Raw genomic sequence first — 1093137 nt, 5'->3', positions numbered from 1 at the left:
CGGAAAGCTCATGTCTGTCACCCTGCTTCTCAGATCCCCTAGGAATCAAATGGTCTTGTAAGTACACAAACATAAATGTGTTTTGACCATTTTAAAATCGATTGGGATACAAAACCAGAGGTTCAGGAACTTGGTAAGGACCGCTTTTTTTTTTTTTATCATCTTTATTGGAGTATAATTGCTTTATAATGGTGTGTTAGTTTCTGCTTTGTAACAAAGTGAAGCAGCCGCGTAGCACAGGGAGATCAGCTCGGTGCTTTGTGACCACCTAGAGGACCGTGTTTTAAAAGACTCAAATATAAGTGAATAAATCAGCTTATTGAACGTCTACCTCTTCCCTTTGTTTCATGTGAATAAACCCAGAACAGTGCTTTAAATAATACTCAAACAACGGTATCTTGAGTTGCAATCATTTGGGGCATTTTGGGATAAAGTTTCCTAATGTTTTATATTACTCCATAGTAAAGTACTTATGGAACATATGGCTAAATCTCCTTCAAAATGCAGCAATTTATTTGAGAAGAATCAAGGAATTCTATTTTTTCTCATCTGTTACTCATCTCAAAACTGATTTCTAAAAATATGTCATATGGATGAAACACTGTATGATGAGGGAAGTCTGAAAACAAGACAGTGGCTGATGTCTTAATCCCACTGGGATGCAGTTTCTTCATTAAATGGGTCCATTCTAGTCACATCATAAAACTGGAAGGGACATTGGAGACTGTTGAGTCCAGACACCCTGTTTTATAGACCTGGCAGCTGAAGCACAAAAAAGTTAAGAGATTTACCCAAGATGACACAGCTGGCTAGTGGCAGACCTGGACTCAAGAGGAAATTTTCCTTCTTATCTTTTGTTATATCCATCTATTTGGTATGTAATTATAATCATCACATCCCTAGAATTTCATAGCTGGCAATTCCCCACACATACACACTTAATATCGTGTCCTATGCATTTTGCCTACAGCTGTAGTGAAAATGACTATCTTTGTAAATGATATATAGCACTCTGTTGAGTAGGTGGCCTGTCATCTTCAACTGTTACCTTCCTTTTCATTGTTTAAATTGCTTACAGTTTCTTTCTATTTTAAATAATACCACAATGAAGATCTTCAGGCAAGTGGCTATTTGCGTATTTTCAACTTGTCTTTTGGTTAGATAGCCTGTTGGACTATTGGAACAAAAGTATTATCAATGTTACAGTGCTTTATATACAGGCTTTCCAAAAGGCATCAGTGCCGACAGCAATGAATGAAAACCCCAATTTCATTGCACCCTTACCAACATTGGAATTTATTTTTCTCTTTAATTTTTGCTACCAGACAAAAGTAGTATTTTATTGCTGTTTTTTTTTTAAAAATTGAGGTTTAATTGACAATTTATTACTGTTTGAGTTTTCATTTAATTACTAGCGAAGTTACATGATTTCCCATCATTTCCTGGCCATTTATTTTCTTCTTTCTGAATCATCTGTAACTGACTCTACAAGAGTTGAGGAGAAAGAAAGGAGATTCATAGTCTCTTTTCTAGCAGTGTTCCTGATTAGCCATTAAATGGTGCCATGATGACCAAACACATCAGCTGTCCCCAGATGGTCCTCTTTTCTTCAGACACTCTAATTGTCCTTATAGTGAGACAAATTCCACCCCCTAAAACGTTTGGCTGAAGTTCCTTGGACTAGCCTGGAAAGCCACAAAGATGCAAACCTAACTCATCTTCTACATGGCAACCATTTATATGTTTGAATAATTTCTTCCCAAAGTCTTTTCCAGGATAAATATTCCAAGTTCTGTCTATTCTTTCTCTCTTCTGGACATGTTCCAGTTTGTAGTCAGAACTGAGTACAGTTTGATGATGAGAAACTATCACTTTCTTCATTCTAGATCCTCTATTAATGTAACCAAAGGCTAAACTCTTTTTTTTTTTCAGAAGTCAGTATCACACCGTGGATTCCCGTTGAACTTGCTATTAACTAAAACAACTAAAAGTCCCAGCTGTTGGTGTGCTTCTCCAGATGCTCATTTTGGATCAAAGTGCTGGACTTTATATTTATCTCTATTAAATGTCACATCCTGAGATTTGGTCCATTGTTCAAGGCCAGTTGAGATTAGCAGTGGGGTGGGGGTATGAGGGTCCATCGGAAAAACTTGCTTTCCCTCCAGGCGTCATTGGGTCACAAATTTGAAAATGTCTTTTGTTTGCTGATTAGGACAAAGCTGGAGCCATGTAGCAGGGTTCTGGAGACCCCCTTGTAAGTCAACTTTCATTTCAGTCATCCCCCTTAGAGGGCAATCATTCAACTAGTTATATGTACACCTGGCTTTATGAAGATATATGAAGCCTACATTTCTCCATCCAGTCAAAAGTTTGTCAAGTACACCCTTGATCTCCAAGTATAAGTCCATAGTCTTCCTTTATAAAAAAGGAAATGAAGTCCTACTCTACGCTAATGTGAATTACGCAAATTTGAAATAAGGCAACGGAGAAGAATAAAGTTTCACTTAATGTACAAACCTTGAAATAATGTAAATCCTACTTTATTCCTATGGGGGAAATTGGTCTTGATTTATGCATGGATTAAATAATATGAGATTTTAAGGAACATACACCTCATATGAAAAGCAGCCACAATTTATTCATCCACATCTTCATCCATCCGTTCACTTACTATATCTTATTGAGCTCAAGTTGGCTTCCTTGCCAAGAGCTTACAAACCATTCTTGTAATAATCCGTCCGAGAATTTTGCCCAAGGACAGCATTGAGACTATAGATCTGAAGTTTGCAGACAGTCTTCTCCTGTTTACAATCAAGAAGTTTCAGCATAATGCTGGGTGGTATTTCTTCACTCCATGTGCAAGCCCATTTAGAGCACTGCCATATCTAGCCGGTAGTGAGTCTCTAAATATAGTCAAATGCATCTAAAATAATGGTCTTCCTTTTTAAAACAAAACTTAGAATTTGAGTTTGGTTACTTCTGGCACCTATTTCTTTTTAAATACTTGACACTATCCGGCATGGCATATATAGTTAAGCATCCAGAACTGCAGTAGTCTGAGAAGGCTACCCAAAACATGGAAGAATAGAGAAGAAATTAAAGAAGAAATAGATTAAGGAAATTTTAAAATAGATTCTCTCCTTCACAGTCATAGTCAACCCACCCTTGTTTTTCAGCAACTTTTTGCCAATCCTGATGGCTCTGGGGATGAAGACGAAAAATCTGGCTCCTATCTTCAAATATGATCACTTCCAAAAATGCAGCTGTGTCAAGTAATGGGTATCTCACTGGCGGCTGGTATATTGGTTCCCAAACTTCTCAGTAGTGGGTGGCCTTTTCAAGACATAATAATACTTGTTGCGAAGATCAATACAGCTTTTGTCTTCCTCTTTCTCTCATCTCTCCTCTTCTCACCTCTGTTGGCTGGTGAGGAATTAGATAGGAGCCTGTTTGCCATTTGCAGACATGGCCATCCCTCCCATGGGAGAATGATTTCTTACTGAATTGATCCTAGCTACTGGTTACCAGCTCTATGATAAAATAATTGGGTGCGTCTTTCTCTTCCACACAATGCTTCAAGTTCTCGATTTATAAGCAAGCATTCAACCTCACCCTGCCCCCCTCCCTGCTTTCTCTCCCACCACCTAGCCTTCATCACTCCCTTCTCAAAATTGCTGTTAAGAGCGAAGATTGGAGAATCCAAGCGGCACAGCATCCTCTGGCTTTATTTTAGTAATTCTGCCACCATTATGGGAGAACAAGGATGTGCAGAAAGATGCATGAAGCATTCAGTTGATTATCAGTCTAGTCCTTTCCCTGAAACTCTTACTCACGGAACATGGACCCATAGACCTGAGAAGGTTCATCGTGTTCAGCCTTCTGCCCACAGGTGGACCATGGCAGCAAACTCCACTCAGAGCTCAGAGGGGGCATGCCATGCACACTGATTATCAGGGGCTCTAGTCACACAATACAAAAGCCATGACTTTTTGATGCTTAATCCTTTCTACTAGACCATTTCTTTCAGACTGAAAATGTCATCTAACCCATCCTGACCCATTGGCAGGGAAACTACTCAAAATTTTCTCATCTTTAATGGCAATAACTAGCCCCTTTGGAGTGAAAAGTTCAAGCGCCAATTAAGAAAATTCAGAAGGAGGTTATACTCACGCTTAAGTTAACATTCTTACACTTTGAGGGTGGAAGTCATTTCATACATCTAAGAACTCATAACTTAATAATAACATAAACACGCTGCACATGAAATTGGTCCTTAGTGTCTACAAGGTGCTATCAAGAACGCAACCCACCCATCCCAAACCAACCTCTCTAAGAGCCCCCAAGTCATCCTGAATCCCTTCTGCTCTGTCAGCTCCTCCAGGGAATCCAGCACCATATTTGGTCAGTTGTACCTCAAACTCACCTTTGCTTGTTCCTTGTCCTCCACCTTCATGACCACCCTCCTCTGTTGCTTCTCGTCTGGACGTCAGCCATAACCATGAGCCTCCCCTGACCACACGTTCCCCACAGAGCCACAAGTGGCTTTCCCAGCCACTTTTTTTATTGTTGTTGTGCCTCACGACATGAGGGATCTTAGTTACCCCATCAGGGATTGAACCCGTGCCCCTTGCCGTGGAAGGGCCGAGTGCTAACCACTGGACCGCCAGGGAAGTCCCTCCCAGTCACTTCTGATCGTATCATCTGCTTCAGATCTTCACACCTGGCTTCATTGCCTGCAGGAGAACGGCCAAATTCCACAAGGTGGCCCTTCAAAAGGAGCCCCAGCCCAAATTTCCAACTTAATCTTGAGCCCCTCCACCCACGTGGACTGTGGCCACCCTCGATGACCCCAGCCTCCAAATTCCTCAGGTTTTTCCTGGCTTGGGCTCCCTCATATTCTTTCTCTCTCCCTGGAATGTATGCTCTCCCCCCTCCCTACCTCTTTCCTCCAGAAAAATCCTGTCAATCCTTTAACACCTAAATCAAATTATTCTCTCCCGATGTCCCCATAGCACCAAAGTCCTGCCTGTATGGTGGCTTCCATCACACGAAAGTAAGATTCTTCATCTACCTGTCAGCTCCCTCCCTAGAGGGGAGCTCCTTGGATGCAGGCAGGCATCAGATCTTGTTCTACGCTGAACCCCCAAGACAGTCGCTGCCACTTGGATACTTTAAACTTTTATTTAATTCAGCCTCATCCCATTTTATCTACTTGATGTTTCCAATGTCCCACTGTTCTCAAAAGAACTTACAGGTTGGTAAATTCACTTGGCACATTCCATTCAAGGGAAATTTGGACCCGGAATGAGAGTAACTTCTCCCCACTTGAGACCACCAGAATAGCTGGAAGCTCTTATTTGCTGGTCTACAATGATCTGTACAGTATTTAAAATCAAAAGCTAAACTCTGTCATGATATTTTGCCATATAATGATTGATAAAACTGAGAACTCACTGACGCTCAGCCAGTTTATTTTGTGAGAGTGTCTTACTCAGTGAGGCAGGAAACAAAGTTTTGATTCCATCTCTACCAGCTTTGGGAAAGTCACTTAACTTGTCTAGGGTGGCCTTGGTCATCAGTTCTGATTGCTGGTTGGTGAATCAGCATCAGCTCCTGACAAAGTTCTTGGCGGTTGGCAAGACGAGAATAGTTGAATGATGGAGGGAATTTTTCAAAAAGTTCAAATTATTCCATTCAAAAGACTATCCTTTAGTCTAAGATTACATCTCTTCTGCTCTATTGGTGTTAGAATTTCCTGTCTTCTATAAAGTTATGGTGATCATAGATGGAGATGTTAGTTTTTAATGTCCTCATTTGACTAATCCGATAGTTGGCAATGATATGTCAGTCCACCCAAATTTTCCTTTGACCCTGAGCCAGGGCTGCATCTCTGTCTCTTTTCCACAAGAAACTTGTCTAATATTCATCCCCAGCCAAGCTGTGAAACAAAGGTAGAATGAGTCTGTGGGAAAGTGTTCTGTAGTCAATGTAGTCAGGGATCCAAAGCAGGTGTTGTATTATTTCCAGACCAGAAATTGGGATAAGGTATGTTCTTGGTCCTAGATCTGCAAATTAGATTACCATCTACATCTGAAAATTCTCTCCCCTGGGTCCCCTAAGACCTCCCATCCCCAAAGGTCTGCATGAGCTTAAAAAGACTCATTTATTCATTCAGCGAACACATACTAAGCATGGACTCTAGTGTCAGATGCATGCTAGGCCCTGGGCATACAGAATGACTAAGACAAGATGCACGCCCATAGGAAGCTTGCAAGGCATTGCAATGTCACAGTATAGTAAGATAGAATTCCCAAATGGGAAGCCACCTGTGTATCATTGCACCGAATCTCCCCAGGTGGGACACTGGGGTCCAGAGAGGGAAGAGTAAGCCCTTTCCCAGGGAGCTTCCATCTTCACATTTGGCTCCACCCATTTGAGTGATTCCACATCACCTCTTAGACCCAACCCCCTTGCCCAAGATCCAGACCTGTATGGCCAGACCACAAGGACCTCCAACTCAATACAGCCAAACCAGCACTGTTGACAGAGACCTCTAGTTACCCATCCAACGTCCATTCACCCTTCACCACTCACCAGCAGAACCGTGATTTCAATGGGAGTGGCTGTGTGCCCATCTGAAAAGCTGTTATACGTACCCCAGCTTCCCTTGCAGATTGATGCCAGTGGGATGTAAGGGGAAGTATTGGGTGGGGCTTCTGGAAAGCTCTTTAAAAGAGGACTAACACATCTCTTACCATTACTGATCCTCCTCCCCACCCTCCTTCCTACAACATGAAACTCCATTGTGAAAGCTGGAATTCTAATGTGGTAGCTGGGAACTTCCCTGGTGGTCCAGTGGTAAAGAATCCACCTTACAATGCAAGGGATGTGGGTTCAGTTTCTGGTCAGGGAACTAAGATCCCACATACCGCGGGGCAAATAAGCCCGCGAGCCACAACTACTGAGCTTGCACACCTCAGCTAGAGCTCGTGTGCCACAAACTACGGAGCCCATGCGCCTGGTGCCTGCGCGCCACAACTAAAGAAGAAAAAACCCACACTACAACTAGAGAGAAGCCCACGTACCACAATGAATATCCCGCGTACCACAACTAAGACCTGATGCAGCCATAAATAAATAAATAATAAATCTTTAAAAAAATAATAATGTGATAGCCGGAGAGCGGAGGCCATTTGGTGACCATGAGGCAACTCTGAGATGACCTTGAAAATGAAAACCAGGTGCTAAGGATGGTGGAGAAGAAAGTTATAAGGAGCCTGGGACAACACTGACACCATGGAATTGCCATAGCAGCCCTGTACTCCCAACCTCCAGACTTCTTTCCCAGGAGACAAAATACAACCCAGTCTTCTTTAAAACATGATTATTTCAGATCTGTTACTTGCAGTGAAACACAATTTCTAATGGATGCAGGACACACCATTATACATCTCCCAACTCTCCTCCTGACTCCTGTCCCACATCAGCCCTTCTTCCTGGATGCCCTATTGTGTTCCCAACACTACAGTCCTTCCGTCAGCCACCTAAGGCCCGAGCTTAGGAGTCGGCAAACTACATCCCACGGGCCAATTGCAGCCTCCCTGTTTCTATAAATGAAGTTTTTGGGAGACACAGCCTTTCCCATTCTTGTATACATTGTCTATGGCTGCTTTTGCACAATAACAGCAAAAATTGAGTGTTTGAGACAGAGACCAATGACTTATAATGTCTAAAATATTTACTATATGGCCTTTTACAGAAAAAGTTTGCTGACCCCTGGTATTACCCTGAAGCGGTCCACAATTTCTTTTAGGCCTCGCTTCCCGCATTGTGTCAAGAAGCCCTATCAATTCTACCTCTCAGGTGTCTCTAAGTTCCATTCCAACTACGGTCGTAACCTCTGTTCAGACCTTTGTCATCGCTCCTTCGGACTTTTGCGGTGAGAGAATCTGTGTAATTGGCGCCCACCAGCCCCCTTCCTCACTGTGTCAATCAAGCCCAGCCAGGGAGAGACCACGGGGGGAGCTGGCTGTGCTGGTGATGGAGGGGCTGAGGAGCCAAGCGCAGGAGACAGTGGGGCGGCCCAGCAAGAGCAGAGAGCCATCACCACCCCTGAATCGAGAGGGGCCGGGGGGAGGCAGGGGTACTAGAAAGCACAGCCGCACAGGCCTGTCTAGATGGAAGGGGCCATGGAGTCAAAGCCGTGGACAGACCACCTGGGCAGAGAAGTTTGGAAAGAAAAGCCCTTTCCTCCACCCACCTGTCACTGCTTCCCACTGGACAAACCCTGAGGGAAGCCAACTGGCGTGAGAGCAGGAAACACCGCCTCCAGGGTCAGCCCTGCTGCAATGCCTAGCCGAGCTGAGCAGAGCCGAGCAGAAGAAGGTCAAGCAATGAAACGGGGGGCAACAGGCCCCGGGCCGCACTCTGGTCCTGCCCCTTTTGTCTGTCCCCTGCACTGCAGCAGGCAGGCTGGCCGACCTGAGCACCCATCTGACACCTCACCTGCCTAAAATCCCCCCATGTACCCTGAGCTCTGACTAAGGTCCGGATTCCGAGTATGGCATGTGAGCCCTGCACGCCTGGCCCCTACCGGCCCCCAGCCTGATCTCCCGACCCCTCCCATGCCCACTCTGAGCTCCAGCTGCTGCTCGGTAAGTTGCAATTTCTGGAATGTCTCCTGGTGTCCCCTGTCCCTTTGCACAGACTGTCCTCTCTGCCTTTCTGGGATGGCCTCTCATCCTGCAAAACTCCCTTCCCCTGTCTTCTCTAGGCATTCAACTTCCATAGTCTCTGCAACCAAGGTATTTGGGGTTAAAATTCCTGTATTCTGGCGCTTGCCATGTTTCCTTGCAGCTATTGATTTCCCGGTCTGTGTGTGCCAGGTTCTCCTAAAGGACAAGCCTTTCACCCTGCACATCTCTTTATCCCCAAGGTCTACCAAATCATCTGGCATGCAGTGGTCACTTGGTCCTTTTGAGTCTTGCTTTTAAGCTTTGTTAGATGAGACCAGAACATGCTTTAGACTAGGGAAATTTTTCCCCACTACTGAAACAGGCCCTCTGAGCACCTCTATCTTCACCCTGTGTGTTGTGACATTTTTTTTCCATTCTGGCTCGTGGGAACATGCACTACTTAGCCCTGAGTGAGCCCCATGGAGTGTTTGGTCTGCTCTGTTTGTTGGTTCTTTTTCCAGCCTCGGGTAGCCTCCTCACATCATACAATGATCAGCAGCCATTCAAGGAGAACCACTGCAGGTCCTCAACACTCCTTTCTCTTTGTAGCTCTCTCCTCTCCATGCAGCTCTCTTCTCTCAGGTATTCGGCCCTGTGAATTCTAGAGGCTATAATAGCCTTGAATTCTCAACTCTGTCTCCCAACTCAGAAAGACCATCAGGCTCTGTTTGGGCTTCCCTCCCCGGCTGTACCTTAAAATTCATTCCCCTTACTTATTTCTCTTCTCTCCGGGATCACTTTCTGTACTGCCTATTGTCTAACATCTGAAAAGTGTTTTTTCATATGTTTTATCCACATTTTTAGTTAAGGAAGGAGAGCAAATCCAATCCTTGTTACACTATCATAGCTGAAAGCATCAGTTCCCATAAAATTTTAATTAAAAACAATTTTTATTGTGGTAACATGTACGTAACATTTATCACTTTACTTATTTTTTAAGTGTACAGTTCAGTGGCATTAAGTGCACTTCCTCTGCCTTAGTTTTAAGTGAAAAAAAGCTTTACTTTTCTTCTAATAATTATTAAGCACTTACTACATGTCAGGTGTTGAAGTAGATATTATGATTACACCCATTTTGCAGGCAAGGAATGTGAAATTTAGAATGTAACTTGCCCATGGTCTCAGGGTAGTATGGTGGTGAGCTCAGGGTTTAGTCCCATGGGGCCAGGCTCTGAGCTTCATTGATGAAGCATCCCCAATTCACACAGACTTCACCTGTCTGTAAGGGCTTCCACTAGAAGGGTATTTCTTGGCCTGGAGCAGACATCCCTGAAATCAACTCCCACTCCATGGCTGCAGGGGCCCATTCACGCATATACCAGAGGCACACTGGGCTCGGGGACAGACCAATGTCTGCGTGGCAGAGTCTCTGTCACCTGTGAGCTGGATCCAGGGAGGGGCTCCATTCTCAAGGATATGCAGGGCAGGGGTGGAACCCCGAGACCACAATACACAATCGGCTCTTGGAGTTAAATGGAAGCTTCATTTGCGTCACTGGCTTATCTTAAATTACAATGACAAATCTTCTGGAATCCCTGTTTAACTTTCTTACCAACTCCAAATGGGCATATCAGCAGCACTTGATCCAGCACATCAGGGATTCTTGACTTCAACGAGGTGATTCCTTTACGTACATGAAAACAAGACTCTTGTCTCAGAAATACTCATGTGGCCTCTTTGCAAAGGCTACGGTTCACTTACTCCCAGCCTTTCACAAGAAAACCCAAGAAGCACATTCCTTTGTATAGTTTCAGTTTGTGTCAAATGCACTTTAAGAATCACAAGTGGGTTTTTATTAGTTATTTCTCGTTAGCGACCTATGAAGTTTGGAGCATTTTATAGATGCTTCTTTTACAGACAGGAATATCAAGGCCAAGAGACATTTACTGTCTCACAGCCTCTTCCGTCAAATCGGGGCAGCAGAGAAGCTACCACCTCCCCCTTGCCCCTTCTCCCGTGAGTCTCTGCTTGCTTCTGAGGAGGGCTATCCCTCCACTGTGTAAGGAGCCCTCTCCGCCTTGGAGGGCTGGACTGTGCTAATTTGTCTTTGTTTCCCTCCTAGGTCTGGGACTTGGACCTCAATATGCACTTAAATAAAAATTTCTTACCTTCATCACCATTGCTTTATCTTCAAACAGTCGCAGTTTTGTGGCATCCAAACCGTCGTTAGTGTTTTCTTACAATGGTGTGCCAGGAAATGAGGAGGTCAAATTTTACCTCTCTCTATCCAGCACAGATTTGGCATAAAACTCATCCCCAAAGAGATCACAGACAAGGAACCAACTACCCAACAGTTTTTCCAGAGATGCAATAGAGTAAGAACTATTCATTTGGTAAAATAATAATTTTTTTTTCAAAAAGATCTGGGAGTGGGCAGTTCTGGGAAATCAACTTTTCAAAAGTTTCACGGTTGTCTCTGCACTTTGGTTGCAGCTGGGGTTGAGAAGGATGAGCTGATTTCATCAGTGGGGGATTGATGCCGAAAACTCGGCCTCTGTGCACTGGTGCCGAATCAAATCTCAGAGTTTTGGGTGAAGTAGAAAAGAATAGCTTTATTTTTTGCTAGGCAAAGGGAGACACAGTGGGCTCCTGCCCTCGAAAACTGTGTGTCCCAACCCGGGAGGATTTGTTGAGGAGTTTTATAGCCATAGTTCGAGGGCAGAGTTGCTGATAAGATTAAGGTATGTGCAGGGCCGGCACTCCTTAATCTGGTCTCAGGTACTCTCTCTCTCTCTTTTTTTTGGCCACGCTGCACAGCATGCAAGATCTTAGTTCCCTAACAAGGGATCGAACCTGTGCCCCCTGCAGTGGAAGCATGGAGTCTTAACCACTAGACCGCCTGGGAAGTCCCTCAGGGAATCTCTTGTTGAGCTTCTTTGATTCCTTGAATCTGGCCTCAGGTGGTCTTCTCTGGAATGAAGAATGCTGACATCTTCCATTTGTTGGGGGTTTTAGTTCTGCAGAAGAGATCAAAGATATTGTTATGTGTATCCCTTGAGGTAGAACCAGGATCCTGTCCCAAGGCTGCACTATTGTTTCTTTTCTGTTCTTTTTTTTTTTTTAATAGATCTTTCCTGGAGTATAATTGCTTCACAATACTGTGTTAGTTTCTATTGTACAACAAAGTGAATCACCCATATGCATACATATATCCCCATATCCCCTCCCTCTTGAGCCTCCCTCCCACCCTCCCTATCCCACCCCTCTAGGTGGTCGCAAAGCATTGAGCTGATCTCCCTGTGCTATGCGGCTGCTTCCCACTACCTGACTATTTTACATTTGGTAGTGTATATGTGTTGATGCTACTCTCACTTCACCCCAGCTTCCCCCTACCCCCCGTGTCCTCAAGACCATTCTCTATGTCTACATCTTTATTCTTGCCCTGCCACTAGGTTCATCAGTGCCACTTATTTTTTTTAGATTCCATATATATGCATTAGCATATTTGTTTTTCCTCTTTCTGACTTCACTCTGTATGACAGACTCTAGGTCCATCCACCTCACTACAAATAACTCAATTTCATTTCTTTTTATGGCTGAGTAATAGTCCATTGTATACATGTGCCACATCTTCTTTATCCATTCATCTGTCGATGGACACTTAGGTTGCTTCCATGTCCTGGCTATTGTAAATAGAGCTGCAATGAACATTGTGGTACATGACTCTTTTTGAATTATGGTTTTCTCAGGGTATATGCCCAGCAATGGGACTGCTGGGTCGTATGGTAGTTCTATTTTTAGTTTTTTAAGGAACCTCCAAACTGTTCTCCATAGTGGTTGTATCAATTTACATTCCCACCAACAGTGCAGGAGGGCTCCCTTTTCACCACACCCTCTCCAGCACTTATTATTTGTAGATTTTTTGTTAAAGGCCATTCTGACCGGTGTGAGTTGATACCTCATTGTAGTTTTGATTTGCATTTCTCTAATAATTAGTGACGTTGAGCATCCTTTCATGTGTTTGTTGGCCATCTCTATGTCTTCTTTAGTGAAATGTCTATTTAGGTCTTCTGCCCATTTTTTAATTGGATTGTTTGTTTTTTTGATATTGAGCTCCATGAGCTGTTTGTATATTTTGGAGATTAATCCTTTGTCCATTGTTTCATTTGCAAATATTTTCTTCCATTCTGAGGGTTGTCTTTTTGTCTTGTTTATGGTTTCCTTTGCTGTGCAAAAGTTTTTAAGCTTAATTAGGTCCCATTTGTTTATTTCTGGTTTTATTTTCATTACTCTAGGAGGTTGGTCAAAAAGGATCTTGCTGTGATTTATGTCATAGAGTGTTCTGCCTATGTTTTCCTCTAAGAGTTTTATAGTGTCTGGCCTTACATTTGGGTCTTTAATCCATTTTGACTTTATTTTTGTGTCTGGTGTTAGGGAGTGTTCTAATTTCATTCTTTTACATGTAGCTGTCCAGTTTTCCCAGCACCACTTATTGAAGAGGCTGTCTATTCTCCATTGTATGTTCTTGCCTCCTTTGTCATAGATTAGGTGACCATTCGGTGCACTATTGTTTCTTGACTGTTCCTCCCTTGTCTGGGCATCCCCTCCCTTCCCTGATTAGCAACTGTTTGAACTTACCCTTTGGAATTCAGGGAAGGTCATGGAGGCTGGAGTCTATTCCCTACAAACAAGAAACAGGGGACACAGAAGCGAGTCCATGCCTAGGAGCCCCCCAGAGTCCTGTTCAAGTTCAGGATGATGGAGAATGTGAAGGATGCTGGAGCCACCCTCCTGAGCTGCAGCTCTGCTCTGATGGCTGGGAGGAGGGGCAGCAAACATGGGGGCCTCACCTGTAGTCAAGGATGGGAACCAACCTGGGGGCAATGGCATTCCAGGCATACTGGACACTCAGAGTCAGGGCCAGCTTTGTGGGTGTGTGGTCTTTGAGTCACACAGTGCCCATGTTCAGAAGGGCTGCAAACTTGGTTTAATGCTGTACTACTGTTTCCATCTTGAAATTCTTAATCATTTTTTGAGCCAAGGATCTTGCACTAGGCCATTGAAGTGGTATAGCCAGTCCTGCTTGAAGCAGGCCACCGTTTAAACCCCCTTTACAGGGCAAAGTTCTTTTCGGTAACAGTCATGAAATAAAATGAATAACAATGTCCAGAAGAGAAATGTAGACATTGACATTTTTCTTTTATTGAACTTTGTACGTAGAATATATAAATAAAAAATTTTAAAGTAAGTATTACAGCACAAAGACGGAAAAAAGCTCAACTGTTTATTCAACAGTTTTTACATTTGCCTAACAGTTTGAACTAATAATGTTTTATGAAAATAAGTGTCCAGTAACTAATTGTTCAGGAATGTTTTATTTTCTTGACCTGTTTTTTCATTTCTAAACAATGAACAAGGTACAAAGGAGAACAGATTTCAAAGATTTTAAAGATCGTATTTAAATTCAGTGAAATAGTTCAGGCACGAACTAAAATTTGCACTTGCAAAATTAAACTACTACACTGTACTTTGTTTCCTTTTAAATTTAGACACAAATGCAAATTCCAAGTGGTCACAGCAGAATGAAGTCATTCAAGTTCTGTGCTATCATTATTTATTTCAAATCATTATTTCAAACTTCTGTTCAAACCCAGCCATCTGGCTGGGGATAGGAACTGGGCCCCAAGTACACTCGAAGGACTGCAAGCCATCGTGAATTTAATCTTGAAAGGAACCTGAGTAGCTGCCCGACATGTGTCCCAAACTGGGAACAGTCACATAACCAGGAGTTCTCCAAATTAACTCCCATATAGAATGCAATTTTTTTTTTTTTTCTCACTGGTATCCAGGCTTCAAGCTGATTGTTATTCTTCTTTTTTTTTTTTTTTTAACATCTTTATTGGAGTACAATTGCTTTACAATGGTGTGTAGAATGCAATTTATATTAAAGGATAAGTAATAAAAATGCACTAATTTTAAGGTAACATATAAGGTATTGAAACAACAATAACCATAGCAATTGTTTAGAAATTAGAACCCAAAAAACTGTCTTTGAGGAGTATTTATCAATGATAATGTTTAGTATTGCTGACGTATGGTGCTAATAAAAAGCATATTTCATTACTGTTTTTAAATTCTCCACAGAGGATGCACCCCCAATTGCCTGCATCTGGGAAGACATACACCACTGCCAGGAGATGCCCTTTTTATTTTGCCATCAAAAGTCACAAAATTTTTTAATGAAACAATAGCCAGAATTGCTAAGGGTTCAGGGCTGCCAGTGGAAATACAGTCTTTGGGCAGGACAACATGGCCAAATGTTGAAAGTGCATATCCTTTGACCTAGAAATCCTGCTTCAAAGGTTTTAATCTAACTAGCTAGTCATGGGTGTATTTAAAGATTTAGCAGTAAAGATATTTATCGCAGTATCACTTATAATAATGACACTGGAAATAAATTGTTTGAATAAATCATGGTACATCCATGCATTCAAATACGTGGCAGCCATTTTATAAAATGTCATGTAAAAATATTTAATGTTCTGGGAAATTTTTTATAACATAGTCTTAAGCAAAACAATCAGGTTATAAAATACAATGTAATGTATTTCCCTCTTTTTTTTTTTTATAAGAATATGCACATTATTAGTACATGCCACCCACTTCCCAGCTGGAGCACAAAAGTCGTTTACATTTCCTTTTATATCCAAATTATAATGATCCCAGACTCCCCACCCCAAAGATCACAGGAAATCCATTCTTTTTCCTGTTCCCTTCCAAGGTCACTCTCAAGAGCTAGGGAATGATTGGCAGTTTCACAAATCCGACCTGCCTGCTCCTCCTCCAGCAGCCTTGCTTTGCTGCAGTAAGTACAGCTTCGAAGCCCGGTAGGTCACCTCTGGCAGCTGTTTGGGGAAGTAGCTCTCTTTTCTAAGCCACTAGCTCCAAGCAGGGCCCCTCCTTTAGCTGCTCCATCTGCCTAAACCCAAGCTCAGGTGTTCAGCAAGTCTTTGCTGAATGCTTGGGGGAATAACCCAGAGTCAAGCGCAGCAAAAGCCTTGGCAGCTAAGGGCGCTACAGCCCACTGGGATTCACTGGCCCAAAGCCCCCCCTCGGGGTCTGTGCTTAGAGCCTGGGAGGCCCCACAGGCACCAGCCCAGGGCAGACACCAGCCCAGCCCTCCTCCAGCCCTAACGAGGTAAGGTGGCCCCTCCCTGGTGCTAGAGCTGACTCTCACGCCCACCCCAGATGACTGAAAGAGAAGGGATCTCTTTCCTTCTGGGGTTCCACCCCCCGCCCCCACACACACACCCACAGACTCACACCCCACATGTCTATGGGCACACAGGGTTTGTTCTGACCTCTCTGACCCAGAAAAAGCAAAAACAGCGGTTGTCAGCACAACTCCTAAAGCCAGCTATATAACTATAAATAACACAATGAAAGCAACACCAACAGTGCAACCCAAACTGTCATTTAAATAAAAATCGTTTCTCCGATGCATTAAGGGCTAAAGAATGGCCTTGTTTCCATCAGTAGCCATGTCGCACTACACAGCTGCGGTCACATATGGTGACCTTGCCATTTTCTCTCAGTATCCTAGGTGAGTTCTTTACATCTGTGTAACTGAAGAGCCCAGACTGGGACATTTTCTGAAAATATTAGAAGTCTGCTCCAAAGGAGAAACGATGTGTCCACCTCCAGAAACTAAAAATTATCAACACATTTCAAATATAATACTCCAGTTATAACCTTCCACCAGGAAGGGAGCGCCCCCGGCCATCACCCTACTGCCAGATGTGTGAGTGTGTGTGTGTGTGTGTGTTGCCAACTAAAAATTAGCACTTGCCATCTGCCTCTGCAAGGATTAAGTCACTAGACACTGCAGCAGCTGACCTTCAACACACCCTGAAAGAAGTTCAGGGCGGAGATCAGGAATGAGGTGCTTTGTGCTCAGGGAAAAACTGGCAGGACAGGCCTTCCAGACAGTCAGATATTTTCAGGAGAAGATTTTATGAGCACAAATTCTTGCATCTCCTCGTATCTAGAAGAGCACTAAAATCATTAACGGTGTCACCTGCTTCTCGTGACTAGCACCAAGCCTCTGCCCACATGTGTGCTTGACTGAACATACCCCCTTCACTAAAATCACAGATAATACTGACCTTCCCCCCACCTCTTTGGAGCGGTGCCTCAGAGCTATCTGAGTCTCTGTCTCCCGGGCTGTAGTCCTCATTTTGCCCCAAATAAAACTTAACTCACAACTCTCATGTTGTGCATTTCTTTTCAGTCGACAGTTTGCGTGTGCACGCATGTGTTCTGCGTATGCACTGAAGACTGGTAACATGGGTAACGTGCAGAATCACAAATGGTGGCTGAATCAGAGTGAAGAGATCGTAGGCTATGTTAATTTTCTTTTATTTGCTTTTGGGGTTTCTTTTTGCTTGGATTTTTAAGATTCGTCTGAAAGTGGAGAAGGTAAAAAGCACATGTGCGAAGCTGAGCTTTAGGGGCTTTTTGTTGGCTTTAAGGCCCTAATAATTTATTTTCTCTTCCCTTGATCTTTCTCCTAAAAACAAAGCCCCACATGTCTGATTAATTAAGGTTTTCAGTTAATCAGATTTTATTAGGTATTTTACAAGTTTTATAGACAATTGTCCTAAGCTGGCCTGATGCAAAATGGCAGATGGGGCCCATCTGATCACAGAGAAAAGCCTGGTAAAGAGAGCAGACTGAAAAGCAAAGATGTTCATTTAAATCAATGTGATTTGGAATCGGAAGAGTTTGTTTCAAAAAACATTCATTTTAGCAAATAGTGAGCTGAAATGAGTCTGATGTTTATTTAAAACTACACGAGTTTGGAAACCACAGGGGCACCTCGATTATCTTGTCTGTAGCTCACTCTTTGGACTCAAATCTGATTTTTAAAAAAATATTAATTTTCATTTTAAAACTTTAAAGCAATTGTTTTTCTCTGTGCTTGAACAGTTTCCCATCTGTCAGGTGGCAAATGGGCTGGTGCTTTTTTAAACACTTTTTTATTTCAAATTACCAAAGTAATACATATTCATTGATGAAAATATGATAAATACAGAAGAGCCCAAAGAAAAACAATCATCCATCATTTTGCCATGCTGTTCATGAAAAAGCTGCTCATTTGAGGTATTTACTTCCAGCCTAACACACACACACACACACACACACACACACACCCCCATACACACATACAGACATAATTACATGTGACCACACCTACCCAGACACTTTCACATGTATACAATAACAGGATCAGCCTGGGCACACTGCTTTATAATCTGCTTGCCATAACTCAGCAATATGTTATAAACACTTTAGATATTCTTAGCTAATGTCTTTTAATTGTTTTTTTTCATTTAGGTATAGTTGTTGTACAATATTTTATGTTTCAGGTGTATGACATAGTGATTCACAATTTTTAGAGGTTTCAATGGAAAAACTACCCATTTATAGTTATTATCAAATACTGGCTGTATTCCCTGTGTTGTACAATATATCCTTGTAGCTTATTTTATATATAATAGTTTGTACCTCTTAATTCCCTACCCCTATCTTGCCCCTCCCCTCTTTCCTCTCCCCACTGGTAACCACTAGTTTGTTCTCTATATCTGTGAGTCTGTTTCTTTTCTGTTATATTTACTAGTTTGTTTTATTTTTTAGATTCCACATATAAGTGATATCATACAGTATTTGTCTTTCTCTGACTTACATCACGTAGCATACTACCCTCCAAGTCCACCCACGTTGCAAATGGCAAAATTTCATCCTTTTTTATGGCTGAGTAGTAGTCCATTGTATATATATGCCACATTTTCTTTATTCATTGATCTGTTGATGGACATTTAGGTTGCTTCCATATCTTGGCAATTGTAAACAATGCTGCTATGAACATTGGGTGCATGTATCTTTTTTGAATTAGTGTTTTGGGGGTTTTTTTGGGTAAATACCTAGGAGTGGAATTGCTGGGTTCTATGGTAGTTCTGTTCTTAGTTTCTTGAGAAACTGCCATACTGTTTTCCACAGTGGCTACACCAATTTTCATTCCTACCAACTGTGCACGAGGGCCCCCTTTTCTTCATATCCTCTCCAACATTTGTTAGAATTTATTTTATTTTTTTAAAATTTTATTTATTTTTTATTGAAGTATAGTTGATTTACAATGTTGTGCAAATTTCTGCTGCATTTGTTGGTAGTTAACATCTTCCTAATGGCTTCATTGTACTCTAGCATATTGTTGGATATTTAAATTATTTCTAACTCTTTGTTATCAGAATGACTGCTTCAGTGTACATTTATATATTTTATGTTCATATATATTTATGTATTTAATATTCAGTTGTATATTCCCTGTTTCCTCTAAATGATTTTTCTTAGAGTGGAATTTCTAAAGCTAAGGAAATGTGCATTTTCAAGTTTTTTGATACATATTGACAAATATCCACCTGGACAAGTTGTACTAATGTACACTTCTTCAAGCCAAATGTGAGAGCACTGGCTTCCCCCCACCCCACACACCCCTATATTGGGATGCCAATATTTTAAAATGTCTTTGGCTAATGCGCTAAAACATTGATATGTTAATATGTGGTTCTGACTCAACAGTCCTAGAATGGGGAATTAGAACACTATCAAAGTACAAGGCAGTAGCATGCATCTATCTTGTTCCCTGACGCTTGAAGCTGGATCCCTAACCTGCATCTCATTCTACCACTGTTTGAACAGCAGGGTTGCTGGGATAACAGCAAAAAAAGCCAGATAACAAAGATATATACCTGTATATATACACACACATATACATATACATGTATAACTATAGCCCAAATTTGTTAAAATATTTAATGTTTATATACTCATACATACATGCTCCCGTAAGACATAACAATTATAAACCAAAATGTTAATAGCAGTTACCTTTGAGAGGTGGGATTATAGATGACTTTTATTATTTTTCCTTTTACTTATGATGTTTTCAAATTTTCTGCAAGAATTATCCATTACTTTTAAACACACACACACCCAAACAATAAATGTGATTTTTTTTCTAAGCAAACAAAATTCATCCTGGTGTTCTGGCCAATATGTATTGTCCTGCTATTGTTCAACCATTCCTTTCACCTCACATGGTCGTTACGTTTGAAAACCAGTGTGGGGAGTCGGGAGCTCAATCATTGGATGAGGCAAGTCCTGGGATCAGTCTGCAACTAACCATCTGAAGCAAATCTCTGGGTCCCCGTTTGTTCATTTTTGTAATGAAAAATCAGAGATGGCATTAGATTTCAACTCAAGTATTAACTTTGCTGGACTGGGGAACTGTGTTGAGAAAATGTTGGAATCTTAATTCAAAATTGAATCTGAAAAGTTGGGAAGACTTCTGTGATTGACTAGTAACGTCTACCATGGGAAGAAATGCAGTGATTGACTACTGATGTCTGTCGTAGGAATAAGAGCCCAAATCCTCCAGTCTCTTGCAACTTAGTTGCCTGTACCCGGATCAAGCATCTCTAAGACCCCTTCCGCGTATTAAATTCTACTTTCTTGTGCTTCTTCATTCATCTTGCCTTTCCAAATTAACTTTTCCCTTTTTAAATGCCTCACTTTTTAAAGAAAATCAGATATTTAATTTGCTGTAGGAAATGTAAATGTAAATCGGTTTTGGTCCATGCTCTTGAGGAACCCCCAATTTTAGGGATGCTGGAGAACGGAGTCCAAGGACTACATTTCACGGAAATTTTTTCTTGGATTGTAAAGGTGACTCAGCCTAGTGATGGCTAAGGAGTTCATCCAAAGGAAAAAGACAGGGATGCAGGGCCCCAGGAGCTCTGGAAAGAAAGATCACCATGCAGAGGAGGCAGGCGCACCAGCTGACCGTGTAACTGGCTCCCAGCCCGTCCTGCATGCAGTGCAGTTGTGCCTCACCTGTCCCACCTGCCTGCATCTGAGCTTTCCAGACTGGCAGAGGAGCGCTCGTTGTGCATCGGGATGGACATCGGCTGCCTTGCTGGGTCCTCTCTAGACTTAGACTGGTGTGAAAGGCAAACATTTAGGGATGGGGGACTGGGTAAGCTGTTGGTGGTAATAGAATCCCTTCAGTATGTGGTAACTGGTGTTGGATTAGACTCCCCCATGCCAGGGAGTATGGAACCTTGACCCAGAGACACCTGTCCTCCCCGCAGGGGTGAGAAAAGAGGAATAGAAAAATACAAAGCTTTCATTGGGAGGTTGGCCTTGGGCCTGCTACCCTAGGTGCTTTCCTGCTTTGGCAGAGTTTTGGGTCCCAAGGATATATCCCTCTGTGGGAGACGCTCTTTGCACTCAATAGAAAGCAGAACTTCCTGACTTGTAAAGGCATCTGAGCGGGAATTTTGAGCCCCAGTGGGAAATTGGATCAGATGTTCTCAAAGGTCCCTTCCAAACTCGAGGCTCTGTGTCCCCCTCCCCTCAAAATGCCACCTTGGAAGCCCTTGGACCACTCACCCTGTTAGCTCAAAACACCGTTTCTGTGAGGTATCACCAAGGCTGCCTGACCTCCAAGTTTCTCCCAGCTTCTCCACTTACCATCTTTGTAACCTTGGGCAAATTATTAAATCCCTCTGCCTCAGTTTCCTTCTCTATTAAATAGGGATAATACTACTACTTACTGTTGTGTGAATAAAGTGAGCTAATATGTGCTCAATAATTATGTGTTGAATGTTGAATGAACGTGTCTGTTTTTCCCTCTAGACTGAATGTGTGGACCATGATTCATCTCTGTGTCTTTGGTGCAAAGACAGATTGCACCTGAACTTTCAGCTACAAACATTTCCCTCAGTCTTCCTCTTTCAAGCGAAAGACATACGTAACAAACTATGCAGATGTACGGGATGTGGGAAAAAAAGGAAACTTCCAGTGGAACACCAAAGTCAGTAGAGCTCCAGCTAACATCCTGTGTCTTCTCAGACAACAGTTCTGTGCAGATTATCACGATTTGTAGGACACACAGGAGTCTCACGCAGCAACTCAAATGTCAGGACAGGGCCTTGTGCCAATATTTTAAATAGCAGGGCCTGTAGGGGGGCAGCTTACAAACACGAACTTATTTATAGATGTGGGTGTAATAAAGGAAAGAAAATAACAAAAACATAAAAATTTAAAATACAATAAATGTATTTATATTACAATTTATTTGTTATACTTTAAAATATAAATTTATTGTAGTCTGTAACAGTAGAACATAGGCACTTCCCTGGTGGCACAGTGGTTAAGAATCTGCCTGCCAATGCAGGGGACATGGGTTCGAGCCCTGGTCCGGGAAGATCACACATGCCGCGGAGCAACTAAGCCCGTACACCACAACTACTGAGCCTGCGTGCCACAACTACAGAAGCCCACATGCCTAGAGCCCGTGCTCCGCAACAAGAGAAGCCCCCGCAATGAGAAGCCCGCGCACCGCAATGAAGAGTAGCCCCCGCTTGCCACAACTAGAGAAAGCCTGTGCGCAGCAAGGAAGACCTGACACAGCCAAAAATAAATAAAATAAAATAAATTAATTTAAAAAATAGAATATAATTTAAAAACTAATGAAAACACATTGTAATCTTCCCACATAACAAGTTGTATTCATAAATATCCTTCCCGCTGCAGGCAGAGTCTTTGCAAGGGTTGAGTAGCAAACAAAGGGGGTGGTGTCTGACAAGCGAGGGGTGGCCCTCAAGTTCCCCCATCACCTGCGGATCGGGAACTGGTGGAACCATTTCTAACGCCTGGAGCACTCAACCTCAGCTGCACATGGGATCACCTGGGGAGCTTTAAAAAATACTAATGTCCAGCTGATTCACAGGTGCCGTCAAGGTGGAGAACTGCTGGTCCAGGGCACGCTCAGCCTCAAGTTCTGACAAGTGTTTATCATCACAAATTATAAGTAAGGGAGGGGCCCCTCCTTAGCAAGGGGCCGTGGAGGCCCATCTCTCTGTGCTGTATGGGTTCTTAGGATCCTTCAGAGGAGAGGGCTTGTCACAAGACTGAGATTTATTACGCTCTCAGTTGTCGCATCATCTGCTTACAGAGCCTTCTATGGATAATGCAGAAGAGATGAAATTGATGTAAATAGTTGTTCTGTTAAACAGCAGAGAATATAGGGAGAGTTTTTAAATGTTGAAATGCTTTAAAGTTGATTCTAGTAAATCAACATTTAAAAATTCACAGTTGCATTTCTTTTTAGAGAGTTCTTTTAGAGACTCTGAAAATGTGATTCTGTGCTGTGGTCCAGCTGACTCCCTTCAGGGGGCTTCTTTTCTAAAATCACTGCCATGGAGAAACCTGGGAAGGAAGCAGGAGTCAAGTCTCTCAGGGCCGGTGCAGGGCACAGGGACACGTGTGGGAGGACGAGGTCGTTGGACCATCGTTCTCGGGTTTGCTCATTGAGGAGACCTGCTGGGGGAAGAAGAAGGAAAAAGATAACTCTGCAGACAGGAACCTGTGGGGGTGTGAAAAATGGGAGGCATGTAGGTTACAGGTCCTGATCACAGCGTGACAGAAGCCAGGAAGTGTGCTCTGGTCATGGCTCTCCAGCGACAAGGCGGAGTAGGACATGATGTGCTGACTTTCATCTCCTCCCATGAAAAATGGGGAAGGGTTCTGAAATAGATGACGCCTGAGGTTCCATCCAGCTCAGATATTCTGGGAAATGATACCTTTGAAAAGTAGCTTGCTAATTGGCTGCTGGGAGGGAGAAGTAAGGAGAGCCCTATTGAGGGAATAATCCTTGGGAGGATTTGGAGAGGGAACAGGGGAGGTCAGATGACACTTAGGGAAATCAGGAACCTCGAGACAGAAGTGAGCCTGGGTTCTTGGTAGCTCTGTCCCCAGTTTTCCCTATGACCTAGAGGCTACCACTCAGACCATGAGGCAGAAAATGGCCACAGTACCCACTTCCTCTTCCCAGCTTGGAGGGGACTTGCTGTTACCATGGCGATAGCTAGGCAGTGCGATGTGTAGCTTTGTGCTGTGACTACTTCCTTCTTTGTTCTCATCCGGACTGTAGGTGCCACGTCTGGGGCTCTAAGAAAGGGCCCAAGTAGGGAATTTCTGTGCTTGTTTGCCTCACCTCAGGAGCAAATCTATTTCTCTCCTGCCATTGCTTCTCTCCTCCAAGGAATTCCATTTCCTGATTAGAAGTTCTGAGGCACTTGGATCCTATTTCTTGAGGGAAGCAGAGGACAAAATCTGAAATATAAAACCCACTAAGCGAGAACAGAATAAAGTTTGCTCTGTCCCTTTGTTCTGTCTCTGGCAGTAGTAGCAAGAGATGCTTTATGGGAAAGACACAGTAGTTGCCTTCAGTGAAGTCAATTTCCAAAGGTTAGGGATGTGAGCCTCTTTGACTCGCCCTTAATAACTCATTCTGGCTCTATCATTCATGTGAGCTCCTCTAAGCCCTTCTGAAACTTATTTATTCTTTCAGCTTTTATTGGATTCCAAATGATAGAGGCAACCCCTGAGACTTGTGGTTGAGTTGTGCCCTCATCCATCAGCTGTGGACTCCAATTGTGAAGTAATGTTCTCTGTAGAAAATTCTCTGCTGGGGTTCTTTCCTTGGCTCTGCCCCAAAAAACTATGACTGTGAGCGAAGTCCTTCCATCTCTCTGAGACTAGGTTTCTTGTTCTAGAAAACAAAAGTAGGAGCATCTGACAAGCCCTAGCTCATAGGGTGGTTGTATTTTGAGGGCAGGAACTGTACCCTATTCATCGTTGCATCCCCAGAGCCCAACATGGTCCCTGACACATCACAAAAATTCAGTGAATAGCTGTCAAATGGAAGAGATAAAAGGAAACAACATTAGTGGTGATACTTCTGTACCAGTGGGAACTCTTGGTGGCAAACAACAGAAACCAAGTCAAACTAGTTTAAACAGACACAGGGAGTTTCTAGCTCATATAACCCGGAAGTCCAGTGGTGGAGTTGGTTTTAGCCATGACTAGATTCCAGGGTCTCTAGGAAACCATGAGCGCATAAACCATCGTAGCAAAAAATTATTTTTCTTGTTTGGGGTCCACACCTCTGCAGGCACAGAAAGGAAGTAAGTTTCTGTGTCAAAAGACACCTGGGGGCTTCCCCGGTGGTGCAGTGGTTGAGAATCTGCCTGCCAATGCAGGGGACACAGGTTCGAGCCCTGGTCTGGGAAGATCCCACATGCCACGGAGCGACTAGGCCCGTGAGCCACAACTACTGAGCCTGCGCGTCTGGAGCCTGTGCTCCACAACAAGAGAGGCCGTCATAGTGAGAGGCCCGCGCACCGTGATGAAGAGTGGCCCCCGCTTGCCACAACTAGAGGAAGCCCTCGCATAGAAACGAAGACCCAACACAGCCAAAAAAATAAAGTAAATAAATAAATAAGTCAGGAGCTCTTTAAAAAAAAAAAAAAGACACCTGGATTTCTCATCCTGCCCTCCCCTTCCAAGGTAATTGACCTTGGGTGAATCACTTTTTTCTAAGTCCTGGCTTTCAACTCTCTAAGATGGAGATGAGAACATTTGCTCTGCATAGGGTGATTGAAAAGCTCAAAAGAGGTAAGAATGTGGAAGTTTCTACTAGCCTTAAAAAGTAAGTTAAATGCAAGTTGAGTGGCATGTATATTATCTTTGGTTTAAGTAAACATAAAAGCCTAATTTATTTTGCAAGAATTCGTTTTTCAAAGCATGTTCCAGACACCTCTTTAAGTAAGTCTATTCCTGTGCTGACTTATATCTAGTATTTATTGAATACTTTACATGGATTACCTTATTTAATTATTACCTAACTCTAGGTGGTAGGCACTACTATTAGTTCCATTTTAAAGATGAGGAAACTGAGGCTTCAGGCATGCAAGTTACTCTGCCAAAGAACACAGATAGTAGGTAATGGAGGCAGGAGATTAATACTCAGGTTTGTCTGAGCATCCTGCATGTGTCACACCTGGGGATGCTGCTTTTGTTCTCCATGTTCTCCTTGCCTGTCATGGCATGGTAGAGCTGGATGGGACTCAGCAAGTGTAGGGTTCCACTGCCCCATCTTACTGAGGCCCAGTGGAGCCAAGACTAAGCCCCAGCTTTCTGATTTCCATTCTGCATCTGCCAGAGCTTCTAAGAGGAAGCCACAGAAATGCAAACCAAAGGAATGAATGAAAGGAGAGCTTACAGAATTTCTGGAGAGGCTGGAGAACCAGGCGGGGGTTATGTGGCAGGAGCAATGCATGAATTGCTGCAGAACTGGCTGGCAGGACACCCCCTCCACCACTGCCCAGCACCAGACACAGCAGTTGGCACCACCAAAACTACCAGCACCGGATGCCACCCCTAGCCACTGGCCGATGTCATACGCACACACGTGTGCATGCACACGCTGTAACTCCATTTTCCTACACGTGCTATAGTTCCTGCCTCCTTATCTTGCTAACCCCGCATTCAAAGTCTGGTTGGGTACATGTGATTGGTGGAGCCTATGTCATGCACCCATGTCCTAGCTGCAAGGGAGGCTGAAAGTAAGGATCTGGCAATTTTAGCTTTTAGAGTGAGATGCACCCGTGCCACCCACCAATACTCGAAAAGGTGGTGAGTTTCCCAGACCTCGAAAGGGGATTCAGGTATTTGATGGCCAGAACTAATGTTTTTGAAATTCTGAATGGGAGTAAATGCTGTCTCAGGAACTGTTGACTTGTTCCCCAGCCCTCACCCTAGGACTCAAAAGCAAATCCCATCTGTTCCCCTTTCCTGCTTCTGAGAGCTTGTGCCCTCTACTGAGCTTTCCGAAGCCTGCCATTCTCAGCTCTCAGCAGCCTCTATACTGGGTCTGCTTCATGGGCATATGGCACTGTATCATGTTGTTGTAACATAAATAAAAAGGTTTTACATAAAAACTTAAGGGATGGAGGCCTCTTGGAGCCCCACGCTCTATTAGTGACCTCAAGCTCTAAAGGGAAGAGTGGGCTTGGTGCCCACACTGCCTCTGTGGGAAGATGCTGGGGGCAGGCTGCCTCTCTCCTGCTGCCTGTTTTGAATCTCTCTCCTCGTGTCCTCCTTCTCCTCCCCTGCCCTGACCCCCAAGGCAACTAACTGCGCATGGCTTGGAAAGGCAGAGGCTGCCTGTGTAACTGAGCAGGACCCTATGGGGCTCTCCCAAGACAGGAACCCCCCCACTCCCACCCCATATTCTCCACCTGCCTCTTGTCTGTAGAAAAACTTTAGCCTCCTATGCCTTCCCTGAGTTTCAAAAAATCCAGAAAAAAATTTCAAAACAAATTGAATCAGAGAAGTGAGAAAATGCAGGAAGGAAAACAGTCAGGCAAGACAAAATAATAATGGTTTAGCCATTAAACAAAGTCAAGGACTTTTAGTTCCTCCTCAAGGGCTATAGATAACATCCTGAGCCATGTCCTTTGGGTTGTTTTGCAGATGCTGAAACCCACACCAGGTGGAAGAAGTTAACTACATGCCAACCACGAGCACTTAGACCCCAGACTGGATGGAACCAGAAGGTTGATGATGTTGACTCCCAATCACCTCACCACCAACCAATCAGAAGAATGTCCATGAGCCAATCGTGCATCCCACAAACCCCCTCCCTCACCGCTTGTCTTTAAAAGCCTTTCCCTGGAAGTCATCGGGGAGTTCAGGTCTTCTGAGCACTCGCTGCCTGGCCCCCTTGCTTGGTGCCTGAAATAAATGCTGCACTTTCCTTCACCACAGACTGGTGTCAGTAAACTGGCTTTACTGTGCGAGGCCAAGGAGACCCAAATTTGGTTCGGTAACACCTGGTTTGAGGTGTGAATTTTCCAGGAATCTAGTAGGAGAGAGAACACTTAGGATAGAGAAAACCACACCTGTTAGTTAGTTAGTTGGTTGGTCGATGGCTCTATTGACTCTGCCGTGGCTCACGTCCTGGGTTGACAGTCTGTGATAGCACAGGGAGTTTCCTGCTCCATTAAAGAGATGGGCTTTTGGGTATCTGATTTCAATATTTTAAACAGGTTCACTTGTGGAGTATTTATGATGTGTCAGAGGCCTCCTTCATCTGACATCTCATTGTCACCAAGTTATTACCCTGAATTGTAAATGGGTAAACTCAGCAAAGTGGGGAAATGACCACCGGCCCATCACGTGGCTAGTTCTTGATGATCAAAGACTGGTGCCCAAGTTTCCTGACTCCCAAGCCAGAGTTATTCTAGACCAAAGACTTTGAGTCAGAAGGAATCTTAGGATCCCTCTCATTTTATAGGTGAGAACACCATGGGCAAGGTTGGTTAAATGACTTGGTAAACATTGGCACAGCTGGTTAGTGGCCCAATGGAGACCAGAACTGGCACAGACTATGGCTTTGAGAATCAAACAAACCAGGTTCAAATTCTGCCTTTGCTTCATGGCCAACCAGCTGTCGACTTAAAAAAAAAAGCACAATGTGAGAGTTGCGAGTTAAGTTTTATTTGGGGCAAAATGAGGACTGCAGCCCGGGAGACGGCATCCCAGATAGCTCTGAGAAACTGCTCCAAAGAGGCAGGGGGGAAGGTCAGTATACATGTGATTTTGGTGAAGGGGGAATACATGCGATCAAGCACATATTTTTTACAGAAGGTTTCTGCTAGTCTCGTGCAGATTACTGCAGTCACGAGGAGCAGACGTCACCATGAAGGATTTTAGTGCATTTCTAGATATGAGGAGATATAAGAATTGGGCTCATAAAATTGGCTCCTGAAAGTATCTAACTGTCTGAAGACCTGTTCTGCCAGTTTTTCCCAGAGCACAGAGTGCTTCATTTCTGCTCTCCACCTGAACTCCTTTCAGGGGGTGTTGAAAGTCAGCAGCTGCAGTAGCTCATGATTTAATCTTTCTGGAGGTAGGTGGCAAGTGACAATTCGTAGTTGACACGGCCCACCTCTGGGCACAGTCCCCTCCATTTCGTAGCACTGCTTTAGCAGCTGAATGAAATAAAAACGTTAAACCCTTAGAGCAGTAGCTAGCACATAGCACGCGTGTAGAGCAGTAGCTAGCGCGTAGCGGGCGTGTAGAGCAGTGGCTAGCGCGCAGCGGGCACGTAGAACAGCGGTTAGCACATAGCAGGTATGTAGTACGTGCTAGTTCCTCTCTTCCCATCCCGTCTGGACTCCTAGTCCAGTGTTCCTGCTGCTGATTTGACGTGACTGTCCCTGATATTCAAGACACCTTCCGTCTCCTGCCTTGCGGGGGTGGGGTAGGCCAACCCCCTCATCGACCACAATGACTTTAAGTGTCAGTTTGTAATCCTAAAAATGTCCCATTATTGAGACCTAATAGAATCCCCAATCACAATCCAGAAAACTATCCTCAAAAGAGGATAACCAAGCTTTTCCTCTTGTGTCTCGTGCACCAAGATTTTATGAGCAGAGATTATCATCGTTATTTTTTCCAGCTTCTCATTTTCAGGGATTATTTATGCTCATGTCATGCAAATATGTGTCCCCGTGCATTCTCAGGGTGGTGACTTGAATGAGTGTCCCTCCCTGCTCCCTCTCAGCCCTGATTTTTTGCTCGGTGATATCTCGTTATACTCTAAACCGCTGTGCACGAAGCAGGGCACCACGGATGCAATTAAATCTGCTCCTGTAGCAACACTGCTCTTAAGCAAAATATATTGATCGCCAAAGCTTTGGACCCACTTTAATCAAGTAATCTAAACAGGGCTTAAGCTTCAAAAGCCGAATGATGTGCCCGGCTTCAAAGTGCTTACTTACACTGAATTAATTTATCCTCGATGTACTAATGCACCCCGCAACCCTGTGGATTATAATGTTAGAGGTTGCAATCAGGGCTCTGATAATATCCCCAAAGCCCAGCATCTATTGATTGTCATGTAAAAAGACACAAAGGGGAGTGGGGTGCAGGGGAAGAGGGAACAAAGGGATTGAGTTTGATTGAGTAGGACTGAAACATCCCTGTCCCTGCCATCTGAGGGCCCTCACGGCTCTGCCCCTGGCTCCCAGGGCTAGTTTCTGGGATGGGATTGAGAGGAGCCAGGGTCTGTGTGCAGAGGTGCTACATTAACAGGTGGAATTGCTGCAGGATGCTACAGCTGTGACTCTGAGCGGAAGCCAGAGGTATGGCGTGCGCGTGTGCGTGTGCGCGCGCGCACGTGTGTGTTGCGGAGAGGGAGGGAAACTGGACATCTGCTGTTCTGGAGGCCAAGCTGCCGGTCACCCTCCTGCTAGTAGATACCCCTCCCACCAATTTAATCAGGGAACTACTTCTCCTGACCTCAATCCTGCCTTCAGATCTGGAGTTTCTGACCTTGTTATTCATTCAACAAGTTATTGAGAACTTGCTATGTGCCCGACATTATTCTAGGTCCTGGGGACACAGCCATGAATGGGATGCACAAAAATCCATGGCTTCATGGAATTCACTTTCCACTGGGGTGGGTGGGAGAAAACTGACATGCTGTCTTTTTACTTACTGATTTGGTGATAGGCTGATGTGAAAACGTACCCAAGGGAAAGTAAGACAGGAAACAGGGGAGGGAGTATGTATGCGTAGGTGGTGTAACAGTGTGAATTTTAAATCCAGTGGTCCTAATTGGGAAGGTGACATCTGAGTAAAGACCTGAAGGAGATGTAGGAGGGAGCCACCATAGACTTCTGGGGGAAGGGTGCTGCAGGCAGAAGAAAGAGCATGTAAAAAGGCCCTGAGGTAGAGCATATCTGAAGCATCTGAGTGGCAACAAGGAGGCCAATGTGGCTGAAACAGAGTAGGCAAGGGGAAAGGTAGGATGCCATGACGTCAAGGGCCAGATGCAAGGCAAAGTCAACCGGTATATTTAGTTGCCTTGGCACAGTTATTGGTTCAGGGATGGGCTATAAAGATATGGGCTGAGTAGTCAGCAACCATCCTTTCCCCTCATGGAACCAGAGCATAAAGCCAAAATGGACCACAGTGGAGTCCAGAGATGGGTGACATTGTTTGAGTCTCTTAATCCTACTGAGCCTGAAAACTTTACAACACCTAGATTTTTCAGTTTATGGGAGCCAATAAATCCTCCTTTTTGCTTAAACTATTTTGAATGGTTTTTTCTAAATAAATCTTGCAGCCATAAGGGTCCTACTTCTTGATACTAACTTCAAAGGTAGAACATATAACCCAAGCATCATTTTCTCTCTGTATCATGCTGGAGGCCTGGTCTGACTCTCATCTCTTCTTAGAAGGTCCTTTGTGACTCCTTGCCATGGGACTAAAAGAGGACATCGCCTATCCCTAAGGCCTTGTCCTGCTCCCTTCTTTTTCCCCTCTCTGCCTCTAGAACTCACCTGGGCTAACAGGGATTAGGAATGGCAGAACTCTGAACCCCTTTCCAAATTCCATTCTACTCCCTCCCACTCCATCTCCCCCAAATTGTTTGACCCTGTTGACCCTTTCCTTCCTCAAGTAGGAGAGGACATTAGCATTAATTAAGGACCTAGTATGTGCCAGATTTTACATATGTTGCGTTTTTACATACGTTATTGCACCTCTGTGAATTCTGATATTCACCCAATATTACCATGATGGTGCACAGACCAGCATCCAATTCTGATGGCCGGTGCCCATGCCATATAGGCTGCTATAGTTTTTAGATATGACTCCTGGATATTATCATCTCCTTGAATCCCAGGTGTCAGCAGAGTCTCCCTGCCCTTTAAGATCCAAATTAAATTGATTCAATGCTACTCTGTGTGTGGTCACAGCCAGCCAGTGTTAATCTCTCTGGGATTTTGTGGAGAGTGGAAATGGCGACTTACACAGTTTTCTTATTCTCCCCTGGCTTCAAGCTCCTTTGAGTTACTGATCACCTTGCCCAGGTGTGGACCCCCCCCCCCCATATTATTAACAATTCATATTAACACAAGACTTTACTGAAGATTTAGAGAGATGGAGGGGGATTACATTATCGACTGGGTAAGAAAAGAAATCAAATATGCATCCTTCTGCACTTATTTATTTGGCCATTTCCAACAAGAAGACTCTCTCCTTTGTGCCATTTCTCATCCCAGCCATGTTGCTAAGCCTTCTCTCTTCTTCCAAATCCCTCATTACTCACTTCTCCAGGTTCATCCCCCTTTCTACCTTTCCCTCTCATTCTCTTTCTCCCCTTTCCAACTCGATTCCCAGTCACTTCTGCAAAAAAAGGAGTTAGTTTTTCGCCCCTACTCAAGTTCTGGGCTTATCCAAAGGCTGGTGAACATGTTTGTCATCAGTGGGACAGTCACTCTGGGTCCCTCTTTTGAGCGGCACAGAGGAACCAGCTTGGCTTTGCACTTTGTCTTGCCCGTCTCCCAGCCACCCCCATCTCTGCTGGGGGAAGCATGGATTAATGATCTATTCCCCAGTGTTATTATGAATGATTCTACCACCCACAGGAGGCAGAAGCTACCATAGCCAGCCTCGGTTTCAAGAACTAAACTTCTCTTCATTACACCCATTTTAATGGTGAGAAAATGGATGTTATGTGAGGTTAGGTGGATAAAGAACTATCCCAATCTAGCACAGCTAGTACCCAGGAGAGAGGGGATTTGAATCCAGGTGTGATGATGGCAAATTTATACCATTTCCACTAGGGGATCATGAATTCAATAAAAATTGCATTGTTATATTTACCTAGATTATGCACACACATTCACAGAGTGTTTCCTCTGTGAAAGCACCAGGCTGGGAAAGTTGATGAGGGGCATGAGGATGAAGAATAAATGGTCCCTTCATAAAAGTAATTCTTCATCTCACAGGGAGATAAGCCAGATGGCCCATGAATTAAAGTGAAAATTCAGGAGGTTCAAGGAAAACAGGATAAAATACTCCAAAAATCCTTTACCTGTCTATTAAAGAAGCAGGATAGCAGTCGTTATGAACTTGATTATGAAACCCTGTCAAGTTACTTACCTGCTCTGTGCCTCATTTTTTTTTCAGTTGCAAAATGAAGATAATAATAGCATCTTCTGTATAGGCTTACTGAAAGTTAAATGAACTAATACACGTAACATACTTAGAACAGTGCCTGGCACACAGCAAACACTCAATAAACGTTAGCTATTGTTGTTAAATAATGCATGGTGTGCTTGGCCAGCAATGTTTTTCTGTGATAAATATCACTATCCCTTGTTGACAGGGGAGGAAGTTGAAGCAGCCTCTTTCACATCATGAGCTATTTTTGGCAGAGGCAGGGATAGAATGCAGGTCTTTGGATGCTGGTCTGGTATTGTTCCCATATGTTCCAACTGAGACTTGAGAGGGCAGGAAAGACTACTAAGCAAGCTTATAGAAAAGGTGGGACTGATTTGAGATGGAGTAGATTGTATTTAGGAAAGCTGATGTGATAACAAAAAACAAAAACAAGAAAACTAATAGTCCACCCAAATCCACTCTCCTCATCTTGCTTGGTGATACTGTTGCAGCTGGACACATGCTACCCAGTTAGAGACTACATTTCCCAACTTGCCTTGTTGCCAGGGGTGGCAGCCATATTGGAAAGTCCTCATCAATGGAATGTGAGTAGAAAAAAGTGTTCCCTTCCCTGGCTGACATCTTAAAACTTGGGATGTGCCTCTTCCGTGCTCTTTTCCCATTTCTTGCTTGAAGAATTGATCAGACAGGGTGGCAGAGCCCTAGTGCAGTGCTTCTCAAACTACCTGTGTAGATGTGTCAACTCCACTTGCTGGGACAGTGCCACACCTCCACATGACATTCCTGAGCACCCACTGTGTCCCAGATACTGAAAGATGATACAAGGGCATCCCTTGCTGGATGCCTTATAACTTGTAGGTTCTTCATATGCCTTGGAATGATTTGGATCCAAGAAAGTCCATGTTCTGAGACTCAAACGAAAGTATAGGTGTTGAAGTGCTTTGAAAAAAAGATGGTAAGCAAATTTTAGTTCATAAAGCAGCTGGAGATGAGAGGAGACTGAGGGAAGGATTTAGGGAGCCACAGGCAGAGCCCCACGAAGTCTGAGGGACCCTATGGGGCAGTGAGCAAGACCTAAACCTGGAAGTGAGACCAAAATGCGTTTGATGCCTAGAGTCACAAATTCCAGCTGAGTGGCCTTGGGGGAGTCACGAAGCATCCTCTCTGTGAGGAAAGATTGTTATGATGACATTGTGGGATTGGTATGAAGGTCTGTGAGAAGGTACATAAAGACTTGAGTGCACCAAGTGCCAACCAGGGCCCGGCAGGAGACAGATGGCATATCAACCTGGGTGATTTGGAAGAGTGTAATAAAGGGCAATTTACAAAGGTGTGGCTGGGACGGGGAGACTAACAAGGGGCAGTGAGTCCCGGGGCAGCAATGGTGTGTACGGGGTTGGGGAGTAGCTGTTATTGCCCCCGGGCCTGAAGGGGAGAGAAGGGAGCCGTTATCAGAATCCAGAAGCCATGCTACATCCAGGTGGCATGACGGAGAGGGCCATCCAACAGGAATGGCGGCCGGTTCTCAGACAGATGACGCGGACCAGTGGAGTCTCTGCAGGGAGTCAGTTGGGTAATATAGATTCCGACCCTACTCTCTTCCCACCCTCCTAACTCCTGCCGTTGCCTCCCACTTCCAGACTCCAGAGGAAGGCAGAGGAAAAGAGGGCCCTTGATGCAGAGGATGGAGAAGCAGGAGAGGGGAGCCCATGGGTCCAGTGACTATATGCCCTCAATCCAGTGGATGAAGCTGCCCAACTTACAGCAGCCCCCCCCCAAAAAAAAAAAAAACAAAGAAAAGAAAGAAAGAAAATAAGAATTTATAGTCTGTAGATGTAACTGCAAATGAGAAGTCCTCATGTTTCTTCCGAGGCACCACTTAACTGAAAATTGGACCTCCCAGACACCAGGCATGCAGGTCTGCTCTCACCTCTAGCAGAAAGGATGAGCAAATGATTCTTTCTGTGCTGGCCTCTTGCCAGGTCCTTTTCCACCTCTTTATTCCTTGTTCTCTGCTGTCCTTGCCTTAGAAACCACCATCTGGCTGCCCCTGCTGCCTTAAGAGATGATTAGTGGCTGCTTGTCGGCAGATGCAGCTCAGTGGCATTTTCATATACAAATGTCCCCCCCGCCCTCAGGAGGGAGGCTGCGGACTATTGAAGGCGTTTCACACAGAGACCGGTGATTGCGGCAGCAATAATTTCCTTCAACAGCCATTAAAACACTTCTAAATGTGTTTTTAAAAAAGAAAAAGAAGAGAGAAAGGAGGGGGAAGGACAGGAGTCCTCCCTATTTCCTGGCAAAAATCAATATTCACAGAGTGAACTTTAATCAGATGGGATTTTAATATCAAAGTGTTTGTGGTTATTCACGCATTGTCAGTGCCCACCATTTATCCTGAGCTCAGCCTGGAGTTGTGGGTAAGGGCAACTTGGAGGTGCATCTGGGCTGCCCCCTGGACCCTGAGATATAGCACAGGCAGAGTGCTGTATCTCTTTGGGGTGGGTCATGCCTGGTCTGCCCATTGGTCCCAAACGATGTCTTCACGAGTAAATGACCCTTCTCAGTTCAGCTCCTTCACTCCGCAGAAGAGCCAGTTGTCCAGCCAAGGCCCATGCTCATACCTGTGGTCCATTTACTAAAAGGCAAGCAGAATACAGTTGTACCTTCATTTATTCACTCAACAAATACTTATGCAGGGTCTACCAGGTGCCAAGCATGGCTCCAGATGCTGGAGTTGCTGCAGGGAAGGTCTGCAGCATAGTAACAGCTGGCAAAGCCCCAGTGATGACCAACAAGAACGGGGTCTGGAACAGGGTCCTGGAGGCCTGGTGGGCCAGGCGCTCACCCTTAGGTGTTGAATCATAGGCAGTAGGGGGCACTTGAGTCTCAGAACAGGGACTGTCAATTGGTCTGGAAGTATTTCAACATCTTCCAATTGCCTTAGTCCCACCGGTACGTGGCAGCTGAAAAAAAAAACACAACAATCTCTCCCATATGGAGTTTACTTTCTTACAAGCATCAAGAAGCAGTTAGCTTGTCTTTACCATGCTTACTGCCGGGGTGTTGTTTTAAAATCTTGCCAAAAGTAGGGGCAGCTCTGTTTTCTGTGCCAGGCATATGGAGACTCTTTTTAAAATGATGAGATAAAAGTTTCAGGCCACAAAGACACAGGGGTTGCTCAGGAGAGCCATTCAGTCCTTAAGGCAAGACTGAGTGACACTGGAATATGTCCTCACTGTTTCTGCTAGAGGTGCATCTAGACCGCTGTCATAGGCACCACACCCAAAGAGGTGAGCGAAGCCTGCGCACGTATCCAGGTACACAGGCAACTGCTTAAAAGGAGACGGGTACTGTCCCCTCTTGCTGCCTCTCTTAGGGCCAAAATGATGGGCTATGGTGGCCCTAACTACAACTGCCTGACATAATTTGCACACTGAGGGGCTGGTTTTTTCTACCAGATCTCTTTCTGGTCTGGTTCCTGCTTTGGAATTATGGTCACAGATTATGTGTCCAGTTTTGTCTCTGGAAAGGAAGAACCATAACATAGTTACTGTTGGTATCCCTTGTCCATAAAAAGGGGTTTTGCTAGCATCATCCATTCATCGCCCTTGGTCTGGGCACCCTCTCTTCCGAGGATTGCAAATGCTACCGAGAAGACAGAAATGCAGAGAAAAGCCAAGAGAGAGTGAGAGTGCAGTTTACCATTTACAAAGATAGAAGCATTATTATTACCATTATTATTATTATTATTATTATTTTAATTACCAAAGGAGAGGATAGATGCCATCTATGCTCTTCTGGGTTACTCTTAGATCAAGTTTGCCAAACGTTTCCTGAACATCCGAATGTTCCGACAGGCTTGTAAACAGGAGAGCAGGTTGCAGGAGAGCATATGACTCATTTGCATAAAAAGGAAGGTATGTACAAATGCATATAAACCGCACAAGGAATATGTGCACACACACACACACACACACGCAACTGTGCAGCAAATGTTGGAAGAACTCTCATTTCAGCGATTTCCTTCAGACTTCAGAGGCAGAAAAAGCTCTCTTATCTTTGAGATAATGTGTATTATGAAACTTATCAGATTTCCCTTTTGGCTTCACCTCCTGGGGAGCTCAAATTTAAGCTTGTATTATCATTTTAATCACGGTAGGCTCCACTTGAGAAGAGTGATTCGCAACCTTGGCTGCAGTTAGACTCACTTGGGCAGCTTTTAAAAATTCCAGTGCCCAGGACTTCCCTAGTGGTCCCGTGGTTAAGACTCCATGCTCCCATTGCAGGGGGCGTGGGTTCGATCACTGGTCAGGGAACTAAGATCCTGCATGCTGCATGGCACGGCCAAAAAATAAAGTAAAGGTGTATTTTTTAAAATTTGACTTTCAAAAAAAAGATTTAAAAAAATTCCAATGCCCAGGTCACTTCCCAGAGCAATTAAGTCAGAACCTCTGGGGGTGGGGCCCAGACATCCTATTTTTAAAGGATGTGCAGCTGTGCTTAAGAGCACTGCCCCAGCTTGTATGTCTGAATTCTGATTTTCCCTTGTTAAAAAAATTGCTTACATTTATCGACACTGTCCTTGGATTTGATTTTTATTTATGTGTAATTTTTCAATTTGATTCCGTGTGTTTGTAAATTGCTACAAGTCCTCTCTGGAACAAGATAGAATGTAGACGAAAGTGATAAACTTGTGTTCAAACCATATAACAATCAGCCCAGAGCTGTGTGATTTCAGCGGGGAGAATACTCTCCGCATGAGGGTACCACCGGAGGGTTGGAGGTGTGCTGAGGGTTGGAGCTCATGCTCCTGGGTTTGGGGTGAGCCTGCCCCAAAGAAACGCCCTCATCTTGAAGATGTCAAAGAAAGGCATCCTTTGGACTAGTAGCTGCCCTTATAGACACTGTATTTGTGGGTGGGAGCAAGGAGGTGTAGAGAATTCAAATTCTGTAAGAAATAAGTTCCAGCATCTGTCTCAGTGTGTGACCAAGAGAAGGTGGATCTGACTCCTTCCCAAGGGGAATTTCTCCATCACCATTTGCTAAGACGGGGTTGATTGGGATAACTACCTACCACTGGAATTGTGGTCAGTGTTCCTAGGGTGGAAGCCAGGTGGGGCTGGTCCCAGGGTGGGGGAAGCAGGTGAAGCATTCTCTCCTCCCACCCAGATTGCCCCCTTTAAAATTTTCACCCTGTAAGTCTGCCCCTGGAATCTTGTAACCAGCCAATGACCTGTGTATAAGTAGGATTGGAGAAGGATGGCAGAAGGCTGGCCTTGAACTCCAGTTGCACATTCAAATGCCCACGGAGGGCAGAGAAGCAGGGATAGGGTACAAGGACAGGGAGGGGGGTGTGCTGTGACAAAATGATCAGACAGCATTTGAGGGCTGTGCAACCTCATAGTAAAGTGGGGGTGGGGGAGGTTTGGCGGTAATGAGTAGGGTTCTGGGGAGAGAAGGTCCGGAGGAGAAAAGACGTCCAAAAGGGGGGCGATGCCACCAACGACTATGCTGATCTACTCTGAAAAGTTGCCCAAGGGCATTGGCTGCCACCTGGCTCAGACGGAAGCTTTAAACTCAGATGCTTCACACACGTGTACCTTTGGTCACAAGCAGGACCAGGCAAGGGAAGGGAATGTCGGTAAATAGCCCAACAGCTACTGGGGAAAAGAAACAGCATCTTTTATGAGCACTATTGCATTACTGCAGATTCTTGAGAGTCCTACCTGGATTAGCAATGCCCCTTGCCCCCCAGGCATCCAGTTCTTGGATAAGTCCTGGGCAGAAATGACCAGAGGTACCTGAAGGAATTCAAAGCTCACAATGGTGAGAGCAGAAGCTTCCAGAACACTTGGGGCTGATGTTAGCTGGCTTATTGCCCAGGAGACTCTACAAGAGAACTTAAAAATAGCATCTTCTCTAATTGCTTGAGTCTCTGGGTGTTTAGTAACCGTGTCTGGCAGAGTCTATACCCAGACAGGCTGGCTGTGGGGAAAGCCATTGTTAAAATAAAATCATTAGCTTAATAGGCTTGATGAAAAGAGTGGCAAGATGGGAATTTCCTCTTGCAATATGTTCTCCACTCAAAACAGTTCCTGAAAACAGTGGGCCATTTTAGTTACTGACTAAAATGCCCCAGTATATCTCTCAAGTTGTTTTTTTTTTTCTTATGGACCTAACAAACATTATCTCTGAAAACAGCTTGAAATCCCAGAGTTTGCAGCATCGAATAGGACCACGTGTCACCTAACTGCTTTGCTCTCCTGATACATTTATGATGTTTGTTCCCTAGTGACTGTACACACACACATGAGCACACATGCACATGCATGCACCAGCATGTGTACACACTCAACATGTACACATGGTCTTGCTGTCTTTCAAGGAAAAGGAACATCAGCTGATGAACTGAAAGCATGGAGTAGTGAAGACGGTTAACAAGGCCAAGCGCTCAGTGATGTCGACATACTGAAGAATATCAAGCCAAGAATCAGAGTACACTCAAGAAAATGGTGCCCAAGCACAAAGGACCAGGACTAAGTGAAATTCACTGAGGAAATGCATTAAAAATGAGTCCTTCCAAATCTTACCTCTGGTGGGATTAAAGACGGCCCAAAGAGTGTCTGAGAAGACAGGTGATTGTTATTGTCTTTACACCATCATTTTGGTCAGTGTCTCCACACAGAATTATGTGACCCTAACCCCAGTCCCTCTCTGGCAGGAAAGGGGAATGGTTTGGACTAACATTTATGGAGCAGGGACTTAAATGCTAAGCACTGGGCCAGGCACTCTCCCACACACCACCTCCCACATTTCTACGGAGACTAGGTCACCCAGGCTGGCCTTTGGTTGCTTGAAATCCATAATTTATATATATAGTTATCAACTTGAGCCTTGAGTCTTTTGTTATATTTATTTTAACTTAGCCCCTTTTTAATTAAAGATAGAAAGAATATGGTCCAAAATAATACAAAGGCAACTTAGGGTCGAAGAACCCAATTGCAGTATCTATTACCTTTGATAGAAGTGGAAATGTAGCAACATAAATGTTTGAACAAGTACATCTTCCCCCTTCAAATATAAACACGCCAAGAGGTATTTTAAAAGTCCTTCCTCCTTGATTTTGTAATTCACATTTCACCCCGACATCCGAGCAGCTTCAACATAAGATCACAGTAAACCATTTCCTTCTTATTTAATAAGAAGTCAGGAATTAAGGCATCAATTGTATTTGAATACACCAAGAGCTTGCAGAGAGAGAGAGTGACTTTTAAGTACTTGGTTATTGTTGATCTGTGGAAGAACTCAGCTACTGTCACGCACGAGGCACATAAAGGTGATTTGAAAAAAGGGTTCATGGTAGGGATGACCTGTTGTTTTCCATGTCTACTGAAAAAGACTAACTGCTGAGAGATGAAAGGACTTCTCATCACTGAGAATTGTTAAACACCAGAACCGGCTTGAGTGGTGATGAAATGCTTTTGTGTATGCGAGTTTTCTAGAATGGTTTGGAATGGCAATATTTGAAGGTGGGAAGTCAGTCACAGCTTTCTTATTCCTGCTACACTTATTAACAAGTCACATTTCATTTATTTTTAAAAGGAGTTATAAATAAAGCCAGGGCATGGTTCCAGTACTGTTTAGATTGAAAGGTTTGGGGTTTTTTTCTGTCTTTTTTTTTTTTTTGCAATTTTGGGGGAAAAATCACTAGAGCAATTAATAAAATACTTTTTATTTACTGCAGTTTGTATGTTGATAATGCCCCTCCCCTCAGGATTTCTCTAAGTTTAAATATTCTGTCTTTAGAAGAAAGTATGTTGGTCTGAAATATATATACACATAATATTTAAATATATATGGAGAAAAAAGTCAAGAGGTGGATGTGGTAGATTACCCTATTTTTTCATAATTCTTCCATTTCTCTCCATTCTCACCAAAGTTCCCTGAAGCAGTCTTTCCTTTTCACACATGGCCATATTGCTTTGGCTAATAAAATGTGAAGTCAAAACATAGACCACACCAAACAAAAAGTTTTAAATGTTGCTTATGTGGATTGGCTTGACCACTTGCACTCCTATCTGGCACCATGAGAAGTGGCCAGGTAGTGGCTAATCTTAGGCTTGGATTTGACATGAAGCCTGAGCCAAGCCACAACAGCCAACCCACAAACCTCTGAGTAGGAAATAAACATTTGTTTTTGCAAGTCACTGAGATTTTTGGAGTTGTTTCTTACACACATTACCTCAGCAATAGCTAACTAATATAGGAGGTTTCAGATGATTTTTAAAGTTTGTTTTCTTGTTATATATCTGTAATTCCAGGTTTTCTACAATGAAAAAAAGTTATTTAATTCATTCAGTCAATAGTTATATTTTGATCACCTACTGCATGCTGCCCTGGTGCTAGATACTGGGAAAAAAAGCAGGTGATGAAAAAACAGTGGATATACCTGTCCTCAAGGAACTTATAGTCTAATGGGGGAGACAGGTATTCATCTAATCAACACACACATAAATGTAAAACGGCAATGTGATAAGTGCTACAAATGGGAAGTGTGAGGGGTTAGAAACACATAGAAAATAGAAATGTGACAGGCAGAAATGCCAGGAACAGGCAGCAGAAGCAAGAAGAACTACAGTCCTGCAGCCTGCAGGACGAAAACCACAATCACAGAAAGACAGACAAAATGAAAAGGCAGAGAACTATGTCCCAGATGAAGGAACAAGATAAAACCCTGGAAAAACAACTAAATGAAGTGGAGATAGGCAACCTTCCAGAAAAAGAATTCAGAATAATGATAGTGAAGATGATCCAGGACCTCAGAAAAAGAATGGAGGCAAAGATTGAGAAGATGCAAGAAATGTTTAACAAAGACCTAGAAGAATTAAAGAACAAACAAATGGAAATGAACAATACAATAACTGGAATGAAAAATACACTAGAAGGAATCAATAGCAGAATAACTGAGGCAGAAGAACGGATATGTGACCTGGAAGACAGAATGGTGGAATTCACTGCTGCAGAACAGGATAAAGAAAAAAGAATGAAAAGAAATGAAGACAGCCTAGGAGACCTCTGGGACAACATTAAAGGCACCAACATTTGCATTATAGGGGTCCCAGAAGGAGAAGAGAGAGAGAAAGGACCTGAGAAAATTTTTGAAGAGATTATAGTCAAAAACTTCCCTAACATGGGAAAGGAAATAGTTGCTGAAGTCCAGGAATTGCAGAGTCCCAGGCAGGATAAACCCAGGAGAAACATGCTGAGACACATGGTAATCAAAGTGACAAAATTAAACACAAGAAAAATTATTAAAAGCAACAAGGAAAAAACAACAAATAACATACAAGGGAACTCCCATAATGTTAACAGCTGATTTCTCAGCAGAAACCCTGCAAGCCACAAGGGAATGGCACAATATATTTAAAGTGATGAAAGGGAAGGAACCTACAGCCAAGAGTACTCTACCCAGCAAGGATTTCATTCAGATTCAATGGAGATATCAAAAGCTTTACAGACAAACAAAAGCTAAGAGAAATCAGCATCACTAAATCAGCTCTACAACAAATACTAAAGGAACTTCTCTAAGTGGGAAAACAAGAGAAGAAAAAGACCTACAAAAACAAACCCAAAACAATTAAGAAGGGCTTCCCTGGTGGCACAGTGGTTGAGAATCTGCCTGCTAATGCAGGGGACACGGGTTCGAGCCCTGGTCTGGGAAGATCCCACATGCCGCGGAGCAACTAGGCCCATGAGCCACAACTACTGAGCCTGCGCGTATGGAACCTGTGCTCCACAACAAGAGAGGCCGCGATAGTGAGAGGCCCACGCACCGCGATGAAGAGTGGCCCCTGCTTGCCGCAACTAGAGAAAGCCCTCACACAGAAACGAAGACCCAACACAGCCAAAAATAAATAAATTAATTTTAAAAATAATAATAAAATAACAAATGTTCAAGTACAATTGGTGTCTAAAAAAAAAAAAAACAAACAATTAAGAAACTGGTAATAGGAACATACATATCGATAATTACCTTAAATGTGAATGGATTAAATACTCCAACCAAAAGACACAAACTGGCTGAATGGATACAAAAACAAGACCCATATATATGCTGTCTTCAAGACACCCACTTCAGACCTAGGGACACACAGAGACTGAAAGTGAGGGGATCGAAAAAGATATTCCATGCAAATGGAAATCACAAGAAAGCTGGAGTAGCTATACTCACATCAGATAAAATAGACTTTAAAATAAAGAATGTTACAAGAGACAAGGAAGGACACCACATAATGATCAAGGGATCAATCCAAGAAGAAGATATAACAATTATAAATATATATGCACCCAACATAGGAGCACCTCAATACATAAGGCAGCTGCTAACAGCTATAAAAGAGGAAATCGACAGTAACACAATAATAGTGGGGGGCTTTAACACCTCACTTATGCCAATGGACAGATCATCCAAAATGAAAATAAATAAGGAAACAGAAGCTTTAAATGACACAATAGACCAGATAGATTTAATTGATATTTATAGGACATTCCATCCAAAAACAGCAGATTACACTTTCTTCTCAAGTGCACATGGAACATTCTCCAGGATAGATCACATCTTGGGTCACAAATCAAGCCTCAGTAAATTTAAGAAAACTGAAATTATATCAAGCATCTTTTCTGACCATAACACTATGAGATTAGAAATAAAGGAAAAAAACCGTAAAAACACAAACACATGGAGGCTAAACAATATGCTACTAAATAACCAAGAGATCACTGAAGAAATCAAAAAATACCTAGAGATAAATGACAATGAAAATACGATGATCCAAAACCTATGGGATGCAGCAAAAGCAGTTCTAAGAGGGAAGTTTATAGCAATACAAGCCTACCTCAAGAAACAAGAAAAATCTCAAATAAACAGTTTAACCTTACACCTAAAGGAACTAGAGAAAGAAGAACAAACAAAACTCACAGTTAGTAGAAGAAAAGAAATCATAAAGATCAGAGCAGAAACAAATGAAATAGAAACAAAGAAAACAATAGCAAAGATCAATAAAACTAAAAGCTGGTTCTTTGAGAAGATAAATAAAATTGATAAACCTTTAGTCAGACTCATCAAGAAAAAGAGACTCATATCAGTAAAATTAGAAATGAAAAAGGATAAGTTACAATGCATACCTCAGAAATACAAAGCATCCTAAGAGACTACTACAAGCAACTATATGTCAATAAAATGGACAACCTAGAAGAAATGGACAAATTCTTAGAAAGGTATGACCTTCCAAGACTGAACCAGGAAGAAATAGAAAATATGAAAAGGCCAATCACAAGGAATGAAATTGAAACTGTGATTAAAAATCTTCCAACAAAAAAAAGTCCAGGACCAGATGGCTTCACAGGTGAATTCTATCAAACATTTAGAGAAGAGCTAACATGCATCCTTTTCAAACTCTTCCAAAAAATTGCAGAGGAAGGAACACTCCCAAACTCATTCCGTGATGCCACCATCACCCTTATACCAAAACCAGAAAAAGATATCACAAAAAAAGAAAATTACAGACCAATATCACTGATGAATATGGATGCAAAAATCCTGAACAAAATACTAGCAAACAGAATCCAACAACACATTAAAAGTATCATACAGCATGATCAAGTGGGATCTATCCCAGGGATGCAAGGATTCTTCAATATACACAAATCAATCAATGTGATACACCATATTAACAAATTGAAGAATAAAAACCATATGATCATCTCAATAGATGCAGGAAATGCTTTTGACATAATTCAACACCCATTTATGATAAAAACTCTCCAGAAAATGGGCATAGAGGGAACATACCTCAACATAATAAAGGCCATATATGACAAACCCACAGCAAACATCATTCTCAATGGTGAAAAACTGAAAACATTTCCTCTAAGATCAGGAACAAGACAAGGATGTCCACTCTCACCACTATTATTCAACATAGTTTTGGAAGTCTTAGCCACGGCAATCAGAGAAGAAAAAGAAATAAAAGGAATACAAATTGGAAAAGAAGAAGTAAAACTGTCACTGTTTTACTTGATGACATGATACTACACATAGAAAATCCTAAAGATGCCACCAGAAAACTACCAGAGCTAATCAATGAATTTGGTAAAATTGCAGGATACAAAATTAATGCACAGAAATCTCTTACTTTCCTATACACTAACAATGAAAGATCAGAAAGAGAAATTAAGGAAACAATCCCATCCACCACGGCCACAAAAAGAATAAAATACCTAGGAATAAACCTACCTGAGGAGATAAAAGACCTGTACTCAGAAAACTCTAAGACACTGATGAAAGAAATCAAAGATGACACAAACAGATGGAGAGATATACCATGTTCTTGGCTTGGAAGAATCAATATTGTGAAACTCATTATACTACCCAAAGCAATCTACAGATTTAATGCAATCCCTATCAAACTACCAATGGCATTTTTTACAAAACTAGAACAAAAAATCTTAAAATTTGTTTGGAGACACAAAAGACCCCAAGTAGCTAAAGAAATCTTGAGGAAAAAAAAAAAAAGGAGGTGGAGTAATCAGACTCCCTGACTTCAGGCTATACTACAAAGCGACAGTAAGCAAGACAATATGGTGCTGGTGCAAAAACAGAAATGTAGACCAATGGAACAGGATAGAAAGCCTCAAGATAAACCCATACACCTATGGTCAACTAATCTATGACAAAGGAGACAAGGACATACAGTGGAGAAAAGACAGTCTCTTCAATAAATGGTGCTGGGAAAACTAGACAGCTACATGTAAAAGAATGAAATTAGAACACTCCCTAACACCATACACAAAAATAAACTCAAAATGGATTAAAGACCTAAATGTAAGGCCAGACACTATCAAACTCTTAGAGGAAAACATAGGAAGAACACTCTTTGACATAAATCACAGCAAGATCTTTTTTTGACACACCTCCTGGAGTAATGGAAATAAAAACAAAAATAAACAAATGGGACCTAGTGAAACTTAAAAGCTTTTGCACAGCAAAGGAAACCATAAACAAGACAAAAAGACAACCCTCAGAATGGGAGAAAATATTTGTAAACAAATCAACTGACAAAGGATTAATCTCCAAAACATACAAGCAACTCATGTAGCTCAATATCAAAAAAATAAACAACCCAATCCAAAAAATGGGTGGAAGACCTAAATAGACATTTCTCCAAAGAAGACATACAGATGGCCAGGAGGCACATGAAAAGCTGCTCAACATCACTAATTATTAGAGAAATGCAAATCAAAACTACAATGAGGTATCACCTCACACCTGTTAGAATGGGCATCAACAGAAAATCTACAAACAACAAATGCTGGAGAAGGTGTGGAGAAAAGGGAACCCTCTTGCACTGTTGGTGGGAATGTAAATTGGTACAGCCACAATGGAGAACAGTATGGAGTTCCCTTAAAAAACGAAAAATAGAATTACCATATGACCCAGCAATCCCACTACTGGGCATATACCCAGAGAAAACCGTAATTCAAAAAGACACATGCACCCCAATGTTCATGGCAGCACTATTTACAATAGCCAGGTCATGGAAGCCACCTAAATGTCCATCGACAGAGGAATGGATAAAGAAGACATGGTACATATATACAATGGGATATTACTCAGCCATAAAAAGGAACAAAATTGGGTCATTTGTAGAGATGTGGATGGACCTAGAGACTGTCATACAGAATGAAGTAAGTCAGAAAGAGAAAAATATCGTATATTAACTAATATATGTGGCGTCCAGAAAAATGGTACAGATGAACCGGTTTGCAAGGCAGAAATAGAGACACAGATGTAGAGAACAAATGTATGGACACCACAGGAGGAAAGCAGGGGCAGGGGAATGAACTGGGAGACTGGGATTGACATGTATACACTAATATGTATAAAATAGATAACTAATAAGAACCTGCTTTATAGCACAGGGAACTCCACTTCGTTGTACAGTAGAAACTAACACAACATTGTAAAACAACTATACCCCAATAAAAAAAAGCTTTAAAAAACATTTTCTAGCTTCGTTTGATTTCTAATTAAAAATTTTGAAAGGTACTATATTGACATAGTTTAAAAGTTAAAAAAGAGTATATAACAACAAAAAAAAAGATATACCAAAAAAAAAAAAAGAAATGCCAGGAAAGGCTTCACAGAGGATGTGACAATTGAGTTGAGATCTGGAGAATAAGTAGGAGTTAACCAGATGAAGGGGTGTGATAAGAAAAAAAAGACCTGTTAGTAATAATAACTTTTAAAAAATTTCTCTGGTTCTGCCTGACTGCCATTACAATGAGAGGTAATATTTAGCCTGAGGACCAAATTACCATTGACCTTAATATTAACAGCCTAGAGCTATATGCAGGAGCACCTAGCTATCCATCAAAAAATCCCAATCCCCTCTCATAGTTTGGGCTGTTGTTAGGACCACCTTGCCAGGGAATCATTTCCCAGCCCCCCAGCTGCGTTCAGCTGCCATAGTTCTTGCCAGTGGGATTGAGCCCAAATGATGGGTATCACTTCTGGGCCAGGACTGTTAAGAAGCAGATGTGCCTTCCCCCCGCTGGCTCTTTCCTCTCCCCCAGCAGATGAACCTGACAACAATGGGACCCTGAATGACCCCGTGGAAGAAAGCTGTCCACCAACCAAAATCACCTGCCTTGGGACAACCGCTCACTGTTATGTGAACATAAAATAAACTATTAGGTCAAGCTGCTGAAATCTGGAGATATATTTGTTATAACAACTGTGTTACGCTGATTAATAGAACATATATTTTTAAAGTGAATTCAGTATTTTCCTGATTCACACATGCACACAGTTAACCTTTCAACTGGGCGGAGTATTTGCTTTGTGTGAATTGAACTTTAGGTTCAAGTTTCACCCCTCCACCCCCACCCCCATCCACCTGGAAGGACCTTTGTTGTGTGGGTCCCGCGTGTCTCAACTGATTGGTGAGTTTGGTGGAACAGCTTGATTTTTTATACTATTAATTTTGTTTGCTTCTCCACTTTCATGGATTCTTATGGGTGCTGCTGTCATTTTCAGGATGGGGACTGTTCTACACAAATCAGAGGTGTTCTGCTGGAACCTGAGACACATTGCCTTGAAAGAAATATCATATTTACTCACATAAATCTAAAAGGCCGTATTTGCGATGGTGGGTGCCAGACAGAGAAGCCTGATTTGGGAGCCAGTGGAGAACCATTTTAGGTTGGCTAGTAGGGGAATGATATACCTGAAGAGATGTTGTAGAAAGATGAATCTGATTGTAGCACAGAGAAGAAATGAGAAAGAAAATAGCTCAGAGACATAGGGGCCAACGCTTGCAATAATCCAGTTGTGAAGTAAAGAGGCCTGGTTTGGGATGGTGCCAGTAGGAATGGAGAGAAACAGGCGACTAGGTGAGGCTGAAGAAATAAAAGAGCAGTCCTCAACCACTGTTCCCAGGTCATCAGTTGCTTTTCCCAAATCTCAGAGGTCCCATATACCAGTTCACCGCTATGGTTCCCTCAGCACCGTCTTCCCTGCAAAAATAACAATACAGACATTGAACTTATGGTACTGTGTTTTAAAGAGTGGTCATAAGGAAAAAGGAGTAATTGCTTCACTAACAGAAATGAGACAAATTAACCATTTTCCAAACTCATATTTCGTAGCTGACTACTCTCTAGAGAGGAAAGGATTGCACATCTTAGTTGGAAGGGAAAATTATGTAAATGCATTTTTAAGGAAAAGAAAATAAGCTAAAGGCTAGGAGATTAGCATGAGAGGAGAGAGAATACCTGAAAATGTTTTTGGGGAGCTTTGGAAAGTAGCATCTGTATGCGTTTTGCGGGAGTAACAATCAGACTGAATCCTGGCCCCATCCTCCTCCCTGACCTCTGCTACCACCACTCTGCCCTGCCCACTGCAGAAACAGGTCTGCTTTCTGTTCCTCAAATGCACATGCGCATCCCTCCCTTAGCTTCCTTAGCCATCCCTCCCTCGGTCTGGAACACTCTTCCCACTGGCTTTTTCTTGCCATTTATATTTCACCTTAAATTGCCCCTTGGAGAGGATTTCCCAACAACCCAATCCAAAGCAGACACCTCCCCCACCCATTGTCCCGTATTTCATTGTAATCCTGTCAGATCATTTATTTCTATCTGCTGTCCTCTCCTTTATCTACTTGTTTGCTTATTGTCCGTCTCTCCTGCTAGAATGTAAGCCCCCTGAGAGAGTACCCAGCCAGTCTGATTCCCCACAGTGTCTGCAGCATCTAGAACAGTCTTCCATTTAGTAGGAGCTCGATAAATATTTATACTTCATTGGATGACCAAATCAGGGACCAATGATGAAAACATTGAATGAATTACCCCCCAAATACATTCTCTGTCCTCAGAGGAGATTATTCAAAGAAATATTTTTCCCCCTGTGGTTACATTTGATTAAGAAATATATTTTCACAGTTATGACTGAATTTTTCCAATCTGTATTTCATATCAGACAGCTAGACTCTAGGAAAATGTAAGGTTCCTAATCAAGGGGGAAAAAAACCCAAACATGTTTAGAATCACCTCTGGGGGAATTATAACCTGAAATACAAGTCATGAATTTTATGCATGGTCTTCTCTGCTACTAATTAGCTTTTTCCCTCTTCTTAAAGTTACAGTATCTTCTTGATAGGGTCTGTCACAAGGTTATGCACACATTCAAAATTCAGAAAATACAGATCAAGGATGAGGAGAAGGTGTTTGCAGTCTGTGGGTTTGGGTGTGGCTGAGAAGTCCAAAATATAATGTTTGTCACCACCTCTGGGAAGCCTTTCTAATTCTTCCAGGCAGAACTGAATTTTATCTTTCTCTGCTCTCATATCACTATTCATTTGACTCTCTAATCACCCTGGTGTCCAACACCTATGAGACACAATAGGCACTCAATTAAATCGATGCATAAATGATTACAATCCAAATTATACAAGAAAAAAAAAACTGTCAGAATTGGGACAGGCTTTAGAAATCACCTAGGCAATGTTCAAAAAACATTGACGAATGTTCAAAATTCAATCATTTGTATCTCCCATCACAAGGTTTAGCATTCTATTAATTCTTACAGGTTTCTTTAAATCAGCCTTTCTACTATGTTTATATTTTAAGAAAAATGTGTATATAATCATAAATGGAAAACTGGCATGGCTTGCTCTAAGTAAAAAAGCAATCCCCACCCTTCCAAAAACCAGTTAATACTAAATATTATCCTTAAAATCTAGCTGGGTAGTATTTGCTGAATTGTGTCTCCCCTCCCATTTTCCTATGTTGAAGCCTTAACCCCCCAGTACTTCAGAATGTGACTGTATTTTGAGATAGGACCTTAGAGGTAATTAAATTAAATTCAGCCCTAATCCAATCTGACTGTCATCCTTATAAGAAGAAGAGGTTAGGACAGAGAGAGAGAAACAGCAGACACACAAAGAGATGACCAACTGAACACACAGCGAGAAGACAAGTCATCTACAAGCCACGAGAGAGGCCTCAGAAGAAACCAACACTGCCGACTCCTTGATCTTGGACTTCCAGCCTCCAGAACTATGAGAAAATATATTTCAGTTGTTTAAGCCCCCCAGCCTATGGTGTTTTGTTATGGCAGCCCGAGCAGACTAATATACTGGGTATTATTGCCGGCTAAAGATGCTGAGCCCAAAGTCTACTCTCGTTTAGTTGAAAACTGAGATTATAAGAGTAAGAGGAGTATTAAAGACCTACGATCCCCAGCAGAGACTTTCTCCTTGACAACAAATCAGAAGAATTAAGTAGACTTTAAAATGAAATGACTTTTTCACTATAAGATTTATATCAGTCAGGCTGGAATATGCTGTGTGGTTTTTTTTTTTTTTTAAATCTCAGTGTCTTAATATAATGAAAGTTAACTTCTCACTCACGCTCCACCTCCCACACAGGTCCCCAGGGGCTCTCCTCCACCCAGTCACTCAGGGCCTTAGGCTGATGCAGGGTCCGCCATCCTGGAGCTGCATCACCTGGGTACACAGTGGCCTCCCACCACGCGTGGAGAAGAGAGTTTGGAGACTTGGGCATGGGCTTCTCGCACTTCACATGTGTGAAGTGACACACATCGTCATTCCTGCTCACATCTCATTGGCCAGGACTAGTCACATGACTCCACCTAAGAGCAAGAGGGCCAGGAAACATAAGCAAGCAAATGGATTCTTTAGAGTGCCTTTTTGTCTCTTCCACAAGATCTGTTGCTACTTAATGTCATCTTCCTGTGCTTAAAAAATCATCCTGAGTGTATCTCAAGGGTATCTCATTCCATGCTTTGGAAAAAAGTAAAATATCTGGGCCAATCTCTTCATTGCATAACTAAAGTCCACAATGTAAGGGCTAACTTGCTATTCCATACCTTCCTCGTGGTGGATCTGCGGCCAGATCTCTGGTCTCTTGAGGCCTATACTTAAGCTCTTTCCACTCCACCCTGTGAGCACAAAAATGGTAGCAACTGGAGCAATTTGGATGTCTATTTTTGGTGCAAGAACCTTTCATTGCTCAAGAAATATCACGACAGGAAACATTCTAAAGGCTGATACTGATATCGAAGAACAGAGGAGCAACTTGTCCCATTTAATATTCCCATCGGAACACACAGAGACCTTTCCCACTCATGTCTGAGGCAAATACATCTGCGGAATCAATGGAAACGTATGATTGCTGTGTTGTCTGGTTCGCATCCAATTATGTACAGTGTATTTATTTTAAATTTAGGAGACACACACAAGAGATTTCCAAAATGAGAAGAAACTGGCAGCGTGCTGAATGTAAAACATTAATGACTTGAATTATACAGCCTGTGAATCGAAGCCGACAAGAGGGGGAGGGCAGGGGAGAAAGGTGGGTGTCGTTATTCACACTGTACACTGCCGATGGTCCTGATCGGCGCTTGAAGAGCGGTCACACTCCGCGCAGCTGTCACATCCTTTATCTTTATGGCGAGGCAGGGCTTTGCGGGTCACACGTGTGTCACGGTTTCAGGAGTACAAAAGCAATGCCCCAAACAGACTTCAGCAGCCAACTTCCTTTTAGAGAAGAGATTCAGCTCTTACGTTTAAGCTTAATCACTTTGTCAGCTCCACCGGGCAAGGGGAAGGTGGGGAGGGAGGAAAGGAACCAGGATTGGCCTTTGGCCACCTCTGCTGATGGCTGAGCTCCTACTCTGTGCATGCACCTCTTATGTGGTAGGGACTTTCGCACGCCTTGTCCCATTTATCCCTCAAGATTATCAATAGTTTTAGAGGCAGAGAAACTGAGGTCAGAGGGGTTGATTACCTTGTCCCAGGTTGAATCGTGTCCCCTCCAAATTCATACGTTGAATCCCTGGTCATCTCAGATTGTGACCTTACTTAGGAAGAGGGTCCTTGAAGATGTAATTAGTTAAGATGGGGCCATACTAGACTAAGGTGGGCCCCAGATGCAATATGACTGGTGTCTTAATAAAAAGGGGAAATTTGGACACAGACACACACTCAGGGAGAATGTCACGTGCACAGGAAGGCAGGGATCGGGGTGATGCTTCTACAAACCAAGGAATGCCTAAGGTGGCCAGCGACCCACTCCCAGAGGCTCGGGGAGAGGCCTGGGATAGATTCTTCCTCGCAGTCCTCAGAAGGATCTAACCCAGCTGACACTTTGATCTTGGACTTCTAACCTCCACAACTGTGAGACAATAAATGCTGTGGTTTCAGCCCCCCAGACTGTGGTACCTTGTCTGGCAGCCCCAGCAAATTAACACAACAAGGTTATGAAGCAGAGAGCTGCCAGGTGCCTCTGAGTCTAAGTCTTGTCTGTGAGGGCAGGGCCCGTACCTGCCATGACACCTGCTGTCTGCTTAGCATACGGCCTGCCTGACATCCCAGTGTTCCTCCTGGCTTCATAACAGGAGGAAGCTGAGGCCCAGAGGTTAGACTGTCCTGTCCAAGGCTGCACAGCCAGGTAGTTTGGGGCAGAGGCAGGTCCTTCTGTGCTCTTTCCTGCGCTATATCATGACTCTTCTCTTCATCACTCAAATTTCAGAGTGTTCTGAGCCAGTTTCTCGGATTCCTGGTAAATCGGGAGCAATAAGTAGAAAATGAATGCTCCTGGCCTGGAAATGGCTGAAATCTTTTCAGGAGAGGAAGGATTGGAGTCCTGGCTGGCTGTAATGTCAGCCTTGAGATGTAATCTCAGAGCCTCGTTGTGCTGTACGAAGGGAGATTTTCGTGGTTGAGGCCTAAACCACAGGCCCTGGGAGCCTCAGTTTGCACAGAGGGCTGGTTTCTGGGTTTGCATCACATTATCTTTATAAGGGGTTTATATTTCTAATTTTCAAACCAACCTTGGGATACCCAACTCAGAAGGGAAGCTAAAAAAAATTAAGGGTTTGAAATACTGGAACATTTCTCCCTGGACACCTACAGTGGGAACTACCATTTATGGGGCACCTACTATGTGCCAGGCCCCGTGCAAAGGGCTAAACGTGCCTTTTGTCATTGGTCCTGCCCTATGAGTTAAGTCTTACTATTCCCATATCACAGGTGAGAAAACTGAGACTCAAGAGATCGTGCAAGTTGATGGGGGTGGGGATTTGAACCAGCCCTGCAGACTCCAAAGGCTGGTATGTTCCCAGCACACCACGCAGTCCCGCCCAGAGCGCTTGGATGCCCTGCCTGCCGGGCCTCCCCGAGCTCAGGCTCATCCCTTGGCCTCCTGGCCCCATCAGCTCTTATCCATCCTTTCTGTGGTTCCCCCTGGACAGTCTCACATGGAAATCGTACCACAGGCAACAGATACCACATTCCAGGGCCACTACAGAGGATTCATAAAGGCTGATGAGAAACCAGTTTGCGACACTTTGATGACCATCACCGGCAAAAGAGGGGCTGGCTGGCTTTGGGGATAGGATTTCTTCAGAGAGCACCGTCCCCATGGAGATGAGGAGGAGGAGATTTCTACCCTTGTCTCCCATATGGTGAAAGAGGCTCCAATATGTACTGGGAGGGCTTGGGATGTGCCTCTTGGAACTGGGGGGACACAGTGGATGAAGTGAGCCAAGGAGTAAGAGAGCTATACAAGGGAAGTAGCTGTGTTCTCATCTGACCAAGGTGCAGGTGGCCCATGGACCACACAGGTGGGCCACCTGAGGTGGGCCATGCTCTCCACTCTCCCGTCTCCTCACTCTGAGTCAGATTGAACTAGCTGTAATTCACTAGGTGCCCTGGGTTCTCTCTGCCCCCCACTCTGCTGTTCATAGGGGAGCAGCACCCAGCCTGGAACGCCCTACCTCACCCCTTCTCCCAGCCAACCCAAACCAGCCCTGCAACGTGGGTTGAGGTGGCACTTCCCCTGGGATCCCAAAAGCCGAGTCAGTTTTCCCTCCTGGGCTCACTAGCACTCGAGCCTTCCCAGTTCAGCCCAAGAACTCCCGATGTGACAGTCTAGTTCACCTCTTCCCCTCAGAACCCTCCACAGGGTTTCTCTGATTCTACAGCATTTACTCAATGAATGGATGAATGGGGGCCCACAGGGTGCTCCCCATCAGGGTCATTGTGGGGACAGTCCCACCCTAAGAGAGCTGTGGGCTGGTTGTCCCTTCTCGGCCCTGCTGACCCCCAGCCAGGTGATGGGGGGAAGAGGGCAGAGGCATGCCTCCCCCTGTCGGCTGCCCTTGTCACTGAGTTAAGCCTTGCCACGGATGGGGGTGGGTGCACTCATCTCAAGGGTGTTTCAGTGACTGGGAAGTAATTTAGAAACGTGATACTGCCAACAGAAGGAATAATTCCTGGGAGAAGGAGCCCAGCCCTGCAGTCCTGAATGACATGAAAAGGATGGTCTCAGATGGTCTGAATTCGAATCCCATTTGCCCCCATTTACTAACAGGGTGCCTGGAAGAAGTTCCATCCCCTCCCTGAAATTTGATTCCTCAATGATAAAAAGGGCATCACCACATACCCCCCTCCCTGGCTTGTTGTGAAAACTGGGTGGAATCACAGGTATGAAAATACTGGGGCTCTCAAGTCACAGGAAGGAGCTGTGGCTGCTATTTCTTTGGGGGCAACCCTGTGACAAGGCAGCACCAGCTTGCAGGTGTGTTCTAAGGATACAGTGTAAACTATTGTGAGTGCGTAGTCAACCCATCCCTCTTAGGGACATCAAGAGATGTATCCATTCCAGACCTGGCCCTCGGGTTCTTGGGAGACACAAAGATAAATGCAGTTTCTGCCTTCAAGGGATTTGCAATTATGTAAGGGAGCTAAGACTTCTCATAGCTACTTAAATATATTAATATCTGACCCCGATGTCAGCTGTGATCTCGTAGCTTTTAAAAATCTAAATAAGATTTGCCTAAAGCTCTCAGTCTGTATTCCATGCGACTCCAAAGTCATCCCCAGGGTTTGTGAGAACCCGGAGGAGGATCACAGCCTCTCAGTCGCCCAGCCGGCTTTGTGTCCCCGCTGCCTCCAACTGCGGATCAATGTAAGGACCACCTACCTGTCCCTCTTCACTATCTCGGTGAACCAGACCTGGAGCCCAGTCTCTTCCTGGATTCCCCCAAATCCCACTCAGACAAGTCTCGTGTGTGTGTGTGTGTGTGTGTGTGTGTGTGTAGTAGTAGTAGTAGCAGTAGTAGTAGTAGACTTTATCGGAGGCTTGGGAGGGAAGGGGCAGGAAGGGCTTCCATTGCAAAACGTCAACAATGTCAAATTGAATGTTTGCATCAAAGTCTCCCGGCCACTCTGACTCTGCGGGTGTCACCACATGGTTCCCTGGCCGCATCCCATCTCACTCAATCTTGATTCCTTTTCTGCATCACCTGGGATCCAGCGTCACTTGGGATCCAGATGCCTCACCCTCCTTCTACAGAGCCATCCCTTTCTCCCACATCTCTTCCTGCACTTGGTTCCAGAGTCCCCTCTGCAGCTCAGACTTATCCGGGGGCAGGTGGGACCAAAGGGCCTTCAGGAGGTCGACTGTGTTACTCGGGGCTGGGGCCTTCAGGGGCAGGACGGAAGCAGCTTCTAGTAGGAGGGGTCCTGGGAGGAGGAGACGGGGGCTGAGAGAGCAGGGACCATACCCTCTGACCACCAATGAAGTAGCCAGTAAGAGAAGGGACAGACCCAAGCTGGCCCCCAGGAAGGACAGAGGGAAGCAGAACCCAGTCCCTCCGCTCCAGCACCAGAGGGGCCTCTAGTTGTTTGCTTAATTTTTATTCAAATGTTGTATGTATATGTAAATATAGGTGTATATGTATCATATAATACTTATCCATATATACAAGTATTATATATAATATATTCACTGAACAATATGCAATATATAATATATGTTATATGTATTCCTATATGTATGAGAGAGAAGTGTACACCTCATAGTGCACAGCTCAGTGAATTCTCACAGCTGAATGTGCCTGAGTACCCAGCACCAGGACCCAGAATCAGACCATGCCAGCACTCAGAAGCCCCCTTTCCTGTCACTCCCCTCCCGGGTGAAGCACTCTCCTGACTGCTAACGGCAGACATTTATTTTACCTGTTTTTGTACTTTATGTAAATAGAATCCTGTAGGCTATCCTCCTTAGTGTTTGGTATCTTTTGTTCAACATTTTACTTGTGAAATGCATCCACATTTGGGGATGCAGTCATGCGTATCTCATCCCCTTTCTAGTTGTGAGTTTGCCACAATTTATTTATCAATTCTATTGTTGATGGACATTTGGGTTGTTTCCGGCATGGAGCAACAATGTGGCCTCTGCTTTTGTACCAGATCTTTGCAAAAGGCCAGTTACTCTGAAGGAGATGCTGAACACAAAAGAGAGTCATTCATTCATTCAGCCGACATCTTGGAGGACTTCGCCCAGCGTGCCAGCATGTGGACAAGCCTGGGACCCGAGAGAGAGCAAGGTCCTCGTGGAGCTGACCGTCTGTAAGGCAGATGCGTGTGTGGACAGACAGAACACAGAGAGGTTAGAGCTTGGTCAAGGGTGGAGAGGAGCCCAGCAAAGGAAGGGCTTGAGGGGAAGCAAGCCAAGGGGGCTGGAGAGAGTCTGTTCAAGGGAGAAGGAGGGGCTTGTGCAAACCGTGCATTTGCAAAGCTTGAATGTTCCTGTTCCTGGAGCCTAGAGAATGGGGTGAGATCTAGGGCAGAGGTAGACAGGGGCTGGAGTTTGAAGGGCCAAGGAGCCATTTAAGGACTTTTCTTGAGGACAAAGAGGCTCCATCTAAATACACAAGTGGCATGAACTACTTAGCCTTTCAGAAGGCCCTCCTGGCTGCTGTGCGGGGGATGGGATGAAGCATTCCTGGAGGCAGATGGAAGAGGTGGTGGATCCGTGGACCAGAACCCCACCCCCAAACCTGCCAGCTGACATGGACCTCACAGCGCAGCCTCCAAAGCGATTTGCCAGAAACCAAGATCAAGAGGTCCTTCCTGGCACACACTTGTCTAGGGAACCCCACATACTTCTGCTACTCTCCTATGCTGCTTAGTCTGGACTCCTCCGCCGTAAACTCCCATCTGACCTTTCCGTGTTTCTGGAGCCCTCTCCTCCTCTTCAGAATTCTGACCCTTGGTGGCTGTTTGCTCCAGAGTCGCCTGGCTTGGCTCCTTTGAGGCAGGGAGTCTGGGAAAGGGAAGGATCAGCCTGGCCTCAAGGGAAAGAGGCAGCTGCTGGCCACGTCTCCTCCGCCTTGCTCATTCTGCATTTTTGGGTGGGCTGTTTTTGTTTGATGTAAGCAGAGCAAATCCATCCATAGCAAAATCAGGGAAAATAGCTTGTTGATGTGTAAACCAGGATGTCACAAATAACCCTGTTTGTTTAATTATAGCAGGCTGAGTGCTGTGAGCAGGGAAGGGGGCGGTGGCGGCGGGAGTGCTGATGGGAGGGGAATTCAGGATACCGTTGCCGGTGTCCTAGAGGCCTGCGATGAGATCCTGGGGAAAATGTGAGTGCCTGGAGCCACGTGGATAAACATATGGTGCATGAATCAAGCTCAACTGAGTGGCTAGGTGGCTTTCAGAGCTAATGGGAGCTTGCTGTAGAGTCGCTAGACAGAAAAATTAAATCACAGGTGAAAGAACAAAAAATATGGCTGGAAATCATATGGCTGTGAACGTAGGAAATTTCGACTTTATGAGTAATTGCTTTATGAAAACGTTTGTTCTTCCCCATGAAATGCATTGCTCTGGTAGAGGGCAGAGGACAGTGGGCATGGGAAGTGTGGTCTTCCATCCCACCCCACTGCACCCCACCTACCATTGCCTCTCCTTCCACTCTAGGAAGAACATGGAAGCCAGGACTTCAGAAAAGTCAGAAGCAATGTGGTGCAGCATTTAAAATCCTGGCTTTGGATTTGGATAGTCCTGGGTTCAAGTTTGGGTTCAAGCTTCCCTTCTCTCTTATGTGACCATGGGAGTTAGCTCACTGCCCAGTGCCTCAGCTGGTCGTTGGGTGTTGGGGAGATCCAACTCAAGACTCATGGACAAGCTCTTAGCTTGCCTGTACCAGGCACAGAGGGCAATATCAGTGAATGAGATATAGGCATTAGGATGAGAAAAGAATGCGATGAACAGGGTTGTGGATCTGGGGGAAGGAATTCCTCCCAGCACACACTAAGCATGTCTTGCACCTGCCTCACCTCCCGGTAGCTGCCCCAGTGTCCCTGTTAAGCCTTTTTGTTTGTTTGTTTGTTTGTTCGTCTGTCGTTTGTTTGTTTGGCTGCACTGTGCCGGCATGTGGGCACACACCAATCTCTGGTCTTAGTTTCCCGACCAGAGATTGAACCTGTGCCCCCTGTGGTGGAAGCACGGAGTCAACCACTGGACTGCCAGGGAAGTCCCCCCCATTAAGCCTTTTAAAGAATCAGTTGTTCCTCAGGGAGGGTTACACAGTGGGTGCTAACGCAGGTGCAGAACTGACTTTTTCTGGAGATGGCAGAACATGAAACTCACCTTCAGAAATTTAAGAAACGAGTTTGAGGGAAAGAGGTGCAGGTAAGACCACATTATAACTTCCCTGGACTCAAGGCACATTTGCCTTCATGGGCCTTTTCTTCCAAAAAGAAAATTAAATTTTATTGTATGACTGCATTGCTATAATGATGACTGTAATATAGCTTGGATTCATTATTCTATATTAATAGTAATTATCATTATTTTAATTCTGATTTTAAAAGAAATTAAAACATTTTTGTGACCTCTAGACACACTGCCTGTTGGTGGGTGGGAGTTGGGGGCATGGAAAGTAAATGCATTTTCTACCTAAGTGACATTTTTATAAAAACGGGAAAACGTATTGTGTTTTGAATAAAGCTACCTTTATTTAAATAAAAGAGAACTCTTTGCTTGGATATTTTCTTTTCTGTTTTTGTTTTTGTTTCATGGTTAAAATGGGCTTTCCTTCAGGAAATGATCATGAAATTACATAGTAATTTTATTTATCTTATTTTATTTAACATATTGTTAATCTGACAAGATAAAAACAGCTCTGGGTTCACAAATTACTTTTGTCTGCTCAGGATCCTCCCTTGTTTTTTGTATCAACATTCCTTTGTTTGAGCCACCCCTCCCACACTCTCAGTAATTCTGATTTGGGTGGGGCTGGCCACACCTCTTTGAGCTGGTCTAGCCAATCAGAGCACTCTTTCTTCTGGGCACTGATTGGTTCAATGATGATGAGCACTTGATTGCAGACAGGCCAATGGGAGTCAAACCTGGGATTCTGGCTGGTGATGTGGAAAGGAGGAGCTCTCTTCCTACTAGGATTCTTGGCTATAAAGGCAATTATAAGTTTCCAGCTCCCAGGGGCTACTGAAAGGTAAATGCCCACCAAGAGTGAAACATCATACAGGAAAACAGAGGAGAGAGGGAGAGAGAGAGAGAGAGAGAGAGAGAGAGAGAGAGAGAGATGGTGCTCTGATAGCATCATTTGAACACCTGTATCCAATTAGGCCTAAAGCCAACTTAACCCTTTGGATTTAAGTTACCGGAATCAATAACTCCTTTTTTTTTTTTTTTTTTTTTTGCTTGAGTCTATTAATTTAGGATTTTAGAAAACTGAAACAAAGAATTTTGTCTAATACACTTGGCAATCCCAGAATTTTTAAAGTGGTTTACAAATATACATATGAATCTCAGAGAATGTTTGTTTTATGCCCAAGTGGAGTAAGAGAAGGTTGTTCCCAGGCATGGTCAACCAGTATTTCTACTTGAATGACCTGGCTTCTGCAACTGCTCTCCTCTTCCTTTTATTTAATTTAAAACAATTACTTTAGGGGGTTCCTTCATCATCAGCAGGCTTTCTTGAAAGATATTCTTCTGAATCAAAAATTACCTCTTCTTGGTAATCAGGAATTGGTAGGACCAGCCTTCCTTTCACTGGGTCCCAGAACTGTGCTCTTCGATAAGCATGAAAGGAAAGAGGAAAATCAGCAATCACTGACAACTGATATGTGTGATGGGGGCAGATTGGTTCACTGTGGGCAGTGGTTCTCAAAATGTGGTCTCTGGACCACAGCACCAGCATCACCTGGGAACTTGTTAGAAATGCAAATTCTTGGCCCCCAACCCAGACTCACTGAATCAGAAACTCTGAGGGTGGGACCCAGCAATCTCTATTTCTATAAACTCTGGGAACCACTGGCGTAGGGGTTTCCTCTTACTCAGTTACTACAGACACAGCTGCTGGGTGATTAAAATCAAACCTGAGTTACCTTTGCAGAATCACTCTGGTTTTGAGCATTTGTTTTTGCTTTCTCACTTTGAGGACAGAGGGTAGAAGGAGTCAAACTGTAATAGATTGACTGGTTTCTTTTTTTTCCTTTTTATCCATTAATAGTTTGCTAAATATACATTCTGTTTTTATTTTTTTCTTCAAGCATTTATTTTTTACATTTTACTCAGCATATTTGAATGTATATATTTCCACTGATGTTGAAAAATAATCAATATTTATTATCTACCTCCATTAAGAAGGCTAGACCTCAACATTTTATCATGTCTTCTTCCCTGTCCATGAACTCTCCATTCACCCATTCCCAAGTTTTGCTGAAATCTTTTGGAATTTAACAGTTGGGCTTTTTCCTCAACTATTCATTAAGCTTCATGGCCATATTTTTGGTGATCATCTGGGCTTTACTAGTTTTACTAGTTTCTTTGTACACCGCTGTTGCTTGTATCCGATCTCTCTCTTTCTTGGATTCATTTTTCCTATTGTTGGAGTATATCCTGTAAAGAATCTTTCAGAAAGCATTCATGGAGAGAAATCTTCTGAGTCCTTGTCCACCCAAAACTAATTTATTAAATAATTTTTTGCCTGCCGAACTCTATGGCACTATATCTTACAGAATTTTATACTCATTGCACTTGAGAAGTCTGATTTCCATCTGTTTCTTCTTCCTTTGAGTTAAACTATTGGGATTTTTTTTCCTATCTGCAATTTTTTTTCTTTATTCTTGGAAATATTACCAATATGTCTAGTGCTGAATCCTCCACACCCCTCTCTCATGTTTCTTTTCAATAGTTTTTGGCTTCATACTAAAGTAGGAAGACTTGAGACTCTCTTTAGCTTTGAAATTTGGGGGTATAATTTATTTTATTATTTTCTCTATCCATTCTCCTTCTGGATATTCTCTGAGACAGAGATTGGAACTCATGGTTCTGTTTTTTTTTTTTTTTTAATTCACTTTTTTATCTCCCACTTTTCAACACCTGGAATTTTGCTTAATGTCTGGGTAGATTGCTCTTCTCTGTATTCCAGTTTGGTAATGCACTCTTCCATTGTATGCATTTTATTCATCAATCCATCTACTGTGGGATTTTTTTCCTTTGGCAAATTTATAACCCATAGAAGATTGCAGAGGATAACATGACAACATCCATGTATCCATCACTCAGAAATAACAAACATTAACATTTTGTCATACTTGCTTTGGTTTCTTTCTGATAAAATAAATATTACTGATAAAATTGCAGTTTATTCCTCTCCTTACTAAATTTATTCTCCTCTTTACTGTTTTTCTCCATCTTCCCCACAGTAATTCCACCATCCCTCAGTCTGTTTTTTTAGCTTTTTTTTTTTTTTTTTTTTTTTTTAATTTTATTTATTTATTTATTTATGGCTGTGTTGGGTCTTCGTTTCTGTGCGAGGGCTTTCTCCAGTTGCGGAGAGTGGGGGCCACTCTTCATCGCGGTGCGCGGGCCTCTCACTATCGTGGCCTCTCTTGCTGCGGAGCACAGGCTCCAGACGCGCAGGCTCAGTAAATGTGGCTCACGGGCCTAGTTGCTCCGCGGCATGTGGGATCTTCCTGGACCAGGGCTCGAACCCGTGTCCCCTGCATTGGCAGGCAGATTCTCAACCACTGCGCCACCAGGGAAGCCCCTTTTTTAGCTTTTTAAGATAGATAGTATCACTGGATTTACCTTTCTGTAATTAGCCGTTTTTCACTCAACAATAAGTTTTGGGAAATATATTTAGGTTGTTGCATATCTAGTTCATTCATTTTTTTTTTAAATAATTGATTTTTAAAAATTATTTTATTTATTTATGGCTGTGTTGGGTCTTCGTTTCTGTGCGAGGGCTTTCTCCAGTTGCAGCAAGTGGGGGCCACTCTTCATCGCGGTGTGCGGGCCTCTCACTATCGCGGCCTCTCTTGTTGCGGAGCACAGGCTCCAGACGCACAGGCTCAGTAGTTGTGGCTCACGGGCCTAGTTGCTCCACGGCATGTGTGATCTTCCCAGACCAGGGCTCTAACCCGTGTCCCCTGCACTGGCAGGCAGATTCTCAACCACTGCGCCACCAGGGAAGCCTAGTTCATTCATTTTAACCACAGTGTGACAGACCTTTGTATACATGCAATGCATTTATTCATTCCACTCATGGTGGATATTTAAGTTGTATCTAAGTTTTTTGCTGTGAGAAACAACACTGCAGAGAACACAATGTGCTTGTCTGCTTGTGCATGTGTGAGAGTTTCTCTAAAGTTTATACCTGGAGAAGGAACTGCTGAGTCAAATGATACACACAAATACAACAGACTGTGTGGCTTACACAATAGAAATTTATTTTCTCATAGTTCTGGAGGCTAGAAGTCCAAGATCAAAGTGCCAGGGGTTGGTTTCTTCTATAACCTCTCTCCTTGATTTATAGATGGCCACCTTCTCCCTGTGTCTTCACGTGGTCTTCCCTTTATGCACGTTTGTGTCCTAGTCTCCTCTTAAAAGGACACCAGTCATATTGGATGAAGGTCCACCCTAACAGCCTCATTTTAACTTAATCACCTCTTGAAAGACCTTATCTCCAAACATTCTGAGGTACTGGGGTTAGGACTCCAACATATGAATTTGGGGCGGGTGTGGACAAAATTCACCCATAACAGAGCTATTCTAGGGTTCTGCTAGGAAAAATAATCTGTTTCTTGTAGAAGACCTCTCTTTATCCTATCTAATTTATGCCATAACATACAAACTGGACAGTCTCATGTGGATGTTAAGGTTTTTAATTGAATCCTGTGATTAGATATTTAGTTGTACTTTTCCCCCCAGTCCTTTCTATTATAAACAGTCTGGGTGATAAACTTCTTGTGGCTAAATATATGTTCATAAATATTTCCTCTTACACAAGTTTTCTTAATTCAAATGAGATAGAATGTGATAGATGAATTAAGGGAAATTATTTGCATTGTAGAGAACTCTATTGATTACAACTCAAATACCTAGTGAGAATTAGCACCAAACATGGAAGGGAAAAAACTATGGGACAATCTGGAATGAACAAGGGTCCTTCTGGAGTGCTGGTAATGTTCTGTTTCTTGGTATTGGTGCTGGTAACACGGTTGTGTCCAGTTGGTGAAAATGCGTTGAGCTTATGATACATACACATTTCTGTATGGATAGTGCATTTCAATAAAAAGTAAAAGAGAGAGAACTTGGTAAGCCAGCAGGAGAAGAACACAGTAAATCTGAGTACTGGTTGCTTGGTGGGCACTGCATTATTTAAAGACAGTTATGAATTATGTGCTGTGTGGCAATTTATTTCAATGGTCTGGTGGTTCTCAACTCTGGTTGCACATTAGAATCATCTGAGGACATGTCTTTAAAGTACTGCTGTAGGCCCCTCTCCAGATCAGCTAAATCAGAACCTCTGCAGGCGGAGCTCAACCATCAGTATTTTTACAAACCTCCCCAGCGATTCTAGTGTGCAGTCAGGTTGAAGCAAAAGTAGTCTAGGAAAGGAATTATTCTGATCACCTGTGTTCTGTTTAGATTTACTCAGTGATTTCAGATTTTTTTTGGTCAGTTTAGATCAACTGCTTCATTTCGCAATAATAAAAATGCACATATAGTTAAATATATTTTATTACCCAAATTCCTGCAGGGAAAAATAATAACTTTTTACCTGTGAACATGAATTTAGTACCGACCCACCTCCTTTTAAATCATTGCAACAACTTCAATAAAGCAAATTTTTTACATTGAAGTATAGTTGATTTACAATGTTGTGAATAAAGCAATTTTTGTAAACTCAGGAATGTGATTACTGTTTTGTAGTAAGATGGAGAGCATTTCCTTAGGATGCATCCTTGGAAGTAAAATTGTTGGTTCACTCGAAAGCATTACGCTAAGAGGAAGAAGCTAGATACATCCACAAGGGCACATATTGTAGTCCATTTCTATGAAATGTCCAGAATAGGCAAATCCGTAGAGACGTAAAGTAGATTAGTTGTTGCCAGGGATTTGGAGGGGGTGAGGCACTGGGAGTGACTAAAAAAAATTGCGGTTCAAATGGATGTTTTATCTTTCGGCTCTGGTTCTGCTAAATTGCTCACTAGGATTCCCAGTGACAGCAGAGTAATCCTATTGCTCCTGAGCCTTGTTACCTACCCTACCTTTTTTTTTTTTTTTTTTAAGAAAAATGTGTTCATTAGAAAACTCCTAATTTCATATGAAATATTAAGGAGAAAGTTAAAACCACCTGAAGTTCTACCACCTAGAGAACGTGTTCTCATCTCACCATCCAGGTTACGTACAGGTATATACAACATGCAGGTGGTAAGATGGACAACAGCATCTTCCTTCCTGTCTACCTCCGCCTCCTGATCCACTGTGGTCAGGAGAATTCGCCTGAGCCTGGTGCCATGATCACTATTATTATTAAAGAACTAAGAATAGAATCACTTCAGAATAAACATATACCCATATACATTAAATAGACACACACGCACAATGTGTTCTTATAGATTCAACTGAGTGCTCTTTGAAGATAAAATTTGGTTTTATTTTAGATGTTTTGGAGGAAAACAGCCCCAGCCTGTTTCTCCTTCCTCCCCCTTACCATCTCTAACCCACAGTCACACTTCACCAGGACTAAGTAGAAAAGAAAACGGTGAACCTTCCACCAGCTCCCAAGGCTGTGGAATTTCAAGACACAAGAAGGGACTAGGGCACTGAGGACCTCCTGGGTAGCTGTTCTCTTCAGGAAACTCACACTGATTATAAACATCTAAAGCATCTACAGTCGAATTCTGTACCTATCCCATCTTGATTCTTAGTCCAGGTCTTGGTCAGTGGTGTTTTTCAGGCCCCTAAATGAGAGCTCATGGTCATACTTGACCCTTCTTGGTCCCTAAGCACAGCCTTGACTGATTCCATTTCAGAAATCTTACCCGGCTGCTCCTCTTCCAGCCGTCAACATTCTGTGGGGTCAGGCCTCCTCTCTCCACCCGCATCCTCCCACTCTTGAGATCCTTTCTAAAACCGGTCTGATCCTGCTCCTTCCCTGTTTCAAGCCTCACTTGGCTTCCTCTGGTTCCAGGGTCAAGTCAAAGCTTGATGGTGAAGGCCTTTTACAGTCAAGGGTCATTTCGTACTTCATTGCTTCACTCTCACTTCTGGCTGCTCTCCACGACACTGCCAACATGCCAGCTGCTCTTCAAACATGCCAGGCTCTTGCAGGCTTCGGTATTTGCAGGGCTGATCCTTTGTCTCAGAATGCCCTTTTCTACCTGGAGAAGTCATCCTGCTCTCTCAAGACCTAGTTTAGATATCACAGTTTAGATATCACCTGTTTGGGGACCTTTTCCCTCCCAGGACCAATCACAGAGGAGGAGGTGGAGGGGGGGGGCCACAGGAGGGTCATCTGACCTGGGCCACACATTCAGGAATGGTCTCAAACTTGGACTTTTGATGTTATCTTCAAAAAGATGCATGCGTCTGCACATACATACACAGGATGATACACTGACCACATTGAAGAACAAGAAGATTCACCATTTGCCTTCAAACGTGTCTCATTACCCAACCGCACTGGCCATTGGGCAATATAAACTCATGGTAATTTTCAAATATCCAACTGTGATTATGTAATGACTGATACAATTATATTACATTGTATTTTTTGTTAAATGCAAATATTTGAAACATCTCACAAATTGTATAACTCTTTTTTGGCATTTTTGTCTTTTTTTTTTTTAATATAGCAAGAGCAAAGAAGTCTATGTAAGTCTCTGCTTGGTCTCCTGCAGAAGTTGAGATACATTTGTTGTGATTCACTGTGTTAGGTTGCAGCAAACCCAGGTTATCCCACAGGCTGAGCCCAATGGGTACCAGAGCAAACAGCTTTACTTTCTCTGCCCACTGCCTCCTGACATGCTCTGTGGTCTCTCCCTATCCTGCCCCATAGCTTTTCAGTCACCTGCAGCTATGAGAACAGTTTTATTTGGGGGGTAGTGGAAAAGCCAGCCCAGTATAGATCAAAACTTCCATCTCACAACCACTTCCACGGCGCATCCCTCCCAGCTCAGGCCAGTGGCTGGAGGATGAAGGGAATGGATGGGAACAGGGCTGGGATCACTTCCTCCAGGTTGCTCTTCTTCTCCTTCCCTCCCTCCTGCTGGTTCCTCCAGAGTTGGGAAGGGGAGAGGGGACTCCAGGGACAGGGGTGCTCTTGAGATCTGCATGGCAGGCCCTCCATCAAAGCGTTCATTGGTGAATGTCTTGAGGCCTCCCCAGCTATAGTGATACACCCTCTCTCTGACCCCCAGCAACCCCCTGCAGTTCTTATGCTCATCTCTCCTGCTGCGCCCACAGGATATTTAGGGTGAGGGTCCTGGACCTGGCAGCAGCCCTTGAGAAGGTTCTTCCATGGGGTCCTCTGGGCCCTGCTTCCACTGCCGCCTTCCCTCTTCCAGATAGCTTCCTGCCTTCACTGTCCTGCAGCCGACAGAGAGACAGCCGACTCCGCGTTCACGCCTCCCAGATGCCTGGGGACATGTCGCCTTCTCCAAAGAACTATCTTCCTGAACACTGTGGCCTCTCTGAGACAGGCCTTCATGTCTGTGGCTCGGTGAGCTGCCTCTGGCCGAGGAGTGAGGGCTCAGTTCTTTCTCGAAGCCTTTCCTAGTCTCCAGGAGCAGCTCTCCCGGGGTCCCCACTTGGCTGAGGATAGGGGTTCCCCCAGAAGTCTAAAGTGCTCTTTTCTCCCCCCAGTTCCCTGTGTTGGTTTTCTATGGCTGCTGTAACAAATTACAATTGCACTTAGTAGCTTAGAACAACACGCAGTTATTCTCTTAGAGTTCTGGAAGGGAGATGCCTGACACAGGTCTCATGGGGCTGACATCAAGGTGTGAGCAGAGCTGCTTTCCTTTAGGCTTGAGGGGAAAATCCATTTCCTTGCTTTTTCCAGCTTCTAGAGGCCTCCACGTTCCTTGGTGATGGACACGTCCCCTCATCTATCTTTGAGGCCAGCAACATTGCCTCTTTGACCTTGTTCCAAAGTCACGTCTCCCTCTCTGAACACAGCGGGGGAAGGTTCTCTGATTTTAAGGACTTTTGTGTTAGATTGGGCCCGCCTGAATGATCCAGGATAACATCACGCCAAGGTCTTTAACCTTAATCACCTCTGCCAAGTGCTTTTTGCCATGTAAGGTAACATAGGCATAGGTTCTGGGGATTAGGACATGGACATCTTTGGGGGAGCATTGTTCTACCATATCTCATGGTTTCCATGAACCCTCCTTCAAATTTGCAGTCTTGTCTTACATAGGCTGGAGAAGGGCAGTGGGGATTTACAGTGATAGGATGGGTTTTGCCACATTTCAGTACCTTGTATAGAGACAGCTCTCCTTAGGATATGGGTACAGGTTGCCTGTTGCCCTCAACTTCAAGGCTTTAACCGGAATTCCAATCATCTGGAAAGGTCGCATTCCAGACACAGGGAAAGCTGCCATAGCCTCCTGCTCCAGGCTATGAGATCCTTGAGGACAGGGTCTGTTTCTCATTTGTCAAATATTGGTGCCAGACACAGCGCCTAGACCCAGCGAGCCGTCTGGAAAAGTCTTTTGCGTGTATGACAGAAGAGAAAAAAAAGGTTTGCTTGATTGCTTAGAGGAATTAGGGATATATGACAGTTGTCAGAACTCTGCAGAATAAAATGGCATAATACACTTATTTAAGAAACCAGGTAGACATTAGACAAACATTAGGCCCCATTAACTTGCCAAGAAGGAAAAGGGACTTGTGACCCTCCAGCCTGATGATTCTCTCTTGGTTATTTTAATTAACACACCAGTGCAGGAGGGCAGCTGAGGGAACTCCAGCTGCCCTTCACAGAAAAGTTTTGCCACTCAGTCCGGATGAGTCAGCTTGGGCTCCCGGTACTGCCTCAGAGCTGTGGCTTTAAATCCTATTTTTCCTCCTAAACAGTCACAAGGTTTACTGCAGGTAGATTATTTTCGGTGCTGCCTTTGGGGCACTTGGAAGGTGGGGAACCCGCTACATACTGTTAACTCACAGTGGAATTGGGCACCGGTGCATTAAGACAAACTGGCTTTCACCTTCCTATCGACAGTAGTGGACACACTCTGTTATAGATCGGTTTAAACAACTCTGACTGCACTCTCTTATTTGTGTTTGGTCCCCAGGTAAGTGAAGTTCCTCCTGTGACTTTTAAAGAAAGCCCTGTGGGGTGGAGTGGAGAAGGAAGCAGGGGCCAGCAGTGGATGGGGACGGAGTCTGTCTTTCACCCTCTGGCTTCCTTCTTTCAAGTACCGTGAACACTGGAAATTGAGTCACACTCAGATTCAGAACACAGTGAAAATCCCCAAATAACTCTGTGTGTTTTCATTTATGCTATGATTCTCTTTATTTGGTGTAGTAGGCTGAAGAATGATCCCCTTAGTGAATAATAATAATGGATATCAGGTAATAACCCCTGGAACCTGCACACGTTACCTTATATAGTTTTTTTGTTTTTTGTTTTAAAGTGATCAAGCTAATGATCTTGAGATGGCAAGATTATCACCCCACATTTTCAGGGTGAACCCTAAGTGCAGTAACATGTATTTTTATAAGAGGGAGGCAGAGAGAGGTTTGACTCCCATGGAAGAGAAGGTCACCTGACCATGGACGAAAGATCTGGGTGATGCAACCACAAACCGAGGAATGCCGGGAGGCCCCAGAAGCTGGAGAAGCAAGGAACAGGTTTTCCCCCAGGGCCTTCAGAGGGAGCGCGTCCTGCCAACACCCAGGTTCCAGTCCAACAATACTGACTTTGGACTCCCACCCTGTAGAACTGCAAGAGAATAAATTTCTGTGTTTTAAGCCATCAGATTTGTGGTAATTTGTTACAACCTTAGGAAATGAATACATTTGGTATATAGCTGAGAACTGATAATATACATTATTCATGTATTCAACAAATATTAGCTATGGTGCAGGCACATTTGAACAAGAGAGGCAGGCGGGAGAGGGCTAGGGGATGCTCATGATTCCATCCCACGCCCCTCGATCATGGGCAAAATGCTCCAAATGTGCACATTTTTCCAAAGAGAAGTTTTATCCTTTGTGTCAGGCTCTGAAAGGGGTTCATGCCACCCCCAAATTAAGAAAGCTTTACTGTAAATGTTGACGGTCAAAATTCCTTCCTCGGCTAAATGACTTCCCCCACCCCGAGACCTTGAGGACAAAAAAAGCGAAGTGCATCCTTTGCATCCCTTCGGAGAATAGATAAAAAGATAGAAATTTGAATGTTGACTCTTATCGTTTATATTAAAATTTGAGATCAAATTTATGCAAATATGTACTGAGCACTTTGCTTAAAGTGAGCCCTTAAAACAGCTTAGAGCCTGTCGCTACTCTCAGCCCTGGGGCACCGTGGGAGCACAAAACAAATCAGAGCAGTCCTGCTCTCATGAAGCTGATATTCTAGTTGGGAGGAGCAGACACAAAAACAAATCAACATGTGATGACTCAGGAGACGTTAAGTGGGAGGCTAAGGGGCTAGAAGCTGGTGGTGGGCACTGGGGCATGCTTCATTTAGAGAGAGTAGGGGCGGGACTCTGTGAAGGTGACATGGGCACAGAGACCTGAAGGAGGTGAGGGAATGAGCCATAAAAATCCACAAGGATATTTATCTTTCTCCTTCTGACTTATTTCCCTTGGCATAATATCCTCAAGCTTTATCCATGTGTTGCAAGTGGCAAGCTTTCATCGTTTTATGGCTGAGCAGTATTCCACTATATATGTATCTCACATCTTCTTTATCCATTCATCTATTGATGGGCACTTAGGTTGTTTCCAGTTCTTGGCTATTGTAACTAATGAACATAAGAGTGAGTATGTCGGGCTTCCCTGGTGGCGCAGTGGTTGAGAATCTGCCTGCCAGTGTAGGGGACACGGGTTTGAGCCCTCGTCTGGGAAGATCACACATGCCGCGGAACAACTGGGCCCGTGAACCACAATTACTGAGCCTGCGCGTCTGGAGCCTGTGCCCCGCAATAAGAGAGGCCGTGACAGTGAGAGGCCCGCGCACCGCGATGAAGAGTGGCCCCCGCCTGCCACAACTAGAGAAAGCCCTCGCACAGAAACGAAGACCCAACACAGCCATAAATAAATAAATTAATTAATTAAAAAAAAAAAAAAGAGTGCGTATGTCTTTTCAAGTTAGTGTTTTCATATTCTTCGGATAAATACCCAGAATTGCTGGATCGTATGGTAGTTCTCTTCTTAACTTTTTTCAGGAACCTCCACAGTAGCTGCACCAATTTACATTTCCACCAACGGTGCAGGAGGGTTCCCCTTTCCCCATATCCTCACCAACCATATGACTTCACTCATATGTGGAATACGAAAAACAAATAAACAAACAAAAGACAAAATAAATGAACAAACCAAACAAAAACAAACACTTAGATACATAGAATAATGGTTCCCAGAGGGGAAGGAGTGTGGTGAGAAGTGGGTAAAGGGGATCAACTGCATGGTGATGGGTGGAAATTAACTTTTTGGTGGTGACCACGCCATAGGGTATATGGAGGTAGAAATATAATGTTGTACACATGTAACTTACATAATGTTAATAAACCAATGTTACCTCAATTAAAAAAAAAAAAATCCACTAGGGAAAGGAGTTCCCAGCAGAAGAAAAAGCTAGTGCAAAGGTCTGGAGAGAAGCGAGTTTGGCTTGCTTGGGGAACAGCAAGTAGGCAAACTGATTAAAAATAGTTTCTGGCTTAGTTTAGCTGGTGAACAGACTAGCAATAAAGAGAAAGAAACCATGCAAATAAAAGAGAATAATTTTCCGAGTGATTTTAGATCTCAATGACACTCATTAGATGGTGAACTGTCATCCGAAGGAAGAGAGGGAAGCTCTGTTGGGTTGCTTAGGATTCTTCCTGGGAAGGAAGAAATACACACACGGTGATAGGCAGAGCTGACTAACACAATCCAGAAAACAAAATGGGGAGGGTTTTTAAGCAAATGTGAAGGGATAATGAATTGGCCCGATAAAAGAAGTGGGATGTGGTTGGTTGGACATTTTGTCGGATTTCTGTGTGTGTTTGTTTTCAGTATTTTGTAATTGAGCCTCGGGACTCTGTTCCCAACTTCCCTATTAGACACCAATGATAAGCAATTGTTCATATGTGGGGGTTTAAGATAGACACCAGGCTCTAGAAGTTTAATTAGGGAAAGTGACTGAGAGTATGACCTGGAAAGACCTGCCAGCCAGTGAGTCACCTCTGGAAGCGCATTTCCAAGAATCTGAAGAGTGTGAAAAAACAGTGCTCCCTGGAGGGCCCGGACTAGCAGAAATGAGATTTCCGGGGCCCTGGTCCCTGAAATGCTGTTAGGATGCTTGCGCCCAACAATCTGAAGGTAATAAAACTCTGATTCAATTCCACAAATGGAGACAACTGAGAGGCAGTAAAGGGTGGTAATAGAGAGCTTCGGCTTGGAGGCAGAGCGGACCTGGGCTTGAATTCCAGTCCCTCTTCTTACTCCATGACCTTGAGAGGTTACTTCTCCCACCTTAGTATCTGGAGTGGAGTGAATAATGTCCTCCCCAAATTCACGTCCACTCGAACCTCAGCACATGACCTTATTTGGAAATGAGGTCTTTGCAGATCCTGGATTGGGGTGGGCCCTAAATCCATGGTTTGTGTCTTTACAAGAGAAAGGAGAGGGAAATTCAGACACAGCGACGTACAGGGGAGAAGGCCTTTGACCATGGAGGCAGCAGAGCTTGGAGTGATGCAACTACAAGCCAAGGAACATGACAGATTTCAGGCTCCCACCGGAACCTGGAAGAGGCAAGCAGGGATTCTCCCCTGGAGAGGGATCCTGCCTTCAGAGGGAGCATGGCCCTGCCAACACTTTGATTTCAGACTCTAGCTTCCAATACTGTGAAAGAATAAATTTCTGTTGTCTTAAGTCACCATGTTGGTGATGATTTGTTACAGCAGCCCTGGGAAACTAATACACCATCTTCATGTATAAATTGAAGAAGAGAAACTGGCACGTGTGCTGCCTTTACACACAGTGGGCACGCACACAGCAGCTGAAAGGCCTGGAACAGCACTGTGGCATGTAGAGCTGGCTCACGTGGGGTCCAGCCTCATGGGTCAGCAGGCCTATATTCTGGTGGGAGACTCTGACAGTAACCAAATAATATATGTAAATATAATGTGGGATCAGGTAGTGATTAGTGCTACGAAGAAAAATAAGATGGAATAAGGGGATAGAGAGGGCTGGAGAGCAGGGGCTACGTGTTATTTTAAAATTGGCTGGTCAGGGGAAGGCATCTCTGAAAAGGTGACATTTGAATAAGGACCTGAATGTTAAGTGGGCGGCATGTGGTCAGCCCTCCATAAAACTTAGTGAGTGTTATGAATATTATTACTTTGATTGCTATCATTAAATGGGCAGATGTGATATTAAAAATGTGGTTCAAATCCAGCCTCTGTGAATAAGCAATGTTGTGGCCTTCTCTGAGTCTCCTGGAAAATGAAGATGGCGACATCATTATAAAGTAAAAAAAACCATAAGCCAGTAATTCAAGGACCATCTGTAGTATATTCGATGGGAAAAGTTTACAATTCTAATCTAGCCAAATTTATCATTCTTTTTCTTTATGGCTTGCACTTTTGTCTTGTTTAAGAAATCCTTCTTCACACTGAAGTCATACAGATATAGTTCTAGAGTATGAGTTTCTAACCATTGTTATGCTATCGTCCCTTTGGCGTGTTTTTAAATAGATACGATAAAAATTATAGAATTACAAAGAAAATCAATTATACTAAAATTCAGTTATCAATTAAAATTTATGATATATTATGATATGTAATAAATGTGCATCTTTTTAATGAAAAAAATAACAAGAGTTAGCACAAAACCTAATAGCTGCTATAAATTTCCAAGTAGTGATGAGCATAAGTAATATTCTGAGATACTTGCAACAACTGTAGTATAATATGAAAATATCTGTATTCTTATTAGTGACACAGTTACAGGTACAAAAAGACTACTGTGGTCTGTTGTTTACATTCACAGTTGAATCTCTAAATTTTAGTTAGATTTAGTGAAAATAAATATCAATTATTTTCCCATCTATGTTCATGAACCTACTGAATTCTACAGATGCACTGGGGGGTCTGTAGAACCTAGCTTAAAAAACTAGGTTTTTCTAGATTTTCTAAAATTTTCCCCAATTTTAAAAGTTTTATCTTTCACATTTTTGTCTTTTATCAATCAATGTATGTTTATTTATATGGTATATAATATTTCCTTATTGATTCATTTATTCCTTCCCATTTGATCAGCAATGTCAGCACTGGGTTTAAATCCCTCTTCTTTAGAATGGGTCCATCTGTTTCTAGACTCTTTATTCCCTTCTACTGATCTAGTTGTTGATCTATGAGAACACCACATTGTCTTAATTGCTATAGCTTTGAAGTAAGTCTGGCATCTAGTAAGGCAAGTCTCCCCTTCTGTGTGATGACTTCTCTTGGTCCCTTGTTTTTCTATGTAAGTTTTAGAAGCATCTTGACAAATTCCATGAAAAAGCCTGTTGGGATGTTGATAGGAACTGCACTGAGTCTGTAGACTATTTATTTATACCTTTCAATAAAATTTTATAATTTTTCCACAAAAGACTGACACATCTTTTGTTAGATCTGCTCCTGGCTGGTGCTCTCTTTATATATACATATATGTGTGTGGGTGTATATATATATATACACACACATACATACATACATGTGTGTGTGTATATATATATACACACACACATACATACATATATATGTGTATGTGTGTATGTGTGTATATATATATATATATATATATATTTTTTTTTTTTTTTTTTTTTTTTTTTTGGCTGCACCACACAGCATGCAGGATCGCTGACCAGGGGATCAAACCCACGCCCCCTGCCTTGGAAGTGCTGAGTCTTAACCACTGTACCACCAGGGAAGTCGCAGGGTGGCGCTCTCTTGAGCATGTTCTCATCTGCAAAGACCCTTTTGCCATATAAAGTAACTTTCATGGGTTCCAAAGATTAGGACTAGGACATCTTTGGGGTCCATTCTTCAGTTTACCATTCTTGGAATGTATTTGATTAAACCATATGTGTTATTTATTTATTTATTATTTTATTTATTTTATTTTTGGCTGCATTGGGTCTTCATTGCTGTACGTGGGCTTTCTCTAGTTGCGGCGAGCAGGGGCTACTCTTCATTGTGGTGCTGTCTTCTGATTGCAGTGGCTTCTCTTGTTTTGGAGCACGAGCTCTAGGCGCACGGACTTCAGTAGTTGTGGCACGTGGGCTCAGTAGTTGTGGCTCACGGGCTCTAGAGTACAGGCTCAGTAGTTGTGGCACACGGGCTTAGTTGCTCCGCAGCTAAGCTAGAATCTTAGCTTAGCTAAGCTAAGCTTAGCTTAGCTGGAATCTTCCCGGACCAGGGCTGGAACCCGTGTCCCCTGCCTTGGCCGGCGGATTCTTAACCACTGTGCCTCCAGGGAAGCCCAAACCATATGTGTTTGAGGTGGAAAAAAAGAAAGTTGAATATTGGCAATTCCATGTGATTCAACCTAAAGTCTCCCAATATAAAGGAGCTACTGTTAATACTAAAAACAAAAGGGGAGATGATTTTACCATAAACCGTCAGCTCCAGGCCTGTCCCTGTTGTCTTAGGAACAGTTGGACAACTTGCAGCAGAGCCCTGGATCTTTAGTCACTGTGTCACTGCCCTGGAAGCACAGGTAGGCCTCCCCTCCCCAAGGCCACTTGCTTCCCCACTGTCTTGGAAGAGGACTTGCTAAAGGACTGCAGAGAGGTCCTCTTTCCACAGAGCAAGGGAAGCCCTCTCCCCGGCTACACAATCCTCTACCGCACAGCACAATCATTCTTTTGAGGAAAAAGCAGCTCCCAAAGGCTTCCATGTTGTAAATATGTGTGAGGCAGGGCCAAAGTCTGTGGCAGTGCCAAGTCATGCCATAGTGGAACTTGAACTTGAGGCCAAAGGGAAAAATCAGGGATGCTGATTCTGTCTTTATTTAGAATTTTGATATTTTATTCACCACGGAATTTTATTCATTAATTTGGCTTTTTAAAAAACACTGCATTAAAGGAATTCCCTGGTGGTTCAGTGTTTAGGATTTGGCGCTTTCACTGCAGGGGCCCGGGGTTCAATCCCTGGTCAGGGAATATCCTGCAAGTCGCACTGCGTGGCCAAAAAAAAAAAAAAAAAAAAAAATTCTAAGCAAAAATATCGCATTAAAATATGATTCATCTTGATTACTGATTGGGGGCGCACCCCCTTAAATTTTGCACCCTCGACTTCACTGTCCTCACCCTAATACCAACTCTAGTCTGTGGGTTTCTATGTGAAGCTATTTTCTTTAATGAAAGTTTTGGACGGACACTCCCGGCAAAAGTTCAAACTTTATCTCTAGGGAAAAACACAACGGTTAGGATTTACTGAGATAACAGGAAAGGAAGGCCACATCCTAACCTCGAAACTGCCCCTTGTCCAAGTGACTCTCTTTGCTGCCAATTGCCTCCTCCAAGTGAGAAAGAATAAACTGATTTCATACCTATTCAGTCCAATAAAGAGCTTTCTCCTACCTCTACCTCCAGTGATAAGAGACAGGAACAGTTCATTTCCCATTGCTAAGCAACGGCAAAAACAGCATGCGGCATCTGTGCCGGTCTGACCAGCTGATAGGAATCAGTGTCTAAAGTTCTTGTTTGCATTTTGAAGTCAACAATAATTGCAGTTCTCTATTAGTGTTCATTAAGTTGGTTTACGGCTGGACCAACTCCAGTCTCCACTTGGCGAGTTGAATGCATTGTCCTCCTAGGGAAAGAAATATTTGGCAATAAAAACCCTGTGCTGATTTCCTCAACTCATTTCCCCTTGATAGGCTGGGAAACTATGGTCACCAGAAGTAGTTCCCCAGCCCTGGAGAACAAGGCCTCTGTTGAAGGTTCTGGAAGAGTGGGGTGGAGAACCGCGCGGAGAGGAAGGCTCCTCGCTCCTTGAGCAGGCTTCCGTCCCCTCCACGTTACAAGTAGGCCAGTGGAGCAAAAGTCTATTATGTGAAATGAGCCGGGGCTGTGCCACTGCCCCAGAGCCAGCACTAAAGTTTAGAAAGAAACTTCTGAGCCTCCTTCATGAACTAGCGCCAGAAAGAGGCACTACCCAGGGACCTGATCAGCCCCTGCCTCCCTGCCCTGGGAATGGGTCAAACAGTGGTCTCAGTGTAATGGTAGAAAGTTCCAGCCAGCTTGAAAGAGCCACACTTGGATGCCATTTCCCAGGTGTTGACTCACCCCGGGCAGCTGAAAGGCTGCCAGCCCCCGCCGAGGAGCCCGCCTGCCACCTTACGTAACCTTCCCTTCGTCCCCAGTTCTCAGGAGTCAGGTCTGCTCTGAAAATAAAACCAGAAAACAACTTACAGCAATTAACGAGGATGTTGTGCCTCTCCTCAACCCTATCCCAAAACCCCCTTCCACTCTCAGCACTTTCCAGAGCGGAAGAGTTGTTCCTGGCCGTCATCATCTTTTCTCCTCTCCGCTGGTGAGAATTTCTGAGGGCCGAGCTGGATAACAAGCCTGCTTGCACCCCCTAGTGTACACAGGAGCCCAACACCATCCAAAGTTGCGTCTGGGTGAGGCCAGGCCTGGCAAATGGGATTGTAGAGATTTATGAGTGATTGGGACGGGAGAGTCTAATTCCATGAGATCTGGGTCTGGTAAGAGGGAACCACGTTTACACTCTTGATTCAGTTCATGACCCAGCAAATTGTCCTTCTTGAGTTCTCGCCCATGTTTTCTTCTTATTCTCATCTCTCTTCTGCTTGCTATGAAGCCAGAAGCTCTTTGTGCCTCCATTACTGAGGGGAAGTGAGGACCAAGCAGTCAAAGTACTTTCATCTCCTTGAGAAGCTATAGAGTGGCCTTGGCTTGTGGTTAATATGTGCAGAAGCCTAATCGTTGTAAGATTAGAAAGTAATGTAATAGTTTCTCTAAGAAACTCTGAAAGTCTGAAGTCATATGTTTTGCTACAGTTGTTAAAATGTGTACTCGTTTCTGTTGGGTACAGGGACACCCTAGGGCCATGATTCCCAAACAACAGACCAGCTGTTGAAGGTTGAGGAGATCTGAACAGCAAATTCCTTTTACCTCATAATTCCGTAGATCTTTCTCTGAAAGTTGCAGCAGAGAGTTTGGTAAATGTGAAAAAGAATCTGTTCTCAGCCAACGCAGGTGGGCCCTGGAGTATGATGTGGGTATCAAGAACCATTCATTAAAAGAAGAATTGACAATCACCTACCGCAGGGTAACTAAGAGGCTTACCTACCTAGAAGCTTTAAGCAAATGGTTGCTTAAAGAATCTTTCCAGGTTGACTAGTTTGATTAAAAAGTCAAGAACGGGAATGGGAAATAGGTTTAACATTATGTACTAACTTTTGTCAACTGAAGAGCCTGACACACTACATTGAGAGTGATCCTGAAGGTTCAATTGGAGGAAAAGTATCATGATTGATTAGTGATGTCTGCCATGAGCACCGGATGGAGTGGTGGTATGCATGGCAGCTAGGCAAGAAGAAAAGAGAATGCACTATACAAACTATAATTATATTAATTATTAAGAAATCTAAGCCATCTCACTTTTTTGTGCTGTTTTTGGTCATTCTTGTATTCAGGGATTGTCACGATGGTGTGGTTTTTCTAACTTCCTCTACTAGGATGCAGGGTACTTACTGCTCCCAACTTATCCCTGCTTAGTTTGCCTAATTTCTCAGCTGACTTGAAGGTTGATGTGGAATAATAACAGGATGGAGGTGAGAATGCATTTGATTCTCACCTTTCCTGAGATTATAGAGTGTAGGCTCAGTTCCCAAGTGCTAACTGAATGTTGACTAGCTACCCTCTAGGCTGGTAAGTGCTAGGGGTGTGCAAAGAAAGAGAGATGGGTACAAAAAAATTCCAAGTTTACACCCTCCTTATTTACTTGACCCACAAGAGGAATTAGAGAACAGTGCTGTTGGTTGCACACCACAATCTCAGAAGAAGGGGAGGTGGGCAGAAGGTGGAACAGCCAGGGTCATCTCCCTCCAGCCCTGTAGACCCTCATGCAGCCATGGATCAGAAGGAGAGTTGCTGAGAGTCTGGCTCAGCCTTGAAGCCACGCACCCTGTCCTGAGGGCCCCCACAGATGGCCACGGAGCACCACGGAGTCCTAGTGGGCTCCTCCCAAAATGTACCTTGAACTTCCCACTACTCTTCATCGCCACTGCCCCTGTTCCAGTCCTGACCATGGTCACCTTTCCCTGGACAGTGCACTGGCCTCCTAACAGCTCTCCTTGCATCTATCCCCCTACCCTTCCACCCCTACCCCTCGGTCCCCCTCTCCACTGGAGTCCCCTCTCCAAACAATAGTTAGTGGAGTGATCTTTTAATATACAATTCTGACTCCATCATCACGTGCTTAATTCTTCCCTTGGGGCTTCCCATTTTTCTCCTGAATCCCACACTTGGAGCCACACTTCCCTCTCCGTCCCATATTCTCTATGCTCCTCTCCCCTTTACTCTTACCCTGCAGCCACACTGGCCTTTATGTGGCCCCTTGAAGTACTACTTCTGCCCTGGAGCCCTCATGCAGACCCTTTCCCCCTAAAACACCTGCCTTTCCTCTCCTTTCCTTCTTTACTTTGCTAACACCTACCTCCTACCCCTTCTCAGCTTGAATGTCACCTCCCGGGGAACCCAGGCAAGATTAGGTCCTACTTGTTATAGTTTCACAAATCACCTTATACTCTCCTTAGGGACATAGATCATAATTGTAACTAGTTATTTGTAAAGTTATTTGCATAATGTCTACTCCTTGCTAGACTGTAAGCCCTGGGAGAAGAGGTCTGACACGTATATGTTGCAGTGTCTCAAGGTCTTAGCACAGTCCCTAACACAGCTCTTGGCCTGTAGTAGGTGCTTAATACATATTGAATAAATTAACAAATGGAAGGGGAGAGTGATGAATGGATGTATGTATGGATAGATGGCTGGCTGGGACTTTCTGAGATTAGAGTTGATTTTAACCCCTCACTAATCGTAATGGAAGAGATAAAGCCTGTGGATTTCATATCATCAGGAAAAGGTGGGTGTGGGAAGAAGAGGATGGATGGATGGATGAATGGTTGGGTAGTTCTAGGTTGTAGCTTCATTTCCCAGCAATCTGAGCTTCGCCTCTCCAAGACTCCAGAAATGAATGTCTAAAATTCCATTCCTTAAAATGTTATTTAAAAAAGGAAATATCCAAGTGAGAACCTAATAGATCAGAGGGAAGGCAATCATACTTTGAGCATTCATTTATGTTGCAGGGAAAGCCGGATGAAAACAAAGCTCTTGTGTGGCTGCTTTTGCACCATTCCAGCGCACCACGGCAACCTAACTGCCAAACGATATGTTGCTTTGCCCTGGAACTTTCTGAAGTCCAAGCAGGCAGGCGAGCCTAGCAGTTTCACAACCTAGTTTTAGATACATATGGCAGACTCCAAAGACTTCTACCCACTAATTGGCCATGTAAATTGCTACTTCGTGTATCAATTGCAACACAAGGGAAAATGGAATATAATATTGTTTTTGGCTCTCTAGGATGTAATCAGGCATCTTAGGCCTGCGCTGCCAACTTTTTGGTGGCAGGAGAGCTCGGGAATGGGGCGTGAATGATTCAACAACAGGAAAAACCCAACAGGTCTTCCAAAGGCTACACCTGGGAACAAGTTCAAGGATTCAGCCATGATTACCACAGTCCCTGCCAGTGGCGGGGTCCCTTCTCCCCTTGTGGGAGGGCGTGTTGCATTGAGGTTTTCTTTGATTGTATCAGGGGTGTGGGCTCCATTCTGCCATCAAGGCCCGTCCAAAGGTGGGCTGATGGGCACAAACAGCGGGGACAAGTCTCAGGGCATGTGACATCTGCAGCCAGGCCCTGCAGGACTGTTGTGCGGACGAGGGAGCATTCTTTCCTAGGATGCGGCAGAGGGCAGCTTGGCTTGCTGAGGTGCTCACTCCGTGCTCCCACAGGACGTCCCCTTTCATGGTGCTCATCATTCATGGGCCGAAATCTCTGGGGCCAAAGGGACCACAGGGGGCTCGCTGGAGCCGTGCCCCAGTGCCTAGCACCATGCCCGGCCCTGGACATGGATGAGGACATGTTTGCTGTGGAAGAATAAATACATGAATGAAGTTTCACGGATGTAGACATGGGCTGAATATCAATCAGAACTTTCTAGTCATTAGAACTGCCCATGATGGAATGGACTGCCTTGGAAAGCACCAGTCGGGATCAGCAACTCATTGGTACAAATTCTAGTTAGGCTGTAGCAGCACAAAAGCGTTTGGTGATGGGAGACTGATGTTGAGTCATGGGCTCTGGGGTCAGACACATCTGGTGTGAGTCCTGGCTCTGCTATGTGTGGCTGTGTGAGACTTGAAGGCAGTTTGCCTTCAATGTCCTCATCTGTAAAATGGGGGTAATAACCCACTTTGTGTTCCCTTAAAGAAGAACCTGAGACAAGGGTGTGAGTGCAGGGCATTTATTTGGGAGGTGATCTAGGAAACCCAAGAGAAGCAGCAGTGAGAGGCAGACAGAGAAGCAGGTAAAGCCTACCAAGAGGGCCATATTAAGCCCTGCCTGGCAGGCGGGGCTCACTCCTATTGGGGAGTCTTGGAGGAATTATGCGGAATGCATTTCTCTGACGGGTGAAAATGATCTTGGGTGGGCTCAGCCTGCAGCAGCTTGAAGCAGGATTTCAGTTCCTGGCCAGAGATTGAGGTCGGGCCACAGCAGTGAGAGCACTGAATCTTAGCCACTAGACCAGTGGCCGGTGACAAGGCCCTGGCCCCTACGGCTTTGCAGAAAATGAATTTCCACAAAGAAACAGGAAGTAGTGAAACAAGTAAAGTGTTTCTTAGGAGGAAAAAGAGTACAGAGAGAGAGTCACACCCTCGTGGTAGTTTGAATCATTTACATGGGGCATTTCTTCCAGGTTTCCTTTAGCCAATCATCTTGCTTTGCCTGGTTCTGAGTCCGTATTTGGTTTATCTCAGGGTTCTCCCATGTGTGCACGTGCATCTCTTAGCCAAGATGGATTCTAGCGAAGAGGGCTATGGGTAGGTTGACATCACTTACTATGAGGTGTGTCCCTTCCTTTTTGACCTCCGAGGAGCCTTTCTGTGCATGTGTAGTTGGGAAGGTCTCCTTGACCTTGAGAATGAGAAATATGTGGTCTCTTATCTGGGCAGGGCTCAGCTTCTCCTCCTCTTTATCTTGGAGTGTCTGTCCACAGGGGACAAACTCCAGCTGTTCAGCCTGGGACCCATCTATCTCCTGCCTCAGCAGGCCTGCCATCTCTCCACCACCTCCCATCCCCAGCCTTCCAGTAAAACTCCCCTGCTCTTCAAGACTGGCCTACCTTCCTCCTTCCCCAAATCGGACGCCACTGGAGGTGGGTAACCATCTATCCAGCCGCAGCTGCAATCAGAGGTGGACAAATATTTCCATGGTTATAGGATGGAATGAGAGTTCCATGAGAGAGGGACTTGTCAAGACTACAGTCATTCAATCCATGTATTTTGAATTAATATATAAGAATTAAATAAAATAGTATTCTAAAATATTCAACACAGTACCCAAAAATCAAGTGCTGCATCCAGTTGCTATTATTGTTATTATTCATTTCTTTTTCTTAATAGACAGTGATACTTTCCAAGAGGAATGGGAATCTTTTGGGGTCACGCTGTAACATTTGGGCTTGAGTGTTTACTTGGGGGACTCACTGTTTTGGAGAAGATGGAAACGGTTCTGGCCTTGACCTACGGAATGAAAGCTCTAGAGGAGTGAGGCCAGCCCTTCAGGGATCGGGGCACACTGGAGTTTCTCATCTGGCTTTTAGTGAAGCCACCACCTTTAATACTCTCTGATGTGTGGCCTAATAGTTTTCTGAGTTAAACTGACAGTTTTAAAGCAGGAATAATAGGATCGTGTCAGGGAGAATTACCTGGTGACCCCGGATATACTAAATAGTGGTTTAACTGGATGGATGCCTTGTGGAAAAAAAATACAAAAACTTGGGCAGACACCCTCGTGCCATTGAACTCAAACCCTACCCCAAGGTGCAAACAAACAAGCGGCTGAAGTGTTTTTATCCCGTAAATCCATGCTCTGAACCTTCTGGACCAGCTTCAGCTGCGTCAACCATCACACACGTCCTGAATGAAGGCAGAGCCCCACGGCAGAAGGAAATGGAGAGACAGGTGGAATTTCTTATTTTACTGCCAGAGATGCCACATTCTGCAGAGCTGCTTTTGCAAGCTTCCATCCTGACCTGGATCTGTTCCCTAAAGGAAATCTCTACCCTGAACAAAGTTGGCCTCAGGGAAGAAGGCAGATGATGACCCCTGGACGGCTGGTGTGCCCAGGATACCATGGAGAGAGAGAACAAAAGGGATTGTTTAGAAGGAATTCAGGGGGACTGTCCACAGGCACCTTGGCATGGCTTCCTGCAGCTTTTTTTTTTTTTTTTTTGGCTGCACTGCGCGGCTTGTGGGATCTTAGTTCCCTGACCAGGGATTGAACCCTGGCCCTTGGCAGTGAAAGCATGGAGTCCTAACCACTGGACCACCAGGGAATTCCTCCCTGCATCTTTAGAATTCTCAGGCGATAGACCCTTCCTCCAGGTATGGTGGCTTGGATATGAGCCGTCCTGGCAGCTACACTGCAGTTTCTCCCGTTGCCCTGCTAGTGTTTTCACACTGCACGTGTCCACACCCTACTGAATGGCCACCCTGAAGACTGAAGTTCTCATTTTCAGGCATTTGATATTCTCCTGGCCTGGAAAGATGGGTGCCAGAAGCCAGCTGTCTTTCTTTTTTTGTGTGGTCTAATGTGTCCAGCCTCCTATTCCCCCAAACAAATGCTCCTGGATCACACTGCAAAGAACAGCAGAAGAAAGAATTCTTAAAATACATTGGCTTGAGCTGCCCTGTTGATACTAATGCATTCAGGAAGCTGAAGGTGGCTCCCGGGACGGCAATGTCAGGTCTGGCATTCAAATGTTTAGTGGCCGAGTAATTACTGTAATAATTAATTTCCGTTGCTTAATCCAGCCATCAGGCATGTCACTTTACACGTGGGAACATGTCGGTCCCTGGAGGCAGGGGTGTGTGTGTGTGTGTGTGTGCACGCGTGTGTGTGTGTAAAATACAGATCAGTAATTGCTAGTTTGCTAAGATCTGGAGATCTCTTTGTGGAATAAATAAGATGATTTTAGTTTGGCTTTGCAGTCATAGGTTTGAAAGAAAAGGAGGAAGGTAAATAAAGAGGAAAAAAAAAAAATGTCCCAAACTTCAAATGCCATCCTTGTGAGAACTTTTGCAAAGTAGGGTTTGATCAAATGTTACAATTTGCAGATTTGGAAATGGCAACGTGAAAGTGGTTAATCTTTCACAAATCCTGCCCTGGGCTACCCTGAGCCATGATGCTCAGTAGAAATATCCTGCAGGACACAGATGTAATTTTAACTTTTCGAGGAGCCACATTTCTTTAAAGTGCAAAAAGATAATGATATTATTTTTTTAAATAAATTTTACTTAATGCACTAGATGTGAAATACTATCATTTAAAAATATAATCAATAGAACAACATATTAATGGGATATATTACATTCTTTTTTTCATACGAAGTCTTTGAAATCTGATGTGCTTTTTACACTTGTAGCATATCTCAGTTTAGTTCAAAATTCTGTTTCTCAGTCTCATTAGCCACGTTTCAAATACCCAATAGCTACATGTGACCAGTGGCTGCTCTATTGGCCAACACGGAGACACAGGATGCTGGACAGAGTCACCTCTATGAAGCCATCACTGATACAGAAATGTATAATGGAAAATGTTGTTTTGTGTGTCAAGGATGATCTGATTCAATTTAAACTGTTCTTGGGCACCTTGATAGACTGAGGTAGGGTTCATATCTTTCTTATCTTTAAACCTCCCCTTTACATTCATTTTGTGTCCATTTTCATCTACCCAGGGTGGAGTACCTTGTGAGGACCCAGTAACGTTGAGTGAATGCCTTGCGCCATGCAACGGGGGTAGGTAGACAAAAAGAATTGAAATTGACTCTGAACTCAAGGGATTTGCCATTGGGAAGAAGAGGCTGTATCAAAACAAAATGATGGGAGGAGCTTCAAGACGGCGGAAGAGTAAGACGCAGAGATCACCTTCCTCCCCACAAATGCATCAGAAATACATCTACATGTGGAACAACTCCTACAGAACACCTACTGAACGCTGGCAGAAGACCTCAGACCTCCCAAAAGGCAAGAAACTCCCCACGTACCTGGGTAGGGCAAAAAAAAAAAAAGAAAAAGAAAAAACAGAGAAAAAGAATAGGGATGGGACCTGCACCAGTGGGAGGGAGCTGTGAAGGAGGAAAGGTTTCCATACACTAGGAAGCCCCTTCGCGGGCGGAGACTGCGGGTGGCGGAGGGGAGAAGCTTCGGAGCCACGGAGGAGAGCGCAGCCACAGGGGTGCGGAGGGCAAAGCGGAGAGATTCCCGCACAGAGGCTCGGCACCGAGCAGCACTCACCAGCCCGAGAGGCTTGTCTGCTCACCTGCCGGGGCGGGCAGGGGCTGGGAGCTGAGGCTCGGGCTTCGGTCGGATCGCAGGGAGAGGACTGGGGTTGGCGGCGTGAACACAGCCTGAAGGGGCTAGTGCGCCACATCTAGCCGGTAGGGAGTCCGGGGAAAAAGTCTGCAGCTGCCGAAGAGGCAAGAGACTTTTTCTTGCCTCTTTGTTTCGCGGCGCACGAGGAGAGGGGATTCAGAGCGCCGCCTAAATGAGCTCCAGAGACGGGCGCGAGCCGCGGCGATCAGCGCGGGCCCCAGAGACGGGCATGGGATGCTAAGGCTGCTGCTGCCGCCACCAAGAAGCCTGTGTGCGAGCACAGGTCACTCTCCACACCGCCCCTCCCGGGAGCCTGTGCAACCCGCCACCGCCAGGGTCCCGTGATCCGGGGACAACTTTCCCGGGAGAACGCACGGCGCGCCTCGGGCTGGTGCAACGTCACACCGGCCGCTGTCGCTGCAGGCTCGCCCTGCCTCTTCCGTACCCCTCCCTCCCCCCGGCCTGAGTGAGCCAGAGCCCCCGAAGCAGCTGCTCCTTTAACCCCGTCCTGTCTGAGCAAAGAACAGACGCCCTCAGGCGACCTACACGCAGAGGTGGGTCCAAATCCAAAGCTGAACCCCGGGAGCTGTGCAGACAAAGAAGAGAAAGGGAAATCTCTCCCAGCAGCCTCAGAAGCAGCGGATTAAACCTCCACAATCAACTTGATGTACCTGCATCTGTGGAATACCTGAATAGACAACAAATCATCCCAAATTGAGGAGGTGGACTTTGGGATCAACGATATATATATATATTTTTTTCCTTTTTCTCTTTTTGTGAGTGTGTATGTGTATACTTCTGTGTGAGATTTTGTCTGTATAGCTTTGCTTTCACCATTTGTCCTAGGGTTCTGTCTGTCCTTTTTTTTTTTTTTTTTTTTTACTTAAACATTTTTTTCTTAATAATTATTTTTTATTTTATTTTATTTTATTTTATCTTCTTTCTTTCTTTCTTTTTTTTCTCCCTTTTATTCTGAGCCGTGTGGATGACAGGCTCTTGGTGCTCCAGCCAGGCGTCAGGGCTGTGCCACTGAGGTGGGAGAGCCAAGTTCAGGACACTGGTCCACAAGAGACCTCCCAGCTCCACATAATATCAAACGGCGAAAATCTCCCAGAGATCTCCATCTCAACGTCAAGACCCAGCTCCACTCAATGACTCAGCTTGTCCAGCAAGCTCCAGTGCTGGACACCCTATGCCAAACAACTAGCAAGACAGGAACACAACCCCATCCATTAGCACAGAGGCTGCCTAAAATCATAATAAGGCCACAGACACCCCAAAACACACCACGAGACATGGACCTGCCCACCAGAAAGACAAGATACAGCCTCCTCCACCAGAACACAGGCACTAGTCCCCTCCACCAGGAAGCCTACACAACCCACTGAACCAACCTTAACCACTGGGGACAGACACCAAAAACAACGGGAACTACGAACCTGCAGCCTGTGAAAAGGAGACCCCAAACACAGTAAGATAAGCAAAATAAGAAGACAGAGAAACACACAGCAGATGAAGGAGCAAGGCAAAAACCCACCAGACCTAAAAAATGAAGAGGAAATAGGCAGTCTACCTGAAAAAGATTTCAGAATAATGATAGTAAAGATGATCCAAAATCCTGGAAATAGAATGGAGAAAATACAAGAAACATTTAACAAAGACCTGGAAGAACTAAAGAGCAAACAAACAGTGATGAACAACACAATAAAAGAAATTTAAAATTCTCTAGAAGGGATCAATAGCAGAATAACTGAGGCAGAAGAAAGGATAAGTGACCTGGAAGATAAAATAGTGGAAATAACTACTGCAGAGCAGAATAAAGAAAAAAGAATGAAAAGAATTGAGGACAGTCTCAGAGACCTCTGGGACAACATTAAACGCACCAACATTCGAATTATAGGGGTCCCAGAAGATGAAGAGAAAAAGAAAGGGACTGAGAATATATTTGAAGAGATTATAGTTGAAAACTTCCCTAATATGGGAAAGGAAATAGTTAATCAAGTCCAGGAAGCACAGAGAGTCCCATACAGGATAAATCCAAGGAGAAACATGCCAAGACACATATTAATCAAACTATCAAAAATTAAATACAAAAAGAAATATTAAAAGCAGCAAGGGAAAAACAACAAATAACACATAAGGGAATCCCGATAAGGTTAACAGCTGATCTTTCAGCAGAAACTCTGCAAGCCAGAAGGGAGTGGCAGGACATATTTAAAGTGATGAAGGAGAAAAACCTACAACCAAGATTACTCTACCCAACAAGGATCTCATTCAGATTTGACAGAGAAATTAAAAGCTTTACAGACAAGCAAAAGCTAAGAGAATTCAGCACCACCAAACCAGCTGTAAAACAAATGCTAAAGGAAATTCTCTAGGCAGGAAACATGAGAGAAGGAAAAGACCTACAATAATAAACCCAAAACAATTAAGAAAATGGTAATAGGAACATACATATCGATAATTAGCTTAAATGTAAATGGATTAAATGCTCCAACCAAAAGACATAGACTGGCTGAATGGATACAAAAACAAGACCCATATATATGCTGTCTACAAGAGACCCACTTCAGACCTAGGGACACATACAGACTGAAAGTGAGGGGATGGAAAAAGATATTCCATGCAAATGGAAATCAAGAGAAAGCTGGAGTAGCAATTCTCATATCAGACAAAATAGACTTTAAAACAAGACTATTACAAGAGACAAAGAAGGACACTACATAATGAGCAAGGGATCAATCCACGAAGAAGATATAAGAATTGTAAATATTTATGCACCCAACACAGGAGCACCTCAATACATAAGGCAAATGCTAACAGCCATAAAAGGGGAAATCGACAGTAACACAATCATAGTAGGGGACTTTAACACCTCAATTTCACCAATGGACGGATCATCCAAAATGAAAATAAACAATGAAACACAAGCTTTAAATGATACATTAAACAAGAAGAACTTAATTGATATTTACAGGACATTCCATCCAAAAACAACAGAATACACATTCTTCTCAAGTGCTCATGGAACATTCTCCAGGATAGATCATATCTTGGGTCACAAATCAAGCCTTGGTAAATTTAAGAAAATTGAAATCGTATCAGGTACCTTTTCCAACCACAACGCTATGAGACTAAATATCAATTACTGGAAAAAGTCTGTAAGAAATACAAACACATGGAGGCTAAACAACACACTACTTAATAACCAAGAGATCACTGAAGAAATCAAAAAGGAAATCAAAAAATACCTAGAAACAAATGACAATGAAAACACAAGAATCCAAAACCTATGGGATGCAGCAAAAGCAGTTCTAAGAGGGAAGTTTATAGCAATATAATCCTACCTTAAGAAACAAGAAACCTCTCAAATAAACAACCTAACCTTACACCTAAAGCAATTAGAGAAAGAAGAACAAAAAAACCCCAAAGTTAGCAGAAGGAAAGAAATCATAAAGATCAGAGCAGAAATAAATGAAAAAGAAATGAAGGAAATGATAGCAAAGGTCAATAAAACTAAAAGCTGGTTCTTTGAGAAGATAAACAAAATTGATAAACCATTAGCCAGACTTATCAGGAAAAACAGGGAGAAGACGCAAATCAATAGAATTAGAAATGAAAAAGGAGAAGTAACAACTGACACTGCAGAAATACAAAGGATCATGAGAGATTACTACAAGCAACTATATGCCAATAAAATGGACAACCTGGAAGAAATGGGCAAATTCTTAGAAATGCACAACCTTCCGAAACTGAACCAGGAAGAAACAGAAAATATGAACAGACCAATCCAAGCACTGAAATTGAAACTGTGATTAAAAATCTTCCAACAAACAAAAGCCCAGGACCAGAAGGCTTCACTGGCGAATTCTATCAAACATTTAGAGAAGAGCTAACACCTATCCTTCTCAAACTCTTCCAAAATATAGCAGAGGGAGGAACACTCCCAAACTCATTCTACGAGGCCACCATCACCCTGATACCAAAACTGGACAAAGATGTCGTAAAGAAAGAAAACTACAGGCCAATATCACTGATGAACATAGATGCAAAAATCCTCAACAAAATACTAGCAAACAGAATCCAACAGCACATTAAAAGGATCATACACTATGATCAAGTGGGGTTTATCCCAGGAATGCAAAGATTCATCAGTATACGCAAATCCATCAACGTGATACACCGTATTAACAAACTGAAGGAGAAAAACCATATGATCATCTCAATAGATGCAGAAAAACCTTTTGACAAAATTCAACACCCATTTATGATAAAAACCCTCCAGAAAGTAGGCATAGAGGGAACTTTCCTCAACATAATAAAGGCCATATGTGACAAACCCACAGCCAACATCGTCCTCAATGGTGAAAAACTGAAACCATTTCCACTAAGATCAGGAACAAGACAAGGTTGCCCACTCTCACCACTATTATTCAACATAGTTTTGGAAGTTTTAGCCACAGCAATCAGAGAAGAAAAAGAACTAAAAGGAATCCAAATTGGAAAAGAAGAAGTAAAGCTGTCACTCTTTGCAGATGACATGATACTATGCATAGAGAATCCTAAAGATGTTACCAGAAAACTACTAGAGCTCATCAATGAATTTGGTAAATAGCAGGATACAAAATTAATGCACAGAAATCTCTTGCATTCCTATACACTAATGATGAAAAATCTGAAAGTGGAATTAAGAAAACACTCCCATTTACCATTGCTACAAAGAATAAAATATCTAGGAATAAACCTAGCTAAGGAGACAAAAGACCTGTATGCAGAAAATTATAAGACACTGATGAAAGAAATTAAAGATGATACAAATAGATGGAGAGATATACCATGTTCTTGGATTGGAAGAATCAACATTGTGAAAATGACTCTACTACCGAAAGCAATCTACAGATTCAATGCAATCCCTATCAAATTACCAATGGCATTTTTCACAGAAGTAGAACAAAAAACTTCACAATTTGTATGGAAACACAAAAGACCCCGAATAGCCAAAGCAATCTTGAGAAAGAAAAACGGAGCTGCAGGAATCAGGCTCCCTGACTTCAGACTATACTACAAAGCTACAGTAAACAAGACAGTATGGTACTGGCCCAAAAACAGAAATATAGATCAATGGAACAGGATAGAAAGCCCAGAGATAAACCCACGCACATATGGTCACCTTATCTTTGATAAAGGAGGCAAGAATATACAGTGGAGAAAGACAGCCTTTTCAATAAGTGGTTCTGGGAAAACTGGACAGCTACATGTAAAAGAATGAAATTAGAACACTCCCTAACACCATACACAAAAATAAACTCAAAATGGATTAAAGACCTAAACGTAAGGCCAGACACCATCAAACTCTTAGAGGAAAACATAGAAAGAACACTTTATGACGTAAATCACAGCAAGATCCTTTTTGACCCACCTCCTAGAGAAATGGAAATAAAACAAAAAATAAACAAATGGGATCTAATGAAAGTTAAAAGCTTTTGCACAGCAGATGAAACCATAAACAAGACAAAAAGACAACCCTCAGAATGGGAGTAAATATTTGCAAATGAAGCAACTGACAAAGGATTAATCTCCAGAACATACAAGCAACTCACGCAGCTCAATATCAAAAAAACAAACAACCCAATCCAAAAATGGGCAGAAGACCTAAATAGACATTTCTCCAAAGAAGACACACACATTGCCAACAAACACATGAAAGAATGCTCAACATCATTAATAATTAGAGAAATGCAAATCAAAACTACAATGAGATATCATCTCACAGGGGTCAGAATGGCCATTATCAAAAACTCTACAAACAATAAATGCTGGAGAGGGTGTGGAGAAAAGGGAACCCTCTTGCACTGTTTGTGGGAATGTAAATTGATACAGCCACTATGGAGAACACTTTGGAGGTTCCTTTAAAAGCTAAAAATAGAACTACCATATGACCCAGCAATCCCACTATTGGGAATATACCCTGAGAAAACCATAATTCAAAAAGAGTCACGTACCAAAATGTTCATTGCAGCTCTGTTTACAATAGCCAGGACATGGAAGCAACCTAAGTGTCCATCAACAGATGAACGGATAAAGAAGATGTGGCACATATATACAATGGAATATTACTCAGTCATAAAAAGGAACGAAACTGAGTTATTTGTAGTGAGGTGGATGGACCTAGAGACTGTCATACAGAGTGAAGTAAGTCAGAAAGAGAAAAACAAATACCGTATGATAACACATATATATGGAATCTAAAAAAAAAAAAAAGAAAAAAAAGAGAAAAAAATGGTCAGAAGAACCTAGGGGCAAGACGGGAATAAAGATGCAGACCTACTAGAGAATGGACTTGAGGACACAGGGAGGGAGAAGGGTAAGCTGGGACAAAGAGAGTGGCATGGACATATATACACTACCAAACGTAAAATAGATAGCTAGTGGGAAGCAGCCGCATAGCACAGGGAGATCAGCTCGGTGCTTTGTGACCACCTAGAGGGGTGGGATATGGAGGGTGGAAGGGAGGGAGATGCAAGAGGAAAGAGATATGGGGACATATGTATATGTATAACTGATTCACTTTTTTATAAAGCAGAAACTAACACACCATTGTAAAGCAATTATACTCCAATAAAGATGTTAAAAAAAAAATGATGGGAGAATTCCATCAGACAGTATAGAGTTTGATGTCAGGTTAAATACGATGAAATGCCAAAGTGAAAGGTGGCTGGGAGCTGAGAGGGTGACTGCATTCACTAGGTACAATTTCTAGGGAACGGCAGGGTCCTTCAAGGCTGACTAGGGTTCCCGCAGGCCCAGAAGAAAGGCATTTGGGGAAGGGGAAATATACTATGGAGGCCCAATGAGCACCCTGCTCCTCCATGTTCATCAAGCCTGGACTCATGCCTGCAGCTGCCTTGCTCTATTCAAGGTCAGCCCAAAACTGGAGTTGTTGTGCTTCTAGGGCAATCAGATATGCCTACTTCTCTGAAAGCCTCCCTTTCCCTTTTTGTCCTCTGTTTTAGACTCCTTTCCTCACCTGCTATGTAGACATTAGTGCAGTGGACTAGGGATTTCTAGTTCCCCATCTTCCGGGAGGACTGTACTTCTGGGCTCCCATGTGGTTGGGTGCGGCCATGTGACCAACTCTGGCCAATGAGCTGTGAGTAGAAGTGAAGGGAGTCACTCCCAGGCCACAGCAGTTCACTGCCAGTGTGGGGCTCTCCAGAACATTCTTTGAAGGACTGGCTTGAGCTGGTGGCTGCGCCGTCAGAAACTACAGTGATTCAAGCCTTTCTGCTGACTCCTAATGGGCACGCCATGGGAGACAGCGCTACACTGAGCGGGCTTTCAATTCCATTCCGTAGATGTTGTTGCCACAATTCGACCTAGCCTGTCCTGAGCGATACAGCCCCCCATTGAGAGAGGACACAGTCTTCTTGGGGTGCATGGATTTGGAAGAGGGGCCAGGAGAGCGATGTCTCTAAATATACATTCAAAAACCTTGGAATGCCCTGCCCTCTCTGCTGAGGGGGACCCCCTCCATGACCACCTAAGACCTTAGGGGGCTCCTTCCAGGAAACTGAGGCTCAGGATCAAGACAAACCCACTTCCAGTGCCCATCCCATTGTCTGGGCCCTCCCACGGAAGACAGGCATAGTCAGCACTCAATGATGGGTATATGGGGTGGGGGGCGGGGGAGGAGACACCCAGATCTGCCCCAGAGAAAGAGAAAGAAGAAGAGGACAGGGGTCTGGCCCACTGGGGTGGAAGAAAACAAAGGGATTAAAGCCAGAGAGGGTCGTGGTGGACCTGCTGCCCAGAAGGTCCCCCTTTTTCTGCAGCACTGCACCCCCATGCTGCTTCTCAAGCCCTCCCTCCCTTGCTCACCCCTTCCAGACTGTCCTTTAGTGACGGGTCTCACGTGTTCAGTCAGTCATTTAACAAACAGGCATTGAAGACCTCAGTGGGCTTGTCTTCAGGATGCACAATTGTGCCCATGTACTCCTGCCCTTAAGGAGTTCCATCTGGTGGGAGAGAGACAAGTAAGGCTAACCTTCCCGAGACGAGTTTTAAGTGCTAGCATAGACCATCCAAAGGGGGTTTCAGGGACCACAGAGGAGCAGCTCTGTCCCCAGCCCGAGAAGTCAGGGAGGGCTTCTCAGTGGAGGTGAGACAGCAGCTGTTGGGCAGAGTTAAGGGAGATGCCATCCAGGCACAGGCAGCAAGGAGCGCACAGGAGCAAAGGAGTGAAGGCGAGAGAGTGCTGAGCTGGGCCATTCAGAGAACGCTAAGTGGCTGGGCAGGAATGGCACAGGGGGCCTTGTGGGCAAGCAGTAAAATAGGAGGCTGAAATGGAGGGGGCAGGACCTGGTCACCAAGGGCCTGGTAACCATGGCAATAGTGATGCGCACAGGTTAGCGAAGAGCTACTGCAGAGATTTAAGCAAAGGAACACTTGATCAGATTTGTGTGTAGTTGGGAGGAAAAAAGAGTTATTTTGTGAGCTGGCCAGATAGGAAGAGACCTTTTTTTGTGGGTTTATTTGTGTGCTTGTGTGTTTAATTGTGTTAAGCAAAACTCCCCCCGGCACAGGTGATATGAAAAGATAGGCCCTGGGGCAGAGTACAGAATGAGGGAGGAGGGCAGTGGGGTGATAAAAGATCTTTTAAAAAATTGGAGGTGCTTGGTTTTATTCTGGATAAGGGGCCGGGGAACAGTGGGAGGGGTGGAATGGTGGAGAGAGAGAGACCCCATGAGATGTAAGGAGCCAGAGGCAGAGAGAAGGCAGCTAGGAAGTGACAGAAGCCATCTAGGAGGAGAGAGAGGGCAGCTAGGGAGAGGCACGGAGGTGAGGAGTAGCCTGGAGTGAGGATAGCTGAAGCACTTCTGCAAGTAGGGATGTCCAATATTAAATGTTTAAGCAATTAGCAGCGCCAAACTTCATTGTAACCCCAGCCCAACCCTATCACCCACCAGTCCTCACCAAAATGACTTCTGTGTGGACGTGGGTCGGAGACACAGCACAACCACAAGGCATGAGATCCAGAAAGGATCCAAAGAAGTCAGGAGAAGCAAGAAATGGGTGTATGAGGTGACGAGGATAAAGATAGGTCCTCTACAGAGGATTACTGGAGATCCTGGGCAGGGGGAGCTGGATTTCATCAAGTGTGAAATGGGGCTTGAGACAAATTTCGTTAATGTAATAAAGAAAATGATGACCAGGAAGGTGATAGCCACTTAGGCCGTAACAACACTTTGAATAAGAAAATACAGGTAAAATATTGTCTATATTTTCTTTAAAACACCTCAGTATGGATATAGGAAGTATATGTGTATGCAAGTTAACTTCTCCACCAAGTTAACCAAGGTGGAGGGAGGTAATTAGTAAACATGTGAAGGACCCCAAGTTTCAAATATTGCTTTCTAAATCTTCCTCAGAGTTTAATTAAGAAATATTAAAAAAAAGTTTTTTGGCTAAATAAGCAGTGTTAATGGTATGTGGATGGCTAGAAAGATATATACAGGCATGTCTCCACGCTTGTAGGAAGGTAGCATTAGAATCTATTGCTTTAGGTCTAGAACTTTGGTCTATCCTTGCCCCCTTCCCACCATCCCCAAACACACATAGAGGATTCTGAAAACCTAATCAGATGGAAAAGTTGGTTCTGCCATGTGAATACTCTTGCATTTGCCTCAGATGAACCTGAGTTAATTAGGGTATGCTGTTGTAACCAAGAGATCCCTCCCTCCACCCCCAAATGCAGTGGCTTAAAGAATTTGATTGCTCTCTCAAATAACCACCTCTATCAAGGTGAGAGATCCAGGTTGACAGGGCAGCTCTGCTACATGCAATGATTCAGGGATCCAGGTTCCTTCCATCTTGGTGCTCTGTCATGCCCTAGGGTATTGGCTTGCGGGGTTAGACCTGAGTTGTGGGATCTCCATTTTCTTACTTGTAGAAAGGGAAAAGAAGGAAACTTGGGGCACGTTGGTTGACTTTTAAGTTGGAGTAGAAGTTTTAGGTTATCTTTTAAGTTGGATGAGTTGGGCTGTCTCGCAGGAGATAGCCTGGGAGTAGAACACATCCCTTGTGCTCACATCCCGTTGGCTCAGAATTCATCACAGATCCACCCTGGGTGGAGGAGGACCAGAGAGAAGAAGGGAGGTCCTTGGCTCAACAGCATCTGCATACTTTCAGTTCTATTACCATGAAAGGAGGGAGAGCGGATTTTGGCCTCTCTGCCACAGAACCCTTCCTCAAGGTTCTCATTGAAGGGCTTAAAAGGGCAGAGGTTTGGGACCTCACAAGAACAGGCTGACTAGTTTTGGTGCCTACTTATTAATACATGTTTGTACGTGTGGCAGGATTTGGTCTCAGAATTCCTTTCATTGTAACATACTTGATGGTGAAGTTGTGCAGCCAACCCGGCTGCTCTGTGCGTGGGGTGACCAGCAGCACCTGGGAGCTTGTTAGAAATGCAGGACTCAGGTCCCATCCCAGACCCGCTAAGTCAGAAGCTGCCCTTTAACAACATCCCCAGGTGGTTCCTGGAGAAGCACAGTCTCCCTGCACCTTTACTTGGTCTTGAGTTTGGCCTCTTACATAGATAGTTTTCCATTGATTTTTACAGCTGGAAGAGCCCAGGCAGCACCCATGACAGTGTTTTTCAAACTGTAACTAAGGACCCACTAGTGACTAGTGATATCATTTTAGCAGATCATACCCAGCATTGAAAGAAAGGCAGAAAAGACATAGAATAAAAAAAGAAAATAAAGTGCATCACGCTAATCGAGGGTGAGTGTTGTTTTCAGTTATAGATACCTATAGATGCGTAGCTGTAGGTCGTTGTCAAGAAATACAAAGGTATTTGAAAGTCACAGATGTAGGAGCAAGGGTCTGTGGCAGGAAGTTCACAGACTTTGTGGTAAATAGTCCTGAGGTTGCATACCACCTCTGAAGAGCAGGTCTTTGGCCAATATTGAACCTCATTTCCTCATGTAAAACGGGTTAACTTCAACCTCCTGGGCTGTGGCAGTTACCAGGGCAGGGCCGGGAATAAAACCCTCGCGGACCCTTCTTTCCTCTTAGTCGTATCCTCTTTCTTTTTAGGACGCGAGAGTGGCTAGCCTGGGGCTTCTATGCTGAGACTAAGTTAGCCAGGATTCCTAATTCCCTATTTGTGAAGGAAGGCACCTTAGCCTGGAAGACTTCTAAGGGACTCAGCCCCGTGGTCCACGTAAGCGAGTATGTCCAGAAGGCACGTGCATGTGGCGTGGGAGGGGAGGTGGTGGAATGACTCTCCCTTTGCCTCCGGACCCTGCAGGTGCCGGAGTTCCCACACTAGACCCTAGGGAGGGGCAGAAAGGAGCATCCCCTCGCCGGGGAGCCCCTGGTCCCGCTCCTCCGCCAGCGGGCGGTGCGGCAGCGCCACCGTGTGGTCGTGCGGCATCAAAGCGCCGCCGCTCTGCCAGCTGGAGCCCCGCCGGGGAGACTTGCTGCGAGGGAGGGCGAAGGGGAGAGCATCTGGTCTTGCACACCCCACCCCAGTTTTCTTGCACATCCCACCACCCCCCTTGCGGAAATGTTGGCTCCACCACATGCGGAGTGGCCGGAGCTGGGGCTGTGACCCCTCCCTGCGCTTGTACGGCGGGGCGGGCGCCGGTGCAAAGGGCACCTCGGGAAGACACGGTCCCGCTGAAGAAGGATGTGGATCCTGGCGGCACAGGCCAGCATCTAGCTGCCAGCTCAGTATATCTCATGGTTCGAGCGCACTGGTCTTGTAAAGCGGGGGTCAAGGGTTCGTGGCCCAGCCACGCGTCTGCCTTTCCCCCTCCCTGGCATCAGATCACCCCTTCCCCGGGGTTCAGGTTCTGCTTTTCCTCTTGGATCCCACAGGGGAAAGAAGAATAACGGGGAGCTCCCGAGGAGGTTGTCCAGATGGATGTGGTTAGAGAAGGGCAACCCCGAGCGTCCTGAGCTGCGGGAACCCGGGCCTCGCCCTGGGCAACAGCGGCCTCCCAGGTCCCAAGTGCCACCTTGTCCCAGGACCCGCGATTCCAGGAATGATCCAGGGGCCTCCGCCCCAGCGCTCACACTCTCCAGACAGCGGAGTTTTCAAGCGCTTTGCCCTTTGAGCTCAGAGATGATGCAAGAGGAAGATAATTCAGCGACGAGCTCCCCTCACCACTGTGGGAACGCTCTCTCTCTCCCACGTCCACTTTAAGCTCTTATTTATCGAGGTTCACCCTGGGCGTAGCCCTTGTGCTAAATTCCCCTCCGAAAGTAATCCTGTGGGCGTTTGACAAAGCATAGCTGAGGAATATGAGGCCAAAAGAGACTAAGTCATTTGCCCAAGGTCACCCTGTTCTTAAGTAACAGACGAGAAACGCCAGGTCGGTCCACCTTTCTCCCAAGCCCACCACCATTCGAAGGAGACACCTTTCGATTCTGCACCCTCAGCCTGGGTGCGGGCGAGGGGCTTTTTATTGAGCCGAATCAGGGAAACCTGGGGAGTTGGGAAGAGAACTCACATCTAATGAAAGGAATGGTCTTCCTGTCACTCCCTCAGTCCCCATGCCCCCTGCAGAAGCTCCTGGAGCAGCTGCTTCTTCTGCAAAATGCAAATGCAGGAGGGGTCTTGCCACCTGTCTGTCTTCTGTCCTACAGATGTCCATCTTGAACATTTCAACTCTCACACGTGAAGGAATAGAGCAGAGACGTTTCCATTGAAAGCCTGAGGTTAATTATTTGGCCTGCTGGAAGGATTCTGGACGTTACTCCTGGGCATAGTGATCATGATTAACTCTGCACTTGGTGCAAGTTATGTACTTAACTTTCTGAATCTGCTCTCCCTTGTGACTACTAGTAACAGCTAATGCTTTTAAAGCACCTGTCAAATCTAAGCAGAATCCGTGAATTATCGCAGTGTTGACAACATTATAAGTGGTATTATTAGCCTCTTTGTCCATAGGAGAAAATTGAGGCCCAGAGAAGTTAACTCTCTTGCCTAGGGTCATACCGAGAGCAAGTAGCAGAGTCAGAATTCAAACCCAGCCTTCCTGGTTCCCAGCGCCTTCAACCACCGTGCTGCTGTGGAAGACATCCGGAGCCTCTCGTAGGGATTTTCTGGAGCCAGAAAAAACAGCTGTGCCTTCAAGGTAATACAGTGTTTGCAAATGTTCTGTCAAAGTCCTCTGTTTGTAGAGCCAAGAGACTTTGTTCATACCATTCAAGAGAAAAAAAACGAGAACCTTAAAAATGAATTCTCCCTTGTGCCTGTTCCTGAGATTTCCCTATGGAAGGAAGATATTCTCTGTGCCTGGAAGTAGTATCTTTTCATCCTACATAATGTAAGAGACCCATGCAAAGTCTCCTACTATAACCTCCTAGACGCTTCAGTCTTTTTATTCTGCATGGAGTTATGTTGCTGTCCTGATTAAAAAAAAAAAATACCCACACTTTCATAGCTTTTTCAACAACATCAAATAAACCAAAATTTCCGTGTATTTCTGTGTACCACACCAGGAACAGTTAGGGTAGGTGGCAGACTGTACTTTCCAAAAGTGGTCACCCCAATACTTCCCATCACACATGGTCTTAAAATGTAACTGGGCACTCCTCTTGAACCTGGGTAGACCTGGGCCAACTTCTCTATCTCCCCTCCTCTTGAACCTGAGTGGATTTTAGTGATTACCTTGACCAGTTAATTGTGGCAGAAGTGACGGTATACGTTTTTCGAGGCTGGATCAGAAAAACGCCACGCGTGTCTGCCTTGCTGCCTCTAGTCCCAGCTTTCCAGCTTCCCCCAGCTGATGGAACAAAGATAAGCTGACCCTACCAAATTCTGCCCAAATTGAAGATTCATGAGTAGAATAAGTGATTATTGTTGTTCTAAGCCATTAAGCTGGAGAGGTTTGTTACATAGCAGTAAATGCCTGGACCAGGTCCTCTACACGTTTTGCCCTGTTACGAACTGTTCCGCAGTGGACTTCTTTAGACCTATCACTTTCTGCACATACCTGAAGTTTTTCCCTAGGAAAACATCTAGAAGCAGCATTGCTGGGCCAAAGAATATTTTGTTCATGGAACCGCACATGTAGTGAAAGCGTGAAAGCATACAGGGGAGTGATCCACTGTAGTGTAAGCCCTGACACTTGGGTTTTCTTTTTGTGTAACACAAGTGCCTGACTTAAGCTTTGATTGCTGAGGCGTCCACTTCAAAGACGGCGACCTCGAATCAACACATTGCCAGCCACACGACTAGATAACGAGCCAGGCCACCTCCCCCTACTGAAGCTCTTTTGTTTTAGTTGATTTAGTTTTCTTTTGGTTGATTTTGATAACTAACCATTTGGGAAACTTGTTTTCTCTCTTCCTGTGCTTTAAAGTCCTGCTCTTATGTTCTAAATTCACCCAGAAAGAGTGAACCCTTGAAACCCCAGGCCCGAGCCCACCCCCACCTGTGACTTCTCTGTGTGGCTCCAGGTGTGTTGTGTAATTTCCAGGTCCTGCAAGTAGTAAACCTTTATTTTTTTCAAAGTTTCCTGATGGTTATGGCTGAAGGGCATCTTGCAATCATAATAAGAGCCAGGAGGGCCAGTCCAACCATGACATTGGTTATTGATGGGCTGAAATCAGCATGAAACATACACATAAAGGATGAGTGTGAATCTTTAAAAGTGTCAGGGAGGGGGCTTCCCTGGTGGCGCAGTGGTTGAGAATCTGCCTGCCAATGCAGGGGACATGGGTTCGAGCCCTGGTCTGGGAAGATCCCACATGCCATGGAGCAACTGGGCCCGTGAGCCACAACTACTGAGCCTGCGCGTCTGGAGCCTGTGCTCCGCAACAAGAGAGGCCGAGATGGTGAGAGGCCCGCGCACTGCGATGAAGAGTGGTCCCCGCTTGCCACAATTAGGGAAAGCCCTCGCAGAGAAGCGAAGACCCAACACAGTCATAGATGAATAAATAAATAAATAAAAGAACGTGAATTTCTTTAAAAAAAAAAAAAAAAGTGTCAGGGAGGAAGAGATTTTCCTCTACAATGCTAGGTTCTTCTGGCTGGTCTAAGAGTTACGTTGACTTGAGACAGATTAACAGGAGGAAAATCAAAGTTTAATAACATGTATATATGGGAGAGATCCCGGAAGACTTAGTAAATCACCAAAATGGCTGAAGCCCTCACCTTCAGCTAAAGACAAAAGAGGATGTTGGTAGTGGTTTGGGACTTCAAAGGGGAGGAAGGCAATTCACATGAAGGTGGAAGAGCAAATGCTGGGTACATAAATGTTTGCTGGGCCCTGCAGAGACAGTGGGCTACAGGGTGGACTCTGGTCTCGAAGAGTTTCCCACAATACACATTACCCATACTTTTTGCAGATTTCTCTGGTGATAGCTCTATTCTGGAAGCAGGCCCTCTGTCTACATTTTTTTTAGGCAGTAAGGGGGAAGGTCAAACAAAGTTTCTTCCTAAGTCTTTTGGGCCTTAAAAATAATCAAATTAATCCTCATGCCAAAGAGACATATTTTGAGGTGGCAGAATCCGTACGATTCTATTTCTTTAAAAAAGAGACCTGAAGGTCTGAAGCAAATACTACAATGCTAACATCGTTAAATCTGGGTGTGGGGGTACGTGGGTATCGTAATTTAAATTTTTTCTTTACATTTCTTAAATGTGTTATGTATTGATATTAAGTTATTTATAATTGTGCGAATATTTTATTATTTAAAAATCTCAACTCAAATAAAATTATGTCACAGTAATTTTGTCCCCTGTGATTTTCTGTTTCATTTGTTTGATCACACCCCTGATTGATTAAAGCAAGACCTTTGGCCTTTGATGGGCTGACAGTTCAATGCAAATACCACATCCTCCCTACCACACACCCTTCATCCTGGCCACACTCACAGATCTGCTGTTTAAGAAACAATCAGTGCTCCTTTAGTTTCCCTGCCTTTGCGTGAGATCGTCCCTCTGCCTGGAATAATAATCCCAGAGATTTCGCTTCACAAATTATTCTCCCGTGTCTCATCTCATTTACAGGGATCCTCACCTGCTCCCTGCAACGGTAATAGTAGAACCATTTACTGGGTGAGCTATATGTGCTACGTATGGTGTCAAATGCTTTACGTGTGTCTTTTTAAAAGTAGGTTCTGTCGTTGTCCCTTTTTTGCAGACAAAGAAACCCACTTTGGCTTAAATGTTACTTGTTATTATCATTGTTGTTGTTATTATCTCCCAAAATCTTGGTGGCAGAGCAAGAGTCAACCTCAGGCCCGTTCAGAGTCCACAACTTTGGCCATTAGACCGTACTGCCTCCTGCGAGAAAGCTGTTCTTTTTATTCTCAAATTACAGTTAAAGGAACAGATTCTGAGAGTTTCTCTCCCTGCCTGTCTAATGAGTTATTCATCCTCCTAGAGCCACAGCGATGGCCCTCTGTCTGGGAAGCCCTCCTCCTGTCCACACAGCCCACACCACACCACCGTGGAAGGGTGTTTATATCCTGCCTTCTCCTTTGCTAGTTGCTGAGCTCCTCAAAGGCAGAGACTGGCTTGTGCACATTTGTATTCCCAGCACCTAGAATGGCACCTGATGCATTATGGGCGCCTAATCTTTTCAGAAATGAATATTGATTAGCACCTGCCTTGCTCAGTCCCTGAGCAACATACATGCCCATGAACTCAGGTGAGCAGTTCATTTCTGCTGTGTGCACAGGGCGTAGTTTGTGCAAATGGCTCCCAGCCTTCGAAAACAAACAACAAAAATACCCACTCATCTTTACCAAAGAAATCCAGCCCAAAGGATGGCCCACCTTGAGAATTTAGATGATGGCTACCCTGAAAACTCCATAAAAATAATAGTAATAGAACAAGAGTGAATGCGTATTGGGCATTTAGCATGTGCCAGGGACTGTGCTAAGTGATATACATGGATTTAATTTTCGCAGACAGAGTGAACGATTGCTTTTCTTTGTTCGGTAGCTGGGTGCTCTGTTTTTTACATTAGTGAATGTCCAAATCAGAATTTTCCGGGGAGGTTTGGAGGAGAGAATAGGATGTCTTAACTCAAAAGCTCTGTCATGTTATCGTCACTGCTAAGAGGACTCCTGGCGGTGCAGCTTCTCTGAGCCGAGGGTGGCATTTGTCACTTCTTCGGGAGTATGTATGGCACTGACATTTAATGATGCCGTCATGCCATGCTTTGTCAATATCTCTTTTCAAACAGCATGAGGGAGTGACAGGCGGTACTCTGTGGAATGATCTGCATTGTGACATCAGATGCTGACAAAGTCTCTTTTATCAGCCTTACTTTTCTCATGGAGTTTTGAAGGAACGTTGGCATGGCGCTGTTTCTTCTCTTTTGACACCACAGTCAGTTCACTCATTCAAACCCCCCTATCATGGTGCACAGGAAGCTATGGGGCACACAGGGATAGCAGGACCCAGTGACTCAGGTCGCCCCAGTGCTCTGCGTCTCAGTGTCTTGTGTGATCTAAGTGCTGGTGTCCTCTCCTCTGCCGCCCAGCATCCTTCATACACTAGGGAAGGTGGTGGTGGACAAGCCAAGTCTCACATCTGACAATTTTGCTAAAAGGCAGAGATTACTAGTAAACTGTGTTTATCAAGTCTGTGCTATGTGACAAAGATTTTACCTGGTTCTATGAAAGCTTCAAGAGAAATTTAAGGCTTGGTCTCTGCCCTCAAAGAGCTGAGCTGACTGCGTGAGTAAAATAAAAACCTATGAAAAACTTACAAAACAGCTGAGTTGAGAGTATGTCTTATACCCAGGTTCAAAGGCCTATGAGTAGAAATTAAGGCTTGGTCAAGATGAAAAAAAAAAAAAAAAAGCAATTTCCCATTCTAACCCCATTGTCCTCTCCAGAGGACAAAGAAAGAACCTGATCTGATTGTCATGAAATCCAACTCTTGATCTTCCAGGCCCTGATCATCCACAGTAAAAGGAGGCAGCCCTCAAACCTCTTTTAAGCCACTAGAAGACAATTCAAGTAGGGTCTAAGTGGAAGACCAGCTGGAGCTAAAGTATAATGAGAAAGGATTCCTCATCTCCTCTCAGATGTCTCAAAGCCATCACATAGGCAGAACTTAGGCATTCCTTGCTTGGGCCTGGTACTAAAAGTCAGTGAAATAATCCAAAGACCTATCTATTCCCAGGCAAAATATTAGAGAGAGCTCTAAGAAACTGTCATTGTATCTAGAGAAATAGCATTTGATAAAATCCAAACATGCTTTCATGATAAAAATGCTGACAAAAATAAACAAACAAAAACCCCCAGACAAACAAACTAGGAATAGAAGGGAACTTCCTCAACCTGATAAAGGACATCTATTAAAGAAAAATAAATCATATGTAATGGTACAAGAGTGGTAGCTTTCCCCTTAAGATCAGAAACAAGAGAAGTATGTTCACTCTTGCCACTTCTATTCAACACTGTGATACAGATTCTAGTGAGGACAATTAGGTAAGAAAAAGAAATGAGAGGCATCCAAATTGGAAAGGAAGAAGATGCATATGACATGATCTCCTGTACAGAAAATCCTAAGGAATCCACTGAAAACCTATTAGCACTAACAAATAAGTTCAGCAAAGTTGCAGAGTACAAGATCAATATGCAAAAACCAACGGTATTTCTATTCACTAGCAATGAACAATCTAAAAATGAAATTAAGAAAACAATTCCATTTACAATAGCATCAAAAAGAATAAAACACTTAGGAATAATGTAGTAAAAGCAGTGCAAAATTTATACTCTCCAAACAAACAAACAAACAAACAAATCACTGTTGGAAGAAGACCTAAATAAATGGAAAGACATCCCAAGTTTTGGATGGGAAGGCGTAATATTGTTAAGATGGCAATAGTCCCTAAAGTAATCTACAGATTCAACACAATCACTATCATAATCCCAGCTGCCCTTTTTGTAGATTTTGACAAGCTGATCCTAAAACGTATATGGAAAGGCAAGGGACCTAAGGTAGCCAAAACAATCTTGAAAAAGAAGAACAAAGCTGGAAGACTCACATTTCCTGATGTCAAAACTTATTACAAAGCTCCAGTAATCAAGACAGTGCAGTACTGGCATGAGGACTGACATACAGACCAATGGAATAGAACTGAGGGTCTAAAAATAAACCCTCATATGTATGATCAATTGATTTTCAAGAAGAGTGTAAAGACAATTCAATGGGGAAAGAGTAATCTTTTCAACAAATGGTGCTAGGACAACTAGATATCCACATGCAACAAACAGAAAAAAAGATAAACTGGACTTCATCAAAATTTAAAACTTTTTTACCTCAAAGGATATCAACAAGAAAAATTTTAAAAACCCCACAGAATGGGAGAAAATTTTGCAATCACATATCTGGAAAGGAACTTCTATTTTAAATATATAAATAACTCTCACAACTTAATAATAAAAAGAAACCCAATTTAAAAGTGGGCAAAGGATCTGAATAGACATTTCTCCAAGGAAGTTGTACAAATGGCCAATAAGCAAAGATGCTTACCATCATTAGTCATCAGGGAAATGCAAATCAAAACCACAATCAGATACCACTTCCCACACACTGAGCTGGCTATAATAAAAAAGACAGATAATAACAAATGTGGAGAAATTGGAGACTTTGTGCACTGCTGGTGGGAATATAAAATGGTGCAGCCCCTTTGGAAGATAGTCTGGCAGTCCCTTAAAAAGCTAAGCATAGAGTCATTGTATGATTGACCCAGCAACACTACTCCTACCTACATACCCAAGAGAAATGAAAACATGTGTTTGCACAAAAAGTTATACATGAATGTTCATAGCAGTATTATTCACATAAAAGCCAAAAAGTAGAAATCAACTGCTGAATGGATAAATAAAATGTAGTATATTCATACAATGGAATATTATTGGGCAATGAAAAGGAATGAAGGACTGATATATGCTACAACATGTATGAACCTTGAAAACATCATGCTAAGTGAAAAAAGCCAATTATAAAAGACCAATTCTATGACTCCCAAACAGGAAAATCTATAGAGACAGAGAGAAAAGGGACATGATAGCTAAAGAGCACAGGTGTTCTTTGAGGGTGATAAAATTGATTTTGGTGATGGTTGCATGCATCTGTGAATATACTAAAAACCATTGAACTGTTTGATTTAAATTGGTGATCTATTTGGTATGTGAATAAAGCTGCTAATGTTAATGAAGCTGTTGAAAAAAATCAGTGATATTACAGGTGTCTGGGAATAAAAGAAACAGTAGCAAATTAAACATCACATTAATCAGAAGACACAGCATGATTTCAGAAATGTTGCAGAGTGCCAACCTGAAATTGAGAAAAGTTGGTATTATACCCATTTTGTAGATGAGGAAATTGTCTTAGAGAGTTTAAGAACTTGCTCAAGGTTATCTAGTTAGTAAATGTCAAACCCGAGACTTGGGTGCAGGACAACCACTGCCATGTCAACTCCAGGGGGACTGAATTCTTCATCTCAGATTTAGTTTAAAGAAACAATGCATTTAGCTTTTTAAAAATTCGGTGGAGTGTCATATTGGATATGGACAATGAAGCAGGGAGGTTGTAAGAGAGGCTGTCCTCCTCTGGAACCTGGCCACATCTCCGCGTGCCTTGGCACTGTGTCCAGGATGAGTACAGAATATTGTGTGTGATGAAAGGTCGTGCATTCGAGTGAGGCCCACACTCAGAGGACTCAAGCCCAGCCACAGTGGGCCTGGGAAGCTCTAAGCCTGTCCACAGGCCTGGGGCAGATCTTGTTTGCCTCACGTGGCTGTGGCTTTACCTCCGGTTCACTTCCCCAGCCCCTCGGCCCATCAGCCAGGCTGGTTTCTGCACCTCACGATTGTCTTTTGTATTTATTTTCCCTCCGCCTCTGGGAACACTGTGTTCCAGTGGTTTCGGTGTGTCAGCAGAGAAGGGCCGATTTTGTTTGAGTTGTAGCAGGACTGTTGGTTCAGTACCAGCAGTCAAGAGGCCATGGGTTTCTAAGAGATTTTTTTTTTTTTTAATTTAAAGAGGTTCTCAATGTACCACAGGATTAAACCGTGTACTGCTTTGTCTATTAACTTTATGTTTTATGAATTCTCTGTTTTGTGGACTAGAAACCCAGGTACACAGACCATGTGCTTTATTCTGGGTAATACAGCTGCCACATGCTCTCAAGATCCAGTACTGTTAACCCGGTAGGGCTACACTCCTCAGATCTATGTCTTCCACCTCCCTCTGCTGTCTGAGTGTGGGATCAGGACCCTCCCCAAGAAGGGTGTCCACTTGAGAAGCACCATCCACAATATCCTCATTTCTTATTTTGATTCTCACTACAATCCTGCACTCATAATGTTATTCCTATGTTTCAGATGAGGAAACTGAGGCTCAGAGTGGTTCCGTGACTTGTTCAAGGTCACATAACCAGGATTTCAACCCTGGAGTGGGTAGACTCTAGGCTGAGATTCTTTTCCTGTACCCCTCCCCAGCCTTGGTTTGTGGCCAGGGAAGATTACTGATGTTCTCCCGCCCCCGTCCTCAACTGCCCCCCACATCCCTATCTGTAAACTGGTGAAAGTAATTTGGCTTCAGAGGACAACCATGCGGTCCTATAGGGAGAAAGGAGACAAGAATGGACAATGAGAGCATGTAGGGTGTGTGGGGAAGAGGGAGGCAGGACCTTGGTCTTGGTAATGGGAGTGCGGGAGTTGGGGGGACAGGACTAAAATGTGTGAGTGCCTTGGACAGGCTAATAAAATCTGTCAACTCTTCCAAACCAATGTCCTTGCTCTCTTTTTTGTTAACTGTTTTTTTAATTGAAAAAGTAATAAATGTTCATGGTAAAAAAATCAAAACTACTTCTCCTCCATACCTCCCAGTCACCCTCCGAAGAAGCACAATCTGTCTTCTGTCTCCTTCAGGAATATTCCAGATATATATTCTACATATAGACACACACATTTCTCCCTTTCATTTTCACAAATAGGAACATAATCTGTACACTGTCTTGTACCTTATTTTATCCTCTTACCTTAAAAACTCTTCCACACCAGCTCACATAGATCTCTCTCATCTTCTTCATTCTGCTGTTTTTGTTTTTTTTTGGCTGCGTTGGGTCTTCATTGCTGCATGTGGGCTTTCTCTAGTTACGGAGAGCAGGGCCTACTCTTCGTTGCAGTGTGTGGGCTTCTCATTGCAGTGGCTTCTCTTGTTGAGGAGCATGGGCTCTAGGCGCGTGGGCTTCAGTAGTTGTGGCACGTGGGCTCAGTAGTTGTGGCACACGGGTTTAGTTCCTCCACGGCATGTGGGATCTTCTTGGACCAGGGCTCGAACCTGTGTCCCCTGCATTGGCAGGCGGATTCTTAACCACTGCACCACCAGGGAAGCCCCCTTCATTCTGTTTTACAATTGCACAGCATCTCATCCTATGGACGTTTCTTCATTTATCCAACCAGCCCCTATTGCTGGGGTCACTCAGGTTGTTTACAAATTTAGGCTGTTATAAACAATGCTGGGAAAAACATCCATGTCTATTCATTTTCAAGTATATCTCTATGATGAATTCCTAGAGGCTGAACTGACAAAGGAACTGCTGAATCCATGAGAAAGAATATTCTACTCTTTAATCGAGATGCCAAGTTGTGCTGCATCAATATGAACTCCTATCACCAAGGAAGAGTACCTGCTTCTCCTCAGTGTGATGTAATTTTTCAATCTGTATTACCAAGTGTCACAGACTGAATAGTGACTCCTAAATATATCACGTCCTAATCCCTGGATCCTTCACAGGTTACATAATATGGAATACAGTCTTTGCAGATGTGACTAAATTAGAAACTCTGTGAGGGGGAAATTATCCTGGAAATTACCCAGCTTGGCCCAGTGTCCTTATAAGAGGGAGATGGACATTTGACTACAGACAAAACAGAAGAAGATCATGTGATGGAAGCAGAAAGAAGCGGTAGAGAGAGATGTTACACTGCTGGCTTTGAAGATGGAGGAAGGGGTTGGAAAGCAAGGAAGGCAGCTGGAGAACTGGAAAAGACACAGAAATAGTCTCCCCCAGCACCTCTAGACGGAAGCACTCTGCCAACACCTTGATTTTAGCTCACTAAAACCATTTTGGACTTCTGGCCGATCTAACTGTAAGAGAGTAAATTTCTGTTGTTTGAAGCCATTAAGTTTGTGGTTATTTGTCATGGTGGCAATAGGTCATTAATACTGGAGGGAAGGCTTAGTGCTCTGGTGGGGGGGGGGGAGGGGAGGAAGGGTTGCTGTCCACCCCCCACCTCTGCTCCCTGCTCAACTGTTCAAAGCAATTCCCCTCTGACCCCAGGCCTGTACCCCTCACCCAGCAGAAGAGAAGTCTTCCTTATTAACCCCACTCTCGGGAAGGTGGCTCAAGCTAACAGCAGTTGCAAGCAGCATATTAAAATATTTCCTTCAACCACCCACAGATCTCACTGAGAAGATATGGACAAGTAACATTTTCTTCTCCTCTGTCCGTTTCCGGCGCTGTTTAGTCACCCCTGTAGTTTACCCTTAGGGACCTCATTTGTACATCAACATGGAAGTTTTACAGCACTAGCTTTGCGACTCCCTGCCGCAAAGCAATTAGGATGGTGGGCGGGGCCTAACCCGGTGTAATCTCAGGGCCCCCACCGTTCATTGATTTCTGGAAGCCGAGAGGTCACTTTCAGTTGGGGCGCTCTTCGTCTCTGGAGTGAGAAAAGCAGTCAGTGTTCATAGGGATTTGCGACCTGGCTGGGGAGAGGTGTGAGTTGGGAGGAATAATCTGAAATTTGATCCATGCATTCAAAGGTTCAAAGGTTCAAAGGTTCGAATCTGGCTGTGGGCTCCCTGAGGAAAAGGAAGAAAATTGCTGAGCAAATAAACTCCATCTCAAACAAAACCTTTTGGGGCAAATGAGTTACGGAAGGTGCCTGTGGTTTGCAAATAGATGCTTGATTAAAGCCAATGGCTTGCTAAAGCCATTTTTGGACGGTAGGAAAATCTCTCCGCCTTCCTCCTCCACCTACCCAGTCTCCTGGTTCTGGGCATACCGATTTCTGCTCAGGACCAAGCAGGTGAGAGTTACAGGGGGGTTAGCTCCCTAAACCACCTGTTAGAGTAATACTCCTGGGCTCCTCAACATCCCCCTCCGAGGCAAGTGGATCAGGCCGTGCAGCAGGATGACAGACTAATTATCCCAACCATCAGGAACGTCTTCCGTGTCTCTAATCTACCTTGACAATCCGGTGGTTTGTCACTTCGAGGCCTCTTTAATTGGCTGCGTGATTGACACAAGTGTCAATCCTGCCCCACTCATATCATCTCCCACTTCATTCCCATAGGAACTTTTTATTTCAGGGAATCTTGTCTTCTGAACTATTCACATAGTTGTGCACCCATCACCACAATCAATTTTAGAACATTTTCCATTACCCCCAGAAGAAACCCTACAGACCTCTTATCCACTCCCCCACCCCCCTGCCATCACAAATCCCTCCATTCCCTCCGGTCCTCAGCAACCACTAATCTACTTTGTGTCTCTATAGATTTGCCTATTCTGGACATTCACATAGATGGAATCATATGATATGAGGTCCTTTGTGACTGGTTTCTTCCACTTAGCATGAGCTTTTCAAAGTTCATCCATGTTGTGGCGTATATCAGCACTTCATTCATTTTCATCATCCAATAATATTCTACTGTATGGAGGCCACATTGGTTTATTCATTTATCACTTGATGGGCATTTGGGCTGTTTCCACTTTGTGGGTATTATGAATAATGTGGCTATGAACATTCATGCACAATTTTTTGTGTGGGCATGTTTTCATTTCTCTTGGGTATAAACCTAGGAGTGGAATGGCTGCGTCGTGTGGTAACTCTGTGCTTAATCTTTAGAGGAACTGCCAGACTGTTTTCTAAAGGAGCTGCATGGTTTTACATTCCCGTCAGCAGTGTACAAGGGTTCTAATTTCCTCCACATCCTTGCCAACACTAGTTATTATCTGTCCTTTTTATTATAGCCATCCTGGTAGATGTGAAGTAGTATTTCATTGTGGTTTTGATTTGCAATTCCCTGATAACTAATGAACATCTTACTTTATTGGTCATTTGTTTATCTTCTCTGGAGAAATGTCTGTTTGGATCCTTTGCCCATTTTTCAACTGGGTTATTTGTCTTTTTATTGTTGAGTTGCAAATGTTCTTTACATATTCCAGATAGAAGTCTATTATCACATATATGATTTTCAAATATTTTCTCCCATTTTGTGGGTTTTCACCTTGATAGTTGTCCTTTGAAACACAAAAGCTTTTAATTTTGATGAAGTCCCAATTAATCTGTTTTTTCCTTTTGTTTCTTGTGCTTTTGATGTTATACCTAAGAAGCCATTGTCTAATCCAAGGTCACAAATATTTATGCTTTGTTTTCATTTAACAGTTTTTCAGTTTTAGCTCTTACATTTAGGTCTATTATCCTTCTTTTTAAAATTTATTTATTTATTTATTTATTTATTTTTGGCTGCGTTGGGTCTTCGTTGCTGCACGTGGGCTTCCTCTAGTTGCGGCAAGCGGGGGCTACTCTTCATTGCGGTGTGCAGGCTTCTCGTTGCGGTGGCTTCTCTTGTTGCGGAGCATGGGCTCTAGGTGAATGGGCTTCTGTAGTTGTGGTGTGTGGCCTCAGTAGTTGTGGCTCACGAACTCTAGAGCGCAGGGCTCAGTAGTTGTGGCGCACAGGCTTAGTTGCTCTGCGGCATGTGGGATCTTCCCGGACCAGGGCTCAAACCCGTGTCCCCTGCATTGGCAGGCAGATTCTTAACCACTGTGCCACCAGGGAAGTCCCTATTATCCTTTTTGAGTTCCTTTTTTTTAGTAAGGTGTGAGGTATGGGTCCAACTTTATCCTTTTGCATGTAGATACCCAGTTGTCCCATCACCACATTTTTTAAAAAGATTATTCTTTTAAAAGGTTACTCTTCATTATCTTGGCACCCTTGTCAAGCAGGTAGCCATTTCTGCCGTAGTGTACCTCTTAGCTATTCTTTCCTCCGTATAGTAGTACCACCCAGACCTGGGCTGATTGAACCATGAGAGGGTGCTGATTCACATGCTTTTTGGACATTTGTATGTCTGTCTTCTTTGGAGAAATGTTTATTCAAGTCTTTTGTCCATTTAAAAAATTGGGTTGTTTGTTTTTGTTGTTGTTGAGTTGTAAGAGTTCTTTATATATTCTGGATATTATCCCCTACCAGATATATGATTTGCAAATATTTTCTCCCATTCTGTGAGTTGCCTTTTCATTCTGCTGAATATGTCTTTCAATGCACAGATGTTTTAAATATTTTCTTTTTTTCGAAACAAAGTCTGCTTTATTCAGATAGCAAAAGGTTGAGAATCAAACGTGGTTTTTTAAACCTTATTTACACACTTTTGAAACCAGAGGAGGAGAGGACATCCCTGGGCTAATCACCTGGGGTGACCTCTGATGACAGATACGTGGGTGAGGGAACTGGCCCATCTTCACACTGTCCTGGTAAATACTAGCTCCCTAGGAACTCAACCTGGACTTCCAGGGAAGAAGAAGTTCTGGAGGAGATTACACTCCAAAGTGTCTGGCTAAGACAGGGGGCTGGGGTCCCTCCCTCCTGCCTGGTCTCTATGGCTATTACAGAAGATTTAAATTTTGATGTAGTCCAGTTTATATATATTTTTTCTTTTGTTGCCTCTTTCTTTGGTGTCATATCCAAGAAATCCTTCCCAAAAAGCTGTATTGGCTTTTGAATGACCTCCTAGTTCCCAGAGTTTGTTCCCATCTTTATGCAGCTTGACCTTCTGCTTGAGATTTTCAACTTCCTTATTTCCATGTTTATCCTGTTAATAAATCATCATCTCCTAAGGCGACTTGGATGTATGTCTCTACTGTCTGAAAATAAAAATGGACCAAAACATCTTCCATCTACCAAATTGAGATGCTATTCTGTGCTATGGGGCAGCGTTTTTCAATCCCTTCATTGAAGCATCTAATTGCACACTGTAAGAACATATATGATCAAATGAGCATGGGAAATGCTATGGTCTACCTCTTATAGGTCCAAAATGCACATTAGCACATTAAAAGTTCTGAGAAATCCTGTGATAAAGAAGCCAGTTTAATTTTGTTGAACAAGCTCATTTATTCAGGGGAAGACCTTTTTTCCTCAGCACACCATTAACATGCCCAGGAATGGTTTCCCTAAACACCCCTGGGAAGCTCAGTCTCAATGAAAAGTGAGGATTGAATGAGCTAACGCACATGCAGCTGGAATGTTCAATAAGCATTACTCCCGATCTAACAAAGCACACCTTTATTTTTTTGTCTCCCACATTCCTTATGCTTTATTCAGTGAAGGTAACTTCTCCTACCTACTCTAGCAGGTCATTTGACTTTTCTGCTCACTTTGGAATAATAAAGTACTACAATGGTGTTAGGTCTCAAACAGAGTCCAAGTTCAGGAATTAGAATTCTCTGTCTAAGCTACTCAACTCGACTCTGATCTTGACTTAGCTCAGGCGTGCAGTGGGGAAGCGGGGGCACTGCTGACATCTCCCCCAGCTCCCAGCTCCCCTCCGCATCCACTCTTTACTGCAGTTTGAACCTTTCCTTGGGGGAAGGAGGGGCCGTATGGGAGAGAACAGCCTGCACTTTCTCTGTGAGTCTGCTCTCTCTGGGCCTGGTGATTGATGGTCAGGGCTGGCTCTTGTTGGCAGGCACCTTTCTGGTCTCTTCTGTGAGGCCCTGCTGAGCCCCGTCTCCTGCATCCTCTTGGCTCGGGCTGGTGCGTCTCTGTTCTGAGGGGACCCTCCTCAGCCCATAGATGTGCAGCAGGCAGCTCCATCTGTTGGGCCTTCTCTTCAGAAGACAGTACAGCTTTGGAGACCAACTTACCCACTGTCCCTTTCAGATGAAGCCTCTGATGGCCTTGAGCCCATGCTCTGCCATTACGGTGACTCTCTCGCTCGGCTGCCTCTGGTAGGGGGGAAGCACTCTCTCACCCCTGCTCTAACCACCCCTGTGGGAGCAGCAAATCCCAACACGCAGCCTTGTGCTGGAGCCCCACCAGAGCATTTAATCAGCATCCACTTCTGTTCGGGACTCCCTGGGCAGGGCGAACACCTTATCCTCCATCCAAGTCCATGTAAGATTTCTCAGGCATGAGTCAGGCCCCAGTCCTCGGAGGCTCCAACATTTCAAAGCCCTGGACTTGGGATCAGAAGGTGATACCTGTATCCCTACCTCTGGAGGCTCAGTGAGGCAACAAAGAAGTCCTCTCGTTTCATTTTAAATCCTTGGTCTCCTGAGGGGTCCAGGAACAGAATATCATGACAGGTTATCAAGTGGGCACATGGAAAGTATCATTCTCATGATTCCTTTGGGATCTTGACATCATCATATGGGACATCGTCAGTTGAAACTCATGCTGGAATAGTGTCGTTCTAATATCTGGTCACAGATAGCAAACCTCTCGCATTGCCTAACATATGATAGGGGCTCAGACATGACCTTTGTTTCATCTTCTCTCTCCCTCTATATCAAAACCTCCTTGTTTTTCTGGAGCCAGCTCCAATAATTTCTCCTCCGGCATGTCCTCCAGACCAATCATCCAAGAGTGACTGCCACTGAGTGACACTTGCAGAGATTCCCTTGTTTCTGGGGACTACCTGAGCGTCGGGGACCCTAGATTGGGAACAACTACTATATAAACCTATGAAGGCCCAGAAAGGAGACATGACTTCAGTGAGATCAGCTAGCTAGTGTGAAAGCCCGAGACAGACCAGGTCTCCTCACTCCCAAATGAGGCTTCAAACTAAAAGCAAACCAAGAAAGCAAACACGGAGAAAGGGGATCACACCAGTTCCCCTCCTGATGTTTACTGAGCATCCCTTCCCATCTCCATTTCCAAGTAGAGCTGCCTAGGGGAGCTTGTGATTCACCCTATGGTTCACTCACTTACTTTGCTGTAACAACGCATTTATCTCCAGACCCTTAGAGATGCAGAGCAGATCCTACAACACATATAACTAATAGAGTCTCACATCCCTGCCACCAACAGGCAGCTGTGATGTATGGCTTAGTTTTTGGGTAGCCTCTTGAGTACCACAATTTGTAAAATGCCCCATTGGGAATAAAGGATTTTTTTTTTTGGCCACACTTCGAAGCTTGGGGGATCTCAGTTCCCCAACCAGGGATCGAACCCGTGCCTCCTGCAGTGGAAGCACAGAGTCCTAACCACTGGACTGCCAGGAAGTTCCATAAAATGCCTCATTGGGGCTGGTCCTTTTTTTCCCCCAGCCCTGTTGAGATATAATTGATATCTAACATTGTGGAAATTTAAGGTGTACAATGTGTTGAGTTGATACACTCATATATTGCAAAATGATTACCACCATAATGTTCTTATCTAACACCTCCATCCCCTCACATAATTATCATTTCTTTTCCGTGGTGAGAATGTTCAAGGTCTACTCTCTTAGCAGCTTTTACATACATAATACAGTATTATTAGCTATAATCGCCATGATGCACATTAGATCCCCAGAACTTATTGATTTTTTTACTGGAATTGTACCCTTTGACCCACCCCCCCAGCCTCTGGTAACCATGACTTTACTCTCTGTTTCTCTGAGTTCAGCATTTTTGGCTTCCATATATAAGTGAGATCATACAGTATTTGTCTTTCTCTGACTTATTTCGCTCAGCATAATGTGGGAGTGGTCTTTATGATCCATTCTGGAAGGTTATTTTGTGTGCCCCTCTGAGGTCCCCTCAGCATCTAGTTAGAAGGGTCACTTCCCATCTCCTGATGGCCTTGCTTACCTATATAGGGCCTTGAAAGGGGCTGCTGAGCTTTGGGCTCCAGGTGGAAGTGCGATTCTGATGATGTGGCAAGGAGCCCTCCTCTCCAACCCCCCAGCCCCTGAGCCAAGGAGAGCAATGTCACCACACAACATCATACAACTCAGAGATGGGGACCAGCCCATGAGGTGAAGGCTTCTGTACTTTTGGAGAGTGGAGAATATCTCCATGGAGAAGCATGTGATTGGGGAGATCTCTGGCTAAAGATTAAACTTCCAAATCTGAGCAGGGTCGAAATTGTATATATACTGTATAGACTGGATTACTGGTGAGCAAAGATCTCTTTTCTGTCCCACTCACTGTGCGTGAGTTATGTATCTCCACCCAATTGACATTGGACTTGGGTCTGTGACTTGTTTGATGCATGGATTGTTAGATATAACGTGACCAGAGTCCTTAAATATGTTTGTGTTATTGTGTGTCTGCTGTCTGCCCTGAGAAAATGTGCCCTGGTCAGCCACTCATCCAAAGACATTGGGAAATTAATGTGATCCCCTTTCCCAGTGTTTGTATTTTCAATTTGCTCTTAGTGTGAAGGCTCATTTGGAAGTGAGAAGAACTGGTTCTATCTCGTGTTCTCACACCAACCAGCTGCGTGATCTCACCATCACATGTCTCTGGGTCTTAGTGGGTTTGACTAAATTACAGCAGATTTGAAACCAGACCAGAGCAAAGCTCGACAATCCCTGGCAAGTCCAGCAGAGCTGCAAAGCAGTAAATTAAGAAAATAAACACGAGGTATAGTAAGCCACTGAGTTTGGGGATGGTTTGTTACACAGCACATTTGCAGAAATAAATGACTGATATTCATGCAGAGGTGGAATGCAGAGGCCTCTGAATGGGATACCGCAGGTTCCCATGCCTTGATACATGTTGGAGGATTTCCAACTGATAAAAGCATTTTTATCTTGGCAATGGGCCATTGTAGCCATTGTAGGAAAAACAAAGGATCACCCAGTGGACAGCACAGACCAGAGCCCTGAAAAATCTGGGCAAATCCAGACCCCACTGTGCTCTAAAGCACTGGACAGCTAGATGGAGGGCTAGGTGTCAAGCATTAGAGCTTAGTTCCAACTCATCAAACACTTGCTGAGCACGTGCTACCTGCAAGACACTGTGTGGGCATTTAAAGGTCTTTGTCTTGTCACTGCTCCTCCAAAACACCATGTGTATTCCTGCCTTAGGACCTTTGCTGTTACTACTCCCTCTGCCTGGAATGATCTTTGCTGGGATCGTCACATGGTTGCCTTCTTATCATTCAAGTCTCAGCTTGAATTTGACCTTCACAGAGAGTCTATTCTGATCACCAGCTAAAGTAGCCACTGCTTGCCCTGATTGATTTACTAGCACATCGTCCCGGTTTATCTTCATGGCACTTACCACCACCTGGCATGTTGTATGTTTATTTGTTTGTTTGTAGTCTTTCTTCTCCCACTAAAATGTAAGCTCCACAAGAACGGGATATTATCTGTCTTATTCACTATTGTATCCCCAGCTCCTAAAACAGTGCTTTTGTACATTGTAGGCACTCAGTAAATATTCTTTGAATAAATGAGCAAGGTGCTTACACAGGGCAGGAAGGGAAAGGTGAAGAGAAAAAAAAGGTGTGTATCCAGGCCCAAAATTACTGTAGTGAAGGTATGTAATGTCACTTCCTGGAAAGAGTTCAGTTTCTTGAGTCATACTCACTCTACCATTAACTACCCTATAAACTTGGGCAAGTTTTTGTATTAGCTAACATACCATTTTAGCTGATATAATAAAGGGCCACAATAGCAACAACTTAAACAATACAGTCATTTGTTTCTCTCACTTAAAAGTCCAAAGAGGTAATCTGGGGCTGGTGTGGTGACTCCGCAATCATCAGGGACCCAGGCTCCTTCTATCTTGTTGCTCTGCCATCCTTAAATGGGGCTTCCAACTTGGGGCCCCAAAAAAGTACTTGGCTCCTCTCATGTCTACATTCAGGCCAACAGAGAGGAGGGATGAGGGGAGAGGAAGACCAGCCCCTCCCTATAAGGGCTGGGCTTAGAAGTTGCACTCATCACCCCCATTCACATCCTGTTGGGTAGAACTTAGTCATATAGCCACATTTGACTGCAAAGGAGTCTGGGAAATTAGTTTTTAGCTGGAGAGTAATGTTCCCAGCTAAGAAATTCTATCATTGTAGAAGGAAAAATGCATAAATAGCAGGCTCTGCCCCATTCTTTACCACCACTCCACTCCCAGCCCTCCGCCCTATCCCATTCCCTCATTTGTAAAACATGTGCCTCGCTGTGTTACAATGAAATGAGATGAGTTATTTGGAAGTATCTTGTAAGCTCTGAAGTTCCATCCAAACATATAAGTTACTGATTGCAAAAGAGTAAAAACCACAAAGGGCGTTGCAATCACAGAACAAGGGGAGATTCATTCTAGCTGAAATGATAGAGGAGTTTATGGAACAGGTGGCTTTTAAGTTGGGCATTGAAATATTGATCAGTATTTTTAAGGAAGGAAACAAAGGAGGTGGGGGAGGGTATGGAAAACATCCTAGGTGATAGGAAAAGTAAGATCAAAGGTAGTAAGGTGAGAATTTACATGCGTGTTTGAGATGCTACATGGGGTATGGTTTGGGGAGTACAGGGGCAAAGGAAGGAAGTTGGACCAGAGCAGGCAGAACCCTGATGCCATGATCAGGAGTTGGGGAGCTTTGGATGGGAAGTGGGAAGCCCATGCCAGCCTCTGAGTAGGGGTAGGATGTGATTTTTCTCCACAGCAGCGCCTGTCCCTGGAGGAAGATGGCCTTGGAGATGGGGAGGCCACTTAGGAGGCAGTTATGAGAGTCCCGATGAGATGGGCAAGGGCCTGAACTAGAGCTGTGAGAATGGAAAGATAGGGATGGATTTGGGAACCATCTCACAGGTAGAATCACCAAACTCGGCAGCAGATCAGATGGAGTGAAGAGTAAGTACTGACCAGGGTTTTACCACGTATCATTGACCGGGAGGGACACCCCAGAAACAGGGGCAAATTCAGGAGGAAGAAAGTAAATTCAGAGTGTCCAATGTGACTCAGAGCACCTCCCAGCAATGGGAAATTTAAGGTGTGCTCATAAAATTGAAGGCAAAGAACTAAAGAATTTACCAAAATGATAAAGACGCTTAATCAAAAGTACTGTTGCCTCTTACAGTATGATCTAATGTCTAACAGTTCAGACAGCGCAATTAAAATTCAGTCTTGGGGAATAACTTCTTTCCCTTTCTGGAGCCCGAGCTTTTGTAATTCACTCTTTACACACAAGCAAGGCTGGGCTGTGTCCTTACTTGATACGTGAAGGGCATTTCCAGAAACCCTGCAGGGTTAGATGTGCATCTCACCAGAGTCTGGGGAAATATTTGGCCATTTCTTTTCTTTTCCTCCCAAACATCCTCCTTTGGTCTGAAGATATCCAGATCTTAGTCTTCAGTCCAGCTGTGAAAAAACCTTTCCAATTTGTGTTCATATTGTCAGGGAGAGGTTAAAAATATCATCTTGAGCTGCATCGGAGATCAAAAACGAAAACTGGACAGGAGATGGTGAGTGAGTTTTTTCCCTTTCAAAATTTTCCATCATTGCATAAAATTGATTATGCAAAAAGCGTAAACTGTTTTTATTCAAACAACACCTTGAGAGTTCTCAAGGACAGTGGAAGGTCCCAGATGGAGGTGGAGCCTGGAGATATTTTTCTCAGCCATGCATGGTCATTGGCTGCACCATTTCACCCTGTAGAACTTGCAGTGACTGTCACTTGGTTCTGAGGAATTCATCTCATCATGTTGTAGATTTGACCTTGAGCATCCTGAGCTGGGAAGCAGAATTTATCAACCACTCTTGCTATTATTATGATTATTTTCCCATACATTTGGAGACCCATGTGGTCCAGGCTAAGAACAGCATTACATTCATAATCCAACAAACAGGAGTAAGAACATCAATGGTACAGCTCAATCACAATCTATAATAATACTTGGTAAACTTCTCTCTTCATACCCCCAATACTCCCATGTGGTTTTTCCATCTCTCTCTCCCAGCATCTCTTCCCACCTCCTTAATATGAAATTAGCATGGCCTCTCTGAACATGTAACAATACTTCCTTTTTATGAAGGTAATGAGCAAATTCATGGTTATTAGGCAAATAAAGGAGAAGAAACTTGGGAACAATCACACTTTAATAACTTTTCCCACAGCTCAATTATATATTGTAATTCATTATTTATATTATTAATTAAATTGTATAATAATAGCCAACATTTCTGTAGTGCTTTGCCATTTCCAAAGTGCTTTTATATCCATAACTCCTTTAGTGCTCACAACAAGGAAAGCATGATAGGTATCACTGTCGTTTCACAGATGAGGAAACGGGAGAGGCTGAACAAATTTCCCCAAGTCACAGAGCCAGGAAAGAGAATCTGGATTCCAGTCCAGTTTCTGTGGCTCCGAGGGCCTCAGTAACACAGCTGAGGACCTCATTGTCCCCACACTGGACCTGGCTTCAGATCCTCTTCTTCCTGGGGACCTGGGAGTTCTGTCAGTGGGTCTGCAGCAAGCTTGTCACTGGGCTGCAAGGCTGGGACCAGGGTGAGGCAAGCTGGGACTGCGCTTGCTCGAGTTCAGGGCCCTTAAACCTTACACTGTTGGCCCCTCACTTGTCTCACCCTAGTGCTACCCCCGCTGGGCTTATCCAGGAAGAAGGAAAATAAACCCAGCCCCTCCACCTTCCTTCCACAACAAGCGCAATTTGCCTCTTACAACAGAGGGAGAGGAGAGCAGTGCCTCGTCAACCTTCACAGACAGGAGGCATCCGTTGGCCGTCATGGGCTTTTGGCAGCTGCAGGAAGCTGGGGAGGGGAAAGCAGGGATGGCTGACTTCACTGAACATGCAATAGGTGTTTGTGGTGCCATTTAAAATATTTAACAAGGTGTGGGAGCCCATTGGTGGCTGTGCTGCTTTGGTCTCTGTACTTTGCCAAAGGTGAATGTTTCCTGTTCCTAATCTCTCTGGTGCAAGGAAGAGATTTCAGGCTTAGTGTTCAAAAAGTGAGACAGACAGACTGGCTACCGCTAATGTTTTTAAAAGAAAATCACATTTCCCCCTCTTTTTCTTTCATTTCTCTCTTTTGGCAAATGAGTGAAGGGTGACAAGATGACCCAGGCCACGGGGCCTCCGCCACTGATCCTCTCTCTGTTTGATGGTAGAGAAGGTACAGAAATACCACCTTGGCCAGAGCAGGGTCCCCAGCACAGGGATGTCTTTGACCTTTAGGGTGGGAGGTGAGTTTCAAGCTTTTAATCCCAAGGGGTGAGGGCTGTGCCCCAGACCAGGTTACAGACCTATTGTCTACAGATATACCTCCCATGAAGGTATGTTCGTACGAATGTGTTCAAAATAAGGTACCATATTGTACCAAATAAACCTCAGCCTGGGTTCTAGGCTGCTTCTGCCACTATTGAGTAATCTTCAGCGAGTCTCTGGGCCTCTGTTACCTCAGTTAATAAAATGAGAGCCTTGGTTTGGAGTAGAGATGGTCAATAGGCATTGTCGGTAGCCTTGGAATTCTTTCAGATGCACTGCTCCAGACGGCCATTATTAATCAGTTAGAGCTACGTGTGAATTGACAGCAGTGGTGTGCTGGTAAATGTCTAACAACTGGCTCTCCGCGGAAAAAAAGCCCTGGTTTGGCATGTTTGCCAATTTCTATGGTGTAAACACTCCACTGTGGCTGATTTCAAGTTTCCATCACAAAGTCGCTGAACACACTGTTGGGAAGAGATGTACATCATGATGTACATCACCAGCACCCGCAGTTGATCTCCAAAGAGCTGTTTGTTTCCAATAGTCTATGATTCTGAATCAGACCTCTTGGAAAGTTGCATTTCCTAAAGTCACTGCTTTTTGAGTTCCCCCCAAAGCAGATAAGCGTCAGGACTTTGTTGGGAAAGTGAGAGTTCAGGGAGCAGAAGTGAAGACTAGGGGAATGAAGAGCAGGGAGGGGGAAGAGGCAAAGCAAGGATGCATTCAGAGGGCCGGGCTGCCCCACCCCATCGGACTGCCTGAAAAGGCATGTGAAATACATCTAGCTGGAGGAAGAAAAGAGGACGCCTGTATCCATTTCGCCTGCCCCCATAGGTCAAGGTTTGTGCCACGGGCATTAACTCTCTGCCTCCAGGCTGTGCTTTCAAGGGCTCCAAGCGCCAATGGAGAAACCAGAGGGCAGGAGGTGGGAGGCACAGGCTTAATGAGAGGTTGTTAGGTGTCCCCTGTGTGAAGCTGGCCGGAGAAGAACCAGTCATCCCAGTGGTGGTTGGTATAAAAGATCAGTGAACATGAAGGATCTGAGGTAGTGTCTAAAGTGTCTGAGACACCCCCATGGGAGGATATGCAGTGACTCAGTTACTTCGTCGTGTCCCTGGTACTCTGACCCTCATGAAGATGCTTCCTCTTTATAGTGTGGATTCAAATGCTGGCTCTGCTACTAACCAGCTCTGTGACCTTGGGTGAATCACTTAATCTCGCTGTGCTTCAATTTTCTCATCTGTAAATTTGACATAAAAATAGCACCTAACTTAACAGACTGTTGGGAGGATTAAATGAGTTACCACCAGCAGAGTGCTTAACAGAGTTCCTGACATATAGTACGTACTCAATTAAAGTTAGCTCTTATTAGAGTGTTTCACAATTTTTTAGGAAATTTGCTGTAAGTACCTGTGGCAGATTGTATTTCCCAAAAATGGCCACAGTAGTATGTCTGCTCCCCACCCCCATGCTTTTCACACCATGCCAGCCTGCCCACTGAGAGGCAGAGTCTATGTCCCTCCCCTTGAACTTGGGTGGGGACCTGTGACTATTCCGACCAATGGACTGTGGCAGGAATGACGCTGTATGATTTCTGGGCTAGGTCAGAAAAATGTTACCAAACTCAGGTTCAGCTGCTTGCCCCTTGAAAGTCAGTACTCTAGAAGACAAGGGTTGGTTGGAAAGGAAAGTTTGCTTTATTCAGGAGACTGGCAACCTGGGGAGAAGACAGACTTGTGCCCAAGAACCAACTCAGAAGATTCTGCTCCACCATGAAAGTTTTTAAAGGGAAAGAAGGGAAGTTAATCACAGTTAATCATTTGGGGAAGGGGGTCAGAGTCTTCCTTATCTTCCACTGGGTGCAGACTTTCTTCTGAGTGGTTGGAGGTGAGATAAAACAGGGTGGTGTTCCAGGATTCTTATGCTCAGCCTGAAGTTACCATCTTCCACCTGGGTGGGGGCCTTAGTTCCTGCAGAAGAACTCAAAGATGAATTGTTATATATATATTCCTTGAGGAGGAACCAGGACCCTGCTTTATCACCACACAATTGTTTCTTGACGACTCCTCCTTTGTTTCTGCATTCCCTCCCTTTTCTGATTAGCAACTGTTTGAATCTGTTCTTTGAAACTCAGGGAAGGTCAGGGAGGCTGAATGAAGCCTATTTCATACAAACAAGAAACAGGGGACACTAAAAGATTTATACCCAGGAGGGATCCAAGGGTTTGCTCTATTTCAAAAAGAATACAACTTTGACCTTGCATTACTCTCTTTCTTGTTCTCTGCCTCTGTCTCTGTGTCTTTCTCCTCAGGATACTTGTCCTGGCAACCCAGCCACCATGTTGTGAGGAAGTCCAAGCCACTTGGATAAGCCATAGGTAAGTGTTCTAGCCAATTGCCGCCGCTAAGGTCTCCACCAACAACCAGCATCAACCTCCAGCCACGTGAGTAAACAACCCTTCAGACGATTCCTGCCACCATCTTTGGAGTTTTCCAGCTGAGGTGCCAGATGTCACAAATTAGGAACAAGCTATCCCATTGTGCCCCGTCCAACTTTCAGACACCAACCCCCTCCGCAAGAGATAATAAATATTATTGTTTTAAACCATTCATTTTTGGAGTAGTTTCTCAGCAACAGATAGCTACTAACCCATCATACTTGCATATTCAAGTCCCTTTTAGCCTTTGATTTCCAAATTGAAGAGTCCTCGCTTGTGAAATCTGCCTTCAAACAGGTTAGTACCCCCTTGGAATTCTTGTATCATGTGTTTTGACTTGTGGGGCAAGACTAGTTCTAGCATAGCCCTTGAGGACCACTGCAAGGGTACACAATGCCTATGGGAACACCCCCCATGTTTGTGGTAAGGCATGGAGTGGGGAGATCTTAGAAAGGAGAAAAAAAAGAAATGAAGGAGGAGGAGAAGAAAGGCATTAGAAAGAGATAAGGAGGGGGCAGATAATGGAGGAGAGGGATATATGGCTGAAGAGGCTGATGGTCCACACCAGGTGACCTCAACAAGACGGCCCAATCTTGTTGACTCACTTCCAGGGAGGCCCTGGATGACCCTCTGTCTGCAGGAATCTGATGAGTCACGCACGCAGCCAGATAGGGCGTGGGAGAGTGTCTGCCTTCCTACTTCATGGCAGGAGACACCAACTGGATATTGTCAAGTCTAACTTGGATTGAACCACCACTTCCTGTCAGGTTCTGTGCTAGACTCTGAGAACATGAGATGCTCCAAGTCCCTGCCCTCAAGGAGTCAGAGACCATTTGAGAAACAGAGTTGAAAACAGTTCAGTCACCCAGGATGTTTTGCAAGGGAGGCCTCAGCTAAAATTTAGGAAGAAGTTCTGAAATAGTTAAGTGTGTGAGTCGGGCAGCGGTTGGGTGTGGAAGCAGAGGAGGAACCTGACTGCATGGATTTAATTAAAACAAAAACACCGCCATTGGTTTTGAAAGCACTTGGCTGATGTTATTAACCATCTGGGACTGATTTGATGGTTGACTCTAGAGACTTTGGTAAATAAAATGAAAATAAATATTTCCAAACTGAGTGTATTTTGAGTCTGATGATTGAACTTCAGTTAGAATACTTTTGAAGAGGCTGAAACCAACTCAAACTGGCTTAAGTAAAAAGGGAATTTATTGGCAGATGTAACTGAGGAGTCCAGGTTTGGGTTCAGACACAGATAGATTTCAGGCTGAGACACATTCATTGCGACTCAGTTTTCTCCATCTCTAGACTCTGCCTTCCACCATACTGGTTTCACCTTCATGTTTCCCAAGAGGGTGCTAACTTCTCCAAGCTCTCCCCTCATGGTGGCAAGGTGGCTGCATGGCTCCAGCCCCTCATCCTCTCAGAGCCTCTCTCCTCTAACCCAGCATGCCTTGCAGATGTGTCTGGTTAGGCCATGTGCCCAACTCTGAAACTTTCACTGCAGCTGTGGTAGGACAGATTGACTGGCTCAGGCCTATATCATGTGCCTACCCATGGAGCTGGGGAAGCCTGACCCAACCACATGTACTAAGAGGGGAGATTTGGATTGTCACATAAAAACTGGGGACTTTCATTAGAAAAAAAGGGGAATGAGTGCTGGGGAATAAAATTAAATGGCCCCACAATGGCCCAGAGACCATGAGACAATGGGACGTCTCAGGGACAGTGGAAGGCAGCTCAGCACATGAGGGGAGTTAGGCCAACGTGGTTCTGAAGTCAAGGTCAAACTGGCCTCATTACTACAGCAGAGAGTCTTACTGGCCACCATATATATACGTGTGTGTATGTGTGTGTGTGTGTGTGTGTGTTTCCCCTCCCACTGCAGAGTGTGACAGCCATGGAGGTGTGCCATTCTTATCTTCTTTCAAGAAATAACTGCTCCAAACAGCGCCATTAGCTTTGGAGCTAAAATCATGCTCTCTCAGGGGACCCCCTCAGCTGATGAATGAGCATGGTGGTGGTCCTAGAGCTGGCTGTTTCTGCTCAGCGCAAGACTTCTCTAGCAGGCAGTCTTTGCTCTGGATCTCCCTGTCAAGTTGGCTGAGACTGATCTGCTTTGCAGTCTGAGGCTTGATCCCTGAATCACTGTGTGGAAGGCCTCCCACTGACCAGGAATACCACATTGGACTGTTCAGTCAGCAAAAAAATATATATTTGGTGGTATCTTTCTGCACTGCAGGCATACTTTCTTATAATTCCTACTCTGGTAAATGCAGATCTTAGAAATGAAAATATTAGAAGTGTTTTTTTTTGTTTGATTGTTTTTTAAGAGCTTGGCTGTTGCCTTAGTTTGGACCACTATAATAGAATACCATAGACTGGGTGAACAAAAATTTATTTCTCACAGTTCTGGAGGCTGGAAGTCCAAGATCAAGGTGCCAGCAGGTTCTGTGTCTGGCTTGTTTCCTAGTTCATAGGTGGCTGTCTTCTCGCTGGGTCCTCACATGGGAAAGGGGGCAAAGGAGGTCTCTGGGGTCTTTTTTATAAGGGCCCAAATCCCATTCATGAGGGGTCGACCGTCGTGACCTAAACCCCTCCCACAAGCCTCACCTCTGAATGCCATCACACTGGGGATTGGGTTTCAACATACAAATTTGCGAGGGACACAAATATTCAGTCTATGACAGCTGTCTTTAAATGGTTGCCCTTAACAAAAGCACAAAACACCTCTTAAAACCCAGCTGTGGTTCAGTGTTTCAAATAACATTTTTATAGAAATGTGACACGTTAGGGAAAGGTGCACAAGATGTAAATTCCTCAAGATCCATGAATTATTACAAAGCAAAACACCCTGTACTCACCATCCAGTTCAAGGGAAACATCATTTTCTCACCCTAGATGTCTCCGGCCTGCCCCACCGCACATCCCCTCTCAAGAGTCTTACAAGTTTCACATTCGAAGTTTAACAGAGGAAGCAGATTCAACCAACCCCTTTAGTCAATAGAGTGGCAGACTGGAAAAAGTAGAGCGAAACTTTCTTTGGTTTCGTTGGTTGGCTTTAACCTTAAAAAGCAAGTTTTATCTTTAAGATGTTTTCAAGACCTAGAACACTTTCCAGGCACTTGGGTAAGGAAACAAGGAGGTGGAGAGGCAGAGGTTAAATTTTGTTCTGTCCTTGTTCAGGAGTCTGATCTTGATAAGCAAAGAATATAATTAAAATGGATTACAGACTATTAAACACAAACAAGAACAAAATGATTGCAGTGTGTGTGAGCCAGTAATTAAAGCTTTAGAAGAGGAAAAAGTCACCATCACTTAAAATGTTTATTTGTCAAGGCTAGTAACAAATATTGACATGAGAGCTTTCTTCTTTTATTTTCTTCTTAGCATCAGGCTCTCAGCAATTAGTGGTGCATATTCCAGAATCAATACGGCCTCAGGTCTGAAGCAGTAAGATCCATACATTTTAAAATTAGTTGGTATAGTAGCAGACTGGATCCGTAAAACAGACTTGCTGGCAGCGTATTTCAATTAGTGCTTATTAGAAGACAAACAGAAACAAGTCACGAGCAGCATCTCCTTAAATTGGTTTTATCGCAAAGATACTTTTATGATGACCTTCAGGGAGAGACTTTTTTTTGGTCCCCTTTTAATTTTTTTAATTTATTTTTTAACCATTTTTAAATTGAAGTATAGTTGATGGACAATATTATATAAGTTACAGGTGTACAATACAGTGAGTCACAATTTTTAAAGGTTAGACTCCATTTATAGTTATTATAAAATATTGGCTATATTCCCTGTGTTGTACAGTATATCCCTGTATCTTATTTTATACCTAATAGTTTGTACCTCTTAATCCCCTACCCCTATTTTGCCCTTTCCCCCACTTCCCTCTCCCCACTGGTAACCACTAGTTTGTTCTTTATATCTGTGAGTCTCCTTCTTTTTTGTTCTATTCATTAGTTGGCTGTATTTTTTAGATTCCATAATAAGTGATATCATACAGTATTTGTCTTTCTCTGTCTGACTTATTTCACTTAGCATAATGCCTTCCAAGTCCATCCATGATGGCAAAATTTTGTTCTTTTTTATGGTGGAGTAATAGTATTCCACTGTATATATACACCACAGCTTCTCAGTTTCCTCATCTGTAAAAAGAATAATAATGATATTTACCTTATAAGGTACTGTAAAGAGTAAATGAGATAATGTATGCAAGGTTCTGGCATGCAGGTCAAGCTCATGATGCATGAGCTACTGAATTAGTCAGGATGGGCTACAAATGGGTCCCCAACTCCCAGTGGTTTTACTCAATGAACTTCATTTCTCACTCAAGCTATGTCCCTGCATGGGTCATTGAGGGGAGGGGAGGGGAGGGGAGGGGAGGGGAGGGTGAGGGCTGCGCTGCACATTAGCCACTCAGGGACCCACACTCCGCAGATATACTGAGTGGAACATCCAACAGTAGCAGAAGAGAAACAGTAGAAACCGACCCCAAAGTGACACCTGTGATTTCTAACATGTCTCATGGTTCAGAATTCGTCAGTTGAGCCCCAAGGAGCCTGGGAAGTATTAGGGACAGGTAGAATGTTTAGTGAGTCTATGCCATTATGTTATATTACTATCATCATTATTAATGTTGTAGGTTCCATAAGAGTTTTACCGTATGAAATTGGAAGAACACATTTTGATCTGTGATATGGCTGAATCCCTGGAGAATTCAACCATTCAACAGCTATTCGTTGAATACCTGTGATGAGGAGATACTGTTTTAGGTGTGGGATAAACTTGACCAGATAAGGACCCTCGTCCCATGGACGTTAAAGTACAAAAACGATGCAACCATACACTAAACCAGCTAATATCTGAGAGCATCCGGTCTTGGCAATGGGGGCCCGTGGTTGGGTGGGCGGTGGGGAGTAGTGTTTGTGCTGAGACCTGAATGACACGAAGGAGGCAGCCAGAGGGGGATCCAGAGGACAAACTTCCTGGGCAGAAGGAAACCTGTAAGTTTCAAGAGTTGTAAACAAGGGCGGTGTGGCTGGAGGATAGACAGGGAGAGGCGACAGGAGGGGAGGTGACAGAAGGCAGCAGGAGCCAGCTTATGTTCAGCGTCACAGACCATGGGAAGTGGTTTGGAATTCAGTTGAGGGGATGTGGGAAGCTGTGGGAGGCCAGAATGGAAGCAGGTGGACCAGTGAGGAGGCTCATGAAGCCACGCAGGTGAGAGGTGGGGGGGGGGGGCAATAGGGAGAAGTGGTCAGATTTAGGGCACATTTTGGAGGCAGAGCCAGCTTCATAAGCACCCTCCCCCATCACCCACTGCCTGATCAGCCATGCTAAGGATCCAGTGAAACATTCCAGCCTTGGATGGATCATGGAAACAGACGATACCTCTAAACCCTTTACCTCCCAGAGACCTCCCACAGGTCCCTAGATAAAAATTATAACAAGGTCTTTGCAAATCTCACCACACAGTGAAAAACAAGTCAGACCAATGCTTGTTGAATGAATAAAGACGCCTCTCATTCTCTCAGGTTTATAGCCTAAAATCCTCCAATTCACTTGATTGCACTGCCAGGAGATTTAGCAGTTAGAGCTGCATGTGGATTGGAGTCTTCTTGGGACTTGAATGCTTCTTGAAGGTTTCCATCCTGTCCAACCGAGTGCAGGTTTTATCAGAGGTGGAGCTCAGCATCCCAGGCAGGGCCCTGACCCTGGAGGCCAGGAGACCGTGGTCTCCCCTCCTACCTGCCATGGGGCTTGGACAGTGTACCTGTCTTCCGTGGGACAGCTCAAGCCACAGATACTTACAAGTGCCAGGCACAGGGCCTGTGGAGATGCATAAAACAAAAGTTCTTCACCTCGAGTAGTCTCTGAGGAGTTAGTATGAGTGACCCTTAACATTCCTTGTAATTCTAACCCCTCTGTTTTCCCAAATATAGTGAAATCCCCTTTATCTGGCTTCATAAGAGGTGATGGGTGGAGCCTGGAATGCCTTGCCTACCTGTTTACAGATTTGGATGCTGGCTCTCACACCAGCAATTTGCCCATCCAAGCAGTAAAATACTTGTGGGACCCATGGGTCTGTGAGTTTGAACCCAGGCAGGGTTATAAATAAGTTCCTCTCTCCGGGGCTGTAATGAGAATTAATGAGGTTTAATTCTACGAGGTCTTGCCAAGCAGGGGTCAGGCCATCAGGAGTTTCTATGAATCACGGAACAGATTGTGTTTATCAGGAGTGATCTCCTTGCACCATCAGGACAGAGGGAAGCAGCCTGGTTCTGCCACGAACCAAGAATGCTGAGCTGGTGGTGGCCGAAGCCCAGAGTCATGGGATGTGCAGAGGGCGTGTGCGGACCAGGGCTACCTAGGGCTGCTGGTCAGGCCAAGGCCAGGCCCAGAAGGTGGGCTCCGATCCTGGGAGAAGTGAACTGCATTCCAGACATCTGGAGGGGCTTCTGGTGCAGACCAGCAAGGAATGTACACTCGGGGGGTGGGGGGCAGATCGGGCTCAAAGCAGGGTTTGAAGTGCATCGGAATGAGAGATCTGTACCATGTGTAAAATGGGGACTATACAACAGTCATCCTAGGGTTCTCATGAGGATTAAACGAATGTTAGCTGCCTCTGGCTACAAACAGCAGAATTTGAATTTATTCATTCAACCAGCGTTGACCTGATTTGCTTTTCACCGTGGGGCGAGATTTGCAAAGACCTTATCACAACTTTTGTCTGAGGACCTACCGGAGGTCTCTGAGAGTAGGAAGGTAAACCCCGTAAAGAGGGATCGTCTGTTTCTATGGCCCACACAAAGATGCAGAGTATCAGTGCATCCGTAGCTTGGAAGATCCAAGCGCTGGGTGTTGAGGGGGACCTTAGTGAAGCCAGCTCCATGATCACCCTGCTCTGCCGCTAAAATGTACCCCAAACCTGACCACTTCCCAAGACAAGTTCCTGCCTCTGCTTTGGCTGGAGGGAATCTCTGGGAACTGCCAGAGCCACAGGGGTTGGCAGCAGTTTCTGGAGAGGAAATCCTCACAGCAAAATCCCTCAGCCTGAACTGTAAACCAAGCAGTTGGGAGAGGGATGTGACAGGAAAAAGATCCAGGTATGGAATTTTTAAAAAATTTTTTATTGGGGGAGAGTTGCTTTACAATATTGTGTCAGTTTCAGGTGTACATATACATATATGGAATTTTAATTTCATTCCTCCATTGATCAGTCACCTAAACTGAGGGGGATTAAGGGGGCTGAATTCAGTCTGTAAGCAGTGCTCTGTTTCAGGCACTGGTTCCCCAGATGCTTGAATTTGAATGCCATTACCAGGGCATTTGCCACAGTCCACACCAGTCCCTTACCTCATTGGTCTACCGCAGCTTAAGCTACTTGCCTGTATCCTGAAGTCACTTGGTATGTGACCCTTACCTCATTGGTGGGAGATTGGAGCCAGCTCATACTGACAGATGAGAGCTGACTGCTGTATTTTCAGAAATTTTCCAGACAGTAGACATCCTATTGGTAACTTGAAAAGAGCCATGGAGGGAATAGTTATACCACAGAACTTGGCAAATGCTACAAATCAGGGCTTTTTCCCCCCTGGGGCAGAAGGAACCCTACCACCTTAAATACTACCAAAAAAAAAAAAAAAACACAACAACAAAAAAAAAACCGAGCACAGGGTTAGGGAGGAAGAAGAAAAAGGAGAGATGCAAAGGTAGACCTGTTTCTTGCCTTCAAAGAGATTACAATCTTTTTAAATATTGAATTTAAGTAATTGCAAACTACCTTTGCTTAAAACTGTCCTATAATGCTCTGTACTGAACAACGGAACTCAGCTATGGTGGCAGCACATTGTAATCACATGGGAGCTTTGAAAAAGCCCTCATGTCTGGGATCTCCTCTCTATAGCTTCTGCTTTAATGGTACTGGCCGGTGGCCTGGCCACCAGAACTTTTGAACTCCCTAGATGATTCTGCAGTGCACCTGGAGTTATGAACACATGCCTGACATCTTTATAGCGTCAGTTCACAAAGTGTTCTCACAGATCTTCTGCCTTTGTATAATCAGGAAAGACACACTGCTCTAATAAACAGCCCCAGTTCTCAGTGATGAACACAATAAGTGTGGCATGTGGTGAGAAAGAACACAGATTTGGTGCCAGATAACCTTCTGAGCTTATGGTTTCCTCATCTGTAAAATGGACATATTATGACAGTCACCATAGGGTTTTCATGAAGATTAAAGGAAGGTAGGATGCTATAAACCATAGAATACCCAAGTAAAAAGGGCTTATTATTTAACATGGCTAGACATTCAGGGGTAGGGCAGTTCCAGCGTTGGTTCATCAGTTCCACAATATCATCAAAAGCTCAGGCTCTTTCCACATTTCTGCTCTGACATGTGGGGTCTTTTGACTTTGTGTTCAGTCTTGCTTCCTCATGCTCACAAGATGGCTGCCACAGTTCCAGGTATCACATGTAGACATGACACTGTCTGGAGAAAGAACCACTTCCTTCCATTGTCACATTTTACTGGGGAGGGAAAACTCTTCTTAGAAGCCCCCAATAGTCTTCTCCTTGGGTATCGTTGGCCAAGGTGGGAGTCACATGTTTTAGCTGCAGGAGAGCCTGAGGAAGCAGGTTTCTGGCACTGTCAGCCTTTGCAATGGCAGGTGGCTGTGCAGCCAAGAAGAAGAAGATGAGTAAGTGCTGTTGATGAGGCCACAGAGAAGTCTATTAAGGGACCCTGCACTGTGCTTGCCACACACAGAGCTCAGTGCATGTTTGTTGCTTTCGCCTTTTATCCTCTTATCCCACCATTACCAACCACCACTTCATCCCTTTACCTTCAATAATTCTAATTTCCTTCCTAGAACTAGCCTCTCTCCCAAGACCAAAGATATAGCATGTCTGATCACCCACAAGTGCATGGCTCTCTTTAGACCCAGGGAGGCCATTACACTGGGCTATAAATATCACCAGGTGTTTGGCTTCCTCTCTCCCCTTGGGTGAAGCTAAGAACTAGGGAACAATGTCAGGTAGCTTCACCTCAATAAAAAATAGTCGCACCTCACTGGTCTTCCAGCATTCAAGCTATAGGACATCTTAGTAATGCAGATCCCCAGGGCAAGCTTTCCATCTGGAGAATTCCCACCTGCCAAGGTGACTATGTGCTCATTATTAAAACCCCACAGAGTAGTAATGAACCATTCTCCAGGGAGGTCACACCCTCTAATTAATAACATATATGTCAAATCCCATTAGGGGCAACTCCAAGACACCTTTCAGAATCTTGTTTCAAGGAAATTAGTTCCCTTGGAACATAGGCAGAAACAAGCCAGCTTCAGGCTGAGAATTAAAATGTTATGCTGCATGTACTATTAAACAAAACTTTAAAAAGTTGTAAACGAATATAGTCACATTATAGAAAATGTGGGAAATAAGAGAAAAGACAAGTAAAAGCACCAATAATTTTACCACACAAGTAAAATCAGTGTTGTCATTTTGGTATAATTCCTTCTCAACATTTTTCCTTTGCTCAAATGTTTTTACATAGTTATAATCACAGTATGCATGCTATTTTTATTGTACTTTTTCAACTTATAGTTAAGAAGTATTTACTGTGTGTGTACTATGGCACCAGGCTCAGGGTTAGATGGTGGGAGTTCAGTGGAGTAGAAGACAGGCAATAAAAAAACAGACAATGCAATATGATAAGTGAATGGAAGTGGATGGCAGGGGTTATGGAAACGTGTTAGAGGAACTTCCAATCTGGACTTATTCAACAAAGGCTTCCTGGAGAAGGTAATCTATAATCTGAGACCCAAAGATGCATAAGAATGAGCTTAATGAAGAGGAAATGGGAGGAGTGGTCTCTGCAAAAGAAAGTGTTTTTCATGGCATGGGAAAGACCCAAGTTGAGCAAATACATGGTGTTTGGAGGACATGATATGAGAGTAATTCAGGATGGTGGGAGCTTGGACTCTGTTATGGACTGAGTTGTGTTCCCCCCAAATTCATATGTTGAAGCCCTAACCCCCAATGTGAGTATATTTCGAGATAGGGCCTTTAAAACATAATGAAGATTAAATGTGGTTGGGGGATGAATTGGGAGGTTGGGATTGACATATATACAGTACTATGTATAAAATAGATAACTAATGAGAACCTACTGTAGAGCACAGGGAACTCAGTGCTCTATGGTGACCTAAATGGGAAGGAAATCTAAAAAAGAGGGGATATGTGTATACGTAAAGCTGATTCACTTTGCTGTATAGCGGAAACGAACACAACGTTGTAAAGCAACTATACTCCAATAAAAATTTTTTTAAAAAAAGATTAAATGTGGTCGTAAGAGTGGTACCCTAATCCAATAAATCTGAAAGAGAGAAAAAGAGGAAGAGATTTATTACAAGGAATTAACTCACATGAATGTGGGGGCTGATAACTCCAAAATCTGCAGAGCTGATGTCCCAGTTAAAGTTCAAAGGCTGGAAGCTACTGTAGAACCAGGAGGAGCCAATGCCTCATTTGGAAGGCTGTCGGGAAGGAGAAGTCTCTCTTACTTTGGAGGAGGTCAGTCTTTTGTTCTATTCAAGCCTTCAACTGGTTGGATGAAACCCACCCACATTATGGAAGGTAGTCTTCTCTACTGAGTCCACTGATTTAAATGTTAATGTCATCCAAAAAAGTTCTCACCCAGAATAATGTTTGACTAACTACACGGGCAGCTCCTGGCCCAGTCAAGTTGACACACACAAGTAGCCATTATAGACTCCAAGTTGAGGAAAGACACGGGGAGAGGCTAGGGAGTTTGTCAGGGGCCAGAGATCATAGGCCTGTTAGCCAAAATAAGGAGTTGGTACTTGATTCTGAGGTCAAGGGAAAGTTACTGAATGGTTTTAATCAGCAAATGTCATGTTCAGCATGTTCATTTTAAGAAAAAGCATTGAGGCTGCAGTGTGGGAAACACATTCAGGACTGCCCTCCCTGTACAGTTGGGCAGGTTGGGTAGTACACAACTCTAGTGTAGGCACTGTTTCCATCCCGGTCTATGGGAATAGCACCTCTTGGAGTTGTGCAGCGTACAATCTGAGACATTGTATACAGTGGTTCTGAACACATTAGAAAGGGCAGGACTGGAAACAAGGAAACCAGTTAGGAGGGCATGGCAGTACCATGGGTCCAAAGAGCTTTCAAATCCTGTACATAGTCATGATTTGGTGTCTTTCTCCTTAGTGATAAGCCATGATTTGCTTAACCATTTTCCTGATGTTGTTTATGAGCGGAGTTTTGCCATAGTGATGTTAGATCTAAGCAAATTTCCTCTGTATCCTCCCATGTGGCCATATAACGTACTATCTCACTGCGACACTTTTGAGAGCAAAGGGGTTATAAGTGATTACACTGGGAGAACAGGCATAACCTGTGGCTGTCCTACGCGCACCAGAATGAATGGCCACTTCCCTCTCCCTTCCCTCTCTGGATGTCAAGCCTTTTCTCCAGGGAGTTTCATTTCTGGGAGGATCAGGAGCTAAATGCACAAAATGTGCTTACCTAGTGTCAAAAACCTTCAGTCTTTTTCTGTAGATTGAAACCCTATAATTTTTGTGTTTCAGCAAAGTAAATTGTACTGTCTACGTTTAATTATATTCCCTTCACACCTTCAGTAGCAAGAGATAGCTGAGAACATTTCATCCTCCTCCCACTAAGTTGCTATGATTTCACAAGGGTTTTTTATTTTTGTTTTTGTTTTTATCTTGGGGAGAACAGTCTCTCCTGAAGCTTTGAAGCAAGACTTCCAGGCCTAAGAGAGCAGAGGGGAAAGAATAATGACAATTTCTCTCTTGTGTTTGGAGGAAAATAGGAGGAAGGAGGAAGAAGTCGAATTATCAAAATTATGTGACTTCCACAGTTAATTTTTTTTTAACTGGGGTGACACAATGGTCCTCGTTCTAACATTAGGAGACTTGCTGTCTGCCTACACCGTTGCCTATGACGCCAATGGAGTTATCCAGAAAAAGATTCAGTTGTGTGGCCATTCTCATATCAATGAAAGATGCCAGGGTTTCTTTTTAGACTTGAATGGACCACTCAAAGAAGCTCCAACTTGGAATAGAGAGAAGCTACCCCTAAAAGAATGTGGCAGAGGCTGCTAGAGCTCACCAACTTTCATGTTCTAAACTTCCTTCTGGATAGCTGTGCTGTGTTTCCCATTCTCACTTGGACTTAGGTCTGGCCCTGTAACTGAATTCTGGCCAGTGGTATGTGAGCTGAAAAGATGACTGCCACTTTCATTCATGATCCATATAAACACCGTACATGCAATCCTTGCCCTCTTTCTCCATCTTCATGATAGAGAGGACTCTGAGACCCTAGAGTTGGATGGAGCCACAAGACAGAAGGAACCTGGTTCCCTGAATGACTGCCTGGAGCAGGGCACCCCTACCTGACCCACACTGGAGCTATATGTTAGCGAGACGTAAACTTACTATGTTGAGTAACTGAGCTATGGGGAGTTGTTTGTTACAGAGGGGGCTGCCTAGAGGGACAGATACACAGGTCCCTCCATTCTGTGAACTCTGTCAGAGAGATCTGAGAAGAACAATGAGAACGAAGAATTTTACATGAATGAATATTTATTGAAGATGTCTCCATGCACCCAATTTGCTACCTATCAGGAAAGAGTGGGTTAGCAGAGAAGACTCCAACCACAATTGCCTTCAGCCCCATCTGCTTCCTTAAGGGAGTGGTGTGATCTTCCCCCAGACTAGAAGGTTTTTATTCAGCAAAATTCTTGGTGAACCATTTCGTGATGAAAAGACAGCCCTCAGCATCAACCCCAAATACATGGAAGAAAGAGAACTAACAAGACTCTTCATAATAAAAAACAAACTGGGGGTTTGGGGAGAGAGCTCAGGAAGAGTGGGTTGGGAGAGAAACAGCACTGAACAAGACGGCAGGGACCGGACAAGAAAGGACCTGGTAGTGGGGATGAAGGCCTGTTAGGACAGGGTTGTAATGGACCACTTTTAAGGCATCTGCCGTGTCTGCTACAGTAGAAACCCCTGTGCTGTTCCCCAAATGATCAGTAAAGCAGGTGTTCACTCAGCCCAGAGTTCATGTGTCCTTGGAAGGGATAGAGGTGGGCCTTCAGCCAGGTGAGCAGATGCCCACAGTGAGATGCCAGTGTCAGAGAGAGGTGGTGGAGACACTGCCCCAGCTCAGGAGTGGACACGAGGCAAACCCCTTCCTCTGAATATACCAGAGAAAGAGTGACTCTTGAGATGGGTGGTGACCTTGAGGTTCCATAAAGAAGGTAAAATAGGTTATAAAGAAGGATCAAGTTACTTACCACCTAGGTAGGAAGCCCCTTCTCCCTGCAGAACCATTCTAACTAGAAGCGAATGCCAGCCTACCAGCTTGGGTGGTATGGAGGGAGGACACATTGGTTAGTAGAATGGACTGCCCAAGGCAGAGGTCACTGCTGGCCAGGGGTCAGGAAGCTCCATGAGGCTGGGAACCCAGTGTGTGTGCACTGTATGCCTGAGTGTTCCTGGGCCGGTGCAGGTCATCCTTGAGAGCAGTTAATGGCCTTCTGGGTGGGAGGGAGGAAATCCTGAGATCAGGGTGTCTGCTGGTCGTGTCATGAGAAGGTGGAGGGCACCATCTTGATTGAAATTAAATCAGGCCTTTCAGCGCCTGTCCCTCCACACAGGCTGGTTGTGACCTGGGCCAAGGTGTTACTGCAGTTCGGGCAGCGAGCCGGTGCCCAGTCACCCAGCCCCTCTCTGACTCACCGGCTGCAGTGCCCTCCAGGTGACCCCTTAGCGCTCTCCCCAAATGTCCGCAGCTCTCTCCCTTGGCACTTCACCAGCTCGATAGGAAAATTCCTATGATCATCAGTTGAAGGAGGTCACAACTAATAAAGAAAAAGAATGACTGAATTCAGTACTTTTCCTGCCCCATTTGGGACACTCTAGGTGCCCACAACTTCCTGGTTGAGGTGCCAGCTCAGCAAACGTCCGCAGAGGCCCTGCACAGAACCTGGCACTTAGTGTGTGTCCCACAGATTGTATTTCCTCACCTCCTCTCTTTTCTTCTTCTTCCCGCCATTGCTGTTACAATCCCTGTTACCATTATTAATCAATATCAGATACCCAACTCTTCCTAGGAAGAGGCCAACCTCCTCACTGCTATGAATGTCTTGGTTAGTTCTACTGCCCTCCTGCCCTCCTGTCGGTAGATCTTAGCCCTGAGGAAAGCCAGATGCCCTTAGAATGGCTGTAATGCCCAAGTGAAGCCTAATGCAGTAACAAGTCTCAGACAGGCTGGGAACAGAGCTCTGAAGAAAACGACCTTTGCAGTTCACAGTGAAATAAAGACAGCTAAAGGTCTCTGCTTAAACACAGAGCAACCCTTGTAATCAAGAATCCGTTTTGTTTGCTGGCATCTCATCACTCGTTCCATAACTTCTCCCTCATTCATCTCGTGTCAGTGTTCCCCCCTGAGGGAGGCCACGGGGCCATCTGCCCAGGCCCAGAGAAATAGCAGCTGCTGCTTTAAAAAGTGGTTTGAAGGAGCAGGGGCTTTAACTTTGCTGGCTGTTCAGCAAAGCCTGAGCTTAGCCTTAGTGGAGTCTCATGGCCCAGGGTCTTCTCTTCAGGATCTCATTTCCAGAAAATTCAAGTTACTTAAACTCTCGCTTTCCTAATCGCTTTCCTAATCTGGAAATGGGGTTAGCAGTTCCGATCTGGTAAGGTTGTCATAAGGGTAAATTGAGATTAGATATGGGCCAAGTGTGTGGTCCAGTGCCTGGTACCACCTGGAATAGGCGAATGTCTAGCTGAAGTAGAAGTCATAACGATGGTTGTGATAGTCAATCCAGAGTTTATTAAACTCAAGCAGAACTGACTCCACATCGCCCACAAGATGCTGGACCAACTGACAAACTGGAGTGCTGAAGATAAGGAATATGTCGACCAGATAGTCTAGAATGTTCAAATCCTGCAGCATCTTTTCCACTGCAGGGAACCCTGCGAGTCTGCACAGGAGCACGGTAGATGTGCAAATCCATGCAAAGAGTATCAGTTGACCTTTAAGGGGAATGATGATAAGCCACTTTATACCCCAAAGTCACTATCTCCCTTGCAGGGATAAAGATGTGGGTGCTCACCAGCCAGTGCTGGACAACTGACAAAGCTCCTTTCCTCAGTGTGCTCTGTTCTGGACCTCGTGGGGACCCTGCCCTTCCATGAGAGCACCCTTCAGCCTGCCCAGCTACCATCTAGCTGTTGAGTGACAGCCTGCTCCAATGACATATAGGTCTTGAGCATGTTCCCAGGCCCCCCAACTTGGACTGGTTGTTTCCAGACCTCCTGGACAGCACATTCACAGATTGTGCCTTGAGTTGGGGAATCTTTTGCAGGTGGCTGTCATTCTGTCTTTGATGTTGGCTTTTAGAACTTTCATTCTCATAGAGTAGCCATTTTTTTCCCCCTATGAGCCCAAGTTCTATGGGCTTCAGACTCTAGGACTCTGTATACTGAATATAAGACCCCATGCAATTATTCTCATTCTTTTGATATAGAGGTTGTTTTTTTTTGCCCCAGGAGGAAGGTGAAGAGAGGTGCTAGATGCTAAGGAGTTGCACCTTTGACCCTCTTCTCCTTTTATGCCATATACTGTCCATGTTAAGCACTTTCAGGTTTTTGTCTGCCATCTTTGACTCCAAAATCTCTATCTCTACTCTCAAACTCTGGTGGTATGCTGTAGCTGGCTTGAATGTACTCACAAGGATTGATCATTAAATATTTAAGAAATTTACAAGCTTTTAAGCCATTGATAACTTGAAATCAGCCATGGTAGACATATTTACACCATGGAAATTGGCAAATTCCAAAAATCAGGCTGTTTGTTTGTTTGTTTGTTTGTTTCAGAGAGCAGGTTTACTGGAAGACCACTAGATGATCTTCCTCCTAAATTCCAGGATAGCCAGTTGCTTAGTGGACGTCTGCACGTAGATGACCCATGGACACTTCAAACTCAACAGGCTCCAAATTGAACTCAATTTTTTCCCCACCAACCTTGTCCTCCTCTTATATTTTCTGTTTTCATCAATGGCACCAACAGAGACCAATTCAGGGAATTCAGAATACAAAGGGGATGAGTCATGAGTTTAGGCAGAGGGATGACTTCAGAGACGGGGATGAATACCTCCCTTCTCTGTAACCTGAGGCAGGAATGGCAGCAGGGATGGGTGGTGAGTCCCTAAGTAAATGCTCTGATGTTTGAAGGCAGAAGTTCCCTTTCTCAGCCGTAAAGGTAGAGGTTTCATCTCTAAGGGGAAGGGGTGAATAATGCTTTGGCAATCATTCAAATAGGGGCACAGAGTATCTGAAAAGGATTCATTCATTCTTGTAGTAGACGTCTAGCTGAATCTATAATGTGATTATTTTCACTTTTTTCCTTTGTTTTAAGACTCACATTGCTGAATATTTTAGCCCAACCTAATCATGCCAGGAGAAGACAGGCAGAGGTTTAAGAAACAGTTTAATGTGGTTTACAAACATCCCTGAGATACAGACATTCTGAGAAGCAGAGAACATGGTGGGGGCAGCACTTAGGAGGTGCCGCTGGACCAGGTGGCGTGGCCAGTCTTCCAATACTCTGCTTGCTTGCTTGCTTTCAAGAGCTTGCTCATCTTTCTGTCTTCCATCGTTCCACTCTCCACGCTTATATGCAAAACAGACTTTGTTAATCAACTTCCGTACTTTTCTCACTGAGCCTGCAAGCGCCCTAGAGTCCTTTTCAGCAGCCACTGAAATGATCCAAGTGGGCACACAAGACAAAAACCATTCGCCATTCCTGCCATCATTCAAAAGGAACGCGTAACGAAAGGGGGAGGCTCCAGGGCTCACACATAGTATGTTTGCCACTCGTTTTGAAACATCAAAATGATTCGTCTGTACTTTAAAAAACTGCCCTGTGTTTACTGTACACAAAAAAGCATAGTTTCCTGGAAAAATTGATATCCCGCTCCTGCGGGCTTCCTGGCTGCTCCCCCAATTCTTCAACCTCTTGGTACCTGTATCTCCCTCTTTCTTTCCATGCCATCATCCTGAATGAAACTAACCACCCAATACCCTGGCGTCCCAGTTGGCCTCAACCTTAATAACCTCCACTTCCCTCCACTTAAGCCACTCTCCCCCTCCCCCAGCCCTTGGTATTCCTTGAACTGCTTTCAAAGTCTAAAACTTTAGAACCCCACATTCTGAACACAGTCTCTTGTCTTTCCCCTTCTCGGAACCCTCTCTCTAAAATGTGCACTACTCGACCTCCGAGAGACCCCTAGTTGCTCGATGACTCCATTTCCTCACACTCATCCCTATCCCCGCCTGCTTCTCCCTCTAGCCTAGAATTTTATCCTGTACACTATGAATCCCTACTAGACATACACTAGCATACCCCTAGGCATGGTACATGCCCACTATACAGTCTGTTATGGGGTCTCAGTGCTGCACTGACCTAGAATTCTATTTCCACCTGGGATTCTATGGAATTCTATTCTAGTCCTTGCTGTCAACCCCCCACATCTGGATTATGAGCTGCCCTCTGTCAAAGCTGCAGTGACAGAGATGGGCACCTCCACCTGGCACCATGCCAGCCAAGTGGGATGTTAGGGTGACTCCTATGTTAGTCGTCCTTCCACCTCCCTCACTGGCTATGGCCACGCTTTCACCACTCTCCTCACATCTCCTATCCATCCCCATTCTCTCCTCCTAGCCAACTCAGGGAGAAAATCTGAGGCTATTAATCATGAAATATCTAAATTTCCTCCTCTCCGACTGTTGTCCCCTCAAATCCATTTTCCAGGGCATATAGCTGCTCAACTAGAGACTACCTTTCCCAGCCTCTCTGCAGGTAGGTGTGGCCCTGTGTCTAAGTTCTTTTTAACAGGAGATGAGCAAACGTGGTGTGGGCAAGTCATTTTCTTAAAGATCTCACCGTACACTGGCTTGTGCTTTTTCTTCCCCTGGGCTGGGAAAGACCTTGGAAGCTAATGTTGAGGATGGCCGCACTGCCTTGCTGGCCTGGGTCTCTGGGTGATTTCGTGATGCAGAGTCTGCCTACTCTTCCTGGACTGTCACACGAGAGAAAAATAAAGTTTTCTCTTGTTTGAGCCACTAAATTCTAGAGTCCCTTTGTTATAGCAGCTTAGCCTTTGCCTGGAGAGCCTACTCACCTACACATTTATCTTTATCGGTACCCTTTATTGCCTCGTCCTCACCGGTCTCAGAGGCTGAGATGTACCTCTGTTTGCCAAGGTGAACTCCCCTGCCCCCCAGTGCTCCCCTTCCTTTATTCATGACTTCGCTCCAGCAAGTGTGCTCTCTCTCTTCTAAATCTCTACATGACCTCTTTCTACTGGCTGGGCTCCGTGCACCTGTAAATGCTGTCCCCTTACATCCTTCACACCCTTAAAGAGAACCTCTGTGACCCCTCTGTCCCTCCTAGCCACAGCCCTTTCTCTCTCCACTGCTTCTCTGCCAAGATTCTTATAGAAGCAGCTAATGCTCATTGTCTCCATTTCTTCACTTCCCATTCCCTCCACAGCCCCCTGGAATCTGGCTCTCACTGTCACCGTTCTGCGGGAACTGCTTTTGCTAGAGTTGTTCACTGCCTCCGTAGTTCTAATCCCCAAAGGGGCATTTCCCATCAGTTCCTGCTCGTCCTCTCAGCTCTAAGGAAGACCACGAACAACACAGCATTGGAATGGTCCGCCTCTCTAGCTTATGTTCTGGCTCCTTCCTCAGCTCTTTTCCAGTATCCACTCCTTAAACACGGGTGTCTGCTCTCAAGGATTCCGTTCTGGTCCTTCCCCTCCACGTGCTTGACTTGGACAAGCCAGTGGCCCCCTTGTAGTCTTGACCCCCAGGGTGACAGGTCAAATCATACCTTCACTCTGATCTTTCTCCTGAATCTGACTCATGTGTCCAACTGCTGGCTTCACATCTTAGATACCCTACAGGCCCCTCCCACTCAGCCTGTCCACACCCAAGCCTATTCTGTCCCGTTTCCCAAACTGCCTCATCTTCCTCTGCTTCTTCTCTCTGTTGGCCAATGGCAACACCACTTCCCCAAACACCCAGACTGGAACTGGACTTAGGAACTGTCATGGACCCCCCTCATCTTCCACAGCTCCTCAAGAATCGTTATTCCTGGGGGCTTCCTTGGTGGTGCAGTGGTTGAGAATCTGCCTGCCAATGCAGGGGACACGGGTTCGAGCCCTGGTCTGGGAAGATCCCACATGCCGCGGAGCAACTAGGGCTGTGAGCCACAACTACTGAGCCTGCGCGTCTGGAGCCTGTGCTCCGCAACAAGAGAGGCCGCGATAGTGAGAGGCCCGCGCACCGTGATGAAGAGTGGCACCCACTTGCCGCAACTAGAGAAAGCCTTCGCACAGAAACGAAGACCCAACACAGCCAAAAATAAATAATTAATTAATTAAAATTTTTAAAAACTTTAAAAAAATTTAAAAAAATAAAGAATCATTATTTTAAAAAATAAAAATAAAAAAATAAATAAAGAATCGTTATTCCTCTTTGGCTTCACAGATACTTCCCAAATCCACCCGGTCCTTTCCACTCTAGCTCAGGCCTTTACTCGCTCACATTTAGCAATGGCAGCAGCTTCCTGCTGCCCTCGCTGCCTCAGCCCTCCCCCACCCAATACTGCTGCCAAAATTGTCCTTCTGAAGCGCAAATTTTCATCATACCTTTGAGTCCCCACCAGGGCATACAATGTCCCCCCTCTGCTCCTTTGTAAGACACTCGCTCATCCATCTCCGCCGCAGCCTCTCTACCCTGGAAACTGGACCACTTGTGCTCTTCCCTGTCTACAGACCCCTCCCTCCTGTGTTCTTGGGATCACGCTTACTCCTCGCTCAGACTCTGCATTGCTCCCTTCAGGAAGGCTTCTTTCAGCATCAGCTGGCCTAAGTTCCCCTTCTCCCTGCTTAGTGCTCATAAAATTCTCTGTTCATGGCTGTATTGAGCACTTGCCATAATATTCTGAAATACGTATTATACTGGCCTGCAGTGGACACTTGTCTTTCTTTTTGACCACCTAGCATCCAAACCTCCTTCCTACACTTGGGCCCTCTCCCACTTCTTATAAGCCTACTTCCCACTATCAAAACAGAAAACACCAGATACCCACTCTCCCAGCTTCCTTTCACTAAAACAAGGGCTCCTGACTTGTCTTCTCCAATCAGATACCCTTCCCCAGGCTTGACTCATAATTTGTGGCACAGAGAGACAGAGCCCCTGGGGACCCCATGCTGATGAGGGTGGCTGCAGCAGTGGCAGCTGTTCCAGAGGCCACAACTGGGGTCTCCTGTCAGTGGTACCAGTGGTACAAGCTGGGGCATGCTTTCAAGCTTTGGTCCTATTCTGTGCCCCATTCTGCAAGCCCTCCAATATCCTTTTTTTTTTTCTTTTTTTAAACTTTTGGGTTTATTTATTTATTTATTTTTATGGCTGTGTTGGGTCTTCGTTTCTGGGCGAGGGCTTTCTCTAGTTGCGGCAAGTGGGGGCCATTCTTCATCGCGGTGCGTGGGCCTGTCATTATCGCGGCCTCTCTTGTTGCGGAGCACAGGCTCCAGACGTGCAGGCTCAGTAATTGTGGCTCAGGGGCCCAGTTGCTCCGCGGCATGTGGGATCTTCCCAGACCAGGGCTCGAACCCGTGTCCCCTGCATTGGCAGGCGGATTCTCAACCACTGCGCCACCAGGGAAGCCCCCCAATATCCTTTTAATAAATCCTTTTTCTGTTTGGCTTATCCAGAACTGGGTTCTGTTGCCACCAAGGGTCCTAACTGTGCTCCTCTCCACTGAGACTGTGAGCCAGCCCCTCCAGGGCAGGAGTATCTTCATTGCCTTTGTATCTGCAGCCCTGACACACAGTGGGCATTTTCAGTAATTGCTGCATTTGTGCACAGACTGCCAATAATATCTAGGTACAACTCAAGGAGACATTATGCATTCTAGCATTTTCATCCTTCTGCTTCCAAGGAGGCAACAATCAGGCCAGATAACAATTATCTGTCTCTTGTGTGCACAGATGGTCCCCCGCTCGACGAAATGTCTACCTCCATTACCTCCATTCCCTCCATTCCCCCACCCCTGCTTCTTCTGCTGGGCTGCAGGCTTTCTCTCTGCATGACCTAGATTCATTGGAAGCCAATAGGTGACCTTTTGCCTTGGCTATACCATTGTCCCCTTCCTCCTTTCACCTGGCATAGGAAGGTTGAAATGCCCTTCCTTGTGGGCCCTGGCTAATGTATCCCATCCAATATTTATGCTCTGCACGTACCTGAACTTCCCAAGCTGTGCCCTATTTATGCATTCATGAGCAAGTGCTCAAGATAATGTCATTTCATCAAATGAAGCTGAACCATGGCTCCACTTTATGAAATATTACAGGCTGTTTTTTCTTTATTTGTAAATGTGCCAGCCTAAAAAATATCATGTTTTGTCAGAGACAGCTGATTAAACACCTCTGAGTATCTGTCAGTGCCAACCGTGAGATCATTAATTTATGCTGTAAAAAGAATAGCTTGTGGGGGGGGACCTTCAAGATAGCAGAGGAGTAAGATGTGGAGATCACCTTCCTCCCCAAAAATACATCTACATGCGGAACAACTCCTACAGAACACCTACTGAACGATGGCAGAACGGGACCTGCACCTCTGGGAGGGAGCCGTGAAGGAGGAAAAGTTTCCACACACTAGGAAGCCTATTCACTGGTGGAGGGGGGGCATATGCAAGGGGGAAGCTTTGGAGGCACAGAGGAGAGCACAGCAACAGGGGTGCAGAGGGCAAAGTGGAGAGATTCCCGCACAGAGGATCGGTGCCGACCAGCACTCACCAGCCCGAGAGGCTTGTCTGCTCCCCTGCCGGGGCGGACGGGGCCTGGGAGCTGAGGCTTGGGCTTCAGAGGTCGGATCCCAGGGAGAGGACTGGGGTTGGTGGCGTGAACACAGTCTGAAGGGGGCTAGTGTGCCACAGCTAGCCAGGAGGGAGTCCGGGAGAAAGTCTGGAGCTGCCGAAGAGGCAAGAGGCCATTGTTTCGGGGTGCGCGAGGAGAGGGGATTCAGAGCGCCACCTAAATTGAGCTTCAAAGACGGGCACGAGCCATGGCTATCAGCGTGGACCCCAGAGACAGGCATGAGACGCTAAGGCTGCTGCTGCCGCCACCAAGAAGCCTGTGTGCAAGAACAGGTCACTCTCCACACCGCCCCTCCTGGGAGCCTGTGCAGCCCGCCACTGCCAGGGTCCCATGATCCAGGGACAACTTCCCCGGGAGAACACATGGCACACCTCAGGCTGGTGCAATATCACGCCGGCCTCTGCCGCCCCATGCTTGCCCCACATCCGTACCCCTTCCTCCCCCTGGCCTGAGCGAGCCAGAGCCCCCGAATCAACAGCTACTTTAACCCCATCCTGTCTGAGTAAAGAACAGACACCCTCAGGCAACCTACTCGCAGAGGCGGGGCCAAATTCAAAGCTGAACCCCGAGAGCTGTGCGAACAAAGAAGAGAAAGGGAAATTTCTCCCAGCAGCCTCAGGAGCAGCAGATTAAATCTCCACAGTCAACTTGATGTACCTGCATCTGTGGAATACCTGAATAGACAATGAATCATCCCAAATTGAGGAGGTGGACTTTGGGAGCAACTACAGACTTAGGGTTTGCTTTCTGCATCTAATTTGTTTCTGGTTTTATGTTTATCTTAGTTTACTATTTAGAGCTTATTAACATTGGTAGATTTGTTTATTGATTTCGTTGCTCTCTTCCTTTTATATATATATATTTTTCCCCCTTTTTCTGAGTGTGTATGTGTATGTTTCTTTGTGTGATTTTGTCTGTATATTTTTGCTTTTACATTTGTCCTAGAGTTCTGTCTGTCCATTTTTGTTTGTTTGTTTGTTTTAAGTATAGTTTTTAGTGCTTATTATCATTGCTGGATTGGTTTTTTGGTTTGGTTGCTCTCTTCTTTCTTTTTTTTTTAGATTTTTTTATTTATTACTTTTTTATTTTTTTATTTTTAATAATAATTTTTTATTATTTATTTTAATGATTTTATTTTATTTTTTTATTTTTTTATTTTCTCCCTTTTCTTCTGAGCCGTGTGGCTGACAGGTTCTTCCTGCTCTGGCCAGGTGTCAGGCCTGAGCCTCTGAGGTGGGAGAGCCGATATCAGGATATTGGTCCACCAGAGAGCTCCCAGCCCCATGTAATATCAAACAGCAAAAGCTCACCCAGAGATTTCCATCTCAACACTAAGACCCAGCTCCACTCAATGACCAGCAAGCTACAGTGCTGGACACCCTATGCCAAACAACCAGCAGGACAGGAACACAATGCCACCCATTAGCAGAGAGGCTGCCTAAAATCATAAGTTCACAGATACCTCAAAACACACCTCTGGACTTGGTCCTGCCCACCAGAAAGACAAGATCCAGCCTCATCCACCAGAACACAGGCACTAGTCCCCTCCACCAGGAAGCCTACACAACCCACTGAACCAACTTTACCCACTGGGAGCAGACACCAAAAACAACGGGAACTATGAACCTGCACCTTGTGAAAAGGAGACCCCAAACACAGTAAGTTAAGCAAAATGAGAAGACAGAGAAATACACAGCGGATGAAGGAGCAAGCTAAAACCTACCAGACCAAACAAATGAAGAGGAAATAGGCAGTCTACCTGAAAAAGAATTCAGAGTAATGATAGTAAAGATGATCCAAAATCTTGGAAATAGAATGGAGAAAATACAAGAAACGTTTAACAATGAACTAGAAGAACTAAAGAGCAAACAAATGATGATGAACAACACAATAAATGAAATTAAAAATTCTCTAGAAGGAATCAATAGCAGAATAACTGAGGCAGAAGAATGGATAAGATGGATAAGTGACCTGGAAGATAAAATAGTGGAAATAACTACTGCAGAGCAGAATAAAGAAAAAAGAATGAAGAGAATTGAGGACAGCCTCAGAGACCACTGAGACAACATTAAACCCCCCAACATTCAAATTATAGGGGTCCCAGAAGAAGAAGAGAAAAAGAAAGGGACTGAGAAAATATTCAAAGAGATTATAGTTGAAAACTTCCCTAATATGAGAAAGGAAATAGTCAATCAAGTCCAGGAAGCACAGAGAGTCCCATACAGGATAAATCCAAGGAGAAACATGCCAAGACACATATTAATCAAACTATCAAAAACTAAATACAAAGACAAAATATTAAAAGCAGCAAGGGAAAAGCAAAAATTAACATACAAGGGAATCCCCATAAGGTTAACAGCAGATCTTTCAGCAGAAACTCTGCAAGCCAGAAGAGAGTGGCAGGACATATTTAAAGTGATGAAAGGGAAAAACCTGCAACCAAGATTACTCTACCCAGCAAGGATCTCATTCAGATTTGACAGAGAAATTAAAACCTTTACAGAGAAACAAAAACTAAGAGAATTCAGCACCATCAAACCATCTGTACAACAAATGTTAAAGGCACTTCTCTAGGCAAGAAACACAAGAGAAGGAAAAGACCTACAATAACAAACTCAAAACAATTAAGACAATGGTAATAGGAATATACATATCGATAACTACCTCAAATGTAAATGGATTACATGCTCCAACCAAGAGACATAGACTGGCTGAATGGATACAAAAACAAGACCCATATATATGCTGTCTACAAGAGACCACTTCAGACCTAGGGACACATACATAGTGAAAGTGAGGGGATGGAAAAAGATATTCCATGCAAATGGAAATGAAAAGAAAGCTAGAGTAGCAATTCTATCAGACAAAGTAGACTTTAAAATAAAGACTATTACAAGAGACAAAGAAGGACACTACATAATGATCAAGGATCAATCCAAGAAGAAGATATAACAATTGTAAATATTTATGCACCCAACACAGGAGCACCTCAATACATAAGGCAAATGTTAACAGCCATAAAAGGGGAAGTTGAGAGTAACACAATAATAATAGGGGACTTTAACACCCCAATTTCACCAATGGACAGATCATCCAAAATGAAAATAAATAAGGAAACACATGCTTTAAATGATACATTAAACCAGATGGACTTAATTGATATTTATAGGATATTCCATCCCAAAACAACAGAATACACTTTCTTCTCAAGTGCTCATGGAACATTCTCCAGGATACATCATATCTTGGGTCACAAAAGAAGCCTTGGTAAATTTAAGAAAATTGAAATCGTATCAAGTATCTTTTCCGACCACAATGCTATGAGAGTAGATATTAATTACAGGAAAAAATATCTGTAAAAAATGCAAACACATGGAGGCTAAACAATACACTACTAAGTAACCAACAGAACACTGAGGAAATCAAAGAGGAAATCAAAAAATACCTAGAAACAAATGACAATGAAAACACGATGACCCAAAACCTATGGGATGCAACAAAAGCAGTTTTAAGTGGGAAGTTTATAGCAATACAATCCTACCTCAAAAAATAAGAAAAATCTCAAATAAACAACCTAACCTTACACCTAAAGCAATCAGAGAAAGAAGAACAAAAAAAACCCATAGTTAGCAGAAGGAAAGAAATCATAAAGATCAGATCAGAAATAAATGAAGAAGAAATGAAGAAAGTGATAGCAAAGATCAATAAAACTAAAAGTTGGTTCTTTAAGAAGATAAACAAAATTGGTAAACCATTAGCCAGACTAATCAAGAAGAAAAGGGAGAAGACTCAAATCAATAGAATTAGAAAGGAAAAAGGAGAAGTAACAACTGACAGTGCAGAAATACAAAGGATCATGAGAGATTACTGCAAGCAACTATATATATATGCCAATAAAATGGATAACCTGGAAGAAATGGACAAATTCTTAGAAAAGCGCAACCTTCCAAGACTGAACCAGGAAGAAATAGAAACTATAAACAGACCAATCATAAGCACTGAAATTGAAACTGTGATTAAAAATCTTCCAACAAGCAAAAGCCCAGGACAAGATGACTTCACAAGCAAATTCTATCAAACATTTAGAGAAGAGCTAACAGCTATCCTTCTCAAACTCTTCCAAAATATAGCAGAGGGAGGAACACTCCCAAACTTATTCTATGAGGCCACCATCACCCTGATACCAAAACCAGACAAAGATGTCACAAAAAAGAAAACTACAGGCCAATATCACTTATGAACATAGATGCAAAAATCCTCAACAAAACACTAGCAAACAGAATCCAACAGCACATTAAATGGCTCATACACCATGATCAAGGGGGGTTTATCCCAGGAATGCAAGGATTCTTCAATATATGCAAATCAATCAATGTGATACACCATATTAACAAATTGAAGGAGAAAAACCATATGATCATCTCAATAGATGCAGAAAAAGTTTTCGACAAACTTCAACACCCATTTATGATAAAAACCCTCCAGAAAGTAGGCGTAGAGGGAACTTACCTCAACATAATAAAGGCCATATATGACAAACCCACAGTCAACATCATTCTCAATGGTGAAAAACTGAAACCATTTCCACTAAGATCAGGAAAAAGACAAGGTTGTCCAGTCTCGCCATTATTATTCAACATAGTTTGGGAAGTTTTAGCCACAGCAATCAGAGAAGAAAGAGAAATAAAGGGAATCAAAATTGGGAAAGAAGAAGTAAAGCTGTCACTGTTTGCAGATGACATGATACTATACATAGAGAATCCTAAAGATGCTACCAGAAAACTATTAGAGCTAATCAATGAATTTGGTAGGGTAGCAGGATACAAAATTAATGCACAGGAATCTCTTGCATTCCTATACACTAATGATGAAAAATCGAAAGAGAAATTAAGGAAACACTCCCATTTACCATTGCAACAAAAAGAATAAAATACCTAGGAATAAACCTACCTAAGGAGACAAAAGACCTGTATGCAGAAAACTATAAGACACTGATAAAAGAAATTAAAGATGATACAAACAGATGGAGAGATATACCATGTTCTTCGATTGGAAGAATCAACATTATGAAAATGGCTATTCTACCCCAAGCAATCTACAGATTCAATGCAGTCCCTATCAAAGTACCAATGGCATTTTTCACAGAAGTAGAACAAAAAATTTCACAATTTGTATGGAAACTCAAAAGACCTGGAATAGCCAAAGCAATCTTGAGAAAGAAAAACGGAGCTGGACAAGTGGACAGGTGATGGAAAACTAAGCATTAAAAGGTAGTGGAAGAGCCAGGAGGAGAACCTTTGAGTGTCAGCTAGGAAAGTGCCCTCCTTATTTATTTTGCCCTCTCAGAGAGACCACTTGGAAAGTGAGAGGCTTCCAAGGATACCACGAGTTCTAAAGAACTGGGCAGTGGTGCCAGCTCAATCCTTTCTTGGTTTGAACTTGAAGAAGCGTGAGCTCTCATCCAGTCAAGAGAGGAGAATAATTCCCAAATAAGAAACTTAAAATACCCCTACGCACTTCACTCTCCCAACAACCCCTCGAAAAAAAAATTTTTTTTAAATAAATAAATAAATAAATAATCAGGAGTGTGGACATGGAGGTAAAACCAGGGAAGCTCCACTTATATTTCAAACAAAAACTTGTGGAGATTCCTAAGTCTCTGCAAACTCCCAGTGTTTGTTTAGTTACTTCCTGTATGTTTCTGTAGCGAATGAAATGAAAATTGTAGACATAAAGAAAGGACTAGGCGCTGTGGGAGAAAAAAAAATTGACAAAGGAAAATGGGAAGAAAAAGTCAAAGGTTATAGTCATGGTTTGGAAAAGATAGAAGGGTATGCAGGTAGGTGGCCTGTGATGGAACAGGTCTCCAGATTTAACTTACAGAAAGCTCCCAATGTTCTTTCACGAGGATACTCCAGGTTAGAGCAAAAAAGAAGTTAGTCTGGTTATGTGGTTACGTGTTGATGAAAATGCATATAGAGGGCTTCCCTGGTGGCACAGTGGTTGAGAATCTGCCTGCTAATGCAGGGGACACGGGTTCGAGCCCTGGTCTGGGAAGATCCCACATGCCGCGGAGCAACTGGGCCCGTGAGCCACAATTACTGAGCCTGCGCGTCTGGAGCCTGTGCTCCACAACAAGAGAGGCCGCGATAGTGAGAGGCCTGTGCACCATGATGAAGAGTGGCCCCCCACTTGCCACAACTAGAGAAAGCCCCCGCACAAAACGAAGACCCAACACAGCCATAAATAAATAAATAAATAAAAATTTAAAAAAATGCATATAGAAATTATGCTCATAATTTCTAATACACATTAAATTAAGATATACTATTGTAAGCAATACAGAAGTAATTTTGTGATAGCTAAAAACATTCCATTTCCTTTCTGTATTTGGGCTTTTGTCCATACCATAATAAAAAATTATAACTTCAAAAAAAAAAAAAACCGGAGCTGGAGGAATCAGGCTCCCTGACTTCAGACTATACTACAAAGCTACAGTAATCAAGACAGTATGGTACTGGCACAAAAACAGAAATATAGATCAATGGAACAGGAGAGAAAGCCCAGAGATAAACCCATGCACATATGGTCACCTTATCTTTGATAAAGGAGGCAAGAATATACAATGGAGAAAAGACAGCCTCTTCAATAAGTGGTGCTGGGAAAACTGGACAGCTACATGTAAAAGAATGAAATGAGAACACTCCATAATACCATACACAAAAATAAACTCAAAATGGATTAAAGACCTAAGCATAAGGCCAGACACTCTAAAACTCTTAGAGGAAAACCTAGGCAGAACAGTCTATGACATAAATCACAGCAAGATCCTTTTTGACCCACCTCCTAGAGAAATGGAAATAAAAACAAAAATAAACAAATGGGACCTAATGAAACTTACAAGCTTTTGCATAGCAAAGGAAACCATAAACAAGACAAAAAGACAACCCTCAGAATGGGAGAAAATATTTGCAAATGAAGCAACTGACAAAAGATTAATCTCCAAAATATACAGGCAGCTCATGCAGCTCAATATCAAAAAAACAAACAACCCAATCCAAAAATGGGCAGAAGACCTAAATAGACATTTCTCCCAAGAAGATATACAGATTGCCAACAAACACATGAAAGGATGCCAACAAACACATGAAAGGATGCTCAACATCGTTAATCATTAGAGAAATGCAAATCAAAACTACAATGAGGTATCATCTCACACTGGTCAGAATGGCCATCATCAAAAAATCTAGAAACAATAAATGCTGGAGAGGCTGTGGAGAAAAGGGAACCCTCCTACACTGTTGGTGGGAATGTAAATTGATACAGCCACTATGGAGAACAGTATGGAGGTTCCTTAAAAAACTAAAAATAGAAGTACCATACGACCCAGCAATCCCACTACTGGGCATATACCCTGAGAAAACCATAATTCAAAAAGAGTCATGTACCACAATGTTCATTGCAGCTCTATTTACAATAGCCAGGACATGGAAGCAACCTAAATGTTCATCAACAGATGACTGGATAAAGAAGATGTGGCACATATATACAATGGAATATTCCTCAGCCATAAAAAGAAACGAAACTGAGTTATTTGTAGTGAGTTGGATGGACCTAGAGACTGTCATACAGAGTGAAGTGAGTCAGAAAGAGAAAAACAAATACCGTATGCTAACACATATATATGGATTCTAAAAAAAAAAAGGTTCTGAAGAACCTAGGGACAGGACAGGAATAAAGATGCAGACATAGAGAATGGACATGAGGACACGGGGAGGGGGAAGGGTAAGCTGGGGCAAAGTGAGAGAGTAGCATAGACATATATACACTACCAAATGTAAAATAGATAGCTAGTGGGAAGCAGCCGCATAGCACAGGAAGATCAGCTCGGTGCTTTGTGTCCACCTAGAGGGGTGGGATAGGGACCTTGGGAGGGAGATGCAAGAGGGAGGAGATATGGCGATATATGTATATGTAAAGCTGATTCACTTTTTTATGAGCAGAAACTAACACACCATTGTAAAGCAATTATACTCCAATAAAGATGTTAGAAAAAAAAGAATAGCTGGGGAAGTGTGATTGAGACCGGTGTTGTTCCTTTCCTCATTTGAAATAAATAACATTTACATCTTTGGAAAGAACGTTGTGAAAAAATCACCCTAATGGATCAATGTTTTCCAGAGTGACATCAGTTGCATCCCTTTGGCGCTCATCTATTTAAAGCCTCAAAGTGGATATTTTAGTCTTAAACAGCAGGTGTACTGATATGGAAGAGCTTCTAAATTTGCTTGGGCTTGGGATGCTTTTGATCTTTTTCTTGACTCTCTCCATTTCCCTCTCTCCCTTTTTATTTCCTTATCATCTGCCTTAGTCTCACCATTAATACATAGTTTTGAAATAATTTCTGCATCTTGTTAATATCTTGGCTTGAATTTGGAGATCAAGGGGTTTGCAGCACCTGGTGGAGTTTGCCTGGTGGGTTTCTTTTGAATGCTAGATTTAAAGAAGTGTCAACTAGTGATTTTTAAACAAATAAAACATTTAGGAGGAGACATCTTTCCTTCTGGAGATGTAAAGGTTGCATTTACTAAGTTGAACAAAGTGTTTCTAAAGTGGAATGTTTATACCATTTTAATTATAAAAATACCTCATGAATCCTCTTTTCTTATAGAATTCTGATTTTTCATGCAGCATTTGTATGAAATCTGTTTTTTAAATCTGTTACCATTTCCCAAAACACTTTCCTCTGGATTCTATAGTATATTCTACTCTGCATAGATTAAAACAGAGACCAGTCAATTTGCATCATTAAAACTATACAACAAACAACTTGATTATTTCATTTGATCCTCACAATAACTCTTTCAAGAAAACAGGACCCTATTTTGCATGTGAGGAAACAGTCTCAGACATTTCTGGAGGGACTGGCCCAAGATTGAATAGAATCTGTACATAGTTCAGCTCAAAACACAATCTCCTTGCATATGGTGCTCAGGGCTAAGGACACAAAGATGAATTAAATGCAACTTCTGTCTTCAAGTTCAAAGTCTAGCAATTGTGGAACCAGGAATTTAACTCATGTCTTCTGACTGCAAATCCTTGTCTCCCTTTGCTGTCTCAACTTTAAGGTTAGGGCCAGCCTTAGGGAAAATCATCAGATCTGAGAAATTTGCTTCCACTAAGCAGCCTCTTCTCTTCTTTATCCTTTCTCCTCAAGCACTGAACACCCTCATGCTTTCCAAGACTTTCTCTGAAATTTGCCTTCCATATTCCCCATATTATCACTCCCTCCTTTCCTCACCCAAATTCATCTTGCTTGGGTCTTACTCCGGCTCACAGCTGCTGAACCTTAGAATTGTTTCCAAACTTTTGACCATGACCTGCAGTAACAGGGCCACTAATAACCCATAGGGCTTCTATGAAAGAACGTTTAAAAGGTGCTCCTTCTTCACGGAAGTCACATCCCTGCACTGGGTTCCACAGCTTGGCAATCAGAACCCACCCTCACCCCCTTAGGCAGACACCCCTATGCAGAGCACAACCTGCAGAGTGATACAAGACAGTCTGTGTAGTAAGAAATAATACCATATTTTGCATTGTCTTGGGGGCCTAAGTCTAAGGAGCACCGCAGCCACTGTCCGTGGTCCTGAACAATCCCTCCATGCAAGGACATGTGTCTTCTATCCCTGGGTCCCTAATGATTTTTGTTGAAAGCTCTTGCCATGTTTAGGTTTTTCTTTATTTTTCATCTTAGTGAAAAGTCTGCCCTTTTTACACTGTCAGAACACAAATAGGACCCATGACTCATGCCTAACAATTTACGAAGGAGAGTGAATGCAAACAGCCTGGGTTTGAATGCCCGACCCACATTTGCTAGTAGGATCTTGGGGGAGCTACTTAGCCTCTCTGGACTTCAGTTTCTCCATCTTTAAAGTGAAGATCAGAGTATGAAAATAGCTCGTAAGATTGTTCTGAGGATTAAATGAGATAATGTATGCAAAGTACTTTGAGAGTGTGTTGTTTGTGGGAAAAATTCAGCAAATGCTTTGTAGTACTAGTAACAGTTTTGAACTTAATAATTAATGTAATTTTAGGAATTATATTATGTTTTTATTCAGACACTTCCTGATCACCAGGAAGTTGAGGAAATATGTACCCCTTCTCCACCCATAACAGTCAGGGTCAAGTCAAAAACAAACAAAAAATATTCATTATTTCAATAGAGAATATAATATAGTGAATTAAACAAATGTTGAAGGAAGGATAAAGCTAAAAGAGAACACTGAGGTAACTCAGAGACAATAATAGCAGGAAGTAGCTCCCAACCCTTAGGGTTGGAGAAACAAAGAGGGGAGGTTGGGGTCTTCAGAGCCTTGAAGGTTGGAGGAAGGAGACCTCTCTGCCCAATGTTGATACATGAAAACAAATTAATGACTGACAATAGCTTGGTAAACTATCAGTTTAGTTGACTAAGAAAGAAGGGCCTTTCTTTAATCTGTGGCTTGATATATTATCTCCTCTATACTCTGCAATTTGTCTTGCAGTACCCTATTTTATGTGAGAAAACTGTTAAGAAAAATTATTCAAAATTTGGAAAAAGGCAAAGAATGTTGCATATCCTTTAATATCATATTGGGGCATTGTCTAACAGATACTCCCAAGGATTACTAATTCTCCAGAAAAATATCTTTGTTTCATGTGCTATTAATCAAGGCCTAGCCTGTGCAAAGTTCTATCTTAGCTTGAGAAAAGATTGATAAGCTGAAAATAATTTGTTCAGTAGAGATGTAAGTTATTTCTGTCCTAAGAAAAAAATAACCCCAAAGATTGCAGATTTGTTGGCCGGTAGAACATTCAATAGTTTTATATCTAATATAGCAGTTTTATTTCAGCATTCTTTCCCTGACAGACTAAATATCTGTTCCTAAATATCTTGAATAAGTAACTGTTTTTGAATGCTCTTTGAACCATCTTTACCATCCTGTAGGTTCCCTTCTTAATGAATGTATTAATCAGGGTTCTCCAGAAAAACAGAACCCATGGAATATATATACATAGAGAGAGAGAATGAGATTTATTATAAAAAATTGGCTCACATGACTTTAGAGGCTGAGAAGTCCAACACCATGTCATCTTCAGGCTTGAGACTCAAGAAAGCTGATGATGTAGTTTGAAGGCCTAAGAGGTTGGAGAGTCAGTGGTGCAGATTCCAGTCCTAGTCTGAAGCCCTGAGAACCAAAGTGCCAAGGGCAAGAAAAGATCACTGTCCCAACTCAACTAGTCAGGTAGAGAGAGAGACTGAATCCTCTCTTCCTCCAACTTTTGTTCTATTCAAGCCCTCAGTGGATTGCAAGAAGCCCAGCCTCTTTGCGAAAGGCCATCTTCTTTATTCAATCTACCGCAGGGGTCCACAACCCCTGGGCCGCTGACTGGTACTGGTCCGCGGCCTGTTAGGAACCCAGCCGCACAGCAGGAGGTGAGTGGCGGGCGGGTGAGCGAACCAAGCTTCATCTGCCGCTCCCCATTGCTCCCCATCGCTCGCATTACCACCTGAACCTTCCCCCCCAACCCCATCTGGTCCATGGAAAAATTGTCTTCTACGAACCGGTCCCTCGTGCCAAAAAGGTTGGGGACCGCTGATCAACCGATTCAAATGCTAGTCTAGGGACTTTCCTGGTGGTCCAGTGGGTAAGACTCTGTGCTCCCAATGCAGGGGGCCTGGGTTCGATCCCTGGTTGGGGAACTAGATCCCACATGCATGCTGCAACTAAGAGCTCACAGCTGCAACTAAGGAGCCAGCATGCACAACTAAGAAGCCCACATGCTGCAACTAAGTCTGCATGCTGTAACTAAAAGATCCCTCGTGCCGCAACGAAGGCCCCACATGCCACAACTAAGACCCGGAGCAGCCAAAATAAATAAATAAATGAACAAATTAGTCTGCTAGTCTGTTTTGGAAACACCCTCACAGACACACCCAGAAATAATATTTAACCAAATATCCGGGTATCCCATGATCCAGTCAAATTAACTGTCACAATGAGTTAAAGAAATCTTTTACATGAGTTCACTATGTACTTGCATAAGAATCATGTTTTTACATGTTACATTTTGACAAGAACCGGAATGAGAAGAGTACTGCATTTGGCCAAATCACACAGTTAGAAAGTCAGGGAGCTAGGATCCCCACTCAAGTCTGGCTGCCTCCAAAGTCCACATTGTGATCTCTTGGAGCCATGACTTCAGAAAAGATCTGTTTAACAGGGAAATCGTACTAGGGGTTGCTGCCAAGTTCTTGTTAAAGTTTGACAAACCTGGGCATCAGCTGGAGTGATAAGCCCGTCTAAGACACTCAGGGTGGCTTTATAGATCGAGATAGGTCAGAAAAGGTCAAGTGTTTATGTAAAGCAGGGAAGATAATGAAAATGGTAATGAGAGTCTGAGAAGCATGGCAGCAGTGTTGACACAGGCATGAATTTTAAGATAAACACTAAGCTGCAGCTGTTGGAGACCTGGATGGATAACCAGCCACCCGCGCTAAGCCCAGGCAGACAACCTGCCTTCCCATCCCCTCCTATCCTCAGCGCCCACCCATGGGCTCCCAGGCCCAGTTACACAGGCAGGAAATGCAAGGCAGCTCAACCAGGCTCTCTGATAAATTCTTAAGGTATCTCCTGCAGAGCCAAGAGGAAATGTGCTGTTTGAGAATAAAAAGAAACAGCAACAGCCTTGCAGGGAGCTAAAGCAAACTCATAAATTTCATTTAAATTTTTTAATACCCAGAATTTAGCCTTCATTCAACTTTACAAATATATGAAGACCTCCTGGGTGCAAAGCATTGTGGGCAGCGTGAAAAAAATAAAAAGACTCTTGGAAGGAATCTTAGAGACCGCCATCTCTCAGAGGTCAATCTCCCTCTCACTTGTCAGTCAACGATTTTATTGTGTTCCTTCTGTGCATCAGGTTCTGTTCCAGCCCCGGAAATACAGCAGGGAACAAGAGCTGCGAGATCCTTGCTCTCATGAGTCTCATAAACTAGTGAGAGAGACATAAGATATTAGTATTATATCAACAGAAGATACAATTATTAACATATATAATATATTAACATAGTCTATATAATATATTGATTGTATTAATATATAGCATACAATATAATACACAACATTCTATAATATTAATATGCTATTTTATATTATATATTATTATATTAATATAAGATATAATATTAATTTTATAATATTTATACAATATAAAATAAGAGGATAGAGCTCTGGAGGATTTAAGGAGCTGTATGGTCAGGCCACTTGAGACGGCTGTTCTCTTGCTCTCTGTACCTCCCCTCCCGGACCAGTGCCATACATCTGGGGGCCTCTTCCCCTCCATCATCAATGCTTTGGTCAAACATTGCTACCATTTCAGGCCTAGACCTGTACAATGGCCCCCCAACTGCTCTCCCTGACTCCAGGCTCACCCCACCTCCAATCCAGTTTCCACACTGGGGCCTGATTAATCTTTCTAAAATGCAAGTCTAATCATGTCTCCCCTACTTGGGAAAAAAGCTTTTAGTGACTTCACATCACCCAAGGTTTGCTAAAGCCCAAGTTTCTGTAGGTCCTTCACCCCTTGGCCTCAAACCCTCTTTCTGAGTTCATGTTCGGTCTCATCTCCTCAGACTCTTATTCTGCAGCCACACTGAGCTCTTGCCATTTTCCAACACATTGTGCTCTTGTACATGCTGCTCCCCTTCCAGATCTCATCCATTTGGATCTTGCAGTGAAGCCCTTTCCTTATAGTTTTGATCTTAAACTGTAAGCTACTGCTCCTGCTCTGGGAAGAGATCCTATCCAAGGCAGAAGAGGATGAGGCCAATGCAAAGAGAAGGAAAGAGAGCAGAATCAATGTACATAGTGATAGAGATTTGGAACATCACTTGAATTCCTGGATCCGACCACATTTGAAGCCTATTTCACCTAGGAATTCACTTTTGTAAACCAACAAGGAAGCCTAAAGAGTGGCAGTGGGGAATAATCCTGCCTTGGGAAATAGGACATCTAGCATGTCTATCAACTGGCTGGATCTTATAAGGACCCTTGTGATTACATTGGGCCCACTCAGATAATCTAGGGTAATCTCCCCATCTCAAGATCCTTAACCCCACCACATCTGCAAAGTTGCTTTTTTCATGCAAGGTAATATAGTCACAGGTTCAGGAGGTTAGGACATGGATATCTTTGGTGGGCAGGTCTGGAGGGAGGCATTATTTTGCCTACCACATGGAGAAAGTGACCTCTGAAACGATAAATGGAAGAAGAGGGAGTTAATTGAGTGGAGTGAGTGAAGGAAGGCAGGCGAGCATTCCTAAAGAGGAAACAGTATGAACAAGGGTCCTTAGGCAGGAGGGAGAGTGATGAGCTGAGGACCTTGGCTTTTCCTAAAAGAAGAGCGGGGATACAATCAGATGTGTCTTCTGAAAATTCTACTGGGGCTTCCCATAGAAAATAGGTTGGAGGGGCCAAGGTGGGGGACACAGGGAGCTCTTTAGATGGATGAGGGGATAGAAGCCACTTTGGTCATCACTTAAGTCCCCTGGCCCTTCCAGGTAACACATATGAATCATGCACACCTTGCTCAGAAGCTTTGATGTTAATTTTAATATGGAAAATTGCAAACACATACAAAAGTAGAGTTTACTGAAGGCCCACTTATCCAACTCCTAGCTATAATAATTAGTCAATTCACTGAAAATCTTATAGCATCTATATTCCCCTACCCCAGGATTATTTGAAGCAAATCCCAGGTATCCTATCATTTCATCTAAATTTATTTCAGCTTGTACCTGTAGCTGTATAAGGAATCCTTTAAAAAAACAAAACAAAAATCATAATTGCCTGGGAGCTAATAAATCCCTGTACTGACTCAGTACGTATCTATGGAAGGAATGAATGAATAATTATACATTTTTGACCATCTTGTAAGAAGAATATTTGTTTCTCATCTTTTCCCAGGATTCCAAAGCACTTTATATGTCAAAATCCACATCCTCTCAGAGCAGAGGATTTGTCTTCTTGTGAATGCCAAGCTTAGTCTGGCCCCATCCACCGCCTTCTCTTGCCATCCCCTAAGCATCCCTGCTGCAGGTTGTAGGGGCCTGAAGGAAATGCATCTTATTTTTCAGATGGGACAATAAAGGTACTGCCCCAGCTCAGCTCACAAGATGACAGAAGCCTCAGGTTGGTGTTCCATCCAGCCTCTCTTTCAGCATCAGGGGGAAGGCCTTTTCAAAATGACAAAAGAAATTCATGCAACCCACAACCCATGTGCTGACACTGCTCATTTCCAGGACACCTGCTGTTAGGCCTCCTCCTCTCCAAATTACTCTGCATTGCTGGCTGTGAGGGTGGGAGGTGGAGAGGTCTCTAATTACACCTTTCTTGCAGTCTTTGGTTCTGTGACTATTTCAAGGAGGAATGGAATGACGTTGACATCCTCCTCTCAAATGAAGACACTCCTCAAAGGTCCCCTCTCCGTTCCTCTCTCCACAAAATCCTTTGTTGTCTGGTGATGCTCTGTTCTGGTTGTCAATTGCTATGTAACAAAATCCCCAAACACAGCGACTTAAAATAACAATCACTTTATTGTGTTCATGATCTATAAGGGTACTTGGGTGGGCAATTCTGCTCCACGTGGTATTGAGCAGGGGCATGGTTTGGCCTGGAGGATCCAGGAAGTCTGGAGCCTGGGCAGGTACAGGTGGATTCCTCTCTCTGACCTTGTGGTCTCAGGGCCTCTCACATGGTCTCTCCAGCAGAAGAGTCAGACTCAGGACTCCAAAAGCACATGTTCCCAGAGACAAAAAGTGGAAGATGCCATCCCTTCAGGCCTGGAAACTGGCACAGCATCCCGTATTCTGCTGCTATTGGTCAAGGCAGTCAAGAGCCTTGATCAGGTTCATGGGGAAAGGACACAGCCCCACATTTCAATGGAAGAAATGTCAAGAATATATGTCCAGCTTTAATACCTGTCTTGGTCCATTCGAGCTTCCATAAGGGAAGACCATAGCCTGGGTGGCTCATAAACAAAAGAAACTTATTTCTCATAGATCTGGAGCCTGGGAAGTCCAAGATCAAGGTGCTGGCAGATTTGGTGTCTGGTGAGAACCTGCTTCCTGGCTCATACACAGCTGTCTTATCCATGTGTCCTCTTACGGTAGAAAGGGCAAGAGAGATCTCTGGGATCTCTTTTATAAGTACACTAATCCCATTATGAGCGCTCCACCCTCCTGACCTGCCCATCTCCCAGAGGCCCCACCTCCGAATGTCATCACATTGAGGATTAGGTTTCAAAAAATGAATGTTGTGGGAGATAGAAACATTTAGTCTATAGCAATCCTCCACAAGTAAGGAGAGAAGAGCACAGATCCTTTGTAACCCCAAGAAAATGCAATGGCCCAACTAATAGGAGTTGTCCCAGGAGAACTGTGAATGGAAAAAACAGTTTTTGACATTCTGAGACAAAACTGCAGTCCTGTTATAGGAAAGCCCTTTAGGTGCTTATCGGCCTACATATCTTCTGCTTGGAAGGTAAAAGCATCCCATAGGCAAAGAGAGAGTTTCTACTGCGTTACAACAGTAAATTTTGGATGATCCTGAAACTAAAAACAATGGCTTTGTTGGTTTCTAAAGAGGGCAAATCTGGTGAATTAAGTTGATTTGAATCACCAGCCCCAGGCTAACTCTGTTGAAAGTGTTTCCATGCTTGCAGAATTGACCAAAAGTCACTTCACTCTCTATGAGCTCTGTGGCTAATGGCCGCAGTGATAGGAGAAGGGCTTTGTAAGCAGGAGAACCTGGCTTGGAACGCTGGCCTTCCCACCTAGGCTTCTATGGTGTGATCTTTGGCAAGTCATGTAACATCTCCTCCTTAGTAGAATGGGAATAGACTACTCCATTTAGTTTTGTGAGAATTAAATACTGAATGTGAAATACTTATTTTAGTGACTGGAACACATACTAGGTGCTTAAACATAATTTAATTCTTTTATTTCTCTCCTGGATCTTTAACTATTTCTTTTTTCCTTCCTCATGCTTTCTTTCCTCTTTTTGTTCTCTCTTCATATTTTTCACTTGAAATGAATAAACTACTCCCCTACACAAACTCTGCTCTAAGAAAACCAGAATTTGCTTCTCCCTAAATGTACTTTTGACTTTTTCATCTCCATACATTTCCCCTTTCTCTAGAATGTCCTACACCTTCTTCCCACTAATCTAAAACTTGCTCTGTGAGATATTTCCTGCTCATCTCAATTGGAAACCATCTCTTCCTCCTGTGAACTCCTATAGTCTGGTCCATTTGCTAATTGGTAGAAAGAAAAGAGCTTCATGGTCCCGGAGTCAGGAGACATGAATTATCTTCCTACCTCTGCCCTTAAATAGCTATGCGATCTTGGGCAAGTCATTTACCTTCCATAAGTTTTATATTCTCCATCTATAAAATAAAACCTTGAAGCTAGATAATTCTCTAATTAGGGTTCTTTCTGCTACAAATGACAAAAATGTTATTCAAATTATCTTAAACAACAAAAAAAGGGAATTTATTGCATCCTATTACTGAAAAGTTCATGGTTAGAGTCAAGGACAATTGGATCCAGGAGGGATGATCATCAACAATAAATCTATCTCTTGTTCTTTTTTTTTTTCTTCTTTGTTGGCTTTATTTATGCCAGCCCCACCAAAATGTATTGGCTGGGTGGAGGGGTGATTCTCTAAAGAAAAGTCTGGGTACTAATATCAGAGGAAGGCAAGGTATTCTGAAAATGCAAAAATAATAGATACCAACTACCGTCCACCCCTTGGCTGCTCATCTCTCATACACCAATTCATCTATAAACCGAGCTTCAAATGTGCCCTGCCCAGCACGGTGCAACTGCTCCATGTGCAGCACTAAACTCAGTCATCTCATTCTCCAAAGAGAGACAACGCAAAGTCTTGTCTAGTCACTGAATCCACGGCAATTCCAGGCTTTCTTGGTGATGTATGGCTCTTCATAGTCTGCAGCCTTTGAGTAAATGACATATTTAGCCATCCACCAACATGCCCAATGGACACTAGTGGATAAAAAATAGGATTAACTGCTATTAAAACATTCATTTGAAAAAGGGAAGCAAAAAACAATGGTTATTAGTCCACGGCATTTACCATATCCTGTTGGAGGGGGATAGCAAATCTCCCTGCTCTGGCAGTGGGATGAGTTCTTTGACTAGTGGCTGCCCTGGGTTTTGTTCTCTTTGATGCCCTCCAGAAATATAGGAGAGATGGACCTTGGGGTGAATTGCCCTTCTGGGAATGCAGTTCTTTCGCAGCTGGTTTCCTGTTAGTATAATTTCAAGTGTATCAGTAAGAAATGAACTCATGTATAAGGAACAGAATGCCTGGCTAACGGTGAGTTAAACAAGCATGAGCTTATTTTTCTCATACAACAATATATCTACAGGTAAGCAGTCACCAGCATTAAATTAAATCAAGGGTCAATGAACCTTTCTGTTAGAATTCTATTGGCCTTTCTCGATAGATGGAATGCTGCAGCTCACGCTTGCATTCAAGGGAAGAAGAAGGTGGAAGGGCTGTTCCAGTGTATCTGTCCCATTTTATCATGAAACGCAAAAGCCTTCCCAGAAGCCCTCCTCAAACTTCCGTTTAGATTTCACTGGCCAGAACTGTGTCTCATGATCACCTGTAGCTGGAAGGGAAGATTGTAAAAGCCAATATTTTGTCCATTGTTCCCAAAACAGAACTGAGATTTATGAGCAAGGAAGGCCTGAAAACTGCCTCAGGGATTGAGAGTCAGGGTACGAGGGAGGTAAGGTTTTCCAGAAGAAAGTTAGGGATCCATTACAACAAAAGGGAGGAAGGGGTGCCAGGTGCAGAAAAACAACAGACTGCTTTACAATCCCAAATCCACTATTTCTGGCTCTAAAAATCTTTGGTCCTGAGGGCATAAATTTTTTAAAATTGTCTCTGAGAGTAAATAAAATGATAATAATAATATCTCAAAGGAGTTTCGGAAAGTGAACTCAGTGGCAACTTATTTTTAAAATAACACCTTCCTGAGATAACAGACAATGATAACTTCTGGTTTTATTGGCAATTTCAGAAAGGATGAAAAAGAAGACTTTAAGCATGCGGACGTGTGTTTTGCCATCTCTAGCATAAGGTAACATGCCTCATAGGGACGTCAAGGAGCCAGGGCTGCCATCCATCAGCACTGTCCCTATACCCCTCCCCACAGCACTGGAGTCTGCGGTGGTTGGCTCTCTAATTTGCATAACCACCAAGGCTAAATAGCCCAGAGCCTCTGATGCCCCTCTCCCCCACCCCCATCCTGCAGTTAATATCCCTAGGTCCAGGGCTAAGAAAGCTTAGGAGAGATTTTTAGGTGAGTTTCATTATTTCCAGGCCGGATTAGTTGGCTAACCCAATGTGAGCGTAAAGGTGCACTTAGAGCCCCCAGCCAAGGGCTCCTGAGCGGTGCTCCTGGGGGCGCCTCTGGCAGAGTGGCGCCCAGTGGAGTGGACAGCAGCACAAAGTGGGTTATAATTCTAGGGCAGAGGAGCATTTGAAGGAGTGGAAAGGAGATGCTGCTCTTCCGGGCGTGCCCCAAGGGAGTGAAGCTAATAGAATAGACATCTTCTTGGAAACCAAGTTAATTTGTGAAGCAGAGCCTGAAATAGACGTGGCTCTTCTCTTCTCTTTTCTCACGACCTCACCCCTACCTAACCTGAAATAATAACAGAAGCGATTAGGAACAGGTCTGCTATGCACAACAGAATAAACCTGCTTCACGACAACGGCCAATTCTGTAAAAGAGCACATTGCTTCGTCTTCATTGGTTCAGCTAAAAAAAGAATGCATCCAGCTGAAGAGCACCTCTAGGCAGTTTCTAGATCCCATGGCCCTTTAAATGTATCACCCCATGGCGAAGGATTAGAAACTCTTTTTAGGATTCATATTCAGGATTTTAATCTGTTTTCTGTTTTTAACCTTTAGAAGGAAAGACAAGAAAGACCTTGCAAACAAAAAGAAGCCATTATCTTGCTAAAGGAATTTCAGCTCTGAGAGAGAGAGAGAGAGAAAGAGAGTCAGTACAATTTAGCTTTCTAGGTGGTTGTGGGGTTTTTGTTTTTTGTTTTTAATTCCTTGCAAATTAGAGCAGGTGATAACAAGAAGAGTTGGGAAGCTGGGAAAATGGATCCAGGAAAGAGGGTCAGATGTTTCAGCGGGGTTCCTTCAAATCACACATCCCTCCGTGCCCCCAATTCCTCCAGCCCAGACGATACATACCCTTGGTGACTCCTCTCTTTAATCCATCCTCGACAACTCTGCTTGTGTTCTTTCTCTACATTTGGTTCTCATCACACCGCTCCTCTGCTTAAAAACCACACTGAACTCCACACTGTCTTCAGAAATAAATGCAAACTCTAAAGCAACACTGCACGGGACCCTCCAACTTTCTCCTGGTCCAGCCTACCTTTCCAAGTCATCTCTGTTCTTTGCAGACAGTTGCCATAGCTTAGCACAGCAGCTGCTACACATTCAGTTGTATTTGTCCACCAAATGCTAACTAACCATACAAGTCACCATCTCCTGCCCTTGACATGCATTTACCCCTCTCCATGCTTTATACATCCAAGCCATTCCTTTTGCCAGGAACAGCCTTTCCCATTCTATTCATTTGGGGAATGGACACTTATTCCTAAGACTCCAATTCAAATGTCACCTCTTTACATTGCTTCCCTTGACACTCCTTCTACCCACCCACACACCCCTAGGCAGAATTATTTTTGGGTTACTATCCTCTTTTATGCATTCCTCTGCTGTAGCAGTTCCTGCATTGTATATTTAAACAGTCTGATATGTCATAAAGAAGATAATTGGGTTCCTAAGAAAATTTACTTTATCAAAATTGAATTATAAAACCAATTGATGGGGTGAGAGATAAAAGGTGTTGAGGTTAGGATATTCGAGGCTCACAATAACAAAGTTAGTTCTTCTGTAGGATTTTCAATAATAAGGGTGCTTTATAGCTATCAGACTATTTAATTGCAAGCTGAAATATCGAATTGCTTGATTAAGAAAAACAAGAATGAACCCAAACATTTGCCTCATGAGCCAAACACCCATGAGCCTTCCAAACTTCAATCATCTTGGCCTTGAACTTGCAACTTTGCTGGCATCACAATTCATAACACACAGTAAACAAAAGAACACAAGCATGAACAGGTGTACAAAGGAAGAGGCACTCACACTGCTGTGTGTCCTGGCACTTTGTTTCCAGTATCCGCCATCCTGCTCATCAAGAACTAATCCCCAGTGATGGGCCTGTGGTTACCAATGGCAATCAGGGTAATGCAAATTGTGCTGCTTAATTCATTGACCTATGGTCAATATCCAATTCAATTATGAAAACTCTCTCTGTAGGGAAAGACCTTTATTTTCTAATCTATTACCTTCCTTCTACGTGGGAGGACGCAAAAAGCAGGGATGGTGTCCTACTCAACTTTGTCACCCCAATGTTGATGAATTGATGACAAACGTCCTGCAATATCCAGATAATTAGTTTTAGTCTTGACTTTGACTAGAGCTTGCATAGTACCTAGATTTTTTTAACATGAATTAGATACATTTCCATCCGTCACCCCAAATTCTTACATACTGTTTACCGGATTTTAGTGTTGTGAGTAAAGAGTGATTTTAATAGACAGCTAGCTTCTATAATACAATATTAATATTTATTGAGAATATATTAAACCCTTTACATGGATTAGCTCATCTGTTCTTTCCAACAGCCCTGTAACATAGGTATTAATATTACTGACCCACTGTACAGAAGAGTAAACTGAGGCTTAGAGAGGTCAATTATATGTCCTACAGACAAATAAGTGGAAAATAATGAAATAAAATAACCACTCTAAAATAATGATTCTCATTTGGAGTAGATATCCCCCAACCTTTAGTTGTTTCATGGCTTTCCACTCCAAATAGAGAGTCAATTCATTTACTTGCACATTAATAAATTTTGCAATTCGTTTTTATAAATTTTGCAATTCATTTATCTTGTAGGATTTAACTACTTAATATTAGATATTTAATGCGTACTTTGTTTTTATGACTGAGATGGTACTAATTTGAACATTCTTAAGCTAAAATGACCATAGCTGTTTTCTGTAGCAAACAGAAACCGAGGCAGGCCCTCAATTATTCATTTGTCCAGTGTAGTGTGGGACCAAAGATGTTTTCTAAAGAAAGTCTTGGCCATATCCAGGGCGCCCACTTATAATGAGGTGTGAAGAGGCAGAAGGGCCCATGTTTACAAAAGGATATCAGTCCTCCCCAAGAGTTTGCGTATGTCTCAGCACTTAATCCATACCATAATATTAATACAAGTTCTCCAGTGCTCATCAGGCATACCCTTGAACTCCCTGCTGCCTGATTCATATCAAAAGCCTGGTTTGTATAAATAATATTTACGAAAGATGTCTTGAAGAAGTATTATGCAGTTAGTCTTTCAGATTGCAAATAAGGTATCTTAAATCAATTTTGGAATGAGGCATTATATGGAATTAATTATGATGATTTCAGACAAGCCATTTAACCTCTTTGCACTTGGGTTTCCCCACTGGTACCATGAAGTAGTTGGTTTGGGTGACCTCAAAATGTTTTCCAATGCGAATATTTCATCAAGTATTCTCCACTCTAACCATACCCGGGCTAATGAAGATCTCATCACAAATTATCTAAAGCAGTGGAAGATCCAAGCAAGCTGACCTGAGCAAGCTGGTGGGTGGTGGAACAATTTACTGAGAAGGAAACCTGAGAAGGAACAGGTTGGTGGTGGACACAATCATTGTTCGAGATGGTTCATATGCATCTGTGTCCATTCCCAGCCGCCAGCTAATTAATAGCCCTTAAAAGGAGTGAGCTTAACCTGCTCTGCTCGTCTTTGAACCTACCACAGCACCCAGCACACTGCTATGTCAGCACTTGCTGACTGAATTGCCATTCTTAGGATCTCCGTGGTGTCAGAGTAGGTAAGGAATGTACGAGTGGAGACTTTAAACTGGCTTTGGCCCCAAGGGGAAGGTGTTGGCTCATGATATAAAAACCCAGGAAAAGCAGGGGTGGATCTGGGCTTATAGGACAGCTAGAGCCAGTAACTCAAGTGCCCCTAGGGTCTCCTTCCCCCCAATTTCCACTCCTCACAGGGTGTTAGCTTTGTTCACTATCATTCAGTGTTTACACCCTTCCTAACACTTAACACACTCACAAATCATCTTGTTCATTTACTTGTTTACTGCCCACCTCCCTACCCTGCCCTGAAATCATGTAAACTCCATACATGGAGTTTACATCTGTCTTGTTCATCGCTCTTCCCTAGCACCCAACATAGTGCCCTTGAGTGGAGACTTCGTAAAAATTTTACGAATGGAAGAATGAATGAGTGAAGGACTATGTCTCAATTTAGCCACCTCTGAGTCCAATCACTGTGTCCAGGGCTTTGAGGTACTATGACTGGCTCATCTTGAGTCATGCCCCAACATGACTCCTCTCAACAGAGTCTGGTTGTTGAGAGGAGTAACAGGACCAGAAGTAGGACAGAAAGAAAGCTACAGGAAAAGAGGAGAGTTTGGGCCAACATTAAGGGCAAACGGGATGTCACAAGTAGTCTCTTAGACCCTGCTGAAGGTAAGGTGCTCTCTATCCTGAGCTCTCCTTGGAAATGTGTGGGCATTGTCACCTTCCACTTCTTGGCTTCTGAGTTATAGTGACTTGGACATATTTATAAGACACATGCTCTGAGTAATCTATTTAAACCTTGAATACAGTGACAATATTCTCCAAATAAAAATTCAAATACATAATATGATAAATATGGGGACAACAGGACGCAACATTTAAATTCGGCCTGTTACAAAAATGTCATATTGATTGCTGGTTGCCCTTGTAAGTTTCCACCCCAGGTTAGCTAGGAAGCCATTAGCCATTTGAGCCTTGACCGCACAAATGGCATTTACACAAGGAAGGGCTGGCAGTAACTTATCCACATCATTCCCAGTCTTGCCTGCCTCTGGTATCCAGCAGTGAGTCCAATTTCCCTTAACCATTTGGAAAAATGGCAAATTAGAGGGAGCAAATGTCCCTTCCAGCAGCAGGAGAGACACCTGCCTAATGAATCAGCAGTTATGCAGATGGTGAGATGAAGAAACCAAGCAGGAAAGATCTGGAGTCGGCTTGTCCTGATAAGCAATCAGTGCCAGAGCCTCTTCCCCCCACCTCTAATCCTGCTGGGCTGGGCCACACGGCTTTCCACACAAATGTAGGTCATTAAAAACGTTGTCAGCAAGCTGCTGGTTCTTACTGCCAACACACTGGAAAACCCACAGTGACTAGGAGAACTTATTTCCAAGCTGGTGCTTTTCACTTAAAACAGAGAATCCAGAATTTCTAAGCTGCATTCTATACTCAGTGCTGTGATTATCCTTCAGTGTTGCCCAAACGGCCACCAAATGTGTATATATGTGCATTGGGGGTGGGAGTGGAGGGAGAGGGAAAAGGAGGGGAAGGAAAGCCCTATTTTTAAAGGTATTAATTATAATTTTGCAAAATTATTTTGAAAGTACTTAAAAACATACTCGGTTATAGAAAAATCAAAATGTCATTATTTATGCCAAGATCTAGAGACACATTTGGCCTTTAATTTGGCTGAGAAAGAAAAATATCTGTTCTACTGATTGAATTAAACATTTTGCAAAAGTACCTCTGTTTAATTCATGAAATTTAATCACTATCATGCTGGGATTTATTGCTGCTCATTAATGCTTCCTTTGAAGATGAGTGGAAAGACCTAGGGTTGAGAGGAAAGAAAAATTCTTTCCAAAATACTGTAAGACTTAATTTGGGTTTTATTAAATCTCATTAGTTCACTAATACAAAATTTATGACACTTTGGACAGAGAGTCAGCTGGTATTTTTCTAAGTTTAATCTATGAAAAAGTGATTTTTCTCTGCAGGTGAATGATATCAATAAATCCTATGGGGATATTCTATATTCTTGATAGAATATTCATTAGACACTTTCTTTTACATACCAGTACTATGCTAATTTCAATTTTTTTTTCATATTTTCATCAAAGAAGATGGGTAGAGGCTACCACTTGGCAGTACTTTTCCATTTTGCTTACTACTACTATTGCTTATTTATTTATACTCTACCCCCTTCCAAGAAGGATTTGAACCAGCCCACAACAAAGAACACATCTATATAGGTAAAATTAAATTTTTGTCTGATCACTACATCACACAAAACTGTTAAGACAATTTTCACTAAATTAGGGGGTGATCTGTCTTTTAAAATGGGATGAATCTGAAATTCATTTTTAAAGAGTTCTGGGAAGCACTGCAAAAAGGTTGTGTAGCAATTTTATTTAAAAACCCAAAGTAAGAGTGGCTTCAACAAAGTAAGTTTATTTCTGACTCACCTAAGAGAAACCTCTAGCTAGATTGGCCAGAGCTGATCGGGTGACTTTCCAGGCATCAGGGACCCAGTGCCCATCTTATTGTTCCATCATCCCTGTGCTGGCTTTCATCCTTTGGAACCACTTCCTGGTCCGAGATGGATACTGGTGTGCCAGGAAAACTATTCAGTCAATGGATAGGATGAAGAGAGGAAACACAAAATAAGCCCCTTCCAATGGGTCAGCACATTTAAGCAGCCTTCCTGGAATTCCCGCGCAAAACTTACCCTTACAACTCACTGGCCAAAACTTAGTCACATGGCCACACCTCACGAAAAGGGAACTTTTGTTAATAAAGGAAAAATAAGAGAATGGATATGGGGGGGCTGGGATCAACCAGTCCTCGCCATGAATAGATAGCCAGCCATCCTTCTGAGCAGCTAAAACTGTGGTAGAATCAGAGGCAGAGAACTAGAAAATTAGGAACAAGAAAAGTAAAAGAATTTATGCAGTTTCTATAATTAAATAACAGCTTTAACACTGAGCTTCTTGATAGCCAGAAAAAAAAAGGGAAAGAATTATTTTTACTAAAGAAGCAAATTAAGTTCCTCAATAGAAGCACAATGTAGCCCAGAATTGAATTCTATAATGTTTCTCTCACTGGTACCACATATAAGCAAAATAGACACATGTTCTGCATTTTAAAAATTATTTTCATTATTAAATATTCTATCCCATTGTTTTCCATGCATATATTCACCCATGCAAGTCCAATGTCTGTTTTAGAAAACATGGTCACCATGGGTATTGAAAATAGTGAAAGGCATAACTGAATGTTCTTGGTAAGTTTTGCAGAGAGTGTGAAAAGAGGTTCTGTGGGAATCGGTAGAAGGAATGAACCAGAAATGTCAGAGTGGTGTCATTTATGTCATTATCAAGTCCTAGAAGACTGACTCAGCCTAACTGAAATGTGTGTGAGATGGAGACAGGGACCAACAGCAAGTAAAAGAATTGGTACAAAGACTGAGAGTGCCTTTGCTGGCACTGTCTGTGCATTCTTTCTATAGCTAAGACACTTGGGAAGCCAAATCTTCATCCAAAGCCACACTTTGGATCTGTCTTGAAAAATCTTTATCACAGGGATCAGAAATCCTCAAAATCCCTACAATTAGTTCATTTTCCTCTATAGGCAGATCTACATGGAAATCCAAAGGTTGCTTGGAAAACAAGGAATTCGGGGAAGTTAAGTGAGAGACTAAACATTTAATGGCATCAAGGCCACCTATGACCATATAGATGTGATTGTTTTCCCTAGAGACTGGCAATCACAGAAATCTTTTGGCTGAGATTCCTCTCCCCTAGACAGACTGTAAATGTGCACCACCAACATTTGTCCCTTTGCTCTTCTTTTTTAAGGCCCTTGTGGCTCCTCAAACCCCCTTTAGGTCATAGCATTCTTTAATGATGTTACTACAGTTAATCAGTAGCTCATGTCTTTCTTACCTGAGAAGATTTTTGTCTTTTGGGGGTGACCTTTCACTTCTTTTCTGTTCATCAAATGTTTCTTTCTCAAGTTAACTCTGAGAAGGCAATCCAGGTTCCTGTAAGGCATTGCATTAACATCCCCAAATACAGGTCTTCGAAGGACCTTCCACAAGTTTCAGGAGCATAGCGTAAAAGTTTAGTGGCTACCGTATATTGAGGGCCTACTGTGTCGGCCTCTGATATAGGCAGTTTTACTTGCAGTTTCTATTTAAATCCATGCAATAAATCTGGTGGGAAATATTATTATATTTCTTACAATTAAGGAAACTGAAACTTGCATAGTACATTCATTTCCTAAGGCTACAATAACAAATTACCACAAACTTGGTGGCTTAAAACAACAGAAATGTATTCTCTCATGGTTCTGGAGGCCAAAATCAAGGTGTTGATTAGGCTTTAATCCCTCCAAAGGTTCTAGGGAAGAATCTATTCCTTGCCTCTTCCAGCTTCTGGGGTGGCTACATCATTCCAATCTCTGCCTCCATCTTGACGTCATCTTCTCCTCTGTGTGTCTTCTTTCTTCTAAGGAAATTTGTCATTGGATTTAGAGTCTATCCAGGTAATCTAGAATGAGCTCATCTCCTGATCCTTAACTTAATTACATCTACAAAGACTCAGTTTCCAAATAACATCAGACTCATAGATTTAGGAGGTTAGGATGTGGACATATCTTTTGAGGAGATCACCATTCAATCCACTACAGAGATGTTGCATTTTGATCCAGAGTACTTAAAGAATAATTTGGGGGCTAGACAGACTGCATGTGGATGTGGATGTGAAGGGTAGCCCCTACTTTTTAGAGAATGAGGCAGGATCCTATGAATCTTAAAAATAGAACATACTCAACCTTACACGAACCCAACTGCCCAGAGACCCTGTCTCCAAAGTTTTAGCATTCTCCCACTGATAAGATATAGGAGAGGGCAATAAAAAGCGAATTTGTTGTTTATCACAGCACTCTGGTGCCCAGGTAGACTCCTTACCAGCACTGCCTCCTCCTTGGAGGGACTGAGTGGGGACCAGTATTGACAATCACATCACACAGGTAAGGTAAAGAAGATATGTAGAAAGCAACTCTTGGAATAATGGGGTTGAGGCTAGAATTTGGTTCTGCTTCATTAGCTCCCGTTACTTTGATCTCTGCAGTATTGGATGATACTATCAGAGGCCATGTCATAGAGTTAGGTGGGTCGCTAACAGTGCTGCCCAACAAGAATGGCAGCTTCTGTAGAGCATTAGCTACAGGTGTGCCTCCTAACACCTCCACCGTGTGCCAGGCTCTGTGCTGTGTCTTAGGGATGCAGGTACAATTCAGCTATACCTCCTGCTGCTAAGGTGCTAGGAGAGGACAAGCTGGTCATCACACAATCCTGCGTGGTAAGATACAAAAATTGCACTAATAGAAGTTTGTATTATGGAGTATCACAGAGGAGGGAATGGTTCATTTCCAGCAGAGGCAGGACTCATGGGTTTTTTCACAGGGAGGTACTTGGTTCTTTACCCAAAATTATACAGTCAGTAGGCAAAGCAGCTGGAATGGGACCCCCAGCTTGTCTGACTGCAAAACATTCCTAATACCCACTCCATGAAGACATTTGTGCAAGGGCAAAATTAATGAGATAGAAGTATGCACCCCAGACGGTCTGGCCTGGTCCAAATTAGAACTTAGAATGCCTTGAGGGATGGATGTAGCATTTGTCTGGGTCTCCTTTTCTGAAATATCACCTGTCTCAGCTGGCTGCTGAAGATGGAAGAAGAAATAGCAAAATATTCTAGTTTTCTTTTTCAGAAGTCATCCTTGAGTGCTGGTTTGCTGCCTCCCTGATTGGGGGAAACAGACAAAATATGGTCATATTCTGTTAATTTCCTTTAAAAAGTATTTTAATTGCATACTTTCTCTAAAAACTTAATCTTTTAACATTTAGTAGTTTAAATGTCTCTAAATTAATTAATTAATATAACTAGTAAGATAGATTTGCATACTCTTTAGGGTAAAGGCAGTGTCTTCTCCATCTCTCTGGCCCCCATCAGGTCTAGCCCAGATCCCTTCATATAGTATGTGGGCAGTACAATTCTGCTGAATCAAATTGAGTTCTCCTTGTGCAGTGTTGGTGGGAATGTAAAATGGTGCAACTGCTGTGGAAAACAGTATGGAGGTTCCTCAAAAAATTAAAAATAGAACTACCACATGATCCAGCAATTCCACTTCTGGGTATATACCCAAAATAATTGAAAACAGGGTCTCAAAAAGATATTCGTACACCCGTGTTCATAGCAGCAGTATTCACAATAACCATAACCTGGAAGGAAACCAGGTGTCCATCAACATATGAATGGATAAGCAAAATGTGGTATACACATACAGTGGAATATTATGCAGCCTTAAAAAGGAAGGAAATTCTATGACATGCTATAACATGGATGAACCTTAAGGACATTATGCTATGTGAAATAAGTAGGTCACAAAAAAATACTGTATTTTTCCACTATTTGAGGTACCTAGAGTAGTCAAAATCATAAAGACAGAAAGTAGAATGGGGGCTGCCAGGAGCTGTGGGAGCAGGGAGTTGGGGAGTTACTGTTTCATAGGTATAGAGTTTCAGTTTTACAATATCACGAACTATGGAGCTGGATGGTGTTGATGACTACACAACAGTGTGGCTGTATTTAATACCACTGAGCTGTACACTTTAAAATGGTTAAGATGGTAAATTTTATGTTATTTGTATTTTAACACAATAAAAAAAAGAAAAATAAGAAAGTGGTAGAGAATTCACACAAGCTTATTTCCCTATAAGGTTTTTGGTGTTTTGGTACACATTTCAATTTTCATGATAAATAAATTGATGTTCATATTTCTGTTGCTTTGTAGTATAGTTTGATATCATGGAACATGATACCTCCAGCTTTGTTCTTCTTTCTCAAGATTGTTTTGACTATTCCAGGGCCTTTGTGTTTCCATACAAACTTTAGAATTTTTTGTTCTAGTTCTGTGAAAAATGCCATTGTATTTTGATAGGGATTGCATTGAATCTGTAGATTGCCTTTGGTAGTATGGCCATTTTAACAAGATTAATTCTTCCAATCTGTGAGCATGGTATATCTTTCTATTTATTTGTGTCATCTTCAATTTCTTTCATCAGTGTCTACAGTTTTCCAAGTACAGGTCTTTTACCTCTTTTTAAAAAACTTTTTATTGGAGTGTAGTTGATTTACAATGTTGTGTTAGTTTCAGGTATACAGCAAAGTGAATCAGTTATACATATACATATACACACTCTTCTTTTAGATTCTTTTCCCATAGAGAACATTACAGAGTATTGAATAGAGTTCCCTGTGCTATACAGTAAGTTCTTATTAGTTATCTATTTTATATATAGTAGTGTGTATATGTCAATCCCTATCTCCCAATTTATCCCTTCCCCTCCCCCTATTTTACATCTTTTGTTAGATTTGTTCCTAGGTATTTTATTCTTTTTGATGTGATTGCAAATGGGATTGTTTTCTTAATTTCATTTTCTGATGGTTTGTTGTTACTGTACAGAAATGCAAGAGATTTCTGTATATCAGTTTTGTACCCTGCAACATTACTGAATTCATTTATTAGTTCTTATAGTTTCTTGGTGATGTCTTTAGCATTTTCTATGTATATTATCATGTTATCTGCAAACAGTTACAGTTTTGCTTCTTCCTTTCCAATTTGGACTCCTGTTATTTCTTTTTCTCGTCTGATTGTTGTGGATATACTATGCTGAATACAAGTGGCAAGAGTGGCATCCTTGTCTTCTTCCTATCTTACAGGAAATGACTTCAGCTTTTCACCATTAAATATGATGTGGCTGTTGGTTTATCCTATATGGCCTTCATTGTGTTGAGGTATGTTCCCTCTACACCACTTTATGGAGAGTTTTTTTTTTTTAATCATAAATGGATGTTGAATTTCGTCAAAAGCTTTTTCTGCATCTATTGAGATGTTTATATGATTTTTATCCTTCAATCTAGTAATGTGGTTCATCCCACTGACTGATTTGTGGATATTGAACTATCTATCTTTGTATCCCTGGAATAAATTCCACTTGATCATGGTGTATGATCATTTTAATGTATTGTTGAATGTGGTTTGCTAGTATTTTGTTGAGGATTTTGCTCCAGTGATCAAAAAAGTATGGTACTGGCACAAAAACAGACACATAGATCAATGGAACAGAATAGAGAGCCCAGAAATGAACCCACACTTACACGATCAATTAATCTATGATAGAGGATGCAAGAATATACAATGGGGGAAAAGACAGCCTCTTCAATAAATGATGTTGGGAAAACTGGACAACTACATGCAAAGAATCAAACTGGACTACTTTCTCACATCATATACACAAATAAACTCAAAATAGATAAAAGGCTTAAATGTAAGACCTGAAACAATAAAACTCCTAGAAGAAAACATAGGCAATATGCTTTTTGACATTGGTCTTAGTAATATTTTTTTAATATGTCTCCTCAGGCAAGGAAAACAAAGCAAAAAATAAACAAATGCAAATGTTATATCTGATAAGGGGTTAATATCCAACATATACAAAGAACTCCACAACTCAAAAACAAAAACCCCAACAACCCAATTAAAAAATGGGCAGAGAACCTGAATACACATTTTTTCAAAGACATACAGGTAGCCAACAGACACATGAAAAGATGTTCAACATCACTAATCATCAGGGCAATGCAAAACAAAACCACAATGAGATATCACCTCACATTTGTTAAAATGTCCTTTATCAAAAAGACAACAAATAACAAATGTTGGTGAGGATGTGGAGAAAAGGGAACCCTTGGGCACTATTGGTGGGAATGTAAATTGGTGCAGCCACTATGGAAAACTCCCACCAAAATTAAAAATAGAGCTACCATACCATCCGGCAATGCCACTTCTGTGTATTTTTCTAAAGAAAGCAAAAACATTAATTGAAAAGGATATGTGTACCCCTATGTTCATTGCAGCATTATTCACAATAGCCAAGATAAGGAAGCAGCCTATGTGTCCATTGATAGATGGATGGATAAAGAAGATGTTTATATATAGAGAATATTTATATATACATAATAGAACATTACCCAGCCACACACACAAAAAAGAATGAAATCTTGCCTTTTGTGACAGCATGGATGAGCCTAGGGGGTACTATGGCGAGTGAAATAAGTCAGATAGAGAAAGACAAATACCATATGATTTCACTTATCTGTATAAACTAAAAAACAAAATGAATGAACAAGCGTAACAAAACAGAAAAACAGAAACAGAATCTGAGATACAGAGAAAAAACAAGTGATTGCCAGAGGGGAAGAGAGAAGAGGGGGATGAGTAAAAATAGATGAGGGAGATTAAGAGGTACAAACTTCCAGTTACAAAATAAGTGAGTCACAGGAATGAAATGTATAGCATGGGGAAAATAGTCAATAATAATGTAATATCTTTATATGGTGACAGATATTAACTAGACCTCATGGTGATCATTGTGTAATGTAGAGAAATATTGAATCACTATGTTGTGCACCAGGAACTAACATAGTGTTGTAGGTCAATTATGCTTCAAAAATGAACAAACAAACTCATAGAAAAAGAGATCAAAACCAGAGGTGGAGAGTGGGGGGAGGGGAAATTCAATGAAGGTAGTCAAAATGAACAAACTTCCAGTTATAAGATAAATAAGTACTAAGGATGTAATGTACAACATGATTAATATGATTAACACTGCTCTATTTTGTATATGAAAGTCTTTGAGAGTAAATCTCAAGAGTTCTCATCACAAAGAAAAAAAATTTTTTTCTTTTACTTTGTATATATCTGAGATGATGGGTGTTCACTAAACTTACTATGGTCATCATTTCATGATATATGTAAGTCAAATAATTATGCTGTACACCTTAAGCTTATACAGTTCTCTATGTCAATTATAACTCAATAAAACTGGAAGAAAAAAAACAAAGTACACATACACACGATTAACTCTAGCCCATGACACACTTTCTCTAACACTGAGTCTTCATGCTTAAACATTTTAAATCAAATTTGATTTAAATAAAATTGGATATTTTAAAGTTTAAATAAATAAATAAGTTGATTGATGTTCCAAAAAAATTTGAATTCTATTCACTATCCCTGTTCAATGTTGAAAACCAGTAAGAATTCCAGTCATGCTAATTTTATCACAAGCTCAAAGCAGTAAAGCCTGTAGATGATATAATTTGGTGAGTAGTTATTATCTGAATGAAAAACTGCTTTGCCTAATATTCTAAATTTATTTTAGGTCACTGAAATAATAGCTTCCAAGTGATAATAGAGTTAACACTATGACCTCCCATGATAATGCTGAGTGTCCTAAAAGAGCATGGTGCATTTACAGCTTGCTGTGAGTCGAGAGATGGGGGGGAGGGTAATTTTGTTTTAATAACAACTTTCTTTATCCTGATATTTTCTTTCACTGCCCTTCCCATTCAAGTAGACAGACTATCCCAGGAGGGCTGTAGCAACCACCTAGGAGCCTCCTCCTGGCTTTGGTTTCCAAAAGCTTGAGGCTCTAGCTAGGAGGTGGTTGAAGAGAACTGTTATGAACTGAATGTTTGTGTCCCCCCAGCACACACACACCCAAATTCATATGTACTGAAACCCTATGCCCCAGTGATAGTATTCAGGGGTAGAGCCTTTGGGAGGTAAATAGGATTAGATGAGGTCATGAGGGTGGAGCCCTCATGATGGGATTAGTGCCCTTATAAGCATCATGAGAGAGCTTGCTTTCCCTCTCTGCTCTTTGCCATATGAAGAGACAAGGAGAAGTCTGCAGTCTGCAACTCAGAAGAGGATCCTCACCAGAACCCAGCTATGCTGGCACCCGACCTTGGACTTCCAGCCTCCAGAACTGTGAGAAATAAATTTCTGTTGTTTGTAAGCCACCCAGTCACCCAGTTTATGGTATTTTTTGTTGTAGCAGCCAGAGATTTAATAATCTCTTGTCTTAATGACAAGGACTCAGCCAAATTTTGGAAGAAGGAAGGCTTTCCGTGAAGACCAAACAAGTGTTCTTTAGACTGTGGGAAGGGGAAATGAAGGGGAAGTGATGAGGGTACAGGGCTCAGCAGATTCCTAAACAGGGGCCCCTGCAGCCTGCTTCCTGCCAGAGCCAGCAAGACCCCAGAGAGGAGATGACTGGCACCTGACTGTGACCCCACAGTAGTGGGAGAGCCCCCAGACCTGAAGGACCCCTGTGGACAGGGAGAGGGGCACCTCTGTGACATCCTGCACAGATTGATCACTGTAGCTCCTCCCAATAAATCTCCATAGACTGCTTTTCCAACAAGGTGGGAGCGGCAGCTGAAGTATTGGCTGGCACTAAATATGGTTGTTTGTTTGCTTGTTTTTTTGGGGGTGGGGGAGGGTTTGCTGAGCACATAGAAGTGAATTCCCCAAAGTTAAATATGTATATGATCTAACTCCCCCATGCTACCCAGAAAGGGGTGGAAAAAAATGCTCATACCTACAGCTGATGGGCACTATAGGCAGGACAATTTGGCAAATCCCATCACCAGCTTTAAAGCATGCAAACTGTTAGACCCTGTACCTCTACTTCTACAAATCTATCTTAAATAATCCATCTGTACCAAATACTAAATCAAAGATTGAGGAACAAGAATGTTCAGTGGAGCATTGTTTATAATAGAAAAATATAGTAGGAAGCTCCCGAACTGTCCAATCACTGGGTTGGATCAATCATGCGAAGTTGAAAGCTCTCTCAACTGACTTAACTGGACTGACCGTCTTTTCCTCCATAAAATCCACTGACTGAGGCTGTGGTCCCTCCGGAGGGCCAGTGGGCTCTGCAGATGAGTGCACTTAATACTCCTGCTCCCACAGCTGAGGTGTGTGTTTACTAACGGCCTGTGGGATTGTCCAAAGTGGTTTATGGCAGTTGTACTTGTTATTTGCATTCCAGAATATACTTAAATATTATGCAGACTGATGCAATATGGGTGCAGAGAGAAAGACTTCATTTCTATTAAAACTACTGAAACAGAGCAGGACACTATAGGGGCCTTCCCAGGACAGAACCCCTCCATGTCCTCTGCCTGCCTTTCGCCTGTAGAAAAACTTTAGTCAAAGAATAAATTTAATCAGAGAAGTGAGAAAATGCAAAAGCCAAGGAAAACAGTCAAACAAGACCAAATAATAATAGTCATTAAATAAAGTCAAGAACTTTTAGTTCCTCCTCAAGGGCTATAGATAATATTCTGAGCCGTATCCTTTGAGCTGTCTTATAGATACTGAAGCCCCCACCAGGTGGAAGAAGTTACCTACATGATGAGCAGACTGTAGCCATGACATCAGCTGCCACAATTCCAAGAACTGGCCTCAAAGAAATGGGAACAAACTAACCCTGGAACTATAGACTAACTGTACTTAAACCAATCAAGATGACGCTGATTAGACCACCGCAGGACCAATTTCAAGATGACTGTCAGAGCTGACTCTGCTGTTCTGCATGTGGCCTCCTCCCTCACCCTATACACCCCTGAATCTCCCTTAAAAAGCTCTTGCTCACTGATCAGCAGTGGGGCGGTGTCCTCTGAACATGAGTCCACCCTCTCCCCTGGCTGCCAGCCACCAGAATAAAGCGCACTTTCCTTTCCACCAACTTTGCCCCTCAAGTATTGGCTTTCAAGCCATGAGCAGCTGGACCTGAGTTGCGGTAACACTACCTTGAAAGCCTTGGAAAGGCTTCGTAAATCATACTTCCACAGCTGTGGAATGAGATGTGGGTGAGACTACTATACGTGAGTGAGAAAAATTATGAGAATTTTGTACCAGGATTGCTTGGCTGTGTCTTTTAAGTTCTCACCTCACTTTAAAGACACAGAAATTAGAGGTATAGATGACACATTATGGGTACGGTCTAGGTTGAACTAGCCAGCATAGTCTTAAAGAAAAGCCCTGGGCTCAGTACAAAAGACTGGTGAATGAATACACATCCTTATGTTTTTGTTTGAACTAAAATGTGTAAGGTTATGCATGTAAAATTTTCTAGGATTCCACAATCTCATCAGCTTTTTCTATGAATTAAGCCACTGCTGAGGCCTTGGATGAGAGGGACACAGCCACACATTCATAGAACAGAATGTTCTTTGGTTGTTAAAAAGGAAATTGCAGAAGAATGTTTTTCATATGAAGGTGCCCTTCACAGTAAATTGTTAAATGAAAGATTCAGGTTAAAAATATCCATATATACTGCCATTTGTATAAAAAATACATGTGTATTAAAATTTTAAAATACCTTTTAAAAAATGAGTGGTGGAAATATAAGTGACTTTTCTTCTTTGTATTTTTCATATGTGCTTGTATGTCTACAATAAATACTTTGTGGGAAAAAATTACAATAAAAGCACATTTCGGTTTAGAGAAAATGCACATCTACACCCAGATCCCAAGAGAGAGAAAGGAGAGGGAGGGAGGGATGTTGGTCGAGGGGATGGTACTGCATGAGGAGCCCGGGAGGTGGGGTGGGTGCCCTGCGCCAGTGGCCTTCTCCCCACCCCCTGGCACCGCAGGTGTTCAATAAGGGCTTGTTGATTGATTCATTTTCCACTGAATTTGCTCACGGACTAGGGGTTGGCTAGGCGCAGCTAGGCAGTGATCACTTGGGTATCTCATGCAGTGACAGTCAGATGACCATGGGGCTGGGGTCATCTCAAGGGCCACTTCACTCAGAGCCTGGCACCTGGGCTGGGAGCTGGAAGCTGGGGCTCCTTGGGCAGCTCCTCCTCCTTCTCATCTTGCTCCTTCTCCCCCTCCTCCTCTCCTCTTCCTCCTCCTTCTCCCCCCTGGCTCCCTCCATGTAGGGGTACCTGGACTCAACTGGCACCTGAAGCCTCCCCGAGGGAGTGCCCCATGACAGCTTCGTAGAAGCTGTTTGGCCTTTTATAACCACGCTCTGAAGTGATCGTTTCATCCTATTCATAGATGCAGTCACAAAGGCCCACCCTGGTTCAGAACAAGGGGACATAGACCCCATCCCTTGATGGGAAGGATGTCGAAGAATTTTCGGCCATGTTTCAAACCCAGCGACTCCCGGTGTCTGCCACACCCCTGGTCTGTACAATGGGGGGAACCGGCCCAGACGTTGATCCTCTGCACTCAATTCATCTTACTTCTCTCTCCTCCTCTCAGCCCCCCTCCCCAACTTGCAATTCTGTTTCCATCCTGACTAAACTCAGCTCCTCTTCTAGATTTAACTCCTGCTGCAGGTTCCCTGGGAACCTCTGCTTCCTTTCCTTCCCCCAAATTCCCCCAACTCAGAGCCAGGTTAGATGCACCGCTCTGTGGTTCTGGACCCCTTGTACATATCTCCGGTGCAATGGCAGCCAGCAAACACCATCACCACATTTGCCCTCTTACAATTTCCCCTCACGGAGCAGCACTACGGTACAGCCAGCCCTCGGATCCCACAGGCCCAGCTCTGTCAGCCTGGGTCCCTCCAAGCTGTGGGATCTTGAACAAGTCATTTATCCTTTGTTATCTCATTGGAAAAAATAGGAATAATAATCTCACCTAGGACTTCCCTGGTGGCACAGTGGTTGAGAATCTGCCTGCCAATGCAGGGGACATGGGTTCGAGCCCTGGTCTGGGAAGATCCCACATGCCGCGGAGCAACTAAGCCCGTGAGCCACAACTACTGAGCCTGCGCGTCTGGAGCCTGTGCTCCGCGACAGAGAGGCCGCGATAGTGAGAGGCCCGCGCACCGCGATGAAGAGTGGCCCCCGCTTGCCGCAACTGGAGAAAGCCCTCGCACAGAAACGAAGACCCAACACAGCCATAAATAAGTAAATAAATAAATAAAAATTAAAAAAAAAAACCTCCCTCTTAAAAAAAAATAAAATAAATAATAATCTCACCTATCTCATAGGACTCTGGTGAAGCTTCGCAGAAATGATGGATGTCAAGTCTTCTTATATGTGCTCAATAAATGTCTGCTATTTCCAACTGTCATTATTATTATGAATAATTGCCCCTGAAGGTAGGGACCATGTCTGGTGTAAGTCAGTCTTCCCTGGAGCCCTGCCCATCCCCTGGCACACAGAAAAGACTCTGTACATCCTTGTTCTTCCTTTTCTAGTTTTTGTTGTTGTTGTTCGTTCTCTTTGGAGATTTTTGGCAGACTCTTGACCTTTGCCCATACCTGGCCCGACCCATGGTTCAGAACAGTCACGTTAGCCCTTTACAGAATTGCCTTCACAGTCCAAGTTACAGCTTTGCAAATTACAAGGATATCCTACTGGTTCCTAATATAGATTTAAAATTTTTTAAATCCTGCATTTCTATTTAAGCATAGACCTTTCTGGCCCCTGTCTGAGGTGTCTTCTCCAAATATACAATTCTAGTGGGAAAGGTACTATTTTCCCAAAGGTTCCAACCTACCATCCACATAAGGACTGAACTGTAGGCTGGGGTCCTTCAATAGAAGGACCCTGGAAGGAAGGGGGCTGGTTGCTCAGAGTTTGTCAATATACTCACGAGGACCAGCTACATAATTTGTGGGACCCAGTGCAAAATGAAAATACATGCCCCTTGTTCAAAAACAGTTAGTAATTTCAAGACGGCATCAGCAAAGCTTTAAGCCAAGCCTGGGGACCTTCTGAAAACCTATGCAGCTATACAGGTCATATGCTCATGAAGTTGGCCTTGATATTCACCTGAAATCAGCAGAAGAGAAAAAAAAATGCAGTCATTGAAGATAAAATGCAATTTAATCGAAGATGAGGCTCAGCAATTAAATTTGCTTTCACTCCAGGAGTGCCGCCTTCCCTGGCTCCCATCCCATGCCTCCCACCTCTCCCTCCCTGCCCAGGTTCCAACTGCAGTGGCCTCCTTGGAGCACCTGGAACATGCTTGTTCTTTCTTGGTTCTTCCTGTCCCTTCTTTCAGGACCGCCTTCCCAGATTCTTCACAGAGCTGGCTCCTTCTCCTCTTCAACTATCAACTTCTATCACCCCCACAGCCTGATCCAGGCACCCTGTGATTATTCTCTACCCTAGAACCTCCTTTATTTCCCTCAAAACCCTTATGGCCATCTGTATTTTTCAGTTTATGATCCATCGCTCCCACTGGAGTGTGGTCCTCTAAATGCAGGAAATCTTGTTGACCTTGCTCACTGCTGATTCTCAAGTAATCAGAACAAAGCCTGGCATGGGGAGGGGGAAGGGATAAATTAGAAATACAGAATTAACAGATACACACTACCATATATAAAATAGACAAACAACAACAATTAACTGTATAGCACATTCAATATCTTGTAATAACCTGTAATGAAAAGAATCGAGAAAAAAGTGTATATATATATATATATATAACTGAATCACTTTGTTGTACACCTGAAACTAACACAATATCATAAATCAACTATACTTCAATTAAAAAGAACCCTCACATAGGAATAAAGACACAGACGTAGAGAATGGTCTTGAGGACACGGGGAAGGAGAAGGGTAAGCTGGGACGAAGTGAGAGAGTGGCATGGACATATACACTACCAAATGTAAAATAGATAGCTAGTGGGAAGCAGCCACATAGCACAGGGTGATAGGGAGGGTGGGAGGGAGACGCAAGAGGGAGGAGGTATGGGGATATATGTATACGTATAGCTGATTCACCTTGTTATACAGCAGAAACTAACACACCATTGTAAAGCAATTATACTCCAATAAAGATGTTAAAAAACAAACAAACAAAAAAACCCTCGCATACATATCACAGGAGTTTGTAGTGGGCTGAATAATGACCTGCAAATACATCCAGCTCCCAATCCCTGGAAACTGTGAATGTCTTTATATGACTAAATGAAGCTTTACAGATGTGACTGAATTAAGACCTCAAGATGGGGGGATTATCCTGGATTAAACACGTGGACCCTCAATGCCGTCACAAGTGTCCTTTTAAGAGGAAGGCAGAGGGAGATTTGACACAGAAGAGAAGACCATGTGACAGAAACAGAGGGAAACAGAGTCTGAAAGATAGAGGAAGAGGCCCAAGGCTGAGGAACACAAGTGGTCACCCCTGAGCCTCCAGAGGGCTGCCAACACCTTGATTTTGACCCAGTAAGACCCCTTTCAGACCTCTGGCTTCCAGAATTACAAGAGAATAAATTGGTGATGTTTAAGGCACCAAGTCTGCGGTAATTTGTTGCAGCATCCATAGGAAACTAATACAGTGTCCAATAAAAATGTGCTGAATAATTGATGGTTAAGCGAATCTGTGGTAATTCATTCAGTGAATATTGTCCAGAGCTTCCAAAGTGTCTAGCAACATACAAAAGGGGCTAAGGATAGCTCTTGCCCTCAATATGCTCAGAGTCTCATAGAGAGGCCATCAGAAAACTTGGAAATAATCAGGTGAAAGTAGAGAGCCATACAAGGCCAGTACACATCAAAGCACTGAAGTGGCAATGCTTGTCAAAAGATATTTTATCTCCCTTATTTTTCTTTATGACTACACCCTGTCCTTCCTTTCCAGTCGCCACAATCTTTGATGCCTTTCGTTTGTTAGTTGACTACTCTCTCCCCTTCTAATGTCTAAGCTCCATTCAAAGTATGAAAGTGTCTATGTGTCAAAAACCAGATATGAGACAGAATTCTATACCAGAAAAATAATCTCTAAGTTGATTGCTAAATTAAACATGCAGGTCAGAGCATATAGTTACTCGGGGAGGAGAGCTCTGTGTTGGCTCCAGCTTTTGCGGTGGGAATCGAGGGGCAGGTGGCACTTGCAGTGAGTGTTTGAAGACCTTTGGGCATGGACTGAACCGCTGGGTGGGTCCTGGCCAGGGTCATCATATTTGTCCCCTAGGGCTGCCAAAACAAAGAACCACAAACAGGAAGCCTTAAACAACAGAAATGTATTGTCTCCCAGTTCTGGAGGTGAGAGGTCTGAGATCAAGGTGTGAGAAAGGTTAGTTCCTTCTGGAGGCCCTGAGGAACATCTGTTTCAGGCCTCTCCCCTGGCTTCTGGTCCTTTACTGGCAATCTTTTATGTTCCTTGGCTTGTGGCAGCATAACTCCGATCTTCACGTGGTGTTCTGTCTGTTTCTTATCTCCATGTCCAAATTTTCCCCTTTTTATCAGGACACTAATCATATTGGATTAGGGACCCACCCTACTCCTGTATGACCTTGTTTTAACTAATTCCATCTGCAATGACCCTCCTTCCAGATAAGGTCACATGCTGAGGTACTGGAGGTTGGGAGTTCAACGTATGAACTTTAGGGGGACACGACTCAGCCCACAGCAGCAAGGGACTCCTCTCCTGCCAAGCACATGGGGGACCCACTGGATTGGCCCATTTTGCCCTTGCTGTGGGCACCTCCTTGCATCTGTCTAGAGGACCATTCCACTGGCTTGGCTTTATTCAGAAAGCTTTCTTCAGTATCTCCCCCCATCTTTGTTGCCCAGAGCAGAACAGAGCTGGGCTGCCCAGAAGCCACCCACACCAGCACCGCAGCCCTTTCATCGTGGGACTTGGCCTCAGCAGACTCCCCAGGGAGGAGAGCTATTGCAGTGGCTCTGAGAGCTTTCAAGTGGAAATTTCTCACCCCGCAGGGGACAGCTCACCTTCAAGCTCCAATTCGAGAAGGCAGCTCCTGGGGCTTCTTCTGACTCCACTGGCTTGGGTCTCACCTCCTTCTTCTGAGAAGCCCTCCCCAGCTGCCCCCGACCTCCCAGGACCCCTCCACAGGTGACTGGCTTGTGTGTCTCCTCACACCCCTTCTCATCCCACACACTCATCACAGCCTGTTGGCTTGTCTGCTTCCCCACAGGACAGTGAGCTTGTGGCAACAGAGACCAGGTGTCAGTCACTGCTGTGTGCTTGCACCCTGCCCAGAGCCTGGCCCCCAACTGGGCCAGGGGACGGTGAACTACAGCCCGTGGGCCCAATGCATTCCACTGAGTGCTTTTGATTGGCCTGCCAGTTAAGGATGATTTTTACATGTTTAAATGGGTGGAGAAAATTCAAAAGAAGAATATTTCATGACACAGGAAAATGACATGAAACTCAAATATCAGGGTCCATAAATAAAGGTTTATTGGAATACAGCAATGTTCACTCATATATTGTCTGTGGCTTCTGTAAAAATTTTTTAGCTTTATTGAGGTATAACTAACAAATAAAATTGTAAGATAGTTAAACCGTACATTGTGATGATTTGGAATATGTATACATTGTGAAAGGATTCCTCTCATCTGGTTAACACATCCATCACGATATTTATATATACGTACTTGGTGAGAACATTTAAAGTCTACTCTGTTAGCAAATTTCAATTATACATACAGTATTATCAACTATAGTCATCATTAAGCATTAGATTACATTATACAATAGATCCTCAGAATTTTTTCATCTTACAGCTGAAAGTTTGCACCTTTGTACCAGCCTCACCCTATTTCCCCCACCTTATTTGCCCTCACCTCCACCCCTGTCTGGTTTCTTTAGTGCTACAAGGACAGAGTCGAGCAGTTGGGATGGAGACCATCTGTTTCACAAAGCAGAAAACATTTACAATCTGGCCTTTTACTGAAAAAGTGTGCCAACTCACCTGCTGGACACTCAGGAGACTGATGTTGACCGCCGACTAAACGATTGGACACGTGGTCTCTGGCGCTCACGCAGCTCAGGCCACCTTGTGCTGTTAGCTATTTTTAGATGTGAGGTCCTGGGGGCAGGGATTGGGTCTTCTTTTCCTTTTTTGGCTCCTGCACAGGGTCAGCAGGCCTTGGAAAATGTTGATGCTGATTTGTTGCCTCAGACGCCAGGGAGCAGGGATGCTGAGAATAATGTACTGCACGGACACCTGCTCATCTTAGAGGAAGGTGTAGACTGTCTACACAGTGAAACCGCTTCCGTCAACATCAGTGACCACTTCCTTCCAGTCTTCTTAGAGTCTGAGGTTGGAGAAGCCAGAGGAGAAGGGCTCTGAGACGCTGAGGCTCCCTCACCTCGAGGTCGGGCATCCAATGCCTCCGCTCAGGGAGAAGCGATCCCTCCACGCACTTCGAGAAGGGGCGTGAGGTCCACAGACCTGCGAGAAGCACGTGGCTTGGGGGTGGGGAAAACGAACACAGCACCAGGAAGAAAGTGTGGACTAGATACTGGCAGGGCTGCGCTGAAACCTCATCTGTGATTCTTCCTAACTCTGTGACTTGACGCAAGCTGCTGTTTTCTCATCTGCGAAGTGGAGACAATAAATATCTCCCCTTTACAGGGCTGTCCTAAGAGCTAAGAGACACAGTTGTGTGTAAAAGGATGTGGAGAGTTTTCCCATATCCCAGGAATTGGAACCAATACTCAGTCACTCATTCAATAAGTGCTTATTGAATACCTACAATGTATCAGGCACTGTTCTAGCCTTGGGAGATAGTTCAGTGAACAAAACAAAGAACATAACTTCGCTTCCATTTCATTCTCTGCGAGGCTGTAACCTATAGAATTCCCAGGAGTACGGGCACAATGACACACAATCTGGTAGCTCGGGAGCCATCCCAGCACCTGCTTGCTCCTCTCTCAGGGACACCATGTCCTGCAAGCTGCTGTTGGGAGCAGGTGACTTTTAGCCCTGCTACCATCCTGTGGCAAAGCTCTGTGTCTCTGTGTCAGGTTGGTGGGAAGCGAAGGGATGATAAAGGTCTCTTCTGGAAGTTGCACCTCCCCAGAAATGAAGGGGAGAAGTAGCTCAGGGGGGCCTCTTTTGTGCAACTACACAGTTATGGCATTTCCAGCTCCACCAAAAGAGCTAATGTTCGGCAAAATTTCTATCTCAAGAGCCGATTCAGGGAGGCAGAATTGCCATTTGAATGTTGTCCTCAGAAGTCTTTTCCATGCACTGGTGGCCCTCATCCTTTGCGCAGCCCCCCTCTGTGACAGCAGAATGATGAAAAGGGAGGAGGCTGCACTGCCAAGGGGTCTGGCACCAAAGGCCACATACAAAATGCGCCCCATAGACGCCCAAGAGATCAACTCACTCCCCAAGCAGCTGTGCGGCGGCTGCCGTCTGACACGGCCTTCTCCTTAAAGGTTCCAAGTTGAATTCCCAGTGCACTGAAGGTTCCAGGTCTCTGGAATCCTTTTCCCTTCCTAGCTTGCTCAAGTGGAGTGCATTGAACTTGGAGGACATAGTTTTTCGAAGAAAGAAAGAGAGAGAGAGAAGGAGGGAGGGATGGATTGAGAGAGAGAAAGAGAAAGTGTGAGGAAGGAAGGGAGGGAGGGAGGGGAAAGAAAGAACAAACCAGTGGGGGGGAGGGGCATTTTAGCTTAGGTCTCCTCAGCCTGCAACTGCCTCACATTAAAGATGGGACCTTGTTAGCAGAAGTGAACTCCATCTCTTGGATTCTTGTCCTCACCTAGAACTCAGGTCCCAGCACCTGAATATTTCCGGGAGTTTCTGGGACGTCTTCGTGAAGGAAGAGTTGGTCCTCTTTGCAACCCGATAGTGGCTGCCCTTGTCCTCATCTTTAGCAAGCCCCGTTAGGAGGGGGGCTGCACCACCGGCTAGGGGCCACCGCAGGGGACCTGCCCACGCATAGCTGTGCCCTGGAGGCTGGCCTCAGAGCCACCACGGCTGCATCCCAGGCTGCAGCCTCAAGTCCGCGGGTACCTCCAGGGCCCAGGGCACCTGCTGTCAATGCAGGGCTGCGGCAGAAGTCAGGAGGCTGCGCTCTGTGCTCTTTCTTTACCGCTGAGCGGGACGCTGAGGATGATGGACGGCACACTGGCACCTGCCCATGGTAGAAGGTGTAGACGGTCTACACAGTGAAACCGCTTCCGTGAACATCAGTGACCCCTCCTTCCAGCCTTCTTAGGGTCTGAGGCTGGAGAAGCCAGGGGAGAACATTTTAATTCTTTTGCTGAGGTGTGACATAAATACAGTAAAGAGCACAGATCTTCAGTGGATGAAGTCCCTGCCGTTCTGACTTCTGTCACCGTGGAATCCATCGCCTGTTCTTAAAACTTTGTATCAAGGGGACCACGTGATGTGGGGTCTTTCATGGCTGGCTTCCTCTCCTCAGCCCGTGAGATCCATCGTGTTGTTCATCAGTTCATTGCTTTTCCTTCGCTCTGTAGAGTTTCCTAGCAAGAGCGATCAGAGCGCTAGGTCCCAGAAGCAACCCGCCCCCGACCCACCGTGACGGTGGAGAAAAAAGTGATTTTCCTTTGCCTCCATCCTGTGGCGGCGGCTTCATAGGGCCACTCAGAGAGCTTGACTTGAGTTTTGGAGCTGGAGGGGAACCCAGCGAAGCTTCTGAAGGTGAGGGACTATCCAGTGGAGAGAGGCGGCTGCCTTCACAGCAGAGGAAGATGCTTGAAGGTCAGAATCCTGTCTGTAGAAAAGGGCAGGGGTGGAGGAGGACAGAAAGGGAGCACCAGCACATCAGGGCAGTTTCCCCAGGACCTGCACTTTGCAGAGTCTCCCCCCCGAAGGAAGACCCAGGGGAAGCCACCCTTCTGAGCACCAGGAGGGTCCTAAGGCGTGGCTTAGTAAACTGGCATTAAACTCTAAAAAGTGCATGAGGCTCATGTCTCACTGTCACCAGCCCTTATCAACCTCACCTATGATGGAGACAAGAGTGGACTCCGTTTCAGCTGTTCCACAGTGCTCCGCAGGTTTCTTTTTGCCTCTCTTCTGACTTCTCTTCTCCTTGAGGACCATTCTTTCTATACATTTAAACCTCATTTGACTTCTCTGTAAATGGTCAGGGTGCCCAGAATTTCATGAAATGTGATTCTTTTCCTCTTACACCTTGCATCCCCCAAACAGCCCTGCCTGTGATTAACATCCCATGTTTATAATCCCCCTTTCTCTGCCCAGGAGTCAGGGATGCAAGTAGACCCAGCTAGCAACAGTCTATCCCTCCCAGGGCAGCATCATGGCCAGGTAATCATCAGGCAATGACCAGGTGATCAATTGATAAATAACCTGGTTCATATTCTTATACTGGGATTTCAAAGAAAAAGAGATTCTTTGAAAGTCATTCATAAACTCTTGACTGAAGCATAGGTCTCTTCTATCTGGGTAGATCATCTTCCTTCATCTTAAGACTTTGAAAGAGAAGTGGAGGAAATGAGAGGGAGAAAGGGGACAGCCTCCTATGGCCCATATCAGATGAATCAACCCCAGTAATCATGGAGTGTCATATGTCACAGCCAAATTGCTCTCACATTCATGGGCTTCATTAATTCGTTTTGCAAATATTTATTGAGCATGTACTACAGGCCAGGCACTGGAGATAGAGTAAGGTGTTAGTTTGGGTGTTTTGGGTAGATGCCAAAACAGGATTAGCTGTGCAAGAGATTCATTAGAACACGTATGAGGGAAAACGAGAAGGGATCCAATGGGAGGCTGGGAGAGAAGTCAGACCTCAATGCAGGTCTGATTCCAGGTGAAGAAAAGACAGGGAAGTGTGAAGGTTAATTTTATGCGTCAACTTCGCTGGGCCACAGGACCCAGACACTTGGTCAAGCATTAGAAGTTTCTGTGAAGATATTTTTTTAGATAAGATTAACATTTAAATCAGTGGACTTTGAATAAAGCAGATTACCCTCTATAATGTGGGGGGCTGCATCCAATCGGTTGAAGGTCTTGATACAAACAAACTGACCTGCACCAAGGAAGAGGGAATTCTGCCAGCAGGTGGCCTTTGGACTCAGACCACAGCTCCTCTCTGGGTCTCCAGCCTGTTGGCCTACCCTGAAGATTCTGGACTCACCAAACTTCCATAATTGAGTGAGCCAATTCCTTACAATAAACTAATCTCTCTCGTGCACGCATCTGCGCTGTCTCTCTCTCTCTGTCCCTCTCTCTCTCACACACACACACACACGCACGCACACGTCCTGTTCGTTCTATTTCTCAGGAGAATGCTGACTCATCCAGGAAGGAAGGAAGGTGAGAAGGAAACGTCTTAGACTGAGTACAATTCTGAGAGGGGTTGGCAAGGAACTGTTTACAAAGGTGTTGAAAGCCTGAAGGAACAAAAAGAGGATACTGAGGTAACCCAGAGGTGAGTAGCTAAAGGGAGCAGCCTCTGGAGGAATAAAAGGGGGGAAATGGTGCTGTGAGAACTTGGGAGCTCAGAGCAAGGCCCCACAGACTGGGGGGATGCCAAGGTGTCCCCCCCATGGCTGATATTTGGGTTCCTGAGGAGAGGGACATCCTGGCACTCAGGTCTCTGAGGAGGGGTCTGAACCTACTGGAGGTCTGGAAGGCCGAGAGAACATGGCCCAGTGGATAAGGGAGCGTGGCTGGTTCTGGTACTTCTAATGCAATGTGACGAAGCTGCCGCTGGGGATACTGAAAGAAATTGGAAGCTGGACCCATAACTTCTGCTGCTACTAGAGAGACACTAACAGGAACCGGAAACAGGGAAGGTCTCTTCTCCTCCCCTCCTGGCTCCCAGTCTCCCTTCAGTGCCTCCCATTGGTGGAACCTAACAAGATTGGCAAGGGAGTCTGGGAAATCGAGTTTTCAGAATCTCAGCTCCAATATCCCAGAGCACAGTACAGAAGGGTGGGCTTAGAACTGAGAGCCATTAGGTCAATAATGCAAGGAAGGGGCTTCCCTGGTGGTGCAGTGGTTGAGAATCTGCCTGCCAATGCAGGGGACACGGGTTCGAGCCCTGGTCTGGGAAGTTCCCACATGCTATGGAGCAACTGGGCCCACGAGCCACAACTACTGAGCCTCTGTGTCTGGAGCCTGTGCTCCGCAACAAGAGAGGCCACGATAGTGAGAGGCCCGCGCACCGCGATGAAGAGTGGCCCCTGCTTGCCACAACTAGAGAAAGCCCTCGCACAGAAATGAAGACCCAACACAGCCAAAAATAAAATAAATAAATAAATAATTTTTTTTAAAAAAAGAGTTTTCTGTGCATTAATTTTGTATCCTGCAACTTTACCAAATTCATTGATTAGCTCTAGTAGTTTTCTGGTGGCATCTTTAGGATTCTCTATGTATAGTATCATGTCATCTGCAGTGACAGTTTTACTTCTTCTTTTCCAATTTGTATTCCTTTTATTTCTTTTTCTTCTCTGACTGCTGTGGCTAGGACTTCCAAAACTATGTTGAATAATAGTGGTGAGAGTGGACATCCTTGTCTCATTCCTGATCTTAGAGGAAATGCTTTCAGTTTTTCACCATTGAGAATGATGTTTGCTGTGGGTTTGTCGTAGATGGCCTTTATTATGTTGAAGTAGATTCCCTCTATGCCCACTTTCTGGAGAGTTTTTCTCACAAATGGGTGTTGAATTTTGTCAAAAGCTTTTTCTGCATCTATTGAGATGATCATATGGTTTTTATTCTTCAATTTGTTAATATGGTGTATCACATTGATTGATTTGTGTATATTGAAGAATCCTTGCATCTCTGGGATAAATCCCACTTGATCATGGTGTACGATCCTTTTAATGTGTTGTTGGATTCTGTTTGCTAGTATTTTGTTGAGGATTTTTGCATCTATATTCATCAGTGATATTGGTCTGTAATTTTCTCTTTTTGTAATATCTTTGTCTGGTTTTGGTATCAGGGTGATCGTGGCCTCATAGAATGAGTTTGGGAGTGTTCCTTCCTCTGCAATTTTTTGGAAGAGTTTGAGAAAGATGGGTGGTAGCTCTTCTCTAAATGTGTGATAGAATTCACCTGTGAAGCCATCTGGTCCTGGGCTTTTGTTTGTTGGAAGATTTTTAATCACTGTTTCAATTTCATTCCTTGTGATTAGCCTGTTCATATTTTCTATTTCTTCCTGGTTCAGTCTTGGAAGGTTATACCTTTCTAAGAATTTGTCCATTTCTTCCAGGTTGTCCATTTGATTGGCATAGAATTGCTTGTAGTAGTCTCTTAGGATGCTTTGTATTTCTGCGGTGTCTGTTGTAACTTCTCCTTTTTCATTTCTAATTTTATTGATTTGAGTCTTCTCCCTCTTTTTCTTGATGAGTCTGGTTAATGGTTTATCAATTTTGTTTATCTTCTCAAAGAAGCAGTTTTAATTTTTATTGATCTTTGCTATTGTTTTCTTTGTTTCTATTTCATTTATTTCTGCTCTGGTCTTTATGATTTCTTTCCTTCTGCTAACTTTGGGTTTTGTTTGTTCTTCTTTCTCTCATTCCTTTAGGTGTAATGTTAGATTGTTTATTTGAGATTTTTCTTGTTTCTTGAGGTAGGCTTGTATAGCTATAAAGTTCCCTCTTAGAACTGCTTTTGCTGCATCCCATAGGTTTTAGTTCACCATGTTTTCATTGTCATTTGTCTCTAAGTATTTTTTGATTTCCTCTTTGATTTCTTCAGTGATCTCTTGGTTATTTAGTAACGTATTGTTTAGCCTCCGTGTGTTTGTGTTTTTTACGTTTTTTTCCTGTAATTGATTTCTAATCTCATAGCGTTGTGGCCAGAAAAGATGCTTGATATGATTTCAATTTTCTTAAATTTACTGAGGTTTGATTTGTGACCCAAGATGTGATCTATCCTGGAGAATGTTCCATGTGCACTTGAGAAGAAACTGTAATCTGCTGTTTTTGGATGGAATGTCCTCTAAATATCAATTAAATCTATCTGGTCTATTGTGTCATTTAAAGTTTGTGTTTCCTTATTAATTTTCTGTTTGGATGATCTGTCCATTGGTGTAAGCGAGGTGTTAAAGTCCCCCACTATTACTGTGTTACTGTCGATTTCCTCTTTTAGAGCTGTTAGCAGTTGCCTTATGTATTGAGGTGCTCCTATGTTGGGTGCATGTATATTTATAATTGTTATATCTTCTACTTGGATTGATCCCTTGATCATTATGTAGTGTCCTTCCTTGTCTCTTGTAACATTCTTTATTTTAAAGTCTATTTTATCTGATATGAGTATTGCTACTCCAACTTTCTTTCGATTTCCATTTGCATGGAATGTCTTTTTCCATCCCCTCACTTTCAGTCTATATGTGTCCCTAGGTCTGAAGTGGGTCTCTCGTAGACAGCATATATATGGGTTGTGTTTTTGTATCCATTCAGCAAGCCTGTGTCTTTTGATTGGAGCATTTAATCCATTCACGTTTCAGGCAATTATCGATATGTATGTTCCTATTACCATTTTCTTAATTTTGGGGGGTTTGTTTTTGTAGGTCCTTTTCTTCTTTTGTGTTTCCCACTTAAAGAAGTTCCTTTAGCATTTGTTTTAGAGCTGGTTTGGTGGTGCTGAATTCTCTTAGCTTTTGCTTGTCTGTAAAGATTTTGATTTCTCCATCGAATCTGAATGAGATCCTTGCTGGGTAGAGTAATCTTGGTTGTAGGTTCTTCATTTCATTGTTTTAAGTCTATCATGCCACTCTCTTCTGGCTTGTAGAGTTTCTACTGAGAAATCAGCTGTTAACCTTATGGGAGTTCCCTTGTATGTTGTTTGTAATTTTTCCCTTGCTGCTTTCAATAATTTTTCTTTGTCTTTAATGTTTGCCAATTTGATTAATATTGGTCTCGGTGTGTTTCTCCTTGGGTTTCTCCTGTATGGGACTCTCTGCACTTCCTGGACTTGGGTGGCTGTTTCCTTTCCCATGTTAGGGAAGTTTTCGACTATAATCTCTTCAAATATTTTCTTGGGTCCTTTCTCTCTCTCTTCTCCTTCTGGGACCCCTATAATGCAAATGTGTTGTTGTTGTTGCATTTAATGTTGTCCCAGAATGTTGTTGCATTTAATGTTGTCCCAGAGGTCTCTTAGGCTGTCTTCATTTCTTTTCATTCTTTATTCTGTTCCGCAGCAGTGAATTCCCCCATTCTGTCTTCCAGGTCACTTATCCGTTCTTCTGCCTCAGTTATTGTGCTATTGATTCCTTCCAGTGTATTTTTCATTTCAGTTATTGTATTGTTCATCTCTGTTTGTTTGTTCTTTAATTCTTCTAGATCTTTGTTAAACATTTCTTGCATCTTCTTGATCTTTGCCTCTATTCTTTTTCCAAGGTCCTGGATCATCTTCACTATCATTATTCTGAATTCTTTTTCTGGAAGACTGCCTATCTCCATTTCATTTAGTTGTTTTTCTGGGGTTTTATCTTGTTTCTTCATCTGGTACATAGCCCTCTGCCTTTTCATCTCGTCTGTCTTTCTGTGAATGTGGTTTTTGTTCCACAGGCTGCAGGATTGTAGTTCTTCTTGCTTCTGCTGTCTGCCCTCTGCCCCCATATAACTTCTGAAACTTTCGCACTGTGCTAGTCTCGAAGGTCACGTCCTTGCTCCTCAGGCCGGGTCCCCATGGGAGGCGGGGCTGCGTCTAACTCAAAATATTTTAAACCAGTGGTACTCAACACTGGCTGTCCATTCAAATCAACCAAAGAACTTTTAAAAAGACACCTTGCCTGGCATAAAAACAAGATTGAGAACCAATGACTACAATAATAAAGGGATTTATTAGCTCATATAATATGAGGTCTGGAGGAAAGGCTAGGGATGGTTTGTTTAGTGATTTCAACAAGGCTCATCAGAGAGCTGGGAAGATTCTGTCTTTCTGTTCTGCTGAGGAGGGCATCCTCAGCATAATGATTTGTATCTTCATCTTTGACTTCTCATGGTCACAAATTATATGCAGCAGCTCCAAGCTGCTCCTCACACAACAATATCCAAAGATGAGAGAGAATGACTCTTCGAGACTTTTTTAGTGTCAAGTTTATCTCATATTTTAGTGGCTGCAACTGGGTCACATACTTGTCCTTAAACTAAGTACTGGTAAAGGAGATGGAATTATGTGACTGGCCTAATCTAACCAGGACCCATCCTCTGTATCTGCAAAGGGGCCTAAAATACAAAGCACGGAAGGAAGAGGGCCATGTCTCTTGGGTAGGCAGCCAACAGTGTCTGACACCATTTACCCAGCATCTTCATGAGCTCCTTCTAGGGCCTGTTGAGTCTACATAAAGCCTTTAAGTAATTCTAGGCCCTGAGTTACACACAGAATATAATTCTCATGGAATTTTTCATGGAATTATGGAATTTATAGGGTACGGCCTCAATGCAAAGTCTAAATGCTAATGAAATCTAGGTTTTTGCAAACTTCACATACTTCCAAAGCTACTGGAGAATATTGCTGAAGCAGGAAGCTTTGAGGAGTTTCAGATGACCAAAAGAATTCTCCTTGAGCAGTAATACAGAAAATGGGCTTTAAACAGTGGCCAAGTGTAAGCACCAACCTAATTCTTGGGCTCAAAGTTTTATGTGTGACTCAGGTGCTGTTGGTTTCTGGAATCGTCTCCTGGCAATATATTGTGGCATTATTTCCTGGCACATCATAGAGAAAGCCTTTTTTCTATGAAAATTGTTTTCATAAATATGACCCATCTCTGCAGAGCCAGGCCACTTGGAAGGTAATTGATTTATACGTGCTCTTCAGAGATGTGATGAGGTTATTCAAGAAGATGATAGGAAAGACAGAGCCCCATACTTCTAAAACTGTTACATGTAAGCAAGTGCTGAGTGAAATTGTATTAAAGCTCCCAATATTTGCAGCTTCTTCCTTCACATTGCCCTCGGGCAGAGATAAGGACTTCCACAACAATTGCTATCACTACCTTGTTGGCCTACACTTGAAAAGAAAACAATTTTCTTCCAAAATAAAACACCATCTGATTTAGTAGAAACAATGACCAGTTTACCACTAGGGAAATATTTTTATTTCAGAGGTTGGCCACTGTATAATTTCACTAAAATCCTTAGAGATGTGTTATAATGATATTAAGTCCAGGAAAAAAAGGTGATTAAAGGGTAGAATGGCAAGATACTTAGCGACCAGTCAACTTGGATGCAGAATGACACCAAAGGAATAAATTACCAAATTCCATCCAGTGACTCAGAGCTCTTAAGGATAGCCAGAGTGAGTATCAATTCCATCCTCTGACTTTTATTTGCCATCTCACATGCTAATAGATAAAACTAGCAGCCATTTAAAATTAAGAGTTAGGAAAGTAACGAATCTCTTCCACAGACAACGTGATAGATCAAGGGTCTTGCTCGACGGTTGGTTCTTGATCACTTAACCACTTAACCACTCAGTTTTCTAGAGAGTAAAAAAGAACAATGACAAAGAGAATAACTTATTACCATGGGGGTGAGAGATACATCGATTTTTTTAAAATTAATGATCTTTATTAAGCGCCTATTACATGCTGTATACTGTGCTAGCTCTTCTGGATACTATGGTAAACCGGTTAAGACATGGTCCCTCCTCTCATAAGGGTTATGATATAGTGAGGAAGATAAGCATTAATCAAACACACAATTAAATGTAAAGTTCTAAACATAATAAGGCCTCTTCTTAGGAAGAGGAAGACAGTGCAAGGGGAAAAAAATCATACGAGAATTAAACTTACCTGAGGAGATCAGGCAGGTTCCCTGAGGAAGAGACATTGAGCTGAGATCTGAAGGAAGAGAAAGACTTAATTAGGTAGAAGGGTAGAGGGAGAATGCTCTGGCAGAGGTTGAAGAGGACACACACACAAAGGCCAAAAAGATATATGATGCTTGCAGTAGTTAAAGTTGATGCTAAATAGCTATGACAAAAGACCCCCAAAACACAACTCACATGAGAGCAATTTATTTATTTCTCTCTGTAATAACCACCTAGGATGAATGGAGCTCTGCTCCATTAGGTCATTCAGAGACTCGGGTTCCTTCCATCTTGTTGCTCAGCCATCCCCCTAGAAACACAGGGTGTTCTCCTTATCTACATAATCAAAGATGGTTCACCACAAAAACCATATCAGCATTTCAGCCCAAATCAAGAGAAGAAAAAGAAGTCACTAGCCATCACCACTGGAGAGGACTTAATCTCAGAGCCGGCTCCAGCTGCAAGGGAGGCTGGGAAATGTGGCAACCAGCAAGATGGCCATGCACTCTAACAAAACTTATCTGGGAGTAAGAACAAGCTCTACGCTAAAGGGGAGAGGGAAAGAATGGGTATCAGGATACAATAGCCTCTTCCACAAAGCAAAAGCACTCCCAGAATGTAATGCTATTTTCATTGAATTGGCGAATATAGATGCATATCAGCTGATGCCTTGGTTCAGTTGAAATGACTACAGCATGAAGATCATTTCTTAATTTTATAAGCTCCTAGAAGTGTCTTTGTTGCAGCTCCCCATCTTTGAAGATCATGAATGAAGCACCGAGGAAGGAGCTCCCAACACTTTTTACCATCTATGAAGTGCATACTACGTCAAACACTGTTATGTGCTTTGCATACATTATCTCATTTAAACCTTATAGCAATCCATTTTATAGATGAGGAAACTGAGGTAGAGAGAAATTAAGATCACATTATGTCACATAATAGGCATATGATGGATTAGAACTCAGATCTGATTCTAAATTCCACACTTTTAACAGGTACACTGTACGACTGCTCCTAGAAAATATGACTCTGATGAAGGAATTTAAGAACTAATGCATAGTCTATATCCAAAAGGAACTAAACCACTATACTGAAGAGATATCTACACCCCCATGTTCATTGCAGCATTATTTACAATAGCCAAAACATGGAAACAACCTAAGTGTCCATCAATGGATGAATGAATAAAGAAAATGTGGCATATATATAATGAAATATTACTCGGCCATAAAAAGAAAGAAAGAAATCCTGCTATTTGCAACAACATAGATGGGCCTTGAGGGCATTATGATAAGTGAATTAGTCAGACATAGAAATACAAATACTGTATGATATCACTTATATGTGGAATCTAAAAATAATTGAACTCATAGAAATAGAGAACAGATTGGTGGTTGCCAAGGGCAAGGCAGTGGGGGTGGGGTGGAAGAGTTGGGTAAAGGTGGTCAAAAGGTAAAACTTTCAGTTATAAGATTAATTCAGTTCTGAAGATGTAATGTACAGCATTATGGCTATAGTTAACAATACTGTATTGTATATTTGAAAGTTGCTAAGAGAGTAGATCTGAAGTTCTCATCGCAAGGAAAAAAATTGTAACTATGTGTGGGATGGATGTTAACTAAACTTATTGTGGTAATCATTTTGCAGTATATACATATATCAAATCATTATGTTATACGCCTTAAACTATTACCATGTTATATGTCAATTACATCTCGATAAAACTGATGGGGGAGGGGAAAAAAAATTGAGGTATGACTTGGCAAAGAACAAGGAAAATAAAAAGAACTAATACAGATATAACTGGTTAAATTCTTTCTATTTTATGTCCTTAGGAATATTCTGGTTTAAACATCTGACTTTTTGTTTCTTTACCCTTAAATGCTGGCTTATACCATGTACTGGACATTGAATACTGATTTTTCAAGGAGTGAAACTCTCAGAACTGATTGCTTCTAATTCACTGAAAGAAAGAAATTTAACCTTTTTTTTTTTTTTTTTTTTAGCCATTCAAAAGTTCTCAACTTCACTTCTTCAACAAACATTTACTGATGATCTATTTTAGGCACAGTGTTAAGCACAGGCTACGAAGATTAACATGGCCCAGACCCTGCCCTCAATATGCTCTCAGCCTTATGGAGGCAAACCCACCAGCAGGTGTTGCCATTAGCAGTACTGCCATGATACAGTAGTCAAGGACACTAAAGACTGTGTGGGAAGCAGGATAGGTGCTAAGGACAGGAAAGGCTTCACAGGCAAGATGTTACTGGAGGAGTCTTGAAAGGTGAGAAAGACTTAAATAATAGAAAAAGACAAGGAAGGCCTATCAAGCAGATGGAAGAGCATTTAGCAAAGGCACAGAGATGTGACATATATGGACACCTGCTTTACAACAAAAGCCCTATGGAAATTCAGTAGAGAACTGATGGTCTTTTTGATCATTGATGCTGAGTCATGGGATATTCATATGGGAAAAAAAGAATTTCAATCTCTACCTCCGACTGTACACAAAAATTAATTTATGATCAATCATAGAACTAAATGGGAAAGTTAAAACAATAAAGTATGTAAGAAAAAAAGGAGGAAAATATCTTCATAACCTTGGGGTAAGCAAAGATTCCTTAAACAAAACACAAAAAACCCCACTAACTTTAAAAAATTTGATAAATTGAATTAAATTAAAATGTAACACTTTGGCAAAAACAAACAAAACATTGAAAGAGTGAAAAGGCAAGCCACAGACTGGAAGATACATACTGTATCCTGCAAAGAGCTTGCATCCAGACTGTAATATGAACTCCTAAAAATCAATAGGAAATAGGCATAATGGGCAAAAGAACTGAACAGGCGCTTTACAAAGAAGAATATAAAAATGGCCAATAAAAAGCGAAAAGGTGTTTAACATCATTACTCATCATAGAGGTACAAGTTAAAATCACAGAGAGATACCACTACCACAAGGAGACACCATTATACTTTCAAGTGGTTAATATTTACGATTAGTAACATCAAATGTGGGCTGCAAAGTAGAATAGCTGGAACTTTCTTTTGTTCTTGGTGGGAGTGTAAATTGGAGCAACCAGTTTGAAAAAGTTTGGACAGTAACAACTATACCTAAACATACGTACATTCTATGACCCAGCAGTTACACTCCTGGATCCATACCCAACAGAAACAAGTGCTCATGTCCACCAATAGGTTTGTACAATAATGTTCATAGCAGCTTTGTTCATGGTAACCAACAACTGGAAACAACCCAAATGTCAATCAACAGAAGAACAAATAAATAAGTTGTGGTGCATATAATGGAATACTACTCGGCAATGAAAAAGAATAAACTACTGACACCAGCATACCATATTGAAAGAAAGACACAATTAAGACACAAAACAACACATGCTGTATGGTTGTATTTATATCAAGGTCTAAAGCAAGCAAAACCAATCTATGGTGATAGAGGTCAGAATAGCAGTTATCTTTAAGGGGTACTAACTGCCAAGGGACTAAAGGGAGCCTTCAGAAATGATAGAAAAGGCCTATATCTCAATCTGGATGGATACACATGTATGCATATATGTTTGTAAACATGTATCAAGCTGTACAATTAATATTTGTGCACTTTACTTGAAGGGACACCTCAATTTAAAAAGCATTTTTTAAGTCCAGAGGTGTGAAACCACCTGACAAGTTTGGGGATTATAAGTGCTCTGGACTTATTAGAATGTGTGGTGTTGAGGACAGTATGGGAGGAGATTCATTCATTTAATGAGTGCCAGGTGTGGCGCCTACTATGGGACACTAGCAGTCTGGACTCAAGTGGCTACTGCCCTCATAGACACTACATTTTCGTGCAGGAGACAGCAATAAGAAAAATAACCAACAAATATGTGATTTCAGGTGTAATGAAAAAAAAACACGAAATCAAGGTAAAAAGATAAGAGTGACAAGAGTTGCTATTTTCATGAAGAGAGGTCCAGGAAGGCCTCTCTGACATTTGGCCCATAACTTGAAGGAGCTGAAGGAGGGAGCCATGTGGCTATCCCGGGAAGAGGACTCCAGGTCGAGGGAATAAGAAGTGCAAAGGCCCTGAGGTGGGTTGAGGTGGGCTATGGAACAGTGCAGAAGCCAGAATGGCTGGTAGAATGAGAGAGAGAAAAACGGTAAGGGAGGACATTAGAGAAACATCAAGGGGCTAATCACAAAGACTCTCCAGGACCAACCAAGGTAAGGGCCTGGGATTTCAGCCTGCATACACTGGGACTCCGTGGGGGGACGAGGGGGTGCAGAGACTGAGCAGGGGAGTGACAGGACCCAATTTAGGCTCTCTGACGCACGTGGAAGCAGGAAGACATGTTGGTACATGACGGGAAAAGTCAGCAGGGGTATGGTCATTAAACACCTTATAGCCAGGACGTGACTTGCTCAGATTCATATTTTAGAAAGATCCCTCTGGTGGCCGTGGAGAATGACCTTGAAGTGGAGAGTGGGTAGGGAGGAGACTTGGCAAGGAACCAGGTGAGTGGCCGTTAGAAGACTTCCAAATCTTCCCCAATATCAACATTCTAAGCATCTATAAACAGCTTGTTCTAGACAGATGGGAGTGCTGATGAGTTGGGAGTTCTGGTTAACAGGATGCCCGATGCCAGAGAGCTTTCTCGACAGAGTCCCCACAGCAAAATGACAGCATGCCCCTCAGCTCTTCCTCACAGTGTTTTACAGGGAGGCAAAATGAACAGCTGCCCGTGACATGGACTTTTTTTTCCCTTTTCTTCAAAGAAAATAGCAACCGGAGCAGAGCACAGCAGAACCGGGAGGGTTTGGCTGCTATTTTGGGTTTAGCTCAGTTTCCTAGTTCCTAGTCACTCCCATGTGCCCGTGAAGAGCTGGTTTATGGGCACATAAATGAAGACCAGCTGTGAGCGAGGCAAGGGAAAGAAGGGTCATTATCATCTCATCTGAATTTCATTCTAGCGTGTCCAAACAACGGAGGAAAATGGAGAGATTAAATTCACTGAGAGTCAAATGGAGCTTTCTTACTTTCAAAGCGATGTTGCAACTCATCGCTGAAAAAATCACAGAGGCCTGGGGGCAAACAGCCGTTTGCAAATACCACCATGTCAGAGAAGACCTCTTTTTGGGTTCAAGCTCAGGAATTTAGTGTAACATTCAAAGGAGTGTAGTACAAATTCTCTTTTGTGCTTTTTGAGGGGGGCTGGGGAATAGGTTTTAAACATTGTACAAGTATAAGCAAACCAGAATATTGCTTATTACACTCAAATGCTGTAGAAATAATACGAAAGGCACTCCCTTTCATCTGAAAAGCAGGGAGCAGTGGGGTGGTTATAAGAAAACAACAGGGAATTCGGAGTTGGACAGACCTAGGTTCAAATCCCAGCTCTACCATTTATCAGCTGAATGATCTTTGGAAATTTATTAAACCTCTCTGAGCCAAGTTTCTTTCTGTAAAATAGGGATAAAATGCTTATCTTTCAGGGTTGTTGAGAATACTAAACTAAAAAGTGCCCATAAAGCATTGGACACATAGTAGGTACTCAATAAAACAAGATATTTAAACAACACTTTACCATCTACATAATGCTTTCATATGTGTAATTGTATACACTCGATAATAACAAAACGTATTGGAAACATCAAGTAAAATGGTCATTTTGAATATTCCTCCACCAGGCCTCCTACATGATGCTCCGAGGGCCCATTGTCACAGGACTTTCTTCCATGTGAGACCCCATGCCAGCCCAGGAGGCATTCGCAGGAGTCTCCAGGTCCCCAAAGGCCTTCAAAGGAAATAATGAGGTCTCAGGAGCTATCGTTGGTATTTCAAGAAAAGGCCAACAAAGACTTTGCCTTGTATAAATCTGCACAGACTATCTAAAAGGTCAAGTGTTATTGCTCTTGTCTGGAATTAAGACAGTATAGGTGTTAAGTCATGCTGAGCAGGACCTCAGATTCTTTGCCAGACACGTTCGTGTCTTTGATGATTAAAAACAGGCAAAATGAATTATACATTTTTGCTCAGATTGTCTTAGTACATTCAGGTGACATAACAAAATACCATAGACTGGGTGGCTTATAAATAACAGACATGTATTTCTCACAGTTCTGGAGGCTGGGAAGTCCAAGGTCATGGTGCTGGCAGACCTCTGAGGCTGGTGAGAGCCCGCTCCTTAGGCAGCTATCTTTTCTCTGTAATCTCACATGAGAAGGGGCAAGCAATCCCACTGGGGCTCTTTTATAAGGGCGCTAATCCCATTCATGAAGGCTCTGCCTTCATGACCTCATAACCTCCCAAAGGCCCCACCTTCTCATACCATCACCTTAGGGGACAGGATTTCAGCATAGGAATTTTGGGGGATACAAACAGTATGGCCACAGCACAGATGCAACTTTTCTTATGGAAGCCAGAGGTCAGCTGGGGCCTCCCTGCTCCTCTGAGATCTGGGGAAACCTGGCTCTAGTCTCTCAGTTCCATAGTGTGAGAAAGTCCAAGGCCATTGCTGAGGTGTCTGCAGATCTCTGGGGCTTTGGTTCCCATGGTGACCTCACTCTCTGTCTCCCGTGCTGCCTCCTCTTTGACTCCATTTCAATCTGGGGCTATATCGCCATTTACACACACGTACACTGTCCACTCACAACATGCGTGGATTTCGTGAGTTTAGCTGACTTCACTAAGGTTTGGGGGTCACAATGATGGGGGTCGCAGGCAAGGACCCCTCCTCCTGCTGACTTCACACTAAAACCCCCTTTCTTTTCTGTCTCCCTCTTCCCTCCATTCCTTTCTCATTTCTCACCTGGTCTCAGCCAAGAAGTCTAGCCACATCCTTTGTAGCTAGAGCATAGCTTCTTTCTCCCTCCAAATATGGCTCTCTTCTTCCCATGAATGGCAAGAAATAAAAAGTTTTCCCACTTAATTAAGCTTAATATAAATTTCTTTGAGGAAAATCATCAAGAAAAGGGGTCTTTGCAATCAAAAAATGGGCAGAAGACCTAAATAGACATTTCTCCAGAGAAGACATAGAGATGGCCAACACACACACGAAAAGCTGCTCAACATCACTAATTGTTAGAAAATCAAAACTACAATGAGGTACCACTGCACACCAGTCAGAATGGCCATCATCAAAAATCTACAAATGATAAACGCTGGAGAGGGTGTGGAGAAAAGGGAACCCTCCTACACTGTTGGTGGGAATGTAATTGGTGCAGCCACTATGGAGGTTCCTTAAAAAACTAAAAATAGAGTTACCATATGATCCAGCAATCCCACTCCCAGGCATATATCCAGGAACACTCTAATTCGAAAAGATACTTGCACCCCAATGTTCATAGAAGCACTATTCACAATAGCCAAGACATGGAAACAACCTAAATGTCCATCGACAGATGAATGGATAAAGAAGGTGTGATACCTATATACAATGGCATATTACTCAGCCATAAAAAAAGAATGAAATAATGCCATTTGCAGCAACATGAATGGACCTAGAGATTATCATACTAAGTGAAGTAAGTCAGACAAAGACAAATATCATATGATATCACTTATTTGTGGAATCTAAAAAAATAACACAAATGAACTTATTTACAAAACAGAAATAGGCTCACAGACATAGAAAACAATCTTATGATTACCAAAGGGGAATGGGAGGAGAAGGATAAATTAGGAGTTCAGGATTAACAGATTCACACTACTCTATGTAAAATAAATAACCAACAGTGACCTACTGTATAGCACAGAGAACTATATTCAATATCATGTAATAACCTAAATGGAAAAGAATCTGAAAAAGAATATATATTATATATATATATATATATTATATATATATATATTATATATATATATATATAAAAAAACTGAACCACTTTGCTATACACCTGAAACTAACACAACATTGTAAATCTATTATACTTCAATAAAAAAAAAAAAAAAGAAAGAAAAGAAAAGGGGTCTTTGCAAACAAAAATATAAGAATTGTTAATCTAGGGCAGTGGTTCTCAAAGTGTGGTCCCTAGACTAGGAGCAAAGTCATCACCTGGGAACTTGTTAGAAATGCAAATTCTTGGCCCCGCCCCAAATCCTTGGAAGCAGAAACTCTGGGGATAGGATCCGGCACCTTTCATTTTAACAAGGCCTCCAGGTAATTCTGATGTGTACTGAAGTTTGAGAAGCATTGATCTAGAAGGAGGACTTTGGCTGTAACAAGGTGGGGATTCCAAACCCAATGCCCAAAGAGATAGGTGGTAATAGAAAGGGTAGTAGGCAGAAGGGGATGTGGTGGAGATGGGAGTGAACTGTGGCTGATTTTTACCACGTGAAAAGGGAGATCCAGGATGGTCAGTTTTTCTAAATTTGTAAGAGAAGACAGAAATTTGAATTTTTATGTGTAATCTCCAGATGTTTAAATGTTAGCAACAAATTCGTTTTGTCCTTCAAGGTTGATTCAAAGGCTTGCAGGCACTGCCAACATCATCTCCCTGTTTAAATTAAGAATCACAGGTTTCCAAGCCATGCTTCTGGGTCTGCTACTTTCAGTTCAACTTTTAAAGCACAATTAGAAATGGAAAAGTAAAAAGAAACAGAGACTCTCATTTAACATGGATTCTGTGCCAAACATTAAAAATGGGTTTTTACGTTAATACAGGGCTATGGAGCAAAGAGCATATAAAATGGCAGTGAAATGGCAGTTGAACTAACGTAAGATATTGTTTCTGGGCAGCCTTTTTATTTCTGTCCTTATTTTCTCAGAAAGTCACCAGGGAATCCTTTTTGTTCCCCATATCATGTTTAAAGCCAGGCTTATAGAATATATGCAGTGCTCAGCCATTGCCATGGCAACCTATCTTCTCCTAATTCCTTTTCTTTTCTAAAAATAAAGTGCCCTTTCTCAAAGTATCTATTTCCAATTTTTATTTAAATTTCACTTTTTGCAGAGGTTCTGTCTCCCTTTGACCTGAAAGCTATTTTTGTTTTCCTCAAGAAAAGATGGTGATAACACACATTCTGGACATGACTAGCAGCTATCTCTAAGTATTGCATTAGAAGACTAATGAGAGCTACAGACACTGGCCGGGTTGGAGGGTGCTTTTAAAACAACCCCACTGATTTCATAGAGGGGGTCACGGTCACATTCTTATAGTGCAGATACCACTTGGAACAGTGTTTCTCCAGTCCGTTATTATGTCTGCTGCTTCCAAAAAACAGTATTTCTACTACATAAAAGAATATTCAGACAAAGAGATGGGCTGAGGACCCAAAGCCCAAACATCTGATGAGGGATGGAGACTTGGATACTCACTCCTTTGAGCCGTAACCAGAGAGTTCTCTCTCCTTGGTTCCTTGTCCTCGTTGCAGGCTTTCCTTTGCCTGCAGAGGGGTCCTGATGGTCCACTTCTGAGGCATTAGAAGAGCTGCAGGGGAAGGAAATGTTGAACATCAGCCTAAATTCTGCAGCATTTGTACATCAAAGACCAGGCCTTGATCAAAACGCCCATGAAAAGTGATTGCTTGGAACTTCTGAACCGAAAGGGAAACACTCTATAGACTGTCCTTTTGGGGGCCATTTGCCATGCTGATATGCTACAGAGATGCTACAAAGCTTGGCTATTGTTATGAGATAAGCTGAAAAACTCTGCCCAAGACAAAAAAGACAAATGGCTGGGATTCCTGCCTTCTATGAGCCCACACCCAAACAAGGCCACATTCACGTGTCCAAGCAAATGAGCAGAAGATTTCATAAAGTCACGGAGGCATCCCTGGCTCTCGGGAGGATGTGTGCTTGGAGTTTTCTCCACATGTTGGCCAGCCATCCACGCTCCTCCCTCTCCATCTCTACCATGGCCAGCCTGCTCCTTGACTCCAAGCCTCTCTGTCAAGTCTGTGATGGTGAAAAAGGTGTGTTTCACCCTGCCAAGCTAAGTAACCAAGGCAGAAATGGGAAGTGTGACTCTGGCTCATTTACACCATAAACAGTTTGTGTTCGGGACAAAATGGGTCTAATGAGAGTCTTAAAGCTTGCCCATTACAGATAATACAGGGTTAGGTGAAAACATTACTTTCTTTCTCTTCCTCTTGCAATTTCAAGGGCTAGTCCTGTCCAACATTCTGTCCTACTATAATGTTGTTCACTTGGATGATGGTCCTTTGGCACAGCTAATCTGGAGCCTGAGCTCAGTGGTGTCTCTACTGAGAGAATGTCACCTCAGTAAATGTCACATCCGACTGAGTACCATGGCTTGGGGCCAGGCTGGACGTGATGGGTCAGCCACTTGGGACTCAAAACAGATGATTGAGGATAGCTTCTCTGGACTAGACAGCAGCCGAGGAGTCCAGGGCAGCAACTGGGGTCCTGACCGTATCTTCAGATGCACAAGTTGCTCACCGCAGAGGGCACTGAACTGTGGTGGAGGCACTGGGCAATCCAGCCATGAGGAGGAGAAAGTCCAGGGCTGGGGCCTTGCGCCGTGGGAGGGTGGGGTCCCCAGCACAGAAAGGAGGAATGCACCGCGCTCTGACCGCTTCCCCTGCGTCTCACAGCCTGAGCCCTAAAGGTGCAATCACACGCTCACCAGCCGCAGTTTGGCATTCACAACACTTTCTCTAAGGTCTCATCGTAGGCTTAATAATTTTCATGTTAATACTTGATCTTAAAAACACTTGTTGACCCAAAAGAATGCAAAGCGAGGCTCAGATATTTGTACACCTGTGTTCATAACACCCTTATTCAAAATTGTCAACAGGTAAAGCAACCCAAGTATTCACCAACAGATAAAAGGAGAAACAAAATATGATACGTACATACAACAGAAGATCATTCAGGCTTAAGAAGAAAGGAAATCCTGTCACATGCTACAAAATGGATGAGCCTTAAGGACATTGTGCTAAGTGAAATGAACCAGTCATGAAAAGACAAATACAGTATGATTCCACTTATATGAAGTACTAGGGTAGTCAAATTCACAGAGACAGAAAACACAATGGGGCTTTCCAGGCGCTGGGGGAGGAAGAGAATACGGAGCTATTGTTTAATGGGTACAGAGTTTCCATTTTTCAAGATAAAAGGAGTTCCGGAGATTGGTTACACAACAGTGTCAATACACCTAACACTGCTGAACTGGGCACTTAAAAACGGTTAAGATGGTAAATTTTATGTTATGTTTATTTTACCACAATAAAAACAAACAAAAAGGAAAAAAGCACTTGTTGAGTAATTCCCCTTTTTTTCCTTAGCTACTCTACTGAGATGCACTGAAGCTCTGGTCCTGATCCCAGAACTGCTATTCATAAACCCAAAGACACTGTGAAGGTCACAAAAACTTCCTGAGCCTAACTTTCTTCATGGATACTTGGGAATAATAATAGTGACCCTGGAGGATCATGTGAGAAGAGTTTTGTGAAATAAAATGTGAAAAGCACTTAAGAGATAATGAGGATTATGAAGCCATTATACCCCACACACCACGTAGTACAAGATCTTGCATCTATTAAGGATCAAACGTAGGCTTTGAACGGATGGATGAAGAGTTGTGCCCTGGAGAGCCATTGACCCACTGTGTTGAGACAGAACAGTGAGGTTAGTGAAATTGGTCTTCAGGCTCCACCTGGGTACCTGGTTTGGGTATCTTCCTACCCCCCTAGACCCTCAGTGCTCTCATTCACCCCTTCCCAGAAAATTAGGTAAAGTTTTACACTCAGATCTCAGTTCACAGATATCTTGCACGGGTATCTGTAGTTTCATAAGGAGCACTGGGGAAAACAGAGCACTTACCCAAAAGAATAAATGCCAGTGATGGAAGTTCAGGCACTAATGATAGTATAATGTGGAAGACGTGCTGGGGTAGGGGGCAGAAGAAAGGATTGTGACTTCTCAGCAATCTTTGAATCACAGCACACAGGCAGATGCTAGGTCCACCACCATTCTGCCAATGGGGAAGTCAGCAAGGAAAAACAAGGTACTTATCCTTAAGTCATGCCACCATTTTGGTGATAAGCAGCATAGCGTAGGGTTAAGAGCAAGGACACGGGAACCCAACTAACTGGATTTGGATTCTGGCTCTGCCACTTAGCAGCTGTGTGGTCTTCCACTTATCATTTAACCTCTCTGTGCTTCGGCTTCCTCAACTTTAAAATGAGGAAGATGAAAACAGCACCCACCTCATAGGCTTGTCCTAAGGATTAAACGAGTCTTTACTCAGAGTGAGTACTTAGAGAGCTCTTGGCACATAGAAAGTGCTCTATAAATATGTTAAATAAAGCCCAGAAAGATGTGTAACCCCCAGATCCATTCCCTGTCTTCTCCATTTGCTCTCCCTTCCCATTCCTCCTATCATCCGGATTCCCTGAGTGGAAAATGTACTCCCCACTCATGCCCTGACCACAAACAGATAAATCTTTCAGACTAGATTCCTGGCTGCTAATAAAGCTGGCTTTCAGACCTCATTTTCTAGTTAGTTGCCTAATTTAGAGACCTTGTCAATTTGCATTACATAGAAATAACGCAATAGGACTTCAGAGCTAGTTGGAACCATGCCCTGCAGCCCATAGCTCTGAATCTTCCAAAGTGGATTGGAATAATCGTAAATTATTTGAGAGCATGAAACTTCTCCTTTGCCGATTCTCTTATGATCACTGGGCTAGGACACTTTTGGGGGTAACTGTATAGAAATAAATGCCAAAAGTGTGCTATTTTCTAACTACAGATGGAAGGTGAGTTGAAATTAAATGTTTTCATCATAATGATTTGGGTTATCCTGTTGTCATTGCTGCTCTTGTTCATTTCTTTCTCCTACTTCTTTTCTTATTTTTTTTTTATCTAATAAACTTCTGTTTGAGTTTTAGATAAAATAGTGAGAATGCACAAATGCAACCTGCACCCAAATGTAAAAATATATATATTACAAGCCCCTCGAAGCCTCATCATGACCCCGTCTAGTCACTACTCCCCCACCTTATTCCTAAGGGCACAGAAGAGTTTGGACTGTTTTGATACTTTACATGATTGGAATCTTACAGAATGTATGGTCCTGTGTCTTTTTTCACTCCATATTGGGTTTGCAAGATTCGGTCACTTGAGCGTTATGTGTAGTTGTGGTTTGTTCACTCTCACTGCTGCATAGTGTTCCGCAGCGTGATTATACCACAATTTATTCATGCATCCTAGTGCGTGGACATTTGTGGAGTTTCCAGTTCGGGGCTGTTTTGAATAGGGCTGCTAGGAACATTCTGATACATGTCTTTTGGTGAATGCGTATAATCTCTCTTGTGGGTACGGTTGTTTTAGCTCCCCCTTTTTCTAACAAGCCTCCCTCCCTTTGTCACAGTGAGGCAGGGTAGCCCAGAGTGGGTGGAGGGTAGGAGGAAGAAGGAAAGGGGGGACCCTGACTGCCTGACTTCTAGCCTCCACCTCCCTTCCTCCCCACCCCATCCCTCATGCTTGGGGTTCTGTCCTACCTCAGCCGGTGCCTGTCTTCCTGCTGAAGTGCTTTCCTGCAGCTCCTCCCTGGAGCTCCAGCTCCTGTGCAGAGGTGCTGCCACAACCTCTTTCACTCCCCTGAAGGTCAGAGTTCCTGGGACCTCCAGGTGAGCCCTCTGAAGGCAGACTCCCAGCCCCGACTGACACTCTGGCCTGTCGCTGTCTTCACTGGATGCCGTGATTCTCCTGCCCTGCCAGACTTCCTTCCATCCCTCATAGCTGTGGCTCCCGGGCTTTCACCACCCCAGCAAACTTGCCTTAACCACTTTTAGTAGTTACGAGTGTAGGATTTGGGGGCAGGATATCTAGATTTGAACTTTGGTTCAAGGTTCTAGTTGTGTGATCCTTGCAAGTGATTTCATCTCTCTGCATCGCAATTTTCTCATCTGTGTTAACAGTAATAACACACACTGAGCTCACAATATGACTGTTGAGTTAAATAAGATAACACATTTATTATTCTGGTAGTCGCTATTATCTATGCTCTGTATTATGTATGCTGCTTTTTGCCTTCTGAAGAGGAATCGTTTTGCTTTAATTCTTCAAAGTCAGCCAGTTTTTATCATAAAAATTACTTTGAGAATGCTATTGAGAAGTAATCACAATCAGTCTGATTCTTTTGCCCTTTTTTGAATACAGTGTAAAGGCAGAGGGGTTGGAAAGTATTCACGATATACTGTTACATTTTTTAAAGAGGCAGGATAATAATTTATATATATATATACACACGTAGTTTTCATTTTAGAAAAATCAAAGAAATATATAGAGAAAGACGCTGCAAAGAAAGATATAAAAAGATAGCAATATTTCTCTCTGGATGGTGGTATTCTGGGTGATTTTTATGGTATCCCTTCTATTTTTCTATAGACGCTGATATATATAGATACACACATACATGTAAACACATACACTTTTATACACATATACATACAATTATAATCAGAATTTTAAAATAAGCCTAGTTTGATCAATGGAAAGGAAATCAAATTAATGGGCTGGTTATCTGAGAGTGGAGTCAGGAAATGGTTTAGTATTAGCCTCCTGGGTTTCACTTGCTGTTTCTGTGCAGAACCAACTTGGGTTGCTGCCATACAACGGGGGTGAGGAGGAATGGGTTTGGCACCCAGGTGACTCAATGGAACACCTCTTGGTACCTGCACCACTTTGACAGTAAGTATATGAGTGCAGCAAGCCCAACCTGAGAAGGGCAACAGGGGCACAGACCCCTCAGGGATGCAAATCTGAGTCAGACCACCAGGCAAGCCATCCAAGAAGCCGAGGTGCTGGCTGAGGGTGAGAGGAAGCTGGAACGGATGGTAGAGAGATGGTGATGAATAGCAGTCATGACTCTAAGACCAGAGGCAACAGCAGGGACTCCAGCTTGTCTTCCTAACCTTCCTCCTCTAAGCTTCCCCCTGGAAAGAGGCCCCCTGAGCTGTGGAAGGAGCTGCTTCCAGAAAGTACATGAAGCGTGGATCTCACTACACAGGGTAGTTGCTGTGATGCATCACCTATGTCCCCTTTCGGGAACGGCTTGTTGTCCAACTTCTGGGAGTGCTGTTGGTGACTGCCTTACCTGTCAGCCCTTCAGGACAAAGAAGTGACAGCACGAAATCTGTGATTTAGAAACATTTCTCTGACAGCTGTTAAAAAGAATAATCTAGATCTGTACACATCCACACAGAGAACTATCCAAAACAAATCTTGAGGGTAAAACTCAGAATGTAGAAAAATATATGTAGAATGTAACCATTTGTGTAAACCCTGGAACACATACGAAACAGAGCCATATATTGCTTGGATATCCACATATGTGGATATATGTGTGTATGTGTGTGTGTGTGTGTGTGTATCAAGATATACAAAATGAACACAATAGACACATTTGTGTTCATTTTGTAAATTTTCACATGCATAAATATTTTGAATTAGGTTTTTTTTGTTTGTTTTGTTTTTTGTTTTTCTGCTGTATAACAAGTAACCCCAGTATCTTAGGGGCTTACAATAACAAATGTTTATTTTTACTCACATTACTTGGAGGCTGCAGGTCGGCCATGGCTCTGCTCAACTCTGCCAGGCTCTGTTGTACTGTGATGAGCTATGTCCTGCCTCTAGGAAGAACAAGAGGATGAGGAGGTAACAAATTATTGTGGGAAAATAACACGGACTACCAAACACATCAAACTTCCGAGGGCAATTGCCTCTGGAAGAGCAGGAAGAAGAATGAGAAAAGGAGTTAGCGAATAGAAGGGTTGTTATCTAGAACTGTGGCATAATTTTAGAAAAGGCTGGATGCAAATATGACAGTTCTGGATGATGGAAATACAGATGATTGCTTAATTATCCTTGGGACTTCGCTTTCTACATTTGCAGAAATGATAGATTGATATGGGAAGACATTAAAGATGGAGTTGGGAGGGGGCGATTAGGAGGTAGAATTCCAGGTAAAATGATAAAGACCTGAACCATGACTAAGCATAGAAATGATATCATGGGGACTTCCCTGGTGGCGCAGTGGTTAAGAATCCGCCTGCCAATGCAGGGAACACGGGTTCAAGCCCTGGTCCGGGAAGATCTCACATGCCTTGGAGCAACTAAGCCCGTGTGCCACAACTACTGAGCCTGCACTCTAGAGCCCGCGAGCCACAATTACTGAGACCGTGTGCCACAACTACTGAAGCCTGGGTGCCTAGAGCCCGTGCTCTGCAACAAGAGAAGCCACTGCAATGAGAAGCCCGTGCACCACAACGAAGAGTAGCCCCCGCTCGCCACAACTATAGAAAGCCCGCGCGCAGCAAGGAAGACCCAAGGCAGCCAAAAATTAATTAATTAATTTTTAAAAAAAGAAATGATATCATGGAGTTACTTAAAAGCTAGAGTTCACGAGACTTGATGATCAATTACCTGTGAAGAGTGAGAGAGAGGTGAGTCAAGAATGCCTCCAGAGATGAATCCATGGTGATGGCAGGGCTCCCGGCTCGGGTGTCTGGGTGAAGGAGTAACCATTCTCCACCCCAAGAAACAGAGGAGAATCAGGTCATCGGGTGGGTGGGCCAGGAGGAGGGGACGCCTGTCATCTCAAGGCTTGGTTGATAACTCTGAATCATTATGATTTTACTTTTTTCCCTGTTCATTTGTTTACTTATTTGTTCCTTTGCTTATTCTTTCCTACTACTGGTTTACAAACCAGGGGTACATACATCTAACCTTAACTGTCATTTTTTATAACAAGTCCCTTCACTTGAGGCTGTGAGTTCTGCAAAGATAAGGCCAGTGAAATAGTGTAGGCTGGTCAGGAATGAGTTGCTCTGAAGAAGAAAATGACCATAGTGACAATTCAATGACTGACCAGCACATACATACTGCAGACTTCTTAACTTTGCTTAGGACATTCCTTTACCATAACTAAATACATGTATTTGTTTATTTGATATGAACCTGGAGCTTTTTACAGAGAGATGCTTCCATGAGAGCCTGCTAGACAGCAAAACAAGTCTTATAGTTTAGAGTCTCAGTCCTTGTGACCTTCTTTTGATTTGGGTTTCATATCTGAAACCACTGTTCATCTCTCTCTGTCGTTTTATCTCACCTTCAGCCAGTCTTGAGGGAGTTCCTCTGCCCTTACTCCTAGGACTTCCCAAAGGAAATTTGTAAACAAGCCAATCAATATTTAATCTCCAAATTGTTAAAAAAAAAATCTCTCCAACCTTTTCACATGATGAAATAACAAACAAAAGAAAAATAAATAGCTGCATTTGGCATTATGTATAGAAATAAATCCTAAACAACAAAAGGACTCGTTTTTTTGATTAAAAACCAGCCTGACATTGCATCTGGCCATGACTTAGTTCTTCCTCAATCAGCTGTGCTTGAGGAAGAGACTGGAAGCTAATAGCTAATTCCCTACCCACCCCTACATTTCCATCTTACTCCATAGCCCTTCTCCACGATTGCCTGCAACTCTAGCTCATTATTTGTAGAAATGATAGATTTCAGCAGTAAAGTGCTACAATCTTACTCCACTTAAAAACAGTACTGGAAGAAACAGTGGTCCTAAAACTGCCTAGAACTCACCTGCTGCTTCCATCCCAAAAGTACAGAGAACATAATAGAAGAAATGCTGGGCTTGGAGACCCAGTCTCTCCTTTCCATTTTGTGGTTTTGAGCAAATCACATAACCTTTCAGTGGCTTGATTACCTCATCTGTAAAATAGGGAGAGTCATATCCACAATGCAGATTTTTTTATGAGGATCGAGTGAAATAAAGTATGTGAAAGTGCTCATGTTTGTTAGAGCAGAGCTTCTCAGACATGGATTTGTGTAGCAATACATGGGAATGGAAAACAGACTCTGATCCTCTAGGTCAGGGTTGGAGCCTGAGGTTCTGAATTTCTCACAAGCTCTCCAGTCACACCAAAGCTGCTGGTCCGTAGACCATAACTTGAGTCATAGGCAGTTTTCTGTGCTGTCCATTATGGTAGCCACTGGCCATGTGTGGCCACTTAGACATAAATTAATTTAAATTTAAATTAATTTAAAATCCAGTTTGTTAATTGCAGTAGCGACATTTCAAATGTTCAATAACCGTTGGTGGCTAGTGGCTCCCATATTGAACAGCACAGATCTAGAACATTTCCATCATTACAGGAAGTCCTACTGACCTTTACTGTGTTAGAGCATCACAGAGATGTTAGAGAGCCATTCGACAGCACTCAGTGTATGTACTGAGCACGTTCCATGAGCCAGAAAATTTTCTAGGCCCCTGTGACACAGCAATGGGCAAAATAGATAAAATTCTTGCTCTCATGGAGCTTACCTTTTAGTGATTATTGATTTGAAAACATAAGAGATCATTATTAGATGGACGTAGACATGGCTGCTGTCCCATAAATAGACTCCTAACTTTATTTTATGACAGCCTCACAGTGGAACTCAACATTCCATTATATCTCCCCAGAGCACAGCCACTCAGATAACCATAAGTGAAGAATTAATCTGAAGATTTTACCGAAGATTTCTTAAAAGATGGTAAGGGGAAGTTTACATTACATAACAAAGAGCACTTTTACTATTAATTTTCTTTTTCATTTTTCAATTACACAGGTAGTAAATGGCAAATAGGATTTTACCTGCTTCCCACTCCTAAACCCCCCAAAATACCCCATATATTTCTTCCTAAGTCTTTCTCTTCCTGGCCACCCACTACAGAGATCTCCCCCAATATTTCTCTTTTTTTAATGCAGAGAAATTGATCTCTGCCCAACTCCTCAAGGTGTGCATCCCTATACCTCTTACTTCTCTGGGTCCCACCACGGCTTTAATTAGAGCGAGAGACAAAGTCTTCCTGCCCTCACATTGTTGACAATAGAACAGTGATGGTGTGCTGGGGCCAGCTCAAAACAACTCACAGGAGCCAGTAGTGAATATCTCTTCCCAACTCTGCATTCAGTGACCTCACATTGGAAAGCTTGCAGTTGGCCATGGTGGAGGTATTTATACCACAGCAATGGGCACATGCAATAAATCAGGGCTCCCTGATTTTCCCCACCCCCAGAGAGCCAGTTGTTAAACATTTACTAGCACACCACTGGGTGCAGAAATTGTGGGGAGATGACATGGTACCCAATTTAATTTAGAATTACTTGGAGGACTCTTATTCTGCAGTCCCAGATGCTTCTTTCTCTTTGTTTTCTGCTATGGGGTCTGACCTGGGAAACCTGCCTCACTTCTCTGAGGGGGACCCTTCCTGACAAGATACAGGAGAAGCAGCCAAATATTGCTTGGTTCAAATGACACCAAATGGTTCAAAGTCACCATTCCATGGCTTAAGACAGTGTGATCTCCAGTGCCAGAAAAGATACCAGGGAGATAATGAGACATGAACCAACACCCCACACACCCCACTCCTGATAGGCTGTACCTCTTACCTGTCTGCAGGTGTGCTTCCTTGGGTTTGGTGGTCAAGCCAGTTGAACTCATTTCTCCTGTGAATATTAAACTGAAAATCAAAAATGTGCAGAGGTGATAAGGGAAAACTGGGCTTACTTTTCGTATCTCACAACCGTCCTCAGCGGGCCATAACCATCATAAGAACGCTCTGGAAGTAGGGAACACCAAGAACTAGGTGATAGTCACCTCTGCTCAGAACTGGGGTTGGGGGTGAGGAATTGAACACAATGATGTGAAAGGCATTTGGGAGACTGACAGAAGCTCTGGGTGTGGCAGCCCCTGGGCAGCTTCTCTTCAGCTCTGTTTTCTTTCCTTTAGAGAAAGTACGTCAGGGACTGAGGCTAGAGCCAGCTCTACAGGATTGCAGTGGAAAGTGCCTCATGAGAGATTCCTACGTCCATGCCTGTTCTTCTGCACTTCCCTGTTCAGTTTCATCTGAAGGCTGACTTTGACGTTCAGTGAAGCCTCTTTTGCTTCGGTTCAAAGTCCTGGAAGTGGAGAGGGAGAGAGTACAGAGGTTTCCACTATGATTTACCCTATAGTTTCAGCAGGGCCCCAGGTTCACCCACTCACAACAGCGCTGGATGTTAGGTTCTTCCCTAACCCCCGGCACCCTGAGGCTTCAGTGGAGGGGTCACAAGGATGGTGGCAGCTCCTGAGGAGTGGGGTCTGCCTCTGGCTGAGATGACAGGGAGAGAAGGAAAAGAAGCACCTCTGAGAAGGGTAGGATCCATGGACGACACTTCCCTGTCGCCTTGGCCCTCAATTCACTCTCCTGCTCCTTTATTCCATTTGGATAAATTGTGGGCTCTTTCTCTCCTGATTACAGTCTATAAATGCCAAGTTTTCAATGAGTTGGCACCTACATTGAGGCTGCACTTTTTCACAGAGCAGTTTGGTTTTTAATAGCCTAATTAACAGACAACTCAGGTGAATCAGCATGCTTGTAAGAATGTATTAGTGCTACAGGGGGGAAAATGTCTTTATAAGGTGGCCCTCTTAAAGGTAGATCCAGACATAGCATGTCAACTAGGAACTCCATCTCTCTATGTGTCCATTCTCCTATCATGAAATAGAAATAACAGTACTTTCCACATAGAACTAAGATAAGGATTAAATGAGATCACATATGCAGAGCACTTAGAACAGTGTCTGGCACATAGGAGATGCTCAAAATATGTTAACTGTTGGAGTTGTGATTGTGGTTTTTGTGCTTGTCTAATATTCTATTTGACCAGTAGGGTACGGTGCCAGCAGCATCCTTGAGGACTGGCTGCTGGAAAGTCGCTGAGATGACTGGATGTGGACAGAAACAAAATCGATGGCCACAGTCAGTAGATAGACAGCTATCTTAGGCAGCTCAGGAGGCTATGATAAAACTACCATTGCCTGGGTGGCTTAAACGACAAACATTTGTTTCTCACAGTTCCAGAGGCTGGGAAGTCCAAGATCAAGATGCAGATTCAGTGTCTGATGTAATCTCTTCCTGGTTTGCAGACAGCTGCCTTTTTTGCTGTGTCCTCATATGGCTGAGAGAGAGAGACTATCTCTCTGGTATCTCTTTTACAAGGGCACTAATCCCACTCGTGAGGGTTCCATGTTCATGACCTAATCACTTCCCAAGGATCCCACCTCCAAATACCATCACATTGGAGATTAGGGCTTCAACATGTGAACTGGATGGGGTTCTGGGGCACAGACATTCAGTCCATAGCAAAGGCAGAGCTCAGAAGTCACCTTATCGTGGAGGCCTTCCCTAACCACTGCTAAAATATCACACGCACACACAAACACAGATCACTGTCTTCCCTACTCTGCTATGATATTCATCACCTCCTGATACATTATAAAGTTGTTTGTTTGTGGTCTTCCTTTACTGTCAACCTCCAACCTGACTATGAGCTCCACAAGGGCCAAAATTTTGCTTGTTTGCTGCTTTATCTCCAGAGCCTCTAATGGGGCTGGCAATACCAGGTCTCACTAAATAGTTGTTGCCCAAAGGAATGAGTGAATGAATGGGCATAGTGTTCTGTGCCATGGTCCAGCCCTTAGGGAAAGATGAGTAGTGAACTTAAAAAAACCAAAGAATGCCAAAAGGGGCACTTTTTTCAATCAAAAATTCTGTGTCACAGGGGAGCAGGGTCATATGTGGCAATAAGTCTGGGGCAACGAACACAGCCATCTCCAGAATAAAGTCGCGGAGTGTGGTATGGGTACAAGGCTGCTTCTGTGACATCCGCAGAGCCTGGGGATGGAAGCAACAGCAGCGGCAGGGCTGGGTGGTGACCTAGCACCAGGGAGCATTCCGACTCATTAGCTGGCAGTGGCAGGCCTTTTTGCAAGGGCAGAGCTGGGGCTCAGACAGCTTTAACAGCTAAGGCCGTCGCCTTCAGCTGGCACATCATGGTGGAGCCGATAGCTCCTGTGGATGATGGCAGCAGCACCCTGGATGGCAGGTGCAACCATGCACGGCAGCACCTGAGCTTTAGTGGGTGCCAGACCCTTTAGTCGCAGAGCTAATGGGAAAGCCACAGGAGTACCAGCCTCAAAACTCCCCGGGGCAGATACCACCAAACAGAGCCCCAAAGAAGATCCCATCAGCTGACAAATGATACCCAAGAGTAGTGCCTTTATGGATAGCAGCACTTGGAAATACTCCAGAAGGCCCACAGGAATATCAGGAGGGTATCTTAGAGAGAGCTGAAGACCCCGTAACTGTGCAGGGGGCAAGAGCCAGAGAAACGCTGGTTTTGTTAATAGGGCCCTGGTACAGAGGAGAACACTGGGATTAAACGTTGTGCTTGGCTGAAACATTGTCTGTGGCCCATAACCACCTTCGTATGCTCTCGGCAAAGCAGAAAAATTCCGTTAGGTTCTGCTGACAAGAAGCACTCACCAAGGCCAGGAGCGGGGAGGAGAGTGGATGCCATTTCTTTGCTGGTCCTGTTAGTGGTTAACCAGCGGGAAGGCAAGGACCACGGGCCCCTTCTGGGGCAGCAGCAGATTTCTGCAGTGTCTGGACTCTAGGGACCATCATCCCTCGCTGCTTTCTGCTCCCACAGCCCTCCCAATCATTTTGTGACCTAATTCCTGTGCTAAATTTCTCTCCACCTAAAGACCTAGAGGGGTTTCTGTCTTCTGACTCATAACCCTGACTGATAAAAATATGTACCATCCATTTGTTTAATGGTTTATGGTTTTTTTAATCTTTTAATTATCTTATTTAAATTCTATAACAATTCTGTAAGGTTGCAAAGACAGGGATCATAGTGACCATTTTTACGTGGCGGATAGAAAACCAGAGAGACTAGCAGGAACCTCGTTGCAGGTCCTGTCTTTTCTTCTGAACAGCTGAGTGATTACGGCCCTCTTACTTAATCTTTCTATGCCTCAGTTTCCTTTCCACGTGAAGCAATTGGGCTAAAATGATTAGCTTTCACACAGTTTTTGTTGCAACTCACAAAAAGAAAAATATTTTATATCACTACCCAATACTTACATCTGCATGTATATAAAAAACCAAAATTATAGTTTCATGAAATAAGATGCTTAAGAATCACAATGTACTCTGATTTTTTTCTGTTTATTCTATTTATTTTTAAAATGCTCCTGGTAATTATTATGGACTGAACGTGTGTGTTCCCCGCCAAATTCATATGTTGAAATCTTAACCCCCAATGCGATGGTATTTGGAGGTGGGACCTTTGGAGGTAACTAGGTCATGTAGATGGAGCCCTCATGAATGGGGTTAGTGCCCCAGAGAGACCCCAGAGAGACCCCAGAGAGCTCTCTCAATCACTCTCTCTCTACCATATGAGGACACAGAGAGAAGTCGGTGGTCTGCAACCCAGAAGAAGGTTCTCACCAGAATCCAAACATGCTGGCACCCTGAGCTCGGATTTCCAGCCTCCAGAACTGTGAGAAATTAATTTCTGTTGTTTAAGCCACCCAGTCTATCTTAATTTGTTTTAGCAGCCTGAACGGACTAAGACAGCGATCTACTACATAGATGTCAAAACCCAAGTACCTGGGAAAAGTAACATCCATTTCCTGAGTCTCAGTTTCATCATCTGTAAAATGGGAGAAATAGTACCTCCTTTATAGGGTTATTGATAGAATTAAGTAACGACTAATTCTGGCTCAGGGTTTAGCCCAGGGTTGATGCTAGATTTATCCCTGAAACCCAACTGACAGGATTAGATCATACCTAGTAGTATGATTACATTAAAATGAAGAAGAGGGTATGAAAACAGCCCAGGGGAAAAAAAAGAAACCTGAATTGTTTACAATACAAGAACACCAGCTCTGCCAAGTAGTTCAAAACCTCCCCTTCAGTTGCCAGGAATTCAATGTAGAAACACTCCCGAGGCATTATACATGCTTGGGGGTGTGAAGCTGAAAGGAAAACAGCTCATATTGGGAATGGATATCATACCATCAAGCAGTGTGCCAGTATACGTGTAAGTGAGAAGTAGCCTTATTTGACATGCTTATGCAGCGTCCCACTGGGGTATTTTACAGTCCAAATGTCTTTACAGGTTTCTAGTTGCCAAATACCTGCCTTCTGCTTAACGGTAATGTTATTTCAATGGTTTTGCTCTCCAAGAGGTTGTGAGAAAATTGGATTTTTATAAATCAGCTATCATCCCCCCACTGGCTTAAATTATAACTTGCAGAGGTTTTGCTTCTAATTCCTCATTCGTTTTCAACCCTAACACTTCATTGAAAGTGTCTCTGCCTCCTCTAACCTACCTGCATCAGTCAGAGTTCTCAGCTGAGAAAAATAGAAGACATTCTAGCAGTTTACACAGAGAAAGGAATGTATTGAATGATACAAGGTCACTTAAGGAAATTCCTGGAGGGCTAGCCTCACATCTTGTTTTATTTCTTTAAGAGTACATACCATTATAGGCAGTTACTTAATTTATTTGTTTCCAATTAATTGTTGGTCTTCTCCTTTTGGAACATAAGAGCCATGAGCAGGAGTCTTGTCTGACCATCTCCCTGCGCCCAGGACAACTGATGGCATACATTAGGTGCTTAATAGGTATGGACTGAATGAATGATTTAAACCTTAAAGGATAAGTAAAAGTTTGTAAAGAAGGAAAATAGGGACAGGTATTCTAATCTGAGAGAACAGAAGAGTGTATGTAATTAGCACTAATGAATAAAACAGCTTGACACTTCAAGGAAGCAGCCAAATGTAGGTAGGCAGAGGTCAGGAGAGTCCTGTGTGCCATGCTGAAGAGTGGGAACTCATTCCTACGGGGAGTGAGGAGCGATTGGTAGGTTCTAACCAAAGGTGAAAGGAAATACACTGAAATGGGACCAACCTGCAGAGATAAAGACAATGGAAGGAGAAGGTACTTAACATCAGGCTGAAGACCTTGGATTGGATCTGTTACAGGCACTCTTAAAAAGCCAGGTCATTATATGGGTTTGGCAAACACTGTGTAAGATGCATTGGGGTAGAGAGAAGCTAGAATCAAGGAGACTAATTAGGAGTTGTACATATCCCAAACAATATGTCACTAGGGTCTAAACAAAGACGGTGTAACTTACAATGAGAAATAAGGAGCCACGAGACACTTTAAAGAACCAGGAGGATCTGGTAACAAATTGGCTATTGCAGTCAAAGAAAATGACTGGGCTATGGTGAGACCCCTTTTCCAGGCTGCAGACTGCTGACTTCTGTTTGTAACATTCCCTGGCAGAAAGGGGGCTGGAGCGCTCTCTGGGGTCTCTTTTACAAGGGAGCTCATCCAATTCACGAGGGCTCCATCCTCATGAACTAATTACCCCCCCAAAGACCCCACTTTCCAATACCATCACATGGGATTAGGGTTTCAACATATGAATTTGGGAGGGACACAAAGTTTCAGTCCATGGCATTGGCCCTGACCCTCCCTTTTCTCCCCTGGCTCCTGCCTGTGCTTGGAGGCTGGTTCTCCAGCCATCTCTCCATTTCTGTGGTCTATCTCACACCCTTCAGATACATTCACTTTCCACTCAAGTTAACCAGACTTATTTCTATTATTTGCAGCCAGGAACCCTGACTATCCCAGCACCTAATAAAGAGACTTATAAAATAAGACAAAAAACAAAAACAAACAAAACAAAACCCAAGATATTTGATTGTTACCTGAAGAACTTGAAGTAGTGAAAATAAAGAGAGAAACTTTCTTCCAAGCATGTAGTAGTTGCACCTATACTTTAAAAGGCTCCCTAGCAGAAATCCCTGTATTCAGAAGGACTGTTCACAAAAAGTAGCAGCTGGAATAATAGTAAGATGCCAGCCCATCCTGCTCCAATACTCCTTATATTCCTGTGGTTTAAACCAGAGCAATAATATCCAAGTCATCGTATGGGATGGATACTGACGCATGCCTAGGAAATAGCTGAGATGTAATTCAAAAGTCAGAGAAGGCTGCCAGAGATAAAAGCTGGGCTGTTATATAGCAGTCAGGAGAGATAAATTGCTACAGAACATAGAAGTTAAATTCTTAAAAAAAAAAAGGTGGGGGAGGCAAGGTACTTAATTGGTGCAGTATATGATGGGACATGTCTTCCAGGATTTAATAAAGTTTAGATTATGCGAATCAAATTGTGAGGCCATTTGCAACATCAAGTTACTAGACAGCATTTTTCAAAATGACTAATGTTACCAGGAAGGGCTGTAGCACAAATGATTCCCTGCATTATCCCTGAAGGGGGTTCTGCTGGTCAGGAAGCAAAGCTCCTGGAAAACCTATCACATGTTATATATAAAATATGGGTTTGATGGTCACCTCTAGCAGTGGGGAAAAGAAGAAACTAAGTGAGCATAACCAAAAAGCAGGTGAAGGTGACCACTTCTCATCACCTCCTGGTCCATCTCACACCTGGGTTTCTGCAATGGTTTTCTAATGTCTCCTTTTTTGCGCTCTTATCCTTTATGTCTATTCTCATCACAGCAGCCAGAGTGATCCTTTTAAAACCTTTATGATTCTAATCAAACTCTCCAATGATTTCCCACCTCACTCAGAAAAAAAGCAAAGTCCTTACAATGGCTTACAAGACCCTAATGATCTGTCAATATCTCCCTACACATACACACACACACACATACACACACACACACACACACACACACACGCACCTCTGACCTCACCTTGTGTTGCTCTCCCCCTTACTCACCTCCAGCTGTACTGATCTGCTTATCGCTTCTTGAATAACACCAAGCTTGAGCTGTTCCCTCTGCCTGGAACCCTCTTCCCCAAGATACCCACTTAACTTCTTCCCTCAACCTTCCTTAAGTCTGTGCTCAAATGTCATCTTCCCCACCAGCCCTACCCCATCCTCTCTATTTGAAATTGCAACTTGTGGACTTCCCTCGCAGTTCAGTGGTTAAGACTCTACGCTTCCAATACAGGGGGTATAGGTTCGATCCCTGGTCGGGGAACTGAGATCCCACATGCTGCGTGGCATGGCCAAAAAATAAAATAAATAAAATCGCAACTTTCTGCTCCCCTGCACACTCCTGACCCCTTTCTCATGTTCTATTTTTCCCTCATATGTGTCCTCTCCTAATACACTATATACTTTACTTATTGTTACATTGATTTATTATTGTCTGTCTTCTCTTCTTGAACCCAGTAAGTGCCACGTTCACAAGGATTTTGTGTATTTTTTCCTCTACTATATCGCCATAGCTTAGAACAGTATTTAGCATTTAGAGGATGCTCAATAAATGAATGAATGTCTCAGGGGAGGTATACAGCCAGGCAGAGAATAGAGAAAGTCTTCCTCAGTTTTTAAAACTCTAAGCCACTGAGCAATAGGAAGGGTAGGGTGTAAACAAAACATTTGGAAGAAACTTGAAAGGGAGAAGGATTCCCCCCTGCCCACGTATTAGAAAAATATTTGAGGGGATTGAAAAAAAGTGATGAAAGCAGAGAGTCTGGTGAGTTCTGGAGAGTGAAATCTATGTCTTGCCTTATGGACTCAGGCCTCAAGACCCCTGAGGGGGATGTCTGGATGCTGCATCCACGTAGAAAGGACCAAAACAGCGTCTCAGAGAAGCGCACAGCCACGAGCGAGCAGAGCAGCAGAGAGAGGTACAGGACCAAAGATCGCCCCGTGGACAGAAAGGAGGGAGGTCTCAGTGACAACCTGTGTCCCCAGATGTCCCCTCCCCAAACCTGACAGTATGGAACCAATCCCTCCGCAGAGCCTTCATACAACCCTAAGAAAGTGAAGCGATCCCAAAAGACATTAAATTTTCCCACCATCCCATTGGGATAAAAGTAGAAACCATAACTAAGTTGAGTTGTGTAAAAATAAAACTCTATTTCTGCATGCCAAAGCTCTAACCTGCCTCATTTTATTTTATGTCAAAACAAGCACTAATATTTTAAGGCACGGAATGAATTTTAAAGACATTTTGATCATGTGCCAGGCAGAGACCAATTTTGTCCCCAGGAGTCTGGGGCAGGCACTCTGCTTCATCCTCTGCTGACCTTGTGCGCACTTCTGTAGGGAAATCGGAGAAGCATTAAGCCCTGCACACAGCTGAGTAATTGCCATGGCAACCAGAGGCCCATCACCTGAGCTTTATTCCAAACTGCTTTATCAGGAGTGAACTGCAGACAATCTCAGAAAATGAAAGATGGATATTCATATTCTCACTCTCTCTTTTTTTCCTCCTTTTCTAGCGTTTTGATACTGGAGTTCTAAAAGTGGCCCATCCCTTCTCCTCCTAAATTATTCTCAGTGCCTTTTATTTCTGTCTTTGATGTGCCGTCTGATTCATGAATGCTTGTGCTTGATGAGGTGAGGGATTGGGATAGAATTAGCACACAGCAGTTCCTTGGGTGTGACCCCCCGTGTCACATGTCGGCAAGGCTGGCAGAATGACGGTGTGTCTCTGAAGAGGCCACACTGGGGCGAGCACATCTCGGTCTGTTGAAGGGGATCCATGACCCTGTCACTCTGTTGTCTGGAGGGGACCATACAAGATAGAAAAGTTGTCATGTCAGGCAGTTTCTGGACTTGGAGTGGTGTTAACGGATAAATGATGACTTGTCGACGAGATCTCTGTGGGTTTTTTTCTCTCTGATCTATCATTTAAAGTAGAAGGCAGTAAACACGAAATCATGTGAAATATGGTTCAGGTGATGGGTTCTTTCGTTGCTATGGTGATAACTCAGCTATGAGTCAATGTCCTTTCTAAAAACAGTTCTACCACCTTCATAAGCCTAAGAATCGACTACAGAGCAGGTCTAAAATGTTTATTCCTAGGACCCTTTATTCCCCAGGATCTGATTCAGAAGAGATGGATATAGGGCCCAGGAATTTGTGTTTTTAAAAAACACCCTCTCCCCAAGTGGATTTTCTTTTGTATGGTCTTCAGCACACGCTGTGAGAAACAATACTTCCAAAAGCTGCCCCTGTGAATAAGGTTAGGTTCCACCAGTACAGGTGTGGTGACATGCCAGCGGGTACCAGCTGATTTGGAGGCAGAAAAGCATGGCTGCAGTAGGGTCTGCTACTTAAGTATGTGCCCTTTGCGCTAGTTATGACCTCAGTTTTCTCATCTATATTTCCTTTATGCAGGGGTACTTGGATTACTTATGAGTGAATAACTAATACAAAATCACTAACCCCTGAATATCAAACGTATGCACGGGCAGGCAAAAAAAAGTTAATTCTAGTCTGGTTTGTATGAAAATAGACATTATTTTTTCAGAAATGTTGCAATAATGATTTTTCTCATGTGAAAGGAAAGTTCAGTCTCCTAACTTGATGTTGAGATTGCGTAAGAAATGTGTTTTTATATCTCTGAGTCTCCAGGGCAGGTGTAATAAGAAGTAATATAGATTTTATGAAGACTTTTATTACTTTGCCTTAAGGGGATATACATATACATTTTGGTGTGGAAGATGTAAAATCATTACATATATGGTTATACTGGGCTGCAGAGAAATGGATGGAATTGAATTAATTGTCGGAACTGAGCTAAATCTGTTGCTAATTATCCCTTGAAAAAGAACAACCTTATAGGTCAGTTATAACTTATAGACAAAATTATGGGTTTCAAACAGAAAAAAAAAAAAGAATCATGGAATTTTAGGTTGAAAAAGACCTAAGAGATCCTCTATTCCATTATTTACATTCACGGATACTCAGAACTACCCAAATTATATTGTACTAGAGTTTTATCTTGCTGATTATAATGAAATAGGTTTCCCTAGTATTCAAATATCTTTGCCATTCAGGTTTTATTTATTTGTTTGTAATTTCTTTGCTTTTTAGTATTTGGATTTGACTTCTATTTTTCAAACTCCATTTTGGGTTTTTTGTTTTGTTTTGCTTTAGAGAATGGAGTCAGATGAAGAAAGTTGTTTGAAATAATAGAAAAACAAGCTGATACCAGGACTTTGGAAAAAAGAAAATAAAACATTTTTTAAGGGATAATAAGGCTGTCTTAGTCACCTTGGGCTGCTATAATGCAACACCATAGACGGAGTGGCTTAAAGAACAGACATTTATTTCTCATATTGCTTGAGGTTGAGAAGACCGAGACCAACGTGCCAGAAGATTCCATTACTGGTGAGGGCCGTCTTCCTGGCTTGCATAGGCTGCCTTCTCACTGTGTCCTCACATGGCAGAGAGAGGGCGAGATCTCTGGTCTCTCTTTCTCTTCTTACTAGTCCCATAATGGGGGTTCCATCCTCATGACCTCATCTAAATTTAATTACCTCCCAAAGGCCCTACGTACAAATACCATCATATTGGAAGTTAGGGCATCAATGTATGAATTTAGGGGGAGCATAAACATTCCGTCCATAACAATGGCCTCGTAGAAAGAGCATTTGATGTGGCTCAGAAGACCTGAGCTTACTGTTTCTTTTCTCTTGACCTTCCCACAACATCTAATGTGACCTGGCTTAGGAATCATCTTCAGCTGGCAGATCTGGGTATCATCTTCCCTGGCCGTTGATGATCTCAAGCCAGGCCTTTCAACATTCTGGACAATTACCTTATCTGAGAGACATAAAAGGGAAGGATTGAACACTCTGTATAAGTTCTCTGGCTTCAAAATGCTATGACTCCATGATCAGTTAGTGTCTAGCTCCTGGTAAGCCCTCCAAAATGTGACCAAATGAATGAATACATGGATTGGGTGCCTATGGAGAAAAAGAAACCCTCTGGCCTCTAGGAGCTTCCCAGATCCTTTATCAAAAGTCACAGTTTTGAGATAAAAGAAATCATCCAGTTGAGAAGCACAACTGTTGAGGTAGATGTACAAAATTGTTTTAGTAGAAGATGTTTCCACTTCTTTCCTTTTAGTAATTGCTTTTTTACATAAATCCAAAAAGCAACACATTTTCCTGAATATTTGATAAAGCTTACTGTTTCTTTTCTCTTGACCTTCCCACACATCTAACGTGACCTCGTTTAGGAATCATCTTCGTCTGGCAGATCTGAGCACCATCTTCCCTGTATTTCATGTTGGTCTTGTCTGAATCTCTGAGCCTCTTACAAACCCTGACATTTACCTAGATACTTACCATCAACACTCCATGCTTTAGTTAACTCAGTGCTTGAAACAACACTATATCATCTTCAGATGAGCTTTCCCACTTTTTTGGGGTAAATAACTGTAAGAAAATATGCCTATAATTTGTATTTGAGTTATGCTGAAGAAGAGATACACAATCTAATACAGTGCCTGGCATAGAGTGAGCCTTCAAGAAAGGTTTGTTGAACGAATAAATAACTGGCATCTAAATATTCTTACCAAGATATCTCTTTCCCCACTGCCTGCAAGCATCCCTTCACTGGCTGGCCATTCCTACCCCAGAACTTTGAGCCCATGTGTTCACCACAGACAAAGATGTGGGCCCCAATTTTACACTGATTCTGCCATACCTCTAATAGCCCTTATTCCTCCCAGCAGGCTTGTATTTCTCCCATGTGGACTTCACCATGAACATGGCCCTTGGATGGCAGTGTATTCTTCCTTTGAGTCAGAGCTTTTCATCAAGAATATAAAACATAGAGTAAGGAAGAGGTTCATTTTTCCAGACCCTGTAGGGTGTGCAGCCAGTGCTTTTCCAATTTGCAGAAGGGAATATCAATCTCTCTTTTATTAGAATACCTTTCCTGTCATGGCCCAATGTGCCCAAAGCACCATTCTGTCCTATACAATCTACCAAGACTTTTGCTCTTAAAAGTACCTTAAAATTCTCTTTCAGAGAAGACTGGCCCCAGTAAGGTGATGGGAAGTAACAGACTTCATTCAGAGACTTAGACCATTCATTATACCCATACACATCATCCCCTGTGGTGGGTTAAATGGTGTCCTCCAAAAATTCATGTCTACCTGGAACCTCAGAAATTTGGAAACAGGATCTTTGCAGAGGTAGTTAGTTAAGATGAGGTCATACTGTAGTAGAGTGGCCCCTCAATCCAATAATTGGTGTCCTTATAAGAAGAGGAGAGGACACATACAGACACATAGGGAAGGAGGCCATGTGACGATAAAGGCAGTGGCTAGAGTGATGCAGGTACAAGCCAAGGAATGCTGAGGATTGATGGCCACCTAGGAAGAGGCCTTCAGAGGGGGCCTAGCCCTGCTGAGAACTTGATTTTGGACTTCTAGCTTCCAGCACTATAGGATTCCCCAAATAAAATTATATTAAGATAAGACAATATTGTTCTGCATTTTGTACCATGACACCACTGGCCATCAAAAGCTGGGACCATTGTGAAAGGAGGAGAAAGAGAAGGAAAGAGATCGAGCACACACTGGCTCAATAGAAAAGCACTGAGCTAGATATTTAGGACGTAAACATACATAATCTTTTTTTTTTTTTTTTTTTTTTTAAATTTTTATTTATTTATTTATTTATTTATTTTTAATTTATGGCTATGTTGGGTCTTCGTTTCTGTGCGAGGGCTTTCTCTAGTTGTGGCAAGTGGGAGCCACTCTTCATCGCTGTGCGCGGGCCTCTCACTATCGCGGCCTCTCTTGTTGCGGAGCACAGGCTCCAGACACGCAGGCTCAGTAATTGTGGCTCACGGGCCCAGCTGTTCCGCAGCATGTGGGATCTTCCCAGACCAGGGCTCGAACTCGTGTCCCCTGCATTAGCAGGCAGATTCTCAACCACTGCGCCACCAGGGAAGCCCGAACATACATAATCTTATTTACTACCCGAATCCAAACCCTGTGAGGTAGTTTATCAATTACTATGCTTTCAGGGATCAGACAAATTTAATAGATAAAAAAGGCAGAAAGGACATATGTATATTGAATAATAAGATAAATTAAATAGAAAAATTTATTTGTACATTAGAGAAAGAGAAAAAATCTGATATCTCTTATGTAGAGAATAGATATTTTTATGTCCATGGAACACATATCAAAGGTAAGTCTCCCTGAGAATTTATAACCAGATGCCACAAGTCACAAGAAGAACTGTGAACAAAGAAACTGGTCATCACATAGGTGTATCTAAACAAGCATTAGCAACAATAGTAACAAATGACTTTTTCGAGAGATATAGATACAAGGTGAGATTAAAGTACTCATAACATGTTACCACGTAAAACTGGAGGATTTTGAAGTATGCAGGGAAAGGGTGGAAATATTAAATTTAAAATAGGCTTAAATTGAGTATGTCTCTTAATATTAAGAATAACTGCTAAAGACACAGAAGTGATTCTGAAACGTCCAGATCAGTAGAGAGAAGCTAAACGGAATATTCTCTGACTCTCCTCAAGGGCAACCTTAACTCATCTCTGCCTTTCAGTTCACACCACAGTGAGAGAGAGCCAGCCAATGGATTTGCTACTCCCCGTCCCCGCAGCTGAGGCAGGAGGGGTGGGGGTGGTGTCATGCCGTTTAAACAGTGTCTGTGGTTACGGAAAAGATTCTTCCCAGAGAGACCATGGACCTTAACAATATGCCTATTCCATGTGGTTGAGTGATGCGGCTAATGTGAGCCCCCAGGACTATAAAGATTGTCTCTGTATTAAAAGCAAATAGGGCTTCCCTGGTGGCACAGTGGTTAAGAATCTGCCTGCCAATGCAGGGGACACGGGTTCGAGCCCTGGTCTGGGAAGATCCCACATGCTGCGGAGCAACTGGGCCCGTGAGCCACAATTACTGAGCCTGCGCGTCTGGAGCCTGTGCTCCGCAACGGGAGAGGCCGTGATAGTGAGAGGCCTGCGCACCGCGATGAAGAGTGGCCCCCGCTTGCCGCAACTAGAGAAAGCCCGCGCGCAGCAACGAAGATCCAACACAGCCAAAAATAAATAAATAAATTTAAAAGCAAATGGAAGATTTTGATTTCCCGAAAGGCACCTACAGCACAACTCTCAGGATGAGATTAACTTGCAATAAAAAAAAAAGAATATGATGTCCTCCACTATACATACACCTACACACACACATACACACACACGCGAATGCACAAAGAAACCACCCCACAGTACCCCGAAGGTGTAATCTGTGTGGCACCATGTGGGCAGGAATGGATGTGTGAGCGAAGCCAGCACAGAAAGTGTCTCCAAACACTTATTCATCCTCCCACTGCCTTCCAAAAACATTGTGTTGCATTCACGGCTTTGAAACTGTAATTAACACTTTTACTCATGGGAGAGTAGGTCCTGAGAATTTTAGCAGGACATACTAGAAACAGGTTCAAACCTCAATGAGCAATGGCTTACCCGAAGGATAAACCAAGTGCAGCCACCATTTCCTGGTCTCCTGGGAATCCGGAGACCAGCATGCGCGTGGGCCAACCTTTCTTTAAATCCCGCTGTCATTGTTGTCATATCCCTCCATCAGATTGGAAAATTAAACCCCGCCGAGTACAGCTCTAAGCAATACCATGGTGAAAACCGCAAAAGTCTATTTAAATGACTAGGACCTAAAACTTTCTGGCTTTCTGCTATAACTTCACCAGCCACTCTCACGGCTTTGGGATTTGCAAGAGCGGTGTCCCTGCCGAGATGGTTGTGCTTGGTCGTCCAGGCTCGTGCTGCTCACCGCATGACAGGCCAGTAAGTAGACAAGTTGCTGGGACAGGGAATAGCAAGCAGACAGAGAAGATGGTAGACGAGTGTCCCAAAGAACCATCTTGCCCAGATTTGGATGCTAGTTTCTTTTTAGGGCAAAGAGGGGGAAGTAAGGCTGTAAAGTGAAAAGGCAATAAGCTGTGCAAATATTTCCTCGTTCCAGCCAGAGTCCAGAGGGGATGTGTTCGTTTCTTCTTTCCTGCAGCCATTCACAGCCATTCAAACACGCTAGTCGGGAGGTTTTCTGAGAGCTAAACAAAGGTATTTTAGCTTAAGGCTCAGGCATGGGAGGCAGAGTTCCCAGAGTTGGACCATTTTGTGTACTTTAAGCTATAGGCAACGTTCCTTTAGTGATAACTTGTAACAAAAGCAACAGAATACAAAGGTAAAAGTAAAAGAAACAGACCCATTATGGAGTCAGGTTTGTTCTTCAACTGTTACAGCAGCTTTCAGGGTGTGAGCTCAGGGATGCCGTCGAGCAGGGGTCCCCAAACCCCCAACTTTGCTTTGCACAGCAAGCAAAGCTTCATGTCCTGCTCCCCATCGCTCGCATTGCCACCTGAGCCATCCCCCACCCCCGCCGCCCCCGTTCGTGGAAAAATTGTCTTCCATGAAACCGGTCCCTGATGCCAAAAGGGTTGGGGCCCGCTGCCGTGGAGCTCTCCTGGGCCCCAAGTAAGTCTCATGTAAGTCTGCCATGGTGTCTGAAATCCCATGTGAAACTACAGGTATTTTACTTAGGAGGGAGAAACACACGAAGTTGTACACATTAGACAGCATATGGCATCATCTTGGAAGAAGATGCAGAACTGGCAGATTTGTGTAAAAGGACATAAAGGTCCAGAACAGGAGACGCTGCGGAACAGGACAGGATAGAATCCTGAGCCCTGAGCATGGGGGAAAGGAGGCTGTGTGAGCCAGAGAGGGAGGTGGGGACCGGAAGGTGCTAAAAAAGGCAAACCTCACCCACTTAATTCTTCTACATAGAACTAGAAATAGAAGGATAGAGTGTGGGTACTGCTGGGGAAACCACAGGCTAAATTATAGACCTTTGCCCTGGAACAGCTGCTTTATGTGAAGATGTGAGAAATATATTATTTTTATATTAAAACAAATATAGATTTGCTTTGGGGATAATTGCGAAATCCAGGTGACTATTTTTTTATTGAAGTATAGTTGATTTACAATGTTTCAGGTATACAGCAAAGTGATTCAGTTATCTATCTATCTACATACACAAGTGTGTGTGTGTGTATATATACATATTTATTTTTTCAGGTTCTTTTCCATTATAGGTTATGACAAGATATTGAATATTTTCCCCTGTGCTATACAGGAGGTCCCTGTTGTTTATTTATCTTACAGCAAAATTGAGAGAAAGGTGGTACAGAGATTTCCCGTATCCCTCCTGCCCCCAGATGTACACAGCCTCCCTCATTTTCAGCATCCTTTTCCTTTCATATATAGCACAACAATCCAAACTATTACCCGAAGGTGGAAAGAGTTGAGGATGTGACGCTCTTTGATGGTAGGTTGGGGAACGTCTTTCAACGCACATCATTCAAACTCCAGTCCCCACACTTGAAAACCGGTTCCTATTGCACAGACTTGATAATTTGCACTATGTAATACATGCTGAGCCACGTTCCTTGGAATCCCCTTCTGAATTCCACAGACAACCTTGCTGCTGGCCGCTCAGCCTGTTTATCTATTTTGCATGTGGTAGTGTGTATTTGTTAATCCCAAACTCCTAATTTACCCCTTCCCCTCCGCTTTCCCTTTTGGTAACCATGAGTTTGTTTTCTATGTCTGTGAGTCTATTTCTGTAAATAAGTTCATTTGCATCTTTTTTTAGATTCCACATGTACGTAATATCATATGATATTTCTCTTTCTCTGTCTGATTTACTCCACTTAGTATGATAATCTCTATGTCCACGATTTTAAAGAGAAAAACCCAGGAGGCTCCAACTTCAAATGTCCTGCTTACGGTGGACCTCTTGGGTGGTGAACTGGACTCAGATTTTCTCAGCTCAGTCACCTCCCCTCCTCCTGCTACTGTGTGTCACTGTAACACCTGGAAAAGCTACTTGCTGATGAGCTTCATGAACGTGAAACTAAGAAGCCTTGTGCTGGGAAGACGTATCAGAGCATAGCTCAGTACTAAGAACACACGTTCTTTTCAATCCAAGTTCTTGAGACATTTTTTTCTAACTGAAATCCTATCAGGGACTATAAAACCAAAGTAAGCCCGCTGTAAGCTTGCACAGGTAGGAATGCAGGGTTTGAAACACAGCCCATTTCTGTCAGAGCCATTTGGGGTCTTCTGCTTCTTCCTTTGGAATCAATGAACATCCTCCACGCTTACTCAGCGTGATGTATCTAAAGATGTACTCAGAGCTATTTGAGGTAACCGTGCTTCTAAACACAGCTCTCCTTTGCCTGGAAAGTTTAATGCATGCAGCTTTGCCTTTCAGTTCATCTCTGTGTTATTAACAGTCTGCGTGGTTGGGAAAGTGGAAATGAATGGTGTAGAAGGGAAGAGAAGACCTGTTGTTAAGTCCCTAATCGGTCTCTTACCAGCTATGTGACTTTAGGTGGATCATTGTATCTCTCTGAATTTTGTTTTCTCATCTGGAGGATGGGGATATGAACTGCTGGGTTGCTAGCCCCGCAGGGTTGCTGAGAGGATCAGAGAAGATCATGAAAGCACTTTGTGACCCGTAGAACTTGTGGAACCCATTCTGATGGGAGACATCTCATTGTTTGTGGACCATCTGTTCCCTGTCACACCTCATTTCTCAAATTTGTGGGGAGCTACCAATTCGTCTTCTACTTTTGCTAGTTTATCGGTTCTTAACTGGTTGAAAGAAGATAGCATGCCAGGATGCTGAGATTTCCAGCTATGCCTTTTACTATCCAGGTATCCTTGGGCAAGTTATGTAACTTCTCTGAGGTTTTCACCAGGAAAATGGGAATCATAATAGTTAATGTGTAGAACTGTAAAGATTACAAGCAGCAGGCACTTGATACATAATAATTACTTATTATTTTGATGTCCTTTCTCCCCACCTCTGTTCACAAGTATTTCATGAGGGCCTCAAAAGATGGCCTAGATCCTTCAGTTTAAAACCCTCTCTCAAGGAGTCTGGGACACCTCTCATTGACACTGTACTGGATATCTCCCATTTGAGTTGTATTAATAGGTAGACTCTTTAATAGATATAGGGCTATTTAGGTTATCTATTTCTTCTTGAGGGATCTTCTGTAGTTTGTGTCTTTTGAGGAATTTAGAGGTGAAAGTGCTCTTAGAAACCATGTAGCAAAGTGGTTCTCAAAATTTAGGGTACATCAGAATCCCCACAGCCTACCCCCAGACACTAGTTGTAACAAATATTATAATGGAGAAAACTGTAGTAAGTATTAATGTTTTTCTTTCCCCCAAATTCCTGTTTCATGAAATATTAAAATATCACACAACTCGTAGACCCACTTTTGTGAAAAGACAGAAATCTTAAGAAAACTATTTGTTGCAAACCGTAATTAATGAAGCACCATCTGTGATATTCAGTGTTCTTTGCATGAGCTGTGACTAGGTTATTTTTTATGCTTTTTCGTACTCATGGGAAAGAGAAAGGGTGTAACCAAGCAGAAGTGTGGCATGAACTATCTGATTGGCTGCATATGCAATGCAGTTGAGAGATTTTTGTCTATTATCTAGTGTAAATATATTCATTTTCACACTCTTCCTAGAAAACTTGATTTGAAACCTATATCGAACTCTATAATCTCCAACTAATCCTAAACATTGTCCCCAGGTCAATTCTTACAAAATAGCTGCTTCCTTTTCAACCCTCAGGTAAAAACTCCTTAACTTGGGATTCAAAACCTTCTATGTGCCAGTCCTGCCTGAGCCTCCAAATCTAGCTCTCGTGACCTGCCTACTCCTGCTGCTACTGCCCAACTCCCATCCAGCCAAATGCATGTTCTAATGGCCCCCAAGCCCTGCCTGAAATGCCTCTCTCTCTCCTCTCTGGTTGTCAGAATCCTACCGATGCTTCATCCAGTGATTTCTCCCATACGCTCTCGATCCTTGTTATTTAAAAAACATTTACAGAGCTCCTAAACTTTTATAGCCTTAAAGTATTTGGGGAAAAAAAAAGTATGGCACTTCAGTTAACTGTGATATATTTATTTTTTAAATCAGGTCTATTAAAGTGTAATCTACATATGGTAAAACTGATTTTTTTGTAACGGTGTAGAATTCTATGAGGATTTTGGGGTTTTTTTTAAAAAAAAACTTTTTATTGAGGTATAACTGACATACAACAAACTGTAAATGTTAAAAGTGTAAAATGTGATAAGGCTGACATACATATACATTGATGAAACTATTACTACAATTAAGATAATGAAGGACTTCCCTGATGGCGCAGGGAAGAGTTAAGACTCTGCACTCCCAATGCAGGGGGGCCTGGGTTCGACCCCCGGTCAGGGAACTAGATCCCACACGCATGCCACAACTAAGGAGCCGGTAAGCCGCAACTAAGGAGCCTGCCGGCCGCAACTAAGGAGCACATGTACCGCAACTAAGGAGTCTATGAGCTGTAACTAAGAGCTGGTGCAACTGAATAAATAAATAAATAAAATATTTTTTTAAAAAAACACATCATTAAAAAAAAAGATAATGAACATATCTATCACCCCCCCCAAGTTTCCTCATGCTCCTTCATAATCCTCATAATCCCTCCTACTCCTCCCTGTATCACCCCACTCCTCTCCCCAGGCAACCACTGATCTGCTTTCTGTCAATATAAATTAGTTTGCATTTTCTAGAGTTTTATATAAATGGAATGATACAGCATGTGTTTCTTTTTTTTTTGGCTCTTTTATTCAGCATAGTTATTTTGATATTCATCCATGTTGCACATATATCAATAGTTCATTCCTTTTCATTGCTGTATAGTATTCCATGTGTGGATATGCCACAGTTTATCCATTCACCTGTTGATGGACATTTGGATTGTTTCCAGTTTGGGACTATTACAAATAAAGTTGTTATAAACAGTCATGTCCAACTCTTTTTTTGAATGTATGCTTTCGTTTCTCTTTGGTAAATACCAAGGAATAGGGATGCCTAGATCATATGGGAGGTGTAAGTTTAACTTTGTAAGAAACTGTCAAACTGTTTTCCAATGTGGCTGTACCAATTTACACTCCCACTGCCAGAATATGATAGTTCCAGTTGCTCTACATGCTAACCAACGCTTGGTATGGTCTCTCTTTTTAATTTTAGCCATTCTAATTTAATTTTAATTTGCATTTCTTTAATGAGTAAACATATTGAACATCTTTTCATGTGCCTATTTGCCATCCATATAGCTTCTTTGGTGAAGTGTCCATTCAAATTATTTGCCCATTTTTAAATTGTGTTGTTTTCTTATTGTTGAGTTTTGAGAGCTCTTTTTCTGTGTGCGAATTCTTTATCAGATACAAGGTTTGCCAATATTTTCTTCTAGCCTGTGGCTTGTCTTTCCATTCTCTTAACAATGTCTTTCAAAACGCAAAAGTTTATAATTTTCATGATGTCCAATTTATCAATTTTTCCTTTTTTGGAGTGTGCTTTTGGTGCTATAGCTAAGAAACCTTTGTGTAACCCATACTCACAAAAATTTTCTCTTACGTTTTCTTCTAAAAGTTTTATACTTACAGGTTACGCATTTAGGTCTATCATCCATTTATGTTAAACTTTGCATACAGTGTGAGGTATGAATCAAAGTTGGGGTTTTTTCTGTTGTTTTATTTTGTTTTGTTGCATCTGATACTTAAGTGTTTCAGCATGCTGAAAAGATTATCCTTTCTTCATGGAATTGCCTTTGCACCTTTGTTGAAAATCATTTTCCATATGCCTGTGGTTCTATTTCTAACTTGCTTTTCTGTTCCATTGATCTATTTGTCTGTAATGATACTGATACCACCTTGTACCAATTATGGTAGCTTTAAAGTAAGCCTTGAAATCAGGTAGTGTTAGTCTCAAATTTGTTCTTTGTCAACATGTTTTGACTATTCTTAGTTCTTTGTATTTCTATATTAATATTAGAACCAGCCTGTCAATTCTCACCCCAAAAAGCTGGGATTTGGCCTGGGATTGTATTGAATCTATAGATGAATTGGGAAGGAAATAACATCTTAAGAATATTGAGTCTTCCAGCTAATGAACATAGTATATCTCTCCATTTATTTAGGTCTTCTTTAATTTCTCTTGGCAATATTTTTAGAAGTCTTGTATATATTTTGTTAAATTTATCCCTAAACATATATTTTTGATGCTGTTATAAATGGTATTGACTTGTAATTTCAATTTCCAACTGTTAATTGCAAAGATATGGAAATACAAATGATTTCTGTATATTGAGATTCTACCCTGCAACCTTGCTAAATTCACTTTTTAGTCCTGGTAGCTTTTTGTAGATTCCATAGAGTTTTCAACATAGACAGTTATGTCATCTGTAACTAAACATTGTTTTATTTCTTTTTCTTGCCTTATTGCACTAGTTAGAACATCTAATACAATGTGACTAGAGCTAGTGAGAGCCAGCAACCTTGCCTTATTCATGATCATAGGGGAAAGCACAACTGTATCAGTTTCTCACCATTGACTATATTAGCTACAGGCTTTTTGTAGGTGCTTTTATCAAATTGAGGAAGTTCCTTTCTATTTGTAGTTTGATGAGTGGTTTTTTAAATAAAAAATGGATGTCAAATGCTTTTTCTCAGTTTATTAAGATGATTTTTCTTTTTTGTTTGTTTGTTAATATGGTGACTTATATTGATTGACTTTTGAATGTTTTAACAACCTTGCATTCCTAATACAGGAGCTTAATGCTATAAATTTTCTTCCAAGTACTATTTTAACAAATTACCACAATTATTTTTATGCTTTGTTTTCATTTTCATGCAGTGCAAAATAATTTCTAATTTGCATTTCAATTTCTTCTTTGACCCTATATTGTTTAAAAGTGTGTTATTTAGTTTCCAAATATTTAAGGGGAGGAGTGTTGAGATATCTTCCTGTTATTGATTTCTAATTCAATTCTATTACAGTCATAGAGCACACTTTGTATGACTTAAATCTTTCTAAATTTGTTGAGATTGACTTGATGACCCAGAATACAGTCTACTTGGCCTTTCAAATTCTTGATGCTGTTATACTGGTATTGATTTATAATTTCAATAGAAATATGTTTAATATGCATTTGAAAATTGTTGTTGGATGGAGTGTTCTATAAATGTCAGGTTGATACTGGTTGTTCAAGCTTATTATACTCTTACTGATATTATGCCTTCTTGATATACCAATTACTGAGAGAAATCTATTCAAATTTCTCCTTGCATTTGTTTTTGCTTATGTCCTTTTGATGAACTGACCCCCTTATCACTATCAAATAGCTTTTCCTCTCCCTGGTAATATTCTTGGCTCTAAAATCTACTTTATCTGATATTAATGCAGAATTTCAGCTTTCCTTTCATTTGCATTAGCATGGTATATCTTTTCGTGTACTTTTACTTTTAACCTATTCATGTTTTTATATTTAATGTGTGTTTTTTGTAGGTAGTATGTATCCGGGTCTTTTTTATACAGTCTTAAAATCTCTGCCTTGTATTGGGGATAATTACATTTAATTTAGACCACGCTATGGACTGAATTGTGTGCCCCCAACCCCCAACCCCAGCCAAATTCCTATGTGAAACTCTAACTCCCAGTGTGGCTATCTTTGGAGACAGACCTATAAGGAAGTAATTAAGGTTAAATGGGGTCATAAGAGTGGGACCTTAATTCAATACAGCTGGTGTCCTTAGGTGAGGAAGACAGGCCAGAACCTTCAGCCATGTGAGAACATGGCAAGAAGGCGGCCACCTACAAGCCAGGAAGAGAGCTCTCATTAGGAACCTTGATCTTGGTCTTTCCAGGCTCCAAAACTGTGAGAAAATAAGCTTCTGTTGTTTAAGTCCATATAATACAATTATTGATGTGGCTAGGTTTAAATGTACTGTACTACTTGTTTTCAACTTGTGCCATCTCTTCTTTGTCTACTTTTCCCTCTTTTCTGCCTTCCTTTTCTTATTTTGATTTTTTGTTTGTCGTTGGTTTTCATTTTGAGGATACAGGGAGGTGCAGGTACATTGTTGTGGGACTTCAGAGATAGGTGACACCTAATTAGGAAGCACTTCCTGAGGGAGCTGGATCCGAAGGGGTCCTAAGCTTTGGACATACAGAGGTTGAGGTTAGGAGCATCCAAGGCTGACAGAAAATCACACCCCAAACCTCGAAGGTGCACTGAATATTCTGAGAACTAACACTTATATTTGGCTGGCACACAGGTGACATAAAGGAAATAAGCATAAAGGGTAGAACTAAAAGTAGGTTTGAACCGAATGCTGGCAGGATGAAAATACCTGAGACATCAGTTCAATTTATAACAAACTCCATTTGCTTTAAGTACTATATATGTTTTTTGAAATTTTCCAAAATTAATAACTTACCTAGAGTCTCCTCAGCCAACATGTAATTTTGAAAGTCTTTTCATGGGAAGAAAATGCACTTCTCTAACTTTTCCTTTGTTTACTCTGCCACTATCACCCTAAATTATTACTTGCACCTGAGTTTTACCTACATATGTTTTCCCCTAGATAAGAAAAAAAATAATGTCAGTCAAAATATAACATAGTAGGTAGCTCTGAAATATAAAATTAGTGAGAATGACCAAGCAATTCCTACAAGAAAAGTAGGAGTCTGCAAGTCTCTGCTCTGGTAGGATAGCCTTTTAAAAAGCAAACAATCTTCATTACATAATATGAAACACTAAAACATCCGTTAAATTTTTAAAAATTTTTTAAATTGAGATATAACTGACATATAACATTATGTTAGTTTTAGGTGTACAATGTAACAATTCAATATATGTATATATTTCAAAATAAGCAACATAATAAAGCTAGTTAACATCCATCATCACACATAGTTATATTTTTTCTTGTGTTGAGAACTTTTAAGATCTATTCTCTTAGCAACTTTCAAATATACAATACAGTATAATTAACGATAGTCACCATGCTGTACATTACATTCCCATGATTTATTTATTTTATAACTGGAAGTTTGTGCCTTTTGACACACTCCACTTATTTCACCCCACCCCTCACCTTCCTTTGGTAACCATCAATCTGTTCTCTGTATCTGTGTATCTCTGTATCTATTGTTGTTTGTTTGTTTTTAAGATTCTACACATAAATGGAATAATATGGTATTTGTCTTTCCCTGTCCACTTACTTCACTTAGCATAATGCCCTCAAGGTCCATCCATGTTGTTGCAAATGGTGGGATTTCCTTCTTTATGACTGACAAATATCTGTATCTGTATATATCACACTTTCTTTACCCATTTATTCATTGATGGACACTTAATGTTTCCAAATCTTGGATATTGTGCATAATGCTTTGGTGAACGTGGTGGTGCAGGTATATTTTTGAGTTAATGTTTTCATTCCCTTTGGATAAATATTCAGAGGTGGAATTACTGGATGTATAATAGTTCTATATTTAAGTTTTGAGGAACCTCCATAATATTTTCCATAGGGGATGCCCCAGTTTGCATTCCCACCAATAGTGCACAAGGGTTTGCTTTTCTCCATAACCTCATCGACACTTGTTATTTCTTGTCTTTTTGATAATAGCCATTATAACAGGTGTTAGGTGATATATCATTGTGGTTTTTTGGTTTGCATTTCCCTGATGACTAGTGATGTTGAGCACCTTTTCATGTACCATTGGCTATCTGTATGTCTTTTTAAGAAAAATGTCTATTCAGATCGTCTGCTCATTTTTTTATCAGATTGTTGTTGTTTGGTTGGGGTTTTTTATATGAATTATTTATATATTTTGGATATACAGTTTGCAATTACTTTCTCTCATTCAGTCGGTTGTCTTTTCATTTTATCAATGGTTTCCTTTGCTGAGCAGAAGTGTTTTAGTTTGATGTAGTCCCACTTGTTTATTTTTACTTTTATTGCTTTTGCTTTTGGTGTCAGATTCAAAAAATCATTGCCAAGGCCTATGTGAAGGAGCTTACTGCCTGTTTCCTTCCAGGTGTTTTATGGTTTCAGGTCTTATATTCAAATCTTTAACCCATTTTGAGTTAATTTTTGGGTATGGTTTAAGATAGTGGTCCAGGTTCATTCTTTTGCATGTGGCTGTTCAGTTTTCCCAGCACAATTTACTGAAGAAACTGTCCATTCCCATTGTATATACTTGCCTCCTTTGTCATAAATTAATTGACCATCTTTGTGTGGGCTTATTTCTGGGCTCTCTATTCTGCTTCATTGATCTATGTGTATGTTTTCATGCCAATACTATTTTGACCACTATAACTTTGTAATATAGTTTGAAATCAGGAAGTGTGATGCCTGCAGCTTTGTTCTTCTTCCTCAAGATTGCTTTGGCTTTTCAGGGTCTTCTGCAGTTCCACACAAATTTTAGGATTGTCCTATTTCTGTGAAAAATGTCATTGGAATTCTGATAGGAATTGCATTGACTCTGTAGACTGCTTTAGATAGTATGGACATTTTAACAATATTAATTCTTCCAATTCATGAGTGTGAAATATCTTTCCATTTATTTGTGTCTTCAATTTCTTATATCAGTGTCTTATAGTTTTCAGTATACAGGTCTTTCACCTCCTTGGTTAAATTTATTCCTGGGTATTTTATGAAATTGTCAATGGGATTGTTTTCTTAATTTCTCTGATACCTTGTTGTTAGTGTATAGAAACACAACCAGTTTTTGTATATTGACTTTGTATCTTGTAACTTTACTGAATTCACTTTTTAGTTCAAACAGTTTTTTTTGGTGGAGTCTTTAGAGTTTTCTTTATATAATATTATGTTATCTGCAAATAAAAACAATTTTATTTGTTCCTTTCCGATTTGGATGCCTTTTATTACTTTTTCATACCTAACTGCTCTGGCTAGGACTTCCAATACTATATTGAATAAAAGTGGCAAGAGTGGGCATCTTTGTCTTGTTCATCATCTTTTTTTTTTTTTAATTTATTTTTATATTTATTTTTGGGTGTGTTGGGTCTTCGTTTCTGTGCGAGGGCTTTCTCTAGTTGCAGCAAGCAGGGGCCACTCTTCATCGTGGTGCGCGGGCCTCTCACTATCGTGGCCTCTCTTGTTGCGGAGCACAGGCTCCAGATGCGCAGGCTCAGTAGTTGTGGCTCACGGGCCTAGTTGCTCCACGGCATGTGGGATCTTCCCAGACCAGGGCTGAAACCCGTGTCCCCTGCATTGGCAGGCAGATTCTCAACCACAACGCCACCAGGGAAGCCCCTTGTTCATCATCTTAGAGTATAATTTTTCACCTTTTCACTGTTGAGTATGATGTGAACTGTGAGCTTGTCATATATGGTCTTCATTATTTTGCCGTACATTCCCTCTATACTTACTTTGTTGAGAGGTTTTTTTTTATCATGAACAGATGTTGAATTTTGCCAAATGCTTTTTCTGCATCTATTGAGATGATCATATGATTTTTATTCCTCATTTTGTTAACACGGTGTATCACATTGATTCATTTGCCGATGTTAAACCATTCTTTCCTCCCTGGAATAAATCCACTTGATCATGGTGTATTATCCTTTTAACATACTGTTGACTTTGGCTTGCTAATATTTTGTTGAGGATTTTTGCATCAGGGTGATGGTGGCCTAATATTGTTAAGATGGCAATAGTCCCCAAATCAATCTACAAGCTCAACAAATTCTGCTGAGGGAGGAGCTTCGAGATGGCAGAAGAGTAAGACGTGGAGATCACCTTCCTCCCCACAAATACATCAGAAATACATCTACATGTGCAACAACTCCTACAGAACACCTACTGAACGCTGGCAGAAGACCTCAGACCTCCCAAAAGGCAAGAAACTCCCCACGTACCTGGCCGCATGGATGACAGGATCATGATGCTCCAGCCAGGCATCAGGGCTGTGCCTCTGAGGTTGGAGAGCCAACTTCTGGACTTTGGTCCACAAGAGACCTCCCAGCTCCACGTAATATCAAACAGCAAAAATCTCCCAGAGATCTCCATCTCAACGCCAAGACCCAGCTCCATTCAACGACCAGCAAGCTACAGTGCTGGACACCCTGTGCCAAAAAACTAGCAAGACAGGAACACAACCCCACCCATTAGCAGAGAGGCTGCCAAAAATCATAATAAGGCCACAGACACCCAAAAACACACCACCAGACGTGGACCTGCCCACCAGAAAGACAAGATCCAGCCTTGGATCTGTGTTCTGGTGGATCATCCACCAGAACACAGGCACTAGTCCCCTCCACCAGGAAGCCTACACCACCCACTGAACCAACCTTAGACACTGGGGACAGACACCAAAAACAATGGAAATACGAACCTGCAGCCTGCGAAAAGGAGACCCCAAACACAGTAACTTAAGCAAAATGAGAAGACAGAGAAACACACAGCAAATGAAGGAGCAAGGCAAAAACCCAGCAGACCTAACAAATGAAGAGGAAATAGGCAGTCTACCAGAAAACGATTTCAGAATAATGATAGTAAAGATGATCCAAAATCTTGGAAATAGAATGGAGAAAATATAAGAAACGTTTAACAAGGACGTAGAAGAACCAAAGAGCAAACAAACAGGGATGAACAACACAATAAATGAAGTGAAAAATTCTCTAGAAGGGATCATAGCAGAATAACTGAGGCAGAAGAACGGATAAGTGACCTGGAAGATAAAATAGTGTAAATAACTACTGCAGAGCAGAATAAAGAGAAAAGAATGAAAAGAAATGAGGACAGTCTCAGAGACCTCTGGGACAACATTAAATGCACCAACATTCGAATTATAGGGGTCGCAGAAGAAGAAGAGAAAAAGAAAGGGACTGAGAAAATATTTGAAGAGATTATAGTTGAAAACTTCCCTAATATGGGAAAGGAAATAGTTAATCAGGTCCAGGAAGCACAGAGAGTCCCATACAGTATAAATCCAAGGAGAAACATGCCAAGACACATATTAACCAAACTATCAAAAATAAATACAAAGAAAAAGTATTAAAAGCAGCAAGGGAAAAACAACAAATAACACACAAGGGAATCCCTATAAGGTTAACAGCTGATCTTTCAGCAGAAACTCTGCAAGCCAGAAAGGAGGGGCAGGACATATTTAAAGTGATGAAGGGGAAAAACCTACAATGAAGATTACTCTACCCAGCACAGATCTCATTCAGATTTGACGGAGAAATTAAAAACTTTACAGACAAGCAAAAGCTAAGAGAATTCAGCACCACAAAACCAGCTTTACAACAAATGCTAAAGGAATTTCTCTAGGCAGGAAACACAAGAGAAGGAAAAGACCTACAATAACAAACCCAAAACAATTAAGAAAATGGTAATAGCAACATACATATTGATAATTACCTTAAATGTAAATGGATTAAAGGCTTCAACCAAAAGACATAGACTGGCTGAATGGATAAAAAAACAAGACCTGTATATATGCTGTCTGCAAGAGACCCACTTCAGACCTAGGGACACATACAGACTGAAAGTGAGGGGATGGAAAAAGATATTCCATGCAAACGGAAATCAAAAGAAAGCTGGAGTAGCAATTCTCATATCAGACAAAATAGACTTTAAAACAAAGACTATTACAAGAGACAAAGAAGGACACTACATAATGATCAAGGGATCAATCCAAGAAGAAGATATAACAATTGTAAATATTTATGCACCCAACATAGGAGCACCTCAATACATAAGGCAAATACTAACAGCCATAAAAGGGGAAATTGAAAGTAACACAATCATAGTAGGGGACTTTAACACTCCACTTTCACCAATGGACAGATCATCCAAAATGAAAATAAATAAGGAAACGCAAGCTTTAAATGATACATTAAACAAGATGGACTTAATTTATATTTATAGGACATTCCACCCAAAAACAACAGAATACACATTCTTCTCAAGTACTCATGGAACATTCTCCAGGATAGATCATATCTTGGGTCACAAATCAAGCCTTGGTAAATTTAAGAAAATTGAAATCGTATCAAGTACCTTTTCCAACCACAACGCTATGAGACTAGATATCAATTACAGGAAAAAATCTGTAAAAAATACAAACACATGGAGGCTAAACAATACAGTACTTAATAACCAAGAGATCACTGAAGAAATCAAACAGTAAATCAAAAAATACCTAGAAACAAATGACAATGAAAACACGATGACCCAAAACCTATGGGATGCAACAAAAGCAGTTCAAACAGGGAAGTTAATAGCAATACAATCCTACCTTAAGAAACAAGAACATCTCAAATAAACAACCTAACCTTACACCTAAAGCAATTAGAGAAAGAAGAACAAAAAAACCCCAACGTTAGCAGAAGGAAAGAAATCATAAAGATCAGATCAGAAATAAATGAAAAAGAAACGAAGGAAACTATTGCAAAGGTCAATAAAACTAAAAGTTGGTTCTTTGAGAAGATAAACAAAATTGATAAACCATTAGCCAGACCCATCAAGAAAAAAAGGGAGAAGACTCAAATCAATAGAATTAGAAATGAAAAAGAAGTAACAACTGACACTGCAGAAATACAAAGGATCATGAGAGATTACTACAAGCAACTATATGCCAATAAAATGAACAACCTGGAAGAAATAGACAAATTCTTAGAAATGCACAACATTTCAAGTCTGAACCAGGAAGAAATAGAAAATATGAACAGACCAATCACAAGCACTGAAATTGAAACTGTGATTAAAAACCTTCCAACAAACAAAAGCCCAGGACCAGATGGCTTCACAGGTGAATTCTATCAAACATTTAGAGAAGAGCTAACACCTATCCTTCTCAAACTTTTCCAAAATATAGCAGAGGGAGGAACACTCCCAAACTCATTCTACGAGGCCACCATCACCCTGATACCAAAACCAGACAAAGATATCACAAAGAAAGAAAACTACAGGCCAAAATCACTGATGAACATAGATGCAAAAATCCTCAACAAAATCCTAGCAAACAGAATCCAACAGCACATTAAAAGGATCATACACCATGATCAAGTGAGGTTTAACCCAGGAATGCAAGGATTCTTCAATATACGCAAATCAATCAATGTGATACACCATATTAACAAACTGAAGGAGAAAAACCATATGATCATCTCAATAGGTGCAGAGAAAGCTTTTGACAAAATTCAACACCCATTTATGATAAAAACCTTCCAGAAAGTAGGCGTAGAGGGAACTTACCTCAACATAATAAAGGTCATACATGACAAACCCACAGCCAACATCATCCTCAATGGTGAAAAACTGAAACCATTTCCACTAAGATCAGGAATAAGACAAGGTTGTCCACTCTCACCACTATTATTCAACATAGTTTTGGAAGTTTTAGCCACAGCAATCAAAGAAGAAAAAGAAATAAAAGGAATTCAAATCAGAAAAGAAGAAGTAAAGCTGTCACTGTTTGCAGATGACATGATACTATATATAGAGAATCCTAAAGAGGCTACCAGAAAACTACTAGAGCTAATCAATGAATTTGGTAAAGTAGCAGGATACAAAATTAATGCACAGAAATCTCTTGTATTCCTGTACACTAATGATGAAAAATCTGAAAGTGAAATTAAGAAAACACTCCCATTTACCATTGCAACAAAAAGAATAAAATATCTAGGAATAAACCTAGCTAAGGAGACAAAAGACCTGTATGCAGAAAATTATAAGACACTGATGAAAGAAATTAAAGATGATACAAACAGATGGAGAGATATACCATGTTCTTGGATTAGAAGAATCAACATTGTGAAAATGACTATACTACCCAAAGCAATCTACAGATTCAATGCAATCCCTATCAAACTACCACTGACATTTTTCACAGAACTAGAACAAAAAATTTCACAATTTGTATGGTAACACATAAGACCCCGAATAGCCAAAGCAATCTTGAGAAAGAAAAACGGAGCTGGAGGAATCAGGCTCCCTGACTTCAGACTATACTACAAAGCTACAGTAATCAAGACAGTACGGTACTGGCACAAAAACAGAAATATAGATCAATGGAACAGGATAGAAAGCCCAGAGATAAACCCACGCTCATATGGTCACCTTATCTTTGATAAAGGATGCAAGAATATATAGTGGAGAAAAGACAGCCTCTTCATTAAGTGGTGCTGGGCAAACTGGACAGCTACATGTAAAAGAATGAAATTAGAACACTCCCTAACAGACTACACAAAAATAAACTCAAAATGGATTAAAGGCCTGAATGTAAGGCCAGACACTATCAAATTCTTAGAGGAAAACATAGGCAGAACACTCTATGTCATAAATCACAGCATGATCCTTTTTGACCCAACTCCTAGAGAAATGGAAATAAAAACAAAAATAAACGAATGGGACCTAATGAAACTTACAAGCTTTTGCATAGCAAAGGAAACCATAAACAAGACCAAAAGACAACCCTCAGAATGGGAGAAAATATTTGCAAATGAAGCAACTGACAAAGGATTAATCTCCAAAATTTACAAGCAGCTCATGCAAAAATAGCAAAAAAAAAAAAAACAATCCAATCCAAAAATGGGCAGAAGACCTAAATAGACATTTCTCCAAAGAAGATATACAGATTGCCAAAAAACACATGAAAGAATGCTCAACATCATTAATCATTAGAGAAATGCAAATCAAAACTACAATGAGGTATCATCTCACACCGGTCAGAATGGCCATCATCAAAAAATCTACAAACAATAAATGCTGGAGAGGGTGTGGAGAAAATGGAACCCTCTTGCACTGTTGGTGGGAATGTAAATTGATACAGCCACTATGGAGAACAGTATGGAGGGTCCTTAAAAAACTAAAAATAGAACTACCATACGACCCAGCAATCCCACTACTGGGCATATACCCTGAGAAAACCATCATTCAAAAAGAGTCATGTCAGAGAGATGTGATTATGGAAGAATCATCAGAGAGGCAAGGCTGTTGGTGTTGAAAACAGAGCAAGGGACCAAGAGCCAAGGCAGCCTCTAGAGGCTGGAAAAGGCATGGAAACAGATTCTTCCCTGGAGCTTCCCGAAAGGAACACAGCCCTGCCGACACCTTGATTTTAGTCCAGTGAGACCTGTGTCAGACTTCTGACTTGCAGAACTGTAAGATAATAAATTTATACTGTTTAAGCTACTAAAAAAAAAAAAATAATAAAAATAATAATAATAATAATACAATTGATTTTTGTGTATTGGTCTTGAATCTTTTAACTTTTTAAAATGTACTTATTAGTTCTAGTACCTTCTTCTCCCTGAACTCCCCACCTAAAATCTATAGGACATTCTCCATAAAAATCAAGTTATCTGGAAATAAAGACAGTTTTATTTCTTTTCTAATCTTTATGCTACTTTTTTTCCTTCCTTACTATACTGACTACAACCTCAGGGACAATACTGAGTAGAAGTGGTGATAATGAACACCCTTGGCTTGTTCCTGATCTTAGTGGGAAAGAATTAAGTCTTTCAACACTAAGTATGATGTTAGATGTATGTTATTGGTAGATGTCCTTTATCAGACTGAGGAAATTCCTTTAAAGACATGTGAATGGTCTGAGATTTTATTGTATTTTCAAGCCAATGAATTAGCCTCCCACAATTTAATGGGTACTGGCAGAAAGCATAAGACAAAAGCTTTCTGATTCAAAGACAAAAGATTTTAACTCATATTGATAACTGCTGCTAAAGTATCATTTTCTTGCACTACTTCCTTGAGCCCTAATTCCCACAATGTGATGTAAAAAGGACAAAGTTCTGCCTGCACATTCTGTGGATTGTGTTACTGAGGAGGAACTCTGATCTTAGGGCATCCAAATATTCTATAATAGGCAGTATGTATGCCTGCCTGGTGCTCCAGAGGTAGACATTATCTTTACTAGACATGTAAGAATGTGCATTGTTTATTCTGGAGGGAGACATTTTCTCTATTTTCCACACCTGTTGCTCTACAAACACCCTTGAAAAGACAGTCCTGCACAACAGGACTATCAATACCTTGCTTGTAAGAAATGCAGAAACAGAAGACACTTACAGACAATTTTCTCTCAACCACTTCCTTTTATTCATATTTTGTTGAGTTTTTACCATGAATGAATGTTGGATTTTGTCAAATGCTTTTGTAATATTTTTTAATCATATAGATTTTAATCTTCATTCTACTATTTTAGCGTATCTTGTTAATTTATTTTCAGATGTTAAAAAAATAAAAATTTGCTTTCCTGGGGAAAAAAAAAAAAAAAAAGAGTCATGTACCGAAATGTTCATTGCAGCTCTATTTACAATAGCCAGGATATGGAAGCAACCTAAGTGTCCATCAACAGATGAATGGATAAAGAAGATGTGGCCCATATATACAATGGAATATTACTCAGCCATAAAAAGAAACGAAATTGAGTTATTTGTAGTGAGGTGGATGGACCTGGAGACTGTCATACAGAGTGAAGTAAGTCAGAAAGAGAAAAACAAATACCGTATGCTAACACATATATATGGAATCTAAAAAAAAAAAAATGGTCATGAAGAACCTAGGGGCAAGACGGGAATAAAGACACAAACCTACTAGAGAATGGGCTTGACGACATGGGGAGGGGGAAGGGTAAGCTAGGACGAAGTGAGAGAGTGGCATGGTCATATATACACTACCAAATGTAAAATAGATAGCTAGTGGGAAGCAGCCTCATAGCACAGGGAGATCAGCTCTGTGGTTTGTGACCACCTAGAGGGGTGGGATAGGGAGGGTGGGAGGGAGGGAGACAGAAGAGGGAGGAGATATGGGGATATATGTATATGTATAAGTGATTCACTTTGTTTTAAAGCAGAAACGAACACACCATTGTAAAGCAATTATACTCCAATAAAGATGTTAAAAAAAAATAATAATGAACAAATTCTGCTAATGGGTATGAAGTTTCTATTGGGCATAGCAAAAGTGTTTTTAAATTGATTATAGTGGTGGTTGCCTAACTAACCGTGAATATGTTAAAAGCCATAAATGGTACACTTTAAAAGCAAGAATTGTGTGGTACATGAATATTACCTTTAAAAAGCTGTTATGTTAAAAAACAAAAACAAAAAACACTCTGGATTTGCTAATGACGGTCATTAATGCCCTCAGCGAGAGCAGCTGAGTAGTGGTAGGGGTTGAAGCCAAACTGAAGAGGGTCAAGAAACAAATGGAAGATGAGGAAGTAGGCAATAAACATCACCTGCCCTTTCAAGATGTTCTGACAAAGGAGATAAGGTAGTACTAGAAAGGGGAAGGTTTACAGGGACTGTGATATTTTAAAAAGGAGAAAGAGAGAAAATCCAGTAGAGAGAAAATATTGGAGCCCATAGAAACTTGAGTTTCAAACACTGGAAGAAGATCTATCTTCTCTGATTTAAAACAGAAAAAATATTTCTTCCTAATATCTGTCTAAATATGACCTTTTCTTCCCTAAGATAATGTGGTTGCTTTCTCCAAGAGTTCCCATAATTTACATTTTACCAATTACTCCTTATCAGTCAGGATTCAGGTAAGGGAAAGTATCACATTGCAAGAAATATAGCCCCCAAGGATTATAATTTAATCTTTATTTAATCCTTATTCTTTAATCTCCAGAATTGGGCTTTCATACTGAGGACGTAAAATGACAGCATCTCTCAAAAATGTTAAATTTTTAGTCAGCCAAAAATAGGACTAAGGCCATCAATACGGAAGGATGTAAAACCGTGGTTATTTTCAAATTGATACATAAACGTTTTCCCCTAATATCTGAGCCTAGATAACCATTTTAGAACTCTGGAACATATCCATGGATCATTCCAATTTACCTATTCCCTAGAATTTAAAACTATCCAGTAAAGGCCTTTTACCAAAACTTAATTTCTGGGTTCATTATTTTCCAAGGCTGAGTCCTCCTGAGGTAGTTCTAAAATCTTTGTTGTTTTTCTGAATGCTTAAATTCAATTCCAGCTGAAAGATCTTGATAAAAATCCCTCATATTGGTCTTCCCTGGTGGTGCAGTGGTTAAGAATCCGCCTGCCAATGCAGAGGACACGGGTTCGAGCCCTGGTCCGGGAAGACCCCACATGCCACGGAGCAAATAAGCCCGTGCACCACAACTACTGAGTCTGCGCTCTAGAGCCTGCGAGCCATAACTACTGAAGCCCGTGCACCTAGAGCCCGTGCTCCACAACAAGAGAAGCCACCGCAATGAGAAGCCTGCACACCGCAACAGAGAGTAGCCCCCGCTCGCCACAACAAGAGAAAGCCTGTGCACAGCAACGAAGACCCAATGCAGCCAAAAATAAATAAATAAAAATTAAAAAAAAAATCCCTCATATTAATAGTTGGTGGTGGAAACTGTAGTAATGTGTTATCTTTATTAATTTTCCTATTTCTAGGCCATAACTTATATCCTGATGGGTGCTCTGATGCAGGGAAATACCATTCAGAAATGTAACAGAACAGTAGTACCATAGGGAACTGGTTCAGATGTGACCCTTTTGGAAAGGAAGAACTCCTAACCTCAGCAATTATTCATTGTAGGCGGCCTTCTTGCCATATCTCGTTTTTATCAGCTGGAAGCTCAATAATGTTAGTGTCAGCTGAACAATTTATATATGGATAGAACACTTTTTTAGTCATGGTAGAAGACAATTGTTAACCTTCCTTATATAGAAATGTTGGCACAGAAGCCAGAAGTTATGCAGTCCAGAAATAATTTTGCTACAAAATATATGTAGCTTCTGATGCAGTGTTATGTCATCATTCTGCCCTTAGCCACCCTGACTCATTCTTTGCATTGGTGTTCACATTGAATTAAATAAACTCAAGACAAAAATCTCTCCATTATCACCTTAGGAATGCTGGCTCATTAATTTTTTTGCTGTGTTAATAGTCCCCTATTATTCAACTTTACTAATGCATGTACCATTCATTTTAAACAATAGTAGCTTTATTTACAGGAGAAACACTAAGAGGAGATTTGACGTAGCAGTTAAGAACACATACTCCAGGGCCACACAGAAATCTGCTGTTACCCTTAACCCATTCCTTTATAAATAATGTGCATTTGGCTCCCGAGTATGTGCTCTTAACCACTATATTAAATGTGCGTTTGAATCCCAGCTCTGCCATTTAATAGCTTTAGAATTGGGGCAAGTAATTTGACTGCTCTGTGCCTCATTTTTTTCATGAGCAAAATGGGAGTAACAGCATTTCATAGGACTGCAACGGGAATTAAATGAATTACTCCATACCAAGTGCTCCAGAACAGTGCTGGGTACATACAACATCCTCAGTAAACACTAGCCACTGTTATTAGTTCTTATTTTAAATTAACTAAGAAAATAATTCACAATATAAAATTTGAACCTAAATATTGCATACAGTGTTAGGAAATTTGATAGTGCTTGAGGAAATTCTCGCAAGCTGAACAAGCACTAGCGTATCATGGAGAACCAGGGAAGGTTCAAGCCTGAAGTGCAGGAACAGGTCTTGTTTCCAGCCATACCAACCAGCAGTGTGACTCTGGGCCTGGCCTCCTCCTTCTGTCCCATGGAGAGATTCATCTACATAAGTCTCTGAAATTATTTCCAGCCTCTAACAATCTATTCCTTGAATTCACATTTTTTGTGTTCTGTCAGCTAAGTAGTACTATTTGTATAATCTGAACAGAAACAAATAAATACCTGTAAAATAGTTTTCATAAAGTTAAAAAATGTAAAGTAACATAGATAGAGCCCAAAGCCCAATATATGAATGTGAGTGGCCCTGGCCCTTTAACACATTTCGTTGTATGAACACTTCAGTGAGAATTCCACTAAATACTGGAGAGGAGAGCCTGTCTAGGATTTTACAACGCACGGTATTGGGGTCCAGCCTAACCTTCTCAGGGCTGACCACAGTGGGACTTCTGGCCTATGACTCCATTTCTAATCCTGATATTCTTATACTGACAACATGATAGCCCATAAATAGCTTCTCAGGAAGAAGCAAAATTGATCGTACATCATTTCAAATAAAATTAGAATAACGACTTGATTTCTAAGACTCCCAGACTTCTGGAAAACTTTTTTCATCTGAGATGACTGAAATAAAAACTCCTGAAAAATAACAGAATGATGGTGTTTTATACACATTTATTTTAAAGCATAATACATAAGAAAAAGTAGAGTGTCTCACAAAGCATTTGATAAAAAATAGCTTTAAGTACAATTTTTAATCTCTAAAGTCTCTACCAAGGATACGTACTTTTTTTAGTCATAAAAGTGCAATTTTAAAGGCAGATTTCAGACCTCTTAAGCTACATGATAGCTAATGGCCAGGACATTAAAAATGTGCATTTATAAAAATTTGAGGAAATTCATGAAAATGTTTTGTAAACATTATAAACAAACATCTACTATATAATGTGGGAGGTTTCATAATCTTCTTACAAATGCTTAAATCCTGTCTTTTATAACATTATCTTACAAAGTTATTATTATAAAGTTTTAAACATTCTGGTTTAAATTCCCTTGTGTCACCTTCACTAATATCAAGCACAGGTTTGTACTACACATATATATACACTACTTTTTCCCTTGCATAATGTTCCTCCCTAAGAATATCTTTAGTCTGAGGAAAAATCAGAGCATAGCAAAATGCTGCTTTAACTGCTTAATTAAGTGTTGAGTGTCCACGTGATCGGGAAATGCTGCTTCAGACTTTTGAGCAGCAATGTAGCTCCTCTGTAGATCTCCCATCTGTAAGAAAGACCAGACCAGAATAAGACCACAGAATGAGAACCAGAAAAAAAAAAAAAAAAAGACATAGTATCTGCACAATGTAGATTGTGCTTGATTGTGAATTGCTTGATTGTGCTACTTTGATTTAAAATTTTTTTCACCTAGATTACAATTCAATCTTGAAAAAATATGAGAAAAGTAAAATAACCAATTCCATAAATAATTTCTGCTCTGTTACAGTTGTCTAGTTATGAATTCATAAACCTGTGTTTTCTTTTCCTGTCACTGATAGTTATCATAAAAATAAATTGATGTCTGCATGCTAAAACAGCCGGCTCTGTAAGAAAACTATTTGTAATGTACCACAGACAATGACATATTTTGATTAGGGTATTATCTTTTAGACAGAAAATTCAAGTAAAAACTATTGTATTTAAGATACAATAACATGCTCTGGGAGCTTTTAAATGGTTGCTAACACAGTAATGTTGGGCAGATAACCTGGTTTTGAAAGTTTATAAAGGACATATCTGATTTTCAATAAACTTTGTGTTAAAGTCCAGTCCCCAAGAAAAACACGCACAGTAACTGAATCCATCTGAATGTATCTTGATTCATGTATACATTTCTAAAAAGAGAAAGCTTTTTAATGTGTACACACCAAAAAAACCAAAAAAAAATCTAGATCATTCACTTCTGGCAGTTTTCTGGTAACATGCATATGAATTAAAAACATAAGTTTCCTTTTTAAAATCATAGCATTTCTTTTCAACATGCAATTTTCTCTTATGGAAGTGTAGCCTTTGGCTTAAAGAAACATTTCATTTGCATTATATATTATTAAAATGTAACAATAGTCCTGAAAGAGAGTAATCCAGGCTTCTCTGTGGTTTAACTAAGTGGCAGCACAGTGCAGTGGAAAACATGTAGGAATCCTTGGGAGCTGGGCATGAATTCTGCATGGGACTCCAGGGAAGTCTTTTAAGTTCCAGAAGCCTTGGGTTCCGTTAGAATATAAGCTGCATGAGGTAGAGGTTTCTGTTTTACTCATTGCTAACATCCTCTATGCCGACAACAGTGCCTGGTAAGTAGCAGAGGCTCAACAAATGAAACATCAGTTGTATGAAAAAATGAGTAGGGGAGGTAAGTGTTACCTACATCTCAGGGTTGTTGAGAGAATTAGCGGTTCAGAGAGCACCTGGAACAGTGGCCAGCACTTAACAAGCACTCAAAAATGACAACTTATGAATAACAGCTTATTTTATTTTCAAAACAGAAATGAAAGTGCAAATGACCTCACATTCATGCTATGAAAAATGATTTTTATAATGTCTTTTGGTCTATAAAGAAAGAGTCTTTACATCAGCAAACATTTTTAGCCATTTCCTTATCCTCAAAACTCACCTTCCATGTTAAAGTAAGGTTTCCAAGTAAAAGTTATTAGATGACTTTTGTTTGTTTCCTCTTATTGTTAAAATGGCACACGATTAGCTTTTAGCTCTTGGACGTTAATTGACTTGTAACACAGTATCAACGGTTGCATTTTTCCCATATTGTTCATAGCTAAAACAGCTTTCACTAATATCCCTAATTTTACAGCATCATGCCAGACTTGATGGCAATATGACCTACAAATAATATATAGGATTTCCTTGCTGCAAACGCTAATTACTAAATCCTTCCCAAACCAGGAGTTAATGAATAGTTTTTCAATGATTAAATGTCATATTTGAAAACATAAAATAATTCTTCTGCAATCTATAATGGTGTTAAGTTTAGCTAATATTCAGTGATAAATATACTTAAAGTGTATTAAACTGTCCCTCGAAGTGAAGACATATGTGTACATAATAATTAAGTGTTGAAAAAAATAATTTCTCTCAGGAAGTTATGGGTAGAATGTCCTTATTTAACTGTACATTTTTTAAAAGCAAGAAAGAAAAACAAACAGGTCATGATAAATTGACAAAGAAAGAGAATACCTTATCAGAAACTGTTGCAAAATTAAAATGCGGCTCATACATGTGGGGTGCTAAAGATGAAGCAGTTTGTAACAGTGCTCTTGCCTGTGTTAAAAAAAAAAAAGAAAGAAAAAGAAAAGAGAAACCAAAGCTATATGAGCATATATTAGCACTGTATTTGTGATTTTTTTTTTTTTTTTTTGGTAAAAGAATACTTTACCCAGGATAGGACTTTAATAAACATAACCCTGTAATAAATAAGATGAATTCCTCATGAAATACAACTTACTGATAACCATGAACTCCCTTTATCTTGACAAAATTATATTAATAATAAAATGCTTCAAAATACGGAGAAAATGATGGAATCAAAAAGTTATGTGAGAAACACTGTTCTTACAAAGTTTATATTTCAGTATGATGTACAACTGAAAAATAATCCTCTCAATGCTAAAAAGTCTTATTAATCTAGTTTTTGTTGATGCTGATTGATTTAGTAGGCTTCTAATTACCTGTTCTCTAATGCAACAACAAAAACCACCAAAAAACCATTGTAAATTCAAATCCCCAATTTCTGTGCTGGATGACATTGAGCAAGCATTTATTATACTGCTGACCTGAAAATGACAACTGAAGGCGACTGAAAATGACAAGCTTTCTGTTCTCTAAAGTACTCAAAAGACAAAATTCACATCATTTTTTTGTCCCCTCTAGACTCAAAGGATCACACATTGCAGAGACCACTGAGAGACATGAGATGCCCATACACTCACTGTTAAGATTCCAAGCTGCCAAACAGCCTTTCAACTTGTAGCCAAACTTCTATGTATGACCCTGAGGACAAATTCTTATATATTTTTTTAATGGGAAATAAATAATAGTTTAAATAGGATGGTGGATATTAATTTTTTTGTTTTATGATTTGCTATTTTTTTTAAATTGAGCTATAATTTTTAATAATAATGAAACCTTTCACCAAAACATTTCAAATCAATTGTATGCTGGAGAAACTACAGTAAGTAGGAGGGAAAGAAAATCACCAACATGGAAACAGAGAAAATCATAAAAAACACTTGCTTCAAATGGACACAGGCAAAGTTCTATGACAGAACAAGTTCGCATTTTAGAGTAGTTAGTTTTTGTTTAAAAAGTACAAATCCATCTTATTTACTTTGGGAAAATTTTGTGAAACAAAGGCAGCATCCAGTGACGTTTCTTTGCTTGTTTTATTAAGTTTATCAACGTGCTTAGGAGACCAGGCTAGAGGTTAACATCCTGGCGTGCTGCTCACTGCGTCTGTGACCTTGGGTAGTTACTTACCCTCCTCTAGTCTGTTTCTTCATCTGTAAAACAGAGAATGTAATATCTATTGATGTTGATTGCCATTAATATTGTATGAGTGTACTCAGCATTTTAAACTTCTTGTTATGTAAATAATAACAGTAATAATAATACAATTTATTAAACATCTATCATGTGCTTTTACTATGCCAAGTGCTTTGCATGCACAATCTGCTCATCTTCACAAGGACACCTTCGGGTCAGTACTGTTATTACCCTATTTTATTTATCATCCACTCATTCCACCAGTACTAAGCATCTACCGAGTGTCAGGCAATGTTTTTGATACTGAAAATATAGCAGTTAGAAGACAGAGAAGGTCCCTGCTTTCATGCAGCTAGCATTCTACATTCTACACATAAAGATGAAAATATCTGATAAAATGATAAGTATTGTGAAGAAAAAAATAGTAGGAGATGTGATAGCACCTGAGGGCTCCTTTAGACTGATGTTCAAGCAGGTCTTTCTAAAAAGGTGGTAATTAAGCTAAGACCAGAATGATAAAAAGAAAAGAGTCATTTCAGGATCTGAAAGTATTTTCCAAAGGCACTACAGTAAGAACAGGCACTGCCCAGCAGCAAGCAGCTAATGTGTCTGGAAGTCAGTAGTGAAGGAGCAGTGGCAAAAGATACAGTCTGGCGGGACCCAGAGGCTAGATTAGGTGGGGCCCCGTAGGCTAAGGTCTGAAGTTCAAATTTTATTCCAAGTGCAAGGAGAAACCTTTGGAGGATGCTAAGCAACGTAGTAATAAAATAATCTTGTTTTTTAAAAATATCCTCTAGGCCAGCGGTCCCCAACCTCTTTGGCACCAGGGACCGGTTTTGTGGAAGACAGGTTTTCCACGGGTGGGGGTGGGGGAGGGGGGGTGGTTCAGGCGGCAATGCGAGCGATGGGGGGCGGCAGATGAAGCTTCGCTCACTCTCCAGCCGCTCACCTCCTGCTGTGCCGCCAGGTTCCTAACAGGCTTCAGCCCAGGGGTTGGGGACCCCTGCCCTGGGCTGTTTTGAGGGAGATGTATTATAGGGTGCGCCTACTTGCTGATGGAAGTGGAAACAAAAGCAATAGCTAGGAGACCCTTGTAGTCACCCAGGCAGGAGATGAGAGCAGCTTGGAGAAGGGGGATGGGAGGGGAGAACTGAAGAGGTGGGGGTAGAACTGACAGGGCTCACTGGACACGACGGAGGCAAAGGGTGGCAGGGAAGGCACTCAGAAAAGACAGGTTTCGAGGGTGGGTCCTAGGATTTTGGCTTGAGCAGCTGGATGGCGGATGGCGGGGGTGTGAGTGGTGGAACAGTTCACGAAGATAGGGAAGCCTGGGGAGGTGCAGATTTGTCCTAATAAAATCAAGTGTTCTATTTTGGATACTGAAAGGTTAAGTAACTTGTCCAAGGTCACAATGCTAATACGTGACAGAGCTGGGATCAAACCCAGGCCAGTCAGACTCCAGAGCTCATTTTAAAATTATAACGTAAAGAGAGCTGCACGGGACAGCTTTTCCTTGAAGAAAGAAGACTGTCCGCAGTAACCCAGTAGTTCGCTGACCTGTTCGACATGGCCCTTCCGCATCTCCAGCACGGCCAGGTTGTTGTAGGCCTCTGCGTGGTTATTGTTGTTGACCAGAGCCAGCCTGAAGCACTGATGGGCCAGATTCGTATCTCCTATTCCCTACAAAGGAAAAGCACAAACTCGTACACACAAATCCATTCACTTCCTCCTGCCATCTACGTCCTCCTTTCCTCATACAAATCTTTTCGGCCACCACAGAAAAAACAACAAGTACCAACACAGGAGTCAAGTGTGAATTGTACATAAGAGTATTTAACCTAAGAAGATAAAATGAGCTGTGGTGACTCCTAGCAATCTCCAAATTGCTACAAAGACTGTACCCAAACCTGGATTTCCAATATCTGAAAACTTCTTCAAACTAACATGTGGCTACCTTCTCTATTACAGAAATTATATTACAGAAACAACATACCACAGCTACATGTCCCAAGTTGTACCAGACGTCAGCTACCTCTTCTTCATTTTCAGCCAGAGAAAGGGCACGTTCAAATGAGGTCAGAGTCATATCATACTGCTGGGCATAGAAGCAACAGAGCCCCAGGTTGTTAAAAAGCTGGCAGTTATAAACACCCATCTGCAGGAGTCGCCTTTTGGAAAAAGAGCACACATATTTTGGTGTCAGACCAACTTTATAAATATTAAGACATATTTTTTACAAAGTTAGAAATGAATTGACTTTATAATTTTTAATACCCTCCAAAGAACATAAAGTATTATAGTAAATGAAAAATATTTTAGAGCAAATACAAAAGCACATCTTTTGTAATGGTACTAGTCATAGGAAATGCATCCAGAGGCAAGGTCAGAAATAACTTACATAACTTTTTTTTTCCCCAAAAGCTTTGTTAGAGAATCAAAATAATCAATAAATAGTCACATAAAGTAAAACCCACACATTTTTGCCTCACACAGCTTTGGTGCTTGTAGGTAAATTTCTAAGAGCTTCTATTCAAATTTGAGGCCTGTGTTTAGCATTTACCGCCAAGTTTTCAGCTGAGTTGGATGCTGTTTCTGGTTATTTGTATTGTGTGGTTTGGCTGCATCTAACGACCTCCGATGAGCTTCTACTCAGGAAGACAAGACTGTCAGGGGATCCCCATGTTATCCACTTAGCTTTCACGCTGCAGCTCAAGAACCCAATTTTGCTCCTATGTGTCATTAATCCCAAAGGATGAGAGTTCAAATAAGCATATGAAAATCACCCCAGCTGCCCCAAGGAACCCATGAGCCACTGTGGGGGTAGGCGAGTGGAGTCAGCTGTATGTGCACAGGCTACATTCATATTATTGTTTTATGCTTCAGCATATATTTGGAAAGAACTCTTGTCAGCTGCCAGTTATCTCCTTGTATACTACCCAGGGGCTAAAGAGGAAATCATAATTTAAAAATTAATTTCAGGAACCATCTATAGGATAAAATAAGTACGTGTTCAAAGAACCAGTGAGAATAATTTGTTTAGATTTTGAAAAACTATTTGGACAAGAGTTGACAATACTTCACAAAACCGGAATCCTGTTTAAGGTCCTCATCAGGATTAGAGCCTGGGGCCCACTGCTCTTTGCAAATCACATTACTATTTTACCTTCAGGGTCTTGATATTATGTACAGTGGTATTAACGGAGGCAGTGATGTGGAAGTGCTTCTAGGAACTGTTAACCTGTTATTGGCGGATAACAAAACGGCCAATTTATACAATGACAAGGTGTTAAAAACTCAGGCAATTATCCAGGTGTGTTTCTGCAAGATGCCAAATACTTGTGCATTTCCAAATTATTAGATATAGCTTTAATATTCATAAAACATCTGGGTGCTTGAATTTTTAGTCTCATATAGACATGACCTACTCATTATTTCTCTACATTTTCATCCCATCTTTATTACTGTTGCATCACTATTTCATAGGAAAGCAGTTCTACAAATTGAATGCAAAGTGCACCTGTAAAACCGGAGAGCTACTTCTGGTTGATCAGAGTAAAAATGGTTGCTTCCAATGCATGCAATGGCTTCCACATGAGTATTGTCCTGTTTCAAAACCTCTTTGTAGTATTCAGTGGCTGATGAAATATTGTTCATTTCCTATTCTCCACCAAGACAGAAGAGCAATACTGTATTAATATTGGACAAGAAATTATTTTTATTCTGACTGCTTTACATGATTTTATTCAATTAAATATTTATTAAGAGCCTACCATATGCCAGACTCTGTTCTAGGCCCTGGGGACACAATGTGAACAGTAAGATAAAATTACAGTCAGCCCTCTGTATCTGCAGGTTCCGTAACCATGATTTCAACAAGCCGCAGATCAAAAATATTCAGAAAAAAATTCCAGAAAGTTCCAAAAAGCAAAACTTGAATTTGCTGCACTAGCAAGTATTTATATAGCATTTACATTGTATTTATAGCTATTTATATAGCATTTACATTGTATTAGGTATTATAAGCAATCTAGAGATGATTTAAAGTATACAAATGGATGTGGGTAGGTTATATGCAAATCCTACGCCATTTTATATAAGGGCCTTGAGCGTCCATGGATTTTGGCAACCAAGGGGTCCTGGAACCAATCCCCCCTGGATACGGAAAGACGGCTGTACTGTCCTCAAGGAGGTTACATCTGGTAGGAAGACAAACAAATGAACAACTATCTAAGAGGAAGTTCTTTCAGTTTTTCACCACTGAGTATGATGTTAGCTGTGGGTCTGTCATATATGGACTTTATTATGTTGAAGTATGTTCCTCTATACCCATTTTCTTGAGAGTTTTTATCATAAATGGATGCTGAATTTTCTCAAAAGTTTTTTCTGTATCTATTGAGATGATCATATGGTTTTTAGTATTCAATCTGTTAATGTGGTGTATCACATTGATTGATTTGCAAATATTGAAAAATCCTTGCATCCCTGGGATAAATCCCACTTGATGATGGTGTTATCCTTTTAATGTATTGTTGGATTTGGTTTGTTAATATTTTGTTGAAGATTTCTGCATTTCCTCTAAGATCAGGAACAAGACAAGGATGCCCACTCTCACCACTTTTATTCAACATAGAGTTGGAAGTCCTAGCCACAGCAACCAGACAAGAAAAAGAAATAAAAGGAATCCAAATTGGAAAGGAAGAAGTAAAACTGTCACTGTTTGCAGATGACATGAGACTATACATAGAAATTCCTAAAGACACCACCAGAAAACTACTAGAGCTCATCAATGAATTCAGTAACATTACAGAATACAAAATTAATACATAGAAATCTGTTGTATTTCTATTCACTAACAACAAACTATCAGAAAGAGAAATTAAAGAAACATCCCATTTATCATTGCAACAAAAAGAATAAAATACTAGGAATAAACCTACCAAAGGAGGTAAAAGATCTATACTTGGAAAACTATAAGACACTAATGAAAGAAATTGAAGACAACAAAAACAGATGGAAAGATATACTATGTTCTTGGATTAGGAAAAATCAATATTGTTAAAATGACTATACTACCCAAGGCAATCTACAGTTTTGATGCAATCCCTATCAAAATAGCAATGGCATTTTTCACAGAACTAGAACAAATAATTTTAAAATTCGTACGGAGACACAGAAGACCCTGAATAGCCAAAACAATCTTAAGAAAGAAGAACAGAGCTGGAGGAATCATACTTCAGACTATACTACAAAGCTACAGTAATCAAAACAGTATGGTGGACTTCCCTGGTGGCCTACTGATTGGGATTCTGGGCTTTCACTGTGGTGGCCCGGGTTCAGTTCCTGGATCCCTGGTCAGGGAAATCCCACAAGCTGCACGGTGTGGCCGAAAACAACAACAACAAACAAACAAAACCAGTATGGTGCTGGCACAAAACCAGACAGACATATAGATCAATGGAACAGAATAGAGAGCCCAGAAATAAAACCAGGTACTTATGGTCAATTAATCTACCACAAAGGAGGCAAGAATATACAATGAAGAAAAGACAGTCTCTTCAATAAATGGTGCTGAGAAAACTGGACAGTTACATGTAAAAGAATGAAATTAGAACATTTTCTCACACCATATTCAAAAATAAACTCAAAATGGATTAAAGACCTAAATGTAACACCAGAAACCATAAAACTCTTAGGAGAAAACATAGGCAGAACACTCTTTGACATATATCGTAGCAATATTTTTTTGGATCTGTCTCCTAAAGCAGGGGTCCCCAATCCCCAGGCCATGGACCAGTATCGGTCCGTGGCCTGTTAGGAAATGGTCCACATAGCAGGAGGTGAGCAGTGGGCGAGTGAGCAAAGCTTCATCTGCAGCTCCCCATTGCTCCCCATCACTCACATTACCACCTGAACCACCCCCCCGCCCCCATCTGTGGAAAAATTATCTTCCACAAAACTGGTCCCTGGTGCCAAAAATGTTGGGGGCCACTGTCTTAAAGCAAAGGAAATAAAAGGAAAAATAAGCAAATGGGACCTAAATAGACTTAAAAGCTTTTGCACAGCAAAGGAAACCACTGACAGAATGAAAAGACAACCTGATGAATGGGAGAAAATATATGCAAATCATATGACTGATAAGTGGTTAGTATCCAAAATAAATAAACAGCTAATACAATTCAACATCAAAAAATAAACAACCCAATTAAAAAATGGGCAGAAGACCTGAATTGATATTTTTCCAAAGAGGACATTCAGATGGCCAACAGACACATGAAAAGATGCTCAATATCATTAATCATCAAAGAAATGCAAATTAAAACCACAATGAGATATCACCTTACACCTGTCAGAATGGCTGTCATCAAAAAGACCATAACTAACAAATGCTGGCAAAGATGTGGAGAAAAGGGAACACTCGTACACTGTTGGTCAGAATGCAAATTGGTGCAGCCACAGTGGAAGACAGTATGGTGGTTTCTCAAAAAACTAAAAATACAACTACCATATGACCCAGCAATTCCACTCCTGAGTATATATCTGAAAAAAACAAAAACAAAAACACTAATTTGAAAAGATTCATGCATCCCAAAGTTCATACAATTGCTAAAATATGGAAATAACCTAAATGTCCATCAACAGATGTATGGATAAAGAAGATGTGATTATATATATATATATATATATATACACACACACACACACACACAGACACATAATGGAATACTACTCAGCCATAAAAAAGAGTGAAAATTTTGCCATTTGCAACAACATGAATGGACTTGGACTGTATTATGCATAATGAAGTAAGTCAGAGAAAGACAAATACTATATGATGTCACTTATATATGTAATCTAAAAAATACAACAAACTAGTGAATATAACAAAAAAGAAACAGACACAGATATAGAGAACAAACTAGTGGTTACCAGTGGGGAGAGGGAAGGAAGGATGGGCAAGACAGGGACAGGGTATTAAGAGACACAAACTATTATGTATAGAATAAGCTACAAGAATATATTGTACAACACAGGAAATATAGCCAATATTTTATAACCATAAATGGAGTATAACATTTAAAAATTGTGAATCATTATGTTGTACACCTTTAACTTATACAGTATTGTATATCAACTATATCTCAATTAAAAAATTACATCTATTAAATTTATCACCAATTTCATCAATACTATTAGTATTATGAAAATGGTTTTGACCCTATAGACGCCTAGAAAGGATTTCCCCAGGAATCTCTGAACCACACTTTGAGAAATGTTGATAATTAGAATGACTTGGGGGCCTTTCTTCCCACTCCTATTCCCTCATTCCCATGAGGCAAATGAGTATGGCTGTCTCAGCCCCTTCTGGGTCTCTTTAGAAGTCAACTGTCCTATAAGATGCCCACATTCTCTGCCCTGCTGGGTGGAGCAGGCTCTCCTGGGTAGGGTACGCTCATGTCTGTGACAGGATGGATTAGTCTGTGTAACTCAGAGGTAGAACAATATTAAGTCCTTTTGGTCATAATCTAGAGCCACATGCTCCAATTCTGCTTTTATCAAAAATAAAATTAATGGTTTATCCTCCATTTGTGTGAATCTTGTATCTATTTTTCAGTTGGTTCTCAAATTGGAGAAACAGGAGTGTTATTTATTAGTCCCATAAAACCCTGATAAAACATCCACAGGTTGATCCAAACTCATGCTTTATATATATTTTTTCACACGCTTTATATTTGAAATTCTTATTCAAAGTGCTTCCAGGATTTGGTTCCTAAAGAGAAGAGGCTTTTTCATTCATTGCTTATAGCTGAAAAATAACTAAACTTTTTTCAAAACACAGGGATGTTGATACATTTGTTAGTTAACTCTGAGTTAATTTTCTCCTGAATTCTACACTGCTTTTATACACAACTATTCCACATTCTTAATATTTTAAGAACATAAGAACCCATTGAAAAGTATAAAAAATAATTTCAATAGAAGTGTATTTTCTATTTTTTGGTAAAACAAAAGCCTCATAAAACTAAAAGGAAACAACAAACAAGCATCTTAACTCACCACCCTGTAATCCCCACCCCTATACATACAATAAGTCCTTCCCTGACATGGGCTGTTTGTGTCCTCCCAAAATTCATATTGAAGCCCTAATCCCCAATGTATTTAGAAGTGGAACCTTTGGGAAGTAATTAAGACATGAGTGTGGAGCCCTCATAATTGGGATTAGTGCCCTTAAAGAAGAGACACCTGAGAGATGATTTCTCTCTCCACCATGTAAGGATAGAGCAAGAAGGTATCCAGACCAGGAGGATCCCTCACTAGGAACTGAAATGGCCAGCACCTTGATCTTGGACTTCCTAGCCTCCAGAGCTGTGAGAAATAAATTTCCGTTGTTTAAGTCACCCAGGTTATAGTATTTTGTTATAGTAGCCCGAGCAGACTAAGACTTTCTCCTTCCAAAGAATAATCTTCACATTCAGGATGTGACCTGACCAGTGAGCCTTAATGGCCCCATGAACCATGGGGCCCCCTAAACATGACTTATCTGGTTTCCAGGGCAACAGCACCCCCCAGTACAAGGCTTCATTCAGTGTAACAGCTGCCAAACTTGGTGTATTAGCCTGCTCGGGCTGCCATAACAAAATACCATAGACTGAGCGGCTTAAACAATAGAAATTTATTTTCTCACAGTTCTAGAGGCTAGAAGTCCAAGATCATGGCGTCAGCATGGTCGAGTTCTAGTGAGGACTCTCTTCCTGGCTTGCACCTTCTCATGGTGTCCTCGCATGAGAGAGAGAGAAACAGAGACAGAGAGAGGGTTCAAGTGCTTTCTGGTGTCTCATCTTATAAGGGCACTAATCCCACCACAAGGGCCCTATCCTCATGAGCTCATCTAATCCTAATTATCTCCCAAAGGCCCTATCTCTAAATACCCTCACATTGGGGGTTAGGGCTTCAACATATGAATTGGGAGGTGGGGGGAGGGGACACAACTCAGTCTGCAACAGGTGATAATGTCCAATTCAAAGAAGACTCCAGCCTCAATGGTCAATTGTTTCAAGGCTTTCAGTTCTATAAAATTACTTTAGTAGTCTGTATCTGTTAATCCCATACTCCTAATTTGTCCCTCCCCAACTCCCTCTCCCCTTTGGTAACCCTAAGTCTGTCTTCTATGTCTGTGAGTCTGTTTCTGTTTTGTACACCTGAAATTAAGACAATATTGTAAATCAACTATACTTCAATAAAAAAGAAAAAAAGAACATCTTAGAATGTTTGTATACTTGATTGATGGGCATGGATTTAATTTATGTAATCTCTAGAAATTTTAGACTGAAACTAACGTGTTTTGACAACCTTACATGCAGTTTTTCAAACTTATAAAATACGTGCTGATGTTAAATAAATTTAAATGCAAGTTTAAAAATCTCATAAGTAATTACAAATAGCCTCCAAATGGCTTGTACCAATGTACACTCCCAGCAACAACGTTCATACGTGACATCTGTTCCTCCACACCCTTGACAAGCTTAAATGCCACAGAACTTATTCATCTTTGTTAACCTGATTAAGTAAAAAATGACATTATTGTTTGAATTTTTATTTCTTTAATCATTACTGAGGTTAGACATTCAACACACCAGGTATTTACATTTCTTTTTCTGTGAATTGTGGATTCGTGTCTTTTGCCAGTTTTCTTATCCTGTCTCTTGTCCTTTTATTATTGGTTTATGTGTATGAGGGGCTTGGGTGGGAAACCACCCTCTTGGGCTCAGGAGAGCTGGAGACACAGCTGTGGCTCAGGGATCCCTGGACACCGACTGTTTTCTCCTTCCGGATGCAATGAGCCCATGCTGATGCTGAATTCAGTTCAAAACCCAGGGAGGCCCTGTGTTTATAAACATTCCCTTCAGAGGAGAAGCACAGATGGTTTGTTTGAGTTCTTCCAGATGTGTGTTAACCGGCGCCAGTATGAAAGGGCAGCGGGGTAGCTGAAATGCAGCTGGGGTTTGGCTGTTGTCTCGTCTCTGGGGGGACTTTACTGGCGTGGAGACGGTCAGCAGCCACTGTGTGGGCTGGAAGGACAACAACGGTCACACCGTGATCTCACCTCCACAACTGCTCTGAGGAAATACCAAGTTTCCGTGTTTACATGCTTGACCAAAATGAGAATTTATAAGTGTGTGTATGCACAGGTACGTGTCTATGTGTAATTCTCCATCAATTGGAAACCACCTGGAACCCAGCAATTGTTAAGCAATGTATAAACTGAGGAAATGAAAAGTAGCCTTTTTTTCTGTCCCAGGTATGGCAAATATGTGCCCTGTTTGATATTTTTACCTTTTTTTGCTTGGGTTTGCTTTTATTGGTATTTTTGTTTCTACAATATAGAAAAGTTAAATTTTACGTTCTCAAATTTATCAATTTTTTTCTGTTATGGCTTTCTGACTTAGTATCATGCTCAGGAGGGTCTTCCCCATTCCAAGTTTATACAGATAATTCATCTGTATTTTCTTCTGGAACATTCATGGTTTTAAATCTTTGAGGCACCTGGTAGCAATGGGTTCTTTTAGTATAAGAAATCATTACTCATCCAGCTCTATTTCTAAACTATTAAATAATCCAATAATCCAATTGGTTTAATAGACAATCTTTAGCACATAAATTTTCATATGTATGAATAAACACAGATTCTATTTTTGTCCTTTAAATAATATCTTCAAGCATATAAATGTCACTTCAAGTGTATAAACAACCGTAGTATCATTTAAGTGATTTTATAGTAGCTATTAGTGGTTATTTTTGAACCAATTCACAGAATATTAACTCTAATTAGATTTTTAGTTATTTAAAACAAAACTGCAAATAAGGAAGTGAATTTTGCAATGATTCTCAAACTCTGTTATACTTCAGAATCACCTAGTGAGCTTGCTAAGCAGACAAAAACCTACATCCCACCTTCCAGGACATCTGATTCAGAAGGCAGAAAATGGGCCTCACTCTCAAAACACTCCCAAAGTCACTTCTATTCACAGTAAAGTTCAAGGACCACAAGAATAATATTTCCTAGGGTAATGTTTCTCATTTCAAATACCTTTTAACATAGAACAATTCAAATAAAGTTTACCATACAAAGATTTCCAGTGTATTCCTTTTCTCCTTATGTGACAATGGATTGAGGGTTAATTACTAAAGTTTGTTCCTTAGCGTTGCAGCCTACACAACATATGCCTTAAGGGGTTTCTGCATGTATATCATACTTTTCTCTGGAGCGATTCTTTTCCTTTATGTTCTTTTTTTTTTATTTATCACTTTCATTTTGGTCTTGTTTCTTCTAAATGAACATATTGTGCTGCCTATTGTTCATTGCTTGTTCTGTACAGAAACTTGTTTAAAATGATTTATCCTTGCTAATTTTATTTGGTTGTGGTTTTAATTTTTCTTGGGGCCTTTTGTTTATTCATTTGAAAGGCAGGCCTTTATTTGAACTGTTCTATGTTAAAAGGTATTTGAAATTAAAAACATTTAAATCCCTATCTCATACCATTCTCTATACTCTTCTATATGTTTGAAATACTTCATAATAAAAACTTAGTTTGACTAATGCATACACTAAAATCTCTTATTCTGTTGGTAAATCACAGGCCAACAATCATAATTTTATAAACTGTTATCCTTTGTAAGACCCCAAGGGGCTATGACCTTACTTAAGTAGCATATAACCTCAATTTTACATCAACTTTTTGAATGATATGAACCTTACCTCATAGATCCTGGCAATTCCACAAAGTAGGGCTACTTCTCCTGGAAACTTATCTAAGCCTTGTTTGAAAAGATTTAAAGCAGTCACAGGTTGATCCAATGAGATGTAAACCTAAAACCAAGATACATTTCAATAAAAGTACTGGTTCTTAAAATAATAGCATTTGTTATGACAAGTTTATAATTATTGCTTAGTAACAAATTATCTCCTAGATATTACAGTAAAAAAATTTCAGAAATCTGTTGGATTAATTTCCAATAATGATACTATACTTTTATCTCCACATGTTGTATATGAAGCATTCATTCATTTATTCATTCAGCAAACACTTACTGTGGACTTACTATTGTCACAGAGACTGGCCAGGACTAGAAAAGAAAGGATCAAGGGAAAATCTTTTTAGGATGGAACAGACATAAGTATATCTATAGGCTGGCACTAAGGACCAATTATGAGGCTGATTTTGAAGATGCTAGAGAAAGAGGGGATGACCCATGGAAGAAGGTCTGAGAAGGAGCCGCCGGGGAGAGCGTCTGGAGATGGTGGTTTGGGAGAAGGACCCTCGGAAATAGAGGAGAAACAGATTTGTCGGGTACGGGGTCAGGGAGTTGAGAGGGTTGGCACTTGATAGTTTCTGCTTAATTAGCAACTGGAACATTAGCGTGGATAAACCATATGCTTATCAGGAATTTCTAAAATAAGAGAATTATAGTTTTATGTATAGAAACATAAGATTATGACATTTTTTTCTTCATGATCTTGGATCCTCTGTTTCTTCCTAAACATTCAGATTGTGCTTTGAAGAGGCCCAAATGGATACACAGAAAACTGCTTGCAGTGTTTACTGCTAAAGTATGAGATTAGAGGGAAGGGTATGGATGAAAACTTTTCAATTTTTACCTTACATGCTTCTGAACTGCTTTTTAAAATATAGTAAGTATATAATTCCATATACTAAGTAATATAAAATATTTAATAATTTTTAAATTAACAATCTAAAATTTTAAGAAATAATGTGGTTCTTACAATCTGCTTGGTCTCTATTACTGAACAATAATTCCTTCACATATTAAAGAAAATAAGTGAACTATACCTCTATACCTCTATATGTAGGCAACAGTGGATTTAAACAAATCAATTTGTGAAAAAATAGTCAAATTAGAACTATTAAATATGACTCTTGTCATATTTAACAATAGTTAAAAAGTACATTTTTTTAACCACGTGGCAAGTGATTATCAATTAAGATGACAGTCAAATACTGTGACCTGAGTTATAATTTCAAGCTGTCAGAAAAGTTTACTGTGATGTTTAGAAAACTCTTTAAGAATTTTAACATATAATGTAGAGAAGATACTTAGAACCAGATAGTTTCAAATATTTCTGAAAAACCACCATAAACATACTAAGATTATCACAGTAAGTTTATATGGCAGAACTTCCATTTTGTTTCTTTTTAGTATGCAAACGTTAATACCATATTTTTTTGAATTTTATTTTATTTATTTTTTTATACAGCAGGTTCTTATTAGTTATCCATTTTATACATATTAGTGCAATACCATATTTAGAAAGTAGTAGCACTTCCTTTTATAGCTCATCTTCTTTTCAACCTCCTTTACCGCACTTTTTTTTTTTTACCACACTTCTTAAATTTAAAAAATTCTTAAAGATATAGCAAGATGATGTTCTAACCACCACTTCAACAAATGTTTCTTTAAAGTAGCCTTGGTGAGGGTAAAGAAGTAACTTTATTCCAATACTGAAAATTCTAGGTGGCCCTTCACTTTTGTTGTGGTTTGTGGATGGCACTACAGGGCAGTGAGTCAGCTCTGGAATCAGAAATTCCTGGGTTTGGATGCTGGCAAATAGCCAAGTGAGCTTGAAAATCTTAGTTACCCTCTTTAAGTCTCGCTTTCCTTAAGAGTACAAAGGAAATGTTAAAATCTGCCTTGTGGTGTTGCTATGAGGGTTAAATTGCATATGGAACAGACCTGATAGAATACCTTACCACTGAGTAGGTGCTCAGTAAAGGGGAAATATTGTTTTTGTAATAATGGCAGAGCCAAAAAGTGAAGGACCTACATAAAAACAATCCCTGCTCTCTATAGTCTGCTTAGGTGGGAGACAAGTGTGTTGCAGAAAAGTGCCTCTCTGGGGCTTGTTACCCATGGGGGTAGTAAGCCTGTGGCATTTTCTTCTGTTCTAATGGGCAATATTTCAAAGGTGTGGTCTTATTTTTCACGGCAATCAATTTTTCCTGAGATGGGTATTCTACGTATGTTCTCACCTTTTCCCTTATTAAAAAAGAAAAAAAAAAAACCAACAAACTTAAGTCTGAACACATTAACGTGTCCAATATTCCTAAAGAAACTGGTAACTCTCCCCATGTACTCGTCAGAATTTAAACATTTACCCTGAGAAGACAAATTCCACTCAAATTAAGAATACTTACTTTTGCCAAGTAGAGAAATGTATCTACCATTTCCTGCTGCTTCAGGGCTGATTTAAATTGTTTTTCTGCTTCACGATACATTCCTAACCTAAGAACAGCCATTTAAAAAATTAGACATTCAATTTAAAATAAATACTACAGCATTTATTCATACCTTGAGGATATGAATTAGAGACAAATTACATCTGTAAGAGTAAGCATGTAGCAAAGAAGGTGACATTATACACACATACATATTAACATGTATGTTTATATAGTTTAGGAAAAAGATGCCTGTTTTCCCATATTCACTGCCTAATGCTTAAATGGTATGTAAAGAGTCTGTCTGAAGCCTAGTCACAGCAGGACTAATAGCTGCCAGGGAGCAAGGTCACACCAGTTCACCACCCAAAGAGCTTATGATCAGCTGACATATGTCACATGACCTCAATAAATGCTTACAGCCTCCATTTTATTGGAAGAACTGAAGATGACATTTCTTTGAAAACATCTGCTTTGAGATAAAAGCCCATTTTTTTAAAGTGAGGTATAACTGACATACAACGTTATATTAATTTCAGGTGTACAACATAATAATTTGATATTCGCATATATTGCAAAATGATCATCACAGTAAGTCTAATTAACATCCATCACCATACATAGTTACAGAATTTTTTCTTGTGATGGGAACTTTTAAGGTTTACTTTTTTAGCAACTTTCAAACATGCAACACAGGATTAACTATTGCTGCAATGCTGTATGTGACATTCCCATGACTTGTTTATTTTATAACTGGATGTTTGTACCTTTTGACTCCCTATACTCACTTGCCCACCCCCTATCCTCCAGCTCTGTCAACCACCAATCTGTTCTCTGTATCTATGAGCTTTGTTCTTTATTTTTTTAGATTCCTCACATAAGTGAGATCATACAGTATTTGTCTTTCTCTATGAGACTTATTTCACTTAGCATAATGCCCTCAAGGTCCATCCATGCCATCGCAAATGGCAAGATTTCATTCTTTTTCATGGCTGAATAATATTCCATTGCATATATACATATATATACACACACACATATATATATTATATATATATTTCTTTATCCATTCATCTGTTGATGGGCACTTAGATTGTTTCCATATCTTGGTTATTGTAAATAATGCTGCAATGAACATGGTGATGTAGATATCTTTTCTTTGAGTCAGTGTTTTCACTTTCTTCAGATAAATACCCAGAACTAGAATTGCTGAAGCATATGGTAGTTCCATTTTTAATTTTTTGAGGAACCTCCATACTGTTTCCCATATGGCTGCACCAACTTACATTCCCACCAACAGTGGGATTAGTGATGTTGAGCACCCTTTCATGTACCTGTTGGCCATCTGTAATGTCTTCTTCAGAAAAATATCTATTCAGAGTCTCTGCCCATTTTTTAATCGGATTTTTTTTTTTTACTATTGACTTTCATGAGTTTTTTAATATATGTTAGATGTTAACCCCTTTTGGATATATGATTTGCAAATATTTTTTCCCATTTGTTAGGTTGCCTTTTCATTTTGTTCATGGTTTCCTTTGCTGTGCAGTAGCTTTTTAGTTTGAAAAAGTCTCACTTGTTTATTTTTGCTTTTGTTGCCTTTGCTTTTGGTGTCAAATCCAAGAACTCATCACCAAGACCACTGTTAAGGAGCTTACTGCATATGTTTTCTTCTAGGAGTTTTATGATTTCAGGTCTTATATTCAATCTTTAATCCATTTTGACTTAGTTTTGTATATGGTGTAAGATGGTGGTCCATCATTCTTTTGCACGTGGCTGTCCTATTTCCCAACACAATTTATTGAAGAGACTGTCCTTTCCCCATTGTACATTCTTGACTTTTTATAAATTTTTTTAAATTAATTAATTAATTTATTTGTTTTTGGCTGCATTGGGTCTTCGTTGCTGTGCACGGGCTTTCTCTAGTTGCAGTGAGGGGGGCTACTCTTCGTTGCGGTGCCTGGGCTTCTCATTGCAGTGGCTTCTCTTGTTGCAGACCACAGGCTCTAGGCACGTGGGCTTCAGTAGTTGTGGCATTCACGCTCAGTAGTTGCAGCTCACGGGCTCTACAGCGCAGTCTCAGTAGTCGTGGCACAAGGGCTGTTGCTCCTCGGCATGTGGGATCTTCCCAGACCAGGGCTCGAACCCGTGTCCCCTGCATTGGCAGGCGGATTCCTAACCACTGCGCCACCAGGGAAGTCTCTCTTTTGTAAATTAATTGACCACATGTGCATGGGTTTGTTTCTGGGCTCTGTATTCTGTTCCATTGATCTATGTGTCTGTTTTTATGCCAACAGCATACTGTTTTGATCCCTATAGCTTTTTTTTTAATTTAATTTTATTTATTTATTTTTATACAGCAGGTTCTTATTAGTTATCTACTTTATACAATCCCTATAGCTTTGTAATTTGGTTTGAAGTCAGGGAATGTGATGCCTCCAGCTTTGTTTTTCTTTCTCAAGGTTGTTTTAGTTCTTCAGGGTCTGTTGTGGTTCCATACAAATTTTAGGATTGTTTGTTCTATTTCTTTGAAAAATGCCATTGTAATTTTGATAGAGATTGCACTGAATCTGTAGATTGCTTCAGGTAGTATGGACATTTCAACAATAATAATTCTTCTAATCCATGAATGTGAAATATCTTTCAATTTACTTATGCCTTCATCAATTTTTTTCATCAATATCTTATAGTTTTTGGTGTACAGGTGTTTCAACTCCTTGGTTAAATTTATTCCAAGTTACTTTATTTTATTTTTTGATGCTATTGTAATTGGGATTGTTTTCTTAATTTCTCTGATAGTTTGTTATTAGTGTACAGAAAGCAACAAATTTCTGTATATTCATTTTGTATCCTACAAATTTACTGAATTCACTTATTAGTTCCAAGAGTTTTTTGGTGGAGTCTTTAGGATACTCTATATATAGTATCATGTCATCTGTAAACAGACAGTTTTACTTCTTCCTTTCTGATTTGGATGCCTTTTATTTCTTTTTCTTGCCTAAACTTCTCTGGATAGGACTTCTAATACTATGTTGAATAAAAATGGTGAGAGTGGGCATCCTTATCTTATTCCTCATCTTAGAGCAAAATCTTTCAGATTTCCACCAATGAGTATGACGTTAGCTGCAGGCTTGTCATGTACGGCCTTTACTATATTGAGGTACATTCGCTCTACACCCGCCTTGTTAGGAGTTTTTATCATAAGTGGATGTTGAATTTTGTCAAATGCTTCTTCTGCATCTACTGAGATGATCATGTGATCTTTATCCTTCATTTTGTTAATGTGGTGTATCACATTGGTTGATTTGCATATATTGAACCATCTCTGCATCCCTGGAATAAATCCCACTTAATCATGGTTATGATACTTTTAGTGTAATGTTGAATTTGATGTGCTAATATTTTGTTGAGGATTTTTGCATCTATGTTCATCAGTGATATTGGCCTGTAATTTTCTTTTCCTGTGGTGTCCTTGTTTGGTTTAGGTATCAGGGTAATGCTGGCCCCATAAAATAAGTTCAAAAGTGTTCCCTCCTCTTCTATTTTGTGAAACAGTTTTGAGAAAGATTGGTATTATTCTTCTTTGAATGGCAGAATTTACCTGTGAAGCTCTCTTGTCCTGAACTTTTGTTTGTAGGGAGTTTTTAAATTACTGATTCAATCTCCTTACTAGTACTTGGTCTGTTCAGATTTTCTATTTCTATGACTCAGTCCTGGAAGGTTTTATGTTTCCAGTAATGTATCCATTTCTTCTAGGCTGTCCACTTTGGTGGCCTATAATTGTTCATAGTAGTCTCTTATGATCCTCTGTATTTCTGTGGTATCAGTTGTAACATCTCCTCTTTCATTTCTGATTGTATTTATTTGAGTACTCTCTCTTTTTTTCTTGAGTCTAGCTAAAGGTCTGTTAATTTTGCTTATCTTTTCAAAGAACTAGTTCCTGGTTTCATCGATCTTTTCTACTGTCTTTTTAATCTCTATTTCATTTATTTCTGCTCTGATCTTGGTTATTTCCTTCTTTCTACTAACTCTGGGTTTCATTTGTCCTTCTTTTTCTAGTTCCTTGAGGAGTAAAGTTAGGTTGTTTATCTGAGAATTTTCTTGTTTCTTGAGTAGGCATTTATTGCTAGGAACTTCCCTCTTAGGACCGCTTTTGCTGCATCCCATAAGTTTTGGTGTGTTGTATTTCCATTTTCACTTATTTCAAGGTATTTTTTGACTTTGCATAAACCCATTTTTAAACTCTAAACAATTTTGAGGTAAATAGTAATTGCCACTTGAGTAAAATAGCTGTACCATTTTATTATTCTACAAACATTTTCTTTTCCTTTTTTTGTATCTAGTCTATGAACTTCAGACTTGTTCCTTGCCTAAATATAACTGTCCTGATGTCAACACCCACTTCTTCTGCCCAGGGAAATTAAATCAATCGTTAAAGCACACTTCAGCCTGTCCTTAATAGATCTGTTGGGCTTTCTCATAACTACTCATCCCCAGACATCTAAGAGCTACTTAGGCACTTTATGATAATGCTTTTATTTTGTAAAATAAAGTCAAAACAACATACAATATGGTCCATTATGTTACTTTCATTCTTGAAAGAATAGCTTTGTTCTTTTTACCTAGCCTAAGCCTCAAGTACTGGCATGGCTATACCCAGCTATTTGGGTATAGACACACCAATGGACAATGTGGGACAATGAGGTTAAAAGTGACCCCAAAATCTGGCCTAAAGTTAGAGGATGTGTGATGTGGTAGAAGCCCCTACCGCTTCAAAGGTCCCACAACTTTTACAAGGAGTATTCATAAAATGTTATCAGAGAACTCTGAAGTTCTGAAGAATGGCTTTATATTTATACACAAAGCTTCAACTGAACATTCAAGTCTTAAACACGTGGCTGAAGTTCAGTCACTGAATTCCATGAACACCTAATTATCCATGAGAGTCTGTATATTTGTACCTTTGTACCTAAGTTGTACCTAAGTTGTCTCTTTCGAAAAACGATTTAAAAGGGATTACAATAAAAAGATACATGTAAAATAAGAATATGAAAACAGAAATAGTTTTTTTAAAAAAACAATGGAGAATAAACAAATTAAAAAGCAAACAAGCAATCAGAGCTACTGAACCACCTGGAAACCAAAGAAAGGAAAGAAGAATGAGTCATATGTGTTTTATTACTGTACCCTTAAGAGATCATTTCTTCTAGTCCTATCAAAAAGGAATTTATCACATGGGTTCCTGTGCAAAGGAAATGGAGTGGGCACCATGTGTAAAGAAAGTCTAGGAATAATGAAAACATCAGTCAAGTTCACAAACACAGGACAATATCAAAGAATCAGAGTCCAGAGATGATCTCCACCAACCGCCAACTTTTTCTCTCCAATTTAATTCAATAAACATTGTCAAGGATCAACTGCATGCACATTTAATGATGGTAAGGAGTTGCAAAAATGAAGATAACAACCATGTTCTGAAGGCACCAGTAAAGATTGAAACAAAACATATTTTAAAATAAATTTAATTGCATTATGGCCAATGAGAAAAAAAGTGTTTTGAGAGCACAGAGGAGGAGCAAACTAAGACAGTTTCAGCGAGGAAGTAACAGGCAAGATTTTGACAGCTAGATAGGATGGGGTGGGGGTGAGGGAATATCTCTGATGGAAGCAAACTATCAGCATAAGCACACAAGCAGGAAAGTACACAGCATGTTAGGGGAGTGCTGAGTTGTTGGGTTTAAGTGAAAAGGAAAACACAAGGAGGAATGAGAGAAGTAACAGAAAAGTGCAAAGCTGTAGACTGGGACAAAATCATGGGTGCCACACTTAAAATCCAGACTTCATTTCAGAGATAATGGAGATTAACCAAAGAATCCAACAAGAGTTGTTTTTTTTTTTTTGCAACAGTTACTCTGACAGTGGGGTATACGGGAAGGATTGATGGGACAAGAAAATGGAGGCAGAAAACCCAGATAAGAACCTAATGTAGCAATTCAAACAAATGACACTAAAAGCCAGGATTAAAGCACTGGAGTGGGAATGGGTAGTAGTGGAGCAACTGTAAGAGCTACTGCAGAGGAAGAACCAGTAGAACTTAATGATCAGGAGCAAAGAGACAGAAGTCAATATGGGGCTACATCCTCTGGCAATCCATCCTTGACCTCTTTCTCTGGGCTCCCACTGCACCCTGAACTTGCTTCTATCATAATGGGAACCACATTTATAATTGTTTCCTGTTCTCTCTCCTCCATTCAACTGTAAGCCATTTGAGCGAATGAATAAATGAATGAATGCTGAATACATAATAAGACAAGAAGCTATTAAGGAACAGAGGAGAACAATAATTAATATGACAAAATATACTCATTTAAATGCCATCTTATATGGATGGCAGAAGGAATCCAAGTTGTGCTTTTCTTTCATTATTATAGATTTCTGAGAGTTTTGCTTAGAAGCTCAAGATTTCAAGCTTGTCTTCAGAAATTATATTCATAAGAGTTTAATGTTATAATGGTCCAAAATTACCTTTTAGCAGAAAATACTTCCTCAATCTAACAGTAGGAAAAAATACTTCAGAGTTCTACGTGAAATATCTAAATGGAAAATAGTCTTAATTTCAATAGTAGAAGAATAAGCATCCTTTTTATTCTATTTATATATTTCCTTTTCCTCACAGTGTTTAACTAATAACTAAAGTTAATAACCATCGAAGGATGCTCACAGTACCTAGTCTACCTTGTTTTTGAATAATAAAAGACATATTTATCTTTATAAAATATAATTGTTCATTTGTCTCTATTTTTCAAATGCTCCAAGTGCATTTCAATATCAAGCAATCATTTCAGATCCTATTTACCAGTTGCTATATAATATTCATGAATTATTACAACTTTTTTCAATCTCTCAATTAATTTGCTTAAAAATGTGTTTAAACATAAAGTGAATTAGTGTAAGACTATTTAGATCCTAGAGAAACACCATGGGATTGTGCGAATAGTAAAAGAACTGGCATCAGAAAGCTGAGCTCAAATTCTCGTTCTGCCACATATTAGCTACATGAATTTGGGAAAGTCACTTTATCTTTCTGAGGCTCAATTTCTCTCATCTGGACAAAGGGTTAATAATAGCAACTATATCCAAAGTGCCGTAAGATTTAAGTGAGATAATGTAATGTGTGGACAAGCCATCTCAACTATAAAGCACTTTACAGATGTGAGGCATCAGTAGAAATAAAAACTTGATGGGGAAAGAATCTAAAAAAAAAAAAAAGTGGATATATGTGTATGTATAACTGATTCACTTTGCTGCACACTTCAAACTAACACAACATTGTAAATCAACTATACTCCAATAAAAATTAAGAAGGAAGGAAGGAGGGAGGGAGGGAGGAAAGACTTGAGAGCCAAGAGGAGTGGAGTGAGAACCAACAGACTCGATTCTAGTCCCAGGTCTGTTACTGACTAGTTCCTGATGCAAATCACAACCTCTCTCTGGCCTCAGCTTCCTCATCTGAAAAGGAGTGTTGGACGTGATGGTCTCAAAGTTTCCCCTTTCCAGCTCTAAAATTTTACTATTCTAAAGGTGTCAGTTCTTAGTGCCATCATGTGATTGCTAAGTAAATGCTTCCTCACGTAAGCCAAAGACACAGTTCTCATTTCTTCATGAGGAAATCTATCCCCCAGAAAAGGTTACCAGATTTGAGACTCTAAAATATGTTGCTGCTTCTAAGCCTTTTCCAAATAATCAAAATTTTACCTGTAGTAACATTTTCCAATCTGCACTTTCCACCACCAGTCCTTGTACTGAGAATGCTCTGTGGAAAGGGCAGCCAAATCCAAAGCCTTTGAAAAACAATTCATTTTAGATTAGGATTTTCTTTTCTAACAATAAACAGAAACAATAAATAATGGAATAAACCATATAATTAGCATCAATCAAAACATGTATTAGAAATCAGACAGAAACTCAAGTTGCTCATGTCTCCAGATGGCCCCACCAATCTTCCCTAAATAAGCAGTTCCAGACCAGAGGACTGACAGCAGATGAGAAATAAACAGTGATCAAAGGGAAGCAGATGTACAGTCTATTTGAAAACAATTTTAATATACAAGGTACAAAACTGGTATTTAAAAATCCGTAAGTTTTTACCCTCTCCCAACCAAAATGCCTCCAAACCCAGTGGGAGTCAAGCCTTTACCACGTAAGGCAGGCCCAACTGCAGGCCCCACTTTAAAGACAGGTGTAGAGAAATAGAGAAAGATCAAGTATGCAGATAGAAGAAGGTTTGAAAACAGGGTCATGAAGAAGAGTGAAAGGAGCTGGGGTACTTGGGTAACTGCCGTCTTTTAACAACCATCATTCCATTATTCTGACATTACCTTACATGCCAGTAATTCTAAAGGTCAGACTTTCCTTCGCTGCAGACTGAAAAAGATCTTCTTACTGCTTTTGTATTTTACATGCGTTATCCCTTTCTCTCTAACGTCTTCTAGTTTGTTCCTTCTAGTGATTATTTAAGATCAGACAAGAGACATCTCATTAGGAATTAGGATTCTATACCAAAAAAGTGGAAACCATTTGGACAGAGAGGAAAGCAAATCAATCTTTACACAAATTTAAAGCTCACAGAAATCTGAAGCTCTTATAAAGATTTGGTGAATAAAAACTCAGGTTATTAGTTTAAAAAGAATTCTGATTTTTTAATAATACTTGTTATTCTTTCTCTTAAGGTTGAAAACCTTTTATTCTTTAGTCAGTGTTAACATCATGACGATATCCAACAGCTCAGTTAAAGTAACTCTTAGATTTTCAGTTCCATAATCTCAGAATGCACCCCATATTATTGCCCATTTCTTAATATTAACTCTTTTCTGAAATGAATGCCAGAAGAGCTCCTTGAATCTCCTATGCAAAATAAATAACTTTCCTTGTGTTCCTCATCTTCCCTCGCTCCAGGGGAGACTTCTAAATATGCAAACTATTTATAAAGGAATGGTGTCACCATGCTGAGGTTCTAATGGACTTGAAAAATCAACACCTCTACTTGAAAGCTATGGAAATTAAAAACACGCTACACACTATGTTCATATGCTTATTTTTCTTTTTTTCCCCAAGCAAGGGGTAAAAATGGAAGTGAAAAATGAAGAAAAAAAGTATAATTTCAATTATCATTATCTCTGGAAATATGAGAAAACCATATTTCAATCAGCTCAGTTCAGGAGTAAACTGTAAATATCTGAATATATTCATTTTAACTTAATCCTTTAAAAGACCTGTTCCAGCGAATAGATCAGATTCACTTTCATGTTTAATATAACAGACCTTCTATTTTCAGAAAATATGTCATTCTAAATTTTTTTTTACACATTCTAATTTTTCCAAGATTAGACTTAGTGCTGATTACAGGCTGCTGATTTTGCTTTCAGATATGGTTCCTATGGAGGACCCACATGTTGTCTAACCAATTAAGGAAATTAATATGAATTACTGATGTAGAATAAAATGGTTAAAAAAATTACATATTAATGACCACTCTTCATTTGAAGACTGGGCTGCACTAGACAAAAACCGCTTGTGACTATTTCAAATGGACTCAATTCCCTGAGGACAGGCACCCACTTCCTAACACATCTCTGTTGTTCTGCAATGTCACTGTGCGGTTAAGAGGCCCTCAAGAATTATTTGTTGACTGAATTAATTCTATTCTTTACTTCTGACTTACGTTGAAAATACTTAAGAACCAAACAAAACTGTCATAGTAATAAGATTCATAATGAAAAGCTATTAACATTTTAAAATTTTAAAGAGGTTACAGAGAGCTATATTTTCTTTAAAAGTCTTCCCCGTTTTTTAAAATAAATTACTATATACTTATATTTAAGGATCTTGAATAAGTCCAATCAATCCGATATCTAGATGTTAATAAAGACCTAGAAGGTCCATAAATAAAAGGCGTAAGGTTATAAAAGTCCATAAGAACAGGGAACCTTGGCAGATCTCGACAACATGTTGTGAATACATCCAACTGGGCGTCCCAGTGACCTTCCTAAGTAATAGTGCTCCAACCTCTAAAGTTTAAAAAGTCATCCGTTCACTACTGTCAGAGTTGCGACAACATTCAGCATGATGAAATTAAAGAGCATATGGAAATAAAGATTCCGAATCACCAACCACATGCCCCTTCAGTTTGTCAATATTGCCAATACTGCCCCAAGAAGGGAGAGGAAGGGAGGAAGTTATTAAGAACTCAAAGGCAGAAATACAGTTTTCCATAGAACAAATTCTATTTTTTTCAATGGAGCTGAAAAAACAACATTCCTCAACAAAATTATGTAAATGCCAAGATGCAGAACAACATCTTCAAGATGAATAAAGACATCATCACCATGACCTATAAACAGCATATGATCTGTCAACTCTCTGAACCCATTGCCTGCAACTCTTCCCCTTCAAAGACCTCACTCCAGCCACAGTGGCCTCCTCACTGTTCCTTAAACAATCCAAGAATGCTAATATTCAGGGCCTTTGCAGTTAAAGTTCTCTCTGATCTACGTCCTCTTCCTCCACCTAACCATATGGTTTGTCTCCCTTCATACAGGTCTCTGTTTAAATGTCTTTTCAGAGTGGACTTCACTGACCACCTCCCAGCCCACATAAAATGACATCTTCCCCCATGTCATCTATTCTCTTACCTGGTTTCCCTGCTTTATTTTTATACGGCTTATCGCATGACATTTTATATATTTTTAAGTTTGCTAACTGTCTCTATTCCTTGCCCAACCGGAACGTAAGCTCCAAAAGAGCAGAGATTTTTGTCTGCTTGCTTCACTCTGTAATCTCAGGGCCTAGAACAGTGCCTGGCACATTGTAGTGGCTCAAAATATGTTGGATGAAAGAATAAATGTCTCTGCAATAAATGAATTAATCTTCAAAAAGTCAGGATATAGCATTATGATACTCTAGTAATTACAAATATTTACTCATTTATAAAATGGGATGGTATTTGAATGTTTCTTTTTAATGACAGTGTAACTACATGATTTTATATATCACCCTGAAACCCTCTGACCAGCTTTATATTAAGTGAAAATGGCATGTACTGACTTTTATTTACAGAAATGTGCATGGTTTCTCAGTTGTCCTGACCTTAGTTTTCTCTTTTCTCAGTGTGACCACATCCACTATCACTTCATTACCGATAACTCCCATACTCTGTATCTGGCCCAGGCCCCCCTACATTTTAGTGCCAGAGCTTCCAATACATGCAGTGACATCTCCACTTGGATAGCCTTCACAATTTTCAAACTAAAATGCCTTCAAGTGAATTATTCAGCTTCTTTACAAACTGACTTCCTTCCCTAATAATCCCATTTCTGTTAGTAAAATAGTCATTCTTATAGCATCTTTAAGAGGCAAGTTTGAGCTGTGTCTTTCCTTTGTCTCCCATACCAAATCTAGCATCACGTTCTGTCACTTTCTCTAAAATGTCTCTTGACACCCCCATTTTGAGAATATGGTTTATTTATTTCTCTTTCCATACCCTGCTCATGTTTTTACCCTTCTTTTACATTTTTTCCCTCTCTTTCCAAATCCTACTGATTTTATGGATTTTTACTAATATTATCCCCTGATTTTTCCCCTTGATCTTCGGTAACAATTTCACATTCCAGCAATTACCTTTCTAACTGTTTCATTATGTCAATTTTATTTCCTCAGCTAGATTACATGGCTTGTAGCGGCAGGAACAAATATATTTTTATTAGTTTTCCTAGCACATAGCATAATGGTTGACATACAGAAAACACAATTGAGAAAAATGCTTTTGTCTTCCTGAATACTTAATATATAAGGTTTTTTCCTTGAATAAGAAAATGACAGAAAATACTATCATTAGACACTGTAGAATTAACTACATTTGATTGGACAAGATTTGTGAAGTTACTGCTCATTTGCATATTAGCATGTTGAAAAATGACACAAATGGAGAAGTCCTGAGCATGTAACCTTAAAATTCTCTGTTGAAAGGCTACCAAGATGACTGATTATTGATTATTGTTGAAGCTGGGTGATGGTTGATACAGGTTCATTATACTCTCCACTTGCACATGTTTGAAAATTTCTATCATAAAATGTTAAAGGGGAGGAGATGGGGAACACTACAAAGACACCAGAAATACATGTATTAGTAAACCTATAATCACTATATGGACCAAAGAAGAAAATGGATCAACAATGCTAACTATTAGTATAAAAAATAAACTTTTACACAAGCATACTACGCAGCATTCTCAATTATCTATATCTTGCCCTTTAATGGAGATCTACTACTCTATGAATCAGGCACAAGCCTTCCGACCTCTATAGTTATACAAAGTTTCCTATTGGAACTGACAGTGGATTTGAAAGTAACAGTAATTCTCCAGTCTTCATAATTCCATCTGTTTATAAGGTAAGAAATAGAATATTTCAGAATCTAAATCCCCAAAGTCATAAAAATCACATTAAAAAACAGTGCAAATTCAAAACTTACAGTCTTAACATCATTTTCATGATGAAAGATATACTCAAACAAAGCCTGTGAAGAAAACATGCAAACAATACATTAGATTTTATTTTAACAAAGGTACTTTACTGTTATATCAAAACTCAAAGGCCATTTTGACAGCAGCTAGATTGAACCAAAATAACAAAGTACTCTAAAGTGCCTGGGATTTATAAGTAAAGGGTCTATCCATCATTTGTTACAACCATTCATTTTAAAATAAGGCTACTTATAACTGATTCCTGTTTTCACAGAATACGAACTGGAAAGCTCAAATAATTCAACAATGTTTTTCATATTACACATACTGTTTTATCAGAAAGAGACAAATGAAAGGACCAACTTTAGGACTGTCATAAAACTGCATGTATTATACAGTGATTATGATATTAATAATGACACTTTAGACATGGGAAAATCTGGAAGTTCTTTCTGAAACAAAGTACAGTTTAACTGTAAAGTAGGGCGTGTTTCCTTAATGTGCAGATGCCTCTATGTGCAGCCAGGGCTGAGAATCATTATTCTAATACTGCCCCCAACCTATCTGGATAAATAAGCATTTACCGGACTACCTCTTGGTGGTACTACATTTGTCCATAATACCATTATTTTATACTTGCAAAGAGGCTAGCACCCCTGAAAAGATATCAAGGTTATTAACAGAGATGACTTGAAGGCAACCAAAAATAGGAAAAAGAAATCAGGATAAGGCCCTCTTTAGAAAACTATTCCTAATCCTCCATTTGTTCTCTTATTAAAAAAAAAAAAAAAAAGTTATGAGAGCAGTTGGTGTTACCACTGCCATGAAAAGGATGTTATAACACCCAAGACAGTGTCAAGGAGTCACCAGCCACCCCAAGCAATATGCCAATATTAGAAATGAGTCCTGATAAGTCAAGGCAAGTTGGGGACCAAAGACAGAGAAACCTGGCATTATTTCTACAACACACTAAATAAGTGCAAAATCTAGTTCAGTCTAAATCTAGTAACATAGACCAGGTCTGTCCTGGAAGCATCCTAATTTGAGGGAAATGCCTCTACTGACTACACTCCCTGGTTAGAAAACAACAATGGTATTAAGTAGCCATTCAGCCACCTCAAATAAATGGCCAAAAAGATAAGGAATCAGATATTCCTCATAAAGGAAAGGCAAATAAGTAAAACTTTATGATTTTGCTAAATGAAGTTGACTGGGTTGCTATCAAATAAGAAATTAAGAAAAACATCATTGGCATTATTATAGTCTGATTCCTTGTTTGCCAACTGGCATTCCTTTTCCTGATTTAAATTTCAAGTCTGTATGGCTCGTGTCCTTTTTCATTTTCCCTAGAGTGTTTAATATTTACTAAATATGTTAAACGCCAGTAGAACTGATAATAGGAATGAGCTCAGCACTCATGCACACAATTCATAGAGATTACAGCTAAAAACCTGAGCTAGGCTTACACCAGTTTCCAGAAGCTAACTGCTCCTGGCTCTGAATTATTCCATGCTCACCTCTAAACTTTTCTGTACTGGAAAGGTCACGAACGTCCTCCTTTCTCTCCCTCTCCCTTCTCACTCTCTTATCACTTTTTCTCTCGCTCTCACTTTCTCTTTAATTTAGAGGAGCATTTAATAGTTAGAATTACTAATGTAGTTGGCTTGCCGCTGTCTGGCTCAAGTAATCCTTATTGAGATGCCTGGTTAATTACTAATTAGAAAGAGAACACTTTTTTTATCTTCTTTTTGACAGTTCTAAAATCCTACAAGGATAGAAAATTATTTTTCTGAGAACAGTTCAAGCTGAAAAAGAAAAATACACACACATACAGATGATCTCCTAAACATCATCACCCAAAGATGGTGCTGCACATCTGCTTTCTTTGTTATAAATTGCTGTTCTTTATTAGGAGAAAAAGAATTTCCTATTATAATGGTATATATGCTTTATTTCTGATTGACTTTCCTTAACTCAATACTAAGAGAAATTTTAGATATTAGAATAATTAAACATTTCCATTTCAATCAAGACAAGGTCTTTTCTTCACAAATTTTTATCCATTTCCTGCAATGTTATGATAACAGTTTGAACAGTACTTCATAACATAAGATAATTTTAAGTACATACCTTTGCCAGTTTAGGTTTCTGGGCATATTTTGTTAAATTCAGTCTAGATAAATTTATAAAAGGTCCATCAGGACTTGTAAGCATGGAAGCCTATGGGGAAAAATGATAGAACAAGAAATCTGAAACTTTCTCTTGAAACACAAATTGAGTTTAATGTGCATAAAATTATAAAGCCAACACAAGTAAAAAGAATCACCTGCAAAAATCTTCCATATAATTCTCTACTATAAAAATAGTGAAAAATGATTAACATAACATAAATTACTTTGGTCATACAAGGCTATGGTAAAGCTGACAGAATTTACCGTTCCCAGCCTGACAAATCTTCCAGATGAGCTGGTGATAGGGCGAGCTGTGTAGGCAGTTCTGGGTGTTCTGATGGCCTGTTCCATAGTGCCTGGCCTTCCACTTTGTGTGCTGGGTCTAAGGAAACCTGTAATGGGTCTTCCAGCTTGAGTGATCGGCCTGTGAAGATTGTAAATTGTTAAAATACACAGAAGATCAATAAAGGAAGATTCTCATGCAGCCTGGTCAATATTTAGTGGCAAAGGGAATGAAATAGGAGTATACTGAACATACCTGACAGCTGGACTAGGCCCTCCTGTCTGATTAGTTCCAGGGAGTTTCAGAGATGTTCCAGGACCTATGAGATGAGACGGCGAATTCAATTTGTATATTATTTATTAATCTGTAAGAACTGTCCACTAACGCAATTTTCACAAATGTGCTAGCCTGGTGAAAAAGACATTAGTAACAGGAAATGTATCTAGAAAAATGTGTTTGAGATTAATATTTATGGAGTACCTATCATGTTACTTTTGTTATTACATTTAATCTCCACACTAATTCTGTAAGGTAGGTAGTACTAACCATTTACCAAAGGCTTAGAGATTTAAGTAAACAGGTCAACCTGTTAGTAGAGCCAGCATTCAAACTCAAGACAGGCAGGCTCCAAAGCTCCAACACATCAAAATGACAGTTCTATACTCACAGTTTATTTTTCATACAAACTTCTTCTCCCAATAAAAGATCATTTACCCCCAATATCTAGAATTTAGATATTTTAACTCCAAAAGAGCAAAATGATAGGGGAAAAAGACATCTTAACATGAAACATATGTACGTTTTTTCTCAATTTCCACTGAAGCATTAAACAGCTATTACCTTCCAAACATATATAAATGACTGATAACTGTCACAACTAACAAATTACCAGCAAGATACCATATGTCATGGTAATCATCCAATACCATTCACAGCAGCACACCTGCAAGCTGGGACTAGGCCATTGTGACAATCCTGATGGACATTCACTGCCTAGCAAATCACTCCATCACCTCACATCATGCATTAGAGCAAATCATCTTCAATTATTACAGTGAAGTGATGCTTTCAAATTATCATTTTTTTAGAACACTTCTGTTGTTTGGATGCTTCCTGTGTTTAGACTCTCAGATAAACAATCTTTGATATATTAGATAAGCAGTTCAGATAGAATGCCTTTTTATAAAATATTTTAAAATGCATAATATGGCTTCTACTGAAAAATAGTTATATATCAATCTCACACCTTAAGTTTAAGATAATAGAATTAAATTGTGCCTTTGTACTATAAGGCAGAATAGAGGTAATATTTTTTCATGCATACACGTGTTTCATGTATATGTCTTATTTTTATTATAAAAAAGTACACAGAGAGTATTCCTCCTCCTAATGGCTTTTCATTTACTTAACTGAAAAACCAGTACTTACGTGGAACCTGAGCAATAGCATTTTCATCCAGTATCATTTCTGCAATTCCTTCCTGATCTATGTCAATTTCATCTACATACACCATTTCAGTTAGTGCTCGTGCTTTTAAAATCCAGGCTGCCTAAAAAGCATAGATAAGATAAAGCATATCTTAAATTGCATTAGAAGTAGTATATAGCCTATAGAAGCCAGCCATCCTTTATTATTATCTAATTTTTTATCAAACATGTTTACCACACTTAATGCATGATACTAATTTAAAGGGCTATGTCCAGGAGCTAATACAAGAAGGCAAGGTCATTATTAATCAAGAAACAACCAATAATGTATCAATTACCTAGTAAACAAAAGTGTGGTAATTACCTAGTAGTCTTCTAACATGCCTTTCTATAAGTGAAAGAAGATCTTTATAGAAAATTTTATTAGAATAATAATTTGAAAACAGATGAATAAAGCTACAACCATGTGTTCTTTCTGCCTTCCTCCTTCAGGGCCAAGTCCTTCGTGAAGACTTCCCTGATAGTTTAACTCTGAACCTACTTCCCTCTTGTCTTTCTTATAAAACACTTTCTTTTATACTTCTATTATTATGTACTTACCATATTCAATTATGGTTATTTGGGCATATATATATATTATATATATAATATATTTATATATAATATATTTATTATTTATTATATTTATAATATTATATATATATAATATATATATATATTTGGGCATATATATATATATGTCCATATATAATTATTTGGGCATATGTTTGCCCTCCCTTCCGCCAGAACACAAGCCTTTTTACCTTGTTCACTTTTGAATTTTCCATAACACCTACGGTTTGTGTACACAATAGATATTCCAAAAATGTTGACTTGAACTAAGATCAATTTTTCCCACTTCCCAATAACTAATCAACACAATCTTGGTTGCTTTGTGATCTAGCCAGTAGAAAACCTGCTAGAAAGTGGGGAAAAAAATGGAAAGGTAATTAAGGAGCCTAGAAAATATCTTATCAGCTTTGCTTTACCCTGCGAAATTAGACGTAAAGGTGTGCACAGTTAAATACCTTGTTAAATATTTAAAACTGCTTTATCAGAAAAGTTTACCTTTCTGCTTCAATAGAAGCAGAGAGCAATAAAGCTTGGTGTCCTGTGGCAGACTTGGGGAGAAGGCAACCCTTGAGGCAGCAGTGTAGGACCGACTCTGTACTACAGGGGGAGCAGTAGCAAGGGAAATCTGGAAAGGGGTTAGGCCTCATCATACTAGGAATCTGACTGTGAAGCATGCTGCACGAAGGCAAGGGACCGAGGGAGGAACAGATGGAGGCTGCAAGAGGACCAGAGAGTCCTCACATAAGGATATCGAAATGCACTGAATCATCAGCGTGTATTTATTGAGCACCTCCGACTTATGTAGCACTGGGCTAGGTTCTGAGAAGGAAATGCGAGAAGATGAAAACATGAATCCTAATTTTCCTGAACATATCACCTACAGGATTAAATAACAAGGCAAAGCAATGCATGATATGTGACAAATGTGCTACATGGAAAATGGTTTTACAAGAATTAGAAGGCAGAGATCCTTTTGTGGGCTAAAGTAATTGGAATGTATATTTTTAAAAATTTTTAAAGAAAAAGAATTTTTAAAAGTCTTCATGCTTTCCTTTTAATGGGAACAAAAGGAAATTACATTGTTGCCTTTGGTCCTCACCATGAGGTATTGTCTCCCCTGTGTGAGTCCAGGTCCTCCCAGAAGCAGATGCCAAGAGGGGATTGAATGTGCAGGGCAGAAATAGAGACACAGATGTAGAGAACAAACGTATGAGGGGAAAGTGGCGGGGGGAGCGGGGGTGGGGGTGAGGGGGGGTGGTGGTGGGACGAACTGGGAGATTGGGATTGACATACATACAACTAATGTGTATAAAATGGATAACTAATAAGAACCTGCTGTATAAAAAAATAAATTTAAAAAAAATGTTGAAATGAAAAAAATATATATATATAACATCAGCTGTCCACAGAGCTTGTCATCACAAGAGACAGCCTACCACAGGAAAAAAAAAAAAAAGAAGGCTGTCTTCACAATATATTTAGGTTCCTCAAGTGAAATTACATTTGATTAGATTATTGGGGGTTCGTCTTGTACTTTTCTGGTTGAGGTTTACTGGATTCTTATCAGATAACTTAGAATAAAATATTTCAAACGTTATGTGTAAATTTAACACAATTGAATGAGCAGAATATGGACCCAAAGAACTAATTTGTTTGTTAAAAAAGTCAGTTCCAATTGGAACTGCATCTAACTGTGGGAGCCACCAAAGATTAGGAAAGTTAACAGATCGATACAGCCATTCTCAGGGGTCAAGGAAGTCGTCACTCGTCACTGGCTTGGACTAATGGTTTAATTTAACTTTAAAGATGGCAATAAGTAATCCTGATTTATCTTAAGTCCTCACAGTTCCTATTGCCCTGCAAGTATCTGATGGCTTTAATTTTTCAAAAGGGCATATTCTTTGCTCAGCACCCCTGGTGGACAGGAGGAAGGATTGCAGCATCTTCTGTTCACACAGTAAAGCAGGATGTGGGCTTCACTAGTTCATTCCCATATTCCCAGGGAGCACCTACTGCATGCCGGGTCCTGGGAACAGAGGTGAGTAAGTCACAGCCCAAGTTCTAGCTCATAAGAATTTCAGTGTTACGGGGAAAGTGTAAAAACGAAAACCTGGAACATGCTATAGAAGGACAAAGAAAGGCACGCAGCTGCCTTGGGGTGGAAGAAAAGGTAAAGGAGGAGAGTTTGCCCCACGGCCAAGACAGGAGAGCGCGCGCCAGGTAGAGTGCATAGGGCAAAGGAAGGCCAGCTTGAGGGCTCATTTGGAGAAACAAGAGTGTGGTAGAAGAATCAGATTCAGCTGAGGAGAAGCTGCTTGAGAAGAAGCTGGAGAAAAAGGCAGAGGCCAATGAGGGATCCTGTAGGCCACCTGTATGCCATGATGAGGAGCTAATAAAGCTTCAGGAGTATGATTTGGAGTCCTAGTTAAATTGACTCTCTAAAAGTCAAGTTTTTATTATTACAGTATCATTTACACAGTTGGATATTAATTATCCATGCACGTATTTTTTAAACTATTTTCATACTCATTCTGTTATCTCATAGTCCAATCCATCATGCTTCTTGACTTCTATCCTTCTACTAACCCCTCAAATATTAAGAAGGTGCAAATTATTTTACATCAGGCTAAGCAGAACATAGGAAAGTAAATCCACTATTCCCTCCCAACCAAATGAATATATGCTTCAGAAGCCAAATAGGAAGATCTTTTTTTAAAAAATTTTATTCCATAAGAATTCACTTTTTCGAAAAGGTAAATCTATATTTGTTTCAGTTTCTAAAACCTCATTATTAAGAAGTAGAAATAATGATGTGAATTTCTGATATTTAAAGATCTGCAATAAGATCTACTTGCACCATTACTTAATTTTAAATTTCATCAGTATTTGAGAATATTAATTTTCCTGACTTTCCTCCTTCTATCTTAACAAAAAATGACCTTGAAAATCATGTATCACTGCTTGATTAAATATCAGATTGTATTCAAAGAACTGCTCTGGGCAACAGGAACAATTCTTGGAATTTTAATGAAAACATTTTATTTTGGAGGCAAGCCAAGTATGTTTTACAGCCCTAAATTCCTCTGCCTGTTTAAATTTTTTTTAAGTTCAAAACTAATCAGTGATTAAAATAAAATGCATACAATATTGTAAATCAACTATACTCCAATAAAAATTTTAAAAAATAAAATAAAATGCATAACAAAGCAAATTGGTAACCCTACACTGCCACTTGAATCTGAATAAAACTATAAATTGGTTTTTATCAGAAATACTTAAGTTGTTAATAAATGACAGGGTCATGCAGTTTATGTAGATAAATTTGAATACCTACGTATTGGAAGTCCTGTAAAATCGATAAAAATAATAGATGCTTAGGAATTTTTTTTAAGGGAAAAGCATAGATTCTCCCAATCTAAATGAGTAATCATCACATCAATTATTTCCTTTTTTATCTGCGAAACATAATCCCATCTCATTTACCTGCTGAGTTAGTCTATAGGACATTACTCTTGAGGCAACTATCTACCAGGTAACATCAGGAAAATACTGACTTACCTGTACTACCTTCTGAGGTTAATCCAATTTTAGTGATAAAAATAGACAAATGAAACGGTTAAAACTCTACTGACTGAGTAAAACACGTTTACACTGTTTTGTTCCTCTTAATACAGACTGCAAGGCGATGTAAGGCCTTTTAAGGCATGTAAGAAACAATTTTACTAAGTTATTCTTAGAATAAAGCTACCAAAAGAACAGTCTGTCTAACCTGATTTAGACATCATGAGAATCAGTAACATTTGACACTCTGCCTACTCTATGAAAATGAAAATTTAGGCACAAAATGTTGAATTGTTATTGTAAAGCCTCATTTATTTTGAAGTGATAAAAACCTGCAAAAGAGGAAAGGCAAGAAGTGTGAATAGTGAGCTCAAAAGAATCCAGTCAGCCTTGTTCCCTTCTGATTCTTTTAGATCACTATCCAATTAAGTCTAGAGTAACAGAGCAGGAAATATCAAATACAGGTCCTTCATGAAGTCCCTATGCTGGTTTGAAACTTTCAAATACCATTGAAAGTTTTCAAACCATACCAACAATGCAAATTATTGATGTTTTAATTTAATTTTAACTTTAATCAAAATCTTCCAAAATTACTGAAAACAAAAGGCACATTACTTACTCTATTTATAGCTTAGGTGATTCTTATGACTTGTACATGTATTATACAAAAAATAGTTTTGCACCCTCTATCAATTTGGAAATCATGATTATGAACATTCCAATGACAAATGTCATCCTTTTAAAGAACACAGTACTACATTTTAACCTATTTACCATGTTTGCTTGAAACTACACAGGCCTCCATCAGAGTATTTTGTATACTACTTTCTTCTAAAAGGTTTGATAATTACGCATGTAAACCCCATGAGGTTCAAATTGTTTATTTACCTAAAAAACACTTAAAATTCACTCTTGCTTGGCAGGGCAAACCCCTGGCAATATTTAAGTTCTCTGATTTACAGCTCTCTCACCCCTTCTCCTTATTCCCAGACTTACTGGAAACCCTCTTGGGCTAAAAGCTTCACTGGCCAGGAGGCCCCCTAACCAGACCTCCTCTTCCTGGGTTCCCTTCCCACTCATCTACTGTCTCATTCAGTTAGCAGGTCTCTCTGGCCACCTCCCATTTCTAACAAAGTTCATTTGGTAGATGTGGCTGTCTGGCCAAGTCTCTTCTTCCTCACAGTGGCAGGCACCTCTCTCTAAAAACAAGACCTTCCCAAGCAGAGTCGGCCTACTCTTTACTCAAGACGTATGATCCAATCCATCACAATCTTTTCAGACACTCCTGACATCTTGGCTCCCTTGCTAAGCCTCTGACTCCCCTTGCCTCCGCCTTTATTTTTCTCATCTTCTAGGTCAATATTGGTCATTTCTATTTAAGCTACAAGTCTTAATGAGTAGAGTGCCCTAGTTTTACATCCATAGACACAAAGTATTGGAAATATAATAGTTTATAGTTCTATAAGAAGGTACAGAATGCCTGGTAGATATAGCTAATTTTATAACAGCACAAGTAGATAGGCAGCTAATTTTCTAATCTATAGCAACAACTAAGCAATAGTAATTAAACTATTCTCTAAACTAAAGGTTGCAGCTAAACCTTTACCTGAGACACTGGCAATTCTGGATCTGGTTCCTGGAAAGCATTAAGAAGGTAGTAAACATTTTTAGGATAATACAGTTCTTAAAATTAAAAGTCTTAATGACCAACCAAGTATTTGTAGGTGGACTCAAACTCATTCAATAAAAACCCAAACATGAACTTTAATCTTTCCCCAAAAGTGCCCTCACAAGTTCTGTAAAGGTAACACCCTATCCACTGAAGAGTGCTATATTTTCTATGATCAGAAAATTCTAATTACTCTAACCTCATTTAGAGCACAGAGAAGAGATCTTTACATATTTAATGAATTCACAGTATTTCAGGAATTAAAAATAATTTTATAACTATACCAAGGAAGCTATTTTTATATTCAAAAACAAGTTCATGGTGGTTAAAGCATTCAGACTTTAATCACTTGAGGAGGAGGAGGAAAATCCACATACTATAAACCCTTCTATTCCCCATAAACATAATGGGATCAGTGGCTAAAGATAAGAAATTAATTCTGACTGCAATGTCTTCCGAGAAATTTTTGTAAATAGACTATGTAATATATATCAGGGCCAGGTGCTGATAAACTCAGGGTTTTTTTCTGTCCAAAATTAAATAGAAATGCATTGGTTAAAAAAAGAGATTTATAACAAATTTATTTATAAAAGATCTACACTTTCACGTCTACAGTCAGCAGCCTCTGAACAGTCAATCTGCAGCATGTTTTACTGGGAAAGCTACTAAGAAACAGAAAAAGGAAAGAAAAAAAATCCTTGCTTTCCTTGCTTTCTACAGCTCTAAAATCCAAAAAAAAAAATACCCGAAATATTTTTTTAAGAATATATTATGTGTGCAAGCAATGTGTAAACCATCTGGTCACCAAGCAAGGATAAGCAATTTCTTTCACATAACACACAGTAGCAACAAGAGAGGAAAAGGCTAAACTAAGCTAGAAAGTGAGAGCCCTAGGGGGTGGGAGTTAGAGAATACTTGGCAATCAACTGAACAGAACACAAAACAGCAACTAAGAAGACACAGTAATTGGAGGTTTTCAATGCCAGTGTGCAGAAGAAAGAGCTGGAAAAAGAACAGATTTCCTAGATCCCACCATCCATATTTAGAGAAATACACTGATACAGGCAATGAGATGACAGAAGAAATAACCCCTTCTATTCTTTCTTCTATTTATTTGTATACGTGTCTAAATGACCCCCCATTATCTCATTTGAGTCCCACAACAACCATTTCAGGGAGGCAGGTAAGTGGTATTATCCATTTTACAGATCAGGAAACAAATTCAGAGATGTCATGTAATTTGCTCAAGGTCACACAAAGAAGCTCTTTCTTGCCAGTCCACCTTGGAGATTAAAAAAAATGAGTTGGATGCATAGTAGGGCAGGATTGAAGGGTAAAGTGTAAGAGAGATACAAGATAAGTTCCATATAGAAACAGGTAAAAAAGTTTACCAGAGGTGATTGTAGACAGCGTTTGAAAAGGAACACAGTTAAAGGAGACAGAGCCACAGAGAGTAAGTAAACGCTGGATGCTTGTTAGTCAGCCAAGGGCAGGGAGATTCCTCCAGTGGCCCAAACTGACCCCGGCAGCTCAGCCTCAGAGCGCTCTGTTCACCAGCAAACGCCTTCATGCTCTCTGTGTCTCGTCCTGCCCCGCAGGATCGCACTTACGACTTACCAGGCAGGTAAGATGAAAGGTAGAGAAGCAGGGGTCCCCAGTGAGCTGTATGTTAGTAGTTGGTTGAGACAATGATCTGGTGATCCAAGCCAAATAAACATCTTTCTGTATGATTATCTTATTTATTTCCTCATTGGGGCCATGGAGACTTATTACCAGGCATTCTTTTGATTCTGTACTCTGCAGAGCAGTTCACGTTGCTGAATTTCAGCCTTTTCTGCACCTTCAAACCATTGACAGTAATAACCCCCTCCTCTCTGCAACATCTCTCATTATAAGCAGAGATTGGGGGTGGGAAGAAAAATGTGAATTACCCCCATTCTGATAAACAGCTAACCCTCCCACTCCCAGAATCACAGATTTTAACAATTTAAAAATCTATCAGAAATCTACCCCATTAAGAAAAGTATATTAACTTAAAAAAAAAAAAAACTGCCTCTATGTTTTATGAACTGTTGAATTATACTGGAGCTAAAATCGGGGCTGCTTTTAAAGCCATGAATCTGACATATGGAACACAAAGAACAGTAATCAGATTAAGCAACTAATCAGGATGACCGGCATGAGCTGTAAAAGCAAGCATTCCCTCTAGGTCACGTTGCTGCATGGAAGGCCATTTTGCATTTCTCTCTTCTATGTCTTATAACTTTTAACCACTTCTCACAATTTAGAGAAAACTTTGAAAAAAGACAACACTTCTCTATGAATTGATTGTTCCTACTGTCTTTTGTCAAATGGGGAAACTACGATGAATTAACCAGTTATCCTTCTTTATTCTTAACTGATCAGAACTTTAATGTCCTTCATGCTTACAGACCCTGCCCTCTGTTTCACACCATTCTGATTCTGGGAAAAGCAGTTCAGAATCCATCTTTTTCAGGAACCCATCCCAAACATCATGTTATTATCTTCAACCTACCCTTCAGTCCTTCCATATCCAAATAAAATTGTTTTACTCTAAGGAAACAAGCTGGTCCATAGTATATCATACCTCTCCGGCCAACCTGACTACTCTGACTTCGGCAAGAATCAAAACTAAATAAAATCCACATGCCCTAATAGAAAATAAAAGGCACTAATTAAATATTTTTGATGATACTATACCAAAATGGTATCTCTTAAAGGAGAACTAAATGTAGAAGAAATAGTCTTAGAGGTGGGCTTCATTCCAAAAGGTTAATGTATCACCACCGAAACGTCTTTTTGAAGCTCCCTGGACCAGCTTATAAAAAGATTAGCAAATAGCAAATCACTTTAGAGAGGTTCTCCTCATCTGGGAGAAAAATAAGCAAAACCCAAAGTGAATATTAACATAAAAAACAAAAGCTATTTTTGTTCTAGAAAAAAAAAAAAGCAAGAGCAAAAATGAATCCATTTGGCACTCAGGAGAAATATTTTAATTTCCTTTCTCTTCCATGTGTCCAGGCACTGCTTCAAAGTCACTCATTTGTAATAAAATCAGTTGCGTGGCACAGGAATGGTAATTCAAGAAGCTGCAGAGGAAAAATATTCTGCTTTAAAATGTAGAAGCCTCAAAAAAAAGCCCATGAGGCTAAAGGGGTACATGAAGATAAGCCAGGGAAACCGCAGGGGCTGAGGACCACCTGCCTCTGCTCTGATCATATTACCGTTAGCTTTTCATAGATTGCTAGTCTCTCCATTTAACTTCCTCCACTGAAACAAGAGCGTTGTGAAGAAATACCAATGATGATAATGACTATCAGAAATACTCTCCTGGAGGGATCCAGGAAGAATTTGCTCAACTGATTAAAAAAAAAAACTGACCCTCGAAATAAGAAATGAATTAAGAATGTGCATAATGCAATTACATTTGTATGAAAAGGTGAATACATATAAGAACCTATGGTGCTGAGAATTAGGATGGGGGGCAGGGAGAAGCAAAGACCACCAGGCAATTAGGGTGATCTCCATAAACAGAGGGGAAGCTGGCACACATAAATAACACCATGCAGATGCATATATGAATATGATCAAGGCACTCATTCAGCAAAATACATAATGACGGCACCTGTGTGCCAGATTCTGTGCCATTCCATACAGATCTGCCATCCTGGACTCATATTCTAAGAGAAAGAATGAGAATTTTCAAGCTTTTAATCAAAGGAACCTCCTAAAGCTTCCTAAAGCTCCTCATTAAATGCATCAGCACTCTAACATAAATATTTAAATTCTTTTTAATTAATTCAGAAAAAAGCAGGATTTCTCTAAGCTTGGGGAAATCATACTGGAAAATATTTCCAAAATGAAATAACAATTGGATACAAAATGCACAAATTGGTGCTAAGAGAAGCATACAGAGAAAAAGCGCAGTGTTTAAAGGTTGGATCAAAGAATAACTAATAGGAGTGAACCATGTAAACTTTTCAGAGGCCCTATCCAGGCATCCAAAGGCCAGTTTGGTAAGATAACATGAAGTTAAAACTTCTGTTCCTGGTGAAGTGCTACTCATCATTCTGACAATATATATAGTTCCTCCTTAAAGAAACTATCTCAGCATAACAAATAAAAAGGATTAGAAAGGGAAAAAATGTCATAAATTTCTTCTAGATCTGGTACAGATTCTCCTCGGCAGCCTTTGATACTTGTAGGAGCTAAACATATCAACCCCTGCTTATAACAATAGAACAGTAACAAAGAATTACATTTTAAAAAACATTTCTAGGATATTAAAATTAATTATGTATCACATTATGAAGTATTATTTCAAATCCACAATAAATAGGACAGTGGAATAAGCCAGGATTTAACAAGATCTGCTGCCATAATGATCTTAACCATGTCAGATGGTTAACCAATGACAACAGCAATAGTTTCCAGTATGATCCTTTATCTTTTATTCTTCACTACCATTATCAAAGTCAGATCCACTAAACATTCCTTTTAACAAGTCTTAATTTTCCAAGAGGGCCAGCAAGGCCTAAAGGGAACTATATAAGAGGCCAAACAAAAAGATCCAAGTTACTAACTTGTTTAGCTGTAAATTTTGGAGACTTTAAACGAAGTTCTTAATTTGTTCACCCTGTTCTCCCTAGGTACAAGGAAAGGGGTCAAGATCTCCGCTACAGCTCCTTCTTAACCATTAATAGAAACGCTGATGCTTTGCCTATGCAGTTCCCAAAGTGACGACATCTCCCCAGGATAAATTTGTACCTCTTCCCCAAAAAAGGAATCAGTCAGCGGTCAAGTAAGTTTCAGAATACTGCCTTAATCAAAATTAGGCAGGTTACCTTCTTTCAAGACTTCTCAGCCTTTAATCCAAGTACACAGATATGTCAAATTCCCATTTAGCTAAAAATCTTGAAAAAGGAACAGCAAACAGGAAAATGTACTGGAAAAAGTTCAGAAACACAGAGTTTTGAAAAATTAGGCTACATAAGCACCAAAGAAGCAGCACAGGATAGACAAAGGGAATGGGCTTACCAGCTTTGTACCTTTGGACAAATTACTTCACCATGTGCCTCAGTGTGCTCTATCTGTAAAATGGGGGAAATAGTACCAACTTCCTAAAATAGCTGAGGATTAAATGAGATAACATATAAAACCCTCTGAATCAAGCCTGATACAGAGTAAATACTCAATAAATGTTACCTGTTATCTTTGTTACATACTTTGCAAGGTTATTCTAAGCAAAGAAATACACATAGTTTATAGAATTTATCCCTGGCAAGTAGTAAGCACTCAATAAAAGGTCACTGAACACTGTAAAGTCCTGATCACAGTGTCTAGCACAAACTAAACCTGAATTGCAGTACTGAATGTCACTATGATTACGTCATTAAGATTAGAGACACGGAAAACAAACTATGGTTACCAAAGGGGATAGCAGGGTGCGGTGGGGGGTGGTGGATAGATCAGCAGTTTGGGATTAACATATACACACTACTATATATAAAATAGATAACCAACAAGGACCTACTGTATAGCACAGGGAACTATATTCAATATCTTGTAATAACCTATAATAGAAAACCTGAAAAAGAATATATGTATGTATAACTGAATTGCTTCTCTGTATACACCTGAAACTAACACAACATTGCAAATTAACTATACTTCAATGGTTAAAAATGGTTTAAATAAGGTTTTAATCATTAATAAAAACACTGCTGCTTTGCCTAGAACACGTTCCCTAATGTGACAACATCTCCCTAGGATGATGACATCAGATATCTGAGCCTCGCCCACTGCCAAAAAAGGAATCGGTGATCAAATAAGTTTCAGAACTATTGTATTCATCAAAATTAGGCAAAGTTTCTTTCTGCAGAACTCCTCAGAACCTTTAGTACGAATCTCTAAGTAGGGAATATACATTTCCCAAATGCATTTAATGAGGAAACTTTCTTTCACTGAGCACTCTTGGGACTGTTGTTCTTTGGAACACAGAATGGAAACTATCCTAACTCAATGGAAAAATAGAACCATGTCTGGTACATCACTGGTTTGTAACAAACTTTGGTTGTACAAATGTAAAGGGGTCCATATTTTGTCGTGGTTCCCAAACATATTTGAGGGTGGAATCCTTTTTTTTTTTTTTTTTTTTTAAGCAGCATTTGTGGGACTACAATGCCAGGAAACATACTTGGAAGCGTGCTTGTGTATGGAAATGCAGTCCTATTAACCAATGTGACCTAACACAAGCACAACCTAGTTTAGCATTCCTACTAACACAGATTGCTCTGTGGGAGATGTGCTATCTATCTGAAGGCCAAAAGATTCACTTTAATAGGTTATCCTCAATCCATTTGCTGGGCGCTAAGGCAGAGCCTAGTGACAGTTATCACGCCTCAGCTTACGGAACTCCCCCTCAATTCTCCTTTTTTTTCTAACATCTCCAAGGCAACACCACTAGAGGAAAAGCTGGGGAACTATAACGACATGGGTACGTTCTGCATTTAATAGACGTACTGACAAACTACCAGAGCTCTGCTCTCCCTTTTTCTCCTTTTTTGTCTCTTCCAGGATCTACCTGACCACCAGAGTTGTACCTCTCTTAATACCTAGCATACAAGGCTTTTCACTCACTGTATTTAAGAAACGCTAAATAAACTACTATAATCAATGCCATCTTTCCTTCTTTTACAGGAACTTTTTTCCCACCCCTCCCTCCTAATAATGAATGTATCTTTTCCTCTCCTAGATTCTCATTCCTCTAATTTGCATTATTTGCCTCAAGTTGCACTCAAGCCCCAGCATCAAAGGCTCCCCACGCTTGGACAACAGTCTTAAGATGAACCAGAAGGATTACACGTTTGATCCAAAAGAAAAAAAGGCAGCTATTTCAACAGGGAGTGGGAAGTTACAGATCTTTATGTTTATACATAATGGTTTTAGAAATCAATACCGTACGTGCAGCGAGCGTAAGAGTCCATCCACATGCAAGTATAAAGGAACTAACAAAGTTCGTCACCAAATTGTTCCTTTAAGCGACGTTTGAAGGAAAGGGGCTGCTGAAGTTTGAGGAGGGGGCGGTCGTGGCACAGCACTCGTGGGTCCCGCGGGCAAGGACCCACCGGCCAAGGCTCCAGGGAGTCTCGCTCCAGGTGCCTGTGCTGACCACAAGGTCCATCTCGCCCTGCGCCTTCTTCCCTAGAGACCCCTCCCAGGGACCTGGGAATCCCCCAGAGCCCTCAGCCTTATTGCCGGGATCCACAGGTCTGACGGGGTCCGGCCTGTACCTGGTCATAAGGGGACTTCTCCAGCATCTGCGTGCACAGATCGGCGCAGAGCTGGAACTTCCTGCGCCTAAAATAGCTCCAGGCCAGGAGCAGCGGCTCCATCTCCGAGCCCATGGCGGCAGAGAGCCGGCAGCGAAACACCAGGGCGCGGCTCAGGGAAGGCGGGGGGCGAGGAGCAGGCGGCCTCCAGCCCTGCCCAGCAACGCGCGGGGGCAGGGGCCTTGCCAGAGAGGCGCCCTGCATCGCGCCTGAGAATAGGAAAAAGAAAACCCACCTCGAGTAGAACTCAGCTATAGGACTGCCAAACCTTGGCTTTAAAAATTGTATACTTTTAAAGGCTACATATTTCATTAATTTTCTAGAAGACGGAACCGTGGCTAAAGTAAGAGGCAGTGACTTAGACACCTCCAACTGGGGTCCTCCACCCACCCAGAGGAGGACCGGTTGCCTGGCAACCGAACTCTCCGCATACTCTGCCAGTCCCAGAAAAATCCCGAGAGTTGACCGATCGGCCGGTCGCTGTCATACTTTTACCCTTCAGGCATTCTTACCCCTATCACTTATCCTTCCGACTTTAGAAACACAAACATGAGAACAGTTTCTCCAATACCATCTCGCCCACCAGAACCCAAAGACCTAAATCCTAAAACTCCCAGTCTGTTTCTCTAAATCCCTCTCACCCAATCTTGGTGTCCGAATGAAAAGGTACATTGAGGATTGCTTAGTCCAAACTGTTCGTTTTACAGATAAGAAACTGAGATGAGCTCAGAGAAATTATTAACCTAGTGTGGCGTGGAGTTAGGGAGCTGGATTGTAATCCAGATGACTACAAACTGTTAATACAATTTGTTAATTCCACGATGCCTAGGGGTTCTGGATTATAAATCGGTGACATTTTTGCCGAACAAGATAATGTACGAAAAAAAAGTTTTTTTGAGGTTTTGAAACACCATCTCCACGCACTTGTTGTTTGTCAAATGTTTACTTGTGCAGAGTGATTTCTTCAGGTACAATTCTGACTTTCCTCTAGAGATTTACACAGATGACAAATATCTTTTTTTTTTTTTTTTTTTTTATGGCTGTGTTGGGTCTTCGTTTCTGTGCGAGGGCTTTCTCTAGTTGCGGCAAGTGGAGGCCACTCTTCATCGCGGTGCGCGGGCCTCTCATTATCGTGGCCTCTCTTGTTGCAGAGCACAGGCTCCAGACGCGCAGGCTCAGTAATTGTGGCTCACGGGCCTAGTTGCTCCGTGGCATGTGGGATCCTCCCAGACCAGGGCTCGAACCCGTGTCCCCCGCATTGGCAGGCAGGCTCTCAACCACTGCGCCACCAGGGAAGCCCGACAAATATCTTTAATGGTTAGGAAAAGAGAAGTGTGACCAAGCTGCTAAGTCCAGGTTGACTTCATTATGGAGGACTAGCGGATATTTTTTCCTTGCCTTCTTCCTACCGCAGTGAGAGAGGCAGGAGAGGAAAAGTTAACTCAATATTGAAGAACTTTCTGATCAGGTCTAACTCTCCTTTACAGATAAGAAGCGAACTAACAGCTCTTAGTAAAGATAAATCACTCGTAATTTTCTCAAACCACTAGGGTACCATAATGAAGACATTATATTGAATCCAGATATATATACATCTCATATATATCAAAATGAAAGCTTTCTAAAATAAAAAATGGGTTGTGAGTAGTTTTTTCTCCTTTACTAAGCAGTCATTCTTGAATTTTTGTATCTTGGAAGCAATTAATTATCAGGATTGTGATTATTCCAGTTACGTTTATTGCAATTAGTCCATTTGTGTTTCCCTGGAGGTGCCTCTAGAAATGTAACCGGTTCTAATGCAGCAGCCCACTGTTTCCAGGGGTCAGGACTTTAGGACTGTACATGCTGGAATTGGAACTTGGGCTCAACATTTCACAAGGTCCTTTTGTTTTCTGGTAAAACGTAAGTGGAATCTATGTAAGTGATTCTGAACCCTGGCTCCATATTAGATAGATTTTTTTAAGTAAACTATTTTAGAATATATTTAGATTTATGGAAAAGTTACAAAGATACTACAGAGAGTTCCCATATACTCCTCACCCAGTTTCCCATTGTTAACAACATTACTACAGTATATATGTCACAACGAAGGAACCTACATTGGTATATTACTATTAGCTCCACAATTTATTCAGATTTCCGTAGGTTTCCGCTAATACCCTTTTTCTATTCCAGGATCCCACTTTGGATACCATATTACATTTAGTCATCATGTCTCCTTTGCCTCCTCTGGTCTGTGACAGTTTCTCAGACTTTTCTTGTTTATGATGACTTGACAGTTTTGAAGAGGGCTGGTCAAGTATTTAGTAGAATGTCTGCGGAGCTTTTAAAAATACAGCTGCTCACATTCCATTCCTAGAGATTCTGACTTAAATGGTTTGATATAGGGCTGGAGCATCGGTTTTTTTGTTTTGTTTTTGTTTCCCATGTAATTCTAATGGGCAGCCAGGTTTAAACAACCACTGTGTTGAGTTCTAAATGGTTTTGTATACATTGTGATTATTGCCAACTTCCTAGAGAAAACATTGTGTGTGTGTATATATATATATATAATTTTAAGAACATGTAATTCATCTTAGCTTCTTCCAGAAGGCTGTTAATTTTTTTTCTTTCAGAAAAGTCAAGTGGACGAGAAAAACTGTAGAATACTCAGCAAATTGCAGACTGTTAAGCATGTCCAAATGTGGCATAAAATGTTACTTTAAAAGGTTATAAACATTTGTTTTTTTAAATCTTGTTAATATGTGTATAGCTAATTTTATGAATATATAGATAGATTTTGTTACATATTTTATAATTACTAATCCAAATGCAGAAACCTTTTTGGGTTTTTTGGCCATGCCACGCGGCTTGTGGTATCTTAGTTCCCTGACCAGGGACTGAACCTGAGACCTCAGCAGTGAGAGCGTGGGGTCCTAACCACTGGACCTCCAGGGAATTCCCAACCATTATTTTTTTTAATGACATGCTAGTGATAGGAAAAATAGTAGATGTAACTGCTCCTGGTGAACGGGATAGATAAGAATTACTAGGGCTATTTTCCTACTGGAGAAAATGAAGCATAGAGAAACAACTTGATCTCTTTGAACGGGTCAATTTCACAATCAGAGCTAGATCTCAGTTCATGGATCCTTATCTTTTGCTCTCTAGCAACTGGATCTCTTTAGGTTAAGTCAGTTTAAAATCAGATACGGAAGACAGTGTAACTTTAAATGCAAAAGGTTAAATTTTCTTAAATGTTAAATTGGAATCACTCAGGCCATTTAAACTTAACCCAAAACAAAAATAGAAATATAACATGAGGTATTCTCTTGATCAACAGGTCCTATGCTTGGTGATAAGAATGCAGAGAAGAAAAAGACAGATCTGCCCCAAGGGTACTTATACATGAAGAGTAGTTACAGGAAAGAGCATTGGGCTTGCGGTTAGACTTGCTAGCTGTGTTTTCTCAGGCAAATTAGGAATCAAGATAGGATGGTGATTAAAAAGTGGGCTCTAGAGCTAGATTTCCTATATTTGAAACCCTGTCTCTGCCATGCACTAAATGTGAGGATCTTAGGCAAGTGGTTTAATGGCCCTGTACCTCAGAAATGTGCTTCATCCATAACATAATATGTGTTTTCTGTATGCTTTAAGAATTTTAGATTCTGCTTTAAGAATTTTAGACTCTGCTTTAAAGAACAAGAAAAACAATGGGATGGATGAAATTCATAAGAAATGTTAAGAATAGATAGTAAGTACATCTTTAACCTATAGGACACATTAAACATAGATAGAATAAATAGACACTTATGTGTTAAATGTAGATTAAACTGATGAAACAAATGAGAGTGTTAATTTGTAGATAGAAAGCGATGGAAAGCAAAACCTTAAATGTTCATAAAGCATGGTTCAGCTTTATCTACCTCAAATTGGCCATCCACTGGTATCAACCCATTCTAGCCCACTTATCCTGTGGTTAAAGCATGCACTGCTGCTCACCAGGTCATCACCGAGCTACAGCTGTGGCCATGCATACTTGCCTTTTCATCTCTTCAGTAGAACAAGCATTTTGGGACCATGAACCTTCCATCTCCGAACTTTCTTGTTTGCCCTCAACTCTGGTTCTTATAACCACACAATCTGTGGTATAGGCAGTTGAGGCAAAGAGTCAGGATATAGGAGACTTGAGTGACCCACAAATAGTGTGGTCATTCTACCTGCTTTCACTAAATGTCTTAACCTACCTCATCTCTTTCCTCTTGCTTCTCACTGTATGTTTTAAGTAGATTTAACAAACTAAATGATTTGAGCATCTTAATTTGGTTTATGAGCATTTCAGTTCCAGGACCTCTGGGATAGCCCGCTAGGTTGTATCCTTAGAGGCCACCATTGCATTTCCCCACTACATATAATATGGGGGGGATGATGTTGAGGAGGAGGAGGATTACGATGACAATGATGATGATAATAGTAACTATTTTATGGGATGGTTGTAGAGATCAAGTCAATTTAATTCAAGTAAGGCATAATGACATTGTCTTTTCAAAGAACATACAGACTCATTGGAGTGGAAACCAGCAATATGTGCAACCAGGGATCACATCAATTTTCAGTCAGAAAAGATTTATTACATGCTAGAGACAGAGCACTTGGAGACAATGTCAAAGACATTGAAGGTAGTCTCATTTTCCCATTTGAGGAAGTGGTTGATGAATATCTGTTGATATTGATGTTGATGCAAAAAAAATGGTTTTAAATACAAACTATGAGATGCCGGAGATACAGAATGAATAATGCATGTAAACAAATAAGTTCAATAAAACCTATCAGGGTAATGGATACAAGTGAAGACACAGGACTGGACAATTCTACTTCTACACACATGGTTGGTGAAGGGCTCTGCAGTCAGCAGCTCAGGAAAAGGTTCACAACAGCATGGAGCCATGTGACCAGGAAAGAAAGTGTGGAAGGAAAGAAGAGGCAAAGGTGGGCTGAATGTGACACATGATGCAGTGGAGTTTGCATGAAAATCCCCCAGAGAAGTTTTATAAGGGAATAAAAGCAACTTGACTGATTAAGAGTGAAGGCCAGGAGATTGCTTAGGATACTATGGCAGGAGTCAAGGTGTGAGAAGCTGGGAGTAAGGAGAATGGACAGCAGAGGCCAAAAAAATGTTCAAGTAGAATCCATAGGACTTGGACACTTGATTGGATATGTGGACGGCATTTGGCTAAGGAAAAAGAAAAATCTAAGCTAGCTTCCAGGTTTCCAGGTTGTGAGGGGGCGCCAGTCACCAAGATCAGAATGAAGGAGAAAGAATAAGCAGAGAAGAAAAGGGATTAAATTCAAATGGGACCTAATGATTTTTAAGTGTCTCTGGGACAGCCAGATGGAGATGTTCTGTTGATAACTGGAGACAGATACATGTCAGAAGCCATAGAAAGAGGTCAGGGAGAGAGAGAAAATTTGAGACTCATCTAATCATACGTCTGCTCATTGAAGGCAATGGAGAGGATGAGATACACCATGGAGAGTTTGTGGAATGAGAAGAGAGCCAAAGAAAGTACCCTGCAGACCCCCAGCATTCAGGGACAGCTAATGAAAAGAGGAAAGATGAAACATACCGAGAAGAAACAGTCAGAGATGTAAGAAAGCAGATGTAAGAAAACCAGGTGAGTGTGGCTTCATGAAGCCAAAGCACAGAGAGAATTTCAAAAAAGCAGAGGCATTTCAACCATGTTAAATTCTGAAAAGAGATGATGGAAACTAAAAGCTAAAAAAAAAAAAAAAAATCACTGGATTTGGTCATTAGTCATCTATTTACAATATTTGTCAGAGAAATCAAAAGAGAACAGGCACAGAAATCTGAGTGCAATAAGCTGAGGCAAGAAATAGACCTAAAGAAATAGACATATAAATACAGCTTACTCTTCCAAGGGACAGACACTAGTGCAAATGATTTTAAAATACTTGCAAAGCCACATGCATATGTGTGAATTAATAGAAGTGTTATGCTTTCTGGCTACTTACCATGTAGTAGATGTTCTTTCAGAATTTTAAAGCTATAGAGTTCTATTACTGGCAGTTGCATAAACCATTGATTCTGGGGTGGAACTTTTTCTCTAAAGTGGATATGATCCAAGGTAACATGTTTACAGTCTTTTTGCTCAGGAAGAAGTGATATTTCCTCTTGGGTTCTTTATGGAAAAGTGAGCTCATTATTAGCACTAACATAGGAATTATTCTGCTTTTTAAATTAAAAAAAACGCCATGAGGTAAATAATTCTCAGCACTATATAAGCAAATCACTACTTGATACTACTTAAAGGAGTCACTAACAGATTTATCTATATACCAATATAAAGATGACTAACATTTATTGAGTCTTGCTCTAGGTGAGTTAGGTTCTATACACGGTCTTAAATCTTCCTACTAACGCTGCAAGCTTGGTACTATTATTATCTCCATCTTACGGAGGAAAGAACTGAGACTTAGTTATCTGCTCAAAGTCATCCAGCTAGTGAGTGGCAGAATCAGAATTTGAACTCATATTGACTCAAGATCCTACACCCTCAACCAAATATGTAACTTGAACTTTTGAAAGTACAAATACTCTAGTCACACAGCATTTCTCCCTATTCGCTGTACACTTCATGTACTTTCAGGATTTTGTGCCTTTGCACATGCTGTCCCATACCTGCAGTGTCCTTATGTCCTTCCCCCATGCCTTGTGTCTGGTTGGTATAGATCCAAGCCAAATTTCAACTCTACTTTGAACTCCAATTCTCCAAAGACCTGTCTGCAAGATACTCTCAATACTACAAACAATAAATGCTGGAGAGGGTGTGGAGAAAAGGGAACCCTCTTACACTATTGGTGGGAATGTAAATTGATACAGTCACTATGGAGAACAGTATGGAGGTTCCTTAAAAAACTAAAAATAGAACTTCCATGTGACCCAGCTATCCCACTACTGGACATATACCCAGAGAAAACCATAATTCAAAAGGGCACGTGCACCCCAATATTCACTGCAGCACTATTTACAATAGCCAGGACATGGAAACAACCTAAATGTCCATCAACAGAGGAATGGATAAAGATGTGGTACATATATACAATGGAATATTACTCAGCCATAAAAAGGAATGAAACTGGGTCATTTGTAGAGACATGGATGGACCTAGAGACTGTCATACAGACTGAAGTAAGTCAGAAAGAGAAAAACAAATATTGTATATTAATGTATATATGTGGAATCTGAAAAGATTGGTATAGACGATCTTATTTACAAAGCAGAAATAGAATCACAGACACAGAGAACAAACATATGTATACCAATGGGGAAAGGGGGGTTGGGATGAATTGAGAGATTGGGATTGACATATATACACTATTGATACTACGTATAAAATAGATAACTAAATGAGAACCCATTGTGTAGCTCAGGAAACTCTACTCAGTGCTCTGTGGTGACCTAAATGGGAAGGAAATCCAAAAAAGAAGGGATATATGTATATGTATAGCTGATTTGCTTTGCTGTACTAACAACTAACACAACACTGTAAAGCAACTATACTCCAATAAAAATTAAAAAAAAAAAACCGATACTCTCAGTACTCCTCTTATAAAACTTATTGTGCTACATTGTAATGTCTGTCTCCCTAGCAAACTTTAATGTTATTTAGCCCTTTTCCAAAAGCCCAGCACATGGTACATAGTAGTAGGCATTTCATAGATGTTTGTTGAATGACTAGCTGAATAAAGTTCAATAAATACTATACTTTTCTACTAAATGCAAAACTAACAGTTATATTTTGAAATAAATAATTTAATGTTTGAATATACACTTTGGCATCTATTTAAATGTTTAGGGAACTAATTTTAACCATTTCAAAACTTAGTGCTATATAACTTTTTTCTTTAAAATGCCAAAGCCTCTGAAGATTAGTCCATGTAAGTAGTGTTTACCTAAAGCAATTTGAAAATTATTTTTCACTTGAAGGAGGTAAAGCTCAGTCAAACTGGTTTTTGTTCTTTATTTTTTTTAATGACCAGTTTAAAGATCTTTATGCATTTTAAGGTACTTTAATTATTGTACAAACTATCAAAAATTTCACTTATTTTAAGATAACGCATATATTTTTCTAATACAACTTTTCTCTTTTTTTTTAGTTCTTAAAATTTTTATTGGAGTATAGTTGATTTACAATGTTGTGTTAGTTTCTTCTGTACAGCAAAGTGAATCAGTTATACATATACATATATCTACTCTTTTTTAGATTCTTTTCCCATATAGGTCATTACAGAGTACTGAGAAGAGTTCCCTGTGCTATACAGTAGGTTCTTATTAGTTATCTATTTTTTATAGTAGTGTGTATATGTCAATCCCAGCAATACAACTTTTCTATATGTATAATTCCAATATTGTTAGATAAATTATTAAGATCTCAAATTTTTTCAGATAATTTTATTGACACTTCATATGTTTTCTTGATACAATCCTCTTAATTTCTTATTCATTCGTCAAGCATTTATTGAGTGCTCACCTGTGCCAGGCACTTTCTAAACTATGGGGATACAGTACAGACTAGAGCAAAATCTCTCTCCTCTTATGGATGAGAGAGAAAATTATAGCTATTGGTAAACTAGGAATATAAGGACATTTCCTTAGCATGTAAAAGTATAGCTATCTTAAACCACATTCAACAGTACAACTTTAGAAGCATCCCCAGTAAAATCTAGGATAAGACATGCTAGCACTACTATTATTTAATATTGTTCAGAAAATTATAGTCAATGCAATGAACAGAATAAGACATTTGGCTATTGGAAGTCAAAGCCAAAGTAATTATTATTTGCCAGTTGCAGATAATTGTCTTTCTAGGAAATTTTGTTATGCAGGAAAGCTCTTGGGCTTTCAAAAATATTTATTTAGTATTCCATAATTTATTAGACACTTTGATTCAGTAATTTTGAATGCTACCTTAATTATGTGCTAAATTATAGTATAGAATGAATGCTGTTTCTGGATTGTCTATTCAAGGTCATTGATATGAAGGTCAATATTTATGAAAGTATAACACAACTTTAATTACTACAGCTCTATTTACAAATCTTCACATTTTCTTAAGTCTTCAAACTTACGTAAAACTTTATTCATAGAAAAACTACTTTATGCAATGAAGTTAGTCACAATCTAATATTCCTGGCATTTCAAATACTTGAACAATAATTTTTCCTAGCCTGGTGGGAAATATTCTCTGAACACTCTGCTACTACCATTGTAATTTCCAAATTGAAAAGCACTGTAAAACTAGTGGCTTCCCTAAAAATAAATAGAATGCTTCTCAATTTCTGTACATGAGCTGCATTTCATTATCCTCAAATTGCTGACCATCTGCCAAGATCCATTTTCTTCTTGTGGCTCTCCAATGAAATCATCACCTGTTATTTTGGCAAAAGTCTTAGAAAAGTGAAAGTACAACTATTAAACATTCCGTTTTATTCTAAATTTGCTTGTTTCGGTCTGAATTTCACAGGCAATTACACATCCACTAAGGTGAGCATCTAGGTGTTCTAACGAATATTTATCAAGTCTCTCTGATTCATATCACATACGACAGCCTAAACAGTTTTAAACCACACACATAAGGAGAGGCTGATTGCATTCAGTTGCTTTTTCCATCAAGCTTCTTGTACTCTGAAATCAGATTCTGAAGTCTGAAAATGAATTGATTTTCAACAATTGAAGTAAGCTTAGATCTCTGCTGGTATAAATTCTATTTATGTGACAATCACTTCTGGCTCCATATCATACTCTTTCGATTGAACATGATATGAAAGAGTGCCTTATTTCTATTCATTGGTAAGGGGTCGTGCAGATGCTTTTCAAATTATTTTTAAAAAGGAAAATAGACCTAGTTTTTTTTAGCTAAAATAATGACATCTTGATCAAACCAAAGTCTACCTATCATATGGCATTTATATACGGGGAATCCTGGTATAAATATTTAAAATGCAAACTAAAAGTACTGGTTTTTAAAATGCAATATACAGTGTATTCTTACATCCCTGCCTGCTATAATACTTTGATCTACCACAAGGACACTTATATACACCTATGACAGGAGGGCAATGAGTAATTTTTTTTTTTTTTTGTATTTTAGAACTCATTTTAATTTCATTAACGCGATCTCATTGTTTTTCACTTAACATGTTACAAATGTAAAACTTTTAACATTTTATTTGAAAAATTATTTGAAATCATGAACGTCCCCAAAAAATTTTAATTCATTTTAATCGTTAAATAAATTTTAATATATTTGCACTAACAGATGACAAAATTTTTCAAAATTTATAAATAAAAAATACCCAAAACAATTTTTATCTAGTATTCTCTATGAATTAAAGTATTATTTAAGGGTATCAGAAGAGGGGAGTTTGACATATAATACATGGCAATGAGTAATTAAATGTCTTTGATTTGGCGAGAGTACTGCTCTTTAAAAAAAATTCAGTTCTGTAATGCTCTAACACCACCATCCAAACTCCCTACCAAGGTCTAAAGGTCCTACAGGTCCTAGATCCTGCCTACTTCTCTGGCCATATCTCACCCCCTCTGATTTGCTCACTCCACTGAAGTGACAATGGCCTCCTTATTGGTCCTCGACTGGGCTTCGCAGAATAGTGTTTGCTGACAGCCACACTCTTCCCCCAGGTAACCACCTGCTTCACTCTGTCACTTCATAAAGCTCCCCACTGAAATGTCACCTTATTAAAGAGGTTCTCCCTGCAAATCATTCCCAACTCATGTCCCTGCCACATTTTTCTCCACAGCACCTATGACCACCTGATATATTTCATTTGTATGCATATATATATTTACCGTCTCTCTCTACCCTTACCCACTCTTCCCCAGGACGCAAGCACCGAGAGTAGAAAGTCTGCTGCATCCTCAGTGCGTAGAATAGTGTTTCGCACACAATATGTACTCAAAAAATACTTGCTGAAAATGGCTTTCTTTCCAATAATATTACACTTAATAATACAAGTTCTGGATCACTATTTGAGTTTGAAAATCCAACTATTAATTAGTATCTTGATGAATATTAAGACTTGGTAGTGTAGATTATTTAATTGAACATAAAACCTACACCTCTTCATCAAACCAAACAGAAAACTGTCATCTCAAGAACCTCTGCACCTTTATTCCATTCTCTTCACAATGCCTGGCCTTGGCCCTCCCTCCATCGTTAGAGGCAATAACAGAGTGCTACCCTACAGTATTCTTACTAGGTGGGTTTAGGAGAGAAACACAATGAAGAGAGAATCCAGAAGAGTCATCTGCCCAGCAGACCTACCTCATTCACATCCTGACCACCCATCCCTGAACCCCCGCTGGCACCTGAGAAGAGGAGGAATGGCTAGGTTAACATCTCACTGCAATGTGGAACATATTTTTGTCTTCTTGTGAAAGTCTCATATTTATACTTACTGGCATTCCCCTTTCCTTCCCTCATATTCTGAGAAATTTTCCATTTTACTCTGGAAGTTCCAAAGTTTTAAGCATTTATAGGGCTTTGAATTCCATGACAAAATTCCTTTTCCTTAGGATACTGTGGCAAACTGTATTATTGTCCCTAGTTATTCATTCATCCCTTCTCTACAGGAAGATTAAACATCCACCACCTACTGCCATGTGACTTCCCTGCCCCCACTGACACTGGAGTCGGCCATGTGACTTGCTGTGGTCAATGGGTTATGAGCAGAAAAAATACACTCCATGTTTTACCAGAATCTTTAAGAGCCTTTGTGTGGTTGGCTTTTGCTCTTTTCCCTCTGCTTCTTCAGCCTGAGTTCTAGAATGAGATGACGGGGGGAGCAAAGGACAGCCAAGCGACAGCACTGCAGCTGACCCTCAACTCCCAACATACAATGTGAACAGGAAAGAAATGTGATTGTTGTAAGTTCCTGAGATGTTTGGGTCATTTGTTATTGCAGCAAAACTGACAAATGCTAATACGTTCACACTCATTTTTTTTCTCCCACGATTAGATTTCGGACATCCACTGATAGAAAGTTAGCAAGACATGGCTAACTTCCACAGGGAGAACACTGCTACATTTTCCTGAAGGGCACATGAAAAGAAATATAAATATATACCATGTTGCTAGATAGGAAGATCAGAGAGTGATAAGTTTCAGTTCTCTTCAAATTACCCTATAAATTCTGTGTATTTTTAATAACTAGAATTATTGAGTCTGACAATCATCAGGAAGAACAGCCCCCTCCAAAACTGAGAAAGAATAATAATAAGGGGGGATTTGCCTTACAAGATATCAAAAACTTACATTAAAGCTATAGTAATCAAAACAAGGTGGTACTAGAACAGGTTCCCAAAGAGACCAATGGAATAGAATAGAGAAGCCAGAAATGGCTGCAGATATATGACAACTTAACATACGACAGACATGGTATTTCAAAATGGTAAGGAAAAGATAGCCTTTCCAACAGATTGTGTAGGGGATAGTTAGCTTTCTGTCTGGGGGAAAAAATGAGTCAACTCACCAGTGTACAAAAATAAAAATCTCCTGGTTAAAACAAATTCCAAAAGTAAAAGAAGAAAAGTTAGAAAGCTTTTGTTTTTTTAATCTTCAGCAGGAGAAATTTTTACCAAACAGGCACAAAAACCCAAAAGTTGTCATTGAAAGATTGGCTTATTTGACTACGTAACACATTTTAAACTCCTATGAAGCAAAAGAAACCAAGAATAAAGTTTAAAAAAATTGTAAAACACATGACAGATAAAGTATAAACATATGAGGAGTTGATCCACCTCCCTGTTAATCAGAGAAATAAAGATTAGAGTAGCATTTATTTTTCACTCAGCAGGTTAGGAAAAGTTAGAAAGATAAAAATTGTGTTGGCAAGAATACGAAGAAAGAAACCCTTTCATCCATTGTAGGATTACTGGGAATTTTGGCAACCTTTTTAGAAAATAACCTAAAGTTTAAAATACAAAAAACCTTTGATCTCACTTTTGGAAATTTAGCTTTCAGGGAAAAAAAGCATGCTTTTAATATATCTTCGATTTTTATAATGAAAATCAATGTATTAGTTTTATAATATAAATTTTAAAATTTAATATCACACTTCCAACCTCCACCCCATGTGCACCCCTATTCTTTTCAATAGCTTTACACATTCCAAGAATGTCCTCCTTCTCCTTTACAAGTTATCTACCTACCAAATTTTAGGCCCAGCTTAAATTGCTTCTACTCTCTAAATTTTTACTTATTCCTGCAGAGTATACTTGTGATCCTACCTTACACAGCAGTTTTTATACCCCCAATTGAACATTGTTTTATAATTAAACTTTTTAAAAATATATAGTAGCGTTGTCCCCCTAACTATTAGTAGTCACTGCTGAATACACCTAGACCTGAGATTCTCAACCCTGGCTACCCACTAGAATCATCTGGGTAGCTTTCACAAAATAGAGATGCTCAAATCTCACTCAAATCCAATTAAGTCTGAGTCTCTAAAACTGAGTCCTTGGTATTAGTAACTTTTGAATGTTCCCTAAGTGATTCTAAGGTGTAGCCAGGGTTGACCACCATGACACTAGATGCTCCATAAAAAATTACTTGTTAGTTGACTGCACTCTTCCACTTTGCCAAATACAGTGGCCAATCATAACTGATCTTTCAGCAGAATTTGACCCTGTTGACCATGCCCTCAGTCCTTAAACTCTCTCCTTATGGGACTCTACTTCCTCACTGGCTCTTTCTGTGTCCTTCGTCAGTTTGCCTTCATCACTCAGGCCTAAAAGTTAAGAGTACCCCAGCATTCAGTTCTTGGATCTTATCTCTCTATCAATATTTATCCACCAGGTGGTATGATCCAGTCTCATGGCTCTAAATATCATCTACCTGTTGCTTATATTTTCCCCCCAGACATTTCCCCTGTACTCCAGACTCATAAGGATCAATGGACATCTACACTTGAGACAAACAGGCATCTCAAGCTTGATACAGCCAAAATGAACCCTTGATTTCCTCTCTGTACTGCTTAACCTGTTCCTTCTGAAGTCCTTCCAATCTCAGAAAATGGCCTATCCATCTTTCTAGTTGTCCAGGCCAAAAGCCTTACATATATATTTGTCTCCTCTTTCTCTAACACACCCATCCAAATTCATCAGCAAATCCTGTTGGTTCTACTTCCAAAATAGATCTAGAATCCACCTCTACCTAAACCATGTTGCCCCAGGCAGTGTTGGCTATCTCACTCAGATCAGAAGCCAGAGTTCTTACACTAGCTCATAAGACCCTACATGATCTGCCCACTCACTGTACCCAGCTCTCTGACCTTATCTAATGCCATTTTACACTGGCTTATTGTACCCAAGTCACACAGGATTCTATGCTATTCCTTGAACTGATCAAACATGGTCCCATCTCAAGTCATGTGCACTTACTCTTTCTTCTACCAGGAATGTTCTTTCCCCAGAGGTCCATGTGAATATCTTCCTCCAATCCCTCATGTCCCATATCAAATGTTACCTTATTAGAGTGGTCATCCCTGACCACCACGACTAGCTACCTAACTTACAGGGCTCAGTGCAAAATGAAAATTCAGGACCCCTTGTTTTCAAGAGTTTCAAGACAGCAACCTGACACCAAACCAAGCACGGGACTCTGCTAAGCACGGGACCCTGCTAAGCACGGGGCCCTGTGCCACCACACAAGTCACACACCTATGAAGCCAGCCTCACTGACAATGTCACATAAAAAAGCAACTTCACTCCCACATTCCTTATCTCCTTATTCTCCTTTATTTTTCTTCATAGAGACATGTATTTATGTGCTTATTATCTGTTTCTCCCCACTAGGATATAAGCTCTGTGAAGTCAGGGACTTTGTTTTATACACCGTCGTGTCCGCAGGATTTAGAACAGAGCCTGATACATGATAAACACTCAATACGTATTTGTTGAATGAATGAATATCCAAACACAATACATGTTTATAGGTTTTGAAAGAAAAGCATATGACTATGTTTAGAAAGAAAATAAAATTAGAGGTGTGAGTTCCTGTCTTTAAGAATGCAAGTAAGTGACTAGTCAGTAAATTGCTTGCTTTCTAGGAAAAAGTTCAAAGCTAATACATATTTTTCTGTCACTTTATTAATTGCACATTAAGCCACTGACACGAAAGGAAGACAACAAATTTTACTAGCGTTTATATCATTTTATATTTCTGTTACATACATTAAGACAATCTCAATGATAATGTTGTTTCAACCTCTTTTATGATGTAGCTAAACAATATTTCACAAGAAGCAGTAACTCTTAGAAAAATTAATCACTGCTCAAAAATTGCATCAGGGCTTCCCTGGTGGCGCAGTGGTTAAGAATCTGCCTGCCAACGCAGGGGACACGGGTTCGAGCCTTGGTCCGGGAAGATCCCACATGCTGCGGAGCAACTAAGCCCGTGCGCCACAACTACTGACCCTGCGCTCTAGAGCCCGCGAGCCACAGCTACTGAAGCCCACGCGCCTAGAGACTGTGCTCTGCAACAAGAGAAGCCACCGCAATGAGAAGCCCAAGCACAGCAACGAAGAGTAGCCCCCGCTCACCGCAACTAAAAGAAAGCCCACACACAGCAACAAGGACCCAACGCAGCCAAAAATCAAATAAATAAATAAATAAATTTCTTTTTTTTTAATTGCATCAGATAAGGTCAATGATTCAACAGTATACTTCTTAAGCTTTTCTTAAAGCTGCCTTGTGTTCAAAGGCTACAAACCCCTCAATATATGATTATGTAATGGAAAGCTATCCCATGTTCTCTTCCTACTAAGGTAGACTATTGTTTTTAAAGTGATTTCTGACACTTTTTCTGAAATCCAAACTTAATACATCACATTTTTATGTTTGTTATTTCTATTCCAGCAGGTGCATCCCGTGCTTATACGTAACCAATCCAGACTTTCATTCTATGGCACAGATTTTCATCTAGGTGTATTCCCAGTCCCTGTGTATAATATTGCTTGAAAAAAAATCTTTACTCTTCGTCTCTGATAACAACAACAACATAATTACAATAAGTATTATATAATTCCTTACGTGATTCTGGTCTCCTCTGTGACCTGCCAGTTCACTGGAACCTGAGTCAAGTTCACTTAATGTCTAACAAAGTAGGAGCAATCAATGCTATTGAATTACTTTACTTCAATACTTCATTGTGTTTAATTCCTGTTTTGATAAGGATTATCTTTAAATTTTTTTATTGAGGTATAATTGACATATAACATTATATTGGTTTCAGACATACAACATAATGATCTGATATTTGTATATGTTGTGAAATGATCACCACCACAATAAGTCTAGTTATCATCTGTCACCATACAAAGTCAACCTTTAGGATTTACTCTCTTGGCGACTTTCAAGTATGCTCTAGAATATTATTGTCTGCAGTCACCATGCTGTACATTACATCACCATGATTTACTTATTTTATAACAGGAAATTTGTGCCTCTTGATCCCCTTCACCTGTTTCGCCTGCTCCCCACTCCCCCATCATCTGGCAATCACCATTCTCTTCTCTGTATCAATTATTTTTGTTTTGTTTTGTTTTATTTGTTTGTTTGTTTTGTTTTTGAGATTCTACATATAAGTGAAATCATACAGTATTTATCTTTCTCTGACTTATTTCACTTAGCATAATTCCCTCAAAATTCATCCATGTTGCTGCAAATGGCAAGATTTCATTCTTTTTTTGCCTGAGAATCAGTCCATGTTATTTATATATCACATCTTCTTTATCCATTCATCCATCAGTGGACATTTAGGTTGTTTCCATATCTTGGCTATTGTGAACAATGCTGCAGTGATCATGTGGGTGCATATATCTTTTCAAATTAATTTTTTGCTTTGTTTTTTTTTCTTCAGATAAATACCCAAAAGTGGAATTGCTGGATCATATGGTAGTTTTATTTTTAAATTTTTTGAGGAAACTCCTTAATGTTTTCCAGTTTTCATTCCCACCAGCAGTGCTTGAGGGTCCCCTTTTCTCCCCATGCTCACCAACACTTGTTATTTCATGTCTTTTTGATAACAGCCATTCTAACAGATGTAAGGTGTGGTATTGATTTGCATTTCTCTGATGGTTAGAGATGTTGAGCATCTTTCCATTTGCCTGCTAGCTATCTGTATATCTTCTTGGGGAAAATACCTATTCAAATCCTCTGCCCATTTTTTAATCTGACTGTTTGATTTTTGCAATTGAGTTTTATGAGTTCTTGATAAATTTGAATATTAACCCCCCATCAGATACACAATTTGCAAACATTTTCTCCCATTCAGTAGATTGTCTTTTCACTTTGTTGATGGTTTCCCCTGCTGTGAAGAAGCTTTTTAGTTTAATGTAGTCCCACTTGTTTATTTTTGCTTTTGTTGCCTTTGCTTTTCAAGTCAGATCCAAAAATTCATCAAGTCTGATGTCATACATTTTCTTCTAGAAGTTTTATGAGTTCAGGTCTTACATTCAAGTCATTTATCCATTTTGAGTTAATTTTTGTGTATGGTGTGAGGCAGTGGTCTAGTTTCATTCTTTTGCATGTGGCTGTCCAGTTTTTTCCAACACCACTTATTGAAGAGACTGTCCTTTCACCACTGTATAGTCTTCCCCCTTTGTCATAAATTAATGGACCATATATACATGGGTTTATTTCTGCATTCTTTATTTTGTTCCCTTTATCTATGTGTCTGTTTCTATGCCAATAGTGTATAGTATTGATCACTATAGCTTTGTATTATAGTTTGAAATCAGGGAGGATAGGATTATTAGTTAGGTAAATCATTGCTTCCTTTTGGAATATTGCACAGTTCCTTTTTGAAATGATTATATTGCATAAGTGCCTTCTTTAATTTACTACCTAATTTCTGTTGCAATGTTATAATTTTAAAACTGCTTTTCTTGTATATACATTTTATAATCTAATTTCAACATTGAGTTTTCACCCTTCCCTCTAGTCATCGACTCCAACCTCTGCCCATTTCTCTGCTTTTGGCTAATGCTCTGAATAACTGTTCAAAATTGTTCAAGTTAAAATTTAAAATTTTTTCACAGTCTTACTCAGGAAAGAAGCAGAGAAAAAGTCAAATAACTCATTGAATAATGAGTTAAATGGACCTATTTATCCTGTAGTCTTCCAAGAATCCTGTGGCTCTAGCACTGTTACTGTGTGAACCCTGTTGGAATATTGGTCAACAGAAATGATCAGATATTCATAGTGGTTACTTTCTATAAGCAAATTTTTATTTACAGTCCTGTGTATTATCTGATCTTTAAAAATTAATAGAAAAGGATTTTTAAAACCTCAGCAACAAAAATTAATTTTCAGGAAAGAATGTGTTTTAAGATGTGCCAATATTCAAAATGCTTCACTGTGACCTTTTTAAAAAAATTTCAACCTGTAATAGACTAGCTGATTGTCCTTTGAACAAATTTAATTACTATAAGAGTGAGATTTTTATTCTGAGCATTCACAGAAAATGCTCTACAGAATTTAACAAACATTACTTAACAAACAGACTTAAGATGTTGTCACATGCAATTGTCAGTCAGAGATTAAAATAATGATATTCTAAATCAGTAGTTTATAATCTTTTTATTACCCCTCAAACACCCTTCATGAATAGCATGGCTTGAAAGATTATGTGTACCAAACTGTAGTTATTGTCAATTTATTTGCCAGTGCTTATGAATCAAAATTTCATATTAAAAAATTTTAATTAATTCCCCACAAGATACTAATCAATTAACTGTAACTTTATAGAGGAGAAACCCGTCAGGCACCACCTTAACCAAGTGGTCAAAGTTAGTATAACCAGTAATAGAACAAATAGATATCATTTGCCTCTGGATATGATGTACTGAGATGGATAGAATATTGTTTTTTGTATTACTGCCAAAAATGTATAACCTGAATCTAGTAAGAAGGAAACATCAGATAAAACCAATTGAGAAACATCCTACAGAATAACTTACCTGTGTTCCTCAAAATGTCAAGATGATGGAAAAGTAAAGACTTAGAAACTTTTTTCAGATTAAAAGAGACATGAAAATTAAATGCAACACATGAATAGAATCCTGGATCAGATTTTTTAAATTCTCCTGTAAAGGCCATTAATTGGACAATAGGCAAAATTTAAATGACTTGTAGATTAAACAATAGTAGTGTATCAATGTTTATTTGATCATTTTGATGACTATCCTATAATCAAGAGAATGTCATTTTTGAAACAAAATACACACTAAAAAAGGGGAATTCTGTCAACAAATTACTCTGACAGGATTTATACACACATATACATATATATGTGCATATATATACACATATGTATGTACATACTTATATGTGTATATACATATTTCCATACACACATATGGAGAGAGAGAGAGAATGGTAATGAGAATATGATAAGGGCTAATTAATATTCAGGGTATCAGGAATATGGATAAATATTAAAATATAGAGTAATTCTTTTATAATTTCTATCTGTCTGAAATTATTTCAAAGTTAAAATTAAAAAATTAGAACACAAAAACTTCTTATTGAAATTAAGTAACCATTGTATCCAAGGTGAGATCCAGTCCAAATCAAGTTGATATTTTAGCTTGTGCTGTAAAGTATACAATTACCTTTCTATAGTTGAAAGATTATTACTTTCACAGACTTCTCATGATCTGAAGGCCCCAGAATGAGAAATACTGCTTTAAATCATTTGTTATTGTTATCCAAATTACAGTACCTAAAATTTTTATAGAGACTTAGATTATGCCTCTGCAAAGCTATTTGCTTGCACACTGCTTTTTATTTTTTTTTATTTTTTTATTTTTTTTGGCTGTGTTGAGTCTTCGTTTCTGTGCGAGGGCTTTCTCTAGTTGCGGCGAGCAGGGGCCACTCTTCATCGCGGTGCGCGGGCCTCTCACTGTCGCGGCCTCTCGTTGCAGAGCACAGGCTCCAGATGCGCAGGCTCAGTAGTTGTGGCTCACGGGCCTAGTTGCTCCACGGCATGTGGGATCGTCCCAGACCAGGGCTCGAACCCGTGTCCCCTGCATTGGCAGGCAGATTCTCAACCACTGTGCCACCAGGGGAGCCGTTGCACCCTGCTTTTAATGAATGTTTCATCAAAGACCTTCATCAAAAAAGTTTAACAAACTGTTTTTGAATTACAGTAACCATTAGTAAAAAAAAATTTTTTTTTAATATACTGACCTTGTTTATGTGACCCTTCTAAACTCACTTATTAGCTCTGGTAGCTTTTTTGGGTAGACTCTTTAGGATCTTTGTTCTTCTGAATGTAATCTTTTTTCTTCAGAAATTTTCTCTTTAACTTTGATTTTCAGTGGTTTGACTGTGATATGTCCAGGAGTACGTGTGTGTACGTTTTAATATCCTTCTTGAGATGCTCTGAGCTTCTTGGATCTGTGGTTTGTAATTTTTCATTAATTTGAAAATTATTTCTTCAAGTGTGTCTTCATCTCTGTTTTATCTCCTTGTGAGACTCCAATTACATGTGTTCGATGATTTGGTATTGTCTCACAACTCTTACATGCTCCATTTTCCTTTTTCCACTCTTTTTTTCGCTTTATGCTTCATTTTAGACACTTTCTAATGCTTTAACTTCAAGGTCACTAATCCTTGGAATGGAGGTGGAGAGATAGGACCCTGCTGGGGTCCTTGGCCTTGCTAAGGATTTTGGTATTTATTTTAAGCAGTGGGAAACCTTTAGAGAATTTCAAGTTAGGGTTGGTGATGGTAGGGGGAGTAATTGTAGTCAATGCAACATACAGTTCAGATCCTACAATGTTTGTATTTTACATATTAAAACCTTCAAGTTCTTGAAGATAAACCAGGATGTGCTAGAAGGGATCACAAATAAGAGAGTAAACATTTGAACTACTCAGTGATACGCCAGTATTTTGTATTTGGTTATAGAATGGGCATAGGCAGCTGACCTCTCCACAGCATATTGCATGGATATAAGTTGTTTAAAAGAGTTACAAAATATGTAAATCAAATATTTATTGAATACTCATAGGGTGCAGGGATTAAAATAAAAACAAATATTACAAAATGTAAAGATATTACTTAGAGACGGTATTTCATTTGTTGACCAAAATATTTTCCCAGTGTAGTAAAGGCTGTAACTTTGAAATATATATGGCATTTTATTACTGTCCTGTCCTTTATACATCCCAGCTTTATCTACTTTTAGCTCCAATTATCATATCTCCTTTTTCTAGAACTGTCCTATCTACAACTAAACTGTATTTGCCTCTCTAGGAAAGGTCCTCCTACATCAAAATTAGCTTAAGACTTAATCTTTCATAAAAACTTTGCACCTAAGTTTACTTTTTTGCACGAACTATGATACATTTACTTTTCTTTCTTATCGTCCCTACATCCATCTTTTAAATGTAGTAGGTGTTAATGATGAGTAGAATTCAATAAAGTCTCTTTTGATAAGAGCATGTTTATTCTATAATCCTTTTGTAAGTTTTTATATATGGCATTTAATTGTATTAAAAATTTGTATATATAATTCACTTGTTTATATATTTTTCACTTGTCTTTAAAGGTCTTTATGGCTTCATCTTGTTTTCTTCTCTCAAACGTAAATTCTTCAAAGCACAGACTGTGAGTTCATTCTCCTTGATTACTCCTTCATAGTACCAAGCCCAGTGATTCACACGTCGGCGCTCAATTTATGTTTAGGGAAGATTATGGTGGTTCTTAACTTTTTTCTTTCTGTGGCATGCTTTCAAATAGTAGAATTTTTGGTGATGTATTTGAGAGCATTAGAAACATGAAGCAACTTGAAACAAGTCAACAATTATTACAGAATAATTGCTACTACAGTATATAAAAATGTCTTCAGTATCTGTGCGAGCATTTACAGTTACTTCACTGTTTGAATAGAGTTATTTATGGTCCTGAAAGTGTTCTGTTAAAAGTTCGTTGAACAAAAAATTCTCATGTTTCCTGTTATTACATTGATGTCAAGATATGCTTCTTCTTACTGGTAGCTAGTTATACAACTGCTATACTGAAAACCGCAGAACTCTTGGCATATAGCAATTCCATCCAAACCTATGCATTAAGAGACTTGACAGTCTCTAGGAGGATTTCCCTGGTGGTCCTGTGGTTAAGACTCTGCACTTCCACTGCAGGGGGCACGCTGGGGAACTAAGATCCTGCATGCCACGCAGTGCGGCCAAAAAAAAGAGGGAGACTTAACAAACTCTAGCTTGGCTCTAGCAGCTTGAGGCCATGTCCCTAGAAGGACCCCAGACCCCTGAGAAAGCTCAATGCTCCCAGGAGAATTTACTGTTTGTTCGAGCCAAAACCTGGTGATAGAGCCCTGAACTCCCTCTTACAGCAGTTACTTGAGAATGCTTGCAATTATAAATCCTTTCTTTGCCCCCTAAGATGTAAATCTACCACCCAAAACTGTTTCTTCAAAGACTTGAGAGTTGTCTCTTTGAAATGCAAACATCCAGGGAGATAACTCTCTCTCTCACCCTCATTCCCTGCATCTGCATAAATAAACAATTTCCTAAAATTCAATATGATAAGTGCTATCATATTGGGGATAACCGCCTAACTTCAGTGGCTGCCTGGCTTCAACTTGCACCAACGCCTCCTGCCATAAAGGTAGATGTTTATTTCTCCTCTGGATAAACTCCAGTGAACAACTCCAGGTGTCCTAGTCACATAAACTAACGCCCCTTAATACCCCTGCTGTGCCTTTCCATGAACACACCCAGCCTTTTAAAAGTCTCCAGCCCTTTGTTTCAGGGAAGATGAGTTCAATTCACATTGGACCCTCTTTCCTATTGCAATAGTATTACTGAATAAAATCTGTCCTCACAGCTTTGACTACCGTTCAGTTTTGTTTTTGACAATATTATATTGCATTACCTGCAGTTGCTGCAGAAATGTATTTTATACGTTGATCACAATTTGGTAGCATTTCCACTCAGGAAATAAGCACTGGGCAGCCGCATATTGGATCTGTGTTAGGGGACGATGCTCTATGGGTCTCCTGTGTTTCTGCACATCTTGTTTACAGAGGCACTGACTGCCTTTGTTCCAGACACTCTTCTCAAGGGTGTTTGTGTAGTGAACAACCTTGGAAGATAACGTTAGTATCTCCCTTTGGAGCAAAAGCTAAGTCTGTTTATTGTCCAGTGTAATAAAGATGATACCTCCCTTCACAGCAAAAGTCAAACAGGCTTACTGCCCATTATGAAAGATTTAGGTTCCTTGACCTTTGCTGAGATTCCTCTCCTGTGATGCAACTCACCGTGTGTGTAGTTACTGAGCAGCCCTGTTTCTATTACCCTGTGGGAAATGGGGCTCAGGGAGCCAGTGGCCCAGAGATCACAGAATAAACTGGATGATGCCACCTGGAAGTGTGGGCATTAACTCCAACTCCCCATGGGGTGAATTTGAACCAGTGGGAAAGACGAGACAAGAGGGAGCTGGACAAATAAATTCCCCCTCCTTCCCCTTCCTCCTTCCCATAGACTACGCCAGGCCCCACTTTGCCCTTGCAGCCCATTAAGGGAAATCCTGTGTGCCTGGCGGATGCACCTGCATAATGGTCTGCTCTGTCTCTTGAAGGCGTCTTCTAAGGTGGTAGCCAGGCAGTAATGTACTACACATTGTTTCAAGCTTTTCTCACCTCACTTTCTTTTCCTCAACCTCACTGCCCTGGGTTTGCCCTTCACAATGGAAAGAGCCATGCCTTAATCATTGTCTCAGTTTTCTTGAGAATCCAGGCTGAGGTAGTGGCTAAGTAAAGAAGGAGGACTATAGATTGTAAAAGGATAAACAGGTAAAAATATGGTCTCAGGAACACACATTTTAGAAGCATAAATAAACAATTTCCGAAAGTTCAGTATGATAAGTGCTACTATAGAAATATGTACTATTGGCTTCAAGGAGGCAGCCCTGAGAGAGCACTATGGTGTTGAAAACATCTGGACAAAGTACACGTGACTCAAGGCAGAAATGACTTAAAGCAGAATGGACTGATTAAGAAGCATTTAGGAGACCTTCAAGATGGCGGAGGAGTAAGACGTGGAGATCACCTTCCTCCCCACAAACACATAAGAAATACATCTACATGTGGAGCAACTCCTACAGAACACCTACTGAACGCTGGCAGAAAACCTCAGACTTCCCAAAAGGCAAGAAAATCCCCACGTACCTGGGTAGGGCAAAAGAAAAAAGAAAAAACAGAGACAAAAGAATAGGGATGGGACCTGCACCTCTGGGAGGGAGCTGTGAAGGAGGAAAAGTTTCCACACACTAGGAAGCCCCTTCACTGGTAGACATGAGGGGTGGACGGCAGGGAAGCTTCGGAGCCACAGAGGAGAGCACAGCAACAGGAGTGCAGAGGGCAAAGTGGAGAGATTCCCACACAGATAATGGGTGCCGACCAGCACTCACCAGCCCGAAAGGCTTGTCTGCTCACCCGCCGGGGCAGGCGGGGGCTGGGAGCTGAGGCTCGGGCTTTGGAGGTCAGACCCCAGGGAGAGGACTGGGGTTGGCTGCATGAACACAGCCTGAAGGGGGCTAGTGCACCACAGCTAGCTGGGAGGGAGTCCGGGAAAAAGTCTGGACCTGCCTAAGAGGCAAGAGACCATTGTTTCGGGGTGCACGAGGAGAGGGGATTCAGAGCACTGCCTAAACGAGCTCCAGAGATGGGCGCGAGCCGGGGCTATCAGCGCGGACCCCAGAGACGGGCATGAGACGCTAAGACTGCTGCTGCAGCCACCAAGAAGCCTGTGTGCAAGCACAGGTCACTATCCACATGCCCCCCCAACCCCCCCACTGGGAGCTTTGCAGCCCGCCACCACCAGGGTCCCATGATCCAGGGACAACTTCCCCGGGGGGAACACACGGTGCGCCTCACGCAGTTGCAAAGTCACACCAGCCTCTGCTGCCGCAGGCTCACCCTGCATTCCAGTTATAACTACCTTACCCCTCCCTCCCCCCGGCCTGAGTGAACCAGAGCCCCCTAATCAGCCGCTGCTTTAACCCCGTCCTGTCTGGGCAAGAACAGACGCCTGAGGGCAACCTACACGCAGAGGCGGGGCCAAATCCAAAGCTGAACCGCAGGAGCTGTGCAAACAAAGAAGAGAAAGGGAAATTTCTCCGTGCAGCCTCAGGAGCAGCAGATTAAAATCCCCACAAGCAACTTGATGTACCCTGCATCTGTGGAATACCTGAATAGACAACGAATCAACCCAAAATTGAGGCAGTGGACTTTGAGAGCAACTGTAGACTTGGGGTTTGCTGTCTGCGACTGACTTGTTTCTGATTTTTATATTTATCTTAGTATAGTTTTTAGCATTTGTTATCACTGGTGGATTTGTTTATTGATTTGGTTGCTCTCTTCTTTTCTTTTTTATTACTTTTTTATTTTAATAATTGTTTAAATTTTAAACTTTTAATTATTTTATTTTATTTCATTTTATTTATTTATTTTTCTTCCTTTTCTTCTAAGCCATGTGGCTGACAGAATCTTGGTGCTCCGGCCTGATGTTAGGCCTGAGCCTCTGAGGTGGGAGAGCCAAGTTCAGGACATTGGACCACCAGAGACCTGCCGGCCCCATGTAATATCAATCAGCAAGAGTTCTCCCAGAGATCCCCATCTCAATGCTAAGACTCAGCTCAACCCATCGACCAGCAAGCTCCAGTGCTGGACGCCCCAGGCCAAACAACTAGCAAGACAGGAATGCAACCCTACCCATTAGAACAGAGGCTGCCTAAAGTCATACTAAGTTCACAAACACCCCAAAACACACCACCAGACACAGCCCTGCCCACCAGAAAGAGAAGATCCAGCTCCACCCACCAGAATACAGGTACCAGTCCCCTCCACCAGGAAGCCTACACAAGCCACTGAACCAACCATACCCACTGGGAGCAGACACCAAAAACAATGGGAACTACGAACCTGAGGCCTGCAAAAAGGAGATGCCAAACACAGTAGGTTAAGCAAAATGGGAAGACAGAGAAATATGCAACAGATGAGGGAGCAAGGTAAAAACCCACCAGACCAAACAAATGAGGAGGAAATAGGCAGTCTACCTGAAAAAGAATTCAGAGTAATGATAGTAAACATGAGCCAAAATCTAGGAAATAGTATGGAAAAAATACAAGAAGCGTTTAGCAAGGACTTAGAGGAACTAAAGAGCAAACAAACAATGACGAACAATACAATAAATGAAATTTTAAATTCTCTAGAAGGAATCAATAGCAGAATAACTGATGCAGAAGAATAGATAAGTGACCTGGAAGATAAAATATTGGAAATATCTACCAAGGAGCAGAATAAAGAAAAAAGAATGAAAAGAATTGAAGACAGTCTCAGAGACATCTGGGACAACATTAAACACACCAACATTCGAATTATAGGGGTCCCAGAGGAGGAAGAGAGAACAAAGGGATGGAGAAAATATTTGAAGAGATTATAGTTGAAAACTTCCCTAACATGGGAAAGGAAATAGTCAGTCAAGTCCAGGAAGCACAGAGTCCCATACAGGAGAAACACACGAAGACACATATTAATCAAACTATCAAAAATTAATTACAAAGAAGAAATATTAAAAGCAGCAAGGGAAAAGCAACAAATACCACACAAGGGAATCCCCATAAGGTTAACAGCTAATCTTTCAGCAGAAACTCTGCAAGCCAGAAGGGAGTGGCAGGACATATTTAAAGTGATGAAAGGGAAAAACCTACAACCAAGATTACTCTACCCAGCAAGGATCTCATTCAGGTTCAACAGAGAAATTAAAACCTTTACAAATGAGCAAAAGTTAAGAGAATTCAGCACCACCAAACCAGCTCTACAACAAATGCTAAAGGAACTTCTCTAGGCAGGAAACACAAGAGAAGGAAAAGACTTACAATAACAAACCCAAAACAATTAAGAAAATGGTAATAGGAATATACATATTGATAATTACCTTAAACGTGAATGGATTCAATGCTCCAATCAAAAGACATGGACTGGCTGAATGGATACAAAAACAAGACCCGTATATATGCTGTCTACAAGACACCCACTTCAGACCTAGGGACACATACAGAGTGAAAGTGAGGGGACGGAAAAAGATATTCCATGCAAATGGAAATCAAAAGAAAGCTGGAGTAGCAATTCTCATATCAGACAAAATAGACTTTAAAATAAAGACTATTACAAGAGACAAAGAAGGACACTACATAATGATCAAAGGATCAATCAAGAAGAAGATATAACAATTGTAAATATTTATGCACCCAACATAGGAGCACCTCAATATATAAGGCAAATGCTAACAGTCATAAAAGGGGAAATCAACAGTAACACAATCATAGTAGGGGACATTAGCACCCCACTTTCACCAATGGACAGATCACCCAAAATGAAAATAAACAAGGAAACACAAGCTTTAAATGATACATTAAACAAGATGGACTTAATTTATATTTATAGGACATTCCATTCAAACACAACAGAATACACTTTCTTCTCAAGTGCTCATGGAACATTCTCCAGGATAGATCATATCTTGGGTCACAAATCAAGCCTTGGTAAATTTAAGAAAATTGAAATCATATCAAGTATGTTCCCCAATCACAATGCTATGAGACTAGATATCAATTACAGGAAAAAATCTGTAAAAAATACAAACACATGGACGCTAAACAATACACTACTAAATAACCAAGAGATCACTGAAGAAATCAAAGAGGAAATCAAAAAATACCTAGAAACAAATGACAATGAAAACACGAAGACCCAAAACCTATGGGATGCAGCAACAGCAGTTCTAAGAGGGAAGTTTATAGCAATACAATCTTACCTCAAGAAACAAGAAACAACTCAAATAAACAACCTAAACTTACATCTAAAGCAATTAGAGAAAGAAGAACAAAAAAACCCCCAAAGTTAGCAGAAGGAAAGAAATCATAAAGATCAGATCAGATATCAAGGAAAAAGAAATGAAGGAAAAAATAACAAAGATCAATAAAACTAAAAGCTGGTTCTTTGGGAAGATAAACAAAATTGGTAAACCATTAGCCAGACTCATCAAGAAAAAAAGGGAGAAGACTCAAATCAACAGAATTAGAAATGAAAAAGGAGGAGTAACAACTGACACTGCAGAAATACAAAGGATCAGGAGAGATTGCTGTAAGCAACTATAGGCCAATAAAATGGACAACCTGGAAGAAATGGACAAATTCTTAGCAATGCACAACTTTCCAAGGCTGAACCAGAAAGAAATAGAAACTATAAACAGACTGATCACAAGCACTGAAATGGAGACTGTGATTAAAAATCTTCCAACAAACAAAAGCCCAGGACCAGATGGCTTCACAGGCAAATTCTATCAAACTTTTAGAGGAGAGCTAACACTATCCTTCTCAAACTCTTTCAAAATATAGCAGAGGGAGGAACCCTCCCAAACTCATTCTACAAGGCCACCATCACCCTGATACCAAAACCAGACAATGATCTCACAAGAAAAGAAAACTACAGGTCAATATCACTGATGAACATAGATGCAAAAATCCTCAACAAAATACTAGCAAACAGAATCCAGCAGCACATTAAAAGGATCATACACCATGATCAAGTGAGGTTTATCGCAGGAATGCAAGGATTCTTCAATATACGCAAATCAATCAATGTGATACACCATATTAACAAACTGAAGGAGAAAAACCATATGATCATCTCAACAGGTGCAGAAAAAGCTTTCGACAAAATTCAACACCCATTTATGATAAAAACCCTCTAGAAAGTACGCATAGAGGGAAGTTACCTCAAAATAATAAAGGCCATGTATGACAAACCCAAAGCCAACATCATTCTTAATGGTGAAAAACTGAAACCATTTCCACTAAGATCAGGAACAATACAAGGTTGTCCACTCTCATCACTATTATTCAGCATAGTTTTGGAAGTTTTAGCCACAGCAATCAGAGAAGAAAAAGAAATCCAAAGAATCCAAATCGGAAAAGAAGAAGTAAAGCTGTCACTGTTTGCAGATAACATGGTACTATACATAGAGAATCCTAAAGATGCTACCAGAAAACTACTAGAGCTAATCAATGAATCTGTTAAAGTAGCAGGATACAAAATTAATGCACAGAAATCTCTTGCATTCCTATACACTAATGATGAAAAATCTGAAAGAGAAATTAAGGAAACACTCCCGTTTACCATTGCAACAAAAAGAATAAAATACTTAGGAATAAACCTACCTAAGGAGACAAAGACCTGTATGCAGAAAACTATCAGACACTGATGAAAGAAATTAAAGATAATACAAACAGATGGAGAGATGTACCATGTTCTCGGATTGCAAGAATCAACATTGTGAAAATGACTATACTACCCAAAGCAATCTACAGATTCAGTGCAATCTCTGTCAAACTACCAATGACATTTTTCAGAGAACTAGAACAAAAAATTTCACAATTTGTATGGAAACACAGAAGACCCCAAATAGCCAAAGCGATCTTGAGATAGAAAAACAGAGCAGGAGGAATCAGGCTCCCTGACTTCAGACTAACTACAAAGCTACAGTAATCAAGATGGTATGGTACTGGCACAAAAACATAAATATAGATCAATGGAACAGGAGAGAAAGCCCAGAGATAAACCCATGCACATATGTTCACCTTATTTTTGATAAAGGAGGCAAGCATTTACAATGGGGAAAAGACAGCCTCTTCAATAAGTGGTGCTGGGAAAACTGGACAGCTACATGTAAAAGAATGAATGAAATTAGAACACTCCCTAACACCATACACAAAAATAAACTCAAAATGGATCAAAGACCTAAATGTAAGGCCAGACACTATCAATCTCTTAGAGGAAAACATAGGCAGAACACTCTATGACATAAATCACAACAAGATCCTTTTTGACCCACCTCCTAGAGAAATGGAAATGAAAACAAAAATAAACAAATGGGACCTAATGAAACTTAAAAGCTTTTGCACAGCTAAGGAAACCATAAACAAGACAAAAAGACAACACTCAGGTTGGGGGCAAATATTTGAAAATGAAGCAACTGACAAAGGATTAATCTCCAAATTTTACAAGCAGCTCATGCAGCTCAATATCCAAAAAACAAACAACCCCATTGAAAAATGGGCAGAAGACCTAAATAGACATTTCTCCAAAGAAGGTATAGAGATTGCCAACAAACACATAAAAGGATGCTCAACATTACTAATCATTAGAGCAATGTAAATCAAAACTACAATGAGATATCATCTCACACCGGTCAGAATGGCCATCAACAAAAAATCTACAAACAATAAATGCTGGAGAGGGTGTGGAGAAAAGGGAACCCTCCTGCACTGTTGGTAGGAATGTAAATTGATACAGCCACTATGGAGAACAGTATGGAGGTTCCTCAAAAAACTAAAAATAGAACTACCATATGACCCAGCAATCCCACTACTGAACATATACCCTGAGAAAACCATAATTCAAAAAGAGACATGTACCACAATGTTCACTGAGGCACTACTTACAGTAGCCAGGACATGGAAGCAACTCAAGTGTTCATCAACAGATGAATGGATAAAGAAGATGTAGCACATATATACAATGAGATATTACTCAGCCAGTAAAAGAAACAAAATTGAGTTATTTGTAGTGAGGTGGATGGACCTAGAGTCTGTCGTACAGAGTGTAGTAAGTCAGAAAGAGAAAAACAAATACTGTATACTAACACACATATATTGAATGTAAAAAAAAAAAAAAGGTTCTGAAGAACCTAGGGGCAGGACAGGAATAAAGACACAGTCGTAGAGAATGGACTTGAGGACATGGGGAGGGGAAAGGGTAAGCTGGGACGAAGTGAGAGAGTAGCATTGACATATATACACTACTAACTGTAAAATAGATAGCTTGGGAAGCAGGTGCATCGCATGGGGAGATCAGCTCAGTGCTTTGTGACTACCTAGAGGGGTGGGATAGGGAGGGTGGTAGGGAGATGCAAGAGGGAGGGGATATGGGCATATATATATATACATATAGTTGATTCACTTTGTTATACAGTTGAAACTAACACAATATTGTAAAGCAATTATACTCCAATAAAGATGTTAAAAAATATGTATGATTTTATATAATGCACTAGGGACTTCAATGAAAGCTGATTAATTCTGGAGAGTGGATGGGGATGTCACAGCAAACTACAGAGAAGAGGTGTGTATTAGTTTGTTTGGTTTGCTGTAACAAACTACCACAAACTGAGTGGCACAAACAATAGAATCTTACTGTCTCACAGTTCTGGAGGTAAGAAGTTTGAGATCAAAGTGTTGGTCGTATTGGTTCCTTCTGAGGGCTCTGAGGGATATATCTGTTCTATACCTTTCTCCTAGCTTCCGGTGGTTGTGGCATTTCTTGGCATGTAGATCTCTGCCTTCATCTTTACATGACATTTTCCATGTGTGGGTGCCTATTTCCAAATTCCTCCACTAACCCTTTTTAAAAAATTTTTATTGGAGTAGAGTTGACTTACAATGTTCTGTTAGTTTCAGGTACACAGCAAAGTGAATCCCCTTTGGTAACCATAAGTTTGATTTTGAGATCTGGGAGTTGGTTTCTGTTTTGTAAATAAGTTCATTTGTATCATTTTTTATTAGATTCTGCATATAAGTGATATCATATAATATTTGTCTTTCTCTAAATTTCCCCTTTTTATAAAGACACCAGTCATTTTGGATTAGGGGCCCACCCTATTTCAGCATGACCTCATCTTACTAATTACATCTGCAATGACTCTATTTCCAAATAGGGTCACATTCTAAGGTACTGGGAATTAGGACTTCAACATATAATTTTGGGAGGACACAGTTCAACCCATAAGAAGATGGTACATTTGAGCTGGACCTCAAATCTTCAGTAGGAATTTGCCAGGCTGACAGTGGAGAGCTGAGATTATACACATCATGAATGACACATGGGTGTATGGAGCTTTGGAAATGTCTGGTTAATTTTAGGGAAGACCAGAATCTAGCATGGCTGGATCGTAGGGCTTGTTCAAGGCAGGGAGGAACTGACTGGAGATGATTGTGGCAAAGAGGTTGGAGGCTTCATGTGTCCCAATGAGGAGATGGTCCTTTATTCTGTAGTCTGTTGGAAGCTACCCAGTGTTTGTTAAAGATTACTTCTGTTACTTCTTCTTAATTATAGAAGCAACTGGTGTGTGTAACTGACATGTCAGCTGGGACTTCCCTGCCACTTGGAGGGTTTAACATGGCTTGACCCCCAAGTTTACCACCTGTTAGAATCCTGGGCTTCCCCTACTGCCTCCCCAGCAACTTTATAATTCTCTTCATGGGGTGTTGCTTCCTACTACATCAATCTAGATGAGAAGCCCTGTTTCTCTAGTTTCCAATAAAAAAGACAACGACTAACATTTCAGTGTTTAGAAACTTTGAGAGGCTTTGGAGAGGGTTGCACGGCAAAACTTGCAGCTTTGCCATTTCTCCGACTTCATTCCTTCCTTATCTTCCTGGAGCAACAAATCATTTCTCATTCCTCACGAGGAACAGTTCTGCCTACATTCAAATCCTTTGGGATCTCATTTTCTGTGCCAAGCACGCATTCGAGTATTTTTTCCCAAACAAATATAATTCTCTTCCCATCTCAGAAATAAAATTCTCTCATCTCATTACATGTATGTTTTAAAGAGCTTAGAAAACACACCAATAAAAGTGTAAAAATTACCCATCATATTATAAAACTGTTAATATTTGGTATCTTTTGTTTTAGCTATTAATATATTCTATAACTGGGCTCATTCTGTATATATTAATACATTTTTGTAACTGGATTTTAAAAAATTTTTATATTACATTACGGGAAATTTCCAATGTTGCCAAAATGTATTTGAAAACCTAATTTTCAATGGTTTTATAATATTTTTCATATGGGCTGAATCAATTTACTTAGAGTTTTCCCTATGGTTGGACAGTTAGGTTTCCTGATTTTTTTTTTAATTAATTAATTTATTTTTGTCTGCTTTGGGTCTTTGTTGCTGTGCTCGGGCTTTCTCTAGTTGTGGCGAGTGGGGGCTACTCTTCATTGCGGTACGCGAGCTTCTCACTGCGGTGGCTTCTCTTGTTGTGGAGCACGGGCTCTAGGCACGCGGGCTTCAGTAGTTGTGGCTCGTGGGCTCAGTAGTTGTGGCTTGCGGGCTCTAGAGCGCAGGCTGGGTAGTTGTGGCGCATGTGGGATCTTCCCGTACCAGGGCTCAAACATGTGTCCCCTGCATTGGCAGGCGGATTCTTAACCACTGTGCCACCAGGGAAGTCCCAGGTTTCCTGATTTTTATTGTTGTAAATTATGCCATGGTACATGTTTTGATACATGAATCTTGATCTGCATTTTTAATTATTACATTATGACAGATAACTAGATGAGAAATTATTGAGTCAAAGGATAAGAATATTTCAAGGCTCAAGATGCCTTCATTGCTTCTAGAAAAGTTTCTTGAAACGGGAGGGGCATGATCAGATACATGATCTTTATAGATAACTCGGGTTGCAGAATCTTGGGAAAAGATAATTAGAAGTTGAATGGCAAATGGAGATTGGGAGGGTGTAGATATAGAGATGGGGATGCATTTTAGGGATATTTGTAAAATAGAGTCAAAAGGGCTTGCTGATTATGGAGGTGAGAAACCAAAGAAAACTGCCTTGCTTTCCAACCTGCCTAACTGGGGGAATACTGAAGTTGCTAATACAGAAAGAGAAGATGGCAAGGTATGTAGATGTGTAGAAGAGGATAATTTGGTTTGAGACTTTTTTTTTTACATGAATTATACACCTATTTTTAATGGCTTTAAGTGGAATCAATTAGGCATCTGGAAATATGTTTACTGGTGGGGAACATCTGTAATTTTTGCCTCCCCTAAATATGGAACTAACTTTAGAATTTTTTTAAGAGGAGGGCATTGGGGTGACAAGCTGGTGAGAAGAAGTTTTGTCTTAAAGCTGCATTTTTTTTTTAGCAAACTCCTGTTTTTGTTTTAATTTAGATAGCATGTGTATTTAGTTATGTAAATGGAGACTGGAGAACACTAAAGATTGTTAAGTCAGCCCTGGATAGCCACCGCTGGCATCCATTCCTTCTCATTCTGGTAATACCACTTCAGTTTTCCTTGGGAGAATCACCCCTCTCCCACCCCCGCTTCCTGTGGTTTTAGCGCACCTGGCGCTACTCTAAGGATCCAAGGATGGGCATGTATCTCAAGTCAGCCAATCAGAGTCCATGGGGTTGAAGTCAAGGAGTTTCCAGGGGAACTGCTGAAATACTCTTTCTACAGGGATTGCTGAGAGAATAAGATGGTAGAACTGGAGCTGTTAGCAGCTATTTTGCTGGTCTGGCAATGGAGTCAACCCAAAGGAAAACAGAACTGAGTTAATTCTGATGACCTGGTTCTGATGTTATCTCTTGAGCCCTAGGATCCAAATGCATAGTTACCAGTTCTAGTAGCAGTCCTTTTTGGCATTAAAATTCCATTTTTATCTTAAGCCATTTTGAGTGGGTTTCTGTAACATACAACTAAAAAAGTCCTGACTAATACAGTATTGAAGATCAGAAAAATGTTCAAGTTTTCAAAAGTTTCAACTATTCAAAATAAAACTAAGAGGAAACCTATTTTGACTACACATGCATTCTCTTTTATATTTAATGGTTGACAAATACGTATGGAACATTTACTGTATGGCCAGGCACTATGTTATGCTCTGTTCATAAAACAGGTTAATTAAAGGTATGGTTACAGAAACATTTTTATGGACAGCATATTAAAAAATCATTATAATTCATAAGTTGGCTGAATTAGCTAGCTAGAATTAATAGCATGAATTTTGGCTTTTATGCTTTATATACTTTGCTTTTCATTTCTTTTGTAAAGACCTGAGGGTAGCTAAAACTAGTAGCCAGCAAAAAATTTATTTGCTTGAATTTTAATATTTCAAATGTTCGGAATATAAAACTCCATACTAGGAACTCAAGTTTCAAGATATAGATTACCGATGGGTATTGTAGCTTATATTTAAAATGCCTAAGGGAATTCCCTAGCAGTCCAGTGGTTAGGACTCCATGCTTCCACTTCTGGGGCCAGGGGTTCCATCCCTGGTGGGGGAACTAAGATCCCACAAGCCACATCGTGTGGCAATAAAATAAAATAAAATAAAATGACTAAAAAATGCCCACCTGTTGATATGTAGAATTTGGGGGTCTTTCTCCTACATCCTTATTTGCATTACTTTCAAAAGGTACAGATGGTGAAATCACATCTAGCAATAAAAGCTTGATTAAGCTTTCTGATGTGACATTAGTAATAACAGATTATATATAAAGTTGTAGGGGTAAGAACTAATCAGGGTTTTTATTTTCCTCTCTAATATTCATGAATGTTTTACTTTTTAGCCACCCTTGTGCCTCAGCTGTCTCTTTTGGTCTCGAGTTGTCAGTTGAGGATGGTTTAATTAAAAATGTTTTTCCTTCACACTCCACCCTTGGGTCATTAAAAATTGCAATGGAAAATATGATAATGGAAAAATAAATTATTTCAATCTGTTATTAATGAGTACTACTTAAATATATATCATGGGATCCATAAGATAGTGTACTGAAAAAGCCTGAAACATAGAGAAAAGTATTTCTTATTCCTCACTATCCTACATCTCATAAAATTTACATGTAACCAGCAATTAATGTACCACAGTTGTACAGCAACAAAATATTTCATCTTTTCTAAGTTCACTGCTTAAATTTGAATAAGCAACAACATTTTCTTTTTCTCACTAGGGGTTTTCAAGGAACTCAGTAGTGAGTTAGAAAACATATTCTTATTAAAAAATAAATACATGTGACAAAGAGAAATTGTATGTGCCTTTGTCCAGGGAACCCCACACAGGCCTTTCTATGGCTTCAGAGACACTTCTCAAGCCTGAGTTCTTTCTTTCTTCCCAGCAGGTGCCAGAAGCCTAATCTGCATTCCTCTTCTCTTTCTGCTAAGATTCTTGTTACCCGAAGCCAAAGACAAGCGGTTGAGTGTGGCATATTTCCCCAGTCTTGCTCTCCACCCCCTTCTAATTTTTGGCTGCCCTCATTACAAGAGTTTTGATGGAAGAAATTTTCACATACTGAGGTATGTGGAAGTCATTCTGGCTCATACATGATTTAACTTAAACCTTATGCTAACTAGAACAGTCTGTTTTGTGGCCTATTAAGCATGCATTGTACATCTGCTTCAACCATTAAAGAAAAGAATGCATTTAAAAATCAAAATGGAAAAACTGTGGTTCAGGCATCCAAAATGGAGCTGGGTGGCCATTGTGGATGTGGTTTCAGATATGTTGTGCATCACTTAGAACTTCTTAGAACTTGAATTTTCTGAACAGTATCAGCCTCAAGGACACCACCAGCCGTTCTCAAAACAATTATCTGCTAGCAGCTGCCAGCCACAGTCTTAGGGTCCCAAGGTCTCCCCTTGTAACTCTGCAATCATTTCGGACCCCAAAAAATTCTTGCTTAACAAGCACCCTTACTTCTTGCCAGATCCAATCCTAATTCTTGACAAACAACTTATGTAATTTTATGGTTTTTGCCTTTATAAGCCACCCCCTTTTTGTAGTCCAGCGGAACACAATTCAGATGCTTCTTGAATCTGTGTATCCCAGGCTATAGCCCTCAGTTCAGCTCAAATAAAACTGTTTTCTATTTCTATCATAGATTGGTTTATTGATTATTTCTATTGACAGTTTTATAGCTAATCACTCTGGGAATAGCAAAAATAATAAACTTTTTAAAATGTCTGAAAGCTTGGAAATTGTATAAAGCTCTTACAGTCAGTATTTCCTGCATCATAGTTCCTCACTACCCTGTTAGATGATTATTCTGAACTACACCGGATTGGATTTCTACTTTCAGCCTTCCTGGTGGAGCTCACCAAATCTACTCACTCTTTCAGAATTTACTTTTCATGACATTTATGCAAATTCCTTCCTCTGAAATGGCCCTTCTTTCCTGCATGTAGACTAGAAGTCATAACTAAAACTGAAAAGGTATCCTCTTGTCTCAGATTGGTAATTTGCATCTTTGAGGAAGCAGAGATTGGGCAACATCCATTGCAAGGTATGGGTACCATCTGGGAATCATCACCTCTGTGCAGTCACATTTCTTAAAAGGATGCTGGTTTATTCTAGCTTTTCTCAGATTTCTAAGTTTTGGTATTTCCCAGGGAAATCAAAACGGATTTTTTTTAGACACGAAAGATTCATATTTGTATTTTATAAGTTATTATTTCTCGTTGTAAACCTTATGGCTATCATTCTGCATTTAAAACCTTTTAAAATATGGATTTCAAATTATTTTACAGGTATTGGTAAATCCTGTGAGAGAGGGGGCACTTAGAAAACTGAGTAGGAGGGGAAGTGACAGAGGAAGTCGTCGCTCCCAGTACTTATGTTTACAGGCTCGTTCTCCAGAATTATGACTCAAGACATTTTCAACAACACTACAATGCAAGAAGTATCGAGTTCATTGGTGTTCAAAACAGTAATTTAAAAAATTCAGGTACCACTGCTATTTCTTAAGAAATTGGATCTGGCGTGTCATTTTACGATTTAAATTCTATGTTAAGCTTTGAGGTCACGTATACAAATAAGAAAATGTGCCCTTAGGAAGTCAGGTTTTATTCCCACTCAATGTCTGGTATAGTGAGCACTATGAAGCAGCTAGAAAACACACGCACACAAGGTATCAGGAAAAAAAAAAAATGAGGTTAACATCCTAGTGTTGATTCTTCCATGCATAAGCGTAGCCCTGGCCGGGTACAGGGGCCTTGTGAGACAGGCGCTTCCCGGGCGAGACCTCCCAGCAGCAGGGGACGAGGGTGGCCCAGAGTCCCCCCGGGGCCTGAGCGGGACGCGGTCAGGGTGTCTGGGGTCGCTCGTCCTGGCCGAGGATAGCGGGACTAGACGTTAGGTGAGAGCGAGAGCACGGGAACCGCTACCCGGAGACAGTACCCAAGGAGCTCCCGACGCCTCCGTGCTCCCCCGCTGGGCGGGGCGGGGCTGGGCGGGGCGAGCGCGGGCGTTGGCTGCGACGGCGGCGAGGGGGCGGAGCCGCGCGAGGCCGCGCGCTCGCCGCTTTCCTGCGCTCGGGGGCGCGCGGCGCGGGTCCGCCGGGCTGTGGGACGAGGCCGCGGCGGGACGTGAACGCCGCAGGTGACCCGGGCGAGGAGCTGGGTGCCCGGGCGGTAGCGGAGGCGTGGAGGCGGGAGGCGGGCCCTCGCTCGGCTCGGCTCGGCTCAAGGCTTGGGCGCTGCGGGCTGAGGAGACAAGGCGACCGAGGTGGGCGAAGAGAGGGCGCGCGGCACCCTCTTGACGGCCGGCGGCGCCCGCGGCCCTCAGCATGTTCCGCGAGGCGAGGGTTTTCCTCCCGCCCGTGGGCTGAGGCGGGGCCGGCGGCGGCCAGGAGAAGCGACATGCACCTGCCAGGCGCGGCTTAGAGGACGCGGCAGGCGGCGAGTCCCGGCCGCCCGCGGGAGGGCTTGTTTCGCCCGGACGCCGCCGCCTCCCGTCTCGCGCCGCCGCCGCCGCGGGCCCGAGCGGAACGGCGGGGTGGGCGCCCCGACATGGCGGCCCGGAGCGCCCCGAGCTGCCACCTGCGGCTCGAGTGGGTGTACGGCTACCGGGGCCACCAGTGCCGCAACAACCTCTACTACACGGCGGCCAAGGAGATCGTGTACTTCGTGGCGGGCGTCGGCGTGGTGTACAGCCCGCGGGAACACCGGCAGAAGTTCTACCGGGGCCACAGCGACGACATCATCAGGTACGGAGGGGCGGGGGCGGCCGCCGTCCCCATGAGACCCGCGCGCCGAGTTTGCACTTGCCGGTCCTTCTGGGTGCCCGTGACCCGCTCCTTCAGGGCGCATCGCCCGGGAGAGAAACCCGCAGCCATCTGGTCCCGAATCCGCCCTGTTAACACCGGAGAAAAGCTTTTCCCCATCTTCGCGCTCTAGAGTCTCTCCCTCTCGGTCGGTGCGGTGACACGAAGTCCGCGGATCAACTGGGCGCTCGGTTTTCTGGCTGTGTACCCTTCTTCTTCCATCAAATTTGTGAAATGTACAAAAGGTTATTTTGGTAGCATTTTACTCCTTTAAATCCCTTCGTTGATTTCTTATTCAACGAATTCTTAAAGCGCCCGAGGGAAGTCCTTTACCTAGTAGAGGACTGATAAAAGTCCCCTAAGCTCTAGGCTGGTCCTGGGGAGCGCGCCCAGGATGGCATCCTGGAGGGCTCTCATCTCTTGGCCATAATGATTAGTTGAGGTTTCACTGCCTGCTGTTATCAGCAGATGGAAAAGAAACCCTGGCAACCTTCAGGCAATTCATTGGACTTTAAAATGTGCACACCTATAGGCAGTTTGGGGATAGGTTTGATTCGAAGAAGGTGCTAAAAATAATTCTGATTTCCAGTTCTGTTTCCTTTTCAATAAAGCAATGCTAAATAAATTTACTTTTGTATTTTTAACTTAAATCACAGTTTTGTCTTCATTTTAATTTTTTTGTGGGCGGCATCTTAAAGTTGGTCTCAGTGCTTGTTTACATTTCTTTAGTGAGGGGTGTATTTGAGATGTAATTTTCAATCAGTGTCTCAGCAGAACTTTTGTGGCAAATAAAGTTAAAAGCTGCAGAAATTATTCTAGGCCATTGATTATTGTCTCAAGCACAGCATATTTGTCGTTGATGATGGAGAATGTGTTTTAAAACATTTTGAGACTGTGTGTGTGTGTGTGGGCACGCACTCGCGCTTGCTTCTTCTGGGTTTTTTAAAAGAGATTCTATGATTGGACTTGGTTACTCAGTTTTATCCCCATGTCTATTTTCCACAGGATTTAAATTGTGCATTTCAAATCCAGTATCATGGTTTGATGTCTTGTAGGCAAAAAACTCTGGCACTTAAATTCTGTAAATAAAGAAGATCTTTTATTTTGCATGTCTGTACATTTATGCTCTGTAAGAGGGAAAAGGAGGCCTAGGACAAACAATAGGTAGGGCAAGATGGAGTAAAGATAAGGAGACCAGAAACTGAGATTGTGGAGTAGGAAATGAGACAGTGTTTTGGGTTCATTTGTTTGTTGTTATTCACCCCAAGAGTAGAATTTACCCCAGTTCTTTGTCTTTTTCCCTGATCCTTTCCAGTTTCTCTCTTCTTTTCCGTGTGTTAGTTCTCCGACAGTTCAGGGGATAGTAGCCTTATATAGTTGAAGCAGCCGTGACTGAAGCCCTCCTCCAGATATTTAGTCTCTTAGGTTCGATTCAGTAGGTGGGGTAGGTAGGTGTGAAGGATTTTGAGGTACACTTCTATTGTTTTTACTACTGGATAGTTGAGAGCAGTATGGTATGAAGATCTTCTGAAACTAGATATGATTTATTTGATGGGGTAAATGATGTTTTGTTTATTCTTCCAGCAGTAATTCGAAGCTATATTATGTCACACTGCTTGAATTTTTATAATTGTGTTTCAGTAAACTGTAAGGAGGTGATGCTTTTGCCTTCCTTTGGTATATACACATAGTTGCACAACCATATATGTAGTATCTCAAAGTGTTTCAAAAGTGAGATTACTCTAATTTTTGCCATAATTGGATACTTGCTTATGATTTTATGCAAAGGATTCACCCTTAAAATAATTTATAACAATAAAAAGTTTTCTTGAAAATTTCAATGGGGTAGTAAAATCTGAATATATAGCATCCTGAAATTGTGGGACAAATTTAGTACAGTATTAAGACTATAACTTAGAAATCGCTCAAAGTGTTTTGAAAATTTTGTTTCAAATATGGTAGAGATCATTCTTGTTTGTGAGATAGATCAGGAAAATGTTCAAAGCTTTCAAATTTGTTTCAATTCAATGTTTGAAATACAAATATAGTTACTACTCCAGTAATTTTTCAATTCTGTCACAGCAGAAAATGTAATATTCATAAATGTGATGGCATGGTGGAAAACTGTTGCTGTAATGTTAGCCTTATTAGTAAAAAGTATAGTTTTTATCATCTGTTTTGTTTTCATATTTGCTTGAAACTTAGGTAAAACATATTAATTGAATATAACTTAGTCCGAAGCTAAGACTATACCAGAATGAGCAAGTCGTTGTCTTTAGGTTTTGAAAGTGTAGGTGCCATATTGGTTGTAGACTAAATAATGATCAGTTGCTTACCAGTTCTGTCATCTTACTACATCTAGCATTGCCAATGGTGGTGCCACATGACTTTATCATTTTGTCTGTGTTGCGTGTAGTTGTCTTACTTCTTTTTATTAGGTATGTATATATATAGTAATTTGTCCTTTAGTTATATTTATTTCAGTATTACTGACCTATGTAGAAATTAGTTTCACTGTCATAAATAACACAGGAATTTTAGAGTCACTTTTTCTTTCTTAATGGTTTTTTTTTCCTGTGTCCCAAGTTATATTGACAGAATTCTCTAGTTATTAAGTGTTTATTACAGGCTTAAGACTAAGTTATAAAATAGACTACTAGTAGTTTTAATACACGATGAACATCTGTAGCTTGGTCTATATTTTGAAACTTTTGCCAGCTGTCTTCCCGAAGGATACAATAGCTTTTAAAATTAATATTTCTAGATACTACCCATCAACACATTTTTGACAAGTTTGTGCTTGAAGTAGTGAATGTTATTGATAGTTTTCAAGTCATATATCACCAGTGAAGACCATTGATGGAATGTAGTTAGCTTGGTGCATTTTGTTACTACTTTTTTTTCCTTTAGACAAAATGAAAGGTGTAGTAGCTCTTCAATTGTGGTAGGTGGTGTTTTTAAGAAAGAAAACTGATTGAGCTTCATCATAATCTAGTAAAAGTGGTTTTTAACAGCTCTGTATTTATAGTATGGAAATTTCATTTATTCAACACAAGTCAAAATTGCCTTGAAAAAGCGTTTCAGAATGTAAGATGTCTCCATGGTGGATCAGTATTTTTTGTGTTTATGGGTTGAGGGTAGCAACTTTTTAAGGTCTGGCAGGAATTGCTGCAAACCTACTTGTTGTCTACTTAATGTTTCCAGATATATGGTCAATATTTCCCAAACTTGACTGATCAACAGAATCATTTAAGGAGCTTTTTGCCAGTTTCTAGCCTTTTCATCAAATGCGCTAAGCTAGAATCCTCTAGAGCTGGATCCCAGAAATTTGTTTTTCAAACAGTGCCCCAGATGATTCTGTTTAGAAAACACGTTGCCAATCTGTATCCCAAAACATGCATGCATAGAATTCTTAAATAAGCAGTTTGAGAAATGGGTAGAAACCCTCCCCTCAAACCTGATACCAGATTTTTCTTAAGCATTGTGTAATATCTAGAAGCAATACTTCAGAAAGTATTAGATAACATACAGATTTAGTAAAATGTCCCTGTGTTTAAGTAACTAGAATTGGTGACCTGAACTTTCACAGACTATTTAATAATTCTGTTCTGTAAGATTTCACTTTATGTACTTGGATATCAAAATATTTATGGTTGTTTTTCAAATACTGCATAGTTTAAGAGATAAAATTAACATGTTTTCAGGCAAAGGTTGGAATTATCCAGAATAATAGTTCAAATTGTCATAAATGTACATTAAATGTATCTTTATTATTTATTTGGGGAAAATACAAATTTTAGGTTTGTGTTGTAATAACTATTTTCCTTTATTATTTTATACTGTCTAATATATAGATAACTAATAAAATATATTTGGATATAAATTAAGGAAAACATGGTAAATAAATAAATTCTTTGAAGCTATTAAGAAATAAGAATAGTTTCTTAGAAACTATTAAGAAATAAGAATAGTTTCTTAGAAACTATTAACTTACTGTTCTTTCAAGGTCTTTTCACTCATCAAAGAAATATTTATTGAACATCTTTGTGCAAGGATCTCAGCTTTAAGGTATTAGGAGTTTAAGAGACTATCAGTCAAGTAAAGAATCACTTAGAATACTATGTGTACTAGGGATAGCGGTATGTACATGCGCACATAACAGTTGCAGTGATGTTACCTAGTGAATAGAATACCTAAGCTGTCTGGATCTGTAAGGAAAACAGAGAAGTAGTCATCAGAAGAAATGAGTGAAGACATAGCATTTTGAGAAGAGGTAACATCATATGCAATCGTCTTATGTTAAGAAAAGATATCTGAAAAAGTTGTTTGTACTCATTATCTTCAGTTCTTTTTCTCCCATTCAGTCTTAGCTCTATTCTATTTCACCCTAGCAACTCTTGTCCAGGTCACCAGTGACCTCCACAGTGCTATATCCAGTGGTCAATTCTCTGTTCTAATCTTATTTGATTTATCATCATCAATTGCCACAATTGGTTACACCCACCTTCTTATGAAACTTTTCTTTCTAAGATTTTTTTTTAATGCGGGCCATTTTTAAAATCTTTGTTGAATTTGTTGCAATATCGCTTCTGTTTTCTGTTTTGGTTTTTTGGCCCCGAGGCATGTGGGATCTTAGCTCCCTGACCAGGCGTTGAACCTGCACCCCCTGCATTGGAAAGCGAAGACGTAACCACTGGACTGCCAGGGAAGTCCCTTAAGACACTTTCTTAATTGGTGTCTGGGACACATCTTAGTGTAAAAATAGGTATTTCTTGCTTTACTTATTCTTTCAACAAATATTTATTGAGCACCTATTAGTATTTACCAGGGACTATTTTTAGCACTAGAGTTACAGTGGTGAACCAAGCAGGTGAAATTCCCAACCCTCATGGAACCTATATCTACTGGGGGGAAATAATAAACAAGGTAAATTTCATATTTATATACATATATAAATATGTATATAGTGTGTACATATACATGTTATCTATTATTTTTGTATATATAGTGTGTATATCTATCTATTTCTATATAGTATGTAAGGGCTAAGAAAAAAACAGGAATGTGAGATAGAGACTACTGGGAAGAGTTTAGATAGGTGTTTGGATAGGGTAGCCAGGAACGCCTCACTGTAAAGTATAAATTTAACATTTGAGTAGAGACTTGGAGGTGAGGGAATGTGCAATGTGGCTCTCTGAGGGAAGGACATTTCAGTCAAAGGGACTGTCAAGTTCAAAAGCCCTGAAATGGAATGCCTCATGTGCTTGAGGAACAATATGAAAGAGTGGCTGGAGTGCAGTGAATTCACATGAAAGTAGTAAAGAAATGAGGTCTGATGAAGTACTGGTGGTGGGGGCAGATTGTGTACGACCTTACAGGCTTTTGAGAGGATTTTAGCCTTCCCATCTGAGGGAGATTAGAAGCCATTGGAGCAATTTAATCAAATTAGTGACATAATTTGAGTTAATGGTTTAACAAGGTCACTCTGGCTCCTATTTTGATGACAGACTGAGGGAGAGGGATAGGATGGAAGCAGAGAGACCACTTAGGGGACTGTTCTAAGACATATTGGTGGCTTGAACCAGAGTGGTTACAATGGAAGCAGTGAGAAAGGATTAGCTATATTTTGAAGATAGAGGCAACATGATTTACTGATGGACCAGGTATAAATTGTGACAGAAAAGAAAGGTCAATGGTGATCACAGTTTTTGGCCAGAACACCTGAAAGAATAGAGTTGCCAATTACTGAATTAGCAAAGACTGTGGCAGAAGCAAATTTTCTGTTTTGGGAGAAAGGGAAGATCATGAGCTGTTTTAGAAGTGTTTTGTTTTAGATGCCAATAGACAACCAAGTGGGGTTGTACATTAGGCAGTTGAACATACATAATCCAGGGAAGCATTCTGGGCTTTGAGTGTTATCAGCATCTAGATAGTATTTAAAGCCATGAGCCTGGAAGAGACTACTGAAGGAGTGAGTATAGATAAAGAATCTGAAAAATGGATTCCCACAGCCCTCTAACATTTAAATATAGGGGAGATGAAAAAGAACTGACAAAAAAGTGGCTAGAGGGTTTCCCTGGTGGCGCGGTGGTTGAGAGTCTGCCTGCCAATGCAGGGGACACGGGTTCGAGCCCTGGTCTGGGAAGATCCCACATGCCGCAGAGCAACTGGGCCCGTGAGCCACAATTACTGAGCCTGCGCGTCTGGAGCCTGTGCTCCGCAACAAGAGAGGCCGCGATAGTGAGAGGCCCGCGCACCGCGATGAAGAGTGGCCCCCACTTGCCGCAACTAGAGAAAGCCCACGCACAGAAACGAAGACCCAACACAGCCATAAATAAACAAATAAATAAACAAAAATTTAAAAAAAGAAAGGAAAAAAAAAAAGCCAGTCACAAAAGACCACATATCATGATTCCATTAAAAAAAAAAAAAAGTGGTTAGAGAGGCAGGAGGAAGACCAAGAGAGTGTGGGGTCATGGAAGTCAAGTAAAAAGAGTTTTTCAGGGAGAAGGAAGTGATCAGCTGTATCAAGTAAGGTGAGTAGAGCTTCACATTAGTGGAGATGTTGGCTGTTTTGCAATAATTACATTGTAATCACAAGACTGTCCAGGAGACTGTGTATGTTCAGGTGATCAGGGAACAAAGAAAGAAGTCATCAAAATGAGTCATGTCATTATTAGTATGCAAAACTGGCCTCCTTGAAGATTTGCTCCAGCAGCTTCTAGTTTGCTTGGTTATTTAAAAAATGGCACATGGCTGGCAGCTCTAGATCCCTGCTGTTCAAAGATGTGGTCCTTATACCAGCAACTTCAGCATCACTTGGTAGCTTGTTAGAAATGCAGGTCTCAAACCCTACCCCAGGCCTACTGGATTAGACTCTGAATTTTAACAACGTTCTCAGGTAATGTTTTGGGTTTAAAATATTAAAGTTGTGGGTTTTAATATCAAAGTTTGAAAAGCACACTCTCGATCAGTGGTTTTCAAAGTGTGGTCCTTTAACCAGCAGCATTAGCATCACCTGCTAATGCTAGCATTAGCACCTAACTAGGTGTTAGAAATGCAAATTCTTGAGCTTCACCCCAGACCAAATCAGAAAATCTAGATGGGGGCCCAGCAATCTACTTTAATCACCTACATGTGATATTGATGTATTCTAAAGTTTGAAAACCATTGCTCTAGATTCTTGATTTTCAACCCTGGCTGCATATTAGAATCACTTGGAGAGTTAAAGCAAACATAATAAAACCACCAAGGGCTGAGTCTCATCCCTAGAAATTACAATTTAATTTATTTAGGGTGGGTCTCAGGTATAGTTTCTTTGTTGCTGTTTACTTCTGTTTTTAAGCTTCCTAGCTGATTCCAATAAGCAGCCAGTGTGGAAAACCACTGCTCTAGATATAGAAGTAATCCATGGTAGTGGGCTGGGAAGTCAAACTCAAAAAACTCAGGGCCTGCCCAAATTTATTCATTTACTATTATGCATTATATCACAATATTGATCATTTGCCAAGTATTGAGACCCCTTTAAAAATTTGGGCCTATTACCTAAGGTCCATTTGGAGATTTTTTATCAAAAAAAGCAACCCTTTGTATTGTTTTCCATTAGTGGATCTGCCCAGTGTCATCAGTGGCTGAAAACATGAAAAGACAGATACCTTGCATCATCAGTCCAGAAAAATGCTTACTCATTGGGGACTTGGAAGGTTCACTTAATGGGCAAAATTATGTGCATCCTGGATGGTACCAACTGAGGTGTAACCCCATGCCCCAGGTGTTGATTTCAGCAGACTCATGGATCAGTTGTAGTGGGTTTGGGTCAATGATCTGGACCATGGAAAGCCCAAGATTGTCCATTAATAAATTTCCATTTTGGAGCCAGGATCTGCAGTCAGAAATAGACCAAATATCCAATATGTTAATATTTGAAGAAGCATCTAAATGCCCCTCAGAAGGACAGATCATCCCCCCTCTATGAAATTCTAAAGTGGACATATTCACAAGGACAGTCAAAATAGCACCCTAGATTCATGTCCAATGAGGGCAAGGTAGCTGAGACTGCATGTTGCCACTGACAGCTGACTGGCTTCTCTTTAGGCCAGCAAGTGTCCTCCATTGTGTCTTCAGTATGAATCAGTATTCTGAAACAGTATAAGGACTGGCAAGGGGTTACACCTAGCCAGTGTGAACAAGCTGCCTTGGCTGCAGTGGTATCTATTCTAATTATAAGGTGGCACATGGTATCACCATATTGGCCAAAGACAGCAAGAACTTGTATGAAAGCGTTAATAGCTCCTGGATTTCCTGTCTACAATATCACCCACTGTTGATTAATGTAATTTTAAAATGTATTGGATTATTAAAAGATCAAGGGAAATATATTGCCCACCTTACAACGCTGGCATGCATATCCATCTGAATTAGTAAGCATGGCAGAAAAATACTAAAAAATTCTTGGAATGAGGGGATAGGCAATGGGACTGAAGATGGACATTGGACCCTGGATCTAGCTGTTTTTGAGACCACAGGCAGGCTCAATTAATCATAACACCACTAAATTCTAAAAAATGTTTTGTTTTGGGATGGGTGGCTCATAATGCTGGATTGGCTAATAAGAGGTTGTGATGGTAGGAGGTGTGAACTCATTTCACTCTAAAAGTTACCTTGTTCTTCACAATCAGGGAGAGATACCTGATTTTACTTTAATACAGAGGCTGGGGATATAGAGACAAAGCAAAGAGGTTGGATGTGAGGTGAGAATTCTGGATTGTATCATTGCCAAGGTATAGATGGGTGTTCAGCCTCTTAATGGAGCCCAAGAAAGGGAGAGGTCATAGTCATGGGTGCTGGAAACATGGAATGTGTGGCAGAACAGGAGGACCAAATTGAACTTAAAGGCCCAGAAATAAATTTTTGTTAAGAGAAGTGTATATAACCTGTTCCTCAAATCAGTTAGAAGAACTGAGACGCACGGTTGCCATAGGTCTCTTTGTTGAAGAAATCCTGCTGCTCTTTCTGTTCCTGGGAATCACGTACCTATTTCACCTCCCAACCAAAGAGGACATTCATTCTTTATCTTTTTTTCATTACTGTGAGAGGACTTTCTTTCCTGGTCAGGAATACAGTACTAGACACTACTGCCTCTGGTGTGGAAGCTCACATTACATATTCATTTCAATCTATGGAGAGTAATGACAATTGCCACAGGCAGTTACTCCTAAGAATTTTGCAATTTTTACTCAGTATGATGTTGCTTGTGATAATATTAAATTAGCCACAAGATGATGATGTAACCAGGTCTAACCACCTCAGTGTCCATATTTTTACAGATATTAAGGTTGATCAGGAAGCAGGGCATAATTCCCAATTAGGAGTGGAAAGTAGAAGGCTATTTTAAGTCTTAGAACAGAGGTGATAACTAATTACAGAGTCCACAGACTGGTCATCATTACCTGGTTGCAGTGTGACTTTTCTAATTATTAGTTAACCCGTGGACAATGTGTATAACACACAAAGCACCATAGAGGGTGGCACTACTAACATGGTAAGAAGTTTTACCTGGAGTCTGGGTATTAGATTTAGATTGCAAGTTGACATGCACCTGCAAAAGACAATTTTTGCAGCATACAAAGAGACTATGTAGGAGTCTGAAATTGACATAATAGGGAATATGAGAGGTTTGGTAGGCCCCCTCTTAGAGGGTGGTTATTATATTTTAAAAATTATTGATACATATTTAGATTAGAAAATAGAAAAAGTAGAAAAATATTTACCCACAGTCTTGTAATCTAGAGATATTACTATTGTGTTTTAGATTATTTCTTTTGAACTCTTTATGATACATGTATCATAAGACTTTAAGACTTTATTTTTTTAGAGCAGTTTTAGGTTTACAGCAAAATTGAGAGGAAGGTACAGATTTCCTATATTCTGCTGCCCCCACACATGCATTGCCTCCCCCATTATCAACATCATTCACCAGAATGGTACATTTTATCCAAAGATGAACCTATATTGACACATCATAATCACTCAAAGTTTATAGTTTACCTTAGGGTTCACTCTTGGTGTTGTACATTCTGTGGGATTGAACAAATGTTTAATGACATATATCCATCATTATCGTATCATACAGAGTATTTTCACTGCCCTAAAAATCCTCTGCTCTGCCTGTTCACATACTGCCCCTCCCTGCAACAACTGATGTTTTTTTTCCTTTTTTTAATTGGAGTGTAATTGCTTTACAATGTTGTATTAGTTTCTGCTCTACACTGAAGTGAATCAGCTATATGTATACATATATCCCCTGCCTCTTGGACCTCCCTCCCACCCCCGCATTCCACCTATCTAGGTCATCACAGAGCACTGAGCAGAGCTTCCTGTGCTTTATAGCAAGTTCCCACTAGCTATCTATTTTACGCACAGTAGTGTATATAATTACTGACTCTGTAGTTTTGCCTCTTCCAGAATGTCATATGGTTGGAGTCATATAGTATGTAGCCTTTTCAGATGGCCTTCTCTCACTTAGTAATATGTATTTATGGTTCCTCCATGCCTTTTCGTGGCTTGATAGCTCATTTCTTTAGTGCTGAATAATATTGTATTGTCTGGATTGACAATTGTCTTTGACATTGTCTTTCACAGAGCAGAAGTTTTTTATTTTAACGAAGTCCGCTTATCAGTTGTTTCTTTCATGGATCCTGTGTTTGATGTTATAACTAAAAAGGCATCACCAAAAGCAAGGTCATCTAGGTTTTCTCCTATGTTTTCCAGGAATTTTATAGTTTTACATTTAGGTCTCTGATTCATTTTGAGTTAATTTTTGTGAAAGGTATAAGGTCTCTGTCTAGATTCACTTTTTACATGTAGATGTCCAGTTGTTCCAGCACTATTTGTTGAAGGAGACTATCTTTGCTCCATTGTATTGCCTTTGCTCCTTTGTCAAAGATCAGTTGATTATATTTATAGGGGTTTATTTCTGGGCTCTGTATTCTGTTCCATTGATATATTTTGTCTACTCTTTTGCAAATACCATATTGTCTTTTTTTTCCTTCTAATTTTATTAAGTTTTATTTATCTTATAAGTGGAAGTTTGTGTCTTTTGATCACCTTCATCCAATTCCCCCCCCCCCACCCCACCCCCCGCCTCTGGTAACCAGAAATTTGATCTCTTTTTCTGTGAGTTTGTTTGTTTTTGAAGTATAATTGACCTGCAATACTATGTTAGTTCCTATTACACAACATAGTGATTTGATATTTCTATACATTTCAGAATGATCACCATGATAAGTCTAGTTAATATGTGTCACCATACAAAGATACTACATAGTTATTGACTATATTCCCCACACTGTACATAGCATTCTATGCATGTGTGTGTGCACGTGTGTGTGTATGTATGATTACTTGAAGTTACTGATCTCTTAAGTTCAAACTCATTTTAACAAACCTGCATTTTTACCCTCCCCCCACATGTTTACTGTTTTTGACATCATATTTTACATCTTTTGTTTTATATCTTTTGTGTATCCCTTAACTACTTATTGCAGATATAGATGATTTTGACTTTTGACTTTTAATCTTCTTACTATGGCTGATTTACTACCTTTACTGTATATTTGTCTTTACCAGTGAGATTTTTTCCTTTCACAATTTTCATGTTTCTAGCTGTAGCCTTTTCTTTCTCACTTAGAGTTGTCCCTTTAACATTTCTTGTAAAGCTGGTTTAGTGGTGTGGAACTCTTTTAGCTTTTGCTTGTCCATAAAACTTTTGGTCTCTCCATAAAATCTGAATGCAAGCTTTACCAGGTCGAGTATTCTTGGTTGTAGATTCATCCCTTTCATCACTTTAAATATATCATGCCACTCTCTCCTGGCCTACAGAGTTTCTGCTGAAAGGTCGGCTGATAGCCTTATGGGAGTTCCCTTGTACATAATTTGCTACTTTTCCCATGCTTCTTTTAACATTCTCTATCTTTAATTTTTATGTCTTGGTGTGGTCCTCTTTGGGTTGATTCTCTGTGGGACTCTCTGTGCTTCCTGGACCTGGATGTCTGTTTCCTTCTCAAGGTTAGGGAAGTTTTCAGCTATTATATCTTCAAATATGTTCCCTGCCACTTTCTCTCTTCTCCTTCTGGGACCCCTATAATTCAAGTGTTGGTATGCTTGATGTCTCAGAGGTCTCTTAAGCTGTCCTCATTTCTTTTTATTCTTTCTTCTGTTCAGCTTAAGTGATTTCCACTACTTTGTCTGCCAGCTCACAGATCCATTCCACTGTATCATTTAATCTACTGTTGATTCCTTTGAGTGTATTTTTCCATTTCAGTTACTGTATTCTTCAGCTCTGCTTGGTTTTTCTTTATATTTTTAAACTCTTTGTTAGAAACTTATAACTTCTCACTCTGTTCACCCAGTCTTCTCCCAAGTTCTTTGAACATTTTTTTACAGTCACTACTTTGAACTCTGTATAAAGTAAATTGCCTATGTCCCGTCACTTAGTTCTTCTGCACTCCAACAGCACAATCCCCCCTGGTCACCAGAGCTGTATGCTGTAGGGGTGCCTGCTGTGTGGGCTGTGTGGGTCCTTGTCTTGTGGCACGCTGACTACTATGGGAGTCTGGTAGGTGTGGCTGGCCCACACTCCAGTTAGTTGCCAGGCACTGCCTTGTGTAGAGGATGCTGGCCAGTGGTGGGCAGGGCTGGGTCATGAGGCTGCTGACTGTGGCCCGGTGGTCCTGGGGCTAGTGCTAGCTCACTGGTGGTTGGAGCTGGGTTCTGGAGTGGGTATGGTGCTGGGGTCTTCCAGATATAGTGTTGGCCTGCAGGTGGGTGGGGCCAGTTCCAGACATAGCTGGCTGCAGGGTCTGGGGTGTCCCAGAGCTTGTGTTGGCCCACTGGTGAGAGGAGCTAGATCCTGGGGCAGCTGGCTGAGGGGTCCAGAGTGTCTTGGAGCTGGTATCAGTCAGCTGGTGGCAAGGCTAGGTCCTGGGGTCTCTGGCTGCAAGGCCTAGGGGTTGCAGAGCTGGTGTCGGCCTGCTGGTGGGTGGGGCAGAGGCCCAGGGGATTCCATGGCTAGTGCCTGTTTCCTGGTGGGCAGAGCTGGGGGTCCCAGAGTTTGTGTTTCTGCCCACTGGTGGCTGGGGCCGGGGCCCAGGGTATCCTGGGACTGTTGCCTATCCTCCAGTGGGTGAGGCTGGTTCTGGGGCTAGTGCTGCCCACTGGTGTGCATGGCCGGGTCCCGGGCCCTCTGGTGAACAGGGTTGGGTCCCAGGGTGACTGTGGCTTAGGGGACCTTAAGGCAGCAAGCCTGCTGGTGGATGGGACTGTGTCTCCTCTCAGCTAGTTACTTGGCCTGAGGCATTCCAGTACTGGTGCTGAAAGGCTAGTGGGTAGAGTTGGGTCCTGGCACTAATAAGCTAGAAGTAGGGTTCAGAAATGGCGTTTGCCAGCACCAGTGTCCATGTAGTAGAACAAGCTCCCCCAAATGACTGCTACCTGTGTCTTGTCCCCAGGATAAGCTCCAGTTGCCTTCTGCCTCTCTGGGAGGCTCTCCAAGATCAGTAGGTCAATCTGACCCAGGCTTCTTTCAAATTATTGTTTGTGCCCTGGGTCCTCCTGAAGTGTGTGCGATTTTGTATGTGCCCTTTAAGAGTGGAGTCTCTTCCCACAGCCCTCTGGCTCTCCCAAAAGTAAGCCTCACTAGCCTTCAAAGCCAACGTTCTGGGGGCTCATCTTCCCAGTGCAGAAGCCCTTAGGCTGGGGAGTCTGATATGGCGCTCAGACCACTGGCTCCTTGGGCTGAACCTCTACAGTTGTAATTATCCTCCTGTTTGTGGGTCATCCACCTGGGAGTGTGGATCTTGACTATGCCACATCTCCACCCTTCCTACTCATCTCGTTGTGGTTCCTTCATTATATATTTAGTTGTAGAAGATCTTTTCTGCTAGTATTCCAGTTTTTCTTATCAGTAGTTTCTGCGTAAATAGTTGTAATTTTGGTGTGCCATGGGAGGAGGTGAGCTCAGGGTCTCCTGACTCTGCCATCTTGGCCACTCCCCCAGTACCATACTGTCTTGATTACTATAGCTTCATAGTAAGTCTTGAAGTTGGGTAGTGTCAAGTCTTCCAACTTTGTTCTTCCTCTTCAATATTGTGTTGGCTTTTCTGGGTCTTTTGCCTCTCCATGTCAACTTCAGAATCAGTTTGTTGATATCCATAAAATAACTTGCTGGGATTTTGATTGAGATTGCATTGTTGGTTCACAACCTCAGGAGTTCCCTGAGTGAAATACTAAATGAGCCCCCATACATAGAGGGCAAGGAGGGACTGAAGAAAGGCAGACCACTCCAGATTGGAAGGTGGCAGTTTTAATAAACAAGGGAACTTACATACAAGGCATGTCTTGGGCAGCTGCATGACAAGTAGATCTCTGTACCCACCCACCAGAATCTTAAGCATTTATCTAGAGACCTTAATGGGGTTCAGTCATGTTTATAGTCCAGATGGTCTCAATAGCACATTACTTTCTCAAGGCTGTGTCCTTGAAGTGGCTCCTTGTATGAGAACAGTGGGCAGAATGAACATCCCACGGAGAGGGTAAGGAGCTTCTGATTGCCTGGGTCCATTTCTCAGGTCAACCAGTGGTCATGTCCTCTCAATGACCTCCTCCAACATGCAGGTAAGTTGGGAAGAACTGAGATCTTGGTAGTACTGAGTCTTCCTATCCATGAACATAGAATATCTCTTCATTTATTTGGTTCTTCTTTGACTTCATTCATCAGAGTTTTGTGGTTTTCCTCATATAGGTTTTGTATCCATTTTGTTAGATTTATACCTAAGTATTTCAATTTTTGGTGCTAATGTAATGGTGTTGCATTTTTAAACATTTGTTTATTTTTTATATAGCAGGATCTTATTAGTTATCTACTTCATACATATTAGTGTATATATATCAATCCCAGTCTCACAATTCATCCCACCACCATGACCACCACCACCTCCACTTCCCCCCCTTGGTGTCCATATGTTTGTTCTCTACATCTGTGTCTCTATTTCTGCCTTGCAAACTGGTTCATCTGTACCATTTTTCTAGATTCCACACATATGCGTTAATATACGATATTTGTTTTTCTCTTTCTGACTTACTTCACTCTGTATGACAGTCTCTAGGTCCATCCACGTATCTACAAATGACTCAATTTTGTTCCTTTTTATGGCTGAGTAATACTCCACTGTATATATGTACCACATCTTCTTTATCCATTCATCTGTTGATGAGCATTTAGGTTGCTTCTATGACCTGACTATTGTAAACAGTGCTGCAATGAACATTGGGGTGCATGTGTCTTTTTGAATTATGGTTTTCTCTGGGTATATGCCCAGTAGTGGGATTGCTGGGTCATATGGTAATTCTATTTTTAGTTTTTTAAGGAACCTCCATACTGTTCTCCATAGTGGCTGTATCAATTTACATTCCCACAAACACTGCAAGAGGGTTCCCTTTCCTTCACACCCTCTCCAGCAGTTGTTTGTAGATTTTCTGATGATGCCCATTCTAACCAGTGTGAGTTGATACCTCATTGTAGTTTTGATTTGCATTTCTCTAATAATTAGTGATGTTGAGCAGCTTTTCATGTGCCTCTTGGCCATCTGTATGTCTTCTTTGGAAAGATGTCTATTTAGGTCTTCCGCCCATTTTTGGATTGGGTTGTTTGTTTTCTAATATTGAGCTGCATGAGCTGTTTACATATTTTGGAGATTAATCCTTTGTCCGTTGATTCATTTGCAAATATTTTCTCCCATTCTGAGGGTTGTCTTTTCGTCTTGTTTACGGTTTCCTTTGCTGTGCAAAAGCTTTTAAGTTTCATTAAGTCCCATTTGTTTGTTTGTTTTTATTTCCATTACTCTAGGAGGTGGGTCAAAAAAGATCTTGCTGTGATTTATGTCAAAGAGTGTTCTTCCTATGTTTTCCTCAAAGAATTTTATAGTGTCTCATCTTACATTTAGGTCTTTAATCCATTTTGAGTTTATTTTTGTGTATGGTGTTAAGGAGTGTTCTAATTTCATTCTTTTACATGTAGCTGTCCAGTTTTCCCAGCACCGCTTATTGAAGAGACTGTCTTTTCTCCATTGTAACTCCTTGCCTCCTTTGTCATAGATTAGTTGATTAGTGCGTGGGTTTACCTCTGGGCTTTCTATCCTGTTTCATTGATCTATGTTTCTATTTTTGTGCCAGTACCATACTGTCTTGATTACTGTAGCTTCGTAGTATAGCCTGAAATCAGGGAGTCTGATTCCTCAAGCTCTTTTTTTTCCCTCAAGATTGCTTTTGCTATTCGGGGTCTTTTGTGTCTCCATACAAATTTTAAGATTTTTTGCTCTAGTTCTGTAAAAAATGCCATTGGTTATTTGATAGGGATTGCATTGAATCTGTAGATTGCTTTGGGTAGTATAGTCATTTTCACAATATTGATTCTTCCAATCCAAGAACATGGTGTATCTCTTCATCCGTTTGTGTCATCTTTGATTTCTTTCATCAGTGTCTTATAGTTTTCTTAGTACAGGCCTTTTACCTCCTTAGGTAGGTTTATTCCTAGGTTATTTTATTCTTTTTGTTACAGTGGTGAATGGGATTGTTTCTTTAATTTCTCTTTCTAATCTTTCATTGTTAGTGTATAGGAATGCAAGAGATTTCTGTGCATTAATTTTGTATCCTGCAAGTTTACCAAATTCATTGATTAGCTCTAGTTGTTTTCTGGTGGCATCTTTAGGATTCTCTATGTATAGCATCATGTCATCTGCAAACAGTGGCAGTTTTACTTCTTCTTTTCCAATTTATATTCCTTTTATTTCTTTTTCTTCGCTGATTGCTGTGGCTAGGACTTCCAAAACTGTGTTGAATAATAGTGGTGAGAGTGGACATCCTTGTCTCATTCCTGATCTTAGAGGAAATGCTTTCAGTTTTTCACCATTGAGAATGATGTTTGCTGTGGGTTTGTTATATATGGCCTTTATTATGTTGAGGTATGTTCCCTCTATGCCCACTGTCTGGAGAGTTTTTATCATAAATTGGTGCTGAATTTTGTCAAAAGCTTTTTCTGCATCTATTGAGATGATCATATGGTTTTTATTCTTCAATTTGTTAATATGGTGTATCACATTGATTGATTTGCATATATTGAAGAATCCTTGCATCCCTGGGATAAATCCCACTTGATCATGGTGTATGATCCTTTTAATGTATTGTTGGATTCTGTTTGCTAGTATTTTGTTGAGGATTTTCGCGTCCATATTCATCAGTGATATTGGTCTGTAATTTTCTTTTTTTGTAGCATCTCTGTCTGGTTTTGGTATCAGGGTGATGGTGGCTTTGTAGAATAAGTTTGGGGGTGTTCCTGCCTCTGCAATTTTTTGGAAGAGTTTGAGAAAGATGGGTGTTAGCTCTTCTCTAAATGTTTGATAGAATTCACCTGTGAAGCCATCTGGTCCTGGACTTTTGTTTGTTGGAAGATTTTTAATCACAGTTTCAATTCCATTACTTGTGATTGGTCTTTTCATATTTTCTGTTTCTTCCTGGTTCAGCCTTGGTAGGTTCTACCTTTCTAAGAATTTGTCCATTTCTTCCAGGTTGTCCATTTGATTGGCATAGAGTTGCTTGTAGTAGTCTCTTAGGATGCTTTGTATTTCTGTGGTGTCCGTTGTAACTTCTCCTTTTTCATTTCTACTTTTATTGATTTGAGTCCTCTCCCTCTTTTTCTTGATGAGTCTGGTTAAAGTTTTATCAATTTTGTTTATGTTCTCAAAGAACCAGCTTTTAGTTTTATTGACCTTTGCTATTGTTTCCTTCACTTCTTTTTCATTTATTTCTGACCTAATCTTTATGATTTCTTTCCTTCTGTTGGCTTTGGGGTTTTTTTGTTCTTCTTTCTCTAATTGCTTTAGGTGCAAGGTTAGGTTGTTTATTCGAGATGTTTCCTGTTTCTTGAGGTAGGCTTGTATTGCTATAAACTTCCTTCTTAGCACTGCTTTTGCTGCGTCCCATAGGTTTTGGGTCGTCGTATCTCCATTGTCATTTGTCTCTAGGTATTTTTTGATTTCCTCTTTGATTTCTTCAGTGATCTCTTGGTTATTTAGTAATGTAGTGTTTAGCCTTCATGTGTTTGTGTTTTTTACGTTTTTTTCCGAGTAATTAATTTCTAATCTCATAGCATTGTGGTCAAAAAAGATGCTTGATATGATTTCTGTTTTCTTAAATTTACTGAGGCTTGATTTGTGACCCAAGATGTGATCTATCCTGGAATGTGCCGTGTGCACTTGAGAGGAAAGTGTAATCGGTTTTTGGATGGACTGGCCTATAATTATCAGTTAAATCTATTTAGTCTATTGTGTCATTTAAAGCTTGTGTTTCCTTATTAATTTTCTGTCTGGATGATCTGTCCATTGGTGTAAGTGAGGTGTTAAAGTCCCCTACTATTATTGTGTTACTGTCGATTTCCTCTTTTATAACTGTTAGCAGTTGCCTTATGTATTGAGGTGCTCCTATGTTGGGTGCATATATATTTATAATTGTTATATCTTCTCCTTGGATTGATCCCTTGATCATTATGTAGTGTCCTTCCTTGTCTCTAGTAACATTCTTTATTTTAAAGTCTATTTTATCTGATATGAGTATTGCTACTCCAGCTTTCTTTTGATTTCCATTTGCATGGAATATCTTTTTCCATCCCCTCACTTTCAGTCTGTATGTGTCCCTAGGTCTGAAGTGGGTCTCTTTTAGACAGCACATATACGGGTCTCGTTTTTGTATCCATTCAGCAAGCCTGTGTCTTTTGGTTGGAGCATTTAATCCATTTACGTTTAAGGTAATTATCAACATGTATGTTCCTATTACCATTTTCTTAATTGTTTCGGGTTTGTTTTTGTAGGTCCTTTTCTTCTCTTGTGTTTCCCCCTTAGAGGAGAGGTTCCTTTAGCATTTGTTGTAGAACTGGTTTGGTGGTGCTGAATTCTCCTAGCTTTTGCTTGTCTGTAAAGCCTTTGATTTCTCTGTTGAATCTGAATGAGATCCTTGCCAGGTACAGTAATCTTGCTTGTAGGTTCTTCCCTTTCATCATTTTAGATAAATCATGCCACTCCCTTCTGGCTTGTAGAGTTTCTGCTGAGAAATAAACTGTTGTATGTTATTTGTCATTTTTATATGACAAATGTTTGTTTGTATGTTATTTGTCATATGTTGTACGTTATTGTATGTTATTTGTCATTTTTCCCTTGTTGCTTTTAATAATTTTTCTTTGTCTTTAATTTTTGTCAGTTTGATTAACGTGTGTCTCGGCTTGTTTCTCCTTGGGTTTATCCTGCCTGGGACTCTCTGTGCTTCCTGGACTTGGGTGGCTATTTCCTTTCCCATGTTAGGGAAGTTTTCAACTGTAATCTCTTCAGATATTTTCTCTGGTTCTTTCTCTCTCTCTTCTCCTTCTGGGGCCCCTATAATGCGAATGTTGGTGCATTTAATGTTGTCCCAGAGGTCTCTTAGGCTGTCTTCATTTCTTTTTATTCTTTTTTCTTTATCCTCTTCCAGGGCAGTGAATTCCACCATTCTGTCTTCCAGGTCACTTTTCCGTTCTGCCTCAGTTATTCTGCTATTGATTCCTTCTAGTGTATTTTTCATTTCAGTTATTGTTCATCTCTGATTGTTTGTTCTTTAATTCTTCTAAGTCTTTGTTAAACATTTCTTGCATCTTCTCGGCCTTTGCCTCCATTCTTTTTCCGAGGTCCTGGATCATCTTCACTGTCATTATTCTGAATTCTTTTTCCGGAAGGTTGCCTATCTCCACTTCATTTAGTTGTTTTTCTGGGGTTTTATCTTGTTCCTTCATCTGGGACATAGTCCTCTGCCTTTTCATTTTGTCTGTCTTTCTGTGATTGTGGTTTTCGTTCCACAGGCTGCAGAATTGTAGTTCTTCTTGCCTCTGCTGTCTGCCTTCTGGTGGATCAGGCTATCTAAGAGGCTTGTTCAAGCTTCCTGATGGGAGGGGTGTTGATGGGTAGAGCTGGCTGTTGATCTGGTGGGCAGAGCTCAGTAAAACTTTAATCCGCTTGTCTGCTGATGGGTGTGGCTGGGTTCCCTCCCTGTTGGTTGTTTGGCCTGAGGCGACCCAGCCCTGGAGCCTACCCACTCTTTGGTGGGGCTAATGGCGGACTCTGGGTGGGCTTACGCCCAGGAGTACTTCCCAGAACTTATGCTGCCAGTGTCCTTGTCCCTGCAGTGAGCCACAGCCGCCCCCCACCTCTGCAGGAGACCCTCCAACGCTAGAAAGTAGGTCCGGTTCAGTCTCTCATGGGGTCACCGGTCCCTTCTCTGGGTCCTGATGCACACACTACTTTGTGCGTGTCCTCCAAGAGTGGAGTCCCTGCTTCCCCCAGTCCTGTCGAAGTCCTGCAATCAAATCCCACCAGCCTTCAAAGTCTGATTCTCTAGGAATTCCCCCTCCTGTTGCCAGACCCCCAGGTTGGGAAGCCTGACATGGGGCTCAGAACCTTCACTACAGTGGGTGGACCTCTGTGGTATAAGTGTTCTCCATTTTGTGAGTCATCCACCTAGCAGCCATGGGATTTGATTTTATTGTGGTTGCGCCCCTCCTACCATCTCATTGTGGCTTCTCCCCTGTCCTTGGATGTGGGGCATGTTTTTCATGAATTCCAGTGTCCTCCTGTTGATGATTGTTCAGCAGTTAGTTGTGATTCCAGTGCTCTCGCAAGAGGGAGTCTGGTATTGCATTTTAAATTTCAAATTCCATTTGTTCACTCTCAGTATATAGGATAGCAGTTAACTTTGTATATTAACTTTGTATCCTGCAACCGTGCTATAGTTGCTTTTTAGTTCCAGAAATTCTTTTGGCCGATCCTTTTGGATTTTTTTTACATAGATGATCATGTCATCTGCAAACAAAGACTGTTTTATTTTTCCTTCCCAGTCTGTATACGTTTTATTTCCTTTTCTTGCATTGTTGCATTAACAAGGCCTTCTAGCACAGTATTGAAAAGGAGTGGTAAAAGGGGGCATTCATGACTTGCACCTGATCTTTGTGGGAAAGAGTTTCTCACCATGAAATATGATGTTAGCTGTAGGGTTTTTGTAAATACTCTTTATAAGGTTGATGCGAAGTTCTCCTGTATTCCTGGTTTCCCTTGAGTTTTTATCATGAATGGGTATTGGCATTTGTCAGATGCCTTTTCTGCATCTGTTGATATGATTGTGTGATTTTTATTTTAGTCCATCGATATGATGGACCACATCAATTGATTTTTTAATCATACCTGGGATAAATTCCACATAGTTGTGGTGTATAATTCTTTTTATACTTTATAAAATTCGATTTGCTAATATTTTGTTGAAGATTTTTGCATCTATGTTTATGAGAGATATTAATGTGTAGTTTTCTTTTCTTGTGATGTCTTTATCTGGTTTTAGTATTAGGGTAATGCTGGCCACATAAAATGAGTTAGGAAGCATTCCCTCTACTTCTGTCCTCTGAAAGAGATTGTAGAGAATTGGTATAAATGTTTGGTAGGATTTACCAGTGAACCCATCTGAGGCTGATGCTTTCTGTTTTAAAGGTTATTAATTATTGATTCAACTTATTTATTAGATACAGGCCTATTCAGATCATCGATTTCTTCTTGTGTGAGTTTGGCAGATTGTGTCTGATACATGTATTCTAAAGTAATTAAGGTTACGTTATATTTAACTCTTGGATTCTGTGCTTTTTATTTAACATTATAGCATAACTTTTCTCCAGTACTGTGAAAAATCACATTTTTAATGACTGCATGAGAGTCCATCCTGTGATTGTACCATAATTTTTTAACCATTTCTAAATGTTGGACATTTAGGTGGTTTTCAGGTTTTTACTGTTATAAATAAGGATTCAGGAACAAAAAAGCTATACGTAAAGATTTTTCTGTATTGAGGATTATTTCATTTTTTTAAATTTCTTTTAACACTAGCAGCTTCTTTGGAAATTCAGTTAACAAATACTGATTGAATACCTGCTGTGTGCTCATTATTGTTCTAGGCGCTTAGGGTATAATATGAAGAAAAAGGGGAAGCCTCTGTCCTAATGAAATACACATTCTAGTGGAGAAGAGTAAGATAATAAGTGCACAATAGTAATTTTAGACAGTGATAACTACTACATAATAAAATAGGGTAATGGAATAGAATATGTTAGGATGACTAGGAAGGCTTCTCTAAGCAAGTTACATTGACCTGAAGCATGAATGATATAAATGAAGCAAGATTTGGGAGATCATTCTAGACAAAGACCTAGCGAGTATAATGAGTTTGGCCTTTTCAAGGGACAGAAAGGCCAGTGTGGCTGGAGTGTGGTGAACAAAAGGGAGAATAGTAGAAGTTGAGGTTCGAGAAGTAGGTGAGGGTATACCTTGTAGAGCCTTGTAAGTGCCAAGTTAGATAGTTTGGATTTTAGTCTAATTGTAATAGGAAGCTGTTGGGGATTTTAACTAGGTGAAATTTATATTGTTTTAAAAGATCACTCTGGCTATGTTAAGAAGGCCCTAAAGGGGAGCAATAGAGGAAGAAGGGCAGGTGGCTCAGATTAGGGTTGTAGCAGAGAAGATGAGGGTGATGATAGAGTCAGTAGGACAGGCTAATAGATGTGTGTGATCAATAAGAAAGAGAGAAGTGGTGAGGATTAAATTTAGATTCTTAGTCTGAGCAACTGAGCAGATAGTGATGCCATTTACTAAGATGAGAAGTGGATTGGGGGGTAATTAAGGAGGAAAAGAAAGCTGGATGTGTTAAATGTGAGTTGCCCGTGACACATCTATTGCTCTTGGCTGGAGATATAGATTTGGGTGTTATCACTATATGTGTGCTTTTAAAGACATGGGATTGGATGAAATCATCTGGGAAAGGAAGGGAAGACAGCCAAGACAAGGCCCTCAGATGCTTTAGCATTGAGAGGTTGGGTGTGGAAGATAGGGCCTAGCAAATGAGACAGAGAAGGATGGGTTAATAGATTATGGAATCAGGAAAGCCTAGAGAGGAAAGTGTTTCTAAAAAAGAAAGAGTGGTCATTTGTGTTAAATACCATTGAAAAGTGTTGGAAAATAAGGACATACAATTGACTATTAGATTTGACAGGGTCACACATGACCTTGAAAACAACTATTTTAGTGAAGGAGAAGCGGTGGAAGCTTAGTTGGAATATGTGGAGAAAGTAAAGGGAGTGGAAAAATTGAGACAACTCTTTTGAGGAGTTTTACTCTGAAGGGTCAAGGGAGTGTTTTTCACTAAGTATATTTGAGTGTTAATAGGAATGACTCAGTAGTGAGGAAGCAATAATTCCAGAAAACATAGTTCTAGGAATAAAGTAAATAAGTTTCCTTTACTTGAAAGTAAAGGGAACGGGATCCAGAGCACAAGTGCAGAGTGTGTGGGTTAGAGACGTTTCTTCCATTTTACAAGAGGGAGGGCAGAGTCAGCTGTAACAGTTGCACTGAGGTTAGTGAATTTGTTGAGGGCAAAGTAATCTTCTCTAATTCCATCTATATTTATTCATTGAGTACAAGGCAGCCTCATCAGCTGCAAAGGAGGAAGTTGATGGTGGAGGACTGTGCTCATGAGGAGCTTGGAGGTTGAGAGGAAGAACGCAAAATTTATCAGCTAAGGGTTTAAAAGGATTATGTTATAGTGTAAAAATGCACATTTAAGATTTGTGAGCATAAATTTAAAGAAACACTGATGCACAATTGTATATAAGAAGGGAAATATATGAAGATAACTGCCTTGAAGGAGACAGCCCCCTTTATGTTTGTTTATTGTGTTACTACTTTATAGTTATGATAAATTTAGAGATTAAATGCTTAAAATAACTTATGTGATTGTCGGATCTGATGACAGTGCTCTTACCTAATTTCTAATATCCAGGAATAGTAATAGAAAAGGAACTTAAAAGAGAATCTGTTTTTTCCACGTATTTCAAATGATGATGTCACAATATGGATGGGTAGTCACCTAGTTAAATGTTTTAGGATAGGAATACACCTTGAAATGGTTACTTCTATCATCTTTCTCCCAAATCAATCTGTAACATTGTTGAGTACCCCTATATGTTCTGCAATTTAGTAGGCAGTATGTGGGATAAAACTTAACTATAAGATACTAAGTTAACTTCAAGAATATTGGAAAAACACTCATGCTTTCTTTCTCATTAAGAAACTTGGAGCTATCAGAAGAGAACTTTCAGATTCCACCCACCCATCAGCAATACATCCAGCTCCTTTCTCACATTAATCCCTCCACTTGTGCACAAATCCCACCCTTTTTTCCCTGTTCCAGAAATTCTCCCTGTCTCCTGTATCAATATTTTTGATGATCTTTCTACTGGATGATTTCTGTGAGCATATAAAATATGCTCAAAAAATAGTCTTTTCAACAAGTAATGTTGAAAACAACTAAATATCCATATGTGGAACAAAATGAACCTTAGCTATATTTCAGCATATACAGAATTTAACTCAAATTGAGTCATATATCTTAAATGTAAAAGCTAACACTATAATATTTCTGGGAAGAAGTATAGGAAATAGGGCATAAAAAGCGTGACTTCCCAAAAGGAAAATTATGAATTGAGCCTCATTAAATTTAAAACTTTTCAAACTTCCAGGTAACTGAGGACAGAGGCAGGTATGTAGTAACCTCGCAGAATCTCTTCCCTAAACAATGCAGAATTCACTTCACAGCTATGTTGTTTCAATGCAAAACCCTAGTCTCACCATTATTTAAACAGAGAATACCAAAACTGAAAAAATAACTATAAGTAAAAATAGAAAAACAAATTCCAACCACAGTTTCACAAGCTTTCTCCTCTCCAGTGCTGGGCTTTACAGGGAGAAGCTTAACCTAAAAATCTGAAACAATATCTTGACTGGATACTGTAAGAATAAAGACAAAGATAACTGTAGATAATGTTATAATCTGGTTAGTAAAATTGTTTCTCACAGGGCTAGCAATTCTGAAACAGCTTTATATATACTAAAATTAAATAAATAGACTTTAGATTATGAGAGCCTAATAAGCCTTCCACTCTTGGAGGAAGAAATTATACAGGCATACCTCAGAGATATTGCAAGTTCAGTTCCAGACCACTGCTAAAGCAAAAACAGCAACAGAGTTGAGTCATACGAATTTTTTAGTCCCCAGTGCATATAAAAGTCATGTTTATACTATACTGTAGTCTAAGTCTGTGATAACATATGTCTAAAGAGACAATGTACATACCTTAATTTAAAAATAATTTATTGCTAAAAAACGCTAACCATTGTCTGAGTCTTCAGTGAGTCATAGTAGTAATATCAAAGATTGCTGATCACAGCCCACCATAACAAATATAATAATAATGAAAAAGTTTGAAATATTATGAGAATTGATAAAATGTGATACAGAGACACAAAGAGAGCAAATGCTGTTGGAAAAATGGCACTGATAGACTTAACATGATGCAGGGTTGCCACAAACCTTCAATGTGTAAAAAATGCACTATTGATGAAGCACAGTACAACAAGGTATGCCTGTAAATAAGGAAAGGAGAAGTCTTAAATGAACCCTGTGGTTTTGGATTAAAATCGGAGGTATTGAGATATCATCTCACACCGGTCAGAATGGCCATCATCAAAAAATCTACAAACAATAAATGCTGGAGAGGGTGTGGAGAAAAGGGAACCCTCTTGCACTGTTGGTGGGAATGTAAATTGATACAGCCACTATGGAGAACAGTATGGAGGTTCCTTAGAAAACTAAAAATAGAACTACCATACGACCCAGCAATCCCACTACTGGGCATATACCCTGAGAAAACCATAATTCAAAAAGAGTCATGTACCACAATGTTCATTGCAGCTCTATTTACAATAGCCAGGACATGGAAGCAACCTAAGTGTCCATCAACAGATGAACGGATAAAGAAGATGTGGCACATATATACAATGGAATATTACTCAGCCATAAAAAGGAACGAAACTGAGTTATATGTAGTGAGGTGGATGGACCTAGAGACTGTCATACAGAATAAAGTAAGTCAGAAAGAGAAATACGAATACCGTATGCTAACACATATATATGGAATCTAAAAAAAGAAAAAAAAATGGTCAGAAGAACCGAGGCGCAAGACGGGAATAAAGACGCAGACCTACTAGAGAATGGACTTGAGGATACGAGGAGGGGGAAGGGTAAGCTGGGACAAAGTGAGAGAGTGGCATGCACATATATACACTACCAAACGTAAAATAGATAGCTAGTGGGAAGCAGCCGCATAGCACAGGGAGATTAGCTCCATGCTTTGTGACCACCTAGAGGGGTGGGATAGGGAGGGTGGGAGGGAGGGAGATGCAAGAGGGAAGAGACATGGGGACATATGTATATGTATAACTGATTCACTTTGTTATAAAGTAGAAACTAACACATTATTGTAAAGCAATTATACTCTAATAAAGATGTTAAAAAAAATAAAATAAAATCGGAGGTATCAATATGAACTCACGGGTTTTTGTTTTTAAAGGTTATATTCTATAGTTATTATAAAACATTGACTATATTCCCCATGTCTTGTAGCTTATTTTATACCCAATAGTTTGTACCTTTTAATCCCCAACCCCTATATTCCCCCTCCCCACCTCCCTCTCTCTGGTAACCACTAGTTTGTTCTCTATATCTGTGAGTCTGTTTCTTTTTTGTTATACTCACTAGTTTGTTGTATTTTTTAGATTCCACATGTAAATGATATTATACAGTATTTGTCTTTCTTTGTCTGACTTATTTCTCTTAGCAAAATGCCCTCCAAGTCCATCCATGTTGCTGCAAGTGGCAAAATTTCACTCTGTTCTATGGCTGAGTAGTATTCCATTGTGTGTGTGTGTGTGTGTGTAAAACACCTCTTCTGTTGATGGACACTTAGGTTGCTTCCATATATTGGCATTTGTAAATAACGCTGCTATGTGAACATTGGGGTACATGTATCTTTTTGAATTAATGTTTTTGGTTTTTTTGGATATATACCCAGGAGAAGAATTGCTGAGTCATACAGTAGTTTATTTGTAGTTTTTTGAGAAACCACCAAACTGTTTTCCACAGTGGCTGCACCGATTTACATTCTGACCCACAGTGTACGAGGGTTCCCTTTTCTCCACATCCTTGCCAATATTTGTTGTGTTGTTTTTGATGATAGCCATTCTGACCAGTATGAGGTGATACCTCACTGTGGTTTTAATTTGCATTTCTCTGATGATTAACAGTGTTGAGCATCTTTTCATGTGTCTGTTGGCCATCTGAATGTCTTCTTTGGAAAAATGTCTATTCATGTCTTCTGCCCATTTTTTGATGGGGTTGTTTGTATTTTTTAATGTTAAGTTTATATATTTTGGATATTATCCCCTTATCAGTCATATAATTTGCAAATAATTTCACCCATTCAGTAGGTTGTCTTTTTGTTTTGTCAGTGGTTTCCTGTGCTGTGCAAAAGCTTTTTAGTTTAATTAGGTTCCTTTTTCTCTTTAATTTAAAAAATAAATTTTTATTGAGTACAGTTGATTTACAATGTTGTGTTAGTTTCAGGTGTACAGTCCATTTATTTATTTTTGGTTTTATTTCCTTTGTTTTAGGAGACGGATCCAAAAATATACTGCTGTGATTTATGTCAGAGTGTTCTGCCTATGTTTTCCTCTAGGAGTTTTATGGTATCTGGTCTTACATTTAGGTCTTTAATCCATTTTCAGTTTATTTTTGTATATGGTGTTAGAGAATGTTCTAATTTCATTCTTTTACGTGCAGCTGTCCAGTTTTTCCTAGCACCACTTATTGAAGAGACTGTCTTTTCTCCATTGTATATTCTTTCCTCCTTTGTCATAGATTAACTGACTATAAGTGCATGTGTTTTTTTCTGGGTTCTCTATTCTGTTCCATTGATCTGTATGTCTGTTTTTGTGCCAGTACCATAATGATTTGATTACTTTAGCTCTGTACTATAGTTTTGAGTCAGGGAGCCTGACTCCTCCAGCTCTATTCTTCTTTCTCAAGATTGTTTTGGTTATTTGGGGTCTTTTGTGTCTCCATACAAATTTTAAAATTATTTGTTCTAGTTCTGTGAAAAATGCCATTGGTATTTTGATAGGGATTGCATTAAATCTGTGGAATGCCTTGGATAGTATAATCATTTTAACAATATTGATTTTTCCAGTCCATGAACATGGTATCTCTTTCCATCTGTTTGTGTCATCTTCAATTTCTTTCATCACTGCTTTATAGTTCTCAGTACAGGTTTTTTACCTACTTAGGTTTATTCCTAGGTATTTTATTCTTTTTGATGCGATGATGAATGGGATTGTTTCCTTAATTTCTCTTTCTGATACTTCGTTGTTAGTGTATAGAAATGCAACAGGTTTCTGTATGTTAATTTGTATCCTGCAACTTTACCAAATTCATTGATGAGCTCTAGTAGTTTTCTGGTAGCATCTTTAGTATTTTCCATGTATAGTATCATGTCATCTGCAAACAGTGAAGTTTTACCTCTTCTTTTCCAATTTGGATTCCTTTTATTTCTTTTTCTTGTCTGAGTGCTGTGGCTAGGATTTCCATCACTATGTTGAATAAAAGTGGTGAGAGTGGGCATCCTTGTCTTGTTCCTGATCTTAGGGGAAATGCTTTCTTTCAGCTTTTACTATTGAGTATAATATTATCTGTCAGTTTGTCATATCTGGCCTTTATTACGTTGAGGTATGTTCTCTCTATGCCCACTTTCTGGAGTTTTTGTCATAAATGAATGTTCAATTTTGTCAAAAGCTTTTTCTGCATCTATTGAGATGATCATATGGGTTTTGTCCTTCATTTTGTTAATGTGGTGTATCACACTGATTGATTTGCAGATATTTAAAAATCCTTGCATCACTGGGATAAATCCCACTTGATCATGGTTTGCTAATATTTTGTTAAGGATTTTTTGCATCTATGCTTATCAGTGATATTGAGCTGTAATTTTCTTGTTTAGTCATATCTTTGTCTGGTTTTGCTATCAGGGTGATGCTGGCCTCATAGAATGGGTTCAGGAAGTATTCCTTCCTCTTCAATTCTTTGGAATAGCTTGATAAGGATAGGTGTTAACTCTTGTCTAAATGTTTGGTAGAAGTCACCTGTGAAGCTATCTGGTGATGGACTTTTGCTTGTTGGGAGTTTCATTATTGGTAATTTCCTTGGGGGAAATGTTTATTCAGATCCTTTGTCCACTTAAAAAATTGGGTTGTTTGTGGTTTTTGTTGTTGAGTGGTTTTCTTTTTTTTTTGTATTCTGGATGCAAGTCCCTTATCAGATATATGCTTTGCAAATATTTTCTCCCATTCTGTGGGTTGTGTTTTTATGTTCTTGATGGTAGTCCTTTGAAGCACAAAAGTTTTTAGTTTTAATGAAGTCCATGTTATCTGTTTTTTCTTTTATCACTTCTGCTTTTGATGTCAGATCTAAGGACACCTTTGTTTCATCCAAGTTAAGTAAGATTTATGCCTATGTTTTCGCTCTTATATTTTGAGTAGATTTTTGTATATGGTTTGAGGTATGGGTCCAGATACATTCTTTTGCATGTAGATATTCAGATTTCCAGCACCATCTATTGAAAAGACCTTTCTTATTAATGGAAAGGCAATTGACCATAAATATATCAGTTTACTTTTGGACTCTCAATTCTGTTCCATTGATCAACATGTCTGTTTTTATGCCAGTGCCATACTGTCTTGATTACTGTGGTTTTGTAGTAAGTTTTGAAATTGGTATGTGTGACTCTTCCAATTTTGTTCTTTCGCAAGATTGTTTTTACTGTTCTGAGTTTTAGAATCAGCTTGTCAGTTTCTTCAAGAAAGGCAACTAGTATTTTGGCAGGGATTGTGTTGACTCTGTAGATCAGTTTAGGAAGTAATATCATCTTAACAATATTGCCCTCCAAGAACACGAGATGTCTTTCCATTTATTTAGATCTCTTAACATTTCTTTAATGGTATTGTGTAGTTTTTAGTGTATAAGTCTTGTACTTTTTTGTTTAATTTATTCCTAAGTGTTTTGTTCTTTTTGATGCTGTTATAACTGGAATTGTTTTCTTGATTTAATTTTTAGATTGTTGCTAGTGTATAGAAATACCATTTGTATTTTTATATTGATCTTATATCCTTCAGCCTTGCTGAACTCATTTATTAGCCATACTTGGGATTTATTCTGTTGTTGCTTGTGGATTCCTTAGGGTTTCCTATGTATGAGGTTATGTCATTTGCAAGTAGAGATAGTTTTACTTCTCTCTTTTATTTCTTTTCCTTGCCTAATTGTCCTGGCTAAAATATCCAGTATCATGTTGAAGGGAAGTGGCAAGAGCTGACATCCTTGTCTTGTTCCTGTACTTATAGGGGGAACTTTCAGGCTTTCACCATTAAATGTGATATTAGCTGTGCATTTTCATAGATGCCCTTTATCAGGTTGAGGAAATTCTCTTCAATTCCTAGTTTGTTGTGTTTTTTATTATGAAAGAGGTTGGATTTTTGTCAAATGCTTTTTCTGCATCTATTGAGATGAACACGTGTGGGGGTTTGGGTGTTATTATTAATATGATATACTTATTACATTGGTTGATTTTAATATGTTGAGCCAACCTTCCATTCCCGCTTACCTTTTCTCTCCGTAATTTCTCACTGAGTATTCCCTGACTTGATGATACCACTCTAGGCCATCCAGATGCCCAAGCCAAAAAACCCAAGAGTCATCTTAGACTGTTACCTTTCTGTTACTCTGTACATCAAATCTGTTAATTCTGTTTTAATGCCCTCCTAACTTTTCCCTCTTTCAGTTCATCTTCCACCCTGATGCTGGGAGTGATTTTTTTTTCTCCCAAAGGAGAAGTGATCATCTAAATATACTTGTGGAAAAATTTATATTCATTCCTTGCCTTCTACTGATGTACATAAACCATTACCAACTGTTTGGTATTTGTCTTGTTTTTAAAGACTTAGAGACTACTTTCTGTGAATTATGGGTGACCTTTCTGTTTTTTTAAATGGGATTTGTAATTTAATATTAATGTTATAATAGGAGGGCTACTCAATGCTATTTTTGGACACTAACATTTGGTCTAACTTTATACAATAAAAGAGTAAATGGGAGAGAGGGCTTAAAACAGATGAGATGAATACCAAATGAGAAGATGGCACGTGGTAGGGTTGCTACTAATTCATTGCTGTGGTTCAGTTGACCACTTGTGAGAATTCTTTTTTTGAGAAGTTTACACACACTACATCATATTACAAGATTATGAAGTCTATCATAACTGTTTATTACATATACCATTGAAGTAGTAACTCTTAGCATGGATTTTTATAGAAGTTATTTTAAGGCCAAATTATTTTAAGTAAATAAGTAACTGAGGTCTAATTTTCACATTGATATAACAGCTCTGTAAGCAGTTTTAAATCTGTTTATTTATTTATTTATTTTGCAGCCTTGCATTGCATCCTGAACGAGTATTGGTGGCAACAGGACAAGTTGGGAAAGAGCCTTATATCTGTGTTTGGGATTCATACACTGTGCAGACCATATCAGTTCTAAAGGATGTTCATACACATGGTATAGCTTGCTTAGCATTTGACTTAGATGGACAGGTATGTGATAATTTTTTTTCTTTTTCTAAACTGTGTTTTTAAAGTGTGTACTATAAGAAATTATTATACATCTGTAAATATTAAATTGGAAAGCATTTGACAAAAAGCATTTATTCAAGGTGAAGGTGGGTAGAGGGGGTGGGTGGTAGATATATATAAGAAAAATAAGAATAATGAGTTTTTATTTCATTGTGTCAAGAACTTTTCAGTTGAATTAATTACTACTATTAGAGCCAAAGTGATTCTGACTCGGTGGAACATTACCTGGTTGTTCTCGAAGATTTTACATATAACTCTTTTCCAGGTATCCTATGTTAATAGGAAAGATGGAAGATATCTTAGGAAAATTCACTTTCTCTAAGTAGCGCTGTAAACATTTTAATTTTTAGTTATTTTAAAGGTTTCTTTTAAAATTATATTTTTAATTGAAAATAATGAGGCAGTTTTTATAATATGAGCTATTTTATATAAAATCAAAGTTCATAACAAAAGATGTAATCTTTGTTCCACTTACTAATCAATTCCCAAATTATTATTTACTTCTAGTCATCAATTTTTAAAAAATTAAGCCAACAGCTCTTTTGTGGTGCTTTCATGGAACTTGTTGTACCGAAAACATATTTAAGAAGTGATAAGAAGTTGGGTTTTGCAGATTTAGTTAATTTATAGTCTTTAAAAGTTTTATAGTGAAATTAGACTTTAAAAATTATTTTAACTTTTAGAAGAATTTTAGTTGTCTGCTTTTTAATTCTTAAAATTAATTTTGTAGATCTATATTTTACAGAAACAGATTACATTTTGTTCTAGTCACTTGAAAATGATAGCCAGTAGATGTTTTATTTACAACTCTGAGAAATAGCTTCTTTGAGTAGCATAGATTAATATACTTTCTGATTAGTGTCTGGTAAGAGATCTATAAAGATGTAACTCGAACTTCTCATTTGGGGAAAAAATGTGTTTCTAGGTTTAGAACCACTGTGTAGCAGTGATTGGCAATTCCAAAACCTTAATTCATTTCCCATTTTTGCTGTTATTTTTCAAGTCCCTTAATGTCCTCATATCAAAATTTCATTTTCCTTTTTAAAAGGAAGAGAATAATACTCTTTACTTACTTCACGGGAAATTATATTTTATGAAACAAACTAACAAAGTTGTTTTTTAAAATTATTTACCAAAGGTATTATGATATCAATGTCTGTATACTTTAAATATAGATGTTTTCTTCTTAATTTTAAAATTGCCCTTTCTAAATGCAGTGTATTGCATGGCTGAGGAAATTCTCTTATATACAAGGAGAAATCATGCCCATAGCTTTTACTAGTTGAAGCTTTTAATTTTGCTTACTTTAAGCAACATATAAGAAAAGTCTTGGGTACATGCATTTTATTGTCACATATCTTCATAAGAATGTGCTACTTTAAAATGTAAGCTTATAAAAACATAATAGCTAAAAGTTATTGAGCACATACTAAGTGCCAGGCATTGTGCTAAGCCTACATTATCTCATTTAATCCTCACAACAACCCTATGAAATAGATACTATTATTATCTCTATTTTACAGATAAAGAAACTGAGACTTAGAGAGGTTAAATAACTTGCCCCAGGTTATACAGCTAGTAAATGGAGCCAGAGCGGGAACCCAGGTCAGTCACACTCCAAAGCTCATGTTTTTAACCACAATGCTCTACTGCTTCCCAAACATGGAACTTAGGAGGTGGTTATTTATATTTCAGAAGGAATTCATCCATCTTAAGTACAGTTAAAACTTGTAAGGAACTGCTGCCAATTGAAGATTAAGTTAAGAGTATTTCTGAAATTATGTTAATGAGAAGATGCTTTAGTTAAGAAATATATTTGGGAACATTTATATTTATTCACTAATATCTATAAACTGTTTATGAAATACCAATTAGGAAATACTGTATAATTTTTGCATTTTCTACTAAATTTGAAACTGTAAATGATCAATTAAGCTTTATGCAATGAATGAGTCTCCCTGTTGGTAGTATGCTGAATTTTCTTTCCTCAGAGGGTTTCTTCTAAATGGATTGACTATCCATGCTAATACTGGAAGTCTACCTCTTTGAGAATAATTAGGGCATGAAAAGGCTATATAAATCCACATCAAACAGAGATTAAAATTTCATAGTAAATGGTAGAGAGAGGGTAGGAGGAGGAGAATTTGATACTTTATCTTGAAAACACAACCATAATTTATAAAAACACATTCCCATATTTAACAAAATCTAAGTTATAGTTAAAACTCTGCTAATTTATAGAATGAACTAAGAATAAAATGTTAATTTTTTAGCCTAATTTTGTCAATTATATGCTGGTACATAATTATGAAGAGTCGTATTTGCAAAAATATTAAAGGAGTTCACTGATTTTTCCAAGGACCTTTTAGTAATCTCTTGATATCTAGACATATTTCAAGTGCCTGTTGTATTATTTTTGAGTTTTCATCTCTTCCATTGCTCTGCCAGATCCTAATTTCTGATGGCTTTCTGTACGAATTGACCACTATTTACTACATTAAGTCCTGGATATTTTGCAAAATTTGTGATTTTTACTTTGTAACATTTGGAACAACTAGTCCTCACTTAATAAATACTGAGATCACAAGGACCCCTCACCCCCATATTGGAATCTTTTACGTTTGTCTATTATTTGAATATGTTTCACACTTGCAGGAACTCATGGAATGCATCTAGTTGTGCCTATTAAGATACTTTTCTCATTTATGTATTTAGTGTGCTAGAACTTTTTAATAAATGCAGTTGACCTTTGAACAACACAGGGGTTAATCTGCATATAACTTATAGTCGGCCCTCCATATTCACGGTTCCTCTACATCTGTGGATTCAACCAACCGTGAACCTGTAGTACTGTAGTATTTACTGTTGGAAAATATCTGTGGGTAAGGGGACCCAGGAAGTTCAAATCTACGTTGTTCAGGGTCAGCTGTACTTCGGTTTAATTAATGGACACAACCCAGATTTTGTTTGGGAATAGGATCAGGGAGGAATTTGGGAAGCTGGATAGAGGCTTCTTTATCTGGTTTTCTTTCTCCCTATCTGACTGTTAGTTCTTAGTTATCTTGAAAGGAGCTGTTCCTTCTGTCTGCTTCTTAAATGTCAGTGTTCCTAGGAGTCTGTAGCCTTCCTTCCCCCAGCCCTCCTCACTTCACTTATTCTCTTTAGGTGATTACTAGATCCATGACTTTAACTCCTGTATCAGTTAACAGTGGCCTCGGCTTCTCTCCTCAACTCCATATATTCTCCTTGAATGTCGTATAGACATACCATTTATTCCATGTTTAAAACTGAATTCTCTCTTTATTCTAACTCATTAAAAAACAAAGCTTATTCTTTCTCCTGTTTCTGGCCTACCTCTCCAGTCTTGTCTCCTGCCACTTCCCCATTGGCAACTCCTCGCCTCAGCCACACCAAAGTACTAGCTCTTTCCTGAAAGCACCATGAGCTGTCTGATCTTGGTATCCTTTGGTCTTAAATGCATTTTCTCTTATTTTTCTACCCGACTGTCTCTATCTTCTAAGATATGGTTCCAGCATTACTTTCACTGGAAAACTTTCTTTATGCTCTTCCTCACCTGTGAGAAAGGATGATGAAGTAAAAAATGATAGAAAGCTAAGAGAGGGGGTAGTATTTGCTTGGTTATTTTTATCTTTTCCTCTCTGCTATTACTTAACCTGTGGTTAGGGAGGTTGATTTTGGCCATGATATGTTTATCAGGGGTACAGAGGAAGTGCTCCCAGGTCTATTTTGTTACTGCCTGTACAGAGCCAGATGCTCTGGGGCTCTACTGGGGTATATGGAGTTTTAAAGCTTTTGGCCAGTTGTGGTTCACTTTGTGTGTGATGAACTTAGCCAGAGAGAAGAGGCATTGATAGAAAGGGCAGTGCCTCTCTGACTATTCCTCACTTTATACTTGTCTTGTGAAATTTTAATCTCTACATAGTATACTATAGCAAGAAGTAGATATCTTTGTTTTAGCTAGATATTTGCTGATTACTCTCTAGTTCCCAAATATTAAAGACTCTTAGGAGGAGCAAATCATCTCCTCTAGTTCATTTGGGCTTTCTGCAAGTGTGACTTGATGGAGAGCCAGATACAAAATATATTCTGTATCTTTTTATGTAAGCCATTCATTCTACCCATTTGGGGACTTAAATAGTAATTTTACTTTGTAGAAACTTTCTAGCTAGGTACTAAATGACATTTCTCATTCAGATGGGTGGAGGGCATGGGTTCTTAAAGTTAATTATGGTTATGGGAACATAATAATAATGATGATGATAACAAACATTTATATAACATTAAGGATATGCCAAGCACTCTTCTAATTCCTTTATATATGTTAACCCTATGAGGTTTTTTTTTATTATTCCTACTTAGGAGGTGAGGAACCTAAGGTACAGAGAGGCTAAATAATTGCCCAAAGTCATCCAGTTAGTGAGAGATGGAGCTGGTGTTTAAACCTAGGCAGTCTGGTACCAGAATCTGTGCTGTAAACCAGAGATTGGCAGAACTTTCTACAACATGTCAGATAGTAAATATTTTAGGCTTGTGAGCCATGCAGTCTCTGTCACAGCTACTCCAGCTCTGCATTGTAGTGTGAAAGCAGTCATAGGCAGCTTATAAAGGAATAGGTGTGGCTGTGTTCCAGTAGAACTTTATTTACAAAAAACAGGGTACAGGCCTGAGGGTTGTAATTTGCCTGCCCCTGCTTCTAAACCAGTGCTTTTCAAAGTATGTGTTGTGGGTGGGTCCTTGTGATTTCTTCTTTAACTCTGTCGTTACTTAGAATTGTACTGATAGTTGCCAGATATTTGGAGGATTTTCTGCATAACTTTCTGTTATTCTGATTTAATTCTGTCTTTGTCAGAGAACATACTCTGTATTTTAATTTTTAAAAATTTGTTTAGGTTTATTTTGTAATTCACAATTTTGTGATCTTCATGAGGTTTCCTGTGCACTTTGAAAAAATACGGGAAAATATGTATTCTGCTATTTCTTTTTTCTCCTCCTGTTTGTTGTGCTATTGTTGTCATTCATTTTACTTCTTTCATTTTCATTCATTTTACATGCTTTGTAAACTCCATTATAACTTGTGATTTTTCCTTAAACAGTTAGTTTTCAAAGAAAATTAAAAGTAAGAAAAGTCTTATTTACATATTTACCATTTGGGTACTCTTCATTGATATGTGTAAATTAAGTCTCTCTTTGGTATCATTTTCCTTCTGCCTGAAGAAACTTCTGGTATCGTATCTTATAGTGATGATTTGTTGTTGATGAATTTTCTCATCTTTTGTTTATTTGAAAAAGACTTAATTTGGCCCAGTTTTCAAAAGATATTTTTTGGTAAGTATATAATTCTGTGTTGACTTTTTTCCCCCTCAGCACTTTAGAGAGGTTATTCATTGTTATCTGATATGCATAGCTTCAGATGAGAAGCCCAGGATTATTTTTTTTTTTTTTTTTTTTTTTTTTTTTTTTTTTAAATTTTTATTTATTTTTATTTATTTTTGGCTGTGTTGGGTCTTCGTTTCTGTGCGAGGGCTTTCTCTAGTTGCGGCAAGTGGGGACCACTCTTCATCGTGGTGCGCGGGCCTCTCACTATCGTGGCCTCTCTTGTTGCGGAGCACAGGCTCCAGACGCGCAGGCTCAGTAATTGTGGCTCACGGGCCCAGTTGCTCCGCGGCATGTGGGATCTTCCCAGACCAGGGCTTGAACCCGTGTCCCCTGCATTGGCAGGCAGATTCTCAACCACTGTGCCACCAGGGAAGCCCCCAGGATTATTTTTAAATCTTTGTCCTTACACACCAAAATTCTCTCTCTTTTTTGGCCACTTTTAAGGTTTTCATCTTTAGCACTGGTTTCAGCAGTTTGATGCCTATGTGTGTGGATGTGTTTTTTCTTTGTGTGTGATTTATCCTGCTTGAAGTTTATTGAGCATCTTAGATTTGTGGGTTTATGTTTTTTATCAAACTGAGAAATTTTTGGCCATTATTTCTTCAGTTTTGTTTTTCTTTTCTTCCATCTTTCTTCTCCTTTTGGAATCACAATTACCTGTACATTAGACCACTTGAAATTTTTCTAAAGGTAACTGAGGCTCTGTTAATTTTGTTCCCTTTTTCCTTCTATGCTTTATTTTTGATAGCTTCTGTTGCTATGCCTTCAAGTTCATTTATTTTTTCTTCATTGTCTAAGCTGCTGGTAATCCTTTGGAGTGAATTTTCATTTCAGATAATTTAACATTTATATTTAAAGTTCAACATGTTTTTCTTTTATATCTTCCATTTCTCTTTTTATTCTTTATGTGTTTGTTTTAAAATAATTCTGGAGCATCGTGAACATTTCCATCTTAACAGCCAGTGTCTTCTAATTTTAATCATTTCTGTGATTCCTGGGTCTATTTCTATTAACTGATTTTTCTCCTGGGTATTGGTCACATTTTCTTCTTTTTTAACATGTTCAGTAATTTTTTTTATTGGATGCTGGACATTGTGTATATTACATTCTGAATGCTGGATTTTGTTGTATCCCTTTAAAGCATGTTGGACATTGTTTTTATAGGTAGTTGAGTTCCTTGTGGATCAGTTTGGTCCTTTTGAAAAGCTTGCTTTCAAGCTTTTTTTGGTCAAGGCTAGAGTAGCTTTTCCTCTAGGACTACTGGTTTAACTTCACTACTATGGTGTGACCCTCCTGGAATCTCTACTGAATACACAGTGAATTCGAGGATATACCTCCATTCTTGCTATTGGGAATTTGAGTGATCCTGACCCTTTATGATCTCTGGGAATTGTTTGGCTTTAGCTCCCCAGTAATTGTTCTTTTTTCAGAATTTGTTCTTTGCATGGCCTCATGGATTTCACCCTATACTTGCAAACATAGGTGTTCTCAAGGGGACCCGTAAACAGATTTTCTAGAGTTCTTTCTCTGCTCTGCAAATTCTAGCCATCTTGGCCTCTCTGAACTCCAGGCTCTATCTTCTCAAATCAGCAAGTCTTCTGGGCTCTGTTTGGATTCCACCTTTCTGTGCTATAGTCTGGAAAATGCCACCTAAATGAAGGCTGGGGCAATTGCAGAACTTACCTTGTTTGCTTCCCCCTCATTCAGGGTTTACAGTGCTTCACTTCCTGTTAAAAATGTCCAAAAATATTTGTTTTATATATTTTGTACAGTTTTCTAGTTGTTTATGGCAGGGGGGCAAGTTCAGACCCTGATACTCCTTCATGACCAAAGGCCATCTTTCATGTTTCCTAACCTCTCTCATACTTCCCATCTCACTGTCCCCTCTTTTCAGCTCAGTCTCTTCATCTCCCTCTAATCTCCTATATAACTCTTCCAATGAGGATTTTTTTTTCTTTTTTCCACTGAGTTTTTAATTTCATTTATTTTTCATTTCTAGAAATTGTTTGCTTCCTTAAATTTGCTGGGATACTTTTTATAGTCTCCCATTCTTGTCTCATATGAAGATATTTTGAAGCCTTAATTTTATTTCTCTACTCACATTAAGCTTATTTTATATTATCTGATAATTCCAATGTCTGATGCTTTTCAAGACTGATTTTGTTGTTTGTGGTGACTTGCTGATTCTCACTCATGGTCCCTTATTTCCTCTGGTTATTAGGTGTGGGGGTTGTTTGTTTTAAGTTTATTTTTATTGACTTGCTACTTGTGGGAATTCTTCGAGGGATGGATTGATGTATCAGTCCTCCATATAGGATTTATATTTGCCTGTGCCACATAGTTGAAAATGCTTGAAAACTCTGCAACCCTTAGGACCACTCTGAATGAAATTTTTCATTTGAAGGATTCATGATTCATGTGGATATAGGCCCTACAACCATGTGAAGGTTGTTTGTGGCTACATATTTTCAGGAGGGTTTTTTCCCCCTTCATGCATCACTGCCCCTTTCTTTGAAAAGGCATGGTTTCTTGTTCTCCCTTACTCTGAGGAGTTACTGCTTTAGTCAAATGTCTGCAATTCAAATCCCTACCTTGGGCAGGCCCTAAACTTTATCTCCTATTCCTCTTCAGCCTGAAGAACAAAAATCAGGCTTACCAGGAGTTAGCTGATACCTTTAGAGTAAAGTGGGTATAGGAGCTCTCTTACTTCCAGGATTCCCATAGGAAATCACTTTGTTTTTGTTCTCATATTTCTTAATTCCTTGACAGCTCAACAGTGCATTTAAAAAGATGTTTTTTCATTTTATCTAGCATTTTTAGTTTTTGGCAGGAGAGATGTTTAGGGTGTTCTGTCAATCCTACTGTTAGAAATGGAAGTCTTCTTTTTCTCATATGAAGAACTACACATATATGCAAATATTAACAAGATGAAATACATCCAGCCTTTCTCTATGAGGCCTATAAAATATAAGTGTGTAAGTTTTGATGTTTATAATACCCATGAGTAGAATTTGTTTGCCATTTATAATTTGGTTCCTTTTTTATTTGTTTACTTTTTTATTCCCCCTGCTCCCTGGTCTTCTTGGACATAATTCAGCGCTTGGTTTCAGTTGGACTTGATTCAAAGAATGCAGTTTGCGTTTGGGATTGGAAAAGGGGAAAAATGTTATCTATGGCTCCAGGTCACACAGATAGAGTAAGTATTCTCCTTTGGAGTTTCTAATGGGTACTGTGTGGGAAAAAGGCAGAGAAGAGTCAGGGGATTTTATGTTTCTGTGTTTTGTTATTGCCAATTGCTCATGTGTAATTAAAATTTTTAAAAGCAGTTATAAATACTCATAAAATTTTAGAATGCATATATGTATTGTAGTACTCAAAAACATGACTTGATATGTATAGTTTTAGCATAAAACCTTTAACCCAGTGTTTGCTTTGGCAAAAATGATGAGTTTTAAGTTATTCAAATCTAAATTTAAAAATTGAATGGTTCATGCCTAGGCTCTATTTATTATTCAGTTTGATTTATCACATATGCATCATAGTTAAGGTGAATACTGTTGCACGTATGAATTTGAAATTATGTTAGAGACCTAACATTTTTCACTTTGGAAACTTGTTAAAAATACATTCCTTATTCCAAGTTGTATGAAATTAATATAACGAATACTTTGTCTTAAACTCTTTAAAATGTCTGATTTTTTGGTGTATCTGCTGTATTCTGCTATCTGGTAGTCTTTACCATGTTTCTTTGACACCTGTCTGCATAATCACCTAACCTGAACCAGCGCAGGAGCTATAGTCGTTGATTCTATTTGGGGAAAATCTATGAATCTGTAAGAGTTGTATAAAAATTTTTAATGTATTTGCATTTTGGAAAATAAACTTGGTTTTCAGCAGATTCTCAGAGGGGCCTGTTATAAGCAAACACAATTTAGATAATTATTAAAGTGTTAGGTACACTTTATTAGACAGTTGTGTATTCTTACTTACTTAGATCAAAGCATTTCACACATTAGTACTTTGGACTTAGTAAGTAGACTGATTACTGTGAAAAATGGTACTGTCATTGGAATTTTTGAAAAGTATTTTTGTGGTTAGTATTTTAAAGGTGCATCAGTATGTTTTTCATTTAATCTGTATTATGGTGAGTTGTGAAACATTAATTTATAAGATGTATTCTTTCTTCATTATCACTAAAGACTATCACTTGGTAAATTTTTAGAGGTAGTAGGCATATTAGGTGATAATGCAGGCAGATGTCAAAGAAACATGGTAAAGACTACCAGATAGCAGAATTGTTTTTTATCTGTTATGAGATTATTTTTCAAATATTAATTTTTCTTTCATTTATTATTAAAGTATATATTTCTGATGCATATTTTATTTCAGCTGGGTTTTTTCTTGTTTGATTTTGTAACAAAAATTGTTCGTGTATTTATAATTTATGGAATCTTAGAAAAAAATGAAGCCTGGGGATCTCCAAAATGTAAGTTAGTTTTGTTTGACCCATAAACAATTAAAAAAACCTGAAGACTAGAAACAGAGTTTTTACTGTGAAATAAATGTTTGGATCTTTTATGTAAGTAATTCTGTGTGATAGAAAGCTACAAAAATGTTCTCTATTTCTAGCTGTATAAGTGTTGTGTATGTTCTATTCATTATCTTTCCTCTTTAGAAATTATGCACTTACCTGCCTCATTCCCTGCTTCTGTTGAATCATTCTTGTTATTTATAGACCAAATTTTTTTTTTTAATTAGAAAGAGGTGTTAATTTTCACTCCACTAGTTGCTTCATATGGTTCATAGAAACTAAGAAATAGTTTTTATTCCTTATCATTTACATACTTTATTTCTCATAGGATCTTGAAGTGTAGGATTCTGATTATTATTTATTGAGGAATATTGTTTTATGATATGTAGGGTTTGGGGCTATTTGGGCTTTTGGACAGGATTCTTAAATGATTCTGAAAATAAGTATTTTAATCATGAATCTGATTTGTTTACAGATATTTGATATTTCTTGGGATTTGTACCAGCCAAATAAACTGGTCAGCTGTGGTGTAAAACATATCAAGGTACTAGAAGGGTCTTGCTTTATAATAGTCATGATTACTTATTCTCTGCCACTAAGCACATATCATACTACAATTTAGGATATATATATATATATGTATATACACATACACACACACACATACACACACACATATTTGTGTGTGTGTATATATACGTGCATGGGTATATATATATGTATAGAGAGAGAGAGACAGAGTGAGAGAGAGACAGAGAGAGAGGGAGAGAGAGACAGAGAAAGAGGTAGATGAAAAAAAGATTAGTATGTTGCTCTCTAATATTTTTGAAGCTGAGCAATTCCTTTACTCGTAAAGCTTAAAAATAAGAGAGATACACATTTGGAATGATTTGTTCATTTTTGGAAGAAGATAGGGAAGTCAAACATAAATCTTCATGATGAGGGTTTTTGTTCTTTTATGTGGATTCAGGTAAATTTAATGTTTGCAGAAAGAAAGAAATGAATATGGGACAGGGCAGGAGTATACACATTAAATAGTTCTGCATAAAGAAATTAGGCCCAGAGAATAAGTTCAACTTTATAATAAGTAAATTACCACTTAAAATAATATAATTTATTAATATTATGTACTTAAAAGATCTTACCTGATCTTCAAGATCTTATTCTAAGACCTAAAGATCTAAGTTTAAAATCTGAAGCCTCAAAGAACTAAAAATGATCACTTACCCATTCAAATAGCTCATGAATGCTTTAATCAATGTATGATTTTTAAATTTAAAAATCTCTGTGATTTCTGTGCATAGGTATAGCTGGTTCTCTTCCTTTCAGTAAGTCCCAATTTCAGTCTATTTTTTTCTTCTAAATCAGTGATTCTCAACTTTGGCTGCATATTAAAATCATCTGGGGGAAGTTAATGACACAGTATACCTGAACCCCCACTGAAATAAATTGAGACAGAATCTCTGGAGAGTGAAGCCCAGGTATCCAAATGATTTTTATGCTCAGCAGGAGTTAAGAACCATTGTTCTAGAATCCAGATCAGTGCTGTCCCATAGAGTAACCACTAGGTAGATGTGGCTCTTGAGCATTTGAAATGTGACTGCCAGTGTGACTGAAGAAATGAATATTAGTTTCATTTTCATTGCTAACCCTTCCCAACTTTTTAATCTGTCTAAAAGATTATGTAGTTTTTTTTTCAGAAACCTAAGGGAAACAGCATATTTTTAAAATAGTTTAGTTCAACCCCCCCTTATTCTTACAGTAAGGATTGAAACAGTGATTTATCTGCTGTAACATAGCTAATGACAACACTAGGATGAGGATGCGACCATTGAACGCTATTGTATCATAAGGGAGTTTCTTAGGTAATTTCTAGTCTGCTGCTCTAATATAGCATCAAAGTATTGGAAATGTTTTTGGTTATATTATGAGCATTCTTTGGTAATTCGATTATACTATGTACTTTTTAGTTCTGGAGTTTATGTGGAAATGCTCTGACCCCAAAACGAGGGGTCTTTGGTAAGACTGGTGACCTTCAGACGATATTGTGCCTGGCCTGTGCAAGGGATGAATTAACATATTCTGGTGCACTCAATGGGGATATATATGTTTGGAAAGGAATTAATCTTATACGAACAATACAAGGAGCTCATACTGTAAGTATATTTAAATATTTTAAACACTTTTAGGTATTAATTACTTACCTTCTTGTCTTAGAACAAAAGGTTCCATAATATAGCAGACTTTCTGTTCAATTCAGTAACTTGAAAACTACTATTACAATTGAATTAATTTGTCTGTTTGTTTTCAAGATTTCAATGAAGAAACATTATGCAATTAAATTAGTATAATTATTATTTTGTTCAAACCATTGCTTTAGTATGGTGTCTTTTTCATTGTTGAAAAAAAGCTTGTTAAGTTTAACCTGAAAGTATCCTAGATTAACCACATTAGAATAAAACTAGTGCTTTTTTAGCCAATTTACCAGTGGGAAATTTGGGGATAGCTCTAGGATAAAATTAACTTTTTAATTTTAATATCATTGATTCATTAAGTGAGTGGCAAAGGAATTTAATTTTTGTACTTCATGAGATTTTCATATAAATAAGTTATCAGGAAAAAAAAAAAAGCTGTTGTTGAAGGCTTTTAGTGTTTTTAGGGACTTCCCTGGCTGTCCCAGGTTCGATCCCTGGTCGGGGAACTAAGATCCCACATGCCATGTGGTATGGCCAAAAATAGTTTAAAAAACAAACAAACAAACAAAAATCTTTTAGTGTTTTTTGATTTGGGCTTTTTTAGCAGTTGAGTCCCTCACATAGTGAGGGGAGCTAGAAAGCACAGAGCTGCCATATTGGTAGCAGGACAATCTCAAGTAGAAAAGCGATTACATATATTAATATGAATCACTATTAAATATATATTACATATTAAGTATATTAAAGAACCACTTAGAGCAGGACTTGCTTTAAGCAAAATGCCTAAAGACCAGAAATAGCAGACTCTAACAAAGGTTGTGGCAATTCACATTTTCACCATCAATATATAAAAATACCAGTTTCTTCCTCATACTCATCAGCACAGGTTGTGTCCACTATTGTAAATTTTTGCTTGTCTTCTGGGTGAAAAATAATAACTATTTGTTTTAGTTTTCTTTCCTGTCTATTTGTGAAATTTCATGTATTTATTGACTAGAGTTGACCCTTGAACAACATGGGTTTGAACTACAAGGGTCCGCTTGTATGCAAATTATTTTCAATAGCAAATACTGTAGTACTACACAATTTGTGGTTGGTTGAATCCATGGATACCGCAGAACTTGCAGATATGGAGAACTTTGGATGTGGAGGTCCAATTCTAAGTTTTACTAGAATTTTCGACTACACAAAGGTCAGCACCCCTAACACCTGCATTGTTCAAGGGTCAACTGTACTTGAATTTCCTTTTCTATTAATTGGCTTTTCTTATCCTGTACTCTTTTTTTGTTACTGTTGTTGTTGGATTTTCTTTCCTTTATTCGTTTGTATATTAGGGATATTAACCTTTAAACAGTCATACACATTGCAAATATTTCCCCAGTCTGTTTTTTTTAACTTACGATATCTTTTCTCATATGAAAAATTGTAAATTTTTCCTTTATGCCTTGGTGGGTAACCTGCCATGCTTAAAAAGTTCTCTCACAGCCCAAAGTTAAGTAAGTGTTCTGACTCTTCTAATATATTTGTTTCATTTTTTACATTTAGAATTTGGTCTTTATGTTTTTGTTTTTGTGTAATTCATTTCTATATATGGTATAAGGTTTGACTGAATTTTCTTTTATGTTATGCCCATATCATTAAATACCACCTTGGTCATATACTGAGTTCCTATATATGCATAGATTTGTTTCTAGATTATCATTTGTGTTTTCTGATGTATTTGATTATTCCTATGCCATATCAAAAAAATTTTAAGTGGATTTCTACCATCATATATAGTGTATTTTCTTAAAAAGTATATATTGTTAAATTATTTTATTCCCTCTTCTAGGCAGGAATTTTTAGCATGAATGCTTGTGAAGAAGGCTTTGCTACTGGTGGCAGAGATGGCTGTATTCGTCTTTGGGATTTAACTTTTAAACCAATAACTGTGATTGATCTCAGGGAGACAGACCAGGGGTACAAAGGTAATAACAGAACAAATATCTCATTACTAGCCAAATTCTAAATGTACCAAGGGTTGTCGGTTTCTTTCACTAAACTTAAAAGTATGTTTTGTAAAATAAATGAGACTTATATTTGCTCCTTCATACTGTATACATTTTAATTAAAATCCTTCTGCTGAAGAGGGGAAATTTTGCCTGAAGACCATCTAGGTTTACTGTTGCGACAGAGATTCTTTTCATGTCTAATGCCTGTTTTAATGGGACCCACAGAGAGATTTGATAGGTACTTACTTTGGTAACCTTAAATTTTGAAAATATATTACTATTAGAACGCTAAATGTAACTGTTTAGCAAATAAACTGTTGAAAATAGTGTGTTGAGAGCTAGGGGAACTTTTGTTTAGGATTATTTAAATTCATGTATATGTGTTTTTCCTTCATCCAGATTTGTCAGCAATCAGGATGTAATTTTTCCTTTGGGGGGGTTTTAAAAATTGATGTAATAAAACAGAATCTTTTACTATAAAATTAAACGTATTATCCACTAGTGTGGTATTATAAGAGTAGGATTGGAAGTTACACAAGTCTATGTTTAAGCCATATTTCAGTCACTTATTAGATGTGTGACCTTGAGCTGCATACCTCATCTGTAAAATGAGAATAAGAGTAACTATTTCATAGAATTAAATGAGCTAATATATGTAAAATATTTAGAAGAGTGTCTGGCACATAACTATCATCCAGTAAGTGTTAACTGTTATACTGTTTTCATTAGTTTTGCTGAGCATTATTGTACTTTAAAGTTTACAAAATAATTTGACACTTTTTCTTATTTGATTCTTACATTGTAAGTTACACAGCAGCTTAATGTTGACCATACTATATAGATGAGAAAACTGAGAAAAACACTAGCTTTCCTGAGGTTACAAAAGGGATTGTATATAAAAAAAAGTAGAAGTCTCTCTTCTTAATGATTTTATGAGCACATTGAATAAATGAAATATAAACACGAGAAAAGTCAGATTATTATAAGAGAAAAATAATACAGTTCTTGAATTGTGAATAATTTCTCGGTGGATGATGCACACTATTGTTATAAGCCTTTGGCTGAGGAAGTGATCAGACTATGACTGATGTTGTCCAATAAGGAAGAAGAGTGTATGCCCTGAAGAATGGGTAGAAATTAGGTATATAAAAATAGAAATAGTCCACATAGAAAACAGTACAGATAAATGAAGAAAATGTGTGGATCCAAGACTTTCAGATTCCTTTTATCTTATATCTAAGGTATAAAAAATAACAGTGGTTTAGGCAGATTGGCATTCTGTTATTACAGTACTGATCTTAAATACAATTCAATTTGACTAGGTTTGTCTGTAAGGAGTGTTTGTTGGCGAGGTGACCACATTCTAGTTGGAACACAGGACAGCGAAATTTTTGAAATTGTGGTGCATGAAAGAAACAAACCTTTCCTAATTATGCAAGGGCATTGTGAAGGTGAACTTTGGGCACTTGCCGTCCATCCTACTAAACCTTTGGCCGTGACTGGAAGTGATGATCGTTCAGTCAGGTAAGCAATTCATAAAGTAATTGCATAGGCTGGAATTTGAATTTGTCCTTAGAGAAGCATAAGAAAAACTTAAAAAGAAACCCTTAGTTTTAAATTTTATCTGCTTATGGTATAACAAATGAACATAATAGGTGCTTAAAATTAATAGAATTAACAACTATTTATAAGATTTGGGTTTTTCTCTTAAAAACCTAAGTTGGAGTTTGTTCCATATCAAAATGTACAGAATTACCTTTTTAACAGCTATATAATACTCCACTGTGTATTGTAACTTATTCAATTAATCTATCATTGATGGGAGTTTAGGTTCTTCCAGTTTTGTGCTTCTAAATACACTGCTTGCAGCGAATGTCTTTATACCTTTGCCATTTCGTACATGTGTAAATATGAATATTTCTATGGTAAATTCTTAGCAGTGTTCAAAAGACATATGCATTTAAAATTTTGATAGATAATGCCTTACACAGAGGCAATAACAATTTACATACCTTACAGCAATGTGTGACAGTGCCTGTTTTCCCACACCCTTGCCAGCACTAATTATTATCCCAAAAGGTGAAAAATGATATCTTGTTATGTTTTGAAAACATGCTTTTCTCTCATACTGAGGGGTCTTGAGTATGTTTTCATACGTTTGGAGGACATTTGTATTTTCTTTTCTTTGACCTGTCTGTTCAAGCTCTTTGCATATTTTCCATTAGTACACTGGTCTTTTTCTAATTATTTTAATATAGGATCTAATACCTGTCTACATATGAAAGCAGCAATTAGCCTTTTGTCTATGACAGTGGTTTTTAAAGTGTGATTCCTGGACCAGCAGCATCAGCATTACAGGGGAACTTGTAAGAAATGCAGATTATCTTGCATTATACAGGACCTTGTATCAGAAATCCACCAGTTTGGGGTTTTCCAGGTAGCTGTGATGTACACTAAAGTTTGGGAACTACTGGTCAGTGATGTGAGTTGAGATATTTTTTCCACTTCGATGTCTTTGTTACTTGCTTTTTTACTATGTTTAGGTTTTTTGCTATGAAGAAGTTTTTGTTGTTATTTTGTTTTATGCAGCTGAATTTATCAGCATTTTCTTTTATGACTTCTGAGTTTTCTAGCATAGAGAAATCCTCCCTAAAGTTAAAAAGTTTTCCAGTATATTCTTCTAGTACATTAGTGGGTTTATTTTTTATGTTTAACTCCTAATCTGTGTAAAGTTTACTTTAGTATAAGAAGTGAGGTGGGGATGCAACCTAATTCTTTCCAGATAACTACTGATATTTTAAATGGTATGTTAGTCAATCATGCCATTTACTATCTCTGTGTTACTTAGTTTTATGTAGGTGGGAGATGCTATAGCTCTGGGTTCACGTAGGAACTCGCTGTGGGGCTACACTTCACCCACATGGTTTGCTAGGAACTATTGTTCAGTTTCTTGCATTTTAGGAGGCCTGTTGTCATTAGCTGCTGCATAACTATGAAAAAAGGACAACTGGTCCTTTAAAAAGTAATTGTGTTACCTGTAAACTGGGTTCACCTCTTGGTGGGTGTCGAACCAAAAGACACAATCAAGCCAAAGATTGGGAGAAGGATTTATATTACTTGAAGCAAGTAAGGAGAACACCAGGGATCTTTCCCAAACCAGTGTCTCCCCAATAGCAAAATTGGGGAGGTTTTAAGCTAAGGGCATATATTCATGAAGGGGCTTGGGCAGAAGAGAATTCAGCATAGAATTAGGGCAAAAGTCAACAGTCCAAGCTTTAGTTGATTGAAATCACAAGGGTCAGAAAAGGTCAAAATCATCATCCATTAGGTTCCAGTTGATCTGGTAGTTGAGTACTTCTGGCTAATCTTTACCACTGAAACAGAACTGGGAGATTTTACAATTGATTTATTATCTTTGCTATTGATAACAATCATTTGATTCTGCATCCTCTTCTTTCCTTAAGGTCATTAATTACTGAGACCTGTACAAGGACAAGCGGTGTGGCCAGGCTTAGATCACAAAATGACCTAGGCCAAAAAATGACTTCTGTCAAGAAAGCCATGCCTGGTTCTCTTTCTCTGGAGGCTCCCTACTCTATCTGCTTACAATTGCTCAGACTTCTGTTTCTATTACTGGTGGGCAAGTTATTCAGAAAGAACTCTTCCATTGAAAACAACTAAAAATGCTGGTTAAAATGTAAATCACCTTTAAACTGTTCTTTGAACAGTTTAAAGGAACTATCAGACACATTGCGAAAAAAAATGGGAATTTAGGAGCAGTTGTGGGCCAAAGCCACTTTTGCACTGAGGGCATTTTTCTTCCATTGATTAAACTTGGGCTCTTTATGGCTTTCTACTGGGGCATAGGGGCAGAAGTCAAGACCAGGGCTTGCCCAAGGGGAGTAGTCCAAAACACCATGCTAGAACTATAGATTAAGCTATGAAAAAATATCCCCTGCAAATTTATGTGGGGATGGAGATCTTGCTTCTTGTTTCAAGTTTTGATAGCACAGGAAGTATATAAAGCAGCTTGATGTTATTATTCAAACAACATTAATAGTTCCAATAACTTTACCACAGTGTTGTTTACAAAACAAAATTCAGCTGAGTTAATTTGAAGACCTAAATGGCTTTATTAAATGATTCATGAATTGGGCAGCATCCCATCTAGAAAGTAGAAAAGTGCTCTGAGGAGCTGTACAAAATGAGAGGTTTTTAAAGGCAGAAAAGGAGTGGAACAAGAAAGTGAAAAACAAAAGAAAGGATTATTTCAGGCAAGGTCACCTTCCTTTGAGGGAAGGGTAGGGGAGGTGGTCCATCAATCTGTCATGCAGATTACCTCATTACTGTGGATCGGAAATTTCAGAATGATTGGTTTAAAATTCCACTCCTGGGAGAAGCTGAAACTGCAGTTAGGTTAGTTATTAAGTTTTGGTTTGTTGATGTGAGGCTTAGCACAAGTGACTCCATTTTGGGCCTGTTGTTTCTTTTCTTTTCTCCCTTCCTCCCTTTCTCCCTTCGTTCCTTCCAACAGTTTCAAATTAGTTCTGCTTTTGCCTTATAATTTTAGGTTCAATTTATTAAGAAACAGTATCAAATCTGCAGCAAAAGCTAATTTCTAAAGCTCTTCAGTGTTTAATAATGGTAGTTGAGGGAGTTCCCTGGCAATCCAGTGGTTAAGACTCTGTGCTCCTGATGCAGGGGGCACAGGTTTGATCCCTGGTCAGGGAACTAAGATCCCGCATGCCACGCAGCACAGCCAAAATAATAATAATAATAATAATGGTAGTTGAGGGCAATTTTGATTTGGAAAGATTTCAGTCTTGGCTCAGAGCAAAATATCATAATAAAACTTTACCATTGCTAAGCCATTAACCTGCTGTGTAGTAGGGCAAGTCAGGATTTTTAGCTACTGTTCCTGATAAAAACTCAGAACCAGTAATGGGTAAATCCACTGGAGAAAATGAAGTTCACCTTTAACACTATTGGTTCTAAAACACATGATTCAAGTGTGTGTGGGTGTGTGTGCGCAAAATACTTGCAAAAGAATAATACGGTGAATACTCATAGGCTTTAAACAACTTACATTTTCAAGTAAATTTGTAAATTTGTCTAAGCCATTTTTCCCCATACATATTTTTATACCCCAATGTGATTCTACTTTACATTGTATTGGATTACTGTTTTCTCACTAATGTCTTTGAAAATACTCTAGCCTGTAGTTGTTTCATGCAAACTATTTGTAGAAGCTAATTCTTTATCACTTCAAACTTGCCATTGACTCCTCAAATAAACAACTGAGTAGTATTAGTAACATCTGTTGACTTATCAAGACTCAAGGAAAACCACTCAAAAGTATTTGCCTTGTTTTTAATTAACTGTTGAGGTTGTTCCCAACACACTCAACTCTTTAAGCAACTGTTCTTGCCAAAAGGCTAATTGTCTTAAATTTATTTTTTCTGGACACATTTCTTCAGCTACTGCAATGTAAAATTATTTAGTTAATCCATTACGAATAGATAGCTTTCTTTGCTTGTCTAACAAATGAGCCACTCGAAAACTTACTTTTGTAAGTAAAACCTCATTCTGCTGTAATTTTAAATTTCTGATTTTTCTGACCATTGCTTTCCCGTGAGTTGAAAATATTGTGATGAGTGCTTAGTCTGGTAATGTTAATGTATCTTTGTATTCTGTCATTGCATAATAAACATAATGCATTACCATCTAATTCAATAGCGGTGTAATCCACACTCTACTGTGCCTTAAAAACGCAACATTCGAAGTTCACTTTTCTCTTGTTTTGACATGATGGGTATCTGCTGGAAATAAAAAATAATAAAATGCCATGATGTGACAATACACATAGGACTCGAGATTCTATCAGGTTATAATTGTGTCACTGCAATTTGTAGTGCACCAAAATAGTGCAAGGTGATCTGTGTCACATACCATCTACTATCTGTTTTGCAGGCACTCAAGTCCACCTCTGTAGTATGAAAGCAGCCATAGACAATATGAAAACAAACCGGTGTGGCTGTGTTCCCATAAAAATTGATCTGTGGACACTGAAATTTGAATTTCATATAATTTTCTCATGTCTCAAAATGTTATTCTTTGAAAAATTTTTTCAACCGTTTAAAAATGTAAAAGCAAGGAGGGGGATCAAGATGGCAGAGTAGGAAGACATGGAGCTCACCTCCCCCCACAAACACGTCAAAAATACATCTACATGTGGAGTAATTCTCATGGAAAACTAACTGGAAACTGACAGAAGAACTCCTATACAACCAAAGCTGCAAGAAATATTTTCATATAACTGGGTAGGATGGAAAAAAAAGATATCAGGTCAGGACCTGCACCCCTGGGAAGGATCTGAAAGGAGAAGGTCTGCATGGAAGGACCCTTGCCCTGGAGAGCAAGCAGCTTGAGCTACAATCTGGGCATCCCAGTCCTAGGATCCTACGCAGAGGAGACAAGCTCCCTTACTTTCTGGGAGAACCACTGGGACAGACAGAAGGGCTAGAGCAGCCTAGACTCTACTTGCAAGGAGCGTGCACATGCTGACTTGCCAATAGTCAGGGTGGAGAGAGCCCTGCACTGGTGGCTGCCACCTCACCATACTCCCCAGTCTGAATGGGGGAAACACCCTGGCCCCGCTCACTCCATACCACAGCCTGACATGAGATCTGGGCCAACCAGGCCCTGGGAAAAGACGCAGAGACAGACCGTGGGCCTGGGGTGGCGGTGACCCTTGTCAGCACACACAGGAGCATGCAGCAGTTGGTCTCCCAGTGAGAGTGCCCTGTTCCTACTCACTGCACACTGCAGATTAGCATTAGATCTGGGGCAGACAAGTCCTGGGAGAAGACTGCCAGAGAGACAGCCCAGGTCTCTGGCAGCAGTACAGCCTCAATTCCTGCAGCCACAGTACCCTGACCCCCAGCCCCAGCCTACTCCACACTACAGCCTTGTGCTAGATCTGGGACAAACACAACAGAGGAAGGGATGCAACCTCGGCCTGCTTCTAAGTGGAGCCGCAGATGCCTACACAGGTGGCATGTAGGTCCTCTGTGAGTGCACAGGCCTCATTTGCTTCAGCACTCACTTCCTTTGGGGCAGGGCACACACTCAAGGGCAACAGAGCCTGGTCAAGCCCGACCCTCAGGGCTTCTACTCCAACAACTGAGGAGCAGACCCTGTCCCTGACAGGGTGGCAATAGCCATGGAGCAGAGAGGGAGTCCTGCCTTACGCCCTGAACAGGCTTTAGATCCTCCAACACCAACTGCCACCCCCCTCCCCACCACCACCAACCCCTCCCGATCAAGAGGATAATGGCCAGCATACCCTGAGGAAAGATGTGGCTGGCATTCACACCAAAACCAGCCCTTGCACCAAAGGCATTGGACACACATAGTCTGCACAGGGACACTCCCACATAAAAACATCCCTATAAGACTGTAGTCAATAACAGTCTCTCCTAAATTCATAGAGACAGAGAAAGTTAAGTAAAATGAAAAGGCAGAGGAACTACTCCCAATTGAAAGAACAAGAGCAATTCCCTGAAAGAACAAATAATGAAAGAGAGCTCACCAGTCTACCAGACCCCAAGTTCAAAAAGGTGATAATAAAAATGCTAACTGAATTAAGAAGGATTATTGATAGGAAAGCAGATTGCTGTAACAAGGACCTAGAAACCGTAAAGATGAACCAGTCAAAAATAGACAATTCAAAAAAAACAATAGATAATTGCTGAGGTAAAAACCAATTTAGAAGCAACGAATAGCCAACTAAATGATACAGAAGAATGAATAAGTGATCTGAAAGATAGAATAATGGACATCACCCAATCAGAACAGCAGACAGAAAGACAAATGAAAAAAAAAGAGCAATATATGAGACCTATGGGATAATATAAAATGTGCCAACCTATGCATAATAGGAATTCCAGAAGGAGAAACGGGAGAGAAGGGGATCGAAAATGTATTTGAAGAAATTATAGCTGAAAACTTCCCAAACCTAAAGAAGGAAACAGATATACAGGTACAGGAAGCACAGAGGGTCCCAAACAAGATGAACCCAAACAGACCCACATCTAGACATATCATAATTGAAATGGTAAAAGTTAAAGAGAGGGTTCTAAATACAGCAAGAGAAAAACAAAGAGTCCGTTACAAGGGAACTTCCATAAAGATAACAGCTGATTTCTCTGCAGAAACTTTGCAGGCCAGAATGGAATGACATGATATATTGAAAGTCCTGAAAGAGAAAAACCTGCAACCTAGGATACTCTACCCAGCAAGGTTGTCATTTAGTATAGAAGGAGGGATAAAGAATTTCTCAGACAAGCAAAAATTAGAAGATTTCAGCAATACTACACCTACCCTGAAAGAAATATTGAAGGATCTTCTCTAAATAGAAGAGAAGCAAGAATCTATAGGAAAGGGAAAAATCACAATAGGAAAGGCAATATATAGTAAGGATTAAAGGTCACTTAAATGAGCCAGATGTAGATGAAAAAACAGTAAAAAAAAAATTGTATAAGTGATTATGATTACAATAAACGGTAAAAGAATAAGCATGAAGATGTAAAATAGAACATCAAAATTACAAAATGTGGGGGAGGGGAACATAAAATGTAGATCTTGTAGAATGTGTTTGAACTTGAATGACTGTCAGTTTAAAGCAAGTTGATATAGTTATGAGTCAACATACTAGAACTCTGTGGTAACCACAAATCAAAAACACATAATAGGGGGACTTCCCTGGCAGTCGAGTGGTTAAGACTTCACCTTCCAATGCAGGGGGCCCGGGTTCGATCCCTGGTCAGGGAACTAGATCCCACATGCATGCCACAACTAAGAGTTCACATGCCACAACTAAGGAGGCTGCATGCCACAACTAAGGAGCTGTCGAGCTACAACTAAGGAGCTGTCGAGCTGCAACTAAGGAGCCGGCAAGCCGCAACTAAGGAGCCCACCTGCTGCAACTAAGTAGCCCACGTGCTGCAACTAAGGACCAGGCAAGCTGCAACTAAGGAGCCTGCCTGCTGCAACTAAGACCCTGTGCAACCAAATAAATAAATAAATAAAAAGAAAGAAAGATAAAGAAGGGCATTGTACAGGGATAAAGGAATCAATACAAGAGGAGAATATTATACTCGTTAACATACATGCTCCCAATATAGGAGCACCTACATATATAAAACAAATACAGACATAAAGGGAGAAATTGACAACACAATAATAGTAGGAGACTTTAACACTCCACTGACATGAATGGACAGATCTTCCAGACAGAAAATTAATAAGGCAACAGAGGTTCTAAATGACATAGTAGATTAGTTGGACTTAATTAATATCTACAGGACACTACATCCAAAAAAACAGAGTACGCTTTCTAGTTGTGCATGGAATGTTCTCTAGGATGGACCACATATTAGGTCAGAAAACAAGCCTCAGTAAATTTAAGAGAATAGAAATTATTTCAAGCATCTTTTCTGACCACAACAGTATGAAACTAGAAATCAACCACAGAATGAAAAACAGGAAAAGAACAACCACTTGGAGACTAAACAACATGCTACTAAATAACCAATGCATCAATGATGAAATCAAAGAAGAAATCATAAAATACCTAGAGACAAACAAAAATGAAAACACAACTTTACAAAATCTATGGATGCAGCAAAAACAGTTCTAGGAGGGAAGTTCATGGTGATACAGGCCTTATTCAAGAAACAAGAAAAATCTCAAACAACCTAACCTACCAACTAAAAGAATTGGAAAAAGAACAAACAAAACCCAAAGTCAGCAGAAGGAAGGAAATAATAAAGATCCGAGAGGAAATAAATAGAGATCAAAAAAACAATAGATCCATAAACCCAAGAGCTGATATTTTGAAAAGTTGAACAAAATTGACAAACCTCTAGGCAGACTCACCAAGAAGAAAAGAGGATCCAAGTAAACAAAATAAGAAATGAAAGAGGAGAAATAACAACTGATACCACAGAAATACTAAAAAATCATAAGAGCATACTATGAACAGTTACATGCCAACAAATTGGACAACCTAGAATAAATGGACAAGTTTCTAGAAGCATAACTGCTATAACTGAATCAAGAAGAAACACATAATTTGAACATACCAATCACTAGAAGTGAGATAGAATCTGTAGTAAAAACAAAAACAAAAACAAAAAAACAACCTCCCTGCAAACCAAAGTCTAGGACCAGACGGCTTCACTGGGGAATTCTACCAAACATACAAAGAATTTATACCTGTCCTCAAACTATTCCAAAAAATTGAAGAGGAGGGAACATTCCCAAATTAATTCTGTGGGGCAACCATCACCCAGATACCAAAACCAGACAGAGACACTACAGAAAAAAAATTACCAGTCAATAATCTTTGATGAATACAGATGCAAAAATCCTCAACAAAATATTAGCAAACCGAATCCAGCAATACATTAAGAGGATCATACACCATGATCAAATTGGATTCATTCCAGGGTCACAAGGATAGTTCAGCATACTCAAATTAATCATTGTGATGCACTATGTTAACAAAAGAAAGGACAAAAACCACGTGATCAACTCAATAGATGCAGAAAAAGCATTTAAAAAAATTCAGTATCCATTCATGATAAAAACTCTCACCAAAGTGGGTATAGAGGGAACACATCTCAACATAATAAAAGCTGCTTATGACAAGCCTACAGCCAACATAATACTCAACAGTGAAAAGGTAAATGCTTTCCCACTAAATTCAAAAACAAGACAAGGATGCCCAATCTCACCACTTCTATTCAACATAGTATTGGAAGTCCTAGCCACAGAAATCAGACAAGAAAAAGAAATAAGAGGTATCCAGATTATAAAGGAAGAGATAAAACTGTAACTATTTGCAAATGACATGATACTCTACATAGAGAACCCTGAAGTCTTCACACAAAAACTATTAGAACTAATAAATGACTTTATCATGGTAGCAGGATACAACATTAATATACAGAAATCTGTTCCATTTCTTTATACTAATAATGAAATATCAGAAAGAGAAAATTTTTTTTAAAATTCCATTTAAAATCACATCAAAGAAAAAATAACTAGGAATAAACTTAACAGAGGAGGTGAAAGACCTATGCACTGAAAACTACAAAATACTGAAAAAGGAAATTGAAGATGATTCAAAGAAATGGAAAAATATACCATGCTCCTGGACTGGAAAAATTAATATTGTTAAAAATGTCCATACTACCCAAAGCAGTCTACAGATTAAATGCAATCCCTATCAAAATACCTATGACATTTTTCACAGAACTAGAACAAACAATCCTAAAATGTATATGGAACCACAAAAGACCCAGAATTACCAAAGAAATTCTGAGAAAAAAAGAACAAAGCTGGAGGTATAATCTTTTCAGACTTCAGACTATACTACAAAGCTGCAGTACAGTACTATACTACAAAACAGCATGCGACTGACACAAAAACAGACATATAGATCAATGGAATCGAATAGAGAACCCAGGAATAAACTCATGCACCTGCGGTCAATTAATCTACGACAAAGAAGGCAAGAATATACAATGGAGGAAAGATAATCTCTTCAACAGGTTATGTTAGGAAAGCTGGACAGCCACATGTAAATTAATAAAATTAGAACATTCCCTGACAACATATACAAAAATAAATTCAAAATGGTTTAACGACCTAAGTGTAAGACACGATACCATAAAACTTCTAGAAGAGAACATAGGCATAACATTCTCTGACATAAATCAGAGAATTTTATCTGTTTTCTACTGAGCCCGTGTGCCACAACTAGTGAAGCCTGAGCACCTAGAGCCTGTGCTCCGCAGCAAGAGAAGCCACCATGATGAGAAGGCCTTGCACCACAACGAAGAGCAGCCCCCACTCGCTGCAACTAGAGAAAGCCCGCACACAGCAACAAAGACCCAATGCAGCCATAAATAAATAAATAAATTTATTTATTTATTTATTTATTTAAAAAAAAAGAAGAAAAGAAGCTTACAGTCACCAAAGCAGGTGGGGGAAAAATTAGGAGTATAGTATTAACACAAACCACTCTACATAAAATAAACAATAAGAATTTACTGTATAGCACAGGGAATTATATTCAATATCTTATAATAACCTATAATGGATTATAATCTGCAAAAAAATAATAACTGAATCACTACGCTGTATACCTGAAACTAACACAATATTGTAAATCAACTATACTTCAATTAAAAAAATGCAAAACCCATTCTTAGCTTGTAGACTATACAAAGACAGGCAATGGACCCAGTGTGGCCCACAATCTGTGGGCATAGAAAGTCATCAGGAAGTATCATGTTTAATGTTGAAACACTGAAAGTTTTTCTTTAGAATGAGGAAGAAGAAAATGGTGCCCACTTTCACCATTATATTTTTCATTATTATATTCTTCACCATTATATTCAGCTACAGACTAGAAGTGTTTGTCAGCGCAGTGAGCCCAAATATATATATATATATATATATATATATATATATATGTATGTATATATGTATATATGTGTGTGTATATATATATGTATATATGTGTGTGTATATATGTATATATTTTCAATAGATGTATATATAGAGAGAGATTTTTGAATAGAAAGAAAGAACTCATTTGCAGGTGTTATAATTGTATATGTAGAGAAGTAAAAGGAAAATACAGAGAAATTATTGGAATTAAAAAGAGAATTTAGCAAATTTCCTGGATATAGAAACAATATACAAAATCATAGAAAACAGCAAAAACAAACAATTTTTTAAAATAAGATACTGCTATAAAACATTTAAAAATATACTTAGTTTTGCTGATCTTTTCCTAACCTTTTAGAGTAGATGCTGGTTCATTAAGTTGTAGCCTTTATTTTGATAACATCTGGATTTAAATTTCTCCCTAAGTGCTGTCTCAGCTATATCCCACAAGTTTTGATATGAAATACTTCTGTTATAATTTACTTCGAAAATGTTACTAGTTTTCATTAGAATTTTGGTCTTTGTCCTTTAGGTTATTTGGAAGTGTAATACTTAACTTTCAAACAATGGGCATTTTTTACTTCTTGTTACAGTTTTCCAACATTAGGGTCTGGAAAAGACTGAATTTGCATAATCTGAAGTGTTATTCTTAAATTAAAAGACTAAATATGGTGTATACCATACACCTCTGTACTGTATATGTATCTCCCCTTTAATCAGGGTAGAAATCATCCACCTAAAATAAATGATTGGAAAAAATTAATGTTATTACATCATCTTAAAAATAAAAGATTCTGATATTCTGCCCACCGCTCCCACAGTAGGAGCTGGTTCCAAGGACTCGCCTTTAGAGAGTAATGTGTTGTTGAGACCACCTGGACCGGAGACTCTGCTTCATTATCTTCAAGGCAAGAAGAGGCAGCATGACAGTGGCCCTGTTGGTAGAGGACTTGATTTGGCACCTGAGTCTGCTTCTTACTACCTGTGTACCTGGGGCAAGTTTTCTGGTCGCTGTCAACTTCAGTTTCCTCATCTGGCTAATTGGGAGTACAGGGCCCTGGCTCATCCTCCCACAGCCCCCAGTGAGGAAGGCAGAAGACCATTCCTAGAGCTGGGGAGAGAGCAACGTTCTCCAGAGCCAGGCAGCTCAGAAACAGTCAAACTTTTCTCTAGGCCAAAAGGTCAGAATCAGAAAAGTCTGAATGAAAAATTCTGGAGCAGAAATTCTGAGGTGGAGCCCAGCAACCTTTGTTTTCACAAGCCCTCCAAGTGGTTCTGATGCCCTAAAAATTGAGAGTCACTGATCCACTCCATTCTGTTGCTTTGCTCTATATTCGGCTGAGTCCAAAATAGCCATATGACTGACAAGGTCTTGGTGCTCTGACTGGCTGTCAGACCTGAGCCTCGGAGGTGGGAGAGCTGAGTTCAGGACATTGGACCACCAGAGACCTCCCGGCCCTGTGTAATATCATTTGGCAAGAGCTCTCCCAGAGATCTCTGTCTCAACAATAAGACCCAGCTCCACCCAACGACCAGCAAGCTACAGTGCTGGACACCCCATGCCAAACAACTAGCAAAACAGGAACACAACCCCACCCATTAGCAGAGAGGCTGCCTAAAGCTGTAAGTTCACAGACACCCCAGAAGACACCACCAGACACAGCCCTGCCCACCAGAAAGACAAGATCCAGCCTCATCCACCAGAACACAGGCACCAGTCCACTTCACCAGGAAGCCTACACAAGCCACTGAACCATCCTTACCCATTGGGGGCAGACACCAAAAACAACGGGAACTACGAACCTACAGCCTGTGAAAAGGAGACCCCAAACACAGTAAGTTAAGCAAAATGAGAAGACAGAGAAATATACAGCAGATGAAGGAGCAAGGTAAAAACCCACCAGACCAAACAACTGAAGAGGAAATAGGCAGTCTACCTGAAAAAGAAATCAGAGTAATGATAGTAAAAATGATCCAAAATCTTGGAAATAGAATGGAGAAAATACAAGAAACATTTAACAAGGACCTAGAAGAACTAAAGAGCAAACAAACAATGATGAACATCACAATAAATGAAATTAAAAATTCTCTAGAAGGAATCAATAGCAGAATAACTGAGGCAGAAGAATGGGTAAGTGACCTGGAAGATAAAATAGTGGAAATAACTACTGCAGAGCAGAATAAAGAAAAAAGAATGAAAAGAAATGAGGACAGTCTCAGAGACCTCTGGGACAACATTAAATGCACCAACATTCGAATTATAGGGGTCCCAGAAGAAGAAGAGAAAAAGAAAGGGACTGAGAAAATATTTAAAGAGATTATAGTTGAAAACTTCCCTAATATGGGAAAGGAAATAGTCAATCAAGTCCAAGAGGTGCAGTGAGTCCCATACAGGATAAATCCAAGGAGAAACATGCCAAGAAACAAATTAATCAAATTATCAAAAATTAAATACAAAGAAAAATTAAAAGCAGCAAGGGAAAAGCAATAATTAACATACAAGGGAATCCTCATAAGGTTAACAGCTGATCTTTCAGCAGAAACTCTGCAAGCCAGAACAGACTGGCAGTGACAAAAGTGACAAAAGGGAAAAACCTACAACCAAGATTACTCTACGCAGCAAGGATCTCATTCAGGTTTGACGGAGAAGTTAAAACCTTTACAGACAAGCAAAAGCTAAGAGAATTCAGCACCACAAAACCAGCTCTACAACAAATGCTAAAGGAACTTCTCTAGGCAGGAAACACAAGAGAAGTAAAAGACTTACAATAACAAACCCAAAACAATTAAGAAAATGGTAATAGGAACATACATATCAATAATTACCTTAAATGTAAATGGATTAAATGCTCCAACCAAAAGACATAGACTGGCTGAATGGATACAAAAACAAGACCCATATATATGCTGTCTACAAGAGACCCACTTCAGACCTAGGGACACATACAGACTGAAAGGGGATGGAAAAAGATGTTCCATGCAAATGGAAATCAAAAGAAAGCTGTAGTAGCAATTCTCATATCAGACAAAATAGACTTTAAAATAAAGACGATCACAAGAGACAAAGAAGGACACTACATAATGACAAAGGGATCAATCCAAGAAGAAGATATAACAATTGTAAATATTTACACACCCAACATAGGAGCACCTCAATACATAAGGCAAATGCTAACAGCCATAAAAGGGGAAATCGACAATAACACAATAATAGTAGGGGACTTTAACACCCCACTTTCACCAATGGACAGATCATCCAAAATGAAAATAAATAAGGAAACACAAGCTTTAAATGATACATTAACCAAGATGGATTTAATTGATATTTATAGGACATTCCATCCAAAAACAGCAGATTACACTTTCCTCTCAAGTGATCATGGAACATTCTCCAGGATAGATCATATCTTGGGTCACAAGTCCAGCCTTGGTAAATTTAAGAAAATTGAAATTGTATCAAGTATCTTTTCCGACCGCAACGCTATGAGACTGCATATCAATTACAGGAAAATATCTGTAAAAAATACAAACACATGGAGGCTAAACAATACACTACTGAATAACCAAGAGATCACTGAAGAAATCAGAGGAAATCAAAAAATACCTAGAAACAAATGACAATGAAAACACGACAACCCAAAACCTATGGGATGCACCAAAAGCAGTTCTAAGAGGGAAGTTTATAGCAATATAATCCTACCTCAAGGAACAAGAAAAATCTCAAACAACCTAACCTTACACCTAAAGCAATTAGAGAAAGAAGACAAAAAAACCCCAAAGTTAGCAGAAGGAAAGAAATCATAAAGATCAGATCAGAAATAAATGAGAAAGAAATGAAGGAAATGACAGCAAAGATCAATAAAACTAAAAGCTGGTTCTTTGAGAAGATAAACAAAATTGGTAAACCATTAGCCAGACTCATCAAGAAAAAAAGGGAGAAGACTCAGATCAATAGAATTAGAAATGAAAAAGGAGAAGTAACAACTGACACTGCAGAAATACAAAGGATCATGAGAGATTACTACAAGCAACTACAGGCCAATAAAATGGGCAACCTGGAGGAAATGGACAAATTCTTAGAAAAGCACACTCTTCTGAAGCTGAACCAGGAAGAAATAGAAAATATAAACAGACCAATCACAAGCACTGAAATTGAAACGGTGATTAAAAATCTTACAACAAACCAAAGCCCAGGACAAGATGGCTTCACAGGAGAATTCTATCAAACATTTAGAGAAGAGCTAACACCTATCCTTCTCAGACTCTTCCAAAATATAGCAGAGGGAGGAACACTCCCAAACTCATTCTATGAGGCCACCATCACCCTGATACCAAAACCACACAAAGATGGCACAAAAAAAGAAAACTACAGGCCCGTATCACTGATGAACATAGATGCAAAAATCCTTAACAAAATACTAGCAAACAGAATCCAGCAGCACATTAAAAGGATCATACACCATGATCAAGTGGGGTTTATCCCAGGAATGCGAGGATTCTTTAGTATAAGCAAATCAATCAATGTGATACACCATATTCACAAATTGAAGGAGGAAAACCATATGATCATCTCAGTAGGTGCAGAAAAAGCTTTCGACATAATTCAACACCCATTTATGATAAAAACTCTCCAGAAAGTACGCATAGAGGGAACTTACCTGAACATAATAAAGGCCATATATGACAGACCCACAGCCAACATCGTTCTCAACAGTGAAAAACTGAAACCGTTTCCACTAAGATCTGGAATAAGACAAGGTTGCCCACTCTCACCACTAATATTCAACATAGTTTTGGAAGTTTTAGCCTAGCAATCAGAGACAAAAAATAAATAAAAGGAATCCAACTCGGAAAAGAAGAAGTAAAGCTGTCACTGTTTGCAGATGACATGATACTGTACATAGAGAATCCTAAAGATACTACCAGAAAACTACTAGAGCTAATCAATGAATTTGGTAAAGTAGCAGGATACAAAAGTAATGCACAGAAATTCCTTGCATTCCTATACACTAATGATGAAAAATCTGGAAGAGAAATTAAGGAAACACTCCCATTTACCCTTGCAACAAAAAGAATAAAATACCTAGGAATAAACCTACCTAAGGAGACAAAAGACCTGTATGCCAAAAACTATAAGGTACTGATGAAAGAAATTAAAGGCGATACAAACAGATGGAGATATACCATGTTCTTGGATTGGAAGAATCAGTATTGTGAACATGACTGTACTACCGAAATCAATCTACAGGTTCAATGCAATCCCTATCAAACTACCAATGGCATTTTTCACAGAATAAGAACAAAAATTTCACAGTTTCTGTGGAAACACAGAAGACCCCGAATAGCCAAAGCAATCTTGAGGTAGAAAAACAGAGCAGGAGGAATCAGGCTCCCTGACTTCAGACTGACTACAAAGCTACAGTAATCAAGACAGTATGGTACTGGCACAAAAATAGAAACATAGATCAATGGAACAGGATAGAAAGCCCAGAGATAAAGCCATGCACATATGGTCACCTTATCTTTGATTAAGGAGGCAAGAATACACAATGGCAAATGACAGCCTCTTCAATAAGTGGTGCTGGCACAACTGGACAGCTACATGTAAAAGAATGAAATTAGAACACTCCCTAGCACCATACACAACAATAAACTCAAAATGGATTAAAGACCTAAATGTAAGGCCAGGCACTATAAAACTCTTAGAGGAAAACATAGGCAGAACACTCTATGACATAAATCACAGCAAGATCCTTTTTGACTGACTTCCTGGAGAAATGGAAGTAAAAACGAACATAAACAAATGGGACCTAATGAAACTTAAAAGCTTTTGCACAGCAAAAGTAACCATAAACAAGATGAAAACACCACCCTCAAAATGGGATAAAATATTTGCAAACGAAGCAACTTACAAAGCCTTAATCTCCAAAATATACAAGCAGCTCATGTAGCTCATTCTCAAAAAAACAAACAACCCAATTGGAAAATGGGCAGAAGACCTAAATAGACATTTCTCCAAAGAAGATAAACAGATTGCCAACAAACACATGAAAGGATGCTCCACATCAGTAATCATTAGAGAAATGCAAATCGAAACTACAATGAGGTATCACCTCACCCCGGTCAGAATGGCCATCATCAAAAAATCTACAAACCATAAATGCTGGAGAGGGTGTGGAGAAAAGGGAACCCTCTTGCACTGTTGGTAGGAATGTAAATTGATACATACACTATGGAGAACAGTATGGAGGTTCCTCAAAAAACTAAAAATAGAACTAGCATATGACCCAGCAATCCCACTACTGGGCATATACCCTGAGAAAACCATAATTCGAAGAGAGTCATGTACCACAATGTTCATTGAAGCTGTATTTACAATAGCCAGGACATGGACGCAACCTAAGTGTCCATCGACAGATGAATGGATAAAGAAGATGTGGCACATATATACAATGGAATATTACTCAGCCATAAAAAGAAACGAAATTGAGTTATTTGTAGTGAGGTGGATGGACCTAGAGTCTGTCATACAGAGTGAAGTAGGTCAGAAAGAGAAAAACAAATACCGTATGCTAACACATATATATGGAATCTAAAAAAAGAAAATGGTTCTGAAGAACCTAGGGGCAGGACAGGAATAAAGCTGCAGACGTAGAAAATGGACTTGAGGACACGGGGAGAGGGAAGGGTAAACTGGGATGAAGTGAGAGAGTGGCATTGACATATATACACTACCAAATGTAAAATAGATAGCTAGTGGGAAGCAGCCGCATAGCACAGGGAGATCAGCTCAGTGCTTTGTGACCACCTAGAGGGGTGGGATAGGGAGGGTGGGCGGGAGATGCAAGAGGGAGGGGATATGGGGATATATGTATATGTGTAGCTGATTCACTTTGTTATTCAGCAGAAACTAACACAACAATGTAAACAATTATGCTCCAATAAAGATGTTTAAATAAATAAATAAAAAATAAAAGATTCTATTAACGCTTGTCATTTTAAGCATTAAGAATACTTCTGTTTCGTAGATAAGAATTCCCGGCCACAAGCATACAGTTAAAAATCTAGGTTTATCTTGCCTCCTTAAAATGAAATTATTATTTTAACCAACAGTTTTTTCATAGAGTCTATCATTTTTTAAGTGTATGTTTGTTAACTATTCGTTTATTTTAATTAAATGTTACAGGATATGGAGCCTAGTTGATCATGCACTAATAGCAAGGTGTAATATGGAAGAACCAATTCGTTGTGCAGCTGTAAATGTAGATGGGATCCATCTTGCCCTTGGAATGAAGGATGGCTCATTCACTGTACTTAGAGTAAGGTATGTATTAGGGTAGAAGTAGAAAGAGAGTAAATTTCTGTTAAGTGAGATAGAGTGCATAGTACTTATTTTTATCTATTTCCTTTCCCCCCTCCCTTCTTATTAATATATTTTTTTTCAGATATTAGTTTCATTAAGTATAAAAAATATGTTTATAAAAATGGCTTTGTCAGAAAATTAACTCAAAAACCTTGGTTTGGGGAATCAAGAATGCTTAGTAGAATAATGACTAAAATTTTGAGTTAAATTTGGGTCTTGATTTCCATTTCTTGGTAGTATTGATTTTCAGTAATGATCTTCTGACATGGAAGAGAGAGAAGGAGACCTTGAAACTGTTAAAAATGAGTGAATGGTTTTGTTGTTATTTGCAGATTTATGCTTTGAAGAAAATGCCTGCGTCTCTTCCTTTGTTTGGGTAATTAGAAAAGTTTAAAGAATTTGTTAAAGCAGTTAACATCTTTTGTTGGATTATGGATATGTTGGATTATTGTGTTCAGCTGAATTCTATACAGCCATTTAAAAATTTGCTGTAGATCCACACGTGTTCACGAGGACAAGTGTCTATGAAACTTTTCACATCCAGTTTAATGAATCGTAGGACCATCCACCCAGTTGCCCAATCCAGAAACCATTGATTCATTTCTCTCCTTTGCCTCTCATGTCTAGTTAATCACTAAATTCTGGAGAACCTAATTCCTAAATAGCTCTCAAATTAATCTACTTCCTTCCACTCTCACCATTGTACTCTTGTATAAACTTTTGCCATGTCTTACCTGGATTGGTGGAATAGCATCTCAGCTGGTCTCCTTACCTCCTATTTTGCTTCCTCAAGTCCTTTTTACACTCTACAGTTATAGTGATGCCTTTTAAAACACATTTGTTTGCATCCCTCCTCTTTCTAAAGTATGATAAAAGCATCGCACTGTCCTTAGGATGAAGTTCATAATTCTTAACATAGCGTATCCTGCCCATATCTCTAGCCTATTTCTTTCTACCGCAATCTCTTTCTTTTAGCATGTATAAAACATCTTTCACTTTTTCAGATACATCATGTTCTCTTGTACTTCTGAGCTGCTATAGATATGACTCTTCTTTCTGGGACAGGTTTCTATAATGAGATACACTGAGATTTTTCTCTTAATCTAATTTTTTTATTGTGATAAAACATACATAATATAAAATTTACCATTTTAAACATTTTTAAGTGTAAAATTCAGTGTCATTAAGTACATTTGGGTTGGTTTACAACCAAGAATTTAAGATGCATGTAAAACACCTGAGAATTTCTATCAGATAGTTGGTATGCATTAAAAATAGTGATTGTTATTTTTTCATTTGTACATTTACTTGTCCTTTCAATTATTGTATGCAAGAAACTGGGTGAATAAGTTATCTCTAATAAGTCAGTATTTTAGCAACTCAAAAATATTCTTTTTTTGGGGTAAGGGAGGCATGCGTCGCACAGCTTGTGCGATCTCAGTTCCCTGACCAGGGATTGAACTCTGGGCCGTGGCAGTGAAAGCCTGGAATCCTAACCAATAGGCCACCAAGGAACTCCCTCAAAAATATTCCTAATCATTCTTAATTTACCTGGTCACTGTTTCTTCTTGGTTCACTGTGTATATTCTCCGTATCATAGAGCAGAATTCATAAGTATAGCAGTAGCAAAGTACCCTCACAGGAGTGGTTATGTTATGATTAGAGGAACATAGCATAGATTAGAAACTAACACACTGATTCTTAAATTGGGGTACAAGGTGATGTGCCAGGGCAAAATCATATAACTTCTTAGAACATCTCTTTTCCTTGTTACAAAAATGTTAATTTTATACTAAAAGAAACACTAATATCATGGAATCAAATGAAAAATTGCAAATATTTTTCAAATTAGAAGATATATATGAATATATATAAAACTTTGACTCATGGTGGGCTGCATGGTATTATCAACATCAAACTCTTCCAAGGCGCTAATTCATTCTCATAAGTAATTAGGGAGACTTCAGTGGAAGAGCTTGGTGAGCATGGTTAATAAATTATGCTGAAGATGGAGTAAGGTTTCCTGCAGTGTATGGGGTAGACTTTAGTTGTGAAAACATTAACGTTGCCATTTTAGATTCTACCAGTTGCTAGCCAGTTGTCTTTTCTGACAGTGTCACTGCTGAGTTATATCAACTTTAAAAGGATTAGGACAGTTTTCCACCTAACTAATCACACATTCATTTAAAATTTTTTTCAACATATTTATATTTTGTCTGCCTCATTTCATGGGAGTAATAAGTTCTGAAAGTTGTTTCCTGGCTTTCAAAAAGTAACTCTTTGTATATGTCCATTACTTTTTCACATCAAAGTTTTTTTTATCTCTCTGCCCCCACCAAGAGCACTATTAAAACATGCTCAAATATGTCTTATCTTAAAATTCCTACCTCGAGCCTGAGGCCCTCTTTGGTTATATCACATCTCTACTCTCTCTCTTTCACAGTAAAAATCTCAAAAAACTGCCTATTTTACTATCTCTCTTTCCTTCCAATTAACTTATCAACTTTCTACCCCTATTCCAATATAGCTTTTGCCTTCATCTTTAAATTGGAAAACCTTCACTAATAGTGCCCTGTAACTAAAACCAGGAGATATTTTTCAGTTCTCATCTAAATTGATTCTCAGCAGTAAATTTGACCCCTTTAACAACTTGCTCCTTCTCAAAACATTCTCTTCCCTGGCTTTAGATGTTAATTCTTTCTCTTTTCAGCCTCTGGCTCCATTTTCTTTGTAGGCTAATTATCTTCTGCCTACCCAGTAAAATTGAAGTGCCTCAAAGCTCAGATTCTAGGCTTTCTGCTCTTTTTGACTCTATTATCTTGCTAGGTAATCTCATCCTGCCTCTAGCTTCAGTTACTACCCATAGCCTGATGATCCCGGATGCATAGTTCTAGCCCTGTTATCACCTCTAAACTCCAGTCATGCATATCCAGTTGCTTATTTAACATCACTTGGGTATCTCAAAGATGTCTGCAATTCAGCATGTCCAAAGCTGAACCCAGCATCCCCCGTCCCAAAGTGATCTTCTGTCTCTGGGCCCTATTCTGTCCATGTTCTTGTATAAGCCAAAAACCTAGGCATTATCACTGATACCTCTCTCTCTCTCTAACCACCATTTCTTTTTTTTTTTTTTTTTACCTCTTTATTGGAGTATAATTGCTTTACAACGTTGTGTTAGTTTCTGCTGTATAACAAAGTGAATCAGCTATATGTATACGTATATCACCATATCCCCTCCTTCTTGAGCCTCCCTCCCACCCTCCCTATCCCACCCCTCTAGGTGGTCACAAAGCACTGAGCTGATCTCCCTGTGCTATGCATCTGCTTCCCACTAGCTACCTATTTTACATTTGGTAGTGTATATATGTCAATGCTACTGTCTCACTTCATCCCAGCTTCCCCTTCCCCCCTCCCCTGTGTCCTCAAGTCCATTCTCTACATCTGTGTCTTTATTCTTGTCCTGCCCCTAGGTTCATCAGAACCTTTTTTTTTTTTTTTTACATTCCATATACATGTGTTAGCATATTTTTTCTCTTTTTGACTTACTTCACTCTGTATGACAGACTCTAGGTCCATCCACCTCACTACAAGTAACTCAATTTCGTTTCTTTTTGTGGCTGAGTAATATTCCATTGTATATATGTGCCACATCTTCTTTATCCATTCATCTGTCGATAGACACTTAGGTTGCTTCCATGTCCTTGCTACTGTAAATAGTGCTGTAGTGAACACTGTGGTACATGTCTCTTTTTGAATTATGGTTTTCTCAGGGTATATGCCCAGTAGTGGGATTGCTGGGTCATATAGTAGTTCTATTTTTAGTTTTTTGAGGAACCTCCATACTGTTCTCCATAGTGGCTGTATCAGTTTACATTCCTACCAACAGTGCAGGAGGGTTCCCTTTTCTCCACACCCTCTCCAGCATTTATTGTTTGTAGATTTTTTGGTGATGGCCATTCTGACCGATGTGACGTGATACCTCATTGTAGTTTTGATTTGCATTTCTCTGATGATTAGTGATGTTGAGCATTCTTTCATGTGTTTGTTGGCAATCTGTATATCTTCTTTGGAGAAATGTCTATTTAGGTCTTCTGCCCATTTTTGGATTGGGTTGTTTGTTTTTTGATATTGAGCTGCATGAGCTGCTTGTATATTTTGAAGATTAATCCTTTGTCCGTTGCTTCGTTTGCGAATATTTTCTCCCATTCTGAGGGTTGTCTTTTTGTCTTGTTTATGGTTTCCTTAGCTGTGCAAAAGCTTTTAAGTTCCTTTAGGTCCCATTTGTTTATTTTTGTTTTTATTTCCATTACTCTAGGAGGTAACCACCATTTCTAATCCATCACTACATCCTGTTGATTTTACTTGCTTGATAAATTGTCTAGGAGCATTTTAGTTAAGGTTTGTGAATAAGATTAGAATGATAATATCTTTAACATATACTAAATATTCTATAATAGTATGGATTGTATAATACTGCATATTTCAGATCATTTCACTTCTTTCTGAAGTCTGAGCAACCACCATCTGTAGTAGTCTTCTAATTGGTCTTAATCCTGCTGTTATAGTCCTTCAATTTGTTTTTTACTCTCGAACCAGATTAGTGATCTGATTGATTCATCCCACCCTAGCTTATATTTACAAGTGAAGGCCCAAAATCTTTAGATCTCTGAGGACTTTTATAATTTTCCCTTAGTCTTCCTTACCAGGCTCTGCTCACATCAAAGCCCCCTTTGCTTGTTTCAGTACCACTACACTGGGCTTCTCAAGCTGAGCTTGAATGCTTTCTCTTGCCATCAGCAATTTCACATACTTTTAGCTCTGCTGGAATGTAGGCTTTTTCCTCCCAGTTCCTGTCTTCTGCTGAGCTAAGTCCCATTAATTCCTCAGAATGAAGTTTAAACTCCACTTCTTTTGGTCTGTTTCCTCTAACTCCTTCACCTAGGAACGGTTCTTCTGTTATATGCTCTATCAATATATATGCTGTATCAATATTGTGTACTTTTACTTTTGTGATGTGTTACAGACTGCTAATGTATGAGTATTCCGAGGCTTTGGCCTCCCTCTGCTTCTTAAAGAAATCACAGAATTTGCATACCAGTTTCCCAGAAGACTTAATTCAGAATTTTTAGAAATCAATACATTTTCATCTAATAATAGTCTTCTTACCTGTAAATTTGTCAAAGAAACATCTTTGTCAGAGAAGATAGTTATAATTCATAGTGTTGATGTAATAACATAATACATACTATAAAACCAATCAGTCAATCAGAATCTCTTTCCATCACTGTTGGTTTCTTCTCTGTGTGCATGTGTTGGTTGGTGGACAGGGTCACAGTGGTAGAAAGCAAGAGACAACCTGAGATATCCACACTTATTTCTCTCGTTAACTGGGAGCAGTTAAGTCTCTAGAACAAAAAAGCTGTAAAAAAAATACCAAAACAAGTCTGAAGAATTTTCCAGGAGCATTTTTAACTAATGTTCGTGATTGATACTGGAATGATTATATCTTTAATAAAGAAGGCATAAAAAGGAAAATCTATAAAATAGTGTCTTAGATGTTTTCTTAAAAATCTTGCTCCATATAGATATAGATGAATGGCTGGATGTACTAATGGATGGATGAGTGGATGGATGGATGAATGGGTATGAAGAAAGGGAGGTAAGATGCATGGATTTAATTAAAACTGAAAGGAAGAAGTCACTGGGAAAGGTAGAAGTAGCTACATTATTCTGTGCTTAGGAAGAGGACCTTGCAAGTTGCAGGGTCTAAGGCAAAAGTAACGTTGACCAGGAAAGCTCTTCTAAAGAGTACTTTTTTTCCTTCATTTATTTTGTTTTGTTTTGTTCTGATTCCCTTTTGTAGTTAAGGGGATGATTTTCGTCTCTTTCTTTATATGATTAACACCAGGGTAAAGCCCAAGTTCCTTGGCAATGTATCAGATCTGTTACACACTGTCCTCAATTTCTCTCTTTAACCCCATCAAGTCACTGCTTTTCCTACTTATCTTGTATCCACGTTGTATTATCTACTGTTCTTCAAATGTACCATGTACTTGCATTGCTCATGCTGTGTCTTCTTTCTGGAAAACCTTCACTCTTTTATGCTTAGCCAGCCCCTCAGGTTTTATGCACAAATAGGTATCATTCTTCCTTGGTCCCTTCCTGCCTTTAGTCTTTTAGTTATTGATTGATTGATTGCTGTGCTGGGTCTTCGTAGCTGTGTGTGGGCTTTCACTAGTTGCGGCGAGCAGGGCTACTCTTCACTGTGGTGCGCGGGCTTCTCATTGCGGTGGCTAGTTGCAGCACGTGGGCTCAGTAGTTGTGACATGTGGGCCCTAGAGCACGCAGGCTTCAGTAGTTGTGACGCATGGGCTCGGTAGTTGTGATGCATGGGCTCTAAAGCACGTGGGCTTCAGTAGTTGTGGCGCACGGGCTCAGTAGTTGTGGCTCGCGGGCTCTAGATCGTGGGCTCAGTAGTTGTGGTGCGCGGGCTTAGTTGCTCCTTGGCATGTGAGATCTTCCCAGACCAGGGATCGAACCCGTGTCCCCTGCATTGGCAGGCAGATTCTTAACCACTGCACCACCAGGGAAGTCCCCTGCCTTTAGTCTTAACCCTTTTTCAGTATTTCTTATAGAACTTCACACATAACCTTTTGAGCACTCACTACATTTTCTCAATTATGAAGTATAATTACTTTGTCTCTCACAGAAGATGAGTTCATCTTTGTATCCCATGTGCCTAAAACAGTTAAATACTTAGTGTTACTGAAAGAAATATGAGTTTGATTGCTTTAAATTGTCCATTTAGAAATTGTAAAAATTGGGAAATAACCATTTAAGCTTTTATTCTTGAAATTATCTGTTGAGAACCTTTCAGATGGGTAATGCAAAATTTATTTGGAAAAAGTGCCTGGCACTAGTTGGAAATAGAATTCTCACTTCCTCCTGCCCCTTCTCCCTTGCTGCCTCCCTCTTCTCCGCCTCTCCACCAACTCCACATGTTTGGAAACTCAGTAGTGTTTAACTAAGTGTTTACCCATTTTTATGGCTATTACCAGTACCTGTTATTATTCTGGAAAATCAGTTATAAGGCATCATTAAAAAAAAATATTTAACTTTGCTGGCTGACATGGTCACTAATTGGGAAGAATTTATATTCTATTAAAAAAGGTCAAAGAGATTGAAATAAAAGTAACTAGTGGTATCTATAAAGATATACATTCAAATGTATTACTGAAATAATACAAATCAATTTCTCCTTTCTTTATTTCCTGGATGCAATTTTGTACATTTGCTTCATTACAAAAATTTAATTTGAAAATCATGGCTTTTATAATTAAGCATTTTTCATAAACTCAGTACTTATAAGGAACTTCATCATAAAAATCCATGACTTTATTTCCTTTATTGTATGACTCCAGAAATTTAGTATGAATCTCTGAACTACTTAAAATTGAGTAATTTAGGAACTGAAATTTAGCATTTTTCTCTACTTCCAGCATATATTGTCCTCATATATTTCTGTTCAGCAAAATTATTCCTGAGTTAATACTACTTGTCTCATTTACATTTGTTTTATGGTTTATAAATACTTGATACAGCCTCATAGTCATTTTAGACACATTTGAAAACTGAACTAATTCTGTAGTGACTTCTTTGCGTATGGTCTCATTTTTTTTCTCTTTACAGAGATATGACGGAAGTTGTACATATTAAAGATCGGAAGGAGGCAATTCATGAGTTAAAATATTCACCAGATGGAACTTACCTTGCTGTTGGATGCAATGACAACTCAGTTGATATTTATGGAGTTTCTCAGCGTTATAAAAAATTTGGAGAATGTGTTGGATCACTTAGTTTCATCACTCACTTGGACTGGTCCTCAGACAGTAGATATTTACAAACAAATGATGGGAATGGTAAAAGACTTTTTTATAGGATGCCAGGTAAAAATTTCCTATAAATTATTTATAATTTGTGGATTTTTAGTTCCTTTAAAATATCTTAGAATTTCACTAGAGGCAGAGTGTAAGTTACATTTGATTATAGGAAATCAAAGAAGATACAAGCTAATATTTCAGCCATTGTGATCTTTTCTCTATGGCTGCCTTATCATTTGAAATCCTTTTGGTTCTTAATTAAAACTTAATTGCTTGGAGGATCTAAGGCAGCCCTATTTTATGTTGAAGTCCATGCCATATGAGTAGTATATGGTAAAGTCCTAGTGCATATTAGAAAGTCAAAATGCCATTTTTAATGGGTGCAACTAATTAACTAAATACAACTGATACAAATGTCTGACTATAAATTGTTTGGGTTTTTGTTGTTATCTCAGACTTTGCATAATATTAATAATATAGCTAACAAACTAATTTTGAAAAACAGAATTTTTATCAAAGATTTAAAAAGAGAAGAATAAAAACAGAACCATCAAAATATTATCTCTCAGCCCTTTATTTGGTATGATGCTTAGTGAATTAGTCACTATATTAAAATAACTTATTTAAGAAGAGTAGCTGCATATTTAAATTAATGCATCTCTCCAAAAGTTTTCATTAACGATCTGTATGTAATGAAGATTGACTGAATCCTGAAGTCCTATTACCTAACATAAATGTATTCCTTGTCACTCATCCTTCCTTTGTGATCCTTTCAGTTATCTTTCTCAACCGTGTATCTTCTTCGGTTTCTTTTTCAATACCTGATTTGCCACTTTCTTATAGCTTTTACTTTTCCTTCTAACTTACCCCATTGTGACTGATCTGTAGCATGATTTTAATAGGGTTCAGTTTTACTGTCCATATGGATGAACCTGCTAAGCTACATCATCATCAAATCTATATGTCTCTGAGTCAGCATAATTTTGGTAGTGGCTTTTTAACAACTCCTTACACTTAATTTTCTCCTTTCCTTACTATATTCACCTACCTATTCATGTCTTCTCCTTTAACAGGATGGAGAAGATATTTAAGTTTTGGAGTTTACCATGTTATCAGTACAGTTTATGCTTGAGTAAAAATCAAAGGAAATAACTTCTTAAATTAATACTATGATTTATTTTTAGGAGGAAAAGAAGTGACAAATAAAGAAGAAATAAAAGGTGTTCATTGGGCTTCATGGACATGTGTTTCAGGCCTTGAAGTAAATGGAATTTGGCCCAAGTATTCAGATATCAATGATATAAACTCAGTAGATGGAAACTATATTGGCCAAGTTTTAGTTACAGCTGATGACTATGGAATTATAAAATTATTTCGATATCCTTGTTTAAGAAAAGGTATCTTTTCTTTCAAAATATTATTAATTAACCTCTGTCTTTTAAAAGACTTCTAAGTTCTTACAGAAAATTAGTCTTAAGATAAATAAGAGGGTTTATACTTTTTAAAATATGTGTGCTGTTGGTTTGGTGAAGGATTTCATGAAAATGAATAGAATTAGTTATAGTATTTTGATAATTCAGAAATTATTGTCATATGTTACATTTATTTTTGGATATGAAGTTTGTATTAGAAAATTATTTTTGAATTCATATATTATGAATGGGCTAGTACTTTACCTCTTTCTTTTTAAAGAATCATTTTTCTCCCCACTTCCAGAATTGCTTCATATAGTTGGGATATACAATGATAGTTATACTTTTCTTATGGCTTATTATCTTTAATCATTTAACTTGTTGAACATATATCTTTTAGGAGACATTTTTCTTATGTCATTTTCTCAAGAATTCTGATGAAGTAGTCAGCTGTGCAAGTGCAGGTCACAGTTGGGAATCTATTGGTTTGTTTGTTGGTTTTTATCTGAGAGTGTGTTTTTGCTTAAAATCCTTAGCATGTATTGTTTTGACATTTATTTTTCATAACTGGGGGTGGGAGAAAAATAAGGGGTCTTATCACTGGTTATTTTCTATATATAATATGTATCACCTCTTTTTCTTGGATCTTTTTTTTTTAATTAATTAATTTATTTATTTATATCTGGCTGTGTTGGGTCTTCGTTTCTGTGCGAGGGCTTTCTCTAGTTGCAGCAAGCGGGGGCCACTCTTCATCGCGGTGCGCAGGCCTCTCACTATCCCGGCCTCTCTTGTTGCAGAGAACAGGTTCCAGACGCGCAGGCTCAGTAATTGTGGCTCACGGGCGCAGTTGCTCCGCGGCATGTGGGATCTTCCCAGACCAGGGCTCGAACCCGTGTCCCCTGCATTGGCAGGCAGATTCTCAACCACTGCGCCACCAGGGAAGCCCCCGGATCTCTTTTAAAGTGATGATATTAATCATTCTGTTAATAGACCTGAGAATAATTAAATGAAATGCTCTATTAGTCATTTATTTGTTCCATGCCTTGTTCCAGAAAGTATTTGAGTCAGCTTATAACAAGTCCATAAGTACTAAAATAATTATATGAGTAAAGAATTCATACCAGGGGAAGTATAAATAGAAATACTATATTAAAATCAGGTAAAGAAAATGTTTGACATTTTCTTCTTCAGTAGTCAAACATCAAAATTGAATCTGAGCTTCCTGGAAACCAAAAATAAAATAAAGCAGGGCACAAAATAATTTTCACTTTAGCTATTAAAAAAAAAAAAAAAAAGCATACTTACTACTCAGAGAAAGCCAAGTTTCTTCTGAGATTTAATTTTCAAAGAACTCTCCCTTATAATATAGGGCCTTATATTAGGTGCAGTGAGTGTATTCATAGAGTATCAACATCTATAGCAGATGCAGTCATGATTTTCACCCGCTTGTTAATAAAAGCTGTTGGACAAATGTTAAAATGCAATTTAGTAAAAAGGTAATTTTGGAAACAGTAGAAATAGTTTTATTCAAATAGTTTAGGTAGTCCCCTTGATGTTAAACTTAAGGGCCCAAGTTTCCCAGAAGTCTAGACTGGTAATTGCTATACCTCTACAGTAAAGTAGTGAGTTCCAGATCCTGCCAGCTATGCCATGTTGTCAGTTCCTGCCTGCAACATGTCAGCTTCCTAGGTGCATGTGGAAGTGCCTCCATACGTAATGCTAAGGGTGTTAATAAAGGCTAACTAAATCTCTAGCAATTGAAGTACGGTATTTCTGGATCCCACCACATAGCCAGGACATGAGAGTCACCAGGCACAACAAATTTTATTGTGACACAAAATGATACTTGCCTAGTTAGAAGGTGTGAGATTTAGTAAGATTAATCATGGTGTTATTAATCTTAGACATTGCTTCTACTCACTGTTTCATACACTGACCTCTCTGCAGAAAAAAAGTAATTTTCTGAGTTTTCTTAATCAAATGAATGGGAGTTACTCACAAGCTTTATCTTCTGCAACAGGGAAGACAATATTTTTGTTGCTCAATAATTTTGTTTCATTTATAAAATGTGCAGTAGTCTTCTGAATTGCTGTAGGAATATTTTACCAAAGTCTTTAAGAAAAGTTAGTCTTGTTCAGTTACTGCTTCAAGAATATAAATTGTTTTTCTTATTTTCTGTTTTTTTTAGATTTTTGTTAGACATCTATTTTATGATAAGGGTTTTTATTTCTTGTGAGTCAGCTTGAGACTATGGGTAGGTAATCGGGAGAGAAGAAGACAAAGGTTAGGAGAAGTATTTTAAGATTCTGTATTTATTGAATTTACATACTTGCATAAAGCTAGTAGTATTACTAGAAAAACTCTCTTTTAGATTAGTTATGAAGTTGTACATTTTTTCATTACAGTAAGTTGTACTATTGATCCAACTTAAGTTTGGGAAAAGATTGTGTCTGATGTATTAATGTATTTTAGATATCCACTTAAGTAATATCCATAAGTGAAGCTTTTACAAAATGTGGAAAGAAGTTAAATAATAGAAGTAGCTTACGTTATAGAATCATTGTAATTGCAGCACAAAATGTGTGAGGTTAGCCCAGAATGTTCCTCTTCCACATTTAGCCCCCTCAAATCCCAGGCCAAAGGAGCATTACTCTTCTTTTTTTTTTTTTCTTTGTTCATTGTTATCCTCTTTCTCTCTAGATTCTCCTGCTCTTGACCATAATCTCTCTCAAATAATCAGACTGTTCCCAGGCAGCAGCACAGAGGCTATGGTGGTGGGTGAGAAGGCGGGGTGGGGGAGGATGGAGAGGTGAAGGCATGGTTGCTTTAATCTGACACCTTCATCACTGTTAATAATTGCCAAGACTCTTTCAGTACTTATTGACAAATGAACATTTCTATTTGGTAAAAATAGTTTTTAGATTCCATAAGAAAATTCATTGGAAAAACAAATATCAAACAATAAAACAGATTTGTGATGGGGACTTATTCAACACCTCTTTTCTAAGATTCTGAGATTTCTAAGATATTGTTGCATGTAGCTCTAGTGTATTTGTTTTTCATTGCTGTAAAATACTTGTGAAAATGTGATACAGTTCATGTGTTTATTCTTCTGTCAGTGGACATTTGGGTTCTTTTCATTCTTTTGCTATGATATACAAGTTTCCAAAGATGTATACTTAGGAGTGAAATTGCTGGGTCATAGAGAATTTATAAGAAAATGCCAAATTGTTTTCCACAATGGTTATACCATTTTACAAACCCCGTTGATCTACATCCTCTTCAGCACTTGGCATTGCCACACTTTTTGTTTTTGTAAATCTAGTTGGTGTAAATGGTGTCACCTTGTCTTAATTTACATTTGTCTAACTACTAATAAGATTGACCATCTTTTCCAATATTTTTTGATTTTCTGCATTTCCTCTTCTATCAAACACAAGTTCATATCTTTTGCCTATTTTTTAGAGTTGTTTCTTTTATTGTTTTATGAAAATAATTTCATATACTCTAGATACAAATGATTTGTAATTTTTATGGATTACAGATGCCTTTTTTTGAGTTTGTGAGTTATTTTCCTAATGATGTCTTTTGTTGACTAGTTTTTATTTCAGTGTAGTCAAATCAGTTTCTCTTTTTTTTTTTTCTGAACAATGCTGTTTTATGTATTAAGGAATTCTACTTTTTACTAGGGTCAAAAAAGATATTCTCATATATTTTATATCTAGAAGTTTTAAGGTCATCAAAACATTGTTAAATGGGAAAAAAATCTTTTGTCATATTGCTACAATTTATTGAAGAGATTTAGCTCATATTAACTTTCTGTTAAAGTATACCCTAGAATAAATTAGAAAAGACATGGGATCATTGAAACATAAATATTTCAGTCTATTGCTTTATCCTCACCAAGAATTATCATTCTGTTCTCATTTAAATTAGGAAAGCTTCTATGACCATTCTAGCTTGCTTTGATAAATCTTTTCTCTGAGATGTTAGTCCTAATTGATGACAGACTGTTTAGGCCTTAACTGTTCTTTTATCATTTCCTATCATATGTCAGTTTTTAATAATGAAGGGACTTTGAGAGCTTATAATCCAATTTATACTAAAATGGAAATGGAGTCTAAGAGAGGTTAACTGATGTGCTCAAGCTCCTGTGCTATTAAGTAGTCAAGATGACACTCAAACTCTAGTCTTTTGATTTCAACTCTAATATTCTTTACATCAGACTTTTTGTCCCCTTTAATGAATTGTAAGCGTTGGAGTTCATGCCCTCTCAGTCTCCTTCACTACTCTTCTTCCCTCCTCTACAATCTAGCATTTCAACTCAAGTGTATAGGCAGAGTGAGGGAAAATATGATCTTTCTTTTTTTTTTTTTTCCTTTCTTTCTCTTTCTTCAAATACCTAATGAATGTTTGCTATGTATCAGGCATTAGGGATGTATGGTAAACAAGATACAATCCTGTCCTCAAGGAGCTTATAGTTTATTAGAGGAGTTAACAAGTAAATAGACTATTACATTTGAGTGTTATAATCACATGGGGTAATAACAGGGAATTCTGGAAGCATGATAAGAGGATATGGTTGGTCTTGGTGAGTCATGGTCACTTCTTAAAAGATGTGATATCTAGGTTTACTTTTAAGATAAACTGTTTATCATAGTTAGATAAACAGTGCTGGTTATTGAATAATTATTAATAAAGTCACTTTGATTAGAAATAACTGGCTTCCCTTAGACTTATTCCATAGCTTTCTTGTTGAATTGCCTTGGTTCTTCCAGAGGAATTGATCTTTGAAAAGTCACAGAAAAAAATCATTTGGAAGGCCTTACAGGATTATCTACACCTCTCTTGGAGCTATCACCCAATATAGTCAATTAGAATAGGTACTCAGATAACTCTTCTTCATTTGCTCTAAACATAACAAAATTAGTACACCTTAAAAACTTGGAATTTTATTTGCTGAAATTTCTGGTTTTACCTTGTAAGTCTCTCTGTTGCCTAAGAGTATGTACAGGGTCCCATCAAAGGAAGTAATAGCCAGAGTCCTCTTGACAGGCAAATAATGCATTCTCTTATAAGAGGGATGGGACTAAATCTTACCTTATTGGACTTGTGGAGTGAATTGTGGCAAGTTACCCATCTAGAAAGTTACGGACTTCTGTTAAGCTACATAAAAAATTGATTCTTAAAAAAATAACATTACTGTCAGGTAGCAGTAAATTGTAATTTATATAGTTTGGGTCAAATCTTTTATGCTTTGATTAGATGGCTATCCCTAAATTCATGGCCAAGGTGAAGGTTTTTCTCCAGTTTGTAACTGATGGATCTTTGCCATCCTGAAATACAAGCCTTCTGTAACTTCAAATAAAACTTCTAAAACATCAAAATGAAGCCAAACATTATTGTGTTTAGTGTACTCTAACAGGAACATATACATGTTGCCAAATATCAAGTTTATCTAAGCAGGATATAGAAAATGTATTCTGAACTTAGAACCACAAAAATGGTTCCTATCATTGCACAGATTTTTTAAAAATTAGGCAGAAAGTTAAACAAATCCTTTACAGTTGGGGAAGTCTGGTATATAACACCTTAACCAAATGCTGCTACTTAACATCGCTAGTGATAGAACTGTGGTGCCCCTTAAAATGATGTATCCAAAAGGACACAACATTGCCTGTGCAAAAAACACATCTGAATCTAATCATGAAGAAACATCAGACAAACCCACATTGAAGGACATTATACCAAATATATAGGTTTAAAAAAATGACTATAAAAGATAGTTGTTGGGACAACTGGATGTATTTTATTTTGGTTAGTATGATTGATTTTTGTATATTGAACCAACCTTGCATTCCTGGCATAAATCCCATTTGGTTATGGTGTGTAGTCCTTTTTATATGTTGCTAATATTTTGTTGATGGCTTGAGCTTTCAAAGGATCTTCGGAGCTAGGGCTGAGAATAGTGGGGGGAGGAGATTGGTCAATGTCACTTAAGATCAAAGGCGTCAGGCCAAAACATTCAAATATCTGAATATAAAAACAATTGATCCCCTTGTAGCTGCAGGCTTTTCTCAAAGCAATAAGATAATGCTTCACAGCTCGAGGTTCTTACCAAATTATATTGTGAATCAGTAGAGCAAAGATTTACATCCCTTGATGTACACTCATTCATTTGCTCACTCAGTGAATTTTTGAATTAACATTTTTCCCCTTTGATCATAATTAAGGTAATAGAAGTAGGATGCATTGGTTCAGGTATAGATATTGTTGTTTATAGTGTTTTTTTTGTGTGTGTATTGGCATTTGTTTATCAACATAAAGGTATATTTTTGTTATAGGGGCCAAGTTTAAAAAATACATTGGCCATTCAGCTCATGTAACTAATGTCAGATGGTCACATGATTATCAGTGGGTTATTTCTATTGGTGGAGCAGATCACTCTGTCTTTCAGTGGAAATTTATTCCTGAAAGAAAACTAAAAGATGCTCTTCACATAGCACCCCAAGGTGAGTAGTACACACTGTCTCAACAATTTCTCTGTCAAATAACTCTTCAGTAACCCCCAAATAACAATTTTACTATTGAAACATACACAAACCTCGTATGTTAACAGTATAAATGATTATTATTAGTGGAAATTTTAAATAAAATATTAGGTCTATACGTTTAAACTCAGATGTCACAGAGCATGGACTACAAAGTACTTTTGGTTACACTTTATCAAATGATGAGTAAAAAACATGCATTAGTAAAACAAACATTTAATGTATTCTCTGGGAGATGGGTATCTAGGTTTCAGTATGGTTTTTTTGACAAAGAAAAATTATCTAATGTCAGTTCATCTGTTGCATATAGTATTTTCTAGCTATTTTTCATGTTAATTATAGGTTATATTCACTTATATTTGCACAGACATTTAAATTTGATGTAGCGGTCATTGGGGAGCCAGTGAAGGGATTTAAAGGAACTGTTGAGTTTGCAGTGAGTGGAGAGGAAGATAATCTGTAGTACAGTTTACTGACATCTGTGTCACTTGAATAGGTAATTTCATTTGCTTGTTTTATGGCTTGTCTCCATGTCAGTTGGCACAGTCAGCTCTTAATCATTAATTTTATTGTGCTGTTTTGAAAATGAATCTTCTTTAAACAGGTAATGTTTCATTTTTTTAAATTACAGAAAATCTGGCTGACTCTAATAGTGATGAATCAGATTCAGATCTGTCTGATGTTCCAGAACTGGACTCTGAAATTGAACAAGAGACACAGCTCACCTACCGTCGGCAGGTAATTTTTATTACCACATGATTTTTTCCTGAAAAATTCTAGTTTCTTCTTTATCTTGCTCCCTGTTGTTTACTCATCTATTGTTACCTTTTGCAGTTTTTAATTTTCCAAGAAATGTATGGCTGCTTCCCCCTTTAAGATTTAAAGTATCTTGTGTAAAATGTTATTTATATTAAGTGCTTGATATACTAACTGTGCCTGTATTGTATTTTATTATATATTATATGTGCTTTTTGTCGCAGTACACTTCCATTTATTTCCTTTAAAATACTCTCTTACGAAGTATACAAATTTCATGGAAACTAAATATGTATTTGTCAGTGTGATACTTAGAAAACGTAAATACGTTTGTCTTTCCAAGGAAGTAAATTTCATAAAGAATCTTCCTATTGAAGACAGTTGTTAAAACTTTAGCGATCTTAGTAACCACAGTGTCTGAAGTTACATTAGGAATCTATAACACCTTTATTAATTTATGTTCTAAGAATATTTCTACTTATGTACATTATTTAAAGGTTTACACGGAAGATCTACCTCAGCTTAAAGAACAATACAAAGAGAAACAGAAAAGTGGTACTTCTAAAAGAAGAGAGCGGGCTCCAGGAAATAGTATTCGATTACACTTTGTTCACGGGTACAAAATGACTACTTTTCATTTATGTGTTTGAATTTTGGTTCCCATTTACTAGCTATGTGACTTTGAGCAAGTCACTTAACCTCTCTGTGTTTCTGTTTTACCATCTGTAAAATGGAGATAACAGTACTTTACTTCATAGGGTTCTGGTGAGGAGTAAATAAGTCAATACTTGTGGTGACTTAGAATGTTGTCTGGCGCTATAAGAGTTTATTAAATAAAAAATTAATTTGTCTTATGAAAATTGTGTTATATTTATAGAAATGGATCTCTTTAAACAAAAAAACTAAGTGAAATGTAAGAGATTATTATCTCCCCTAAATATGTCTAATTTGTAATGATATTGTGGCTTGTTTTGGCCTAAGCATTTTGGCCTATATATTATAATTTCAATAAAATACAGTTTCTGGATTCTCTTAGAATATCTGGCAATACAGGGCTCACATTTTATCCCGGGACAACAGAGTCTCCAGTCCAGCTCTTTCCTTCCCCTAACCTAGTAATCATTGTCTTACCTGGCTTATAATGTTTTCAAGAATTTGAAAAAAACCAGATTTATTTAGTAAAAATATTTTTCCTCCAGTGTTAAAATAGACAGTATTTCTTTTTGTTTGTTTGTTTGGAAGCATTTTTTGTGTGTGTGTGTGTTTTTAATTGGAGTATAGTTGATTTACAATGTTGTGTTAGTTTCAGGTGGATAGCAAAGTGAATCAGTTGTACATATACATATATCCACTCTTTTTTAGATTCTTTTCCCATATAGGCCATTACAGAGTACTGAGTAGTGTTCCCTGTGCTGCTATTCAGTAGGTCCTTATTAGTTATCTATTTTATTTATATTGATCATTTTTGAGAGGATTTGACTACTTGTTTTCTGGATGTGTATAATATTTTTAAATTGTTTAAACTTATTTTTGTAATATATATTGATATATTTTATTCTCATGGTTGAACAATGTGTATAAAAGGATACACTCTGAAAATCTTCTTCCCACCTCTGCCCTCCCAGCCATCATTTCCCCCCTACCCAAAGGGAATCACTGTTAACCTAGTTTCAGAAATATTTATGTATAATATAGTACAAACAAATACAAATATATATTCTTTTCTATACCCTTTCACTAGTAAAAAAGCAACTTTTTGCTTTATAGTATACGAATTTAGTATTATGCAAATATTAGTGTACAATATACACTTTTCTGCACCTTTTTTCATTGAGTGTTGTAGCTTGGATTTAGCTATTTGTAATCAGAGCAGTTCACAAAAGTTTATGGGATCTGAGATATTTGTATTTTTTAAAATTGTTCAGTATCTTGTAAAACTGGAAATTGAATGTCCTCTGTATAGTCCATATTTATCAGTAAAAGGCCAAAGTTAATGTTATATGATTTTTCTATATTTAGTTACAGAGGTTATGACTGTCGAAGTAATCTGTTTTATACTCAAATTGGTGAAATTGTGTACCATGTGGCAGCAGTGGGTGTCATTTATAATCGACAGCAGAACACACAGCGCTTTTACCTGGGTCATGATGATGATATTCTCTGCCTGGCTATTCATCCTGTGAAAGACTATGTGGCAACAGGCCAGGTAGGTCCTTTGAAAGACTATGCGACAACAGGCCAGATAGGTTAGACCTTCGTTTGGGTTTAAAGTTAAGTTAGTCCATTTTTTTCCTTATCTTTTGTATTCTAGGAAATGAAGAATTCTTTAGAATGGGATTTTATTTTCATATTACAAATGAAACATTTTTCTTATAGTTTTCCTTAGAGTTTTATTGTTTTACTTATTGTAATTTGAATTTGGAACTATGAGCTCTGGCTTGACACCTTTCTGTCACGATAATATTAATTTTTTAAATTTATGAGTAAAAATTACAAAAACCGTAAAGACTAGAAATCTGGTTTTTAAATTATTTAAGATAATATAAGTTATCTAAGAAATGTTCTGTGACAAACAGGATGACTATGTTTTTATTTTACAATCATGATAGTAACATATTCGGGTTTACCAAAGTGGAAAACACAGAGAAAAGTCATAACTGATACCTCTCTATATGGATGTTCTTAGAGAAGGAAGGGAAAGGGTGATATTTATAAATTCTCACTGTGTGTAAGCACTTTACTAGGTTCTTAATGTATATTATTTTATTCTCACCTCACCTCTATGAGAGTGAAACCATTTCCCCCAGTTTATAAATGAGGAAGTTTAGGTTTAAAGAAATTAGATAATTTTCTCAAAGATCTCTCAGCTAATAAGTGGTAAAGCCTAAAGCCCTTAGTCTGTTTGGCTTTAAATACTGGGTAAGTATACCTTCTGGGATATACTGAGGGTGGGAGTAGGAAACTAGCATCATCCTATGTAGCTTCCCTGAAAGGAGAGAAAGCTCTTCCCTTTTTCTTTCTCCCATCTTCCCTCCCTCTGTTTGTACCTCCTCTGACTCTTTCCTTTTCTCCTTCCTTTCCTTCCCTCCTTTTCTCCCTCCTTTCTTCTATTCATTCAAAAACATTCATAGAGCATGTGCTGTGTACCAGGAAAGACTCTGGGAATATAAATAAAACATCTTGCCATGGTAAAACATTCATACTCTGTGGGGGAAGACAAACACGCAAGAAAATTGTGATACAGTGTCATAAGTATAGATCAGGGCTTCTTACCTTGGCACTGTTGACATTTTGGGCCAGATAATTCTTTGTTGTAAAGATAGTTGCATTTTTGTGTATAATGCCATCCTGTGCATTGTAGGATGTTTAGCAGCATCTCTGGCCTCTACGGACTAGAGGCCAGTAACACCACCCATCCCAGCTGTGACAACCAAAAATGTCTCCAGACAGCATTTGGGAGGCAAGTCACCCGCTGCTGAGAACCACTAGGCTAGAGATATGTATAAAGCGCTCTTGAAATATTATAAAGGACTGATATATCGTGCCTAATGGAATCAGGGAAACCCTCATAGAGATGATGACATTTGAGCTGAGTAGTTTACCTGACAGAGGGGAGGTTGGGGAATGTATTTCAAGTGTGTCATATCACGTGTAACAGTAGGGGAAAAAATTAAAAAATAAAAATACAACTTCTTTAAATAACTGTGAGCAGCGCAAAGTATTCAAATCTTAGAGTGCATGATGGACATTAGCGGAAGAACTAATTAAATGGGTTGGCAGGGGCCTCAGGGGCACCATTTACTTTCACCTTTAGTTTATATAAATGGTTCCTCTTAAAACAGAATTATGTACCCATTGTGCTGTGGCAAGGAGTTTGGACATTATTCTGCTACTACTGGAATGAAAACTGTAAAAACTGGTCATTTACTACCATAATTCTGGAATTTTAGGGAGTTTGGGCCAAATTAAACTAAAAGTCAGTATGCCCACAGGACATCCCTGGATACCCAATGACCTCTTCCTCTGCTAGGCTTTTAGCCTGAACTCTAACAGAGAGACAGATTAGGGGAATTCGCTGGTGGTCCAGTGGTTGGGACTCTGCGCTTCCACTGCAGGGGACCCGGGTTCGATCCCTGGTCGGGGAACTAAGATCCTGCAATCCATGAGGCACAGCCAAAGAAAAAAAAAAAAAACAGATTAACAAGAGAAAAACAAAAAGTTTATTAACGGGTGCAATTCATATCACCTGGGAGAAACCTACACCAAAAGTAACTCAGAATGGTGGTTTAGAACTCCAGCTTATATAGAAAACAGTAGATCTGTAGAGAAATGACAGGACAGAGGAAAGCAGTTAATAACTTAGTGAAATATTGACTGATTGCAGTATTGTTTTTTGTTATGTCTTTATATAAAACCAATCTCAAAATTAACAGTAATTGGCAGCTATAATTAGTTATTTCAGGAGTTGCCTTCATAGGCAAAGTTATTATATCTCTTAATCTGTATAAAGAAAGTGATTACTTGGGGGCTTCCCTGGTGGCGCAGTGATTGAGAATCTGCCTGCCAATGCAGGGGACACGGGTTCGAGCCCTGGTCTGGGAAGATCCCACATGCCGCGGAGCAACTACGCCCGTGAGCCACAATTACTGAGCCTGCACGTCTGGAGCCTGTGCTCCGCAACAAGAGAGGCCGCGATAGTGAGAGGCCCGCGCACCGCAATGAAGAGTGGCCCCCACTTGCCGCAACTAGAGAAAGCCCTCGCACAGAAACGAAGACCCAACACAGCCATAAATAAATAAAATAAATAAATAATTTTTTTAAAAAAAAGGAAGTGATTACTTGAGTCTAGAGGAATAATTAAGAATTAAGTCTTGTTAACCTGCTTGGTGCTTTAACCCCTCTGTATCTTGTTTACACCATTATCCTAGCCTAGAATATACTTGCTTGCTTCTGTTTTTATCTAAGACCTACACTTTTTTTTTTTTTTTTTTTTAATTATTTATTTATTTGTTTATGGCTGTGTTGGGTCTTTGTTGCTGTGCGTGGGCTTTTCTCTAGTTGCGGTGAGTGGGGGCTACTCTTCCTTGCAGTGCACGGACTTCTCATTGTGGTGGCTTCTCTTGTTGCGGAGCATGGGCTCTAGGCACACGGGCTCAGTAGTTGTGGCTCCCGGGCTCTAGAGTGCAGGCTCAGTAGTTGTGGCTCACGGGCTTAGTTGCTCCGCGGCATGTGGGATCTTCCCGGACCAGGGCTCGAACCCGTGTCCCCTGCATTGGCAGGCAGATTCTCAACCACTGCACCACCAGGGAAGCCCGAGACCTACACTTTTTGAAGGCCCGCGTCAAGTAGCATCTCTTCCATGAAGATTTTCTCTACAGCCTTTTCATCCCCATTAAGCATGTATTACCAGATGTCCTTATTTTAATGGAAAATATCTCGTTTTCCCAATGAGTTTGCAAAATTTGTCTAATTGTCTTAGTGCTCATTGTACCTAGCATGGTAACGCTGCCAATAATAGATGCTTGGTAAGCATTATCTTTATTGATGAAGTATAGGATGAGGTTTAGGAGCTACGTAGTTGTAGAACATTCCTAGAAACACTGAGACTAGTCTCATTAGCTTTTCAACAAATGTAAGGGAAAAATGTTGATCACATATACAGTCTGCTTTATACTTTTTATTTGATAAATATTTATAGCAAATATGACAAAGGCTGTTAAGTCTCCTGTTTTATTTCCTTTTATAGATATGAAAATAAACAATTTAATTGCATAAAATGACTTTTATAATTCTTTCTATTTTAGGTAGGTAGGGATCCCTCAGTTCACATATGGGACACAGAGACCATTAAACCATTGTCAATATTAAAGGGCTATCACCAATATGGTGTCTGTGCTGTTGATTTCTCAGGTAAGGCAGTTTTCTATCTCAGTAAGAATGATCAAAATGCAGAGGCAATACATAGCATTTTAGTCTAAATTAGTTTTGCCTAAACTTGTCATTTAATAGTGACCTTCACGATTTTTTATCAAATGTGCATACTGTTGTCCTAACCAATCAAGGCTCTGAAAGTGTGGGTTTGCTAGCTGGTTTATAATAATAACTTAATGAGTGTAATTTTAATACCCATTATTATAAAGATGTTTCTATTAAAATAAAAAATGTTTGTCTACATAACCTCTGAAACTGTCTCAGTTACCACTAGTGGTATGTATTTCCCACCTTGGGCAAACCCTGGTCTCATTTAATGTTTTGCAGCCACAGAGTAAACTTTGAAAATGTTTAGGGTGAAAGCTAAGAAAGAGGTGAGAACTGAAATATTTGTTGTATAACATTTCTATGAAGTGACAATTCCAATCTGTCTTATCAAAATAATTTCAGATCACGTTAACTCTTTGCTACATATATAAAAGTTTAACAACTACATACAGATAGATCTACAGTGAAAGCTGGGGTATGGATTGGGAAGAGTGGGGAAATACCATTAATAGAGAATTTTATATTAAGAAACAGTAAATTTGTGCTTTCTGCTGCTCTGACTGAAGTGATAGTGAATTGCTATAGTTTGTGGGGGGAAATGTATATACACATATTAATATCTGCCAAAGGTGAAGAAACCTTTGGTAAAGGTTTCTTAAGGTAAAGGAGTCAACAAGAAAAATAAAAGGTTTCTAAAGGTAAAGGAGTCAACAAGAAAAATACCACTGGTAGCGATAACAAACTAATTGAGGTTTGCAAAAAGTGTGGCAGAGTGGCAAATGTTTTATTATAGATTGCCTTTACAACCTATAAACATATGCACACCTGCCAGCATGACTGACTTAGCGCAATCTCTTGTCTAATAGTCATTACTTGTTGCTTGATGGTAGTAACAACTAGAATAATTGACCTTCACTACAGTCATATTAAACAGCAATATGTATTTGTAACCTATGTCTTTTGCATTTGATTCACTTTTTGTAATCCCTATGACTTCTTATATCACAGTAGAGTTCCTATGGTGAAATTCATTGGTGTATATCACTTCTTCCTTCCTTCCTTCTTAGTTTTCCCTTTCCTTCTCATCTTTTAAATATCTTTTTTCTACTTTTCTTATCTTCCTCCTTTCCCCTATCTTAAGCTGGTAGAAGATGAGGTAAGTGAAGTCAGAGGAAGAAGTCAGCAGATAGGTTTAGATGCATTGAGAAACTATTCTTCCCCCTCCTCATAAATTCTGCTTTTTGTTTCATAGCTGTATGTGTGCCTAACATTTAACAATATTTTATAAAATTTTAAATATAGTGTTGTGGTATCAGAATATGTACTGAGTGTTTTTTATCTTCTGAATGTTAATGATCAGTCTGTCTCTGTGATTAATTTTCATAGCGGATGGGAAACGTTTGGCTTCAGTTGGAATAGATGATAGCCACACTGTTGTGCTGTGGGACTGGAAAAAAGGAGAGAAACTTTCGATAGCAAGGTAGGGAAAAAACTTGATATCACATTGGCAAAATACTGAAATTACCTTGGACTTAAAATTTTTTTTTTACTTATAACAGTTTTGAAATCAAGCAAATATAACTTTTTAAATTGTTGCCGTCTTTATTACCATTGAATAAATAGTATAATCGTGGTAAAAAGACAAATGATTTCATGATTCATTTGTAGGTTTATCCCTTGTGAACACACTTTTTAATGTAACTGTAATATGATATTCAAAGTAGTGATTATCAAAAATCTCCATTTATAGGTAGAGTGAATTCCACTGTAAGATAAGCTATTCTGTAGTCATTGAAAACATTATAAAATACTCATTTTATATATTTGAGTGAAAGGAGATACATACACACATGTATCACAAAGAAGTTATAGATTATTTTTATTTTCTCTGTTATAGTTTTCATTTTCTAAATTTTCTACAGTGAGCATTATTATTTCATAATAATAAAAAATATTAGCAATTGCTTTAAAGGAGGAAATAGTTAACAGTTTCAGAGACTTATTTTTTTAACTTCCTATTCCCTAAAGTGATACATAAAAGCACTTTTAAAATATAGATAAATGCTTTTTTCAGAGTATATAGACAGGACCCAAATAAAAGATAGTTTAAGAGGATTTTGTATTTGGAAAGACTATATTAAGCTGTAACAGAGTACTATAAAATTTTATTTTTCTTTAACTCATTCATGCCACAAATGGCATTCTCTATGTACAGTACTATAGTAGGTGCTATCCGAAAGAAGTTCAGTTCTCACTATTCCTATCTTTTAAGATTCTGTTCAGAGAAGTTAATAAATTAAAATAATAACAAAATAACAAATGTACAAACGCATGATTATGTAGCCTAAACCTAAGAGACAAGTGGGCCAAGCATTTAGTAATGGAGTAATCAAGATAGGGTATGGATTAGGCAAAAGGTTATTACAGGAGAGATTTATCTTCAGAGTTAAAACATTTTGGTATTTATTTCAGAGGAAGTAAAGATAAGATTTTTGTTGTAAAGATGAACCCGTACGTGCCTGATAAATTAATTACAGCTGGAATTAAACACATGAAATTTTGGCGTAGAGCAGGTAAGGAAGTGCTTCTTTTTTGCTACTTTGAAATTTAAGAAACTATTACTTTTTTTTTTTTAACATCTTTATTGGAGTATAATTGCTTTACAATGGTGTGTTAATTTCTGCTTTATAACAAAGTGAATCAGCTATACATATACATATATCCCCATATCTCCTCCCTCTTGCGTCTCCCTCCCACCCTCCCTTTCCCACCCCTCTAGGTGGTCACAAAGCACCGAGCTGATCTCCCTGTGCTATGCGGCTGCTTCTCACTAGCTATCTATTTTACATTTGGTAGAAACTATTACTTTTAAAAGCGATTTGGTTAAGTACAGTGTGGTATCCTAAATTGGATCCTGGAACAGAAGTTTCATTAGTTGAAAAATAGGTGAAATCTGAATGAATTCTAGAGTTCAGTTAATAGTAATATATCAAATATATCGGTTTTTTAGTTTTGACAAGTAGTCTGTAGTATTGTAACATGTTAATGTTATGGGAAACTGGGCGGGCGAGCAGTATATGAGAACACTCTGTGTTACTTTGCATCTTTTATGAAAATCTAAAATTCTCAAAAGTGAAAAGTTTATTTTTTTAAAAGAATGATTCACAGTTGTCTTGATACATTTTAAACAAAGTTAAGATTTATTTTATCATTATTTATTGGCTGCATTGATATAGTATTCATATTTGCAAAAGAATTTAACTTATGAGATTAATCAAGTGATGTCCAGACTTCGTTCTTCTGTTGAAGACATGTTTTTTAGTCTAAACTAAAAATGAGAAATTGTGTCAAAATTCTTTATGTGCTATAAAATGATACAGAAATGGAATGTTATATTACTTTAGTCATTTAGTAAATTAGTGACTGTAGAAGTTCATATTTTAAAATTAAAAAGTCTCTTTTCCAAATCAAATAGCATACTTATAAATTCCAGCAATTTGACAAAGTCTTAGTACACTTAAACCTTTCAGATAAAATACATAGCTATAGAGAGAAGTGAGACATAGGTTAGAAAAGAATAGGCTTAGTGAAGATATTTCCCAAATTGAATTAGCTTTCAAATTGTAAACTACATAGGACATGAGTCGATTTTCAGACCTGTTTTAATACTTTATCACAGACTCATCAGATCATAGTGTATATACATTTACAAAGTAAAAAGAAGTATCTTCACATTTGTAATTTTCATTCGCATTCATTTAAACGAAACTTTTGAGTATCTTAGTCACTTGGAATTGCAAATACCCAGCAAGTAATGCTATTATTGCGGTTTTGAAAAAAAAAAAAAAACTATAAGTTTGTCTGAAATAAGAGACTTAAAGAAAGTAAATAGCCTTAAAATGAAAAGATTTACAATTGAATAACTTTTTTCCTTAATTTTGATTTGTCATAAAGTAGACCTGAAACTGAACCATAAAAGAATAAATGTTAAGACTTTAGTGCATTTCAGCATTCCTCACTTTGAGGTTCTGATCCAGAGTTCAGTAGTCAACTGGGAAATAAGTACCCACTTTATTAATCTGAATAAATGCCATCTGTCTACCCGCTAAATGCATAGCTTTATGTAAACTAAGTTAAAGATGACGTAGGACTAAGGCTGAAAGGGAGCTTCGTACCTCCTATCCCAGATATAGGCTTTGAGAATTGCAAGTTATGAATTATTAATCTCTAAGGAATTTGAACTCTATTCCATGGCTGGTATGACCTTGTACAATACAAACATGTTATGCTGTGTGTATCAGAAAACTCAAAAATGATTATCTAAACCAGAGGGGAAAAACTCTGTAAATGGCCAAATAGTAAATATTTTAGACTTTCCAGACACAGAGACAAAATCAAGAATATTATATAGGTACTCAGAGAACAAGAGAGAAAACTCCTGCCTTGCCGTACCCAGTTTGCACCCAGTTGCCGTTAACTGGAGACATTCCCTCCAAGATCAGCCTGCTGCAGTGAACAGGACTTGTAGGTTGGGCTCGGGGGAGACCATAGTCAGCCTCACTCTGCCCTAGCAACACACTGATTCTAGTGTGTCTTCTCCTCCTGGAGAGCCCTACCTTCTCAACTTGGGCAGATGGCCAGAGGCCAGGCAACTCCTGGACTGTGATTTCACTGCTGGGTGCCCAACAGTTGCCATAGCAAAGTCCTCAACTTGTGGATGGTGACCAGCTCGGGCCCTAGGCGGCTGCTACTTGGCAGCCAAAAGTCAGGGAGGCAGGCTCTGGGAGCAGAGAAGAGAACCGACATAGCCACTGCAGCTGTGCTCCAGTGGGCATTGAACAAAAACAGGTGATGGCAGGATTTGGCCTACAGCCCATAGTTTGCTGACCCTGCTCTGGATGGATAATCTGTGCTCTAGTGAAACCCAGTCCCCTCCACTTGTGCACTAGATCCCATCTCTCACCTATTCAAGGACATCATTCCAACTCTTCTTCCCTTTCTCTCTTGCATTATCAGTTTTCCTTCTCTACCAACTCTTTTCCTTCAGTATATAAATGTGGTGTTATTTCTCCATCTTAAGTAAGTAAAACCAAACAAAAACACTCTTTGAGCTCTACCCTCCAGTTGCTAATCAATTTCTCTTCTTACCTATGCACTAAAACACATCCACACAGTTGTTTACACTTTAAATTTGTGAGTTATCTTCTCCTTCTTTTGAGAGAAGTCTAACCTGTTTTTTCCCCTTCACCACTTGACTTAACTGCCCTTCCAAGTGCACTAACAACTCTGGCTGATATGTTAAAAGACAGTCTTCTGAATACATTTGGAATATGACTCCTTTTCATCATCTTCTATGTTATCACCAGACCCATGTCACCCTTATCATTTGCCCAGATGATTGAAATAGCCTTCTAACTCTTTTCATCCTTGCCGCTATTCAAATTACCCTCAACCCAGAAATCACAATGAACCTGGTAATAAGTGAGATGCCAAGTCTTGTCATTCCACCACCCAAATGTTTTTCATCTCATAAAGAGTAAAAGTTAAATCCTTACCATGGCCTGTAGTGCTGCCTTTGACCTCTCTGACCCCATCTCCCATTACTGCCTCCCTTACTTTCTTTGCTACTCCATACTGGCCTCCCTAGTTGTTCCCTGAAGATTCTTGTCACATTCCTGCCTTGGGGCCTTTGCGTTTGCTGATTCCTCTGTCTTGAAGGCTCTTTTTGCATGGCTTGCTCTTGCTACCTCCTTCAGGTCTTCATGCAGATACCACCTGCTCAATGAGGCCTTTCTTAACCACTCTTCTTAAAATGGACCCCTCTCATTTCTTATCTCCCTTTTATGCTTACATTTTCTCCATAGCACCCGTCATCATCTAACATCCTGCACATTTTACTTATTTGTCATATTTATTGACTGTCTCTCACCAGGAAGCTCCATGAAAGCAGGGAATTTTGTTGTCTTGTCTGTGTTGTTCATAGCTCTGCCCCCATTGCCTTAAATAGTGTCTGGTATCTATATATATTTCTTGAATAAATGAATGAATGAATGAGTTCATTTGGAAAAATGGGCAAAAGATATCAATAGATAATGAATGACCAATAAAAATAGGAAAAGATGATAAAGCTCATGAATAATTGGAGAAATGCAAGTTAAAACCACAATAAAATTCGGTTGATATTTCACATCCCCCAGTCTGATAATACCAAGTGTTCTGAAAGGTGGGAAACAACAGGAACTCCTTTCACTATTAATGGGAATATATGTTGGTGTATCGACTTTAGAGGACAGTTTGGTCACAGAGCTGATACCTCTCATCTACATGCTGTTCTTTTGCAAATACCCTATGACCATTCCTAGGCATTCCTAGAGAATCTCTTGCACTTTTATAGAAGAGGCCCTTGCAGGAGTGTTTAAAGCAGCATTGTTTTCAATAGCAAAATCTTGGAAGCAACTTTATTAAGTCCCCGTTAATAGGAAAATGTTGTATTTATATAATGGAATGCTATATAGTCGGGAAAATGAGTTTTCTAGGGGTACAAATCAACATGTATAAAACTCCACAACAAATTGTTGGTGAAAAAAGCAGGTTGCAAAAGAATACATATAGGATATGTATTTATAGAAAATTTTAAACATGAAAAATAATGACATGTTACCTAAGAATTCAAAAATAAGTAGTAAAATATGTATAAGGGAATGTGTGAGAATAATCAAGATCACATTCAGAATAGTAGCAGGTGAAGAAGGGAGATGGGATTGGCATATGTTTTGATTGTTTAGTAATTTTATGTAAGTTGATAATGGATATAGAAGAGCTTATTGTATTTTTTTTACTTTTTGTATTAAATATGTCATAATATAATTTTTAAAATATTGATCAAAAGACTGATTTAAACTAACTTAGTACATATTTTTGTTTATCCAAAAAGCTATGACCTGAAAGCAGCCATGGGTATGCCTGCCGTAGCCAAGCAAGGTGTTGCCCAAGTCACTGACTGAGAGACCTTTAGTTTTCTTTTTAACTCTCCTTACTGTTACATGTCTTTCTCTTTAAACAAGAACAACAGCAGAAGAGAAATTTTATTGCTTTGAATTTTATACGTTTTGAGAGTGGTACTTTCATAATGTTTTTTATGAACCAGGGGGAGGATTGATTGGAAGAAAAGGCTACGTAGGCACACTGGGGAAAAATGACACAATGATGTGTGCAGTATATGGATGGACTGAAGAGATGGCTTTTTCTGGAACATCCACAGGAGATGTGTGTATCTGGAGAGACATCTTTCTTGTAAAGACAGTTAAAGCACATGATGGACCAGTGTTCAGTATGCATGCATTGGAAAAAGTAAGTAACCTAATAAATTTTAAGTTAAACATAGTTTGATCATGGAGTGCAGAACATTTTCACAAGTACAGGGACACTACCTTTCTACTTAGCTGAGCTACCCAATAATAATATGTGAGCTAGAGTCTTCCTGACCGTATTTTATTCCTCTTTTCAAACTCCTGAACCCAGAGTGAAATAGGTCTGCTGTTATTAAAAAAAAAAGTTTAACTTAGTATTTATTAATCGCTTACTATGAGTCAGAGATTGTTTAAGTACTTTATATGTTATCACCATATCCTGTGAGGTAGCTATCATTTTTTTTTTAATAAACTTATTTGTTTTATTTGTTTATTTTTGGCTGTGTTGGGTCTTCGTTGCTGCGCGCGGACTTTCTCTAGTTGTGGCGAGCGGGGGGCTACTCTTCGTTGCAGTGCGCAGGCTTCTTATTGTGGTGGCTTCTCTTGTTGCAGAGCACGGGCTCTAGGCACGTGGGCTTCAGTAGTTGCAGCACGCAGGCTCAGTAGTTGTTGCTCACGGGCTCTGGAGCACAGGCTCAGTAGTTGTGGCACATGGGCTTAGTTGCTCCGCGGCATGTGGGATCTTCCCAGACCAGGGCTCGAACCCGTGTCGCCTGCATTGGCAGGCGGATTCTTAACCACTGAGCCACCAGGGAAGTCCCGTAGCTATTATTATCATCCCTTCTTTTTAAAGGATGAGATTATGAAGTCTCCAGGAGAAGGTGCTGAAAGTGGTAGAGCTACTTTATGGTTCCAAATTGCAAACTGTGTTTTTAAAGTCCTATTCTAAAAGTAGAATGTTTTGTGTCACTGTAAATATTTTTGCAAATTCCACGTTGATGTTTAAAAAAACATAATGGATTCTATGCTAATTTCTGTTTTTTACAAGCTGTAACTTTTGGCTATAAATATTCTTTCCTCTAGAGTTTTTCAATATAAAAGAAGGTTATTATTTTTTAAATATTTAACTTCATTTAACTTCATACTCTTCATTAACTTAAAACTTTTACTTTTGTAGGGATTCGTAACTGGAGGGAAAGATGGGGTAGTAGCTCTTTGGGATGACTCCTTTGAAAGATGTCTCAAGACCTATGCTATAAAAAGAGCTGCTTTGGCCCCAGGATCTAAAGGTGATTTGAGATTTTGAGATTTGTGGAAAAAAGATTAATTGCTTATTAACATGGTGGGCACTGAGGTGGAGCACCTGGGGTATATTTTTCCTTCTTTACTAGACTGGCATCAGAATTCACTAAGAGAAGCCGCTTAACTGGATGCCAGAATCATTGCTGTCCTTTCAAAATCTATTTTCAGTGATACACATAGTAAAATATAAACAAATACAAGATTATTAGTGTTAATTTTTAACATTTTTAATTTTTCAAAGAAAATCGCCATGTGAGTGTCACATTTACCACCAGTCAGGGAATTGTTTTCAAACTTGGCCTTTTGTTTCATCTTAGTGTTTTGTTGACCCTCCCTCTCTAGCCTTGCAGGCCCTTCTTCCTTTACCCTTTCTCATAGTGCGTTAAGGCACTACAGCGCTCTGTGTCTGACCTCCAGGCCTTCCTGTATGCTGTCACTTTTGCCTAGAATTTCCCCTTTCTCCTCCCTCCTGCTTCCTCCAGTTACCTGACCATATGCTCATTTTTCAGATCTCAAACACTGTTTCTTCTAGAATGATTCCTTACACTCACATCCCCTCTCCCCCTCACAAAAGGTTAAATTCCCTTTTGTTCCATTTTCAGTATGCTCCTCACACAAGGTCTGTTTTCCTCTTTGTATGCTCTTTGAGGGCAGAAGCTTGGCTCTATCACGTTTACCAGTATATCTCTGAAGCCTGCCTAGGGTACAGTAAACATAAATGAATTAATCTTAAATCGAATTGAATTAAAATTACTAACCAGAATATTGTACATGCTCTAAGAGGGTCAGGAGGTGGATGAGGGGCAAATGTAAAAGGAAAAGAAACAGTTGTCAGACTGGTAGTAGGGGATCTGGAATAATATTGAATTATGGAATTGTAGTATATAAATGGTACTTACTTTTGAGATTAGTAAATTGAATGATTGGGGAAAATGTGGTACATTTATTAGAATACTTAAAATACAGGAGAAAACAACCGTGTAACGTGATTTGCATCGTCAAAATAGCATCATTGGCAGTATATACACCCTTGTATTATAGTAACTTCATACCTAGAAGAACATCTCCGTTTAACATTTTAGGTCTTCTCTTGGAAGATAACCCATCTATACGTGCCATATCATTAGGACATGGTCATCTTTTAGTTGGCACAAAGAATGGTGAAATACTAGAAGTGGATAAAAGTGGCCCAGTAACACTTCTGGTCCAGGTAATTTTAAATGTTAATATGCTTTCTTTTCCCTTGGTATACAGTTGATTCAATACATAAGAGCCAGAAGTTGGCAGTGGTGAAAAATAATGTTAAATTATTTAGGGAAATATTTGTTAATGTTAATATTTACAAAAACATAAATTTAATCATAGTTAAATGAGTAGTATCTGTAAATAATATGCACATTATCATGTAGAATAATTGCCAGTATTTTCAGTAATTTCTTATTGCAAAGCAAGAAACCAGTAGAAAGAAAAGCCAGTTGTAATTAATTTAACACAGTCCATTTATTTCATATTTAATTTTATTTCTTTGAAGTACATTTGTTGAACCTAAGGCAGTTGTTTTTCTATGAAACTCTTCAGTTTAGTTCATTCTTTCTAAGTTTCTAACTTAGAAAAGTAAAAAATGAATGTATGCTAAAATTTTACTGCTGAAAACATTTATCCATGAAAATATGTTAGTGATTTTGAAAATCCAGAAGTACAGACTTTGTGTGGTAGAAATATAACATGAAACAGCAGGATTAGCTAATCCTTAACATTTCCGTCAAGAATGCTGTATTAATTTTTCAGGTTTACATTTCCTATGTATATTATGGTTTTTGATACTATAAAACACAGCAGGTGAGGTAGTGTTTACTCTAATGAAAAATTGTCCTCATGCAACTCTGTATAGTAACACATTTTGGGTTTGCCTTTTACCCTGAAAAAGAATTATGTTCTTTCTTAATACAGACTGATTTCTTCACCAGCCCCCACTTCACTCCTGTTAAGACACCAAAGAGTACATGTAGATGAGAACACTGCACATGCTTTAAGGTTAACATAATATCCTGATGTAACAAGGAGAATTTGTAAGCAAATAACAAAACATTTTATATTAAATTAACTGTCAAACTTTCATGTCTTACTCTTTAATTTCAGTCACATGATATTCCTTTAAAGTAAAAAGATGTTAGAGTCATGGTGTTTAACGTATTTATGATCTCTTGGAAAATATAAACACAAATACACTTTTACAGATGAATCCATAGATGGACCTATTCAAAAATATAATTTCATAATTGTAGGAAAAGATTTTTAGAAGTCATAAATAACATTATTTTTTTAATATTTATGATAAAGTTTAAGATTTCAAATATCTACTGTCTCCTAAATGTCAGGAACATGACAGGATACCAGGTCTCACCATTACTGTCCAATATTGTATGTGAGGTCTTAGCCAGTCCAGTAAAACAAAACAAAACAATTAAAGGTGTACATGTTGGAAGCAAATGGATGACACTGGATGGATATCAGTATTTGCGGATATTATAAACCTATGCCTTGAATATTCAAGAGAATAAACTGAAAAATTATTAGAACTAATTAAGAAGTCCTACAAATTGCATATATGCAAAGTCAACATGTAAAAGTCAGTAGTATTTCTACATATCAGCAATGACCAGCTAACACATATGACATAAAATGGTACTCACAAAGAAAACTATATAGTAACCAGAAATAAAGATGGCTAAAAATATGCAAGACGTGTATTAAGAAAACTGTAAAATTTTACTAAAGGCATAAAAGATGTAAATAAATTCTGTATGATCATAATCCATATCCTAATGAGATTTTTCACAAATTCTGGAAAGATTTTGTTTAATCATCTAGAAGAGAAACTATTCAAAAATAGTCAAGAAATTTTTGAGAAGCTCTCTGTGCTAGAAATAAAGATAATATAAAACTATAGTAATTAAAAGTGCGGGAATGTATGTACACAGTAGAAGTGCATTCATGTATATACCAAAAAAAACCACGTACAGCAATGTTTGTAGCAGCAGTATTCTGTGAATCAGTTTGGGGACTGGCGCCTCTTAACAATATTAAATCTTCTGATCCATGAACGTGGGTCTCTCCATTTATTTAGATCTTCTTTAACTTTTTTCAACAATGTTTTATAGTTTTCAGTGTACATGTCTTGTAGTTATTTTGTTAAAATAACTTACCTCATATATTACTTCTAATAGTTTTTTGGTGATTTTTTTAGGATTTTCTGTATACTGTAAGAGATTATGTCATCTGCAAATAAAGATAGTTTTACTTCTCCCTTTACAATCTGGATGCCTTTTATTTCCTTTTGTTACCTAATTATGCTGCCTGGAACTGCCAGTACTATGTTGAACACAAGTAATGAGAGTAAACATCCTTGTCTTGTTTCTAATTCTAGGGAGAAGGCATCCAGTCTTTTACCATTAAGTATAATGTTAACTGTGGATTTTTCATCTTTGCCCTTTATCAGGTTGAGGAATTACTCTTTTATCCCTAGTTTGTTGCTTATTTTTATCGTAAAAGATTGTGTCACATATATATGGAATCTAAAAAAAAAAATGGTTCTGAAGAACCTAGGGACAGGACAGGAGTAAAGAGGCAGACATGGAGAATGGACTTGAGGACACGGGGACAGGGAAGAGTAAGCTGGGACGAAGTGAGAGAGTGGCATGGACATATATACACTACCAAATGTAAAATAGATAGCTAGTGGGAAGCAGCCGCATAGCACAGGGAGATCAGCTCGGTGCTTTGTGTCCACCTAGAGGGGTGGGATAAGGAGGGTGGGAGGGAGACGCAAGAGGGAGGATATATGGGGATATATGTATATGTATAGCTGATTCACTTTGTTATACAGCAGCAACTAACACAATGTAAAGCAATTATATACTCCAGTAAAGACGTTAAAAAAAAAAAAGATTGTGTCATTTGTCAAAAGCAATTAGTATATTGCATTGATTGATTTTTGGATTTTAAAGCAACCTTTCATTCCTGGGATTAATCCCACTAGGTCATGGTATATAATTCTTTTTATATGTTGTTGGAATCAGTTTGCTAGTATTTTGTTGAGGATTTTAGCATCCATATTTATAAGGGATATTGGTCTGTAGTTTTTTGTGGTGTCTGTCTGGTTTTGGTATCAGGATAATATTGGCTCCATAAAATGATTTAGGAAGTATTCTGTCCTCTTTGATGGCCTCTTTCCCTAACCACATCCAGCTGTTAAACTCTATTAATTGCTCACTGATTACTCTATTGTTTTCAACATTTTCCTGGAGAATAAAGTCCTTCACAGGCTAAACCAATCAAATTCAGGCTTCTTAAAAGGGACAGTTCCCTAGGTTACTGTTTGAGATTTGTCCTGAAGTTAAGCAGTCTCTTCCCATTGTCTATGAGATTTTCCTGTTTTTCCTAGACAGACTAGCTGGCCTTCATTTTAGCCATGTCCAGTGAGTCTGTCAGTTGCCTCCCAATTAACTTTCATCACAACCTCCATTGTTTTCAAGAGCACCTTTAGGCTTCAACTTTTCCACATTGTAGTAAATGAAGTCAGTTGCTTTGAGAAGAGGCTAGGAGCTGTTTTATGGCTTGCTTCTCTCTCTCTCTGGGAAAAATTTCTGATCCAGGGCTCTGTAGTTGAGGGTGAAAACAGTGGAATGCTTCCTTTTTCTGAGTGTCCCTTGCTTTACATCTCAGTGCTCAGTTGGTGGGGAGGGAGCAAGTAGCCTCAGGTCTTCTTGAGTTGACATTGAGGCCCCAGTATTCTTACTGGCCACTGCACCTAAGATAGAGCCTCCATCTCAGAGTAGGGGGTGGATAGAAGGAGGGAGCTCCCACCTCTCAGCAGCAATCACCAAGAATTTAGCCTCAATAGCAGGTAGCTGGGGGCAGGATGAGGCATGCTGACCCCTGCCCCTTCTGGGAAGAAAGCTCCCCTAGTGGCTGGGGAGAGAGACAGCCCTTGTTCTTGGTTACATCAATCTGGTATGGAGTTTTCATGTCAGTGAGTGGGGAAGAGGGAGAAAAGGGGTGTCTCGGTTCAAATACAGCAAACTCACTGTTCTTACTGAATTTTAGCAGATTTTCTTGAGTAAATGTTTCTTAATTTGTTCTATTTCCTCGAAACCATTTCCAGAGACTTAATTTTTTTAAAATAATTTCTACCAGTTTCACTGGTGCACAGGTCTGCAGTACTCCCTTGCTCTGTCATGCAGGAAGTCCCTCCTGTATGGCAATTATTAGCATTCCAGGGCAGCCAATTCCTATTTTCTCCACATGAAATGTTGTAGGATTTTGAAGCTAATTTCAGTAGTAACTTGATTATATTGTAACTGTGGAGATAAAATTGTTACGAAGGTATTTTAAGGTATATTCCAAAGATAAAGAGAAAAGTTTTATTAGATTTATCTATTATTCATTATCCTATCATTATTATATATTATTGAATGTTGTCTTTAGTTTTCTTCTAAATACAAGTATCTTTAGGTTAAATTGATCTTAACTATGTTTTATTTACAGGGACACATGGAAGGAGAGGTGTGGGGTTTGGCTACACATCCTTATCTGCCCATCTGTGCTACTGTAAGTGATGATAAGACCTTAAGAATATGGGATCTCTCTCCTAGTCATTGTATGCTGGCTGTCCGGAAACTTAAAAAGGGTACGTGCCTCTCAGACTTGAGCATAGATCAAATTGTCACAATTATTTAACCCTCACAAATGTAAGAAAGCAATAGTAACTATATAAAAAAGACTTAAAATATTTATTCTATGTCTACTTGCTCATGATAGTATATGAAGAAAATTAATTATACCCGGTCTTTGCTTTATGGGACCTACTATGATCATGCCTACCCTGAGTCAGTTTTTAATATCATTTTGGAAAAAAGAATATAGGATGAAAACAGAAGCTAAGTTTTCTACCCTTTATGACTATGGATTATGTATAATTCAGAATCAGAAACCAGTAAGGCCTTAACTTAAAAAGGGGTAGCAGAGTTGAGAGAAGGATATTTTAGGATGAAACAGAACTGAGCACATTTCTAGGAGGTAAATGAGGCTACCCTATCAATATAGAGCGACAAGAGCTTCAGTTGTTGGAACAAGACTGTTACTATTAACTTAGGCCAGATGAGGATATACAAATAGCTTCAAATTTCTTAGTAAGTGGTAGGGAATATTATTTTATAGCATGAGAATATTGTAGGAGGAGCTCTGGCTGAAAAAGTTGGGAATTGTGACTGAAAGAAATGTGATAGCTTAAGCAGATGAAAGTAAGAATTGCTAGCAATGTAAAGACCAAGTTGAAGTTAGGTAACATGTTATAATTCAATCAGTTGATTTATTTTTGCTTCCTTTTATTGACTTAAAAGTCAATAGAAGTCTGTTCTCTTTTTCTAGGGCTGTTGTTAAATATTTACCGTGTATGCTTAACTAAAACCCTGGAGTTAATCACAAGCTCCAGAACTCTAGAGCCCTAGTCACTGTCCTTCCCTTTTTTTTCTTTTTCTTTTTTCTTTTTTTTTTTTTTTTGAGTTATTGATGTTCAGCATTTTCATTCTCTGGGGGGGTGTGTGTGTGTGTGTGTTGTACTCCTTTGTTTTTTTCTGAAAAACTGGAGAGAATTACCAGTGGTTTTGTACATGAGCTTTCGGTGTGAAGGGTTATAGTAAGATTTCAAAACCACAGTCACACCTCTTTGTGCACAGAAAACCACTGTGTCAAAAAATTCTTTCCTACCCAAGTCCATTGGAAGTCCTGACCAGTCAGATTTGGAACACACTTGTTTTTATTACCTATCAGATTTTCTTTCTTTTTTTAAATTGAAATATAATTGACATAGAACTTTACATTAGTTTCAGGTGCACAACATATTGATCCAATATTTGTAAATACTGTGAAATGATCACCATAATAACATCACTACACATACTTACAAATTTTTTTTTATCGTGAGAAGAACTTTTAAGATCTACTCTCTCAGCAGCTTCCAGGTATGCAATACTGTATTACTAACTGTAGTCACCATGCTGTACATTATATGTCTATGACTTCTTTACTTTATAGCTGGAAGTTTGTACCTCTTGACCCCCTTCACCCATTTGCCCACTCCCACCACTGGCAACCACCAGTCTGTTCTCTGTATCTTTGAGCTGTTTTTTTTTAGATTCCATATATAAGTGGGATATAGTATTTCTCTGTCTCTGTTTGATTTATTTCACTTAACATAATGCCCTCAATGCCCATCCATGTTGTTGCAAATGGCAAGAGTTTATTCTTTTTTATGGCTGAGTAATCTTACAGTGTGTATGTATGCATATATATGTATATACATACAGACATATCTATACCACATTTTCTTTATCCATTCATCCATTCGTGGACACGTGGGTTGTTTCCATATCTTGGCTATTGTAAATAATGCTGCAGTGAACATGCGGGTTGATATACCTTTTGACTTAGTGTTTTTGTTTTCTTCGGATAAATACCCAGGAGTGTAATTTTTTGAGGATCTCTGTTTTTTTAAACCTCCCTTCAATTGGACATTATTATTGTTTCATGCAGTCAGTGTTTACTTAGATTTATCTATGCTTATGCATTTCTTTGTTCACCTTTTCTTCTTGTATCTCAAACTTTTTCTTTTGTCATTTTCTTCTAAAATACAGTTTTAGAATATCCATAGTAAGGACTTGTTGGAAATTCTCTCATCTTCCTCTGGATGAACCAGTGGCATATAAGAATAGGACAGTGGGAGTGGTCTGTTTTGGCAGCAGAAATATTTTATCACTGACATTGCAATTCTTTAAAAGCAAAAAAATTTTTATTCAGTTTTATTATTGTTGTTTTAAAATTTTTGATTGGCAATATATTGCCCCTCAGGGGGAACTGTTTCCACTGCCCTGCCCTTGGTGTACTACTAGTCTGAACATGTTTTCATTTTTTACTCTCATTCTTGAATGCTAATTTAACTGCTTCTAGAGTTCTTGATTCAGAATTATTATTCCTATTGTTTCCATTGTTCTCTTTTACATCGTTCTACAGTTCTGAGGTTTAATAACATTGTGCATGTATGTGGTTTATTATTTATTTATTCATTTAGGATTTGTTGTGTTTCCTGAATCTTTGGACTTATGTCTTATATCAGACCAGAAAAATTGTCTACCAGTATTACTGGCTCCTTCTAGGAGTAGATCTTTATATTAGGTTGTAGAGAAAAGTCATGATTCTGTATTTTTGTTTTTAAACATTCTTCTATACTCACTTCATTTTTACTTCATCATCATTAATTCAAGAGGAAGACAAGTGGATTTTCATAACCTTAAAGGGACACATGTATGGTTCATAACCTTAAAGGGACATACTGGTTGACGTAATTATAACAAAATACTGAAGTCATAGTGGTTTAAATATTATAAAACACAGTTATCTCTTTCAAACATTCAGTAAGTAAATACTTTTCTTCAGAAAATGAACATGCAAGTATTATGGTCCTGAGGCTTAACATTTTATAACTAAGTCATTATAGTTTTTTTTTAAATTAATTTATTTTATTTATTTATCTTTGGCTGCATTGGATCTTTGTTGCTACACGTGGGCTTTCTCTAGTTGTGGCGAGCGGGGGCTACTCTTCATTGTGGTGCTCAGGCTTCTCATCGTGGTAGCTTCTCTTGTTGCGGAGCACGGGCTCAAGGTGCACGGGCTTCAGTAGTTGCGGCACGCGGGCTCTAGAGCGCAGGCTCAGTAGTTGTGGCACACGGGCTTAGTTGCTCCGCGGCATGTGGGATCTTCCCGGACAAGGGCTCGAACCCGTGTCCCCTGTATTGGCAGGCGGATTCTTAACCATTACGCCACCAGGGAAGCCCTAAGTCATTATAGTTAATATAAACTATCCTATGAAAATGTTGCCAAATAATCCAATTTTATGGTAACTAGTTATAGAATAACCAAAGTATAAATATACAACATGAATTAATGTCTGTATTCTTAATGTGTGTAAAGTCAGTATTTTCCAAATATTTGCCAGCCTTAGCACTTTTCTGTATAATGACATATTGGAAAATTCCTGTTAAAAACTCATATTTGGACTGAGCTCTGACCGCCACAGCAACAGTCAGCTCTACCCACCACCAGAGCATCCCATCAAGCCTCTTAGATAGCCTCAACCACCAGAGGGCAGACAACAGAAGCAAGAAAAACTACAATCCTGCAGCCTGTGGAACAAAAACCACAGTTACAGAAAGATAGAGAAGATGAAAAGGCAGAGGGCTATGTACCAGATGAAGGAACAAGAAAAAACCCCAGAAAAACAACTAAATGAAGTGGAGATAGGCAACCTTCCAGAAAAAGAATTCAGAATAATGATAGTGAAGATGATCCAGGACCTTGGAATAAGAATGGAGGCAAAGATTGAGAAGATGCAAGAAATGATTAACAAAGACCTAGAAGAATTAAAGAACAAACAAACAGAGATGACCAATACAATAACTGAAATGAAAACTACACTAGAAGGAATTAATAGCAGAATAACTGAGGCAGAAGAACGGGTAAGTGACCTGGAAGACAGAATGGTGGAATTCACTGCTGCGGAACAGACTAAAGAAAAAAGAATGAAAAGAAATGAAGACAGCCTAAGAGACCTCTGGGACAACATTAAACGCAACAACATTCGCATTATAGGGGTCCCAGAAGGAGAAGAGAGAGAGAAAGGACCAGAGAAAATATTTGAAGAGATTATAGTCGAAAACTTCCCTAACATGGGAAAGGAAATAGCCACCCAAGTCCAGGAAGCGCAGAGAGTCCCATACAGAATAAACCCAAGGAGAAACACGCTGAGACACATAGTAATCAAAGTGGCAAAAATTAAGGACAAAGAAAAATTATTGAAAGCAGCAAGGGAAAAACGACAAATAACATACAAGGGAACTCCCATAAGGTTAACAGCTGATTTCTCAGCAGAAACTCTGCAAGCCAGAAGGGAGTGGCATGATATACTTAAAGTGATGAAAGGGAAGAACCTACAACCAAGATTACTCTACCCAGCAAGGATCTCATTTAGATTTGATGGAGAAATCAAAAGCTTTACAGACAAGCAAAAGCTAAGAGAATTCAGCACCACCAAACCAGCTCTACAACAAATGCTAAAGGAACTTCTCTAAGTGGGAAACACAAGAGAAGAAAAGGACCTACAAAAACAAACCCAAAACAATTAAGAAAATGGTCATAGGAACATACATATCGATAATTACCTTAAACGTGAATGGATTAAGTGCCCCAACCAAAAGACATAGACTGGCTGAATGGATACAAAAACAAGACCCATATATATGCTGTCTACAAGAGACCCACTTTAGACCTAGGGACACATACAGACTGAAAGTGAGGGGATGGAAGAAGATATTCCATGCGAATGGAAATCAAAAGAAAGCTGGAGTAGCTATACTCATATCAGATAAAATAGACTTTAAAATAAAGAATGTTACAAGAGACAAGGAAGGACACTACATAATGATCAAGGGATCAATCCAAGAAGAAGATATAACAATTATAAATATATATGCACCCAACATAGGAGCACCTCAATACATAAGGCAACTGCTAACAGCTATAAAAAAGGAAATCGACAGTAACACAATAATAGTGGGGGACTTTAACACCTCACTTACACCAATGGACAGATCATCCAAAATGAAAATAAATAAGGAAACAGAAGCTTTAAATGACACAATAGACCAGATAGATTTAATTGATATATATAGGACATTCCATCCAAAAACAGCAGATTACACGTTCTTCTCAAGTGCGCATGGAACATTCTCCAGGATAGATCACATCTTGGGTCACAAATCAAGCCTCAGTAAATTTAAGAAAATTGAAATCATATCAAGCATCTTTTCTGACCACAACGCTATGAGATTAGAAATGAATTACAGGGAAAAAAACGTAAAAAAGACAAACACTTGGAGGCTAAACACTACGTTACTAAATAACCAAGAGATCACTGAAGAAATCAAAGAGGAAATAAAAAAATACCTAGAGACAAATGACAATGAAAACACGACGACCCAAAACCTATGGGATGCAGCAAAAGCAGTTCTAAGAGGGAAGTTTATAGCTATACAAGCCTACCTAAAGAAACAAGAAAAATCTCAAGTAAACAATCTAACCTTACATCTAAAGAAACTAGAGAAAGAAGAACAAACAAAACCCAATGTTAGCAGAAGGAAAGAAATCATAAAGATCAGAGCAGAAATACATGAAATAGAAACAAAGAAAACAATAGCAAAGATCAATAAAACTAAAAGTTGGTTCTTTGAGAAGATAAACAAAATTGATAAGCCATTAGCCAGACTCATTAAGAAAAAGAGGGAGAGGACTCAAATCAATAAAATCAGAAATGAAAAAGGAGAAGTTACAACAGACGCTGCAGAAATACAAAGCATCCTAAGAGACTACTACAAGCAACTTTATGCCAATAAAATGGACAACCTGGAAGAAATAGACAAATTCTTAGAAAGGTATAACCTTCCAAGACTGAACCAGGAAGAAACAGAAAATATGAACAGACCAATCACAAGTGATGAAATTGAAACTGTGATTAAAAATCTTCCAACAAACAAAAGTCCAGGACCAGATGGCTTCACAGGTGAATTCTATCAAACATTTAGAGAAGAGCTAACACCCATCCTTCTCAAACTCTTCCAAAAAATTGCAGAGGTAGGAACACTCCCAAACTCATTCTATGAGGCCACCATCACCCTGATACCAAAACCAGACAAAGACACTACAAAAAAAGAAAATTACAGACCAATATCACTGATGAATATAGATGCAAAAATCCTCAACAAAATACTAGCAAACAGAATCCAACAACACATTAAAAGGATTATACACCACGATCAAGTGGGATTTATCCCAGGGATGCAAGGATTCTTCAATGTACGCAAATCAATCAATGTGATACACCATATTAACAAATTGAAGAATAAAAACCATATGATCATCTGAATAGATGCAGAAAAAGCTTTTGACAAAATTCAACACCCATTTCTGATAAAAACTCTCCAGAAAGTGGGCATAGAGGGAACCTACCTCAACATAATAAAGGCCATATATGACAAACCCACAGCAAACATCATTCTCAATGGTGAAAAACTGAAAGCATTTCCTCTAAGATCAGGAACGAGACAAGGATGTCCACTCTCACCACTATTATTCAACATAGTTCTGGAAGTCATAGCCACGGCAATCAGAGAAGAAAAAGAAATAAAAGGAATACAAATTGGAAAAGAAGAAGTAAAACTGTCACTGTTTGCGGATGACATGATACTATACATAGAGAATCCTAAAACTGCCACCAGAAAACTGCTAGAGCTAATTAATGAATATGGTAAAGTTGCAGGATACAAAATTAATGCACAGAAATCTCTTGCATTCCTATACACTAATGATGAAAAATCTGAAAGAGAAATTATGGAAACACTCCCATTTACCATTGCAACAAAAAGAATAAAATACCTAGGAATAAACCTACCTAGGGAGACAAAAGACCTGTATGCAGAAAACTATAAGACACTGATGAAAGAAATTAAAGATGATACCAACAGAATGAGAGATATACCATGTTCTTGGATTGGAAGAATCAACATTGTGAAAATGAGTATACTACCCAAAGCAATCTACAGATTCAATGCAATCCCTATCAAATTACCAATGGCATTTTTTACGGACCTAGAACAAATCATCTTAAAATTTGTATGGAGACACAAAAGACCCCGAATAGCCAAAGCAGTCTTGAGGCAAAAAAATGGAGCTGGAGGAATCAGACTCCCTGACTTCAAACTATACTACAAAGCTACAGTAATCAAGACAATATGGTACTGGCACAAAAACAGAAACATAGATCAATGGAACAAGATAGAAAGCCCAGAGATTAACCCACGCACCTATGGTCAACTAATCTATGACAAAGGAGGCAAAGATATACAATGGAGAAAAGACAGTCTCTTCAATAAGTAGTGCTGGGAAAACTGGACAGCTACATGTAAAAGAATGAAATTAGAATACTCCCTAACACCATACACAAAAATAAACTCAAAATGGATTAGAGACCTAAATATAAGACTGGACACTATAAAACTCTTAGAGGAAAACATAGGAAGAACACTCTTTGACATAAATCACAGCAAGATCTTTTTTGATCCACCTCCTAGAGTAATGGAAATAAAAACAAAAATAAACAAGTGGGACCTAATGAAACTTCAAAGCTTTTGCACAGCAAAGGAAACCATAAACAAGACCAAAAGACAACCCTCAGAATGGGAGAAAATATTTGCAAATGAATCAACGGACAAAGGATTAATCTCCAAAATATATAAACAGCTCATTCAGCTCAATATCAAAGAAACAAACACCCCAATCCAAAAATGGGCAGAAGACCTAAATAGACATTTCTCCAAAGAAGACATACAGACGGCCACGAAGCACATGAAAAGATGCTCAACATCACTAATTATTAGAGAAATGCAAATCAAAACTACAATGAGGTATCACCTCACTCCTGTTAGAATGGGCATCATCAGAAAATCTACAAACAACAAATGCTGGAGAGGGTGTGGAGAAAAGGGAACCCTCTTGCACTGTTGGTGGGAATGTAAATTGATACAGCCACTATGGAGAACAATATGGAGGTTCCTTAAAAAACTAAAAATAGAATTACCATATGACCCAGCAATCCCACTACTGGGCATATACCCAGAGAAAACCGTAATTCAAAAAGACACATGCACCCGAATGTTCATTGCAGCACTATTTACAATAGCCAGGTCATGGAAGCAACCTAAATGCCCATCGACAGACGAATGGATAAAGAAGATGTGGTACATATATACAATGGAATATTACTCAGCCATAAAAAGGAACAAAATTGAGTCATTTGTTGAGACGTGGATGGATCTAGAGACTGTCATACAGAGTGAAGTAAGTCAGAAAGAGAAAAACAAATATCGTATATTAACGCATGTGTGTGGAACCTAGAAAAATGGTACAGATGAGCCAGTTTGCAGGGCAGAAGTTGAGACATGTATACACTGATGTGTATAAAATTGATGCCTAATAAGAACCTGCAGTATAAAAAAACAAACAAAACAACTAATACTAAACTTTCATTGGGTTATTTGTATGGAAATATGTTAATATAAATGTTTCAGACATTACATGAAATTTCTAAAAATCCTATATTTGTATTTGTATGGAAATATGTATGGAAATATGTTAATATAAATGTTTCAGACATTAAAAAAAAAAACCTCATATTTGTGGCTTTAGCTTTTAACTATAATCAAACCTGAATTTTTTCCTCCACCCCCACCCCCCACTACCCTCTTGCAACCACTAATCTGTTCTCTGTATCAGTTCATGTACCTTTTGGCCATTTGTATGTCTTCTTTGAAAAAATGTCAATTCAGATCTTTTGCTCATTTTTAAATCAATGTGGTTTTTTTGCTGTTGAGTGCTATGAGTTCTTTATTTATTTTGGATATTAGTCCCTTACCTGATATATGATTTGCAATTATTTTTCCAATTCAGTAGGTTGCCTTTTCATTTTGTTGATGGTTTTCTTTCCTGTGCAGAAGCTTTGTAGTTTGATGTAGTCCCACTTGTTTATTTTTGTTTTTGTTGTTCTTGCTTTTGCTGTCAGTCAAAAAATCATTGCCAAGATCTGTGTCAAGGAGCTTAACACCTAAGTTTTCCTCTAGGAGTTCTGTGGTTTCATATCTTATATTCAAGTCTTCAGTCCATATTGAGTTAATTTTTGTGTGTGGTGTAAGATAGTGGTCCAGTTTCATTCTTTTGCATGTGGCTGTTCTTGTTTCCCAACACAATTTATTGAAGAAGCTCTCCTTTCCCCATTGTACATTCTTGATTTCTTTTGTAAGTTAATTGACCATATGCACGTGGGTTTATTTCTGGGCTCTCTATTCTGTTCCATTGATCTGTGCGTCTGTTTTTATGCCAATATCATGCTGTTTTGATTATTATGACTTTGTAATATAGTTTGAAATCAGGGAGTGCGACGCCTCCAATTTTGTTGTTCTTTCTCAAGATTGCTTTGGCTACTTGGGGTATTTTGTAGTGCCATACAAACTGTAAGATTATTAGTTCTGTATCTGAAAAATGCCAGTGGAATTTTGATAGGGATTACATCGAATCTCTAGATTGCTTAGGGTAGTGTAGATATTTTACTAACCCATGAGCATGGATTGTCACACACCTGTTGATAGACATTATAAATTTCCATAGGAATTGTGGGTTCAACTCTGTGCCTTCCAGGCCCTCAGCCTCTTTCTCCTCCAATGTAGTGTGTTTCAAAATAAGAAATCATCATCATACATATTTTTTTGTATTGTATATGTCAAACCAAACTGTCAACCAGTTATTTTATCTTTTACAGCAAAATTGCCTCACAGTCAATTAGTTATGTACCAAAAATGTTTGCGGCAAAATGTCTATGGCAAAGAAGCTTACAGCAAAAATACTTGATATGATTAGATATAATAGTGAGAAGAACCACTCCCACCTCCATCTCTTGATTTCCAGACCCATGTATTCTGCCTGTGAGGTAGACAGCACCATATAATGGTCTATGCTGTGAAGCATATACCACATCCTGTAAGACAAAACTCTGGTCTTTCAGGATACTGTTTCCCAAAAGGTGCTATAAATTAGTTTTCAGTAAGCCATTCCATCATTCTGTTAGTAGCCCTCTGTGGGCGATGAGGGTATGTGATAAAACTTGTTAATTCCATGGGTATGAGCTGAATGCTGCATATCCTTTGCTCTGAAATGAGTTCCTTTATCAGAAACACAGAATTCGGTGATGGTGGATAAGGTATCCTGTGTGTCCACAGGTGGTGGTGCTAGCAGAAGCACTGTGAATAGGGAAGGTGAATCCAAAATTCATGTGTATTCCAGTGAGGATGACTCTTTGTCCCCTCCATAATGGAAGAGGTCCAGTGTAATCAGCATGCCACCAGGTGTCTGGCTAGTTTCCCTGGGGAGTGGTGCCATATCAGAGGTTCAGTTGGTCTCTACTGTTAGCAGGTTGGACACTCAGCAGTAGTGGTAGCAAGATCAGCCTCTGTAAAGAAAAGTCCATGTTTTTTTAACCCAAGCATAGACTCTGTCCTTGCCACCTTTGGCTCACTAAGCAAGTGCTAGCTGGCTAGGAAAAGAGGCTGCCTGATGTCCATAGAGCATATTATTTTGTCCGTCTGATTATTGAGAGCCTCCTCTGCAGTGGATGCCCTTATTGGGCTTTCCCTAGGCCACAGAAATCTTCACAGCCTATGCCCTTTCTGAGAGTTTTATGCACAAATCTATTTTCTAGATTTCCTTGTCTCTGATCTTCCAATCCTGTTTCTTCCATCCCTAACTGTTCATTCAAATAGTTAACAGTGGCTAATGAATCAGTGTAAATCTGTCTATCTAGTTGTCTCTCACTACAAAAGTGGTAAACCAGATGTACTGCTTGAAGGGCTGCCCACTGGGAAGTTTTACTTTTACTGCTGCCCTTCAGGGTCACCCCTGAGTGGGGCTATGATGCTTTCAGGCAGGTACCAACATATTGTGTAGGAAGATCTGTAAGTCTGGCTCAAATTTTTTCTTCCTCAGTCAGCTGATCATAATGAACACCTATGAGGCCATAGGTGTAGATTGAGAGAGAGAAGAGGCCTTGCACTATAAGATTTATTGCTGAAGGATTCTGAGCCACCTGTTCATATAAATTACTTGTAACTTCCAGATCTCTCTAAGCCTGGTATTTTCTATTCTGTGTCCAGTTGATGATAGATTGCTGTTGTGCACACCCAGTCAGTGGCTAGGTTGGTCATGTAACTTTCAGTTCATGAAAGGAAGCTCAGGACATACAGTCACCTGATATCCCATAGTTAGGCATTTACTTACTGTCTAATAAGACCTGGTAGCAATCCAGAAACTACTTCTCAAAAGGAAAATAGTTATCTGTAAAGGAGGGCATGGAATTTCTCCCAGTCCGAAGTATGCTTCTTTGGTAGCTTTCCATAGGCTCCATACAGCATCCCTATTTACCATAGACACTTGGAGTATCATTGAATCTGCTTGGTCATAAGACCAAAGTGGAAGATCAGCTTGCCTTCTTTTGTTCTGGTCCCCACTGGAAGTTTATAAGTGGCTTGATAGATGGAGAGAGCAGCTCACTCAAATGTGGTATGTGTTGCTTCCCAAAAGGCCTACCAAGCATTCTGCTCCTTTTGTTCGTGGTAGGTGATGGGAGGTGTAGCAACTTGTCTTTCAGTTGGAGGGAATGTCTTGGCATATTCCAGATCATTGGATCCCCAGAAATTTCACTGAGGTGGCAGGGTTCCTGCATTTTTGTGGGAATTATCTGCCACTGTCTTGATTCACTTCTGTCTTACTAAGGCATCTAAAGTATTATGCTTGTTGCTTCCTGCTTCCCAGATCCATTCAGCATAATGTCATCAATGTAGTGGACCATTGAGATGTTTTATGGAATGTCAAGATGATCAGGATCTCTGTGGACTGTATTATGGCAAAGAACAGGAGAGTTGAAATAGCCCTGAGGCAAGGATTTGAAGGTGTCCACAGATACAAGCCAGGTAAAAGCAAACTGCTTCTGGTGGTCTTTACAAATTGGTATGGAGATAGAAGCATTAACCAGGGCGATAGCTGCAGCGAAATGCTAGGAACTGTGTTAATCTGTTCTAGTAAAGATCTGGAAGAGTAGCTTCAATTGGAATCATAACCTGATTAAATTTATTATCCAGAGTTATTAGCTAAAATCCATCTTATTTCAGCACAGACCAAACAAGCAAAGATGATGTGATAGGTATTCTTACCCCTGCATATTTCACGTCCTTGGTAATGTCACTGATTTTTGCAATTCTCAGGCTTATGGTTTTGTTTCTGGTTGTCTTAGTAGAGAGAGGAATTTCCAGGGGTTTTTACTTAGTTCTTCCCGTTGTAATAACCCTTACCCCATGGATCACAGAGCCAGCCGTAGAGCATTCTACAACTTGCCAAGTATATCTATTCAAATTCAGGGATTGGGTGGGGTCCACAGACCACCTGGGTCCACTATGATTCAAAATTGGACTTAGATTCCATCTATCACATGATCACCATAAGGCCCCACTTCTACTGCTTGTACAACAGCAGCTTTTAGTGTTCTTAAGAACTAGTGTCAGTTCAGAGCCCATGTCTAGTAATTCCTGAAAGTTTGGATCTTTCCTTTCCTTCAGTTCACAGTAATTCTACTAAGTGGCCACAGATCCTTGGAGAAAGATTTATGTTATACACTTGTGACAGTGCTACAGGGTTCTTCCTCATTGGAACTTGGCCTGCCTTCAATCAGTGGGCTCTGAGTATATGAATTGGCTTAGGTCTGAAAACTGGTTGAGAAACTGTGACTCTCCATTGTGGTGATTTAAGTCAGGTGTTTTAGCCACCAGGTCTGGAGTTTTTCCTACTTATAGATCAAACACTAATCTAGTAAGTTACTTATTTCGTTCCGGGAGACACCATGATTAATTAGCCACTAACAGAAATCTCCACAGGCCAACATATTCTGATTATTAGTACATCCCTGCTGCCCTTTTTGGTAAAAGAATCTACCTTGTTTTTGTTGGTTAAGTGCTGCTGCTTGACCTCTGCTTCTCCAGGATTATCTTTTGAATCAGGGAGCCCATATTAATGGTGACATTTCCCGTTCCTGACCTATATGGGAGGACAGTCACAGAGCTTTTCAGTGATGCAGGTGCTGCCCTTATTTAATGTATTTCTCAATGCTTTCATGAAGGGACTATTTTCTAGACTTTTTCAGGGGATGTAATTGATGGGAGGGTATGCAGTTTGCATGTGAAAAATTTACTCCAACATTCTTACCTCCCTAGGGTTTTGGATTTCTTCCTGTATATCAGAGGTCAGCCCATACATCAACTCCAGCCCCCCTCCTGATTTTATAAATCAGGTTTTATCAGAACACAGCCATGCTCATTCTTTCATGTGTTGTCTAGGTCTGCTATTGCACTACAGTAGCAGAGTTGAGTAGTCTGCAAAGCTGAAAATATTTACCCTCTGGTCCTTTAAGAAGTTTGCCAACCTCTGCCTTAGGGCATGCTGAGACTTGATCCGAGTTAGGGGTCTAGTGACAGCAAAGGAATGATTGTGATGGTTCTTCAGAAGGTTAAGCATCCTCTGCAAGACATCTGTTTCAGAAGGTGAGTCTTCTCAGACACTGGAGAGGAAGCTATTTGCATTGGCCAGTGAAACTCCAAATAACTCAGAGGTTCAAGATTCTCAGTTTTGTCTGAGTCCAGCCAGATGCTCCCACTCCACGGTTAAGGGTTCTCTTCCCAATCAGCGGCCTAACTTTCACACAAGAAAACTTGGTGAGTCTGTGAATTCACTTGACATTGTAAATTTTCAGCAGTATCAGCCCTGTCAGAAATTCTTTTAGGTTTGTCATGGAAGTTCTCTACTCAGACCATGACTCGTGCTGAGAGTTTAAAGAACCTGGGCTTGTTACTTCTTTCTGTAAATGCTCTGTGTATTCAGTGTAATCTTTTGTACAAACACAGAACTTGTGGTCACCATTATTGTTGTAATGGTCAAGGGCAGCAGCCTCTTGGACTCCCAAGGCACTCAACTTCAGTGGATACTTCACAATCAACCACAGGAGATAGCTTAGTTCATTGTTATGCCAGTGCATACCTTGGATTGCTAGCATCCCATTTCCCATTGGCAAGGGCTCAGCACTGTGCTCAAGCCCAAAGAAAGGCATGACTAAACCAGTTCTGCAAATCCCATCTTTAATGGTCTGTCTCCTGTGACCACTTCAGTACCAGTTCTGTATCAATCAGAGACAGAAACCACCCCAGTAATTTGAACAGGGAAAATTTAATATGGAGTGTTAGCTAATGAAAGGTGATTTAACTACTAAAAGGTGTGAAAGAGGATTCTAAGGGGTGTAGAGGTAGCAGATGCAGAAAGCAGCTTCCACCCATAGGGCTAGTGGACAGAGATGAAGGAATGAACTTACAGGGCGGACCCTCCCTTATTCCCCCAGGCTGAGATTCAGATCTCTTTGGAGGGGGCGTAGGTGCCTCAGGAACATACAACCTGCCAGTGGAAAAGAAACTTGCCGGAGGGCTGATCTAGGAGATCTGCTGTGATGGCAGAGAAACCCCCCTGTTCCTGTCCCCTAATTGATCCACTGGTTACAGCACAACAGAAGGAAGGAAAGTCCCTCCCTTCTTCTTTGGCCTTGCAGGAACCCTCCAGCACCCTCTACTGGCCAAAACCAAGTCAACTGGCAATGGAAAAATGTCTATAGGGTCCTGCTCCAGTAATCATATAGCAGGAAAAAGAAGGGTGGATTTGGAGCTGAGAGGCAATAAATTAATATCAGGCCTTCTCCAGTTTCATGGCTATAACTACTATCTGTGTGCTACTACCTCCCTTATGTATATCTCTAGCCTGTACATATCTTTTCCCTTGAACTCCAGAGAAGTATTAATGTATCAAACTGGCTCTTTGATGTCTTCATTTGAATTTCTCACAGGCGTTCATAACAGGTACAAACACTTGTACCTCCCCTAGTTTTTCCCTTCTCAGCAAATGACATCATCAATCAAACGAAAAAATAGCCTCTACTTTTCTCTTTTTTCCTACTTTACTCCCAGTTGGTCAAGGTCCTGCCATCTCTTTCTTCAAAATATATACAAATCCTACCATTTCTCACTACCTCCACTACTGCTACCCTGCTTCAGGTCACCATCATCTCTTGACTCTTAAATATCAGAAATCACATCCTAGATTTCTAATGTATGCTTGATAATTACATGACTGCTTATTCTCAATTCATTCTATAACTTTTCATTCTATAACAGGTGTACCCTATCCCTCCCACTCCAAACTTTATGCAAGACTCCAAAAGCCTTAGGGCTTTGAATATGCCTGCTACATCCCTTGCCATCAAGTTAAGCCCATTTTTTGTGTTTGCCAATACAGCGTTCACCCTTATTTTTTTTAAATTAGTAATACTAACATCACTGTTTCTTCATGTATAGTTTTGAAACATGTATAGATCTTCCAAGCTTAAATTGATAATTGCCTATTGTCAGATTTTTTTTTAATTTGAAAGCGTTTTTATAAAGATGGCCTTATTTCTTAAATTTCTGATTTGTTGGATAGAAACTACTAAGGTAGCAAACTCCCCAAACAACAACAACATTTCCACATATATCATTGACTTTTTATGTTAGTCAAAATCTCTCATTCTTTTCATCAGCTTAATTCCTTTTAAGGTAAATATCAGTACTCACTTTTGTTACATTCAGAAAAGGAAATGGTTTGTATTAACTAATGCTTGGAATGCCATACCACTGATCTCAATAGAAAATTTTATTATCTGCATGTTTCTTTCTTTCTAATATTGATTAGAAGCCATAATAAATATAGAAATCCTCTTTGAAATTAAAGTTTCCTTAAGCATATACTTTTTTCTTTAATAAAAGAAAATTACCTGATACATGCTCTCTTTCTCTTTTAGGTGGGAGATGTTGCTGTTTTTCTCCTGATGGTAAAACTTTAGCTGTAGGTCTCAATGATGGAAGTTTCTTAATGGCAAATGCAGATACTCTGGAGGATCTTGTATCTTTCCACCACAGAAAAGACATTATTTCAGATATTCGATTTTCACCAGGTAAGATTTCATTGAAATCATATTTGATTATTAACTTGAGTATGGCAATGAATGTATCAATGTGTGATTTTTATTAACTGTTATTTTATCTCAGAATTTTAGTTTTTTACTAGAAGAGGCAGTATAGTGAGAGGTAAAAGCCCTATATTAGATCAGTGGCAAAATATCTGGCTTAGTGCCAATTCTGTCCCTAAATTTTCTGTGTGACTTGGACCAAGGCATTTCTTTGAGCTTCATTTTCCTCATTTGTAATACAAGACGGATTGAATAACTGTTTTCATTATATTCTTAATGCTTTTGAAATTACATTAATTTTGCTTCTTCAATTTCCATATATTCATTACCAATGACAAAACCTATAATACAGGATTACTACTGTTAAGGCAAAATTTACTTATGTTGGCTTACTTATATTTTTTCTAAATTTAGAGATTTTCTTTATTTTTCAGTTAAATGCAAAGAATATGAAAATTACTTTGTATATAATTTTTGATATTTTCTTTCCACTGAACTACCTCACTACATTAAAATTTTATTTCATTGTGTTAATTATAATATACATGAATATGTTACCATTTGTCGTTTGACTCATATGTCTTGTTATAACTTAGGAAACACCTAAGAGTTCCTCCAAAAAAAAATTAAGAAAATTGACTCTAGTTGTAGAGTGTAAAAAATATTTCTATGGGTAGAAAATTTCAAGCAAATATGTTTCTATTACAGGTTCTGGGAAATATCTTGCTGTAGCATCACATGATAGCTTTATAGATATATACAACGTAATGAGTAGTAAACGAGTAGGAACATGCAAAGGGGCTACCAGTTACATAACCCATATTGATTGGGATGTTAGAGGTAAGACTCTAAATAACTTACTATTTGATAAAAGTTTCATTTGATTTAATATAGCTATTTTAGAGAAACAAGTAATTCAACAGATGAGTTCAAAAGCATTGTGAAAAACAAACGTTATTCTCAAAATGATTTCCACTGCTTTATTTCACACCTAAAGATGAATGCTGTGAGTTTAGACTTTTCAATACTTCTTCTAATGTAATTCAAATGATAGTACAGTAAGTGATAAATTCTTTAATTTGTAAAGTAGTTTAAATATTGTACAAATTCTTTTTAGTCATTTGTCCTAGTTTTGTCAGATAAGCTTGATATAAATAGTAACTGAAATTTTGGAAAATAGTTATGTTAATGAGGATTTTTTTTTAATAACAGTATTTGCCCCCGCTTTTTTTTTTGGCCTCGCCCCACAGCTTGCGGGATCTCAATTCCCCAACCAGGGATTGAACCCAGGCCACAGCAGTGAAAGCCTGGAATCCTAACCACTAGACCACCAGGGAACTCCCAGTTTTAATGTAATTTCCCCAGCATTCAATAAAATACATTCCCTAAAATTGTCATAGTTGTATAACATACAGAATTTAATGAGTATCTGTTTTTTAGCAGAATGCGTGGCATATGGCAGTGATTAATACTTTAGATAAATGCTAAATATTTTAAATGCTCCATGTTAGGAATTTTTGTTTCAGATAGTCACCTATATAAATCTAGTATTGTAAATTACAATTTTTCCAAAAATAGTTTAACAAAATACTCTTTAAAAAAAGGTTTCAAATTTTATTTCTAGGATTTTTACAAGTAGGAATATGCAAAGGCACTACCAATTACATAACCCATATTGATTGGGATGTATAACAACAGAAATAGTTCACATATACACACACATACACAAATTAAGCCATTTATGAATTTAATTACGTTATTGTATATATGGTTGACTGCAGAGGAAAATGGTTTTTATGTTTAAGCTTAATTTTTCCCATGAAAGTAAAACATCATACTAACTGTATATGTATTTATATTTTATATATGTGTATATTTTAAAATTTTTTTTTAAGGAAAGCTTTTACAGGTCAACACTGGTGCTAAAGAACAGTTATTCTTTGAAGCTCCCAGAGGGAAAAAACAAACCATCCCCAGTGGAGAGGTAGGAAGATAGTAGTGTTTGTAATGTTGATATGACTAAAAGTGGTTAGAAAGCTGATGCCTATCTGGGTAAAGGAAGAGATTCTATATTAAGAAAAGGAATAAATTGCTTGCTTGTATGTCTAGCTCTTCTCTAATTACTTTCCTCAAAGGATAAGAAGCATGCAATAGCATGTAAAAGACATGCCATCTAAGATTGGAGTACTGCATGTCTGTCAAATCTTTTGGAACCTGTGTGCCCAAGATGCTTATTGGCAAATTCCTGTTTAAGGGGGGAAAAAAAAAGAAAAAAATGTGTTTGGTTTTGTGGCTGACAATATTAGCAAAATTTTTTGACATGGTCAAGGAAGAGAAGCTAAACAAATATAACATGAAAGTAGCTTAATAAGGAGAGGGACTGTAAGTAAAATTCTTAATTTCCAGTAATGATTTATTGGAAAATATGCTTATAAACTATTAGTAGAAGTTTAGACATGAAGTGTAGGAATAAATTTCTTGATTATTCTAAAAGCTGAAAAAGTCTTATAGATTATCACTGTACGTTCCGCATCTAGAACACACAGTGGATATATGATAAATACATCTTGAATAATGTTATGTTAAAATTTTTCTGTAGGAACTAGTGGACTTGGGAAGGTACAAAACCAAGACAGCTAATAATTTGTTTAACTGTTTTTATTAAAATTTTAATTTTACTTGTGACATATATAATTACAAAGAAAAATATTCAGATTTTTTGTTGTTAATTTTTTAGGGTTAGATGTAATAACCTTAGAGCATTTTTTTTTTCTTTTTTAGGTAGAAAAAATTGGTTGGGCATCATGGACAAGTGTGCTTGGTTTATGTTGTGAGGGAATTTGGCCAGTAATTGGAGAAGTCACAGATGTAACTGCCTCTTGCCTCACCAGTGACAAAACAGTCCTAGCTACTGGGGATGATTTGGGATTTGTGAAGTTATTTAGATATCCTGCTAAAGTATGTGTTTTTCTTTAATTCTCCTAATGATCATAATTATAAAAATGGTTAAGGTTAATGCCCTTTCACAGCATTTCTTTTTGTAATATGAATATTACACATGGAATACGTAATATAATATGAAAGGTTCAGAATTACGTTTCCTATTCTTAACATCATATTTATAGCTTTTATGTAGAAGTAGTATTATAATTTATGATCCTATGCCTTAAGTTATATATTATATTGTACAGTTTCTCAGTATTGAGTAGTATCCATAGCCCTTTTAGAAGAAACATTCTTTTAGCCCTAATATTAAATAATTTTAGTATTCTTTTGATTAAATATATACCATTAACAGTAAATATAAACTTTTGATATTTACAGCTTTAACATTTAAAATGTTCTAACAAATTAAATACAAAATACTATAAATTACACTACCTATAAAATCAAAATAACTTTGGTTTAATGTGATGAGTGATGTTATTTTCCTAAAACTAAACTGTAGAGATTCTTTGGAATGTGCATGCCCATGCTACTGTGCGCTGTGTGATGACTAAATTCTTTTATTGCTTTCCTTTATTCAAACTATTGGGAAACATTAGGCTTTCACTTAGCACAAAAATAAAATTCATATATCAAGTATAGATGCATTTATTTCTTAATTGTCACAAATTCAGATATATGTTGTAATCTAGCATCAACATGAATATAAATATAAATTTGAAATATGGCACTGAAATCATGATATTCAGTGCATGGTGGTCTTAATTAACTGCTCATATGAATATTTTTAGATCAACATCTAAATGAAAACACAAGTTTAAAAATCACCGTAGAGAACTCAGGCACCCAAGAAAATATTTCACAAATCCTTGTTTTAGATACACTTAAGTAGTAGTACCTTCTTGATAAGAATGTGTTCCAATAAAACATTTATTAGTCAGAAACTTCATTCTCAATATTCTAGATGGTATAGGAACCTTAAAAATATGTTCTAGGATATTGGTCTGCAGATTCCTTCTTCACCTTACTGTAGCAAGAACCACAAAATCTTAGGGAAGCTACCTTCTTACAGTGTTTTGATGACAGATTCCCCTTCTATTTCAGCTAATTTTTATTAAGAGTCTTCATTTCCAAAGAATTCACTGATTTAGCTAGTACTGTGTTTTGTATATTTAAGACATTTCTTATTTTAACACACTTGAAAAGATGTCCATCTAAAACCTGCTTATGATATGTTGATCTGAAATTTACTTATGAAATTTGGTAATGCTAGTGTTTAGATTTAAAAGTTGCCAGTATCTGTAACTTGGATTTTTCTTTATATTTACAAGAAAAATACATTCCTATGTGTAACACCTGCTTATAAACAAAAACACTAATGAACTACGATGAAAGATATTTACATGGGTATACACCGAAATGTTTGCTAGTTACTTTTTGTTAATATGGCCGTGCTGTATGTACATAGGCATTTATATCCTGATTTTCCCAGTTATTGTGTCTATTTCCAACAATATGTCTGCATAGCCATTGTTTTAACAGATATGTACTATTCCAAAGATATCCACCGTAATTAACTGTTGCTCTATTGAATATTTAAGGTATTTAAAATGTTTCACTGCTATAAGTAAATACTATGGCAACTACTTTTTGCACAGAAAATGTCTTAGCATAGATCTCTTAAAGTGGGATTGGTGAGACAAAGGTCAGCATTTTCATGCTTTCAATGTAGAATGCCAAGTTGATTTCCAAAAAAGTTATGCCCATAGTACTAGCAATGTGCAAAACTACTAGTTTTATCCTGTCCTTGTCAGGTTTGGGAATTGTTATTTTTTATTTCAGTGAGTTTCAGTATTTTCTCTTTTTTTTTTTTACAAGGTGCCTTTGTAATGATTAATTTCCAATCATAGATTAAGAAAGAAATTCAAAATTATAACAATGTTTTCAAGTAATAAAATTTCTCAGAAAGATTTTTTGAATTTTTTTTTTACCTTTAGGGAAAATTTGGAAAGTTTAAGAGATATGTGGCCCATAGTACACATGTCACAAATGTGCGCTGGACTTTTGATGACAGCATGTTGGTTACCTTAGGAGGTACAGATATGTCTTTAATGGTTTGGACAAATGAAATGGAGGGCTATCGAGAAAAAAGGCCTTGTGATAGTGAAGAATCTGATATAGATTCTGAAGAAGATGGGGGTATGTCGTTTTAAAATATTTTAGTTTAACAAAAACATAGAAAAAATTTAGCACAACTGATTTAAACTGTGGAAGTTAAATAAGTAATAATAATGCTTGAATAATTGTGGTTTTAGTCCTTTCGGTCTATTTAACAACAGAATTGGTTTTGTGAATCAAAAACAACAGGCTGTCATACACTAATAACTTAGATATTCTTCATTTACCAATGAATGATAATCATACTTTAAATTAGTACTGTTAAAATAAATTTATAGCATTGAGCCTCATACTTTAAAATAATTTTGTTTTTTTCCTAATATACCAGTAATACCAGCTCATTACAGAAAAATTAGAAAGTATGTTTTGCAATAAAAAATAAACACAGCATCCATAATTTGACCACTTGGAGGTAACCTCTGTTTAACATTTGGGGTATACCCGTAGGGGTATGTGTATTTATATACATTATATTTTTTTAACAAAAATGACATCATATTGAGTTTATTTTTTGTAGCTTGCTATTATCAGTTAGCAATACTTTGAGAACTTTATCATTAAATATTCTTCTACATCATTTATACTGGCTGTATGTTATTGCATAATTTGATTATAACACAATGTATTAAACTTATTTCATATTGTTGAACATCCTTGTATCCAATTTTTAAGATCATAAGTGAGGTCCTCAGTTATAACATAGAGAATAATTCTTATATTTTGATGTTAGGCTATGACAGTGATGTCACAAGGGAGAATGAAATCAGTTACACCATCAGAGCCTTATCAACAAATATTCGCCCAGTGTTTGGAATCAAGCCTCATTTGCAACAAAAGGAACCCTCAATTGATGAGAGGTAACAATCAAGTTTAAAACTAGATGAAGAAAAAGATATTGGTATTAAAACTTGAATTGATTGTTTAACTGAATGAATTTTTGCAAAAACTCAGTAACAGTGGTACTCTTGCATTTTACAGTTCCCAGCACCTCTTAGAAGGCGTGTTTGTCCTTAAATACTTTTTGGTGATGACACTGTCTTTTGCAAGTAGCTTAGGGAATGATGCTACATATAAAGTCTATATGATTAAAGGAATCTTATTTGCTCACTTTTATAAATACATGTGATAGGGTTTCAAGAAGTAATACAAATTGAATCCAATACCTATTATATTTTAGGAAGCACATGAGCAGAGAGATGATTAAATTTTTAAAAGGCCTTTTTATCCATGTGCCTTTGATCAAGGATAGAAAGTCATTATTTTAAAATTTTTCCAAAAAGGCAAGTTGAAGTATAGCTTGTCTCTAATGGGAATTATTGGTCTTTGTATAGAATCAGCAAATCAAAAATAAGGCTATGTGCACTGCAGTTTTATGAGGAAAGAGAGAAACTGTGAGCCTGATGCTTTTGAAATCATTAGAGAAGATAGAAAGCAATAAAGAGGCATATGGATCAGTGAATGGCATGGATTTCAGAAATGAAGAGGTTTTAAGAAATGATAAAGAAAAAATTATTCAGAAACTACATTGAAGAACGAAGAAGCAGTGGGAGGTAGGAACAGCAGTGACCTCTTCTGTAGAAAGCTGTGATGAGGAAAACGTTATTTTAAAAAGTTAGTATTTGAGAGAGAAGCTAAAAATGAAAGGGAATTCATTCACAGTGAACAGAATTTGTGGAAAATTCAAGTGAATGTATAGTTAGTGAGGATAGTGCTAAAGACCATTGGAGCTCAGCTAGATAGAAATGATATTAAAAGAAAACATTGGCACAGGAATTTGAGTTTGCACCTATGGATTTAATATTCAGGGAAAAGAATGAAGTTGGAAGGGTGAGATACATGTTATTGATGGAGAAGGGGAGAACTGGAGATGCTGTTGAACTGAAATTCTAGGTAGAATGTTGAGGTCATGATGCCTCCACAGCTCCTCTTCCAGGTGCCCCATTTGCTGATGGTGGTATACCTCAGATAATAGCAGTGGTGGGTCACCTTACAGAAAGAGGGTAGACAGTGATTATCCGTTTAGTCATCACTTATAAAGAGGCAAGTTATTAAACTAGAGATGTGTTTTTTAAAAGCTGAGCAAGGTTGAAATGACTTGGTAGAAGGCTACATCATATAGTGCAACCGGCATGGTTTTTGGAATCAGATAAATGGGTTAAAATATTCATTTTTATCATTTGCCAGTTGTGTGACCTTGAAAAACCATTCTCTCTAAGCCTCAGTTTCCACAAAGGTAAAATAAGCATTATAATCCCCAATTTATGGAGTATTTCATGAAATGAAATAATGTATATAAGAATTTAAGTAGTAAGTCTTCACCCGCCCCTTCCTTGGAATAAAATACAAGGTAACCTAAGGAGATACCTGGTTAATACTGACACACTTCCTTTTTTTTGAATTTCATTTCATTTCATTTCAGGCCACGCCGCATGGCTTGGGATTGAACCCAGGGCCACGGCAGTGAAAGCGGCAAGTCCTAACCACTGGACCACCAGGGAACTCTCTAACAATTTTTCTTTTTGGTACTGAAATTAAATATCCACAAAGTAATGAACACTACCTATATATTTATTAATCAGAAGAGTACATATCATTATGCAAATATAGATGTTCATAATTAGAATATTTGCAGTAGAGTACTTAATATTACCTAAAAGAAATTATACCTCACAGGTAATGAAAAATGTAATATAAGGAAGAAGGAACTCTAGACATTCCCATTAATCTTTTTCATTTATTATATTGATTTTTTAAAGAAAATATTATCACTTATCAGATAAATTTGGTATGTCAGAAGATGTGACCTAATTTTAATCTGTAGGCCATCTCTCATGGTAAAACACTTAAATTTCCTCCTTCATTGCTGAAGAGACTCGAGTTCTGATAGATGGAAACATTTTACTGCTCACAAAGAATGGTTGACACTGTCATAATTGTAATCTTTGCTGTCAGCTTGCATTTTTTATAGCTAACGTTCTCAAAATTATTTTTTATTTATTTTGCATTTTGTTCTCAAATTATTTTACAATTCAGCTCTACTAAATTCTTCTGAAAATGCCAATGCAGAAGAAGTCATTATTGTGATTCATAGTTAGGAGCCTTCATTTTCATAAAATGCAGGAATCAAAGGAGATAAAAATGAAGAGATATTTCTTTCATCAGCTTTGAATTTTTGTGAGGAGATAAAATGGTCTGTATACATAATTGTTTTCATGTTTTAAATAAAGTATATTGTCATATACAAAACAAAGCACTTTTTAAACATTTAAAACAAGTGCTTGTCAAATATCTTATCCACTTAAAAGGAAAATATTTCTTCTTTTTTTTTTTTAATTTATTTTTGGCTGTGTTGGGTCTTCGTTGATGCGCGCAGGCTTTCTCTAGTTGCAGCGAGCGGGGACTACTCTTCGTTGCGGTGCGTGGGCTTCTCATTGCAGTGGCTTCTCTTTTTGTGGAGCACAGGCTCTAGGCACTTGGGCTTCAGTAGTTGTGGCGCAAGGGCTTCAGTAGTTGTGGCACATGAGCTCTAGAGCGCAGGCTCAGTAGTTGTGGCACACGGGCTTAGTTGCTCCGTGGCATGTGGGATCTTCCCGGACCAGGGCTCGAACCTGTGTCCCCTGCATCGGCAGGCAGATTCTTATCCACTGCGCCACCAGGGAAGCCCAAGGAAAATATTTCTGATGACAATTTGACAACTTTATTTAGTTGACACTTTCGTGGAGTCTTTTTCCTAAATGACATTAATAATTTTATGTTTTTCTTTTTCTATAAATATTTTTATAACTAATCTTATGTATTTTAAGTAGTTACTTGTCAATCAAATTTCCAGTATTTTTGAATAAAAATATTCAAAACAATGTGACATAAAATTTAGGCCTTTTTGTATTTCATTAGAATTCTGTTGATATATTATCTTTATTCTGTTTAGTAAACTGCTACATTTTATTCATCATCAGTTTTCATGTATATCTCCTTACTTTTTTCCTCTTGCTCCTTTTGAAGGCAGGGAGTAGTAAGGTAAGTATTTTAGTAAAGAAAATACTTTACTCAAAAATTTATTCTTCTATTTTGGTCTTTGTGGTATTTTAAGGTTTCCTCCCGCCCCATAAAACATTGAACTACATTTGTTGAGAAAGAACCAGAAAGTGAAATAGGACAAATCCTACAGAAGAGTTGCATTTATAGGTACAATATGTGGGTGTTGTTATGAGGGTCTTCATTATAATCAGTGTTTTTACAAATGACTTTTCACAAACTCCTATACTCTAATAGTTTTAGTTTTTCCTTAAATTTCAAAGACTCATAAAAACAGTCACACATATTTATCAGTGAAAACTTTTCCAGTTGATAACAAACCTGTTAGCCTCATTTAATGCTTGTTTAATGTATTCATTAATTTCAAAACATTCACATAAGGCAGTAATGATATTTGTATGTTTAATAAAATGATATGTGCAAGAAGGGACTCTTTGGAGTGCTTTTGTAGCTGCCTTTAGTGAGATAAAAATGTCTTCAGACAGTTTCTGAAACAGGACAGTATGAAAAAGCCTAGTCTGTTTTAGAAGTAAAAAAGGTACCAGTAGGAAAATGCTGGCAGATAGGATGAAAAAGTAGATTTGAGATCAGATTGTGCAGAACATCAAATATTAGGCACTCCTTAATTAATTTGGCAGATAGCAGGAATTCATTATCTGTTTTAAGCAGGAGGTGATGTGTGCAAAGATATGAGTCCATACTGTGATGTGACTTCTAAAAAAGCCCTCATAATCTTATACTATTTTAAAAGAAATAAAACATTCAGACCTAACATCAGATCTGGAGTAGCTTATTCAGGACTGATCTCTGCATTTTAAAGGGACATTGACAGTTTACAGTGATCTAGAAGGAAACAGAGGGTAAAGGAATGTTGGGAGGCCACTTTACACAAAGAATAATTCATTGCTTTGGGAATCACTAGTTTCAAAAAAAGAAAACAAAGTGGAGATATAATTGCTGTCTTAGGTATGAATGACTTTTCTGTAGGAGTGACCTCCTTGTGACGAGCAGTGTTCATGCAGAGTTTAGTAAATGACCACTTGTCATCAGTGCTATGAAGGGATGTTCTAGACATGTAAAGACAATTCCTGGTTTCACTGGGAGGATGGGTAAGATTAACTTCTGTGATCCCTTCCAGTTCTGTTCAGTCATTATGTTGTTAAGGGGAATTTTTTTTCTTTTAAGTTACTTCCTTTGCTAGAAAGTCCCAAATCCAGCATGGTCCCGAGACTCACTCTGCCTGCTTGGTTAGACTGGCTGACTGGGAATCCCTCTTGGGTCAGAGGAGGGGGAGCTTAGTTAGGTTCCTTAGGCAGTCCTTAATAGCAGCGCCAGTGCTACCAGCCGTTTAAGTTAATAAACATTAAGTAAGCTTAAATATTTTGTTTGAAATTCAGATTGCACTGTGGAAAAATAAGAATGGCAAGCTTTAATGTTTACAACATAGAACATGTTGAATTCTTTTCTTTTTCATCTTCTTTCGTCTGATTTCCCTGCCATGAATGGAGTAGCCCTAAACCTAAGCCTTTACTTATGTATAGCAATAAATAAAAACAATAGCCCTTTACTATATACAATATAGTTTATCTGCATTAAACTTGTAAAAATATTTTATTACAGGAAATATTGTACTACTATTTTAAATGCAAATCTGTGTTGTAATCTTTTCCCTTTTTTATCTGCTGCTGGAAAGAGGTTCCAGGTAATCCTCTCTCTTTGCTATGCTCTATGTGGCCCAATTTTGTATCTTTGTTATCTTTCATATTTACCATTAATAATCTATGTTACTTGGTGTTCTTTACCTCTATTCAAAGTTTTCCATGTTTTTCTCCTTTGAAATCAGTATCCCTGAAATGACTACATCTTAATTATTGGATTCATACTATATAAGTAACTGCTTTACTAAAACTTTATTCATTCAACTTGTATAATTTTCCAAGTTGTAGAATTTCAAGCAATAATATATCTTACATAAATTATCTTTACAAAAATTAAAATATGCTTAACCGTTATACAGGATTTATAGATAAAAATTATACATTTATTAAAGCTGTCAGACAATAACATTGAATAAAGTTCAACAAAACTGACTTGGAAGAAAAGCCAAAGCTGCTGTCATTCTTTAAAATGATTTTAGCAGAAATATTTTTAAATGTTAAATATTATAAAGTCAGTTATATTTATTACTTACAGATATTCCAAAAAGTATATGAAAAAGGTTTGAAACCAAAAATTTTTGTGATGATTTGAGAAGTTCTTTATAGAGTGTTGCAAGTGCATTTAATGTTTATGTCACCAGTCATGCTTCTATACTTCTACATACTGCTTCACATTATATATGAAAATACACATTTCTTTTATATTACATGTTCAAGATATAACACTTCATTTACTTTTTATAGATATATAACTTGAAAATCATTTTGAAAATGCAAATATATTGTAATGCCTTTAATTTTATGGATTTATTCAGAAATGTTGGAATTTTTTCCACTAGAAAGTTAATTTACATCATTTTCTGATTTAGTTGTTAACAAAATTAATATTAAAATTTGAAAAAGGGAGTTGATATATGATTGATTTAGATTCAGGATTTAGGTTACTAAACATTTGAATAACGGCTCTCTGAGTTAAAACTAAACTAAATGATGTGTGGATTTTTAAAAAATTAAACAAAGGGGTTTTTTTTAGGGAAGAGTCTCCACGTTTAAATAATTCACAATGGGAACTCTATACACCTAATGACACATTCATTATAAATAGATCCTGAACTAGTGATGGAAACAGAGAAGGAGAGGGATAGATTTGAGAGCTACTATGTAGGTAAAGTTGAAAAATATGTAGTTAATAGTGAGAATAATGGAAGAGAAGGAATTGGAGACAATAGTAATAACCTTTTACAGAGTGTTGTATGGTTTACAGTGCTTTGTAACTGTGAAATGTCTTGCTTGACTAACTGAAGGTGATGCCATAACCATACTAGGGACTTAAGAAGAAGAGAAGATAAAGGGCACAGAGGAGCAGGTAAAGAGTACAGGTTTGAACTCACACATGACTTAACGTTGCCAACAGTATGGAAAGTTTATAGAAATATTTTCAAAATTCAAGAAGAATATACTGAGTACCTGCCATGTGCAAGATACTGAGGTAGCTACTTTAGAGCAGTAATCTAGGCTTTGTTGATAATGTACCCCATCTAGAAGTTTTTGAGTGTGTAAAACTAACATTTGTATATTTTTATCATCAATCTGTTCTTGTGCTATTATATTAGTTACATTTATGAAACATACACCAAAGAAATTAAAAGAAAAATGAATAGAAGTTCTAGTATTTTCTTTCCACCTTTCTGCTTTAGAAGATATCAAGATACAGAGGGTGGAGTCTAGTGAGAAACACAGATTGGGTTCATTTTTGTGAAGGTGTGTCAGAGACATCTGTCTCTGGAGGGCAGGTGAGAGAAGCTCAGTGAAGGCACCCAGTGATGGGTTCCTTTCCTCTTTCCCACTTCCCTGTTTCAGGCCTCCTGTGAGCAGGGCCCCGCCACAGCCAGCAAAACTCCAGACCAACAATGTCGGCAAGAAAAAGAGACCCATAGAGGTGAGGAAAATCCCACTCCCCGGTGTTAATTGGTACCTTAAAATGTATCCAGGGTTTAATTTGTTTCCTTTTTGGAAAACATCTAAATCTTGTCATTATTCTTTATGAAAATAAATGTACTGATGAATATTCTTTTTTGTTTGGTTGTAAAAATTGATTGCTTAACTGTCAAATCTGAGTCTTGGATTGATATCCTCTGTTCCTTTTTTTTATTAACCTTTCTTTTAGTTTTCTATGAATAATACCCTGAATTGAACTGTATCTCAGAGAACTCCTAAATGTAAATGTATGGAATGATCTGTGGTTTACGGAAGCATAGGCACTTTGGCACTGTCTTATACTTAGCAGTTTGAATTTATAAGTTAAAAGTTTAATACTTACACCAAATCAAGAACTTTTACTCCATGTGATGTATTCACTGTAGGGTTTAATGAAGGTTCTGCTTCCAAGCAAAGAAAACTTTGCACAATAATTGAGCAAAAAAGGAAGGCATTTCATAATCTCAGTATCAGCAGCAACAAGCAAACTGTGCTAAGTGAGGTCAACAACAAGGCATAAAGCTGTGGGAGGGTGATTGTTGTACTTCCTACCCCACTCAGCCTCACAGGGTCAGTGAAAATGCACACTTTGAGTAGCAGAATTATCTGCTAGAACTTTAGCATGAGTTATCAGAGACGGCCTGCTTAGTGCACAAAGTTGATATACTGTCTGGATCCTTGAAAGTACATCACTTGGACATAAGTTATCCAGAGTTACGTATGCAGATCAAATATTTTGACTAACAGTTTAACACAAATCGAAATATTCTTCTTTTGGACACAAGAAATATCTCAATGTTTAACACATGAAATCTTAAGAACTAAAATTCTTGGAATCAGATGACCTTGTGGTTCTCCTTTCATTTTCATGACTTCATGTAGAAAAGTATGGAATGTGTGTTTCAGCTGCCCAAAATGGGTTACATAGAGAGGTATATCTAGGTTAATTTTGTGTTTGAAATTTATAAAACATCAAAAATGCATCCTCCATTTTGACTGAAGACACTAGTATTTAGACGTGAGGAATTGTATAATGGTTTTATCATTGTTATAGGACCTTGTGTTGGAGCTTGTTTTTGGCTATCGAGGCAGAGACTGTAGGAATAATGTTCATTATTTAAATGATGGTGATGATATAATTTATCACACTGCATCCGTGGGAATTCTGCACAACATTGCTACAGGTAGGAAACCCTGATTCTCCATTCCCCACTTTTTAAAATTTAGAATTTTTAATTTAGCATCTTAAAACTCTTTGTTAAAAATATAAATAACCAAAATATGTGAATCTAGAATGTAAATATGTCATACTGTAGAACTTTCTAGTAATATTTTAAGTAACAAATTTACAGTCTTGAAGACATTTAACACAGCAGAAAAGGATTTCATAACGCAAAGCGCTCAAAGATCTCGATGAGAAGTAAAGGATTACTGTATGTTGAAAGCACGTTTTATAGCGAAACCATTGGTAACTTTATTCTATTTCCCCATAACCTAAACGCGAAAGTGGATGGTTTGGATGGTTGTCTTTGATGGTTAGTGACTGAAAGCAGCACGTTGGATGAGTGATTGCTAGGGAGCAGGGTGGAGCGGCAGTGTTCATACTGAGCCCTCGGAAAGCCAAGGAGGTTAACTAAGAAAGCGGCTTGCCTGTGCCTTGACTGATGATACCTTGCTAGATTCAAGAAAATGAGAAAATATTTCCTGATTTCTATTGAACTGATTGGATTGTTGAAAAGCAGAGAAAGTTCTCTGAGCATCATTTGATGACCAATGATGTGATAATTCTACTAGTAATACTCAGGATTAATTTTTAATTCTATTTTATTACATATAATTGTAAACTTCATGAAAGTCTAAAAGTTAGAAGTAAAGATATAGATTATCTAGTCCAAACATTTCTGGCTTTTTCCTCTGGTAGCTTCATTCTAATTAGGTAGAGTGGGTTATGTGAGTCATAATCCCCCAACCCCTGGTCAGTATTAATAATTAATATGATATTTCTGTTTTAGTTGCCCTAAGAAAAAGATTTATCAGTATTACACAAATCAATGGCAATTTTCCATTTAATAATTTGGGTCATTTAAAAAAAATACCTCTTAGAAAGAAAATCCTCTTTGAGGCTTCACTTATCCTTCAAAGAGAATAGAGAAGATAACAAAAGACAAATTACATAGGGATGAAAGTATAAATACACTTTCATATTTATACTTTAATTTTCTTTATTTTTAATTTCCTGATTTTTAATTAATCACCTTTCTAATGATGGGATGTAGAGAGAGATGGCAGAGGGAAGACTAAGCACCTGCTCCAGTTCTGGTTATTTGGCCTCTCACCATTATGGGGATACACTGCTATGTTTACAGTCTAAGAAGTCTTGACCTATTAGCTGATCTACTAATTTAGCCAACAGCACATATAATTACTTGTTTGTTCCTTTAACTGAACCTTCAGCCCTGGGAAATATGAAGCCCATTTCACTTCGAGAAGTTGTTTTTTGTTGTTGTTGTTGTTGTTTTTTTAAAGTTGTTTTTTTTTTTTAATTAATTAATTAATTTATTTATTTTTGGCTGTGTTGGGTCTTCATTTCTGTGCGAGGGCTTTCTCTAGTTGCGGTGAGCGGGGACCACTCTTTATCACAGTGCGCGGGCCTCTCACTATCGTGTCCTCTCTTGTTGCGGAGCACGGGCTCCAGACGCGCAGGCTCAGTAGTTGTGGCTCACGGGCCTAGTTGCTCCACGGCATGTGGGATCTTCCCAGACCAGGGCTCGAACCCGTGTCCCCTGCATTAGCAGGCAGATTCTCAACCACTGCGCCACCAGGGAAGCCCTGAGAAGTTGTTTTAAAGTAATGTTGGATATGTTAAATGACATTTCTAAAATGTTTTCTTTGGTTTTGTTTCGCTTTTCGGAGGACCTAGTATTGATGGTACTCTATCATCTGGACCCAGTCTACCATCCTGACCTCATTTCCCACCTCTCCGTTTTACTTGCACAAGCCTACCTTTACTGCCTCCTGCACAGTCATAGTCTGCTAAGGTCTCTTCACTGTCACTACTGCTAGAGGAATCACATTACTTCTTTGATCAGGATTCTTCAGTACCTCCCCACTGACTACAGAATAAATATGAAATTTAATAATAGGCTTGTTTTCAAAATCCTCTGTAATTCTAGTTTCAATTTGCCTGCCCAACCTGTTTCTTACTTTTCTTTTTTGTTACCCTACACTTCAGCCAAATAAGCCATCTGTATGCATACCCAGTACTTTCCTGCCTTTGTACCTTTGCTTCAAGTATCCCTCTCCCTGGAAGACCCTTCCCCATTCACGTTCACATTTACAGAATCTGTCATGTCAGTCCAGAAGTGCCATCTGCTCGTAAGAAGAATCTGCTACAAATTCCCATAGCATTTTGATCTTTAACTCTCTTGTGGCACTTGATGTCTTCAATCTCGTATTACATGGTTTATGCCTTTCAGAGTTCTGTTACTTTAAGGATTTCTTGGTCATGTTTCCATCCTTAGGATGAAGTGTATATGTTGTGCTCAAAAAATATGTGTTGGGACTTTCCTGGCAGTCCAGTGGTTAAGACTTGGCGCTTCCACTGCAGGGGGCACAGGTTCAATCCCTGGTGGGGGAGCTAAGATCCTGCAAGCTGCACGGCACGGCCACAAAAAATATATACATGTATGTGTGTTAAATAAGCAAGTAAGTTAAACACAGCAGTTTATTACTCTGTGTAAGTGCATTTGACTATTTCACCTTAAAGTTTTCAGATTTAATTCTCAAATTCTTTTTTTTCTAGGGACTCAGAGTTTTTATCAGGAACATAATGATGATATTCTGTGCCTCACTGTAAATCAGCACCCCAAATTTATCAACATAGTGGCAACTGGCCAAGTAGGTATGTTTCTATATTTTAAAAAGAAACAATTTTAAGTAATTGTCTTGTTCAAATTAATTTAATATCTTAGGAAAAAAACTAAAATATATTTGTGTATTGTTCAAAATGCATTTATACATAGAGCAGATACTCAGTTTTACCATACTATTTGCTTCCAGGTACCTTTCTCTCACTTGGGTTATCTGAGTTGGTTCAGATGGTTCAGAATTAAGAATAAGCTATTTTATGGCAGTTGAAATAGTTGGATTTAGTCCTTTAGCAGAAACTTCTGATGAGCAAAAAGTTTTAGTTCAGTAGCATCTAAAGCAGAAAGGAAGAATTTGAGGAGGGAATGGTAAATAAGAGGAGCCGAAAAGTATCTAGACTGAGAGGGAGAGCACATCTGCCTCAGCAGGGCATAATCTAGAAAGAAGAGAGAAGCCGAGTCTGTTCCATGTTAGTAGAGCCCTTCTGCCCTTTTCTTTGGCAGTGATCTAATTTGCCAACTGTTTTTGAAATCCCCTATCTTGCTGTCTTCTTTCAACTCTATAGAAAACTTAAACGAAGGCTGTAACTCCACAAGCAAAATGTTGAGAGGATAGTAGGTCTCTTTAGGACATATCTACCAGTCATTGATCACTATGACTACTACATAATAGACACGGTCAGTCACATTCTCACAACCCTGGTATAATTTGTAAAAATGATCAAAATCATTGGGTTTATTGGATCTCAGTGGGCCTCAGTTGCTAAGCCAGCTTTCCAGATGTCTTTTTCTTCTTGAATAAGATAATTTATGCTTTTAATATCTCCATTTTTCATAAATTACTAAACTGATCAGTTAGAAACTTGTTCTCTGGATCAATTAGTTCTACAGTTATGCCACAAAGACCCTTGCAATCTTCCTTTCTGTAAAGTTTTCTACTTTTAAAAAGAAAGTAGACCAATACTTCACCTGTTATATACAAAATATTCTAATCTTTGAATATATATATATATATATTTTTTTTTTTTATCGACATATAGTTGATTTACAATGTTGTGTTAGATTCTGGTGTACAGCAAAGTGATTCAGTTATATATAAATGTATGTATTCTTTTTCACATTCTTTTCCATTATGGTTTATCACAGGATATTGAATATAGTTCCCTGTGGTATACAGTAGGACCTTGTTGTTTATCTGTTTTATATATAGTAGTTTGTATCTGCTAATCCCAAACTCCTAATTTATCCCTCCCCCACCCCCTTTCTCCTTTGGTAACCGTAAGTTTGTTCTCTATGTCTGTGAGTCTGTTTCTGTTTCATAAATAAATTCATTCGTGTCATATTTTAGATTCCACATGTGATATCATATGGTATTTGTCTTTCTCTTTCTGACTTACTTCACTTAGTGTGATAATCTCTAGATCCATCCATATTGCTGCAAATGACATTATTTCATTCTTTTTTATGGCTGAGTAGTATTCCATTGTGTATATATACGACATCTTCTTTATTCATTCATCTGTTGATGGACATTTAAGTTGCTTCCATGTCTTGGCTATTGTAAATAGTGCTACTGTGAACATTGGGGTGCATGTATCTTTCCGAATTAGAGTTTTCTCTGGATATATGCCCAGGAGTGGGATTGCTGGGTCATATGGCAACTCTATTTTTAGTTTCTTGAGGAACCTCCATACTGTTTTCCATAGTGGCTGCACCAATTTACATTCCCACCAGTAGTGCAGAAGGGTTCCCTTTTCTCCACATCCTCTCCAGCATTAATTATTGGTAGACTTTTTGATGATAGCCATTCTGACCAGAATCAGGTGATACCTCATTGTAGTCTTGATTTGCATTTCTCTGATAATTAGTGATGTTGAGCATCTTTTCATGTGCCTGTTGGCCATCTGTGTGTCTTCTTTGGAGAAATGTCTGTTTAGGTCTTCTGCCCAAGTTTTGATTGGGTTGTTCATTTTTTTGTTATTCAGTTATGTGAGCTGTTTATATATTTTGGAAGTTAAGCCCTGTTGGTCAAATCATTTGCAAATATTTTCTCACAGTCCATAGATTGTCTTTTCATTTTATTTATGGTTTCCTTTGCTATGCAAAAGCTTATAAGTTTGCATAGGTCCCATTTGTTTATTTTTGCTTTTATTTCTATTGCCTTGGGAAACTGACCTAAGAAAACATTGGTACAATTTATGTCAGAGAATGTTTTGCCTGTGTTCTCTTCTAAGAGTTTTACAGTGTCATGTCTTATATTTAAGTTTTCAAGCTATTTTGAGTTTATTTTTGTGTATGGTGTGAGGATGTGCTCTAACTTCATTGATTTACATGCAGCTGCCAAGCTTTCCCAACACCACTTGCTGAAGAAACTGTCTTTTCTCCATTGTATATTCTTGTCTCCTTTTCTAAGATTAATTGACTGTAGGTGTGTGGGTTTATTTCTACACTCTCTGTTCTGTTCCATTGATCCATATGTCTCTTTTTTGTGCCAGTACCATGCTGTTTTGATTACTGTAGCTTTGTAGCATTGTCTGAAGTCTGGGAGGGTTATGCCTCCTGCTTTGTTCTTTTTCCTCAGGATTGCTTTGGCAATTCTGGGTCTTTTATGGTCACACATAAATGTTAGGATTATTTGTTCTAGTTCTGTGAAAAATGTTATGGGTAATTTGATAGCGATCACGTTAAATCTGTAGATTGCTTTGGGTCGTATGGCCATTTTAATGATATTAATTCTTCCAATCCAAGGGCATGGTATATCTTTCAATTCTTTAAATCATCTTCAATTTCCTTTATCAGTGTGTTATAGTTCTCAGCATATAAGTCTTTCACCTCCTTGGTCAGGTTTATTCCTAAGTATTTTATTTTTTTTTGATGCGATTTTAAAAGAGAATGTGTGGGCTTCCCTGGTGTCGCAGTGGTTAAGAATCCACCTGCCAATGCAGGGGACATGGGTTCAAGCCCTGGTCCAGGAAGACCCCACATGCCGCAGAGCTACTAAGCCCATGCGTACAACTACTGAGCCTGTGCTCTAGAGCCCGCGAGCCACAACTACTGAGCCCGCACGCCTAGAGCCCATGCTCCACAACAAGAGAAGCCACCACAGTGAGAAGCCCACGCACCACAACGAAGAGTAGCCTCCGCTTGCTGCAACTAGAGAAAGCCCATGTGCAGTGACGAAGACCCAACGCAGCTATAAATAAATAAATAAATAAATAAATAAATAATTTTTTTTAAAGTGTGTTTTTACTTTTCCTTTCTGATATTTCATTGTTAATGTAAGAAATGCAACAGATTTCTGTATGTTAATCTTGTATCCTGCTACCTTGCTGAATTCATTTATCAGTTCTAGTAGTTTTGTTTAGAGTCTTTAGGGTTTTCTATATATATCATGTCATCTGCATATGACAGTTTTACCTCTTCTCTTCCAATTTGGATACCTTTTATTTCTTTTTCTTGTCTGATTGCTGTGGCTAGGACTTCCAATACTCTGTTGAATAGAAGTGATGAGAGTGGGCATCCTTGTCTTCTTCCAGATTTTAGCAGGAAGGCTTTCAGCTTTTCACCATTGAGTATTATGTTGGCTGTGGGCTTGTCATAAATAGCTTTTATTATGTTGAGATATGTTCCCTCTATACCCACTTTGGTGAGAGTTTTTATCATGAATGGATGTTGAAGCATCCAAAAGCATTTTATCAAATGCTTTTTCTGCATCTATTGAGGTGATCATGTAGTTCTTTTCTTCTCTTTTCTTTTCTTTTCTTTTCCTTTCCTTCCCTTCCCTTCCCTTCCCTTCTCTTTTTTCTTTTCTTTTCTTTTCTTGTTATGGTGTATCATGTTGATTGATTTGTGTATGTTGAACCATCCTTGTGACCCTGGGATGAATCCACTTGATCAAGGCCTATGATCTTTTTTATGTGTCGTTGGATTCAGTTTACTAATATTTTGTTGAGAATTTTTGTATCTATATTCATCAAGGATATTGGCCTGTCGTTTTCTTTTTTTGGTATTGTCTTTTTTTTTTTTTTTTTTTTTTTTGGCTGCATTGGGTCTTGGTTGCTGCACACGGGCTTTCGGTAGTTGCAATGAGCGGGGCCTACTCTTTGTTGCAGTGTGCGGGCTTCTCATTGCAGTGGCTTGTCTTGTTGCAGAGCACGGGCTCTAGGCGTGCAGGCTTCAGTAGTTGCAAAACGCGGGCTCAGTAGTTGCAGTACACGGGCCTACACGCTGGCTTCAGTAGTTGTGGCACGTGGGCTCAGTAGTTGTGTCACATGTGTTCTAGGGTATGTGGGCTTCAGTAGTTGCAGCTTGCGGGCTCTAGAGCACAGGCTCAGTAGTTGTGGCACACGGCCTTAGTTGCTCCATGGCATGTGGGATCTTCCTGGACCAGTGATCGATCCTGTGTCCCCTGCATTGGCAGGCAGATTCTTAACCACTGCGCCACCAGGGAAGTCCCTTTGGTATTGTCTTTGTCTTGTTTTGTTATTAGGACAATGACAGCTTCATAGAATGGCTTTGGGAGTGTTCTCTCCTCTTCAGTCTTTTGGAAGGGATTGAGAAGAATAAGTATAAATTCTTTGCATGTTTGGTAAAAGTCCCCAGTAAAGGCATCTGGTCCTGGACTTCAGTTTGCAGAAACTTGTTCTTCTAGGTTTTCCAATTTGTTGGCATATAATTGTTCATAGTATTCTCTTATGGTTCTTTGTATTTCTGCAGTATTGGTTGTTGTTTTTCCTCTTTCATTTCTTATTTTGTTTATTTGGGTCCTCTCTCTTTTCTTCTTGGTGAGCCTGGCCAGAGGCTTGTCGATTTTGCTTACCCTTTCAAAGAACCAGCTCTTGGTTTTATTGATTTTTTTTCAATTGTTTTTTAAAATCTCTATTGTATTTATTTCCTCCATGACCTTTATTATTTCCTTCCTTACGCTGGCTTTAGGTTTTGTTTGTTCTTCTTCTAATTCTTTTAGGTGGTAGGTCAGGTTGTTTATTTGAGTTTTTTCTTGTTTTTTGAGGAAGGCCTGTATCGCTATGAACTTCCCTCTAAGAACTGCTTTTGCTGCATCCCATAGATTGTGTATGATTGTGTTTTCATTGTCATTTGTCTCAAGGTATTTTTTAATTTCCTCTTTCATTTCATCATTGATCCATTGTTTGTTTGTTTTTTTAATAACAAGGTCTCCTGTATCCATTCGTTTTTTTTTTGTTTTTTTTTTTATGTTTGGCTGTGTTGGGTCTTCATTTCTGTGCGAGGGCTTTCTCCAGTTGCAGCGAGCGGGGGCCACTCTTCATCGCGGTGCGCGGGCCTCTCACTATCGTGTCCTCTCTTGTTGCAGAGCACAGGCTCCAGACGCGCAGGCTCAGTAGTTGTGGCTCATGGGCTCAGTTGCTCCGCGGCATGTGGGATCCTCCCAGACCAGGGCTCGAACCCGTGTCCCCTGCATCGGCAGGCAGACTCTCAACCACTGCGCCACCAGGGAAGCCCCGATCCATTGGTTTTTTAGTAGCATGTTATTTAGTCTCCATGTAATCATTTTTTCTCATTTCTCTTTCTGTGGTTGATTTCTAGTTTCATGCTGTTGTGGTCAGAAAAGATGCTTGAAGTAATTTCTATCCTCTTAGATTTGTTGAGGCTTGTTTTGTGTCCTAGTATGTGGTCAATCCTAGAGAATGTTCCATGTGCACTTGAAAAGAATGTGTATTCTGTTTGTTTGGATGTAATGTCCTAAAAATATCAATTAAATCCAATTGGTCTATTGTGTCATTTAGGATCTCCATTGCCTTATTGATTTTCTGTCTGGAAGATCTGTCCATTGATGTGAGTGGGATCTCCTACTATTATTGTACTCCTGTCAATTTCTCCCTTTATGTCTGTTAGTATTTGTTTTACGTATTTATGTGCTCCTATATTGGGTGCATATATGTTAACGAGTGTAATATCCTCCTCTTGTATTGATCTTTTTATCATTATATAGTGACCTTTTTTATCTTTTTTTATGGCCTTTGTTTTAAAGTCTATTTTGTCTGACGTGAATATTGCTATCCTCGCTTTCTTGTCATTTCTGTTTGCATGAAGTTTCTTTTTCCATCCCCTCACTTTCACTCTATGTGTACAGTAAGTCCCCTACATACGAACCTTCAAGTTGTGAACTTTCAAAGATGCAAACATGCATTCCATCAGCGTCAGGTGTGAGTGAAATTGCAGCTTGCCCTCCATCTCCTGTTGCTGACAATCCTTCAGCTCTACTGTCTCCCACCTCCTCTCTCTCCTCCAGTCAGTAACTCTTCTTGCCTGTTTACTCGATGCCAGCCCCTGTATGCCAGCTGTTGTACTGTACTACTGTACTTTTCAAGGTACTGTACTGTAAGATTAAAAATGTCTTCTCTATTTTTTGTGTTTGTTTGTTTTTTATGTATTATTTGTGTGAAAAGTATTATAAACCTATTACAGTACAGTACTATATAGCCAGTTGTGTTAGTTGGATACCTAGGCTAACTTTGTTGGACTTACGAACATGCTCTCAGAACAGAACTTGTTCGTATATAGGGGACTTATTGTATTCTTCACCCTAAAGTGGGTCTCTTGTAGGCAGCATACTGTAGGCTCTTGTTTTTTGTATGCAATCTACCATTCTGTGTCCTTTTTTTTTTTTTTTTTTTTTTTTTAGTATCATGGAGACTTTTCTTATGTTTTTCACACTGTTTTAAGGCTTTGGGTGAGATTTTTCAGGCTTAGGAGCATAATTACTATTTACAGCTGTACTTGAGAGTACATATGATTTTCTTTTTTTTATTGAACTATTGATATAATTGATTTACAATGTTTTGTTAGTTTCAGGTACACAGCAGAGTGATTCAGTTATACATACACACATATCTATTTTTTTTCAAATTCTTTTCCCATATAGGTTATTATAAAATACTGAGTATAGTTCCCTGTGCTATACAGTAGGTCCTTGTTGGCTATTTCATATATAGTAGTGTATATATGTTAATCCCAAACTCCTAATTTATCCCCTCCCCACTCTGTGTCTTTTGTTTGGAGCATTTAGTTCATTACATTTAAGGTAATTATTGATAGATATGTATTTATTACCATTTTAAACCTTGTTTTGCAGTTGTTTTTGTATTTCTTCTTTGTTCTTTTTTCTTTTTGTTTTCTTTTTGTGGTTTGATGATTTTCTTTTGTATTATGCTTATGTTCTCTTCTTTTTGGTTTTTGTGACTCTGTTTTATGTTTTTGATTTGTGGTTACTCTGTTTTTCACTCTGTTTTTCAAGTATGTTAACTCATTACTATATCTTTTTGCTTTAGACTGGTAGTCCTATAGACTCAAACACATTCTAAAAAAAAAAAATCGGGAGTTCCCTTGTGGCCCAGTGGTTAGGACTCAGTGCTTTCACTGCCAGGGGCCTGGGTTCGATCTGTGGTCAGAGAACTAAGGTCCTGAAAGCTGTGCAGTGTGGCCACAAAAAAAAAAAAAAAAAAACCCACTTGACATGTCTCTAGCATTTCATAATAAAGAACGAGCAAAGGAATAAAGAGACTTTGAGACAAACAAACAAAAAATCTATAAAAAATCTACATTTCTTACTCTCCTCCCCCACATTATATGATTTTGATGTCATCTTTTACATCTTTGTGTTTATCCTTTTGATGTTCATTGTAGTTATTGCTTTCACAAATTTTTTTTTGATTTTTAAAAAATCTGTCTATTGGCTTATTTGATTTACTTTCCAATTGTGATTTTCTCTTTCCTGTAGATTCTTGCTTCTTTTCTATTTAGAGAAGACCTTTCAATATTTCTTTTAGGATAGGTTTAGTATTGCTGTATTCTTTTAGTTTTTGCTTGTCTGAGAAATTCTTTATCTCTCTTTCTATTCTAAGTGATAATATTGCTGGGTAGAGTATCCTGTTTTGCAGGTTTTTCCCTTTCAGGACTTTGAATATATCTTGCCACTCCCTTCTGGCCTGCAATGTTTCTGTGGAGAAATCAGCTGAGAGCCTTATGGGTGTCCCCTTGTCATTAACTCTTTATTTTCTCTTGCTGCCTTTAGAATCCTCCCTATGTCTTAAACTTTTGCCATTTTAGTCATAATATGTCTTGGTATAGGTCTGTTTGGGTTCATCTTGTTTGGGACCCTCTGTGCTTTCTGTACCTGGATATCTGTTTCCTTCTTTAGGTTTGGAAATTTTTCAGCCATAATTTCTTCAAATATATTTTCGATCCCCTTTTATTTTTCTTCTCCTTCTTGGGATCCCTCTTATGCATAGATTGGGATGCTTTATATTATCCCATAGGTCTTGTATATTGCTTTCATTTTTTTTTTCATTTGTCTTTCTGTCTGCTGATCTGATTGGATGATTTCCGTTATTCTGTCTTCCAGATCACTTATTCATTCTTCTGCATTATCCAGTTTGCTATTTATTGCCTTCAGCTCAGCTTTTATCTTGGCAAATGAGTTTTCTAATTTTAATCGGCTCCTCTTTATAGTTTCTAATTGCTTTTTTTTTTTTTTTTTTTGGGATAAGGAAGCATTTTTCCCATGTATTAGCAGCCATCTTTTTTTTTTTTTTTGGCTGTGTTGGGTCTTCGTTTCTGTGCGAGGGCTTTCTCCAGTTGGCGGCGAGCAGGGGCTACTCTTCATCGCGGTGAGCAGGCCTCTCACTGTCGCGGCCTCTCCCGTTGCGGAGCACAGGCTCCAGACGCGCAGGCTCAGTAGTTGTGGCTCATGGGCTTAGCTGCTCCGCGGCATGTGGGATCTTCCCAGACCAGGGCTCAAACCCATGTCCCCTGCATTGGCAGGCAGATTCTCAACCACTGCGCCACCAGGGAAGCCCCTCTAATTGCTTTTTATAGTAATCTGCATTTCTATCAATAGCCCTTCTTCATTCCTTCAGTATTTTCATTACTTCCTTCTTGAACTTGGGGTCTAGTAAACTGGAGAGGTCTGCTTCATTGTTTGTTCTTTCAGGGGAACTCTCGATCTTTAAATCGGGAGTGATTCCTCTGCTTCTTCATTTTACTCATACTTCTCTGACTTTATGAATTTAAGAGAAACAGTTATCTACTGTGGTCCTGAAGGGCTTTTTATGTGGAAGTGTCCCTGTGTATGCTCCATGAGTCTAATATTTTTAGTGCGAGGGCTGTTTTTACTATGGATACCTGCCACATCTTTCCTCAGTGTGTGTTGGCCATTATCCCCTTGATAGGGGGTGTAATTATTGTTGTGGTGACCAGAGCCTGCACTGGATGTTGAATGGGCCCTCCTCTTTGGTCTGTGCTTGTCACAGCCCTGTTGGGGGCAAGGTCTGCTCCCCACTTGTTGGAGTAGACACCCCCAGATCCGTTTCTGAACTGCGGTGTGAGGTAGGCGGGGCTGGAGCAGGGACAGGAGCCACTGAGTATTCCTTTGTAGGAGCTGTCCATCAGGAAGGGCGCTCTGTGATGTTGCCTGTCACCCGTTGTGTGGATTCACAAAGGACACTGTTTTGGCACTGCCCTCGGCCCCACCTCAACCATGGGAATTCAGGCAGTTGTCCTGGGTGTCCCTCAGGTGCTGTGCTCACAAAGCCACTAGCACAGATCCCTTGGTACAGAACTGCTGAGATCAGGTACCGGGACTGCCAAAGTCTTGCACCTGGACCCATCGTAGAGCTACTGAGTCAGCCCAGACTGTGGCAAAGCCCACAGCCACTATCGCTGGACCCGCCCCATCCACGAGATCACCAGTAATCTGCTTGGATGTCCCACGGGCACTGAGTTTACAAAGTGCCTAAATTCACAGATCCCACAACCGCTGGGACACTCAGATTTCAGCCCTGCTTCCAAAGTCACACGGCCCCTGAGGATCGGTTTGGATTTCAGCCCTGCCTCCAAGTATGGACAATCCTCTGGTGCTTACACTCTCCCAGAGCTCACAGAGGCAGAGCTGCGCCCGCCATGAGCACTCCAAGAATAGGAGGCTGCTATGGCAGGGGCCCTGCCCCTCCCTTCAAGCATTAACAGTGGGACTTCAGTGGCAGACCCAAGCTCCTTCCTGCGCACACCCCTGATTGTGGCTTGGACCACACTTCAGCCCCTTCAAGTTGTCTCCACACAACCAACCCCAGTCCTCTCCCCAGATCTGTCCTCTGAAACCCAAGTTTCAGCGCCCAGCCCCCCCGCACACACCAGCAAATGCACATCTCAGGCTGGGGAGGGCAGGGAGGTGGCCAGGACCCTCTGTGTTGGTCTCTATCTGTTCCGCCTGCTGTAAACCGGCTGCTGTACTCTTCTCTGAGCCTCTGAAGCTCCCTTTCTGTCCCAGCTGATCTCACCACCAGTGAAGAGACTTCCCAGGGTGAGGGAATCTTTTCTCTTTCATAGCTCTCTGCCAGGGGCACAGGTCCCGTCCTGATTCTTCTTCTTTTTTTTTTTTTTTCTTTCATCCTACCTGGTTACGTGGTGATCTTTCTTGCAACTTTGGTTTTATGAGATCTGCCGGCGTTCAGCAGGTATTCTGTGAGAAGGGTTCCACATGTAGATGTAGTTCTGATGTATTTGTAGAAGGTGAGCTCCCCATCCTTCTATTCTGCCTCTTGATCCAGCCTTTCTAATTTTTGAATATAAATACGTAGATCTAGCCCGTTTTCACACTAAGTGTTTGAAATTGAAGTCTTCTTTTCACTTTGCATGAGGAATAAGAGACCAAGTTACCATTTTGGTCATGAAAGCATCATGTTTAGTGCCTCTTGGCATATAGTTATTGATCAGTTAATTTTTATTAAGTTCATTTATTCAACAAATTTACTGAGTATCTGCCACGTGCAAGGTATTGTTCTTGGTGCTTGGGATATAAGCAGCTTACAAAAAAAAGACAAAATCTCTGTTAGTGGAATTTACATTCTATGAATAGAATCCTAGAAGGCATGGTTCCTCCATTTCCCAGCTTTGCTCCTTCTCCTTTTCTCCCTTTAAAAAAGCAACTTTGTTTAACATATTAGGGCTATAGTTTTCTCTTTTGATTAAGAAATATTGTGGTCACAAATTAATCTTTCATGAAATTTGACCGTCTCTACTTCTTTCCTTTTTTAAAATTGAGATATAATTGACATAAAATATTATGTTAGTTTCAAATGCATGATTTGATATTTTTTGTATTCTTTCCCTTTTGTTGAAAGGCAACACTATAGAGAATGTGGAATGGCTAATTATCTCCCCCTCTCTGTCCTTCCAAGTCAAAGTTCAGGCAGTACAGAGGTGGATTTTAGATCATGTATGTAGTTCTGTGCCTTGCCCTACTTGTACCATTCCACAAGACATAAAATTCTTTACTGATGACTAATTAAGTGTAAGAAAGACTCAAGAGAAGATCAAAGAGTAAGAGACTTTTTCTCTTCTGAACCTAAAGAAAATTGAATCAGTAGTTACTTTGCCTGCCAGGCTTGTTTAAAACCCACAAAGTATGAAAACACTTTATAAAATGTATATGGTTCTCTTTGTTAAAAAGTCATATAAATCATAGAGGTACTGAAATATTTGCTTTTGTGGTATTTTAGCCAGTTACATTCAAACTTTTCTTTTTTCTTGGAATCTCAGAGACAAATATATCATTTTATCCATCCCTAGCTGTCTGTCATTAGATGTTTGAATTTCCTTTGTTACATATTTGATTAAGGATCCTCCTACATGTGCTTGAACCCCATTATCACTTGATGCCTAACAGAGTAACCTAACCTCTCCTTAGGAAGCTCTGGTTTGTTTTTTTTAATAAACTTATTTATTTTATTTATTTATTTTTGGCTGCATTGGGTCTTTGTTGCTGCGCGCAGGCTTTCTCAAGTTGTGCCACTTTCTCGAGTGGCGAGCAGGGGCTGCTCTTCGTTGCGGTGCGTGGGTTCTAAGCACGCGGACTTCAGGAGTTGTGGCACGCGGACTCAGTAGTTGTGGCTTGTGGGCTCTAGAGTGCAGGCTCAGTAGTTGCGGCACATGGGCTTAGTTTTTCCATGGCATGTGAGATATTCCCAGACCAGGGTTCGAACCCGTGTCCCCTGCATTGGCAGGCAGATTCTTAACCACTGCGCCATGAGGGAAGCCCAGGAAGCTCTGTTATAAAGTGCTTCTTCATATAGAACCGAAATTTGTTTCTCTTTCATTGCAATTCACTGGTCCTCATTTTGGGGCACCCAGAATATTTAGACCTGTGATGTTTAGGTCTTTATCTGTACTCTTAATTGTCCCAGGCCCTGCAGATATTCTGGGATAAGCCTGATCGCCAAAACCAAACACCCTCAGTCTTTAAACCATTCTTCATGTGACATAGTGTCAAGTCCTCTCATCATTTGGTTGTTATCAGAGCATGTTCAAAACTAAAAGTGGTATATCCTGACTGGTCTGTTCAGCAGAGTCAAGTACTTCATTACCTTTTCTCTCGTATTCCAGGTCAGGATACGATAGGTCTACATATGTCATTGAAATAATTATTTCATAGGGATATAAAGCTCTACCAAAGCACAGAACAATCATCTATCTTGAAAAGATTCCTAAATTTTTCTGCTTTCTTTCTTGCAATAGACTATTGCTTCTAAAATTGTGGTTAATAAGTATTTCCACTGCAAATATAATGAGTTTTGTGTTTTCTTTTTTGGCAATCTTTTACTCATACAGAAAATGTTTAATTAAAAAAAAATAAGAAAGGGGTTAATTTGTGGCCTGAAGTAAGAGTTTTTTTTTTTTCTTGAGTTACATGCTAACTTTTGCCATCATTTCTCTCAGAAGGTTTAGATCTAATTCTTCCCTGCATGTAGAGATCCATTAAAGCCCAAAGGATCTATTAACAGGGCATTTTTTAAACCAAAATAAAGTCAGATCAATTTTAAACCATATCAATATTATTTTAAGTTGTTATATTTAAAATTTCATGTAACTCACTATATATAAAGAAAATATTGATCCAAAGATTGAAAGGTCATATGCATAGAATGTTAATATGCATATATAATTGAAATTAGTGGCTTTACTTACAGTGTACTCAATTTTGCATAATAAAATTAATTTTGTATATAACAATTATTTAAATTACTTAAAATTATCATTTTATGATAATTGAGTTTTTACAAATTTTGCCTATAGTATTTATGGATAATTATTATTCTGCTATTTTTCCATTATAGGTGATTCAGCAGACATGTCAGGTAAGGAAATTAATCATTTTCTATTTCAGTCATATTGTTAAGTAATGATAGCCCAAATTTTTATAGAGTAATAAGATACTTGAACCTATTTTGGATTTTTTTAAAATTAAGAATACAGCATTTTAATGTCATGATGCTGAGCCCTGTCTGCAATAATAAGTTTTTTTTAAAAAAAGCTAATATATTTTGACCTTCTTAGTGTGCCCAACATTGTTGTAAGTCATCACAAGAATTCTTCATAGTAGATATTAACTCGCCAATATCACATAGCTGGTAAGAATAAAGGTGGGGCTAAAACTCGATCTTAAATATGAATCAATAAATTTTATTGCCTAGAAATAAAATTTTTTTTAAATTTATTATTTTTATGTAACCATCTTAATTATTGCACATACTAGATCAACAGAGCATTTAAAGATTTGAAAATAACTTTTTATTATTGATTTTGACCGTGGCTTTGTGAAGTTAAAAAGCTGTTAGATGAACAATGCATGTCTGTTGTTTTTAGATATTATAATAACTAGGCTTTTCAACTGTATTTCAGTTTACATAATATAGTAAGAATTAGCAGTTTGATAAGAAAACATTTATTTGATTTCTACCAATTTATGTGATTTGTATCCATTTCCCTCCCCTCCTCCAGGGTAAAGCATGATTTTGTGATTTGACTATTTAACTACAAATTTATTCAACACAACAGGCAAGGTCCTTGCTCTCTTGGTCTATACTCAAGAGCAGGGGTTAGCAAACTACAGCCCTTGGGCCAAATCTAGTCCAGCACCTGTTTTTGTACAGCCCATGATTGAGTATAGTTTTTATTAATTTAAGTCGTTGGAAAATAACACGGGAAGAATAAAATTTCACAAAACATGAAATCAAGTATATGAAATTCAGATTTCAGTATCCATAGATAAAGTTTTATTGGACACAGCCATGCTCATTCAGTTACATATTGTCTATGGCAGCTTTTGTGCTTTAATGGCAGAGTTGAATAGTTGCAACAGAGACTGTTTATAACACTCTCATTGCTTTCCACTGCTGCTTAGCACACTACAAATTGCAGTGATTCTGTTTTAAAACTTGACAGGTTTTGAGTGCTGCGTGTATTGCTATTCCACAACATTTTTTTGTTGTTGAAGTATAGTTGATGTACAACATTATATTAGTTTCAGGTGTACAGCATTGTGATTCATTTTTTTACAGCTTATACTCCACTAAAAGTTATTACAAGATAATGGCTATAATTACCCTGTGCTATACAATATATCCTTACCTATTTTATACAAAGCAGTTTGTATCTCTTAATATCGTACCCCTAATTTGCCCCTCCCCTCTTTCCTCTCTCCTTAGGTAACCACTGGTTTGTTTTCTATGTCTGTGAGTCTGTTTCTGTTTTACATATACATTCGTTTGTATTGTTTTTTAGATTCTACATATAGGTCATGTCATACCGTATTTGTCTTTCTCTATCTGACTTACTTCACTAAATATGCTATTCTCTAGGTCTATCCACATTGCTGCCATTTTTTTGTTTTTTAACCAGTGTATATCTATCATGTCAAAACAAGGGAGGGGAAAGGAAAATAGACTTTGAATGTCAAACTCAAAAGGCACAGTGAAGTGTGGATTATGTTGTTATGAAATTAGTTGGTAAAACATTGTGTTTATTATGCAATGTTACTATAGCTGTGCTGAAAGAATACAATATATGTCAACATTTTCACACAAAACTTTATCACAGTATTCCCAGTTCACAGGAAAGCAAAAATCAGAAAAATTAGAAACTTTAAAACAATATCTCATCACAACAGAATTTCTTCAAAAAAAAATAAAATAAAATGTGGCTACAACCTAAGTAAGGTTCTGAATGACTCATTTGTTAGCTAATCAAGAAAAGCTGTTTATTACTGTGAGTTAATTAAATCACGTTTGATTGCAACGAACAAGTGTCCAGAGAAAATAAACTTAAGACTATTAGCTTTTTGGCAAAAAACCATTGCTAAAAGAACTGAGGACATTGGGAACAACATCAGTAGTCACTAAAAACAAGACGAAAAAAAGGCAGATGATTTTTAATGGTTTCCCTTGGCTCTTGATGGGTTGACAAATGTTGCCAGTTGTTTATCTGAGGAATCAGTGCAGACTTTTAAGTGACTGAAGTTTGCCTCTATGAACGGTGCCCATGGAACAACTACAAAAGATAATATTTTCAAATAAGTTAAGAAAACATGAATTCAGTACAACCTGAAGTGGAATCTGCTAAGATGTATTACAGCTGATGGTGGTAAAAATATCTGTGGAGCTAGAGCAGAAAAGGGGATAGGTGATTAAATTTAAAAGGCTTATAATCATTTAAGGCATTTATGGCTATTCATTGTATTATTTGTCAGCAGGTGGTTTGTGGAAAATATTTCAATCTATCATGTGTAATTGAAGTTCAATATTTTGTTATTGAGAGTCAACAGTTAATTTTGTTAGCTCTCATAGACTTAACCATCATCAGTTCCGTTAATTTATGTTAGAAATAGAAGGTGAAAGTCCTGACTTGCCCTATCCCCACAGCAGTTCAGTGGTTTAGCAGTGGTAACATTTTGGATTTTTTTTTTTTTTTTTTTTGGCAATTTCTGTAGCTCAGAGCCAGGACTGAAATTTTTCTGAGTGAGAACTGCCCTCAGTCTCTGTTATGGAAAACTCAGTGGCTTTGGAAATTAGTTTTTGCTGCATACTTGATAATGTTTCTTAACGATTCAACCTGAAATTACAGGGAAATTACGATTACAACCTGAAATTTCAATTACAGTGCTTATATGTGAAACTTATACTGCAGGAAAGTCATTTGATGACAACTAATCTTTGAATCACAAGTAACGCCAAACTTCTCTATATACTTCTCATACTGTCAAAAATTAAGACAAGAAGTGAGATCCCCATTCCCACACAAATTTGCAGCAAATGTATTTTCTGGGCTCAAGTTACAGTTGCAGCAGCATTTTTTAGATCTTGATACAAGCGTAGAGAAAATTTCCATATTTAAAAAATCTGTTTAACTGTACAATTGAGGAACTTCCACCTAACCTTCAATTTAAAGTTATTATTCTGCAATGTAATAAATGCTAAAAGGCAAATATCAAGATAAGACTCTAATAGAATTTTCTGAATGCCTTCCAAGTGATTAATATGCTCAATTAAAATCCTATGCTTTTGGATGATATTCATATTTGACAGTACCTATCTGTGTGAGACATTTTCACAGTTGAAAATTATTATAGATCATTATCAGATGAACATTTGTAATTTTTTTAAAAAAATAAACTCTGGTTTTCAACCCCACTTAAGTAAATTATCCCCCCCCAAAAAAATTTCATTCTCATTAATAGATCTATATTATAAAAATTTTCACTCAATGAATTTCATCAATAAAAATTTTGTGAAAATTTGTTTTCTTTTATTACACAAGTACCTGCATAATACCTTGCATTTTGTCTCTTATCTGACCCTTTACAGTGAAAGTTGCTGACTTCTGCTTTAGAGGGAGACAGGCAATAAATAAGTACTTTGTTTTTAAATAACATGATCTAAGATGGTGATAAATGTGATAAAAACAACAAATAGGGCGATGGCAACAAAACAGAGTGTTTTTTCAGAGGTGGTAACATTTAGCTAGGCCAAGAATGATACAAAACAACGATACCTGAAGGGTGATCTGGGGGCTCTAGGCTGAGGCCTGGTTGGGAATCCTACAACCACCCACACATTCAGTGATTCACTAGAAGGAATCACAGGACCCAGAGATAGTTACGGTGCTGTAGCTTATTACAATGGTCAGCAAGGGAAAAAGACACATCAGGTGGAGCCTAGAGGATCGAGGCACAGGCTTTCTATGTCTCTTCCAAAACACTCCTCCAGGGGTCACACAGAACCTGCTTCTTCTACCAGCAGCCAGATATATCAATGCAGGTGCAGTGTTTCTGCCCAGGGAAACCCACTGAAGACTCAGAGACCAAGGTTTTTACTGGGGGCTGGTCACATAGACACAAAGCCACAACTACTAAAATACCATAGTCCCAGAAGAAAGCAGGTATTCAGTGCCCCCCGTGGGCAAAATAACCTTATCAACATAGGGAACATTTCAAAAGTCAAGTTCTTACACACTAGCAAGCAGGCCATTCTAGTGATAGTAACCTCAGTCCTGCTTCTGTTAACTCCCTCCTGGGGAGGCCCTAAAGCTGAATCGAGAAACAGAAAGGTCCGTGTGACTGCAGTAAGGCCTCTAAGATGAACCTAGAGAGGGGCAGGAGTCGGTCACGTAGGGCTTTGCCAATCACGGAGAGGAGTTTGGATTCGTGCTAAGCACAGAGTCCATCATTGGAGAGTTTTAAGCAAGGGAGTTATGGGATCTAATTTTTATTTATTTTATTTATTTATTTTTGGCTGCGTTGGGTCTTCATTGCTGCGCGCGGGCTTTTCTCTACTTGTGGCGAGCGGGGGCTAGTCTTCGTTGCGGTACGCGGGCTTCTCATTGCGGTGGCTTCTCGTTGCAGAGCACGGGCTCTAGGCACGCGGGCTTCAGTAGTTGTGGCGTGTGGGCTCAGTAGTTGTGGCTCGCGGGCTCTAGAGCGCAGGCTGGGTAGTTGTGGCGCACGGGCTTAGTTGCTCCATGGCACGTGGGATCTTCCGGGACCAGGGCTCGAACCCGTGTCCCCTGCACTGGCCGGCGGATTCTCAACCACTGCGCCACCAGGGAAGCCCTGTGATCTAGTTTATCCTTTGAGGAAATCACTCTCTGCACTATTAGGAATATAAAGGGGAAAGAGCCTCCAGAAAACTAGGAGGCTATCATAGTAGTCCGAGCAAAAGACATTTTAAACTAGGGTGTTAGGAGTGAAAATGAAGAGAACTAGATAAATATGGACTGTATTTTAGAGGTAAATCCAGCAGGTTTTTTTTGATAAATTGGATGAGGGGGCATGAGAGAAAGTAAGGAGTCAGGACTAAATTAATTTTTTGCTTGAGCAGCTGGCTAAATGAGATGGGGGAATACTTTGGAAGAAATAGATGGGCAGGGAGAAATTGCCTACAGTCATAAGGAATGAAGGGAGTGTAGGTTCAAATGCAAGAAAACTGGTAGGTTTGGAGGTGGGAAAATAAGGAACCTCCTCTCTGATGGCTTTTATTTCATCAGCTGAGAGTGAGGAGATGGTGAAGTAGGTGGGGGAAGAGTTTTGGAATCATCACTTTGGAATGTGGGAGAGAAAATATATATATTAGAAAAGATATGGTATAATTACCATTTGAATACAATAGATGTGTTTTGAGTAGACACTAAGGGAATATCTTTTGTCTCTGACAAAGTTTTTTCAGCCCACCCAAGACTGTGTCAGGAGGTAAGAATTTGACATTTTTGATCCTTAAAGCAACTCAAGGAGAGAGACCTCTCTCTGGTCTAGGTTACTATTTGTCCTGATAGGCAGTTGTCCATTAAGTGACTTTAGTGATCTTCCATGAGCCATCTAATGACAGAAAATAAGGAAATTTACTTTCACACAAGAGTGGAGTGGGAGGGTGGTCTCCTGCATTTGCTGATTCAGGAGCTCCACGGTGTGCTGCTTCCTATCTCTTCTGCTCTGCCATCCTCTCAGCATTGGCTTCACCCATAATGCTGTGGTATTTGTGTTATAAAAGGGCTGCCAGTAGCAGTTGGAGTTACATGCTTCCTTGCTTTTTCATCAAGTGGGAAAGAGGATAAAAACTTCTTTCGAAACTATGACCTAAAATTAGTGCTTCCTTTTAGCCTGATTGAGCCATTTTAAGATGTGAGCAAAGCCCTGTACTAAGAAGACCCTGATCTGGGGATACTGTGTGCTATTGGCTTGAATCTGGATTACTGAACTGAATCACTAATGTCAGTGGTGGGGGAATGGGAGGGTAAGGGTTGTGGGGTATGAGGGGGGTGTTATCACAATGGGCTCAGACAGTTAGCTGAGCATGCAGTGTCTTTCCCCTGAATCACTTGCATTGCATGAGGAAGGCATGGATTCCTGAATAAAATTGGAGCTTTATTAAGAAGGAAGGAGGAAATGGATGCTGGGTGTACAGAAAAGAGTTGTCCACTATAGGAACCAAAGGGCAAAATACAGTTGGCACACTTAATGGTCCATATTAAAACTTTGTTTTTAAAATATAGTGTTTTCTATGCCGCATCAAAGGCAAACTAAGGGATGAAAAAAGAATATCCTTTAAAACTTTGATTATTATGAGATCCATTTGTAATTTTAAGGGACCCTTATGGTATCTCTATACTGGAGACTAAGAGTCAAGAATGGTTATGAAAAGTTCGTGGGATTGATTTTCTGGAGACAGGTTGGTGTGGAAAGAGTGAGAATAGAACCTGGGTGCTGACAATAGCACACCTCTGCTGGCTCTGCCAGCTCTGAGTTGTGTGACCTAGGCCAAGTCACTTAACTTCTCTGAGCCTGAGTTCATAGGGAAACATAACTGCCTAGAAACAGGGATCAGAAAGAATGAGATGTCCCTGGTAACATGCCTTGCCCATGATGGGCAGTCCTGTCTGGTAGCCTACAGGAAGGCGAGAAATAAGAGTAGTATCTGTGTTACTCTAGCAATGACCACTTTCAAATTACAGGAGAAAATAAAATATACTTAATGAACATAATTCAGTCTTTCTTTAGTAAGTTAGGCCTTGAGAAGGTCCAGTAATTTAAATCTTAAATATTGTTACTGATGTAAGTTTTGGACACTCTAAATGTGTAACAATCCCATAACATTGTCATACCTATATGTTTTAAGATGTAAATTCTTGGTATAAGCTTCTTACCATCTCATTTGATTTTTTATAGAAGTTTGAAAAGCTCACTAATTCAGTTTACTTAAAATTACTTGCTATTTAAATTTTAGATAAATGTAATTCTTTGTAATTTGTGGAATATTAAATTTGGAGAATATTAAATAAGTGATATTTCTTGAAAATTCATTATCTACATCATCACATTTAGACAAATATAGTATATGGGTTGCCCAGAGGTTCTTTTTGTAAATATATAAAAATGTTTCTGTATTACAGAAGACCTATATAATATTTAGCACTGACAAAATATTATAGAGTGATCTCCAGCACATATGTATATATATACATATTTTACATTTAAACCATCTGGCGTTCCTTACTGAATTAAGTTTACCCGTCCCTCATATCCTTTGACATTTATTGAATGAGGAACATTCTAATTTTAGTCCAGTGCTTTAATTATTGTGGTCAATTTTTCACACATAAATACTCTATTATATGGTAAATTTTTATGTCTATTTCCATGTAGTTTTGATTTTTTTTACAGTTGCATAAATCTTTGAATGATTTTTACTTAATGATACTTAAATTTAATTCCCTGAGTTAATATATTGTAACAACTTTGTTTGAAGAACTGTCAGATTTAATTTATCATGGTATACTATAAATTGTAGATGGTACATAATATAGTCTAAAGTCATCAGAATATTTTCTTTAGAGACCACAATTTCTTTCTGCATCGAATGATTTTAAGGCAGCTGGCTCATCTTTTCGTAATATTTCTCTATTTTTGCAATATTTGTACCAGATTTATAATTTGAAGCAAATGCACTTCCATATTTTGATTATTTTACTAAAAGTACTTATGTTCTGAGACTGAATTAGCTGCTGAATTGACTTACCTATTCCTTTTTATAGGGTGCAATTCATGAAAAAAGGACAGTCCAAAGCTATGGTTTTTTAACGTAGGAAATACAGAGAACTGGGAAAACTTTGTAAGCAGTAGAAACGGGCTGGACAAGATAAATTTAAAAATCTAAAAAAGAAAAAAAACAACAAGTATAATTTTTTTAAAAGATTAGCAGTTTAATTTCTTCCATGAAATCCTGTTTAAAAAAAAAAAAAAACTACTGTCTTATAAAGTGATATGAACTTATTAGTTTTTTACCAGATATATGCCTATCCAGTTGAAGATTTCCTTTGTGATCTATTCAGGTGGTTTCCTACCTATTGCCTTTCTCAATTTGTATTTACTTTCTATCTCTCCTTCATATAACATAGGTAGTAAATATATCCTGGTATTTCATAAGTGTATAATGTTTGTATATTTCTGCACATAATTATATAAAGATTTAACGTGTATCTAAAACATGCATTATTTTTTGAAAAGTTCTTTAAAGTTGTGATTGCCTAATTTGCTTGTCTAAATGCTATTTTCTCAAAAGTGCAATTTGGACTATAGCCTGAGGAAGTAGTCTGTATTTTTCTCCCTTCCTTTCCTTTCTCTTCCCTTTTCTTTCTTTCTTTTTATTTCAGTCTTAGTTTTGAGCTACTTTTTATTAAGTACACTGTCTTTCTTTGGTACATATTTTTCCGTGTTTCAGAGATGAGTATGCATCAGCCTTAGAAATGGAAACATTTGTAATAGGTGTGTTACAACTTTTGGATTTTATCTTTGTTTAGCTACAGCTCCTTCTATCCACATCTGGGATGCAGTGAACAAACAGACTTTATCGATACTAAGATGCTACCATTCAAAGGGAGTGTGTTCAGTCAGTTTCAGTGCTACTGGTAAACTCTTGCTATCTGTGGGGCTAGACCCAGAACATACAGTTACCATTTGGAGATGGCAGGAAGGTAGGATTTTTTTTTCTTTGTAATTTTAAAAAATAAAAATGGGGTGATAGGAATTTTCTGTTTCATATTTGTGTTAACTTGGTGATTGAAACCATTATTCACTATTGAGCCCTACTCAATACCCATACACAGTTGTAGGTATGTTCCACTTTCAAAACCCAGTGAAATTGTAAACAAAGTATAAACTAATGAAAGTTATTAATATTATAAATGATTCACTGTTCTTTCCTTTCAGTAAGAAACTATGCATGTAAGTGTCTTGCTAATTATTATTTGGATCTTACTCAAGAATGAGATGAATTATATTGTTAAGTGATAATGGAACAGCAATAGGGTAATATTACTTTAACACATTTCGGACAAAACTTTTCGGTTACATAGCCATTATAAAAAGTGAAATTCATAGAACTACACAGAAAAAAATAAGATATGGTTTCTAAAATGCCCCTTAAATTATAATGAAGCTTTCCATAAATCACACATCACTTGCAAAAATATGTAAAAAGGACCCTCTACACTAGTAATTGTATGTCATGTGATTGCTAGGTAGCAGTGCAAGGGACATGCCCTCTCTCTTTTTTGGGGGCCGTGCCGGCGCAGCTTGTGGAATCTTAGTTCCCCGATCAGAGGGCCCTCAGCAGCTGAGTCTTACCACTGGACCACCAGGGAATTCCCTGCTCTCTCTTTTTATAAGCATTTAGTTTTTGAACTATATATTTTCAATAACTGTTTGATCCTGTAAAAATTAGCTTAGTTCTTATACTAACCTAGAAAATTTTGTTGTATCTTTTTTATCAGGTGCCAAAATTGCCAGCAGAGCTGGTCACAACCAACGTATTTTTGTGGCAGAATTCCGACCAGATTCAGATTCCCAGTTTGTCTCTGTGGGAGTAAAACATGTTAAGTTCTGGACATTGGCAGGAAGAGCTCTTCTTAGCAAAAAAGGGCTACTGAGCACACTGCAAGATGCCCGGATGCAGACCATGCTTGCTGTTGCATTTGGTGCAGTATGTCTCTTAAAATGCGTGTGGTAGTATAACTGTGAATTACCCAAATTGGACTAGTTTGAATTTTCTTGCCTTAGATAGATGAACCACATGAATGTTGTTTATATGGCACTCTAGTCCACTAATCCTTACATATGTCCTGGTCATGCATATATTTCATCTTTCAAATTCTGATACTTTCAGAAATCAGGGACTGGGAAAGAAAGTTAACGAGGGAGAAGGATTATAAAACATCTGAGTCCTTGGGCCACGGCCATTCTCAAAAGCCTTCATTAATTTTATAACTGTCACCCTAAATCTCCTAGGTCCTAATAATTTGTCAGAATAGGAGAAAGATAAGTCATGAAATGTGATTTTTCTAGTATTTAAGGTGGTACTTGGTTTAGGATTTCCTTTGCTTCCTATCATCTTAACTCACTGCTTATTATGTAGTTGGAAGTGCTCTTGGCCAGTGTCTCTCATTAAAGGGAAGAAGGCGAGCACAGTTCCTGGTCTAGTTTACTAGGAAGAGTGTTCAAGAGCCATTTCCTCCCCTCCCCTCCCCCATTCCACCTGGGCTTGTGATTTATAAGACACATCTCTTTCCTTTAATACCTTGCCCTGGCCAGGCTTTTTAAATCCTTTGGTGCATCAAAAAACTAAGTCGGTTTTCTTACTAAAGTGTTTATGTGGGTATGTAATACTTGAAGGAAGAAAATTATAATTCTAGATTCTTAAAGAACACTTATATTTTTGAGACCATTGAAAGTGCTGGTTGTGCTATGTCGAACTTCAGTTAAATATTGTGGAGATTCTTAATACAAGACCAGTAATTCCTTTCCAGAAGAAAAACTTATGCATTCAAGTGTCTGACATTTAATATGCCCATGTACATTAACTTTCTTTGTGTATAAAATTCCTTATTTAGTCAATTGCCCATTCCCAATAGAAAATAAACTTGAAGATTAGACTGTTAGTCATATGTGAGGAGCCTTTAGAAATTATAAGTAAAAGAGTGATACTATTGCACGTTCATTGGTTCTTTTGCCTAAATAAAAGCCTTCTCAATATTTTCATTAAAAAAAAGAATATTAGTCATAATTGACTTATGTTTGAAGCAACAGTGCAATCAGTGCGAATGTTTTGTCATATAACAAAATGGGTTGATGTTCAGTTTAAGCCTTTTTGAGCATCCTCTATGCTAGGGGCTATGAAAGGAGCAGGCGAAGTAAAATGTTAGTTTTTACATTCCAATCGCAGATAAGGCATGAATTAAAGATGCTCCTATATGACAAGTATTGAGTTGGCCAAAAGGTTCGTTCAGTTTTTTCTGTAAGATGGCTCTAGTAGCACTTAGCTGTCTTTAACTTCATTAGAAACAATTTTGTTAGATTGTATGTGACAGCTGTCATATCAGCGGGCATTTAAAAAAAGACTTATCAAAATTGGTGAATTTTTGTGTAGCCATTTTAATATTGAAGATGGAAGAAAAAAAGCAACATTTTCGGCCTATCATGCTTTATTATATTTCAAGAAAGATAAAAACGCAACTGAAATGCAAAAAACAGATTTGTGCAGTGTATGGAGAAGGTGCTGTGACTGATCGAACATGTCAAAAGTGGTTTGTGAAGTTTTGTGCTGGAGATTTCTCACTGGACAGTGCTCCATGGTCGGGTAGACCAGTTGAAGTTGATAGCGATCAAATCAAGACATTAATTGAGAACAATCAACGTTATACCACGAGGAAGATAGCCGACATACTCAAAATATCCAAATCAAGTGTTGAAAATCATTTGCACCAGCTTGAATCGCTTTGATGTTTGGGTTCCACATAAGTTAAGCGAAAAAAAACCTTGACCGTACTTCTGCATGCGATTCTCTACTTAAACATAATGACAATGTTCCATTTTTTAAAATAAATTGTGATGGGCTATGAAAAGTGGATATTGTACAATAATGTGGAACGGAAGAGATCGTGGGACAGATGAAATGAACCACCACCAACTACACCAAAGGCCGGTCTTCATCCAAAGAAGGCAAGGTAATGTTGTATATATGGTGGGATTGGAAGGGAGTCCTCTATTATGAGCTCCTTCAGGAAAACCAAACGATTAATTCCAACAAGTACTGCTCCCAGTTAGACCAACTGAAAGCAGCACTCGACGAAATGCATCCAGACTTAGTCAATAGAAAACACGTAGTCTTCCATCAGGATAACACAAGACTGCATGTTTCTTTGATGACGAGGCAAAAACTGTTACAGCTTGGTTGGGAAGTTATGATTCATCTGCCGTATTCACCAGACATTGCACCTTCAGATTTCCATTTATTTAGGTATTTGCAAAATTCTCTTAATGGAAAAATTTCAATTCCCTGGAAGACTGTAAAAGGCACCTGGAACAGTTCTTTGCTCAAAAAGATAAAAAGTTTTGGGAAGATGGAATTATGAAGTTGCCTGAAAAATGGCAGAAGGTGGTGGAACAAAAAGGTGAATATGTTGTTCAGTAAAGTTCTTGGTGAAAATGAAAAATGTGTCTTTTATTTTTACTTAAAAACTGAAGGCACTTTTTGGCCAATCCAATATAATCACTGTTTTCCAAATATGAGATATAGAGATTAAGCATAAATGCTGAGGAATTTGAAGTAATATTAAATTGTAGGGAAATTAAGCGTACAAACTAGTATTCTCAGAAAGATTCAAGAAAATCTGTTTGTTTTTGATACAATCCAAAATCTTATTTTCTTATTGGTTCTTTCCAAATTGTTTTTGGTGAAGGATCTTATACAAGTTGCTCTAAAAGTGAAGCTAAAATGAGACAAAAATAGCACATAATGCAGGATTTGATTTCTCCAGTTTTTGCATAAATGAACTATATATGAGGATTGCAATTCTCAAAGTCACCTAAATCATTCTTAAATTTTTGGTACCTTAACAGATTTATCTTATTTTGGATTCATTGCAGAAATGCATTAACTTTTGCTATTTTGATTTTAAGAAATCATGGCAAATATTAATTTTCATACACAATTTCTGAAAAACTACAACTTTGCTACAGATAATAGTTTTACTTTCCATGACAAAATACTTTATCAAACCTAATAAAAGTTATTTTCACTTCCTATTCCTATTCTTATTTTTAATCTCAGTTACTAATGACCTTTAAGTTATTTCTTGGGCAGCTAGAGGGAAGCAATCCAAAGAGATGATATAAACTAGAATTACAGCATTTTTGAATTGGAAGGGACCTTAGAGACCTTAGGGACTTAGAAATCCCTCATTTTACACTGAAAAAGTTGATACTCATAGAGGTTAAAAGTCTTGACCAAAGTTATTCCAGCTAATAAGCAAAAGATCTGGAAAAGGAAACGGCCCTAACAAAGCTAAGCCTTAAGTTCAGGTTTTCAGACTCTTGACTCTACTGTTTTCCCGCCATCCATGCTCTCTGTATCAAAAAGGTGACATAGCGCGACTCTCTCTGAGTCCACCCATGTGTCTCTCCACACGTACCCTTTTTCCTCCTAATAAACACTTTACTTGTTTCACTACCAAAAAAAAAAAAAAAAGGCGACATAGGCTCACACTTACATAGAGAATTGCTGTTTGAACTCTATTTGAACTTTTCATGAGTTTATCTCCCCCTTCCCCACTCCTTTTCAGAATAACTTGACGTTTACAGGTACCATCAGTGGAGATGTCTGTGTGTGGAAAGACCACATATTGTGTAGAATCGTGGCCAGAGCTCACAACGGGCCTGTGTTTGCCATGTACACCACCCTTCGAGACGGACTTATTGTCACTGGTGGCAAGGAGAGGCCGTGAGTCCTCTTTCTTTTCACAGCCTTACTGAATATTCATGCGTTGTGATGCCTCTGGTTTGCAGTTAGTTATGTCTAGGCCACATGGATTATCCTCTGACCTTCCTCCTCATATGCGTCTCCTTTACTGCCTTTTATGCACCTTCTTGTTGATTTTTATTTCTGGTCTTAAATCCCTCCCAGTGTTTTTCACATTGTAGATAAGTCTAAACTCCAACGGGGTGATCATTTTTCTGAGGTATGGATAGGTAGCTATCCTGCAGGTGAGGAATTGATTTTCTTAATGTCTCTCTGCCTGTATAAATATTGGCTGAGTAGTAGGTGGTGATCTATGGGGGAATCTTTGCCATTGGACTCAGGATGCATCTCGACTGCCTGCTTTCTTTTTGGTTCAAACTGGATACTAAGGGATAAAATTCATACTGCTGCATTAGAAAAGGATGAGAGGATACTAGAAATAAACTTTGCCTTGTTTGCTTTTGCTTGAGGCAAACTTGTTAGATAAAATTAAGACCTCAAAATGTGTGCAGAGAGGCCTTTTTCTGAGTGGTTTTCAAATCTCCCAGTGGAAACCAGATACTTATCATTGATTTCCTACTAACATATTCATATGCATGTTAAAATGGAATGTATATGTGACCAGGAAGTAAGTACATTCCTATACAGCATTGAAAGAACCCACAAATATGCAGCAGCTTTTGCCTTTCACATAAAGGAAGACTGTATAAGAGAAAAAACCATAAATGGGCTATATTTATCTTTTGCATATTACTCTGACACTCGTGTTTCCACACCTCATCTAGTCTTGCACACTCCTACTCACTAGTAACCTACTAAACTGTTCAGTAGCATATTTAATAATAATGGTTGGAAAGAAATGTGCTGCTCTTTTGGCCCTGAAAATATATTCTGTAGCACAGCATCTGTAATCCTATTATCTAGCCTTGCATTTCCATTATCCTCTTAACATTAAGAATCATTTTGGGGACTTCCCTGGCAGTCCAGTGGTTAGGACTTGGCACTTTCACTTCTGTGGCCCAGGTTCAACCCGTGGTCGGAGAACTAAGATCCCACAAGCCACATGGCACAGCCAAAAAAAAAAAAAAAATTCACTTTGCACGTTTCCTCAGTCAAGAAGTATTATGAGAGAGGATATATGATGTATGGGCAGGGGGCGGTGCTAAATAAACTTATGCTAATGTCAGAAAAATAAGTGTTCATAAAATAAAATTTGCTTAAACTGAATGTTTGAGACACTGTATCTTAAAATTACCATAGAAAGTTTATAAGAATATAAAGATTGGAGCTTCTTTTTCTGTTCTGCTTATAATTTAGTATTTGTTTATAATAAACATTATTTGTAATAGCCAATAATAAATGCTTCTTTTGGTTTGGGTTGTTATTTTCTTAGGTCAAAAGAAGGAGGAGCAGTCAAACTGTGGGATCAGGAACTGAGGCGATGCCGCGCCTTCAGGCTTGAGACAGGACAAGTCACAGATTGTGTCCGTTCTGTGTGCAGAGGCAGAGTAAGATGTTTCTTGAGGCATTACAGTGCAGCAGACAGTAGAAAACAGTTATTCCTGTGATTCTCTCACCTTTCGCAACTTGATGAATAATAACTTAAAGATGGACTTGCTTGCCAGTTTTCCTCTGCCTCTTCTCTGCTGCTTTCTTTGCAGAAAGACAGGAAGCTGTTCTCCTAAGCACTGTATCTAAACCTCCTTATTTTCTTGCATCTGCTAATTCAACTCTGGTAGACAGTTGAATTTATTTGCCAGTTGACTCGTTTTGATTAAAGCAGCTGTCTCCATTTGTTTAAAAAATACACATTGCTCTAAAAACTTTGACCGTGCATGCACTCACAATAAGTGTATTTATAAATTACATACATGTATTATCCTGTCTGTGTATTAAATATTAGTTAAGCTTACTTTTATTTATAGTTATTTTTAACTAAAATCCGATACTTTCTTCCTGTATCCCAATGCACTTACACCTCTTTGGAGATCTTCAGACTAATATATCATAGTCAAAGTCAAAACTTTGATGACTGGAGAAGCGAGGTGTATTATCCTTAGCGTGGGCTCGCACATGCAGCCTGGCTCAGTGCTCTTGCAGATGCGCCTCTGGTCATAGAAAGCTTTGCATGAGCTAATGGCTGGCTTGCTACTAAATTAGTCAGAGCAAAAAATTCTCTGAAAGTATGTTATTTTGGTTTTGGACCCAAATCCAATGTGTGTATGTTGAGTTTGAGGGTGCTTCCCACACACCACCAAACAATTCTCCAACACCAGCAGCGTGTCCAAAAATTCAACTAAGTTCTGACAGTATCTACCAGAGAAGGCATTGGATTCCACAGGTTGAAGGTTCAATCCTACAAGACTGCTCCCCTCACCACCACGTCGGATGCCATGTTCTTACCTAGGCTTCTGACCAGCTGTAGTTTGGAGTTCCCAGCAACTCCTCGTTGGACTTCAGACACCAGTCAGTTACCTGTCCTCTGACCCACTGCCTATAAGTTAGAGAGGGTTGTACGACCCCTCCTCAGGTTCAGTTATTTTGCTAGAGTGGCTTACAGAGCTCAGAGAAACACGTTACTTACTGGATCACCAGTTTATTGTAAAAGGATATAACTCAGGAACTGCCAGATGTAGAACTGCACAGGGCAAGGTATATGGGAAGGGGAGAGGAGCTTCCATGACCACTCAGCCTGCATCTCCACGTGTGCACCAACCTGAAAGCTCTCCAAACCCTGACCTTTTGGGTTTTTATGGAGGCTTCTTATATAGTCATAATTGATTAAATCTTTCACTATTGGTAATTGATTCAACTTCTAGCCCCTCTCCCATCCCCGAGGTGGGGCGAGGAGAGAGTGAAACTGCCAGCCCCTAACCCCTAATCACATAGTTGGGTCTCCTGGCAACCAGCCCCCATCCTTTGGTGAGGTCCATAACAAAAGATACCCCTCTTTTGTTCATCACTTAGGAAATTCCAAGGGTTTTAGGAGCTTCATGCCAGTAAGTGGGGACAGACCAAATATATAGGCCATCCCCAAGTTAAAGTTTTTCGATTTTAAGATGGTGCAAAAATGATACAAATTCAGTAGAAACCATATTTCGAATTTTGAATTTTGATCTTGCCCTGGCTAGTGATATGCTAGTGCTAGTGATGTGCGGTACAATCGTCTCTCGGAGCCACAGCTCCCGGTCAGCCGCAAGGGCCGACAATCAGTTCTCTTACAGCCATGCTGTCTGTACCAAGACGACCGCTGTGTTTTTCACCTTCAGGATAGTATTCAATAAACGACATGAGGTATCCAACACTTTATTATAAACTAGGCTTTGTGTTAGATGATTTTGCCCAACTGGAGGCTCAAGTAGGTGTCCTGAGCATGTTTAAGGTAGGCCAGGCTGTCATGTTTGATAGGTTAGGTGTGTCAAATGCACTTTTAACTTATGACATTTTCAACTTATGATGGACTTATCAGATGCAACCCCATCATAAGTTGAGGAAGATCTGTATATTTCTTACTCTAAGTCACAGTATCACATAGGCCACTAGGTCGTTCTCATATTATTAAGAAGAGCAACTGTGGTATCCCATTAAATATATTGGCCCCACTTGTGTTTCAGGGCAAGATACTAGTAGGGACAAGGAATGCTGAAATAATTGAAGTTGGAGAGAAAAATGCAGCATGTAATATTTTAGTTAACGGTCATGTGGATGGACCTATATGGGGACTGGCGACACATCCTTCCAGGGATTTTTTCCTTTCTGCTGCAGAAGATGGGACAGTGAGACTCTGGGACATTGCTGATAAAGTAGGTATAATTTTTTTAAAAGATGTTACAATTTCTAAAAAGCAAAGTCCTAAATTGCTAGCACTTAAAGAACTATCTCAGCATTGTGTTGAGAATTTGGGGGAGAAACTGGTTTACTTTGTAAGTACTCTGCTTAATGTAGTTTTCTATGACTCTTTTGGTTCTTATGCAGAAGATGTTGAACAAAGTGAATTTGGGACATGCTGCTCGTACTGTGTGTTATAGCCCTGAAGGGGACATGGTGGCTATTGGAATGAAAAACGGAGAATTTATTATTTTACTTGTGAGCTCTCTAAAGATATGGGGAAAGAAGAGAGATAGACGATGTGCAATCCATGATATCAGGTTAGTCAACAAATGGAATGGTATGTCAAGGGTACTCTTTAAATGACCCAGCTTGCATTTGGAAAAAAGGTCCTTAGTGCCTGTAGCATTTCAACACATCATAAATTGTATGCTGAAATATGGCTGTTTGTATACTTATCTACTTCTCCTTACTAAATTATGAGTCCACTGGGCACCAGCCACAGTGCCTTATAATAGCAAGTATTCAGGGAATGTTTGATGAATAAGTATCACATTGGACATGTCCAGTAAGTTCATCCTGCCAAGAATTATCTTCCATCTTCCCTTAAAAGTCTGGAAAATTAGGGAGTTCCCTGGCAGTCCAGTGGTTAGGACTTGGCGCTTTCACTGCTGTGGCCCGGGTTCAATCCCTGGTCAGGGAATTAGGATACTGCAAGCCGCACGGCATGGCAAAAAAAAAAAAAAGCCTGGAAGGGCTTCCGTGGTGGTGCAGTGGTTAAGAATCCACCTGCCAATGCAGGGGACACAGGTTCGAGCCCTGATCGGGGAAGATCCCACATGCTGCAGAGCAGCTAAGCCCATGCGCCACAACTACTGAGCCTGCGCTCTAGAGCCCGTGAGCCACAACTACCGAGCCCGTGTGCCTAGAGCGTGTGCTCCGCAACAAGAGAAGCCACCACAATGAGAAGCCCGCGCACCACAACGAAGAGTAGCCCCCACTCACCGCAACTAGAGAAAGCCCGCGTGCAGCAACGAAGACCCAACGCAGCCAAAAAAAAAAAAAAAAAAAAACCTGGAAAATTAAAGTTATAACCCCAAACATCTCTTAGAAAGCCTGAAAAATTAAACTTATAACCCCAAACGTCTTTTACTTCTCTTCATCTCCACTGAACATATAGTTCATTCATTTAATCCATAGTCATTGAACATCTATGCCCCAGATTATGAATTAATTAAAACTTTTCTTGAGCCTTTTTCAGTGCTTAAGCTTATATTAACAGTGGTTACCATTTACTGAGCACTTCTATGTGATCAAGATAGATTATTAAATCCAGGTCTGTCAAAAGCTTGCACTGTTTTCACCAGTAAAACCGTTTTTACAAATGAAACCTTCCTCAGATCTTCAGTATATAAAACAGTAATTATGGCTTCCCTCAGCTCTCCAGTTTCCCAAAGGTACATCAGCAAGACTTATGGAGCATTTTCAAAAAACTGAACTGTCCCATCCTGCTTTGCATCATCGATAGGCAAATAGTACTTTATTATTTTAAAATAACTTCTTCCAAGCTTCAAGTAGTATCACTTCATCTAATAACGTGGCATGCGTTAAGCTGGTCTGTGTCCCTTGCTATTAAGACATGATCTTTCCAGATGAAAGGCTCCTATCGTACTGAATTATGTAATTTAGGAATATATGTAAATTGATAGTGGCTTTTTAAAAACTGAGCTATTTTTAAAGAAATTAGGAGATGAAAATTCAGGAACCACTTAATGTTGAAGTAAAATATGAACCTTTTGTTTTATGTAACACAGGCAAATATCAGTATACACAATCTGTTGTGCCTATCAGGTAAATCTGTTTGAGGCCATATCACACATTATTTATCTCAAATACTTATTTTTGAGAGCTGAAAAGTCAGTGGTCTTAAATGTTTATACTATTTCATGTGGTCTAATGCATCTTTTACATGTAATCTTTTGTTACATGTTCAGATTTAGTCCAGATTCCCGGTTTCTGGCAGTGGGTTCCAGTGAGAATTCAGTGGATTTTTATGACCTAACATTGGGTCCCACCCTTAACAGAATCAGCTACTGCAAAGACATCCCAAGCTTTGTCATTCAAATGGACTTCTCTGCAGATAGCAGACATCTCCAGGTACAGTACCAAGACTACGCGAATAGTTTTTTCATTTTGTTAGTGAATGCTTTTAAAACTCCTCCATTCCAGAGCTTCTCAACTCTTGCCTTTTATTCACTACTATTCACTGTTTCTGCATAAATTCTTTACTATTCTTACCAGTCCTTTTCTTCATTTTTTTTGCTCACAGATTTTTGTGGTCATGTTTTAGTCTTAATAATGTTAGAAATGTAAATCAAGTAACACTTTGCCAGTTTATTATAAACTACTTCTGGATTTTGCCTCTCACATGATGGAATTGTTCCATTTTAATATTATGAAAGGTCTCCACTGGTTGCTATAAACGGCATGTCTATGAAGTGCCTTCAGGAAAACATCTCATGGATCAGGCTGCCATTGACAGAATTACTTGGGCTACATGGACTAGGTAAATATTTCATGTGTCAGAAGGGAAGAGCTGACTGAAGGTCAGCTAGGAGAACTGGAAAATCCTATTTCTGAACAGTTAGAGCCATTCCCACTAAGGAGCAGTAATTGAGTTTTAAGTTTTTGTTACCATCTTGAATTCTTCCTAAGAAGAGAATGATATACTTACTCATGCTGGGACCCCTTTTGATCAAATATATTTCTATGCTTTATCAGTTCTTTTAATTAAAGGAAATCAAAGTTGTGACTTTAAAGATGCCCTGATACAAGGACCTTAACATAAGTAGGTTTAATAACAGACAATGAAAACATGTATTGGGTACTGTTAGGCAACTGTATTATTTCCCTATCTAAAGGAATGCTATTGATAGCAGCTGTTACAAATGAAACCTTATAAAATGGGTTCAGATTTGCTGGCTGTAGAACAGATAACCGTGCATAACCATCAATGAAAATGAACACTTTTAAAATAGTTCTATCAGTTATCATAAAGTATTAACTGACTTTTTAAAGGATTAATCTATAAACCCTTAAAATTATAGAAGTTCATTGAGAAAAGGTGTACTGGGAGTGAGGGAGTGCCATCCCGGCAGGCTCAGGCTTCCAGGTAACACCTTGTCATAACTTATTCCTGTGTTTAAATAACATAACTAGGTACTCAGAGGTTAATCACCAAGAAACTTTTTCAGTATGGTAAACCTATCTGGGCTATGGTGGATTTTTTTATTCCTTCTCTCTAGCATTCTAGGAGATGAAGTTATGGGAATCTGGTCCAGACATGCTGAGAAAGCCGATGTCACCTGTGCCTGCGTCTCTCATTCAGGAATCAGCCTTGTAACAGGAGATGACTTTGGCATGGTTAAGTTATTTGACTTCCCGTGTCCTGAAAAATTTGTAAGTTGACGTTGGGTTTAGTATTTTATGTAACTTTACTCCTGATTTAGACTTCTGATCATTAGTACTCTTTCCCACATAATAGCTAAAATGTTATATTGTCTCATGATTTGAAAATACTTTTAAATTTGTGATTCTAAAATTTTCTCCGAACTTCCTAAATCCATTACTCTGAAATAAAAGCTATTAGAAATTGTCTCCCCTTGCCCCCAAGCCACGCCATCTTCGCAAACTGTCCTGTGATTAGTCTTTCATCAAACCTTTAATCAATCTGTTACCAAATTTCAAATGCTTTTCAATGAAGATCCATTACTAATTCTGAAAAAGCATTTCATCATTAGCTGTGCTCCAAACTGCTTTCTCTCTCCACAGCCCTCGTGATGGAGATAATGGTTCCCGATTAGGAACCTTTGACTTCTGTTTTCATCACGCACCCTAAGCTCTGTTCTTGTTTTTTAGGCGAAGCACAAAAGGTTCTTGGGTCATTCACCCCATGTGACAAATATTCGATTTACCAGTGGTGATCGACATGTTATTAGTGCTGGAGGTGATGACTGCAGGTTGGTAACTTTCTCAGCCCAAGAAGAGCAGGACTATCTTTTACTAGTTGAGAGGTTATTACTATTTCTTCGACAGGTTCAGTTTATGGACTCAGCTAGTCATCATAATAAGGTAGCATAACCAGATGGCTCCTTGGAGTCGCATACTGTGTAAATACAGAATAAAAGGAGTTGAAAGAGTAAAGTTTTTACACATGTATGATTTGAAAGCTTAATTAAAAACATTATAAACTGTTCTGAAAATCTAGAAATATAATGCACTCACTGCAGTTCTTTCTCTGATTGCAGTTTATTTGTCTGGAAATGTGTACACATGCCTCACTGAAAGATATGAATGCTGAGAAGACTCCATAAAGTAACAGCCTTGAGAAACCAGAGCTGCACAAGAGGAAAAAACCAGAACCAAACCCTGCGTGGTCGTGTGGTGCTAACTTAAGACTGTAACCGTGATTTATCCACATTTGTCAAAATAGCAGAAAGATTGATAAGTTCAAAATATTTGTTATATGCACTAGATAACTGTCCATAATCCATACACTGCCAGGTAATCACATTTCAAGGAGAGACTGAATAAATATTTGCTGGTAAGAGCCACCCCCCATTTTAGGGAGGATGCAGATTTGGCAGACTTCCTGGGGAGGTTTGGGAGACAGTGCTCCTCAAAAAAACGAACCAAAACCTTAAAAACCCAACTTGGATAATTTTCTTCCTCTTTTTAGCAAACCTTTTTCTTTTTAGAATTTATATTTTATTTTCAAGGTTCAGTTGTTTAATAAAATATTTTATCCTTGTGTTCACATAAGGAAATACACCATCACCCTAAAGGATCACAGGTTTTAAAAGGCAAACATTATTTTCCCTAAGAAAACACACACAGGCTTTACTGGAGAATATGATGCTTCTTAAGCATTAATAAAGTCCTGTTTATAAAGGACATTTTTCTCCTGGAAATTTTAAATTCAGGAACAAATCCAAAGTTAGTAGTGTATGATCGCTACATTTTCATTTTTGAGCTGTCAATCTTATGTTCAGAATTCATCTCTATAATTGAAAGAGTAAAATATGATCATGGCCTCATTAATGAAAAAGTAGTATGATGAACAATCATTTCCAATGGTGTACAGTTTAAGGTTTTATATAGCAATAGTATTTAACTGGCAGAGAATACTGAATATTTAAAGATGTAGTCTAATAGAAACATTGTTTAACATGTAAACTAAAGCGTTAAGTTCACATTTACGAAGTTATACAATTTAGTAACTCTTGAAATAAAATTTTTATAGCCTTTTTTTTCTATTGGAAAAACTTGTTTAGTTAGATGTATGTCACCCCATCGGCTGACTTCCAAAAGGAATGAAGGTAGGTCCACTTGTAAACTTGTCTATAAAAATTCCTTTTTGGTGGATTGGGGCTGAACTTAGATCTTTACTCCTATTCACTTTAAATGCTGCCAAAGATCAGTACTTGCCATTCAGGAACTTGCTGTTTAGCTTATCTGTAGTTTCCTGAAGACTGGAAGTTATGCAGACTGCTATTTAAAAATATATTTTTCTAAGTATGAAGAAGTTTAAGATGCTCTTTTGGTCCTATAATTTTTACTTTAATGTGTTAATTATCTTCGTAGCATAATAGACCCCTTCTTCAGGTTTCTGGAAATCTGTTTTCTATGTGCAACACCTTGTAAATATTAAAAACAGAAATGGCTGAATTTTATCATGGAAAGCCTAAGCAGTGATTGATTGAACCCAGTCAGTTTTAAAGCTCTGAATAGCTGTGTCTGAAGGACTGATTGGGGTGTTTGTTAAGAAGCTTGAAACATTAAGATCATTTTCTTTCATTTTTCTTATCAATGGATTCTCCTAAACTAAGCCCAATTTGAGAAAACACTAATATTAAGTTTCTATTCATGTGTATTATAAAGGAGCAGCCAATAAATTAGAGCAAAAAAATCCCATGAACCACACTCTCCTCTCCCCATATTTTTGAGGCTGTTGCAGTTTCAAATTTTCCTTCTGAGTCAAGTTCACCTGCTTTTGGCTAAAGAGAAATTCCAGTTCCTTTACAGTGTGGGGAGAAACTCTTAACTATAACCTTAAGCAAATAAACTATATAGGATAAAATTGCTTCCACTGCATTTTTGTTCTTCCCAGTGGCCAACCTGGTAAGCCAGCCTGAATCACTGTTGTCAGTTTCCCGATTAAAGGTCACGTTGATTTTAAGTAGTCATCCCACAGCCACCTTGCTTATAGGAGCCGTCAACTAAGGGAAGGTGAATAACCACAATAGGCCATGTAGATTATGCCCTATGTTTTTTTAACCCAGAGAATTATTTTTGTGTGCAGTATTTGACTGAACTCCCGAATTTGTACCCGGAGCCTTCTCCTAGCACCTTTCGTCCTGCTTCTGGCAGGTGCATGCCAAAGCACCCTCTGCACCCTGGTTCCATCATGGAGTGCTAGCCACGTCTGTTCCCTTATTTTTGGTGATCTTTTTCGATGATGGTTCGTTTTGGACCAAGTTAGTTACCCAACAGATATTTTAGAGTCAACCTTAGCTTGCCCATAAACCATAGCAACTCAAGGAAAAAACTCTTAAATGTGTCTCCAGGCTGTGTCTATTAAATAGCAAAAAACAATCTGATTTCAGCATGTTATTATTTCCCTGTAAAATGGCTGAACTGAAACCACTTGAAGCTCTTGTTTGTTTCCCAGTTACGTTTTTACAGTGAAATGATGAGAATGCAACTATACTCCACTTACAAGTAATGATACTAAAAAGTCTGTTTAAATTTCTGGAAATACAATTTAAAACAAATTTCTTCTGCACAGATGTAAAGCATCTCAAGTAAGTTAACACTGGAATGAAAAAATACCTTCAGTTCAATGAAGAAAACTGTTTAGAATGAAGTGGAATTGTCATTCATTTCACCCAAGCCTCACTAACTACATGATAGCTTTATGCATGCTCTTGTGGGCACTGTCTTTTTCTAATGTTTCAAGTCTTGTAAGCACAGCAAAGTGCAACTTAAAAGATGGTTTAATAACTGGATAATTCTTTCTTCTCTCAATGGAAAAGAGATGGCCACAAGGCTGCTGGTTTTAGGCTCTGAAACGTGGACTTTTACACACGTAGTTTTATTATCCCTTGGGTATATGACTAAGCAAGTCAATGAACTTTTTTTTTTAATAGTTTAATTTGGTCCTGAGAATATTTTGAGTCTTTAACTATCCCTTTTGCATTAACTCTTTTCTAACCAACTTTTAGCTTTACTTTTTAAAAAACTACATCGTCTTTAAAATCAGTGATCCGTTATTTAATTCTAAAGCATTGGACACTTCTTGCCTTAACAATTTTAAAACCACATACACAAAACCCTATTTTCATGCAGTATTCCAAAAGTTTAGTCCTATTTTGCAGTTTACCCATCATCTGATCTCTGTAATTATAGTCTGTCATTTTAAAAAATCTAACTTCTTTTACATTAAAAAAATTATCTCAATAATAACTATATTTTCTGTGGAGTTAGTTACTTCTGAGAATGTGATTTTTCAGAATGTGAAAATATATATGTATAGCTATAATCTTGTGAGTTTAAAGTTTGTTCTGATACCTTATGTATATACTTGTAAAAAAATTTTGTATAATTTTGTGATAATGTAGATCCCAAAATATTTATTTAAAAAACATATGTTAACAGTAAATGAAGGCATTTTAAGGAACTGTTCCTATTTTTTGCCCTTGCCATTCCAACTGTTTCACCCTACACGCCCCACCTCACTCATCCTTTCTCAGAAAGCAAGGGACTGAGATTTGGGAACGATTTACCAAAGCAGCACTCAACCCAAGAAGCTTGTATTATCATGTTTTTCAAACTAACTTCACTTTAAAAGTAGGACTGAATAACTGTTTTAAGCCACCTCAACACTTTGGGCCACTCCTGTTTTCAGAGTTGAAGAAAACAGCAATCCAACTTTTGGAATAAGGACACTCCCCTCATACATCTCTCCACACACACAGCAACGCTGTAGCCTGAAACTGGATTATCAGTACTAACAATGATATCACCAACATTGTAAATGCTGATACTTGAACACAGCAGTTTCACACACAAACATGCCTCAAATGTTTTAATAGAATTCGGCTTCTCCTGAAACTATCTTTCCATAGTCAAAACAAAACAACAAAAAAACACCCAATGTTAAAATCACTTAATAAACGTACAAACTTGAAAAATTAGACACTTCAGATAGGCAATAAACTTCATTATTATGAAAGCAATATATTCCAAGTTTCAAAGATTTGACAAATTCTGTAGAATGTCTTTCTTTCATCAGTAATGGAAACTTTCAAACTTCATAGTCTTCTGCCAGGTAGCACTGGGTGTCATTCACTGAATAAACAAAACCAAAAATTTTTTCAATTAACTGCTTTAATTAACATCAGTTAAGAGAAGTTGAGTATTTTCAGACAATGAATATTTGGTTCTAATACTAACAAACATATGCATTTAAATTTACAGGCCACAGTAAAAATATTTTGAAATTTACTTTCAATGTTTTACAGTTACTAATGTCTAAGAAAACTGATGTGAGATTTGTAAACAGTATAACTTTTGAAGGCCTTAAGTTTATGTTCACATAGTATGTTCAGAAGTTAAAGAAAAATCTGATGTGGAGATGATCTAGGTAAACAAGCAATTGCTGAATGAAACAAAATTTGGTTTATGTAGTCGATTATTTTTCCAAAGGACCCTTAATTGAACAGCAGAGAAAAACCAAAGTGATTAAGTTTCCCCCGAATTTGTATGCTTATAAATTTAAGAAACTAGATACTAGAAAAGCATTTGAAATGACATTAGAAAAACTGATTTTAACCTTTACCTGGTTTGAGGTCGAATCCATTTCAAGGCATGTCGTGGTGGTACAGTAATGGTGGGATGATAAAATGTACAGTCAGGTCTTGTACACTGAGTGTTAAATCTACAGTGCTAAAGAGAGAGAACAGTTTCAACATCTGCAAAGCTAATACAAAAAACCACAGCAATCTGAGATGACAGTAACCAGCCCACCATGAGGTTAATGGGGCAGCAGAGATGATCTGCAACTTCCGCTTTAATACACCACTGAAGCCCTGAAAAACGGACCCCCACCAAGACACAAAATCCTAATGAAAGAATAACAGCAAGTTAAGTTTCAAAAGGGACTTCAGTATGTAATACAAACTGCCTCTAATCAATGTACTAACCACCTTGCACATACTGCCCAACATCCCTTATTTTTTACCCTCATCTATGGCCAACTGCAGTTGGGGAAGTAAAGGCCTTTCGTACGGTTTCCAGGCTGCTATTTCAAAGAGAAGATGATTCATGCTGAGCAACTAAACAGCTGGAGACACATCAACCAATCTTTAGTACCGAGACAATTAAAACCATGGTACAAGTATGGATGGTACCATTAGGTACTACTGGATTTCATCATCTCAGTTCTGGCATGAGGGCTGTGGGGGCGGGGAACACACGCAGGGGCAAAGAAGAATGGAAAGTGACCGGCGAAAGTGAGCTTCATTCTCCTAAGCGATTAGGCTACTGACATTAAATCAGTTCAGACAGCTTGGCCTAATGGGCCAGACGTGGGCTCAGGGACAACTAAGGAATAACTTAAAGTATCTTAAAAACCATAACATGAACTCTAACAAAAAAGTTAAACTTGGGGGGTGGGGGAAGGAAGACAGTATAGTTTGCTAGTGACCTTACAACCTCAGAAGTGAGAAGTTACCACTAAATTCATTTTTGGGAAAATGAAAGTTCTTACTTTTGGATGATAGAAGGGACATTCCATTTTCTTACAAGCAGGGAAGTAACGGCAGAGCTGACTACTAGAAGGTGATGCTGGTGTTGTAACTGCTGACAAAAATAAGGACAAAGGTGAAATTTATTTGGCAAAATAATTTTTAATGCAGTCTGCTGATATTTTTATGGGACCCACTTTTAAGTTAAAACACAAGGAGATTTATATATTAGTCAAAATAAAATACTTTAGAATACTATAGGATGGGTACACTTGTTCTTTAAAGATTAGTTAGAATAACTGATGATGGCACAATGATTTCTGAAACTATTCCTTGTTTTTCTTTTTAATTCAGTTTATAATCACAGAATGTCATTTTTTCATTTTTCACCCAAATGTAGTAGGGCACAAAGTCACCAACCTGGTTTTGGAGGCAGTACTGGAATTCTTCTACTCATATGAGTGAAGGGACACTCTGGTTTAGTACATTTTGCATCGTATTTACAATTTGGATGAACAAACAAACATTTTTCAGCGAATTTACAATTGGGGAAGGCTCTATAAGACAAAAGGACATATTACTCACATTTAGTCTCCTCAATGCATTACTAGTTTTTTGTAGAGAGGGTCCATTATACTCCTAATTTCATCACTACTTGTTTTGAGATACACAGAAGTAACAGAAAAAAAAGGAAACTCCATTTCTAAGTGATGCCAGATATCAAAACAGGACACAACTGTCCATTCCAAAGCCGGGGTAATAGCAGATTTTCAACTCAAGCCAAGCCACCATGAAAGGTAGAAGGGTTTTCTGTGATAATAAGAAACACCACTTACTCCCTAATTAAGGTCTACGTCTGTAACACTGTATGGCGTAAACTCTATGTGAGCACAACATGTATGCAAGGCACCGTACTATGAGGAAAAAAAAAAAATGAGACTGATCCTATGGTCTCCCTCTACATGCACATCCATAAAATTCTCACATCAAAATTTCCTTAAAGTTAAAACATGAAGAGATTCCACCTACAGGACCAAAAAAAAAAAAATTCGTCTCTCAAAGCTCACTCCACAGAACCAGCCAGCTAGCAAGGAAAAATTATACTGAAGTCCAGAATATTTTCTCATTACCTATAAACTAATTTTTTCCCCAAAGTCTTAAAGTTTGTGTGTGAACACAATGCATACAAACTGGGGCGGTTACCATATACCCATCTCCTTAAATGTACAGAATCCTCAAAGAAACCCAGAAATTTCAGTATCTCAAGGCATGAGGCACAAAGCAGCCTCCTCCTACCTCCCCCCCGCCCCCAAACACACACAGACACAAGTGAATGCTGTCCTGGGAGCACCAGAGTTAAGTATCACTGCTGCATTTAGTTGTAAAACTCAAACGTGTCCACAGAAAAGAACAAACTTAAGCTGTATCTAGAATTAACCTGAAAACCAGAATCAGAGCGCTGCTACTCATCTAGAATCGACCTGAAAACCAGAATCAGATGCTGCTACTCACCTGCAAGGTGACACAGGATGATGGTAAGCACACTCATCCCCATGTTTACAGGCAGGCCAGTATTTGCAGCGCTCCAGAAGTTTTTCTGGTTTCTGTGCCACACTCAGTTCACTCATCTCAGCTACAAAGGGAAACGAATTAAAAGTATTTCATTAATTATGATCAATTCAGGACATGGCACCTTTAATAAATTTCCCTCAAAACCCAGTCTTACAATCCTATGTTCTTCTACGTCTATACGTTACACAAAATCAATGAGTCCGATCACTCTGCTGAACACGGACACTAGACTCCTGTAAGAGATGACCAGGAAGCAGGCTACGGCGTTCACTGTGGGGAGTAAAGCGGACAGTGACGCTGCAACCAGAGCCAAGTCCTCACCGAAAACCTCCAACTCTCAAAATTAGTTCAGCTGAATTAAGTAGAAAACAGAGGAAAGAATGTCAAGTAGGGAGCCAATAAAATGAAATGAGAACTGAACCCACCAGGTGATAAAAAATGTGAACTAATTCTCATATTCAGGTTAAGATGATGAGTGTCTCAATCCAAGCATTCCCACTCGCTGAGGTATGTGCAGTTTTCTAAGTCCAGGTGATAACCTCACATCAATGTACAAAGAGAAGAAAAGATTTGTGCTTAAAATGAGTCACAAATGTCATAACCTACAGGGACCTGGCAGATCCCCTAACAGAGTGAGGCTGGCTGGGTGTAAGGTGATCAAATGGCAGAAAGCCTCTTGGAGGAAACAAAGGTTCAGAAGAGCAGCCCAAAGAGTAAGCGTGTGGCCACCCACGGCGCTCCCTGCCGCTCCACTCAGGAGGCCACATCCCAATTACCACGTCAACTACTGTGACGTGGGAAATGGAACTAGTGTTGCCAGACTGCCTCCCAATTCAGGAAGCCAAAGACCTTTTTATATGATATCTAAATTTTATTTTATTTTATTTTATAACACAGGCTGTGCTGTGCGGCATTCAGGATCTTAGTTCCCCAACCAGGGATCGAACCCATGCCCCCTGCAGTGGAAGTGCAGACTCCTAACCACCAGACTGCCAGGAAATTCCCCTATGAGATCTAAATTTTAAATGCTAGCAACTAATTGAAACTTAAAACACAGAATAAACCAAATAAAATTACACCTGAAGGCCATAATGAGCTGCCAGGTTCTGGCCCAAGACACCCTAGCCAAAAAAAAAAAAAAAAAAAAAAAAGCATCAAGGGTGTTACATATTATGGTTCACATTCATGTTTATCAGAGCAAACAGCACTTCAACCACATCACCTAGTCCTCTTGCAGTTGCAATCTGGCTCTGTCACTTACTGGCTGAGCTAGACACTTTGGGCATGTGTTATCCAACATCTCTGAACTTCTGTTTCCTCATCTATACCAAGAGAAAATAATGTCTTGCTTAAGAGTTTCATGATTTAATGGAAAGAAGAGTGTAAAACAGGCAACCAATCAAAACCAAACAATGCAACAGCCAGTATCAGGAGTACTTATTGTTCTAGTGACCCAGCCTCAGTCGTCATGAAGGAGAACAAGGCACACAAATCCAGTCCTGAAGCCCAGCTAGGCGCATAACGAGACCGCTATTAGGACTGCGCCTGACCCATTTTCTGTGCTGCTTTAAAAAGAGTAAAATTTATTATTTAGCTCCAGGATATAAAAGTATCCAATATGATAGTCTGGAAGGAGTTTTCTCCACTTTTAAATTTTTTTCTGTGTAACTCCTGCAGAGAAAATGTTTTACCCTCCCCTCCTAAAGAACATACTTTAAACCCAGGTATATACACGAGAACGCAGACCATGTGAAAGAAGTTAAGAGAATACCCAAGAGCAGGTTGGCTGGAAAATGGAGTAAAGTAGCTAGATCTCATGAGCAATATTAAAGAAGTTAAACACTTTACAAGGAAACTTTATCTTTCTGATGAAAAAATTACATCATATATACACAAAGGCCACAATGCTGGTTTTCCCTAACATTTACTTCATAAGCTATTAAAACTCTTCCTATTTAAGTTTTAAGAGGCAAATTCACTTTTTATTGCGAGCTATAAAATCTGTGCTGCCATACAAGGCCAGTGGGAGTGGCTTAAAACATATGCTGCTGTTGGTGGCATCCTTGAAACACTCAACAGGAAGCCACCAAAAGCAGTTACCAAGTTTCAAACTCCCTACTTGGAGGGGGAGAGCAAGAGAGACCAGAGCCTCTTTGTGGAGTCTTTCCAGCCTCACTTATGTCCTAACTACCATTACAAAGCTTCTTCATCTTTGAGCAGCCGTGAAAAATTGAGAGTCCCAGATCAAAGCAATGGTAAAGGAGGCTCGCCACTCACCACAGTTGTCTCCATAATGGCCACAGCACTTGTGTAACCCAGGCAAGAATTTCTACTAACATGTTATTTAGAGTGTCACTGCTATGACACGTATACCAATAAAGCCTAACATGGACATCTACATTTAAACAAAATTAGACCCTAACACACCAAAAATTAAACTACCAAACTGAAAACCAAAGTACTAAAAACACCAGAATCTTCTCTTATTTTAGACAAAAATATACAAGATCAAGAAATCTGGACTGCCTGATTACTGTAGTTCTTACCACCTTTGTTAACATTTACAATTTTTCTTCCTTTCAAAGAAAGGTCAAATTTTTCAACTCCCTCCACCAATCAAAACCATGACACTACATTACTGACTCACAGCAGAAAAAGCCCTCAGTTCAAGATTACAGCACTAAAAAAAAAAAAAAAAAAAAAAAAAAGATTACAGCACTATCTCCTTCGCTCAGTCATGATCTCCCCCTAAAGGCTATTTTTAGTGACTGAAAAAGGTATTTGGTACATTTTCATATCCTACCAAGAAGAGGATTACTTTGGAAAAATTTCAAAACCCATTGTTGTTTTTTCTTTGATACTCTTCATATTTAAGATTCAGTAACTGTCTCCCCTGCCAATAAAGGTGTCCCTAAAATTTTTACAAGCTATGAGGAGCATGATTATCATTCTCTAACATGAATGAAAATGCTCAGTGGCACTGCACCTGCCACTGGTATCCAGTGAGAGAAGCACTGATAAGAAATGCCTAAAAGCATGCTGCTATCTGAACTGAGTTCACCTGATTTCCAGTAACTACCACGCCTCTATATTAATTAATTTAAACATAAGGTCTTTTCTAAACTTCCAAGAAGTATTTTGACAGATTAGGTGAGGAACTCCTTTCAAAGGAATTTCACTGAGGTAGAAATAGCATCGAAACCCAAATTGACTTTTCTGTCAAGTTAATTACGAGAGAGACTACTGCTGGTTCAAGTGGAAAGTAACAAGTATAGTTTCTAAATGGGAAAAAAAAGGTAAAGCAAGGCACCAAGAACGACGGTTCATCCTTTAACAAGTATAATGAAGAGGTATTTTTTGGCTTCCATGGCTGAACTCCATTTTAGCACTGGAATAACACCCCACTTATGGAACACATAAGGGACAAACAGTCTCAAATTTAACTGGTCGTTTTGTCTGAGAGAAGGAAAAAGGCCACTGCTGAATTCTAAATAAAAGCAAGGTCTACAACCAATATTCATTCAAGGTTGAGAAACATGTCAAAGACATCCTTCACAATGACAGCACCCTGAGAAGGGAAAGTCTGAGCTCCCAACACACCGTTTGAAAAGCTACCATCTGGGTCCTCAAGCTGCCTGCTCAGCAACTGCAACTGCTGTGGGTGGAGGAGACCCGCGAGTCCCTCGTGTGAGGCTGCAGTGTGGTGTGCGGGTCTCATTCCTTCAAAGCACATGTCCTCCTCTTGATCTGACATGTATCCTGGGGGGCTGGGGACACCATCCAGCGTCACTATAAACTTGGGACTTGCAGGTTTATCTGGTTGTACAAGATCTCTGCCAGACAGATAGAAAATACCATAGAATTAGGGAAACACGCACAAAAAGCCAAGCCTCCTAAAGTGCTCTTCAACAGAACTATCAGTCCCTTCCTTGGTTTGCGGTTTCTTCGTTAACAAAAAAGACTTGGTAGGACTTACAGGTACAGCATCAGTGGATTCCTGCTAACACACAATGACTATAGCCAATCACTGCAGCATCAACACCAGCGACCCTTCAGGCTGCTCTCAGGACAATCTCCCCTCAACCCTGACCCCTGGCATCCGTTTGACCCACATAGGGTCAAATGGAAATAAACGGAGAAATCAGCATCTATGCTCAGAACACAGAGCCAGCAGTTCTATATTTACACTGATTTTATTAACTCTCTGTTTGTTTCTTTACAGAACATTCAGTCCATTATCTAAGGCAATAATTAACCCAACCCAATCTGCTAACTCTCTGGTTAGACTTCCTGATTTTGATCACCTGGCTTTTTAAATTTCATTTCCTGGATGTGCATAAAGAAAAGAATCTCTTAAGATTCTTAAGAATCTCTTAAGAGCTAAATCATATACTGACTTATTTGCAGGATAATGGATTTCTGAATAAGAAAGATGAACTGGAGTTTTTGAAAACTGGATGTGCCTTATGATACGTGGCCTAACTACAGAATCAATAAAGCACCCTACACTGGGGGCTAGGATGGGGAGGAGGGAAGCTGGGAACTAATGGTTAACCTCCACTTCTAATCAACACAAATTAGCTACACAAGAAAAAGAAACCATCTACCGTGTCTGCATAAGGTGTCCTGAAAGTACCCGAAGGGTATCTGCAGTCTTCATCCCCGACTCTTGGTTTGGTGCCACTACTATTTCCTCAGACAGCTTTGGCTTCTTCAGAATAAATGATCTTGTGTCTGCATGGACCATGGATTCCATGTCATAGTAATCTGAGCCAAAAAAATTGGCCACAAATGTTTACTTCTGAATATACCTTGCATCCCCAACATCACACACGTGAGAAGAATGTCAATCTTTTATATATTTGTAATTATTTTCAAAGGAAAATTACAATGGTTCTACTCAGGAATAAGGCTGCAATTCTATGCCAAACGTCTTTTCAAAGAAGTCAAGTTTTCCTTTCCTCATACAGCATATTACCAAGGCATTCTAATGAACACTTCCTGCCTACAGTATAGAAAGTTTCTTCCATGAGGCATCTAATGGGATATTATTAACAATAAAACTTACTTTAAGTACAACAATATTTTCTAAAAACATAAAGAATAAAGAGTCTTAATGCGCCCTAGAATGATACCAAGGCTGTTTTAAAAAAACAATCTTTCTAACATCTGTTTTGTTCATTTTGCACACTTACAAAGCAGAACATACCCTGATGAAAAGAATACAACTGGCATAATTTCTGCCTGGTTGTAGATAGACTACTATGAAAGGAAATTCTAAGATAAACGGACATTGATAAAAATAGAGCAAGGAAAACTGACCTTTAATGTAAGTACTCACAGATCACATCATCTACGATATGATTTTTAAGCTAAACTACTTTATAAAATATACCAAGACCTGGAGCCCAGGATGGAGTTGGTTCACCTATCAATAGGCAATCAACTGAATGAAGTTAGTAAGTCGCAATTCTCTTAAAATTACCAGACAAATAACAGAAACCAAAATTCACAGGATATTTATTCACGTTCATTCACTGAACAAACTGAACATGTGAGAGTACTGTGCTAGGTACACAAAGAAAAAATAGAAAAATAGATGTATACATAGTTTCAGAACAGCATGCCCCAAAAGGTGATCCAAAAGAGGTATGAACAAAGTGTTGGGAGAATACAAAGTAACCTACTCTGGCTGGGAAATCAAGGAAAAGCTTACAGAGAAAAAAAAAAAAAGCTTACAGAGGATGAACATTTGAAGCAGGTATCAAAGGAATGAGCAGGAATAAACTAAGAGGGAGAGAGAACTGGAGAAGAGAGCATTTCAGGTAGAGTCACTGGAGAAAGGCAGGGGCTCTCCTAGGGCACAAGGAACTGAAGACACGGTGAGAAACGCGGTGTGACTGGAGGGGTGTGTGGAGGGCTGAGTAGGTAAGTGGCAAGAAGGCTGAGGCGTAAAGGATCTTGTATGTGCCAATGAGTTTGGATTCTGGTCCAGAAGAAGTAAGTAATCCAGAGAGTTTTCTAAGTAGGGAAGTGACATGAGCAAGTTGGTTTTTGGAAAAACACACAGTGGTAGGAATGGACTGGAGTCCCAGATCTCAGCTATGAGGCTGCTTCCCAAGAGAGATGGAGAGACTCCGAAATGCCAGATTCTCACCCCTTGTCCTCTCCTCACACACATCGGAGGAAGAGGAGACACATTCCACACTCGAACCAGCACTAGACGTCACAGCAGATGCATTTTCAACTACTGTCCCAGGAAGGAGGCACACCTGCCTTCCCCTGCAAGGGCAGTAGACACAGTAAGACAAGTGTAGGAGGAGAGGCTTGTCCTTGAGTCAGGACAGGAGAAAGAGCAGATTTAAAAGAGGGCAAAGATAAATTTCAATTTTAGATTTCTTTAGTTTGAGGTTTTTTTGGGACACTCAGGTGTTTAGAAAGAAGTTGAAAATTCAGATTTGACTATCAGGAGGAGGAGAGAAATAAGAGAAGCAGAGTCGAAGCTGAAGGTGAAATGAGAACATTTAATAAATTGTACATAGTCAGTGCTGCTGTCTTCTCACTGAATCCTCACAGGGAGCCTAGGAAGCAGATTTTCCTCCCATGTTACAGATGACCAATTTGCAATTCAAGTTCCTAAATGATTCACTGAGCCCCCAGAGCTACAGCAACAGGAGGGCCCGCAGTTTAGTCCAGGGCTGTCGCTCCTTCTCACCGCCCTGCTCTTTCTGAGGCACAGCAGTTCTACTCGTCTGCATCTTGGGAGAATACAGTAGAGATGAAAATAATGCTGAGGGCAGGACAAAGGATAAAGTTAACATTTTAAGGGGCAGTAGCGGAGAAGGGGAGTTGAAGGAGAATGAAAAGGAATTAGTAGAAAAACAGAGAGAGAGTGAAGTCCTGGAAGCCAAAGGATCAAGGATGGAAGAAAACATTGGAACGCAAGTGCCACACACCACAGAGTTTAGAGAATTGTGCACAGAAAACAGAGCTATACACTCCACACGAGCCACTGGTCACCTCTGCAAGACTCACGAGAGCAGCCTGGGTCAAGTAGGGCAGACAGATGGGAGAGTTAGTGACATCTTCTGGGTAAAGACCACAGGCTGAACCCACGCATTGTTTCCTCCTGAAACTCTAATAAAATGTCAATTAAAGGGTTAATTTTTTAAAAAACTCACAAAGAAAATAATTGTAAAAGAAGAGATAACCACATTTTGAAAGTAGAAAACTAACTTAGTAGATCTCGAAAAGCAGAATCTTAAGCCAATAATGAAGCAATCTAATGTGGATCCCAAGATTCTTCAAAGGCTAAGAAAGTGGCAGCACAGGGGACCCTGGGAAGGGGTTGGGAGAAAACAGGGCACAACAGAAGTGGGTTCAAGTGTCCATTTCTCTTTTATTTATCTGTTTTCTTCTTTTCTGATCCTTACCACACCTATTGCCCTAACCTTTATATTAAAGATACTTGGAATAATTGGAGACGTGCTTTCCCATCGATCATTGCTAGATAAGCTTATGGATGAAGCATCATGGTCTCTGACAGAAAGGTGCCACAATAAAATTAACTAAACGTATAGACTATTAGTTTTAAAAAGCAGTTAGATTTCCTGGTAACCTTTGACCACTTCTCTCTTGGAGAAAAGTGGAGCTTTAGACTCCTGAAACGGTAAAAACAGAGAGGGTTTCTGGACCAATGAATGCCAGCCATGTTGAAAGAAGTACGATTCTGAAAATGTGTGTGTTAAGTAAACATTACATAGTAGTTAATGTTGAGGTGCGTCCCTCAGCCCCGTCCCCACTTAGCTCCCAGAACCCTGGCAGCCATTCCATTTCTTGAAAGATCTTTCTTTGGAGAAGCTTACCAACCTGATAGAAAAGACCCAAAGACACAGACATCACAGTGCCCCCAAAGTAAACAGGCAAGACAAATCACTCTCCACTGCAGGGTCTACATTCAAAAGTCAAAACCCCCTACCTCATCCCCCAATTAATGAACCCAAAACACCAACCAGCTTTTTAAGTGCCCCACTCTTAAATGTAAGTCAACCAAGGATCCTCATACATCTGAGAACCTGTCATGAAAGACAGTGATCAAAACCAACAACCTGGAGAAAACAAGACCAAGGAGGGAGGGGAGGAAAATGTCCAGAACTGCCTTTAATATCTTCAGAGAAATAAGAGAAAGTATTGCATACATGAAATAAAATCAGTATGTTAAAAAATAAATTAAAGGAATATGCAGAAACAAAAGGGCTCTCAGAAATAAAAAACGTGATAGGAGGTAAGCAAAGGATATACTCATTCATAAGCCTTGTAGAACTGCATGATGCTTCAAACTGTATATGCATCATGGATAAAAATAAAGGAAACAAAAAAATGTTTAAGAGCTGATGATGCAAATACAACATACACAGACCTTAGCTGCCAAACATTTTGAAAATACTCTTATGTAGAAAGCAGGATGGAATGTGGGGAGATGAGGGGGCAACATCAAGGATGGAGAATATCTCAACACTTTTATAGACAGAAGGGAGAAGCCAGAAGAGAGGTAGAGCCTAAAGCTACAGAAGTGTGGCGACACCAGAATGTTCGTCAGCTGAGTAGGATCTGGCATCTGGGTGAAAGGTAACCCTTAGAGACAATAAGCACACCTTTCTAAGACAGAGGCCAGGAAGGGTCAGGGAATACAGTTGCTGACTGTGGAATCCTGAACACAGGTGAAGAAAATTCAGTTAGAAGCCGACAGGGAGGGGTCAAGGGACCACAGCTTCCAACACTGGGCAGGTTTAGAGGAAACGGATGCAGGAGAAAACAGGATCTGAATTAACGACTCCAGGGATTGAATGGCTCCTTTCATTTATTCAGCAGACAGTTATTAGGCACTTACACGCATCTGGCAGGGGCCAGGCACTGAGGACACAAAGATAAATAAGGCACTCACCCCAGTCCTGAGGTAGCGCATGGTATTTCTGTCTGTGTGCTGGGGGTCAGGGAGACAGGTAAACAAGTTACAGTGGCTCTAAGAATGATAAGCTCTAGGTATAGCCCTGGCCATGAGATTCTAAAGTGAAGCACAAGTAAGGAGATAAGGTTGAACATGCCAGAGGACACTAAAGCAGCTCAGGGCAATGGCAAAATTTGGACGGAGAGTAGGGTGAGGGACTCAAGTGGTCCCTAAAGCAGGGGCATGAGCAGCCAACAGTTTCCAGGGACCTGGGTGATAATGGCATCAAAGGAAGAAAGTTTCTGCCTGAGGTGAAAAATACAAACACCACAAAGCATGAAGAAAATGCAGATCTTATCTCCTGGCCCTAAAATATTTTCACAGATCTTAATATAGCACCTTAGGCCAGGATCTAAGACATACAAGATACATTAAATGAGGTGTAAGGAATGGAAATAGCAACTGAAAAATGCTAGATTACAATGAAAATTTAAGATTATTACCAACCTTGACTGATCTGCAGAGTTTCTGCCATTACTGGGTCAATTTGCAGTCGGGATAACAATTGCCTCTGCTGAGTTCCTAGAATATAAATTTTATAAAACTTCACTAAGCTTAAAAAACAAACAATACCAGCACGTGTGCTTCCCAGAAATTAAGACCAAAATAATCTTTCCGGGTTCTTAATTGAAAGTCTTTAAAATAGTTTAAAGCTTCAACAATACAATTTAATAATATTTATAGACCAAAGGTCTGTAAGACAAAAACCTGTACTCAGGTTAAGTCAAAAATGGCAATGGTTCTCCCTGTCCGGAAGCTGGTTTCCTTGGATTGGAGATAAAGCCTGGTGATAAAGATGAAGGGGGTGGGTGCAAAAGCCAGGGGGAGGTGTGCACGGACCCTCAGCTTGCACCCTGGGAGACAGGCAACAGCCAACTGCAAGATCAACATGAGAAGTGTTTCCCTCCATCACCTGGGCTCTCACCATTATAAGTCAATCCCCCACCCACAGAAGGGCAAAACAACACCCCAGAGTTATCTGATCAGAGTTCCCAAAGGACAAACTACAGACCTGGACGGATACAAAAAGAATAATGAACAAGTAAGTAGACACTCAGAGCTCTACAGTCCGGGTCCTACACCAGCAAAGCATGTAAACAATCACTTGAATCTCCTGTAAGAAAAGATGCTCAGCTAGAGTATGTATTATTTCTTAAACACATTCATAATTTCCTCATAGTTACACTGCAAAATGAAATAAAACAGAGACACAGAATTGATTTTTCTATCTTCAGTTTGAGTGATGGGAGAATATCATACTTCTCCAAACCTCCCCAGTCCAGTGCTCAGCAGATACTAGGTACTCACTTGCTGATTTAAAACAGAAATGTTACAGTACGGTGTACGAGGGAATATAATTGACAGGGTTCCAAATACTGAAATCTCAGTAAGATGCACGCAGGCTAATTCTTAGTGAATCTATTACTGTCAGTTTCACAAGGACAGTCTGCTCGCTCAGGGCCAACATGTAAGTTGGCAACTGTTTGCCAACTATCATGTTTCATTAAAATTCAACTTCAGTAAAAATTTTAAAACCTACCAAAGTTTCATCAGCTATTTTCTTTTAAAACATGTTATATTACATTACTTTTTAGTGGTTGCAAAAAAAAAAAAAAAAAGTTAATTCCTTTCAAAATTATCATGGTTAAAAACACAGTAAATCTTGAGGAGCTGACCTGAAACACAGATATTATTTGGTCAAATTGTATTCCTGTAGGACAGCTTGGGAAACTGATGTGTAATTAGGTTACAGGAATTCAAATACTAACAACAGGTCTTTTTAACATAAACAGTGAACAATGGAAGAATTATACATTTTCAAGTAATTTCATAAGACAGATACATGAAACAGGACCATTCTCTGACATTTCAAGTTTTGCTTCATCTCTCTATACTCATCTACCTTTTCAAACCATCATTTTAGAGAGACCCACTAAAAAGGATGGAATTCTAAAGTCTAGGCTTCTAAGTTAAATCATGTAGAAGAGTCTGATTTTGTCATTAAAGGTCCATGAAAAATTCAAGTTCTCCGTGCCTTGCTGCCTCCATATGAAAACTACTACATGATGATATCACATACTAGGAATTTACCTTTCTCAGTGTTTCTAAGGAAGCCAATTACTTTTACATCAGTAGTTCCTGACTGTGACTCAAAATCTACTACCTCTTGAAGATCTTCAAACTGTCTGTTGCATTCAGATGTTAACGTTGAATATTCATTCATTTTAACCTCCAAAGATGAAATTTTTGCTTCATTCTGTGACACTCTAACATTTAAATCAAAAAGATTTGCTTCCACTGTCAAAATTGCTGCTTTCATCCCTTTAATTTCACTGATATCAGTTGATATTTTCCTTAAAAGTTGGGAAATATTGTCTAGCTCACTCAGTGAACAAGAGGAACTTGTTACAGAACCTAAGTCAACTGGTCCAGGTGAAAAGAAAACCGGTAAAGATAGTGATGGAAACCTTGAAGACATTTTCATAAAATTCTCTTTCCTTCTCAGTATTTGGTAATTTTTCTTTCACAGCCCATTAAACTTTCATCAAAAATGAAAGCAATCACTAAGGCTGTTACTTTAAGAAGTATTAAAAGTAACATTTTAAAACCTATAAATTAAAAGATAGGACTGTACATTTCTGGAGTCAGAGCTCCAAAGTAAATCTGAAAATGCTAAACAAACCAATGTTCCCTTTGCCACAACTAAGAAGCCCTAATATGCAGGCCCCTGTATGCTGTTAAGTCTTACTTACAGCTCCTCTCTAAACAATAAACCCTATTATTACACACAAAATAATTCTGGCTTCTGATTGGCTGGAAGCAGACATGTGACACACAAAGAATTTTCTATTATTTACCTCATATGAGAAGGAGCACTGAAGATCTGAAGCATAAATTAAGCAATAAAACAGTATGACATACTTTATACCTGAATATGATGTGAACTTAATGTACTTTTGCCCCTTCATCAATTACCCATAATTTTCAAGCTTCAGATTATTTTTAAATTGTTTTATCTAGTATCGAGTTTCACTTCCCCTTGAAAATAGTAATAGGACAGTACTTGACACTTCCTTTCTAGGGAGAGGGCAGGGAGGGTAATTGGACCCATGATCACAGACAAATCTCTTTAAAAATATATGTGGTGATGGGACTTCCCTGGCTGTCCAGTGGGTTAAGATTTCACCTTCCAATGCAGGGGGTGTGGGTTCGATCCCTGGTCAGGGAGCTAAGATCCCACATGCCTCGTGGCCAAAAAACCAAAATATAAAAGACGCAGTATTGTAACAAATTCAATAAAGACTTTAAAAATGGTCCACATCAAAAAAATCTTTTAAAAAAAATGTATATATATATATATGTGTGGTAATAATGGAATTCAACTGTACTGATATAAGATATGGTGGAAATTTAAAGATAGGGAAAATGAGGACTCGGCCTTGGTTTGATACTAGATCATTATTAGATATGTGATTTTCTCCCATTCTGTGGGTTGTCTTCTCTTTTTCTTGATAGTATCTTTTGAAATACAAAAGTTTTTAACTTTGATGAAGTGCAATTTAACTATTTTTTCTTTGGTTTCTTGTGATTCTGGTGCCATAAGAAACCACTGCCTAATCCAAGCTCATTTAGAGTTATACCTATTTTTTTCGCCTAAGAGTTTTATAATTTTAGTTCTTACATTTTGAGTTAATTTTTATATATGGTGTAAGGTAAGGGTCCAACTTCATTCTTTTGCAGGTGGATATCCAGTTGTCCAGCAACATTTTTTGAAAAAACTGCTCTTTCCCCAATGAATTGTCTGCATCCTTACTGAAATTCAAATTGATCATAAGTATACTGGTTCACTTCTGGATTCTCAATTTGATTCCATTGGTCTATATGTATACCCTTATGCCAGTGCCAGTCCTGATTACTGTAGATCTGTAGGAAGTTTTGAACTTGGGAAATATAAGTCTGCCAATTTTATTATTTTTCAATAGTTATGGCTATTCCAAGTCCTTTTCATTTCTATGTGAATTTTAGAATCAGCTTGCCAACTTCTACAAAAAAGCCAGCAAAGATTTTAACAAAGATCAAGTTGAATTCAAGATCTATTTGGGGAGTATCACCATCTTAACAATATTAAAGTCTTCCAATCCAAGATCACAGATGTCTCTCGACGGCTTTAGCTTGAGAAAGGTTGTTTTTACTTTAGTTTACTCACCAAGCCAACAAATAAGCTGTGCAAAATATAAGGCTGCAAGATGGTAAACACAACTCCCCACAGCCTCTCTAAAAGAACTGTAGCCTTTGACTTTCCAGTTAAATAGATGTCATTCACAGTTACAGAACAGAGAAAAAGTGCTGAAATTTATACAAGAATCTTTATTCATTTCTCCATTACATCTGTAAATTAACCTAACTCTTCAAAATCTTTATACAGAAAATAATTTTCAAAATTTACAAGGCTTCAGAGTCACATGGAATTTTTTAAGAGCACCAGCTAAGAGAGGACATGTATAGTCAACATTAGGAAGAGGGGCACCTCCCCAGCCAAGCACCACCTGCAAATCAGCTGGGCAGCAAACACAACTTCAGTGAGCAAAGTAGAAAAGTGCTCTAACAGGGGATGGGTCACAAAGAAACAAAATGCCTAAAAAGAGGCCATTTGAGGCTTCAAAGCCTGGGCCCTTCAAAGTTGGGCCCAGCCCAACTTTAGAATGCAAAATAAGCAAAGATCCTTCCATAGATTCCAACGTCAATATCCATCAACAGAGGAAGTTCACATATTCTTGCGAAACCAGAGCACAGAAAGGTGAAGGTCAGCTAGTGAGTGGCCGAGCCGGGTTTAACATGCGAACGGTCTGTCTCCCTGAGCCCGTATTCATAATCACTAGATTATTATACTTCTATGATACATTAAATGAAACAAAACCTGTTACAAAGAAAATCATGTGGTGTGATTCCTTTATATATACATACATATATGCATATAAAAATACAGATAATTCTACTCTATACAGAAAGGATGGACATGTACATACATATAAAAAACATGCCAAGACTACAGACGTACACCGGTCTGTAAACGCAGTGCTCACCTCTGAGGAAGGCAGTGGGCTGAACGAAGGGGGACTTTCCTTGTTTTCTCTGAATATAAAAACTCCTCTTTACTAAGAGTCTTTCACAGTGATTCCAGTCCAACATGACATATTAAGTATATGCATTTACAGACTCTCCTTCTGGAGAGTCCGTAAAAATGAAGTAAAGAACTTAAAAATGGCACAAATCCTTAACAACATATAGCAGTGGATTCCAAATTGGGTCTCTAAGAGGATCATCCACTTCCTCCACTGAGGTGGAGGAAGGAAATATCAGAAATTCTATTATATTAGAAATATTTTTATCTCTATACTCCTTAGAATTCTATTTTTACATGTTCTAACATACATATAAATAAGAGCATTTGAGTGTGCATATGTAAACTAAATACATACATTTAGCGTACACAATGAAAAATAATTTTAGAATACAAAAAACTGTATGGTCAGAAATCTGGAGATCCCTGATTTAGAAATGGGGGTTAGGAAGGGGATCATAGCAGATGAGATTTCAACCACCTCTGGAAAATAGAAAATACATGCACAAATACTGACCAAGCAAAAAAGCCACAAACGAGACGCTGGGAGAACCACAAGTAAGATGCAAGGCAGGAGTGACACATTCATTAAGGCAACAAATATTTACTAAGCTCCTACCACATGCCAGGCACTGTTCTGGGTGCTCGATAATAGCAATGAACAACACACACAAATGCACACGCACACACACACAAACAACCCTGGTCAAAGAACTTATATTGTGGTGGTGAGGGGAAGGAGATGAGTCTCAAAAACAAACAAATAAAATACATTTTATGTTGATGATATTTAAAGCTCCAAGTCTGGATAAAAATATCCGAACTATGAAAATATAAAATATATATTAGATGGCAATAAGTGCTATGGAGAAAAATTAAGTTTTAGAAAAGGGGGCTGGGGGACTTCCCTGGCGCTCCAGTGGTTAGGGCTCCACGCTTCCACAGCAGGGGGCACAGGTTCCATCCCTGGTCCGGGAACTAAAATCTCACATGCCACATACCGCGGCCAAAAAAAAAGAAAAAGGAAAAGAAAAAAGGAAAAGTGTGGTAGGGAGTGTGGGGCTCGGGAAGGCCTCACAGAGCTGAGCAAGTTATGTGGACATCTGGAAGAAAACATCCCCAGGAGGGGGCAAAAGGGCCTCACACATGCTCTTGTCTGAATGCTCTGAAAGAGAAATACACCAAGTACGTCTGGGGAAGAGCAAGGAGAACAAAGCGGGGGATAGGTAATGAGATCAAGGAGGGCTTTTTTTACTTGGAGTGTAACAGAGGGTCAACAGAGGGTTCTGAGCAGGGGAGTGCTGTGATCTAATTTACAGCTTGAAAAGATCACTCTGCTGCTGTGTGGAACAGACAGCAGAAGGGGAAGTTTGAAAGCAGACAGACCAGTAAGACACTATTGCAATAATCAAGGCAGGTCATGGATGATGGCTTAGACTAGGATAATAGAGGCAGAGGTATAAGGGGTGAGTGAATTTTAATATATTCTGAAGGTAGATGATGATAGGATTTGCTAAAGGTGGAAGGAGGGAAGGGGGAAAAAAGAGGGGAGGAAGGAAAAAGGAGGGAATGAAGAAGGAAAGGAGACAGAGAGAGAGAGAGGAAAGGAAAAATGGCAGTAAGTTTGAAAGAAAGAATAGCACAGGTTTCTGGCCTGAGCAACTGGAAAGGCAGAGCTGCCATTAACTAAAATGAGGAGGACTGCAGGAAAAACAAACTGGAAGGGAAGATGTTAGCAGTTCGCTTTTAGACAAGTTTAAAAGGATTTATTATACATCCAAGAAGAAATGTGAAGTAGTTGGATAGGAATTAGGAATTCAGGTACAAGGTCCAGGCTGGAGATAACTAATTTGGGAGTTGACAGTGCTGAGATAGAGGTATTTAATCTAGATGAAATGAACAAAGGGGCACCCAATGGTGAGAGGTTGGAGCCATGAGCAAAGATTTCAAAGGACGTGAAACAGAAAACAAGCTTTTCCAAATGGTATAGGCACAAACATTTAAAAGATAAAAATTTTTAATTTTTAAAAAAATACTCTTTTCGAAAGAAACTCAGCAAATGATATGGGGAGAATCTAGGCAGCTAGTGGGAATGTTTAAGTGCCCCCCAGGGAAATTCCTCTGCAATTTCAAGACCAATAAAGCAGCTCCTTATCTGCTTTATTTAAAACAAAACCTGCCCACGGTAAAGCTTACAGCCCATGCCACAACACTAGGTAAGTCTTCATACTGCCTTTTCTTACACTAGTAACCACGTGTCCAGACTTCTTAAAAAGAGCCTGCAAATGAAAGTGCAAAAACACCAAACAAACACTGATAGAAAACTATCCATTAGGGGACAAAAGAGAATTCTCTAAAAAAAAAAACCCCCAAAAAACTCTTATTATGTTCTTCAGACAAATTTGAAATGATCCTGTATTCACAAGATACTATGAAAAACAGAACAAGAGAGAGCTTGTGGAAATTTAAAAATATGCCTGTCTTAAAAAAGAAAAAATAGGGGGACTGAAGAGAAAGTCAAGAAAATATTCCAGAGTAGAACAAGATCAAGTTAAAATTGAGGAGAGAAAAGGGAGAAAAATCAAGGCAGGAAATTTATCATCCAACTAACAGAATTTCCAGAAGAAGAGAACAATGAAAAGAAAGAACAATTTTTTAATAGAAATAATGTAAGAGAATTTCCCAGACTGAAAGCATGGATTTTCAAATTAAAAGGGTGCACAGGGTATCCAGCCCATAAGTAACTAACTAGTACCTAGACTTATCACAGTAGATTTCAGACATCAAGAACACGTAAGAGTAATAACCTATAATGGAAAAGAATCTGAAGAATGTGTGTGTTTGTGTGTGTGTGTGTATGTATATAAATCAATCACTTTGCTGTATACCTGAAACACTGTAAATCAACTATACTTCCATTAAAAAAAAAACAAAGACAAAAAAACAAAACACCACAGAGAAAATCCTAAATATCCCCAGAGGAAAAGCCCTAGTATTAATAATGGAATAAGAATCAGATGGGCTACCAACTTCTCAGCATAAACATTAGGAGCCTCAAGATAATGAAGTCATGCGTTCAAAGTTTTTTGAGGATCAGAAATCTGTACCTAGTTGAAGTATCAATCAAATACTTTCAATTTCTAAGGGCTCAAAAAATTTACCTCCCATAGTTTTTCTTAAGTTTCTTCATGATGTGGTGACAAAACAAAAGACTATACTGAGATCCAGGAAATGCAGAGCAAACTCGGGGGAGGAGTAAATCCTGGGATGACAGCCTTGAACCAGACCTAGAGAGCAACCAGTGGGAGAAGCAGAAGAGGACAGAGGCTCTAGGAGGAAGGTACCTAAGAAAAAATGGAAACCCAAAGATTTAATAGTATAAAATGATAGACCTTCAGACTATAATACAGGTAGGCAATGCAAGAAGGGGAAAAAAAAGAAGAATCAAAGAAAAACAAAACACTGTACGTAAGGAGAAAAATGTAAACAACTCTAGGGAACCCCTAAATGAAGAACTCTAGAAGATGATGTAAACTTGGCCCTGAGAAGTATTTTGAGTCTTAATGATTTAAACACTGCTTACTGGTTCTCTACTTTTACAGCGAACCTACAAAGCATGGTAACTGTAACTAGAAAAACAGAACAAAACGTAAATTAGATCTTCAGCAATATAAAAGTAAGGGTGACAGAATTTAGAAAGTGGGGGGATGAGAAAAGATGTATAAGAATTAAAGGACATAAATATCTTTATCTTTCAGGAGTCAAAATATACTGATACAGTTAATCAGACAAGAAATAGGTGTATTACTTAAAATTATAAAAGTAATCAGTAGACGAACTAAAAATAGTGAATTTACTACATGGGCTTGGAGGCAAGGAAAAGTGAGAGTTTGATACTGACATACTGTAGCAAGAAATCAAAACATAACATCTATAGTTGGTGAATTAAGAAACAGTGGTATAAGCATATTATTACAGACATGAAGAAAATGAAAGAAAGTCATAAACAGAAGCATTTAAAAGTGGTGGCCTCCAGGAGAACCAGTGTGGAAAATAATGAAGCAAAGAATGTTACTTGTTATTTTAAATTGTCCTATACTACTTGATTATTTTCTAATCTATCAGCAGGTATTACAATGATTTGTTTTGTTTTTCCAAATTTTCTATGGTGAGCATATATTTCATAATGTACCATATTTTACTTTAAGTATAAAATTTTATTCAACATATACCAAATAGAAAAAATAAAAGGAAATCCATGCCTAGACACATTGTAGTGAAACTGCAGAACATCAAAGACAAACAGAAGATCCTGAAAGCAGCCAGAAAAAGGACAGATCACCTACAAAGGAACAACAGACAATTAGAATAACAGAAGTCCACTCAACAACCATGGAAGCCAGAAGACAATGGAATAATATAAACAAGGTGCTGAGAGCAAATAACTCTTGTTAACCTAGATTTGTGTATGCAGTAAAGCTAGCTACTGCACACGAACAAGGAGAAATGAACACTCTTGTAGGTGAACAGACTCTTGGGGAAATTTACCACCAACAGACCTGTTCTTAAGAAACTCCCAAAGAATACACTTCAAAATATTTTAAAATATTGGAAAATGACAATCTCCAAATAACGTTCAAGAGATATGAGGAAAAAAAAAAACCCAATAAATATGTAGGTAAATGTGAACAAACACTGCCTGGGTAAAATAATAATGGTGCCCAATTTATCCATTAAAAAAAGGACCAAAATGAAAACACTGGAAACATAATGTAAAGTCTGAGGGGGTAAAGACTGGCGCTAAGGTATTCTAAAATCCATTTACTGTTTGGGGATGGGGGCAGAATATTAACTTCTGGAATATTAAATCTGTATGGTAAAATTTCAGTGGTAACCAATAAAAGAACTGAAATAGAGTTTAAAACAGTACAAAATAAAGGAGAGCTGGGCAATCAACAACAATTACAATAGTGATAAATGAATCTTTAAAAAAGACAAAAAAGGTCAAAAAATGAAAGCAGGCAAATACAAACCAAAAAAGGTGACAGAAACTAGTCCAACTCCATCAGTAATTCTCATATATGTGAATGGTTTAAACTCATATAAAAAGCAAGCTCAGACTGAATTTTAAAACAGTAATCTAGCTTTATGATAGTTAAGAGGTATGTATGCCTAACAAGGTCAGAGAAGACTGAAAAATGCATGAAGCACAGATATATGAGGCAAATACTAACTAAATAGCTATATTAATATCAGACAAAACTGAGTTGAAGATAAAAGCATCATTTAGTACATAAAGGATTATAGATACAGATAAAAGGTTCAATTCATCAGGAAGATGTACCTTCCTGATTCAATTCATCAGGAAGATGTACCTTCCTGATTCAATTCATCAGGATAATTTTAAGTATATATGCACCTAGTTTAATAGCCACAAAGTAAATGAAACAAAATCTACCAGAAGTACAGAGAAATTAAGACAAATTTGTCATCCTGACAGGCAATTTCAAAACCCTCTCAATCACTGATAAGTAGACCGAAAACTCAGCAAGGTCAAGATCTAAACAATATTAACTGTAGAGCTTTGTCTACTAAATGCAAAATTCTCAATTCAACAATTAGAGTCCACTTTCTTCCAAAATGCACATGAAAGATGTACAAAACTGACTACCTTAAGTCTTAACTATTCTCATAAGAATATGTATTATACAGATCACATTATTGGACCACAATGCAACTAAGTCCATAGTATATAATTAAAAAGATTAACAGACAAAACCCAAAACTTCCATATACTATGAATTAAAAACACTTTTAAATAACTTATAGGTCAAAGAAGAAGATCATAATGGGAATCAAAGATAATTAGAATGATAATGAAAAATGTATATATCAAAATTTGTGACATGCAGCAAAAATGGCATGTCAAGAGAAATTCATAGCTTAAATGCTTACATTTGCAAAATAAAAAGGACAGGCTAAGATAAATTAGTAAGAAAAAATATAGATGGGTATATTAAAAATAAGAGCAGAAATCAGTGAAATAGAAAACACACCAAAAGAGAATCAATAAAGCCAGAATTGTTGTCATGATAAATCTTTTGAGAAGACTGACAAAACACACTTCTAATGACAGATTAACCCAAGACAAAAAGAGAAAAAGCAAAATATTGTGAGGTGGCTAGCCCAGTAAAAATACAGAGGTCAGAAAGATGAGAGAACACTATCAACAACTCATGCCATCACATGTGCATAGATTTTTAAAAACCTGTCACAGGGCTTCCCTGGTGGCACAGTGGTTAAGAATCCGCCTGCCAATGCAGGGGACACAGGTTCGAGCCCTGGGCAGGGAAGATCCCACACGCCACGGAGCAACTAAGCCTGTGTGCCATAACTGCTAAGCCTGTGCTCTAGAGCCCACGAGCCACAACTACTGAGCCCGCGCGCCACAACTACTGAAGCCCGCGCGCCTAGAGCCTGTGCTCTGCACCAGGAGAAGCCACTGCAATGAGCCGGCGCACTGCAACGAAGAGTAGTCCCCGCTCGCCACAACTAGAGAAAGCCCGTGCGTAGCAACGAAGACCCAATGCAGCCATAAATAAATAAATAAATAAATAAATAAATGTATTAAAAAAAAAAAAAACCTGTCACAGACAAAGCTACAAAACAGCGAGCAAGCACACTAATTAATGACTTCGCAGTGTGTCACTTCACACTTGCAAACAAATGGTACCGGGAAGAGTATTAACAGTCCTCATCAGTAGACATACTTGATACCTTTTCAGTTTTTTAACCTTTTACTTTAAAACAAAACGATGATACAGAAAGCCACACAAAAGTAAGGGTTTAACGAGTTCTTATAAGGCGAAACACCCTTATAACCACCATTCAGATCAAGAAAACAGACTATGTAAGCCACCCCACAAGCCTCCCTTCATGTACTCCAATATAATCAGTCCTATTCAAAAGTAACCACCATACGCCTTTTATAGTAACATCTACAGTTTGTGGTTTTATCACACAAGTGTACGTACCTAGACACTATAGATTAATCTTGCCCCTTTTGTCTTTTAAGTCTTTTAATCTAGAATTCTCAGGCTGTTTGACCTATACAGTGCCCCAGAGAGGGTACTTTCCCTGTTGCACACTCATGGTGCAGCAATTAACATATTCCTCTGGCCTCTGTACTTCTTGCAAGCTGACTGCTGCATCAGAGGCTTGATCACTCAGGTTCAAATCCTCTGGCAAGACTAAGGGAGTGTTTTATTCTTTCATTGGAAGGCACAAAATGGCTGATTTTCACTGTAAAAACCATTTTAGTAGCCATTAATTGTCAGTGCCTAGATTCATTAATTCACTGTTAGTTGGGAAAAACCACTATAATTCTATCATTATAATTCAGAATAATTTTAAAAGATGCTTCCTTCATCTACTATATCACAAGGGGTAGCAAACATTTTCTAGTTTAAATTCTGTGGGCTTTATGGTCTGTTGCAACTATTCAACCCTGTGGTTGTAGTATAAAAGCAGCCATAGACAATACATAAATAAATGGGCATAGTTTGCTTCCAATAAAACTTCACTTACAAAAACAAGTACTGGGCTTCCCTGGTGGCACAGTGGTTGAGAATCTGCCTGCCAATGCAGGGGACACGGGTTCGAGCCCTGGTCTGGGAGGATCTCACATGCCGCGGAGCAACTGGGCCCGTGAGCCACAACTACTGAGCCTGCGCGTCTGGAGCTTGTGCTCCACAACAAGAGAGGCCGCGATAGTGAGAGGCCCGCGCACCGCGATGAAGAGTGGGTCTCACTTGCCACGACTAGAGAAAGCCCTCGCACAGAAACGAAGACCCAACACAGCCAAAAATAAATATAAATAAATAAATAAAAATTAAAAAAAAAAAAAAAACAAGTACTAACTCCTATACTACTTTGATACCCAGTGTTACCATCCTTAAAGGAAAGACAGCATAAATGCTCAATTATCTTATTTCTCTGGTCTTCAAGACAATGAATTAGTATCTATTATCCTCCAAAAGGACCAATTAAGGGTTTACTAAAAAATGCCATCATGAAATCACAGATTCAAAACTGTCTGACAGACTTCAATTCACTGCAAATCCTTACTAAAGCTCCAATCCCAGTTTCCAACTACTCTTCACAAATTGGCCCAATTAGTGCCTACTGGCTACTTTAATGGTTTTCCCATTTTCAGGTCCATGATTTATTGGAACTGCACATAATGCTGACAGACCAAATTGCACACCATAGTCAAAGACTTCTTTTAAAAAAGAGAGAAGAGACAAATATAGGATGGAATCGTTAAGGCTTCACAAAACAAGTAAATCTGAGATGAACCTGGAACAATTTAAAGGACACAGCTGAGGAGGAATGAAAAAATGTATTCCAGCATTGTAAAAGTATTAAGTCATGATGAGCATAGTTTTGGTGGGGTTTTTTAATCAGATCTCAGTAGAAGAGGAAAAGAACTAGACTCTTTCCTGATGGGAACAGAAGAAACAGGTTGGAGAGCAGTAGAGAAGGGCTGGGCAGGCCCAGGGACCAGAAGCTGCCTAAAGGCCAAGCTGATGACATCAGCCCTGGATAATACATAGTAGGGAGAGAAGCTATAAATGCTCTCACAGAGGAGTCACATGATCAGAGTCACACTTTAGACAGGAGAGTCTGTGCAAGAGTTGGGGGTGGGAGGTTGAGAGAAAGGAAGCAGAAAGGTCAGCTGGAAGTATGTCAGGCACAAGGGGATAACGCAGTATCACTGGGACAATAAGGCAGTTCTGGCAGGTCAGAGACAGGATGCTCAGAGAGGGGAGATTTAAATATTTCAAGTTCAACAGAAGAGGGGTAGGATTAACAAAAAGAAGAAAAGGAAGAATGTAGGTATCTATGTATCTTTAAGTAGAAGCTTTCTAAAGACTGGCAATTATTAATGCTAGGTGACCGGGTTCATGGGAATTCATTGCACTATTCTCTCCACTTCTGAGAACACTAAAAATTTCCCTAATGATAAGATTTTTTAAATTCTAAAAAGTGTAGGTATAGACTTTCCTCATGGTCCCTTATTCTATCTGGGAGCCTATTAAGCCCTTTTCTCATAGTATAACCAACATTTCATAAATACCCACTGGAAAATATTTAATGCCTCGTGAAAAAAGTGTAATAGGCAATGAAATATCATTTAAATTATTACCTTGACTTTTGTCTATATTATCTCCTTTTGTTTCCTCTTCTTTAATGGGGGAACTTATTCTGGGGGCCCTGCTTTGCCCCTGGACCATTTCTGCTAGCAATTCTTCTTGAGAAGTTCGAGTTCTGGGGGCAACTGGAAGTGTCTGTTTCTGTGAGACTTTTATATAAAAAGCAAAAAAGATGGAAATCCAAATGAAGTAATATTTCAAAACTCAACAGTGAATATCATATTAAATATAAATGCCTCCTTGAGTTTAGAATACATGAGGAGTTAGAAACAGTTCATAGACACCTCATTTTTCCTTATAATATTCTATGACTTAGTTACCCATACTTATGTAAACAACATTTATACATTTTAAACTACATGCCATAAATACACTGCAGCACACATGTATTCATTTTTAACCAAATGCAGTCTGGGTTCTGCTTCATGGTTCTATAACAATTTCAAACTGTCATCTAGATAACCTAGGTGAAGAAAGAATTTCAATGCTCTCTCTCAAAAAACTTGGAATTATGAAAACTCTCCAATTACAAAAGCAGGAAATTAAGGTCACAGTGATAAGTCTAAATTACTCATCATTGTAAACACTCAATATTGCTGACAGACCAAAAAAGAGAATGTAAACAGATGAGTTGTTATGTCAAGTGTTGGCCTTTGCCTGATAATCCTTACCCTATAAGCCAAAAGCTGTTTATGTTCAGGGTTAAATTAGGGATGAGGAGAAGCAAGGGGACAGATGACTATCAGGCTCAAAGTTGCTAGCTTACAGTTTATTTCACTTTAGAAAGGGGTCACATAAAGAGATGCAAAGGAGAATAGAAAAGCAGAACAATGCGAAAAGAACAGTCATCAAATCCATAGCAAAAATAAAATTTAAAAATTTAGAGTGGGTAATCATCACAGCTTATTAACAGAAAATTTTACGTATTGGCTATAGCACGTGGGGCACAGAGTAATGGGTTCTACCGAGAGGAAAGAAACCAAGCTTTTCATATACTAGACAAATTTTTCTAATTTCAGCCTCTTAATATTTTCCAATTTTGCTCCCTTTTAAATAACATAAATTCATATCTAATGTTGACTCTAATGCTATAAATATGAAAGTCTCACATTTATCAAAACTCCCTTTAAGATTTCCGTTATATATTTCACATACATTAGAAAGAGGGAGTAAAAGGCATTACAGTTGCTCAAAGAACTAAGTTCCACTGACAGTCGGGAAAGCTTCTCCAACTGGTCAAATCTCCTTTTAATCATTCTCTGAACCTCACCTTGGTCCTGACATCTGGCAGGCATCTTTATTTTATCACAACTTGAGGAGCAATCATCTATAGCTTACTCAAGACTTACAGAAATCTCTTACTTAATGTCAACATAATACATTTAAATTACCTGCAGAGTAGTTAGTTGTTTTTGTTACGGATTCTTGAGCTTCAGATATAGCCTTCAAAATTAGATTCTTGTTAGCTTGTTTGGAAGGTGGAAGTGAAGGTCTAAAAAAGTTAAGAAAGGTATTCTGATTAAATTTTAGATTTGAGTTCTTTACATGCTAGCCATCCATTATACCTTTACTACAGCCTTCTCTTAGGTTTGGAACAGACTAGCTGTAGTTTTTAGGAAATGCCAACTGGGTGAGAACCTTATAACTTTTTAAAATAATGAATTTGGATCAACCTTCCTCCCACCCATATTACAGTTTTTAATATTCTTTGCAATCTTCTCCAATTTTAGGCAACTTTTCTTTCATTAATGTGTTTCTCAAAAACCAATGGAAAAGTCTTACATGGTATTAAATTTATATTTTCATGATACCCTCTTCAAGGAACCCAGAAGACAACACCAGGCGATGAAAGATTAATGTACAGACATGTTCAGGTACCTCCGTTCAGGTTTCGCTGGCACTGACACACTGCTGGAGATGCTTCCTGTACGGGACCCACAATCATCATCTTCCTCCTCCTCTTCTCCATCATGACTGAATTTTTTTACTTTAACAACTGAACTTACCACAGGCAACTTTCTCTTCCGAAAGTTTTCTTCCTGCAATCAGATAAATTTCCACTTACCTAGTCTCAGAAAATAAAATTCTACTACAGAATACTTTCTTCTTTTCAAGAAAAAGCCAAGCACATTAAGAATTCATGGGCTATTTCCCTGGTTTCTTATAAAAATACAAGTAATATCTCCAATAGCCAACCTTTAGCTAAAACAAAAACCAGTGCTTTACATTCATTTATAAACAGCAGCATGTAGCACTGTTGAGGAAACCAATAAAATGGAGTTACTCAATTGTTTACTAGCAGTTGCTGTGAAGGATCTAATATTGACCTAAAATCCTCGCAAAAGTATAAGGTAAGGTTAAAGCTATCTCAAATGTTAGCATCCAGGAAAGTAAACAAGATGTAAAGTATCTGTAGAGGATATTGTGGAGAGGAAAATCTGACTGATGTATTATGTTGAGCAGCACAGAAATCAGTTTAAAACAAACCTGCAGTATGTGTTTAGTTATTCCATGTACAATTTAGTATTAAGAACTGACAATTTTCAGCCTCATGAGTCAGAATTTAAAAGTATATACAAACCTCAATGCTCATCTTCTCTGAGCTGTTTCTGAAGAAGGGACTATAAGTCTCTTCTAAGCTGTTAAGCACTTCTGGTTCACACAAACGTCCTGTTTCATATATCCGGCTAGTCTGAACATCAAGTTGCTTGGCAGCATGAATACTGTTTTGCTGCTGTTGAAACTGCAACCTGTTTAAATGAGCACCACTGTCTGCATTTCGACTTGCAGGTGGTCGATAAATTTCAATAGAAGGGTGAGAAGAACCATACGTAAGTGTCACTGTAGGTTTTTTCTGAGATAAGGGATTCTCCTGCACAAAATTGAGGTCTTCATCGATGAGATCATCTGGTTCTGGCTTAATATCAATCACATCTTCAGAGGGTGCTGGCTCCCTCAAAGGTTTCACTGTTGACATTAGTCGGGTTGCAGCTCCATCATCGTAAGTCTGTCTGTTAAAAAATGAAAACAAAACCAAAAAGGGTGTGTTACCAATTTAGAGCAGTATCTTCAACTCTTCAAAGGATATTTAGATACATCTTAATGAAAAAGTATGGATAATCCCTTTGTGTAGTCCATTAAAAACTACTTTGAAATTGCATTTTTTTTAAACTTTGATTTACATTTTATATAAAAGGTAATCATACTTTGGTCTTATCCTTCATTATTTTATTCCAAAAAACTGCTCATGACCACCTCATTTCCAAAAATTTCTGAAAACAGCAATTTAAAGACATATTAACTAATGTAAATGTCAAATACACACACCCACCTGCCCACAGGTCTACACAAGACTCTTACCTGACATTAGTGGCTTTCTGCTCCTGTGAACTTGTAGAAGCCCTAGATTCTCTTTTTTCAGGTCTAGTGCTAGAAACTGCAAGAGGTGGCACTGCAGCTTCATGCCTTCGCTCATCTCCTCGACTGAAACTGCTCTTGTTTGAAGGTACATTACTATCAAAGATGTTGGTATCGGAAGACTTTAGACTAGAGGGGTCTAGAAAGAAAAACACATGGTCTCTTGAAGCTATTTTTATTACTTTGAACCTTCCCCTTCTTCACCACCAATTTTAAAGCAATAAATACGTGTTCTCCCACAACATTTTTAATGGATGAATATTATTCCATACATAGTGATATAATAATATACCTAATTTACTATTACTGGACTTTTAATTTTAAATTATAAAACACTGAAATATCCTTGAAGCTAAATCATTGCACACATCCACAATTATTTCCTTAGAATAAATTGCATACTTTCCCTTCCCTTGTTCAAATCATCTTCGAATTATATTAAGTTTATTGCTTTTAAATTCATAAATATGTGGGCGTCCTTAAAAACTTCAAATGAACTACCATTTTCAAATTTATGGGTTTTTTCCCCAAAGCAGTATAAATGACTTCAGAAAAATGATCACATGCTATAGCAAATTCCAAAAAAACCCAGACATCATCTTTATGAACCTTACCAGTTGTTACAGAACGAAGTTTATCTAATACACCATGAAGCCTAAAAGAAAAAACAAACCAAAAAAGTTAAAGCTTCTGTTAATCAAGAAACATTGGATTTCAACTGTCACTCTAAATTTGATGACATTTTAGATCTAGTCTTCAGATAAACACTGATAGATGGTACTGAATGGAATTTAATGGATAAATAGTATTAAGTTTTACATTTTTTAAAAAAGGCTGTACATGAATATTGTAGAATAATCAAAAATCTTATTTTTTCATCACTATTTTCAACATCTAGCATCTGTAAAAATAAGGGCAAGGATTATCATCTGACCACACAGCGCTGATCCACAAAGAATATCATTCTGTTTCAAAAGAACTAAAGATTCAAGGTAGATAAAAGGAGATAAAATACCATGAACGTAATGTAACATTATTAAAATTGTTTTAAGCACAGTTTAAATTTATTTTTTATCTACATAGATGGTTTCTGGAAGAACTTAATCCTGAGAGGTGAAAAAACTTTAAAAATAATCTCAAAATATACTATATCACTTCACTATAACTACTGTTTTCAAAACTAATGCTGTAAACAAGCCACAACCTTAATTATAATATAACCTATTTTAGTAGTTATGTACAAGGCAAAATTGTCTTACAATCCTTCCAGGAGGCCAGGCATCCTAAAAACACCAGAAATATCTCATTATAATAATGTTTCACCCAGAACCCAGGCACATGCCACTACCCCCTAGGACACAGTTATTGCAGGGCTCCAAAGAATCAGAAGAGTCTGTTTGTGGCGGGTGTAAATGAACACTTAAGAAAGCAAAGTGTCAAAACAGAGACACCATCACTTTCATCAGTACATGGTAAAGAATTAAATTTATGGCAAGATGAAAGAGTTGAATTAATGTGATTTTAAATTCAAATTCAGTTGGCAGTCTGCTTATGTAAGAAATTTGTCTAAAGCACTCCCTCAAGTTATCTGAGAAAGGATCTACTAGGTCAATGTCCCATATTACGTTACTGGGACTCAAAGTGATCCAAATGTTGAACCAAAAGTCTAGTCATAAAAAATGTACGTGAAACAAAACAAGTACCTGGACCGCTGAAGGATTAAAAAAAAAAAAAAAAGGCAGTACTCTTGATAATGGTAATTTCCCCAGTCAAAAGCACCATGATCTCTCTTCTTTTGGTAAACTCTGGGGACAAACCATAATAAGTGGGTTAGGTCACCCACACTGTAGGAGTGTATGTACCAAAACATTTAAGGGACAACCACTGCACTCAATGTTCTTCAAAAATGTGTAATATAAACCCAGAGAATTCTGTGTGGAATTTCAAGAAAGCTTCACCAGAGTTATAAAGGATACAGTTGCCCACTGGGGCCAAAATGCCTTTAAGACAAACTTTGGTTTAAAGGCAAGTTAACCAGTTTCATATCCCTCCTTATTGCCTATCTGGTCTCCCAGTCTCTCGCCATTCAAATTAAGCAGGCCACTCTGCTCATGTAACTTTTGCTCCATCTGTCAACTTGTGCTGCAACTGGTGGCTCCCAGTGAGGACCTTTACATGATCCTTCCGGCTCTATTCTCAGCCACATCATTACCCTCCCCCAGCTCTCACTCTACCTCAAACCTGGTACCAGAACCTGGCCTGCCTTCATAAATTAAATCTCATGCTTTTAGTCAGTATTCTCAACCAAAGGAATATGTGGTTTGAAAAAGGACACTGAAAATTAAAATACTGATTTATATTTGAACACAAAGTTGCCTATTTCAAAATTCCAAACTTCAAAAAGCTCCGAACTAAAAAAATGATTTGAAATTTTGTCAAAAAACCTTGCCTCTTAAGTTAGCTGACTGAAGAGAGAAATTCAGGAAGTCAACCCAGTCCAAAAAACATCTATAACTGGTTTTGGTGGAGGGAAAGGAATGATAACATGCTGAAGTTTACAAAAGAAACGTATTAACTACAGTCAACACATACTAAGGACTTGTTATGGGCCAGGCACAGCTGTGAGCACATTACATGTATTAGCTTATTTAATTTTCACAACCACCCTATAAAGGTGACTTACGATACCCATTTTGCAGATGGAGAAACCAAGGAAAGAGGTAGATCCAGGATTCAACCTTGGCAGTCTGGCTCCACAGGCTGTGCGCTCTCAACGCTCACAACCTGCCTCACAACACTGAATCTGACTCCCCTGTCAAGAACCTCTTTTCAGACAGAACACCTACTCTTGACTTGAGCCAAACTTTGGTCTGAGGGGTAAATATTCAGAAACATACCATACGGTGAATCGAATTGTGTTGTTCCCTAGAAACAGGGACAGGTCCTCTGTCATTTGGTCCTGACTTTTCTTGTTGGCCACCATCACCATAATGTAATCAGGAAGTTCTTCATCTATTTAAAAGGAAAAGTATATAAAAACTTTTTATGCTTTCCTTAATAGTTTCTTCTACTTGAAGCTGATGTGCTTGAAAATATAGATGTAGCTCTAAGAATGTCAGCTCTAGTGGAATTATGCTGGACAAAAAGTACAGCTTTCTTTCTCTTTATTCCATAAGTATTTCAATTACTAGAAGAACAGGAACTAGGAATAACTAATAAATATTTACACAACTAGATATTCTGAATTACAGTATCAAACTTGAGAGTGCATTCATTTCCTTTAAGCTTTTTTAATAATGCTCATTAACTTCAGAAAAGCTTCCAGAAAGTATACTGGACATTTCTCAAGAATAATACTGAGTTTTGTTCAGTTTTGTGCATGTTTGTTTTAAAATGACACTCATTTCTCAAGGAACACCTTTATCCTTGGTAAAGGCAGATTTTAATTAGGGTAACAAACTTGCAGCAACATCAAATAAACTAAAACCACCCCAAAATTATACATCATTTAAAAAATTTAATCTTAAGATTAGTTAAATGATTTCTACTCAACTCATTGTTTCATTCTTATACCCTCCTAACAGTGAATTATGAGGGTGAGGTCTAGGACCAAAAACAAACCAAAAAACCCCAAAACCACCACAATAAAAAGATAAGAAAGCAAAAGCCATTTATCAGGAACTTTGATCCCTACCAAAGAAAATTCCTTTAGATTCTTTAATACCTTAAATATTCACAACATTTCTATGTAGGCAGAAAGGTTCATTTCAGAACTACTATCAGACATTTGTTTCAAGAAGAAATATCAAAAATCCAGTTCCAGAAAAGCACAAATACACTAAAGCCCTATCTACAAATGGAAACAGAGAAATCAGAATACTTGCTAGAAGCATGCAATTCAATGTGAGGAGATAAAACAACAAGTAACTGGTCATTTGTTATTTTCTTTGTAAAGTATCAAAAGGCTCCCACTGCTTTCTGGCAACTTTAGTAAATAAGCCTCATAGCTTATTTACACAAAGTGTCCCTACCATAGGCTGCCGTTGGTAACCCAGGAAAGGAAAACAAAGTTGGGGTGCTTTGGCATTCTTGACAGTTTTTCTCCCTCATAATGTCAGTAATGAAAACAAATAGGCTGTGCTTTCTGACACTATATATTAGTTTGCATTTTATAAAATTTTATGTAAATGAGATCAGCAGTTGCTCTGGTACAGGGTGGGGACAAGGACAGACGGTAGGGAAGGATACAAAAGAGCCCCAGGAAAACCCAAAAGGAAACTTTTGGAAGTGATGGATATGTTCATTAGCTTGATTATGGTGTAGATATATCAAGACACAGCAAACTATAAACAGGTGGAGTTTAATGTATAACAATTATATTTCAACAAGGCTGTTAGAAATTCATAACATCGTTCTCTCAGTAGACACAAAATGAGAAATAAGAATCTAATGAAAACTTAACGTGTTCCTGGGACTTCCTTGGCAGTCCAGTGGTTAGGACTCGGCGCTTCAATCCCTGGTTGGGAACTAAGATCCCGCAAGCCTTGCGGCATGGCCAAAAAATAAATAAAATAAAGTGTTCATGATACATTCCTACAGAATTCTAATAGCATTCTCAAGTTCATCTGAAATCTATGTACTGAAAAGCAGTAAAATGTTGACGGTTCCTGCAAGTTCATACTTCCTAAAATGTGAATTTAAGACTGCTCTGAATTATAACTGCCATCTCACTAAAGTACTCCATTTTAAACAAACACACAAATGAAACCGTATCAACTCTTAACAAACAGTTGCTCATCTCTGTATCCCACTCAATGCCTGGAAAATAGATATTCAAATATGTACTAAAGGATTGTTTCCATAAAAAGGTTTCCAGTACTCCAGCACAAAGAAAGGGATTAGAAAGTCACCCTTTCCAGAAGGACCATGATACATATACATTCAAATAATTAGGGAGCTAACTATAAACAAATAATGTATATTTCAAATAGTCTAATGGTGATCCCTGTTTACCCACTTAAATCAACATTTATGAAAAAATCTGGTGCTCTGCTAGGCCACTGGGACACAACCAATATGAAGTCTCTGCCCTCAAGAAACTTCCAGTCAAGAAGCAGAGGCTTCTTGAGAAGCTGTGCTAATATGTTAACAGCTGGGACAGGTGAGTTCAAGAGGAGCATACAGGAGTGACTATCCTTCTGTTGGCTCACCAAGTTTCTATTATGAAGCAACCATAATAGAAACATCAAGTACCCAGAAGACCTGAGTTCTTGGGTCTTAAATCCGCTGCTGACCAGCTGGATTTAGCCCTCCCAAGACTCCATTTCTTTATTTGTAAAAAAGTAAATTACCTACCATCCCCACTCCAGCATTGTGTTCAGGTACAAATAGAACTCTATGAAAATATTTTGAAAACTATAAAATACATGATATCTTTACTACAATTACACTTCACACTGGACTACGTCAAGCTTGTAACCAGGTTTTTAATATTAATAGGCTCAAAATTCTTCATTTGAGGTTTCTGATAAATGATAGGAATCATCAGATTGAATTTAGACCCAATTAATATGTGTTTATGTTTTCATGTGCTAGAATTAAGAAAGTTCTCACTGTAGGTTCTCTGTGGATTTCTTTTTGACCCAAAACAAGTTCTTGGCACAAAGCTGGCATCCATTAAATGTTGAATGAATAAAAGAATAAACAATCCTGGTTCAGCTTCATCTTTAACCTGTGAGCCTCAATTTTCTTATCTGTTAAAGTCTTACAACAATCCTGACAACAAATAATTAGTATGTGGTAAACTATCATCTGGTCTCAGGCCCCCTTTACACTATTGAAAATTACTGATGATCCCAAACAGCTTTTATTCATGTGCATATATCTACTGATATTTACCATACTAGAAACTGCAACTCAGAATTTTTAGATTTCTTAATTCATTTAAAATAATACACCTATCCCATAAACAATAAACATGTTTTATGTTGTTCTAAAAAAAGAATGTGAAGAAAATCTGGTCTCACACAGGTATGCAACTGGAAAAGGGGTATTTTAATATCCTTTTCAGATAATGTGGATATTCTTCTGTGATACTGCACCAAAACTCAACGAGTGGTAGTTTCTTGAAGGTAAGCAGCAATACTGAAACTAAAAACTGTATCAATGACCTTTTTGTACTCTGTTACATGAAAATCCATTGATCCATCCTGCACTCTTAATGGATCTTTCTTATCCCTGTACAATTTAAAAACATTCATGCATTGGTCATTTGAAAAAATACTGGTTCACTGAGCTATACAAACCACTGGCATACGGATACATTTCATTATACAATATAGAAGAACCATTTGCTAATATCACCACGCTGTCAAATTTATGGAGGAAGACACAAATTTTCCAAAATTCTGATTTTCATTTGAAAGCTCAACTTTGTCATTGGCAACGAACTCTACCAGTTCTTTACCTTTGCTCACTTTCAAGAAAATGTCTGCCAAAAACCCAAATTATGTAACTAGCCCATTAGTCTTTCTTAGAAGTTAAAAATGATGTTCCAAAGGGTAAAAGGGGGGAGGGGGATGGACAAATTAGGAGTATGTGATTAACAGATACAAATTACCATAATAAAATAGATATGCAACAAGGACTTACTGTATAGCAAAAAGAACCGTATTCAATACTTTGTAATAACTTATAAAGGAAAATAATCTGAAAAGAGTATATATATACATATATAACTGAATCACTTTGCTGTACACTTAAAACTAACACAATAGGGCTTCCCTGGTGGCGCAGTGGTTGGGAATCTGCCTGCTAATGCAGGGGACACGGGTTCGAGCCCTGGTCTGGGACGATCCCACATGCCGCGGAGCGACTGGGCCCGTGGGCCACAACTGCTGGGCCTGCGCGTCTGGAGCCTGTGCTCCGCAACAAGAGAGGCCGCGATAATGAGAGGCCCGCGCACCGCGATGAAGAGTGGCCCCCGCTCGCCGCAACTGGGGAGAGCCCTGGTACAGAAGCGAAGACCCAACACAGCCAAAAATAAAAATAAATAAAAATAAATTTAAAGAAAAAGGAAAAAAAAAAAAAAACTAACACAATATTGTAAATCAACTAAACTTTCAAAAATAGTTCCAAAAAAAAACAAAAGAAAAAAAAAATTCCATGAAAAAGATGGCTAGGTCAGTTCTCAACTCAATCACACAAATTCTTTGCCTTAAGACAACCCATCACGCTTCAGTATGGCAGAAGTACTATATGAGTACTTCCTATTTCCTAACACCACATATTAAAAAGATGTAGTCAGGGCCAGGGTTTAAAAAAATATTTTACTTCATCACTTACATTCATAAATGAAACCGGCCTCTTTTTTTTTTTTTCTTTGTAATTGCAAGTGGAAGTGTGGTGAAGAATACGATAATTTCTTGTAAAGTCTGGTGTGAGATACTGACTCAGGCTAAGGTACCAGCAGTTTTACTCACCACTTTTGCACAGTCCCAATGTCAGCACGGTGAAAATGGCAAACACCCTGTCCGTATTAATATGAAAATAGTTTTGACTTCAGAGACCCTTGGGGTCTCCCACACCTGGAGAACCACTATCATAAGTGGTAGCTATTATTTTTATAGGAGGCACCAGCTTTGGAGCCAAACAGACGCAGGTCTCAATCCATAAAACCTTGCTCAAGCCAAGCACCCAAAGCCTGTTTCCCTGCTTGTACAACTGGGGATATTACCACTTACCTTCCAGTGCTCTCCTGGGGATTATCGTGACCTAATGCATATACGACAATAATTAAGCACAGTGCCTGGCCCAGAGTAAACACTCAAATTATAATTTATAAAAGAATAAAAAAAAAAAAGACACATTACCGTCGGGAGGTAAGAAAAAAGGGGCAGGAAAAATAAAGAGATCTGAAAATAAAACTCACTGAACCACGAGAGAGGCAAATGCCAGACAGCATCATTCATATGCAAAATAATTCTGAAAAATGAAGATCAAGAGGAAAGGAAAGAAAATAGGAAAAACAATAAAAATCAGACAAATATTAAGGAAAATATGACAGAGCCTCAACAGAGGAAGCTAAACAATTTCAAAACACCCTATTAGAAGGGGATTTGGAAAAAATAACAAAGGTTGCATATAAAGCTTTCAATGGAAAGATAGTACGGAAAAGAAGTAACCAGGGAGTATCAGATTTGAAGGTAAAAGGACGTCTCTCCAAAGTCAAAGGCATCACAGGAAAAAATGCATTCCTAAAATTAAATTCGCTGCAAACTCTTAAAGTCTACTAGGCTAACAACAGAAGACTTACCAACGTAAGCTCCTAGTTCTTGCAATTTCCCCTTAATGGCACTCTGAGGGAAGAAAAAGACCATCGTGCGCGTGAGAAAGGCGGCCCTGGGAAAACAGACCGACCGCAGCGCAGAGGCAACTTCGCGAGCGCGCACACCTCCTGCCGCCCCGGCGCCAGAGTGGGGGTGGGGAGACGTCTCGGGCCCCCCAGCCCCACCCCGGAACCCCTCCTCCGCGGCGCCCCCTGCGGCGCCCCCTGCAGCTCCCCGCGCGGCTCTCGCCGGGACCCCAACGCCTCCCTCCGATTCCCAGGGGTTCCTTCTTCAGCCGCGAGCCCGCCCTCGGAGGCCACGGCTGCGCCCAGGACCGAGGCGGCCTGGCTGAGAAGGCGCTGCTCGCCGACCCCGCGGCCAGTCAAGAGCGCCGGCGACGAGCAGGCCGCGGCGTCCAGGCAGGGCCCCACACCCCCCGTTACTCCTGACAACCGCGCGCCCGCCCGCCCGCCGAGGCCCGGCTTCCCGCCCCCGCTCGACGCGGGCCTCACCCGGATCTTGCGGCTGATCTCGGTGCCGATCTCCATGGCTCCGGGGCCGGCGGTGGGCTCAGCACCGCGAGGGGTTCCGCTCACTGGGAGCCGGAGTCCAGCTCCCAGCCCGCAGCCTCACCGCCTCCGCCACCGCCGCTCCCGGCCGCGCGCTCTGCGTGACCCGCCCCCACCGGCTCGAGCCAAGTCGAGCGCGCCTGCGCCTAAGCCTGCGCCTGCGCGCACTCGGGCCCGGGGAGCCTGCACTCTGGCGACCTCTGGTGGCCGCGAGGAGAACCGCGGTAAAACCTTAGAATCAAAGTAAGCGTAGAGAGAGGACTCCTCTCTCCCCATATCTGCTAGTTCCTGAAGTGGTCTCATTAGTTATTAATTGCTGCATGACAAATGACCGCACACATTTACCATCTTGTGGTTTCCATGGGTCTGGAATCTGAACACAACTTAGCTGGATTCTCCGCTCAGGGTCTCAAAAGGCTGCAGTTGAGGTGTCAGGAAGGCTGTGTTCTCGTCTGGAGGCTTCACTGGGGAAGAAGCCACCTTGAAGCTCATTTAGGTTGTAAGCGGAATTAATCTCCGTGCAGCTTTATGAGTGAGGGCCTCAGCTTTCTCCTGGCTGTTGTCTGGAGGCCACCCTCAGGTCACAGATGTTGCCCACACTTCCTTGCCACGGGCTCCACCAACATGGCTGCTCACTAAATCAAGCCCGGGAAGAGAGGATCTCAGCTCACGGAAGGCCCAGGCCTTCTTTTAAAGGCTTTCATTTGATTAAGCCAGGGCCTCCCAGGGCCTGACCCCCAAATCAACTGAGTTAGGGTCTTAATTACAAAATTAGATTTCAAAAACCTTCATCCGTGCATATTCATTAGCTACAAGCAAGTCACAGGTGCTGCCTGCACTCAAGGGGAGGGGATTACAAAGGGTGTAAACAGCAGCGGCAGAAATCTTGAGGCCACCTAGGGTCTGTCGGCCACACGGTCCTTCATCTCATAGAATCCTTTTTTTCTTCTGAATTACTGTAACATCTATGTGGGAGCTACTAGTATGACACAATATCCTTTCTGTAATGTTCATCTCATTTGCGTGTATGTGTGTGTGCACGTGTGCGTTTGTTCTCTCTAACAAAATTATGAACTCCTTGTAGGTCTGTATTTCTCCAGAATTTCTTTCGGGACTCTAGACACATAGTAAGCACTTATTAAATATTTGAAGGATAAAATAAATTAATGACCTAAATTACAAAAGCATTCCTCATGGATAAATCCAATGATCATGCACTCATTCAACATTGATGAGAGGCAGCAGAGCAGAGTGACTGAGAACAGGGATCCTGGAGCCAGACTGTCTGGGTTTGAATCCCAGCTCTGCTACCCCCTCTGAGACCTTAGGCAAGTTGCTTATCCCCTCTGCCTTAGTTTCCTCATCTGTGACATAAGTATGATACCAGTTTGTCTTTCATGGAGTTATTATGAGGATGAGGTAAGTTCATAGTTGGGAAGTATTTTGAACTGTGCTTGGCTCATTGCAGTACTATGGTTGTTGATTAAAAATTAAATGCCTACCCTGAGTCAGATGCTGTGCTAGGAGCCAGAACACAAAGATGAGTGAGACTGAGTCCCTGCATTCACAACACTCACAATCCAAAAGACAGGCACCTTATTTCTGTCTCTTTACCCACTCAGAACTAAGAATGCAAACACATGTTTTGCCTTTACTGCATACAAAATCCTTAGTCAATATTTAGATAATAGTGAAAGAACATTTTATGAAAAATAGAGACTGTTTTCATTAAAATGTATTCAGAATAGGGAAAACTTTTTTTTTAAATGTATTCAAGAAAGAGTCAACTTTCAAGACAATCCATTTAAAACTGCAGAAGGAGACTCGCAGGCTGCTTAAGAACTGGCATATTTAGATCTCAGGAGTGTGTCTGGATCACAGAGGGGATAACTCCACTAAACCGATGGTGTTCAGTGGTCTGACACTGTTACAGGTGCTTCCCTGTAAGATGCATCTTCATAAACCACATTGCATCCAGAGGAAGATGATCATAATGATACCTGAAAGAAACCATTAAAGGGACTAGTGGTATTCAACTTGAAAAAGACTAAGCAGGACAACGAGAATTATTTTCCAGCATGGAAGGGCTCTCCAGTTCAGGAGGAATGACATATTTTGCTCTAGCAGACAGAATGAGGACTAGATTTCAATGAATCCCAGTTGAGGGCTCTGGGCTGTTTTTCAAAGAGAGAAGATTACTAAAAAGAGCATTGGTTTTGAAGTCAAAGAGGTCTAAGTACTAACCCCAATTGCATGGAGCCCCTTGTCTTCTAACACCGGCCCCCTGGCATCTCCAGCCTCCTCTCAGGGCAGCCTTCCGACTGGGTGCTGCACATCATTTGCAAGTGTCGGGGGAGAGGAAGGCAGAAGAGAGGTGTTTGGGGGTGTCCTTCAGCCTGGAATGCTTTTCTCTTTTTTTCTTTGAATGCCTAATGAACTTTTTATTTGTCCTTCCAGACCCAGCCAGAAGCTGATCATAGTGATAAACTGGATATCACCACTCCACTTAGAATATCTACCCGTTAAGTATATTTGCCTACTAGAATTATATATTCACCTGTTCCTCACATGGTGAGTCTTTGAGAACAGGGCCATACATCTTATTTATCTTTCTCTTTGCAGCATTTGGCTTCCAAGAAATGCGGTTTGAATAGACAAGTTTTTTCATTAGTGAATATCTCATGGCATGTCTACCCTTGGATCAAAAGCCCTTAAGTGTTGGGAATTCCAGTCACAGCAATTGCTTTTGCTACTGAAGCTGACATACTTTTCTTCGTTTTCTTGTCCATTGAACAAATATATTGCCAGCATCATCATGTTAGTTTATATAGTGAGAGATAGTGGGTACTCACCAAGCTATCAAAGCAGATTAATTTCTTAACCGCTAAGAAAGTATCAGTCAGTGTACCACCAAAACCACAATTTCTTTCCCTTTTATTGAACATCTTTTTACTGTAGAAATTTTAAAATTTTTACTTTGTTTTAAAAAGAATTACCTTCACAGGAAGAAGAATGTATATCACTTCTGGGTAGCAAGAGGAGGTAAAGATACAGATATGTAATCGCTTATTCATCTACAGACTATCTCTAGACGGGTACATAGGATTATGGTAACGCCAGTTACCCCCCAGGAGGAGAGCAGGCAAGGTAAGAAGGAGACTTTTCACTTGCACCGTTTTGTATCTTTTGGGGTTGAACCATATAAATTATTTCACTTCCTTCCATACAAACAGAAGCCAATAATAATTTCATGCCGAACACTTTGAAGGCTTTGTTCAAGTGGCTTGTCATGGGGCTGTCACTATCAAATTAACATGGTTGCAGGAAAATAGAGCTTAAGGACTTGGTCAGCAAGTGGCACTTGTGGACTGTGAGGGAGGAAGTGCAGCTCAGTGTATAACATCGCTTGGGTTTTACAATCATTTTCTATTTTTAAAAATCTTTTATTTTCTTCCCGATTCAATTAACAAGTTTTTATTTAGTGCCTACCCTCTGCCCAGTAGTGTCCTAGGAATTCTAGGAGATATAAAAGAAGCCTACATGAAACAGTTTTTAACCTTCTTGCCAAGTGTGGGGATCACTGTGGAATGGGGTGGCTAGCAAGTTGTCTTGGAAGCAGAGCCTTGAATTGAGGCTTGGAGAGCAACGGAAGGCTTAGACAAAGGGAAGGGGGGCAGGAGGTGCTCTGGGCCAGGAGAAACGGTTTGATGGGGGCAGGAGGGGAGAAGAGAGGAGTAAGGATGGTCATAAGAGGCTGAGGCCGATTTAGAAAGGCCCTAAAGGTCAGGCAGAACAGCTTAGCCTTAGGGGTCCATTGGGAGTGATAAACCCCAAGGAGAGGTAAGCCTGGTATTCACATGGAAAGAAGAGAGAGCAGAAACCAGAGGCATGGAGACCGCCCTTGTTGCAATAAGCCAGATGTAAAATGATGAGGGATGAAGGTTTGGATTAGAATGGTGGGGGAGGGGGGCATTCAGGAACAAAGAGGAAAGAAAGCATTCATGAGACATTTCAAAGGAGGAAGTGGCAGGTCTTGATGATAGGCTGGAGATGGAGAAAACTCACACATAATTTCAGTTTTTCTATTTTGGGAGACCAGAGAGCCACTCATTTTCTCTTTTCTTTCTTCGCACACGAATTGACCCCCTCATGGTGTCCAGTTGAAATTCAATTATAAGCAGAATTGATTGATTTTCTTCTATACAGAAACACCTGTAATCCTATTTGCCTTGAGCTCCATTACCCAAGCTGAGTCCTGCCTGGGGTTTGTTCTCCCATAGCACTCCTACTTCCAGGATGGCGCTTTCCACTTAGGCCTTGTTTGTCATGTGTATGTGCGGTGTGTAGGTTTATTACCCACTAGACTAGAAGTCCTTTGTGAGCAGGGACCATGAGTAAGTACTCAATAAGTGTCTGTTAACTGTTGAAGAAAATGAGATCTAAATGAAATGTAACATAAGAAAGCTTTCCAGAAACAAACATATTAAAAAAAAATCATTTAAATAAAATTTACATAATAAAAATTTCTCTGCTCCAATCACTCAAACCATATGCCAAGTAAAGGCGAAACACCCTATTGTGATGGTGTTAGGGCCACACAGTTTTATTCCTTGGCTTAAGTGTTGCCATGCAGTAATAAAAATAATAATGCAGTGTAATAATACCATGTAATAATAAAAATTGCTAATAGGGCTTAGAATGAAACATTTCACACAAGTGACTGGATAGTGATTATTATTATTATTATTATTTTACAGGAGATGAGCAGGCACAGAAAGGTAAAGAAATTCGCACAAGGTGACCCAGCTAAGCAAGCGTTGGCGCTGAGATTTGAACCCAGACAATTTGACCCTGGAGTTCCCCATCTTTAAGAGCTCTACTTTGTACTGCATTAAGCATACAGCTCTTTTGAAGACCTACAGGTTATTTGAGGCATAACAACCTTTTTCAGGGGAAGGAGACTTTGCCACCCTGTACCAATCAGTGTTTTTCCTTTTTTTATGGGCTATATCCTTAGACGTAAGCATGGGAGGAAGAAATAGAATGTTTGAACTGTTTTCAGAAATGTATAAGAGTAAACGAACAACTCCAGCAATGATAGAATTTTACAGAACACCTAAGAACAACACGGGAATAAAACCCTTTACATGGCACCGAAATAATATCCCCCTCCTCTCATTTTTATTAAAAGCCTTGCTTTATTTGGAAACTCTTAAAATAAGTGGTCATAGGATTAAAAAAAGCCGCGGCGCGCCCCCTCCCCGGCGGCCGGGCGCAGCTGTCCGCGCCTCCCCCGCCCGCATTCCAACTCTCTGAGGTCACGGGCAGCCACCGCCTCCCCGGATCCGCCCGCCCGGCCCAGGGGGAGGGACGCCCGGCCCCGGCCGCTCCGCTGCTCTGGCCGCGCGTCTTGTGCCCGTCCGCCCGCCTTCCTGCTGCCCCGGCCCCCGCCCGGTTTCTTTGTGCGGCGCTGCCGGCCGGCCTGTCCCACCTCCGGGCCTCTCCCCTCGCCGCGGCCGCCGCGGGACCCTACGCGGGGGAATGCTCTGCGGGCCGAGTTCGGGGAGACAGGAAGTGAGGCGTGCGAGCCCCATGAGCGCGCCGCGGCGCGGGCTGGCGTGCGGGCGCGGCTGCGGCGGCCGCGCGGCGGGGCCCCGGGAGGCGGGCCGCTGAACGGGGCGCGCGGCCCCGAGGATGCGGGAGCGGGAGCAGGTGAGGGCGCGGGGCTCGGGCCAGCGGGCGGCGGGCGGCGGGCGGCGGGCGGGCGGTCGCGGGGCCGAGCGCTGGCGTGTGTCCGCGAGCCGGGACCCCGGAGCGCGTCGGCCGGCCCCGGAGTCCTGGAGGATGGGTCCCTGCTCCCAGACCTAAGGGAGGAGCGTAACAAAGAAAAAAGTGTTTCTTTTCCAGGTTCTCTCTGACCTACTTGAGTAATTTCCAAAGGGGTCTTGAACTTGTATTCTGAACTCCTCGGCTGATTGTAGCGGCTTAATTCTGGATCCGGGTTTTAGACGTTTTAGGCATATTTGTGCCTCTCAGACTATTAAGTGCGAGATTTGCTAGGTAACTTTGGCGAGAAGGCGAGTAGGGAAGGACTGTTTCGTGGTGATGACTTGTTTTGGTTTTGGAGTAAAGATTGTTTACTCTGGAAAAAAGAATTCTTGGGTCTGCAAATTCCGACTTGTGATTTCTGCAAATCCTGATTAGATTGGCCGCTCTTGGCATGCCCGTCTTAATTTTCTTTTTTGCTGAGAAAGCCTTATAATAATAGCGTATGCTCGCAAACACGTTCAAAACACTCCGTGTGCTCCAGGTGACAACCGCTGTATGCCTAATGGTTGCTGACAGATTTTTTTTTAAGTTTGGGATATGATAGAAATTTTACTCTGAAAGTAGTTGTCTGCTGTTCCTAGCACATTTTATTCTCGAGTTCTACGCATAAATGTTTTGTTCAGGAGAAACATGCGTTTGATTTAATGCTATAGATCTGTATATTATTCTAAAAATGTCATATACTCATTTAGTGATTGTTTTATTTGAAAGCATCATTAGCAAAATTACGTGTAGTGAGGACTTTTGCAACAAGGCGGGAAACTACAGGATTCAGAATTAAACTGTATTTGAGAAACTTCTGAAAGGTGATGTAAAAACATTAAAATGAATTCATAAATATCTCGGACTGCCTTTTGGAAACTTGAACAGAATTTAATACATACTTGTTTTTTATTTCATAACAAAGTGATTTCGTAGAGAAACAAAATATCTCCTAGTATTTTCCTTCAAAAGCTAATTATGAATTTTGTTTACTTAAGTAGTTAGATAAATTAGAATTCCAGCTCTAACTACCTTTCAAGTTGTTTCATATTATTTTACACCCGAAACAGACACCCCCCAAAGCATCTTAAATTTCTACTCCTCTATTCAAACATTCCTAACTTTATGACATCATTTGGTAGCAAATACTGCACATAACTGAAAATTAAATGTGTCAATTGTTAATTTTGAAAATTATTAAGCAGAACATTATTTTAACACGTCTTAATAAACAAAAAGCAAGCTATTCTTACGGATAGATCTTGGGGAAAAAATGCATCTGATACACACACACACCCCTCAGCTTTTTCAGTTACATTATAACATCTACCAAAATAAAAAAGAGAAAACATTGGCATTTCTTTATCCCTGATGCAGTAAAACATTTCAAACTCAGGGACAACTGAAAGTTTTACTGTTTGCTTCATCAGAGCTTAAGTTAATGATTAAGTTATATAGTGTAGTATCTACTGCCTTCAAGGCATAGTTTTATATAGTGTAGTATCTACTGCCTTCAAGGCATAGTGAAGAGAATACCATATTTGAACACCCCCCAATGCAAATTTTCATCTTTCCCTCTCTACGACTTAATCTGTCCTCTTTCCAGTTACCATAATTTCCATGTAAAATTTAAATTCACCATCTCATCACTTGAAAGGGTATTTAGTATATATGATATATATATATATAATCTTTTAAAATTTATACAAACACTCATAACTTATCAGGCAATTTTCTAGTTGAAAGCTTATTATTTAAAGTTCTCGTTTCTTGATTTTTTTTTCTTTCATTTTGCCTCAGCTACCTATTTGGTTTATACCCTGACATAGAAAAGAGCATTGAAAACTGCAGGTGGAGCCCATGTCTTTTCGTAATATCTATTTTCTATTCCCCCCTTTAGTATGGTGCTTTTACCTTCCAAAGGTACACAACAAATGTTAATTAACACAGTTCTTTATGTAGTTCTAGTTTTCTTTTTTTCCTCTGGCCTTCTTCCTCTATTCCTGGTTTTTAACTTTTATTTTTCTTACTATCTGGAGATAACCAGAGCTCAAATACAAAACAAAATCCAAACAACAAAAACAAACAGAAAATCGTGGTTGGGTCCTTATTAGAGATACAGCCATGTATGTAATTATAGCATGCTTGTAATCTCCTTAAGAGCAAGGACGGCTTATTAGGACTCGTCTTAGATTTCTCTAAAGGGCCACTACACTGCCTTGTACTCAGAGACGCAACACACTTTTGTGGAATGGAATTATAAAATGTTAAGTTTGGCAAAGCCTAGTGTAATAGCTAAACTATATACTCTAGCTCTGCCACCCCCCAGCCCTGAGTGCCCATCACCTCTGGGGCTGAGACGCAGTAGAAAAAGCGGAAAAGAGCAGAGGGCTGGGAATGAGGAATCTGGGATCGGTTCCCAACTCAGCCCGTCCTAGTGTGAGGCTGAGAAAGCCGCTTCTCCCGAGGCCTGGGTTCTGTGTCCGCCAGATGAGAGGGTTGGGGGCTGCCCTTGCCCCTCCGCGCGGTTCCCGGCCCAAGCTCAGGGTAACCAGCTGCGGCCGAGCCTTGCCAAACGATTCATCCTCGGGGGAAGCCTCTGTTCAGAAGATAACGGAGGGTGGGAACCGTCCCGGGATTCTGGAACTATCCGGGATTTTGTCGACTCGTTTAGGGGGAAAAAAATCCAGCCAATGTAAAAGTTCCAAGCTGCCGCTCAAGGCCAGTTTGCTTCCGCCCAGGAAGTACCACCAACGGGTGTTGTTTAGAAAAGTTTTAAGTCGCGTATTTTTGGCGGGGGTCCTGAAGCTCCAAATCGGCGTTCAAATGGACCCCGCCCAGACCTCCCCCTCGCCTCTGGGGCTCTAGCCGGGTCCTTTAAGTGTTCCCTCCGGCATCAGCGGGAGCCTGTACTCTCCTAGAGCATCCGTCCGGAAACGCGGCCGCAGGCGGAGGGTTCCGGAGCCTCTGAGGCTGTGGGTTGCTCCGACAACGCCGCCTGCTTTTCCGTGGGGGGAGGACGAGGGAGGAGGCGGAGCTATCCCTTGTCCTCTTGGCCTCACAGGCTTGAGCAGCGTCCTCCCCGCATTAACTCGGGAGGGCGTTTAAGGGCCTCGCCCCCCTCCTCTTCTGGGCTGCGGCCCCGCTTAGGTGAAGGCTTACCGCCTCTTTAGGCGTCCACATCCGGAGAGGGGCCGGGGCCAGGGCTACGCTTTTCACAACTTCCACGCGTCCGGTGGTAATCCGATAACAAGCATTTGTAGGGTCTTTTATAATTTGTTTATAAATAAATCGATTTGGTGACGTAAATATTTATAAACCAGAGAGTTCTACAAATGCTTGTTAAGTGTTCACCTCGTTTGAACCTCACAGCTGCCATGTGTTACAGGGGATTATTCCATTCGTGTTCAGGGTTAATTTGCCTAATTGGGACTGAGACTTGAACGTAGCTCTTTTGGAGGTTTTTTGCAATTATCTCACTTAAGGACTAAAAAGTCCTAACATTTGGAGTATCGGGGAGCCAAAAAGAGTTAACTATGAAAAAACAAAACTTTATCTAAAATAGAAAGAGGACCACCAATGCCAGCTACTAAATTTGGGGTTATAGTAGTGTCAGCCATTATCTCATTTAATCCTGAAGTTAGCCACACGTTGTCACCACTATTTGTGGGATTGAGTGAGGGGTGGAATCTGACCCAGGGCGTAACACAGCTCTGATGATAAACTTCCCCACTGCCTCCCAGATCCTGCTAATGCCTTATTTTTCCAGAAGAAAGGGAAAGCTTAGATACAGCTTTATTGATTTTTATTTTTGAAAACGAAGCCCAGAGTTGCTATTGCCTGTGTAACCGGTGTTCCTCTTTCCCCAGCACTGGCGTGGGTGCTCCCATCACCTGGTCTTTGGAGACTCAGTTGCTTTTTAATGGCGGCAGCAGCTGCTGGGTGAGCAGCCGGAGACTGTACAGTACTCCTCCCTTCAGGACAGGATCGCTTTCTCTCGCCATTACCACCACTGGATTGGTGGCGGTGCTTTTCCCTTTTCACCCCTCCAACTCTTGAAGGGAGAAGAAGATGCCACTGCCATTTGGATTGAAACTAAAACGCACCCGGCGCTACACAGTATCCAGCAAGAGCTGCCTGGTTGCCCGGATCCAGCTGCTCAACAATGAGTTTGTAGAGTTCACGCTGTCCGTGGAGAGCACTGGCCAGGAGAGCCTGGAGGCTGTGGCCCAGAGACTGGAGCTGCGGGAGGTAAGCCCCAGGAAAGGCTGCAGGCTTCTCTGGGCGGGCTTTGTTCCTTACTTCCCAGCTACTGTCGTGCACGCTGGCTGTGTCTTCTCAAAGTATGAGCCTGTAAGCCCTTCTCCCCACCAGGAAGGAATAATACAGAGCAAAGAGGTCTTTCCTTGGGTGTGCCCCGTAAGAGAATTTACCAATGCCTGAGTTTTGAAAATGTTTATATGTTCCCCCAAAATGTTATCCAGAATGAGATAGGAATGCATTTTGGAATCTGAGTGAAGAAGCCGTCTTGGAAATGGATCCTTTCAGCCCCCAGCCATCCAGCTGACACTCAGCCAAGTCATTCCCAAATTCCTGACCCACAGAATTGTGAGCAAAATAAAATGGTTGTTTTAAGCCACGTTAAAAAAAAAAAAAAAAAAAGGAATGCATTTTGGATTATCCAAGTAGTTCTGGTCTTCTGGTGTAATCCCACGTGGGTCGTCCTGATCTAGTACAGTTTACTGACTTCATTCATTCATTCAACATTCATTGATTGTTTTGCACAGGCCAAGCCAAAATTCGAGAGACGTATTGCCTCGGTTTGAATTCTGGTTTCTTCATCAATTAGTTGTTTAACATTACGTGAGTTATGTGACCTGTCTGAGCTCTGGTTCCTTCATCTGAACCATGGGATAGCAGTGGTGCCTGTGGTTGTGATTTAAGGTGCATGTAAAGCCATAGCTCTAATAACTATAGTCTGTTACAGTAATCATAGGGAAGTTTGCCCTGGAAAACCCCTAATCCAGTCTGTAGGAAGTTGTGAAGTCCTCAAGTGTCCATATAGTGTCTTAAATTTAAAATGCTGTGTAAGGCCTGTGAAGAAAAGGGCTCTAATTAAACCCAGGTCCCTTCCAGTCTTTGGCTGCCTGGTTCTGGGGTAAGAGAAAGATGGAAAAACGGGTTATTTCACTTAAATGCCTGTGTTGTAGTCTTGACTGGAGATCCTGCTAATGTTGTAGTTCATAAAAAGTCAGGAATAGATAAACTGTGCCCCTGGTGAACATCCAATCATTTGATCAGTCTTTATTAAAGACTTATTAAGTGCCAAGCTCATGTGTACTAGGAGCTCACCCTACTGTTGATACCAGAAAGAAAGCAGGCGTGATGCATGCGATGATGGGGGAAGTAGAGGGTGCTATAGACAGCAGGGAGAGGCAGCAAAGGGAAGGCTTCCCAGGGTGAGTGATGTCTGAGCTGGGACCTGAAGATGGGGCAGGGTGGTCCTCTCAAGGGCTGGAAAAGACTATGCCAGTAGCACAAGGCCCAAGACACAGGCAGAGGAAAGGTTGTAGAGCAGGGGCCACCTAATGCGGGGTTCTTGTTAAAGGGTTTGGGCTTGTCCTGAAAGTAGTGGGGAAGTTAGTGAAGAGTTTTTAAATAGGCGTGTGGTGTGATTGTTTTTATGAAGCGTGAACCCTCTGGAGAATGACCAGAAAGGAGTAGAGTTGTGGTGCAGATGGTAGTCACTTGGGTTTGGATGGGGCTGGAGAGAAGTGAGTGGCATCTGGAGATATTCAGGACCTACCTATCAGGTAATGGGGAGGGACTAGCCGGGGTCCAGGTGGATCCTAAGGTTTCCAGTAAATGGTGGGGACTGTATAACTGAGGGAAGACACACAAAAGGAAGAGCAGGTTTGAGGGGAGCTGGGAGAGGTGTGTGGTGAGTTCAATTTCAGACGTACTGAGTTTGAGGTGCCACCTGGGGACATTGAGCAGGCAGAGTATGTGCAGGTCTGGAGTGCTGCAGGTGAGAGATCCAGGCTGGAGGAAAGAGATTTGGGAATCCTCAGCCTAGGCCGGTTAACCTGGGAGAGGGTATGAGAGAAGAAGAAGATGTAGCATACCCCTTGGGGTTGAACAGAGGGAGAACCTTAGAAGGAAACTGAAATGGAGAGGCCCAAGGAGAAAGTAAACCAGGAGCGCCGACCTCAGTGACTGGTCCTGCTGACTTGCATTCATTCCATCTTTTTTGCTTCCTTCACCCATTTTTCCTTTTTTCCTATTTTGGTTTCTTTTTCCTATAATTTCTTCCTCATGCACCAGGTCTGCCTACAACCACTAGAGTCAACTGCTTGAGGAACTGTGGTTAATTTATTTTTGTACCCAAAGTACTAGACGTGGAATGGGCTTAATAAATACAGGTTGAACTGAACCCACAGGCATTGCTTTGCTTCTCTGTTAGTCAAGAAGCCCAGAGAAGTTGCCATCCCTTGTTTGAGGTTATCAGACTCAGGAACAAGCAACTTCATACAGCTATGGCTATATAATGAGACTGATTTTTAACAGAAGGGAAGAGTGCTCTAAATGGGAACAGGTGTGGTCCCTAGAAAATATCTTGCCCCTGGACAGGCCTTCCCACTGTTGCCAACATTTAAGGACAGTCATGGTTAGAAGCTCTGCTCTGTAGCATGTAAACAGATGGCTTAGGCCCAGGCCTAACCTGGCCCAATGACTGTTTAGAAATCATCTGAGTCAGGGCAACACCTGTTCTTAGTTTGTGTCCATACATCACTTAGGAGATTCATACCAAGAGAGAGTGGTATGTTATCTTGCAATGTTCTCCCGTCAAGAAAACTCAGAATTATCATAGCATGTAGATTTGGCTGATAAGCTTTGCTACTGCCCAAATTTAAGCTGGGGGGAAAAATCTTTACTTTCCTTGCTTCGTTGAATAACATTTCACTTCTATTATGACAATTATAAGGGCTATACAATAATACCATTGTAATGCTGTACCCGGCAGCTTCAACTATATGGGTAATATTTTATTGCTTAAGCTGAACGTGTGGTTAAATGATGCTTGTCAGTCTTCATTGTTTTTTGACTGTGTGAGGTATTTGATAATACATTAAGGAACTAAAAACAAAAAGGTTAATATATTTGTATCCAACATAGTTAACTTAGATTGTCAACTTTTTTCTAAACCCACCATATTTGAACTGTGGAAAGTGGCTTTTAAAAATGGGGGGAAAAAAATGATTGCTGCAGGGAAATATTGCTGGTCATTACAGCACCGTCCTCTCAGAGCTGTTGAAATTCCTTGCATATCATTCATTGAGTTTCATAACACTTTTTCAAGAGAAGCTATGGGAGTCTTTACAGAATTTAAGGGGAATTAGAAAACTTTCTAATTTTGAAAGTATATGTTAGAGAGGTTTGATGGAGGTGGTGAGAGAGGAGTGTATCAGCGGGGCACAACTACTCCCATGGGGCAGTGTGTCCTTGAAAGAATATCACAATCTAGAATGAGGTGGTCAGCCTTAAGAACCTGTTTCAGAGAGTAAGACCTGTGTTACCCCAGCTCATTGGGAATTTGTAAAACCAGGTTGCAAGTTCAGTAATTTACGATGAGATTTGGAACTACCAGGGGCCCCAAGAATGTGTGCCCTCTGGCCAGGCCATGATCTCCCTTTAGGCAGGCCATGTGGGAGCTGGAGCAAACCAGAAATTGCTTGGTGAGCATGGAATCAGAGAAGGGAAATTGCCCAGAAAACCTTCCATATCTTCCTAAGGGGAGTAGTACTGCCTCACGGACCAGACAAGTTCCTCTGTGTATCCTTTCTGGGCTGTGCTAGGGTGGGCACTGCCTCTACTGGCCTCTTGAGAAGGCTGTTTAATAGAGTGGTGAAGACATTTGCCAGTTGGATTAGAAACACCTGGGTTTGGATCCCAGCTGCCGCTTACCAGTTGTGTGACGTTGGGCACCTTACTTAATTCCCCAAGTCCAATGGTTTTTCATCTGTAAGTTGGGGATGATAATAATGTCTATTTGACAGTGGTTGTGAGGATACAATCTTAAATGTAAAACATTTAAGAGAGGACCTAGTATTTAGGAAACTCAGTAAGTGTTATTCTTCCGCACTGTTATTGTTATTTGTGACTCCCATTTCCACATTGTGGTGACTGACCTCTTCAAATTGACTCTTTTCTTGCTTTTGTAAATATCTTTGTTTCTTCCTTTTACTAAGAGAATACATGCTTGTTTTATAAAACTTATAAAACTTATTTCTTATAGTACAAATAAGTATAGCAGCCACTGGTAATTGCACTTCTTACATTGCTAAACTTAAAATTTTAGTATACCATTGTAATTTAGCAGTCATATTTGAACCTCTATTTTCATGCCAGCTGAAATTAATTTGTACAATGTCACTGCCTCATTGCCTTCAAATAGAGCTTCAGTAGGTTTTTACTTCTCTGATAGGTTTTACTTCTCTGTTTCTTCCCTCTTGCCCTCAACCTAACCCCTAGGATTTAAACAAAAAAAATTTTTTTAATGAGATTTTGGATTAAGGTTTATATTTTTTCTTTAGGGTATGTCTTTTTCAAGAATTCTTTTTAAATCTTATATTACATTTGATAATCACATTTTAATCATGCTGTCATGGGTTTTAATTAGATTCATTGTAAAATATTATTTCTTATATATCTTAATCTTTATCTTAATGTCCTTATTCAGCTTAAATTTACATTTGGTTGGAGTTTTTATTTTAAGTTTTAAAACCTCCAGTTAGGAAACAGGGACGTTTTAAAAATCCTGGAAACCTTTTGGGGAATTCCCTGACCGTCCAGTGGTTAGGACTCGGCACTTTCACTGCGGTGGCCTGGGTTCGACCCCTGGTTGGGGAACTAAGATCCTGTAAGCCATATGGCGTGGCCAAAGGAAAAAAAGAAAATCCTGGAAACCTTTTGAAGGTAACTTTTTCGTGCTTCTGCTATGATATGATAACACACACATTATGTGTTAGTTTTATAACTTAAATTTTAGAGGGCAGTTTTCTTTCAGCTATTTCTGAGTGTTTTGTGTAGAGGGGAAGGAGGGTCCTCATTGTTGTCTGCATGTATGGCATACGTACGTAACTTTTTCAAATAACAGGTTTGAAATTGAGATTGATCCTAAGCCACCCCTAAGATTACCTCCAAAGCATTTTGATGAATAAGTTGAAAAGTCTAACAAAACTTAGAAGTTCTTACTTTGGCCTCTCATTTTAAAATTATAATTATAGGCTTTGATATTTGGTTACTCTGTTGTGGTTTATCACAGATATTCAGAAAATGTTTTTAAAATTGTATTTGAAGTGCATCACACATATGTCAAGTTTTTATCCTTTGGAATGTAAACTCCATCAGAGCAGGACTGTGGTATCACCAGCGTCTGGAATAGTGCCTTGTACCTCATAGTACATGGTTGCTGAATCAGTGCCTACTTGGTTTAAAAATTAAGGTTCTTGTTTTGAATTTAGACTGATAAGCACAGACTGCAGTTCAGTTAAGTCAGCCTTTATTTGCTGTATGATTTTATTTCCTGGAGAGAGTTGAACATTTACCAACTTTGAACAGAGGCAGAAAAGAACCTTTCTTTGTTAGATTTTATTTCTTTTTCATTTTGGGCCTTCTTCTGAAATACTTAGAAAAAGGGTTTTAGAGACTCTCTGAGGTAAGATTGCTCTATCAGGGGAGTGTCAACTTCTCTGCTGAACTTTGAACAGGTTCTTATAATGTTTTCTGACGAATGGAGAAATTTTTTGGCTAAGGGATTTGTTGGAATAGAGAGGAATCAAGCACTTAATACAAACCATTACTCTCAAGCACAACTTTAGAAAGTGTTCTTGGCCCTCAGAGTGTTTTATTTTAAATCAGTGTCTTAGGTATTCCAAATATCCACTGACCTATCTTGACTGTTATCTGAGCATACCTCAAGAATTTCATGCGCATTTCCTTCTGTACTAGCTGTTTTCATTTGGACTCTAAAAATAGCTGAAATATGTGTAAGGGAAGAGTATAATACCTGCAAACTTTTTAACCTTTGGGCTGAGTAGTTATTCATTCAGGTATGTATGTTATAAAACAGGTAAGATTGACGTATAGACAAGGATCAGTAAATAGTTTGGTTAGATCTATTGGACCATCTGAAGCAAATGTAAATCTTAGATTGGCCTCTCTACCTAGATAAAGAAAGCTTTCCAAAGTCCAAACCTGATTATAAATGAGCAAGAATTTTTCTTGATTTTAGATTTTCTGTTACTTGTCTTACTTGGTCTAGATAATTAATAACTAGTCATATAAATAAGTAGAGGGGTTATACATATAAACATGGAGATATTATGCATTTTAGAATAATGTATTATCACACCAGTTATTACAGAATTTGGACACCTGTTTACTTAAAGAAATGGAATATTCAACCTTCACTTAATTTCTAATAAATTTAAGGGATAATAGTCTGAGATGTTTTTCTTCCAGTGCTGGATTTTTCACCTAAAGAGACATTGGAGATGTCCTTGAATGTCTGTCACCAATGGTCTGTCATAATAGTGTGGTCTCATGACCATATGGAATTGAGAGAAATTTGCTCACATGGGGAGGTTTGTGAGTTGTTACAAAATGGCAGACATGGGGAACTGATGGTGTTTTAGGGTCTCTGTCTAAGTTCTGTCATTGTTCTTGGTGTATATGGTTTCAGATCTAATTCCTTATAATGCTAGACGCTCTAACAGCTTTCTGCTGTCCTCCTTGTGGGTGGATGAACATTGTCATGCTGGAAGCTTGACATGCCTTATCTCATTTAATCCTCACAATGAGTTGGGCATTATCTTTTCCATTTTAAAAGGAGGAAACTGAAGTTCTGAAAAATTGGGAGATTTGCTGTGCAAATCTGGGCAATCATACAGCTAATATGCAGAAGAGCCAGAATTTGAGTATTTATCTGTCACACTTCTGCTTGAACTTTCACTTTTAAAATTATAAATGACATGGACCCCTTTGAGACTCTGATCAAAATGCAGAATTTTGCATACAACCTCCGGTGGGTCTTGGATACACCCCTCTTTCAGTCTGTGAGCTCAGGCTGTGGGCCTAGAAGCCTCTTGCATGAGGCAATCTTACCCCTTCTCTCGGCTTAACAGGATCTTTCTTCCCTAATCTTTCTTTTCTCCAGAGTGAAGGTGGTGGTAGGATGGAAAATTTGTGAAAAATTCAAGACCTTCATATTTTTAAGAAAATAATTTGCCTCTGAAGTATCACTCCTCCCCCACTTCCCCTGCAAATGCCTGTTTTGAATGGCCTTTATCTTTAGATCTCAAGAAAGGCCATATGGGGTATTCATTTCCTCACTTGGACAATTAATGTTAAGGAAAAAAAATCTCCCTTCAAGGAGGAAAGGGAGGAGGTTGTGAATGGTCGTTCCTTTATTGTACCTCTGAGGGTAGATCCAAGTCTGTCTTCCCTACCAAACAGCACCTTTGTGCGCACCTAGGCAGTAGGTATGTGACAGTTCTCCAGAGAATGAATGGATGACTCATATTTCCTTCATGCATTAACCAAATCCCCCGGCCAGTTGTTGAGCGCTGTACTTCATTGGTCTTGTCAGATACACACCCTACCTGAACATGGCATTTTCTTTTCTGTTAACAAAGCCTTTGCTCATATCACTGTCTTAACAATATGTTGGTTTAGCAAATATTTTCCTATTTGGTTCTCCAAGCAGTTTGTTCATAAATAAATGTCACTTGGATTTATCTTTTAATGAACTGACAGGATACCCAGAGGCAATTTAAATTCTTAAGAATCAGTTTAAGATGTTAATTTCAAAAAAAGAAAGAAAAAGAAAAGATGTTAATTTCACTAGACAAAACATGCATGTCACAAATCCTATATGAGAAGTAGCAACATGTTATAGAAATAACTTCTATCAAGGGTCTGTGCCACCTTATATAGATCATCCAAATGAAATCACTAACAGGTGTGCAGAGTTTTTATTTATAAATAGGACAGAGTAATTGTGTTATTTTGAACAAGCTTTAACTGAGCAGGCTAAGAAGATACACAAGTAATTTCATGCTGGGTGGAAACAGCTCATTTCCTTGTGAATATAAAAACAACTTGTCTGCTCAGTGATGTTACAATTGTTTAGACGGCTCAGACTTTGACTTAACAAACTAATTTCGATATCAAGTGGATTTTTAGCAGATTGAACTTTGTACCAACCATCAAATTCAACTGCAGTTGGCAAAGCACGGGGTTTTGTAGGCAACAAGGTGGAGTTTTGGTGCTAGTTGAATATGGGTTCAAATCCCTGTATACTACCTGTGTGGCCCAAGGAAACCAACTTAACTTCTCTGGATTTTGTTTCTTTCATATATGATACGGGATAGTAACAATAGCTTTCTGTTGGGTACTGACAAGGTGCCTAGCACTGTAGTAGATGCTTTACGTATATTTAATTTAATCCTGAGTTAATTGACTTCCTTCCTCCTCCCACCATCTCAGAGATGGAGTGGACCAAAGATGGGCAGTGTCCAGACCAAGGGGAGGTCCTGATGCAGGACACTTGTTGTAGTATAGAGTTATTTTTCTTTAGTCATTTCCATTTTCTTTTTCATCATGTAAATTTGTTCATTGGTTGGAATAATTTACTGAGAAAGATGGATTGGAGAAAAATGACTCAAGGTGTTGTTATTAAGTCAGCCAATTAAGTTCACAGCTATACCACTGAGAATAAAGATATTCCCTATAATACCCTTTCTCTTCCTCCCAGAGTTTGGAGTGAATCATCTAGAAAATAACCTTAATTCTCACCCATATTTTGCAAATGCATATTTGTTTGTACTTTTATTTCTGGCACGTATTTTGAAGTCAGATTTATGTTTGAATGGTGACTTAAGGAAAAGAACACTTCTAAATTCTATATTGCAGTAGGATAACAGAAAGAAAAATGAAGCATGTTTAATAATGAAGACTATATCTAAAACTCCATATTATCATTTGTACAATATGTGTGACCCATTGCTAGAGTGCAGACTTCACTGTCCATTACAGTACCCCCTGGGCCTGGCTGGGGCAACTAGCAAGTGACAGCCCCCAGCTAGAGTTCAGGTCTTTCAGCTGCAGGTTTAACACTTTTCCCTCAACGACACTCTACTTTTCCTTTGAGCCATTGCCATTTTCCTAAAGAAAAGCAATCCAATTGTTGTATTTTTTAAAATAATTTATTTTAAAAGGAAAGAAAGAGAAAGAAAAATTGCCAAAGAGAAAGCCCCATTAGTGAAGGAAGCATTTAAGTGTAGAATTTTCTATACTACAGAAGATGTAATATGAAATTTTATACTGTTTAAGGGGACTTAAACTCTGATAATAAGAGTTAATATTACTTGAGCGCTTATTGTGTATGAAACATTGTTTTAAGTGCTTTTCATGTTTTTGCTTATTTTGATCCCCAACAATCCTATGAGTGAGGTACTCGTATCCATCTTAATTTTACAGATGGTGAACAGAGACAAAGAGTTGTTAAGTAACTTGCTCATGGTTATGTGGCAGAGACCACAACGGGACTAGTTATTCTGCCTTCTTGATCAGCATCTTTCCTCCCAGTATGTGACCTTGGGCCAGTGACAGGTGGCCTGCCACGGAGCGCATGCCCTTAAGGACAGCCTGGCACAGTGCAGCCTCCCAAATCTGATGGAGATTGTTTAAAGTACTCTTGAGATTTGTTATCTTTTGCTTTAATTACTACTACAATTTATTTTGTTTAAAATATGTTTTTGAAGTCACATCAGGCAAAGAAAGATAAGTCTGAGAAGGAACATGAATCATGATTAGGCCACAAGACACGGCTGGGAATGTCTGAAGTGCTGAGGGCAGAGCTGTTTGATAGGAAGCCTTTTGCAAGCTTGTTCCCTGGCAGAGTTGGAAGTAGCAGTCTGATGAAATACACCCCAGGAGAGCTCCCTGCTGAGAGATTTTCCAAAGCAAGATCTGGTTGCACTGCTGTTGGATGAACTTGGGGGCTTCTGGAGTCAGAATCTGCATCCAGACAAGAAAAAGTGGTAGAACCAGTGAGCCTGTTGAAGCTCTTGCTGCCTTTATTGATAGAGCTGGATCACTGCGATTTAGCTGCTGTGCACACAGGTATTATTTCCACCTGTTAGAGCAGTTCACACCACCCAAGTGTTTCCGTTCTACCATCTGTGAATTATGAGCATGGGGACAGGGCCACTGTAAATTGTTATTCCACTTTTAATTCCTCTTCTGCAAGTCATGATTCTATCATTTAACCTTTGCATCTGTTTTTTTTAATTGAGACTTTTATCATTATATCCCTTGAATATAGGGTAATTGGATATAGGATAATAGAGAATAATTTCTATTACCCTTGATAGCACATACATATTAATGGTAGTTCATCCTCTTCTACTTTTAAGTGTAATGAAAATATCTTATGTATTTTTAAGTAGAACTTCTAATAAAATATAACTGGTGTTATGGTACTTAAACAATTAAAAAATATCAAGTGTATGTTTCTGAGTTATGTACCTCCAACCCCCCACCCCATTCCTTGATCCTCAATGAGGAACATATAAAAGGGAATCCATTAGAGCCTTAAGTGTGGCCTTTATTAAATGGAACTTTATATTATTGACAAAAAAGAGAAGTAGCTTTTTTATATTAAAAAGGGAAACAGTTTTACTCTTTTCTTGGAGTATTTGTGTATATGGAAGAAGTATTTGCTATAAGTAGAAAACCACCTCGTAAATATGTGGGGTAAAAAGTTATTTCTTGTATGATGAAACCATGATTTGCAAATTTTGGTTAATGAAGAAAAAACAAATACAGCTTTTAGTAACAGAAGTCTATGAGTTTCTTCATGTGTATCTGTGTAGGATTTTAACCACGAAAGTAATTTCCCTGATTTTATCATCCTCAGCTTTTTCATGGTAATACCATTGAGAACAGTGGAGCTGCTATACATATATTTTTTTAAGGCAATGGAAAATATGTTGGGTAATATTCTTTTAGACAATAGATATTAAATGTGACTAGATTCTTTCTTAAAATGTATAAGGCCCATATTCATTTATAGTTTTGGGGGGGGTTATAATTTTTTTTTTTTTTTTTGGCCACACTGTGCAGCATGTGCGGTCTGGGATCTTAGTTCCCCGACCAGGGATCGAACCTGTGCCCCCTGCAGTGGAAGTGCGGCTTAACCACTGGACTGCCGGAGAAGTCCTCACTTAGAGTTTTAAAATCCTTTCTAATTCCCTTTATCTCTCTGTGGCCCTCCTCCCCCAACATCATAACCATTTCTTTTTCCTTTTTTTTTCACCGAGGCATGTGGGATCTTATTGTAGTTCCCTGACCAGGGATCGAACCTGTGCCCCCTGCAGTGAAAGTACAGAGTCCTAACCACTGAGGCACCAGGGAATTCCCCATAACCATTTCTATATAACATAAAACAGCTATAATTTTAACCTGAGAAAAGTGAATGTCAGAAAAATAAGCAGCTATTCCTAAATATACCCATTTCAGCTCTTCTTTTCATTTTTACATTGTGTGGTTACAACTTCTAAAAATATTGCTCACACTACTAACTGTCTATGGTGAGACAAGATAGAAGGAATAACTAAGACTTGAGTTCAAGAAAACATGAAAAGTATTTTTTTCCTGTGACTTAATTGAAATATAAAAACTGGAATATGGGCCAAATTAGACTGAGGTTATCTGTTGTTTTCACTGTCCTCTCAATAAAAAGAGAACAGCTACTATTTATTCATTGCCCTAAAACACAGGCATTTGTGAATTAAGCTAATAAGCAAGCCCCAAAAGGCCCAAATTTAGGAGATTTGAACAAAAAGAAATCTATCCAATTCATTTCTTGGAATGGCGTATAAGAAATGATCCTGCAATATAACAAACTAGTTAACTAAAATGATTGAAGAATGGGAGGCTCTGTTTTACCCTCAGTTTCATGGGTCCTAAACCAAGTGACCTTGTACGTGGTAGTACAAATAGAGAACATCAGCCTTTGATGTTGAAAGTGTGTGCGGTAACATCTGTTATTTCTGTCATTTTTGTGTAGTAAAATGTTGTATGTACTAAATTTTCCTGTTTAATTCTGGCTTACTCTTTAAAAACGTGTTTGACATTTTAATTTTATAATTGAATATCTTTCTTCATAGCACTTATCAATATCTAACTTCTCAGCTAATTTTGCTTGTCTTTCTCCTCCTACTGGAATGTAAGTTACTTGAGGGCAGGAATTGTGTTCTTTTGTTCAGTGCTGTATCCCTACCACCCAGAACAGTGTTTGACTCACAGTAGGTATTCAATCAATATTCATTGAATGAAAAGATGAATCTTTCTAAGACTTTAGTCCATTTTTCTTAGAAAGTATATTTTTTGAAGAATGATCTTATTGTGTTTCAGGATCATTGTTTCTTCATAGCATCTTATTGTCCAGGATGGTAAGTAGAAAAGCTGTGAGCAGTCCTCTATGTAACTAGTGATCCCAATTCATGTCCTGGGCTTTCTTTCAAGAAATTCGCTTACCGTTTTACTTTTTTCCTGAAAGTTAAATGCTCCAATAACAACAACAAAATCTGGTCATTTGAGGACTTCAGTTACTTGGGCTTCAGTTTAATAAGTTTCAGTATAATTTCAAGACTAAGATGTACTGTTGATTGTCATCTTCTTGAATCCTCATATGTGTAGAGTACAGTGATATTGTATATTGTAACCTTGACTGTCAAATAGGTAATGTATTGTTTAACCAATGATAGAAGAAAATGGATTGAAATTAAACAGAAAAGAAAAAAAAATATTGTCTGCTTTGAGGCATTGTGACCATCACACTATCTGTCAAAAGGAAGAAGTGCAGTGCTTCATTATTTATGGCACACACCGTGTAGAGGTAAGCTCTAGACTTGAATTAGGTTAATACTTGTTAACTGCCCTTGTTAGATGATCTCTGCCAGGGATAGACTTTATCTAGTGCTGTCTCCTCTCATCTCCCTCCTGATGAAAAGTCTTCTGACTTCTGCCTAGTCTAAGAAAAGCATCAGGATAAAATTATAGTTGCAATTTTATATGGGATTAACTTTTATCAAACTCAATGCATCAGTGGCTTAAAAAACCCTTTGGCTAATTTGTATGTCCCTGTACTTTAAAAATAGTACAACTAAAAAGACTCTTAAAATAATTAGACAAGAAATGACTTGTTTTTGGAAAGGGTTTACATTCTGACAGGATTTGGACCTGCTTATAATAGCTGGTGTCTCTTTAAATGACTGTGATTTGGGGCACTGCACCTTTTATCCAAGCTCTAAAATTTGTAAACTGTCTTTTCATCTGAACAGAAAGCTGAATTATCAAAATCACCTTGTTCTCAGAGTAAATGTTTGTTCTTTTAAAGTAAGTCAACTATGTTGTGTCTGGAAAGAAGCCAAGTTTTGTAGCTGTGCAACTTTTGTTTTTATTGTAGTTTGCATAGCAGTCACAGTTATCTGTACAATTTTAGGGAAGTGGCTATGAAACATTTAAACAGCTATGGAAAAATCATTGAATAACGTTATGAAAACTGATACGTTTGTTCAGAACAAAATAGGAAAGGGTGAATATAAACATGACAGTGAGGAAGTTTCACAAAAATTATTCGGTGATAATTGAGGATTGATCTAGAGGATGCTAGAAGACTCAGATATTTAGAGGCTTCAATTGGAATGAGTTTCCCACAGGTCAAGTCAGCTTGCTTTGATCACAGTGGGAGTAGAGAGAGCTATGAGAAAGAGAAGCCAAATGGAGGTAAAGTTTCTTATTGGGAAAGGTACTGGGTAGTTAGGAGTGGTGGGAGGCATGAACCAAAAACCATTAAAAAAATTATTTAAATATTCATTTATTTTAAATATTTAATATTTATATTAAATATAAATATGTATTAATGTTTATCTTAATTTTTAAAATTTATTTATTTATTTATTTTTGCTAGGTCTTAGTTGTGGCACGCGGGATCTTCGTTGTGGCACGTGAACTCTTAGTTGCGGCATGCATGTGGGATCTAGTTTCCCGACTAGGGATCGAACCCGGGCCCCCTGCATTGGGAGTGCGGAGTCTTACCTACTGGACCACCAGGGAAATCCCCCAAAAGCCAATTATTAAACGCTGGTTTATGGGGAAATTTTTATTACAATTAAACCAAGCCCATAAACAATACAGGATGTGCGTAACCCCAAAAATTTGGACTCAAGGAAGCGAAAACATGATTCTGAGGAAATATCTAGATCAAGTAATGACTGGTAATAGTTGAAATTTAAGGCACACAGGGAGCCTGTCTGTACCAAAGTTTTTGTATTTAAAAAATAAATACGTAAATGGTTCCCGTAACTTTAAATAAAAGGAAGACATTAGTTTGACTATTATTTGGACATTTTTATTTTCATGGAAGAAGCATAATTGACTCAAGTTTTGTTCTGCTTTCTCAGACACACCTAAAGAGATCCTATCTGCTAAATTTAGTGTACTCATAGCAAATGTTCTGAGTGCTTTTAAGTTTTATCAGCACAATTAAAACTTGCAAAGTACTTTACCACAACTTTTTGAGGAAGGCAGGGTCCGTGTTATTTTCCCTATGGATAAGCTGAGACTCAGTGAGGAAGTGACTTGCTCAAGTGCTGGTGAGTGGTGGAGCCAGGATTCAGAAGCCAAGCCTTTGGACCATCAGTCTGTGTCTTGGCACTACACCGTGCTAGTGGCAGCTATGGGAATTGCAATAGTCCCCTGGAGGAAATATCAATAGAAATAACAGCAGTTCCCCAAACAGCAAAAAATTGAAATATCTTTTATGGCTTTGGAAAATATGGTTGAACTTACAAGTGAAGTAATGAAACCACAGTTGGCTCAAGTACTGTAAAGCTGTATATAAAATAAGTTATTTTTCTAACTATATTTGGGAAATGAAGTAACTAACTTTGCCTTATAACTAAGGAGAACTCTTTGGTCCAGACTTTTTTTTTTTCTTAATTTATTTATTTTATTTTTCGCTGGGATGGGTCTTCATTGCCGTGCGCGGGCTTTCTCCAGTTGCGGTGAGCAGGGGCTACTCTTTGTTGCGGTGCGCGGGCTTCTCATTGCGGTGGCTTCTCGTTGCGGAGCACGGGCTCCAGGTGCACAGGCTTCAGTAGTTGTGGCTAGCAGGTTCTAGAGTGCAGGCCCAGTAGTTGTGGAGCACGGGCTTAGTTGCTCCATACCATGTGGGAACCTTCCGGACCAGGGCTCGAACCTGTGTCCCCTGCATTGGCGGGTGGATTCTTAACTACTGCGCCAGCAGGGAAGCCCCCATTTTTAATAAATTTATTTTATTTTTCAAACTTTTTTTTAAAAATTAATTAATTATTTATTTATTTTTATTTATGGCTGTGTTGGGTCTTCGTTTCTGTGCGAGGGCTTTCTCTAGTTGCGGCGAGCGGGGGCCACTCTTCATCGTGGTGCGCGGGCCTCTCACTATCGCGGCCTCTCTCGTTGCGGAGCACAGGCTCCAGACGCGCAGGCTCAGTAGTTGTGGCTCACGGGCCTAGTTGCTCCGCGGCATGTGGGATCTTCCCAGACCAGGGCTCGAACCCCTGTTCCCTGAATTGGCAGGCAGATTCTCAACCACTGTGCCACCAGGGAAGCTCCTTTCAAACTTTTCAATGCCAATTTTTAGAAAGCTTTATAAACTTCTCTACCCCTCAGTGTCTACAAAAGGACACTGACTAATTTTTAGCAACAATGGTTGTTATTAAATACATGACTAATTAATGTTTAGAGTTACTTGTTCCTTTGAAAAATAACTCCAGGCTACTTTGCCTTTGTAATTCTTTATAACTTCCTTTGAAAGGGTTTTTGTTTGTATGTGTTCTCTCTTGGTGAAACAGTGTTACCCATCACTTCCTGCTGCTGCCAACATGCTATTTAACAAGTCTTTCCCCTTTATCTTTTTTTTTTTGGCTGCACTGCGGGCTTGTGGGATCTTAGTTCCTCAACTAGGGATCGAACCCAGGCCCAGGGCAGTGAAGTACATAGAATCCTAAACACTGGACTGCCAGGGAATTTCCATAATTTGTCACCTTTTAATCTGCTTTTTTTTTTTAAATTTTTTATAATCTGCTTTTAATTGGATAACCAGATTAGTAAACTCATTACAAGTATGTGTAAAAAAAAGAAAAAAAAAGTTCCATAAAAGAGGAAGGAGAAATTTCTTCTTTGTGAAGGGCATATACTTTATTGCTTTGATTTTGACAAATTTTTCATTACTCAAACACATTTTTGCTTATTTAGTGTTTTTCATTTATGTTCAGATAGTTGAGTTTGCCAGGTATTTGTCAAACTGTACAAAATCTTGACCTAAGTATAGATATTAGAAAATAGAAAATATAATTAACCCACAGCTAGGTTCATCTATTTCTGGTTCATTTTTTTCCCCTTAGACTTTTTCAAATACACTGAATACGATATATTTAAACATTTAAAAATAAAGTTTTAAAATTCTGTATTTGATTTTGAGTGGTTCTGATCTTCAAAAATATCTTTTTTGAGATGAAATTCACGCAACAGAAAGTTAACCATTTCAAAGTAAACAATTCAATGGCAGTTAGTACATTCACAATACTACCTCTATCTAGTTCTAAAACAGTTTTATTACCCTAAATGGAAATCCTCTACCTATTAAGCAGTTACTCTCCATTCCTCCCTACTTCCACACCTCACAACCACCAGTCTACTGTCTGTCTCTGTGGATGTATCTATTCTGGACATTTCCTTTAAATGGAGTTATACGACATGTGACCTTTTGTGACTGTCTTCTTTCACTTAGCATAATGTTTCTGAAGTCCATCCATGTTGTAACATGTGTCTACTTTTTAAAAAAATGATTGAATAATGTTCCATTGTATGCATATTCCATAATTATCTTTTCGTCTACTGATGGACATTTGGCTTGTTTCCACCTTTTGGCTACTGCAAATAGTCCTGCTATAAACGTGTTTACATGTATTTGTTTGAGTACCTGTTTTTAGTTCTTTCAGGAAAATATATAGGAGTGGAATTGCTGTGTGACGTGGTAATTATATGTTTAATTTTTTGAGGAACTGCTAAATTGTTTTCCATAGCAGGTGAACCACTTTACATTCTTACCAGCAATATACAAGGGTTCCAATTTCTCCACTTCCTCAGCAAGACTTATTTTCTATTTTAAGTTATAGCCATCCTAATGGGTGTGGAGTGGTATCTCATTGTGGTTCTGGGTTGGTTTTCACTAATGGTGATTGAGCATTTTTTCATGTGTTTCTTGGCCATTTGTGTATGTTCTTTGGAGAAATATCTATTGAAGTCCTTTGCCTGTTTTTAAAAATGAGTTGTAGGGCTTCCCTGGTGGCGCAGTGGTTGAGAGTCTGCCTGCCAATGCAGGGGACGCAGGTTCGAGCCCTGGTCTGGGAGGATCCCACATGCTGCGGAGCAACTGGGCCCGTGAGCCACAACTACTGAGCCTAAGCGTCTGGAGCCTCTGCTCCGCAACAAGAGAGGCCGCGATAGTGAGAGGCCCGCACACCGCGATGAAGAGTGGCCCCCACTCGCCGCAACTGGAGAAAGCCCTCACACAGAAACAAAGACCCAACACAGCCAAAAAATAATAATAAATAATAATAACTAAATAATAAATAAAAAAAATTTTAAAAAAAAAATGAGTTGTTTGTCTTTTTGTTGTTGTGTGAGTTCTTTATATATTCTAGATTCTAGACCTTCATCAAATATATGATTTGGAAATATTTTCTCCCATTCTGTAGGTTGTCTTTTTGCTTTCTTGATTTGGTTCTTTGATGCACACAGTTTTAAATTTTGATGAAGTCAAATATATCTGTTTTTCCCTTTGTTGCTCATACTTTTGGCATCATATCTAAGAATCTATTTCCAAATTCAGGGTCATGAAGGTTTACTCCTATGTTTTCTTCTCAAGAGTTTTATGGTTTAGTTCTTACATTTAGGTCATTGATCCAGATTGAGTTAATTTTTGTATATGGTGTGAGGTCAGGGTCTAGCTTCATTCTCTTGATTGCAGATCTTTAATTGTCCCAGAACCATTTGTTGAAGAGACTGTTTTTTTCTCCGCTGAATAGTCTTGGTACTCTTGTTGAAAATCAGTTGACCATAGATACATGGATTTATTTCTGGACTCAGTTCCATATCACTGATCTAAACGTCTCTCCTTATACTGGTATCTCACTGTTTTGATTATGGTAGCTTAGTAGTAAGTTTTAAGATTAGCAAGTGTGAGTGTCCCAACTTTGTTCTTTTTTGATATTGTTTTGCCTATTTGGGTCCCCTTGCAGTTCACATGAATCTGAGGATTGGCTTTTCCATTTCTGTGAAAAGGCTCTTGGAAGTTTGATAGGGATTGCATTTGAATTTGTAGGTCACTTTAGGTAGTGTTGCCATCTTAACAATATTAAGTGTTCCAATCAGTGAACACAGAATATCTTTCCTACTATCCTATCTATCTTAATTTCTTTCAGCAATGTTTTGTATTGTTCAGTATACACATCTTTTCACCTCCTTGGTTAAATTTATTTCTAGGTATTTTATTCTTTTGGATGCTATTATAAATGGAATTGTTTTCTTAATTTTCTTTTTGAATTTTCTGTTGCTGGTATATGGAATCCATACTGATTTCTGCATGTTGATCTTGAACCTTGCAACTTTGCTGAGTTTATTGGCTATAGTAGTTTTGTTGTTGTTGTTTGTTTTTTTGGTAGGGGCTTTTTTGGGATTTTTTAAACTATAGGATCATGTCATCTGTGCATGGAGATGGTTTTACTTCTTCCTTTCCAGTTTGGATGCTTTTATTTCATTTTCTTACCTAATTGCTTTGGCTAGAATTTCCAGTACAGTGTTGACTAGTGGTGTTGAACATGGGCATACTTGTCTTGTTCCTGATCTTAGGGGAAAAGCTTTCAATCTTTTACCATTCAGTGTGATGTTAGCTGGGGATTTTCATAAATGCTTTCAAGAAATTCTCTTGTATTCCTAGTTTGAGTATTTTGATCATGAAAGAGTGTTGGGTTTTGTCAAATGCTTTTTCTGTGTCAATTGAGGTGGTTGTTTTTTTCCCTTCGTATCAATAATATGTCACATTGATTGTTTTTTTTATGTTGCACTCCTGGGTTGAGTCCCACTTGGTCATGATGTATAATCTTTTCAGTATGCTGTTGGATTCAGTTTGCTAGTATTTTGTTGAGGATTTTTGCACCTATAGTTATAAGGGATATTGGTCTATAGATTTCTTTTCTGGTGGTGTCTTTTGTCTGGCTTTGGTATCAGGATAATGCTGGCCTATAGAATGAGAAAGGAAATGTTCTCTACTTGTCTTTGATTCCCCCTCCCCCTTTGTTTTCTTTATGGATAGGTTTAAATTTTTTTGTGGGGGGAGGGAATTAATTATCCAGCTTCTCAAGGTTGTCATCCAAGACAAATACCCCAAAGTGGACTTACACAGAAAATTCTATGCCTGACAAAATTTAATCACAACATTTTATTGCTCAAACTCTACATACTCATCTTAGAAACAAACCGTATTATATTATAAAATCTCTGGAATCAGACGTTGTTATTTCAGTATGTATGTGTAGAAATTCTAAGACAGCATTGAATCCAAGGGTTCTAATATTATGAGATTTTAGTTACTCATGTATATAAACATTTTTTGGAGCAATTTTAGAAATATTGATACCTCCTTGGAAGTATTTACAAGATATAAACTTTATTTTGGCTAGCCTGAACTACTACTTAAGAGAGAACTTGAACACAGGGACAGGTACCAAAGCAAATACTTTACTACAACATAAAGTGGGTTAATGTTCAAATGTCTAAAATCGTAGACTTTCCTACGACTAAAATAGCTAATCAATAAATAATTTGCTAAATCTATATTCAGCTGTTTGCACAAAGTTCTTGCTACTCCTTTATAAGGTATATAATTTGTAAATAAAAAAGCTAATTATGATGCAGTTTTACAAATGTACTTCTTGATTTTCTATCCATATGTGGCATAATAAATGCATTGCTAAAATAAATTAACTTAGCAGATTTTTAAGAGTTTATTTCTTCTAGAATGTGCTTATTTTTAGAATGCCAGCAGATTATTCAGATATTTTTGTATATCATGATCAGTTCACAAAAGGTGCAGCCACAAATTATATAATAAACCTATAGTTTTATAATTCTATTTAAATTTTTCTGTTTGGAGGATTCAGATCCAACTAGATTTAAAGGGAAAAGTAATGTTTACAAAGAGTATTTTTAAGACCTTTTAATTTTGATTAAAAGTGATATGCCGTTATGACCGAAAGTTTTAGATTCTAAAGAATGCCCAGTCTTCTGTGTTTATGGCAAAAAATAAATATTTATAGAATTAAGTGCATAGCAGTGGTATGTTTTATAGACCAATCATGGTACATGCAGTCTAGTTCTAAAATAGAACACAAACCATAAATACAATGAACAGAAATGTATTGTGTTGTAATCAATCCAAATAAATGTAATTAGAAAGCTTTTTTTGGCAGGGTCTTTAATCGATTTTGTTGGTGTTTAGCAGAGTGGGTGAAACTAAATAATCTTTTATAAATATAGTGGTTTTCTAGTGGCAAAATGCATTCATATGTGTTTCACATTTAGGTCTCATGATGGAGTTATGAGGGAGGTATACCTTATTTTACACTTGAGAAAACCAAATTGTACTGATTGACTTTTCCACTTCACAGTGAGCAAGTATTGGAAATTAAACCCAGGACTTTGGACTTTTAGCAACATCTTTCTGTTACCAGATTTTTATTTTTTGTAAGTTGCAGTTCTGAAGAAAGAAGGAATAGGAATAGCACCTGTTTTCCAAAAACGTGATACTGTTCTTTTCCTACAGCTAACATATAATTTATTTTATAAACATAATCATAACTTCAGAAAATAACAACAGTAGGACTCAGACTTTGTGCTGTATTAAAGTGTGTTTGGATCTTCAAAAATAATGATTTCCACGCAGCTTTTCGAGGATAGGTTGTTCATATGACTATCTCCTACATAACATTGGAGGGGGGCGGTGTGCTGTAGTGCAATGATTTTCAAACTTTAACGGGTACGAGAATTACTTGAGAGTTTAATAGCTCTGTAGGGCTCACTGCTCTCCAGGTAATTCTGGTAGAGGTGGTCCAAGGACAGCACTTGGAGAAACACTGGTTTTAGAGTCTAACACACACAACAAGTATCTATTTGATAAGGTAACGGGGGTGATTTAATCTATGATATTGTTCTAGTTCTTGGAACAGAACCTGGTCCAACATAGTAGATGTTCAAAATATTCCATTCGTATGTGATGACTTGGGTGGCAACTGAGAAGCAGGAGAATATTCGTTCTTTCATTCAAAATTTACTGAATTCCTGCACTATTCTAGCCGTTTGGGTATAAAGGGAAAATGGATACATTCCTCACTCTTGTTGAGTTTCTTTGATTAATAGACTCATTTTAAAGGTATGTTTCTTCCTTTGTAAAAAATTGTAAGATGAAATTATTAATATTGAGGACATGTTTTAATATTGAGGTCACTTTTTCTCTGTAAATTAAAAACTCATTTTTTGAGGATTACAGGTTAAAGAAATGGCCTGAGTGTTAGTTCTTGTTTTATTGTTGCTCTAAAGCTATATTATCCAGTATAATGGCCACTAGATGTTTGCGGTTATTTAAGTCAGTTAAAATTAAGTAACGTTGGGAATTTGGTGCCTCAGCTGCACTAGCCACATTTCAAGTCCCCAGTAGCCACATGTGTGTTATATTGGAGAGTGCAGATACAGAGGAGTCCCATCATCGTAGGAAGTTCTATTTGACAGTGTTACTCTAAGAATCTAGAACAAAGCAGTGATTTTTCCATTGCCTTGATCTGTAAATGGATTTTTGAGATAAATATTAACAGTGGCCTGAGGCTGTCATTTCAACCCTTAAGTGCATTAGCACTTTTTCAGGTTGACGAGGCCCAGGGTTAGGATTGAGTTACTAGAACAGTTTATTACACAGCAACTAAGATTTGAATGCTCATATCTGGGCATTTTTCTTAAACCTCCGAGTAAGACACTTAAGTTATTTTACTGCTTTAGGTATATAGCTTTTCTCGTGGTGTATGTGTATGTGTGTGTGTGTGTGTGTGTGTGTGTGTGTGTGTGTGTGTATGTGTGTATTTACCTCCTTGGCATTACAGTTGCTTAAATTTGTATCTAGTGAACTTTGCAGGGGGCAAAGAAAAGTTGCAATTACATCTTTATTACTAGAATTTTTGGTATTTACATGAAATAATTTATTCATAGATGCCAAATTTGAGCGTAGTGACAAGTTGGATTAACGCTAGTCCGAATTCAACTAGGTCAAACCCCAGTTATGCTTATTATAAAATATTAATTACGGTAATGTAGTGTTTTGATAATTTAAAAACTAAACATTTTACGTTTTTTTGTTGAACTTACGTAAAATCCTGTAGCACCTGCTGCATTCTGATGTCTAGACATTTTTCTATGCAGGGTTCAAGAAATAGTCTGCAAGCGTAACTGACTTTTCGCCTCTATTTCCTGAATGAGTATCTAGATAGAGATAGGTCTTGCCTCCTTTTCTTTTTTTTCCCTTCACGTTTTGCTGTGGTCGCTTTCTGAGAAGAGAAGCAATAGGAGACTGTCACTTGGTCCCAGGTCATGGATTAGAGCAATTAAATCCTTTTGTACATTTCTGCTTCCTTCAGTGATTCTCCCTCTTTCCAGATCACTTACTTCAGCCTCTGGTACTACAACAAGCAAAACCAGCGCCGGTGGGTAGATTTGGAAAAACCTCTAAAGAAGCAGCTGGATAAATATGCATTGGAACCTACCGTCTATTTTGGAGTGGTGTTTTATGTGCCTTCAGTTTCACAGCTGCAGCAGGAGATTACCAGGTAAGAAATAATGTGCTGTTTGTTTCTAGGAAATCCAGTGAAATTAAAAAGGTGAAATTAAGGTTGGAGTCAGGAGATAAGGCTAAACTTTGCCCTCTTGCCCCTGCATTTTTAGCCTCAGTATTACGTGGAGGTGCTGGTATGTGGTGTGTCACAGTGCTTTACTGCATGTTGCATGAGCTATGGGTTCACTGGGCACGAAGGAATGATTAAAAGGAAAAATGATGTTTTTACCCTGGCTGTGAACTCTTCTTGTAGTGATGTCACCTTTCATGTTTTTGTTGAGTTGTTTCTGACCTTTGTAACAATGAAATGAGAGAGGAGATTTTAAAAAATTGTCACAAAATCTGTGTTTACTCCTCAAGGAAATGTGTAGAAGGGTCCTTCTAATTCTGACACCAGTAGCCATAGTATTCTGTACATAGGTGTGGGGCGAAGGGGAGGTGGAGGAAGTGTTTGAGATCAGAAAAGTTTGGCCAATAAGTGCACTTAAAAGGGACAAAGGCAGCAAGGGTAGAATGTATTAAGGAGTGGGATAGAGGAACTAAATGTTCTTTTTTTTCTTGACAATAACAAAAGAAAAAAACAAGGGATCAAATCTGGATTCTTTTTTTTTTAATTGAAGTATAGTTGATTTACAATGTTGTGTTAGTTACTGCTGTACAGCAAAGTGATTCAGTTATACATATATATATATACATTGTTTTTTTTAATATTCTTTTCCATTATGGTTTATCATAGGATATTGAATATAGTTTTCTGTGCTATACAGTAGGACCTTTTTGTTTATACCGAATTTGGATTCTTGAGCCTGCCTTTCACATTCTTCAAAATCCACCACTACCTTATCTTTTTAACCCTGTGTAACATTACATTCAAGCCAAGCTGGACTACTTCTAGTGTGCTGAACATGCTGCATGCCTTTTCACCTTTTGTGTCCTAGACCTTTCTTTCATAAATATGTACTGGAATCCTGTTCATCTGATTTTAGTTCAAAAGGCACCTCCTCCGTAAAGCTTCTGTGGTCCCTCAGGCTGGAATGAGTTTTGCCTTCTCCAGACTATTCTAGAATTTGCTTGTACTTACGATGGCAGTTGTCACAGCCTTTCACTACAGTTATTTGTGTACGTATCTTTTCCTTAGATTTTAAACCCATGTTTTCTTTAACTTTGCCTTTCGCATAATATCTAACACAATGCCTTGCAGATAGTAAGAACCTGGTACTGCTCTGTGTTTGTGGAATATTCTTTTTAAGTACTGAGTTCAGAGTTAATTTTTGGAAGAACGTGGATAACCAGAGAAGCTAGAATCAGGTTGTAGGGATAAGCATGAACTGGCTATAAAACAGATCTGAGACATATATATTGAAGAGAGAAGTAGAAGCCAGGAGGAATAAACAGCGACTGACCACTTTGACTCATTTATTTAAACATTTATTGAAGATATAATATGGTATGTGAGAATTATATTGGTTACTGTGGGAGATGAATATACAAATGGATATGCTTTACTCTTACTCTGGAGGAGTTGCTCACAATCTGGTAGAACTGACAGTCTATGTAAATGAACAATTACAGTATATTATGATAATACATGCTTTAATTAAAACACTGGATTCCTAGGGGTGGGATGTGGGGAACATGAACAGGGTGTAAAGAAGTTGACTTTTCACTTGACTTTACAAGTAATTTTCTAGTTAGAGGGAGTAGCTTGTGCAAAGTAGGGGGATAGTAAAAGCAACTGATGTTTTCAGGGAATTTCAGACATTACTTCGAGGGGAGAACAGAGACTTGAAAAAAGGAATGTCCTAGTCGTAAAGTCATAGATCAATAGGGGCAGACATTTTTGAATTTTAATGGATGGGAATGATGAAATGTGCATTTTACAAAGATCACCCATCATGGAAGGTAGATTATAGGTGACAAGACTATAGGCAGGAGACCAGTTAGGAATGTATATGCCATAATCTAGGCATTAGTCTAGAGTGTGGACCTGCTTTCCAGTGATTTGATTTAAGGAAAGAACCAAGAATATTTAGAGTGGAATATGTGGACAGCATATTCAATAGATAGACTTCTTTAGGTGTTTGAAAGGAGCTGCCTGGGAGAATGTTTCAAGATTTCTTCTTTGACAAGATCTCAGAGCTACCAGCATTCTATTTGCTGATTGAGGGAAGTCTGTGGGTTCTGCTAGCAGGTGGAAGGGGATAAGTGGGATCTAAATCCTTGTTCAAAAGGATGGGGTTCTGGTCAAGTTTTTTGGTAACAAAGAATGGAAACCTCAAAGGTAGCTAAAATAGGATGATGTAAGGACCTATGAAATGATTAAAAGGGTGGGCTCTCAGGGGAATTCAAACGTGAACTGTAAGTGGGTTGAACTTCACAGACGTCAAACCTGGAAGAGATTCTGGATTCAAGATGGTTCTATAGACCGTATTGGCAGAGACCTGCTGGATCTTCGTTCAACACCATATCCCCAGCATCTAGAACAATGCTTGATGCATAGTAGGCCCTAGTAATTACCTAAGTGAAAAAATAAGAGGAAGGCAGAATAAATCTTCACTATAGAGCTTATCAAAATGGAGAAGTGATACAGATGAAATACTGCTGACTGGCTGAAAGTAGATGGTTGCTGATAATAATAACAGTTGTTTATTAAGTACCAACTATGTTCTAGTATTATACTGAGAGCTTTACATATATTCCTTGGTATGTTCAGCCTTGTGAAGGGGTGATAGTGCCCTCATTTTACTAGAGATAACTTAAACCCACAGATTATGACTTGCCCAAGTTCATGCAAAATGCGAAATCAGAGATCTGGAATTTAACCTAGGTCTGCTTGACTAAAGCTTGTGCTGGTAACTAATACCCTATATATTGAAAGCATAAACAGAAATAAACCCACATCACAAGAATATTAAGAAAGGATTTTAACAACTAATCTTTTTGGTATTTCATCAAAGAATATTTTAATATAAGGCTGGTCTGAAATGTCAGGAACCATTTTCTTCTGGCTTTACTGTCCAGGGCTAGGAAAGTCTTACATCACCAAGTTACTAGTCAGAGTTTCTAAAGTAAAGATTGGCCATTGATCCTCTATGTCTCCAACGAAAAAGGACAAAACTTAGAGACTTTTACAGGGTATAAGACAGATGACCAGCTGTCTTCTAGATGGTTGTAGCTTGTAGCTTTCAAATAACTACAGTTAAGGATAAGTGACTCAATAAATTGATTATATTGTGTGTGTGTGTGTGTGTGTGTGTGTGTTTGTTTGTCGGTATAGATATGGTCAAGGATGTTCCTGTCGTTCTTCAAAATTGTCTGAGCTTAAGGTTTTGGCTAGTTTATGCTCCTCTACCAAATTATGATAAAATGCATTGTGTCTCAAGTAGAGGTAATACTGATACTGACTTTTAAAAATTGACCTTTTTTTATAGGTATCAGTATTATCTGCAGCTGAAGAAAGATATCTTGGAAGGAAACATTCCTTGTACATTAGAACAAGCAATTCAGCTAGCAGGCTTAGCTGTTCAAGGTAAATAATGGCAATTGATAATATAATAGATCTATCAGATTAAAATGTATGTTAAACAGAAACAGCAAGGGATTCTTAAAGTAACTGACTTTATAGAAAATAACTACTATAAAGTAGTTTTTTATATTAGTGAAATATTCTGTTATCTAAGGGGCTTCCTTATGGGGATAAAAATGAGTTTGGATTACTTCAGTGAAATACGAGACTTCTGGAAGGTTAAGCATGTTATGTCAACAGAGCACACAGACCAAAAATAGAGAGGAAATACACACATATGCACACACATGTATAGCATTTAATATGCTCTGTATTCCTCTAGTTCAGGAACTTGATCTGCTGCTAGCTAGTGTTTTCAGAGGAAAGATCAGCCAAACAATGTGGTTGATGAGGTTACGTTCGCTTGTACTTTAAGCATACGTCATTTGTTTGGTTTCTCAGTTGTCCTAGGTTATAGGACATCGTCAGTCATAATAGATAGTTTTGCATTTCACAAGTATTTTTGAATTAACTGTCATTTTTCACATGTCTAATCTATATGTATTTACATGTATGTAATGTACTTTGGAAAGACTTCTGATGGGGCATTATTTCAAATGATAACTGGCATTTAATCTTGGGAATTGAAATTTAATCAGAAGAATCATTAATAAAGTTCCATCAGATATTAGCAGGCATGGAGACATATATCATTTCTAGACAAATAAATGCCTGATACACATGGAGCCACATTCCTTTTCAAGGTACTTTGAAGCTTCCTAAGTGTCATCTTTGGCTTTAAGAGTTAGTTTTTCCTAAACTTTTTGCTGAACTATCAATTTTTTGAACAATTAAAAATTTCTAAACAGATACATCTTGCTGTAACATATTCAGATGATCTAATTCCTCTTCCTAGAGATAATCACTACCATGAATGGTTTGGTTTCTTCCTGACATTTTTCTGTGCATAAGTAAGCATACATGATTACAAAGTAGGTTTTGTTTGTTTTTCAATGACAAAAAAAGAGATGGTTTATATATAGTTTGTAACTTGGTTTTTTTCACTTTATTAAAAGGCATTTTTTCCAAGTCAAGACACATGAATCTACCTAATTAATGTTTTTAAAAGGGTATTTTAAAAGTATACACTTTATAAGCTATAAGGCAAATTTGACATCTAAATCATAAGCACACCATCTGTATACTGCATGTTGAATTTAGTTCTGCATGTTTTGCTTCCAGTTAAGCATAATTGACATGTGAATATTTGTCATTTTATATAGCTGATTTTGGTGACTTTGATCAGTATGAATCCCAGGACTTTCTTCAGAAATTTGCCTTGCTTCCTGTGGTAAGAATGCTTTTGACATTGGGCCTTTTTAAAAACAATTTATTTCCATACCCTTAATATTCCCTGAAATGAAGTCCATATAGTAGACTTACTAGGCAGGAATAGAGTTTAAAAAATCAATTTCCTCTTATAAACAGCTCAAGTGTAAATGCTTTCCCTGTTATAGTCTTCTGGTCCTTGTAAACCCACAGAAACAGAAGGGTCTGTGGTCATTGGACTGCAGCCAGAGAAATTCATTTTGTGTTTGGATGTGAGTCTAAAGAGAGGGACAGATTTCCAGCTTCTGAGGAACCACATAGAGGTTTTGCTTTTAACTGAAGGCTCAAAACCTGACAGAGTTATGTTGAAATGGATTTGGTTTCTCATCCGCAAATTAAGGAGTAGATGACAAAAAGACACTGCCTTCTACATTTTAAAGTCACCACTGATGGAATTGACAGGGAAACTGTGTGTTGGAACAACTACGGGAGGTGGTACGCTCTTCGGAGTGTCTACACAACCAGCCAGGGAATGCACAAGGTGTTACGTGCTGGGCTTGGAACTGGCTGATGATGTTACCAAACTGAAATAACTCATCTGAAACTTTCTCTGGGATGAATTGAGAAGGCAGGGCAAGTGTTTTGGCTCTTGAGCAGAAGCCACGTAATTCCTTAGAAAGATCATGATTATGTCCTTAAGCAAAGCTCGCACACATTAACACTAGCCCTAGTTTTGCCTGCTGGTGACAAGAGTCAGTAACAGTCAGTAGCACGGATTCCTTCTAAGAAATTTGGGTGATTTGTTTACATACTTACTGCAGTATGTTTTTTCCAGGAGTGGTTACAAGATGAAAAAGTATTGGAGGAAGCAACCCAAAAAGTGGCCTTACTGCATCAGAAATACAGGTAACGCTGAGAAGTGGACATAGTTTAGGACTAATACCTGTTTGAATTTGAACCATGCATTGACACCATTAAATTTGGAACTTTACTACTGCTGGCTGCTACTACTGCTAGTTACCAGGAGCCAACCTCTGCAGAGCTCTCACCGCGTACCAAGTGCTCTTATGAGCACTTACCCGTATTAACTCATGTATTATTCATTTTTTATCGTTGATGAAACTGAGAAAGTTGAAAGCTGCAGTCACTGAAGGATGACAGTTCTTCATCCCATGTCTTAAAGGTTTTGGTGGTGAATCGGTCCTGTGTAGGTTAATGCAAGATTAGGGAGACATGTTTTCTTTTGTGATGTGGCAGATGTGATGTTTTCTTTTGTGTCCGCCCCCCTAGTCCCCCCCTTACACCTTTGGAAGCTGTGTCTCTGTCCTCTGGGGGAGCTGTGCTGAGAGCTGTGGTGCTTATTGCCCTGACCCCTGCTTCTGGGCAGATAGTGACTTTCTTTGAGAGTGAATCTGTATGTGTTGTCCAAAAACCCTGTCCTAGAGAATGCTAGCTTTTATTCTAAACCAAATACCACACAGTTCCAAGTACTTTATATATCATTAAATTCTTATAACCATTCTTTAAGGTAAATGTTACTATCTCCTTACAGATTGGGAAAATCAACCTCACAAAGACTAAATAACTTGCCCAAAGTTACATGTGGTAGAGGTGGGATTTGAACCCAGGTCTGTCTAATTATAACCTATTATTCACCCCCTCCCATTAAAAATAACCTTTTGCCTTTAATCTGTCCCCACTCAAATCCATACAGTCACTCACAAAAGATTAATCTTCCTAAAATATCACTTTTGACTTGTCTCCCCTCTTCTCCTCAGATGTTCATGAATCTCTTCTTGCTTTCCACCAGCCTAAGTTCATTACCCCTGGGATTAAAGGCTTCCCACAAGTTGGTTAAATCCTGCCATTCCAGCTTTACCTTCTGCTGTCCAAATGAACCTTTTTTTTTTTTCAGCATAATTAATCCCTCAGGCACACATCACTCTATCTTTTGTTATTTTCACTCATTCCTTTGTGCATCTCCTTAAAAGAGAGTTTAGTGCTGTTATTCTGTATGAGGCAGAGTGCTCAATGCTGTGGCACAAAGATAAATAGAACAATGATCTCCCATCAGAGGTTGTACTCCCTGCTTTGGCATCTTAAGGGATAGGCAGGACAGCCCATTGTAATAGTAATAGTAATACTGATAATGGGTACGGGGGAGAGGTGTGCACAGAATGTGGTGGTTCTACACAGAGCAAGGGCATCTGACTTAGACTCAGGGCAGTCACAGAAGGTGACAAAGAAGGAGTGACACGTAGGCTGAGTCTTGAAGGGTATTAGGGATTGACCAGGTACGCAAGTGGGTGATAGGTATACCAGGAAGCGGGATTAGCATGTACAAAGGCCCGGAGGCACGAGGGAATGTGGTATATTCAAAGAAATGCTGCGTTTGGGATGGTCGCAGTGTGGGGTGCCTTGTGGGTGTGGGAGAGCAGCAGAAGATGAGGCTGGAGAGGCACGTGTCCGTGCAGTTGAGTGCCTTCCTACCTGCACACCCATTCTTGTAATTCTGTCACCTGAGCTAAAAAGGATTTCCATCTTCTAACCCTTACCTGCAGCACTTACCGTTTGCAATTTAGCACACAGTGCTTAGTATTGCCTGATACTTTGGTGGTTTAGAAAGAATTCTAGCTTTCACTGAAGTTTTTTTAGGGGGTGGTTTTATTTCCTGCCTTTCCCCTTACCTGCCTAAAGTACAAGGGGTAGAATCTTACATAACTAACCCTCAGCGTTCAGCACAGTGCTTTTGCATGCAGTTGGTTTTCAGTAAATACTGATGCATTGATATAACTAATCACAGATGGTTAGAAACTTGAAATGTTTCTAATGTTTTTTGACAAATTGATATGTAGTGTTTTTAGAAAAGCTTTTCATAAAAAATTTTTTTAGTTTTGTGAACAATCTAACTTCTTTTGGGTTGCAGAGGGCTGACAGCTCCTGATGCTGAAATGCTGTACATGCAGGAGATAGAGAGAATGGACGGCTATGGAGAAGAGAGCTACCCTGCCAAGGTAAGCGTGGCACGAAGACTGGGCTCGCCAAAGGCATCTTAGTAATTCTGCCAGGAGAGCGGGGAAGCCCAGGGATGCCCTGCTGTGCAAAGGCCAAAGAAACGTAAAAGCTGAGGTCCTTGTGCCCAAAATTTTGTAGTAAAACACATTCCTGTTTTGTGCTTTGTTCTTGGAAGTGCTCTTGAAATAGAGTTCCTTAAGGAGCCCAACTCTGTTTTCATATGTATTTATAAGATGATACATTTATATCTTGCAGACTTTTTGCCTTCAGCATAGGTCTTCTGAACATTTCCTATCTGGGACACAAGAGTAGGGAAGTAGGTGTGGTCATTGTGGTTCTTATGCATCTGCTGCCCGAGTGTTTCCTTTTTCGCTTTCTCCTCTTAGGATAGCCAAGGCAGCGACATATCCATCGGAGCGTGTCTCGAAGGTATCTTTGTGAAACATAAGAATGGAAGGCCTCCTGTGATATTTAGGTATTTTTCTTACATCTTTCTGTGCACTTTCTGTGGCTCCTGTTGGTGATATTTTTTAGTACCTGTGCTAGTTATATCGCTCACAAGTAAATCTCTCCCAAGGCCTCACTAGAAAATGGCAATATGCCCTTCCTAGAATAAAATACCACCTGACTGCAATGCTTCTTTTTATAAGATACTTTCTTCAAACCAAATTGTAGAAAATAGTGCTTGTAACGATGGCCTGCTTATGAAATGCTTAAAAATGTGTGACCCTTTTCTTACCATATGAAGGTCATTCTTTGTCTTGGTGTGAATTTTTCATTTGAGCTCTGGTTTCCAGGGCTATTTCTTGTGGAAACTCTAGGCCTTTCTCTGATTCTAGTTTGTACCAAAATTCCTAAAATACCAACATCTAAAAAAATTTCAATTACTTCTTATAATGTTGATTTTTCTTTTCTTGATTATAAAAAAGTGATACTATCCATTTGTGGAAATCTTGGAATGTATCTAGTAAGAAGGACAGAAAGGATATATAGCAATGTGCTAACAGTGGCTGGCTCTGAACAATGAGATTTCAGGTGATTTAAATTTCCTTTTCAGTATTCTTTGTCCCTTCATTTCCTTTGCTTTACTATCTTTTGGGCCCTGAATTCTCCATGGTGATTAGGACCACAGAGCGTGTACCCGGCTTGGGGAGTAGATCCCCACTCCTAGGCTGTACTGCACTGGGTCAGGTGGCTCCCATTTGGCAATTGCTCTCATGTCCCCAGGCTGCTCATTGTCTTCCGGACATGCTGAGCTGCGGGGTAGGGGGTGGAAATGGATCTGGCCTGCACCGGAACGGCAGGACTCTGACATTGGGAGACATCCCACCGGCTTCCTTTATCTCACTGGATAGGAGATTCTAAAATTGCCTTCTTTAATATGATGCTAATAATCTTTAGGTTTAACAATTAAGCACCAAGTTACTACAAATGAATTTTATTTAATTAAATAAATTTAAATAAATCTAATATAATGGAGAAGGATAAAGAGGCATAGATTTTGTTTTTCCAGACCTATTTTTCCCTTTTATAAAATTATACAGTTACGTAATAAAATAAAATATTAATATATAAAATCTGAATGTGGTAAAATAGAGTTAGAAAGTTCCAAATCGGAGTTTGAATCCTGGTGAACACTCCCAGAATAGTTCACTGTTTGGATTGGAACTTTATCTTCACCCTGCTCCACCAGCTTTTCAGAGCAGCTCTCCTCTAGTTTTGTGCCTTATTTTGCCCTGTATACCTGCAGAACTTAACAGTATTTGTCTGCTTCTGTATTCTCTATCAGCCCCACCCTCCATCTGTGCCCCTTTGAGGGAAGCACTGTCCCTTACTGATCTTAGTATCCTAGGACCTAACACAATTTCTGGTATTATCATAGTGGGTATCCTTTAAAATGTTTGTTGAATGAATGAAGGAGGCATTGGCAACCAGCTGAGAGCGGGATATTTGATCAAATTAGTCCAGCAAATGAGGATAAATAGATTTTACATTTTTAAATACTCTGCCTTCATTTTAGTATACATGCTTTTACTTCTTGCCACCAGCTGTTGTCACTTCAATTAGAAAATGCACGCGAGCTGATTAAAACCACTGTTTTCTTTCTAAAATGATAAATAGTAGCTTATATATTAAGCTCAAAAAGGAAAAACTCATATATTCTATCTCTTAGTAAAAAACCTGAGCACTCATATTGCTGTTTGCTGTTTGTTGTTCTTTAGGTGGCATGATATTGCTAACATGTCCCACAATAAGTCCTTTTTTGCATTAGAGCTGTCAAATAAAGAGGAGACCATCCAGTTTCAGACTGTGAGTAAACATTAGGAATCTGTATGTAATGTTTTTCCTGAAAATTAACACTTCCGTGTGTATGTGTGTTTGGGGAGGGGGGTAGCATTAAAATTATAGTATTTCATAGTTTTATAAAACATAAAATTTTATAATACTTTATAACATTTTGTATAGTAGTACTTAGCAAAAATTAGTTGCTCAGTAAATACTGTTGAATGAATGAATGAGTCTTTGGATAAATACTATCTGATTATGATCTCTAAATTAAATTTAAGGGACTATTAAGTATGGGAGAGGGTAAACACTGGTATCTTAACTTCCACTGATAAGTGAACAGCTCTTTAGAAATGCCATTTCACAGTTACTTTTACTCTCTTGACAAAAGCAATGAGTCACTGAGTCATTTTGTTTAAAAATGTCTTTAAGTATCTAGTCGTCAGTAATAAAAACGTTTTATTTAAAAATGTCTGAGTATCTAGCTGTCAGTAGTAAAAGTGGACATTTTCATAATTTTAGAATTTCTAAGTCATTTTGAAACTGTTTAATATAAGAATCAGACTGTGTAGCAGCTTTTTGTTTGTCTTCATAATCTGAGTCCTAATTACAACATTCATACGAGGGGTGCAATTTTAGAAAATGAGAGAATCCCAATGTGTGGAAAGTGACTTTGAAATAATATGTCACCCAATTCTGTCTTGTTCTCAGGTAAGCTCTGTATCAAGTTGTAGATGTGCTTTTGTTTACTTTGTGCATATTTTGTTTGCTAGGAAGACATGGAAACAGCAAAATACGTGTGGAGACTCTGTGTTGCGCGACACAAGTTTTACAGACTGAATCAGTGCAGCCTGTAAGTATACCCTGCTCACAGAAACTGTGGGAGGTGATGAGCTTAGAAGTTTTCATCTCGAACTATAGTATATCATCTAGAAAGGCAAATTTTTAAAAAAAAGATAACATTTTAATAACATTTTTATAATAATCTCTACTTTTGGATGTCAAAATTTTATTTCTCAGTTTTAGCTTTGGACCAACCTCTAATAACTACAGATATGCCTCTAAGATTTCTTTCAGCTAGTAACTATAATTATTCTAATTCACGAAAGCTAAAATGGAATTTTTTTTTTTTAATCAACATTTTGAGTAAAAAAAGGTTATTCAGCTTTTCAAGCCTTTTGAAGAATTTATGCCCCTTCTTCCTAAATGTACGTTTTCCTCAGCCCACATGGGTTTCCCCCTTTCTGCTGGATCATTCCCATCAGGTTACAAACATGCTGTAATATTTTACCTCTTAAAACTTTTCCTTCGTTCCACATGCCCTCTAGCCACGGTGCCGTATCTCTCTTCTCTTTTACAGCTGATTTCTTCAAAAGAGTTGTATAATCTTGCTGTCTCGCCTTCCTTCCACCCCGTTTCCCCTAAGCTGCCACGCCACTGATGCTGCTTGTCAGAGCGACAGTGACCTTCACCCAGTGGTCATTTCAGGAGTTCTTGCACTTGACTCCCGGGTAGCACCGCACCTCTGCTCATCCCTTCCCCCCTGCACCCTGCTCTTCCTTGGCTGCCAGGACCCCACCCTCTCCTGCTTCTTCTCTTTCTAAGCCTATTTCTTCTCAGTCGGCTTTGCCGGTGTAATCTTAGGACCTCTTCTCATCTACACTCATTCTCTAGGGGATTTGGCTTGACCCCAGGCTTCAAAGCAGCATCTATATACTAAAGTGCACCTGACTTCATTTCTAGTCCTGTCTTCCCCCTGAGCACTTGACTTGCACACCCTACTGACATCTCTACTTGGGTGCCTAACAGGCTTCTCAAATTTGATACGCCTAAAACCAAACGCTCGATTTGCTCCTCTTCCTGCCCCAGAGTCTGCTTTTTCCTACTGTCCCCCATTTCGACAGATGGTGGCACACCATAGTCACTCAGGCCCCAAACCTAGAAGTCCTACTTAATTCCTGTTTCTCTTTCATCCCACATCCAATTTGTCAGTATGCTCTGCAAATTCTGCCTTCAAAACATATCTAAATCTGACCATTTATACAACTCTTTCAGCTGATGACTTAGTGCTGGCTGCCATAGTTCTCATCTGGAATACTGCTGAAGCCGCCTTTTTTTTTTTTTTTTCTTTTTTTTGGCTGCGTTGGGTCTTCGTTGCTGCGCACAGACTTTCTCTAATTGCGGAGAGCGGGGGCTACTCTTTGTTGCGGTGCGTGGCTTTTTATTGTGGTGGCTTCTCTTGTTGCAGAGCACGGGCTCTAGGCACGCGGGCTTCAGTAGTTATGGCACGCAGGCTCAGTAGTTGTGGCACACGGGCTTAGTTGCTCCGCAGCATGTGGAATCTTCCTGGACCAGGGCTCGAACCCGTGTCCGCTGCATTGGCAGGCGGATTCTTAACCACTGCACTACCAGGGAAGTCCAATAACTTTAAATTTTATGGTCATTTCTTTTAAGGCTCTCAATCCAGACTGTGCTTAGTCACATTTAAAGTGATAATGATTCTGAAGTATTGATAGACTCGTTCTCATGGTCCAGATGGGCATTTAACGAAACCGCAGCAGGCCTGGAACTGGGCATTGAATTCTGGACATCAGGTTCAGGCTGGGGCGACCAGTGGCTCAGGAGATGGACTCTGCTTGCGTAGAAAGGAGGACTTTGCTCCTGAGTGTCCCCTTCCCCGCTCCTCAGTCCTGATACATTGTCTAATGGTGCTTGGGATGGCCTTAATGTGAGTCCTCTAACCTTGACCTAGGTGACTCTATTTTAGAATTTATAGAATGGCGTGATCCATCTTCAGTCTTGCTCCCTCCACTTTCAAAGTACTTTAGGTAACAGAATCACCTTTTTTATGTCACCCAAGCCTTAAAAATGCTAGATAACAACAATCTCTTTGCTTTTTAATTTATAAAATGGGGATAATGGGGCTTTTACTTAACATTTCTTTAGGGTTGGAATAGGAATTAAATGAGGTAATGTCAGTCTCTTAGGTGAAATGACTTCTCTCCCCCTCTTCCCCACCCCAAGCCCCAGAACTGGACCTCCTGAATTTATATGAGAAGAGCCTGGAAGGGAAAAGGACTCTTGAGAGGGGTCTTGATATGGGAGGCTTTTCTCTCTCCTCTCGGGGGGGAGCGGGGGAAGGGGAGGTTGGTATCCCCCAACCTGCAAAGCCAAGTGCTAGAAGTTTCCACAGACTTTCTCTAGAGGGGGGAGTTGGATTTCTGTCACCAGTGGGCTGCTTGCTGAGCCTTGTCAGAGGGTTGGTCTGTGTTCCCTGCAGTTTAGGTGTAAACTAAATGTGGGTGAATACAGCAGCTGGTCTCTGTCCTGGAGACTTTTGTGATCCAGAGATTGACTGGAAGGGGATGGGGTTGCCCCACTTCTTTGAGGCCTACTGCAGGGTTTGAAGAGAGTGCGAGAGGCTTGGCAGAAGAGAGTAACCCCTATCGCATTAAAGGAAAGTCACTGAGATCAACATTTTCTAGGTATTTCCACCATCCAACATATTTTTTGTTCATCCAAAGCTCACTCCTCTAGCACTAGCTAGAAATGTATAAGAAAGGAAGCTCACAAAGCGAAAGTCGGACGACTCTTAGCAATTCACAGCCTTTACAGCTCAACTGTAAATGCTTAGCCATGAGCATCAACTTCAGTCCTCACTCACTATTTCATTCATTTATTCAACAAACATTTGGCACCTTCCGTGTGTGCCAGGCACCAGTGGTACCATGGTGTGTCGTTTGCCTCCATGGAGCCTACGAATCTGTTGAGGTTGGGAGCGGGTGAGACAGATAGTCAGCTGTTAGGGGCATGTGCTCAGGAGTCTGACAGACCTGCCTGGTTCAAGTGCCAGTTCTGCTTATTTGCCACAAGGCCAGGAGCAATTTACTTAATCTCAGGATCAGTTTCCGCATCTGTAAAATCAGGATAATAACTGGCCTCGTTTATGGGGTTGGTGTTAGTATCCCATGAGGTAATCAGATATAGCCTTTAGCACTGTTTTCAGTAAGTAATATCATTTGTTTTACTTGGGCTAGCAGCCTTTTCTTATTTTGTCATCTCCAGTACACGCATTCCAGTGGGTTTTTTTTTTTCTAAGTTCTTCAGCTGCCTCATCTTTAGCAGCACCCATCAGCATAGTAACTGCCCCAAAACACAACCAACAGTTACACCATTTTCTCTCGTGTACTAAGTTTAGGATAGCTGATCTCAGAGCAAACTGCCTTTATAAGAATACTGGCAGGAAGAAAGAGGAGGTTAGAATATTAGACCTGATGGCGCGGCTGCCTGCGTCAAACGGTTTGGCAGGCGGAACACGTACTAGTTTGTGTTCAGCAGAAGTGGCCTCTCCAGGGGGCAGTGTCGCCTCCATCCCGGGTGCCGCCAGCAAGGTGCCCAAATAGATCCCGAGTGTGGGAGTTGCCGCCTGTGCTGCTAAGCTCTGCACCCTTGGATTTTGGGTTTAACACGCTTAAGTTTATTCTTGTTCCCACTGGGCAATCCTGGACATGGCGTTGGAGGTTTCTATCAGCAACCTTTCTCCCCATCTCTGAATTTTGAATTTATAGTACTTTAAAAGTTTGGTCAGTTTACTGAGTCTCTGGACTAAATATAAACTTCAAAGGACCCAGTTGGCCTAAACCTAGTCCTAACAATGGAGAATAAAGGGAAAGAAAATTTCAAGGCTACAAAATGCAGTATCTTCAAATTCTGGACACGAATTTTAAGAATATATTAATGTGCAGTTAAGGAGTGCTTAAAAAAAAAAAAAAAAAAAAGCCCAGACACACCCTCCTGACTTGTTCCACTAATGAGGCCTCCTCTTCTACTAATATATAATGCTTTACCAATTGATGCAGGTATTTTTGCAGTCTAATGGAATTAACATCCAGTTTATTATTGTTAAGTAATAATTACTGGCAGAATGGGCAACATCCTTTGGGAAAGAGACATCTATTCTTTTTTTTTTTTTCCTGAGACATCTATTCTTCATCAACAATCTTAATACTTTCCAGCGATAATAGAAGGATATTATTAAAGAAAGCATTTAATCAAAAAAAGTCAACTCTTAAAAGCAACTGTAGCTACTTGATAAGCTCCTAATAATCAGTAACTTTTTTTAAATCTCAAAAATCTTGTAAAAGTTAGCTAATATTTAGGGTTTGAATATAGGAAATTAGTTGTTAGAGTGCTAAGAATAATGTTAATTTATGAGACATGAGGCTTGATATTATGGTAAATTTACTGATTAAATGGAGCTAGTGTTTACTTTGTGGATTTTCTAGTGATTAGTCCTTAGAACACTATAACCAAGGGTCACAAAATATTTTTTTTTAAATCTGTTATATTTTCAATTTTTAAACTGACAGGTAATTTAATTTTATTTATTTATTATTTATTTATTTATTTATTTTTGGCTGTGTTGGGTCTTCGTTTCTGTGCGAGGGCTTTCTCTAGTTGCGGCGAGCGGGGGCCACTCTTCGTCGCGGTGCGCAGGCCTTTCACTGTCGCGGCCTCTCTTGTTGCGGGGCACAGGCTCCAGACGCGCAGGTTCAGTAATTGTGGCTCACGGGCCCAGTTGCTCCGCGGCATGTGGGATCTTCCCAGACCAGGGCTCGAACCCGTGTGCCCTGCATTGGCAGGCAGATTCTCAACCACTGCGCCACCAGGGAAGCCCCACAAAATATTTTTGTAATCAGTAATTATGTGTCACGTAAGCTCATGAGCTAGGAACAAATGGTCAAAGGTTTTTCAAAAAGTGCTTTGACAAAATTACATCATCAACAAAGCCAAGAATCCTATGTGTTTAGGTTCCTAGATCTTATTTGCAATATAACTGACCACACATAAGAACAAAACAAAAAAATGTCTACCTCTGTTTTAAAAAGATTGAATTACCAAAGGACTTTTCTGTCTCTTGTTTGTGAGCTACGTTTATTCAAAGATGGAGCTTGCTGTGAATATCTTAAAATCTCAGATTATCTGATAAATATTAGTCGGCACTCCTGAATATTCTCATTCCTTTTTAAAAAGTACACTTAAAACCAGAGAGAAGTTTCTTGCTAAGAAAGGTGAATGGATTTATCACAGGCCCACCAAACCAATTTTCCTACTGTTTTGCTTTCCCTACCTTAGTTCCTTAGAGGAAATATAGATTCTTAAGTTTCCAAAGTTATAACCATATCTCTTCATGGAGGTGGTCAGTGCTGAGCCAGGCCTACAGGAGAGATGCATTGGCACTGAATCTTGCTTCCCTTGGGATGAGTTTGCGGCCCTCTGGCGTGGCCTGTTTTCCCCTCTGCTTCTGATCACTCCAGAGGTTCCACCCAAATGGACCAGGGAAAGTTACTCCTGTCCATCCCTCTGGTAGTCCAGGTGACTGACGCCCCATGAGGCTCAAACCCTGGAGTGTGGTCAGAGGGATCTGGGCATCAGGAGTGGGCCGAGGCCCCAGGTAAGGACAGAAAATCTCCTTTCTTTTCTCTAGTCTATGATTGGATTAGTTTGTCTTTTGCTTTAGAAGATTTATCGTTTTACCTTTTTATTAACTTATTTTGGTAGAATTAGGAAGGTTATGTGTATATGAGTATATATATATATATATGCTCTTCTCAAAGACATGTCTTATTTTACAGGCAAACTCAGACCGTCATAGTGAACCCAATTAGGAGGAGGTCTTCTTCGAGGATGTCTCTGGTAAGAAAGAAGGAAAAATACAATTGCTCTTTTTCTTTTAGTGATGTCATCTTCCTTAATAAAGTATGCTTTTAGCAGTGTTAATTTTTAGTTTGAACCACGAAAGTGTGCTGATATTTGACCAAAGAAATGGTGATTTTCCATAGCATAAGCCTAATATTTATATAATATATATAATATTTATTATATTATACATATTTAAATATTAGGTCCAACCTCATATTAAAAATTTTGACTATTAGCCAAGAGTAATCAGTAGATATTTAAAATACTAGATGATTTTGCCTAATAAGATTAAATATACTACATATAAGCTTCTTATGTTCAATTGTTTATATAAGAATTCAGGAAATTTTTGTCTATTCCTTCTTGCTCTTAACTTTTTGGATACAGCTTGTTTTCTTGTGCTGTCTGATGTCTGATATCAGCACATAGGGCTTATTTAGCATTGCCATTCTGGCACTGAAAATGAAATACTGAAATGATACACTGAAAATGAAACACTGAAATGAAACACTGAAAATGATAGATATGGTAAGAGCTATAGGGTCTTCATATTTATTTTTCATATATAATATGTTTGGCTGCTTTAGAAGTTTTTAATGGAGAGAAAGAAGCCAGCAGAAAATTACTTTACACATATTACATAGGCAATGTGTTTTAATGCTGTTTCCAATTTTCCATTTCTTAGCCTAAACCCCAGCCCTATGTGATGCCTCCCCCACCCCAGCTGCACTATAATGGACATTATACAGAACCATACACTTCTTCCCAAGGTAAAGTACACTATTTCTGAAATGCCTTACAAAATTATTATGAATAAATTAATGAGGGCTTGGAGATCTTGAAGCCAAGATAGTTTTTGGCTGAAGTTACATCCAAAATTGTTGTCATGATTATAGCCAACCTGGATTCATAGAAGAAGCTGCCATTATAGTCAGTTTTTTGGAAATGGGTGGAAAATATTCAGTATCAAATTTTGATGCTCAAATTTGGTCCCAAATTTGGCCCACGGGCACTCCTTCGAGGTGGCTCCCATGTCCTGTTAACACACCCCCAGTAGCCTTTGAGTGCTTCCTTGCTTTCCAGCCTGGGATGTCCCAAGCTCATTTTGTTTTTTCCTGCCTGAGACCTTCCCATTGTAAAGTATTAAACATTTTATTTTTATCTGTTTATGTTTATCTTTCACATGATGAGTATAGGGAGCTGTATTTAAACTTTATTTATTTATTTATTTTTGGCTGTGTTGGGTCTTCGTTTCTGTGCGAGGGCTTTCTCCAGTTGCGGAGAGCGGGGGCCACTCTTCATCGCAGTGCGCGGGCCTCTCACCGTTGCGGCCTCTCCCGTTGCGGAGCACAGGCTCCAGACACGCAGGCTCAGTGGTTGTGGCTCACGGGCTTAGTTGCTCCGTGGCATGTGGGCTCTTCCCACACCAGGGCTTGAACCCGGTTCCCCTGCATTGGCAGGCAGATTCTCAACCACTGCGCCACCAGGGAAGCCCCGTGGGAGCTGTATTTAAGCAGCGCCTCCGAAGCTAAATCTCCAGCATTCATTTTACAGACTCTGTCTACAGGGTTCTACTATAAAGGCCAAGGAGATTTATGCAGAGAAGTAATTCCATATCTTAAGAAGCTTGGAATCTAATAGTGGAGGATAAGACAAGTACACAAATAACTTAAATACAAAGAGAACATGATTGTTGTGATGAGAGAGAGCGAGCAATTGCTCATCATGTTGGAGAGACTGAGAAAGGCTCTTTGGACCTCGAAAGATGGGTAGATTTCCACATGTAGAGAGAGGCGGGTTCCTGGTTGGGATTGCTGCTCCTGGTTTTGTGAGGGGGTGGTGGTGGATAGTGAATGCATTGGCACAAACAAGGAAGAGGGTGTCTGGACTCAGTCCCACAGGGAACTGGTAGAACATGGTGTGTGAAGGGACCAGAAGGTGGGTGGTGACGCATTGTTGGTGCCGGGCCTTGTGTGTAAGATGAGACTTTCTGTGCAGTGCGACGGGTGGGTGGCAGGGGATGGGTTGGGCTCTGGGTTCCCAGAGTGTCCCCCTCAGGATGTTTTCACCTTCTTCACGGTCTTCTCCTCCTTGCACGCTGCCCTCCTTTGGTTTTGTGACCCCAGCTCCCACCCACTTCCGGGAGAAGGCTCTTCTCTCTGCACTGTTAGTGTTTCCTTGCTGTTCATCCCTTTTCCTCCATCTGCAAGCATCCTACTATTTTTCCTCTCTTCTCTCTCCAAACTGCAGTTTGAATTATTTTTTTCTCTCATTTTTCACCCCACTTCTGAGAGTGACACCTGTGTGCTCCTTCTGCCTACTGGTCACCCCTTTACTCCTCCTACCTTTGCTACCCTGTTCAAGCTGCCCTCTCACAGGTCCCCAGAGCCCCGCACCTTCTCCTTCCCATCCGATTCCAGCAGTCTAGCCTCTTGACAAACCTCTCTTCCCTGCGCTGGGTCCTCCCTCCTCCTGTACCATCGGCGTTCACTGCTCCGAAAGTCTGCCCAGGGCCTCCTCTCCCTCCGCAGGCTTCCGCAGCGGCCTCATTTCATCCGTGGTTCGGGTTTCGGCGAGGATGACTGTCTGTGCTTCCCACCCCGTCACCACTGCTATGCTTCAGCCCCACATTTCATCTGTCTGACAGCTGTTGGGGCAGTGAAGGGAGCTACTGCATGTGAGCCCTCAGCGGGCTACCCGGCTGAGTGGGAAGCACTCGGTGAATATTATCCACCATTACAGCTTGCTGAAGACTGACATCCTGCATTTGAGCCCATCACTCTATTCCACAAGTCCCTTTGCCCAAGTTCCTTACTTCTTTACGACGAAGTCACCCTCCTGGTTACTTGGATTCCAAACTGCATGTAATTTTTCTTTTCTCTTTTTGCCTTCAGTACCCAAACAGTTGCATTGCAGATCCTGTTGCCTCTGATTAACTTCACGTAACATCTCTTCCGTATCCCCTTCGCCCCCTTCGCCCTGTCCCTCTGCTCCTGCCAATCCAGTTCTTTTTTTTAAACGTCTCGTTAGTTATTGCATCATAGGAGCTGATATCTTCAGTCTTCAGTCCCCACCCTCCCCGGTTCATCTGACACTCAGCAGCCAGGCTCACCTTATCCCATCTCCCTGACGACCGTTCCTTTGTCTAGCGTTCAGCGTTCTCTGTGATGTTTCTTCATGCTGCTCTTCCAGTCTTACTCCCCACTGTTCTGTACCCTCTCCGGCTACCTGGTACTCCAGCCAGCCCGAGCACGCCCTCCAGGCCTCGTCTCCCGGCTTTGCCCGCCCTGCTCTGTCACCCGCAAGGGTCCTTATCCCACGCACCCTCCTGCCCACGTCCCTCCGCCCAGTCAGGACGGGCTAGGCTGCGGTGTGGGAACAAATTCTAAGCTCTTAGTGGCTTACACGGGAAAGCTTACTTCTTTCTCAGGTGACCCATCCATCGTGCCCTGGCAGGCGGGCTCTGCTCCACGTCAGCCTGCCCCAGGGGCTCGGGCCGGGGTCCCTTTCCATCTGCAATGTTGGGCACGGTGGCAAGGAGAGGGGAGCGTGGAGATTGCTTCTGTAGCCTCTGCTCACTTTCCCTTGACTGTCACTCGTCGAGTGGCTGTGCCTGCCCTCCAGAGGTGAGGAGCAGGGATCCGAGCGATCCGCGTGCACTCAGAGGTAGAGAGCCCGGCCACTGATGAAACCCCACCCCCATACCCCAAGGCCCCTTGAGGGCTGTATCCCCTGGGAGGTTGTTCTTGGTCTTCTCCTCCCTGTCCCATCAGCCTGGCCCAAGCTGGAAGCGATCCTTCCCTCCTCCGGACTCCTGTAACGCTTGTCTCCTTTAATTGTCACGCTTCTTCCTTGGATTCTGGTGATTTTTGTACACACCTTTCCCTTTGTGTTTATCTGGATTCCAGTCATTTCCCCCCCCCCCCCCGTTAGTTCCTAGCATAGTCTTTTACACATACAGACGCAAAAATGAATGGTTCGTGGGGTACCCAGAGGAGCCTGGAGGTGGGGAGGCCGGGTCGGCGGGTACTGTGCTAGTCTAGACGGGCTTGAATGAGGCTGAGCTGTGACAGCAGTGAGTAGAGGGGACTCCGTAGACGCAGATCGCAGAGTGTTCCAGATACGGGAAATGGACGGGAACAAGGAAGCATTGTGTGTCCACAGGAAGAAACAGGTGCGTTTGAGGCCCATTCCTTTGTGGCTGTATGTGCCACACACGAGACTGTGGCACGTTCACTTGGATAATCATTCGGCACTTAAACCGCCAAGAGGCTTTTGAATCGAAAGATGGCAGCTGTTCTCTGATGGTCTTTCTGTTGAAGTGTTAGAAATCACCCTCATTAGTTTTCCAGGTGAACTACAGATTGGACTGAAGAAACATGCCTCCTACCAGCCCCGAACAGGTGCACACTCAGCCTCTGTGGATTAGATGAGGCTCCTGATTCTGCTAGCTTGGACCCCAGTCTTACTGAAGCATGGGGGCTGGAGCAGGGGGCAGGTGTGGCTGTCTTAGCAAGGGTCTTCTTGGCTTCTGGCCCCTAGTGAGGTATACAGCTACTGGTGACACTGTTGGACCTGCAGAGGCTCAGATCCTGCTGAACTATTGCCCTTTTGTCTTCACTGTGGAAGAATCTATACGGCCCACCTAGAGTTTCATTTAAGGAACTGTTTACAGACTGCTGGTGCTTGAACTAGCTCAGCATCATCAAGGCCACATCTCCAGTGAGGGGAGAAAGCAGAGTCAGAGACCCAAAGCCTTGAACAGTATCTCTGCCTGCAGTTCCCCAGAGTTCCAGAAAGTCTGCTTTGTGTCTCCAGTAAAACACGTTTTTGACTTTCAGAGAAAGACAATGTTTTGTGGCACAGCTGTACTCTTTTTTTTTTTTTTTTTTTTTTTTTACAGCTGTACTCTTAATATTGGACTTGGATTTGGCTGCTCCTTATTGGGTGTCAAATCCTGAGTACCACCCTCAGAGTAGGCAGGGCCATCCCCATTCTCTAGGTGAGGAGGCGAGGCTCCCAGAAACCCCCTGTCCAGGGCCACTCAGACTTGTGGCTAGAGCCAGGTCACTTCAGGGTGGTGTTTCATAAGGTACACTGAGAATGTCCTCGGCGTTCGGGGCCTGTCTCAGTATTTGTCTAGAGTCATTGATCTACTTTTGTACATTTAGAAAATCTCATTTTAAAATACACATTTTAAATGTTTTGTTTTTCCCCCCAGATAACCTGTTTGTGACCAACCAGAATGGATACTACTGTCACTCTCAGACAAGTTTGGATCGAGCCCAGATTGACCTGAGTGGTCGCCTCCGCAACGGCAGTGTCTACAGTGCACACAGCACCAGCTCCTTAAATAACCCCCAGCCCTACTTGCAGCCCTCACCCATGTCCTCGAACCCGAGCATCACTGGGAGTGACATCATGAGGCCTGACTACGTCCCGTCGCACCGGCACAGCGCCCTGATCCCCCCGTCTTACCGCCCGACCCCCGACTATGAGACGGTGATGAAGCAGCTCCACAGAGGCCTGGCGCCCGCCGAGAGGCAGAGCCGCTCGCTGAGAAACCTCAACATCGGCAGCTCGTACGCGTACAGCAGGCCCGATGCGCTGGTCTACAGCCAGCCCGAGATCCGGGAGCACGCGCACTTCAGCTCCCCCCCATCGGCCCACTACCCGTTCAACCTGAATTACAGCTTCCACAGCCAGGCCCCTTACCCGTACCCCGCAGAGAGGCGGCCGGTGGTGGGTGCCGTCAGCGTGCCCGAGCTGACCAACGTGCAGCTCCAGGCCCGGGACTACCCAGCCCCCAACATCATGAGGACGCAGGTGTACCGCCCGCCACCCCCCTACCCGTACCCCAGGCCCGCCAACAGCACCCCTGACCTGTCCCGCCACCTCTACATCAGCAGCAGCAACCCCGATCTCATCACCCGGCGGGTCCATCACTCGGTCCAGACGTTCCAGGAGGACAGCTTGCCGGTGGCGCATTCCCTGCAGGAGGTCAGCGAGCCCCTGACCTCGGCCCGGCACGCCCAGCTCCAGAAGAGGAACAGCATTGAGATCGCCGGGCTGACCCACGGCTTTGAGGGCCTGCGGCTCAAGGAGAGGACCATGTCGGCGTCGGCGGCGGATGTGGCTCCGCGGGCCGTCTCCGCGGGCTCCCAGCCAAACGTCGTCACGGAAAGGACAAAGCGAGAAGAGGAGGACGAGCAGGAGAGCCTGAGATACGGTCACAAAAAGTCTCTTTCAGACGCCACCATGCTGATACACAGCAGCGAGGAGGAGGAGGAGGACTTGGAGGAGGAACGCGGGGCGCGGGCGCAGCCCTCTCCCCGGGCGCCGGAGCCCCGGGGCAGCTACTCCCAGGAAGCCCCGCTGAGCGGCCCCCACACGCCCGGCCCCCCGGCCGCCGGCCCCTTGCACATCCTTGAGCCCAAGGTCCACGTCACTGAGGCCGAGAGGAAGGGGAGGGACGGCAGCCCCGTGCCCACGCCTGGGGAAGGCCCGCGGCCCAGGAGGGACGGGCTGCTGACGCCCTCCATGTCCGAGTCCGACCTCACCACGTCGGGGAGGTACCGCGCCAGGAGGGACTCTCTGAAGAAGAGGCCGGTGTCAGATCTCCTCTCCGGAAAGAAGAACGTCGTGGAAGGGCTTCCGCCGTTAGGGGTGAGCCGTTCAGTGTGCACGGGGTGGGAGGGCCTCACCCAACCCAGCACGGTGCCCTGTACACCTGACTTTTCTCAACACCTGCCCTCTATCCATCTTTCCTTTCACTCATTACTTCTGATGTTTTTCAGCTTTTTTCCTTTTAAGTTGTTTCAAACCACCCCACCCCACCCCCCAGCCAACACATATTTTACCCAGTTTTTGTCTTATTTTGTAATACTTTGAGTTTGATTATCTATGGAAATAATGGGGAGGGATTGGAATTTTCGTGGTTTTGCTGGAGGTAATAGGTGGAGGGAAAGGTAAATGTAGGAGACTCTGTGGAATGGAAGAGAAAGAATGAATGGGAAGTTTTAGTAATGCAGTGTGACGGAAAAGGAAGTAAAGGTTTCATGACTTTAGCCAAGATTGCTTTGTTAGCCACCCGTAAAAATACCCCGCTGTGGTGCAGGGTCCAGGGCTGCTCTTGTTCAGTTTGCTTGTTTGGGGTCTGAGGGAAGCGTCCCCCAAAGTGTCCCTAATGTATTCCTTATGTTGCAGTCCGTGTGGGTACAGCTTGAACTGCTGGGCTGTGATCTCTGAGGGCTAGAGGGTGATTCTGAAGCTGGGAAGGTGGCACTTTGTCAAGACAAAAAACCCAAGAGCTCCAGGTCTCTTTATTTATTCTTCATATCTTTATTGGAGTAGAATTGCTTAACAATGTTGTGCTAGTTTCTGTTGTACAACAAAGTGAATCAGCTGTAAGTATACATATTCCCCATACCTCCTCCCTCTTGAACCTCCCTCCCACCCTCCCTACCCCACCCCTCTAGGTGGTCACAAAGCACCGAGCTGATCTCCCTGTGCTATGCAGCAGCTTCCCACTAGCCATCCATGTGACATTTGGTAGTGTATATATGTCAGTGCTACTCTCTCACTTCGTCCCAGCTTACCCTTCCCGCCCCCCGCCCCGCCTCATGTCCTCAAGTCTGTTCTCTACGTCTGCGTCTTTATCCCTGCCCTGCCACTAAGTTCATCAGTACCATTTTTTTAGTTTCCATATATGTGCGTTAGCATACGGCATTTGTTTTTCTCTTTCTGACTTACTTCACTCTGTATGACAGACTCTAGGTCCATCCATCTCATTACAAATAATTCAATTTTGTTCCTTTTTATGGCTGAGTAATATTCCATTGTATATATGTGCCACATCTTCTTTATCCGTTCATCTGTCGATGGACATTTAGGTCGCTTCCATGTCCTGGCAGTTGTAAATAGTGCTCCAGTGAACATTGTGGTACATGACTCTTTTTGAATTATGGTTTTCTCAGGGTATATGCCCAGTAGTGGGATTGCTGGGTCATATGGTAGTTCTATTTTTAGTTTTTTAAGGACCCTCCATACTGTTCTCCATAGTGGCTGCACCAATTTACATTCCCACCTCCAGGTCTCTTTAAAAGAGAGATTGAGTGAACTGAGAACCCAAGGAAGGTCCCTTGTAGAAAATGCAGCTCCTTCGTATTCAGCATGATAAATAACCTTGGTTTAAGCACTTTTTATCCACTTGAGGCAAAATATAAAAGAGCATAACATCATCTCTAGCTGCCATTCCCAGAGCATTTACCGTGGGCTGAGCAGGCCATCTGCTTTACCATGTCCAGTTTACAACAGGCCTATTGTTTCTACAGATGAGAACATAGACTCTGAGATATTAAGTAACTTTCCCAAGGTCACACAGCTAGTGAGTGACCAAACTGACATTTTAAACCCATATTTATCTCTGCAACCGATTCTCCTATCTTCTACGTTGTTCTGCATCGAAGTATATTGTATATTTTATTAAGTAATAATTGCTTGTCTAAGCTTTGCTGTTCTCTGTCTTTCCACTGAAACCTTTTAAGTCTGAGTTCCTCAGCTTTGCCCAGGCATCTGTGGCGTTGTCATGTCAGCGTGTCCACTCTGAGTCATCTGGCGTCCTTGCCCAGGCCTCCATTCCCTGTGCCCTGCGCTCCTGCCAAGTGAAAGTGCTTAATTAGCCTATGCATTCTGTCTCCCAGTTGCTCCCAGTGTCCTGGCAGCTAGGGACTCCTCCCCCCATTTTTGCTGGTGTGCATATTCAGACCTGAGGGCACGTCACAAATGTGGTTCTGCCCTAGTGTATTATTAGATCTTCTAAGATGCTACAGACATCTTCATAAGCAGGAGGAAAGTTCACACAATATTATAGTGGTTATGAAATAGATCAGTATACATAGACTCAAACTACTTACAGTAGTGCCGTGAATTTAAACGTGTTTTCTTTTAATGGGTTTGAATTGTAAGTTTATTTTTAATTTTTCTTGGGAGTACATTCTTACTCATCTGTCTGACAGTAAAGGCCAATGTCTCAGGTCGGCTGAAGCAGAGGGCATGGGCTCATAATCAGTGATTCAGGGCAGGACAGAGTGTGGACGTGTCTCCCGAAGTAACTCTGCCTGAGTCCTGAGCCAGCTGGACGGGGCCCTCTCATAGTTGACACTCTTCACTGATTACATCACGAACATAGTTTTTATGTGTGACCTGAGTCTTTCCCCAAATGATACTTGTTTTGAGTAGAGTCCAGTATTCAAGCCTATTGTCCCTGTAGTTTTGAATGGCCCAGCAAATTCTGCTAAATCTGAGGACTTTTATCGGTTTGGTTCTCTAAAAATACAAAATTTCCCCCTCATTGACTTTTAGACCTATAGTATTAGTGAGGTTATGTGACTGGATTATCCTTTTTCACCCTTTCTTTTCGCATAAGGGATCTCCTTACTTAAGGAATGTGAATGGCAGCTGTGGCCCGGGAAAAGGTACAGGACCTAAGAGTGGAAAACTTGGGTCTGAGTCTAGATCCTGCCATTCGTTAGTTCTCTGCCCAGTGGGCCGGGCCCTTCACACACCAGAGCCTCAGCTTCTCCATCTGTAACACAGGACGGTCACCCCTCCTCTGTCTGCTGTGGCGTTGTGTTAGGTCCTACATAGGGTTAGGCATGAAAAGTGCTTTCTAAATTCTATGATTCAGCATAACTGATTTTAATGCATGGTTTTTACTGTGTTGACCCTATTTGCCGTGTATAAAGAGGCAGCTGTGTGACATTGGGCAAACAACTTAATCTCTCTGACTCCCATTTTCTCATTTGTAACTGAGATGACCCCAGAGAGTTGTTGGGGGAAAATGCTCAGTCAAGTTTAACTTATTACTCTGAGGTGGCATCATACATTTAACTTACTGGCTTCCCAAGAGCTGAAGAGTCCAACCCCCTGCTAATCCTCTGACCCCCTTCATAGTAACTCAGGGTGGCCATTATTTTAATTGTTACAACAAGCGAATATACTAGTGTGAATTATGGTTCTAGAGGTTTAGTATTAAAAACAGTGAAATAAATTGCAGATAAGCAGGAACATTTTAGAATTCTCCACCCATCTCTACCTATGGCGACTTGATTGCTATCTGGAAAAGGTAAACTGGTTTGAGTGCTTGTGCATCTACATAAAGAGTTTTTGTTTCACCCTTAGTCTTACGTGGTGGTTCTGACATGAGAAATCACTGTACGGGTTGTACATTTAAAACCATGCTCTTGTACTCTGAGGCCTAAGTAAGGGGTATTTGAAGTGAGTTTTGACTATAAGCCCCTTTCTTCAAATACTGGCTTTAGGGCTTCCCTGGAGGTGCGGTGGTTAGGAATCCGCCTGCCAATGCAGGGGACACGGGTTCAAGCCCTGGTCCGGGAAGATCCCACATGCTGCGGAGCAACTAAGCCCGTGCACCACAGCTACTGAGCCTGCGCACCTAGAGCCCGTGCTCCGCAACAAGAGAAGCCACCGCAATGAGAAGCCGGCGTGCTGCAACTAGAGAAAGCCCGCGCGCAGCAACGAAGACCCAGCACAGCCAAAAATAAATAAAATAAAATTAATTTTAAAAAAATTTTAAAATCCTGGCTTTAGAACTGACCTTACCCATCATCCAGCACATGTGTGCTGGGGCCTTTTGAGTCATTTTCAGGCCAAGCAGTGCTGGAGCCACCTCTGCTGGCTGGTGGGAGCCGAGTGTTAAGTTTTCAGGCTCTTGTGAGGCCGTTGATATTACACTGGCAGATTAAAGTTAGCTGTGATGCAAGTATTTGTACCGTGGAACCTGGCAAGCTTCACACATCCAAACTGTTCCCACTCCCCCGCCACAAAGTCCATTGTTAAACATTTACCTGCTTTCTGCACACCACTGTTTTCTGCACGCATGAGAATCATGACATTTTAGCCTAAGCAGGAACTTTTTAATCTGTGTAGCCTCCCTCTCTCTCTCTCTCCAAGGCTGACAGAGCTGCAGTAAAGTTGATTTCATTTAGGAGACAGAAGAGAGCTGTTGATTTCATTTATGAGAGAACTGAGAAAACCATTTCTGTCAAATTAGGGCTACAGTCGTGATAATTACTGTGGCTTCCAAGGAGGTGTAGACTATTGAAGAAGACTTGGCATTCTTGGGCTCGTTTGCCTCAGAGAGCAAAATCATTGGCTTTAATAATAACTTTAGGAAACACCAGTTTTCAGGAGACAGAATTCAGTCTATGCCCTCTCTTGGTATAATGATGGAGATTTCAGCCCTGACGTTCTCCTCATTTAAAAATGTGGTGGTTCTAACTGCATTTACCAGAGGTGTGGTGAGCTAACCCAGGTCACACAAGTCTGCAACAGAATGTAGAATACAATAGAGCCACCAGAGAAGACACTGAAAAAGAATGAATTTGTATTTTTTTTAAATGTATAAAAGCTTATTGCAATGAGGTGACTACATTTAAAACCCTCTTTGTGGATTGCAGCTGATTTTTGTGTGTGTCACGGTTTGATATTCAGGAGTCCTGTGAAGGAATGCTGTCTGCTTGGAGCCTCACCTTTCATTACAACAGAACCCTGAAACCAGTTGCATTTCAAAACCTTATATCTGGAAGACTTGTCAGGGCTTTGGCCTTAAAAGGAATGTCTTCCTCCTAATCTTTGTGAAACAAACGTGTGTGTGTGTGTGTGTGTGTGTGTGTGGAGTGTAAGCTCTCCTGTGGTTGTTGGTTTAGGAGAACCCTCCCTCTGTTAACTGTCTTCAGTCCATTGAAATCTCTTTTCAAAGGGATTGTATTTGTGTATATTTGATATATACATATAAATATTTTTGTAGGGAATGAAAAAGAGCCGAGTAGATGCAAAAAAAATTGGTCCTCTCAAACTGGCTGCCCTAAATGGACTCTCCCTGTCTCGACTGCCTCTGCCTGATGAAGGAAGGGAGGTGCCTGCCAGAGCCACGAATGATGAGAGGGTACGTACCAGACCACGGGTCTGCAGGCCTGCCCTGGAACAGCTGATACAGTGCTGCAGAACTGCCTTCTTGAGATTTTACTGAATTTTCTAACACATTTGATAATTATAAATGAGTGTTAGGAATTTTGTCATCTGGCCTTCAAAACGGGGGCAAATTTATAGCTAATGTCTTAATAGGTAATTTCAGCCTAAATGTTGATTTTTGTCTGTTGGTTTCTGAATACTGTTCTTTACCTTCTCCTGGCCATGAAGTTAGAGGAAATGTGCAAATGCATATGAGTACACATAGGAAGGAAAAAAGGTATCGACTGCTTTCATTACATCGAAAACTTAACAGTGAACGGTTACTGAATTTTTCAAAACTTTGTGACTGAGATGCATTTGCTATGAGGTTCTATTATATCAAAATTAGACAGGCATGAATTATGCTAAGCAAAAATTAATTTGCTTACAACTGGATCCTGGAGATAGTTTCCAATAATGTTTTCCGTTTTTTATATATATTATAAAATTGAAGCATTTGTTCATAGAGGTTGGAATTGATTATCCTACTTTAGGATTTACTGTTCTCCAGGAGAATTTTCCATTCTTAGGGGGGTCACATAATTGACTATAGATTTAGAGAAGATGAATTCAATGAATTGCTTTAGGCCAAGTTTACACAGAACTTTGCATCATGTTTCTCACCAATAAGATTATTTCATTTGTTCTTTTGTTGTTTTGACTTGTTAAATTTAACTTTGGTTTCATCTAGAATTTTCAATATTAGATAACATTGGACTTGAAGCAGAAAACAAGATTTCAAGTGTACGGTCAAAATGCAGCTGTGGCATGGGACTGTATTCATATTATTCCTCACTTTCTATTTTTCAGTGTAAAATTCTGGAACAGCGGTTAGAACAAGGAATGGTATTCACAGAATATGAAAGAATTCTTAAAAAACGGCTAGTTGATGGGGAGTGCTCAACAGCACGACTCCCTGAAAATGCAGAAAGAAATCGGTTCCAAGATGTTCTTCCCTATGACGATGCCAGAGTGGAACTGGTCCCAACCAAAGAAAACAATACCGGTTACATCAACGCGTCACATATCAAGGTGAGGGGAATGTTTAGAGTGATACACAGGATGTGAAGTTTCCAGTTAAATTACGAGAATGGTAAGAATTGTATTCATGTCTATTTTCTAAAAACATCCTAGTTTTGAACCGTTGGGACAAACTGTACTATAAGTTGGGAAATCCATACACCAAGGCTGGACACACAGTGTTTGCTCCCTCCATGTGTTGAATCCCTCTGCGCCCAGCATTGTTACCAGGACCCCGGGACCACTCATTTGTCTGACTTGAGAACTTTGTGCTTCTAAATCTGAAGACCTCTTTATAGCTCATAAATTCTCTCAAGAGCAGCTGAATTGCTAGTTTTTCCTAATCACATACCTACATGCATTTTTATGTAAAAGAAGTGTCTGGTGTTTACCAAAGCTTTCCTTATGGTGGTGCCATCTGTACTCTTTGCATACCCTCTTAGTCATTTTTTTTTTTAAGATTGTTACAAGTTTAAGTACTTCCGTGCCTCCAGCCTTTCTAACATTCTCCCAGTTTTAAATTTATTAATTTATTTATTTTTATTTTTTAGGCCACGTCGGGTCTTAGTTGCGGCACGAGGGATCTTCATTGAGGCATGTGGGATCTTTTGTTGTGGTGCACCGGCTCTTCATTGCGGCGCGTGGGCTTCTCTCTAGTTGTGGCGTGCGGGTTTTCTCTTCTCTAGTTGTGGCGCGCAAGCTCCAGGGCGTGTGGGCTCTGTAGTTGTGGCGCGTGGGCTTAGTTGCCCTGCAGCATGTGGGATCTTAGTTCCCCCACCAGGGATCAAGCCCGCGTCCCCTGCATTGGAAGGCGGATTCTTTACCACTGGACAACCAGGGAAGTCCCTCTTAATCATTTATTTTCTTTTGTAGCCATTAAATATTTTATAAGAACAATTTTTTTAAATTAATTAATTTATTTTTGGCTGTGTTGGGTCCTCGTTGCTGCGCGCAGGCTTTTCTCTAGTTGTGGCGAGCGGGGGCTACTCTTCGTTGCGGTGCGCGGGCTTCTCACTGCGGTGGCTTCTCTTGTTGCGGAGCAAAGGCTCTAGGCGTGCGGGCTACAGTAGTTGTGGCACGTGGGCTCTAGAGCACAGGCTCAGTAGTTGTGGTGCATGGGCTTAGTTGCTCCGCAGCATATGGGATCTTCCTGGACCAGGGATCAAACCCATGTCCCCTGCATTGGCAGGCAGATTCTTAACCACTGCACCACCAGGGAGGTCCCCCTTTTAATCATTTTTAAACATCATTTTGTTCTTAAGCAGTGCTGCTTTTTCCCTGGAAACAGTATAATGCCATTTAACTGGGGTAACGTTACACCCATTAAAATGGAAAAAGTGATGATTCACAACAGGAAGGTGAAAAAAGCCAGATGCTCTGTCTTCTCCATGCTGGCTGGAGAGTCAGTTCGTTGTTTTGGGAAGAAGAAATTTCCTTATAGTGAGTGAATGAGTAAGTGTCTATGGGCAGGTGTTATTTTCCTTCTTTCCCACATTTTATTTAGTTTGCAAGTGATGTTTGATGAGAGCCCTTTCACACTTAAGACTTTCTAGAGGCCCAGCAGTCTGCCTGTGAAAGCCAGTACCCTTGATGGTCTTTGGGAATTTGTGCACAAGCTTTTTAAACGTGGACGTAAGTTATTTAAAAACTGAGCATCTCTTTGGAATAGCTTAGCCAGTCTCCCGTGACTGGGTGGATGAGGGTTGAATAACATTGTGGTTCTGTGGTGGTATTTCAGAATCTTCAGAGACAGCCCGAAGAACAGTGGAAAGAGTCTGACTTCAGAATTCGTGGATCGACCACTTAGCAGTGTGGGACCTCGTTGTACTTATCTCTGAATAAGGAAGTGCTGACCTCTCCCCATTATGCTCCCCATCAGATCCTTCCTCCCTGGTTCTTGTTCGCTGTGGTGCCCGGTGCCCCCCACCACGGGCCCAGTGGGAGGATGGGGGTGTGACTCAGGCTGCAGCCTTAAATGGGGGCATGAGTGGAAGGGTGCGTGGCCCAGGGTTTACACTCGGGGCACTCAGAAAGCGGTTATGGCTGTCACTCAGCAGTGGGGGAGCCGAGATTTAACCCAGATTTCCTGACTACAAATCCTGTAATTATTATATTAGACTGTTTTCAAAGAGGTTAAATCCTAAGTGGAAATTTAGTATAGAGGGTAATCCTGACTCAGAAGTTCAGAGGTGAACTCCTTATGTAGGAAGACTTTTTTCCCCTAGAAATTTGATGTTTAACTTAGGTTTTGACTTAATTGCTAGTACTTGATCCAGTGTGTGTAGTACTTCACGAGGGAAAATTGTGTTTGAAATTTGGGATATGATGACGTTGATATTATTTTTATGAGAAGAACCTAACAGCAGCAATAACAGTCATTTATTAAGAACCTATCATGTGCAGGGCACCATACATATTGGCTTGCTTAATCCTGACAACATGAGGGTAGGGAATATTTTTATTGTATAGATGAAAATTGAGATTTGGAGAGCTTAAGGAAATTGCCCTAGGTCACATAGGTATTATGTGAATTCAGAGCACATATGTTTATAAAGATATCAGTAATGGAAATGGCACTAATAAGGAAAAAGAATAAGATACAAGTCTTTCATTATTCTGCTGAATATTTCAGTTTGCTTTTTTCATATTACCATGAACAAATGTATATACATGTATTATATACACATACATATTAATTTTTTTTAAAACCTTTTCTAATTTCAGGTCTCTGTCAGTGGAATTGAATGGGATTATATTGCCACTCAGGGACCATTACAAAATACCTGTCAGGACTTTTGGCAGATGGTGTGGGAACAGGGAATTGCAATTATAGCAATGGTGACAGCAGAAGAGGTAAGTACTCATTTCTCTTAATTGATTTTCTCAGCCTCAGAAAAACAGTTAATGTTGATCATGTGTAATCTTGACTTTTAGAGAAAAGGGCAGGGTAAGGTTGCAGTTCTGAGTTTCAGACATACTGTCTGTGAGGGGCATCCTTTGCTGGCTCTTGTGTTTTAACTGCACTTGTCTCTAACAGGAGGGTGGAAGGGAGAAGAGCTTTAGGTATTGGCCACGCCTTGGTTCCAGGCACAACACTGTCACCTATGGAAGGTTTAAGATCACCACCCGGTTCCGCACAGACTCTGGCTGCTATGCCACCACGGGCTTGAAGATGAAGCACCTTCTCACGGGACAGGAGAGGACGGTGTGGCATCTCCAGTACACAGACTGGCCTGAGCATGGCTGTCCAGAGGACCTCAAGGGGTTTTTATGTAAGTATCTTCATTCCCAACACGGCCTTTGCCAGAGCTGTTAAATCCACCACAGAGAGGAAGACTTAAGCTCCTGAAACATTTCCTTTATTTCCTTTATGTTGTCCCATGTAAGCTGTGGGCTCGTTTTAAAATGAAAATTTCAAGTGTTTAGGGGAGGCTTAACAGAAGAGGTTTTAAAGCATAATTTGGTAATGAGTAGAATGCCATTACTGACTCCTAGAGAGTTTCTCCTTTTCATTTTGTAGATGAGAAAACGGAAGCCCAGGAGGAGTCAGGGGACTTGCCCAAGATCACACTGTCAGTTAATAGTTGGGGTTGGTTAATTGGCACCTGGTGCTCTGTATCTGGAGTTTTCTCAATCAGTGGAGATGATCTGAAAATTGTCAATTTGATAGGCCTTAATCCCTTTGTATTTTTCTGTTTCATTGATATTTCACAGCATACCTTGAAGAGATCCAGTCTGTCCGACGCCATACAAATAGTACAAGTGAACCAAAAAGCCCCAACCCTCCGTTACTGGTCCACTGCAGTGCCGGCGTGGGACGGACTGGTGTCGTTATTTTGTCAGAGATCATGATTGCCTGTCTGGAACACAACGAGGTGCTTATTTCCTCTGCTGATGAGGGAAGAGGTGGGCTGGGCACAAGGCCAGGGAAGAGAGGGACCTAGTGACCTGACAGCTCTTTCTGAACAAATGTCCTCGGGGATTCCCTATTGAAGATGCTAAGGTAGAAAAGAGCCTGTCTGCTTGAAGCCAGATTTCTGCCAGGACGCTCGCTCCCCGCCCAGGGTGTGCGTTACTTCATCACTGCTTCTCTCAATCTAGGTGCTGGACATCCCACGGGTGCTGGACATGCTGAGGCAACAGAGAATGATGATGGTGCAGACGCTCTGCCAGTACACGTTCGTGTACCGAGTTCTCATTCAGTTCCTGAAAAGCTCAAGGCTCATATAAGCTCCCACAACTTCCTACGGGGACCCGATCATGTGAAGCGTTTACAGCGGAAAAAAAATAGTGCTTGCGGAACTCATGCTCTCTCCTCCACTCGATGCACGCGGAGCGCTACATCAGGACGTAAGTGACGGGCTGAATGATGGCACATGGAAGGAAGTATGCAGAGCACAAGGCTGAAGAGGGGGTTTAACCTGGGAAAGATGCCGAAGAGGAAGGACTTGGTTCTGAGGGCGTTGCCCTGCTCCGATCTGTCCGATTTGCAGTACTTGCACACATTTGGAGATTGTATTTTCTAGATATTCTCTATTTCGCTGAAGCTACGCTGGGCAATTCTGGCAATCACTAAGGCGTATAGGTTTCTATCTTAAACTAGTTTTTGATAATGGAATTTTATTTTATGACTAAAATATTTGGGGTTTTCTTATTAAGAAACTGAACTTTCCATGGGGATGATCCACAGATGTGAGTAGTTCCTGTATAACTTTGTATTTAAAACTATGTTATTATCTTTTGTTATTTTTAAAAAATCTTGGTTACTTAACAATGTAGTTACCAAACCCCAAACTACAAGAAGAATCTAAAAGTGTTATTTTGAAACATAGAAAACATTTTAATATTCAGAAAGTTTTTTATCCTAAAAATTCTATATATTTGTACCTTCTGTATTTTCCAAACAAGAGTTCAGCTCATTAAGGTACTGAGATGAGTCAGTTAATGTAAGTTAAAGTTGGGAATGAAGGCACATTATTTAAAACGTATGAAAATAATCAGATTCACTATTTTTTTTTTCAGTATTATTCACAAACCCAAATGAGTTTGATTTTATTGGTTGAAAATGAAGTGAAAAACAGTTGCATAAGATGGTTTTAAGCACTTTTTTTTGTTGAAAACAATAAATCTGAGTTTTTAATATATGTGTTGCTTTATAGGTGAAGCAGTAACAACGGACATATTGAAAGTGTTTTGGAAGAGATCAGGAATAAGAGTATGTAGGATGACTAGGACAAGAGTAAGTGCAGTGTAAATGCAAGATGGTAAATTCAAGCTGCCTTTGTCTTTACAAAAAATGCAGTGTTATCTATACTCAGACTGAGATGCTGGGATGGAGAGTGGGGGGCTTGGGAAGAGTCTGGGGGCTGACCCCCCGAGGAAGGTGTCCCCAGGAAGTTCAGGGCCCATCACTGGCAGTGACTCGCTCTGTTTCCTTGAAGTTCTTCCACCTGTACCTCTCTTCTTTTTTTAACAAATCAGGTTTATATTATGATTAAAAGAAGCCTTGAAGAGGCTTTATTTTCTTTTGGTTGAAAGAAGGGAAGTGTTAGTAATAGTCTTACCTCATCTCCCAAAACCGCAGCCCGGACTTGCGGGGCCCCCAGAGATGACTGTGGTGTTCAAGATGTACCGGAACTTTGGCTCCTTAATCCTCTCACTTCACACCTGAGGTCAACTTTAGCTCCGCTCCCCCCAATCCCATTTAGGCCCATCCCAGGGGCCTGGTCGCAGTGGGAGCTGAGGAGGTAAGGAAGGACGAACTGGTCCGTTTAGCTGAGGAGCCGTCTCTTTCTTCCTTCTTGAGGATGCGTCTCCAAAACGTAGAGCTTCTGAAATGTCAAATCCAGGATTATTTCCCCAAATTACAATATCCTAGGGTTAGTTCTGATTCCCGTGTTAACTCCTAAAGCAGTTTAACTCATTATTGTCACCGCTAAGTGTGTGTCGTTAGCTGTAAGGCAGGATTTCCTTTATACAGTGTGTGTATCTGCCGAACTCTGACCCAGAAACCAACCACTTGAGAGGAAAATTCAGACGATATTAATGAAAATGAATATTGAAAGTGGGCATGTTTCTCACTTGGGAACAAAGAATTGATTTTAAATCTAAAATTGTTTAAAGAACAATAGACCCAAGTGCAAATATTCAGGAAGAGCTCCCCAGGAGAATGGAATAAAGAGTTTTTTATTGTAATATTTCCCATCTCCACACCATGTAGAGGACAGGAGTGTTTCTGATGCTTTTTTTCTTCCATGGTACGTTTTTTAAAAAATGCTTTTCTGTCAGGTTTAAACATTTTGAAGTGTCCCATTGACAAGAACATACTGTAAAACAAAATCTAAAGAGTAATATATGGTATGTTTGTGTTCCTGTTGTAATAATTTGATTATAAGAAAATTACTTATGAGGGCTAAATTACACTGTATAAACGTCACTCTTAAAACTCGCATGTTTGACGTAGCTTCTAAGACCCATGTAATTTTTTGTGTCCCTTTTGAATTTTTAAACTTTTAATTAACAGTCAGTGAATATGAAAGTATTTCTGAATAAAAATAAATCTACATTACTAGACTTTGAAGTAATGTGATTTTCAAGAGCAAACTGTAGAACACTGAGGTTTCCGTAGGCTCACCACGTCTGAGCTGAGGATATTCTGTCTGCCAAATTTACACAGTGCTTCCGTATTTTAGTGTCTTTTAGTTCGTTGATATTCTTAATTTCATATCAAAATTACCAAAATATACATTTTCACAAAAAGTAGGTTATAAACCAGTGTTTTCCACTGATCATTGTTGGCATCTCTGGCATCAGTTTTCCTGATTAGTGGACTCTTTTGATAAAATACTCTAGTTGGTAATTTTGAACACAGGAAGTATTCATTTTACAGTATCATTTGAAATGTTAATTGCAATCATTATTACATATATGCTTCTGGAACATCTACTGTGAAACATTCAGAAAACCCTAGAATTTAGCCTTTAAAAAACATTTTGGCAGCATTAAAACAGAAGCTGTGCTTCCTTAGAAATGCCCAGAAAGACCAAGGTCTAGGCAGAAACCCAGAGGAGGAGTGTAGGACGGAGTGATGACAGCATGGCATGGCCAACTTTTTTGTGAAGCTTTCATCATGAGAAGAGACATCATTTCAAATGGGTTGATAAGTTAATGTTCACAATATTAAGAAAATATAAATGTCCATATTATACATAATATGAAACTTTACATGTATTAAAATATAAAGAATTACTGTTTATTATAAATCATTTAAAAAATCAGATATTTTAAAGGAATTCTTTTAGATGTAAATTTAGGGAATTTGCTTTCCATCAAGATTTCATGTGGAATAAGCTAAACCATCTCTTTCCAGTTTAAAGTTTGTTGAAATAATCTAAATTGGAGGGGGCTCTATTTTTGAACTGAGGGATAGACATTTCAAAAATAGAGGACTAGATACTTTAGGAATTTGCCTGGGAAAACAATTCTCGAAAGAACATGAGTTTTTCAAATTCCTGAGATAAGGGCTCCATTTACCCTAAGTAGCTATAATTACTTATAAAAAATGAGGAAAAATCAGAAAGTCTGGTTGTTTAAGGTTTGCATGTGTTAGGGGTGGGTGCATAGAGGATTTCAGAACACATTTGAAGGGGTCCTTGGGTTGTTAAAGTGGCATAGTTTTCTATATAGTTCAGGTAGTTCCCAAATAAGAATTAATGCTCTAAAAGGTCAGTATTATGTTAAATTATTGAGAGTATTGTTTACAAGGGGAAATATTGCTATAAGTGGGTATCAACTTTCTTGGTTTGCCCCCCCAAAGCTTATTTCACCCACAGGGGCTCTGAAAGGTCGACAGTGGTGGTCACCTCCCCGTCATCCGTACTCTAAGAAAAATACACAGCAGCTTTCCTCCCTGCCGCACCCTGCTGGTGAGAGCACAAAGCATTCTCTCTGGGTCTGCCGGGCAGTGGGGACAGGGCCTCAGCAAGCAACTGGAGTCAGATTGATCAGTGTTCCATGAAAGAATTCCACATAATGTTCATGTCCCATCATTTGCCCCAGAAACCTGAGTGGCACAGGAAGAGTAAGGAACAGCATGGGATACATGATGAAGATGAGCAGAGCTGCTGCCTCTGAGCCCGCCTGTGAGGCGGGGCGGGGTGAAGGAGGATGAGTTGGCAATACCTCCCCGTACCTTTCCTATTTCCGCTTACGTATCTACCTTTGGATTGTCACTGGCCTGAAATGGGAAGTAGAAGATGGGCCTGGATCAAGAAGGAAGTATAAGGTCTGCAGCACCCAGCTGAGGAAGCAGCAGTTCCAAGGCAAATATTCCCATGTAAAGAGTGTCTCTAGATCACATGTATATGATTAGGGCCTGGCTGCACATCATATTTCCAAAAATGTTTAAATTAAAATACTTAGTTTTAAAAAACTAGAGTAAACCTGAACTTTGTCCAATATGTTGCTGGGTTAAGAAAGAGGTAGTAACCATATACTTATTTTAAATTATCCTTTAATATTATAAATAAGTATAAATGAGTGATAAGAAAGGAGTAATTGTTTGAACTACCTGTAGAACTAACAGTTTGGCTAACATACTGTTCCAAATTTTTGAAAATTACTTATTAGGTAGATATTTTGATCATTATTCCTTCCATTAAATATGACTGTGGTGTGTCATATAAAAGGACCATTTAAAATCTCGAAGATGCTTTGGCTTTGAATCTATAATGTAGTGTACCCATACTGCCTATAGCAGTACATGATTCCAGTGTAATAAATCTGCAATTTTAAACTGAACTGGTAGGGGGTTTTTAAACTGTGCATAAATGCCAGTACTTTATTTTGGTTGTCACTACTGACATTTTAAGTGCGCCTGTGTAGTTTAAATTCACGCTCTAAAAGCTTGGTGAAGAAAAGATGTACAGTATTCACTCTTAGGAGCAGGTCTGTGCTACCAAAGAAATTCAGAAGGTTGGATTATCTGGGTTATCTGGAACATGAATCTGTCGATCCTCATTTTTGGGGGTAGGTTGATGAGACTAGTACAGATTTAATGGTAACTGGCTTTGCACTTCCACCTGCTCATTTATCAGCTGAGGGAAACTGAACAAGTAAATGGGAAATATAAGTTCAGTTACTCATTTTTCATAAGAGTGCAAGTATCGCAGGTCAGACTGCTATCATAAATGCTGAGACTGTCCAAACATTTTTTTCCAGAAATTTATTAGAAATCACATGAAATGAATGGACCATTGAAAGAGACAAATCTTTTGTTACTTACTTTATAGTAATATTTATTGAAATGCAATTTAATCTTAGAGTTAAGTGTCCTAAAAGGATCTAATGTTTTTGTAGTTTTCCTGGAATAATACCATACTGGTTCAGTCTAACAAATAACCTGATAAAAAGTAAATAATTCTCCAGAGGTGACAAACTTATTTCCAGACAGATTTCATAAAAACAAAATTAAAAGTAATACAAAATCTTAAGCCCACAAAACAAAAAGGTGAAATAAAAAAACAGAAGGAAAAAATGCTATAATTTGTGACAACTTTTAGATTAGTAGTGCTCTAGCGGGTTTTATTTGCATAGTTTGGTTTTGTGACCCAATAGAGGAGTTGAAGTAGTTATTGTACAGGGATGATTTTTAATGTTTTTGAAGATTTTCTGTTAGTATCAGTTTAGACTCTCCATATTAGATTCTTTTTCATTTCTATATTAAAAGTAAGCAGCTTAATTTCTTGTTGTAGAATTGAGCTATTACACAATTATCAGTGTATTCAATTTCTAAACAACACATTGAAAATAAGAAAAATAAAAACATTTTTAGAAATATTAAGCCTTAAAAAAACTTGGTTGCACAGTAAAGCTTACTCAAAAGATTGGCATTGGGCCATTAGAATATATTTTTGCTTTTTACTGTATTCTCGAGTAATTTTCTACATTAAAATATAAAACACTTAGTTTTTATCATGCAAATGTTAAATATTTTCCTATAAAAACACCTTAATGTTTCACTCTATTGTGCTTAAAAGAGGGAGATATTTTGAGTTCTAATGATGCTATTTAGTTCAGATGAAGAATTACACTGCAACAGAACATAAATTTGTTGTATATTTCTTTGTTAAAAACTGAAGCAATCTAAGCCCTACCCATAGTAAATCTAGCAAAGCATAGTTTAAAAATGAATATCTAGATAACAAGTCTATTTAAATAAAAATTCCAACAGTAGTTAATGTGACTTAATAGTCCTAAGAAACTTAAAAATTTGGAGAAAATTTTTATGAAATACATTTCCTCAGAAAGTTGCCCTATAATTCAAACAATGCACTGGGAATTCTACCTTTTTGAAATCAGGTTGTATACATAGTTGTCTAGTATTTTCTAGTTTAAAAAGCAATTTTATGTGCTACTGTCTGATGATCAATAATGTAAAAATGTATAATCAGAAGAGCTTAAATCTTCTAAACTGTCATTGGTTTGTAAAAGTGTGTACATTTAATGGGCAAAAAAGTTTGAATGAATGTAATATATGTGAAATGAATATATTATAGTCTATTTTTGCCATAAAAATAAATATTGAAGCAAGATATGATTTGTGTGTGAATAGTTCACTTAAAGCTTTTTTTGTTTGTTTGTTTCGTTTTATAATTTTAGATCTGATCACAAAGAGGCATATAATTAGTCCCATTTCCCCAGTGGGTTATTTTAAATTATGTTTCAGACAATAGATGTTTCTTTTAGTAGTTGTCAGTCTGTCATCACACATCTCCACCATCATCAATCACTTACGAGTTAGAATGCATCTTATCAAAACAGCCAACTTCATTAATCAGGACATTTGTGGAACAATTAATATATTTGAAGAATAAATATTTATGTACTTCCCAGCAGGTTGACAGAGCTCCTCACACCATCATCCCTGTAGTGGAACTTACTGTTATTAGTTGAATGTCCACTTCATTTATTAGTGGGGTTGTTTCTGGACCAGCAGCATTGGAAACTTGTTAAAATGCAGATTCTTGAAGTACATCCCAGGTCTGAAAATTCTGAATCAGAAGCTATGGGCATGGGACCCAGACATCTGCCTTAACAAGGTCTCCAGATGATTCTGATGTACATTACAGTGGGAAAACTACTGCTTTAGTTATTAAAAAGCCGTAGATGTTCAATATAGACCACAACTTGGGATTCCTTACATAGCCAGGCTACAATTAATAGGCACTAAGGTTTATTTAGGCAATTTTTATTACGTTAATGATATTTACAATTGTGGTAGACTGATGGGCCCCCAAAGGTGTCCATGTTCTATTCCCATGAAGTTGTGAATGTTATCTTACATGGCAAAAGGGACTCTGCAGATGTGGTTAAATCAAGGTTCTTGAGATGAGATTGTCCTGGATTATCCATGTGGGCCCAGAGTAACCACAGGGTCTTTCTACAAGGGAGGCAGGAGGGTCACATGGAGCAGAGATGTGATGACAGAAGCAGAGGTGAGAGAGATTTAAGGATGCCAAACGGCTGGGCTTGATGGAGGAGGAAGGGGCCACAAGTGAAGAAATGCAGGCAGCCTCTAAAAACTGGAAAAGGTAAGAAACATTCTCCCCTAGAGCCTCCAAGAAGAATGCAGCCCTGGCAACATCTTGATTTTATGACTTCTGGCTTCCAGAACTGTAAGTTGGTAAATACAGGGTTTTTATTTCAAGCCACTAAGTTTGTGAAACTTGTTAGAGCAGCAATAGAAAACTAATAAAAGAGTATAAACTTCCTTGCAGGAAAAATGAAGGTCAACTCACCTTTTTAAAATATTTTTTTAATTTTTATTTTTTAAATTGAGGTATACTTGACTTAAAATATTGTATGTTTCAGATGTACAACACAGTGATTCACAATTTTTAAAGGTTATACCCCATTTGTAGTTATTAGAAAATACTGGCTATATTCTCTGTGCTGTACAATATATCCTTACTGCTTATCTATTTAAATTTTTTACTTATTTTTTAAATAAATTTATTTATTTATTTATTTGGCTGCATTGGGTCTTCGTTGCTGCACGTGGGCTTTCTCTAGTTGTGGCGAGCAGGAGCTATTCTTCATTGTGGTGCGTGGGCTTCTCACTGCGGTGGCTTCTCTTGTTGTGGAGCATGGGCTCTAGGTGCGCAGGCTTCAGTAGTTGTGGCTCGCGGGCTCTAGAGTGCAGGCTCAGTAGTTGTGGCGCACAAGCTTAGTTGCTCCATGACATGTGGGATCTTCCCGGACCAGGGCTCGAACCCGTGTCCCCTGCATTGGCAGGCAGATTCTTAACCACTGCACCACCAGGGAAGTCCCCGCTTATCTATTTTATACCTAGTAGTTTGTGCCTCTTAATCCCCTGTACCTCTTTTGCCCCTCTCCTTTCCCTCTCCCCACTGGTAACCACTTGTTTGTTCTCTATGTCTGTTTCTGTTTCTTTTTTGTTATATTCACTAGTTTGTTGTATTTTTTGATTCCACATATAAGTGATATTATACAGTATTGGTCTTTCTCTGATTTATTTCACTAAGCACCTAAAACCCTCCAAATCCATCCATGTTGTAGCAGATGGGAAATTTTCATTATTTTTATGGCTGAGTAGTATTCCGTCGTGTATATATACCACATCTTCTTTATCCATTCATCTGTCGATGGACACTTAGCTTTCTTCCATAACTTGGCTATTGTAAGTAATGCTGCTATGAACATTGGAGTGCCTGTATCTTTGCAAATTAGTATTTCATTTTCTTCCAGCATATAGCCAGCATTGGAATCGCTGGGTCATATGGTAGTTCTGTTTTTAATTTTTGAGGATCCTCCATACTGTTTTCCACAGTGGCTGCACCAATTTACATTCCCACCAACAGTGTAGGAGGGTTCCCTTTTCTCCACATTCTCACCAGCATTTCTTATTTGTGGTCTTTTTGATGATAGCCATTCTGACAGATGTGAGGTGGTATCTCATTGTGGTTTTGATTTGCATATCTCAGATGATAAACGATGTTGAGCATCTTTTCATGTGCCTGTTGGCCATCTGAATGTCTTCTTTGGAGAAATGTCTATTCAGGTCTTCTGCCCATTTTTTAGTCAGGTTGTTTGGTTTTTTGATGTTGAGTTATATGAGCTATTTATATATTTTGGATATTAACCCCTTATCAGTCATGTCATTGGCAAATATTTTCTCCTATTCAATAGGTTGCCTTTTTGTTTTCTTGGTGGTTTCCTTTGCTGTGCAAAAGCTTTTAAGTTTAATTAGGTGCCACTTGTTTATTTTTGCTTTTGTTTCCTTTGCCTTAGGAGATAGATCCAAAAAAATATTGCTACGATTTATGCCAAAGAATATTGTGCCTATGTTCTCTTCTAGGGGTTTTATCGTTCAGGGTCTTAAATTTATGTCTTTAATCCATTTTGAGTTTATTTTTGTATATGGTATTAGAAAATGTTCTAATTTCATTCTTTCACATGTAGCTGTCCAGTTTTTCCAGCACCATTTATTGAAGAGACTGTCTTTTTTCCAATATATATTGTTACCATCTTTGTCGTAGATTAATTGACTATAAGTGTGTGGGTTTATTTCTGGGCACTCCATTCTGTTCCATTGATCTATGTATCTGTTTTGTGCCAGTACCATACAGTTTATGTTAAAAAAATTTTTTTGAAGTATAGTTGCTCTACAATATTACATGAGTTATGGTTGTACTATATAGTGATTCACAATTTTTAAAGGTTATGCTCTGTTTCTAGTTATTATAACATATTGGCTGTATTTCCTGTGTTGTACAATATATCCTTGTAGCTTGTTTTATACCTAAGTACCATGCTGTTTTGATTACTTTAGCTTTGTAGTGTAGTCTGAAGTCAGGGAGCATGATTCCTCCAGCTCTGTTCTTCTTTCTAAGGATTTTTTGGGGCTGTTTATGGTCTTTTGTGTTTCCATACAGATTTTAAAATTATTTGTTCTAGTTCTGTGGAAAATACCATTGGTATTTTGATAGGGATTGCATTGAATCTGTAGCTTGCCTTGGGTAGCATGGTCGTTTTAACAATATTAATTCTTCCAATCCATGAACACGGTATATCTTTCCATCTGTTTGTGTTGTCTTCAATTTCTTTCATCAGTGTCTTATAGTTTTTGGAGTATGGGTCTTTTGCTTCTTTATGTAGGTTTATTCCTAGCTAGGCATTTTATTCTTTTTGATGTGGTTGTAATTGTGATTGTTTCCATAATTTCTCTAGTAGTTCATTGTTAGTGTATAGAAATGCAGCAGATTTCTGTATATTAGTTTTGTATCCTACAACTTTAGTGAGTTCATTGATGAGCACTAGTAGGTTTTTGGTTGTGTCTTTAGGGTTTTCTATGCATAGTATCATGTCCTTTGCAAACAGTGACAATTTTACTTCTTCCTTTCCAATTTGGATTCCTTTCTTTTTTTTTTTTTTATCTGTTTGCTGTAGCTAGAACTTCCAATACTATGTTGAATAAAAGTGGCCAAAGTGGGCATCCTTGTCTTATTCCTGGTCTTAGAGGAAATGCTTTCAGCTTTTCACCATTCAGCATGATGCTAGGTGTGTGCTTATCATATGTGGCCTTTATTATGTTGCAGTATGTTCCTTCTATACCTGTTGGGTATGATGTTAGCTGTGGCCTTGTCATATATGGTCTTTGTTAGGTTGAGGTATGTTGTTCCCTTTATACTCTGTTGAGTTTTTTTTTTTAAATCATAAATAGATGTTGAATTTGACAAAAGCTTTTTCTGCATCTATCAAGATGATCATATAATTTTTTAAAAATAAATTTATTTATTTATTTATTTTTGGCTGCTTTGGGTCTTCGTTGCTGCGTGCAGGTTTTCTCTAGTTGTGGTGAGTGGGCTTCTCATTGTGGTGCTTGTTGCAGAGCACGGGCTCTAGGCGCACGGGCTTCAGTAGTTGTGGCACGCAAGCTCCGTAGTTGGGTGGGGCTCACGGGCTCTAGAGTGCAGGTTCAGTAGTTGTGGCGCCCAGGCTTAGTTGCTCTATGGCATGTGGGATCTTCCCGGACCAGGGCTTGAACCCGTATCTCCTGCATTGGCAGGTGGATTCTTAACCACTATGCCACCAGGGAAGCCCAATGATCATATGATTTTTATTCTTCAGTATGTTAATGTGGTGTATCACATTGATAGATTTGTGGATATTGAACCAGCATACATCCCTGAGATAAATCCCACTTGATCATGGTGTATTATCATTTTAACGTGATGTTGGGTTCGGTTTGCCAGTATTTTGTTGAGGATTTTTGCGTCTATGTTCATCAGTGATATTGGCCTGTAATTTTTTTGTGTGTGTCTGATATCTTTGTCCTTTTTGGTATCAGGGTAATGCTGGCCTCATAGAATGAATTCAGAAGCATTCCTTCTGCAATTTTTTGGGAATAGTTTGAGAAAGATAGGTGTTAGCTTTTCTCTAAGTGTTTGGTAGAATTCACTTGTGAAGCCATCTGGTCCTGGACTTTTGTTTGTTGAGAGTTATTTTCATTACTGATTCAATTTCATTACTGGTAATTGGTCTGTTCAAATTTTCTATTTGTTCCTGGTTCAGTCTTGGGAGATTGTATATTTCTAGGAATTTGTTCATTTCTTCTAGTTTGTCCATTTTATTGGCATATAGTTTTTTGTAGTAACCTCTTATGATCTTTGTATTTCTCTGGTGTCAGTTTTAACTTCTTTTTCATTTCTAATTTTATTGATTGGGCTTTTTTTTTTCTTGAGCTTTGTTAAAGGTTTATCAATTTTGTTTTTCTTTTCAAAGAACCAGCTCTTCATTTCATTGATGTTCTCTATTTTTTTTTAGTCTCTCTTTCATTTACTTCTGCTCTGATCTTTATGATTTCTTTCCTTCTACTAACTTTGGATTTTGTTTGCTTTTCTTTTTCTTTTACACTGAAGGACTTACTCCTTCAGTGTAAGGTTAGGTTGTTTATTTGATATTTTTGTTTCCTGAAGTAAGATTGTGTTGCTATAAACTTTCTTCTTCGAACTGCTTTTGCTGTGTCACATAGATTTTGGATCATTGTGTTTCCGTTTTCATTTGTCTTCAGGTATTTTTTGATTTCCTCAGTGATCTATTGGTTGTGTAGTAGCATATTGTTTAGCCACCATGTGTTTGTATTTTTGCAGTTTTTTTCTTGTAGTTGATTTCCTGTCTCATAGCATTGTGGTTGGAAAAGATGCTTGATATGATTTCTATTTTCTTAAATTTACTGAAGCTTGCTTTGTGGCCTAGCATATGATCTAGCCTGGAAAATGTTTCATGTGCATTTGAAAAGAATGTGTATTCTGCTTTTTTAAAAAAATATTTATTTATTTATTTATTTAGGCTGTGTTGGGTCTTAGTTGCGGCACATGGGACCCTTCATTGTGGCACGTGGTCTCTTCATTGCAGTGTGCAGGCTTCTCTCTAGTTTTGGTGTGCTGGCTCTAGAGTGCATGGGCTCAGTAGCTGTGGCGCGTGGGCTTAGTTGTCCTGCGGCATGTGGGATCTTAGTTCCTCAACCAGGGATCGAACTTATGTCCCTTGCATTGGAAGGTGGATTCTTAACCATTGGACCACCAGGGAAGTCCCCTGTATTCTGCTGCTTTTGGATGGGATGTTCTATATATATTATGTCCGTCTGGTTTATTGTGTTAAGGCCAGTGTTTTCCTATTGATTTTCAATGTAAGTAAAAATTGATGTAAGTGGATTGTTAAAGTTCCCTACTAGTATTGTGTTACTGTCCATTTCTTCCTTTATGTTTGTTAATACTTGCTTTATGTTAGTAGGTGCTCCTATGTTGGGTGCATATATATTTACAATTGTTATATCTTCTTCTTGTATTGATCCTTTGATTGTTATGTAATGTCTTTGTCTCTTCTAACAGTCTTTGTTTTAAAGTCTATTTTGTCTGATATAAGTATTGCTACCCTGGTTTTATTTTGATTTCCATTTGCATGGAATACCTTTTTCCATCCCCTTACTTTCAGTCTGTGTGTGTCTTTAGATTTGAAGTAAGTCTCTGTAGGCAGCATATGTATGGGTCTTGTTTTTGTATCCATCCAGGCACTCTATGTCTTTTGATTGGAGCATTTAGTCCATTGACATTTAAAGGAATTATTGATACATATGTTTTTATTGCCATCTTGTTCATTGTTTTGGGGTTGTTTTTGTGTTTGTATGTTGTTCCTTTCTTCTTTTGTTCTCTTCTCTTGTGATTTGAATATTTCTAGTGTTGTGTTTGGATTCTTTTCTCTTTTTTGGGTGTACATCTATTATAAATTTTTGGTTTGTGGTTACCATGAGGTTTATATATATCAATCTATGTATACATATGGTTGTTTTAAGTTGCTGATCTCAATTTCTTTTTTTTTTTTTAACATCTTTATTGGAGTATAATTACTTTACAATGGTGTGTTAGTTTCTGCTTTATAACAAAGTGAATCAGCTATACATATACATATATCCCCATATCTCTTCCCTCTTGCATCTCCCTCCCTCCCACCCTCTCTATCCCACCCCTCTAGGTGGTCACAAAGCACAGAGCTGATCTCCCTGTGCTATGCTGCTGCTTCCAACTAGCTATCGGTTTTACATTTGGTAGTGTATATATGTACATGCCACTCTCTCACTTTGTCCCAGCTTACCCTTCCCCCTCCCTGTGCTCAATTTCAAATGCATTTTAACAACACTGCATTTGTATGCTCCTTCCCACATGATTACCGTTTTTGATATCATATTTTACATTTAATTGTTTTGTGTATCCCCAATGGCTTATTGTGACTATAGATGATTTTACTACTTTTGTTGTTTAACCTTCCTACTAGCTTTGTGTGTAGATGATTTACTACCTTTACTGTATGTTTGCCTTTACCAATGAGTTTTTTGCTTCCATAATTTTCATGTTTCTTGTTGTGGCCTTTTCATTTTTGCTAAGAGAAATCCCTTTAATATTTCTTGTAAAGCTGGTTTGATCATGCTGATTTCATTTAGCTTTTGCTTGTCTGTAAAACTTTTGATCGCTCCATCAAATCTGAACGAGAGCCTTGCCAGGTAGAATATTCTTGGTTGTAAGTTTTTCCCTTTCATCACTTTAAATATACACTGCCACTCCCTTTTGGCCTGCAGAGTTTCTGCTGAAAAGTCAACTGATAGCCTTATGGGAGTTCCCTTGTATGTACTGAATAACCTGCTGCTTTTCCCTTGATGCTTTTACTATTCTCTTTACCTTTAATTTTTGCTATTGTAATTACAATTTGCCCTGGTGTGTTCCATTTTGGTTAATACTGTTTGGGACTCTGTGGTTCCTGGAGTTGAATGTATGTTTCCTTTCCCAGGTTAGGGAAGTTTTCAGCTATTATGTCTTCAAATATGTTCTACGCCCCTTTCTCTCTCTCTTCTCCTTCTGGGACCTCTATAATGAGAATTTTAGTGCATTTGATGTTGTCCCAGAGGTCTCTTAAACTGTTCTCATTTCATCTCATTCTTTCTTCTGTCAGCATCAGTTATTTCCACTACTCTGTCTTCCAATTCACTGATCCAGTCCTCCATACCATATTTGGTCTCCTGTTGATTCCTTCAAGTGTATTTTTCATTTATGTTTGGTTGTTCTTTATATTTTCTAATTCTTTTTTAAAAACTTCTAACTTCTCTGTGCATCCATTCTTCTTCCAAGTTCTTTGATCATCTTTAAGATCATTACCCTGAATTCTTTCTCAGGTAGATTGCCTATCTCTACTTCACTTAATTCTTCTGGGGTTTTATCTTTTCCTTCATTTGTTACCTGTTCCTCTGTTGTGTCATTTTGCCTAACTTGCTCTTTTTATATTTGTGTATCTGGTAGGTTGGTTACGTTTCCCGACTTTGGAGAAGTGGCCTTTTGTTGGAGATGTCCTATGCCTCCTAGTAGTGCACTCCCCTCTCATCACCAGATCTATATGCTCTACAGGTGCCCCCATGCGGGTCATTCTGTTGTGGCAGACTGACTACTGTGGGCAGTCTGATAGGCTTGGTTGGACCCTTGTCTGGTTGGTTGCCAGGCCCTACTCTGAGTAGAGGCTTCCAGCTACTGGTTGGCAGGCTGAGTCACGAGGTAGCTGGCTGCAGAAACTCAGGGGACCCCAGGGCTAGTGTTGGCTCACTGGTGGGGAGAAGAGGGGTCCAGGAAACCAGGGCAGTTGCTCACCCACTGGTAGGTGAAGCCTGGTCCTGGGGCTAGTACCAGTCTACTGGCAAGCAGGGTCATGTTCTGAGGTTTGGCTGCAGGCCCAGGGGTCCCAGGGCTGGTGGCTGACCACTGGTGGGTGGGGCCGTTTCTTGACACAGCCGGCTACGGTGTCTCGAGTGTCCCAAAGCTTGTTTTGGGCTACTAGTGGGCAGGGCCAGGTCTCCGCGGGCCACAGGGCAGATGCTGGCCTGCTGGTAGGTGGGCTGGGTCCAGAGGCTGTGGGGCTATAACTGTCCTGTGACTGGTGTTTGCCCTCTGGTGGGTGAGGCTGGTCCTGAGGCTACAGCAGGCTCACTGGTGGGTGGGGTCAGGGATTCTGGTGCTGTTTCCTGCCCACTGGTGGATGGGGCTTGGTCCTGTGGTCTCTAGCTGTGGGTCCCTGGGGGTTCCAGGTCTACTGCCTTTACACTGGTGTGTGTGGCCAGGTCCTGGGCCCACTGGTGGGCAGGACTGGGTCCAGGGGCAGCTGTGGGCTCAGGGGATCTTAAGGCGGCCTATCTGCTGGTAGGTGGGGCTGTGTCCCTGCCCAGCTAGTTGTTTGGCCTGAAGTGCCTACAGGCTGGTGGGCACGGGCAGGGTTGGGTCCTGAGGCTAATAAGCTAGAGGGAGGATGGCAAAATGGTGCTGGCTGGCACCAGTGTGCACGTGGTAGAACAAGCCCCCCACAATGGCTGCTTTCAGTGTCTGTGTCCCCGGGGTGAGCTGCAGTTGTCTCCTGCCTCTCCAGGAGACTCTCCCGAGCAGCAGGTGTGTCTGAGCCAGAGTCCGTTCAAATGACTGCTTCTTCCCTGGGCCCTGGAGCATGCGAGATTTTGTGTGTGTCTCTATTTAGGACTCTAGGACTAAATTAGAGACTTTAGGACTCCGGAAAGTAAGCCCTGCTGGCCTTCAAAGCCGAACGTTCTGGGGGTTCATCTTCCTGGTGCAGGACCCCTGGGCTGTGGAGCCCGATGTGGGGTCCAGACCCCTTGCTCCTTGGGGCGAACCTCTGCAATTATAATTATTCTCCCATTTGTGGGTTGCCCACCTGGGGATATGGGACTTGACTATATTGCAACTCCACCCCTCCTACCCATCTCGTGATTCTTTCTGTTCTTTAGTTGTAGTGGATCTTTTCTTGTAGGTTCTGGTATTTTTCATGGTTGTTCTGTAAATAGCTGTAATTTTGGTGTGCCCATGACAGAAGGTGAGCTCAGGATCTTTCTACTCTGCCATCTTGGCCCATCTCAACCCACCGGTTTTAAAATCTTGGAAGGTATGGAACACTCGCATCCAGCACTGCTAGGCATTTTTGCCTCAAAACTTGAATGTTGGTACAGGACAATTCTCAAGGCAAATCCCAATTCAGAAGCATCTTCTTCCTGGCCTTGGAATTAAACATACAGATTTGATTTTGGGGGCTATGCCATTACTGGCTGCATCTGCTGCTTTTAAAAGTTCTGGGAAAAGTATCATGCTAGGTGGCATATTCTATCACCAAAATGTGAATCAAGTTAGCAGACTGCTTTCCAGAACTATACTAGCACATGAAGGGTGAAGAGGAATTTCCACTTCTAGGTGTAATTTATTTCACTTATAATTTCTAAAGACCCTAAGAATTAAGCTAAGACTAACTTTGGTATATTAAAACTAAGAGAAATCTTTGGATCATCTAATCCAAACTTTTTCAAACAAAGGCCCAGGATAAAGTAATTCATTGGCAACCACACAGCTAATTAATCCACTTGGCAAATTGTCATCTTGCCCCATAAAATCTATTCTGATCTTTTCTAATTGGCTTCACTGGGGAAAAATGTAACTTTTTAAGGCTTCTCAGGAAGAGGCTAATTTATATTTTAAACCATTTGAAAAGTGAGTAAATGAGGAAATTTTCATGTAATTTAGCAATTTGCTACATTGCCCCTTCTTTACGGGAAATTGGCACTCTGAGTGTAAAGAGAGGAGAAAATCCCTGTCCTGTTTTCCCTATAACCTTGTCTGAAGCTAAACATCCCCTCAAAGTCAAACTATCTCCCTCCATGAACAAATGCATTCATGCTTTGGGGATCCGAAGAGAAACAGGTCCTTTCTTTTGAGAAGCCCATAGTCTGGACAGGAGACCAGTTGCGTTCGTAAACAATATTATAGTTCGTATGATAGGTACGAAAGATCTCGCCCAGAGCAGGGGGAACATTTGTTGGAACAATCACTAAAGGTTTCAGTGTTACATTCAATCTGGGCTGTCAAAGGTTCCAAGGGCAGCAGAGGGGAGATGATATTTGGAGCAGATAGCAAGTGCAAAGGCATAGAGAGAGAGGACAAACCTCTGTATGTTTATGGAACAAATAATTAGATGTGACAGACACTTACGATGCTTGGGAGAACATGGCAAGAGATGAATTGGGAGGAAAACATGACTTTATGAAAAATTCAAAGGGGCCTGTACCTTTTCTTGTTAGCAAGAGGAAACTCTCAAAGATTTGTTTTGTTTTTTAAAGAAGGGAGTGACATGGTCTGTTTTAAAATAATAACAGCCTGTGAGTCTTTAATTCTTATACAACCTATTTAACTCCTTACAGCCCTGCGATGCTCTATAATTACGTACTCCCATCCAACAAATGAAAAGCAGAAGGAAGCTCAGTAACCAGCTTAAAGTCGCAGCTCATAAGGATCAAACCTGAGCAATTTGGCTCAAAAGGCTCACTCATCATGACTCTACTAGTCAGAGCAGAGAATGGGCTGTGGGAGAAGTAGAGGGAAAGATAAAAATTAACATGCTGCTTCGAGTCTAAGCCAGTGTTTCCCAAACTTACCATTCACTTCCTACCTTTACACAACTTTTGCCATCTGAGAACCACTTTTAATGTTTTTTTAAACCAACTCATCTCTTTAAATTTTGCAGGGAAACCTGACGATAACAACAGAATACCCCAACAGGTATAAAAGTTAGGATGGTTCATGGCCCCAGAAACAAAAAGCTGTACCCAGAGTTGGATGGTAGAGAAGACGGGACATGTCAAAGCAGGGCCCAAAGGGTGGACAAGCACCAAGAAGGCAGTTACTGCGAAGGCCTTAAACAAGACGGCAGCTTCAGCAAAGGGAGGAAAATCTGAACCAGGGCAGTGAGTCTGAGGTACTTACATGGATAGTGGCATGAGTGGTTTGTGGCAGAGTGAGGCTGAGACTAAAGAAAGGAGCCCTGGGGCCTGAAAGAAGGAGGAGTCCAAGAAGCAAGCAGAGGGGTGAAGTATGACTGATGGGTGACCCAGGCTGGGAGCCAAGAACAGTGTTGGGATATTTTAGCCGGTGAAAGAGGACTGCAGGGTGGGGAAAGGCGGGGCTGTTTAGGGGGTAAGGTAAAAATTCCAGAGGTGAGAGCAGAGGGTAGGTAGAGCCGAGGAAAGACTGCAGCAGCCTGACTTGGGGCACAAGATATTGGGGCAGAATTGGGTTGGGCACCCAGCCCCACCATATTATATTAGCTTCGGCTGTTCATGGAACAGAGAATCATGATTTTCAGTGTTTGAGAGAAAATTGATGGAAAAAGTTTGCAGTACTTGACATGTACTTGCATATTATATTTTGCAGGTAGTCCCTGAGCCTGGATCCTGACCACAGCTTCCCACACATGAGACAAACCTGTCACCCATCTACCACCAGAAATCAGCTCTAAATCTCCAGTGGTAGGCACCATCTTCTGGGAAACACTTGTGTGGGCAAAGCATGATAAAAGCCTGAGGAACGCGATACTTGGAGGAAATTGCCAAGTTTCTAGAAGAACACTTGGGTTATCGTCATTATTCTGTTTCATCTTTTTACCCTCCATGGTGCCTAGGCATGAAACTTCGTATATAACAGGCACTCAAATATTTAGTTACAATATTGTGAGTGGTTGAAAAGACATAAGTAGAGATGAGTCTTCTGAGGCACACTGGAATAGTTAGGATCCCATTCATGAACTACAAGGGCAACGGGAGGGTATCAGACTAGGTCTGGTAGAATGTTTCCCCTCACAAGAAGGGATGATTTTTCAGATAGCTGATAGGCCATCCTAGCTCACTGATAACTACAAAGGCCTTGACGCTTTAGATAATGCAGGAGAATGAGAAGAAAGAACATTAAAGATACTGTAGACAAGGCTTAATGTTTCAAGAGCCACTCCAGATCATAGGCCCTTTCCCACTGCCTACAAAATCACTTATGTCTGAGCAAAATATGTTCCCCTATATAAAGGAACTTTAGAAATTGTGGCCAACAGATCCTAAGGAGACCCCAGTGATTCTCACTTTCTGGCATTCACACCCTTATATCCTACCTCTTACGTGTGGGTAGGACCTGTGACTTGCTTTTAACCAAAAGAATATGGCAAAGGTGATAGAAGTCATTCCTGTGATCATGTTATGATTATGTTTTATGAGACTCCATCTTGCTAGCAGAGTCTCTCCTCTTTCTCCTGTTAGCCTTAGAGAAGCAAGCAGCCAGGCTGTGAGCTGTCTATGGAGAGGGCCAAGTAACAGGCAATGGCGGGCAGCCTCTAGTCACTGAGGGCAGCCAATGGCCATAGCTGGCAAGAATCTAAAGCCTTCAAACCTAAAGCTACAAGGAAAGAAATTATGCCAACAACCTGAAAAGAGTTTGGAAGCAGAATCTACCCCCAGTCCAGCCTCCAGATGAGACCACAGCCCCAGCCAACATCTGGATTATAGATTTGTGAGACCAAGGGCAGAGGACCCATCTACGCTGTGCTCAGACTCTCGATCCACAGAAACTGTGGGATAAATAATACATGTGTGTTGTTTCAAGCTGCTAAATTTACAGTAATTTATTATACAACATAGAAAACAAATACAGAAATCTTAATATAAAAAAGTAAAAAAAAAGTGAAAGGAATATTGAAGTATTGGCCATTTGGGATATTTATTAATGAAGATCAAGCATCCAAAGATCAGTCCTCAATGCTCATTTCCATGATTTTAAGAGTTGGTCTTTCCATGTCCTGATTACCATCTTTGACACTGCATAACTGAACAGATGGGGAGAGTGCTGTGCTAAAACAACACAATTCATTTGAAGTCTCAACTTTTTCATTGTCACTGTCTCCTTCAATGACATTCACAGAAGTTTCTTGGTCTAGTAAACTGTCTGACATACTTACATTTTTTTCATCCTTAACTGAAGTTCCAAGATTTGTTTCATCATTTACCTGCTGAATTATAACCCCTTCTGAATACTTTGATTTATAGACAGGGAGGAAAAAGTCATTTGGTGAAGAGACTATCTTGTTCTCATCCTTTGGAACAGACAATAACATAGTCAAAGCTTTTTGGTATTCTTGATGTTCCTGTTGAATGGCTAAATCTTGTTCATTTTTATATTCATTTTGTTCTGAATTCTCAGCCTTTTCAAAATCAAGTAAATGCAACATACCAACATCATCTAGCATTACTGAGTTTTCCTTGGACATGCAGCCTAAGTCCACCTTTAGGATATGTAGCAGGTGGCGCATTTTTTCCTGGAATTAAAAAAAAAACAAGAATAATAATATTAATTAAGCTAGTCAAACTGAATTACTTTTGTCTGCAGTGCTGCTAACCTCAGCAGGATTCATACTTCTTCCTCCACGTTCTGCCCGCACCCCTCACCCCCAGAGTACACAAAAAAGCACAAGGGAAAAAAAGTGCTTGCTTTTAATGCATTGTTTGAGAGTATGGTAAAACTTTAAAATTCTTTCTATATTAGAAATTTTCTAATGAAGTTCTAAAGACAACAAACCTCCTCCAAATGATGTTTATTTTGTTTTATATGTCTCTCAAACAGTCGTTCTAGAAACCTACAAATGATAAATAAAAATGTTAATGTCTCAAAATCAGAAAATCAACTAAATATAAAATAGCCATGCAATAAATAAACTACTAAAGGTTGGAAAATATGTTTTAGATTACCCTTTTTCTTTCCAAAGATAAACACTAATCCTTCCCTGTTCTGTCAAGTTCTCCAATTTGGAAGCTAGTATGGCTTCCACTATGTTTTAGTTATGTAACAGATGCCAATGTTTCTTCTATAAAGACTGCATGCTACTTACATTTCTGTTAATAAAATATCTTCAGTGAGGTTCCCCCCCCCCACACACAAAAAGCTCTTTATCTTTTTTCTCTCACACACATACACAAACATCAAAAGCCTTCCCCCCTCTTTCTCTCTTTCACGTACACACCCCCACCAAAAGCAAACCCCTAAAGAAAATTCTCTTACAAAGAGTTACCTTACAATGCTTCCAAATTGTACTTGAAAAAAATTCCACTCATAGTAAGTTCACATAAAAACCTAAAGTTATCACTTATTAAGCACCACTAAGTGTTAGACATTTGTGCTGGACACATAATAATCATTATACCTCTCTAATCATGACCAATACTGGGAGACAAAGGTATTATAAAACCCATTTTAAAAGATGAGAAAACGACATCTCTAAGATGATGGTTTCCTCTCCCCTAAGGTCACAAGCAATTAAGAGAATTAAACCCAGATATGTCTGGCTCCAGACACATTCTTTCAACTACACCATGCTTGTCTAGCTATCACAGGAGTGTGATTATCAACCGGTTTCATTTTACCATTTGTTACTCTCAGTTAGGTTATGAGCCAATCTTAGATTTAGTTTTTCTGAATTATTTGAAATGTTTAAAAAGTCCAAGAAATCTGTATTCTGTGTTTTACAACCATCATTAATGTTTGGACCATTCACTTCTGGGCACTGTTCTATGCATATATATTTCTTTACCAAAATTGGGATTAAACAATACATACTGTTTTGATACCTATATTGTTTTTTCTAATCAACTATATATTTTGAACATCTTTATGCATCAATAAATTCACTTCTACAACATCATTTAAAATCTCTGAAAAGAACTTACTATTATATTCTACAATTTATTCAGCTGAACCTTTACTATTCAACATGTAGTCTGATTCCGTTTGTCGGTGCTACTATAAAAATTGCCATAATAAACAGACTTATAATCTAAAAGAAAAATGTGAGGTTTTTAAGCATAAATACACATTTTTCATGTCAACCTTTTTTGTTTTTGTTTATATCCCCATGACTTGTTTATTTTATAAATGGAAGTTTGTACCTTTGGACTCCCTTCAACCATTTTGCCCCTCCTGCCCCACCTCTGGCAATTTGTTCTCTGTATTTAAGGGATATAACAGTATTTAATAAATAAACTCTCTATTCTTTTCTCTAACTCCCCAAACTGTGAACTCGCCTTAGAGTATGAATTAAACATCATTTATAATTTACTATCAATTACAAGAACAATTACATCAATTATAAGAACATGATCCCCTAAGAAAGCAATATAATTTTCATTTCCTAATATGTGGAAATAACTTTAAAAAATTAACACCAAATGAAGAGTATTTAATGTATCATTCAACCACCATAACACAATTAAAAAAATCTAACCTGTTTGAAAATAAACCAAGTTTCAAAATTTCATCTGTTACATCTTCAATGAAACTCAGATACAACAGTTCTTCTTCACTGTGAAGGCAAAGTGATATACAGCATAAAAAATCACTGCTTACTTACTCTGAAAATGATAGGAAACATGAGTACCTAATTAGAAATATCTGTACTATTACAAATGTACTTCCATCTCACATTATTAAGAGGAATATTATAAAACAAATGTTACATCTACCTTCTCAAATTATGCAAGGATATTTATTGATATTAAAGATGAGACAATATTCCCTAATAGAGTAAAATTTCATAGATGTCTGAAACATTCATCAGGAAGTAAAAAATAAGCAAGGATTAAACAAAACAAAACAGAACAGAAAGCAACCAGGGGCAGCGCCAAAGGGCAACTAGGTGTGACCCACTGGGGGCACGTGTTCTTGACAAGCATTTTAAATTTCCTCTGGCTCCTGACCAGGTCCAGCAGCAGACGTGTGAGTCCCTCTGCATGGCAGAAGGGAAGGAAGAAAGTCATCCAGAGAAGAAGGAACTTCAATGATGAAATCTTCTCCTGCTCCTAGGAGAGCATATTGTTTTAAGGTTGAGAAATTTATTGAGCAGAAAAAATTATTTTTTTTCCTCAAAAGGTTTGGAGATGAGGAAAAATATTCTAAAAGAAAAATCTGTGTATATAAATACAGTGATAATTTTTAATTACTTGGACACATTTCTCTGTTATATTGTCTTCTGAGTTAACTATATTTTACTAGTTATTACAAGAAAATTAGGCTACTATTATAAGTTTGATTTTAATTAGCTAAAAATCAGTGATGATAGAAAATGTAAATAGCAAGTAACTACTCAATTACTGAATAAGTAAATACAAGGGAAAGAGTTAATTAGCAAATCAAATAGAAGATTAAAATACTGCATAAAAATTATGCTTTCAAACCAATTCACAGGCAGCAAGTTTGAGAATAAATGAAACTCTATAAAAGTAGATTGTTTTCCCTGAAAAAATGCAGCTTAACTAAAACAACATTCAAACCCAGAAGTGGGTTTTTTATCTGCAAAAAACTGGTGAGGTTAGAAACCTCCAAGAATGGTATCCTGAGCTACCAAGCCTGCATTTCTCTAAAACTCATCTTTATTATTCTTTATTATTTTTATTTATAAAAATAAAAATTATGGGTACTAATTATAAAAAAATAGCAAGCATTATTAACTTAGGGACAAATTTCTACTGGACATAAAGATGAAGTGATTAATAATTATTTCAGAAAATTCTGGTTATTCTCTCAGATTTGGTGTGCATTATATGACTGAACCCCAAAGCTGGTTGTAAAGAAAGATTAGTGTTCAATCCTGACTAATTTAATAATAATTTGTGTGAGTCTTAATTCTTCATTTCCACTAAGCAAAATGAAGAAGTCAAAAATATCTTACTCAGAATAGATTTTTCTCCCTGAAGGAGGCTGCAGGGAACATTGACATACTGCCCTGGAAAGAGAAAATTAGAGTATTTGAACAAAACAATGATTTGGCATACAGTAATATGTTAGTAATAATATGTTTCAGAATTTTAAAGCACTTTCCACATTCATTATCTAATCTTCAGAAAAACCCTGTCAGGTATATTGGGTAGGTGTTATTTTTTCCACTTATTGAACAATTCACCAAGGGGCAGAAAGGTTAAGTAACTTGCCAAGGTCATGTGTTAGTAAGTAGCAAAGATAGATTTTTAAACTAGTCTTGTAATTACAAATTCGTGATCCTTTTAAAAATTGTACTATGAAACTTACCTTGTATAAACAATTATCAGTTTGACTAAGATTAAAACATAAATGATGTTGGAAACATATTTGGAAACATATCTCCCTATAGAAAAAAATTTTAAGCTGTTAACTATGATAAATTTTGTCATTATTCAGTTATGTCATCATTAGTTAATTCCAAGCTTCCTATTCAGGTATATTCAATTATAATATTTTACTTTACTTCTTTTAGATAGAAGCTACTAGGAAAGATAACTATCCCTTTCTTTAGGTCATTCTTTATATTCACTGCAGACTGGCTCAACTGGCTCAAGAGAGTATCTTAAGTTATGAATACTAAAGCATCATGAATTTCCCGACAGAGAAGTTAGCAATAACCCCCCTTGCCACTCCCTCCCCCCACAAAGCCTTGCCAGGTGAGATCTCCCTAAAGAAAGGCCTGAGGGAAGACCTGGGCCCTGAAGCACTGTGTGTGCTTGCTTCCAGTCTGCTACAGGATGTCTCATTCTTGCTCTTTAGTCTTTTTTTCCTTCCACCTCCTTCATCTCATATCCAAACTCTGACACTGGAAACACATTTGACAGCTGAAGCTATCAAAGGCAATTTTTAGATTCTATACTACCTGCTAACCTATCATTTTTATTTAGGCACAGTGTTCCATAATTCCTAAACATGAGGAGTCGTTTTAAAAAATAGTGCCTCCTCTACAAAGCACGGACAGATAAAGCATTAGCACATGAGGAATATTCAAAACCACAAATGCTGAATCCTCAAATGGTAGGGTTCTTCAGTGCTATCTGTGCCATGTAAACTGGTTAGCGTCACTGCCAGAGGATCTGTCTTGGGGAAAATCCTTTCTCATATGAAGAGGGATAGTAAATAATACAAGCCTGTGTCCCTTTTCCCTTTATTAATGAATTAGCAAAATGAATTCATTTACACTTTTAGTGACTACCTACTTTGTAATACTTCCTTAGTAAAACTAACAGGGCCACTGAATTGTGTAATACCAAAACAGATGGGAGAGCATTCAGTTAAAACAGTACTCATGTTTCCAAGTCTGAACTGTCTGTCCCCCGCCACCGCCCCCCTACAGCACGTGCGGCACGTGGGATCTTAGTTCCCCTGACCAGGGTCAAACCTTCTCCCCCTGGAGTGGAAGCACGGAGTCTTAACCACTGGACCGCCAGGGAAGTCCCCTCATGTTGCAAAGTCTGTACGTCTGTTACACAGGAAAGCAGTTAGATATAAACAGGTGAAATACCTTGATGAGGAACACTGAAGAGCACCGTCTTTAACCTCATCCCATGGTAATTCATGCCCTTGTAAAGGTAAAGGGGTTATTTTTCCTTTGGTACCATACGACATACAGCTAGATGCCTGGGGATTCAATGAGAAGAATATATCTTTATTTTGCTTCAAAAATACATTATGAAAGCAGAACTAAAGCAAAACAGCAAATTTCCAAAATAGTTGATGAAAGAGCGTAGAGATACCCAGTAGATAAAAGCGACTGATATATTAGGACAAAGGATGTTTCAGAATTCACTTTTCATACAATCAAGACCTTTTTCTTAAATTTATTTAAAGGTAAAACAATTTCTTATATTTTAATGACGAATATCTTAAATGACATTAAAGAATACCACAAATAAACATATAAAGAGAAACGAAGCAAATAAGTAAACTTGAGAGAAAATAGCCTATTATTCAGAAACTCAAATAGCCCATCTGTTTCAAATGCCAACCTATCAAATATGTATTGTAGAAGCAGTGGTAGCTCCGGCAGTATGAACAACAATATAAAGAAAAAAACAAAAAAAACAAAACAAAAAAAAAACAAAAAAAAAAAGAAAAAAACAAAAATAATGGCAGCCTACTTTTATAGAACGCTTACGAGGGGCCAGATACTGTGTCAAGCATTTACTTGCATTATCAGAGTTAATCTTTAGAATGCTAATTTATGTGTAGTGCTTTACAGTTTTAAAAGTGCTGTTAGGATGGTCTATCCTACTGTAGCTAGTACTCTTACTAGCTTCCTCAAGTAGATTATGGAGTAAGTGGACACGCCGTTTTCTTACAGGGTTATAGATAAACATTTGGAGCGCCATGTCATAAAAATGGACTTCTGCTTTAGTTTATTTAGTTATCTGTGGAGCTAAAAACCCTCTTCCTAAATCTCAAGCTAGTCATAGCCATCATTTACTGAGCCCGGGTCAGACTAGGTACTTTACCTATAACGTTTAATCCTTCCAATGATCCTGCACATTAAGTACAGTTTTTCTAGAGGTGGACACTCAGCTGTCAGAGGAACTGATTTGTCCTTGGGCCTTAAATGGCAGAACCCTATGTCAAACAGCTATTAATGGCTGGGATGGAAAACTACGATCCTCTACCCATTTTCAGAAGGGAAGAGGGAAGCTGAGTATGCTTACATTATCCCTGAATCTGTTTGACATTTTAACAGACGAACCTTTTTCTCAAACAATAAATTTAGATAAATTTAAATTAGTGTATGATTAATACCCCTAAAATAAAAATAATCAGTTTATATCTTAAAGTCAGACTTAAAGCTGTAATATTTTAAAATAAGTGATTGCTAAACATTCAAAATACAAACACTAAAAAAGATCTTTACAGTCTAGAAAAAAGTAAAGGCAAGCACAGGAGAATGATATCCATCTGTTTTTATAAAATGTATAATTTCCAATAATATAATCAGTGGCAATTCTTTAAAAAAAAATACAGGCATAGAAACTAAAATAACTTCTGCACAACTTTTCTGGCTCCTTTAGCGATCCAAGTCTGCATCTTTGAAAAGAACATATAAGGTATTTTACTCATCCACCCCTCTATCCAGCCAGCCAACCAACCACCGAGAAAAGATGCCAACAAAAAATGACTTCCCGGATTGGGCAGGATCCACCTGGCCACTCACAGAGAGCTATAACCATCTGTAAACAAGCAATACTTCTGTATACTGGTTGTATCACATGCAGGAAGTGTCACCAAGAGATTATTCTTCACAGTCCAAATAGCTACACATGTTCTGTTAAAGCAGCTATAATTCTAATGTGGGACACAAAGAAATCTCATTTTTATTACCTGCTTTATGTTCATTTCTGAATCTGTGGAGTTCTTAATCTCAACTGTCTCAAAATCAGATTGAAAGCTGTAATATTTTAAAAGAAATTATTGTTAAATCTTCAAAATATAAACACTGTGATAATAAGCTTTACTGGCTAGAAAAAAATAAACTTCACACATGAGCGATAAAATGCATCTATTCTTGTAGAATGTGTAATTTCTAATTATATAATCGGGAAATAGATATGGTTTGGATTACATATGCCTCTTTTTCCTTTTTTTGAATAGCAGCTAGATTTCAGTTGGACAGAATGGGACTAGGGAAATGGAAACCATTATCTTCAAAAGCTGTCAAAAATATAATCAGAAAAGTATTCGTTGTATTTGCTTCCCTCATTTCTTCTTCACTTAAAAATTCTACCATTAGATTTAATTCCTTAATTCTTTAAATGTATACAGACTGATCTTACTATACCTCTTATCTTTACCCAGAGAAAAGAATACTAGTCATAAATAGTTTTTTACTTTTAAAAATAATTAAAACCTAGCACTAGATAAGTACTCATTTATATAACACTAGGAAAAACAATCACAAATCCGCTAACACTCAATACTTTACAAGATTTGTTTCTTTCTTCAATCATCTGGCAACCTTTAATGAATATTCATTATGTGCCAGGCACTACTGTATATGAAAATATTGTTGAGGCAAATTATACTTAATTTCCAGAAATTATCCCAATTGTCTACATTATACCTGAGGAGTTGTTGCTGAGTATTTGCAGGGAGGGAAGCATAGGGGTAGTTAGACAAACAGTTGCTTCTTCTCCCCCAATATAGCCCATTGTTTTGCCATTTCTAACATAAATCAATAAACATATTTACACAAATGCTGTCTGATGACATATTTTATGGATTCTCTGAAAGTATAATATTTAAAAACATACAAAAGTTCTAGTACCGTGTTTGAAACAATAAACTAAAATATGTAACATTCATGTTTATAAGGAGCTTGACAAGTTTAATAGCTATTTACTTTTTCAACAATTACTCTGATAGTTCTAGTGATTCATGCAGAAGGAAAAGTCACATTAATCTCATTCTAATCAAAAGGGCACTTACCAGACCTTAAGTGCGGCACATAAGGTACATGATATAAAGTAAGGAATATTATTTAATTTCTACCACATCTTGAAGGATCTACTATTGGCTGTTGTGCCATACCTGCTTAATTCAGTCTGCGTTTCAGCTTCTATCTGCTGATCTGTAAAATCCTTTTTTCTTTTGGCAGGTGTATAATATCGATACTGTGACAGGAAAGATTTTGCTTCTGTTTTTAAAGTGCGTGGGGTGAATGGCAAATGTCTGTTGGAAAAGAGTTCAGAATGTTTATCCAAAAGGTCCCCACTGGGTGCTTTCGAAATAACTAACTGAAACCGCTGGGAATTTAGGGATGTGCCCCGGGGCCTTCTGCCGTAGGAGGTTCCAGAGGTTGATTTCCTGGGCCCAGAGGCAGTGTAATCCATGCTGGACGGGAAGGAACTGGAGTTCTTCTCAGTACCATTTGTGAGGACTTTACCGGATTTAGGTGGACTTAAGTGTAGTCGCTCTGAAGAAGTTACTGGTGACCTTTTAAAGGATGGAAATCCGTTCACTTCTTCGATTAACACAGCATCTTCATCTTGTGGTTCTCCTGGAGGCTAAGAACATTTGGTTTAACAGTGATCAGTTACATTTACAAATTCAGATAATTGGGGACCTCCAGATTACACATTAAAAAATGTAGAGCCTCAGGGCTCTAAAAATATAATGTGTATGTTCCTGAAAATTTGTATATGAAGTTATATTCAAGTTTTTGAGTTATTAATATATAAAAATATAATTCTAAATATAAGCAATAGCAATCATTTTTCTTTCTGAAACTAAAAAAATGATTAATAACATATATCCATATTTGTGGTCTTGAACCTGTGTACTGAGGTAGATCTCAGTTTTATTTCAGTTTCCAAACCAATCGTGAGTACTAATCCCCTTCTCAACCACTGCTGGTGGCAGAATCCACCCCTTCCTGCCTTGTCATGACCATCTTCAGTGCCAGCAGTTCCTCTGTGACTTAAAGGCTTTGAAGGAATGAAAAGGAACTTCTCTTCACAATGTATGGATGTATGGAGCCCTGATTTAAGTAACTGATATTTTAAACATAATTAAGAAAGATTTATGCCATAGGGAAGTTCATATATGTTTCTTTTGCAACTTCTCATGAGTGGGGAAAGCTTTGAAAGGAAGGCATTTTGGCCTGCTCTATTTCTTTTTGGTTTAACCATTAAAAAAAAAAATTTTTTTTAATTGAAGTATAGTTGATTTACAATGTTGTGTTAATTTCTGTTGTACAGCAAAGTGACTCAGTTATACACATATATACATTCTTTTTAATATTCTTTTCCATTATGGTTTATCCCAGGATATTGAATATAGTTCCCTGTGCTATACAGTAGGACCTTTTTGTTTATCCATTCTATATGTAATAGTTTGCACCTACTAACCCCAAACTCCCAATCCATCCCTCCCCCACCCGCCCTCCTCCTTGGTAACCACAAATCTGTTCTCTATGTCTATGAGTCTGTTTCTGTTTCGTAGATAGGTTCATTTGTGCCATATTTTAGATTCCACATATAAGTGATATCATATGGTATTTGCCTTTCTCTTTCTGACTTACTTCACTTAGTATGATAATCTCTTGTTGCATCCCTGTTGCTGCAAATGGCTTTATTTCATTCTTTTTTATGGCTGAGTGGTATTCCATTGTATATATGTTTGGTTTAACTTTGGAAGAACTATTTCTACAGGGTATTCATAAGGTTTAAGAGTATAGGTAATATTTTACTCTTTTACAGACTAGATGCCCATAGACTAGATGCCTTGTCCATGATTCCAGACTTTATGGACACCTGTGTGTACCCTTTACAGAACTCTGAGGCACTTTATTAAATGGTAGAGAAGAAGTTACATGGAAGTTAATCTGGGGTGAAAAAGGCTGGGATTTAGCCAGTTATATCTGTCCTACAAGCTCACAGGGAGGAAAACAAGAGGAAGATAAACAAGCTGAATAAGAAATGAGCTGAGTGCTTTCTGTGCACAAGGTACTGTTACTGCCTTTGAGTAGAAATCAAAGAGGAATAGTAAGAACTGTTACTATTATCACTGCTACTATTACATATGGAGTGCATACTATGTGCAAGGTACTGTTCTAATTAATTTACATGTATGACTCATTTAATCATCACATCAACTTCTGGGTGGTGGTACAATTATTACCTCTACTATGCAGATGAAGAATCTGAGGGGCGGGGTCTCATAGATTTGAACCCAGGTGAACCTATGCTCTTCCCATTATGTCATACTATCTATTTTACAGACTCATCTGAAAATTATACATTTTTAGATTTTTTTTACACCACCAGGAATCTTAGGCTGATTAACTCCTTTCATGGTAATGAACAAGTCAGCTAACTTACATATTGATTTACCTCAGGAAGGAAATTGTAGATAACTAGATATTGTGACTACAGCCTAAAATAGGTCAAGTCACCTATTTCCTTTCCAAGTGCTTTCTAACTTTATCCCAAATATAAGGCAGAATTACTCAAAGCACTAAGTATTTTGGCATTAAACTGTGAGTCACGAGGGTAGTGTTTAGTTAATGACTTTAACACGTTAGTTGTAAAAAGTGTTCCCAAACTAGGTTCACACTGCAGCTTATGTACCAGAGGAGTCTGGCTCCCCGGAAAGCAATTTCTAAGTATGATCTGAAAAATCTTTTAGGGCTATTAAATAATAATCACAGGAATTATTTACACTTGGGGAACAGAACAAATTGGGATCATAGCAGGCAGAAATGCTTAAGGCATTAGAGATTGCCTGTGAGAAAATTCTTACCAGTAATGGTTATTTAATAAACAAAATGAAATACCAAAGAAAGTCTTTAAAGGCAGGAATATATTCTCATCTGTCTGAAATGCGCTGGGAAAATTGCTCTTGAATCAATTGAAGGCATGAAACTTTTCTGTATCTTTATATCTTATAATCCCTACCCTGTATCCTACTTCTTCTTTCCTTGGAAACCAGTAGAACACAGTACAAAACCAACTGTACCTATCTGCTTTTTTGAGATTATGTAATTTTTAACTATGAATATCAGAAAGCTTGGATATGATTTTCACAGAAAATGTGTAACACACTAGTAAATTCACCAAAATTAAAATAGCAGATCACTGTAAAGTTCTAAAATCAGAAAAGTGTTCATCAATTATTGTCAATGGAACAAAAATTCTGGTGGTAATCTGACCACTTTCACTTTCAGTTTAATGCAATTTGTTGTAAACTGTTTCTGTGATTTAAGAATTTATGTAAAGTGATAATCATTGACAGTTTACACATACATGTTTTTATGTCAAGAATACCTATCCAATTTTACAATCACAGAACAACTGAGTATTAAATCAATCTTTTTCAGGGATAATGTCAGAAGAAATGGTATACAAAGACTTTCCAATTGTCAGGTTTTAAAACAGTTGAGGAATCAATTCAAGTGCAGAACAGGATGGATACAATTTATTTAAAAATTTGAAAAAAAAAAAAAATTTGATTAACACTTGTTTTGCAAAAAGCTTCAAATTGTATTTTACAAAAGAAACTGATAGCTTCTGATTTTCATTGTTTTATAGTGCTTTTAAAATAGATTTATTTAAGAACACGAATCACATTCATATATCCAATTAATCTTAATATCACATGGTATGTGCTGCACCAGTGATGTGAGTGAGTGATGAATAACTGTGTGTGGGGTACAAGGTGCAGACTTAAAAGTGTCTGAGGTGATAGCACGTAAGTCAAAATGTAAGAGAAAATAAGTAGCCCATATTACAGTGTGGGCAATTAAAGAAAAAGTCTTTGATTACACGATCTCATGTATATAAACAGCTAATATGTCCAGAGGCTAAAGTTACCACTTTCTTTTGAATTGTAGCAAACTTTTCAGTAAATGCAGATTATAACTACAGGTATATGTTAACCATAAAACCCACCCAATTATCAAAATATTATGCCCCAAATAATAATTTTAATTTGAATGTATCTAAATATTTATCATCAAGTGTTATAAAAAATGTAAGCAAATTGCAAATTACTATTAAGTCTAAATGGAGTAAAAAATATACTTATATAAAAGCATAAATGAACTATATTTTTAGAGGCAAAAAGTTACAGGGTTACAGTGACTAAAGGAAAAATGAATGGAAAACATCGTCCATTTACAGACTTAATTATATATTTTATTTTCAACAAATCCCATCCTTACCTCAAAACAGAATTATTAATTTATATTCAAAATGCTAGATAATAGAAACATATTTTAAAAAATATGTTTAAAAAGTACTGTCACTAAAAATGAAAATACATACATGAGTCAAATACTGATGAACAGATTCCCAGATGGTACAGTGTAGAGCAGGTTTATTCTAAAGGAAGCAGCTCTATTCCTAGTCCTTTTATCTATATAACAGCCTTGGGGACTCTTAAACATATTTACAGCTTTCCTGATGACTCCCAAATCTATTTTCAGCCCAGACCTCTCTCCTGACACAGATACTTACATCCAGCTCTCTACTGAATATATTAGATGTTCCAAAGGCATCTCAAATTAAGCAGGTCCGAACAAGTAAACTCATACTTTACGTTATCTCCCTCCTGAAGAAAAAACTGCACTTCGTCCTGCTGTCATTACTTCAGTGAATGATCACCATTCTCCCAGTTGCCCAAACCAGAAACCTGGAAACCTCTTTAAATCCTGCCTCTTGCCCTTCATATCATCTGATCAGTCACCAAGTCCTGGGGATTCTACTTTTTAAATGTCTCCTATATTCCTTGTGCTCCTTCTGCTGTCTTATAGATCATATCTTAATCATTTCTTCCCCATACTGCAACTGTCACACAATTAGTCTGTCCTTCCCTGCTGCCAGTGTAGTCTTTGTAAAGTGTTAATATGATGACATAACTTCCCAACTAAAAACTGGTCTATGGCTCCGCCACACTTCTCAGAGAAAAAGGACCCAGGTTCACTCTTAATTCACAAATGCCCTTAGTCTTTACCCCTGCCTACTGATATGTCACATCTTCATGTACAATGGAAAGAGCTGGAGTCAAAAATGAAACGGCTTTTACCAACAGGCAATAGTTTTTCCATATCACAGTTGCTAGGGGACAGAAAACAAAGCTCAGGGCCTTATCTAGACAGTCTAGGAGACCATGCTCATGAATCTGGGATCCTCTCAACGGCTATCCTCCAATTAGATGACTTACAAAGAAACTTGCCCATCTTGAACACTGGCACTGAGAGAACAGTGGCCTTTGAGAATGCGAAATCATATGCTGCTTCCACACAAGCTTGCAGCCTAAATTTGCATTACCCAGATGGTCCACAAAAACCTTAAGCCAAGACAAATGACTCAAGTTTTTTCCAACACATAAATTGTAGGGGGATAAAAAGGTGGGGGAAAGAGAAATTATAGATTAAAAGAAATGTATCAATTAGTTGAAATTATTTAGATTCCAATTCTAACAAACTTAAAAAAAAAAAGAGAGAGATAATGGGGAAATGTGAACAGCAGATATTTGATATTAAGGAATTATTAATTTTTAAGGCATAATAATGGTATGGTGGTCTATCTTTTAGATATATACAGAAATATTTATAGATAAAATTATATATCTGGTATTTGCATCAAAATAATCTGGGATGGGGGTAGTGAGTGAGGATATACATGAAATAAGTCTGGCCCTGAATTGATCATCGTTGCACGTGGGGGACAAGAACACGTGGGTTCATTATACCACTCTATTTTTATAGATGCTAAAATTTTCAAAATTAAAAAGTTTAAAAAGAGACCATCACACACACAAAAAGACTTCCAGTTTCAGCTGATGGATAGAGAGAAATGGAAAGAGCATAGCTCTCACCATGATAGTAAGAAAAAAGCCGGACAAACGGCAAATTAATGATTTTTCTTGAACTATTGAGAGAACTAAGGTCACAACTAACCTAAAATCCACAGTGATATAGGTACCTGCAGGGAGAAACAGGACCTAAGCATTTGCTTATTTGGGACAGATGCTGCTGAATGACATATAAACTGGTAAGAAGATTACCCTAGAAGTTTTTAGCTAATTGCTAAGGACTGAGTGTGGACTAGTGTAAGAGTGTGAAGCCTCTGAGACTTGGGGAGCTTGTACCCTCTTGCAGGCTTTTCCTCTAGGAAAGAGCTTTTCCACCAAGAGCTCTCAGGGAAGAGCAGGAAGAATCCTGAGAAAATTTCCCCCTTCCCTTGTTTCTTTGGCATGGCTAGGGGAGGGGAACAGCACCCACTGCAGAAATTACTCCCAGACCAACTTTTCCTTTCTCTCAATCTACAGGGGGAAATTCCCTTCACTTTGCCACATAACAATTACAGAAGTGATATTCCATCACCTTTGCCACATCCCATGGGTTAGAAGCAAGTTACAGGTACTGCCTACACTCAAGATGAGGGGATTGTTTAAGGGTGGGGATCACTGTGGGGCTTAGAATCCTGCCTACTACTGTGGGTCAAATAGAAAGTACACAAGAAGAAAGAAGAAATAAAAACATATTAAATGCTCCACTTTAAAAGGCAAAGATTATCAGAGTGAATAATCTGACCCACCTAAAACCCATCTAAAATGTTAGGATTAAAAAATGGAAAAAGATATACCAAAGGAATACTAATGAAATGAAAGCTGGTTTAACTATATCACTATCAGAAAACACTTTAATATAAAAAGCATCAAGGCAAAGAAGTTCAAACCACGGTGACAATAGGTTAGATTCACCAAGAAAATATATCATCTCTAAGTCTGTATGTATATAATAATATAGACTCAAAACATATAGAACAAAAATTGCTAGTACTAATTCTTGGAGAAATAGCTAAATACGTAATCATGTGAAAGATTTCTCTTAATAAAAGATAGACTAATTAGACAAAAAGATCAATAAGATTTGAACATCTAAAAGATATAAAACTTAATCTAATGCATACACTATATATTAAATACTGCATACAGCTATAGAATATATTTTCTTTTCAAACACATATGACATAGTGCATTAAAAAAAATTGTCCAAACAAAAGAAAAAAAAACTGTCCACCTACTGGGTCATAAAACAAATCTCAACAAATTTCAAGAAATGGGTATCATACAGATGTTCCCTGATCAAAATACAATTAGGCTAGAAATCTGTAACAAAGAGAAAACCAGGGAAAAACAGAGAGATTAAGAAACACTTCTAAAAGACGCTTGAGTTAAAGAATAAATTGTAATGGAAACTGTAAAATATTTTGAACTGAACCATAATAAAAATACCACGTTATCAAAACTTGTGGAATGCAGCTAAAGCAGCACTTGAAGGAAAATATATAGCCTTAAAAATGCTCATACTATGAAAGAAGTGAGGCTGAAAATAAACTAAACAAAAGTAGAAGAAAGTACTGTAACATAAACTCAAAGAAAGCCAAAAGAGGAAAATAAAGCATGAACATTACCCAACTAGAAAACAAAGTACAACAGAGAGGATCAATGGAGTAAAAGATGTGCCCTTAAAAAGATTAATAAAACTGACAAATCTCTGGTGAGAATAATAAAGAAAAGAAGAATGAAGGCACAAATAAACCACATTAGGATAAAAAGAGGAACTAATACATATTCAAGAGAGATTATGAAATGACTTAAGAGACATTATGAACAAGTCTATGCCAAGAATTTGAAAATTTAGATGAAATGGACAACTTTCTGCATATGTACAACTTATGAAAATAGTTCTATCATGATTTCAAAAATTGCAGTCAAAAATCTTCTCACAAATAAAACTCTAGGCCCAAATAATTTTAATGCTGAGTTCCATCAGCTTCAAGGAACAAATAATTCCAAACTTATATAAACTACTCTAGAGCATGGAAAAAGAGGAAAGAGCACCCAGTTTATTTTATGAGTCTAGCAAAACCTGATATAGCAGAAAAAAGGGAAAATGACAGGTCAATATCAACAATGGACATAGATGCTAAAACCCTAAAGAAAATATTAGCAACTGTATCTGGTAATGTATTAAAAAAGGAATTACATCATGACAAACCTGTGTTTATACTAGGGATGCAAAGTTGATTTAGCATTAGAAACTCGATTATAATTCACTACATTTGAATAGATTAGAAAGAAAAATTGTACCATCATTTCAAAAAATGCAGAAAAAGAATTTGATAAAATTAACACACATTCATGAGAAAAGAAAAAAATCCTCTTAGCAAACTAGGAATCGAAAAGAATTCCCTTAATCAGATGATAAAGGGTATCACAAAAAACCTAAAGCAGGGGTGAGCAAACTATAGCCTACAGGTCAAATCTGGCCCACCACCTTATTTGTTAATAAAGTTTTACTGGAACAAAGCTACATCCATTCATTTACGTACTGTCTATGGCTGCTTTCCAATGGCACAACAGTTGTGACAGAGACTGTGTGGCCTGGAAAGCCTAAAATATTTACTATTTGGCTATTTACAGGAAAGTTTACCAATTCTGACCTATAGTAAACATTATCAAAAAGTCAGGTTGCACCACCAATGAAGTATCTTAGAAACATTTACTTTTAAAAGGTAAAAATACTATCTTACCTTTTGTAGAGTGTTAAGTAATGACTTGGAATTACTTTTAGAATTGGATTGCACTGCAGTTTTAGTTAATTTCAATTCCCTTTCACACCGTGCTAATTCCTTTTTGAGTTTCTCTCTTCGTTGTTGGTCTGCATCTGAGGGGAAAAAAATCTTTTGAAATACAGAATAAAACAGAAAAATTAATTTTTTGGTGTTAGACGACTAGTAAAGGGCACTTTTTTCTTTTTTTGAAAGAGAGAGAAAGTCTTTTTAAAAATTATTTATTTATTTATTTATGGCTGTGTTGGGTCTTCGTTTCTGTGCGAGGGCTTTCTTTAGTTGTGGCAAATGGGGGCCACTCTTCATCGCGGTGCACGGGCCTCTAACTATCGCGGCCTCTCTTGTTGTGGAGCACAGGCTCCAGACGCGCAGGCTCAGTAATTGTGGCTCACGGGCCTAGTTGCTCTGCGGCATGTGGGATCTTCCCAGACCAGGGCTCGAACCCATGTCCCCTGCATCGGCAGGCAGATTCTCAACCGCTGCGCCACCAGGGAAGCCCCAAGGGCACTTTTTTCTTGCTAAAAATGTTTATACTACTGATATGTAAATAAAAATCCATATACTTTTCTGTATAAAGATAACAAATATTTAATTTATAGAAACTTCAAATGGATTGACTATTTAAAGAGCACAAACAAGATATGACAGATTGATTAAGCCTAAGGGCTCAAGGGAGCAATTCCTAGCAGATATAGACATATAAAGGTTAGAAATGCTTGACCGTGTTGTCTGCAACTGTAATCACCAAATGCAGAGTTTGAATTAATCCATATACTCCCCCGCAAATGAAATATTATTGTCAATATCGTCATATGCTATAAAAATTTAAGCTTTATATGAGTCAAAAAAATGACAGTAAATTTTAAAACATTATTTTTAATTAGGATAACTGATTTCCATTTTTCTTAACTGCTAGTCATTTGAAAATACAAACGAAAAAGGGGGTTTCACATTTAGTGTGCGTTAAGTCAGGTATTGAGTCATTATCAAAGACTGAAAATGGCAAAATGAAAGCTAGTCAAGTTTCACAGTTAAAAAGGCTAACCATAAGTAAAATGACTTGTATTTTCATGTAAAATTTAAAATTTAACATATACTTTTTAATTGGAATCTATATCAACTTAATGGACAAGATAATTTCAAGTTTCAAATCACCCTGATTTAGGGGGGGAAAAAAGGGGCAAAAGGTTTGAAAAGACACTTACTAAAGATATATAAATGGCCAATAAGCTTATGAAAAAATGCTTTACATCCTTAATCATGAGGAAAATATAAATTAAAATCATAATGAGACACCACTTCACACCCACTAGAATGGCTATAATCAAAAAAGGAGTCAATAACATGTTACCAAGGATATGGAGTAACTGAAATCCTAATTATGTTGGAGGCGAGAATATAAAATGGTATGGCCACTTTAGAAAACAGTTTGGCAGTTTCTTAAAAAGTTAAATATAATTTTACCATATGACCTAGCAATTCCATTCTCAGGTATAGGTATATACCCAAGAGAAATGAAAATTCATATTCACACGAAAGACTTGTACATGAATGTTCATAGCGCACTATTCATAATGGTCAAAAAACAGAAACAGTGCAAGTGTCAGTCAATTGATAAATAGACAAAATGTGGCATTATCCATACAACAGAATACTATTTAACAATTAAAAAGGAACAAAGTACTAATTTAGGTTACCACGTAGGTTAATCTCAAAAACAGTATTCTAAGTAAAAGTCTAATGCAAAAAAACACATATATGACTCCATTTATATAAAATGTCCAGAAAAGGCAAATGTATAGAGAAAGAAAGCAGATTAGTGGCTTCCAAGGCTAGGAGTGGGATGAGGAAGCAGCTGCAAAGCTATCATTTTGGGGATCTTAAGGTGAGGAAAATATTCTGAAACTGGTTTGTAGTGATGACTGCACAATTCTGTACGCTTAGTAAAAATCCATGAATTTTATGGTATGAAAATTATTTGTCAATAAAACTGCTATAAAAAATAAAGCCTTTCTAATGCCTTAGAATATGGCATTATTTAGACAATTCAACAAAGTATATAGAGATATTCTAGTTTTGATAAAGACTGAAATTATCAAGTCAGTTGTCTGCTATGACAGAAGAGTATATCTTATAAAAACAGAGATGACTCAAAACCACAGATTTATTTCTTTTTTAAAATATGTCTTTAAAGCCTGTTTCTAAGTTAGTTCATACTGATTATAATGAGCATCAGCTTTGTAACACACAAAGTAATGATTATTAATTACACTTTGGTTTGGTGATTACAATCTTTGCAGTTCTTCTAGCCATCACAATTTTCTTCATTTACATGGCCAAAAAGAAAAACTCCTGTCTCAACTGACTGAAAGCAGAAAATATCATGGGATAAATAAGCACTAGCTAAGTCTAAATTCTAAAAACAAAAAATAGGAGTAATTCTTTAAATACTACTTATATGCCGTCAATTTCTGAATTTTTATCTCCATCCTGGAACTCTCTCCTGAACTCCAGACTTTGTATTCCAACTGCCTCCTCAGCATCTCCACTTGGATTTCTAATAGGTATTTATTTTGAACTTACAATGACCAAGACTTAACTCTTGATTCACTTCCTCCCCTAAATATCTTCCTATCACATTCCTCATTTCAGTAAATTATAACTGTCATTTTAGTTAACGGACTCTAAGTTTTGGGAGTCATCTTTGACTCACTCTTCTTTTTCTCTCATATTCTATCTACATCCAGTCCATCAGTAAATACAGATGTGTTGACACACATCTGAAATATTTCCAGAATCCAGCCATTTCACATTCCCTCTACTTACAGGCACTTTGGTCCAAGTCACCATTATTTCTCATCTGAATTACTGTCTCCTAACTAGTCATTCTGCTTCTACCACTGCCCCTTATAGACTATTCTTAACTCACCAGCCAGAAAGATGCTTTTAAAGTTAAACTGGCTCTGTCCCTTCTCCTCTACTCAAGACCCTCCAATGGCTTCCAATTTCATTTAGAGTGAAAGCCAAAGTGCTTGCAAATAGTCACAGCCCTATGTGGTCTGCATCTCTTTGTCCCATCTCATTGACCTCATTGCTTGTCACTCTTCAGCTGGCTTATTTCACACCAGCTATACAGCTCTTCTTGCTGTTCCCCTGGATCCACTGATCACAATGCCATGTCAAGGCTTTTGAACGTGCTGTTTTCTCCATCTTGATTGCTCTTCCCTCCTTTACCCACCTGCTTCTCCCTTATTTCTTTCAGGTCTCTGCTCACCTTATCAGTGAGGCCTTCTTCTCCAAAGTCCCAATCTCCCTTATCCTGCTTCATTCTTTTTCATTGCACTTATCACCATCTGATATAGTCTATATTTACTTATTTCTTTGCATTTGCTTATTGTTTGTCTCCTTCAACTGGAATGTAAGCTCTATAAAAGCAAACAGTAGGTGCCCAATAAATATTTGCTGAATTAATCACTGAATAAACTCTAGTGTACTAAACAAAATATGCAAAATGCCTGATTATTTTAAATTGGTGAATTTGGATTTTAAATTGGTGAATTTGGTTCAGTAAGAGGATTAATACATACATTCAGGCTTTTTAATTACACAACCTGAATAAAAAAAGAGATAATCTTATTTTATACATCTACTGTTCAGGAACTTGTTCAGTATGAAAATTTAGCAAAACTTTCCCATTTAGAGCCTAGTTAAAGAGGATTATTTGATCTAATGTCAACTGGGTAAAACTACCTTAATTCAAATGATTCAGATTTTGAAAGCCTATAAATATTGAACCAGTTTTCTGTGCTATAAAAAGTTACTAATATGATACAGAAGAAGAAATATAAAGCATAGAAATTAAAAAACTGGAAGGATCCTTAGAGATTATCTATCTTTCACTTTACAAAAGAGGAGGGAAAGACATAAAATGACTAGCCCATATAGCTTGTGTGCTATGGTGAAATTTGTCTTTAAAAATATATACTCAACACTGTACTTTTGCCTAAAATGCCTTTACCCTTCCTGTAAAATTATTCGAACCCTAAGACTCATTCAAAGATATGAGAACCTACACGAAGGCTTGTTGCAAACATAAAGGTCACAGAAGAGGGAGAATACGAAGCGCCAAGCACAGGGCCTGATAAAGACACTGTGCTCACTGGTGGCAACTGGCTCAGCTTAAGTCCCATCTGTTCCTACCTGTTGCACTAAGAAAATGTACAAGCAGAGAACAACCGTTGCCTGTGATCTTTCCCAGATTGCGCATAAGGGGCATTTTCCTATCTATGCTCTCATTCATTTATCACTTAGCATGCACTACTTGAAGCTGTTATTTTTTTTAATGCATAAATTCTCTCTCAAACTATAAATAACAATTAAGTTCAAACAGCAGCTTAAGAAAATACTAAACTTAGTTTATAATATTTGATATTTATATAATTACAATAAGACAAGCACAGGCTGTGATATTCATGCACTTTGGCTATTTTAAAGTATGCATTTCTTGATTGGACTCAAAGGCCTCAAAAGGTCTTAAATGGTATCTTTCAGAACGTTTTAAAATAGGAATTTCAAATTTTGTGGTCTGATTATTTCCTTAGTAAAGATTTCTAAAAATAGAAATATTTTTCTATGTCCATACCATATGTATGTACATACAAAGGGGAGATATATCATGATTCTATAATAATATGTCAATAGCTTTTCAGATACAAATAACTACCATGTTTATCAGTTAGCTATTAGGATACAAATAGTAGATAATATTTATCTGAAGAAAAGTGCCAGTTATGGTATTTTCAATGAATGATTCAGTAATTTTTAAAAAAATTTATTTTATTTATTTATTTATTTTTGGCTATGTTGGGTCTTCGTTGCTGCATGTAGGCTTTCTCTAGTTGTGGCGAGCGGGGGCTACTCTTCATGGCGGTGTGCAGGTTTCTCATTGCGATGGCTTCTCTTGTTGCGGAGCACGGGCTCTAGGCGCGCGGGCTTCAGTAGTTGTGGCTTGTGGGCTCTAGAGCGCAGGCTCAGTAGCTGTGGCGCACGGGCTTAGTTGCTCGGTGGCATGTGGGATCTTCCCGGACCAGGGATCGAACGTGTGTCCCCTGCACTGGCAGGCGGATTCTTAACTGCTGCGCCACCAGGGAAGTCCCTAACTCAGTAATCTTAAGAAGCTGAGGGCAGTGAGAATCATAGAATTCTAGAACTTAAACCTTGGCAAGCTTTTCAGTACTATCCAAATTTTTATATACAGGAAAAATGAAACCCAGAGTAGTTAAATAACTTATCCAAAGTTACAAAGTGATTTACTGGCAGAGCCTGGGCTCAACTGTAAGTTCGTATACTGAGAAATACAATACAAGCTTCTCTTATGGATGATTTTTAAAAGTTAGAAAATGCTTCCTCAAAACGCAGCATGTCAATACCCATTAGGAGGGTTACTATCAAAAAAATAGAGAACAAGTGTTGGGGAGGACGTGGAGAAATTGGAACCCTCAAATTGGACACTGGGAATATAAGATTAAAAGCAGAATTACCATATGGTCCAGAAATTCCATTTCTGGGTATATACACAGAAAAACTGAAAGCAGGGTCTCAAACGAATATTCGAACATCGATGTCTATAGAAGGATTATTCACAATTGCCAAAAGGTGGAAACAACCCAACTGTTCATTGACTTATGAACATATAAACAAAATATGGTAGTACATACATTGGAATATTAGTCAGCCTTAAAAAGCAAGAAGATTTCTGACACATTACAACACGGATGAGCCTTAAGGACACTGTGCAAGTGAAATAAGTCAATCACAAAAAGAAAAACACTGGATAATTCCACTTAAATGAGTTACCTAGGGAAGTCAAATACATTGAGACAGAATATAGAACGACGGTTGCAGGGTGAATGGGGAGTTACTGTTTAATGGGTGTGAAGTTTCAGTTTTGCAAGATGAAAAGAATTCTGGAAATGGATAGTGGTTATAGTTGTACCACAATATGAATGTACTTAATGACACTGAATTGTAGACTTAAAAATGGTTAAGATGGGGTCTTCCCTGGTGGCACAGTGGTTGAGAATCAGCCTGTCAATGCAGGGGACATGGGTTCGAGCCCTGGTCTGGCAAGATCCCACATGCCGTGGAGCTACTAAGCCCGTGTGCCACAACTACTGAGCCTGCGTTCTAGAGCCTGTGAGCCACAACTACTGAGCCCATGTGCCACAACTACTGAAGCCTGCGCACCTAGAGCCCATGCTCCACAACAAGAGAAGCCACCTTAATGAGAGGCCTGCACATCGCAACGAAGAGTAGCCCCCGCTCGCTGCAACTAAAAAGAAAGCCCACGTGCAGCAACAAAGACCCAACGCAGCCAAAAATGAATAAATAAATAAATAAATTTATAAAAAAAATAAAGTTAAAAAAATGGTTAAGATGGTAAATTTTAGGTTATGTGTAGTTTACCATAATTTTTTGTTTAAAAAGGCAATATGTTAAAAATTACCTACATTTGATGCTGGCACTCATGCTCAGTGGAACTGAGCAGTCTACTGCAGCTGAAAGAGAAAAATCAGTTGTTTAATAATATTCTTAATTTTTATAAATGACAATAAATATCAAATGCGAAAATCACAAAAAGTTCCAGAACTTGCACTTCCTTGTTTTGATTTTTATGCTACTTCTAGAGATGAAAAGTATCTTTGATAAAAAATATACTGGTTGGGATTAACGGCTCATTAGATACTGCAGAAGGAAATATTAGTGAACTTGAAAACACAGCAATATAAATATTCCAAATGAAACAGAGTAAAGACTGGAAAACAAATGTGCAGAGCATCACTGACTTAACCTACCTGTATCACTCACTTAACATACTTGTAACTGGAGTCCCAAAACAAGCTTGAGAAAATAAAAGAGCAAAATTGGCACACCTACATTATCTGATTTCAAGACTTACTGTAATGTTATAGTGATGACGGCAGTGTGGTATTCTAATAGACAAACAGATCAACAGAACTGAAGAGTAAGTCCAGAAACAGACCCTTGCATATGGTCAATTGTCTTTTAAAAAGTGCCAAGGCAGTTCCATAAGGAAAGGACAATCTCTTCAACAGATAGTACTTCAATATTTAGAAATCCATAGGCAAAAAAGTGATCCTTATATCATACCATATAAAAAAACTAACCCAAAATGGATTATAAACTTAAACGTAGGAGCTAAAACTTATACTTCTAGAAGAAAACACACAAGAAAATCTTAATGACCTAAGATTAGGCAAAGATTTCTTAAACAGGATATGAAAAGCATAAACTATTAAAAATTTGAAAAGCTGGACTTGATTTCACATATAACAAAATATTTTTCTTTAGATTTTTTAATCATTTAAAATATAAACTTCAGAAAACATGAACCAAAATTTAAAAACTTTAGCTCTTCTAATGATAAAATTAAAAAAAATTTAAAAGACACTGGTGAAAAACTGGTGGAATTCAAATAAGGTCTGTATTTAATAGTAATGTGTCAATATTAATGTCCTGGTTTTAATAATTGTATTATAGCTTTGTAAGATTTTGACATCAGGGAAAGCCGGGTGAAGGGTTTCTGTGACATTCTGTACTATTTTTGCAACTTTTCTAAACGCCTGAAGTTATTTCATAATAAAAACTTAAGAAAATGAAAAGACAAGTCACAGACTGGGAGAAAATATTTGCAAAATATGTATCTGACATAGGACCCATATTCATATAAAGAGAACTCTCAAAACTTAATACTAAGAAGACAAACAATCCATTTTTAAAAAATGGGCAAAAGATTTAAATAGGTATTTCACCAAAGAAGATACACAGATGGCAAATAAGCACAAGAAAAGTTGCTCAATGAAAAGGGAACCCCTGTGCACTGTTGGTGGGATTGTAAATTGGTACAATCACTATGGAAAACAGTATGAAGGTTCCTCAAAAAATTAAAAATAGATCTACTATATGATTCAGTAATTCCACTTCCAGGAATTTACCTGAAGGAAATAAAAACAGTAATTAAAAAGCTATATGCACTCCAATGTTCACCGCAGCATTATTCACAATAGCCAAGATATGGGAGCAAGCTAAGTGTCTACTGATAGACGAATGAATAAAGAAGATGTGGTGTACATATACGATGGAATATTACTCAGCCATAAAAAATGAAATCTTGTCTTTTGCTATAACATGAATGGATCTAGAGGGTATTATGAGAAGTGAAGTAAGTCAGACAAAAAAGACAAATACTGTATGATCTCACTTATATGTGGAATCCGAAAAACAAAATGAACAAACAAAATGAAAAGACTCAGATACAAAGAGTAAATGAGTGGTTGCCAGAAAGGAGGGAGCTGGGAATGGGGGGCAAAATAGGTAAAGGGGATTAAGAGGTACAAGCCTCCCTTTATAAAATAAATAAGCCACGGATAAGTACTACATAGCATAAGGAATAGGGTCAATAATATTGCAATTAACTTTTTATGGGGACAGGTGGTTAGTAGACTTGGTGATCATTTCATCATGTATGCAAATGTCAAATCACTATGTAGTACACCTGAAACGTAATATTGTATGTCAACTATATTTCAATTAAAAAAAAAGGAAAAAAAAGTTGCTCAACATCATTAGACATTAGGGAAATAGAAACTAAAACCCTATGAGATACCATTACATATCCACTAGGACTGCCAATAGGAAGTGTTGGTGAGGATGTGGAAGTGATGGAAATGAAAAATGTCACTCTGGAAAACAGCCTGGCAGTTTCTTATAAAGTTAAACATACACTTACTATATTACGCCACCATTCCACTCCTAGTAAATAAATTTATCCAAGTGAAATGGAAACATACATTCAAAGATTCTATGTGACTGTTTACAGCAGCTTTATTCCTAATTGCCAAAAGTGAGTCAATACAATCCAGATGTCCACCAACTGGTGAAGTGATAAACTAATTGTGGTATATTCATTAAATGGAATACTACTTAGCAATAACAAGGAAGAAATACTGAACATGGATTAGTTTCAAAAGTGTTAACTAATTGAAATAAGCCAGATCCAAAATGATACATATCGTATAATTCCATTTATATGAAATTCTAGAAGAGGCAAAACTATAGTGAGAGAAAGGAGAGCAGTGGTTGCCAGGAACTGGAGGGAAGAGAGTGATTACAAAGGACTAGGGAGAACCTTTTGCGACGATGAAAATGTTCTATACCAGGAGTCAGTGAACATTCTCTGTAAAGGAACAGAGAGCTAATTCTACAGGCTTTGCAGGGTGATATAGCCTCTGTCACACCTAGTCAACTCTGCCTTTTAGTGTAAAAGCCACCATAGACAATGTGTGAAAGAATGAATGTGACTGTGTTTATTTATGGATGATGGAATTTCAATTTTATGTAACGTTCACATGTTACAAAATATTATTCTTCTGATTTTTTTCAACCATTTAAAAATATAAATAGCACTCTTAGTTCAGGAGCTGTACAAAAACAGGTGGCAGGATGACTTGGTCTGCAAGCTGTAGTTAGCCCATCCTTCTTTTATAGCATGACTGTAGTGGTGATCATAAAAATGTATATATTTTTCAAAAATTTCAACTGTACACTTAAAATTAGTGCATTTTATTATATTTAAGTTACACCTCAATAAAGCTGACAAAAAGGAAAAAAACTGTAGTTACCATCTTCTCTGTGTAGCTTCTTTCAAACAAATTTGAAAACAAAAGAGAAGATCATAAACTTTTGTTATATTAAAATCAGCATCTAATTGCAAAAATATATTAGGAATAACAGGTAAAATGAAACAACACAGATATCACATTCAAATACAGTTAATAAAAATGGCATTCCGAATTTGCTAGGTATATAGAGTCTGTGGTTGGTATCTTACTACACCAAACACAAACCCATGGGTATATAATGTATTCATTTTTGCTACAGATTTACACTAATTAGAAGTGAAGCTGAGAAGGGTTTAAATTGGGTACAGAAAGTTAACATTTGCACGTTTTTACCTTTGGCTGAAAGGATTTTATTATAGTGAACAGCCATGTGATTCTTGACCAGTTGGAGGGTACTTAGTCTGAGAGAGGAGGAGTCAGTGCAAAAAGCTAAAAATTAAAACATATTTAATCATTATATTTAAAATTAATATAAAAGTCATCATGAGATAAACAAGTTACTGATTATTAAGCTCCTTTTTATAAAATGTTCTGAAGTTTAACCATGGAGATACTGACATTATATCTGTGATGCTGAATATGTGCTAGCTGTCACCTTGCACTGATAACTGATGAGCTATTCACTACTTTGGGTTCAAACCTCTCTAGGAATAAGTTTTACAAGCCTGAGAGTTTTGGGAAGAGATTGAGAAATATAATCTACCATTACATCTACAAAACTATTTCTTATCGACAGCTCTCAATCTCATAACTAAAAATGTTTAGCTGCTTGCCTGATGATAAAATAATGTTACCATTGTTAACACTTGAATACATGGAGTCTGGGAAATCAAACAAATCCCAAACTCCGAAACTCTAGGCAAAGATTCTATTCTGAGATGCAAACTTCTAATTTTATATCTGAAAACGAGACCTACAAATCGGTTTACTGCATTCTTTTTGAAGTATTAGGACTATCTTAAGACAAGTATAATTACAAAGAAATTGGATGACATTAAACTTCTTGACCTCATCTAAACTGTTAAAAGAAATCTTAGAATTAAGCATGTATATATGAGTATAAATGTATAAAATGCGAATGTAGGCATAACTTTTTTAAATATTAAAAAGTTTTTGAGAAGTAATACATGCATGTGGTTAAAAATTATAGCTAAAATGGCATGGACACATTGAAAAATAAGTGAATTTCCTGCCCTGACCCCTAGTCTCCTCTCCCAGAAGTATACTCTGCTACTTTTTTAATGTATCCTTCCAAGGAAATTCTATGCATAACAAAAGTATATACAATAATGATAATCTTGACACTAATACTACAACTACTACTAAAAACATTTATTGAATAGGTACCATGCATATATTGCTGTAAGCTCTTTACCTGTAAAAACTCATTTAGTCATTATTATCACCATTTAATAGACGTGGAAACTGAGGCAGAGATGTGAGTAAGGTCTTCAAGGTCACACAGCTGATAAAGAATGCAGTTTAGATGTGAACCAAGACAACCTCATACTTACAATCACTATTCCTATACCAGCTCTGCACATATATTCTTTAAAAAAAAGTTAGTATACGACATATTGTTCTTCATCCTGCATGTATCTTTTAAAACTAGTTCAAAATTTTTATTTAAAAATGGATTTTCAAAGTTTATGATTCTGCCTCTATGTGTATATATGCTTTATTACAAAGAAATAAATGAGGTAACGGAAAATGATTCTTCTTTCACATTTGGAGGATCAGCATAGAGGATTTTTCATGTAAATAAGGAAAGAAAGACTTTCAATTAGTATTTTGCCTAAAAACCCAGGCTTAAACATTTTAAGCTATAATTATAAAAATACTTTAAATGTACATTAAAATTTAGTTTAAAGGCTTTAAAACGTGAAAACATCTAAAGAATACAGATTCCGTTTTCATAGGATCTAGAAGGCCAATTGGATAAAGAGGCCCAGTTGGGTAAGTGTTTGCTCCTGATACAAAATGCATTTTTCAAGGGCTCTTTTCCTCTGCACAGCTTTTCCTTTTCAGTGATGTGTCTTTAACAATCTGCTAATCACCATTTTAACAAGGAAGGCATGCCTCCAGCCAGGGTGGTCGGCCAGCAAAGAGAAGAGCTGGGCTGGACCTGCAGCAGGGAGCACAAGGTAGTGAGGTCCACATGCAGGGCACGATGGGCTCCTAAATTCTCTAATCTCAAGAATTCCTATCATATGTAATTGTAATTGATAATATGAAGTTCAAATATTGATTAAATGAAGTATTTTTTCATGTTATATATAATTTACAAATAAAGGAAACACACTTGGTCAGTCTTTTAACAATCTTTTACCATTATAAGTACCTCACTTACCATTACTTTTGGTGCTCAAGTGTCCTTTAAATAGGCAGGGTGGACCATATCTGGGGAGGACAGAGGTTGCTCTGACTTTTAACAAAAAAACATGAATTAGGATAAATGAAACACAACTTTCACAAAGACACTACTGAACACATAAAAAATAATAAATTTATCTTTACCAAAATTGTTTAAAATTTTATTCAATCATATTACTAACCAGCAATGATATATCACACAAAAATTCGGCGGCCATAGATAAAAGGCTTTCTCTTTTAAGAAAATAAGTAATATTCAAAACAGGTGTGCCTTGAGGCTTAAGTTTCACTGGATAAAATGATAAACACATTAATTATGTTATTTGATATATACTGACTTTATTCAGTAAATCACTGACCTACTGGTTTTTAAATGATTTTGAGATAGAACACAACTAGATTTTCAGTTGATACATATGATTAACTATTTCAGTTAATCATAGGCTGGTCTGTCCTTAAAAATAATTTTAAGTAATCTTCTCACAAAGTAATTTGGTAAATTATAAATTATACAGTATAATATTATTATATATAAGTATATAAAAATGTCAGAATCAGAACTTAATGATTAAAGATGTCTTAAGGTTCATCTAGTTCAACCCACTTATCCTCTTGCTTGGATTCTATCTAAACATCTTATATTCATAAATTTATTTATTTATTCATTTATTCATTCATTCATTCATTATTTATTTATTCATGGCTGTGTTGAGTCTTCGTTGCTGCCCGTGGGCTTTCTCTAGTTGTGGCGAGCAGGGGCTACTCTTTGTTGCGGTGCGTGGGCTTCTCACTGCAGTGGCTTCTCTTGTTGCAGAGCATGGACTCTAGGCACCCGGGCTTCACTAGTTGTGGCACGTGGGCTCAGCAGTTGTGGCTCGTGGGCTCTAGAGCGCAGGTTCAGTAGTTGTAGCCCACGGGGTTAGCTGCTCCGCAGCATGTGGGATCTTCCCCAACCATGGCTCGAACCCGTGTCCCCTGCACTGGCAGGTGGATTCTTAACCACTGAGCCACCAGGGAAGTCCCTAAACATCTTATATTTAAAAGCACCTCTAGTGATGGAAAACTCACTATGTCCCCTAAAGTCAGTGTCTCATGTTTCAGACCAGATAGGCTGTCAGAAAACTAGATATATACTTTATCACAAAATAACTTCTCTCCCGAAAAAGTGATTGTGTTTTGAGGTGTAACCTCCAAGATAGGAAGGCTGAGTTACAGAGTTTAATGGAATTTATCATGCAAAATATAGTGTATCCCAAGACATGTTTTTTTTTTTTTTAACAGCTTTATTGGAGTATAATTGCTTTACAATGGTGTGTTAGTTTCTGCTTTATAACAAAGTGAATCAGTTATACATATACATATGTTCCCGTATCTCTTCCCTCTTGCATCTCCCTCCCCAAGACATTTTTTAAGTGGGTAAAATGGCCAGTCTGCTATCAGGTGGGCTTTTATAAGCTATAAAGGTGTGGAGAAGACACAAAGTCTGGAAGAAATATGATGTTTGAAAATAGAAAAAGAGGTATCGAGATAGTAGAACTAAAATCCAGGATCAGAGAACAAAGCCTGCCAGAACAGACTAAAACAAAAAATCTGAGATCAGAATACCCAAGAAGCTCCTTCTACATCATAGGCCAGAGAGCAAGAAGGAAAAAAATTAACTTATTTAGGACAAGAGAAGTCAAGGTGATACCACTTGACCTGGTAATGAAGACAGTCATGAAATTAGCATCGTTTTTGCCTGGAGAGAGAGACTAAACGTAAAAAGAGCAAACTAATCAACAAACTCTCAAGCAAACTTGATTTCTCCAGAGGGAAAAAAGTGTTGACTTTTTGCCTGCCCAGAATCCAATGCCCCTTTATCTGGAAATAGGACAGCAACCTGCTTGGGGAACCACTCCCCCCCTCTCTTAGCCCAGCTGGTTCAAGTGGATCCCACTGCTCAGAGGTGGGCATATCACCCCAAACTGGCCAGTAATGTCGACTGAATCACGAATGACTATGTGACCCAAGTCCAGCCAATGAAACATAATCATGGGGCTTTTACTGGAACTATTAGGAAATTCCTAGAACATAAATAAGCCTGGCACTACTGGTGGCCATCTTGCACAACACAATGGGAACCTGTCTGAGAACGAAGCCTACACAGAGGAAAGTGTAACCAAGACCAAATGAGATCCCTGGTAACATCGTCTGAGTATCGGGATCTAACCATGTTTGAAGCTCTACCCTCCCTAGCCTATTCTGTACATGAACTCAAAAAATCCTATTTTAGCTTAAGCCAGCTTGAGTTGGGCTTCTTCACTTGTAGTCAAATGCTAACTTACTGAATACTGCTAACTGTGCCTGGCACTGTTCTAAGCATTTTTTTTTTTTAAAGCTTTTTTTTTTTTTTTAATCTTATTTATTTTTGGCTCTGTTGGGTCTTCGTTTCTGTGCGAGGGCTTTCTCCAGTTTCGGCGAGCGGGGGCCACTCTTCATCGCGGTGCGCGGGCCTCTCACTATCGCGGCCTCTCTTGTTGCGGAGCACAGGCTCCAGACGCGCAGGCTCAGTAATTGTGGCTCACGGGCCCAGCTGCTCCGCAGCATGTGGGATCTTCCCGGACCAGGGCTCGAACCCGTGTCCCCTGCATTGGCAGGCAGACTCTCAACCACTGCGCCACCAGGGAAGCCCCCTAAGCATTTTGTAGAAACAAATTCACTTAATCCTTACAACAATCCTATGAGAGGTACTATCATTATCCCTACTTTATAGATGAAGCACAAGGAGGTAAAGCATGTAATTTCCCCAAGATTACACAACTACTGTGTGACAGATTTTGGGTCTGAACCTAGGCAGTCTGGCTTCTGAGTCAACCATTACACTATCTTGATAAATATAAATTGCTTAGGACTCAAACCATGCTCCAAGCTACTATATCATATGAAACAGGCTAAGAAGTATGTAGTTTACTTCCTGTATGCAGTTTATTCCCTCCAAATTCCTTTCTAATGTATGTGTGTTTCCCTTCAGTTCACAGAAAAAGAAAAAGCAGGTATATCTAGAGAAGTTAGAGAGCACAATGTCAGAAAGAATAAATGACAAAAGATAAATAAATTATAATGTTAGATGTCTTACTATCTTGTGCTCTTGAAAGAATCAAAGGTAACCTGTTAATGAAATCAAAGAAATTTAGAAAGTGCAATACTTTCAGTTAAAATTAAGTATTTTAGCTCTGGCTAAAATTACTTATGGTTTCCTATTAATAATTATGGTATAGGAGAACTGACTACCCTAGATCTCTGTTGAATATTACCTTTTGCTTAAAAACTCAAAATAAAAAACGATGTTTGATACTATATATTATATAATGTCCTAAAAATGAAGCTAATTAAATTGGGTAAGTTATAAAAATAGAAACCTTTTTACATTTTGACATGAGCCTGACTTTAAAAATAATTTAATTAATAAATACTGACACTTACTAAGTCTTACTAAGTCTATTATATTCTAAATTTTACATATATCCTTTCCCATGCTCCCACTTCTACCATGGGATAGTTAAGTAAAACAATGGCTCTAGGGTTTCACATTCATCACACCTGGATTCAAAGCCTGTTGTGCCACTTACTGTGACCTTGGCAAGTTACTTATGATCTTTTAGTTTCTTCACTGTGAAATGAGAATACCTATGTACAAGATGTTCTGTGGATTAAAAACCGTTAACTTGGGAATAGTTTCTGGTACACAGCATGAGTAATGATAGCCTATGTGGTAAAACTTCTGAAAACCATTAACAGCACTTTCGTTTGCTTTTTCTGGAACTCAGGTGGCAAGGTGTCAGAGTATACAGTTTGGTGATCAATAAATAGTTATCTCCTACATTTAGAACAGCACTTATTTTGATCAATGATTACATAATAGAGGCGCACTTGTATTCAAAGCAAGACTTGTTGCAAGGAACCATCTAGCAGCTTGGTTTAAAGGTACAGTTTAAATAGATAAGAACACTGAATTGGGAGAAGAGGTCTGAAGATTGCCTTATCTGCTTCGCTCAGAAAGTGTGAAGATGCAGATTATTTGGACTGGGCAGACTCCTAGAGATTTACAATTATATGGCTCCAATTGTTCCACAGTGATGTCCATTTTAACCCAGAGTATTCAGTCAAGGGCAGGTATATATAGTGACTATGGATTAGTCCTTTGCTCCTAAAACTGTAGCCAGCAACCCTGCATCATTTGGAAGCTTATTAGAAATGCAAAATCTCACCCCCCCATCAGACTTACTGAATCATAACCAGCATTTTAACAAGATTCCTAGGTGATTCCTATTTGCACAAAAGTGAGAGAATCCCTGGGTTACTCAATGGTGTATTTTTTGCGGGGGGGCGGGGACGGGGTTACCGTATGAAGGATTTTGTATTTACTGAGCACTTACAATGTGCCAGGAACTTTGTATGTATTATCTGCATTTAATCCTCAAGATTAAATGGGTGTTTTTACCCATTTAATGTAAAAAAAAAAACCATGGGTGTTTTTACCACCACCCAATGTTTATGGTTCGAGATGAGGAAACTGAGGCTCACCCCTCGGGAGTGCAGCGGGGCTTAATTTTGGGCCCAGGGAGGTCTGACTCCAAAGACCACATTTGGTTCCTCTGCCTCCGACCCCGAATTCAGGGGACAGGGCCTCCTGGAGTCAGGGCAACAAATTCTGAGCAAGAAGTGGACCTGTGAACCCCGCAAGCAGGGCTTCATCCCGGGCGAGAGGCCTGGGCAGCTCGGGGCAACACTCGGGTCAACACCGGCGACTAAGCAGGGGTCGGGGAGCGCCCAGCGCGCGGCCTCGACCCGCGCGGCCCCTTACCCGGACCCCAGACCCGAGGGTCGGAGAGCGGGCCGACGCGAGATGGCGGTCGCCCGCGACAGCTGCCCTTTACCTCTCCGGCTGCCATCCATGCTTAGATCCTCTTGCAGCCGCCGTGGGGACACTCTGGGTCCCCTTTGGTCCTTCCCGGGGCCGGGCCAGCCCCCGCAGCAGACGTTTGGCGAGAAAGAGCCCGAGGGCAGCGGCAGGGGCTGGAGACTGACGCAAAGCGGGCTGCTAAGTGCGGGTTCCAAGGCGCCGGGATTGTGACGTCACGGCGCAGGGACGTGCGCTCCCGCGGCCCCGCAGCCCCGCCCCCGGGGGTACCCGGAGAGGGCGGGCGCGCCGCAGAGGATGCGAGGGTGGACGGACTGGGCGGGGAAAGAGCCCCAAGCGTCAGTCTGTTGCTCTGGATCTCTGCCAGTAGTCCACAGAGCGGCCGCCTGTCAGGAGTCGAGCCACCAGCACCTGGCAGGCCTCATCCCTGCAGGAAGAGCGGGAAGAGATGGTAGTCTCATCTGGCATCCATGTCCCTTGGGTCCCGGAAGGAAATCAAAGTCAATTGTTGGTTGAGGTCAGGGTAACATTTAACCAGTTCCAAATAATTAAATTTCCAAGCAGTACGTGAACATTTGGATTAGTGAAAATCCTGGGGATGAAAAACATCTACATATTTATATCTTAATTCTTAACCCCAATAATCAGTTTGCATTTCCTTTCTGCTTACTGAGCTTCCTCCCTCCTCTTCCACCACCCCCCTCCGCCTCTTTTTTATCTTAACGCACCAATGTGTTTTCCTTTATGATGGAAGAGAGTTGCAACATGAACAAGGCGTTGATTTATCCGTGACTTTGAAGAATTTGTTTAATTTTGAAGCAGTTACTTTTGAATCCTTGGAAAGAAGAACAGAATGGGGCGGGGAGCATGGTAATGTGTCGCTTCTCAGCAGCAGCTCTATTGACATTTTGGGCTGGATTCATAATTCTCTGTCGGGGGGGCGCTGTCCTGTGCGCTGTAGGATGTTTAGCAGCACCCCTGGCCTCTATGCACTGCATGCCAGTAGCAACCCACCCACTCCACCCCTGGTTGTGACAAAAAATGTCTCCAGCTGTTGCCAAAGTTCCCCTGAGAGGCAAAATCGCGCGCGCGCACACACACACACACACACACACACACACACACACACACACAAACAGCTGCCCCCAACCTCCGCTGTAATGGAAAAAGTACTGGCTTTGGAGTCAGATATGTGGAACTTAATTGTGAGTTTTTTGCCACAGTTAGTTCCTAAATTTCTTGAATTAGTTTCCAAAACTCTCCAAGCCTCAAGCCCCTCTTTTCTAAGATGTAAGAGATGCTACTAACTTTGTAGTTGTAAGGATTAACACATACAGTGCCTGGCAAAATGAGATGTTCAGAAAATAAAAGTTTTCTCTCTTCTAAGACTTTTGTCTCGGAAGAACTTGGGTATCAGGAAATTCAGGCATAAGGGAGTAAGTCAGGAACACTATGAAAAGGAAAGGGGAATAAGCCAGAAATTCATCTGAACTCCTGATTCTCCAAGACTCTAGGGAAAGGAGAAAATGAGATTCAAAATCTGAGAAATGTGGAAGTGTGTGTGATGGTTCTGTGGCCCCCAACAGCAGAGGTCATTTAGAAGGGTGCAGGGGTAGAGAGTCAGGTGTTACCCAGAGAACAAAAACACTCTTGCCTACCTACTCATTAATGCTTGAAATCCCTGTCTAAAAACATGAAACCTTTTGTTCCACTACTAGCCTCTGGAAAATATCTTGCATATAATAGGCCTCCAGTAAGCATTTGTTAGATTGAATTAGAACCAAAACATAAAGGGCACACGCCCCTGGGAGAAGCAACACAGTGACTTGACTCACACAGAGGTGATGCCAGCTTCTCTTGTGAAAGTAGATTTTGGGTATCAAAGGTAAATTTTAGTTTCAGATAGGAAAGGGGCTCCACGATTAAGCGAGGACAGCAAAGTGGGAGAGGGTTCTGAAGACTATATTGCTTGCTATCCAACTTCAGCTGAAGCCATCCTCATTTCATTATTTTTCTTTTAAGTATTTTATTCCAATTCTTTCAAGAAGTGGACAATAGGGTCTTTTTCTCTCCAATTTTAGCAGAGAACATATTATCATAAGCGCAATTTAATTTGTCCTTGGCCTTCACTCTATGTGTATAAAGAAGAGAGGGAAGATCCTTTCTGGTTGCTGTACCCAGGAGATAACCCATGATCGTAGGCAGATGCATGCAGCTAATATGGATTTATTGTAGATTTAGCTTCCAGGAACACGCTTCCACTGGGGAATCACCACCAGCTGCAATTGTCTTGGAGAATAGACATTCCTGAAGACCTTTTGTTGAGTATTTAAACATGAATTTCTCATTGTTAAGAAATTATTCCAATGGTACATTTTTGTTATTGATATCTGGAAGCTTGTATATCTGTATTTTAGAAGGAAAACAATTTTCTCCCTTAATGCGTTGCTATGTTTACTTTTATTATTGAGTTTCTTCTTTTTGTCTTAGCTTGTCAGCTCAAAACTAAGACTTGTGTTCAGTTGCAATAAATATTCATAGCCTATTTTTCTATTTATCTCTTTAATTCCCTTTATTAGGCAGGTGGCTTTTATTCTTCTACTCTTATTTAATGGTTTAATCAAGCCTATTTTTTTAAGCATGTTAAACATGAGGTTTATTTTAAGTACGAGTCCACTATGTGTTATACTGACAGCAGATACAGGGCCAGAATAAGTTTGTAAATATTCATACACGTGTAAAAAAGACTGCAACTTACACATACTTTCTTTACTTGATTGAAAGACTTCTTATGGTACATAAAATGCTTTCTGTAGTTGATCTCAGCTTTGTTCACACTGAAGTAAGTTGTATCCAGGTTTTCTAAGCTCAAGACTGCTCAATTGCTGCTGCCGCCGCCACCGTTGATTTGTTTTCTTTCAGGATCAAGGTGGATACTTTCATATAAAATCTTGTTTTTAATTCCTTCTCTGGCAAGTCTTTCCTGGATTCTTAGCTTTGCATAATTATACCTACAATGGAACCAGCATCCTAAAGTCACCAAGATAAATCCTCCCACTCCAACATGATCTTCTAATTCTACTGGTTAACAAAAAATGTCCAAAGCCAGCCTCAACAGATCCTAATGAACCGTATAATATCGAATCCCGTGCATAGGGAATGTTTTCAACATCTAAAATTCCTAGGAGCTTAAACGGCTTCCCCTTCCTGGGCTCCCCGGGCTCCAGCACAGCCGCCATGGGGACGGTCGGTGCCTTTGCCCCTAATCAAGCCTATTTTTAATTAGATGAGTTTGAAGCCCTTTGGAAATGGGGATATAAATAAAATAAACTATGTATTATTACATACCATAAAATATAGCCTAATACATATACTATATAGTTTGTTTATTCTATTTTATTATATATTATTTTAAAACATATTATTACATTTACATTTAATCTATATCTTTATAGATTACCATTACTTGTATAATTCAGAGGATTCCTGGAATTTATATTTGTCTGCTTGGCCATGCTCAGTATCATCAATAAAAATTATCCAGTAAATGCAGTGAAAGCACCAAGAGATAAAGGCCAAGATAATCTTTTCCCATTCAATGGCTAATTATGAACATATTTTCATCTTTAAAGTCCCTGAAGGACAAAAATGAAGGACTTTTTTAGGGAATTTTTTTTAAGGCATACCTATCAGGGCAGAGAAAAGAAATGAAATTAAATGATGAATGTGCCCTATATGTTGGCCACAGTCTCAAAACAAAATCCCTTAGGTTTTGGTGGAAACCTTGGAAATTTGAGCTATTGACTATTTCTCAGTCATTCTCCAATCAAAATACTGTAGCTATTCATTCATCTAATAAGTAAATGAGAAAATGGAACTTCAGAGCTTGGCGGTATTAGCATGTTATGAAGTAATGGATTAATTTGCTGTTTGTCACTAGAGGGGGCTTTAGGAAAGTTTTAAGCTGCATCTCTATGAGGAAGACAATCAAGCCATAGGAGGAAATATTAACTTACAAATCTTACTCAAGGAGTGTAAGGAGTGAAAAGCATTTTGAAACATGACTTCAAGGTAGAGCTTCTCCAAAAATAGTGACACATATACCGAGTTCTTTCTTGAGCACAGGAAATTACTGTATTATCTGAAGGCCCTTCATGAATAAAAAAATCTTCATCATTGTCAACCTATAACTTGATTTTTCTTAATTTTATTGTTAAAGCTGGAGAGAACAGGAATGACCATAATTCTCTATAAAGCAACATGTGCTTAACAGATAGAAAAAAGGACAGATAGACAAAAAAAGAGTGATAATAGGATAAACTGATCCCAAATGACCATTTTGAGTTCTCATAAGAAAAAGAACTCTGATATCTGTACACAAATATCATCTTGTCCATAGAAATTTATCAGAGCTGTAACACCACAGAGTTCACTGCACTTTTTACACTCCATTCCACACTTTATTTTCATTTTTCCTATATTTTAAAAGAGCACAAAATTATGACTCTGGAGGTAGCTTAGCTGGCTTCTTGTTACTAAGAAAAGAATCACTCATATCGTGACCCTTTGGAAAGGCTGCCAGAATTGCAGATATTAAGCCAGCTAGTAACTGTAATAGTCCTCCAGAGCTCCAATTTCTCCCCAGCTGTGTTCCTTAAATCTTTTTGTCCAATTAAGAGAAGAAGTCTCTGTGAACAGAACTTAAACATTCTATGGTTACTAAGTAACCTGTCCCTATAGCTTAAGAAGAACATTGTATCTATTTTTCCACTGCCAATCAGTTGCACACAATATATCTGGGTGGAGGCTCAGACTGAAGTTTTGATCATCTCCACCTAATGCATTCTCTGTTTACAAGTGGCTTCACCATTAAAAAGAAAGCAAAGCAAAAAACATAACCGAGCTGTTAGTTTATCCTGATATTATTTCTTTCAGTTAAAAAAATACAGTTTGGAGTTCTAACGATTAGTGGATTTCTGGGAAGTTGCAATAAAGCTCCTATAGGTGCATCTATGAATCACAAATAGCCACATAAAATCAGTTAAAAAAAAACTGAGTTTGTAAGCCACCAATGAAAAGCATCCTTTTTTAATGCCCTACCTAGTTTTCCTAAGGGATTCAATCTCCACTCCAGACAAAATGAAAGACAGAAATGAAGGACATTCGGGAATATTTAAATTTAGATTGCATTAATTATTTCTTTATAATTTTGAGCAAATAAGCTTAGACAATGGAGATGGGGATGGGTTACTGACCCCGTCAGACACGCTCAATCTCTGACTTGATTGGCTGAAATGTAAGGTTTCTCTTACGTTCTTTGAGTCCTTCCATTTCCTGCTCTGCAAACAACTGTTCAGTGTTCATTGTGTTTCGTGTTTTAAAACAAAAATCGAAATTCTCCAACATTATGAAAATATGTAATGAAAACAGCTTCTTGTTATGTAACATTGTGTCCACTGAAGTTTATACCCATAGGCAACTTTAAAGAAAAACATTATGAGTCAAGAAATGAATACAGGAGACCTTTCCCATAGTGAAGCCACAGTCTAGAAACTTTGGTCATGGGCTGGGCACAGAAAGATTTCCTCTGTTGTAAAGATTTCCTTTACAACATGCAGAGTGGAGCCTTACGTAAGATAACTGGACATATAAGGTAGAATAAGTGATGCACTGAGTCTTATTAATTTACTTTCTAAACAAGGCTGGCAGTAGACAAATATTTTTCCTTGTATGTCAGAGAATGGGGGGGGCTGGAAGGATGCCAGTAATCACCAAGCCAAGAGCTTCATCTTGCAGAAAAGACTGCTAGAGCCCAGAGCACATAATTAGCCCATGCAACTCAGCTTTCTGACTCCAGATTTAGTGCTCATTCCACTAAATCAAGAAACAGGCAGATAACCAGACAATTATCTCAGTGACATTTCATTATGTATGTTTGCTCTTTTATGCATGTACTACCTAAAACAATAGAAAATTTCTTTTATTGTGCAATCATGAACACATAAATGGAAAAGGTAAATGAGAATTTGCTTAAGTCCTTTGTCTTAGGCAAACCTGTACTTAAGCTGTCTGAGAGAAATGCAAATATGTATATTATAAAGTCATACATTTTTCTAAAATACCAGCATATATGATTCTTCCAAAATGAAAGTGAGCCCAGTTGAGCCCAGTTTTCTCCTACCCTGGAGAAGTTTACTTTACCATAATCCGGAGATAATCTGTCATTCACATGGAGTTTAGGATCATTTTTCATTGGAGAATTAACCCCTCAGAAAGGGTAGCTTTCCTTTTGCAAGGATGGCGGAAGAGACTAACATTCATGACTCTCCCTATAAACTAAAAACTGCCATACATTATTTCAACTAATATTAATGAGCACCTACTATGTGCAAGGCCCGTGCTCTTCAGCTCACATTTCCCCCCTTAGAACCTACAGGACACAACCCTACCTTCTCCAGGTCATTTGCAACCCCTTCAGTGATCCTCTGGGTTTTACCTGCTTTGAACAGAATCACTGAAAGCTGGACATCTACAGGACTATTATAAAGTGTCAGGTAACATAGAATAGCTATTAAATGTGTGTTGGAATCTACTTACTTTTGAGTCCTGGGTCTGCTGTTTCTTGGCTCTGCAACCTTGACCAAGGGCTGCATGTCTTCATCTGCAAAATAACAATAATAGTGTCTACTTCATGTGATTGTTGTGAGAATGACACAAGATAATATAATAGCCTTCCACAGTGCCTGGGTGCCATAATTTAGGTTCCCCCAGAAGCAGACCCTGAGGCATGTATTCAAGTACAGGTAGTTTATTTAGGAGGTCGTCCAGTAAACACCAGTAGGGGGTACATAAGTGACACAGAGAAGGGAAGGAAGCCATAAAGAGATGCTATCAAGCAAGTGGACGAGGAACTCTGTGAAACAGTACAGGACACGTCGGGGTTATTCTCCCCGAAGGTCGGGGAGCTGGGGTATTTATCCATCACCTACTGTCAGTCTTTGTCTAAGGGCTACTGGGGGTGGGTGGTTAATTCCCCATGGGCGGGTAAGGTGGGTTTCAGTATTCAGAGAAAGCTCTGGGCAATAAGGGGCAGGTGCTGACTGTTGAAGTTGGGATTGGCGTGCAAGGAAGTGGCAAGAGCTGAGGACTGACAGTAGCCATTCAACACACATTTACTCTTTTTGTGTTTAAATGTTCTTATTATTAAGTGACTTATTACATTCTTTTCAAATTGAATATGCATGGCACAAAGAAGGCATTTGTTATGGACACCTGTTATTTGTGTCTGCCCAGCATCCTTTCCCTTTTCTTCCGATGGGAAATGCATCCCTTGTCCTTTGGGTAATACTGTCTTGATCCTCTCTCCTTTCCAGGCCCCTCTCTTCTCCTGCCCCTCTGTTATCACAGGAAGGGGGAACGTGACCCTGGCCTGGCTGGAATATATCCAGCCAGCTGCTTCAGGGATTGGTTCAAAGGTGGGTGCGGAACCCTCATCAGCATCCCATCTGATCAGTGTCCTCGCTAGGACTTAGCTGCTAGAGCTGTTGGTACTGATTCTTTCTGCTGGGTCTGCTCAGCTGGGTAGAGTTCTGGGCTGCTGACAGCTATGTTGCTTCATTTGGAAAGCATATGTGTAACAGATAAAGAGATAGAGAAGGGTGGTATGGGGGGGAGAGAGAGAGAGAGAGAGAGAGACTGTGAAGACATCATTTGAGCCCCCAAATACAGCTCTGGTTGAAGTATTGAATATTTGAACTGGCCTTCAAGTTATATGAGCCAATAAATTCTTTGCCGTCACTTGCAATGAGTGAGTCCTAACAGAGCATTTAATACGTATTTGTAGCATTTCGTGCTCTAAAATGCTAAGACTTATCTTTTAATACGTCACGTTAAGTGTAAATTCCCAAGTAATTGTGAAAGCTGCTTAGCAAGATGTTGGAGACAGGTGTGTACTGACAGTATCTTTATATTCCAGAAAATTCTTCCCCTCATTTGAGGTTTTAGCATTTCATGTCTCAGTCACATCATTAACTAACTTTTAAAAAAAATAAATTTATTTATTTATTATTATTTTTTTATTTTTGGCTGTGTTGGTTCTTCTTTACTGCGCGTGGGCTTTCTCTAGTTGCTGTGAGCAGGGGCTACTCTTCGTTGCATGCTTCAGGCTTCGTTGTGTGCGCAGGCTTCTCATTGTCGTGGCTTCTCTTGTTGCAGAGCACAGGCTCTAGGCGTGCAGGCTTCAGTAGTTGTAGCACGTGGGCTCAGTAGTTGTGGCTTGTGGGCTCTAGAGCACAGGCCCAGTAGTAGTGGCACAGGGGCTTAGTTGCTCCGTGGCATGTGGGATCTTCCCGGGCCAGGGCTCGAACCTGTGTCCCTTGCATTGGCAGGCAGATTCTTAACCACTGTACCACCAGGGAAGCCCCATTAACCAACTTTGAATTGCCCCAGGAGAAAGTTATTTCACTCCTGAGCACATCAAGAAGAAAGTCTCAGTTTGAGACTAGTGTGGTTTTAGCTCCTCTCACCTTTGCTAATATCTCTTTCTAACAAGTACTGAAGCTCTAGCTCAGGCCATAGCATTTGAGGGAATCGTTTTTTTGCCTTTGTTGTGCTTATTTACGGCAATTACTACCATCCTTCCAATTATAATTGAGGTATTAGTTTTCTTTAAAAATGTTTAACTTAAAAAGTGAGTAAATTCCAAGGAAAACTATAAAGTAAATAATAGTCTGATGGTGTAACAATATGGCAAAAGTCGTGGGTGGCATTTAAAAGACTGAAGTTTGGGAATTTGAGGGAAGCATTGGCTTATTATAATGTATCCCTGCTTCCACAGGGAAAAGAGAAAGGCTAGATAGACAAGGATCCATTCAGATTTGCGTAGGCTAATTCTCTGATGTGATTTTGATTAAAGGACACAATTGGCTTATTGGGGAGTTTCAACTCATTTGGGGGTAAAAACATAGAAGAATTTTTTTTTTTCCCAGTCACTGTTTTCACCTGTGCTCTAATGAAGTCCCTTCCCCACTGGGTCACAGGGGCTCTTAAAGACACTTTGGCCTGGTTCTTTAGCTTTTTGTCATTTTTGGTAATAAAAAGCACGTTCAGTTTTTAAGACTCAGTTCTGCTTTTGAAATAAATTGTAACCTTTTGTCAGATCTAAGGCTCTTCTCTTCCCCTTTCCCAGAACTGGCTAGACTGGGGGCTCCAGGGGCTGGTACTGGAGGTGCACTTGCAATGAGTGAGTCCTAACAGAGCATCTAATACGTATTTGTAGCATTTTGTGCTCAAAATGCTATCAGCTTTTATATACCCCTTCTCCCTACCTCCTTGTCCTGGTTCCTTTGATACTGAGGTGGAGAGGCAGAAGGAATGTCTTTATTTCTCTCTTCTTGCATGGCTGTCTCTGTTCTTCTAGCTCTTCGTCTAAGAGCTCAATGTGAAGGAGTAGTGGCTCCAACATGCCTTTTAATATTTTTGGCCACACCGTGCGGCTTATGGGATTTTAGTTCCCCAACCAGGGACTGGACCCGGGCCCTCGGTAGTAAAAGTACACGTCCTAACCACTGGACCTCCAGGGAATTACCTCCAATATGCCCTTCTGACGGCATTTTAGTCCCAAGCAGCTTCCTCAGATGCTGGTAATATGCTGCAATACTTGACTCCAAATGAATCCCATCTGACTGCGTCCTTCCCCACTGATTCACTGCACCTGCCTGTTTGGCCCCTGCTGTAGCAATCCCCAGCCAGACTACAGACTCCGGTTGCATGGACTTGCAGGTGCGTGTGGGATCCTTTTCTGTATTTGGGGGGAACTAGAACTATGGGAGAAGTGCATGCCCCTGTCTGTCTGACTACCCTCCATCCTGCCTTGTCTCCTTAATTCATTCCCTTCTGCCTGGATCACAGGGACAGGTGAGCAGATTCACTGGCTAACAGACATTTAACCAGAGAGTGGAATCAGAATACCCCTTTCTTTTCTTTTCTTTTCTTTTTTGTTAAACATCTTTATTGGAGTATAATTGCTTTACAGTGGTGTGTTAGTTTCTGCTTTATAACAAAGTGAATCAGCTATACATATACATATATCCCCGTATCTCCTCCCTCTTGCGTCTCCCTCCCACCCTCCCTATCCCACCCCTCTAGGTGGTCACAAAGCACCGAGCTGATCTCCCTGTGCTATGCGGCTGCTTCCCACTAGCTATCTATTTTTACATTTGGTAGTGTATATATGTCCATGCCACTCTCACTTCGTCCCAGCTCACCCTTCCCCCTCCCCGTGTCCTCAAGTCCATTCTGTATGTCTGCATCTTTACAGAATACCCTTTTTGTAGGCACCTATGAATTCACCAATGAATGATTCTCTTGGGATCTGCCTCCCTTGGTTTCCAGGAGTGGGAGCGGGGGGGGGGGGGGGGGGGGGGGAGCAGCAGCTTTTCCTTTCCTGACGACAAAGAAGAGAGACAGGGAATGGCTTCTCCTTATAAGAAATGCCCTCCACCAAAAGGTGACTTCTTTTTTCTCCAATCAGCCTCACATTTTCTTGTTGGTGGATGTAGTATGCTGAATGATGACCACTCAAAGATATCAGGTCCTAATCCCTGGATCCTATAAATGTTATTTTATAAGGAAAAAGGGTCTTTGCAGAAATGGTTAAATTAAGGATCTTGAGATGAGGAGATTCACTTGGATTATCTGGGTCAGGGGTCCCCAATCCCTGGGCCTCGGACAGTTAATGTTAACGGGCCGCACGGCAGGAGGTGAGCAGGGGGCAAGTGAGCTAAGCTTCACCTGCCGCCCCCCATCGCTCACATTACGGCCTAAACCATCGCCCACCCCCCCGCACCCCATTCGTGGAAAAATTGTCTTCCACAAAACCGGTCCCTGGTGCCAAAAACATTGGGGATCGCTGATCCAGGTGGTCCCTAAATACAATCACAAGTATCCTTATAGGAGGAAGGCAGAGGGAGATCACTCAGACAGTAAAAGAGAAGATGATGTAAAGATAGAAGCAGAGATTGGAGGGATGCAGTCACAAGCCAAGGAATGCCAGCAGCCACCAGAGGCCAGAAGAGGCAAGGAATGGATTCTCCCCTAGAACCTCCAGAGGTAGTGAGACTCTGCTTTCGGCCCAGTAATACTGATTTCTGACTTCTAGCCTCCAGAGCTGTGAGAGAATAAACTTTTGTTGTTTTAAACTACCCAGATTGTGGAAATTTGTTATAGCAGCCCTAGGAAATTAATATAGTGGGATAGGAGGCTCTTTGCTGAAATGATGCCTCTCACTGACTGTCATCAAGACAGGCATTTCTCAGAAGTAACAATGTGGGGACCTGTAACTTTTTGTTCTGATTTTGGGTCTTTAGTTCTGGGTATAGGGAGCCCAGGAAAGAAATTCCACTAAGCACTTAACACCATCCTGTTCCAAAAAAGAACATCACCATTAACTCCCAGCATGGTCATTTAAATTTTTTTTTTTTTTTTGCTTTTCCAGGTGATTGAGAATGTTGGTTTTCATTTATATATGACAAACAGAAGATTCTCTCACAAATTATAACAGAAACAACTATTTGATCCCAAATAGTCGATCTATTTTCCCTTATATAATAATAGGACTCCCAAGTTTTAGCTGGGCCACGTGGAATCAAACTACAATTCTCATCCTCCTTTGTAAGTAGGAGGATGACAAAAATTTGGTTAGTGTGTAAAGTAGAAGAGATGCATGCAACACTAGGGCTGTGTCCTTAAAGCAGAGAATGTGCCTTTCTTTTTCCCTTTGCTCCTTTCCAGTGGCTGGAATGTGGATGTGATGGCAGGACCTGGAGCAGCCATCTCAGACCATGAAGTGGCCCTGGGAATGAAGGCAATGCTCAGCATAGAAACAAGCTAGAAGGAGCATGAGTCCCTGACACAGTGGCATTTCATACCAATCCTGGAGTCAGACTTTCATAACAGAAAAAACTAAACTTTGGCGTTTTCTGTTACTCACTGTTATACGTACTCGTAGCCAAACATAATTAGAATTTTTGTAGACTTCAAACTATACTATGGAAATGGATTCTTCTAGAAAATAACTTTTTTGAGCCCTTGGAATAGTCAATCAATTCGAAATGTCTACCTGGATTAGACTGAAATTATAACAGTATTTTTACTGTTATATATATGGGTATTTTCATTATTTCTAATATGAGCAATTTGAGAACTGACTTGAAATAAACAAAACCCACATTCAAATTTTATATAAAGGTTGCCTTTTCCACACTGTATTCTCTGTTCTTGGTGTCATCCAGAATAATTGTTTTAACATCTCCAAAGATTTGGCTTATGATAGCATGGAAACATTATAGAATGAAGACATGAGATGGGAATCCTTGAGTTACATGGTGTTAACTAGTTGTGTAAACTTGAACAAGACACCTCTCTGAGCCTCAGTTTCCTGACCTTTAAAATAAAAGAGTTAAAATACAATAAGTTTTGCTTCCAGTTCTTATTCCATGAAAAAAACGGGTATTTTTTAAGAGTATCATTTTCCTAGTGTTCTGACAAAGGCCAAATCTCTAAAACTTTGGAGTTATTTTAGGACCCATGCTATCAAGCTGCTTATGGAAGACGGGAGATTTATTGTTAGTGATTTCACTGATATTTTGTTCTTAGAAAATTATTCATGGTCTTAAATCATGTTTAAACATCCAGATTGTTGACAATACCATTTTATAAAAATGGAAGAGTGTCAGAGTGAGGAAGTAAATTATTCTGCTGGGTATCTTCTTGACTGATTGGAGTGAGGCATCTTATGTTAAACCTATAAGAAACTGATTTCTTTTACCCTCTTTTGTTAGATATGTTTTTACGTATTCCTTATACCATAGTTCAGTGTCCTCTAGTGGTTACAGTCTAAATCAGAAATCACAAAGCCTGCAGTGAGTGGGCAGTTGACATAAACGTGTGAGGAAAATAGGTGCTTGGACACTGGTACTGCTGCCAGGTGTAACCACTGCCTGGGTACTTTGCATTTTCAACAACAGACATAATCAGACACATCCGCTGGCTGCACATCACACATAAGCACCAACTGGTGACCCATGATCTTCAGGCATTGGTGGCCAAACCTGGCTGCTTATTAACAATCTCCTGGAGAGCTTTTGAAAAATACTAATGCCTGGGCCTCCCCCATAGCAATTCTGATTTAATTCAATTTGGGTTGGGCTTGGACACTGATATATATATATATATATATATATATATATATATATATATATATAGAGCATCTCCTCTGCCGATACTCATGTGCTTAGGTTTGAAAAGCACTGGGGATATACCGCTATAAGTTGCTTACACTACAAATAAATACAAATAAAGTGGTATAATACATTTGCAGGGAGACTCTCATTAACTAAAGATGCATACTGTAAACCTAGGGTAACCACTAAACATTTTTGGGGGGCTGCATATGGCTTTTTTCCCTGCCAGTTTTATTGAGGTATAATTGACATACAGCGCTGTATAAGTTTGTGTACAGCATAATGATTTGACTTACATCATGAAATAATTATCACCATAAGTTTAGTGAATATCTATCATCTCATATAGACATAAAATTTAAGAAATAGAGAAAAAATACTTTTCTTGTAATGAGAACTCAGGATTTACTTGTTTAACAACTTTCATATGCAACATACAGCAGTGTTAATTATATTAATCATGTTGTACATCACATCCCTAGTACTTATTTATATTATTACTGGAAGTTTGTACCTTCATCCAATTTTCTCTCCCCCCCACCCCCTGCTTCTGGTAACCACAAATCTGATCTCTTTCTCTATGAACTTTTTTGTACATTTAGGAAACGGTTATAAATAATGTCTATAGAGGTGAACAAATGGAATCCTAAAAAATACTCAATGAACCTGAGAGTGGGCAGAAAAAAAAGGGAAAAAAACCTAAGAAATCATGGACAAATAGAAAACAGCTAGTAAGAAGGTAAATTTTAATGTATTTTTCATGTGAATGGTCTAAACATTAATTAAAGGACAGAGATTGTCAGATTAGATAAAAAATAAGACCCAGCTTATTCTTCTTTGCTGCTCTCAACAAGCTGATTCTGAAACGTATATGGAAAAGTAAAGGAGTTGAAATAGCCAAAATAATTCTGTCACATAAAAGCAATGTTGGAAAACACATATTACCTAATTTGACCACTTACTATAAAGCTACAGTAATCAAGACAGGATGATATTGGTGAAAGGATAGAACACAGATCAATGCAACAGAATAGAGTCTAGAAATAGACTCACACAAATACAATCAATGCATTTTTGATAAAATTGCAAAGGCAATTCAATGTAGAATGGATTGTCTTTTCAGCAAATGGTGCTGGAATAATTGGATGTCCATATTCAAAAAATTAACCTAGACACATATCTCATACCTTATACAAAAATTAATTCAAAAATGAATTACGAACCTAAATGTAAAACCTGAAATTATAAAACTTCTAGAAGAAAACATAGGAGAAAATTTGCCTCATTTTGGGTTTGACAGAGCATGACACCAAACTATAGCCAATGAAAGAAAAAATAATTGATAAATTGGAATTTATCAAAATTAAAAACATTTGGTCTGCAAAAGACATTCTTAAGGGAATGAAAAGATAAGCCACAGACTTGGAAACATATTTCAGATCACATGTATGATGCAGGTCTTATATATAAAATATATAAAAAACTCTTAAAACTAAGTAGTAATTAAAAATGGGCAAAAGATCTGAATATACACCTTACCAAAGAATATATAAGGATGACTCACTTCTATTGAATGGGAAAAATAGTAACTTTACTGTGGGGAAACATTGCAGACACCACCTTAACCAAATGATCAAAGTTAACATCACCAGTAACAGGTCTTGTTGATGTTATGTACCTCCTCACATGATGTGATGTGAAAGACAGTTTACCCCTATGGTATTCTTTCCCCAAATCTATAAACTTAATCTAATCAGGAGAAAACACTAAAATTGAGAGACGTTCTACAAAATACATGACTGGTACTCTTTGAAAGTGGTGAGGTCACAAGATACGAGGAAAATAAAAAAACTGTCATAGAGTAAAGGAGACTGAGGGACATGATGACCAGATGGAAGGTGGTATCTGGGGATTGGACACTGGAACAGAAAAAGAACATTTCTCCAGAAAAACTGGAGAAATCCCAATGAGGTGTGTTGTTTGGTTATTTGTACTGTACCAATGTTAATTTCCTAGTTTTGATAATTATGTGATGGCTATGTAAATTGTTGACATTAGAGGAAGCTGGGTGAAGAGTAAGTGGGAACTCTTTTGCAACTCTTCCATAAGTTCAAAATTATTTTGAAATAAAAACTTAACCATGTTTATCAGGTATCATCCTAGTTTAAAGATGAGTATACTGAGGCACAGACTGATTCATTTTCCATAAACCAAATAAATGGCATATCTGGTATGTCAAATCAGTTCTGTTCAACTCTAAAGCATGTCTTCTTTCATTAGCCAACTATCTTTGAAGTCATATTTTCCCCCAAAATTTGTAAGCTTGTAGAAAGATATGACTGTATCTTTTGTTTTTGTTTTAATTCCAAGGTGGAGATGAGGTTTGATGCCTTTGTATTCCTAGCACCTAGCAGAATGAATCCTTTAGAGAATGTGTCCAACACACATTTGTTGGTTAGGATAGCATTACTCTCCTCAAGAATACGTGTTCTTCTCTTATCTTCATAGTGTCTTTTCCAAAGTCAGATTAACATGCTAGTATGGAACAACCCAACATGTTTCTCCCCATCATTCTCTAGCTCAGGGTCAGTTATTAGAGAGCAAGCAGAAGGGGAGGTCAAAGAAAAGGTGACCAGAAAGGAGGTCAGAACAGGCACATTCAGACTGAGCATCATTTACTTTCCCTGGGCTCTTGCATGCTGCATTAGTCAGAGTAAGATAACTACTGTAAAAAACCTCCCTCACCTTCCCACCCACATTTCAGGGTCCTGATATTATAGACATTTGTATTTTCTTTTTGTAAATTCCAGTTGACAAGGGTATTGATGTTAGCCAGCTGATCTTCAAACAGTCATTCAAGGATCTGGCTTCCGGAGGCTTCACCATTCTTCCAAGATGACTTCATGGTTACTTGGGCATGGATCTCCAGCTGGCAGATGAGAGAAGAGAGGGGAGGATTACCCACGGAAATTTTTATGGGCCCGGCCTGGAAGTGGCCCTCATTACTTCTGTTCACATTCCATTAGCTCTGTTCTCAAGGGAGGCTGGGAAGCAGAGTCTAGCTATGTGCACAGGAAAAAGAGGTTATGGGTTTGGTTGTACACTTGTATGTTGATGCCCAAACAGGAAGTCATTTGTAGGGACAGGTTGGAATTCCGGAAGTTATCACAGCAGCAACTACTAAAAATAGAACTAGTGGCAGCCAACCCTCCTCCTCAGCATTAGTCAGAGAAAATCTCTCACCTCTTAGCTGTTGCTCTGTTGTGTCATCTTCTGCTTTGCCCTCTCCATGAGCAGTGACTGACAACAAATGCATGGGCATAAACAGACATAAAAGAGAACAAAGCCACCCATGTTCCAACAAACTCCAGCTGTCAGGACACATCTCTAATACCGCAAGTACTGATCCCAGGTGTTTCTTAGAAGTGATCTCTTGAAAACAAATCAAGCCAGAATGCACTTAACATTTATCATCTCCTGCTTTTATGTAGCTCTGTAGTATGAGCTCTGCGGCATTTTGTCAGACCCTTTGTTGTTGAATAATAACACGTTTGTTTGGGGAAAAAAGATGGCAACTTGGAAAGGAGAGCATGAGTCTATTGTAGCAAATATAATAGGCCCACTTTTATCCCTGGGAATGGGCTGTCATTGCAGCCCGTGTCCTTACCCATGATGCTCTCTTATACAGAGGTTAATCTTACAGTGGGGTAGACCACCATCGAAGGCTTGTCATATTGAAGAGCCTGCAAAAAACATAGGCATTGATCAAAATCAACATTTCCTCAGCTTAACCAAGACACATGGAACACTTAGTCATTGTTTGGAAATATGACCCAGCTTTATACACTAAGTGAGGTTTATGTGATCTTTACAATGGAAATGTGTATGTCTTTCCAGCTGTTTTTTGAGGATATTTAATCTGCAGAAACCATTGAATTGCAGCTTGTCATATATTTACACAAAACAAATTAAAAAGCTATTTTGCACTATGTGAAATATGAAACATGCATTATATGATTTCTTTGCAAGAATGGTTATGAAGAGTCTAGATCCTAGACCATTGTGAATGCACATCAGCCCCTGACTTTTGGACCTGTTGACCCCAAGTGAATGTAACCAATAAGAATTCAGTAATATTTTGGTTCTGACCTGTCTCTCATACTGTATGTTAGCTCTCAGAACTAGTAACTAAGTTAGAATAGTGGTAATTGAGATGTGCCATTTTAAACCAACACCGAACCATAGAAAATGTGAGTTACCCATGGCTAGTGATTGATAGCAATAATGATAATTATGATAATAATCTTGATAAAGTCTAAAGACACTCTAAAAATGTCAAAGGGCCAGGGAGAAAATGTCAAAAGTATAGGCATAATAATATTTTAATCAGATTATATAGAAAGATAAAGGCAGAACTTTGAGTACAATGTGCCTCCCTTGTGCCCTGGAGCTGCGCGTTCTATTGCTGGATCTCACTCTGTTTCTATGGGCTCATGGCTCCAAGCCTGGTCAGGCTGGGTAGGGGAAGGGGGCTACCAGTTAGGTGTTACAACCAATCCGAGACTAAGAGCTTTCTAGCTGTCAGTCAACTATCATATGGTAGGACCACCCTGTCTACAATGAGAACATTTTAACCCTCCTGGACTAGTCAGACAGAGGGGGAGGAGCATGGACAATATTTATTGAGCATCTATGATACGTAAGGCACCGCTTTGAATGCTAAGGGAATGACACAACCTGGTGATAGGGGTGGGTGGAGGAAGACAAGGGCTTGACCTTAGTTATCAGAAGATGTGACTTAAAATTATTTTTATGTGAGTCTGGTCTCTCCTACAATTCCCACCCCTGCCTCAGAGTAGGCTGTATATTCCTGAAGGACAGGAACCCCAGTGAGAGATACAGCATGAAATGGGAAAACACCCTCAGCTTTCTTGTCAGATAACTTGCTCTGATTCTACTTTTATTTAACCCATTCTGAACTCCCATATTTTTGCTCTATAAAATGAGCATTAAAACAAATCTCAAAGTGTTGTTTTCATACACATTAGATGCTCGAGGTTAGCTTCTCTTCCCCTGGGATCTTGCTTATAGTGGATGCTTGATAGAGAAATGAACTGAGGATATTTTGTAGAATTATACAGTGTTAAATTTGGAAGACCCTTTCAAAATCATCTATTATAGTTAAATTATCTCATTGAATTGAATTATATTTCTCCTTTTCTTAGATTTATGAATTGATGGGAGAAGAGCTGCTACCATCAAAATATAATGACCTCTTGCCTATTAGATAGGAAAAGATAAAGAAGAGATATCCAGTATTGGTGTGGGTGTAGAGAAACTTTACACTCATGCCTTGTTTATGTATACAATGGCTCAACTTTTCCAGGGTGCAGTCCTGATGATATGGACCAAACATTTAAATATATATATACCCTTTGACTTAGCAATCTCACATCTAGAAATTTATCCTGTGGAGATAATTGATCAATTGCACAAAGATGTATGTAAAAAATCTTCATTGTAGTGTTGTTCATAATACAAAAATGCTGGACACACTCTTAATATTCCTAAGAAGGATATTAATTAAATTAATTTTGGTACATCTATGTGGTAGAATATATAACAAATCTATATTAACTGGTATGGAAAGATCTTTGCAATGAATTGAGTGGGAAAGCAGGTCACAAAACATCATGCAGAATACCACTTTATTTATATAGATTTATTAAGGCATGCATGTGTCTATGCACAGAGGGATGTTGGAGGAGGGTCACCACAATTTTAAACAGTTACCTCCAGATGATTTGGGCTGATTTTTACTTTCTTCCTTATACCTTTCTGAAATGAATGGATTGTCTACTTAAGCATGTATTGACTTTACAATCAGAAAAAAATCATAAAGTTATTTTCAATTTGAAGCAAAAGTCAGAAAAGTAAATATTCGTTCATATTTCACAATTTAATTGGGCTACTTGGCAGTGTCACTGTGCAGAATCCAATTTTATTTTTATTATTTAGCTGACTGACAAACCAGTTGTTTACATGGTCATAACTGTAGAAAGCCCACACTCCAATCATTCTTCTCATTTTCTCCATCTCCCATTTTGGAAGTTCTGGGACTTACCATAGATCTTTTTTTGAAATAAGGCAGTGAATAAATAAATAAATAAAATGACTCTGTCTCTCCGTAATTTTAAAGCTTACCCTATCATAAATCCCTTTTTTCCTAAATAAAAGCAGATGGTTGACTATCCTATAGTGTAAATCTGTCCTTAAATGACAACCAAACAAAACAGATTTCCTGTCTTGTGATAAAAGAATTTTAAGGACTACTGGGCAAGATGCAGGATGTGTACTGTGTACTGGTCGCCATAGTTTCAGCTGAGGACAGGATATTTAAGCTTATCCTTAATTTGGACAGACATGAGTCTCAGCTTTGTAGGGTTAAAAATGGTGCAAGGGTATGGGTATATTTAGATTGAATGGGAGCTGACTATAGTAACAGCTCAAAGAAGAGGTCCCTATTTTTAATTAACCCTTTGGCTACAAACTGGAAAAAAGAAATGAATTGAGTAGATTCTCTTTAGAAAATAAAGCTGGCATTACAGAGAGAAAGCTGGTGTCTAATTATGTAGCATTTTTGAACAAAAACCCTGATATTGAAAAACCCTGAAATAGGGCTTCCCTGGTGGCGCAGTGGTTGAGAATCTGCCTGCCAATGCAGGGGACACGGGTTCGAGCCCTGGTCTGGGAAGATCCCACATGCCACGGAGCAACTAGGCCCGTGAGCCACAATTACTGAGCCTGCGCGTCTGGAGCCTGTGCTCCGCAACAAGAGAGGCCGCGATGGTGAGAGGCCCGCGCACCGCGATGAAGAGTGGTCCCCACTTGCCACAACTAGAGAAAGCCCTCGCACAGAAACGAAGACCCAACACAGTCATAAATAAATAAATAAATAAATAAATAAAATAAAAGAACGTGAATTTCTAAAAAAAAAAAAAAAAAAAAAACCAAACCCTGAAATATATATATATACTTTAAAAGTCTGTTTTAAGCTTAAAAATTAGCTAGTCAGTTCCCATGGCAGTTGTACTCTTGAAGGATTCTAGATTGTAACCAATTAAACATTTTTAGCAGCTAATTTCTTTTTCTGTTTGCAAATAGCACTTTGGAGCAAGCAGGCAATGGACTCTTAATAGTTTACCCTTGGTTCTGTTATCCACATTATTTCATGTAGCATGCTACGCATAATTTTAAAAAATGCAGATGGTCTCTGTATCAAGGGCTTTAACACTGACATTAAAGGAATCCATAAAGGCTGGAAAAATAAGCATGAACTAATTTCAACTCAAGATTTCCAACCCCTCTTTTTGGAAACTGCAGAGGCTCTTTATGGGCACTGGTAGTTTGGAAAGTCCATCCAAATCAGAATCAGAAAGCAAAAGTTCCAGCTACAGTCCTGCCCCTGGTTGGCTCTGAGATTTGGGACAAATCACTGAATCTGCTTGAGCCCCAGTTTCCTTAACTGTAAACTCATCAACTTTGAGAATACTTGGACCAGATGAGTTGTCTACTTAAAATTTTTTTATTATTTCTTATTTTAAAATCGTTGAATGCTTTCTTTAAATAAAACCTGGGTGGAAGCCCATTGTGAAAACCAGAAAAGTGGAGTTGCACTTGTTAATGTTGGCCAAAGGTTGGGAGTGTCCTGAGTGTTTCTCTTTTGGTTCTTCTCCAACTAATCCCTGGCCACCATTGACATATTAAGTAGGAGCCCCTAGGGCTCCTTAGAGCACCATTTGAGGACAACTGGTCCTCATAACAAAGATATATAAACGATAAATTTTAATATCTTATTCAATTTTAAAAGTCTAGGGTTCTGAGAACTCTCAAAAAATAATGTCATAAATTTTTAGAAGTTTGGACTCTCCATATTTCACCAATAAAAACAAAGCATAGCAACTTCCAAAAGACAGGAATTATTATTTTTAACATTATGGGTTAGAAGCCCTGTTGCCTTGATTCTCCTGATATTTGACCTTCAGGGACACTGATGTGAGTCCTCTTCCCAGTGTTTATTTTGTTATAACTTACAATAAAACGATTAACTGCTTGATGCGTTCCCTTTGCTGCTTTGTCTGTTTATTTTGCTGGGTAAATATCTACCCATTAACTCATCATTTCATAATTTAAAAGTTTTTATATTCTTTTGGATTTTTTATGGCTTCGCATAGCCCACGAACTCCATTATTCTGAACAATAGAATGCCGCTTATAGGGATAACTTTTTTATTCTCAATGTTAATCCAGCCTCTCTCTGTATTTATGCAGAACTCTTTTGCTTTTACTTACAGAGGAAGTAGCAACACTGAGAAGAGCTCTGGTTGGATCAAAGACTTGTGGGTTCCTGTGGAGGAAGCTGGAGTTTGGGCTCCAAAATGATTTTTATTAAAACCTGACCATTGGTTATTCTTTATCTACTAGATGTAAACCACTACTGAGAAATAGTATGAAAAAAGACAGCACATCTTCTCAGAATTTCTTCATTATTTCAAACAGGATTTCAGGATCAGCAATGAAGACTTTATCTGATTCTTGCCTTAATGTCTCTAGTAGCTGAGATCTGCATAGGAATCAATTGTGGTATAACCTGCAGCTGGCAATCATGGGTGCTTCCAGGTGCTGTGCTACACAGATAAAATAAAGCTGAGTAAAAGTGATTTAATAATGTCATCTCTATGAGGAAAAAGTATTGTGCACACCCCCAAACGCTTAAAACTAACATTTATACTGTACCTTCCAAAACCGCTCTACCAACTATTTATAGAGAAAGCACATCGGCCAACCACCACTTGTTAAAACAGACCAAGTATTTTCAGGTTGACTGAAAGTCAACTTATCAAACATCAAGGGGATTGGTAATGGAAGGAAATGATAGGCTGGAAATGACAGGCTGGAGACAATTGACTTTTCCCTTTTTTATTTTAACCTTTAAAGTATCATATGTATTCAGAGAAATGCACATAAATGTCAGCTAGCTGAATTCTCACAACTGTAACACACTTGTGTAACTAGTGCTCATAAAGAAGCAGAATATTACCCAAAACCCCCAAGTCTTCCATTCACTGTCCTCTTTCCAGTCACTGGGATCTTGTCTTCGAATTGCATAGGTTAGTTTAGTGTGGTCTTAACTTGTCTGTAAATGAAATGGTACAATATGTACTCTTTTGTGGCTGGTTTCTTTCATGTAATTTTTTTTTATTATTTTTTATTTTTTTTATTTTTTAAATTTTAAAAATTTTTTATTTTTTCGTTTAACTTTATGTTTGTGGGACTCATCCATGTTATTTATTCATCATGCTGCAGAGTATTAAATTGCGCAGCTATACAATTTACTGATCCATTCCACTGTTGGTGGTGGTGGGCATTTTGGTAGTTTTTGGGTTTTGACTACTACAAATTGTGCTTCTAATGAACATTCTTGATCATGTCTTTTGAGTACATGTTTAGGAGTGAAATTGCTATGTCATAGGACAAGCACATAATAGGTACTGCTAACTAGCTTTCCAAACGGTTGTACCAATTTACACTCTCAACAGCAGTTGATGAGAATCCTGGTTGCTGTATATACTTGCCAACATTTGTTATTTTCTGGCAGGTGGGTAGTCGTATCATATTATGCTTTTAATTTGCATTTTCTTGATAACTAAAAAGCTGAGCACCCTTTCACACATGTATTGGTCATTTGGATAGCTTCTTTTGTGAAATGTCTGTTCAGGGTTTTTGCCCAGTTTTCAGTTGGTTGTCTATCTTTTTCTTATTGGTTTGTAGGAGTTCTTTATGGGTACTGGATAATTTCTTGATTTTCTTAGGTACAATGTGAATTTTAGTGTTCATATTTGTGCTAGGATTTTAAAAAATGTTTTCAGGTATTCTGTTTACTGTGAATCTTAGATCACTGCATATTCAGGTCTGGAAAGTTTCTAATGACACTCAGGTAGAAAAAGTAACCTTATTCCAGAACTGAAAGTTCTATATGCAATCAGCTATCCAAAAATGCATCATCATTATTTAATGACATTTTACATTCACGATCTATATTATTTTTAGTTTTTCATATCGTTTGAATCATTGCTTAAAATTGAATATGAAGATAAGAAGGACCAAAAAACACCCAAAACATGAGGCGATAATAATCTTGCTTTGAACTTATTAAAATAGACCATGAGGTCTCATTTTGGGAAACATCTATGGTGAAGTTCAGAAAAAGATTAAAAAATCCTGATTTGGGTTTCAGTCTTGCAACTTACTAGTGTTTCTTTCATTAGTCAAAATAGTTTTGAGATCATTAAATATTGGGGAGGACATTTGCCAGTTTTGGCCATCCAGTACCCTCCTTTTGGTAACAGCACCCAGTATTTTTTGCAGAGCCACTCTGATCACAGTAGGTCCAAATGTGTTGACTTTACCATCAGCTCCAGCAGAGAGCAGATGCCACTGTCTCAGTCTTGGCCAAATAAGCACCACATTTCTCAGGGCAGTCATTGGTTCAAGGACAACCATGTGACCCAACAGAACCAACGACATGTAACGAGACTGGTGCTGGGACTGCAGAGGGAAGGGAATCCTCTTCCATGCTGGAAGTGACTTTATGAGGATGTGAAGTAGAACCTCCGTGACCACCTTGCAACCTTGAAAGGAGATCCTGATGAAAACAGAGCCAGCCCAGAAAAAGTGAAGCTGAGAGATACAGAGAAATGGAATTGGAATGACATGGGAGCCCATTATATCAAGCCAATAACATCTGGACTTTTCAGTAGTGTGAGCCAGTAAATCCCCTGTCTGCTTAAGATGGGTTGGATTGTTTTTCTGACACTTGAGACCTAAAGAGCCCTAGCTGGTGTGAATACGTGGCCCTGTTGGGATTTTCAACATTACATGTGATATAAAAAGTAAGGTAATAATATGGTTTTAAGCAAAGCCTTCTCTCTGCAAGTACTGTTTTAAATAATCATTTTAAAATTTAGGTACCAGGATTTAAAATTTCTTATAGAGCTTGTGCATGGAGTTAAAAGTTTATTATAGTGATAATATTTGGTTAGGATTTATTTGATGGGGGGAGATGGGAAAAGAGAAATGTGTGCCCCTGTCTATGGTCATGAAGAATCACTGTGCCTCATGAGAGTGCTTCCCAGACAACTGTCCTTAGACCTGTTCTATCAGAATTCTTTGGGGAGTTTGTTACAAACACACATTTTGGGACTCCACCCCTGGAGATCCGGGTCCTAAATATGGGATGGTGCCTAAAAATCTGTATTTTTAAACAAACTCCAAAACTGGGGAACCATTGCTTTATTACAGTACTTCCCTGCAAATCCTGGGGCACTGATGCCTCCTGTGTGTATTCTTCCAGGAATTCTGAAGCAGCAAGGGAAGAAACTAAGTGGAAGAGAAAACTTAGAGAAAGGACAGAGAGATGCAGACCAGCTGTTAGAGAAACATAATTGCTAAAAGATTGAAGATTGCTAGGGCGGAGTCATGGGAGAGAAGAGAAACTTTATATTAATATTATTTTTAAAGAATCGGAGTTTTCTAGAAATAAAAATAAATTGATTTGGGAATGTGAAGGTGCATGTGTATTCCTTTTCCCTCCCTGGATGCTTCAATTACGAGGGAGAGAATGAAGAGAAGGTGGTTCCAGCTCTCTTCCCTGTGACATTGTTGAGTCAAAGTATGTCAATGTGTTCCACATACATTGGTCTTTGTATGGAGCCACAAAGAAGGCATCAACTCCATTTTCTATTTAGAAGTTGATACAATAGATAAAAAACAGCGATTATTAGTCTTCTCCAGGTTAAAATTTTCTAAATCCTTCAACTCTATTATCATATCCACCATATATACTAAAATATAAAGGGTTAATTCAAGGACACGTGTTGATTTCAAATGCAGTTTTGTATGTGAAAAGACTCCAGGCTCAATTCTTATATGATAGAACAAATGCCCAATTAATGATTACTGAAATCACTTAGTTTGTAAGTCTGGCACTAGGAAGAAGAGCTAACCCATCTCTTACAACCCCAGGAGTATTACATTACAATTGACTGTCATCAGTTATATTTTTATTTTAGTTATACTTTAATGAGGGAAACATAATTTGAACTACATTCTATCTGAATCCATGTAATAATGAGCTGCGAATTTGGGACTTCAGATTTGCATATTATACTGTATTTAATATTGCAGAATTATTTTTAAAAATTAAGGTAAAATTAAAATAAAGCTGGATTGAACAAACTGTGGGAGCTGTCTTTCTAGTTATGCTACTTTGTGTTCTGCTTTAAAATGTAAGCAAAACAGATTATTGTCAGTGTCAAAATAGAAAAGTATTTTTCTCCTAACCAAACTCAAGTCCTTCAATTTAACAATTGGCTCGAATCTCTTTTTTGGTGCTCAAATTGACATTTACTGACTTTCTTGACCAAACCACAATAAGAAGTCTGACATATAACCACAAGATACATAAATTTTACTTCCTCATCTACCAGATGAATGTATTTACTATTGTGGTTACTCTGCATCTGGCAGCACAATATTTAGCAATCTCAACAGCTTAACTGTCTTAGTTAAGTTACAGTGGAAAACATCATGGACTTGGAATCTCACCTGGACCCTGCTACTAACCAAGTGAATTACTTTGGTAAATGTCAGGCCACTCTGGCCCTCTGTTTCCTCCTCTATTATAAAGGGGGCTGAAACCAGTGATGCATCTATAGATATAAGAGTGAATGGGTCTAGGATTCACTTATAGACACTGGCTCCCAGGAGACACAGACAAGGAAATAGTACACTTATGTCTTCTGGCTAGAACCCCATCCCCCCAAAGAAATAAACTAATAACTAAAACAAAATTCATGACTTTTAACAACACAAGACAAAACAAAACGAACAAACCCCACTGGGTTCCCCATCCTTTGGAGGATGTTAAGGAGCCAATTCCTTATTCTGAAAACTGGTACATAAAGAGAAAGAACTGAGCATCTTTTGGGTCTTTCTTGTATGGACTATACCTCAAGGTAATCAAATAGTTTATGAGGAAAAGTTCTTCTTTATACAACACCTCAAGGTAATCAAATAGTTTATGAGGAAAAGTTCTTCTTTATACAGTAGTTCCAGCTAATAAATGCAAAAAGAGCAATAGTATTAGAATATCATAATTTTGCAACCCCAAATGATGATTCTAGGCAATGATCACGAATGAATGTAAAACAATTAGGGGAAAAACTATTGGGAAACTTCATAATGGTTAGATCAGGTTGACGACACCTGAAACCATTGATCAATTTCAGCATCACACAAAAAGACACGGGGGCATTAACGTGATGCAGTGCAAATCCAAAACCTCACTTATGAAGTATTCTTGCCAAAATTATTGAAGCTGACTCTGCTCAAGATCTAATTTCTAGTTTTCAGGAAACATGGGAGATAGGAAACTATTGAAGACACTCAGGAATGGATTAAAATCCAAGGAATTCTACTGTACAAATGACCTGACCTGATTTCTTCAACAAATAAATTAGAAAGAAAAAGAAAAGGAGGAAAGAGAACTCATAGATTAAGAGACAAGAGATATATGAACCACCTACAGAATGCAGATCTTGCTTGGATCCTATTTCAAACAAGCCAACTGAAAAAAGAAACCATATATGAGACAGTGGGGGCAAATTTGAATACTGACTAGATATCTGATATTATTAGGAATATTTTGTTAAGTTTTAGGTGATATATGGCATTTTGCTTATGATGAAAAGGCGTTATTATCTTTTAGAGATATATTAGGAAGTATTTTTAGATGGAATAATACGATGACTAGGATTTGCTTCAAAACAATACAGCTGCAGAGTGATGTGTGGATGTGCAGATGAAACTGGATTGGCTGCGTGTTGATGATTATTGAAACTGGGTTTGGGGAACATGAAGGTGCATTTTATTACTCTCTCTGTTTTTGGGTATGTTTGAAAGTTTCCATAGTTAAACATTTTTCTAAATGGGAAAGAGTAATGAACACTTTGTGTTAATTCATTAAATTGTATGCTTATGGTTTACATCTGTGTTTTTATTAGTTTCTTGTTGTTGTCCTAACAAATTACCACAAACTGGGTTGCAGCAACAGAAATGTATTCTCTCACAGTTCTGGAGTCTAGAAGTCTGAAATCCAGCAGGGCTGTGCTCCCTCCAGGGCTTCTAGTGAAGAATCCATCCTTTGCCTCGTCCAGCTTTCAGTGGCTGCTAGCATTGCTTAACTTGTAGCTGCATCACTCTGGTCTCTGCCTCCACGGTCATACTGTCTTCTCTTCTGTCTGTAATCTCCCTCTGCTTCATCCTTATAAGGACATTTGTCATTGGATTTAGGGCCCACTCAGATAACCTTGGATGATCGCATCTCAAGATCCTTAATTTAATTACACCTGCAAATACCCTTTTTCCAAATAAGGTAACATTCACAAATTCCTAGGATTGGGATGTGGATATATCTTATCTTTTTAGGAGTCACCATGCAACCCACTATAATGACATACTTCAATAAAAAGACTTGAAAACTAATAGCCAAGAAGAGAGATTTAGTCTTTCTAAATTTGATATTAAGGAATCACTGTCAGAGTCATCCCTAATTTCAAATGTGTGAGACACCCTTGACTTCTTCCTTTTTACCTTACCACATAGGTAAGTCTTGTCATTTCTACTTCCAAAATTTAAATCAAATCTTTCTATTTCTTTCCATCCTACACTCTTAATGCCTTAATCTCATCTATCATATTCTACAACGGTCTCCTTTCTGATCTTCCTGCCTTCTAATCTTGCCTCACTTCATTTCATTCTCTACAGAGAAGCCAGAGTAACTAAAAGCAAAAGAAAACAAAAACTTCACAAATCTAATCATTGCCCCTTCTTTGCTCTGTCTCTGAAATGGTGGTCCCTTGCTTCCAGAGTAAAATCCAAAGTCTTTACCAAGGTTTCAAAGCTAGGAGTAATTCAGACCCTAACTCTTTGTCTACACTTCTCTGGGGCCATTCACTTTCTTGACCACAACTGTCCAGCCCCACTGGCCTCCCTTTAGTATCTTAAACATGCCACAGCCAATTACACCAAATGTAGATCCCTAAGAAGGAGAAACTAGGCAGTCTTTACCACTAGAATTCTATGGAAAATTGAATACATTGTTATTTTAAAAACAGATTCAGTAATTTATTTTGAATACAGATACATTGGAAAACATGGAAACAAAATGTAAATATTCTCTCCCTACCTTCCCAACTATCCTATCCTATAGGATAATGACATGTTGGTTTGCGTCCTTTTAGAATGCATGTTTAAATACCATAAATACGTGCTTATATACCTTGGTAACCTGCTTTTCCTAATTAACAATGAATTGAGAATCTGTTTTCATGTTATTAACTATATAGCTTCATCATTATTTTTTAGGCTTTTCATCCGTATTTTCAAATCACCCTACCAAAGACTTGTACCAATTTGCATTCCCACCGGCAGTGCATGAACGTGCTCATTTTCCCCACATCCCTGGAAATCTTTTTAATCTATGCCAACCTGAGGGATGAAAAACAGCATCCCATTGTTGTTTCAATTTGCATTTCTTGGATGGTAGTGAAGTTGAACGTTTTTGCTTCTGATACTGCTTACCTGTAGTTCTTCATAATTGTGTAATTGAAAGTGTTTGCTTACATTTTAAAAAGAAATGGCAAATTATCTAAGGAAGAGTTGTGTAAGCCACTCAGCACTGCATTGCAGTGACTCTACCACCATGCCCTGGTGTACAGTTCTATCAATGCCTTGAAGCTGTTCACTCTCATGTACCTGAGGATAGAGCCTGGGCTTTATAGCACTCATCAGGGAAGTCTTTGTTTTCTTCTTGTAAGACGTGAGACATAGAAAATCACCCATGATCAGTTTTTTATTTATTTATTTATTTATTTATTTATTTATTTATTTATGGCTGTGTTGGGTCTTCGTTTCTGTGCGAGGGCTTTCTCTCTAGTTGTGGCAAGTGGGGGCCACTCTTCATCGCGGTGCGCGGGCCTCTCACTATTGCGGCCTCTCTTGTTGTGGAGCACAGGCTCCAGACGCGCAGGCTCAGCAATTGTGGCTCATGGGCCCAGTTGCTCTGCAGCATGTGGGATCTTCCCAGACCAGGGATCGAACCCGTGTCCCCTGCATTGGCAGGCAGATTCTCAACCACTGCGCCACCAGGGAAGCCCCCCATGATCAGTTTTAAAAGCCTGTTCCTTGTATTTTCTCAAAATACATATGGGGAAATAAAGAGGAAATTATAGATTTAGTATCTAAGTTTCAGAATGTGGCCCAACAATTTGGACTTGTCACTGTCTAGGTTTTGATCATCTTTAGGTTTCAGCTTGGAGTTCAAATAACTTTATGCATCAGAATATTCAGTAATCATTTTTCCTGTTATATTAATTTAATTTTAATATTTATTTATTTGGTTGTACCGGGTCTTAGTTGTGGCAGGTGGGCTCCCTAGTTGTGGCATGCATGTGGGATCTAGTTCCCCGACCAGGGACTGAACCCAGGCCCCCTGCATTGGGAGCTCAGAGTCTTATCCACTGTGTCACCAGGGAAGTCCCCCTGTTATATTAATTTTAAAGAGAAGGTCAGAGGAAAGCATAGGGAAACAGTACCTGACATTGGCACCCATTCTCTACATTTCTTTTGGACAGGCTCTTTTATGTTGCATCTCTGAAAAAAATACGAGCAAAAATTTCACGGTACCATGTCTGATATGACCTTGTAAATTTTCAAACGTACCACAAGCTTGCTTATGTGGTGATATCAAGCATTACAGTGAGAGTACTTTTAACTGTCCAAGGTCCTGAAATCACACATTTTTATCCTACAATCCTGTGTATTATTTTGAACTCCAAGTGACTGTCCATCATTCCATACTTATGTCCTCTTTCATGTATGTTTAAAGTTATTACTTTTGAATGTGGATCAATAGACTGAATAGAGCAATTTTGTATGTGATAGAGTGCCATATGTTTTAAGAGCTACTCTTCTAAAAATAAATAAATAAAGCATCAAATCAAACAAATGTGCTTATGGTTGTGATTGTGAGACCCAGTAACTTCTAAACAAAGCCAAAAATATAAACCAATATGACCCAAACCACAGGTAGAGTTGAGACCTAACTGCAAATGGAAATCCTAAAGAAAGAGGTGATCAGATCAGACCATCAGGAATATGAATAAATAGTATGGCAAAATACGTTTAAAAAATCAGAAGTGCTAAACATAACATCTAAAAAATCTGTAAGATACAAGGGACATGTGGAAATAATGTTTTGTTTTAATGGCAAACATGGAGGGCCAAGGAACAGGATGTGCCATTTCACGGGAAGGAAGGGTGACAATGGAAAGACACACAGTTTGTACTATTTACAAAAAAAAATCTAGTCTTTGACAAAAACAAAGGTCAGCTGTGGTCAGATATGTGGCTCATGCACCACTCTGTGACAGGAGAAGAAAAGTCAAACCGGACCAAGGGAGGAAGTGTCAGTATTTATTGAGTGACTGAGCACTTTAGGTAGTCTTATGAAATAGGCTCAGTGAGGAGAGAAAAATAAATTGAGAAAAGATGATTCCTTCCTTTCTTAAAGAGATGGAGCAGACATATAGAAAGAAAGGACTCAGAAGCTCAGAGTTTAACCCTTTCATTGAACAACAGAGGCTCAGAAAGGCTAAGTGAATTGCTCAAGGTCATACTGCTTACTAGTGACAGAGGGGGCTAGAAATGAGTGGCTCTGCTCTCCATCACGGTGGACTTTCCACTCTATGACAGTTGTCTCATATATGAAACTTAGTACTTACATAAACAAGCATGCACTAGAGTTAGACACAGAAAACTAGAGAAATTGGGCAGTAAAAATGAAAGGATGATAAAGTGAATGGTATGGGGAGGAACTGTGAGTCAAGGGACACACGCCTGGTTTGATAGAAGTTTTAAGGAGAAGAAGACTACTGACCAAGAGGCAAGAAGAAGACAGAGGTGTTGATAGGTCCAAAGTTACCTATATGAAGGGAGCCCCGTAAACCATATGCAAGCATATGGGACCAGTCAAAGAAAAGGTTGGAGAAATGTGTTCACCAAGTAAAGGACAAAGGTGTCATATGTGCTTGATTAACCAGAATGCTTCTGAAATGAGGAGTTTTGGATAACTGAAATTTCAGATATGTAACTTTTTTTTTTTCACAATCCCCAACTCCCTCCATGGTTGAAGTGTTAAGTCAAATACATTAGTCCATTTTATGAGGCCACCTGAGGCCACTCAGGAGATTTCTGTTCCTGTCCTGACTCTATCATGGACTAGCTGTTTGGCCTCGGAAAGTCACCTTACCTCTCAGGACCTCATCACCATACCTGTAACATAAAGGGTTCCAGGATGTCAAAGACTCCCAGATTTTGCATGAAAGAGTCACCAGGGGCTCTTATTAAAGAAATAAATCCCCAGTCCTTAGACCCATTGAAACAGGATCTCAAGAAGCAGCAGTTGGACCATGGAATCTGCTTCATGTCACCTGGCGAGTTGGAAAGCTCTCACCACATGACCTCTAAAATCCCTTCTATTATTATTATTTTTTAACATCTTTATTGGAGTATAATTGCTTTACAATGGTGTGTTAGTTTCTGTTTTATAACGAAGTGAATCAGCTATACATATACATATATCCCCACATCTCCTCCCTCTTGCATCTCCCTCCCACCCTCCCCATCCCACCCCTCTAGGTGGACACAAAGCATGGAGCTGATCTCCCTGTGCTATGCAGCTGCTTCCCACTAGCAATCTATTTTACATTTGGTAGTATATATAAGTCCATGCCACTCTCTCACTTCGTCCCAGCTTACCCTTCCCCCTCCCTGTGTCCTCAAGTCCATTCTCTATGTCTGCGTCTTTATTCCTGTCCTGCCCCTAGGTTCTTCAGAACCATTTTTTTTTTTTAGATTCCATATATATGTGTTAGCATACGGTATTTGTTTTTCTCTTTCTGACTTACTTCACTCTGTATGACAGACTCTAGGTCCATCCACCTCACTACAAATAACTCAATTTCGTTTCTTTTTATGGCTGAGTAATATTCCATTGTATATATGTGCCACATTTTCTTTATCCATTCATCTGTCGATGGACACTTTGGCTGCTTCCATGTTCTGGCTATTGTAAATAGAGCTGCAATGAACATCATGGTACACGACTCTTTTTGAATTACGGTTTTCTCAGGGTATATGCCCAGTAGTGGGATTGCTGGGTCATATGCTAGTTCTATTTTTAGTTTTTTAAGGAACCTCCATACTGTTCTCCATAGTGGCTGTATCAATTTACATTCCCACCCACAGTGCAAGAGGGTTCCCTATTCTCCACACCCTCTCCAGCATTTATTGTTTGTAGATTTTTTGATGATGGCCATTCTGACTGGTGTGAGGTGATACCTCATTGCAGTTTTGATTTGCATTTCTCTGATGATTAGTGATGCTGAGCTTCCTTTCATGTGTTTGTTGGCAATCTGTATGTCTTCTTTGGAGTATTGATTACATTCTATGATTCAGCTTTCTCACCGGAATAAGCTCAAACTTTCTAAAGCAACTGCATCTCTGTTTGATGGACTGGAATCACTGAGAATATCAGATACATTATAAGGACCTGTAGCTTTCCATGGGGAAAGCGCAGAAGAACGGATAAATGCACTAACTCCGGGTTACCCTCTTTTGAATATAAAATTTAATAGATGAGGGACTTCCCTGGTGGCGCAGTGATTAAGAATCTGCCTGCCAATGCAGGGGATACGGGTTCAAGCCCTGGTCCAGGAAGATCCCACATGCCGCGGAGCAACTAAGCCCATGCACTGCAACTACTGAGCCTGTGCTCTAGAGCCCATGAGCCACAACTACTGAGCCCCCGTGCCACAACTACTGAAGCCCATGCACCTACAGTCCGAGCTCCACAACAAGAGAAGCCACCGCAATGAGGAGGAAGAGTAGCCCCCACTTGCCCCAACTAGAGAAAGCCTGCGCAGCAACAAAGACTGAACACAGCCAAAAAAAAAAAAAAAAAAAATAATAGATGAGCTCTCTGATGTCAGCTTCTAAAATTCTATTTGCCAGAAAAAAATCTCTATAACCAATGTGTCTGTATTACAAATAAAAGTCTTGGCACCAAAGAAGAAAGCAATAGATGATGCTATCTTCTAGGGAGAGAGTAGAGAAAAGCGAAACATCACTGTAAGTGTAAGAACTTCGCATCATCTCAGTAGCTTTCCCAATAAAATAACAAGTTGCCCAGCTGGTCAGAGGTAGAGTGTGGATCTTCCTCCCTGATGTTTTAGAATTAAATCTATTATTTCCATCATTCCTGGCTCAAAAGCAACGGAGGCATCACTATAATATTAAGTTCAAACTTAATTTTATCTATTTCAAGAAAGAACATGGTTACGATGTTGCAGAGCTATGATATTTTGGTCTTCTACAAACTGAGACAAATAAGGCAAACAAGAGAAGCTGAAAATGTCTAATGACAAACATAATAATACATTTTTCTCCTACCAAACTAATCTAAAATTAATTTTAATTCATGTGTGACAAAGTACTTAATTTTTTTTCCCAAAAATTGATCTTGAGTAATTGGAACCCATCATATACTCCTGTTCATTGTATCCATCTATGTATTTTATATAGAGGGCAAGAGCATACAGTTCTGTGTGTGGTTTGTGCACTGCATATGGGCACGAGGCTGATGGGTGAGTGGGGGCTGAAATCCATTCCAAGTTCTGGATACACTACTGGGCTTCCTGGTTTCAGTATGCCTTCCCCAACCCCCATCCTGTACTCCCAAGGAGTGTCTTCTAGCTTGAACAAAGGTATTGTCTGAAAATCAAGCCAATGCCATGGTGCTTTTTCCACTGGAGCGAGTACCTTTCTCTAGCTGCCATATAAGCTAGTAGGGACCTTGTTTATATAGGCTAATTACCAGGTAGGATAGCCGTGTCCATCTAGACTTGAAGCGACCTTGTTTATATACCAGCAAATGTAATATTTGACTCTTCCAGGATGCTGCTGGGGGCAGATTTAACTTAGTAAGTTCAGGTGAGCCAAGATTTTACAGTGGTGTGATGGATAGTGGGGTAATAATTGATGGTGGTTTTCTAAAAATGTTGCATTCTTTCGAACTAAAGGTTATGGTCACTTACAACTTTTTGGAACCTGATGATACAGCTCTTTGGAACCTCTTCTTGAAAAATAATGCCCCATTTTTGCAAATAAATGAAACAGAATGATCTTCCATAAGTGATACAATAAGACTCCTAGAAATTAGTTGTCAGCTTAACTTTGATTCCTGACGAAAAGAGTGGTGCATATCATTAATTATTTCGCAGGTCCAAGTGGGTCAATATTTCAGTGTGTGTCAGTAGCATTAGAGAGCTATTTTAAATGACATCAGAATCTAAATATAGTAGTACTGCATTAACTGGACAGAGATCCTCTTTTCTATAATCAGCATTATTAATCGACCACTGAAAGAGTAGAGTAGCCCAGCCAACATTGTGTGGTTGTGGAGAACTGGGTAAGACCTAGCGAAGTCCAAGTAATACCAACAAGACTGCTTATCCGACTAAATACTTTAAGATGGCCATGCACTTGGTGTGACTTCAGGGACATAACAAAGGCTTTCCCACCTCCCTCCCTGCTCACCTCTTCTCCAACACTTCATTTATTTGTTTGATGATGCTAATGATCTAAGATTCATATTCACTACTTCGGCTTAAAGGTTCACTTGCTGTTAAAATGCAAATAGTTCTGGGATGGGAAGAACATTCATTAACTCTTTCAGAGAGCAAAGAGGGCACACTTTGATAGGGTGAAGAATGTAAGGGACCCAGAAGGCGGGGAGATGCCAAGGAGACAGGGAAAAGGTAGAGACAGTTTCAGCTGCAATTTCAAGTGGAACTGACTCTACTCCAGAGATCAAAATCACTTTATGTAACTAGCTCTGCATAAGGAATGGTACTTTGACTTAGAGATGGGTGGGGGCCTGCTTTGATTTCTATTTCCATCTTTAAATAGCCATGTTTACTTGGATAAGCCACTAGCCCCTCCAAGTTCCAATTTCCTCCTCAACAAATATTTAAGTACCTAATACATGTCAGGCATTGTTTTAAATGAAATCATGATGATAAGAGTACCCATCTTCTAGGATTGTTATGGGAAATAAATGGGGTGATCTTAAAAAGTGCTTGCTATGGGCCTGGCATAGAGTAAGAAGAACCTTATGGAGCCAGTAATCATAACAATGATCCCTTATATCTGTGAATCCCTGCACATTTTACAAAGCACTTTCACATTTATTATCCCCTTAAGTGACCTTGTAGGTGGAACTAGCCAGATACTTAGTGTCCCATTTTATAGATGAAGAAACTGAATGAAACTTGGCATAATTCACTTGCTTAGTTGTACTTCCTACTGAAGAGGATTGGTGTCAGTTGGCCAAATACTTTGTACTCATTACTTATGCCTATTTTATAGCTGGAGAAACTCAGGAAGGCTAAGAGAGATTTTGATTTTCTTTTCTGACACTTGTAGTGAAAAAGATGCTTTTAAGAAAAGTATGAGTTGGCCAAAGGCTTGAATGTCTTGGTAAAGGGGTGAAAAAAGTTACTTGACATGAAGAAGAGGCTGTTGCACAATTTAATCTCTAATGGTTAAAAGTTATTGCAAGGGTCTTGCTGCTCTTCATCCTCACTTAAGTATTGAAAAACTTAAGGAAGGAAGAGATTTAGATTGGAAGTAAGAAAAGATTTGACCTCACCAAAGTTTCTTAAATTTGGGGGAAACCTATCAATACAGAATTTGGAATCTCTTTCACTAGCTGTATGTAGAAATCTTGGATGGTCATATAAATTGGAATCCTATTCAGAGGCGGAAAGGTGAACTAGGAAGTATCTTGAAATGACCTCTTCCAAATCTGGTTCTATGATTCAGCAAACATTTAGATGACTTAGTGGTAGGAGAGGAAAGTTCTAACACTACATTTGTTCCAATCATTTTCAACCAAACAAATACTTGCTTCAAAAGCAGAAAAAATGAAATGAATATATTTCAAACATTCCCACTGGACCCTGAGACTATGTCCCATTCCCTACTGAGCAAAACTTTTCCCGTGAGTCAGACTATCCCAAGCCTTTCATTGGCTGGTTGGGAGAAGCGTCTGTCAATATTTGGAGACAGTAGATCCTTCTAAAGGATTTTCAACTCTTTGCCAAGCTTAAAGGTTCTGGGAATAAGACTCGCCCATAAATAAACAGGTTATTTGAAAGCATGCATGCCTTCCACATGCCTTGAATTTTGATTCACATTAAAACCTTCCTAGAATGACATGAAAATTATGGTGTGTAACCTTGCTGAGTTCTTGTTTTTGAATTCAGTAAAACACCATATGTGCCTGTCAACTTTGTGTGGATGTGTGAAAACACTCATTCATCCCTGAAACATGGACTACTGGGGGATGAGAAACAAATATAACTTCTTTGACTAAGGCTAGGGCTGAGTCTAGGGGGGAAACTTGAGTGAGCGGGGATATAGCTGCCTTCTATTCCATGGATATTGGCAGAGACACTGAACTCAACTAGAAGGTGCTGAGTTATTTTAACGACCTGCTGTGGTCAGAAAATTGTTTGCTTTTCCCTTTGACTCAAGTTATCTTTAACTACATCATGACATTAAACATTACCAGAAAGCAAATGAATTTGGACTCTTAAAAAAAAAAATCAGTGTCATAAAAAAAAATGGATGGAGTTTTCTAGAATAAAATGCACTAAGTAGAAATAACATCCAAATGAAATCTTTGATTGGATTCCCATTGGACCCCAAGACTATGGTTTTTATCAGACAACTATAACTTTTATGCATGTTTGAAGATTTTCAAAATAAAAATTTGAGGGGAAAACCAAAAAAAAGTCCAGCTTCATCTCTTTAAAGAAATTACCTGGGATTATGCTTTGGTGTTAATTCAGAGAGAGGGAATCACCTTAAAACTTGTTTCACAATAAGCAGGATTCTAGCTCTGCACATTTTTAGTAAAATGTTTGGCACAATGCCTTATGGGAACTTAAATAATATTTTCTTAAAATATAAAATAGTCCTGGGTATGTAATATACAGCATGGTGACTAGAGTTAATAATACTGTATTGTATATTTAAAAGTTGCTGAGAGAGATGATCTTAAAAATTCTCATCACAAGAAAAAAATTTTGTAACTATGTGTGGTGATGCATGTTAACTAGACTTCTTGCGGTAATCTTTTCACAATACATACCAATCAATATAGAATCATTATGTTGTACACCTGACTAATATAATGTTATATATCAATTATATCTCAATAAAAAAATTTCAAAGTAGAGAAACTTACAAGGGAAGCAGAGGTAGTTCCTGGTTATGAAATGTGTTCATCAGCCTGGTGCTTTAATTACAACTTCTTTGGCGTTCAGAGTATGTTGTCTTCATTAATCCCCAATCGGAGGTTTGAGTCACATAAATAAATCTGCAGGATTTACCCATACAGAGTTTATTATTGAGCCGTATGATACATGACACCCCCTTGCCCTTTAGTTGCTGATGTGTCTCCAGCTTTTCCAAGGCAAAAGCAGAGCCTAAGATTAGAGCAACATATACTTAAGGGTGTGTTTTTGCAGATGCTGGTTGGGACATGAAGACAAATGTAGGAATGATTAAATGCTGAGAACAAAGTGGAAACTTCGCTGAGGAAAGAAAACATTTCTGGTAGGAGAAGTTTAACTTTAATGCATAATCCTGTCAGTTTTACCACCGAGTGGGTCTACACAGGGTGTGTGTGTGCGGGAATATCTTCACGAAAATGACTTGGACATTTCTCTGCAGTTCTTTTGAGAAGAGGACTGACTTGCAGGTGTCTTGGGAATGAGAAAGATCATGCAAGATTGGGTTTTCATCTGGACCTCAAGGCGGAATGGTGAAACCAAAGGGAAACAATCCAAGGCAGATGAACGAATTCGAAGTAGATTCTAATCAGATCTGTCCTCCTCCCCCTTCTGTTTGCCGAACCAACACTAAGCAGGATTTCCCAAGCTGCTCCATCGCTCCCTGCGATTCGCTGTCCCGGACTCGCTCCGGCCTCACCCCGATCCCGCGTTCACCTCGCCTCTGGCAGAGCTGTTCTTTGCAAGTCATTCGGAGAGGCTGACTCCCCACGTGCCAGGCAGCCTCCGTCCGCCCTCACACCCATCCCGGGCTGCGGCGTGGGGAGGGGGTAAAGGAGCCACCAACTCGCGGGAAACTTTCTCTCGCGGGAAATGACTGGGGTTTCCCGGCTTCCTCAGCCCTTCCACGCCGGGCCCCACGGCACTCAATAAAGTGGTGCCACAACTATTGCAGGTTCTGAGCTGCAGAGACCCGGGCGGCCCGCAGAAGCTCGTCCCCGGCAAGGAACGGCGCCCTTTACCACCGAATGAGCCCAGGGCGCGGTGGCCGCCAGCCCGGGGCCGCTGGCGGGGCTCGGCGGGTGCGGGGAGACTTAGCGCCAGGATGCTTTGTTTTCCTGCCGCAGGAGCCCGAGGCGGTCTCTTTCCACCAGACTTAACCCTCCCGCAGCAACAGCCATGAAAGTTGCGGAGGCACAGAAGGAGAGGGAACCGCTCCGCGCGGCATCTGTTTTGGATGTTTTTTCTCTACACAGACCACTTCTTTCCTCGTTCTTGGGGTAAGTGTAATCAAGTCTGTAATAACCAAGAGGTATAACTGAAGGCGATGGAAGGGAATTGCGGAGCACAAACGGTTAATGTGCTAAGATGTTTTTCTTGGGAGGGGGCTCCCCTCCCTGCCCCCTCCCTTTCCGAACCTCCTCCCCCGAGTCACCCTCCCTTTCCCCCATCCTCCGCCCCACGTCCATTCCAAATACGTAATTTAGGAGTTGGGCTTGATTTCAGGCACGTTAGGGGAGGGAGTGCTGGGATTAGCTAATTAATTAATTTTGGTAGATTTTTTTCCCCCCCACAAACTCGTTTTTGTCCACATTCTGAGAAGGGAGAAAAACTGGAGGTGAGGGAAGCCCCAGAGGTTGGGGACGGGAAAGGGGGCAGTGATTTAGCAGAGAGATGATCCTAAGAGCCGATGACTAGTGCAAGTCATCAGGAACTCCAGACCCCTGATTCTGCTCCAAATCGCCTGCCCCCCCAAGTAATCATCTTGCTGATGCTTTTCTGGGCAAGGTTCTCCAGGGGCCAAATAACTTCTGACAAAAACCTGCAAACTGTCTTGCACACAAGGGATGCTCAATAAATGTTTCTTGATTGGCTGAATGAGGTACCCTAAGCTGCATTTCGTGCCATGGGAATTTGCCTTGGACAGTGAACTAATTCCCTGATGTAGACCCCAGGGCACTAAGTTAGTCCAATTCATTTTGCAAAGGAGGCGGATCTGGAGTATTAGAAAATATTGTACTCAGATCTTCATTACCCAAAAGTACCCATGTGACAGCTTCAAGGTCAGATTCATGGGTCCAGGGACCAGATGAGCTCACCTGGGTTTGAATCTCTGTGCTGTGACCTTGGGCGTGTTCCTTTACCTCTGTGAGCCTTGCTCTTCTCATCTGCAAAATGAGGCCAGTTGGAGCTTCCTCTCTGCCATATAAAGAAGGTGAATGGAGAGAAGCATGAGAAGGTGAAAGGGCAGTTGATAGATGTCAGTCTTGCCTCCCCATCCTCAGAGGATTCAGGAGAGAGGGTATCCTTCTCTGTGGAGACCTCTCTCTGACTCTGATGCAGGTAATAACATTGCATTGCAGTGACTGGGCTGGCACCTTTCTGCCTGTGAGCAGTGGAGGAGGAGTGAAGCTCTGAAGGCTTCCGTAGGAGCTTGGAAGCAGCTTCCTTTGGGTTTTGGAGTAGAATTTACATATATACTGGTGTCTCTGGGGGCATGGCTGGAGAAGCGGTCATTCTTTGTTTTATTTCCAAGTCTCATCCATCCTCTCAGCCTTCTAGTAGAGAGAAGCAAAGTGTGGAAACAGAGTTCCAGAGAAGGTAGCTCTGAAGCACCTAGGAAACCTGCACCTGCCTAAAGGTTTGAGTCAGAATAGTACCATCAGATTAGTACCAGTTTTGCCTGACAGGATTTGCAGAGAACTCCCCAGCAGCCTGTAGGGTCAGTTACAAAGCACTTACCAACCCTTCTCACAGATGACAGTGGACCTCAGTGGATCTTGCCGTGTAACTCTGAAGCCTGGATGTGACAGTGGGAGATGGATGATGAGAAAGATGCTGCTGACACAGGGCTCCCCCGAAGCCTCAAGGTGCCCTAGAGTGGCATGCATTCTGAGAGCAAATGCTCGTGTAGGCAGTTAGGGCCATAGAAGGCAGGCTTGGGAATAGGCTGAACAGTCACTTTCCCTTTCTTAAGTAAAGGCAATGATGATCTAACCCGACCTCCTGGCACTAGACAGTAAGCCCTCTGAAGGCAAGGCCCATGTCAGTCTTGCTCTGCCATATCGCCAGCACCTAGCGCAGTGATGGCACATAGAAGGGGTTCAAGATACATGTAAAATGGGCAGTGACTGGACGGTGACTTAAACTACTTCCGGTCCAACACTGCTTCATGCAGTTCATGCGTTCATTTAGCAGGCATTTGTTGAGCATCTACTCTGTGCAAGTCTCTGTCGTTAGGTATCCGAAGTACGTTGTAAACATTATTTTTATTGGTACTTCGAGTAGCCCATTCAAGAGCATCTCACCACCACCAGGTTCTTCTGGACACTGAGGTCCCACCGCAAGCCCCTGTGCGGCTTCAGGAGCGGGCAGTGTGAGTGGGGGAAGAGGGAATGCGCCAGGTTTAGCTTCTTTCCGGGAACATGTCTGGGGTTCCTTTGCACCTGCCCCTGCCGGGCCCTCGGGCTCCCGGGGCCGCCAAGTCTTGGCAACTCCGCTGTCCTCAGGGGTGGCGGCGCCTCTCTCCAGCCCCCCTCCCCGGCCTCCGAGCAGAGGCCCCAGCCGGGCTGCAGGTGGTTGGGGAAGGGACCGGGCTGCGCCTGGGGAGCGAGCTTCCCGGGGCGGGGAGAGCGCGGCCGACGCGGAGCGGTCCCAGAACAAAAGGCTCATGGCTGGCACCGGCCTCCTCGGAGCGCGCTGGGGACGTGGGTTCGGGTGCTGGCGGGAGGGCCAGGCGCGGGAGGGGACTGGAGTGAAAACATGAAGTGAGAAAAGCAGATGGGGGTGCGCCCAGGGTGGAAGCGGTGACAGGAGGTCTCCTTCGAGGCAGAGGTCTGCGGAGGGACCGCCGCGGCCCTTCCTCCGCCGCCTGCTGCGCCTTCCAAGCAGCCAAGCGTGTCTCCGGCTGCAACTCCACGGAGCGCGCCGCGGCCGCCTCCAAGCCCGCCCGCCCGCCGGCGGGTCGAGCCAGTAAGTAGCGGCGCGCTGGCCGCCGGCTCCCCGCCCCACCGCGGCTTCCGGGCCGCCGCGCCCGCCGCTTCCCGCCACCTCCAGCGGACGCGCCGGCAAGTCCACGGCCGGCCGCTGTCCCAGCCCGGGCGCTGGTGGCCGAGTGCGCCTCCCTGGCGGGGCCCCTCCACCCGCTGCGCGCCCTCCAGCGTGGCGCGGCTTTTGAGGCGCGCCGCGGGGAGGGTAGTCTTCGCCGCGCGCTCCCCGGGCGCCGCGCCACCCCTACGTCCAATGGCTTTCGCTGGGTGGGGAGTTGGGGGCGTCGCTCGGGGGCGAGTAGCCGCGGCCGGGGTGGGGCTTGTGCGCTCTGCGCGGCCGAGCGAGGCTGACGTGCCCGCCCGAGCGCGCGCCTGGGCGAGTGTGTGCGAGTGTGTGTGTGCGGGAGTGTGTGAGCACACGCCTTCAGGGGCTGGAGTGACACTGCAGCGGGCTTCTCCCTCGCGCCGGCCCTCCGGCTGCTCTGCCCCCAACCTGCCGGCACAGCACTTGCGAAGCAGCTTGGCTCTTTCATCTTCCCGAGCCTCCCTCTCCATCCACCCCTCGCCGGTCTTACTTTCCCTTTTACCCGAGGGGCTGCTGCCGGCCACCCCTCACCCGGTGCAAACACCCAAGCAGTCTCCAGTTCTCTCCTAAGCCAAACCTTTTCCACTTGTCTTTCTCTGGGGTTCCTCCACGACCCAGTCCAAGGCTCCCCCATCCTTGGAAATTGTTTTGTTGGACTGCTGTACCGAGGCGTATAAAGCTTGAGGACTTTATTATTATTTTGATCCTTTTCATTTCCTCCCCTTCTGGGCAACGGAGCAATGAAATTTCCAATCGAGACTCCAAGAAAACAGGTGAACTGGGATCCTAAAGGTTGGTATTTCCTACTTTTGACCGCCCTGGCCCTGCCTCTGTCTCCGGCGTGTGCGCGCTTCCTTGACTGGAAGCACTCTTGCTCCTGGCAGCCTGTGTCCTGAGGCTGGAAAATTCGCCTGGGAACTGCAGCGCGGGTGGGAGGAGGGCGGAGGCAGCGTGGGTGCCAAACCCAGATAGTGCCTGTCATTATCACATAATCAGTGTCCCTCCTGGATTGTTTTAAAATCTGTTTAAAGATACACCAAGCTGGGTGTTTGGCTTGAAATCGCACCAAGTGTCGGTATTTCCTTCTGACTTTGTGTGTGTGTATGTGTGTGTGTGTGTGTCCTTTGTTTCTAGTAATCTTTGTCTCTGGCAGATGGGTGGGGTGCCTCCCCCTGGACCTGGAGCTGCACCGCCTGGCAGGGTGTCCTCAGCGGGAAAGGTTTCCTGGCAGCAAGTGGGGCTCGGAGCCACAGCAACAGCCCCTGGAGGTGGCCCTTCTCTAGGGCATGCGGAATAATGAAGCCCACGGGGCCTTCCAAATCTTCGCTCAATCTTATTACCAAACCACGTAGCTAGGTTGGCTCAGATGGGAGTAGAAGGGGGAGGGGGGAGTGGTTTTCCAAAAGGGTGGGGCAGGTGAGGGCTCGGGGAGGGGAGCACGCCCGAGTAGTAGTGTCATTTACAAGCTTTTACGAATGTTGGACAGTGGTCCCTGGGCTCAAAAGGGAGTGATTTAGACAGATTTGTGTGTGCCTAGGGTCATCCAGGGTGTCTGTAATTAGCATACAGATGTTAAGGCTTCTCGTGAGTGATCACTATGGGAGCAGAACAAGTTGAAACCTCGTGTCCAGTTTTGACAAGAATGCTCTTGCTTTTGTCATGCTTTTGACAAGCATTTCTCTTAGCTCATCTGAAGGCTGAGTTGGGCGAGGCAACGCCGCTGTGCGAATTGGGGTTGAAATTTGTTTATTTGACGTGTATGTATCTGTGTGTGTGTTTAGTGTTTTTTTTATGAGTGCATGTCTTCTCTTCTCCAGACTGGAAGAGAGGAAACCCAGTCATTGTTGAATAAATGTCTTAGGAATTGACTGGGTACTGAAGACAGAGTGAAGAGACATTGCCTATTCTAACACCAGTGCTGTTAATACAACCAGTGCTGTTAACTACAACCCAGACCTTTTATTTTGTCTCTAGATCTCTGGAAATATGGAAGTGTGCCTGTTTTTTGTCTGTTTGTTTTCTTTTTTTGGGGGGGGAGGAATCCTTGCAAAACATATTTATCGACTATCTACTACAAACCAAATGCTGTCCCAGGCACAGGAAACACAGTCAGAATACTACAGACAAAAGCTCTGCCTTCTTGGAGTTTATAGTGAGGGAGACAGACCTAAATCAATCATGGCACAGAAGTGCATAATTACAAGTTTATACATGTTCCATGAAGAAGAGCATCAAGGTTTTAAGAAAGCATCAGATGGAAGAGACTGACAAGAACCAGAGGAGGCGGATAGTCAGGGAAGATAGTCAGATATTTGTACTGAGACCTGGAGGATATGTAGGGATTAATTGGCTAACGAAGACGGGAACTTGCAGAAGAAGGAACAGCAAGTGCAAAGGCCCTGAGGCAGAGGGAGCATGTATATTTGACGACCTGAAAGGAAGTTTCCATGGCTGGAGTAGAGAGCAAGAGAGCATGTGTTTTGAGGTGCGGCTGGTGAATCCATAGGGTCTCATAAATCCATAAATCCAAAAATCCATAAATCTCAGTTCAAAGCCTCGTGTTGTTGCAGGTAGGGGGGAATTGTGGATTGGGAGGTTGGAGTGTTTCAAGCTGAGGAGCGACATGATCTGAACTAAGTTTCAAAACAAGTGCTATGTGGCTCTTGTGGATGTGAGGGACCAGATACGATAGTAGTGTGGACCATGGTGGTGGCTGTGGAGATGGAGAAATGGATGGAGTAGGGAGCGAGGGAGGGTACAAAATACAGGCTTTGTGTGAATAAAGTGTGGAGGTGGAGTAGTTGGAATGATTGGGAAGGCAGCCAGGGCAGGAGTAGTCTTGAGGGAAAACTCAGGAGTTCAGCCCAGGACCTGTTGAGTGGGAGACGTCTCAGAGTCATCCAAGAGATGGGTCAAGTGGGCTGTTGTCTAAAATATCAGATCAGTTATTTTCAAGGAGCTCTGATAGGGAGGGCTGTGGGGCTGATTTTGTGAAGCTTGCCTTGGCTTTTAAAATACATTTCTATATAATCATTCTATCTATTTATGTCACAGTGATAAACACAGATGAATCCCACAGTTTACAGCCTAAAACAGTGAAGAAGCATGCAAGTGGTGTCTATAGTCACAACTAATGATGCTAAAAATGAAAAGACCCTGATAAAAGTCACAGCATTCAGCGAGCAATCATTGCGTGCCAGGTGTTTGATGTACGTAATTTCATACAGTTATTCTCACAATACTTATCTGATGGCACAGTGTTATTGTCCCCGTTTGACCCTTGATTGCCGTCAGGACACCACTGAGCTGCCTTTTTAGTAGTGTGCTCTGACTTGAGGCACAATTGTTCCTGGAGGTGTGGGTGACAGTAGTCTTTCCTAGCCAGGGGGTGGAGGCAGGAAGAGAGTGGGGAATGAGGGTACCATATCTCACACCAGCATAGAACTAGGTGCACATATATTAATGAATTAATTAAATTATTTATTAAATTATTTATTATTAATTATTATTTAACCAGAAGATTAATTTAATGTTCTTTATTTAATCATAGACAGAAGAGATGATCCTAATTTTAGAGGTGAGGGAATTGAGGAACAGAGAGGTTGAGTAACTTATCCGAGGCCACACAGCTAGTGGGTGGTGGGGTCAGACTAAAATATGGGCCCTTAAACACTCTTCCCATCTGTTCCTTATGTTATTGCACCTCTGGCTCCTGCCTGGTGAGGTTCCCAGAGCTCAGGGACTGGAGAAGCTTCTTTCAAGGAGGAAGAGCATAAGAGAGAGGAGGAGGAGGAGGAGGGGGAAGAGGGAGAGAAGGGTGAAGCAGTGAATTAGTCTTTCTCACTCATTCCTTTCTCCATTAACCCGTCTAACCAAATATTATCTCTGCATCTACCTCTGGGGGGCGGGCAGTCACTGGCTACTGGACAGACATTGGGTCTGTTCTTTGGAAGTCTGGGTTTACATAGACCAAATGTGTTTAGCAAGGGAAAGATGAAGGAGAACCTAACATTATAATAGAAAAGAGGAGGGACAGTTCCTTAGAATTCGGGAATGAACAGACTTGCAGCTTCAGGTGGCTGTGCTCACTGATTTTGGAAGGAAGTTGTAATTATGATGTTTTGCTTACAGCCCTATTACCTGACAATTTAATAGCACAAAATGAAGGTGGTTTGAGAACAGAGTGGTTTTGATTGCACTTGGGTGAATTAAGCAAAGCACTGTTAAGAGGTTTAGGTGCAAAAATAAGACCTAAGTGTAAAATGATTATTCTCTGGTGAGCTATGGCCTTCCTCCATATTTGTAAAGCTAAGCCTTTAGCACACAGTGACTGTTTGTGGAGGACCTACACAAAAGTGGGTTGGCACTAAGTATTGGCTTTCATAGCAGAATTTATATGCATTTTAAATCACTGGGATCACTTGTTGATGATCTTCTGCTGAAAATTGGGATTGGCTATCTGCTTTGTTATATGTTAAAAGCTTTTAAAAACCAGTAAGATCAGCAAACAATATCCCTACAGCTTGAGGCAATCAGATCATTATAGTGTAAAAAACTCAGTTTTGGGGCAAAAGAATTAGTTTCTAAAACAAGCTGTAGCAATAATTAGCTGTGTGACTTCGGGCTGCTCACTTAGCCTCTCTGGGCTTAACCTTCCTCCCATGTGCAAGGAGGCCATTGACATGGCCTCTTTGATCCTATCTCTTCAACATCCCCCTTGAGCTGACCTCTGGACCATTTGGCTTCCTTTTGTTCCTCAAATAGATCAGACGTGTTCCTGTCTCAGGGCCTTTGCACTTGCACTTTCCATTGCTTATAAATGTATGTTAGCGTGGCTGGCTCTTTTCCATCCTTTAAATCTCAGTTCAAATATCACCTTGTTAGCAAGGGCTTCCCTGTCCCATCTGAAGGCCTCGCCTCTCATTCCCCAGCCCTATCGCTTTCTCTTACGTCTCCTGTTCAGTTGTCTTCTTGGTACTTGTCATGATCTGAAACCATCTTACTTGCTCATGTGTCACCTTTGATGCCAGCCTCCCTTGCTAGCGCATGAGTCCAACAAGCAGGAATGTTCCCTGTCCTGTTCACTGTCTTAATCCCAGGCCCTGGCAAGTGCCTGGCACATAGTGGATGCTCAATAACCTTTTGCTGAATGTATGTAGGATGGATCAGAGAGGATCTCTAAGGCTTCGAGCGTGGTGGAAATTCCAGCACTCTTTTAAGCTACAAATGGCAAAGGACAAATAATAATAGGATAATAATATCCCTAATTAATGGGGTATTGGAAAGGACACTGATATTCCCACTTCCTTGCAAGCTCCCAGCTCTCCAGAGCCTCCAGCAGACTGTTTTCCTTCTGTTTGCCTTCTCACCAGGAGTGGAGGTGAGGTGGGGGCAGGTGGGTGGGCAGATGTAGCCTGACAAAGATACGGTTGGTGTCCAGTTAATAATTTGGTGCATGTTGGTCACTGGTGTGCAGCTCATTTTAGGTAGTTAAATCCACTTAAGAAAGAAGCAAAGCCTTAGATCTGGAGCTGGATTTTTTTTTTAAAGCTGCATTTTTAGTGCATAGTTTAGTGCAAAATTCCAGAGAGGCCTGTATCTTATGTGTGTATCACCTTTCAGTTTATAGAACGCTTTTTACAAATTATCTCATTTGTTCTAGTTTTGTCAGTATTGGAGTCTTAGATTTACTGATGGGAATAGAACAAGTAAATGATTTATTTGGGGGCCCAAGGCTGCCAACAGGCAGTGCTGGGGCCAACCCAGGCCTTCTGATGCTTACGTCCAGGGAAATTTCCCTCAAGCTTTCCTCCCTCCCAGGATTTTTGTCCGTTCCACACTCTCCCATTCTTTCCTATCCAAAAGTGTATTCAGAGATTTCTCTGAGAGATTTAGAGGCAGAAGGCTTTGGGTTGATCAGTGAGTCCTTAGCTGATGGTGGTTTTCTTCAGGTTGTACTTGCACTGGCCGGCACTTTATCCCATGAGTTCATTGAAGACCCTTGGATCCCGCTTCTGCTTTCTTGGTTAAAAAGAGATTTTGCTGTCTTGTGAATATGATTCATGCTCAACCTGTAAGATCAGTTGAGTGCTATCTTTGTTAATGTGTTTCCAAACACAATTTGTATAGCTTAGATTTTCTGGAAAGAAAATAATCTTTTGATTTAATATCCAACTTTCAGGAGATCAGCTTTCCATATGGGATTAATAATGTGCCAAAATCACAATTATCCTAGAAAGTAAAGAGGAAAGATGTTCCGAAGACTGTCTGGGCCAAGATTTGGCTCAGGTTCTTTTTCAGCAGTGTCCAAGGGAGTTTCATCATTCTTTTGCCAATCCCAGTGATCACTGGGTGGAATTAAAACTGGGTCGGTCGACTTTGCTATTCCACCCCGTTTCTGAAACATCTGTACTTTGGCTCTCTGTGAGTCTGCCCAGGCTGTCATAACAAAATGTCACAGACGGAGTGGCTGAAACAACAGAAATTTATTTTCACACAGTTTTGAAGACTGGAAGTCCAAGACCATGGTATTAGCAAGGTTGGTGTCTGGTGAGAGCTCTCTTCTTGGGCTGCAAATGGCCACCTTCTTGCCTCACATGATGGAGAGAGTGTACTCTGATGTTTCTTCCTCTTCTTAAAGGGCACCAGCCCTATTGAATGGGAACCCCACCATTATGACCTCATTTAATGTTAATTACCTCCTAAAGGCCCTATCTCTGCTTCATTTATGTTTGGGGTTTAGGTTTCAACATATGAAATTTTTTGGGTGGGTGTGTGGGACACAATTCAGTCCATAGAAGGCTCTATATGAGCATCATCTTAAATCAGAGGCATTAAAAAAACACAATCCACATCTTGCCCCAAATTGGGACATTTCACCACAACTGAGATATGGTGTTTAATGTAGGCACAGTGCTAGGGGCCCACCGTTGGTAAGAAAAAGTAAAATGTACCTTTTTTGAGGTAGTGGATTCATTTTACTTTTAGTCCGTGGGGAATTAGAGAGTTCAGTGAAGAAATAGAAGGAAGCCATTTTACTGGAAGCCAATTAGGAAGTTTCAGTTTGGACAGCTCCCTTGGCTGAAGCAGCAAAGTGAATAAAAGTGACCGTCTTTTGCTGTACTCAGGTTCCGTTATGAAGGGCACTTACTGGAGGAGCCAGCAAGGGTTAGAGTTGGTTAGGGGCTCAGCTCTGCATGACTTGGTTATGTAATCTACCTCAACGTGGCACCAGCACCATGTTGGTCACACCCACCTGGCAGGTTTCTCACAGAAGTCAAAGGGCTTTTGACCACTTTTGGGCTCTGGTCCTAATGGTCCTCTCAGCAGAGACTTTACTGTATCAGGCTCATTAATTACTGTTATCCAGAGTAATGAGAGAAAATGGAGAAACAAAAACCTCATATTTACTTCCTAGAACATTGATTTGTGGTTTGCAGACACAGTGTGAGATGTTTTTTCTCCCTTGTAAGTGTCTGCGACTGAGTACTATGAATTGAAAATGAAAGCTGGCATTCTCATCTTCCTTGTAGGGTTGGACTGGGGGTTGAGGGCCAGAACCATTGGCATGGGAGGGGGTGGTCACAGGGGAGCTGTATTCTCTTTTTCCTCTATTCCCAGAGCCAGGGAGGCAGATAGGGGTGGGCGGAAGAGGTTGTGTGGAGGGGTAGGTAGCAGGGTTTCAGGGGATTCCAGTTTCTGTACTACCAATAACTTTACTTTCTTTTTCCCTAGAGGGAACTTTGAAGCAAAGCGGAATGGTGGCAAAGTATAGGATTTGTAGAGTCAACCCCTGCCATACATAAATCATGGGACCACAGGGAACTCCCTTATTCCTCCCTCCCTTCTGTTTTTCCTTCCTTCCTTTATTCTCCCCCTTCCACCCTCCCTCCGCCCCCAATTTCTACAGAGTTCTGATTTCAAATGCTATCTCTTATGCAAAGGATTCTAATTTTTTTCATTCAACTACCCAATGTAGGGGCAAAGGTAGTGTTTACAGTTTAAAAAGAGATACTTGAAGAGTCAATGCAGATTTGCTCAAGAGATAGAGAGTCTGAAAGTCATGGTGACCTTTGCAGAATGGGCTAAAATGCTGGTATTTGTAACTCTGACATACAAACTAGCAACAATTTTACTACCAAGAAATGAGTTTCTAATGTGTAAACAGCCCTGTGGGTCCCCCAAATAACACATTAAATATTTTAGGATAAAGATAAATAGTGTAACTTACCAAATTTAATGTGATATGAGCCTGACAGGTTAAATAGAGACGCTCAGTATCCTGTGATACTGGGCAATTGAACATTCAGTCCACCAGTTGAGAATATCGCTTTAGGCCAAAGGCATTCATTTCTCATGGTGGAATTTGAGGCTATATGGGAAGCAGTTTAGTAGAGTGGGTTCAGCATATACCTCCTTAAAATAACTTGACAGGCATAAATGCATGTTATATTCATTGAACCTAGCCTCTGGGCTAGATGCCACCCGCTGTACATTATAGGAGCTTAGGGTGGGAGGATCTAGGTGCTAGTTCCAGCTCTTCCACTCTTACGGAAAAGGAGAGAGTTGGGACATTGCTTGATAAGGCCCCTTCATGCCGTGATAGTCTTAGATCGCCTGGGTCCCAATTTGAGCTCCATCACTGATTAGGGGCTGATTTGGGCAAGCTGCTTCATTTCTCTGTGACTTGGTCTCCTCATCTGTAAGGTGGAGATGATGACAGCCTGTACTTCCTTGATTTGTTATGTAGATTAAATGAAGTGATATATACAAAGCTCTCAGAAGAGTGCTAGATTGTCATAAGAGCCCCCTGAGTGGTACCTGCATTATGTTATTATCACGGTTGAAGGAGCCCCTGTTCTGTAGAAGTCAGGGAAGGCTCTAGCTCCCAAATGCTTCAGAAGCACCTGGTTCACTCTCCAGATCATTTGGGAGGGTGGCCTATTCCACAGAGCACCCCCCTTCCTGGCACTCTTTTAGACTCCCCATATTCTTATTCCAGGTTTAAAAAACCTAAACTGTTCTAGTCAAACCAGAGAAAAGAACAGAGAAAAAACATGGTTTAGAATCATAATAATCAAACTGAGTTACTGTTCTACCAATTTTATTAGCTGTGTGAAACTGGGCAAGTCACTTAAGCTTTTGGAGCCTTAGTTTTCTCCTGGGTAAAATAAAGAGCACAGTAACACCTGCTTCACATTTGCTGAGATAATCAAATGAGAGAATAAATGTGAACAAGCTTTATAAACTGTTAAGTTCTCGACCAACATTTCCCAAGGTGTGTTCCGTGAGATACAAACTAGTCTTACCAGATGCTGTGTGAAGGAAAATGTTTTCAGGGCCATGTCAGATTGCAGAATGATGCATGCTCATTCCCTGCTGGAGAGCTGATATTGCTGTGTAACAAATGACCCCAACATTTAGTGGCTTAAACCGATGATCAGTGTTGATTATCTCACAGTTTCTGTGGATCAGGAAATCAGGAATGGCTTAGCTGTGTCATCTGGCTGGGAGTCACTCAGTGGTTATGGTCAGATGTTGGCTGGGGCTGCTGTCATCTGAGAGCTTAACTGGGGCTGGGGGATCTGCTTCTGAGATGGCTTTCTCATGTGACTTGCAAATTGCCGCTGGTTGTAGGGGAGAGACCTCATTTCCTGCCAATGTGAATCTCTCCACGGGCTGCTTGAGTGTCCTCACAACATGGCTGGCTTCTTCCAGAGTAAGCGCTTCAAGAGAGAACAAGGTGGAATTGAATGCCTTTTATAACCTAACCTCAGAAATCATACATTGTCACTACCACCACATGCTTTGTTTTTTCATCCAGTTTTACTGAGATATAATTGACATAAAACATTGTATTAGTTTTCGGTGTACAACATAATGATTTGATATCTTTATCTATTATGAAATGATTACCACAGTAAGTTTAGTCAACATCCATCACTTCACATAGTTGCAATATTTTTATGATGAGAACTTTTAAGATCTACTCTTTTAGCAACTTTCAAATATATAATAGAGGATTGTTAACTATAGTCACCATGCTGTACATTACATCCCTGGGACTTATTTATCTTATAGCTGGAAGTTTGTATCTTTTGATCCCCTTCACTCATTTTGCCCACTCCCCACCCCTTGCCTTTGGTAACCACCAGTCTCTTCTCTATTTTTATGAGTTGGGTTTTTTTAGATTCCATACAGAAGTGAGATCACCCCGTATTTGTCTTTCTCTGTTTGACTTATTTCTCTTAGCATAATGTCCTCAAGGTCCATCTGTGTTGTCACAAATGGATTTGCTATCTCATTCTTTTCATTAGATGCGAGTCACTAAATTTAGTCCGCATTTGGGGAGGAGGGGTGATTAAGCTCACTTTGGAAGGAGGGAGTGTCAAACAGTTTGAGGAAATATTTAAAAATCACCGTAAGCATTTCCCCTTATTTCTTATTGAATATGTACTAAGTGCCAGGCACTGTGCAAAGTGCTTTAGAGTCATAATCTCATGTAGTCCTCTTTATAGTCCAAAGAAACAGGTGAAATGATTATCCCTGCTTTCTGAATGATGAGGCTGAGGCCTGCAGAGCTTAAGCAACTTGCCCAAAGTTACCTCGTAGCTCTATGACTTGATGCCAGGAGTGTGTTAACGCTGGAGCTCTCACCTGTACCTTCTACACCTCCCCTGAGAATCTCACCTGTACCTTCTACACCCCTGAGAATCTCACCTGTACCTTGCACACCTCCCCTGAGAATCAATCCTGCAGTGCAGAGACCAGGCTGATTTTGTTTAACCCTGCATTTCCCACTTACCCACAGAACCATAAGTCACTGAATTCCATTTACCCCTCTTATCACCCACTGCTCCGAACGGTATTTTAGAAAGACAGCGAGTATGATGATGATTTATATAAAATATGAATATATGGTGTTATAGTAGATCACAATATACCAACCAGTCCAAGCAGATTTTTCAAATACAAAAAGCATCTATTCAGCCTCTTTTGGGTGGGCACCATTCTACATGTGGATCTGTAAAATATTCACCAAAAAATGACTGCATGATATACCCAATTTCTTTTCACTGTGATACCAGAGGTTGAGTGAGACAACTCAGGGACCCACTTCGTTTACAGATTGCCCTTCTTTGACAGCCCTCTTCCTTTACACGTTCAGGGACTGAAAACCCAACCTCCTTGGATAAAGCCAGAAGAACAGGACATCCCTCAGGCTGGGCAGTAGAAATGTCAGGGCATGGGCATCTGGTGTGTTTCTGCAGCAGACCTTATGTCTGTATGTGTGAGGGAGCACAATAAAATATTCACCAAAAAATGGCCACATGATATACCCAGTTTCTTTTCACTGTGAAACCAGAATGTAGCCAAGACGGCAGGGATGGTGTGCCTGGGGTGATGGACCCAGCACACGGGGAGAAGCCACTCTCTGTGATATTTGGAGTAAACACACTTTTTTTTTTTTAACCACCTTGTTGCTTTTTCTGCACATTCTTGAAGAGAAAATGATTTCCAGGAAGCCGAATGCATTTGATGTCTTTGAGTTTCCCACGTTTCCAAACATTGCACGCCTGGATTATTCCGGAGACGACTTTATAGTGTGAGGACAGTTCTGAAGCTTCTGTGTCCTGGGTGGAGGAGAGTGAACACAGTGTCTTTTGAGTGCCACCATGGGCTTTGTTGAATATGTTACTTCTCCCACAAAATGGCAAAGAGAGGCCCTAGGACAGGGTGAGGGTGGGTTGAATGAGGCTGCCTGAGAGCCCTGTCACATTCCAGAGCCAACTCTCATGGCGTCTGTAACCATAGCAACCACGGGCTGAAAAATTCTCAGGATGCAGATATGCCATTGTATCCACCTTCTGGTTCCCTAGCCTTCCCCTCTATTCCTTCATCCAGGAACTAACCCCACCCTCACCCTTGAACAGTGACTGACGTTCAGGGTGATTCTACACTGGTGATTTTAACTTCTGACTAATTCTTCATTTCCTGAGCCCCCATTTTCAATTCCTGGACCTACAGCTGATTCATTGTGACCCAGACTAAGCCACATGCACATCATTTCCTCAGCGTTTCCATTTTTACTATGAAAAATTAGGCATAGTTATGTAGTGAACGTACTCTAGATTTAACTGCAGTCATGCATAATGATGGTGGCTCATGACACTCATTGTTTCGAATAACACTCCTGCACTTACTGCATGGTTGGATCTTAGATTTTGGGGGATATGTTATAAAAGAACAGAAAGCCAGTGAGGCACAGTAAGTAGACCGCTGGTCTCTGGCCAGAAAACCTGGACTGTGGTCCTGGTTAGAGTGCGAGGTGTGTCCTGGTGGCATGAGGATGAGGAGGTGGGTGGCTGCCAGATTATGCAGAGGATAGTAGCTCATATGAAGGAGCTTTTTTTTTTTTTTTCTGAGAATAATGGGAAGGTACTGAATAGTTTAAAGTAGGAGGGATGACACAGTCAGATTTGTATTTTTAAAGATTATTTAAACCACTTATAAATGATTATAATTTGTAATCGAATGATTGATTCAGCAAATGTTTATGGAACATACTTACTATGTGCCAGGCATGGTGCTGGGTGTGGGACTTACCTGGGGGATTCCTTGTCTTGTAGGAATCAAAGGAATTTTTGAGAAACATTTGGGGAGGAAAAGAAGCTTTCCTTGGCCTCTTTGGTTTATGACAACCAATTCTAAACTTCTGGTTGCAGATGGGAAGAGTATCTTTTTCTTTTTCTTTCTTTTTTTGCAGGGGGAGGTATATCTTAAAGCAATGGCTGCCGCATTTTCAATCTCTTTTAATTAATATAATCTTTTCCTTGGCTTTGTTACATGGCTTTTGATTCTGTGATAATTTCTATATTTGGAGTCAGTGAATCAATAAACCAAAAACTATGGCGCATTCAATATTTTGTACTTCAAACACCTTTCAGAAGCATTCAGCTATCAGTTTAGCATAATGGACCTAATTAAAATTGCCAGCATCTCCTCCATACCCGCTGTCACTTTGTTCCTGGAGTGTCGGGAGGCATTGTGGCATTGGGGTATTTCTCCTTTGACTATAATGGGACCCCCTGCTTGTCAAGTCCTTGTGGCCTCAGCTTGGAAGGCCTCCCCAAAGCCTGAATTAATGAGAAGCTATGAAGTGCTGGTCCCTTTCTCTGGCTGGGTGAGAACACAGCTTCTCTAGGAGCATGAATGCCTGCTTATTAGGCAATAATCTTCGTATTCAGACTCAGTTCTAAAGAGAAGTGGAGCCAACGGCACAGGGGGTGGGATTTGAGGAGCCCCTCTAAGTCCCTGTCTACAAGCTGACCCACAGCACTCCTTCCCGTGACCATCGGATTGCCTAAAACCTATCAGTTACTCTGTTCATTGGCAACCTTTCATTCATCCTTGGGGTTATTCCCTAAACATTTTGTGAGTCAGTGACAGCGGAAATGGGGCTAGACACAGGAAGATGAGAAAGATCTGAGGCTTTATACCCAGGAAAGTCACAGTCTAGCCACTGAGACAGGTGCAAGTCAACATGGATTAAAACATCATCTCCAGAACACATCTTTTTTTTTTTTAACTTTTTATTTTATGTTGGAGTATAGCCGATTAACAACATTGTGATAGTTTCAGGTGCACAGCAAAGTGACTCAGCCATACATGTACATGTAGCCATTTACCCCCAGACTCCCCAGAACACATCTTTTTAAAATGCAAATATATCTTCTCCAGATAATTTACAGACTCTCAATTACCCATTGGTACAGCCAAGTTAATCAAATTTCTATGAGAGACGTGAGCTGAGAGGGAATGGAACACAGAACAAAACGTACTGATGGGTTGGCGTAAAGTGGGGAAGGGAAAAGTCAGGAGCGTTGAACACAGACTTTGGGAGGAGTCGTGTAGGGAGCAGACTGGACATGGATAGAATTGTGTGATGGGGGCAGGTGGGATGGAGGTGCCGCAGGTCCAAGCAGGGGACAGAATGTGCGGTGATGAGAGGGGAAGTCACTGAAGGCCAACCGTGACTGTGTAAAAGCCCAGTTCACATTAAACTCACTTCAGAAATCGGGAAGGACTTTTGAGACATCTAAACTCTCTGCGGCTTCTCAAAGGAAAACGCTGAAGTCTAGAGAAGTCAAGTGACTTGCCCAGACAGCGAAGAGGGAACAAAGCACGTGTTTGCATCCTTATCTAACCTCCATGAGCAATACTGCCTCTCACAGTAATGCCAACAGGGGAGGGGCCTTTGTCTCTCTTCTCCCTTTGGAAAGAAGAATTGATGAAGAGCTATGGCTCTCCTGATCCTGGAACATATTGGTTCTGAGATTCCAAACTAAATCTTCCGTAAGTCTATAACAAGTATGGACATGGGTGTATATTCAGCCTCTTGGAGAAGATGTTCATTCATTTATTCAGTGAATATTTACCGAGTGCCTTCCTTGTGCCCGCCACTATTCCAGGCCTGGAGGTAAGAGATGAACAACACAGAGTCCCTGCCCTCCTCAAACTTACCACCTGGCCAGTGCTCTCTGCCTTTCTTACAGACACTCAGATCGATTTCCTGCGCATTTCAGAAATCTCTCTTAGGCACACATTTGACAAATAAAGGGGCTTAAAAAATTTTATGATAAGGGTGAAAACGAGACCATTCTGATGTTACATTGCTTTTTGAAAAAAATGTCTAGTTTGTTAATTTTGTAGAGAATGAGTGTCGATCTTGCAGAAGGCAGCAACACTCTGTTAGAAAATGCAGTGATTTCAAAGAAGGCCTAGTTTATATTGAAATTTTATTAAGAACCTTTGTTAATTAGGACTCTGTGGCTTGTGTGTGTATCACTGGGACGGGAGGTTGAGTCTCCCTCATGATGATGACATGTAAATTAATCTCAGAGGAATTGCAAGAGGCTGAGATGTTCGGTAATTAAATACTCTCACTCTCTCTGGCAGATGGGAACTTTTTGCTACACATGATTTCCGAAGTATCTAAATTTACACGTCTTCTGAATAGGGGGAAATTGGGGCTCCAGTTGGTTTGTTATGAGTCTGGAAGTCTCTTTGCTACATCTGGGATGCTGGGGCAGACTGAGGCCAACAGAGTCAAGGGTGCCAGCCTGGGTCAGGAGGCCTTAAGGAGGCAGCATCTGGTTGGACTGCCTGGGGTGTCCCCTATAAATCCAGCGGGCTGTGGGAGCCTTACGTGGAGTTCCAGGCAGGGTTGGGGTGAAGCGGCGCCACCACTGCCAGGATTCTCAGCCGAGTGGCTGGGAGAGACCCGTAGGAGCCATCCTGCTGGCAGCTAACAGAGGTTTCTGCTCTATTTTAAACCAATTCTAGTGATCGAGAGAGCCCTGCCTGTGATGCCTGGTGATGGTAGTGATGGCCACGTGCTGCTGGAGGGGAGGGGTGTGTGATGAGAAAGTGTGCAAGAGCTCAGATTTGACCCCCAGCTCCGGCACTCCCACGCTGCTGGTCTTACCTCTCTCTGCCTGGTTTTCCACCGGAGAACCAGAAGTGATCACAGCACCCATCCCTTCGATGTTGTGAAACTTAAATGAGACAATGGGCACAAAGGACAGAGCATAGTGCCAGGCACAAGGAGGCACCTGATAAATGATGGTGATGATGTGACTGGTAGCACCCATTTACTGAAGGTCTGCATCAGGCGCAGTGCTCAGGGCATAACACACAAGACGTAACATTCTTCACAGCAACCTGAGTCACTTTGCTTGTTCTTCCAGTTAAAATCCTAATGTTCGGCCACGTGACCTAGATGCTCAGGTCTTCCAAAGAACCTGCACAGAGTGAGGGCTCCAGATCTGTTTTTTTTTAAAAAAACAGCTTTATTCAGATATAATTTACGTAACATAAAAATTACCCATCTAAAACGTACAATTCAGTGGTTTTTACTCTATTCATGGAGTTGTGCAACCATTACCACTGTATGATGTTCGAAGATTTTCTAAATAACTCCAAAAAGAAACCTCATCCGCATTAGCTGTCAACCCCTAATTTCCCTCATTCTCTCCCAGTCCCAGGCAACCGCTAATCTCCTTTCTGTCTCCATGTATATGTCTGTCCTGGACATTTCATATGAATGGAATTGTATAACATGTGGCTTTTTGTGACTGGCTTCTTTCACTTAGTGTAATTTTCTCATTCATGTCGTAGCATCCGTATCTATTTTTGAATGAATGTCAGTCATCTGAGACGTAGTATTAGGTCCATTTTGAAGATGAAGAAACCAAAGTTGCTAATGGCCACCCAAGTTGAAAGTGCTTGAGCTGGGGTTTGCACCCAGGTCTGTGTTGGATCCAAGGCCATTCCCTTGTCATTCACTTTCTGGCCTCTGATTGGGCCTCTGCATCATGCTGTGCACCATCTCCAGCGAGAAGAGTGTGGATGCCCCAGGCCTGGCCCCTACTCATTGCGGCGGTTGTGGGAGTCCCTCCTCCCAGGACCCTGATATTCTCCATCCACCTGATTGATGGAGAAGGATATGGTTTTGTGGCTGGATACCCACAGGGTGACTTCCAGGACTTGTGTTGGCCAGTCTAGCTCTTTTGTCCATTTTTCAAGGGTAATGATATGAACTGGAAAAGTTATAGACATGAAAATGAAGGGACAAATATATTTTCTGGATTCAAAGCCCAACAATCCAGTCACCTGATGTAATGGAGGAAATGTCATCTTTCTTGCCTTGTCTTTAGCAGTAGATTGTAATTAAACACTATGAAGTGTATGATAGCTCTCCTCTCCCGGCCCCAGCACTTTCCCTGAGACATGTGAGATGGAGTACACATTTCTCAGCTGCTGTGGCAGCATCGGGGTGGTGTGCATAGGTGTTTGTGGAAGGAAAAGGCCTACTACCAGCTGGCTCTTGGGTAGGGATATGTGTCTTTGTCGTATGTTCCATGGGGACCTACCTAGTCTCTGATGGTGAGACAGCACATCCTATGAAGTACTAGATTCCCATGTTTTCCCCAAACTGCTTCTGTATTATTGTTCTCTCATATCCTATTCTAGGGAAAAAGGCTCCATTTGATAATTAAAAATGCAAGTGAGTTTTCCATCTTGCTTCTACCAAAGAAGAAGGAATGTAACCTTATGTATTACCTCTAGGTTTCTTTAGAAACACCGTGAAACCTTATGTTGACTTAAAACTAGTGGCACTTGATCTTTGGATTAGCAAGTTGCTGAAAGTACGTTAAGGCCCCAGGACTTGGTTATGCGCTTGTTTGGTAGATTTCTCGTGGAAGTGGCCCCACTCCTGGTCTCAGTTCACGTGAGACGTTGAGCCTTGTGTGACGTGGCAGACGCGCCAGTGCCCATCCTTACCCCTTCAGTGCAAACTGGCTAACTTTCATGGCCAGTTCTTGCGTTTTTGGCCTTTCTCCTTAACTGAGCCTACTTTGCTGCTCCCATGGAAGGCAGAAAGTGCAGGGGAGTTAGAACGCCCCAAGAGCAGCCCTCAACCAGTGACTGATGGGAGATGGTAGGTAAATACCCCATTCCCTCAGGCCTGGGTACGATAAATCAGGAATATATTCTGCAGTGGGAAAAATTCCATTCTTCCATAGTGACAGCTAGCTTGATGCTGCACTTTCTATTGGTTTTCTTGGCTGCCTTCTGACCCGTGTCTCTCTTTTCCATTTCCCTATTGGTGCTTTCTTCACCTCCCAAACAACTACTGTGCTCCAGTCCTTTATCTTAGGATCAGCTTCTGGGGGAACCCAAATTAAGACATATGGTAATGTTTTACTCTTCCCTTGCTTCTCTACCTCATTCCCCCGCCAGCTGGCTTTGAGTGAGAGGATAGGGTAAGGGCCCCAAGATGCTTCTCAGGCAGGTTAATGGCTCTCAGGGGATATTATCTATAGCTAATCAGCAGCTTTCTCTTTAACACAAATCCTGGTGCTGGTGAGTAATCCAAAAAGCATGAAAAGAGAGCTAAGGCTTGATGAGTCTCATCTCAGCCTCATCAAATCATTTTGTTTCCATAATTCCCTTTCTCAGGAGATGGCAAAATGAAATACAGTTGATTCTTGTTGTTTGCAGTAGTTACCTTCTATAAAGTCTCCGCGAGTACTGAATTAGTGAACACTGAACCATTGCTTCTAGGGCAAATCTAGAGTTAGGTTCCTGCAAGCCTCTGGTCACCACATTTCCATCAACTGATCTATACATAACCTTGTTTATGTGTGTTTCTGTTTAAAGATATCTTACTTAACATATATCGTTGACTCATTAACATTGAACTCTCGGCCAATGGCACTGTTACTCATGTCTGATGGGAGCTTACCTGACACACATATTTTCTCCGTAAGGGCAATCCCAGCCTTGCACTATGCTTGAGTGCAATCTTAAGCAGTGAAATGACCAACAGAAAGCACAAAAATGTGAAAAACGTGGCACTAAATAGACCACAGAAAGGACACTTGCTTACAGTATGAGAACTGACACAAAGAAGGCAGAGCATTTCCTTGTTTGACCTCAGTTGGGAACGTGTGTGTTGCAAGACTCAGTTTTTTTGCTGCTCTGCACCTGTCCACGAATGACTGTGAAAATGCCATGAGTATTGATTTTGGGGTTATAAATAAATTTTAGCAAGTAGGAGAATTTGCATATGTGGAATCTGTCAACTTTCTTTTTCATCCCAGTGCATTAGGGCTCTACTTCAATTCAGTATATTTATTACACATGTGTGCCAGCCTCTGTGATAGATTCTGAGATGTGAAGAGATGCTCCCCGCCCTCCAGGAGTCTCCATCCTGCTGGCACAGGGGATTAAAACTACGACACAAGACAGGACACATACTCCAGAAGAGAGGCAAACAGTTTCATGGGAGTGTGAAGGGGGGGGGGGGATTTGAGAGTACAAGTCAGGATGGACTTCACAGTAGCGGGAGAGTCTTAGATAGGTCTGAAGAGACATTTCGCATTTTGAGCATTTCCTATGTCACTGAAGAAAAAGGAAGCAACTGGTCAGAAAACATCATTTCCCCCACGCCCTCCAAGTCTGCCAGACTCCCTGCATCTGTACCTGCCATCTTGCCTTTATCCCTCTATGGATGCAGTGTGTCTGCTGTCCAAGGCCAGCCTCTCCACTTGTGCCGGGGGCCCCCCACCTACGCTCTCTTGCTTCTCCGCTCTGCTCCTGAGCCACCCTCTCTCCCTCTCCACTGGAACATCCCCACTCACGGGTACACGTGCTTCAGTGTCTCCCACCATCCCCTTTACCCCCCATCCCCTCCAGCCGCCACCTAATTCCTGTACACACTTCACAGCAAAATTGCTGGAGAGAGTCGTCTGGAGTCACGGTCTCCGCCCCCTCTTCTTTCTACCCATCGCCACTTCACAGGGGCTGCTCTTACCGAGGTCACCAGTGGCTGCTGCATCCTCTTTCTGTTCTTTTATCTGAAGTGTCAGTGAGGATGCTTTCAGCTGAACATGGCAGAATGTCCCATTTAAAGAGGCTCAAACAATATGGACATTTACTGTTAAGAGAGTTATCATCTCACTGAACAAGGGGGCTCCCGGGCTGGCTCAGCTGCTCTGTAATGCTACTAAGAACCCAGGTTTGTCCAGCTTCTTGCCCTGCCTCCCTTTATCACTGGGCAAAAGCTCCCTAATGGTGGTAAGAGGGCTGCGGACGCTCCAGCAGGCATTATGTTGTCTAAACACTGCATGGGAAGTGGAGTGGTCTTTTTCTTTATATTTCTCTTTTTATCATGGAGGATTTTTCCTCCTAGGAACTCCACAGCCTACTTCTCCTTACATCAACCCCTAAACCAATCACTGTCAAAGGGGAATGGTATTATCATTATTGGCTTGGACCAGTTAAGATTTATCCCCTGAGTCTGTGACTGGGGCCCACCTTTTTTGAATGTGTTGCCATTTAACCAACATTTAAGTAAAATTGGGTCTGTTAGTGAGGAGGCGGGAGGGGCTTATGTGAAAGCACAAGTAGCACCTGCCACATCTTCCTTGACACCTCAAGGCCATTTTGACAATTGACCACTCCCTCCTTCTGGAAGCATTTTACTTCTGTCACTTGCTTTGGGACATTGTCTCCTCTGAGTTTACTTTTACCCTTGTGGCCACTCCTCAGCTTCCTGTTTTCCCCTTCTCCAGTACTCTCCCTCTCAATGACTGAATGCCCAGGCACTTGGACTTGAGGGCCTTCTCGTCTCTGTCTGGTTCTCCCCAGGTGATGTCAGCAGTCCTTAATGCTTCCCAAGGGTGCCTCTCCAGATTTGCACAGCCACCTGCATCCTTGGTGTTTCCACTCACATGTCTTCAAAGACTGAAACAGGACTGTGGACTTCCTATCGCAAACCTGTGCCTCTGTGATATGTCCTCATCCCAATAAATGGCACCACCATCTCTACAGTTGCTGGAACAAAAATCTAGGCATGATGAGCGAGTTCTTTCTTTCCTGCCCTCTGGCACTTCACACCCCATTATCAGCAAGGCATGTCAGCTATGACCTCCACAATATACCCAGAATCTGTTTGCTTCTGTCTAGTTCTCACCTCTCTAGTTTTAGCATCCTCAGCTGGATGGCTGACGTAGTCTTCTCATTGGTTTCCCTACTTCTACTCCTGTTCGCTATACTCCATTCCCCACAGAGCAGCCAAAATGATCCTTAAAGATGTAAATCAGATCCTATCATACCCAGAGCTTAAAGTTCTTGAATAGTGTCTCTTTCCACATTAATTCCGAGCTTCTGATGCTGGCCTGCAAAGCCCCATGTGATGATTGTTGCTTACTTCCTCTCCAAACCTCAGCTACAGCCTAGCCCTCTTTAGACTTATTTCCATTCCTTGAATACACCGTGCGCCTCCTTATCCGAGGGCTTTTGTAGGACCCTCCTGGAATTCTCTTCCACTGGATCTTCATGTGATGGGCTCCTCTTCACTTCTGAAATCTCAGCCCAAATGCCACCTCCTCAGAGATGCTTTTCTAACCAGTCACTTGTGCAGGTCATTCTCGGTCATAGCACACTGTTATACTTCTCTGCATTATGCCTATCACTCAGTAAATGTTTTTCTTTCTGTTTATTAATTTAATAAGTGAAAACTAAAAAATGAATAAACTAAGATGACTAAACTGATATCTCCATGAAGACAAGAGAGAGTTTTAAGAAGGGAAACATAATGAGCAGTGTTAAATGCTCTACAAAGACTGAAGATAATGTAATGGTGATGATAATGATAATGATAGTAACAGCTACCATTTATTGTTACTATGAACCTGGCAGAGTGCTAGGCATTTTGCATACATTATCTTATTTAATCCTGACAATGTCTCTATTTCAGGGAATGTTATCATTCCCATTTTACGGAGGAGAACATCAAGGCTTATGGAGGTCAGGCACAGTGCCTGGCACATGGTAGCTTTCAATTAATATTTGCTATGTGAGTGAATGAATTTTCCCGAGGTCTTGGAGCTCCAAATGGTGAAGATGAGAGTCTAACCTAGGTCTGAGTGAAACCAGAGTCCATATTTATAACCACTGGACTATACTTCCTCAGATGGCGATTGAAATACTGAAATACCCCTTAACAGATTGAGAAAGAGAAGTATAGTACAGGATAGATGATTACTTATTTATTTTAAAAACATTATAAATGAAATTAATTTTTGGACCAAAAACCTTCTGAATTTTGGACTCCATCAAATTCTTTTGAAGGGATAATAGAGTTTTGAAAAAATGTTAGGGATGAACCCAGATTGAGTGATTTCCTTATTTTTTTTTAATTGAAGTATAGTTGATGTACAATGTTATATATGTCACAGGTGTACAATATAGTGATTCACAATTTTTAAAGGTTATACTCCATTTATAGTTATAAAATATTGGCTATATTCCCTGTGTTGTACAATATATCTTTGTGGTTTATTTTATACATAATAGCTTGTACCTCTTAATCCCCTACTCCTATCTTGCCCCCCCCCCTCCCTCTTCCCACTGGTAACCACGGTTTATTGTCTATATCTGTGAGTCTGCTTCTTTTTGTTATATTCATTAGTTTGCTGTATTTTAGATTCCACGTATAAGTGATATCATACAGTATTTGTCTTTCTCTCTCTGACATTTCACTTAGCATAATACCTTCCAAGTCCATCCATTTTGTTGTAAATGTCAAAATTTCATTCTTTTTTATGGCTGAGTATTATTCCATTGTATGTATATACCACAGCTTCTTTATTCATTCAAAGTATTGATGGACACTTTGGTTGCTTCCATATTTGGCAGTTGTAAATAATGCTGGTATGAACATTGGGGTGCATGTATCTTTTAGAATGGATGTTTTTGGGGTTTTTATTTGGATATATAACCAGGAGTGGAAGTGCTGGGTCATGTGGTAGTTCTATTTTTAGTCTTTTGAGAAACCTCCATACTGTTTTCCATGGTGGCTGCATCAATTTACATTCCCACCAACAATGTACAAAAGTTCACTTTTCCCCGCAGAGTGATTTCCTTATTTTTTTTTAATTATTTTTTTTTAGCACTTATTTATATTTGTTTATTCATTTATTTTTGGCTGTGTTGGGTCTTCGTTGCTGCTCTCAGGCTTTTTCTAGTTGTGGCGAGCGGGGGCTACTCTTCCTTGCGGCGCGTGGGCTTCTCATTGCGGTGGCTTCTCTTTGTTGTGGAGCACGGGCTCTAGGCGCATGGGCTTCAGTAGTTGTGGCTCTAGAGTGCAGGCTCAGTAGTTGTGGTGCACGGGCTTAGTTGCTCCGTGGCAAGTGGGATCTTCCCGGACCAGGGCTTGAACCTGCGTCCCCTGCATTGGCAGGCGGATTCTTAACCACTGCACCACCTGGGAAATCCTGATTTCCTTACTGAAACACCCCAAGGATGCATTCTAATGTTACACCCAGGTTCATTGTGCAGGGAATTGTTAAAACTTGGTCTTTGGGATGAGTGCAGTAAGAACCCCAAATTGTAGATGCTGAGCACCATTCTACAACCAAGTTCATTTCTGACCAAGCTAGTAGAGCACCCAGTGCTATATGTTTTCTGGATGTGTCGGCTTTTGGCTTATTACAAGACATACACTTAGTGCCTGTGGGTTTGTTCAGCACTCTTGTAGGTTGACCAAGACTTCACACAACATTAAGGACATAGTCTTGGCCCTGGCTGAGTTCACAGTCTAATCAGGGTGATGAAACATACTTGTGGATGAATGCAAAGTCACAAGTGAAACCTTACTCTAATGGATGAAGAATGTGCGGTACAAGATGGATTGGAATAAGAGGTGGAAGAAGCAGATGGTTCTGAACTTCCATCACACAGGGGGAAGGGATGCACTTGGACTGGTGGAGAGGAAAAGGTGGGGGTGGAGAACGTTCTAAGCACAGGCAAGGGGTGTACATCTGCAAGATTTTGCCCAAGGGGCAGAATGGGTGGAATCTCCCTGCAGAGGGATCAGAGGTGGGTTTGGAGGAAAGGATTAGAGAAATGAGAACTGTCAATAGAGGAGTGGGATGTGGCTGGTCGTGGGAGCTACTTGGGGCTCCTGAGACCTGATGTGACATGAAGGAATATTTGTAAGGGACTAATCTTGCAGTAGGTGTGGGACATTTGGGAGCAAACAAGATTCAAACTGGAAATACTAGTTAGGGGGCAAGATTTCTTAATTTCAGTCTTTCTATGTCACCTCTGATTTTTAATTTTTTTCTGCCATATTTAAATATCATCTGTACCACTCTTTACTTAATATTTTTCTGTAAGTAGATTTCACTTTTAAAAGCTTAAATAAATTTAGCTTTGCCTTAAGCAGTAATACCTACCACTGTTTAGTTAATATTTTTCTTTGAGACCCTCATTTAAAAATTAAATAAATTTAGCCCTACCCCAAGCAATAGTACCTTTAAAATCATAGGTATCTGTACTAGTTATATTTTTCCTAGTGCACATTATAGTAAACCCATGGCCATTAAAAGTTTCTTCTGTATGTCACTTGAAGTCATCTTGTTTACCACCAATTGTTCATGTGCTGCGCTTTTGGGAAACACTCAGGGCATTACAGCTCTCTACTGGGACATGATGGAATTGAATAAATGGAGTTTAGCCTACATTTATTAAATACTTACCTTGTACAAACTACTGGCTGAAGAAGATGAAAATATGAATTACATACAGTCTTTGCTCTTAATGGATTTGGAGGGAAGCAGGGAGAGAATGGCATACCAATAAGAAGGTGAGATGTAGGCTTGATGAACCGAATCCCAGCCATGTGGAACAGCTTTTAATTATGCCATCTGATATCAACTCTGTCAACTGGGCAACACTATGGAACGAGACTGGGTGAGCGCTCCTCAGATCCATTTCACTCCAGCAAGTATTTTCCAGACACTTCCTGATGCTTTTGCGACTACGAAGGAGAGTATAGTGTTTTAGGGAGGGATAAACCAGCAACCAAAGGATGAAGTGGGAGGCAGAGTGGGGTAAGGACCGTAAGAGAGATGCAGTGAGTGTATGCTCAGGGCTTACGAGTGGAAGGGTTCCGAGCCAGCTCTGGGGACCAGGAAAGACTTTCTAGAAGATGTGCCATTTCAGATGGACTTTAAAGCAGCAGTCCCCAACCTTTTTGGCACCAGGGACCAGTTCGTGAAGACAGTTTTTCCACTGGGGTGGGGGGATGGTTTTGGGATGACTCAAGCGCATTGCATTTACTGTGCACTTTATTTCTAGTATTATTACACTGTAATACATAATGAAATAATTATACAACCCACCATAATGCTGACAGGAGGCGGAGCTCAGGTGGTAATGCGAGCAGTGGGGGGGTGGCTGTAAATACAGATGAAGCTTCCCTCACTTGCCCGACGCTCACCTCCTGCTGTGCAGCCCGGTTCCTAACAGGCCACAAACGGTACCGTCCGTGGCCCGGGGGTGGGGGACCCCTGCTTAAAGGATGAGGTGATGTAAAAGGCAGTGATGGAGGGGTTCTTGCAGAAGGAAGGGCATCGACAAGGCACCAAAGAGAAACTGAGGCGTTTGTTTGGGAGGAAGGGCAAGTCTCCAGTTGTTTTGTGGGAACTTGGGGAGATGAAGGTGGAAAAGCAGGCTGGGGTTGTGGGGCCCCTTAGATGCTGGGCTGAGCATGGATTTATTTCTGTAAGTGATCAGGAGCCATTGAAGGCTATGACATGTGATAAGTTGCAACCTTATGAAAAATCTAAATGGATCTCAACCGGAGGGCGGAATAACAGCAAGCTGGAGGGACTATTAGGAAGAAACTGCAGTAATCTGGGTGAGAAACAATGAGGTCCTGAATGGTCATCATGGCAGAGGTCTGGGGTAGAGGACCAATGGGGAAGTGAGAAGAAGGTCTAAATAGAGGGTCAGTACAGAGGCCTGGGGATCAACTGGCCATCAGCGAAGTGGAGTCAATCATTTCTCTTAAATTACAAGGAGAGCAGTTCATCCACTAGGTATGAGATTTTTTTTTTTTTTTTTTTTTTTAGATGATGAGAGTAATATTTACTAAATACAAAACTGAGAGGACTAGACTAAAAATGGTACTCTGTGGCCCACCTGGGCTCTGCTTCTCTGGTGACAGGTAAGATGACCTCTCTTCCTTCCAACACAGGCTGCCCATGGGCAAAGGACTTGAATAAACATTTCTACAGAGAAGACATACAAAAGGCCAACAGGTATAGGAAAAGATGCTCAACATCACTAGTCATCAGAGAAATGTATGGGGAAAGAAGACAATGATTGCTGTTCTAGTACATATGGAGGAGGGGGAGGATGTGTCCTACAGAAAATACTTTGCTGTGAAAGGACAGAAGCAGTCCAGGCTCTGTTAATTCCTTTTATTTTGTCTTTAAGTATACACAGGAGAAAATGCTGTGTAATTTAGGTGTGGATTCTAGAAGCATTTAGGTCAACACTGGAAAAGGACATTATTGCTCTTGGCCTTTATGTGGGTAGCATATCCTGGGAAACTGGCAGATCATATTCTGTGATAGGTCATTTGAGTGGCTTGTTTTTATCTGTATGTAGTCATTTCCCCCTGCAATCTCTCTACATTTGGGGAAACTTAGGTGACAGGACTCTTCTCTTCCAACTCCTTGTTTTCCACCTGAAAAGGATCTGATGTCCATTGGCTGTGGATGCAATTCTGCTTCTACACGAGGAGGAGTCTAATATGAATACGTTTAAGCAAACAGCAGATGAAGGCTTAACAAGAGCAGGGTTTGGAATTTGACATTCTGCTGCAGAGCAAGAGAAGAGTGACTCGCTGATGCTGGTGGCAACTGTCACCGGAAAATTTCCCAGAGAACCTTTTACATTTATGAATCTCCAAAGTCCATCTATTTTCATTTAGTCTTTGCTTCTATAGTTCCTGTTCTTTTATCTGTTTCGTGTAATGCCTATCTATCTCTGTAGTGCCCAGAATTAAATGCACCAATTTTAATTGTAACGAATAGGGCATAGTGACTCTTGGGGGCTGCTCTGGACAGGCAGTGGAGGCTGAATCCTTCTAATGGGAGCTGCATAGGGAACCTGACTCACTCACCCTCACCCCACCACCGCGCAGGGATTGGTCGAGCTCCAGGGACTCTATAGCCAATTTAGCCGTACAGAGGAAAGGAAAAGTCACTGTTAAGTGGATCTGTATTCCCAGTTATCAAAGATGCCAATGCTATCTCCTGGCTAATAGGAACCCAAAGTGTGCCCTGAGGATGGTGCCAGATATTTCTGAATAGGCCTTATGTTTTATGGTCCCAGATACTGCATACTTAAAAATAGTGTCTACCTTAAAATGAGCGATTAGCTAGACACTAAACTTTTAGAATCTATTACTGTATCTAGGTCTCCATTTCGCTGAAGAGGCAACAAACTGTTTAGACTGAAGCTTGTTTATTTTTTCAATGAATTTAAGTGGAAGGTTTGGTGAAATGATGTATTTAATTTTTAGCATGAATTTCCTATTGCATCAAATTTTCTTTTTAAATGATGGAACCTCATTATAATGCAGCTATTAGGAAATGCATTCATTTATTATAATGTGGCTGTTAGGAAATGCATTCATTCATGCATATATTTATTCATTCAACAAACATATATTTTCTGTTTGCCAGGCTCTGTGCAGGACTCTTAAAAATATGGACAAGAGCCATGTTTTGTACTTTTTAACATTTCTCCAAGAGAAATGCTCTGTTGTACAACATTAATCCCAGGATGCATTATTTTCATTATATGTCTGAAATCAGAATGTGTCTTACTACCAAAGATATGTAATCACTTATTGACGATGTTAATTTTTTAGAGGTACATAAAATAATGATGCATTTGTAATTGATGGTGTATTAGATTTGATAGGAGATATTTACGCAATACTAATACTGATACCATGCTTTGACCACCATTATGGGGCCATTTGGAGTTCCGTACTAATGTTAAGCCTCTAGTTTTAGGCATTGAAGTTGGTTCAGGGATGCTAGAACTCAGATGCCCAGATGTCCACATCTAAGAGAGTAGAGTCAGAAGGTTTATGGAGAGCCAGGGGTTCAAGCTGCAGAGGCAGTAACAGCAGGATGGAGAGAAATTCTCCAATGCCTCGCGTCTCTGCATCTTCTCCCCTTTTCTGGTCTGCTACGTAAATCCAGTGCAGCATGACTCTGCCAGACAGACAGAGCAGGAGGGATGAGAAATGGCTTTTAGGGCTGTAACGTGGGAGGTGGGAACTCGCACCCAGAGAGGCTAGGGTCAGTGTGTGTACCTGATGAGGGTAAAGTGAACAAGGAAGTTACAAGGACAGCAGCAACATTTACTGAGACACTCCGTTTATCAAATGCCTTATTATTGCCCATTTAAAATACGCTATCTTTTCGGTTTTACTGAGATACAGTTGACAAATCAAATCGTAATATATTTAAAGTGTACAATGTGATGATTTGATATATGTATATACTGTGGAAGGATTCCCACTATTGAGTTAATTAAGACATCTGTCCACTCACATATTTACCTCTTTTGTGTGGGAACACTTAAGTACTACTTTCTTTGCAAATTTCAATTATACAATACAATATTCTCAAATATAGTCACCATGCTATACATTAGATCAAACCTTATTTATCTTATATGCTTGTGTCCTTTTGATAGCCTCTCAGTATTTCCCCCACCCCCTGGCAACCACCATTCTTCTCTGTTCTGAGTTTTACTTTTTAAAAATTTTATTTCATCTATAAGCGATACCGTGCAGTATCTTTCTATGTCTGGCTTATTTCATTTAGCATAATGTCTTCTAGGTTCATACATCTTGTTGCAAATGGCAGGCTATCCTTCTTTTTAAAGGCTAAATGGTATATCTGTATCTATATATCTGTATATCACATTTTCTTTATCCATTAATCCATTGATGGACACTTAAGCTGTTTCCATACCTTGGCTATTGTGAACAAAACTGCAATGAACATGGGAGTACAGATATCTCTTCAAGAGAGTGATTTAATTTCCTTTGGGCATATATCAAAAGTGGGATTGCTGGATCATATGGTAGTTCTATTTTTAATTTTTTGAGGAACTTCCATGTTGTTTTCCATAGTGGCTGCACCAACTTACATTCCCAACAGTGCAGAAGTGTTCCCTTTTCTTCACATCCTCACCAGCATTTGTTATCTCTTGTCTTTTATTTTTTTTTTATAAATTTATTTATTTATTTATTTATTTATGGCTGTATTGGGTCTTCGTTTCTGTGCAAGAGCTTTCTCTAGTCCTGGCAAGCGGGGGCCACTCTTCATCGCGGTGCGCGGGCCTCTCCTTATCGCGGCCTCTCTAGTTGCAGAGCACAGGCTCCAGACGCGCAGGCTCAGTAGTTGTGGCTCACGGACCTAGCCGCTCCGTGGCATGTGGGATCCTCCCGGACCAGGGCACAGACCCGTGTCCCCTGCATTGGCAGGCGGATTCCCAACCGCTGCACCACCAGGGAAGCCCCTCTTGTTTTTTTGATGATAGACATTCTAACAGTGTGAGGTGATATTTCATTGTGATTTTGAATCAAATACACTATTTAAAAAATAACAATCCTGCGAGATGGGCATTCACAGAGCATCATTTTTATCCTTGTTACATGTGTGAAACTGAGGCTCAGAGAGGGTTAGTGACATCATACAGTTAGTTAATGGTAGAACTGAGATTTAGGCTTTGATCTATGGAGCGTTAAAGTCTACTCCACTTCAACATGCTGCACAGCATCCAAAGTCTCAGAACATGAAGTGAATTTATGTCCAGTCAAGAGAGGCTCCAGACGCCAACCAGGGTCAGAGCAGTACATGGACGATGACATATAGTAGCATCAGAATCCAAAATTAGGGCCACTGAGCAGAGTTCTAGCAATGTCTTGAGTAACTTCCCTGTGTGCTGTAGCCCAGGTGCATGGACTGGCCCAGATTGGGAGGGAACAGATGCCCAGCAGGTCCAGGGAAGTACCTGGGAGCTTGATGAGTTAAGTGCTGAGGTTTGTTACTTTACTCTAATCAAACCTCCAAAGAGCAAAAGTGCTATTGTAGCTAAGGTTCCAGAACTCTGTGATGGGTATTTTAATAAAGCCCATGATCCCAAGAGAAGTTTGCTGTAGGGATGAGCTCACACTCCATAGCTGAGGGCTGATTAATAATTTTAATTATGTTTCTAGTATTTGTGGAGATATTCTGCCATCATTGGATTCCTTTTAGATTTTGATTCCATGTAGATCTCGAGGAAATTTAAAATGTTTTGGTTCATTATTTAAAATCACTGTGTTATTTTGCTGAGAGCTATTGAATAGCCAAGAAGAATTTTACATATGATCAGAAAGAGTCCAGTCTTCCAAACGCCAAGGGTAGCTATTCAAATATGGGAACTAAGAAGAATTTGGAGTTGTTCACCTACGTGTATTTCTAATTTATTCTCATAGGTGTGACAGAATAAAGTAGCCGTTTATTAATATAGAGGAAATAACTCCACTGAATGGTCAGAACAGTTGTCTTTCTAATGTTGCACGCAACACAAACGATATCACTCTTGTCACCACTGTCTTTGTCATCATAAACATTTAAGTATGTAACTACTCCTTGCCTTGTGCGAGGTGTCCCACAAGGAGGCTTGTTCCCTGTCTTTTAGACTTTCCAATATAAGAACAGAACAATGAGGAAACACACATAAAAATACATTGAAAAGATTTAGAGTACTCTGAGTGAGAATATTAATGAATGCATAGTGAGAAATTTGTAACCTCTACAGGGTCATAGGTGACTGTATTTAAATGTTTTCTAAGGGTAGAGAGCAACATTATTATTATTTTTTAAATTTTATTTATTTATTTTTGGCTGTGTTGGGTCTTCGTTTCTGTGCGAGGGCTTTCTCTAGTTGCGGCGAGTGGGGGCCACTCTTCATCGCGGTGCGCGGGCCTCTCACTATCGCGGCCTCTCTTGTTGCGGAGCACAGGCTCCAGACGCGCAGGCTCAGTAGTTGTGGCTCACAGGCCTAGTTGCTCCGCGGCATGTGGGATCTTCCCAGACCAGTGCTCGAACCCGTGTCTCCTGCATTGGCAGGCAGATTCTCAACCACTGCGCCACCAGGGAAGCCCTGAGCAACATTATTAATACACGAAGAGGGGAAAGTTGGGACAGTATTCTTTAAGTTGCTTATTAAGTTTAGGTGGAGAAAGGAAAGCCCAGTAATTTTGGGGGTCAGGATTTGATGCTGACCTGGCAATGGTGATGCTGGAATTGGTGCTCTGGAGACCAATCAGAACCTCTTGTGGGATTTGCCCATGTAGCGGGTATGAGACCATTTAGATGTCAAGATCGACTGAGACCTGAGCTTCATGGGCATAAACACAGCTGCTGGATAACCTGATGTGTCTGTTAGGATAATTTCTATTGCAGATGACAGAGAACCTGGCCCCAATGGGATCCAGCTCAAAAGGGGATTATCGAGTCTCATAACTGAACAGTCCAGGTAGAGTTCAATCTAGGGCTCAGGACTAAATGCATCCAGCACTGAGTGTCTCCTCATTTCTTGTTTTGTCTTTTTTGCATCGCTCTGTTCTTGGGCAGGTTCCTTCTTGGTGGTTCTAAGGTGGCTGCCACTGGCTCCTGGGCTTCATCCTTCCAGATTCATATCCTTCAGGAAAAAGAAAGCTAAATTCTCTAAGGCTCAAATGAAAAGCTTGCATCTGAATTCTTGGTCCTGACTGGCCTGTGTAGGGTCAGAGACTCATCTTTTCACCAATGGTGGGAGAGGGCAGGGATCATATGTGCTGATTGGCTTGGCCTGGGTCATGTGCTTCAGGCCTAGAGGCTCGGAGTGGAGCCCAGAAAAGTCCAGCACAAGGGCTGAGAGTTGGGCTGGAGTGGTTGCCTTAAAAAATATCAGGGTGGGGAATTGCTTGGCGGTCCAGCGGTTAGGACTCTGCGCTTTCACTGCCAAGGGCCCAGTTTCGATCCCTGGTTGGGGAACTAAGATCCCACAAAATGCTCTGTGCGGCCAAAAAAAAAAAAATCAGGGTGATTTTGCTACAACGTGGCTGCTCATGGATGCTGAGAGAAGGGATGAGGTGGGGAGAGAGGGCAGATGAGAATGGAAGCTGGGATACTGGTGGGGAGGTTATTGAAGTCCAGGCAAGGAATCATGGTGGCTTGGATAAAGAGAGTGGCAGTTGACATGGAGACAGGTGGACAGGTTTGATTTATACTCTGGTGATGGAATCCACAAGGTTTGCTGATGGAAGCTGCGTCGAGGGTTGTAAGAAAAAGAATTAAACGTGACTCCCAGGTTTGTGGACAGAGCAGCTCGGGAGAACAGTGGTACCATTTTTTGAGATAGGAAGACTTGAGGGTTTTTGTTTTATTTTGTTATTATTAATTTTAATCAACTGTGTTATTTTGACTCTGTGGGATTTGAAAAGCCTGTCTGATATCTGAGTGGAAATTTTAACTAGACAGTTGGAGATAGGAGACTGGAATTTAGAGGATAGGGCTGGAAATATAAATGAATGGACATATGAATCTGTAAAAAGAAGGGGGTGGCTACAGCACTTTTAATTTTTTTTAAAGCTGTGTAATCGGTTTATGAAATGGGTTGGACTTGTCGGGAGTACAAAGAGAAAATGGCTTTATTCATCTTCAACTGCTACCGTCACTCTGTTCTGTTAGGCCAACCCTGGATGATATCTCAGAAATATCCCATGGCTTTTCCAGGCACTTAAAATAAGTAAAGCAAAATAAAATAAAATAAAATAAAATAAAGTAAATTATTTTCAGGCCTTCAAAAGTCCAGTTTAATATAAACACAAACATCAGTCTCTCCTTCAATTCAAAGCTCTCCTTTTCCTGCAGGTCAGGCCTGCCTGAGATGCCACAAACCAGCAGTGGACAAGAATGGCCTTGTTTGCTTTCTTTTTTTCCTTGTCCACACTCCTTCCCCGCCTGCGTTGCTGCTCTGGCTCCTCCAGAGTCAGGTGGCAGGGAGAGGGATGGTGAGAAGGCAGAATGTTTTATGATACCTGGCTGATGTGTAGCCATGGGATACCTATCTTCTGTCTCACAGGCATTCAAGAGCTTTTGTGGGTTCTTGGCCACCCCCAACCCGTCCCCACCCATGAAGACCTCTAAGCTTTCCTGCTGCAGATGTGAGTGATGCCCTCCCCGACTGGTCTCCCCGCCTCCTGCCCCCAGGCACCTGCCCCGAGTACACTCTGAGTTTTTTCTTTCTCAAGTGAGTAGACTTCTTGGGGAAGGCCCTTTTATGAAGGCTCTAAGCCAGCCACCCTCCCCCCCGTCCCAGTGCCCACTTGGCCCCTGAGAAATCATGTATCTTCATGCTGCCAAACTTGGGGAGAACAGGCCGCTCCACTGCTGCCCTCTGTCCTCAACCAGCCACTACAGGCCAAACTCTGGGAACCCAGGGCTGATTTTCTCAGGGCTGTCTCATTGCACAGCTCCAGGGGGCACCATTCACATGCATTCTGGGGTCATGCAATTAATATAGCAGCCTGGAATTCTAACAAATGTCTCATACTCTTATCTGGAACGGTGCAAAGCAGACCTGCAACGTTTGTAGCTCAGCAAGCACCCAGCTGGGGGGCCACGCTCCTGGGACCCTCTCTGACCTCTCTGAGCAGTTCTCTTGTTGCCCTTTTGTCCCAGTGTCCCCCAGCGCTATATTTTTTCTTCTAAGAAATGCCTTTTCTCCAATGAGAACTCTCTTATATGAGTCAGAGGTGGCAGGGGGTTTATGAACTAGCTTGACCTCATCTTAGCAATTTCTGCATAGATAAGTGCTTGGGGCCTCAGTATAAACCCCGAGACCACAGAAAAGGCTCCACTTAACATTGCCTTGTGGCAGAGAAACTGTTTCTTCAAATAAAACCTCGCAGGGCGGTCCGTTACATAAAGCAGACAGACGTGGCGCACAAGATGGACGGTGGGGCAGAGAGAGTCTGGATGCTGAAGGCTGGCTCCTGTGCACACGGTGAAACCACTGTGCCTGGAGAGCCAGCCTCGGTGTCGACCGCATGGAGAGTTTCCCACTCCTCACAGCTCTGCAGTGCTTGTCCTGTTCATGATTTTTTGGTGAAAAACACAGTTTGTGCGTGTTGTGTGGGAATGAAGAGCATCAGGGTGCAGAGGGCCACCTATCAGGCTGCGACAGTGGGTGCCTTCTCAGGGCACAGTTCTGCCAGGGGAGCGCCTGCCTCCTTGGTCTCCTGACACTGACCTAGAAGCTTCTGCATATACTGGCTTGGTGGGTGCCCTTTTTGTGAATGAAAAGATCTGCCTCCGGCTCTGAAAATAGCAACTGCCCAATGTGCAGAACTGATTTTGCTGTTTTCTTGTGTCCATGTAACTTAGGGCTTTGTTCCTGTAGGAAAGTCAGCAAGAATTTTCTAAGTTTTTTTTTCTGTAAAGGCTTTGTTCTTCACCCATAGTAGAGTGGAGCCTCCATCCTGGACTTTGGTGAGGCTTAATGAGAGCATACAAGAGACATACACATTACTAAAGGGGAAAGGTGGGGGGAGGGATAAATTAGGAATTTGGGAATAACGTATACATACTACTACATATGAAACAGGTAAACAGCAAGGACCTACTGTATAGCACAGGGAACTATACTCAATATTTTGTAATAACCTATATGAGAAAAGAATCTGAAAAAGAATAGATATATATAAACATATTCATACATATATATAACTGAATCACATTGCTGTACACCTGAAACTAACACAACGTTGTAAATAAACTATACTTCAATAAACAGCAAAAAAAAAAAAAAAAGAGACATACACCGTGCCTGGCCCAGAGCAAGCACCCTGTACGTGTCACTGATTGTATTTGTTGTTACTGTAACAAATAACCACAAACTGGATGGTTTAAAACAAGACAAATTTTTTATCATATCTTCTGCAGGTCAGACCTCTCAAATGGCTTCCGTGGAGCTAAAATCAAGGTGTCAACAGGGCTGTGTTCCTTCTGGGGGCTCTAAGGAAGAATTCTTTCCTTGCCTTTTCCAGCCTCTAGAGGCTGCCTACATTCCTTGGCTTGTGGCTGCATCACTCTGATTTTGCTTTCGTTCTCACATCGCCTTCTGGCCCAACTGCCTCCCTCTTATAAGGACCTTGTAATTACTTTGGGCTCATTCAGATAATCCAGGGTAATCTCCCCATATCAATATCCTTAACTTAATCATATCTGAGGAATCCCTTTGTCATGTAAGGTAAATATTCACAGGTTCCAGGTATTAGGACATAGACACATTTAATTGTCATTTTCTGCTTACCACACCAATTATTTTAAAATTACCTTTTAAGTATCTACAGTGTGCCAGATCCTCTGCTTAGTGCTGGGCATAAAAAATGAATAAGATACCATGTTTATGCCAAAATAGATATATGATAATGATGATATTAGTGGTAATCATACTAGTTGGCATTTATTGAGCATTTACTATATGCTAGGTATTATGCGAGGCACTTTAAGTGAATTATCTTTCTGAAGTCTCATCATAGCATTAAGTGAAAGGTGTTATTCCCATTTTAAGGATAAAAAGGTTTAGAAAGTTTGAGTACTTTTTCTAAAAGCCGCTAATAGCTATTAGCTACATCCAAGAGCTAATGACATGAGCCCTGTTATGTCTGATTCTAAGGTTGTACAGTTAATTACTGTACTATATATGCCCCTGGAAGGATGCATGGGTACACCTCTGGCTCTCTTCTTAGTCGCATATGTACATAAAGGTTGACCAGCTGCAGTAGAGCAGATCACACAAGTGGCTGTGATCCAGGGCCAGCAGGCAGAGCTCCCAGGGGAGGAAGAGGCTACATCTCTTCCGTCCCTGCCATGGTCCAAATCTGCAAGTTTTGGTCAAACCTGCCCTGACCTTTGGGCAAATGCTTCCTTGTCTTCAGGAGTATCTAATAGCATGTGTTAATCATCCCACTGAACTGGTCCCTCCCCAAGATCATTTAACATCATGCTCACAGAGTCTTGCTTTAACCTGAGGTAGTGTGTGAATAGAAAAGGAAGAGCCCAGTGAATTCCTCTTTAGTGATTCATGTAGAAACCACTTGGTGATTTTAAAGGGCAAAAAGAAGGTAAATTTAGGTGCATCTGAAGGGAAACATTTGAATACTAAAGGCCACATCATTCTTGATCTTTGCCAGAATTACCTTCAGTGGAAATGGAAAATTTATGTGAAGGGCAGAGGTGAAGGTTGCCCTCCAGATTGAGCGGGGTTATAATGCCCAAACCAACTGCTGGGTTGACCAGCGTGAGCTCCTCCGGAACAGGTTAGACACTGCTCAGACAAGGAGAGGAAGGAGAAGGTTATGAGGGTCTACCCAGAGTCTGCACTGGGCTGATGACCTGAAACCAGAAAGTGCTCTCCCCCTGCCCCCCGCTCTGAGCTGTGGTGCCACCACATGTGCAGGTCCCTGGATTATTTCCTGCTGGTGGGCAGGCTGTGCGGGGTGGGGTGTGGATTTTTACCCATCTTGTTTTCCTGCCAGGACAACTCTGTCTCCACCTGTTGGACTGCACCCTTGAGCTTAGGAGACATAACATCATTTTAGACATGTTCACAGATTGGCTAATAGAAAAAAAAAAAAGCTTGTTAAATTATGGCAGATAATTTTTCACAGAACTAGAACAAAAAATTTTACAATTTATATGGAAACACAGAAGATCCCGAATAGCCAAAGCAATCTTGAGAAAGAAAAACGGAGCTGGAGGAATCAGGTTCCCTGAATTCAGATTATACTACAAAGCTACAGTAATCAAGACAGTATGGTACTGGCACAAAAACAGAAATATAGATCAATGGAACAGGATAGAAAGCCCAGAGATAAACCCACGCACATATGGTCACCTTATCTTTGACAAAGGAGGCAAGAATATACAATGGAGAAAAGACAGCCTCTTCAATAAGTGGAGCTGGGAAAACTGGACAGCTACATGTAAAAGAATGAAATTAGAACACTTCCTAACACCATACACAAAAATAAACTCAAGATGGATTAAAGACCTAAATGTAAGGCCAGACACTATAAAACTCTTAGAGGAAAACATAGGCAGAACACTCTTTGACATAAATCACAGCAAGATCTTTTTTGACCCACCTCCTAGAGTAATGGAAATAAAATAAAAAATAAACAAATGGGACCTAATGAAACTTAAAAGCTTTTGCACAGCAAAGGAAACCATAAACAAGACGAAAAGACAACCCTCAGAATGGGAGAAAATATTTGCAAATGAAGCAACTGACAAAGGATTAATCTCCAAAATATACAAGCAGCTCATGCAGCTCAATATTAAAAAGCAAACAACCCAATCCAAAAATGGGCAGAAGACCTAAAAAGACATTTCTCCAAAGAAGACATACAGATTGCCAGCAAACAAATGAAAAGATGCTCAACATGACTAATCATTAGAGAAATGCAAATCAAAACCACAATGAGGTATCACCTCACGCTGGTCAGAATGGCCATCATCAAAAAATCTACAAACAACAAATGCTGGAGAGGGTGTGGAGAAAAGGGAACCCCCTTGCACTGTTGGTGGGAATGTAAATTGATACAGCCACTGTGGAGAACAGTATGGAGTTTCCTTAAAAAACTAAAAGGAGAACTACCATATGACCCAGCAATCGCACTACTGGGCATATACCCTAAGAAAACCATAATTCAAAGAGAGACATGTACCACAATGTTTACTGCAACACTATTTACAATAGCCAGGACATGGAAGCAAGCTAAATGACCATCGACAGATGAATGGATAAAGAAGATGTGGTACATATATACAATGGAGTATTTATTAGCCATAAAAAGGAATGAAATTGAGTTATTTGTAATGAGGTGAATGGACCTAGAGTCTCATACAGAGTGAAGTAATTCAGAAGGAGAAAAACAAATACCGTATGCTAACACACATGTATGGAATCTAAAAAAACGTACTGATGAACCTAGTGCAGGACAGGAATAACGATGTGGACATAGAGAACGGACTTGAGGACACGGTGGGGAAGGGGAAGCTGGGACGAAGTGAGAGAGTAGAATTGACATATATACACTACCAGATGTAAAATGAATGGCTAGTGGGAAGCTACTTCATAGCACAGGGAGATCAGCTCAATGCTTGTGACGACCTAGAAGGGTGGGATAGGGAGGATGGGAGGGAGGCTCAAGAGGGAGGGGATATGGGGATATATGTATACTTATAGCTGATTCACTTCGTTGTACAACAAAAGGTAACACAACATTGTAAAGCAATTATACTCCAATAAATGTATTAAAAAATTTTGGCAGATAGAGTTAGGGCGTCCATGCATTCTGGCTTTTTAAGACTGTCTCCAGTTTGAGTAATTATTTTTCAGTAATGATGACTGATTAAATGCATACTGTGTGGGACTTAAATTTTGGATATTTGTAAGGTTTTACGTGTATAAAATCACAGATCAGAAAAATTCAGTGGCATATCGTGGCTGTCTTTCCTCCTTCCCTCCCTCCCTCTCTTCTACTCTCTCTCACTTACTCTTCCTCCCTACCCCCTTCTCTGTTTCTTTCTTTCACTACCTACTGTGGGAAAGACATTGGGTTCAAAATTTGGGATACAAGGATGAATAATTACTCTTCCCTGACTGCCAAGGATTTATAGTCCAGTAAATGGATTCATTCATTTTACCCAACAGATATTTATTGAACATCTGTGATGTAGCAGGCACTAATCTAGGTGCTGGGATGCAACGATGAACAAAACAGATCAGATCTAATACCCTAGATGGTGAGTTTATACTTCAGTGGGGGAGACACACGATAGCCAAGCAAATAAGTACAGAATACAATTTCACCTGTGAAGAAAATAAGGTCAGGCAGTGGGCTAGAGAGTGAGTGGCCCTGAGAGTGGAGAGTAGCCTTTCTGCACTGGGGTGGTAGCATTGAGCAGGGCCGGAGCGTTGAGAAGGAGCTGCCCTGCAAGGATCAGGGGAAGCATGTTCCATCCAGAGGGCTCAGCGACGGGGAAATCCCAGAGGTGGGAGCTAACTTGGAAAAAACTGGAGGACGAGTGAGGCTGGAGGGTGTTGAGGAAGGAGGTGAGGTTGGAGAGAGAGGCAGGGAGGGAGGTGGATGCTTGTGGAAGGGTAACAGGAATACTCAGGAGGGTTCTAAGCAAGGGAGTGGTGGGGTTGAATTTGCATTTTAGAAGTCTCCTGGGCTGCGGGCTGCGGTATGGTGAGTGGGCAGAAGCAGGGTCAGCAGAGGAAGAGGCTGGTTGGTTAGGATACTGTTGTGCAGCTTGGACTGGGCAGTGGGGTTGGGCTGGGGAGAAGGGTGGAAATCAGGATATTCTTGGAAGGAAGAGTTGGCTGGATTGAATAGACAGTTAAATCCACAAGTTCTGGATAAAGGTCAGGGCTGGGGATGAAGATGTAGAAATCATCAGTCAGATGAACAAGGAGTGAAACAAAATGTGAGAGGTGTCCATTTGGCTTAAGAAGAGCATCATTTTTGCTTTAGAAAATGTGGCACCTAAATTATGTCAGTGGTGGTGGGGGAAGGAAGTAGTATTCATTGTGTTCACTACGTACCAAACACTGTGCTAGTTGCTTCACATATAGTATTTTTCATGGCATAAGGCTTGAGAAGCATCCCTGAGTGCCCTGCAATCTGGTACCCACTCTGGAATCAGATTGCTAGATTCAAATCCCAGCCCTGGGAATTCCCTGGCGGTCCAGTGGTTAGGACTGTGAGCTTTTACTGTAGTAGGCCTGGTTCTACCCTTGGTCGGGGAACTAAGATCCTGTGAGCTGCGTGGCCAAAACAAAACTAAACAAGACAAATCCCAGCCCTGCTTCTTACTAGTCCTTCTGTGCTTTGTTTGCTCATCTGTAAAATGGGGTAATACTAGTACTTACTTCATAGAGTAATTTTAAATGAGTTAATACGTGTAAAGTATCTGGAATGGTCCTTGGTACATAATGAGCACTCAATAAATGGTAATGATTTGAATGTTACTATTTGCTCTGTATATGGTGCGTTCAACAGATGGAAGAGTAAATTGTGTTATATATAATAAGAGCATTATTTTAGAATCTTGTTTCAACTTGTTTATTGGTCAATGTGTAAGATGCTTGGGTTCTGTTCCTGGTTTTTGCCATGGTTCAATTTTATGAGCAGTTCCTCTTCTATAATATGAATTAAAACCACTTTCTGTTGCTATGGCTGTATAACAAACCACCCCAACTTACTGGCATGAAACTAGCATTTTATTTTGCTCATAGACTCTGTGGTTTGGAAAATCAGGCAGGACTTCATAGGGATGACTTGTCTCTAGTCCATGACGTCTGGGGCCTCACCTGGGGAGACTCGAAGGCTACGGGTGTTAATTGTGGCGGGGGGGTGGGGATTGCTGGAATCAACTGGAAGCATCTTTGCTCACGTGACTGGCAGTTGATACTGCCCCTCAGCTGGGATCTTAGCTTGGCTGTGGGATGGAACACCTACACAGAACCACTCCGAGTGGTCTCTCCACATGGCCTGGTTTGGGCTTCCTCACAGCAGGGCAGCTGGTTCCAACAGTGAGTGTCCCATGAGAACTGGGAAGAAGTGCTGTGATCTTTTATGACAGCTTTGGAGGTCCCATAGTGTCCCTTCTGCCTTAGTCACAAGCCTGTCCAGATCCCAGGAAAGGGGGCATAGGTTCCACCTTCACAAGGGAGGAATATCAAAGTCACATTGTGAGAAGAGTTTGTGGGATGGGAGATATTGTGGCTGGTTCTGAAAAGTTACAGTCTGACTTGTGGCTTAACCGGGAGGCCAATTATGAGGGGCTGATTGGCTTAAAGGATCCGATACATTTCTACATTTGGGACATGCTCTGAAGTCAGGGTCTCCTTTATCTATTAATGGATTTGACCTCTCGACCCAAGTTGTGTTGGAATTCAAAGGTTGACTTGTTAGGACTGGTGATCTCTCTCTCATTTAAGAAACCCTGATGGAATGCTGACTTTGTGCAGGGCCCTGTGTTAATTGCCGTGGGGGGCAACTCGAGATACCGCAGAAAGCCAACAAGCTAAAAGGTGAAGACGGGTACTGTTGGCTTTCAATTAAGTAGTCTCTGGAGAGGGAGAAATGACAATCCCTAAGGATAGTTACAGTAAAACTAGTCAAGGGCGTCCCTGGTGGCGCGGTGGTTAAGAATCCGCCTGCCAATGCAGGGGACACGGGTTCGAGCCCTGGTCCGGGAAGATCCCACATGCCGCGGAGCAATGAAGCCCATGCGCCACAACTACCGAGCCTGCACTCTAGAGCCTGCGAGCCACAACTACTGAAGCCCTCCTGCCACAGCTACTGAAGCCTGCGCGCCTAGAGCCCGTGCTCCACAACAGAGAGAAGCCACCGCAATGAGAAGCCCACGCAACGCAACGAGGAGTAGCCCCTGCTCGCCTCAACTAGAGAAGGCCCGCGTGCAGCAACGAAGACCCAATGCAGCCAAAAAAAAAAAAAAAAAAAAAACTAGTCAAAACAAGACACAAAATGAATTTAATGCAAACATATTCAGTTAGCATTACATTCAATGTTCAGGAACACATTTCTCATTCTGTAGACCCTATCTATTAATTAATTATTATTATAACCAGCAATTATTAAATACTTACTGCAGCCATTTGATATACTAAGCACCCTATGAGTATGATATCATTTATTTGCAGTGTAATCCAATGAGGCAGGTTACTTTACTGTACCCCTTTTATAGGTCAGGGAGAGAGTAGTAGAGAGGTTAAGTGACACAGGCTGGCATTTGTACCCAGGTCTTCTGCTCCCACAGTAGATGCTGAAGGTGGCAGGGCTGCTGGTTGATGCAAAGCTGGGACTAGAACGCAAGTTCTGGATTTTCTCTGTGGTTCTCTTTCTCCAGATTCTTTCCTCCAGATTTGTGGTTTCCAATTGTGATCCATGAATCTTCTGGGTCACAAGGAGGTCTGGGGACCCAGTGCAGGGATTGAGAGGGAGGTAAAGCTGGTATGACTCCAGTGCCCTAAATTCCAACTATTTGGTCTGCTTTGAGACATTATATTGTGTTATATTATATTCACAATGTGATATATAATGATATAATTTAATATATCTAATATTTAATATATTGTATTAGTAATATATAATACAATATGTAATATCCAAGACCAGTGTGGAATAGATCAGAGGCGTTGAGATTTTTAGAACAAAATTCTCCCTTCAAATGGAGTTCTACATCTATATCTATGTGATTTCCACCTAAAGTTTGAATTTTATTCAACTCCATTGAATTTCCACTCAAAATTCCAACTTTTAGAACAAAACCCTTCCACTTGAAGGAGAGTTCAGTTTGATTTGTATCTCATGTCTGTTAGGTTTCTCTGACTGATGCCTTCCTTCAAATGGAATTTTGTATCTATATCTATAATTTCCACTTAAAGTTTAAATTTCATTCAATTCAATTGAATTTCCACTGAAAATTCAAACTTTCAGAACAGAACCCTTTGATGGAAGAGTTTTGTTCTAAAAGTTTGAACACCTCTGATGTATTCCACACCGTTCTTGGATAGTTTTAGTTTAAAGATTTGGTCTGTAAGCGGTATCACTGTCTTTATTTTAACTCCAGGCTCAAGAGCTCAGTCACTAGTTAAAACCTCTTCTGCCGGTAAAATCTGCTGTAGAAAATAACCTTTAAAGTGCCCATGCAAGCACAAATCCGTAAAACCAAAAGTCATAGAAAAGGGAGAAAGAGTTTATTCCTTTTTTAAAAGTTCAGTTAGATTTAGATCATCTGTCTGTTAGATTATCCTGACTGATGTAGTATGTAAATATGTCCCAGAAAGAGTGATCATATTGTGATCTTTGTTTTCAGTTTACTTTTTCACATTGGGTTTTCTTGATGGAAAGTGATTTCAAAAATAACCTTAAAATGTGATGATCACCCTCTTCCTTTAACAGACTGCAGAGTTTGATAGATGCATCCAGCAATCGTTCACCTGTGATAAAAGGCAATGTGAAATTTCAGGCCCAAGAACATTTCTAGCTCATGTCCAGATTGTAGGGAGATCACAAACTTGACCGAGCTGAAGCTGCCTTGGGAGGCAGGGTTGCCATGCACAGCTGTGCAGGTTGTGCACTGCACTTAGTGGGCGCTCATCAAATGCTGGTTTGAGAGAAACTGCATTATGTGCTGTGGGGAAATGTAGCTGACAATGACATTTGAATGGAAAGAAGCTACCCCTGTACTTGTGATGCTACTTAGAGAATGCCATGAATGGGCCTCACATGGAGGTTCTCAATGAATTAAGTGGTGTGGCACTCTTGGCTGTGCTTGAGGAACCAAGTACTTCATGACATAACCTACTTTAGCACTGTGGCTGTGGAGCATATGGCTTTGCTGAGGTCGGCACCTCGCAATTAGAGCAGCTTAAATGCATCTGGCTTGTGAGGGGCCATTAAAAATCTTTAAATAGCAGGGAACTCTTGGAAATGCCCACAAATTCCAAGACAGCTGGGCTGAGCCATTCACTATTTTAATTGGTCAGACCAATTTCTATGCCTTCCTTTCTCCTTCTGCGAGGTGGAGGAGACATAACCACAAGACTGTATTTCAAATGACCTCTTCAGAGGCAATTTCAAAGCAATTAAGTACAGGCTGAACCCAAAGTGTATGTCAAATTAAATATCAGCTAGGATTTTCTATGAAGATTCTATTCCTTGGTTAAGACTGGAGAACCCAAAGGTTAGATTTAACTCTCTATGAAAATGTTTCTTTTCTCTTGTGGTTTTCCCCAAGCTTTGCCGTTTACGAGGATCTTGCATTCACAGTAAACATTCCTTTACATGGCAAGCTGAATGCAGTACTTACATTCTAAACTAATTTATTGAGCCCTAATGTGTGCCAGTATTCAATATCTAATTTGTGTTTGGCTATAGGATTTTGAATAATGTCCCATGGTTCTTATAACTGGGCAGTTCCTTGAAAGGAAATGTGTTTACAGTGGCTGCGTAATTGCGACTGATTCATCACGTGGAGAGTTTGCCTGGGTAACAGATTTGGGTCTGAGGGTCTATAAGAAGCTGGTAGTGTGGAAGAGGGGTTTAACCCTTGAAAAGGATGTCAAAGCAAACTCTGTACACCCTTGCTTTATGACCTGCTTCTTGGGGAGCAGCTTATGGACCAGCATGGCAGCTTGGTAGATTGCTGTGATCTGTACAAGGATCTGCTTGCTCTCTGAGATTTTGGACACCTTCTCTAGATCCTTGAGTGCTGGGCCTTTTCTGAATGACATGGGAGTGGAAGAGAAGATAACACCCCGCCGCCCCCATTCATCCATCCTTTTACCTTGTTAGCTCCTAGACAGCAGGGTTTTGCTTCATCACCTTGTGCCCTCTGGTGCCTGAGCACAAAAGGTTTTGACAAACAGTTGTTAAATCCATTCTGTGAACATGAATTGAGCTCTTATTGTATACTGTGCACTGGGATTGGGACTGTGGACCATTCAGAGATGGAAGGGCTCATGTTCAAGGGGTCTCTGGAGGCATTTACCCTCTAGATATTTTGGGGGTGGAGTGAGGTGATGGTCTAGCAGGAAGGTCCAACCTACATTTAGCAGCTCTCTGGTGTGGAAAATTCCCGTGGAAGCTGGTGTAGCCCTAGGATTTCCCTGGCAGCACTGACTCTTGCCTTCATCAGATCCCATTTGGTCCCCCCCGCAAACCTAGGTGTTGCTAGGTTTATTGAAGATTCCCTTCCCCACTTTTTAAAGATCTCCTCTCCCAATTTTTAAGTAAGTCTGCTGATTCCTTGAAGACTTCACTAATTAGAGCTATTAAGAATATTTCAAAACACTTCTTCAGAGAACTGGATTGGTACTTTTTCTGCATTGCTGTCTCCCCAGCCTCTTGAGGACTAATTCTTTTCTCTTTCAGGTTTCTCTCTTCCTCTTGCCCTCGCTTACTCCCAGCCTTTGAGAGCTGCATTTGCAGTAAATCACAGAAATGTTGCTGATGTCAGCAGCACTGATACTGCATTAGAGGAGCGGCTGTAGAGGAAATTATCCAGAGGGTGATGCTGAAACGCAGGGCCATTTTGTAGGGTGTTTTGTAGAAACCATTTTCTCCCTTTGACAGGTCTCGTTCATTTTTGCAACTTAGTAGGCACAGTGGAGGAAGAACCACCTATAACAATTTTTTCTCCATCTAAGTTTTTTGTCGGAGTTTTAGTGACAATGAATGAGCAGGGTACACTGAGCAGCTAGCTACATTGGCGAGTGAAGACGGCTGAGGCTGCTTGCAAAGCAGAATGTACTGGGGCATTGAGACTCCATCTCAAAGACCCTGGGAGAAGGGCACAGTGAGGGCACACCTCATTCTATATAAACAGTTCTTAAAAATAGATAAGCATAAATCAAAGCCCATTTTAGAGGCACACCGAACTTGCTTTTTAAATGCTTTTTGCAAGAAATCCTTTTGGAAAGTAAATATCCATCTTGCAGAGGGATTTTCATATAAAATTCCAGGTTTGTTTATAGTGAGATACACTTGAATATCTTCAAGACATGTAACCTGACTGCCATCTCTGAGCAGGGAATCAGGGCAGCTTGCCGCGCGGCACTGAGGGCCAGCTGAGGAAAGACACTCTGGATTTAGAATGGCAGCAATCCCTGAGCCTGTTCCGTTTCCCTGGCAGCGTTCAGCAGCCTGGATGAGGACCTTGTGCAGAGAAGAGGAATAATGTAGAAGGGGCTATTTCCAGGTAGTTCCAGCAAAGGACAGGAGGGAAGGGAGTTGAGTCTGTGAGCTGAAGGGCGTAGTGTTGAACCTGGCGTCTAAGCTGAGTGGAGTAGGAAGAAAGAGGACGTGGGGAGGGCATGAGAGAGGGCGGGAGAGTAGAGGCAGGATGTGATGGGGGAGTAATTAAGGGAGAGAGGCGGAAGAACCGGATGTGCAAGTCAGCAGCGGGTTTCCTTAACTTCCTTTCCTTCCTTCTGAGGCGGGGACATTTCTCGTGACGACGATGACGATGACGAGGTTCAGGATGTGGCCCAAGAGGAGGCAGTGGTCGTGGGTGCTGTTGGTGCCCCACGAGCTCTCCCGGCGCGCTTTCCCGGCCCTGCGCACCCGTCCTCCAGCGTCTGTGTCCTTTCCCCTTGTAGCGCGTGCCCACAGCCTTTTTCAGAGGACTTCCCTTGGCTTACTGGTGCCTCTTTTCAGCAGTGTTTCAGGGTGTTTGTCTCCCCTAGGGGTTTTCTGTAGCCAGTGACAGGTCACAGGAGTGAAAGCCTAGCTCCCTTGCTTTAGGGCGAGACAAACGCAGGGATGTAATTTATGCTGCAGAGCCCCCGCGTACTCAGGCAGAGACCAAGGGCTTCACCTGGAATTGCACCCTTGCTTGGTTTCTTGCCCTTCGTTTTCCTGCTTCCTCACTTCCTTGTGGGCTCTTCTGGAAGCACTGCTTAAATAAATTGCTTACAAACCAATCTTCATCTCGGGATCTGCTTCTGGGGAACCTGACCTGAGTCAGTGGTTGAAGTGGAATGGAGTTGGTAATGGTGCTGAAATCAGGGAAATGGGAGGCGTGGGTATTGGGTGGGTTCTCTGTGGGACGTTAAAATCATTCAGGAGGAAAGCAGGACCTGGATGGTGGAAGGCGTCGGGGAGAAGTCAGGTCTACCACTGACAGCCATAAAGCAGAGTAGGAAGTAGAGGAGCCAGAGGGCTTGGGTCTCAAACGAACAGGCTTTGACAGAGTGTGGAGTATTGGTTTTCTGGGACAGCCCAGCCCTGATGTTGTGGGTGAGGGAGATTGAGCAACCTCTACCTGAATGCCACCCTTAGAGGGCAGTATCCTCAGGGGAAGCCCAAGTGTCAGGGAAGAATGTGGAGGAAGTAGGGGAGGTCTTCAGTTCTGCAGCAGGGGGTCCTGCGGTATCTTTGGAAAGGTTTAGAATGGGAGAGGAAGGGCAGGTTGGATCAGAGCAGAGGAAGCACAGAGTAGAAGACAGATCAAAGCTACATGGAGGCCTCACTGGCCTTGCACTTCTTAAAAGAATTGATCCTTTTCGGCTTCCTGGTGGATGGTGGCTTGGCAGCCCGAACTCTGAGTGTAGAGTTTGGTACTATTCCTGGCACAACGTTGGCATGTATTGGCTGAATAAGTGAACGAGTGACACATCAAGTTTCTAAATACCCCTTCCTTTTTCGTTATTGTAAAACATTAGTGCACACATCACTTCAATGTATTTAATGCTCTGATAGATATGGAATTTATCAAGGTACCTGTAGCCACCTCTGTCACCATCATAGGGTGGGATGCAATGAACAGATTTCCTGAGGTTAGAGAATTGGCACTAGCATGGGTTATGGACTTAAGTCGCAGAATCTTTCTCCCTAATGGATTAACACTATGTTTCTGGTTTTCCTTTCTGCTGTGGATCTGTAAAAATAATTGGTTAAATGAATACAACTACTCAGGATCTATGTGTTTGTGACCACTGCTACCGAAGGGACTTCATTGAGGCTGGAGGAATGCGTGTGGAGGGCGAGGTAGGGCTGGCGAAGTAACACGGACCCTGAGGCCGTGTAGAGAGTTGTGGCATTGTAACTGCGGGGGTTTAAGAAGGAGCTAGATTGGAATTTTAGAAGGATCACTTGGCTCCAGCCTGGTTGGGAGGGGTCCCCTGCAGAGAGCTGCAGGGGAGGTAACTAACTGCTTTTGATGTGACACCTGGGAAAGGCAAACCTAGCTCGAAGGAATGGGTCCTGACAAAAGGATTTCAAACGCTTGGCCCCAGGGTAAAGGAGGTATTTTGGGAACTGCAGCTGTTTATATTATTTTTAATCCCAAAGGGAAGGGGAAAAAACCCTTTCCTTTTAAAAGTGCTCTAGCTAATTTAAATTGTGGAGGAAAAACTTACAGCAGGAGACAAAATATATTATTCATGAAGCATTTTGGAACAAAGGAACCCCAGCTGTGGCTGTGCACCTTTCAGCCTTGACCGTGGAGTCAAGACAAATGAGTGCATCTCGCCAACATGGCAGAGTCTGGGGTCTGTTGGCAGAACGAGAAGGTAGGCAGCCCTGGATCCCGAAAGATGAGCAGACCTGTGGGAAATGCCGGGGCTGTTCTGACCAGCTCAGCACATACAAGAAATAGCTCTGCTTCTTGGCTCTCTGTGCTCGTGTGCGTTAAGTGAGAGTTCATTTCACCGCAGCAATAACGGCATCTCGCTTGCTACCAGGAGTAACCTATAATGCCCAGGAATTCTGGCACAGAGGTCTGTTGAAGAGAGTTTCCCGGAAGCCAGGGAGAGAAAGTGGTCTATGAGAAGGCCATTCATGAGCGGCAGGATGATCCTATGAGACAGTAATCAGCTCATCAAACATACCCTGAGACCTCTCGCAGACCAGGCCTTGGGAATGATGCTGGGAGTGGAGTGGAATAACATTGACCACCTTTGGGACTTCCCTGGTGGCGCAGTGGTTAAGAATCCGCCTGCCAATGCAGAGGACACGGGTTCGATCCCTGGTCTGGGAAGATTCCACGTGCCGCAGAGCAACTAAGCCCGTGAGCCACAATTACTGAGCCTGCGCTCTAGAGCCCGCAAGCCACAACTACTGAGCCCACGTGCCACAACTACTGAAGCCCGTGTGCCTAGAGCCCGTGCTCCGCAACAAAGAAAAGCCCCCGCAATGAGAAACCCGCGCACCGCAACGAAGAGCAGCCCCCGCTCGCCGCAACTAGAGAGAAAGCCCATGCGCAGCAACGAAGCCCCAGTGTAGCCAAAAATAAAATAAATTAATTAATTGATTTAAAAAAAAGGAAAAAAAAAAGATTGACCACGTTTGATGTCTAGGAAGCCACACCCTGGTGCTCCCCCTTTGCTCTCTCATCTTTCTAGTTCTTTCTCTGTTGTCTCTTACATGTTGCTCCCTTGAGCACCATCTTTTACTCTCTTCTCATTCTGCATCTCCTTCTGGACCATTTCGTCCAGTTCTGTGGCTTCAATATCACCTATATTCTCGTCACTCTCAAACCTAGGCTTCCAGCTAGATTTTGTCCCTGAGTTCCAGCCCCTTAAGTCCAATGTCTGCTGGATATGGCCACCTGGATGTGCCCCAGAAGCTGTAAACCCAGGCCTCCTGCCTCTTCTGTCCTGGAGAACACCACGCTCTTCCAGCCAGGTGCTTGGGTGTCATCCTGGACCCTGCCCTCTCCATACCTCTCACTTTCTGTCAATCACTAGGACCCGTGGATTTTACTTCTTTAACACCCCTTGCCTCTGACCCCCTCCTCTCCATCCCTTGTGCTACTGCCTGAGTTGAGGCCTCCATGCCAAGAGCCTCATTCTCCAGGCCCTGTCTGCTGGTGAAGACCCTGGACTTTGTGCCATGCCATTGGCTTATAAATACAACAAGAGAGCTGGGGAAGATGAGGAGAAACCATCTGCTTACTAGTCCTGAGAAAGAAGTCAGTGATTCTTTGAGCCCCAAATGAATCGAGCAACCTTTGTTTTCTTCTCAGGCTGGGGGTGCACTAATGGGCCAAGGCTTCGGCCTTTGGGTCCTCAAACCCAAATTTATGCTGTTTGGTCCTAGTCAGAGGAACCCCAGGAAGGCAGGCTGGAGGGCAATTCTGCCTGCTTGCTACCAGAGAGGTGATTCACCAAGGGTGATTCATTCCATTCAACAGATGTTTTTTTAACCCCCCCAAATATTTTGCACCCATGAGTAAAAGAGAACCTTCTAGCCCTTCGTGAAGAGAATAAGAAAGTTCAGAACTGAGCGTTTGGAGCACAGTGAAGTGGATTACAAGCTCTCCTTGGACTATTTGCTTTCTGAGAACTTTAACACCTTGACTCAGGATGTCTGTCTGTGGGAAAACAACAACAACCACTAGCACCAGCTTCAGTGAACTCAGCAGTCAAACTTTCCTTTGGGCACGTGTGCAAACTTGATATCATACATGCTGGCATAAGGCAGATTTATGGATGGATGGATGAATGAATTCAGGAACGAGCAAACTGTACCTAGGAGCCTTCCAGCTGTAGGCACTGTGCTAAGCTCCACATTGAGACATAGAGAAAATCTCAAGGGGAAGGGCATCTGATTGTACTGGGGGGTGGGCAGTCAGGGAGGACTTCTTGGAGGTGGTAACACATGAAGAGAGTTTTGAAGTATGAGGAGCAGTTGGCCAGATAAAGAGTGAGAAGGAGAAAGGAATTGGGAAGCAAGACCTGTTCCTCTGGGCTCGGCATGAAGGGGCCTGGGTGTTGCTTGATTTGGCTGGGGCAAAGGTTGCGTGTGGGGTGTGGCAGCCGGTGAGGCTGGGGAGACAGGCAGGCACGAGGTCCTGGAAGGGAGTCTTGCCGCAAGCCATGGAGCCTGCATGTTCTTCTGAAGCTCCGTGGTGCCTGGAGTGGAGCTTGAGGCTGAGGTGGATGTGATCAGATCCACGCCTTGGAGAGGCCCCCTGGAGGATGTGGAGGATGCAGTTAAGGGGGGAGGCTGTCCCAGCAATTCAGGTGAGAGGAGGCGAGGACAGAGCCGAGTCAAGGTGGCAGCACATTCTTCCCTCCTTCTTGCTCCCCTTTCAGTCTTGCTTCCCATTGTCGTGGCTCTCTGTCCCAGAAATTTCACGATACCATGGCCTCTTCCATCTGGAAACAAAGCCTGAAGTTTTTAAGGAGGACTAGAAGGAGAGGGCAATGATAAAACCTAAAGGGTGAGCCTTGTCTGTGGTGGCATTTTGGGGACATGGCTTGGTTATTTAGTATGTCTAGACTGAGTGTCATTGCATTCTTTTTTTTTTTTTTTAAATCTTTATTGGAGTATAGTTGATTTACAATGTTGTGTTAGTGTCTGCTGTACATCAAAGGGAATCAGGTATACATATACATATATCAACTCCTTTTTCAGCTTCTTTCCCCGTGCAGGTCATTACAGAGTATTGAGTAGAGTTCCCTGTGCTATACAGTAGGTACTTATTAGTAATCTATTTTATATATAGCAGTGTGTATATGTCAATCCCAATCTACGAATTTATCCCCCCTCTTTACCCCCTGGTAACCATAAGTTTGTTTTCTACATCTGTACCTCTCTTTCTGTTTCGTAGATTAGTTCATCTGTACCCTTTTTTTAGATTCCACATATAAGCTATATCATATGATATTTGTCTTCCTGTGTCTGACTTCACTCAGTATGACAATCTCTAGGTCCATCCATGTTGCTGCAAATGGCATTATTTCATTCTTTTTTATGGCTGAGTAATATTCCATTGTACATATGTACCACATCTTCTTAATCCATTCCTCTGTTGATGGACATTTAGGGTGCTTCCATGTCCTGGCTATTGTAAACAGTGCTGCTGTGAACATTGGAGTGCATGTATCTTTTCGAATTATGGTTTCCTCTGGATATATGCCCATGAGTGGGATTGCTGGATCATATGGTAACTCTATTTTTAGTTTTTTAAGTAACCTCCATACTTTTCTCCATAGTGGCTGTACCAATTTACATTCCCACCAGCAGTGTAGGAGGGTTCCCTTTTCTCCACACCCTCTCCAGCATTTATTGTTTGTAGATTATTTGATGATGGTCATTGTGACCGGTGTGAGGTGATACCTCATTGTAGTTTTGGTTTGCATTTCTCTAATAATTGGATTTTAAAATAAAGGCTGTTACAGTGATGGTCATTGCATTCTTACCAGGACCAGCTTGATCATGTCTAAGGTGAATCTGTCACATGGAAACAGGAAAAACAAGGTTTGGCTGCAAGGTATGTGGAATCAGAGGGAACACACACATTCTCTTGGCTGTTCTTAGAGGCAGATCATGGCTGAAACCAGCTGCTGTGACAACCGCGGGATGATGGGGCTGGAATGGTCTCCTCCTCGTCTCTCCTTCCCTCTTCCCAACACCCACCCTCTGGTCCAGCCAAGGAAGCCTTTTGGGGATTCCAGGCTCAGCTTTAACCTGGCGCTCTCTGGTAGCTCTGAGCTGCCTATGCAGGTGGCCCTGGAACAATTCCAGACCCGGGCGGGTTGGTGGTGGTTGGTGAGGGGAGACAAGTGTTCCCTGCCTCTCACCAGCGTGTTGCAGTCACAGCTGTACTTTGCGTGGGTTGATAGGCAGAGTCATGTCGCTATGTGACAGTGGTACCTCCGAGGTGGCTGCATTTCACGTTCTCGGGATACCCCGAATCCCGTTCGATACCCAGCATCCCGAATGCCATTTGTTCCAGGTGCTGTAGAGGAGTGGGGCTACTCGGGGTTAGGGGTCTGAAGCTGGATCCAAGGATGCCACTGCTTACTAGCTTGTGATAGGCTAGTCAGTGTCACCTCCCCTGACCTCAGTTCCTCACCTGTCCAAGGGGGATAGATAATGACCACGGCCCGCCACAGAAGGCTTTGTGAAGATAAACTGGATCTTGCATCAGATCTTCGTCAACTCTCCCACTCCCTCTGAAGGCAGGGATGTGTCCTATTCATATGTACATCCCCAGGGCCGAGCATGGTGCCTGGTGAACTCATGTGTTTGTTGACTGAATGTATGAATGGATGATGCGGTAAAGTGTACGGGGCTGGGAAAGCCTGAATAGTATAAAACGGAACAAATTCAAACAAGAAGAAAAAGATTTCCACATGTGCCCCCATATCCACCCACATTTACGGAAAAAATGGAATGGGCTACTGTTTGGGAGGAAACATTTTAAAATGAAATTTATTGTCTTCCAACATTTTCTTTCTCATCAAGTCTTGGCAGCACTTTTGCTGCCAAATCCTTTTCTGTTGGCGTTGTGAAGTCCAATAGGCCATTACTTTATATACCTCATCCATTATTGACACATTTTAGATGAAAGGGCTCTTTCCACCTGGAGTTTCTTTTTTTCCTAGTTTTCTGTTCCTACGGTCCAGAGAACTGACTTTGAGGTCAGGTTATTCTAATTTTAATCCTGGCTCCACCACTTTCTGGCCACCTGACCTGGGCTTAGTCCTTTAAGCTCTCTGGGTCTCAGTTTCTTTGTCTGTGAAGTGGGCATGTGTGGTGGCCGTGAGCAGGCATGCGCCACGCAGGCCTCCAGCTGGAGGAAGTATAACTGAGCAAGAGTCCGGCTGCGGCTCTGACATCCTCTGTGGACACACTTCCTGTGGGCTGCTTCCAGCCCGTGGCCGAGGGCAGCAGGGACCCTAAAGCAGGCCTCTCCTGGGAGACACAGGACGCCTCAGATGGCTGACCCTGGCTCAAGAACTCCTTGATGGCCGTGCTGAGGCTTCTTGGGCTGCAGGTGGCCTAGGACTCCCACACCCACCCTTCCTTCCCGCTCTCCATCAGCGGGGTCAGACTCACAGTGTGTCTGGGGCTGTCCTCGCCACCTGACTGCGTTTCCCTTAATAAAATCCATGCACATTTATTTTTATTTTTTTGAATTTTTGAATTTTATTTTATTTATTTTTTTTATACAGCAGGTTCTTATTAGTTATCCATTTTATACTCATCAGTGTATACATGTCAATTCCAATCTCCCAATTCATCCCACCATCACCACCCCCCCCGCCACTTTCCCCCCTTGGTGTCCATACGTTTGTTCTCTACTTCTGTGTCTCTATTTCTGCCCTGCACATTTAATCTCCTCTTGGCATCTGCTTCTGGGAGGACCTGGACTCATACAGGGGAGATAATACCTCATGGTGAGGACCAAATGTAACAATGTAAACAAGTGTTTTTCAGAGTGACAGGCACAAAGTGAGCGTGCCATAAGTAGGAGGAACTCCTATTATCTGCACCACCACTGTCACCACCATCTGGCCGATTTTGCTTCTTTGGTGGCTCCAGGCACAGAGAGCTCCAGTGGCAGATCCCAGGTCACAAGGCAACTTAGTATTAGAGTGAGAGCAACTGTGGTTTCTGAGCAGAAGAAATGGATTAATTAAAACATCCTTTGTAAAACAGAAATACAGATCAGTGGAACAGGATAGAAAGCCCAGAGATAAACCCACGCACATATGGTCACCTTATCTTTGATAAAGGAGGTAAGAATATACAGTGGAGAAAAGACAGCCTCTTCAATAAGTGGTGCTGGGAAAACTGGACAGCTACATGTAAAAGAATGAAATTAGAACACTCCTTAGCACCATACACAAAAATAAACTCAAAATGGATTAAAGACCTAAATGTAAGGCCAGACACTATCAAACTCTTAGAGGAAAACATAGGCAGAACACTCTATGACATAAATCACAGCAAGATCCTTTTTGACCCACCTCCTAGAGAAATGGAAATAAAAACAAAAATAAACAAACGGGACCTAATGAAACTTAAAAGCTTTTGCACAGCAAAGGAAATAAGAAACAAGACGAAAAGACAGCCCTCAGAATGGGAGAAAATATTTGCAAATGAAGCAACTGACCAAGGATTAATCTCCAAAATTTACAAGCAGCTCATGCAGTTCCATATCAAAAAAACAAACAACCCAATCCAAAAATGGGCAGAAGACCTAAATAGACATTTCTCCAAAGAAGTTATACAGATGGCCAACAAACACATGAAAGGATGCTCAACATCACTAATCATTAGAGAAATGCAAATCAAAAGTACAATGAGGTAACACCTCACACCAGTCAGAATGGCTATCATCAAACAATCTACAAACAATAAATGCTGGAGAGGGTGTGGATAAAAGGGAACCCTCTTGCACTGTTGGTAGTAATGTAAATTGATACAACCACTATGGAGAACAGTATGGAGGTTCCTTAGGAAACTAAAAAGAACTACCATACGACCCAGCAATCCCACTACTGGGCATGTACCCTGAGAAAACCATAATTCAAAAAGAGTCATGTACCACAATGTTCATTGCAGCTCTATTTACAATAGCCAGGACATGGAAGCAACCTAAGTGTCCGTCGACAGATGAATGGATAAAGAAGAGATGGCACATATATACAATGGAATATTACTCAGCCATAAAAAGAAACGAAATTGAGTTATTTGTAGTGAGGTGGATGGACCAGAGTCTGTCATACAAAGTGAAGTAAGTCAGAAAGAGAAAAACAAATACTGTAAGCTAACACATATATATGGAATCTACAAAAAAAAAAAAAAATGGTTCAGAAGAACCTAGGGGCAGGACAGGAATAAAGACGCAGACATAGAGAATGGACTTGAGGACACAGGGAGGGGGAAGGGAGCGTCCCACAGGAAGCTGGGACGAAGTGAGAGAGTGGCATGGACATATATACACTACCAAATGTAAAACAGATAGCTAGTGGGAAGCAGCCGCATAGCACAGGGAGATCAGCTCCGTGCTTTGTGTCCACCTAGAGGGGTGGGATAGGGAGGGTGGGAGGGAGATGCAAGAGGAAGGGGATATGGGGATATATGTATATGTATAGCTGATTCACTTTGTTATAAAGCAGCAACTAACACACCATTGTAAAGCAATTATTCTCCAATAAAGATGTTTAACAAATTAAAAAAAAATCCTTTGTAAACTTATCCAAGTTAAGGAAAAGACACAAACCAAATCCTTTTCTAACCATTGAAATGTGCAGTCATCTTAGCTAAAGCAACCTACTCCATTTTTCATCAAACGCACAAAAGGTTTTGTAACATTCTGAGGTCCCTGCCAATACTCGTGATATGTACAAATGTACTCCAATCAGTTAAGTCAGGGCGGCTTGCATTTCCCAAGAACCATGAGGGGGCAAAAAAAAAAAAAAGAAAAATGTGGTCGCTGTTATTCACATATGTCAGATAAGGAAACAGAAACTAAGTGTTGGTTTCAAGGTCACCCCGACACTGGTGGGTTTGGGACCAAAACTCTCTGGTTTTTGTTTCTGGTGTTTTGGAAACTCAGGGATTGGTGGATTCTGTTCAAACTCTGCTCCCAGGCTCAGTCTCTTAGCAAACTGGCACCAGGAACTGGCCCATAAAGACCTTTCTCAAGCCCAATTCTGCCCAGCCTCAGGGGTGCTAGAAGCCCTGGAATCATCCATGATGCAGGTCAGTGAAGGAAACTGATCTCCATGCTCAGGGCCATCATTTGTCACCCAGAGAGGCTTCCTCCTAATGTTTTTTACCCGACACTGTGGAGCATGTTCACTAAGTAGACTGTCAACCCCGTGAGGCTGGGAGGGACCGTGCCTTATCCCCACCACAGCACAGCCCCACTGGTGCTAAATAAATGCTTGCTCTTGAGGGTGGTGGTGATTCTGATGGGGCTTCTGTTTATAGTCCGAAGGAGTCATCATCATCATCATCATCATCAACAACAGAAAACAAATATTTGCTCTTGGCCAGGCACTGTGCCAAGAAATGGAGATCCAATGATGAAAAGTCAAGCCTTCTGACTCTAAGGAGTTCATAGTCTTGTGGGGAGACGGTCACGTCGAGTCTGCCTGGAGAGGCCAGGATGGCTTCACAGAGGAGGCAGCTTGGAGCTGAGACTGAGGAGGACGGGAGTTCCCCAGGCAGATGGGGGTGGGGAGGGGGCTCCTGGCAAAGGGAACACACGTGAAGGTGTGGAGGTGTGAACAGAGCACTGCTGTGTTGGAGGACCTGTCCAGTGCTGCTGGAATGTCAAGCTGTTTTCTGTATGACCCCGCCATCCACCACTGTAGGCATGGTTTGGAAGTGCCAACATTTCTTCCTGCCTTTCATTTTTCATTAGAAGGTTCTTTTAATCAGCCATCATGATTGGCTTCCCACTATGTGTCAGGCACTGGGCAGGTTACTGGGGTACAAGAGATGAGGGGGTCGACACGGTGCCTGCCCTCCTGGAGCTCTAAGTCGAATGATGAAAAATCAGGTTCTGTTAACATCATAGTGCAGAGAGTGGGGGCCAAGGGGGACCTCATTTAGTGGGGGGTGTATTAGTTTCCTGTGTCTGTTGTAACAAATTGCCACAAACGTAGTGGCTTAAAACAACACAAATTTATTATCTTATGGTTCTGGAAGTCAGAAGTTAAAAATCTGTCTTACTGGGCTGAAATTAAGGTCTAGGCAGGGCTGGATCCTTCTGGAGGCTCTAGGGAAGAATCTGTTCCTTGTCTTTTCCAGCTTCTAGGGATGGACTACATTCCTTGTCTTATGGCCACATCACTTGGACCTCTACTTCTGTCCTTAAATCTGTTTCTTTCTCTGACCCTCCTGCATTCCTCTTATAAGGACATTTGTGATGACACTGGGTCCTCCCAGATAATCCAGGATAATCTCCCCAACTCAAGATCCTTAACTTAATCAGATCTGCAAAGTTCCTTTTGCCATGTACGGTAACATATTCATAGGTCCCAGGGATGAGGATATGGGCATCTTTGGGGGCTGTTATTCTGCCGACCACAGAGGGAGCAGGGGGAAGGGGAGGAGGTGCTTCTAGAAGTGGTATTTAACCCCCAGACTTATGGGTCAGAAGGTGGGTGAAAGTGGAAGCAAGGAGGTCACTTATGAGGCTGTTGGATTAGACCAGGCAGGATGTGATGGTGGCCTGGATGAGGCTGGTGGCCATGGTGATGGTGAGAGGCGCAAGGGATTAAGATACAGTGAAGGGGGGCGAAAGAATAGGAAATGAGGACAAAGTTGAAAGAAAGCAGGCCTGGGCAAGGCTAGACTTCTCTGTATCAACAAGGGCAAGTTGGAACCTGAATGTAATGCCTTTAGGGAATATTGGCAAGAACATAATGCCCAGGGTGCTAATTCTAATTCTTAAGTCTTTCGGTCAGAGATTCTAGAGAGTTCTGTGTTCATGTAGGTCAGAAGGAAATGTAACATTTACTGACTTATTTGATAGAATAATGTACAATAAAAAGCTGATATTCAACTTTGGTTTCCAAAGAGAAAATTTGATTTTGAGGTTCTATGAGGAAAGGCAGACGTAACAAACTAGATTCTTCCAGGTGTGGTCAGGGTCATTGGTGTTTTGAGTGAGGAGAAGTGACATTCCTACACTTTTATTTACCCTGAGTTCCTCAAGGCAGAGATACAGCAGTTTAACTCTCACGAGTGGGACTGTTTGTCTCACTTAGGTGATTAGGTTTGTTATCTTCTAATATACATTGTTTACGCAACAGCCAAGTTGCACCTTGACAGAGGCCATAATAAGCATTAGTATTATGAAGGGAGAACAAAAGCGAAGGAAAATGTCCATTCGTTGTGCACCAGGCCGATTTCTGAAATGTGTGATACCATTCTGTGTGTGATACTGCGCTGAACTTCCTGCCGTTCCAGAAGAGTCCCCAAATTAACATATTTATATCCAAGGTAATGAAATTGCCCTTACATAGAGCAGGGACCTTTGAGAATTCGATGTGTTCAAACTAGGGGAAATTTCTTTTCCAATAACTTATTATTCGAGGAAAATAGAAGAAAAATTCTATCATTAATAGATCAGGAGTGATTACATGTAAGTCATTGCATTTTCTATTGAGAAATACATTTAGGGTCTATTTTATTATTCTATTTGTTTTCAGGAAACCAAGTTAATCGGAATATAACATCAGTCTTTGATTCCTTCCCTCATTATGACCACCTTTCTTTTTCCTTACCTTTAGTAGTTGTCAGAAACCCAAACTTTCTTTACTCTGATTGATTTTTTCAATTGAAGTATAGTAGATTTACAATATTATATTAGCTTCAGGTGTAAAACAGTGATTCAATATTTTTATAGGTTATACTCCATTTAAAGTTATTACGAAAATGGCTGTATTTCCCTGGGCTGTACAATACATCCTTGTTGCTTGCTTGCTTATCTATCTATTTATTTATTTATTTATTATGTTAAGCCAATGAAAATTTTTTTATTGATGTTTAGTTGATTTACAGTATTGTATAAGTTTTAGGTGTACAACATAGTGATTCGCAATTTTTAAAGGTTATACTCCATTTATAGTTATTATAAAATACTAGCTATATCCCCTGTGCTATACAATATATCCTTGTAGCTTATTTATTTTACACATAGTAGTTTGTGCCTCTTAATCCTGTACCCCTATCTTGTCCCTTCTCTCTTCCCTTGCCCCACTGGTTACCACTAGTTTGTTTTCTTTCTTTTTCTTTAAAATTTATTTATTTTTGGCTGCCTTGGACCTTTGTTGCTGCGCGCGGGCTTTCTCTAGTTATGGCGAGCTGGGGCTACTCTTCGTTGCGGTGCGCAGGCTCATTGCAGTGGCTTCTCTTGTTGCGGAGCATGGGCTGTAGGTGCACGGGCTTCAGTAGTTGTGGCACGTGGGCTCGGTAGTTGTGGCTTGTGGGCTCCAGAGTGCAGGCTCAGTAGTCGTGGCGCATGGGCTTAGTTGCTCCGCGGCATGTGGGATCTTCCCGGACCAGGGCTGGAACCCATGTCCCCTGCACTGGCAGGCGGATTTTTAACCACTGCGCCACCAGAGAAGTGCCCATTAGTTTGTTTTCTATATCTGTGAGTCTGTTTCTCTTTTGTTGTATTTACTAGTTTGTTTTATGTTTTACATTCCACATATAAGTGATATAGAGTATTTGTCCTTCTGTGTCTGACTTATTTCACTAAGCAAAATATCCTCCAAATCCATCCGTGTTGTTGCAAATGGCAAAATTTCATTCTTTTTTATGGCTGAGTAATATTCCATTCTGTGTATATACCACATCTTCTTTATCCATTCATCTGTTGATGGACACTTCCATATCCTGGCTGTTGTAAATAATGCTGCTATGAACATTGGGGTGCAAGTATCTTTTTGAAATAGTGTTTTCATTTTCTTCAGATATATACCCAACAATGGAATTGCTGGATCATATGCTAATTCTATTTTTGTTTTTTTGAGGAACTTCTATACTGTTTTTCATCGTGGCTATATCAATTTACAATCCCAACAGTGTATTAGGGTTCCCTTTTCTCCACATCCTTGCCAACATTTGTTATTTGTAGACTTTTTGTTGATAGCCATTTTGACAGGTGTGAGATGATATCTCATTGTGGTTTTGATGTGTATTTCTCTGATGATTTGTGATGTTGAGGATTTTTTAATGTGCCTGTTGGCCATCTGTATATCTTCATTGGAAAAATGTCTGTTCAGGTCTTCTGCCCATCTTTAATTGAGGTTTTTGGTTTTTTGATATTGAGTTGTGTGAGCTGTTTATCTATTTTGGATATTAACCCCTTATCGATCATATCATTTGCAAATCTTTTCTCCCATTCAGTAGGTTGTCTTTTTGTTTTGTCAATGGTTTCCTTTGCTGTGCAAAAGCTTTTATGTTTAATTAGGTCCCATTTGTTTATTTTTGCTTTTATTTCTTTTACCTTAGGAGGCAGATCCAAAAAAATATTGCTGTAGTTTAAGTCAAAGAGGGTTTTGCCTGTGTTCTCTTCTAAGAGTTTTATGGTTTCAGGTCTTACATTTAGGTCTTTCTCTTGCTGCCTTTAGAATTCTCTCTTTATCTTTAAGTTTTGCCACTTTAATTATGATATATCTTGGTGTGGGTCTGTTTGGGTTCATCTTGTTTGAGTCTCTCTGTTCTTCGTGGAGTTGGATATCTGTTTCCTTCTTCAGGTTTGGTAAGTTTTCAGTCATAATTTCATAAAATATATCTTCAACCCCCTTCTCTCTCTCTCCTTCTGGGCCCCCAATGATGTGAATGTTGGTACACTTGATGTTATCCTAGAGATCTCTTAAACTGTTCTCATTTTTAAATTTATTTTTCTTTTTGCTGTTCTGATTGGGTGATTTCTGTTATTCTATCTTCCAGATCCCTTCTATGTTCTTCTGTGTCACCTCATCTGCTGTTAATTCCTTCTAGTGTGTTTTTCATTTCAGTTATTGTATTCTGTGGTTCTGACTGGTTCTTCTTTTTACATTTTTTAGTTCCTTGTTAAAATTCTCATCTATTCTTTTACCTAATTCAGTTAGTATTCTTATTACTAATGCTTTGAATTCTTCATTTGGTAACTTGTTTACTTTGATTTCATTAATTATTTTTTCAGGGGTTTTCTCTTGCTCTTTCAATTGAGAAAATTCCTCTGTCTTCTCATTTTCCTTATCTTTCTCTGTCTCTATGAAATTAGGTAGAACTGTTACCTATTGCTCCTTATGTTGGAGCATTCCTTTACAGTCTGAGTCTGCCCAGTGGCTTTGGTGGGAGAGCTGGATTTGATGTGAACACGAGTCATATCTTTCCTCAGGTTGTGCTGGCAGCTATCACCTTGGTAGGAGGTGGGGATGGAGACGGAGGGACTAGGACTGCAGCAAGTGTGAGCTGAAGCTTCTGTGCTAAGTGTCCATCATCACTCTATGGGGGACCAGGGTCAGGTTCCAAGTTGCTAGAGCAGAAGCCGTGAGGGTTGGGCTTCCAAACTGGCTCAGTTCCCTTCAAGTATGTGCTCTCCCTCTCCCAGCACTGGCACCCTCACTCCAGAGGAGAACAGTACTGCAGCAAGAGGAGCTAGCACAGGCACTCAGTGAGGGCTGGGGTACAGCCTGTGCCGGTCCAGCCACCATCAGAGATCTGGACTGCCTCTGATGTGCCACTTGTATGTGACAGCAATGGCTGCCTCTGCCCTTCTCAGATGCTGCTTCAGGTTTGAGCTACCTCAGTGTCTCACGACTAAGGTCTTTCCTTGGTCATGGCAGCTCTCATTCCAGTGTGGAGCTGTGATGGGAGGCAAGCAAGGCTGGAATGTTCACTTGGATCAGGCTGGTGTACACACTGGGGAAGTCATGGGAAACCAGTCAGCCACCTGCTTGATTTCAATGTGCCCTCTCGTCCCTGCTTCAGGAGCAAGCCAGCACAAGCACGCTCCTCCTGAGTTGAGTCCAGGCTTCCCACAGCCCTCCTGTTAGTCACGCCAGCCCTCCAGGGGGCTTGTCTTCTTTTTGTAGGACCCCAGCTTTGGGGCGCCCAATATGTGGCTTGAACCACTCACTTCCCAGGGAGAGTCTCCACCCATGAAATCTCCCTTCTCCTCTGAGTGCCGTCCCAAGAGCACAGGTCCCAAGCTGTAGACGTATTTTTGATGTGTTCGTAGAGGGAGGTGAGTTCCATGTCCTCCTGCTTCTCTATCTTGATCTGAGAGTCACTGTGTTTGGTTTTTGACTCTTCGTTATAGCAAGCTCACCCTTCTTTTGTTTTGTGACCACAGACCTGGATAAAAGAACTTTTAAAGTTGGTAGATGCTCATCTCTTCTATACTCTTGGTATACCTAGCCCTCAGCACTTGGACAATTCTGCTGGGTATCCTTCTTCTACCTTTTCCTCTCCAAACTGAACAATATGTCTCTTTTTAAAATATCATGGTTTGTTGTGTATCTTACACATCACTTAACAAGGAAACTAAGGGAGAAAATGAATGAGAAATAACAGAGACATGGCTTTCAAATTTGGACCCTTGTAGAGAAGTATAAACATTTCAGACTCAATTAATATTATCTTTTTTGTGAAAACTAGAATTCCTGGTGCTCGCTTTTTTAGAATTCAACAGGCACCTAGCAACTGATTGAATACCCTCACTGCAGGCTTGGTGAACCAATTTTTAATCCTCACATTTGAAAGCTGGCTTGAGAAAGACATCTGTGCTTTGTTTCCGACAAGTTTTGGGCTTCGTGTTTATAAACAAACTCTCTTTTCCCCTCTCACCCACCCCGTTTCTCAGTGGCCGTTCCTGCAGCAGCGCCCCCGGTGTGCCAGCCCAAGGGCGCTACTAACGGGCATTACACGGCCCCACGCCTCTCCATCTCCTCCCGAGCCACGGTGGTAGCCAGAATGGAAGGTGCCTCCCAGGGGGGCCTGCAGACCGTCATGAAGTGGAAAACAGTGGTTGCCATCTTCGTGGTCGTGGTGGTCTACCTCGTCACGGGCGGTCTCGTCTTCCGGGCATTGGAACAGCCCTTTGAGAGCAGCCAAAAGAACACTATTGCCTTGGAGAAGGCAGAATTCCTGCGGGATCATATCTGTGTGAGCCCACAGGAGCTGGAGACATTGATTCAGGTGAGCAGGGAGTGAGTCAACAGTAGAATCACCTGTGGGGGGGGAGAGTGTGGCATTGGTTTTGTCTTTCTGGCTCACTGAGCTTTGCCGTTGGTTGACATGCTCCTGATGGTCAGGGAGGTCCTCTCTGGGAGGTGACACTTGAGTGGAGACCCGTGACAATGTGGGGGAAGAGGGGTCACATGTACAACGTAGGAGCAGGCTGTGTTTTGTATCACCTGCTTTTGCATGTGGTGGCCAGAGGCAGCAGCAGGCAAAGGGCTTTGGATTTTCAAATTCAAGGCCACTTATATATGCTGATTAACTTTTAAATCTGTGTGAGATGCTGGGGTAAGAGGGTGGTCTAGAAGCCAAAGAAAGAAAGAATTTTAAACAAGCAGAGATGTATTAACCTGTCGAAGGTGAATGAGAATGGAGCAGAGAAAAGGTCACCAGCTGTGGGATGAGTAGGGTGTTACTGACTTGAAAGAGGCTTTGGTGGATTTGTGAGGATGAAATAATAAGGATAACAGTAACAGGGATAATCAAGGTTGCTATTTTTGAACACTTAACTGTGTGTCAGGCACTGTACTAAAGCCCTTCCATGCCTTGGATATTAAGGAAAAAATGTTCATAAAAAATGGAGGCAGAGAACTTTGGGCCCCCGCCTACAGAAACAAGGCACAGGAAGGGGTGGGGCGGCTTGGCAGGGGTGATGTGAGGCTGGGAAGGGATGTGGGAGACAGGGAGTCATCTAAGGTGTCATGACAGGAGGAAGCGAAACAGGAGGCTTGAGAAGTGAGCGAAAGGTGGAGAGGACCGAGTCCTGGGAAGAGGGAAGGGAAGTGGTTTAGAGCCCAGCAGATGGGCTTCACCTTGGAGGTGAGGGAGGATGGCAGCCTCCAATCTACACGCCCTCCTGAGCCACGAGGAGTAGTGGTGGGGGGCGGTGACATTTATGGAGGCAAGGGAGAGTCCCATCTTTCTGGGGGTTCTAAAGTTTGGAAGACAGAGGGATGGAAAGGACAACTTTCACAATTCCTTCTGGCTCTGGGATTACCAGCATTAAATTCTTTTCTTTTAAAAATTAATTAATTTTATTTTTGTCTGCGTTGGGTCTCCGCTGCTACGCGCGGGCTTTCTGTAGTTGCAGCGAGCGGGGGCTACTCTTCGTTGTGGTGTGCGGGCTTCTCATTGCGGTGGCTTCTCTCGTGGCGGAGCACGGGCTCTAGGGGCGTGGGCTTCAGTAGTTGTGGCATGCGGGCTCCAGTAGTTGTGACACCCGGGCTTAGTTGCCCCATGGCATGTGGGATCTTCCCGGACCAGGGATTGAACCTGTGTCACCTGCATTGGCAGGCGGATTCTTAACCACTGCACCACCAGGGAAGTCCCACCAGCATTAAATTCTAATGGCTAAAAAAAAATTCTAATGGCTACTACAAACTAGGATTCTGTAGGATTCACAAGTCTGGGCTGGCTTATTTATCTATTTCCAGCTACGCTGATAGGGTAGGGGGATTCTGAGGCTGCTTGTGATCTGGCCCCTTCATAGTAGTTGTAGTCTTTTTTTTTTTTAATTAATTTATTTATTTTTGGCTGTGTTGGGTCTTCGTTTCTGTGCGAGGGCTTTCTCCAGTTGTGGCAAGCGGGGGCCACTCTTCATCGCGGTGCGCGGGCCTCTCGCTATCGCGGCCTCTCTTGTTGCGGAGCACAGGCTCCAGACGCGCAGGCTCAGTAATTGTGGCTCACGGGCCTAGTTGCTCCGTGGCATGTGGGATCCTCCCAGACTAGGGCTCGAACCCGTGTCCCCTGCATTGGCAGGCAGACTCTCAACCACTGCGCCACCAGGGAAGCCCGTAGTTGTAGTCTTTTAAATTAATTTCTATAATCTGACTTGACTCTTAGATTAATAGAAATATACATTTTTTTCCTGGGAATACATATAGCTTCATACCTATATCCTACAGTTTTTATTAAAAAATAAAACCTTACAATTCTAAAGGTCAAGGGGCAGTGTTTCATATCACTCTTTCTTAGATGGCCTTGTCTTTTTTTTTTTTTTTTTCTCCTTTCATGGTAAAATGCTACCAATCTGGCACTAATCTGTGCCAGATTTAAGGCTCATAAAGGCGTAGAGAATGGAGGAAATAATTCTGGAGTAATTTTAAGTAAGGAACTTATACATGTTGTGGTGATATGTGGTGAGATCCTTTTTATTTAGTTGCAATACATGTAATAACCTAAAAGGTGGTCTGAATTGAATCTAGACTTGTGCCTGAATTTTCTTTCCTTAGACAATGAGATCTTGAGGAAAAGGATCATATCTTATTATCTTTGCATCCATGTGTAGCCTCTGCATGGCTTTACATCTAATTATTACCCAATAGAGAAATGCTTTTGGGATGAGCTATCAAACTAAATCTATAACACTGGTGATGCCATGAGACATCTGAGCTTATTCATGCATTTATTTATTAATTCAGTATTTCTCTATTGTCCATTCTTTGGCCTTCTCCTTTATGAAAGAATTCAGTGGCCAGAATGAAGGACAGGATGGAGGAGGGTAGAGATTCTAGTTCTGGTGTTGCTGTTAAGACCTATCCTTTGACCTCGAAGATTTCTCTATGAAATGAGGGTGTGTGTGTGTGTGTGTGCGCGTGCCCTTGAGATCATTTTTATAACAATTAAAACATATACCCTTTAGTAAGCACCCGTTATGAGCTAGGCCCCTTCTACCCATCATCTCATTTAATCTCTCCAACAACCTTCTAACTTGGTATAGTTATACCCATTTTATAGGTAAAGAACTGATGCTAAAAGAGGTTGAGTAACTTTCCAACCACCAACATGACAGAGCTGGGATTCAAAGTGAGGTCTGCCTGGCTCTACGCTGCCTCGCCCAATGAGTCTACAGCCCTTGAAGTAGTGTTTACTTTAGCATAAGCTTAACTCTCTCTTAAACATTTGCTTTATGTTCAACACTTTACAGAATTTTAGCAGAGTCAAAAGGCATTGGAGTTCCTTGCTCTTTAACAGAAAGCATTTCCTCTTTTTTCCCTTTATACCCATTGACTATCAATCCTGGACATGGGATACTTTAAGATCTCCATCTACTCTGATGTAAGGATTCATACTGGTGTTTACCCACAGTTTTTTGTAGGCTAAGCAGTTAAAAATGCTGAACCTGTGTCAGTCAAGAATCAAATTATTATGGTTTATAAATAAGACGAAAAGACAACCCTCAGAATGGGAGAAAATATTTGCAAACGAAGCAGCTGATAAAGGATTAATCTCCAAAATATACAAGCAGCTCATGCAGCTCAATATCAAAAAAACAAACAACCCAATCCAAAAATGGGCAGAAGACCTAAATAGACATTTCTCCAAAGAAGATATACAGATGGCCAACAAACACATGAAAGGATGCTCAACATCACTAATCATTAGAGAAATGCAAATCAAAACTACAATGAGGTATCACCTCACACCAGTCAGAATGGCCATCATCAAAAAATCTAGAAACAATAAATGCTGGAGAGGGTGTGGAGAAAAGGGAACCCTCTTGCACTGTGGGTGGGAATGTAAATTGATACAGCCACTATGGAGAACAGTATGGAGGTTCCTTAGAAAACTAAAAATAGAACTACCATAAGACCCAGCAATCCCACTACTGGGCATATACCCTGAGAAAACCATAATTCAAAAAGAGTCATGTACCACAATGTTCATTGCAGCTCTATTTACAATAGCCAGGACGTGGAAGCAACCTAAGTGTCCATCAACAGATGAATGGATAAGGAAGATGTGGCACATATATACAATGGACTATTTTACTCAGCCATAAAAAGAAACGAAATTGAGTTATTTGTAGTGAGGTGGATGGACCTAGAGTCTGTCATACAGAGTGAAGTAAGTCAGAAAGAGAAAAACGAATACCGTATGCTAACACATATATATGGAATCTACAAAAAAAAAAGTTCTGAAGAACCTAGGGGCAGGACAGGAATAAAGACGCAGACATAGAGAATGGACTTGAGGACACGGGGAGGGGGAAGGGTAAGCTGGGGCGAAGTGAGAGAGTGGCATGGACATATATACACTACCAAATGTAAAATAGATAGCTAGTGGGAGGCAGCCGCATAGCACAGGGAGATCAGCTTGGTGCTTTGTGTCCACCTAGAGGGGTGGGATAGGGAGGGTGGGAGGGAGACGCAAGAGGGAGGGGATATGGGGATATATGCATACGTATAGCTGATTCACTTTGTTATACAGCAGCAACTAACACACCATTGTAAAGCAATTATACTCCAATAAAGATGTTAAAAGTATTTATTATGGTTTACCCTTCACTGATTCCTTCACAGGATGACAGTGTCCACACTTTCGGACCAGGGGGCATCCTCTCCACTCCACACCTCTGAGCAGCACTGTGTGTAGTGCTCATAAGGAACACTGTGTTTGGGAGGGTTTTCAGTGTGGTGTGTTCTAAGCTGGAGAATTAGTATTACTGTATCTCACCGATATTTTTATTGTTGTATCTGGCTGGTCAATGGTATTTATCTGGTAGTGTCAGGACTCTTGGCTGGATTGAGTGAACCCCTCTTAAAGCTAATCTGGAAGGTGTAATTCATGTTATTAATAATAAAAACAGAATACCTGGAACAGCTTAACCCCCGTGAAATGCCTGGATACCTTAAAAGGGCCATAGCTGGGGAGGGATTTTCCAAAGACTTAAAAAACCACTTTTATGAGGTATCATGGGACTCCGGAGGTGACAGACGGGTCACCATCCCTGACCCAGACGCTGCTATGGAGGGGACTGTTTCATTAATTAATTCATCTACGCGTTCTTTAAGTTGCTACTGAGCTTCTGTTACATCAGGTAACAAGCTAAGTGCTGGGGATAGAAAAGGTGAAGATGACATATCCCTTGAGCAAGTTGCGAACTTCTCTGTGATTCCATTTCATTATCAATAAAATGTGCCTAAAATCCCTCCCCCTTAGGATATTGAGAGGATTAAATTCTGGAATTCATGAGAAGGGCTTTGAACTGCTCTTGGCACGTGGTGAGCACTCAAAAAAAAAGATAGATATTGCTGCTGCTGTTTATAGTATTATTCAAGGAGCTCAGAATTTCAAGCAGTGGTTCTTAGTGGGGAGCGGGGGTTGCTTCCAGGGGGCATCTGACAACGTCTGGAGACATTTTCAATTGTCACAGTTGGAGAGATGCTACAGATGTCTAGTGGGTAGAGGCCAGGGACGCTGCTCAACATCCAACAATGCCCAGCATAGCCACTCATAGCAAAGAATTATCCAGCTTCACATGGCAGTAGATTGAGAAACCCTAGAGGAAGAGGCGTATAAACCAATAACTAGAATTCACTGGAATGGAGCTATTTTTTCCCCCGTTTTTTTTTTTTTTTTAAGTTTGGTTTTGTTTTTTTTTAAGATTTATTTATTGATTGATTGGTTGATTGCTATGTTGGGTCTTCGTTTCTGTGCGAGGGCTTTCTCTAGTTGCGGCGAGCGGGGGCCACTCTTCATCGCGGTGCGCGGGCCTCTCACTATCGCGGCCTCTCTTGTTGCGGAGCACAGGCTCCAGACGCGCAGGCTCAGTAGTTGTGGCTCACGGGCCTAGTTGCTCCGCGGCATGTGGGATCCTCCCAGACCAGGGCTCGAACCCGTGTCCCCTGCATTAGCAGGCAGATTCTCGACCACTGCGCCACCAGGGAAGCCCTTTTCCCCAGTTTTATTGAGATATAATTGACACATATCACTGTATAAGTTTAAGGTGTGCAGCATAATGGTTTGAACATTTATTGTGAAATGATTACTGCAGAAAGTTGAGTTGGCATCCATCACCTCATATAGATCCAATAAAGGGCAAAATTTTTTTTCCTTGTGGTGAGAACTCTTAGATTTATTCTCTTAACAACTTTCATATATAGCATACAGCAGTGTTAACTATACTCATAAAGTTGTACATTACCTCCCGAGGACTGACTTATAACTGGAAGTTTGTACCTTTCCACCACCTTCCTCCAACTCCCCTTTCCCCACCCCCCATCTCTGATCTTTTTTACTATGAATTTTTTTAAAAAACATTTCACATGTAAGTGAAATCATACAGCATTTGTCTTTCTCCATCTGACTTATTTCACTGAGCATATCCTCAGGGTCCATCCATGTTTTTGCAAATGGCAGGATTCCTTCATTTTTTAATGGCTGAATAATATTACATTATATATATGTAAAACTCACAACTTCTTTATCCATTAATCTATGGCCACTCAGGTTGTTTCCATGTCTCGTCTACTGTAAATGCTGCTATGAACATGGGGGTGCAGATACCTTTTCGAGTTAGTGTTTTTGTTTCCTTTGGATGTGTTCCCAGAAGTGGAGTTGCTGGATCATTTGGTAGTTCTGCTTTTAATTTTTTGAGGAAACGTCGTACTGTTTTCCGTAGTGGCTGCACCAGTTTCCAACCCCATCAATAGTGCGCAAGGGCTCCCTTTTCTCCACATTTTCCCCAGCATCTGTGATCTCTTGTCTTTTCGAGGATCACTGGAGTGGAGCCCCAGTGAGGCAAACGGAGGTCAGGGAAGATTTTGTGGCTATTTGTCTCCTTTAGTCCCTGCAACGATTCTATGAGGATAGTCTTTTGTGCCACTTGCAGAGGAGGAAACTGAGGCAGCAGGAGGTGAAGTCACACGCTCAAGGACACCTGGTTAGTGAGTGGAATCTCAGATTCACCCCTGGGCAGTCTGACACTGTCCTGTTCTCTTAAACACCACGCATTGGAACAGAAACGTGGAATACGGAAGGAGTTCATCATTCAGGACCCACCGTGAAGGGCATTCCAGCGGCATGTGGAGCCCGTTGAGGGAGGTGCAGGTGGTCCGTGTGCCTTGAGCTGAGAGGTGTGGGCAGGTGGTGGGAGATGAGCTTGGGACGGGGGCAGGGGCTGGATGTGAGAGGTGCCCAGAGAGCCTTGCTGAGCGGTTTGGGCTTTGTGCTGCGGGAAGTGGGGGAGTCACTGAAAGATTTAAGAAGGTAGTGACACGGTGGAAACTTTCTTTGGAAAGGTAACTCTTTTAGCGATGAGGATGTAGGGTTGGAGGAAGGAGAAATTGGAGGACGTAAGACCAGTTCGGAAGCATGTTGGGACCTCATCGGTGGGCCATGCTGAGACACAGTGAAGGGGCCACATTTAAGAGAGTCTGACAAAGAAAACTTGAAAACGACTCATGTCCCATTCAGCAAAGATGTCTGGAGTGCCTGCCCTGCGCTCTACCTCCCTGCCTGTTCAAGCAGAGGCCATGTGGGTGCGGTAGCCCGGCGAGCGGCACCCACACTCTGGAGTTAATCTTCCTGTGTTAAATCTTTTTTCTGCCCGTGGGCTGTGTGATCTGGGTGAGAAAGGGAGTCACCCCAGGCCTCAGCTTCCCTTCTGTAAAGTGACGATTATGATAACAGTGTCCACTTGTTAGGGAGGTCTGAAGATTAAACAAAAAAGCTCAGCTAGTTTGAGCTATTGTGATCGCTACTATTTATTTGTTAGGGAAGGCAGGAAAAAGAAATATAGAGAACCCCTAAATTATTATTATTATTATTATTTTTAGTGAAACAAAGTGTTTATTAGGAGGAAAAAGAGTACGTGTGGATAGACACATGGGCAGACTCAGAGAGAGAGTCGCGCCCTCATGGTAGTTTGAATCACCTATATGGGGCATTTCTTCCAGGTTTCCTTTGGCCAGTCATCTTGCTTTGCCTGGTTCTGAGTCCGTATTTGGTATATCTCAGGGTCCTCCCAAGCATGTGCACGCATCTCTTAGCCAAGATGGATTCTAGCGAAGAGGCCTATGGGTAGGTTGACATCACTCCCGTTTTGACCTCCAAGGAGCCTTTCTGCGCATGTGCAGTCGGGAAGGTCTCCTCGACCTCGACAATGAGAAATATGTGGTCTCTATCTTTTTTCTGGGCAGGGCTCAGCCTCTCCTATTATTCTCCTGCTAAATATTATCTTCATCTTGGAGTATCTATCCACAGGGGACAAACTCCAGCTGCCCAGCCTGGGGCCCATCTACCTCCTGCCTCAAATCCTCCCTGAGAGACGTAGACCCCGAGAAATCTTTATTGGGAAGATGAAGGGCAAATGTCTGTCTTCTGTAGCTTCTTCAGGCTGGCATGCGGCTCGTAGACCCTACCTAGTTGGGGTCACGGGGCTCTCTCGCCCTGTCTCATTAAGGGCCCCAGCATGACTTCCGTTGTTATTTCAGCAGGATACGCTGTAGGGAGTAGAAAGCCTCTAAGTTACGCGCATCCTGGGGTTCTGCCAAGGGAAAAGAGAAGAAAACTCCTGAAATGCACTTTGGGACTTCAAATACTAAATTTGATTTGCTTCGACTGTTAAAGTGTAAAGTCCCCTTCGCAGAAATGACTCCCCTGAGTGCTGACTTGGGCTGCTAACACCATTTGCTGTGTTGATGTGACCTGAGCCCAGGGAAGTAACCTAGCAGTTTTCTGTGTCATTTAGAGGGCTTACCCTGCCGCCTAGATAATCATCGCAGCTTTGATGGGGACACTTGGCCTCAGATCTATTAAGTAGACACCGGGGCTGGCTCCATGGTCTCTGTGCACCCTGACTGTTCCTCTGTGTGGTTTGAAACACATATTGGAGAACCTCAGGGACCCAGAAGGCTCAGGCAGCCCCAAGGAGTGGGTCACCCAGACAATGGGATGACCAGTGACTCCAGAGTGTGACTGAGTGAAGGGGCCCGCATCCTCTGGGCCTGATTGCTATTTATCCCTCAGTGAGGCACGTCCATCTTTTAGTGTGGTGCCCTGGGGCAGGCTGATTAACCTGAGCTGGGCTTCAGCAGTTCTGTCCACAGAGGACACAGAAGACCCATTCATCTCTGGAATCTTACCCTTGAGACTCCGTGAGAGAGTCCGCAGATGACAGTAATAGGGAAATTTCCTGCAGAGTTGTTGTAATAATAAAAAATAGCTACCACTTATTGGTTGTTTACGTTCCTCTAGGCATGTTCTGAGTGCTTCAATCCTTTGATTCATTTAACCCCTGCAACAAACCTACAGGTAGGATCTATTGCCATCATTCAATTTCATGGATGAACAAATAAATTCTAAGAAATTAAGTAATTTGCCCAAGGCCACACAGCTGATAGGTGGTTAAACTGGGATTTGAGCCTTGGGAATGCCGGACTCCAGAGCCCATAGGTCTAAGCACTGTGCTAGACTGCTCACTTGTGTCAACGGTCAGTACCCCCTACACTACGTCTGAGCATTTTCTTAAAGGTTTTACCCCAAGGAAAAGATTGGAGGGAGAAAGAGAAATTTTTAGGGAAATGTGGGCTGACGCGGTACTACAGCACTCTAAATATGGACTGTTGCGTTTTCAAAGAAGGGGGTGTCAACAAGGGGAAGGAGCATGCGCATTGGAGTCAGATAGACTTGGTCTTTAACGCTATTAAACCTAAGGCTACTTTTCCTATGATGGGGATGGGGCAGTCCCTCTTCATTCGGAATAATGGGAGGAGGGAGTGAGTTAACCCACATAAAGCGCTCAGCAGCGTGCCTGGCATAGAGTTGGCATTTAGGAAACACTATTTCCCCCTGTCCAGCGTTCGTCTCCGAACATCTTATGGAAAAACCCCAACAAACGTTTTTGGCTCAGCCAATACATTGAATAGGTTTTTGAGGTCGCAGTTTCCATCAACTCAATTAGACAGTCAGCCCATCCCAAGGACTTCTTTATCCTCCAGGCTCTCACATGCCACAATTGCTTACTTCCCTGCCCCCCGAGCAATTGTTTTAGAAACTTCCCTCATGGCTCATCTTGGAGAAAGCAATAAAACATTCAACCTCTGTAACCGTCAAGGGACAAAATCATGAGGCTTCGCTGACTGACAGGGGAGGGAAGAATGCTTCAGCCTGCGTGGATGAGGCTCTCATCCAGTGGTCATTTTTCAGGTTGTGACTTTTTATGTTGATGGGTAGGATCTTTGCCACTGGTTTTCACTGTATGATCGCTTAGGGATTTTTATCCTTTGCTAATAAATCGTTAGAGTCTTGGATCCTTTGCTTAGTACTGGGGCCTCAAGATGTATTTGATGGATACTGTTTGACACCACTGATTAAGTCCTGACTGTGTGCAGGCTTGGGGCCAGGCAGTTTACATGTGTTCCTGAGCCTCATTTTCACTCCCCATTATTCCAAGTGGTAGCCGCTGTTCCTGTCCCCATTTACCAAGGCTAGGTGCCCTGGTTAAGTTCTCGCAACTAGCTAGTGGCAAAAGTGGGCCTGGAATCTGGATTTTCCAACTCCAGAGCCCATGGTCTGTTCATCAGGCTCTATCCCTGGCTCGACACAATGGGTCTGGAGAGTGTGTAATTGTATCAGGACAAATTCCTCCTAAGGGAAAATCCACTTAAACCACAGGATGGGACACCTCCTTCCTGAGAGTCAGTGCTTGCTTTCTGACACAGATCCCCCTCCTCCTTCTCCCCTGGATTTTTAACCCTCCCAACATACGGAGAGCATCCATGCCAGGGCCAGGTGCTGAACTGTGGGCCTCTGGTATAGTGACTCATTTCACTGGTGGTGGAGGAGTTAATTTGAGATATGGGCGGCTGCAGGAGAGGACTGAGTACAATGCTGTGGTCCTGGGCATGGACCTTTGATGTTGTCATGGTGACTGAACCTGCTATTCTGCAGATAAAGGGAAGGCCAGAGATCTTGAGCTGTCAAACTTTCTCCCCACAAGCAGGAGATGTTGGTTAATTCGCATGACCCACGAACATTTCCCAAGGCTGTGACACTTACCATTCTCTTCTTCTGCCAAACCCCAAATCACTCCCTCACTCACCTGCTTACTCACTCCCTCATTCGTTTATTAATTTGACAAATTTATTGATTTACTCAATGCTAAGTACTGGGGCCATGATGGTGAATAAAAGGCAGACGTGGTCCCCGACCTCTTGGAGCGTTATAGCTAGGATGGGCAAACATCCCAGCTTTTGTGGATCTGGAATATTTGTGAACAGTGGCCCTTTTCCTCTCAAACGTGGTTTGAAAGATAAATTATATGGTCACCTTACTGATTGGTAGTGGGAGAGGCAAACCTTATGCATATAATCACAGAAGTAAGTGTAAATAAAACCAGATGAATGCTGCAAAGGGGTGGGGGAGCTAGAGCTGTGAGGCACGTGTGCAGACCTGATTAGTAGGACAGGGGTTCTGGGCGGAGGGAGCTGTCAGGCCCCTGTGGGTGGAAGGAAGCCGGGATGTCTGGGAACTTGAGAGAAGGGGAGTGTAGGTGGCCGGAGGTCCATTAACAAGGGGAGATTGGTCGGCATTTAGGTTGGAGACAGGCAGGGGCAACACCCTGCAGGGCCTGATGTTGGATTTTATCCTAAGAGCCCTGGGAAGCTCTGGCTGTTTCAAGCAGCAGGGTGACGTGATCCGATCAGTCAGTCCATTGCCATTTTGGCCCCTCATAGAAACCCAGAGTATAGCAGTGGTAGTTATGAGCTGGTTTTTAGTCATACATTCATCCATTCATCAGCTAAACATTTATGGAGTGCCAACTATGGCACTTTGCTAAGTGTTATGCTCTGGATTTCTGAGCTGATTTATCCTCAGAGGTGCCAAAACTCAAGGCCTGGAAGAAGCCTTCGTGGACCCTCCATGCTACCTGCTTGGCCTGGTAGCATCAAACACTCACATTTGCCTCTATGCTTATTAGACTCTATTAGCTAGTCGTCATTTTCTCACCTGTCTCTTTCCCAGGATTGTGAGCTTTTTGAGGTTGAATCTGTGTCTTTTATCCTTATATCCCTGATGCCTGGCACAGTGGCTGGCCCGTAGAAGTTGCTTACAATTTGAGAAATGAACGAATGGTGCTTGTATATCTGTTTTGGAGACCAAGAGCCCTTCGTTTATTTATTTTATTTTATTTTGGATGCGCCTGAGGCTTGCAGGATTTTAGTTCCCTGACCAGGGATTGAACCCAGGCCATGGCAGTGAAAGTGCCGAGTCCTAACCACTGGACTGCCAGGGAACTCCCCTTTCATTTAGAACCTTCACAGAAGCAAAGCAGAAAGTGATTTTGTTTCTGTGCTCTAGAAGACCTTTCCTCTCGGTCTGGTTGTCAAGAGTACTTCTTCCGTGTTCTTTATGCATGAGCAGATTCCCTTGGTGTCCATAGCCCCAAAGTTTTACATATTTAGTAACGTAATGGTTTTAAGGAAAGGATGGTGCCTGAGCCATCCACTCAGCAGCCAGTGGAAATCCTTGCTGTGAGTGAGTGCAAAGCCAGATGAGCCTTCTCCTTCCCTGCCCTGGGCCCTCCCTTCCTCCAAGCAGCCTTTTGTGCAGGAAGTTTGGACCACAGCCGAGGCAGCAGGTGACCTCTGGTGAGCACAGGATGGCATCTTTGTGCCCAAAGATGCAGCTCTGGCAAGTTGAAGCAACTCCCCTGGCTGTTGCCCTGAAGTCAGAGGCACTGCCCTTTCTTCAGAGAAGTGGTCATGCAGAAGATTGTTCAATGTGTGCAAGATCGGGCTTGCAGCCCCTGGCCTGTCTCTACAGGCTTACACTTCATTATTATTATTGTTTTTATCCCTGGGGTTGTTGATTCCATCACTGTTTAGGGAAGAAGATCTAAAGCTTTTAAGCCAGAAATTAAAGAGCTAATGGCAATTGGCATGACACTAGGAAAATGAATTTGCAAATGAGAAGTCAGTGTTCTTAAAAAACTCTCATAAAAATAAAACAAAATCCAGAAATGAATGCTACGGTGTCGGTGTCCACATTTATCTACAAATGTGCATGTGTTTGCTCCTCATTGAAGGTGAAGCAAAAATCTCGTTTAACAAGATTTATTTTTTTATTTCTAAAATTTTTATTGGAGTATAGTTGATTCACAATGTTGTGTTAGTTTCAGGTATACAGCAAAGTGAATCAGTTATACATATACATATATCCACTCTTTTTTAGATTCTTTTCCCATATAGGCCATTACAGAATATTGAGTAGAGTTCCCTGTGCTATACAGTAGGTCCTTATTAGTTACTTATTTTATATATAGTAGTGTGTATATGTCAATCCCAATCTCCCAATTTATCCCTTCCCCCACTTTTTCCCCCTTGGTAACCATACGTTTGTTTTCTACATCTGTGACTCGTTCATTTAACAAGGTTTTGGTGGTGTGTGGCTCGTACAATTATTTTCATTACTCATAATCAGTTGTATTCATTTTAATAACTAATATTTGCTGAATGCCTGTCATGAAGCAGGTGCTGTGTTAGACGGATGATTAGAAAAATAAAATAAAAATTGATGCAAGATGTCTACTCCCTGTCCTCCAGAATCCATTGTCTCACTAGCTCACTTACGCGGTATTTACTGTGGCTAGGCACTGCTCTAAATGCTTCATGTTTATTAAGTTATTTAGTCTTTACAGTGATCCTTCGAGGTAAGGGTAAGCAGCTGGGGAACAGAGAAGTTAGATAATTTGCCCAAGCTTAGGTGACAGATAGAACTGGGATCTGGACACAGGCAGCGTGGCTCCAGAACCCACGCTTTTTCACCAAGATGCTCTGCTCCTGCTGGGGGAGACCGACGTGGCTTGGGTAGTTAAAGTCCAGTGTGACTGGTGCCAGAAGATAAGGAAACACTCAGGCCCTTATTCACGGAGCAGAAGTCTCTGACTCAATCTGTGGGACCCCCAGAAGGACCTTCATTCTCCTGTGAGAAGACTACGGAGAATAATAATTATCTGTTGGTTGTGCTCTAGAGGGACATGGCTTTGCATCTTCACATAAGGTGTTGAATTGGGCCAATAGATTCTATTTAAAACCACAGTACACGATGTATCATTCAGGTCTGCAGTTGAGAGTCGCTTATCCGTATCTATTGAGAACATGTATTTTCCCTCCATTCTTGGTAGAAATGGGCGGAAGAGACGGAAAGCTTGTGGATGAGGGTTAGCCTTACTGAGGAAGGGAGGGTTTAACCTTTTGTTCTTTGAAAAATGAGGATCAGAAGTACAAATTCCTACTTCCCTATATTGTTCTTTTTCAGGTGGAAGAAAGTGACATAACAGATGAGCGTTAGAAAAAAGGTTTGCAAACTGGAGAGAGAGCTGAGGTGCTGGTAAAAGGTGCTGACGCATTTTCTAAGGGGTGCAGGAAATGAAATATTAATTTGGGATTAATATCCAGCACTCAAAAGTAAGAAAGAGTCCAAGTGAAAAGCTACAGTGAAAACAAGATAGCAGAAGCATCTCGTTTTCATGATGTTATTAATCATCTGTTAAATTTCAAGCTCTCTCCAATGCAGTGACGATGGAAGGAATAGTCATCTTGGGTTTAGCTCACACGGCAGTGAATCAGAATTCCTGGAGCTGCTTTTGTAGCCCAGTAAAAGAATTTTTTTCCCCCCCCAGAAATTGGAGAGACTCATCTTTGATAGGAATAATCTCAAGTGCAGAGAGAGCAGTGCATACGTCAAGCATTCTCCTCAGGACCAAGGTGATTTTTCACCATCACTTGGCAGATTTGTTTTTCAACCTGTAGAGACTGAGTCCAACTTGAGATGAAAGGACGACAGTTAGTTAGTCTGAAAGTTTATTGATCTTATCAGAGCACACACATATATCTCTGCTTCCTTAGTGGACTTGATGCGTTAAAATGTCTCTTATTTCATCCTTCCATGTAGTCAAAGAGACAGAGAAAAGTAATTCTACATTGTAAGGCACAATTTGGAAGGTAGAAGTTCTCCTGCCAATATGGCTTGGTCCCATATGACAATGTTTGGCTACATTAGTCATTAGTGTATACCCAGGTGCTAAGGAACTGAGTTTTAGAACATTTTCTCCCCAAAGAATTAACTAGTGGTAGCAAGGAAAGCTAGCTTCCTCAGACCATAGGCTCTGGATGTGCCATCTAGCTCATCTTGGGTTTCTCTATCTTATTCTTCAAACAAATTCTCCACTCTCGCTGTCCAATCTGCAGGTGACCTTCACTTTACATTTATAACCGGGTCGTAAAGCACCGGTGAAAGCCTGCTGCCTGAATCCCCGGGACAGAGGAAAGGCTAATATTTGCACACAATTAGATACCTAGGGCAGCAGGAAAATAAACACCATCACCATATCCCCCATGGCACTGAAGGTGCCTCTCTCTTTGCCTTTTTATGGCCTGACCTGGTTTCTGTGAGCGTTTATTTGTGGGAGATGCTGAGGTGGTGAGTCTTTGGGCCGGCACAGGCCTGACTGCCACACTGGCCATCTGCCTGGGTGGGAGGTGAGGACCTGTGCACATCAGTCCCCCTCCCCCTCGACCTCTTGTAGACACTTGGGGTGTCCCAGCCTAGGGGGGGAGCCAGCCTGCTCTCCAGAGGCAAGGAGCTGGGCTAAGAGGGGCTGAGATGGGGAGAAAGAAGAACACAGAGAGAAGCTGGCTTTCTAGCATTTAGGACGATGATCTTCCTGTTGACAGTGCAAAGAGTATCCACTTGCTAGCTTTGCCGGGCACTAGATGTGGCAAGGTACTCACTAATCCGTCTCACGTGTCCCATGGGGATGCCCATCTCACAGGTTACCACGAGGGTTAACTGAGTTAATCTATGCACTGATAAGTACTCAGGATTCCTGTTATTATTAACATCATCACATATGAAATGACAAGGCACGCTGCCTGAAGTCATGTATACATTAAAACAAATTCTGACAGCAACCCTGCAGGGAGGGGTACCTCATTTTATAGATGAGAAAACTGAGGCTCACAGAAGCTGAGGACCTTGCACAGGCTAGACATTTGCACTTTATCCATGAACTTTCTCTGTTGCGAGAGGAAGATATGAGGTGCTTATACTCTCTCTCTTTCTGTACTGAAGTGAAGACTTCTTGGAATCCAGAAGTGCCTTGCTGGGCGTGGCTCCAAGTTTCCTCTCTGATGCCCTCCCACTGTTGTCTGAAGTATGTATATGATGTGGCTTTGCACTTGGATGTGAAGGAGCCCCGCCCCCTGCCCCCAGCCCCAGCACGGTCACTTCTGCTGCTGTGAAATATTTATATGTGAAATGCTTCTGAAGCAGGAGAAATAAAAAGCAACTGCGGCGAACAAATTAATATCATACTTCCACTTCTCACCTGAGGCCCTTCCGCAACAAATGTGTGAGGCGGTGGAAGGATGCTGCTACCCTGTTATCAGGGGTTTGAGTCATTAGGGGCATTTGTGAGTTGTAATGAATGTGGTCTGCCAGTTGCCCTTCTCTGTCTCCCAGGGGTTGTGGCTTTCCTTCTGTCCATTAATGGCTGAAAGTATGCCCACTTTGAATGCATTTATGAAGCCACTTTCCACCATGACCCCCTCCTCTTGCCTCGACCCCTGGCTAAATACCTCCTTCATAAATCCTTTTGCTGGCTGTGCCCTCTCGAGATTAAGAACATTGTAGACCTAGAGCCACCTTTGTGCCCTCAGATGAGGTCATTTCCTTTTGTCCCCGTAGTGTGGGCTGTTAGTAAAAGGATCATACGTCCTGTCTTATGCCTGTCCTGCAGTCCAAGCATAATAGTGAACAAGGCCCTTTTCCCTCTGCAAGTGTCCTGGTTTGGACAGTAAATCAAACCATCGCCATGGTTATTAGCGTCCGTGTATATGGTGCCAATCAGCTGCATTCTTCAATCTCAGACAAGCTGAGTGATTACCGCTCCACCTTTGTTTGTCTTCCTTTTTGGTGCCATATGAGGAAACAGAGAAACAGATTGTCTCACCAAGTACACAGATCATAGGAGAAAAGCCACAGACAGTTAGTGGTCCCCTGTGGGCCATCATTCATCCCAGAGTAGCGCTAACACTCATGATGGTATCATGTGCTGCCCGGAACAGTGATTTATGCAGCCCAGCATTGCCTCATGGGATGACAGCACCAGGGGAATTTGGTGGCGGGGGGTCTTCGAGGGCTCTTTATCCCCTTCTCATTTTGGGAGAGGCTGCAGTTTCTCTGTTATACCTTTCTGGTGGTCCTAATGCAGGGGAGGAAGGAGGATAGAGGAAGCAGGAAGAAAAGAGATTCTTTTATTTATTTATTTTCCAGTTTTATTGAGATATCGTTGACATATAACATTGGGGAAGTTTAAGGTGTACAACGTATTGATTTGATATACTTATTTATTACAAAATGATGACCAGCATAGCCTTAGCTAACATCTCCATCATGTCGTATAATTACCATTTCTTTTTTGTGGTGAGAACATCTAAGATTTATTCTCTCAGTAACTTCAAGTTTATAATACAGTATTATTAACTGAAATCACCATGCTATACGTTAGATCCCCAGAATGTATTCATCTTATAACTGGAAGTTTGTACCCTTTGACCAATATCTGCCCTCCCCACCCTCTAGCCCCTGGCAATCACCATTCTACTCTCTGTGAGAAACAGATGTTTAAATTTATTTTTATTGGAGTATAGTTGATTTACAATGTTGTGTTAGTTTCAGGGGTACAGCAAAGTGAATCAGATATATATACATATATATATATCTCCATTTTTTTTCAGATTCTTTTCCCATATCGGTTATTACAGAATGTCAAATATAGCTCTCTGTGCTATACAGTAGGTCCTTGTTAGTTTTCTATTTTATATATAGCAGTGTGTATACATTAATCCCAATCTCCTAATTTATCTCTTCCCCCTACGTTTCCCCTTTGGTAACCAGAAGTGTGATTTCGAGATCTGTGAGTCTGTTTCTGTTTTGTAAGTAAGTTAGAAACAGATTCTTTTAGATCTTACCATTGTCACCAACTCTTCCTCCTCCTTCTTTATTTTTTAAAAAATAGGACAATCATTATATTTCTTTGTGTTGGACTACTTTCTTATGTTTGTCTGTATTACAAAGAAATAAATTGCTTTCCTCTCACACCTCTGGGAAGATCATGTGCCTACATTTATTACTTTAGTTTGTTCACTCATTTCTTATTTTTTTTTAAAGCAATCTTTTTTTTTTTAAATGTATTTATTTTATTTATTTATTTATTTTGGCTGTGTTGGGTCTTCGTTGCTGTGTGTGGGCTTTTCTCTAGCTGCGGTGAGCGGGGGCTACTCCTTATTGCGGAGCACGGGCTCTAGGTGCGCGGGCTTCAGAAGTTGCAGCACTCAGGCTCAGTAGTTGTGGCTCGTGGGCTCTAGAGCGCAGGCTCAGTAGTTGTGGCTCACTGGCTTAGTTACTCCGCAGCATGTGGGATCTTCCCGGACCAGGGCTCAAACCCGTGTGCCCTGCATTGGCAGGTGGATTCTTAACCACTGCACCAGCAGGGAAGACCCACTCATTTCTTATTGATTGAAACATTCATTTATGAATCGTTTACTGGGTAGGAACTGGAAGTTCTAACTGACAGGCTAAAAAGGAAATTCAAAAAGGGGTGGAATTAAATTTTCAAATGAGACCCTCTTATCTATAGTATGTTTTTCCTGAAGCTTGAAACTCTCACATGACATGTAGTTTAATTTTTTTCTTTTTGATCCTCAGAAGACCTCTCTGAACTTGGTAGTGGTTGATCTTGTAATTGAACACGTGATGCTCATTAAGTCTGAGATTGTGGCTTAAAATGATGCTGATGTTGGTTGAACCTCTACCCTATAACTGATCCTTTAAGACAGACTGTACATGGCTCAGTTTCGTCATTTCATTATCTACGTGCTTGGACACTTCTAATGGGCTGGCTTATCTTCACTTTTGCAGCCTGAATGGAGAGAAAAAAAACCAAACACACTTAAAAGCAAATGCATTTAATTTTAAAAGGCTTTACTTGAGTTCAAACAGTTAAGATTATTAGAAAATACTTTAGAAAATTAATAATGTTAGAAGTATGAATTCAATCAGAACTATTGAGTTAAAAATTATGCTATTGGTTCAAGCGATAACAGTCCATTTATACTGGGTTTCCCCTGTAGGTATGTAACCTGAGTTTGCTAATTCATTTTAATTCTGCTTGTTTGCTGGAGTCTTTCTGATCTATATGATCTAGATAGAATCAAACCTCATTCCTGGGGTTGGGGATCCTCTAAAGTCTTACCAAGAGGTTGGTGACTTGTGAGAGGCCTTATTTTTCTCCTTCTTACTTCTGGTTTTAAATCACATTCTGGCCCACAGTGCCCGTAACAATCCTTATATTTAAAACCACTTCCCCAGGGCATTTGCTTGTATAGCCCACTTTACTGAAGATTTGGGGGAGCGAGAGAGGAATTTATATCACACATATGAAGCAAGTTAAAACTGGGTCCTAGATGGACCTGCTTTTCACAAGTCTTGGGCATTGCTGTAACTGAGCTCAACTGACACTTTGTCTCTTTTGCTTTCCTCTGTTCCTCCTTTTTTCGGGGCTTTCTCTCTCTTTTCTCTGTTCCCTCCCTTTCAGGCTATAAAATCAACCTTTCTCCATTTTTATTTATTTATTTTTAATTTAAAATTTAATGCTGAGCTATGAAGCTCTCACCAGCTCCAGCAGCCAAATAAAGTTTGGTGCCCCCATTGACATGTTCAAAGAAGTAGTCTAATTAGAAATGATCGCTTGTGAGGTCCCTTCTGTCTAAATTCTTGGACAATGACAAGACTTCTCCCTCATCTCTGTCTGGAGGGGAGCACAGGGTGGGGGAGGGGGAGTGTGTCCTGGGTACCATATGCAGAGGAAAGGGCAAAACCGTGGCTCTGGGCCAGCCAAGGCTTGAATTCTGGATTCTCCACTTCCTGGCTGTGTGACCTCGGGCAAGTTCCTTAACTTTCCTGAGCCTGTTTCCTTATCTCGAAAGAGCAATAATATTCCGTAAGTTCTTGCAAGTTGTAGAAAGGATAAAATTGAATAACACACAAGTTGTGGAAGGGATAAAATGGAAGAACACTTCTAAGACACCTGCCTCAATGTAGACACTCAACAAATGTTAATTTCCTTTCCTTTCAACCGATAGACACTTTCCTTCAGGGTTACATATGTAAACATTAAATATTTATAAATTGCATAATTCAAAGAAAAGAAACTTGAAAAGGAATCTTACTTTGGATTTTTTGATGAAGCAAATAATTATCCCTGCCTGTCTTTGCTGCAAGTCTGTATTTTTATACGCAGCACTTGGTCTGCTTAGGATATTTATGTGTAATTCTCAGCACAGTGAGACCTGATTGAACCCAAACTCTCTTTGCAGCTTCATAGAAGTTGTAAATATTATGTATTGATGGTGTGATCTGTGGCTACCTAAGCGACTGGGGCCTGGAGCTGTCCCTGAGGTATTATTTCCAGGTGGTCCCATCAGAGCTGAACAGACTATGAGGCTATAAACACTAGTTAAGGCCTGTGGCTTGGTCTGATGGTGCTCAAAGTATAGAGACAATGGATATTTTACCAGCAGAAAGGACTTGGCATCTGTCTTTTCTCTAAAGCAGAGAATTGCATAGTCCCCGATGAATAAGTGATCCTTGTAGATTAGGCCGATTTAAACCACAGGCAAAGACACATCCCATGCAGCTGGATTTCAAATTCTGGGGTGCCAGGGTTTATGTTAGAAAGAGTGGATAGTATAATATTTCATGTTCTTAGAGGCAGGAAAGAATAAACTAAAGACTTAAACAAAAGAGATCTTTTCTTTTGTCCAGTCAGTTGTCTAGGGGGTTTGTAACAGAAACCATATGTGGCCCACAATTACTGTCCAATTACTGTTTCTGGAAAAGGGTTGATCCCTGGTCTAAAGAGTTTGAAATATCTCAGATCAATGAAGGCAAAATGTTACTAACAATGATTGACTTTTTCAGTTCTAATCTAATTTATGGCAACCACTGTCTGCTTGTTTTAACAGAGCTTTATGGGCATTATTTAGGATGAATATAATCCCATTGCAATATTTAATTGTGTCTGGCAATATTCACATGGGGTTATTACAATTTTGTCCAGGGAATGGAGACTCTAGAAGTATCTCATATTTCTGTCACCTCCGTCTGAAGCCCCTACCTTCCTCACCACAGCTCACCTGATTGAAATCTCTTCCTACCCTCTCCCCTGGCCTGAAGGAGTTTGGCAGGGTCAGCTCAGGAAAGGCTGCTGAGGAATTTTCCACCTTATTCTGTGCATGCTGAGAGTAGGGAAGGATTTCCAGCAAGGGAGTGTGTGATCAAAAGCCCGTTAAATGTATGGGTGCAGAAGCGTAAGTCCTGGGACGGGGGCATTTTGTGGAGGCTACAAGGTACAAACTGAACCTCCTGGAAGAAATGGGGCCCAGATTAGACCCTGAAGGGTGGGCACCTTTGTGGGAGGGCAAAGCAAAGTTCCAGAAGTATGAGGGGATGTCTCATAGAGTTTCCTGCCCAGGGCTGGAGGCTTTTATAGTATAGTGTGAGATGAGGTTGGAGCATCAATGTGGCCAAGTCACTGGGAATTTTAAGGTGTATGGAATTCCAAATCCGGTAGCCAGTGAGGAGTCATTGTTATTTATTTTTAAAAGGAGACGTGTGTGTGTGTGTGTGTGTGTGTGTGTGTGTGTGTGTGTGTGTGTTGGGGGGACAGTGAAATGACAGTCACAAAATTGTCAACTATTTGTTAAACCCTGACACAGTGCTGGGCATTGGGCTAAGCGTATTACATGAATCATCTCATTTAATCCTCACAACGACTCTGTGGGGGAAGGCATTGTTATCCCCAGTTTGAAAATGAGGAAATTTGGGCTTAGAGAGGTTAAAATAACTTGCCCAAGGGTCTGAGGTGATTAACGGGCAGAACCATGACAGTCTGACCCAGGAGCCCAAGCTCTTAACTCCTGAAACAAGCTCAGTGTAAAACATTCCAACAGAACAGAAAAAAGGAGAGTGAAAAGGAACTGAAGCCCTGCCTTCCGGGAGGGACCACTTTGGGCGCCAGTCCTTTTAGACATCTTTCTATGCATATGCACAACAAGATGTATGCGTTTTGCATAACTTCTGCCAGGATTGGGTAAATCCTATGCCTGCAAATTTTACATAAATGGCAACATACTATATATGGATTTTTTCTCCCAATTTAAAACTAATTTTCTAATTTTAACAAGTGGATGTATAGTGTTAAAAAACAAAATTCAGGGACTTCCCTGGTGATCCAGTGGTTAAGACTTGGCGCTTCCACTGCAGGGGGCGTGGGTTCCATCCCTGGTCGGGGAACTAAGATCCCGCGTGCCACACGGCGAAGCCAAAAAATTAAAACAAAAACCAAAATTCAACCGAGTAGATTTGAAGATCTAATGGGCTTTATTCAATGATTTATGAATCAGGCACCATCCCATCTAGCAGCTAGAGGGGTCCTCCCAGGGGTTGTACAAAATGGAAGGTTTTTATAGGAAGAGAGTGGGGCAAATGAGCTATTATCAGAAGAAAAGAAAGGATTATTTTTTAGGTCAGGACATCTTCTTTGGGGGTAGAGGGCGGAAGGAATAGCAGGGGTTTTATCAAGCACATTACCTCTTCTTCCTCTGGGGGAATGTAGCAGGTCCATGAGACAGGCTGCCTCATTGGTGCTGACCAGAAAATTCCAGACTGGTTGATTAAGATTACATTTCTGGATAGACTTAGAAAATATTATATTTAGCGAGGTAACTCAGACAGAGAAAGACAAATACTACATGATATCATTTATATGTGGAATCTAAAGATAATACAAATGAGTCTATATACAAGACAGAAATAGACTCACAGACACAGAACACAAACTTACCAAAGGGGAGAGAGAGGGAGGGAGGGACAAATTAGGAGTATGGGATTAACAGATACAAGCTACTATACATAAAATAGATAAGCACAAGGATTTAGCACAGGGAACTATATTCAGTATCTTGTAATAACCTGTAATGGAATATAATCTGAAAAACAATAACTAAATCACTTTGCTGTACACCTGAAACTAACACAATATTGTAAATCAACTATACTTCACTAAAAGAAAAGAATAAATATTAAAAAAAGATTACATTTCTGGGGAAGGTCGTAACTGCAATAAAGTCAGGTATTAAGTGCAGGTTTGATACGATGGACTTTAGCACAAGTTGTGCCATCTGGGCCTGTACTTTTCTCTGTAACAATAGTATTTCATTTTATGACTGTACCCTCATCCACATAACCAGTCCTTTATAGATCATTGCAGGTTCTTGAGCAAGGAAATCTTAGTAAGCTTTTTTTTTTTTTTTTATAAACTTATTTATTTTAAATTGCTTTCTTCTCACACCTTTGGGAAGATCATGTGCCTACATTTATTACTTTAGTTTGTTCACTCATTTCTTATTATTTTTTAAAGCAATCATTTTTAAAAAACGTATTTATTTTATTTATTTATTCTTTTTGGCTGCCTTGGGTCTTTGTCGCTGCACGCGGGCTTTCTCTAGTTGTGGCGAGCGGGGGCTACTCTGCGTTGTGGTGGGCTTCTCATTGCGGTGGCTTCTCTTGTTGCGGAGCACGGGCTGTAGGCACGTGGGCTTCAGTAGTTGCAGCACGCGGGCTCAGTAGTTGTGGCACATGGGCTTAGTCGCTCCGCGGCATGTGAGATCTTCCTGGATTTATTGGCAGGCGATCCTTAACCACTGCGCCACCAGGGAAGCCCCTTGGTAAGCTTTTCCACTGAACCTCATGCTTTCTCACTTTCCTTGCAGCATGCTCTTGACGCTGACAACGCAGGAGTAAGCCCCATAGGAAACTCTTCTAACAACAGCAGTCACTGGGACCTCGGAAGTGCCTTTTTCTTTGCTGGAACTGTCATCACCACCATAGGTATCAATGTATTTGCAAGTATCTTTTCCTCTGCAGGCCCTCCTGAGTAATGGCACTAAAATCAACATTTTGTCCTCATAGAATACATGGCAGCCGGAGGTTCAAAGGAGGCTGATGAAACACTGTCAGATTAATGCAGTACTTGTGTGGTGGCTTTCAATAAAAGGCAGAGCACAAGGAAGAATTTCATTTTTCAAAATGAAAGACTAGGGAAACTTTCGTTTGAAAGGACCTCATGGAAAGGTTAGGGTAAAAAATGAACCTCTGAACTGATCAGCTGAGCTCAAATTCTTTTTTAAAAAGTGTACTTTTTATTGAAGTTATACATTAAACAGCCAAACTGTGTTCTACAAAGTTTGTTATGTAAAACAGCAGTCTCTGCCCCTCTCCTCTTTTTTCACCTCCCCTGGGGCAACCCCTTTCATTTCTTTTGCATGATTATTTTGATATTCATCTCCATGTCTTTAAATGTCACATTGGTATTACACTTCCCGAATTTTATTTTAGAGATGATTTCTTGACTTCCTGTTGTGGAAGATGAAGAATTAGTTCTCTTTTTCCTCCCCACCCCACTGTAGAAGGGCTCTCTTCCCGTCCTCCTTCCTTCCCAGTATAGTTTAATTAAATCAAAAGTGAACGTGAATAGTTGCATTATTTTGCTAGGTAAATGCTCCTCTTCACAACTGATTATAAGGCGAGCTATGATTACTTCCTTCCTGCACCAATTTTTGTCTTTTGTCAATTTTTGTGTGTGTCTTTTTTCTGATACTTGGGGAGTTTTGTATTTTTGCCATAGGGATTAAACGATTTGTCATAGGGGTTAACTTTATAATTATAATCGCATATAATAACCTTAGTGTTCTATTCTTTAAGTAGTATCTATTAGTTCCTTATTATGGGTGATGACATCTCTTCTCTTTCTCCACCACACAATTTTAGTTGACACCATCCTTTTAATGTTTACTTTTACATTATTAAATATGCTTAGGCTTCTATTAGAAGATTTGCCCACTTTAATAACTCTTGGCTCTCAGCTATTATATATAATGCAGTCAGGGAACTTACTCAGCATCTCAACTTCTTTTCTTCTTCCACTATCAATTATTACTCATTGTATCATTCTGTAACATCAGGGTGTATATTTCACATTCTGCTATTCTGTTCTGCTACCTGGGTACTCCCATTTGTTTTAGTAATAGTTCTACAGTTAAGTATTGTTGGTGTTCATCTCTAGCCCTGGTTTTCATCATGGTTTTGCTATAGCTTTTGTCACCATCACTTGCTTGGCTGAAACTCTTCTTCAGGTAGTTGCCTTAAGAATGGCTCCAGGGAGCAATATTCCCTGGGTTCTTGTGTTGTTCAAAATGGTAGCCTTATACTTGAAGGGCAGTTTGGCTGGAAATGAAACCCTTGACTCACATGTTCTTTTTTAAGGAGCTTGTTGGATCTCCACTTTCTCCCAATGCTTATGTTGCTGTGGAGAAACCTGATGCCAGACAATTTTTTCCCTTTTATAAGTGACTTGATCTTTTTGCTCAGCTACTCAAAAGATTATTTCTTTATCTTTCATCTGATAACACTACCAGGTTTTGTCCCTTTTATTTCAGGAGAGTTTTCTTGATTGCTATTTTTAAACATTTTCTCTGCTGTATGATTTTGGTTCTGTTCTTTGGGGATTCCAGTTATACACCTATCATCACTTCTTTGCTTGTCTTCTGTGTCTAGTGTTTTCCCTCTACTTCTTTTTATCTTTAAAATTTGGTTTTCAACTTGTTAGTATTATCTTCTCTTTTTTTTTTTTTTTTTTTTTTTTTTCACAGTGCCTACTCTGCCATGTGCTTCTTCCAATTTTGTTTTCATTTTTGTGATCATTAGGGGACTTTTTTCTTTCCTACTTTTTCCCTGCATTCTATTAGCTCAGCTCACATTTCATCTGCACTTGTTATCTCACCATTTCCTCCCTGATTTCTTGCATCTTTGTGGTTTCTCTGTGATGATTCTTAGAGGTGATTACTTCATAGTTGTTTCCAATTTTCGTCTGGTTGGGACAACATTTTTCTGCTGAGTGTCTCACATTCACTGGTAAGTTTAGCTGCTCTTTCACATTTTTAAAAAATGGAAGCTTTATATTTATGCTGGGCCAGTTTCTTTCTTTTTTATTTTTTATTATTTTTTTGGCTGCGTTGGGTCTTTGTTGCTGTGTGTGGTCTTTCTCTAGTTATGGTGAGCAGGGGCTACTCTTCGTTGCGGTGCATGGGCTTCTCATTGTGGTGGCTTCTCTTGTTGCGGAGCACGGGCTCTAGGTGCGTGGGCTTCAGTAGTTGTGGTGTGCAGGTTCAATAGTTGTGGTTCGTGGGCTCTAGAGTGCAGGCTCAGTAGTTGTGGCGCACAGGCTTAGTTGCTCTGTGGCATGTGGGATCTTCCCGGACCAGAGCTCAAACCCGTGTCCCCTGCATTGGCAGGCAGATTCTTAACCACTGCGCCACCAGGGAAGCCCCTGGGCCAGTTTCTTTTTCACATACTTGATGCCAAATTAACTGGATATTCCTGGACCAGCTCTCTGTGGAACATTTCCATGGGCTGGGGAGAGGAGAGCAGGGAGAAACAGGTAACCTTTCTGGTAACACATGCCAAGACTCTCCTCTTTCCTATTGTCAAAGAGGCAGAGTGCTTCCTGCAAATATGGCCCATCTGTGTTATTCTCTGTATAGCTCTGCCTCTTCTGTTTTTCTGGATCAGATCAAGTTTAGGGGGACTTCTGCTGCTCTCCCTCTTCACCCTACATTCCATACTTGGTACATATAGGGATATCTTTTTTGAAGTTCAAGGTGAGACACTCACTTTCATAACTGGATTTTTGCTGGCACTTTCTGAGATTTGCCACCTATGGACCCTCTCATCATTCTCTGTACTTCTTCTCTGTATTATTTTCCCATATTGCTTCTGTGCAATCTCATCTTCTTTTGGCAATCCTTACATATATGGTGGAATCTGTAGATTGCATCCCTCTCCCAGCTCTGCTGAAAATGAGTTTGAGAGTTATCTGCCCTCATTTAGTAGTAAAGTAGTGAAGTCACACTACAATAAAAATTCTCATTCAGAAGAATGGGAGACACACAACAGTCACCGGTTCATAGCAATGTTGGACAGACAGTGGGAGGCTCTTCTGCCCTCGAAGTAGGAGGATTCCTTCATTAACATTTGTTTATACTCTTTGGGAGGAAATCTCTCTCATAGCTCAAATCTCTCAAATCTCATAGCTCTTTGAGGCCCAGCTTTGTCTTCTGGGAAGTTTTTCCCTCTCCCTTACTTTTTGGTGTTGGAGAGTATGCCTTTTTTGGGGGATGCATCTTTGACGATTGACTATCTATTGGCACAAGTTTCAGAAGCTAAGTGTTGTTTAGAGGCACAGGTTTTTGTTTATGGTTATAGACCTCCTCTTTAGGACCTGTGTTATTTTTACATCGGTGCAATCTAGAAAGTTATGTGCAATAAGAAAACTAGAGTGAGAGAGAATTGTCATTCCTTTTTAGAATGCCTCTTAATCATATGATGTACTAGGTTCACGCTTGCAAATCTGCAAATACATTAAGATCAACTATACAATTAGTAGAGGTGTGCATTACACTAGTGAGTCTAGGGCCTAGAAACCTTTCAGACACTCCAGACCAGATTAGGTCATATTTGTCCTCAATCCCACAGCATCCAACAAAGGAAGCAGGATGACATGGTACCATTTGGTGTAATGGCAAAAAGTGCTATACACCTCAACATCCCCCGAGGGCATCACTGTAGTAGATCAAAGAAGACCAATGTCAGGTTAGATTGTGTTCAACGGTCTGGTTATTAAGATGGGGAAATGTGTCATGTGTTTTAGGGGGATTTATAGTAAAATAATTGAAATTGAGAAAGTCTAGGCCACTTCAAGAAGTACATTTTGGAAAGTGCACTCCAGTGCCCAGTATTGGACCCATGAGACATTAGTGTATATTAAACAAAAAAGAAAATTCTAATATTCTTATTTTATAAAATGGCTAAATCAGTGGCCTATATGATGCACTGAAAAACACTATAGCTACATTGGGATGTGCACCCATTTATTGCGTTAACTCATTAAGATCCCAAGGGCTTGGTTTATTGAACAACTGTGTTCATTGACCCACATGACATTATGTAACTGAGGAATGGTGATTCCAACCGCCTAATGAGGAACATTTGATGTATAACATCTTCTGCCCTTTTTAATGTGCTTACATTGGAATCTTTGAGTTTGTGCAAATGACTCAGTTTCTACTGCTTGGCACCCATTCACTTACTCACTCTTGTCCTGATAACCATTTCCCTAATGGTCGCCTTCCCCACACTTGGCCCCCAGGCCACAGGGGAAGAATCACCTTGTCTAGACTAAGAAATCCAGTACCTTTTGTTTACAATAACCAAGACATGGAAGCAACCTAACTGTCCATTGCCAGATGAATGGATGAGGAATATGTGGTACATATATACAACAGAATACTACTCAACAATAAAAAAGTATGAAATAATGCAGCAACATGGATGGACCTAGAGATTGTCATACTAAGTGAAGTAAGTCTGAAAGAGAAGGACAAATACCATATGATTTCACTTACATGTGGAATCTAATACATGACACATATGAACCTTTCTACAAAACAGAAACAGACTCACAGACATAGAGAACAGACTTGTGGTTGCCAAGGGAGAAGGGGGTGGGGCAGGGATGGACTGGATATTTGGGGTTAGTAGATACAAGCTATTACCCATAGCATGGATAAGCAACAAGGTCCTTCTGTATAACAGTAAAGAAGCCGAGTAACAAAAGAAGAGTGATAAGCGGGGTCCAGCTTGCATCCTTTGAGCTTGGAAAGAAGCTACCCATGAAGAATTAAGAAATAAATGTTATTTGCTTGGGACAGGGTTAGGGTAAAGTCTAGGGATCGTGTTAGGAAATGACCTAGGGATAGTGTCAAGACCTTAGTCACTGAGAGTATCAGGGCCTTATTTAGAACCAGTATCATGGCTTCAGGTAGGGACAGCGTCAGTGCCTGACTCTGGGAGAGCGACAGGGCCTGAGTGAGGCCTAGCGTCAGCCCCTTAGCTGGGGACCCTGTCAGGGCATGATGTAGGAGCAGCATCAGGGCCTTTGTTGCATCAGCATTAGGGTCTTAGTTAAAGACATGATCAGGTTAGAATCAGGAACACTGATAACATTTTATAAACTGCTGAGGGTAATGTTTTTCTACAAATAATGCTCATAAATATCTTAAATTTTCTCTAAATCTAGCCCTGCACCCAAAATGTTTTGGCAAGAATTACAGAGCGTTTTGGGACTTTTATCACATGCTGCTCTCCGAATTTAGTAACTAAGTGAATACATTATGTACCAAATTCTTACTTGTTTACAGAAATAAAGAGCTATGTTTTCAAATTGAAAAAAAAAAAAAAAAAAAAAAAAAAAAAAAAGAAATAAATGTTAAATATCCTGCTATTTACTGGGGTCTGTACATTTCTCTTTTTTCTTAAGCGAGTGTGCATTGGGTTTTATCTCGCCTAAGACTGAAAAATTCTAACCAATGCACACTTATGGCTCAGAGATCACAGAAGGCTAGTAAGTATCCTCTGACCTCATAGCCAGTGCCTGACCCTGCTGGCCACTGCAGCTGCCATCTCCCACCTTCTTTGGGCTACTTGCTCTTGATTTAAAGTCTTAGAGCTTCCTACTGGGTAAGCCCCTAAGTTCATATGCTGGTGTCCTGGCAACCTGGGATGCTGTCGCCTCTATAGTGAGAGGCAGGACACTGTGTCATATCTGGGCAAAGGACAGAGACCTTTCCCAAAATATGAAAGAAGGTGGAGGCTGAACAGGAAACCACTACAAAACAAGCGTAAAGCAAAAACAGACAAAAATAAAACCCAACCCAAACCACAAGTCCGCTTCAGTATCATGGCTCAGTGTTAGTGTTAGAGATTGGGTCCTTTTCTATTCAATGGAGAAAATGCTATTTTCTCTCTCACTTTGTCTTAATTGAAAAATAATGTGTTGTGAGTTGAACACCATTTAGCTGGCTAAATTTTGACTCCGGGGCGGAGGGTCTTTAGAGAGTCATACCATTAGAGAATTCTAAAGAAAACATAAGTACAGTGTTAGTAAGAATAATGAAGTGAGGAAATAAGGTTTTTTCCCCAATTATTTAGTGGTAAATTCATTCATCACAAGTGGTAGCAAGGCTTATAAGAAAACTAAGAGCCTGCTAATTCTTCCCGTTCTTGCTGAGAAATTTGCTGTCATTTAGGACACAGGCAGTAGAGCAGCTGGAGCTGAGGAACGTTTTCATTATTTGTGAAATACGCATACATTAGCACGCTTGCTTGATTTCACATAATGTGTGACATAATTCAGTAAACATTTTCCCATATTACTAAGGTTCTTTGAAAAACATAGGCTTTGATGGGTTCCATTGGCTCTACTATCAATGCTGTAATCACATGTTGTTGGAGTCTTACGCAGTTTTTACTTTTGTGATAGTGTAACATCACGATGAAAATCTTTGTTCATGAATGGTGATCTTCATCTCTGGCTGTTTCCTTGGAAAGATCCCCCAGGGCTTGCTGTGTCAAAGGGCCTGGACCTTTTAAAGGCTTGCCAAATTGCTCTCCAGAAAGACTCTCTTGAGTACTATGTACTATGTACTATTCAGACACAAAAAAATGTGCTCATTATTTAGAATGTGTTAGAGAGATCTTAGGAATAATAGTCTTTTCCTGAAAGGCAGTGATATTACTCTGTATCAGAGGTCCCTTTGATCTGAAAATATCAAAGCTTCTTTTTTTTTTTTAAATAAGGTTTTCTTGTGCTCAGATATACAGAAAGATCTACAAGTGTATGGCAAAAGGGAGAACATTCAGGCTCTTCTCGAAACCAGGAGCCATGCCAGAAGACTAGACTGTTGTCTTTGTTGAGGCCATTGTGCACCCTGTTCCCTTTCTCAGTAACTAATTCTGATGTGAGAAAGTCCCACCTGCCTCAGTTGTTGACTCTGCTGGTGGGTCTCCAGCAACTAGTTTTTCTAAGCTGGAGGAATGATACTCCTGTGTGCAGATTCTTTCCCACAAACCATCACTCGTGGAAGGGCAGAAAATGATCGAGTTCTCACCAACAGCTATGGAATGCAATTAGATTTCATCTTTGAGGCATTTTTTTTTTTTTGTCTTGGCCGCACTGCGTGGCATGTGGGATCTTATTTCCCGGATCAGGGATGGAACCCATGTCCCCGGCAGTGGAAGTGCAGAGTCTTAACTGCTGGACTGCCAGGGAATTCTCCATTTGAGACATTTTTGGATTAAGTCACTTGGCTCTACCCATATCCTAGAGAGCCCCTCATCAGGTCCCAGACGGTAGTCAGTAACTGTGTTCCTTGCCTGGTGGCCTCAGTTAAGAACTGTTCTTGCCAAGGGACCGAGGCAGCTATTTCTACTTGACTAGCACTTGGGTTGGATGTTTAGCCCATGGCTTTGGGAATAGCTGTCACTGCGGCTAACACTTACTGGGTACTTACTAGGTGCCGGGAACTGTGCTCCGCATACATTATCTCACTTAGTTTCACGTTAACCGCATGAGGTAGGTACTCTTATTTGCCTTATTTTACTAATGAGAAGACTGAGACCCAGGGATGTCAAGTAGCTTGTTCAGTATCTCAAGGTCGGTAAGCCATGGAGCCTAGATTTATTCACCAGCACCAGCTACATAAGGCACAAGGCCCAGTGCAAAATGAAAATTCAGTCTTTTGCTAAAAAAAGATTAAGAATGACAAAATGGCCAGGGCAGAGCATTAAACCAAGCATGGGGCCCTTCTAAGTGTGGGGTTCCGTGTGACTGCACAGGCCACACGCCCATAAATGCACAGACAGTAGGCTTTGAGAACATGTACTCTAAACCAAATACCAGAGCTGAGTAGCACATGGTTTGCCCAAGATTTGACTTTGGCATGTAAACAGCAAATGGAAGAGTTTCATGTGCACTACTCAGGCCTAAGTCCTCTTTAAACACCAGCTTTCTGTTTGGAAAGGGCTTGGGCTCTTTTCTAGCCAGGGGTGACCAGAGCTAAGCACTGCCTTGGTCCTTCTCGTTCACAACAGAATGTTCTCTCTGGGCTGGTCATCTCCTGCCAAAAGTCACCAGAAGCCAGTTGGTGGAGGAGCTCCTGGGACTTCTTCTGCTTTATGAAATCCAATTCTAACGTCCTGGGCTAGTTCTGCCTGACCAGCTGCCTCTCACTTCCCAGCCTTTGCTGCCCCAGGGATACCCACACCCCAAATCCAGCTGTGGGCCCACCCAAGCCATTGAGTCAGCCCAGCCTGGGGCACGGGCATTTTGTCCTTTGTCCTGGTGCTATAGGAGAACAGTGGAGTTTCCAGAGGGAAAATAGGAACCAACCCTGTTTTCTCCTGGGGCTTAGTTTTCGTGAAGACACATAGCTTAGAAACGATTCCTTCCCACAGAAAACCTGGGGCAAGATGATAATTGTGGATCCTTACTGAGGGCTTATTCTTCGCATCATGCTTCACATGTATTTAATCTCCACAGGTTACTCATGCTTCACATGTAACTCTTTAAGCTATAAGGTAGGTGCTATTAATAGCTCCATCATTCAGTTGCGGAAAGCGAGGCAGAAAGGTAAATTGCCCAAGATCTGAGAGTTAGTAAGTGGAAGAATCAGAACAGGAATCCCTGCAGTCTCGAGTTCTAGAGCCACTGTTATACCTTACTTCAAAGTTCTATCAAGCCTTCTGGAAGGAGGGGCAGGGAAGTCTAGCAGGCCCAGTACAAATAGAGGCAAAAATCCAGGAATGTGGCCCTCTTGTTGCCTCCTGTTTAGAGCAAAGCTCTAAAATGTAACTTCTGGAATTTTCTCAGAGTAACAGGGTTAAGGGTCAAACTGGAGAACCGTCTTTCCATATAGTTCATCAGAGGCAGGGGACACAGATACACACACACACACACACACAAAATACAGCATTACTCAAGAACAGCAATTACTTTATGTCCGATGTGAAGTGATGGCCTGAAATACATTTAAAGACTGATTTTGTTACCAAGTCCAAGCTCGCTCTGCTTGCCGCATGACAGGCCAATAAATCAGAGACAGGTGCTGAGGCAAGGAATAACGACTTTGACTTTAGAAGATGACAGACTAGTGTCTCCAATAAACCATCTTATCAGGGTTTGGATGCCAGTTTCTTTTATAGAACAGAGACGGGGAGGAGACGAGGAAGTAAAGTAAAAAGGCTATAAGACTTGCAGATGTTCCCTGAAATGGCCAACCTCAGGGAGGGGATGTGTTAATTTCTCCTTTCTTGCAGCCATCCACAGGTGGACAGGGTCTGGATGTTTCCCTGAACAAAGGCACTTGGGTTTAACATTCAGGCAGAGGGGCAGGGTTCTCTGAGGCAGGCCATTGTGTACAGACACTATCCTTTTAGTGAACAAAAGCAACAGGAAGCAAAGGTTAAAGTAAAAGAAACAGATCCAACATGTAGTCAGATTTGGCTCTTCCCTGTTACAATTTGAATATTACTTCACTAGTGCCCAAGAACTTTGCTCTTATTTTATTTTAGTGTCTAGTCTGCAAAACACTGAACAAGTAAGGAGCTGATTGTAATACTACTACTAACACTTTGCATTGGTATAGCACTCTACAGTTCACTGATTTTCCCCACATTGTCCTTGAACCCTTCTAATACTAGGATTGGAGAGGTGAAGCGAGCCTAAGGCCAACCAGGTAGAAGAAGGTGGTATCGGATTCGAGCCTCATCTTCCCACTTTTCTCTCATGCTCCTTAGGTGACACTGGAATGTCCCCCGAGCACAATCCTTACCCAAGTGGTGGGGCAGATCCTCTCTAAAAGCTGGAGGAAGGGGTGCAGCCCCTGTTAGGGCTAATAAGAGGCCTATTAAGCAGGATCAAAGCCTCAATTTGTCTGCCTGTGTCTGCAATGTGCTTCTTTCTGAGATATTCAGACTAAAAGAAAACCTATATTCCTTGACAGTAATCAGGCAATTATGAGACAGTCAAGCAAGAGTCATAAATGTTTCCACAAATTACCAGAATATTTCCAGGAGTCACCATAATTCTGCATAAAGTGGAGCTGTATAGGCACCTTTATTCCTTTTTTAATCGGGCTATCTTAATGTAAATTGGATTATTCTAGAGGGAAATGCTTACAAAATGATTTTGTCCAAGTTCCTGAAAACACCTGAAAAAAGTTCTGAGAGCCTTTTTTTTTTTTTTTCACAATTAAATCAAAATCATGGTGAATAAAAGAAATGCAAGATTAGGAAGGCTTGCCTGAACAGTCATTTAAGAAATAGAAGCTATAATTTAGATGATTTGTGATAAGAGGTTTGAATGATTGTGACTGGAAAATTGAAAGGGAAAATAACCAGGTGACTCATCACCCAAAGGCAGATAGCAACAGTGAGTTCTCCAGGCCCATAGGAGGACGAATGATGGACCAACCATCAACATTATCTTTACTCTGTTGCATCCCGCAAATGCCAGTAAGCCATGAGCCCAATAACTCACTTCTTGCATGGATTTATAAATAGGCTCCACATGAGTTGCCTTATATGGGAGAATAGTTAGGTGACTATCTAGACACTAGTTAGCATAATATTGCAAGATTCATTGGCATGAAAGTGAGTAACAAGTAATTTAGAGTCTCATCTCTGTATAATTTGTGCTAATGCTATAAGCCTTTTTCTTCCAGCACCACTTTCTTCAGTCCCTTCATACAGAGTAAGCCGAATACTCACTAGACATGAGTTACTTATGTAATTGCAGAACTCTTGAGAATGCAGGTGTTGGTGTTTTCAAAGCACTATTTGACATAACATATGAATAGACCTGGCTATAAAAGGATTCTTTTGTATTTAAACATCCATTCCACCAACAAACATTTATTTAGCACCTGATAATCCTTGGTGCAAGAAGTGGGTGGGATATCATCTCACACCAGTCAGGATGGCCATCATCAAAAAATCTACAAACAATAAATGCTGGAGAGGGTGTGGAGAAAAGGGAACCCTCTTGCACTGTTGGTGGGAATGTAAATTGATACAGCCACTATGGAGAACAGTATGGAGGTTCCTTAAAAAACTAAAAATGGAACTACCATATGACCAAGCAATCCCACTACTGGGGATATACCCTGAGAAAACCATAATTCAAAAAGAGTCATGTACCACAATGTTCATTGCAGCTCTATTTACAATAGCCAGGACATGGAAGCGACCTAAGTGTCCATCAACAGATGAATGGATAAAGAAGATGTGACACATATATACAATGGAATATTACTCAGCCATAAAAAGGAACGAAATTGAGTTATTTGTAGTGAGGTGGATGGACCCAGAGTCTGTCATACAGAATGAAGTAAGTCAGAAAGAGAAAAACAAATACTGTATGCTAACACATATATATGGAATCTAAAAAAAAAAAAAAAGGTCATGAAGAACCTAGGGGCAAGACGAGAATAAAGACGCAGACCTACTAGAGAATGGACTTGAGGATATGGGGAGGGGGATGGGTAAGCCGGGACAAAGTGAAAGAGTGGCATGGACATATATACACTACCAAATGTAATATAGATTGCTAGTGGGAAGCAGCCTCATAGCACAGGGAGATCAGCTCGATGCTTTGTGACCACCTAGAGGGGTGGGATAGGGAGGGTGGGAGGGAGGGAGACGCAAGAGGGAAGAGATATGGGGATATATGTATATGTATAACTGATTCACTTTGTTATAAAGCAGAAACTAACACACCATTGTAAAGCAATTATACTCCAATAAAGATGTTAAAAAAAAAAAAAAAAAAGAAGTGGGTGGGAGGAAAGGCAGGACTCAGATGATACGGAGTTCCTAGGAAAGAGAAAAAGAGATCCGGGCAGAGCTAACCATCACTGTCAGTGTGAGCAAGAGCACGAAGTCTTCCCTCCTCCACTCTTTACTGTTTTCCCAGGGTAGGGCTGTACGATCCATGGGTCCTTTCTGAATTTGTACTAGACCACACATCCTCCTTAATGTGGAGCACCCATCACCCTAAGAAGGCAAATGCTGGAGACAACCACAGCCTGTCAGGTGGAGGGGATGGCCATGGGATGAGGCTGTAAGGGAGAAGCTCTTTTTAAATCTAAAAAAGGCAATGCTGAACCCTTCTCAGGTGTTCAGCGTCCCTAAACCAGACACATCCTAGATGTTTGATGTTTCTGAAATGGGCTGTACCATTTCCCATCAGAAATGCAATTCTGGGTGATCATAGATTTCCTAAAATGTCATCTAACGAAACACAATAAGATCCTGGAAACCTGGATCCTTTTGAAAGTATTTACAGGGAGAGAAGGAAGAGAAGCAATGGAACAATGTTCTGAATTTTATAGGGCCTTGGAAATGAAGTTCTGCTCCTAAAACTCATGAAATGGAGGGGGGGGTGGGGAATGGAGAAACCCTTTAAGAAGTCCGGATTCTTTCATTCAGTGCTGTAATTCCTCTGGCGCCTCACCATTCTCCCTCTCTCTTTTTACTATTTCTCACCAGGGTATGGGAATATTGCTCCAAGCACTGAAGGAGGCAAAATCTTTTGCATTTTATATGCCATCTTTGGAATTCCACTTTTTGGTTTCCTATTGGCTGGAATTGGAGACCAACTTGGAACCATTTTTGGGACGAGCATTGCAAGAGTGGAGAAGGTCTTTCGAGTGAGTACTGCCATCTATTTAAACCCTAACCTCTGTGATCCAGTTGGCTTTAGCCTGACAGGATCCAGAAGGAATTACCAGGGTGTTATTGTATCATTATCACTTTTAAGGGAATAGTTCAATGTTATGGTCATATTTTTAATTTTGGCCCATGGTAGTCACAGGTACTGTGCCTAAACTCTTGTCTCTTGTCGGTCTTGGTCTTCCTGGAATCACAACACAAGAGGGTTAAGTATAGATTTGCCAACACAGATTTTCTGAAGAGGTGAGGCATACGCAATTTCTTATGAAAGGTGGAAGATGGGTTCCTTAGTGTGTTGGCAATAAAGTAGAGAATTATAAATCCATCCATTTTGTTTTTAGAGCTCCTTCACTTTATTTCCAAGCACAGCATCTTCAGGCTGATTCTGGCTTCTAAGACCTCTTCCAGAAGCCTGCATTTTCTAGACATTGCTTTGTGCTATGTATCTGTCTCCTCATGGTCCCCCCCCCCCCCACTGCTGAGTGCTCCATCAGCAGTAGTACACTAACATACTAATTCATACTAAGGTGTTGATGATTGCTATTGCCTTAATTAGGTCTTTCCTCTTGAGAATACTCACCTTTAAACAAGGGACAAAAATCTCATTGGAATTATTTATTTTCTACAGATGGCATTCCTGGCATCAGTGACAGGCATGTGGAGTAGACGTGATTGGACTGGGGTTTCCAAAGCCCTTTATCTCACACCTGTTCACACAGTTTAACAGAACACTAGTTTTACTTAGGTGTAAGGTCGTTTCTGCTCTCTTTCTCAGTTTTGACATAATTCTCAAGTCTTTCAAACCTTCTTCAGGGAATTATTTCTCATGATGACTTCATATTTAAAAATGATAATTTGAGATCTTTTTCAGAATCTGGCAATGATGGGCAAAGATAGATCAGTGGTAAGTTCTAAGGCTGCGCTTGTTTTCCCCTCTGAGACAAGAAATCGTGACATAAACTTCTCTTTAGAAGAATGCAAGGTCGCTCTCCCCTCGAGAGCTACCAGTTTCAGAAATTCTGGTAGAGTTGAGTGGAGGAATAAGGCACTAGAGCTGGCTTAGAGCCACCTTCTATAAGCTCAGTGATCTTGGGTGAGCTGCCTCAGTTTACTCATCGCCAAAATGGGATGGAATTTGAATTTAAGGTCTGGGTGATGATTAAATGAAATAACGTATGGAAAAGAGCTTGGTACAGGGCCAGACACAGAGTTCAGTGCTGCTGTGTGTCCCCTGAAAGAAGCACTTGTTGGCAGGCTAGCCACCCATTCAAATTTCATGAGTAGCTCGGTGACATGGGGGTTTTCCTGGAATGTTCCACAGTCTTTGCCCCGAAATGCTGGCTGGCCTCATTAGAACATGCACCTGGGCCCCGTGATCACCATGGAAACCATCAGTGCTCAGCTTCTGTGCTTCTCAGATGCTCGTCTCCCTAAACCAGATGTGGCAACCTTGTCTCCAAGAGCAGTTTTGAACTTCTCAGAGGTACCCTTTTAGCCGTGTCCTCTTGGCTTCTGATTTAGAGAAAAATGAATCTGGCGGATTAAACACTCAGAAGAACAGGAGTCAAATGGAGAAATGACTGATCTGGCATTTCTATTTTTATATAGCTTCTCTAGATCTGAGTTTATTTGTAGAAAGAAAGGATCAGACTACAGGCGTTTGAAATCCCCCTTTAGCAAAAATAAAATTTGGTTACTGTATTCTAAATGAGGGAAGAAGTTGCAACCATTTTGATGACATCTGCTACCGAAACTGGGGACTTAGTTCCCATAACGAATTTCGGACTGCAAGTACAGAGGACTGTTCTTCCCCTTAAAGATGTCTCTCAAATGGATCATTCACAGGACTCTGGGACAGAGCCTTCAAAATCTCGTTTCATTTTTTTTTTAAGGTTTATTATTTATTTTATTTATTTTTGGCTGCGTCAGGTCTTAGTTGAGGCACGTGGGATCTTCATTGAGGCAAGCGGGATCTTTCGTTGCGGTGTGCGGGCTCTTCCTTGTGGCGCGTGGGCTTCTCTCTAGTTGTGCCGTGGGTTCCAAGAGCACGTGGGCTCTGTAGTTTGCGGCACGAGGGCTCTCTAGTTGTGGCGCATGGGCTTAGTTGCCCCGTGGCACGTGGGATCTTAGTTCCCCGACCAGGTATCGAACGGGTGTCCCCTGCATTGCAAGGCGGATTCTTTACCGCTGGACCACCAGGGAAGCCCCTCACGTTTCATTTTTATGCTGATGGCCCACTTAGGTCCTTGCAGTGCCATCAAAGACTGGGAGTCTTCTAGGAAGGAGCAGCAGTATATTACCGAATTGGAAGCACACTATGTATGCGTTTGCAGAACATTTGGAGGGGGCTGTGGAAGGGGTGTCTGAGTTCCAGGAGGAACATGGGTACACTTCCTGAAACTACAAACAACTGATTCTGCAGGAGTTTGCTTGCTGCGTGCAGTTTTGGTGGAAAATCTCAAAGCTTTTTTCTTTTCATTTAAACTACATCTGAGAGGCCCGTTACCCTTAGGTGATTATTTGAGAACTGAAAATTGTACGAACCAACAAAGCTTGGGGTTGTGAAGTTTTAGTTCCCATGAGGAAGGTTTATTTATTTATTTATCTTTTCACCTGCTCACTGATTAAGGCTTTCCATTCATCTGGTGTGTTTTCTCTCAGCTCTAGGAAGGAGAGGATTTTTAGTGGAGTAAAGATAAAATATAAAATCTAGGTGCCTATATTCTGAGGTGATATGATTTGGTTTCTTCTATCCCATTCCACGTCTGAGCCTCATTTTAAAGAATTGTGGAGACTTATTGTATTATATAGAAATGCCACAAGCATTCCTGAATGCCCGACTGTTGGGGTTTTTATGGGGTGAATAAATGAAAACTTTTTTTCCCCCTCTGGAGTTCAGAACTAATTGAGAAATAGACACAGGTGTCAGATGGAGATTAAAAGGTCAGCTTTATTGCTGATAAGCTCATCAGAGAATGTAGCTTTAGCTTTGATGCCAAAAGGACTTACTAACCATTTTTACCCTGAATTCGAAGAATTTCCCTGCTGTATTAGTTTTCTATTGCTGTGTAACAAATTAGTACAAATGTAGATGCTTAAAGCAACACTCGTTTATTATGTCATAGTTGTGTAGGTGAAACGTCTGGGCAGGCTTGGCAAGGGTTCTATGATTAGGATATCAAAGGCTAAAATCAAGGTGCTGGCCGGGCTGGGCTCTGGATCCGGGGAAGGATCTGCTTCCACACTCATTCAGGTCTTGGCAAAGAATAGTTCCCTGTGGTTGTAGGACTGAGAGTCCTGTTTCCTTGCTGGTTGTCAGGTGGGGGCCATTCTTACCTTTGAGGTTGCCTGCATTCCTTGGCCTCCATCTTCAAAACCAGCATGGAACCCTTCTTCTATCTCTATGACTTCCCCTCTGCGCTATCCCATCAGCTGGAGAAAGCACTATGCTTTTAAGGGCTCATGTGATTAGATCAGACCCACGTGGACAATCTCCCCATCTTAACGTGAACTGTGCCCTATAACATGACAGAGTCATGGGAGTAATCGCTCATCATATCACAGGTTCTGGGGATTAGGGAGGGGCATCTTCCATGGTCATTTTAGAAAATCTGCCTCCCGCTCCATCTCGGTCATTGGTAGCACAGGCCTCCTCAGTGAGGGCAGGGTCTGCTCCACTGACCTTGCTACATCATAGAGAGCAAAACAGTGCAGCTCTCTGCAGCAGATGGTTTCAAACAAGAGATGAAAGAGTCTGAGCTGAGGGAGCTCAGTCCCTTCTGCTGAGTCCACTGGGTAAGCCACTGCCTGGCTGAGCAGTGGGGGTAGAGATACGGAGTGTTACTCTAGCTGGAGTTCTTCTACGTGCAACATGAAAATGGACATTGCCCCCAACGTCGATTTACAGTGGATTAAGAATTTGACACTTACTTATCTCGCATAGCAAGAAGGCTAGAGGAAGATTGTTTCAGGTTTGGTGCATCCATTTCCCAGTGACAAGTTAAGGATTCTGGTGCCAATTCCAATGTGTGGATTTTTCTGCACACCACCAAGTAATTCTCTGGCACCAGCTGGGTGTCCTACACTTCAACTCAATTCTGTCACTATCTGTCTGGAATTAGCATCAGATCCCACAGGTTAAGGGCTCAGTCCTACAAGCCTGCCCTCCACTTTAGATGCCAACTGCAAGTCCAGCTTGTTACCCGTGCTTCTGATGAATGACTAAAAATCAGAGGTTCCCACAGCATCTTCCTTCCTTGGGTTCAGTTAATTTGTTAGAGTGGCTTACAGAACTCAGGAAACCAGTTTACTCACTAGATTACTGGTTTATCACAAAGGATATTTAAAGATATGAATCAAAAGTGAGATGAAGAGATACACAGGGCGAGGTCCAAAAACAATGGAGCTTCCGTCCGCAGGGAATTTGGGGCCTGGCATGGTGGCATGTGGAGTGTTATGGTTCACCAACCTGGAAGCTCTCTGAATCTCCTCCTTTTTGAGTTTTTATGGAGGTTTCATCACATAGGCATGATTGATTCAATCGTTGGCCATTGGTGATCAAGTCAACTTCCAGCCCCTCTCCTCTCCTGGGAAATGGGGGGTTGGAGGTGGGGTGGGGTGGGAATGAAAGTTCCAGCCCTCTATTCCTGGTTGGTTTCCCTAGTAACCAACCCCCATCTTTAGGGGATTCCAAAGCTACCTCATTAACATAACAAAAGAACCTTTATGGCTCTCATCATAGGAAATTCCAAGGGTTTTAGGAGCCCTGTGCCAGGAAAGACCAAGACCAAATACATATTTCTTGTTCTCAATCACAATATCACATGCATATACCCAGGTTTGTTCTCTTTCTGCTCTGCTGTCTTTGGCACCTTAGCTTTGCATCTTCAGGCTTGTGACCACCTTGTTTGCAAGATGGCTGCCTCAGGACCCAATAGCATGTTTTCACTCAACCACATTTTAAAAATTTATTTATATTGAGGTATAGTTGATATACAATACTGTAGGTTACAATATAGTGTACAATACAGTGATTCACAATTTTTAAAGGTTATACTCCATTTACAGTTATAATAAAATATTGGCTGTATTCCCTGTATTGTACAATATATCCTTGTAGCTTATTTATTTTATACATGATAGTTTGTACCTCTTAATCCCCTACCCCTCCCCCCTCCCTCTTCCCACTGGTAACCACTAATTTGTTCTCTATATCTGTGAGTCGGCTTCTTTTTTGTTATATTCACTAGTTTGTTGTAGTTTTTAGATTCCACATATAAGTGACATCATATAGTACTTGACTTTCTCTGATTACTCAACCACATTTAAAGTAAGACAAAAAGGGCTCCTTTTATGGGAGAAAAATCTTGCCCCAAACTTTCCCTGCAGACTTCCTCTTCTGTCTCATTGACCAGAACTGGGTCGCATGACCATTCCTACCCGCCAGGGAGCTTAGGAAAGTGAGTAATTGACGAAGGAGAATGGGGTGGATTGATTTAGACCATTGGTTCTCAACGTGTGGTCCCTGGACCAGCAGGAGCAATAGCGTCCTCTGGGAACTTGTTAGACGTGGAAATTCTTAGAGAAGTTGGGGCCCAGCAATCTGTGTCTGCCAAGCTTTCCAGGTGATTCTGATGCCTGCTAAAGTTTCAGAACCCCAAGGCACAGAGGAATCATGTTTCATCTCCGGCTGTGATGAACAAAGTTAGAATGCTGAGAGCAAAGGAGAAGTTGGGGTAAGCAAATGACAGCATCTGCCACAGGTGTCAGCCAACTGCTGGCCACACGGACCACTCACAGTGATGCCGCCCTCTCTCCCCCTTACGTATCGATAAATTCGGTGGCCTTTGGGATCCTTGACTGAGGAGAGGCTAACTTATACGATACCTAACAAACACCACCAGCTTACTCACCCCCCTCCCCCCGGTCTGCTGCTGCCTGGGCAATTCTCCAGACTTCAGGGTTTTTCAGGGGAATAGAGCCAGGCATGGCATGGCTCTTCAAAGCTTTGGCCTCCAGTCACAGCCCACTGGCCTGAACAAGTCACACTGCTCCATCCAACCGCAAAGAGGGCCTGGAATGCATTGTTTGATCTCCAGGAAGGGGAGGGGATGGGAAAATAGGTGAGTACTAGTAATGTCACGTGCAGATTCCCTGGGACTACCTGTTGGCTCCGCTCTAGGGTGACAAGCATCCCTGGAATTTAGATACAGGTGGCCCATGGATCACTCTTTGGGGAACACATCTCCAGTGAAACTCATATCGCATCCAACAAAAATGGAGCCTCTGATTTGTTGTGACTTGCCTAAAACCACACAGTGAGTTGAGTGAGTGAGCCTGGACTTGGGATAATTTATAAGTATTTATATAACATAAAGTAAAAATAATTCTTCCTAGGTTTCCAGCAGGAAATCTGGGCAGTTAGCGAGGAAGGATAATTACTTGGGATTGAGCAGGGATTACTTGGGTTCCAAAGCAGATTTTTAAAAAAAATTTATTTAATTTATTTATTTATTTTTGGTTCTGTTGGGTCTTCGTTGCTATGTACGGGCTTTCTCTAGCTACGACGAGCGGGGGCTACTCTTCGTTGTGGTGCGCAGGCTTCTCACTGCAGTGGCTTCTCTTGTTGCAGAGCATGGGCTCTAGGCGCATGGGCTTCAGTAGTTGTGGCTTGTGGACTCCAGAACGCAGGCCCAGTAGTTGTGGTGCACGGGCTTAGTTGCTCCGCGGCATGTGGGATCTTCCCGGACCAGGGCTTGAACCCGTATCCCTGCATTGGCAGGCGGATTCTTAACCACTGTGCCACCAGGGAAGCCCCCAAAGCAGATTGTGGAAGTGGGCAGCCTCTTCTTCCCCTTCTGTGGGCTGGCTCTTTTGCTGGGCTGGGCCGACTGTCACTTGATAGGATACTGTAGGAAACCTGGTCAGATTTTGGACTGGATCCCATTTTCTTGCTCTGAGCTGGACTTTGGCCTCTGGGAGGAAGCAGCTGCCTTTTTTTACCTGGCTGATCAGCAGGCTTTCTGATATTGTCTCTAAAACCAAGGGACACTTTTTTTCTTCTTTGGCCTACCTTCCAAGGATACAGCAGAAATGTGTATTTGCCTTTGGAACGAAAGGAGCCTGGGTGTAGCTGACAAATAGTAAAATGTTACCCTAGGCTTATCGGTGCTGTGATAACCTGGGGACTTTAGAACCCACCAAATGCTTACAACAGGGTGATGACAATCTCAGTCTGGTTATGATGTTCAATTAGTGGGCTAACTGATCACATTGAATTGCAGGAAGGGGCTGGTGGAGAAAGCCTAGGACTCCTGGAGTCCTCTGCCGTGTGCCTGGCCTGAGTCAAAGAAAGATTTTGAAGAACACCCTTGGCAGGAGACTTGTTTCTCACAGCGTGTCTTTGAACTAGTCCCTAGCAGCAATGGGGATAACAAAATTATTATTATGTCAAGAAGGTAAAAGCCCTTGTTTTGGAAACTGGGTATTATTCTCGGCTCTGTGGGTTCAACTACAATTTCCAATTCCTAGTATTAGTGGAAAAGTTCGTTGGGGTACTAGTTATGTACACCAGCATCTTGCCTAAATAGCGGGGGGCCGGGGAGGGCCAGGTGGTGGGCTGAGGGCGCCCGAGGGTCTGCGTGTGTTTATGTGTGTGTACGTGTGTCTTTCTGCCTCTATGACATGCCCCCACTAGTGCGTACCATATTAAACATGCCTGAGAAATAACCCAGTAGGACTAATGTTACATGAATATTGTGAGTTTATTTTGATCAGAGAGAAGACCCTGGTTTTTAATGTGAACAACTGCTTTCTTACTTCACCTCAGGGGCTAGAAGGGGGTGCGAGGTAGTTGTTTTTAAATGCACAGAAGGCAAATATTTTTAAAGCTTTCTCAACCAGGTTCAGAACAGCTGAATTAATTTAAGAATATTGTCCCAGATGTGCACTTGGGACAAACTGTATAAGTGACATCCACAAAACAGACTACACAGCATCTCTTAATCACAGCCGTGACACAGTTTGTCCATGATGGTCCTTCGTTTCTCCCTTCCTCTGATGCAGGCTTGCTCAGCCTCAGCTCTGTGGACATTTTGGGCTGGATAATTGTCATGGGACCTGTCCTGTGCATTGTAGGAAGTTTAGCAGCTTCCCTGGCCTCTATTCACCAGATGCCAGTGTCATCAGTGCTTCGGTATGACAGCCAAAAATATCTCCAGACATTACTAAATATCCCCTTGAGGGCAAAATCATCCAGGTAAGAACCATGACTCTGCTGGGATTTAAGGGATCAGTTGCCCCACAGGTCCCAAGGGGCGGGCCCTGGTCCCCTGGCTGAATCTTCCACACAAGCTCTGGTGTCTCCATCCACGGTCCTGTCCAGTTCTTCAATGCCAGTGCCGTTCCCACTCGGAATTCTCTTCTCTCAGATGGGTCCTTGAAGAGGGCTTTAGAAATTTTATACTCTGGGAATAAGATCATTTCTCACCAATAAGGGAACATGCCTGGGGACTTGATTCTGATGATATACACAAAGATAGTTGGTTCCGCTACTCTTCAGCAGGCATACCATCTCAGCACTCTCTCTAGCTGGCCCACTGGGGACTAATCTAATCTATGATTCTTCCTCTTTCTTGTCTATCTTTGATAACTGGCCAGTGTCCCTTTGGTGTTTCCTGTTGCCATCTGGGATCACCATGGGAGGTTTCTGTTTGTTTGTTTTTTTATAAATTTATTTTATTTATTTATTTTTGGCTGCCTTGGGTCTTCGTTGCTGCTCGCGGGCTTTCGCTAGTTGCAGCGAGCGGGGGCTACTCTTTGTTGCGGTGCGCGGGCTTCTCACTGAGGTGGCTTCTCTTGTTGTGGAGCACGGGCTGTAGGCGCGTAGGCTCCAGTAGTTGTGGCGCGCGGGCTCAGTAGTTGTGGCTCGCGGGCTCTGGAGCACAGGCTCAGTAGTTGTGGCACATGGGCTTAGTTGCTCCGCGGCATGTGGGATCTTCCCGGGCCAGGGCTTGAACCCGTGTCCCCTGCATTGGCAGGCAGATTCTTAACCACTGCGCCACCAGGAAAGCCCACCATGGGAGGTTTTAATGGCCTTTAAAATGCATCTTCACTGTTTCCTATAAACAGCAAGGCTATCAAATCTGCCTAAAATATAACTACTTAAAATACTGCCTGGATAGCATTTACCATTTAAATAGTTTTAAGGTAGCTTGAACAGAGACTCTTTTTTTTTCTTTCTGGCCAACTTTGATCACAGGTAACTTCTGGGAATCTGATTGTTACTTTAGGATGGGCATTTGCTTACAAACTTCTGTATATAGGGATCTTTGTAGGGAGACTTGGATTTGTCATTTGTCTAGTGGGATTTGGTTGAGGCAGACTGAGTATTCTGGGACTCAGTATGGAATTCTGGAGATAAGTTGCTCATCTGTTTCAGGATTTACTATATGCCAGACGATGGGTTGTGGGCTTTCCCTAGAGTAAGCTGTACAACAACCCTCTCAAAGGACCATTCTTGCCTTCTTAGTTTTATGAGATTGGAAAGCTTGGACTGGTTCTGTGAACTATCCAAGGTCACCCAGCCCATAAGTGACAGCAGAGATTCCAAGCCAGATTGCCCCATCCCAATGTGCATGCACAGACTTAGTTTTTCCACTATCCTTCCTTCCTTCTTTCTCTTGTAAGGTAGGGATAGCATCTGATGGTTCAGCAGAGTCTTTCATGAAAGGTTTAGTGAGACCTGAGGACAGACAAACATGGCCAGTTGAGAAAAAAGCTAATATTGGCCCTGTCTTTGTCTGCTCTCAGAGGGTTTTAGTTTTCCAGCTTTATCTCATCTGTGGATACTTTGAATTGGACCATTGCCTCGGATTCTTCTCTCTGCACCTGCTCTGGCTCCTTAATCTGGCTCCTCGATGGCAAACATCTCTTTCTTGGTGTTCTCTTCTCCTGGAGATTAACCTAGGACTTAAATAAATACCCCCTTGCTCATGTCTGCTGTGTGATTAATGTGAAGGTGGGCTTATAATGTGAAAGTGGGCTTGTACTGTCCTGATGGCTGACTGGTTTGGGCCCACCTCTGCGAGGCGGGTTGCCAGGCAGACTGTGTTCTCCACTCTTCTGTTCATTTCTCCACTGTGTACAGCCCACTCGGTGTTGACAATAAGAGGGACATACAGCTCTAAGCCAAGCTTCTTGGTGAGCCGAGGTGGCTGGTCTTGTTTTCCAAAAGCATTCTTCTTTTTCTGGATTCATCAGATTGCCTCAACAGTTTTGAGAACCTGGAGTTTGAGGGCATCAACATCAAGATCTTAATTCCCACTGGAGATTTCACTCAGTCCCAGCCTCAGGGAAAGTGGTGGAAGAAGCTCTTCCTAAACCACCATCCGAACGAGGAAGGTCTCTGGAACGTTTATATGGGTATTCCTTACCTGCCAGGTCTTGCCCATGGAAGAGATGGTCACTTCCTAGAATCCCAGGGGATTTATTGATGAAAACATTTTATACCTTTGCATTTTGGAACTACTGAAAGTCCAGTGATGCCTTAGTATGTATGGTAAGCTGTTTTTAAAACTTCCAGGTACTTCTGAGTTATGAATTTAATCCAAGAATTTTATTAGTACTCACATTTTTATTAGTATCATAAAACCAGCCTAATAGGTGGATGATTTGCCATGTTCACCTTTCATCACCAATTTTCACAGGATAGTTTGGGTCCTTTGGAGGACACTCATACAATAGAATAATAATCCTTTGCCCTTTTATAGAACTCTCTACCTTTTTTATATTACATTTATCAATATTAAAAGAACTTTTTTTCTTTTACACTTAGCCTCATGCTACTTCTGTGAGCCAAGTGAGTAAAAAACACTCTAGTGTATCTTCCGACAAATTAGGTTCCTAAAAATTGAGAGATGCCATTGTTGAACCGTTGATTCTGCCCATCCTGGAGCAGGGTATGTGGTCCATGACTGGTATGTCAGTGGTCATTGATAAATTCCAAGTTGCTTTAGAACTTTTTGTTTTAGGAAAGGGAAAGTGTTTAGAATACATCATTACTGAGAGGTGTGCTGGTGTTCTGAACTTTTACCCCAAAGAGGCCGCTCCCTTGGGGGTGACAGCATGGTAGGCATGGTATGGTCACACTGCAGAGCAGACTGATGGCTTTGAGTAAGGAAGGGCTGCCCAAACTGATCGAGCCTAGGAAACGTGCGTTCCTGTTAGAGGAATTACACTTTGTATTTTGGGGGAGAAAATGCTTTGTTTTTTTATTTTCTGAGGAGAGCTGCATTCGTGCCTCATAGCATTTTTGACTTAGTGGTTTTGCACTATATCTTGGAAGTTTACTGCTGAGTTTTAGTCTCCTGTTAGGATAGAGCTGTGGTTCTCACCCTGTGGGTGGTGGGTCCCCAGGGGCCTGAGCTGCGATTTTAAAGGATCAGAGCATCATTTTGTGCATCAAGCATTACTGGTAGATAGAATAAATAACGTCTCCTTTATATACTTACTACCCTTTCCCAAATGTACATAGAGGGGTAGTCATCCATAAGTCACTTAAGTTCATTTAATAATATGATTCCTGGATCAATAGTAGCTTTTTTTTTCTTTATGGGTTTGCACAATCAATGGGTACCAAACGTCCTATTATTGTGTGGGGATTGAGGATTTTTTTTTAGTGTTCAAAAGGGATTCCCATACTCAGAAAAGTTGAGTACAAAAGTACAGAGCAATCCTGGCTTTTCAAATCGGCACTGTTTCCAGGGAATTAACATTTTGGTCCTGGCCATAGTCACTGTTTCAGTGAGCGTCTCTTCATTTAAGGTGTCCCCAGGAATTTGCTGGACACTTTAGAGCCTGCTTCAGCTTCTTCTTTATGTCTATTTTGTTCTATTGTGGTAAAATATACATAACATAACATTTACCATTTTAACCATTTTTAAATGTACAGCTCAGTGGCATTAAGCACATTCACACTGTTGTGCAACCATCCCCACCATCCACCTCTACAACTCTTTCACCTTCCCAAACCGAAACTCTTTGCCCATTACACAGTAACTCCTCATTCCCTGCAACCTCCCAGCCCACGGCAACCTCTATCCTACTTTCTGTCTCTATGAATTTGGCTGCTCAAGATGCTCATGTAAATGGACTCATACAGTACTTCTCCTTTCCTGACTGGTTTCTGTCACTTACCGTAATGGCTTCAAGGATTCATGCGTGTCGTAGCATGTTTCAGCCTTTCCTTCCTTTTTAAGGCTGATGTGTTCCACTGTATATATAGACCACATTTTGTTTATCTATTCATCTGTCTCTCGACGCACACTTGGGTTGCTTTACCTTTTGGCAATTGTGCATAATGCTGCATGAACACGGATGTACAAGTATCTGTTCAAGTCCCTGTATTAATTCCTTTGGGTATATACCCAGAAGTGGGATTGTTGGATCATATGGGAATTCTGTGTTTTATTTTTTGAGAAACTGCACTATTTTTCCTTCCCACCAGCAATGCCCAAGGGTTCCAATTTCTCCACATCCTCACCAGCACTTGTTCTTTTCTCTTTTTTCTTCAACTTTTATAGGCCACAAAGACAACATTTGGTAACTTGCTATCTGACTGTCCTCTGAAATCTGGGCTGCTCCAAGGCTGTCATTCTGTTACATGGGGGGCAAAGTGGAGAGGCTGTGCTTTGGGCCCTGCCTCCCTCTTAAACCCTCTCCCCTCCTCCCGCTCTCACCTCCAGCTGTGTCCCTGCGCTTATTCCCACTCTGCTTCCTCGGCTCTGGCCATGCACCAGAGCTGCTAGGAGGGAGGGTGGTTCACCACCAGGCCAACCTGGGCCTCACATGCTGTTGGCGCCTGGTTTCCACCTGGCCTCGCTGCTGCTTTGAAATCCTTTCTTCACCTCATAATGGTTCACTCCCCGGCTCCCCATTCTGGTTGCTCCTTTATACCTCTCCCCAGGTCGACTTCATAAGCAGCTATCAAATAACGCCTTTTGTGTTCTCAACAGGGTGGGGGGCGTGGCCATAAACAAAGACAGTCCCTTCTTCCAAGGAGGAAACAGACATGTATGAAGACCAGTGTCCATAGTGAGACCAGGGCTGGGGCAGGCGGTCTCAGAAGTCACATGGCCTCAGTGCGTAAGCCCTGATCACCAGCCACGTGACCCCGGGCTGTGCCTCAGTTTCCTGACTTGAAAAATGGGGATAAAAATAGTAGCTACCTCTTTGGGCACTTAATTGATGCCTGAGAGCAATGCCTGGCATCCAGTTAGCACTCAAGAAATGTTATTCATTGTTATGATAAGCACATTGTTAGCTTAGGGAGCTCAGGGGAGGGCCTTGTGAATTCTAGCTTGTGTATTTGACGTCACACACTTTTTCAATGATGGACCTGTTTTGTGTAGCTAATGGATTGTTCTCTTTAAGGAAAACATAAGGGCTTTGAAGCTAAGGGATACTCTGTCTTTCTTTTTCTGTACCCCTCTGGTACCTGCTCAGTGCTAAGTGCTTTAGAGGCATTCAGTAAATAAGTATTGATGGTGAATTTGTTGGAGAGGAAAGAGAAATGAACCAGATTCCTTTTCACACACCCAGGGAGTATAGGCTATGCATCCCCCTCCAACAAACCCGACTGAAGAAGAGATGCTTACTGATGCAGGTTTCAGTGCTACCCTTCCTGGAATGGATGTGGAGGTGGGTGGGGCTGGAGAAATGGAGGCAAAAGGACAGTAACAGACAGAGGGAACCCAATGGGCAGGAAGGCGTGGGACTGGGATAGAGCTCCAATCATCAGTCATTGCCTTGGGAGGAAAAGATGCACCGGCCATGATTCAGCAAAGGAAGAATCCAGAAGGTCTGCTGTTCCATCTGAGCAAGCGGGGAGGTTGTGCATTTCATCCTTGACTGCATTTCACTGGCTGCAACTGCCTACGCAGACCTGTCCCTGATATTCCACCCCATAGATAGATGCTGGTGAAAGGAAAATCGAAGAATGAAAAAGAACTTATTTTAGCTACATGCTGGTTGCCTCTCAGCTTGCATGTGCTCTTACTAGGTCTTGAACACACAGACCTGTACATATTTTTTATAAAGCATCAAAGAGTTCCAAGGCTTTCCTCCCCAAAGATAAATGGCTCCTCAAATATCAACGAGAGACCCCCCCCCCCGGAAGACGGGTTTTGCTGTGCTGGTGTTTAGATACTGCGTTCCTGCCACCATGGCTCCGCTTAGACTGAACAATGTCCCTTGGGTTAGTTTTTCTCCATTCCTTGGCAGAAATGAATTTTACTGTAGAAAACATCAACAATATTTCTACCTGAGCCTGGGGAATCGTTGAAGGGCTCATGTCAGATTATTATTATTAATATTTGGCTGTCTCCCCATCCACATTCCCCCCCTCCCCCAGCTTCCATCTCACTGCTGAATAGGCACAAATGAATGTGATGGGCATCTTGCATCAGTCACCAGGACATTCCTTTCTGATTCGATCAATGCTTTGCACTTTAGTTTGAACAATTAGAAACAGGAATCTAGAGCATGCAGTTAAAAAAAAAAGCAAAGGAATTTATGTATGATTTTAAGGATAGGGCACAGAAGCTTCCGTGTGATTTTTTTTCAAAATGAATTTTATCAAGGACGGTAACAGAGTTGGCACCAAAACTAACAAGAAAGCAAATATCAACATTTAAAATGAAATGCATGCCATCTAAGTGCCATATGGTGCTCTGGCAGTGTTATTACCACTTTCTTTTTGGCTTTCATCCTTTTCCTTACATCACTATTTGCTTCTTGTCTTTGCTGCTCTTGAAAAACGTCTCAGTTGTCCTTAGCCCTTTGATTCTGTATTTCTGGTAGGTGTCTTTCTCTTCTACCTCCCCTTTGGAGGCTTGTCAAACTTTTCTCCAGGGAAGAGGAGGAAGACGACCTGTCCAGATGGCCGGATAAACATGTGACACCTGCTTTTGGGAGCCTCTACTAGGGGTAGTTGGAGGGTGGATGAGACTGGCCCTGCCTGAAAAATGGGCATGTTGCTTTCTGCCTCTTTTCTAGTTTTTTAATAAATGATCACATGCCTTTAGTTTTAATAATATTTTTAGGAATGTCTTGAATTCAGATTCTCTCCCATTATTAGGGAAACAACAAAAGAAACGAATTCACCAACCAGACTTTGAGAAAAATTCATATTGGTCGAATTTTTAAAAAATGAGTGAAATAGGTGTGGGAGGTTCAGAGGTACAAAATTTTGGTTACAAAATAAATGAGTCATGGAGATGAAATGTACAGCATGGGGAACATAGTCAATAATATTGGAATATCTTTGTACGGTGACAGGTGGTAACTAGACTTATTGTGGTGATCATTTTGTAACATATAGAAATGTCGAAGCACTATATTGTGCACCTGTAACTGATATAAGTGTTGTAGGTCGACTATGCTTCAAAAAAATTATTAAAAAAATTTTTTAAAGCTTTTCACAGTTAACATTCTTTCTTAGAGTAAGATCCTTGATGATCGTGTTTGGGGAGAAATCTCTGCTTTCACCGGGGAAATTCCAAGGGTCTGTGTGTTTGCACCGAAGTGCCACCCTCTTTCATCTCCAGATTTTTGCATGTGATACTTATGGTGCTTCAAACACCGTCCCACCTTCCTCCTGCTCTCAGCATAGACGTCAGCTGTTCAGGGAGGGTTTTCCGAGTCCTAAATAAGGTCAGCACCTTGTACTCCCGTAGCACCTTACATGCCTAGGTAACGTTCATCTCCTTGAATCTGAGTTTCATGTTTGATTCTTGTCACCGCATCAGCCCCGTGAGGACAGGTTTGTCTGCCCGTTCAGCACAGTTTCCAGCGCAGGGCCCAGCACCCACACCTGGGGAAGGAGTGAGTGAGAATGACTAGACTCATACATTTTGATATAGAAAATGCCCTTGAAATCAAAAGTAGTATCGCATGCAAATAAATGTCAATGGGAAAAAAAAAATAAAATAAAATAAATGTCAATGGGAAAAAAAACCAAACGGCTTTAACCTTTGAGATGCAATTATTTTGATGAAAGGGCAGTCCAGTAGGGGAGCTGTGACCTGATAATGCTTTTTGCACATGGACTTTTATCTCATCGAGAGACACCTGTAAGTGTGATCTTACAGACTTCTCAAGTCAACCTCCAATACAATGTACAGTTAACTTTCTCAGTGGTTCTCATCCTTATAATACCCAACACCCCCTTTTAGAGCAACTATTACTGCCCCTTTACTATATGGAAACGAATTTCATAGGTAGTACAACTTACCTACACACCATTTTCTAGCTACAAGATGAAGGAGGAATAAAAGGAAGGTAATTGGGCTTTCCTGGTGGCGCAGTGGTTGAGAATCTGCCTGCCAATGCAGGGGACACGGGTTCGAGCCCTGGTCTGGGAAGATCCCACATGCCGCGGAGCAACTGGGCCCGTGAGCCACAACTACTGAGCCTGCGTGTCTGGAGCCTGTGCTCCACAACAAGAGAGGCCGCGATAGTGAGAGGCCCGCGCACCGCGATGAAGAGTGACCCCCGCTTGCCACAACTAGAGAAAGCCCTCGTGTAGAAACGAAGACCCAACACAGCCAAAAATAAATAAATAAATAAATATTTTTAAAAAAAAGGAAGGTAATTTATAATAAAATAATCATGTTTTTGTAATAGGTGCTTGGTCATGAATCCCCAGAAGTACTGAAGCAGTGAGACCCTCGCATCTACATGTAGGATGCAGAGGCTGGTCCAGGTGTGTTGTATCAGTGACTAAGCTGCCACAAGGGACTCTCCTGCCAGTGATGGGGTTTTCCAAGATGGAGAACAGCTCTTGGCAAGGTTCCAACTCGTCAAAATTCAGCCTTCTTGCAATTTATGTTGGAGTCACAGTCTTATAAAATTCAGCCTATATTGAAACTGTGCAAAAAATTGTGTGTGTGTGTGTGTGTGTGTGTGTGTATACCTAAAAGGGAGTTACATTCTCAGCTCAGGTTATTATACATACACATAAATTTTTCTCAGTGGGTTGTTCAAAACTCACAGTAAATTTGGGCTAATCCTCTGCTTTGTGCCACTAACTCTTGTATTATAGGACGTCTAACCAATCTTGTCCTCACCTACTATGTGCCAGGAGACCACAAACACCCTCACAGATTTACCAGTCACCTCCTCAGGTGTTATAAACCGAACGGGGTTATAAAAAAACTTCCAGGAAGCTCCTGTGTAACCTTCAGGACTATACATGTATAATTTCTATTCTCGTGTAAATGGCCATGTTCAAAGGTCAAGACTCTCGCCTTGAGGCAGTTCTTGTGCTGTTAATATTCAATTCAATTCAACAAAAGCGTCCTGTGTGCGTGCGTGTGTATGTCCATTGCCTGTGCCTGTCATATATACTCTTATGAGCCACTTACATTAGAAACTCCTGACACTTTATCTCTTGCTGGATGAATAGTTTTAGTTCCTTCATAGAACAGTTTACCTTAAACAGTTGCTCTCATATTTTCCCCAGGTGCCAAGAAAGAGGGAGCAAGTGTAGAAAAACACATGGTGCAGGGCACATGGGATGCAAAGGTAGGGAGACACACATGCAGGAAGACGGCAGTTCGGGGTGAATTGCAAGGAATAAAGACGGCAGGGAAGAGGACACGGTAACTGACAAGACAGAGGCTTCCTGCAGGAGGTAATGTCGGAATTGTGTTTTGAGGAACGAACAGGACTTTTCCAAGCGTAAAAAAGGGAAGAACATCCTAGCAGATGGAACCACCTTGAAAAAGACACAGAAGCATGGATTGGTGCACTGTTTGGGCACCAGTAAAGGATCCAGTCCCTTTAGAGACTAAGCTGCAAAAATAACTGGAGTTATAGATGAGATGGGATGGCACATGCTTGCCAACAGTGGGGCTCCTCAACAGCTTTGCTCAGGAAGGGGGTTGCCGCATTCTGGAGGGAGGGGAGGTGGCATGGGCAGCAGGCAGGATGCAATTACTGAACTGGAACAAGGCCACATCCTCACAGCTTCCACTGCCACCTCTGGCAACCGTCCCTGGGATTCTGAAGCCTCAGACAAGGCCCATCTCTCTTACTTTACCACAGGGAGTAGTTACTTTTCCTTCTCTCTCCAGTTTTCCCTCAAAGGCATGGTTGTCAACCCCTTCCCAAAAGAAAGAAAGACAAACTGCACAGTTTTCCAGGGCTTCGTGCTATTTCTCTGGGGAACTATTGCAGTGTTTGTGAGCACGGTCGACACTTTCTGTCTTTCCCTTTTCTCCTCCTCTCCCTCTCCCTCTCGTTCTCTCCACCTCTCCTCCTTTTCTTTCATGGTAAAGGTTAAAAAAGGAATAGATGGTCGTTGTAGAGACTTTGGAAACACAGAAGGGTACAAAGGAGAAAAAAAAAAATCACATGAAAATCCGTTGCCCAAAGAGATCCACCATTAAGACGTTGATAACTGTACTTCTGAGTCTTTTCTCTTTGCATCTATATGTAGCCTGAATACCTGCTGCTTCACTGGCACCCCAGCAGGCCTCTCCCAGCTGTCTTTTCTTCTAGTACTTGCAGGGCGTATCACTCATGTGTGCCTATATCTGTCCTGACCACAACCTGTGTCCTCCCCCATCAACTCCTCCAGATTACCAATCTCGCCTCTAACCACGGACCCCTCTTGGCAATGCTCCTGGCCCCCTCCTGCAGGTGGCAGACCCCTCTGCCTTGGTTGGTACTTGCTCCTGCCCTGCTGGCCTGGAGGAGGAGGCTGGCACCGCTCTCCCTATAACCCTTCATCCCAGGAATGGATATAGCCTCTTCTATACCACAGCCGAAACTAGCTGCAATTTTTAAGAAGACTTTTCTGAAGATTTAGGAATGTCAGAGAGATATTACCCAAAGCAGTTAAATCACATCTGGTTATAGTTCTTGCTGATCTTGGAGTCCAGAATTCTGGCGGCGGCAGGGGACCCTGTGGGGCTATGTCCCTGACCCACCTCCGAGTGGCTGAAGCCAGTTTTACCCTCACCTCCAGGAGTGGCAGTTTAGCTGAATCAAGAGAAACCAACTATGGCTAAGTTAAGCAAAAAAGAAAAAAATTTTAAAGGCTGTTGTATAGCTCTCACATCCCTGAGGTGGATGGAGACCTATACTTGGGAGGTACCCAGCCAAGAACAATGACCCGTAGAACTAGACCTGAAAGAAGTCACTGCTATGTCTGCCTGGCACAGACAGCAGCCAGCCCTGCTGACCCCACTGATTCTGGGCCCTGGATGCCGCTACTAGAACCACCGTCGTGACCACCATTGGGGCTACAGTCCCGGAACAGAGTCCACATGGCCCATGCCTCTTTCTACAACACCACTGTGTGCTCACTGCTGCCTGCCCCCTCCCGCTCCCCCCCAGCACCATGGAAGCCCCCATCTGGTCCTATTCAACTCCACCTTGATCAGGGGCAAGTTTCTCCCCTCCACATCTCTACCCCGCTCAGTGTCCAAGCCCCTCAGTCTTTGTTGAAGAGACTTAGGAGGATCCAGAACTCATGAGAGGTGGGCTGTGCACAGGTGGTGAAGCAGGTGGTGGGCTGTACACAGGTGGTGAAGCAGGTGGTGGGCTGTGCACAGGTGGTGAAGCAGGTGGTGGGCTGTGCACAGGTGGTGAAGCAGGTGGTGCCCACCCTAGGGGAGAGCTCTACAACGAATCCCTTCCTCTCTGCCTCTGGTCCTGCACACTGGGGGTTGTGCTTGGAAGACCCTAGGAAGACTCAGTCCCTCCCTCCTTCCTCCCTTTCCAGGCTGAGTGGCCATTCTGCCCCCTCTCTGTCTCCATCCCTAGCCAAGTCTTATCTAGTCTCTGGGAGATGAAGAAGTGGTTCTGTAAGATGTCTCTGAGAATCATCACCCCTCATTTAGGAATGGCCTTTGGGATGCCAGAGAGAGAAAAGAGAGGGAGGAAAACGCAGAAAAGCTTCAGATGAACACTTCATGATCCACTCTGCCACATCCACTCAGTTGTGCCTGGTTCAAAGTCTGACTTACGTCTCTCTGGTTTGGGGAGCCTGGGTTGCATGCTTGTGTCCTTGTAGTAGGGAGGCTGGGAAAGTGTGTAGCTGGTATTCTTCAGCTTCTGTGCTGGGAGGAGGGAGGTCTCTGCCTTTCACCAAACAAAAGAAGGAGGTTCAGATGATGGGCGGACAAAAAGGAATGACCGGTGTCCTCTAAAGCGGTCATGCCCTGTGATCTGATTCCATCACAACATGATAATAGGGTGGTTAGTTGGCCTTCACCAGCATCACGATGGTCGTGAACAGCACGCTGCAGGCTGTGTGTCACCAGGGTGGGTCCAAGTCCATTTTCTAGTCTTTTTTCAACATGAGGAGAACATCAGGAGGCCTGGATGTCTTTTTAAAAAATTGTCTTTGGGGGTCTCCGCTTTTGGTCTTCTGTGGAGAACTGTTCAAATAAAGCATGTGTCTCTGCTAAACACTTTGCAGGATTGAAGTCATCTAAAACTAGATGAGAATACTTCTAGTTTAAAGAGAATACTTTTCTAAAGAAATTATTACCTGCAGAGACACAACTCCTACCTAAGAGTGGACCACTGTTTACTATTTTATCTTATAGAGCATGTGATGTCCACACCTGCTATCATTTGCATAGCTAAACAGCCCAGTCATTTCATGAAAGATGAAGGTATACTTTAGTCATTACATTAAGCTCCATTAAAGGGTTTCTATATAACTTAATTCTCTTAAAAGGAAAAAAATATGCCAATTAACTAACAACCAGGACATTTATTGTGTGTGTTCATTTAGTAATACCAATAGGCTTCTGTCTGGTCATGTCTAATCAAATCCACATTCTTTTTAAAATTTATTTATTTATTTATTTATGGCTGTGTTGGGTCTTTGTTTCTGTGCGAGGGCTTTCTCTAGTTGCGGCGAGCGGGGGCCACTCTTCATCGCGGTGCGCGGGCCTCTCACTATCGCGGCCTCTCTTGTCGCGAAGCACAGGCTCCAGACGCGCAGGCTCAGTAATCAAATCCACATTCTAATGAAATCCATTCTAATCAAATTAAAGAACAATGCTACTCTTTAATAATCGTGGAAGAATGATAGATGAATAAACACAGATGAATTATGGATTTATTTGCCCACAATGCATACACACTTGGAACTTGGAATGTCCTTGAGGGATTTGTATAAAATTTGAGTAAGATACAAAGAGGACAAGTCTATCAGGATGTGGAGATACACACTTTGGATGACTCTGCCATGAGGCTATCAATGAAAATTCTGTCAGGAGCAGGAACCAACCAAAAAAGTACATCAAGTCTGAGTTCCTTAGCACCTCCTTGGCCTCCTTGCAGGGTTGTTTCTCTCCAGCACCAGTGTCCTGCCTTGAATCATTTGCAGTAACCCCCTTTACTACCATGGGTGAATCTTGAGGTATTACATATATATGGACAATATATGGGCGAACAGGACAGGCAAACAGTGCCATGAGTTCTTCCTGTTACACTCTCTCATTCAGTGAATTCTTCCCCCTTCATAGCACTTCTCTCAAGCTGTGATGATATACTGCTTGTGTGATTATTTAATGTTTGCCTTGCCCCGACTAGCTCTGTGAGGCTGGGGGCCATTCTGTTTCTTCTCACCCGTGGGATTTAGCCCTGTAACTGATGGAGAGTAGTGCCTGATAAATACTTATTGAATGAAAGAATAGAAAAGTTATAGGATTCAACTTCACTCACAGCTTGGGAAATATTCTGCTAAAGAAAATTTCTCTGTTCTGGATGCTTCTGTCAAGTTGCCTCAATGCAGGGCCTTCCCAGTATAAGATTTATTTCTGGGTGACTTTCTATTGAAGCTGTGTTCCATTCTTATTTAACCTTCTCTGTTTCCAGTCTAACTCAAAGTTCAAGTATATCTCTTTCTCTTCTGTTTTCTTTGTTTCTCAAACAGAGAGGTACAAGCCCAGCTGAAGCCTTCTAATACCTCCAAAACCATTAAAAAAAAAAAAAATTATTTATTTATTTATTTTTGGCAGCGTTGGGTCTTCATTGCTGTGCGCGGGCTTTCCCTAGTTGCAGTGAGCGGGGTCTACTCTTCGTTGTGGTGCGCGGGCGTCTCATTGCGGTGGCTTCTCTTGCTGCGGGGCATGGGCTCTAGGCGCATGGGCTTCAGTAGTTGTGGCACGCGGGCTCAGTAGTTGTGGCTCGTGGGCTCTAGAGCACAGGCTCAGTAGCTGTGGCGCACGGGCTTAGTTTGCTCCGTGGCATGTGGGATCTTCCCGGACCAGGGCTTGAACCCATGTCCCCTGCATGGGCAGACGGAAGTCTAACCACTGTGCCACCAGGGAAAGTCCCCCCAAAATTCTTAAACCATTGTTCCATCTCTGCTGTCTATTACCCCCAAGTCTTTTCTCAATTATGCTCATCCTTCTCAAAGGCTTTCTTAATTTTTCTTGCTTCTCATTGCCTTTTTTTCTCTTGTAGTTCACACATCTTTTCCCTATATGAGTTCTTAATGCTTATTTCATTATTCTTTATAGTTTTATGTGGATGAGCATCCCTATGGGCTTTCATTAAAAATATCTGTCTAAAAAGAAAGAAAGAAGGAAAGAAAGTAAAATGGAAAGGGGTTGCTCACCACTTCCCCAATAAAATTCAGGAATTTTTACAGAGATTGACTCAATAATATCCAGGTGCTTTTTTAGCTGCTGACCTAAATCTGGCTGATCTTGGGGGCTTTCTTCAAATCTTCCAACAGGCAAGATAAATAAGGCCACAGAAAATACATGCTTGTTTGTCACTTATCTTGATTCCTGGACATAGAGACAGTCATTCCAGGAAGCCTACCAGAAGCTCACAGATGCCTTCTCTCTGGGCTACTCATACCCAAGGTGAGGGCATTTGAAGGCTTTCTTCTCTCCCATACTTCCTGGGTGCTCTTAGATGCTGGTTCCAGTCAACAGTGACATGGCTAAGAGATGCCAGGAAGGACGAGAAAGAGTAAAGAGCTCCTTGATAAGCCACAGTGGGGCAAGTGAGCATTTTACTTGCCTTGTGTGTTAGGCGGCTGCATTATGATCATTGCTCCCCAACTCCACCTCCACCAAAGCCCCCATCGCCAGACCCTGGGCAAGGTTCTTGTCTCTCCTAGACAGCTCCAGCCAGGACTTGTCTTTCCCAATTCCTTATCTTCTTTTAGGAGAGCATTCTTAGCAGGAGGCCCACTGTAATCTCACTCTTTCTTTTCCCCTTTTGTTACATGTGTTCCTTCCTGGTGAGGGGCCACAATCTAAAGAAGAGAATTCGCCTTCCTTTGAAAAGAACTTGCACCACAGTACGTGGTCTGACTTCCTTCCACCCTTCATAGTGGAATAATTACTGAGCTATCGCCAAATTAAAAAAAAAAACCATGGTAACAGAGTTGAGATGATTGGGGTCTTTGAAAGAACCAAATAAACAGCATCCCCTCTTTCCCACCCAAGGTATGTACCAATTGAGAAATAAGACAAAGGAGATGACAGATTCCAACCTAATGTTACTATGTCCCCTCAACACTGGAGAATTTGGCTTATATTTGTGGAAAAATGGGTTTCCTAATACAACCTGAGAATTAGACAGGAGATCACAAGGGGGTACTTCTTGAGGGCAGCTTGTTCCTGAAAGGAAGAAGAGAGGAAGAGGCTGAGTTCTCAGTTCTTGCATCAGAGTCAGAGGCTGGAGAGAGGCCTGTGTGTTACAGCGTGTGGAGCCCCATGAACAAGGGAAAAAGCAGCAGGGATGGGAAGCAACACTTTTTCTATTCGGGGGCTCTTGTGTCTTGACTACTGTGGACTGTTTGGCCAATGAACTATGACCTTGAACCCTCATTAGCAAAGGGAGGGAGAAGAGTGAGTCTACCTTTCAGCTGTCTGTAGCCTAGTTACTGTAGTATTATTATTATATGCTTGTGTGTATGATGGTGGAGAGGGCATTTTTGGGTGGGAACATTGTTCATGTTGCTGCTGAAATCTGGGTAAAATAAATTTAGAATTTGGATAGGTGAGCAGCTGGGTGTGGCATCTATCAGGATTGCCAGGAGTTACTCTGTTGATGTGGCTCATTAGGAGGTGTCCCCATCCTCCTCTCCTTACCATGGGCCTGCCTTTCATACCTCAGTTAAAGAGAAGGACATTCTTCAGCCACGGTTACAGCTGGGTGTTTCCTCCATTGGTGTCATCATTCATGTGTTGTTCTGATTTCTGGGGCATAGCTAACAAAGATCCAAACATCTTCTATTATAGGTGGCACACTTTTGTATTCCACTTACAATAGCTACAAGAATATTCCTTTCTTCTCTACGAGGTGATATTTTTAATTACTGGGATGTCATTAGGTAATAACTTTGCCTTCAATGGTCAGACCAGGGCTGGGCACCATGGACAGCGCCACAAAGACTGTTTTTGGCCAAAGACTCAGATGTTGCCACCCTGCCCCAGCCAACTAGACTTTGTGTGCATGAGGAAGGAACTTTCTCTCTCTCTTTTTAACTCCTGTGTCCCTTGCAACTAGAATAACCCCTGACACGTAAAAGGTTCTTAATAATTATGTGCCGAATGAATTACCTGGTTGAATTTTAAGTGCAAAAAAATCTTGTGTTCCAATAGAGAATTATCTTCAAATGTTAAAAGCCACGGAATTTTTGAACAGAAAACTTTCAAAGATTTTAATTAAACTGTTCCTGGAGTGGAGCAGCTGAGAATTATGATTATTTCTGGATTTTAATTTTTCTTCATCCCAGGTGCACCTATGTTGGCACTTCAGTGATAAAAACAATTTAATTGTATACACCAAAAGCTTTTTCAAAAACTTTGCATGGCCATACCAGCAAAGCACTGAACTGGCCAAAAATCTGTTGGGTGCTGCAACGTGGCTCAGAGTCAAATGTTAGATATAACTTTTTTTTTTTTTTTTGGTATAGATACTATCCATTTGTGTAATTTGTATCTTTTTTTTTTTTTTTTTGGTATAGATACTATCCTGCTTTTGAGTAGGACATTTTCAGTAGGCTCCACGGAGATTTTACTGCACGATTCTTACTAATGTGTGTTTACAGTATCTCTGCCATGGAGATTATAGGCAAATGGTGTTTAACAGCTCTCCTCATAGTTCATAGAATTGCTGGTACTACACGGCTATTCGTTGTGATGTTGAAACCACTAGTTAGAATTGGACTTTTAAAAAAGAAATCTTTGTGAAAAACATAATAGTATCAGAAAGTAAAGTCACCTCTTTTGTGAGGCAGCTCCTATTATCTTTCCATTTTGAGAAATCATTCTCAGTTCAATTGTATTACCATGGTGATGTGTTTGCATTTCAACAAAACAAAACTGAACCATAAACTAGAGCGCTGCATGTCTAGCTCCTGTCCTAGGGTTTTTATTGCAGTGTCTTTATTATTGAATAAAATCCCCAATGTCCTGGCTAAAAATCACAGCAAATAAACAGTTTCTCAGCCATACACAACAATCTGGATTGCTAATCTCAGAATTCTAAGAAATCTCATAAAAGTGAAAAGAAGAATAGACATTAGAGAGGGGTAAAAAATCTAAAAAGAAATAGCCCACAAATGAACAGAAATATACTTGTTCTCTAAAATAAGATTGTGGAAGTAAACAAACAGGGGAAGACCACTATGCTTGATGAGAATTGGATGTGTGGCTTAGCCCTCTGAGGTCTGAAACAAGTAAACACTACCAGAATTGTCAGCACATGCATCCTCTCTCAAAGGAGAGCTCTTAGAGCTGGCTCCCCTGCCTCCTATTTATGAAATGTATTTTGCTCTTTGGAACAATTGCACACAATTTTGACAACTAAAAGAACTGTACAGGAGGTGTGGTTTGAGTTCCTCAAAAATTCCTACAGTTAGTGCCAATCTGATGCGGGAAATAGTATTGCATGATACCATTTGCATACGGAGAAGGAAAAACCACATCATGTATTCTAATCAAAAAAGTGTGAAAACAAGATTTGGATAGATATGTACAACTATTCTATCACTTCTGCCCAAATATTGTATCAAACCATCTCTTCCCAGATAACAATTTTGTTAGCCTAAAACCACATTAGCTCAGTCAGATCTGGGCTCTCACAAAGCTTTTTGCTAGCTGCTCTGCCTACTGGTAAATAAGCAATGGGATTTTGCCTAGCAACCCCACCATGGAAACACAGCTTGACTCCCTAAGTGGTGGGGGAGTTAGGGGGGTTGGTTCAAGGAACCCAAGGGCTGTGCCTTTCAGGGACCCTCTGCAGCTGGTTCCTGACACCACAACCATTAAAGGCAATTCTTGTCAGTTTCACAAGGATGATGAAAAACTTCGGGGAAATTAATTAAAAGGCAAATAAAAAAGCTTCCAAGATTGTGAGCTGAGACTGTCTGAGAGCTCAGTCCAGAGTCAGCACAAAAGAACCAAGGGAGAATGAGGCCTTTTTTCTTATTGAAAAGGAGGTAATTATAGGAGATAATGTATCCAGGAAGGGAAAACCAGCAGTGACCACCTGAAGCTAAACAAAAATTATCTTAAGCCAGATGTGAGGGAACATTCCTCAGTAGCAAAGGGCAACATTAAATCCAGGAATGTCCACATTTAAGGAAAGCCTTGAACTTTTACATCAAAGATGATTGCTAACAATCATCAAGCATTTAACTGGCCCTGTGCTGAGCTTTTACACACTTGTTTAATCTTCCAAACAATCCTATGAGGTGGATTATCTTACCTCCATTTTTAGAGGAAGAAACTGATGCACAGAAAAATTGAGAATCTTGCCCAAGGTCACTCAGTCATTTAGCAGCAGGGATAGGATGTGTCTCAAGCAGGCTGCCCCTAGACGCCAAGTTCTTAAACACCATTTTACCGTAGTAGTGAATGGGTGCAGAGCTAATGAGGGTAAGAAGCCCAGAGATCACTGGATGACGTGTTTGTGGTTCCAGCTTGAAAGCTACAGTTTCAAATGTTCAATTAAGGCAACTGTTCTTTTTTTTTTTTTTAAGTGTCTAGAGGGCAGCAAAAACATGAGTATCCAGAATAACAGATATTGCCAAAATCTTACACCCATATTTCTTCCTTTTGTAGTGAAGTATGGGTATACGCGATTTCATACACCTACACACACGCACGCGCATGCAAGACACTTGATTTCGTAAGTTCCTAAAATACTCTGATGACTAAATTCTCCAAGGATTCTCTGAGCATCACCCTAGAATGTCTGGAGGAAGCAGCCCAGGGACATGTTGGTTGGCTTGGGCAGTGAGAAGTGGTGAAATGTTTACCTTGCAGATAAACTCTCCAACAGATAATGCAATTAAGACTCCACCATCTAGCCTTTGTTACACACCTTCCTCTCTTCTACCAGACAAATGCTGTCCGGTGCCATCTTCCCTTCTGCCCACCTCCTGGAGCCTGGGAATGTCTCCAGCTTCCTCCGTGCATGCTGCTCTCTTTTGCCAATCTCAACCTCATTTGGATTGCAGTTGCATTCGCATCCTAATTTCTGACTTAACTAGTGTCTCCCAAACATTTAATTCACTTTAATTTCATTATGCATTTGAGGAGGACGATTTACTGAGGGAGAAAATGATGTTCCCATTGCCGGCAATTAGATTAACTTAATGATCTATGGTAAAAATCTCTTTTTGGGCTTTGGATTTTTGTACATGTTTACAAACAAAGCTAGGCTAATAATAACTAATTTCCTGGATTCTCAGAGGGGCCTTAACTGCCCTCTCTAAGTTCTATAATATCCTATTTGGAAATTCATGAAATGGGTAAAACATTCCTTGTGGTTCTCAGGTAATTTATCTTGTCACAGTAGTTGCATTTGTGAAAAAATGGTATTTTCATATGCAGTTTCAAAAATATCAATAAATTATCTTTTTTTTTTTTTTTATCTGATGGCTTTTCTGAGGAGATGGGGAGGGAACTATATAAAAGCATGGATCAATTTCTTTTTTCCTGTTCCCACTTTATATACTGAGTACTCTCTTAGGAGTTGGAGAACTTGACTCCTTTTTATAAAGGATTGTATGTCTTTAGCTTTTCCTACGAATATTTAGGGGAATATACTGATCCAGGAACTGGAGTGTAAATAGTGCTGATTGAGATTTGTGCAAATAAATATTCTCCACTATTCCTATCATTTACCTGCCCATTCCATTCTGCCGTCTTGAACATGCCTGGGACTCAGGACCCCAGGCAGGTGGGACGGATGGTTTTGAGGCATGATTACAGAGAAAAGCAACCTCTCCACTCCTTTTCCAGCTCTTTTGTCCCTTGGCGTTTTCCAGTGAAGAGGTGCTACTGATGTTTGTCTCCATAAGTCAAGGAGGAAGAGGAGAATGAGAGGAAGGGAAACAGAATCATCATCAACCTTCCTATCTTGGAGACCTAGTCATTGCCTAGCATTTCCTGGTCGAGCCGAGTGGCTGATCTTAGAAGAATCTCTCTTGACCATTTCTGTCCTGGGAAACCTGGCTGACGTGACCCTGCTGGGATGAACGTTTAGGAATTCCTGGACAGTGACAAGATCGCTCAGTGACAAGTTTTTATTCTCAGTCTTCCTTCCGAGAGGGGAATCAGGAAGGCCTATTCTTCACGGAGGGTAGCCTGGTTTCTTTCCTTAGGGGAGCACTCTGGCAACTTTGAACTGGTGAATCGTTGAGTAACTTGAAAGTCGGTTTCCATCACTGCGCACCGCACTGAGATCACACCAGAATTCGCATCTTGGCTCTGCCTCTAATTAGCAGCATTTTATGCAAGCTCCTTACCCTTGTTGGCTTCTTTTTGCATCTGTAAAATGAGGTGTATGAATGCATAGTTCTCTCGGTACTCTGGAGTTCTCTGCTCTCTAAGTTACCGGAAGGCAACGACTAGAAAATAGATCACGTGGTGAGGATTTCCATGACGTAAATGTGTACTTTTGCAGAAACTCAATCTAGGCAATGTACAAAGGTCCAGGCACTCTGGTGTTAAATATATATTTATGATGGTATGTGGCTTTGGTTGAGTAATGGTGCTAGGGTCCCCTGATGACAGTCTCTAATGGCAAATTGGGAGCTTTGAGAAGACCTTAAGGGATTATTCAGTTTAGATGCAATGCCAGTGTTGTCTTGAGTGCCATTCAATAGGACACCAGTGTGCCTCCAGTCTATCTCTGGACTGCATGGGCATGATTCTTTTGCTAAACCCCAAGCTAAGTGGGGTTTCTTGCCCAAGGACCCCTAGACCCCCTGAAAACTTCTGAATGTGCATTTGTCTAGGAGAGGGTCCACAGCTTTCATCAGATTCTCACAAATCTGCCCATGACCAAAGAGAGGTTCAAAGCCACTGATGTTTTTTTCTCTACCTCTGTCTTCCGAATCCAGGGTGATGGAGCTGACTTGCCTATCTTTCTTTCTCTTTTGCTGTTCTTTAGAAAAAGCAAGTGAGTCAGACCAAGATCCGGGTCATCTCAACTATCCTGTTCATCTTGGCCGGCTGTGTTGTGTTTGTGACAATCCCCGCTGTCATTTTCAAATACATTGAGGGGTGGACGGCCCTGGAGTCCATTTACTTTGTGGTGGTCACTCTCACCACGGTTGGCTTTGGTGATTTTGTGGCAGGTAAGCACCCTGGGCATCCCAGTTACCAGGGCCCTGGTGGGGAAGATATTCTGTTGGCAGTGCTTTTCCAAACCGTGAGAAAAGATGTGGGAGAAGCAAATGAAAAAGGCTCAGCCTCACTGCTGCTGTGCCCAGGCTTGTTTCAGACCCGTGGTCCTGTGCGGTGTAAACAGCAGCAGGTTGCTGCCTTGAAAGCAAGCCAGCCTCTCCCTCCCCAGGTTGCAGATTGCCCTTATCACCATATGAATTATGAGTGAAATGAATTTCTCTTTGGATTTTGGACTTCTGAATTGTATTAAGGCTCCTTGAATCAATTGATAAAGGCTGTATTCGCAAGTGGCAAATATGAAACTCTGGAGAAATTAGCATAGAGTTTAGTCCGCAGTGATCTGCAGATTAAGCTGCCTGACGCTGAGGTGAGAGCCACAGTCCCTGCAAAAGTTGTCCCGGGCATGTCCGGATGCAAGACTTAAGACTCAGGTGACTACCAGGAACTGAAAACCGCCCCGAGGGAATATACTATTATATATAATATAATGGATTCTGCATGAATGTATATAGGAGAAATAGCCTTCATTGTAAAAATAAATGCCAATGAACTGTGCTTAAGGAAGCAAAAGAAAACCACCATCAAATTCATTTAGGGACTGGGAGCTTGAAAGTTGAGATCAGATCTGACATCCTACGTGTACCACTTTCCGAGTGTGGTAGGAAGGCAGGAATAGAAGGAGGAGGCCATCCTTCTCTTTCCTAATGGAATAGTTCTAGGTGGTCAGAGAGTTGATCATTTTCTACTTCAAGAAGTGAACACTCTGACCAAGCAAGTCTATCATAAGTTATACATTTATAGAGGACAGGGATCTCCTCTCCCGGGATCTGGAAAACAGCAAATTCTGGAGAGGGTGTGAAGGCTGGTCAGCAGGTGCATGGGTATCTCCAGGTTAATTCTGGAGTGATTTTGTAGCTATTCCAACTGGGAAGATGAAGACTGAAGTCCACTTTGTAGAAAGAGCAGTTTTAATTTTTTCTTCCTTTTTATTGGCTAAGGACTAAGAACTGCAAAGTCAAAGTGATTAAAACTTGTTTACAAAGAGCCCGAGGCCTGGGACCCCACCAATCTGTCCTCATGCACAGTGCTGAACCATTGTGCAGCTCCTCAGCTTGGGTAAGAGGTCACTTGATGCCATTTGATGAGAGGCCTGAAGCTCTGGAAAGACACCACACAGAGAAATGAGGGAAGTAAGAAGACCACTGTCTGGTTAATTCCTTAGCGTCCTCCATAGCTGCACTGTGGGAAAACTCAGCTGAGGTTCCGATCCCAGGTAAACACATGTAACGGCAGCTGCAGTTTAGAGCTATCTCACCAACATCTTTAAGTTCCCCAAAGCATCATTTGCACTCTGTTGTGCTGCACAGCCCCCCGTGCTAACACTGGCCCGTCTGGAGGACTGTCTTCTGGAGGGCACTTATGGTAAACCCTGCTCTCTAACCAAGCGCTCAGTTCCATCTGTCAATCTGTTCATCTGGGGCACAAATAGCACAGCCTTGGGAATATGAGATTTAAAAAATTACTTGTGATTTAAATTTATTAGTTATCCTTATGAGCCACCATGGGCTGTGACCATGTAGCACACACCAGCACTTGACCTGATGTTTACTTACCTGGTAAGGGTGTGACTGCCAGTAGCACTTTTTTTTTTTTTAATGATCTTTAACAATGGAAGATTTTAATGGAGCAAATGGGCAAATCTACAGATAAACACGTAGAATTGTTAGAATGTTTTAAAGTCTGCTTTTGTTGTAACTGGGTGAGAGAAAATGGACATGTTTTCCCCATGGGTTTTTGATAACGGTGGTTGTACCTGTAAATATGTCTCCCACAGATTACCTTTTTTTTTTCTTTTAGTTTTTATTTTATATTGGAGCGGAGTTGATTAACAATGTTGTGTTAGTTTCAGGTGTACAGCAAAGTGATTCAGTTGTACGTATACATGTATCTATTCTTTTTCAAATTCTTTTCCCACTTAGGTTATTACAGAATATCGAGCAGGGTTCCCTGCATAGCACTGTTTTAATTCCCTTACTCACCGCAGATTACAGAGCCATATTTCCTTTGTCCTGAAGTCTCTGCAGACTCGGGTCTTCTATAATTCACGGTGCTGATTGCAATTGGACCAGGCCCTTCTAAACTGCAGTTTCCAGGGCTTACATAGCCCAATCTGAAGAATGCATGCCTTAGAACACTGGAAGTGTGTCACAACCTTTTGGCAATACTTTTAAGAGCAAAAGGGAAGGATGCCCGTCATTTAAAAAGATACATTAACAAGAGCTGATCGTTGCTGTGATTTGACAGGGCATCAATTCAGAAGTATCTATCAGAACAGCGATCACCATGCAGGATCAAGTGCTGGTTTATTTTGTAGCTGACTCACCTTAGGACAGTCTAACAACATGACAAGCATTTTGGACCCTGACTGGGAGCACACACCGAGTTCTGCATTCCAGGCTAGCAGCTGATAAAGGAACAGGCAGCCTTGTTCGCTAGCGCGCCCTAGTGACAATCTTTTTTGGGTGATGGTGACTTGTGAAGGTAAATATTTATTTTTAGATAGCTCCAAGGAGAAAGCTGCAGAGTTCTGTAGCCTAGCGCAGAGATGAAATGAAGCTCAAACCCCACTTAATGTTGCAGAAACTCCAACTGTATCCTAGAGAAAGCTGAGCGGGGAGAGTTGCCCAAAAGGGAAAAACAAGGCAGCTACACCAAACCGAGGGGGGGGCGGTTTGCCACAGAGCCCTTTAGCAAAATTTGGAATTCTAATTTTAAGAAGTGGCTGTAGCTATGGAGACCTCGCGGGCGGCGTTGCAAAGTGGGTTTGGTCACCCCGAAAAGAGCCACAAGCCACAGTGCCTGCCCAGCTGCCTTTGGGAGGTATTCTTGATACCATAAGAGCTCAGTATGGATTCAAGGATGCTAGATGAGGTTACGAACATGCCCCAGTGGGCAAGTCCAGTGATCACCCACCATGTGGTACCGTAATTACCAATCCATGGCTCAAGTTGGCTGTCTTAGAAATGGCCACCTGCCTGCTTCAGTGGGCAACGGCATCTCACAGGGGGAGAGCAAGGCTGGTAGTTATTTCATGGAGCCTCCTTACTTCTTTAGGAGAGGGGGCTGGGCTTGGAATCCCTTTTGCATGGCTACCTTAGGCAGTGCCTGTAGGAGGCCTTAGAATAAATAGGCTAATTACTTGGAATCATGACTGGTCCTCTCAATGGGACAGCCAGTCAATGCAGTCAGGCAACTAGTCAATTTGGTCTGATGGATTTTTACTGTAATCCCTATTTGTAAAGGGATTGAACTAGCTGGGCTTGAAGGTCCCTTTTCGTTCTAGCGCGGTGATTCTAATTGCTCAGTCTAACTGACCCTATGGATTAACATCATGTAAACACCATCCCTTGGTTAGCATTAAATCACTATTGCTTGGGTCCGAGTCTCAGGAATACCATTAAGTCTAATATTACTTCCATACGTCTACTCATCTCTTGGTAAATGCATGTGTGCTTAAGAAGGAAATGGTTCCAAGAGTTCCAAACCATTCGGGATTATTTAATGATATTTTATTTTTATTAAACTTAAGGCAGTTTAAGAAAAACTTGACACCTGGGCCTGCTCTGTTGTCCTCTAATTCAAGTCATTCATCGTCAAGCTCAGGTTTAGACTAGGTGGATCAGGTTGGCCACTGAATATTTTTTGTTACGAGTATCATGGTTAGTGGTCAAGATTCAGAGGAAGTTAAGCCACGGGTCAGGCTACTTTAGGGAAGAGACACGTCTTTTCCTTGCCATACCACCGATGTCACATTGTGTATTACAGCAAGCCTAGTGGCTGTTAGATGGTGATGGACAACATTTCTGCCACACAGACTGGGGTATGTTTGCTCTGCGAAGACCATATGCTAGATCCTGGTTAAAGTAACGTTTGGTTGTTTTCAGGGGGAAATGCTGGCATCAATTACCGGGAGTGGTATCAGCCCCTAGTGTGGTTTTGGATCCTTGTTGGCCTTGCCTACTTTGCAGCTGTCCTCAGTATGATCGGAGATTGGCTACGGTTCGTCCAAAAAGACAAACGAAGAGGTAGGACCCCCTTCCAGATTCTATGAATGTTCCTGAGATCAGATAAGTTCGTGTTAAGAATTACCTATCTCTCTTCTATGGGCTAGACTGTGTCCTACTAAATGGAGGGCTCCTAGGCGTCCTCGTTTGAATCCTGGAATTGGTTATAAACGCCAGGCTAAATGGAATAGCAGTTATTTCTGGATCCTTTTTTGGCAGGTGCGAAAATCTGATGACCCACCAGCCCACAGCTCCTGGAAAGACTAGTAAACAACAACTTATTTTTAAAAAAGAAATGAAAAGAAAAACAAACAAACATAGCAGAGGTAGATTACAGTTGAGGGAGGTGTGCAATTGTCCCCAATCAGCAAATATGTGAATTTTTCTCAATTCCCTATAGACTGAAGTTACTGAACTGTGGCTGGCCATGGGGAAGTGAACTCAAGGGGTCCCTTTCACTTATGCCCCCTCTTGGTTGTCAGATCTGTAGAAACAAGTATATCTCTGTGGCCAGGGGCACACAGCCTTTCCTTCCTCAAATAAATGTGCATGGAAACCTACACAGAGGCAAGAAAAGGAGGCATAAGGAGGAAAGGTAGATTTTGCTTTTTAAAAAAAATGTCCACGTAGTTCATCTGGAAAGAGAGGAAAGAAATAAGAAAGAAGGAGGGCAAGTAAGAGAAGGAAAGTGCTAAGAAAGGAAAGGAGATAAAACCCAAAAGAAACACAATGAGGGGCAGCCTCTTTAAGGGTGACGTTCCCTTCCCAGAACGCGGTCATTTGATTGGAAAGACCCCAGGAGAGCGTTGTTGAATGGAGACGTCTCCCAGATCACTCCTGGGGGCAATGCTTTAATTTTCCTGGCTTGCATAAGCCATGTCAATGCACTCTCCAGTCTGATTCCCCAGATAGCTAACTGACCTGCTGAAAATCAGCTGTAACAAAGAGAAAGCCACACATAAATACTGACGTTCCTCAATGCAAAAATCTGAGTTACTCATCTGTTACAGGAAAGCATGAGACTTTAACTAATAGCCCTGCTGAAAAAGAGCCCAGAGATTTGGGATTGATCCTCATGCAAAACTTCACTCTAAGGAAGTGTGTTCTGTGGGCTTTGGCAGAACACGCCCCCTTCCTGCACCTTGACCCTGGAAATTGGTTACCATGTGCCCTGGGGTGGTCTTCTTAAACCAGGGTTAGCACAAGGCCATAGCACGGCCCAGATATAGGGTGACCACCTTGACCCGTGTGCCCAGGACTGAGGACTTTCCCTTTTAAAAGTGGGACATTCCCAGGCTAACTGGGACAGGTGGGTCACCTTACCCAGATAGAGATCGATCTTGGAGGGACAGGGAAGGGCAAAGGACCTGCTGAACACCTGCTTTGTGTCTGCTGAACAACAAGCTAGATGCATGCCTGCCTCACGTAACAGGAAAAACCCTGTGAGCTAGGCACGACCGCCCCGGAGTTATGCTGGCCGAACGAGGCCAGACGATTAAAAAGGGGGCGGAAACAACGGGAACTCAGGCCTGTCCGACTTCCAAAAGTGACCTCTGCCCCAGATGCCAAACGCCTCTCCCTCAGTCACGGTCTCCAGATCTCAAGCTTCCGTCGGGTTCCCAGCGAGGTGTGCCTTCCCGAGCCACGTTAGACCCGAGCCATTCGGAGGTGGTTGTCTAGGCGGCAGGAAGGGCGAGGCAGAGGCGGCCTCCCGGCCCTCCCCGCTGGGCCATGCGGGCCCCGCCCCGCCTCCTTCCCGCGGGGACGCCCGAGGGCTGCGCGCTGGGCGGATCGCCGAGGCGGAGCGGAAACCGCCTCAGCGCGCGGCTGTTCTCCCGTCTTCTCCGCCAGGTGGGTGAATCAAGGCGCACGCGGCCGAGTGGAAGGCCAACGTGACGGCGGAGTTCCGGGAGACGCGGCGGCGGCTGAGCGTGGAGATCCACGACAAGCTGCAGCGGGCGGCCACCCTCCGCAGCATGGAGCGCCGGCGCCTGGGCCTGGACCAGAGGGCACACTCGCTCGACATGCTCTCCCCGGAGAAGCGCTCCGTGTTCGCCGCGCTGGACGCGGGCCGCTTCAAGGCCTCGTCCCAGGACAGCATCAACAACCGGCCCAACAACCTGCGCCTGCAGGGCTCCGAGCAGCTCAGCAAACACGGGCAGGGCGCCTCCGAGGACAACATCATCAACAAGTTCGGGTCCACCTCCAGACTCACCAAGAGGAAGAACAAGGACATCAGAAGGACCTTGCCCGAGGATGTTCAGAAGATCTACAGGACCTTCCGGAACTACTCCCTGGATGAGGAGAAGAAAGAGGAGGAGGCGGAAAAGGTGTGCAACCCGGACCACTCCAGCACGGCCGTGCTGACGGACTGCATCCAGCCGCAGGCCGAGATGGAGAATGGCGCGGTCCCCGCCGACACCAAAGACAGGGAGGGCGAGGACAACGCGTTACTTGAAGGCAGAAGCTAAACGGTAAGGACACTGGACTTGACCGAGCGTTGTGGGTTTTGTTTTTGTTGTCTTTTTTTTAAATTCACCCTGAGACACGTGCCTTAAACAAGACTTCTCGTGAGTCGGAAATTACATAGCATCGAAGAGTCTATTTCACTGTGCCATAAACGACTGAGAAAGCTTGCTCTGCCAAAAGGAATCAAAGAACAAGGACTTCACTTTCCATCACGACCGACCGCAGGACACCCAGGGAGCCTTCGCAGGCATAGGAGGTCACGGCCGCAGAGGTCGAGGGCACGTCCAGGCGACGCTGTGCCCCAGTGAAGCGCCGCCCCGCTATGGCGGGTAGAAAAGGGCAGCTATTCCTTAGACCAGCCGTCTGAAAGGAACAGGTGTGTCTTTCAAATGGAGTCATTTCCTGAACCTACCGTTAGTGATATGTGCGCACACAGAAGGGGACTGGATTGGGGGGTGAAGTGGTACTTGTAACTTGGGTTAGAGTGGACATTTTGGAATGTTGCTCTGAGCTCCAGTTTTGATACAAACCGTTCAGTGCATACCTAGCCTTTCTAAGCTCCAAATGAATGTCCTTGGGACCCGGGAGCACCTGGAATTTGTTGGAAGCAGATCAGAGCACACATATTAAAAGGTGCAATGCTTCCCTCATTACAAAAGAAAAAAAAAATCACAAACATATCACACTGTGGATACTACCTTAACCAATGACAGAAGCCTACTGAATTTTGTCTTTCTCACAGGGGCAGGTAGTCCAAAAGAACTTGCAAGCATTGGTGAAAACTCAGCCTCAGCCGCTGCATGGTTACAGGCAAAAATCATGCATTTTCCTCAGTGGGTGCAATGGTGAAAATAAACTGGCTTTTGAAATGTTCATGTTCACTTTTCCAGTGGAACTTCTGTTACAATTTGTTTTGATAAGGGGGGGGGGGGAAATACCAAAACTATTGCCTTGCATGATGCCGGTGGCTTGCTGTTCTGTCTAGCTGATCCTAAATTTTTATAGACATCCTGCATGTCTGAGACACACCAAGGAGGACCATGGCATCATTCCATCTCAGGGCTTCTTGTCCCTTTGGGTGTCTTAGGGTAGACATAGTGATCCGAGGCCCAATCTTGCTATCTGCAAACAAAAGGAAAATTAATCCCTCAACCAACCCTTGTACAAGGAGATTGAATTGTTTTCATTGCTTGCAGCTTAAGTGCCATTATTGCCATTTAAAAAAAATAATACTTAAAAGAAGTATTTGAAAGATTTCACTTTCATGTGTGGGTGTTCCTTTATTCCGAAAGCATCACTTATTTTCCTTTGCTCCTTTCTCTCCTCGCACCTGCTAGTCACTAAAATTGGAACACCGCTGGGATTGATTGTTTCTAGGCAAACAGTAACCAACACGTGGTGATAATTATGATTGTTCCATGAGGTTAGAACATCCAGTGAAGGAAAAGGGGGGAGTGGCGAGTCATAGGTTTGGAGAGGAAGAGTCTAGTGAATTTTATCAGAAAGGAAAAACGTGTACGAGGCCAACCATCCTGTGTGTGCCTCAGCCTTTTTCAGAGTTGGCTGGCCATTATACTGGTTCAAACTTAGCTATTTGTGCCACGCACTAAGCATTTGGACCTGGCACACTGGGAAGTTGCTGGTTATGGGCCTCCAGGGTCGGTGCCACTGTTTGCAGATGTCAAATAACTAATACACAGAGTAGATTATCACAAGATCACAGGACTAGCAGAGACTTCCAGAAACCATCTAATGCTTTCTGGACTTTCAGGGAAAAGTATACCCACCACATCCTTGACTACTGGAACCACGGCAGACCTCTTCCCGCCCATTTCCCCAAAATGCACAGCTCTCCCTCGTCTAGAGCACATGCAGCCCTCCTACCCCCCCCCCCCCCCCCCCCCCATTTTAAGCTCTATTTAAAGTTTTGGCATTGCTTTTGGGAAGGAGCCAAATAAGAATCAAGTTTGATGAGACCCCTCCTGTCCGAGGTCAGTTTCCGTTTACGCCTCCACGGGGCTGTGGCTCACTGGTGACATCCTGTGTCCACATAGTAATAAATAGACACTGGAAAACGATGTATATGCGGGTGTGGGTGTTGGTTCTTACTATGGGAATCATTCCAGCCTGACATAAAATGTTGTTTAAGAAATTGGGTAGATAACTTGGACTTTCTTATTCTGTCAAGTTAAAAGCTTCCTGATTAAACTGTCCAAGGATCTCATTCATTGGGTTTCCACCCTCTGTTACTTGGTACCTTCTTTATAATAGTGGGTTAAAATTCTAGACCCTATAGGCAAATCTGGCCAAGCGGCCTCCCTGTCTTGTATCCAGTGGCTTCCATGGGTCAGGCTCTAGATGAGGCACTTTATGGGCGTGGGCTCACTGAAACCTCCCAGCAATACTCTCCGGGAAGTGTTTGCAAACCCATTATACAGATGAAGACGCAGAGGCTCAGGGAAGCTAAGTGAGTAACTTACCTAAGAGCACATAGCAAGAAGGTGGTGGAGCTGGTATTCAAAGTCTATCTGACCAAAGTCTGCTTTTGACTTTGCTACAGCGTCCATGTCATGCACCCTTGTGAATGTGAGTGTGCGTGTGTTTGTGTGTGCATGTGTGTCTTTCTAGTTTCATGGACACAGCATACAGAGGTGGGGAGAAGATCTTTACTACCAAGACGGTATGAGGTCTTCGTGTAAACATGGCCTAACGAGTTGCCCTTGCAGACGCTTATTGGACATTATTTTGGTTTTAGTTCTGGGAATGCTCTAGGTGGCATCCTTTCTGTATTGTTAAAAATGCCCTTTGAAAGCACGCTTTTGCACTTTACTTGCTTATCCTGCAGGAACTCGGCATACAGCTGGAATAAAACAATTCAAAGCTCTAAGCTGCACACTTTACCAAACAGAACAGGCGTTGGTGTGTGTGTCAATGCTCGCCCAGACGAGTCAAATCACAGTAATACGGAGGGATCGAAAATAGCCCTTGCCTGGGAGTTCCCCAAGTACAGACGGGGCCGAGGCCCTGACGAATAAAGTCGAAGAAGAGCCCACCCTTTGTGGCGATTGATCCATTAGCTCTGTGGGCAGAGAGTTTGACAAGCTATAACGTACTCTCCAGAGGAGAAGCTGAGACTTCACTTCGTGTGTACAAGCTAAGATCTGGGGGGAGGCCAGTTGTTCTGGAGTTGCTTGAAAGTTACCTTTTTAAGATGGGGCCAAGCAACACGTAGAATTTGCGTGGATAAGGCAAAGCTGCTACAAATTCTACATACGCATGGGTACAGCCCCGTCCTTCCAACCTGCACTCCCCACCCCACCATCAACCTGGAGAAAACGTTTTGATTTTGCACACGGATAGAGCACAGGGGCAGTAACTTCAGCACGCAGGGTCTGTTGTTTCTCCTGGTAATTGGGTATTGAATTTTTCCTCCACAACGGATCTGGTGAGAACCAAGGGACAATTTGGAGAGACTTCAGCTCAATGCCCAGTCCTAACCCAATAGTGACTCTAGGACTTTATCACTTTTGGGGAAGGGCCTTACGTGTGTGTAGGTACGGGTGTCCCCGACCTACAGCTAAGGTGACTGCGACTGTTTGTCTGTGCTCCCCAGTCCCAGACTGTGATCTTGGGCCCCTCAGGCCCCTTGCCTATATCTCTGTTACCTCATCAGCACATCAAGGGAGTGGAACACAGCTAATCGTTAAGGTCCCTTTTAGTTCTGCAGTTCTCTGACCAAACACTCCCTGGTCCATGAGTTAATTAAATTTATTAAGAACATTACTACCTGGGTTTGTAAACACTGACTAATGGGCCCCACTCATTTTAGGCGAAGATGAGAGCTTAGTCTCTTGCCCTTTGGGATTTGTTTTCTTGGTGATTGATGGAGACCAGATGTATTTGGGAGCCTGGTATCCACATTAGGTCTGTGCCCTGTGTAGACTCACTCTGTCACCTTACAGCACACTGTCACCTAGGGGACTCATGCCATGTGGGCATTTTTTGCATGATGTTAAGACTAAAGAATTTTAAGCTGTTATTATTTGCAGTCAATTGTAGTAAAGTTTACCTTTGATTACTTTATGAATTCATATACTATAGACAGACATTTCTTACTCAGACTCCTACACACACACACACACACACACACACACACACACAGAGGAAATGGCTGCTTTGGGTTCTGTGAGGACTGTTCCATGTTGAAAGTCCTAGCTGTACCAGACGTTAGCAAACCACCCTTGCCTCCCTCTGAGATGATACTTCTTGGCTGAGTCGATTGTCGATGCTGCTCATGTATTTGTATGCTTAGTTTTGGGGGTTAGTGAGAATGTGGCCAGAATTTGGGTAGGGCAGATTTTTACTCACTGTATTGGGTAAGAATGTAGACCATTCCAATGTGCACTATGGTTTCTGAACCACAGGAAAGGCACAGGAAAACAAACAAACATGCAGAGACGCTCTAAAAAAATAAGATAACAAAAAGCCAGTACTGCATTTCATGTCTCTGCTTCCTGCATCCCACTAATGTTTTCAGGGGGGAGGGTGATATTCTTTCTCACAGTTATGATGCAACTGTGTGCAAGCAGTGGCTGCATGAACAGAGGGAGCTCTTGGTGGCAGAGTGTAAGAGCTAATAATGGCCTTAGAAAATACAGATGGCAACTCTCTGAAACACAGGTGACTTTAATTTGGCTTTGTGGGTGCTGTGAATTCTGCATATGGAAACACTGGAATAGCATGCTGATTCCAGGGCTGTAAATAAAGTCCCAGCCTCTGTCCTTGCATGAGGAGCCAGCTGCTTTGTACTTACTTCACCACCCCACCCACAGTCCACGGAAACCTCAGTCCTCCCAGGGCGGTCCCCAAGTCATGTGACATCGGTGCAGTGGCAATGAGGAGAAATAAGAGGTGTCTCTGATTTTACCGAATGTGATCGTTCTCACAGGTGCCTAAGAGATTTGGAATCTTTCTGTTCTCAGTTCTTAAGTGAAAAATCTCAGATAGTTCCCTGTGCATTACAAAAAACCAAAAAACTCCTTGAGAGCATTCCCACTCCATCTATACAGCGGTCTCGTGCTGTCCGGGACAACTGGGAAGCCTCCACTCTGCCATCAGGGCTTGAAGTGAGAACGTGCAGGGGTGCCTAGAAGCGATATGCAAACCAACCCACATGCCAGCCTCTGGTCTCTTACCCATCCCAGAGTCATAGGCAGGGGACCCCGTGACAACGATGAACCCACGTGTGGAGGTGTTTTACCTATTTTTCTCTCTGTAGGATTTCATGGTGCTTTAAAAAATAAAAAGGCATTTTACAGAAAATAATGCAGGGTCGGGGGAGGAGGGAATTTCGTAATGTTCTTAGGAAAAAGTACAAAAGCAACTTTGCTTGTAACATTTCAATAAGCTGTGCTGCTATTGTCTTTATTTGATGATGTAATTTTTTTTTCAATGATGGAGAAAACTGCAACAAAGACCTTCTGGAAGATCCAATCCTGTCTCTCCTGTTTTCCTTTCTTTTGTGGGCCAAACGTGGTTCATAGTGGCTGGGTTGGGAGCTATACTCAGGACCGCAGGTCGTCTGGGGACAGGCTGCTTGCCTGGCTGGCCTTCATCGGGGCAGAGCTGATGGAAACTCGCTGTCTTGCGGGCGGGGGAGCCCACAGCAACCCAAGAAGAGGAATCTTAACCCAGTATGGTTACTGCACATTTACTTTCACCTCCCTATTTTTATCTGATCCTGATTGCATGTTGTTGGGGGTTGGACAGCATGTCACATTTTCTAGGTGAAACACTGAATGTGGACATTGTGACAAGTCTGCCAGTATAAAATGGACAACTCCTTGGGTGCCAACACTTCAAGCTGTATTTGATTTTGCCCTTGCTATGCATCCACCAAGCATGGGCTTGTCATGATAGGTAGAGATAAAATGCCCACCATTTTTGAGCACCTATTACCTACCAGGTACTCTGCTAGGCAGTTTACAAACATGCCATTTGGTCTTCCAAACGAAACAAGTTGGGTTTCTTCATTTTGTAGATGCAGACTTTGAGGCTCAGAGAGAATAAGACACTTCGAACCCAAGTGAGTCAGCTCCAAACCTGAGTGTCTTTCACCAGATCACGCAGCTGCGAGGGACATGTGCTTTGAGCACTTTTCCAGTAAAGGTGATGTGGCTCTTTCTGACTTGTCTGCAATGTCTCTCCCATCCTGTTTGTGAGAGAGGCGTGCCATGAGGTCAAAGGTGAGTTCCCAGCTGCAGGACTAAGCAAGGCCAAGTGGCTGCCACAGTAGCCAAAGCCAAGAACTGCGCCCAGGCTAACCCAATGCGACAACTGGTCATGGGTGGGCAGGGACGGATCCGTTTCATATTTTTATTGTTTTCATGGGCTTCATTTTCATGGGCCTGGGGCATGGTGCATGGTGCATAGTAGGAATTCAAAATGATCTTTCCAAAATACAAATTGGTCTGTGGATCTCCTTGGCCCTCAAGATAAAACCCCAAAGCTCTGGTCTATCCCAGGCCCCACGTGTATTTCTGCCTCTTCGCACACCAGTCTCTGCCACCACAATTTTGGATTACTTGCAAGCTCCCCAATGGTCCATGCTTTCTTCTTCTGTTGCCAGGTCTTCGCTCGTGCTGTCCCTTTTGAAAGTCCTCCTCATTTCTGTGCCACCTTCCCCGTCCCACCGCCACCTGACTCCTTCAAGTCTTTCAGTACTGAGCTGGAGACGTACCTGTGGGGAATCTTCCCTCACTCGTCCCCTTCCCCTCAGAGTGAGTTAGCTGCCTTCAACACAGTGACCTCCCCTCAACTCGAGCACCTGCTATACTGGATTTAACAGCTGGTTTCCTTGTCTGTCTGATGCAGATGATAAGCTCCTCAGGGCAGGAACTCAGCCTCTCATTTTCATTCCCAGCACTGAGCACTACCTGATACAATATAGACACTCGAATTATTGGTGGAATAATTTTAGTACCCTTCATGATAGCACATTTGCATCCTTCAAGGCAGATTTAATTTTTTCGTGAATTGGAAGTCATTTGGAGCCAAGACTGGTGGGATAAGTGACTTGTCCAATTCTTGAGTATCATCTTGGTCAAAATCAAGTTTGCCTACAAAGTAATGAATTTGATTTGTATTTGGGGTTTACAAAGAACTCCAAAATTTTAATCACAGTGATATTAAAATAACTAGACTCTAAAGGTGACTACTTTGATGGATAGCTCTCATATAGATGTACAGATGATGGAATATTTATTTTAAAACCAATCTTATTACTAGAGATACAGTTTGAATGTCTATGACCTTAGGAAATATGAAATTATGTTTTGTGGGGTTGTCAAATATATGACAAATGTGCCACCACTCCTTACACCTATGCCCAAGGCAGATATTTTCATCAATTGTAGAATACCTTCCCTATTAATCCACGTGCATTCTCAGAATCCATTTTAAGACCGTACTCAAGGTCAGCAGTTCTCAAAGTATTGTCCAGTGACCTTCTTACATCCCTGAGATTCTCTCATGGTATCCATGAGGCCAGAACTATTTTCAGAATAATACTAAGGCATCATTCACCCACACTGTCTCATGAGGGTACAGCATTTAGGATTGAGTCACTCTGAGAACAGGGGTAGGATAACTAGATACCTTGGTTGAAGATTAAGAATTTTCCAAAATGATAGTAAATGGACTTGCATTTCTTAGAGAACCCCAAAGTACCTAGATATGACATTTTTATTGGAAAGGGCTTTCTGCTTGGCCTCATAGGAATGGATCACAGCAACAGCCATAAAACAGGATTCCTCTGGCCCTGGCCTGCTGCCCGGTGGGGCTCCAGCCCCTCAAATTCCTCTCCAGTTAGCCCTGAGAATCCCAGAGAGATCTCATGGTTGCTCTATTCCTTGGCCACTGTGCTGTGGGGATCAGTTTTCTGGAAAACTCCTTGCGCCTCCAGGACTGGACTACATGGCCTTCCAGTGATCCCCTGGTATCAACCGTCACCCCATTTGTGTCATTGTCTATCTTCCCCCACATCGAGAGACCCTGGAGGGAGACCTCTTTCCCTCTTTGTTTTCATGGGCCTGTCACAGTGCCAGGAACGCGGTAGGAGAACAAAAGATATTTGTTGGATCAACAGCAAATCCAAAACCATGGTGTTGCGTAAGGGCCTCTGAGGAGAATAGGAGCAGAGGAGGGGAGCCCAAATCTGGGGTGAGCTGGAGGGGAGGTTGGAAGGATGCAGTGTGTGAGGGGAGCCCAGGGCAGAGGGTAGCAGTCCAGGTAAATGGAAAGTATCTGGGAAGAGGTCTAGAGACAGAATACTGACCCCCAATGGCAACTTTTGCCTCGTCACTTCTATGAACTTACATCAACCGCAGGAACAAGAGTGGTGCACACACACCCTGAACACAAAACTATTCAGTCTTAAAATGCCAGTGCATACATGGCTGTGTGAATTTGAGATGGCACACAAGCCAACACTCACCCATTGCCTTTATGTATTGCCTTTATGTATGACTTGTTCTAGGAAATAAATTTAAAAATACATTACAAGAATCTAAAACTAAAAAAGAATTTTTTGAAATGTCTCGCATAACCCATTTGAAAGAGTTAATGTTTAGTAAATGAATTTTAAAGGTCATTTAAGGATTCATCACTTGGAATCATTCAGGATAAATACAGATTTTTTTCCTCACTTGGAATATGATGACTTTAAAATGTTTTCCAGTATCTGTTATCTACAAACTGCCTGTATGAATGACTCAAAATTGAATCATTTACAGACACCTGAGGCAAAGAACAAGTGCAAGGCCTCAGTAAGACAGAAATTTGTTTTGAAATGAGGAACCTTGGAGAACTCCAGCATTCTGGAATCAACAGCATAAGTTGCAAATGTATGAAATAGAAATACACATAATGCTAGCATAATCTATGGCTCTAAGTTTCAACATTTTATGTAGAACAGTAATCTGTGCCTTAAACAACATTCTGTAGTTGACTGATTCCATAGAAAGAAGAAAAGTAATGGGACATTCCTTTCTTTCCATGAGTGAATGTGAATTTGAAACAATTTCTCCACTGAATTATTGCTGAAAGGGGGAAAAAAAAGAAGAAATAGCTAATGGTGATGGTAATTGGTCAAGACTGTACAATCCATCCATCCATCCAATCCGTCCAATCCATCCATCCATTCATCCATTCATTTAACAAATACTTATGGAGCCCCACTCTGTGTGAGGGCCTGGGAGAGTGACAGGGCATGGCAAAGCCTTGATCCCTGCCCTCAAGGATCTCATGTTGTAGTTAGGTAGTGCTGTGCAATGTGCACTGGGGCGGTAAAATCCTGCAATCTGGTTGGAGGAAGAACCGTAATATGACTGTATGTGATTCTGTTCAAAAATACAAGGAATTATCACAAAAGTGCTAGGAATTCAGAGAGCGTGAGGATTGGTATGCACCGTGACAGTCAAAGCAGGCTTCCTGTAAGAGGTGGCGTCTTAAAGAAGGCATACATAGTAGGACTGGTTAGGGAACAGGGGAACATGAATGGCTCCCAGTCATAATTCTGCATAATAATATTTGAGATTGATCCGTTTGTCCTGAGGATATCACAAATGAATCTTCACTTGGGATTCCTTTGCTGTAAGACATTTTCTGAAATAAATCACAAACTCTAAACCAAACTTAAAAGATGAACAGAAGATAAGCTCTACCCTTCACTGATCACAACAGGAATTTTAACTCCTTCTGGAAGCGAGTGTGACTGAGGAAGACACGGTATAGCAGCTTCTCTCTCTCCTCCCCGTGTTTCCCCCTCCCTCTTGTCTCACATCAAGCAGCTCCCAGGTTCTGGCTTCATTTCCTCAAGGGAGGAAGACAATGGCAACAGGATTCCTTGCTTCTTTGTTTCAAAAGCCGGGCACACAGGAGGATTTCATTTAACAGGAAGCACAGTGACTCTGAGTGCAGGGCTAGGAAAGAGGCTTCCCCACGTCAGAAGACATTTCCTTACGTTGGGGACAGAGCAGAGAGAAGTCTGGGGTCCCACACAGAGGGCATGGGACATGGCACGATGGGCTTCAGCAGAGGAGCCCCGGGGCAGCCCTGCGGGAAGGGCCGGGGGGCGCTCTGGGCAGGTGCAGGGTCCCAGGATCCCAGCCCAAACCATCAACCCAAGTAGAAATTGCTTATATTCCTGGTAGGATGGATCTTGAAATTGAAATGATAATGATTTACAGAAAATAAAAGGCTTCACTATTTCTTGCACACCTAAACCTTTTTTTCCTGTCCTAAATGAATCTTCTTGTTTTGAACCTGTATCATCTCGTTCCTAAGGCAGGAACAAAAGAGTTGTGGAAGATTCCGATGCTAGAAACACTTTGTATCTGGGCAGTGCCTCAGACTGGATAATCCCTTTTTTGAGACTAGGATGGGGAAGGCGGTTTCCTCTAACTAGAGGCGAAGAACACCCTCGGCTGAGCTACCGCTTTCTATCCCCTTCCGGCCTTGGTGGGTGGGAGGGTGGTGCTGAGCAGTTTGTCTCCCCCCTCAGGGAAAAAGGAGGGGCGACGGGGACAGAATTGGGGGTCCCATGTGGGGAGAGAGGGATCCAGACAACGCTATGGCCAAACCAGGTCACAGAACCGAACTCCAGACATCCTCAGGCGCACGTACTCTACCCACCCACCCAGCATATTCTATACCCGCCCCTGGGCTGTCTCTCTTTACCAGCTCAGCATGGTGGGATCTGGGACCCAGGACCAATTTCCAGCTAACTTGAGGGAGGACTAATTCCAGAAAAGAAGCATGTGTGTGTGTCGAGGAGAGGAGTGGGACCTTCCCCACCTCCCCATCCCCTCTCCCCCTCTCCTTCCCAGGCCTTTAAGGAGCTCCTAGAGGGAAGAACTTTATCCCCCAAAGTTGACTGCAGGTTATGAATGAGGCTGGATGATTATTCTGCAGTATAAACATTTTTCTCTCTCCTTAAATTTTCCTCTTTCCTTTCTTCAGTCTGCCCTCTGCGTATGCCACCCCCTGCCCCAATTCAAGCAAGAGAAGGATGTGACTGGATGGAAAGCAGAAAGAGCCTAGCATTTCCCTGCCTTTTTAAATTTCTCAAAAGTCTGAATCCTTAGGGGATAACGAACAGAATAATGAAAACTGGTAAAGAGGAAAAGGTATGGAGATCCAGGCAAAAATGTCTCCCAGAAACAAAGAGACAAAATATTTTTTTTCATTCTGGAAAAAACACTCCTGTGGCCTGGGGATAGAAGAGTGAAAAAAGGAAAAAGGAGAGTGGCAAGACCTGGAGGGGGGTGCTTGCAAAGTGTACCTGGGCTGTGGGACCAGGGCTCTGCTTCCCAGCGGGGGTGTGGGCTCTGCACGGGGTGGGACAAAGGACGACATTCCAGGGTGTCTAGGTACAGGGTGAGGGGGGAGCACCGACCTTCCTGGGGGAGAGGGGTTCCCCCCCCTGCCCGAGGCACAGAGACAGGACGAGGATCTAAAGGTGACCTCAGGCTGGAGGGGGGCCAGACACTGAGCCGGTGAGACGTTTTGGAAAAATGATCTCAGAAGAGGTCTAGAGGAAGAAGAGGTGGCCCGAGGCCATAAAAAGGACCCAAAGGGTACCGAGCTGAAGGGGCGAGGGAGGGCCCTTTCAGATGGGGTGGGTGGAGGGCCGGGTGCTGGGAGATGGTTTTCTCCCAGGATTTCTGCACCTGCCCCTGTGCTGTGCTCCGGGACAGGGGAAGAGGTTTCATGGGACCGGCGGCTCCGAGAGCCCTCAACCGTGTGCTCAAAACAGAACAACTCAGCCACCCATGTCTGAAAACATGTGCCAAGTGCACTCAACTGCGACCAGAGGATCTTTGGAGACTGGAGGCCAGACCCCGAGAATGCTCGGCTCCATCTCAGGCCAGCATGAGCCCTCAGGGGTCTTTCGGCACTGACTTGTACACCAAACCCAAGCAGTGTGTCCGGGTTTGTGCCTTTGCACAAACAGCTCCATCTGTTGAAGGGAGGCAAATGATTTTGTTGATGGTTACAGGATAGGTAAACGCATGTATGGAAGCATCAGGGGACTTTACTAAGCAGGTCTGGTGCCCTGTCATCTCCCTGTGGGCTGGTTTAGTGTAGAGAACTCGAAGACAGACAGAGCAGGGAAGTGTACAACGTGAGTCCTCATTAAATGAAAGCAGTGTTCTGTGCTCGTGGCCATGGGGATCTTCCCCATTTCTGTGTCTTTAAGCCCAGGCTTCCGGGCCTTTTCTGACAAGAGACCCAGAAGATGTCCCAAAGGCGATTAGAACAAAGCGCGAGGTGACCTCTTACAAAAGATTAAAAGAAAAAAAAAAAATCTAGAGATTAGAATTTTCTGGGTTAGAATACCCCAGGGCTACTGTATCCAGAATAGAACTGATCCGGTGGAAAAAATATCCGACCCAGTGTTTGGGTCTTGGCAAGTCTTTTTCTTCTGGAGTATGTTTCCCCTTTTCAACTTCTCTTTTCCTTTTTATTTATGTTTTAGCTCTAAGAGAAACTGAAGAGCCTTTCAATAGTTGCTGGCTTGTCAGACCCTTCGAGAAGTTCAAGCTTGACAGTCTCCCTTGTCTATAATAACAGAAACGTAGCTCCTGTTTGCTGCGGCGGGGGGACTTGGCCAACGTCACAGCCACACTGGTGGGTGACAGGCCGGGGATATAAAATCAAGATGTGCGTAGCTCCAGATCCCACTTTCTCCTTGGCTCCTCCCTGCAGGGAAGCTTTTAATCCAAACTTGAAAGCCACACCCTAGTAGAGGCAACCTCCCCCTGGAGATGCCACCTCTTTGTCATCAAAGGCACCGGATGGGCCAGGGCACCTCACCTCTTCCCACGGTCACTTGGATGAGTTTCCTACGGTGAGGCTACCAGCCCCTGGGAGTTAGGGGACCGGTCCTCCCCCTGGGCTGGAAGATGAGCAGCAAATCACAGGGGCGCCACCTGCCGTTGAGACCTCCCCCCCAGACCCCCCCCCCATTTCCTTGTGTTTCAGCTAAAGCATTGAATTAGTAAGGCTCCAAGAGTGATACACGAAAGTGCCCTCCCTGCCCCTTCCGGCCCCCTCTGTCTCTGGGGACCGAGAAGAGTGAGAGCTCAGGTGGGGGGCTGGCTGTGACGCCACCAGGGAAAGTCAGAAAATTCTCTACTTGTCAGAAAACGTGTTGGGCCATCCAGCAGAGGTACAAGTACAGAATGGAAGAGACCAGGTAGTGTCTTCTCCTTCCTCTTTTTCTGTCTCCGTCTCTTGTTCCATCCTTTCAGAAGCCGCTGAGCGCAGAGCCGCTGAGCGCAGTTCCATCTGGTGGGTAAATCATCACAGGGACATTTGGGACATCACCCAAAGGCCACAACTGACCTCCCATCCTGGACGATTGGCTCGAGAGAGAGAAAATGCAAGTGAGCAGCTGCTCCTCCCCCGCCCCCTTGTGCCTGGTTCCCCTTCCTTGGGTATTCTGCTGGCGAGGTGTGATTAGTCTCCTGCCGGCTGGCTAACTTCAGCAAGAAGTTCCTCTTGCAGTGCCGGAGGGTTTGGCTGTGGTCGATACCGTTTTTTCTATCTATCCGTTTCCTCTGGATTCGGATTTCAAGTCCTAGATGATCCTATTCAAAAATACCTCTTGGCATTTAGAGATCATTTCACATTGGAAAAGCCCTCTTCCCTTTGGCCTTCGGAGGAGGCCAGGAAAGCTGGTGTGGGGAAGGTTAGGTAGCTGGGGGTACTAATCGTGTTTGCGTGCTTTGGAGTTCAGTCTCTGCTCTGTGGACGGTTCCAGTTTTGTTTTGTTTTTTATGAAAAGGTCCGTGCCATGAGCGGGGTTAGTCTGGGAGGGTGGGTGGTGGCGCTAGTGCAGAAATGGGCGCCATGTGGGATGCGGCTCCAGCAGGGCCTGTGCCCTGTTTAGGCAGGGCTGTAACACGCAGCGGCATTGCATCCCATTACCCTAGCTTGCACACAGCCTGTCTCCCACCCCCTGGGACCCCCAGGCCTGGCAAAGTACTCAGAAGCGCCGTATTCTGGGCCCACGTGGGCCAGCAAAAGCCTCCCTGCCGGTCACTGGATAATTACGAGCAAAGGCGGTTTTGCCTTCTCTTGCCCCCGTGGTCGTCCTCTCTCCCTTCACTGCTGTCAGGCGGCCGGTTCCTCTCCACTCTCCCGGTCCCCCCAGGCAGGTTTCTGCTCCACGCCACCACCCAGGGTGCCTTCCTGGGTCTGGAGTCGGAGTCATCATTTCTCTTTACTCCCAAACTTGCCCTCAGGAGTCATCTCAGTCCAGTGGTTCCGAATGCAACGAAACTCTGGGAAACCACCCATTTCGCTGGGAGCTGGAATAGCGGGAACAGCCACCCGGCAGCATTCCTCGGGCCCCGTCCGTTCCCCCCACAGCTGCCCTGTGGGGCGCCAGCCCCTCAAGTGTCTCTTAAATCGTCCCCAGAGTCCCTGAGAGTGACTCTCTCACGCAGTACTCATCCTTGTCCTCTTCGACCGAGGGATCTGGGCTTGTGCCAATATTCAAACTGGCAGGTAAGCCGTGAAAGACGCCGGAAGGTCCTGGGGCTGGCGCTTAACATCGTACATCACGTGAAGGCCCCGGAGCACTTGTGCCAAAGGCGCCGAAAGCGTCGCTGTTGTCGCCATGGAGCTCGTTGCTGCCAGCACCGTCCTGAGTAAGCAGGGAGAAGGTACTGTGGCGTTTTGGTAACTGCCTTTCTCTGTAACCCTAATATTCACTTTCCTTTTCATAGGCTGGACCATGAAAGAACCCAGGGGAGGAGAAGACCCCGCCTTCCCTCCGACGGGGCCAGGCCAAGGAGCCCTCCCCTCCCCACCCTGCAGTCTCCTTCCCTGGGGAGGAAGGGGAAGGGGGATGGGACAGGAGGTCAGAATCACAGCCCCAGCCAAAAACGCACTGCAGTCTCCCCAAACTGCCCTCAGAGATTGAGACCTGCCAATACGGGGAATGTTGAGTTCACGTACTACAACTGTCCTGAAGAGCCCGTGTCCCCTCTGTAGTAATCCTGACGGAGGGCCCTCCAGCTGCTATTTGCCCACTTCCAGCATGAGTGGGGAGGGGTCCAGACTGGAATACAGCATTCCTGATGTGGCGCCCATGCTTACATGCCAAGGCTTTCCTTGGTTCACTCAAAATAGAAAACACTGTCTTCCAGCACACACTTTGAGTCCCTAGGAATAGATTTCAGGAAGGTCTCTGTCTCCTGATGCTCCCAGCTGACCCAGGCCATCGCTGGGAGTTGATGCTTTCTGCTTGTGTCACTACTGCCAGACTTCCAGCCTTGTAAATTGCTTGGCATCTGGGATCTGGCATGCCATTAAAGTGGCAAAGGGGAATAAGGGAGAAATGAGAGAGGGTACGAGGAGAAAAAGGCACAAAATATATACCTACTGAGAAGACGGAGGGAGGGAGTGACAAATAGAGTGGTTTCAAACTTAGTTTTCAGTCTTCTCAAGGACACCTGGGTTTCAAGCGGAGAGAGAAGATGATCGTTCATTCATTCATCCCTTCACCCAACAAACATTGATTGAATGCCTACTGTGTACCGGGCCTGGGGCTCTAAGGCGGAGATGCAGTGATAGAGGTGAGATAGTGTTTCTGCCCAAAGGACCTCACCGTCTAGTGTGGGTGAAACCCATAAAGCTGATAAATGTCACAGAATGTGTCCACTGCAATGAAAGAGTCATGCCCAGAAGAAGGGGTCCCACCTGCCACCTGGCAGCGGGGTCGTGGCAGGTTCCAGGAAGGGGCCTGAGTGAGTGGTGGTTGGCCTGGGGGTGGGGGTAGGTGAGTGTTCTGGGCAGAGCAGAACCATGAACAAAAGCACAGATATGGGCAGGTCAAGGTGGGTTCAAGGATGGATGAATGCTGTTAGAATGGAAGGACCAAATGGAGGTGTGGGGGGAGCATTGAAGGTTTGTGAGGAAGAGCCCAGCCTAAGAAAAGGGTCCAGTTAAAATGCTGTCTATGTCTAGGAACACAAACCCAGAACCATATGAGCAAACGGTACTGTGGATTTATAAAGGACTTCCGGTCCTGTGAAGTTAGGAAAAGCAAGAGTTCACACATCAGACAATCTGGTTAAAGGGACTTCTTCACCCAGCTAGAAAGTGGCAGCACTGAGACCTAAAACTAGTTATTTAGAAATTTGATTCAGTGTCTTCATTCTCAGAAACGAATTCAACAAAAAGTTCTCGGTTTTTTAGCTCTGGACTTGAGACAGGGGCTGCTCTAAATTTCAGTTTTTGTTTCATCTGCGTCTGTATTTTGCCCTTCCTTCCCTCCCTCCTTCCTTCCTTCCTCCCTCCCTCCCTTCCTCCATCCCTCCCTCCCTTCATTCTTCCCATCTTTCCTACCTCCTTTCTCCCTTGCTCTCTCTCTACAACCCCTCCTTCCTTCTTTCCTTCTATACTGATTGACTGCCATTCATAAATGCAGGCCAAAACTCACATTAGTAATTCTTCCCACCATGGCCTGTGTGTTAAGGCGCAGAGCAGTTTCCCTAAATCATTCATCCTTAGGAAAGGCCAACCAGGCTAAGCTCCTTCATTAGTAAGAACAGAAGGGAATGGAATGAAGAGTGGGAATATGCCTGAAGTCAGGAGCTACCCCTCCTCTTAGGATATGGAGGGCTCCAGTGTGGGGAAAATGTGGAATGGAGTTCTGCAGTGTACCCATCAATCAAATGGGTCATCAGGACCCTGGTTTCTGTACTGTGGCTCTTCTCCCAACACAGTATCTGCTGCCATCAGTGGGCAGAATGGTCTTTCTTGGAGAAAACATTAGTTCGGTCAGCAATCCAGGGAGTCCCCCAGACTGGAACAGGGAGATTGCTTCCCAAGGTCAAGCTTTTGCTTCTACCACTTTCTATCCTTCAAAATGCAGTTTCATCCTTCTCTGTTTTGCCAGGCGTGTCAGAGGGATTTGCCTGAAATAAGAGATCCTGAAAGGCAGATTCCCATAACGTCAGAGCTGGAAAGGGCTTTAGAAATGAGCTTCACGTTCATTCAACGTGGTTTTTAGGAACACCTGTCTGCCTGTTTGCCAGGCTGTGTGGTCACTTCTGGCCCTGGCCCTCAGGGGAACAAAGAATAGGGGACACTGTCTCTGTCCCCATCCTCAGGCTTTCTTGTCTTGGCCACTAGAGAAAATGTGGACCTCTTCTCCATTGAGCTGAGCCCACTGAAGTTTTCAGAAATTCCAACAGACTTTCTGGGTCTTTCAGCTGTCTACTTGAGACTGGTCCTGCTGCTCATTTTAAGTTCTTGTTTCACTTGTGTCTGTATGTAGGCTTTCCAGTTGTCTTACCTTCTCTCCTTCCTCCCCCCTTCCTCCCTTCCTTCCATTCTTCCATATTCATTGGCTTCCTACTATGTGCCAGGCTTGGGCTGGGGCTCTGAGATAAGTTAAGTGGCTTATAATCAAGTGAGAGAGGAACAAGAAAATGAATAGTGACTATGGAAGAAGAGTCACGTGTTCACTTTGACTTCAGTCAAAGTCTGAAGCTCCTCCCACCTCCCCCCACCCCCATCCCACCAAAGGCCCTCCCCCCCGATACTGGAGGGTTGCTGTGGCATCTTGCCTTCACCAAAGTTCCATTCAGTTAAACTGTCCTGTGGTCTGCTCCTCTCCACACTTGCAGCCCTTCAGAGACACAGCACAGTCTTCTCTCTGTGTGTGTCTGACGACACCTTGAATCTCAAGGTTAAGATCCAATTTATTCAACTCTCATCATTTTTTCTCCTTCTACCTGTGGTTTTAATGGGTTTTGGTCCATTCTTCAGTATGATTTTCATGATGACTTGGGACCAAAGATTTTCCAGGGGAACAGGTAGCCTGTTCTCTAATACAAGCTCAAGGGGAAAGCTCCTCTGAGGAGTTGGCACAAATATGGATGGATTTTTCTAGGCAACTTGTGGCTGAACAAAGCCTGGAGGGGTACAAGGACCATTGTTATTGCACTGTATATCACCAAAACTTTGAGTCTAATTGGATGCGTTCATTAGACAAAGAGAAAAACATTAGGACATCAACATAGTGTCCTTTCGTTAAATAATTTCTGAATGACTCTTGCACTGCAAAGGTGTTTATTGAACACCTAGCTGAAGCTAAATTTAGAAGTCAAACTTAAATAGTTGGATTAATGTTGGGATTTTGATACCATTGGTCAAGATCATTTTCCCTTTCTCACTATAATATTTAGAGAAAGTGCCTGACTTCTTAGTTTTTAATTCCCCAGGGTGGGGGGGCGGGTAAGTAACCTTGCAAGAGAAGTGGTTTTCAATGGTCATGCCCTCAGAGGCAATGCCCTCAGCCCACCCCTCAATACATAAATGTGCACACATGCACACCACATACACCCACCAACCATCCAATGTAGTTCTTGCTGATCTTCACAATATTTCCAAAACTAAGCAAAAGAGGGAGGGATCACTCTCTTGGCTGACAGGAAATCATAGCAAGTTTAGAGAAAAAGCCAAGGAAATAATACAGATTTCTTACTCCACCTTCCCCCTCCACCCTCCCACAAGAGCCCAATCAAATTACACAAATGGTTAAATTTTTTTATTAAAAAAAAGTCAGTGATGAGGGTGAAAGGCAGTGACCAAGATTAAGCCTCAGGAAAATATATCCAGGCTCCCAGGGAGTATCTATTGTGAGTGTTGAATGCCCAGGGTGCCAAGACCTAAAGCAAATTGGAGTGTACAAAATTTCTTCATCCCCATAGGTGATGGAGGAGGAAAGATGAGATTGGAGGAGGAAAGACAAAAGTCAGCAGATAAACTCATGCAGCTCAATATCAAAACTACAAACAACCCAATCCAAAAATGGGCAGAAGACCTAAATAGACATTTCTCCAAAGAACATATACAGATTGCCAATAAACACATGAAAGAAGGCTCAACATCATTAATCATTAGAGAAATGCAAATCAAAACTACAATGAGATATCATCTCACACCGGTCAGAATGGCCATCATCAAAACATCTAGAAACAATAAATGCTGGAGAGGGTGTGGAGGAAAGGGAACACTCTTGCACTGTGGGTGGGAATGTAAATTGATACAGCCACTATGGAGAACAGTATGGAGGTTCCTTAAAAAACTAAAAATGGAACTACCATACGACCCAGCAATCCCACTACTGGGCATATACCCTGAGAAAACCATAATTGAAAAAGAGTCATGTACCAAAATATTCATTGCAGCTCTATTTACAATAGCCAGGACATGGAAGCAACCTAAGTGTCCATCAACAGATGAATGGATAAAGATGTGGCACATATATACAATGGAATATTACTCGGCCATAAAAAGGAATGAAACGAGTTATTTGTAGTGAGGTGGATGGACCTAGAGATTGTCATACAGAGTGAAGTAAGTCAGAAAGAGAAAAACAAATACCGTATGCTAACACATATACATGGAATCTAAAAAAGAAAAAGAAAAAAAATGGTCAGAAGAACCTAGGGGCAAGACGGGAATAAAGATGCAGACCTACTAGAGAATGGACTTGAGGATACGGGGAGGGGGAAGGGTAAGCGGGGACAAAGTGAGAGAGTGGCATGGACATATATACACTACCAAATGTAAAATAGATAGCTAGTGGGAAGCAGCCGCATAGCACAGGGAGATCAGCTTGGTGCTTTGTGACCACCTAGAGGAGTGGGATAGGGAGGGTGGCAGGGAGGGAGATGCAAGAGAGAAGAGATATGAGGACATATGTATATGTATAACTGATTCACTTTGTTATAAAGCAGAAAGTAACACACCATTGTAAAGCAATTATACTCCAATAAAGATGTTAAAAAAACAATAATAATAAAATTAAAAAAAAAAGTCAGCAGATGAAAGCACAAAGCATCTCTATTCCCTCTCTTTTCCACTCAAAATTCAGTATAAGAAGAAAAGACCACAAATGAGATTTAACACATTAAAAAAAACATCAGGGCTTCCCTGGTGGCGCAGTGGTTGAGAATCTGCCTGCCAATGCAGGGGACACGGGTTCGAGCCCTGGTCTGGGAAGATCCCACATGCCATGGAGCAACTAGGCCCGTGAGCCACAATTACTGAGCCTGCGCGTCTGGACCCTGTGCTCTGCAACAAGAGAGGCCGCGATAATGAGAGGCCTGCGCACCGCGATGAAGAGTGGCCCCCACTTGCCACAACTAGAGAAAGCCCTCACACAGAAACGAAGACCCAACACAGCCATAAATAAATACATAAATAAAAATTAAACTTTAAAAAGAATATCACCAAACATTCTGAGAAGCAACTGGCCCTGAATCTGATCAGGGATCACTTTTAAACTCTAAAAAAAAAAAAAAAAAAATCAGTTGGAAGGGAAATACTATTGAGCTTGATGACTATTGGATTTTTTGGAGAAAAGGACCTTGGGCAATGGGAAGACATAGGGAAATATTCTCCCAGGCTTTTGAGTTTATTAAATTTTGTGACATCTTATTTTTCTTTCTATTTCTATTCATATTCAGAAGGTTGTCAGACTTCTCATATTTCTTTCTCTCCCAGATCCTTGTTTTATCTCTCTCATGCCTTAGGAACAATGACTTTGCAGAGACCTGGTTTCAGTTTGAGTCTTAACTTTGGCACTTAACTAGCTCTGTGACCTTGGGCAAATTAATGAACCTTGTTTGGCATGTATTTCCTCTTCTATAAAACAGGAATGATATTCCCTATCTCATAAGATTATTATGACTAGAAAACTGAGCCAAATGCTTAGTCCTTGTTGGCACCTACGGGTGGCACTCAGTAAATACTAAGTTCTCTCCCTCAGAGGAACAACTGTTATTTCCGAAGCTAAGCCCTCTACTTGTGCCCTCAATAATCCCCTTTCCTGATTTTGTGGAGACCTTCCTCCTCTCTCTTGCATCTCCAACCTTTCTCGCTTTGTGAGACCCTTTCCTCTGTGAAGGCACCCGGATTTAGTGGGTCTCTCTTTGTACTTGGAAATTGTGGGAAAGGAAGAATCAGTCAGGAAATGAGGTACCTGTGGGTTCTTTAGAAAACTCGGACCAGGAGATGGTTAGAAAAGGACTTGGTTATTCTGGGTCCACTCGTGCATCCAAGAGATAAGGCCATGAGAGTGGGGAAGAGCCCTCTACTAAGTACATGGAGGGAAAAGCCTAGAATCTTGGCACATGCCGAAGGTAGAAGCGAAACCAACAGAAGTTAGTAAAGCAGGAGTGGGGGGAGAGAAACAGAAGAGGAGGATCACAGGGAGCCAGAGCCTGGGCTAGGGCAGGGCAAGGGAGAAAGGAGTAGTAGGGCGTTCACATACGATAAGGTCTGTAAGGAGTCCACTGAGCCTCGTTTTGTTATTTAGGAGGTGCCTACAAGTTTTGCCAGAACATTTTCAATGGTGCAGCGGTGGGAAGCGCGGTTGCAGTGAGCTAAAGGAGGTAGTGAAGGGAGCAAGCATAGCAGATTTATTTGACGAGCTTAGCAAGGAAGATAGAGCACTTGCAAGAGAAGAGGGAAGATCAGTGGAGACCTTTGCTTCTTCCACAAGTATGGCATGTGCTGGGGCATATTTAAAGCTGTACAAAAGGAACCTAATGACAGAAGTTGAGAATACAAGGGGGCTTGGGGAAGCACCAGGGAGGGTCTTGGGCCAGGAAGAGGGGAGAGAGGGGATGCATGCAGGGCATTGGTGGTGGGACTGCCTTGGACATAAGAATAGATAATGTTCTCTGAAGGCGATGGAGTGAGGAGGGATGGATGCAGATTTAGATAGATTCATAGGCAGAAAGGAGCTTGCCTGACTCTTTTGTGGGTTTATTTTCCTCTGGGAAGTAGGAGGCAAGCCGATCTGCTGAGGGCAGGAAGTTGGGGATGCAATGGGGACTTGGTAAGAGTGGTGAAGCTTTGGAGTAGCTGTGGTGGGATATGGGAGAGGGTTGTGATGGGACACTGAGACCCCAGGAGAGGCTGCAGACCCTGTGAGGTGACTTTGTCAAGCAGTGCTCAGCAGCACAGAGGTAGAAGCACAGTCGGGGGAGAATGTTTGGACCGATCTAAGGTTGGCAATAAGGCAGATGGGGCTGGAAGAGAAGGGGCTAGGACATTGAGGATGTCCGAAGGGGTCGGGAAAGGATTCACTATGAGTCTCACTGTGAGTTCTTCCAGAACAGGAAGAGAAGCCATGAAGGGGGGATTGGCTGGGAGGGAAGGAGGGGAGCACAGGATCAATGAGGCTGAAGAGCTGGTATCAGGCCACTTCCCCAAGAAACCTTTTGATGGTGGAGGTAAGGGCATCTCAAACACTTTTTCTTTCCTAGCATTAAAGGATTCTAGTATGAACCCCTTTGTCTTTCTTCTCTTTTATGACATTGAGTAGCTTTTTAAAAAGGTCACCCTGACAATTACAGGCAGTTATAGACCTTACATATCTGACAATACACCCCTCTACCTTGCATCTTAGCTTCTTGCCCAGCTTGTCAGGTCCAAGTTTTTGTTTTTGGCGATGGTAATCTGAGACAATGAAAATAATTTCCTTCGAGTGGAAGCACAGTCTTTCACGCAGGGGCCAGGGGTCCACCCCTTACCTGCCATGGGGACCTGTTGTTCGGTCCTTGGTTTGGTCCCCCGTCCGGTCCCCAGGGCTGTGATTCAGAGCTGGATTCTCAGCTTCTGCACCTCTTTCAGGAATCTACTATTTTCTATAAGCAGTCACAGCAGGGGCAGTATACATTTTTGTGAAAATTTCCCTCTTTGGCCTTTTGCTCTTTCCTTAAAGCTTGCAAATTGGAAATGCAAAGGAATTCTGAGCTCTGAATTTGGGCCATGTGGAATCCACACATCCAGACTGTATGGAGCTTCTGTGATTCTTCCATAAATGACTCCCCTTTCCTGATCTGGTAGAATATTCCTTCAACTGGAAGTTGGACTTGGACAAGTCACTGTGGGCCTCAGAATTGTCTGTGAATCTGAGAGTCCGGGTATACAATCCCTTCTACCCTTGATGCACTATGGTATGGGGGTATCTGAGCACACCTGTACACTCTTATCCATTTTATGTAAATGGAAATCACTGCAGATAGACTCAGAGAAAGAGCAGGTGCAAATGCTTCACTAGGAAGGAAGTAAATGTATCCTTCCCAGGCATACTTAATTCATGTACATCCCATAAGTCACAAAACATTGGAAATTAGGAATGAAGGAGTCTCATTACCATAACCCATTCAGTTAATCTGCCCTGTAGTTCATTTGGTTGTCCAGTTGCATTTCTAGTATTGAATGCAGAAAGAGCCTCATTATTGGTTTCCTAATGCCTTCAGCAGGCATAAGTCACCTACAGAGGCACAGGCAGTGTGATCCCCTTTTCTTCTCTTCCTAAAAATCCTTCCATTTTGGATTCCAAGAGGAAGTAGTTAAGAAAATCAGCAGAACCAGATTTGTTCTGGTTCTATTTCTGGAGTTGGTTTGGTGCCTTTTTTTTTTTTGGTCCAATAAAGAATGTACTTTAAAAACCCTTAAAAAGGGTTTTTAAAAACGCTTTTAGCTTCTGGAGGCACCATGGATATGTCCTCCACTCTACGTCACTTCCTGTCTCTCTCATGCTGTCCTCCCTTTTCCTCCCGCATTTTGCCAAATGTTCAGGGCACAGAGATACTGGACTTCCTTCATAATATTCCCTGGTCAGGGGTGAGCCCTTTACTCCAGATTAAAATTTGATTATATTGGGTCACTGTCACGCAAAGTTGGTTTTAATGAGTTATCTCAACCAAAGGGATCCAGAAGTGCCAAGGTTGGAAAGGTCAAGGTCCTTGCTGCCCGAAGTATGGATTGTGGACCAGTCATATCATGAGCATCATCTGAGAGCTTGTTAGAAATCCCGGATCCTAGGCCCCAACCCAGACCTAAGGATCTGCATTTTACCAAGATCTCCAGGTGATTTCAGACACACATTAAAGTTTGAAAAGCACTGGTTGCGATGGCATATTAAGAGAAGCCAATTGGCTCAAATACTGTTTTAACCTTCACCTTATCTGATTGAGGGCTAGGCTATCTCAGAGGCTGCTTGGTTTTTGTTTTTGTTTTTGTTTTTTTAATTCAGAGAGGGAGAGAAATGGAGACCATTAGGAGTCTGGGATATTGAAGATACCTTCCATTATGGAAATTTGTCCCCTCTGTTTGGTGTCCCAGTCTGTCATGCTGCTGCCAATCTCTTGTGAGCTTAGATGGCACTGCATTCCAAGAAAACAAAACCACACTGTAGATAGAGAACATGTATGATAGCTCTAGTTTCTGTTCTAAGACTTACAGAGGCAAAATGAAGCCCAATAATGGTAATTACCAATAGGTTTTCAGGATAAGTACTAAGGAAGAAGCAGAAACCTGTTTTGATAAGTCCTGTTACATATTAGCAGATTCATTTTGGACAGTAGTGTAAGGAAACCATTAAGAGAAATAATATTAGTGTGTTTTGAGGCATTTGGGCTGCAGGCAGGGCATTATCTGTCTGTGGTCTCCTACTGAGGGCCTGGGTAAGTGATGTCCAGCATGGAAATAGAGCTGCCTTTCACGAAGAAGCCCTTCTCTTCCGCATTGCATAGCAGTGTGGTGAGATGCATTAAGTGCAACTGTTTATGATTTGGAAGGTGAGGAAACAGGTGATTCGTCATCTAAATGAAATGTACATCACTTTGGCAGCCATAAACTTAGATAGTCCTTGTAGGACACTAAGTGTTTGGGGGCCTGTGAGGACACACAAAAACTATGGATTAAATGCTTTGAATTATTTATCATTTGTCTTTTTACATGGGTATCTGTCATTCTCCCTCCCATTCTAGCTAGATGAGTTTAATCACTTGTGAAAATGCCTGGATTCTTTCGCTCTCAGAGAGACACCCTAAAAAAATGCTTGCATTGGCAAGTAGTGGCGGAATGGTAACAGATTTAAATCAACCAGGGACTTCTTTTGACCCTTGCTATCGTCAAATTGCTTAGAAAGAGAAAGGCAAAGGACTCAGGAATCTCCTCTAATCAAAACTATAATCCTTGGGTCTTATCCCATCCCAAATTCCTGTGCAATTAAAAAAAATAACGCAGTTCCTTACTAGTTTAAAAATACATACGAAATATTAAACTTGAGTGATACTAGAGGGAAGAAAAGCAATAAAAATCATCTGCAAGTCACCTCCATGGAAACATAACTTAATATTTTGGTTTAGTTTTTCTCCCTCTCAGATTTATATATAAATATATATAAATGCATACAATATTTCTATTGCTTTTACAAAAGTGTTACCTCACTGTCCTTTTGCATTTAGCAATGCATTACATTTTCTCACATTAATAAATACTCTTTTCTATATGATTTTTTAATGGCTGCACTCTATGTAGTTAAGCTCCTCTAAGAAATGGGCATAACTAGAGTTATGGGTCTAATTAAATAGGGAACAAGAACAAAAAACCCTCTTAGTTCCAGGAGCATTGAAGTTCACTAAATAAATTCCATTTCCAGTGGGAAATTATATGACTGAACGGCAATTTGGTTTCTTGTTTTTGTATCTTGTTATGACTGCACACACTTGACTCAGTCTCTCATTTCTGAAAATGACTTGAGGCTCTGGAGGTTTTCTTGTTCCAAGATTCTGAGATGTCTCAACCCCCGGGTCTCCATCTGCCCCGAGAAGTACCTACTAAATATGTAAGTTACTATGGAGTAGCGAGAGAAACTAGCCAAGGAAAAAAAAATTAGTTCTTCCTTCTCTCAGTTTGTAAAAAGGAGCAGCCCTCTCTTGTTGTCTGCATTCACTTTGTTTGTTTGTTTGGTTTTTTAACATCTTAATTGGAGTATAATTGCTTTACAATGGAGTGTTTCTGCTTTATAACAAAATGAATCAGCTATACATATACATATAACCCCACATCTCTTCCCTCTTGCGTCTCCCTCCCTCTGCATTCAGTTTGGAAAAGGGTCTATAGGTGATGCTGAAAGTTGGGGACTGTATGAATGTCAGGATATGGCAGAGAACCTTCCAGGAGCACAGTTGCTATCATGAATCTGCCCTCAATGAGTGACTGCTAGCTTCTCACTGGAGAAACTTCAAAGTCCTTGGCCCTGCACGCCGTGTCCCCATCCTACTTGTCTACTCTTATTTCACGGTGCATATTTCATGGCGCTTGCCTACATTAACCTTGCATGCAGATGGGTCCATTCACATAGAGACTAGCTCCTCTGGCTCTGCAGAAATGCTTGGCAGCCTTCCTCCTCCGATAGGAGCCTCCTGGTTTTTTCCTCCCCTTGTAAATCCCAGCCACTCTTACTCAAGACTCAGTTCCTCCATGCAGCCTTGCCGTCCTCCAGACTTCCTAGCTCCTGACGCTTACTGACACAGATGGGCGTCTCTCAGTTGGTATTTCTCATATACTTTAGTCACCTGATGATGTGTTTATGTGCGCATACTTGGTAATATGCTGATGTGTACGGACACATCCCTGCTTAAAACAATAATCCTTTTCCATGTACAAGTCAGGTTCCCCATAAGTTGACAAAGAAGATATATTTCTTTTGCCTTCATTTTATAGAAGCCACCCCAATGTCCCACAAATCACTTTGACGTCATCAAGATGGGAATAGGTTTTAAACCTTTTGAATCAGCCATGACTGGCCACAGAATGAATTAGGATCTCTGTTTTCTTTGCTGTGTCCTCGAAATGACTTATACCTTCCCCTGAACTATAATCTCCAATAACAATGAAGACGCAATAACAGGATGCACGTTAGGTTGATGGAGAGGGAATAATCCACAAAACCTAGAAGTAATGTGAGCTGATGAAGGAAGAATCCAGACGATTCAGAAACATGGGGCTGAAAGCAAAAGTCCCCCCTTTCCCACCCCTCCCTCCTTCCTCTTGCTCCTTGGTTTGCATCTGTGCTCAAGACTACTTTGTGTCTACTTGAGAAAGGCATAATTTTACCATCTCTTAAATGGTAGCCAGTGCCTTTAGGAACCATTTGTGTAAGGGGAAATTTGCCCATGAGTATCTCATAACCTGGGGAACATCTGTAGAGCTAAACTGTGAGACCCTAATAAAGAGGGCCCTGTTGTTTATTTCCTGTTGTCCCTGATAGCACCTGCGGCTAAGTCCTTATGCATAGAAGCTGCCCAATGCCATGGATTGAAGCATCTGGAACAATAGGATATGAAGGTCTCTGTGTCCAGTACACTGCCAGTGGTATAAATATACCTATAAGTCCTGCCAGACACAAAATTATGTAAGATCACACATTTCCATAAGGAGTTTCTGCCTTCTTTGGGGAAGGTGGGCGTAGGGGAAACTCAGTGGGAGACCGTTGCCAGCAAAGGCTCCATTATAGCAGCAGGAACATAGGGCCAGGCTGTAGTGGGGTGGGGGAATAGCCCTGACAAGATGGATGGATGAGTCAAATGTGGATGGATTCCTAGGGCCTCCTTAATTCTGAAAAGGGGGTGGGGAGGAATTAATGGTGAAAGGACAGAAAATTCACTATAAACAGTAGAGGAAGAGAGAAACCAGAGGCCCATCCAAGAAACCCAGGGACCCTTTGGGTTTAGAGAGAGGGAAATTCTTTCCTGTCTTCCAGGTGTTAACAACCTCACATTCTCCGCCTCTTGTCTGCATCAATATTCCACTTTTAAGTGAACTTGGGGGGCAAAGAAATTGACATCTGCATTAGGGATGCTCCCTACCTCCTATACCCCGGCCCCCCAGGCAGCCTGCCCCTCCAGCAGAAGGCTTGGGCTTCTCTCTCTTTCCAGCACCCCCCCGGCAATGCCATTTCTTAGCAGAAATCACTTTCCAATGAGAACTATTTCTGTGAATTTGAAATCACTCTCTAGCTCCACTTTTCCCCACACAAATGCAGATAGATAATAAACTTTGGAAATAAAAGAGAGCTTCCTATTTCTCTGGTCCCCTCTCCTGACCTTAGCTGTGTTCAGTGACTCCTTGGAGTCACACGTCCCAGAGGCCAGGTCAGGCCTCTCTGCCCATTGCCTGCACACACTGAGTCAAGAGTCTCCTCAGTGGATTTCTTTGGACTCATACTGAACCGAAGTACAGGTAGATGGGTAACATGTTACCTTGACAGTATGGGCATCACCTGAATTATTCAGATGTTAGTTTCACCACATTATTTGGAACACTCTCCAGTCGAAGCTTTAGATGGAGGGCATATCATACACCCACCCTCCCATCCTCTCTAGCAACTCTTCCAGGTTGAGAATGGTCAACAAAATAGATTCCTCCCCCGCCCCCACCCGTGCTTTCTGAAGATCACAGTATCCGTGTCACAGAGCAGAGAATCTCCGGGCATTTATTTGTTCACCAGCTTTCCTTTTCTGAAGTGTGAACCTTACAGATGGGACAGTGGTACTCAGGTGTCCCTCAGCTCACTTCTCACACTGCTGCTGAAGCGGTAAGCAGTGGTGCTAACGCCTTCTTCCCTCTCTGGTTTCCCGTCACCTACGGGATCAAGTCTCTGCTCCTGCCCGGTGGCCCCAGACTGCTGTGCTCCCGCTGGTCCCCTTGGCTCCTGGGCTTCAGCTCTACCAATGTTCTTACATTTTCCAAATGGGTCCTGCTCTTTCACCTGCTGGGAACTTGCACTTGCTTTCCTTTTGCCTAAAATGACCTGCCCAAGTTTCTGTCCACTAGAAAACTCCTTTTCCTTTTAATGGGTGAACGTTTCTTCTTCTCGGAAACCTTTCTGAACTTTGTTTTCTGCTACTTGATATATTCAGTTCTGCTGCTATCATTATTTGCTTATGTGTTTGTTTCCCCGAAGAGCCTAGGAACTCCATGAGGATAGGGATCTTGTTTGATTCATGTTTATGCCCCTCCTCTCCCCACCAGGATCCAGGAAAAAGAGGTGCTCAATAAACAGTTTTCGAATTGACCCATATAAGTTCCCTGCATGGAGCACTTCCTTTTAGCTGGGTTGATGTTAACTTGTGACATGTTTGCCTAAGAAAAACCTAGTCCAGGATTCCTCATTATGTGATTGGTTGATTCCATGAACAACTTCACTCTCCCAATTTTAATGACTTCTCAAGGGCTTCACAGAGGTCTAAACTTGTAGTTGTACTCTGACTACCTGAAGGTCTGCTGTCAAATGATTAAAGAAAGGACTTGTTTTGGTTAACCTGGTCTCCTTCCAGGAGGAGGTAATGAACCAGCTCAGCTGACACAGACAAAGCATCATGGTGGCTTGAAGCCCAGGAGCTCTGATGACATTAGAAGCTCATTGGAAACCCAGGCACTCCAGAAAGTGTTGCTAGTAGAGGATAAGCGTCCATCTTATTTGAAGATAAGCTCATTTGTCCACTGTCAGGCATTTGAAGGTTTAAAGACATCTCCTTACCTTCGCATCCAAGGATGGAGTTGAATGTGACATTTTGGAGATGAAGAGAAAAAGGCAAAGCTGATTCCCAACCACTGTCTCCCCCAGATTAGGAAATGATCCTCATGTCAAAGGAGAAATGGGCGGGTGCAGCCTGGTCAGCTGAGAAGAGGGAGGGCGGTGGAGGGAAGGACAGTCACCTTCACTAAGGATCCGCTCTTTGCTTGACACTCAGCTCAGTACTTGACATACATGATATAATGTAATTCTTCTAAGAACTTTGCCAGGTAGAATAACTATGTCCATTTTACTGATGCAGAAACTGACCCTCAGAGAAAATAGATGGACTTGCCTGAGGTAAACATGGCTAGTGAGTGGCAGAGTCCCAGTCTAGCTGGAACCAGAAAGTAGGGGTAGTTTTGCACACTCTTATGTTGCTTCTGTGTCCTGACTAGGAGGTAAAAATAGCATGCCAGGTTGTGGGACTGAGGGAAGCGAAAGGGCATTTTGCAGAATCAGATTTTAGGTAGAGATTTATGGGGCTTTCCAGTTTTTCCTGACGTTTGTTATCATGTTTTCTGCCCTACTCGTGTGGGGTCTGTCCTGCCTAGATGGATCAGAATATTTAGAAATGACAGCCTTAGGGAACTAATTCCGGACATAGCTGTGGTAGGCTGGTAAAAAATATGTAACAAGACTTGGAAATAAAAGTAGTATATACTTCCTGCTAAAAAGTAATAAAAGTTGCCTTGAATTGGTGACTCTTGACATCAGCCAGTCTGCAGCCATTGACAGCCCGACTGTCCAATATTCAGGGGACAGAGCTTTAGAATGACAAAGATGGATGACTGTTTTGGGAATGCCTCCTTACAAACTCTAAAAGAAAGTCAGCATTAGACATTTTGTGACTGATCTTCTTCTGTGTTTTCACCACTTAATAAATCTGAGGGAAGATATGATGTCCATGACAATGAAAGTCTTTATAATTGAATTGCATTGAACAGGACAGCTGTAAAAGGGGGGGGGCTGTTTCTCTGCTCTGGTTCTGATGAGTTATTAGGAGAGTGGAATGAGGGAAGGGAGGGAAGAAGAGGGAATGTTCTCCACATGAACCTGAGAGTCAAGCACAGAATCTTGATGTGGGTGCTCCATAGAAGTAAGAACGTCTGGACAAAATAAGATACAAGGGCAAGTGCTAGTGATGGCGAGAGAGGCCACCTGAGTCAGAAAAATGGAATAAGCAGAGCAGGCTTCTGGCTGAGCTTGAGGGTAACTGACTCCAGTGAGGCCGACGAGGGGACGGGAGGATGGCTGAGAAGATCTGGGGTAAGACGGGCAGCGAGAAAGCTATGAGCCAACTCCCTTCCTTCTGCAATGCGGGCCCCATGTCTTCCTGTCTCCCCAGAATAGGGCTCTCTCCTTTAGTAACCAAATTGCCAGGGTGGAGTCCTGAGAGATTCTGAGAGATCTAGTGTTCTCCCAAATACATCCAGGGATTTTCTATGAGCCTTGGATTTCTTTGGTTCTTTCCTTTCTCCATGTTCCTGATCCTACTGAATTCCCTCTTTCACTCTTCCTGGCCTCTTATAACTTCTTTTTTTTTTTTGCCCTTGTCACCCTAGGATGAATGAAATATAGCTACTTCTCTTTGTGTATCTGAAGATTTGGGGTTAGTGGAAGAGATCTTAGCACTGCCTAGAATAGGAAACAAAATTCACTAGCTATCCCAGGCTTTGGGGGCTTTTCCGCCAGCCACTTTCCTCCCTAATCCCCCCCACCCCCCCCCATTGCTGCTAACTACACTACATCCCCATTTCTCCCAAGATCCCAGCCCCCTCCCTGGTGGTGTCTGCAGTTGGCTCCAAAATTCTGGTGGCTTTATTAAGCAAAGCGATTTAGCTCTCCTTGGCTCACTCTGCACACATGTAGACTAGCTCAGTGGCCTCGCTCCTCATATCCCAAGAGGCCCATCAACCTGACAGCTCAACAGAAAAATCAGTTACAAGGAGGTGAATCATGCCACTTCCTTAGAAGGCAGAAGTTGCAACCCCTGATTGTTTTAAATAGAAATCTTTTCCTTCCTCCAATGTTGAGAGTGGTTATGACAGAGTCAAAGGATACGGGGGCTGGAGGAGTGAGCACAGCCTGCTCCCAGCTCTGCCAATAAGGGGGGAGCCTGTGAGTTGCTTGTGTTGGGTTTTCTACTGGAGTTGCTTCCTACCTTTGTCCTGGGAGAGGCAAGTGGCTTGGTGGTGGTGTGCTACTTATTGCAGGGAAAACTTGGGTCATTTCATGGAAGTGGTGATTCAAGACTTCGGTCCAACATGACCTTGGGCAAATCCTTGACAAATAGGAAAAGGGACTTGGAAACACAGCGGCCTCCCCTTCATAATTACTACTCTGTTTGCAGGAGGCTCCCCTCATTCTTGGCCTGCACAACCCTGACCCCGCCGCCTCTCTGCTTCCTGTGTCACTCGCTGTACTACGTCGTCAGGGGCCCAAATGTCTTCTCACATAGAGTGTGTGCCCTGTGCGGACAGGGCCTCAGCGACAATCTCCTCTTAAGAGAATAAAGGAAAGAATGAGGGGCTGCTTCCGAGTTTTGGATTTGCTTTGCTTCTTTGCAGCCTTGTCCATCTCTGCATCTCTGGCTGGCCTTCCTCTGGAATAGCCTTGCTTTTTTCACTATTCATGACTCAAAGCCAGGTCCTCCACTCCTGCCCACCCTCCCTGGGAGAACAGGCTGCTTAACCCGCCACCCAAACTGAATTCAGTTTACTAAGATGTCCAGTTTGTAGAGCTAATGATAACCCCTGCTGGAAATGACCAGGAAGGGCCCAAATCAAGAGTGGCCATGATTGTCCTTTCACGATACATAATTAACAGAGCCTCTGAGAGGGGACAGAATTTTGGTTGACCCAATTCCATCTGCAGTACAAATGGATAAAAAAATAAAATCTAGAGCTAAGTTAGAGATTTCCCTCCACTCTTGAGGCAAATATCACGCATGCTATTTGTTTAATATCAGTTCATTGAACTCTATACATTTTCCTTTCCTGAGAAACAAATGCACGGATTGAGTTGCTGCCTGTTCACAGATTAGACTGTTTGTTTTAAGGGTATCAGCATACTGCCTCTTTATTCTTTTCAGGCCCTTTTAAAAACTCCAATTCCTATCAAAACCCCTATTTCATTCACACTGCACACACTGTCCCACAGTGTTCTTACTCAGGAGGAGTTTAGTTATTGTTTGCTGATTTTTATGGGGACAAACACAGATATTCAGGTTTAGAAAGAGTAAAGGAAATCATCGCATATCAGGGACTGGCAAAAGGCTGCTGGGATTTCTAATGGTCTCTGGGTGAAGAAGGGCTCTGTCATCTTTGAGAGGACGCTTGGTTTTTTGGTGCCCCAGATTTCCCACCCATAAAATGCTGGAACACTAAGGCATTGGTTCAAATCTTTAAGTTGGGATTCAGATGAAGTTTTCAGAATTCACGCTTCAACACACTTGGGTGCCCACTGGGGCTGTGAAAGGTCCAGAGGGTACTGGGGTTGTGGCTGTCCTCATTTTGCACAAGTTGAAACTGAGCCCCTGAGGTTCAGTGACTCGGATTCGCACAGCCAGATCCCAGCCTCAGGTCCTGGGATTCTAGATGCTTGCTCCTCGCTCCCTTTCTGCCTTCCTGACAGAACGACAAAGCAGATTGTGCACGACTCTCCTGCTGAGTGAAAGGTGAGCAATGTCAGCCTCATGGTCCAGAGGCCAGGACATAATCAGCTCCGCAGGCTCTATTTACACAGATCTTTGCCACCTTCATTCTATAAAACCCCAGAGTGCCAGTGTTTACTGCGGCGGAGTAAAGAGTCAGGATGTGCATGTTCTTACTCTCTCCCTTCTTTACCCAGCACATCTCCCTTTTCCTTCCCAAACTTATCCGCCTCTGCCCTTGGATTTTGACTGAAGGGGAGGGGAGGGGTAGGGAAATGAGAAGAAGAGTTGAGCCAAAGGGACTGAAGGAGGAGGGGAAGGCAAGTGGCAGGGTGCTGTCCAGAGAGAAGCAGCAGAGCTCGAGGTGCTGGAAGGAACCTCACGAGACCGTGCTGCCCTCCTCTTCTCAGATAACTGCCTCCCTGGGGAAACAGGGCACCTGGGGCCCAAACTCTTCACTCCATGGGGTGGGTGAACCCTACAACAGAGGGTCAAAGGGCACCCAGCCAAAAAGATCATTTTCCTGTCCAAATACCAATAATATTCTCTAGTTTAGCGGGGAACTCACATCCAGATGGCTCTGGTTTTGGATGGTTCCCGAGAAGGAAAGGAAGACTGTGAGGTGCCTCCAGGGAATATGCAGATCAGGACCAGGGACAGTGCCCCGGGGGCTGCAGCCTCCTCCTCGCTCTCCAGAAGTCCCATGGGGTAACACTGTGGGGCCAGAAAATATCTCACAATAAACATCCTTCCAGCCATCCTGAGCCACCAAGGCCATCTGGGAAAGAAGTAACTTTTAGGATGAGGTCCAGCCGGCTGGGCAGTCTGGAGAATGCAGGGAGAAGGAAGGCCTTCTCTCATTATGGCTTCACTCGAGATGGCAAGGAAGCATCTGAACACCTGCCCCTGAGGGCCAGGGCTCCACCTTCTATCAGGGAAGAGGAAAAAATAATGCTTCAACACAGTACTCAGTTTCTTTGCTTTTAGAAGTTTCAAATAGCAAAATGTGGGCACATTTACTGCCTGGAGCCATGGTTGAAATGCCCTTCTTTCCTACAAACATCTGAAAAACTAATAAATATGAGAACTCTTCCAGGAACCTTCATAGGCAGATCTGAGGAGGTGAGAAGTGGGGAGTGAGGGAGTGTAGCCGGACTGTAAAGGGGAAGCTCTGTATGGCCAAAGGGTTAGTGTATTCTTTCTCAGCAAGGGCTAGAACTGACCCAACATGTAAAGCAAGAGCTGAATAAGTTGTTGAGCCAAAGAAGGTGATTGAACTGGGTCCCTGCTGAAATCAAGAGCCACAGGAAGCAGTGGGAAATGCATAGTCGGGTAGTTCCTGGCAGGACCAAGCAGGAGAGAGGTCCTGGGAGAACCACTAGTGGGGTACTCTTGCTTGTAATGACCTTCTACTTGACTCTACAGAGTCTACAGAGGGATGCGTAGGTGTGCTTAGTTGCATTTAAATGTTCAAGGACAAGGCAGAACCCCCATACCAAACCTTTGGGTGCCCTTCTACTGGTAGATCATGACAGACAGTTCCTGGATCCCCTGATGGAAAGGTGTGCTGGAGATGGGGAAGGAAGACACCCAGAAACTGCTCTTCTGGTCTGTGCTCTTCCTGGTGGAAGTAGGTTCCAAAGTTGGCCATGATGTCCATGAAGACAGATGCTTCCCCAGTGATGAACTCTGGGACCCCAAGCTGGGTCACCACAACACGTGGGCAGTGAACGGAGACTAGGTGAGTCAGGCATGGCCATATCCAGGGAGAGATGGGGTACATGCCTGGGGAAAGAGGTGGACAGAACTGGAAGGCTATGGGATTATGGCTTTGGTTACCTCAAAAAGCTCTTGCCAGTGGTTTTCCAGTCTTGGCACAGGAAAATGGCGTATTTTCCATTTTGAACCAGAGGGTGACTCCTAGTTGACTGGAATATACCTTACAGCAGTGGAGTTTAACATCACTTGGGTCATGGATTCCTGTGAGAGTTGATGAAAGTCATATTTGCAGAAGGAAAAAAGAAACACATTACACACCATTTCAGTGTGTTTATGGATCCCTTGACGACAACCCCCAAGATCCTGATTTGAAAGCCACTGCTTTTGTCTATTTTTCTTTTTGCACACCAGAGGGTGTATAGGAATCCTGTAAGGTATTGGCCAGGTGCCAAAGTGAAGATGGGACTATTGGGATGTGACTGAGCTTATGTAAAAAAGAATGTTCTGGGTGGAGGAATGCAGTGAGCTGTGTGAGCTTCCCATTCATGGGAAGACTGCATTTTTTGTCTGTAGGACATGTAGCAAGATTCTATTTTTTCCCCAGGATACGTCCATCTGTCCACTGTGCTGTGGCTGGAAGACAATGGATGGATAGGGATGGATAGATGCCTTTAATAGCTACTCAGAAACTGATACTTATTGGATGTTAGGGTTGGGATGTGCTAGCTGTGTGGTGAATGCCGATTGGAGAATTTCTAGGTGGTAGTGCCTGGTGCAAACTTACCAGCAGGGTGAGCCCCTGACAAGATGGACAGAAGGTGGATCACCTCTTACTTACCCCTGAGCAGCTGCACAAATTAGGGAAGATGACAAAGCTGGCTGGAGCACCTCCAAAAATAAAGGGTTACACTCAGATGATAAAAGTATCAAATTCCTTACTAGGAAAGAGGGGCTTTGAGAACACAGATAATGCCAAGATCAAGGACTTTTGTAAGCATTCCATAAAGGAAGAGCCAAGGGAGTCTCGCCCTTCTAAAGTGCTCTTAGATGCCTGGGGTGCCCGGGGGACCCAATTCAGAAACTCTGTGGATACATTCTATTGGAGAGTCTAGTACTTCACACTTGCAATGACTTGATCCCAACTGACCAAAAAGAGACTTTTAGTGTCTCTAGAAGGCAGCCCCATAGGAGTTATCAGTGACTACAGTTTTTCAACACCCAGAGTCCCTCCCAGTTTCCTGCCTCATTGGATAAGACTTGTCCTGTGATATAACCCTCTGCCTGCCTTCTGCAGGTGTGGGTGCTTTCTAGAATCTTCTTTCATACCCTCCCCACTCCTGCCAGAGGGTGGGTGTTATCTACAGATGCTCTGAGGAGTCTCAGAAAAGCTTGAGAAGCTCCTTTCCGATCTATCTAGTGAAAGGGCTACACACTTAGTATCCAGGACATGCAGTTTGGATGAGGATGTGTTGAAATATTGTTTGTTCAACTGGACTGAATATTTTAAATCAGGACTGTTCTGGAAAGTCCAGAATGGTGTGTGTGTGTGTGTGGGGGGTCCCATACCCTGGTCCTGGTGCCCTTCCAAATCTCCCCCCAATGGAATGGGCTCTCCTGATCTAAGTCCCCTGATTATTTATCTGTTTACACTCATGAAGTGTTGGGACAAACTACACACGAGACTCCAAAGCCTGCCCACAGTCATGGTTAAATGCAGGTTCTCTATGTGTTGATGTTCAGTGAATTTTGAAAGGTTTTGGCACCTGTTATTTGGACAAATTATAAAATGCCCCTCCTTGCTCTTCCTCTTTTCTTCCACAGGCTGTGAACTTTGTGGTTTCTGAAACCAGTCAGTTGTTGTTCGAATATTATTTAAGGAGACAGGCGTCAACGCCATTGTAAAAATGGTAACAGTTTAAACCATCACTTAAAGGGGTGGTGAGTTGCAGAACAGAATTTTAGTGTGGCCAGACAATTGGCTTTCTGTGAGATATAGTCAAAGTAAGGAGTGGTCAGGAGGGCTGGGGTGGCTCTAGACACCCTACCACCGACATCGCCACTAGGTTGGGGTAGACTCTGGTGCACTGAGCCCAGCAACAGATCCCCACAGTTGAGGTTCAGCTAGGTGGGCAGAGCTGCTTAGCTTTCTGGCAGGTCCAGCGAGCTCTCATGATGAAGCTGGAGCCAGGTCATGGAAATTGGGGGGATGCAGAGAAGTCCAGGTGGGCTGGCTATTATTGATAAGAAAGCTCATTTTCTCATTCATCCATCCAAAATTCTTTCAATTGGCATGTATTTTGTTTTTTCTCTGTGCTAGGCACCATATTTCCCCTAAGGTTATATAGAAATGGTCAAAACTTCATCTCTGCCTTCAAGGTCACAGCTACTAGACAAGGCAGTCAAGTTGAAGTGGAATTACAACGGAATGCAAAAGCACTATCCTAGAGATAAGCTAAAGGGGGACTCTGAAACCTAAGGGTGAGGCCCTTCACCTTGCTGGGGGGAGTCAGGAAAGGCATCCAAAGAAGGGGGTTTCTGCTCTAGATGTGGATCTCTCCCAAGGAAAGGCTGGAGAATGGAGTGGAGATCAACTTTCCAGCAGAGGGCACCCACCACTGGGTTAGAGAGTCCTGACTTGGTTGTGAATAGGGCTGGGGCTTTAATCTGTTGGGGAATTGGAAAATCAGAATAGCGGACCTGGAGCACCAGGTTGGAGAATCAAGAAAAAGACCTTGGAACACGGGGTACAAGGCAGAAACCCAGTCCTCTGACCTTGGGCACATGGAGATTATCTGGGTTTGGGAATTCCAGGATGCAGGAGCCCTGATTGCCCTACGACTAGAATGGAGATAGTGAACTGCCCTCAGGGATGTATGCAAGCTCGGGCACCAGTCCTAGGGCTCAGAGGTCAGGATGAGAGCCAGGGAGGGTCCAGGCGCAGAGCTGTAACCTAGCTACCTAGCCATCATGGGTGGGCACCACTCCCCTCTCAGTCTACAGGCAGGAGACCTAAAGCTAAGCCCTGCCAGATGGGCAGTGGGGTAGGAAGGGATGGGCCGGGGGGCAGTGGGGAGAACTGAAGCGACTCCACCATTTCCTTCCTCGTGCCTGGCTTGGTTTGGATCTAGACCGGGGTGAAGTGCCAGCCTTGTGTAGGCCTGGCTGTGGCAGGGAAATGGAGAGCTGGGAGTGGGGATGTGGATGAGCTGAGAGATTCGGGATACTCATGTTCTACAGAGCTGGGCGGCTTTCTGGTTGAGAGTTGGGTTGTATGAAAACTGTCACATGTAAATGGATGCTTAATGTTGTGGAGATAGATGATAGAGTTGACTTGTCAGGGGTTAGCCAATCAGACTTGGACCAGTGGCAAACCCTCGGCCCTTCTGACACCAGGATGTCCCTGACCCTCATTGCACGCCTCTGTGCAGGATGCCTCTAGCAAGGGTATGTATGCTAATTTCAACCTCCTGGGAGGTTACGGAAGCTAATAGGCTGTTTTTGGATCCACAGTTGTCTGCCCCTCTATCTTGATTCCCTCCAACCCACCCCATTCAGGGAATACATTTCTACCTGTACCTTGTGCATCTTGCAGTCTGGCCTGGGACCTGATCTGGAGCCTTGACTTAAGAGAACTAAGCCTTTGAATCCTAGTTTTTGATCCTGACTGCTCTTTGATCCACCTCTATATTCCTGCCCCTACAAGGCACTTTGTCCTGGACCCCAGCTTGGTCAAATCTGTCTTTGATCCAAATTGTGCTCTTGGTTATAGCTTCAGTAATGACATATTTCAAAGCCAAAGTTAAATCTCTGCCAGAGGAACATGTGAATATTCAGAGCACAATCTTGTATACCTGGCCTACATGACTAACTTAGGAGTAACAGAAAGTTTTAAGAGTAATAACTGCCTTTTGGGTGAGATGTAAAACTTAAGGCCAGAGCATTTTCTTATAAAACCATGGATATGTTTCCTACATGTAGAAGCACAGACAGCTAGTTAAGAGCTGTATCAGGTTCTTGAAATCTGCATAAAATTTGGCCCATTGGGTCAAAGAAAACTTGTATGAATTGGCATTTCTCTTCATATTCTGAGACTCCAGCGGCAGTTGGCTTCTTTCTTGTTTATTGCCCTGAGTGGCCATTTCCCTGCTAGCCTCAGATTATGTACTTAGGTGTTTTCTAAAAAAATTTGAAACTGCCCAATACTCTTGTCATGCGATTGTTCATTCACTCTTATCCTTTGATGCAACAGTTTTCCTCTTCTTATACCCCAGAGAAGTCCACAAAATGCTAAATTAAATGAGAAAGGCCCTCAGTCTCTGATATATAGCCCTAGTAATAAATTTCTCTCCTTTGGCAGTCGTTGGCATTTTGGGTTATTTGACTACTTTGACTAAATATATATGTGTATATATATATATATATATATATATATGTGTATATATATATATATATATATATATACATATTTCAGTCCAAAGCTTCAAAAGTGGTAAAACCTTATGGCAAAAACAGAGGTTTATAACTGCAGTTTTGCAACTAATTTCAGTGTCCTGATTTAAATGCATTTTGCTATACCAATTCAATGGTAAAAAATAATTCAAGAAATTCATGAAATTTTTTTTTTGGGAGGGAGGAGAAATTAGTGATTTTTAACTATGCTAAATCCAAACCAGTTCAGCAGATGTGGGATGCTGATGAACTAATATAGCCAGTGCTTCTCCTCTATGAATACCTTGTGATGCCAAGGGCTGTTGGGATGATCCTTGTCTTTCACTGGCAGCCCCAGGGAATGTGAGAAATAGATAGCACATCTATATTTAAATTATATTTGGGGTATATTTAGCCAGTAACAGAGACACTGTAGACACTGAGTAGAAGAAGAGCGTTCCCTGCCAGTGAATTGCCAGCTGGCGTTCATGACACTTTAGGTTCCCAAACACCTCCGGGTGCGCTTTTATTTCCAGGAAACGGCTGGTGTCTTAACCATGACTCCTTACTTTGCCTGCTAAGATAGAATGTATATTTGGGCATCTTTATTTGATGTGGTTTCTCCCTCAGATGCCAATCAGTCTACTTTATTTGGAGAGGAAGAAGACAGCTGGCACAATCCCGTTGGGGCAGTAACGGAGGAGGGTTCGTGAGAGCTAGTTTATTTCTTCCTGTCCCCTGAAGGTAGAAGAAACCCTATTTCAGAGTGACGGGTTTCCTTGGAATTTCCTAGTAGTTCAGTGTATGTTGACAACATGGAAAGGGCTTGTCCTTTGGAAGGGAAGTTATTTCAGAAAAATACACCTGTTGAAATTTCCATGTGTGGAGATGTTTATTTATAGGGGGAAATTACCTAAGTAAAAACCTCAACGACCCCCCAGGCCCTCCAAAAAAACCTCCCAGTATAGGCATGACACCTTTTGTTCCCTCATAGCCAGGCTTTCCCCTCTGTGAGTGATGCAATCAGTCAAGCTAGCTCTAATCGTAGACAGTCTTGAGGTTCTTGAAGAACACAAAGGCTAACAATGGAAGAAAAGCCATGGGCCTTAAACACAGGCCTAAGTTTCTCCATCCTCACTTTGGGATCCTTATTCAGGAGGTGCCTACCAAGCCCTTCCGTGCTGATTGTTTACTGCTGGAATCCGCTCTGACTGGTTGGTGCCCGTACCATATACCGGTTGTTAAATATTTTGAACATCAGGCCCACCTAGCTTAGAATAGAACTGGGAAGGGGATAGCAGTTTAAAGGATGCGAATGGGTCAGAAGTGACAGTCTCAGATGGGAAGAGTCCCAGTTGTGACAGCAGTCACTGGGAGGAGGATAGGATGGTGAGGGGGGAATTGACTGGACCACCCAAAGCAGGCATCAGTAAATTTGAGCCTTTCAAAGCCTTTCTTTAGAAGTCCGAAGGTGGAAGACAACATTTAGCCGTGAAACCCAGGGAACAGGAGTGGGCTGGAAAGGGAGGTGAGGCCAGGAGGGTACCTGAGGGAGCATGAGAAACAGGGCTGGAGTGTGAATGGCTTGCCTCGATTTGTCCCTAGTCTGATGGCCGGTGAAGCTGGCCGCCCCTGAGGCACTGGGTGAGGGCAGACATAGCCTGAGTGCCCAACCCTCTCAGCTGCTCTCCCCACCTCCTTTCTAGCACCAGTACTGGGGAGCTGGCCCAGACTGGACATGTCCTAGGGGTGTGCCCTGGCTGAGGCCCAGCCCCTTCCCTCCTGCTCAGCACATCCTTTTCATGGCCCCCATTACTCTTCTGAGTGTTCAGAGTGGGCCCCAGTTGGCAATTCATTCGTGCACTTGTTTTGTCCGTGCTGGGAACTCTGAAGGAGGAAAGGTCGAACCTGCCTTATACTGTGGTCATGGTATATCCCTGTCACTCTAACTTTCAATAGCTTTGATGTGTAAAAAAATTCAAGCCTGTGCATGCTTTGGTTTTTCCTTTCAGATTCACTATGTTACTTGCAGGCAGTTTAATGTTAACAGAATTTCTGTAAACAATTTGCATTTGACTTTAGGATGTACTATATCACTTTTTCCCTGAGCAAAATTAACTGTCTACTTGTCTTTTGGGGAGTGATATTAAGTTAGATTTTATTCTGCGATGTCACAGCAACACAAGTGGTAGGTGAGCCAGGCATAAACTGAGCCTGGATAAGATGGACATTTTCCTCTCAATAAATCACAAAGGGGTAACTGAAAGTGGATGCTAGTCATAAAGTTCCACGTTATCACTTATCGTTGGGTGTGCCTTAGGTTGACTACTTCTGAAGATGTCCTTTGGGGTTAGAAGAAACACTTCGTGTTCAATGAGCCAACATATGGTGCTGGTTAAATGTTTTCAATTTTTCATGCATAAGTAGCCAGATTTCACAATACGATGCTTCAGTGCCTTACGGAAGTAAAGGCTGAAGACGCACCCAGGTGTCCGAAGACCCCTTGAAAATTGGTTAGTGTGCCTTTGGGAGAAGGATACCTAACCTCCTGAACAGGGATCAAAGTTCATAGCACTGGGGCTAGACATGTGACTTTGAGTGGAGGGTCAGTGCTGAGGACTCCTTGGCATAGCCAAAGAGAAGCCCAGTAGAGATGGGGAGATGATTGCTGGAAGTGGACACCTCACTGTGTCACCTCATCTTGTGATTTTTTTTTTTATCCTGGTAGAGGTAGACCTCATTCACAAAGAGGCAGAATCCGTGAAATGGCCTATGAAAAGTGACGTTTCTCTCTGCACTGGAATCTCAGCTAAAGCCTTAACGTTGAGGGCAATGGGCTAAATAAATAAATAACTCCACATTCATTCAGAATTTACCAAAGAGGAACCAGAGTTGTTCTTTGAACACCTGCACCCATCAACCAGGTCCATCTTATTGGAAGATTGCCATTTATTGGGTGAATTATTTTGAAGGGTATTTGAAGGAGTAAAGCCAGCTATGGGTCTTCTCAGGGAAGGGAAAAGAGGAGAGGAGAGGGTGTTGCTACTTTTTGCACTCATTCATTAGCCAAATGAAGAAGACCTAATAAAACCACCAGAACTTCTCATAGACTTTGGTGTTTTCTGTTAGAAGGGGTGACCATGTCACATTCCCTGGCTGAATGCCAGTTGGGGTTCAGAAACTCATTAGCTTGCCTGTTTGAGCATACAGTTCTCTAGAAAGATTGACAGGGGCTTCCCTGGTGGCGCAGTGGTTGAGAATCTGCCTGCCAATGCAGGAGACACGGGTTTGAGCCCTGGTCTGGGAAGATCCCACATGCCGTGGAGCAACTGGGCCCGTGAGCCACAACTACTGAGCCTGCGCGTCTGGAGCCTGTGCTCCGCAACAAGAGAGGCCGCAATAGTGAAGAGGCCCGCGCACCGCGATGAAGAGTGGCCCCCGCTTGCCGCAACTGGAGAAAGCCCTCGCACAGAAACGAAGACCCAACACAGCCAAAAAAAATTAAAAAAATATAAAAGTAAATAAATAAATAAATAAATAAATAAATAAATAAAAGATTAAAAAAAAAAGATTGACAGGTGTCCCCTGTAGAAGTCTAAAGGTGGGAGGTTGGCTGGGGCAGCTCACAGGAGCAAGTTCAGTGGCTGAGCAAGCTGCACTTCACTGCTTTGAGGGGCAAGAACGTATCCCCAAGGCATCAGGCAGACATGTAAACGGATCCGGGCACAAGTTGTCTTGAAAAGATCCCGTCTAACAAGTCTATTTTCTCGAGTAAGCAGACCCCAGAGATACACTGCCAGGGCAGGAACTGATGGAGCTGGGGTCATAGAGGCTCAGCCAGGGGAAGAATTGCTTGCCACAAGGAGGAGCCCTAAATGGTCTTCAACACAACCTTAACTGCTGCCCACGAAATAAAGCCAGTACTTATATGACAGAGGCACATCAAGGCACTGAAACAGAACCAATTAAGTAAAAATTCTTTGATCTCTTCCTTCTCATCCCTTTGGTACCTGGAGAACCAAAAAGCAGACACTGGGTAGATTGAGCTGGGATAGGAGGTATTGCTGAGAGAGAAGGCCAACGACCCCTCCAAAGATGCTGATTCCCAAAACATGAAATCAAGCCTGAGTTGGGTGGAGAAAGAAGCTTTAATTGAACACAAGTTTACAGTTTTGATTTAGGAAGTTTTGATTCTGGACTGGATTTTTGAATTCCTGAATATAAGACTGTTTTTTAACAGCTGAAATTGACTTGAAAGTGATGGAATCTGCCCCAGGCATTGGTGGGAGAAAAAAGAATTTCCGGCTTATATCATACCCAGTTAAACCCTATATAAACCTGATAAAAAATCTGCATTCCAGGTGTACTAATGCAGCTTGCTACATTAGCTTGCTGTTAGCTACACTGGCTTTATTTCATACACCTACCAAGATAGTGGTAGTTTCAGGCACAAAATGTGTACCTCCACTCTGGGTATTTAAGGGTTGGCAAGAATTCGCCCAAGGGGAACAGAGCACAGTGCTTTCCAAGGCAAGAGTACAACAGGGAAGACCCGTCCCAGACCATCCTATCCTCTCTAGAGCCAGGAGAAGACTCTTTGGGCTCTGGCTGGGTTTTTTTCCAAGGTAGTTTTCAGCCCTTCTCCGTAGACTCACATGGCTTCCCCGTCCCCCAATTAGGATGAAAAGTCCAATGTTTGCCAAAGCTGTTTTCTCCATAGGAAGGACACACTTTGAAGGGTCAAAAGGATCAAATTGAGCTCCTGTGGACAGCCAAAAGCCAGTGATGCCTTTGGGAACTTTTCTGACACCTTCCACTGAATACCCCCAAGAAGAATCCAGAAACTCTCTTTTATTATCTGTATTCGTACTAAGAATCAAAAGCAGGCAAGGTGTTGTCTCATCTGCTCCAAGAGCATTTTCTTTCTTCTCAGAGCTCACTTTAGGAGCCTCACAATTAAGCACACACAAACAAGAAATACGGAAGCCTCAACAATACGGAAACTTCCTTTGTGAATGGCAGATTAATAATCATTTATGCTAATGGTCCTGGCTGGGTCACTTTCTTTTCCATATATTGCTCTCCTTGACCATATCTCAACCTGAAGACCATTTTCTTTGCTGTGTGCTGGCAGCACCATGTTAAAGACTCAAGAGGATATTTTCCAAAGAATAGTAAGGCATTCCTAAGGTCCTCAAGGACTGATTGGAGCTGTTCTTCTATAGTCCTTTCTTCCGTTGATGACAAAGCACTGTTTGAGTCATACTTCCTCTTTGCAGAGGCAGAGGCAGAGGCAGGAGAAACAGATGAGTACGGTTTCAGAAGTGAGGGATCCTGGGTTCTCTTTCCAACGCTGCCATGGACTTCCAACAAAACCTGAGGCTCAAAGTCAAATATATTGTTAAGCAATTTAAAGCCAGAGGGAGCTGTTACACAGAGGGCATTAGAGCCTTTCTGGAAGCTATGTTTATGTTGCCTTTTGTTTTGGGAGAAGACAGGTCCTAACACCCAAATTCTAGTTCATAAGGTCTTTTCCTTAATTTCAAACTCAACCACTAAAATCTGGCTTTTGTTCGTTCTATTTTTTTTCTCTGGAGCTAGACAGATTTCTCATTACTAACACAATATTTTAAATTGCTTTTAGATTGAGTTGGACTTTTTTTCTGATGGTATGAGAAAAGCATGGGAGACATGCTCCAGGCTCCCAAGAGTAGAAAAAGTTAGCAGTTGGAGGAGCCACAGCAATGTGTACCCAGTAAAGACAGCGGATGAGTCTCAGAGGGTGCCTTGGATGGAAGTCCCTGGTTTTGTAGGAACTGTAGGACAAAAATTGTAAAATCTTTTTATTTTTTGTAGCTTGAATTTCTTACTGAGGATTCAGTTCTGCTTTTCTCTCATCCTGGAGAAAACTCAGACACGGTTCTAAGAGGCTAGCTTGGCCAGCTTATACCTAGTTTTGACTTCAGTTGATACCAAAAATTTCTGTAGCAATTGTCTCCTGTTTGTCCCAAATTAATAAATCTCCTTTACCTTTTTTTTATAACAATTTTATTTATTATTTATTTATTTATGGCTGTGTTGGGTCTTCATTGCTGCGCGAAGGCTTTCTCTAGTTGCGGTGAGCGGGGGCTATTCTTCATTGCAGTGCGTGGGCTTCTCATTGCAGTGGCTTCTCTTGTTGTGGAGCACAGGCTCTAGGCACGCAGGCTCAGTAGTTGCGGCATGCGGGCCCTAGAGCGCAGGCTAAGCAGTTGTGGCACATGGTCTTAGTTGCTCTGTGGCATGTGGGATCTTTCTGGACCAGGGCTCGAACCTGTGTCCCCTGCATTAGCAAGCAGATTCTTAACCACTGCACCACCATGGCAGTCCCTTCTTTACTTTTAAAGGCAGGGAGTCTGGACTGTTATTTTTGTTTTAAGCAACTGACAATGAGGGGGAAGTCAAAACACATGGCCTTGATGTGGTCTTCTGAACAGAGATTCTCAAATGGCCAAGAAACCAGGGCAAAGGTCATTGAAGACTGATGTCGACCTGGATTCAAGATGAGCTCCCCTGATCTCCTTGCTGGGATCAGAATCTTGCCCCGACCCCATAGTTGCTTGGCCAGATGACGAATTTATTAGATATTTTTACTCTCCCAGAAGGATAGACCCTGATTGGTTTATCCTCAAATGCTCACTGGAGTAGTCTACTTCAAACAATAGACTACCTAGATTCACTGCTCTGCTGGCTTTCTGAATTTCAATTGCCATGCTCTCTGGGAACTTCTTCCCAACAGGTCTGACAGCTTTCAGTATTTAATGCTGGTTGAAATCTGCTGGATTCATCATGTCCCTCTAGGGGCTATGTCTTGGCTGCTGGCTGCGGCTTCTCTTCTCTTGTTAGGGGTCTCTTGACGAAACCAGTTCCTCCCATTCTCACAGTGATGGCTTCTTCTCTGCCCCTACTGACCCATGTTTGAAGTATACGGTATACCTCAATGTTGCTTCCATCAGAGTAGTGATATATAAGGGACATGTCCAGATGGAAATATTCTGTGATCAGTAATTATTGAGAGCTCAGAAATTTTTCTATCAGATGGTCCTTACTGCCAGGAATCATAAGAAGTCTATGCAGAGGCAGAATTTCAGCTCTTGTGGTTATGTACATTTGAGACTGTCTTACACAATTCTGAAACAACCGGTCAGTACAATTAACCACTCTTTTGGCAGGAAGCACACAAGCATAATCATGCCTTAAATAGTCCAGTTATAGTGTCACTTGTTTTCTGTCAGTGAAGAGGAGGGATTCAGTGATATCTGATTCTCAAAAACACACAAACATAGGAAGCTGGAAGATACTAGAGAAATGGCTACAAAATTCTGGAGGAAACCAAAATTTCCAATCAAGAATTTTATACCCAAACATGGTATTAATGCACGTGTGGCTAGAATAAAGAAATTTTCAGACATAGAAAGTGCCCAAAATTTTACCTCTCTATAATGCTTCTCAGGAAGTTACTGAAGGATGTGCTCCATTAAAAAAAAAAAAAAAAAAAAAAGCACCAAGTAATCAGAAGGCATGGTGTGTCAGTCAGTGCTCTGTGTTCCCCAGACCATTTCTTCTTCCCAGCACACAGGAAGACTACATATCCCAGGATCCCTTGTAGTTATACTGAAGCCATGTGAACGAATCCTGGACAATGGGATGTGGGAAGAAGTGATGTAACCCCTCTGTCAGGTCTGGATATAAAAATATCCAGAATGATCTTCTGGTCTCCTTCCTTTCCATGGTCACTTTGAGGCCTTGAGTTCCAGATGGCTTTCTATGAGATGGAGAGCCACCTGATCTGCCCTGGACAGTGACATGAGTGAGAAAAAATATTATTAAGTTGAACCATTGAGATTTGGGCTTTGTCTATTGTAGCAACTAGTGTTGCTTTCTCACACTCAGAGAAAGTGGGTGCTGATGTAACAGAAACTTAAACCATGAGATGTGGGAGCCAGCAGCCCAAGGAGAACTGGTTACAAAGAATTAGTGTTGATGTGTGTTGGCCATTCTGAGATTCATTTGGCAAGTTGTTACAAGAAAGAGATGGCCTTAGGAAATAATTGGGAAGTTGAATTATAGAAAAGAACACAGAAACTAAGGGGTGGAAGGAAGATAATAATTACCTCCAGGAAAAAGCAAGATGGGTTTCAGAAAAGAAAAAAAAGACAACATGTTATAGTTTGCCACATGTCTTATTTATAAATAGCATATAGATTCATAATTTTAGAAGCACTGATGTAACCATGTTGGGCAGGAGGAGATGAGGATGGAGAATGTGCAAGTGTTGGTGGGGGAAGGGGAAGAGAGGAGGAGACTAATATCAGGAGACTGATATTATCATATCAGGAAGCCAATACATTGCCTAAAACCAAAAGAAAAAAAAAAAGGGCAATAATAGCATGTTCTTCAGAGATATGCACATTTTCATGCTGAAAGACTCAATTCAAAACAATACTTTCTGATGTATCATCATGTCAGAGAAGGAGAAAGAATTTTAAACCAAACCATTTTCAGTGATGAATTTCCTGTGATAGTCACCTTGATGGTAGCCATTCTTCAGCCAAGCTATTAAGAGAAATGAGCCTAGTTGTGGTAGAGGCATTAAAAAGTCCTGACAATCAAATGGCTCATTACCTTATTTATCTACCTTGTCTTGTTTTCCTCCTGCAACCTCTGACCTTCACAGTTGGCTCAGAACATGATGTTCCTATCAACCATTTCTTCCCAGATAAACAGCAAATCACGACTGTTATTCTTTCCTTTCTCTTCGGACAATGATGCAAAACTAGTACTTGTGTATCAGCACACATAACTTAATCGTTGCTATGGAAAATTTGTTCCCTGGTTTTCTTGCTTTTCCTACTTTTATTAAGTAACTGGTCAACAATTTATGGTCCATGGGTCAAATCTGGCCCATTACCTCTTTTTGTGTGGTCTGTCGGGTAAGAATTGTTTCATATTTACCTCTCCTCAATTCATATGTACATAAAGCAAAAACAGTGGTAGTGGGGCTTCCCTGGTGGCGCAGTGGTTGAGAATCCGCCTGCCAATGCAGGGGACACGGGTTTGAGCCCTGGTCTGGGAAGATCCCACATGCCGCGGAGCAACTAGGCCCGTGAGCCACAATTACTGAGCCTGCGCATCTGGAGCCTGTGCTCCGCAACAAGAGAGGCCACGATAGTGAGAGGCCCGCGCACTGCGATGAAGAGTGGCCCCCGCTTGCCACAACTAGAGAAAGCCCTCGCACAGAAACGAAGACCCAACACAGCCATAAATAAATAAATAAATAAATATTTAAAAAAAAAAAAACAGTGGTAGTGAGACCGGAATCAGAGAGATTTTTTTTTTAACATCTTTATTGGAGTATAATTGCTTTATAATGGTGTGTTAGTTTCTGCTTTATAACAAAGTGAATCAGCTATACATATACATATGTTCCCATATCTCTTCCCTCTTGCGTCTCCCTCCCTCCCTCCCTCCCTCCCTATCCCACCCCTCTAGGTGGTCACAAAGCACTGAGCTGATCTCCCTGTGCTATGCGGCTGCTTCCCACTAGCTATCTATTTTACGTTTGGTAGTGTATATACGTCCATGCCACTCTCTCACTTTGTCACACAGAGAGATTTTTAAATAAAGGGGACCCAGGAATTTAGTCTATAAATATACAGAGGAGGTGCTAATCAATTAATTTCTCAAAGGTACAGTGTGGTTCAATATTTCTCTCCAGTGTCTAGTACAGTGCCTGTCACAGAGTAAGTTAGAGTAAATGCTCTTTGGCTTACTTGTTGTACTAGCATCTGATACACAATAGGTCCTTGGCAAATGCATGCATGGATGAATGAACGAATAATTGGGTGAACAACAAATAGTTATTATGGGCCCCTATTATCTGTGCAGCATCGTGGGGGATGGAGTATAAGAAATGGTCCTTGGGGGCTTCCCTGGTGGTGCACTGGTTGAGAATCTGCCTGCCAATGCAGGGGACACGGGTTCGAGCCCTGGTCTGGGAAGATCCCACGTGCCGCGGAGCAGCTGGGCCCGTGAGCCACAACTACTGAGCCTGCACGTCTGGAGCCTGTGCTCAACAAGCCACAACTACTGAGCCTGCGCGTCTTGGAGCCTGTCCGCAACAAGAGAGGCCGCGATAGTGAGAGGCCCGCGCACCGCGATGAAGAGTGGCCTCCGCTTGCCACAACTAGAGAAAGCCCTCGCACAGAAACGAAGACCCAACACAGCCATAAATAAATAACTAAACAAATACTTAAAAAAACAAAAAGAAATGGTCCTTGAATTTAAGATTCTTAAAATGTCTTAAGAGTAAAGCATTTTACGATGATAGTGTCAGTAAACAATTAGCAGTTGAATTGAGAGATACAGACCAGTGCCTTCAAACTGGGCTGTCAGACCCCTGAGGTACTCTTACCTGACATTAGAGAGCTGTCCTTTCCCCTTTTCCCCTTTTCAAAGCCCATCTCCCACTTCATCTGAGAAAGGTAAACACTTTACTTTTTCCAGTTCTTACTGTGGTCCATTGCTCTGAGTTATAAACCACACCTCCTCTCTCCAGGGCAGTCAATTTGAAATACTGACTGGAGGACAGTCTTTTAATTGATGAAATCAAGGAATAACACCCCCCCACCACCCCCATCTTTCTTTCCTTTTCTATCTTGTACATATTTCTGTTAAAGATGAAGCATGGCACTGGAAATAAGGATATTTTGGCCCCTGCTGGTGTATCCTGAAATATATTAACTGTAGACCATGGGTCTGATTTTCATTTCATGACCTGCCCTTTTATCCCTCACTATTATGGTGAAATGCATAGCTCTTGAGAATTTGATGAAGTTAAGCAAAGTATTTATAAGAAATAATGAAAACTAAAAATGGGTCTCACCCTTGGTACCCTCCCCACCAACATATTTTACATAAGTGATCCTTTCTAGCTGTTCTCAATGCTTATCCCCACGATGTCATTACCTAGACAGAAAAGCACCTGTGAGCAGCTCAAGTAGAATAGGTTAGTGATGGTTAATATGAAAAATATAACCGGAATATTTTCAGGAACTATCAAATTTTCAAGTTACCTTGGGTAAACCTGTGGATAAAATTTTTCTGTGATTCCTTAGTCTAAATCTGTGTTGTAATAATAACAATAAATACATGTTTAAACTGCAGAAAATTCTCATCGTGTTTCACCTTATAAAATGATCATTTTGTCTGCTTCTTAATGTAAAATAGAAACATGATGATGAAAGCATGATGAAAAGTTGATAAACCACAGTCTTCAAAAGATTTTTAAAAATTCAAGTATAGTTGATTTACAATGTTGTGATTAGTTTCAGGTGTACAGCAAAGTGATTCACTTACATATAAATATATATGTATTCTTTTACATATTATTTTCCATTATAGGTTATTACAAGTTATTGAATATAGTTCCCTGTGCTATACAGTAGGTCCTCGTTGTTCATCTATTTTATGTATAGTAGTGTGAATCTATTAATCCCAAACCCCTAATTTATCCCTCCCCCCTTCCCCTTTGGTAACCATAAATTTGTTTTCTATGTCTGTAAGTCTGTTTCTGTTTTGTAAATAAGTTCATTTCTATCATTTTTTTTACATTCCACATATAAGTGGTATCATATGATATTTGTCTTTCTCTGACTTACTTCACTTAGTATGATAATCTCTAGGTCCATCCATGTTGCTGCCAATGGCATTATTTCATTCTTTCTTATGGCTGAGTAGTATTGCATTGTATATTTGTACCACAGCTTCTTTATCCATTCATCTGTTGATGGACATTTAGAACTACATAGTCTTTTGTGGTTTGTAACTTTACCTGCATAAAACATATTTGATCACAAAGTCTAATGAAATTAATGGTGCTATTTCTTAACCTCCTACATTATTCTGATTTAACTTTTCCTGTAATGTGTTTTCTGTATTATTTGAGAATATTTAGTTCTTTTATAAAAGGCAAGACAACAAATGGGATAGACAAGATTCGTAAGAAGTGTTAAGCATAGTTAAGAAAGCTAGTAACTTACGAGATACAGGCAAAATCGATAGGACATACCTGGGATAAATAATGGGCAAACAAATAGCTTGCAGAATACATATGGGCAAACAAATATGCAGGCAGAATACAAAAGTGTTATAGATAGTAAGTAACCTGTGAGGCAGGTTGAAGATAGAATAAATGGAATGTGTGGTGGAACAAAAAAAGAGTGTTAGTTATAGGTACAAAGACTTAGAAAAACCAAGTCATAAAGTGAGATGATGCCACTTCTGGGCTTCCTTAAATTGACCATCCATTGGAGGCTCCTGCTATGGTCTTATTCTGGCCCCACTTGTGTGCCGTCTAAGAAGCTCAGTGAAGACCCAGAGCTATTGAGCAGACTAATTGCCAAGCTGTCGCCATGCCCAGACATCCTTGTCCTGAGTCTCTTGGACAAGCTAGTGTTTGTGTTGCCTCTTTCTGTCTGCAAAGCCCTGTGTTCAAATCTCAGTCATCAGCGGGGAATACTGATGCAGGAAAGACAAGATGCAAACACTGTGTGACCCAAGATTTGGGTAGTGTAGTCTTTCCATCCTGGACTGCAAGATGTCTGTCCCTCACCCTGAGCACTTGAATCTTCCTTCCTGGGTCCCTTCTTCCAACAAGAAATATTAAAAATTGTATTTACTACTGTATTGGTATAAAGATGAGTATAATCCAGGCCGGTTGACGTTTTTTTCTTCAATTGTAAAAGAAATTAAAACCGCTTTGTGGGCTCCTAAAAGTGCCATGGGCCCTAGGCACTGAGTCTGTAATTCTTGAAGGAGAAGTTGTGCTGGTTCTATCTGATTGTAACCTGAGTGTGTTAGCCTACTTCATCTCTTTCCCCGTCTTCTTACTGTGCTTTAAATTGATTAAATAACCTGTGTGATTCAGGTATTTTGATTTGGTTGGTGAACCTTTGTGACCTGTGAGAAATCTTGCCTGAGAGCATAGTTGGAAGCTACCATTGCATCAAGGTAATTTTCGTCACAACATCACCCAAACATCTGCATTAGTACACAGACACACACACAGACACACACAGACACACACACACACACACAACTGACAGAGAGCACCCTGTCTTTCACCCTAGGCCCCTCTTCACAAAAAATGCATAATTTTAACCATACATTAAATTTTATACCATAATGAGTTAAATAATGAAAAACAGCAAATAGTTTTATGGTTGATTTTGTAACTTACAAAAAATCCATAAGTTTATGATATTAGATCTGTGTCATTTTAATCTTGATAACTTTTTGTAATTATTTTACAGTATTGTAAACTTATCACTCTGATTTGTGTCTTTTTTAGTGGATTTTATAATTAATGCAATACTTTGGGTAAAGTCAGAGGGTTTTTTTTTTCCTGACAGTAAATCAGGTTTGATTGATTGACTTGATTAGAGAGGACTAGCTTTGCTAACTAGGTTATGCGCTAGATATTTTTCATAAATTGAATTAGCTAAATATGAAGCTCCAAGGTTTTGACTATATAATACATATATCTATATATTCTAAATGTATATTTATATGTAATAAGAAAAAGTATATTGAAATCAACAAATTTATTTTCATAGTATTTTCCAGTACATTGGATTAAACAAGATAATTACAACAATAATAAATCCCACATGAAAGTGGCATCAGTCTTGGTCTAAAATGCCTCCTTCTCTGCACTTGGCCATGACCCAGGTTCACTGTCTTCTGTGGTAGGCAGAATGGCCCTCCAAGATGTCCATGCCCTAATCCCTGGAACCTGTGAATATGTTACATTACATGGTAAAAGGGATTTTGCAGATGTAATTAAGGTAGCAGGCCTTAAAATAATGAGGGTATCCTGGATTATTCAGGTGGGCCGGATCTAATCACACAAGCCTTTAAAAGCAGTGAACTTTTTTCAGCTGGAGACAAAGGAATGTGGCAGAAGGAGAAGACAGAGGGGTTTGAAGCACAGGGAGCATTTTACTGCCTGTCAGTGGCTTTAAAAATGGAGAGAGCCAAGATTAAGGCTCTAGAAGCTGAGATAACCTCTGGCTGACAGCCCCGGAGGATACAGCGGCCTCAGTTCTCTAGTGAAAAGGAACTGAATTCTGCCGACAACCTGAATGGGCCTGGAAGCACATTCTTTCCAGAGCCTCTGCAGAAGAGCTGAGGCTGGTCAACACTTTTATTTTGGCCTTGAGACCCAGGAGGAGAGAAATCAGGTGAGCCCATCCTACCTACAGAAGTGTGACACAATAAGTTTTTGTTGCTTTAAGTCACTAAATTGGTGGTCATTTATCATGGCAACAATAAAAAATGAATATATACCCTCCTAGCTTTCAGGACAGTGCCACACCTGCAGCTGACTTTTTTGCTTGTTAATTTTTGATTTTCTTCCCTCTGGAAGAGTAGTCCTTGCAGCACAAAAATGTGACTACTGTGTGTGTCAGTCACACTGTCTTATACATGCCTACTTTCGGGATATTGCAGGTTTAGTTCCAGATCACCGCAATAAAGTGAATATTGCAATAAGGTGAGTCACACGAATTTTTTGGTTTCCCAGTGCATATAAAAGTTATGATTACACTATGCTGTAGTTTATTAAGAGTGCAATAGCACTACATCTAAAAAAATATGCAGACCTTACTTTAAAAATATTTTATTGCTAAAAAATTCTAACTATCATCCGAGACTTCAGCAGGTCCTGCTGGTGGAGGGTTTTGCCTCCTTGTTGACTGCTGACTGATCAGAGTTGGCATGGCTGTGACAACTTCCTAAAATACGATAATGCAGTTTGCCGCATTGACTGACTCTTCTTTTCGCAAATGATTTCTCGGTAGGGTGCAATGCTGTTTGATAGTATTTTAGCCACAGTAGAACTTCTTTCAAAATTGGAGTCAATCCTTTCAGCCTGTCCTGCTGCTTTATCAACTAAGCTGATGTAATGTTCTAAATCCTCTTGTGATTTCAACAATCTTCACAGCATCTTCACTAGGAGTAGAGTCCCTCTCAAGAAACCATTCTTTGCTCATCCGTAATCAGCAACTCCTCATCCATTAAAGTTTTATCATGAGATTGCAGCAATTCAGTCACATCTTCAGGCTCCACTTCTATTCTTGCTATCTCTAACACATCTGCAGTTACTTCCTCCACGGAAGTATGAACTCCTCAAAGTCATCCATGAGGGTTGGAATCAACTTCTTCCAAACTCCTATTAATGTTCATATTTTGACTTCTTCCCATGAATCACAAATATTTTTAATGTTATCTAGAATGGTGAATCCTTTCCAGAAGGTTTTCAATTTGTTTTGCCCAGATCCATCAGAGGAATCACTATCTATGGCAGCTATAGGTGTACGAGATGTATTTCTTAATAAGACTTGAAAGTTGCAGATCCGTGGGTTGCAGAATGGATGTTGTGTTAACGGGCACGAAAACATTAATCTCATACATCTCCGTTATAGCTCTTGGGTGACCAGATGCATTGTCAATGAGCAGTAATATTTTGAAAATAATCTTTTTTCCCTGAGCAGTAGGTCTCAATAGTGGGCTTAAACTGTTCAGTAAACCATGTTGTAAACAGATGTGCTGTCATCCCGGCTTTGTTGTTCCATTTACAGAACACAGGCAGAGTAGACTTAGCATAATTCTTAAGGACCCTAGGATTCTCAGAATGGTAAATAAACATCGGTTTCAACTTAAAATCGCCAGCTGCATTACCCCGTATCAAGAGAGTCAGCCTGTCCTTTGGAGATTTGAAGTCAGGCATTGACTTATCCTCTCCAGCTATGAAAGTCTTCTTCTGGTATAAGGCTGTTTCATCTACATAGAAAATCTGTTGTTTAGTGTAGCTACCTTCATTAATTATCTTAGCTAGATCTTCTGGTTAGTTTGCTGCAGCTTCTATATCAGCACTTACTGCTTCAACCTTGCACTTTTATGTTATGGAGACGGCTTCTTTCCTTAAACCTCATGAACCAACCTCTGCTAGCTTCAAACTTTCCTTCTGCAGCTTTCTTATTTCTTTCAGCCCTCATAGAATCGAAGAGAGTTAGGGCCTTGCTCTGGATTAGGCTTTGGCTTAAGGGAATGTTATGGCTGCTTTGATCTTCTATCAAGACCACTGAAACTTTCTCCATATCAGCAATAAGGCTGTTTTGCTTTCTTATCATTCGCATGTTCACTGGAGCAGCACTTTTAATTTCCTTCAAGAGCTCTTCCTTTGCATTCACAACTTCGCTAACTATTTGGCATAAGAGGCCTAGCTTTCAGCCTATCTTGGCTTTTGACATGCCTTCCTCGCTAAGCTTAATCATGTCTAGCTTTTGATTTAAAGTAAGAGATGTGTGACTCCTCATTTCACTTGAACTCTTAGAGGCCATTGTAGGTTTATTAATTGGCCTAATTTAAATATTGCTGTGTCTCAGGAAATAGGCTGGAGGAGAGGGAGAGTGATGGGGGAATGGCCAGTTGGTAGAACAGTCAGAACACATACAACATTTGTTGATTAAGTTCTCTGTCTTACATGGGTGCAGTTCATGGTGCCCCTCAAACAATTAGAGTAGTAACATCGAAGATCACTGATCACAGATCGCTGTAACAAATATAATAATAATGAAAAAGTTTGAAATATTGCTAGAATTACCAAAATGTGACACAGAAACGTGAAGTGAACAAATGCTATTGGAAAAATGGTGCCAATAGTCTTGCTTGATGCTGGGCTGCCACAAACCTTCTATTTGTAAAAAAATGCAGTATCTGTGAAGCACAATAAAGCAACACACAATAAACCGATGTGTGTCTGTGCTGACTACAGTAGCGTTCATTTGAAATAAAACCTAATTCGAAGAGATTAGTTTAAAAAATCCCTTATCTACCTATCTATCTATCTATCCACCTATCTGTCATCTATTTAAGTGACCCAGGTGATTCATGGGGGAATCATGGAGAAGCTGCCTTTTTAGGAGATCAGTGGCTACAGTGGTGGGAAATAACTCCATTGACCTTAACTACCTTGAATCCAGAGGCTATATCTACAGGTACTTCAGTGAGAACTCTGTCCTCATTTATTACTGTGGCACTCAAGTCCCCTGAAAACAGAATGTGTGTGTGGGCGAGTGTGCCCACGCACATGTGTGAACATGCACTTAATGTTGGGCAGTCAATGTGTGGAGTGTACGAGACACTTTTTGCGTTTACTGTCTTATTCGTGAATACTTGTTTTATTCTGGGAACAGCCTTTGATACATTCATTGCAGTTGGTTTCTCAATAGCTGCTCTTGTACTAAATAATGCTGTCCCTTTAGCTACAACTGAGTGATTCAGGAATGGGTGCCTGACCTATGTCAAGCCAATTTGAATCCTTCCCTAGTATCTTTCTGACTGGATTAAAAAAAAAAAAAGCTTTCTTTTATGGGGGAAGGAGGCATGATGAAATGAGATAGCAACTGTTGGATGTCCTCTTTTCTGCCATGTGGAAGAAGTCATCTACTTTGGAAGGAAACAAAGTCAACCCACAAGAAGCAGAGGCAAGACCCAGAGTCCAGGAAATGCTCAATTTCAATTGCTCTTGAATTCCAGCTGAATCTCTGTCTTTGCCATTGGATTGTTCAATCCCTTAATAATGTAAGTTACCTCAGTATTCTTTCAATAAATTGTTTTTGGTCAAAGCTTGCTCGGGTTCGATTTCTAACAGAATCCTGACCAATACAGTTGACACAGCTGATAGTCCAAATTAATTGTTCCATACATAGTACAAATTACAGTAAGAATTAAATGATAGGAAGTCAGAAGTTAGAGAGATCCTTAGGGACAGGGCGGTAAGATGAAACGCTTGACTAAAGCTTTGACTTAGATGGATGGGGAGGAGTCTTTGATTGCAGAATATTCTAGGCAAGGAGAATAGCATGTGCAAAAGGGTGATGGTCCCAATTCCAAAGATAAATTTGTGAGACAAAGAGTAGTTGGAGACAAGAGTGTGCCTAGGAAGACAAGGTTGAAGAGCAACTTCACCGCTGAGGACTTTGGATGCCAAGCTAAGAAGTTTGTGATTTATTCTAATAGAGAGCCATTAAAGTTTTTCAACATGACAGTGGTATTATAAAAGTTGTGTTTTAGAAATTTTGACCTGGTAATATGAGAGGTGAGCTGAAGGAAATAGGAAGTAGTGTTAGATGTATGATTTGGAAGACAGCTGCAGTCATCCTGACATGAGTGACAAGAACCTGGACCAGAGTGTTAGAAATGGAAATGGAAAGAGAAGAAGGAGTGTCTTATTCATCTCTGTATCCTTCACATTACTTAGCAGAGTGACTAGCATCTTGTAGGCACTCAACAAATTCTTGTTAATAAGTAAGGAATTCAAGTCAAGTAATTCACATCATCAACATGTTATAATATTTTAGTATTTTACATTACAATTTGAAAATAAACTATTTTGTTGAATTATTGAAGACACTTAGTCTGAATATTTTAGTTGTCATTGAATTCCAATATAACCTCATGAAAATCAGAGAAATACATACGTTTTTTGTTGTGACTAACGGTTCCCTTTAAATCACAGAAAGAAATCAGTTGCTGGAGAAAGGTTTGTTCATGTGTTTATTAGAAATTTAATTCCTTACATCTTTAAAATCTATTTAGACTATTTAATATTTATCATTTCATAAGAAAATGCAATATCTTCAGCCACTTCAAGTGTTAATTGGTATTCTACAGATGAAGAATACTGTTTATTAGCCTGATGAAAATACATGAAATTTTCTTTTTTCTTATAACTTGTCTTTAGAGAAAATGGCCAGCAAAGACCATTAGTAATCATGCAGGAAAATAGAACATTAAGACGCCTTATACAGTCAGTGGATCTCATATCTTGAGTACTATGCTTTTGATACTTTATTATTCTATCTCCTTTTATTAGTAGAACACCATGCCACATCCTACTATGCATCTCTTCATAACTTTGCATTCAGTGGTGTCATATTGGTAGCTTGAAATCCTTTTGGGAGTGGTGGAAGTATTTACATACCAGAAATTGGTAAACACTATAAATAAAGTCTTTTGTTTATTTTGTTGATTGTCTAGACCAGAGGTATGGCCTGTGGGCCTGTGATCTGTTTTTGTATATTAGATCTTACTAGAATACATCCACTTATTTGCATATTGTTTATGGCTGCTTTCATGCTACAATGGGAGGGTTGAGTACTTGCAACAGAAACTGTATGACCCACAAGCCTAAAATATGTGCTATGTGTCCCTTTAAGGAAAAGTTTGCTGATCCCTGGTCTAGACTTAAAAAGTGATGGAGCAAATGTTAATAATCAAGATTAAACTTAAAAGTGTGTTGTGTTTATGACTGTTACATTGTCAATGGCATAAAATGTTGAGAAAATACTCTTTCAGTATTTATGCTATTCAGCAAAGAAGTTGCTCATATCCTTGATGAATGAAGTTCTGAGGTATGTCTCCATTGTTTCACACTTTACTCGTGAATATAAATGAAAATATCATTACCACATTGGAACTACATTCAATCATCACTTGCAACCGATGGCTGTCTCTGGAGACAAGAGGTCAGCAAAACTCAAGGAAAGCATTCTATGAAAATCAATTGCTCATTTGGAATTCATGATAAAAACTATAGTCAGTCACATCAACCATATATTGTTAGTTTCCATTTATGTGAAATGTTAAGAATAGGCAAATTCATAGAGACAGAAAGTAGATTATCTGTATAAATCTTTTCAGTTTGGTGTTTTTTTTACTATATTTACCTAGTTGTGCAGCCATCACTACAATCTAATTTTAGAACATTTCAATGCCTCCAAAAGAAACCCCGTACATATTAGCAGTTATTCCCCATTCCCACTCCCCACTCCCTCCACCCAAGACCCAGGCAGCCAGTGGTGTTTTTAGTGTATTCACAGAGCTGTGTGAAGCTGTAAAAATATTATACACTTTATTATTACTTGTAAAATGAGGTATACTTATCTTTTATAATTTATAGTAAAGGTACAATGTATAAGATACATATTTCTTCTCTCTCTCTTTTTTTAAAAAAAGCTCATTGTTGATACTACAAAGCTACAGCAATCAAAACAGCATGGTATTGGCACAAAAGCAGACATATGGATCCATGGAACAGAATAGAGAGCCAGAAATAAACCCACACACCTATGGTCAATTAATCTTCGACAAAGGAGGCAAGAATATACAATGGGGAATAAACAGTCTCTTCAGCAAGTGGTGTTGGGAAAGTTGGAAAGCCGCGTGTGAATCAATGAAGTTAGAACACACTCTCTCACCATACACAAAAATAAACTCAAAATGGCTTAAAGACTTAAACATAAGACATGACATCATAAAACTCCTAGAAGAGAACATAAGCAAAATATTCTCTGACATAAATTGTACCAGTGTCTTCTTAGTCTCCCAAGGCAATAGAAATAAAAGCAAAAATTAACAAATGGGACTTAATCAAACTTACAAGCTTTTGCACAGCAAAGGAAACAATAAATAAAACAAAAAGAAAACCTGCGGACTGGGCGAAAATATTTGCAAATGATGTGACTGACAAGGGCTTAATTTCCAAAATATACAGACAGCTCATACAACTCAATAACAAAAAGCAACTCAATTGAAAAATGGGCAGGGGACCTAAACAGACATTTCTCTAAATAAGACACACAGATGGCCAACAGGCACATGAAAAGATGCTCAACATCGCTAATTATTATAGAAATGCAAACCAAAACTACAATGAGATATCACCTCATACCAGTCAGAATGGCCATCGGTGGGACTTCCCTGGTGGCGCAGTGGTTAAGAATCCGCCTGCCAGTGCAGGGGACACGGTTTCGAGCCCTGGTCCGGGAAGATCCCACATGCCACGGAGCAACTAAGCCCGTGTGCCACAACTACTGAGCTTGTGCTCTAGAGCCTGTGAGCCACAACTACTGAAGCCCATGCACCTAGAGCCTGTGCCCCGCAACAAGAGAAGCCACTGCAATGAAAAGCCGTTGCACCGCAAAGAAGAGTAGCCCCCACTCGCCACAACTAGAGAAAGCCCGTGCACAGCAACAAAGACCCAACGCAGCCAAAAATAAATAAATTTATTTAAAAAAAAAGTCCACAAATAGCAAATGCTGGAGAGAGCGTGAAGAAAAAGGAACCCTCCTACACTGTTGGTGGGAATGTAAATTGGTGCAGCCACTATGGAAAACAGTATGAAGGGTCCTCAACCAACTAAAAATAGAGTTGTCATAGAATCCAGCAATCCCATTCCTGCACAGGTATTTTGACAAAACCATAATTCAAAAAGATACATGCACCCCAATGTTCATAGCCACACTATTCACAATAGCCAAGACATGGAAACAACCTGTGGTGATTGCAGTTATCCTGGGGTTTCTCCACTGGTGAAGGGGGAGCTGGGGATAAGTAGTGCCCTGCTCTGTCAGTGTGGCCTTGATCCGGTGTCTTGCGAATGATGGTCTATGTGGCTCTGAGATCACCTCTCCCTATCTTCCTCATTGGGATTGCTGCACTTTCAGGCTGGTGAAAACCCCATGATTAACCTTTATGGCACTAATTGTTCACTGTGCCGTGGTGCTAGTGGCTGGGGGCCCTGGGGGGATGGTAGTAACTTATGATGAGAAGCACCATGTGGAAATAGAAAAAAGAGAAGCTACATTTTTTAGTCCAGAAGTGAATGAGAGTGAACCAAATGCCTACGTACTCTATTTCACTTCTTTTATATCATTCGCTAAATGGACACCTGTTGGTAATATGCAATAAATACCAGTGGAATGTAGAACCTGAATGGAGGCTACTTTGGATGCTTTAATGTGCCTGGTCTATGAACATGTCAAAGGCCTACATCCTTTTAAATTGTTCTCTTGGAGTCAAAACACAGACTATCTCCTCCAATTTATGACTAATAGTAGATTTCATTATTCATGGACTAGCAAAGTCCCTAATCCTGAAACAGATTACAGCACAAGGTACACATCAATTCTGCTGCATTTGGAGCCCGAGAAAATGATTGACAGGCGGGCAGGCAGGCTGGCTGCTCTAGGCTGTCACTCCTGAAGCCTAATCTTTCCGTATGAATACTTAACAGGCCTTGTGCAATCTGAGTGAGGCTCCCGATGAATGTTTTTTCATTAAGAATAATCAAATTTTGAGAATGTGCTACAGGAAAGAGCTGTCACGTTGCATTAAGTTAGTACTGTGAGTTTCATGGAAATTGTCAGGTAATTCGATTGCCACTGCCCAATCATTCGCAGGCATAATTTAGTTCACTTAGAGTTAAGAGAATGAATAAGTAATAAAATGTCCTATTTGGGATTGTTGAAGGCAAGCAAAAAACTGTGGTGCATCATGTGGTTCACAGGAGCTGGGGCCTGGCTGCTAGGATTAGAATGGGCATCAAAAGCCTGTAATGCCAGACGAATGCCCGTGATTAATTTAAATTACACAATGCCCTATAGTCCACAAAGCAGTCTCACTTACAGTCGTTTGATTCTTAGGGAGATTTTAGAAGATAGTTATTATTATCTCCATTTATAAATGAAGATACTAATGAACAGAGGAAATGCCTCATTCAAGGTCACTTGCGATAGAGTGGGACAAGAAGCTGAAATTAAACTCCCATTATGGGTTGAATTGTGTCCCTTCATCCTGCCCACCCCCCTCCCCCCAGAAGAAAAGATATGTTCAAGTCTTAACTCCCAGTACCTCAGAATGTGACCTTCTTTGGAAATAGGTTTGTTACAGATGTAATTCAGATGAGGTCATGTTGGAGTAGGGTGGGTCCTTAATTCAGTATGACTGGTGTCCTTATAAGAAGAGGAGAGAGACACAGAGACACAGGGAGAAGACCATGTGATGATGCAGGCAGAGATTGGAGGGATGCATCTACAAGCCAAGGGATGCCAAGGATGGCTGGCCACCACCAGAAGCCAGGGGAGGCATGGAACACATTCTCTCTCACAGCCCCCAGAGGGAACCAGTCCCTCCAACGACTTGATTTTGGACTTCAAAGCCTCCAGAATGGTGAGAAATAAATTTCTGTCATTTTAACCACCTCATTTGTGATGCTTTGTTACAGCAGCCCTAGGAAACCAACATAGCTCCTAAGGATAATAAAAGTTTCCATTTACAGTGCTCTGACTGTGGGCTGGGTACTTTACACATGCTCTCATGAAATCTTTAGGAACCCTTCAAGGTACATTATTATCAACGACCTTTTCATGACTTAACTAGGTCAAATAACAAATAGATGGTGGAGCTGGGATTCCAGCCCTGGACCTGAATTTTGCCTTGTCTATTATGCCTCTGAGCCATGATGGTATCCAAAATATTTATGGCAGTGTTAGGAGGGGCAACCCTCAACCCTTTTAAATTGCTCCTTTAGTCTAGTTCTTTCGGGCAACTACTAACTCAATTTGAACTCCACCATGCTAACTTGTATGCATTTATTATGAATAACCACAAAACGGTACCTGACATACAGGAAAAAGCTCAGTATTTGTTCAATGAACAGTAATAAGAACTCCTTAACCTGTTACGATGCTTCAAAATTTACAAAGCATTTTCACACATTCTTTTTTTAAATTAATTTTTATTGGAGTATAGTTGACTTACAATGTTGTGTTAGTTTCTGTTGTACAACAAAGTGAATCAGTTATATATATACTTATATCCACTCTTTTTTTAGATTCTTTTCCCATGTAGGTCATTACAGAGTTTGAGTAGAGTCCCCTAGTCTATACACTAGGTCCTTATTGGTTATCTATTTTATATATAGTAGTGTGTATATGTCAATCTCAATCTCCCAATTTATTTCTCCACCCACCCACCCCCCTCGCCGCTTTCCTCCTTGGTAACCATAAGTTTGTTTTCTACCTCTGTGACTCTATTTCTGTTTTGTAAATAAGTTCATTTGTACCATTTTTTTTAGATTCCACATATAAGTGATATCATATGATATTTGTCTTTCTCTGTCTGACTTACTTCACTCAGTATGACAATCTCTATGTCCATCCATGTCACTGCAAATGGCATTATTTTGTTCTTTTTTATGGCTGAGTAATATTCCATTGTATATCTGTATCACATCTTCTTTATCCACTCATCTGTCGATGGACATTTAGGTTGCTTCCATGCCTGGCTACTGTAAATAGTGCTGCAATGAACACTGGGGTGCATGTGTCTTTTTGAATTATGGTTTTCTCCAGATGTATGCCCAGGAGTGGGATTGCTGGATCATATGGTAACTCTATTCTCTAACACCATACCCAAAAATGAACTCAAAATGGGTTAATGACCTAAATGTAAGACCAGATACTATAAAACTCTTAGAGGAAAACATAGGCAGAACACTCTGACATAAATCGCTGCAAGACCTTTTTTGATCCACCTCCTACAGTAATGAAAATAAAAACAAAAATAAACAAATGGGACCTAATTAAACTTAAAAGCTTTCGTGCAGCAAAAGAAACCATAAGCAAAACAAAAGGACAACCCACAGGATGGGAGAAAATATTTGCAAATAAAGTGAATGACAAGGGATTAATCTCCAAAATATACAAACAGCTCATGAAGCTCAATATCAAAAAAAAAAAAAAAAAAACCCAATCAAAAAATGGGCAGAAAACCTAAATAGACATTTCTCCAGAGAAGACATACAGATGGCAAAGAAGTACATGAAAAGATGCTCAACATCACTAATTATTAGAGAAATGCAAATCAAAACTGCAACTGAGGTATCACCTCACACCAGTTAGAATGGGCATCATCAGAAAATCTACAAACAACAAATGCTGGAGAGGGTGTGGAGAAAAGGGAACCCTCTTGCACTGTTGGTGGGAATGTAAGTTGGTGCAGCCACTATGGAGAACAGTGTGGAGGTTCCTTAACTTTTCTTATTAGGCTATTTAAAAAATAATTTGGAGGCTGCTTTAAGCATATTCCTGTCTTTTTTCTTTCTAATTTTTAAAAAGATTTTGTTATGTTTTCTTCAACCAGATAGTAAGATTCTAGAAGGTGATGAATGTTTTCTTTTTTTTCTCCTTGAGTGATTCCAGTTCTTCAATGGACTTCACTGGAGGTAGACATACGGTCTTGCAATGGTCACACATATCATTCTGAAAATGGTTATAAAGAATGAATTGGATAATCTTTAGACAAAAAGCAAGAACAGAACTCCTGATTTTTATCTTGCAACTCATAGAGTTCATTGCCAATGTTCCTGAGTGTTGCTGTGAATCCTTCTTTCCCTCTTCTCATAGACTGTGAGGTGAGCCCTAACACCACCATCCCCTTTGCTTTATCAGATCCAGGGGTAGGGAGGGATCAGCCACTTTCAGCTCTTCATAGGTCTTGGGGTCCAGGAAGATGAGGAAGTCCTCCCTAGAACGTTCACATAGGCTAGGACTGCCTTTCCAGTCTCCACAATGTGCCATAGCCATGTTCTCATCTATTGTGGTGTTTGGTTTTCTTGGGTGATCATGAAATTCCTTACCAGTTTTAATAGGTTATGATTCATTTTTGTTTTTTCCAATATAGTTTTCAAGATGTTTTTGTCTTATGTGGATTCCTTTGGCAGCTTATTCAAAGCTGAGTTAGGCAAATCTAAATCAACATTCTCGGAGTTTTAGTGATATGGGGAGTGTCCAGGATAAAACCACTAAGTAAACATGAGCAAATAAAAATATGTGCAGTGTGATTCCACTTCTCTACCTATTTTTTTTCTGCTACTTTTAGAGGTTTGTCCTTGGGTGAGTTACTTATCCTCTGTGAGCCTGTTTCCTTAAATGTACACAATAATGTGTACATTGCAAGGATAATGTGAGGATTAAGGGTGATGCATTTGACGGTCTTCTACAAATTTTGACGAGTTATACCTTGTATTAGTTTGCTAGCACAGCCATCACAAAGTACCACAGACTGAGTCGCTTAAATAACAGAAATTTATCTCCTCACAATTCTGGAGGCTGGAAGTTTGAGATCAAGGTGTTGGCAGGGTTGGTTTCTTCTGAGGCCTCTCCTGGGCTTGTAGATGGTCATCATCTCCCTGTGTCTTCACATGGTCTTCTTTCTGTGCGTGTCTGTGTCCAAATTTCCTCTTATAAGGACACCTGTCATATATTGGATTAGAGCCCTCCCTAATGACCTCATTTTAGCTTAATTGCCTCTTTAAAGACCCTGTCTCCAAATACAGTCATATTCTGAGGTACTGGGAGTTAGGACTTCAACATATGAATTTTGGGAGACACAATTCAGCCCATAAACATACCTGCTGTACAGCCTACAGCCCATTCCCACTGGGCTCTGTATTGTTCATCCAACATCCATGGAAATTCGTCCCCTCTCCTGGAATGTCAAATATGCCTCCTTGGCAGGTCCAACCCTTCCTCCTTTCTGAAGTTCAGCTCAAATGTAAGAATATTTAGGAAGAGTTTTGATTCCAACCATAAGGAATTCATCTTTTCCTCTAGGTGCTTGGGCTTTTTGCTTGCATCTGTAACAGAGCAACAATTTTAGTTTTATTTAATTCTGCATCCCCATAGGCCTAGGACAGGATCTGGCACATAGCAGGTATTCAAGAAATAACCTGGAGAACTGCACTGAAAGCCAGTTAATTAAACCAACACTTTCCCTTTTTCTGACTTAGTTGAGAAATACTTTCACTTGACTGTTGACAGAGCATTCTGAGGGCAACAGACATGGGAAGAATGAACTTGATCTCAACAATCCATTAAGACAGAATAGATAAATTTGTTTATCTTCCTTCCTGTATATTTTATGTTTAAGAAACCTATTTTAGGATATATTTGAGGCAGCCTAACATTTATGGATGTTAACACGAATGTGAAATGACTTTCCTGATTTATAGATATCCTTTGAATTTTTAATCAACATGAGAAAACCTATTCTACTCAGGAAGTCTGGAATATCACGTGGGGTGGTTATTTAAACTGCTTGTGTAAGAGAATAAATAGTACAAAAAGAAAGTCTGCTGCAAAATGTGCAGAGATTATTTAAACAAGGTTATGTTTCAAAATGTGTGGAATGTACATACACATATTTTATTTTGTTCCAACAATTTAGTTTAAAACGGACTTCCTAAGGATATTTGGGATTACGGCACAACTAAATGAGTGGTTATGTGGAATCATCCTCACTTTAGGGACTTTCTCCTTCTCACAGCACCTCAATTCCAAACAAGTGGGCTTTGCTGAAACCTTCCAGCTCAAAGCATGCCTCAGACACTTCCCTTTTTCAGGCTCGCTGCCTGTGCAAACCTGGAGTAACACCACGCTAGGTGAGAGATGCCCTTCTGCTGATAGCTCAAGCCATGGAGGGTCCAACACATCTGTGCATAGTCTAGAGAGTTCTGTATTTTACTGCTGTTACAGTTGAGATGCCCATCTTTTTTTTTTTTTTTAACTGACTCTGTTGCTAATGTATAACTTAAAAATAATAATTTGTTACTTATACTTTGTGCAAGTTCAGTACAGGGTTTTTAAATGGATGAGCAAATGAACTGAAAACCGAGATCTTTTCCAGCAAACTTCCAAGTCCTGTAAGATGTTTGGAAGTAATTTAATTTCTCCTGTCTTTCTTCTTAAATGACTTCACCATCCACCTAGTCTTCAAGCAAAGGCACCTGGGGGGAGCAATTGACACCTCTTTCTCTCATGTCTCCTTCATCCTTTGAGTAAGTCCAACAGCTTCTCTCAAATCTGTTATCTCTGTTCCATTCCCTCTGCCCCCACTTAGACCATCTTCTTTCAACTAGGCAGCAGCATCTCAGGGAATTTTTACAATATAAGTTTGACTGCATGTGACGGAGACCTAAAGTAACAGTGGCTTAAAACATAAGATAGAAGTGATTTTCTCTGTCACATAACACTTCAGGCTGGTCTGGAGCCTCTTCCTCTGCAGGAGCTCAGATCCCTTCTATTTTGGTACTTCACCTTCTTCAGGTGCTGCTCTCATCTGCATGGTCCAAGGTGGCTCACCACCATCCCTGAATTCCAGGAAGAAAGAAGGGAGATATGAGAAATGAGAGGATTTTTTTTTAACCTTTCCTTTAAGTAGGAACCCAGAGTTTCACATGTAATATAAACTCACATCCCATTGCACAGGATTAGTCACATGGCCTCACCTCACTGCAAGGAGATAACTGGGAAATGTAATCTTCATAACTGGGAAATGTAATCTTCATTCTGGACAGCCTTATGTCCAGGTAAAAATTTTATCCCTGTGTAGGAAGGGAGAATGGATATTGGATGGATATTGGTGGACATCTTGCAGTCTTGACCTCCTCTTCTAACTGGCTTTCCTGCTTCCTGCCTCATCAAATTGCTCCTTTTCCTCAACTCATACTGAAAGCAATCTGGCCACACCTCTCTCTGCTCAAAAGTGTTCAACAAACTCTTCACTGCCTGCACATAAACTCTTAGTTCTCAGCATGGGCTGAACAGTCTTCATGTTCTGGTTCCTGTCACCTCACCTCCTATTTCTGTCCTCTTTGCACCTTATTCTCTAACATTGAACTCTGTTATTTTTCCATGAATAACATGGTGTTTCATGCCTCAGTGCCTTTGCACATGCTATTTCTTTGAAAACCAAGCTCAGGAGTCACTTCCCTCAGGGAATATTTTCTATTAATCTCTCCTCTCCCAGCTTTAATCAAGAGAATTCATTGGTCACTCTTTACACCTCATACCTGTACTTACCTGTTCCATTTTGCCCTTAATATATTATGTAGTCATTTATATCTTCTTCTCACTATGAGCATGATTAGATTCACCTTTATATCTCCAGAATTCAGTGCAATGCTTGCCACAGAGCAGATAATAACTGTGTATTTACTATTTTTTAAAAAAATATTTATTTATTTATTTTTGGCTACATTGGGTCTTCGTTGCTATGGGCGGGCTTTCTCTAGTTGTGGCAAGCGAGGGCTACTCTTCATTATGGTGCGCAGGTTGCCTATTGCGGTGGCTTCTCTTGTTGCGGAGCGTGGGCTCTAGGCGCGTGGGCTTCAGTAGTTGTGGAATGTGGGCTCAGTAGTTGCAGTGTGCAGGCTCAGTAGTTGTGGCTCGGGGCCTCTAGAGTGCAGGCTCAGTAGTTGTGGCACACGGGCTTAGTTGCTCCGTGGCATGTGGGATCTTCCTGGACCAGGGCTTGAACCTGTGTCCCCTGCACTGGCAGGCAGATTCTTAATCACTGCGCCACCGGAGAAGTCCCCTGTGTATTTAATCTTGATTGAATGAATGAATGAATGAACAAGTGACACAGTGATTATATGACATCGGTCCTTGCTTAGAAATTTTAACCTTTTATATGGTGTCCTCTTTTAATAAAAACTCTTTGTGAGCCCTTACTCTGTTTGAGGTACATTTACTTTGTGTTAGAGTATTAGCATAGTTACCTAACTTAATCTTTATGGGTAGCCCTGTGATTCAGGCATTATGAATCTCATTATACAGATGAGAAAGTGAGGCATGGAGAAGTTAATTTAAGTAACCCACCTCCTTTCTTTCTTAATTGTATTGACTGTAGGGAAAGTGCAGGGTGGAAGAGAGTGGAGGGGAGTTTTGCCTGGTATGGTATTCTGGAAAACATATTAAACTGGTAGTTATTGGGCTCTTGTCCAATTCTCTAATGTATTAGCTTGAGTGACCAGCTTTTCTTTCCTTCTCTGGGCTTCAGTTTTCTCATCTGTAATAGGTAGGGTTGGCTCAAAGATCTCTAAGTTTCCTTCCAGATCTAAAAGTCAGTGATTTTCTTACTTCTCTAACACAGCAAATTGAAATGTAACCCTCCTCCAACCAATATGTTACATTCACACGATGTGCTTTTGCTAAAAATGGCCACTTTCTAAATGTTAAAACAGTACATGGTAGAGAATAGTCAGTCTAGATCCAAACACCCCCACTCTGCTAAAGAATTAACACGAAAGCTCTGGATCCCACTCAACAGAAAATCTTCCCAGGATGGAGGATGTATAATGGCATTGCTTTCACTGGAGCTTTTTAAAAGATTACATCCAGACATATTTAGCCACCAAACACATTTTGGATCTAGGAGTAGTGCAATTGAAATGTAGCCAGAAATGCACCCTGGATTCTCTCCATGCCATGGGTCCACAACGTATGGAATTCTATGTGACTCCCATGTGTGTTGACACATTCTGTGCAGGTCTTTTCCTCATTAAGTTATATTGGAAATCTGAAGGGTCTATAAAACTATCACCCTTCTTCCCCACCCGAGTTCTGAAACAATTGAAAATAAGGCAAAGTTGTTCAGCAGGTGAAGATAAATATATCACCTCTATGGTGGTAACAATGATATTGGAGAATATGGCTTCTATTGGTGGCCAAGGCAACTTTCTAATCCTGAACCCTAGAATCAGGCAGACATCCACCCAGCCCTGCTAGATGAGGAGGAGTCTTTTCCCCAACAAGTGTATGAATTGAGCCTTCTGTTTCTCCTTACAAACTCACTAAGGCAGAGTCTGCTAGTTATCCCCTAAATCTCTTCTCCCTTTCCCCTACAGTAATACAACCCCCATTTTTCAGTGGGGCCTGGTGGCTCCTCAGAAGAAAGACTACATTCCCCAATCTCCCTTGCAACTAGGTGTGGCCATGTGACTTTGTTCAAGGGGACGGGAGTAAAAGGAAGGTTGTGCTCAGTTTCTAGAATGAACGAGGATCTGCATTTCTCCTCCTAGTTTTCCTCTTCCCTTCTGGCAAGAATAAGGAGCTGGAGTGTCCCTTTGGACCGTGAAATGGAAACTAAATTTTGAGGATGGCAAACCAACTAGCCTGGGACCCTGGAGACATCATACTAAGCCTGAACTGCTTACTTCAGACTTTATGGGAGAGAGATTACCTTTATCTTGTTTAAGCCATTATTATTTTGAGTTTCCTGTCACTTAAGGCTGAGCCCAATTCTAGGTGATATACTCTCCAATCGGATAAGTCATTCCATCCCCTCAGGCCCTGAGTGAGGAAAGGAGTGATCAAGAGGTGGGGAGCAGCCCAGAGTGTTACACTAATCGGTGTCCCTCTGCATGGAAGGGAGTGTTAGGGAGTAGAGAAGAAGAGTTCCCCTTCTGACAAGTTATTCATTCAACAAGTGATTATATACCACTTGCTATGTGCCGAGTGCTGCTCTAAGAACTTTACAATTATTAATTTATTTAATCCCCATAACAAGCCTATAGGCTTGTTGATAAGTAATAATAATATACCCATAATAAAATCCCCCACAGGTAAGGGAACAGAGGCACAGAGAGGTCAGGTCACATTGCTTGGGAGTGATGGAGTTTGGATGCAAACCCAGGCAGTCTAGCTCTAGACCTCCTGCTTTCCATCACTACAGTAGGTGGTTTCTTATGTGGGACAAGAACAGAGAAACTCTTATGTTATCTCAAGTAATGGGTGTTTGTCTTTGGGATAGATGGAGAGGCCAGAAAAATAACGAATATCTCAGTGGTCACCTGAGATGTCCTGGTGTCCAGTTATCCCTTCAGCAGGATTGAATCCATTGCTCCTAGACTATTGTTCCATTATTATGGGGACTCAGTTACTGTGTGTCACTACTTCTCATGCTTCTGCCCTCCTGTTGCACTGAGCCACTAGTTATTTCTACTCAGTTTTGTTCTACCACATGACATTTTCTTATACATGTCCTCTACTGCCTGTGGCTTCTGCATTTTGCCCTCTTTATATATACACATTTCTGCCTACCCTATTGTCCACCAACAATATTGTCTTCTCCATACCAAGGATTGATGGGATCAGCCAGTTATCCTCCAGGACTGCATGCCCAGTTAGGTAAGGCTTTTGTACCAGTCACCATCTTTGGATGGTCAGAGCCCCTGGCCCAGCTCCCCATTCTCCCTCCCCAGCCCAGGTCACCAAGTGTGCTGCAGACTATGACACACCCTTCAAGAACTCTCTGCCATACAGTTCCTCGTTCAGTTTCTTCAAGTAGGAGACATGCCCAGCAAGGGAGTTTGGGCATGCTGTCCTTGTTATTTTCTCTTTGTTATTCTTTCTCTTTATATCCTGTGAATGAAGCCAAAGACATAAACAGAATATTCCACTTTTGCTATTTCTTTTCCTATATCTTATCAAAATAACATGGGATGAGCTTTGGACATGGACCAAAGATATCTTCCAACTCTCATTACTCTTACTAACTCAACTGCCTACTCCATGTAGTCCAACTGTTGCATCCGGCTTCTTTATAGATTATTGGCCAGACTATCGATGGTGGTCTTTGAATCAGTGACCACCCTGGTTCAATCTGCTGTGATCAGAGTAGTTGGTTATGAAGAATTATGGGGACTTTAGTCCTGGCTGTCTCTCCAGGCACCATAGACTCTATTCTAAGAATAGTAGCAGAAGATAAGCATGACTGAGATACCCTCATCCACCAGAGGACAGACAGCAGAAGCAAGAAGAACTACAATCCTGCAGCTCGTGGAAGAAAAACCACATTCACAGAAAGATAGACAAGATGAAAAGGCGGAGGGCTATGTATCAGATGAAGGAACAAGATAAAACCCCAGAAAAACAACTAAATGAAGTGGAGATAGGCAATCTTCTAGAAAAAGAATTCAGAATAATGATAATGAAGATGATCCAGGACCTCAGAAAAAGAATGGAGGCAAAGATCGAGAATATGCAAGAAATGTTTAACAAAGACCTAGAAGAATTAAAGAACAAATAAACGGAGATGAACAATACAATAACTGAAATGAAAACTACACTAGAAGGAATCAATAGCAGAATAACTGAGGCAGAAGAACGGATAAGTGATCTGGAAGACAGAATGGTGGAATTTACTGCTGCGGAACAGAATAAAGAAAAAAGAATGAAAAGAAATGAAGACAGCCTAAGAGACCTCTGGGACAACATTAAATACAACAACAGGGCTTCCCTGGTGGCGCAGCGGTTGAGAATCTGCCTGCCAATGCAGGGGACATGGGTTCGAGCCCTGGTCTGGGAAGATCCCACATGCCGCAGAGCAACTAGGCCTGTGAGCCACAATTACTGAGCCTGCGCGTCTGGAGCCTGTGCTCCGCAACAAGAGAGGCCACGACGGTGAGAGGCCCGCGCACCGCGATGAAGAGTGGCCCCCGCTTGCCGCAACTAGAGAAAGCCCTTGCACAGAAACGAAGACCCAACACAGCCAAAAATAAATATAAATAAATAAAAATTAAAAAAAAAAAAAAAAAAAAAAAATACAACAACATTCGCATTATAGGGGTCCCAGAAGAAGAAGAGAGAGAGAAAGGACCTGAGAAAATATTTGAAGAGATTATAGTCAAAAACTTCCTTAACATGGGAAAGGAAATAGCCACCCAAGTCCAGGAAGCACAGAGAGTCCCATACAGGATAAACCCAAGGAGAAACATGCCGAGACACATAGTAATCAAACTGGCAAAAATTAAAGACAAAGAAAAATTATTGAAAGCAGCAAGGGAAAAATGACAAATAACATACAAGGGAACTCCCATAAGGTTAACAGCTGATTTCTCAGCAGAAACTCTACAAGCCAGAAGGGAGTGGCATGATATACCTAGAGTGATGAAAAGGAAGAACCTACAACCAAGATTACTCTACCCGGCAAGGATCTCATTCAGATTTGATGGAGAAATCAAAAGCTTTACAGACAAGCAAAAGCTACGAGAATTCAGCATCACCAAACCAAGCTCTACAACAAATGCTAAAGGAACTTCTCTAAGTGCAAAACACAAGAGAAGAAAAGGACTTACAAAAACAAACCCAAAACAATTAAGAAAATGGTAACAGGAACATACATATTGATAATTACCTGAAACGTGAATGGATTAAATGCTCCAACCAAAAGACACAGGCTTGCTGAATGGATACAAAAACAAGACCCATATATATGCTGTCTACAAGAGACCCTCTTCAGACCTAGGGACACATACAGACTGAAAGTGAGGGGATGGAAAAAGATATTCCATGCAAGTGGAAATCAAAAGAAAGCTGGAGTAGCAGTACTCATATCAGATAAAATAGACTTTAAAATAAAGAATGTTACAAGAGGCAAGGAAGGACACTACATAATGATCAAGGGATCAATCCAAGAAGAAGATATAACAATTATAAATATATATGCACCCAACATAGGAGCACCTCAATACATAAGGCAACTGCTAAAAGCTATAAAAGAGGAAATCGACAGTAACACAATAATAGTGGGGGACTTTAAAACCTAACTTACACCAATGGACAGATCATCCAAAATGAAAATAAATAAGGAAACAGAAGCTTTAAATGACACAATAGACTAGAAAGATTTAATTGATATTTAGAGAACATTCCATCCAAAAACAGCAGATTACACTTTCTTCTCAAGTGCGCATGGAACATTCTCCAGGATAGATCACATCTTGGGTCACAAATCAAGCCACAGTAAATTTAAGAAAATTGAAATCATATCAAGCATCTTTTCTGACCACAACCCTATGAGATTAGAAATGAATTACAGGGGAAAAAATGTAAAAAACACAAACACATGGAGGCTAAACAATACGTTACTAAATAACCAAGAGATCACTGAATAAATCAACGAGAAAATTAAAAAATACCTAGAGACAAATGACAATGAAAATACGATGATCCAAAACCTATGGGATGCAGCAAAAGCAGTTCTAAGAAGGAAGTTTATAGCTATACAAGACTACCTCAAGAAACAAGAAAAATCTCAAATAAAAAATCTAACCTTACACCTAAAGGAGCTAGAGAAAGAAGAACAAACAAAACCCAAAGTTAGCAGAAGGAAAGGAATCATAAAGATCAGAGCAGAAATAAAAGAAATAGAAACAAAGAAAACAATAGCAAAGATCAATAAACTAAAAACTGGTTCTTTGAGAATATAAACAAAATTGATAAACCAGTAGCCAGACTCATCAAGAAAAAGAGGGAGAGGACTCAAATCAATAAATTTAGAAATGAAAAAGGAGAATTTACAACAGACACTGCAGAAATACAAAGCATCCTAAGAGACTACTACAAGCAACTCTATGCCAATAAAATGGACAACCTGGAAGAAATGGACAAATTCTTAGAAAGGTATAACCTTCCAAGACTGAACCAGGAAGAAATAGAAAATATGAACAGACCAATCACAAGTAATGAAATTGAAACTGTGATTAAAAATCTTCCAACAAACAAAAGTCCAGGACCAGATGGCTTCACAGGTGAATTCTATCAAACATTTAGAGAAGAGCTAACACTCATCCTTCTCAAATTCTTCCAAAAAATTGCAGAGGAAGGAACACTCCCAAACTCATTCTATGAGGTCACCATCACCCTGATACCAAAACCAGACAAAGATACTGACAAAAAAAAGAAAATTACAGACCATTATCACTGATGAATATAGATGCAAAAATCCTCAACAAAATACTAGCAAACAGAATCCAACAACACATTAAAAGGATCATACACCATGATCAAGTGGGATTTATCCCAGGGATACAAGGATTCTTCAGTATACGTAAATCAACCAATGTGATAAACCATATTAACAAATTGAAGAATAAAAACCATATGATCGTCCCAATAGATGCAGAAAAAGCTTTTGACAAAATTCAACACCCATTTATGATAAAAACTCTCCAGAAAATGGGCATAGAGGGAACCTACCTCAACATGATAAAGGCCATATACGACAAACCCACAGCAAACATCATTCTCAATGGTGAAAAACTGAAAGCATTTCCTCTAAGATCAGGAACAAGACAAGGATGTCCACTCTCACCACTATTAGTCAACATAGTTTTGGAAGTCCTAGCCATGGCAGTCAGAGAAGAAAAAGAAATAAAAGGAATACAAATTGGAAAAGAGGAAGTAAAGCTGTCGCTGTTTGCGGATGACATGATACTATACATAGAGAATCCTAAAGATGCCACCAGAAAACTATTAGAGCTAATCAATGAATTTAGTAAAGTTGCAGGATACAAAATTAATGCACAGAAATCTCTTGCATTCCTATACACTAATGATGAAAATATCTGAAAGTGAAGTTAAGGAAACACTCTCATTTACCATTGCAACAAAAAGAATAAAATACCTAGGAATAAACCTACTTAAGGAGATAAAAGACCTGTATGCAGAAAACTATAAGACACTGATGAAAGAAATTAAAGATGATACCAACAGATGGAGAGATATACCATGTTCTTGGACTGGAAGAATCAATATTGTGAAAATGACTATACTACCCAAAGCAATCTACACACTCAGTGCAATCCCTATCAAATTACCAATGGCGTTTTTTACAGAACTAGAACAAAAAACCTTAAAATTTGTATGGAGACACAAAAGACCCTGAATAGCTAAAGCAGTCTTGAGGGAAAAAAACAGAGCTGGAGGAATCAGGCTCCTTGACTTCAGACTATACTACAAAGCTACAATAATGAAGACAATATGGTACTGGCACAAAAACAGAAACATAGATCAATGGAACAAGATAGAAAGCCCAGAGATAAACCCACGAACATATGGTCAACTAATCTATGAGAAAGGAGGCAAGGATATACAATGGAGAAAAGACAGTCTCTTCAATAAGTGGTGCTGGGAAAACTGGACAGCTGCATGTAAAAGAATGAAATTAGAACACTCCCGAACACCATACAAAAATAAATTCCAAATGGATTAGAGACATAAATGTAAGACCAGACACTATAAAACTCTTAGAGGAAAACATAGGAAGAACACTCTTTGACATAAATCACAGCAAGATCTTTTTTGATCCATCTCCTAGAGTAATGGAAATAAAAACAAAAATAAACAAATGGGACCTAATGAAACTTCAAAACTTTTGCCCAGCAAAGGAAACCATAAACAAGACGAAAAGACAACCCTCAGAATGGGAGAAAATATTTGCAAATGAATCAACGGACAAAGGATTAATCTCCAAAATATATAAACAGCCCATGCAGCTCAATATTAAAAAAACAAACAACCCAATCAAAAAATGGGCAGAAGACCTAAATAGACATTTATCCAAAGAAGACAGACAGATGGCCAAGAAGCACATGAAAAGCTGCTCAACATCACTAATTATTAGAGAAATGCAAATCAAAACTACAATGAGTTATCACCTCACACCAGTTAGAATGGGCATCATCAGAAAATCTACAAACAACAAATGCTGGAGAGGGTGTGGAGAAAAGGGAGCCTTCTTGCACTGTTGGTGGGAATGTAAATTGATACAGCCACTATGGAGAACAGTGTGGAGGTTCCTTAAAAAACTAAAAATAGAATTACCATATGATCCAGCAATCCCACCACTGGGCATATACCCAGAGAAAACCATAATTCAAAAAGACACATGCACCCCAATGTTCATTGAAGCACTATTTACAATAGCCAGGTTATGGAAGCAACCTAAATGCCCATCGACAGATGAATGGATAAAGAAGACGTTGTACATATATACAATGGAATATTACTCAGCCATAAAAAGGAATGAAATTGGGTCATTTGTAGAGACATGAATGGATCTAGAGACTGTCATACAGAGTGAAGTAAGCCAGAAAGAGAAAAACAAATATCGTATATTAACGCATATATGTGGAACCTAGAAAAATGGTACAGATGAACTGGTTTGCAGGGCAGAAATTGAGACACAGATGTAGAGAACAAACGTATGGACACCAAGGGGGGAAAGCGGTGGGGGGAGGGGTGGAGGTGGTGGTGTGATGAATTGGGCGATTGGGATTGACATGTATACACTGATGTGTATAAAATGGATGACTAATAAGGACCTGCTGTATAAAAAAATAAATAAAATAAAATTCAAAAATTAAAAAAAAAAAGAAGATAAGCAAGACTTAGGAAGGTTTGGCATGAGGAAAGATGGGTAGATCCATTCAAGGTTTCATAGGCTGAATAGAATTTAATATAACCACTGTCTTCTGAACTCTTCTTAGGGACTCTAGGTGTTTAGGATTTGAATTGGGAATGGAAACAAGCAGTGGACTGGAAAGTCTAATCTGAGCTCCTTTCCCAAGGAAGAGAGCAGGTCCCAGGCTTCCTATCCTTTTTTTCTTTTCCTCCTCTCACTTCATTTTTATTGCAGATGTATAAAAATTGGTTAATTATAATCCTTGGTTCAGGACATATTCTTATCATTAATTGCAAAAATTCTATAGGTCAGGAATCTGGGCGTAACTTAGCTGTGTCCTCTGCTCTGGGTCCTACAAGGCTTAAATCACAGGGTTGGACAGGCTGTGATCTCATATGGAAGGTTGACTAGGGAAGCTCCTTTGGGTTGTTGGCTGAATCCATTTCCTCGAGGCTATAGAATTCATGGAGGCTTGCTTCTTCAAAGTCAGCAATGGAGAGAAAATCGCTGCTGCTTTGAGTCTCTGACCTCTAAATCTTCTTTGAATGGCTTACCTGATTAGGTCAGGTCCACCCAGGATATCCCTTTTGATTACTTAAAGTCATCTGTTACAGGCTTTAATCACATCTTCAAAATCGTTCACCTTTGCAATGTAACATAACTTGATCACAGTTGTGATATACCATCACTTTTGCCATGCTGTATTGAATAGAAGCAAGTTACAGATCCCACTCATACTTAAAGGGAGGGGATCATACAAGGGTGGTGGTCACTGGAGGTCATTTTAGAATTCTGGCTACTACCCTACCTATGTGGAACGTTTCCTATATCCCATGTACCTGGCTCTCTCCCTCTCAAATCTATTTGTCCTTCCCTTGTTGTTTTTTTTTTGTTTGTTTTTTTCTGTACATACATATTGAGACTTGCTTCTCCTGTCACTTTGTATTATATTCCTAAGATATATACACGTTCGTGTGTATTTTTATAATCCATTCATTTTAACTGCTATATAATATTCCATTAAGTGAAATGTTTTTACATAATATATTTATTGACTGTCATGTGAATAAATGACATTTGGCTTATTTTTAGATTTTTTGCTATTGTGAACAATGCTGATATAAACATTTTTATACGTCTCCAGTTATAGATGTACAAGAATGTCTCTTGAGAATATACATAAGAGGTGAATTTATGGGTCTCAGGACATATGAACATTCAACTTTAGCAGATAATGTCAAACTTTTCTAAATTCACATTTCCATCAGCAGTGTATAAGAGATCCTATGGCTCTATTTGTCTCCAATACTGGTCATAGGTAGATTTTTACATTTTTGCCCATCAAAGGCATGGACATTGGTACCCCACTCTGGCCTAGCCAGTTTTCTATCAAATTGTTTGCATTACTTTAATATTTATTTGTATGCATTCTATATATATGCATACTAAATGTACACTAAAAATGAGATAATCACTTGTTTTGGGTAAAATAAGCCTGATAATTGGTAAATAGGGAAACATTCAACTTTGAATTGAAGGGCATTATAGTGTAGTGATGAAGCACAGACTTTTGCATCAGATTTCCTGGGTCCCAAACTGGTAGTTAATAACAGTGTGGCCATAGGTGATTTATTTAACTTCTGTGCCTCAGTTCTCTTATGTATCAGATGAGGATAGTAATAGTGTCTACCTCATAGGGATTTTTTAAGGAGTAAATGAATTAAATATAGACAACACTGAGAACAGTGTCCAGCACATAATAAACACCATGTTAATATTTGCTTAGACTGTTATTTGACCGGGATTTCCAGGACCTGCTGGACGCTAAGGCAGTGTTCTGCTAATCAACTTTGAGAATGTCACTTCTACCCATCCTCATATGTGTATATCTTTTTATCTTGACTCATTTCTGACCAGTCAAAATGGATTATTTTTTTCCTTCATAGATAACTTTTTCTTGAGTAGTGAATTAGTGGCTGATTGAAAAATATTAACTCAGTTTATATACACTGAAATATACATATAATAATATAATACAAATAATACATATAATACATCATATAATAATAATATATCATACAATGCATAATTCTATCTCTAAGCTCTCCTCCAGCTTTAATAGCCTTTGATTCTATAAGGGATACTGAATTACTTATTGCAGGCTGCCTGAAGATGGGCAGGTAAAGGTTGGATCCTTTGAGAGGACCAAACTCTTCTTTCCTGCTTTCTAAGTAAGAACACCTGTATACATGTTATTCTCAGGATGTCCTGTCAGCTGATACAAACCTAGTTCTCTCAGGTTAAGCCCCCAAATGAGTCTTAACATGGCCCTTGGAAGGTATTCTGGTTATCTTCTGGTGTGTAACCAACCACTCCAAAACTTACTGGCTTAAAACAAAAATTTATTATTATCTGTCATGGTTCTGTGAGTTGACAAAGCTTAGCTTGACAACCCTGGCTTGGGGTCTCTCATGCACGTGCAGTTAGGTAGCTACCGAGGCAGAAGTCATCAGAAGGCTCATGTGGGCTGGACACCCAGGATGGTACCCTCACTCACAGGTCTGGGGCCCCGGTGCTCTTCCACCTGGCCTCTCTCTCCAGCTGAGCAGCCTGGACACAGCAGCTCAGGGCTCCAAGAAAGAGGAAGGTGCCCTAGCATAGCATCACTTCTGCCACATTCTATTGGTAAAAGCCATTAAAGGCCAACTCAAATTCAAGAGGATGGAATGGCGTGTGGGTACAAAGAAGGGAGGAACTGATGGTGTCATCTTTGGAGATACACTACTACGTACAGCAAGTCTCACCTCTTGGGATGTCTCCCAGAAAACCTACTTATTGAAGAGGCAGAGACCTTCAGTGCTAGGCCTGCAGAGATCCCTTCCTAGTTATCTACGTTTCATCCTTTAGCTCTCAGCTGAAACATCACTCTCCCAGGATGCCTTTCTAAGGCCCCATCATTAAGCTAGGTTCTCCTCTGCTTTTCCTACACAGCATTATCATAGTCTGTTAACTGCATTATTTCTATGATTACTGATTTAATGTATGTCTCCAACATGGGACTGAAAACTCCACAAGGTAGGCAGACCTGTCTGGATTATCTCTCTCGACTCCCTGTGCTTGTCATAATGCTGACTCTCAGTAGCAGCTCAGGAAACAGTTAGAGGATGAAGGAATGGATGAGAGGTGAACACATCTGATCTTTCCATTTTGTTCCAGTGGTTCACGCGGAGGTTTTCATAAAGGGGAGTCAGGGTACACTTTCATTAGTTTATGATGTTTTAAAACCAGTATTTACTGATTAGCACCAAGCAGATGCTAGACACCACACTAGACCACAGGGTAGAACCAAGGACAAGAAGGCAGAAGTGAACTCTGCCTTCACAGAGTCTACAGTCTGTGGGGGAAGGCAGGCAAGTAAACACACTACTACAGTCCAAGCAGAAAATGCTAGAATGAGTAGTGCAGGTTGCATTGTGTGCAACTCATTCCCTCTGTCTCCTACTCTCTCTCTGTCTCTCACACACACACACGGAACTTCATATATAGTTTCAGGGCCCCATGGATTCTACACTGATTACTCCTGGTTTAGATGCTGTGGTGTAAAACATACTTCATTCATATTTGCAGTTGTATTATTTTGGGCTTATTAAGAATGACTGAGGAATGTCCTTCTTTAATGAGAAAATTAAAAATAAACTTGCAACATATTAGATGTTCATAATAATGGAAAGCCAGAGTTTGTGGCTTTTTCAACAAGGAGTTGAAAAGTTCATAAAATATTTTCAAGGTCAGAACCAGAGGTTAAGGTTTTTCACTTTTGGACCGGCTTGCATTTCAGATCATGCAAACCAGACTTACCTTTGAGCCTGCTCTGTACATATTCCACACAAGTATTTATCTAAATGTGAATAAAATACAGAGCAGTTGCAAAATCCCCCAGCAATGCTGAAGTTTTATTGTTTCAGGTCAGCTGTCCATCACACTCCGAGAACAAAGGAGAGATCTTCTAATACAGCAGTGAAAGAAGTATGAATTTTGTTCTAAACAGGAATTGATTGGAAGGTTTGGGGTGGGAGAGAGGCATGATCATTTCTACATTTTAAAGAAACATTCCAGCTTCAGAGTGGAGTTTGTTTGGACTACAGGAGTTTAGAAATGAAGCAGGAAGACCAGTCAAGAGGTTTCTGTAATTGGCCAGGCTCAGAGCAAAGGGTAACAACGGAGGCTGGAGATGAGTGACTAGAGTTATGAAGGGATTTAAAAATCATGTCATATTTGTATTTTAAAAAAGCTAGGAGAGGCTTGGTTGCTTCAGTTGGGAATATAAGAGATGCCTTCAAATATGAGATGGGCTGTCAGGTAAAAGATGCATTCAAATTATTGTGTGTCCCAAAAGGAAGACCCATGGATGGAGAACACAGGGCATGAGATTTGTGCTCAGAATGAAGAGAAGCGTCTTCTCTCACAGCTGTGCCAAGATGGAAGGGGCTGACTGGGGAGTGAGTCCTCATCCTTGACTCTGGATGAGCAGGGGCTGGATGACCCATGGGAGGAGATGCGGAGAATCTTGGAAGGAATTTGGGGACCAGAAGACGTAGAATCCTCACACTGAGATTCCCTGATTTTGGAAACTCATAAATGCAGCAGAACTGAGAGTTGTGGATATTTTCATTTTGGTGTAACACCACTGGGATGAAGAAAATTCATAATTATATTATCCGTCTTGGGGATTTTTAGAGAACTCCCCATTATCTGGCACACAATACATCCAACATGGGTGGAGCTGCTGCTGACCTATTTAGTAGAAGTTTGTGAGCTTTCCTTCCCGCTTCTTGGCTACGTTTCTCAGAATATTTCTCTTTAATCTTCTTTAGAGAGATGGTGTAGGAGAAGAGTGTAGGCTCTGGGTTAGACAAATCTAGCTTGAACTTCTCTGCCACACTTGCTAATTGCGTGAGTGTAGGCAACTTAATATCTGTGAGCCTCATTTATTCACCTATTAAATGGGAATCACATTACCTATTTTCTATGGTTGTTTTAAGAGATAATCTGTGCAAAGTTCCAAGCACCTAGGAGGATTTTAATACGTGGGAACAATGCCCAGGAAGAAATGAAAACAAAATATTTTTTCCTGTGCAAACAAATGGAGCCTAGTTATTACGTACGGGAATTGTGTAGTCGTGGTGATTGAAGAGTCAACCAACAAGAGGAAATGCTCACTGATTGAATTGATGGAGTCCTAACACCAGGATATTATTCATTTTACCCCCTCTAATTTGATGCATCTTTAAAGATAACCATTTACAAGAGTTCTTAAAACACTGAGAAATTAGAGACAGTTCAGAGGCAATGATGTATGATGTTTGGTGCTTTCTTGAGACTGGTGCTGGGAAGCTAGAGGGACTAATTGAGCCTCTTCTATGAGTGCACTTCTTCCTATGAATACTGGGCGGGGTGGGGAGGGGTAATTGGTCTTCAAATAAATATGATTCATGGTTTCATGGAAAAACTGCAAACATCCCCATGAACATTGAATAGCACGTCAGTTCATTATACTGTAGTTATTGATATTGCAATCTGCTCCCAATGAATGCAATTACAGATCCATTTAGGAAGGAGCGTGATCGGGGATTTTGTTGGCTTTCTTTTACCCTTTAGATACCTGAATGGTTTTGCAAATGAGACCTGGCTCCCCTTTCACTACCCTTGGGTCCCGATCACTTCTACGCCTGCAGCACCCATCACAGTGCCCGCCACACTGATGGTTCTTGCTAGTATTTACCGGCTGATTGGAAAATGCCCTCATTATGTGTCTCTAGTGTGCTTTTCTCACTCAACACAAGAATGGTCAGAATCTGGTTATAAACTTTCCATTACGTGTGCATTCACCGTGCATGCCCCACGGCCCTGGCAGCTAACGCCAATCTTGACACACAGCTTCTACTTCTCTTTCTATGTACGGTGAATGATCCATGGGCGATCAGTAGGGGTGCACAACCTGCTTATGTATGAGACTTTCTCTGTTTTCTCAGAGTGTCTTATAAAGCCCCAAAGCTGAGGAGAGCAGACAATCTCCCTCATGCTCTCAAGAGAGTGACAGGGAGCTGGCAGACCTGCCCTTTACGGCTTTGGGAGATAATCTGTCTGCTGCTATCACCACCTGCTCCCCCCTTCCACACTCCAACCATCCTGCATAAAGTGAAAATGCGACTTTAGAAGGGGACTGACCCAGTGGTTCACTGAGGTGGGGGATTTAGGCCACGTGGGGAATGCTGCGGCATTCTCATCTCCAGATTCAGGTAACAAGGTTCCCAGAAAACTGTCAAAGGGTTTTGGGGTGGATGCTTCTAGAAAGGGAGGCTGGCATCTCTCTCCCTAGCTGGATTTTGGCTGAGCTCAGAAGCGTGGCAGCTATCCCAGCCTGCCACCAGGGAAGAGGGGAGAGAGTTCTTGGGGGGGTTGACTCCTTGATGCTGGAGATTAGGCGGCTTCCTGAATATGAAAAATGGGCTTAATAACAACCTGGAGCATTCTAGAGGTATGAGAGTGGATGGTACAGCCTGCAATGGCTGGGAGGAGAAAAAGGAAAAGAGGGTCAAACGCATTTGGCCTGCGTTTCCCTTACCCACAGAAGGTGGTCAGGCTTAAGCCATTGTCTTAGTCAGCTTGGGTTGATTATAACAGAATACCATAGATGGGGTGGTTTACCCAGCACAGACTTACTTCCCACAGTTCTGGAGGCTAAGAAGTCCAAGATCAGGGTGCCACCATGGTCAGGTTCTGGTGAGATCTCTCTTTTAGGCTTGCAAATGACCATCTTCTCACTATGTCCTCACATGGCAGACACTAGAGAGAGGAAGCAATCTCTCTCCTGTCTCTTTTTAGAAGGGCACTAATCCTATCATGAAGGCTCCACCCTCATGACCTCATCACCTCCCAAAGGCCCCATCTCCAAATACCATCACATTGAGTATTAGGGTTCCAATATATGAATTTGGGGGGAACACAAATATACAGTCTGTGACAGTCATCTAGAAAGAATCTTCCCAAGAGGGCAGCATGCATGGTCAGGGGACTCAGTTGTGGGAGGTCCTGTGGGGGGCAGGAGCTCAGAAGTGGTCCAAAAAGAGCAACTAGAGAGCACATTACCCCCTCAGAAACAGAGCAGTACAGTGGTTCCCACTGTGACTCTGAAGAACCCACGTGTGTGTCCCCCATAAAGTCAGCATTTAAAAGGGGGCGACACAGAAGTGGCCACCTGGTGTCAGCCAAGGGAGAACATATGAGTGACCAGAGAGGGAGAAAAGGCTTTTGACTCTTCCTCTAATCTATATTTTCCATGTACTGACCTTGAAAGTGCAGAAGAGATGGAAGAAAGGGGAGGCAAAGGTCATGTTCCGTGTCCACTGCAAGTCCCCCAGCTAAGGTCAGGCCTGATTGGGAAGGAGTGGGGGGCAGTGGAGGCAGGTAGTGGGGAAATAGGAGAGGGACAGAGCTTGAAATTAGACAGGAGATTCAAGTTTTGTTTTAGATTGGACAGGACTTTGGATTGTCTGAAAATGATCTTTATAACTAGAGGGAGATTGTTTATGAAATCAAAGAAGGTCATGGGACGTGCCAGGATGCCCTTAAAAGCTAGAGAAAGGAGATCCATCAGAACATGCTGGAAGCAGTGGAAGGAGAAAAATAAACCTGTTCCTGTTTGTATCCACACTGAGTCCAGACTATTCATTAAATTGCTTCCATGTGCAATGTAGACATTACTGAGGGATTCACAGGTGAGATGGAGGAGAGCACTTACACTGCACATAGCAGACTGCCCCAAGCATCCTCATGAGATGTGATTTTCCTTTCTGAATCTCCTCCAACTGTGCAGCCCTAGTGGTCCTGCTCTCTTGCATGGAGCTCATTCTCTTTTCCCTGGATGCAAACTTGCCTTTCCTTCCCCAAAGGCACTTTAGCAATCCCCCACAGGAAGGGCATGACGTCAAGGTCGGTGTGCATGGGAAGGAGCAGACACTTGCAGACTCACCCTAGACTTCTTACAAGAATGAAGTCTGAAGGCAGGTTTGTAGGTTGATCTCAGTCTAATACAATGAGCTTTCATTTAGGTTAAATAGAGCAGGTATTGTGCCCAGAAAGGAAATCAAAGATAATTTTTTAAAGTAATCTTGGATTCTCATTGAAAAATTCAGTGGGGTGTCTTGGTTGTTAGATGTGAAAGACTCACAATGACATTTCATATGTGCTTTTGTAACTTCTTTCCAACCTTCAGGCAAATTTCCTATTTTGGGACATTGTCTCCACTTAGTTGAAAATTGCTGAGCTCTAACATTTTTATCCAGATGGCTTTATAAAATGATTTTGAGTTCTCATTTGCTCTTAATAGATGAGTCCATTTGGAAAAGAAAATTAAAAAAATAACATTAACCATCAAAAATGACAGTGATGGGCCTTTCTGTGGAAATCACAACAGGATGGTACGTGATTGGATGGAGTTAAAATCATCTTTTGGGCTTCCCTGGTGGCGCAGTGGTTGAGAATCTGCCTGCCAATGCAGGGGACACGGGTTCGAGCCCTGGTCTGGGAAGATCCCACATGCCGTGGAGCGACTAGGCCCGTGAGCCACAATTGCTGAGCCTGCGCATCTGGAGCCTGTGCTCTGCAACAAGAGGTCGCGATAGTGAGAGGCCCGCGCACCGCGATGAAGAGTGGCCCCCCACTTGCCGCAACTAGAGAAAGCCCTCGCACAGAAACGAAGACCCAACACAGCCATAAATAAATAAATTAAAAAAAAAAAAAAAGAAACAACAGTGAGAAAAAAAAAAAAAAAAAGCATCTTTTGAGAGGTCCTCTCCATAGGAGGATTGTGGTAGAAGCTGGAGGGTGATAGCGTGTAATATTTTAAAATTGCGATGGCCTTTTCACAGTCTCTACTTCTGTAATCTGTCCAACTCTGCAATAGTTGAAGTCAGGGACATTTAATCTACCAGTGATCTTTTGATTATCGCCAAACTGTATTTTTCAATAAATTCTCTTCTCTCCACCTCCAGTGTGATCACATTAGTCTGGGCACTAAGAGGTCGCTTTGCTTCTAATTTGCCTTTCTTGAACTATTCCCCACACAGTAGCTGATGTGATTGTAAAAAACAAATGGATTAAGATGGTGAATGGAATTCACAGAATTTCTCTTCTCCAATACCCAGTAAATGAGAGCGGGGGTGTACAAACCAGCCAAGAATATATCAACAATCTAGTTGAATAAACTTAAAAAAAAAATTCATTTTGTTTGCATCTCTCCAGATTTGGGAGTACTGGTGAGAAAGTCCAGGCTTTTGCTGGCTCACCAGGATGGCTTCTGGGGCATGGGTAGCGGGTGAGGAGCAGGCTGGGCTATAGTCCTTCCCTTTTCTGGTGGATAGAAAGATTCCTGGCTGTGGTTCCATGAGAATGTGCCCCTCATATTCCCAACCATAGGGACTGAGGCCTCCAGGTGCTTGGCTCTGAAATCCATGACTGTGTTTGCACCAAAGCCGTGTTTGCCACGGGCTGCTCCCAGGCACTGGCTGTGCATGGCAGAGGTATTAAACAGGCCCATTCCTGAGGGACGTAGGACTCCTCTGATAGGCAACTTTGGCTCGAAGACTCCCCCTGGCCTTGCCCAACTTTCCTTAAACTGCATGGCTATCTAGGACGTGTCCACTGAAACTTGTTTCCTTCCTGCCGTCTTTCCTTCACTCAGAGTCAGACCTGCATCATGGTCTGAGGGCATTCTCAGCTTTTCCTGGCACCCTCCCAATTTTCTTTCATAAATGTTTCCCCTTATAAATTTCTTGCACATTTAATCCTTTCTTGGTGCCTGCTTCTTGGAGGACCCAGAATAACACACTGGCACATAGGAGATGCTTGATAAATTTATTCAGGAAGTGAATGAAAACACGAATTAAAAAGAGTTTTCCTTTAACTTTTCAGAAAATAATCTCCAGTATCCTTGGGGGAACTATGGGAAGAAAAATCAAATTTTTTCCCCGCCCTCTTCTGTTTCTGACTCTTTATTCTCTGTGCCTGATTCTTTGTTATAAAATAGTTTTATCCAAAGAGAAGCCCTGCGTCATCTTGCTCTTTTTCTAGATGACTTTGGCACCTGGAATGGTTTATAAGATGGTGGGATCATAAAATCGTATGTGAATTCACTAAAAATATTTTTCATGGTGTTCTTGTGAGGACTAAATGAGATAACCCAAGTAAAGAGTTTAGCATAGATCCTGACACATTATAAATAGATAAAACGTGGTGGACACACAGCACAGGGTCCTGTGCATCCATCTGAAACAACACAGTGAACGTACGCACATCAACAAAGATGAATCATAAATTACATGTGTTGATGGAATGGAGGGCCTCTGGTCAGATTTAATGTTTATATTTGCTTGGAGAATTTTGAGTGCTTATGGTAGGCCCAGAAGCCTCTTGGCCTAAGGGCTCTTATTCCTCATGATGTTTGACTGTGAAAAGAATTTTGCAATTCAGAATCATAGTAACAGCTGATACTTTTAAAGCACTTCTTTGTTCCAGAATGTTCAGTAACTTGCCTCAGATCACACAGCTAGTATAGGAAAAGGTGGGTTTGTCCAGGGTGATGGGTCTGGCATGGATGTGAAGGTGAGAAATGAGGTAGAGAGGAAGCTAGAGAGAACTGGAGCCCTCAGAGTACCATGTTACCTTGAACACCAGTGGGGATGCAGGGTTGCCATGGCAAGACTGGAGATTCTTTCTCTTCAGCACCTGGAGGCGGCATCCAGTGAGACAAGCATGGGCTGAGTCCAGAAACTGAGCTGCAATGTGGCTTTGACACTGAGTAGTGTGGAATCTCAGGGAAATTACTTTATTTAATATGCTATGATTTCCTTTTCTGTAAAATGGAAGCATGTTACCTACTTCAGAGGGTTGTGTGCAAATCACGTGAGACAATAGATGCGTTCCAGTTTGTGTGGTAACAAAGCTTACCAATTGTAGTGGCTTAAGACAACTCACAACCCCTCAGTCAGGAATTTGGGCCGGGCTGTGTTTGGTGATAATTCTGCTCCATCTGGCATTGATGGGGGTCACGCTGGTACTCAGCTCGTGGCTGGCTTTCTCTGGAGGGTTCAAGAAGCCTTCACTCACACGTCTGGGGCCTTGGTGGGGATGGCTGGAAGGCTGGACTCAGGTGAGCCATTCTTCCCCTCTATGTAGTCTTGAAATTCTGCGCATGGTCTGTCCATCAGGGTAGTCTGATTTCTTACAGGTAGACTCAGTTCTCAGAATGAGTAATTACAGAAAGAGGAAATGGAAGCTACCAGTCTTTTAAGATCTGGGTCAGGAAACTGGTCCAACCTCACTAACTCCATATTCTATTAGATAATCACAGAGTCCATCCAGATTTAAGAGGAGGGGGCATAGAATCCACCTCTTGTTGGAAGGAGTGAGTATCAAAGCATTTGCAGCCATCTTAACCTGCCATGGTAAGTAGTGCAGATTACACATCAGGAGCTTAAGCTCTCGAGACAGAGAGTATGTTGGTTTCACCATTTACTACCTGCATAGCAGACACATTACTCACGCTAATCCTACAGCTCAGTTTCCTTGTCTGAAAAATGGGATAAAAATGGACTATACATTCTAATGTTAAAAGAAACTCTCACTGCTTTTCATTTTCAAATTACATTACAAAAACCTTGAAGACATCAGATTCCAGAAATGGGAGAACAGAAAAAACCCAACTTGCCATATAGTCCAACGCACTGAGAGTCCATTGTGTTCTTCATACCAGGCCAATTGTTATATGCATGTTTCCTCATTAATCTTCACAGTAACTGTAAAAGGCACTGATTGTCTCCATTTTTTAAAATGAGAATACCTCTGAGGCTCTGAGACATTAAAGCTAGTCTAGTATCGCACAGGTAGCGAGAGGTAGAGTCAGAATTGTGCCAACCAGGAATGTCTTCCTGACTTTGGGTTCTGTGTATGCAACAGCTACAGCTTATCCCCAAGACTTGTTTTCCCTTCTGTACATAAGAAAGGGTTTCAAAGGCTATCACCTCTATCAGCCAATAGCCAATTGTCTGAGCTGATAAAAGCAGGTATTGCAATGAAAAGAAAAGCATTTTTTCCCCATATTTCAACATATCACAAATTTTTAAAGGCTGCGCATGTATCTTGATGATTACTTTTATCTTAGGCCCGTGATTCCTGATCTTTTAAGAATTTTGATATTTTTTTTATTTCATAGGAAACGCAGCCTGGGAAATTCACAAAATTGGGAAAGTAAATGTCTACTGACACTCAGACACAAAAGAATTATTTTTACCACCCACTTATGGCAAGTGATACTGGTTTCCTATTTGCATTAGTGATATACAGGTTGCTTTTAAATAAATTTAAATGAAAATGTGAGTTGATTTAAAGAAAACAAACAAAATAATAGTAAGTTGGCAGGTGCATATGGCACAGATTGGGAATTGTGAACTACTGAAATTTGGGAAATACTGGGGCAGTGGATAAAGATATCTACTAGATATTGGGTATTAGTGTAAATATTAAGATCTAGCTCTAGGTAGATATAGATGTAGAGACATCATATGTGGAGAGTCATGTGTAGCCCTGACGGCCACTGATTAGCTGTCTGATTTTGACTTACATAACATCCATATGGACCTCAGTCTCATTTGCAAAATTAAGAATTGATTTAATTTATTCTGAGAATTCTTTTTTTTCACTCTAAGAATTTGTGACATCACACCTCTTTTTCCAACAAGCCACTCATTTATTCAGAAATAAAAAAAACAAATTTGGTTTATATTTCATATGTATCTGAAGCAAGTGAAGATGATAAGGTTTTTAATTCAGCCCCTTTTCCTAAGAAAAACTATTTTAATACTATCTAGAGTAGGGCTGGCATCTGTGGACTTCATTTTTCTTCACTGACTTTCGAATACATTTCTGTCAGCATCATTAATTCCTCCTTACAATTACATCTGCAAGCCAAGATCATAAAGCATGAACACTATTATTATCCATTGAATTACACCATCAAAGACTGTCCCAATCCTCCATAATTACACTACCAGTAATACTGCTGTGTATATCACATTCAGAAAATTTTATGAAAATTCAAAAAAGGTACATATTCTATATATCAACTTCAGAAAAATTCATGCAAATTGATCCGAAGGAAACATCCTAAATGCAGAGACAATTCCTGTTGCAGCCAGGCCATCACTGAGGTGCCCAGTCAATGTTAAAGTAGCATCTCTCATCAGTCGATGACTTTGAAGTTGATGTTTTCCAAAACGAACAGGCTCCAAGTTGTCAGAGGCTTTCACTCAACCTGGAGGAGGAGACAAAAGACCCGAGGAAAGGAATGCCACCACCCTCAGACATAGGATGGTCTCCCGGCCATAGTACTAGTCTTGGAGACTGCAGCTATGTTTCAGTCTTGACACTTAGAGGCAGTTCAATTGTGGGCTTTTAGCTCAAGGTCACAGGGCGACGTAGCAGCAAAGTTAGGACCAGAGCCCAAGTTATGCCACTCCTGTTAGACCAATGCTTTCCAAAACTTACTCCAAGCTTTAAGGAGGGATAGGGTCCTAGGAAGATACATGTCATCCCAGGTTCCTTTGTCTTCCAGCCTGGCTGGAACACAGCCGGCGTTGCACGGCCAGCAGTCAGTCCCAGAGATTCCCTGATACCTGTGGTCTATCCAGCTGATCACTGATGTTACCACCGCTTTACTTTCTTGAGTTTTTAGAGGAGCAATTGTATCCATGCTCAGAATGACTGATGGATATAAATATGGGGCCAATCTGGGCTCCAGCCATCATGTCTGCTGAAACTACAGAGATGGTTCAGACAATACACCTGGCTGGTGTCCCCCAGGCTTAGCAGCCCAGACTTCCCTCCTTGACCTGCACAATGCTCTCACCATTCTAGCAACTATGATAGAAAGGGGATTCTTGGGGAAAGCTGGGGAGATGTTTTCCCAGACTTTTTCTAAGAGTTTTCTACAACTGCCATTTATTTTACAAAGAATAGCTGAGTACTCACTCACTTATTGACCTATTACCCATTCATACATTTATCTATACATTCAAGAAATTTTTATTGAGCACCTACTAGATGTCAGTATTATGATCACCACTAGGTATACTTCAGTGAATCAGACATAGTCATTGCCTTCAAGGGGCTCACAGTCAATATCCAGGTAATGAAGGGCCATGTGTGTTACAATAGAGGAAGAATTTTGATTGGCCTGACTTAAGCTCATTTCTGGACAAATGACTGTAATCAAGGAAATGTTCTATTATGACTGGCTAGGCCTGGATCACATGTCCATCCATTTGGCTAGGAGACTGATAGCTCTCATCAGAACCACATGTTTGTTGTAGAAAAGAAAAAAACTCTCCAAAGATATGAGGGATGGATGCGTGTGGAGGGATGAATATTGCTATCAGAAGAAGGGGGACAATCGGTCATGAGCAGGCAAAAAGAAAGAATGTACCCTAATCCCTTTCCATAAACATTTCCCACCCTACTTTGATAAAAGCAGATATGCTTTTATTAGGGGAAAATACTTGCAAATTTAGAATACATACTTTCAAATGGCAGTATAGTGAGAATTTAAAAATACCTACAAACTTAAGAAAAGATGGATGTTTTGATATCCATGGTAACAAGTAGCTACCAGGGTCAGTTTTAAACCTGTTCCCATAGATCAAGGCAGCTCCCCTCAGTGAACATGCAGTCAGTGCTGAGTAAACTAACCAGTCAGTGTTAGTCTCTCGCTTGTAAAAGTCAGTCAATCAGTGATGGACTCTGGTAAATACACCAGGACTACTAACCAATCAACAAGAGTCTCACACAAGTCTCAACCATGCTTCTACAGATGAAGTCAACCCCTTATGCCTCTGAAAGTCTCCCAAGTCCTTGAACTCTGTGCTTTCCCAAAGCTGGTAAAACATCAATACTCTGTTCTACTCAGAGAGACTGTGTCAAACCAGCTTACCTCTCCCTTACTGTAGTGAGCAATAAATTCAAATTTTTTTTTTTCTGGCTTCATGTGGGTTACTTGAACATTTTTGGAATTCTGTTTTTATTGATAGCTTCTTTGTGTGTATATCTTTGTACAGTTTTTTTGTGGTTAGTCTAGGTATTAGATACATAACTTATCAAAGTCTACTGGTGTCAACATTTTACCAGTTCGAGTGAAGTGTAAAAATCTTACTTCCCTTTACATCTCTTCACCCTCCCTCATTAATAATTTAAGTGTCTTAAATATTTCCTCTACCTACATTGAGAATTACGTTAGACAGCTTTAGGACTTCCCTGGTGGCACAGTGGTTAAGAATCCGCCTACCAATGCAGGGGACACGGGTTCAAGCCCTGGTCCAGGAAGATCCCACACGTCGTGGAGCAGCTAAGGCCGTGTACCACATTAGACAGCTTTTGTTTTTTCTCTTCTTCTGGGTCTTGTTATAGTCCCAATGTCTCTGAGGTTTTCTTCATTTTTTTCAATCTATTTTGTCTCCGTTGTTCAAATTAGTTACCTTCAAGTTCACTGATTCTTTCCTCTGTCCCTTCCATTCTTCTGCTGAGCCCATTCATTGACTTTTTAATTTTAATTTTTGTAATTTTTAGTTCCAAAATCTGCATCTCGTTCTTCTTTGTATTGCCTATTTCTTTTCTAAGACTTTCCATTTTTTCATTTGTCTCAAGTGTTTTCATAATTGCTTATTAAAGCATTTTTGTGATTACTGATTTATAATCCTTGTCAGTTAATTCTACTGTCTATGTCATCATGGTGTTGACATCTGTTGATTGTCTTTTCTAATTCAGTTTGAGATCTTCCTAGTTCTTGGTGTAAGTGATTTTTGATTGAAACCTGGACACTTGGGGTTTTATGTGATAAGAATGTGAATCTTGTTTATTTATTTATGTATTTATTTATATGAAAATAATTATGGCTGGTTTTCTTTATTTGCTTACCAATTCTTTTTTTTAATTGGAGTATGCTTGCTTTACAATGTTGTGTTAGTTTCTGCTGTACAATGAAGTGAATCAGCTATATGTATACATATATCCCCTCCCTCTTAGTCCTCCCTCCCACCCACTCCTCCATCCCAACCATCTAGGTCATCACAGAGCACTGAGCTGAGTTCCCTGTGCTTTACTGCAAGTTCCCACTAGCTATTTATTTTACACATGGTGGTATATTTATGTCAAATCTAATCTCCCAATTCATCCTACACTCCCTTTCCCCCACTGTGTCCACACGTCCATTCTCTATGTCTGCATCTTTATTCCTGCCCTGGAACTAAGTTCATCTGTACCATTTTTCTAGATTCCACATACATGTGTTAATGTACGATATTTGTTTTTCTCTTTCTGACTTACTTCACTCTGTATGACAGACTCTAGGTCCATCCACATCTCTGCAAATGACCCAATTTTGTTCCTTTTTATAGCTGAGTAATATTCCATTGTATATATACCACATCTTCTTTATCCATTCATCTGTCTATGGACACTTAGGTTATTTCCATGTCCTAGCTATGGTAAATAGTGCTGCAAAGCTTTTGCATGGCAAAGGAAACCACAAATAAGAAGAAAAAACAACCCTCAGAATGGGAGAAAATATTTGCAAACGAAGCAACTGACAGGATTAATCTCCAAAATATACAAACAGCTCATGCAGCTCAATATCAAAAAAACAAACCACCCAATCCCAAAATGAGCAGAAGACCTAAATAGAAATTTTCCAAAGAAGATATACAGATTGCCAACAAACACATGAAAGGATGCTCAACATCACTAATCATTAGAGAAATGCAAATCAAAACTACAATGAGGTATCACCTCACACCAGTCAGAATGGCCATCATCAAAAAATCTACAAATAATAAATGCCACAGAGGGTGTGGAGAAAAGGGAACCCTCTTATTTAAATCTTGTGTTTTAGCTGGCTTCCTCACTGATCTGTTCTGATCTGCTTCATCACTGCCAGATGGGGGTGGGAGTTCAGGTTCTTCCCTTCTTCTCTTTTGACAGCCAGGGGGAGGAGATTTTTGTTACTTTGTTACTGCAGAAGTGACAGTGAGGGACTTCCAAGTTTGGGTTAGAAAGGCCACCCAGCTTCTATGAATCTCTGAAGGCTGTCCTGTGGAGAAACTACATGGTATAACGAGAGAGAGAGAGAGAGAGAGAGAGACAGACAGACAGACAGACAGAAAGACAGACAGACCTGAGGAGCCCCAGCTATTCCAGTCCTCAGCTGTTTGAGGCTTCCCAGCCCAGGCACCAGACATGCGTGTGAAGAAGCCCTCAAGATAACCACAGTCCCATCACCACCTAATTACAACTGTATGAGAGACCTCAAATGAGAACTGCCTAACTCGGGGTTTCTCAACCTCAGACTGGAGAGTTCCTTTTTGTGGGGGCTGTCCTGTGTATTATAGCATATCTGGCACCATCCCTGGCCTCTACTCACTAGATGTCAGTAGCACCTTCCCAGTTGTGACAACTAAAAATGTCTCCAGAAATTTATAAATGTCCTTTGGGGAAAAATCTCCCCTAGCTGGTTAGCTGATCTCAGTCAACCCCAGATTCATGAGCAAAATAAATGACTGTTATTGTTTTTAAAACATTGTTTGGGGGTGATTTGTTATAGAGCAATAGATAATCAGAGGGGTGTCAGGGAGGCTAGGATGCAGAGCACTTTTATCTCCTCCTCAACTCACCTGACGCTAGCGGAAGAGTTGGACTCTGTCAGAGGCATGATGCTTCTACCAGACAGCCTGCTTCTACCACCCTGGCATTTTTATGGTGGGCTATCTATGGCATCTAGATATGTATTAATTTATCATGTATAGGTAAATGATCCTCCTATAGATAGGATTTGTAGTGACATAATAAAAAACATGCCCATATGCTATAGAAACTTATGCTTTTTATATAAATATACACGAGGCAGGTAAATAAAAGTAAAAGGAAAAATTGGAATCATTCAGGAGAATGGGAAAATAATTGTTTTAGGAAGAAGAAAATGGTTGATGATTCCATTTTATTTTTGTCTTTCTAAAAAACTGAGAGAAACACATTGGAGTTTTATTATAAACTAATTTGTGAGTGTTATAAGTTTTTGAGTCCCTAAATCCTAAGAGGAATTTACAACATGGATTCTTATTTGAAGGACACTGAAAATATCACCTAGATTGTGGTAGAAGAGTCTGGGCTAAACCTGTTTGCTCTAGAGAAAGAGGTGTTTAGAATGCCCTTTGGACCATTTCTTCTTAAATACAGGCCCATGGTGCTTTTAACAGTACTGTGAAGTGGACGGATTCTGGGGTGTTGTTAGAAGACAATCTATTCACTTAAGAGCCTGGGCCCCCATGCAGCCCCAGACAAGATTTACCTCACTTCTGCCTGAGAACCACCAGAGTAGGATCTGTGGGAACACATGGTATTATTTTGGGCTCATGCTTGAATAACTTAGAGTATTAGCATCGAATCTGTCATGCATGAATCCTAGCTTGTTGATTAGTGGAACAGATTCAATGTTAGAAAGCCTTTGCTGGATTCTAACTTCTGCCTTGTAAAGTAAACCACAATGAGTAACTTGAGAATCTCTTTGTTTCTCTAGTTGCTCAATGGGAAGCAAATCTGATCACCCCATGAACATAATATGATGATTATTAAGGATGAAGAACTTTGTTACCTTTCACTGGGTTGAGAGGCAGATGAGTTTGCTCTCCAGGCAGGCAGACTACACCATCTCGTAGCTCACTGTGGGTGGCAATACACTGCTTTCTTGAGAACAAACATCCCTCAAAACCCATACAAGTCTTGTGGCGGCTTTTGCTGTTGCTTTTAAAGTAAACAGACACCTCTGATTTTAATGGGTCGTTGTTTTTTATGGGACCTGTCCTCTGCAGCTAGTGGCTTCCATGGCGTGGGCAAGCTTTGTTTGGGGGTCATCTGCCATACGACTCAAAAAAATCATCAGAGGTCCTTGAGTGGAAGAATGCAGGGCTAGTGTTGTGCTAAGAATGGCAGGCAGGCCCAGGAAGGGTGAATTACCAGGTATGAAGCATAGAGTCACTACCACAAGATCAAGCTGAATTGAGGATCTTTTTAAAATTTTTTATAAATTTATTTATTTATTTTTGGCTGCATTGGGTCTTCGTTGCTGCGTGTGGGCGTTCTCTAGTTGCGGTGTGCGGGCTTCTCACTGAGGCGGCCTCTCCCGTTGTGGAGCACGAGCTCCAGAGCACAGGCTCAGTAGTTGTGACGCACGGGCTTAGCTGCTCCGTGGCATGTGGGATCCTCCCGGACCAGGGCTCGAACCCGTGTCCCCGGCATTGGCAGGCAGATTCTTAACCACTGCACCACCAGGGAAGTCCCAGAATTGAGGATCTTTATTATGAAGACACAGCCGTGATGTACCTTGTCTCTCCACTTCTTCAGAGTTTTATTTCAGTTTTCAACAATCGAGCTGGAAACAGCTTTTGGTATTTGTATGTCAGATAGACTAAGATGGACTTAGGAGATCATGGTGCCTGGTAAAGTCTGCTTCTTGGTTCGTACCAACTGCAGAGTCACATTTGATCCCCAGCTCGGCTCAGGGTCTCAGGGTGGTGCAGATTACTTGCAAGTCCATACTGTGAGAGTGAACCCTGACTTTGTTTTTGGAAAGGCATACATTTTGAGTCTGTTGTTTTGACTCCATGTGATGGCTTTCACAGTCTGACAGGGAGGCAACTTATCTGTAAATCACAGTGATTAAGAATGAGGTCTCCATGTGCCCCCTAGAGAGGTTGATTCTTAGAACAGTTTATTTAGATGTCACTTTTAGAAGGGACTTTCATCTTCATGTCCAGAACTCAGTAATACATTGAGTTGCTTTTGTCCAGCCTGATTTCAGCCACTTTGGAACTTAAAGGCTTGAGTCCACATGGAAAGGGAACTACTTGGGTGAATCATTCTTTCAAATTACAATACATTAATTAATCATGGATTTAAATTTCAGTTTCCCACATAGTAACTGAGTGATATGGTGCAAGATTTTAACCTCTTTAAATCCATAGTTCCCTTTTTTTGTAAAGTGAGGATAATAATTGTACTTTCCTCTTTGGGTTGTTACCTGAATTAAATGAAATAATGTAAAGTTCAAAGCTCAGTTCCTGGAGAACAAGCTGCCCTTAGAAAATATTAACTAATATAATGATTGCAAAAAATAATGGGGGATGGAGAATCTATCAAATTCAGTTTCTTATAGTTCAAAGAGCTGGTAAAACAATTCCGTTTTCTTACTGTAATTGTAGATAGTAAGAATGTTTTGGGATAATGCATGACTTTAACTTGGAAGATTCAGTGGACTCTTTTGTAATATAAAAACATAGAAAATAAGAAAAGGTCAAATTTTAATCTTCTGAGAATGAGTCCAATGTTGGCATAAGTTATTGATTAAGTACAATTTTCTAAGGGTAGAATATAAAAAGAATTTATTATATAGACACATACGCCTCTTTTAGGCATTCGTTAGAAAATAGTAAATTTTAATATGTCTAGGATGTCCATTTTTCTCTAGACATCTTAACTTTCAGCAGAATTTCTCCCTCCCACACCCTGCGGTTGAAACTGAGTCGCTGCATCTGTTTTGGCGTAAGCAGAATCCCACAGTTTATTCTTGCTACGAAGTAAGAGAGTGACTCAGGTCTTCTTGTTCTTTAAAATTACTGTCTCAGGGTTAGAGTTCCTGCAAACTTTGCTTGTTTGGGCTGAGTGGTAGTCTTCTTTGCAGTTCCTGTGAAGGATGATGTTTTATTACCCAGAGAAGTATTAATCTCCCAGATATACAGCCCCACCTAGAGCAATCTCAGTGATTAAGAGAAGCCTGTAGTCTAGTGAAAAGAGCAAGCTCTCTAGAGTCAGCCAGGTCTGAGTTCTTTTCTTTTTTTTTATTGAAGTACAGTTGATTTACAATTGTATATTAGTTACAGGTATACAGCATAGTGATTCAGTATTTTTACAGATTATACTCCATTAAAAGTTATTATAAGATATAGCTATAATTCCCTGTGCTATATAATACATGCTTGTTGCTATTTTATACATAGTAGTTTGTATCTCTTAATCCCTTATCCCTATCTTGCCCCTTTCCCCTTTCCTCCCCTCACTGGTAACCACTTGTTTGTTTTCTAGACCTGTGAGTCTGTTTCTGTTTTGCTATATACATTCGATTTATTTTTTTAGATTCCACATATAAGTGATGTCATACAGTATTTGTCTTTCTCTTTCTGGCTTATTTCACTGAGCATAATATTCTCTAGGTCCATCCATGTTGCTGCAAATGGCAGAATTTCATTCTCTTTTATAGGTTGAGTAATATTCCATCGTGTATCCATTTACCACATCTTCTCTATCCATTTGTTTGTTGATGGACACTTGGGTTCAGGTCGGGGTTCTGATCCAGATTCCACATTGTCCAGGCTGTGTGGTCATGAGCAAATCTCTGCTCTTTCTGAACCTAATTTCTTCACCCCTGACGTGGGAAGATACTATATCACTACATACATGTAAAGCCCCCGAAGTCTCCCCATTTTATGGTAAAAGCTCAACATATGTTGTCTCTTATTATTAGGATAATTATGCCTCTGGTTATTGTAATCCAGTAAGTTCATTGAGACAACATTGTGCTGCAATAATGTGTACAAAGCAACTAGCACAGTACATAGCTGCAGAGCAGGCACTCGATAAACGACAACTCTTAATATTATCAATAATCTACTCCTTGCTCATAGACATTTTAAGCATTGTACTGAGTAAGTGTGAGAGGAAAGAGAAGGAAGGAGTAAGCCTAATATGTCGATGTCACCTGTCTTAGGACTTTGAACAAAGCCAAACTCAGTTCCCCTGCAAGAGACTGACGATGGCAATGACCATGACGATGACGAGGCTGCTGATGTTGCTGGCATTTACCGAGCACGTCCCCTGGGACACAGGGGAAGCTCAGCACATTCTCTCGCTTGTCCCTCCTGACGAATCTGTGAGGCGAGTACTAGCATTACCCCCACACTTTAGCTTGGGTCTCCCCAGTTCACACCTTGAGACAAGGAATTTGTGTGGGAGGTAATCTCAGGAGCATGGTGGGGAACTGGCAAATGACACAGGGAAGGCAGGAGGCCAGGAAAAGGTGAAATAAGGAGATAAGGAGTGAGTCTGCTGTGGGTAACTGGGGTCCAGAAGCACAGATTTCCCATTGGTCACTGGATATTACAGTGAACAAGGCCCCTCGAAAGTCTATTCCTTGGTGCCCAGACCCACGTGTTCTAACTACTGGGGACACATTGCCATATACTGGTCATTGATTTGGGGAGCATATTAAATTCTGGAGGATGGCACTCACCCTTGCAGGGTACCGTCTCCAATCTGCTGCCTCAGTCGTGCATTCGAAAGGCTGTTCCATTGCCCCGATGGTGTGGGACGAGCGATCCCAACTCAAGTGCTCACTGCTAATAGCCTTTGCTGTAAAATGGTTTCACTGATCTGAAGTGAGAAAATTTTCCTAACAAAGCCCCTCTGCCCTTTTTGAGTCCAGGTTAGGGAGAAGCATCCCATTACGTGTCCTTATTATCTGTTGTCAGAACTCCCAAAGGACAGTTTTCCTTTGCAAGACCGAAGCAGCAGGCAGGTATTAGGAAACAATTGCACAGGCGCCTCTGGTGGGAAAGGATATGAATGCAAATGAGAGTGAGCTGGGCAGAGGGATGGACACAGGGTCCTTGGCCAAGACGGAGGATGCTTGATGCTGTTGGTAGAGGCTCCCAACATCAGGAGTCCAGAGGAGGAACATTAATTGGAAAAGAACAAATCCTGACACCCAGGAATTCACTTAAAAGAATTATTATAACCAGCACTATTCTTGAGCCAAAGCTAAAGCAAAAAAAAAAAAAGTAAAATTCCGGAATTTGTTCTAGAATTTTGTTGCAGAAAGGGATTCAGTTGTTCCACTTTATTATATAAATGAGGAACACGGGGTTGGGAAGATGGAGCCACAGTCAAAGCAGAGCCTGTTTCAGGTACTTGGGAGAAGGCTGGGGTAGGAGGAATTTGTGTGGACATGAAATCATCAGCTCGAGAGGTTTCATTAGTCAGGGGAAGAGGTTCACAGAACAGAGGACAGGGATTGAGCAAAGCCCAGCACTGGGGGAGGCCATGGCAACCTAGAGTAAAGAATGCTTGGGACACCGAACGGCAAATACAGATTATCGTCACCACTGGGTGCTGTGCACGGGGGCTCACCACACCCTTCTCCCTGCTTTGTGCACTTGTAAAACTTTCAATAATAAATAGACAAACATGCAGGGCAGGTTTGGCGGGTGAGGTTGAGGTCGGCCCCGGAAGGTCTGTGTATCCGTGAAGTTGAGAGCCTTGTGACCCAGGTTTCTCAGTGAGCGTGAACATTGCAGGCTTGTGTTTGAAAGCACTGCTTGGTAACTGGCTTCTCTCAGAACCATATAATTCAAAAATGAGCATTGGCCTGGAAGCAGAGGGACCCTCAATTTGGCCCTGACGTGTACAACTGAAGTGACTTAGGGAAGACCCCCAGAAAACACGTGTCTGGTCCTTGAGCCTGGCACTCCACCATTGCAACTTCAGCCTTTTCAATGAAGAACAGATCCCTTATTAAAAAGGTTAATATGCCTGGGAAGGGCAACAGAGAGTAACTGTTATCAATCCTCAATTCCTTGGGGCTCATTAATGCGTTCACTGATTAGTTATTAAGCAGTTACTGTGGGCTAGACGCTAGGTGCTAAAAGGAATAACTACAAAAGAATAATGGTAACCCTTTATATTCAACAGGGCCTGTACTAAAGGACTCTGTATGCTTATCTAATCATTGTTAAAATATTAGATATTTGGGAATACAAAGATATATAAGAACCAATTCATAGATATCATGGCCAAGTAGGAGAAACTTATGTCTAACTAAAAATGAGGATGCAGTGTAGTTTGGCTACCACACAGATCTGCCCAGGGCATTAGGGGAGCCCAGCAGAAGGACATCTAACCCAGCCTGTGGGCAGAGGTGGGGGAGGTGAGCCTTTCCAGAGGCGGTCAGGATAGGAGTGAGTCTTGAAAGCATGAAGGAGCAAAAAGAGCCTGGCTGTGGAGTCAGCTGGACCCGGCTTCAAATCCCTGCCCCAACAGTAACCTGGTATGAGGTACGTACTTTTGAGCCTCATTTCTAAAAAGAGTTCTAACACCTTCCTTATATCGTTCAGATGAGGGAGCTGGTGCAAAGACACCAATTGTGGCTGATGGCGTGAGGGGCTCCCTCAGCACCCATTCCAACCCCTCTGTAGTGTGCCTCCCTGGAAAACCAGGAACTACATTTCCCAAGCTCCCTTGCAGCCTGGTTCAACCTGTGACCCAGGTTCAGTCAAGCATTCACACCTCCTTAAGAGTAGGAGGCAGAAGTGAGCAATATGGCCTGCCATTGGGAGAGGGAAAGTAGCCCCTTGTGGCAATCACAAACGGGGAGGCATCCGGCTCTTCTGGGGTAAAGCTGCTGGTGTCTCACAGGAGCCAAGCAAAAAGCAGCAGTGATTCTGTTCCCACAGTGCCATGGGATGGCTGGGCATTACTCTGGACTACTTTGTTCCTGGCTGAGAGCCTTCCAACCTGGGTTTTCTGGCCCTCCCAGAGATCGTGTTGCCTCCTAATATCTTATTAACAAACCTCATTCTGCTTAACCAGAAAAGAGGATTCGGTTTCTACCGCTAGGAACTCAGATAGATGCCATCCTTCTTCCCCTGCACCTCCAAATCCAATCTATCACCAAGTCCTGTTGATGCAATCTTTTCCATCTGTCCACTTCTCTTCTTTCCCTCTACTTCTTCCCTGGTTCAGAAAGTACCGTCTCTTGTCCAGATCCCGTCCACAGCCTCCTGCTGGCTCTCTCTGACCCCTGTATCACCCCACTCGAATTCATGCTCCTCACTGACACCATCACCATGGTGTCATCTCCCTAAGATGCCAATGTGCTCATGACACTTGCCAGTGCAAATTACCTGCCCCCCCCCCAATCTAGGCGTCCACCGTATGGGGTCACTTTCTATTACTAGTGTGTACAGGTGATCCTCTTATCACCAGACTTGTGTGAATTTACCCTTTCTACCTAGAATGCTCTTCTCTCCAATTACCAGGTGAAATTTTACTCATCTTCCAGGTCTCAGGTAAAGTGTTCTCTGCTTCAGGAAGCATTTTCTGACTTCTCAAGTTCAAGTTAGGGGCCTTTGTGCTTCTACAGCATCCCAAAACATATTTGACTTGCTGTTTATTTATCAGGATTCCCTACTACACAAAAAGGGCTGGGAATCTTTTGTTTAGTTGATAAGCATGCCTCCAAAATCTGGCACACAGCCTGAAATATGTGAACACTCAATAAAAACTAATTAAATGAAGAATGGTGTCAAATGTCTTGGAAAGGACTAAAGTATAAGAATTGACCATCATCCATGAGTTCTGACAACTTAGAGGCTCCTGATGACCTTAGTAGGGGCAGTTTCCGTAGAGAAGTGACAGCTGAAGCCAGGTCCCATGGGGGCGAGGAGGAAGTGGATACAGGAAGTCCACTGGTTTATCACATTGTTCCCCACTCGATAGTTTGCCAAGATGTTTTGATGAGATCGGGGGCAGGACAGGCCATGGAAGCAGGAAGGTACTAGATGCCCAGGATATTTTTGAGAAAAAAACAGCAAAGGAGCTAAAGCACCAACTTAGGCTGAATTCTCTACTAGGCACAGGAAGCAGTGTCTAGGACACCCAATACATTTAGGGGCCCACAGAATTGTTTTAATTTCATTTTTTTTTTTAAAGATTTATTTATTGATTGATTGCTTGCTATGTTGGGTCTTCGTTTCTGTGCTAGGGCTTTCTCTAGTTGCGGCAAGCGGGGGCCACTCTTCATCGCGGTGCGCGGGCCTCTCACTATCGTGGCCTCTCTTGTTGCGGAGCACAGGCTCCAGACGCGCAGGCTCAGTAGTTGTGGCTCACGGGCCCAGTTGCTCCGCGGCATGTGGGATCTTCCCAGACCAGGGCGCGAACCCGTGTCCCCTGCATTGGCAGGCAGATTCTCAACCACTGCGCCACCAGGGAAGCCCCTTCATTTTTAATAAGAAGAACAAAACCTGCTTTTAATCATCATGAATCTGTACTAGTGAACCCAGTTTGGTTTATATTCCTCTTTATACCAACACAATCTTAAAATATAATTTTTTATATTATTTAACGGGGGAAGGGGACCCCACAGACAAAAGTGCCTGCAGCCCACTGCAGTCGTGATGCAGCCCTGAGCAACTTTGTTGACCTCACGGTCTAGTCTTGTCTCTGAGATTCATTTGTCATGAATTGGGTCACCCCCTTTCTTCTTTCTCTCAGCCTCTGGCTCTCACCCTGGCTTTGGCTCTCCTACACCTTCTTCCTGCATTGACCTGATGAGAGCAACCATATCCTCTGGTATCTCAGGGGCTGTGGTTTGGAAAGGTCTTGTCAAAGGCCAAAGGGTGATACTGGTTTTCATGATTTTCACGCAGATATAGGGTTCAGCATTTGGGTATGTCTGTTTGTTTATTTCTGTTTCCGCTCAGTGTAAGCAAAGTCTGCAAGTAAGATACCATCTTCCCGGAACTGAAGAGAGAGAGAGAAGACCAGTCAAACTGCCAGCACAGCACAGGAGAGAAGTTCTGACTTTGTTGGATGAAACAATTAGTAACTAGTGTACATGACCAGATGGATGAAGAAACCCTGGGAAAGTAATAGGGGACCCTGGTCAATGATTACTTCCCTCAACAAGGACAAAGAAAGCTTATCAGAAAACATTTTAACTTGCAGATGCCTTTCCCAACAAGGTAGCCTTTCTTTTAAAGAGAGGTCTAATTTGCTGTAGATAAATTGGGGGAGTTCTCAACTTTACAAGAATCTCCACCTCTTAGAGGAGGTGAAGTCTCTCTGTAGCCCTTGGTATATGGGACTGGGAGAGGGGTTGCAAGCAGAGGTCATAGAAAGGACATTGTCTCTTAAGGCTTTTCTTTGGGAACCACCTGCAGCCAATGCACAAGGCCTCAGTTTGTGGGAGATGGAACTAAGGAATGCATGCCCCACCCACCCCATTTCATGGCTGTAGAGCAAATGCTCTGTCTGATCAGAGGTTCTGCAGGTAGAGTTTATCAAATTAAGTCATTAATCCATTCATCCTCTTAAGCTCCTTCAAAGCTCCAAATGCTGGTGATGTAAATGTGCATAAAACTCCATCCCTGCCTGCTTTGCTGGCACTTTTCTTTGTAACCTGATGTTTTATACATTTACTTGTTTACTCTCTCTCCCCACACCCTCTATCCCACAAGACTGTAAACTCCATGAGACTGGGGACTTGGCTCTTTTGTTCACTACTCTAAATTTAGTGCCTAGAACAGCATTGCTAAATAAATATTTGTTGCATGATTTTTGATGAATGAATGAATGAAATTATTTTATGATAATTCTTAATCCTGAACAAAGAAAAAGAAAAGTCCATGAGCTGCATTCAAAGTAGTTTTGATTACCATTTTCCAAAAATTTGATTTTGAAAACATTTATAAAGACATGGTAAAATTAACATGGAAACACCAACACTTTTCTTTAATACAAACTTGATATAAGTATGTAACAGGGCACTACCAAGCTCTACCTAAACTTATTAGAAGTTATTCACTTTGAGGAATTTGAACTTCACTTGAACTAGCAATTGTCTTTAGTAACTTCTAAATACAGCATTCACCAGCTCAGTAATGAAATTCACCTTTTAGTTGTTTGAAATTGTTCTTTCACACAAAGTTAGATCCCTTACTAGGAAAGATTAATCTGTTTGCCCTGATCTCTGCACATGTTCAAAGCCTGGTTGGCCTGTTTTGACATTTAAAAAGAAAACAGACTCGTGCTGTGAACCAAATCAAACAACTCTCCAAGACTGAGCCATACAGCTTTGTAAAATAGTCTGGTAGACAGAATTCGGCCTTAAGAGCATCAGGTATAGAAAGTCGTATGCAATGATTGTCTCTTGAGTTCCACTCTTAAAGGGTCAATCTTTTGGGTCTCAAAAAGCTTCTTAATCTTTGCGTTTTCCCCTATAAATTTGGGAGAACTAAATACTTTAAGCCAGCATGTCTTGAGCAACCAGACAAAATTATGAATTTGTGAAGTAGGGGGATACATGACAACAGGTAGTTGGTGGGGGGGCGGTGGGGAAAGTGAACTATAGATGCTTATGCCTCCCGATTTCTGGCCAGCAGCTACTTTAGACTTTATATTTTAGAAGGATGACCATCTAACTGGGGCTGGGGATGGGATGGAGTCAAGGGTGCTGGTGCTCGAAGCTAAGCTGGCATGGGAGTTTACATAAAATAAACACAGCATCCTTTGTTCATGTCAAAGCGGCGGGGTGGGGGGGGGACAAAGTACAGATGGAAATTATGTGGGAAGAATAACTGAAGCTCTCCAAAGACCCACCTTGAAGCTATTCTTGTCTCAAGTCCATTTCTGCCCTGTGCAAATTGGGCCCAGTATTGTCAGAGCAGTTGCATTTTCTAAAGAAGCTGAAAACCCCAACCTTTATGGGAAATGTCCTGGTGTTTGTGGTAAAGGTTTAGATCAGGAAGTCAGAAAAAGCCTGATTGATAAGGTGACATCTGAGTAAAGTCTTGAGGAAATTGAGAAAGAGTGAACCACGAGATAACAAGGGGTGAAGAAAAGAGTGCAGAGCCCTTCGGCAGCAGTGTGCTTGTGAGTCAGCGAGCGGCCATTGTGTCTGGAATAAAACAAGCGGGGAGAAGAGTGGATGGAGATGAGGGCAGAGGAGGAGCAAGGGGGGCAGACATGGAAGTGCAGACAGGTCTAGTGAGGGCTTTGATGAGACCATGATGGGAGTAACATGGGAAGCCCCTGGAATGCTTTGATCACAAGAGTAGCATGAGCCAACCTGGTATTATTCTGGCTGATGCTGTGGGAGAATAGTTTATAAAGGAGCAGAAGCAGGGAAAAAATCAGAAGGCATATTGTCTTGAATGAAGTTCAGCAGAGACAGTGTTCTCCAAATAAGAGAGGCTTTAAGCAGAAGATGGTTTCTCTCTCATTCATAAGTTCAGAGGTCTGAATCTAGAGGCAGATGGCAGCTTCATTTACCAAGTCCTCAGGGATTCAAGAACCTTCCAACTCATTGCTCTAAGGACTTACCTAGGGCGTGAGTGCTGAGAGGAAAGAGTAAACTTAAGGCTGCCACCTATCTGTGGGTTAAAGAGTTATCTGTGTAGCAGGAAGCAGGATGAGAAAAAGATGACGAGGAAGCTACAAAAGGTACCTTACGACTATCTCTTTTTTTTTTTTTTTACATCTTTATTGAAGTATAATTGCCTTACAATGGTGTGTTAGCTTCTGCTTTATAACAAAGTGAATCAGTTATACATATACAATATGTTCCCATTTCTCTTCCCTCTTGCATCTCCCTCCCTCCCACCCTCCCCATCCCACCCCTCTAGGTGGTCACAAAGCACCAAGCTGATCTCCCTGTGCTATGCGGCTGCTTCCCACTAGTTACCTATTTTACATTTGGTAGTGTATATATGTCCATGACACTCTCTTACCCTGTCACATCTCACCCCACCCCCTCCCCATATCCTCAAGTCCATTCTCTAGTAGGTCTGTGTCTTTATTACCGTCTTGCCACTAGGTTCTTCATGGCCTTTTTTTTTTTTTTTTTCCTTAGATTCCGTATATATGTGTTAGCATACTGTATTTGTTTTTCTCTTTCTGACTTACTTCACTCTGTATGACAGACTCTAACTCCATCCACCTCATTACAAATACCTCCATTTCGTTTCTTTTTATGGCTGAGTAATATTCCATTGTATATATGTGCCACTTCTTCTTTATCCATTCATCTGTCGATGGACATTTAGGTTGCTTCCATGTCCTGGCTATTGTAAATAGAGCTGCAATGAACATTTTGGTACATGACTCTTTTTGACCTATGGTTTTCTCAGGGTATATGCCCAGTAGTGGGATTGCTGGGTCGTATGGTAGTTCTATTTGTAGTTTTTTAAGGAACCTTCATACTGTTCTCCATAGTGGCTGTATCAATTTACATTCCCACCCACAGTGCAAGAGTGTTCCCTTTCCTCCACACCCTCTCCAGCATTTATTGTTTCTAGATTTTTTGATGATGGCCATTCTGACCGGTGTGAGATGATATCTCATTGTAGTTTTGATTTGCATTTCTCTAATGATTAATGATGTTGAGCATTCTTTCATGTGTCTGTAGGTCATCTGTATATCTTCTTTGGAGAAATGTCTATTTAGGTCTTCTGCCCATTTTTGGATTGGGTTGTTCGTTTTTTTGTTATTGAGCTGCATGAGCTGCTTGTAAATCTTGGAGATTAATCCTTTGTCAGTTGCTTCATTTGCAAATATTTTCTCCCATTCTGATGGTTGTCTTTTGGTCTTGTTTATGGTTTCCTTTGCTGTGCAAAAGCTTTTAAGTTGCATTAGGTCCCATTTGTTTATTTGTGTTCTTATTTCCATTTCTCTGGGAGCTGGGTCAAAAAGAATCTTGCTGTGATGTATGTCATAGAGTGTTCTGCCTATGTTTTCCTCTAAGAGTTTGATAGTGTCTGCCCTTACACTTAGGTCTTTAATCCATTTTGAGTTTATTTTTGTGCATGGTGTCAGGGAGTGTTCTAATTTCATACTTTTACATGTACCTGTCCAATTTTCTCAGCACCACTTATTGAAGAGGCTGTCTTTTCTCCACTGTATATGCTTGCCTCCTTTATCAAAGATAAGGTGACCATATGTGTGTGGGTTTATCTCTGGGCTTTCTATCCTGTTCCATTGATCTATATTTCTGTTTTTGTGCCAGTACCAAACTGTCTTGATTACTGAAGCTTTGTAATATAGTCTGAAGTCAGGGAGCCTGATTCCCCCAGCTCATTTTTCGTTCTCAAGATTGCTTTGGCTATTCGGGGTCTTTTGTGTTTCCATACAAATTGTGAAATTTTTTGTTCTAGTTCTGTGAAAAATGCCAGTGGTAGTTTGATAGGGATTGCATTGAATCTGTAGATTGCTTTGGGTAGTAGAGTCATTTTCACAATGTTGATTCTTCCAATCCAGGAACATGGTATATCTCTCCATCTATTTGTATCATCTTTAATTTCTTTCATCAGTGTCTTATAATTTTCTGCATACAGGTCTTTTGTCTCTTTAGGTAGGTTTATTCCTAGATATTTTATTCTTTTTGTTGCAATGGTAAACGGGAGTGTTTTCTTAATTTCACTTTCAGATTTTTCATCATTAGTGTATAGAAATGCAAGAGATTTCTGTGCATTAATTTTGTATCCTGCTACTTTACCAAATTCATTGATTAGCTCTAGGAGTTTTCTGGTAGCATCTTTAGGATTCTCTATGTATAGTATCATGTCATCTGCAAATAGTGACAGCTTTACTTCTTCTTTTCCGATTTGGATTCCTTTTATTTCTTTGTCTTCTCTGATTGCTGTGGCTAACACTTCCAAAACTATGTTGAATAATAGTGGTGAGGGTGGGCAACCTTGTCTTGTTCCTGATCTTAGAGGAAATGGTTTCAGTTTTTCACCATTGAGAACAATGTTGGCTGTGGGTTTGTCATATATGGCCTTTATTATGTTGAGGAAAGTTCCCTCTATGCCTACTTTCTGCAGGGCTTTTATCATAAATGGGTGTTGAATTTTGTCGAAAGCTTTCTCTGCATCTATTGAGATGATCATATGGTTTTTCTCCTTCAATTTGTTAATATGGTGTATCACATTGATTGATTTGCATATGTTGAAGAATCCTTGCATTCCTGGGATAAACCCCACTTGATCATGGTGTATGATCCTTTTAATGTGCTGTTGGATTCTGTTTGCTAGTATTTTGTTGAGGATTTTTGCATCTATGTTCATCAGTGATATTGGCCTGTAGTTTTCTTTCTTTGTGACATCTTTGTCTGGTTTTGGTATCAGGGTGATGGTGGCCTCGTAGAATGAGTTTGGGAGTGTTCCTCCCTCTGCAATATTTTGGAAGAGTTTGAGAAGGATAGGTGTTAGCTCTTCTCTAGATGTTTGATAGAATTCGCCTGTGAAGCCATCTGGTCCTGGGCTTTTGTTTGCTGGAAGGTTTTTAATCACAGTTTCAATTTCAGTGCTTGTGATTGGTCTGTTCATATTTTCTATTTCTTCCTGGTTCAGTCTCAGCAGTTTGTGCATTTCTAAGAATTTGTCCATTTCTTCCAGGTTGTCCATTTTATTGGCATAGAGTTGCTTGTAGTAATCTCTCATGATCTTTTGTATTTCTGCAGTGTCAGTGGTTACTTCTCCTTTTTCATTTCTAATTCCATTGATTTGAGTCTTCTCCCTTTTTCTCTTGATGAGTCTGGCTAATGGTTTATCAATTTTGTTTATCTTCTCAAAGAACCAGCTTTTAGTTTCATTGATTTTTGCTATTGTTTCCTTCATTTCTTTTTCATTTATTTCTGACCTAATCTTTATGATTTCTTTCCTTCTGCTGGCTTTGGGGTTTTTTTGTTCTTCTTTCTCTAATTGCTTTAGGTGCAAGGTTAGGTTGTTTATTCGAGATGTTTCCTGTTTCTTGAGGTAGGCTTGTATTGCTATAAACTTCCCTCTTAGCACTGCTTTTGCTGCATCCCATAGGTTTTGGGTCGTCGTATCTCCATTGTCATTTGTTTCTAGGTATTTTTTGATTTCCCCTTTGATTTCTTCAGTGATCACTTCATTATTAAGTAGTGTATTGTGTAGCCTCCATGTGTTTGTATTTTTTACAGATCTTTTCCTGTAATTGATATCTAGTCTCATAGCGTTGTGGTCGGAAAAGATACTTGATACGATATCAATTTTCTTAAATTTACCAAGGCTTGATTTGTGACCCAAGATATGATCTATCCTGGAGAATGTTTCATGAGCACTTGAGAAAAATGTGTATTCTGTTGTTTTTGGGTGGAATGTCCTATAAATATCAATTAAGTCCATCTTGTTTAATGTATCATTTAAAGCTTGTGTTTCCTTATTTATTTTCATTTTGGATGATCTGTCCATTGGTGAAAGTGGGGTGTTAAAGTCCCCTACTATGATTGTGTTGCTGTCGATTTCCCCTTTTATGCCTGTTAGTATTTGCCTTATGTATTGAGGTGCTCCTATGTTGGGTGCATAAATATTTACAATTGTTATACCTTCCTCTTGGATCGATCCCTTGATCATTATATAGTGTCCTTCTTTGTCTCTTGTAATAGTCTTTATTTTAAAGTCTATTTTGTCTGATATGAGAATTGCTACTCCAGCTTTCTTTTGATTTCCATTTGCATGGAATATCTTTTTCCATCCCCTCACTTTCAGTCTGTATGTGTCCCTAGGTCTGAAGTGGGTCTCTTGTAGACAGCATATATATGGGTCTTGTTTTTGTATCCATTCAGCCAGTCTGTGTCTTTTGGTGGGAGCATTTAATCCATTTACATTCAAGGTAATTATCGATATGTATGTTCCTATTCCCATTTTCTTAAATGTTTTTGGTTTGTTATTGTAGGTGTTTTCCTTCTCTTGTGTTTCTTGCCTAGAGAAGTTCCTTTAGCATTTGTTGTAAAGCTGGTTTGGTGGTGCTGAACTCTCTCAGCTTTTGCTTGTCTGTAAAGGTTTTAATTTCTCCATCACATCTGAATGAGATCCTTGCTGGGTAGAGTAATCTTGGTTGTAGGTTTTTCTCCTTCATCACTTTAAGTATATCCTGCCACTCCCTTCTGGCTTGCAGAGTTTCTGCTGAAAGATCAGATGTTAACCTTATGGGGATTCCCTTGTGTGTTATTTGTTGTTTTTCCCTTGCTGCCTTTAATATGTTTTCCTTATATTTAATTTTTGACAGTTTGATTAATATGTGTCTTGGCGTGTTTCTCCTTGGGTTTATCCTGTATGGGACTCTCTGTGCTTCCAGGACTTGATTAACTATTTCCTTTCCCATATTAGGGAAGTTTTCAACTATAATCTCTTCAAATATTTTCTCAGTCCCTTTCTTTTTCTCTTCTTCTTCTGGGACCCCTATAATTTGAATGTTGGTGCGTTTAATGTTGTCCCAGAAGTCTCTGAGACTGTCCTCAGTTCTTTTCATTCTTTTTTCTTTATCCTGCTCTGCAGTAGTTATTTCCACCATTTTATCTTCCAGGTCACTTATCCTTTCTTCTGCCTCAGTTATTCTGCTATTGATCCCATCTAGAGTATTTTTAATTTCATTTATTGTGTTTTTCATCATTGCTTGGTTCCTCTTTAGTTCTTCTACGTCCTTGTTAAATGTTTCTTGCATTTTGTCTATTCTATTTCCAAGATTTTGGATCATCCTTACTATCATTATTCTGAATTCTTTTTCAGGTAGACTACCTATTTCCTCTTCATTTGTTAAGTCTGGTGTGTTTTGACCCTGCTCCTTCATCTGCTGTGTGTTTTTCTGTCGTCTCATTTTGCTTATCTTAGTGTGTTTGGTGTCTCCTTTTCACAGGCTGCAGGTTCGTAGTTCCCGTTGTTTTTGGTATCTGTCCCCAGTGGCTAAGGTTGGTTCAGTGGGTTGTGTAGGCTTCCTGGTGGAGGGATCTAGTGCCTGAGTTCTGGTGGATGAGGCTGGATCTTGTCTTTCTGGTGGGCACGTCCACGTCTGGTGGTGTATTTTGGGGTGTCTGTGGCCTTATTATGATTTTAGGTAGTCTCTCTGCTAATGGATGGGGCTGTGTTCCTGTCTTGCTAGTTGTTTGGCATAGGGTGTTCAGCACTGTAGCTTGCTGGTCATTGAGTGATGCTGGGTCTTGATGTTGAGATGGAGATCTCTGAGAGATTTTTGCCGTTTGGTATTACATGGAGCTGGTAGGTCTCTTGTGGACCAGTGTCCTGAAGTTGGCTCTCCCACCTCAGAGGTACGGCCCTGATGCCTGGCTGGAGCTCCAAGAGCCTTTCGTCCACACGGCTGGCCTCCTGTCTGTATGTTCCCTGTTGCAGCTCACGGTGCTTGACTAACTGAGCCTGAAGCATTCAGAGCCTCTTCTGCTGGGTGCTCAGAGCACTGATCCCAAGAGCTGCACCACCAAAACAGGATTCTTCCGCGTTGCCCCAGACCACCATGCCCAGGCACAGCCGCCTCCTCCGGCCTCGCTGGCCCCGCCGCCGCCACACGGTGCCCTCGCCTGGGGCGGGGAGAAGGGCCGGGGAAGGAGTCGCACCGCTGCGCCGCGGTCCACGCTCGCCCCACGCTCGCAGCGGCCACCACGACTATCTCTTAAGGAAGGTTCCTAGAAGTTCCACAGACATTTCTGCTTACATCCCCTTGGCTACACCAAGCTGCAAAAAATGTTAGGAAATCTAAATTCTGGAAGATCAGGTACCCAGTTAAAAAGTCTATCAGTATAGAAGGAGGGAATAGAGATATTGGGAGGAAATAAGCAGTTTTGACCACAGGATACTATCTTAGTAATCCAGTGAGAGATGGTGGTGATGGAGGTGGTGAGAAGGTGTCAGATTCTGGATATAGTTTGAGGTAGAGGCAAGAAATTATGCGGATGCACTGGTTGTAGAGTGTTAGAGAAAGAGAATAGACAAGGAGGATGAAGGTTTTGGCTTAAGCAACTCAAATATGGAGCTACTTTTATTGAGCAGGCTTAAGGATAATCATGAGTTTGATTTTTGGGAAAGTTAATTTTGATACCCAAGTGAAGATGTCAGGAAGGCAGTTGGATATACATGCCTGGGGTTAAAGGGAAACATCTAGCTTAGAAACAGAAATTTGGAATCTGCCTGCATAGATATGGTCTCAAAAGCTATGAAACTTGACAAGATCCTCTAGAGAATGAGTGTACATAGGAAAGAGTAAACATAAGATACTGAGCCTGAGGCATTCCAACATTAGAGGCTGGGGAGATGGAAAAGTGACCAGTCAGGAGGGCAAAGAACCAAGAGAGAAGGGCCCCTGGAAGCCAAGAGAATCAAGTATTTCAAAGAGGAATGATAGACTGTATTAAATGCTGCTAACAGGTTGAGTAACATGTAGATTAATAATTGACCATTGGGGCTTCCCTGGTGGCGCAGTGGCTGAGAATCTGCCTGCCAATGCAGGGGACACGGGTTCGAGCCCTGGTCTGGGAAGATCCCACATGCCGCGGAGCAACTAGGCCTGTGAGCCACAATTACTGAGCCTGCGCCTCTGGAGCTTGTGCTCCCAACAAGAGAGGCTGCGATAGTGAGAGGCCCGCACACCGCGATGAAGAGTGGCCCCCGCTCGCCGCAACTAGAGAAAGCCCTTGCACAGAAACGAAGACCCAACAAAGCCAAAGATAAATTAATTAATTAATTAATAAAATTGTGCAATCTTTAAAAAGAAAAAAAAATAATTGACCATTGGGTTTGGCAACATGAAGGTCATCAAAGATCATGATATCAGCTGCTTCAGTGAAATGGTGAGGAAGAAACCCTGTTTGGAGTGGGTTCAAGAGAGAATGAAATTAGAGAAAGAGTGAATATAGACAGTTTTTTTTTCAAAGATATATAAAAACTAGCAAAGAAATGAGATAATAGTTGAAAGAGGGTGTGGAGTCAAGTATTTTGTTTTCTAAAATGAGATATATTGGAGCATGTTTTGTGTGTTGATGGGAAAGAGCCAGTTTAGAGGGAAAATTTGATGAGCAGGAGAGAAAGGAGAGAGTTGTTTGGAGTAAGACCCTTGAGTAGATAAGAGGAAATGGTGCCCAGTGCACATATGAAGGTTTTGGCTTTAGAAAGGAGCACAGACAATTCACCCAGGAGGGAAGACCAATTACATGAGAACAGATGAAGGTAGGCAGTAGAAGCCTGGTGGGAGCTAGTGGAAATTCTTCCCTGATTGCTTCTGCTTTCTTACTGAAACAGAATTCAAACTCCTCAGCTGAGAGTGAGGAGGAGGGTCGAGGAACTGGCGATTTGTGAAGGGAGAGGAAAATATGAACTAGTTCTGTAGGAGACTGGATGAGCGAATGAACTATGGAAATGTAATGAGATTGCTGGGCACCACTGTGGACCTATTTTACTTCAGTAGTCATGAATTTAAAGTTTGTGAGTATGGGAGTAGGTAGAGAGTTGGGTGTAAGCAGAGCAGGGGATAAGGAGAAAGAGAGAGAGAGAGAGAGAACAGTGGTGGGAGAGAGAGAGAAGAGATTCAGAGTGGATTATTCAAGGGAATCATAAGAAATAAAAAGAGACCATGCAATCTAATCTTGTCCTGAAGGGATGGATGGTGATGAGGGACAGTGTAAAGGTCTTGGATTCAATGGATCAACTATAGCCTTTCTTGGAAAAATTGACAAATTGTGCAAAAATAGACATTACTACTTTTTAGCATGACGTGTTAGAGAATGTTAGGCTGTAGTTAAAATAAAATCTAAATTTCGGTAGCTTAAAACTCAAAAAGCCACTATGATAGCATTTGAGTGGATGGCACCTCTCTTACACACAGCTATTTAAGAACCCAGGTTGACAGTGGCCCTGCCAACTTCAACATGTGACATCTGGGAGTCATCCAAAACCTTGCCATGTCACTCAGCCAGTAGGGAGAAAGGGCATAGAGGGACAAATGTGAGAGGCTTTTATGGGCCATGCTTGGAAGTGGCATGTACTACTTTAATAATATTCCACTGAAGAGAACTTAGTCACTTCTCTTCTGGGGTTGTTGAGAAGTGAAGTCTAGCTGTGTGCCCGGAAAGAAGGGGAGAATGGATTTTTTTTTTTTTTATAAATTTATTTATTTATTTTATTTTTGGCTGCATTGGGTCTTCATTGCTGCACAGGGTCTCTCTTCTCTAGTTGCAGCGAGCAGGGGCTACTCTTCATTGCGGTGCGCAGGCTTTTCATTGTGGTGGCTTCTCTTGTTGCGGAGCACAGGCTCTAGGCACACGGGCTTCAGTAGTTGTGGCACGCGGGCTCAGCAGTTGTGGCTCGTGGGCTCCAGAGCTCAGGCTCAGTAGTTGTGGCGCAGGGGCCCAGTTGCTCTGCGGCATGTGGGATCCTCCCGGACCAGGGCTCGAACCCGTGTCCCCTGCGTTGGCAGGCGGACTCTTAACCACTTCGCCACCAGGGAAGTCCCGGGAGAATGGATTTTGGTAGACCTCTAGCAATCTCTTTCACAATTAAGCCCTTTTGGTCACCATCATCCCTTACATAAAACATGCATACTCTTTAGGGGAGAAAACCCAAAATTTCATCCAGTTATTATATCTGTCTCAAAATCTAGGATCTCCGGGTGATGCTCAGACCACTCCTTCAGATCCAGATATGGTTCCTCAAGGTCAGGCACCCTCTGTACCAAGAGATAAGTTACCTGTGCTCTATCTGCTCACTTAACATACAAAAGTGGACGAGATAACCATAATAAAAGCCCTCAGAGCAGTCCACAGCAATGATGGTCCACAGCTGGTCCACAGCAATGATGGAATCCTGTTTGAGGGGGAGGTATTATGAAGAACCCCAACCCTTAGAAGGAAATATCTTTTAGACTCTGCGTCTGTCCTTTGCAAGGAGCTTTCTCGTCCTTGTTCTTGGTGGCCCTAGTTTTTGCCCGCCTGGAGAATATTCTTGTCCACTATGCTCATGGTCACCTATGGGGTGGATATCGGGGAGTAGGTTATAAGCTGTACATCTTTCAAAGCCCACTTTCTGCTGCTGTATGAGAGTAATTTTACAGACACAAGCTTGTAGTTTCTGGGTAATACAGTTTGCTCAAAAACATGACAGGCTTCTGACCTACTTGCTTCCAGTCAGTTTCATGTAGAAGTAAATAAGCTCCGAATTCTTTTCTAGATCTGTTCTAAAGTCTGTTTTTTTTTTGCTCAGCCCATCCACTTTGCCCTCATGAAATCTACATTGACCTCTGAAACAATCGTCTTAGGTGGTAAGGTAACATCCTTGATATTATCTTTGCCACTGGGCTGGGTCTCCCCCCTTTTTTTATAACATACAAATCTTATCTTCTAGTATTTGAGGTACAGAAACCATCAGTTTTCCCAGCCCTAGGAAACCCTGAAGTTTAAAAGTCTTTTTATTTAGTTCCACTTCAGCTATCAAACTAGACAATTTTTGCCTGAGTTCATCTCTTTCTTGTAATACTTTGCTAAAAGTGATAAATAGGAGCCAACATACAATACTATTCTTGCTTTTTCCAATTGCTTTCCCTTGAGCTACAGGCTTAATAGGCTCTTGGTCTGCCTTCCAAGTTATCATAGATGATAATTTTATTAAGTTTTTTCCCCCATGGATAACACGGGGCTCTAGCTTTCCAGTCTTTGATACCCATTTTCTTCCTTCGTTCTGAACACTCAGCTAATTCCATACATTTTAGGTGTTTACTCTGGCGCTTACTTTCAGATAATGATTTCAGGAAATTGACTAGGGAGTATGGTAAACAAATAAACCCTTAAAGTTCAGTGGGTTAAATAAAAATGTGTTCCTCTCTCACTGAGGGAGTTTAAGTCAGCGGCAGCAGTGGCATAGTTTCTCAGGGATCCAGGTGTGATGGTGAGTCTGCCATTTTCCACACATGGCCACCAAGGTTTCCTATGGTCACCTTCCCAGTCAACCAGAAAGAGGAAAGCACACGGAAGAGCACGAGTGGGGGGTTTTAATGAGCTAGCCCTGGAGGGGCACATATTATTTCTGTTCACATTCCAATGGTGAGAACCGAGTCACATAAAACAACTGCGAAGGAAATCGGGAAATCTGCTCCAGCCACGGGTCCAGGAAGGAGGACAGAATGGATTTAGGTGGCCAGCTTGTGGTGTCTGTTACACACAATAATAAGAGTGAGAACAAATAAATGGGACTAATTCTTCCTATAGAACGCCTTAATGTCTTTGAAGTGTCATTACTTCATGGGAAGAATTAGAAGAGGTTATAAGATTTCTAGAAGAAACCAAGGGTTAAATGAAGGGATTTTAAAAAAAATCAATGACAGGAATTCATTAAAACAAGTGCCTAATAAAGATAAAACTTTTTGATTTGATCTGGTTTGCAGCAACAGAGATAGATGGGAAAATTATCTTTTGAAAGTGGTTGGTTTTTCCATTTCTAGAAGTTGAGATTTCCTTTGTTTTGAAAAAACCCTAAGAGAAGATTTGAGAATAAAAACCACAGCAAGGTAGCTCATTTTAAAGGAGAAAACAGTGCGCCATACACCTCAATTATATTTCAGAATAAAATGACAATGCTTTGCTTATGACATGAATTAAGGTCAGCCTTAAACAGGGTATGCTTTGAACAGCTAAAGAAATGATTTTTTTGAGACTTCTCTCGTGGTCCAATGGTTAAGGCTTTGCTTTCCAATGCAGGGGGTGTAGGTTCGATCCCTGTTTGGAGAGATAAAATCTCACATGCCTCGAGGCCAAAAAACTGAAACATAAAACAGAAGCAGCGTTGTGACAAATTAAACAAAGACTTTAAAAGTGGTCCACATCAAAAAAATCTTCAGAAAGAAAAAAGATTTTTCTCTGACTGTATAACTGGACTCAAACGGTGGCATCCCCCATGTGGTGTTATTTTATTGAATAACCCAGACTTTGGGAAATATACTAACACTAATTATTATTCTTTTGCTGCCCTGAGGTCAGGTTACACCCCGTGAGTGGAGGTGAGAGAGTTTATGAAAGGAAACTGATGTTTCCACTGCCAATCATTCTGGGGATAGGGATGAATGAATAGACTGGGGAAGGGTCTTATTGATGTGAAAGGGTGGGGAGAAGGTTAAAGAGGCTTACTACGTATTTGGCCGCGTTCGATTTGAACTAGTTTTCTCCCCTGAAACCCAGCAGGTGCTAGACAGGAATGCAAAGGTTAGATTTTGGCTTGTGATCCCCCAAAGTAATGAGTTTTAGGAACACTTAGTCATATTTTGAAAGCTTATCCCCTAAGCAACCAATAAAGATAAAAAAATTTTTTTCATTGTAAAATGAAAACTTAGATACAAAAAACTCCATGATACAAAATTATACTTTAATGATTTATTAAAAGGCAAATACTCTTGTAACCACTGCCAAGTCAAGAAATAGAACTTTGTCAGCTACCTCAGAAGCCCTGCACATACTGGATCCCTCTTCCCTAAAAGTAACCACTCTCTTGATTTTTATTGTAATCACTTTCCTTTTTTAAGAGATCATTTTTTTTTCACCCAATCTTACAGCCATAAATGCTATAGTTTATTTTTTTTCTATTTTTAGATTTGTCTTTTAAACTAATGTTTCTCCCCAATTCCCACTTTATCCCTTGTAAAGCATTTGTTGAAGAATCTAGGTTGTTTGACCTGTAGAGATTCCCATAAGATGATTATATCATCACCGTGTAGTTTAAGATGTTCTTCTGTCCTCTGTATTTCCTATAAATTGATAATTGCGTCAGATTTGGGTTTGTTTGTTTGCTTGTTTTGGCAAGATTATAGGGGTATTGTGTTCTTTCATCAGGGGACGCAGATTGTCTGGTTCCTTCTCTTTTTGTGAAATTAGCAGCTATTCCTGATCAATGCCTAGATCAGTGAATTAAGTAGGGGCTGCAAAGGGGGAATTTCACTTCTTAATTTATTGACTGGAATCTTCCTTTGAAGAGTCACTCCTCCTGATCTACTATTTAGATACAGAGATACAATTCATATAGGAAAGCTAGGATGAGTGCTTGATGCTTTCCCCTTGATTAGTTTTCAAGATAATAAGTTGGTTTCCCAAATCCTTCTCTAAGTATGATAACCTTAAAAACTCATATATTTAAGCACATTTGATATGTACTAATCTACTGTAGTTAATATCTTTATTAAAACTCAAATAACCCCATATTTGGCCTTGAGGAGCTTCTTCAAGTTGGTTCCTTTTAACGTGACCCTTATGCGCTAAGAACATGGTCCAGGATCATCTTGTGTATTTCCTGCCACTGTCCTGAAATTAGTCACATGTCTAAGAAACCCCCATTTCAAATCATGTTGTGGGTGTTATGGAGGCTCAGTGCTACTGGGTTGTGTCCTTGTTTCCAGAAATTTTCAGTGGGCGGATTTAGGACCAGCCCATTGACACTGAGCATCCTTTGCACCCAGACTGTGATCTCGAAATGAGAGCTCCTTAAATATATATACATACATATATATTCATAAGTATAAATTTGAATCCTACTAATATACACTCATTCAATTCAAATTCAGGACAACTGAGTTTTTACTTACCCTCTTCTAGCTTACATCTGTCTCTTCTTTTTTCCATACTGAGAATCCTGGTTCTCTAGAACACAGGGGATAATAGAATTAGAATAGGTCATAATTACTAATTTGTTTTATCCTATGTCATACACAATGTTTGTCCCGTAATACTGATATCAATACTATCCATCAAAGGATTATGAAAACAATTAAAAGCTTTTTTGTGATGCTCTCCCCAGGCATTTTTTAGTTAGACTGTGATTATATCGTTAGAACATATAACTATTACACACTATAATCTTGTCTTTTTACTCTCATTTCAACTTAGTTCTATAAATAACTATATGCCAGTATTTATGACAAAGTCCTAGACATGTTGTGTGTCTGAAGGTTGATCTCTGGTAGATTCAGGAAAGGGTTAAGGGAAAAATATTCCCTGAATATTTAGATGTTGATACTAAGTTTAGAGCTTTTGATATTGAAAGTCAATTTGGCTGGTTATACAACCTTTAGAGCACATTCTTTTTCTTTGAGTGTCTTAAATATATTGTTTCATTTTCTTCTGGAGGGTTGTTTTTGAAAATCTAACGACAGACAAATTTTCTTTCTGTTGTAAGCCACTTGATCATCTCCTCTAGGCGCTCACAAATAAGTTTTGTTACATACTTTGGGAATTATGAGAGGGGATCATGTCCAAGCTTGGAGGAATCTGGTAAGGATATTGAATGCTCTGTGAGGTGGTGAGAGGGGCTCTACCTGGCTTTGGAGAAGCAGTGGTTCAGAGCATGGGCTGCAGGAACAAGTGGATGAGTCCACCAACAGAGAACCATTTATGCAGATACATTCCTTAGAGCTTCTCCAAAATCAATTGCAAAGTGAAACCCTGGAGAAAAATAGATTTCTGGTAGTCCATGCAATAGGCCCAGTACTCTTTGTATCTTGAATACCAAAGAAAATAAAATATTATTTTGCAGTCACAGACTGCTGACTCTGATAATATGCTGGATACATTTTAAAGAGCTTAGCAAAGTGATTAGAACTGAATACAAATATGCCTCCTATATACCAGTATTAACTAGCAAGAATAGATAATAAAATAGAAACCTCATTTTACAATAGTAAGCAAAACAAAAATTTTTTTTAATTAATTTATTTTATTTTATTTATTTATTTTTGGCTGTGTTGGGTCTTCGTTGCTGTGCGCAGGCTTTTCTCTGGTTGCCGCGTCTTTGTTGCGGTGCGCGGGCTTCTCATTACAGTGGCTTCTCTTGTTGCGGAGCACGGGCTCTAGGCATGCAAGCTTCAGTAGTTGTGCAGTGCGCAGGCTTTAGTTGTGCGGCACACAGGCTTAGTTGTTCTGTGGCATGTGGGATCTTCCCGGACCAGGGCTCGAACCCGTGTCCCGTGCAGTGGCAGGTGGATTCTTAACCACTGCACCACCAGGGAAGCCCAGCAGAAAAATTTTTTTAAAGGACTAATCCAAGACTTCTGATTTTAGAAAGCTGGTGGACCACGTTAATATAAAAACTTGCATAACATGTAGAAATTCAGGATACTATACATAATATATAGAAAAATTTAAGAAGTGTGCTTCCCAATTTCACATGATAGAAAGGAAATCTGCAGAAGTGAGAAATAAATAAGGAATGAAAAAACAAGCATAGGTCCAGATGATGTTATAGGCAAGTTCCAACAGTTCTTTAAAAAACAAATAATTCTCATCTTATACAAACTGGTCTAGAAAATAGAAAAAGAGGGAAAATATTCCATCTCATTTTATGCCATATGGTAATCTCTGCATATTCAGAGAAAGCATTCATAATGCTAATACTAATTATTAATGCTAATACTAATTTATAATAGGAACTTATAACAAATTTTTTAACCCAAGAAAGGAAATCACAAAGAAAGCCAAGAGCAAATATTACACTTAATAGTGAAATCTGACAAGGATGTCTGTTATGCCAGTTTTAATCAACATTATTATGAAAGGCCTAGTTAGCAGAATAATATATGAAAATAGATAAAAGTTAAAATGATAGGTAAAGAAAAATCAAATTGTCATTATTTTTGAGAAAATATTAATTTCTACATAGGAAACTAAAGGAATTTAAAGGCAAACACTAGAGCTACTAAGAGACTTCATCAAAGTTGCTAGACACTAGATTACCTTATGAAAAATGAATTCATTCTTGCGCCTCAACCACAAACCACAACCAATGAAAGGATAAATTTTTAAAAATGCCATTTGCAATATCAAAAACTTGTGATAAAATCTAGCAATAAATCTAATATGGATGTCTAAGATCTTTATGGAGAATATTATAAAACTTTATTGAAAGCCATAAAAGAAGATTTACACAAAATAGAAACATATGCTAACTTCCTGGATGAGAAGTCATAAATATGTAAAATGTCCCAAAATTTACCTGTAAAATTCAATGCAATTCTAACGAACATTTCAACAGGGTTTCCTCACAGAACTTGATAAATTGGTCCAAAAAGCCCAATGGAAGTGTAATGGGCCAAGAATGAAAAAAAATCTTGAAGAACAATTAGTCAGGAGAGGGAGAATCTCCTTACCAGATATAAAGATTTATTATAAAGCTATATGGTAATTAATGCAGTGTGGTGATGGTATAGAAATAGGCACAAAAGTTCAATAAAAGAGGAGAGAGTGTAGATACAGACTTAGGTGCACACCAGAATTAAGAAATATGGGAAAAGTGGCATTGCGTAGTACAGGAGGGATGGCCATTCAATTAACAGTGCCAAAAAATCAGCTTCCCATGTGAAAAAAATAAAGATATTTTAACTTTTATACACACACTACTAATTAAACTAAAATTTCAGATAGGGTTCTAAATTAATAATCATAGACTCCGCAACCTAAGAAAGTGGCATTCTTATCCACCTACATGATGATTTATAACTGGGAACATGAAGAAGTGGAGCAAAGATGGTCCCAGGCTGAAGGACCAGCATTTTCCCTGATGCAGAAAGGAGCAAGGCAAAAAGCAGGAGGCTGGTGTGATGGAAGCTTAAGGAAAGGGGGTAAGTGGCCAGAGTTGAGGTCTGATATATCGTTAGGACCGTGTCAGACCACAAAGCTCTTGTGGGCCATGTTATGAGTTTTAGAATCTATCCTAAGAGCAGTAGAAGCCAAGAGAGTTTTCAGTGGGATGAGTTCTGATCAGACTTCTTAGAAGATCCCTCTAGCTGCTGTATGAAGAATGGATGAGAAGACGCAGGAAAGACCACGCTGGAGGTTCTACAAGTTGTCCAGGGGCTTGAATTATGGAGGGGGCAGTAGTATGAGAGAGACATTTTAGAAGGATATACCTAAAATGGGTAAAAGGTCACATGAACAAAAATGTGTTCTGTTACAGTTCTTCCCATAATTTCACACAGGAAGTCTAAAGCCACAAATGAAATGAACCTTTCAAACACTGCTAAGGTCAACAAAAATGTCCTGCTTCTCTATGTTTAGAGCTAAAGGACCAAAGAAGGAGAGAGGCCTCATGTTTGGGGTGGGGGAGTGGAGAGATGGAGAGAATGCTAGAATCACATGGAGAGCTTTGTTCAAGTTATATACATCCTGGCCACGCCAACCTTCCAATTCAGACATCAGAAATTCTAACAGGGAGACAAAATTAGGTGAATCATTGAGAATTTAATATGACAGCATGTGAAAATTCAAACATATTGTTGTCTTACTACTTCTAAGGAAAGTTATGCTGACCATTCCTGGGCGATGGGACAGAGATTGTTGGTCTTGTACAGACTGAGCTCGTCATAACCCTCAGAAAAATATTTGCTCCACCTTGAGAACTTCAGTAGTCCACGAGGAAGTAAAGGGCAGAGGGAGAGAAGGTATCAATATAAACTTCAAGTCAGGGACAGCTGCAAGGGTGCAAGAGAGGACTAAGCAGGAGTGGAGACGCACAGCCCTGGCCCCCACAGCTGAGCGCAGGAACGTCATGGCTGGACACTCATGTGAAGGGCCAGAGCTGGATAGCAACATCGCGTGGAGACTCAGGGCCTGGACCCCTCGGCCTTCTCCCAGCATCGTGTAACCTTCAACAGAGTAAGAAAAGGAGCCCTAGGAATGAGTAAAGCTTTCTCAAACTAGGCATCTCGCTATCTCTACCCCCAGGCCCACAGAGAATAATGGCTGTAAAAATTCTGGAGCCTCGTTCTTAAGAAGGGGTCTTTCCTAAGGAGGGCCCTTTTTGTACATTCTAAGTTCTCCAAGGTTTTCTCCAGTCACTTTGGAATGGCTTACATTTATTATCGTGCAGTTATCCAGATACACCTAGATTCAAACTGGAAGAGACCTGCAAGAGCATCTAAGCCCCACTCTACAGGTGAGACAACTAGGCATTTGGCCAAGGTCACATAGCAAGAGTATGTATGACTGGGACAAGAATTCAGGTCTCTTGCCTCCCACTCCAAAGCTACATCATCACACTCTCTCCACTTCAGTAAGGGTAACTTGACCCAGAAGCACAAGCTGTTTCTAACCTCCCCCTAGTAAATGTGAACAGCTTCTTGGTTTGCGGTCGACTTGTGGAGTCACATCATGAACGTACAATAGGAAAAAATTCAGTGGGATGAATTCTTTACTTTCGGGCTCCCTACTGTTCTCGCATATATTACTTCAACTCTCAACAGGGAATTGCAGGTTCAAGGAGTCAGTGAAACAACTATGCAGAGCCATTACATCATGTACAACCAATGGGGGATAAACATCCGTGGAATACACAATGCCTCGTGCAGGCTAACAGCTTGTTTTTTGGTTTTTTTTTTCTTGGACAAACATCTTTATTTAGGATATCAAATAAATATGGTAAAAAGTTATGCTAACAACTTCACACAAAGATACGAGACCAAACTTAGAATTACTTGCTCAGTTTATTCAGAATGGAACAAAATTCTTCAAGTGCTCGCAATTAGCACAGAAAATACCGTTATGTTACTTGCTTTTCAATGGACATTTACTGGTTTACTGTAAGATCCCACGCTGCTACAGTACAAAAGAAGCCACTCCCACTCCCTCCGGTATACAGCCTAAACAGCCAAGAGCGCAAGGGTTAATGTGATGCAAGCTTTTCTTTGTTTACAATTCTAAAACTGCCTTATAACTTTTTACTAGTACAGCTATCAACGGGTTCACTTAATCTTTAGTTTACTGTCTGAGGGAAAGGAAACATAAGAACATAACCTGTCACTTTGGTCCTAGCCTCCCACTCTACAAACATGGATCCAGGATTCTAGGATTACAGCAGGATCACCATTCCCAGTCTCTGACAGGGGCAGGCCTGTGGCATTTGGCACTGCAAAGCTGTCTGCTCTGGCTTCTTGGCTTCTTAGTGTACATATACTACTTCTATGCATACTACCTATAGGTTTTCATAACATCTCAAATGTATAGATGAGCCCATGTATATGCTAGCAACTTCATTCCCTACTGCAGAAGCTTTTGGTTTTAAATCTGCCTACCACATCTTGACAATGACATTTGGTTCTGGATTGTTACAACAAGATCAAGCTATCTGAATGAGGAAAGTCAAAAGCTTATTCTCAATTTTTAAAATAAAAATATTTCAAGATTACCGATAAAGAACTCTTCATAAATAATACTGTTCACAAGCAAATATCAATCTGTTGATAATCGTAAGAAACTGAATATGCTATTTTTAAATATAAAAGCAATTTGATTAGGTTTAGATAAATTGAGACTACAACTAAAACTTTTCCAGGCTGTTTAATCAAGTTACTTACAATGTACACATTCCTGAGTATACCTTATTGTAGTGACACTGTTGACTTCCGAATTTTTTGCATTCAGGGTAAAAGGTGTTTCTTCCCAAGAAACTGAACTTTTCTGTCAAATGCGCTTGGTCAAATAGGAGAATTGGGTTCATAAAATGGATTCATTTCAAACTTTATATATAAATCATAGACATCAGTAAAGAAGTTCTTTATTCCGTCTTCTTGCCTGACGTCATGCAGCATAATAAATCTCATATGACCCACAGTGACGAATGCTGAAACAAACCACTCACTGAACTTGTCCCCCGTCTTCAGGTACATGTTGTTTGACAGCCACATGTTCTATCTACGAGGTCGATAGCAGTGTGAGCTACGAACTGGTTCAGATGGCAGTGATCGTCTTTGGATTCTGCTTTTCCAGCTGGCAAAAACTCCATTTCAAAGACTGGATTATCATGGTGACCAACAATGACAAAGTAGAAGCTTCCAGACGTTGTCTTCAATAGATAGCTCCTGTGGCGAGACACCGGTAATGGAAACGCCCAGTGAGTTCCTGTGGCCTAACAGTTTGTTTTGATGAAGGCTTATTTCTAGAAAAAGGAAAAACAACTTACTTTTGTTTCTGATTTAAAAAGAAGGCAAATTTACAATGTATAAGTGCGTGTACTTATATCTGTTCATTTCTTGCCAAAACATCTATTTGTCATCAGTCATTCATACATAGGCCTGTAGGAATGTTTCCCAAAATGAGTCTTAGGGAACTGGGGTCTTTGAGGTATTTCATGAGAACGTGCAGGAGAGCTGCAGTCTTGTTTCCCCTCTTGGACCCTCACCAGGCTCACTTAGCAAACTAAAGGCTTTGGAAGACCTTTCATTTAGCCCTTCTGCCCAACATCTTTGACCACAAAACCCTTGTACGTTTTTTTCATTTAACATCCGTAGAACTCCAGTTCCACAGAACACCCTTTGGGAAGTGCTGGTTCATGATTACTCTCAAGAGCTTAGCACCCTGGAGGGGCATTTTTGGTCCCACTGGCTCTCTGTGGAGCCCCGTAAGTGTAGCGCTAGCTGTGAGCCCATCACCAAGGTGATCTCCTGACATCAGCAGGTTCTTTTCTGTCACAATGGGACAGACAGCATCTTTCAACTTCTTTTTGCAACTCCTGAATGTCTAAAATTACTCTCAGTGAATATTAGCTATTATCACATTGAGACATAGACCTTGGGAGAGACATTCCTGGTCATCCAGCTCCTGTTTTCATACCGACCATGTCACCCGGGCAGAAACCTTAACACTTACTGTGTCAACAAGGTGTCCTAACCCCAAGCGCTGGGAGTTGAGTCGTGGAAGATCTGGAGGCTCACAGCAGGCTACTTTGTGCTTTATTCTTTCCTATCCCTCTTCTTTACATTCTCTTTCCCAGTCCCACAAAGGCCATCCAATTCCTCTCCTTGTCACATGCCTGCGATTTTTGGAAACAGTTTTGTTTTGAACATGCCCTTGGGAGGACTCATCTTTTACCCCAAGCATCAAATATAAGTATTTCTACCAAACTGTTGGCATGTTCCTTCAAGAAGAAATCTGATTACTCTTTCCCATATCACTGTTATTGAAACTGCATATGTATAAAAAGGGAAGATGCCAATGGCAGTGCTTGCTCAATGAATGTAAGTCACCCTCCACCCTCCCCTCTCTGTTGGTCTGGAAGTGCTGTCATCGACCCTGGCTGCACATTACAACCATGTGAGGAGCTTTTTTTTTTTTTTTTAATAGATTTTATTTATTTATTTATTTATTTATTTTTGGCTGCGTTGGGTCTTCATTGCTGAGTGCGGGCTTTCTCTAGTTGCGGCGAGTGGGGGCTACTCTTCGTTGTGGTGCGCGGGCTTCTCATTGCGGTGGCTTCTCTTGTTGCAGAGCACGGGCTCTAGGCGCGCAGGCTTCAGTGGTTGTGGCTCGCGGGCTCTAGAGCGCGGGCTCTAGAGCACAGGCTCAGTAGTTGTGGTGCACGGGCTTAGTTGCTCCGTGGCATGTGGGATCTTCCTGGACCAGGGCTCGAACCCGTGTCCCCCGCATTGGCAGGCAGATTCTCAACCACTGCACCACCAGGGAAGCCCCAGTGAGGAGCTTTTAAAACACAGATATCTGGGCCCCGCTTTTAGAGATTCTGATTTAAATGATGGAGTCCATACATACATTGATTTTTTTAAGCACTGAGGCAATTCAGTTGTACACATCAGGGTAGAGTTTCACTGATTTAGAGCATGGAATCAATGAAGGCGGAAAATGCCATCAGTTACCAAATCGTCAGGAAGAAGAAATGCTGAAATATTTCACAGGGAACTAATACACCAGAGCACCCACAGCACCTATTCAGCTATCCCCCGATCACCAACAGCTTTCCTTCCATTTGTTCAGAAGAGTGTGACAACATAGTAATTTATCCCATTGCACTCCCAGCTTGTGAGAATGGGAAAAGGAATCTAGAACATTTAGGCACTTTCTTTATAGCTGTCACTGGTGTGATGTCACAGTTAAAATTTTACAGCCTGGATGAATATTCAACCAACTCTGATGCACCCAGTGCAGGGTAATAGTAACTATCACTAGTAATCAAATTTGAAAATCCCATTCTTATGGTTTGATTTCTAGGGTCACTCCTGATGCCAACCATTTAGCCTGGGCTCCCTAGGAAGCACAGCTTAAAGGTTTGAGAATAATCCCAGAGATCAGGACAAGGGGAAAGCAGATGTAAGGCGAGCCAATATGAAGATTTGTTAGCAAGCAGGCTGCCACTAGGTGTGACTGATCGCTCAATTCTGTGTGTCCATCCCCTGAGAAGACATAAAAACTGCACCTTAGACCTGTCCATTAGTCAAGGGAGAGATAGGAAATTACTCAGTAAGAAAGTGATGAACAGTAAGCTTGGTTACCCATTTTGTGTGGATGATTGGCCTTGCGTCTGGAAGGAAAAGGACTGGAAAACTAGGGGCAAGCAAGTCTGGGGAAGAGGTATGTAGACTCACCTATAGGAATGGGCACAAAGTACGCAGATATTACTGTCCCCCAGGGAACATCCACTGCAGAGAGGTCTCTCAACGACCAGTGGGGAAGGATGATTCTGTGCTGGACAAAAGGCGCAAGAACAGAGTGGGCGTGTGGCAGAGCCTTGATGGGTCGCCACTGATCTAGCTAATGCTGCTCTTGAATGCCCAACCTGCCAGCAGCGGAGACCAAGGAGATCAGCCAGGCTTTTGGTAGCAGGTTGTTTACAACAGACATCTTCCACTCTGGGGAGACAGAAATTTGTCCTTACAGGAATTGATATTTTATTTGCATATGGGTTTTCTGTATGTAGAGTCTAAACATAGTTGTATTGCAACATCTATGGCCCAACAAAGGCAAGGAAAACAAAGGCTCAGCTTCCTCAGAGGTGAAGGTCAGTGTCACTGCACCAGCACACCAACCCAGACAAGTGTCCTCTGGGACCTGGAGTCAAGAGTAATCATCTTCCTAAAGCACAAATCTGATCGTGTCATTCACTTGCTTAAAAATTTTAATAGCTACTTATTGACCTTAATAGAAAAGTCCAAATTATTTAACGGAGCTAAGAGACTCTGTAAGATTTAGCTTCTGCTTCTCTCCATTCTTTATCTTTTGCCCTCACTTCCTCCCTCTCAGTGCCCACAGCGCTGAACTACTTTCATTTCCTTAAACTGGAGCCAGGCTTTTGTCTGTGTTGCACCTCAGCCTGAAACACCCTCCCCAGCTTGATTAAGGCCGACTCAGCCGTTAGGTCTCAGAGGGGACAGCAAGTGCTCTTGGATGTTTTCCTAGACCCTCTGAGACTGAGTCAGTAGCGGTCATGCCCACTCACTCTTCTTACTTAACTCTTACTGTAATACTCACTATATTACATTGCTTGTCCCTGGATCCCCTATTAGACTAGAAGCTTCCCAGTACTCCTGGAACCCAGCAAAAATTAAGCACTTGACAAAAATTCATTAAAAGAATTAATAAATGAGTTGAGTGTTTTTCTCTTCTTTCTATTAAATTGTTCACTATCTCTTATATCATTTAAAAAGATGAGTGTGCATTTTTTTCTCATATACTTCTCCAATGTGCTTAAGAAGTAAAAAGAAATGGAATATGAACAGCATGAAATTGATGGGGAAATTTAGCAAGGTAAAGTTTATATCATTGGGCTTAACCTCTTATAGTCGTCATTTAGGAAAAATAGATTAAATTCCATATATAGATTCTCAGTCACTGAGCATTCTCCTACATTTTTTATATTTAAAAAAATCCTGTGTTATATTTTTACCACAATAGTATATTGCAAAGCTGAGCACTCTGCCTTTTGACCATTTGTCTTGCAGATGGCCTTGAATTTTATGTGATATCACAATAATTAGAATCTACACTTCATGGTGACTAACAGAGAACAGCAGCTCAATACAGCTATTCCCTTCTCAGCTGTTAACGTGGGGTCCTCAGGGGATAGTGGCTGTCCCTTTCCCAAAAAAGTATCTGCAATGGGTACATAAGTGTCTTCTGAAATGAGAAGAATAAAACTCCCTCTGCATCTTGACCCAAGTAAGACCCATTCTTCAATGAGGATCAGTCGGATTTTACTGTGAGAGAAAGAACAACATGGAAACAGATAGGCTATACAGTATGGTGGTTAGGGTCACAGGCTTTGGACTCAGACATCTGGATTCAAATTCTTCTGCTGTAAGCCTCTCTAAGCTTCAGTCCTTTCATGTACAATGGAGATAATAACACCTACTTCATATGATATTGGGGAGATTAAGTAAAATATTGGATGTAGAGTTCTCAACACATAGTACACTCTCAGTGCACCCCTGGAAGCTGTCACTGATGAGTTCTCACGAAACTGGGACAATAAGGGAATCTGATCAAAAGAGTCTTAGGAACCAGAATATTCATAGAGGGATGGGGGTTGAGAAGAAAGGGAGGAGGTAAGAGGGGATGAGGGGAGTGTGTCCATTTTCTCCAAAGTAGTTTATATCAAACCACAGCTTCCAATCTGGGGTTTGAAAATCTAGGCAATCATCCTAGGAGCCAGCAGTGAAGAAATAAATTGTGATAAGCCTAGTTATATTGTGAAAAATATCCTCAGCAAACTGCAGGGGAGAATTAGCAGGAAGATCCATGGCTAATGTACAGTTTTTAAAGGACTTGCAGAACTCACTGGGACACAAGGATGTTTTGTGCTTTTGCCTACTCATAAACAGATAATAAGCACAGTGACTCACTTGTCAGGTAGAAAGCTTGATTAACCTTTTTTATTTTCCCCCAGCAATAAGCAGAATCACAGTAAACTATTTCCTCAATGCAATCCTGGAGTAAACTGGAGGTTAATTTCTCATTAATTCATTTCAAATTTCACATGGTTAAAATATACTGCCACATAGAGAATGCATCAAATGCACTTTAGAACTTTTCCTGATGTTAGAATTACAAAACTGCACAGCCATAAATAAAACATATTATATTACCTATGCTCACATACAAAGGCTGAAATGATCAATATGAAATTAGTACTTTGTCATTGCCCATACACTTTTATAGCTAATATTTCATTTGTATTGAATGACAAATACCATCAGATGGGCAAGGGAAATATTATCTTCATATTAAAGATGAGGTAACTCCATCTCTGAGAGATTATCTGGCTTTTTCAAGGCCACAAAGCTAGCAAACAAAGGAACAAACACCCGAGCAAGTCTTATTACCCCAAACCAAAATGAAGCCCCAGTGGACCTCACTGTTGCTGTTGTCATGTATGTTCACAATCCCACGTGTTTCAAAGGATTTCAATTGTAGATGTTTAGCGGGCAATGCTGCAGTATAGGAATTTAGACAAGGGCATACAGTCAGACATCTCATGGCCCATGAATAGAGTGCAAATGTAACTGAGAAACGGAATACTGTCTGTTCCTCCTCTGGACCCAATCTTGACCCTTGTCTCTCCAGCATTGTGTTCTGAGAGGCTGACCTTATGATCCACAATGATGAGATTCCTGCTTTTGGCCTCCGGATGGGTCACCCAATAGAGACCTTCTGCAGAAAATTGGAGGGAGGCAGGAGACGAAGGTTTGGGAATTTGTTGTTTCCCCAGCTCCCATTTTGAGGCTGTATCCTTACTAAAGGTCACAGCTTCAGTCCAGCTGCCCTCTCCAGACAGTCCTCTGTGCCTCCTGGTTTAGGGATCACCCCCTCCTCTTGCCCCTTCAGGGCCAGTGGGGTCAGGGAGCCCAGACGTTTCTACCCCTAGGTACTGCACCATCTCTGTACCTCCCCTACACCCTTTGCTTTTGTAAATATCTCTTTATTAAACTCTCTTAGATTATCTGAATTGGAGCGAGCCCCTGTTGCCTGCCAGGATCCTTCCTGACATTACCTTCCAGAGTGAACGTTGTGCAAGGTGTCTATTCTCTATGAAAAGAAGACCATTTTCTCCCCTTTCATAAGATTAAATAAACTAACCTTCCTTTCAATTGAGAATAATACAAGGTGTGTGTCTGATGTCACAGGTGTATCTGGACCACATAGCCTAGAAGAATGCTGTCATAGAAACACTCTTTTCCCTCCTCCTTTTGGTAACAGTATTCTGATTTTCCGTTGAGAAGCCACTCTCTCTTCTCCTTTCAGTCTCTGAGCTTAGGGTGTGACTGTCTTATACTCCAGGAGCATGTGTCATCTATGAGAGAAACTCTAACCACAGCGACTCGTTTAAAGTAGGGAACAAAGGCAGGGGAACCAGAATCTCGAGTCAAGAAAGAGACTCTCTCTTCCCACTGGATTTTCTAAGTTGTGGAACCTCAGCCTGGAGATGCCAGTAGCCATCTCTGACATGATATAAAAGCCAAAATAGCAAAAGGTGGAAAGGAACGATGGTGGAATATGTCTTCCTGGCAAACTGAGTTGAGCATTTGAATTCAGCCATACCTGAAATTGCCCCTGGACTTTACTTCTCTGGGCCAATAAGTTTTTTTTCCCCCTCTGACAGTTTGATTTGTTGCCTGCATCCGGAAGAGTCTGCAGTAAAGGAAAAACCTCCTGATCTGGGAGACGTGAAAATTATTTCAGTCTCTGTCATTTAGAAGTTGTGTAAATTATTTTACCTTTGTGAGCTCAGATTCCTCATCCATAATAGGAGGATTTTGTTCTAGATGTTCTTCAAATGCCTTTCTAGAGCAGAATATGGAGAAAGAGAAGAAGAGGTCAACCTTCCAACTCAGTTGGAACTAAGAGGAAAGTCATGTCTCAAAGCGAGCTCATCCTCTGTTCCCAGCACATCTAGGACAGCAGACAGGTAACCCTGCTCTCCATCCAATAGCAGCTACTACAGAGAACGACCATACCCAGCCCTTGTTAGCTCCATTGATATTCCTAGGAGCTCTCATCTTGTCTTCCTTTCTTTAAATCAACCAAGTACACCACGTAATTTTCATGATATCTCTCTTCAACTCTAATTAGCACATCGAATGACCAAATAAATATTCAATGCCTACTGTAAGTAAGCTGAGGTGCTAGGTATTGTGGTTATTAGCATTCTATCTTTATGTGTATCCTCCTTGGGAGGGACAATTCATTTCAACAGATGAATGCCGGGGGGTGGGGTGGAAATGAGTTTTGAAGTAAAGAGGAAGGAAACTTTTGAAGAGTAGGTCATCCTGCTTATTATCTATCCATCCAATCTTGCCACACACAGTGTCCTGGATACTGTTTCTGGGCTGTTCCCAGTAGCTCCATTTTCTGCTATTATTTTCCAGTGGAAGCAACTTTAGCTTAAATAAACTAGGCTTATACAAAATGAATGTAACAGCAAAATCCTGCACACTTTGTCACATTTTTGTTGAGTTTCAAGGACACGTTTTTATATGGACATTTGGATGGGGAGAAGAAACTATTGGCATCCTCTCCCCCCATTCCCACTAAAGGTGGGGAAAAAACGGAAATTTGCACATTGAGGGTATTTCAGGCTCTGCTGCTTAAACACTCTCTTAGAGATTTGTTTAGTATCTTTTGGATAAATACTCAGTCAAAGTCAAGATTCTTATTTCCTCTTAGGACTCACCTTAGATATCCACACGATGACTCCTGGGTGGAAGGGAAGCTTAGCTGTCCTCTTGGTGGTGAGGAAAGGGGTGATGTCCACCTGCGGGTCCTGGTGCTGTCCTCTGGTCCCCTCTAGTCTTTGAGATGATGTCCTGTCCATCCACTGGGGATCCTCCTGGTAGAAATGGCTGACACTGCAGTCAGCATGACTTGCGATGTGGTGGCCTCCTGGGGTCCAGTGTTTCTCCCTTACCTTGGTCCTCACTAAAGCTGCAGATTCTCTGGGTCTCAGCCACCTCCCTCCATCCTGGGTCTATGGTTTTCTACCATATAGCTTCTGCCACAGGGTCAGTTTCCCCCCGCTCTTCCCACTGCCCGCCTCACTCTTCCATACCTTTCCACCTCTGGGAGCATGTTTTTTTTTTTTTTTTTAATTTAAAAATTTAATACACAAAGTGAAAAACTGTCTAGAATACAAAAGAATTTCACATTTTTTTTTAAACAAGTAATACCTTCTAAATTATTTAACAGATGATAGATCCACAATCCTTTATCTGAAACCCCTGGGGCCAGGTGTTTCAGAATTATGAAATTTTCAGATTTTAGAAAGGTAATTCAGTGCATATACCATACTACATAAACCCCAGGCAGGGTCTGTGGCAGCACCCTACCCCCAAACAAGCAAACACGTTAATATTTCTACAGCAAGAAAAAAAAAAAAGAATATTCACACTAAATGGGATAGATTCAATGTCAGTTCACGTTGGATGTGCAAGCAGGTGAATTTTGTCACCAAGCTTATGAAAAACCTTGTTATCAGAGCTTTTTGGGTTTTGGAATTACAGATCAGGAGTACAGACCTTTATAAATTTATATGACAAGACATGAAAGATTCCTTAAACAAGAGACCCATTTGGATACCTTCCATGCCCCACCTGAGCTGACTGTTCCCAGATACCTTTTTTTTGCATCCTCATGGCATACTACCATGTCTATTTTTCTCTTCTGTTGCCATTTTCTCTCTCTTTTTTTTTTTTTTTTTCAGGAGTTCTCTGAAGGTGGTCTCCTCCTCAGGCCCCAAAGAGGAAAGCCCCCTCTGCTTCTGCCTTTCCTCCTTGACCTCTCTTGATTTGACCCCAGGGGCCTCTCCTCTCTCTTGCTCTAGCTTTCTCTACCTCATGGCTTCCTCCTAGAATCAGAAGGTATATCTGCTTCAGCTTTCTACCCAGTGGGACATCACTAAGTAATATCTTCTTTCATGAACTATGACTCTTTGATACCTCCCTCTTTGTTCCTGGGCAGTAAACTGAGCTTTAATGATGGATGGGCTTTGAGAGAACATCAGTCATATGAGAATAGAAAGTGTAGCTGTTTAATATCTTCTAAATATGATTCCTGTTACATCTAGAATGTGCAAAACTTTATGTTCATTTCTAGCAAGGGAGCTGAGCACAGGCTTGGAAGAGATACAGAGATGAATAAAATGTGGTTTCTACTCTCCAGGAGCTTCTGACTTGGTGGAGGAGACACAGGAGAGCACTATTGGCAAAAGAACCAAATGTAGCCTCCACCTCAGTGCCGTGAGACCAGAGAGGTGAAAGGCTATACAGGCCCTTAAAACCTGGCAGCTTTCAGTCCAATTGCTTCTGTTCAATTCTGCGAGTTAGAAAGCACAGCCAGAAACCTACCTGGACACAGGTTTTGAAACTTAATGATTTCTGTCTCTTAGTAAACTGCAAGTAGGGACTGGCCTTGGGAGTGGGAGGGACCCACAGATATACTCCCTGCCTGCAGGCTGTATACATTTGTACCTTCACTGTAGGAGGGGCAGTAGTTTTTCTCTGGCAGGTGGTAATTGACAAAGAAGATCCTGGGAGAGAGTGGCATGAGATTAGAGCTGGGGTCTCAGCGTGTAGCTCACCCACATCAGGGTTACTGGGAAACTTGTCAGAAATGCAAATTCTCAGACCCCATCCTAACCCTACTGGATCCGAATCTCTGGGAATTGGGGCTTTAAAGAAAAAACATACCCAGTTTTTCCTTTACTATGTGTGTTCCATGTGTCTTCTTTAGCACTCACACAAAACACCACTTCTGACACTTCTGGTCACAAAATGTGTGGAGGTTTTTCCCCACACCAAGCAATTCCCGGCAACACCAGCTGGGTGTCCTCCAGTTTAACTCAATTCTGATACTATCTACATGGAGAGAGAGTCAGATCCCACACGTTAAGGGGTCAATCCCAGAAGACGGCTCCTGCCTCACTTCAGAGGCCAGTCACAAGTAGCAGGAGCCCAGGTTACCCACAACTTCTGTCCAGCTGGACTTCAGATCAGAGGTTCCTATAAACCTCCTTCAGGTTTGATTAATTTGCTAGAGTGGCTCACAGAACTCAGGGCAACACTTAGGTTTACCAGTTTACTAAAGGATATGGAGAAGGATACAGATGAACACAGATAAAGAGACACACAAGGCGAGGTCTGGGAGGGGCCTGAGCACAAGAGCTTCTGACCCTGTGGAGTAGGGGTGTGTCACCCTCCTGGCACGGATGTGTTGCCCAGCTGGGAAGCTCTCCACACCCCGTACTTTGGGGATTTTCATGGAGGCTTCCTCATGTAGGCATGATGAACTATGAACTCCATTTTCAGCCCTTCTCCCTTCTCAAGAGAAAGGAGGGTGGGGTTGAAAGTTCCAAGCTTCTAATCATGGCTTGTTCTTTCAGGTGATCAACCTTCATCCAGGAGCCATTCAGGAGCCCACCCAGTCACCTCATTAAAATTCCTATCACCAAGGAAATTTCAAGGGTTTCAGGAGCCCTGGTTCAGGGATGGGGTCAAACGCCAAATATTAGAACACGAGATGCTCCTGGTGCTCTTGTCACTTAGGAAATTACAAGAGCTTTAGGAGCTCTGTGCTGGAAACGAGGATGAAGACCAGATATTTCTTACTATAAATCACAATACCACAGGGGCCCGGCACTCTGTTTCAACAAGCCCTCAAAGTGGTTCTGTTGCACGTGAAAGTCCGAGAACCACTTTCTAGACTCTAAAACTGTGCAACTCAACACCCGGACCCAGGGCCTGGCAGCATTGACATTACCTAGGAATTTGTTAGAAATGCAGTATCTCAGGGTCCACCTAAGATTTACTGAATACAAATCTTTTAAACCAAGATTCCCAGGTGATTCTTATAAACATGAAAGTTTGAGAACCATTGCACTTGTGATTGGACCTGTAGACAACCTGGCTTGTAGGTCACAGGTAGACAAGATTATTTTAAAGAAAGGTATGTTTTCCTCTCTCTCTGTTCCAGTGGGCCCCCTTTAGTCAAAACCTGGGCATCTGAGAGACAATGATCACGCTGGTCTGAATCACCAACTTGCTGGGTAGCAGGGTGCAAAAAATTATTTTCCTTGTGAATTAAAGATATATCCACTTCTTCCTGCTTAAACTGTCTCATTGGGTTAACTCAGTTACTTTGGGGTAGATGTTCAATCTTTCAAATATACTCCACCTCTCCTAGTTCCTCCCATGAAGGCTCTGTGGAATGGAAGATGCTTATATAATCTTGTGGTGCCAGGGGGAAGGCAGGGTTAAGCTGCTCACATGGCATTCTGTGCAAATTAGAAAAAGATGAGTCTTCCTTAAGACACTCTCCTTCCAGTGTTGGAACATTTTCACACTGATTTTGTTAGAACATGTTGCTGCCATATGCTCTAAAACTGCCATAATAAATGTATGAATCTATGATGTATGTGAAATGAGTGTTGCCCTACAGACATGGATTTCTTGTGCAGTGCTCAACCTGCACAACTGTAGGCTAATCTCTAGTTTTGTACCACATTGCTGTGTATCAGGATGCATACGGGACTTCTCCCAGAGACTTGCAGCTCCCTGCAGGGAAAGCAGATTATTAGCATTGACTATTCTCCCCTACACACTCTGAAGTTTCTGCTGCTCCTCAGGCCATGAAGTTCCACATTTGCCTCTGATGTCCTCATTGTAATTTTTACTACCTCCTCCCTACAGTCCACTGGAGTCAGGCGGCCAGGCCTTTCCATTTTCTTGCATAACAGGAACTTCTGTTTACATCATGACTGCATCATCACTTCCCTTGGCTTAGAGAAAAATCCAAATTTAAGTCATCCAGGCCTGGTTCTTGATATGAAATGGGAGCCCAAGGGATTTTAAAAATTCTTTTCTTTCTCCATAATGTCTGGCTTTTGAGACTCTGCTCTCTAGTGATGCACAATTAATACTGGCTTCCTTTTTCTAGCTAAAATTCCCCCTTTTCCTGAAGCGTGAAGACACATTGCTTCAGAGGATAGGCCCCTTGGGCAGCAATATTTTCTAGATTTGAAAATATATCAGGAAAGGTCTCACAAAAAATTGTATTATTGTACCTTTCTCTTGTGGGACCTTATTGAGGGCTATAAAAAGAAGCCCAAAGACTCCAATGTCTTGAATTTTTCCTAACAATTCCCTAATGCGAGAGCCTTGGTAGACATTTTCTGAGTCCCAGGACATAGCAGAAAACAGTTGAAGCAGTTATTTTGCTACCATTTAGTAACAAGGGCTGCCAACATCGTTCTCAATGGTGAAAAAATGAAACCATTTCCAGATCAGGAACAAGACAAGGTTGCCCACTCTCACCACTTTTATTCAACATAGTTTTGGAAGTTTTAGCCACAGCAATCAGAGAAGAAAAAGAAATAAAAGGAATCCAAATCAGAAAAGAAGAAGTAAAACTGTCACTGTTTGCAGATGACATGATACTATACATAGAGAATCCTAAAGATGCTACCAGAAAACTGCTAGAGCTAATCAATGAACTTGGCAAAGTAGCAGGATACTAAATTAATGCACAGAAATCTCTTGCATTCCTATACACTAATGGTGAAAAATCTGAAAGAGAAATAAAGGAAACACTCCCATTTACCACTGCAACAAAAAGAATAAAATACCTAGGAATAAACTTACCTAAGGAGACAAAAACCTGTATGCAGAAAACTATGACACTGATGAAAGAAATTAAAGATGATACAGACAGATGGAGAGATATACCATGTTCTTGGATTGGAAGAATCAACACTGTGAAAATGACGATACTACCCAAAGCAATCTATAGATTCAATGCAATCCCTATCAAACTACCAACGAACTAGTTCTGTTTGTTCTACAGAACTAGAGCAAAAAATCTCACAATTTGTATGGAAACACAAAAGACCCCGAATAGCCAAAACAATCTTGAGAAAGAAAAACGGAGCTGGAAGAATCAGGCTCCCGGACTTCAGACTATACTACAAAGCTACAGTAATTAAGACAGTACACAGGCACAAAAGCAGAAATATAGATCAATGGAACAGGATAGAAAGCCCAGAGATAAACCCACGCACATATGGTCACCTTATCTTTGACAATGGAGGCGAGAATGTACAATGGAGAAAAGACAGCCTCTTCAGTAAGTGGTGTTGTGAAAACTGCACAGCTACATGTAAAAGAATGTAATTAGAACACTCCCTAACACCATACACAACAATAAACTCAAAATGGATTAAAGACCTAAATGTAAGGCCAGACACTATAAAACTCTTAGACGAAAACATAGGGAGAACACTCCATGACATAAATTACAGCAAGATCCTTTTTGACCCACCTCCTAGAGAAATGGAAATAAAAACAAAATTAAACAAATGGGACCTAATTAAACTTCAAAGCTTTTGCACAGCAAAAGAAACCATAAACAAGATGAAAAGACAACCCTCAGCATGGGAGAAAGTATTTGCAAATGAAACAACTGACAAAGGATTAATCTCCAAAATATACAAGCAGCTCATGAAGCTCAATATCAAAAAAACAAACCACCCAATCCAAAAATGGGCAGAAGACCTAAATAGACATTTCTCCAAAGAAGATATACAGATTGCCAACAAACACATGAAAGGATCCTCAACATCACTAATCATTAGAGAAATGCAAATCAAAATTACAATGAGGTATCACCTCACACCAGTCAGAATGGCCATCATCAAAAAATCTACAAACAACAAATGCTGGAGAGGGTGTGGAGAAAAGGGAACCCTCTTGCACTGTTGGTGGGAATGTAAATTGATACAGCCACTGTGGAGGACAGTATGGAGGTTCCTTAGAAAACTAAAAATAGAACTACCATACGACCCAGCAATCCCACTACTGGGCATATACCCTGAGAAAACCATAATTCAAATAGAGTCATGTACCACAATGTTCATTGCAGCTCTATTTACAATAGCCAGGACATGGAAGCAACCTAAGTGTCCATCAACAGATGAATGGATAAAGAAGAGATGGCACATATATACAATGGAATATTACTCAGCCATAAAAAGAAACGAAATTGAGTTATTTGTAGTGAGGTGGATGGACCTAGAGTCTGTCATACAGAGTGAAGTCAGTCAGAAAGAGAAAAATAAATACCGTATGCTAACACATATATATGGAATCTAAAAAAAAAAATGGTCATGAAGAACCTAGGGGCAAGACAGGAATAAAGACACAGACCTACTAGAGAATGGACTTGAGGATACAGGGAGGGGGAAGGGTAAGCTGGAACAAAGTGAGAGGGTGGCATGGACATATGTACACTACCAAACGTAAAATAGATAGCTAGTGGGAAGCAGCCGCATAGCACAGGGAGATCAGCTCCGGTGCTTTGTGTCTACCTAGAGGGGTGGGATAGGGAGGGTGGGAGGGAGATACAAGAGGGAGGGGATATGGGGATATATGTATATGTATAACTGATTCACTTTGTTATACAGCAGAAACTAACACACCATTGTAAAGCAATTATACTCCAATAAAGATGTTGAAAAATAAATAACAAGGGCTGCTAACTTCATAAGCTAGAGCTGTCCCCATTGTCCTTTCCTTCAGACCTCTTCAGCCCTATTTGTTCAACAATCTTAGTCTGTAACTTACATCACCTTCACTTCCGTGTGCCATGTTCCATTAGGACCCTTTGGGGTTCAAGAAAGGAAAAAAAATCTGACTCAGACTGATTTACAGAATAAGGAGGCTGATGTGGTTCACGTAACTGCCATGTGCGGAGAATCATTGTCTCAGAAGACCCAGCTCCAGTGCTCTGATTCCCTGAGTTCTCCTTTCTTCCATGTGTTGGCTATTTCATGATCACAAAATGGCCAGGAGATTCCAGGAAGCTCATCGTCATTTGACATCATCCAGAGTGAAACAAAGAGCCTTTGTCTCAGCATTCTAAGCAGGTTAAGCCACCTGGACACCACTGAACCAATCGTTCCAGGGGATTGATCTATTTTGATTGGCTTAACTTAGGTACATGCGCCACTCCTAAGAAACCACGTGGATTTTGAAGAGAATGTCGACCTGATGCACAGGACTCTGGGTCATTAGCTGGCTTCTAGTCAGTCTTGTCAATGAGCCCTGGGCCCCAGGATAATCAGGGAGGCAGCAAAGAATAACTGAGGTTCAAAGAACCACTGAAAGCTTAGATAATGTCATTGATCAACTGTGATAGTTAGACTGGAAATCAAAGGTCCCTCCTCCTTTTTCTTAACATCATGTAAACCTCCCTGATTCTGGTGTGAACCTGAAAAAGGACAGCCCAGTAATGACTGAGATGGAATTTCCTGTAGCTTGGTGGTATGTGGGCTGGGAGTTATAATTTTTTTTTGTAGCACTGAGTCAGTGAATAGAGGCAGTCATGTCACTGTATAATCTGCAACAAAATTTAGTCCATATATGAACAGCTGACTAAAAATTTAAGGGAAGAACAACCTAAAAAAAAATTCTCATGAGGACAGAATGATAGATGTTAATCAATATAATACCTGTTTTTACCAATTTAAAATGAATGTCATTGAAAATATTTGTTTCTATTTTACTTTAACAAACGTAAGAAATATTAATAAAATCTTTCTTAAAACTATTTCTCCTTAACCTTATTTTCCCATATAATCTTAAAGTTTTTCAACTGGAAGTACAAATAGTTCCAAGGGTTTCAGAAACTGAACTCTGAGGTTAGGACAAAGAGTGAAATTGTACCATTTTTAGTTCATTCCGTTAATGAACTTTATTCACTTAACAAACAATTCCGATTACCAGTGAGAACACCCTTAACAATAGTCCTTTTAGGAGTCAGAACAAGATTTGTAGAGCAAGAGAAAGAATCTCTGCTTATTCCAGACCCTGATTTGGCTTGGCAATTCTTTCATCCAAGGGGAAGTGGATGAGTGCTGAAAGGCATTAGGTCTTTCTGTCCCATAGTCTTTTTTTCTTTTTTTTTTTTTAAATAAATTTATTTATTTTTGGCTGCGTTGGGTCTTCGCTGCCGCGTGCGGGCTTTCTCCAGTTGTGTCGAGCGGGGGCTACTCTTTGTTGTGGTGCGTGGGCTCTAGAGTGCAGGCTCAGTAGTTGTGGCACTCGGGCTCAGTTGCTCCGTGGCATGTGGGATCTTCCCGGACCAGGGCTCGAACCCATGTCCCCTGCGTTGGCAGGCGGACTCCCAACCACTGCGCCACCAGGGAAGTCCCTGTCCCATAGTCTTTTTGAACACAGGGTGTCACATGCTTCTTTCTTGGGTGAACTGCCAGAGAAGCACAGAAGACATTGTCCCAAAGATTCAAAACAGATTTCCTTAGTATCAGCGAGTGTCACTTCCATGAATGGGTGAGTGGTATGACAGAGGATTTTTTTTTTTTTGGTTATATATATATATATATATATTTTTTAACATCTTCATTGGAGTATAATTTCTTTACAATGGTGTGTTAGTTTCTGCTTTATAACAAAGTGAATTAGCTATACATATACATATATCCCTGTATCTCCTCCCTCTTGTGTCTCCCTCCCACCTTCCCTATCCCACCCCTGTTATATATTTTTTTAAAACAGTAATAAAGCTTAACAGAGCTGGCACTTATTATGCACATGCTTTTAAGGTTGCTGGTACGCTGTTCTGTGGCATTCCTACAGAGGCACTTTTTAGTCCATTAGTGCAATTCTTTGATTTGATCCATTTAACTGTCAAAAGAAACCAGGGTTTCCAAGTTAATGTATTTGTTAGTAAGTGCCAATAGTCTTAGAAGCAAGACCAGAAATTTTACAATAATTTTGAAAAGGATTCTTTTAGAAGGATGTTTACAAGTTCAATCACATTTCCAAGAAGGACTGATGAAAGGCTGAGAACTGAAGTTAATATTTTTCATATCATGGGAAAGTCCAGTCATTGCAGAACAAGATTTCTTTTTTTTTTTTTTTTTTAATGTCTGAAACATTTATATTAACATATTTCCATACATATTTCCATACAAATACAAATATAAGATTTTTAGAAATTTCATGTAATGTCTGAAACATTTATATTAACATATTTCCATACATATTTCCATACAAATACAAATATAAGATTTTTAGAAATTTCATGTAATGTCTGAAACATTTATATTAACATATTTCCATACAAATAACCCAATGAAAGTTTAGTATTAGTTGTTTTGTTTGTTTTTTTATACTGCAGGTTCTTATTAGGCATCAGTTTTATACACATCAGTGTATACATGTCAATCCCAATTGCCCAATTCAGCACACCACCATCCCCACCTCACCGCAGTTTTCCCCCCTTGGTGTCCATATGACCATTCTCTACATTTGTGTCTCAACTTCTGCCCTGCAAACTGGCTCATCTGTACCATTTTTCTAGGTTCCGCATACATGCATTAATATACGATATTTGTTTTTCTCTCTCTGACTTACTTCACTCTGTATGACAGTCTCTAGATCCATCCATGTCTCAACAAATGACTCAATTTCTTTCCTTTTTATGGCTGAGTAATATTCCATTGTATATATGTACCACAACTTCTTTATCCATTCGTCTGTTGATGGGCATTTAGGTTGCTTCCATGACCTGGCTATTGTAAATAGTGCTGCAATGAACATTCGGGTGCATGTGTCTTTTTGAATTACGGTTTTCTCTGGGTATATGCCCAGTAGTGGGATTGCTGGGTCATATGGTAATTCTATTTTTAGTTTTTTAAGGAACCTCCATATTGTTCTCCATAGTGGCTGTATCAATTTACATTCCCACCAACAGTGCAAGAGGGTTCCCCTTTCTCCACACCCTCTCCAGCATTTGTTGTTTGTAGATTTTCTGATGATGCCCATTCTAACAGGAGTGAGGTGATACCTCATTGTAGTTTTGATTTGCATTTCTCTAATAATTAGTGATGTTGAGCATCTTTTCATGTGCTTCGTGGCCATCTGTATGTCTTCTTTGGAGAAATGTCTATTTAGGTCTTCTGCCCATTTTTGGATTGGGGTGTTTGTTTCTTTGATATTGAGCTGAATGAGCTGTTTATATATTTTGGAGATTAATCCTTTGTCCGTTGATTCATTTGCAAATATTTTCTCCCATTCTGAGGGTTGTCTTTTCGTCTTGTTTATGGTTTCCTTTGCTGTGCAAAAGCTTTGAAGTTTCATTAGGTCCCATTTGTTTATTTTTGTTTTTATTTCCATTACTCTAGGAGGTGGATCAAAAAAGATCTTGCTGTGATTTATGTCAAAGAGTGTTCTTCCTATGTTTTCCTCTAAGAGTTTTATAGTGTCCAGTCTTATATTTAGGTCTCTAATCCATTTTGAGTTTATTTTTGTGTATGGTGTTAGGGAGTATTCTAATTTCATTCTTTTACATGTAGCTGTCCAGTTTTCCCAGCACCACTTATTGAAGAGACTGTCTCTTCTCCATTGTATATCTTTGCCTCCTTTGTCATAGATTAGTTGACCATAGGTGCGCGGGTTAATCTCTGGGCTTTCTATCTTGTTCCATTGATCTATGTTTCTGTTTTTGTGCCAGTACCATACTGTCTTGATTACTGTAGCTTTGTAGTATAGTCTGAAGTCAGGGAGTCTGATTCCTCCAGCTCCATTCTTTTCCCTCAAGACTGCTTTGGCTATTCGGGGTCTTTTGTGTCTCCATACAAATTTTAAGATGATTTGTTCTAGCTCCGTAAAAAATGCCATTGGTAATTTGATAGGGATTGCATTGAATCTGTAGATTGCTTTGGGTAGTATACTCATTTTCACAATGTTGATTCTTCCAATCCAAGAACATGGTATATCTCTCCATCTGTTGGTTTCATCTTTAATTTCTTTCATCAGTGTCTTATAGTTTTCTGCATACAGGTCTTTCGTCTCCCTAGGTAGGTTTATTCCTAGGTATTTTATTCTTTTTGTTGCAATGGTAAATGGGAGTGTTTCCATAATTTCTCTTTCAGATTTTTCATCATTAGTGTATAGGAATGCAAGAGATTTCTGTGCATTAATTTTGTATCCTGCAACTTTACCATATTCATTAATTAGCTCTAGCAGTTTTCTGGTGGCAGTTTTAGGATTCTCTATGTATAGTATCATGTCATCCGCAAACAGTGACAGTTTTACTTCTTCTTTTCCAATTTGTATTCCTTTTATTTCTTTTTCTTCTCTGATTGCTGTGGCTAGGACTTCCAGAACTATGTTGAATAATAGTGGTGAGAGTGGACATCCTTGTCTCGTTCCTGATCTTAGAGGAAATGCTTTCAGTTTTTCACCATTGAGAATGATGTTTGCTGTGGGTTTGTCATATATGGCCTTTATTATGTTGAGGTAGGTTCCCTCTATGCCCACTTTCTGGAGAGTTTTTATCAGAAATGGGTGTTGAATTTTGTCAAAAGCTTTTTCTGCATCTATTGAGATGATCATATGGTTTTTATTCTTCAATTTGTTAATATGGTGTATCACATTGATTGATTTGCGTATATTGAAGAATCCTTGCATCCCTGGGATAAATCCCACTTGATCGTGGTGTATGATCCTTTTAATGTATTGCTGGATTCTGTTTGCTAGTATTTTGTTGAGGATTTTTGCATCTATATTCATCAGTGATATTGGTCTGTAATTTTCTTTTTTTGTAGTGTCTTTTTCTGGTTTTGGTATCAGGGTGATGGTGGCCTCATAGAATGAGTTTGGGAGTGTTCCTTCCTCTGCAATTTTTTGGAAGAGTTTGAGAAGGATGGGTGTTAGCTCTTCTCTAAATGTTTGATAGAATTCACCTGTGAAGCCATCTGGTCCTGGACTTTTGTTTGTTGGAAGATTTTTAATCACAGTTTCAATTTCATTACTTGTGATTGGTCTGTTCATATTTTCTGTTTCTTCCTGATTCAGTCTGGGAAGGTTATACCTTTCTAAGAATTTGTCCATTTCTTCCAGGTTGTCCATTTTATTGGCATAAAGTTGCTTGTAGTAGTCTCTTAGGATGCTTTGTATTTCTGCGGTGTCTGTTGTAACTTCTCCTTTTTCATTTCTGATTTTATTGATTTGAGTCCTCTCCCTCTTTTTCTTGATGAGTCTGGCTAATGGCTTATCAATTTTGTTTATCTTCTCAAAGAACCAACTTTTAGTTTTATTGATCTTTGCTATTGTTTTCTTTGTTTCTATTTCATTTATTTCTGCTCTGATCTTTATGATTTCTTTCCTTCTGCTAACTTTGGGTTTTGTTTGTTCTTCTTTCTCTAGTTTCTTTAGGTGTAAGGTTAGATTGTTTACTTGAGATTTTTCTTGTTTCTTGAGGTAGGCTTGTATAGCTATAAATTTCCCTCTTAGAACCGCTTTTGCTGCATCCCATAGGTTTTGGGTCGTCGTGTTTTCATTGTCATTTGTCTCTAGGTATTTTTTGATTTCCTCTTTGATTTCTTCAGTGATCTCTTGGTTATTTAGTAACGTATTGTTTAGCCTCCATGTGTTTGTCCTTTTTACGTTTTTTTCCCTGTAATTCATTTCTAATCTCATAGCGTTGTGGTCAGAAAAGATGCTTGATATGATTTCAATTTTCTTAAATTTACTGAGGCTTGATTTGTGACCCAAGATGTGATCTATCCTGGAGAATGTTCCATGCGCACTTGAGAAGAACGTGTAATCTGCTGTTTTTGGATGGAATGTCCTATATATATCAATTAAATCTATCTGGTCTATTGTGTCATTTAAAGCTCCTGTTTCCTTATTTATTTTCATTTTGGATGATCTGTCCATTGGTGTAAGTGAGGTGTTAAAGTCCCCCACTATTATTGTGTTACTGTCGATTTCCTCTTTTATAGCTGTTAGCAGTTGCCTTATGTATTGAGGTGCTCCTATGTTGGGTGCATATATATTTATAATTGTTATATCTTCTTCTTGGATTGATCCCTGGATCATTATGTAGTGTCCTTCCTTGTCTCTTGTAACCTTCTTTATTTTAAAGTCTATTTTATCTGATATGAGTATAGCTACTCCAGCTTTCTTTTGATTTCCATTTGCATGGAATATCTTTTTCCATCCCCTCACTTTCAGTCTGTATGTGTCCCTAGGTCTAAAGTGGGTCTCTTGTAGACAGCATATATATGGGTCTTGTTTTTGTATCCATTCAGCCAGTCTATGTCTTTTGGTTGGGGCATTTAATCCATTCACGTTTAAGGTAATTATCGATATGTATGTTCCTATGACCATTTTCTTAATTGTTTTGGGTTTGTTTTTGTAGGTCCTTTTCTTCTCTTGTGTTTCCCACTTAGAGAAGTTCCTTTAGCATTTGTTGTAGAGCTGGTTTGGTGGTGCTGAATTCTCTTAGCTTTTGCTTGTCTGCAAAGCTTTTGATTTCTCCATCAAATCTAAATGAGATCCTTGCCGGGTAGAGTAATCTTGGTTGTAGGTTCTTCCCTTTCATCACTTTAAGTATATCATGCCACTCCCTTCTGGCTTGCAGAGTTTCTGCTGAGAAATCAGCTGTTAACCTTATGGGAGTTCCCTTGTATGTTATTTGTCGTTTTTCCCTTGCTGCTTTCAATAATTTTTCTTTGTCCTTAATTTTTGCCACTTTGATTACTATGTGTCTCGGCGTGTTTCTCCTTGGGTTTATTCTGTATGGGACTCTCTGCGCTTCCTGGACTTGGGTGGCTATTTCCTTTCCCATGTTAGGGAAGTTTTCGACTATAATCTCTTCAAATATTTTCTCTGGTCCTTTCTCTCTCTCTTCTCCTCCTGGGACCCCTATAATGCGAATGTTGTTGCGTTTAATGTTGTCCCAGAGGTCTCTTAGGCTGTCTTCATTTCTTTTCATTCTTTTTTCTTTAGTCTGTTCTGCAGCAGTGAATTCCACCATTCTGTCTTCCAGGTCACTTATCTGTTCTTCTGCCTCAGTTATTCTGCTATTGATTCCTTCTAGTGTAGTTTTCATTTCAGTTATTGTATTGGTGATCTCTGTTTGTTTGTTCTTTAATTCTTCTAGGTCTTTGTTAATCATTTCTTGCATCTTCTCAATCTTTGCCTCCATTCTTATTCCGAGGTCCTGGATCATCTTCACTATCATTATTCTGAATTCTTTTTCTGGAAGGTTGCCTATCTCCACTTCATTTAGTTGTTTTTCTGGGGTTTTTTCTTGTTCCTTCATCTGGTACATAGCCCTCTGCCTTTTCATCTTCTCTATCTTTCTGTAACTGTGGTTTTTGGTCCACAGGCTGCAGGATCGTAGTTTTTCTTGCTTCTGTTGTCTGCCCTCTGGTGGTTGAGGCTATCTAAGAGGCTTGATGGGAGGCTCTGGTGGTGGGTAGAGCTGACTGTTGCTGTGGCGGTCAGAGCTCAGTAAAACCTTAATCCACTTGACTGTTGATGGGTGGGGCTGGGTTCCCTCCCTGTTGCTGTGGCGGTCAGAGCTCAGTACAACCTTAATCCACTTGACTGTTGATGGGTGGGGCTGGGTTCCCTCCCTGTTGGTTGTTTTGCCTGAGGCAACCCAACACTGGAGCCTACCTGGGCTCTTTGGTGGGGTTAATGGCAGACTCTGGGAGGGCTCACGCCAAGGAGCACTTCCCAGAACCTCTGCTGCCAGTGTCCTTATCCCCACGGTGAAACAGAGCCACTACTCGCCTCTGCAGGAGACCCCCCAACACCAGCAGGTAGGTCTGGTTCAGTCTCCCCCAGGGTCACTGCTCCTTCCCCTGGGTCCCGATGCACACATTACTTTGTGTGTGCCCTCCAAGAGTGGGGTCTCTGTTTCCCCCAGTCCTGTCAAAGTCCTGCAATCAATTCCCACTAGGCTTCAAAGTCTGATTCTCTAGGAATTCCTCCTCCCGTTGCCGGACCCCCAGGTTGGGAAGCCTGACGTGGGGCTCAGAACCTTCACTCCAGTGGGTGGAATTCTGTGGTATAAGTGTTCGCCAGTCTGTGAGTCACCCACCCAGCAGTTATGGGATTTGATTTTACTCTGATTGCGCCCCTCCTACCGTCTCACTGTGGCTTCTCCTCTGTCCTTGGACGTGGGGTATCCTCCTTGGTGAAGTCCAGGGTCTTCCTGTCAATGATTGTCCAGCAGCCAGTCGTGATTCTGGTGCTCTCGCAAGAGGGAGTGAGAGCACGTCCTTCTACTCCGCCATCTTGGTTAATCTCAAGATTTCTTGATTGTATTTGATTTTGAAATTAACTGAACACACATTTCCTAGATAATGAAATTTGTATTTTTATTTAAAAGTTTGCACTGAACAATGACATGCAGACTTCCCTAGCCCATTTCTTTATTGGCTTGCTTTTTGAACACCTAATTACAACATTATTTGAGGAATCATAACCTATTTTTTAAATGTGTAAAAACCCACTGGTGCTTCATAAAGAGCTTAAGAAAATTATAGGCAGAAGAAAAGTAGATTATAGGCCATTATATGTTTAATGATATGCAAATGCTGTTAAACTAGAACATGATTTTATTACTGTTCTTTGGGGAAGAACAGATTTAAACAATTCAAAATAACAGATGTAAGTTTTTAGTGCTGAGATCTAACAATAATAAATTAGAAATGAAAGTCATACATATATTGAATTACATCTTGACTTTCATAGATTATAATTTCATCACAGTAGACAAAATTGCAAACCGCTTACAGCTCATATGTTTTATGTTTCTCTTCATGGGAAAGGTGGCCAGTATTTTCTTCAGTGGGTAAGTTAACTGAATTAGAACAAGTCATCAATGTTATACCCATGATCCTGCAGAAATTATATGATTTAGCCTACATTCTCTCACATGTAGACTGACCAATTTAACCGAATGGGAAAAAAAAATATTAGAATGGCATAGGGAGTTTAAACCAAGTGAAATTATCTGATGGTTACTGAGCTTTCTAGAAAGCAGAGAAATAAATAATGCAAACTGAATTTCAGCATTTGCCCCCATTCATTTCCAATTCATAGGGAATCTTTCCTGTTTCTTGGATGGAAAAATGTCATTCTAAGCTCCTCTTTGCTTCTGGGGAGTGGCTGCTAGCCGTAAACTACAAGATCCTGAATAGAACACGATCAACACCTAGTGGTCACAGACAAGTCTTGAGTGTGATTTTTCTTGGCCAGCAACAAGTGATGTCGTAAGAAAAGGATCTTTGGAAAAGAAGAGGAATCTTAGCTCCCACATCACTTTTCCCTCATCCAAGTTTGACCCGATGTTGCCATTGCCACCTTATTCCTGCAAACAAGGGGCATTCAGCTAATGCAACTAACAAATGCGACCATCACCCTGTCGTGATGGGTAAGCTGTATGAAATGCGAAAGAATAAAAGAAATAATAGGGGTCAAAATTTTTTTTTAACTTGAATTGAATCAAGTGTTTATACCATGAACGAAGAATAAAACAGGACATCCCTGCTTTCGTTTAAATTAACCTTCTGTTATTTTCCCCCAAAGGTTGTCTGCCCAGGACATGTAAATAAAACATCCCAGTCAGAACTGGATTTTTCCAGAATAGTAGAGCAATGGAAACAGTGCAGATACAAGTTTTCTTACCATGGCTTCCTTGGCAGCCGCTTCTGGTTGAAGGAGAAACAAGGGAGGAGGGAAGGGGAGGGAAGAATCTCAACAGTGTCTCCCAGCTGCTGACTCAGTAAACAAGAAAATAAAACACTCACGTGTGCATCATTTCAGAAGGCAAAGAGGTCGTATGTGTTCTACTTGTTGATATTAGACATATTGCAAAAGAGTACAAACATAGGTTAAAAGGTCCCAAGGAATTTTTGTTTGTTTGTTTTTGTGAGGTGAGGCAGGTTGTTGGAGTCTATGAATATGTGTTCTTTGTGTGTTGTAACATCTATTGGAGGAACAGACTTCTGATTCACAGCAGGGTCACCTGATGGACCTAGAAAAAGAAGTCTCTAATCACAAAGGCCTTTATGGGTCAGGGTGTTATCGCAGCTGATGTGTTTCCATAGCAACCTGTGGATGGGTTTCACCTGAAGAGAGGCCCACGCATCAATGACAGAATGATGACAGTGATGTCTGGGCAGAAAGGAAGCCCAGGGCAAGATAAACACGTTTTAAACAGAAATGCCTACACGCTATGTATCACAAATTCTGTTTTAAAATAGGTACTGTCTAGTTAAAAACAGGCGAAGTCAACAGAAGCAATTGGTAAATAATTACGTATTTGATCATAACATTAAGGATTGGAAATATAATTTCTTGGGGAGAACATTTAGCTTAAATTAAAAAGAGAAAAGGGAATAAATCAGGTCGGAGAGGCAAATTTTCTCAGCATGCTCGTAGGGAAGTGATGTTATGTAATTTGAACAAAAAGAGGTGATTTTTTAAATGTCTTTTAACTTCTTCACCCATGAAGCTTCTCCCAGACTAGGTAGAGAAAATGGAGGTTTTAAAAAGCTGTTCTCAGTCTCTTCACTGACCTATCCAAGATGTCTAATTGAGTTCATTGAAATAAAAAATAACATTCTGAATAAGGAACAAAAGGTCAAAGACTTAAATTAAAAATGGATCTCTACATGTTTATGGTGATGTACATAGCATGTGTCTCCTCAGAAATGTGAACTCCTAGAAGCAGGCACTATTGAGAATGTGGAAGCAACAATAAAGGCCCTTAAGTGACCGTAATGGACTTGTTGAACCATCTGGGAGAAGTAACCGTAGCAGTGGTGTGTGAGAACCAGCCCCTACTAGCTCACGCTGCTATATTCCTACCCTCAGAGTGCCTCCAGGGACTGTTCTATCTTGTGGGTAGCTATCCACTAATCATGATGAAGATGAGAATAACTGATAGTAATAAACATTTAGAAAACTCATCATAGTTTACAAAGTGTTTTCACATCTACTTGTTAAAAGCAAGTGATGCTACCGTTCCTGCTGTTTATAGAAACTGAGCCTTAGGGAGAACGTGAACATTTTTTGAGGTCAAACGGTTCATAAGTGGATAATTGCTGGTGTTCTAATCTAGGTCTTCTGACAAAGGCGTCCCAGGTAATAATAGCTACAAGGTCTTATTCCTTCCAGAAATCCTTTTAGTTTAATGGAGAACCTTAATCAGGAACCTATCAAGCCGTTCAAGACTGAAGGATTAACTTTCCAATGTTGGGACTGTCGATAATTTTAGATCACGTCTAGAGTGATTTGCCCTAAATCACATGAGCATCTTCCTAATGTGGGTTCTCCGTGGTTGGCCCTGCTTAAAGGTTTTGGCAGCCTGGTTCATTTTGGAACTTACTCAAATGTTAGATCAATGGTTTTGCTGTTAATTATTAAGTAGAACTTTCTTACTAAGGGGGCCACGAATTTGTATCTGCCACATCTCTTGATATAGCCAACTGAGGACAAGTTCTAACCAGTTCTCTGTAATAGATCAGCTTAATTGCTATCTATATGACTTATTTTATTTCCAGAGGTATTAATTTATGAAATAACTCTCCTTCTCCTCCTTATTCTTATCTAAATCCAACGACTATCTTGAATAACTCTCCATGTACATATGTCTTTTGCATCCCTAAAGAAAGAAATGGTAGAAATGTCAAAAAAAAAAAAAAAAAAAAAAAGCATGAAGGAGGACAAGCAACTCTGGAGGGAAGTCGGTGTTTCTGGGCTCAAGATGTGGCTCTGCTTCCGACGAACTGTGTGATCTCTGACAAGACAATCTGCATCTGAGTTTCCAATGCGGGCAAAATTGTTCCTGGATCTTTTACTTTCACACATATTCAATGTATGTGCTGCCAATAATTTATCAGGAAAGAATCGAACAGCCCAAACTATTTTAGTTCCTTTTCTTTTCATTGGTGTATCTTTAGCCTTTAAGTATGTATAAGTGTATCTCGGGGTGCCAGACTCAATCTATTAATTCTCCAGAAACTTTATGATGAGAAAAGTGCAAAGGACAGAGAAAGCACATAGGACCTCAAAGCAAGGTGGTTTTCTCTTGTGTACCCAAACTGTCAGTCATGGACAACTTTAATAGAAAACGGAGTCAGTTTGTGCACTAACTGATTTTTTTCAGTGTAAATCTAGAAATTCATTATTTGTCTTTTTTGTTATCAGATTTTTGTTTTCTAATATGAGGGCACAAATGATACCAAGACATTTGCTATCTGATCAATTTTGGGGACTAGAAGGAAAAGACAGGAAAGAGAAGGGAGAGAAGGAGAAAAGGAGAATAGTAGGATAAAAAAATCTTCGAAAATCTTAAAAAATACTTGGGTTAAGAAAAATGTTTACCTGATGCCTACTTAAAACTAGGCAGAGTAATTTCTGTAATGAGAAAATATAAATATAAAAGAATATATTATATCAAGATTCTCTAAATACTCTGAACCCCCAAAGAAGTCTCTGAATGTAAGATTTAATTTAATAAATGTCTTTTTTGTTTATAGTATATCTTTTTGTCTGAACATTAAACTTCTAATAATTTCACCCATACTGTACTCAACAGCAAAGTTTGAAAGAATCAAAATTTTAAAAACTGTGATTTTAAAGAAAGTAAAAAGTTCTCTGATTAACTGAAAGAACTTTCACAAAGCTCATGTCCTTTATATCATGGATGAGGCCTTCAGACTCTCACTCAGAGACTATTTACTTTTATTTTGTCAAGAACACTTACAAGCTCAGTGGCTATGTTTCCAAACTGATATAAGCTTCAAAAGGCTTATGAGATCATTTCTGTTGTAACCCCAGTACTTACCACAAAACCTAGCACAGAGAGTGGGCTCAATAAATGTTTGTTAACTAATGAGAAGATTAGAAGCAGTATTTAGTAGTTGGTGTTGTTGGCTGGGAGAAATGATAGCCTGAGATCCATAGAAAGAGTGAGAAAAATCACAACAACCAGACACAAAGCTCACCAATTTAAAAACACACAGTCCCGTACATCTTACTAACCGCTGAGAGATTAGAGCACAGATACAAAAGCAACTGCCATTCTACAGTGATGATCCTGAGTCATTAGGAAAATATTCAACTTTGTTTAATTCTTGTTTAATAAAAGTCAGGGAGCTATAGAACGCACGTCTAAAATATTTCCATCGGAGAGGATTAAAATAGTCCCTCAGTGGGAACCTTTAGTCCCCTCTCTTGCTGAGATTTCCTTTTGAAAATATAATCTTGATGGTTTAATATTGCATATCTTTAAAAAAATAGACCTTGGTTCTATTCCAGGATGTCTAATTCCACAGTATCTTTTGTAGACATAGAAAGTATGCTTTTTCCTCGTCTTTTTGATTTATTAAGCTTCTCGGTAAAGACTCTGAATACATTCCACATATCCGATCTTCCTGTTTCAGTTACAAAACAGTACAGAATTGGATCAGCAACACAATTTAAACTTGTTAATGCAACTGTGATTCTATAGATTTTATAACTCTGCTTCCCAGGCTTGTTATGGTCAAACATATGTTCATCTAAGTTCATATCATGCTCTAAAACGCTGCGAATCAGCAACATCACATGAAAGGGAGTAAAACACAAGATAAACGTCAACGTGATACTAACAAGTAGTTTTATGATTCTCTTCTTTTCCCTGTTTTCTGTGGCTTGATTTTGCTGCACAGCTTTGTAGACTTTCTGGTTGCAAGCCATTATGATGACCAAAGGTATCATATAGCCTACACACGTCCTAGCAAAGTTAAACCTGATTTGCCATTTCTCCAGAGGGTATTTGTCGTAGCATAAAGTAAAGTTAGACTTTGTGGCATCACAATATTCAACAGCTGTTTCGTCTTCCCACAAAATGACAGCATTGAAGATGGTCTCCAATATCCAGATGAAAAGGCTCACCATGAACGCACATCTTCTTGACCTTAGAAAAGAAAACTTCAAAGGGTAGACAACTGCTAAATACCGATCAATCGCGATGCAGGTGAGGAAAGCTGTGCTACTGTAAAAGTTCATGTACATGAAGAAGGCACTCCATTTGCACAGGGCAGGAGAGAATGTCCAGTTGTCTTTATTCCAAGTATAATCAATCCATAGAGGGAGAGTTAAGGCATACAGCAGATCCGATAAGGATAAACTGAAGAGATAAATGCCTAATTCATTTTCCTTCTTTGCTTGCAGAAAAGACACACATAGAGAACCGATGTTGGCTGGAATGCTGACTATTACCACAAAGATGTAAACAATTGGAAACAAATAGTGATCCAAGTCATGCTGTTCTTCAATACATGTGCTGTTCATTTTTTCTTTTTTAGGTGCTGATTTTATATTCGTTCTTAGATGGTAAGTAGCAAAATAAGTCTTGCCTCTTGGTAGTTTGTTTTCAACACCTAACTCTCTTTTACTAAGATTTCTTCAGTTTTCCTTTGCTTTCAAAAGTTCTGATTGATTCATCAATGGTCTTAAAGGATGAATGGAGATCAATTTTCACACAGATATCGATGGCTGGAAGTCAGGATCCAGCCTCCTGGCAGTTACTAAAGCGATCAGTCGATTTTAATGTGCAGAAGTCCATGTGCTTATTCTCACGGCCTGCTGATGAAGAACCCTGGAGGATTCGCCACATTATCCATCAGTTTTCATAGAATGCTGTCTTCAGTTTGGTTTTCTTCACGAAACTCAGAGGAGATTGGTGCAAACGTGACTATATAAGGCTTTATTTTCACAAAGGTTGACATCTCTTTTTAAAATGCCTTCGTTTCTGTAATGAAAGACAAACTAGAATAGTTTGGATGCTTAAAAGAGACATCATGATTTTTGAAACAATCTTATTTTATTTCATTTATTGAGGATATCAAAATGCATTAATTTGCATACAATGAAGGTGTTTAAAAAGGGAAAATTGTCTAATTGACTTCAGTAAATGAAATCAGGCTGAGATATTTGACCTTTTTCAAATAAGAATTATCCAAGGGATGCCAGGTTAGAGAGAATTATGTTTCTCACTAGACACAATCTAAGCACACAAAACTAAAGTTAAAAGTCATTTTAGAAGCTAATTTTAAAAAAGATGGCGAATTCAATTATTTGTTTGTAATCAGTAAATGCATTTGAGTATATGGTAAACTGTATGATTATAGGACTTCAAATTTTTTATTTCATATGCAATCTATGTATAAGGCACTTATTTTCAAAATATGCTTATTAGCCAAGAAAAAGTTGTCACAAGAAGTTTGATAAAGTGAAGCACTTAAAAATATAGCAGCTTGCTGAAACTTTGTAAATAATTAGACAACACTACCTCATTTGTTTCTCCTTTGCTTTCTTTGTGGGCTAATTTACTTTAACTTTCTCGTACTCTTGTGAAAGAGAGGGCGGAATGTGCTCCATTCTGGGTAAAATCTTGTGATCATCAGTTTCTACATCTATACCTGATTGTTTACTAGGTTCATTTTTTAAAAACGTCTGATGTACATTCATGTAGGAACAGAGAATCCATCCTTCTCTCCGTATTGGAATAGAGAAATACTATCTTTATTCCTCTGCTAGTGAGGCCTGTTGGTGCTTTGGATGATTTATTTGAGGGGAATCTTCACAGAAAGCTTTGTAGAGTCACCATGTAGGGGAAGGAAGACATGTCCTCTTCCTGTGTGCTGTGAGGCCTACAGGACCTCAAAACCGCCCCCTTCCAAGTGTTGATAAGCCCTTAGCACAAAAGAGACCCGCCACCACAAGGCACCAGTATTCTGCTGGGAGAGTAAACCATATCCAGAGCCCACAGGATATGTCATTCTTAACACAAAATGGAGAACTAAAATTCCTGAAATCACCTAGTTTTTCCACACCTAAAAATATGAATAAACAGCCTTTTATTTTTATTTTTTAAATTTTTATTGGAATATAGTTGATTTACAAATGTTGTGTTAGTTTCAGGTGTACAGCAAAGTGAATCAGTTATACGCATACATATAGCCACTCTTTTTTTTTTTTAAGATTCTTTTCCCATATAGGCCATTACAAAGTATTGAGTAGAGTTCCCTGTGCTATACGGCAGGTTTTTATTAGTTATCTATTTTATATATAGTAGTGTTTATATGCCAATCCCAATCTCCCAATTTATCCCTCCCCCTCTTAAACAGCCTTTAAATAAATAGGGAAACCTTCCAGAGTGGAAAAAACGGAAGCAGGAGCTAAGATCAGAGAGGTAAGTGAGCAGTAAAGCTCTGGGTACCCTAAGGCATACGTGGATCTGGAGGAACTAACTAGAGCTTTGACTGCAGAGAGCCAGTGACAGAGCATGGGCCAGTGATAAAGCATGGGCCAGTGACAGAGCATGGGCCAGTGACAGAGCATGGATCAGTGGCAGGGCATGGGCCAGTGACAGAGCATGGGCCAGTGGCAGAGCATGGGCCAGTGGCAGAGCATGGGCCGGTGATAGAGCATGGGCCCACACAGGTAGCAAGGGGTCCTCGACATCCCACTCATGCTGGGATCCAGGAGCCTCAGCCATCAAAATAAACAAAATAAAATAACAAACTTTACAGATATTTGCAGACAGACAGCAGGGAAAGTTGGCAAGTTCCCTGTCTTAGCTTTGTTTCTGTGAGGAGCTATCATAAAAAAAAACAATCCCTGAGTACTCATGGCCTCTGGCTGTCCTCACTTGGGAATGGGGTCTGAGTCTATACTATTAATCCGGTTCCATAAACTTCAGGCCAATAGTGAATTAATATTGGATCTATGCGCTCAACTTCACTAGTCGTCAGAAATCTACGAACTAAAACCACAGAGAGATACAACTACACACCCACCAGAATAAACGAAATGAAAAAGACAGCAAATACCAAGTCTTAGTGAGGAGGTAGAGCACCTGGAACTCTCATATACTGTTGGCTAGAAAACTGTTTGGCTCTTATGCAAATCATGTGGTTCAGCAACTCTACTTCTAGGTATATGCTCAACAGGAATACATGCATGTGGTTCCCAAAAGACGTATGGTAGAATTAGAATGTTCACAGTAGCACTATTTGTACTATTCCCCAACTGGAATGCCTATTAGCATTAAGAGAGGTAAATAGATGTGGTATATTAACACAATTAAAATCTATACACTAATGAAAATGAACAAATTATTGTTACATGCAATAACATGGTTGAGGCTCAGAAACAGTGCAGAGGGATAGAAAAAGGCAGGCAGAAAGGGTACATATTATCTGATTAAGAACCAGGTAGTGTTAATCTATGCTGTCAGAAATCAGGGTAGCAATCCATTTACTGAGGGCTTTCTGTGTGCTGGACTCCATGTAAAATGGCGTGCATATTTATTATAATTTATGTTTTACTGTAACTCTGTGCTGTTTATTACAATCTCATATTACAAAGAAGAATTGAGCCACATATTAGGCAATTAGCCCCATATTGCCTGTCTAATCTTGGTAGAACTTGGCTGCAATCCTAGGTTTAACTCTAAAGCCTCTTGACTCAACTATTTTGTCTTCTACCTTTTACATAAAAATACCTTAGACGTCTGAGGTATTTTTGCAATGGCACAGACTGGCTTTGTTGAAAAGGAAGAGAATATTTTCTACTTTCCACCTAAATAGTAGCACTGATGGATTAGTACAGGTCTTTCAACTATAATAGCTCTTCTAATTAAAGAAAATGACGTGAATGAAAATTTCTGCAAACTAGATATAAAATAATCAACCCTACGTTTTCTAAAAGACGTCACTTTTATGTTCTCTATTAAACTGCGTGGCCTCTAAATAAACTTGTGAGAATCATAACCTTACATCATGTCTCACACTCTGACAATGTGTCCTTATGTTTCCGTATATCTGTCAACACGTTTTCTTTGGAAGGTTAAACATGTTCCTTTTCAGTAATTTATATAATGGATAAGGCAACAATTTTATTTAGGCTTTTATTTTTCCTGTACTTGATTTTAGAAACAGATGGCTAAAAAGGAGCAAATATCCTGCTACCACGGGGGGGCGGGGGGCGGGGGGGAGAAGATCTCCCAGTTTTTTGAGTCAGGAGGCTGAATTTTGAAGGGTCTATTGTTTAGATCAGGAAACATCTGTGAATTGTTTTAAAGCCGAAATTAATTATCTTTCACCACTCACAATGTGGTAATGAAAAAAATGTAAATAAGACCAATTGGAAGTGGGAAGAACCATCATGCATTCCCTTTCTTCTCAACAAAGCCCACCTACATTGTTGCAAACAACGATGTAGAATGTCATATTAAACGTTTAGTTGTTATAAAAAAACAGAGAAAGAGGAGTCAGGTGGCTGTTATCTTTTGGGGGTGGGTGGGTGGGTGAGTGATGACAGGAAGAGGGCACCAGGAGGACTTCTGAGAACTGGGTAACGTTTCGTTTCTTGATATGAGTGTTGAGGCAATGAACAAGTTCAGTCTGTAAAAATGTATCATGCTGTACACTTAGGATATGTTCCTTTTTTCTGCATGCAGGTTATATTGCAATTAAGGTTAAAAAGTGAAATCAAAAGGCTATGTGAGATGAGATGTAAAGAATCTTGACAATTAACATCTGAATAACCTGCAGATAGAGCATATAGGTCTTCCTAAGAAATGATATGATTTCACTTCTTTCCTGACATATAAAAAGTAATTTATAGAAACACAACAAAACAAACAATAAACAACTTAAATAATCTGAAAATAAATTCACCCACAATAAAAGTTTACCATATGAAAGAATAAGTATTCTAGGCACGTGGAGGAAGTAAATACAAATCATGCCTTGAGGAAAGCTCCCTCAACCCAGGCTTTAAAGAATTCTCACAGATCGCGTTCTAACAAATATGAGCTGATTAAAACACCCCAACCCTAAACAGACTCGCTTTTAAAAATAGATGGATAAAAAGAACAAATATCCTGTTACCACACTAGAAGAAAACACACACATACACTTACACGCATACATACAGAAATTAGCTGCTATGTGTGAGATTCAGCAAAAGCAAGAAAGAAGAGTACTAGATCCACAAAAGCTTTAGAGATAAAATTAATAGATATATAACACAAAACAAGTACGTTTAATACATTTAAAGAAATAAAAGAAGGAATCTGAACACATGAGTAAGGATCAAGAGACTATAAAAGATGACTAGGCATACTTTTTAAAAGATTGAAATAGACCTTTCAGAAATAAAAAATACAATAATTTAAAATTAAAAATTAACACAGGGGGCTTCCCTGGTGGCGCAGTGGTTGAGAATCTGCCTGCCAATGCAGGGGACACGGGTTCGAGCCATGGTCTGGGAAGATCCCACATGCCACGGAGCAACTGGGCCCGTGAGCCACAACTACTGAGCCTGCGCGTCTGGAGCCTGTGCTCCGCAACAAGAGAGGCCGCGACGGTGAGAGGCCTGCGCACTGCGATGAAGAGTGGTCCCCACTTGCCGCAACTAGAGAAAGCCCTCACACAGAAACGAAGACTCAACACAGTCATAAATAAATAAATAAATAAATAAATAAAAGAACGTGAATTTCTTAAAAAAAAAAAAATTAACACAGGGGCTCACCAACTGCCTAGCTCCAGCTGAGGAGAAAATTAGTATATTGTAAGATAGAGCTAAAGAAATAACACAAAATTGTCGAGTGTTAAAGAGATGGGAAAATACCACAGAGACATGGAGGATAAAGTGAAAAGGTCAGCATATGTATAATTGAAGTTCATAAGGACAGAAGAGAGAAAGTAAGGGAGAGGCGATATTAGAAAAGATGCTGACTGAGAGATGGCATCCTCAGACTTATGAAGCTCAGCAAACCCCAAATAAGATTAGAAACAAACAAACAGAGATGGAAATCTATATTTAGTCACATTGCAATCAAGCTGCAGATCACCAAAGACCAAGGAACAAAAGAGCCAGAGAGAAAAATGGACTACCTACAAAGGATGAAATTTCGACCGACAAAGGCATTTTCAACAATGATAACATAAACCAGAAGACAGTGGATTGATATTTGCAAATTGTTATGAAAATATATGTCATCCTATAATTGTATACCCAACAGAACTAAATTTCAAAATGAGAGCACAAATAAGGATATTTTAAGATAAACTACCACTGAGAACATTGACCCCCAAAATCCTCATTAAAGAGACTTCTAAAGAACGTAAGCGAAGAAGGAAAATGACACTCGAAAAATGTCTGAGATGCACAAAATGGAAAAAGCTACAGAGGATGGAACTCTGATGGTTACGCAACATCACGTCTATCACTAGGCTCATGCGTCTGGGGAAGAACACTTAAACCATGAAAATATTCTTCCTTAGAAGGAGGACTGGGAGAGCTGGGTGATGAGCAGGAAGGTGCCCCTTCCTGCTTTGTCCATGTTACTCCACAAATACTCATCTTAAAAAAACAAAAGATAAGAAGGGTCAAATGGAAAAATAGTTTTGAGAGGACTTACAAAATTCTCAGTGGAATAAATTTCTTTCTCTGTAGAAATATTTCCTGCCTTAACTAAAACAACCATAAGACTGAATGGTTTAACGAAGCAGATACTGGGTGTCTTCTGGGTTGGGCAACAGAGGCAGTGTTTCTGGAGGCTTGTGGTTACATGTGTGACTCCAGGGCTCTGGAGACTCAAAGGCTCTCAGCAGCTCTTGGGGGATTTGTGACCATGTGTGTTCCTTCACCTCTGTAAGTTTCAATTTTCACAGGTGTAAGATAGCAACCATTTCATAGAATTCTTGTGAGGATGAAATAACACATGAAGCTCAGTACCTAGCACATGGTAAGCCTTCATGACATGTTAACTGATATTGTTCTAATGACAACACTGGTAGTCTGTGTTGTCCCCTACATTTCCTGAAAGCAGATCATGTTTGGCCATCTAGCCAGAGCATAGCAGAGAAACCACAGGCACTCAGAATATAATTTATATAATAACATTTCACATATGATACCAAACGCTGCAGAGGAGAGCTGTTAAATTAATTTGTGTGAATCTGAGATTTTAACAGAATACATAATTCTTATTATTCATACATCTTTTCAGATATTACTTTGATCGCTTTAATCATATTTTGAGAAAACTGTTTTTAGATCCAGTGCTGAGAAATTTGGATAAGTTTTTAATTCTGATTTTAATTTTTACCTGACGCCCAAAGAAGATAATCCACAGCTCCTAAAACAGTACCAACCATTGACGACAATGATCAGAAGATAAAATGTTATAGGAAACATTTGCCTTCATTTATCAGTTGAATAGCTACTTATTAAGACTCTACTGTGTGTCAATGTGATAGTCATCTATTAAGAATTATTAATTAATTAATACATACTAGAAATATTATTAATTAATACTGGAAATATTATTTTCAAATTTCACATAGTTTCTGATGGTATAAAAACATATCACTAGACCTTTATACTGGTGAGGAAGTGGTGCTAGATAGCTCTACAGCCAGGAGTTGGTACATTTCTTCCCAAACCACTTAATCTTCATTTTGCCAATATACTGTTTCCTATAGGGGAAATGGAGCATAAACATTCCTCTTTTATATTTTGATAGTGTTACCTATTTCTAAATGTAAATTTTGACATCCTTTACTACTGCTCAAAGTAGAGAAACCATGTGTCATCCTCATTTCTCCCTGTCTTATAATACTTTGCATGACCACATTTATACAGCCCATACTAGAAAAAATGTTGCAAATATTACTGACAATCATTCAAAAGTATGTTATCTACTTAAAGTCTTATTTTTTAATCTTACACTTACCCATGTTTCTTGGGATGATGATTTTGTTGACCGAGGAGCCAGATAAATCTGCTTGCACCCAGAAGAGAAACCAACATTATTGAGGGGACAGGAAATTGCACTCATATTTCATCACAAACCAATGAGGAAGCAGCATCTTAATGAGAAGCTTGTACATTATCCAAGTTTGAGCAACAGAAGTCTCCTAAGTATTTTAAAAGATGTTTTATGTATTATTTACTGTAGTATAATTTTTATTACTCACTCTTCTCTTTGCATCTTAATTACAATTATATACTGATACTATATGTGCTTTATTTGATAGAATATGTACTAGAATCTCATTCATTCATTCACTCCCTCCCTCATTCATTTATCTGTCAACACATATATCTATCCTCCTCTCCTAAGAGACCACTGTGCTGGGAGATATAGGACCTGGCCCTAACCCATAAGGAGCTTATCACTTAGTGAAGGAGAAAGCACTAATAACCGCAATGCGATGGTAAAAATGGATAAATACTCCAAGAGAGGTACAAAAAGATAGGATGAGTCGTTGGATGTGTGGAATAGGAGAGGATGTTGCAGATGGAATCAGGGTGATCAACATCCTGGGAGAAAAACAACAGGGAGAGAATGCAGATGTGTGTATAAAGAGCATGTGCATTGCTTAATGGCATGATGGTGGCGTCAAGGTAGCCAACCAGGTAAAAGTTTTTTATTTTTGTTTTTGTTTTTTTAAAAAGGGATTATATATTAGCTGTATAGTATTTTATTGTAGGACCATTTTCTCCTTTGATTTTCCTCTTGGAAGAGAAGATTCCATCAGAAATTGCTAAACCGTGCTAAAACCACTTGAACTAACTGGCTTAGGCAAATCAATAATTTTATGAGACTTGAACATTTATTTGAGAAAGACATGGGATGTTACAATGAAAATTCACTTAGTATAGTGACGCTTTGACAGTTGTTGCCAAATCTGTAAGTGATTTAATGTGAAGTGAAATTAGCTCCTGGAACTTTTGAGATATAAAAAAGCCAGAGACATCACTTTTGAACCTTGCCTTAATAAACTTTTATTACACATGAAGGGGAAATTTTTACTTTATAAGGACAGAATTAATTTGGGATGGCAAAATTTAACTTCATTTTAAAAACTGTAATCATGACAATTTGAGCCCGCCTTTGTAAAAGGACATTAGAAGTTCTTGTTGGTAGGGTTTTTAAAATTTCTCCCCAGAACTGGAAAAGATGATCTCATGATATAACCAAGACTTTTAACCTTGAGGTTATTCAGGATGTAACGAGTGTAATGGGTTTCCTATACTTCCTTTGTAGGTCTTTTATTGAAAGTGATAAATGTAATCATTTAGATTTATAAAGTACATTTGCAAAGTAATTTAGCATATAGGAACTTAAAAATTCAGTATACTTTCTATTTTTACTGAAATAATAAAAAATTTAAGTACAATGTAGAAAATTAATAGTAAGACAAGCCTTAAAAAAAAAATGAAAGCAATGATTTCAGTTTACTCGTCACTCTAATCCAAAATTCTCATTTTTGTTTGGTTTTGCACATCCACTCATCTGTGGCTTCTATACATGGGTGTCTCATGACACTCACAATTTCTTATTTTACCTAAATAGACTATACTTCTGCTTTTAGGGAAATGGCATCTTAATATCCACATCAGATTTTTATGTATTTTGCTCTTCAAAAGAAAAAAAGGATGTTGTTAAAAAACCCAGGAAATGCAAACTTTCACTTCTGATTAATTAGGAGAAAAATTGTGGCTACCCTATGCTGAAACTTTGTCAGTTCCACATAATAAGACACTTAAGAACCTTTAATAACTCTGCTTCTTATTTAGTCCAGAATATTTGACAATACTGTATTTTCAACCACAGAGCCAGCTGATGAAGAGATGGAAATTTCAGAGCGTTGAGTCTCTGACATTTAAACAACTCCAAGGTGAGAAAAAGCCAACTAGCAGCATTCAGAATACTACCTTGAGGGGTTTGGTGTTCCTGGCATGTCGGTATCTGGTTTTCTGAGGCCACAGAATGGACCCCCAACACTGGCCCGTGGCAGGGCACTTGGGCTGCCCATGGGGAAAAGGGGAAGCGAATGTGGTCCTGCTCGGCTCCAACTTCTCCGTGGGGCAGACAGTGGAAGAACCTAATCTGCTGACGAAGGGTCCTTTGCATCAAAAGTTTCCACTTGCTGCATTTTCACTAGTTAAAGCAGTGACTAAACATGGCAGGGGACATTCTGAAATACTGATTTATTTCCCCAGCCTTACTTCCTTTTACCCCATCCCTATTCCCCTACACACTCGATTAGCCATTTTGCATTTATTGCCTCAAGAGAAGGAATTCTTGGCAGAAAAATATGGGGTTGGAAGGAGAAGACAATCCTAGGCTTAGAGTTTCAAAAGATTCATGCAACTCAGGAGAATGAAAAAGACTGAGGTGCAGACAATCTGCTTGGAAGAATATCTGTTGAGCTAAAGCAAAGCTTCCGGCCCCCAAGAACAGATAAAAGGTTTTGCCTGCTGGCGGGGCTGGGGCTTAGGGTTGTGAGAAAGGAAGTCACGAGAGTTCAGATGTGGTGGCCTGACACAGGGACACTGCATCCTGAATGCCTGTACCCTCTCTCTGCAATTCCTGAGGTGGGGGTGGGGTGACAGTCACTCTGATGAACTGCATGATGTGGGGAGGAGGGTGATCTCGTCTCTCATGTCCAGGGTGAAGTCCAGATAGGAGGCTGTCTCAGGACTACATGTGTGAGAGGCCTGAGACAGCCTTACCACATTCCCCTGTGCCCAGCACAGTGCTGGTCAGGGCACATGAGGGGCGCACAGAAGTGATGCAAGGCCTCAGCCCACCTCATGGCGCTTCCAATGGCCCAGTGTGTCACAGAAGAAGCCTTGTCCCCGTTGATGGGGGACAACCCAGGTGAGTCCTGCATGGGCTAACTACTGAGGACCAGAAGGGAATGAGGACATCTCACGAGAGGCCAGCATGCACAGAGGGCAGCCTTGAGAATTGGGGGTTGAGCTAAACCTCTCCAGCCTTAGCTACATACAAACTCCCTGGATCCTAGATGGTGTTATGGGCTGACTTGCATCCCCTTACCTCTCTGCCAAAATCCATATGTTGAGGTCTTAATCCCTGGTACCTCATAATGTGACTGTACTTGGAGTTAGGCTCTTTAAAAAGATGATTAAGTTAAAATAAAACTGTTAGCATGGGTCCTGATGCAATCTGATCGGTGGTGTCCTTATAAGAAGAGGAGATTCGGACACACAAAGAGACACCAGGGATGCGCATGCACAGAGGAAAGACCAGGTGAGGACAGAGAGAGTAGGTAGACATCTGCACGCCAAGGAGAGAGACCTCAGAAGAAACCAACCCCACTGACACCTTGATTTTGGACTTCCAGCCTCTAGAACTGTGAGAAAATAAATTTCTGTTGGTTACACCACCCAGTCTGTGGTGTTTTGTAATGGCAGCCCTAGCAAAGTACACACAGGCAGAATCCAGAGGAAGAAGAGGTAGGATCCTGAATTGACAAGTGTGATTAAGTGCCCACCAGTTTGGTAGAATGGGGTATTGAAATGGAATTTTAGTTGAGTTACAGAAAGATAAAGAATATTTTATTTCTTGCATCTCTGATTATGGCCTGAGATTGGAATCCACTTCATGTGTTTGATCTAAAAGGTGTAATTCAACAAATATTTATTAAGCCTTTGAATAAGACTACTGAGCAAAAATATTTTTCTCATTACTTGTCAAGGGGCCTAAAAGGTAACAATTAGGTGACTTTTATTGTGGGGGGGTCTTGAAACTTTTACCAGCAGGCTTCCTTTCTAAAGATGCAAATATATTCCTTGTGTTGTGGAGGGGGGAATATTAAGTTGTCAGATAAAACCTTACTTGGCTTCTACATCATGGCAAAGCTCCCTGAGATCCATTTACATCAATGGTTCTCCAAGTATGCTTCTTGGATTAGCAGCGTCAATGTCACCTCTGAACATTTGAGAATTAAAGTTCTCAGTCTCACCCCAGGCCCAGGGAATCAGAAGCTCTGGGGCTGGAGTTCAGTGATGTGCGTTATAAAAAGCACTCCAAGTAGTTTTGATGCTCCAAAATTTTTTTTTTTTAAGGAACAAAGTTATTTTTTAAAATAAATAAATTTATTTATTTATTTATTTATTTATGGCTGTGTTGGGTCTTCGCTGCTGCGTGAGGGCTTTCTCTAGTTGAGGCGAGCGAGGGCTACTTTTTGTTGCGGTGCGCAGGCTTCTCATTGCGGTGGTTTCTCTTGTTGTGGAGCACAGGCTCTAGGCGTGCGGGCTTCAGTAGTTGTGCCACGTGGGCTCAGATGCCCCAAAGTTTGAGAACAACTGGTGTACAGGATGGTTGCCTGGGTAAGAGACTGGGGTGGGGGGTGGTGGAGAGGCATGGAGAACAGAACCTCTAAAAAGGGAAGAGTATGGAAACACTTTATGTTCAAATTCTTGCTTGGTTTTGGTACTTTAACCCTGTCAGAAAAGAAGAAATTTTTCTCTACCCTTCTATGTTCCTCTGGCTGGTCCAAGAATGAAATTGACATGAGACAGATTAACAGGAGAAAATAAAACAAAAATTTAATAGCATGTATGCATGGGAGAGGCCCAGGAAAACTGAGTAACTCACTAAAATGGCTGAAATCCTCAGCTAAAGACAAAAGAGGATGTTGGGGGTAGTTGTTCAGGACTGCAAAGGGGAGGAAGGCAATTCATGCGGAGATTGAAAAGCAAATGTTTGGTAAACAAATGTTTGCTGGGTCATGCAGAGACAATGGGGCACAGAGAGGACTCTGATCTCTAGGCTCTGCTGAGTTTCCCCCATCACACTTAGTCCATATTTGCAGGTATCTCTGGTGATAACTCTAATCTGGGAACAGGCCCTTTATCCAAATTCTCTTAGACAATTAAGGGGGGAGGTAACAAGAAAAACTTCCCAAGTCTTCTGTTTCTTAAAAATAGTCAATCTAAATCAATCCTCATACCAAAGAGACACATTTTAGGGTGGCAGATTTTGTTCCCCTACAGCCCTATTATCCCTTCATCAGTATTTAAATTCCATTCTGCATCACTGTACCATTAGTTCACTTGGCTCTGTCCTTTTCAAAAAAGTTGAGCTAATACAGCCTCTCACTTCAGACTTGTAAATGATTTTAACTTAAAGCTTAAGTCAGAACGTAAGTATAGTAACAGTTAAAATGGAGATATGTTATCAAACTAAGGACTAGAGTCTTTAATATCTTAAATACCTTTTCAGAAGATCTAATATGTATTTCATGATGTCTGTAAATGCCTTTTAATACCTTTGTTATACTCATTTATTGAAATAACCAAATTTAAGAAGATTAACTCCAAATAGTTTCCTCTGATGTACTGTGGATGTGCAGACTGCTGATTAGCTTAATTTTTAAAGTCAGGATAATAAGTGTAAGTCCTTGTGGAATTATCTGTTGAGTTTGCTTATGGTAGAGATAACCAGCTAATCATTTAAGATTTAGGATCCAAAAAATATTTCATGAATTTAGGTTTAACCAAGACATGCACTAATATTTAAGGAGGTTCAATCCAAAGGATAGGGCAGAGAAGCAGAAATGATTGGCAAAAAATTGAGTCAACTGGGGCAGAGGGGCTAGGGACAGACAGGAGGGAGGATCTGAAGCCAGCTTAAGTGTTGTGGGTTCTACGGCATCTGGACTGGGAAAGGCAGGTTCTGTTACCCAAAGCTGTGGGTCATACCAGAATCCATAGAATGAGCAGAGCAGAGCAGAGATTATAGTGAAAATCCAAGAGTGATAGGAATACCTGTCATTTTACAGAAAATAATGCTAGAGTCTTTATTTTCCTTGGTGCTTTTTTAGAGGATGCTAAAGTATCTTTGCAAATGTGCAGTAATTGAATAAATCCCTTATGTCATTTTATCGTACTCATTTCTATGAATAAGCCCACAAAATATTAGTTACTGCAATATTTAATACTACATCATATGAGTGGTTTGCTGACATGCATCATGGGTAAGTGTTGTGATTTTAAAATATGTTCACAAATTCCTTGGCACTCCTCCTTTCAAGAGGTGGAGCCCTATTTCCCTCCCCTGGAGTGTGGGCTAGACTAAATGACTCATTCCTAGCAAATAAAGCAGAAATGATGGCGCACTATTTTGGAGACCAGGTCAGAATAATCCTGTGAATTCCTCCTCCTGCTCTCTTTCTCTCTGCTCACTTGGTCTTGAGGGACGCCAGCTGCCCTGTCGTGAGAAAAGGTCCACGTGGTGGGGATCTGAGTGAGCCAACAGTACTGAGTAACCATCTTGGAAGTACATCTTCAAGCCTCCAGATAATTACAGCTCCTGCTAACGTCCCTACCGTAACCTCCCTAGGGATCCTGAGCTAGAACCACTCAGTGAAGGTGATCCTGAATTCCCGACCCACAGAAACTGAGAGATACTAAATATTTGTTGCTTTCAGCTACTGAACTTTGGATACTTTGTGACACAGGAACAGATAACAAATTCAGTATATATATTATTGAATTGATGTGAATGTTGAGACATGGAGACTGGGTGCCAGTAGTCCGATGTAGACATAAATTATGAACTTGGGATTAATTCAGGCAAGTGTCAGTATTCAAGAAATTTTCCCTTTTTATAACCAAAATACTCTGTTAACTCTCTGGGTTTATGGCATATACTTAACTCATTTTAAACAAAATTTCCTAATAATCATGGTTACTTATTGCTGATTAAAAGACTACTGTCTGAAAAAAAAAAGAAATTTTAATCCTATGGTTTAGACATGCAAGCAGTACAGACAGACAGTAGGTGTATAAGTCATCTCAGGCTGTCATGACAAAATACCATAGACTGGGAGGTTTCAACAGTAGAAGCCTTGATTTTCTCATACTTCTGGAGGCTGGAAGTCCAAGATCAAGGTATTTGCCATTCAGTTTCTGGTAGGGGATCTTTTTCTGTCTTGCAGACAGCCGTCTTCTCACTGTGTTCTCACATGGTGGAGGTGGTGGGGTAGAAGGGATGAAGTGAGAGAGAGAGAGAGGATGCGAGGGCAGGGGGAGGGGGGAGAGAGAGCCCGCAAGAGCGCACTCTGGTGTCTCTTCTTATAAGGACCCTAATCTTATTGTATCGGGGCCCCATCCTTATGATCTCATTTAACTTTAATCACCTCCTTATAGTTTCTATCTCCAAATCCAGTCACAATGGGGGTTAGGGCTTCAACATATGAATTTTAGAGGGAAACAATTTAGGCTGTAATCAAAGTCTGAGATGGGGTGGGAAAGCAGGTTGTTGTCCAAATTATCCTCTCCTGAGGTTGGGGAGAAGTGCAGTGAGTGGGGGATGGAAACCAAACAGCATCTGAGGCTTCCTTGGGGTCAGAATGCAGGAGGGGGAGGTCTTTCATCCAAACTGTTGGTGTCAAAATCATTTAAGCAAAGTGAGAAGCCTGGGGTGCTGAAGTAGCCTGTGACTGGAGGGAGAGAGCCCAAAACAATACTGACCGTCAGAGTATGGAGACAGGAGTCGGAAATCTAGGGAGGAAGATCACAGCAGTGAATGTAGAACAAATACTGGTAGGTAATTCTTACAAATAGGCATGAATGCACATAGTGGGGTTATGTTTGCTGCAGGCTGGTGCCTGGGACGACTGGCCACTACTGTTCTGTTTCTCCCTGCAGGACACCTCTGACACCCAGTGTGTGTGGGTTTTCCTTCCACCAACAACCAGTTCTCCAGTACTCCAGACACCAGCTAGATGTCCTCCAATTTAGTTCAATTCTGACACTAATTACCTGGAGTAAGCACCAGATTCCACAAGGTAAGAGCTCCGTCCCACAGGACTGTTTCCACTTCAGATGCCGGTCACAAGACCTCAGTCTCCAGTACTTCGGACCAACTGGCTGTAATCTGGGGGTTCCCACAACCCCCTCCTCAGGTTCAATAATTTGCCAGAATGGCTCTCGGAACTCAGGAAAGCATTTAACTGACATTTACCAGTTTGTTATAACTGAACCACTGTTAGATATTGTTACAAGCTGAGTTTTGTCCACCTCAAATTCGTATGTTGAAGCTCTAACCCCAGTACCTCAGAATGTGACTGTATTTGGAGATAGGGCCTTTATAGATGTGATTAAGTTAAAATGAAATTGTTAGCATGGGCCCTAATCCAATCTGACTGGTATCCTTATAAGAAGAGGAAATTTGGATACACAAAGAGACACCAGGGATGCGCGTGCACAGAGGGGAGACCGTGTGAGGACGCAGAGGGATGGTGGCCACCTGCATGCCAAGGAGAGAGACCTCAGAAAAAGCCCAAGTTCCCAACACCTTGATGCTGAATTTCAGAACTCTCAGAAAATAAATTTCTGTTGTTTAAACCACTGTTTTGTTGTATTTTGTTATGGCAGCCCCAGCAAAGAGTGGATATTCTTCAATCTCATCTTTAGCAGCCAGAGGCAAAAGTTTACTGTGTGCCTAACCCAGGGCCTGGCATACATGAGATCTGCTCAGTCCAACCCCGGCGCCACTGGCCACATGTGGCTATTGTGCACTTGACATGGGGCTAATCTGAATTGAGGTGTGCTATCTGTGTAAAACACACTCTAGATTTTTGAAAACTTCATATGAAAAAAACCCCACAAAATCTTTTATTAATATATTTTCATATTGATTACATATTTATCAATAATATTTTGGATATCTGGGGTTAAATAAAATGTATCATCAAAAATTAATCTCACCTTTTTTTAACTTTAATGTGGCTATTAGAAAATTTCAAATTATGTATGTGCTTTGCCTTACATATGTTGGACAGAATTGTACTAGATGTTTAAAAAAAATCTTTTGAGCCATGGGAACCTCTTGTACTCTTATTTTCTTCATGCCTAAGACTTGAAATTAGGTGGACTCTAGAATTCTTCCCCTGGTAGGAGTGCAGAAAGCGGTATTGACAATCCAAAGAAGAATAGACATATCACAGGTGAAACAGGAGGACAGCAAAACTTCCTGGAGTTCCTTTATTGGAACTAATCCACGCATTAACAATTACCAACAGTGACTTCCCTGCCGGTCCAGTGGTTAGGACTCCGCGCTTCCACTGCACTGGGTGTGGGTTCAATCCCTGGTGGGGGAACTAAGATCCCACATGCCGTGCAGTACGGCCAAAAGAAAAACAAAAAACCAAAAACAACAACAACAAAAAACCCAAAAAAACAATTACCAACAAAAGAACTACAGGTGGTGAAGGCAGTGTTTAAAGCGGGGTAAATGCAGACCCAGAGGCTGAGAATTCTTTGCGATGATCACATCTGGTCTTGATTATTACCTGGTGTTTCAGTCAGGGTTCTTAGCTGCAGACAACAGCACCACCTTTGGCTAACCTGAGCAAAAATGAAAGACTTAGAAAGATATCAAGATATGGCACAGAATTGCTGCTGACGCTGCAGAACCCGCCTTGGGAAATGGGCTAGAGCCAAAGGACTAGAAAGACAGCCCAGGTCATCCTGCCTGAGCAATAGGTTAGGATGGCACTTCTCACCCTACTGCTCCTGGCACTTGAGGCCCATCTGATGGAGCCTCTATGCCACCACCTCCTCTGCACTCTGACACTGCTCCAGGGTGCTTTCTCAGCTGTCCATACATCTAATCACTCTTCCAAGATCAAAGTCACAGGTTTGGGGAACTGACTGAGGGAGCTGGGTCACCGGTGCTCTAGAGTCCATGCTGCTGGGGGTGAGAAGAGGGAGGATGTGGCGCCTTAACTCCTGAAAGAGGTGGAATCTGCCTCCCACCAAGACTCACATGAGGGGAATCAGCCACACGGGACATGGATTTGGATGAGTGTAGACAACAAAAACAGAAAAAAAAATTCAGACCAGTACAAAGACAGGAAGAATCCTTTTCCTCAGGACTGTCTTAGTTTTGTGGAGAGCAATAAGCTCAAGAGTTACACTATAGTTAATCTGTATTCTATGTATGTTATTATTTATATAATAAATGCTTTTATAGCATGCAGTATGATATATATATAAATATGGTGGTCATTCTTCTAAATGTTACATAAATATTAATTCTGCTAACCTTCATATCAACTTCTCTATCATCATCTCTATTTATGGATGGTTAAACTGAAGCCCAAATTAGTAAAGTAACTGGGCCAAAATCACACAGCTAGTGGGTGGTAGGAGAGATTTGAAGCTGTGTAGTCTGGGGCTCCAGGGCTGATGGTTTAACTACTATACCACACTTCTCCTTACTATAGCAATTTTTATCTGTAGTTATACTTAAGAAGATGTTTAGGAAGCAATACATAATTTATTCCATTATGTGGGTTCTGTCCTCTGAACCATTTTTACTGTCTTTATATATAAAGCCCTGAGGTTACAGAGAGAAGTCATTGAGTAGGGGGTGATGTAATTAACAACTGCAATCAAGCAACTTACGTACAAGTTGTAAAGATCAGATAAATGACAGATGTTACAGGATAGTTCATGATAAGAAAATACTTCATACTTTTGGCCCCAGAGGACTCTTACTTTAAGAAATGTTTCCAACTTCTTTTATAAATAATTCTTTTTTCTTACCCCCTTATATGATTATTCAGTCATTTTCTAAAAATCAAACATTTATTTTGTTGTGTCAAGATACTGAGTCCTATCCAGACCCCTGGTTATGCAGGAATTTACTCATGTTTTCTAATAGAACTTGTAAAGTTTCATTTATTTACACTTAGAGTTTTATCCATTTGGCGGTTATACTTATGTGTGGTGTGAGGTATAGGTGTAAAATTTGATCTTTTCCCAAATAGTTATCCAGTTGTCCCAATATCATGTTTTAAAAAGCCCATCCTTTTCCAGTGATTTAAGGCACCATCACCACAGTGATTTCTGTTTCTTTAAGTTCAACTTAACTAATATATATATATATATTGAGTACCCACCATGGGTTGGACACTGCACTTAAGAAGTACAAAGAAGAAGAAGACTTGGCCTCTGGCCTTGAACTTGTGGCAGCCTAATTCAGACTTCTAAAAGTAAAGCCATTTCTTAAAGTGAGACAACAGACTTTATCAATAACGTTTCATTAAAAGGCAAGATCGCTTACTTTTCTCAAGACCATCTGATTTTGATCACATTTTTCACTTTAGAAAACTGACAAATTTGCCGTGGCTGAAGTACAGCTGTGATACTCAGAAACATTGTTTATTTAAGAGAAAAACTGTCCTTACTTTTTAAACTCATCTGACTTTTGAGAACTGAGAGACGCTTCTTTCCTACTGTCTGGTGTATTTCAGGGACCCTGAAACCACAGAAGCAAGGGAAGCCAAACACACAATCACTTGTCTGATAACGGCCGTTTCCCTTTATCTCACGTCTTGAGCACATCTGAGTGCTGTGCCCAGCAGTTCAAGGATGTCTCTTTCTCAGCTTGTATTTACTGCTTTTTTATTAGAAACTTTCTTGTCTAATGGTTTCCTTAGCATAGATTAGAAATTTGCAACAAGAGACATGTTCCCTGGTAAGGAATTACTTTGGTTATGAACTAATAGGAACTAGTGGTACATACTTACTGTTAAATGTTCTGTTTCCTCTTTTACAAATATCACACATTGCACAAATATTTGTGGTGTGCCTTCCAAATACAAGGTGCAACAGTGCGCTACAGAATGACATATGCTGGGTTCTGGTTTCAACTTCCCAGTTTCGCTTGTATGGTATTTTTTCCTCTATTTTCTTCTAGTTACATGATTATGCAGATGTTACATGCATATCCCAGATATAAAACCTCAGGGTTGGTAGGAAGCTTAGCATTTACTTGATTTATCAGCCACGTCTTGCATCCACTGGTGCTCCGCTCATGTTTAAAATTTTATTAGAACAGATGGATCAGAGTGAGTTCAGAGAAGGTAAATCTATGGAACTTGACTAGTTACTGACTTGAATCACAGAATGGTGATTGTAAGGAAGGTAGTTCAGATAAGTGCTGTATGGGGAAAAGAAGAAATGGAAGAAAACAAGTGGCCAATATACAGGGAACTATATAATTTATCATACAAGCCAGAACACTTTTGAGGGTGAAAGGGATACTATTAATAATTATGTTAGGACAATAGACACAAGCTGGGACTGTCCTTGGTAAATCATAATAGACCTATAGTAATTTAGGAAGATGGAAAGAGTAAGCATACTGCCCATTAAGAACCTAGAGATATCGTAAGGGCCTGACGAGTGTTTACGGGACTGCCCAGATAAATTTTTCCTCCTGGTATAATCGTAGTCTTGACACTTAAATTTACGTTTGCAGTTAAGGGGCAAAACAATCAGATCTGGGGATCAGAGATGCTTTCTCTGAAGCCTCTCAGTAGTCTCTTCAATTTGCTTCAATACCAAGGAAATCAGAAATCTCAGACCAATGCCGGATGTGGCAGGAATCCCAGGACAATTCACAACTTCCCTGCCAATTTAGGGTTATCTGCCTGGAACCATTTCAACTGGCAGCGGCAAGTACCTTATGAAGCAACCAGGATGAAGTTGTTACCAGGATGAAGTTGTTACCAGGATGAAGAACCATGTCAGCTAAGGCTTGCTAAGTGTGTAACGCATTCAGCTAAGATTTACTGCCTGTCTGTTGCCTTACTCGTATTTCATTTAATCATATGTGCCCATGCGGCTGCTCTTCTTGTTTCATCTTACGTAAGAGGAAACTCAGGCGCAGAAAGCTAAGTGACTCCACCAAGGTGACAGCTGCACGCGGACTAGGATAGAGACTGCAAGCCCGCTCCTCTTTCTCGTTCTGCCACGTACTGGCAGGTGGCAGAAGCGCCCGGAGATGTTCGGGGAGGTCCATAGTAGGCCATGCACTGCCCTGCTCCCTTGGCCTTGGACATCCACCTCCCCTTCGATAAAGTGCTCCAGTGGGTGAAGCCTATGGAGAGGCAGCGAACGGATACACGCGAAGGCTGAACTCGGACCCTGAACTTGGGCCGACTAGGAAAGGCTCGCTCCGCCCTCCCTCAACACTACTGCGGCTGCGTCAGCGAGCTGCGGCCCACACTCAACATGGCGGCGGCGGCGCCGGCGGCCTTCTGCCCTTCTCCATCATGGCGGTAACCGGACCCGCCTCCGTGGGCGCCGGAGTCATGTGACCCACACAATGGCTGAGCGCCTACTCCAGGCTTCCCGGCAACGCCGAGTGAAAGCCATGACGGCCGCCGCGGGTTCGGCGGGCCAAGCCGCGGTGCCCCTGCTGCTGTGCGCGCTGCTGGCGCCCGGCGGCGCGTACGTGCTCGACGACTCCGACGGGCTGGGCCGGGAGTTCGACGGCATCGGAGCGGTCAGCGGCGGCGGGGTGAGCAGCAGGGAGGTGGGACGCGCGGGTGGCGTCAGGGGACCGCTCCGTCTCGCCCCACAAGCCCCCGCGGCGTAGCCCCGCGTTTCGACGCTCTCCCTTCGCGGCCCGGCTCCCGGCGGGCCCCCCTCGCCTGGCTATCCAGACCCGCCGGCCGCGGGGCTGCAACCTGCGTTTGCTGGTTTAGAATGAACCTGTAGAGCCAGTTAGATTTAACAGATCCGGGCGTCCACCGAGTAAGTGGCAGGTCTAGATAGTGACAAGGCTGGGGCTCAAACTCTTCCTTTCCCTGGGCAGCGGGGCCTGTGTGTGTGTGTGTGGGGGGGGGGGGTCTCTTCGCCTTGGAGAGGGCACTCTGGGAGCGTCGCTCCAGAGACGGCCAGGGAGCCGAGGAGCATCCGTCTGCTGAAGAGGATGCCCCAGTGGGATGCTTTGGCTGTGCCTCTTCTTTTTTAGGGAGGGGCGTCGGGGAGTCCTGGACCAGTACTGCAGGATGCGGTTGGGCCCTTTCAAAGGGTCAAGTACCGGATAAGTTTTTGTTTGGAGGCACAGCAGGTATCTCAAGGCCTCTTTAGGAAGGTGAGAGGCTAGAAACTGTCTGGGACTTTTAATCTTTTTCTAATGATAGGCTACACCAGTACCAACTGATAGTTTAGGATTGTTTACTGTTGGAGGATTGTTTTCCCCTCGGATGGCAAAGGCCTAAGGGGGTGAGTTGCCCTCTGGAAGGGGCAATGCCTCATTGGTGGCTATTTATGTGTGTGAGGAGAGGGAAACGATGGGTCACCAGTCAAGATAGCGACTCACCACCGTTAAGATGCATAAGAATCACCTGGTACGTTTGTTTAAATGCAGACTCTGGCCTCCCCGCCAGCTCCCATTCTGACTTTACAGTTCTGGAGTGGGGCCTGAGAATCTGCTTTTTAACAAATGCGCCAGTGGCTTCTCATACTAAATGTTGAGAGAACTATTTTCCTTATTCAAGGGTCTCTGGAGCAAGCGGTTTCTTGCTTTTTAAATAAAATCTTAATTTAAAGATAGTTTTAGATTTACAGAAAAGTTCCCAAGACAATACAGAGTTCTCATATACCCTGCAGCCAGTTTTCTCCTGTTACCAGCATCCCACATTAGTACGGGACATTTGTCCCAACCAATATTGATTACGTTAATGAAAGTCTGTACTTCCTTTCATATTTCCTTAGTTGTTACCTAATGCTCTTTTTCGGTTTCAGGATCCCATCCAGGATACTTATTGCATTTAATTGGCATGTCTCTTTAGTCTTTTCTAGGCTGTGGCACTTGGGATAAGTTCGTATTATCTGGGCATTCTAAAATACTTATGTTAAGGGAGACATGAGGGCCATTCCAGCTTAATGCAAAATTTGTGTGGGCACAGCTGGTAATTTCCTTAGTTCCCTAGTCATGCTGATGGGTGGCTCCTAGGCCTGGGAGCTGGCCACAGTAGCGTGATTGTTCTTGGCTCCTAACAATTTACTTAGTCCTGTCTCATGCTCTTTGTAACCATTGTCTTGTCTTTGTTTTATCCCCTTGTGTTTATAGCTTTTGGGTCCATGGGGTTTATGGTGGCATATCTTTGGGTGAGAGGGATTTTCTTTTTTATACCCCAGATCATAGCTAGAACTGATTTTATTTGAAAATGGTAAGGCAGAACTCTTGAATGGGTTGAATGGGTTGTTTGTTGGGTTGAGTCAGATTGGTGCTTGTATCCTTAGTTGCAATTCAGAACCAGCTTGAATGCTTGCTTGCTGGGTGGATGTTTTGGGCTGGTCTCAGCCTATTGATAACCAGTGCTGTGGAGGGACTGGCCCTTGTGCTTCTTTTTTTTTTTTTTTTTTTTTTAACGTTTTTATTGGAGTATAACTGCTTTACAATGGTGTGTTAGTTTCTGCTTTATAACGAAGTGAATCAGTTATACATATACATATATCCCCATATCTCTTCCCTCTTGCGTCTCCCTCCCACCCTCCCTCCCTATCCCACCCTTCTAGCTGGTCACAAAGCACCAAGCTGATCTCCCTGTGCTATGCGGCTACTTCCCACTAGCTATCTATTTTACATTTGGTAGTGTGTATATGTCCATATATACACTACCACTCTCTCACCTTGTCCCAGCTTACCCTTCCCCCTCCCCGTGTCCTCAAGTCCATTCTCTAGTAGGTCTGCGTCTTTATTCCCGTCTTGCCCCTAGGTTCTTCATGCCCTTTTTTTTTTTTTTTTTTAGATTCCATATATATGTGTTAGCATGTGGTATTTGTTTTTCTCTTTCTGACTTACTTCACTCTGTATGACAGACTCTAGGTCCATCCACCTCACTACAAATAATTCAATTTTGTTCCTTTTTATGACTGAGTAATATTCCATTGTATATATGTGCCACATCTTTATCCATTCATCTGTTGATGGACACTTAGGTTGCTTCCATGTCCTGGCTATTGTAAATAGAGCTGCAATGAACATTGTGGTACATGACTCTTTTTGAATTATGGTTTTCTCAGGGTATATGCCCAGTAGTGGGATTGCTGGGTCGTATGGTAGTTCTATTTGTAGTTTTTTAAGGAACCTCCATACTGTTCTCCATAGTGGCTGCACCAATTTACATTCCCACCAACAGTGCAAGAGGGTTCCCTTTTCTCCACACCCTCTCCAGCATTTATTGTTTGTAGATTTTTTGATGATAGCCATTCTGACCGCTGTGAGATGATATCTCATTGTAGATTTGATTTGAATTTCTCTAATGATTAATGATGTTGAGCATTCTTTCATGTGTTTGTTGGCAATCTGTATATGTTCTTTGGAGAAATGTCTATTTATGTCTTCTGCCCATTTTTGAATTGGGTTGTTTGTTTTTTTGATATTGAGCTGCATGAGCTGCTTGTGAATTTTGGAGATTAATCCTTTGTCAGTTGCTTCATTTGCAAATATTTTCTCCCATTCTGAAGGTTGTCTTTTCATCTTGTTTATGGTTTCCTTTGCTGTGCAAAAGCTTTTAAGTTTCATTAGGTCCTGCTTGTTTATTTTTGTTTTTATTTCCATTTCTCTAGGAAGTGGGTCAAAAAGGATCTTGCTGTGGTTTATGTCATACAGTGTTCTGCTTATATTTTCCTCTAAGAGTTTGATAATATCTGGCCTTACATTTAGGCCTTTAATCCATTTTGAGTTTATTTTTGTGTGTGGTCTTAGGGAGTGTTCTAATTTCATTCTTTTACATGTAGCTGTCCAGTTTTCCCAGCACCACTTATTGAAGAGGCTGTCTTTTCTCCACAGTATATTCTTGCATCCTTTATCAAAGATAAGTTGACCATATGTGCGTGGGTTTATCTCTGGGCTTTCTATCCTGTTCCATTGATCTATATTTCTGTTTTTGTGCCAGTACCATACTGTCTTGATTACTGTAGCTTTGTAGTATAGTCTGAAGTCTGGGAGCATGATTCTTCCAGCTCCGTTTTTCTTTCTCAGGATTGCTTTGGTTATTCAGGGTCTTTTGTGTTTCCATACAAACTGTGAAATTTTTTGTTCTAGTTCTGTGAAAAATGCCATTGGTAGTTTGATAGGGATTGTATTAAATCTGTAGATTGCTTTGGGTAGTATAATCATTTTCACAATGTTGATTCTTCCAACCCAAGAACATGGTATATCTCTCCATCTATTTGTATCATCTTTAATTTCTTTCATCAGTGTCATAATTTTCTGCATACAGGTCTTTAGTCTCCTTAGGTAGGTTTATTCCTAGATATTTTATTCTTTTTGTAGCAATGATAAATGGAAGTGTTTTCTTAATTTCACTTTCAGATTTTTCATCATTAGTATATAGGAATGCAAGAGATTTCTGTGCATTAATTTTGTATCCTGCTACTTTACCAAATTCATTGATTAGCTCTGGTACTTTTCTGGTAGCATCTTTAGGATTCTCTGTGTATAGTGTCATGTCATCTGCAAACAGTGACAGCTTTACTTCTTCTTTTCCAATTTGGATTCCTTTTATTTCTTTTTCTTCTCTGATTGCTGTGGCTAAAACTTCCAAAACTATGTTGAATAATAGTGGTGAGGGTGGGCAGCCTTGTCTTGTTCCTGATCTTAGTGGAAATGGTTTCAGTTTTTCACCATTGAGGACGATGTTGGCTGTGGCTTTGTCATATATGGCCTTTATTATGTTGATGTAAGTTCCCTCTATGCCTACTTTCTGGAGGGTTTTTATCATAAATTGGTGTTGAATTTTGTCGAAAGCTTTCTGTGCATCTATTGAGATGATCATATGGTTTTTATCCTTCAATTTGTTAGTATGGTGTATCACATCGATTGATTTTGCGTATATTGAAGAATCCTTGCATTCCTGGGATAAACCCCTCTTGATCATGGTGTATGACCCTTTTAATGTGCTGTTGGATTCTGTTTGCTAGTATTTTGTTGAGGATTTTTGCATCTGTGTTTATCAGTGATACTGGTCTGTAGTTTTCTTTTTTTGTGACATCTTTGTCTGGTTTTGGTATCAGGGTGATGGTAGCATCATAGAATGAGTTTGGGAGTGTTCCTCCCTCTGCTATATTTTGGAAGAGTTTGAGAAGGATGGGTGTTAGCTCTTCTCTAAATGTTTGATAGACTTCTCCTGTGAAGCCATCTGCTCCTGGGCTTTTGTTTGTTGGAAGACTTTTAATCACAGTTTCAATTTCAGTGCTTGTGATTGGTCTGTTCATATTTTCTATTTCTTCATGGTTCAGTCTTGGAAGGTTGTGCATTTCTAAGAGTTTGTCCATTTCTTTCAGGTTCTCCATTTTATTGGCATATAGTTGCTTGTAGTAATCTCTCATGTTCCTTTGTATTTCTGCAGTGTCAGTTGTTACTTCCCCTTTTTCATTTCTAATTCTATTGATGTGAGTCTTCTCCCTTTTTTTCTTGATGATTCTGGCTAATGGTTTATGAATTTTGTTTATCTTCTCAAAGAACCAGCTTTTAGTTTTATTGATCTTTGCTATTGTTTCCTTCATTTCTTTTTCATTTATTTTTGATCTGATCTTTATGATTTCTTTCCTTCTGCTAACTTTGGGGTTTTTTTCTTCTTCTTTCTTTAATTGTGTTAAGTGTAATGTTAGGTTGTTTATTTGAGATGTTTCTTAAGGTAGGATTGTAGTGCTATAAACTTCCCTCTTAAAACTGCTTTTGCTGCATCCCAAAAGTTTTGGGTCGTCGTGTTTTCATTGTCATTTGTCTCTAGGTATTTTTTGATTTCCTCTTTGATTTCTTCAGTGATCCTTTGGTTATTAAGTAGAGTATTGTTTAGCCTCCATGTGTTTGTATTTTTTACATATTATTTCCTGTAATTGATACCTAGTCTCATAGCATTGTGGGCAGAAAAGATACTTGATACGACTTCAGTTTTCTTAAGTTTACCAAAGCTTGACTTGTGACCCAAGATATGATCTATCCTGGAGAATGTTCCATGAGCACTTGAGAAGAAAGTGTAATGTTGTTTTTGGGTGGAATGTCCTATAAATATCAATTAAGTCCATGTTGTTTAATGTATCATTTAAAGCTTGTGTTCCCTTATTTATTTTCATTTTGGATGATCTGTCCATTGGTGAAAGTGGGGTGTTAAAGTCCCCTACTATGATTGTGTTACTGTTAATTTCCCCTTTTATGGCTGTTAGTATTTGCCTTATATATTGAGGTGCTCCTATGTTGGGTGCATAAATATTTACAGTTGTTATATCTTCTTCATGCATTGATCCCTTGATCATTATGTAGTGTCCTTCTTTGTCTCTTGTAATACTCTTTGTTTTAAAGTCTATCCTGTCTGATATGAGAATTGCTACTCCATCTTTCTTTTGATTCCATTTGCATGGAATATCTTTTTCCATCCCCTCACTTTCAGTCTGTATGTGTCCCTAGGTCTGAAGTGGGTCTCTTGTAGACAGCATATATACGGGTCTTGTTTTTGTATCCATTCAGCTAGTCTGTGTCTTTTGGTTGGAGCATTTAATCCATTTACATTTTAGGTAATTACCGATACATATGTTCCTATTACCATTTTCTTAATTGTTTTGGGTTTGTTATTGTAGGTCTTTTCCTTGTGTTGTGTTTCCTGCCTAGAGAAGTTCCTTTAGCCTTTGTTGTAAAGCTGGTTTGGTGGTGCTGAATTCTGTTAGTTTTTGCTTGTCTGTAAAGGTTTTAATTTCTCTGTCAAATCTGAATGAGATCCTTGCTGGATAGAGTAATCTTGGTTGTAGGTTTTTCCCTTTCATCACTTTAAATATGTCCTGCCACTCCCTTCTGGCTTGCAGAGTTTCTGCTGAAAGATCAGCTGTTAACCTTATGGGATTCCCTTGTATGTTATTTGTTGTTTTTCCCTTGCTGCTTTTAATATTTTTTCTTTGTATTTAATTTTTGATAGTTTGATTAATATGTATCTTGGCGTGTTTCTTCTTGGATTTATCCTGTATGGAACTCTCTGTGCTTCCTGCATTTGATTAACTATTTCCTTACCCATATTAGGGAAGTTTTCAACTATAATGTCTTCAAATATTTTCTCAGTCCCTTTCTTTTTCTCTTCTTCTGCAACCCCTATAATTCGAATGTTGGTGCGTTTTATATTGTCCCAGAGGTCTCTGAGACTGTCCTCAATTCTTTTCATTCTTTTTTCTTTATTCTGCTCTGCGATAGTTATTTCCTCAATTTTATCTTCCAGGTCACTTATCCTTTCTTCTGCCTGTTATTCTGCTATTGATTCCTTCTAGAGAGTTTTTAATTTCATTTATTGTGTTGTTCCTCATTGTTTGTTTGCTCTTTAGTTCTTCTAGGTCCTTTTTAAACGTTTCTTGTATTTTCTCCTTTCTATTTCCAAGATTTTGGATCATCTTTACTATCATTATTCTGAATTCTTTTTCAGGTAGACTGCCTATTTCCTCTTCATTTATTATGTCTGGTGGGTTTTCACCTTGCTCCTTCATCTGCTGTGTGTTTCCTTGTCTTATTTTGCTTAACCTACTGGTTTTCAGGTCTCCTTTTTGCAGGCTGCAGGTTCATAGTTCCCGTTGTTTTTGGTGTGTGCCTCCAGTGGCTAAGGTTGGTTCAGTGGGTTGTGTAGGCTTCTTGGTGGAGGGGACTAGTGCCTGTGTTCTGGTGGATAAGGCTGGATCTTGTCTTTCTGGTGGGCACGTCCACGTCTGGTGGTGTATTTTGGGGTGTCTGTGGCCTTATTATGATTTTAGGCAGTCTCTCTGCTAATGGATGGGGCTGTGTTCCTGTCTTGCTAGTTGTTTGGCATAGGGTGTTCAGCACTGTAGCTTGCTGGTCATTGAGTGATGCTGGGTCTTGATGTTGAGATGGAGATCTCTGAGAGATTTTTGCCGTTTGGTATTACGTGGAGCTGGGAGGTCTCTGTTGGACCAGTGTCTTGAACTTGGCTCTCCCATGTCAGAGGCACAGCCCTGATGCCTGACTGGAGCACCAAGAGCCTGTTATCCACACGGCTCAGAATAAAAGGGACAAAAAAAAGAAAGAAAGAAAGAAAAAGATAAAATAAAATAAAATAAGATAAAATAAAAAAATTATTAACATAAAAACCAAAAAATAATTATTAAAAATTTTTTTAAAGTAATTAAAAAAAAAAGAAAGAAAGAAGAGAACAACCAAACCAAAAAGCAAATCCACCAATGATAGCAAGTGCTGAATAGTTTATTAAAAAGAGAAAAGGAAAAAAAAAGGACAGAACCCTAGTTCAAATGGTAAAAGCAAAGCTATACAGACAAAATCACACACAGAATCATATGCATACACACTCACAAAAAGAGAAAAGGGGAAAAAAAAAAATATATCATTACTCCCAAAATCCACCTCCTCAATTTGGGGTGATTCGTTGTCTATTCAGGTATTCCACAGATGCAGGGTACATCAAGTTGATTGTTGAGATTTAATTCGCTGCTCCTGACGCTGCTGGGAGAGATTTCCCTTTCTCTTCTTTGTTCGCACAGCTCCCGGGGTTCAGCTTTGGCCCCGCCTCTGTGTGTAGGTGGCCTGAGGGCGTCTGTTCTTCGCTCAGACAGGACGGGGTTAAAGAAGCAGCTGCTTCGGGGGCTCTGGCTCACTCAGGCCGGGGGGAGGGATGGGTACGGATGCGGGGCGAGCCTGCGGTGGCAGAGGCCACTGTGATGTTGCACCAGCCAGAGGCGTGCCGTGTGTTCTCCCGGGGAAGTTGTCCCTGGATCATGGGACCCTGGCAGTGGTGGGCTGCACAGGCTCCCGGGAGGGGCGGTGTGGAGAGTGACCTGTGCTCGCACACAGGCTTCTTGGTGGCTGCAGCAGCAGCCTTAGCGTCTCATGCCCGTCTCTGGGGTCCGCACTGATAGCCGCGGCTCGCACCCGTCTCTGGAGCTCCTTTAAGCAGCGCTCTTAATCCCCTCTCCTCATGCACCAGGAAACAAATAGGCAAGAAAAAGTCTCTTGCCTTTTCAGCAGTTCCAGACCTTTTCCCGTATACTCCCTCCTGGCTAGCTGTGGCCCACTAGCCCCCTTCAGGCTGTGTTCACGCAGCTCCCTCCAACTGGTGCAGGTCCCGTCCCTATTCTTTTGTGTCTGTTTTTTCTTTTTTCTTTTGCCCTACCCAGGTACGTGGGGAGTTTCTTGCCTTTTGGGAGGTCTGAGGTCTTCTGCCAGCATTCGGTAGGTGTTCTGTAGGAGTTGCTCCACATGTAGATGTATTTCTGATGTATCTGTGGGGAGGAAGGTGATCTCCACGTCTTACTCTTCTGTCATCTTGAAGCTTCTCTGTGTGCTTTTTACTATGATTGCAAGATGCCCTCAGTGATAACCGTCAGAAAACTTTGAAAATAAAAAGTTTATTACTCACAGGTCCTGGAAAGCACATGGCACACCTCGGCCACACAGGGAGGTTGTAGGTAGAGAGGGGAGTGTGGGCCTGGGGTTCTGCTTTCATTAGGGTCAAGGGTGAGGCCTAGGGTTATGTGGGCTTACTTTTTATTGGTGAGTTCAAAACTTAAGAGTAGAAATTTAGTGCAGGAAGAGAAAAAATAAGTGACCCTAATGATGGTCAGTTATTGAAATCAACCAAGATCTCTAAAACAAAGAATCCCCCCCACCCCCTCCTGCCAACCCCAGCCTGGCTCTTTATCTAGTTCTGTGGCTGGCAGTGTGTTTATTTGAGATAGGTGTCTCTGAAGTGGATAATTCTGGAGTGGATGCCTTGCAGTCAAAGCTTAAGTCCTGCCCTTCCATTACAAAAAAGGAAAAACCAACTGTTGGGGATTACACTACAATCCACCCTTGGTGCCGAGGCATCAGAGTCAGTGGTGAAGACATTAACTGCCTGAGCAGCTGATTTACTAAAAGTCAGGGATAAGGGCATGTTGTAACCTAGAAAGGATTTTAGTAACACTCCTATAATAATTATATTGTACAAGCAATAGTCCTGAAATCCAGCTGGTAGCCATTGACCCAAGCTTAAAGGGTCACACCTTGAAACGAGGTCAGTGATCTTGGGGCCCTAGGGATCCGTTCAAAGATTAGAAAATGTTATGATTAACATCTTGGGACATCTGGTGTAAGTAGGTTTGAATCTGTGCTGAGTTGGTGGATTGCTCCATATCGCACCCAACCACTCTCTTAGAATAGGTCAGTTCAATTAAAGGATTGTGTCTCATTTGAGGAGGCAGCGATGCAGGTGCGTTTATAAAGTTAGGCCTCTATGGTGCAAATATTTGATTCAGGTTATTTCATAAGAGGCATTTCTACGGAAACAAAAGAAAAACAATGGTTAGTGGTTGGAGCAGATTATAAACCTAGTCTGAGTCCTGAGGGTAGCCAGTTGAGATTTCTAGATGTAGGACTTGAAGCATCTTCAGACGGGGTGGGGACAGATGGTGGCAATCATAGATTTTCCTGGTTTGTAGCTTGAATATCTCTGGTGGTGGTGGTGGGGGGGTTCTTTCTGAGTGGTCCATACAGCAAGAGGCACGAAGATTGTTCATACATGAACTGTTGTAGTGACTTCTCTGGAGTTTATATTTAGTTGTCCCACTTTAGCTTGCATGGCTTCAGGAAAAGGGCAATTTTAGTTCTCAATAATTCCAAGTCAGAAAGGTGGGAAAAAATTGGAAACAATATCTGGAGAGTTGTAGCCAGATATTAGAGGAAGTGAGAAGAATTCAGTATTCAGTCCAGTTTACAAGTAGAAAACAAACCTCAAAGGCAATTAACAGGACTAAAATCTGATATCCACAGGGTGTCCTATAGTTTCCCCTTCCCCCCACCTTTTATCAGAGATAACCCAAATAAGGCTAATTTACTTGCAAAATAAGTCTGGCCTGATTATTTAATAATTAATTTATTTATTATTTATTAAGTGCAACAAGAATAGTGATAGACCATATAGGCTCTTTCAAGTATACTCTGCTGGACCTTCACACAAGGAATCACAGATTGGACTCTTAGAAGTCTCTCTCAAGGTAGGAAGCCAAGCTATGAGCTTACCATCAGACTTTCCCTGCAGTACTGATAGATTTGGGTGAATTCCTTTCTTCTCGAGGTCTGCCAAATATCCTGAGGTTCCTACATCTGCCAGGAAGCGACCTTCCTTACTCACCTGGTAAGGCTTCTGTAAGCAAGTTGCCAGGCTGATTTTTCCAAGGAGCTTTATTGGCTCCATGAGTCAACCTTAGTTCCTTAATTCTGCCTGGTCATATCTGAGTCTATGTGCATCTCTCTCAAATATGACATTCCAGTTAAAACCTTGGTAATATAATCAATGTTTCCAATTGTGTCCTGTTACAAGGAGGACAGATTCTTAGGAACTTATGCAAATAAATATATTGCTATGAAAATGAGAATACTCACTAAGAGTTTCTAAATTCTTAAGGGATCAGGTAGGGAGAAATTTGTTTTATCTTTGTTTACAAGGGTACACTTTACCAAATTGCTGTAAGTCATAGACAGCTTAGAAAAAAAGGTTTCCTTAAGTCTGGGGGAAAAAAAAAACCATTCAAGAACTAACAATGTTTCAGATAAAAAATCATAAAAATTATAATTATCCTCATCAGTTCATTCAGTTCCTTGTAATTAATTCTGATTGATCTTGATCTTTAGTTAGCAGTTTTATGAATCTTTTTTTACCTTAGAGTTCTGTAAATTCTTACCCAGTTGAGCAATATGATCTGAAAATTATCAGAATCCTGTACTTTAAGTTAGAGTCCTTTCCACAAGTCTTCTTGAAGATGAAGTGCTTTTTGAAGAACACTTTTGCAAAAGCATCAGAGTAAAACAATAACTGTCTGTAAATGGCAAAAAGACTTAAACACGACCATGTTAAAGATCTGATAAAGTTTATTATAATGCAAATGACAAGGAAATTAGGTTATTTCTGTGACATACAACATTTTAATATAATAACTAGAATTACAAGTGATAACATTATACCAGGATATAGCAGGTATCTAGGAATTTCATGTAATTTCTGAAACACATATATTAGTAACATATATCAATACAAATATAACCTAAAGAAGGTTTAGCATTATGTCTTTGACAGTGCTTCCCATGCAATTTAACATACCAAATAAGCCTAATTAGTTTAATGTCTGTCTTTTTATAAGGAGAAAGACCACATCTTTTGAGATGTTCCAGGGCCCATCTGGAAAATCTCAAAGTTATTTTGAGGTCAAAAAGACTTCATTTAGAATTTGATTTTGGGAAGTTTGTCAAAATATCAAAAGGTGTTAAAACACTTGATTAAATAGGATTGTTGGTCACTGTGAAATAATACTTAGTTATCCATTTAACCAAAATGACAAGAACTTCACAGGCAAATAGAAAAAGTTACTTATTTTAATCCCAGTTTAACCGCCCCCCCCACCCCAAACACACAACCTTAGCTCTTTTAATAGAGAAGACTCAGGTTTTTTTTTTTTTTTTTTAAGTAATTAAAGATTCAGTAAAGATAATGTGAAGCATAGAATATTATTTTGATAAAACACAGAATCTTTATTTCCTAGGCAGTTTACTTAAAAGGTAAAGAAAAACCTTTCACAGGCTTATCAAGGGCAGACCAATAGTCTAATAAAAATTTGTCTTTTTAGCAGATGAAAGATAATTAAGTTTTAGTTTTACATAAGTACACTATTAAAGTTTATTTAAAAAAATCCTTCTAATAAGTTTATTTCATTTTTAGCTAGCTTGACTACGCAGGTAAAATTCCCTCTCTTCTCTTCTCTGTCTTTCTCTTTCCCCAGCTTCTATATCCATTCGTTTTGTCTACTTTAGGACAAAATTACTTTCATTTCCCTAACAAAAATACATCTCCCTACCTCATACCTTTTCTTAGCTTACATCCTACTTTCCTTGATAGAATTGTTTCTCTTATTATTTCTAGTATTTTAATTACATATATTAGTTAGAATGCTTGACTCTTATAAACCTTAATTTCTAGTGAAAACTAGGAAGTAAACAATTGTGAACTGTTATACCAGTATTCTGTAGGTTGGCAAATTTATGAATACATTTTATAATTTCTAGAAGCATATGCTTCTTTTTTTGTACAGTTTTTCATTGTAGCACAAGACATGTTTACTAACAGATCTAAATATCTTTTGTTTCTCTGTGATAAGAAACCAAAAGTAGATAAACCTATGTTCAGTAATTAATGTTTTAGCATTTTATATTATTTGGAAATTTTCTATATATTTAATGAATTTCCATCATTTAACTTAGCAAAACTCTAAGGTTTCAAGTTACCAATGAGATTTGGGTGACTATTTTTAAGTAGACATACCATAAAACATAATTATTTTTGAAAAGTGGATGTCTCGGCGATCAGAGCTTAAGTTATGCATTTGCATTACAAGAAGGAAAAGCCAGTGGATAACTTGGTCTGTAGTCTGATCACAGATCTGACCTTCTACTGTGGGAAAAAAAATCTTTTCCCTAACCCAGCTGATTTTTACACTTTTATTTCCTAATGTTGCAACCTCACTCATAGGTGCTGGTGCATATTTCAAGGTAAACAGTAGACTAATGGGCTAATGTATTTATTCTTTACTACTACCATCCTCCTTTTTATTTTTGTGGTTTAAACCTGGAATAGCCAGTATTTCATAAAATGAGGCCTCATAATGTCCTAATATCTTTACTTTGATATTAAATCCATTGTTTAACTTGCTGAAAATGGAAATGTTTTGTTATTTTATGTTTATTAACTCAGTTTAAAATTATTAAAATGAGAAGAATTGTTTCATAACTCAGAATAGGAGACTGTTATCTATTCTAATAGTGTCCTTATGTGTAATGCATCACTCATCTTAGAAGTTCGGTAAATGCCGATTGAATGAAAATGGTTGCAACACTATATTTGTACACCACTTTCAACTTCTTTCTGAAGTCCCTGGTACCTAGCACAGTTTGTGGCAGTAAGTGTTTGGAATCTTCATATTTGATAGGGAAGGCAGTATGGTGCACGTGGACTTAAGAGCAGATTGCTAGGGATCTGTTCTGGGCCATGCCACTCACTGTACAGCCTTGGGCAGGTTATGTAACCTCCCTGTATCTCAGGTTTTTTTCTGGGGACACGGTGATACCTACCTGGTAGGAACATTGTGAGGATAGATGTCAAAGCACAGGATGGCATCTGTCACATGACTAATTTTGGTTAATATCATTCTGTTTCCTAGATTAGTGGGGAGGAAGTTATTCCAAGGATTTTAAATGAAAAACGTGTTCCGGTTTGGTTATACAATGCCTGCCATTTGTTGAGAGCTTACTATGTTCCAGCTACTGTGCTAAGGCTTCCTGGGCTGCTTGTAAAGAGCTCCAGGCCTTATTCAGGGAGCGTGATTAGTAATTTGGTAATTTGTTATTGCTTCATGGTACAATTCAACGTTTGGCTGTACTGCTCCTAACTGACTGTTGCCATTGACTAATGCTTTTGCATTGGGTGTGACTATAGGCTTGCGATAGAGTAATGATGTGGTGTGGTTACTCAAAGTTGGCACTTTCTGTGTTAGGGATACAAGAGCACAGAGAGCAAAATAACCGCCAAACAGTGAAACACATTGTTCTAACAACAATGTATATCGTTAGCATAATGCAGAGCAGGCAGCATTGTTTACCTGGGGTCAAGGATAGGTTAGTGTGCATATACAGCAGTCATTCACTTTAATATTTGAGCCTCTGCTAGTCCGTAAGCTCTTTGAGAAAGTGACTCTATTTTAAAAAACAATTTGTGTATACAGTGCCTGTCAATTCTTGGGAGCTTACTATGTGCCAGCTACTGTGCTAAGTCCTTTACATATACCTTATTTTAGTCTTAGGACAGCTGAATGAATAAGATAACCCACTTTATGATAAATTGCCCTTGGTCACATTGCTTGTAAATGATGTAATCAGGATACCAGCTTCATGGACGCAAAGCCTATATTATGTTGCCTGTGCAGTGCGACAAATGATAACATAAAAGATATTAAATAAATGGTTATTGAATAATAGAATAAATGGGGATATGAACTTGAATAAGACACAGTCCTTGTCCTCAAGGAACTTAGAGGTGAAACAGAAAAGTAAAGCAGTGATGAGGGTGCAGGGACAGAAGAGTTATGGTAGCCACGTGGACCTTGTGCCAAGGGAGTCCACAGTCCAATCTGCATCAGCGGTCCCCGACCCTTTTGGCACCAGGGACCGGTTTCGTGGAAGACAGTTTTCCCATGGACCGGGGGAGGGGGGATAGTTTCGGGATGATTCAAGTGCATTACATTTATTGTGCATTTTATTTCTATTATTATTACATTGTAATATATAATGAAATAATTATACAACTCACCATAATGCTGACAGGAGGTGGAGCTCAGGTGGTAATGCGAGCAATGGGGAGCGTCTGTAAATATAGATGAAGCTTCGCTCGCTCGCCCACCACTCACCTCCTGCTGTGCAGCCCTGTTCCTAATAGGCCACCGACTGTACCGGTCTGTGGCCCGGGAGTTGGGGACCCCTGACTTAAGTCAAGAAGGTATTCTTCCTTGAAGAGGTGGCGTTTGACCTGAAAACTGAAGGATGAATTGGATTTGGCCAAATGAGGGTGTAGAATGCACTCCAGACAGAAGAAAGAGAAAAATTAGTTTGTTAGACCTAGATAGATGGTGTGAGAGTGATAAGGGGTAAAGTGTCAGAGTTAGAATCCAGATAATTAAGGGATTTGGGTATAAAACTGAACAATCTGAACTTTATCCTGAAAGCTCTTGGGGGAGGGAAGTCTTGGCAGGTTTAAACAGAGTAGTTTCATGGTTAGGTTTTTGTTTAGGGAAGATTAATCTGGCAAGTAGTATGGAGGATAAAATATGGGGAGGCAGATGGGAGACCCTGAAACCATTTAGGCTGTTCTAATAATTGAGGAGAGCCTAGATGAAAGTAGTGGAGTTGAAGATGAGGGGATGGATTTGAGAGATATTAAGGAGGTCTTGGTGACTGAAGATAGATGGAAAGTTTGATGAAAGGGTGACCCTAAATTTATGGCTCAGACAGGTGTTGTTCTTTGCTAAGATAGCAAATACATGAGAAGGAAACAGATTTAGGAAAAAGTGCTATGTTTGGTTGGGGATGTGTTGAGCTTGAGGTGGCTAGAGAGTAGCTCCATGGGCCTGTGTGTCAGTGGCAGGGGCTGGGAAGGTCCTGGGTCTGAGACACCACCAGAATGTCAGCGGTAGCATATATGAGAGTCAAATAGAACATCAAGCCCCATGGAAGTCAAGTCTTGCCCTTGGCATGCACCTGGCACGGTGCTGGTTGTTTCATGTTAAAACCTATCTCTTTATTGCCCTAGCTCCTGTTGCTCCCCAAAGTATACATAATTGCTGGGTTACTGATTTTGTGGTTTCTTTGTTGAAGCAGTCATCAGCCATGGTTTAGGTGTGATCAAGTGTTATTTCCTGCATCTTCCACCTCTCTCTTTCCATTCTGATGGAAAGTCTTGTGTGAGGTTTCCTTAGTACAGCCTGGCCTGGGGAATCACTGTGTGGTCATTCTTAATAGCAAGAGGTAACACCTATAAATCTCTAATAAGAATGAGGAGAGTGGAGGTTCCTTTAAGCAGTGCTGCTTGTAATATTTTCTTGCAAGATGTTGAGGGGAAAAATTACCTGAGATTCATCTTTCCCATTCTGGCCCCCAGATATTGTAGTTGACAAACAGCCTTAAGACAGAGAAACTGTTTCATTTCTTCTAAAAACCACTCTGTGAGTCAAGCTCCTCAAGATAAATTTGTAATAATGAGATTCATCAATAGACTTAGCAAGCTTACCTCCCAGCCAACCCTCATCTCAGTAGAAGAGAAACCTGGTTGTTGCTTGGAACCTATGTCTTAGCTATGGGACAGACAACAGCCGTATTTGCCCAATGATGGGCAAAACCAAGACAGGCAAACAGATAACCTGGGAAATGACTTTCCACAGCTCAGCGCTGCCCAAGAGCTGGCTAAATATGGGCATGCTAGATGGCATGCATAAGCACTCTGAAAAGGTGTTCATTATTGGATTTGTTTTATTCATACTTTTGAAAACTTTTTTTATTTTTTAGGCCACCTCCCGACTTCTAGTAAATTACCCAGAGCCCTATCGTTCTCAAATACTGGATTATCTCTTTAAGGTAATGAAAAAATAATTATTTAATGGTATCTGTGATATCTTAGAAACTGTGGTGAATTTCACCAGTAGTCTTTAGTACCTTCACAATTCTAGTTTTTAAAAAACTAGGCAAATTACTTTTAGAATAAGATGCTGTTTATTTGAAGTTTTGCTTTGGTTTTCTCATCTGCAAAACCAAAGGCAGTGATTAGTAATTGTCTTAAAGTGTTTTGTCCTTCGTACAATGAATCACAGTGTTAATATTGTTACTTCTTTCCCCAGCCAAACTTTGGTGCCTCTTTGCATATTCTGAAAGTTGAAATAGGTGGTGATGGGCAGACAACAGGTAGGAGTATTTGTGGAATGGCATCGTTTTCCCCCAATATTTAAACCTATACTTAAACTTATGGACTGTGGTTTCAGAATATAAAGAATGCCAACATTTTTGTTGTTGATTACTGCTTAGATTGTTCTTTATTGTTCCTTCTTCATTCTAATTATTTTTAAAATATTATATCGAAATATGCATTTTTTCCATACAAAGCAGCTTGTGGACTTTAGATTGCTTATTTAGTTGAAGTACTAAGTAGTAAACAAATCCACAGTTTTTTATAAACTAATATTTACTAGACAGAGCATAGGGAGAGTTTGGAATTTTACTCAGAAGTTAAAAAAAGAAAGATTTTAATGTATAAAATATGTAAGATGTTATTAGCTTTAAATAAAACATGTGGCAAAAATATAAGTAATTTCAGAGATATTTCAGAGATACAGCTTTTTTGTCTTTTAAAAATAAAATCATTTTTAACCACTAAATTTTCAATCTTCATTGTCATAATTTTGGCTTTGTGTAGTACATGTAGTCAATTAAAAAATTTATAGGTCTCTGGTTTTCAGGAAGAAGAAAATTCTCTCAGTGATTGTATATAACTTACTTTTTATCAGTTAGATTCCATTATAGTGAACCTTAGAGTATTGTCTATATACCCGTGTACCTGTTAGTGACTTGGAAGTGACTTTTGTTAAATAGATATATCTGTGTAGTGGAATTGGTATTTAATTCATGCTGAAGGAAACAATGCAAATGGAAAACAAAAGAAAATCCCATAACAAAACTATCCCCAACCTGTTATAAGAAGACATGCATTTTATTGTCAAACCCTATTTTGCAGAATTGATAATGACTGGCCATCTTCATTTGCTGAAGCTAAATTAGAGGTAGAGATACAGAAGCAGGTAGTTCTTGTGAATTCTGATGTTTACCTTTAAGAAGAAAAGAGCTAGGGCCCCTCTCCTTCTGAGGCCCTTCTTAACAAGGGCAGATGTTTGTGAAATGTGGTAACACGTGAGGACTGATGTCACTTACCTACCTTGACACCCTGTAGAGGTTAGTATAGAATTTTCTTACAGTGGGAAAGTGTACTTGTTCCTTTTTTTCTCAAAATTCCGTTGTCTTGATTTAACAAGGCATGTTACAGGCTCAAGGCATGGGGTATGGAAATTGGGGCTTTGGAGCCCAGGATTCACATCTAGGATTGAGAAGCTGGAAGCTGAGGTGATCTGAACTTAAAGTTGGACATAGGGATTTGAAAACCCCAGAGACCAAATCCCAGCAGAATATAGTCCTAGGAATTTTCAATTATATGAGTTGATAACACTTCTCTTAACACTGCTTACAATAGAAAGTTATGGTTTTATTATTTAAGACCTTTATGATGCTTATGGTAATGAAAAAATGAAATAATATGCTTTGATCATCCATCCTTAAGTTATATAAGATTATTCTTATGTGCCCTACATCAGGATTGGATCTGGGATACTACTTCTCTGAAATGTGTGTATGTGTGTAGGGGAGAGTGGCCTACAAAGCACCATTAACAGATAGTTTCCTTTCTGTTTTGCTCTCTCCCATTCAGATGGCACCGAGCCCTCCCACATGCACTATGAATTAGATGAGAATTATTTCCGAGGATATGAGTGGTGGTTAATGAAGGAAGCTAAGAAGCGGAACCCTAATATCACACTCATGGGTAAGAAGTGAAGTTTGATGTACTTTTGTAGTCTGTTTTCCTTTAATTTTTAAATTCTGAATCATGTATGTGGAGTATCTATTAATACTGTAGTATTAATAATGTTGTTAATACTACCAGTATGCTACCAGCAGCAAAGCACGTGCCAGGCATGATTCTTTCTTTGCTCATATATATTGTGTCTGATATTTATCATATCTCTGGAGTAAGACATTACTCTTCTCATTTTACAGAAACAGTGGAGGCTTTGAGAGCTTACACCACTGACTTAAGGTCAGAAAATTAGTAAATGTCAGAATCAGGTTTAGAACCTTATTCTGTTGTTTTTGATTTTTTGTCTTTTTCTTTTTTTTGCGGTGCCATACTAATTTCCTCAACAAAATTTCTCATCAAAATTTGTAAAAGGGCAATACTATTTATACAGTTGTATACTGTATGCAGCAGTATATCCCAACTATTTGCAAAAATTGTGTGCTACCTGCAGTAGTAGACCCCATTTCTAGATGAGGTACATACAAAAGTGTTTTTTGGTTTGTAGGTTTGTTTGTTTTGAACCTCAAGGATGTGGTGGTCACTGTTCTAGGCTTTGGGGGTGCCTAGAACAGTCCAGCCCCCAATTCCTGTCCTCGTGGAGCTTAGATTCCGGTGGCAGGATGGTTTCTTAAATGGGACTGTACTCCTTGCACTGTTCTCCTGTAGCAGTGCACAGACCTATAGAAGATTTCACACATACACAGTGGTGACTTACTTTTATCATTTGAAGTGAATTTGATTCTTTTAAACAGGCTTACACATTCAGGCTAAATTACACGAGTTAATGAGATCCATTTTATAGGACTTAATTTCAAGTTATTTTTAAAATCATTTTCAACCATCCAGTTAAAGGACAAGCATAAGTTTTTCTAAGTTAAAAAAAATGAGGAGGTCAGTGTGTTCTTTCTAAATGGACTTTTGTAAGAGATTCCAGAAATGTTTTGAGCAGTAAAAAAGCATCATTGACTTCAGCACATACTTGCCCACTGTGCTGTTTTCAAGGTCAGTTCTCATTTAAATGCAGAAAATCTGGCATGCTGAGCCATGTCCTAACAAAGACTTCACATGGTGGGCCTTCAGAATGTATTGGGCATTTCATTGTTTTCAAACATTCCATTATTTTAATGTCACATTTATTATGTAGATACACTTAGGCATTCTTCTAGAGTTTAGAAAAATAAGCATTTTGTCACTTTGATTTTAATTTTTTTCAGTGGTGAACTAGATTGGTAATATATATTAACAGTTAAGGAACTTAATGTTGACCTTATTTTAATATTAATATATTAGTAAGAGAATTAGGATTTAGAATCGTAATTAGTGCTTCTCTACTCTTCTCATTTTTTCTTTTTGATTAATAATAACTGGGGTATTGGAAGAATGTGGATTATTTGTTCTATATCGTGTAACAAAGGTATATTTCCCTATTGAGTCAATGGCATTTATATTGACATAGGACACACTAGTTTTGTTAAATTTGATTACCTGACTAATTAGTCTTTAAATAGCTTCAAGTTGTAAGAAGATGTACTAGTGAATAAGGAATTTGTATTGTACTTACCTCACAGAAATAGTTAAGCATAAGCCTTTCAAAACTCTTTGATTTGACCTTAGAGAACAAAAATTGAACATTGCATATCTTTTTAGCAGGAGGTGGGGAAGTTAAGTTAAATTGTAGGTTACATTTCTTTATATTGGTAAGTATCATTGAGAGAGGTGTTTGTTTTTATTTCTTTTTCTTGAAAGAGCATTTGGAATTATGGAACCTGACTCTCGGGATCAATAAGGAATTACTGTGTTCATAAACTGGAAGGGATTTTGAGAATTTGTGCATGGTGTGTAATCTTTCTTTTAGTCAGATCTTTATTGGCTTTTGGCTTAGCCTGTGTTCGTTCTTTTTGATTTATTTTGCTTTGTTTTTAATAGTGCCAGCACTGTTATACCTACTCCAACTTTGCCTCTTCCTCTCTGCAGGGCTGCCATGGTCATTCCCTGGATGGCTGGGGAAAGGTTTCAACTGGCCTTATGTAAATCTTCAGCTGACTGCCTACTACGTCGTGACCTGGATTGTGGGCGCCAAGCATTATCATGATCTGGACATTGATTATATCGGAGTTAGTAATATATTTTTTAGAACATGATTAACCTTTGGACATTTATTTATAATTTTTTAAAGTAATTTGTGGCACTTTGTTGACTGTTTTGTGTCATGAGACTAATTTGTTCTATTGGTGTCTATTAACAAATTAACTACATGTCACCATTTATTCTTTCTCTCTGCCGATCCAAATTCTTCCCACTTTCGAAAACTGTACTTAGTATGTGCCTCCCGGAACTATTTCTTTGTTTTTGTTATTGGTACTACCCCAGCTCAAATTCTCCTTCTTCCAAGCTTTCCCTAGTTTCTCTAGTTCTTACAACAATATTGTGTTTACTATATGGTTTAATGAATGATTAATCTCATTTTGCTCCATGAGTCTTCCGTGGTCCTAAACCAGAGGGTGGCTGACTTCTTCTTAAAGGGCCAGAGAGTAAATATTTTAGGCTTTGTGGATCAAAAGGCAATATTAAGGATATTATGTAGGTAATTATATAACCATTTAAAATGTAACCACTTAAAACTGTTAAAATCCATTTTTAGCTTTCAGGCTGTAAAAAGTACAAATGGCGGGCCAGATTTGGCAAGGTGGCAGAAATCTGCCTACCCTTTTCCTAAACAGTTATTTAACACCTTTTAATGATTTAAGAATGTAAGACATGATATCTTGTGTTTCTAGCTGGTCTGTTGGCAGGCTGGAGGGATACGTCGCCCTGCACTGTACCCCATAGAGCCTCACACACACTCATAGTGGGTCTCTATACACTTTTGCTTGTTAATATGCTGTCTGTCAAAACTGATTTTAAAAGTTTTTGTGCAATTAGCAAGCAGTTATTGAGCTTCTATTGTGTTGCAGGCATTGTGACTATTATGTTTTAGGGATACCAAGATTAATAAGCTCTTGAGGAGTTCAGTGAGAGAGGCAGACACTGGAACAGATAAAGTACAGTATCACAGGACATGATATAGGACATTAGGATGAGCCAAGGGCTCTAGGAAGCCAGAAGCAAGAATATACTTGTTTTTGTTATCCTTCCCCAGATTACAACAAAATTGTTTGAGAACTTTCTTAAATGTCAGGGTATGTTTAACCCATAGTGAAACTAAATGTAGGTTTGGGTCGAGCAGCATTCTATGGTAAAGTCACACTTAGAAAATGTTTCTGGTAAATAATGGGTTATTCACATCTCTTTTAGACTCTTGATAATCACAAGCTATGGTGAGGAAGCTTCTTTGATAAGAACACTTTCCAGTATCAGTGGAGGCTGAAAAGAGTACCTGGAGGCTAGGCCCATCTCTCAGCTGCAAACTGAAAGTCGTGGAAGTTCTCTTTCAACTCTAAAACCTCCTGCTACATGATTCTAAGCCTGAGAGATTTCTGCATGTTCCTTTTATCTGTCTTCATTAAGAGTTTGCTGTTGTTATGTAGCACATCGTTGTGATTCTGTGTGTGCGCTAAAAATATTACTCCTGTACATTGTCCTTATTAATACTTGGCTTTTGGGTGTGTGTGTAGGGGTCTTATAAGAATTATTATAACAATCCCATGTCTGTTAGGTCTCCAGTGCCTGCTATAGTCCTTGGCTTACATTGCCTTGTCAATCTTTGTTGAATGATTGAATGGATATTCCATTTTTAGAAATCTCTGGAATTAAGTGACTTTTTGAAAAATACCCACCAAATATTTTAAGGTTTTTAAAAATAATATTTTAATTAAAAATTATGTTGTCTTGTAAATATCTATCAATTTTATAACAGGACATTCCCTTAAGTAAGAAAAATGGATTTTCAGATGATAAGAAAGATGATGAGAGATAATATTAATGGGGAAAGTTTAATATTAATGATAATATTTGCTTTCTGACACAAAAACTTTCAATTCTGACATTTTGACTTTCTGTTTTGCAGATTTGGAATGAGAGGGCATTTGACATCAATTATATCAAGGTCTGTACAACTTTAAAATCTTTTTATCTTTAAGTTATTAGTGAAAAATTCCTTTATGGTTCCATGGAAATTAGTAGTAGGAACACCGTATTTTTTATAGCACAGTTATTTGTTTTGCTAGTTATAACATAAAATTCAAGCAAAATATTAATAATATTTATATTCCTGATTAAAGCATATGTAATTCCCTCTATGCCCCAAATTGCCTTTGTCCGTAGAGTTGTGTTGAGTTTTCCTACTTAAATATTCATTATTTGTGGAATTATGATAATCGTTATAAAAACAATTGTATCATTTTAGATTTTTAGGACTTCAAGAAATGTAGATTTTTCTTTCACTGTCATATATCAAAATTTATAGTATATAATCTCATTCTTGTTTTCTTTGGAATGCCTGTTATATTGGAGTGTGTTGGATGTTTCTATTTGTGATTAGCAAATAGGTACCAAGTAACATTTGCAAAGTGTGTTACTTTTTGAGCCACTTTCCCTAAATATTTATCTCTATTTAATTCTTACTACCTCCTTTATGAGGTAACTACTATTATTTCTATTTTTCAGTAAAGGAAAACCTGAGAATAATAACCCCTTCTGTCACTGGAAAACAAATGGCAGTTTAACTTTTCAGGTGGAGATATTCTTTAGTTTACTTTATGGTTATATTTGTCTTGTTTTATGTGTCTTTTCTCCAAGAAATATAATTTTGTGGTTATATTTTCTTTCAGTTTTAAAAATTTTTTTCTTTAAATTGAGTGTCTTATGTTTTTAGGCAGGTAATATCCACTAAATTTCTTTCATTTATTTATTCATTCAGTCTACCAGGAAGCATTTACTCAACACCTAGTTTGTCAGGCATTGTGTACATGCTTGGAATACAAGGATAAAAAGTACTGTTTCTGCCCCAAAAGAGTTAACATCTGGGGACTAGAGTCCCATATGAACAACTAAGATATCAGCTATAATTTCTTTGGCACAATAATGCACAGGGTTGTCAGAAGGTACAGAGAGGAGGTGACACCTCTGCATGAGTGGATTTGGGAAGTCTGTTGGAAGACTAGTTGGAATCTTCAAGGTGGGATGGATAGGAACTCCCCAAGTTGCTAAGGCAGGGCCATGCCTTTGATAAGAAGTGAAGACTGGGAGGTAAAGGGATTTGGAGGAAGAGCAAGTGGAGAAAGATGGATTAGACAAGTGGGGGCACTGAGCCATCAGTAGGCCATTATGTTCACTGCAGTAACGGCACAATTTAATCACTAGTTGTGGGGAGGAGAAGGCATAGATTTAGAGGACTGAATGCAGCCAGAGCCAGGTAACTCAAAGTTAACTCCATGCTGTAGGCCTTACCAGTGAAGTGATGAGAGTGTGGTGGTGTGGAGGTGGGACAGTGGAACTAGTGTAAGATTGAAGCACGAGAGTTGTTCATGGAAAGTTATGACTGCTGTGAGTATAGGTCTGATGAGAGCAGCAGGAGGACAGAGCAGAAGCCAAGTTAGTGGCTGTGTCCTGTGTAACCCTATCGTCAGGTGGACCGTGTTGCTGCAGTCATGGACTTTCCTCTTCCCAAATTTGACATTTCGTAGTTTTTTTTTTTCTCCTTGGGATTATACATGTCTCTTTAATTGTGTTCATTTCATTTGATGGAAACATGAGAAGCATTAGAATTTAGTTTCCTTTTGGAAAGTTTCCTAATGGTCTGCAACTAAGGTGGTTATTTTATTTTATTTATTTACTTTTTTACTATTAAGAGTCTGTTACTGATTCCATTGCATTCTAATTCAGCTTACCTGATTTGAAAGACTGTAGTTCCTGTTCTAACACTCATCATCAGTGTTTCAAACAGTTCAGACTTCATTTCCTTTTCCCTGAAACTTTAGTTTACCTGCAGTAACATGTCTCAGGAAATAACTTTTAGTTTGCATTTGCCATTTTTGTAGCAAGATTTTATTGGAATCTGTGTCCTGTTTGTTAAAATGCCTATTGAAAGGGTTCAGTAATGGCAGATGAATGTAGGTGTTCAGGTTCGATAAGCTTAATGAATATATATTCCATATAGTATAATAAGATGGCCCCTGGAAATAATGAGGATTTGTTTTTAAGAGTAGAAATAAATACAGTACAAACAAGCAATGTATGTAAAGGTGGCAAGCCTATTATTTCTTTTTATTTTTGCTATTTACATTGTATTTATGATTTACTCTGGTTTTCAGTGATGTTTTTAAATTGTGTCTGGAAAATCCTGTCTAGGATCTGAGGGTGGTGGATGGAAATGGATGTGTGAGTCTCTGGACCCTCATTCAGTCCAATCAGAACAGCTTCCTTTTCATTTATCTTATAGGTAGGGTTTCTATCTAGGCTTTTTAGGGGGCAGAAAGGGATGGGTTCCACAGCAAAAACATTTGGAATACATTAAATGAAACTTTGCTCAAAGAATGCTGCTATTCATACTGATTTTGGCAATCTATTGTAAAACACAGCTTATAGACTTGTATATTTTGGAGTATTATTTGAATATATACTTACTTAAAAGTAAGCAATCTTAGAGGTGATGGTCTAGGAATAACACTAGAAAAATAGATATAATATTGCGATAAATGCAAATGTGACTAAGTTGTTCTCCTTCCTCTCTGTAAGAATAAGAAAGAATTTCAGGGTGATGAAACTCAAGATTGGTCTCCTAATAGAGAGCTTGGGAGTCTCAATCCTACTGAATCTTGAGAGTTGGTCTTTATTTACTATTAAGGATCTGTTCAGATTTCTTCCAGAGTGGAATTGATTCATTATTTGCCTCCTAAAAGAGCACATTAATTGGAAATTTCTTTAGTTTGGAAAAGTTAGAAAGTGAAAAGAGAGCTTGTGAAATTCTTTGTTCTTTCTTACCTTAATTAATTCAACCAATGTTTATTGAGTACCTGCTACTATGAACCTGACAGTTCAGAGTGCTTGGGGGTATAGCAGTGGGTTTATTCACACCCATTGATCAAGAACTACTTCTGGGGCTTCCCTGGTGGCGCAGTGGTTGAGAATCTGCCTGCTAATGCAGGGGACACGGGTTCGAGCCCTGGTCTGGGAAGATCCCACATGCCGCGGAGCAACTAGGCCCGTGAGCCACAACTACTGAGCCTGCGCGTCTGGAGCCTGTGCTCTGCAACAAGAGAGGCCGCGATAGTGAAGAGGCCCGCGCACCGCGATGAAGAGAGGCCCCCGCTTGCCGCAACTAGAGGAAGCCCTCGCACAGAAACGAAGACCCAACACAGCCAAAAATAAATATAAAAATAAATAAATAAATAAAAGAGCCTTCCCTAAAATTAAAAAAAAAAAAAAAGAAAAGCAGCTTCATTATATATAAAAAAAAAAAACAGAACTACTTCTGTTTTGAAACTAACATGGTATTGTGAAGCAATTATACTCCAATAAATATCTATTAAAAAAAAACAAAACTTCTGTTTCGAAATCTGAACCTCCTTCTCCTAGGTGAAATAATGTCTTCTTTTCTCTTGTCTTGTTTTATATATTGGCAATCCATACATTTCAGTATACACTACTCTCTGATTTTCTAGGACATTCTGTTAGTTTTAGTGTCCTGGTGAGTGTTTGCCACCTAACGGTGAGGACCCCATCTTGTGCTTTTTTTAGAGTCCTCATGGGGCGCAGGTACAGAACTAAATACCAGAGTAGGCACTCTGTGCTTTGTTCATTTACTTCCTGTTACAGTTTAGCTTGTTACTTTTAATCTGGTGGGTGGATAGTCCTACAGGCAGATTTTATTGCCTGTCTTGTGTATACCTATTAAAGACTTGAGGGTAACAGCAGACTATTTCTTATTTCTACTTCTAGTATGGTACAAAATACTAAGAACTGTAATATTTTCAGTAATGGCAGAATATTTAAAGACATTGGAAAATACTCAAAATAAACTAAGTTAAAGCATTGTATTTACCAAATGGTATATTTAATTTGATCCCAATTTATTGTGTCTGCGTAAGAGAATTCATGAAAGAATGCATACCAGGATAATAGTGTTTTATTTATGGGTAGTACTGGTCTGATTTTTAAAAAAAAATTTCCACCCTTGCACCCAAATTTTCTATGGCTAAACATAATTTTAAATTCAGAGGGAAAAATCCCTCTAAAACATTTTTACCTCTTCAGTTTTTTTTTTTTCTCCTTACATTCCCATGAAGTAGATTATCTTAGTGATAATGCTTTTTCCCCCCAACACGAGGCACATTTCTACTGAGGAATCATATTGACACTATCATCCAGGATGCTGAGTTTGAAGACATTTTAGCTTTCTTCGTTGTAATTCAGCCGCTGAAAACTCATTTTTAACCTTTCCTGTGTTCTGCTTATCTCTCTGAAAGGTGTTAAGAAGAATGCTGAACTATCAAGGTCTCCAGCAAGTGAAAATCATAGCAAGTGATAATCTCTGGGAGCCCATTTCTGCTTCTATGCTGCTTGACTCTGAGCTCTTGAAGGTGATTGATGTTATAGGGTAAGGAATGTTTTACTTTGAAAACTAACAGTTTCTGATTGCTTGCTGTGGATATTGACTGTGCCTTTGTTTTTGCCTGCTTCTCCCTATTTGATTATATTTTCAGAAGGTAGCTTTCTTGTATTTATTTAACCAAAGCATGTATGAATGATATTTCATTCCTTTTTTCTTTGAAGTGTTTATACTTCGGGAATCTTTCTATGACAATGGAATAATGTACTGGTAACTTAAAATATTGTTTTAATGTTTGGAGTAATAAAACATGGCTTTGTTTAGATTAAGGGGCAGAGTAGTGTTTACATTTTAGAAATTATAAAGGCAGTGTTGTGAAATTAGTTCCTAACCCTCAGACTTCCTGTGCTTGGGCGTTCATGAACACTTAGGTAAATGGTATGGTATGATCACTGACCGTGACTTTTGTCACATATCCTTAGCAGTATGGCTTTGACCCTGCTCCTTAGTCCAGTTCTGCCTTTCCGCCTTTGGGGCCTCGACCTCACTGGGTTCCAGCAGTATTTTTTTTTTTAAGTGTATTTGAATTTTGTCTATCATGATAATGTATATAAACATTTGAAAAATAGAATACATATATATGTGGAGTTTGTTCTTTATTCAGTGTGAAGGCTGTACTTGAACTATGTGTGCTTTTTTTTTTAACGAAGAATTTTCAGCGTGCACAAAAGTAGGCAGAATAATATGGTAGATATTCATGTTCCCATCATTCAACCTCCATAACTGTGAACCCATGAACAATTCTCCATTCACATGCCTATCCATTCCTCTTTTCTTCCTCCTCACATTATTCTGAAGCAAATCCCAGACATTATATTATTTCTTCCATAAAAATTTTACCATTTATCTCTCAAGATAAAAACTCTTTCGTTTCACCATAAATAATACCATTATCACATCTAAATATGTGATAGTTTCTTGATATTATCAAATATCCGTTATTATTATTTTATAGTTTTATTTGATTGAATCTGGATCCAATTTAGATTCATACATTATGATTAGTTGATATCTAAGTCTCTTCTAATTTTTTGGTTCTTGCTCCATCTCTTTTTTTTTCCTTTTATTTGTTGAAGAAACTGGATTGTTTGTCCTGTAAAGCTTCTCACAGTCTGGATTTTACTGATTTCATCTTTGTAGTTAAGTTTAAAATGCTCATCTATCCTGTTTCTTGTTAGAAATTGGTAGAGGCGTAATTAGATTAGATTTAGGCTTATTTATTTATTTATTTTTTGGCAAGAAAAGTAAAATGTATTTTAATATTTTATACATTGAAATTAGAATGCAATTTTTGCCTTTATTGTTAAAACTTGCATAAATAGCTCAAATCTTGAGGGAAAAAAGTTGTGTTGATCTTGAATATATTTGGCTAGGAAAAAATAAATGAAAGTATGGGTTTCAGTGTATCTTCATGAAGAAGTTGGATGTTTAATTCATTTTATCTTTATTGATGTTGGTATCTTATGCAATGAATTCTCCTCTGAGCACTGCTTTAGGTCTATCTCATAGAGTCTGTTTTTTTATCATTATTTTCTAATTTATTGCATTGTGGTCATTTGATGCTGAATGTATTATTTAATTTTTTTCATAAAATTTCCCAAGGTCTTCTTTTTATCTTATTATATTAGGGTATATTTTCTATCAGGATACGAGAACTGAGTGTGTATTATCCACCTTACTGATTGCATTGTTTCACTATTCGGTATTCTAATTATTCTGCTCACTTAAACTATCCACGTTTACTAAGAGTGTTAGTTTCCTCTTATTAGTGAGTTTCTATTTTTCCTTTCAATCTCATGCAATTTCTGCTGTTTGAAAGTTGTTGCTGTGTTATTTGGTACATAGGTATTAGTAATGTTTTATCTTTATTATGGTTTGTAACTATTATTATTAGAAAAAGTCATTCTTTGTCTCATATTATGCTTCTTGGTTGAATTTTGCTTTGCATGTAACTAAGATAGAGAACTCTGCCTTTTTCTTTTTCATTTGTATTTGCCTGATAGATCTTTGCCCATACTTTTATTCTTTACCTTTCAAGGTAGTTTTGTTTTAGGTGTGATGCTGCATATAGCATAGGTTTAGATTTTGTTCTAAAAATCTTCATATTTTAGTGAGTTTAACTCATTTATATTTATTGATATAACTGAAGGTTTTGTTTTCTTTTCTACTGTGTTTGTTATTTAATGATTTGTACCATATATATATATATATATATATATATATATATATATATATATTTATATATATATAATACACCCCCACACACATTCTTTTGCTATATGATTTGTTTTCTTTGCTCTTTTTAAATGAAGTGTCTTTTTTGTTATTTAACAAGTTTTGATTCTATTGATTACATTTATGCTGATACCTTTATACCAGTAGTTCTCAACTGGGGATAATTTTGCCTCCTACAGAACATTTGGCAATAACTGAAAATATTTTTGACTGTCACTGGCGTAGGTGCTACTGGCACCTGATGGGTGGGGGCCAGGGTTGCTTCTCAGCATCCTCCAATGCACAGGATAACTCCCCCACAACAAAGAATTATCCAGCCAAAATATCAGTAGTGCTGAAGTTGAGATCTGCTCTATATTAATAATCTTGGTTCTCTATTTAGATATTGTCTATTCATTTACTATAATTAATATTAAAATTATTTTATAACCACTTCTTTCTCCCCCTCTCTCCTACAATGGAATTTTAATTACCAGAGTTTCTTAATCTTTGTGCTTTTACATGAACATAAGCTTGAATGATCTTGATTTGTCAGCTGCAAGTTGTAATCTTTTACTCCCAGCTAACTGGCAAACTTAGTTTACATTTCACTTTCTTTCCTCCTTTTATTTTGTGTCAAGTATATTAGTTATACATTATTAGAAAATGTAATGTTTATGTACTATTTAATTACCCTTTCTTTCAGTCGAGCTCTACTGTTAAGCATATTCAATGCTCACCTGTAAGTCTTTTGCTGAAGTATCTCCTTTAGTCTCTTGAGAGTCAGGAGCTATATTTCTCAGAAAGTGCTAATGGAAACAATATTTCTTGAGCTTTTACATGTTTATTAGTATATATCTGTGGCCTTTAGACTCAAAGGACAGTTTGGCTGGGTATAAAATCCTTGACTCATATTTTCTTAATTCTTGAGTATCATAAAATTTGCTCCTTTGGTTACTTACATAAAATGTTGCTGTTGAGAATTCTGATGCCAGGCTTATTTTTTCTTATAAATGACTTGGCATAATTCTGGTATGTCCAAAGAATATTTCTCTGTAACTTCAGAGTCTACTACTTTTATACTGTTTACCATTTCCCAGTAAGTAGTGTGCACCCTTTGAATATCTGTATTTCAGTATTTTCTTTTTTCAGTAAGTTTTACTTAAATCTTAATTTAAATAATCATCCTGCTCCATTACTTTGGTTTTCTTTGTAGAAAGCCCAGTTACACATATTGGATCTCCTTTGCATATTGTCTTTATTCTATATTTCTCTCAAATCTTTTTTATCTCTTTATTTATTAGACAGTGTCTAATCTGTGTTCCTTCTACTTTAGTCTTCATTTCTAAAATGCTTTTTCTTTTTAAAATAATTATTCTGTAATTCTCTCACTTTAGTTTTATATACCTCTGTTGTCTAATAATTTCATTTCCTTACAAATTATTAAGTTTAACATACAAACACAAACACATACATACATACAGAAGATCATAAGAGTATAGCTTAATGAATTATTGTAAAGTGAACATACCTATACAACTACCACCTAGGTCAAGAAATAGAAAATTATCAGTATCTATGAAGCTCTCCTCTTGGAAATCTTTCTAATCAGTAGCCTCTCATTTTGCACCAAAGGCAACTACTAATCTAACCTCTATTATCATAGACTAATTTTTCCTGTTGAAAAACTATTTAAATGGCATCTTAGAGTATCTATTATTTTGGTAAACACTATATTTATAAGATTAACTCATGTTGATTTTAATTGCTGTTTCAAATTCAGTTGTAGGAATATAACACAATTTATCCATCTATTCTTTGTTAAAGGTCATTTGGATTGTTTCCAATTTTTGGCTATTGTGGTACAATGGAATTTTGTTTAGGAGATGTTTATTCTGTGGCTCCCACTTCCGTAGAAAGAGTATGCCTCCCTGCCCCATTCATGTTGTGCTTGACCTGCACTATGTTTGCAGATTTTTGTTTTGCAGTTACAGTACTTTCTGGGGTCTGCTTCCTCTGGGCCCCATTCTCCCTACTGTCTAAATGTTGTCTCTCCCTCATCCTAAGGTGTTCCTGTCATATTCAATTTGGATTCTAATTTAAGCAGCTTATTCTTAAGGTGAAACTCTACCATTGCAGAAAGGACTGTTTGCTACCTATTTCTGAAATAGTTAAGGGTTTAAGCTTGTATTGTCCAATATGGTAACCACTAGCCACATGTGTTTGTGGAGCACTTGAAATACGGCTAGTCTGAATTTAGGTATGTTATAAGTGTAAAGTATGCATTGGATTTTAGAGATGTAATATAAAAAAGTAAGTTATTAATAATTTTTATATTGATTTTATGTTGAATGATAATATTTTGGATATATTGGGTTAAACAGTATATAATTAAAATTTCTCTTCTGCTTTTTAAAAAATGTAGCTACTGGAAGATGTAAAATTATCTGTACACTTCACATTGCATTTCTATTGGACAAATCTGGTTTAAACTGTCACAGTATTGTGTTTAATCTCTTAGTGAATTTACTGTTTTTGGCACTTGGCCCCAATTTCAAGCCTGTGAAGACATTTTCACTTTAGCCAGTTGTCCTCAATTCTTCCATTCAGGATAGAGTCTGCTCCTGGGGGTGGGTGAGTACCTGTTAGTCCCCTTTCACTTCCACTGTTTCCATATTCTGTCTGTTGATCCTGGCCAGGCCTGATGCTGCAAGGCTTGCGGGGATTCCCTGTCACCTAGTTTTTTTTTTTTTTTTTTTTTGTCACCTAGTTTTGATGCGGATATTGTCTGTGGGTTTTTACTTTCCGTCATCAGGTTGGTCTGTTTGGTTTCAGGAGGAGTGCTGGGGGAGTTTCAGAAAGTAGGCTACCATGATCCACCTCATTCATAAGTTCTATTTTTCTTTTAATACACATATATTTTTCTGTTAGGATAAACTTGGATTTACTTTCATTGATCTTAATCTTGTCATTTAAAGTTTGAAAAATCATGCCATGAAATGTTAGAGATGTTTTTGCCTAATTATATGCATTTAAAAAATTATATTCTTAAAGAACTTTTAAATTTTGTTGAACTATGGATCTGGACATTGGGAGAGACCTGGATTTTAGTATCAGTTCTGCCCCTCTTTTCTCAGATCATTTGATAAATCAATCAGGTTTAAAATGTAACAGTTTCATTGTTTTCTGAATGAGGGATATAATACCTATTTCTGTAACTTTAAAAGAGATACTTTTTCAGATTTTAAAAATAGTGCATGCTCATTGTAGAAAATTTGGAAAATGTAGAAAACTATAAAGATAGAGTTGGAACTTACTCATAATCTTAATATCTAGAGATCATTAATAACATAATATATTATTTTCCAGCCTGTTTTTTTTATATAAGTATTTTTTACCAGAGACACACCAAATATACATTTGGTTGAGTGATAACTAGATGAGTCTTAAAATTAGTATTTGGTTGAGATGTCAAAACCAAATATCATGACCATAGAATGAAGTTCTGGGATATAGAATAAATCTAAAATGTAAAAGTTTATTAAAATTATATAATTTCAAAGAATAGTAGTCAGATTTTCCAAGTTGGGAATTGTAGTACCAAAACAATAATTTCTTAACCCTGTTAGGTGCTGGCTTGCTCTTGGGGTCTCTGTTGTATATGTTTACAATACTGAATAGATGCCTGTTTTCAACTGGGTTCAGTGACTCAACAAAATCTTGGTGGAATCTCATTTTTTCCCTAATTCTTTATATTCTTTATTATTTATCCATTTCTTCCTTATGAAATCCTGGAATGCCAAATTAATGTTGTGCCTTAATTCGTCTTTACTAGTATAATTAATTTCCAAGTAGGATATTTTTTTCTTAAAAGATTCATGATCTAAATGGAATTAAATAAGTAAAAACTAAAATAGGTTTTCACAATCATTCTTTTAATGTTATGAATACTAGTACACCAAACGACAAAGATTAGAATTATGATATAATCCAATCTGCGTTATTCTGCTTGTATTATTGTTAACTTATTTGTAAATAGTTGTTGGCCTAGAAAATATAACTCCTGTCCCTAAAGTTATTTGGTTCATGTGCTCTCTAATTCTTATACTAACTGTTGGTCTATTTTCTATTTTCCATTTGAAATTTCTTAATTGTTTTTATATTCAATAATCAGTCACTTCCACAATCATCATTATGGCAGTATTTTACGCTTGGAACAATAAATATACATTTATATTTAGGCTGACTCCTCTCAAATGCTAGAACAAGGGAGGGGTTCATTAGTCTGGGGCAGGGTTTCTCAGCCTCTGCACTACTGATATTTTTCACTGGATAATTCTTTGTTGTTGGGACCTGTCACGGGTGTTACAGGATGTTTAGCAGTATCTCTGGCCTCTGCTCACTAGATGCCAATAGCAAATCCTGCCCTGCCCTGCCTTCTCCACCAGGCAAAAAGCATTCAAGTTGAGAACCACACTGCTCTGGGATAATAACTTCTAGTTTTCCCAAGATAGTTTATTCTTTTTATTCAAAGAAGAATTCTCTGTGCATTTTTGTTTGTTTTAGTGTTTTTCTTTTTACCTGGGAATAAACAATAAATGCCTCTCTGTCTACGAGGGGTGGGAGCAGGGGAGAAGATACTACATTACATAATAGACTCATTAGTCTTATTTTTGGTTTCCTTCCTACTGTCCAAGCTCTCTATTTCCCCTGGGAAGTCTAAATCCTGTCTCCACCTCATTCATCTTTGGAGTGTTCTAGGCCTCTTCTGCTGCCTCCACCTGTCAACATGCTTCCCTCCATGTTATGGTTTCCAGAAAGAAATTTCTCATCCATTGCTATCTTCCTTCCCATTCTGTGTGTTATAGGTTTATCTCATTCTAAGGGTGTTCTGAGACACAAGGGTGGGAGGAAGATGCTTACAGTCTGACAGCCACCTGGAAGCTGCCCATTATTTTAAAATAGAAATCTTGGAGAAGATATGTATTTTTATTCACTCAATAAATAGTTATAAGTGCCATGTTCTGACCTTTTTACATTTCCTCCCACCCTTTCTTTTCTAGAGCTCATTACCCTGGGACCCATACAGTAAAGGATGCTAGGTTGACTGGGAAGAAGCTTTGGTCTTCTGAAGATTTTAGCACTTTAAATAGTGATGTGGGTGCAGGCTGCTGGGGTCGCATATTGAATCAGAATTATATCAATGGCTACATGACTGCGTAAGTTATTAGAAACTTCTAAAGGTTTTTATTTTGAAAAATTTCAAAACACAATAAGTAGAAAAAAGTACAGTGGACTTCCATAGTCTCACAACCTAAATTCAATGATTGGAAACATTTGCCTTACTTTCTTCATCTATACCTATACCTAAGCTGTGTCAACTCAAAAAAAAAAAAAAAAAGAAGCAAGACACTGCAAATAATAGAGCTTATTTGGAGTCTGATATATTGTCTCAGATATGGTTAAGTTATCTCCCTGGCCTGATAATAGCTGTTTGTTCTTATGTTCTTTTACTCCCTTAAAATCACTTACTACTGAGACCTGTTCTGTAAGGGCAAGCATTGTGGCCAGGCTTAGATCACAAAATGGCTTAGGCCTAAAATGGCTTCTCTTATGTCAAGAAAGTTATGTCTGGTTCTCTTCCTCTGGGGAACCCTTACCCTATCTGCCTACACCATCATTTGAACCCTGGCAGTCTGACTCTAAGAGTTCTCATTTGTAAAACCTTGCAACAGCTCAGAGTGAAGTTCATAAAATTATGTCTTGAAATTGGGGCACTTAGAATGCTGACCGTCAAAAGGAAAGCCAAGTATGGATAAAGCCTTTATTTGTATTTGGCTCACATTTGTGACATGTCTGGTACTGGTAGGTCATGATTCATCTTCTGGTTACACCATTCGTCAGTAAAATTATACACCTCATATACATTTGTATTTTTTATTATATGATTCACCATTAAAAATATTTAGATGCATCCAACACTTGATTTTTCAAAATGTGGGTGAACTTTAGGCAACTTATATTTTCTTGTTTTGGGTGGTAATTTTTTGTCATTTACATATATTTGTGTAAACTCTGATAAGGTCTTTTTTACTATAGGCTTGTAGATATTTACATTTTTATTACAAGCTGCTTTGGTGTTTCCTTTTTATCAAACAAATCTTTTAGCACAATTGCTTGGAATTTGGTGGCTAGTTACTATGAACAGTTGCCGTACGGGCGTTGTGGACTGATGACTGCTCAGGAGCCCTGGAGCGGGCACTATGTAGTAGAAGCTCCTATCTGGATAGCAGGTATGGTTCAGATTCCACCTCTCAATCCCTAACTTCCTCTCTAAGAGACAAAGCAGGAAACACTTAGAGGGGATTATATGAACACTGAGTGTGTGCGTGTGTGTTAGTTTTAAGTGTGTCTCTGTTTCAAGCAAGATTTGTCATAGTGTTTTGTAAGAATCATTTGGGTAACCAGGCTACTTTCTGTATTCCATTCTCAATTATTCTAAGACCAGGCTTTTTTTTTAGTTGATATATTTTTCTCAGAGATTTGTAGTCATGACATTATGTAACCATGACATTATTCTAAACTCAGGTTGTTCTTTCAAAAATATGGAAATGTTAAGTTGGATTTGTATATCCTGGTTGGTTAACCCCTTAAATGTTGAAATAGTTGGTCCCACATTATCTACTTGAACTAATGTACTTTTCTAATTTTGTCACCGATTAATTGTGTCACCTCCCAAAATGGACAAGGAATATTGCTCAGTACATTTTCAGGACCAACCTTGGAGGTGCCCAATAAATACATATTGTGGAAATAAACTTGTTTGAAACCATAAAGCTTAGTTTTTGGAATATTTTGTTAACTTTTTAAAAACCATATTCTTTGTAGTTATATTAGGATGGGTTAAATAGAGATCATCAAAAATTGGGAGGGGATAACTTTATTTTTTACTCTTGGAAAAAAAAGGTTTACTCAGTAGTCTTGAACTGACAGAGTGTGGTTCATTTATTTTCACCAGTCATTCTAAGAATATTCCCATAATTGTACCATTTAACTAGAAGTTGAAACATGAGACTGGCAAGTATTCTTCTCCAAAATAGAAAATAGCTGTTAGACTCAATCAGACTTGGGGTGGAAAAGTTTTCCTTCTACCCTTCTAGGTTCTTTGGCTAATCTAATAATTAAATGGTTATAAGGCAGATCACCAGGAAAAAAACCACATTTAATTTTGTACATAAAAATATGAGACTTAAATTTGCAGTCAGGCAATTGAGGTTTATAATGCCATCCTGAGCTAAGGAATGGGATAGGGATCTGGAGCTTCAAAGGGGAGGAAGACAGTTCACAGGAAGAGAAGAGCAGATGTTTGCCCTGCCATGCAGGTGAATCTTTCAGATACAAAGTTGTCTCTGGTAGTAGCTGTCTTTCTGTGCCAGGTCCCCTATCTAAATTCTTTCAGGCAGTTAAAGGAGAGAGAAAAGTTTTTCTTTTGTCTGCTAGGTCTTGATTGCCATCAGCTCAAAATAATCCACATGCTAAAGTGGCACATTTTGGGGTGGCATGTTCTGTTTTCTTTCAGACTCAAATCAGTAAACAGCTTTTTATTTTTTGACGAAATCCTATTATCACAATTTTAATCTTATTTGGGTCTTTCTCTGCTTGTCTATAGCTCATACCACTCAGTTTACTCAACCAGGTTGGTATTACCTGAAGACAGTTGGCCATTTAGAAAAAGGAGGAAGCTATGTAGCTCTGACGGATGGCTTAGGTAACCTCACCATCATCATTGAAACTATGGTAATTCTTTGTTGTTTTTATTGGATTAATTCACTTTGTTAGTATTGGAAAATATAGCATAAAACACAACTGAACACCTTTTTAAAAACAGAAAAAACAGGGGAGCTTTTCTCCTCTGCATAGGATCCCAGGACTGGGACAGCCAGTCTGTGGCTTGACCTGCTCACTCTCCAGGTTGAGAGCAAACCTTCTCTTCCTTTCAGATCCCTCCCAGGGGTGGAGGACCCAACCTTATGCCTTTTTTTCCATTCTACCCAGTTACGTGGAAATCCTTCTTGCAGCTTTGGTTGTATAGAAGTTCTTCTGCCAGTTCCTAGTTAGTTTTCTTTGAGAATTGTTCCACAGGTAGATGTACTTTTGACACGTTTGTGGGGGGAGGTGAGCTCCGCATCCTCCTACTCCACCATCTTGATCCAACCTCCTCTGTTTGTTTCTTTGAATCTAAGTTGTCTTTCTTTTTGACAGCATATAGTTGGATCTTGCTTTTTGAAAAATTTAGTCTGACCTTTTGATTCAATTGCTTAGTCCATTTACATTTAATGTTAATATTGATATAGTTGGATTTACATCTTTCAGCTTACTTTTTAGTTGCTATACATCTCGTTATTTTGGTTCATCTATTCTTCTGTTACTGTTTTCTTTTGCAATAAGTCAATATTTTGTGATGTAATATTTAAATTATTTTATTTTATTTTTTTACTATATTTTAGTGAGTTATTTTCTTAAGTGGTTGTTCTAGGATTTAGTGTAGAAATCTTGACTTATTAGAGTCTACTTCAGATTTATATTAACTGCATTCCAGTGAGATATTCATTTTTTGAAAGGTAGTTTTGCTTAATATAAAATTCTAGGCTGACAGTTTTTCCTTGAATGTGCTGTCTTCCATTGTTTCTGGTGATAAACCAACTATCAATCTTACTGAGGTTCCCTTGTAAATGATCTTGTTCCTTTCAAGATTTTCTTCTTTTCTTTGACTTTCAGCATTTTTACTGGGTGTCTGTATGTGCATCTCTTTTTATTTATTCCTCTTGGAGTTTGTTGAGCCTCTTGGATCTGTAGATTAATGTTTTTCATCAAATTTGGAAAGTTTTCAGCTACTTTTCTTTGAATATTTTTTCTGCTCCTTTCTCTCTCCACTGTTTTCTACTGTCCCATTGTATATATTTTGGTGTATTTAATGGTATCCCACATTTCTCTGAGGTTCTGTTCATTATTCTTTATCTTTTGTGTTTTTTTTCCCCTCAGTTCCTCAGGTTGCACAATTTCTATCACTTGTTTTCAAATCCTCTAATTCATCTGCTATTTCAAATCTGCTGTTGACCCCTCTAGTGAATTTTTCATTTCAGTTATTATATTTTTCAATTTCAGAATTTCCATTTGGTTCTTTAAAAATTTTTTTGTCACGTAATTGATATTGTCTACTTGATGAGACATTGTGATTATATCTTCCTTTACTTCTCTAAGCCTTGTTTCCTTTAGTTCTTTAAATGTATTTATATTGGTTACTTTGAAGTCTTCAACTGTTAAATCCAGCATCTGGTTGCTCTCATAGGTGGTTTCTGTTGCCTAGTTTTTGTGTATGGGTCACACTTTTCTGTTGCTTTGAATGTCTCCTAATTTTATGTTGAAAGGCAGACCTTTTATATAATATATTGTGGTAACTCTGGGTACTGATTCCCTCCTTTCCTGGGGTTTGTTGTTTGCTTGCTTGTTTGCTTAGTGATTAGCTGGAGTAATTTAGTGAAGTTTATTCCACTAAATAAATAATTTAAGAGCACCCTTACTCTTGAACTTCCCCATGCTCTGCATTAAGTACAATCAATTTCTTTGGGGAGAGTTTCTGAACTCTTTGTTTTATGACCTGTCTCTCTCCCTGGACAAAATCTCTGAGCTGAAGCTTGGAGTTGGGGATGGGGACAAGGGTGCGTTTCTCTCTTAGTGACACCTCTGAGTTAGGAGTATGGTGCTGGGTGGGGGTTTGGAACCCCCATATTCTCAGTGTGCCTTGTTTAAGGTGAGTCTGTGAATGGAACCTGGGCAGAGGAAGGGAACCCTCAGCCTCTTGGCCACACTCATGGCTACTTGTCCTCAGCATCAGGTAGCTGAGGGGAAGGGGGGAGAGAAATGCTGATACTCTGCTTCTCTCACGAAGATATTGTTGTCTTCACCTGGGAGCTGGGAGTGAGGGAGCCCCGTGTTCTTGGCTGTACCTACTTGGCATGGAGTTTCTGTCACTCTAGGCTGAGAGGGACAGGGAGGGAGTGGATCATGGTTTAAATGCCATGAGTTTTAGTAGATTTTATTGAATAAATGTTTCTATATTTGTTGCATGGCCTTAGGACCATTTCCAGAGACTTTATTGTAATTATTATTTAAATAATTTTCACCAGGTTCACTGGGAGCAGGTTCATGGAGCTCCTCCCATTGCCATTCTGGAAGCAGATCTCTTCTTTATTCATTATTCATTCAGTTCTTTGAACATATTTAAATACCTGATTTAATGTCTTTGTCTAGGAAGTCTAATATCTAATAAGCAATGACTGGGGTTTCTCAGACATAGTTTCTGTCAACTGCTTTTATGCCTGTGTATGGGCCATTCTTTCCTGGTTCTCTGCAAATCTCATAATGATTTGTTGAAAATTAGACACATTACATAAAATAACATGGAGACTCTGGAGATCAGATTCTTCCTCCTATCTAGCATTTGTGGTTGTTGCTCTTTGTCGTGGTTGTTGCTGTTTATTTGTTTTGTGACTTTCCTGAACAAATTCTGTAGTTTGTAAGCTTTATCATTTGTGGCCACTGAAGCCTCTGCTCAATTATCTTAGTGGTCAGATCATGATTGTACAGATTTCCTTATGTTTGGAACTAGCAAGTGTTCCAGCCTTTGCTGATGGGCTCTGTGTGCATAGTTGGGGCATACCTCAATACTCAAGCAGGCGGTTTACAACTCTGCCTTAGCTCTTACTTCCTGTTTGAGCAAAGCTCCCAGGTCGACTTGAATTTCCCAGTAAAGCCATCTGGGACCACAATTTTCTCTGTGGGAAACTTTTTAACTACAGTTGCAACTTCCTTTACAGATATTGGGCTATTCAGTTTGTCCATGTCTTCTTCAGTGAGCACTGGGTTTTTGTGTCTTCAAAGAAATTTGTCTGTTTAAGTTGTTAAATTTCTGGGCACAAAGTTATTGATATTATTCCCCACTATTCTTTTAATATCTATATACTCTGTATTGATGTCACCTTTCTTAATGTTCATAATTGCAATTTGTGTTTTCTTTTTATCCTGATTTCCTAATTAGTCTGGCTAGAAGTTTATTCAATTCTATTAATCTTCTCAAAGAGTCAGCTTTTGTTTCTCAATTATTCTCTCTTGTTTTTCTGTTTTTTGTTTGATTTATCCTTTCATCTCTATTATTTTCTTTCCTCTGCTTACTTTGTTTTTTTAAAAATTTAATTAAATTTTTTTATTAAAATGTAGTCAATTTACAATATTATATTAGCTTCAGATGCACAGCATAGTGATTCAGTATTTTTATAGATTATTCTCCCTTTAAAATTATTAAAAAATAATGTCTATATTTTCCTGTGCTGTACAGTATATCCTTGCTGCTTATCTATTTTATACATAGTAGTTCGTATCTCTTAATCCCATACATACCCCATGCTTACTTTGGTTTTAATTTGCTCTTCTTTTCCTAGTATCTTAAGCCAAAGTCTCAAATCCTTTCTTCATTTCTAATCTAGGTGTTCAGTGCTATACATTTTTTTCTAACTACTCTTTTAGTGGCATCCCACAAATCCTGATGTGTTGTGTTTTGCTTTTCATACAGCTCAAAATTCTTTCCAATTTCACCTTTTATTTTAATTTTTTTCTTTGAGACATGAATTATTTAGAAATTTGTTATTTAGTTTTTAAATATTTTGGAATTTTTCCAGAGATTTTTGTTACTCATTTCTGATTTAGTTTTACTGTGGTCAGAGAACAGACTTTCTGTGACTTGAATCTTTTTGAATTTATGGAGACTTCTTTTATGGCTAAGATTATGGTGTACTTCGGTAAATGTTCCCTGTGCACTTGAAAGGAATATGCATTCTGCAATTGCTGGATGAAGTGATCTATAGATGTCAGTCCAGGCAAGTTACTTCGTAGTGTTGTTCAAATCACCTGTGTCTTTGTTGATCTTCTGTCTAGTGGTATATCAGTTATTGAGGAAAGGTATTGAAATCTCTAACTATAATTGTAATTTAAAATTTTCCCACAAAGCCTGTCCCAGAACCTTATATTGTAAGTCCTCTGTGATTGTTGAATCCCCTAAAGTAGGGATGATGTCTCAGACTTCTTTTGATCCCAGCCCATTGTAGTGATTATTTTGAAAAAAATGATGCTGGCAGTGAGATTTGTTATATGTATTTAGCTGACCTCAGTTGTGTATTTGAAGGTTATATATAGGTGAGATGCCTTTTCAGTGAAAATGTCCCAAGATTTACTTCTTTTTTGGAAGTACAGTACTTCTTTTTTGGAAAACAGAAATAAAAATTAATCTGTGTGCCATCAAATGACTGGAATTCAAAGTTTGATTCAGTCAAAATGCCATTGAGTTTTACTTTGACTAGGCATACACAATATGCATTCAATAAAGGTTTTTAAGAAAAAAGTCTTTAAAAGTTTGAAATAAACTGTTATTTGTCACCTATTATGTGTCATTTCTGCTAATCTATAGGCATTAAATGTTTGTTTGTTTTTTTCCCCCCAAAATGGCTTGTATATCATTCGGATAACTTACATGATTCTTTTTTTTTTTCTACTCAGAGTCATAAGCATTCCATGTGTATACGGCCACTTCTTCCCTATTTCAATGTTTCACAACAATTTGCTACCTTCATTCTTAAGGGTTCTTTTGTAAGTAAATAAGTGGAACTTTTATTTTGATTTTGATTTGAGAATTTATATATTTTATCATGGGCTAGCAGTTCTTAAGTGAAGTCTTACATTACAGGTGATTAAGAATTTGCGTATGAATGGGTAAATGCCTTGGTGTCTTATGTCTCCTGACTAGTTTGAGTCAAACATACAGAAGCCACTAGGAGGTAATGCTCTTTGTGGTTTTGAAGAATCCTAACAAAGGTCACTTGCAAGAAAGTTGTTCTTTTTGGTAGAGCATAATTTGTGTAGTTGAGGGAACTTTCAAACATTGATCTTTACAGTACTCTGTACAAAAAAAAGAGTCAAGATTCTTGTTATTTCTACCTATTGTTAGATTTGAATACAGAAATACAGTGCTCTTTCTACTAATCGTGTAAGAATTGTTTTTTCATGCCAGAAAATTCTTAAAAAGCTTTTTACATAGGTATAATAATGAGTATTTTTGAAGCAAAGACACTAAAATCTTTTTGAACATTTGCCAAAAATCTGCAGTGTTTTTAGGAAATAAAGTATTTGCTTGAATAATGTCTTCCTACTTTCAAAATGTTTACTATTTAAGATTTGAGGTGGATCTTTCGGTAAATAGAAATAGAATGCACGTTGTCATTGGTTCATTCTTGCTGGTACAAATTTTAGAAATCCTCAGAGGAGATGATGAATCACTGAACTATGCTTTCTTTGTGTTTTCTCCTTAGAGTGAAATACCAGAGCTGCAGGTGTGGTATACCAAACTTGGAAAACCATCAGAGAGATTTCTTTTCAAACAACTGGATTCTCTATGGGTAGTTTTAAATAAATTCCTATAGTGTGAGCATTGCAACAGTAAAGGGAACAGAAATTTGATTAATGAATTAATTTTTAATTTCATAACTGATTTTATGGCTGAAGCATAATAGAGGTAAAGTTTGCCCCCCATTTTTTAAAATAGAAGTCCTCTTCAAGGCAGTATGGTTTAGTAGATGTGTTTGTTCTTGGTATTTAGTTTGTCTTGGTGAATGGTACCAACCATCACTCGGTTGCTCAAGTCAGAAATTTGAGTCTCGTTTGAGACTGTCATTCCCACTCACTCTTTGTATACCATCAGTGATCAAGTATAGACAATATCACCCACATATTTCTCCTGCCCATTCCTTATTTTCCATTCCCACGGCTACTGCTTGTTTCAGTTCCTCATTATGTCTCTCGGATTTCGGAAACCATCTCTTGTTTTTTCAGTCTCCCCGCCACCCATCACACTGCTACCAGAATGATGCGTCTAAATGCAGATCTGATTTTTGTCAGTCCCTGCTCAAATGCCTTAGTGATTTTTCCTATAAGTTCACATTCCTTAGTGTGGCGTGTGACCCACGTTATCACCTCAGTAGGTAAAAGACTGCTTTCCTTTCTAGATGCATGTCCTACTAAACTGACCTTTCCTCACAGACTAAACATCTTGCATTTTTCAGAGCATGGCATGCCAAGTTAATTACTTCTGTGACTTTGCACATGATTTTTCTTCGTCCTAGAATGCCTTCTGTTCATATCTTTGTCATCCTTCAAGACTCTGCCCAAGTGTTGCTTCCTCTGAAGCCTTCCCCACCAGCCTTAGGTCATAGCCACCTAGGGATATGTACTTACCTAGGAAACACTTTCCCCACTACACTGGATGCCTTGAGGATTGGGTCCCAGCCTTATATACCTTTTTTTCCCGGTGCCTAGTGTAGAGCTTAGCAAATGGTGGTTTCTCATGAGTCAATGTTTCAAAGAATGAATTGGCCCATGCAAGCACATCACTTCACCTAACTGACACAAATCTGCTACTTTTTATGGTAATTATTAAAGTTCTGTGACTCAACTAGTCAGTATCAATAATTGAATGCCCATTGTATATTAAATTTGAAAAAAGGAATAGTCTCTAATTTTTGCACAACACATTGCTAGAAATAGCATAATAAAACTGATTTTCCCCATAGGAAAAATAATATCATTTGGAGTTCTTCCTAAGCCAGAATATGGTATTAGATATTTCATAGATCTGACCAACAATTTATTAAAGCAAAGGTATGATATACACTTCTAATATAAAGTAGAAATAAAGAGCTACTCAGATTTCGTAAAGTGGACATAATGTTTAGTGCCTGTGTCAATTATGCAAAGGACTTCAGTGTCTTCAGAAGCCTGCTTTTACCATAGGACACCTATGATGTAGGGAAGGTTTCTCGTAGGTCACTCACTGAGCTTAGAACTTTATAAACATTTTCTCATTTAATCCTCACAATAACCTTATGAACTATGTTTTCTTCCCCTCATTTTATAGATGAAGAGATTATGGCTTTATATGCCAAGGTCATAAATGTGACATAAATATAATTTGTTAATTGAAATACGTATTGAACATGTAATGAGTAGGACTTTTTTTATATAGTAAACGTTTTCTGTGTTTAACAGCTGAGTCAACAATAAGATTTTATGGATTTTTGTACCTTAGCAAAGTCCTAAAAAATAAATAAGCACATCTCTTAGTTACATGTATTGAATTATACACAGGCTTTAAGGATAGTACAGTCTAATGGAAAAGACAGAGTAATGGAAATGGATTTGGGGATCATCTAGTCCTTCTTCCTTCTGTGAAAAGAAATTCTTCTCATATCCTTTCTAGAATGTTTAATTGTATAAAGTCTTACAAATAACTTAAGAAAAAAGATTCCAAAGGCCTTGATATTGAGTGTGTCCTTCACAAGTAGTTAGGAAATTCTAAAAGAAATGAGTTTGGCCTGTCTTAAGCTTATTTTTTAAAAAGCTGTTTGACCCGAATGGGATGAGCCAAAGCCCTTGGCATGAACGCAGCATCGCTTCTTTCTCAGCTCCTAGACAGCGGCGGCCGCTTCACGCTGGACCTGCAGGAGGACGGGCTGCTCACGCTCACCACGCTCAGCACCGGCAGCAAAGGCAGTCACCCGCTGCCTCCGAGGTCCCAGCCCTTTCCCCGCGTCTATAAGGATGACTTCAATGTCGGTACGTTTTTGTGCTAAAACTTAACTTGGTTTCCACTTTCAGCAGTAGTGGGCAGATTTCTCCCTGTCAAACCGGTGCCTGATGGAGTGGTTGTGAGAACTACATTAATTTAGCTCTAAATCTCTGCGTGGTAAACGGGAACTAATTTTTGTGTTACTTCAAGATAACTCGCAACTTGAGGGTCCTGTAATTTTCAGTGCCAGAAAAAATGTAGAGGTTATCGTTGGAATGAAAGTTATACAGGCCTTACTCAACTTACGGTGGGGTTAGGTCCTGATAAACCCATCGTAAGTTGAAAATATCATAAGTCAAAAATAGCAAACCTCAGAACTCGGTCTAGCCTACCTTACCTGTGCTCAGAACACTTACGTGAGCCTACAGTTGGGCAAAATCATCTAACACGAAGCCTGATAAGGTGTGGCATATGTCATGTTGTTTATTGAAGACTGTACTGAAAGTGAAAAGCAAAGTGTCTGTCTGGGTACAGAATGGTTCTGAGTGTATCTGTTGTGCGCCCTCGTGATTGCATGGCTGACGGGGGTGTGGCTCACTGCAGCTCGCTGCCACTCCCCGGCGTCACAGGAGGGCATCCTGATCAAAGTTCAGAAGTTGAGGTACAGTTTCTACTGAATGCAAACTGCTTTCGTACCTTTGAGAAGCTGAAAACTTGTCAGGGCCATTAAGCAACTTGCCTGGGGAACCCACTGAGCTAGAATCCGAACCCAGGTCTACTTATTCCAGAACTCATGATCTTTCCTCTTAAGCAGTTGCATGGATTAAGTATGTAAAGTCTGTAGGTCAAACTGATCCCACTGATGTTTAATAAAGATGAAATAAAAGTCAATAGCTCTTTAGTAACCTAAACCCTAAGCTTTGACTGTTTATAAGTATCATTTACTTATTTAAAACTTTTCAAAAGTATATCAAAATGTACCAGAAAATATCAGAGAGGAGAGATTCTGTAAGATTTGATACTAAACAAAGAATTTATTGTGTTCTGAACAGATTACCCATTTTTTAGTGAAGCTCCGAATTTTGCTGATCAGACTGGTGTATTTGAATACTTTATGAATATTGAAGACCCTGGAGAGCATCGCTTCACGCTGCGCCAGGTTCTCAATCAAAGGCCCATTACTTGGGCTGCTGATGCATTCAACACCATCAGTATTATAGGAGATTACAAATGGTATGTAAAATTGACATCCTTATGTAGGTCTGGCTGAAGTAACCTTGTAAGGTTGTCAGGTACATTCTGAAGCCAGGACTTTTCAACAGTTCTCCTGTCCAAGAACCTAATAGGTGTGTTATAATTGTTGAATATCGCGGTGGCCATAAACCAGCCAATTGTTTTGTTGCCTAAGTGTCCTTCCCTCAGATTTGCCCAATTTAATAGTAATTGTTGCAGGATCAGATTGATTTTGATATAAAAATTGAGGACTTTTGGACCCAGTTATAATTTAAAATTTATTTATAAGCAGAGTTTGTGATTTGCATGTTGTTTTTAAGTTTTTGTTTTTGCCGGAGAGTTGATTTGTTGAAATGGTGTTGCCACCTGCTGGATTCATACTTGAATTACATTGTTTTAGCTTTTGTGGAAAATCTGTTTACCAGGTGACAGTAGATGGCAACAGTAAAAAGCAAATCAGCTTTTAGTTGGCTAGAGAATTCCACTCTTTTATTTAGGCATTTGATAAAGAGAGAAGATGTATTTATTCTTCACTCAAAATATAATGGCCAAAGCAAAACTGAGAAGTCAGTTATGGAATTCCAATGTACTGACTAATTATAACTGTTTTAGGTGTTTCTTTTCTATTTTTTCTTTTAACTAGTATAATGCTACTGTGAAACATAAAACACAAGCATTTCAGGCTTAGTGATAGTAACTATTAATGTCAGGTCACCAAATAGCCATATCTGTAGCTTGGAAACTGGACAGGGAAGGGAAGATAATTTGGAAAAGAGCTTTAAATTGTTTACCTGTAGAATGCTGCAGAAAGTCTCTATCCTTTCTGTATTGCCTTACTCCCTGTTATAAATCCCAATTCTAGTCCCAAGCTCAGATAGTAAGTCTTAAGAAACTCCTATCCAGAGTTTCTAGAACCCTTACAGCTCCTTGGAGAGTTATTGGGGGTAGAGTAAAGAATTCTTGCTTAATTTAGAATAACTTCAATGGCTTATCTTTTTTACAACAGAAATACTGTTTATCCCAACATCTCGGTACCAGACACTTTATCTGGACATTCTGGTCATGTCAGCGGGGTTTGTGATTTCCTCATTTGTTACTAATGGTCTTACAGTAAGACAGGTGGCTGCGTTTAAATGTCTAAGGGAGGGACCCTGTTATTTTGATCACCGGTCTGGAAGCCAGCCACCATAGAAAACCTTTAAGTTTCTGTGACAGCCCATATCCCGCACGCTCATGAACACTACATAGGGCTCTTTCTAAACCCCAAATCTATTGTTTCTGGCTGGGACTCCAGAAAAACTGAGAGACTCTTTCATTGTAGTAGTAGAGAGATGATGTAGAGCACCATCTACAGATTAGACAAAACTCTTCATAACTTTGAAGGTTTTGCAGTATTTAAATAGCAATACTCAATCTTTACTATTGCAGTGCGTAAGGAGGTGGAGAAGAGGAGGATGGGGGAAAGTGGGGAGAGAAGGAAAGAGTGACATATTCTGAAAGAAGAAGAACCACGAAATGGCAATTATGCATGTCAAGAAAGGACTGTTTTCGTCTTTCTTAAGCCCTACTTTCATCACGTTCTTTCTCTGCTCAAGAATATGCAGTGACTCTTTCCTGCTACCGAACCAGATCTGCACTTCTATGCCTGACTTCCAAGATCCTTTAAAATTTAGTCTCACCCTATTTATTTTGTGTTATTTCCCATTATCCTATCCTGGATTCAAGGGAGCCAGATCTGTTTAGAGGTGTACACACATCCCATGTTCATTCCTGTTCTCTGGCTGTGATGCCCATTTATTGCAGGGAAAGGAGGGAATGAAAACTGGGTAACACTAAACACTGGTATGAGCTTCCCGTAGCTACCTTTTGGCAAAGGTAGCATCCTCTTTACCTTATAGACTGGGAAACAGAGACTTCGGCGTAAGATTTGTTCAAGATCCCATACTGTTAAATTCCAGAACCAGGGCAAGAGACCAGGTCTGTTTGGTGCTGTAGCCCACGCTCTTGGACTATACCTCACAGCCTTGTTTTCATCATTGTCTTCTTCCTGAGAGTAGGAAAGGGAAAGTCAGTAAGTTAGTGGAGTTTATCCATAGTGCGATTCTAGTAAATCGGCTCTATGTGAGCACGGTGCCATCAGTTCTTAGAACTATGTTTACGACAGACCTTCTCTCATATTTAGATTTAGTTAAGTATCAGCACAGTAGTTTGACTATAAATGGTAGACTTTACCAAAGCTGTTAAAGACTTCCATCTTGTTAGTAAGCTTTGGTTGGGATCTGAGGACAATCACAAAATTATCTTTCGCTGCACAGACCTGAATTCTGCATCCTTTTGATCAAATTTGCTTCATTATGTTGGCTGGTTTTTGTTCTCTCAGCACTTCCAAGAGATTATGGCTGTGGAAGACTAAACCAAACTTTTATTCTATTTTATTCATTATCTGTAAAATTGCCTGAAAGTTGTGATGCAAGAATCACTTATTCTGGACTGTGATGTGAAAAAGGAAAGCATTTGATCTTCTCTCACTCTGACTCTAAATAGAATAAGTTTTTGGTGCTGACAGGATCTGTAGCACTTTCAGACTTCTGATGAGCCAGCAGGGAGGTGGGGGATGTAAGGAACAAGGCTGATCCTTGGTGGTTTCGTGCTGGTGATAATCTACCGAGAGAAAAACTCCCTCTGCTGTGGCAGGACATACAAGAGAGACTGGGCTTTAGTTACTTAGCATTTGATTTTCCCGTGAAGTAGCCCAGCTTTGATTAAATGATTAAATGTAGATTTTCCTGATTGTTGTGTACCTGCTGTAGGTGCTTCTTTTTTATGTTTTCCTTTACAAAGTAAAATTTCACTGTGCAAAATTCACTGACAGGAAACTCTGAGAAATGTAAAAGTCACATAATTCTGGATCCAGTTTTTCCCCATTTCCAAAATATATTTCTTGGCATTCTTAGTTTTATTTTAGATAAATTGCTTGCTTTATTACTTGACTGTGTGCAAGCTTTCTAATTCTCTTCCATTTGCACATAGAATTTGAGTGGGAGGGGAATTATTTTCAGAGGTCGTATTGGATTGGGGTGGTTGTATCATTGCAGAAGGAATCCAGTAGCATTTGTAAAAGGAAGCCCAGAGGAGATCTCATTGTTAAAGCTCTGGTAGTTCCTGGTTGGCTGAACCTTTCTCGTCCTTTGACCTCCTGTCAGTGATACCAAATCCGGGGTTTTACTTCCTCTGCACAGACCTAGGTACTCTGTAGGGGAGAACGGTCCCCCGAGTGAGATTCCTGGGCCAGAAGCATCAGCATCGCCTGGCAGTTTGTTAGACTTGCACATCGAGGGGCCCACCCTAGACCTACTGAATCGGACCCTGAGGGGTGGGGCCCCACACTGAACTGAATAAGCCCTCCAGGGTGATTGCAATACTGCTCAAGCCTGAAAAGCCCTACTGTAGAGTCAACATAGAGTTGGCTGTGTCTTGTTAGGGTTAAATGTAAAAATTAGCCTCAAAGCAGCTTTTGTTCTCCCAGAGGCTCCTCATAGTCTCCACTGCTTCTCTTTGCTGATGGAAATGTCATAAACCTTTTTGTTCAGAATTATGTGGAAACTTATCTTTTACGTATTCCTAGAAAAAATGGCTTCTTCTTATATTCTTAGAATGAGAAATTATTTTATTAAGAAAGATAGGAAATATATTCTTAAGAAGCTTAAAAACAGTAAATACTATTTTCCAAGAGTAAGTCATTAAAAGAGACAATGAAATGACTTGACTTCAGTCATGTAAAACTTAAAAAAAGCCATCATCAATGAAGCCCATCCCTGTATAAGTGTGGACTTAGCAAATCACATACCTTGATTAGAAGTTTGGAAGCATGTGACTGTGAAATGAACCATTTGTGCTACATTTGAAATGACATAATTAAAAGCACTAACACTTTGATTCTGCAGGTCCAATTTGACTGTAAAGTGTGATGTGTACATAGAGACCCCTGAGAAGGGAGGTGTGTTCATTGCTGGAAGAGTGAATAAAGGTGGTATTTTGATTAGAAGTGCCAGGGGAGTTTTCTTCTGGATATTTGCAAATGGAATCTACAGAGTTACGGGTGATCTAGGTAAGTGGCTTCTTCTATAGCACATGGTTACTATGTGATACGTTGCTATATCTGTTTGTTACTTATGGGAGTAATGAAGGAGCTTTATACCTCATCGTGTTCGAACATCTAACTGAGAAGAGATTCAACATGTGTAAGCAAACGCCAAACGATTCAAAATTATAGTGTTAATTAGTACAGACAGAGGCAGCTCAGTGAAAGAGAAAATTGTGCAAAGCTTTTCGGGTATTGTAGAGTTGAGCTAGGCTATCAGAGTAGGATTACCAGAGATTGGGGTGTGGTGGTAGTAGTAGGGAGAGAATACTCAGGAAACACTAAATAAAAGCAGGACTATAAGAATGTTGCTGGTGTGCTTATGGAAATACAAAAGGAAGGATTGATTTGCTTAAGATGGAGAATTCCTATTTCCTAATTTAGTCAATAACTTGAAAACAGCTGGACTTTTCTCATTCATCTTAACAGTCCTTGTCTTATGTAGAATAGTATTTTATCCAGAATAGGTGCTTAGAATCCATTCAAGTTGAATTCCATCCACTTCAGTTTGGTTTGGGTACACACCGCTCTGTTGAAACTAGACCTTATTGGTGGTGACTCTTCTTGATTCATAGTCTCTTGACTTTTGTCCTGCATTAATACAAAATCTTCTCTCCTATAGTTTGTTCCCCTTTGCCTCTTCCTAAGGTGAAAAGGGGTCCAATAATAAAATAAAAATTAAAGAGGGAGTGGGTAATGAGGACATTAGAATAGGAATTGCATAATCATAGCATGACTGATCTGGAAGGTACCTTGCATTTTCCAATCCAAAAGAGAGTGCCAGAGAGGTTAATTGCTTTACCCAAGGTCCCAAAATGAGGTAGTGGCAGAATTGGAACTAGGGATTTAAATCTCTGACTTCAGTCCCCACTGCTCTGTGTCTTAAACTGCCCATTGGACAGCTCATCCTGGCTTTCTCTCAGGCATTCAAATGTAATACATTCAAAAATTAGCTTATTATTTTCTCTCTAATTCTCAGCGAATGCTATTACCATGTAGCCAGGTACACTAACTGGAAATCTTATGGTAGGTTTTGACTCTTCCTCCTTATCCTCCATATTCAATCCAACCAGGTGTACATGCAGACCTGAACTATACACGCTAATGCGTCATTGCACGATGCTTGGTTTGTAAGTTTATTTTGCTCGTTCTCTTGTGAGCTCACGTATGGCTCAGAGTAGGATCTCTCTGCATGCTGGATGGATGCCTGAATGAAGGGTGTTTTGTTTTAAGTCAATTGTAGGTATGGAAATGTCGATCTTTATCAAGGCTGACTTTACTACATACAAATGCACCTAAGAACCCCCACTGAGTTTCGGGATTCTGTGATTTAGATTTTAAAAATACATCAACTGGGATAATCTCTTTGTGTTACAGCTGGATGGATCATATATACTTCAGGACATGCTGACGTTACAGCAAAAAAATGGTATACACTCACTTTAACTATTAATGTAAGTATTGCTGATCAGAATCAGCCTGAGGTAAAAATATTCTTTTCTTGTGCTTTTCTAACGTTTTCGGTTATCAAAGGGGGAAAGTAAGATAAATAGTGGAAAATAGGCAGAGAGTCTGCCGTGATACCAGCAAACCACCAGTCCCTGGGATGATAGCGTGTGTCTGGGTAAACCCACCCGAGAAGCAGCTGACTTTATCACCCCCAGTGTTTGTTTTTTTTTGTTTTTGTTTTTGTTTTTGTTTTTTAAACTCAGGAGTAATTGGCAGAGTCAATAATTGAACTATTTTTTTTTCAAGTTTTCTTAAACCAAGACTATTATTGGAGCTAATAGGTATAAGCAAAGTCACATACATTTATTTTTTGATGGTTAAGAATGATTTGGTTTTCAGCTATAAGCACACTTTTTTAGAAGTTAGTTTCCATGACTCTTTGTCAGAGATGATACCAGATTGACTGTAGTATCATGGAAATCTAAAAATATTTGTCAAAATTATTGGTTGATCATGAGTTATTGATTGACATGCTTCCAAGGGATGCTGTGTAGAGAAATTCTTCTGTATAATATACTGCTCTCTGCCAAGACAGTCCTGTCATAATTTTGTTTAGGTTACAATAGAGATAAAAAATGGAATTCAAATAACTTTTTGAACTTGTTCTCTTCTCTTACTCAACCACCAAAAGTGACAGTACTAATTTTTCTGGCGGTAACAATATGTACTGAAAATCCAGTTTGGGTGTAACACGGTTTATATAACTATAACCACACTTGATGGGCATAACCTTGTTCCTAGTTCTTCCCTTTTGCGGTGAACTGAGGCAGTAAGGGCTGGCTTACCTGCAGATAGAGGGGAGGCATCTTTTATGTGCCTCTTGGGGGTACACATGTGCTGTTATTTGTTTAGGCAGATATTAGGTCTTGGAATTGGATTTTAAATTTTAACAGATCCTGCCCCTATTGCTAGCCAAACTATATCAATTTTTATAGCAGTTATAATAATATTTGATATTACTGATTTTAAAGATTTTTTTCAAATTAATAGACATGATTTTTATTTCCTTGATAATTAGGGAGGTTAAACATCTTACTATGTTTATTGGCTATTTGTGTTTTTTCTTCTCTGAAGTTACCCATTCACACTCTTTCCTCATTTTCCTATTGTGTTGTCTTTTTCTGATGGATTTGTATAAATTCATTATATATTCTGGGTAGTAACTCGTTGTCTGTTATATATGTCACAAATATTTGCTTCTATTCTGTCACATGTATTTCAATTTGCTTATGGTATGTTTCGTGAATAGAAGTTTTAAATTTTGCTACTGTCATATATTTCACTTCTTTTCATTGCTTTTATGTTTTATTTAAGAAGGCCTTCCCCTTTCTCAAGGTCAGGAACATTTTTTCCCCAAAACCAAACAAAGTTTAGGATTTTTTTTAATGTTTAAGTCTTTAATCCATCTGGAATGTATTTGTGGATCATAAGAAGAGCCCAACATAATTTTTTAAAAACAAGTGGATAGCCATCATATTTATTACATAGACTGTCCTTTTGCCCATGATTTAAAAGCCATGTTTTCGACATAACAAATCATCATGTGTACATAGGCTTATTTCTGAGCCTTTTTTCTGTTTAATTGCTTTGTTTGTTATTATCCAACATCACACCTTAAATTGTGTTTACTTTCTAAAATCTTTGATTACATGGTTTACTCCCTTACTTCCTTCAGAGTTCCTTCCTGACCACCTTATATAAGATAGCACCCCGTCTCACTCTCTGCCCCTCTTCCCTTCCTTAATTTTTCTCTGAAGCTCTTGTTAACCTCCTGACATCTTACATGTTCTGTTGATCGCTGTGTGTTTGTCCTGCTCCGTTCACTAAAACCAGGCTCCTTTAATGACAGGCGTCTGTTTTATTCACTGCTGGCTCTCTGGCACCTAGAAAAGTGCCTGGTGCACACACAGCCAGAGCAAGAGCCCTTGTAGAATGAATGAGTGGATATCTGGTGAGGCAAGTTCCTCATTATTTCTTTTTAAAAATTACCTTTGCTATTTCAATAGCATATTTACTCTTCTATTTGAATTTTTAAAACATCTTTTCAATTCCATGAAAAATGCTGCTAGCATTACACTGAATTTATACATCAATTTGGGCAAAAATAATATGTTCTTTTAGAATAATGTGTTTCCAGGGACTTCCCTGGCGGTCCAGTGGTTAAGACTTCGCCTTCCAATGTTGGGGCTATGGGTTCGATCCCTGTTTGGGGAGCTGGGATCCCACATGCCTTGTGGCCAAAAGGCCAAAACATAAGATAGAAGCAATATTGTAACAAATTCAGTAAAGACTTTTTTTCTAAAAAAAAAGAATAGTGTGTTTCCCCATTCAAGAACATGGTAGCAAGAACATGCTGCATCTTACCATTTATTAAGATCTCCCACTATGTCCTTCAGTTTTATTTTTGTAGTTCTTCCACCTTACTTGTTAGGCTTATTTTTAGTAATTTTATGAATTTTTTAAAATTTTGAATAGGATTTAAAAAGGTAAATTTCCTTAATTTTATTAGATATTTTGCATACATGTTTTAAAAAAAAAGGGCTTATCGAAAACACCTGCCTCCTTCCTCACGGCTGTTTCTGCCGCCTCACCCCATTCTGTGTTCTGCTCCTCTGACACAGCCACTTTAAACTATTTCAGCTGTTTTCTTCTGGTATGTCTTTTATATAAAGTGATTTACTACTTTCAGAAATTAGCTCCGCTCTTGCTACTGGGATGGACGGGGATATTGGTGACTTACACCTGCTCCACCCCCTACCCCATTATTTCTTGTTCCACCAACTCTGGGCATTCTGTTTCTCCCTTGCGTCTCAACTCTGTGCACATAATCCAGAGCGGTCTCTGAGGCACCCATCATCACATCAACCTGTTTTAATTCTTCACATGCCACTTATCGCTTAGCTCTTAGGTATTGTGTGTGTTTGTGTGTCTCCTTCTACTAGAATGTAAGCTGTATAAGAGCAGGGACCTTGTTTTTCTTGTTCATCCTAAATTCCCAGGGATTTAAGCAACATTTGGCATATAAATATTTGTTGCATAAATGAAAAACAAAACAACATCTTTTATGATGTTCATTTTCCAAATTACTGCTAATATGAGGATTTTATGATTTTGAAATTGGCCATTTTTGAATTCTTCTCAGCACACATCAGATGCTTTATCTTAGTGCTGTTGCGTGGGGGTTAGAACGATAAACTTTGAAGTCTATTAATAGTCACTTGCAGATATTTTATGTTGCTCCGCTTCTGTTTTACCGTCATAATCTCATGAAGACACACCCTTATGCAGATTGAATGGTATCATACATAAATATATATACATGAAAGTTTGGTACAGTACCCAATATGTGGTGAGCACTTTAATGAGTCAAGTTAATATTCTTAGGAGTAGGTAGGTGTGTTAGGAACCAGACAGGTCAGCATTCATATTTCCTTACTGATATATGCTGAGACTTCCAGCAAGTTATTTCACGTTTTTGAGCCTCTGTTTCCTTATCTGTAAAATGGAGGTAAGCTCTGTAGGTTGTTCTAGAGTTAGATGTTTTTTATTCTTCATTCGACACATTTTTATTAATAGCATCTGTTACATGCACTCTTCTAAGTACTGGGGATACAGCAGTGAACAAGACAGACAAGGTTCCAGCTCTCTCAGAGCCTGTATTCTTCTAGGACAGGGATTATTAAACTTTTTTTTTTCTTTAAAGAGCCAAAGAGTCAATATTTTAGGCCTTGTGAGCCCTATGGTCTACGTTGCAGTTGTTCAGCTCTGCTTTTGTAGTGAGAAAGGAGCCGTAGACTGTAGGTAGATGAATGGGGGTGGCTGTGTTCCAATAATATTTAATTTATAAAAATAGGTGGCTGGCCTGTGGGCCATGGTTGGCTCACTCCTGCTCTAAATAAACAAATAAACAAAATTATGAAGGAAAAATGAGATAATGAGATAAAGTAGCTTCCCTGCCAGATTCTCTAGATAGAGAGGTCAGGGAAGGCCTCTTGAAGTGGGTGATGTTTGAGCCGAGAGCTGAGTGGTGGGAAGAGCGGTCTGCGCGCAGGGCACTGCTGTGACTGGCCTTGTGTGACGAGCTGCCAGAGGCTAGGCTGGCTGACACCTGGGGGGTGAGGGGCAGGGGGAGGATGGGCTTTAGTGCTTAATATAATTTGTGTACATAAGCTCCTTGGCTCAGTGTTAATATTCACTATCCCCTAAGTGGCAGAAGATGTTCAATAAACACTTCTGGAGCTGAAGGTAGCTGTGCAGGTGTGTAGTAACAGAAATGTATGTGGCTCTGAATGTGGAGTTGGGCAACTCAAATTCAAGTCCTAGCGTTGCTGGTAAATCTGTGACTTTGATTTTTAGTCTCATTAAGTCACCGTGTCTCCATCCATAAAATAAAAGAAGTAAATGAAGGCCCCTTCCATTATAATTTTATGACTTAAGAGCAGATTTTATTTTGATTCTTGGCCTAGTGCTTTGGATCTTTCGCTCTTCACCCTTTGAAATTAGCTAGTTTTAAATGTAGCTGGAATGAGTGTGCTGTGGATATATGCTCATAAGCATGCTATAATAATGATAGTAAGAGCTGTGTGCCAGGTTAGCTGAGTAGGAATGGCAGCTGTCTGAGGAGGACATTATTTTTATCTTTCTCTGTCAGTGACTAGTAAGTTGTTCCTGTGGATATTTCTCTTCTTCTATCCACTCAACCCCCCGCCTCTCCCCAGTCATCAGTTTAACTGATGGTTACTGTTTTTCTAACTTAAGGGTAGGCTCTTGATACAACTTTGAAGTGGTATTCTGTACATGAGGATAAAACAATAAAACAAAGGTTAATTACTCCTCTCCCAGCTGGGCTGAGGCTCCTTAATGAAGACCTTAAATAAACATTTTGAGGGACTTCCCTGGTGGCGCAGTGGTTAAGACTCTGCGCTCCCAGCGCAGGGGGCCTGGCTTCGATCCCTGCTCAGGGAACTAGATCCCACATGCATGCCGCAACTAAGAGTTCGCATGCCACAGCTAAGGAGCTGGCGAGCTGCAGCAGGCAAGCGGAAACTAACACCTGGTGCAACCAAATGAATGAATGAATGAATGAATGAATAAATAAAAAAGAAAAGCCTTTAAAATAAATAAATAAATAAAACACTTTGACCCCAGCAGTCCTGTCTGAAGAGCTGGTGGCTGTAAGCTGTCAATACAATGCATGTACATGCTACTACGTGTAAATGACAAATGTTTTTTTATTTTAGTGAGCTTTTATCTAAAATTTTATCATAATGTTATGAAAAGTGTTACATTTCTGCAGGTTTTACAGCATTTTGGTGGAGTACAAGGAAATATTGAGGTATTCTTGTACCTTGGAAACTGTTTATATAAATAGTTAAGAATCTCCTTTGAGAAAATTTTTTCTGTATTTCAAACTTTTGCTCAAACTTGTGGAATCATTTTGCTGTGGTAAATCTTAAGTGAGAAGGATATTTGTTGCACTAAGTAGGTGGGCCATCCATTAAGAAACAGACTTCAGAGGATCAGTTTCACATGTTTTTAAGGGATGTGTTTCTCCCCACTCCAGGGTGGTTTCTCTTCTGGCACGCTGAATGGCAAGCCTCTCTGGAAGAACGTCTCTGTGAACTTCCCGAAGAATGGCTGGGCTGCGATTGGAACTCACTCCTTTGAATTTGCACAGTTTGATAACTTTCGTGTGGAAGCCATACACTAATACAGAGTGCCATAGAACACTCTCTGGATTTTCTTTCTTTTTGGTTTTGGTTCAGAGCCATTTCTGGTTTTGATGGATCAATATAGGAGCCTTTTGGAAGCTACAAATAATGAAGAGTAAATGAGGAGAAAAATATATTTTTGCTTGATCATCTTGAAGATTTTTTTTTTTAGAATTCCAAGGGGAAACAGATGAATCTTTAATATGACCTGATACGTCCCGTAGATAGGACACTAGGTACGTTGGTCCCATCCTGCAGAGTGGTTTGGGTGTTCAGACCTCGAAGGCTTGTGTTAATGCTGAGGTAGCTCTCGTCATCTTATTTGCACATGATCATGCAGATGGCAAGGACTTGATCATCACTGTGATGTATCTATTCATGCTGACTGTGTATCTAGTGAGCTGGTGTCCTCGTCGTGGGTAATGCTGCTGTAACAGGAAGCTGAAGAACACTGGAAATACTGCTTTTTTTGTTGTTGTTGTTGTTCGTATTACCTTTATTTTTATTTAAAATAATTTTTTTTAACATCTTTATTGGAGTATAATTGCTTTATAATGGTGTGTTAGTTTCTGCTTTATAACAAAGTGAATCAGCTATACATATACATATATCCCCATATCTCTTCCCTCTTGCATCTCCCTCCTTCCCACCCTCCCTATCCCACCCCTCTAGGTGGTCACAAAGCACTGAGCTGATCTCCCTGTGCTATGCGGCTGCTTCCCACTAGCTATCTGTTTTACATTTGGTAGTATATATATGTCCATGCCACTCTCTCACTTTGTCCCAGCTTACTCTTTCCCCTCCCCGTATCCTCAAGTCCATTCTCTAGTAGGTCTGCATCTTTATTCCCGTCTTGCCCCTAGGTTCTTCATGACCATTTTTTTTCTTTTTTTTAGATTCCGTATATATGTGTTAGCTTACAGTATTTGTTTTTCTCTTTCTGACTTACTTCACTCTGTATGACGGACTCTAGGTCCATCCACCTCACTACAAATAACTCAATTTCGTTCCTTTTTATGGCTGAGTAATATTCCATTGTATATATCTGCCACATCTTCTTTATCCATTCATCTGTCGATGGACATTTAGGTGGCTTCCACGTCCTGGCTATTGTAAATAGAGCTGCAATGAACATTGTGGTACATGACTCTTTTTGAATTATGGTTTTCTTGGGGTATATGCCCAGTAGTGGGATTGCTGGGTGGTATGGTAGTTCTATTTTTAGTTTTTTAAGGAACCTCCATACTGTTCTCTGTAGTGGCTGCACCAATTTACATTCCCACCAAGAGTGCAAGAGGGTTCCCTTTTCTCCACACCCTCTCCAGCATTTATTATTTGTAGATTTTTTGATGATGGCCATTCTGACCAGTGTGAGATGATATCTCAATGTAGTTTTGATTTGCATTTCTCTAATGATTAATGATGTTGAGCATTCTTTCATGTGTTTGTTGGCAATCTGTATATGTTCTTTGGAGAAATGTCTATTTAGGTCTTCTGCCCATTTTTGGATTGAGTTGTTTGTTTTTTTGATGTTGAGCTGCATGAGCTGCTTGTAAATTTTGGAGATTAATCCTTTGTCAGTTGCTTCATTTGCAAATATTTTCTCCCATTCTGAGGGTTGTCTTTTCATCTTGTTTCTGGTTTCCTTTGCTGTGCAGAAGCTTTTAAGTTTCATTAGGTCCCATTTGTTTATTTTTGTTTTTATTTCCATTTCTCTAGGAGGTGGGTCAAAAAGGATCTTGCTGTGATGTATGTCATAGAGTGTTCTGCCTATGTTTTCCTCTAAGAGTTTGATAGTGTCTGGCCTTACATTTAGGCCTTTAATCCATTTTGAGTTTATTTTTGTGTATGGTGTTAGGGAGTGTTCTAATTTCATTCATTTACATGTAGCTGTCCAGTTTTCCCAGCACCACTTATGAAGAGGCTGTCTTTTCTCCATTGTATATTCTTGCCTCCTTTATCAAAGATAAGGTGACCATATGTGCATGGGTTTATCTCTGGGCTTTCTATCCTGTTCCATTGATCTATATTTCTGTTTTTGTGCCAGTACCATACTGTCTTGATTACTGTTGCTTTGTAGTATAGTCGGAAGTTGGGGAGCCTGATTCTTCCATCTCCGTTTTTCTTTCTCAAGACTGCTTTGGCTATTCGCAGTCTTTATGTTTCCATACAAATTGTGAAATTTGGAAATTCTGCTTTTTGAAAACCACTTCAACATGTTATGCTTACACTCTAAAAAGTATTTTTTCTTTTCCTTTTTAAGATGATGCTTTTGAATTATGGATATAAGGAGTGGGATGATTTGAAAAATGCCCCATTAATAAACTACCTCTAAAGCTATTTCTACAGTAATAAATATTAGCAGATTAATTGGGTTATCTGCATTTTTTAATTCTCTTGGGTCCGACTTTTAGTCTCGTGACCCTTATAACTCTCTGTGATCATTTTCCCAGGTGACTGGAAGGAGGAAGAAAACCCTATGTAGCCAGTGCTGTGAGTGGGTCCAAAGGTAAAATTGTAGCAGTTTTCTTGTGTTTCATTTCATTGTGCCTTTCATGGTGTGTCTTCTCTTGTGGCACTGGTGACAAACTGAAATAACTAATGAACACTTTTATCTCCTCATGCCTGGAATAAAAGGAACACCTATCTAGTTCATAGAATTGGATCATCCTCTAATATTTTGTGTGGTTAGAAGCATTTCTTTTGTTAAAGTACAAATATATTTAAGTATAGGTGAGCATATTTCTCATGCAGTATAATTTATATCTAATCATTAGTGTACCTCCTAGAAGCAAATCAATTATTCATGTGGATAAAGTAAATTCTGGAATTTTTTATAATGAAAGTTTAAAACTATTGAACTAATTCTACAATTTTGGAATTTGTAGTGATTTAATGTAGACTAAACTGACATGAAGTTTTGTATTACTATTGGAGACAAGAAGCTAAATATTAGAGTAAATCAGATTACAGAGAAAATTTTAAAATTAAAACCAAGTCTAAGTGATTTCCAGTTTAGGTCCCTACATATTTTTTAAAATTAACTTTATTGAGGTATAGCTTACATACAATAAAATGTTCCCATTTTAAGTTTACAGTTCAATGAGTCTTGATAAATGGATATAACCAAGATATTGAACATTTCCATCACTCCAGAAAGTTCTCTTGTATACCTGTGCAGTCATTTCCCCTCATCCCCACCCCAATCCCAGGCAACCATCAATCTGATTTCTATTACTGTTGATAAGTTTTCTTTGTTCCAAAACATTATAAAAGTGGCATCATACACTTTGTACCCTTTTATGAATGGTTTCTTTTACTCAGCAGAAAGTGTTTGAGATTTGTTTATGTGCTGTGTATATCAAAGGTTTGCTCCTAATTTCAAAGAGTATTCCATTGAAGGGGTATACCACAGTTTGTCCCCCCAATTTTTGGTATTACAAATAAAGCTGTTGTGAACATTTGTGTACAAGTCTTTGTGTGGACATATGTTTTCACTTTTTCTGGGTAAATACCAAGGAGTGAAATTGCTTGATCTTTTTGGAAAGTGTATGTTTAACTTTATAAGAAACTATCAAACTGTTTTCCAAAATAATTGTATGATTTTACACTCCCATTAGAAATGTTTGAGAGTTTCCGTTGCTCTGCATTCTTGACAGTGCTTCCTATTGTTATTCTTTTTAATTTTAACCCTTTCTTGTGAGCTTGTAGTAGGTGCATTAGCTGCTGGGCATCTTTTCAAGGACTTATTTCTCATTCATATATTTTTTTTGTGAAATGATTGTTCCAATCTTTTCCTTTTTTTTTTGTTCAAATCTTTTGCTCATTTAAAAAATGTGGTTCTCTGTCTTATTACTGAGTTGTAAGAGCTCTTTATACATTCCAGGTGCAATATTTCTTTTAAATCAGATATGTATTTTGTCAGTTTTCTCCAAGTCTATATCTTTTGAAGAGTACAAAATTTTAATTTGGAAGTCCAATTTATCATGTTTTCCTTTCATGGTAGGTGTTTTTTTGGTGTCCTAAGAAATCTTTGTATGCCCCAAGTTCACAAGGATTTTCTCTTTTGTCTTCGAGAAGTGTAATATATTTAGCTTTTACATTCAGGTCTGTGATCCACTTTGCATTATTTTTGTACATGATGAGAGGTGAGGATTGAGGTTCAGCTTTTTCCTATATGGATATTCAGTTTTTCCAGCATCATTTGTTGAAAAGACCTTTCTTGGTCAAAAATCAATTGACCATATATGTGTACAACCAATAATAAACTCTCTATTCTGTTCTACTGATCTGTGTGTCTATCCTTAGGCAAATACCACATTGTCTTCACTACTGTAGCTTTATAGTACATTTTGAACTCAGTTTAAATCCCCCAACTTTGTTCTTCAGAATTGTTTTGGATAATTTAGGTCCTTTACACTTCCATAAATTTTAGACTCATTTCTGCAAAGGCCTTTTTGGAATTTTGATTGGGATCACACTGAAAGTACAGATGGGGAGAATGGATATCTTAATAATATTGACCCTTCAATCCGTGAGCATGTTCCATCTCCATGTTTTTAGGCTTTCTATAATATCTCTCAGCAATTTCTGTAGTTTTCAGTGTACAGGTCTTACACATATTTTATTAGATTTATCCTTAAATCTTTTATTTTTTGATGCTATTGTAAATGGTGTTTTCTCATTTTATTTTTCAGTTCTTTGTTTTGCATACATTGAAATACAGTTGATTTTCTTTTGTCAACCTGCAGTCCTACTGCATTTCTAAATTCACTTATTTTAGTAGCATTAAAAAAAAATAAAATCCTTAGAATTTTCTACATGTACAATAATATCATCTGTGAATACAGATAGTTTTACTTCTTCCTTTCTGAAACATATAGGTGTCGTTTCGGGGGGCTCTGAGGAGCCCAGTCCTTTATGTCTCAGTGCAGAAAGAATTCAGTGAGAGGCAAAGTGATAGATAAGAAGTGGTTTATTAGAACAGGACGCTTTTGAGGCTTACAAGTGGGTGGGCAAGAGGGTGCTGTGCCCGAGAACTTGGTGGGCTACAGCTTTATAATCAAAGGAAAATTGGGGAGGGGAAAAGACCACTTTCTTCATTCTTGAGTAGACATCATGCTTTCATCATCAGCTTCTCCTCCAGGTTGGGCAGGGGAGTTTTTTGGCCTTACATGGTCAAGCCAGGACTGTAAAAATTATTTCAGGTCTCTGTACAATGAGCACCTTTCCATAAATTGTTGTTTTTTATGTGTGCAGAGAGCATGTCCTAGGGATCATTAACTTACTGAGCTCACTGGGCAAGATGTGAGTCTCATGCCACCATTGTTTTATTGTTTTGGGCCATGTCTTGTGCTTTTGTTGCATGGTTTTGCTGCTAGGCAGGCCTGCTTGGTTTTGTGGTTAAGTAAACCTGCTTTCTTGAGTGATCATTAACTTACAGGGGCCTCCCATACTTTTTTTTTTTTTTTTTACTTACAATACCCTAATGGGATTAACTATTTAATTACCTAGTTTGTCCCTTTACTCTGTCCCTATCATTTCCAGTATGTCTGCTTTATTTCTGATGTTCTTGTCTTATTGCACTGGTTAGGACTTCCAGTACAAGGCAGGGAAGAAGTGGTTAAGACCAGATGTCCTCACCTTATTCCTGATCTTAGGGGAAAAGTGTCTTTTGTCATTGAGTGTGATGTTAGCTGTAGAGTTTCTTTTTTGTAGATTCCCTTTATCTAAGGAAAGTTACCTTCTATTTACAGTGTGCTGAGAATTTTATTATGAATAGAGATTTAATTTATTAAATGCTTTTCCTATACCTAATAACATAGTTATATGATTTTTCTCCTTTATTTTATTAAGGTGGTATATCACATATTTGATATTTACATATTAAAACAACTTTGCATTCCTGAGATATAGCATGACCAACTGGGGTTTATTACCCTGTTTATATAGTAGTGAATTTGATTTCTGGGTATTTGGTTAAGGGTTTTTGTGTCTATGTTTAGGTGGAATATTGGTCTAGTTTTTTTTTTTTTCGTATAATGTCTTTGTTTGGTTTTGGTAACAGGATGGTGCTTTATAAAATCAGTTGGGAAGTGTTCCCTCCTCTTCTTTATTTTTTGAAAGAGTTTGTGAGTTTCTTAAATCTTAGATGGAATTCATCAGTTGTATCGGTCAGGGTCCAGTCACGAGGCAGAAGCTACACTAGGAAAAACTTAACGTAAAGAGTTACTAACTAGTAACAAGATTAACTACTAAGGGGTAAAGAGACCCCAAAAGAATACAGAAATGGCAGACGTAGAGACCAGCCACTTCCTTGACTGGGGCAAAGTGCTCAAGGAAGGAGCACATTTGGAAGAGGGCTTCCTTGCAAGGCTGGGATTCAGATCTCATTGGAGGCGGTACGGCTGTGGCACTGTGGATGGCATAGGAGTTTGCTGGGATGGTGAGCACCGGGTCTGGCAAGCAGGAAACTGCCTTCTGGGCTGTATTTGAGACTCATTGGGAAACTGCCTCCCGGGATGCTGCTGAAACTCTCTAGAAAGTTACCTTTTGTGGTGCTGGTGAAACTTTCTGGGAAAACTCTTGGAGTGTTGGTGAAAATCACTGGAGGGTAAGTACTGGCTGTCCCAGCCCTCACTGGAAGGGGTGCATCACAGGGTGTCCCCAGGACTGCTATTAGCCCCACACCACAGGAGCAGGAAGAAGAAAGCACATGGTCTCAAGGATGAAAGCTCCTTTCCTCTGAATGTCCCTGCATTACCCTCCTTGCTCTCTGGCAAAAGAGAAGTGTTTACAGGCCCCAGCTCCAGTATCACAAAGCAGGTCAAAGAAGAGGA

The 1093137-nt window shown here is 40.4% G+C and overlaps 8 protein-coding genes, 1 long non-coding RNA gene and 2 pseudogenes across 40 annotated transcripts; 4 read left to right on the top strand and 7 right to left on the bottom strand.

Annotated features, from left to right (window-relative positions):
• Positions 1-255090: 255090 nt before the first annotated feature.
• TTC8 (tetratricopeptide repeat domain 8) lies at positions 255091-302985 on the bottom strand. 3 transcript variants are annotated; one of them, XR_005018881.1, is made up of 15 exons: positions 302770-302953; positions 289616-289736; positions 288443-288506; positions 288169-288328; positions 287864-287953; positions 285742-285786; positions 280968-281053; positions 273195-273282; positions 270740-270850; positions 262502-262641; positions 260978-261152; positions 260542-260664; positions 258979-259001; positions 257680-257763; positions 255581-255715 (listed from the first exon to the last, which is right to left on the bottom strand). XR_005018881.1 is itself a non-coding variant. In XM_036844626.1 (14 exons), the coding sequence occupies exons 1-14, from the start codon at positions 302881-302883 to the stop codon at positions 255599-255601; spliced, it is 1518 nt and encodes a 505-aa protein (XP_036700521.1). In that variant the 5' UTR covers positions 302884-302985; the 3' UTR covers positions 255091-255598. The 3 variants fall into 3 exon arrangements, 2 of the variants coding, with proteins under 2 accessions (XP_036700521.1, XP_036700522.1); XM_036844626.1 differs by lacking the exon at positions 258979-259001 and having other exon boundaries at positions 255091-255715; positions 302770-302985; XM_036844627.1 differs by lacking the exons at positions 258979-259001; positions 302770-302953 and adding an exon at positions 300515-300533 and having other exon boundaries at positions 255100-255715.
• Positions 302986-341522: 38537 nt separating this feature from the next.
• Positions 341523-515738, top strand: EML5 (EMAP like 5). Of its 10 annotated transcripts, none has more exons than XM_036845010.1 (44): positions 341523-341750; positions 373345-373504; positions 382038-382136; positions 383947-384015; positions 385442-385627; positions 387498-387633; positions 388980-389181; positions 407366-407503; positions 415232-415488; positions 416607-416819; positions 423179-423346; positions 424017-424123; positions 424639-424757; positions 426161-426347; positions 429946-430051; positions 431507-431600; positions 432593-432693; positions 437382-437470; positions 438488-438599; positions 439695-439822; positions 444160-444301; positions 460247-460399; positions 461123-461254; positions 462310-462398; positions 463196-463372; positions 465358-465559; positions 466269-466395; positions 469541-469555; positions 471267-471275; positions 473092-473170; positions 474263-474392; positions 477011-477109; positions 490226-490246; positions 498735-498908; positions 499707-499915; positions 503553-503710; positions 505122-505236; positions 507343-507531; positions 507704-507876; positions 509551-509713; positions 510019-510122; positions 510862-511015; positions 511475-511575; positions 511864-515738. In XM_036845010.1, the coding sequence occupies exons 1-44, from the start codon at positions 341554-341556 to the stop codon at positions 511898-511900; spliced, it is 5820 nt and encodes a 1939-aa protein (XP_036700905.1). In that variant the 5' UTR covers positions 341523-341553; the 3' UTR covers positions 511901-515738. The 10 variants fall into 10 exon arrangements, with proteins under 10 accessions (XP_036700905.1, XP_036700904.1, XP_036700901.1 ...); XM_036845009.1 differs by having other exon boundaries at positions 437268-437470; positions 465358-465454; XM_036845006.1 differs by having other exon boundaries at positions 437268-437470.
• Positions 513419-554697, bottom strand: ZC3H14 (zinc finger CCCH-type containing 14). Of its 14 annotated transcripts, none has more exons than XM_036845017.1 (17): positions 554535-554690; positions 554010-554052; positions 548593-548707; positions 546310-546350; positions 545639-545834; positions 544860-545289; positions 544157-544317; positions 543670-543770; positions 542272-542427; positions 528389-528463; positions 523542-523701; positions 522535-522767; positions 518875-518995; positions 517783-517919; positions 517386-517477; positions 516456-516562; positions 513419-515965 (listed from the first exon to the last, which is right to left on the bottom strand). In XM_036845017.1, exons 1-17 carry the CDS (start codon positions 554568-554570, stop codon positions 515959-515961), a joined length of 2211 nt encoding a protein of 736 aa, XP_036700912.1. In that variant the 5' UTR covers positions 554571-554690; the 3' UTR covers positions 513419-515958. The 14 variants fall into 14 exon arrangements, with proteins under 14 accessions (XP_036700912.1, XP_036700913.1, XP_036700920.1 ...); XM_036845018.1 differs by having other exon boundaries at positions 517386-517474; XM_036845025.1 differs by lacking the exon at positions 548593-548707 and having other exon boundaries at positions 554535-554694.
• A 5261-nt stretch (positions 554698-559958) lies between these two features.
• PTPN21 (protein tyrosine phosphatase non-receptor type 21) lies at positions 559959-627935 on the top strand. 2 transcript variants are annotated; one of them, XR_005018615.1, is made up of 20 exons: positions 559959-560303; positions 564272-564653; positions 587277-587446; positions 590883-590980; positions 592240-592307; positions 593121-593191; positions 595212-595299; positions 595687-595775; positions 597523-597610; positions 598360-598439; positions 604222-604282; positions 604974-605058; positions 609510-610954; positions 616119-616256; positions 617132-617353; positions 620066-620194; positions 620379-620613; positions 621056-621216; positions 621443-621691; positions 622501-627935. XR_005018615.1 is itself a non-coding variant. In XM_036841870.1 (19 exons), the coding sequence occupies exons 2-19, from the start codon at positions 564474-564476 to the stop codon at positions 621569-621571; spliced, it is 3537 nt and encodes a 1178-aa protein (XP_036697765.1). In that variant the 5' UTR covers positions 559959-560303; positions 564272-564473; the 3' UTR covers positions 621572-627935. The 2 variants fall into 2 exon arrangements, 1 of the variants encoding a protein (XP_036697765.1); XM_036841870.1 differs by having other exon boundaries at positions 621443-627935.
• Positions 627936-641386: 13451 nt separating this feature from the next.
• On the bottom strand, positions 641387-675846 carry SPATA7 (spermatogenesis associated 7). 4 transcript variants are annotated; one of them, XM_036844227.1, is made up of 12 exons: positions 675670-675846; positions 670731-670805; positions 668714-668809; positions 665189-665236; positions 658641-658774; positions 650128-650603; positions 648922-648988; positions 647081-647196; positions 645488-645541; positions 644045-644122; positions 642346-642403; positions 641387-642085 (listed from the first exon to the last, which is right to left on the bottom strand). In XM_036844227.1, exons 1-12 carry the CDS (start codon positions 675686-675688, stop codon positions 641519-641521), a joined length of 1788 nt encoding a protein of 595 aa, XP_036700122.1. In that variant the 5' UTR covers positions 675689-675846; the 3' UTR covers positions 641387-641518. The 4 variants fall into 4 exon arrangements, with proteins under 4 accessions (XP_036700122.1, XP_036700123.1, XP_036700124.1 ...); XM_036844228.1 differs by lacking the exon at positions 668714-668809; XM_036844229.1 differs by lacking the exons at positions 665189-665236; positions 668714-668809.
• A 2685-nt stretch (positions 675847-678531) lies between these two features.
• LOC118889939 lies at positions 678532-678892 on the bottom strand (annotated as a pseudogene).
• Positions 678893-689690: 10798 nt separating this feature from the next.
• On the bottom strand, positions 689691-715817 carry LOC118890483. The gene is made up of 4 exons (XR_005018750.1): positions 715532-715817; positions 713387-713518; positions 692562-692637; positions 689691-691823 (listed from the first exon to the last, which is right to left on the bottom strand). It is a non-coding gene; the product is annotated as an uncharacterized LOC118890483 (long non-coding RNA).
• Positions 715818-717814: 1997 nt separating this feature from the next.
• On the top strand, positions 717815-854627 carry KCNK10 (potassium two pore domain channel subfamily K member 10). Its single transcript, XM_036845190.1, is given in 7 exon segments — positions 717815-718298; positions 779654-779988; positions 803652-803769; positions 816382-816542; positions 846019-846205; positions 850199-850339; positions 852170-854627. Coding segments are annotated over 7 exon segments (1614 nt in total). The 5' UTR covers positions 717815-718246; the 3' UTR covers positions 852790-854627.
• Positions 854628-978201: 123574 nt separating this feature from the next.
• Positions 978202-986378, bottom strand: LOC118889938 (annotated as a pseudogene).
• Positions 986379-1006668: 20290 nt separating this feature from the next.
• GPR65 (G protein-coupled receptor 65) lies at positions 1006669-1015279 on the bottom strand. The gene is made up of 2 exons (XM_036843702.1): positions 1015178-1015279; positions 1006669-1008178 (listed from the first exon to the last, which is right to left on the bottom strand). Exon 2 carries the CDS (start codon positions 1007716-1007718, stop codon positions 1006693-1006695), a length of 1026 nt encoding a protein of 341 aa, XP_036699597.1. The 5' UTR covers positions 1007719-1008178; positions 1015178-1015279; the 3' UTR covers positions 1006669-1006692.
• A 12789-nt stretch (positions 1015280-1028068) lies between these two features.
• GALC (galactosylceramidase) lies at positions 1028069-1090109 on the top strand. Of its 4 annotated transcripts, none has more exons than XR_005018757.1 (18): positions 1028069-1028581; positions 1045163-1045231; positions 1045492-1045555; positions 1047126-1047239; positions 1049247-1049386; positions 1051279-1051317; positions 1055678-1055808; positions 1063098-1063253; positions 1064203-1064327; positions 1065704-1065831; positions 1070644-1070733; positions 1071453-1071539; positions 1073601-1073751; positions 1074757-1074937; positions 1078882-1079045; positions 1080456-1080532; positions 1086151-1086534; positions 1088752-1090109. XR_005018757.1 is itself a non-coding variant. In XM_036843476.1 (17 exons), exons 1-17 carry the CDS (start codon positions 1028387-1028389, stop codon positions 1086295-1086297), a joined length of 2058 nt encoding a protein of 685 aa, XP_036699371.1. In that variant the 5' UTR covers positions 1028069-1028386; the 3' UTR covers positions 1086298-1086812. The 4 variants fall into 4 exon arrangements, 1 of the variants encoding a protein (XP_036699371.1); XR_005018758.1 differs by lacking the exon at positions 1028069-1028581 and adding an exon at positions 1028669-1028817; XM_036843476.1 differs by lacking the exon at positions 1088752-1090109 and having other exon boundaries at positions 1086151-1086812.
• The last annotated feature ends 3028 nt before the right edge of the window (positions 1090110-1093137 follow it).

Source organism: Balaenoptera musculus, chromosome 2 (genome assembly GCF_009873245.2).
Source record: "Balaenoptera musculus isolate JJ_BM4_2016_0621 chromosome 2, mBalMus1.pri.v3, whole genome shotgun sequence".
In the NCBI taxonomy this organism is placed as follows: domain Eukaryota; kingdom Metazoa; phylum Chordata; class Mammalia; order Artiodactyla; family Balaenopteridae; genus Balaenoptera; species Balaenoptera musculus.
Note: the sequence above shows the minus strand (reverse complement) of the source record. Positions and strands in the feature narration are given on the sequence as shown.

Bases quoted from the DNA above. Each gene is read 5' to 3' on its own strand.
- PTPN21 (XM_036841870.1), top strand. From the start codon at position 564,474: ATGCCACTGCCATTTGGATTGAAACTAAAACGCACCCGGCGCTACACA. The intron at 598,440-604,221 runs GTAAGTATACCC...CTTATTTTACAG, and splicing joins AGACTGAATCAGTGCAGCCT to GCAAACTCAGACCGTCATAG. The intron at 604,283-604,973 runs GTAAGAAAGAAG...TCCATTTCTTAG, and splicing joins CTTCTTCGAGGATGTCTCTG to CCTAAACCCCAGCCCTATGT.
- SPATA7 (XM_036844227.1), bottom strand. The intron at 665,237-668,713 runs GTAAAAACGTGC...TTTCTCTTTCAG, and splicing joins TAAAATCCTTTCAGCCAAAG to CTGCAGTAGACTGCTCAGTT. The intron at 645,542-647,080 runs GTATTTCACCTG...TTCTCTTTCCAG, and splicing joins CTTCAGTGTTCCTCATCAAG to GGCAGTATGTCAATGTTCCC.
- GALC (XM_036843476.1), top strand. From the start codon at position 1,028,387: ATGGCTGAGCGCCTACTCCAGGCTTCCCGGCAACGCCGAGTGAAAGCC. The intron at 1,071,540-1,073,600 runs GTAGTTTTAAAT...CTTCTTTCTCAG, and splicing joins AACAACTGGATTCTCTATGG to CTCCTAGACAGCGGCGGCCG. The intron at 1,073,752-1,074,756 runs GTACGTTTTTGT...TGTTCTGAACAG, and splicing joins TAAGGATGACTTCAATGTCG to ATTACCCATTTTTTAGTGAA.
- TTC8 (XM_036844626.1), bottom strand. From the start codon at position 302,883: ATGGGCTCGGAGATGGAGCCGCTGCTCCTGGCCTGGAGCTATTTTAGG. The intron at 288,329-288,442 runs GTATGTTCAGTA...CAATCTTCACAG, and splicing joins GGGCCTAGTCCAGCTGTCAG to GCCGATCACTCAAGCTGGAA. The intron at 270,851-273,194 runs GTAAGTATTCTT...TCTTGGTTTTAG, and splicing joins CATTTCTCTACTTGGCAAAA to GTTTACATCTCATTGGATCA.
- EML5 (XM_036845006.1), top strand. From the start codon at position 341,554: ATGGCGGCCCGGAGCGCCCCGAGCTGCCACCTGCGGCTCGAGTGGGTG. The intron at 438,600-439,694 runs GTGATTTGAGAT...TTAACATTTTAG, and splicing joins TTTGGCCCCAGGATCTAAAG to GTCTTCTCTTGGAAGATAAC. The intron at 439,823-444,159 runs GTAATTTTAAAT...TTTTATTTACAG, and splicing joins CAGTAACACTTCTGGTCCAG to GGACACATGGAAGGAGAGGT.
- ZC3H14 (XM_036845017.1), bottom strand. From the start codon at position 554,570: ATGGAGATCGGCACCGAGATCAGCCGCAAGATCCGG. The intron at 528,464-542,271 runs GTAATAATTTAA...TTTATATTCTAG, and splicing joins TAATATAGACAAAAGTCAAG to GAACTCAGCAGAGGCAATTG. The intron at 523,702-528,388 runs GTTGGTAATAAT...TTTTTGGCTCAG, and splicing joins AACTCTGCAGATCAGTCAAG to ATTACTATGACATGGAATCC.
- GPR65 (XM_036843702.1), bottom strand. From the start codon at position 1,007,718: ATGAACAGCACATGTATTGAAGAACAGCATGACTTGGATCACTATTTG.